Genomic DNA, 1,079,542 nt, shown 5'->3' on the forward strand with positions numbered 1-1,079,542 from the left:
CAATCTAAGGAAACTTGACGATACTACAGTATTGCCTATTCATAATTAATTTGCACGGTCTCCTTTTATATCATTGAACTTTTTGTCAGAACATCATCATCATACCTAATCATGAATTAAGTGTGTAGACTGCAGTTGAACACTCCTCCAACAAGTTCTTTTGTTCCATGTCACACTCAACATTGAGTCGCGAGCTCCATTCGCCCGCAATGAGAACACGGGCAGCTCCTCTACCGCGAAAACCGAAATTCGCAAATTGCGGGGATCTTTCTCTTTTACTCTCATTGAGACGTAATTAGAGTGACAAAGAAAATTGCCCGCAATTGACGAACTTCGATTTTCTCGGTTATAGGCCTGAGGGCCTAGCGCGAACCACGTACGACGTGTTGCCTCCCTGTCACACTTACGTACGAATTTACAAGTGCGACAGAGAGCTAGGGAACACGTCGAACGTGGTTCGCGGTCCTCAGAGCTCGGCGTTATATAATGTGTTGGGCTGTGTGCGAGCACAGAGGGCCTACCGCGAACCACTTTCGACATGTTGTCTCCCTGTCACACTTACGTACGAATTTACAAGGGCGACAGCGAGGCAACACGTCGAACGTGGTTCGCGGTAGGCCCTCAGGGCTCAAGGCGTGGGAGCGGACACCTGCAGACTTCCCTCTGCGACGTTTATTGATCGAAAGGCTCACGAATTTTCACGACGTGAGATATGTATCAATCAATATTACTACAGTCAAATCTGATTCAATGGGACTTGAATATACCTACTCGTAAGTAGGTACTTATCTACCTAAATCGAAAGCTGCGTTTTCGCTGTAGTCCCTAGAGATAATCCCCAAGATTACTGTTTAGGCCCCTCCAGACTATGCACGTGAATCGCGGGCGAAGCCGCGAACGCAAGTGTGGCGTCGATTTCGCAGAATGTTCACGCTTTCGCGCCTTGTTCTCCGTTTTTTGTCGGTATTTCGGCCTGCGTCAAAGGAGACGCGAAGCGCGAACTTGCAAGACTCCACATTACACGATATTTTGGCTCCTCTGTGGCAAGATAAATACTAATTCTATTATGATTATATTATATTAAGCAGCTATATTTTACGGTTTTACAATAAAACAAAATGGAAAAACAGCTAAGTCACGTATGCCATAGATAACTAACAGTTAAACTCGATCAGCTGATGCTTTTCCGCTATATTGCCGCAAACCAAACTGCGAAATCGCCGTGAAGTGTGCGAGTGTGGAGTCATACGTCAACTTCGCGATATGTTCGCTCCGCGACGTCGCGCCGCGATTCACGCACATAGTCTGGAGGGGGCTTTTGGCAACAGTTTGGTTATCTAAAGCGGTACGATTTTTTAAAAACCTTTATATATCTAGTGAATAGTATTTATTGTTTATTACTCATCGTAATCCATATTGGATTCCCTTCGGCATGCGAGTAAATAGGTGCTGGCAAACTCCTGCCTACTGAACTTAGCCCCCTGAGAATCATAACATCTGGTTCATGATAGGGAGGCATACAAACGAAGCCTTGATGCCTAAGTTTATATATATTTAGTAACCAGCCGGCCTATTATGGATGGCTTTAGCCATCTTTATCCACGTGATAAAATAACTATCACTATTTAACACCGTGGGATAGAAAGTGACGGACACCGTTTTATCACGCTGTCACATAGACAAGAATGAGCATCATATCCGTACAGTACTGCTTTTCTGAATACTGTTAAATGACAAAGCAGCATTTTCATGAAAAGGATACATTTTTTTTGCCATAAAAATTCTACGGATATTTCCTGCAAAATTATGTAGATACCTACTTAGACCGATATCTACTACCTGTAGTAAAAGTTAAGTTCTTTTTTATGGTATGAGTTTGACACACTTTTATAAGTAGGTACTTACCTGAAAATAACTCTGCAGTATGGATTATTAGCCGTGCCAGTTCAGTTGATCAATCATTAAATAAGTATATTTCTTATTCTTAGGTATTGGAAGCGTACAGTTAACATCAATACCTAATAGGCTAATACTTACTTTAGCGGCGGATAAATAATTAAAGCATCAAAAGTAGCTTCCACTAACATATATGTCAGTACCTACAGACATGTGTCGTTTACGCTACGTCTTACGTAGGCGAACAACGCGCGAACGCGGCGCGGCGCGGCGCGGCGAAATCAATCCTTTGATGCCCATAGAAGTGTCCTACGTAAGCGATCTCGTTGCGAACGCGGTGCGGCGCGATTTGCACGCGAATGTCAGGCGGCGCGGCGCGGCGCGGCGCGGCGGCGGCCGCTTTCGCCGCGCCGCGCCGCGCCGCGTTCGCGCGTTGTTCGCCTACGTAAGACGTAGCGTTAGTAGAGCTATTAGAGAATGTACATGCTCCATCTGATATATCGGAGCGGCCAAGGTGCTCACAATTGCTTCAACACGCCTCTATTGTCAAGGCGTTAGAGCACAGAATAACTAATAGTTGGTTAGAGTGCCTGATGGCGTAGCGTCTTGACACGTAGCGTAGTCTCATCCGCTAGGTAATATGTACTATGTACCTACCGAGAGTCTGTTCGGAAACAGACGAGTCGTGGAATGTATTGGGCCCCACAGGTAGGTACATTCCACGACTCTTCTCTTTCCGCACATACTATCATTGATGTTGACTGTAAGTACCTACCTATTATTTACTTAATGAATGAGTTTGTTATAAATTATAATAAAACGCCCATTTACCTAATTTGTTATTTTAATTATAGGTATTCATTATTAAATATAGATACATGTACCTATAGACCGAATATGCGTACATAAAGTAGTTTATAGTATAGAATTGTAAAAATATAAGTAAGACTAGATAGATTGCATTAAAGGTAAGTACCGAAGTGGCCAATCATAATGCTGCGTATGATAACCCTTATACTTATTTCGTTTTTCTTTATCTTTCACAATTTTATTGAAATATGTACTCATTATACATTTCTATTGACATTTTATAGCAACTCTAGCTAGTCTGATTTCATTACCTATCTTTAGCGAGGGATTATAGGTATTAGGTACCTTTGTATAACGCGGGACTATAGGTACCTACAGTTAGATCTTCTTGTCTCAAAAGAAATCTAGGGTTTCATTAATAAAGCATATTTTTTTTAAAGTCTTCCGACAAGATAAATCTGTCATTAGTATATATACCTACTATTAATATAAAAGTACGAGGACTTACCTAAATTACGTACATGACTATACAATTGACGATAATCACAATAGAAATAGGTAGGTACAGTTCGTCTAAGTTTTATTAGGATCTAAGGCCAAATCGGAATAAATATTCGAAATTATCCTAAAAAATAATTGAGACCGAGATGGTTCTGTGTAGTCTACACCCGCTACTTATATATGCTACTGACTGTACATAATATATTAGTATATACAGTTTAATTGGATAGTTTAATTTCAACTGTGCATCTGTTGCTTCCTATTAATTTATTATACCTACTCGTACGTTTAATTAATAATGAGATCAATGCAGATATCTATCGCTACTAAACTTTAGATAGTTAAGGTACGAGGTACTTATTGATCGCATAGAGATCTATCTTAGTTCTTCTTTGTCGCTGGTTTTGGTCAAAGTCCTTGGGTCCTCCGGGATCCAAATCTTGGCGTGCAGCAGGCCGCCGGGCGGGCGCTCGCCCCGCCGCGACCAAGACAGGGAGTGCGACTGGAAGTTGTTTCCTGAAACAAGCGCATTTTATACATTTTGATTACACCAGGCGTGGCTCACTCCGCAATTTCGTCGCTTTGCTACACGTAGCTAAAAGTACATCCGTTCCACACCAATTTTGGTATGGCTATGGCTAGCCATAAGCCGCGCGTGGCGCTGTCGCCACCTAGCGGCCATACCTGTCCCTGATCGTAACAGACGCGTTTTGATAGAGAGTTAGTCTTCTTACTATTATTTTTTCTGTGATTACACTTGGCTTATTTAACTCATGTTCCCGTTGTATCGAAGTTAGGTCGAATTCTTTTGTGTTTTAGGGTTCCCTACTTCAGCCGGCAATAATGGAACCCTTTATTTATTCATGTACAGCCTGTACAGGTAATTCCACAATAACGGTTATTTTATATATAGGCTAGGGTCATTCTGTTATCCGTCTGCCTAGGCCACAGAACTAGTAAGGTTACCAAGTATACTTGGCCCAGCGAAAAAATAAACTTCAACGTAATCAAAAAAAGGCCGTTTATGCCTTGTAGTACAGTGAAACCTGGATAAGTGAGAAACCTCTATAGCTGGGACTCATGGTGCGGTCCCGACACTTTAGCACTGAATTACCTCTGTTACTGAGAAAAAACGAACCTCTATAACTGGGATTCGTTGTTGTGATTTTATAGTCACATTTACCTCTATAATTGAGCCCGATAGTGTATTTTACCTCTTTTACTGAGACTATATTTATAAGATTACATTTTCCTATTTGTTTTTTTGAATTGTATAGGGAATTGACTTCTGTATCTGAGATAACGTCAATCTATGACCTCTCTAACTTGGACTTCATTGAACAATTTCCGTATTCTTACTAACTCTTAGTCTATCCACAAATTCCGCATTTGCCTAATTGTGTCTAAACAACTTCAAGTTTGATTTAGTTAATTTATGTAAGTAGTTAAAACTATCGAAACGAAAGCTGAAATTTTGATACCTAACACGAAAAAATATTTTTTTATTTATTAAATTTCTAATACGCAATGAATTCCGTATCAAATTTAATTTAATTTTGAAATATCTATCCCTTGGAGAATCATTCAAAATAAATTCAAAGAAATATTTAAACTGACTTTAAAAATATTTAAGGACAAGGATTATTATACCTTATTTTTAAAGATTATTAGTAAATACCTTATTAACCACCTCTATAACTGAGACTATATCCTCTATTCTCACCTCTATTAATGGGACCCTCTGTAAATGAGACAGAAATTTATTTGTACCTGGCTAACTGGGAGCCTGGGTAAGTGGTAAACCTCTTTAAGTGAGACAAATTTGCTCGTCCCTTGAGATCCCACTTATCCAGGTTTCACTGTATAAGTAAAGGTCTCTTTAACTTCCAAAAACCGTATAAGTAAATGTCTACCTACATATTTACAACTCAAAATACTATTAAACTAACAGCGACCTATGTCGAAATTTAACTGTCGTAAGGATAGTCTTCCAACGGCAATCTTATAGTTCATTATTCCTCGGTAGGTACCTACAGTGCAGTTTATCCTTGCGTTAGAGGATCGGGAATAGAATTATTTGCATAGGTACATAAGTTTGTATGGAGCCGAGTACGACTCGCACTTGATCAGTTTTGTTATAATCTGAAGAAATACGAGTAAAACATACGGAATAGGAAATTAATTGAAATCAGTAGTAAGTATCCAGACCGATAACCAATAACCTTATATTTATTCCTTAGCTCCTTTACTGAAATCCTTAGGACGGGTATTCTAATATTATTCGTAATAAGTGTAATCACATAATATATAGTTCGTTTTTTTTTAGCATTAGAAAGAACTTGCAAGAAGGTAAGCGATCTTGACATGTCTTTTAATTGAAAAACGCTTTTTAAAAATCAGTAACTATTACTTATGAAAGCAGAAGAATATAAAAAATGATCGTATTAGATTCATAATTGTTACATAACATATTTGCCGTAACTTATTTTTAAAATGTCACGTGTTTTTCAATTAAAAGATCCATTAAGATTGTTTACCTTATTTCTAATGCTAAAAAAAACGAACTGTAGAACGAAACTATAAACCTTAAGCTAACTCAAACTTTTCATTAACAATATGCAACGCTTTATGAATGAAACCGTAAAAAAACTAATCTCCAATCTCCTTTCTTTCATTGTGTTTTTAATCGAATTGGGGTGTCCCTAACGTGAGTAAGTATATTTAAGGTTTATTTATCTATAATTATTTAGGCGAGAGCGCAGAGTGGCCCCCGAGGACAATCCAAACTAAGTATTCGCGAATGTGGTATAATACCGTAGTGTTATTCTTTTATTCGTGGGGTGTAATGTGAGGGTCGTGCACGTGCGCGCAGTTATGCTTCCAACTTAGCCCCCTCGACGATATCGCTGATAGGGTTTGACCTGTGTCGATTGTTACAACAATTAATATTTGAACAATGTTGATAATGACTAATGTCACTCTTCTTACCGTCTTGAAATTGTAGTTTTATGAATGCTCAAAAGTGTGGTCAAAGTGGTCGTATCCACAGCACAAACCGGTATCTTTTGACATGAGAAGTAGTTGAGTGTGCTCAGAGCATAAAAAGGTCAACCACGGCGTTGCATGAACAAGAGATTTCCTTTGGCAGGATTGGTCCTTAGGACCCAAGGATGGATTTAAGAAGTGGAGCCACCCAGATTTTAGATGCAGGTGCCCCCACCGTGGGGGGGTTTTTAAGCGTCTGTGACGTCTGAGGTTAATAATTCTTTAAGTTTAGGTGCTAAGTCAAGTTTAGTATAATTTTCAATTAAATTAAAGATGTAGACATAGATTTCATCGAAATCGGTTCAGCGTTTATTGATTTCTCATACAATCCTACACCTTACCTTTAACTTTTAAGGTATTTTTTGGATTAAGAACTATCCTATGTTCTTCCCCGGGACTCAAACTATCTCTATACCAAATTTTATCTAAATCGGTTTAGCGGTTATTGAATCCCCATACAAATTTACTCCTCCCTTTTCACACCCTTAAGGGATGATTTTTGAGATTATAAGTATGCTATATATGTTATTCCCTGGGACTCAAACTATCTCTGTAGGTACCTAATTTATCATTATGATATCAGAAATGAATTTGGCACCCCCGGTTTATACGAAAACGATACCAATCTTGGCCTAGTAGCTTAAATAAGACGGATATCAAGATCAAGTTGAGAGCCCCCCCCCCCTAAAAATTTACATCATAAATCTCGGTGGCTCCACTTCTTGAATCCATCCTTGGATCCTAAGGACCAATCCTGCCAAAGGAAATCTCTTGTTCATGCAACGCCGTATGTTAGGCCCAGCACCATCCGCTAAAGTTAATACACACTATTAATCTATGAACCTATCTACGTTTCATCCTTTGTACTTTTTCCGTTGCTAGTTGGTACATTTGAAAATTATCTTTTATGCTATTTCTACTAGTCTCGTAAATTACGTACTTACTACATTCGGTACCTATACCTATATCGACATACATATATGGGAACCACCCTTCACCCTATTTGGAAAGTTGGACAAGTGCATTAATAACAGTTTATGCGATCTCACAATGGACATAATGAGTGTTTCCGGCTATTAGTCCGGTTGCCGCGTATGCCACTCGGGTGATTATTCATACATATGCAATATTATATAATGCATATTTGAGAAAACCACAATTCAAGAAACTAATAGAGTTAAGAGTAAGAGAAGTCTGCAACGATTTTGATAGCACACGCAGTGCAAGTGTTATTTTAACGTCAAACTTTAATGAAATTATGACGGATAAATAACATTTTCACTGCGTGTTCTATCAAAATCGTTACAGGCTAACTCTACCTGCATCTACAACCGATTAAGTATTTTGGCAAAGAACGACAGTGAAAAAAATTATGAGTAGGTACTTATATATAAAAAAGCTAAACTTCCTAAGGTTTCTAAGGTGTCACTATCCTCTTTGTAGGGATCCATAGTATCCATACCCAAAGGGTAAAAACGAGACCCTATTATCTATTCTATTACTAAGACTCCACTGCTCGTCTGTCTGTCTGTCCATCCGTCTGCATGTCACCAGGCTGTATTTCATGAACCATGACTAGACAGTTGAAATTTTTACAGGTTAAGTATTTATTTCTGTTGCCGCTATAACAACAAATAGGTACTAAAATGTACGGAGCCCTCGGTGGGCGAGTCCGACTCCCACTTGTCCGGTTTTTTAAATGTGCTGCAATTTTCAATAATTCTCACGATTCGGTAGACTAATTACTATTTACTATTATTAAGTCGTAGAAAACAAAAAAGTGGCATGGGTAACAGGAGGTTATCTGAAATTGCGTTTTTATTAAATAAAATTTTAATTAAAATTAAAAAAGAGAACATATAAATTTATTTAGGTAAGTAGTAAGTTTGAGAGTATTACACGATATAATATGAGAAATTTCATCCTCTGAAATTTTTGCCAGCATATTTAGCCAATGCCCCCAGTTCTTCCTCAATCCTCATTACTTGGTTGTATTTGCTGATACGCTCTCCGCGCGTCGGTCCCCCACACTTGATCTGGCCGCATGATAGACCGACCACCAAGTCGGCTAGAAACAAATCTTCGGTTTCGCCCAGGCGGTCCATCACACAACACCCTATCCCATTCGCTTTTGCTAGTTTGTAAGCTTCTATGACCTCCGTCAATGTTCCCGCCTGGTTCAGACGCAAAGCTATAGAGTTGCAGGCTTTTTTCTCCACTGCTAATCCGATTCTCCTTAAGTTTGTTTGGGTCAAATCGTTTCCACAAACTTGTGCTTGCGTTCTATTAGTCATAGTGGACCAAGTGGCCCAGTCGTCCAATTCAAATGGATCTTCAAAGGAGCATACGGGAAACTCTTTTATGTTGTCTAAATATACCTCCGTAAGTTTGTCCGATGACATATACCCTTGTGGGTTGGAATGAGGATTTTTAAACTCTAAATCGTACGACCCATCCTTGTAAAAGTCATTGGCTGCCGCATTGATGGAAATTTCTACTTTACCCATATAACCGCACTGCTTTATGACGTCGGTGAGAAAGACGAGAGCATCACGGTGCGCTTCCATAGGAATGGATAGGCCTCCGTTATCAGCCGCATACGTAGCTAAAATGCCATACTTTTCGTTCACAACTTGCTTGACGTAGTGATATATATCAGTCCCCATTCTCATTGCATCCGAAAAATTAGTCGCACCGGTAGGCATCACGCAATACTCTTGAAATGGTAGTCCATTCGTAGAGAGGCTCCCGCCTGTCAGAATCGTTATATGTGGTACAGGAAGTATTATGGTGTTTGTGCCAGCCATATCCGAGATGTGTCTGTAAATAGGAATACCTTTCTTGGCCGCCCCGGCTCTCGCCACTACCAATGATACAGCCATGATGGCGTTCGCACCTAATCGTGATTTGTTTTCAGTTCCATCCAGAGCAATCATAAAATCATCGATTTCCTTTTGATGTATGACTTCAAGATTTTGCTTTATGAGTTCAGGAGCAATAATGGTATTTATATTTTTGACTGCAGTCTTGACGCCCATTCCTCGATACTCGGCAGGATTATAATCACGGAGCTGAACTGCTTCCGTGATTTTTTTAGAGTCAGTGTTTGGCACTCCGATACGGAATAGTCCAAGTTCGCTCACCAAGTCTACCTCCACTGTCGGGATACCAGTGGAATCAAATACTTGACGGGCTAGCAATAATTTAATAGGCATTTTGCAAAATAAATTTTAAAAAGGATTTTCAGTAAGTACTATGAAAAATCTATCCGAATACAATTTCACGTGTGACAAAATGTCAATTTTATTCTTTACTTGTATTGGTAAAAAGTTGGCAGTTGGCAGTAAACAAAATACCAAATAGGTTTGACATGAGCAATTGAGCAAAACTCTGCGTAGGGGGAACCACTAGCACTTTCAGAGGGTCTACTACGAAAATTATGCCTCTCTATCACTCTTTCATATTCGACCGATTGATAAACAGATAACATGTTTTTTTTGCGTTCCGCGGTGGGTCCCTGTAAACAAACCGCCTTGATGCATCAATCTCATTTTATTCGCACAAATTATCTGTAAATATATAAAAAAACCGGGCAAGTGCGAGTCCGACTCGCGCACGAAGGGTTCCGTACCATAATGCAAAAAAAAAACAAAAAAAAAGCAAAAAAAAAAACGGTCACCCATCCAAGTACTGACCACTCCCGACGTTGCTTAACTTTGGTCAAAAATCACGTTTGTTGTATGGGAGGCTGGGAGCCCCGTTTAAATCTTTATTTTATTCTGTTTTTAGTATTTGTTGTTATAGCGGCAACAGAAATACATCATCTGTGCTGAAAATTTCAACTGTCTAGCTATCACGGTTCGTGAGATTCAGCCTGGTGACAGACGGACGGACGTACGGACGGACAGCGAAGTCTTAGTAATAGGGTCCCGTTTTACCCTTTGGGTACGGAACCCTAAAAACTGTTTAAGGCGTAAGTATGTACAAGTTACTCTATGGTTAGGATGTGCGCTAGAGCTCTGGTGGCAGAATATTGCAGTAATTCCCTCTATTGTATCGTATCAGCAAATTGTATTATTTCAACTTAGATACTGTCACCTGCAATAACATCTGCAATAATATGTTACTGTTCGAAGGCCGCAAATAGATGTGATGTAATTAGTAATACTGTTTTTTAATTGACATTCATAACAATCATAACTTAGTACTCTATTGTTAAATTCTAAGTTAAGATACAATTATCTTAAGTACTCGTATTTATACATATTAACAGAAAAGTGATGGGCTATTATTGGTCAATTTGGCCATTTTTGAAGGGCTCTAGCGCCAAAACAAAAATATCAAAACGGTCCGACACGGATATATTGACAATATTAATCTGTGTTGAAAAAATCATTGCTCTAGCTTCAAAAACCACGGAGGAGACAGTCGACGAGTACGTTTGTATGGAGAAATAATCACTCCTGTTGGTTCTTAATCTATTTTTGGCTATATTTATATTCTTTTATGTTTTTATTATTTTGCTTGTTATACAATATTTGCACGCCTGCATGTTGATTGAATGCAAGAATTAATTTCTTTTATTTTGTAACACCTTCTCATAACTGTGTTCTATGAAAATAGATTATTTGTATCTGAATCTTTGAATTCTTTGGCGGTCTTATGTCTCTACAAATAACGTGTCTTATATTTTGGTGCCTACGTTGTGTAACATATTATTGCAGACGACTGTACCTACGAAATTTTTCCATACCAATAAGAACAAAAATCAAACAGTTTTTTCTAAGATACCTACATTGTATGAACGCCATACAAACATCCTGTGTATACTTAACACGGTGTCGTGTTCGTCGTAAAGGTACAATACAAACGAAATCCTGCCGGCTGTCGGGAATTACAGACCTCGTCTACAAAGTCTTCCCTCGTTGCACAATTTACTATTCTAGCACTTGTCGCACTAGCCACGCCCGGCGGCGCCGGCGCCCGACTGCCGACGGGGCTGCGGGCCGCACGTGCATCATAATCTCCTCTCTGTTTTGATAGCGTTTTACTACCTCTAATTGAAAAATAGATTACGTGTTGCTTTCTAATATTCAAAATAATAAAATGGTTTTAAAATAGGGTATTTACATACATATTATATACATACAAATAGTTATATTTTAATCCAAGACTTACAAGCGAAAAAGAGCAACTGTTAACTTTTATAACAAGAATAAATATAAAACCATAAAAGTCAAATGATGGAGCATATCATAACTGTGATTAATATAACTCCATCACAACATGGTTTTTTATTATTTTGTTGTATCATTTGTGCGAGTCGATCGATCCTAGCTAGAAATACGGGCGGCCGACGTGTAAAAATATGTCGATATCGAAAGTCGATGGAGATGGGAGTCGATAGTCGCTGGAGAATGGGGACTATTATATAATAGTGGGAGTACATTTTCTTCTTAATTTTGCAGTCGCGCAAATTGCAAAATGTGCTAAATGTAGAGAATAGAATAGCATCTACTTAGCACGGTAGTTCAATGTATTTTTAACAAAGCGATAGTGAAACCGTCGAGCTCTATACAGATAGTGATACCTAATATAGAGGTCGTACGTAGCGTATGCCTGCGGCTGTCGGGAATTAAACTTACCCCCGGAGTTACACACAATGTTTTTCATCAGTTTCATCACACTTGCGAAGGAAATACTAAATACGTAGATAATAATAGCAAAAAGGGGCTTGAGTGCTTAATAGTTTTCTAATACACCCCGCCTAACAGTTTATGAAGGGTCTTTCAATTTGCTCCGGTGATTGTCGTCAAACACGTCTCCCTTGTTTACACTTTTAGGAGCCTAATGTGCACATGGACCGATTGTTACAAAAAAATCGGCCGAGAGCATGTCGGGCCATTCTCTGTGTAGGGTTTCTCTTGGTCGAACTCTATATACATCTTATCATGACATTCATGTGATCGAGAACAATCAAGCTTGAAATTTAAGCAAATACACAATACCTGTATACCTACTTATTATGTAGGTACAAAAATGGAATTTGTCTATTCGAACACTACTCAAACATGCAAGAGGGGCTAGAATATTTTTTTAGCTACCTATTTATACACAGATTTTAAAATTAAAGTTGTCAACAGTAGATAAGTAGTTGTTTTCTTATCACTACACCTTATAAAACTGTATACTTAAATCAAAGTCGCCCGCCGCGTCTGTCTGTTTGTGTATGTATGTTCGCGATAAACTCAAAAACTACTGTACGGATTTTCATGCGGTTTTTCCACCTATCAATACACTCACTTTCACACACCTAGCAATTCACTCTTGGGAAAGGTTTAGGTGTAAAGGTTTTGTGTTACCCGTGCGAAGTGGTGGCGGGTTACTAATGTTACTATACTGTCACTAGTTAAGTATAAATTATAACGCAATCGGTTTGAAGATGCCAAACGTCAGCTCCGAAAAACTCGGCTCAAGCCCTCCTACAACTATACCTATACATACAACTCATCTGGACAGCTCTACTGCGTTTTGTGCTGCCGGACATTCAAAACCAAATTTGGATTTGCAAGTCCGGCTCGCGCCCATGCGCGTAATAGTCAAGTAAACCCCTTTCAATAATAGGACATCATCATCATCATAAAGTATAAATGAGTTAAGTATAAAAGGTTTATCTAGGTATCTATCTGTGACCCCTTTACGCGGTTAAGGGTAGGTACAATCATAAAATTAGAATCTATAGCCTAATTTAACTGATGAGATTAGTTAATAGAACCTAATTATTCGTATGACCCGACTGACTATATACCACGTTTTTTTTTAAATAGGTAACTCATAACATAAACAATTTTCACATTGAGGTAACAAAAATGATATCTACCTATATGAAATTAAAACAAATTTATTTCATATTTGACGCAGGTAAAACGAGTACCTACGGATTTTAAATAAATTTCCTGACATATTGCAACTCCCATATTCACCCCCGCAAAGAATCTGCATCGAATTGGATGACATCGCGTGAGAGCATAGAGCATCAGGCGGGCGGTAGTGGGTGCACATCACGCGACGGCCGGGATGCGCCTGCGTGGCCGTGGGAACCGCGCGCCGCCACCACCTGGACCAATCGATCGCGATGATAACGTGATAATGCACACGCAATTACTTCCGAGTTTCATACAATTTGTGACATCAGAACTTCCCTCGCCCTTGTCCGTTGGTGTAACGGTGCGCGCGAGAACCACGAGAAAACAATAACTAAATAACATATGATTAGAATATCATATCATGTTGATGTCAGTCTACGTTCGAATTAGCCTGTCCGTTGATTATATGTTTTACCGGCTCCTGAAAAATTAGGTTCCATTTTAGAAGATAAAATCGACGAACCTTCCGAAATTTTGGGTTCCATAGTCAAAGGCACCTTTATAGTATTGCTACGTAAAAACTATTGTAAATGTTATATTCCTAAATGAATTAAACTTTCAAAAAACGTCTTCAAAGATTTCACATGACAGCCACTCGCAGCGCTACTCGATATAAATTATCATCCGATGCGACAGGTACCTATGGTATAATACCTAACAGAGGTAACATTATAAATAATTAATTTATAGCTCCAGGGGTATCGATCTCAGAAAGGTGCACGGACAAATTGAGGGGCAAAGTGCAGGGGTCGCCTGGCACGGTCGTCCCGAAAACACACCACTTGCCACATCAGTGCACGCTTCATTATGGATTCACAATGGACATCAAAGTAAACTTAAGATAGCAAGTATAATAATATAATCCATACCTACCTACGTCAAAACACGCCATGAAAAAAGGGCTTTTTCTTGCCTGCTAGGAGGGATTAAAGTGCCACTTTTCTGTTCTAGGACACTATTTTTTGCATAAAGGAATTGAAGATGAACACTTACCGCGTATTACCACTTTTTTCCGTTCTTCATTATCATGTTTCTTGCCCGAGCCAGTTAACATGTGACTAGGAGAGTTGCGATCTGCTCGTACCTGCAAAAGAAATGTACCTATCGTTAGGACTCAGACCGTGCATAGTGTGCGTGCATAGCATAGCAATAGTCAACTCAGTCTCTTTTTTCGAACTGTAAAAAGTTCAACCGTTCACAAGTGACGTCCTACGTTTTTTAGTTCTATCCGACTTATAAAATATAATTTTTGTCTAAAAATTGCTCTCTACGTTTTTCTAATAATTATTTGGTGTTTTATTTCGTGCATGGTGTGAAATAACTTATTTTAAATAGGTACCAACGAAAACATCCCTATTGGCCGTCGGCCAGTGATACGGATCTCAAAGTCATTTTTCATATCCGGACTTCAAGGAATATTGTATACATTGGTAAACATCACAATTAACGCTTTCTGATAAACGGTGTATGCCGCACCCATTATACTATAGAGTCGGCCAAAAAAAGTCTGCAGCGGATTTGATAGCCCACGCAGTGTGTCATTTATCCTTCATAATTTCGTAGAAGATTGACGTTTAAAATGACACTTGCACTGCGTGGGCTATCAAATCGCTGCAGACTATTCTTAGTCTGACTCATTAGAGTCACCTACATCATAAGCCAGGCAGGCACTAGGTACCTACACCCTCCTATAAGAATCGTCCAGATAAAGGTACACTAACGGTAACATATGTAGATAAAGGAACTTATTATTTTGTTTCAATATATTATGTTCTGATTATATAAAAGATTTGTTCGCACTTGCGGCAGGCAGCAGCGGCAATTATCATCAAAAACCTTCAAGTCAAAAGCTATTTTAACTTGTATCCGCACGCAATCACAATCTAGAGAATTGAGAATTTAACAAAATTACGCGATTTTGAATAAAATAAAATAATGTCCTCCGCATATTATTTCGATTAATACCTACACATATAATGCTGGATTAGCTTGGCCGTTGTTGGGAACCTTGATGTTACAGAAAAGAGCCGATACACTTAGATGAATTAAATGTTATCGTAAGGACATTTATTTCATAACATTACTTACTAATTCGCCTAAGAAGCTGATGTATCCTATAGCCAGTTTTAGAGTATCTACTTTAGAGAGCCTCTTCTCGTAGGGCAAGGTGGGTATGTGGGCGCGCAGGCCCTCGAAGGCGTCGTTGATGGACTGCATACGCCGGCGCTCGCGCAGGTTGGCCGCCTGGCGCTGCTGGATCTGCTGCTGCGGGCAGCGCGAGCGCCGCTTGTGGTGCCGCCGGTACTCTGACCTGCAATACTCGCTCCGTGTTAGCTACTAGATGCCATTTATATAATATTGGAAAACACTACTAAAAGCTGGGAGCGAATTTACAAATGGACGTACCTAATTATACCACTGCCACATTTACTTATACTTACAATTAAGTTCTCCTGAATGTTAGAACTTATTAAGGTGATGTGCTTGATAATATCCTGTTTCAGGTTACATTTATTTAGGTACATACATATATGTATTGTTAGTTTCATTTATTTTTCTCGGTATAAACTTGGTATAAACCCTCAATATTATATCTCCGAAAAGGAGTTAAAGGGTGTCTTTGAGAAAACTGCTCCATTGCCTCCATTTTATTATGACAGAATATAATCTCAATGGACTTCCAAAACGGGTTTACAAGATGTACACAGGTTAAGGGAAGGTGTAATGTTAGCCTCTATAGAAGTCTAGATTCATTTTTAACAAGTTTGTCAATAAAGCAATTAAAGTGTTCTTCTAAGGCAAAGAAAAATATCGATTCGAATGTGCTTATCCAAACTTTTACTTCAATCATCTTTATGTATTTTGATCTCAAATTGGATATGATTGTCTGACTTGTTCTCTTTATTCACGCCATCAACCAGAAAATATGTTATATTTCAGGCTTGAGCAAAGTACGTAAAAATATGGCGCGCAATAGCAGTGCTGTGTTGAAATCAATACTACGAGTGTTTTACGTTTAACATACATAAATAGGTACATATAAACAGTTTTCAAGATTAAAAATCGCCTAGCGTTTGGCTTGTTACTAATTATTACAAGACTATGGACTCACCGTTTTCTTGGTATAGACAGGTTCTCTTGGTCGCTCGCGTATAGACTGCCATCCGACATGGATGAATCATCGTAAAGGAACAAATCCGAGCCATTCGCGGAGGTGGGTGACCCGCCCAGGCTCACAGGGACAACACTGCTGCTCTCCACAGGCAGGCAGCGGTGGTTGCCGCTCATACCGTCCATGTTAAACATCGCTCTCTACACCGGCCACTGCACTCTCACTCAGTTTTCCACCTTAATACCATCACAAACAACTATGAGTCTCTAAAAGTTGTGAAGACTTTATGATTAGTATAATTTTTGTAAACAAATAGTTTTTACTTCCGTTTGTCAATGAACGGAATGCGAACAGCGGACTGTGAACATACGAGCCGCAGTGAGGCCGGAGTGCTTTTGAAGGGAGGGCCTAATGCTACTCTGAGAGGGTGGGCCCCGCCCATTTGTTGCCTCGACGCCCACATTTCGTTCTACCCCCCTAGTAGAAATGGATTTTATCGTATTGCCTCTCACTTTGTTCGCTGTTTTTATAAGAAATAGAGCGGGATAGAAATCCATTTTCTGAATAGGGGTAGTCGTTCAGAATAAAAGTATTATAACAATATGATTATGTAGACCGAGAATGTATTATTCTACTATTCTATCTTTTTTGTATATTTATCAAGCTATATTTTCTCGATTTTTCATTTTTTTTGACATATGGTTTAATATAGTTAGAGACAGGGACAGGGGTCGTTTTTTTCGGAGCGATTATTACCGAATATATTGAGATTAGGTATCAAAAAAGGTCGTTGAAGACCTTTATTCGTTTAAAAAACCTATCCAAAGATACCCTCACCCAACAACGATACTCAAGGTCAAAGTGAAAAAAAAAAAAAAAATATATTTTTTTTGTAGATATACGAGAAACATTTTTATTTAGTTTTCTTTTACCGTTCTAACACCAAGTATGAGATACGAGTATGTACAGTACTTAATACAGGTAATTGATACTTAAAAAGAGGTACCAACTTTGTACAATGTATAAACTCTTCTTCCTCGCGTTATCCCGGCATTTCGCCACGGCTTATGAGAGCCTGGGGTCCGCTTGACAACTAATCCCATGATTTGACGTAGGCGCTAGTTTTTACGAAAGCGACTGCCATCTGACCTTCCAACCCAGAGGGTAAACTAGGCCTTATTGGGATTAGTCCGGTTTCCTCACGATGTTTTCCTTCACCGAAAAGCGACTGGTAAATATCAAATGATATTTCATACATAAATTCCGAAAAACTCATTGGTACGAGCCGGGGTTTGAACCCGCGACTAGGGTTTCTGCTCGAGAATTCCCGAGGCGAGAAATCTCGAGAAATTTGTCCTAAGTCGAGACGGGAAAAAAATATTCAATGCCTCGAGAACTCGAGAAATAAATCTCTTGTGATAAGTAAAAAGAAAACACGCGTATAACACATGATGTATCTATAATGTATTTCTTTAGGTAGTTAAATAAATATGAACAATGTTATTTTTACATTTTCAGGTAGGAACCTACTTAAAACATTTATTACCAACCAAATAAAAAACTACCTTGATCCATCCCCTATCGTTCTAGCTTTAACCAATTTTCATGTTTTAAAACTTTTGAACTATCATGATTAATGACATTCATGTAAGTAGTGTCTTTTTATTGAAAAACGCTTTAAAATTTTTTGTAAAGAATTACAGGAATGTAATAAGCTAAGCCACGAAAAACGTTGTCGCCCTGCCTGACACTGTTTGTATAGTCTGCAATCTGTTTGCAATAGACTGAAAGGCCTATGAGAGAATAAGTGTAATAACAAATATTACAAAATTTAATTACTATTGATAAATCAAATCACCCCGATATATTCCTATTAGCAAAATATTACAATTTTAGCAGCTTTATTGTTACCTTGAGTAAGTACGAGTAATTCATAGTAAGTAGTAAAACTTCTGTAAGTTTTGTCACATCGAGTAAAATTTATTGACTTGAATATTGCTGCGGTGGTTTGTAGTGGTTTGTTTACATTTGGTTCAATACCTATCTAAAGAAATACACTATAGCATAACACATCGCCGGTGCGCACGTCTGCACCTATAGTTTTTTTGCTGTTGTATTTTTGATTATTAAGTGCAATTTATGGTGACTAAAAATGTACCATATATTTGATTATTGATCTCACCTACGATTCCTACGAGTCTGATTTGTAAAAAAGCAAAAAAATAAATAATTAACATGGTGTTTTTTGGAGCTTTCAAAATTTCTCGAGATACTCGAGAAACTCGAGAAATCTTGGTCGAGAATTCCCGTGCCTCGAGAAATTAAAAATGTCGAGAAACCAGAAACCCTACCCGCGACCTCCAGTTTGCAAGTCGCACGCTCTCACCGCTAGGCCACCAGCGCTTCCTACTTTGTACAATGTAAACGTAACGTAATGCTTTCGTTTTCGTCCCCGGCTTTGCTCCGTTATCGGTAGTGCTAGAAAGCTGCAATTTGGCAGGGATAGGTACATAAAATAAATAAAAATATAATAAAATAAAATAAAATTGTTTATTAATTTTATTATATTTTATTTTAGCCGTTTCCGAGATCCTTGTTCGATAATGTTTTTTTTTTTGACATGACGCACGAAGATTTATGCAAATATTTTTATATGTGTATATAGTGGGTATTAGTGGCTACTCATGCATATTTTTTTTTGTAGGTGTACCTCCGCGAATAGTATAAAAAATAATGAGAAGAAAAATAAAATGTTTTTTTTTTATAATGAAGTATAAGGATGATGCAGGTTAAACATATTCATTTTGTAGTCTATTTTATTGTTGTCAAATATAATTTTGTTTGGTTAATCTAACTTGAACGGTTTACAAAATATGACACTTTCAATGATACACTGATGATTTTACATTATCCTGAATAACTCGAAAACAAAAGAAGATCGAGGACTGATATTAAGCATAGAGAGTTCTTAGGACCTGCCAGTACACCACCTGAAAGAATGACCAAATCCGTCGTTGGGGGCACTTCGTTTGCTTAGCCTGCTAGACCCTTTAATATTACTAAGGTTTACTCGGCTAATTCCGAATGTCGAAAACTGTCGGATAATTCCGAAAAGAGACTTTTATTATGATGGAATTAAAGGTGTTTTTTATCTGAATTTCGGAATTATCCGACATTCGGTATTACCCGAATACACCTTACGTAGCGTAGTCATTCGGGGTGGGGTGCAAAGCTGGGAAATAAAATAGCTGCAGGTACTTAAGTATAATAAAATAGGAGTTCTGGGTTTTTCTTTTCCTTATTTGGAATTAGGTTGGTGATGTATAGTCAGCATGATTAATTTTCCAAAAGGTCTCAATTTCTTATGTCAACAGTACTGCAACATCATACTCAGAAATGTCAAATTTGTAAACCCTATTTTTTTGCAATAGGTAAGTAACAACGCAGTACCTACCCACAAAAGAAATTGGAAACAATAAATTTTTTATCATAAAACAATTTTATTGCAGTTATAAAAATCTTTGCTGTATGGACAAATACAGTATTGTGAATTATTTAAATGTTTAAAATGTTTTTTGTATTTTATATTATGCCATATTTTTTGTTTGTGTACGTATTTTTATTGTTATTCCTATATATACTCATACAGACGTAACGTATTTTTTTTTTATAATTTTAATAGTACTTCATCAGCCTGTAGGTACGTTGATAAAAATGATGAAGTACACTTAAAGCACATAACATAACTTTTCATTTTATAGAACTGACGCTAAGCACAGCACCCGTAATATGGGGGCACCTTGTTATGGCCGCTCCGACTGTATCCCCTACTCTGAAAATCTTGACAAGTAAGTACCTACCTACAAAAAAATTTACAAGTGTACCTAAGTCGCACAGTGCTACTGAGCATGGAGTGAAAATGCAGGAAGCAGCAGTGACCGGTGATCGCCCCTGTCCCCTGATTGTTACTCCGTGCGCTACGGAGGTTTTAAAATCAGCAAATCAATTTGTGGTTTGTTATGTTATTTTAAAAGGATGAATAGGTATAAATATTATTTAGAAACGTATGTTTCTAGACTTCACTTTCATGTAAATCAAATGCATCCCCATTCATCATTATGATCAATCTTTAAACTTATATCGTGATGAAACTAATTAACTGTGGTTTGTAATCGGGATTTGACCAAATCTTTGCCTTACATCTCTTTCCTTTATATGGCAAACGAAAGTGTCGCAACCACACACTAAGAAAAGGTACTCAAAGCCACAAATTGAATCAGCGCGAATTTGACAGACTCAGACAGAAAGGATTACCGCGAATATCGGAATTTCGTCACTCTTCCATATTCGGTTCTTCGATTTTCGCGGAAGGTAGTCTGTGCGGAAAGAGCTGAGTCGTAGAATGTATTGGATCCCATACATTTCACGGCTCTTCTCTTTCCGCACAGACCCTAAGGTTAGGCTGACGTTTGTTACCTGCTACTCGTTATGTAAACAAAATTAGATTATTTCAGCTATTCGACACTAATTATTAGTTTCATTATTTTTCATTAACTTGGTTGAACCTAAAAACCATTATTAAGCTAACAAATTAAAAGTACCTACCTATAGCTCATAAGTGCACTTGTACAGTCAGCTACCGAGTTCAACCATCTCGCCCTCCCCTAGCTACTACCCCTGCCCATACCTTCTTACAACAGTATTACCTAAATCAATAAGAAAATCTCTATCATAATTTTCGTGTAACTTTTCAGTGCAACTGTATCCACAACTGTACGTAATAACGCAACGCCAAAACGCTACATAAAAGTTAATGATTTTAAAAGGTAACCAATGTTTGAGTCTCTATCGGTTTATCTTACAATTAGTTCATTTAACTTGTACCTGTTATGAATTATGTGCTTTTTGTTTTTTAAGCGCTACTTGCACCATCCAGGGTTAGCCCACTAACCCGGGGTTAGCCTGGAGTTACCATGGTTACTATTACTAGTAGTTATACACTGGGTTAAAGGTTAACCCCGGGTTAGTGGCTGGCGCAAGTGACCCTAAGTCAGTTGATATATGTAAGTAATTCCATTTTCAGTCCAATTTTCGGCGCTTACAAGTACGACCCGTTGCTCGGCGATTTTGTAATACCGCGTACCACCACGCTAGCGAGCGTTGACGATGCCACAGAGAGGTCAGATGTAGTAATGAGGGCTGTAGAAGAAAAGTCCAATGGTACTAATAAGCCCAAAGGTACTAATAAGCCCAAAGGTACTAATAAGCCCAAAGGTACTAATAAGCCCAAAGGTACTAATAAGCCCAAAGGTACTAATAAGCCCAATCTCACTACAACCAAAGAAAAACCTATAAATCGTACAAAAGAAAGCAAGAAACTTAGAAGAAATATGAATGCAGTATTAGAATGGTAATAAGTCGTAAGAAGGGGTCCATTTTATTAACAAAGTAAATCAATATCATGGTAATGCCCTGTTTTTTTTTGTATAATTCTGAACTTTAGAAACTTGGTTTGGTGTGGTTTCTGGTCGTAAAAAGATTTGATTACAAACTGAAATAGATACGAATACCTATCTTATACTTCTTATAGATGCTTATACCTATAGTTCGTTTTTTTTAGCATTAGAAAGAACTTGGAAGAAGGTAAGCGATTTTAGCATGTCTTTTAATTGAAAAACGCTTACTAAAAATCAGGAACTATCATTTATGAAAGCAGAAGAATATAAATTATCGTATTAGATTCATAATTGTTACATATTTGCCGTAACTTATTTTTAAAATGTGTTTTTCGATTAAAAGACACATCAAGATTGTTTACCTAATTTCTAATGCTAAAAAAAACGAAGTATAGTAAAGAAACAGTGACAGTTAAAAAATTATAAAATTGTTTATTTAGATTACAACATTTCACAATCCACAATTAGTTACGATAGTTTTAATTACTAACAAGCAGAAACGCCTGCTAACGATGCTGCTAAGCTTAGAATAAATTTAAAAGTGGAAAAATTACTGTCTTAGGCCGTGAGTTCAAGTCTCACTCAAGACAGTAATTTTTCCACTTTTAAATTTATTCCAAGCTTAGTTATGATAGGAATCTCCTAGTAAGTATTGTAAAGACTTCTGACAGAATACCCCGCTACTAACTAAGGTTTTATAAATATGTAGTAACCGAACATATCATAACGAGTTGTGAAGCTGGATTCGAATCGAATGGAGGGCTTAATCACTTTTACTTTTTTTCTTTAGTATATAACATTATCTTTCATTTTATATTAATGCATATAGTGTAGATGATTACTTAAACATAAACTAAAAAAAGCGCTGGTGGCTTAGCGCTAAGAGCGTGCGATTTTCAATCCGAAGGTCGTAGGTTTAAACTCGGGCTCGTACCAAGGAGTCATGCACGAAACGACGAAACCTATTACGAAACGAACGAAACATCATTTACGAAATACGAAACATCATTTGATGTACGAATTGAACATGGATCAAAATGGTATAAAAATAATAAAATAATTTATCCATTTATACACTTTTTTTTGATAATTAACCGACTTCCAAATCTCAAAGAAGGTTATCAATTCGGTTGTATGTTTTTTTTTATTTTTTTTTATGTTTGTTACTCCATATCTCCGTCATTACTAGACCGATTTTGAAAATTCTTTTTTTGATTGAATGTATATGCATACAGATTGGTCCCGTTTTTATCAAAACCCAGTTCTGATGATGGGATCCATGAGGAATCGAGGGAACTCCTCAAATCTTAAAGGCATACATATAGTGATTTTTGGGTTTTTATCAACAAATCAAGCATATACATCCAAAAAAGTGACATTTGATGAAGTGGAAATGCTGATGATGATCAGAACGGAACTCTTCAACGACGCATAGTTCACGGTTGGCGATTTTTCCTTTTCGTTATGTTTGTTAAGCAAGTTAAGTTTTTAAGCCACATTTTTGTCAAGCTCGAGTTCTGATGATGGGATCCATGAGGAATCAAGGGAACTCCTCAAATCTTAAAGGCATGCGTATAGAGATTTTTGCATTTACATCAGAAAATCAAGCATTTTCATTAAAAACTGTTGCATTTGATGAAGTGGAACTGCTGATGATGATCAGAACAGAACTCTTCAACGACGCATAGTTCACGTTTGTCGATTTTTCCTTTTCGTTATGTTTGTTAAACAAGTTAAGTTTTTAAGCCACATTTTTGTCAAGCTCGAGTTCTGATGATGGGATCCATAAGGAATCGAGGGAACTCCTCAAATATTAAAGGCATGCGTTAAAGATTTTTGTATTTACATCAGAAAATCAAGCATTTTCATTGAAAACTGTCGCATTTGATGAAGTGGAACTGCTGATGATGATCAGAACAGAACTCTTCAACGACGCATAGTTTACGTTTGGCGATTTTTCCTCTTCGTTGTGTTCGTTAAGCAAGTTAAGTTTTTAAGCCACATTTTTGTCAAGCTCGAGTTCTGATGATGGGATCCATAAGGAATCGAGGGAACTCCTCAAATATTAATGGCATACCTACGTATAGATTTTTTTGTATTTTCATCATAAAAACAAGCATTTACATTAAAAACTGTCGCATTTGATGAAGTGGAACTGCTGATGATGACCAGAACAGAACTCTTCAACGACGCATGGTACACGTTTGGTGATTACGAATTTCGGTTTTGACTTGGACTGGGACCCGGACTCGGGCTCATACCCGGATCCGGTTCGGACCCGGACCCGGACCTAGAGTCGGATCCGGATTTGAACCCGGACTCGGACCCGGTCTCGGATCCGGACTCGGACCCGGTCTCGGACCCGGACACGGACCCGGACTCGGACCCGGACTCAGACCCGGACTCGGACTCGGACTCGGACCCGGACCTTGACCCGGAAAACCACTATGATACCTTAACTAAATAAACCACTATGATTACCTATCTTAAAATGTAGGTATAAAGTATGATGATGCCAATCTTACTAGCCCTTCCCGCTTAAGCCCCCGTACACCACACCGAATGCGCCATTAAGTTGGTTAGGTTAGGTTTGAACTGCGATCCTCACAGAACCGAACTGCTATCTGAGAAGTGGGTTAGGTTAGGCTAGAACTACGACCCTTATGGCTCCTCTACACGATGGGCCAACGCCGGCCACTCCAAGGGACGCATTTATGCGTTAGAGGGAGCAAGTGATATTGCTATCTTATTCTACCGCATGGCTGCGTCCCTTGGAGTGGCCGGCGTTGGCCCATCCTGTAGAGGAGCCATTACAGAAGCGAAATGCTAGTAGAAAAGTGGGTGGTTTTACCTCCTTTTCTACGTAGTGTAGGTACCATCTACAATAATCTTTCACCGGCCCCTATGGAAGTCGGTTTTTTTTTCTTAAAAATTATTTTATACGTCTTTATTTTGGGTTTTAGTCGTGTGTCGATAGATGGCAGTAATTTTACAGTGACTACAAAATTTACTATGAAAGAACCGCTCTATACTATCTATTCTCTTTGCCTATACTATTCCTCAACATTAATAAAGAAAACGGATTTGTCTGTTCTGTGTTACGTCTACTTATATCGACCGTTAGTTTTACCATAGGGTATGTACACTAGGACGGAGCAACCAATGTGTTCACAAATATCGGAGCAATGCGTCTTTTATAACGAAACTACACTGAGAGAAAAGGATAACAAAAACACACTTAGAATTACAAAAATAAACTTAATCCGGGGACAAGGAGAGTCAACTAATAGGAACAAATTGACTTTTGCAATTTCTATTAGTTCTTGCAATTTCTATTATCTGTTTGTTGAAATTAGATTTAGGATTACTGAGCTGTTTGTAGAAATAAATAAACTTTACAGAAATAGTGAAACGTCTATAATTATTACTAAACTTCATTTTTTCCCCCAGTACAGAACTGTTTTTTAATTCCTGGTTTAGTTTACTAATGATTTTTCTCTCAGTGTAACGTTCACGTTCAAATATTTTTCAGTACATTGGCCACTTCGATATATCTAATAGCGACTGGGCCTAAAAACGTGCTCTCAACTTTTATAGCACATAGATTTGCTAGTTGGGGGCTTTCGATAACCTGCCATTGGAAACACAGAAGTCGTTTTCAAACTGTGATGTGTTTATTGTCAAAATTATTGCTTACAACAGAACTATGACATTTTTATATTTAGATAATTTAACCGGTATATGTATTTATATAATACAAATAATAATTAAGTTATTTAAACGATCACCAATAGAGATATAATACAAATGGGTAACCTTACCCATTTAACATTAGTTATTTGTTTTACAAGGGGGCAAAGTTGTTGTTTAACCGCTCGTGCTAATATTGATACCCGAGCAAGCAAAAGTTTCCAAAATTGAACCACAAGCGTAGCGAGTGGTTCGAAAAATGGAATCTTGAGCGTTGCGAGGGTTTCAAAGCACGAAGGCTAAACAAAATTTTCCCCCGAGTGAAACACAATATTTTTCACCACACCAACCCGAAGCAAATATTAAATGTAAAATATCAAACAAAATCAAATCCAAATAATAGTGTTTTAAATATTTTTCATCCAAAATCATCATTTAAAAGTCAATTCTACCAGCAAACATAAGAGAACAACTCAAAATTTGCATTTGATTACTTTGCCTCACATGTGAATAAAATGCAACTTTGCTATCAGTTTTTGAAGTGCAAAGTAAGCCTTTCCGAGCTGGTGTGGTGAAAAAATACTTTCACCAATTAATTACATTTCGGTAACTATTTATTATGTAACCTCCTATTCCTAAATAGGTGTAGTTAATACTACAATGAACGACGACTAGGCTAAATGTTATTTTCGTTTAAAATAGAGGGAATGTTATTTAGACCTCCTAACCTATTTGATTTTGACTGTATTGCGCTGCGTCTTGTCTTACGTAGGTAAGCGAACAGGAGGCCGATTTTTGAATTTCGATCGCTCGATTTCGTCATTCAAAAATCGGTGGAAAACAGCTAAATGCTAATTTATGAATTACGAGCGATATAAATTTGGAATCGAGTGATATTGACCACTCGTTTTCAATTCTATTAGTAGAATTTTAATGCCTAGTAGCGGAGATATTATTAAAAGAAATACACGAGTTCGAGCGATCGAACTTCAAAAATCGGCCCCCAGGTCGCGAACGCGACGCGGCGCCCAAGGCGTTCGCGACTAGATCGCCCACGTAGGACACTTCTATAGGTATCAGGGCTATAACCGCGAAAATCGAGGTTCGCAAATTGCGGGGATCTTTCTCCTTCACTCCAGTGAAGGCGTAATTGGAGTGACAGAGAAAATTTCCCGCAATTTGCGAACTTCGATTTTCGCGGTTATAGCCCAGGCCGCGTAGCCAAGATGGCAATCGCTTACGCTCCGTAGCGATCGAAACGCAACTGTCACTGTCGCGCTAATATGGAAGAGTGATAGAGAGACATAATGCTTTTCGTTGTCGAAGCGATAGCGATTGTAACCTTGGCTAGGCCAGGCCGGCTGATTCGCTCCACGCCGCATCGCTCTTCGCTTCGCGTTCGCGTGTTGTTCGCCTACGTTGTACCTACGCTACGTTACACAGCCACGCACGGTTCCGTTTGCTGCAAGAGCAGCTTACCCCGGGGCCTAGCCAATAATGTCAATCGTACATCGACAAACGCCATATGAAAAGAAAAAAATATTTAGGTACAGTCGCCATCAGATATATCGGAGCGGCCAGGGTGTTCACAATATCTGAACACGCACTCTAACGCCCTGACAATAGAGGCGTGCTCAGATATTTGTGAGCACCTTGGCCGCTCTGATATATCAGATGGCGACTGTATGACAGAGGTCCTACGCAAGTCGCGTGTAAGTAACCCTTTTCCAAGCAAAAAGTACGATTTATCGACCACATATGTACGCGCCAATAGAATTTCAACTTTAGCATTCGGATTTAAGATTCAAATTAGATTGTACTTTCGGGAAATGTGACGTGCCTTCGTTAAAGTATTTTGAATCGTCAAAGCTGGATTAAAAAAATATATAAGTACTTATTTGGATATTTCGGGAAACCCTTGCAAATTGGTGCGGCCTGGAAAAGGGTTAAATTTCGATCGGCGTTTTCTATGAACGATAGAACTATATTTTTGGCCCCAGAAGGCTGTTAGAAAGTCATATAAATAGGTATTAGCACCTCAGTCTTGCCGATAGCTGTTATTTGCTTTTCATAATTGCAATAAAAGACCATGGCTCATAGAGAAGATTTAATAAGCTAGAACTCTTTATTTAAGTAGTGGAGTCCTTGCAGAGTGTTGACTTAGTCTTAAAAATATATTTCTCACGAAAATTCTTGATTCGCCAATGCACATAACAAAATTTTAATATGTTTTTTTTTTGTATTATATCAATTATATGTAACAACACAGTCAATATCGTGGGGTGACAAGCAAAAGTCACTAACTAACACCATTGAAATTATTGGACAATAAACCGTGTTGCAAGTGTAATAAAGTGCATTGTTACTTTAACTTTTTGATAGTACTTAGTGACTTTTGCTTGGCACCCGACGATATATACCTACTTAACCTTTAATACTTACCTAATTAATGTGCGCTGGGTATAAATATCACATTATAACACAAAATATTTACAAGTGGCACACTACAAGACACTCAGACTGACACATAGACTAGGAATCCTCTAGACCGAGTTTGGAGCAATTATTTCATGCAACCGATGATGCCAAAAATGCGCGGGTGCGCGGGTCGAGGTGAGCGAAATCCCGTGCCGTGATTGGTCCGTTCAAAGACACGGACGTCACACAAAGACACTTTCGACTCGAACATGGAGTAAAATTACCGTATGCGTGGCAGAGGGGGTAGCGCGACTATGCTCAGTCTGGAGGATGTTTTGTCTGTGGACTGACATCACTTCATCATTCCATTCACGCCTAGTTAAAGAAAGAGAAATGCTTAAATTCCTCCTCTAAGACTATACAACTACACACAGCAATATTAGACATACCCGACCATTTATTCTAATACAATACAATTAGCGAATGAACATAAAATATTCAGTTGGAGTTGAGTGTTGACTTATTAGGAACCAAACCAATTTTATTATTCGACTGATTGCACTGAAACAGCTAGCTTCCTATAGTAAACAAACACCCACATTTTGTCACTAAAAATGCAGTTATCTCTCTGAGAACAGAAGCCCTGCCGCGTATTTACAAATTAGACATTTTGCTATATGCCTCTTAATCGCACATGCAATGAAAATGAAATGCGAAATAAATTTTTTTTTTATTATGAGTGGGCTTACTCATGGCCACAGACTAGCCGAGGCGTAGACGTGGCCTACGATGGAGCGAGCTCGCCCAGAAGGTGCCTGTTCACTCTTGATTTGAAGGTTGCCGGGTTATAAGAACACGGAAATATAGACGCCGGCAAGGAATTCCATTCCTTGGCAGTGCTTGGTATACGCAGATTTCGACTTAAAAACCCAAGAAGTACTACTATGTGATAATGCAATGGGTGCTGAGAAAGGGGTGGCTAGTATTTACTACAGGGCATGGGGCCTTGTGCGGCCAAGACTGCAAAATTGCCACATATTAATATGTAGTGTATTGAAATATGAGGGTACTTCAGCAAAACCAGTCTGGATATGTCAGGTACGCAAGCACATGTGCTCTCCCGAATTTCGGCTATAATATCGCGATATAATAGTGGCGACGAGACAAATCGGTAGTAAAAGCGTGTATTAGGCTGTGTTAGTGAGTTTTTGTGAAGTTGTGAGTGCAAAGTGCGAAAAATGGGTATTAAATTTGGTGAATTTGATATGGGTCATGGGTGCTGGGAAAACTACATCACAAGGTTTGAATTCTGTTTAAGTGCAAATGATATTGTGGATGCAGATAAGAAAAAGGCGAATTTGTTGGCGGTATGTGGCTCTCAACTATTTGATTTAATAGTTTCTTTGTCATCTCCAACTAGTATAGAGAACATAACCTATAAACAAATTTTGGAATTTTTAAAGGCTCATTTCCACCCCACACCTAATGAGATTGTAGAATCTTTTAAATTTCACTCAAGAAATCAAGAAGAGGGGGAGAAGATCAGAGATTATGTGGCAAATTTAAGGAAAATGAGTATTCATTGCAATTTTACTGACTTGGACCGAACTTTACGTGATCGGCTGGTCTGTGGTATTAGGAGCAAAGAGGTTCAAAGGAAACTGTTACAGTGTGAGAAGCTGACATTTACTCAAGCAACTGAGATAGCATTTTCACATGAGAGTGCCACATTTGATTCCAGTATTATTGTAGTGCCAGGACCATCTAAACCAAATGTGGAGGTCGATGAACCCATGGAAGTAAACAAGATCACTAACAAAAAGATTGATAAACAGAATAAACCATGCTACAGGTGTGGTAGGCAGCATAGAGGGGAGTGCAGATTCCGTTGGAGTAAATGTAATGCATGTGGCAGAACGGGGCACATTGAGGCAGTGTGTCTTAGCAAGAATAAACAGGATGGTGGACATAAATCAAATTGTAATGGGTTGTATGCAAATGTGAACAACGTGAGAGAAAATAAAGTTGACCCTTATATGGTAAAGGTGTCAATTGATGATTCTATTATTGACATGGAAGTTGACACGGGATGTGCATTTACTCTAATTTCTGAAGTGACAGCCAGACTCATTTGGAAGGGAAAAGTACCTGTGTTACAGAAAGATGATATTGCATTAATTACATGGACAGAAAACCAATTGAAGATATTAGGAAAAACTAAAGTGCGAGCTTCGTTTAAGGGGTTACAAAATGACCTTATGATCTATATAGCCAGAGGTAATGGACCCAGCCTCTTAGGGCGAAATTGGTTTCAACCATTCGGAATACGGGTTCAAGGAGTAATGCATCTGAAAATAAACAGCGAGGAAATTAAAGGGCTCCTACAGAAATATAGTGATGTTTTCCAGGAAGGTTTGGGAAAGTATAAAGGCCCATTAGTCAAGATTACACCGAGAGAAGGAGCAGTGCCTAAGTTTTTGAAAAGTAGACCCATTCCATTTGCTTTGAGAGAAAGAGTAATAAAGGAAATAGATAGACTGGTAGAGGAAGGAGTTTTGGAGCCAATTGCACACTCTGAGTGGGCTACCCCGATAGTACCAGTTCTGAAACCGAATGGTAATGTAAGGCTCTGTGGTGACTATAGGTCTACAGTAAATATGGTAACCGACACGGATACATACCCTCTGCCAACTCTAGATGAGGCTTTCACAGCCATACAAGGTGGCACAATTTTCAGTAAAATTGATTTAGAAAGGGCATATACTCAAATTAGTGTAGACGAGGCAACAGCACAGCTATTAACAATAAATACACCAAAAGGCCTTTATAAAATGAAACGTTTAGCTTTTGGGGTCAAAGCGTGCCCAGACATCTTCCAAAGACTAATGTCTTCCTTGCTTACAGGAATAAGAGGGATAGCTGTATTACTGGATGATATCGTTGTAAGTGGCACAAATGTTGCTGAGCATAACTCCAGGTTAGAAATGGTCTTAAAGAAATTACAAGAAGCTGGGCTAAGGGTAAACAAGGAAAAGTGTAATTTTGCAGTAAGAAGTGTGAAATTTTTAGGATTCCTCATTGATGAATGTGGTATACATCCTTGTGAAGATAAAATACATGCAATTGAGAGTACACCGGCCCCAAGTAATGTAAAAGAGCTCCAGGCATTCTTAGGATTGCTTAATTTTTATGATCGGTTTTTACCACACAAAGCTAATATTGCTGAACCGTTGTATAAGTTGTTAAATAAAGATGTGAAATGGCAGTGGAATATGCAGCATCAGAAGGCATTTGAAAAGTTGCGCAAGATGTTGTCGAGTACTGACACTCTAGTCCATTACGATGTGAATAAAGAGATAATTATGTCATGTGATGCGTCACAATTTGGCTTGGGCGCTGTTCTGGAACATGTGATGGAAGATGGATCTATCAGACCGGTAATGTTTGCTTCAAGGACCATGAACGTTCATGAGAGGAATTATGGTCAGATAGACAAAGAGGCAGCAGCTATAGTATTTGGTCTTAAGAAATTCCACCAGTTTATTAGTGGCCGGAAGATTACGATCAGAACCGATCATAAACCGTTGCTGGGATTGTTTGAACCGAAAAAGCCCATCCCTAATGTTATATCTCCAAGAATGCTCCGCTGGGCTTTACTATTGAACTCCTATGATTACTCCATACAATATGTGGAAGGTAAAAAGCTAGGAAACGCTGATGCTTTAAGCAGATGGCCGTCCCGTGATCAATCGTCTGAAGAAGAATACTTAGGAGTCCTCCTCATAGAAGAAACTCCATCAGACCTGGAACTGTCAGCCAGTGAAGTGGCGAAACTTACAACTAAAGACAAGACACTAAGCAAGGTATTATACTGGATTCGAAACGGGTGGCCTAGCAAAGTGGATGCGGAATATAAGGTGTACTGGCAGAAACGTAACGAAATTTCAGAATATAAAAATTGCATTCTGTGGGGTAATCGGGTGATTATACCGGACAAAATGCGGCCATATATCCTACAGGAGTTACACTCAAATCATGACGGGATAGTGATAACAAAAGCCATAGCACGAAGTTATTTTTGGTGGCCAGCTATAGACAAACAAATTGAAAGTTTGGTAAATAAATGCGAAACTTGTGCTGAAAACAGAAATATGCCGGCACAAGTGAGCCATAAGTGGATAAGGCCGGAGAAGGCGTGGTCAAGATTGCATATTGATTATGCAGGGCCATTTCAAGGGAAAACGTTTCTCATCCTGATTGATGCTTATTCAAAATGGCCTGAAGTAAAGATCGTTCCAGATATGAGCTCAGGAACGCTAATAAATGTTTTAAGGGACATATTTGCAGAACAAGGTTTACCAGACACCTTGGTCAGTGATAATGGCAGAAGCTTTATTTCAGATCAGTTTAAAGAATTCTTATGTACAAATGGAATAAGACAAGTCTTGACACCACCGTACCATCCAGCGTCGAATGGACAGGCCGAGAGAACGGTTCAGACGGTTAAGAATAAATTAAAGAAACAGTCCACACTTCCATGGAACATAAAATTACCTACAATATTGTATGGGTTGCGTACTACACCCAATAGTACTAATGACAAGTCACCGGCGGAACTTTTAAATTGTAGGCGTTTCAGGACATAGTTTGACCACCTTAATCCCCTCATATTCAAGAACCAAGAGGAAACGCAAGTATGTGACGAGAATGAAAACACTGAAGTTCGTTCATTTCAAATGGGACAGACGGTGTATTTCCGGAATTACAGTTCAGGACCACGCTGGTTGAAAGGAGTCATAGAGAAGAGACAAGGCATTTGTAGGTATATAATAAGATGGAACGGGAAGCTGATGAAAAGACATATTAATCAGATACAAGGTCATGGGGGAGAGGCGAGAGATATCCGCCAGAATACATCAGAAAATACTGGTCCTGAAATTATACATGACACGGAGGCGAGTAAAACATGTGAAGATAGTGATGACGATGAGGATATTAATGTAAAACTAAATGCTACTCCACCGGCCTCACAGTGGGCTGATATCATAGGGATTTCTGGGCCTCAGGATTATACGTTTAATCAGAGCCAAGAACGCGTACCGCCAACCAACAAACGAGTAAGATCACCTTCATCACCACAAAACATGGAAGCCAAGAGATTAGCCATAGATTCCTATGAGAGTCTGTCAGAGTCTGATTATGAACAGACTGAAGATTCAAACTAAGACTTGTAGACGATAATACCCAGTTAGATTTAGTATAAATATATATGATAGAGTGTAAGGACCTTGTAACAGACAATTGAATAGTGTTAGTGAACTACCAATAAACAGTGAAACTTAGTGTTAGTGAACTATCAGTGATTAGTGAAACATAGTTTTAGTGAACTATCCCGAGGGAAAGGCATGTAGTGTATTGAAATATGAGGGTACTTCAGCAAAACCAGTCTGGATATGTCAGGTACGCAAGCACATGTGCTCTCCCGAATTTCGGCTATAATATCGCGATATAATATAATACAAAATTATCATATATTTATATTTATTCATATTGTCACGCAAATAGATAGTAGTTTAAAGATTATGCATATTTGCAATATCATATAATAAAAATGCAGAATTGCAAACAGAAGCAAAATATGAAACTTACTGTTTCCTGTGTCAATAAACTACTGCTAATTAGACTTATTGATGACACCCATGAGATGTGTGAATCCAAAAATCAATGACATTAATGTTATTAATATTATTGATCTAAAGTACCTGCAAAAAAGACACCAGTGTAAAGAATAGATTGTGGCAAAGTATTATGTGATATTCCATGATACATTCTACAGTTGAAAAATGTAATAAGTTATGCTAAACATTTATTGGTCCTTGCATACATCACATAGATGTATGTATGATAGTTACCAACTGTTGACTAAAAGATGTCAAAATTCTTACAGTTTTGTTTTACTTACCAAGTAAACTTTGATCTTTTTAATGTTCTAATGATGCATTCCGTTTGGTGTCTTGTGTTAGAAATTTCACCAGAATTGTCAACAACAAAATGTGAATTGGCCACTTTGTGTTCCAATGGCATTTGGCAGTCTATTCTTTTCTTGGCTACAACTAAAGAGAAGTCATTTCGTTTGCACAACCGCTTTAGCTGCTGATGGTCTTCACTGAAAAGAAAAATATGAAGAGAGTAATGACAGTGCACAGTACAGGCACATTGTAAGTTTATTATAACTTTCTATAGTTAGTTTTTTTAGCATTAGAAATAAGGTAAACAATCCTGATGTGTCTTTTAATTGAAAACACATTTTAAAAATAAGTTACGTTAATTATGTAACAATTATGAATCTAATATGATCATTTATTTTCTTCTGCTTTCATAAGTAATAGTTTTTGATATTTAAAAAGCGTTTTTCAATTAAAAGACATGTCAATATCGCTTACCTTGCAAGTTCTTTCTAATGCTAAAAAAACGAACTATGGTATCTCCCTGTACTTTGTATGAACTGTAGGAAACAGGCACATATTTTAGATAATTTAGAACTTAATATAATAAGCATTAACACTTTGACTACCGAGAACCCGCCTGGTAGGCACTTGTAATGTTTGCTCAGATGCCGGACAACCCGCCCAGCGGGTTCTTTTGTACGCACATATAGACGACCGGTTTCTGGGGTAGTGCACCGTTTTTTGCCCGGTTGCGAAAGTGTTAATATCATTTGACTCAGTTGTTTGGCCAATGTCTTAATATTGCTGCAATAGTCACCTTTCAGTTTATTATATATAAGAGTATGGGTTGAATTTTTTGCAACATGGAGTCATGTTGCAAAAAATGTATTCCATATTAATATAAAACATGTAGGTCAAAGTCTTTTCATTTCATTTATTAGATACAATAAAGAAAAATGTGCAGCACCAAATTTGTTAGATGTGTAAAGGCACATCATAGCAAATATAATTGTATAATATCACAGAATAGGCAGTATAGACATAATATAAACTATTCTTACCATACAACAGTAATGATTTTGTGCATGAAAGTTAACATTTTTCCAGTTTCAAACAGCAACGGAACCTCCATTACAATGTAGTTGTGTCCTGAGAAGAAGTATGACACTGCCATCTTCATCATTGCACTTTGGATTCTCGGGTGTGTGATGGCATTTAGTTTACGTCTCTTTTCAATGTCGTCAAATACAAGCTCCCCTAATTTAACCCTGTTCACTTTTCCATCGGCTAGTAACACTTCCTCACCAAAATATTCCTTCAATTCCTTCCAAGCTTTCGTTCCTGGTTCCAGAACTACAAAACACACGTCAAAGTTATAAGATCTTCAGTAAAATATTATATTTGTGGATATTATTAAATTATACCTTTTCTGGCAATGTCATCGGCATCTATTACTGCTATACCATTTTCGCGAAATATTGACAGTACTGTACTTTTCCCTGTTGCGAGCCCTCCAGTTAGACCCACGATAAACATGTTTAAATTATTGTATTGACCTCACTCAGTTATAAATGCTATAAACAATAATGATAATAGGCAATGTTTGTGGGATAAATAAATTCAAGATTTTAGGATCATTATTTAACTTGTCTTCAAGAGGATTAGGAAAACAAATTATGACCGTTATTCATGTATTATAAATAATATATCACTTAAAAGATCAGATCACATCGTATAGTAAAAAGACCTTTGCTTTGGTTTGACAAATCATGACAAATGACTATCAGTGACCAGTGTTGCCAACTCGGATTTTGAAAAAATGCTAGACTAATGTCTAGATTATGCCAAAATTATGCCAAAGATTTTTGAAACACCTATGCTAAAAAATGCTAAAATATCACTTGAAATTAGACACTTAAACACATACTTTTTTTAAATTTACCGCCTTTTTCTACTGACAAGATCTGCTTGACCAACTTGATATAGTCCGTTGGGGGTCATCCATTAATTACGTCACACGAATTTCTAGGTTTTTTGACCCCTCCCCCCCACTTGGTCACATTTGGCAAACCCCTCCCCCCTAGTGTGACGTCACATGTTTTCTACGAAATCGCCAAATCAAATTGAGTAAGTACCTAAGTATTATTAATATTTTATCAAAATATTTTTGACGATATAAATATTAGTAATTTTACAACCCAAAACTGCTAAGGAAAGAAAATTAAACGAATAAATATGATTATCGTTTTAAAAACTTTTTATTTAAATGTACAGCTAATAAAATAATTTAAATAAATTTTCGGTTACTGATGAAGTTAAAGTGACGTCACAAAGTTTGTGTCTCCCCTCCCCCATGTCACAATATGTCACATTTTCTTGACCCCCTCCCTCCCCCTAAACGTGTGATGTAATTAATGGATGACCCCTAGTGAGACGTCACATTCTTTCGACGAAATCGCCAAATCGAATTAATTAAGCACCTAAGTATTATTAATATTTTATCAAAATATTTTTAACGATATAAATATTAGTAATTTTATAACCCAAAATTGCTAAGGAAAGAAAATTAAACGAATAAAAACGATTATCGTTTTAAAAACTTGTTATTTAAATGTACAGCGAATAAAATAATTTAAATAAATTTTCGGTTACTCATGAAGTAAAAATGACGTCACAAAGTTTGTGCCTCCCCCCTCCCCCATGTCACAATATGTCACATTTTCTTGACCCCCTCCCTCCTCCTAAACGTGTGATGTAATTAATGGATGACCCCTTGACGTCCATCCGTCCACAAAATTCAAAATGCATATGAAAATATGAACCACATAAGGCGATGGCGCATATTGTTGCTGCCAAGTTGGTGCAAACTTGGCTTAGACTAAATTATGCAAAAAAATATGTCAGATGCTAAATGGACAATTTTGGTGCCAAAACTAGTGAAAATATGCCAGATCTGGCATCATTTATGCCAAGTTGGCAACACTGTCAGTGACATTTTAATTTTGTGTTGCCAAGCTAAGAGAACATTGGTAGTAAGCAAACCTTTGATCATTGTTTGATATAAAAAATAAAAGTTTAAAGCAGTTTGAAGTACCATGCTTTTATTATTACTCAATTCAAATATACCTTATGGAAAAATATTAGTCATAATCATTGATTTATAATTAATAACTGTTTTTGTATTCTGCTCGAACGATTAAATAAAAGCAGAAACATGTAATATTAAAAAACCTTGCGTACAATGGATCGAATTGAAAGAAAAACATACAGTGCTGTCAATTGATTTGGTTTATTTTCGTCATTTCATTCGTTTTGTGAAGTGTATTAAAATATACAGTTGAAGACTTACGAAATTCTTTGTATCCTTGAACTTAATAGATTGGTTTCAAATCCAAATGCAAAAAACGTGTTAGTTTTTAATTTACGATAAAACGATTTCGATCGATGAAAATCCTTTGTATGAATTTCGCGCTTTGTTCTTGTAAAAGTTATTTTTACGCATTTGCAGCAAAGTCGAGAATATGTAGATGATAATAAATTAAGCGTAGTATACAATTTTTCAACTCGAAATCAATCGCAGTAAATGTAAAAGTGATAAGCAAAAACAAATTAAAAATGGCTCACTTTAGTCGACGCGATACTACGTATAGCGCCCTAGACAATGAAACGTCTCCGCCTTTAGCTCATTTGGCAGATTCTACAAATGCTGCCCCTATGATGCTAACCCTGGACCATGAACATGAAGACGCTACTAATGTTATCATCCATAAAGTACCAAAAAACAAAGGTACAGTACTTACACTGATTCATAGAGCTGGTTCTTGTAACTTCTGTTCCTGGGATAATTTTATGCGAAGGTTATACCTTAAATATATATTCTTTGTGTTCTGCTTTTAGGAGGATGGACTCATATAGAAGATCTAGACTCTTTCTTCACAAGAATGTATCATTACTACATAAGAGGAGGATTTTACCCAATGATTATGTCAGATTTCTTTTACTTATTGCAATTTGTTTTCATCATATGGTTTTCAACATTTTTGGTGCACTGTGTCAAATATCCTGTTCTATTCAGAAATGACCCAAATGCAAACAGGAGTGAAAAACTTAGTTTAAATGATGTTATATATTCATGTTCAGAATGTGTTGGATTTATTTCTTGGCACTGGTAAGCATTCTAACCTCTATTCAATGCCAATTGTTGTAAAGGTATTTACTAGATTTTCATTCTTCCTGTTGAATGTTATATGTTATGTTTCTCTCTGACCCTTATTAAATATCAACTGAAAGTTTATATTGTGCATGTCCTGGTTTATAGAGTCTGTGCCGAAAGAGTTGTCGAGTGTATGGGGCATAATACATTCCATGACTCTTATATTTCCAAACAGACTAATAGGTTTAACACATATCTTTTGTAAAATAACTGCTTATTAAATTTATGTATGACAATTTGTTAACATTATACATAAATAGAGCTATAATTCTTAAGCTAATGCAGCTAGTGCTGGGCCATTTATTAATAAAGCCATTTAATGCTAGTGTTTTTGTTTTGATGTCAAGCTTAATTATTATAACAATGTTTTGTACCTAATGTACTGATTATTACTATTTTAAAAACATGTTATTTTTAGGTGGTGCCTCATCATGTTATGTTCTATAATTTGGATAATGAGACTAGTCTTATCAATATATCATTTATATTATGCATATGATACAAAATTATTTTATAATAATGCACTTAAAATAAAAGATGTAAGTGGAAACTGGATATATTATAATACTATATATTGTGAATTTTAATATGAATTGTGATAATTAATGAGTTTCTTTTTTTATAGAGTGACTTAGTATGGGTAAGCTGGTCAACAGTCCAAGACAGGGTCCGGGAAGCTCAGCCCGAACATCACATGTGTGTCCACAAACAGGAAATTAATGAGTTAGATATCTATCATCGAATCCTTAGGTAACATAATAATATCCCTAAAAGTAAATTACACCTCACAGTTATTAAGGTGGCATATACAAATACATCATTAATTCATTAAACAATCTGGACTTTATTAATGCAATGATATTTTTAACATTACAATTAGGAATGAATTTTACATCCCTTCTTGTCTATAGTCCGTTTTTTTTAGCACTAGAAAGAACTTCAGAAGTAAGCGTGTGGTTCCAAATCCAGCACTTATAGCGGTTATAATTTGTAGTAAATTATATGTATTGACCATGTTACATTAGATAATTCAATAATTATTAACAATTAAAGACCCTGATAAAAACTGCATGCTTGCTTATGTGGATTATTCTTTCTAATGCTAAAAAAAACAAACTATAAGGGTGGACAATATGCTCAGAATGAATGCTTATGACGAATCTAGTGATAATTATGGATTATTTCAGGTTTAACAACTACATGGTAGCCATGGTTAACAAAAGTTTACTGCCACTACAGATACATGTGCCTTTTGTGGGTGATTTCCACTACTTGTCTAAAGGTTTAAAGTGGAATTTGGAATTTCTTTTATTCTGTAAGTAATATTTTAGGAGGTACACTTAAATATAATAATCTGTTAACCTTTTAGATAATGCATGTTCAGTACTTATTCAAAATAAAATTATAGTGCATAATGTTTTCCAGTTCATAAGCACTTTCCATGCCTATGGCGAAAATTTATTTATTATATAATGATTGATTGATTACCTATTGCAGAACATTATATTAATATATGTTGTGTTTGTAAATAGCTAGTCCGTGGAGTCCCTGGGAGAACTGCTGGCAGCTGCGGGAGTGCTACAAAGACCATTCGAAGCGGATGATATTGGCTCGTCAGCTGGAGAGGCAGATCCTGTTCCTGGCACTGATTAATTTATTACTGACACCGCTTATACAGGCTTGGCAGATTCTATATTTCTTCTTCAACTATGCAGAGGTTTGTGAAAGATATTTGAACCCCAGTTTCACCCATTTGCTATTTTATGAAATTCTGCCCCTAAGAATTAAAAAAAAAAATCCTTATACTTATTGTAGAATTGTACAACTTTTGTTTGTAGAATATATAGAAACTGGAAGATATAGAAACTTAGTATTCATAATATTGGGACATGATTCACATGATAGTAGATAAGCTTTACGCTTTACTTTATAACTGGGTATAATTAATATGCGTTAAACTCTAGTTGAACGAGTTTAAGGTATCTGTACGTGTACATTTATACATACAATATACTGTTGGATACTTGATAAGCTTACTGTCCGCGTTGCGACCATAAATACACTCTGAATAGCACTGAGACAGCAAATCTTACTAGAGGAATTTTAACCTTTTGTACAATAATTTGTGCCTTTTGTGCAATGCTCGCTAAGGGTAGCTGGCAGGGACATTGGGAATCGTACAAATTTTGTATACGCTACAGCGCTACTGTTCGTTTACAGCTAATAAAGCGGTCGCCGGGCTCGCTCGGGCTGCGCACTTGGTCGCTGTACGCGCGCGTGACGCTGCGGCACTTCAACGAGCTGGAGCACGAGCTGCGCGACCGGCTCAACCGCGCGCACAAGCCCGCCACCAAGTACCTGGCCAGCTTCTCCTCGCCCATCACCACGGTTATCGCCAAGTAAGCACGCTTTCCTGTTTACTACGTAAGCACATGTCTACTAGTGCAGGATGCATATCTACTAGAGCCAAGCGTAGCAAAAATCAGCAATAGGTAATATGTAGCTCAAAGAATACGTATGAACGTACGTACAGTCAGCAGCAAATGTTGCTAAGTGGGCCAGGTGTTCAAAATGATCTTGACACGACTTTATTGTTAAAAGAAGAGCGTGTCAATGTAATCTTGAACACCTCACCCGCTTAGCAACTTCTGCTACTGACTGTATGTACTCTACATCGTCTCGTATGGTGTGTATTGTATGAAACACAGTTACAGTTGGGTACATTGAATACCTACAACAAGGGACAGGTAAGCAATGCATTCTGTAAATCTTCGTACCAGAACAACGAAGAGGCAGGCGTATGGATGGAGATCAACTACCACAAATACGGAACAAAACCTATGACTTGTTTATAAATTGTATTAGGTTTATACCTAGGTATAGTTATCTATACCTACTAAAGCAACCGCAGTGACATACGAATTGTTAAGGAAATAGTGTACGCAATGTTGTTTTAATTTACCTCGTTGCGCGTCAACTGCGAAAGTAACAATTTATTTAAAACATGTTTAGTTTATAAAATGCACCTTGGTCTTTATATGTCTTACCATCGGGTGCTGTTGGCGGCAATCCGTTACTTACACACACACATTCCGTTACTTGCATAAGAAACTAGTAGATCTATACTCGGTTTGTGTAAATCTTTAGAATGTTTTAGGTATAATAGGTATCAGCAAAGTGTGACTGCACTTCTCTTTAATAACCCAGGCGCCGCCATTATGAAAAAAATATTCCAAAAATCGATTAGACAAAAATAGTTACGAGAATTGGTTGAAAAGTGCGGTCCGTAGAAGAGACTGGAGAACATAAAACATTTTTGTCCAAGCTGAAATGGAAACGCTTCTGGCTCACTTGGTCAATAAGATTTGCCGTGTCGCAGGAATGTGATGTTCTTCTCGGCGAGCGTGCTGGGCGTGCTGGTGATGCTGTCGGTGTACGACGAGGACGTGCTGACGGTGGAGCACGTGCTGACCATCATCACCATCCTGGGCTGCGTACTGGCCGGCGCCAGGTAATTAACATTAAAAGTAAAAAAAAAACATATTTCCGTTTTGTTATATTTAAAAATGTCAGGCACTTTTTAACATCAGTCCAAGCTAGCAAATATAACCCCTCGCTTAAAAACGTTAACTTATTTTGATTTTAAACAGCGTACGCGATAACACTCATTCAGAAATACTTTCTTAATTGGCGTACGAAGGTTTTGAAACAAAGTTACTATGACTTCATACCTCTAATATATGGTCCATATGGCAGTTCATTTTTACTGTCACGCAAAATGATTGTAGACTTTTTTTTTTGAGTCTTATTTTTTTTGTTTATATATATATTTTTTTCATTTTATTATATCATGTATTTTTTTAGCACACTAATTTATTTCGAAATGTAATGTTTAACTAATATAAATGCGGTAACACCATATTTTTTCAATTATTGGATCCGCAACGGTGTGATAAGCGCGTAAAAACTGTATTGTTCAGGGCGTTGATCGGCGAGGAGGAGCGGTTGTCGGGCGGGTGCGCGGGGCCGGCGCGCGGCGAGGAGCTGTTCGTGCAGGTGCTGGGCCACGTGCACTACCTGCCCGCGGCGTGGCGCGGCCGCGCGCACACCAAGGACGTGGCCGCGCACTTCCAGCAGCTGTTCCAGTTCCGAGCGGTCAGTGCCCGATACAACACTTAATACCGTTTATAATAATTCAGCCTATATACGTCCCACTGCTGGGCACAGGCATCCTCTCATGCGCGAGAGACTTGAGATATAGTCCCCACGCTAGCCCAATGCAGATTGGGGACTTCACATACACCTTTGAATTTCTTCGCAGATGTATGTAGGTTTCCTCACGATGTTCTCCTTCACCGAAAAGCAAGTGGTGGATATCAAATGATATTTCATACATAAGTTCCGAAAACTCACTAGTACGAACCAGGATTTGAACCGTTTAGTCGTTTACAAAGCAATCCAAAATGATTAAACTCTCGGCTAATAGTTGGACCACTTAAAAAAGATACGCTTTTGTCACTATCATAACAATGTTTTACAGTAAACTTAATTTTACGCACATACATAGGAACCAAATCGGGGGCTCTTAACACATTCACCGCCAGCAAGTTAACAAATCAGTGAAAGAATAAGGATCAAGGTCAAATGGCGTTCTAACAATTTTAATCTGCCGTCGAAATATGGCAGTGCAGGCAATTTACATTGGCAACATAATTGACTTTGACATTCCGCCTCTATATACTCTATTCTCTTTGGTTTGATCCACACTGCATGTAACACCGTGAACAACGGCGGATTTTCCCTAAAGCCAAGTAGGCCGGAGCCTAGAGCGGCAAAGATATTAGGGGCGGCAAATTGTGACAAAAATTTCGCTAATGATAACAAGAAATAACTCACAATGTAGTCAATATGTGTATGGGTGCTTAGAAAGGGACGGCTACATGGCCTGGGGTCTAGGGCGGCAAATACTGCAAATCCGCCACTGACCATGAATAGAAACCATAATTATATTTTCATAACGCAGGTGTACATCCTGTTCGAGGTGTTGAGCCCGCTGCTCAGCCCGCTCGTGCTGTACCGGCTGCGCTCGCGCGCGCTCGACATCGTCGACTTCTACCGCAACTTCACCGTCAGCGTGCTGGGCATCGGCGACGTGTGCTCCTTCGCGCAGGTATGTCCACAGGTCTTGAATGACGCTTAAGGTAGCCCCCACACTAGCGTCTGAGTGAGCGTCGAGAGTCTATGCAAAATGGCGTCGCTGCGCAGTTTCGCCACAACGTTAGCCATAGAATTGACGAGACGCTGACGAAGACCGGGGGGTCTCTAAAGTTAATTGAAGTAATCAAAGGGGAAGACTTCGCGTACATGAACATTATAATTATGAGCACGAATAACGCGTCTGCCTCAGTTTTAAGCAGAAATTAAAATATAATATTATTCTTTTATATTTATTTCTTCAGTTGGACATCCGGCGCCATGGACACCCCGATTGGCAGGCCCCTGGCAAACATGCTGAAAAAGCGAAAGGTAAGTAAATCACAATGCTGGCTAAGAAGAATCTATTTTACACTTTTCTTAAGTTGCTCAAGTTGTCAATTCTAATAGAGTGGCTAATAGGGATTAATACGAGTAAATCGGTTTTATCAATAATAATGAATATGGAATTAATAGATTATGATCCTGCTTATTGCTATTCCCTTTTTAGGGTTCCGTACCCAAAGGGTAAAACGGGACCCTATTACTAAGACTTCGCTGTCCGTCCGTCCGTCCGTCCGTCCGTCCGTCTGTCACCAGGCTGTATCTCACGAACCGTGATAGCTAGACTGTTGAAATTTTCACAGATTTTATTTTTAGATTTGATATTTATTTCTGTTGCCGCTATAACAACAAATACTAAAAACAGAATTTTTTTCCTCCTGGATTCTATTTCTATTCAGGGCAATAGAAAAATGTCAAACTATGCATTTAGTATTAATAAAATTGAATGTTTTACATGCTCTTTTTTACGTCGATTGATGATTTTGTTGCTGTCTGTACATTTTTTCGAAAATCTGTAAACGTCTATCTATATTTTTAATTAAAAGGTTAGACAAGGTCTTCTAAGGTCATTTTGGCGAAGGGGCACGGGATCTGGTAACTGCACTCAATGCCTTATTAAAAAAATCTACCCTGAACATAGGCTGAATTACTATATTAAATATATTATTGATCTCGGTTCAGGCAACACGCAGTACAACCAAGGCGAGGGCGGCAAGACGGAGCTCTCGCTGGTGGCGTTCTCGTGCCGGCACCCCGGCTGGCAGCCCGCCGAGCCCGCGCAGCGCCAGTTCCTGCGCTCGCTGCGCCAGAGCATGCACCACGCCGTGCCCGCCAACAACGCGCTGGTCAGTGCACATACTATACGAGTACCTACATGACCAGACTATTGCGACGCACCCTAAGATCACATATGTATTTGACAATTATGAACCCTTATATACCATCACGCTCAGCGATTGTTGCGCCATTTAGGGTCCTAGCTCAATTGATTAAATTGGTTGTTCAATACTTATGCTATAGAATCCAATTTAGCAAGAACATAATTTAGAAGAAATGGTGACCGTGCGTATATTATGACCTAAAGGCTAGACTCAGTTAAGCGGTAGGTTCTAGCTTTATATATATAAAGGCCCATTCATAACTTACAAATATATTATGAGATCTCAAAAATATTCCACAGAAGAAGTTTGCGCAAGAAATGATAATATTATATCCGGGTATTCCTGTGCAGGTTGCATTTTTTCAGTATCAACATCACTCAGCGGTGAACTATGAAACTTTCCATGGTGAACTATGACACTTTACGGGACAGGACGGTTTGGGGCAACCGACCCTTAGTTCCATTACGGTTGCAGTTGTCTGATCACCAGCGATGCTTAGGTTATTACTCACCAGATGGCTCCGATTAAGTGGGGCTTTTAAAAATATTTGTGGTAAAAATAGACTGCAAAGATTTTACGAAATCATGCAAGAAGTGACATATATGAAATAGTTATGAACGACGACGAGCCACGCGGCGACCTCAACCGACCTACAGATAAAGCGTCTAGATACTAATTTTATAATTTACATCATTTGCGCACCCTGGTGAACCGAAGACTTTATGAACTCAGTGTTGATTGCTTATTTTATCTTATTATTACCTCCACGAGATCGTTTTGCGAATTTATTGTTCTCAGATCTGATAATAGACATATAGAATAATCGTAAATTCATCACGTTATCTAAAATTTCAATTTAAAATTCAGATGCCCACAGAAGGTATTGGTGTAAGTCGAATGATGGCATTTCCGTTGTTGCACATATTTATGCCCTACGGAATCAATGATTTATAGTTATATTGCCTCTCCTATTTTTCCTCCAGCACGCGTGTTATCGGTGTTATGGATGCCTTTATCCACGTGATGAAATAACTGTCACTTTTTAACACCGCGTGATAGAAATTCTTGTCCATCATATCTGTACAGAAAAGCAAGAAATAGCGAAGTTTAAACTTATTTTCTTATCACTCTAATCAGTATTTTACATTTTACTGGTGCTCTATATTTCAGAACAAAACGATGCTCGGATCGTATATACAGCAGAGCATATTTGGCACCAACACTCCGTTGCCTGCTGTGCTCTCCTACTACCAGCAGCGGCAGCCATATAGATTACCCGTAAGTATCACATGAAATAAATCAATATTGCAGTGGCGGCGGGTCCATAAAAGCCGATTCCCACCGGCTTGCCTGTTTTTGGACGTTTGAGCAGAGTTGTAAAGTAAATATGTAAGCCAAATTAGCCCCGGCTTGCCTATGGATATCTTTGATGCGCCGCCACTGCAATGTTGTCCCAAATATTCCGTAGGAATAGAAAAATCTTGAAATCACAAGGCTCAAATAGAATAAAAAATAATTTTTACAAACTATTATTATTAATGTAATTTAATTATTAATGTAATACAAGTTAATTTTGACAGTTTCTGAGCTGACGTTTATTATACCTACGTAACTTCAATGACATAGCAAAATTATAGAACCACATAGCTGTTTTCTTTCTCATGATGACGATGGATACCAAATAAGTTACATAAAGAAAATTGTCTCGATGACGGTGCATTCATAATACACATTTATTTATACAGACATTTACAGTACACATGGTGCTACTTTACCACACGAGTGCGATAATTAGCACATTACGTAACCGTGTCGAAATTTTAAAGCACCCAAATACCGTTCTGTAAAACGTTGTACGATACATGTTCGAATAGGTATTCGCAACATGTGGCGATAAATTACAACACAACCGATAGGACCGTTTTCAATCGACACTATTTTTCGCACTTGTATCGTAATGTAGTGTTGTGTTTAATCGCCATTTTTTTTATACAAGGATATGGATGAGACCAGCGACGAGGAGGAGGAAGGGCCGGGGTCGGCGGTGAGCAGCGCGCGCGTGAGCTCGCGCTCGTTCGGCCTCGCGGGCGCCAGCAGCGGCCTCGGGGCCAGCGCGCTCGGCCTCGTGCCCGCCGACGCGCCCGCCGACGAGACACGCGACATGTCCGTCAGCACGCTGCACCTTTACGATCTGCACATCTCGCACGTGAGTACAAACACTGTCGTGTCGGTGACTTATTGACATGAAAAGGATGGCATGGAGTTCGTTATTCATTGCTCAGCCTAAGTCACCAACCGCGGGCTTAATTCTGAAGACTGTGGTTGTTTTACTCTATTTCCTAGTAAATATTATTAATAGTAATAAGAATCCGGTTTAGGTTAGGTTAGTAAGTTTCTAATAAATAACGCTCTTATTTTTATTAGGGTTCATGTAATCATCAAGTCGTCGCATATCCTTATAAGAAAATAAAAAATAACTTCCATTTCATTTTCATAAAATACAAGTTAATACTATAAGTGATTTTATATACAAAATCCCAGGTCCCAGGTTTGATATTTCTTTGCACTTTTGTTCTTGTTGCTAGAATATGTTCCTGGAGCATCAAACGCAGGTTGTGCTTTACCACTCTAGTCACTCTTTTTGCCCTGCACTTTTGCTACATATCTTTTGAATCGGCTTAAAATGTACCAATTTGAGCAGCGAAATTAGCCGGTCATGGTTGCATTACTCATTGATGTAAAGTAAATGAGGCAATGAGGTATGCATATGTTAAAAGTATTTGGTGTGTGTTTGCAGGCCTCGCCGTCGGTGGCGGCTTGTTGCGTGAACAACTGCTCGGACCGGCAGGGCCGCTGGGAGCAGGGCGAGCATACGCCGCTCCTTCACCACCCATAACGCCGGTCGCCGCCGCTGCCCCGCCCCGCCCCGGTCTGGGTATAGACACGGTTCCCTACCGCACTTCGACAAGGGACCGCCGCTCACTCTACCTATACTCTGTATCTTTAAGTATTTAAATAAAAATAAACAATATCTACCTTCAAATTGCTCCTTAGCCGGTTGAGGGTAGATGAAAACATTACACGATCAAATAATGTAGGTTAAAGTCAGGCCGTTCAGTTCAGTGACTGATCCAGGCGGTTTTGTAATTGGTCGGTTAACCAATAAATGTTATAACTTCCCGAAAATGTACAAATTGTTTGTTTACTTTTATTTAAATACCTAAAGATACAGAGTATGGCTAATGAATAATAATGAAACTTGAAATCACATTTCGTTGACGATTCAATACGCATTGACGATTGTTTCATTATTAATCATCGCCAATAAGAAATATAATCGTGCTGCGCTGTCAGTGAGCACCCTTCCGTAAGACTCGTATGTGAACGTCTGCCGTCGTTAACTATTCAGGACTTTAGTAACCGTGTAAATATTGTATACATTTAATTAGGTGTAGTATAAATGTAATTGTATAAAAAAGTAACATACCTTGCGATTTAAATGCAAGAAAATCATTTTAGTAACGTTTTACGTTACATAAGTAATTTTGAGGCGGCCGGCTAATACATTGTTTCTTGATTATTGGATTTATGAAAAACTGCTCCACAACCGACGTGGCAAATTTTTGTTTTTCGCTATATTTTATGCATATGTATTTCACTATACCTCCATTTTCGCCGTTAAGTTTATACTAATCTAGATATGAATTACCTCTACAATTAAGCAATGTTTCTAATTGACCAAATTATCTATAAATGCTATGAACTTTTTTGGTTGTCTAATAGGGACTTGAAATATTCGACAGTTGTTGTAATACCAAAACATAATTATTAATACCAGACTAGTGTATTATGATATTTATGATGCAATAATATAATTATTTTATGAATGACCTTTAGACAATTTTAACACTCGTACCAGAGGAACCAAATCAATAACATTGAAAGATGATATAATTCTAATACAATTATTTTATTTACTTTATTTTTTTGTCGATATAATGTGTTCCAATACACATCCAAGTCTTTTCTCAATCAATTCATTGATATTAATAAAATACAAAAGCTTAGAGTAATATAACTTTCTTTATGAAACTACACAACGGGCCTTAATCGCGTATTTAAGTTTAAAGATTTACCTCCGACGTTTCGAGGACGGCGTTGTCCCCGTGGTCTCGGAGAAGATTTAAATGCGCGATTAAGTCCCGTTGTGTAGTTTCATAATGTATAACTTTCTTGTTTAACCATTTAATTTAATTTTTAAGTACAAAACTGTGATTATTGCTTTTTCAGTCCATTTGCGGTAATTGTATTCTGGCTTCACTTTTTAAGGGAATAGCTCCATGGAACTACATTTGAGGCTTTATGATTCTTGTAATATTATTAAATTAAGAATCGGAGCTATCGTGTAAACAGTTCCGCTCGTAATCATGCCTTTAGGGGTTAAACAAGTACCTTAACTGTAGTACATAATACTTTGATTTCAAACACAAATAAATAATACATCTTTGACATTAAGTAATCTTGAGTGGAGTCTGCGACAACAAAATTAACTAAGGTATTGGTTACCTTTTTAAGAACATTAAATATTGTTACGTTTTTAATACTATAATGTGGTACTATCATCATTTTATACACTGACCTAGACGCTTCGTACGGGTAAATACACATTCAAATTTTATTTACAATATAATATAATTATACTTTACATTAATCGAAAGTCAAGGAAAACCTTCAATCGCGATTCTAGATTCTAGTTATAGTTAGTAACCCTTATAAATTAAGTTTTGTAGGCAGGACAAGAGTCCACCTGACGCTAAGTTTTCATGGTCCCATAATACATACATTGTCTCTGTCAAGACGGAGCAAACTTAGCGTGGACGGACTCACACGCAATACTGTGTCCTATTTAGAAAGTTTAACCCATAAATTCACTTGTTTTGATTTTGAAATTTTAAAGACATTGAACGACAATAATATAAAAAATATAGATTTTTATTTATGAAATAATAAACTTGACAAATGAATTTCTTTTAATAATGAGTATTGAAAGTTACTGGCAAGTTTCATCATTTTGAACTTTTATAAGTAAGTATTTGATAAATAATAGAATCAAATGTTAAAAAAGAGTAAAGAAATGAACCACAACGAATAACAGTCGTCATTCAGGATTTATCAACATTCAACGCAAAAAGTTCTTGCACTCTACGCTATTCCCACTATCTATGCTAGACCCACTGGTCTAATAACGTAATCCGAATTGAATTATTTATCACCACCATACATAACATAGAAACTTACTATTGCCTGTGAAGTCGGTGCCATCGACACAAGGTTGCCAGTGAAGGAAATTTAAATGGAAACTACCCCACTGATTCATACTTAGCTTTTACTATAATATTGCTTTCGACAACAATATAAATTACTTCAGCCATTATTGTAGTCGGCTGAATAGTCTTGGCATTAGATCCGTCATAACGTAGCATACTTTACATATTTGTTTTTTTATTGGTTTCGGGCAAGTTGCACCAACAGCTCATTCCCATAGATATAACTCATTTCAGCAAACAGTTACAAATGGTAGGAATGTGCTACGAACCTTTAATAATATGTTAACGGAATAGGGGAAATAAGAACATTTTTCAAATCTGGAGTCCTTCACTCTTACTTAGTTTTATCAGGACGGATGCTGATAATTTAGTCTTACTTAAATATCCAAAGTTTTTTTGTTGATCTAATTCACATTTCTAATTGTTAACAAAATATGCCAATAACCGAAGGGTTACTGCAATGCAATTATATTTGAAGGAATTGATATCCATCTACATTTTCGCTCATTTTCTATCACTTTATTAGAATACTCAATTAATTAATTTTAATAATTAATCATCGTGTTAGTAGGTACATATGATTAAATAGACGTTCAGCGTTGCCAATGCCTCATCCTGTTTGTCACTACTGAGACAGCAACAAACTTTAGCTGGATACTAGTGTTTACTAGTGTTTGTTTAGTTTACTGACATGTAATACTTTATATGGCATCAGAGCGTCTAGTATGAGATGCGTTCTCGCGCGCGAGTTCATACTTGAAGTCGCGCGAGATGTATTGAGTCGCGCGCGAGAACGCATGCTAACATACCGTCTAGTATAAGTTGCGTTCTCGCGCGCGAGTCCATACTAGAAGTCGCGCAAGATGTTTAGAGTCAGAACTCAACTCATGCTAGCAGGTCAGGTCAGGTAAGCTAGCTAAATCATAGTTTGTGTAAACGGGCAATGGCGGGGAACTTTATAACATTATGTTTACACTTATCATTTACACTATTTACAGCATAGATGTAGCAGTGCAATAATTAATCTATGCTATCAATTTTAAAAGAATGATTCGGTGTTTGTGTAGTATCAATGTTTCGATCTTCCTAAACTGCGGCATGTCATGGCCGCCCTCAAGAGCGATCGTAATCTCTGACATTCTCATTGTTGAGTGATTCATGCCATGACGCTCTTTCGCCGAACTTTACAATCGATTTACTGTGGCACCGTGTTATGAGTGAAACTTCAATTACCAAAAACACATTTACCTTAGTTTTCTTAAAGTGCAGATGCAGCATGATAATTTGCGCAAAAAAATATTCATTAGACTTAGTGCTTCATTTGAAATGTCACCTTGTAATTTATACGTAAAAATCATAAGCATCATGACTTTATTTCGCTCCTCTAAAGCGGGCCACTCACACACCTGCCGCAGGGGCAATACCGGTCGCACGGCGGTCGGAGCAATTTTAGGCTGTTTTCTACACACTAGCCTGCCACTCAGTGTGTAAGTGATAGTCCCGCTGAATGCACGTCGACGAGAATGGCTCCTGTGTTAAAAATAAACATTATTTATTCATTGATTTTCAGGTTTACAATGCCAACAGCAGAATTTTTAGACCTCTTTATTTTAATTTGGCGTACTAACTGGCAGTATAGAATTCGCGATGAGAATAAAAAATATATTTTTGTATTTTTTATCCCACATGTGGGGCCGGCCCTTATATACATCTATTATCCGTGTCCAAATTTCACGTTCTTTATTCATTGTGACAAGTGACCTCCGTTTGGTTCGGTAGTCGCCAATGAACTGACTGGAATTGCCCCAATCGTACTACACATGTAACAACCTAGCAGGGCGGTAGATACAATCTAGGGAGCTAGGAAGGTCTTGCGCCCCTGCCGCCCTGCTGCAGGCCCAATCTAAAAATTGCCCCTGCTTCTCTACACACATCACAATTAAGGAGGCAATTAAGGGTCCAATTCCAATATTGCCCCTGCGGCAGGTGTGTGAGTGGCCCGCTTAACGTATGTCTTTGAAAATGTTAAAAAGGTGAAGATCGCACATGAAAGAGGATAGTTATAACTGTTCTTTTTTTTTCAAAAATTGATCGAACAGTATCGATCATCATATGAATCCACTGCTGATACTTTTTAAAGATTTTGCTTTTGCCGACCGAAATAGTGTATGTACTTCAAATTGCCTACTGTAAAGTGCGAACTAAATTTTAATGTGCCCTTGATGTTGCAAGTATGTGATTTGTCCTAGATATTAATAAAGTAAATCCAGTATGTACCTAAATTTGAGCCTCATTAAAATTTGCATATTAATATGAATGTATTTATAATATTTAACGTTTCAAATATAAATCAACATAATATTTATTGTTTTAAAATTACGGAATAAAAGCTTTCTCGTGTTATCAAAACCTAAAACGATTCCGAAGCGCTTTGAGAAAAGGCAGGCGGTGCCCTTTATCTTTTCAAGTACGATCTGTCACGGATTCTACCGTTATTTATAGCTACCATTGTTGTTCGCACGGCCCAACTATGTTCGCCTATAGGTTCCGTGTACGAATAGAAAAAGGCATTTGTCCGACCGGCACGGACACTTGGACAGTCGTTATCAGATTTATCGGATCACAAAGACTTAATCTATGGTTACATATTTTTGAACACTTGACGGTTTCGATAAATCTGAAGCCGACTGTACAAAGCCTGGTCACGAAATGCGGCAACCCAAATTATATAATTGTGTATTTAGTTATTTTTAATAACTTATTGATTGTTTTATATTTCTGACGTTACACATGTATTATTATTTACCTTTGTATGTAGGAGTACTCTCATAAGGATACTGAATTGATAAGGAATCGATCATAAGAACTGTTTTACTATTACATAGTTGTTTGCTCTCACAGTCAGTATCTTTATGATAGAACCCCTAGTCCCAACATGTGTTCAATCAAGTGTATTCAATTATCTGTCTGTGAATTAGGTTAGGCGCTTATCAAATTTACTGTACATATTTTATTAGATAATGAAATTACTATTATCGGATACATTTTGTGATCTTAGAATATAGATTTGGCGTCGAAGATGTGTCCTCTTCGAGTCTGTTTCAATTTCTATGGTTTATTATTGTTCATTTTTATTTGTGATGATCAACTAATGTGAATTGTCGACAAAGTAAAATAATACTTAAGAAGGGATAGTCGTATTAGTTATTTCTAGAGCTGTTCAAATTTTATTTTCTGAAATCTAATCTGTATACAGTGGCATTACTTTGTACTGCGTACAAGGAGAGGTCTTAAAATATTTAACTAAGTACATATGTAATTATGTATATTATTAATTTTATTTTTATAGACATCAAAATATGTATCGTTATTTTGGTAGATTGACAACTAGAGAAAAAGGATTGTCATCACTAGTCATATACATATATTACATTTGTGATCAAATTTACATTTTAATATTCAAACCGTTCTGAAATCAGACGGTCTAGCATAAGTTGCGCTCTCGCGCCTGAGTCCTTACTTGAAGTTGCGCTTGATGTAGGGAGTCGCGCGCGAGACGCAACTCATGCTAGACCGCCTAATCTTTAGTGGAAAATAATGTAAACTTGCGCAATATGACTACTAGCGCCATTCATTACAACTAGTTATTAGATATTCATGATATTTTAACTTAATTACTTTGACAAACCAGATAAAGCCTGACAAGATTCCATTTGGCCCTGGGATGGTGTCGCTACAAACATTTACATTTGGCAATAGGTAATGTGCGTACGTTATTTATTAATAGTCAAATAAAATGTCAGTACCGGCCATGTAAACGACTAATTTCAAAACATTGTTTATTGGAACGCTACGCAACTACAAGCTTTGCTTAGTTTGGGCTAGGATGATCTGTGTAACATTCCATATTATACAGGGTGATTCAGGAGACGTGAGCAGAACTAACACTGCGCATTTCGTAAATTATAAGCAACTGTTTCGTATCAGTATTAGTGAGATTAACGTTAATTTTCTAGTCATGTTGAAAAAAAAAGTTATTGATTTATTTACGACATGCATGGTCACCCTAAAATTACAATACTAAACTACCGATACTCTGTGTCAAATTTAATGTCATCACTGTCATCACGGTCTGGTTACTTTTGAAAACTCGTATCTCACTCAAGTTTGACAGTTATTTTCTTCGTAATCATAACGCTGTAATTACGGTTAAAGAGTTTTTATGTTCAGTGATTAGGTCTTGTAGGATGACCATGATTGTAGAGAATTAAACTAGCCCTCACTAAAAAGTTAAAAAATAGGAAAAACTGTGGTTGTTTCGCCTAAATACGACGGTGATCGATCAATTATCAGTTACTGAGTGTGCAAGATTAGTCCTGCTCACGTCTCATGAATCACCCTGTATAAATGTGGCATAGACAGATCATTTTCATTGTTTCCATTGAGCTTTTCGTGTAGGTCAAATTTATTTTTAATGTGCAAAGCCTACCCCGTCGCCGAACGGTGATACCAGAATATTAAAAAAAAAAACACTCCAAAACAACGCTTTTTTGACAGTGTTCGTAGTTCATAGGTGTCATATTTGTACATAAAAGTAGCAAACTTAAACATGTACGGCCAGCAGTGAAATTGCTAAGCGGGCAAGGTGTTCATATTGATCTTGACGCGACTTTATTGTGAAGAGAATAAGAGCGTGTCAGGGTAATTTTGAACACCACGACTGCTTGGCAACTTCTGCTGCTGACTGTACCAAGCATGCGTGTATCTTCTTCGTAAATAAAAGTCAAACTCTATTCGTGTTGACAATGGGCGGTAGCCGCAACCGTCTTAATGCAACTATATAAACCAGTTCCGTTATATAGATATTGATAGACAGCGCAGCGTACCTAAACCGTCAAAGGACCTTGGCATTTGAAATATTTTCCGCTTTAGAAGGATTTTATTATGCACCTCCTAACGGGGTGAAACGGTAATGAAAAGTTTTTACGACTTCTACGCGGATGCCACCGCTGGCGCTGGCGGAAGGTAGCCATATAATATACCTGCAATAGTAAAGAGGTCGATTTGGGGTGCAGGATTGGTGGGTGCAGTGGCACTTTACGTGGCATTGCGTCTCCATGTCAGGTGCTCAAGAGACATCCATGGGTCATAAAGAGCTTCTAATTTGCTTTTTCTGGTCCCAATAGTTAAATCCAATTCAAAAGAGAGCCGTTTTGCCGACGTACCTACCTACCTGTCTTACAACTGAAATCTATTTAGGCTTTTTTCAGAAACAGAAGAGACTATTTTTTTTACTTTTTATAACCAATATTGTGAATAATATGTAGGTATCGGAGGTATAAAGAAAACAGACCACTGTCGCACACCGCCCACTCGCTACTGGTTGTTTTGAATTGTATATATTTAGTTCAATTTATTATTTAGTGATTTATTTTAATAAGAATAATAATATTGTGATATAATTATTTTGAAATATCTTCATCTTGTCATTTTTATTTACGAGTAAGGACATATTGAACACTTTTGCTGATCATCTCAACTATCAATTAAAAAGTTGAAATATCCTAGCAGTTACGACAAAAGCGAGGTCTCGACGGCCTAAGTGACCACATAAAAGATTAATTCTTGTGCTTAATACTTAGCCATGTCTAGTGAAAGTCGCGTGTCGTGTCGTATCGTCGCGTGGTCGCTTCAGTTAGGGAAATAGGTACCTAATAATTACTTCAGATGGGATATCCACATTTCAATAATTATTTTTTCAGAATATAAAAGTAGAACGTGTCTTAAACTTTCTGGAACAGGGGGAGGGGGGATTAAATATCTATATCATCGACGATTGTGTTTATTCTGTATGTCTGTCGTACATATCGCAGTCTTCCCGAACATTCTTCTTTATACTAGGGTGCAGATGAATGAAAAAAAAAACTATCAACGGCTAAGAGTTATGTAATTACTTTGCAAGCCGGCTAATTCATTTGGTCTATCTTTAAGTATCAACTGCTTCAAATTGGTGTCGATGGGACATGGGACCTAGCCAAGATGACAATCGTTTGCAGAAAACGAAACGAAACGCTAGCATTTCTATACATTATTTACGTTTATCTTAGGGTGGTATTCCACCTATCCAATTTCTTTGTCCAATGTCTATTGCCCCTCACATTTGAGACGCACTGATATTGGACAAAATTGGACAGGTGGAATACCACCTTTAGCGTTTCTTTTCTTATTCTCCAGAACTCTGTTAATGTCACTACTAACTGTACTCTGCAACGACAGGCACTGAATAAAATTGTAATGTAATATTTGACTACTGTTTATGGCTTCTCTTTCTCAAGTTTTACAACTAGGTATGAACTTGCGATACAATCGTATCAGCTCATGACCCGGCTCTGTCCTCACCTATGTTGTATTCTTTCGATGAGCTGCGCACAAAACACTCGGCAAGAAAGTGTTAACTCCCTCAGCTATATAAAAGTGTCATATCTGGTTAATAATATTGAATAATAATTACGTTTCATGCTGGCATATTTGCTACGTTCATTAATTTATCATGAATCGAATTGTAATTGTGATCATCCTAATCTAAATTGTAACTAAGTTGTCTACTCGTACATTGTTTATGATACTTACCTACGATATCTTTGCTACGATGAATATTATAATATGCATTGTAAATAAAATGTTTTTAAAGAAATATGATCTTTTTGTGAGTTTCAACCCCTGAAATTCGACTAGTCAATTAAATCGCCATCACCTCAATTGTTAATACTTACACATAATTCACGTGAACATACTTGGTCCTCCTGGGCTGCCTTCTGCAGTTCTCACGCGTTCCTATCAAGGGGGGATTCCACCATTCAACATCATTAATTAATTCATTCAGCATTTTTGTGCTGAAAATGCTTGTGCCCCACACTGGTGGAATCCCGCCTTCAGAATTCGCTTGTTCACCGTGAGTCTTTTATTTTTGGTTCGCGCGTGTACCTATTATATTTGCATTTTAAGTTTTCCCCATAAATACTAAAAACTGACAATACTTAGTTATGCTCACTTAAAGTTCGGTTGCACCGCAAACCGTCTGTCACCGTTACAGCCTTCGCAAATTTTTATTGTATGCGATGTTTCATAGATTTCTGCTGCGTGACGTTGATTGTTAACTGTGGTTGGTGCAACTGGCCCTAAGTGTTCTATCCCTAGAAGATTAAACACGTCGCTTTGTATGGAGGTTGATACTCTTAATTAGGTACTTTTTTCCGTTTAGAATCTTTAGCACTGCCGAATTAAGAGAGATACTTAGCGCTAGTTGCACCGTCCTTCTAACCCGAGGTTAACCGGTTAAGCCGTCAACCCCGTGTCAACATGTAACCATACTGGTTACCATGCTAACTCCAGGTTTAACCAGTTAAGCCCGTGTTAGTGGGATAGTGCAAGTCGACCTCCGAAACTTGGTTCACTGACCTCTTTTTATTATTTTGCTAGTTAGAATATTACAATTCTACTTGCGTCAGTTACAACTCTCAATTAAAACTCATATACCTACACATATAATTCCGTTCTTTGTTTTCCCAGGCATCACAAGTAAAGAAAAACATTAGACAAATGTTCACACAGGAGACCTACAGAAGCAAGGGTGTTGAGTTGAGATGCAAACTCGCGTCGCCTCGAGAGATTAAACCAGTGTGTTCAACGAATTGAAGGCCTTGGTGAGTAGTCTAATAAACATTTATATACTTACATATAAATGGATACGTCCATTAATGCTATGCCAACATCAATATAGCTGGGTAATGAGTATTGAAGTTCAATGCCGGTTTGCTGTGATGGCCAGGTAAGTATAACTCGAAATTGATCATGTTTTAATTGTTTTAGAACAGACATTAGTTTCGGCATAGAAACTAATTGATGAATTTTATTTCATAATAAAATTTATCAACTGGTGTGATTCGACGGATAACTAGAAACAATTAAGGATGTGGTAAATGGTTGTGCAAATTTTATGAGTTTATACACCTACCTACCTACAGTCAAGATAAAAAATATGTATACACTACCTTAATGCACGGTTAATAAGGTCGTGTATTAGTTAACATATTTTTTATACTTCGTCCGTGTCAATTTGCGGTTCTAGGACTCAAACACCTTATGGGGTGCCTAATTCCCGTTGACTTTGTAACATTAACTAGCGAACCGCCCCGGCTTCACACGGGTTAACAAATTATACACCTATCCATCCTAAACCTTCCTCAAGAATCACTCTATTGATAGGTGAAAACCGCATGAAAATCCGTTCAGTAGTTTTTGAGTTTATCGCGAACAAACATACAAACAAACAGACGCGGTGGGGGGGGGGCGGCGGGATATTTGTAAATAAGTACTGTGAGCATCCTCCTTAAACACTTGCATGAATAGGTACTTACACTTGCAGTGTACCAATACTAGCACAGGTCAAAATAGTAATGTTATGCGATAACGGTGACAAAGTTCAGGCTCGCGCGCACTCTGGTGCGCTGGGCGGTGCCGGGCCGCGGGCCGCGGTCGCACTTCCTCGTTGCCCAATCGAGGCTTTTGCTATAAGATGCATCCTTTGATGAGCTTGCATTCTAGGGGTTACAAACAAGTACTTCGGGCTTTTTCATATTAGGAAAAAAAATACTTTGATGTTGAGGAAAAATCTAAGAAAAAGTACCAACAGTTTTTTTTACTGCAAACATTTCCCGTTTAACTACTGTAGGTATTAACCGCCCTGTTAAGGGACTCCAAATCCACAAAATGTGACAATTCATAATTTTATGTATTTATGGGATTATAACGTACTTGTGACTGTCGAGGAGTTACGTTACAATGTCCTTTAGCTCTAGTGTGACTAACTGACTTCAAAATTCATTATTTATTCATCTTGGGTTAGAAAAAGAATCAGCATTGAAGTTTGAAAGTCTCAAAATCATTCTTGATATGGACAGAGGCCTCACGTATGCTTGTTGTGTTCACGCCGAACTAGTCGTTTATCGTTATATTACATAATTTAAACCTAATCAGAGGCCTGAGAGTAAGATTAATTGAAACAATCGAACACAAGCAAGGAAACTGTAGACGATTCGTTAAGTTGATAGACAATATATAATGCATGGCATGGAGTACTATATAAAAATGAATTTTATGCTGATGATTTGTACCACTAAAGAAATCGTTGGTATATATGTGTCATTATGTTATTAATATCGGTGAAGTACAGTTGTATTTGTTTTTATTATTACCGAACATCCATCACATCTTCTGTGTAAAGCTAAGGAGGAGCATAGTAAAATACGAACACTAATACTTTCCGTTACATTTAATACTACATTATTTTCCATAATCTTGGCATAGATCTGGGCTATTATTTAGGAAAGGTTTAAATATAGTACTTACTATTAAATTACGTTGAACTGTTTTCATTAGGTACTTTAATAACAAGCATACGACGAATGCACAAATTCGTGACACCGCGCGTTGATGTCTTTCGCAGCTGATATCGCGGCAGCTATCGTAACGTGGTGGTTATCTTTTAGCTTTTAGCTTTTTCGCACCATCTTTCAGTAAAAAATGTGAAACAAAGGAATATCAACTCCATTTTTCAATTAATTTGGTTTAAGTTTCAATGGCTTAAACTGAGTATGGTGGGCAGGACGAGCTTAAAAAAAAAAGACGCCGCCAAATTTAACACACAAATTCGACCATAAGCATAACATAGCGTCAGTACCGCCTTTACCATAAGGGTACACGGGATCCGTGCCCAGGGCCCCCATCCTCAGGGGGCCCCGAAGGACAGAAAGTAACAGTATGTTTGATTACCCATAATAAATAGATCATAGTAAAGAAATGTTAGTTTAATTCGCTTTTTTAATTTCCAAAAGGGCCCCAGCATAGTTTAAGACGGCCCTGCATAGCGATTTCGATGTTTTTCTTATGCAAAGTATCTGTTTAGTACGAAATATCGACTAGGTGTCGAACTATTTCGTATTCACTTTATTCTTTTGATATGCATAAAATTCTAATCACACTGTCAACCTCGTTCTAAATACCAGCGACAGGTAGGAGTATCGGGCTGCACAATTTTTCTTTAAAATTTTCCTAGAAATACTATTTATGATGTTATATACCTAAACCTATTAACATATTTCTAAATAGTATTTACACGACTAATGAAAAGTGCTGCTGTTTGTGGAAAGACTTATTATGGACCATTGGTACAATAATGCAGTCAAGTGAAGATCCTCTAAATAAGATTTTCTTATAGGCATGAGTAGATGTTAAGTTTTTCTCTAAATATTTTTTTCTTATAGCCATGATTAGATGCTAATTTTTCCTCTAAATATATATTTGTCGTAGGCGTGGTTAGATGCTTTTATTAAGTTCGTGTTGAAGTTTTGACGCTGATCTCGGTACGCTAACTGCTGCGTTTTCAGGGTGTCGGTTTTGGCCATCCCTCTTGCTGAAGAACGTACGTCCAGTACGTACGTAGCACTTGCAGGCTGCGTCGGGCCGCCGGGAGTGCCTTCGGGAACAGCCCGGGCGGCGGCGGCACGAGTGGGCGCGCGGCTATAAGTATGAGCGGCGCGCGCGGTCGCGAGGTTAGTCGCTGATCGGCAGCGCGTCGCAAGCGGTGTCACTCTCCCCTCCGGTGCGTCCCCCACACACTCGCCTTTCTCACACGACCGGCGATCCTCGCTTGCGCAACCCCCGAAAGGTCGCCGCTATTGGCATTTAAACGCTCTCTGACATTAATGTTGCATTTAAATGTGCGATGTAGCTTCCTCTTTGAGCTCTGACTGTCTCTCGCATACTGTCGCAACAGTGTTTGGGAAAGGTGCGTGTGCTGATGTGAGTTTCTGTTGCAGCCCCAGCCCGACCGAGCCGGGCAGGCGCGCGCCCTATAACTCGCTACGCCACGCAACGCAACGCCGTCAACATGATCGTCAGGATTACGCTGTAAGTCTTACACATAAGTACTTTTTCAACTCTGTAAATAAACCTTCAAACAAAGTAAATCTTGACAACCGACCATATCTAAATAGTAATACTACGCCGAGGTGTTTAACAAGGATAATTAACGCGATCACTTTCTAATAGTAGGCTTATCTAATTGAATACATCATCAAAAACCCGGCAAGCACTTAGCATAAAAGACCTGTCAGTGCGATGTCACTTTCATCGGATGTTTGCTTAGATCGTGCGGTAACATGTCGCGGCTCCGGTTGCACAACAGTTTCCGGGATAGAGATGTCGCATCACATTTGATATCGTGAAAATATGATCTAATTTCTTGCAAGGAAATCAAGTTTCCATTGCTCAACGGCAGCTGGCTGGCATCACGAATGAGGGCACGAGTTTCTCAATGAAGGCTGCGAAACATTTGCTTTTAAATATGCACGACTTAGTGAGTAGGTACATTATCTGCGACGTAACACCTCGCCGCCCTCGACGCCCTCCGCCGCCTACCGGCGCCCGCCCTCAATCTTCGCCCTAAACAATACCAGCTTAAACTCCACTCTTAATCTAACTTCACTATTTACATATACCTATCACAATTTCATGACAAGCATATGCCTAATTTTGTAGTCTTGTTTGAAGTAGTTTATAAATATTTTTAATTTTTTTTTAAGTAAAGTAAAGAAGTGCTAACTTAATGACACGTTTGCCAAAATTGTAAACTATTAGACTTAAAAAAACCGTGTTTATGACTAACTAGTACCATTTAGACATTCTTTATTTTTGTTTGACGAAAGCTCTATTTATTTGGAGATAGTTGCTAACCATACAAGTTACTTAAAAATATAGCGCTATTGAAATTTTCAGTAAATTAATTTTGGTTTCACAAACTATAGAAACCATAAGAAAAGAGGAAAACCACCGCAAGTTTGCGGCATATTGGTGCGGGTCAAAGTTAACCACCGTGAAACTTTCTGTTAGCACGAAGAAGCTCCGCCGGCAGTTTCCCTCGCAACGTAAAAGTGACTTGTTTATTGATATTATAGCTGCAACCAAGTGGCAAACTTGTCCTATTTCGCAAGAGGGTGTGTCTGTGGTATTTGCTGTTATGACACAAGAGTTGATAAAACATCTACGACCTGGACAATCTAACGGATCCCATTGTTAAAGATGTCAAACCAGTGCTTGCAACACGAGGTGTTAAGTGCATGACGTGCGGTATCGTTGTAACACAATGACAGAAAGTTATGTTTGCATCTCAACGTTTAGAGTCATGTAATAAGGCTGCGTAGGGAAGTGATGATAAATCAACCACATGCTAGTGATGTGCACTTGCAATGAAAGGACTTTTACATAATTGTTTAGGTATATACTTCATTCGAGCACTGAAATTAGAAATTATTCAATAACAAATTAATCAAGGCGATGAGACAAAAATTAAGAATGTTTCTATTTAGGGAGATTCAAAATAGAAACTTCATACCGAAATGGAGGGTTTATATGACTTGAGTTTACAATAATTTGTTAATTCTAATGACAATTTAATGAAAATGTAGTATAGTTACCTAATAAGTAATAATGACGCCTGTGTTACAAAGTTGGCACATTGTTCGCACGCACATGAACATAAATGCTTTTCGTTTTCGCGTTCGCGTTTTCGACATACATTTATAAGACAAAATAAATGTTAATTACCTACCACATAACTGTAAAAATTATAATTATAAACTGCGATTTTGTTAATTTTTGTTAGGGAGCTAGAAGTTCATTCGGAGGGTATACAATTTATCTGTGTAGAGTCTGGACCGACTCGGACACAGAAAAATATGGAGAATTAATATCAACAACAATAATTTACGTTTACAATAACTAGAAATCGTAGAATCATCAAAAACATGCTAATTATTTTCTATACAAAAATTATTTAAAAATTATTTTCTATATTAAAGTTAAAAATATGTTTGCTTATTAAATCAAGATAAAATTAAAACAGAATAATATACCTACTGTTAATATTAGGTACCCTATGCCATTAATGGTAGGAGCTACAAATATGAATGGTATATTTTTCAAACGTTGTATAGAGCTGTACCAAAAAAGACATTTTACATGCAAATGTTTTGATTGTTTACATATATTTTGTTGAAATGAATATGTACTTATGGAACTAAATAGGGCACATCTGGATGTCTGATACCAGCATTAATTATACTGCATGTGATACTTTATTCTTACCTAATATTCCAAGGAATGGTTATGGTATGCTTATTACATATGATTAAAACATGGTGTCACCATAGATAAGGTCATCACTGAGCATAGTTTAAATAAATTTATATTTATACCTAAATTATAAGAATATGTAAGAAGGTAGTGACTGTTGTACCTACTAAATCTAAAGAGTGTTAATGTTTCAAGCTATATACTCGTAGTGATGTTCTATATAGTTATTTATTAATACCTATTTGAAAAAGCACTAATTTAATAACTCTTTCAATAAACATAAAAAATATCCGTACTATTAGACCAGAAAAAGTCTGCAACGATTTTGAAAGCATACGCAGTGCAAGAGTTAATTATACGTAATAATTTCATAGAAGTTTGACATTTAAAACACCACTTGCACTGCGTGTGCAATTAAAATCGGTGCAGACTTTTCTTTGTCTAACTCTATCGGCGCGATTCGGGAAATGAATAAGAGATGCACTAGATATGAAATAGTAAAGATATGTGACGTTCCACGCCAAAATGTACCTTATGGCGGTTGGCGCTTACGCTAATTATTAACGCCGCTGCAATATTATTGTATTACTTAAGGTTCCTTTTTTCGTGGAACGTCACATATCTTTACTATTTCATATGTAGTGCATCTCTAATTCATTTCCCGAATCGGGCCGTATGTCTTCTATCTGTATATCTGTATCTTTAATTAAATATCGTATGCCTCCTAAATAGTAGGTACTACATATTTTGATTCAATGTCAATTATGATTATGAGTATAGTGAGACCAAGAATGGATAATGAGAAGCGAAATTATGCCTTTCAATTGCTTAATTAGCTTTCTATTTCGGAAAAAAGATAATGTCAAGGAGTAGAACATTCATCGATCGAATATTAAAATGCATTCGCACTTTGGCGTCACTTGTACGCGTCTCGGGAAAACACGTTTTTATAAAATTCGTCGATAAATCGTGACTGCAGACGTCATTACGTTATACCCCGTAGGTAGGTATTGAAAGTGACAACGACTTTTTATGACCCAGACTGACCTTCGTTTTAAATAGTTCCCGGCATCTGCACTGGTCATGTTTTCCTTAATCCTCGAACACTACCTTGCCCTGTCACTAAAAATACAAAGAATTTTTTGATAAAAAACAGCGCTGTCAAATTAAGCGCCGGTTATCCTATTTATTTATACTTTTAGATTTCAGCATTTCTATACTTAGTTATATGTTATCGTCCAAGTCTAAGATATTAGTTATCACGGCAAAGGACGAAAAGTTTCATTGTATTTTATAACCAGTACAAACGATGTTTGAGCGTGTGTGTAAGGATTTCTATATTCAGTTCATCCATATTTTTACCACAAACTTTACGTACGTACTTACTTTAAGTATGTAGTATGTACCTACCTGTAGTGTACCTGGAGTCTACTATATTTACAAGTACGTAAGGTTAAGTTCATGTGATCCGCGATGTACGTCGACCCCACTTGCTGTTTGCTGTTTCTGAATACTTTCAGATCATTTTTTTGGCGTTTTTTAATATAAGGTAGTAACTACATACATACTTAAAAAATTAACTAAATTTGATGGTTACTGATAATATTACCTACTTAAAACCTGTTAGGTGTTAGACATAGCTGCAACCATTGCAACATGTTTATGAAAACAAAAATGCAGTAATAGGGGTAGATTTTCAAGGGCACGCATACATATATTTAAAATTTATATTGATGTTCTTAAATATATTTTACAGTAAGAACGTAACGACAAATTAGCCGTTTATTATTATTACATTTTTATTTATAAATTACACATGTGTTTAATTAGTGCTTTAATAAGGTACACATTTCGTTTTGGGAGCTTGGCGTAAAGCATAATAATATGGTTTAGACAAAATTTATTGAATCCTCCTGAGTAACATACCTTTTTCGGACAAATACTACAAGAAAATTCAGGGTTCGCGAACAGAACCAAATTACACAAAAAATCGTACTATGCGAACCGCAATTACACGCCTATCTACGTATGTATTTAACATCACCTATATAAAAATGACTTTTGCATTAAAGACAATGCATCAATTGTGCGCTTCAATTTAACAAATTACATTTCGCGAAGAATTAAGTAGGTACAATGGAGCTACACTTAGTGTGTTCTAGTACCTATCTAGAGTTCAATCGTAAGTTACGTGTTTGTACGTAAGAATAACAATTGCTCGAGTTGTTATTGTTTCGTGACACTTCCTAATTAGGCAATTTAAGCAACCACGTCTGCATTACAGAATTGTTTCACTTTCGCTGCTTTACAACAGAACAGGCTCACTGCGTTTTGTCCAAGCTAATGTGTCATTCTGGACGGCGTTTGTTTACGAATACAAATCAGTGAGAAATTTCACCGTGATACAGATTTTCAATACAGAAGTGATGCGAATTGCTTCACACATAAAATAGAAAGTGAATTTAATCATAGCGGTCGATTTTTCGAATACCCGTTTTCTGTTACTTGCCATCTATTTTACAAATCAAATAAAAAGGAACTTAGGTTTTTAGAATCTTATTTCACACAAGCGATGTTGTCTTTGATAGTGGTGGCTAAATTGTTGTCCAAACCCAAACTTATTGTGCTACGTATTCGACCGCTGCAGTGTATTGTTCGTCCTCCTTGCATAACACCGTCCCCTTCCCCTGCAACAAGCAGACACGTTGCATTTTCTTGTTTTTGTACAGTTTCGCCACATACGAGTAAGTGTTCATGTTCAGTGGTCGATTATGCATGCATGCGCGGGAAAATCCTGCAGTAGCGAGTCAGGTAGGGTAGGGGCGAGGTGGTACGGCCCGCCACGGTAAGTGCTTGTCCCGGTACACGGTGCACGATGCTGCCGCGCGCCTTTTTCACGAGACGCGTCTTCGCGCGACCTTCACTTTCGCTTTTAGGCGTAAGCTCCGAGACCTGCGTTAAAGCTTTACTCATTTATCAGTTAAGGTTATCGGCTCAGAGAGAAATATTGCAATTATTGAGTTCTTTTTTTTCTGAAATAAAATGATTTCTTTACTTTTGCCTAAAATGAGAGCAGCCATCATCAACATCCGCCTAGTGAGGTATAATGTTTAGTTTCATTTGAGATTGCACTTTTAACGTAGGTACTACATACCTATATTTTCAAACAGATTCCAAAAAATGGTAGTTGATCCCAATTCGCCTGTTAGTTTATAATATTAATTTTTTTTAGTTATATTTTTCGATTTACATGTTCACTTACGAGTATTACGATTATATCTGATTAAAGAGAAAATATCATGTTAATATCAAATTTACATACCTACCTACCAGATCACAACGCTACATAGTTAACAAAGCAGGTTCTAGAGTGACAGCTTCTACATCATCAGCAAAATAATACTTATAGTTTCGGAGAAATTGTCATCTCCGTGTTAGTATTGACAGAAAAAAATAGCTGCTTTTAATAATGAGTAGGCAAGTTACGCAATGATTTGTTCATATCGAAGAGTCTGCCTCGGGCGTCAGCTGGTCGCCGCGCAGCCGCCGCCCGCGCCGCGTCGTGACGGTACGACCGGCGCGCGCAGCTTTCGCTCTCATGCCTTCAGTAATCACGAATCATCTGCGCATCATTCATGGGAACCATTAAAATTAAAATAAACCTATATCGTTTTGCGCCCATTATGAACTTACTTTTTACAGTTGGTTTTGTAGCAAACCTTTCACTAGTTAATTATTTTTTCCTAGAAAAGAGTTCCTGAAATATCTACTTATCTACCTGTGTACTTATATCCGAAAATGAACAGTAATAAAGTAGGTAAGTACCTGAAATGTACCTACACTAAAATTATTCTTATGTCTGAGTTTTCTTCTAAATTCTTACTATATAAGGTTAGGGCGAATAAACGTAACAAATGTTGATGTAAGTAGTGAAAATGGTCAAACACAGTAATTTTATTTGAAACCAAGATTACTTTTTGGCCTTAATTGATACAATACCTAACTAGCACCGCGAACAATGGACTGTGTTGACTGCGTGGGAGTGACATTGCCGCGTCACGCACACGGGGAAAGGGTTACGCGTTATCTACCGGCCCTTGGCTGACCGCCGCTCAAGGCTATCGGGCTAAACTTTATGTTGACTTGCCATTTTTGGTTTATCAAATTCTTTACCAGTAACAAGGATATAAAATTTCGTTACAGTTTCGAATTAGAATGCATTACGATGATGGCTCATTAAAATTTTAATCGGCTGATTAACCTTTTGAGTAGATTTGTGGCTGCGGGTGGTATGTTTGTTAGAGTGGTCGATTTTGATGCTTTGCACTTTCTACAGTGAACCGATATGTCAAGGGCAGCTGGTGCGCAGCGGCGGGTCACGCGTTGACCCAACGCTCGCTAATCGCTGCGGTTACGTAACAGACCAAACTCGTTGTCCAAATGACACACGGCGCGGCGCTCCGGGGAGACGAGCGACCTATGCTTAATTAGCATAACTAAACCTTTTAATATAGTAAATACTTATCACTCGAGGAATTTTAAGTTGAGAAATCATTAATGGGTAGTTTAGTTACAGATGTATTGATAAATTATTTAGATACCAGTACGAGTAGCTTCTACTCGCGACGTCTACGAAGAATGAGGATAGGTATCCGTGATAAAAATACCCAAATTACATATCTTCATACCAAATTATATCTACATCGTTTCAACTGTTTTAGACAGAAAAGTTAACAGAAACACATTTACGTTCGCTATTAATATAATATTAGTAGAGATTAGTTGGCAGCTAATAATTTTTTAGGTAGGTAGTATGTACAACAGAAAAATTGTAAGGATTCCCATCCGTTAATATTATTATAAGCGACTGTACCATAAAAATCGTAGATACTTACTTGCTTGTTAAACAGGCAAACATTACGAAAGAAATGTTTTTAATAGTTTCAGAGCGGTTGAGCTCGTAGCGGCAAATTACATGACCAACTTGACTAAAGTAGTATCACTTTTGCAAACTCATATTTCAGTTACACGTTTTATAAAATATATTAACCTTTTTTGCTCAGACCAATAGTTTATTGTCTTTGCTAAGGCTGTTTGCTGTGATAATTTTTAAACAAGTGGGGTACCTATTGGTAATAATAAGTTTTTGCCAATTTCATTTTTGATACAAGCTTTTATCGCTGACTGTACTTTTCTTACAAAAGACAACTAATACTCATCGAGACAATTCTAAAAACCCCTAACACAATTAGGTTGCGTTGTTTCATCACAGAGTTCCTATGGCCACCTCCTGTCTCCATCATCAGATCAGCTCGATGGTACCATAATATTGCATTGTCATCCGATTTATACATGCATGCAAAATTTCAGCTCAATCGGAAACCGGGAAGTGGATCAAATTTAACTTGCAGGATTTGATTACAGACCGACAGACAGGCTGACAACGTTCAGGTAAAACTAAATAAAATAAAAGCTTTTAAAAATGAACCATTTCTCGGCGTGTGCCCACTTTAATAGTTGCAGTAGCCCAATGATAGAATCAATTCAGTGTTGCAACGGCACGCAACTTCATCGTAGCGCACCTGGAATGCGGTCAGGTCGTACCCTAAATAAACCAGCTATGCACACTTTGGTATTATCCATCCGAGATCTTCGCATACTTAATCATAATCTATGTATCAACTATCAAGTAGGTACCTATGTATAACTAAAACCTATTCTTGTCGTTATCTGGTGTCATACATGGTCCTTTTGAGGTTTCAGTTTTGTGGGCGTGTTTTGATACGAGAACGGCCGGTTTTTGACGACGGTTATAATAGATTTATACAAATTTCGGGTGGTAGCAGAAAATCTGCTCAATTATACAATTGAGATAAATCAGCACTAAAGTATCGTTGCCTACCATATGATAACTATTTACTTACCGTATAGGCTTTGAATTGTTATTTAGGCAGTGCCCCGTCAAGTCTAGCCATATTCCGCTTTATAGCTCGAGAGGAGGTAAACATTACGAACAATATCTATTGGAATGTTGTGAAAGCCGTTACATAATATTGTTTCTATCAAGTCATGTATCCAAATGATCCATCTTCCTTTCAGAAATATCAATGGTGCTGGGACCTTTTAAAATTGTATTGGTGAAGTTAAACGAAGGTTGGCTATTGGCTATTACTATCACTGGTCGTTAAAGTATATCGAAGAAAGTAGATCTATAAAAAAACGTTCACAAACGTGTGCATGTCACGCATACTCTAATGTAACACCTTCATATCGTGACTACACTGACAGCCCATGAGCCGGTGAGCAATTAAGTAATGAACAGATAGATGTGGCGAAAGGAAAAGATGCATCTCTATGGATAATCGTTTTTTAACAACTATAAACAAATTAAACGTTTTGGACCTAAGTACATACAATTATTAAAATAATATGTTTTGTATATATGTCATAAATTAAAATAAAAGATAAAAACACTCTTTTGGTGAAATCGATTGTTCGGTTAACCCAGCTCTAATGTTTAGATCTGTATTATGTTGGTATATTTAGTGACGAGAAAGACAACGACTATTAGTATAATAAGTAGCATTAGGTTACACACCAAATTATCTTTAATAGTTGGCAATGGCAAACATGTATGAAAATAACTAATAAGTAAATGTTCTTTTTTACTAACTAAATAAAATTAAATCCGATCAGAATTGCTGAAATGATTAATTAAGAACCACCTCTCTATTTTGGAGGCTATCTTAATTTAATTTATAAAACGATATATGACCTCTCATAAAAAAAAAACTGTTAACTATTAGTAAATGAGCCTTGTAGATGTAACATCTAATGAAACATATACCTATTACTTATTCCAATATGTGTATACAACATACTGTTTATCTTATCCCACAATGTTTCTCGTACCCTATATATATATATATCACCTTATATGTATAAGACCTATCATAATTCATTTTGATTTAAGATATCGTAATTCTTAGTCAGAATCTGATTGAATTAAGCCCGTTGCATCAGTGACAATAAGTCCGGCGACGCTTTACATCAACGTAATCGGATATTTATGTGCGTCTTCATATATTATTTTGTAAGCGTCACTTTCGGTCTTAACAGTTTCACTTTCCTGCCGATGACCTTTAAAGGAATGCGTAGCTATGTAACAGATGACTAAAATAAAATCACTGTTATGTCAACATGGGACGACCTGAAACTTGTACAACACCATATGCGTCACACATACCTGCTGACAATATAAATAACAAGCGACCCGGCCCGGCTTCGCACGGATTAACAAATTATACACCTAAAATTTTCTCAAGAATAACTCTATTGACAGATGAAAACAATTTTTATCGCGAATAAACATACAAACACACAAACAGACAGACGCGGCGGGGGACTCAGTTACATAAGGTGTAGTGATATAAATGATCCTGTCAAAATAACATTCTTCTTTTTAATGTTGGTTGAAAGATACTAAGTTCTCGTACAATAAGGTGTATGTGTGTGTAATTGTGTATGAGTCACAGTTTTTTTTTTGCTAAAATGAATAATTTAAAGCACTGCTAAATTAACAACTTAAAGCATGACGGATCTTACTCACTGCAAAAGCTGCTGAACGTAGTCTATTTAAGAGAATAGAGCAATATCCGTTCCCATTGGAGTTTTGAATCTAAAGTTACCAAGAAAAACTGTACTATCAACTAGTTCCAATTCCTCATCCTTCACAATGACACTTGTTTGCTAATTTCTTACTTACCTACATTACTCTTGACAACGCTCGTGACAAACTTAATGCATTTAGAGTTAGACCAAGATAAGACTGCAACGATTTTGATAGCATACGCAGTCAAACGAAGTGCAAGTATTATTTATACGTCATACTTAATATCATAGCAGTTTCTACGTTTATAATAACACTTGCACTTTAGAAATAAGTAGTACCTATTGTTTGCATGATTGCAAGCTTGTTGCTGTCGTTTGACTTTAAACTTTAGGTATCTACCTAAGTGGGAAGATACCTAGTGGTTTTTATACAGGGTATAAGCAGGTCATTAATATAGATAAGGAACAGGAAAGGCCCCAATATTGATTCCTGCAGTACACCCATCGAGACCAATGACCTCGGCGACCGCTGTCCATTCACGTCGACCCTTTGTATATTCAACCGTGCAAGTATGTATAGGACATTACTTAAATGATGTGCCGTTCTTCCAACTTCCATAGTATAGTGCAGTTTTGAAGTAGCCTTACGACGAGCTTGTCACTGACATGACATGACTGACATATTTACTAGCTTAACTTTCTATGCATCTCGCTCGTACAGGAATATTAACGTGTAGTAATTAACTCGATGCTTATTTATCGAGAAACGTGGGATAGGATAACAGATACGCAAGAAAAGGTTAAGTGATCGCTCCATGAATCATTTAACTAGGTTCCAATTCGTCACTACCTACTTTGGAAACAACTGATCTGATTTTTCGGATTTCGTTGCCAACTAGAAACCCTTCATGCCATGTCTGTCCGCGACTTTGCTCCGTGATCGTTTGTGGTAGGAAGCTGCAATTTGGCTGATGTACACACGTGTCTCGACGGCAGGCTCACTGGATCGGAACGCATTTCCCATTCGCTCTTCCCACGTCCGCTGGGACAAGTTTAGCTGGCTTTCTTCGATTCGTGCTATCTCCGCACTACACTTTCTGACATAAATTATTTTGTGCTGCGCTTTAAATAATTTCAATTAGGCCTAGGTCCCACTTTTAGGCATAGATTCGTATCTACTTATTTACATTTTTAACAAAGGAAGAGGTTATTAGTTTGATCGTTTTTTTTAATGTATTTTTTTATTGTACCTACATATATATATATATAGGTAGTTCTACATTGGCCCCATTTTTGTCAAAATCCAGCTCTGATGATGTGATCCATGATTAATTGAGGTGACACCTGAAATCTTATAGGCTATATATCAATGTTTTAATGTTCACCAACAAACCAACCATTTGCATTCAATAAAAGTACAATTTGATAAAATGGAGCTCCTGATGAAGACCAGAACGGAACTCTTCAACGACGCGTATTTCACGTTTGGTGATTTGTGATCTTCGTTAAGTTTACTAAGCAAGTAAAATATTAAGGCACATTTTTCAAGGTCAAGGTTTCTGATGATGGATTCCATAAGGAACTGAGGACCCTCCTTATATCTTGATGGATTTAGATTCAAAAATGTGTACGTACTCGTATGTACATTTGGAATGTAAAACTGTTGGTCAGAGAGACACTAATCCCGCAGAATGCTGCGCTGATGCTGCGTCACTCATAACAAAAACAAAAAAATAAAACTTGAAAAAGAAGACAGACTACAAAAAGGATAAAATAAAATACTATCCCTTTTATATGCATTTGCAATTCAAAAGTATTTTCCTCGAAATCTGGTTAAATTCGAGTTTCTTTATTTCTAGAGTTTAGGACGCAATAAAAATCGATGTACATATTCTAGTGTTACATGTCATGCTTTTTAAGTTAGAACTCGAGACGACAGGGTGTGGTACAGTCAGCCAAGAAAGTGGTCTACCACTTTTCGACTCTATCATCTGATTGATAGAGTCTTTTTTTTTATTATTATGAATGGGCTTACTCATGGCCACAGACTAGCCGAGGCGTAGACGTGGCCTACGATGGAGCGAGCTCGCCCAGAAGGTGCCTGTTCACTCTTGATTTGAAGGTTGCCGGGTTATAAGAACACGGAAATATAGACGCCGGCAAGGAATTCCATTCCTTGGCAGTGCGCATAAGGAAAGTAGAAGCAAAGCGCTTCGTGCGAATTGGTGGAATATCTACCAAGTAAGGATGGAAACCGGCCGTGCGTCTAAAAGTCCGATGGTAGAATGGGGACGGTGGAATAAGCTCGTGTAGCTCTTGGGCACACTCCCCGAAGTGCAACCTGTAGAATACCGACAGGCTGGCGACTTTCCGCCGATGGGCCAAAGACTGAAGCTTAGCCGTTAGCTTCTTGTCGCCAATCATCCTCCTGGCTCTGCGCTCCACTGAGTCCAAAGCGGCGAGTTGGTATTTAGCTGAGCCATCCCACAGGTGGCTGCAATACTCCATACACGACCGGACTTGAGCTTTGTAAAGTGTTAGAAGCTGTCCAGGTGTGAAGTATCGCTTCACCTTATTTAGGACGCCCAGCTTTCTGGCCGCAGTTTGTGCTTTAGACTCAATGAAGCTGCCGAAGCTGAGGACTGAACTCAGCTCCATGCCGAGGAGTTCCAGGCTGTCGGCAATAGGTACAGATGCACCCCGGAAAGAAGGAGTCAGGTCGAATGGACTCCGTTTTGCGGAAAATAGACACGTCTGCGTTTTGGAGGCATTGAACGTGACCCGATTGTCATCACCCCACTGGGAAACGAGACTAAGGGTCAAGTTCATTCGCTCAACCATGGCCTCTCTCTGTGAACGTATATCCTCCCTGCTGTCCCCTGCACCAGCCAAATATCTCTCAACAACCGTACTGTCATCTGCATAACCTACAATGCTGGGTTGCAGCATGTTGTTAATGTGGAGCAGGAAAAGGGTTGCGGAGAGAACAGACCCCTGAGGAACACCGGCGTCAATGGCCATGAGGTCTGAAGAGTAGCCATCAATAACTACTCTGATCGACCGTTCACTCAAGAAATCAGATAGCCAGCTACAAAAGTCAGCAGGGATGCCGTATGCAGGAAGCTTGCTAAGGAGACTTGCGTGCCAAACCCTGTCAAAGGCCTTCGAGATGTCCAGTGAAACAGCAAGCGCTTCACCGTTCCTCTCGATGGCCTCGCCGCAGCAGTGCGTGACATACGCTAAAAGATCCCCAGTAGACCGACCTCGGCGAAAGCCATATTGACGGTCACTGAGCAGATCATTTGCTTCGAGGTATGCCAGCAGCTTGCCGTTAAGTACCCTTTCCATGACTTTACAGAGCATGGAGGTAGGAGGAGGAGGTCGAAAAGTGGTAGACCACTTTCTTGGCTGACCGTACCTGGCCAACTCAGGAATCGCGATCGTTCTGTTGGCTTGCCTTACCTACGCACACAGAGTTCCTGTTTACGAAACATGTTCACCCGGCATTGTGGTAAAAGTTGATTTTCCGCTTGAGGAAGCATACACATTCAGCAAGTATCAAGGTGTCTATCCATCACGTCCATGACTATCAACCCCTATTCTTGTATGTACAATGTATGTATTTATTTATTCAATATGCAATATATTTTTCTTGAAATTTACCTACTTGCACTACATCTTTAAGTCCCTAACACTTTTAAAGAAATATAGCAACAATTGGCAGATTAATTTGTTTATACTTAGGTAGTTAGTTGTTATTTGTTATAGTTCTCGCATAACACTTATATGGCCTTGTTGGGTTACATTTGGTATTGGTACTTACAAGTTATCCTTAAGTGAACAGTAAACGGTACCACAGTTCGTCAACCTTACAGTTAGTAATCTACTGTATTACGGTCACGTAACAATTAACACTCGCGGCGTGATTAGAACTATAATAGGATAGTTGTAACGCCGGTTAACCTTTATAATATGCGGATTGGAACAGCCAAATACCGAAAATAATTTAACAACCTCTATAACATTTATAGATACTCAACTGAGTTACTAAATTAACCTTCAAATAGTCATTATCATATTTATAAATGTAAATTTTTTGTTTCTAGTTATTTTGTCAAATGCCGGACTGTTTATGTTTAGGCATTCTTACGTTTCGAAATGTCATATAAAAATAAGGGCATAACATAGAACGCAAATTAAATGAATCTGATCAGGTTTTGGGGATTTCCTATAAAGTTACGTTGTGACGATTCGTTTTCAGGTGGGTTTTATCTGTGCCAAGCGGCGGTAATGTTTCATGTCATAAACTGCTTCAATTGCATACCAAATTAGGCGTCTGTAATATACAAAAATTACTCATTAGTCTCATAATAGTGCTAAGATTGCCGAAACAAACGAAGTTGCGGCTCTTACTAAATCTTACGCACAATTACGCAGTGGGACGTAGTTAGCCTAAGTTACAAAGTAGTTTTAAGGATATTTATGTTTTCTATTAGAAATCGTCTTTAAATTAATATAGGTACATTATATTAATAGAACGCGTCGAGTAACCCAACAGATTTTAATCACGCATTGCAGAGGTCAGAAGGAGCAAAAATTTTGTATGACTTCTGGTCAAAGTCGGCAAAAAAAGAATTGTATAGGTATATGTGTGTTTTCTGCACACTACCTATACACGTTATTGCTCTTTACACCCTGGCGAAAGAAACATTAATAACAAATAAGTAAAGGTTTTTTTTTATTTACGGATATATTTTGCGAGTTTCCTTTAAAACTTTAATGTCTGTCAGTAGGCATGTCTAAACCAAGTCATATAGTGGCAGCGTCGCAGCCAAAAAGGCGTTCTTCACTGAGTTATGTCATAACTGAAATACATTTTCACAAGAATTGTCATTATATATGACCGATTTTAGAAAACATTGTATGACATTTTAGTCTCTAAATAAGGCCAAGAATACATCTTTTAAATCTATCGGGTTATTCGAGCCCACTGTGTAAAATATAAATCAGTATTACATTAAGCCATTACATCGTATTTGAATTCGCGGCATCCAGTATTGTATGTAAGTTTGTTTGTCTAATATAAAGTGTTAGCGTTCAATAGCCTCTAACGACGAGGTTATGATTCGAATTCGAACGAAGGACTTGATGTCCGCTTGTGTAGATATTCCGCTAGCATCCCGCTGTCGCGGCGCGGTATGCGGCGCACGCGCCGTGCCAACACGAAATATAGCCACTACATCGCACAGCAAGAGAATTTTTATTACATCCTCTGATTCAGAGGTCATTCTTACTTTTTATTCGAAAGTAAAAACAATGCAACGCACCAAGCGCGTCCAACAACTTTCTGTGACCACACATTATCTAATTGTAAATGTTCGGCATTATTTAGTGCAACAAATTTTAATATATTTTTAAGATACTTTTTATTATTATGTCCCCACTCGATCGACGCATCTTTAACGTTTGCAGCCATTAATAATTTTCTCACAGCATCTGCGTAATGACCAGGGCTCCTGATATCCGTGATACACGCCGATCCGTAGCTACGGGTTCTTAAGCCCGGCGGTACTAAGATCACGAATTTCACGAACACGGCAAGGTACGTACCTCGTACCTGCGTTCGCGTCCGGATTCACGTGACACGCCGTGACACGCCATGATACGTAGCCCGTACCTGCGTGAGCTTCGGGCTCGGTTCCGTTGAATACTTATCGCACGTCTCGTAGGTTCGACACGCCCGGGAGAAAAATAAATAAGGACTAAGTATGTATTATTGAATTGAGTTACCACTTAGTATATTGAATACGGGACGTTCGTCGGACAAACATTTACGTGTGAATTAAACTTAAATTGTATTTTTTACATCGATTTGAATATAATGGTTATATCTAAATAATTTATGGGGTTATTCTGTTTTCTGTATAATCAGCTATTGATTTTAGTCAAAACTAGCGACCTGCCCGTTGCATTGCACTATATTTATATTAAATATGTATAAGGTGTAAAACTCCCTAGTAAGTATCATTATAATTATGAACTTAAGCAACGTCGCGGGCGGACCGAACCGGCGTGTTCTTAAGATACGTGAAGCCGTGATCACGCCTACACGGATCTACACGGATTCACGTACCCTAATTTCACGTAACCGAATGTCACGTGCGGAACGGACCAGAAAACCGTTGCCGTGATTCACGAAACCGGGCGCACGGCTACGGGTTCACGAATCACGGACACGACCGCGAGCCCTAGAATGACCATCAGTTACGTTAATGTGCACACTCCTACCTATCACGATTAATATTACGTACCTACATTGTATTACACCACACAATTGCAGTTATTTTCTCTCATTATTACGGTGTCAAGTTAGACAAAATTCATGAAAACATGTGAAGTTTTATGCAATCATTCAAAACGGACAACAAAAGGACTTAGCTTTTGTTGTCCGTTTGCATCGGCCTATGGATCAAAGTTGCCTCTTGCCTCAGTGTTATGTTGGCAATTAAAAGGAAATTTATATTCATCTTACATGCGCATGCCGTCCGAATAAGATTTACAATTATTTGCCATAATAAGCGAATTAATGAGGCAAATATAATAATAAGTTGAATTTGTAAGAATAGCGGAGTGTACTGGTGGTGGCCCGGCGCCGGCGCACGTTCACCCGCGACCTCGCGCCGGCTCCCCCGAGCGGACCTTGTGGCAGGACACTGTGTACAGTTATTGTCTCCAACCAATATCGCCTTGATAGAAAGATACAAGCAGGAAATATAATTACGCCGTCACGTATATAGGATCTCGACCTGCCTTTTCTATAAGTAGACGAAATGACCTTTGCGGCGGTTGGAATGAACCGGCAGTGAATCAAACAGGCCTCATTTAGCGAATAGGTACCTAATGCAGGTGCCAACGTTTGTAGTTGGTGCTTACAACGACACCGAACCTGCGTGACTGAGCCCAATAAATGCTTTACAATCGTATCTACTTACGAAAGTCACTTTATTAGGAAACCTTTCTCAATATATTTTTTTTGCCTTTTACGAACCTTGAACACTTTGCTAATCGGCATAATCAGACAATAATATTTCATGCACAACAATTTCTATAATAATCGTTAACTGTTGGTGTTGCAACTCGATTAAATGAGAATTGAATGCCAGAAATTTAGGTAGATGCTTGTGGTAAATTATAAATAAAACATCATTAATCTTTGACATGCTTGTGTGGTGTAGTGGCTACTTACCGCGACTTGACAAATATTTTAATGATAACTGGTTGATTGTATAATCTTAACACCCCCCCACCCGGATAGAGAAATTATTCAGATCCGGGTTTCTCCGTGCAGCGCTAATATTATTACATATAATGGATAATCACTGTTAATCGTTTCCAGATCAGTAATCGGTGATTACTTAATTAAGACTTCAAGTGAAACTAACTTTATTTTTACCTTGAAATACCTACATATAACAATTTTAAATAAACCTACAATTTTTACTAGTTCCTCGTAGATATGTTTATTGTACTCGTATATTAGAATGGGGATAATATGATAAACATTATTTACATATTTAGCAGTTAAGTAATAATGTTTCACTATATGTGTAATTATTAATTTAATGTGAAATATTATGAATAATAAACCAATAAACCTATTGAAATATTTAATGCGCGACTTCTTTTGTTTTCTTTAAGTAGGTTTTTTAAATGCCACTATATATTAGACTTTTTTGCTAGGTATACTTATTGAAATATATATGTAAATCATATCTGAATATTTTTACATTTTCTGTAAATATTTTGTGTGGACTATCTTATTACGAGCAAAAGAAGAAAAAATATAGATTTATTTTTGTATAAAGTAGAGGTGACAAATATGTACCTAATTAATTAATTATGGCGTAGCTTAGATAGCAATGTACTGAATCAAGGTGCCTTTCCTTATACCTGTCCATTGGCCAAAATGTTGTTCATATAGCGTTTTAAAATCTCAGCTAATTATAAATCTTATTTCTGACATACCTATCTTTTGAATAATAGCCACACTTCCCTGTTTTATTGCGACAGTATAACGACGGACAATTCGGAACAATTCGAACCTGATGATGATGACCGACGAGCAGAGGGTTTGTTTGCTCAAATTTATAACTTCAATGTCGCCCTTAAAGCCCATTATTCTTTATAAAATAGAATCGGCTAATATCCTCGTTACCCCTGCGCGGATAGGTACCACGCTTGTATGACAAAATGTGTTACGAGTTTTAGTACCTACCTACTTTATACAAGTAAGTAGATAAGCAGTAATTGGCAAAGAATGAAGGCGTAAATTTCGGCTTCTGAGATTTGTGGACCTACTTTGCCGATATTCTGGACGGTAGGTAAGTGGGTAGTTTGACGACGACGACAGTCAAGTATCACCCAACCAATAACCAACTCAATCTGAAAATATTTTTATAGAAGCCATTTTTTTGCTCTATCTGCAAAACCTTCAAAATCCATAGCTACTTAGCTAGTCCGTAGCTAGTTAGCTGCGGTAGCAAGTACCTATCCACTCGCAAGGTATCGTGTGAGAAATGTGTTCGGTCCTTGATCTACTGCCGCCTGTAAAATAGCTCCCACGGATAACAATCGATGTTTCTGCTCAAATACGTTCGATCACGGTGATGCTGGGCCCGACTCGCGCCGTTTGTTCAAATATTTTGATATTTGAAACCTGTTTCCGTTTTGAGTTATCACTTCTAAGAACAAGATGTATTTTTAACTTTTATTTAGCAAATACAGATACGGCCGAAACTTTTTTTTAAATCTGACAGTTGACAAATTATAAGTGCATTTGTTGTTGACTCATAAGAATTTTATACATCGTACCAAAATTACATAGCTACACAGTGCGAATGAAATGGAATATTTGCACTGTTATGTACCATCAAATACATTTTAAGTATAATCGTTAGTTAATTTTATGGTAGGTTTCTGGATAAACATCTTTACAGGGGCTACAAGCGTTAGGGAACGCTACGCCGGTGCTACGAGTTCGTAGACGCAAATTCAAATAGGTTGTTCAACATTAAAATAGGTCGTTTACGTTACGTCACTGTAACTTATAACGTTCTTAATGTCCGCTTTGTTTCTGTCCAGAAAAGCCTATATTGCATTATAATTTACTAAAGTTTATATTATTCAATAAAATCATAGAAGTTTAAACTGTTGGCTGTTATTTACAATACATCTTGTATAATGATTATAAGTAGCAACGCTTTGAAGTCAAATAGGTAAACTAGAATGCCTATTGCCTACACTATAACGACAATTAGCCGAGTTGGTAACTTAATTAATTAAGAAGCATAACGAGCTTAGCCTTGCATCTACTACCAGTCAGAGTATTGGCCAATCTCTAGATTAGAATTTGTTTACATTTAACTTACTTAGATTTGCATGTTAGGTACTGGTTTCATTACCTTAGACGCCATTATATGACGTAGATACATACGAGGGGCGTTCAAAATATTCTCGGTATTGATATCTTACAACCTCTTCTAAAATTTCTTTCGTTACTGGCCGCTAAAGTTTATTCATTGACATTAAAAAAAAAGTATAATTCGAACCGAGATGTTCTTTTGTTTTTCTGCAATTGCTGAACAAACACGGACATCATGTGCGATTTGACAATGTTAACAAAATTAGAACATCGATGCGTCATAAAATTCTTGACAAAACAGGGTAAAAATAAAAAAAACATAAAAGAGGAAATGGATTGTGTTTACCGTGAGTCTGCTCCTTCTTTATCTACCATTCAAAAGTGGTCAAGCGAGTTTAAACGTGGATGGGAGAGTATTGAAGATGACCCTAGACCTGGCCGGCCTGTAGTAGCTACTTCACAAGAAAATATTGATAAAGTGGAAAAACTTATATTGGAAGATGGTCGAGTGAAGGTAAAATCTATAGCTCAAGTAACCAACCTCTCTATTGGTACCGTACATGATATTATCCATGACCATCTTAATATGTCAAAAGTAAGTGCAAGATGGGTTCCGCGAATGCTGACTCGGCTTCAAAAAGACATGCGTGTTGCTTGTTGTTCCGATTTTATTGACCTGTGCGGTGAAAATCCTGATGAGGTGCTGCAAAGAATAGTTACTGGAGATGAAACCTGGGTTCATCATTATGACCCAGAGAGTAAACAAGAGTCCATGCAGTGGCACATTAAGGGTTCAGCTCATCCTAAGAAATTCAAGGTCATGCCTTCAGCTGGCAAGGTCATGGCCACGATATTTTGGGATTGTGAAGGAGTATTACTAATCGATTATAATGAAAAAGGTGTCAATATCACAGGACAGTACTACGCTAATATTCTACGTCAGTTAAAGGATGCAATCAAAGAAAAGAGGCGAGGAAAGTTAACCAAAGGTGTTCTGCTTCTGCATGATAATGCCCCAGTCCATACTGCTCATATTGCCAAGGCAGCTATTGCTGAATGTGGGTTTGAAACTGTTACTCACCCACCGTATAGTCCGGACTTAGCCCCCAGCGACTTCTTTTTGTTCCCCAATCTTAAAAAGTATCTGCGTGGAAATAAATTTTCTGACGATGAAAGAATTGAAGGCGGCAGTGGAGGAGTATTTTTACACCAAAGATAAGAAATATTTTTATGAGGGTTTAAAAAAAATAATTGATCGATCTTTTAAGTGTATGAACATAGGGGGGGAGTATATTGAAAAATAAAAATATCAAACTTTTCGTACTTGTTTGTTTTCATTCTCATACCGAGAATATTTTGAACACCCCTCGTAGATACCTAATTAAAAAGGCATGTAATGCGTTTAACATAAATTTATAATTACGCTGATGACTATTAAGCACTTCTGGCTTAAGCGCACGGCTTCAAAACCTAGATGGGATGATTTTAATTCTTGTAAACTGAGACATACTCGTACATGTTGGACTTTTAAGGAACTAAGACATACTATAGTACAGTCGGTGTCCTAACCTAACGTAACCTATCAACATTTGTGTCGTCCCACGGGTAAAGGTACCTTATGGGTGTTGGCGCTTACGCTATTATTAACGCCGCTCCAATATTATTGCGGCGCTATGCGTCGTAAGCGCCAGCAGCCATAAGATACCTTTTGCCGTGGAACGTCACATTTCTATACAGTTAGTACCTAAGGCGACGCGGTTACTTAAGTTGGGACGCTTAATACTGTCCTGAATGTCTCATGTATGTTTAGCTTTACAAAGATTGCCTGTGATACCCTAGTACGGTGTATAGAACTTCGTAAAACGTTCGCGATGAATTTATACCTGTGTCAGTATAAGTACGATCACATAGCCTTGCGATCGGTGCGACCTTACATCCAGTGAAATTGAAACTCTTGGAACCGGTATCGCATGTACCGGTCCGGTTGCACCGGCGGATTAATTATTATCGACTATCGAGCTTATTTTAATACCTACCTATTTTCTAGAATGCAGATTAAATTAATAATGGGTCATAGATAAATAAATCCACAAAATACGTTCGTTTACTTCGCCGGTTATGTGAATATATGCATAGGGAATAAAATATATGTTGCATTTAATGAATAATCAGTATATATTTAAGTGAAAAATGGTGTCAATAACGCCCCTATCGCTGGCGTATGCCGTATCCCAACCTCAGTTCCGCGTGCCGCTGCATGACTTTGTAGCAAAATTACGCGGAAGCAATTTCTTCCGACTTCAATAATTGGATTTATAATCCTAGTAAGCGCGATACGGATCATCGCTGTTTAAATTTTTTTTTCGTAAAAATAGGCATTCACGTACCTACTTATATATAGATAGATATAGTATTACTAAATGGACGATTTATAAATATTATTATAGAATCTTTTGGGTGTCTAACTGAAAAAAAAAATGTGTTAGAATTTTTGGAATGTCTTCTCTGGAAGTTCAATTCTACCCGTATATTTACTGGGTCGCATTAAAGATTTAATAATGCTTAGGTACAGTCGAAATCATTTGTTTTAATTCTCGGAGTCGGAAGTGCTAACGGCTCATATAAGCATTTATTTTTACAACTCTAGGTTGATAGACAAATAACTATTGGCAAAAACGCAGCAATGTGTAATTCCATACATCGCGTGAGAATCTCTATAGGCGAAAGTGTTAGCGATGTCACATTACCTCATCGATATGCACTTGTGTGAAATTAGTATTCGTAATAAACACCCACGTTCCGATTTTCGCTAACATTTCTCACGACCACATCACTTATTTCCAACAGTGTATTGCAATGTTCGACTTTAGTCACCTAGAATCATAAGGTTTCTCAGTATTTCTTTGCGCACTTTACTGCAACAGCATGTCATATATTTTATTGATACGTAGGTATGTATACGCAAATGTGCCGAAACGTTACGAAAGAACTTAGACATTTAGTTGTTTCGCGCGTACGTATGTAAGCAGTGCATAAATTACAGCGTCGACTCCAGCGCACTTGACATATCTGTTGGAATGCTAGCGAAATCGCGCCAAGCGCCGGGACCGGAGTGATGAAATGTGGATGACTCATTCTTTGTGCCGAGCCGCGAGGCTGCGTGGCTGTTAAGGCGCAACAGCCAGATGTCATCTTGCTGACTCATAAATTGTTGGATCTTATCGCTAGAACATTACTTTCCCATGATATCTATCTATTTTATAATGTTTCCGTTTGTTGTTACAGATGTTTGCTAGTCTGCACAGTCTACCAAGCCATTGCTGATGTACAGATTATTACCGAGCCTCGACAAGGTGAAGAATATGTTTTAGTCAGCGCGGGTCAACAAGGCCCAATAAGAAATTTTGAAACCTCGCATAAGATACCTGAAAAACATCCATCACATCGAAATTTTAGACCAGAAGATGATAAGAGTAATAAAAAAATAGTCAATGGTAAAGTTGGCGGAAAACACGCTTCAGAAGGTATTGTATCAATCGAAGAAGATAAAAGAGTAATACTTAAGAAAGTGCAGAAAGGTAAAATAGCTGAATCAATAGAGATCGATATCCCGGTATCTAAAATAGAAGATATTAAAATTAAGGAGAATGTAAAAAATGAAGATATTAATCCTAAAATGAAAATAGAATTAGAAGCCATGTCTGAATCGGGGAAATTAAGTGATAAATCCAGTACGACAACGCAAAAACCTATTTTAACTACTGCACCTCCTGCTGCGAAGAAGACTTACGACTATATTCCTATCAATTTCGATACCATAGATGACATCAACAGTGGCTTGTTGTCATCAAATGTAAAATTAGAACCGGCGGGTTCAGAGCAGAAACAACACTCTCGCATCCAAATAAAAAAGGGACCAAATGGCCAGGATTATGAATATGAGTACATTTACTACTATTATGACGAAGATGATGAAAACAAAACCTCTTCAAGTACTGCCGCTCCTGTCCACAATTCTCACGACGGCCCTCAAAAAGCAGATGCTGACAACCAAATAGGCAAAGAATCTAAGGCCAAGAACAAGTACAGTTCTATAGACAGGTCTGGTGCAACAACTGTAGCTACATCTGATAACCAAAATGAGGTTCTGCCAGCTTCCGGAAGGGGGCCCCGACAGCGAGGACGCACGATTGCACCTGCGCCAGTTGAAGAGGATATCGAAGAAGACAGGTAATAAACAATATATTAAAACCAGATCATATAAGAATTATAAATATTTTATTATTATTTGGCTGACGCAATGTTCTTTAAAATTATAGATTACCATCGAGCACACGTTTCCCACCTCGCGGACGCAACTTGACGCCTGCCAGTTCAACCACTTACGTGCCAGAGGTTTCCTCGGAAACAACCAGGCAGCGAGGCCGACCACAGATCGACAACGTTGCTGACGAGTCTATTGGCCAAACGAGGAGCAGGACCCGAGCGCATATAAGGTATGGGATTTGTTTAAAAATATGTTTCTACATTAAGTATAATATGTGCACCTACATGTAAAATGTTTTTATTTTTCTTTCAGGCGGCCCAGCTCAGAACTTGTCGATTTAGACAGCTTTAAGACAAACTCTGGAGACATTCCCTCTCAATACAAAGAGCCACCTACGAGATATTCCTCCGAAAGTAAAACATCTACTGAAATACCTGAAGGTGTACCTACCAAAGACCCCTCGCATGCCAAAGAATCAGTACGGGAAGGACACAGCTTGTCAAGCGGAATTAGATTCCAAGAAATAATCGACGACTCGAAACTTCCTTCGGACTACAAACAAACGACCCCATATGAACAGGACACCACGGAATATACAACGATGACTGCAATGGAGAAGGTCGCTCTCGACCTATATGCTTATTTAGCTGGTGAAAACTTGAACAACGATGTCAACCCAACCGTCGACGATCTCGGTTTTGAGGGTACCACTGCTGCTGACGAGGAGTCATCCACAACAGAGGCTCTTAGCACAACTGAAGAGGCGACGACGCCCACAACAACGACGACCACCACGACCACGACGACCACCACGACCACACCGGCCCCCACGACCACGGCCGCGCCCACACGGCCTTCCCGTTTCAAGGGCAGGCCCGGTGCCCGCGCGCGCGTCTCCACTACGTCCAGCGCGCCCACCGAACCTCCCCACGAATCTTCTACAAGAGCTAGAGGTAATTACTCGTAATGACTTGACTATCTATTATACGAGGGGCAAACTGAAGGTGTTTAGAATACAAAATGCTGAAGTAATTAGGTCGTCACCCTTTATTTTAATGCGTGTTTTAACTCTTTCTGATCACGCCTACTAATTTCATTAGGATAGGTTTACCCTGAAACGCGCACAGCTCATTCTTCCAATGCCTTTTTTGTATGGCGATTTTAGGTCCTCGGAGGTTTTATATGAAATTGAGGTACACATCGGGATAAATATGTTTTTATTACACATAAATATATATGCTATTGTAACTCTGTCGTTGGATGAGTCCACAATTAAAATCGTTTATAAGTAATAGTGACACGAAACAATTCTTGGCTCGAAATTGGAGCAACGCTCGGCGTACAATTTCCAAATTGCCATCAATCCTGAAACATAAGTCATGCCATTTGGCATTAAGTGCTCCATTTGTACATTGTTGTATATATTTTGTGCAATCAAGTTTAAATAAATAAATAAATGAGTAACGACCAAGTGACTTACCTCAAAAAAAAATTGCCCCTTTTTGTAATATGATATCTAAGTGGCCTTTTCTAAGAACTTTCAGTGTTGCCTACGTATGTATTTGTAAAGGTACTTAGTCGATGTGGTAGAAGAAGAGTCTTCGATATCTGTTTCTATAGATCGATATCTGTATCTGTTCTTATAGACTTTAGAGGAAGTTACACTAGTGATAAGTGAAAAAGTATAGCTTCCAAACAGAGTTCAAAGCCTAGCGACTACGAATGAGTTTCTCGTGACTTAAGTACGAAATAACATCTTGATATTTAGGTACCAGTTACAGTTTGATAGTTATCACGTTCCATATCAAGGTCTAGGTACCAGTTGCTTTTCGGAGAAAGAAAACATCATGAGGAAACCTGCATTGTAGAGAAGACATTAAAATGTGTTGTGTTAAGTATCTACTAAACTCACGTGGGGACTATGCAAAATCAGCGGGGCGTATGTATATAAGTACCTATATATACTGGTTATTATCCTGTTATGATTATAAGATAAGTGCTTTTGCGATGTCATTTTGTTTTTGCTATGCGACTGTTTGATTTGCCACGCTAATGTAAACAAATACTAAATATTTAATATGAGTCAATCTTGTTTTCAACTAGCATAGATGCTAGTGTAAAAGTAGTGTGAAGCTAATCAGTAGGTTGAGTGGGTACAAAGTATAGGTAAAAGGCTAAAAGGGTTATTGACTTTAACGTTTCTTTCTTCTTTAATCTTATGGAAATTTTAAGATCCTTAAAAAAACTTAAAGGTACCTAGTACCTGTGTACCTAATATTAAAAAAACAATCATCTACTTAGTCAAGTGCAAACAGAAAGGTTGTTTGTTATGTACCTATTTAGTAAGATATTTTCAGTGCTTTTATATTTTGGTTAGTTTTTTAAATACTGTCGTAGGTTGTAATTGTAACAATTTTTGTATTCGAGTTTGCGGGATATGAATGACGATCATTTATTTTTACCTATGGCTTAATAACGTTACCTACTTAATGTGGTTCGGCTTCAGAAGTAAATTGAAATAAATACGATAAAGAAGTTAAAAGTTACAAAATGACCCGTTTGCATGCTCATCCGTAGTTAGGTATATAACAATAGTAAATAACAGGGCATGTGAATTGTCACCAGGTCGGTTCAGCAAGCCAGGCGGCGTGCGCAAGACCACCGCTGCAGCGGCCGAAGCGTCCACGCCCGCCGCTGCCCCTCTAGAGAAACCTGTGTCGCAGCCCAAGGTACTGTATACTAAAATATTATTACATTAATATCTCATTTATTCTAGCAATACTGATCGTAATATTGTACATATGTGTTTTGCTCGCATTTGCAGACTGCCTGAGCGAACAATGCGAATGCGAATGGAATTATGTTGATTTACATATTTTTTATCATTAGACAGTTCTTGGCGAAACTAATTCACTGATGCTGGCCGATTTAAATAGTTTGCATCATGCCCATATCTTAAAATGGCCAGCGTTGACAGATTTTTAGTGTAATGGAAAATCTATATCTGACGTATTAACACAAAGTTCTAATCGAGCTATGATTTTGAAAGGGGTAATCACTTTATGTATATTATTATCGCAACCTAATTGTTAACATCTGCCAGTTATTCAGGTTGTATATTACATATTATGTGTGTATGGTATTCAGTAAGTGCCCAGTAGGTACTTAGTTTTTCTAAACCTATAAAGTTAATTATACCGGGTGTGGCCTGTAATATGAGCAAAAAATTAAACTGTAGGCTGTATTCCTCATACTGACCAACATTTTTTCAGCGACTTTTAAAAATAACTTGTGGTTTGATTTATATACACTTTAAAGTTTATTCTAAGACGCAATGTATTGCGAATTCTCTTATCTTTAAGACGTGACAAGCAACGTCAATCACAATGATATGGGGTGGCGATGGCGTCCATTGAAGATAATATTATTTTGTATGAAAAATAGGGAGTCTAAATACTTCATAATTTTGAAATGTTGTTGAACAAAAGTGTCACCGTTTGAGGAGTACAATCTATGTTTTAATTATTTGCTCATGTTACAGGCCACACCCGGTATATTCTCGGCTAAATAAATTTATTGAGTAGATACCTAGTATGACATGTAATAATACGTATAAGCCTAGTGGCGACATATTTTTAAACAATGAATTACATTATTACCTACTGATACTATAAGATTTGCCTGCTAAAAGAAACTTCGTATATAAGTCGCTATGGTATTACGTTACTGAAGGGTACCCATCTCGTACTCAACTCATTCGATATTAATGTCCATCGTATTTTACACATTCCAAAATCGAATTGCCTGTATGAAACATGACTAAAATTCACAAATGCGGCAATTACCTATCGAACAACACATGAGTGAAGAATGCGTATGAATTGTTGCAGGCGTTTGGTCGTCGCGGCTTGTTCGCGGGTCGCAACCGGCCGAGCTCCACCACCGCTGCGCCCGCCGCCGAGGACGGCAGCAGCTCGCCCGCCAGCGACACTCCTGCGCCGAGGTACATCACTATTTTAACAACACGAATTAACAACTAAAACCTGGATTCTGATAGCGCCATAGCTACTTTATAAAAAACTAACCATAAAATAAAAGAAATATACGTTTTTAATATGGTGTTAACATGTTAAAAGCATCTGCTAATTTCACAAACAAAACAAATCCAACGGCACCAAAATGCGTTAATACGTCAAGCTTTTGAGGTGCTCTACCGAATGTACATAATATGACTCGTTTCATAATTTTGTAGGCCCCGCCTTCGCCCGAACTTGAGGAGGCCCATCGGCTCTACTACCAGCAGCGCAGCCCCCGCTGAAGACAGCACGGCTCCTGCCGCCAGCGAATCGGCGGAGACCACCGTTGCTCCGAGCAGAACCATTGGGTAAGTGCCAGAGAGGTCTACACTTGAAACTGAGGTCTACACTTGAAAACGCAACTAATGTGCCCATCACTAAATACTATACGGCGTCCAGGGCTAAGCAGGCGATATCTTACAAAGCAAAACTGTAGGGACACAATTAGCAGGAATGGTGACAACGCATTCGAGATGCAATCACGTGGGGGTTACCAATTTGTGTGTGTTAATACTAACTATTTGGACTCCGGGATCAGAATGGTGGAATTGTCAATTTAAAATCACTGAATATCACATAAAAAATTATTTAGAGTTCCACAAATGTTATATCAAAACTTGGGTTAACACTGAAGGTCAATTATATCAATAAATTTAGCAAACCTGTTACAGTAATTTACTTCAAATGCGCTTACGCTTTTGGGAAACTACCGGGCAGGTCGCAACTCGCAAGGCGGGGGACAACTGGCGAGGCCCGCGCCTCGCGACTTGCATCTCGAATGCCTTGTCAGCATTCCTGCTAATTGTGTCCCTACAAAACCATTCAATTAGTGATACGGAAATAACATTCGCATTCCCGGCTTTTGGCTAATCTACGGAAGCCCGGCTCAACAAACACACTTAGTTAATACACAATTCCCATGGTCAACGAGTTTAACGACCCACCCGGGCTTGAAAGGGTGAGCATTCCGCAGCGATGAATAAGATAGCGAAAAGATGTGTGAGGAAAAATCTACCCGTGAAACCCCGATAAAACGCATGCGCTATTTTTTTTTTGTCCACGTGGGAAGTATAATATAAATCGGTTTGGTTACTTTGCAGCCGCGGCCGCCCCGGACTGCGACCCGCGTCTCTGCGCCCCGGACCAAGACTGAACCTGCGCGCCAACCCGCGCCCTCGGCCTGGCGCCGCTACCGAGGCACCCGCTGATGCACCCACGGAGACATCCGCGCCTGATGCACCGCCCACTGACTCCGATGCTGAGGTTTGTTACTATTCAATACTAAAAACTGCACTGTAAAGACATGGGTTATCACACATTACTAACTATGCCATCAAAATATCAACGACTATCTTCAGGCATCAATAGGTAAATATTTTCAGGCATCGGAACTCCTTAGATTCTAACAGCAGCACACTTATCTCATTGCAATAAGGTTTACGAAGGCGTGACTGTACATTTAGATGATACACTTCTGCCAGAACGCGCAGCGCACTCTACAATTTTCTACGGCAAGCGATGAACTCACGCTACATAAAAGCTGAGGCACTTACACGTAAAATGTCGGGATACCTACAGCGCCTATGCACCCACGCTCAACCTTTATTGCCGTGACCTCTGGCATCTAGTCACGGCCTAAGCGCTCACTCGATTTCACATTATGTGATTTAAGTATGCTAATTCAGTCTTCTACAGGGTGTAATTTTTTACGTGATACAAAATATGTTTTTCATCACACTTGCTCGGAAAAGATGTATTTACACGTAGGGCTTGCGGGCGGGAAATTGAAATTTTCGCCCTAGGGCGGAAAAAATCTTTTCCGAGCAAGTGTGATGAAAAACACTTATTTACACGTAGGGCTTGCGGGCGGGAAATTGAAATTTTCGCCCTAGGGCGGAAAAGTGTTTTATACAGAAGTTTGTTTTTATTAATTCTCCTTTTTTTCCTTACAAGTGTGATGAAAAACATTGTGTGTGCCACGGGCGGTAAAGAAATTCCGAACTCGTGAACATTTTAAGCCCTCGCTTCGCGTCGGGCTTAAAATTGACACTCGTTCGTAATTTCTTATTTCCCGCCCTTAATACACAATGTACTATTTCTAACTCCATAAACAACTAGCAATTGAATGCTCCTACTCTCGTTGAAATCAGACAATTTTATTTTAATTTTTTTATTTAGTTCACTTTACATTTTAAATATCTTATAAAGCTGTTTTAATATCATAATATCCTTTAAAAGTACAAAAAATATCACGAAAAAAAAAAAAAAAAAATTGTCTGATTTCAACGAGAGTAGGAGCATTCAATTGCTAGTTGTTTATGGAGTTAGATAAACATATTTTGTATCACGTAAAAAATTACACCCTGTATATTAGCGGCGTGATGCTTTTGTTGTTATTCAGCATAATGCCGCGCATGCCTACTCGTTAAAACCTATACCGATCCAATCCCGAGGTAATTTTGATCCGAATCAAACAGTAGGTAGGTACATGCAAATTTACATAAAAAAAATATAAAACTAAGTAGAAGTAGCACTTGCGTTTATGGATCAATTCTTATGGTTACGATTACTGTAACATTATTCAGGCTTAAGAATTTAGGGTAATTAGGCTTCTTTATACCCTTGCGGTCACCCAGACACTGATCATGTGTGCTTTTGAACTCTTAATAAGAAGGATTTTGTTTGCAGGGTTCGTCACCGACGCCTGCCCCCGAGGCGCCGCGCGGGGGCCTCCGCGTGCGCAACCGGCTCACGGTGCAGCCGTCGCCCAAGCCGCGCGTGGCCCCCACGCCGCTGCCCCGCCGGCCCAACCCGCTGCTCAAGAGGAAGCTACCGTCTACTGAGGTTATTAACTTACTTATTTCCGTTGGCGCTACGACCCTTTGTGGGTCTTGGCCTTTTTTACAATCTTCCTCCAGATGTCACGGTGCCTGGCGACCTTCTTCCAGTTGGTAAACGGAGGTTATTAACAATCAACCAATATCCTAATTGTCTCAATCAGTACTGAAGCGTTAATAAGCAATTTCCGTAAGCGGAAACATTTCCTGACTTCGGATTGCAAAGCGTTCGTAAATAGAATTACTCAAATAGTAGTATCGTTGCAACGATATATTTACATCTAGAAGAAAACGATGTGCTGCAATTATGTTGAAAATGATGAAAAGATGATATTGCAGCATTAAATTCCATTCGTTTCTCGAGTTACATAATACAATCGGCTGCTCAGCAGGTAGGAGTGCCACTGCATTGTAATTACCTAATTAAATGATCTCACTAGATTGTCCCTCAAAAATCAATAACTACTCAACTAGCAGTAACTCGGTTAATCCATTAAAAGTCTTCCCTTCATAGTAAAAATATGTACAAATCGCTGTGAATTGATCCCCTTTTGATTGATATGTACATGACACTTAATTACTGCGGAACCCTACACTGAGCATGAAACATGGACATGGTGTTGGCCAGTTTTATGTATAAATAGTGCGAATAATCCGGAACAATAATCATCTCTAAAAATAATTCAATAATCGACAGGCAACCACGGAAGCGGCGAAGAAAGTAGAAGAGGAAGTAACAGAGGAAAGTAACGTCAGCGGCGAGAAGAGCGAGGCGGAGACGGAGGCCGCGCCCGCGGAGACGACGCCGGCGCCGCCGCTGCGCGGGCTGGACGCGCTGTTCGCGCGCCGCCGCGCCGCCGGCGGCATCGGCGCGCGCCCCGCCCGGCCCGCGCGCGACGCCCGCCGCACCGCCTAGCGCACATCACATCCCCCTACAACTTCACTTCACATACAATGACGCAAACTCTAAAGGACACGCATTCACTAGTTGCAAGTCGTAAAAATTCGACACCAGACAAGTTTGAGTTCGACCGACGGAATTTTCCATAAGCGATATGTCGGGGGCTCGTGTGTGATCTGTGAATGCTGGGGTCACCAAAACAACGCACAAATATTGCCTTTAAAGATTATCCATAGTTCGCCTGTTTTGGTCATTGTATGTGCTGGTCGTACCTATTATAATTTCCTCGGTGCGAATTGTCATTACTTTTAGTCAATTTCATACCCAAATGGTAGTGATGTTTCCACGTCAACGTACTAAGTAGGTACTTTTAATCTCATTTCTAGCATATGTTTAGAGTTTAAAAATTCTTAGCCGACTTACATCTTCAACTGTAATAGATGAAACCTATGTTCCTGAGAAATGGAGCAATACCGGGACTTTTTTTCCATAACCCTATTTATACGTGTTATGTACATATTAGAGTTAATTTTGTTACGAAAAATAAGCGGGTTCAAAAATCTGCTTAACACAATCCTAGGGTGTCCCGAGAAGCCTGAGTATCGCCGACTATTTCATCCTAGTAATAAGTAGTAATAGGCTCAACTGTGTGGATCAGCTTTATGTCCTTAGGGCTCCAACGTTTCATTTAATAGCCCTTTATCTTCTACACCGTCTTCTAATTCAGATAAATTGCACTGGGTAGTTCATATTGCAGCAATACATAAAAAAAGTGATCCCTGGTTATTTTGGTTAGGACCTGCAACCTCAAGTATGAAAAAAAGGCTTAGAGAAATATTTTACTAGAATTTCCTTCATTTGAACAGCGCACATCTATTGTATGTCGTAAACAAATTCCAAATGTCACAGTAAGAACTACAACTATAATTCGAAATTAATTATGAAGACAATAATAATGTTTGGGAAGCGAAAGAAATATTAGGTACGAAGAAAACATGAATTTATATAATTGACTCTTAAAAATTATACTCATTTAGTCTTTATTTATAGGGATAGTTAAGGAAGTTTTGTAATAATCGTTGATAATGAATCACCAGCAAGCATCGAACGACATCGATGTAATTAAAGCGTCTGAAGCACTGATAGCGAGTGCCATCGTGATATGTTTTGTATATTTCGTAAGTGTGATAATAAACTTAATATAATAGAATACTTGCATTTTATTGAATCAGCTAATACCTACTTTTCCTGGACGGCCATGAACGTCGGAATCATCATAATACAGAAAAAAAAATAACCTAAGATTCTCTACAATAATTATTGTGTTTATTTAGTAGCTTTACATTTTTGTGATTAAGGTGGTTCGCCTAGGTTACTCAAAACTTAACTCTCGCTAGATGGCACCACTTTTGCAAAATTTCAGATTTTATTTTTTTGTGAAATGGTCTTGGTATTTGTATACTTAAAAGTATGTTTCGCGCACTTTTTAAGTAAATATTGAACTATTAGAATAAACATTGAATACTTCATTGTGCAAAAACCACCTTTTTAATTCGACGGAGTGTTGCTGTCACGCTTTTTCCTACTATTACTCACACATGCAAACAGTGTTTCCGTGATCCTTGTAGTAGACAATTTCACACAACGTAAGTATGTTGCAATAGCGTAACGGTATGTTCGTGGAAATACGTGCAAGAGGATTGGGGTTCAAGACTGGTGCGAGTAGGTAATTTCTTTTCGTTTCTCCTTTGTGTTATCTTACCTTTAAACGAGCAATTATTTTATTATGTATATAATTATTTATTTATATCCATATTTGGATGGTATCAGAAACGGCTCTAACGATTTCGATGAAATTTGCTATAAGGGGTTTGATCTCTTAGCTAGGTCTATGAGAAAACGCGCATTTTTGAGTTTTTATGTTTTCTAAGCTTTGGTCGGTCTCCCAGATATTCAATCTCCGCTTGGCAACTAATCCCAGAATTGGCATGCGCACTAGTTTTTACGAAAGCGACTGCCCTGACCTTCCAACCCAGAGAGTAAACTTATTTGGATTAGTCCGGTTTCCTCACATTGTTTTCTTTCACCGAAAAATAGGTATCGGTGTGTAAATAGGTAGGTATCAAATGCTATTTCGTACAAAAGTTCGAAAAATCATTGGTACGAACCGGGGTTAGAACCCGTGACCTCCGAATTGCTTTCGGCTAGGCCAGCAGCGCTTCCCCCACATACTCAGTGTTATCAGGTTTTTTAAAAATCAAAAACGATTACTTATGAAAGCAGAAGAATATAAATGATCGTATTAGATTTATAATTGTTACATATTTGCCGTAACTAATTTTTAAAATGTGTTTTTCAATTAAAAGACACGTCAAGATTGTTTACCTTATTTCTAATGCTAAAAAAAACAAACTATAGTAATAATTGTGTTTTTCATTCATAGACAAAATCCATTATTTTTAACCACAGGAAATTTTATACACTACTTTTTAGAGTTCCGTACCCAAAGGGTAAAACGGGACCCTATTACTAAGACTTCGCTGTCCGTCCGTCCGTCCGTCCGTCCGTCCGTCCGTCCGTCTGTCACCAGGCTGTATCTCACGAACCGAAATAGTCCGTAATAGACAGTTGACATTTTCACAGATGATGTATTTCTGTTGCCGCTATAACAACAAATACTAAAAACAGAATAAAATAAAGATTTGAATGGGGCTCCCATACAACAAACGTGATTTTTGACCAAAGTTAAGCAACGTCGGGAGTGGTCAGTACTTGGATGGGTGACCGTTTTTTTTTTGCTTTTTTTTGTTTTTTTTTTTGCATTATGGCACGGAACCTTTCGTGCGCGAGTCCGACTCGCACTTGCCCGGTTTTTATTGCAGTGAAGATGTCCTGATTGTAAAAATCAGAGAGATTAGGTAGAGTATAATTACTAATTATCTTTGTAAAAATAAAACAATACGTGTAGCCCATACTTAATAATCGATTTATGATAATAAGAAAAATTAAATAAAAATAAAAAAACAATACGAAATTTAGGTGTAACAAAAATACAAAAAGTTATGTTCCAGCATACAATGACTGGGGATCGAACCGGGAATCTTCCGTTTGCAAGCAAAAAAGCGACTGTTTGCATAACAAGCCATGATAGTTCTTAGCTAAGCTGACGAACTTCTCGCTTAGGTCAATTAACTACCTGTCAAATATCAGTGTCAACAAAATTGCACTAAACATGACGGCACTCCAAATTCGAGCCGTGGTCAGCCCGGCAACGTCGGAAATGGAATGGCAACGTCGCAAATGTATCTGTACACGACATTTGTGACACACACATACGTAAAATTGATGAAAAGTTAACTATGATTTTTGCATGATTTCTGTATGAAACATTGTTTTCCTGTTAATTTCGCGCAAACGAATATTCGAAAGAAGATAAATGCGAAAATATTTGTGTACTAATAGTGTGTAGTTACTTAATGAGCTTTGATTGAATTTTGTATGAAAAGCGAACCACCTTTATACTTTTGCCCTACAAAGGTTAGTGATATTCATATTTCCTTATTAATCCAATATTATCTGTTTTTTGTACCTCTACTCTTTTTCCCCTAAAGATCTTAATATTTTAATGTATTCTCATGTGAAAAGTAAATGGCAAGGTTTATTATGCGGCAGCAAAATGCCTTCTATCTCGGGTCACATGAAGCCATCGCTATTCAAGTTTTCTAGCGTCTCACGCTCACATTAAGCAAAATTGTAGAACGCAATACACATTGGACCAATATATTGTACAGACGGAATACCACCTGTATGCAATACTGATAACGACAGAATTAGTAGGTACCAAAGCAGTTAGTTACAAAGCAGTTGCAACAACTGGGTGTGGTCCATAAAACTATGCGCATAATTTGTTTGTATGGCTACTTAGTGGTGCACTTAGATATCTGTTCCTGTACTTAAAGAGAAAGGTAAATAATGGCGTTAAGATTTCTTGCCAGTTGTACTATTATGTATTTATAAGTAATATACCTAACTACATAGTGGTTTTCTGGTCAGAAAGATATACACAATTAACCATCAAATAAGCCAACCAACAATCTATGTTGGACATAGGTTCCTATTCAAGGGACAGTTAGTGACTTTCCTACGAAAGCAAAGTTCCTTGATTGCCCGCCCAGTGAGTGATTTTCCTCTTAAAGTTAGTGACTTTCCTACGCAAGCAAAGTTCCTTGTTGGACTAGTGGGTAGTTTCATTTTCCTCTTAAAGAGCTGGGTTTTTGACACAATAATGCCAACGAAATACGTTTAGACTGTTGTTTTGTTCCATGTTGAAATAAAACCCAATTCACTTAGGGTCGGTTGCACCAAACTGTTCGTATCGTTAAAGAGTTCGCTAAATTTTTATGTATGGAAAGTTTCATAGTAAAGTGCCGGGGCGCGCCGGCTGACGTTGATCAGTCTGTCAAATGTGGTTGGTGCAACTGGCCCTTAGGGCCACTTGCACCATCTCACTAACCCGGGGTTAACCCGTTAATCCTGAAGTTACCATGGTTACTAGTCGTACCATTTGACACAGGGTTAACGGTTTAACCGTTTAACTCCGGGTTAGAGAGATGGTGCAAGTGGCACTTACATGATAGATAAGTATGGTACGTAATTAGTTAAAAACAAATAGCAGTCGGTGCTCCTAAATTTAGTAACGTAATTACAGATTGGAAAGAATCATCCTTGCTTGTAACAAACATGATAAGCGCGCGTTCACTGGCCTGTGTAAACAAACACTGCTGTCACACTACAAATTGCATCATCTGATCAGCTCAGTAACTTGACCGCATTTGGTGATAACAATTGTAGTAAGAGCTGCACGCAATCCATTTTCTAAGAATGTACCCATAAATACTAAATTAGGCAATAGGTACCTACCTAAATTTGGAAAAAGCAGTAGCTCCTACCACGATGTAACGAAACTTTTATATTATTCCTATAATTCAATTATTTGTAGGTCTGTCGGTTCCTATATACATACGAGTAGGTATATTCCGTAGGCAGGTACCAACCTATTTTACATATGAACTGGATTTTTCTATATGAGACAGTTTATCTGATAGTACTCGTATAAATAGGACTTTATCTTTTAGACACTAAGCAATATTGACTTCTTGTGATAAAAAAAACATTGATAGCAACAAATACTGACACCGCGTAATTCAATTGCACACGGTCATGATAAAAGTGGTCTCACAACGAGCCTCTGTCGATCATAACTAAAACGCCAACTTTATATTGCGGCCGTCAGTAAGACGTGTTGAATCGACTCGCATAGCCATAAAGGCGAGGTTCGTATGTTTTGATCGATAATAAACGTGTCGTGCCGACGGCACTTTATGTTTGTAACGTAGTCTCTTGCGCCGGCGACTATTTGGCGTCAGTCGTCCCCGAACCTCCTCCCGGGACCCATCGCGAACTCATCAAATACTCAACATATTTACACGAGTGAGTACCTAATTTTACACTTATTTAAACATTCATTAGATAATACAATTCGTTAACTCTTTATCCTACGACCCGCGTCCTACACGTAGTACCTAGGCCGCAATTAACTTTATAAGGTCTTCATATTACTATTACTTACATATATGTATCGGTCGTTGTCGGCGGGTGGTATTAATTACGAGTAAGAAGTCTCGTAAACCATTTTGTCACAGGTTGAATTGATATTAATGCAAAGCGAATTATGAAAGTGTGACGTTGAGGATAATAATAAGAATATATATAATTATCTAACTACAGCCTATTACATGTTTATCCCTGCAATGAGCCGGTTTCATCTTTACATTCCAATTAGGTACTATAAGTGCATTACAATTAGGAACTGTACTATGTTCTGCAGTAAATTAAAAACAAAACATTTCGACATGAGAATTAAGGATAGGGTCAGGGTTATATAGTTAACTAACTGATATTTGCTGATATTTATGTGCAAGTTACCGGCAAATTAAGTTAGAAAGTAGGTACCTACCTAATATACGGACTCTGGCATGCAAAGAATTGTTGATATTTAATTAAAGATCTACTTGTAACATATGTATTAATTTTTACAGATAAAGATGGGTTTAGACATTAAATCTGTATTAGTAGCCGATGGAGTTGGATCTAACTGTCAAGAAATCCTCAACTCACATGGAATTCATGTCGTCAACAGACCAAAAATTTCCAAACAAGAACTTCTTGAAGAAATTCCTGTAAGTATTGCATTGAACATTGGATGTCACTGATTCCCTGGAAGATGGGTCGTGCGTTGGTATGGGACGCCACTTGCGCTGACACGCTAGCGGCCTCCTACGTCCCATCGACCAGCAGGCGTGCTGGCGCGGCGGCGGACACTCGGGAGCGTCTAAAGGTAGCCAAGTACAGCTGTCTCGGCGCCCAATACGAATTCGTCGCATTTGGCGTCGAGACACTTGGTTCGTGGGGCAGAGGCGCACATATGCTCATTAAGGCGCTTGGGAAAAGGTTGAGGGAGGCAACGGGTGACCCCCGCGCGGGCAGCTTTCTCGCGCAGCGAATTGCCATCGCAATCCAGCGCGGGAACGCTGCCTGCGTGTTGGGCACCCTCCCGAGGGCACCAAATTTTGATAGGTATTTTTAATTTTTAGTTTTAGTTATTTTAATTGTAGTTAGTTTTAGTTTTATATTCCTATTTATGTCTTATAGTAATTTATGTAATTTAATATTGTACACGTTTATTAAATGTGAATTGAACATTATTGTTAATTTCAGAAATACAACTCAAATCGAGTTTAAAAGAAACATTAATGGAGCTATTGAACGGCCCGAGTTATAATTGGAGCCACCACTATGAATACGTCGTTAATTAAATATGATATATATATTTATGTTTGGCAACAGAAACATGAAGGTTTGGTGGTGCGATCAGCCTCACAAGTGACCAAAGAGGTGCTGGATGCGGGCAAGAAACTGAAGGTGGTGGGCCGCGCCGGCGCCGGCGTCGACAACATCGACGTCGCCGCTGCGGCCGCCAAGGGGATCGGCGTCATTAAGTAAGTGTGCGTTCGCTAAGGATAGGATAATATGATAATAACAAACTTCGTATTCCTTACATGGCACTGAAGGACGAGACAGTCTTCCTCCATAAGAGGAGTAACAAGCCCCCTTTTGGGTGCGAAAGTTGATCATTTAGGTAAATGTTCTATAAGGATTAATGGTGACCTTTTGCCTATACGAGTATACAAAAAAATACAACTAAATACTTGTCTAAGTTCAAGATTGCCTGTATGTGTATACCTTACTCACCCTGCTACCCACCCTGTTAAACCTGGAGTTACTATGGTTACCAGTATAATTTGTCACTGGGCTGTTGAGTTAGTGGAATGGTGCAAGTGGCGCTAAATTTTCCAGAGCCAAATAATTTTTATTAGGGTTCCGTACCCAAAGGGTAAAACGGGACCCTATTACTAAGACTTTGCTGTCCGTCCGTCTGTCTGTCTGTCTGTCACCAGGCTGTATCTCACGAACCGTGATAGCTAGACAGTTGAAAGTGACCGTTTTCTTTTTGCATTTTTTTCCTTTTTTTATTTTTTGCTTTATGGTACGGAACCCTTCGTGCGCGAGTCCGACTCGCACTTGGTTTTTAGGTATTCGGTCTATAGTTCGTTTTTTTGAGCATTAGTAAGAACTCCACAGAAGCAAGCGTGCAGTTTTTATCAGGCTCTTTAATTGTTAATAATTATTGAATTATCTAATGTAGCATGGTCAATACATATAATTTACTTCAAATTATTACCGCTAAAAGTGCCGGATTTGGAACCACAAGCTTACTTCTGCGAAGTTCTTCTAATGCTTAAAAAAACGGACTATAGTTTGATAATTTTTGATAAAACTTCCAGCGCTCCCGGGGCCAACGCGATGAGCGCCTGCGAGCTGACGTGCGGGCTGATGCTGGCGGTGGCTCGGCACGTGGTGCCGGCGGCGTCGGCGCTCCGCGCGGGCCGCTGGGAGCGCGCGCAGTACACGGGCACCGAGCTGCAGGGCAAAACCCTGGCCGTGCTCGGCCTGGGCCGCGTTGGTCGCGAGGTTGCCGTCAGAATGCACGCATTCGGGATGACGGTAAGGTTCTAAGATTTTAATTTTTTTTTTGACTAGTCCAAATAATATAATTTTTATTATAAACGGTTATGTTATAAACGGTACAACGGGTACATTAGTAATTACAAATAAAGCACAAATCAACACACTTAAGTATTACAATTTAAAACACTACACCCAAATTACAAAACTACAAAAAAAGGTTTTAATTTATCTTAGATATTTTACATATTGTATTAGCGGTTGTAATGATGATTCACTACAATTTAATGGGCTAATACCTGCCTATAAAAGTAGATATTATCGTTCGTGTGCATTGTGCAATGTGTATCGTCAGGTTCCAACCAGAAGTCAATAATTCACATTCAAGAGCCATAGATAACTGTACAAGTATTAAAATAAGGGTGCTTTTTGTTTATTTTTTGCAATTAGTGAGGTTTGGATGTCACCTGACAATATGCATCTTATTGGGCTACATAATAATGGCACGGGCAAAAACATATCAGCTCGGTGTATACCCCTTACATTTCATTAAAGTGTCAAAAGGGCCTCCTTTGCTTTGCTTTGGCTCCGCGCACGCCACCCAAATAACATTATTGAAAATATTTAGATTAGACACAATTATAATTATTATATCAACCACAGATATGCCCCTTCATTTAATTTATTTCCAATTTTTATAGGAGTAAAAAGAATTTAATTATTTTACGTATTTGTATAGGAGGAAGGAACTTGTTTTTCGCTCCTAACTCTAATGATAACAATAAAAAAATAAAAAAAATATAGTAAAATAAAACAAATGAAGGAGCATAATATTTACTGTACTCTTTTGGAATAGGTAGCCATGTGGACAACAAATTGTGTATAAATATTTGTCATAATGTCAATATCCAGGGAAGAAAATGGAGAGTGCGTTTGTATGGAGCAGCGGTCGTCCCCTTTCCTCTTAACTATTAACAAACCATGTTTTTAACTGTACACAGATCGTAGGATTCGACCCTTTCGTGTCGGCCGAGCAATGCAAGGAGTTCCACACAACCAAGTTGGAGTTGGAGCAGATATGGCCTGTGGCCGACTACATCACCCTTCACACGCCTCTCATTGATTCCACTAGAAGTACGTAACATACGAATGCATTAACTTTTTAACCTTTAACTTTTTTAGGGTTCTGTAGACAACTAGGAATGTCCGAATGTCCGTTTGTCTGACCGTCCGAGGCTTTTGGTTCTGATAGAAAGCTACAATTGGACATGCATGCATACACATACCTATCGCGGACAAAGTTATGTAGAATATAACTTGAAAAAATTATTTATAGAGTATCTAAGTACCTACATTGAGCATGGCCCGGCCTGTTCTTGGTCGGTCGTATTTATTTAATCTTTAAAAACTTCGACGCCCGGTACTTTGGTAGCCTCATTCGATTTACCTTATTTTTTAAGTACCAGTTTTTCAAAATTTCGTATCGAGGTACCTACCTACATATGAGTCGCTTAACTTCAAACTCGGGTAAATCCATCTGTCAGATTATGCGATTTTGGTATTAAGAAAACGTAATAGGGTAGATATTTGCTGAGAGGGTCCAATGGATTTACCCGAGTTTGAAGTTAAGCAACACTTATAAGCAATATTATTAAGATCAAGGAGACACCGTGTTTATTACGTGTACCTACCTATTTATTTGAAATTTTTAACCGACTTCCATTTCATAGAAGGAGGAGGTTCTGTATTCGGTTGTGGCAATTTTTAACCGACTTCCATTTCATAGAAGGAGGAGGTTCTGTATTCGGTTGTGGCAATTTTTTTTTTTTTTTTTTTCTATGTACGTTCACCGATTACTCCGACATCCGTAGTCCGATTTGAGTAATTCTTTTTTTGTTTGAAAGGAGCTACCTCCGAGTTGGTCCCATTTTAATTTGGTTCTGTTCTGATGATGGGATCCATGAGGAATTAAGGGAACTCCTCAATTTTTAAAGGCACATGCATGGTGATTTGGGTGTTTTCTTAAGCAACTCGAGCATTTTCTCCCGAAAACCACCACTTTGATGAAGTAGACCTGATGATGATGATTGTTTTGATGATAATGATGATGATTTTTTAAATGTAGTATGTTCAGCGATTACTCCGGTACCTGTGATCCGATTTGAGTAATTCTTTTTTGGTTTGGAAGGAGTTACCTCCACGGTGTTTCCGTATTATTTTTGGTTCTGGTCTGATGATGGAATCCATGAGGAATTGAGGGAACTCCTCAATTTTTAAAGGCACATGCATGGTGATTTGGGTGTTTTCTTAAGCAACTCAAGCATTTTCTCCCGAAAACCACCACTTTGATGAAGTAGACCTGATGATGATGTTTGTTTTGATGATAATGATGATGATTTTTTAAATGTAGTATGTTCAGCAATTACTCCGGCACCTGTGATCCGATTTGAGTAATTCTTTTTTTGTTTGGAAGGAGTTACCTCCAAGGTGTCTCCGTATTATTTTTGGTTCTGGTCTGATGATGGAATCCATGAGGAATTGAGGGAACTCCTCAGTTTTTAAAGGTACGTGTAAAGTGATTTCGGTGTTTTCTAAAGTAACTCGAGCATTTGCTTCCGAAAACCGCCAATTTGATGTAGTGCAATGTAGCCAAGTGTAGCCTTACCACGAGTTTGACATTGACATATTCGCTAAGTTAGCGACGCTAACGTCTTCGTAACTTACTATTTATGCATCTCGCTCGCACTAATATGCCAGTACGAGCGAGATGCAAAGAAAGTAAGTTACACACACGCTAGCGAATAAATCAATGTCAAACTCTTGGTAAGCTGGTAAGGCTACTGATCGGGGGTTAGGGTTAGGAGTAAAGGCGAAGCGAAGTTAAGGGAATGGCGGTTGAAGGGCTGCTGATTCAGGGTCGAGGGGTTCATGGATCAGGGGTTGATGCGCTGTGAGGTAGAGTGATCGGGGAGTTGAGGGATTGGGTCAGCGGCGGGGCGGAGGATGGATTTAGTGTAGTGACAGGAATTATAATTTCCCAGACGGACTCGAAAAAATTCCTGATTAAGTACATATTTATTAAAGTAGGTACACGAATTTAGTGTTAATCATGATGTTGTTTTTCATTCATGCGTCGCGCACTTAACAATGCGTTAAAAACTAAAAATGGAAAAATAAAAACTTTTTACAAAAAAAAGAAAACCGACTTCAAAAAGGATGAAATAAAATATAATCCTTTTTAAGTCTATGCGTTACCAACTGATATGTTTGAAGTCGGTGCCAAGCCAAGTAGTAACAATACCCGTCAAAAATAATCAGCTTTAAACCCCATTAGAACTGTACTAATGAGTATTATAAATGTGTAAGTAATTCTGTCTGCCTCTTTGTCGCCTTTTCATGGCTAAACAACTGAACCGCTTTAGGTGAAATTTGGCAAGAACGTAAATTCCTTGATTTGTTTTATACATAGTTTGAAATGTAGTCCTCTGAATAAGGGACGGGAATTAACTCAGTCCCAATCCCACGCTTGCGTGCCGACAAACATGGTACGGACTGTACCAAGAAGGTTTGATCGTGTGTTCTTAGGTACAGTCGACGTCAAAGATATGTTTACACTTTTGCACCGTACTCCTTTGTAATATGTAATATAAGACGAAAAGTGTAAACATATTTTTACTCATACTCATACTCATACTCATATATTTTATTGCATTTCATGTGTACAGAGGATCTTAGGGCTAAGTACAGTTTTAACATGAACCCTGCGAGGGTATAGCAACATATTTAAAACTAATTAAAATTAAACTAGAACATTTAGTTCTCACTTAAAAACTCTTGGATACAGTAATATGCTTTGTACGTTCATTGTCGTCGTGTAAGGCAATCCAACGTAAATCATTATAGAATCGCACCAAAATCATGGTATGCTTCAAAAGTTGGCTTGGCACCGACTTCAAACATATCAGTTGGTAACGCATAGACTTAAAAAGGATTATATTTTATTTCATCCTTTTTGAAGTCGGTTTTCTTTTTTTTGTAAAAAGTTTTTATGTTTGTTATTGTAAAGTTATCGTTGGCAATCAAGTTGTGTTAGCTCGGTATAGATAAGGATTTCTATCAGTACAACATGTTGCTATAGGCAGAGGCAAGTAAATATAGAGAACTCTTTAAAGTACATCAAAATATGGCGCTGTACATTAGTAGGTAATATATCCGTTCAGAGTCAGACCAAGAAAAGCAGCTGCAGCGGATTTGATAGAGCCCACGCAGTGCACGACTGCACGTGTTATTTCAAACGTCAATCTTCTATGAAATTATGACGTATAAATATTAAATACCACTTAATACCTACACTGCGTGGGCTATCAAATCTGCTGCAGACTTTTCTTGGTCCGACTCTAAGTAGTCTGGCGCCTGTTACAGCGATTGATAAACTCAATTTTACATTGCGTCATAAAATTACATTAATGAAATCACAGTTTTGATACGTACGCAAAGCTATAAAATGCTAAGTAACCATGATAATACCTACTTGCCTAAGTAGTATCGACAACTGATGAGGCACGGGGGTTGTATGGAGATTATCAGTCTTCTCAATTTACTTGCCTCGGATATGGGTAAGTTTATCAATATCTAGATACCTGTTAGATAAAAATAATTATGTGTAAAAGCGTTTTCACTTTGCGCGATCAAATATCCGATAAGAAGGGGACGTAAAATGAATGAAATGCGAGTACTTAAATATGTCTATATTTTACTATTAATATCACTGTGAGCTGTAGACCACGTGGCTCTACAAAAAAAAAAACTGAATTCACCAAAAAATCCGTATAATTATAGAACCAACTTAATACTCACAAAATTTCACGAGAACCGAATGAGAAATGCGAACTGGGGGCCGATTTTTGAAATCGATCGCTCGAATTCGTCACTCGAAAATCGGTGGAAAACGGAGAAATGCTGATTTTTTTAATCGATTGATAGAAATTCGGTATCTAGTGGTATTGACCACTCGATTTCAATTCTATTAGTAGTTTAAGACCGATCGGTAATATCTCCACTACTAGGTAGTGGAGATATTATTCAACGAAATACACGAAATCGAGGTCGAAATTCAAAAATCGGCCACCAGTCGAGGAAAACAGCCGGACAACATATTTGCCTTAGCCAAAACGGAGACGCTCTTCTTTATCTTGCAGTTGCTTTTGTCTTTGGGCCAACCGACTTTTGATATCGTCGGAACCCCGTCAGCTGTCCAACGATATATGTGTAGGTATTTGTACTTATAAAAACCGGCCAACTGCGAGTCGGACTCGCGTTTCTAGGGTTCCTTAGATAAGTCCGACTCACGCCTGACTGCACACTTCTATAAGGTTTTCCTGTCATCCATAGGTAAAGAACCATTATGTGTATTTTTTTCAAAATTTTAGACCTAGAAGTTTCGGAGATAAAGGGGGGAATGGAAATTTTTTGGCTATTTTCTTAAATAAGTTCGAACCCATGTATTTTAAAATTATAAAAAAACATATCCATCTTTGGGTCACTAATTTACATATATGTGTACCAAATTTCAACTTAATTGGTCCAGTAGTTTCCGAGAAAATAGGCTGTGGCAGACAGACAGACGCACGAGTGATCCTAACTATAACTATAAGGGCTCCGTTTTTTCCTTTTGAGCTACGGAACCCTAAAAAAAATATTTTACAGATTTCATTAACGCCGCTGTGCTGAAGAAATGCAAGAAAGGCATCAAGATCGTGAACGTGGGTCGTGGAGGCTTAATACACGAGCGGGACTTACTTGATGCTCTCAACGCCGGCCAGGTAAGCCTCATGGCTCTTCTACACGATGGGCCAACGCCGGCCATTCCAAGGGACGCAGCCATGCGGTAGAATGAGATAGCAATATCACTTACTCCCTCTAACGCATAAATGCGTCCCTTGGAGTGGCTGGCGTTGGTCCATCGTGTAGAGGAGCTATTACAATACTGCCGTTGGGATGCATAATTATAATGTAAGGTGAAAAATGAATTAGTTAAACAGAATAATTTATTCAGAAATAAGAATAAAGGCCGTGGTCTCTGGCTGACGCCCCGTTGAAATATTTTAGTAGTAGTATTAGTTGCCCGTTGAAAGAAAAGTCCAGCGAGCGATAAAAGATTACTTGTAACAAAAATTTTTTTTTTTATAAAATACTTATTAATTTTAAGCAAATTTCAAGTTTACCTTGAGTTTTTTTTCCATTTCATACTTTAAGTAAAAAGGTAGATACAGTCAGCAGAAGAAGTTGCTAAGCGGGCGAGGTGTTCAAAATTACCTTGACACACTCTTATTCTCTTAACAATAAAGTCGCGTCAAGATTATTTTGAACACCTGGCCCGCTTAGCAACTTCTGCTGCTGACTGTACCTATACCTATTGCTCAACTAAATTAGCTTAAAGGTAACATACCATTTCTGACCGCGGCTGTACTACTAGTACGAACGCGTCGGTGTTAATTGTCAATTTCCATAGTAAAATGAATGGTAGTGCTGCTGTCGTTGGAAATGGACTGTCACCTTAAACCATAGGTAGGTAATCGGTTCCTCAATGAAAGACCGTGATTGTACAAATTGTTACCACGTTTGTATCCAGGTTGGCGCCGCCGCATTAGACGTGTTCGAACAGGAGCCCCCCACCGACCCCCTCACGCTGGAGATCATCCAGCACCCGGCGGTCATCGCCACCCCTCATTTAGGTATGTCGTATCTCAGTGATATTTTCACTGTTTTGGATAAAGAACCAATATAGTCAGAGCGTACTAATTCTTGAGACTTTGTATTGACATGCTGTGCTGTGGTAGTGTCTAAGAAAATATAACGTTATGGCACTTCCACATTCTTCTACGTCGAGGTTGGTGCATCCGGCCAAACGACCGGCGGTGGACCGACTAACCCTTATTCATAAACGTTTACTAAAGTTGACAAGCCGATAATAATCGTTTGTCCCTTTCCACCACACTAATACGTATGGTATACGTATGACTTTAGTAAACGTTTATGAATAAGGGGGTAAGTAAGACTATATTTAGTGCGCATTGGCGCCATTTTGCCAATCGCCAAATATTTCTGATACGAATAGGTATTCAATTCAAACTCATGCACTGATATTTAACAAGGTGCTTAAAATGACCGCCGACGGTTTTATTCTCTCCATTTTGCAATACCCGCACTACTTTTCCTTGCCCGCTTAGAAACTTCAGGGGGCCGATTTTTGAATTTCGACTGCTCGATTTCTATCGCTCGTATTTCAAAAATTAGCAGTTCGCTGTTTTCCACCGATTTTCGAGTGACGAAATCGAACGGTCGAAGTTCAAAAATCGGCCCCCTGAACAGTACGAGTATAATGGACCCATCTAACTTCGATTCGTAAAAAAATTGTAACAAAACGCACCGTCCGTCAAAATCGATTGCAGGATACCGATCATAAGACACGCAAGCCAATAAAGTGTGAAATATTGTGACTTTATAATTGTAAGACCAATGGATATATTGTTCGTACATGCGAATATCATCAATTTGCACTATGTCATATCCGTCGACATATTAATTCAATGGAAATTATATAGTACCTACAAGTTAAATTTAGTGTTAGTACCTATAAGTGTATGGACCAGGGTCTGATATAAATGATTTTTTTTGTAGTATGTAACAGTATAACAAATTTGGTGTGCAGGTGCGTCGACCAAGGAGGCGCAGGTGCGCGTGGGCCAGGAGATCGCCGAGCAGCTCGTGAACCTGGTGAAGCCGGGCGCCTACCCCACGCCGCTCGCCGAAATCACGCGCGTGCTCAAACAGTAGACAACTTATACCTACATATCTTACCCTGCTATATAGTTACGAGTAGCAATGTGCCTGTTACAGAACTTTCAATTGTCGTGGGCAGCATTTTTTCCATTAGTAACATTTCTATCTTAAGCTGGAACGAAGACGCTGTTCTTAAAAATAAGTATTAACGGAAAAAGGTGCCAAAGGGTTCCGAATAGGTGGGGTTCCGCTACCTCACCTACTTGTGAGCAATTTTCAGTGAGTTTCGGACTTATCTACACAGAATAAATACAGATAAATAGGTACATTTCTACTTTCTAGCAAATATAACATTATCACATTATTGTAAATTAATAATAGTATTAAATTAAGTCAATATAAAATTATATCGTTAATAAACATATTTTCGTACAGTTGTTATATTATCTCTACCCCGGTTATTTCCTAAGCAGCTACTAAAGTCGATCTTTGTTTAGATTAACCATTTTTAAAGGCGCTTTCACATTGTCCAATCTGAACTATCTGCGTGACCAAAATGTAAAATACTAAAATGTGAAAGTGCGGATGGGAAAAGCTGAGAAACCTATTTCTCATGTAACTACACCTACATTAGGAACCGTGTACGCACAGTTGTGGATCTCGAACCTTGTAACCTAAATTGAATATAAACTTGACATTGCCAATGCCAGAAACTACCTATGCCATAAAAGGTATTGCCTGCTAAGCAAAGGTGCAAACGGAGTCGGCTCACTTATCGTGATATGTTTTCTCGTGGTGTAACAGAAGTTTAACATTGTTGCTATGGTGTACTAAGTGTCTGCAGTTTACTTACGCTTCTTGATTTCGCTGTGTTACTGACGCATCTTTCGTGTACCATGTTCTACATAAACAAATGCCTGATCCTCCGGCACTTTTATTGGTTTTAACATGGGTTGTAAAGTCCAAAGTTAAATAGTCCAAGCTAATAAAATAATACAACACTTTTACCTTATAATTGAAGAATATAAGCCTTTTACGGCGTTACTAAAACACATTGGCTGTCTCGCTCATGCACCGGGGCGCCGTGCGCACTGCGCACCAGTGTGATGCTAATGACCGCGTAATGGAGGGTTTCGTTCTAGCCAAGAAAATTAAAACACAAAACACAATTTTTATGTTTACTTTAAAAAATACTTAGACATACATAATTTACAATTATTATAAAAATAGGTATACCCCGTTGGTCGCTAATTTATAGAAATTACGGGGAACCGACAGCACGGAAGCGCTGCACTGCATAGGGAAATGCCGCTCCATAAGTATTTAAATGTAAAGACTGAGTAATACTTTTGAAACAGCAATTGAATTGAAATGGCAAAGGGTTATATTGAGTTGAGAAGGTGGGTTGGGGGATACGGGAGGGGTGGTGGGGGGCTTAGTTTCCTCCTCGCCGGGAGAAGGTCCTGCCGCTCCGGACGGGCGCGGGCTCTGCCTGCTCTTCCTCTGCCTCTGGGATGGATCTCGCAGCTGCTGCCAATCAAACAAAGCATCCGTGTTAGATCCTTTCCTATCCTTTGTCCCAGTTTCGAATATTGTGGCACTAAATGTCTCTCTATGCGCATGCACCATTAGTATGCGTAGTCCAATAGTTTGATAACACACAATAGTAACCCGAAATGTAATAGTAAAACTTCTTACATATACTGATTATAACATAGTGGTTAATGACGTAAATTTTACTAACCTAATTTAATTTAGACTTTTTCATTCGCCTATCTAGTTTTAGCCATGTCTGAATCCATCTTTTAGAACTTACTCATAACACTAGATCAGAGTGATAAAATACCTACTATCACCTCCTACTCATAGAACAGAATACCTGCTGTTTACTCGATCCATTCTATAAAAACCTGCTGCTGTTATCCAATATACACAAGTGTTTCGTTTTAAATAAGGTAACTTCTTACGTTTCCCGAATCGACCCCTGGCGGGCTTGGCAGGCGCCGGCGGCGCGTCCTCACTGTTGGTCTCCCTCGTCGCAGTGTTGAACCTCTTCTTGTCTGTAAGTAATTATTACCTGCTTTAACATTCCGCTAAAAAAGTCTCTCACCTACGCTGCTCTAGCTAGTGAGAGTGAGAATTGGTTTAACTGTTCTGTTGGTCGCATATTGACAACGAATCGCAACAAAACATGTTAAAATAATATCCATAAAAAATCAAGTGAATCGTAGGTATAAGTTCAATAATACTGGATGCTTGATTTAGAATTCAGATCAGAAATCACTTTACCGTTACCTTATTTGACACAAGGTCTAATGTAAATTCTTCAATTTCGTCGAGTTAAATCTATATTTGCATCTGATACAGTATTTAAAGGGCGAACGGGCGTAGCGCTCCTTTCACCGAGGACCGACAAGCCTTGACAAAACGTTCCGTACTACCGCCCGGAGAACATTATAGCTGATTAACTGACAATCTTATTTTCCTCGTCAATCGGAGGCCGAACACTGACTCTTGAAATATTTACAGCCGGCTCAGTTATTGTTATTCCAGATATTTTACGAAAATCCAATTAGCGAGCGTACTGGAGTGTGTTGGAATGCGCTATTATGCATTAAACTTATGCGCTTATTTTATTAGACTCTTATCAAAGTTTCGTAATATAAATATGTAGGTACCTATTACGTGACCAAATCAATTATTCACATAACATCAGATCCGTAGCCCGTAAGTTCGGCCACTACAACATTTATTGAAAGTAAACGTAAAAAAGATCCTGTTATGATAAGATAATCGCTCGTCTTTTTGATTTTTAAGTGGGTACCTAGGTACACTGCTTGTGAGCTTGTCACTTTAATAAAGTTGAATTTTAAAATTATTCTTTAAAGCTGATGCAATTTGGAAACGATACTGGCATTTAAAGCTCCAAGGTCGTATACGCGCTGAATAAGTAAGGTGATGACTGCTTACCAGTTTTAGACTTTACTACGAGTAATACTATAGTTTAGAGTCGATGTCAGATTCTTACTGAAATTAGCCTTGACCGGAGCCTCGGTGGCGCTGTCCTGGACGGGCGCAGCGGCCGCCGTCGACTGTCCCCCGTTTAGCTTAGCTGTAATGCGAGATTTTCATCATTACTTATCTTTATGTACAGTATATGTACTCAAAGAATGCGATGCGATCAATTACCTAGCGCCCTAAAAAAGTTCCAAGTGTAGGTATAATTTCTTATTTAGACCCTTTAGACCCACGACATCAAATTGACTAATTATTATTCTAAGCTAACATACAATATAAGCTTAGGCAATACGACTAGAGTCAGTGTTAACATTAAGACTATGTCAGGATTAGTACTACACGTATAACAGTGTAACAAGTGTAGCAACCTTCGGCAGCTTGAGCGCGGCGGCGTTTAAGCGCGGCGAGCAGATCGGTGTTACTGCGGAAGGGGCGCACGCCGCCCGCCACCAGCTTCTTGCCCTCGGTGGAGGAGGGCGGCGCCTCCGTCGACGGCTCCTGCTGCTCGCCCTCCGCGTACTCCTCGTCCTCGTACTCGGCCTCTTCCTGCAACCGACGCACAGATAACTATACCTATTTACAAATTTCAATTTACAACAAATTCGGTATTGGATAGAAAAAGGCTCGAATCATTTGTACACCATCGTCGACTAAATAGCACGTCATTAACTCACATTATAGACGGGTCTAACGCGAATTATATTCAATTACCTTTATTTACCGACGTTTCGACACAGGTTTCACTGGTCGTGGTCGCGGCTGACTGATTGTCCCAGCAAAATGTCAAAACAGAGATTTGTGCATCTACCCGACGAAAAGTGTATGGAAAAGTTTGGGGTAGACATCACATTTTCAAACCACCCACCACACATAATGTTAATTATTGTCAATAGTCCGACACGCAACACTCACAATATCCACGCACCCGTCCGAAGATAGATCCTTTGGCTTTAGCTTCTGTATCACTGGTTCCCAAGTTGGCGAAAAGTTGAAACCATCCTCCCTATTAAAATTCCTGGGGTGTTTCTTGATTTCAATTTATAATGTGAGTTAATATGTATTCAAAACGCGAAAGTTTAATAGTAGTTTATGTGACTGCTACATAATGAAAGGCATTAAAATACGAGTGTGGGTTTATGAAACGAATGAAATGGGTTTCATAATAGTATCACACGAGTGTTTTAATGCCTAATTATGTACAGTTACATACACTGCTTTATCTACACACATATTATAAACTTTCTATGATATATTCACTAACTTCATATTACAGCCGACTTTGCTCTCTGGCGGAACTCACGGATATGAGATGGCGTTTCCGAAATATCTTTATCGCACATTTTACACGAAACTTTTGTTATAGTTCCTTTACAAACAACAAAACAAATTATTTTTACTTATAAACTAATTAAAAGATAAACTGTACGTCAAATGGCGGCAAATGAAAACTTTTTTCACGCACGTCACGCATCCGTAGTTTTTTTTTTAATTCAGAGACTAACTAGAGTCGGGGTCGATTACCATATCGTCCGATACCAACATACATGCGAGATTTGTCAATATTGTATGCAATTGTCATTTGATTTCGAATAAAACGTCATCTCAACTGATATTAGAATAGGGGTCAAATCAAATTGCTTTTTTTTCAGAGATGTTCGAAATTTGAAATGCATTACCAAATCGATTTTGATATAGTAATGAAGCTGTTACCACATTTTCACAGATAAGAAATTTGCTGTAACAAAAGAGTTTATCGTAATGTGAGCCATTATTTACGTTTTTTGAAGGCATCATAGACAGTTTATGATATGTGTGTAGATAAAATATTATATAGCACGTCATTTATTTATTTGATTGTGTCTTTATTGGTCCAAAGAGAAACTTATCGTACGCCTTGTGCGCTTAATGTCACTTAATGTGACTTTTCATGCTCGTCAGGAACTTTGCCGCACCAACCCGCGCGCCAAGCGGATCGCACGATAACATATTCCGAGCATAAAAGTTGAAACTTAGAGGGACCCTGTTAGGACGATTTCTCACTCACGCCCACTGTAGCACTGGGCCGAAAGACCCGCTGCAAAATCTGCTTAAGTGGGTACGAGTTACTCGACTTAATTGCAGCAACAAGCGTGCTTAGCATCTTATTTCTTGTGTAAACACTGTAAACAGACCAATATAGCGGCATAATAAATTAATATTTAATTGTCTCTATTAATTTGCGACATCATTCAAGCGGACTTTGACCAATAGTTCTAATTGAAATAGCATTTTTTGCGGCAAAACCAGTTTTCGAATAATAAAATGTTACACAATGTTTTAATAGTTTTAGTTTGCTAATTAAATACGAAATTTAACGAAATAACGAAAATAATTATATTGAAAATCGGTTGGTCTATTGTTTTAATCATTTTATTTCTTAATTAGTTTTGCGATATTATGATTTGATAAGCACTCACGTTATCTACTTTTGCAAATAATTGAACCTTTCACTAACTAGAGTTAGGAATGTACATCGCATGAGCAACTAGTGCCTATACGAGGTATAACATTTCAATGTATCGAATATCGTCCGTAGAAATTCTGTCGAGGAAAGGTATTAGTAGAGGTCGACGGTGAAGGTGACCGCATCACCGGATCAGCGGCCCACTCGCCTTGAGCCAAATGGATACGCCCGACTCATCTCATTTACGCAACCTATCAATGGGGCGTCTGCACTTCGATACCCACCAGACTGCCTATTTGGAGATGGAGACCATAATACGTATTCCTGTAGGTTGCATATTTTCCCAACGGAACCGACGTTTCGTTACACACGTTTGACAACCCGAGAGACCTTTTTTGCAAATAAATAAAACATAATTTTGCTGTCTAAGATTTGGATAAAATTTGTGTAGTGGGCTCCTCATTCTGGACGGAACAAATACGTATGACAACTTGTCAGAATCACATAACTACGTTTTCGTAACACGGAGGAAGTTTTATTAGGACATATGGTGAAACTTTGCTTACATATATGTACAGAATAGGGAGCTTCATCTATCTACCAAATTGTGTCGACCCATCACGAAAACAAATCGACCACAAAAAAAATGTGCATAGCACGAAATAAAGCGCCAGAAAATTATTAGAAAAACGTAGACAGTTGACACAATTTATATTATATTTAATAAACCGGATAGAACTAAAAAAATCGCATAAGTGCATGTCAGGCCTTGATCAGTGTAGGGTTCCGTACATTCTGTCAGAATCGGCTAAAAATGGGCTATTAGTAAATATAAACTAATTCTAGTTCTAAAGGCTACGAAGGAGACGTGTTAATTTTGAGTATACCACCCTCTAAATTTCCATTCGTTAATAAATAGCTCGGTAGCCATTCCTACTAGGGCCGTTTACAACATATACATACGCTTTATACGCTTTCTAATCTCTAATTTCACGTAGTCGGCATGTATGTAATTCAATTGAGTAAGAAAACGTTACGTGCAAATATCCATCCGCTTCAATTGGCATCCGACAACCATGCCAAATTGTCGCATTATGTGGCGGTACATTGCCAATACGTAATATGTATGTTCGATTACAACACTATATGGATAAGGATGACTCACGCTAGACCGGGCCGTGTCCGGGCCGAGGCGTACGACATGTCATTTTCTATGACGGCTGATCGGTGATCACGTGGTGCTTTTCATAGAAAACGAAGCGCCTGAAGCTCCGGCCCGGCCCCGGCCCGGTTTAGCGAGAGTCATCCTTTATGATGAGTCATTATTGAGGTCGCACTAGTTTGCGGAAAAAATATAAAGAATACACATGTTACGTTGCAATAAGACAATGAATTATTATTCGATGTAATATTTGAATAACATAAGCAAGTGTCGTGGATCAACGTTGAAAAGCGTCATTTGCACCATTCCGCTAACCCGGGATTAACCAGTTAAACCTGGAGTTACCATGGTTAGGCCCACTTGCACCAACCCACAAACCCGGGGTTAAGCGGTTAAACAGTTAACCTAATGTCAAATTGTACTCGTAACCATGGCAACTCCAGGTTTAAACGGTTAACCCTGGATTAGTAGAATGGTGCAATAGTGGGATGGTACAAGTGGCCCACATCAAGTACCTACTTATTCGTGAATTTACGTATGGTAGGTATTTTATTAGGGTTGCATTTGTACCTGTGGGGCAGGTGTGGTGGTGGTAGTGCTGGTGGGCTTCCCCTTGGCCAGCAGGCCGCGCTTGAGCAGCCCGCGGGAGGGCGCGGCGCGCGCCTCGCCCTCGTCCTGCGGCCGCGCGAGCGCGCTCGCTTCGCACGCCACGCAAGCAATGAGAATCACTCTGGAACAAAAACACAGATATAAATAAATCGATGAAAAGGTATTCAGTGAAATTTGAAAACGCAATCAATTAATTGACCCACTGAAAGCGAAGCCTCTCCATTTACGGCTGTTCTCTACCGACCGAACCGAATCACATGAAATTTTGTGAGTAGGTTCGGTAGAAAAAACGGCAAATTTAAAAAAATTTAGGCGCAAAGGGATATCGTCCCATGGAAAATTTGAATTTTGCGCCTTATTTTACTGACAAGATTTGCTTGACCATCTACACATATGGATATTTTTATTCGGATTTTGGAAACTTTTCAAAAATTGCGGAGACTTAGGTACAGGTACAGGGGCTCGCGAGGTCAACAGATCATAGGGCCACTAGCCATATTAAGTAATTACAAACTGCTCTGGCGAGATATCGAAGTTTTCTCGATTCCTACCCTTAGTTAAATAATGTTCCCTGGTGGATGAATGCATACGGACCTATCTAATATTTACAAGAATATGATCTCTACCTACCTATCCAAATGTTTAGTCAGTGCAGAAATACAATGCTAATGAGCACTTAATTTGGTTGCAAGGTGGCGTAATTTATCAATCATTTTATAACGTTGCAAAATAGAAAGCTTCTTAGTTCCAAGTATTGTAAGTTCAAGGGGCATGTCATAGCGAAATCCTACGCGCCGAATAGTTCAATGACGTTAAATGTCAGAGTGTAGCTGAGCGAATGTCGAGATCCGCTGCAGGATGTTGAATAGAGCCTAAAGATTACTGTGTGCACACACATACACATTTGTGCAAGCGTATACCTTCACAATTTCGTGATGTAACAATGCAACTCCTTATATCTATCCATACATCGATCGCAGTGAATTATCTTTTGTGGGAAGATTCTCCTACTTTGTTGCATCGCACTATATTTATTATAATGATAGTGCCACTTTTTAGTTCCCCCGATTCGCCAAATACCGGTTCTAAAGTGATATAATAACATTCGAATGTGAGCATGCTTATACGTGAATTCTGCCTAGAAGGAGTGTAAGGCGAGTTACGCGGTAAAAGGTCAACCTGTCGGTATAGATAGTTGAGTAACAGCAGGTCCCACAGCCAGGGTCAGGTCAGGTGGACAGCCTCCGTGTCCGCTTCCGACTTCATCACGGCGGCTTCCCTTTGAGCTTTCTCTATTTTATGTAATTCATTTGATACTCGTTAATGACTTGAAAGGAACGTAACTATTAGCTACCTACATCCAAATTGACCAGACCACATGCTTGAGCACGATTCTATTAATGATTGATTCGTGATGTGTTTTAATGATTACATTGATGGCCTTTTAAATATTGTCATCTGGGAACGATACAGTCGTTGTTACATTCTACGCGCGCGTTTGCAGAACGGTACAATAGAAAACGAAATATTGCCTTTCGCATCACGTCGGAAAAAGTGCAGCTTTCTCGTTAGTGGCATTTACTGTCACGTACGTGGAGGTGCTCCGAATGTATAATTGTAACCTCAAATCACTTCAAGGTCAAGCGAGCAACACCCAGAAGTGGTAAAAAGTGACCTCGCGGTGCAATGCGGCGCGGCGCGTGCGCTGCTTGCGTCTACGGCGCCCACTAACCGTTACACTATTACGCATATCTAGCAGGAAGTCAAAACAACCTTGCATAAAAAGTAGGTGTATACAATACAACTCTTCTAAATTCTACTCCGTCATTTCTACCCTATTGGAATCAACTGCGTTGCTGCTAGTATTAACGACGTCCCTACCTAACATACTTATACATTATTCGGAACCCGGATGAGAAGCAAATATATATCACTACACCTTATATCTAAAACAAAATCCCCCGCCCCGTCTGTCTGTTTGTGTATTTGTATGTTCGCGACAAACTTAAACACTATCTACTGAATGGATTTTCGTGCGGTTTTCACCTATCAATAGAGTAACGTGATTCTTCAGCAAGCTTTAGGTGTATAGGTAATTTGTTAACTCGTGCGAAGCCGGGGCGCGTCGCTAGTTGTAAATATTAGTTACGTACCTACTGTCGCTATTTTATCTGAATTATTAATTTAAAAGATCTCGAAAAGTTGTGAACATTCCACAACTTTTCGGGTTCTTATTGTATAAGTTTGTTCCCCGATGTTTTTAAGTCCGGACATCTTTTTTTGGAGGTAAACAAATGTTGTCATTGTGCTCAGGTAAGGACTAAATGATGAGATTCTAGAGAACTTTCATGGTGAGGTAGACGTAACACTTAGTTAAGTGTTAAGGAGTTTTAGTAATTGAGATCCATATTTTTAGGGTTCCGTACCAAAATCGTACAAAAGGAACTCTTATGGTGCGATTCTGTCCGTCTGGCTGTCACATCGCTAAATATTTATCTGGAGAACTACGATTTGAAATTTGGAATAGCCATGAACAGCGCTAATCCAGACACATTTAAAGTGTTTTTTTTTTATAAATATGAAAAGTGCCCCATATGAAGAGGAGACAAAATTTTAAATTCTAGTTACTAGGATAAGGGTATCGTTTGAAAGAGCTTAAATTGGACATTTCAAAGCATAGTTTGATTTTTTTTAAAGTAAATAAATACATGATTTTATTATGAAGCAAAAACGTAAAAAATATTAACATAACATTAATATATTATTATCAGCATAGGCGTACCCCGCATTTTTTAAAGGGTGGGGCAGAAGTATGGTTACGTGCCTTAATTGTTCCTAAAAATTTTTAGCTTCTCGTCAGACCACAGACCAGGGTGGGGCAAGTTGCCCCACTTGCCCCACCGTGCGTACGCCTAATCATCAATAAATATTACAGGAAAAATGTAATCACGCCTCTATTTAACTTTTTATTTATTTACTTATCAGAAATCTTTTCTGAATTGTATTTGCAATTTGCCAACTCTGCGAGTCTTTACTATATTGACTTGAAAATTCTATGGAATTACAACAACTTTTTATTAATTGAAATAAAAAATTATGAAATCTATTCACATGATAATTTGATAATTAATAATTAATGAAAAACGAACACCACACTGGCATACAGCCACGATTGAAATTTGTGTAAATATAATTTAAACGGCTATTAAATTACGCATAATTATTAATCAGTTTCGCAGCTTCCAAAGCTATGGTGTTAAAGAGTACGATGTTTCCCCATAAGGACATTTACAAAGGGACATGGAAATCTCCCAATGGGCAGACCGTTAACCAGATCGATCACGTACTTATAGACGATAGACACAAAAGTGCCATACAAGACGTGAGGAGCTTTAGAGGTGCTGATTGCGACAGCGACCACTTTATGTTAGCCATAAAAATTAAAGTTAAGATTAAGATAGACAAACAGATCGCACATAAACAGGATTTCAAATTTGATATAGAACAGCTAAAAGATCATGAGATTAAAAATAAGTTTCAGCTAGAACTCAGTAATCGTTTCAAGGGCCTGAAAGTTGATGAGGATGTCAACAGGATGTGGGAAAATATAAAAACTGCAGTGACTAAAGCGGCGCGAAATGTGTTGGGTGGTAAGAAAAAGAAGAAAAGACGGAAATGGTGGAATGAGGAGTGTGAGCGGGTTATAGAGGAACGGAGAAAATACAAAATCCTTGCCGAACAAGATGCTCAGTGGGAGGTCATGCACAAACACCTGCAGGTGGAGACGAGAAAAATTATAAAACGAGCTAAAAGGGAACACCTGAACAGCATAGTACGGGGGATGGAAACACTGATACGAGCTAATCAATCTCGAAAGTTTTATAAAGAGCTGAGCTGTTTCAAAAAAGGCTATAAGCCTGTTACTCAAATCCTAGAGGACGACAGCGGTAATCTCGTCACATCCAGAGCTGAAATTAAGAATATGTGGAAAGAATATTTTCAACACCTCCTTAACTGCCCCCCTCTAGATGCGCCGGCACACCCCAACAACAGTAGCGCCGATGATCCCGAAGTCACCCCTCCAAGCTTTGAGGAGGTTCACCAAGCCATTATGTATCTCAAGAACAACAAGGCTCCCGGCATTGATGGGCTCCCATCCGAAATCTGGAAGAACTGTGGTGGCACTGTCCAATCAAAAGTTTACGAGCTTTTGCTAAGGATATGGGAACTAGAAGAACAGCCACAAGAATGGAACGTAGGTGTTATCTGTCCTGTTCATAAAAAAGGCTCAAAAAAGAAGTGCGCAAACTACCGAGGAATTGCCTTACTCACAACAGCGTACAAAATTCTGTCCAACGTGCTGCTAAAGAGGCTGGAACCGTACGCCGAAAGAATCCTAGGGGACTACCAATGTGGTTTTCGAAGAAATCGCAGCACGACGGATCAGATCTTCTTGCTTAAGCAACTAATGCAAAAGAAGTGGGAGTACGCACAAAGCATTCACTCATTGTTTGTGGACTTCACAAAGGCCTATGACAGCATAGACAGAGGTACTCTATACTCCATTCTTATTCATTTTAACATCCCCAAAAAACTAGTTGCCATAATTACTGCAGCAACCAAAGAGAGCAGAATGCGAGTCAGAGTAGGGGGTGAGCTGTCTGAAGAATTCACGGTTATGACCGGCCTAAAGCAAGGGGATGCCCTATCGCCTGTGCTCTTCAATCTAGCCCTAAAATATGTTGTCCGGAAAGTTTTAGTGTTGGACATAGGGGTAGAGCTTAACGGCAGGCACAAGGTGGTGGGGTACGCAGATGACCTGGCTTTATTAGGGGAGAGCCGTGAACAGGTAGCGGAGGCAGCTAGTGTCCTGGAACGAGAGGCCTCTAGTTTAGGTCTCAGGATCAACCAGGCAAAAACTGAATACCTCCACATGAAACGTTACAAGAATACACGCATCCAGCGTGATAGTCTTCATGTTGGGGGTACCGTCTACCGTGGAGTTGAGAAGTTTCGGTACCTGGGATGCACTATTACCGACACAAACACCAGAGAGGAGGAGATCAACATACGCATCCAAAACGCCCTGCGGTGCAGTGCAGCCCTCCACAAAGTGTTGGTGTCCAGGCTTCTCAGCAAACATACAAAGTTACGGATATATAAAACCGTTATACGGCCTATCCTAATGTATGGCTGTGAGGCCTGGTCCCTAACACTAAAAGAAGAAGGTCAGCTCATGGTAGCAGAGAGAAAAGTTTTTCGCAAGATCCTGGGACCTATTCAGAGAGATGACGGCACCTGGAGGATCCGGAAAAATGCCGAGATCGAGGAGTTAGTGGCCGAACCCAATATCATCGGCGAAACGAAAGCGCACAGACTTCGCTGGTTCGGTCACCTACTCAGAATGGGAGAGGATCGGGCTGTCAAGAAGGCGTTCTTGGGACGACCGACTGGTAGCCGTCCAGTGGGTCGGCCCAGGTATCGCTGGGAAGATAGTGTGGCGGCGGATCTGCTTCAGCTTCGCGTCAGTAACTGGCAGGAAGTTGCGCAGGATCGGGACAGGTGGCACGCTCTCGTTTCGGAGGCCAAGATTCTCTTTGGATCGCTGAGCCAAAATAGTTAGTTAGTTAGTTAGTTATTAAATTAAATATTTTTAAACATAAACAAGACAATTAAATTATAAACTTTAGTATTATGTATGTGAAACTCATTTTATACCTTGAATCAAGGATTTTACTTAGAATTAGAACCTACTTGGTTCGTATTGAGTTAGTGACATAATTTAAAAACAGCTATAACTCCCGTGGGAGGAAAATGAATTTTACCTCCATCTGCTTATTTTGAGGCCCGGTCTAGCCTAGTGGGTAGTGACCCTAATACTTATATATACATAGAAAACAACCATGACTCAGGAACAAATATTTGTGTCATCACACAAATATATGCCCTGACTGGGATTCGAACCCAGGACCATCGGCTTCACAGACAGGGTCACTACCTATATATATATATATATATATATATATATATCGTCGTCTGAGTACTCACAACACAAGCCTTCTTGAGCTTACTATGGGACTTAGTCAATCTGTCTAAGAATGTCCTATAATATTTATTTATCTACACAAGCGTGAGATAGCATGCTTGCCGAGCAAGTGTTTTAAAAACTTAGGTATAAAACGCGCCTGCTGGCCCGGGGTCTAAAATAACAGTTCTCGTGACGTGACGCTGTAAGTAAATGTCAAATGTTAAGCAATTTATTTCATTACCTTTATATTTTATACTCGGCTGTCTGAGGGCTTGCATAAAGTGGTATTTTTGATCGCATCTTCTCCTTGGTTTCGTACTCAAAGTTGAGTTCAACAGAACTTGCAAAAAACGCAAATAAACAAATTTATACCTTCATCATTTATACGTAATCTGGCACATTTTAAGAACATCAGTGATCGTATCAACAGTTTATACCTACTTATTTTTTTTTTATATAAACTTTTAGTTAGTTTAAATTTCTCGATTTCCCATCTGAACAGACGTAGCATCAAGAATTAATATGTATTTTTGATGTAAAATTACATAATTATGTCTTTTAGTTCTACGAACGGTTGTATAATGAATAATTTATTTCAGCTAGAAGTCGCATACAGTACTTATCCGACGATAAAAAGTATTCCATTTTAGTTTTTAGCATACTCCATACCCTCATAGCATTAAGTCCGCCTTTTGTACCATTCTATTTTGTTTTGTTCAATAAGGATTAAATAAATAAATAGTGTGATCGATAAAGACCTAATTTAATACCGGATTCAATTGCCAACATAGCTAAAATTAATTTAATCGCATCAATAAAACGTGGTATGTGCATTATTATAAGAGAATAGGAGTTTTGGAATTTTGTTGGATATCTTGTTTTGGAATTTAATATTGAGTCGTGTAAAATCTCAAAACAAATTTAATCCACAATGTTTGTTAATTGAGGTCACCCGGTAGAGTTGACTGCATTCATTATACCAACTCGTTCGCGACGGTGCACTAAAAATTCTACAAACCAATATTAAACCTTGCCATAATTTCCTCGAATTCCTTAATCGATTACCGGTTGTATTTTTTTGTCTTCCTCAACATTGAAATAAGCAACATTAATTGATCTAAATCTAAACGAAAAAATAACATTTTATAGGATTTGCGATGCACCGGGCTATTTGAAAAACGTTTTGGCATAAAGTATCAAGTACTTACACCAAGTAGGTACCCCACCCACATATACCTATCCCGTTTATGACGCAGTCACCGCGGCTGACTTAGCTGACTTGTCGAATGATACCTATAGAACCCCCGTATTCCAAAAACCATAAAACAGGTAGTAAATATAGTTCTCACTACGTGTTAGAAAAATCATTTCAAAACATAGTTTAAAATACAAAAAATGTGGCTTGTGTAGGTAAGATAAGAACCACAAGTTCCATGCTTTCTTCCACATAGACTACTTTTGAACGTTCTTAGGGGAAAGGAGCCGGCCTAGTTCATTACATTATAATATTATCATGGTACCAGGTCATCACAGAATATTCAAGTATATTAATACTATCAAAAACCTTAATAATGTATGAATGTTACCTAAGAATTAATAAATTATTTATGCACTTGAGAGGTAAAGTGATATTAGAATGTCATGTCATCCAAAGTTACATCATCTTGAAAAAGGAGAGTATGAGTAGAACATAAACACGTTCCGTTTGAAATCTATTAAGCACTTGTGAAATAAGTTTTTTGCAAAGATTTCATTTTTGGTACAATCGAATACTTTTCTTTCCACAGGCAACTAATAGTCCTCGAGACAATTCTACAAGAACCCGGAACAAACGGAATTTAGTTTGCATTGTTTTATCACAGAGCCCTATGGCCACCGTCTGTCTCCATCATCAGAATAGCTCGATGGTACCATAATATTGCATTGTCACCAAATTTTCAGATTTATCGGAAACCGGGAAGTGGGTCAAAAACTTGCAAGATTTGATTATAGGCTGACACACAGACAACGGGACAGGTGAAACTAAATAAAAGCTTGTACGGCACAAACCCGCATGTAGGCTCTGTTACATTTATTTTTTATAACGATTAGCTAATATTCTGACTTGATACTTATCGACATGAGTTAAAATTTTTGAGTTATGCTCTCTTCGTTCCCATGAATTTTAGTTTAGTTTGTCTAATAAGTAATGAATATCCCAACAGCTCAGGTGGATAACAATATTGTTACTTAATCGTAGGTCGCGAACTAAACTTTCGACATGGGACAGGTACATTAATCTAACCGGTTTTAGTTTCGCTCAATTGATTGGAAAATTAATTGGCTAGCTGTATCAGGTCTTTTGTGGGCTCTACATTCATGTTTTATGATTAGAACTCGCTTTTATAATAGTTAAATAAACTTAAGTTTATATTCATGACGAATTTTCCAAACACCGTTTGCAATTGTATACTGTTTATTAATCCAATACCGTATAACAAAAGTATAATTGATAGGGTACTTTAGCCCAAGAAGGTATTAGGTAACATGGCCTCCTGAAAATAACAATTTTATATAGTTTTAAAGGACTAATAAGTTTCATAGATTATCAAATGGGTGGGCCATGTTACCTACCTGGGGCTAAAGTAGGTAACCCGGCCGAGTTATTTAAGTACCTATTCGTTTATATAAGCGTTATTAATTAAAAACAATCTATTTCACGTGGGGCTATTAGGATCAATTGTAGCATAGATCTCACACATTTTTGAACAAATCTAAAATTGAAATAACACTACAATATTATTTTATATTTGTGACTAAAAATCTTGTTAATATCGTTCCATCCGCTAGAGAGCTAATGCCACGGTCAGACAGACAACAGACTGACATTGTCGTCAAACAAAACACCCCTCGTTTTGCGTCGGGGGTTAAAAACAGAAGGTAAGTTTTGTACCAACAGCAGTACAATCAATACGAAATTATTTAATATTTATCATTCAAAATCATCATTTAAGTCAATTCTAACGTCCAAGGAAACAATTCAACATTAACATCTGATTCATTTGCCACACATGTGTATTAAAATGCTACTTTCTCATTAGTTTTTAAACAATAAATAGAAACTTTACCAGCTGGTGTGGTGAAAAATAATTTAGATACCCGATACCATCATCATCATCCTGGCGTCAATCCCGGCTGTGCCCCCGCGCGGGGCGCGAGGACCCGTGGTCCTCCTTTAGATACCCGATACCGTATAGGTTAAATTAACTACTAAAAGGGAAGATTTAAATATTTTTTCAATATTTTTTTATATAACAAAGAATTTTAATTTAGTCTTTAGGAAGTTGATTATGATTAGGTAGGTATGTACGGTCTTACATAGATACGACATTTAACGAAGTAGTCGTGACGTAAAGCATTGAGCTCGTAAGCTACCGGTTCTGAATTCCTATTCCTACCCTTTTATACATATTTACACACTTTGCTATGTTGCAAACGCTACCTAATATTAATTTATATATTCTGTATTGTACCTATAAGAATCGTTTTACGCCTCTAGAAGGTAGAGTACTCGAGTTTTCGAACACATTCACAACCGTTCGCTAAATAAGTATTGCTCAATATTAATTTCCATCACTGATAACGTTTACAATATTTTAATTAGGTGTTATAGTTTTACATTTAGGTCTAAGTAGGTTTATACCGGGACATATAGAGATTATAGAGCGACTAAATTCACGACTAAATTTAACTTTTGCTATTTGCGATCTGTTGTGTTGTTTAATCCATATTAAAATTAACGTAATAGGGAAAATGCTCGCTGTGCTAAAATTTTCGGAGGTAAAACCTAAACATAGTTTTAAAATGTAAAAGTACTTTTTTACCGAATGTATAAGAAGGCAAGAATTACGTTATAATACAGGAGCAAATACCTAGGGAATCCGTGCACACTAAAGGAGGCAGTTAGCAACCTGAAGACTTTGCTAGGTATCGTGGAGGAGCTAGGGGGTTAGAGTAGGGCTACCTCGTTTCACGCAAAATAGGCACAGTAGATGCCGATTTGCGGAAAATGCCCAGCAAAACTAACTACATAACTAACAGATGTCGATGTGTTTCTGAAAGCTCAATAATTATAGGAATGCACATAGGAACACAATATCGCAAATACAATCGCCCAGCGTGATACCACTACCTACACGTTGGATATGAAAGTACGTTAAGTAAGTACATAATGTATCTGCCATGTCGATGTCATACAATAGATTTAAACATAGAATTTATGCACTAACCATGCAATCCAAATCATAGACTTTTTCAGATGAAACAATGGAGTCTTAGGGTTTTGTATAAAAGTACCCTTCAGAGTTCAGAAATAATTATAAAATAAGTACTTACAGGGGTATAAACCTCATGTTTCCAGTATATTGGTCACGGGTTTCGCAAGCGAGTGTGATACCGGTTGTGGGTGCGCGAAGCGGCTCTGAGTAGGTCCACAGTGGAGGACGGCCGCGCTTGTTGTGCGGGTCCCACCGAGCCTAGCCCCGGCAAGTGCACTCCGCGCGCCGTGCGGTGCCACCGTCGGCGCCACCAGCGCCCGCGCCTCGAGGCCTCATTCCTAGCGGTTAACGAAAGATTAATCTCAGGGAGCCAGTGTAGCTGAAGTAAAAGGGAGATCCGCAAGAACTATATGCGCAATCGGAAATACTTAACACTATTTTGCTTAAGGCGGTTTACTGCGCATACATACATACCGACCGTATCAACACTTATTTGCCATAATAATGACTAAGTAATCTAAGTATCATGATTTGTTATTTGATTGAAAAATGGATAGAAACAAAACTCGTTTTATGTATGACTTTGGTAGATTTCAAACTACAAGAAAGAAAGACAGAGAATAAGTTAATCTCAATAATCCAAGATTATCATAAGTGTTATTGATAGGTTAATAATTACTCTAAGTGCTTAGAGTTTATTTCTACTTTAACTTAAATATTAGGTAAACGAGACTATTTATAAAATATGTTTTCTTTTTTATTGATTTTTACACTGCAGACCCACTGTGTACCTACACAGTGAGAGTCTCTGTGTACCACGGTACCATGCCCCAGTACCGGCATACAGTGGCTCATTGACTTTTTTTTAACCATTAACTGGCTACTTTATATAGTCTGTATTTATTGAAAAACTGATAGAGTTAGACCAAGAAAAGTCTGCAGCGATTGTGATAGCCTACGCAGTGCAAGTGTAATTTATACGTGAAAATTTCATAGCAGTAACATACTTAAAATTTCATAGAAGTATCATGCTTTAAACTGGCACTTGCACTGCGTGGGCTATCAAAATCGCTGCAGACTTTTCTTGGTCTAAATCTAATGCAGGAGACAGCACAATAACCAAAGCACATTAAGTGTGATTTCAGCTCGGTATGGCATATTTTTCTTTTAAGATAAGACTTGAGCCCCCTCCAGACTATGTGCCAGAGTATGCTACAGCAGCTAGAAAAAACTGAAAAAATAATGTAGGCGCAAAGGATTGAACTCCCATAGAAAATTTTAAATTCGCGTCTTTTTCTACTGACAAGTTGGGTGTGTTTTAGTACAAGTGCAATGCTATTGTCGCGTCTGTTAATTGCCTAAGATAGGTACCCATTATTGGCTCTCCCTACTTATTATCATGCCGCGATCAGAAAGGGATTAGAAATAACAGATTTCCATACACTTACGTCAAAATCAATATGGATTGACAGCTATCTCAATCCCTTTCTAATCGCGATTCAGTAATACTCGTTAACTTTAAAATAACAGGAGTTATTACTGGGAACATCGGACAAAACATCCTCCAGACTGAGCATAGTCGCGCTACCCCCTCTGCCACGCATACGGTAATTTTACTCCATGTTCGAGTAGAAAGTGTCTTTGTGTGACGTCCGTGTCTTTGTACGGATCAATCACGGCACGGGACTTCACTCACCTCGTCCCGCGCACCACCTAATTTTTGGCATCATCGGTAGCATGAAATAATTGCTCTAAACTCGGTCTAGAGGAATACTAGTCTATATATCACAAATGAAATGTGATTGGCTTTTGTTCGAGTTTCACGAGTGACTTTATCTGAAAGTACTTCCCTATAGACGCACAACTATTTGATGTTTCCATGGGTTGAAAGCTAGTTTGGAGCCATTATTTTGATTTCTTTTCATTTGTGACTGAGGAAGAAATAATTGCAAGGTCCCAAGTTGATCAAAAGGCAATTGATCCGTCCCTTATAATTGGTAAATTGTGGGACTTATTTGGCCAATCTATTGAATCCAAACCAAACGTCAACGGATACAAATAAAAAATATTTTTGGCATAAAACGGAACACTTTATTTGTTATAAAAATAATCAACATTATTCTACATATAACAAGAGACATAATAATAGACTTGGTCACAATGATTTAAATAGACTCCTACTATTTTTTTAATAGTAACGAATTTTATTGAAACCATTGCTGCTAATTTAATTCAAATTCAAAATTTCGCAGTCTTTTTAAAGTGGCGGTTACGACATGGTAGACTTTACATAACTACTGAAAACCTCAAATACCGCAATCGATATTTAATAGGGTTGACAACTGTCAAAGGTTTGCATAGATGGAGCCATGATAGCTTGCCCCTTTCTCTTCTAGATTTGTTCTACGAGTATTTGGTTTAAAAAGAGCTGGCATCCAGGCCATAAACATCCAAAAAAATAAACAAGAATTTGACACAATTCTATGATTGACAGGGCAAGCTATGGTGGCGCCATCTGTAAACTACTTCGAACGGTTAACCCAATTGTTGCAACTTACCGTTACTTTGCGAATGATATCTATCGCTTTTTTATCACTTCTCTCATTCCATACATAGCACTTTACATAATATTAGACGGTTGTAGAGGAACAAACAACTTTTTAATATAAGTTATTTACCTATACTTCGATATTATAACATTACAAAGAACTTCGCAGGAGTAAACTTGTGTTTCCAAATCAGGCAACTTTTGCGGTAAAATTTTGAGTTAACTATATTATCAGTACCTATTGACACCGGGAGCAACACCGGGAAGGGAGACAGCATTCGTACAATTTCCCCTCTGCCGAAGCATACGTACAACTGTACCTATGGCGAAGCGTGTAGTGACTCATCGGTACACAAAAAGAGATCGAGGTTTGCAAGATTTGTCTTTGACGTGTGTTATTTTCTATGTATGTGTGTCGTTATTACAGATTGGATTTTGTATGTAGTGAGTGAAAAGTGCGACTGTGTGCACTGTGTGATATAGCTTGGGCTCCTACCTTCTGACATGTCGGAAGCCGGCGTTGCTCGAAGATTATTAACAATTAATGGGCCTCATAAAAAATGCATGCTTACTTTTGTGGAGCTCTTTCTAATGCTAAAAACGTATTATTGATTCTATTCTCGATGCAGAACAAAATGCTATCAGGATTTAAATAGTTGCTTTTAGTTGTATAAATGGACGAAACAGTATCCTTTTTGATATTTTTGTGTTTTGGCAAAGATATATTAGCTATCTAGGCCTGAATAATCTTCTGGCATTTGTCGTCAGCACTCACGTTTGAATATCTTAAATGCCTTCTGAAACAAAAAACACACTTTATTTTTATGATATTGATAACATTAGCACACTCTATACACAGTCTTATTAAATTAGAAGATTGTACAGTACGGCCTACTTTATTATTACCGCAATAGTTTACAGCAACAATCGTCTTAAAATGACTTAAGTTTATTAACACAGCCGTACTTTAGGTACATTCATAGATTCATACCCGTTACGTTGCATATAGGCACATTTTGATTATGAATTAGTGACATAACTAGATTTCATTCTCGGAAATGATAATATTTGTCTGTATCGTAATCATTTACGACAGTATGGGTAGCATTAATTAATTAAGTATAATGGATTTGTTATCAAAAATATGTTTTATTTACCCGATTACGTCAGAAGGACAGTAATGTACCAGTACCTATGTATGTCTATTTCATTGGCACACCCCACAATCCCAACAGCTGGACGGTTTATGACGTATGAGGCGTCGTTGAATTCGTCAGAATTAGACATTTGAAAGTAGAAAATATTATAGTTGAAAGTAGCTTTATTATTTATACTTACTTAAACTTAGGCAGGGCGAGAATTTTGTGCATCAAAAGCAACACCGCTAGACATCCGAAGCTGAACATTACGGTTATGCCGATCACGGGGCTAAACTGGAATAAAAAAAAACAATTATTAGTTACAAATCAATCATAAGAATATTTATAAATACTAATGTATCGCTATGACTTTGAAGGAATAATGGCATTACGGACATTTGGGAGGCGTGCGCGGACTGTTAAATTAAATTTAAGAGATACGTCGAGCGGATGTTTCCTAGTCCGCGTTCGCAGAGGCAGCACCCGTCAACACTTCAGAGTTGCTGAAATCTAAAATGTGCTAAGCTAGTTGGGTGACATTAATGAACAAAATATGTACAGGACAAAGGGATAAAAACCGGACGTCTGCCTAAATAAAACCGTAACTAATATTTTTAATTTACGGTAGTTCCGGAAAACGATGACCCATCCTCACACTCTATAAAAAAGGGACATCTAAGATGGCTCAGCTCAAGGCTGGGCAGGCTGCAAGGCTGGGGGCAGAGACTGCAGAGAGGTTCCATTGGACGTGCATTGGACTTATAGGTAGCCAACTTGCCACTTCCATACCCATATTCATTAGTATAATATTATAAAAACTACATCATCATTAATCTTCGTGATCGACTATATTTTAAAAGCAACATGCAACTACCTGTTTTTTATATCACAAATACTAAATTATTAGTATGATGATTGGGCAGCTCAGGTAGTGAATTGGCCAAATAGAAGTGTCATTATAGAATCTGGGATACCAAAACAGGCCTTTGTCATGTCTCATGTCGACTACTAAAACTATTTCTATCTAAGGAATGCCCTAATAATTAAAGGAACGGCTTACGTGCTAATTCGCATCTTATCATGCCGAGACTGTGTAGGGGTGTTCGTAAGTGGCATTCAAATACGTAGGATTTTCATTGATGTTCAAATGAAGTAACATGATGTAATTTTTAGTTTTTATTTTCATTATATAATTTTACGGTTTTCCTTGTCTTGAAATGCTTCAAATAAGTACTCCACTGGTTTAGACTTATTGTCCTTATTGAATACAAAAGAAAAATAGGCGCTCTATAAATAGGCAAATTTGTTTCCGCGTTCATTCTGCCTTGTCCGAGACTAGAAAATCACGTAGGTATTGAAATTTAGTACAGGTTTAGACCCAATTAAATTTCGGTTTCGGAAAAATATACAAATTCACATCTGTAAACAAAATACTTCATACCCAACTATGCATTGCTTTATTCACTCGAGGAAAAATGTCCCGAGACGGGTGACGACAGCGATACCAGTAGGTATATACATGTTTATAACGTTGAACGCACAAAAATATTTAGTTTATTGGAGGTATACAAATATATTGTAGGTATAAATATATAGGTATATTTAACGAAATGGCAGCCCAACAGTATTAAACTTAACAGCGTGAATAGGTTAAATGCCGTACAAGAATTAGCTGAATTTCCTTCTCTACCTTGAAAAATTCTTTGCGGTCCCGCTTGCAACCGACAAAGATAGACAGTTTTAAAATACGGCTGAATTAGATTTTAGACTTGAATATTAGCAGGCTATCAAAAGATAGAACAGGGCTGCTAAATAACTAGGTACCCGTATGAATTCGCTTCAGCTTCATAACGACAATTCCAGCGTTAAGAGAATTCGCTCCGGGTGCTATTTTTATAACTGTAGGCATCCGCTAGCTGGCATGGGTGCACGGAGCGGGCGCACTGTAGGTAAAATCCGTCGCACGAGTCCAAGCTAGTAACCGTTTACCGTTGCTCATACTATTTTTCTTTAACCCGCTCACCCACTCCGTGCAATCGCGCCAGCTAGCGGATACCCTGAGGCATTATATAGTACTGCCAGTTTTGTTTTACCAAGAAGCTAGAATTTTCATAAAATACACACTTGTATACGTACCGATATCTCATTTACCTGGTTAGCACACTCGAAGTCCCAATTAATATTTAGTAGTTTTTCGTAGAGAGTTACAAATCTGCTAAAGTTGCAAACTTCTCCACAGTATGGTATTTTTAGTACGTGCGGTTCTTCAATGTCAGTGAAATTCCTGTATGAGATTCTGATGAAATGTTGTTTCGTGTTATTAGCTGTAAAGAAAAAGAAAAGGTACTTAGTCAGAGGTATAGCAAGTGAGAAAATAATATGACGAATGTGTGGCGGCATTTTCATTTCATTCACATTTTCATAATAGATTCGACATGTCAACTCAACCGTAAAACTAATGTGGTGTGTGGCGTGACATAAATATACTTTCTTTCGCAGGTTAAATTTTTCACATAAGATCACACACGTGAAATCACACACAATAAGTGAAACGGAACGCAATCGCGTCAGCATCAACTTTCGAACTATCATACGATTTATTAAGTTTTCATAAGTTTTTTCAAAGTTTTACCTGCAAAGTGGTGATAATTGGACACAATAACAAATATATTTAGTGAATTAATAGAAATATTAGTGTAAATAGTGAAGTTTTTGACACACAACACCGTATACAAATTCTAACCTAAAACTTGCAAATCACGTTTGTGACACCGACATAGAAGAGACATCTTTGAATGATGTCTACATCAATACATCTTGAAAACGGATAAAACAACAATCACAATGACAAAAAACAACGACGCCACCCCGTCAACAAGCAAAATCGTGGAAACAACAGCCACAAAAAAACAGTTCGTTCAACAGGTTTTCCACAGTGCACTTTTCAATACAACACCAAGAGAACGAAGTAATTCAACCGGAGAAAACCAAAAAACGTTACCAACGCCTAATTTAGACGAAAATAATAAAAACAACAAACCTCGTTGACACGAAAATGAAAGTGATCAAGACAAAAGCAATAAAATACCGTGGCAGAAAGTTCCAGAATACGGTCAAAAGAGATACCGCTCACCAGAGCAAGCCAAAACAACACACAAAATCCAGAAAAGAAATGAAGCAAGACAGCAAAGGTTCAATATGAACCGTCCAGACTGTGGAAATACAGATTCCCTTGAAATAAGAAACCGTTTCGCACCCTTGCCTACCGATGAACAAGAAAGTAACATCCAAAACCAGGCTGCAGATGCAGAAAAGCCTAAACGATCATCAAAACCTCCACCAATTGTACTATTTGGTATTATGGATGTACAAAAACTCACGGACTGTCTGCATGAAGTAGTCAGCGACAATGAATATACATACAAGATAGTGAACAGCACAAAGCTCATAATATACACACACACAATGGAAATATATCAGAAAATGATGGATCACATTAGAAGTAAAGGATTAATTGGGCATACATTCACAAGAAAAGAAGACAGGTGTATAAAAATAGTAATTAAAAATCTTCACTACACAACACCCACAGAGGAAATAATAAAAGCCATAGAAGAAACCGGGAACAAAGTACGAGGAGAGATTATAAATGTCAAACGTAAGGACAACAAGGAACCATTTAATGTCTTCTTTGTCAACCTGGAACCAAATGAAAAAAACAATGATGCCAAAAAAATCAAATATATTTATCATCAGTGTGTTAAAATAGAAGATCCACATAAAAGTACAACAATCGTGCAGTGTACCCGATGTCAACAATATGGACACACTAAAAACAACTGTCTAAGGCCCTATAGGTGTGTCAAATGTGCGGGGGCCCATGACAGTAAGACATGCACTAAGGACAGAAAGACACCTGCCACATGTGCGCTGTGTGGAGGTAAGCACCCTGGGAGCTATAAAGGCTGCCAAGTATACCGGGAAATAGCAGCCCGAAGAAGGAACAAAACACCCAGAACAAACAAGGCCAGCCAGGATGAGACTAACGCCCAAATAGTGAAACCAGTTGAACCTTCATACAAACCAGTTGAACCCTCATACCAACCAGTCGAACCTTCATACGTACCAGTTGAACCTTCATACCAACCTGTTAAAATGAACTTGGTACAGGGAACATCAGACAATACATTATACAGTAATGTGATAAATCAAAACATCAATAGACCTTACAGGGAAATGAGGCAAGAATGCCAACCCACATATCATGAATCTACTTTGAACAAAAATGAAATTAATAGTGACTGGCAATGTACACTTATACAAACTATTAACAAACAAACCAAGCAAATAGAGCTACTAATACAACAAATGGGTACATTAATGTCCCTCATCACCGCCCTTATAAGCCGCAAATGAAACAATTAAGAATTGCAACATGGAACATAAACGGTTTGGCCCCAAGCCAAAACGATCTTAAAATGTTACTACAAACAAACAAAATTGACATTATTTTAATATCAGAAACACACCTAAATGATAAAAAAGACTTTAAACTAGAAAACTATGAAGTATACAACACCAATCATCCTGATGGTACATCACATGGTGGTACTGCAGTGTTAATAAAAAAAAATATAAAGCACTTCACACACAGTCAATTTAAGGAAAATTACCTTCAAGCCACTACAATTACTGTTCAGGATAGATCCGGGGAGTATAATGTAAGCGCTGTATATTGTCCTCCTAAACACAATATCAATGAAGCAATGTTCTACAACTACTTTAAAACACTTGGCTCCAGATATATATGCGGCGGGGACTGGAACAGCAAGCACACACACTGGGGATCAAGATTAGTGACAACCCGCGGCAGAGAACTAAAAAAGTGCATAGACAGACTCAAATTGACCACATTATCATCAGGTGAACCAACATACTGGCCTACAGATTCTAAGAAGTGCCCTGATCTCCTTGACTTTTTCATTGTGAAGGGTTTTTCAAACATATATTTTGAAATGGAGAGCTGCCTCGACTCTTCTTCAGACCACACACCAGTGATAGGGACTTTTAGTTCCACGGCACTTTACAAGGAACAAAACATGGCATTATGCAATCACAAAACCGATTGGACTACATTTACAGACATCCTTAACACAGAGTTAAACCTCAGAATAAGATTAAAATCAGCGGAAGACATAGATGATGCAACATTCTATATTACCAACAAAATTCAAGAAGCTGCATGGTGTTCAACCCCATACAACAAAACATCCAGTAAGGTTAAAAATATTCCTTCGCAAATCCGAGACAAGATACAGGAAAAAAGAAGACTTCGAAGAAAATGGCACCAAAGTAGGCATGTAGAAGATAAAAAAGCACTCAATAGGTCAGCCAGAGAACTAAGAGCATTGATCAAGGAAAACGAAAACTACACACTGCAACAGAAGCTTTCATCTCTAACAGCGACTAAAAGCAATGACTATTCACTATGGAAAATAACAAAACAGTTTAAAAGACCACAAAAACCAATCCCTCCTATAAAAACACAGTCGGGAACGTGGGCCAGAAAAGAAGCAGAAAAAGCAGAAACCTTTGCTTTGCACTTAAGTCATATTTTCACACCTAACACTTCTATGTCCCCAGAAACTGATAAATTAGTGGAAGAATGCATAACAAGTGATCAACAGCTGTCATTACCACTAAAACTAGTGACACCAAATGAAGTATATAACACCATCAGACATTTGGGCAATAAAAAGGCACCTGGCTTTGACCTCATCACTGCAGAAATACTGAAACGCATACCAAGGAAACCAGTTGTATTTTTATGCATGCTCTTCAATGCTATCCTTAGACTGCACTATTACCCTAAACTGTGGAAAGTATCACAAATTTGTATGCTGCCAAAGCCTGGGAAACCACCTACAGAACCTACTTCATACAGACCAATAAGTCTCCTCCCAACGATATCCAAGGTATTTGAAAAAATCTTCCTAAGAAGATTAAAACCCATACTAGAAGTAGAAAACATCATCCCTAATCATCAATTTGGCTTCAGGGAACAACACTCTACAGTCGAACAGGTTCACAGAGTTGTAACAAAGATAAGAAACACACTGGAATGCAAGGAATATTGTGCTGCCGTCTTCCTTGATATCCAGCAAGCCTTCGATAAAGTATGGCATGAAGGACTGTTATACAAGTTAAAAACAAGGCTGCCCAACTCATACTACATGGTCCTTAAGTCATACCTACTAGAAAGAAAATTCCAAGTCAAATTTGGCGAAGAGACATCAAAACTGTATGACATTAAAGCATCAGTCCCACAAGGATCAGTCCTCGGCCCAGTATTATATTCAATCTACACTGCTGACCTGCCGGTCTCCGATGAAGTGATCACAGCAACATATGCGGATGACACAGCTTGTCTTGCAAGTGACAAAAAACCTGAAATCGCATCACAAAAACTACAAACACATTTGAAAGATATTGAACACTGGCTCGAGATCTGGAGGCTCAAACCCAGTGTAACAAAATCTGTCCAAATAACCTTCACACTACGCAAGGGAGACTGCCCACCAGTGACTATGCGAGGCGAACCCCTTCCTAGCCAAAGCTGCGTCAAATATCTAGGACTCCACCTCGACAGAAGACTTACCTGGGCCAACCACATCAAAATGAAAAGAAAAGAAGCAGATATCAAATGCAGGAACTTATACTGGCTAATTGGAAGACAATCAACTCTAACACTTAACAACAAACTACTGATATACAAATGTATAATAAAACCGATATGGACTTATGGAATACAGCTATGGGGATCAGCCAGCAACTCAAACTTAGAAATACTTCAAAGATTCCAGAACAAAACCCTAAGAAGGATCACGTGTGCACCATTACTGGTCAGAAATAGTGAAATACATGAATACACAGAAATACCAACAATAAAACAAGAGGTAAACGAATACTGCAAAAAGTACAAGGAAAGACTTCAAAACCACTGCAACGAACTAGCCAGAAACCTGTTAAACGAACAAGACTACACACCGAGGCTAAAAAGATGGCACATCCTAGGGCTAGACCAGAGACAATAAGCCCCCACGTAAACTGGTGATGGTGCTCAGTGGAACACCACCCTAAATAACAACCTAAAAAAAAAAAAAAAAGAAACAAACCATCTGATTATGGCTAGAACAGCCGATTGCAGATTTAAGTTGAGAGAAAAAAAAAAAAAAAAAAAGATCACACACACACCACCATCACACTATTACTATGTTACTTACAATATAAAAGCTCCATGAGAATAGTAGACGTATACACCGGGCAGTTTCCATCGAACATGCCCAGAGCATTGAGAACACTCGCAACGGTGATGTCGTGACCACTGTATACTGCCAGTTTGACTGTCTTGGAGTAGCCCTCGGGATAGGTCAGAGAAGTGTTGGCCATGTTCATCACAATCTCCTGGATCAGCGGACCGACCTTTAGACGCGCTAACAGTGGAGTCATCGTCGGAATCCGGAAACTGAAGAATAACAAAATAACATTATAGCTAGAAGCTCAAACTAAAGTTAAGCAAAGAATACTCTGAATGCGGTCGAATGATAACGAGGTAGGTATAAAATAGATCAATTCAAGAATATAGTTATATTGATTATTGATATAAATTGATTAATGCGTGTCACACGTCAAGTACCTAATGTATACTTAATGCCGATTAGAACGGAAAGTTTAGCTGTTAGTGCTAGTTGAAAGAAATAAATAAATTGAATAATTCACGTAAAACATCCAAGTGCCGAAATATTTACACTTTTACATAAACCGGTTCAATTTTTTTACGGTTTCGGCGCCAATAAATAACTAAGCCGAAGTTAAAGATCCCTCAAACCTCCCATAGCTAAAAAAAAATACGACTTAAACAGAAACACACTGGCTACTTTACCACTTACCTAATTTATTAACCTAATGTCTTGGTCCAATGTGCATTGCGTTTCACTCTCTCACTAAGCAAAATGTGAGACGCAAATACATTGGAATACCACCCTAAGTCAGGCGTTGGTCTGGTGAAACGGTGTTTTCACCACGTTTTATACAACCACGACCATATTTTAAGGTAGGCCTCGAGAGGTCAATATAACTTTATCAATGGAACTAGCAAGTAGCAACTAAAATACCTATATGACAAATAGGTACACATATAGGTTAGACATATAGGTATACATTGTATAGATTCGATTTGCATGTGACACGTCTTCATTTACAATTTAACAAAGGGATAATATGTCAAGGGATTATATTTCATACGCATAACAGGCCGGCTCTCGCATTTCGTCAGGGTACACGCTATGAGTCCAGTTTGGTAGAGTAAAGTTATATAGTCTCTCAATATTCAAATTACTGTAGACATTTAAGATATCGTAATACTCCTTAATCTTCCTGCCCGTATATGCTGTCATATAACTGAAAAAAAAGAAAGATAAAAATATGTTAACACATTCAGTGCTAGAAAAAACAGTCGCGCGTTAAATGACCCTTCATACTTGATTACTTATATAAAAACTGAGCGCCTTGTGACACTCTTGCAGACTGTAGCCCCATGACTATTCCCTCTTGGCGTCAAGGTTAAAAAGCTTTAAATTTCATATTCTTTTATAGTATTCTTGAAATTACCAACATGAGAAGATTAAACTTTGTGCCAACTGCATAATATAATGATTGATTAAGATAAATGTTAACTCTACCTTTGTCACATTGGAAATAATAAATTCAACATGCATGTTCATACTAAAAACTCACTCCATCAGGTCTTGATATTTAGCTAGTCTTTCTTTGTATTCCTTAGAATCCTTGTATTCTTCAAGAGCCTTGTCATATGCAGCACATTTTCTTTCCATAGCTAAAACTTCATCTAATTTTTCAGGGATGGTATGGACTGGTATTGGCTGCCACATTAATTGGTCATCCCAAACAGAATTCCCAACTGGAGGGTACATTCCTGGACATATAATCATAGTGTTGGAATACCTTAAGCTAAGGGAAATCAGAAATAATTGTTATGTTCAGCACTTGCAAATATTTACCCACTCATTCATAAAACTTTATGGCCCCTGATTTAGTTAAATTATGTTTTCTTCCTTTCTTACAAATACATAAGTCAAAATGACAGATAAAGACAAACAATTTTTCGCAAATAGCCATGTAGCACCTTTATGAACAAGGGGGTTAGTCACTTGCTTTATGAAATTACCATTTATGAATTTGTAAATATTAGGTAAACATTAAGCTACCTGCTAAATTAGCTTCTACGGACATCAATGTGCGATCTACATCGGTAGACCTCACTCTAACTTGAGTAGGATCAAATTTTGGAGACACCATTTTCTGTAACAAATTAACAATAAAAATATTACTTCGCTCAGTGCAGAAGCATGGCTGAATCTATGATTTAAAAGATGAAATACAAAAGTGATAATATAATGAATATAATGATAATATCTTACAAGTCAACTTATAATAGTTACAATATTATCTACAATGCATAGGTACATATGTGTATATGCAATATAATTAAATAAATAATTAGTCTTTAAATCTCTAAAATGATATTGTAACATAGATGGATACTTGGTTATGCTAATAACATTGACAATTCAGGAACTTGTCAAGCTCATTTTAATACAATCAAGTAAACAGAGTCAACTATTTTTAACCAGTAAATTATGAAATAAAACATGAGCAAGAAAGAGTAAGTCAATTACCTACATGATATTTAGCAAATTAGTGACAGCCTTCATACTTGTAATCTGATTTAGAAAGCATTTAGCGTATCTCTTTGTAATTAGGAAAATTAGATATAAGATGAAGCATATCTAAATCAAATCACATTTGTGAGTTAGTAAGGTAGGTTGATTATGTAGCAGCTTATTTTATTTTATTTATTATTTTTAAAAACAAGTATGTTGTCACGATTACTTACCCCATATCTTTCCCTAAACCACTTTCCTAGTGCGTAGTGTTGTCGCTTGCCGGTATTCGTCAGCTGGCCAAACTTGACCGGCCACAAGGATTCATTCCTGTATGGATCGGTAGGATACATGTCTACGGGGGTTCTGTCGCCATGTCTAAATATTAGTGCCGCGTACTGCACAGTCAAATCTTCTTGTGGGTCTTCGCACCGTGATACGCTCAGTAAGGTTAGAATAATTACAAATCCGATCATTTTAAATACACATATAACATAACCCTCGAAAGCCAAGTGATTACAATAGCATTATTATAACGAACTAATAAAAACGTTTACAGGAACTGTACTGTTCACCATAGCAGTAGTTTAAACTATACGCATTATTGAAAAAAAATTGAAAAAAAAATTGTAATCACTCTTACGAAAAACTCCGTTGACAACTGATCTGTCTGACGTCAGTGATGTCACTTAGCTAATACAGATAACAGTGTACCATAGACTAAGAGACGGGAACATTAAGGCTTTAATACACTATCACTGCACCACGACCTTGATGCGACGCACCCATAAGTGAGAGCGAGGAAGAGATAGATATAGCTGGTCAAGCACATCTGGGCCCTATTTCACCAACGTGACAAATGTCGCATTTGTCGACATCACTGTTACTGACGTCACAGGCCTCCATAGGCTACGGTAACCGCTTACCATCAGACGGGCGGTGTAGTTGTTTGCCACCAAAATGTTATTTTAAAAAAAACTCCACTATATCGCCAGTAAATAAGTACTTATTTTGCGAAGCTAATGACAATTGTCACAAGAAACACGACAATTTGTCACGAAATTCCGACACAGAACTCATTTGCCGTCAAGAATTATCGAAAGTTGTTTGAAATCTTGTGACAATTAGGATTGTTCATTTTTTTTCAAATGTTCTATTTCGAAAACCATTTCGAGATATAAGGTTTTTAAACAGTTTCCGACATTTGCTGCGATATAATAATTGAGGATTGAAGATATTTCAACAAATATCCTTATGACCTTAGTTTGACCTTCTCCTGGGCTGAATGTAAAGTCATTGCATAATAAAAGTTATCGAACCATAGTAAATAAATCCGTCACTCACGTATTGTCAAAGTTATCATTGTCATCGATTGTCATAACAAAATTTTTCAGTTAAACCGCTGCGCTTGTTTGTTACAATTTGATTTATAATTAATACCTAAACAGTAGATTTCATAGCTTAATAATATATCAAAAACCTTGTTTCTATGTGTGGGAATGATTCACAAAAATAATAGTTCGAATCCACGAAGACCTACGACGTGAAAGATGGTGCCGTGAATTAAACTTGGAATACCTACCTACTTCACGTGTTACACACAGTATTGCTGTGAGAATCACGTCGATGTAAGTATAAAATTAATATTAATTTACTACAATTAAGTATTTAAAAGCTCACTTTATTGGTAGGGTCGTGGTATCTATTTATTTTCTGTGGTAATGTAGCCAGAGTATCTAAAGGCAAACCGTTAAACAGTGATGGTGCGTGCCTACTAGAAAGAAGGAATATACAAGAATACATAGCCATACTCAAAATTCAGCCTGAAACTGCTTTAAAAATATATAATTTCTAATTTCCAGGTACATGTTGCAGTTCAAGCTGCTGATATCATGGTGGACAAGACTTAATAAAGAGTTGTGAATAATAAAACATGTTTTTGTTTACCTACATTTTTATTAATTTGGGAAATATGTTATATATGTTCCCAAAAAAAATAGTAACTTTACATTAAATGTATGTTTATCATGTTCTGCACGAGCATCTGACAATGATGGCTTCTTGTTGACCATCCAGAAGAGAAGTGTATGGTTTGTTATTTACTCTGTTCCCAGGCATTATTTACGGTCGTAAAGTATTACGACGATTAATAATTAATATGACGTTCGTTTCAATACAAAATGCTCAACTTTGTTCTGGGCCCAAGTGCAGTTACATATCTCACAGCTGTATCTAAATAGGAATCACGATGACCTGGAATAATAGGATATAATTAGCAAAATTGGCATGTTCCTAATATAGTAGTATAAGTATGTAGTACAATATCCAAACAATGGTGACAAGCCGGCAGAAAGCACCCACTGGGTGCTAAGCTACCTTTAGCAATGGACGCTTGTAACGATTTTATGAATCCAATCTTCTTACAAATCGAATCAGTTAAAATATATATGATGAAGGTAACTTACATTTTTGCTCCCTTGATTTTCAGCCAAGTTATGGTTGGAGTTGGATGCTATACATACTCCAATAAAACTAAGTTATATTATATAACTTAGGCAGATTTCTGGAATCAGCTTTCTCAAATTTATAGCGTAGGTATTTTGAAATTAATGATTCAAAATAAACGAGTTTTCCATTCCAGACGATTGCTATTTATAGAAACACGTGACACTGACATTGTCGACAGGTGACATTACAATCAATTGACAATGACAACTATTTTTTTAATGCTTGTTGTTGCTTGTGCATTATCCTAATCAGCCGACGACATGTAATTTACGAGAAGTCGTATCTCATATTTTCAATAAATTATAAATATTCAACCGAGCCACGAATTACTAAATCATTCAAATTGGTATCTTAAATTAACCTATATTTTCAGAAAATAAAATAAAAATGGGGGTCTAAAAAAAATGAACAATCCTAATTGTCATCATTATCATCATAAACATCACAAGAGAAATACCTGTTTTTTGCCGATATAATAAAGTTTCTTTTAAATAAAACAATGATAGTGACAAACAGGAATACGGCCCGCCCGATGGTAAGTGATAACCGTAGCCCATGGATGCCCGTGACGTCAGCAACAATGAGACTTGTCGAATTGTCGCACCTGTCACGTTGGTGAAATAGGGGCCTGGTCATTAAAAAAAGGCGCGAAATTCAAATTTTCTATGGGACGACATTCCTTCGCGCCTACATTTTTCGCCGCCCTTTTCTACTGACAAGATCTGTTTGACCAAGTATATCTGTTTATATCATAGATGGTAGGATCCTATCAGAGTATTATATTCTTTGATCCTATCAGTATTATATTCTTTGGATCCTATAGACGTGCTATACGCGTGCCTCCGTGAGGGACAAAACATACGCAACGGATGCGACAATATGATCGATAAAAAAGTGCTGCGCTTAAAAACACCCTTGGTGTAAATACATATAGATGCTGAAGCAAATCTTGTCAGTAGAAAAAGGTGCGAAATTCAAATTTTCTACGAGACGATAACCCTTCGCACCTACATATTTCAAATTTGCCGCCGTTTTCTATTGACAAGATTTGCTTGACCAACTTTACATTGCACATTGTTATCCATTTGTGTTTTTTTTTCATTGGAAAAAGGTAAACATTTGACTAGATCCACTACAATCTCATCTGGTGGCAAGTGCCGATGCAGTCTAGGATGGAACATGCTTACCTAAGAGATGTCTATTAACTCTTGATTTAAAGAGATCCAAGTTATAGTGGACCGGGAATAGATTTTTAGGAAGTGAATTCCACTCCTTAGCCGTTCGCATGATAAAGCTGGATGCATAGCGCTTAGTGCGAATCAGTGGCAGAGTAACGACTAACGACGTAAGGGTGAAACGCAAGTCCGCGTCTAGTCCCACGGTGGCATAACGGAGATGGGGGGATTAGATTATGTAATCCCATCGCACACTCTCCGAAATGTATCCTGTGGAATACCCATAAACAAGCTATTAGAGTCTGTGCGGAAAGAGAAGAGTCGTGGCAGAAACGGGAACTAACATTTTAAATTTTATATGGCAATCAAACCTTTGACACCTGTCTTGTAAAAAGTAAACAAACTTCTGTCAATGTACATTTTTATTAACAAAAACCGCAAGTTTAATGTATAAAATATTTTCAAAACACGATAAAACCGTATATAAAACCACAAGGAAAATTATATTTAACATTGTTCGGTTTTGTCAGCGGGAAGAAAACGGCTAAAAGCCGACTATCGACTTACAAAAAATCGCGGTACGTGTTTCCGCTATTCGCGGGTATTGATGTTGTATTTAATATTAAATAATTACTTATTTAATAAGCCCCCTAAGTAACTTGTCTCCGGTACATAATCGGTAAGTATATTCATTCAAAATTTTAATTTTAGCCAATTTTAACTTACTGCATCACCGTATGGGGAGGGGCAACTAGTTCGGCAATGATTACCTTAGAAAGAGCACAGAGGTTTCTACTTAAGGTAATCCTAAAAAAACCCAGGCTTTACCCTACAATAGACGTGTATAGGGACATGGACGTGCTCAGCGTCCGTAAGCTTGCTATCATTAGGTTGACAATGATAATGCACCGTGAATTAGTCAAATCAGGATATGGAACTTCTTATAGTAAACGTGTTTTTAAGTTGCCTGTTCCCAGGACAAAAACTGCTTTTGCAAAAAGATTTCAAAACTTCCTTTTGCCATATATATATAATAAAGTAAACAAAGATTGCGATATTAAAAACTGTACTGCTAGCGAAGCTAAAATAATAGTAACTTCTTGGATAAAAAATCTTACTTATATTGAAACAGAACAACTAATGAAGACAAATGATTGGTAACTGGTAAAATCAATGGTCTAACCTCTCGGTAGGCTTTTAATAATGGAAATTTAACCGTCATTTTCGCGTCGTCATATAACACACACACACACACTCACACCACAAACACGCTCACTTCACATTATTGCTGTCTACAATAGGTAATAGTATAAATTGATGTAAACTTTTTACTCTACCTAAATTGTGATTGTTCCTGTTAGATTAAGCCTGTTATTATAATTAAACATATTACTTAGTACTAGATATTTATTAGAAAACTAAAACTTCAGCGTAGGAAGTAACTCAATTTAGTATTGTTTTCAATCTGACTCCACAAGACAGGCGTAGCCTAGTGTGGCAGTCATAGGTTAAGAATATCTTGTAAACTTTTTGGCAAATAAAACTATTTTTTTTTTTATTTTTTTTTATTTTAAAATATATTAATTTTCATAAATATGCAGGTCATTCATGATCTTTAAAATAACTGACAAATAGGCTTGATACTTGCCATTTTATGCATATTTATATGTAATTTCTTTTTCAGGATTGTGTAAAAGTACCTACGGTATCTCGAATAAAAGACCGCTAAGTAGGTGATATGCAAGAATTCGTAATCTACGTGCCGGATTCAAGCACATCCAGTTCAGATGAAGATAGTTCTATGAGTGTCCCTGGTTGTTTTGAAGCTAGCTCAAACATAAGTGACATTGAATATTTTAATTCAGACTTCGATTACAAAGAATAAAACTTTTTCTAATTTCTTTATTTGTAAGTTCGTTTACTAGGTTCTGAATAAAACTTTTTCTAATAAAATATTTCTTTATTTGTTCTTTCTTCTTCTTTCTTTTAGTTACGAAATTATATTTCATATTTAGCAGTGACTTTTCGGCGAAGTAAAATATCGTGAGATGAGAGAACCGGACATATCCCAATAAGGCCTACCTACTTATGCACTATTTTTATTCATATTCATATTTATTATTAATAATGTACACATACACATTACAAGTCAAGTTTACAATGGGTGAAATATATCCCAGATAAAATTACAGTTCTATTGCCCAATTTCTACCCGATCTACCCGGTTTTAATAACTGTTGGACTGCACAGATTAGGCAGTACATAAATGAGACTCTTATCTTGTTTGGTACTAAAATTACAGTTGTATTGGGCAGATTCTTAACTAGTTTTAGCAGTTTTGTCAATCGCAGTCACTTTTTAGTATCTGAGATATAAAAACAAGTGTTTTAAAAAGAAAACTAGTGCCTGCGCTAAATAAGAGGATTGAGTTTACGAGCCGACACCACCACCAGGCTCCGTTTAGTAAGCCGTGGTAAAAAACCGGAACAAAAGGGATTCAAGTATCATGACCTTTAGTGTCGTACTATAATCACGTGACCAGTGTTGTCAGCATAGCAAAAACCATAAAATAGCACTGGGGCGCCCTTAAATCCCACGACTCTTCTCTTTCCGCACAGACTCTACCTTTCTACGGTGTTCAAGGCTCTGCGGTTTATGTGTCATTCTAATGATTTATTAACGCGCGTTGATAAAGCTATCGTGCGTATGAGGCCTAAGACCCCCGTTTCTTAGTCTATGGTATACTGTTATCTGTATTAGCTAAGTGACATCAGATCAGTTGTCAACGGAGTGTTTCGTATGAGTGATTACAAAATTTTATATTTTTTTATCAATTATGCGTATAGTATATACTAATTAGAACATGTGAAAAATAGTACTTTAAATTATAGTGGTTATTTAGTTTGTGATGGATCGGATCCTTTGTTACCATTAAGTACAGTGGTTGACATTGATGTGTTTACGGTTCGTATTGTAATAATTAATTCGTTACGTCTCCCTAATAGTTATAAGCCCGCGTTGTATCAGCTCTGTCCAGGTAGTTTGAAAATAATATCTTATATAATATCTATTTATCGTCACGCCCTTCTTCTATAATGCCTCTTACTGTACACTGTCATGAAACATCCAAAGTTTGTACTTTAATTACAATGCTATAATCAATCAAGAACGGCAAATTTGTTCAACTAACACTACTATGTTTGCGTAGTTGTATTACCTAAAGTGTTGTAAATTTATTTTACCACATCAATTTCTCTTAAGCTTAAATTCCATGTCCATCCAATTCTCATTTAAAAGAGCACACATCATGATATAGTCTATAGGCATTCTAAACATATTAACAGATGTTGGACCCATATGCCACATAATACCTACTATAACTTGTATTTAGTTGACACAACATGGATAACTTCAGGTATTTAGTTATTAGAAGTTACCCCTATTTGTATATGCAAATGTATTTTTTTTACTGGGGGCTTAAACAATCTTTTATTGAAGCTTAAAAGGACAATGGATGCTGTTACAAAATATTTTTACACAATTTGATGTCAATATGTTGACAACTGAATCCTTATGACAGCCAAGTGTTATCCAACCAACAATTAATAGGTACCCATTTTGGTTGAAAACGGTACTTATATCATGCAGTTTAAGTTTAAGAATTTCTTATTTAAAATCACTTTTAAAATCAGCTGGCAGTTTGCAACATTGTGTTGAAGTGGATCAAATGTTTAAACAGTATAGCAATCATTTGATAGAATCTTAAACCAAATTGAATTAAATTAGACTAAACTAAACGGTTTCGAAACTGTGTTACAATGGCCTGATATTAAAAGTAGGGCAGCCGTGGTTACAAGTTTGGTAGAAGTAACATAATGATTCCATAAGCAAGTTTGGCTTCAGAAACTAAGAAACCCAATATCCATCTAAAGGGGAGTGCCTCAAGGGATACCATTTCACCCAAGCTTTTTACGGCTGTACTAGGAGATATCATAAAACACTTGCATGGGACAGGACTGCTATCAATATCCACGGTGTCTTCTTGTTGCACCTGAGATTGCCGAGACCCTGGAACATCTCCAAAGCATGATTGCCTATACCATGCTTATTTGAGGATAGGGCTTAATATGTCCTCGTCTAAAGTTATGACTACCATCCCCAGTAAATCCGAGGAATCGGAAAGGATCGAGATCTGTCACCGCACACACTGCAAGGTGCAAGATGTGTGTTGCATCATTACCAAACGAAAATGGAGTTAGGCGGGACATGTTGCTAGGCAGTGATGGCAGGTAGACTAAAATGTAAACGGAATGGTGGCCACTTTCTGATGAAAGCATTGTGTCTGGCGTCCATTGGCTCATTGGGTAGACGACATCGGGAAGATTGCGGGTCACTTCTGGATGAGATTAGCTCAGAACTGGGACAAGTAGTGTACTAGAAGATAGGAGACAGGCCTATGCTCAGCAGTGGCTGATAAAGGGCTGATGATGACGATGAACATCATTTTACACTTTTAGCTTATCTAATAACTTAGTGTATTTTTTAGCTTTAGGAATTTAGGGATAAGGATAAAGCGATATTTTATTAAGTATAGGCACTATAGGCTATAGTTGGTATTTTAAGCTAGCTTTTTAAAAAAGCAGTAGCCATAAACATGGTTACAATTGTAGTTTTTTTGAAGAATTTGTTAAATATCATGAACATTTTTACTATATCATACAGCCCCTAATGCATGTTGTATTGTAAGAATAATCTGCGACAGTAATTATCATTATAATATGAATCATAAGTGAGACACAATTTCATCCATTAGCGTATCTCCTCGTCTAGGTACGCCGCACGTACAGCAGGTTAATAGAAATGTGTACAAACAGTAATTGATATGCGTCACTCTAAAATCGTCCACAACTAGTAATAGGTACGCACATTGATATGTTGATGTATTCAGATAGCGTGTAAATATCATCGCAGAGGCCTGCGTGACAACGGTGCGCTGGAGTGCTTAATGGGCACCATTAATTGCCAATCGGTATGGCAGGCTGAGAAGGATGCAATTAGATATCAGATCTGGTAGAGAGGGACAGTAATATAACTTTTCTGACAGATAACGGCTTCCTCGAAAGTCTCAAGGCTACTAATGTGCATTCAATGGGGAATTTGTATAATATGAGCTTTTGTAGGAAGTATGCAGTAGGCACGTTGTTTTAATTTATGGCTCAGTCAGGTGAACCGACCGCGTTTTAGTATTAACACGATATCCTTAAAGGCATGTGCACACCGGCTGCATGTGCGTGACGTGCACGTGCGCGTGCGGCGTTGTAGTATACAGATCATGATGATGAGAGAAGAAAATGATAATATATATATAAATAAAATTAAACAGTTGTTATTAGATAAGTCTTATTATACTCTAAGCGAATATTTTAATGACAGATTATAATTCAAAAATATTGTTTATTAAGATAATTACTTCATTATAAATTCTCCTCTCTTAGGAATGTAAATAATATATTGCAGTGCCCAACAGGGTTCACAAAGACCTAGCTTATAAATTTACCACCTGTACAACTACTTTGTGAATTTGCAAATAAATATTGAGTATTGAGTATTGATCCTCATAGGAGATGGCACAGAACTTGCGTGACGTGTGTGGCTCCAACATACAACAGTAAGCCGGTGTGCACGGGCCTTAATTCTGGTATTATGAAAATGCATATAATATTTAAAATGTGAAAGTAACCGCTAGTCCGCTCGTCTGTCAGTTTGTTTGTGCGCATTTACAAGCTAATCTAAGTAGTAAATAGTTTTTTTAATTGTAACTTTAGGTTACACAATTTTGCGTTGCTTTACGAGTGTTAGTGTCTCTTTGTCAGTGAACCGCCTTCTGCAATTCAATATCAGCTGTGTACGTAGAACCGTAGGTGACTGCATAGTCTAATAAAACATGGTCTTCTCTTCCCAGAGTGACACAAGCCTACATCACAATAACATGGCCGCTATATATAGCGCTATCGCATATTATCATATAGCGCTGTCGCATGATGACGTAGGCTTGTGTCAGTCAGGTGACCTAGAAAAGACGGGAAGAGAGTACCAGGCGGAGTATATTATTATACCATGGGTGACTGTTAAGAGCATAATAATAATAATACCTAGACTGTCTAGGCTAGACATTATAAATAGGTACTTTTATATCTAAGTATAAGAAGGTACGAGGTACTTAGCCAGAAGTAATAACACATACATTGTCATACATATTTTAGATAATATAGGAGTTTTTTGTAGATTCTATTGATTTTAAATCATACTTAGTCCTGGGTTTAAACCCCGGCTCGTACCAATGAGTTTATCGAAACTTACGTAACAATATCGCTACACCTTATAAAACAAAGTCCAACACCGCATCTGTCTGTCTGTATGTATGTTATGTTCGCGATAAACTCTAAAACTTCTGAACGGACTTTCATGCGGTTTTCACCTATCAATAGAGTGATTCTTGAGGAATGTTTAGGTGTATAAAATGTTAGTTTTAGGCGATGCCGCTTGGCACGATTGTTCCTTAGGTCAAATAAAGCTGATTTGGCCTGGTAGCTACGAGATCGTTCCGTGCATACTCCCCAAAAAGGAGTTATTAAACTAGGTAGCTATCAATTTTTCAAGAAACTTTTGTAATTTTTAGACGTAAACGTAGGGGACGTTTAAAGAAACGATTTTCTCTTCAATCGTTTATGGTACAGTCAAGGAATTTAAATTCCGACCCATTTCGTACTTTGTCACAGTGACAACCGTATGAGGTCTCTAGCGGCTTTCATATTGATTAGAGGTTCATATAGATACTATTTGAGGTGTGACATAATTAAGTAATAAGAATAAGCTCAGGCAGTTATCTCTACTCAAATATTGACAGTGATAGCTATCTATATGGCCGACACTCCGCTTATGATGGCGGTTAATTTTACAGTTAGTTAATAGATAGATAAATGTTTACGTTGACGGTTATGACAGGGTATACTTTGAAATGGATTTACAGACATCTTTTCCATTTCTACAAAACCCTGAAAGACTGGTCCGTCCATAACTAATAGAATATCAATATTACCCTGACAGTTAGCCAGGTATAGTTGTGGTTGAACCGGTCGTGGTGGAACAGCAGTCTGATTATTATCATTTTTAACTAAAAGCCAAACCAGTATATATCTGATCATCGATTATGTATAATTACGAGTATTAAGGATCTTGAGGTCGCAGTATAACTATGTCATCTTCGCTGACTGACGCGCTCGTCACTGGCACAGAATAAATAATAGTACTAGGTACAGAAGACTCACTCTAACAAAACGCGTCTGTTACGATCAGCACAGATATGTCCGCTAGGTGGCGACAGCGCCACGCGCGGCTTATGGCAAACCCCAAAATTGGGGTCGAACGGATGTACTTTTAGCTACCTGTAGCAAAGCGACGAAATCGCGGAGTGAGCCACGCCTGTCACTGGCATTAACATTTCACAGCTGTGTCCGCTTTTTGTGATTAAGCGGGCGAGTCGACTTTTTTGCAACCATTATGAGATGAACTTAATTAAGATTTGTAATAATTTCGCGTTACAAACGAAAAGCCCTTCTGTACTGGTATGCCTGATCTCTATACCTGATCATCGTTTTAGCTGTCTAAAGTTGTTTAACAAATACAAAGTATATAGTTAGGGTCGCCCTATAAGACTGTTGTAAGATTGTATACTAACCTAAATAATATAGAAAAAAGAAATATGATATCTTGGTTCGGAAACTTAGTGGTTGGTGTTTAGTAAAGCGGTAACGACACGAATTGTGTCGACATGTAGCAATTTTTTTAACCGACTTCCAAATCTCAAAGAAGGAGGTTATCAATTCGGTTGTATGTTTTTTTTATTTTTTTTATTTTTTTTTATTTTTTTTTATGTTTGTTACTCCATATCTCCGTCATTACTAGATCGATTTTGAAAATTCTTTTTTTGATTTAATGTATATGCATACATATTGGTCCCGTTTTTGTCAAAACTCAGTTCTGATGATGGGATCCATGAGGAATCGAGGGAACTCCTCAAATCTTAAAGGCATACATATAGTGATTTTTGGGTTTTTATCAACAAATCAAGCATATACACCCAAAAAAGTGACATTTGATGAGGTTCCCCTATCTTTGGCATTATTTTTTTTGTAATAATTCTATTGTGCATAATAACTTTAGGCATAATATACTGTTAGCATAAACTCACTTGGTACTGGATTGTTGCGCATACGTGCTCTACGCATAATTTTTATTGATCGAAGTGTCTTTTGGCATAATTTTAATGTCCGAATCGAGACCTGGTATCTGTTTCATTTCGCATAATTTTATTTGTAATAATTTATTTTAGCATAATTCGCCATTAAGCATAATGTACTACAAGCGTAAAATCTTATGCATAGAAATGTTTTGCATATATGCGAGAATCATATATGTTGTAGGCCCAATATTTTTTGGCTGAAATTAATTCGCCGAATGTTTCGCAACTCGCAACTATTATTTCTCATAATTTCATTTCTCCGAATAACAACAGTTTGTTTTCATGGGGTCGCAGTTCTAACTTAACCTAACCCACTTTTCTAGCAACAGTTCGTTTTCTTGGGGGTCGCAGTTCTAACCTAACCTAACCCACTTTTCTGGCAACAGTTTGTTTTCGTGGGGTCGCAGTTCTAACCTAACCTAACCCACTTTTTTGGCAACAGTTTATTTTCGTGGGGTCGCAGTTCTAACCTAACCTAACCCACTTTTCTAGCAACAGTTTGTTTTCGTGGGGTCGCAGTTCTAACCTAACCTAACCCTCTTTTCTGGCAACAGTTTGTTTTCGTGGGATCGCAGTTCTAACCTAACCTAACCCACTTTTCTGGCAACAGTTGGTTTTCGTGGGGTCGCAGTTCTAACCTAACCTAACCCACTTTTCTGGCAACAGTTTGTTTTCGTGGGGTCGCAGTTCTAACCTAACCTAACCCACTTTTCTGGCAACAGTTTGTTTTCGTGGGGTTGCAGTTCTAACCTAACCTAACCCACTTTTCTGGCAACAGTTTGTTTTCGTGGGGTCGCAGATCTAACTTAACATAACCCACTTTTCTGGCAATAGATTGTTTCCGTGGGGTCGCAGTTCTAACCTAACCTAACCCACTTCTCTAGCAACAGTTTTTTTGTTGGGCTCCGCATCTGCTCCGGCGCTACGGGCATAGCAGCCCCTTCGCCCTTGCGTAGCAAAGCGCAGGCACTAATGCTATGTGCCATTCTGCTAAATGTAGCTTATGACAGATGCGTTTTAGATCATACAAGTTATACCAAATAGAAAGAATCGAAATACGTTTTCTGCGATGTAAATATTCGCCTAAATCCTATTATGCTAAACAGATTATGCAAATCACATTTCGGACATTTAAACAAACGCAAAATAAAATTATTCGCATCAAAAGTCGGCCAAAATAATAGTAGTCTATTTAAGATTCGGACTTGCAAACATTCGGCCTATTGCATATTATACAAACTGAAGCTTTCTGCAAATTTAACATTCGTCGAAATACATTTCTGCGAAATAGGTTATGCCAGATGCGTTTCGGGTCACGGAAGTTATGCCAAATAGAGGGAACCCATTTGATGAAGTGGAACTGCTGATGATGATCAGAACAGAACTCTTAAACGACGCATAGTTCACGTTTGGCGATTTTTCCTTTTCGTTATGTTCGTTAAGCAAGTTAAGTTATTAAGCCACATTTTTGTCAAGCTCGAGTTCTGATGATGGGATCCATAAGGAATCGAGGGAACTCCTCAAATATTAAAGGCATACGTATAGATTTTTTGTATTTTCATCATAAAATCAAGCATTTACATTAAAAACTGTCGCATTTGATGAAGTGGAACTGCTGATGATGACCAGAACAGAACTCTTCAATGACGCATGGTACACGTTTGGTGATTACGAATTTCGATTTTGACTTGGACTGGGACCCGGACTCGGACTCATACCCGGATCCGGTTCGGACCCGGACTCGGATCCGAATTCGGACCCGGACTCGGATCCGGATTCGGACCCGGACTCGGACCCGGACTCGGATCCGGACTCGGACCCGGACTCGGACCCGGACTCGGACCCGGACCCGGACCCGGACTCGGACCCGGACTCGGACCCGGACCTTGACCCAGAAAACCACTATGATACCTTAACTAAATAAACAACTATGATTACCTATCATAAAATTAATGTAGGTATAAAGTACGATGATGCCAATCTTACTAGCCCCTCCCGCTTAAACCCCCGTACACCGCACGGCATGCGCCATTAAGTGGGTTAGGTTAGGTTTGAACTGCGATCCTCACAGAACCGAACAAGGATTAGGTTAGGTTAGAACTGCGAGCCTTACAGAAACGAAATGCTACTTGAAAAGTGGGTTTGATTAGGTTCGAACTGCGATCCGCACAGAACCGAACTGCTGAGGAGTGGGTTAGGTTAGGCTAGAACTACGACCCTCATGGCTCCTCTTCACGATGGGCCAACGCCGGCCACTCCAAGGGACGCATTTATGCGTTAGAGGGAGCAAGTGATATTGCTATCTCATTCTACCGCATGGCTGCGTCCCTTGGAGTGGCCGGCGTTGGCCCATCCTATAGAGGAGCCATTATACAGAAGCGAAATGCTAGTAGAAAAGTGGGTGGTTTTACCTCCTTTTCTACATAGTGTACCATCTACAATAATCTTTCATCGGCCCCCATGGAAGTCGGTTTTTTTTTCTTAAAAATTATTATAATAGCTAACTGCTAGTGTAAGACTAAAAATCTCTCAACCAAAAATAACTTAATTAGTTGTTACAATTCGCGAGGGAGGCGTTTACCATAAACAGATGTTTCACAGATCAGGTAGGTCAAGTCCAATAAAAACCGGGCAAGTGCGAGTCGGACTCGCGCACGAAGGGTTCCGTACCATAATGCAAAAAAAAAAACGAAAAAAAAAAGCAAAAAAAACGGTCACCCATCCAAGTACCGACCACTCCCGACGTTGCTTAACTTTGGTCAAAAATCACGTTTGTTGTATGGGAGCCCCATTTAAATCTTTATTATATTCTGTTTTTAGTATTATTTGTTGTTATAGCGGCAACAGAAATACATCATCTGTGAAAATTTCAACTGTCTAGCTATCACGGTTCGTGAGATACAGCCTGGTGACAGACGGACGGACGGACGGACGGACAGCGAAGTCTTAGTAATAGGGTCCCGTTTTACCCTTTGGGTACGGAACCCTAAAAACAAACATAATTCAATGATGTGTTATGGCTTATGGCCAACATGTGTAGCTTATGTTGGCCGGCATGGTCGGTCGACAAGCGGTTTTATTCACGTACATGGTCATTCATCATCGTCTATTAAAACTTAGGCCGCCAGTTAGATCGTTTGTTGTTTCTAATAGTAGGCGTGTAATATGCGGTACAGGGTGTTTATTCTCTATGGCCCCTTTAATTTAGGGAAATGAACCGATAATCGGATCCATGGAGACCTAATGCACTTCGACCAAAAAGGGTACCTACTTATTTTTACTTGAAATAGCTTCTACTCTACCTATATTATAATAAAATAATGTTTTGGTCCAAACATTTTTTAAATTAGATATTTCTCTGTAATATTGACATAGACTAGGAATCCTCTAGATCGAGTTTAGCCAAATATACGGGGGTGCGGGGGACGAGGTGAGCAAGATCCCGTGCCGTGATTGGTCCGTTCAGACACGGACGTCACACAGATACATTTTTGACTCGAACATGGAGTAAAACTACCGTATGCGTGGCAGAGGGGGTAGCGCTACTATGCTCAGTCTGGAGGATGTCTTGTCTGTGAATATTGAAAATAGGCCAACCACGTATATTTGCGTATTACATCAAGTATAAAATTTAAATTGCGTAGTTTTATGTTTGATCTTATAATTTGTTAAAGTTAAAGTAATTGATTAACAGCTGTCTCTACCCTAGCAAAAAAGAAAGATAAGAGGCCCTTTACCTGGATCCCTTTTCTTATCAAGATAATTATTAACCTTTTAACCGCCAGCAATTTTTGATCGAGCGTGCTCGTGTCGTCACCGACGGTAATTGTACCACGCAGAGTAAGGTTGGCATTTTTATGGGTGTTCTAAATGTGCTGTAAAAACCAAATCAGATCTTTGTCTTATTTATCAGACTGTGGCGAAATGAGCTGGATATGTAATGTCTTATATATCAGACTCTGGCGGTTAAAGGGTTAATGTAATATAATTCATTGGATATAGATAATTAATTAAGCTTGTTGCTATAAGGGTAGGTACAGTTGCCCCTACTTGTCCCAACTGACCTTATATTATGGCGATGATGGGTTATATTATACACAACAGCTGTAGCTGTATCTGACAAGTCAGTAAAGTGTGTTGCTGCTAGTTCCTACTTCTTAACATCACGTCACGTTTTAGTAATAATATTTTAGTACCGGATTGATAACTTTCATACAAGGACTATTCCTATATTACAATTATATTAAAATTCCGAATGTACAAGGAAGGCGAATAAAGTTAATGATGATTTCTCGTTTCAGGACTGTAAAATGTGCATTGAAATCAGTTTGCATACCCGCATCACAACCATGGTGTGTGTACGGTGACGAGTGCAGCCGACTCAGTTCCGACATTACTTAACAAAAGATATTAGTTTAATAAACATTAACATGTGACTTTTACTGTGATGTGACGGTTTACACACCTCAAAGTAATCAGTGCCTTAGACTTTTTATACTTGATATTGAATTTTATACGCATGCTGTCAAATGGATTCCGAAACTGCAACAACCAGTAACGTAAAAGTAAACAAACGAGAGCGCAGAAATGAAAAGAAAAAGAAAGTTGATAAATGCAAAGAGGAGAAGCCTGATGAAGTGCGTGGAGAGATGAGCGCGCCGCCGCCGGCGGACGAGGACAGCTCGGCCAGCTCCACCGACAGCGACGAGCTCGTCAACGCCATCAACTACAACACCATCACCTCGCTGGCCGCGCTCAAGGACATCATCCAGGGCGATAGCAACGACACGCCCGAAACTGATAGCTTCTTCCAGCATTACTTTATGAACCATTGTAATAATCTCTCCAGTTTAAATCCGAATTCTAACTCCACCTTCCCTTTTACGGAACGCCGTCGCCTATCCCAGTGTCGAGAGGAAGATGAAGATGACGAGAAGAAAGAACCTGAACTAGCGCTTTCTTCATTATCCTCCGATAGCGCTTCACATGGTAGTATAGGAAGTTCATCAAAAAATCACAAATCTAGAGATTTAGTTGACAACACGCATCACAATGATAAAGTAAATTCGATTGAAATTTTGTCTGAAAGTCGAGAAAGCTCAGGAGAAGCAGTTGGTCCTCCGAAACGGACAGTAATGGGTGCTCGTCACAAATTTTTAGTAACGACTGCGGAACCTCCGCCTCCTTCTGCCGTCGTAGAAAAAGCGCTCCGATCACAAGTCCACAATGCGCATACCGTACATTTTGGCACCAAGGGAGCGGAAGAGATAAGGCCTAGTGTGCGTTCTATTTTCGCTGGCCAGAATCTCCATCATGATAAGAAATATTTCGATAGCAGTCTCATAGAAATTAGATCTACGGTGGATGAATCACCAACGAGCTCTGAAGACATATGGGTCAAGAGAAGTGAAGAAAAAGAAGTAAGTATATTATCGGAAATAAGATTTAATTACAGTTATAGTATAGTAATTACTGTTAAAGCAATACATTCCAGCCCAGCACATCTTTTATGAAAACATGTATGTAGAATTAGAATTAAAGGTGGTCTGATCTGGTGTTTATTTTATATTTTTACATTTTGGCGATGTCTTACAGAAGGACGACTCGACGAGTAACACGGGAGAGTCAGTGAAAGATGGCAATATCGTTTCGCCTGCTTCTATCAGACGGAAATCACAGATGCGAGATCGCTCCGGTACTTGGGGGTCCCAGGCAACCCGATCTGAGAAAGAACCCGCGAAGAAAACACAATTTCGCAAAGACAAGGACGTCCGGCGCAGTAGTGACGACAGGCGGCAAAAACGAGGTGAGTTAAACTGATTGATGCTCACCCATAGTAACTCTTCAAATAAAAATATAAAAATTTTACCTTCCAATAAAATTATTATTATGTTTCCTATCCACATCGGATATCTTCATTGAGAGAGTAACGCGATCGTTGACCAATGATGTAGTAGTGCAGTCATTCGGCACCCTTTTGAAGGGGTGCGAGAGGCCTCTTCCGCCTTCCGGCTGCGGAGGCTGTCTCCGGTCGCGCCCCACCTTGTGGGGCGGTCAGTCGCTCGTCATTTTGGGGACGGCTGTGTGTCCATTGTGAGCCAGCTTTCTCGCTACCGGCCGTTTATCCAACCCCGCGACCCCTAGCCCGGTGATACCGTTTGAGCGGGGCCGGGCGTCGGGGAAGCAGGGAAGGCGACCGGCAGCTTAGGCTGGCGTGTGCGTCGTGCCTACGGTTGTGTAGGCGGCATCCGGTGTGGTGAGTGAGTGTTTTCTTCTTCTTCTTCTTCTGTGTTGGTGTGTAGGAGGGCTCGGGGGAGATGCCGAGCCCCGCGTTGGTCCGGCGGGCGCGCGTGATGAGGCGCGATCCCGCGTATGTGTTCGTGGTCGGAGTTGTCCGCGCGGTCGAACATGCCCCGCGCGAGACGCTCGATGACGAAGTCTTCCAGGCTGCTGCTCCACTTCAGGTACTCGGCGATGGCTGCGTTGCTGACGTACCGCGTTGCCCCGACGATGGTCCGTAGCGAGAGGGTCTCCTGACGCCTCAAGTTGGCCCTGATGGTCCTGCAACAGAAAGAATACCAGGCTGGTGAAGCGTATGTTAGTCGAGATCGCACGTAAGCTTTGTACAGACCGAGTTTGGTCCGTACGGGAAGCTTACTGCGCAAGACCGGGCGGAGGTTCATACGAGCGGTTTTCGCTCGTATGATCGTCGCCGCGACATGCTTCTTCATGTTGAGCCTCCTGTCTATGGTCACCCCCAGGTATTTCACTGTGGGTGACCATGTCAGTGGCTGGCCTAGAAGGGAGGGAGGTGGGGGCAGGATCCTGGCTGCCCCTGTGATGAGCGCTTGCGTCTTGCCCACGTTGACTGATAGCCTCCATTTGGAGAGCCAGTCAGGAAGGGCGTGACCAATGATGCCGCTAGCGTCTATGTAGTCGCTCCGCCCCACGCCGTGACGTAGTTCCGCTTCCACTTCCTGCGAACCGTTGCTCGCTTCCCGCCACTCGCCACCGCCATGTCATTGTTGAGGAGAAGTACCGTCGGCATAAAAGTAGCCTAGTAGCCTGCCAGGAAGGCATTACTCAGATATCCGATGTGGATAGGAAACATAATAATAATTTTATTGGAAGGTAAATTTTTTATATTATGTGTTCCGTACTCCACATCGGATGTCTTCATTGAGACCTGTTTATTATCTCCTGGTGGCGAGTTAGCGGGCGCGCAAGCGATAGGGCTACACCTACTGTCATAGAACTCAGAGAACGAATAAATATGTATACACCATATTGCAACCCATGAAATCACAGTGACTCGTTATAATGTGAATTACAGGAAATTGAGAATTGAAATTGTAATCTCAGGTTCGAATCTGACGTTAAACTGGTTTAAGAGAATTCTCATTCGAAATCGCATCCGATCCGCAGAATCTCGGCGAGTCATGTTCCCAATTAACATAAGCGAAAATATCGCTAAGTGAATAGCTTTCCAGCCAATTTAGTTATTAAGTACATCGTGTATCAAAAGCAATCGTAGGCGAGGCCGGCTTGGATGAGACTGTGGCTGAAAGAAATAAGCGAAGTGTCCCCTAACATTTTGTGTAATTCTCGCAAGGTGACGTACCCAGACTAGGGCTCCCGATATCCGTGCTACACGCCAACCCGTGTATCCGTGTTCTTAGCCCCGGCGGTGCTAAGCCTCCGAATTACACGAACCCGTCAAGATCCGTTCCCGTGTAGTGCGTTCGGCTCCGGATCTACGCTCGGCTCCGGAGCCGCGGACTTCGGCTTCGTTCGGGTATTGAATACACGGCGCCGGCGGACCGACTCCCCCGGTCGGTTCGAATTTAAACAATATTTAATAGGTGGTATTGTACTGGTGGATAATGTCTTGATATTTTATTTTGTGAAATATGAAGGTGTTGCTGAAATGTAATTTAGTCGGATTATATTAAATGAAACACCAATTGTATATTAAATGTTACTGCTTGTAAAAATGATTAAATAATGAGCATGTAGGTTTATAATAAATATTAAGATACTAGAGTCAGATCAAGAATAGTCTGCAGCGGATTTGATAGCCCACGCAGTGGAAGAGTTATTTTAAACGTCATACTTTGTAATGTAACGTTGCACGTTACTAACATGTAGGTAATTGAACTAAACATAATCTTAAACTCAACTAACACTTAATAGTACATTATTGTCGAGGCTCGGAAGTAGCTACTTGCAGGCTGAGGATTCGTTTTAAACGGACGACCTTGGGAGTCCGTTTAATTGAATCCGAAGCCAGCAAGTAGCCTTCCAGCCGAGTCATATATAGTGCTTTTCTCAAAAATGGTGCAAGAAATATAAATATCATAGAAATATTTTACAAAACCAACGTTCTTACGTATATATTTTCACAGAAAAAAGCCCTTGCCGCCTTTTTATTTTTTTAATAAAAAAATAGAAGTGTATTTTTCTGCCGAAAATACGCCAACCTATTTGAGACAACTAAATAGTCGCGGTACTAACCATCTGTTTGGCTGTTTAATGGGCCTGTGCCTTCATTTATTATGGCCATTTCAAATTTGAAAAAGTTTGGAACTCGACAAATAATGGAATTTGTATGCAACATTGCAGTCCCAAAAGCGAGACTGCAATGTTTTTAACTTTTTAATTTTTGAGTGACCATAAACTACGCGCTTAGCGACCTATTTTTTAGACGGCAAAGTCGACTTTGCCGTCCATTTTTGAGAAAAATAATAAATACCTAAATAAGAACTGTAATCATAGGCTTACAATGTAGATTTAACCAAATCAATACGTTAATTTATGAAATGAACGTATTGATTTGGTTAAATCTACATTTTTTTTTCAATCACAATTTCTATGAAATTATGACCTATAAATGACACTTGCACTGCGTGGGCTATCAAATCCGCTGAAGACTTTTTTTTGTCCAACTCTAGTTTTTTCTCACGTTCCCACTTATTACTTAGATAATTTTTATTTCGTGCGAAGTTCATAGAAATGTACACGTGTAGATTAAGATAATAATGGTTTGCGGGCGGCACATGCAATAAAATAGCCGTGGCAATTTTGACACAGGTATTTTACCCGGCATACCTTTTGCTTGGAAAGTTAAAGAAGTAGCCGTGCTGTTTTACAAACAAGAATTGGATTTTTTTCAGTAATGGATTTTTTAAGATTTTAGTTTGCCACTCAGTCGGTCAAAGTTTCTAATCTTAGTTCAGCTGTTTTCATTTGGTCATACCTAGTTGTTGCCGTTCTGTTTTTTTCTCGTTTTGTTCGGGGGCGAACCAGCAAATTTCATCGAAACCGTTAGAGCCATTTCCGAAATGCTCGGAAAATAGAAATTGAAAAAATGAAAATGATAAAATGAAAATGAAAGTTTATTGGTAACAATGGTTACAAGTCTGCTTAGTTAAATAGTACATTTAGTATTTGAATATAATGGAATTGCTCGTTTAAAGGTATAAGATTCTTTGCTTTTATTTTAAAGAACGCGATCGATCGTCATCGTCACTATACGTCGAGAACGGGCCGGACCCGTGTGTAATTAATATCCGTGGATCCGGACACACGGGTAACACGGGTACACGGATCTTAATTACACGGATCCTAATTATCCGTTCCGAACGGGCCACAAATCCGGTTTCGTGTAGCACGAGAACGGGGCCCCGGCAACGGGTACCCGAAACCCGGACCCGACCGCGAGCCCTAACCCAGACTACCTACTTATACTGGGTCTATACTTTATTCCGGAGCTTCTAAGAGTCCAGTCGGTAAGACACGTTATCTGGCTTAGAGCCGAATTTCGGACACAAAATAATAGCGTTAAAGTTATCTATGTAATTGCCCGGGCTACAGTGTAGTAGAGTAAGGTCATTGACCCTGCTGCCTGATGCTAACAGCAAAAGTGCGGCAGCTATTCTATCGTACTTCTTCTAACGTACCTAACGTTGTAGGGCTATTTAAATTAGGGCAAGTAGATGTCTCGCGTCCCAAGCTGGTGCTTTGGGAGGCGCTGGTCTCGCTATTAATGGCGTTGGAAGAAGGCATAGTGTCCGATAGTGGTTCATACACAGCACTTGTGAGAGGCTTATGAACGAGTATCGTTCTGAAAGCTAACATGGATAATAGAAATAGACGTCCGAGATAGCTCGCTACTTCACTGGATAGAGGTACCTGGCAGTTGATCTTATTTTTGATGCACCATAAAGACCGTTTCTACATTGTGGCCGTACATGCAGCCTAGACATGGGGACGATCTAGGGGCTCCCGTTACTGTTTTCTATACAAACACAGTACCGGAATCGGGAATATCCGGTTCTTCCATATTAGTTCCAGTGACAGTTGCGTTTCGTTCGCTACGTAGCGTTACACCTTGGCATGTTATATGCATGCGCCAGTCACGCCAGTAGCGGACGTCACTCCTGATCCCGCCAGCTCGGTGTTGGAGCGTCCTATCTGACAGGAGCTACGCCTCATTCTTAAGGTCGTTGACTCGTAAGGGAGGGCGGTCTGACGTTGTGTTCACTAGGACCGCCAGTAAATTGCAAGCTTACCACAGCTGCTTTAAGACTCCTTATCACGCCGTCGCAGTACACAGACTAGGCTGGGAGGTGGAGACATCCATGCCAAGTCTCACAGGTAGCTGTCAAAGGTCGTGGTAGCAGTTCAATGAGTCTGTTAAGAAATACCGTGGCACAGTGCGAGGGCTCTCGAAAGCGGAGGCCGGCCAACAAGGCGCCTGTCAGGTGAAGACAGTCTCGGCGGCTGCTGGGCGCAGCTGCCACTCGGGCGCGCAGTGACTTCTTGATAAACCGTTGCCCTCGGGGGTTGTACCGACCTGGCAAGTAGCAAGCAACCAGCGCGACCTGTAGACGATCTGCTGGCATCAGCAGTTTTTGCGACAGCCGTAGTAACGGAAGGGATGTAGTGTCGCCGTCGTTTTATGTATACTGTACCGGTGCGATTGTATGTTTACACTTCTGTCGTCAGCGCTGCAGATGCGGCCCGTTAACGGTTACTCTTCGCTGAAAGGGCCTTACCTCGTACATTGTCTACCAATATTGGAGATTGTAACGGACTGCTTGCATAAGATGAGGAAGAAAGTGGTGCGAGGCTTTCGGCAGCTCCGTGTTGCTGGGGACTGCGAAGGCTTCACCTTCCTCCATGAACTAAAGTTTGCGAATTTGAGACTGAACAGAAGGCATTGAGTCTCATTTCTGCGAGAAACTCTGCAGCAAGGCAGGCCTGTATGTCGCGAAAAAGAAAACTTTCAATCGGTGTGTTGTGCCGCGTGTCCCACGTGATGTCTAGGAGCGTGATGGTCTAATTCGCTTTATCCGAAGAGACACCCTATATCGAGTTAGTATAGGGCATCGAGTTAGTAGCATGCTTTTAAGGAAATCGAACTGATGAAATCAAGTCTAAAATCGATTTTGGCGCTTTGCGTAACAAAACTGTTTCGATAAAGTCGAATACAGACAGATGGAAACTGCTGGAGTCCTCCTGGCCCCTTTCTCTTAGCACCGGAAACTCAAGCTTGTTCAGGCGCAGCGGGTTTATTTGTCCCATTTTGTTTATTATGGCTTTTCGCACGAGTTCGTCTTTGTAAGACGGAACTTAAGCTGGAGAGCGCGAGCAAGCAGAGATAATTATGTGAAGTCTGCAGACCTTTTCGATGCCTTTCACCTCGGTTTCGAGCGGTCGCACAGGGCCTTGTCGCTAGCTGTTCTCCGGTTGGACCACTCCATGGCCTCGAGAAGTCGTAGGAGCTTCGAAGCGACACAGCGAAGTCGATCAGCACCTTTATGAAGCCCGGGAACACGACGTATTTTCCTCTGAGTATCGACATATCTTACCGCTTTCAACTCCGGGCAGTCGAGCTGCGCTAGGACGGGGCTCTTTACGACCTTGTCTGCCGTCGCCGGAGGATTCTTTAACCGAAACCAAGAGCTTAGCGGTCTGTTCGTGCTGTACCATACCATACCTATACCTGCACCATAGCTATAGGCGCCTGCGTACCTCAATGGAACCATGTGGACAGGACAAAACTGATACTGTGGCGCCCAGCGAGCAAGGGACGACATCGTGATTGTGGCAACCGCCGCCGCTCGGGAGGCGCCGGTGCCTGAAGCTAGGGGCGCCATCGTGGCGGCCGGCTCGTAGGGGGGGGGGGGTGGGGCACCGGTGCCTGAGGCCGGGCGGCTCATGGCGACCGCCACTGGTTCGGGAAGCGCTGGTGCGTGAGGCGAGGACCCATAGTGGCGGCCCGCTCTAGAGGCGTTGTCGCGTGAGGCGGGCGGCTCCATCGTGGCGGCCGCCGCCACCGGCTCGGGAGGCGCCGGTGCGTGCGGCGAGAGGCGCCCTCGTGGCGGCCAGCTCGGGAGGCACCGGTGCATGAGGCGGTCGCCGTCTGGCTGGCTGGTCTGGGAGGCACTGCTGTGAGGCGAGAGGCGCCATCGTGGCGGCCAGCTCGAGAGGCGCCAGTGCGCAGGTGGTGGTGCCATCGTGGCGGGCGGCATCATCGTGACGGGCAGCGCCATTGTGGCAGCCGCCGCCGCCGCGTCGATGCGTAATGCGAGAGGCGCCATCGTGGCGGCCAGCTCGGGGGGCAGGCGGTGTCATCGAGCGGGCGGCGCCATCATGGCGGCCACCGTCGACAGGCTCAGGTGCGAGAGGCGCCGTCGTGGCGGCCAGCTCGACAGGCGCCGGTGCGCGTGACGGACGTTACCGGCACGGGAGGCGCCGATGGCTAGGCTCGTAGTTGCACGCATCATCACGGCGACGCTGTTGCCCTCGGCGGTGCCATCGTGGTGGCCACCACCGGCGCGTAGGTCACCAGCGACGTCATGACGGCCGGCAACCAACGCGGCGATCGTCGCTGTACTCGTAGCATTTCCACTGCTTACACGTAACTTACCTTCCTTCCGCTCGAGCAGTCGGGACGCAGAAGCGGTCCGCCTTCACCTTGGCGCGATCCACCCGCGATGCGCCCGCAGCTGCAGGAGCGGGCGTGTGACGTCTCGCAGAGCCACGCGGATCTCTCGGAGTCCCGCTGGACTGGAAGCGTCCGCACCGCAACTGCAGCAATAGGAGCGGGCGTGTAACGTCTCGCGGAGTCCCGCGGACTGGAGGCGTCCGCACCGTGACTGCAGCAACAGGAGCGGGCGTGTGACGTCTCTCGGAGTCCCGCGGACTGGAGGCGTCCGCACCGCGACTGCAGCAACAGGAGCGGGCGTGTGACGCCTCTCGGAGTCCCGCGGACTGGAGGCGTCCGCACCGCGACTGCAGCAACAGGTGTGACGTCTCTCCGAGTCCTGCGGACTGGAGGCGTCCACCGTGGCCCGCAGCGTCGCGGTGTCTCGGAGTCACCTTGGACGACAGCAGAAGACGCGGCGCGCGCGGGCGGGGGCGGGCGCCGGGCCCGCGCCCCCGCGCCGGGGGACGGGGCGCCCCGGTCGCGCCGCAACTAACAACACGAGGTACTCCCAGGCTACTGCCTGAGAACCCTCCTTTAGTGACGAAGTAGCTTCTGAACGCCAATAAAATTAGAATATCTTAAACTGGCTCACCGGATGGTTCGAGACAATCCAAACCTCCTTATCAGCGAAGCGAGGCGCCCGAAAGCAGCGCGCGCAGGCCGTCCGCCGCCGCGCCGCCCGGGCGCCGCCGCCGCCGCCGCAGGCACGATGACCGCACGTTCCCTCTCCGATGCGGAGCGACTTGTTACCACTTGTTAACAAAAACCACTGACGCACTTCCTACTTCGATCTCGAAAATGCGAGTTAACGGTAACGATTTTAGCAGCATGGAATGTGAAAATTAATTTAGCAAGAAAAAAGTGGGTAGAATCGAAAAGCACCGTTCGATGACTTCGATCGCGAGACCGCCAAAAGACTAATAGTGGCGATCTCTGCCATATCTCACTATTTAATCGACCGAGCTTTGGATCGGAAATGTTAAAGCACCATGCTGCAAAAATATACGCAAAAAATATTTGCGGACCATCGGTCAAGACGGTCGACGAAACAATGACATGGCGGTGGCGAGTGGCGGGAAGCGAGCAACGGTTCGCAGGAAGTGGAAGCGGAACTACGTCACGGCGTGGGGCGGAGCGACTACATAGACGCTAGCGGCATCATTGGTCAACGATCGCGTTACTCTCTCAATGAAGATATCCGATGTGGAGTACGGAACACATAATAAAATGCTTCAATACGAATAACCTTGCATGAATAAGATTCTTATATTAAAAAGTGATGTAAGTCAACAATTATGGTTTTATGTAAGTACTGTTTACATATAATACTATATGTGACGTTCCACGGCAAAAGGTTACCTTATGGCGGCTGGCGCTTTCGACGCATAGCGCCGCAATAATATTGGAGCGGCGTTTACCCACCTTTACCCGTGGGACGTCACATATTAACTTATCCGACTGTCGTTTTCGGCCGTGTCTTACACAAAATGAAATGCGGCTTTTTGCTAGTCTTAATAGCAGATACTTAGTTCAGTTTCTAAAATAGAACAAAATCTATTTTACCTTATCCATTTTGTTATATATAAAATAGATTTTGTTATTTCAGAAAGCCAGGAATTCCTGGCTTTGTGAAATTGAAATGACCTCGTACTGTTTCCTCAGAATAAATTCACTTTCCCATTAAGATTTCACAGCCGGTATATAATTGTTAAAGGGTTTAGGCTTTTTTACTTGGTCGTCGACTTAATCTATGATATATCCCAAGTGCAACAATGTATTGGCCAACTTTAGAACATTAAAAATAGGTAAGGTTACGTGTAGATAAGAAATGCTAATGGAATTTAGATAAACATCTTATCTGTACCGGCCTATAGAATTGTTTATCTATAAGGGTCCCACTGGCCTAAATGTGTTGTTGATACATAAATTATTTATTGTGTTGAGGTACCCGTTGTAGAATGCCGATGTTTGGCAGAGAAACGCGATTCTATTATACACATTTAAGCCACTCCGGTACCGCCCGCATGTTTTGGCGTGGCTCCAACACAGCGTTGTTTAAACGGGATTTTAACTAACAATATTTTCAACAATAATCAATATGTGAAAGAGTTCTGTATTCTCTTTGAGTACAGTCACCTGCAATAATATGTTACTCTTCGAAAGCCGCAAAAATATGTGACACGCTCTTACGGCTCTATAAATATGATCGTGTCAGATATTTTTGCGGCCTTCGTTGTGTAACATATTATTGCAGGTGACTGTACTTAATGCCGATAAAACTCGAATGTTGTCTAGTGTCTAGCGAACGGTTTCAGCGTCCACCTAGTAATAAATCGTGTTATCATTACGTCACGTATGGGTAGGAAATTGTATTTATAGAAATGACTACATCATCAACGAGTTTGTCAATATGAGTCGTTTGGTTACCTAAGATGACAATTCGAATGTCCAACAATCGAACTCGCTCATAGCAGCTACGACTAAACCTATTAGAGGTTTAGTGACATTTCTATTTTTATACTTTAAAAAAACAGGAACCGTGATAATTATGTTATTTATGTTATACAGTAGCATAGACGGACGTCATGACGCATTTGGTACTACACATACATATCCATTAGGCAAGACAGAGTCCATTCGAACTTACATTTTGATGTCCCGGGTTCGTATCCTGGTGTTTATCACAAATATTTGTTCCTAAGTGCACTTATAATTTATATAAGTATTTATATTGAACTATAATATACATATGTATGTTACATATATTATGTAGGTGTATATCGTCGTCTAGCACTCACAACACAAATCTTATTGAACTTACAGTTGGACTAGGTCGATCTGTGTAAAATTGACCCATAATATTTTCAAACTTGAAGGGAAAATACCTGTCATTTCATTTCAACCTTTCACCTGTGTAAATTATGTCATTTTGTTATGATTCTCGAGAGCATTTCACTCGTACTTGTTCGTATATGTATTAACATGAGCGAGACGCACGGGCGAATGATAACAAAATGACATCATGTAGATATCAAAATTTAAGTTCGAATCGGCCTCAGGGTTATTTGATTACTTTTTTCAAGACTCGTTGGACTGTCCGACTGGCCAAGTTGGAGACTCACCATCAGATATATCGGAGCGGCCAAGGTCCTCACAAATATCTGAACACGCCTCTATTTTCAAGGCGTAAAGAGTGCGTAAATAGGTATTTAGATTTTTAGATTACGGCAACTCGGCCGCTCTGATATATCTGATGGGGACTGTATCATTGTCGACTCAGTAACTCACCTCTCGTAAACCTTATTGTATTGGCAAGGACTACCAATGGTTAGTTGAAAGTTTTGCTGCTACATAATATACCTACTATGTAATCGATAACATGTTAATTAATAATACCCACGCATAACGTAGGTACTCCGTTAGTTACTCACATCACGAGTTGATGTTGACTTTGTTTACTAGAACTAAATTACGTATGTAAGTAGGTTGGTAGGTTGTAAGTAGGTTCATTATGATCATTTGTGGTAGGGTTCTGGCATCTATGAGCACGGCTCAGTTTCTTGATGCTGGTGACATAAACTAGTAAACTGACGTCATGCATGAAACTAAGCCCACTTGCACCATTCCACTAACTCGGGGTTAACCGGTTGAACCAGGAGTTGCCATGGTTAGCCATACAATTTGACACTAGGTTAACAGTTTAACCGCTTAACCCCGGGTTAGTGGAATGGCGCAAGTGGGCCTAAGTAATCTTATAGTTTTAGTAACTAAGAAAAAAATATCATAATCAATTAGTCATGTATTTTATGAACTCGTTTTAGATCTACCTACTCTCAACTCTGGTTAGAACTTTTAGATAGTGAGGTAAAATGCGGGTTGACACACGCCTGCTTATAGTGCCAATGATCTTAAAGTTGCCTACCACCAGCCAAAAATGCAATATACTAAGCAGAAACAACCAGACCAAATGTACTATTCTTCCCAGATAAAAGACATTATCGTCTTCCCCTTAGGTGTTATGTTATGATGATTCATTTAACCGTGTTTGCTCATATATTTGACTTAAATCTCTTTCTTCAGTAGCTTTAGGAAGCAAGAGAGATGCAGAGCAATCTTTGCGCACGGACGTAATTCACATAATAGGCACCATAATAGACAGAAGTAGTTACTTGCACACGTGACTGCTATGGAACGAACACTATATCGGCGCTTGCGTTCTTTTGTACTGTGGCTGTTATGTTTAGCACAAACTGAGCCGTTGTAACGGTACCTGATGCATAGCGCGTACCGTTTCTACGCATCGATTGCACACCTGCTGCTCGTTTTAATCTATCTCAAATTCTCAACTGCGAATTTTCATTGACCGAGTGAGCGCGAAGCGTGAGTAAGGCGTCTCCGTTTCGTACAGGTTGCAGTATAAAAAGAAAACATGAAATAAAAGTTCGCAATAACATTTTACCCTTTAAATGTCAGAAAGCCGGCTAATTGGATTAGCTAATCAAACTGGAAATAAATATAAATAAAATATTATAGGACATTCTTACACAGATTGAATAAGTCCCACAGTAAGCTCAAGAAGGCTTGTGTTGTGGGTACTCAGACAACAACATATGTAATATATGAATACTTTAATACATAGAAAACAACCATGACTCAGGAACAAATATCTGTGTCATCACACAAATAAATGCCCTTACTGGGATTCGAACCCAGGACCATCGGCTTCGCAGGCAGGGTCACTACCCACTAGGCCAGACCGGTCGTCACAAAAATTACTAAATCTTACTTAAACTAAATCTTAAAGGATTAAATTGTTTTTTTTTGGTTTAAAACACATATTATTTAAGGTGATGTAACGCATCTCGTGCAACTATGGCAAGTATGTCGCGCCGGCGCTCAGCTGCGTCCCACTATGTAGATTCTGACACAGATTCCACGTTGAAAATGTAGCTTTCCTTGTAATTAATGCCGCTTATTGTTTTCATTGAGTAACATAGTGTGACCGTAACTTTTCTATTAGTTACGGTCGAGGGGTTTATCCTTGTCGTTGCGTTTAGGGAAAAGGCATGCAGGAATATAATAGTTTAGTTAGGCAATTGCTGAAGTCAACAAGGAAATAAACTTATGAATATTTTTTTAAACATTGATACCTATGTCAACAGAACAATAATAATTAATGTTAATAAGCTTATTGTCGACTGTACTTTATGTCTCCAAAGTATACGCCTCGTCAAAACGAATCATATGTGCCCAAATTCGTGGTATACTAGGGGCTAGTTGGGTACCGAAGACTATTCGGCGAAGAGTTTCGCTATCTGAGGTACTCGTATTTCCTGGTTCAAACAGATCAGCTCGATAGTACTATATTATATTGTCACCTGAATACTTGCGTATTTTTACTATATCGATACGACTATTTATGGTAGTTTTAAATCATTGCTAGATTGATAATATTGTTACTTACATTACAGGCGAAGTAAATAAAAGTGTGTTAAAAATAACCTCGATATGTAATAGTCACACATACGGTGTGCTCCCGGTATTGGTTCTCTATGTAAATGCAGCTCTGAAACCGTGAATGCCCAGGACTCGTCACATAGACTCAGAGGGCCTACCGCGAACCACGTTCGACATGTTGTCTCCTTTTCACACTTACTTACGAATTTACAAACGCGACAGAGAGGCAAGACTTCGAACGTGGTCCGCGGTAGGCCTTCAGTCCCGGGAGCATTCTCTTATCATACTGGTACTTGACAGTTGTTTCTCTATTTTCAGAGCAACGTCTGGATGCGGCGATCACGCGCAGCACGCAGTCGGTCGGCGAGCGCAAGCGGCGCGGCTCGCAGGACGATGGGCAGCCTCACCCCATGTACCAGCAGACCATACACGGTAACAAACATCTGTCTAGCGTTGCGCCGGCTATTTTTTTATTTTTATTATGAATGGGCTTACTCGTGGCCACAGACTAGCCGAGGCGTAGACGTGGCCTAAGATGGAGCGAGCTCGCCCAGAAGGTGCCTGTTCACTCTTGATTTGAAGGTTGCCGGGTTATAAGAACACGGAAATATAGACGCCGGCAAGGAATTCCGTTCCTTGGCTATGCGCATAAGGAAAGAAGAAGCAAAGCGCTTCGTGGGAATTGGTGGAATATCTACCAAGTATGGATGGAGACCACCCGTGCGTCTAAAAGTCCGATGGCTATTTGGTTCGCCTCTCTGAGACGATACCTAACCAACTTCGACTCCCAATCGAAAGAGGAACTGGGCCTTATTGGGATTAGTTCATAATGTTTTCCTTTCACCGAGAAGCGACTAGTTCAAATTAGGTATATACTTAAGTTCCGAAACCCGCCGAAAATACCAATAAATGAAACTTATTAAGTGCCATTTGTACAATCCCTCTAACCCGCTATTGACCGGATAAACCGTTAACCCAGTGTCAATTTGTACTGGTAATCATGGTAACTCCAGGTTTAACCGGTTTATCCTGGGTTAGTGATAGTGTATGTGGCCTTAAGTGGTGTGGCGCAAAACTTACAGGTGGGTTGTTGACAAATTAGATGGCGCTGTACGGCGCCATACTCCTACGTTTTACTACACTCAAACAAGTACTTAGCTACTGCATAAATAATGTACAAGGCCGCCGTATTCTAGTTCAGCTGTTGAAAAATACATCTACCGTATATCATACCGATTTGTTCGCCTTATTATTCCTTGACCTCTAGATAGCATTGCAACTAAGCCCGAGAGTGTTGCTTGCTTGGTGTTGCGATGTTCTTTTTTTGTTCGACATTTAAAGGGCTCCATCTTTAGAACCAGTACAACAGTACAAGGGTATTTACATATAAAGGAAACTTGTTTTGATTGATGTTATTTGAATTGTTGCATAAAAAGCGCCAATATACATAGGTATATATACCTATTATTGTCATTATATAGTTTATATACCTAGCATCGCCACTCCACTTCTCATCATAGTGCATTTTCTGTTGTTTCTTAAAACCCAGATTTCCTTTCGGCAACCTAGTCAATACCAAGAAATGGCGCTGTATCTAAGTCGCACGTCTTAGAGCTAGACCAGGCGTTTAACGTATTTATATAAACAAAAACAATATCTGGGAGACCGAGCTTTGCTCGGAAAACATATAAAAACTCAAAAATGTGCGTTTTCCCAGAGATAAGACCTAGCTAGATAGATTTATCGCCCCCGTAAACCCCCATATAGCAAATTTCACCGAAATCGTTAGAGCCGATTCCGAGATCTCCGAAATATATACATATTACTATATAAATAAATATACAAGAATTGTTCGTTTAAAGGTATATACCTACATAACTATATGTACACTATACTCACCAAATTTGAATTAAATGGAACCAGACCAGACCACAGGTGGGTGATTTTATGACTTAAACATTTATTTTGTAGAACTTGCGGGTAATTCCCTTAGTCCTATCAGGCTGGTGCAGACAATACAAATCTTACATTATGGAAAATAATCGTTATGATAATTGATCGTTAGGGCGTGTGCCCATTAGGACAAACCAGTTAGGGCAAGTGACTTTAGGACAAACGTTGTTAGGGATTCAGAATGACACCCGGGTCCAGCTGTCTCGACAGCGACGGGCACGAAGTCGTACGTGGCTCCCAAGGCAGAGTATTTCTGTCGCTTATGGGCATTTTCACTTAATTTAACACCTTTAACGGCCGGTTAGCAATCGTTACAAAACTGACGGTCAATGTCAAATCCCATAGATTTTGTCAGGAATGTAACGGTTAGACGTTACTGAAACACGACTTAAGTCACGCTTTAAAGTACAAGTTAAATGAAAATGCCGTTATTGTTTTATTGTCACAGGTACGACCGGGGTGAGCCGCCGGCCGGCGCTGTTCGACATCTTCAAGACGAAGCCGCGCGGCGACAGCAAGAAGCAGCCTTCCATCATAAAGCAGGTGAAGGCTGCTGTGCAGGTGAGATTATATCCATTATTGGCTTTTTATACAGCTACTTTTATTTTTACATATGTGCTTCGATTCGTCTACTATCTACCTATTTGATTGTGTTGCCCTGAAGGTAGGTAACTGTATAAAAAATATGACGTTGATAAGTAATGTTACCGTAACGTTAGGATTAATTAAATACAACTTTCTATAAATGTAGCATTTTGTTGGCGTCGAAGGATAAATCTTAATGTGATATATTTTATATTTCCACAAGGACAAGTTGTTTAATGAGCAATGATATATACCTACCTATTATAATGTGTCTGTCCAAAACAAAACATTATCATAATCTGATAACTCAAGTATATCCAAACTTAAAATCAACATAACATTCTCAGATTATGACGAAGACTACCCCGAGCAAAGAGGCGAGTAAACCCGAGGAGGCGAAGACAGGCCAGACGGAGGCAGGCCCGTCGGCGCCCGGCACGCCCGCGGTCAAGGCGCGCGACGGCTCCGCGCACCCGCACTCTGGCAGCGACACTAGGGTAACTAATACTACACTACCACCATGGGCCCATTTCTCGAAGGATATTAGTCTAATAGTATTACTGTGTTACTATAGCAACCCATACGATTTGACAGTTCGTGGATTAATAATATTAGTCTAATACCGTTCGAGAAATAAATAAATAATAAATAAATATTATAGGACATTTTTACACAAATTGACTAAGCCCCACGGTAAGCTAAAGAAGGCTTGTATTGTGGGTACTCAGACAACGATATATGTAATATATAAATACTTAAATACATAGAAAACAACCATGACTCAGGAACAAATATCTGTATCATCATACAAATAAATGCCCTTACTGGGATTCGAACCCAGGACCATTGGCTTCGCAGGCAGGGTCACTACCCACTAGGCCAGACCGGTCGTCGAGAAATGGGCCCCTAGTTGTACGTGTGCTCCGCTAGTACACCCGAGTAACTACTATTCTGCATTACCCTACCACCTGTGCCCTGTTTATCAAATAACTTGTAATACAAGTGGATGTCCCTTTCTAACAAAAGCTGTCAAAAAGGGACTTCCACTTGTATTACAAGCTTTTGATAAATAGGACACTGGTTGTGACTCATGTTCACAGAAATCTGTCCTGACGAGACGGTCGGTTGTAGGCTTAGAACCTAAAAAATCAGACAATTTAGAACCTGCATCGACTTTGACAGAACGTGTGAATTTTTGAATTCTCCTTATAAATTTATATTTAAAATATATGACGTTTATAGTGCAATTTCTATATATTTTAACAAATGCCATGCAAATTCAACTCTACATATTTAATATAATATATCTAAGTCTCCCGAAAGTTTTCTTATTGAAATAACCTAAATCTGTTTTTTTCTCTGACAGTACTACCACACCGTGACTGCGTCAGCCACGAGGCGGCCGAGCGCGATGACCAAGATGATGGACATCTTCCGCGGCCGAGCGTCCGTGCCCGGCCAGGCGGCGCCGTTAGATGGCGCTGAAAAGAAAAAAGCGGTAAGTCATACTGTGTAACCTCTGTCTAAAGGGTGGTATTATAGTGCGACATGAAATAGTAGATTAAATAAAATTTCATACTAAATTGCCATGTGATGTGACAGTGAAAAAAATGTGACAGTTACGTAGGATGTGGCACTATCAATAATTTTCTACAATTTCTTGTCGGACTATACACTTGTCCAGTGTGCATTGCGTCTCTCTCATTAAGCAAAATGTGAGAAGCAAATTACACATTGAACAAATAAATTGGACAGGTGGAATACCAAAACAATGCAATTATTAAATGATACCAAATCATCTAATACAGCTGAGAAGTCAATATTGACAGTTATGAATTGACCCTTTACTTATACTAAGGTTATCAGTTAAACGGCAGGTCTTAGCTTAGTAAATATAAGGGTCAATTCATAACTGTCAAAATTGACTTCTTAACTTACAGCGACTATAACCGCTCAGTGGCATAAAAATGGCTTTGCGAGTTGTAAATTTGAAGAAACTGAAACGAAGACGCTTCGCGCCTACCCCGTTAAAAGGCCTGGCACAGAGAGTAATTTCGATCCTCCTGTTTACAGAAAAATTCACATTTCATTTGGTATGGCAGATTTAGGTTTAAGCATGGCTGGAGTACCCTTTGAACGCCTATAGACGTTAATAAATACAACGCACCATTGTAAACCTTAGAGTCAGACCAAGAAGAGTCTGCAACGGATTAATAGCCCACGCAGTGCAAGTATTATTTTAAACGTTAAACTTCTATGAAATTATGACGTATAAATAACACTAGCACTGCGAGGGATATCAAAATCGCTGCAGACTTTTCGTAGCTTAACTCTACGAATGTTGATATTACACTGTAACCGATGCCGTCAGTTGACGTAGCACGAGTAACTCTTCTACACTCAGGAACAACTTAAAGTGCCAACAAGCGATGGGCTGATACCTAATTGGACCTTTGAGCAATCAACAGTATTCCTCGAATTTTACAGGATTTTATATTAGGTAGTACCCGACCCGACCCGGCTTCGCACGGGTTAACAAATTACACACAAGTATGATAAGTGAGTGAGTTTTTCGGAACTTATGAACGAAATATCATTTGATATTTACCACTAGCTTTTCGGTGAAGGAAAACATCGTGAGGAAACCTGCATACATCTGCGAAGAAATTCAAAGGTGTATGTGAAGTCCCCAATTCGCATTGGGCTAGCGTGGGGACTATAGCCCAAGCCCTCTCGCGCATGAGAGGAGGCCTGTGCTCAGCAGTGGGACGTATATAGGCTGAAATGATGATGATGATGATAAGTGAAAACCGCATGAAAATCCGTTCAGTAGTTTTTGAGTTTATCGCGAGCATACAACACACACTAACAAACAGACACGGCGGGATACAGTTTTTTTATTAGGCTGGTAAAAGTTAAGGTCGTTATACCGTCGGAAAGTATTATGCGAACTTAATTAGCTTATTTAGTATAAATAATATTCCAACAATTAACAGGAATTATTATGCATGTACAATTATTTGTGATGATTATTTACAAAAACAAAATTACTTAAAGTCGTGACATTCTCATTATAATTATTCTGTGTAATCGTTAACCGACAATTTGCATTTTATTGCAATGAGATAAATTCTACCAATGGTCCAACAAGCGCCACTTGCACCATCCCACTAACCCGGGTTAACCGGGTAAATCTGGAGTTACCATGGTTACCAGTACAATTTAACACCAGGTTACAGGGTTAACCGCTTAACCCCGAGTTAGAGGGATGGTGCAAGTGGCTCTAAGTGTGTTGCGGTTATTATTAGTACCCAAACAAACAGTCACATATTGCAGACATGTCTGATGAATAAATATTCCGCTTGTGTATTGACAATGAATTACATTGCAGCATATTTTGTTGCCATAATCCATTAACAAGCAGCCATTTCAAACAGATGGACAGATACATCGGTCCATGATGTTTACTTACTTTATTATTGCTAATCTACGGATTCTAAAACTTTATAATCTACTCGTACTTAATTCTTTATAATCGGCATTAGTACGCCTCAGGTTTACAATTATAAAAAGGGGTAAAAAAACCCGGACGGTTGACAGGAAAACAGTCTCGCGGGCCGGACGGTTGAGTGGTTAAATATATCTAATTATCTATGGTTAGATATCAAAAGCAGTGAAGGCACAGACCTATCCGGCATTTAGCCACGATTGAAAATTGCGTAAAAATATTTAAAAACGGCTATTAAATTACTCAAATTAAACATTTTAAAACATAAACAAAAATATTAAATTATAAACGCTAGTATTTTATACTTAAACTCATTTATACCTACTTGATTCGTATGTATTACGAGTATAACGGAAAGAAATGCAATCTCGCAAACTCGCTAGGGAGTTATAGCTTTTTTCACAATCCATTGGTAGCTCCTGCGAGAACATACATATCTGTTTAAGGTCGAAAGGAGCCGATGGATGAGAGCGGCGCAAGTAGGGTTACCAGATACAAATTTGACGACCGGTCTGGCCTAGTGGGTAGTGACCCTGCCTATGAAGCCGATGGTCCCGGGTTCGAATCCTGGTAAGGGCATTTATTTGTATGATGATACAGATATTTGTTCCTGAGTCATGGTTGTTTTCTATGTATTTAAGTATTTATATATTACATATATCGTTGTCTGCGTACCCACAACAGAAGCCTTCTTAAGCTTACCGTGGGGCTTAGTCAATTTGTGTAAAAATGTCCTATAATATTTTTTTTTGTTTATTTCTTTATTTTAAATTTAGATTTTTCCTGACAAAATTCTTAATTTCCGAATATTTTTCCTGACATTCATAGTAAATATATGTTAATTCATAATTACGAAGTTGAGTGGATCTCATTTATTATTTTTTTACAATGGTTTTGGATTAATTTAAGTAAATTAAAAGGTACTTTATAAAAAAAAGCCTATCAATTCAAAAACTCCTGACATTTTCGTGTTCCGGTCCCATTCCTGACAAAAGGCCAAAATTCCTGACATGTCAGGAAAATTCCTGTCATCTGGTAACCCTAGGCGCAAGACCGTTTGTTGTGGAAATCCCTCGGGGAAGCCTTTGACCAGCAGCGAACGTCTTTCGGCTGATATGATGACAATGAATTAATGATGATACTTGCTTATCTGACCGAGATGCTATATACTGCTATAGGAACAGGGAAGTTTTCTCTACTTAAAGTAATATTATTTCATACCTTTCACGAAATAAAGCACCAGATAATTATTAGAAAGACATAGATCGCAGTTATTTTTAAACACAATTTGTATTTAATAAATCGGATACAAATATAAAAAGTAGGTGAGTTGACCGTGACGTCACTCTACTTGTGTTCATATAAATACCATATTAGCAAATCGCTTTGACTGTTAGACGCGTATTGACTAGTAGACAAGTAGCCTATTCTGTTATAAAACGAACTAAATAAGAAAGCTATCTTGAGGTGGTCAATACCCAATCTACAGGCGGTGATAAAAGCTTGTATCAATAGTTTGTACTATTAAACCGTTACGGGGGAGACGGGCATGCATTTGTGCACTGATAATATGCTGAATGAGACCTTCCTGCATTTATTTCTTACGTTAATCAAATCACTTACGCGATCCCATCCTGGCGGGCCGAGAACTGCGTAGGTCCCGAGGCCGCGTCGAGTAATATTAGGAATTACATCAGTCGAATAAACACGACGGCGCAGACGTGTTCAGTACAGCTATACTTTTTCAAGCAATTTCCGTCAGTAAAAAAAGCGGCACATTTAAAAAAAATGTATTTCGTGCCTTCTTCTACTGACAAACTTAATTGTTTGACCGGCTATATATAAATAAGTATGTAGGTACCACCAGTTCAGCACTGACATAAAGGCTAGCGTGAACGTAACTTAATTTCTATGCATCTCTCTCATACTGGCATATTAGTGCGAGCGAGTTGTACCTATAGCCTCCTAAGGCCCAGCCATACAAATGGAAAATGCAAAATTAGCCACAGAAATTTGAACCTACAATGTAGGAAATAGAGTTGATTTTACATCGTTCGCAAAAGCGCGTTACGCAAAAGCAACTCTGTTCCAATCGAATATGATTTAAATTTCATTGAACTGAATAAGTACTATAGGTAGAACCTTGGGCCTTAGGAGGATAGGAAATAAATTACCTACGTAGACTGTAACGTGTATGTCAGTGCGGGTAGCATACGTAATTTTTGAGTTGTTGAAACGATAACTTTCTTTAAATTCATTAAATTACAGTAATATCCTGGGAAACGGTTACTTAAGTCAGGCACTAAGAGTTAAAGCGATTAGTTATTTAGTTGTAGATAGTGATGCTGATTCTGGGCTTGATTTATTGGATGCTTCGTGACTAGATAAACTATTTTTTTACAGCCATGGTCGTAACGAATTGGTTAAACAGCGTATCAACGTATAGCATAGCCATAGTGTGTGAAGGCTAATCCGAGAACTGTCGTGATGTGTTCGATTCAAAGGCATTAATCACTAATCAAAGTGTTAGTGTATAGTAATTGTATACCTACCTACATGTACATACATCAACTAATGTGGGTGTAAGTAATTCTAGTAGGACGTTTAATACTAGGGTGTCCCTTATTTTGCGATTTATAAAATTAACAACGCACACCCCCTAAATACGTAATACGAGTATAACGATGCTACTATAAAACACCCTGAATATTTTTTTCATGATATTTAAGTAACAAGAACCCGTGCCGACTTACAACTGAAATTTCCATACAAATTACTATGGAGAAATTTGACCAGACACTAATTTGATAATTCTTCATTTGTTTTGTGTTCGCATCGTGATTTATTTGTTAAATAAAGTTTATAACTATGGCAATATTATAAAAAATCGATGTGAAAAAAAAAGAAAAAAAAATCATTTTCATACATTGTATTGGAAAATCTCATGAACGTCGGCACGGGTCGGCCAATCGCTTGTAATAAACAGGCCAGCCATTAATGTAATATGGGAACATAATTCAAATACGAATTAATAATCAATTGAACAAATGTTTCCATTACATTACGTTTCGCTGGATTGGTAGGCACATCGATCAATAATAATTAGCCTGTAGGAAGAGAGATAAACTATTACGTAGTAAGTTTTGCCTAATCATTCCATTGTATAATTGTTCCATCCTCGTAAAGGGGCTAGAGTTTTACGATTGACGAAATAATAGGGTATTTGACTCCTAGTCAAATCAGTTTCTTTTTTTCTGAGTGTCAAAACGAATTGCTACTATGGAATTTATATGAAATACTAGCAAATGACGACACGGTCAAGTTACCTACTCTTTATAGTTCTATACGATTTGTTACGATTTGTAAATAGAACTTGTGACTAAAAAACCTGCTGTAACGTTTCTCTACATAATGTTCTGGTGCTTTATTTCATGCAAGGTGTAAAATGATTTAAGTATGTTAAATATAAATATGTTTAAGACGCACGAATTGAAGCAATATTTTGCTAGCGTAAAATGCACATCGCCTACATCTGTCACTTCAAAACGACTACTATGATATATGTATTGCTCTTTTTGTAGGTAAGGGTCTATTCATAAATTACGTCATTTCAAATTAGGGAGGGTGGGGTCTGGACATCGGATGATGGTAGCATGACGTAGGAGGAAACGGGGTCATTCGAAGCATAATTTTTGGATGATTTTAGGGGCGGGGGGAAGGGGGGTCAAAAATCGTCCAAAATCGATGACGTAATTTATGGACAGCCCCTATAACCTATTTTCATTCTGACTAGACACAGTGTAGATATCAATTCAGTGTCACAGGCTGAGTTCGGAAAATAGCCATCATGAATATTGCTTGTTGGTTGATTTGATACATTTGAGTTGAGGGTATTGTGGTCCCGAGGTTAACGTTACCTCGATCAGAATCCGGCGGTGCATGACCGACGCTTTGACCATCCATCAAAACGTTACATGCTTCAATATACATATTCTAGAAACGTGAATGTGTTTATAAGTTTAGGGCCCATTTTCTTACATTTTGCTACTGTACGTAATATGTAGTTATTATGTGGCTATATTTTGTGTTTGAACATTTTTAGGGTTCCGTACCCAAAGGGTAAAACGGGACCCTATTCTAAGTCCGTCCGGTCCGTCTGTCACCAGGCTGTATCTCACGAACCGTGATAGCTAGACAGTTGAAATTTTCACAGATGATGTATTTCTGTTGCCGCTATAACAACAAACACTAAAAACAGAATAAAATAAAGATTTAAATGGGGCTCCCATACAACAAACGTGATTTTTGACCAAAGTTAAGCAACTTCGGGAGTGGTCAGTACTTGGATGGGTGACCGTTTTATTTGCTTTTTTTTTGTTTTTGTTTTTTTGCATTATGGTACGGAACCCTTCGTGCGCAAGTCCGACTCGCACTTGCCCGGTTTTTACCATCTAACAATAGTCGGTATTCAGGCACCCAGCTAGTTTAACTGCACAGGTAAAACTGCGCAGACATACCCTATTAGTGTGTATGGCCAGCTTTAGCCTTGGACAAACCTTGAAATCTCACGTAGTGTTACTTCTCAGGAATGTTCTAACGTTAATATCTTTTTATTAGAACAACAGATAATTTAAATTTACGTATTCTACGTTTGGTTTGTCGCTACTACCTAGATAGATGTAGTGAAGAATCAAGTCACGTAGCGTTCAGTTCAGTTTGTTCAAAAGTGCTTTCGTATGTCCGTATATTCTCCTCCGAAGATTGCATTTCTCAACTGATATTCGTGAAACTTTGTGAGCAAGTTTTGTTAGTTAGATAAAAACATTTTGTCGTTACGTTTTTGGCAATGTTCAAAATGGTTACCTAATACATTTTTTAAGCTTATTGCGGTCTATAGCTTGCAGAATCGCGCATATGTATCTCATTTGGTTAGCGCAACGACGGTAACCTCCATCCTCGCATTTAAATACCGGGTCAATGTACAAAGTTCTTCGTTCTTAGCGTCCTTACTTTAACTCGTAATTATTCACGCGTAGATGCGTATCCGGTACCTACTAGTAGTGGGTCCTACTAATTGAAATGTATTCTCTCTATTCTTGACTCACCATTCTAAAAGGAAAGTATAGAATCAGAGAAAAATGGCGTGAATTGTTTGAAATGTTCGGGTCGTCTAGGTATTGATCGGGAGGCGGCAGCCGCTGCCTCCACGGACTCCTTAATTATATTACGTCTTAGACATCGGTTACACGCTAATTATGGCGTCAGTTCAGTCCATCATTCCATTCGAGTTTTGACTGATGCCAGAATGATGGAAAATGGACATGGTTAGACGATCAGTCCAGTCTGACAACAGACTGATAAAATTACGATAAGATATGCGAAACGCTAATTCTGGCGTTAGTTCAGTCCATCATTCCATTGTTGCATGGACGGTGACTGACGCGAGAATGACACAAAAAGGTTACACGATCAGTCTCCTATCAGTTTTCTGTCATTCAAAACGGACTGACGAATATTAATAAAAAATTTAAATTTTCATCAGTCCAGACCATCAGTCCATCAGTCCGCGTGTTACACGATAATTCTCCCCTCATTCTGACCAGACTGGTGGACTGAACTGACGCCAGAATTAGAATGTAACCGATGTCTTACATTTAGAAAAATGCCTAATCACGTTTTGATTTGATTTCTTAAAAACCTATTGAGATATATTCATTTGTATGGTTTATATTCTGATTTTCCAGGCATGTAAACTTTATAGTTAAATCGTGAGTTGCATCGCAGCGGAGATGTGTTGAAGGAAACGGTATAAGAAATTGTATTGAAATGATTGATTAATGTTAATAAAGTTTTTATAAAGCCCAAATTACCATTCCTTAAACTATAGTTGTACTAGGCTTGCCTTTATATGAGCGTCAGGGTAATGCTAAAAGCTATATTTTACATGCAAATTTATAAAATGGGTTCGTTAATTAGATACTGACAGACAACGCACAGTTAACTGGTGACTATGCAATTTAAACCAATTTTTTATCGGAACTCTTTATAGTACTTATATATAAATTCAACCCCAAACCCCTTAGGCTTGAAAGTTATTAACACCTTTGAAATCGCGGGCGGAGTCTAGTATAGTTAAAATAAAGCAGTTCAATATGTTTGAGAGTAAGTATTTCTTAAGGTTAGGTACAATTCACTGAAATGCGAATTTAAAATACCAATTGTTTTTTTTAATTCCATTCTAAGATCTAACGATAGTAAATGAATTGGCCTATCTATCAGCTTAGCACACAAAAAAAAATCAAGCATCTACCGCAATAATTCACGTCACCATAAATAAAAATCTCATCGTACTCGGCGATAGGTGAAAAATTAAAAAACTCATAACTCCGAAAATACGAAAAATCGCGGAACATACATGGGGGTGATTCAGATAGCCCTCTAGGTCCTCTACCTCCCAGCTTCAGTATATCACTACTTCTTGGGACACCCTGTATATATTTGCGACGTCGACTGTTCCGATATAAATATGATAAAATCACGCCTATGTGATTCAACTTAAAAAGGTATGTCGTTTAATTGATAAACAAATGAATTGTTACCTATACGAGTACCTGCCTGACGTCAACAATCGCGTACTTACCTACATTTGAAGTGCCAACCTTGAAAGCGCATATAACTTGGTAGCTAATACTATAAGCCTTATTAATCTTATTATATGCTTGAATTCAAGCAATAAAAGTTTGTCAGTCATAGATAGGCATATATATTAATCTTAAAAAATGTTTTTGTTTAGGTGCGTTATCTACTTGTTTGCTTGAGTTATTAAGTGGCTGATGTTACGAGTATTTTGAACGTGTTGAGGAAACGAGAGAGAGAGAGAGAGAGAGAGAGAGTTGAGGAGACGAGAAGTTGGTATTTCTAGAGGTTGATGTAGGTAAAGCCGCGGCGCGGCGCGGTCATCGCATCTCCCGCGTTCACTTCCCAGTTCCGTATCGGAACTAGGCGAAGTTTGGAACTGTACACGCATGGTATCATTGCATAACGATAGTCGTCTCGTGACACCGACGTTATCGCTCAGTACTTACAGAGATGTCTGCGCGTTATAACCTCGCGGCTAGTGCGACGATCTGTCCTCGGCATGTAAACATGTGCTAGTGGCAGGTGTGACAGAAAGTGTGCCGCGATGGCTAACTACTTCAGATGGAAGAAAGGAAAGAGAGATGAATTCTATTCGGAGAAACCCCGCAGTAGGTCGCTGGATCCTCGATCATTGGAGCTGAGCGGCATCAGAATAGTGGCTCAAAACTATGAGCAAAAGGTACATATAAATATAGAAATCCTCTGCAACGAGTGACTTCTCCAATCTATGCCAGCTATGCCCTAAAATCTTAACATTGTAGTGTCGTCTGGATCAAACTAAGATGATAAAACAGTTGCATGGATAATGCATCGTTATCTCCAAGGCGGCAATGATTCCAGTAGTGGAGTGGGTTAGCCCCCTTGTGTGATCATGCAATGACCGAGAGTTGATAAAACATGTACCGATGACATTTTATTTTTATGTGTTAGTTAACAATTTTATGTACAGCACTAGTTAGTTCATTGTTCACGGTGACGATATGGTTGCTTGTGAACTACCTACGCTTACACGTTTAGTTAAAAGTTGCGAAGCGGCGCAGTACCGAGGCCATAGCAATAATAACTGGAAGAGTTAATGTCAAAATGATCATGCGTTTACCGTATACCCACTTAGCTATCTACTTAACCGGACATGTTATACTGGACATGTTAAAGTGGATTCGTGCATTTAATTTAAGCTAAACACTATGGTTTATGTTATGACCGCTCCTAGTAAAAAATCAAACAATGATCTGCGTGATTTAGTTTTAGAACACCTCTCGTCTCTTCAAGATCTGTAAAAATAAAATCTGAAATTCAAGTCAACTACAGAATACATGTGAAAACAATGTTTATATTTATGCCAGGAGGTATTTCAACTATTTCATATTATGTATCATTTAGAAATGCTATTGACGACAGGAAAAACATCACGTAAACTAACAAAGGACTTTCAAGGCCTTGAGGTTTTATCTTGTCAAGAAAACATTTTCAATTTTTCACCAATAGGTAGGTACAGGTACCAGTGAACTTTGGTAAAAATAGACGACATTGTTATAGCAAAACAACAACTAGACACACGGTAGTCAGTCAGCCGAGTTCTCAAAAAAAGGTGACACAATGGCCGAGGGCGATATAACACCAAGCATACCAGCCTTTGCCTTGTCTTTTTAAACAGTATGTTAGAAATGCCATGAAAACTCTTAATTCATGCATTTCTTGACAAGTGACTATTTTTAATGACTACCTAAGTTTAAAGTTTACTTGACATTTTTATTACATTTATATTTTGAGCTAAGTACCTACACGAACATATTTTTTTTTCTTTTATTCGCTTAGTCGTTGTGTAATTTAGTTTTCCATGGAGTTAACGTGATCATGATTCATGATCATCTTATATCGATTAGCGAGATCATCCGCCTCGCTTCGAATCGGCGATCAGATGGGAACTCACCTTCGCATCGCGTCGCTAACTTGTATATCTCTGGCCATCATGATGAAGTCTAAATAAGTAATTTCAAGGTACCTTTATGCGTTTCCTAAGACAACGAATATAATAATACTTAAACAATAATGTACCTATACTTATCGCATTTCGTTCAAATACTTAGGGCCCCACATCTGGCGTCTTTCGAGCGTCGGCGTCTGTCGGCGTCGGTCCAGCGCTATGGAAAATGACGTTGCTGCGCAGTTGCGTCGACGCTGCGTCAACGTTGCGTCGACGTCGGCCATAGAATTGTAGACGCCGACGCTCGAAAGACGCCAGATGTGGGAGGGCCCTTAGGTGGAGTCAGTCGGAGCCAGAACTACTGTATTAATTCTATGCCCTCTCTACGAACCGTTTACTTTAACTTTACATAATTTGTGACATGAGTGCCGATGGTGTCTAATTTCGATTTTTATATATAGGTACAGTCACCTGCAACAATATGTTACTCTTCGAAGGCCGCAAAACATGTGACACGCTCTTATGGCTCTACAAATAAGATGGTGTCAGATATTTTTGCCGCCTTCGTTGTGTAACATATTATTGCAGGTGACTGTACCTATAGGTATTAAAGGGCAAAGTTATCACTGTAGTATGTCACCGTAATACCGCAGTATGTCTCGTCTTAACAAGATGTTGCATTATACTCGTAAGTCAGTCAGGGTGTCATATTAGCCTTTATCAGGGCAAAAAAATGCGGCGCAGTTTCGCTACGTTGTGTGATCTAAATACTTCGTGAATATCACGGCACGACACATATGTACTAAATGTTTACCCATTTCGAATCCAAAGTGACTGAACGTGTTCTATCGCAATGATGACAGTCATCATCTCAGCCATAAGACGTCCACTGCTGAACATAGGCCTCCTATGCCTACCTGGCTATGGTAGTTAATGATGACAGTAGGATTACAAAATTCCATTATTGAGCTAGGCTAGCGGACTAGTATTGAGACTCATTAAGAAGAATACCTATTGTTATTCTTTTGTCCCGTTCCAATTTTCATCAATCGATCGATCGTGGCCCGCCAGAATATAAAATGTAGGCTAAAAGCAATAAGTAAGTACAATTTACATACCCTTGAATATACTTGTACTTATTCCTTGAAGTAACTACTTAACTAAGAACCTATTTTTAGTGATAGGTATACGTACGTAAGAAAAATATGGATTTAATTTGAACAGACATAAGCAATATGTATTTAAATATCTTGACATTATATTACATCATATAAAACTTAAAATAAATATATAAGTATAATAATATGTAAGTTCGTACTAAATAAAACTGTATATATGAGTAACGAAGTTAAATTTGCACAGTTGTTGTTTTGTACAGTAGTGCCCTTGGGGCTTGGATACAAGTATGTCCCTGGTAAACAAACAACATTCCGATTTGAATGTTTCAGTTGGGTCCCGTACTCGTTGGAATCCATTACGTACTAGAACCTAAATCTTTATCTCTCTTATCTTAGACATGTAAGTACCTAATGCACATAAAACATTAACCATCCATAATAATTCATATTTTTGGTCTTTCGATTAACATAAGTGTTTAGTTCAGGGCCGTCGCCGAATTGTCACCCGAGCACATGTACATAAATGTAAATCGAACCCGCAAACGTCTGTCTGCTGTTTACTATCAGCACAGTTTATCATGCTAGTTTCATTTGCCGTGTAAAATTCAGCTAACAACCGTCAAAATATTCATGTAAGGCTTGGCTAGTTTATCATTTTGAATTTCTTTATTTTTGTTATGTTCTTGTTATAAATCCGAAAATGCCTGTTCACCAGTCACTGAATTCTCTGATCCATGAGCAAATTTTATTCTAATGACGAATACCGAATGAAAATAACAAAATTTATCGCGAATGACGAATAAAAATGTCGGATGATTATTCTTATTCGAATAAATTATTCGCCGAATAATACATCCGCGAATAATTAATTCGTCGAATGAATTGCCACGAATAATTTGTTTATTGGAATACTTACCTTATAAACTTTTCACGGTTTCGAAAGATTTTTCAACTGTTCGCTCGATTCGGGAAATGAATTAGAGATTCACTAGATATATAATATCTGAACATAGCTTTTATTATTGTGAAGTTTAAAGTGCATGTAGGTACAGATGTTTTAGAGCACCTTGGCCCCATCGATATATACGGTGGTGACTGTATACTTTTAAAGAACGCCATGCTGTATAGTCCTTCGAGAAAACTTCAGCAAACTACCATGCCGCTGACAAATCTCGCGGCAGTTGTGATGAATCGACCCACACTTGCATAACCTCTTATGCTTATGAGGCTGTTCCATAAACCCATCTAGGTGTTGTTAGGCTGATTTACGCACGAAGTCAAAAATAACTACACAAAGCATTTCATTGTAATGATAATCTAAACTAAGTAAAGTACTTATACTCGTAGGTATATAGGTAAGAGAAGTACGTATTACGAAGTTTGAACAGAAAGTTAAAGCGGATAAAATGGCGTAATTAACAAATCGTCAAGTGTGTATCGGACTCACTCTTCGAGGGTCTGTGGTCTGTGTGTATATAATTATAATTACCTTTTACGAGTATTACTACTCCGAGTTTGAGGTAGCAATATTATATTCAACCATAGTTAGTTAAAAAGTAACCGTTCAAATCCAAGTCACAGTAACATTACCACTTATTTGTATACGATTATCGTCCTACCTATATGATGACGAAGTACATAAAATACACCATATGCATCTTCAAGTATAATTGAAGGGTCATTATATGATTAATGTGACTACCATAGTAATCGCTGCCACCCAGATTTATAACGTCCACGAAATTACAACAGCTTTGATGATGCATTCAAGTTGTCACTTACAAAGCGTACTTAAACCATAACTTATGCATAGAGCCAACAGGAGTGGTCATTTCTCCATACAAACGTACTCGACTGTCTCCTCCGTGGGTATTGATACTAGAGCAATGATTTTTTCAACACAGATTAATATTGTCAATATCTGTGTCGGACCGTTTTGCTTTTTTTGATATTTCTGGTTTGTAGGCGCTAGAGCCCTTCAAAAATGGCCAACATGGCCTCATTGACTACGCCGCAATGAGAGGCGTAGTATTCAATACTAATATCAATCAGCCAAATATTTCATTAGACATCGGATCTGTATCTGTATCAATTAGTCATTTCTTCATACAAACGTACTCGACTGTTTCCTCCGTGGGTATTGATACTAGATTACTAGAGCAATGATTTTTTCAACACAGATTAATATTGTCAATATCTGTGTCGGACCGTTTTGCTTTTTTTGATATTTCTGGTTTTTAAGGCGCTAGAGCCCTTCAAAAATGGCCAACATGGCCTCATTGACTATGCCGCAATGAGAGGCGTAGTATTCAAAACTAATATCAATAATTACTATTAATTAGCCAAAAAAGCAAAACGGTCCGACACAGATAATTTCATAATCATTCAGATTTCCAAATTTGGTTACGATTGGTTAAGTTTTGGAGGAGGAAACAGTCGAGAGTACAAAACCTCGATTTTTGAGATTTTACGCAGGATTTTTCGCCTTGCCCTTATCGCACTAGTTTTAGGAGCCGCTTCTGTCAGCGAGACGGGTATATTAACCTAAAATATTTAAAACCCAGCTCCTGTTTCGTCTTAAAGTTGAACTTTCCTACACACATTAATATCTTGATGTTATACCTAACGTTTGTAAAGGCGCATGATTTGATAATTCTTGAACTAAGTTGCATTTATTAATTGTTATTGTTTTGTTTCAGAGGACGCTACAACAGCAGCAACATTTTGCCGGTGAGTACATTCTTGAAACTTGTGTCCAGATTGCTCCACGAGTATATAGATTAGCTAGGTACCCAAATTTTTTGTCTCCCATATATTTTTTGGTCCATTCACGTTTTTCCCCATTCTGTTTTTAACCATTCTTTTATTTAACTGTAGGTGCATATGGTGCTAATTTACCGCCCTATTGCGGTAACTAGTACTACACGTGCGTAGGTACCTATGTCGAAAATTTAAAGTACGTTTTGTAGTTTCAAGTATAAACCATATCTAGGTACTGTAAAACGTTGTACAATACACGTGCGAAAAGGTAATTCGCAACTCGTGTCGATTGAAAACACTCCCTTCGGTGGTCGTGTTATAATTTAACGCCACTCGTAGAACCCGAAGTTCCTATTTTTCGCACTTGTATGGTATGGTAATGTACTATCCTCAGTAGCGCGTATGTCCCAGATGCTTTTTTCCCCAAAGAGTAATATTTCCGAAAATATTCCTTCTTGCCCTAATTCGACGGGCCCTATTTCTGGGCGCTTTGCCTTTCGGGCATCTGTGGGCACAGCTAGCGTCGTATAGTAGGTATCATCCAAAGTATTCAAATACCTAATAGTTCGGTACGCCATACATATTACATATATGGTCTACCGAACTATTTGAATAAGTACTTTGGATGCTACCTACTATATGACGCTGACTGTACCTAACGAACCTACCCCATCGACTTAGTGTGAGTATCGTGAAAACATTGCGCTTTGGGGAAATAACCGGCCAAGTGCGAATCTCACTCGCGCACGAAGGGTTCCGTACCATTACGCAAAAAAACAGTAAAAAAGCACGTTTGTTGTATGGGAGATATATGTTTTATTCTGTTTTTACTATTTGTTGTTTTATCGGCAACAGAAATACATCATATCAAACATGTAATATCTTAGTAGCTTATTATTTATTATTACTTATTATTATTATCGCTTTATTATTACTTAGGTACTTAATTTTACTACTTGATTTTACAGTGCATTGGTGTTAGCTGTAATGCTGTAAAATTTGATTTCAATAAATATCAATATCAATATCATCTGTGAAAATTTTAACTGTCTAGCTATCACGGTTCAAGAGATACGGCCTGGTGACGGACAGACAGACGGACAGCGGAGTCTTAGTAATAGGGTCCCGTAAGTCCCGTTTTTACCCTTTTGGTATTACGGAATCCTAAAATGAGACTGGGACTTTTACCTGTAATCATATTAACTGTAACTGTAAAAATAAACCACTGGTTAAAAAGCAGAATTAGGAAAAACGCGAATGGAACAAAAAATATAGGGGAACGAAAAAATTTGGGTAGCTCTAGCTAGCTAATCTAAAAACTCGCAACTTGTCGATTATAGTTTGTTTTAGCTGTGCTGTTATTTCATTCATCGGCTTTGCTCTGATAATTTATTCCTACATTTTGACTTCAGAATCTTTAGATATCATGATTTCGATTATCGTATCGCGAGTAGGTAATCTTTTTAGGACACGTCATGGTTCCATATTCCATCTCTATGCAGCGAGAGATGACGAATTGTAACTAACAAACAATTTTTTATTAAAAATTTTTGACTGATTTGACGCTATTGTAACATTAAATATAATCTCAACGTAACGTCGGCGTCGCCTACACACAATATTACTTATGAATATGTCCCATGAAAAAGTATAAATACAGAGCGATTAATGTATTTTTTTTAATTGTATTTTTGACAGGAATTAATATTAAACTTTTCTACCTTAGGTAGGTAAAACCGCCTCGTATCTATCTGTACTCGTATATGTAAATGCGTACCTATGTCCTGACTGGTCTAACTCTGATGAGACAGAGAGATGGTGATAGAGAGCCGAAACTACAGAAGCTAGAAAGTTGAATTTTGCATATCAGGTTACGTTTAAAATGTGAAAAATTCAACCCTTTGAAGAAAGTAATGTAATTTAATTTAAAGTAAGTATGTAGCTACCTAAACGTGTTTTAAAAGGCGGTCGAAAAGGGGTTGAAAGTTTGTATTGGGGTCGAACATTTTTTTTGTGTGGGGGACTCAAAATAAAAAAAATAAAAAAGCGGCCAAGTGCAAGTCGGACTCGCCCATGAAGGGTTCCGTACCAGCGAGTAACATAATAAAATTGCGGTTTACGATTTATGACGTATTAAAAAAAACTACTTACTAGATCTCGCACAAACCAATTTTCAGTGGAAGTTTGCATGGTAATGTACATCATATATTTTTTTTAGATTTATCATTATATTATTTTAGAAGTTACAGGGGGGGCGGGGCATATTTTACCACTTTGGAAGTGTCTCTCGCGCAAACTATTCAGTTTAGAAAAAAATGATATTAGAAACCTCAATATCATTCTTGAAGACCAATCCATAGACACCCAAACGTATGGGTTTGATGAAAAAATTTTTTTTTAGTTTCAGTTCTAAGTATGGGGAACCCCCAAAATTTATTGTTTTTTTTTCTATTTTTGTGTGAGAATCTTAATGCGGTTCACAAAATACATCTGCTTACCAAGTTTCAAGAGTATAGTTCTTATAGTTTCGGAAAAAAGTGGCTGTGACTTACACGGACAGACAGACAGCCACACGGACAGACATGACGAATTTATAAGGGTTCCATTTTTTGCCATTTGGCTACGGGACCCTAAAAAGGCAATATCACTCTGTTTGAAAATCGCCTAAATTTAATCCCTAAGAGGTTTAAAAAGGAATTCAAATGTTGTATCGGGTACAAATACTTTGAATCATCTTAGAAAGACATAATATTCTTCTTCTAGGGGATCGAGAGGTATTATATGGATAACATTTTTTTTCAGTTAGGTCAGGGCTTTGTTAAATTATTAGTAAATAGGGAATATTAGGCAAAGCTGTGCGTAGGTGGCACCTTTGTGGCATATACAGTAAACAAATCACATTGACCCATCATGGCTCCTCTACACGATGGCCCAACCTATTGGTCCAAAATCCAACGTGTACTGGGGGTAGTGGTGTCGGTTGGCTTATGGCGCACGGGATGGCGACGGGTTGGCCGAGAATGACGTTTACTGACTGCTAAAAAACATTGCCATATATAGTTTTTTAATTCGCATTCGTCAAATTATATCGCTGCAAAGTTTCTGTGGTCGAACTCTATACTCATTGGCCATGTAGAATTTAGGTACATACTTACGAGTATTACAACTAACATACAAATCCACCACGCGTACAAAGTCGCGTGCAACAGCTAGTATATAAATACATACATATATGAAACTAGTTCATACTGCTATATAGGTACGTAAGCACATTATTGCAATTATAATTAAACTTGAGTGAGAGCCAAGACGACGTCTTTGGTTTAGCTACTGTCAGTTTTTATTGATAAGAATTTCGTTCATGTTCATATGAAACAAACATAATTGTAATCGCACTTGCGCAGTAAGCGTGCTGTTTCACGCAAGGGCAGCGGGAGTTATAGTTTTTTTTTAAATTACCTAAGATGTCACTAACTCTTACGAACCAAGTAGGTTCTAAGTAAAATACTAGTTAAAAGTCAAGGTATAAAAATAGTTTTATTTTCGAAATACTAACGTTTGTAATGTTAATGTAATTATTTATTGTACATATTATGGTGCTAATTTACCGCCCTAGTGGTCATACCTAGAGTTGCCAGATCGAAAGGCGCTATTATCGGGAAACATGAGAATTTTTTCGGGATTTTGGGACTTAAGTCGGGAAAAATAAAAACATTCAAATTAAAGTAATTGTATTAGTAGTTTTATTTATTTATTTTATTAGTTTTAGTGTTAATTTATTTAGTATATACTTAATTTTAATAATAGTTTGTATAAGTTTTTTTATTGAATAAATTACCATTGTATTAAAAACAACGATATTTTACATTATTGGCACTACGTCAGCTCGCTCGCTCGACGACAGTTCGGAGCTTGAAATTATTGTTTTAAAACGTGAAGCTGTTTTTCGGGACAGTTTACACTTTGTCGGGAATCGGGAACACATGCTAAAAATCGGGAGAATCCCGCCAAATCCCGACCATCTGGCAACCCTAGTCATACCGCCCATGGGCCAACTCAAAGCATAAGTTTGGCCTAATGCTCGTATAGATGTCGACACTTTTTGACATTTAACAAATTTAGCACACTTATCAGTGAAAGAACAAGGATCAAAGTCAAATGGCGTCCTAAACAGTTGTCTAAAAGATGGCAGTAAATTTATTGTGGCTACATATATTACTTTGACAATCCACCTCTACTCGTATATCAAATTCTGTTTGCTAGCACGTGCGTATGTCGAAAATTTAAAGGGCCATTAATTACTTTTTATTTTTCGTCTGCGGCAATTATAATATTTAATAGCTATACCTAATGTTTTTCAATTAATTAGTCCCAAGTTGTTGTTCAGACCTCTCACTAGTTGAATAAGTATCTGACCTACGTATGTTCGTCACCACCAGAGGAAAGGGATCAAAGGCGTCCTATTTTAACCGCCTCACCTTATTTTCGTTGTGCATTTGACTGGGAGGTTAAGCGTGATAAAGATCAGAAGATGTTTAGTAATTTAGCTGAACGATAGGTATCTAAAAACGAAATTCGTAATAAAATATTTATCACTTAAATAAAAAGGCATTATATTTTTGTTATTACAACTGTGCCTATGTGACTTATCCTGATGATATAATTCATAAATGACAAAAATAGAATAAATTTGGAGACAGCGATGAAAAATGGTTCGGATTGACGTGGAGCGCCGTCGCGTGCCCGCCATGCGGTGCAGCGCGTCCTCACTTCTCGCTAGTGGCCTCTCGTTCCCACTCGCTTTGCTTATTTATTTCACTAACTTAGTACTCCCACGACAGCTGCGAGTGCGAGACGCGCCGCTCGTATCGTATCGTAAACTTCGATAATACTAACAATGAATTGTGATTGTTTATTTACCTACACCGCGAGTGAAACTATGAAGTGTTAATTAATTATGTGGCGAAGTGTGACGTGATAGTCCTCGTTTTAAGGAAATTCGTATGATACTAGCGTTCGGCGGTGTGTTTACAATGTAGCATATAGCACATGGTGAGCGGTGCCCGTTCGCTGGTCCCACCTTGCGCACTGCGTCAGTTGTAGTAAATAAAGTTTATTAGTCGCTGTTCTCGTAGCCCATTGACTGGCCACGCCGGTCATCGCGTACCGCCGTCCTCTAACTCTGAGCGACAACATCATTTATGTTGCTATTTTAGGACGCAGTTTTATCTCAACTTCCGGGACGAGGCAACATCCGATAAACCAAAATAATATACTTTGTAACTTAATTACTTACCTGCCAAAAGTTTATAATTATCAATAACGATAAGGACGTTTTAATATTTGTTTTCCTGTTACGTAACCAATAATAAAAATGTTCTGGTGGTAATATTTTTATGATATCATCGCAACTTATTGTTTTCATGGTAACCGAGCGCACTCTGCGTGCCTAGCAAACTGAATACTTAATTCATAATATTCACCCTCTGATATTTCGATAGTTTTATTCATCAAACACCTAGTTTTTGTCTCAAAAAGAGCCTTGTTTTTTTAATGATAATGAAAAAAATATATAGGCATTTTAATAATACCCCTTGCTCAAAAGATTTAAACCATACTAAGTACCATTACCAAATTGTTCCTAAAAACGTAGGCCACAAGCCACAATATAATTAAGTGACCCGTCGTAGGCTTAGCACAAGAGCCCCGCGACTGTATATCGCTCGCGAGATAGACGACCTGTCCTTCTCTAATTGCCTAATACAGTTAGAAAATGACGTGTAGAACTGTAGATGAACCGAGATATGAAAAGTTTGCACTTGCAGTAGTTTCACATAAGTACCTTAAGGGCCACTTGCACCATTCACTAACCCGGGGTTAACCGGTTAAATCATCGAGTTACCATGGTTACCAGTACAATTTGACACTGGGTTAACGGTTTAACCGATTAACTCCAGGTTAGTGGAATGGTGCAAGTGGGCGTTATCAACTAAATTCTACGATAAAGGTTTACGGTCAGTTCCACGTCAGATCTGTCGACGGTCAACAACCTTTAGTTGTATCAGCAATTGATAGTTGCAAATATTGTTAAACTAAGCTTAATTAAATATCACTACACCTCATATAAAAGTCCCCCGCCGCGTCTGTCTGTTTGTGAGTGCCTATGTGCGTTCGCGATAAACTGAAAAACGACTGAACGGATTTTCATGCTGTTTTCACCTATCAATACAGTGATTCTTTAGGTGTATAATTTGTTACGGTTTTGTGTAAGCCGGGCGCAGCCGGGGCGGGTCGCTAGTATGGACTAAAATCGTGTCCAAAAATAAAAGTTACCGGTTATATTATAAAATACAGTGAATCCTGGATAAGTGGAATCTCAAGGGACAAGCAAATTTGTCTCACTTAAAGAGGTTTTTCACTTACCCAGGCTCCCAGTTAGCCAGGTACAAATAAATTTCTGTCTCATTTACAGAGGGTTCCATTAATAGAGGTGAGAATAGAGTATATTTCAGTTATAGAGGTGGTTAATAAGGTATTTAGTAAGGTAAAATAATCCTTGCCTCTAAATATTTTATAAGTCTGTTTAAATATTTCTTTGTATTTATTTTGAATGATTCTCCAAAGGATAGATATTTCAAAATTAAATTAAATTTGATACGGACTTCATTGCATATTAGAAATTTAATAAATGAAAATTTATTTTTTCGTGTTACCTAACAAAATTTCAGCTTTCGTTTTGATAGTTTTAACTACTTACATAAATTAACTAAATCAAACTTGAAGTTGTTTAGACACAATTAGGCAAATGCGGAATTTGTGGATAGACTAAATGTTAGTAAGAATACGGAAATGGTTCAATGAAGTCCAAGTTAGAGAGGTCATAGATTGACGTTATCTCAGATACAGAAGTCGATTCCTTATAAAATTCGAAAAAACAATTAGGAAAATGTAATCTTATAAATATAGTCTCAGTAAAAGAGGTAAAATACACTCTCCGTCTCACTTATAGAGGTAAATGTGACTATAAAATCACAACAACGAATCCCAGTTATAGAGGTTCATTTTTTCTCAGTAACAGAGGTAATTCAGTGCTAAAGTGTCGGGACCGCACCATGAGTCCCAGCTATAGAGGTTTCTCACTTATCCAGGTCCCACTTAACCAGGTTTCACTGTATATGAATGTATTTACCCCCAGTAGATTCATGTAATAATGATAACAACCAGTTTGTCCTTTGAATTATCATTAAATTATAAATCTTATTCCAAATGTAATATTTACTAATCCACTAGATAACCTTGGATAGGAACCTTGATAAGTCTTCCTCAAAGTGTGCCAGCGTTTCCCCAGCTTGCCTAGTATTATTGTAAACTACCTAAATATTTGCAATACGTAAATATAAATAATTGTCCAATATATTGTCCAGGTCCAATATATACATTTTTAGGGTTCCGTACCCAAAGGGTAAAACGGGACCCTATTACTAAGGCTTCGCTGTCCGTCCGTCCGTCCGTCCGTCCGTCCGTCCGTCTGTCACCAGGCTGTATCTCACGAACAGATCAGAACAGATCTCACAGATGATGTATTTCTGTTGCCGCTATAACAACAAATACTAAAATCAGAACAAAATAAAGATTTAAATGGGGCTCCCATACAACAAATGTGATTTTTGACCAAGGTTAAGCAACGTCGGGAGTGGTCAGTACTTGGATGGGTGACCGTTTTTTTTTTGTTTTTTTTTATTATGGTACGGAACCCTTCGCGCGCGAGTCCGACTCGCACTTGCCCGGTTTTTAATATTTCTGATAAATGTACGTCGCGCATATGGAACCAAGTTTTGTTCTAGAGCGAGACAAGTGGTAGCCATAACATATCGTTAGTATCACGCTGTATCTATTCCATTATCTTGAGCCGGTCGTAAACATGACGTGTACATACGTGCTCGCCTAATTGCCTATAAAGTAAGAAAGAGTTATCGTTATGCCTATTATATATTTGAAATTGTACCTACTCAAAGCTGACCTAAAAAATATGCTTACCCAGTTCAGTAATACACACTATTTATGTTACACTGCGATGAATTACTGTAGTACAGTCGCCATCAGATATATCGGAGCGGCCAAGGTGCTCACAAATATCTGAGCACGCCTTTATTGTCAGGGCGTTAGAGTGATGCGTGATTAGATATTGTGAATGCCTCGGCCGCTCCGATATACCTGATGGCGACTGTACCAACATGTTGTTCGCATCAATATGTCACTTTCGGATAAACATATCTATTTTGTCAATACCTAACGGCTAAAAAATAGTCTAAATACTGAGGGCGTCTCATAGTAAGATATTAGTGGATTGTGTCACAAGGGAGCGAAATGACATTTAGGGCGGGAGCGTACATTAAATCCAAAACGAAGCGAAGGATTCTAAAATAGAATCCAGCCATGTTAACGCCCAAGGTGGCAATAATTTTGCTACCATATGCAGAAAAAAAGCAAAAAGAGTGTCCTAGATTAGAAAAACCGGGCAAGTGCGAGTCTGACTCGCGCACGAAGGGTTCCGTACCATAAAACAAAAAAAAAACAAAAAGCAAAAAAAAAACGGTCACCCATCCAAGTACTGACCCCTCCCGACGTTGCTTAACTTTGGTCAAAAATCACGTTTGTTGTATGGGAGCCCCATTTAAATCTTTATTTTATTCTGTTTTTAGTATTTGTTATTTTGTTGTTATAGCGGCAACAGAAATACATCATCTGTGAAAATTTCAACTGTCTAGCTATCACGGTTCGTGAGATACAGCCTGGTGACAGACGGACGGACGGACGGACGGACGGACGGACAGCGAAGTCTTAGTAATAGGGTCCCGTTTTACCCTTTGGGTACGGAACCCTAAAAATGGCACATTGATCCCTCCTAGCTGGGAAAAAAGTGACAGTTATTTGAGCCCTCCTAGCAGGGAAGAAAAAGCCTTTTTCGAATAGGTGATGTGAAAAAATTTTGAGAAAAGATATTCTACATGTCCTGTCAATATTACTTAATGTGTTGGCTCTAATGACAAATTAACGATTATATGTTACCTACATAACGTACTGCTGTTCCAAATTATTATTTAAAGACCCGCATCAATACTCGGAATATTTAGAATTTTCTCCTAAAACTGTATAGGTACCTAATATTTTGTTTTTAAAGTCAAAAATGCTCTAGTTGCGCCTACTTAATGTACCTATATAAAGTTGGAATCGAACAATTTTGATTAATCTTTGAAAAAGCAATATCCCTTTAGCTGAAGACATGAAGACAATTATACGTTGACGTTACATTGACGTTTCAGACCAATCCTTAATCAACAAAAATACATATCTTCGAAGCTTAGAATTAGGTACATTATAATAGACACAAATCACGAAAATATACTCGTATATTGTCTTGTTATAAAAATGAATTTTTATATCGTTGAGTTTCATTATGTATAACTGTAGGGCTATGATGGTCGTTTCTTTATCATTTGTCACCATGCCTGTCACGTTCTTACAAATATGTAAGTGCGAAAGTGACGCATGGCATGACAGGTGATAAAAATGCGACCGTGATACCGCTTCTGAACTCAATTGCAATAGAGTTTGACCTTACTAATCGACTGAATCGATTCCGCTCGTGTCAAATCGTTTTAGACGCGTCCAATTGTGAAGGTATGTTTACGTAAAAATATAAATCATCATCAATAGAATCTATTATATGACCTTTATTTCAGTATAGTTATTTACTGAAATGTGTTAGTCTACCCTTCGCATTCGAAAAAGGCTGTTAGGCCAATTCGAACGTACACTGATATCAGAATAACATCTAAATGATGTCATTCAGTTATCGTTTCGCTTGTACTTGTCCGTACATGTACGACGCGAGTGAGACGCAAGATAACTAAAGGACATCATTCAGATATCATTCAAATGTCTGTGAACGTTCGAATTGGCCTCTGACTCTCGGCAAGCCAAACTTTGATCCACTGGATGAATAAATGTTTTTTTATCTAAAAAAACAACGTCTGCTCGACGCGACGCACAAAAAATATTTTATTACAGAAAAATTTAAAGCTATTGAGATCGAAATTCTCGACGGAGGTGGTGAAAAAGTGGTGCGTATTTTTGGAGCGATCCGTGCTCTCATTAAAAACTGGTCAAGCGCGAATCGAACTCGCGCACGAAAGGGTTCCTTACCATTACGCAAAAAACTGCAAAAAAAGCACGTTTGTTGTATGGGAGTCCCACATAAATATTTATTTTATTTTAATTAGTATTTGTTGTTATAGCGGCAAAAGCAATACATCATCTGTGAAAATTTCAAATGTCTTGCTATCACGGTTCATGAGATACAACCTGGTGACAGACAGATAGACAGACGGACGGACAGCGGAGTCTTAGCAATTGAGTCCCGTTTTTACCCTTTGGGTACGGAACCCTAAAAATAACGTAGTAAGACAAGGGAAGGGACAATAGTACATTATTGCAGAGGCCGGGAAAGGGCAATTCGTGGATGAGTTTCGATTTTGTCGGACGACGCGAAGCGGAGTCCGACAAAGAAGACGAATCCACGAATTGCTATTCCTGCCGAGGCATATATAGTGCTTTTCTCCAAACATGCGAGGAAATAAGCTAAAATAATTATTATTTAAGCATCAAGCATCACTCAAATCAAACCTTCACATCCAAAATGTCAAAAACAATTTCCCTCTTTAATTAATTTTTAAAAGTTAAAGGCACAAACTTATTCTGCCATTCAGTACCATTCAATATTCGTTCATTCAATATAATTGCGCAATATAGTTTGTCAAACCAACTTTTCAGTCAGTAAGAACCAGGAAAACTACACCCATCCTTTTCTTTTGGGTGCTAGTACTAGTGTAAGACAAAGATAGTATGATTCTCTTTGTCTATGTTTGAAATGAGAAAGTCCTTTGACAAACTATGTAAGCTTTATGAACACGGATGAGATTTAAAAAAAATATAAAAATAATCTTTGATTTTATTAAGCAGTATTCGCACGATCATACACGTGAAATGATAGCTGATCGGGTCGTGTAGAAGCGGCTCGCGGCAATAATAATTGGCTGTTTGCGTTTTTTATTATTAAAAAGTAAAAAACACTACAGTAATAAGTTATTACTGTAGTGTTTTTTTACTTCCCGTCCGCTAGAACAGGACAGCGATAGTTTGATGTTTTTTAGTTAGAGTTTGACATTAACGAAGAATTTCCCGTACTATTTTTGCTACAGTAAGGTGTACATTTCCGAGCATATTGGAGAAAAAGAATTTTAAATACGTAAAGTTTCTCTATAAAAAAAGTATAGACGGTCAAGCAAATCTTGTCAGTAGAAAAACGCGCCTAATTCAAATTTTATATGAGACGATATCCCTTCGCGCCTACATTTTTCAAATTTTTCCGCCTTGTTCTACTGACAAGATCTGCTTGACCAGCTATATATGAAAAATTTAATTCAATAACTTTTATAAGTAGTTCATAGTTTCTAAACTTAAATTGAGGTAACTTGATAGCTTTTTCTTGAAAACTTAAGTAATGTGATTGATCAACTTTCTTAGGGTCTCGCCAATTAAATTGCCAGATGAAATTTCAGATTAGATCTACGATTAAGTAACTGTTGAGCCCATGATAAATCTATCTTTCGATGAAAATGAATAAAGATGTAAAGGGTGGTTAAAAATAACGGGAATCCGTTGCCGGGGAGATTTTAGGATTACACAAATTTTACCAACTTCGAAATCGCGGAAAAATATTTTGCTGTTTCATACATTTTGGCTGGTCTATTTTCTAAGGGAGGGTATTTTTTTTTTCGCGATTTCGGGTTTGGTCCCATAGTAAAAGTTGCTCAGTATAATCCCAAAACCTCCCTGGCAACGGGAATGCACTTATTTTTTAGCCACCCTGCATGTATAAGGATTGGCGAAACAAGAAAACAAGGATTGCGAAAACGCAGTTTAAATATTTCGAATGTTATTTATGCTCGGTTACTTCAATTGTAATGATGATCACCAAAGTCCGGACGACGGGAGCAAAAATGCACTTTTCACTAGTGCTTAGTTAAATATGAACTCTTCTATCGACATCCATACGAATAATTTTTGAATCAATGAATTTCTGATTCAAAAATTGTTCGTATGTATGTCGATATTTAATTAAGCACTAGTGAAAAGTGCATTTTTGCTCCCGTCGTCCGGGCTTTGATGATCACGTTGATCGGGGGAGCCACATCTCGAGACTTCAAGGTGACCCCACGTGCGCATGCGGCTCACACAAAAGTCGACCCTCTTCCGTCGCACTTCCCTGACTGCCACATTACGCACTCCCCTAATATTCGCTGACCTTGAATCTCGAAACCGAACCAGCTGGGAGAAGGGCTACGGGTTAGGCGTGGCCTTCGGACGGTTTAAACGTTACGTAACCCGCGCCCCGCGGTTGCCCTTTCTTGGTACACTCCACTTCGTAAATCACTAAAATATACTAGCCTGCCTAATTTTACATTCGGTTTTCACAGTAATATCAATCACACTTTAATTTATTATGAATCAATTGTGTGCCACAGCTGCTAATAAGGTTTCCCATACTTAAATTTTATAATATTCATCTCAGTAGCAACTCGCCTGCAAAGTTTTTAACGAAAGTAAAGTACTTAAGGCGTGCTTTTTCCGTAGGAGCTAAGCGAACCAGTTTTTTGAATCCATTGGAAATATAAGAAACAATGTTTTAAAATTGTGATAAAAATATATCTTATACTTAAGGACCTGGCAGATACGTTTTGGATCTCAAAAACATGATTAGATAAACTTTGCTCGATAGAAAAAAATTCCAAAGTTACGCCTTTTTTTAACAATTAATCAAAACCAGAGCTACAATACAAACTTTTTTGACTTGTTTTTTACATAAATGTATAGGTAATAAGATAATCTAGATGTTTTGGATCACTTTGTCTCGGTAACATCATTAAAATAATTTCTATGTTTCAATACCTACTAAATCCGCAAGCGCCATCACTCGCGAACGCACTTACGCCCTCTTCAGTCGCGCGGCAGCGCTTGTAGAGGACGGACCTGCGTCAGTGTGTTCCGCGCGGTCACGTGATTTTACCATTTACAAACAATGGGAAACAAAGCATATGAAACGTAAGAAAAAGTCACTAAGTGCTATAAAAACACACTTTCTGATAACAGAAGCATCTAATACTTTACGAGGTGTTTGAAAGCGCCTAGCTTTACTACATCAACAGTTAAAATATTTTAGTATTTTCACTAGGTCAGCAACCAATTTCAATGTAGGTAAATAATATTATATTCCTAGATAATATAATTGTGAGTATGTAAGTATGATATATTTACAGTATTTCACCTTTACTGATATACCTCCGTCAGATCTGCAAAATGATTATATTCCTTCGTGCTCTTTGACTCCTTTGAAAATCAGAAATTATTTATTTGGATTGACACAGTATGGGGATGTATAGTGTAACGCTTTTAGTATGAGGGTGCCGAAGGCGCCCGGCCAAAGCCCAAAGATCGCATGCAACGTGCCAGGCCCGTCAAGCGTGCAAATTCATCATCATAATCATAAATTTATATAAATATAAAATGTCAAATTGAAATAATTGAAAAAATTACCATAATAGGCATATCGCAATACAATTATTTAAGAACTAAATATATATCACTAATTTTAATATTTGACCACGGTCGACATGAATTAAATATAATTGAGAGTTCAAGGTGCCTACAGGCAGTTCATCTTGCGCTTGGTTGTATTAGTCTTGTTCGAGAAACTGAACACGGTGAAAATAGAGATTAGAGAAAGATAGAAAAAAATTCCAAAGTTACGCCTTTTTTTAACAATAAATCAAAACCAGAGCTACAATACAAACTTAAAGTGATTGTTAAATAATTAGACTGTTTCTGTACTTTGTGTTTTCTTTTGTAGGTTTCTATACCCACGGGTGCCAAACGTTACAAATATGTTATAAACAGAGCTCGGATAGGGTGAGCTATTTGCCTTATAATTTGACATGTCTTATGTCATATATAAGGCAAATAGCTCACCCTATCCGAGCTCTGGTTATAAATACTAAGCCTATAGAGTTAGACCAAATCAAAATCGTTGCAGACTTATCTTTGTCTAGCGCTGCCAATCAATTAAATTCCATCATCCGCTCCTCCATCTGACCTTTAACTGAGTTTTCCCTAAACCCGATAATTTTTTTTTTAAATATTTTTTTGTGAGTACCTCTTATAATGAAGGATATTTTTGCTGAGTATCAACATCCTACTAGTAACAGTTTTTGACTTATGATTTTAATATTATTTTTCTTTAATGTATTGTTTTTCGGGATGTATTCAAGCGATTTGCTGAAATTTATTGAATAGTGTTCTTTATTTAGGTATGCCTCGATACTCAAAAACCGAATACCATTTGTCATATAAAAAAAATTACTCTCTACTCAACCGGTGTTTTACTACCTACCTACCTACCTTACCTACCTACCTACCTACCTACCTACCTACCTACCTACCTACCTACCTTACCTACCTACCTACCTACCTACCTACCTACCTTACCTACCTACCTACCTACCTACCTTACCTACCTACCTACCTACCTACCTACCTTACCTACCTACCTACCTACCTACCTAACTACCTACCTTACCTACCTACCTACCTACCTACCTACCTACCTACCTACCTACCTACCTACCTACCTACCTTACCTACCTACCTACCTACCTACCTTAATACCTACCTACCTTACCTACCTTACCTACCTACCTACCTACCTATCTACCTATACCTTACCTACCTACCTTACCTACCTTACCTACCTACCTACCTACCTATCTACCTATACCTTACCTTTATATGAACAATACCTTACCTTAATTGACCGTCACCTTAAAAATGTTTATTTCCTTTCGGTACTTTAATTCTACTACGCTGCCATTAAATTAAACCGATCACTAAATAATAAGTGCACATGGCTCTGTAAACATAATAATTCTAAATATAATGATCAGAAACACGTAATGAAAAAAATACATACATATACAATAAAAACTATAAAAACGTGACCCTTGCACGGTATGGTTAAAATACTGCCATCATAAGATCCTTATACTGTGACCCATTTGCTATCGCCGCCGCGCACAGCGCGCGCTCACGAGCTCGTCGAGCGGGTCGGGACGCGCGGGCGGGGCTTCACGGTTTGCCGCGCACCTCACCCCCTCAGATTCGTTGATGAGTCGAATCATATCGCCTTAAACCAAAATTGCTTGATGCTTTATTATTGATATTGTGAACCATACTTACCTACATATTTTCATTTAAGTAGTTTGATAGAGCCAATATCGTTTGTTTATATCCTAATCAACTTATATACCGTCGGTGCGAATAAAAAAATCGCTATGTGTTTTTTTACGATTTTTTGATTTTGGCATATTTGAATTCCTTTTTAAATTTCCCGTCGACCCACATCAAAATTTTTGTTATATATTTATTAATTTTGAAAATAAAAATTCCGCTATGTGAACACAGAACAACATTTGTACAAAAAAATAACAGAACTGAAACAAAAAATAGCCATGTGACTTTGTAGCACATAACGATATTAAATGCCTTGTTTTCCGTCGAGGGTGATGGCGATAATGTTGCACATGGCGATTTATTGTAGAATGGATTACCCGACATAGACCCTAAAATCCGCTATGTATCATATACAGGATGATTCAGGAGACGTGAGCAGGACTAACACTGCGCATTTCGTAGATTATAAGCAACTGTTTCGTATCAGTATTAGTGAGTTTAACGTTAATTTTGTACTCGTGTTGAAAAAAAAAGTTATTAATTTATTTACGACATGCATGGCCACCCTAAAATTAGAATACCAAACTACCGATATACTGCGTCAAATTGAATGTCATCACGGTCTGGTTACTTTTAAAAACTCGTATCTCACCAAGTTTGACAGTTTATTTTCTTCATAATCAACTGCTGTCATTACGGTAAAAGAGGTTTTATGTTAATTAACTAGGTTTTGTAGGGTGACCAAGATTGTAGAGAATTAAATTTGCCCTCACCAAAAAGTTAAAAAATAGGAAAAAGTGTGGTTGTTTCACCTAAATACTACGGTGATCGATCAATTATCAGTTACTGAGTGTGTAGAATTAGTCCTGCTCACGTCTCATGAATCACCCTGTATATCTATGATACATAGCGGATTTCAGGGTCTATGTTACTTTGGCAACAAATCGCTATGTGTACAAACTTCACACATGACGATTTTAATGAACCAAATTTAAGTCGCTATGTAGCAATATTTGGTTAAAATAATAATATTGTAAAAAATTACAAAAAAACTGTTTATATTCTTCATGAGTATCATGTAAAAGTCATTGATCTATCAGAAAAAAAATACAGGTGCAACAAATATATTACAGACAGGAAAATAAACGGTTATTTTTGTCTCCTGAAAAGTAGCTTAAAAATACATGGCGATTTTTTTATTCGCACCGACGATACGGACTTTTGTTTAGGTACTAATAATTAGTATTTGTGAACGTGACTGTACCCAGTACGACACAATAAAACCCAAGCGTATACAATCAAGCATCCCGACATCGCGACCTTGAAGCCGAAGTTCCAATACCCACTGCGGCTGACGACATTGTTCAGTAACGAGGGGGTCAACGTTCTTGCATGTTAAGCTTGCGGCGACCGCCCCGCTCGATACTGAATTTGTGACAATTACAACTTATTTACATAGGCCCGTGTCATTATAAGCGATTTGTTTGATTAATTTCGACCTCCTATCGGCGGGTAAAGTCGATAATGTCGATATCTGTTTTTGAGCCTTTAATAGTTAACTGGTTTTAGAGCAACGCCTTAATTAGATGTGCCAAGGATATTTATAATTAAATACTGTGGACCAGCGATCTTGCGATTTTGACCTCCGTTAGAGTCGTTAGTATCATACGATTGTTTTTAATCGTTATATTTAAACTTATCCATAGAAACTACTAAAGATGTATGGGTGAATCTGGTACGACATTCCCTTAGAGACTGAATGCACATTGTTATTACAATGCATGGAATTACACATTTTCTGCACAAACATCATTCTCGGGAGTCTACTCCTCCTCTAGAGAAAGAAGATAGCACAGAAAGCTGGTATTCGAGTTTGAGCTCTCAAGACTCTCGCTCTAATATACAAAATGACAACCACTCTAGATCCATCCCAATCAACGCAAGGGGCTCCTATGCTCAACGGAGTCTGCGGGGACCATCGGGAGCACCTTTTGAGTTCGCGTCCAGTCCTCGAGACAGATACCCTAATTTCGCTAGTTACTTTCGTGAAGTCATGGAATCTCGCACTTCAGGCCGAGTTGACTCGCACAACCATTACCACACTCACCACGGCGAATACTCGAGGCAGCGGAGCGACGGTGATAGGTGTCAAATCGGTGTGAACGCTTATCAATGGCCTCGTCAAGACTACCGGCATTATGTTTCACCGCTATATAACGATGTCATGGATGACATACAGGAAAACGTGTACAGTAAATGTGAGCGTTACGGAGAAATCAGTAACACGAAACTGATACACGCTTATAAAAATAGATTTGACAATAAAAGCTTTGCGCAAAAGCTCAGTGAAAGTGCCAGTGTTTCTAAAGAGCACCACCACGAACGACGAGGGTCGGGCTCTAGTGCTAGTGGCAATCGACACAAGCACCACTCCATACAAGAGCTAATCCGGACGTTCGGAAAAAGGGTTGGGCACTGGCGGCATGAGTCTGGTGAGGGTCGGCGGGGCTCTTGCGCGGCCCCGGTATCTGGCACGAAGGAAGCCTCGGCGGTCGACCCTGAACAGTTTCGCTCCCGCTCCAAATCTCTCGATGGCGACCATTTACACCGAATCCTTAATAAACCAGTATTAGAAGATTGTGGCGCGACTTATGATATCTACGATACTATTTTGAGAGAAGGTACGTAATTGAATATTTTACTGGACAAATCTTTCACAGTCCATCAATAAAAAATGACCTATAAGTATATATCTACTTATTCCTAGTAGGTATGCTTTTTAACGAAAATAATTTGTAACAAATCACATCCTTCATTTCAATTCGAAGTATAAAGGTAAGATTACTTTGCCTTACTTACTTCGACTACTATATTAGATATTCGTATTTATTCGAACGAAATGTGTATCTGATTAGACGTCTTTTAATTTACTTTACGTGTAACGTAATATGTCAGAATATTTTATATGAATACTCTTGTGAACATCTGCATTTCCTTTGAAGTCCATTCGTTTATAATATTACGCTGTTATCCAAATGAAATGCTGTCAGGGTAAAAATATTTCGTTTATTTATATGGAAATGATTGCGAAAACATTTTAAATAAATTGAATGAATTCACAAGCTGGGAAATGATTAAGTTTTAAAGTATTGGAATTGGATCTATTTATTTGTATAGCGCAAATAAGCGCCATGTTGCGTGTTACTCGTACAGTCACCTGCAATAATATGTAACTCTTCGAAGGCCGCAAAAATATGTGACACGCTCTTATGGCTCTACAAATAAGATCGTGTCAGATATTTTTGCGGCCTTCGTAGTGTAACATACTATTGCAGGTGACTGTACATGTTTACACCTCTCGAAGCTTGTCTATGTATAAGCTGGGCGTTATGGTGGCTAATAATTCCTGTTATTTTTCGCCACATTTATTTCGCTATTCGGAAGTTTCTGGGGTACATAAGATAAATAGCAGGTTTATAGAAACATTTGAGGATATCTTTTTAATATTATTAAATAAATAATAATAGCTTGAGAGGAGGCCTGTGCCCAGCAGTGGGACGTATATAGGCTAAATTATTTATTTTAAATAATACCCTCCTAAAATTCAAGTTATCTCAAATACATATTCTGGACAATTTTTTTTTTAAAAGGGTCGATTTAGTCCTGGTACGCTGCAGCCAGACCTGCAGTTCTGAGTTAGGGTATAGTAGAAGTATTAGCAAAATTTCAGCTTGCCTCAAATGTTTACCTACCTGCTCTCCAGCTACCTATTTGGTAGATTTGATGGAAATCATGGCCTTTGTAGCAACTGATAAGAGTCCTCTTGCAAGTCATACGAGTATTACGCTTGAAAGGACTACGAAAGGTACGATTCAAACATTTATGGTTAAACCTTTTCTAAATTGAAGAGTCTGTACGGAAGTAGGTATTTTGTAAAGCATCAAAGAAGCGACTCCCTTAGGCCCACTTGCACCATTCCACTAACCCGGGATTAAGCGGTTAAACCGTTAACCTAGTGTCAAATTGTACTGGTAATGCCGGGTGTAACCGGTTAACCACGGGTTAGTGGAATGGTGCAAGTGGGCCTTACTCGTCTAAACAAAGAACGAAGTGATTAAATGATTCATCGGGCTCGAGTCAAAACTAGTCTTCTATGTGTGATACATGCTGTACATATGTATCACAGTGATCGGAATTGGTAGTGCGCATTTCACGGGACTTCGATGCGTAGGTAAGCTTACTTAGTATGGTAATACCTTTTCACCCCGGGATTTCATACGAATAATTTAACCCTTTAGTGGGTAACGGCAAGATATTTGCCGTCTGACAACTCAGATTATTCCCACTAGTTACCACCAAGTTGTTACCAGTGGTACTGGGATTTTTTCCTACATTTTACCACTGGTAACTCACTGGGAATTTCCCAGTAGTTACCACCAAAATTTAGTTAGAGTTCAATACTGGTCTATTCAAAAGCTGGTCTTGTCAATCATTTAAAAAATGAGCGGTCCCGAGATAAAAGGTTTTGACAGACTTGCGGACAAAAAAGTGATGCAATAGGGGTTCCTCTTTTTCATTTTGAGGTACGGAACCCTAAAAACGTAGCCTAATAGTTTTCGAGAAGTTTCTTCTTAAGAGAACATAATCGTGTAATGAAATTGAACACGTTGCCCGCTAATAGTTAACTATATCTGCTCTACACTTATAGCTTGTACTTGCTGGCTCTTTTATTAAATCTACGCAGCCGAATTGCTATGGTTGACTCTACTGGTATAGGTATTCTAGCTTACAACGCACTCACTGCTCCTCGTCACTTACACAAACGGACAACTGCCAATTGAAATGATAATATACGTACATATTTGGGGTCGCACCAGTTGATACCTATTATTTATGTGTAGGTAAAGGAGAACCGCGGCCAATATGGACCCTTTTTGAACGTGAATTTAGACGGTTTATATGATATCAATTTATTAAATATTTATGGCGGCTACACAAATAAACGGTAAACTATCCAGTCCAGACACACATTAAATCACTTTTTTATGAAGAATGCTTACTGATTGTACTGTAAATACATGCTGTACCGATTTACATTTATGTATTAGGTTCTTATTCTTATACTGACACAGATAAGCCTGAGGCAATCTGGTATCAGTCTCTTTTCTATCTCTATACAGTTTTCTTTGATTAAGTAATCTATATATATAAATGCAAGTGTCCTGACTGACTGACTGACTGACTGACTGACTGACTGACTGACTGATTCATCAACGCAGAGCCGAAACTACAAAAGCCAGAAAGTTGAAATTTGCACACCAGATTGCATTTATAAAGTGTACAAGAGATAAGAAGCGATTTTGAGAAATTCAACCCCTAAGGGGGTTAAAAAGGGGATGAAAGTTTGTATGGGGTTAAAGTTTTCTTTTAAGCTAGGAATTTAAAACTTCGTAAAAAGATATGTCAGTAAAATACAAGAAAACTAATTTCAGCGTTTTTGAAAATTCATCCCCTAAGGTGGTGAAAAAGGGGTTGAAAGTTTGTATGGAAATCAAAAATTTTTTCGAGTGGTGGACTTGAATCTTTGTATTTAGGAATATTATTAGAAGACAGGAAAAGTAATTTCAGCGTTTTGTAAAATTCATCCCCTAACAGGGTTAAAAAGGGGTTGAAAATTTTAATCCATTACAAATGCTTTGAAACTTCTTAGAAAGGCATAATAGCCGATTACAAAAAAAAGTGATTGCAACGTTTTTGGAAATTCAACCCCTAAGGGGGTTAAAAAGGGGATGAAAGTTCGTCTTCGGGTGCAAATTTTATATTAAGTTAGGAACTTGAAACTTTGTAAAAAAGTATCAAATTTAAATACAAGAAAACTAATTTCAGCGTTTTAGAAAATTCATCCCCCAAGGTGGTGAAAAAGGGGTTGAAAGTTTGTATGGATATCAAAAAATTTTTCGAGCGCGGGACTTGAATCTTTGTATTTGGGGATATTATTAGAAGACAATAAAAGTAATTTCAGCGTTTTGTAAAATTCATCCTCTAACAGGGTTAAAAAGGGGATGAAAGTTTGTATGGGGTTAAAGTTTTCTTTTGAGCTACGAATTTGAAACTTCGTTAAAAGATATATTATTAAAATACGAGAAAACTAATTTCATCGTTTTTGAAAATTCAACCCCTAAGGTGGTGAAAAAGGGGTTGAAAGTTTGTATGGATATCAAATTTTTTTACGAATGCGGGACTTGAATCTTTGTATTTGGAGGTATTATTAAAAAACAGGAAAAATAATTTCAGCGTTTTGTAAAATTCATCCCCTAACAGGGTTAAAAAGGGGTTGAAAGTTTGAATCCATTACAAATGGTTTTGAAACTTCTTAGAAAGGCATAATAGCCGATTACAAAAAAAAGTGATTGCAACGTTTTTGGAATTTCAACCCCTAAGGGGGTTAAAAAGGGGATGGAAGGTCGTCTGCGGGTGCAAATTTTATTTTAAGCAAGGAACTTGAAACTTTGTAAAAACGTTTTAAATTAAAATACAAGAAAACTAATTTCAGCGTTTTTGAAAATTCATCCCCTAAGGTGGTGAAAAAGGGGTTGAAAGTTTGTACGGATATCAAACATTTTTTCGAGCGCGGGACTTGAATCTTTGTATTTGGGGATACTATTAGAAGACAATAAAAGTAATTTCAGCGTTTTGTAAAATTCATCCCCTAACAGGGTTTAAATGGGTTTCAAAGTTTAAATCCATTACAAATGCTTTGAAAATTCTTAGAAAGGCATAATAGCCGATTACAAAAAAAAGTAATTGCAACGTTCTTGGAAATTCAACCCCTAAGGGGGTTAAAAAGGGGATGAAAGTTCATTTTCAAGTGCAAATTTTATTTGAAGCTAGGAAATTGAAACTTTGTAAAAAGGCATTATATTAAAATACAAGAAATCTAATTTCAGCGTTTTTGAAAATTCATCCCTATGGTGGTGAAAACGGGGTTGAAAGTTTGTATGGGTATCATGCATTTTTTGGAGCGCGGCATTTGAATCTTTGTATTTGGGTATATTATTAGAAGACAATAAAAGTGATTTCAGCGATTTGTAAAATTCATCCCCTAACAGGGTTAAAATGGGGTTCAAAGTTTGAATCCATTACAAATGCTTTGAAACTTCTTAGAAAGACATAATAGCCGATTACAAAAAAAAGTAATTGCAACGTTTTTGGAAATTCAATCCCTAAGGGGGCTAAAAAGGGGATGAAAATTCGTCTTGGGTAGTAAATTTAATTTTAAGCTAGGAACTTGAACTTTTTGCAAAAAAAAGGTATTAAATTAAAAAACATGAAAACTAATTCAAGCATTTTTGAAAATCATCCCCCAAGATGGTGAGAAAGGGGTTGAAAGTTTGTATGGAGATCTGATATTTTGTGAGTGCGGAACTTGAATCTTTGTGTAAGGGCATAGGTACCTATTATGAGAATACAAGAAAAGTAATTTCAGCAACCAACATCAAAATCCACTTGACTTAAAACTTCATACAACTTGCTAAAAAAGAAAAGTACTTAATTTCAACATTGCTTGGATATGAAAATTATAGGTACTTAAGATGTAAAATGTTGAAGATAAGATTCCACGCGGACGAAGTCGCGGGCAACAGCTAGTCGGATATATTTGAACTATTATATAATGAAGGTTGTTGTGTATAGGGTAAAATGAAAAACAATGAAAGTGCCCCAGAAATAATTGTATGTAGTAGATATGAGCCTAATATTCGGTATTCGGCATATTCGGCAATATTGCCAATGTTCCTATTCGGCTCAATGATTTGGTACCTAATATTCGGAAAATATTTTTAATGTTTGTCTTTTTGCAACACTGTATAATGTAAGCTCTTTTAGATCTTTTCATTCAATCCTGCATCATGTTAAGTTTTCCCGTTAAATAACATGATGAGACCAGGTTGCAACCATCATGTTTGATTGACATGATGTTATGCTTAAGTATTTGGAGAGTCGATAACTATCGAGGTATCTAAAAAAATATCGTTCAAGATTATTTAATTATTTATCCTCGTTGCAGGTAACCTGAATATTAATCTTATTGTCTTTTCTGCTTATTGATGAACAATTAATATGGAACCCAGATCTACGGCAATATTTTATTTATCAAGTCACGCCGGACTTATCGAGCTTATCACGTCACGTGATTTGACTGTTCCGGAGCAATATGATGATTAACGATATAGAATTTGATATGGCTTTATATTGTATTACGCTTAGGCTAGTAGGTAGTAAGTAGATTAGTTTTATTTATCACTGATAAGCAGTTTAATCTGCACCTGAAAATTAAATCAAGCCTTGCAACGTAGAAAGATTCCACTCTCACAACATGTTGACGTACAAAATACAAGTTTAAGAAACTTACCAGTGAATAGTTACCAAAGAATATAATACTCACATAGTTTCCCGTGTTTTGGCTGCAGTGACTGCCTATTACAAATAGCAGTTCACCAAACTTGTTGAATTGCTGCAGTTTAAACAATAGCGCTTTCTCTACTAGCCTAGAGCAGGGGTCTCCATACTTTTTTACCAGAGGGCCATATTGCGCCTCAGAATCGCGCGGACCACGGCACACAGGCACACAGCATTTCGGCGCCGAGAGAGGGGGGTGGGGGGTGTTTCCCGCGGCCTGGCTCCCGCGGGCCGGATTGGACCGCTGTCGGCCGGATTTGGCCCGCGGGGCTTGGAGAGCCCTGGCCTAAACGACTACGTAGGTCACTCGATAAGTTTTGAGATGCTCGAAATTCGAAAATGGAACGCACCTGAATTATATGTTTTTAAAAAGCAAATTTATTTAAAAATAGAACACAAGTTGCCGATTCGCTCCAATTTAAAAAATGAATATGTTACAGTCATTTTTCCAAAACGGTTCCCGCGTTTTTTCTTTGAAACGATGGAGCTTAACCGCGAACATTTGCGTGCTATGATATTTTATAATTTTAAATTTGGTTTATCTGAACAATTGTGTTTGCAACGATTGCAGTCAGCGTTAGAAGATTCTGCTCCTTCACGGGCAGCAGTTTTTAGATGGTTCAACGAATTTAAAAGGGGTAAAACCAGCCTCGAAGATGACCACCGAAGTGGTCGCCCGCAAACAGCAGTAACTGCAGAAAACGTGTGGACTACCTACTGAAATGTGCGAGAAGATCCACGAATAACATACATAGACATACAACAGGACATAGAGAAGATCCTAGCGGTCAATTCGAGGGGCGTTAATATAATCCTACATCAATATCTCGGAGTGAGGAAGCTCTGTTGTCGTTAGATCCCGCGTTTGCTCTAACAAACTGATGAAGTTGCGATTTCTGCCCTATCGGATCAAGACTGGTAAAAATGTTTTCAAAGTTGGTTTAGATGAATGGAAGTTTGAATATAGAATGTAAAGAGTATTTTGAAAAAATGTAATATAAATAGTGCTAATATCTTGAATAGTTTTTCTGTATCTCAAAACTTATCGAGTGATCTACGTATCGCTATCAATCCCATCTAATAGATTAAAATATTCAAAGGAATAATTAATATCACACAGATGCGTCAAAGTTAGAACTGAATTCAAACAAGCTCAAGTTAGGAATGATTTGAAACAATATCGGAGCGATAGCTATCACACATACCCTACTTTAAGTACTTTAATAAATATGCCTTTAGCTGGATTCAAATCTAGAAGTAGGCATACTTAAACAGTGACGTTACCTATACCAGACCGGCAGTCGTAAAAGTGTCGTATCATGTTAATTGTGTTTTCTACTCGGGTACTTTTATCTGTCATTTACATAGTCACGAACGAACATATAAGGGCGTACATTATTAATACTCCTTAAAAGTCTATAGTCTATTGCCCAAAAAAGCACTTGTATCGTTTTAGAGACATTACGATACGGTAAGCTAGTGCAGGGTAGCAGGTGGCACGTACCGGTACATTGCTACCAACGTGACAAACGATTGAATGCATACGGTTTTTATTAAAAAAGAAACAAATTTGTACTGAGTTCATTGCTACCAACATAATAAAAAATACTTTTATACCCTACAGCACCACGACCCTTGTGCGGTGCGGTAGTGTGTAACGGCTTTAAAAAAAAACATAACCATAGACATTACTCGTTTGTTTCTCGTTTCCCGCCTTTCCCGGTAATTTCTTGTTCTTTGAGTACTTTGCGTTACTATTTGTTTTGCGTTCATAAAAAGTGTTGAAAATGGACAAAGAGGACTACATTGTTTCTACACCTGAAGAAATATCCGCTGCAGCACAAGCAACGACCGAAAATTTGTTGCCTAAGTACTAAATCTCAGCACCTATACGACAAATCTTATGAGAAGTGCATGGCGTGGAGATTGGAGCACAAAACTTCGTCATTCTCTGAAAACGTCTTTGGTGTATTTTCAAAGACTAATTGGAAGCACCGGATCAGATCTATCTTTTAAGCAAGGTTGGTATATGTTATAAAAATTTTTGATACACATTTTTAGGGTACACAGTACAACGAGCTATATTTATGTACATTTTATATTTTTGCATTGAAACTGAATATTATTTAATTCTCCTTTTTCTTGTTACAGGTTGCAGTAATATTTGGTATTATGGGTGCTTGTCGCAGACAAGAGCTACATACATATAGTAATACCTACTATCCAAAATTTACATTGACATTTTCATAAATAAAATTTTGTTTATATTTTTTTGTATTTTATTTAATATTGCCTACTCATAGAAAAAGCATTGTATGCAACGTTGTATAAGTAGTCAAAAAATGCTCATGGCGTATTTATTAACAATGTTCGCCTTCGGCTCACATTGTTACCCACGCCACTCACATTTTTTGACCCCTCTTATAAAACTGTTGCATAAAATACTATTAATGATTTAATTAACCACTAAAGATACATTTAATTTGAATTGAGCCCAAGGTTAAAGAAGCGACAGCATTTCGCGAAGGTATAAAAAGAAAACCATTATTACTCTTTGCCGGATTATAACTCTAACTATATGAATAATGTTGATGTTTGCACTTTCAGCCCTTTATTGCATTCTAAAACAAACTATGTTCAGAGTCCGACAAGGACACACCGTGTCAAGAGTAGATATGAGCGCCGATAGGCATTTAGCCGGCGGCGGCGCGCCGGTCAAAATCGGTCGGCGGCGGCGGCGAATCGGCGGCGTGGCCTTGAAACACCTTTGATTAATGAAAAAATAATTCAAACCAAAATTTTACCGAAAATACATGTTTTTGCTGTAAGAAAGTGATAAAATAAGTGCATTTTTCAATTTCAAGCAAATTGTATTGAATAAACGGACGAATTTTTTTTATATACAGTGAAACCTGGTTAATTGGCACCTGGATAAATGGAAAACCTCAATAATTGCAACCAAAAGTCCGGTCCCGGTCCCTTGAGACCAAAAGGCCTCTATAATTGAAATTTTGGAACCTCTATAATTGCAATTTAGATTTTAGTGCTTTTCGTAATTTTGCCTCTATAATTGACCACATCGCAACTTAAGACCTCTATAATTGACACTGTGCTAAAAAAATCCGTTATTTTTGCTCTTGTTTTTACCTCTATTATTGAAACGAGTCTTGCTTATTACCTCTGTAATTGAAATAATGTAGTTGTATACAGCAGAAACAATATTTTAATAGCAATCATCATTTTATTTATATCTCCATCCAGAATTTAATTTATTTATTGGGTATCTATCACAGCCTGTATTAGGTGAAATAGTTTTGATCAATAAAAAACAAAGTATGCTTTTTACATTCTAATAAAACTTTCTTCTACAATTCAAGGGAATTTTTTAAACCCAAATGATAAGAAAATAAAGTGGTAATTAATGTAGTGTAAAAGTGCAAGTACCTATAGACGGAAGCAATATATAGAATGTAAGCCTGTAAATCTACTTAAAATGGTTATTTGCACCTCCATAAAAGAAATTTGTCAGAACGCAACCTCTATTAATGAAAACCTCTATAATTGACACAACGATTTTTTGAACCTCGTTAATTGACACGACCTGCTTAAATGAAAAACCTGGTTAATTGACAAAAATTGGCCGGTCCCTTGAGATTGCAATTATCCAGGTTCCACTGTAGTATAAACGATATCGCGCAGCATCAGAGGCAGTCTTAACCTTGGCGAGGTCCTGGCCGGAAGATCTTTGCGTGGCCCTTATCTTTTGTGCTAACTAAAAAGTAGCGGATTGACTGTATCAGGGCAACGTCTGGTCGACAGTCCAAAGAGCCGGAGTGAGGAAAATTAAGCTCCATCATTAACCAATATCGACCCAACAAACCGAATTATGTCAAAAAGTGAGGCCCAAGGCCGAGATCCACCTAACACCGAAGACCTGATTCCGGCGCCTTCCCATGCGAGGCCAGATGCTGAGCTGCAGGTAAGCTTACAGCTTAGAATCAAACACCAAGCGCGAGCTTGGCTGACGGCCGAATGCGCGGAGCGCCGACTACGGCGCGCTTCTGTGCGAGGCCGAAGGCCAAGCTGCAAGAGAGCAGTGCTTGGAATTGAACTATTAGTCCAGTGTAAGCAAGTTCGAAGGCCGATAAAGACCGAGGCCATAGTGTTAAAGACCTGGAGCTAAGATCGGAGAAGAACCAACATTTAGGCTCCAAATAGGGCCGAAAACTTGGAGGTTCAGATAGCGGCCAATGGCCACCTTTGGGCGTGAAAGCACTTAATATCTGAAATGAACCCCCCTTTACAGCTTTTAAAGACATTTAACCATGCTTGCAATGGTTAAATTAGCGGTGAATGACGGATGAGCTAGCCAGCTGGCAAAATTAGTCATTTCGTTGCCCTAACATTAGTAGCGCGGTTACCAAACAAAAAAGTTTGAATTTTCCATCGATATTTTTGAATTATATGGACCTAAAATACCTTTTGAATGTCTATAAGCTATTAAGACTGGCCCATTGAAGATTTAAACTAGATAAAATATATATTATCTGATTCTGAAAGTAGTATTATCTAACAAGGTCACGCCGATGCCACGCCGATAGCGTAGTGTCGGCGGCGGCGGCGCGAAAATTTTGTCGGCGGCGGCTCATATCTAGTCAAGAGAGAGCTACGATACGCAATATACGCATATAACATTTACATTAGCAGTTAGCACATACATAGTAATAACATCGTAGAAGTTGTATCTAAAAAATACTTCGTTTATTCTTATATATAAATATTCATGATTGATTGTTCATATTTTCGATCGTCCACTATTTTGGTACGTATTTTGATCTGAGGCGGTATAACAATTTGGCTTCAATATTCTTAATTTTTGAGAAAAGTGAATACATTTAGTTTGATGTAATGGTACCTATAGCCTAGTGGGAAAACCGTGTGACTTTCAACCCCGGCTCGTACTAATGATTTTTTCGGATCGTTATTTTTGTCCAGCAGTCCCACTTCAGCTTAGCGGTCTTGACAACTACACCTGCAATTCGAGTTCTAACGACCATGTCCGAACGTTGTAGGTTAGAATAGGCAGGATACTCAAGTCGATGAGTTTCCGCTTGAGACACAGGGGAAGGTCACCCTTAAATAGCACCTTCATGGACCAGAAGGTATTTCAGGCGTTTTCGATACGTCTATCGATTTCCGCAAATTGACTGTTCCCGGCGGATGTTATTTGACTTAAGTTAATGAGCAGGACAGTCAGTACTATACAGTATCCACTGATGTGACCCTAAGTTTAGCCTTATTTGTCATCTACATACCTATACGTTATCAGTCACTTTTCGGTGAAGGAAAACATCGTGAGGTAACCGCTCTAAGCCCAATAAGGCCTAGTTTCCCCTTCGGGTTTAAAGGTCAGATGGCAGTCGCTTTCGTAAAAACTAGAGCCTACGCCAAGTCTGGGGATTACTTGCCAAGCGGAACCCAGGATCCTACGACCCGTGGCAAAAACCCAGGATGTCGCGAGCATTTGTTTCTGTATGACCCAGAGCAATACACTATTTAAAGAACCGTTAACTACTAAGGTATCCTTTTTTATTATTGATTAGGTACCCATCACTTGTGATTGCTAACTAAAGGTGTGACACATTTGTACTTTATTAATGTATGTCGTTGTAACAGGCCATTTGCGACGCGCGGCATCGCAGGAGGCCGAAAAGCGACGAGCATCGCTCGGCAATGTGACCACTCGCCACCGCGCCTCGGACGCGTTCCTCGACCCGCACCACGCGGCTATACTTTTCCGAGACTCCAGAGGGGTGAGTCTTTACTTCCTTCTCCTACAGGAGAACATTGGGCCTTGTGGCATCGCCGGCACCCGAGAGGCGAAGTGTTGCTTGGCAATGTCTCCACTCGCCACTGCGCCTCGAACGCCATCACCGATCTACACTGCGCGAGGTTATACCTTACTCTGTTCCATTCTCAGTAGATTGCCGAATGCAGACTGCCTCACATAAGCCTGAAAAAGCCCGTCGTTCCGATTATAATTCGGGGCACCTATTTTTTCTCATGATGTTTTCCGTCCTCCATTCAGTTTTCGTGGTCGCATTTTGAAACAATCCCTCTTGGTTCCGATTGGCTAAAACTGTCAAGAAAGTCTACAAGAATGTCAACCGCTTTCAGACTTTCGAGTAGTATACCCAAATATGATAATGATACTTCGGAAATAAGTTTCGTGAAACACATTGGTGTGTACGACTCGCGGTTCCAACCCACGACTACCGAATTGGAAGTCGTCTTAACCGCTCGACTCCCGCCGACTAATTGAATCACCACTTGACCCTGTTGAAAGGTGTCAATTTGTTTATGCACAGCACTAGGTATACTGCCATTACTATCTGTATAACACCGCGTCAGGTTCACACCGGTTTCAATTGTGATTCGTTTGTACTAAATCCTGAATACCTGCTCATTCCTAATTGTGTTAGAGTAACAAATAATGCAGTGGGTGGAATAATTTACATAAAACTGCACTAAGTTATTAACTATAGAAGCTTCAATAGACGACGAACGGAGACGACAAAAACGTGTAGGTATAGGTAATCTGAATATTTAATTATGCAGGGTCATTTTTGGATCGTTAGCCATGTTGTGCGAGGTGATTAGGTAGGTCATACTGAACAACTTTTTCTATGGGACCGGCTTCGATTACGATTAGGTACACCAAGTTCGTTGGAATACACCACACTCTACCAAGGCTTGTAAATCACCTGAATTCATTTAATTTATCCATAGTTAACTACACGTTAATGAACGGTCCCTTGCACGAATGCGCTAAACGCGCAGCCGTCAGGGAGAAGTGGAGGCGAGCCGTCAAACGTGTCACAAAGGGAGACTTCCAATGATGGCCACGACCGCTCTGTCAAGAGTGACCCGATCAAGAAGAAGAACTACACGTTAATAACAATGAACACAAGATTAGATTAGGGGCTCTGACAGGAGTAACTAATTGAATTGAAATTAATAATGGTCGAGAATCATAGGGCAGTATCTACTGTGCCGTTACATGCTTAAATTAAACGTTGTCATTGTTATAAAACATACTATGCATAATGCCAAATTGCCACATCAATGCATTTAATACAAGTTAGGTGTAATAGATGCCTTATTTTAAATATATTACAAATTTGGGTAATTCTCTGTTTATGTGATCTAACGTTTATTGTTGTGTATGTAGTAGGTATGTTTATAATTACGAATGTCCCCGTAGATACGCTTACCTACAGATGTGCAAGTTGCGGAAAGTTTCCATAAAATACTATAAATTCTCGGAAATTTCATGAAATTATACCAAGAAAATGTAAAATTGGAAAGTTTCAATTCTCATACAAAAATGTGAGAAATTTTCCGAACTTTTCCTACGTAAAATTTCCGAAACATTTCGCAATTTTGGAAAGTTTCCTTAGGCACATCAGTACGCTTACCCGTACGGTTCTAACAACGGAACAACAGAAAAAAATGCTTGACATGACTACTCATACAAACTACAAATTAAGCCGAGTAGCTATACCTTAATTCTGGGCGCTTTCATATTTATTTGCTTAAAACCACACTCTTTTTGTTACAGCTACCAGTCGCAGATCCGTTTTTGGAAAAAGTCAGTCTTTCAGACTTAGGTAAGTATTCGCAATTAAGTATTATTTTTATGTCATGACAATGAGGGAGGAATTAAATACATACTGCTCAATGAATAGATCGTCTGTAAATGTTAGTGAGCTGATGATTAGCCCGAGGAATTAGTTAATAATACATTTTTGAAGAGCCTAAAAAGTGAGCCATAGATGGACGAGTTAGTTTGAGAGCCTACCCGTCAGGGGTGCCCATAAGGCTAGAAAGTTTTCCTTTGTGTTGAAATTGTGAATGAAGCACTGAAGAACGATGTTCATTGCACAAAATTCGTAAGCCTTAATTATGTGACACATTATTATTTTGCATACTGTAAAGTTAATATTACAATTATGTTTGACATGTGTAGGTACAACTTTATTCAAACGGTGGTTAGTCAAAGAGTATGTCTGACTATCTGTCAATTTACATTTGTTTAACAGCATCAGCTTCCCACGAAATGCGGCTGACAATTATGTTTATAAACGTTTGAAAATCGACAATGAAGAGTTTTTGACTTCATAACAGTCAACATTAATAATTAGGTGTTAATTCATTACCTACACATTAGCCATTAAAAATCAAAAATTATTACGATCAGGTAATACCTATAAGAAAAAAAATTAAATAGTTCATCAAACATCCCCTCCCCCTCTTTTTCTTTCGTTTTGTTCCGAACGTACAAAAGTACTTACCTACGTCATCTGTTAGGGGTGTTTCAGAACACTTGAAGCTTCCAGAAAGTGACTTGCAATTTCCTCCGCCCGCCCTAAGGCAATTTTTTTATTTATTTTGGTAAAAAAAAGTAATTAGTTGCACCACTTGTAACGTGTCACCGGCGTAGTAGCGACCTAGCGACGCTTGAGCATCGTCGGTCGTACACCGCGGGGGTACACGTTGGTGCGGCGGCGTGGCGGTGGCGAGGCAGTGACGGTGCGGTGGCAGCGCCAGCGGTGTCAAGTTCGTCGCGCGTCTCCCGGCACCCGCGGCATGGCGCGCCTCTGTGCTTATAATTAGCAGTGAGCCGTGGGAGGCGCGGCGGGCCGCACCGGGCGATGCGCGGCCCCGTGCATGCTGCGTCTACACTACTTCTCGGACAACCCCGCTCTCGCCGCAGGCGACGGCGAAGAGTCCGTCTACTCTATCGATCTCATCAAGGAGTTCGAAGAGGTCGGCCGCGCGTGGAAGGCGTTCCTAGCCGATTGGCTTCTGAAAGGTGCCGGCTTGTTTATGGCGCCCACGCCGCACGCCTAGTGTTGCCCCGATAGATTTTGACGTATTTCCCTCGTTTGTGTCTTGTTGTGATGAAGTTTTCAGTTTGCATAAATGCTTCTTTTTGTAGCTTGTTGTAACTTTTTCTGCACTAAAATAATAGGAGATATTATCTACCCATCTGTCTACATTTAAATTTTGATGTCCCTCTATGTGCTAAATGCAGCGACGACGATTTGAGTGCGTTTGTGCGGTTATGTTTTGTTTGACATCACGGCGCGGCGCGTCCGCGCTCAAGGCAAGAAACTCGCCGTGTCCAATGGCCTATATGTATTTAGATCATGTGCGTCATTCGTAAAATGTTCCGGTGTATAAACGAATCGGTTGATAACTAATTATGGTTATTTTATTATACTATAGCTATCTTTTGGGAACGTCATAGATTGACCAATAGCGTATCACTTTCGTAATTTATTGATTATCAATATAAGATTATAACTGAATGGAAAGAATGCGGATTGATTGGAATTTCACACAAGGAAAAATATAAAAATGGCACTGACAGTTTCAAGTCTATACGCGACATGTTCTTTGGTGCAAATCCTATACCTAGTTTACAGTTGTTTATTGATAAAGATTATCCTATTTTATTCCATAACTTAATTACCCTAAAGGTTTTCAATACATACATATATCGGCGAAACCTGAGATCACATATATGACATTTATGAATTGACCCTCTGATATAAACTTTAAGGATAACGGTTAAACGGTTGGGTCTTAACTTATAGGGTCATTTCATAACTGTCAAATGTATTATCTTAGAAAATTTCCACCATAATACAGTCAACGTCAATAGGAGCGGATGAAACAGCGCGCCAAAAGTAGCTGCCATCCTGAATAACTTTTCCAAATACATAAATATATCTCTACAAATAGCGTTGAACAGATTCTGTCACCAACTAATTGTTCTACAAGCACGATATATCTCTCTTTGTTAAGTTACGTTTATAAGAGAGATTTCCAATAAAAAAAAGATCTCAGAAAAGAAGAGTCTGATCTGCTACTTCTGATCGTAACTGTACGAGTAACAAGTAAACAATACATACATAGTATTTAATATCGATTGTAAATTAGTTCCTGTCACGTCTCACGATCGACTGAACTAATAAATGTCCCATATAAATATTCTTGAATAGATGAGTTTTTTCCTCGTCAAGCTATAAAATTATATGTATATATGATCAAATAATATACCTAAACCCCAAGGTTTAACTATAGGTGCGTCCATATTTGGCGAATGCGCCTTGCAAGGATCGCTAACTGCTCCGTGCATATGGTACGAGTATTAAGTACGATGTGATGCGCGCCTGCACTCGACTGAATGGGGTGCGATTTAGCCAGATCTGGACGCACTTTATCAATAAAGATACTTATAGACTGAACTAACCTTTATTTATATTATAATTTTCAGAAGAGGACGAGTCTCAGATCTTCGTGAAGTTCTTCAAGTTTCATAAATGCTACGACCTTATCCCCACATCCGCGAAGCTTGTGGTTTTCGACACTCAGCTGCTTGTCAAGAAGGCATTCTTCGCGCTCGTCTACAACGGTATGTGCGCACGGTCATTATTAAGTAAATATTTACGCATCTACAGTCGGCAGCAGAAGAATTCTAAATGATTTGTATACGTTTTGTTTGTGTACTTGTGCAGATAATTTTTAACACTACACGCTTGACAAATTTTACTGCTGAGTAACATGTGCTTACATCATTTGCCTCTTTAATTTTGGTAACCATTATAACTATGGATATGAAAAGCGACTGTTTTTAAATATGCTAATATAATATTGATTGCCTACTAATAATAAATTGCTCTTTCAATTGACCTACCGATCACCAATTAAACTGCAACTCGGCGAAAGTAATTATTTTAGTATTTACGTATTGAGTGACGCTTGAATACCTACTGAAACGGCTTTGATGTTGCGAGTAAATTATAATTTATTTTAGTTTTAAGCATTAAATAGTTACCAGACCAAGCCGGTTAGAAAAATTGGGTTTTCCTGTATATTAATTATGAAATAATATTGTACTATTAAACTATTATTGCTCTATACCCCAGAGCAGTGAATACGTGTGTTAAGTGGCTGTATTAGGAAAAATTGTCGTTGAGGTGTTTCGTTATGGTCTTCATCAGCAATTCTACTAATCAAATGTAACTTTTTTTAATGTTAATGCTTGATTTCATAATTTAAAAAGAAATTACTACATGTATGTCTATAATTTGATTTTGATTTGATTGATTTATTAGATTCATGACAATAATGGGACCAATTTGTATGTATATATTTTAAACAAAAAATATATAAATTGGTTGAGAACTTACGGAGTTCCGAGGTAACCAACATTAACAATAATAACATGTTATAAACAACCCACCTTAAGACGAAAAATAAATAAAGGAATAGCATAATAGAGGACCTCTTTCTTTTAGAATTTTGAAGTCGGTTAAAAAATACTGTAAGCTTATGTTGTTTTAGTCGCAGTTCTCTACATAGTGAATCGTGGCTCTGTGTACCTATATTTATTGATGACTGCATCCTTTAACGCTTTACTAACCATGGTCTCGAATATTCTTCCTTGCGCGTGTAAATACTCGTCTATCTCGTATACACTACTATACACTAGTTTTTTTCGTACGTCCTTGAAAAATGTAATAGGTAAAACAATTAGCAACAATTAATGACCTATAAAAAAGTGTCAAAAAACCTATATACCTAACTACCGGCGTCCATTAATTATTTGCGCTTAATAAATTGCATGCCTCTAACTTTGTCGCATACGCCCTATTATATTAAAGTGGGCAAAAGGACATTTTTGTAATGGATAGCTACGAGTACTTCGTGTCTGCAAAAAACAGTTCTTTACAAAGTGTCTTGTTTATATGAAGGTATTAAGTTTATTCATTAAATTATTTCTCTAACACTACTACGGGTAGATATTATTCGTACCGCTCCCCCTAGATTTGTTACATACAATTCATCAAAATGGGTTTCAATAGATTCAATTTCACAGTGGAACACATGTGCTAAGAATACAAATTTACAGAAATGTAAACATAAACAGAAATGTAAACGTAAACAATAAAACATAACTAAAATATATTATAGGACAATTTTACACAAAGCGAGCTCGTCCCACAAATTAAGTTTTGTGTTGTGCGTACGGTGGGTTGTATTAGGTAGTCTAAAACGAGGATATATATATAATATAATTATAGATACAGTTATATAAATACTTATATACATAGAAAACATCCATAACTCGGGAACAAATGTTTGTGATAAACACACAAATAAATGCCCTATACACAATTCAACAATGTAAGTAAAACGTGTCATGCTAAAAATGCGAGGCTAATACATACAGTACCTACTCGTAGGTATTAGGCCGCGGACTGAATGCAAGATGCGCGCGGGAAATCAAAGCCTTTCAAATGTACGAAATATCAATGAATGAAATGGTCGAGCGCAATGTATGACGGCCTTGATTTGCCGCTGCTGCGCTACGCGCCGCTTGCGTCCAGTCCGTGGCCTTACAAAGGCTATCAGAAATGATTGATTATTGAACCTTACCCAATATGCTTTGCGAATCCTGCCGGAGATACATTCTACTTTTATAGCAACGGTATTTTTATATCGATTTGATTCCAAGTGTATTTTGTTCGCATCTGTATAAGTAAGAGCTGTGTGCACATCGACTATCACATCACCATAATATTTTGAAATATTGTATAGGCTTGCTGCTATTGCGAATGTGACTCGGCGAATTCCGCGCTAGTTTACCTGCTCGATTGTCAAGTGAGTGTCACTGCAATCAGGTATTACATTACAATTATCATCATATATTGGATACGAATCGGCCCAAGGTCGAAGCATTTGCGTAAATGCAAAGCGAATGGTTGCGAAACCCATAACAGTTATGTAATTGTCGTTCTTTTATGTTGATACAGTTGTTGAGCCTCGACGGACTGCGGACCTCCATAAGAAACAATACGAATTAACTTGGATTAAGGTGTTTATCGTTCCACGTCAGCAATCTTATACGTTGGGGCCTCTCATAAATCTTAAAATGAGGTTCTGTTCTGTTAAGAACTGTTAACTATAAACGTATATCGGTAGTCTTAAGAATATTTCTAGTCCTGAATACATTCTCCACTTTTCCAAATTGCCTTCGTGTTGTTTCTTACTGAGGTGGTATGTCTAACGTTATTTTGTGTCATTTTTGTATATACATTACCTATTTAGCAAGAATACAATTAAAGTGGAGATTGTAAAGACGTATGCTTTAACCCAAGTTTCTGGTTCAGGTACGCGTTAGTCAGATTTCATTCAAAGAAACGTTATGCATACATGCCACCAGGGTAATCGGTTTCAGAATTCTATAGAGTATAGACGCTTGCTGCGATGCAACGAGCATGGCGACCTTTGAAAACCTCACCTTTAGAATTCGTCAGATCAAGATGTGATAAGAAAATAATGAATCTTCATACATTGACAATGTTACCTAAAATTATATTTTTAATCAAACAATTATTGTTCAGCAGACATAGTGATATTATAAATTAGTAATAATTAAAATATTGTTTGTAATTGTATTGCAGGCGTCCGCGCGGCACCGCTGTGGGACTCGCAGAAGCAGAAGTTCATCGGCATGCTGACCATCACGGACTTCATTAAAATCCTGCAGATGTACTACACCAGCCCCGACGTGGCCATGGAGGAGCTCGAAGAGCACCGCCTAGAGACCTGGAGACGTAAGCGCTAACACATTTTACCTTAACCCACAGACAAAAAATCCTCCTGACTTAGCATAGTCGCGCTGCCCCCTCTGCCACGCATACGGTAATTTTACTCCATGTTCGAGTCGAAAGTGTCTTTGTGTCTTTGAACGGACCAATCACGGCACGGGAATTCGCTCACCTCGTCCCGCGCACCCCCGCATTTTTGGCATCATCGGTTGCATGAAATAATTGCTCTAAACTCGGTCTAGAGGATTCCTAGTGTATGCCTTAACCCTACCATTTGACATTCCTTTCTAGTCATTCGATATAGAACCGTAATTCTTATAGTAGAGATGCGGTTTCGTTTTAAGTATGTTGGCAAGTATGTTGCCGCTACGGACTTTAAGGGGTTAAGAAGCCAGCACCAACCATTTTAATTAGGAAGCAGTAAGCTTACCTGTGGAGCATTCCATGAAATTGTCTACCGTTTGTCCCGTACGAACATGATTTTTTTTTTATATTTTTAGGTTTACTATTATAAGAGTTTCCTTTTTTTATGACAAATGGTAAAAAATATGCACAGAAAAATAATCGCGGGCTTTAAATGCCGAAGAAAAAGACGCAACACAGGAAATAAAATGCGTTTGTACGGCCAGCCATGAAAGTGGTCTACCACTTTTCGACTTTATCAATCAAATGATAGAGTCGAAAAGTGGTAGACCACTTTCTTGGCTGACTGTACGGGACAGCCCGTGGAATGCCCCTTCTAGGTGTAGGGAGTTTACGTTTTAACACTAATATTTGCAGCGACAGATAACAAAAAACCTTCCTTTCCTTTACTCAACGTCAACAAAAAACGCGCTGGATCCCGAATCTAGCAATTGCGATCCCTATTATCCCTAGTTGACACTATAGTCTGATTATATTATGCTCTAGCTGTTTTTCTGCTTTTATAAAACTCAGTCAGTAGTGTCGAAATTAATTTTACGTGCTAAAAAAATAGGTAATTACACTTATTACTTTAAACTCTAACACGCTTATGCAAATGATAAAGTTAAAGTTATATTTGAATTGATTCGATCGTAGTAAGTGTCAATAATAATAAATCTTATTGACAGTATAATTATCACGCATCTAAAAGACATATATGCGCATTGGACGTGCGAACGATAGGAGCTACTGACACATCTATGTTTTTCACCACACGCGCAAAAAATGGAATGATTCATATTAACTCGTCACTTATCTTCACTTGGCCATAATATATTTAGATTATGCATATATGTGGATCAAAAACACCGGCTAAAGTATGATGTTATGAAAGTTGTGTTTGTTCGGAATAACAACCATTTTATCCTGGTATGTGTCATTAAATCCCTCGCTCTCCGGGAAACTAAGCTCGAATGTGTAATGTACAATCGCAGTATGTATGGGCAGTAAAACGATCTAGAATGCATCATTTTATATGCCTAAGGCTTGGATGAGTATTGCTCCAAAAATTCGTATTAAAGCAGCGAGCTGGTAATTTGGAGGGGCAGACAAGACTGACGGGTACTCAACTGACGGAAAATACTTATTACGCATTGCTCTAACAGAATTGCTATTGAGACTGTCATTGTGGTCACTGACAAACTTAACATTGTTAAGTTAACAATGATGGCTTTGAGACCCCTTTCAAATGACAGTTGTTGAGTTGGGTTTTCTAGGAAATTTCGATAAAATTTTCACAAAAAATAAAGTAAGATTTAACGCCCTAAAATTATGAAGTTTCTGAAAATTTTCCATAAGGAGAATTTTGTATTGTTTCTCTAAACTAAACTGTACTTTGCTAAATAAAAGGACAGCGAATCCCGCGGCCTCATTTAGGTTCAAGATCCAGGCATAATGTCACGTGAATTGTTTGTCTGCAGAAGTTCTAAAAGGTTCGTCTCTGGTGTCGATCGGACCCGACTCGTCGCTGTACGACGCCATCCGCATCCTCATCTCCAACCGCATCCACAGGCTGCCGGTCATCGACCCCGAAACTGGCAACGTGCTCTACATACTGACACATAAGAGGATATTGAGATTCCTTTTCCTTTATGTAAGTAAACTAGCTATACCGTGTCCGACTGTCCTTAGAACTCTATTGCCAACAGGAGTGGTCATTTCTCCATACAAACGTACTCCTCGTTTTCCTCCGTGGTTTTTGAAGCTAGAGCAATGATTTTTTCAACACAGATTAATATTGTCAATATCTGTGTCGGACCGTTTTGCTTTTTTTGATATTTTTGTTTTTTAAGGCGCTAGAGCCCTGGTGAAGCGCTGGTGGCCTAGCGGTGAGAGCGTGCGACTTGCAATCTGGAGGTCGCGGGTTCAAACCCCGGCTCGTACCAATGAGTTTTTCGGAACTTATGTACGAAATATCATTTGATATTTACCAGTCACTTTTCGGTGAAGGAAAACATCGTGAGGAAACCGGACTAATCCCAATAAGGCCTAGTTTACCCTTTGGGTTGAAAGGTCAGATGGCAGTCGCTTTCATAAAAACTAGTGCCTACGTCAAATCATGGGATTAGTTGTCAAGCGGACCCCAGGCTCCCATGAGCCGTGGCGAAATGCCGGGATAACGCGAGGAAGAAGAAGGCGCTAGAGCCCTTCAAAAATGGCCAAAATGGCCTAATTGACTATGCCGCAATGAGAGGCGTAGTATTCAAAACTGATATCAATTAGCCAAAAAAGCAAAACGGTTCGACACAGATAATTTCATAATCATTTAGATTTCCAAATTTGGTTACGATTGGTTAAGTTTTTGGAGGAAGAAACAGAGGAGTACGAAACCTCGATTTTTGACATTTTTACGCACGATTTTTCGCCTTGACCTTATCGCACTACTTTTAGGTGCCGCTTCCGTTAGCGAGACGGGTATATTTACCTAAAATATTTAAAACTCAGCTCCTGTTTCGTCTTAATAGGGAGTATTACTGCAATGTTTTGCCGCCAGAGTGCAGCACTAATTTGTTTAGTAAACCATAGAGTAACTTATACAGACTAGGCCTTAAACAGTTTTTTAACTAGTTTTCACTATGACATTGATTTACCAAGGCGGTTTGTTTACAGGTGGCCAACCGCGAAAGGCGAAAATCGAAATTTCTTTATCTGCCTCTCTATCGATCGAATAAGCTAGAGTGATAGAGAGGCAGAAATCGAACTTTCTATTGTCGTGTTTCACGGTAGGCCATGTGATTAAGTTAGTGACGCATGAGGTGGCATTGATGATGTCAATGAGGTTTGTTTACTGTATGTGCTAGTGGTGTCACCTACGCAGAGCTTTGCCTAATATTCCCTATTAAAATAACGGAGCAGTTATAGATCGCGAATAAAAAGTATGTCAACTATGACATGACGCCAACTGTGAAAAGTATGTCAACTAGGTCGTAGGAATAGATTATAGTTTCGTAAATACCTATGTTTTAATTCAACTTTGTTTAAATTATTTATTGTTTATTGTCATTTGATTGCATACATGTACATCGATGCATAGAAATGCATGATGTTAAATACAATGTTAGGAAGCGTACATGTTACCCTGTGAGGGTGTTACGTACTTACCTAATAAATGTGTATTAAGTACTTACCTAATAAAAACTAATAGATAAATAGGTACATACTTATATACAGAGAAAACACCCATGACTCACGAACAAATATGAGTGTTCATCAAACAAAATTTAGAAAACCCAAGAGGCCTAAGAAGGAAATTGATAGAAATAAGACGTAAAATCTAATTCATCGGTCTAGCTTACGGTAACATCTAAACCGATGAGTCTCCCGTGTTCTCATTGTTCGTTTTTGTTTTATCTTTATTTTTACCGCTACACGGATCAAGTTACTAACTCCTAAAGGTCAGCTTATAATTATCTTGGTGTATTGTTTTGTGAGTGAGCACGACTTTTGGGTTTTTATGACTTAACGACTCAGTGTTATTATACTATATTACAGGTATTAGTCACTGGTAAAAATGTACTCAGCGCGTTATCGGCCATGTAAATAAACCGAGTTGATTTTTAAAGAAGAAACAAAAGTGCGCCTGAGAATGTATGAATGTATTGTAACTTGTATGAATATGATAATCGTTATCTTCGAACTGATGGCCTGAAATAGTCTGCAAGGAGGTACAAAATTCATTCAGAATTGCTACTGAGACTGTCGATTGGGGTCGCTGAGAAACCGTAAAACGGAGTCACCAGAAATCGCGGGGTGAATAGAGAAATTTTGAACATTTTCTTTCAAGGTGTTATATTTAAAACCGTAAATCTAATTAGATTTTTTGGAATACGTATATAGTAGACTATTTATTCGCTTCGTATGTCTTATCACTGATCAGTGCGCATGAATTAAAATCCATTGTTTAATACATTAGGTTAAAATGCATTCGCACTGCTCAGTGGTTAAAGATACGAAGGGTTAATTAAAAACAACACCATCTTAACGCCATTAACAACAGCGCTGAGCTAATCTTGATAGTTACGTTTAGGCGTTAGAGCTAGCGTCTCTCTGCGTTGTAGACACGCGAGTCTGTATTTGTGCTATTTTGAAAGTAATCCAGAAAAAAAATGAAAATAAAAGCATTAAGTATAATTATGGTTATCGAACCTGCTCACAAAAATGCGACATGTAGAAGAGAACAGCCGGAAAGATATACGAAAGCATTTTTTTCAACTTCAATCTCTGCTTCACTCGTGCTTTTACCTCGCTCGGCCTCTCGCCTGGCATTGTAAAAAAATGTAGCTTCTTTTTTTGTATTACGTAAGTCCCTTCTGATACCTGTAATTTATTCGTGCACTACCTGTTTCTAAATATTTTTATCTTGCTACCCTAAGGTTATCGGGAAGAGATCGCTTACTGCTACCTTTATTTACAATGTAAATCTGTTGTTGCATTTGTTTTCTTTTGTAGTGCAACAAAGTGTATATTATTATTGTATATTATCGCTCACACTGTTAACTGTACGTCGGTGGACCTTATGCCTTTTGTAATAAGGTCCACCGATATACAGTTAGGAGTGCTGCTGTTTGCTGCTGCTACGTCAATTCATGGGATTAGTTGTCAAGCGGACCCCAGGCTCCCATGAGCCGTGGCAAAATGCCAGGATAACGCGAGAAGGAAGAAGTGTTGCTATTTGTATGTACTATAAGTATGTATATTTATTTGCAGATAAATGAGTTGCCGAAGCCGTCGTACCTGCAGTGCAAGATACGCGAGCTGCAAATCGGCACGCTGCGCGACATCGAGACGGCGACGGAGGACACGTCGATCATCGACGCGCTCAGCAAGTTCGTCAACCGGCGCGTGTCCGCGCTGCCGCTCGTCGACGCCGACGGCCGCCTCAAGGACATCTACGCCAAGTTTGATGTCATTGTAAGTCACAGACAAAACATCCTCCACACTTAGCATAGTCGCGCTACCCCCTCTGCCACGCATACGGTAATTTTACTCCATGTTCGAGTCGAAAGTGTCTTTGTGTGACGTCCGTGTCTTTGAACGGACAAATCACGGCACGGGACTTCGCTCACCTCGTCCCGCGCACCCCCGCATTTTTGGCACCCCAAATAATTGTTCTAAACTCAGTCTAGAGGATTCCTAGTCTATATTGTAAGTTAATACCTAATATACCTATGTACACTCCTACAGCCTACAGAATATATTAGTGCACAAGTTTTCATTCACGAATGCTTTTCTTATCTATTCGACCAGCCATAAAAACAATTGTGTTTACGTTATATCACCTCGAAGCGACTATATCTCTCAGTAATTAATCACCATTGCATCTACAGCCTACAGAATATACTAGTGCACAAATTTTCATTCGTGATATCAATCGATCCGGTTTGTTGTGAGGATCAACTGTTTGTATGAGACCGAATGAGAATCAAAGTCTAACATTTATACAAGCGCTGTTGTAGTATGAAATAGCGGGTCACACCTATTAAGCAAAAAAAAAGTGGATGAAGAATGTAATTGCGGCTGTATTGCAGCTGGTTATCTGTAATATTTTAATTTAATTTACTTGTTACAGAATTTAGCTGCAGAAAAAACTTACAATAACTTAGATGTGTCCCTCAAGACGGCAAATGAACATCGAAACGAGTGGTTCGAAGGTGTTCAGAAATGTACGCTGGACGAAACGCTATACGAGGTCATGGAAAGGATAGTGCGGGCCGAGGTATGTTCTCTGTCAAGTATTTAATGTGAAGTTTTGCAATTCAAATTGCATTAGAAATAAATTATTTATTAGGAACTGCTTGCGGCTTCCTCAGTGTTATAATTGAATGTTGATTGATTGAATTTATTGTTATGAGACAAGCTAAGCCCATATATGTATATCAACAAAACAGTCAATCCTAAATCTGCCGCTGGACACCCTGAAAATATTTAGATTTACAGTTCACATCTAAACTTTAACCTAATTCATCCAGGAAACGACAAAAACGTGTTCGTGGTCAAACTAAACCATGACTCATCAACATATAAACACAATGCCAAACATATCAATTGCAACGATGGTGAAAGTGTTGCTAATACATACATATGTAGTATGTTAACACCCACAAAAGAAACAAAAGGCGTTATTAATTAGAGGCGTGGACTGTTTTTAATCTTAAACTAGGTTAAATAACCGTCCGCAACCTTTACACACAAACAACTAAATCGGTTAAGAAGTTTATTTTATGCACTTATAATTAACATAAAGTCATTTTTGTCGGTTCTAATTGAATTAAACTTATACTTACAATTAGACTTTATATGTTTTCATTTCAGGTGCATCGTTTAGTAGTTGTAAATGAGGAGGACAAAGTAGTTGGCATTATATCCCTTTCGGACTTGCTAATGTACCTCGTCCTTAGGCCTACGGGCGAGTGTGGCGGCAGTGGCACTAGCCTACGCAACGAACACTCTATCGAAGAACAAGACGAAATCAACGGTCGGGAGGCAAACGCCGTAGAAGCGGAAGAGGTGGAGGCTGGCGGAGAGGGCGCCGACGAGCCGACCAGCGCCGACGAGGGCCCCAGCGTCGACGCCGACCCTGATTCGGCCCTGGTCGAAAGCGACACTGGACCGAGCAGCATTGAACGCCAGCATCAGTAAAGCCAATGTGATTTATTTTCATGTAGTTAGCTTAAGTTTCGTACTGTTAGAGGCAGCGCTTCTGACTGCGATCGTCGAGCGGTGATGACTGTTTACAAAACGGTTGTGATTTGAGGTCAAATTATTATCGATTGTATCTATTTGACAGTTGCTTATGATCGTCGCCCCTCTTCATTACTTTTTGATACAAATGGTTTACCCTTTACCTACTAATAAAAAATGTATTTATGTGTATACGAACAATATATAAATTTAACAATGAGCGCCTCGTTTAATCAACTTTACAATCCAAAAAATATGACAAAACACAACTGTGTAGAGATGTAGCGAACAGAAATATTTACATAATTATTTATAAAAACCTAGAGGTATACTGCTTAGGCATTGTAACTTGCAGATAGTTAAAGAACTAAATGTACCACTACCTCTACATAACGTAATTGTTAACAACAATCAAATCGGTACAAGGTTTGTTTAATTTTTACATCATAGTCGTTTTCTTTTTGTCCCTAATAAATTAATTGTCTTCGTAATAAATTGTATCTCCAATGTAATATGTATGTCAGTAGTGACATATTTGAAAATAGTTTTATGAAAGTAGAACAGCTGTAGAATGGTAATTGTGAATAGTATTTGTAGATTGTAACGGTTATTGAATAAGGCCCAGGTCGCATCTCTTTTTGAATAATTATACATATTTTGTAGCTACATATTATATTTTTCTGTTAGATTTTATTTTTTAGTACGTAGGGTGGTATTTATGTATATTATATTTCATTTTTGTTTAGTTGGCTCAGCTGGTGTGTCTCCTTTTTGTTTAGTTTTAATTATGGTCAGTGGGCGTTATCGCCTCTAGCGCTGATCGGGAGATCACTCGCGCGAGACTTACTATAGCACTTTGTACATGTTGCATGACAATAAGTAACATTTCAATGTTGTATAAAGTTAGTTCAAATAATCTATTCGAAATCAAAATGAGAGTACGCTTGCACGTTTACATACTGTTACATTTTGACAAAATAAATTCGGTAGTTTTAGATGCCAGTAATGGACAGTGCAATGATAAGTTTTGGCCTGCTAGCCTACCTTTCGGCCTGCTAGCCAGTCACGCCTTTTGGTTACTGTAGGGAGTAGGAAGAAGGAACCTACGAGTTTCTTCATTTTGAAATTGCATAGCGTTGAAACAAAAATTTCAGAGGTACCGGTGTTAGGCCAGGAGGAGGTCATTAATAGGTTCCATATAAAGTTCACTAAATGTATAAATATAAACTTTAATTTCTTTATATTGATTTTAAATGTAAGAAAAACTAACGTCAATTAGGTTATATTATTTATCTACATTCAAAGACAAAACTATTTGTTAGAATGTTCGTATTGTGTGCGTGTGATACAATCCGAGAACTTGTTTATAATGTTTACATTAATTTCAGTTCACACTATTTACTGAAGCCAAATACAATCAACCTATAATTAAGATTTATTTACAGAGTGGCTAAAAATAACTGCATTCCCGTAGCCAAGGAGGGTTTGGAATTATACTGAGCAACTTTTACTATGGGACCAACCCCGAAATAGCGAAAGAGAAAATTTAGTTTCATACATTTTGGCTGGTCCATTTTCTATGGGAGGGTAATTTTTTATTCGCGATTTCGGGTTTGGTTTCGTACTAAAAGTTGCTCAGTATAATCCCAAAACCTCCCTGGCAACTGGAATGCAGTAATTTTTTAGCCACCGTGTATATTTGAACCAGTAAGAAAGCTGCGTAGTATTAACTCATTCATTGCCAGCGCAAGCTATGCGCTTCGACCGTAGCCGATAACACGGGAAAACCCATTTGTAATGAAAAGCGCCCACGGACAGGGAACCCACCTAGCGGGTCGCTGGCAGTGAATATGTTAATGTTTATTGCAATAACCACAAACGACAAACAGATAGATAACGCAGGAGTCATCCCATAGGAAACTAGTCGACTTTTTATAACTACGATTAATCTAATCAAAGGTAATAATTATTACGTTATTGGAACCGGCCCGTAGTAGGCTAAGGCCCAGTTGCACCAACTTTAACAGACTGACTAACGTCAAACAGCATTGAAGTATGAAATTTCCCATACAAAATGAAATTTAGCGAACGCTATAACAGTGACAGACAGTTTGGTGCAACCGACCCAGTCTTGCTTCGGGTTCGTTAGCTGTGATTGGCCATTTACTAGGGTTTATTTTAGCCGGTCGGATCGCAGACGCAATTCGACGCTCAACTGAGAGACATTTTTATCGACATCATTCCCAGAAACGGTTCGTTGCTTTGATTTTGCTTGTCGTTTGTCGTTTACTTGTTGATAACACGAAAGCATCTCATGTCGTCAAAATCTTCAGGATATCTGTAATCATTTGGGAACTGTAAACTTGTTTTTAGTTTAGCAAGTTACTAATCATATATCTACCGGAAAAATATATGTCGATGTTTATCTATGCGAGTTTTCACTACTTTAACATGGTATAGAATGATTTCAGGAGAGCTGGCACGACTGAATCGAATGAGACTATCATTAGACGAAGCTATTTAAAAAAATAGATAAAAAAGTGAATGTGTTAAACATTGTTAATCGTACATAAAACCAAGTGGCTACGGGGACAGTTGGCTTTCGCTTCATCTTTTGAATATCCTGTATCTATGAACCCATTTTTGCCTCCTGGAATAATCTATATTTTTTTCCGCTATGAAGCTCTATAAATTGAGTGCGATGAATGTCGAAAATTACCACGGAAATACCCAAAAAAACCTAACACTTGCCTTCCAAATCACTAAAAATCCAACAGTGCATCTTTTTAACCGACTTCCAAATCTCAAAAGGAGGAGGTTACCAATTCGGTTGTATATTTTTTATAGGTAAATATGTATTATGGATAGGTACAAACATAATTTATAAGTACGTTTTAGTACCGTGATTGTCCCCTTTCTTAGTTGCGTCAATTGAAACAGACCCTAAAAAGAGCAAACGATGTTGCGATTTGATTAACCAAGTTTGTCAGTAAATAAAAACACAAATAAAATTTACTCATCCCTTTCTTTTAGGTGCCATACTATCTTTGTGATACGCTCTCTATCTAAGTTTGAAATGAGAGTGTATGGCAATACTATACCTAGTATTGTTTTGGCAGGAACCTCATGTGGTTAGTTAGGTTAACGTCCTGTTATCGATAAGTACACCTATCTCAGTGGTACAGTCGCCATCAGATATATCGGAGCGGCCAAGGTGTTCATAAATATCTGGGCACGCCTCTGTTGTCAGGGCGTTAGAGTGCGTGTTCAGATATTGTGAACACCTTGGCCGCTCCGATGTAGGTATCTGATGGCGACTGTACATCACTTGGTGTAATTTCTTAAAAACTACTTATACAAATCGTATCATGCGTGGAATTTGTGTGGGATTTTTTTAACAAATTATTAGTTAAAAATCACACCCGGTTTTTATCCGTATTCATCTCGGATGACGGTACTCAACTAAGCCTGTTATAAAATATTACAAAGGTGTAGGTACATTTATGTTTGTCTACAATAGACACATTAATAATATTAAAATAGTTATGTTTTTTAATATAAATTCATTAACATCCATGTTGTTTAATACAAGTTATATTAATATTGAATAATTTTTTGCACAAGAACTCCACCATTACGAGTAAATGTGCAGTTTCCCCCCTTTTTTGTTGAACAAGTGTCGTGTTCCGAACAAAATGAATAATTGGCGTGATGAGGCCATTAACTCTGCACTCTGCTGTAAACGAATGCTGTTGCTTATTACACAGCGTACATTCGCCTGCAATAATATGTTACACAGCGAAGGTCGCAAAAATATCTGACACGATCTTATTTATACAGCCATAAGAGCGTGTCACATATTTTTGCGGCCTTCGAAGAGTTGCAGGTGACTGTACAAGTACCTAGCCAAAATGCTAATCGTTTACGCCGTAGCGAATGAAACGCTAATGTCTCTGTCGCACTAATACTCGTATAGAAGAGTGAAAAAAAAATTGCAAAAAAAACTAGTACATATTTGTTTTACCAAATTTGTCGGCATGATTAATTTATATACCAATGTCAGATTGCAGCTTTCTAGCACTAAAGATCACGAAGCAAAGTCGCAGACGGACTGACAGACAGACAGACGGACATAGCAATACTATAAGGGTTCCTAGTTGACTACAGAACCCTAGTGAATAGGCCACCTACATAGATCCGATTTGGTAAATAAATCACGACTTGGAAGATATGTGAATGTGGTGCATCGCGCACTATTACACTTACACGATGTAGGTATTACAAATTTCTGTTAATATATTGTCTGTTCTGTACATATTAAATATGTACATGTAATAGGTGTATGATGTGTAGGGTGTAGGTGTGTAGACCAGATTTAACCGAGCGTTGTGCCGGTGGAAACAAAACATGGATTGGATTTTTTTAGTGTTCCGTACAAAACTGTGTTCACGGAACACTTATGGGATCACTTCGGTCTTGTTCTTAAATATGTATATGTGGCATGGCTTAATACAACAGTAGAACAAGATGGCCAAGTTCGAAATGTACCAACAGATTTTATTAGAAATCTTTTTATTAACTACAGTTGATTCGTTTTAACGAATTATTTCAAGAATTAATAATAATGTCCCTATATCAAAAATATTTTTTATACATATATATTTTAGTCTTGTATCAATAGACTTTAACTATGTAGTGTGATGATGGCAGTAGTTATTAAATTAGATATTTATTTAGTACCGCGAAGTCGGTCGTATATAGCGTCGCCGACGCGGCCAGCTCGCGGTCATCCTCACTTGTTCTGCAAGTATTATTGAATGTGTTATTAATTTATAACTAGATTAATAGGTACGTTGGCATTTAAGCTTTTTAACGCCAAACAGAGATAACTAAACTCCAGATGTACCTGTTATTGTCATGTTTAGCTCGTGATAAAGTGAAACTGAATACAAAAATAACTTCATATCATATGTTAAAAATACGGAAAGAAAAAAATACATGTTTTATCACGCTATAATAGTAGCCAATACCTAACCATATAGGGATATTGGTCAAAACATAACGTATAAAAATCAGTGTAAATAGATTCTTAGCGCAAGATGAGTCAAACATATTTTTGTTTTTAAATTGGCGTTTAAAAGATTAACATGTCACCAAGTGTTTGTAAACTCGGCGTCTTATATTTTAAATACTTGTAAAATTGAATAACAGAAAAGTATTTGTTTAAGAGCCGCTGGAGCCCACGCGCCTGCGTAATGCCACAGTTGTTGGCACGAGAGGAATGTGTCTCCGAAATCCTTTAATACTCTGATCAGTTAAATTTCCAGACTTTATGCGCACTGGTATGGAATTATTAATCTTATTACAATAAAATTGGATTCCAATATTATGACACTGTTTAGTTTGTTACCTCTGATTCTTACCCACTAACATCAGAATGAAATCTGAATGATGTCATAATTTAGTTACCGTGCGTGTCGCGCCAATAGATGTACGAACAAGTACGAGCGAAATGCACGATATCTGAATTATATCATTTAGATGTCATTCTGATATCTGTGTATGTTCGAATTGGCCTATTACTCATTAAGAGATTACGATATTTTTGATTGATTATCGCCGAAAGATCCACTTGACCCTACTGAATTTATATTAGAACAGGACTGTTATAAAACAAGCCTTAATATGCAAGAAAATATTATTTTAAGATTATCTGAGGGAGTCCCGGCCCCCGGGAGTCTACAGAATTTATCTATGGGGATAAACACAGGTACCTAAAATGATTCATAGGAACTGGATCGGAATATGAAGATAGAAAAAACACAAGTTGAATAAGTACTTTAACCATTCTATAATAGTAAGGTAAACTTAATCTATTATCGTTTACATATCACAAAAATACTTTCCGAATCATAGTTGCCGATTAGCGTATTTTATAATCCCATTGGTCCAAAAACAATTAAGTTATTCCTACCGCATCCATCTTTACAATAATACTGCCGCCCAATCTCGCGCTCTCTAACTAAGTTTTGAAGTATTTTTCTATTTTTTTTAATACGACTCCAATACAAAGTTCTATTAAAATATTTGGGCTTAACTGTCAACCAGAACTAACTGCGCAGAATAACAACATCAGACTTTGTAGGTACAATGTCTTGAAATTGGTCTGCTATTGAATGTACATGGTGACACCGAGTTGAGCCTAAAATTGGGTTACAGTTTATAAATACAACATCCTCATACAAGCCGAAACATCGCTACTGTGATTCGGAACGTTTAAACAGCAAGAGCCTTATCATATAGGATGTAACAAACTTAAGTCAATCGTGCTTTTGCTCTGTAGTAAATTATTTTACAGAATGTATGTTTCTTTTCATACATTGAACATTGCTTACATTTTCATTTGATTATTAGTACCTATAGGTACCGCTAGTAAAATAAGTAGGTATATAAAACTATTAGAATTAAGTTTTTCAAGAATGAACGCATTGATACATTAGGGGCTATTCATAAATTACGTCTTTTCAAATTAAGGGAGGGGGGTCTGGACATCGGATGATGGTAGCTTGACGTAAGAGGAAACGGGGTCATTGGAAGCATGATTTTTGGATGATTTTAGGGGGGGGGGGGGGTCAAAAATCGATGACGTAATTTATGGAGAGACCTACTAATAGTAGGTACCTATTAAATTCATAGGTTGTTATTAAACACAAAAAAAGTTCCATTTTGCAAAACGAGAAGAAAATATAACTTGATCGTATATATAGTAACAGCACCAGTCATGGGATATTTAAGAGGGAATTTGGAGTATTTGTGATATTTCCCTAATACATGTGAATGGTCTACCGCTTAGCGTATTGAAAGATGAAAGTCCTACCCGTCTTTCATGTTTCAGGCGTGTTGTATCAAAGATACTGCAATGAGTTTCCACATACTTAACAAATTAAAACTATGCTATTTTTCTCCAGTCATGGACACCAAAGCTCCAGTAATGGGCCCCCCAGTAATGGACACTGCTCTATCAGTATAAAATATTGAAATAGGTCATCAGATCTGGTCCATGTTATCATAATATTGCATTATCATCCGATTTGCATATTTAATTACGAATACAAAATTTCAACTCAATCGGAAAACGGGAAAGTGGCTCAAACTCGGCTACCAAGATTTGACCCACCCTAAAAAACGATATTAATTTATCCGAAGTCCGAGCATACCTCCTGGTTGACATATTTCGTAACTACATTTTACTTCTGTATTGTTTAAACATGAAATGATGGCATGGCAAGCATCATTATGTAAATTGCCCATTATAGGAGGTATGCAGTTTTACAGCTCCTATAATGGGATTGGGCCAAATACCACTATTTTTTTACATCTGTGGAGTCACAACATAGTATGTTGTATACCTTATCTCATGGTAAATGCAATTAACAAAACACATTCTAGTTTTCATCACGTATTAATTAATTAAAATTTAATAAATTAACTCATCTCTCTTAGCGAAGTTGTTAAGAATTCGTAGTGGTATTTTTTTTCAGTGACACGACAACCTTTGGGTTGACGCCAATTTCTTAAAAAACAACCAAATTTAATAAAAATTCAAACTGAAACAGCTCTAGGACTCTTATTTATGATAATATACAGGCAGTGTTTATAAACTACTTTTAGACACTTATTTTACAGGATTTGTGGTTTTTTGTCCCATTACTGGTTCCACGCCCATCATAGGGTACACTACTATATATACGTTTTTCCATAATTTTGAACTTGTCGACTAGACTACGAGTATGTACTTATAACAGTACACCAGTAATAGTAAAGGTTATGGTATACTTTTGGAATCTTTCGTAGCGCTATGAGGATTTCTGTGTTACTTGGATCCTATTTCTTTTTGAAGAGAGAGAGCGTCCACAGTGACTTAATGCCGAATCTTATGATTACCTATTGCTTGATATTACTAGACTATCAAGAAGATACTATTCGCCATGTCTAAGATCCTGCGCTCATTTGAGTACTCGTATTCCTACTTCGACCTTTGAAAATAAATAGTGCGATTACTTACTCAAACGTTAAATCTCTCATCATTATAATATTTATAATGAAAGCTACAGGCGACGGCTTGCGGTAATGTTAAATAAACCCTTCAATTAGTATGAATAAAATTCGCTATAAGTATATTCAACATTTTGATTATATTGTAATAAATACATAGGTACATGCTTACAACAACATGGCTTAGGTTACGGGTTACAGGAATCCATATAATAGGCTTCATTACCAAAATTCATAGACTTATATTATAGGTCTGGCAAAAAATGATACTAAATTTTATTTATAGCTTAATTACCTTTTACTCTCTAGGTAAAAGTTTATTTATGTAGATTGATAGTAAAGCCTGTATATGTATTGGCTCCATAACAATATATCAATTCGAAAACTTCAATGCTATCTAGAATTAAAACAATATCTATAGCAATATTTTTCAACTGCAACGTTGAGCATATCGCGCCGTTATTTCACGGAATTGAGATCAAAATAGTATTTCGTCTAACCCTAATTGAAATAAAAACATCAATTTCAGTCAGTTACAAAATAACTTTTGAGTCCTGACTTCTACGTACGACGGTTGACATCAATTGATTATATATGTAAATATGTATCATAGTGACTAAGTAAGTGGTTATAATTATTATTGTTGAGAAGGATATAGCTAGCATAGTTATGCCTCCGGGGTGCGCCGACCGGCCGGCTGCGGCCGCGTGCAAACCTAGTTAGATTTAATATGGCGCTGTAATATATGGGGATTATAAAAAGCACCTCAATCCTTAGTAACCGTTCGAAAATTCCCAATGGATAATTTATTACAATTTTGGTATATGCCAAACATATTAATGAAATGTTATTGTTACGATCCTAAAAAAATTCTGACATGTTAACAACTAACAAGTTTTGAAAAGTAGCTACAATCAAATGTCTTACAACGACACATTATCCGGATTAAAGTCTGCCCTTATAGTAATGCTTTGTGCATTCATCAAACATCAACAATTTTAAGGCCTAGGTATTATCCACATATTAAACATACCCCAAAGCATTTAGTCGTGAGAGGGGACTCTGACAAATTGCTTTTAATGCCTATCCTATCTTTAACTCTTATTTACTATTTTATAGAAAAGTGTAAGTTAATAGCAGTATAAAATTTTTCGAAAAAATTATTGATACTAACAAATGCTTTGCGAGAACAAAACACGAACTGACTTTCCAGCAATACAGACCAAAAACCAAATTATAGTTAGGTACACCAAATACTAATAAATAGCCGAGGTTATGATACTCGAAGAAGGTGAATATCATGTTAAAATTATAGCTTAAATGGCTAGCTGTCTGTAGGTAGGTATACATTTCCAAGTTTTATTTGAGTGGTGAGAAGAGTAATTATGTAACCAAATAAAATTTCTATATCTCCGACACCGGCCAGTTCATATCTAATTAAGTAATTACCCATTAAAATTCTATCTAATGATTTTCAACATAAAGTCTTGTCAAGATATGTTTATATTTAATATGCTACTGAAATAGTTAATGTCATAGCATAATCAGTTCTCGATTTAGATAAAATAACAGTCTAATGTTACGAGGGAAGGTATATAAGTGGAGTAAGTACTTAGTTTATTAATTATGAACAAGTGGGGAGCTGTTTAATTAATATCTGACTAGGTATTATTAAATTGGAGAGATTCTATATTCTTAAAAATAAATATATAGGTACTTAAGTCGTGAAAAAGTACTTACGGAATGTAGCTTTATTCAACTTAAAATAAGTGTAAGTATTATTGTTGTACACTTCGACCGAGGTATATGTATGTAATCAAAATCAAACATCAGTAACTGATTATTTTAACTCATTCCCGACCCATAAATAGGTAGTATTAATAACATTTTCATAAACAATATTACAATACATTATATGAGAACCATCAGTCTTATAGATGTCCGCTTTCATATTTCATATTTTCACATAAGTGGAAAGATAAGATAACTCCTATTTGAAGAGTTTACCGTGTACATCTCGTCAATTGCAGTTACATCAATTTCGAAGTTCGCGATATATCCTCCTCCTTACCTATCCCGTTTATTAAGATTAGAATTTTCCATACAATTCAAACCCCAAAAGTAGTTGTATTAAACTTTTTCTTCCGGAATGTTAGGGTTCCTATGTTATCTAATATTGTGCTACAATAATATGTACATATAGTAGGTTTAGTAAGGAACACAAATGTATGGAACAGCATGCACTTTAGTCTCGGGCGATGCCGCTTGGCACGATTGTTCCTTAGGTCAAACAATGTTGATTTGGCCCAGTAGCCGGGAGATCGTACCATGCAGACCCCCCAAAAAGGAGGGGTGAAAGGGTCGGCTCCCCAGGTCCAATCTATGTTATATTCCTTCCTAGTCTTATCAACTAGGGCAAGTTATATATCATTTTCGTATAATTTAGAGACGAGGAATTCATTTTTTATTTAATGCAAATCGCCACACTGTGATTGTAACATCCAAAATTGTCTAAAAAAATTACATAACATTATCATTTTTTGTACAAAAATATTTTTTTTGTATGGAAAGGTATAATAATTATTTCGAAAATGAATTCCCTATCCCTAAATTATACGAAAATGATATATATAACTTGCCCTATAGTTCTTTTTTTTAGCATTAGAAAGAACTCCACAGAAGCAAGCGTGCAGTTTTTATCAGGCTCTTTAATTGTTAATAATTATTGAATTATCTAATGTAGCATGGTCAATACATATAATCTACTTCAAATTATTACCGCTAAAAGTGCCGGATTTGGAACCACAAGCTTACTTCTGCGAAGTTCTTTCTAATGCTTAAAAAAACGGACATAGTTGCTAAGACTAGGAAGGAATATAGCATATATGGAATATAGCACCCCTTTTTGGGGGGTCTGCATGGTATGGTCCCCCGGCTACTGGGGCAAATCAGCTTTGTTTGACCTAAGGAACAATCGTGTCAAGCAGCATCGCCTGAGACTAAAGTGCATGCTAATTACCTTACTCAACCTACTAATAAATGACACTATAATAGCTCTGATTTAATTTTGGAGGAAAAAAGTTAGCACACTACTTTGAGGTTGTAACTTTTCTAATGTAATACGAGTAAACTAAACGTGGTATCGCGGACACGTATAAAATTGATAGGAAAATATGGGATTCAACATTTAACACGAGTTTCTGATAAACATTTTACAATTAATTTAACGTCATGTTAAATTAAACTAAACTAACAATAATATGATTAAATAAATTATTAGGTGTATTATTCCTTTAAAACTATAAATTTCACTTTAAGTAACGTATTAACTTATACAATAACTGTATAGTATGTAACTTGTAGTATTTGTTAAAATATCACATTATCAGTTGTGAAAATACTTTCCTAGATAAATTGGCAAACACATAGAAGTATGTAACGGTTTCACATACATTACGTAATATATAATGTAGAAAACTAGGTTCATTTTGTAAAGGATAAAATCAACTACAAGTGTAAATAGGTACCTATGATATATTTGGTTGTTTTTTTTTTAATTTTCTAAGGTAGCGTAAAGATGCAAAATTATTAAACATGTAAAAAATATGACAAATAAATTACAAAGATTTCAAAGTAACTCTACGCAAGTAATCACTTTTGAATGGTTAGAGCGGCCAAATTCTTCTGCGTGATACCTACATACTTGAGCGTAGGTATGCATGTATGCGTAGCTCTATAATCGCAGAAAAACGTTCTTTAAGTAAGTAAGTAACACTTCATTGTACGGAAGAGATGAATACAGGTACATCAGATAGAACATATAAATAAGGTCTACAAAGCCGAACATAAATATATTAGCTTAGTAGCTTTCCGCGGACATATTTGGCCGCGCAGGCCTTTTAAGTATCTAATAGAATGCATTTAAAATTGCCGTCAGAAAATATTCGACGTGACTATGATATTTTAGTTATAATAACGTCAACAATTTAATGATCAATCAACTTTATACCTAATAGCAATTTCTAAAATAAAATGGAATTATGCATTATTTTAATACGTTTCAAAAATATTCTTTCAATTTAAGATCACTTCAACGAGAATAAAAATAATTTTACTGTGCGTATGATAGATAATATTATAATGAATTAACAATAAAATGAGTTAACAACTATGGTCCAATGGTATTCCTTTAGCTAGTTTAGCTAATCACATGACTCGTGAGTTCGGAAGAACTTACAATCGGTTTTACTGAATATTATGTGACTGTGACCATAGTTACGATTATTAAAAAAAATAGTTTAGATTAAATACTTTCAATTTATCAACCAAAGTAGTGAGTATTATACAAGTCTTGTCAGTCCGACGTACAAATGTCCAGCAATTAAATAAAACTGGATTTGATTTAAACTTATTCGGACTGCCAAGAGAATGTTGATAATAAATCAAAACTTTAGTTTTGTGTTAGGTATTTATATTTGTAAGATATAATGTATAAAATATAAGCATAATACTCTTATACATTTCTTAAAACTTTCAATAAACAATGTCATTAATGTATATTTAAAATAAAACAGTTTTTTGGAACAATTAATTGGAAAGATAGAAATTTGATATGTTTCAAGAGGAGTGGCTGGTTGATTGAAAAAAAATCCCTGCCAGATATAATACATTATGCCTGCTAAACTAAAACTATGATATTTAAGGGCAATCATAGGTGGACTTTAGAGATCACCATGACAACTACCTATGGCAATTTTGTCAATACATGTCAATACGAAATAATATTACTTATAATGGTATACATATATTTGTACCTATATAAGTACAGAACATATCATGACATTAATTATGTATATCAAATAAATAGTTATAATATAAAAACGGCCCATGTATAAGGTGATCTAGTAGGCGACAATTTCTTTATATTTATCTTATTAAATTGAATCATATGAGTAATGAATAATACCAATCTTCATACAAAGACGTAATATTCCTAAGAATAGTACATTACTACAGAGGCCGGGACGAAAGGGGTTGCCGGCCGAAGACATATAGAGCCGAGCGAAGCGAGGCCGGATAGGTCTGAGCGCGGGCAACCCCATTTCCCGCCGAGGTATGTATAGTGCTTTTCTCAAACATGCAATGAAATAAATAAAATAAAAAATCCACGAAACCCAAGTTTTATTTATAGAAAAAACTAAAAGTAAACTACACCCAAAATATAACCAACACGTACCTATATCATTATCAATTTATCACGCGTATGTTTTACACGAGTCGCAAATATACTACTCGTATATTTTCATGTATCTTTGATTTTTTCGCCTTGTATCCGTCTGACTGTCGTTTTCGTCACATAAGTTTACATAGTCTTTCATGTTGATATCATGTTTCACATACATCGTTGCTTTATGCATGGAGTAAATAAGTATAATTTCCACAGTGTTGACGAATTTGACATTCATTTAAAATATGCCACAAAACTGTTTCTAATAAACTGTAAGCCATTTTTCTTAGTTTCTCAAATAATAAAATTGCCATAAGCAACCATATACATACTTCGTCTTTGACTTGGCGGCAGAGGCAGCAAGTTATTTAAAATCAATTCTGCTTACGCTGCCAATTCCAACACCTACGATTACAATTAATATTAATTTCATTATTTCGTCGGAACTCATATTAAAGTCAAAAAATCAACAACGCACCATAAATCCAATAAAACAGAATTAATATTTTTCAACTTTACCTCCATAACAATTTAAAAAATATAACTACGCGTGTTTGAGTAGACCTTTTTACCGCTAGCGTTTAGATGAAATATTTTAAATGTTTTTATTTGTGTAGTTAAATTTATAATTTAAAATTATAAAATTATAGAATTTATTATTTATTAAGTTCATGTTGATTTTATACAAATAAAACTGCAAATTATAGCAAACATTGTTTTTTGTTTTTTTTTATAGGCGTAGTGGCAGAGTGTCATTACGAACCATAAAGCAAATACTGCCTCTAGTTTTTTTTAATGGATGAATGCCACGATGCTGTGTCACAAATATCTGTGAAATGAAAATTAAAAAAGAGGACTTTGCCGGCCTAGGCCTGCAAGATGTGTATGAAATTCCATTAACGACCTTTTGTCCTAGCCGCACCTGAAACGTCATACTTCGCAGCCTATTATAAGGAACATAACATCAATATTTCATTGCATGTTTGAGAAAATAGTTTTACTTGTACATAGCGTTGTCCCAAAGCGCCGTAGTAAGATATTATTTTGTATTTTAGGTTGAACATATTTTATTTTGTGTGGAGATTGGCAGTCATCATAATATATATCCACTTCAGCCAACATTTTCGTGACAACATTACCTTTTTCCTAAAGTAATAAAATCTTTATACATACATTTATTATTTTATACTGATAAAAATTTCAATTTGTGTAGACCTTTTTAACAGCTGTAGCTAATGACTCTTTTACCATTTTGGCAGATGTTTGAAACAGCTACAATCAAATATTATTAAAAATTGTATAAAAATAATATTGGAGACTTTTTGAGAAAACTTAATTCAAACAGGTACGAAGACACGGAATTATTTCTGCCCTTTCTGGTCTGCTCTGGTTAGGACAAGAACACTTATTTTTATTATTAGTATAAAACTGGGATAGTGTACTTATGAACCGCGCTGACAAAGTGGTGAAATTAAATCTATAAAACATTTATGGGTAGGTATACCAGAGCTGCTATCTAGTATGAGTTGCGGTTACGTGCGCGACTCCATACATTTGGCGCAACTACATGTACCTATGGACTCGCGCGCGAGAATGCAATTTATGCTAAGACCGTCAAATACCTCATTTACACGTAGATAGGTATAACCGCTTTGATTAATTTTAGGTTTGGATGCAACATAGCCTTTTGTAGAGAAACATCGGAGACGTAACCTTGTGATAAAAATCTTTGACTGGTAATAAAACGTAATTTTCAATAATTTCGTTTACATCTTACTTATTTCAGTAATTGACGACAAGGAGTCAGCTATACGTTACACGTACTTGGTATAAATGCGACCCTGTCGTTAGTTACTGAATTATTAAGTAAGGTGTGTGAAGCGCTTAACTATTATAGTTATAGTCATCTTGTCACGTTTGACCAGACTAGCACAAATGAGGAGACCTTATACCTATCCTTAATTTGCGATCCCAAATGATTTCCCCAGCACATATTTAAGCTGCGTCAAAATCACAGTATTTATAAGTTGCAAGTATGAGCAACTGTAATCGCGGCTGCGCAGCAACATATTGAAACTGTCTGTAAGCGCCTAACGTAACCCAAAGCTGAAATCCGCCTTATTAGTTCGCCTCACAGTTAACGCATGTAAGGCTGCCCACTACATAGAGGTGCTCCTGTAATAAGCGTATAAGAGAACCACCACTTATTGCAGTTCTGTCCACGTTTATTACGATCTTTACATATGTATATAAGTTTCTTTTTTATTTTCCTAATTAAAAAAGAAACTCAACACCGCAATGATGTGCGCGGTGCCGTGCGGCGGTGGTATATGCATCGTAAAAGAGTAGGTACCAGTAAGTGGTAGGTAACTGTGTAAAAACAGATCCCATGATTTGTTTTGTAACAGGTCAACATGTGTTATAAAGTAACAATAAGAAGACTATAGAATAGAATGGCGGTGGGTAAAGAAATATGTTTTTGGGGGTGATAAACATTTCTAGTTGTCCCAGGGGTCGAGGTCGGGCTCTGTGTAGGCCCACGGTACCCGCGAGGACGTGTGCGAGGAGGTGCTGTTGGTCTTCGCGTTGTACCTGCAATATGGTGCAGACTCGCGTTAAAAGTAATATAACTAGGTAAGTACCTACACAAATATTATTGTTTCCTATTAACAAAACATCAATGGTGTTTTTTTATGCGCTTATTAATGTAAAAAAAAAACTACCAATAGTTAGAAAAGATAAACCCAGGTTCTGTAAAAACTTGGCGTAAAAAACTCATAGCACAGCATAGGGCGCTCACCGAGATTCGACTTGTTTGTAGGCGCCGGCGGGGCGGATGGAGCCCGCGGGCGGCGCCGGCTCCAGGTCCGCCGTGTGCCACGCCAGCAGCGGATCCGGGAAACTGTCAACAAATGGCATGATTGATATGAGCAAATAATATTTAATAAAAAAAATTCTCAATATGTGCAGGAATAATAATGCTTATGGCTATAAAACTTTGACCGCCGTTGTACTGTATACAAGACAACGATAGAGCGACATGCTGGCGCCGCCGTCTTATACACAAGACACAAATTCAGTCATTCTGAAAATGTTAATTTAATAAAAAAATTAATTCGTCTTTTATACTCTTGTTAAAAATTAAGATCTTTATTTTTTCTGATAATTACAGTTTTGCATGCAAATAATAGTACTCACTCGAGATTGCCGTAGAGTCCGCTATTGCCGTCACCCTCGAATATGTTGCGGTCGCCGAGCGGACGCGGCTGGTGCGGCGCGGGCGGAGGCAGCGTGGTGCGGTCCAGCGGGCTCGGCGTGGGCGGCGACACCGCCGGCTCCTCCGTTTTCGTCTCTAACAAGGAATTCTTGATGCCATACTTAAAGTACACCACCAGTCCTAGAACATATTCAAAGAGAAGGTTTTCAAATCGAAACGCTAAAAAAAAGTGGTATATTATTCCACATGTTTAAATTCTAGTACATTTCTCTGCCGGATGAAGCTGTGAAAGAATAGGGTATTTTCCTACTAGTCAAATCAGTTACTTTTTTATAACTGTCAAAACGATTTTCTAATTGTTAGCTTTCGAATCTTTGGCGTTAGACGGTTACATTATCGATGTAGGTATATAGGTACATACCTACAGTAAATATATGCCTCAGCTTAATAAGTACGCCTAATCTAGTGTGGCTATGCTGGGTGGTTTACGCCAGGAATAAACGAACATGTAACAAACTGTTTATTGTTAAATAATTCGCGGTCAGCTGTCGTCAAACAAAAAACTGTCAAACTTTCTATATACAAGTATAGGTAAGGTATTAAGCAAATTATGACGAACTGTGATTGCTGATTGTTTGTGCCCTATAAGTTAGGAATCACGGAGGCAGGCATCCGCGCCCGTACGCTTTGCGGGACTGGATCCGATTATCCTTTTGGCAAACGCTTTACGAATAAGTCTTACCTATGATCATCCACACGGTAAAGCGGACGAGAGTCAGGATGGACAGGTTGAGGATGAGATAGATGTTGACGATGATCGCGGTCGCCGGGACGAACGGCAGCGCAGGTGTCGAATACACCAGTTGTGCGCTGTGCGGACCAAATAACAATTATAAGTTTTTGAAATGCAGTGGCGTAGCTAGGCGTGGGCGAAGTGACCGCGCGCGATGTCTGCCCCTTCGGGCACAGTGAAAGAAAAGGGCGTCGCAGATGCGACTTCGCCCACGGCTAGATTCAGTGGCGTAGCTAGCATGGGTGGCTCCCGGGGCGGACCGCCCCCCCCCCAGCTACGCCACTGGCTAGATTAGTTCACGCTACGCCACTATAGAAATGGTCACGATTTATTGACCGAGCGAACACGAATCGTTTTAGTTTCAGCTTGGGCAATAATGATTTCGTATATCCGGCTGTCCTCCTGACATTACTCAACACATTGTCGAAAAATTTAGTGTGCAAAAAAAAAAATCAAAAGCATTTATTTCGTTAAATCTAGACACGCGGCAGCGTGTCAAGCCAAGTTCAAGCAAAGGAACTGGCTAGCCAGCGCCAAGTGTAATATTACACGAACCACTTGGTGCCACTTATGACCCTTCTATAACTCAAAACATCTTTAACGTAAACACATAAAACTACGTGTGTTTAATTATATCCATAAGGACATCTAGAAGCCCAAATTTCATGAAGCTAGCTCAAACGGTTATAAAGATATGAAGGTCAAAAAGTCGTATATTTTAAGACTGACTGACATACCTATAGTACCTAAACCTAACCTACTTCCAGATGACCTAGAAGGATGAAATTTGGAATCCAGCTCAGTTATTGTGTGAAAGCGTAGGAAAAAATCTAAAAATAAAAAAAAGTTATAAAATAGGGGGGGTCCCCATACAAAAAAACCATTTTTTATTGTGACTGACATATAAGTACCTAAACCTAACCTACTTCCAGATGACCTAGAAGGATGAAATTTGGAATCCAGCTCGGTAATTGTGTGTAAGCGTAGGAAAAAATCTAAAAATAAAAAAAGTTAAAAAATAGGGGGGATCCCCATACAAAAAACCTGTAATACGCGCTAAACAACCGGCCAACGGTGTGTCGTTGGCGGCGCGCGGCACCACATAATTAATACAAAGAACAGAAGTAAAAAACATGCAGCGGAAACACAAGAAAAAACATTAAATCTCAATACCTGCCTAGTTTTCTTTACAAAAAGTATTGATATCCCATCAAAAACATAAATGTAAAAAAGGAAAGCCAAGTTCAATACAAAAATTATGCTTGGCTGTGGGGTTCGCCGAAAAAAGAATTCAGATCTAAATGAGTGCCAAGTTCTATGCAAAATCCAAATATGTATTTATAGGAACAAAATAACATTATAAACAAGTATTAAACTCTATTTCTTTGCTTTATTGGATACCTATAACAATTGCTGTTATTTAAAAAAAATGTGAGATCTTAAAGTAGGTTAGATTTGGCTTGGCCAGTTTTTATCAGAATTACAAAATATATATGTTGAATAACTTTATAAAATGACTGATGTAATGAAAACTGGCCAAGTCAAATCTAACCTGCTTTAAGATCTCGCATTTTTTTTAAATAACAGCAATTGTTATAGGTATCCAATAAAGCAAAGAAATAGAGTTTAATACTTGTTTATAATGTTATTTTGTTCCTATAAATACATATTTGGATTTTGCATAGAACTTGGCACTCATTTAGATCTGAATTCTTTTTTCGGCGAACCCCACAGCCAAGCATAATTTTTGTATTGAACTTGGCTTTCCTTTTTTACATTTATGTTTTTGATGGGATAGTATACAACATAACACATTAATGGTTGGGACTTCCTAGTAAGTATGTATCCCATCAAAAACATAAATGTAAAAAAGGAGAGCCAAGTTCAATACAAAAATTATGCTTGACTGTGGGGTTCGCCGCAAAAAGAATGGAGATGTAAATGAGTGCCAAGTTCTATGCAAAATCCAAATATGTATTTATAGGAACAAAATAACATTATAAACAAGTATTAAACTCTATTTCTTTGCTTTATTGGATACCTATAACAATTGCTGTTATTTAAAAAAAATGCGAGATCTTAAAGCAGGTAAGATTTGACTTGGCCAGTTTTCATTACATCAGTCATTTTATAAAGTTATTCAACATACCGGGTGTGGCCTGTAACATGAGCAAATAATTAAAACATAGATTGTACTCCTCAAACGGTGACACTTTTGTTCAACAACTTTTAAAAATTATGAAGTATTTAGACTCCCTATTTTTCATACAAAATAAATATTATATTCAATGGACGCTATTGCCACGCCATTATCATTGTGATTGACGTTGCTTGTCACGCCTTAAACATAACAAAATTCGCAATGCATTGCGTCTTACAATAAACTTTAAAGTGTATTAAAAATCAAACCACAAGTAATTTTTAAAAGTCGCTGAACAAATGTTGGTCAATATGAGGAGTACAGCCTACGGTTAAATTTTTTGCTCATATTACAGGCCACACCCGGTATATATTTTGTAATTTTGATAAAAACTGGCCAAGCCAAATCTAACCTACTTTAAGATCTCGCATTTTTTTTAAATAACAGCAATTGTTATAGGTATCCAATAAAGCAAAGAAATAGAGTTTAATACTTGTTTATAATGTTATTTTGTTCCTATAAATACATATTTGGATTTTGCATAGAACTTGGCACTCATTTAGATCTCCATTCTTTTTGCGGCGAACCCCACAGCCAAGCATAATTTTTGTATTGAACTTGGCTCTCCTTTTTTACATTTATGTTTTTGATGGGATATCAATACTTTTTGTAAAGAAAACTAGGCAGGTATTGAGATTTAATGTTTTTTCTTGTGTTTCCGCTGCATGTTTTTTACTTCTGTTCTTTGTATTAATTATGTGGTGCTGCGCGCCGCCAACGACACACTGTTGGCCGGTTGTTTAGCGCGTATTACAGGTTTTTTGTATGCCCCGCCCCCTATTTTTTCGCTTTTTTTAGTTTTAGATTTTTTCCTACGCTTACACACAATTACCGAGCTGGATTCCAAATTTCATCCCTCTAGGTCACCTGGAAGTAGGTTAGGTTTAGGTACTATATGTCAGTCACAATAAAAAAGAGATTTGTATGGGGACCCCCCCTATTTATTAACTTCTTTTTGTTTTTAAATTTTTTCCTACGCTTACACACAATAACCGAGCTGGATTCCAAATTTCATCCTTCTAGGTCATCTGGAAGTAGGTTAGGTTTAGGTACTTATATGTCAGTCACAATAAAAAATGTTTTTTTTGTATGGGGACTGGCTAGCCAGTTCCTTTGCTTGAACTTGGCTTGACACGCTGCCGCGTGTCTAGATGATACCTGTGACAGGAAGCCCCGCTCTTCTACATTTGTCTAGTACATTTGTACACAGTTAACGACAATAAAGTCTAACATTGTGCAAACGGCTATTATTTTAAGTACTTAAAACAAAATAATAACTTACGTAATATTATTATAATATTTCAATATTTGTATTATTATTAACATTTTAAATTCTACTTTATATTCAAACAAAAGAGAAAGAAGTGATTAGTTTACAATGCATGTATGTGTATGTGTGTGTGCGTGTGTGTGTGTGTGTGTGTGTGTGTGTGTGTGTGTGTGTGTGCGTGCGTGCGTGTGTATGTGTGTGTGTGTGTGTGTGTGTGTGTGTGAGTGTGTGTGTATTGTCAGTTACTTACTAACGTACTCATCATCCTAATAGAATTTCTGTTTCGTCGTATGTTACATTTTTTAACCAATTTATTACGGCTATTTTACATTCATACCAAGGTAAACAGTAGATATTAATTTTTTCGTTTATCATATTATAAAGGTGTATTGATAATGCCTGATATTGTCTTCTTCCAAATTTAGATTTACAGAGCACTGGAGGGATAACAGTTTTTTTACGTCTACGTGATAAGATCGTTGTGTCAAACTTTACAGTTTTATGTACTCGTAATACCGCCGCTGTAATATATAATTTTCTCATAGTAAGCTGTTCACTAATTTTATAAAGTTCTTGCGTTGGATAGCGATATGGTTTTTGGTGCATAACTTTTAGAAGACATCTTTGACTTCGTTCTACTTCTAAAAATTTACTCTTACTTGCACCACCCCATACAGTAATACAGTAATTCATGACTGACTGTGCTAGAGCTACGTAGATTTGTGACAGGAGCGATTTAGTAGTAATATACCTAAGTTTTTTGAAAATCCACACCAGTTTTCTAATTCTGTTACCGACATACTCAATTTGTTGATGCCAAGACAAACGCTGGTCAATTATAACACCCAAATATTTTGTTGTTTCAGCTTTAATTATCTGTGTGCAGCTACATTCATTATTAATTTCAGGGACATTTGTGCAGTTGTGAATCTTTAGTTTTAAATTACTACTTGGTTGTGTGCTTTTATACTTGGAGAAACACATGTAACAGGTTTTTGCTGTATTGAGTGTAAGGAGATTATTTCTTAGCCATGATGATACCTTATTTAGACCAGACTCAGCTAGTTCATACACTGTCTTCCAAGATTTGCTTTCGAAAACAAGGACAGTGTCATCAGCATATGAGAATACATGGCCATTTTCTATTTGGAGGTCGGTCAAGTCATTAATGTATAACAGAAAGAGCGTCGGGCCTAAGACGCTTCCCTGAGGCACACCGTAGGTGACGTCTGTTTCCTGGCTTGTGTAATTACCAATTTTTACTTTTTGTGTTCGACCCTGTAAGTAGTCACTCAGCATTTCCAGTGGGGATCCTCTGATACCATTTTTTTCCAGCTTATGTATAAGTCTAGGGAGAGAAACTGTATCGAATGCCTTTTTCAAGTCCAGAAATACTGCCATGCATTTATTTCCCATATCAACCTGTTTACTTATTAGTGACGTAAGCGCTATAACTGCATCCTCCGTCGATCTGCCATTTCTAAACCCAAATTGAGTGTCCGAGAGAATATTAAATTTATTTAAGTATTTCATAAGTCTGTTATTTATTAATTTTTCAATGACCTTAGAAATGGCAGGCAGAACAGATATCGGTCTATAATTTGTTGCATTGTTTCTATAATATTTTTTTTTTGTACATTCAGTTACTTTATTGGAAATTCTGAGTATATCTTAATTCGTTTTGGTGTTTTGGTTTCGCAAGGTCTAACAGCTCATAGACTTTCTAACTTAATATGTCTATGGACTTACCGATTTTGCGGTTTCCTAGAAATAAGTAGGAGGATGACGAAGATAGCTAACATTAGAGCGGCCATGAGGAGCGCAGTGAAAGTAGAGGAGCCCGGGCTGCCGTAGGCTGCAAGCATATCCATCACCAGGATCAGCAGGTACATCACCCCCACTGCCTTGATCACGAACATACCTGGACAACATTACAAAATATTTACGATGTAGGGAACAGAATAGTCAAGATAAGGAGCATCATATTCGGCATCCTATATTAGGAAAAAGTAGGGGAAATTTTGAACCGAATTTTTTGTATGGTTATTAACCTACTTACATGACCTAATACTTTAAAAAAGAACTTATACGTCAAAAAACACCTCATTTTCCTAATCGGAACCTTGTAACTACTAAATACAAACCAATTAACTAACTAAAATTATGATTTCCTTAATATTGTAAAATTTTACAGCGAACTATCACCAATGATCGACATCTCCAACCTTAAGGCAACAGCGGTGATATTCCTACAAAAATAGGTGCTACCTAATGAACTTACCTTTAAATATGTACTACTCGTACTCATTGGGCAGTCTACTAATATCTTCCGAATTCAGTTTCGAAATGCCTCCTGCTAAACTTGTTAGGTATAGGGATACCTAACAAGTTTAGCAGCATACAGGGGTATGCTTTGAAACCGAGCATGTTACCAGTATGGTCAGTGGCGGGCCCAGCGTCCACCCAGGGGAAAACGCCGGGGCACAGGTAGGAGCGTGCCAGCAGCTGCCGCGACACCGCGTCCATGAAGCGGCGGAAGCGGCCCGGGTTGCTTGCCGTGCCGCCGGGCACGGCCCCTGCGACAATCGACCACTCATATGTACTCCTACTCCTAAATACTGAACCCGACACATTCACGCCCAAGATTTTTTGCTACCTATAGTTTGTTTATGTAGTAGGTTTCCATATAAATGCTGACTGACGCTGCGAATACCGATATTTTAGATCATGTTCATGGACATATAGGTAATCCACTTGATTTAATTAATGTTGAACTACATAATCTTACAATCTAAGGCGCTGGCCATTTTCTGTGGCATTAAAAAAGAAGCTCACCATAGAATTTATTCTCCGTGTGCGAATTCATGAGGAACGTGTCATCTCTACCAAATTCCTCGCTGTCGTCACCTGGCATCGTGTCATCGGAATCCGGGGAACTGTGAACACACTTGCATCGCTTAGCGATTACGAGAAATTTAGACAAACGTGTTTAAATATCGGCCGGCCTTTCGCTTGGCTTTACGTAAATAAGCATGGCAATAAATATTAGCAATTCGCTTGGCGTCGTGAGTGACGGTTACCTGCGGGTCACGCGGCGGATCATGACTCGCTGGTTCGAGGTGGTGATTTGGGTGTTGCCGCGACCCTGAAATACGGTACACATTTTGATCATATTCTACGATTGAAGATTTCATACTCATTTATTTTAAAACCCTAGCTTAAATTATTATCCAAAAGTTAAATGAAAATAATGAAAATATTATGTGAATACTAAGGGTAAATGTACCTATAATTTACTCATAATACTCAGCTAGACTTTATGAAACGTCAAAACGATTTGTTACTTTCAAGCAGCTTTCAAAGTTAGTACATGCCGTGAAGTCACAATGAATCGACGTCCTTTTAATAAGTTTTTGTCATTATACTCGTAGATAGGTAATTCGTATTGTAGGTAAACTAGAATTTTCAGAAAATAGTGTAGGTACCCAATTAGCGTGAGTTACTTATTTATAGCGATTACCTTCTCTAAATAACTCACGCTAATTGGGTACACTTTTATCTGAAAACACCCAAACATCTTTGACACTGATCTTGTTTATTTCATTATATTTAATTTCAAGACCGTTATGAGACAATTGAATTTATCCATAGGAAACAACCTTAATTGAAGACGCTGTTAGTTACAAATGGTTAATGATAATTAACCATTAACCATTTGTAACTAACCATTTGTAATTAACCATTTGAGTAGGATATCTATTGGAAAACAACGAACCTGAAATAAATGCTAATTAAGTGCGCTCTCTGCAAAAAGTTAATTATCAATATCATATATTAAGTATGTACACGTGGCAATGGGAAGAGCTCTGAAACTTAAACTTTCACTATGTTTACACGATATTTACTAAAACAAAGTCTATTTACGAGTAAATGAAGTGATTTTCAAGCTTATGTTATACCCCACGCGGTTAAGTTTCGTTTAAGTTAATAATCGGGAAGAGCTATCTCTAACGTTCATGTACCTAAATAATTAACAGCAAGTGAGGCGTCAAAATAGGTCGACTTCAAAGTATCGTTTGCCACGGCTAAAGCAGCAAAGCTACGCAAACTCAGTCGCAGAATATGTATGTACTATGTACAGGTATGTGCCGTATGAGTAGAGATTGGACGTTAAGGTATAATTATATATTCCTGGAAAATGCTCCGACCTATGCAAATAGTTTCGCTACCCGTGAGCAAAAAGCTATTTTAGAAACTCGTATGGTATTCATTTTATAAATAGTTATAAACTCAATAATATTCAAAACTTTTGCCTTTATAAACAAGATGAAACACATTTTGCATAAACACGAACAAATAAAGCGAATTGCCGGGAAGTGCGGAGACGGAGAGCGCAAAAAAAAAATAAGCAACCCGTTTCACTTGGGTGTGAAATGGGTTCTATATCGCTTCCTTTTATTCACTTACACCTTTGAAAATGGTATAAGTACTAAATAACGGTTATCAACGTGTAGATACCTAGTCGTATTTATGTTGTAATAAAGAGGTAGATAGGTATATATTCATCGTAGCGACTATCATTCATCATTCCTTCCATTCGCCGCTCTCGTTTCGATATGTATACTTACAGCGAAAGTGGTCTCCCTTTGGGCTGCAGCGGTGCCTTCAGGGTCGACGGGTGTGCGCAGGCTCTGTGGCAGCAGTTCGATGAGGTTGGTGTAGTGCGGCTGGTAGCGCAGCACCAGCACGCAGGTCGACACCAGCGTGTAGGCCAGTAGCGTGCCTGTCATCATAATGACGGCTAATTTACTTGATCATCCGGCCGTATAAACTTCAACTAGGCCTTATTTTTGTTAAATGTTTCTTATCTTGATGTGTAGCCAATTATTAGGCTTATTTGATAATTAGACTGACCAGTTTTGTACGTTAAGGAAATGTTACGAAACCTCAAACATGTTGTCATTTAAATGTTAGGTAACTTGGCGCAAAAGTTCAGGACGGGATGAGAATTATCAACGTCTCGTAAACTCCATGCGGTCGTGGTCGTGGTCGTGGTAAACGATGAGGGTGTGTGCGAGCTACGAGTATATACATAGATGTATACATATTATGTACCTGCTACTACGTATATTAGCAACTTCCACATATAGGTACAGCTTTGTTAAAAGCATACTTATTATTAAGTCTGATAAAAAAATATTCTATTCGTAGGTATTTTCGCCACGTAAAAGAATTATTGACCGCGAACCCGTGAAAGGCTTTAGGTGCAGGAAAAGCGCTGCGCAAACCAATTCTGAGTAATTTTGCTACACCGTAACATTAAGAATTAATAAACTGAGTGAATAGACTAAGTTCAGATGGGTGCATCGTTTTAATGAAACCGCGGAGGATACCGATGGAGTTTCTATGGCATTATTATTATTTAAAATCCTTCTTCCATTTTGTAAAACCAAACGGCATGTTTTAGGTTTACTAATGCACTCAAATAGTTGATAAAAATAAGTTTTTATGCACGCGACTGATTGTATAAATTTGCTCAGCAAGTAATATCTAAATACATCCACTAGATTATAGCTTAGTTTTGGACGTATACCTAAGTTTTACCTACCTACTTATACGTAAGGACTTATATCTAAGTGCCGCACCAATCTACAAGGTTTTTTTAAAACTACAAATATGTATAAGTATTTCAATTAATCCAGCTTTGATAATTCATTTGAAGACTAGTCACAATTTCCGACAGTGCAATCTTATTTGAACCTTAAATCGGAATACTAAAGTTGAAATTCTTAGCGCAGATGTTGTCGATAAATCGTAGGTACTTACTATACTGGAAAAGGGTTAAACTACCGCATAACTGCCAAATTAACAGTCCGAGTTAAGTGGCAAGGCTATTATCGTAGATATCTGCTGCGCCTGGCTGTATTGTGTTGGAACAAGCGTATCAGCATTATCTCTGAGTACATATAACAGGGATGTTGAATATAAATTATTTCACATGAAATAAAGCACCAGAATGGTTCTACAAAATTCCTAAACGGCCAGAACAAAGAACCTAAGTGTACTTAATTGAGAACAAATAAGTATGTATAAAAAGATCTTATTTCATCAGAGAACCCACTCGTGTTAAGTACCTACCTATAGTAAGTATGTGACATTTAGGTACCTACTAGGTCGTTTATGGATTTTTTTTTACATGATTGACTATAACGCGTAAAGCCTTGTTGAAAACTAGTACTAACTGGGACTTTTTGGTCAAATATAGTTTTCGCAAAGTACCTTATTAAAAATTAGTTTTCACTTATAATTAAAAACATTTTTTTGAAGAGAAAACCAGTATCGACTGTGAATAACACGTTATAAATACCTATAGGTGCGTTTTCACTTAGGCAATACTGAAAACTCGTTTTAACAAGAGAAAAATGCGTTTGCACTAAAAACAGGTTTTTACGGTGACGTATACATTGAACATAACATAATTTATTTAAAAACAAGTATTCCATGGTTAAATTCATATAAAGCAACGACTTAAAATAGGATTAAAGCATTAACTATTGATAAAGTTGTGTTTGTTTCAGGTGCAGCACTCTGCTCTCCCCTCTTACGTCAGTTAAGTGGGATTACGTAAACAAACGTTGATCCAGTGGCCTATTTTATAATGCTACAAGTTACAATTTACAAGCGGAAGTCTCTTTCTAACCCTATGTGTTAGAACGAGACTAGCTTTATAAAATAGGCCACAGATATCGTAAGACGTGATGCAAATAAATATTAAATGCAATAACCCTTTCAATGCGAATGACGTAACATCCCTCTGTAGAGATTAACTATAGCTGCCTACGGGCTACGCCGTAGCACATCGTAGCGCGAAACTTCACCGTGATAAGATATAAGATCATTGTAGCATGTAAAATTCACTGCATTTAGTAGGTATAAGTAATAAAGATATAGAAAATATGATTATGTGTGTAATACTTTTATATAAATATGTTTTTTAGTTTGTGTATGTATATGTAATAATTGTCAATTTATAAAATAAATGCGGGCTGGGACGCAATCAAATTGAAATGAATACAATATCGTATTTCAAAAATATTAATATGCCTACTTCTTGGTAGTAATATAATAACATATTGTGTCAAATTTACAAATATGACCACTCATGGCAATCGCCGCGCAATCGTAGCCAAGCGGTAAAAAAGAATGGCCAGTGCCGGTGCGGCCGTCGTTTCCGAGTTGATGCCTGCTGCTGTGCACACACTCACCGATGCTCATCATCTCGACGTGGACCTCGAGCTGTGTGAGCAGCGCGACGAGTGCGGCCGCCGCGCCGCCGCACACCGTCGCCAGTGCCGGCGTGCCCGTCGCCTCCGAGATGTTGCCTGCTGCTGTACACACACTCACCGATGCTCATCATCTCGACGAGGACCTCGAGCTGTGTGAGCAGCGCGACGAGTGCGGCCGCCGTGCCGCCGCACACCGTCGCCAGTGCCGGCGTGCCCGTCGCCTCCGAGATGTTGCCTGCTGCTGTGCACACACTCACCGATGCTCATCATCTCGACGAGGACCTCCAGCTGTGTGAGCAGCGCGACGAGTGCGGCCGCCGCGCCGCCGCACACCGTCGCCAGTGCCGGCGTGCCCGTCGCCTCCGAGATGTTGCCTGCTGCTGTGCACACACTCACCGATGCTCATCATCTCGACGAGGACCTCCAGCTGCGTGAGCAGCGCGACGAGTGCGGCCGCCGCGCCGCCGCACACCGTCGCCAGTGCCGGTGTGCCCGTCGCCTCCGAGATGTTGGCCAGCTTCCTGTACAACCATACAACGTACGTCAAAACTACAAGCTTCTTAGCCTTTGTTTGAAGCCCTACGCCTGATTAAGCATAGTTAGGTATTTCTCTTAAATATAATCCGTAGCCGTCTAGATCAAGGGGCTCAGAATAATAATCATTATTTCACCGTCATAAACAATATTCAATCTTAAATTATACAGGCTGGTTGTTACTTTTAATTTATAAAGGCTTTAGCTTTACAGAAAGAAATTGTTTACTAAACTTGTTTACTGAAATTCCTTATAAAAGGCTGAATAACAAAAGGGAGCGCCCGTCAGGGCTTCTATTTCTTTATTTCTTTCTTTCCCGTTTGCCAATCCAGACTCAAACAGAGCGCGTTATATTATTAAAAAACTCGATGTTTTATAGATGCGCATAGGCGCATGTGGAACCTAATTATGTTACCTACGGTAATAATTTTCTAGAAGGATAATACTATTTAGGACATTTACCAAAAACCGTCATTAACTTCTAGAACCTCATTCGGCTAATATGTAGGTATAAATACTCAGCAAATTAATTCCAGAATATCTTCTCGATTCGGGCAGAATTGCTTAAGGCTTAAGCATATGAAATAAATATTTACAGTCTAAGGAAGCGTAACAGAAAAGTAGATTGAAAAATCTTAAAAATTATGGAAGTTTGTGACCCAAAGACGGACATGTAATAAAGACAAATGAATTTTAACTCCGATACTACGGGGTCTAATCTAGAGTCAAACGTGAGTCGGACTTAAGAAAAAAAAAACGCGGTAGGGCTGTTTTAGGGATACAACCGTAATGGTTTACGTGAAGCCGCGCTACACGTAGGGCCGATGGCCCGAAGCATCCGCCAGTAGCTTTTTGAAACGCACGGCCGAAGGCAGAGTTGCGGGAGGTCAGTGTTCAAACAGAACAATTATAGTACTAGTCTGAATGCGAAGGTCGTACCTATAGATTACTGTAACGTGTGTGTGTAGATTGTTGTAACGTATAAGCGTCTGCAATTAAGCGTGAGCCGGATTTAAAAATAAGAATTGCGAATAAGCCCTATCAGGGCCACAACCGCAATTGATTTATGTGAAACATAGTGTGGACAGCTAGGTCGTTGGGCCGAAGGCCTGAAGCATTCAAGAGAGGTGCGCCTCCACACAAGGTCGAAGGATGAGCTTTAGGAGGTTAGTGCTCAAACAGAACAAATAATTGGTTTAAGTACGAGTAGCTAAATGAGAAGGCTGAACTGCCATATATCAGAGGGTCTACCGCGAACACCGAAGTTCGGAAATTGCGGGGATTTCTCTTTTACTCCAATGAAATCGTAATTAGAGTGACAGAGTGAGATGCCAGCAATTTGCGAACATCGAACAAAATTAAAGATAGCCAGCCATGTGAGGAAAAGTTGAATGAACAGTTGAATGTACTTATAAACTTCGCTTTGCTCGCTCGTTCGAAAATGTGTGCAGTACGGAACCCTTGGGGCGCGAGTTCGACTCACACTTGACCGGTTTTATTTTAATCAGTCTTATGTAGGTACAATAAAGTGTTACATACAACATATTTATTACTTAATTTATTTGGGCAAAGTTGATGTAGTTATTTGCTCAGCTTATGTCCATAATTACATCCATACGTCTATGACTTCCTAGAAAATCTGAGCGTGCTAGAGACTATCTTTGCCGATCTCCAATATTTCAATTAGCCCTCGCGTCTCGAGTGGTATGCACGGGGCGGACGAAACATAAGTAGGTAGGTTAAAAAGCTTATAGCGTAACGATATCGCATCGATGAATCAGGGGGAGCTTGATTGATGTCAGCTAGGCGTTAAGATAAGTAGTAGTATCCCTTTGAGGGATCTCTTCCAGTTAAAAACCTTTGAGTAGATGAGAGAAAAAAACCGGGCAAGTGCGAGTCGGACTCGCGCACGAAGGGTTCCGTATCATAATGCAAAAAAGGAAAAAAAAAACGGTTACCCATCCAAGTACTGACCCCGCCCGACTTTGCTTAACTTCGGTCAAAAATCACGTTTGTTGTATGGGAGCCCCACATAAATCTTTATTTTATTCTGTTTTTAGTATTTGTTGTTTATAGCGGCAACAGATACACTGTGAAAATTCCAACTGTCTATCTATCACGGTTCGTGAGATACAGCCTGGTGACAGACGGACGGACGGACAGCAGAGGCTTAGTAATAGGGCCCCGTTTTACCCTTTGGGTACGGAAGCCTAAAAAAGATAAAATAAAATAAAGATAAAGTTACTTGAAGATGAGTCCGTCGTGGGCCATGGCGTAGACGACGCGTGGCATGGGGAACATGGAGCCGAACATGGAGACGGTGAGGCCGGCCAGCGCGCCCACGGCCACGATGTACTTGCACGTGGGCGCGCGCACGTGCGCGAACATCTGCACGAGCGCGCTGTCCGTGTCCACCTCGTCGTATGGCACTGCGAATAACTCCGTGTCACTACTGGCAACCATGGTTTCGTATAGGTCGTACCTAAATATTAAAACGTACATAGGTATATATAAACATATATGAAACCAATATTATATTAAGTCCATGCCTATCCAATATATTCTGCAAGTTAGGATTTTATAATATTTTTATTGAAGTAAAAGACAATATATTAACAAAGAAAAGAAATGGTATATAGATAAAAAAAACTTTTTTCAATATTACGAGTATTATAGAAGTTCTTGGAGCCTACCGGCGCGCTCATTATTTATTCCGTGGAGTACGCTTAGACAAGTAATACTTAGAGAAAAATTAAGTTATATGTAGTACATATTAGGTACGAAGTAGATATAAACTACATGGTAGATACCAACTTTATAGGTTAAAGGATGACAGGTAATCGATGACGACCACGTGATGCTTTCTATAGAAAACGAAGTGTCGGACGCCCCGGCCTGAACCCGGACCGTTAATTAATCCATAAAGGTCAGCATTAATTACAGAATCATAGCCGTTTTGATACTAATGACCTAATTTATGATACTTATTTATGAATAAAGGGGGTATTAATTAAATTTAATGACTGAGGATAAAGTACTTTACGATAGACCGACATTAAGTAAGTAAGTAAAATAGGTACCTACGTACTTGTCGATCGTGTTATTTATAACCGAACCGTATTTGGTGTACAAATCGACCGAAGTCAATAACTCCAGACTTAGGTACCTATTTAGAACAGACTGTTCACTCTGAACAAGAAAATCACGATGTTTTAAATTAGGATTGTTCATTTTTTTTCAAATGTTCTATTTCGAAAACCATTTCGAGATATAAGGTTTTTAAACAGTTTCCGACATTTGCTGCGATATAATAATTGAGGATTGAAGATATTTCAACAAATATCCTTATGACCTTAGTTTGACCTTCTCCTGGGCTGAATGTAAAGTCATTGCATAATAAAAGTTATCGAACCATAGTAAATAAATCCGTCACTCACGTATTGTCAAAGTTATCATTGTCATCGATTGTCATAACAATTTTTTTCAGTTAAACCGCTGCGCTTGTTTGTTACAATTTGATTTATAATTAATACCTAAACAGTAGATTTCATTGCTTAATAATATATCAAAAACGTTGTTCCTATGTGTGGGAATGATTCACAAAAATAATAGTTCGAATCCACGAAGACTACGACGTGAAAGATGGTGCCGTGAATTAAACTTGGAATACCTACCTACTTCACGTGTTACACACAGTATTGCTGTGAGAATCACGTTGATGTAAGTATAAAATTAATATTAATTTACTAGAATTAAGTATTTAAAAGCTCACTTTATTGGTAGGGTCGTGGTATCTATTTATTTTCTGTGGTAATGTAGCCAGAGTATCTAAAGGCAAACCGTTAAACAGAGATGGTCCCTACTAGAAAGAAGGAATATACAAGAATACATAGCCATACTCAAAATTCAGCCTGAAACTGCTTTAAAAAGATATAATTTCTAATTTCCAGGTACATGTTGCAGTACTTTTTTATTAATTTGGGAAATATGTTATAGGTAAGTATATGTTTCCAAAAAAAATAGTAACTTTACATTAAATGTATATTTATCATGTTCTGCACGAGCATCTGACAATGATGGCTTCTTGTTGACCATCCAGAAGAGAAGTGTATGGTTTGTTATTTACTCTGTTCCCAGGCATTATTTACGGTCGTAAAGTATAACGACGATTAATAATTAATATGACGTTCGTTTCAATACAAAATGCTCAACTTTGTTCTGGGCCCAAGTGCAGTTACATATCTCACAGCTGTATCTAAATAGGAATCACGATGACCTGAAATAATAGGATATAATTAGCAAAATTGGCATGTTCCTAATATAGTAGTATAAGTATGTAGTACAATATCCAAACAATGGTGACAAGCCGGCAGAAAGCACCCACTGGGTGCTAAGCTACCTTTAGCAATGGACGCTTGTAACGATTTTATGAATCCAATCTTCTTACAAATCGAATCAGTTAAAATATATATGATGTAGGTAACTTACATTTGTATTTTTGCTCCCTTGATTTCAGCCAAGTTATGGTTGGAGTTGGATGCTATATGGATACATACTCCAATAAAACTAAGTTATATTATATAACTTAGGCAGATTTCTGGAATCAGCTTTCTCAAATTTATAGCGTAGGTATTTTGAAATTAATGATTCAAAATAAACGAGTTTTCCATTCCAGGCGATTGTTATTTATAGAAACTCGCGACACTGACATTGTCGACAGGTGACATTACAATCAATTGACAATGACAACTATTTTTTTAATGCTTGTTGTTGCTTGTGCATTATCCTAATCAGCCGACGACATGTAATTTACGAGAAGTCGTATCTCATATTTTCAATAAATTATAAATATTCAACCGAGCCACGAATTACTAAATCATTCAAATTGGTATCTTAAATTAACCTATATTTTCAGAAAATAAAATAAAAATGGGGGTCTAAAAAAAATGAACAATCCTAATTGAGCTAAAGAGTATAAGTACCTACGTTGATATGACAGGTATGAAGATGGTTCTGCGGCACGCTAAACCGGGCCGGAGCTTCCGGCGGGGTTTCTTGTTTTATGGAAAGCACCACTTGATCAACTGATCACCGATCAGCCGTCATAAAAAAATATATGTCGGACGCCTCGGCCCTGGGACGGCCCGGTCTAAATAGCGTGATTCAACCTTATTTAACGTCAACTCCATACGTACACATTGTGGACGCTTTCGGCTTTTATTAAACAAATACCTGCACATCATATTAGACAAGAAATCAATTCACATTCACAATTTAGTTATACTTAGTATAGCCTCTATCCAAATTACTACTATGACTGTGACATTGTAGTTAGTCTTGATACATTCACTTTCGGTAAAGAGGCGAGAAGTGGAGCTAGACAGCTGTGAGTGTAGGTACACCAAATGCAGAGGCGTCAATCTTCTGGACGCCAATGACCGATAAATCCGCAACGCCAAAGACTGATTAATCGGTCACAAACCACAGAGCAACATAGACCTACGTGCATATGCATAAAGTTCAAGTTCAGTTTTGACACTGACGCCACGTACGTGTTTGAAATGGCGTCGAAAAGGTTAAAATATAAATTGAGATATTTAGAATTTCTACAATGAGAGAAAAATCATCACCAGGAATTAAAAAACAGTTCTGTACTGGGGGAAAAAATGAAGTTTTAGTAATAATTATGGACGTTTCACTATTTCTGTAAAGTTTATTTATTTCTACAAACAGCTCAGTAATCCCAAATATAATTTCAACAAACAGATGATAGAAATTCCAAGAACTAATAGAAATTGCAAAAGTCAATTTGTTCCTATTAGTTAACTCTCCTTGTCCCCGGATTAAGTTTATTTTTGTAATTCTAAGTGTATTTTTGTTGTACTTTTCTCTCAGTGTATTAGCCAAAATAGTGATGTGGGTAAAAGAAGTCACCTATTAAGGTAAGCATCATGGAGCTGCTGACGTAGGCGACGAGGATGATGCCGAGGCTGAGCACGATGGCGAGCGGGATGGAGCGCTTCGGGTTGTTGGCCTCCTCGCCCGTGGTCGCGATGATGTCGAAGCCGATGAACGCGTAGAAACAGGTAGCGGCGCCGCTGAACACCTGCACGAAAACAACTTGCACTCATGGATAGGGTTACCAGATGACAGGAATTTTCCTGGCATGTCAGGAATTTTGGCCTTTTGTCAGGAATGGGGATGGAACACGAAAAAGTCAGGAATTTTTTGAATTGATAGATAACTCAAAAAATTGTAAAAAGGTAATACCTAAATGAGATCCACCTATCAATAACTTCGTAATTATTAATTAACAAATATTTACTCAAAAGCATACATACATAGATGTTTTAAAAATCGAAATCATGTCTTATATTCGCATTTGCAAAGATAACAATATAATAAGAATTTAGTCCCCCCCCCCCGCACCCTGTCGTCGTCAAAAATATGAATGCCAGGAAAAATATTCGGATATCAGGAATTTTGACAGGATATTCTAAATTTGTATCAGTAATTCATGGGGCAATAGCGCTCTTTAACACATTCACTGCCCCCGATGCACATGTGCGTTAACACATTCATTGCCACTTAGTGCTACGGGTTACGTTCTTAGCGTAGAACAGTGTACCCGACAGTCGGGTTCTTGGCCTTGAATATGTAAATGAAGGAAGGCTCAGGCTGTAGAACTTTCCATCCCATTTAACAGCAGGTAATGTAAATTAATGTACCTATTGAGTAAAGAATATGCATAGGTACCTATTTTTCTTTCCCGCATGGATGAATGTAGGAGTTCAGAATTGTCTAGACTTGTTCTTAAAACTAAAAATATCGCTGTTCGAAGGAGGTTGAAAGTGGAGATTTACATACCTAATCGACGAATACTCTGAAAGGCCCACCATCGGCCCACTCATATTGTATAACTTTTAAGCAGGGGTAGGAAATTAGAGCGTTCGGCCTTCTCGGCTCCGTTTGCAGCATTGCGTGCACAGCCACAAGATAATTACTTTAATTTTGACAACCCTAATTAGCCGATTGGGATAGTTAGAAAGGGATAGCATGATTCGCCCCTGAACAGCTGTCAAACTTCGTTTTTAGGAAGTTTATTTTCTGTACGGTAGTACCATTAGTCATATTAGTACCTACTTTTAATTATTCCGTGACTTTTAAGCCAATATACCTAGCTGAGCAAATATTGTAAATTAAACTGAAATTAACTAATATAATTGTGTCTTAAAATTATTCAAACTCATATAAATGTGACATACCTAGTTATAATAAAGTATTTACATGTCTAATTCTCATTTATTTTTAAGTTGTTTTATTGTATTAATTAATATTATCGTTAAGTTTACAATATTCTTTATAATACCAACAAAATGATAATAAAAACAACATTAAAATAAAACTAAAATTTAACATAACTTAAATTAACTATAGGTAAAAAATGCTCCCCAGGTCACCTTCGTTTGCTATGGTGCCCAGGAGGCTGGCAGCGTTTCCTTTTTGGATGGCCAGGCTTATTCTCTGGCCGAGGTAGCTGCCAGTCCTCTGGTCACCTGTGGTGTCGATGAGACGCTGAGACATTTCCTTAAATAAGGCTTTTGCGCTAGGCCCCCACGGTCCCAGAGTCTGTACGCCAAATGGCGCAAATATGTATCCCTCACCGAGGACAGCATATTTCCGCCGCTTGTTCTGTTCTGCGGTTGTAGCCGCAGCTCGCGCCCTGACGGAGGTCGCCTGTAGGTGGACGGCGCGAGCGTGTCAACGCAGGTGGCGTCCCACACAAGCGTCCTCCCCAGCCTCCACGGAATAAGTGTCATTCCGTCGGGCCGCTTGCCGTCGTCACGTGCGATACCGTTCGGCTCAAGTATGGCCGGCACGCTAACGGAAGCAAGCGCCCTCCGGATGACATCCTTCAGGGAGGCATGGCGAGAGATGCGGCCCGCGCTTCTTTGGCAAGACAAGCCGTGGTGGCCCAGCTCGTCAACATTGGAGCCACAGCGGCAGCGGTGAGGTTCATTGGTTTTGACCCCCAATCGCAGACTGGTAGCGAGTGTGAGGGTCGTTTTCTCTAGGAGGGTGCCTATGTTGGGGGATGGCAATGCATGAAGCCAGAGCCCTGACTCTGGCTCCGATACGGCTAGGAGACGAGCGCGCTCTGCAGAAGTTTGAGAATTATCAATAAGTGCTTTTAGGGTGGCTCTGCAGAGGGGCTCATCCCAAAGTTTTTGTGACTGAACGAAGGCTGGGATTGGATTTTCCGGGCAGGCTTGCGTCCAAGCATTTTTGGCCTCGTTCTGTATTTGGATGCAGATATTGTCGGAAGGAGGGCAAAAAATTTTATTGGCGAGATCTTGCGTGCTGTGAAAAGAGGACAAAAAAGCTGGGAGGGCGACGCTGACAACTTGCCGGATGCCCAGGCCGCCATGACGAATTGGCAAAGAGGCCTGGGTCCAGGCGCGGTTGTCCAGGTTGACGTTGAGGATTGATGAAAGTGTGACTTTAAGGACGGAATCTAGGGGTTAGATGAGGTGAGGGTATTTCCAGACGGGGCTGTATCTAAGTATGTATGTAAATTTGGGCACGAAAAGACAAAATTTAATGATTACTAACGCCACTGATTTTTAGAAGGTGGTCCGAATAAGCATTGTGAGTATTTAGATGTTCGCTAATGATAGGTTCTATGGATTCTGGGAAGATTGGAGCACCAATGAGTCTTAAAGAGGTTTTATCTACGATTTTGATATTAGGAGCTAAAGTGTCGAAATTCGAAATAATGTTATGTAGGTCGGTGGTGGGGAGATGATTATTTATATACAGTTCACATTTTGTAAAGTTTAATTCTAATCCTATCGTACTGAAAGAGTCGGTTAGGCTTCTCAAATCATCTAGAACAGACCACCAATCACCACCTAGTGTTCCGTCGTCCAGGTACCACGAATTAAATTTTGAATTTAAGTTGGAAATTATGGGGTGGATGGCAAGGCTGAATATAGCTGGTCCAAGTGGATCGCCCTGCTGACATCCCACTGCTGATGCCAAGCCATGGGTATTTACATGTTTTTTAAATAAATTATATTTTGTAAACCTGACATATAAAATGGCATTGCTTTTACCAATAAATATATCGATTCTGATTCTGTTGAGATAAAAAAGTATTATAACGGTAATTTGACTAAAAAATTTTCCCTCTCCGACTTTTATGTATAAAGACACAGCCAAATTAATGAAAAAGCAAATAAAATTCAGCCTGAGCGAACGGGCACGTGAGAAAAATAAGAAGCTATTACGGAGCCGGGAGCCTGTTGCTGCGCTGGTTGATTGAATTCTATTTCTGTCTTTTAAAATATTCACGACCGCTATCATTTCCAAATAAAAAAAGCAACTATGAGATATATAAGATACACAGCGCTCTAGCCTGTACTTTAGCCGCTATTTTTTTTCCAGATGAATAAAAAAACTACAAACTTGACCCCTATTCGACAAGCGACGTTTGACGTATCGTGTTGATCTCCCGTTGATCTCCAGTTAGGGTGACAAGCAAACCAAACCGAACCACCCTTAGTTTAGAGTTTAGTTTTGGTTGTACCAAATGATATTATCCACCGTTGATGGAATCAACACTCAGTATGCAATAAAATTAACTGTTGATTTGACGTGGATTCGAAATCTGACAGTTGTACGTATCGAATTTGGCCCCTTAATTGTTAAAAACACACAAAAAGACACAAACACACCCATACATAATCCAAAGAATGTGAAGTTGTATGATTGGTAAGAGGAGTATTTAGTCTAGGATTAGGATTTTATTAACTACTCTAGTATCTTTTTAGTTTTTAGGCATTAGATTTTTCTAATGTAAGGTAAGCGATCGATAATATGTCTTTTATCGAAGAACATTTTAGAAAAATGAGTCACAGTAAATATTTTACAATTATAAATCATATACATACAATCATTATAATTTTTTGTATTTAATTTAATTTTTATACATCGTTTGTTACTAAAAACAACGTCAAAATTGTTTACCTTTTTTTTAATGCATTAAAAACGCAGTATAGAGTCTGGCGGCGAAACAATTACCATCAAAATAATTACCACATCAGCTCGTAAAGGGGTCAAACACAAAACTGTGTGTTCGTCCAAACTGTACAGTTTTATTTCCTGTGGGCAGTTAGGTAGCACGATGATGATAAAAACATGAGCAAACAACTCAAAAATTTCATCAGATGCCTTTGTCACACATGTGGATAAAATGCAACTATCTTATCAGTTTTTCAAGTACAAAGAGAGCCTTCACGAGCTGTAGTGCTGGTGAAAACACAACAAATGACTATTATCAACCATAAGTATGTAGATATTAAAATATTGATAGAACTATAATACCTAGTAATCGATTTATCAGAGGCCTTTACTAATTACATTCAGCTCTTGACAAGATGGTTCTATTTTCTTGAAGAGCTCTCATTCGCCCGCGTCGCCTCCAGACCAGACGATCGGAATAAATTGAACGATAGGCTGTTTACAATAGATGTCGATATTTCATCTTGTACAGTGCCTACTATATGTACATGAATTTTATAAAATATTCACTATAATGTATATGTATTATATCTACGAGTATCAACTAGTATTATAAAAAAATCCTTACGTCAAAATGTGTACACCTACAGTTAACTTCTTAGATGTGAGATTCTTCACAATAGTGAGTCGGCTGGTATATGTATTATATATGTATTGAAAAATAACAAAATATTGTGTGAAACTCATAAACGATCGTGTCACATAAGCTCTATCCGATCAAGCGCGATTTGATGGTGTTGCAGCGCCAGTCATGAATTTCATTTGGACGGCTTCCACGTCGACGGTTCAGCTGAATGCTGCGCTACGGGGTTGGAAGCTATGAGCACAGCGTCGGAAATTCCTTTGACACAATATGATTATATTAGGATTTATTCGTCATGCATGCAAATATTCGCTATTAGGTTTCTGATTTACATGTAATACATTTAATAAATTTTTTAAGCGCACATATTATTTTCAAAGAACTGTGCAAAAAGCTCGTCGATACCACCGGTGACCAGAGAGCTGGCAGCTTTCTCTCGCATCGCATCAGTATTGCGATTCAGCGAGGGAATGCTGCCAGCATCTTTGGCACAATGCCGCGGGGGCCTTTTTTAGCTTTATTCTAATTTAAATTAGTTTAGTTTTTAATTTTAGATAGTAATGTTAGTAAGAGCAGTTTAACAACTGGTTTCTGTGGTAAACTTACCCCACTCCACCCGTAAGGCAGGAAGCCATCATGCTCGGTCCAGTTGCTGGTGTCCGCGTAGAAGAGGCCGGCCGTCATCATGAACACCCACACGCACAGATTGACGGCGTTCAACAGGTTGTTGAAGAAGAGAGACTTCTTCACGCCCGCCACCAGCACTACGGTCATCAACAGCGATATCCCGAACGCGATGAAATCCGGTGGTTTTCCTGTAGCAAAAAAAATGGCATCGATATTCTAATTCTAATCCAAATAATTCATTATCTTTTGTCATGGAATGTCGAAGTAGCCACATGGCAGAATTCGTGATATCTAAAGCTTTTGAAACTTTCACATACTTATTCGTTATTTGCGATGTCACGAGCAGCATAATTATATGCATTCATGCATTATGTATAAAATGCACATTCGCGTATGAAATCATATTAAATTAGAACTGACGAAAGCGTCTTTCTGCATAATGTAGTGACGGGAGGTACATTGTTACTAATATTCATAGTATATTAGTTAAGTGCTCGTCTAATAAACAGTTCACTCTCCTAATGTACCTAACTATCATTGCCGAGTAGAAGTCCAAGTGAAAAGTTATTTCGTCCTTGATATGCTGGCGAGCTAAAAAATTGCGTCAATACTCGTAGTCTGGATTGTGCTAAAGGTAGGTATGTATAGTATCTACCTATTGTACCTAATATGAATGTATCGGGCCTTATGTGTTTATACGACATGACTGCAAATATTCTATTAAAAACTTGATACTTGGCGTTCTGGTCTCCATCTTGGCTATTGTTAGATAATGTTGTTAGGTATATAAGCCGTCTTGTTGCTAATGAAGCTTACCAAAAACTGTTCCGAATATCCCTGCCAGGTGTCTGGTGATGGCGCCGTCGCACAATGAGTCGAAGCAGGCGCTGAGCGCGCGTGCACACGCACTCGTTCCGATCTGCGTCGACAAAGCTTATTAGGTTTAATTATATTTTAATACTATACTATAGGTATCTGCTCTGCTCATTTAGGGGCTAGAAATAACTGTCTAAATTTTTAATAGATAGTCGAAATTAAATTTCGAATCACTTTTTTATTCATAATAACCTTTGAATCCGATAAAGGCGATCTTCCGTAAGTTATTTATGTGCCTACGTAATGCGCTCTTAAAACCTGAAAATAATAAATCAAATAAAAGTAAAAATGTGATGGACTAACTTTAGATATAAATGTAGTACATAATTGTTATCCATCGTATTTTCTCGGTAAGTTTGTATTTGTCAAGCTATTTCAGTCAACCTCAGTATTTTTTGTACCGACTGTACTGAGCCGAGGCAGACTGAAATAGACAGTGTACGTTCGTACGTTTCCTTGAAAATACGATGGAAATTTAATTTGCACTACCTACATCTGTATTTTGTATCTACTCAATAGTAGGACGATAAAGGTTTTTTTTATCTTGTCTCTGATCCCTTACGCTAATGCTGTAACTTCTGTTATCTGTTTACTTCTATTAGTTAGGTACTCAATAAAATAATGCTAACAAACGTTTATCGTAGCAAGTTGAGTGTAATTAGTAGCCTTTACTATGAATGACGAGTGCGCGTCCATATTTGAAAAATAGGAGTACTATGGATAATATGGATATATGTAATATATCCATAGCACTCCATACTCGTACTAAATTAGATATTAATGTTATTATTTAATTTAAATGCGAGCTCATGCATCAATATGAGTGCGGTTATCATTTATCACACAGACACGTCAGTTTGATAATCGCCTTTACATAAAATCAATATTGTAAGTCCTAGGTACTTCCAAACATTCAATTTCTCACACGGAACCACAAATGAAATTGAATATAGGACGAACGAAACGGACGTGACAGTTTTCGCAGAGTAATAAGCAATGCGCCTAGCTACCGATATTCGCTTTAATAGTGTTCGTCCTATTCGTTCTATTTCTGCAGTTAATTGTTTTCCACGCTGAGCCAGCGGCGATGGTCTGCGTTTCCATTTATACCTACCATTAGTGAGGAATACAAATCGCACATTACGATCAAAGCTTTATTAAATATTAATTCTTGATATGTAGGTACGTAAATGATAACATTGATAACTAGGAGTTTCATACTATTAGGTACAGTCCACGTATAAGATAATGTGTGCCGGTCAGCAGAATATTATCAGCGCGTGACAATAACCTAGACCAGAGATATTATATTGCATCGCCTTAAATTGTAAATTATGAATTACGATTACACGCTTGTATAAAAGCACTAGTTAATATGGAATAAAGTACCTAGTCTAAGTTTACCATTCGACGGTACCGTTTACCGAGCCACCCACTCAGGCACGGCCCCTAAAATAAGTGTATTTAATTTCCTTGGCTCATTACAAAGGAGGTAAACATACGAGGTACTTTGAGGGCGACTGTACCTTATATTTATAGGTAGACCAGGTTAAGGGCATGGTACCTAATCACGTAGGGCAGCCTGTGTGTAGGAGTAGCGACCCCACGTACCCAACTGGTCCTGGGGAGCTGACAGGGGTTTGAGACAGGATCCTCTGCCACTGGCTTGCCTTAGCCAGCCGCCCAGAGTGGAATCGCGAGAGCTGCGTTCTTGAGGGTAGATGTGGAAACGTAAGTTTGCTCTACCGCCCAAATGTTGAATGAGACTTGCGCCGTCCTAATAGATGTCACTATATGTATGTCAACGGTATATAAGTTTTTTCGTTCCTCGATGCGTTAGACCGCACGACTGGCTCGCATTGGTCGTGCAACTTGCGCACAACGCGATGTGACACCAATTTACTGGCCAACTTCGTACCACCACCCGTAAAGCCGGTCTTTACGAAATAATATTAGATATACGTCAATGTTATTTATAAATTTCTCCAAATTTCAAAAACAAGTAATTAGGTAAACATTATTTGTCTTTGCCTAGTTATTTTTCAAACTCTAGGCAACCTTTAGGTAATAGGTTTAACCTTTCAAAGCACCACCAAATAGAATGTAGTCAGTTCAAATTTCCTTGACGCACAACAGTTCTAATAAATTGTGCTAGGAAAAAATGCTAAAAGAGGGGCAAAAGTCATGTCTTCATTTGGGTTGTGTCATGTCTAAACTTACCAGGTATTCGAGGACCATGTTCCAGCCGATGACGAAGGCGATGAACTCGCCGACGGTCACGTAGGAGTACGTGTACGCGGAGCCAGTGGTGTTCGGCACACGCACGCCGAACTCCGCGTAGCATGCACCTGCGTAAACAACCACTTCACTAAACCTTGTAAAACAAAGTCCCAAAGTTTGTTTGTGTGTTTGTAAGTTCACGATTAACTGATTTTTATGCGGTTTTCACCTATCAATCGAGTGATTTTTGAGGAAGATTTAAGTGTATAATTTATTAAGGTATTGTGTAACCCTTGCGAAGCCGGGGCGGGTCTATGTATAAGTTTATACCCATATAGTTAAGTATGTCGTAGCCTGATCGTAAAGTTGGACAGTTCCTGAAAACCTAAAGCGGACCACTTCGTTTTTGGTTAGCCTATTTGACTATCGGCGCGATTCGGGAAATTAATTAAAGATTCACTTGATATGAAACAGTAAAGATATGTGATGTTCCACGGCAAAAGTTACATTATGGCGACTGGCGATTACGCTATTATTAACGCCGCTCCAATATTCAGCCGGGGCAATGTTACCTTCTGCCGTGGAACGTCACATATCTTTACTATTTCATATCTAGTGAATCTCTAACTCGTTTCCCTTATCGCGCCGTATGTATTGCTCGAATATGCAAGAGCGGCCATATAGTCTCAAGCTGTACCTGAGAAGATGCTGGCCAGCGCGGCGATGATGAAGCTGAAGACGACGCCGGGCCCCGCGAACTTGCGGGCCACCAGCCCCGACACCAGGAACATGCCCGTGCCCACGCAGGAGCCCACGCCCAGCGACACGAGGTCCATCGTCGTCAGGCATCGCTGCGCACGAACACGGCTAACCTCAATATTTAAACTAGAGACGCACCGGATATCCGGTTACCATCCGGTATCCGGCCATTATTTTACTATCCGGCCGGATACCGGATAGTAACATTGCTTGATTTCGGAGTAAACAAATTGGATTTAAGAAACAGACACGGTCATAATCGTACTTGTTTATTATTTTAAAACAATTCAATAATTCCACTGACTTGCACGCGCATTCATTTCGAACCTAGAAATGAGTCCGCGCGAATGTTTTCTAGGAAACAGGTCAAACCTGCAGAATGCGCACCTGAAAAACCGAAACGTAGGTATAGTCCGCTGGCCGAATATTCGGCGGCCGGTTACCGGATATTCGGCCAATGGTCAAGCCGAATATCAGGTATCCGGTATCCGGCCAAACAACTATCCGTTGCATCTCTAATTTAAACCAGTGCTTCTCAAAGTGTGGGTCGCGGCACTTGTCCAAGGGGGTTGCGAAACTCAGCTTTGAAAGAAAGTTATGGAAAGCAGATTTCATTATTTAACTTAAAAATAATCCAATTCTTTAAATTAAACACTTTCATTTTAATTGAATGACCCATGTATGTGTGGAGAGGAGAAGTATATTCTGTGTATTCCTATCATATACATAACGATCTTCTATTAAGTTTTATTTCCGTAGAACATTGCTTTACAAGTCCAATTTTAAATTTTGTTATACATACATATACATAATTTAATCTGTTTTATTTTGACACTCGACACGGCGTAAGGCGCAGCGCACAATTTGGGTATTTACAGTTCGCACTTTTCGTAAGGCGGTTATTACACTGATGTGGTTTCCGGATATACCTACCTACGTTTAGCCGCCTTACATTGTAATTTTGATGGCATAATTTCTCGGGTGACTGAATTTGTGGGCGATCATCAACGCCAGACTAAAATTTGATAGTCAGTATTTTTTTTTCAATTTTATTACACCGCATGAGAGTCAAAACTATAAAGCATTGTGATATTACAGATTTAACTTATAGCTGCCTATAGACTCAATAGGTCTACTATCATATGTGTGTCCCCTCAATTACTTCAATTAATTTGTTAACGTTTTATCACTTTCTTACACATATGTACCTGGTCTACTTACAAAATGACAGATTAATAAATGATTAAAAGATGCTAATTATTGAGGCTTGTAACGCGTTTATGAATAAAATAAAAGGGGGGTAAATCTTTTCGGCCATTCACCGTAAACCGGCGCATCGTTTTCTATGGAAAGTATCACGTGATCGCCTGTCATGTCATAGAAAAGTAAGCGCCGGAAGCTCCGGCCCGGACACGGCCCGGTCTAACGTGAGTCATCCTTAACGCAGTCGACTATAATCTAATGCACCAGGCAACATACATAAGTACCTATTGTACATGCACACAACGTGAGTAAAAAAGAAAATTGCTTAATCTCTGAACCTGGCAACCTGCCAAACTTGAGGTTATGTTGGGAATCACTTATGGAAAAAGTTCGAAAACTTTTCTTCTGAATATTCTGCACGCAGCTTGCCTCTGAGTAGTGAAAGAATCGATTTTGATCCTGAAATTAAGGCCGTGTAGGTTCAGGTTCTTCTCTCCGAGCGCAAGCGTAATCATTGCGATTTTGCTCCGCTTTTGATTTTTGACAGGCAATCTTGTACGTTCTAGAACTGTTGGTATATGATGGTCGTAATTGTCCACGTAACAGCGTAATAATGACAGTGTCTGTCTCTTTCAATCGCGTGGTAATAAAAAGTGACACTTATTTTATCACGTAGATAAAGCCATTCATAATTCGCCTGGGGTAATTGTCACGAAACTTTTCGTTGGTTGTCATCGGTCATTTCGATACATTTATTCTTCTACTTAGAGGATCTTCTACCAAACGGAGACGCCATGTCTGTACGTTTCGCTACAAAATAGTCTGCTGATTTTTGCGGGGGAGGGGTACGTAACGTAAAAATAGCCATGTCAGATAAACGTCAGTCCATACAATGTGTATGACCATTGGCCGCCTGTTTTCGACAGAGGGGTACGCCTGTTAATGGCTACTCCGTTTGGTTATATCCTCCAAGTTCTTTTCGATTAGTGTTTGATGATTAGCGTTTATAACCTCGGCCATGCCCCCAGGACAGGAAACTTACCGAAAGCTTCTGCTTGCCGGGCACAGCGATGTCCTGCGTGGTCTCGGAGTCGCGCGGGTCCCTGGTGCGGATGAGCTTGGTGAAGATGTTGTGGCCGTCGCGCCTCATGCTCCCCCAGTCCACCTCGCGTAGCCGCTTCATGGCGCTGTCATAAACACATACACATTACTATATGCCACTCCATTGAGTCTACAAGGATACACATAAGAACGATTGACGATTAGCGTATATTGACAACTAGTACTCCCAACAACATGCAAGGTGTAACAAAACGAATGGAGACCCGTTTAAGAACATATATTCAAGTAGTTTATTTGCTATCATGTTGTACATAAGATCTTATGAAATAATATGATCGTGCATCCAGCTCTCGTAAGGATGTTCTTTATTTTATTTATGTTGATTATACATCGACTATTGAGATGTCCAAATAAGATAAAGCAAATAAGATAGATTTATCTTGTATGGTTTTAGAAGGTCGTTTATATGTCGGCGGCCGATCGTAAGATCAGGCAGATCGTAATGTTCCTGTGTAATGTTTTGACGATAGTGACATTAAACCAATATATAGGTAGGATAGGTTCGTTAGGTTGCTTTAGATGCCCGAAGGGCAAACTGCCCAGAAATAGGAGCCCCGCGTAGCGGGGCTCCGACGACTCAGGGAACGGGTCAAAGATTTTCATGTTTCACGATATGCCTAGGAATTTCACGATATGCCTGATCTTACGATCGGCCGCCGACATATATATATATATATAACATAAATAAAGATCGGAGGCAGCCAATTACATTGCCTTATCGCCTTGCGGTATGGTATGGAGGTGGCGATAGCTTGAGTTTCGGACTGCACTTTTTGTATTATGCTCAAAGTACCTAATATATTTCAACCAGTGTTTCAACATGTTGGTTCCTATTAGTTAGGTATGACTTGACCCATATGTGAGCTGTTCCCCGAACTCCGATTCCGTAAGTATAGACTATAATTGTTTAATAGGATTGAGTATTGAACTTTGTCGTAAGCTTTGGTCATGTCCAGTAGTAGGTATTGCCAATAGCGTATTGTTTTGAGTCTTAATAGACTCTATATCGAAGATATAATGGCCGTGGAAGTATTTGAAAACCGCCAGAGTTAAAACAAAACTGGAGCGTTTCCTATGGAAACCAAATTGTGATTCATCAAATATTGTATATTTTTCGCAGAATTCGGTTGCACATCGCTTTTTCGAATAGGTATGTTCGATGCTGTAGGAAGTAGAGCTATCGGGCGGAAGTTATTAGGATTCGTGATTAATACTTCTGTATTTTTTGGGCCTGGAAGCACACGGCGGCGCGCAGCGCTGTCGTCCGGTCCGCGGCCTAACTCACACGTTGATAGAACAAATAACAACAAACCTTCGTCTACACGTGCAATTGAGCAAACATCCGCCCTTTTGATGTTCTACGCTTTAAATTAGCGATTACATTTTAGTTTTTTCATATCAATTTCTTTTTGACACGAATTCCTGATGCAAGAACTAAATGAAAATAAAAACGACTCTTCTGTACACTTCTTCTTAATACCTAATCTTAATTCGTACCCGAGAGAGAACAGTTGTACAGTTGTGTGTAGGAGTACTGTCCACGGAAAACTTTTTTTAAAGTGTTTAATTATTAATGAATTATAATTGACCATCTCTCTTAAACCCGGCTGAATGTACCGGTTTCGAACCGATTACATTCTTATTTTACATAACTTTTAAGAAAAAAAAAACCGACTTCTATGGGGCCCGGTGAAAGATTATGGTAGATGGTGCACTATGTAGAAAAGGAGGTAAAACGAGTACTTTCTAGTAGCATTTCGTTTCCGTAAGGGTCGTAGTTCTAGCCTAACCTAACCCACTTCTCTGATAGCAGTTCGGTTCTGTGAGGATCGCAGTTCGAACCTAATCAAACCCACTTTTCTAGTAGCATTTCGTTTCTGAAAGACTCGCAGTTCTAACCAAACCTAACCCACTTTTGTTCGGTTCTGTGAGGATCGCAGTTCAAACCTAACCTAACCCACTTAACGGCGCATGCGGTGCGGTGTACGGGAGTTTGAGCGGGAGGGGTTTGGCATCATCATACCCACATTTTATGGTAGGTAATCATAGTGGTTTAATTATTTAGTTTAGGTATCATAGTGGTTTTCCGGGTCAAGGTCCGGGTCTCTGAGTCAGAGTCCGGGTCCGAGTCCCGGTCCGAGTCCGGGTCCGAGTCCGGGTCCGAGTCCGGGTCCGAGTCCGGGTCCGAGTCCGGGTCCGAGTCCGGGTCCGAGTCCGGGTCCGAGTCCGGATCCGAGTCCGGGTCCGAGTCCGGGTCCGAGTCCGAGTCCGAGTCCGGGTCCGAACCGGATCCGGGTATGAGTCCGGGTCCCAGTCCAAGTCAAAACCGAAATTCGAAATCACCAAACATGTACTATGCGTCGTTGAAGAGTTCTGTTCTGATCATCATCAGCAGTTCCACTTCATCAAATGCGACAGTTTTTAATGTAAATGCTTGATTTTATGATGAAAATACAAAAAATTCTATACGTATGCCTTTAAGATTTGAGGAGTTATCTCGATTCCTTATGGATCCCAACATCAGAACTCGAGCTTGACAGAAATGTGGCTTAAAAACTAAACTTGCTTAACAAACATAACGAAGAGGACAAATCGCCAAACGTGAACTATGCGTCGTTGAAGAGTTCCGTTCTGATCATCATCAGCAGTTCCACTTCATCAAATGCGACAGTTTTTAATGAAAATGCTTGATTTTCTGATGTAAATACAAAAATCTCTATACGCATGCCTTTAAGATTTGAAGAGTTCCCTCGATTTCTCATGGATCCCATCATCAGAACTCGAGCTTGACAGAAATGTGGCTTAAAAACTAAACTTGCTTAACAAACATAACGAAGAGGACAAATCGCCAAACGTGAACTATGCGTCGTTGAAGAGTTCCGTTCTGATCATCATCAGCAGTTCCACTTCATCAAATGCGACAGTTTTTAATGAAAATGCTTGATTTTCTGATGTAAATACAAAAATCTCTATACGCATGCCTTTAAGATTTGAAGAGTTCCCTCGATTCCTCATGGATCCCATCATCAGAACTCGAGCTTGACAAAAATGTGGCTTAAAAACTTAACTTGCTTAACAAACATAACGAACTGGACAAATCGCCAAACGTGAACTATGCGTCGTTGAAGAGTTCCGTTCTGATCATCATCAGCAGTTCCACTTCATCATATGTCACTTTTTTGGATGTATATGCTTGATTTGTTGATAAAAACCCAAAAATCACTATATGTATGCCTTTAAGATTTGAGGAGTTCCCTCGATTCCTCATGAATCCCATCATCAGAACTGGGTTTTGACAAAAACGGGACCAATCTGTATGCATAAACATTCAATCAAAAAAAGAATTTTCAAAATCGGTCCAGTAATGACGGAGATATGGAGTAACAACATTTAAAAAAAAAAAAAAAAAAACATACAACCGAATTGATAACCTCCTCCTTTGGGATTTGGAAGTCGGTTAAAAATATGAGTCGGTAGTTAGTTTATCGTCCATAACGCACTTACAATTATGTACATAGAGCAATCATGTGTAATCAACTGACAATACACTATCTGCAAGAGTGGCAGGTAAAAGGCTATTACAGCTTTCACGAGAGAATTAATCCCGTTAGAGAGTTTGCAATTCAAAGTGTTCTCTTAAACTAGCTTTGTGATGCTAACATAAATCAGGCAACGGCTCTGCAACAGCTTGTTGAATGGCCAACGGTCGCTTGCCGGAGGCGTATACATACACTAGAAATATGATACCGAAATTCGCGTAGCAGTCGCTCATGTTACGCTCTATGGTATAAATAATAATATCAATTTCTGAATAAGTCTCCCGGCTGCCGGCCGCTTGTGGCTACGTCCTATCTAAGGAATGCAAATCGGTTATTTTTTGTATGGAAATAACCGCGGTTTCGGTTAAAAACCGATTATTTCCATACAAAAAATAACCGATTTGCATTCCCTAGTCCTATCAGCACCTATATTTATGCGTTTATATAAAACAGGACTCTCTGGTTAAAAATAAATAGCAATATGTATTAGAAAAATTAAAGTAAAACGCGTTATTTAACAATGCAACAATAAACAATTAAAAACAAATCTCCACATAATTTTTTAAACAGACAAAATAATGTAAATAGTCGTAGCGCCGAATTAGATAGTATGAATGAATTTGTTTGGCGTTGATACATTAATAGGCCCGGGAATCCGAGTGCTACCGTATTCCAAATAAAATATTTAAGGCAATAAAATAATTATAAACATATCTTACTGGAGGTGCTTTGTGCTTTAATGAATTGATTTAATAAATGTCCTTACCGTTAAAGTAGTACCTAAGTGATATAAAGAAGTTATATTTAAGTACCTCTGCATTGTGCCGGCGAGGGGAGGCTGCGGTCCCCTGTGACCTACATCGACGTTGCCACCACCTGTCAAAAACACAAGCATTAGCTGTATCTAAACACTAAATAAACACTAAACTTACTCTCTTACTAACACTAATATTTTTTTATTAATAAAATACACAAACTATCTTATACTCGTAGAGTCAGACGAAGAAAAGTCTGCAGCTATTTTGATAGCATACGCAGTGCAAGTGTTATAATTTAGAAGTTTGTCGTTTAAAATAATACTTGCACTGCGTGTGCCGAGGTGTCAGAATCCGGTGTTGCTCGAACGCGTTGCTATCATAAAGGAGCAATATTTCGGGGATCTCGGAAATGGCTCTAACAATTATTGAAGACGAAATTTGCTATATGGGGGCGAAAAACACGGAACCCTTATAGATCACTCGTGCGTCTGTCTGTCCGAACATTCCTCCCCCTCCCCCCATATTCTTAAATATTAAACTACTGGGTCTAAATTATGGACAAAATACTCAAAATAGTTCTTTACCTACATATGTCAGGAAAACCTATTAGAAATGTGTAGTCAAGCGTGAATTGGACTAAACATTGTTAAAAATTGGGTAGATAATGTACGGAGTCCGACTCGCACTTGTCCAGTTTTTTTGCGTAATGGTACGGAACCCAAGGTGCGCGAGTCCGACTCGCACTTGGCCGGTTTTTATTTATCAATTCGTTACTTCCAAGGACACTTGACGGCTTGACATCATTTTGGTCACATTTTTGACATTGCAATCTTGTAAGTATATTGTATAGATTTGTTTATTGATTTTAATGTCTCATAAATTATAAACATTCTGTTAAAATATTCAATAACATAACTTATTTATAAATTAAACTATATAACAATAATAACTTACTTATTTTCACATAAGATTATCTACCATCGCTATCAGTTATTCAAAGAGCGACTAGGCATGATTCATGCCGCATGAATAAACAGAGGATCAACAATCATTAACGAAAACACCACATTATTTACTTCCACCCGACAGAATAATTTTTCATGTTTATAAATTAAATATATATAAATTGGTACTACTAAAAGAAATTAATAACTAGCTTAAATCTAAAATAGGCCCCTGAGGCATTGTACCAAGGATGCTGGTGGCATTTCCTAGCTGTATCGCAATGCTGATACGTTGTGCGAGATATATAGCCGCCAGCTCTTCGGTCACCAGTTACGTCAACCAGACGCTTCGCGATTTCTGCGAACAACTTATGCGCGCTGAGACCTAGGACCTAGAGGACCTAGGATCAACTCCAAATGGTATAAAATGGTACTCTCTACCGAGGCTCTTATATTTGTTAAGTTTTAGAATTTCGGCGCTTTCCGCCTCCCCGCCCGCTTTTACAGTAGTCCGTTAGAGGTGGGACGGTACCAGTGTGTCTACGCAGGTAGCATCCCACACCAGCATCCGTCCCAAGCTCCAAGGAACTAAGGACACCCCATCAGGCCTCTTGCCATCATCTCTGATAATGCCAGTCGGCTCAAGAAGAGCAGGCACATTGATGGTGGTAAGAGACCATGTATGTTATGTTCAGAGCTCGGCAGGGGTGAGCCATTTTGACGTCACTTATGTCAAGTGTAGATATCAATATAGATACACCTTAGAAAGATATATTAAAATAAAACTTTATTAATTGTAGTTTAACTAAAATGTCAATGCCTTATGTACAAATAAACTTTAATAGTAGCATATGGATGGATGGATACATATACATACATATTATTTGAAGAGATTTACTAAAAAAGCTTGCTAAAATTAATTTGTTTTAATGGCGACGTAAAGATCGTAGCGGAAAGGCAGCCTAAATAAAATAATTTCTTTAGTTATTAAATTACACTACATACACCATCGAAAGACAAGGCATGTCCATATTGTGCAAACTCTGAAAACAGCTCACCCCCGCCGGGCTCTGGACTTATGTTACCTATACAAATTCTGTTATGGACATCTAAGGCACACACACAATCCTGTAAAAACTATATATTTTTATGGGCACGTCTATTGCACATTCGAGAAAACATACAGTGTGGATCAAAAATATTGCACTTTTTAAAAATACATTAACACATTCATTGCCACTAAGTGCTACGGGCTACGCTCGTAGCGAGTAGTCGTTACAGTGTACCCGACAGTCGGGTACTTGGCCCTGAATATGTTAAAACAATACTACTTATACATATATATTATTGTCTATTTAATGTAATTCAATCTAACAACAGTTTAATGCAATTCTTTTTTTTTTTAATTACATCATCCAGATCCGTGTCTCATCGCTGGCACTTCTTGAATTGTGTGAATTTTGGAAAACTCGCTGACAGTTACATTAAATTGTTTTAGAAAGAATAAACGAAATTAAGAATATCTCGTTGAGTTTTATTTCAAAAGTGCAGAAATTTTTGGCCCACACTGTAAAATAATCCCTGTGTGTACCATCGCCTACACTGTTAACTGTAAATCGGTGTAACTGTAAACCTTATGCCTTTTGTAATAAGGTCCACCGATGTACAGTTAGGAGAGGAGTGTTGCTGTTTGTACTTGTGTAGCAGAGGGCTTACCGCGAACCACTTTCGACGTGTTGCCTCCCTGTCACACTTACGTACGAATTTACAAGTGCGACAGAGAGGCAACACGTCGAACGTGGTTCGCGGTAGGCCCTCTGAAGCTACGAGTAAGCCCGTAGCGTTTATGCTACGAACGAGCTTAAAGAAATCTATTCGACGCCCGGGGGCGCATTCTGACTGTAAGAATATGTTATGAATTTGATCGAGATTTGTTATTAATATGATATGATCCTTTAGCATCTAAAGAGATTTTTCTGGATGAAGATATGCAATGAAAACCTGTTATTACAATCGGAATACGCCTGCCGAGTAAGTAGGTAACTAATATGCATTTACAGCTCGTGGTAGAGGCTATTCAGCCGGCCTAGCCAAGGTTACAATCGCTATCGTTTCGACAACGAAAAGTTTTATGTCTCTTTATCACTCTTCCATATTAGTGCGACAGTGACAGTTGCGTTTCGATCGCTACGCAGCGATTGACATCTTGGATACGCGCAGTACGCGGCCAGTTCTAGGCGGAAGCACAGAATAAATCTCAGAAGACTCACTCTCGAACAAAACGCGTCTGTCACGATCACAGATATGGCCGATAGGTGGCGACAGCGCCACGCGCGGCTTTTGTCAAACCCCAAAATTGGGGTCTAACGGGTGTACTTTTAGCTACCCTGTAGCAAAGCGACGAAATCGCGGAGTGAGACACGCCTGGCGGAAGGTGCGAATGGGTACCTAAATTGTAAACGGGCATAAGACGAATAATTCTCTATATTTCGGGATCACGTGTAACCAACTGCCATTTAGTTATACCCCGTCGTTCAGTGGGCAATCCCCACTTGAAGTGCGTACCTAGTCCTGAGCTACGACTGCTACGACCAAATTCGTCACAAGTGATATTATCATCATTCTACTCAGCAATTTTCGATCTTAACCCATCCCTAATAACTTCAATCATAAAAAAGATACAGACCAGACGGACGGATGGACGGATGGATGGACCGATGGACGAACAACAAAGTGATCCTACTACTACAACAAAGTACTTATGGTACTTATAGCACAGGTTGATACCTAATTTAAGTACCAACGAAAGATCTTAGACAGATATACCTATGTAACATAACTTATGAAATTATGTATGAATGTAACCTTTTGAGCCTAATAAACTTTATCTTATCCTATAAGAGTTGCGTTTTTCCTTTTCAGTTACGGAACCCTAAACAAATTTCACATTTTGCTTAGGAGAGAGTGAGACGCAATGACATTGGACAAATAAATTGGACAGGTGGAAATACCACCTTAAGATTGTCTTTAAATATACCGGGTGTGGCCTACATGAGCAAAAAATTAAACCGTAAGCTGTACTCCTCATACTGACCGACATTTGTTCAGCGACTTTTAAAAATAACTTGTGGTTTGATTTTTAATACAATTTAAAGTTTATTCTAAGACGTAATGTATTGCAAATTTTGTTATGTTTAAGGCATGACAAGCAACGTCAGTCACAATGATAATGGCGTGGCGATGGCGTCCATTGAAGATAATATTTATTTATATGAAAAATGGGGAGTCTAAATACTTCATAATTTTTAAAAGTTGTTGAATAAAAGTGTCACCGTTTGAGGTACAATCTATGTTTTAATTATTTGCTCGTGTTACAGGCCACACCCGGTATTTACAGTATAAACCCCTGCACTTCTTATCAGCTTGGTAACTTTCAGTAGGATAACCACCACAATAATAAGAAAATCTAGAAAGTGGTTGATTACTACCTTCCCGAGCTATACCTATGCATTTTGCATTGATAGACCGTCAGAGACGCCGAGAACTTACAGCCTGGCACAGACTGAACTCAAAGAGGTTGGCAATTAGCGCTAAGTACTAGCTCAGTTTATACTTAAAGAAAGTATTACGTAACCATTCTGTGTACAAACAAAACAATTCCAGGAAAGAGCAGGATAACTTAATACGAGTATAAGATCTAGTTTGTAAATAACTATTTAATAAATTATATTTCTCAGACATATAGGTAAGATATATTTGTGGTTATAATTATGGATATATGATTCTCGATATTGAACTTTCGTGAGACATATTTTAAACTGTTTAGACCACAACGGTTTCACTCACTTGAATTTGAAGGCGCTGCGCGAGTTGCAGTCGCCGCGAGCACTCGAGCCTGAGGAAGGACCGCTGACGGGGCCGAAACATGCCGCCGATAGCGACAAAAATTCAAGTGAGTCTAAACAGTTTAAAATATGTCTCACGAAAGTTTAATATCGTTGTCGTCTAAACAGTTTTGATATATATGATTCTGCTTAACGCTAGTGGAATGTTAAAGAGCGTCTTCACATAAAGTGAGCGTGAGAGGAGGACGGTTAGTTATGCAACAGATGAGGCAGGTCCGGGCGAAGCGCGGCGCGGCGCCGCACGGCAGCCGCACCGGAGGCAATCGCTATCGACCCAACTTACCGCCCCATGTACACAGTTACCTGCCATTCATTACTTAAAACTCACTCTGCCGTATTCGAACTTCAAGATATTCACAAGACGCGACACGTACTAGATCCATTCTAGAAACGTTATAGTTTAGATATCAACTAGTTCTCTTTTAGAGAGCAATTCGGGCAATTAATGTCACTTTTACGTTAGATAGAGTAAGAATATCCATTAGATGTGAATTGGATCTCCAAGTCATATCCTATGGAAATCGTTCAAGAGTATCTCCAGAATCGCGCAAATGTCAAATTTGACAGGTTAGATCTTAAACATATCGTTATCGTATCTTGGTGATGTCTAAAAGATATCTAATAGATGTCTATTGCAAAATCTGAATCGGGCCCACTGACTCGCTTCAGGCACAGTCTAACTATAGGCAATTGTACCCTACTGTCCACAGTATAGTTTGTTATTGAGAAATCTGTGTCAGTTCCATGGAATAAACTAGAAACTAAAAGGGTTTATTTCTATAAATAAGTACGTGTTGGTTACGAGTATGAAATGTTTCTGTTTAGTAGGTACCTACGGATATGATTGTCGTTCTTGTCTACGAGACCGCGTGATAAAACGGTGTCTGACACTTTCTATCCCACGGTGTTAAAAAGTGACAGTTATTATATCACATTGATAAAGCCATTCATAGTACGCCTGGGGACGTACCTAACGTGTCGCTTAACCCATTGACCGCCGCAGACGGCTGTGGACGTCATCGGAAAGTCTTGCCAAGGGCGCCAACGACGGCTACAGCCGTCAGCTTCGCCAATTCGATAGGGATTTACCGGGACTCCGTATCGTAAAGTTCATTTTCGCTAAAATAATCGCGATCGCCTGGCGTCCTGGGCACGGCATATTCGCACGCCGTCTGGCGTTCAAAGGGTTAACTTCAAACCCGAGTAGGTAAATCCATTCGACCCTCTCAGCAAATATCTACTCTATCACCTTTTCTTAATACCAAAATCGCATAATCTGACAGATGAATTTACCCGAGTTTGGAGTTAAGCGACTCCTACGTTGTGCGTAGTTTTAATTGACAGTTTAACGAAAACGACAGTTACACAAACATAGAGATTTTTTATTTTATCATAGGGCTTGTGACATTGATAAGTGTTAAGTTCGAATACATACATTTGTCACTACACGCAAGGACCAAACACTCGACAGAACCTAAACTTAAACAGCTATTAAACCCAGACCTCGCCAACCCTGATAATAAACTGCATGAAAAATCTGGGTGGCTTCATTTAAAGATTAATTCTGCCAAAGGAAATATCTAGTTCAGATAACGCCATATTTATTTACTGTTTCATGTTGTGTGCTAGCACGACTATTACGATAGATACCTATTGGAATTTCCAATCAATAGAAAATAAGAATAGAATATAAGTGGCTTAACAAGGGCTCGTATCCGTTTCGGTATGTAAATTGGGTCGGTAACGATATTTCGTCAACAAATAAGTTTAGCGGTCGGAAACGAGTACAGGCTCCATCAAACGCCTATTCCGCAAATGGGCCAGAAATAACAATTCTCCCCTGCATCACAATGCCATTTAATGAACGGCAAAGTGTTTTTAGGGTTCCGTACCTCAAAAGGTAAAAACGGAACCCTTATAGGATCACTTTGTTGTCCGTCCGTCCGCCTGTCTGCCTGTCTGTCAAGACCCTTAATCTTGGGAACGCGTGGAAGTATCGAGTTGAATAAACTATAATACTTAAGTCTACGGTCCCTTGAAGCTGTGAAAAAATCAAACTTCTAAAGAAACGTGAAAAAAGTTACCTTTTATTTCGCAAGAAACCTTTATTTCTACACTCTCAAGGGAATACAAATTTATAGGGCAAGTGCCCATTGACCTAGAATTATGAAATTTGGCAAGTATTGGGTCCCATACATTCTACGACTGTTCTCTTTCCGCACAGAGTCTACAGGGAAAAAGCACAAAACTATAAAAGATATATAAATAAAATAAGAAATAATTCAAATTCTTATGGAACCCTCGGTGGGTGGGACGACTCGGACTTGTCCGGTTTGTTAAGTAAGTAACATTTGATTGTTTTGCAGTTTTAGGTTATCCGTGCAAAAGAAGTTTTTTAATTACTTTTTAAGTAATTTTTAGAAAATGGAGCTTTCTTTCTATCTATTCGAGCCCGATGAATCTAAACAAGCTTGTTACGACTCTGAATTAAATCTTCCTATCGTAGAATATTCAATACTATGCACAATCGGGGTTTGATCGAGGAACGTAACCTAGAGGGTTTAAAAGAGGTTGAACATTTGTACAGTCAGCGTCAAGGATATTTTTACATATTTCACCTTATTACAAAGGAGTAAGGTGCAAAAGTGTATTAAACATAGGTACCTATTTTGACGTCGACTGTACGGATAAGGAATACAATTAATTTCATATAAAGAGCTTTGAAACTTCGTATGTTATAGATTAAGTACCTAACTGCGTATCAAATAAATAAAAAAAGTATTATTATCTACCCGTTTTAAAATTCAAGCCTTGTTTGAAAGTGGTTCATAGCTTAGGTATAGAACATGTGTAAAATTAACATTTAAGTACAATTTTACGATTCTTACTTACCTTTTAAACCGCAACAATTACAATGGGACATAATAATAATAGCTTTTCTCAATAATGCGTGTAATCGAGTACGATGGACGCCCCGCCACTACAATTAAGTTTACACTTTTGATGCTAGTCTTCAATATTTTTTTTGTCGCCAGGGATGTGATATTTCTGGCAACCATCTTAAGGTACCGTTCGGATTAAGACTACGCCAGCATTAATACTGCTGCATTAATGCGACATTGATACCGACTACATTGCTGCAAGAAACGTCAAAAAGGTAGGTAGGTACTTTTATCGCGACATGGGTAACATTACATTCTGCAGCTGCACTACTACTTATAGTACGAACACGTCGGTGTTATTGTCAATTTCCATAGTAAAATGAATGGTAGTGCTGCTGTCGTTGGAAATGGACTGTCATCTTTATATAAATAAGTTCATGTTTGATGACGCGCCGCATTACTGCAGCGGCAATGTGATGCTGGTGTAGTCTGTTAATTAGGTGATGCCTAGTTTGATAACGCGCCGCATTACTGCAGCGGCAATGTGATGCTGGTGTAGTCTGTTAATTAGGTGATGCCTAGTTTGATGACGCGCCGCATTACTGCAGCGGCAATGTGATGCTGGTGTAGTCTGTTAATTAGGTGATGCCTAGTTTGATGACGCGCCGCATTACTGCAGCGGCAATGTGATGCTGGTGTAGTCTGTTAATTAGATGATGCCTAGTTTGATAACGCGCCGCATTACTGCAGCGGCAATGTGATGCTGGTGTAGTCTGTTAATTAGGTGATGCCTAGTTTGATAACGCGCCGCATTACTGCAGCGGCAATGTGATGCTGGTGTAGTCTGTTAATTAGGTGATGCCTAGTTTGATAACGCGCCGCATTACTGCAGCGGCAATGTGATGCTGGTGTAGTCTGTTAATTAGGTGATGCCTAGTTTGATAACGCGCCGCATTACTGCAGCGGCAATGTGATGCTGGTGTAGTCTGTTAATTAGGTGATGCCTAGTTTGATAACGCGCCGCATTACTGCAGCGGCAATGTGATTCTGGTGTAGTCTGTTAATTAGGTGATGCCTAGTTTGATAACGCGCCGCATTACTGCAGCGGCAATGTGATGCTGGTGTAGTCTGTTAATTAGGTGATGCCTAGTTTGATAACGCGCCGCATTACTGCAGCGGCAATGTGATGCTGGTGTAGTCTGTTAATTAGGTGATGCCTAGTTTGCCTCGTTTCGCGAAACTTTGGTTGTTTTGTCACACTATGTTGCCAAATATGTCGAGCGAAGTACAGTAAGGTAATCATTTACTTATATAGATAACGACCATCCCATAATACTGTCTCCCGTAATGCATTTCGAGTTCTTAACACAAAGTTCAATAGTCCTATCCGGTAAACATATATAACCGGCAAATAGCTTTAACCCGGAACAAAAAATAAAAACAAACCTTTTGCTCAAATTTGGGGATTTACATTATTTTTATTAAAACGGTTGAAATTACATGAATACTGCTTATGTAGTATGTACCTACGATGAATTTTTATTGCCTTTTGAAGGTTGTTGTTCTTTGCTTGAAAGGAAGGCGTTTTTCACACGGTACCTTATACAGTACTAAATAGTTATGAGCGACATGGGAAATGGGGAGGCTTCTGTTAGCTCCTTGGCCGTTTCATGTTTTCTGCCGGATTGTTATCCGGCAGAAAATATTTTTATTGAGCTGTAACAATTTTCAGCAATATGGAACACCATATACTTACTGTTTAAATTTTAATAAAAATCGGCCAATTTAACATCGCTTCCCTCAACATTGCTGACGACACTTGTTGCTCATTGTTCGCTTGTTATGTTGAGAGATATCTAATGTAATAGGTAGGTAAAAAAAACTAAAGCCCTTCCTTGCGTGTAATGTTTGCAAATAACGCATAAGCATATTACATAAATATTTAATTACCTATATTGTTAATAATTTACTCTACATCATGAAAATCATAAATCGTTCCCCTTATCACCTCTTAACTTCATATAGGTAGTGAATAAATAAATGGTAAAACGATTACATTAAAATTACATATACCTATGTACAATCGGATCTATTATCGAAAGCAAAAACAAAATCTATCGAAAGCGGTATAATATGTTTCCCTTTATTATAAACGCTGCGTTTTACAACCATATTTAGGTCAGCAAGCGACACAGTCATGTCAATTTTTCCTCCCATTCGTTAACTTATTTATCATCGCAAGCTGGACGGTATCGCCTGCTTAGGGTGGTATTCCACCTGTCCAATTTGTATTTTGTCTCACACTTATGAGAGTTATTTGTTTAATGAGAGGGTGAGACGCCATGACATCGGAAAGATGGATTACCACCCTTAGCGTGAATCGATGTATTTGGACTGAGCCACTAGGAATTTGATTTTTAGGCCCAGTTGCACCGACCACATTTAATAGACTAATTAACGTCAAACAGCAGTGAAGTATGTAATTTCCCACACAGATAAATTAAGCGAACGCTTTAATGGTGACAGACGGTTTGGTCCAACCGACCCTTAATCCACCATGAAATTTTCCTATAGGTAGGTAGTTATCTACATTTAATTTACATAAGCACGCAGACTATTGAATTTACACCAAGGAAATCATGACAATTTTCCGTCCCATTGGTTTATTTATTACAGTTATTTATCATCGCAAGCCAGGCAGTGGGTATCGCCTGCTTAGCGCGAATCAATGCACTATAGTCTGTTTTTTTTAGCATTAGAAAGAACTTCGCAGAAGTAAGCTTGTGGTTCCAAATCAGGCACTTTTAGCGGTAATAATTTGAAGTAAGTTATATGTATTGACGATGCTACATTAGATAATTCAATAATTATTAACAATTAAGGAGCCTGATAAAAACTGCACGCTTGCTTCTGTGGAGTTCTTTCTAATGCTAAAAAAAACGAACTATAGGAATAAAGCTGCTAGGAATTTGATTTAAATTAATAATATCTGGGAGACCGAGCTTTGCTCGGAAAACGTATATAAAAACTAAAAATGCGCTTTCCCAGACATAATACCTAATAGCTAGACCGAAAATCCCCATATATCAAATTTCATCGAAATCATTAGGTTTCTGAGATCCTCGAAATATATCCTGTCCAGCTTGCGATGATATTAAGTATATATAAATAAACAAGAATTGCTCGTTTAAAGGTATTAGAACTATCTACTATAACAGACGTAACTATATACCATTGTGCAGCACAGATGCTGCACAATGACCCTAGAGGATGATGATGTCCCTAGAGGGGACGAGTTTTAAATTTGGATCGCACGATTTCATGTAGGTATTTCGTTCAATGATATCTCCACTATACTAATACTAGAGACATATTCTAATTGTAATAACAGGTTATGAATTTGATCTGCATTGATCTGTTCTGTAATAGATATGATCTGTCAGTGTCACAGAAACGTCACTTTCAACACTGACTAATCATATCCCTAACAAATCTAGATCAAATTCATAACTTCAGAGTACGCCTCCGATATGTAGGCTGACCCCCTTATTCATAAACACGCTACAAACCTCAATTAGCTAATAATCATTTATCGTTATCTGTTTTTGAATTATGTAATATTTGTAAGAAAGAGATAAAACAAAATTTAAAGTTTTATGAATAAGGAAGTAAGTCTGTACCTAATATTTGTTTCCGTTCATTAAAAGTTACTCAGGATGTCATGACAACCATTCGCCCTTCTAGGTAAATAACTGTTTGTAGCAAAGTGTCATTAAAAGTTTGCACCTATCTTCTTTGATTAATTATGTTAGCTACTGCAGAAATATTGGTAATTATAACACCAGAGATGTGACTTATTTGAAATACTTGTATTTAAAATGCAGATACAAAATGCAAAATACCTATTTTGTATTTTGTATTTAAATACCTTTTGAAGAAAACTATTTTGTATTTTATTTGAAATAGTTTTTGGGACCTATTTTCTATTTTCAAAATACAAAATACTTTATAGTGGTAGGTAATGTAGGTAGGAGTTACAATCTCTTCTGATGTTACAATCCTGGCCTGAACTGTTGAATCTGCTGTTTAGTAACGTCGCACATGACCATAAGCGTAGCAAGTGGTTAAAAAAGTAGAATCTTGAGTGTTGCGAGGGTTTCAAGGCACGAGAGGAGAACAAACTTTTTGCCCTGGTGAAACACAAACGAGACGTTTACATCACACTAACGAGAGGCATTATAATAGCTGTAAAACATTACAAATTAATGCTTTAAGAGTTAGCCGTTAAAAACCATCATCCATACCTACATCCTACCGGTTAATATGAGCAAACAACTAAAAATTGGCACTTTAGATAGAGGATTGATTTCAAAGAATAGAGTCTTTTCAACTCGGAAATTCCGAGTAATACTTTTTAATTCAGACTAGGTATTCACTACTCAGAGTACCTTTTATCGCAAAGTATTTGTATTTTAAAAAAGTATTTTGAAAATACCTATTTCGTATTTTGTATTTAAATACAAATTCAAAAACTATTTTGTATTTTGCATTTGAAATAGTATTATCAAGGAAGTATTTGTATTTTGTATTTAAATACTTTTTATAAAGTATTTTTCACATCTCTGTATAACACAGGTTCCTTTTGGACCATCGATGTGTAGTGGATGTATAGTGGTATTAGAGTTAGACCAAGAGTCTGACGCTGTGTTGACAGTGCAAATGTTAGTTATTTATGCGTCATAATTTGACGCTTGACTAGGTCTAACTCTATTAAAGCGTACAGGCAGCAGCAGAAGTTGCTAAGCGGGCGAGGTGTTCAAAATTACCTTGACACGCTCTTATTCTCTAACAATAAAGTCGCGTCAAGATCATTTTGAACACCTGGCCCGCTTAGCAACTTCTGCTGCTGACTGTACATACAAGATTTTTGTGAACAAGTGCGTTTTACTTTTCCAACTTTACTTTTGACCCTAATTTTACATCCACTTACCTACATTTGATGTGAAATTTAGCGAAATAATCAAAAGAGTGCGACTTTGTATTCAACAGAATGAGAATGTCGAGCATTTGATAAATTAAATTGATTAATTTTGAATTAAAAATAGTAAAATTCATGGTCTTCCTTTTATTTCTGACACTATGTTATTTAGCAAAAAATAATCCTTATAATCCTTTCGATCGGTATGATAATAAGGATATTTTTTTTCTCGTGTAGCGGGTTCGATTTCCGGTTCATCCGTGTAATTATTTACAAATCGATAAATGCAGTTTCAATTGTTTTTTAAAATAAATAACGTCTTCTTTCAGGAAAATATCCTATCTACGATATTTAAGGTACTTTCCCTTGATGTTCCATGGTCTTGGGACACCCTGTATATATATAAGTACCTACAGAGCCGTCTTAAACTATGCTGGGGCCCTCGGGCACATAAGAATTTGGGGCCCTTTTGGAAAGCAAAGAAAGCTAATTAATTAAACTAATTATTTTCTATGATCTTCTAATTATAATGGGTAAGCAAATATACACTGTTACTGTCTGTCCTTCGGGGCCTCCCGATGAAGGGTGCCCTGGGCACGGGCCCCGTGTGTCCTTATGGTATAGACGGTACCTACCTACTGTATAAGTAGGTATATAAAAACTCAAAAAGGCTGAGCTAGATCGATTTATCGCCCCCGAATACTCCCATATAGCAAATTTCATCGCAATCGTTAGAGCAGTTCCCGGGATCCCCAAAATATATATATAAATAAACAAGAATTGCTCGTTCAAAGGTATTAATTAGATCACCTAGTGATTGACTGTGGGAATGCCTTTAATACTGCTATGTTTAATAATGTAGGTGTACATTACTCGTAATACGAGTATACAGTCAGCAGCAGAAGTTGCTAAGCGGGCCAAGTGTTCAAAAGGATCTTGACGCGACTTTATTGTAAAGAAAATAAGACCCTGTCAAGGTAATTTTGAATATCTCGCCCGCTTAGCAACTTCTGCTATACTGACTGTACAATTCATGTACTAATGAAAAAATCGTCAATTATGTAGCCAATATCTTCTAACAAATCTATTAAAATGACTGAACTGTTTGATTATTTTTTCTAATTTGACCAAAAGTGATGGTATATATATACAGAGCTCGCATTGATGCGTTTGAGATGCGGTGCTGGAGGCGAATGATTTGAGTGCCATGGACAGCCCACCGCACAAGTGTGTCCATCCTACAAGAAGTGGACTGTGAGGCTGTCAACCATCTGTCTTCGTAGAATCTTTGAATTCTTTGGACACATAGCCAGAAAGTAAAATGACAACCTGGAAATGCTTCTGGTAACGGGGAAAATCCGAAAGGCGACCACGTGGAAGAAGCTCAATGCGATGGACAGATCAGATCCGCGAAGGCACTAAATCTAAAATCTACGATGCACTGCACACTGCTGAAGATCGCAACAAGTGGAAGGAGTTAGTCCACAAAATAATTCGTGGAGGCCACGACCCTCCGCAATGAGGAATACGACACAAGGAGGAGGAGGTCGGCGGTATAATAAATTCTGACCTCCAATCTCAAACAATTACCTACTTACTGCAAACACAGCCCGTAGGCCAGGTCAGCCAAGTAATGAATGACCTCCTTGTATAGATACCTCGGACGTGTGGGACGTGCTCACCCACCTGCGATTATTTTTGTCGACCATTATTGATTAACCCTTTTTTAATGGATTTTATTGCAAAGAGATAAAAAGTCTGAGTCAAGCGTATTGTACGTACGTACCTATTAGTATCCAAGTAATTAACACATACTCGACGTAACTATATCCACAGAGAGCTGTAGTACGATCATTAAATTTATATTCGTCTGCTTTCATAAGTAACAGTTTTTGAATTTTGAAAAGCGTTTTTCAATTAAAAGACATGCTAAGATCGCTTACCTATTGTATACCTACTGATTGAACTATCTGGTCGAAATTGCTTAAAATAATTGGACGTAGTTTAGGGTAAAAGATCCAATCCACAAAAATCTGTTAGTAAAATTTGAACTTTCTGTCAAAGGGAAAAGTCATTCATTTAAATGACAAATTTTAGAGGATGGATCTTTTACGCTAAACTACGTCCAATTAATACTAATTAAACAGGTACGGACAGGTTTGCCAATATAGGTTAAAAATCTTAAAATAACTCCAAATTCTTATTTTAACTGTGAACACAAACAACACTTACACTAACTAAATAAAAGTACGTAGTAGACTCGGTAGTAAAAACCTAGATGTGATGATCGTACGGCAAAATTACACTAACTAAATAAAAGTAATTTTGAATCAAAAGTGAGAGCTAAACATCAAACAGTATCTAATAAGTACGTATGCATATGCAAGAAGGAATCACCCGTCAAGTCACAGATACAACGTGCATTTTCGTAAAACGTCGGACAGACGTACAAATATTTTCGGCGGTGCAGTGAATTAGGGATTTACAACCTACAGGTTGCCTGCAGAGTGACGAAGCGAAACTAGTCTCAGTATACTCACTTGGTCGTTAGTGCGGTTTGTCGTGGAGTAGCGGCTCTCGCAGGCGGGTGTCGGTCGCCAGCGAGCGATTTCCTGAAGGCGCGAAAGGCGCGTGTTGCGCGAGGAGGGCCTGGGCTCGCGCGACCGTCCTCCTCGAGTAAGCGCACCACACTGCTTATCGACCTCTCGCCTCTCACTTGCCGCCCTAATACGCCGCCGCGCCCGCCTACCGCGCACCATTGCCAAAATGTGAGAAACCTTTAACAATTCATCTGTCACTACCCTTGCCCTTGCGATCGATGCAAATTGTAACGGTAGTCAAGTTCCACGAGGGTCCAGTTACAGTTACCTGCAACTCATATGTTTATATCCGGCGTGGACCTAACTTGCTCCGATCGATTCGCTAAGCCAAAGCTTTATTGCTTGTTTCATGTGCTGCCAAAAATGAATGCGAACTATGGACAAAGAATCATCAACAGTATTCTGTAGACTCGGTAGTAAAAACCTAGATGTGATGATCGTACGGCAAAATTGGCACACATCTATCTAATACCTAATTTACTTACAAGAAAATAAATCAATCGACAAAAACAACATTAATAATTTATTTAATTAGCCTCCTTGACACTATTTCACTCCATAACTGTTTTAAATGGCTCAAGCGACCCATAGAATATAGAAGAGCCCGAAATATGTACATACTTTCAATACAGAGTTCCGATGACCATTGTAGGTATGCTGGTCTTCATGACCAGTTCATCTTATTTGTTAGGCACATTAGAAGCATTGATTACTTTACCAACATTTTACCTATCAAAGAAAACGAATAGCCGAACGTATAATACGAGTAGGTTTGTGCCGAAATAGTTATGTTACTTACGTTGATCTTCATAAGAAGACCCACTTTTTCAAATGTTACTTTTTGAATGAAATACTTAATTAATGCTTACTTTGTTGACATGTGACAATGTAACAACCGCAATAAGTGCTTCGTATGTAGGTACATCATAATTGCCTATAGCCTAACTAATACAAATTGCCTATAACATTTGAGGTTCCTCAATTCGCAACGGATCTCAATCATCAGATCAAATCTAGGTATATTTTGACAAATGTAAGATCGATCGAGAAACCTACTCGGCCTACTAGCTCTTTCGTACGGCTTTGCCAGAGTTAAAATAACACATTTACATACTTTTTTAAAAATTATAGAAAGTCGTTAAAGCTACTGATAAACTTTTGCATGCCGAGATGCCGGCCACTAAGCGCCTCTGGCGGTATAAAATTAAACTGTTATGTCCTCTAATTTGCTAATAATTATTGTGTCTGGGAGCGTGTTTGTTTTCGAACTCGCCACTAGGGGGCCTGAAACAAAAAAGTTTCAGGATACAAACTAAGATGGCGCGGTATTACCTTTTGCCTATAGCACGCCTATAGGTAGTAATATTAGTAATTATTTATAGCTATTTATTTATTGTTTACATACTTCTTGTTGTAAATGCGGGTAACCTTACCTTTAAAATATGTTTTCAAAGCAACAAGTTCATAGTTTGCAAGCATGAACGAATCTAGGTTATTTTTAACCGACTTCCAAATCTCAAAAAGAGGTGGTTATGAATTCGGTTGTATGTTTCTTTTTGGTTTGTTACTCCATATCTCCGTCGTTATAAGTCCGTTTTTACGTAATTTGGTCATCTCAAGCCCCTATTGGGTCAGGTGAATGATAGGACACGCAAACATACTGTGCAATAAAATAAACGTATTGTTCATAAGAATGTATTGTTGATAATCGAATTGACGATACCAAACATTCCTGTACAGTCAAATAGATACCACATTAAATGCCCTGGGGGAATAAAACGGATGCGAATCTACATTATGGAATAACAAAATAACTAAAGGTACACAAACGTATTGCAAATTACAAGTTATACTTTAGATAGTTACAATGGTATGCTCAGCATTTGTTGTGGGTAACAATAATCTGCCTTTTTAGTAAATTCTGTGGTTATGTGGCTGTCTTAGGTTAGGTGGCGAATCACTCACTAAAGCCTCAATGTAGGTATAGACTGTTAGGACGCATGAAAGTTCTTGAACCGTCTTAATCGGACTTAACGAGCATTGAATACAAGTACATTTTATACTGAATTTATTTGTATACAACGTGTACGTTTTAAAACCTCTTGACTGTAGATTAACTCTTTAACCGCCAGAGTCTGATATATAAGACATTACATATCCAGCTCATTTCGCCACAGTCTGATAAATAAGACAAAGATCTGATTTGGTTTTTACAGCACATTTATAACTCCCGTAACTATGCCAACCTTACTCTGCGTGGTACTATTACTATCGGTGGCGACACGAGCACGCTCGATCAAAAATTGCTGGCGGTTAAAAGGTTAATAAACCGGCAATCGTCGTTCCGTATGCGTTAACTATACTTAGGTACAGTCAACGGTAAAAATATGGGTGTAGACAACTTACTCAAAAATATGTCCCATAGTTCTTAATTCACTGACATAAGAGTTATGGGTCATATTTTTGCATATACTTCAAGCAAAAAAGTCTCGGATTTTTTAAACTTATAACGTCGGGTGCGTGGGACAAGTGCTACATTACATAGCAAACAAGTGCCTGTGGGGTAGAGCTTAAACTGCATACTATCAGTTATTATTTAATGCATACAAAACTTTCAAGTTCACCAATAAGCCATCTCCCCCACCTACCGGCTTGTTAATGTCATCCAAGTTCCAACAATCTAGTAATTATTTCACCCGTTTTATCTAATCTAATCAGAAAAGGTACGGTTAAACTTTGATCTATAAGATATTTATATATATTACCTATATATTATAACAAAGTCATGTTCTAAATCATTATTTCGTTGCTCGACAGTAATTCTTGAAACTGTAATTTTACATATTTTCTGGGTCCCTATTCGACATGTACAACTGTCAGATTTCGCGTCCACTTCAATTCAACAGTTGAATGAATCGCATTTTCATCAAGTGCGGATAATACCTTTGGTACAACCAATAATTCAACAAATATCAACTTTGTTTTATTACTACTTTACGTTTATAATGGTTTGGTCTGGTTGTCACCTAACTGTGTATTGCTAATGTCAAATTTTGACAAAGGATTGTCCAGATTCAACGGAAGTTCAACACGAGACGTCAAACGTCGTTTTTCGAATAAGGCCCCGGGGGTTGTAATTATAAACGCTACAAGAGCCACTAGTTTGGATCCGGCAAATGAGGAAACCTTGAGGTGTAAACAGTTTCAATAATTGAATTTAAAATCCAGAGTTCCATTACAAAACTGATTCATATAAGGAGAAAGTACTACATGCTACAACTTGTTTCACTACATACATGTTTTCTCAGATTCTGTAAACTTTTAAGAAACATTTCTTGGGCAAGGTACATAGGTATATGTATCAGGTCAGTGCGACCACATCCATGGCATAATTCCGTACACGATCGTAGACGTCACATGACTTTTCATACCATCTATAGCTGGGGTTCTAAGGTCCACCACCTTGCATTTTGGAGACAAAGCAAACCGCTTGGAACAGGTGTTCCTGGGGATGATCTGAGCCGATTAAGCCCGGTTGCCAAGAGGTTCCACCCAGCAGGTGGGCAGGGGAGGGGGGGCAAAAGTGGCTCCGGCGCGCCTCACTCTAAGCTATATATCTGCATACATCTAGCAAGTATATCAAGTTTGGTGTCTTTTTCGTGTAATTCGAGGATGAAAAATTCATTTCTGTGACTAAATTTTCACTCTTCCATACAAAAAAATCGAGAAATTTAAAATTCCTAAAAAATCTTTTCACTTTTTTTTTCGAAAATCCTCTACAAAATTAAAACTATGAGGATTTGCTCTAGAAAAAAAATACCTGTGAATAGCCCAGTTATCCTACTATATAGAATAGTAAACTTGTTAAACATTTTTTTTCATAACTCTGATAAAAAAAATGTTTTGTGTCGCGCGGCGTACCTGCATTGTAAGAGCGGTATGCAGCGTTTAGGATTTTTAAGTATGTTTCGATGGTTTCTGATAAGTTGTTATTCTTCTGGTTGTAGAAAATTACTTCTGGACGTGATATATATACAAATATAAATTAAATGTATAAATATAGATGTTGGGAAAACTTTCGCCAATAGAGTTATTATAAATGTGATAAAATTAACAAAGCAGATGTTTGATTAAAATGCGGGTTAAAATACGAGTAAGATATATATTGTTCGCAATTGCCACTATATGCCCATGGGTCCGTGCATTTAGTTTTTTCTTAACGCAGTTGCACCTCCCTGCGCATTTTGTTTTGCAGCGGCAACGAATAAGCTCTAAACAAGCAGCAGCCGCCGCAGGTAGGCTTGTACATATGAGCTCCCAATAACCATTTTGTTTAGACCAGCTCCAGTCAGCAGGACATGGAAGCTGTTGCTGAGGGGCTATAATCTGTCCCCAAACATAGCCTCCTTGGTAAACTGCACGGAGAATATGTTTACGTAGGTAGCGCATCTTCCATTGGAGGCAGATTCTCTAACTGAAGATTATTTTTTGTAAAAAGTACTTTTCGGCACTCTTTTACACTTGTACTTGTACCTGATCCGAACACTGTAACACAATGCATAGTATCAAAATAATGTCTAAGGACCAATTCACATCTCGTAATTCAAATCTGTTCAGATTTAATATTGTAAGACTCTTACTTGTCATACAAGACAATAACATTTTTTTCCAAAATTGGCTGCTCAATGTTGTTTTGTTTACCGTATTTAAATCCCTCCGGAACATTACAAGGACCACTAAAACCAGGATTGTCAGATCCCTCATATTTCCCACTTTTCTGTATGCTGTATGTCTCACATGGACACTAAGGGCATCCGAAAAACAGAAAGTGAATGCACTAGAGATGTGGTGCTGGAGACGAATGCTGGGCATATCATGGACTGAGCATCAATTATTGAGGAGCTTGGCATTAAAGAGCGGTTGCTTTCTACGGGCAAAACTCGGTACTCAACTTCTTTCGACACGTGTCTCGTCGAGACGGAACATCTACAGAACGTCTAGTTGTGCAAGAAAGAGTAGGAGGTGACAGGGCTAGGGGAAGATCTCTAATGAGATGTACTGACCAAACCAAATCAGTGTGTCGGTCACAGTAAGCGAATGCTTACGGAAAGCAGCTCTACGGGAGGAATGGCGACGTGTCGTTAAATGAGTCGCTCAAAAGTTTTCATAATGGCCACGACCACTCTATCAAGAGTGTAACGAAGAAGAAGGCCCTCCGTTACAGCAGGATATGCGCTTTAAGCTTGAAATACGCTTTTTTTCCCTTTCCACACACAAAAGAAACTGTGTTGTAACCTGAAAAGGCGTGGAAGAATGGCAAGACTACTATCCTTTCTGGTCCTGTAAAATAAATCATATATCTATGAGTTACAAATAAAATCATATATTTAAAGAAAGTTTGCAGCACGTGACCATTAGCCCAGTTGACCTGTCTCTTATTGCGGTGACATATTTATTTATTTTATTTACAATTAATGGAAGAACTACAAACGTTAGCTTAAGAAAATGCAATAGCATGGCACGAGAGGAACAGGTGATTCTTTCCTGTGCCAATCCTCCATTAATTGTAAATAAAATAAATATGTCACCGCAGTATACGAGACAGCTCACCAGGGCAATTGGTCAAGTGCTGCAAACTTTCTTTAAATATATGATTTTATTTGTAACGCATAGATATATAATTTATTTTACAGGACCAGAAAGGTCAGAAGTCTTGTCATTCTTCCACACCTTTTCAGGTTGCGACACTGTTTCTTTTTTGTATGGACAGGGAAAAAAGCGTATTTCAAGCTTGGAGCGCATATCCTGCCGTAACGGAGGGGTTTAAATACGGCAAACAAGGCAATATTGAGCAGGCATTGCCAATATTGATAAAAATTGTTATTGTCTTGTATGGCAAGTAAGAGTCTTACAATAGTAAGTATGGACAGATTTGAATTACGAGGTGTGAATTGGCCCCTACACGTTATTTTAACAAAAGTATTTTGTTACTGATTTTACGAGTACATCAGGTACAAGTACGAGTGCAAAAGAGTGCCGAAAAGTACTTTTTACAAAAAAAATCTTCAGTTAGAGAATCTGCATCCAATGGAAGATGCCCTACCCACGTAAACATATTTCTCCGTGCAGTTTACCAAGGAGGCTATGTTTGGGGACAGATTATAGCCCCTCAGCAACAGCTTTCATGTCCTGCTGACTGGAGCTGGTCCAAACAAAATGGTTATTGGGAGCCCATATGTACAAGCCTACCTGCGGCGGCTGCTGCTTGTTTAGAGCTTATTCGTTGCCGCTGCAAAACAAAATGCGCAGGGAGGTGCAACTGCGTTAAGAAAAAACTAAAATGCACGGACCCATGGGCATGTAGTGGCAATTGCGAACAATATATATCTTACTCGTATTTTAACCCGCATTTTAATCAAACATCTGCTTTGTTAATTTTATCACATTTATAATAACTCTATTGGCGAAAGTTTTCCCAACATCTATATTTATACGTTTAATTTATATTTGTATATATATCACGTCCAGAAGTAATTTTCTACAACCAGAAGAATAACAACTTATCAGAAACCATCGAAACATACTTAAAAATCCTAAACGCTGCATACCGCTCTTACAATGCAGGTACGCCGCGCGACACAAAATATTTTTTTTTATCAGAGTTATGAAAAAAAAATGTTTAACAAGTTTACTATTCTATATAGTAGGATAACTGGGCTATTCACAGGTATTTTTTTTCTAGAGCAAATCCTCATAGTTTTAATTTTGTAGAAGATTTTCGAAAAAAGAAGTGAAAAGATTTTTTTGGAATTTTTAATTTCTCGATTTTTTTGTATGGAAGAGTGAAAATTTAGTCACAGAAATGAATTCTTCATCCTCGAATTACACGAAAAAGACACCAAACTTGATATACTTGCTAGATGTATGCAGATATATAGCTTAGAGTGAGGCGCGCCGGAGCCACTTTTGCCCCCCCTCCCCTGCCCACCTGCTGGGTGGAACCTCTTGGCAACCGGGCTTAATCGGCTCAGATCATCCCCAGGAACACCTGTTCCAAGCGGTTTGCTTTGTCTCCAAAATGCAAGGTCCCCTTAGAAAACAGGACCTTAGACCTTCTGCTACTATTGTTTCTATTCGTTTGGCGTTTGTGGATGTACGATTGTCATCTTGTCTAGGCCCCCAGTGCCTCGGTCGTCGAACGATCATCGATACATTCGATATATTAGATAAACAGCCATGGTATTCGACAGTCCAAAAGTAGTTTGTTTTACCTACACAAGGAAGTGGCCTTTTAACCGATTCGACACTTATATAATATATCTTCTGAACGATTGAACATTAGTATATTTGTTTATAAACCTATAATTCGTCAGGTGCATGAGACCCAAGATCGCACTTAAATGTTTCCATAAATACCTACATCGTGTTACAATATTTACTTTGTAAAATTAACACTACATCATATAAATACTAACCTATATACTATATATTTAAGTAATCATGGGAGCATCACATTGCAGGGTAATCTTCAACGGTTTAAAATATGATTTAGTTTTATATTGCATAATAGAACGGGTGAAAATTATTACAAAATAGTTTTCCACTCGTTCTTTATCTGGTCCTATATGGTCAAGTAACTGACTGAATCAAAACTTATGAAACACTAGCGACCCACCCCGGCTACGCAGATTAATAAATAATTATACACCTAAACCTTCCACAAGAAACCCTCTGTTGATAGGTAAAAACGGCATGGAAATCCGTAAACTGATAGATAATCTGAGATGGCGAAAATTATTTGTAATTTGTGGCCAAATTACTTAAATATAAAATCTTATCCGCTTCAGTTCAGTAAATGCATACGTCCGTCCGCACTATAGTTCGTTTTTTTAGCATTACAAAGAACTTGAAAGAAGGTAAACGATCTTCACAAGGCTTTTAATTGAAAAACGCTTTTTAAAAATCAATAACTATTGTGAAAGCAGAAGAATATAAATTATTATTAGATTCATAATAGTTACACATTTGCCGTAACTTATTTTTAAAATGTGTTTTTCAATAAAAGACACTTGGATTGTTTACCTTATTTCTAATGCAAAAAAAAGAACTATAGTGTAAGACATCGTCCGAATCATGTGTCTTATTTGTTATAAGAATAGAAACACCGTAGGAGTATCATTTTATACCTACAGGTATTTATCACAAAAAATGTCAAATGAATTACAATAGGCATGTTGACATGAATTGCGAATATATAACATGTTATGTTTTTACCATAGCAGGGAATATTAGAATGCTGAAAATCATATTTTGCAAGTGTAAATATGCGTAATAAATTAATTATAAATAATCAAAAGTATTTAAAATAATGCCCAGTATCACGTGACTGCAAACGCCAATCGGAGCGCGTGACGTCATGACATGAGAATCACCACAGACTAGTCGTCAAACCTGACCGTAATCCATACGACACCGCCAAAAAGTTTGGATGTTCAAAAACTGTATATATTTTTTAATTCGACAATAGACATTTATTACGTACAATAAATATTATTACATGATATAAAAATATATATTTATTTGTTATTAAATAAATAAAATGTTAAATAATATGATATTTCACCAAAATCTTTTTAATAATTTGGCTGAATGGAACTATCATCGCCATGTTGGCTGTTCGAAACAAAAAAAAAAATAAAAAGTTATATCTGCGCCCTATATTTGCACTCACAATTTTAGTTGTATCTTAAATTGTAACTGTAAGAGTTTTTGTGTGAAATCAGTTATTGTGATTCATTTTTGAAATGGTTTTATCATCGCTGAACGTAATATGTATACATATAGTTCGCAAGTAACAATATCATTCAAGTCAAAATCCGAAACTGCAACGTAAGTATCATGTAACAAATATTTGTTTTATACTCTAGGGTCTTGATTGTTGTTCATTTACACACAGGGCACTGCATAAAGATACGTAAAACTTGTTATTCATTATTTTAGCTTATATATTTACGTAATACTGATCTTTTAGAAAGAGAGATAAATTAAATACTACAGCTTTTGTTCTACGCTAGGACTGACATTTTGGCAGCAGTTTGTTTATTTATCTATTCGTGACGTCACGTGACAGCTTGGAGCGTTTAGGCTCAAACTTTAAACACTAAACTAATTAAGCTCTATTTAGTATTTAAAATTATGAATAAAAATTTTAAATATTTTTTTTTTGTAATAATTACGTGTCTATAAAATGAATACAGTTCTAAAAACTTGTCAACATGCCTATTCAGTATTTTATAAATATTCAGACTCATCAAAATTATTATTTGATCATTTACGTTACATAAATAATTTCTGATATTCGATGTATTGATGATAGTTACAGAAGTTACAGTTTGAAACAAAATTTCATGTTTACCAGCGTCACGTTATGAATATAATGATAAGTAATCCTATATGCAAGTATGTACACACAGGTGCAATAGTGCATATACATTTATGAATGAACAATAGTAAGACAAGACAAATAAACATGGTATTGCTGCATGTTAAAATATCCCTTACATTAATGTCAAAATATAAAAAAAGCTTTGTATCGAGCTAATACATGATTATAAATAAGTATACGACACGTAAAAAAGACGCACCATATAATATAGTATTTAAAAATAATTAAAATCACTTCATTATAAGTTAATCATCCCAATCGTCATAAATTAAATATCAAATGTTTCCAGAAGTCAAAGCAGAGTGATAGGAACTAGATTTTGTTCGTACACAATGCACCTTTCATTAGGCTGTGTCTTGTGTATTAAACAAGATGGCATGCGATGTCTTTTTTGCAGTTTCAGTGCTTTTAGAGTAAGGGCCAGTTGCGCCAAAACGTCTGTGATCTTGACCTTTCATCTGTCTAAGCACTGACTAGTGCGTACGAATTAAAATCCTTTGTATACAATAGGTTTAAATTCGTTCCCACTGATCAGTGCTTAGACATACGGAGGGTCGTAGTTCGTCAATATTTGTTTGCATGTATGGTTCATCAGAATGTGGATGCTGGCTTTCACTGCTATGTTTAACAGTGAAAGTTATGGTGTGAAGCCATTTTTGTAAAAGTGCGAATATTAAACAATATTAAAACCAAGCACCGACCGGTTTCATTGAACTCACAATACTGGTTTGGCTGTTAAATACGTTCAAACTAGAGTCACAATGTTGGGCACTTCTTACGTCTATGTTTTAGAAAATCTAGAACGTATCGAAGTGAGTAGATAGTTACATGCGTTTCGAGGCAAGCTGCCCTAAGAATGGGTAATGATTTAGCACTTACATCAATGTAACTTCGGAAAGGACACATGACCAGCCTATTTCTGGAATTGCGTTGACACTTAAAATACGCTTCAGTTGCATTGAGTGGTACATTGTCATTGGTAAAAAATGTTATTATCAATGTTCATTTTAGTGAAATAGTGTTTATCACTGTAAAATAGTTCTATACCGGCTTGCACACTTCATTTCATATGGACATATTAAAATAAATGTAAATAATATGGAAAGCTTAAAATTATCTTTAAAAACGTAACTAACGTCATGTGACAATTGATAAAAATATGAGTCACCTATTTAAAAATAAATGTCAATATTTTAAAAATATTTATCATTCTTTTCGAATGGTAAAATACTTTTAAAACGCCCAGTAACAATTAGGGAATAAATCATTTTCAATTCATATTCATATGCGAGTTCCATTCACTTTAGAGTCTAGTGTGTAGTGTCAGTGACGCACTCTTGGCAGGAACGGCGGCGGGCGCGGCTCACTCCTGCAGGTAGAGGCGCGGGGACGGGGCGGGCGCGCCGGCCTCCGCCGATCAGGACGAGGTGCCCGCCTCGCCGCCCTCCTGGAAGGTGTTCGCGGACGCGGAGAACGGGGCGCCCAAACCGTACAGGTGCCCGCTTGAGCTCTCGATGTTGTCGTCGAAAAATATCTGCAAGCGAACAAACGATTCTATGTTATTAACGTGCATCATTTGTAATTTGTATACACTTTATTAATCTGCCCATTTTATGTATAACGAGTTAATCGCTTAACCCAACTGTGATTTTAAGAATTTGTATTTAATTATATGTAGGTTAATTCCAAAACAATAAACTCAATAGTTCGTAGAGCGCAAGAGACTTTTAATAGGTACCAAATTGAGTTCATAGTACTTTTCCCTCTCTCTTCTTCCTTGCCGTATGCTATGGCGCCTCCATCAACATTTCTTATCCGGATTATGAAATGTAGAATTCACAATTGATTCAATGGTTATATAATCAGCACTGTTTTATTTTATCTGTTCTGAAGTGCACAACAATACCTCTTTGATCTTGAAGAACGCCATCCCAGTGAGGTGAGAGTCGGAACCAGCCTGGTGCTGCGGCCCAACGCGCCGCAGCTCCAACTGGTCTGCCACCTCCTGCAATCCGCCCTTCAGATTTTTGCAGAGCTTCATGAGGTACTGGAAACAAATTCAGTTACTCAGCATTTGCCTGGCTCTTGATAATGATAAGCAATAAGTGCATTAATATGTATAATGTTCTTAGAGTGAATAATTCTGGATGGCTTCAGTCCTCGTACATTTCTGATTTCTTACAAACTAAACCATAACTTCCCATTTTCTACAAATTTAAGTCCTAATTTAAATATTATGTACATATATCTAATGAAATATTAGGTCATTTATGTAACAGCCCTCTAGTAAAAACAAATACTTTAAGCGTTATTCCTTTATAATAAGAACTAACCGTACACGAAATACGAGTAATGTACCAGAAGTCAGAAAGAATACTTACTTGCATTACATACAAAAAAGTAAAATGACGATATCTTCCTGTCATTACATAAACCACATTATCAACCTCAGTTTAAAACAAGTTGTATTTTCCTCGCATTATTTAAACGCCTATATTTTTCCCGTTAAACAGAGTACAGTAATATTGGTTATGTGTTATGTTATAGACTTTGTTTCTACTGATTGTAAAGGCAATGATGAATACATATTTTGATAAGTTAGTAGATAAATAGCAATTAATAATAGTCTAAATATTTTTGAGCCTTTTTAGGGTTCCGTAACCAAATGGCAAAAACGGAACCCTTATTCGATTCGTCAAGTGGTAAAAAGTGTGTCCCCCCCCCTGTAATTTCTAAAATAAGGGAACGATAAAACTAACAAAAATATATGATGTACATTACCATGCAAACTTCCACCGAAAATTGGTTAGTAAGTCGTTTCTTTTAATACGTCATAAATCGTAAACCGCAATTTTATTGTTACTTGCTGCTACGGAACCCTTCATGGGTGAGTCCGACTCTCACTTGGCCGCTTTTTTATATATACACCGTTAGTAAAATAAAACGAATATTGAGCCTGGCATGAGGTGAACTAGAAGTTACCTTGACATCGTAAACAGTAGGGAAATACAGCCGTAGACTCTCAAAGAAGTCATTCTCGTCTTGCGGTAGATTCTGGTCGGTGAGCAGCTTCAGCAGGTAGCCGAAGTCATAGCCGGAGTGGAAGCTTAACCATTTGATGTTGTCCATGAGAACCAGGCCTACAAATAAATAGGAAAATATAGCTACAAGCAAGATAATATAGTCTAAATAAAAAACAGGCCCAGCGCGAGTAGGACTCGCGCTCGAAGGGTTTCGTACCGTTAGGGTAACATTCCATTTCCAACGACAGCTGCACTACTGTCAATTTTACTATGGAAATTGACAATGACAGCGACGCGTTCAGTACCGGTAGTGCAGCTGCGGTTAGAAATGGAATGTTACCATTACGCAAAAAACAGCAAAAAAATCACGTTTGCTGTATGGGAGCCCCACTTAAATATTTATTTTACTTTGTTTTTAGTATTTGTTGTTATAGCGACAACGGAAATACGCCATCTGTGGAAATTTCAACTGTATAGCTATCACTGTTAATGAGTTACAGCCTGGTGACAGATTTTTAATAGGTTTTTACCCTTTGGGTACAGAACCCTAAAAACTGTATAAATATAATATTATGTGTTCCGTACTCCACATCGGATATCTTCATTGAGAGAGTAACGCGATCGTTGACCAATGATGCCGCTAGCGTCTATGTAGTCGCTCCGCCCCACGCCGTGACGTAGTTCCGCTTCCACTTCCTGCGAACCGTTGCTCGCTTCCCGCCACTCGCCACCGCCATGCCATTGTTTCGTCGACCGTCTTGACCGATGGTCCGCAAATATTTTTTGCGTATATTTTTGCAGCATGGTGCTTTAACATTTCCGATCCAAAGCTCGGTCGATTAAATAGTGAGATATGGCAGAGATCGCCACTATTAGTCTTTTGGCGGTCTCGCGATCGAAGTCATCGGTGCTTTTCGATTCTACCCACTTTTTTCTTGCTAAATTAATTTTCACATTCCATGCTGCTAAAATCGTTACCGTTAACTCGCATTTTCGAGATCGAAGTAGGAAGTGCGTCAGTGGTTTTTGTTAACTGTGCGACCGCTCGAAACCGAGGTGAAAGGCATCGAAAAGGTCTGCAGACTTCACATAATTATCTCTGCTTGCTCGCGCTCTCCAGCTTAAGTTCCGTCTTACAAAGACGAACTCGTGCGAAAAGCCATAATAAACAAAATGGGACAAATAAACCCGCTGCGCCTGAACAAGCTTGAGTTTCCGGTGCTAAGAGAAAGGGGCCAGGAGGACTCCAGCAGTTTCCATCTGTCTGTATTCGACTTTATCGAAACAGTTTTGTTACGCAAAGCGCCAAAATCGATTTTAGACTTGATTTCATCAGTTCGATTTCCTTAAAAGCATGCTACTAACTCGATGCCCTATACTAACTCGATATAGGGTGTCTCTTCGGATAAAGCGAATTAGACCATCACGCTCCTAGACATCACGTGGGACACGCGGCACAACACACCGATTGAAAGTTTTCTTTTTCGCGACATACAGGCCTGCCTTGCTGCAGAGTTTCTCGCAGAAATGAGACTCAATGCCTTCTGTTCAGTCTCAAATTCGCAAACTTTAGTTCATGGAGGAAGGTGAAGCCTTCGCAGTCCCCAGCAACACGGAGCTGCCGAAAGCCTCGCACCACTTTCTTCCTCATCTTATGCAAGCAGTCCGTTACAATCTCCAATATTGGTAGACAATGTACGAGGTAAGGCCCTTTCAGCGAAGAGTAACCGTTAACGGGCCGCATCTGCAGCGCTGACGACAGAAGTGTAAACATACAACCGCACCGGTACAGTATACATAAAACGACGGCGACACTACATCCCTTCCGTTACTACGGCTGTCGCAAAAACTGCTGATGCCAGCAGATCGTCTACAGGTCGCGCTGGTTGCTTGCTACTTGCCAGGTCGGTACAACCCCCGAGGGCAACGGTTTATCAAGAAGTCACTGCGCGCCCGAGTGGCAGCTGCGCCCAGCAGCCGCCGAGACTGTCTTCACCTGACAGGCGCCTTGTTGGCCGGCCTCCGCTTTCGAGAGCCCTCGCACTGTGCCACGGTATTTCTTAACAGACTCATTGAACTGCTACCACGACCTTTGACAGCTGCCTGTGAGACTTGGCATGGATGTCTCCACCTCCCAGCCTAGTCTGTGTACTGCGACGGCGTGATAAGGAGTCTTAAAGCAGCTGTGGTAAGCTTGCAATTTACTGGCGGTCCTAGTGAACACAACGTCAGACCGCCCTCCCTTACGAGTCAACGACCTTAAGAATGAGGCGTAGCTCCTGTCAGATAGGACGCTCCAACACCGAGCTGGCGGGATCAGGAGTGACGTCCGCTACTGGCGTGACTGGCGCATGCATATAACATGCCAAGGTCTAACGCTACGTAGCGAACGAAACGCAACTGTCACTGTCTCACTAATATGGAAGAACCGGATATTCCCGATTCCGGTACTGTGTTTGTATAGAAAACAGTAACGGGAGCCCCTAGATCGTCCCCTTGTCTAGGCTGCATGTACGGCCACAATGTAGAAACGGTCTTTATGGTGCATCAAAAATAAGATCAACTGCCAGGTACCTCTATCCAGTGAAGTAGCGAGCTATCTCAGACGTCTATTTCTATTATCCATGTTAGCTTTCAGAACGATACTCGTTCATAAGCCTCTCACAAGTGCTGTGTATGAACCACTATCGGACACTATGCCTTCTTCCAACGCCATTAATAGCGAGACCAGCGCCTCCCAAAGCACCAGCTTGGGACGCGAGACATCTACTTGCCCTAATTTAAATAGCCCTACAACGTTAGGTACGTTAGAAGAAGTACGATAGAATAGCTGCCGCACTTTTGCTGTTAGCATCAGGCAGCAGGGTCAATGACCTTACTCTACTACACTGTAGCCCGGGCAATTACATAGATAACTTTAACGCTATTATTTTGTGTCCGAAATTCGGCTCTAAACCAGATAACGTGTCTTACCGACTGGACTCTTAGAAGCTCCGGAATAAAGTATAGACCCAGTATAAGTAGGTAGTCTGGGTACGTCACCTTGCGAGAATTACACAAAATGTTAGGGGACACTTCGCTTATTTCTTTCAGCCACAGTCTCATCCAAGCCGGCCTCGCCTACGATTGCTTTTGATCCACGATGTACTTAATAACTAAATTGGCTGGAAAGCTATTCACTTAGCGATATTTTCGCTTATGTTAATTGGGAACATGACTCGCCGAGATTCTGCGGATCGGATGCGATTTCGAATGAGAATTCTCTTAAACCAGTTTAACGTCAGATTCGAACCTGAGATTACAATTTCAATTCTCAATTTCCTGTAATTCACATTATAACGAGTCACTGTGATTTCATGGGTTGCAATATGGTGTATACATATTTATTCGTTCTCTGAGTTCTATGACAGTAGGTGTAGCCCTATCGCTTGCGCGCCCGCTAACTCGCCACCAGGAGATAATAAACAGGTCTCAATGAAGATATCCGATGTGGAGTACGGAACACATAATATAAAAATTTTACCTTCCAATAAAATTATTATTATGTTTCCTATCCACATCGGATATCTGAGTAATGCCTTCCTGGCAGGCTACTAGGCTACTTTTATGCCGACGGTACTTCTCCTCAACAATGACATGGCGGTGGCGAGTGGCGGGAAGCGAGCAACGGTTCGCAGGAAGTGGAAGCGGAACTACGTCACGGCGTGGGGCGGAGCGACTACATAGACGCTAGCGGCATCATTGGTCAACGATCGCGTTACTCTCTCAATGAAGATATCCGATGTGGATAGGAAACATAATAATAATTTTATTGGAAGGTAAAATTTTTATATTATTAGTAGAGATGCAACGGATAGTTGTTTGGCCGGATACCGGATATTCGGCCTGACCATCGGCCGGATATCCGGTATCCTTTTTTTTTTATTCCGAAATCAAGCAATGTTACTCTCCGGTATCCGGCCGGATAGTAAAATAATGGCCAGATACCGGATAGTAACCGGATATTCGGTGCATCTCTAATTATTAGTAGGTTGTTATGTCACAGGGTCACAGTAAAATTTCACATTTCCTGTCTTTATTTATCTTTACCTGGTTATAGTTCTACAATAATGCCAGTTATAAATTTTAGTCCGAAGCTTTTTCCAGATCACTTATAATAGCTACTTGACTTAAAATAACTAACAGATAAAATATTCAAGCTTATAACACATTTTGGTTTTTGTGGAAGGCCGCCAATGTAAACAGATACGTGAACGCAACCCTACAAGGCCTACTCAGTGAATAAACTTTAAATTTAAAATTAAATGAGTTATTAAAGGCTACCTGATGTCATGAGCAACTCGGCGAACTCCAGCGGTTCAATACCGTCCTCCTCATGCTTCCTGAATTGGAGCCCCGAGTTCTGCAATAAATCTATGGAGTCCTGCGCATACATGTCTTCTCTGGAAAACAAATCAACTTCATTAATTTAATTATATACTATGAATAATATAATCTGGTAAAAAAGATTTGTCAGTGACTGAATAGATACTCACCCCTTTTTTAGGGGTTATAAGCATTAGATAAACGCAGTATGATTCTCTCTGATCGACACAGTAAGAAAGAAAGAAAGAATAGCTTTCAGTATCCTTACAATCGCGCATACGGTAAAAATTCGCCACTCGTTGAGAATTACCTATTTTTTGCACTATCATATAACGCTTTACAGTACATATGGCTCTTTAAATTTTCGACGTCTTTACGAAGATAATTCTGCCCTCCTAAGCCGAATAGCGCTATCTCAACAACAAATGATTTTGGAATTCTTAGTACTAGAAACTAAAGTATAAGTTAATAGCAATGAGTTTTCTTATGAGGTAGCGCTCTTTGGCTTAGCAGGGTGGAATATAGCATTTATAGCACAGGGTTTCGTAATGGAGCACCAAGGGCCCGTTTCTCAAAAGCTTGTAATAGGCATGTTGACAAATTTTTAGAACTGTATTCATTTTATAGATAAACACGTAATTATTACAAAAAAAAATATTCAAAATTTTTATTCATTAATTTTAAATACTAAATAGAGCTTAATTAGTTTAGTGTTTAAAGTTTGAGCCTAAACGCTCCAAGCTGTCACGTGACGTCACCAACAGATAAATAAACAAACTGCTGCCAAAATGTCAGTCCTAGCGTAGAACAAAAGCTGTGTATTTAATTTATCACTCTTTCTAAAAGATCAGTATTACGTAAATATATGTACAAGCTAAAATAATGAATAACAAGTTTTACATGTCTTATGCAGTGCCTTTGTGTAAAAGAACAACAATCAAGACCCTAGAGTATAAAACAAATATTTGTTACATGATACTTACGTTGCAGTTACGAATTTTGACTTGAATGCTGATATTGTTACTTGCGAACTACATGTATACATATTACGTTCAGCGATGATAAAACCATTTCAAAAATGAATCACAATAACTGAGTTCACACAAAAGCACTTACAGTTATAATTTAAGATGAATTATTATGATACAACTAAAATTGTGAGTGCAGATATAACTTTTTAAATTTAATTTTTTTTTGTTTCCGACAGCCAACATGGCAATGATAGTTCCATTCAGCCAAATTATTAAAAAGATTTTGGGGAAATATCGTATTATATAACATTTTATTTATTTAATAACAAATAAATATATATTTTTATATCATGTAATAATATTTTTTGTACGTAATAAATGTCTATTGTCGAAATAAAAAATACATACAGTTTTTGAACATCCAAACTCTTTGGCGGTGTCGTATGGATTACGGTCAGGTTTGACGACTAGTCTGTGGTGATTCTCATGTCATGACGTCACGCGCTCCGATTGGCGTTTGCAGTCACGTGATACTGGGCATTATTTTAAATACTTTTAATTATTTTTAATTAATTTATTACGCATATTTACACTTGCAAAATATGATTTTCAGCCTTCTAATATTCCCTGCTATGGTAAAAACATAACATGTTGTATATTCGCGATTCATGTCAACATGCCTATACAAGTCCCTTTCTGACAAAGATTCAAGCTGTCAAAAAGTGACATCCACTTGTATTATAACTTACAAGCTTTTGAGAAACGGGCCCCAGGTGTACCGTGTAATAATATAAAACATATGAAATAAAATAATTATTATAAAACCCTCACTGTAAATTAAATTTGAAGTTAAATTGCCAGGTGGTGTAGCCTGGCGGTGTTTTGCCATTCTCGTCCATGAACGTGAGGCCCAGCTGGATGATCCTCAACAAATCCACGTTGCACCTAGAAACGACAATGGCATACATGTACACAATTATACTGTTAACCATGTGAGGTTTAAGTGTATTGCAAATAATGGTAAGGAGTAAAAGACCAGTAATTAGTATTAAGTAAATTCATATCATTGTATTGTATTTTATTCTTTTACTTATTTCATATACATTACACATATTAATTTATAGCCTACCATATTCCCAACACACATAGAATGTAAGATTCTCAATTTCTAATATTTGTTACCTCAGAACAGTCAGAATTTCCGTCCGTAGACCTAAGTGAAATTATTTAACTATTTAAAATGATATACTCGCAGATTGGACCCATTTTGGCAAAAATGAAAGTTCTGATTATGTTATCTATGTGGAATCAAGGGAATTTAAGTTTAAGATTCTTTATTTTCACTAATAATTTGACAATTCACTTATATGAGAATTTAAATTACACAAATACATCTATTTTTAATTTTTTTGTATTTTCATCCACAAATCTAGCATTTGCTTTCAAAAAGTGCCATTTGATGAAGTGGAACTGCTGATGAAGCCTAGAATGGAACTCCTCAGTAATGTGGTGATTTGTCTTATCTGTTAAGTTTAAATGGAACTGCTGGTGAAGACCAGAATGGAGCACCTCGTTGACAGATATTTCCCATCTTTGGACTAATTGTTATTGTTAGGAGATGCTGTTTTGTGAAGTTGGTTATTTTTTTTTATAAAAGATTATGTAGGTAAAAACGCGAATTCTGTCTATATTACAAATACATTTAAAAATTGTTTCAAAGAAACCTTTCTATCTTATTATCCTTTCTTATATTTTGTGTTGATGATGTTATTTTTGTCATTATAGTTTTTGTCATTAAAATAATACCTATCCACCACAAAACCACAAAACAAACTGAATTTGAAATGCGAGTAACCTAAAAAGCATGCAAGGGATGAATGTTGATTAAAGATACCTGAGTAGCTGGTACTGGTAGTCTGCAGTGGACCTAAATTCACCAATAGGCCGTGCCACTACACCGGGGAACTCTGTGTCCATAGCAACCCAGTGGTACTTCTGCACCACCTATTATATAAACATACAACTTTTTTTAAACATCACATACAGGGTGCTTCCTCTAACAGGAGCAATAGATTAAACTAAAGGCTGTACTCCTCAAACTGACCAACATTTGTTCAGCAACTTTTAAAAATTATGAATCCTTTAGACTTCCTCTTTTTCATACAAAATAAATATTGCCTTCAATGTACGCTGACATCAGTGTGTTTGATGTTACTTGTCACGCTTTTAACATAACAAAATTTGCAATACACTGCATCTTAGAATAAACTTTAAAGTGTAATAAAAATCAAAACATGAGTTATTTTCAAAAGTTGCTGAACAAGTTTTGGTCAGTTTGAGGAGTACAGTCTACAGTTTAATTTATTGCTCCTGTTACAGAAAACCCGCTGTATACACGGTACTTGTCACATTAGTTAGAGCATAAACAACTGATGCAATAGATGGGATTAAAAAAGTAAGAACTCGCATTGTCATATAATAGACAGATGGGCAAGGGTGTCAGGTAAGTATAATATAATAAATAAATATTTGCATACAACAGATAACCGGTGGACCAAACATGACACAGAATCATTACTAATAGACACACCGAGAAAACAAATACTAGATGGAGAGATGAGCTACAAAATTTCGACAGATACTGGTGGAGAACAGCACAGAATAGGAAGGAATGGGAAAACCTCGGGGAGGCCTTTTCCGCACATGCAAAATGCAAATAAATATACTAAAATGAGAAACAATGAAAGTGGAAAAATAACATATTACTATTATATTGCATACAATCTTAAGTATACACACTAGCTCCACACTAAGCAAAGTTAGTAGTGTAAAACAGCACTGGTACTAGGACGCTGGTCATAGATTTCCAATCATCTTGCTTTATGCCTTAGAATTAGAGTGCCTGAACCTGTCTGACAGCATATGCTACACATTGTATGTGTGACTTGATCTAAAGTTGCATTATGGCCAAGCTAGACTTCACATTAATAATTGCAAAGGCATACAAACAAGCTGTGAAATGTCTTCTATAGTGTTGTAGGTTTTGATAAATCAACACATTCGCTGAAGCAGCATTAACACACAAAATCACAGAGTAAGTTTATGACTTGTTAACAACATTGAAACTGTAAAAAAGTAAATCTAAAAAATAACACTAATAAAGTTTTATTAAAACTTGTCATTACATACCTGTCTAATTATTTGAAATTCTTCATGTAGGTTAGAATTCCACACGTCTTTGATGCCCCCGTCGCCAAGAGGGGCAAGCTGAGCCCCGAAACTGGCGGCGGGCATCTAAAACGTTAACATAGTTTTAAATAGGCTACATTTTAAAGTGCTAAACGTAACGTAATAAAAAAGTACCTCCCATTCGATGAAAGTAAAATTAACAGAAAACTTACTTTGAATCTGTAATCCGTCTCCGTGTTGGAGGAAATCTCGTTTTTCTTCGACGCCGTGGTTCACTTAAATACCCGAAACCTTAATAATTTCATAAATACCATGTAAATTTTACAAATTAAAATAAACGCGATTCTCACCCTACAGTGTACGTAAAGTTCATAAATAATGATTAAAAATCAGTTACATTTCATACGATTTAATAAAGAAATTGGTGCTTTGTTGGCAAAATAAATTACTCCTAACGTTTTTAAATAAATAAATGCAGTTAAGTCAAAAAATCACGGAGCGAAAACCAAAAAGCTGACGCTGTCCCTCTCAATATGACAGTTGAGTTGAGTCTTGGTATTGCAAGCATCAAAATACCTATATGTGTCAAATTAAGTTAGCAGTTTCTACACGATCAACAAGGTATCCAACAAGTATCCAAGAAATTAATAAGTGGCAGCACTGTAGTATCGTCTCGTTTTCTTATATATATTGGTTTGAAAGGGACGACACTACAGTGTTGCCACCTTTTAACTTCTACTCTTTTTTTGTCAGACTAACATAATTGTTTTGGAGTGAAATAAACGCTTTTGAAATGGACTCATACATATTTTGTAGTATCTTTGGTATTTCTTTGGTTTATTGAGGGCTTGCCGTGGTTGTGTCACGCATGGCTCACCCGCTCACCCTCACCAATTAGTGTGACACGTTTCTATTTCTATTCTACTTCCGACGTTATCGTGGAGATGGCGTTAAGAGCACAAAATTTTCTTAGAAAGTAGAGGTTGTAGTTGTAGACCTCTTATAGTTTGAATAATCTCAGGTGAATTTTTTGAGTTCGGGTGCTAATCCGTTAAACCAAAGCCTTTGTTTCTTTGAAGAGCGGTCTACAGCCACGTGCCAAAGCAACCATGTCGTTTAAAAAGCAACTATCGTGATAGTATTAAGGTTCAAATTCATATGACAGCTTATTCAGAGAACAATTAGGGTGGTCTTGTTTTTAGAGATAGCAAAAACGTGTTATCTCCGAATGAGCTGATTCAAGAATTTGAACCATATAATTAGAATGGTAAATTTGCTTTTTAAATGGGTTTGTTCCCGTTACTTACGTCGGGGCTATAAGCAGTAAGCATTGTAACCACTGCATAAAGGAAACACTATCTTTTGTTTAACAGATTAGGGTCCGGACAGAAAAATTCACCTGAGATTATTCAAACTATACTTGAACCCCCATTGCTTTACCTTCACCATTTTGAAAAAATAAATCATAAACTGATTCGATAAAAAAATATTTGTAATTATTGAACCTGTTTAAATTTTTTTACCTACTAGAATCGGTTAAGAAGACGAACATGCGGGCATCATTTTTGTCCAAACTGAAACGGAGACCTTCGATTTCGCCCTGTAGATAATGCAAAGGAATCGTTAGTTTTTTTCGTTAATACTTATACTTTTTCCTCCCTTTTCAAAGTCGGTTAAGAGCCCATCAACGTGCACACTAGCGCCACACACCACTGCTTAGGCACTGGTCCCACCGCGAGCTAGTAAGCTATGAGCTATCGGCAATAAACACGAACAAAAGATAAGCACTCCCGTGTAAATAAAAGAGACACGGCGATATTTATAGCTCACCGCTGGGCGAGTAACTATAAATATCGCCGTGTCTCTTTTATTTACACGGGAGTGCTTATCTTTTGTTCGTGTTTATAGCCGATAGCTCATAGCTTACTAGCTCGCGGTGGGACCAGTGCCTAAATAAGCCTGACCAAGGCCTGACGTATATGATCATTGTCAAGAGGGCGCTGTTATTCTCGATCATGTACAAGGGGTTTTCTGCTATGTTCTGCCGCCAGAGTGCAGCACTAAGCTTGCTAGTAAACCATAGAGGGCATATAAGTAGTCGCACCAATAAAAGTCTGCAGCGGATTTGATAGCCCACGCAGTGGAAGTGTTATTTATACGCAGTGAACGCATATATTTAGTATGGAAACCGCCTTTAGGAACATTACCGTTCAAATTCTCGGGCCAAATTAGCACACACACACACAATTACGCCTACATTCAAATAGGACGACGCGTTTACAGAGCCTGTAATCAAAGCTGGTAAACAAAATAAGAGTCATCTTTATTACTCTAATGGTACATAGCTAAGTGTAGATGAAATGCATATAATGTCAATAACTACCAATCAGCGACATTAATCCGCTAATAACCTTCTTGCTGTACGTACTGGCCGCTTAGAGTTCGCGGTTCATATTTGATTAGAATATGACTTGGACAGGGATAGGTTTATGCCATACAGTGAAGAACCAGTCAAATAATTCACGTATAATAATTTAATGCAGATTAAAAGATAACTAGTTAAAATGTTGTTATGACATGACAGACTAACTCAACATAAGTAAATATATATCATTGTTGTATAAATGTATTCCGCTATAATAAGTATTTTGTATATTTTATTATCTATCTGTATGGCAGTGCGAAGTCACGTTCAGGTATAGTCTGTCCGTTTTTCTAAGATCAAGTACGCCACAGTAAATGTATGGCGAACTTGATCTTAGAAATCGGACTGGCTATACAGTCTGCAAAATTTACATGGGTACAAGAATCGGGTCAAAAATATTTGAACAGGCGGAGTCACAATAAATCCCCACTTTCAGTTCAGAATATTTTATATGTATATAGCCGGTCAAGCAAGTTTGTCAGTAGAAAAAGGTGCAAAATGAAAATTTTGTATGGGACCACAGCCGTTCGCGCGCTTACTTTTTCTAAATTTGCCGCTCTTTTCTGTGTGCATTTGTTAAATTAATTCAGTGAAAGCATGATAGGAAAAATGTATCTACATATAGGAGACCGGGTATGATTATCTCACGGGTTATATCTCATGAATAGAACATATTCTAGATGGTTTACTAACGAATGGCCCAAAAACGTTTCCCAAAGTATCACATCCCAAACTATGTTTCCCAAATTATCATTTCCCAAAAAAATGTTCGGCAATACAACTTATCGCATATTTTCAGTTAGCAATAGTCTTTTTTGGCAAGTTATTGTTTAGCAAATAATTACTTGGACAAGTTTCATTTTACCAAATATTATTTAGTCAAATGTATCATTAAGTATAACTTACATGTTTTACATTTCATGATCAACCTAGCCCCAAAGCAAAGCTTGTACTATTATGGGTGCTAGGTGATGATATAATTATGTACATACTTATATAGATAAATACATACTTATATACATAGAAAACACCCATGACTCGGGAACAAATATCTGTGTTCATCACACAAATAAATGCCCTTACCGGGATTCGAACCCAGGACCATAGGCTTCACAGGCAGTGTCACTACCCATTAGTCCAGACCGGTCGTCACCGAAACGACAATACAATATGTTATACATTGCTACAGAAACAAGGTTTAGTTAGTAAATATGTACCTTTGTCGATATGACAATAGTTTTGTTGGATCGACAAATTATGGTCAAAAGTGCGACGCAATGAGTTTGAAAACTTTGGAACCCATCACCTTGGAGTCTTGGTATATTATACTCCAAGTTCAGATCCACATCTTTGTACAAAACAATAGCACGGTGGTCCTGCTCATAGAGGTAGCCAAAATAATGTGCTCTGGACTGACGGCCGTCATATCTACACACGGCTACACATCAAGTTTTATTTTAACACGCCTCGTGTTTTCACACTTTGTGTCGCACCTCTGCTGGATATATTTTGATTTGTGGCCATGTATACAGACATGAGTACACAAAATAACACTCCATCACCCCAAAGACCCGATCCGACCCGATCGAACGCAGTATGTTTTAGCAGAAAAACGAAAATGGTCTTGATAATCCGTTGAAAAGTTAATGCGTGAATAAAAGAGTAACAAATAAACATAAAAACTCACTTTCATATTTATAACATTCATAAGAATAAATAAACACTTACCCACCATACGCTGCGACAAATGTGTCAGCCCGGCACTGTCAAGAAAACTATTTATGTCCATTTTGCACTTTTCATAATAAAAGCACTTTACTTGGTGATCGAATCGTAGTACTAAGTAATAGTTATAGGGGCGCGTCCATTCTCTACCGTTGACATTCGTATTTGAAGACAAAAAAACTAAACGAAACGACAACACACATACCCCTTACCCCGTACCCCGCCCGTGCCCGCGAGTTGCAATTTTTACAAAGTTAGTTTCGGTAGGTTGTCGAATTGACAAATTAAATTTGTGACGAATTAAATCTTGTACACTCGCGTAAAATTATCGCAAATGCATTAAAAAAATCAATTTTTCCAATGTGCTCGGAAATGTTCTCCGTATTGTAGCAAAAATAGTACGGGAAATTCTTCTTTATTGTAAAACTCAAATAAAAAAAAAAAACAAACTATTACTGTCCTGTTTTAGCGGACGGGAAATAAAAAACAATACAGTAATATTAACTTAATAACAACTTATCTCATCCGTGTTCATACAGCTTATATTACTTTTTATTGCATAATTAAGTATAAATTGTCAGTAAATAAGAACAAAAAAAAACTATACTCATCCTTTTCTTTTGGGTGCTAATACAAGACAAAGGTAGTATGATTCTCTCTGTCTATCTTTGAAATGCGGCAGTCCTTTGACAAACTAAAGCTGGTCAAGCAAATCTTTTCAGTAAAAAAAGGCGCGAAATTCAAAGTTTCTATGGGACGATATCCCTTCGCGCCTACATTTTTCAAATTTGCCGCCTTTTTCTACTGACAAGATCTGCTTGACCAAGTATATTATATATTGAATGGTACTGAATTGAATGGCAGAATAAGTTTGTGCCTTTAACTTTTAAAAAATAATTAAAGAGGGAAATTGTTTTTGACATTTTTGATGTAAAGGTTCGATTTGAGTGATGCTCGATTACTCACTTCACTCATGATTAGGAAATGCAATAACCGGCCAAACTTCAGAGCCCATCAACGTGCACACTAGCGCCACTGCTAAATAATCGTGATTATTTAAATTTAACGAAAGATCTGTTGCGGGATTCGTCAATCTAATATGCGTCCAAAGTTAAAACGGCCGTTTTTGTTCGACGAATCCAGCAACATAAAACCTAGTCTGATGTATTCAAAAGGTATTTAAATACAAAATACAGTACGTAGCGGCCCCCTTCTTTTAAATATCTTTCGTTAAATTTAAATAATCACCATTATTTAGCAGTGGCGCTAGTGTGCACGTTGATGGGCTCTTCATAACCGGTTTCGGTTACGGTTATGCCCGAAAAATAATCGTTTATAATCGGTTACGGTTATTCTCGAATCTCGACAAAAAATGATAAACTTTATTACAATAATATAATTACAAAATTACGACAATAAATGTACAGTATTAAGGAATGTGAGTGAAGTCATCGTTTTTAGGGTTCTGTACCCAAAGGGTAAAAACGGGACCCTATTACTAAGACTCCGCAGTCCGTCTGTCTGTCCGTCGGTCTGTCTGTCCCCAGGCCGTAACTCATAAACCGTGATAGCTAGACAGTTGAAGTAGGGTATACAACAAACTTGATTTATTTGCCGTTTTCTGCGTAATGGTACGGAACCCTTCGTGCGCGAGTCTGACTCGCACTCGGCCGGTTGTAATTATTTAATAACGCACACAAAATACAGTAAAAGTTAAAATATGACCTTGGACGTGATACAATATTCAATCAAAATATGTATTTCATAAATAGGGAAGTAAATTTGGTACATTTTCGTTAAGTACACGAATGACAAAAATTATAGTCACAGGTGTCACAGCCAAAAAAGAAGATAAATTCATAAAATTTATAACCGAAAATAACCGTAACAACCGGTTATTCGAGTTTCCAATATCCGGTTATGAAATGAATAGAAATCGGGGCGGGAAATGATGTATTAGTGCTTAAAGGTACTGGCAACACTACGCCATGACAACAACCTCCCGCGTAATATAAAGTAAATAAAATGTAAAAAATGGATTTCCGCGTATTTCGTAGTGTTTAAAGTGTATTATAAACAATAAATACGTTGCACAAATGTGGACAAGTGAATATATAGCTGCAAAACAGACTAAAATAAAAAACAAACTGCCCTGTGAATCAAAGTCTTTGGACAATTAATGTGCTTATTCTTAATAAAAACAAACTTTCTCAGACAATTATCTTCAGTGTAATATGTGCCCTTTCTATCATTTTCATTTCGGGTGAACTTAAAGTGTTATTACGCGCTTTTATGATATAAATCTTTAACCTCAAAATTCAAAAACTTTGTAACTGCCGCTCCGAAAACTGTATCGTTAGGCGCGTTGCGGCACACCGGACATTGACCCCCAAGCGCGGAATACGGTTTTCGACGTGCAGCGCCATCTTTTAAAGCTGACGAGAACTAGTCTTAGACTGGCGTTTCAAACTACATCCAGAAGATGCCGGTTTGCGTAAGATGTGAAGTTGTAATATCATAAAGAGAATATTTAATTTGCTCGATATGCAAGAAAAACTAAGACATAGATGATAATTAATAATTATAATTACCCAAAGCTAGACTACTATTCTCCATTGAAACACTGACTCAAAATTACGTAAGATACTTGAAAATAAGAAAAATAACAAGATGAGTCCACCTACGAAATGTGTTAAATGCGACAAAAGAGTCCCAGACAGACGCTCGCTTGATTGCTCTACCTGCCTTACTCGGTACTGCATAGATTGCCTGGAGCGTATCGGAGTAACTAAGAAAAGGTACATACTTATGACCATAGATAACAAGAAAAGCTGGAAGTGTCGTACCTGCTGCCAAATGGCTAATACTAACATAAAACTGAAGACCGCAAGTACTCCACTGTCTAAACCTCAGCCTAACACATGTAAATCTTCGTTAGAGAAAAAGAAGCTTCGTCTTGACGACTCGTCGCTGCTTGAGTCAAGCATTGAAAAAACCGCTCTCAGCGAGCTAGGAGATACGTGGATTTCGTCAACTGATGTGACTATTACACCGAATAAGTTACCTCCAACTGCACCGGCCAACGTAACTTTTTCACCAATCGAGACGCAGGATACAGTATCGCATCTTAAATTACGTTTAAAGAACATGCAAATTGAACTGGAGAAATCTCAGGCAGAAATTTTATCACTAAAACAGTCAAATGATAGTCTCTCGACAGAAAACGAAGTTTTGAAAACATTATGCCAGTCATCGACAATGGGAAATAATAACAAAGTGAAAAGAAACAAATATTCTCCTTCTCACTCCAAAGCAACGTCGGTACCTTCTTCGCCGTCCAAGATCTGGAACAGTCAACCTGATTACAATGAAAAAATACTCCGTTTACAGCAAGAAATAGAAAAGTTTGAAAAACAGCTTAATGAAACAAAAACGCTAAATTCTGACCTAATGCACCACATCGATATTCTGACAAAGCAACTCCATGCTCCACAAAACACTGCCTGGACCCTAGAAGCAAACAAAGAAAACAATACAGACATAAAAAAATATTCAAGAAAAATCTGCATCGTTAGTAGCAACAATAAAAAACACAGGAGAGGATTGATTATGGACAACTTTGAATCAGATCAAGTCTGTCATTACATCATTACCAACGCGACTACTGAAGAATTGTTTAAAGGACTCGAAAAAAAAGTAGAGAAATTCACGATGAATGATTACTGCATATTGTTAATAGGTGACTCCGATTTTGAAACTACACAAAACTACCCAGCCATCGTAGAAAGTGTGAAAAACAAACTACAAACTGTTCAACATACTAACATAATATTGTGTCTTCCTATTTTCAGGATAAACAAATTTGCGAAACTTTTTAACCGGCGTGTAGAGGTTTTTAACAACCTACTATATCTTAGCAACCTTGAGCATCACTACGCCTATATACTTGACAGTAATAAGAATTTGAACTACTCATATGAAATGTTTTCAAGTTTTACGGGAAATATAAATAAAACTGGGATGAAAATGGTTATTGCAGATTTAAATACGCTCTTAACCGGAATAAACTCTCTTAACGCACAGAACAATGCAACAACCATCCAACCTGAATTCAGTATAGCAGATAAGAACGGTTCGACAGTAAAAAGTCATTTATCTCCAAAAGAAAATATTAATGAAGCAACACTTTCTCCAAACACCAGTGTAACCAACCCAAATTCAAATGCCACTAATACTCTCAATAATACCTCGAACAACACTTTTTTTCGTAAACAATAACAAACTAAACATATTTCATCAAAACATCGCTGGCGCCCTTAACAAACTTGATAACTTAACTATCGTGCTCGATAACTTTAGAACTAAAGAAAACTGTATCGATATCATATGCTTAACTGACCATTTTATCAAAAGTGGTGAAGAGTGTAACTTAATATTGCAAGGATATAATTTGATCACACATTACAGTCGAAGCAATACACGTCGAGGTGGGTCCTGTATACTACTGCGAAATGGATTAAAAGGTGAACCAATTGAATGGATCAAGGATCTAACTGTAGAGTCTTGTTTTGAATGTTGCGGTGTTACCATAAAGGAATCTAATGTAATAATTGTCTGCATCTATAGGGCCCCTAGTTCTTACATTACTACCTTTCTTGAAAAATTAGATACAATGATGTCAAGAATAACAAAAAAAAATAATCATAAAGTTATTTTGTGTGGTGATTTTAACATCAACCGCAACAATCAAAACTTAATTAATACTTCATTTGAATCTCTGTTGCTAGAATATAATTTCAAACTACAAATCCGTGAACCTACAAGGATAACCACTAAGACAAGTACTTGCATCGACAATTTTGCCTTTAATTTTAAAACCAAAAATGTTGCCGTTATTCATGATTTAAAATTATCTGACCACACTGCCCAAACAATTGCCATACCTGCTTTAAATAAGAGAATATTAGAATCATGGTATATTTGGAAACGCGACATGAACAAAAATAACCGTAAAAAGTTTAGAGATTGCATTAATAAATTATCTTTTAGTGATACATTTAGGGCAAATAATGCTGACGAAGCATTCACGGAATTTCATGATCTTATTACTCTATTTTTTGAATTATGCTTTCCACTAGTCAAAATTAAAATATATAACACGAGAAAGACAAAATGGTTAACGCCCGGAATTAAAATTTCTGCAAAAGGTAAACGACACAGGTATCAGATATATACATATCCCCAATGAAAATCATAAACAAAACTATAAAACATACGCAAACCTATTAAAAAAATGCATAGTAACTTCTCACAAAATATCAAATGCAAAATATGTTGAAAGATGTAATAATATTGTGAAAGGAACCTGGAACGTTATTAAAGAAAATACCAGTAATAAGGATTTACACGGCAAAGGCATAGAATCCATACTGGTCAACAACAATTTAGTTTCATCACCTGAAAAAATCGCTACTGCGTTTAATAATAAATTTATCGATGATATTAGTAATAACAGTGGACAGGGAACTAAATATACAAGTAATAGTTTAAAATCTAGTATTTATCTAAAACCAACAGATCCCTCCGAAGTCTATAGAGTTATTAAGAATTTAAAAAACACTAATTCAGTAGGTTACGATAATATTCCGACATCCCTCATAAAAGAAAATGCTGACCTACTGGTATACCCGCTAAACCATATTATCAATTTATCAATTAGAGATGGATGTTTTCCTCATAAACTTAAAGTGACAATCGTGAAACCAATTCTTAAAAAAGGTAAATCTTCAGATATGGATAATTATAGACCTATCGCCCTTATTCCTGTATTCTCGAAAACATTTGAAAAAATAATGTATCATAGATTAATTGAATTCTTTAATAAATATAATATACTTACTAACGCACAATTTGGGTTTCGAGCAAATAAAACTACGGCCTTAGCTGTGTACGAGCTTGTTAAAATTGTCAGTCAATGTAGAGATGACAGGACTCCTGTATCTGCTATATTTATGGATATGTCCAAAGCCTTTGATCGAGTGTGTCATAAAAGGCTTCTGGACAAATTATATGCATGTGGGATACGTGGAAATTGTTATTCGTGGTTAATGTCATATCTCCAAAACCGATACCACTGTACTGAAATTCAAGCACATTGCCCAATAAATAATACATTCAATAACTACAGATCTGAATATAAAAAAGTGATGTATGGAGTACCACAAGGCAGCATTCTTGGTCCGTTGCTGTTTTTGATTTATATCAATGATTTACTGATTATAACAAAACATAAGATACTGCTTTTTGCTGATGATTTTTCGATAATTATTCGTAGTGATGAGACTGAAGACTATGAGGCTGAAATCAATAATGTGTTTCATGACGTTAATGTTTGGATGGAAGCCAATAACCTTCAAGTAAATTTACAAAAAACCAAACTAATGGAATTTTACTCACCACAGGGCAAACAATTGCAACCAAAGATTAGTTATAAGGATTGTGAGCTAGAAAATGTTAACCAAATAAAATTCCTAGGAATAATAATTGATTCACATAGCAACTGGCACCACCATACAGAGCATATTTTGACCAAATTAGCCAAATTCATATACCCTTTACGAAGACTAAAAAATATATCATCAGAACAAACAGCCTTACTTGCCTTCCACTCATATATAATGTCTAATCTGCGTTACGGACTAATAATGTGGGGAAACAGCAGCAATAAAGATAGAATCTTCAGATTACAAAAAAAATGCATTCGTTCAATTTACGGTATCAATCAAATGGAATCATGTAGACCATATTTCATTAATAACAGAATACTTACTTTCCCATCACTTTATATATATGAAGTCTGCATATTTGTAAAAAATAATCCAGATTTGTTTCCTGTAAAAAACTCTACTACTCAACCAATCCGAACCAAATACATGTATGACATAATACGCGCTAACCCTAAATCGGCACTCTTTTCAAAAAGTGTTATATGTATGAGTATACAAATATTTAACAAGCTTCCCACAGACCTTAAAAAATTGGCATCATTACCTTTCAAAAAAAGCCTGTTTGACTGGCTAATCAAACAGTGCTTTTATAGCATAAATGACTTTTTACAGAGCTAGTTCACGTTATTCATTATTATTGAGTCTATCTAGCATAATTTATTGTTAAAAGTGTTATTGAAGTTTAAAAATAGTATTTAGTTCTAAGACAACTTACTAATATTGTACGCTTTTGTAAGGCAGGATATGGAGAACATAAATATTTTGTACCACCTTTGTAAACCTCACCCATAACCATACAATAAATATTTTTTGATTTTGATTTTGATTTGATAAATTGGTCGTAAACTTATATCTTGTTAAAATCTTGTTAAAGTCTTGATTTGACGTCGAGTGTACCTACCTTAGTAACGTTCGCAGCAACAAAGGCTAACTTCAATAAAATACACTGCTTTGTTATAAAAACTAAGTCATATTTGAATATAATAACAATGGCACTTTGTTAGTGCAATAAAAGAAAATCACCTAGTTTCAGCAGCAAGGTTGGGCTGTGATTAAATTACACAGTGATATTGTAACTGGAACAAACAAAAACATTTTGTGGAAGCAACAAATCGTTTTATTTTAAAAATGAGCAAAGTGATGTTGTAAGAACAACAAAAGATAACTGATTTGTTGTAAAAGCTAAATCTAACTTTAATAAGTTAGCAAGGCACGTTGTACATGCAATAAAGGATAAAATATTTGCTCCAGCAACAAGGTAAAGCTTTGATAACATTGCAAAGTGATATTGTAACTGGAACAAAAAAAAACATTTTGTGGCAGCGACAAATCATTTTAGTTTAAAAATGAGCAAAGTGATGTTGTTAGAACAACAAAAAATAACTGCTTTGTTATATAAGCTAAATCTAACTTTGATAAGTTAGCAAGGCACGTTGTACCTGCAACAAAGGATAAAATCTTTGCTCCAGCAACAAGGTAAAACTTTGTTAACATTGCAAAGTGATATTGTAACTGGAACAAAAAAAAACATTTTGTGGCAGCAACAAATCGTTTTAGTTTTAAAATGAGCAAAGTGAAGTTGTTAGAACAACAAAATATAACTGCTTTGTTATATAAGCAAAATCTAACTTTAATAAATTAGCAAGGTACGTTTGTACCTGCAACAAAGAATAAAATCTTTGCTCCAGCAACAAGGTAAAACTTTGATAACATTGCAAAGTGACATTGTCACTGGAACAAACAGAAACGCTTTGTTGCAGTAACAAGCCACGCCCAAGTAGCACAGATAGCTCTATAACTAATCACTTTTAGTTCTATCTAACGCTCTGCGCGTATTAAGACACTTATAACAGCACTATCGTGGTCCTACAGCTGTATAATAGATCTCAGTGATATTTATATAGCTTAGGGCTGATTAAAAGCTGCATTACCGCTCTGAAAACTACCATTAATACGCAAAGAGTGATATAAAGGTATATTTGCTACGACCCTATACAGCTTTAAGGGTTATCAAATGCTTTAACCGTTATAAGGTCTGTTTAGTGGATAAAATTACGCTATGTGCTGTATAAGGAGGTAATTGTGGACTTTTATTACGTTGACTTATTAAGGGAGCACAAGTGAACTATTATGAAGCTAATAGACGTATAATGGAACATATGTGGCACATAATACAGCTTGTCGCTGAACATGTTTACCGCTAAGCAGCTTTTATTACGCTGACTTTTAAGGGAGCACGAGTGAACTATTATGAAGCCAATAGACGTATAGTGGAACACACGTGGCGCATAATACAGCTTATAGCTGAATATGTTTACCGCTAAGCAGCTTTTATTATTCTGACTTTTTAAGGAAGCACGAATGAACTATTATAAAGCCAATAGACGTATAATGGAACACGTGGGGCGCATAATACAGCTTATCGCTGAACATGTTTACCGCTAAGCAGCTTTTATTACGCTGACTTGTAAGGAAGCACGAGTGAACTAATATGAAGCCAATAGACGTATAAATGGAACACATGTGGCGCATAATACAGCTTATAGCTGAACATGTTTACCGCTAAGCAGCTTTTATTATTGTGACTTTTTAAGGAAGCACAAATGAACTGTTATGAAGCCAATAGACGTATAATGGAACATATGGGGCGCATAATACAGCTTACCACTGAACATGTTTACCGCTAAAGCAGCTTTTATTTCGCTGACTTATTATAAGGGAGAACGAGTGAACTATTATGAAACCAATAGACGTATAATCGAACACATGTGGCGCATAATACGGCTTAGCGCTGAACATGTTTACCGTTAAGCAGCCTATATACTACCATTGAGACTGTCTGCATAGCGGCTGTTTAAACGTTCACAAGATGCCTTATAACTGTTTAGAGGTTCACTAGTGTATTGAAATAACGACTTGGACTTTATAGTGGTTCACTTAAGTATCTTTATCAGTCGTATGCTGCATATTAGAATTTTAATGGTTCACGTTGCTTTTTAACATTGACCGCCATTTTATCGTAGATAACCTACAAAATTGGTATTACTTTTTCAACTTTTAAGGGTAATAATATTTTTTTGTGCATGAGTTCTTAACCTAAATCATTAGTTTAGTACTTTCTATAACTTATTATTAACTTTTTATCTCATAATTCTGTCCAAACCACTGAGATAGTTTTTATACATAGCTTATTTATATGATTAATTTAAATAAATACTGATTATTTTCGTGGCGCACTGAAATTTTCTTAGATAATGTATATATATAATGTCAATAAACTTGCATTCCCAAACATCTTTCTCGCATTAATATATAAAAGATCATGTATAACTAAACACTTTAACAAAATGACTTATGGTGTCGTTGCGCTTGACGTTTTCGCTTCAGTATAAATATGTTCACCTCTGCGTTCGTCGTCAATGTCACTATACTAAATAATAGCTGTTTTTTAAGGCAGAGGTGTAAAAGTATGTTATTCATTATCTTTTATTCAGCCCAACGTCAATCTTTCCCGGTATTAGGGCGCACATGTGACATATTAGCTGAATAAAGGGTAACTGGTGGTCTCTTACCCAGTCAATATACACCTCTTATAACTCCTGTTACCCCTTATAATTCCGTTAAATTGCTGCTACAACGCTCTTAAGTAGCTATGTGAACTTAAGGCTGCTTAATTTGTGCCCATTTAAGAGTAATAAAAGCTGAAAAGACGCTTATACAGCTCATATGCAGCTTTTTTATCCAGCTTCAAGCGTATTCGTATTTCATTATGCGGCTGCTATACAGCTAATCTGTGCTACTTGGGCGTGATTTGATAAAACAGCAAAGTAGTTTGGTCGCTACGACAAAATATAGATGCTTTGTTGTAGAAGCTAAGTCTAACCTTGATAAATTAGCAATATTATATGAAGGCCATGACAAAGGAAACATAGGTTGTTCCGGTAGCAATGTAAATATTGTTACCGATACAATAAACTGTTGATTTACGGTTAGCAATAAAAAAGTTGTCGGTGGCAATAAGCTCGTTTTGTTTTCGCCACAAAGCTTATTGCTCTTACAACAACAAAAAAAATGACAAAGCATTTATTGTGCTTTGTCAGCCGATTTTTCTCTCAGTGTGTAGGGCACTACCTCTTTAGCCTGTTTAGGGATTTCAACATTGAAGTATTTATGAAAGGACGTCAAGTGGTGTCAACCCTAATAATTGCTCGGGCAATGCTGAGAACCTACCGCGAGCCACGTTCGACATGTTGCCTCCCTGTCACAGTGAGCCCCCATTCGCACGGGAGCTTTTTAAACGCGCGTTAAAAAAGCGTTTGAATGACACAAATGGATAACCATTCACACCACAGCGGTGGCGCTTTTTATCAAGCGTTGTTGGATTTTCGACTTTAAGCCTTGGTCGTTAAATCGAATTTAGAGTGCGGACAGATTCAAGCGCTTTTTCAACGCGCGTTGAAAAAGCTCTCGTGCGAATGGGGGCTTACGTACGAATTTTTACAAGTGCGACAGAGAATGGAATGGAAGCCGAATGGAGCCGAGTTTGCCTGAAAGGAAGAGTATCTCCGCACTGGGGGCCGATTTTTGAATTTCGATCGCTCGATTTCGTCACTCGAAAATCGGTGGAAAACGGCGAAATGCAAATTTTTGAAATACGAGCGATCGAAATTTGGAATTTAGTGGTATTGACCACTCGATTGCAATTATATTAGTTGAATTTAAACGCTTAGTAGTGGAGATATCATTTAACGAAATACACGAAATCGAGTGGTCGAATTTCAAAAATTGGCCCCCTGGTGTGGATGTTGTGGCTAACTGCTAGGTCCGGAATAGAGTATTATCATGCCGCGATCAGAAAGGGATTAGAAATAACAGATTTCCATACACTTACGTCAAAATCAATATGGATTGACAGCTATCTCAATCCCTTTCTAATCGCGATTCAGTAATAGAATTGGTATACACAATTACACACAAGGCCTATCAGGGATTTACGTTTGTGTAAATGTTTTATTAATTAGGATGAAAAAAAAAACTCCGAGTCTAGTTGTTAAAATATTACCTTGGTTTGGACAACAAGAAACTTAGGTATTACATATTCGTTTGGTAAATTAAAAAACTACTTTCCCACACATGTGCGGTAAAGTGGCACTTTCTATGCTAATGTTGTCCCACTTAATGTACCACTTTCTGAGCTTAATATGCATTGTAATATGTATTAGAAATATTATCTTGTATATTCTCAGAATTTACGATAATAACTGCGCAATAAGTACCAAATTCAAGGAAAGGGGGTATGTCAGCAGTTCATATGTATGTATGGACCTACCAAAACTATCAAAAGCCAAAAAAGTCTATTATAAGGTACCTATACTGATTGTAGTGCCCTGTACATTGAAAATCAAAATCATAAGGCACATAGCTTTACGCTCACACTAGTGGAGAAATATCTACTACCTACTATTTATTCGAAAAAGACTATTCGCACTACCTACATTCACTACAAGGCATACTTACTAGATAATAGAATTGAATACGAGTGATTCTCAATTTCTATCTCTCGTATTTCCAAAATAGTGTTTCATCGTTTTCAACATACAGGGTGATTTCGGGGTCGTGGAGCAAGAGAGCCAGCTTAGACATCATACAGAATCCAAAGATGAGCCTAATGATGTTGTTAATTATTGTTTATCACCAATAATGATGATTATTTTCCAGATGACAAGTAGGAAAAAACATTTTTGCATACAATTTGGTGACCCTACTCAATGTGACGTCTTGTCGCTTTCCATACAGCGTATGTCAAAAATCATAGGGTGACCATAATTACTTAGTATAAAATTAATTTTACTTGAAAAATAAGAATAATTAAAGTATTTATCTTTTAATCAAATACTACCATATGATAATGTGGATCATTTACAGAGTCAGAAAAAGTGGTTCTGGATCACGACCCAGAAATCACCCTGTATTTTCTTTTATCAGTTAGGTACCTAGGTACCTACATAGAAAATTAGAATTTCGCGCCCTTTTCTACTGACAAACTTGTTTGACCGGCTATATGTACAAATGGGCGTAACTCAGCAGTGATATAATGCCAGTTATACGAGTAAACGCGGGAATTTCAAGTCGATTTATAACGAGTAACCATGTTCTAAAAGTACGATCAACTGATTATAGATAGACCTTATCTCGCTGCGATAAGGTTTACAAACGGCCACATTAAAGCCATTCATATTTTCTTGTATTGTCACACAACGTACGGTCGCTCCCAGATAAAGCGATCGGTAGGTGGCGATTGGGCGATTTTGGCGATGGCGTAAGGTAGTAAGTCTACCTAAAAGATGGTACCTATTTATTAATTTTGAGAGCATACATTTTCTTACTTCATAATAAATTCAGATACTGATAGGTATAAAAACATAAAATATAACAGGTTCTTAAATCTTTGAAAACAATACTGTAGACACTCAATTATTGAAAAAATCCTTTCACTCCGGCCATTGGGAAAGTTCGATATAAGCCTCGATCCCCGTTTTAAACAAGACTTTGCTTTTCTTGTACAATTCGTCTTATAGAATACTTAATGCAGATACCAACCCCTTTTCCTCGTTTCCAACTTTCCGGGCTCTTTTAGGAGCCGTCCAGTGGAAATCATGCTCTATTGGGATTAGGGCCAGCCTCGCGCGACTCGCTTTCCTGTGCCTGTCAGTTACAGGTAAATTGAGACGGGCACTGCTAATATACTTACCTATTACATTCCTTACCTGACTTAAAGGCAAAGGAAGGGGTTATGGTATCAGCAGTCCATATGTATGTATGGTCCAAAAGCCAAAAAGGTCTATTAGGTATTTAAGTGAGAAAAAGTACGTACTTAACGTCGTATATCATTTTTGTTTGTCGCGATTACGGGGTCGGCCACATAGTAAAACGTTGCTCAGTATACCGATATGTATATTTTATTAGATACTACAAATTAATAATTTTGATTTTAGTTTATAATCGCTGACCTAATGGAATCACGATGAGTGTCATCCTACTGACTCCTTTGACCAAGATAATAAGTCTGGAACGATTTTGATGGCACACGCAGTGCAGGTGTTATTTACTCGTCATCATTTCATAGAAGTTTGAAATAACACTTGTACGCCGTGTGCTGTCAAAATCATTGTAGGCTTATCTTGGGGTAACTTTTATAAAACTATTTTATTATAGTTCCGATAAGTAACTGTGTGTGTCGTAACTATGTCGGCTACCTACAGGACAGGCACAGCCTAGTGTAGGAACCATGTATAGTTAATCTACTCTTGGTTTATGTTATTCCAGTACCTGCTTATGCCCTATGTTTAATACTGATGATCAATATCATATATGTACTAAAATAAAGATTTACTTTACTTTAATTTTTACTTTTAAGTATATCGGTGTCCGCATCGTTACATCTCTAGTCTATAGGTTACTTTTAGTATCCTCTTTGTGGATTAGGCATTCGATGTCAAGTAACCGAGTAGACTTGAGCATATTAGGGCTTAATTAGTGAAATGGACAAAAGGATAATTGGAGCTGAAGCTCTTCCAGGCCTTAGCATAGTTAACGAAACTTAATCGCAGCTCACAGGACACTCTCAAATTAAGTTTCCGCCGCCAAGTGAGGGGGTCAGTTAAAAAAGAGGCCCCCTAATCAGGTCCGCGCGAGCACGCGTTACGCACTTACATAATGAAAGGGGGAAGCAAGGGGGTCTGAGGGGGCAGCGGGGAGCCGTCATCTGCGTACACCCTGTCCGGCCGCCCTCGATCGATACCTATACGTGTGGACTTTATGTAAAAAGCCTCCTGCACACCCGGAGGACGCCGACCATAAGTGTCGAGAAACGAGTCGCCCCCGGGGAGGCAGGCACGAAATATCTTCAATTTTCGAGAGAAAATTTTCCAATGCGGGGGCGAGAGCCCGCGGCGGAAGGGCTGTAGCTCGCCCGGCCCGGACGCCTATGTCCGAAAAATGTGCGCCCTTAATTGAATTTAGAGATTTGCCTTTCGGAACGCACGCACGGATCACTGTTTATTGCGCTCGCCTCGTTATTACTCTTTATGAGATAACACACATCACATACACTTCATATATTTAGCACTTTCAAAGTATGGCGAGCTGCAAAAGTCCATACCCACTTTAAGAATCTAATTCATCCATAAAGTGGGTATGCACTTTTGCAGCTGTGTGTACCTGTAACACAGCTAGAACATATTTCTGAACACTCTGAAACTACATGGAATAGTTTTCCACTAAGTAGATTATCAACTCTATTGTCGCTACACTTCTGCGAAACATTTTGGTTAGATACCGGGAAAACTAAGCTACGAGCTACGTGTCGTAGCGCTACGAGCGTGTAGCTTTGAGTAGGCGACAGGAAATATTTGTCGTCTTCCAGATTCACATCAATCGGTAAATTTTAAATATGCCACTTTATATTTAGTACAGTCGACGTCAAAGATATGTTTACACTTTTTGCCTTATTACAAATAAGTAAGGTGCAAAAGTGTAAGGTTTACTCGGGTAATTCCGAATGTCGAAAACTGTCGGATAATTCCGAAAAGAGACTTTCATTATGATGGAATTTAGGGTGATTTTCATCTGAATTTCGGAACTATCCGACATTCGGTATTACCCGAATACACCTTAAACATAATTTTGAAGTCGACTGTACCTATTACACCGATTAGCCGTCGTGATGAAACTAATAAAAGTAATAAACCGACTATCTAAATTCGTTGGACACTGATAATGTCGGTATTGGACCACGTATATAGTAAGGAAAAATACTAGTTTACGTATACCTAATACGTGATTCCTCGCTAATTTATTTTCTACAACCCAAGTATTTTCTATCTTTTTACTAAAGTATTACCGAATCTAGCCTAACATCGCTATATTTTCAATATCGCCTTCTCTGAAGCTTGGGTTATTGTCAAAGTACGAGTAACCACCCGCCAGGCCAGCCAGCCAGCATTGAACCTTATGACACTGGCATAGAGTTCATTGGCGATAGTACAACGGGTACGTTATTACTACTTAGAATACCCGTACCTGGGCAGTTTCACTTTAACTTGTACTTTTAAAGCGCGACTTCGTGTTTCAGTGACGTCTAACCGTCACATTTCTGACGAAATGTATGGGATTTGATTGACCGTCAGTTTTGTGACGATTGCTAACCGCCCGTTAATGGTACACAAACACATTCAGTGCCAGCCCGAGCTACGCGCTACGAGCGTAGCCGATAACACGGGAAAATCCGTATGTAGCGAAAAGCGCCTACGAACAGCAATGCCTGTGCCTGGCAATTATTGTGTTAAGTGAAAATGGCCGACTACACTTCGTGATTCCTTATTTATAGAAGTCCTCAATCGAGTATTGTTGATGTAATGTAAGTATAGTATCAATGTCGATATAATAGTAGATACTTGTTAAAACTCGAGGGTCAACCGGTGACGCACACCCCCCTACTAAATAAGGGCGAGAAGGCAAGAATTGTGCGAAAGCTTTACCAACAAAGAAAATCTTTGTATTTCTAGTTTTTCACAACCATAGCTGGAGGGAAACGGAACGTAATTGGAATTGTAATAAATATTAAAAACGTAATATATTCAAACCCTTTATGTTTAAAATCTTACTTTCCTTCTTAAATATTAAATCGCTATGCAATTATCTGCCTCTTTTCCTTAAGAAAAAATACGCGCGTAAACTTTATTTTCTTTCACGAAAACTCTTTTTTAATCAATGATGAAACAATCCCTTTTTCATCAAATATGAATAAAGAGATGACATTTTTTCTCGCGTTGCCTATGTTTACCTACTTTTTTCAGAGTTAATAGTCTTAGCGCCATTTCAACTAGAGATGCAACGGATAGTTGTTTGGCCGGATACCGGATATTCGGCCTGACCATCGGCCGAATATCGGGTATCAGGCCGCCGAATATTCGGCCACTGGAACTATATCTACATTTCGGTTTTTCAGGTGCGCATTCTGCAGGTTTGACCTATTTCCTAGTGAACGTTCGCGCGGACACATTTCTAGGTTCGAAATGAGTGCGCGTGCAAATCAGTGGAATGTTTAAATTGTTTTAAAATAATAAACAAGTACGATTATGATCAAGACTGTTTCTTAAATCCAATTAGTTTACTCCGAAATCAAGTAATGTTACTATCCGGTATCCGGCCGGATATTAAAAACATGGCCGGATAGGCCGGATACCGGATAGTAACCGAATATCCGGTGCATCTCTAATTTCAACCATTCCACTAACCCGGGGTTAATCTGTTAAACCTGGAGTTACCATGGTTACCAGTTCAATTAGGCACTGCATGGATTATCGCCTTAACCGTTTAACATCGGGTTAGTGGGATGGTGCAAGTGGAACTTACTTTTCAGGTGTATCTTCATGAATATATAATTGAATATCCATTCAACAGTAATACAGATATTGGTCGTAGGAGTCCTTTGATATTGTTACCTACCGTTTAGATAATAAAAGTTTATTTATTTATAAGGTAGATACAAACATTAAAAAGAAAAGTAAACTAACTTATCTATACAATAAAACTAAATTAAAACTAAAAACTAATACTAAATAAAATCAAATAAAATTAAAATACGTCCGTTTTATAATGTCCACTACCTTAATTTATTTGTGTAAATTAAAAAAAAACATATGCCAATTTGGACCATATTTACTTTTTTAATATTTTCCACCCAAAACAAGCAATATCAGTTATCACCCGTTGTGCATTTAGCTCGTAAGGAAATTTCTTAGGTACCTATTCTGCGAATGAAGAATGATCTGCGTAACCCATCCTACTGTTTCATTAGTTAAAGTTGGTCAAGCAGATCTTGTCAGTAGAAAAAGGCGGCAAATTTGAAAAATGTAGGCTCGTAGAGATATCGTCTCATAGAAAATTTGAATTTCGCGCCTTTTTCTACTGACAATATTTACTTGACCATTTGATATTTTATTTACTCAACATACTATGGGCCACACTTTTTGTATTGATCAGATGTGCCACAGTGTCCAAAATTGCGTAATTTCCATGGACAACATACAAAAACTTCTCCTATTTTGTACGGGAAACGATGTTTTTTTATTTCCAAAATGAAAGTTTCCTTTCTTTCCTGTGATTTTCCTGGAATTTCCGTAAACTTTTCCACTTTTTTGGAAACATTATTTCACAACTTGCATGTTTGTAATTTGGGGTATCCAACCCAACTACCAACAAAATAATAATTGACTAAGGCACTGGTCCCACCGCGAGCTAGTAAGCTATGAGCTATCGGCTATAAACACGAACAAAAGATAAGCACTCCCGTGTAATTAAAAGAGACACGGCGATATTTATAGTTACTCGCCCAGCGGTGAGCTATAAATATCGCCGTGTCTCTTTTATTTACACGGGAGTGCTTATCTTTTGTTCGTGTTTATAGCCGATAGCTCATAGCTTACTAGCTCGCGGTGGGACCAGTGCCTAATACTGTATAAAACTGTTTATCTCAATATACTGTACGTTATTGATAGTTAGGTTTTTGAAAATTTAATAGTAGACATTGATTGTCATGTAAACTTGTACCGGACAAGGCACTGCAGTATACTTACAGTGCCGTATGTAGTTGACATAAGGTACTTTTCGATGTAATAAAACCACATATGTTCACCTTAAAGTTTCCCGGGTAAAGACAGAAACGTGTTGTAGATACTATATATGGCAACGAAAACAGCCTGATTTAGATTTAATAAACCAAATAAGGTGTATTCGGGTAATACCGAATGTCGGATAATTCCGAAATTCAGATGAAAATCACCCTTAATTCCATCATAATAAAAGTCTCTTTTCAGAGTTATCCGACAGTTTTCGACATTCGGAATTACCCGAGTAAACCTTACAATGTAAAAAATAATACGTTAGTATTCGGTTATGATGACATTTAATTTTCTGATGGTGGTTACAAGAGATAGGAAGGATTGAAAATCGTCGAGTAAACGACGAAAACTCTGCTATATGGTGATAAATTTGCTCATTGCACGCGACTTCGGACTTCAAGTCGGGATTCGCCACTGAGCGACGGGACTCGGTACTCAACTAGGTCAATATCAGTTGGACCAATGTTGTCTGCACTAAAAGTATTACACGTGATTCGGAATTACGCGGGAGCTTTTATTGTTTTACCCCTCTCAATCAACTTAACCCAATGCACCTAATTTTACTCGATTTATACTTAATTTTACGCAAGCTACGTATACTTTACCTACTAAGGTGTATTCGGGTAATATCGAATGTCGGATAATTCCGAAATTCAGATGAGAATCACCCTAAATTCCATCATAATACAAGTCTCTTTTCGGAATTATCCGACAGTTTTCGACATTCGGAATTACCCGAGTAAACCTTATTAATATAAATGTTTGTTTCAGCTGTGCCGTATAACCGACTTATTTCATTTTTGAACGCTTTCGTAGGTACTATAAAGGCTTCGTCACACAGGCGCGTTTTCCGAGCGGGACGTGAGCGTGGCGTGCCGCTTTTACATATAAAACGCTCACGCCCCGCCTGGAAAACGCGCCTGTGTGACGAAACCTTAGATAGCTTCTTTCACTAGGCATTAATGCGGCAATGCCCAGGCATTAAGTGTAGAGTCTGTGAGGAAAGAGGAGAGTGGTGTAATGTAAGGGAACCCATACCATCTGGACTCTTTCTGTGAGAGAGATTGACAGTGTAATTTTTTTCTACCATGCGTCATAATGTAGGTAAAACGGCTTTACAGTAACGGCCCGATTCGAAGTTTAAGATACCTACGTCAAATATTATGTATATTATGTCTAGACACAATATGGATGTCAGTGTCACAAGTAACTTTTTTGTTTGATGAGTCGTCACTTTTCACATCGACATAATCTAATCCATATAGTATCTACATGTATAATACTATACACCGTGTTTTTTTTTATTTCCGTTAATTTCAAGGGTGCATTCCTGAGCTTAAATCAAGTAACTTTCTCAAAGACACCGATATTCTAATTAACTCCATTTCGGAGATAATCAATAATTTATTTTTTTCCTATAAGGCCTCTACAAGCGTGTACACTTGCCTTAGGGCTGGTTTACATATTGATTAGTGTTTAGAATGAGTTCATACATTTGCTACTAAACTTAAGTACAATCTCGGTCGATCGATGTTCGAAATGACATTGATATGTCAAAGATTTCAATTGTTTAGTTGAGTTAAATGTAATGCCCGTGTTATAACAACGCTATATGCTACATTTAATTACTTTTTAAACTTAATTTTTTTGAAAAGAAAAATCAAAAAATATTTTTTTTTTAAATTAACTATGCCATTTAGTTATCTTAAATGTACTTAACCATACCCCGAAGTTAACGGAATTCAATAAAAACACGGTGTATATTTATATCTAGACCAAATACATATTTGACGTTTCTTAAGCTTCGAATCGGGCCCTAAGTCTACTTTAGGGCGAATATCAGAATTAAGTCTATCAAACCCTCCAGAGGGGTAATATGACCAATTTATTATATGTACCTACTTAACATAGCGGAGTAATGGGTAAAATCAATGAAACCTTAATTATATTTTGACGTTTTATTTTTGAAGTACTTAAAATGCTAAGAGGATAGGTATATTCCATATCTACACACGCGCTACATACAAGTACTTGTAATAAAACGTATTCAGCGTCGCCGTTGGAAACCTATTTCGACTGCCCTACCTACCGATGGGCGGCTGCTAGTCCGCGCACATGTAAAATAGCTCTGCTCAACTTGTAATATGCTCTACTTTTATAATAAAAGTTTACAATTTTTATTTTATCCTATAGGTATTTGATAAACGTAAATGACGTGACGTAACGCTCTACACATTTATTTTTAGGTATTTCTTTGTCGGTGAAACTTAAATGGAAATAACGTCAAAATTTTAATCTGAAAATTGTAACCGTTTGTTAAAGCTTGTTGGAGCTTTACAGTTTTTGTATTGTGGTCTCAGCTACAAGTCCAATCATAACATAGGCAATGGGCCAATGTTCATGATCATCTCTTTACTGTTAAGTCCACTTGACGAGCTAATATTGTTTGTAACCGGTGTTACAAATATCACTCATATCATCCTCCTAGCTTGGTTACGGCATACGCTCATGGGACCCTGGGGTCCACTCTGCAACTAATCCCAAGATTTGGCGTAGGCTCTTTTATGAAAGCGAATGCCATTTGATCTTTTAACCCAGACGGATACTTATGGCATGATTCTAATTTTAACTGCCCTATTCGAACTTTAAGATACGTCAATTAATAGATCTGGAAACGATATGGATTAGATATGTCAGTGTTAAAAGTGACGTTTTTGTTTGAAGAAATACGTCACTTTTGACATTGACACATCTAATCCATATCGTTTCTAGATCTATTAATAGACGTGTCTTAACGTATTTCTTCAAACAAAAACGTCACTTTTGATACTGACATATCTAAATCCATATCGTTTCCAGATCTATTAATTCACGTATCTTAAAGTTCGAATACGGCAGTTACTAGGCCACATTGGAATTAGTCCGGTTTCCTCACGATGTACTGATAAGCGAATGGTAAATCATATATATAAAATTGAAAAACCAGAACGGGATAAAAAACGAGGGAAGAAGCGAGATGGCGCCTTACAAATTTCTAAAAAAGTTTTTTACACGTTTCTCGAATACGACGCACGTATGATAAGAAAAAACTGTTCCAATCTATTATCTAAATATGAGAATAGAACTAGAACATAGAACTATCGCTTTCCATGCGTATTTAATTTACAATAAGGAAATGAAATTTTCAAAACAATGTTAATTTTACTACGATCGACCATTTTCGGCAACTCTCGGTTCGTTTTGTTTCGGTGTAAAGTAATCTAAATTATGTTTGTCATGTTGGTATACAGTTATTTCTACGTGTTTTTATACGAAGTAAAATAAAAAGTGATCTCAACCTCAACGTCAACCTTAGTCTATGATCCCCATACGAATGACATTGCCATATGCCATTTATGACTTATCAATCAAATTAATATTATCAATTATCATATTATTAATAAATTGTATTTTGTTGTTTTAAATTTCTTTTTGAGTTATATTATTCAGAATTACTTTCATAGCTTCGGCAAACATTGTCATTCGTCCGGAGAACGGGCTGCCGAGATGGGCCAAAAATACAAAGTTGATAGCAAGTTATAATGTAGGTAGATAAAGTGCAATTTCAGATATTTTTGAGCGAAACGACCTGGTGAAAATAAGCAAATGTACAGTCAGCAGTCAGCCAAATATCGTAATATAATTTTGTTGCCATAGAAATAAGGATGTGTCCCGATATAGTGGCGGAATATTGAGACACAAAAGTGGCTAAGCTTACATTCGCTCGGACACTTAGAGAGTTTGGGAGAGGATCGTGCCGTGAGGAGAGCGTACTTGGGACAACGAAATGGGTGACGCCCAATTCGACGTCATAGGTTCCGCTGGAACAACGTTGTTGCTCAGGATCTGCTTATCCTCGGCCATGGCGACTGGCGAGAGCTATCGCAAGACCGAGAAACATGGTGTGATCTGGTGTCGGAGGCCAGGACTCACATAACCGTAGTAAGTAATGTTAGTATTCAGAAAGGGAAATGGGGATTACGTACGTTTGTATCAAAAGTACGTGGCGATTTATGGGCGGTGGTCGTCCATATTCGTCTTAAGGCGGAAATTAATCTAATGAACGTTTTTGCCATAAGGCTTATAAAAATAAATAATGATTTTATGTTGAAACGAGTTTTAAATAAATAACTACGTAATGATAAAATACAATCTTGCCTTTTATCAAATCACATCATTTTTTTCAGATAATTTGCGAATTAAGTTATCCAAATAACGGCTACAAATTAGAAATCCCTACCACAGTTATGAACCCTGGCGGGGTTGACACACTCTTTATTTCATTTACGCGAGCGGAGCTGCGGGCCCGTCTAGTATCAAATAATATTCGTACATATTTATATGAGCCTAGAGTGTCGCACTGTTGGGCAAAGGCCTCCGGAGGAGCCCTTTCCACGTATCCCGGTCTTGACCCGTCTTCCACCAGTTCCTATCGAAGGCGTCAAAATCATCTCGCCAACGCCGTCGAGGTTTGCCGAGACCCCGGGGTTTCGAAGTTTAAACCATTGTTGCGAGGTGAAAGTCGTGCTCTTTATTGCGAGGTTACCAAAGCTTTAATAATACAAAACTACTGAAAAATCATAAATAGTAAGTATGCAGTACATTTACATTTAAGTCAGTGAAGCACCAATAAACTTTTTCAAAGAAGCTTAAAACTTGAGAACAATAGCTACTTACCTACCAAGTGACATAATTTCAAAACGAAGCAGAGTTACATAATTGTCATACCAAATACAAGCAGGGAACCGGGGGCTACTTCTCTGTTATATCTGCCCGTCCAAGATACATGCCTCGCATAGGCGCACTCGTGTTACCGGCCGGCCAGGCGCCCCCCGCCCCACCCCCTTGCGCCATCTAGCGCGGCTAGCGCGCTAGGGTTTCAACCATTCCTATTTTGAATATTTTAAATTTATAGTATATTATTGCACAGGCCGGGATATGGCAAATTCGTGGATGCGTATCGATTTTGTCGGACGACGCGAAGCAAACTCCGTCAAAGAAGACGAATTGCTATTCCTGCCGAATTTTATATTAGTGCTGTTCTTCAAACTTGCGAGGAAATAAGGTAAAATAATCATTATTTAAGCATAAGCATCACTGAAATCGAAACTTCACATCAAAAAAGTCAAATAACAATTTCCCCCTTTACCTACATAAGTAGTTATTTATTTAATGTTAAAGGCACAACTCCTACTGCCATTCAGTAACAACAGACAATTAAATTGAATGAACGAATAGTTATGTAGTCTTTGATTTTAGAGTTTTTGCGGAAAGAGAAGAGTCATGAAATGTATGGGATCAATACTTATTTTTCTAAAAGAAATACCAACGATGGCAACACACGTCGTGTATAAAAGTGAACCTTCATACTTAGAGCGCTCATTGAAAGCCACCGACGATTGTAACAAATGTAGAATGGGTGACGAAACCAGAATAGGACTAATTCAAGAACTTGACGAAAAACGAATGGGATGACCCAAGCCGATACCATGTCAACTGTCCCAAAGCCACCGTCATGCCAAGGAATGAATAAATAAATATTATAGGACAATTTACAAAAATCGATCTAGCCATTGGGAAAGTTCAAAAAGGCTTTGTGTCGTTAATACTAAACAACACAAACAAATGCCCTAACCAGATTCGAACCCGGGACCTACTGCTTCGTAGGCAGGGTTACTACCGACTACGTAACTTCTACGTAAGGATACACCGCCCATCGACTACCGTCGTTTTGAATTGTGTTCATTGAGTGCACGTAAAAAAAATTAGTAACACTAAAATATAGTACCTAACATAGTTAATAGGTAGCTTAACAATACGTAACTTATCAATACGTACATACTAAATCGCTTATAAGTATATAAATTACGTGTAGAAACGGATTGAGTTTAACGATGAGTGAATCCCTTAAAATGCAGAGTAAAGTAAAACGAGACGTGGTGTCGATGGGCTGGGCTGTGGCAGCCCTGGATGTCCAGCGCGCATCCCTGATTCTGTAGAACAGCGGCGCCGTGCGTGCCCGGCGCGCTGTAAACAGCCTACCCTATATGGAGGGACGGACGTCCCTAACACCCCAGAGAAAGGGGTGCCCCCGCTTCTTCCTTCTTCCTCCTTGTGCAAATTCCCCTGGCGATGGAAATGTGCTCGGCCACATTTTATACAATTTCTAGTCCGTGCGTTCCAAACTTAACTCGTGTCCACATTCAGCGTTATTAAATTGCTTAATTCCCTCGCCGTGGTGACGACGCCGCGACTAAGATTAGGGCGCTCTATGAATGGTCTGGCCGAGTTATTAAACTTGTTTGTTGTGAACAATTTTCCCGGCCGTTGACTTTTCGTTTCATTCACTTGGCGGAAACTTGTTTATTCTCGCGAGCCTGGAGGTATCGGTAGGCTCTCGCCTTGTGCTATTATGAGCACCATTGTGTAACACACATCTTTACTTGTTGTTCGTTATTCAAACCTCTCTTTATTTAATATTCTCATTTTAAATGAGTTCTTACCTTAAAAAAATGGCTGACTGACTGAAAATACTGATATACATGTACTTACACATATATAGGTACATATGTGTAATCAAAGGAATAGGTCTCGGATTAAAGTGTAATTTGGTCGGTGTTCTTATTCATTGCGTTGTCTTAGTGTCATTGTAAAAAGTATAATGTACCATAAATCCATAAGTATGACGTATCTTTAGGTACCTACTACCTACGTAAAAAATATTTTAGTAAAATATAGAAGTTTATTCTTAATATATTATTTAATCTTTATATCATTCAATGAAAGTGTCCATCCTCGCATAACACACGATCCGACAAGTACTATAAAATAAGATCAATCATTTTCAAAACGATTAATACAAAACAATGAAGTTAAAAGATAATGAAAGTTGTGAATGCCGAATGCCCAGTTTGTAAAGCGGCGCTGAGAGAAGGCGACTAGAGATAGTACCATCAGAGGTCATAGCGGTCGTTGTTGGAATACTTGCCATGTACAGAATGGCTCGGCTTTTAATTAAAGCTCAAGTAATTTAGAGGGCCAGGGCGTGTACGAATACGCCACGCGTGGCCCTGTATTAGGTACAATCTTCTGCATACTCGTTTGGAAATGTTTAAACAGCGAGGTAGATCCGAGAGGGGCGGGCGATGGTTAGTTCTACAGATAAATTAGTAACGCAGCTGTACGGATATGGATATATGTACCCCGCGAGCCAGCTCCGCGGGACGGGGTGATCTCTCCTTTTGAACTTTCTCACCAAACTCTCACTTATGCAAGTGTTTGAATTAATGAGATGTAAAAAGCGTATTGCCAACGTAATTGGTACATTTGACACGAGTTTATTCTTCGGAAATTGCGCAATGCATACTCTACGTTAGTTTTTTTTATTTATTTACTTTACTAATACTTGCTAATACTCTACTATTTGTACAGCGTGTGTTTTTAATATAACCGCAAATTGAAGCGAGGCTTAGATTTTACTGCTAATAAACGATATTAAAATATTTTTTGTGTTACATAACGGAGTGCAATTATATATTTAAAAATAAAAATTATACGGCATTGTTTTGCGTACCTACGACCTACATAGTCACCACTTGATTGCTGTGACGTCACGTGAACAAGTAGGTACCTACGATATTTGGTGTAAATAAAACAAAGTAGTATGATATTGCTGATGTATTATTTTATACGAGAAATAAAAGTCGTAAGCTTTTAGTACTAAGAAATTAAAATGATAATTAAGTAATAAGTAGAGGCCATATTACTTACTTTTATTTTCCCTACTAACTGCCCTTAGAATTAGTAAGCAGCTGTATGTTAGTAAAGTAACATATTATGTACCTCTTGTTATTTCTGATATGATAGATTTTGTCTTTTTTTACAAACACAACTGACTTATTAAAACAAACAAACTTGACGGGCTTGACAAACTTGTTGTTTAAGTACGAGTACTTCTGTACTGAGTACTATTGTCTCACCAGCCAGCTCAGTAACGTAACATAATATTGCCACCAGTTTCCGTAAACCAACATCCTATATCTTTGAGATGTGAGATGTAAAATTTGAGTGGAGCAGCGCACACCTATTATGAAATTTGTGCACACAGACAAACCGGACACACACAAATGCGCCCAGTACTCGGACTTAGGTGGCTATCGGGGGAGGGCGCGTTCGAATACTTGCGACTCTCTCCCCGGCTTAAATTCCCGTATTAATATGTATCTTCTTTACGCGTGGATTTCAGAACGCCGATGGTGCCCGTAATTATATTGTGGTCAGTTAAGTACGTTACCCTTTTTAATGCTGGATAATTCATAAGATAACTTTTAGAATATTTAAGCGAATTTTAAGTTATTTCAGATATTGATATGACAATATCTAATCTTAAAACTTGTTTTCTTGTACCATAATAAATCTCTATTTTGCTGTTCGTATCGAATCATCTGCGCCATATCTTCTTGGTTATTTGCAGTGCGTTGTGTACAGTCGCCATCAGATATATCGGAGCGGCCGAGGTGCTCAAAAATATCTGAACACGCACTCTAGCGCCCTGACAATAGAGGCGTGTTCAGATATTTGTGAGCGCCTTAGCCGCTCCGATATATCTGATGGCGACTGTACTGAGAAAAACTAATTGATTTAAGTTGTAATTAAGGGAGAAAACATTCAATTATTACATGCCATGCTAGTCTATATTAACATTAGGTAACTGTATTTTTAATTACCTACTACTAAATTTTGATTAATAATGGTTCACCTGAATCTGTTCGACATGTTTAAGCCTCTACGAAATAATTTCGCTAACCGTTTGGTTGGACTTTCACAAGGCTACGGCGTAGCGCTACGATCGACGAGTATTATACAGTACTCGTAGCATCCCTTCATCACATTACCACAAGCGACGACTTTATAAACAAAAACATCATTTCATGGGTAGAAACATTGCACTTACTCGTATGCTTTAATGAATAATTTTTAAAACATCGGTTTCCTTACTTACTAAATAATAAGTTAATTGTATCGGAGGTATGGTATGGCAAATTATTAATAAGTTTAAATTTCGCTTAAAACTTAATATATACTAGTACTTATTAAGCTTAAATTTTATTACAAATAAGTTTTCGCAAAGGTGTATGGAGTGATAACTCTTAAATTTATTCCTCTATGCATTCATTAAAAAAAAACAATACTTATGTACCCCCATTAAAAGCAAAAGACGCATGAGCATGACAAGTATCCTATATTCCGTTATGTAACTGATCGCATCAAAAAACGTGGTGTGAGTGTGAAATCTACATTGCGCGGGTCCGACACACTTTCGACGGATTACTGGCTGGACAACAAGAAATAAAATTCTTACGAGTGTAAATTGGAGTAAAATTGGAGTATGAAATATTGTTAAATATGGTCAGACCTGACACAGTATGAATAAAAATGATAGACCGGGGGCGTAACGATAAACAATTCATCTAGATATTCTAGATAGCGACATGAACCCGAATAAACATAAGTTACATAAGTTATTTTATTAAATATAATTTACACTGACCTATTTAAATACTCAATTACATTATAAATACATTCTTTATTTACGTGTCTTAAGGTCACAAAGCAATTTAATGACAATTTAAAAATAAATCCGAATAAGTAGAGGTTTAGTACGTGCTGACAGATTTTTTCCATTCGCATCTAAATTAGGAAATTTCCGTGAATAATTAATTGGCGCAAAAAGGATTGTCAGTCGAGGTTGGACAGCATAGCAACCCCATTTTCAGTGGGTAATTGAAAAGGGTAGCATAGTTGTTAAAAATTCAATAGGCTAAACTGTCTTAAACTCCGTCAACGTCACGCGTCCGCCGAGCGAGGCTGCGGCGAGCGCTCGGCCGCGCGAGGCATGTGGTACACACACATTTACATTTACGACTCTGCCTCTATTTATTCAAGAGTGTTACCGATACCTACTGCCGTATTCGAACCTCAAGATATTCACAAGAGACGACACGTACTAGATCCATTCTAGATACGTTATAGTTTAGATATCAACTAGTTCTCTTTTGCAGCGCAATTCGGGCAACCAATGTCACTTTTACGTTAGATAGAGTAAGATATCTATTAGACGTGAATTGGATCTCTAAGTCATATCCTGTGGAAATCGTTCAAAAGTATCTCCAGAATAGCGCAAATGTCAAATTTGACAGGTTAGATCTTAAACATATCGTTATCGCATCTTGGTGATGTCTAAAAGATATCTAATAGATGTCTATTTCAAAATCCGAATCGGGCCCCTATACTCTGTTTATATACTTACCTACTTACATAGTCCAGATACTGAAATGACAATCGAACTATCACTTTAGTATGAAGCAAGATAGATTGAGATTTAGACTACTATGAAAAACTTGCTTTTAAACATAAATGTACGTAACTTACGAGTACATTGCACTATGGAACTGTCAAATAAATGAGGATCGAAAATATAAAAACATGTTTACTAAATTACATTTAAAGAACAAGATCAGCTCACTTTATATTTCGTCAAATTTACTTGCAGCTGTTTCTCCACTAGGAAGGGGTTGTGAAAAAATCACGCGAGGTGTTTTCGGCTACTTTTTGACCCCCCCCCCCCTGGTGATATTTGGTGAGGTTTTTGGCTACGCCCCCCCCTCACACAACCTCACTTGTATTTTTATGAAACTTTCATTCGACCAAATTTTAAGATAAAAAGTATTGTATATAGAAAATCTTGTTTATTTTTCTATTTTCGTTAAATAGGCTCGCTGTTTTGAAGTGCAGAGTGAAGATTTAATGTATAACGAAACCGAGAAAAAGTATCTTCTCATGTGGTAGGTATTTTTTTCTTAGTTTCGTTCAGTGTAGAAAAATACACGTGAGGTTTTCTTTATACCCCGTCCCCCAACGAGATCTATCGTGATTTTTTCGTGACCCCCCCTCCCCATCAAACCTCGCGTGATTTGTGCACAAGCCCGTACCTATTCATACTTTTTCACCAGATCGACAACACAAGCTGGTAAAGGCCGCACCTATCAAAAACTGATAAGAAAATTGCATTTTACCGTGTGAGGCAAAGTAAGCAAATGCAAATTATGAGTTATTTTCTTATGTTTGCTGGTAGAATTGACTTTTAAATCATGATTTTGAATGATAAATACACGGTGTAACAGGTTTTAAATTTTTCGTTTGTATTTTCCTTGTGTTGTTGTCGTGAAAAAATGCTGTGTTTCACTCGGTGGCAAAGTTTCTTTAACTCTCGTGCCTTGAAACCCTCGCAACGCTCAAGATTTTGGAATCTTTCATTTGCTCGGGTATCAATTAGCACGAGAGGTTAAACAACAACTTTGCCTTCTTGTAAAACAAATAACTATTTATTCAACGCCGAGCATAAAATAGCCCTCCGCGCTTTTCGCCTCGGTGTTATTTTTAACCTTCTCCGAGAGCTCACTAGATGGCGTTCTAAAATAAAAATATGCCTAAACTGCTTTTATTATGTTTTAGATCTACCTACTTTTGTTTTTTATGATAACATTGATAAGGGTCTAGCAAATCCAATTGTAAAATACATAATTATTTGCAAGCTATTCCAATTTTAAATAAATATTAAAAGTAGGGTTTAGAGTGGTTAAGATTTTTCATATACTTACACAAAGCTTAAATACAATGTTGGTAGATAGCACACCTACAACGGTGATCAGATTAATGAGATGATGAGGCATGCGGGGTACGTGGTGATGTTTGTATGTAGGTCTTCTATATTTACTAACCTTGAATAAACAAATAAGGTATTCTATTAGGCAAGAATATTCTTTTAAGTCAATTAATTTAACTCGATGGGGCATGACTTACAGAATATGATAGGTATATTAATATTACTTACTCAAGTTAACAACGAAGCTGGATAGGAATATATCGGGATGATTTAATTAATCGATAGTAAACAAAGTAGTTTTGTAATATTTGCATTGTGAAAAACCTAAAAAGAGACTGATTATTTAGCCATTTGAGGGTAGATGAAGACATTACACGACTAAATGAAATAGGTTAAAGCCAGAACGATGAGTGACAGATCAGGTAGTTTTCTATTTGATTGGTTAACTGATAAATGTTACATTACAAGTACCCGAAAATGTAGTAACTAAAACACATTGTTTACATTTATTTAACAACCCAAAGAGACAAATACGTCATTCATGATGCGCGAATGTATTATTTTATTATCTAATAAAATAATATTCTATAGCGAGCGAATTTATGGGTTGAAGTAGCAAAGTAAGTAAATACTTAAGTGGTTTCCTTTTAAGAATATTTTAATTAAAACCTGAACCACTTTTTAGTTAAAATCTGCGATTATCCAACGTATCTTTATTCCAGCAAAATACGGCCATAAATGTATTAGGTTGGTAGGTACATGTGTCTATAATAGAAAGATGGCGCCACGTAAGAATCCATCTGTACGTGTTAACTTATTAGGAGTAGGTATTATTTGGTGATTGGTGTCATCTCATCATAAGTATTTAGCTATCAATGAAAAATTTAATTTAATTTTTTTATCTACTATTGTTTTAATAAAAAAAATATATGCGAAGAAGAATTTATTTTTCTTCCACGCACCAGATAGATGGCAGTGCAAGCCAAACGAACAATATTTACTGTAGTCGAGTTATAAAATCTTGAGGTAGGTACGCGTCCCGTATAAAATTGTTACCTATAATTCAATCGATTATAAGAATATTTTCAGGCTTAGTTATCGTGTCAATTTACTTATGGAAACCTACTCGCATAACTAACTAGCTGAGTGAGGACCTCTTAGAATAAAATTAATGTTCTGATGGTCTAAAATAGTCTAAATGAATTTTGATTTTGTTATTTTATGTGCTAATAAATACAAACTTAATTCTTATTCTAACTCAAATTTTAATACCATTTTAACGAAAAACGTGAGATACAGAATATACCTATTTATTTCTTATGCTACCTACATTATGCGTTAGATAAATATACCTACGTCATAATTTCATAGAAGATTGAAATTTAAAACAATAAGTAGTTCATCTGCGTGTGCTATCAAAATCCTCGCAGACTTATCTTGGTGTAACTCTAGAGTACATATATATAATAATATAATATAATATAAGCCTTTTATTTAGACCAATTTAAAAATGTTTTGTTTTTTACAAAGTTATATCCTTAATTTAAGACATTGACAATCAGTTAGTCTGTATGCCTAAGTTGGCAAAGGCCTCCTCCAAGTCTTTCCAATCAGCACGATATTGCGCCATTCTGGACCACGTGCTGCCTGCAACTAGCTCGATTTCGTAGGGGAGACCGAGGTGAGTTGTGACCGAGGAGAGTTGAAACATCGTCGATTTTTTGGAATCTATTAACTAGAAACTAGGTCGCAACAGTGTGCGTTTGTTAGCTCGTAACTTGAACTAACAAACGCGCGATATTGCGACCTAGTTTCTAGTTAATAGATTCCAAAAAATCGACGATGTTTCAACTCTCCTCGTAACTTGAACTAACAAACGCGCGCTATTGCGACCTAGTTTCTAGTTAATAGATTCCAAAAAATCGACGATGTTCCAACTCTCCTCTGTTACAACTCACCTCGGTCTCCCCTATAGGTTATAGGTTATCGCGGGCTTGTTTTCCGCAACTCGACGTCTATTATTGCGCCTATTTTGCGTGATGGGATGGCTGCACTATTCCTGCCAACCCAACTCCACCAAGAAGCCTAGCAGACCCTTAATGTTGCCGACGACTTCTGGGAGAGACCCCGGTGAGCCGAGGTGTTGTGCCCGGTATTTTGCCACCCCTGGGCATTCGAGAATGACGTGGGCGGCTGTCTCCTCTGCCTCCATGCATGCTCTGCAGAGGGGGCTATCTGTAACACGTAGGGTTAATAGGTGTTTGTTAAATGAGGCGTGTCCAGTTATTGCCCCAGCTAAAAGCCGGAGCTGTGGTCTCTTCAGCTGTCGAAGCCTCCGCGACAGATTGGGGTTGAGTGTCGGGAGGGCTTCCTTCGCCTGCCTGCATGTGCCTAGGTTAGACCAATATTGCTGGTGTTTTACCTTGGTGTTGTGTCGCAGCGTGTTCCGGAGCCAGGCATATGGCAGAGGTAGGATTGGCTCAGGTCCTGCCACCTTCAGTTCCGAGCCTCCTCTCGCCAGGATGTCGGCTGCATCGTTACCTCGTGAGTTGCTGTGTCCTTTGATCCACTGCAGAGTTACGCCATTGGTGGTACATACCTCTGACAGAGCTTTGTGACATTCGTAAATTAGCCCTGAAGTGAAAGTAAAACTTTGTAGAGCTTGTAGTACTGACCGACTATCAGAGAGTATGCGGATGGGGTAGTCCATTGCTTCCCTTGAGACGATTGCGTGTGCTGCCATTATAATGCCCATACATTCCGCCTGGAAGACTGTGTTATGGGCACCAAGTGGTGTCGAGATGTGTATGTTTAGGTCCTCTGAGAAAACCCCAGCGCCAGTGCCTGACCTTGTTTTTGATCCGTCCGTGAAGATTCTCAGCTCCCTTGGGTTGAGTCCTTCATGGGGTTCTTCGTGTAATTGTATTTTGTATTTTTTGTCGAAGACGAACTGCTTGGGTATCCTGTCAGTCACCGCTTCTATAAGCGGTTCCTTACCTATGGCCTCGTAGAGGATTTCGGTGTGTGGCACCCTAGGCGGTCTCCAGAGATTAGATTTTTTGAGACGTACCGCCGCAGCCAGCGCTTCTTGTTGTATGAAGAGGTGCAGCGGCGGCAGGCCCAGTAAGGCTTCCAGGGCCGCGGTTGGTGTTGTCCTCATGCAGCCCGTTGTCGCCATACAGGCCAACCTCTGGAGTCGTTGTAGTCTAGCCTCAACAGTGGATAGTTTGGTGCGTGGCCACCATACTATCGCGCCGTAGCTTATTATTGGTCTTATCACTGCCTGGTAAAGCCATAGAGTTAGCCTAGGAGTTAATCCCCAGGTTCTACCCACCATTCTACGACATTGCCAGAACGCGACTGTAGCTTTATCAATTTTGCCATTTAGGTGATTACTCCAATTCAGTTTGTTGTCAAGTATTACCCCTAGATACTTTACCTCTGCCGATAGTTGGAGTTCTGTATTGAACAGTTTGGGAAGGTGGTAGTTTCCCAAGTTGCGTTTGTTGGTGAACATTACCAGCTCCGTCTTGCGAGGATTGACTGTGAGTTCGTTGTTAACGCACCAGCGCTCTACGATGGCTAGTGCAGAGCGGGTAACATCGCATACCGTACCTGAGTGGTTGCCGCTTGTTAGTATCACTATGTCGTCAGCATAGCCGATTGTGTAATAGTGATTGTTGTTTAATGTTGTTATGAGGTCGTTCACCACTAGGTTCCATAGAAGTGGCGATAGAACTCCCCCTTGGGGGCATCCCTTTGCCACTACTGCCTGCTGTGTCTCGCCTGTCCCAAGTCTTATGATCCTCTGGCTCAACATGTTGTTTATCCATTTGGTCATGACTGTATTCGCACCATGTCTTACCAGTGCTGCTGCAATGCTGCTGAACCTAGTCCTGTCGAAGGCTCCTTCTATGTCTATAAAGGTTCCTAAGCACATGGACCTGTTTTTAATCGCTACCTCAATTTTGCTTACCACTGCATGAAGTGCCGATTCTGTAGACTTGCCAGGGCTGTAGGCATGTTGGTTGGGATGCAGGGGCACGTTACTCAGCACTCTCTCCCTCAGGTGCCTATCGCACAACCTCTCCAAGGTTTTAAGCATGAATGAGGTCAGGCTGATGGGCCTGAAGGATTTGGGATCTGAGTAATCGCTTTTACCTGGTTTCGGTATGAAGATGACTTTGACCTCTCTCCACCGCTTCGGCACGTACCTGTGAGCCAGACAGGCGCGCAGAATGGTGGTCAGCTTCAAAGTGAGATGCCTCCCGCCCCACTTAAGTAGCGCAGGGAAGATCCCGTCCATTCCTGGAGATTTGAAGGAGTCAAAACTGTTTATGGCCCATTGCGTGCGCTGCGGGCTGATTACCTCATGTGTCTGCTGCCACTCGTCCTCCGACGGAGTGGTCTCCTCCTCCTCCCAACTTACTGGGTGCGATATCACGCAGTCCGGGAAGTGTGTTTGCACCAGGACCCGTTCCGCCTCCTCCGGTGAGTTGGTGAGAGAGTTGTCAGGCTTACGTAGGGATCCCAAGGTTATGGTTGAGTTGTTGGAGAGAACCTTCCTTACCCTATTAGCCTGCATGGTGGTCTCAATGTCTGTACAGAATTTGCGCCATGAGTTTGTGCTTCTGTACCTGAGTCGTTTTTTGTACTTGGCCTTGGTGGACTTGTAGTTATCCCAGTCCTCGTCAGTGCCAGTGTTCATAGCTCTGTTTAGTTGTCTCCTCATCTTGCCCCTGAGTCTCTCCAGCTCAGGTCCCCACCAGTTGTTCTTCCATCCACTTCTTGTTGATGGGGTAGCTAAGGGACATGCCTGATGGTAGCAATCCAGGATGGTGTTTGTAAGGGTGCTTACCTGTTCTTCTATCTCAGCTATGCCTACTATCTTCAGGGGACCCTCCTGCTGTTCCAGTACTGTGTTTAGACGCAGGGTGTACAGGTCGCGATTAGTCCTGCGTGGGTCCCTTCTAGGCACTGCTGTGAATGTTTTTACCTGAATGTCGAATCGAATCCATCTGTGGTCTGAACATGACACCTCCTCCGATACATGCCAGCCTGAGATGTGTTTCGATGCTTCTTCAGATGCTAGGGTCAGGTCAATGATTGTTCTGCTGCGTCTGTTTATGAATGTTGGTTTCGAACCTGTGTTAAGGAGGTTGAGGTTCGTGGTAAATAGGTACTCGACAAGCTTCTTACCTCTCTCGTTACCTGTATCCATGCCCCATAGGGGGTGGTGTGCGTTCGAGTCGGTTGCCACGATGAGTTCGAGCCCCGCCTCTTCGCAGTAGTTGACCAGCCTTGTCATGTCGTGCGGTGGTGGGTCGTCCGCCTCCGGCATGTACACGGAGGCTACGACCATCTCCTGCATGCTGGTGTCTTGCGCCCCGCGCAGCCTTATGGCGCACACGTCTCTAGAACAGAAGCTCGTTAGAGGTTGCACATGTATATCTTTAGTTGTGTATATGCAGGCCCGGGGATTATCCGGACCCGAGTAGACTGTTAGCTTACCTCCTATGTTACGGAGACCGCAAACAGAGCCCCTTCTGACCCACGGCTCCTGGATCAGAATTACGGCTGTTGTGTTGACCTCCAACCACTTCCGGATCTGAGCCGTTGCGGTTTCGCTGTGGTGGAGGTTGGCTTGGAGGAATTTACCAATGGGCGAAGGGGGTTCCTCCACCAGGATCGCCCTCCTCCGCCGACATCGGCTCCTCCTCCTCCTTGCCGATGGCCAGCTTGCCCAGCCCCTGCGCGCATTCCCCCTCACTCCCCGAGGAGTCACGAAGAAGTTCTTCTTCGTCCTTCTCGGGGACGGAAGGAGACTGCGCTGGGGCCTGCAACTCAGGCTCCTGGACTTCGTCAACAGGTGCCTGCGTCGTCACGCAAGTGTCCATGGGCTCGGCAGGTGCCTCAGCTGCGCCATCTATGGCGACAGTGCTGCTAGGGGGCGGTTGTTCCCTGAATTTGCCCCGTGACCCCTCAAACTTCACGTACACCGAACCCAGCATAAAGCCGAGCCGGCGTCCGCGGCTCACAAGGGGCTGCACGACTGTCTCCGGCACACTGACCACAGCGAACGTCTCCGTTCCCTGCACCTCTCGCCGGTTGAGCAGCCAGCGGTCTATTTCCGCCCACGGGTTCTGGTAGCGGAGGGCTCGGCCTACTTCGCCAAAGTCCTCCCAGACACCCGGGAACAGGATGCCGCAGCGTACTCGTTTGGGTACCTCGCTCTGGCGCTTGACTACCACCTTCTCCCCCTCATCGAGGGTGATGGTAGCCACACTGCGCTTGAGCCATGCTAGCGTAGCCTGGTTCTCGCACCACAATCTGAGGGAGCCATTCGCCCATACGGGCTTGCCCCTGAAGAGTGGGCCTGCGGGAAGGCTTGAGGTGGGCTGTCTAGCTTCCTGCGAGAGCAGGGCTAGCAGCTGCCTCTGGACCTCATCCGATTGTTGCGAGGTCAGGTGTCCCGAGGTGGCAGTAGTTACCGCCACCAGCAGGTCAGCCTTTGCCGCCTCTGCATAATCGGCATGGGGGGTTTCACCAGGCGGTCCAGTCTTCTGCCTCTTAGGCTCTCCTCTGGGAGATATTGTCTCATCCAGTCGGGCCCTCTTGGCAGAAGACCGGGCACCCTGGTTACTTTCCTTCTTGGCCCTGGTCCTCCCTCGGTCGGTCGGTCTCCCCTATATAAAGAAGGTATTATTAAAGAAACAGGTAGTTTAGATTTAGTTTAGAGTATTTTTAACCATCTTCAAAAAAAAGGTTTTCAATTTGTCGGAAATGTTAAAATGTTTTATTTAAAAAATTGTATGTACCTACCTACTTATTTCACTGACTCGGAGATTATTAGTATTCTTAGACGGATTTGTAATATAGGTTTTTTTTGTTTGAAAGGGTATACTTTCGACATAGTCGCTCTCATTGTCATAATAATATGATAGTATTTTAAACTTTGCTTGTTTTTATTTTAAAGTAGGTACGGGAATATTCACTAACTCTCTAAATACGTATATGTGTATTATTCCTTCTACCGACTACCAAAGTACTACCTTAATATTATGTACACATTGAAAGTATTAAACATGAACACTATAAGTACCTAACTAAGTACCAACGGTCTTCCTAAGGGTCTTCCTTAAAGTGCGTAAAGTCAGCATCAAACACATAGTGACTATCAAATAGGCTACATTCCTACTAGTCAAATCAGCTTCTTTTTTAGAACTGTCAAAACGATTTGCTAATATGGAATTTAATTTTAATTTATATGAAAATAAATGTAGTCACGTCACGGTAAACTCACCTACTTTTTATATTTCAATCCGATACATTAAATACAATTTGTGTTTAAAAATAGCTGCTATCTATGTTTTTCTAATAATTATCTGATGCTTTATTTCGTGCACGGTTTGAAATAATTTATTTTAAGTACTGGAAACATCCCTATTATCGTAACACGACTTTTCATTACGTCAGAAATAAGGTGTAAGTACTTACTGGATATTTAGTCTATTTGGCCGTCACTAATTAATTGTCTGCTGGCTGTACCTTGGCTTGAAGTAAAATACAGTTATAGTAATAGTTTCATCGATACAATTGTTTAATTTAGTATTGATACAGTTAATTGACTGCTCCTAAACCTTATGGCTACGAGATAAGGTCTAACGATAGTTAGCTAAGGGTTAACGCTCGCGTTATAACGTGCTAGGTAAGTCCTTTTCTTTCACTTCACTTGAAAAACCTACACACTACTACACACATTTTAAACTAAATCTTACCGCGCCATTGTAATGCAAAAGTAGGTAGGTAGGTACATACCTACATCCACTTGAGTCTATTTCTTAGAGAAATAAAATACACGCGGCCTAGCTACAAGAATACGAAAAGGAATTCAACGAGAACTGAGGCCTGGAGACTGGCTCACATCGCGAACAGACAAAAATGTGTTTTATGCAGTACTGCTAAAGTTCCAAGGTTTACTGACATTCATTCTTACCTTTCTTATCGTCGCTACTTTGTTTCACTTTTGAAAGTTACGTAAGTTCTCATAAAATTATGCAAATTTAGGTAAGTAGGTACTGACCATATAAATCTACTCCTAGAATTTTTCCAGTGTTTAAGAACATTGTAAAAGTGCTGAGTGCCAGAAATAACGAGTTATTTGCAAAATATTTAAAGTCGTAATTTACTGTCAAAGGCTTATCTTGGAAGCACATATCATCATAATCGGTGGTGTCGGTCTTCCAGGGAGACTATACGTTAATGCCTCCACGGTAGGTATACTGTGTGGAGACTGTTCGAATCCATTTACTGCTCTAAATTATGCGTAAAACGTCCATTTGACGCTCACCCCTCTTCCCTCTTATCGCTTGGACAGGAACGGACGGGGAGCCTCGGGCGGGGGTGCCGGACTAGGGCAAATTGGGGGGTTTACAACCCCCCTAAGGGAGGTCCGAAGTCCACCTCACCCTTTAGCTACCCTGAAGTTCCATCTCTCACACCTATAAATTCGGCACACACATTTCACCCCATCGGGTGGGGTGGCCCGTGGCGTCCCAATCCTTTCGGTGCGGCTATGTCACACTAGCTAGGCGGCCGCGTCGGTGACCTCCACTACAAATTAATATTCGGAAACGTTTCCGTTCGGATCGTTAATCATGGCTTTCTCTGCTCGTGATCTCGGCTCAGTTCATGTACTGCTGAACGATTCCATCATATCACCTACCTACTGACCGACTTCCTGGTTCACCTGGTTTTTTTACAGAAACACTTTACTTAAAAGTTAAAAGGCATAGCGTAGTACCGAGACTTGCGATAGTAATACCGGCCACCCGAACCCCGAAATGCTCATACGAAATACCAACTTTATACGACGTGTTTACGTTGGTCAGAAGAAATAGTACGTTGTTGTTTAAGCGAACAGTCAGCCGAGCCCGACTTGGTAGGGTTATTGCTCATTGAATTTAATACTGTCAAGAATTCATGATATCCCTTCTACCATATTTAATCAAAGCCCAAAACCTTGATATACTTAGTATTATGAAGCTGAAAGAAACAAGAACTAGGTACCTATGTAAATATAAACATCAAAGACTGAACTGCCCGGTTGAAAATGAGTTCAACAATTAATTTATGCAGCAGCTACGAAATTTTTTCCTTTGTGTTAAACCTTTTTTGTTGGTTGAAACTTCGTACAGCAGCAACTATCATGCGGTCGGGTCGGGTGTAAATGCAGGCTGGCTCACGACACGCAGCCGCACTGTGAAACCGCCCGTATCTCTAGGTCGTAGGGTCGCAAACGCTGCGCTCGCTTTCTTCAAACTGAACCCCTCCCGGTTGCACGCTAACTTCGTTTCAGTAATTAAGTTAATACTTGATAAAAACTTGATCAGATTCTGGTAACCGATACTCGATAAAATACTACCAAAGTGCAGATTTCCTTTCCATTTCTCTGACTCGAAATTCATCAGCCGGCGTAGCCAAGGTTACAATCGCTTCGACAACGAAAAGTATAATGTCTCTCTATCACTCATCCATATTATTGCGACAGTGACAGTTGCGTTTCGATCGCTACGGAGCGTAAGCGATCTGCATCTTGGCTACGCGGCCAGATGTCTTACCCAAACGTAGGTACCTTATAAAACATCAAGGTGCTGTAGGTTCAGAGAGCGGATTGTTTTAAATCGTACCGTTTTAGATTATAATTAGCAATCTCGAGGATTAGCAACCTCATCGATTCGAATCCTGAGTTTTTTGAGTTGCGCTCGATGGAAACGCATTTTAATAATTTGTAACAATTTATGCACAAAAGCTAAAAAAAATAAAAATTGCTTCTAAAATTGCGCAATTTCATTTTTGAGGGAAGTCATCGACAACATTAATTCAAAAACAGGGATCCCTTTGTTTCCCATAAAGTTTTAAGTCATAATGTATTGTTTGTCATATTATCGTTAGTCATAAAACTGAAACCTTTAACTTTTCAGGATTTTACTAAGGTTATTCTATAGATTCGTTAGGTTAGGTTAGGTTTGTTTTATGTCAATCCTGAAAAGTTACGCGTTTCTGAGAAAATCCAATTATGACTAACGAAAATTCGGACAAACAATACATTATGACTTAAAACTATTTGGGAAACAATAGATACCCTCAAAAACATGATAATATCCGCCGTCCCCGGCAAGCAAATCCATCTCGCCCATGATTACGCTCAGTGAGAGTGAGAGAAGAACTTGAATCTAATTGCCCTTAAGAAAGGGCGTAATGTCAGGAAATTCGAAAGGTACTATCATCGGCTATATTACTAACAATTTTATACTAAAATTACCTACTGCAACCTACAATACAATTGATTAAATTAAAATTAGACATGTTTTCGTTAATCTATCTCTACCGAGTCAACTTTAACCTAAGTACATAGTAAGCTTTCCTTGGAGTTTGCCTTTGCAAATATGGTTTCCGTGTGATTTTTATGGTAGGTATTTGCCATGTGCAATATTCAAGATACTTAACAACTACAATTGTACGTCAGCCTTTTAGCGTTGCAAGTTTCGCGCGATATTATCTTTTGTTCCTTTCTAATTCCTGTTTTTTTTTTAACTTTACACCCTCTCTGAAAATCTTATCTTAATTCGCGGTTTTTATGTAAATTTATATTAAATTTCTTTTTTATGTTTTCTGTTAAATGAACGAACATACTTGAACTAAAAAATCGGTGACTAACTTATATTACCAATCTATCAAAATTACAAATTGTTGAGTACGAATTATCATTTATTAGTAACTATACTTAAATGGGAAGATAATTGAAAATAAACTACCACACATCCCACGAATGTATTGCTCAAAATATTTTTTTTAAATAATCAACGCTATGATTCTCAAAGTTACTACAAGCCGCGGCCACTTTACGTACAGCGGTGTGCCAAATCCGAAATACAAATCAGCAGTTTAACAATTACAAATCCTTCGATACCTACTAACTATCAATCTTTAAATAATGGGGTGACGGTTAGATCATATCTCACACGTTCCTAGCAAGCGGCTGGCGAAGGCCAGACGCCATGAGTATACCTTACTTTAATCGGTATTTATTTTCATTACGCAATGTACTTTTGATTATTTAGAAATACTACCTGTAATATTTCAAATATATTAACGTCATTATGTAGATTTGATAACTTTTAGTAATATTTTGTACTTCTAAATACGAGTACGCAGTGTTGATCCTGCTGGCGTCTCCTGAATCAATCTGTATACCAAAAATAAGTTGGTGTTTTAAATATTGATACATTAATAGTTTCAATCGAAAGGCGAAGATACGAAGTACTAGTTCCCCCAAAACTGGCATCGTAATAAATAAATAGTTAAATGAACAAAAGTTTGAGAGCCATTAGTTACGGTGGGGGTGGCGCCAGAGGGTCGCTCGCCAAGATTTTTCTCGGCAGGTATCTACATTAAAAAATTCAGTTCACATTGTTGTGGCACTGACAGATTTTTTGTCAAATACTCTTATTTATTTGCGAAGATTGAGCCAAAACTATTTTTTAGTTATTGATGCGCTATTGTTATCTTAGAGTTACAAAATATTTAATTAGGTATCTTTAACGAAATAAAATAAAAATAGTGTAATTATCGTCTTGTTTATTTATTTGAGTAAAAAATGAACTGGTTTAATGGATTTGAATGTGTCATTTATTATTACATGATACTGAAATGGATAATTGAAGATATGTAATTATTATCTAGAAATAATATATGTACTTTGCAAAGATCATTTAACCTTATCAATAAAATAAGTTCTCCATTGTCACATCGGGGAAAAATTATATTTTAACGTAATTATATAATACCTAGTAAAATAGCTAACACAACTAAAAAACCGGTGCACACAACTAAAAATTCATGCACCTGGAAGATTTTATGTACAATTTATTTTTGAGTAGGATTCTTAATAGAAGTTTTCTCGATGTTGGGTTTAGTCCTGCTCGAGAGTCTAAATGTTTTACAAAGCAGAGTCACTTGGGCTCCCCCCGAAACATTTGCATCCAGAGTTTTTGTCGTATTTGTCAGCAGATATTTATTAGAGAAATGGTTTGTTTTCATATTGTTTATAAATTTAGAGTGAAATGCACCCTCGTTGTCGAGGTGGGCTTGTTTAGAGGCATCGGGTGCGGGCGCGTCACCGGGCGCGGCGCGCGGGTGGCACACCACGTCCACTCGAATCACCTGCACGCTCTCCGGGCTCTGAGTCCGCGATATCGTGAGACATTTGCGCTTCCCTGACTTGTGATATCCCACCTTTGCATCATCTAACGTTAGATCAGGCAGCCCTTCGTTTGATTCCTTCGTTTCCTTGGCGATACATTTTATTTGAAGATTATTATTAATTTGATTGCATTTTTTAACATCGGTCCCGTGTTTTGATTTAAATTGTAGTAATTTATTTTGCCTGATATTATTATGCGCATATAAAGTGCTAGATTTGTCAGACGAAGGTGCATTTTGTTCAGGATTAAGTATGTACTTGATGTAGTCATCGAAGTAATAGCAAGTGAGCAACGACGAACAGTCTTCGACGTACTCTTCTTTTTCTTCGACAACCTGTTTTACAAACATCCGATGCTTTTGTCCATCTTTAATTGCTTTATATTTAAAACAAGTTTTTGGTCGTCTCGTTTCATGAATATCGCCATCAAATTTAATGTTTTGAACGGAGAGAAATAAATCTTCATCCGGTTGCGTGTTTATGTTGCCAACAGTACTTTCAGCAGCCTCGGTACTTGGATTGCAATAGAATCTGTAACAACGACATTTAATTACAAAAAGCAGATAGCTGACTGCGGTCCACAAGTCTCACTTTTGTCTGTCGCGGACGTTGCAGTGATGGATTTATATCATGTATGTATTAATAAAATACTATATTTGAAAACTCCTCGGTTGGTCTATTAAAACCCGTCACGATTAAAGTTACCTACTTTGCACATCACGTAACGTAAGTAAAGGTAAAAGTAAAGGAATGAGGGATGACTCACGCTAGACCGGGCCGTGCCCGGACCGGGGCGTCCGACATGTCATTTTCTATGACGGCAGATCGGTGATCGCGTGGTGCTTTCCATAGTAAACACAGCTCCGGAAGCTCCGGTTCGGACACGGCCCGGTCTAACGTGAGTCATCCTTGACTCGATGCTACCTATCGAACAGGTCTGTCCAGCGCGGGTCCTCGTCATGCGCGGGGTTGACCAGGCGCTTCTGGCAGAACCGTCGCGGCCGGTCGGGCCTCGAGGCGGCGACCCTTCCTGGGCGAGCCCTAGGCTTTAGTCTCTCATGGAGACGAAGCTTAGCGCAATTCATAGCGACCAATCTGCAACCAAATGTATTATCATAATATATATGTACCTATAAGCCTACTCTTAATTATTTATTAAGCACAATACATACGTCGTAAATCTGTTAATATGCACCTATTTATTCGTCTTTTCTTTAATAATGTATGTAGTACCTACCAATTTTTATCTGTACCTCCTCGTAGTTGTAAATATGTATATGAACTAGGTATAAACTTAAAATAGAAAGCCAGTGGTACAGGACTATTTGAATTAATTAGCATGTCGTGATTCGATTCCATTATTTTGGATTTAGCTAAACAAGCACTGCTCCGCGTGTAGTGATAAAGATCATGGCACGTGGTATATTTTAAATATTTGACTAAGTAGCTTAATTGTCTTGTGGAGATTAAAATGTTCCTAGCAGTAAAGTACACGTTCTTATTGTATTAAGTGTTGATCTAATGCAACAAGTCCAAAGTACCGATAAGCGACTCTGAGAAACAAAGTCCACTGCATTGTTTAAAATCTATTTCTTTTCGAAAACAATTATACCTACTTGAAGATGTTTCTCAATAACCATCCTTCTCACATTCGTACGTTTTTGTTAGATTAGAAAAGGACGGCAGATTACGAGGATTTTTTTAGAAAGTATTGATAAAGGAACTACAATGCCGGCAGGATGGTGTATTTAAACTGGCAACGTAGCGGTCCACATGGTCTTGGGAAGAGCTTCGCCAACGATGCAAAAAACGAAGTGTACTGTGCTACAAACAGTTTTGATATCTACTGACTCATAAAGTTCGCCTGCAGATGTACTTTGCAATGAATTAAGTACAAATTACTGGATGTCTAACCCCCTTATTCATAAACGTTTACTAAAGTTGACAAGCCGATAATAATCGTTTGTCCCTTTCCGACGTATTGATATGATGGAAAGGGACAAACGATTATTATCGGCTTGCTAACTTTAGTAACCGTTTATGAATAAGGGGGTAAGTGTTTGTCAGACAAACACGCAAAAGAGGGCAACGATAGAATCGAACCGATTTGAATTAAATAGCGAAGAGTTAGTTTATTAATTTAATTACTTAAAACCTTCGATTACCTACTATGCTAAAGTCGTGTGCTAAAGATACGAGTATGTAGTTCGTAATAAGTAAAATACCTACAAGATCAAGTGAATTAGTTTACATTAGGTACTGCCTAATAAGAGCGTTTAGGTAACTTTAGACTTTTGTCAATACAAAACCCTAATTATCACGGTTGACACAATCAAACGCCGCCCTGGCGGGAATCGGGCTGGTGATGCGTATTCGTGAGGCGCTGTTTTTTAAATCAGCTTCGAATATCACCTCGTCACGCGAACATTATGTCTTCATTTATTGCGTGAATATTTCCATCTTTTACGCCGAAATGTATCAAGTTCACATAGTCGCGCTATACAATACCCGCACACAACTTCAAAATAATAGGCACAGCTGCTAGACGAATGCTAGAGACACACAGAGACGCGTCGGTGCATCGCACACGGGCATCTCAGGGACAAAAAATGCATTATTATTATCCCGAAACGGGTATGCCACTCTATGCCTTACTATGTACGTTTTAGAGGTCACGATTCCTAGTTATTACCCGGGGTATGATTAACTTGGATCTCATGGCTAAAATGACAAGGTGAAGACGTTGCAATCTGTACTTTATAATAATGGTAGGAAAGCTGTTTTGACGCACATAGCCACACACATACCAAAGATATGGCTACATTTGTGTACAAATTAGTTAATTATTTTGAAAGCATGCATGCCCACGTGAGATGTAAAATAGAACATATAATCGCGGAATAATTAAATCACAGTTTGTTTTAAATATAACTTTCAGTTTTAAGGCCGTAATCGTATTTACAGTACCTACCTTCTCTCACCAAGATGACTTTTCTAAACGCTTACAACTTTCAAAGAAGGACTTTGGAACTTACACAATAGCCTCTAGGTATTAATAGATTACGCTCTTTAAAAGATATTTCTGGCCTGTAAGCATGAAAAATAGTTGTTATGAACAATAAGAAATTAAGAACTTAGTATTTCTAGCCAAAGAATAAATTGTATTTAATTAAGTAATATAAGTAGCTTAAGCTTACCACCAAAGTTGTAAAAACAATGCTATCCCTTTCACTACTTAATAAGTACATGAAGATGTGGTTATTAATGGCTTCTTATTAACCGGGCAACTAAAATATTAAACAGGAACTTTCACTGGGCATATAATAATATAATTTGGCTGTGCATTAATATTTTAGCGCCAATAAATTTATATTAGCCACAAATTTAAGTATCATATTATTAAAAATTGTATATTATTACAACTGATTCAATGTAGTTTTCATTTCCTTAACGTTTTATGATTAAGCACTGGACTTTATAGAATAGTGTTTTAAAATAACTGTACTTATACTACCTACATACATAATTTAAAAAAAATGCGTTAAATACACGCAATTTAAATCTAATTTAAATTAATTATTTTAATTAATTATTATTTATTTTAATTTAATTTGTTTAAATGTTAACGTTGTTATTATGACAATGTACCTACTTAGGTATTTGGCTGGACTTTAATGGACTAATTGCAACACCATACACACACGTTGGTTTGTTTCGTTGTGAATCTATTTCTCAATTAAAATGAACCATCAGCTACATATGGTTTCCAAAAGACGCTATATGACCTATAAGTAAGGAAATTTAGTTCCGCATTGAACTTGACACTTGTTGACTGAACCGCACAATAAATGAAGACCTGTCAAACAAGTTGACCATTGAATCACCTGTCAGTAGGTCAGACCTAACAAAAGGGGGTCACACGGTCCGTATTGCACACACTGCATCCCGCTCTTCGGATACTCCTTGTATTACCATCACAAAGGACTGGACCCCCGGAATGCCTTTTGCTTTAAAAGAAATAAAATGCGTTTCTGACCACGCCCCATCGTATCCGCTCAATCGCATTCTATTAGTAATAATTCAGTTGTTGACTGATTTATTACATTTAAACTAAAAAAAGGCAATTTACCTAAATTGTGGTCGAGTTAGGAAATTATACAATACCTATTCCGATAAGTACACTTTAGTCTTAGTATCTTAGTATATATAATAAGATAAATATAATATTTATCTTAGTAGTTTAGATATGTACACACGTAAGGAAATTATTCTGCATCACAATTCGCGTCCGATGAAAGCATAACGTAATGAACCAGTTATTGTATGATATGATTCTTGACATTCTTGAAAGTCGGTTATCGATGGCACATTTATAAAAAGGCCCCGAACACCGGCTGCGCCTATTCATGACCCCTTTGCGCTAAAATCTATCACAGAGTAGACAAAGCCCGGTGCGCGAATATGTAACAACGCGTCGAGTAAATAAAGGGATGATATATTGTGAACAGTGATGTGATTAAAAAAACCATTTCCCTTAGTGCTGTCAAGGTGCATTCTTGTTAGGGTTGTGGCGCACTTGTTTGTCGATAATCGATAAAATATTATTATGTTAGTTTATAAGCGTAATGGATACCTTCACATCTATTAAAATAAGTTAATCGTGAGATGATGTTACTAACTCTTATTTATTTACTTGCAGCTAACTAATCAAGCTTCTGCCCACGACATCGTTCGCATAGAAGTAGTTGAAAACTTTTAATCCCAATGTCATCCTCTTAGGGGTTAAATTTTCAAAAATCCTATCTTACTAGGACGCTACAAGAAAATATCAAAATATATAATATTTCAAGTTCCTACCAAGATTTAGGCTGTATCTTATCTGTCACTGTTTGTAAGTAATACCTATTTTATATTAATCAATTGAAGGATTTTACCTACATGTATCATAGATGCTCAATGATGCATTGAAAAAGAATAGTATTCAAATAAACTGTTGTTAGAACAAGTTGCCGGTTGACTATTGTTTGTGTGTGATCTTATGTGAAAAAGAAACGAAATGACGTACCTATTATAGGTACCAATATTCACATTTTTTAAATTAAAACTTTACGTGTAAACGGAGCCATATCAAAATTATAAACTCGCTCAAAAAAACCTCTTTCTTACAACGTCGGGTTTATCGCCCTTATTCTATTATTTACATTTATAACTGCTTTTGTTGATTTAGATTTGACTCATATATGTAGGAATTATGTATTGTACCTAGATAATATAAAGTAGCCACAGCTTTATTCGAGATCATCGATAAAGTGATCCCGTCACTATCGACTCTCAGGTGAAGGTAATCGTTGTGGGAACTATTAGTTCTAGCATGAAAAAAATATTGCTCTCTCTTTCTAAAATGGTTGTCTAGACAATTTTATAAGAAATATGTTGAATAATACCATAGCCGGTTCTATGGCAACGTTTTGGCTAAGGAAATGTTAGCACTTGATTTTAGAATATAGGGAGGTACTTTTGGCTAATAATCCCAACATTGAAAGGATAACATGAAAAAATGCGCAGCCATTCGTTGGTATAATATTTATATTCGTACCCGTTATTTTAGGTAAATATAGAGTTAAAAGTAATTAAAATTAGGTAAATAAATATACAATTTAATTACTACAATCAAAGGCAATTACCACTTTAATATCAGACACACAAAATGTAAATAAATAAGTTAACTAAAATTAAAAGACGCCGCACGATGCCTTTTTTAATTTCTAGAAAAAAACAAACCATTTAATAACCCTAATATAGACCATAACTATTTTTTAAATAAGGAAAAATAAACAAAAGTCGCACAATAGAATAGAAAAGAACACGTTTCTTTAAGGAAATACTGCAGTACGGTAAACTTAATTGCCGATAGTCGTGGACAATGAGCGCTCGTCGCCGGCGCCTTTGTCGGCGCTGCCGGCGCGGCCCGCTCGATACGCATGTTGTTCTACCATTTACCTTCGATTTCACGACACAATTATTACTTGCAAATTACACATAAGTAGTTCCAGCTGAAGGACGAATACCTACTAATTCTAAGCTTGTTTTAAGCTAACTATGAAATTGTATTTATCGGTTTTGAAGGAAGTAATTAAGTCTGATTTCCCTGTTACTGATAATTACGGAATTTTTTGTATTCGTGCCTTTCTAGAACAGAGAACAACGCCGGTTTTACACTCTAAAGCGTAACTACGGAACTTGCTAACTATGTAAACAAAAGTCACAAGTAAATTCATAATTATTTGACAATTTCAATATGGCGGTTTGATTACATAGTTAGCAAGTTCCATAGAATGGCACTTATTATATTATTTTACCGATAGCTGCAGTTGATTTAATTTGTGCAAATAATGAGAATCGGTTGATGAAACTCAACTGCTTGACAAACTTTATTAAAGAATTTTATTTAATACCCCGACGAAATTGCCTCGGTACTAAAGATCAAAATATTTAAATAGAAAAATTATAAGTACCTAAATACAAGTACATACATATATAAATGGTGCAATAATTGTGTAGCAATTTTAACAGGTTCCCTCCTATCTAATGTCATCCTACAGTGAAATGATATCGACAGCGCGGAGTGTGTGCTTCAGGCATTGCTTGCTTAAGGAAAAAAAGTGATATCGAGGGCGGAGCAAGTGTTGTATAAAGAAAGTTTTACCTCGGCGAGTGTGCCAGCGAAGCGGCCCGCCGCCGCGGTGCCTGTCGATCGACTACGTCGCGCTATAATCATAACCACTGATTCAGGTTAAGCCTCGTTCATAATTGCCCTAAATTATAATATCTGACACCTAATACTTTGACTGAAAACACACAAGAAATAATAAATAGGTAATACGTAATATTAACCTTTAATGCTTTCATATTAAATTTATATCTACGCATTCTATTTTTAATTCTGTAGGAGTTTCTTTTTCTGTATAAGTCTGTGAACCAATAAGTGTGACCTAACTTATCTAAGTGTGACTCTGAGCCTAATAATAGTTTTTAACAAATTAGAAGGCAGGGCGAGTCTTGCGGGGCAAGTCTAAGTATCTACCTAGTTCAAATTTGGGTATTAAAATTATAAAAATATTAAAATATAATACTCTATTACTTAATATTTATCTATTTTTTGACACATATTATGTAAACAAAAAGTAAGAAACGTAGACATTTTCTTTTTACTTTAGTTCTGGCACATTCTGATCACGGCAAGTCGACCTCCGATTCAATTAAAAAGGTTAACGTGATGTGGACACGGCGCATGGCTTAGCGCCACGACCCTTTTGCTCCTAATTCCTGTCCTTATTTTCAAATCGGTTTCCATTAGTCCTTTGAGTTCGTCTAATTATAATTTGATTCTTAAAGTTGACACTAATATTCATGTTAATTGTAGCTCAATGATAAATTTTATTGGTCTGCCGTCAGTGCAGTCGTGGCAAACTTTGCGAAATGCCCCGTGCTCGCACGTACCTACCCTGTCCTGTCTCACAGCTTATTAATGTAGATAGTTCGGTTCAAATTACGATTCACTTATGCAATATCTTAGATAATGTTATGGCAACAAGTGATGTATACCCAAAATTGACATTTTGTACTAAGAGGATAATCAACATTTATATAAGGCCTTTAAAAATATTGCAAAGAATCAAGTATTTTGTGTGCGTATTCACATTAACCCAGTCGTTCAGACGTAGGTATATTATGATAAGCGCCGTACGGCCAAGTGTCATGCCAGCCGTTATCTAAGGATGAAGGAAACCTTACAACCATGTTTATATATGGAAAGGTTTGAAATAACTCCCAATAAAACATGTGTTTGATACCGGTTGGGCACGCTAAATATCTACATTATGCTATCATATGAAGTTCAAGAACCTTTTATGGCACCAAATATTCTGATATGACCTTCCTATGAAATCGTACCTATTGCTATTTGCGTTTGACTCGCATTTACACGTATTATCTATCATATAAATATTTAGGTCAATATTTCGGGTGAAACATGCTGTCTTAGCGGTGTGTTCTGATTGATGAACACAATAGTGCGAGCGGTCTTTTTGATGGTGGAGGGTTCGCTTAAAAAACCCTACTAACTCTTAGGTTGCTTAGCCAAAAATGAATGATTATAAAGCCATCATCTTAAGTCCTAGTTATTTTCTCAAACTTATAAAATTGTTTACAATAAATAAATATCATAGGACATTCTTACACAGATTGACCAAGTCCCACAGTAAGCTCAAGAAGGCTTGTGTTGTGGGTACTCAGACAATGATACATATATATAATATATAAATACTTAAATACATAGAAAACAACCATGACTCAGGAACAATATCTGTAACATCATACAAATAAATAAATGCCCTTACCAGGATTCGGACCCGGGACCATCGGCTTCATAGACAGGGTAACTATATACCCACTAGGCAAGACCGGTCGTCAAACAATAGTTTATATATTCCGTTTTCTAGCGTACTAGTAGCATGGTACTGCATTACGCTATCTTTAAAATGCCTTATGTCTACGAACTCTACGATAAAGGTGTCGTGCTAGTCTTGCCGGCGTTAATCTTTATTTACACGCAAGTTCGCATTATGATTATGAAGTCGTAGAAATATGAAAGTTAAAGGCAAGGTAAGCCAAGGGGTCCATTTCATGAAAGCTATTACATCACATTATTACATACTAGCAGAAGTCACTATTTAACTTTTTTTTTTAAGAAACCTCTGTTGTATCACAAGTAACAAGCTTTTAAAAGGGGTCCCAGAACGATAAATTGTGATAACAAAATATACTTAATTATTGATTATGTCACTTATGTCGCTAGTTCCTGCATTTACTAATGTGAGAATAATAAAATATCTATTTACTGATTTAAAAAAATATAATTATAATCTTAGCTGCCAAGGGACGACATACAAATTTAACTTTAAACAGGTTTCAATAACAATCTCAGCCACGTTGTCCTTCGCGTTGGTGTTAGTATAATTTGCAGCGAAAAAACACTTGGACCACCCATGTCGCCGCCCGCTCGCTGCCTGCAGTCGAAGCGCTTTATCGCATAAATGCTTCCACTATTATCTACGGCGTTCGTTCTAGGGTGGTCAACCAATAAAATGGAACTATTATTTTACTGAGTTTTTTAGTTGGTTGGTTTATGGTGTGACATCGTTTTAATATAGGTAGGTAATTTATATCTCAATAACATCGGGTTAAGTGTTTTTTGATGAAAAATTACCTACCTACGTATGCCTAGCAGGCTAATTCAAACTTAAATTATGTCATCAAAACGATACGTAAATACATGTCAGTCGCGCGTGCACTTGTTCTCCGTACCTACCTACTTAAGAAAATTTACCATTTTGGATATAATCTTAAATAGCAATTTAGATTGTAAATTGGGTAGGTAGGTATCATTAAACAGCCAATGAAATGACGTGCGAGTACCCGGGGCAACGATTACCGCATCAGTGCAGCGCCGCGCCACGCAACATCGCGTTTGCATTGCGCTTCGCCAGGGCTGTCTCACCCGAGCGGGGTTGAAGTGATCTAAACTGCGCCTGGCTCGTGATTCCATAGAATTGACGTGTCGGCTAAGCGTCAACCCATCGTCAAAAAGTCACTCCCATAATCGAAGTTACACGGACATTTTAAAACGACATGATCATATTAGGTACATTGGCACGAGCGTTTACGTAATCGTAATATACAGTGTGGAAAGATAAAAGTCGGGCCCTGGAGGGAAACTACCTACCTTAAATCCTTATGCTAGCTCATTTTACTTAAAGGAGACAGTCCTATATTTTTAAAAAGAAACAAAACTGCATTCAAAGATTTAAGTTTAGTCTTTAATTAGTTTTGTTTAATAGTTTATGTGTTATTCTAATTATGATTATTTTTATTGTGCATCAATCCAGTCTTCTCGTACTTTTATGGGAAAAACACTTCATTTACGCAATCGGCTTTTTATACCTGCTTAAATAACACAATATCCTGTTCAGGTAAACAAAAGAATGGCATGCAATATAAAACATTTATTTTAAAATTCCTGGAATACTGATGATGTGTGTGTTAAACCAAATTATACATTTGCTTCGATTTAATTAGGCGCACAAAAACTAGTCGATTTTAATATGTTATGTTCGCGTAATGTTATTTGAAGGTGATACTGTGATACTGATACTTAAATATGTATTAGGGATAGGTATACAAGACTGCTACTTTATTTGTGTGGTCTTGGCCTTGGTCAGGTATTCGGAAAAATAGAATGCCTATTAGGAACTCGGCGTATTTTAAATTGCTCATTGTATGCGATATTGTCTATAAAATGCCATGATATGTATGATTAATATAATTATTAATGATTAAAAGTTTTACATGTGTTTTTTTTATTTACTCGCAAACCAATACAATATCAATTTAAGTACTCACCTATGCTTTCGAGATCCTGAAAACGGTGAATAATAAAGATAATATTCCTAAAAATACGTGTGATACGTAATTAGATTCATCATGATGTCTAAAAAAATGTATTCGAAGCGTGTAGCACACAAAAAATATCAAAAGTTATATACAAAAAAAGAGAGGAAAAAGTACTTATTTTTTATTTCCCCAATATCTCAAAAAGTATTAATATTTAAGAAACCAAAATTAATATTTTTGGTGGTCTTCATATTTTTTGTGTGCTAATACACGCTTCGAATACATTTTTCTAGACATCATGACGAATCTAATGAGGTATCACACGTATTTATATGAGTATAGTATCTTTATTTTTCACCGTTTTCAGGATCTCGAACCTCCGAGTCTCGAACAGACTATTTGATGTTTATTACCATTAGATAATATTATGCTCCAAAATTGGTAGATAGAAAAAAAGGAACACTGTGTACCTACTGTATTTGTAGGAAATAATTTTCTCCCAATCGAAATTTTTACCACTGTATCTTTCTCAATAGCTTCCATTCCCGAAAGAGTTTCGAACCAGTCGCGTATTTTCCCATTATATTTTTTTATCGATATCTTGTTTTCCTGATGTGAAAATACTGTAGGTATTACAAGCTGGAAAAAAGGTGATCGCTCGCATGGGTCTTTACGAGCGATCACCTTATTTCCAGGGTTCAAGTTGGTGGTGGTGGTGGTGAGATAGGCGTGCGCGTTAGGGTTCGCAGAAATCTGCTTCGCAAATTTATTTTTTGTAAGTTTGACAAATAAAAAGCAATTTTAAAGTTTTTAGCTTATGTGTAGAAATTGTTACGTTCCTACAAAGTTTTAAGGTTAGTTTTAGACCTATGTTCGTTCGTAACTTTTTCTGTATACCTAGAGCGAAAATCAAGAATTCAGGTTTCGAATCAACGAACTAAAAAGGCCTCACGACTATTTAAATGTTTGGTAACCGTATTGTGATCTAAAAAAGCCTATAATATTTTTTAAACTCTGTTGGCTGAACTTACTAAGCACCTCAAAATGTTTATACCCACGTACTTTCGTAATTTTCGTTATCTAAAGTAAATCAGATCGATTTTCCGTACAAATAATATATATTGAATTTTGTTGATTTTTACTGAGTCGAGTAACAACTCCTTAATAACATCGTATACTCTGTATCTTTATTTTATTAGGTATTTAAATAAAAGTAAACAAAATCTACCCTCACAGGGCTCCTAGCCAGTTGATGGTAGATGAAAATATTACACGATCAAATAATGTCGTCGTTCACGTTCAGGGACCGACCCAGGCGGTTTTGTAGTTGGTCGGTTAACCAATAAATGTTATAACTACCCGAAAATGTACAAAATGTTTATTTAACTACTTTTTAATAAATACCTAGAGATACAGACATATATACCAGTCAATTTACGTGAGTTACCTACTACTTGTTAGAAATGTTAGCTAGTCATATTATTGTTTTAAATTCCTTTACTGTAAGTACTTAAGTATACCTTTATTAATTATTTCCTACATGCTAAAAATTTCAGTTGTTTTAGTTCTACTTAGTAGTACATACAACCTTGTAACGAGACCAAGCTAAGTTGGCAGCAATTTTGACAGCCCAGCATTCATTTCATTACAACATAGCTTGGTCTTACTCTAATATCCAGCAGTGGGTAGTAAGTAGATACGAGTAAGCTTCTGTCAATTGACTGTAATAATTCTATATTCATCTACTTGATCTCTATAAGTAACTAACTATAGTTTGTTTTTTTTTAGCATTAGAAAGAAGGTAAGCGATCATGATTTGTCTTTTAATTGTAAACGCTTTTTGAAAATCAGTAACTATTACTTATGAAAGCAGAAGAATATAAATGATCGTATTAGATTCATAATTGTTACATAAGTAGGTATTTGAGTTATTTTTAAAAAGTGTTTTTCAATTAAAAGACACGTCAAGATTGTTTACCTTTTTTCTAATGCTCAAAAACGAAGTAAGACCACTTTTTTTTTTTTTACTATAAGTATCATGTCTACATATAAACAGGTACATAGTTATATACAGTGTTATTTTACATGCGTTTATAATATTAGTAGGGATAGGGATAGTGAGATCGCTCCAGTCCTAGTTACAGTTAGACTGTCGATTTCTGTTGTATTGTGTTGGTCGGAAGCTGGCGAGTTGCGACCGGCTGACGTCATCGGCAGAAGTGAACCGACCAGTTTTTGTCCAAGCTCCAATTTAGCGTTTGATTCTTTATGCATAACTCGCTATGCCCTAAGGTTGTCTGAGATTCAAGGATAGAGATGTTAATTGCCTCATCGCCGCTGATGTGCCTATGCAACTTCTTAAGAACATCTTGTATTGTGATTTTAACTACTTACGCTTTTTTACGCTAAGGAAGGACGCACTGCGTAGAAATAATGAAAGTTTTTTAATAGGCAATGTAAGATATACAAAAATATAATAGACCGCGGGCGAGGAGCAAATATCGTCAAGTCATCGCCCGCTTGATGCTTTGTCAGGTGATATAACATTATTTTATAAAATAAAATATTATTTTATTTTTTTACGTGTTTCGGTGGCTGCCATTCCTCAACCCACCAACGGAGCGGCAGCTGACTTCCACGAGGGTTCATAATATATAGCCGTAAACCACTATACGAGTTATCGTTATCGCCTAGGAGGCGATAGTTCATGAAGATTTGTTCGTCGCTCGCGGTCTATAACGTGTTTAAAAAACTGGCCAATTGCGAGTCGGACTCGCGTTCCAAGGGTTCCGACACTACCCAATTATTAACAATGTATTTTTATATGTGAAACGCGAAAGAATTGCCTGTAAAAAACCCGTAAGTGTTGGATCAAAAACTAAGTAATTAGTCCGACTCATGCCTGACTGTATATTTCAGATAGGTTTTCCTGTCATCTATAGGTAAAGAACTATTTTGTATATTTTTTTTAAATTTTAGACGCAGGAGTTTCGGAGATAAAGGGTGGAATAGTTATTTATTGGCTATTTTCTTAAATAATTTCTAAACTATTTAATTTAAAGTTACAAAAAATATATATTTGAAATTTTCAAAATGAGCTCTTTCATTTGATATGTAACACGATATATTTCTCATTTACCCCCCAAAAGTGGCCTCCATGTTTAAAATTCATTTGTTTACATAAGATTACCGTCTTTGGGTCACGAATCTACATATGTGTACCAAATTTCAACTTAATTGGTCCAGTACTTTTGGAGAAAATGGGCTGTGACAGACGGACAGACAGACGCATGAGTGATCCTATAAGGGTTCCGTTTTTTTTCCTTTTGAGGTACGGAACCCTAAAAACAAAGAAATTTGGTGTGAAACATATGGCGCTATTGATGGTATATTAAGCATTTTTATATAGGTAGGTTTTATATATGCATCCATGTACAGTATATAAAAATATAGCCCAGAATTATAAATTAATGAATCGGCACAGCATTGCAAATACATACGCAGTCGCAGCACTCGGAGCTCAATATGGGTCAAGGAACGTTTCCCCTTGCAACCTCCTTGGAATGGCAAGGCCAGTCACCATCACTCGTAATGCTCGTTTTTTCCTTCTGAATCAAATAATTTTATTTACACGATACTTGACCACTCGAAGCATGCATTGTCTTAATTTGTACACATTAATTTGACGCCTTGCCTTGCCCCCATCATCGACATTAACTTAGATAAGTCTTTGTTCATAGAATATGACGAAATGTAGGGTACGAGTAGTTATTTTATTTGTCGTCTCTTATAACACAATAATATGGTCCAGTGTGGGCATATATGTTTGTGTGATTATTTAGTAGGCACATACCATGTAATGTGTAGGTATATCTTTATTACTAAATAAATAGTGGATTATTTTGGTAAATAATAAGCAGTAAGCTCCTTTTGTCTTTGTAAAAGGTACCTACCCTAACTTTGGCTTATCTTTATGAGGCCCCGAATTTTTGATATTGACTGATCTAACTATACGCAATAACTTTAAAAAGTTTGACGTGATACGTCTCCCAACTGGATCGGCAAGGGTTTGCTTGTAAAAATTAAAATCAAAGCGTCAGTCAAAGTGTTATGTTTTACCATAATGTTCGCCTTCCTCATTTGTAAGTACATGGTGGATGAGAAGAAAACAGCTGCATAACTACCTAATACTTAATAAATAACTCATCATCGATGCACATTTCGAGGTGCGACCAACAGTCCAAAATAGCGTGGCTGCAATCCAAAATCGGTCCGTGAATGTCAAAAACGTACAATATTTAATATGTATTAGGATGCCGTTCATTTGGATGAATCCGTTGTAACGGCTTCCATTTAGAAGGCATTTAGTGGCCTGCTTAACGCCTTAATTGTAACACAAAACAACGCAATCTACACGGTGTAACACGAGGAAACCGAATAATTTTAACCATGCATTTCTGAGGTCAAAAGAAGGAAAAAATGTAATATGAGTTAGGTGAATTTCGCCAAAAAATTTCTTTTTTTGTTTTGTTTTTTCAATTTTTTGAATGTATTTGTTCATAAAAATAAATGTTATTGGTAAACTTGCTACTTAAAATTGATTTTTACATTTTTTTTCGTAAAACCTTTTTGCAAAGTGTTACTTGTCACTTTTTGACATCTATCAATAAGGATATTTAGACTACGTCCCATAGCAGCAACATTACCATCAAAAAGGCCTTTTACATTATGTAACAACAAAAACTTGTTTATTTTTAAATTAATTTTATCTCTGAAACTAGGCGTTTTAAAAAAAAAGGTTTATAGGACATTTTTGTCTCTAAATATGATCAGGAATACGCTGTTAAAATTATTCGGTTTACTCATGTTACACCGTGTATACTAAATTTCCCATAGGATGTAGTGTTTATTTACCGGCCCTGATTACTCGGCAATATTTTGATCAATATAAGCGGAGGTGGTTGTGGTTATAAATGACAGAATTCACAAAACTAAGTACATAAAACTCATATCTGAGGCCATGACCATTACTACTTATAAATATATTTAAATTGACCCCGTTGGCGTGCAGAAAGTAACACGTTGTGGGTCAAAAGTAACAAGACACAGTGGGCTGTAATTTAATATAATATGACATATCAAATCAAAATAAAAACCGGTCAAGTGTGAGTCGAACTCGCGTCCCAAGGGTTCAGTACTGCACACATTTTTGAACGAGCGAGCAAAGCGAAGTTCTTAAGTACATTCAACTATTTATTCAATTCGTCCACACACGGCTGGCTATTTTAGGATAGTTAGTTACCCATTTTTTTTTTGTTCAAGTATTATGTTAAGCATAGTGCCTACATTTTTTTTCATTGTTAGGCGTATCTCTGTTAATTCAAGATAACAGGGCTATAACCGCGGCAATCGAAGTTCGCAAATTGCTGGCATTTCTCTCTGTCACTCTAATTACCTACGGTTTCATTGGTGTAAAAGAAAAATCCCCGCAATTTGCGAAATTCGATGGTCGCGATATACGGCAGTTCAGCCTTCTCACTTAGCTACTCGTACTTAAACCAATTATTTGTTCTGTTTGAGCACTAACCTCCTAAAGCTCATGCTTCGACCTTGCGTGGAGGTGCACCTCCCATATAACCATTCCAGTCGCAGAATCATCAAAGTGGTAACTAAATGTCAGATGTGTCGTAACAGAGTCCACACAATGTGTCTAGAATTGTTTCGAAACAAAGTGTCGTCGCCGTGTGTACACTTTTCCGTAACAAGGTGTCGACACATTTGTGTGCACTTTGCGTGCGGTTTGCGACTAAATCTGACAGCAAATTTGTGACAGCAAATGTCAATATAAAATACCTCTTGAAAACCAAGGTTTGTCAAACTACTATTAGTGTCTCGTGTGCTCGTAAGTAATTCTAGTAAGTCATCATAGGCGATGCAAATGATAATAATTGACCAAAACCATATAAACACCCAACACCCGTCAACCTTTTACAGAAAAGTTTTTAAAGAAATGCAATAAGCTACTTAGGTCAGCCAACGAATGCTCCAAAAAGTTGTAGAGGGAAATGCTCGGAACACAATTTTTGACTCTGTAACTTGGTTTGGGCAAGTTAGGAGGTGAACATATCAAAAGTCCCCGGCCGTAGCCCTTGAGCGGGAGGAAGAGAGGGGGCTTTGTTTGAAGGTCCCATTTTCCGGTTTTTCGATTAAATCTCGGAAACTATGCATCTTAGCGACATGGCCATTTATACAAAATGAAAGTTAATTTCCACAAGTTTAAGTTTTGTTACAAGTTTATTCAGTCAATTTTTTCGATATGTTGAATAGTTTTTGAGATATCCGCTCTTGAAAGTTTATTTAGGGCTCTCAATTTTATCTTCATATATCTACATCAGTGAAGGTGCTAGGCCGTGTATGGTATCGTTTTTGTATAAATCTGGGTTGCTGAATCCATTTAAGGTATCACATTGACACCATTCCACAAAATTAAAAAAAATCTTTTTAGGGTTCCGTACCTCAAAAGCAAAAAACTTATAGGATCACTCGTGCGTCTGTATGTCTGTCCGTCTGAATACACAAAATAGTTCTTTACCTATAGATGACAGGAAAACCTATTAGAAATGTGCAGTCAAGCGCGAGTCAGACTTAATGTACGGAACCCTTAACACGCGGGTCCGACTCGCACTTGGCCGGTTTTTTTAAAACTCCTTTTGACGCTTAACCGCTGAACCGATTTCGTTGAAATTTGGTATAGAAATAGTTTGCGTCCCGGAACAGGACATAGGATAGATCTTATAACCAAAATCATCTTTTGAAGGTGTGAAAAGTGGCGTGGAAATTTGTACGGGAAATCAATAACCGCTGAACCGATTTATATGAAATTTGGGATGGTCTACATCTTTGATTTAGTTAAAAATGATAAAAAAAACATGACTTCAAACCTAAACTTAAACAGTATTAACTTCAAGAAGTCAATTCTGAATTCCCCCCTACACCTCATTTCACACCTTTAAAGGATGATTTTTGAGATAACTTATTATGTCCTGTCTCGGGTCTCAAAATATATGTGTACTTAATTTAAATTAAAACTGTTCAGCAGTTTAAGCGTGAAGAGGAGTTTAAAAGAAAGTATTTTAATAAGTTTATATGTTTTTACTTTGGAATGGTGTCAATGTGATACCATAACTAAATTTTGTACTGCGAATTTATACGAAAACGATACCAAACATGGCCTCGTAGCTTTACTGTTGTAGAAGTCAAAATAAAATTGAGAGCCCCTGTGTATAAGGAAAAGGAAAAATAAAAGTCTTCGGCAGGAATATAAGACACAAATATATATTTTTTTTTCGCGTTACTATTTCAATCATCAAATATAAACATACCTTGATTATATTATTCTAGTGAGATTCTCATAGATAAACAAAAACATTTACTTAAAAAATTACAAGGTCGAAATATCACGGAACTTGTGAGAGTAATATGTGAAAAATAAAAACTTTTATGACAAAAAAATCTGGACACAATTTAAGAAGCATCCAATTGCGTCGAGGAATCATCTGTATTTTTGCTTGTTTCATTACCTCCTCGCTTCTTTTTTTGTCCTTTGTATTCTGTAGCAATTTGTTAGATCTGAAAATAAAGATAACTTGCGTCGTCACGGATGTCGATTTATAGGTTTTAGGGAGTGCAGAATTCGAAAACGATGATCATTTTATAATCCAAGATGGCGGCTACGTATTTTGTTATAAAAGTCGTCATGAATATAATCTTATAGGTTTTAGGAAGTGCCGATTTCGAAAATGATGACCAGTTTGGAATCCAAGATGTGTGCCGTGCACTTTGTCATAAAAGTCGTCATGGATATCGTTTTATAGGTTTTAGGGAGTGCAGAATTCGAAAATGATGACCATTTTGGATTCCAAGATGTCTGCCGTGCACTTTTTCATATAAGCCGTCATAGATGTTGATTTATAGGTGTTAGGAAGAGCAGATTTCGAAAATGATGACCATGACCAATACAACGACATCCATGTCGACTTTTAACATAGTGCATGGCCGCCATATTGGATTCCAAAATAGTTATTATTTTCGAAATCTGCGCTCCCTAAAACCTATAAAACGACAGCCATGACGACTTTTATGACATATTGCATGGCCGCCATTTTGGATTCCAAAATGGTCATCATTTTCGAAATCAGGGCCCCCTAAAACCTATAAAACGACACGCATGACAACTTTTATGACATAGTGCATGGCCGCCATTTTGGATTTCAAAATGGTCATCATTTTCGAAATCAGGGCCCCCTAAAACCTATAAAACGACACGCATGACAACTTTTATGACATAGTGCATGGCCGCCATTTTGGATTTCAAAATGGTCATCATTTTCTAAATCTGCGCCCCCCAAAACCTATAAAACGACATCCATGACGACTCTTATGACATAGTGCATGGCCGCCATTTTGGATTCCAAAATGGTGATCATTTTCAAAATTGGGGCCCCCTAAAACGTATAAAACGACACCCATCTCGACTTTTATGACAAAGTATTTGGCTACCATCTGCATGCAAGACATTTCTATTATTCTATTATTTTTACGTACAAAAATGGCCCCCTGTCAACTTCCAACCGAGATTTATTCGATTAATATTCAGATTAATTCAATTTCTATCTATAGGTCGACTAAACTAATTGCGATTAAAATTTGAGGATGAACTTTTTTTATTCCATTAATTAGTCGAATAAACAGTTAATCTATTAAGTCCCATCTCTGACCACGGCATTTTTACACTTTGAGAATATCTGAAAACAAATGAACACAAGGAGCCATTTTGCAAATCCAGTAACTTTGTTATTACTTTTGACAGCGCGTGTCATGTGTCTACACAGAGTCGACACAAAGTCGAAACATTTGCGACTACTTTGTGACTGCAATATTTCTCAGCCTTAAACCATATTTATACATCATAATTAACAAGTTTCGTAGTATGTAAAGCGTTATTTCTGTTATTTAAGTATAGTATACGCATCGAAGTACTAAAAATGCATCAAATAATATGGTTATGAACACAGGCACTGAGAAGTAAACAATTTCATTTCCGGCTAAACTAAAACAATGTGGTGGCGCGTTGATTATATTACACTTAGTTTATCAAATCACTCGAGCAGTTTAATTCCCCATTATAATTTTAGTCCTATTGTAATATAAATGCAAACAATATATAATTACGTCTTGTAATCCGTTTTAGAGATGGCGTATTAATGTCACTTATTTTTATTTAACAATTTTTCCATCTGACAGTTTCCATTTGACAGGAACAAAATGAACGAATGAACGAATGATATTGGCATAAAGTAGTCGCAAACTCGAAACAATGTGTGCACACGGCGACCACACTTTATGTCACTTTGTGTCATGTGTCGACCCTTCCCCATTTCTGGTAACTGTGTCGACACGGCGACGACTCTGCGACTGGAATTGTGACCGAAACAGACGGTGTCGACACAAGATGTGTCTACACCGCGTCGTAACGGCGACTGGAAATGGTTGTATGGGCTCTCTCGGATGCTTCAGGCCTTCGGCCCAACGCAGAGCTTGGCCATCGACCTTCGCACTAGCTGTCCGCACCACGTTTCAGTTTCACGTAAACAATTGCGGCTGTGTCCCTAAAACAGCCCAACCGCGTTTTTTTTTCTTAAGTCCGACTCACGCTGGACTCTAGATTTCTAATAGGTTTTCCTGTCATCTAGAGGTAGAAGGTTGTGTATTTTTTATCAAAATTTTAGACCCAATTTTATCGGAGATAAGAGGGAGGGGGGGACGGTCATTTTTTGCCTATTTTCTTAAATAACTTTTAAACTGTTTCATATAAAATTATAAAAAAAATATATAGATCCTCAAAATAAGCCCTTTTATTATGTAACACGATATGGTTTGCAAAACTTGGTTTTCTAATTTACTCATATTACCCTTAAAATAGCCGCCTATACTTAAAATTCATTTGTTTATATTACATGTCCGTCTTTGAGTAGCAGACTTCCATATGTATACCAAATTTCAACTTAATTGGTCCAGTAGTTTTGGAGCAAATTGGCTGTGACAAACGGATAGACAGACGCACGAGTGATCCTATAAGGGTTCCGTTTTTTCTTTTTGAGTTACGGAACCCGACTCTCGAGCCGCGAACATTTAGAAACCAGAAATTTATTTGCTAAAAACATTGTCCTTACAAAGGTATACAAATGGAATACGCAGTGATAAAAAGTGAAATAAACTGTGTGAATCGTGTTAAATGTAATGTTTTGTCATAAAGGCTGCTTTTTCTACAATCAATTGTTTTATTTCCTAATTATACGTATTTTTATACATGAAAAAAAAAAAATTGGTATTATGAGATTTGATCAAGTCCAGCATAATTCACATAAATATAATGAAATTCATTGGTATACAATCAAATAAGCCATTTTATGCTGAATTCAATGATACATAATTAATATCATTCATACATATTTTTAAAGAAATGGTCATATTTCTAACACACGCCAAATTCGCGATGACCACCCATGGAGGCCACGCCACTAGACGTATATTTTTCTAAATTGGCCGCGCCACTCAACCTCAAGCCACCGTTAAATCTGAGGCGCCGCCATTCAACGGCTTGTTATGACTGTCCGTCTCCCGGCTCCCCGCCACCATAGAGACTGGGAGCCAGACAATGCCACTCTAGGGGATATGCAAATATTCAGAAAATGTATGAATTTTAATACAACATAAACATCAAATAACTAAAAGTCAAAAAACGTACTTTAGATTCGAAAAATCACGTTGCGTCCTCTCACACAACCTAATAGCACGTGGCGACCGTTTCGACTGAATGCGCTGACTGAGTGAAGGGGGCACCACTGTCTATCACTTAATAGCAGCGGAGTGGTATTTTGTCTATTAGATAAACCTACAGAGCAATAGTTACTTTCCACCCGCAGTTACTTTTGTCCCCGCTCTCCCCTACATTTCACTTGAAGAAGCATGCAATTTTTTCTTAGTAGCTAGGTAGTATAACTAAATATATACAAACTGAAGCTAAGCTAAGGTAAGTTATATAATAATAACATCATCGGAATACACATATGATTTTAATGAAATTGTCATTGAATTGATTTGTGCCTTATCGAAAGCCCTATTGATTAGAGTAGTACCTAAATAACGTTTTTCATTTGACGACTTCTGTATTTATTCGGTTTATTTAGTTCGAGTATCTAATGAATTCGATTATTTAGTTAATTTACATTTAAGTACGTCACATGTGACATGAACAGACAAGGAGAACAAGATAAAATATATTGTTTTGTCTTCCTTCTTTCAATGGAACTTTTTTAGAGTTTCTCTTCCTCAAAGGAGGCTAGTGGTTAAGACGAAACTCAAAATACTCTCATTTGCATCTTAAAAAAAACAGGATGGGTCACTGACCTGTCCCGGTAAAGTGAGGTAGTGTGCGTGACGCGTGCTTGTGTGTGAAATGGGGTAATTTGACAGAATCTGAAAATTTTCCCCGGGCATACCTCACCTTAACTAATGATTTCCGGCTGGCACATCTTTCAGACTAACTTCACGGACACAACGGTACATAGGCAATATTAAAGTAGTACCTATCCCTAGCTAATTATGAGACGGCCAGTGGGCGTCAGATAATTGGATATACATACATACATATTTACGACTATGGCGACAGATAGAATAACATCTCAATACTTACTGTACTGTTTCATGTTTGCCAATGGCATGTTATACTTGAACAGCAAAATTAAATAATACACCAACAGTCACAACTCAGGCCAAGCAGTACTGCCAGTCTCACTCAGTTGGCAGTCTCAGTCCTCAAAATAAGATGTACTTAGGTACCTACTTCCGTTTCGTCATCATTCATAATTGGTAACTGGAATATCCCTACCGTACTACCGTAACTCTGTTAACTTATGACAGCTAAAATACGGATGTCAAATCGTTTTGGAGACTATTATCGTTCCCCCTGGTGGAGAGAGGGGATATGACACAGAGTCCCACGCATGTAGAACCGCGACCAAAGCAAGTAAGTAGGTAAATAAAGATAAACCAGTTATTTTTGTTATTGGTGTGATATCAGATCTAACTACCCATCACTATACTTAGCCTTAACTTAAAATTCATTATTTTTTAACATAATGGCGTCAGTGTGCGGCGACACTGACCTCAAGTCTCTCAAGTACGATGGGTCGTTTACATCCATCGGCCGCACTCGGACTCGATTCATAATGAAACGGAAAAAAAAACGTTGATACATTTGTAGACGGAAAACGACCACATTTTTAAGCAGTTAACAAATTTATCGCGGCCTAAACAATGTTATATTATTAATGCCGTCAGCCAATCGTAGAATCCACTAGATTGTCAATTCGTAGGCTATTCCGTAGCCTAAGATTTTCTTAGGCTTATCACGATGTACTATAAAAATAATACGGAAGATCGATGAGAGAAATGCGTCGGTATAGTTATTCCTATTAGAAAAAAGTAGAAAAAAAAAATATATGCAGAATAAAGCGGGCAAAATACTAACTTGAACATCAAACAAAATCTAATCCAAATGAATGTCATTAAATATTTATCATTCAAAATCATCATTTAAAAGTCAAAGTTGTTGGCTGGTAAACCAGCCAATATAAGGAAAAACGCAAAATTTGCATCAAATTACTTTGTCACTCTTGTGGATAAAAAACCGGGCAAGTGCGAGTCGGACTCGCGCACGAAGGGTTCCGTACCATAATGCAAAAAACGGTCACCCATCCAAGTACTGACCCCGCCCGACGTTGCTTAACTTCGGTCAAAAATCACGTTTGTTGTATGGAAGCCCCACTTAAATCTTTATTTTATTCTGTTTTTAGTATTTGTTGTTATAGCGGCAACAGAAATACATCATCTGTGAAAATTTCAACTGTCTAGCTATCATGGTTCGTGAGATACAGCCTGGTGACAAACGGATGGATGGACGGATGGACGGACGGACGGACGGACGGACGGACGGACAGCAGAGTCTTAGCAATAGGGTCCCGTTTTACCCTTTGGGTACGGAACCCTAAAAATAACTTTCTCATCAGTTTTTGAACAAGCCTTTGCGATCTGCCGATGCCGTGGTGAAAATTACTATTATTATTTTAAACTTTATGTAGGTACCCACAGTAAGAACTTTTCCCAATTCACAATTTTCAGCGATTTTGGTTCAGACAATGCGAATACATTTATATTTATGTAATAGTTGCCTAATATTTCAAGTGTGAGTAATTCACACATTGGCACATTGGTAACATATTGGCGTGGGTACAGTCGTCGTAGTTTAATTTTAACGTCAGCCAGTTTTTATAGGCAGGTCTCAGAATTACAATATTGGTATTAGTTTCGAGAACGAAATTTCAAGAACACTCGACCGCATCAAAGCCTCAGGCCGACTCAGTCGGTGTAATTTATGTTATCAACAACTAAAGCCGTGTGAGACCGGAAACTAATTGAATTCCAAATAAATTACTAGGAGTTATCTTCTCGACGATACGAATCTCGCACCGCGGCGATATGAGTTCAAAATCTCTTTCAGGATGAATAAATATTAAGTATCAAGGCCTTGTGCCGGTTTTGATACATTTGCAGTAAAATAGGTATAAGTAGTATGTGTTTAAATATATATTTTATTATTTTTATATAGGTAGATAAAACGCATCGAATTATTTAATAGAAGACATAAAATAGGGAAAATCATGATAAACTTTTACGATACGATACGTACGATTAATAATTTAAGTAAGTTCGTCATTTAGAATGGAGGGTAGATTCATTATGATATTTTTGTGCTTACCTATCGTACTTATCTATAATACTCATAATAATATTAAAGGTGTTTTTTGGGCGTAACAACTGTAACAAGTCAAGAAAACGAAATTTCGTAGGAATAACTCTAACTATAGTTCGTTTTTTTTAGCATTAGAAAGAACTTGCAAGAAGGTAAGCGATTTTGACATGTCTTTTAATTGAAAAACGCTTTTTAAAATTCAAAAACTATTACTGATGAAAGCAGAAGAATATAAATGATCGTATTAGATTCATAATTGTTACATATTTGCCGTAACTTATTTTTAAAATGTGTTTTTCAATTAAAAGACACATCAAGATTGTTTACCTAATTTCTAAAGCTAAAAAAAACGAACTATAGATCAATTTTCTATCATCGTAAACTGGATAGTTGGATACCTAATGTAATAAAAATAAATAGTTAAACCTATTACCTACCCATACACATTTAGGTACTGGTAGGGGTCGTCCAGAAATCATATGATCATATTTGGCCTATTTTTGACCCCCCCTCCCCCTTGGTGATATTTGGTGATTATATTGTGGTTTTTGGCTTTCCCGCTTTGAAAAAAAAAAATACACGTGATATCTGCTCTGACCTCCCCTCCCCCATCGTGATCGTTCGTGATGTTTTTCTTTCCTTTTTTTTTTAGGTGGAACGACCATAACATGGTTTCTTGTTTCGCAAACGAGATGACTTTTCATGAATTTTATCGTCGTTATTTTAAATGTACTTAGAAGGGTGTAATATCTCAAAAAAAATTAAAGTATTGATATCGGAAGGCGTTTGCGTCAGTCTTATGGCTCGACCGTGATTCAGAGTGACCTTCGAACGAAAGCGAAACCGGTGTAGGTCATCGTGCCAGCGAGCGCGGCCGGCGGCTGCGCGGGCGCCGCTCGGCGCTGCGATTCACGGCCTCACTTACACTTAATAGTTCCACTTATATTTTCATCGTCGCTTTTATACAGGTACACTACAACTACCATACATACACCTTACCTACCACTAATATTGCTACTAATAGTAAATTAGAAACGCCAAAATATTTTAAGAGGTTTTTGGGTCAGTTTGTTATATGTCAATATGTTATGCCCACAAGCTGTTTAACTATTGCCCACAGGAGAGAAAACTAGTGTGTTCGCGCGAACTGTACATTTTTCTCTCCTGTGGGCAATAGTTAACAGCTTGTCGGGCATGTAAGTAATGATTTTATCATAGTTCTCTAAATAAAAGGACGACCTTTTCACGTGGATAAGGGTTAAATAAGAAAATTTACCTTTATAGCCCTTAACTCTTGTGTATGTCTACAGGAAAGACGTAACACAGTTTTCTGTTTGACCCTTAATAGGGTTAATTTCGCAAAATTGATTTATTAATTAGGTACTATGTATATTATTTACCTTGAGCAATTCCGAACCCATGGATTCTATATACATATGTATTTTGTTATTTGTTATTAAACTTTATATTTCAGAGTAACACCGGATAATTCAATTCATTATTTAATTTTGTTTTAAATATCTTGTGGTACATGTAAAGCTTAAGTACGTAATGTTTGTATTTACTAGCAGCACTTAGGTAGAAGTAATAGTTTATAAACTTGAGTATAACATTATAACAAATAATAAGAATATATTTATGTTTTTCTTTTAAATCCCAAATATCAACTAACTACCTTCCACTATAAAATGACCTCGCAACTTCTTTACTAACAAGCCTACTATCGAACAGAGCCGAAGATATTAATACTTAAGTACTTGATCTCGAGAATTATAACGAACTTACGTACTTAATTGGAGATTCCTCTTATACGAAACACAATACCTAACACCAACTGAGAAATAAGAAATCCCATTTACCACTTACCGCAGCGCTTTGGTGGTATCAATTGCCATACATGGGTACATTACTTATATACCTACCCAAAGGGTAAAACGGGACCCTATTACTAAGACTCCGCTGTCCGTCCGTCCGTCTGTCACCAGGTTGTATCTCACGAACCGTGATAGCTAGACAGTTGAAATTTTCACAGATGATGTATTTCTATTGCCGCTATAACAACAAATACTAAAAAGTACGGAACCCTCGGTGGGCGAGTCTGACTCGCACTTGTCCGGTTTTTTAATGATCTCAGGTATTTTGAATAAAATTAGCAGCCTTAAAAGTCAAAGCTATTTTTACCTCGTTTTCGTGATTTTTTTTCGCATTTGATGTCTAAAAACAATGTGCACGAACGGGGACAGGAATACGAATTCCTAATAAATGAGTCTCGCTTACGCTCGACCGGCCATATCTGCTGATTTTACATTTTGAAATGTTTCGACTTCCTAATGTACTCGTACTTGCAAATCATAGCGACCTCTAAATGAGGCATTAGGAAACTAATTTTTGGTATATATTATTTTTCATTGAACGAGAAAAGACTTGTGAAGCGAGAATAAATACCATTTTATTCCTTACATTCGTGAACCACCCAATGCTAGTGATGTCTAAATATAATCTAATTGTAAATAATTTGTAAAGATGGAATGCCAACCGCTATCATTCCTGCTTCTATGTTGTAATATGTTAAATCCCAACCGTCCGCCTTTGGTCCTGAGGGCTTACCGCGAACCACGTTCGACGTGTTGCCTTTCTATCGCACTTGTAAATTTGCCTGTAAGTTTGACAGGGAGGCAACACTTCGAACGTGGTTCGCGGTAGGCCCTCAGGATTCCGATGCCGCGTTGAAATCTTTTGTTCGGGTGAACAGCCGGCGTGGTTAAATAACTTTTCTAAGAAACACTACTTAGAAATCCTGTACTTATTATTGTTTTATGTACAATACTTGTATTTTTGTATAGTTCGGTTTTTAGGGTTCCGTACCCAAAGGGTAAAACGGGACCCTATTACTAAGACTTCGCTGTCCGTCCGTCCGTCCGTCCGTCTGTCACCAGGCTGTATCTCACGAACCGTGATAGCTAGACAGTTGAAATTTTCACAGATGATGTATTTCTGTTGCCGCTATAACAACAAATACTAAAAACAGAATAAAATAAAGATTTAAATTGGGCTCCCATACAACAAACGTGATCGGGAGTGGTCAGTACTTGGATGGGTGACCGTTTTTTTTTTTTGCATTATGGTACGGAACCCTTCGTGCGCGAGTCCGACTCGCACTTGCCCGGTTTTTTATAAATGCTACAATTGCTACATTCGGCACGTTCGCTGCGTCATGGAATCTTTTCGATATGCAATTAGTATGTGACATGTGATTAATTCTCGCAGCGAAAGTGTTAATGGTTTTTAGGATGAGCAGGGATTTTGCTGCTTGAAAATCTTAATTTTGCAGCGTTTAGAATGAATCATAGAAATTTGATTTGACTGTACTAGAACGTAGAATATCATAGGATTGACATGCGAGATGTCATTTGGTCATAATTATTTTTATTTTCTGCAATGTAGGTGGGTAGAATACTCACTCTTTATATTATACTTACTTCAGTTTTCGGCCTTCTCGAGATTCAGGGTCCTCCATATATTTATTCTCGTCGAGCAATCAGCTACCTATATAAAAAAAAGTATACTTCTCTCGTGGCTATAGCCATTCTATTGACGTACCTATTTAATTAGGTACCATTTTACGTAAGGTGTATTCGGCTAATTCAGAATACTTAAGATTCGCGGATGATTCCGAAAATAAACGGTATTTTGATGGTATTAGGGTTGATTTCGGAATTATTTGACATTCTGAAGTAATCTGAAGTATCCGAAAGCACATTTTTTTTTGTTTTGTTTTTAATTATACATAGGTTTGACGTAAACTTAAAGAGTAATAAGCAGTCTGGATCAAATAGATAGTGACGGCCTATGTGGCCAAATATTCCAGAACACATCCTTATTTGTATGGTAAAAATGTTGTCGTCCAATACTACGTACAGGTCGTGAGACGTCAACAGGACCAACCTTCCACATTCCGTCAATGTTAATAAGATCACTTACCATCAATTAAAAAAAGATGTCAATCATACTTTTTTCCTGTTTTGAGTTTTATTGAGTCACTTGAGTGAGATACGACTTTTCAAAAGTAACCAGACCGATGACATTCAATCTGAGTGTCGGTATTTGAATGAAGTAAATTTGTCTCACTAATAATGCGCTATATAATTTACTGAATGCGCAGAGTTGATCCTGCTCACTTCTCCAGAATCATTGGCCATCACTATCTATATTATGTGAGGCTCACTACAGTCCGAATTAAAGTACTTACAGTCGATGTCAAATTTATGTTTACACTTTTGCCTTTTAGTCCTTTGCAATAAGGCGAAAAATGTAAACATATCTTTGACGTCGACGTATATGTACTCGTAGGTACCCAATATCTAAGAAAGTAACTATTTTTTAAAGATTTTTAGGGGTGTTACCAGGAAAACTATATGAATATATAAAGAATGTTTTCCGAGTGCGGCAGTGTGAGTATATTCAGAAATTATGTGAATTAATTTAATTTGTTCTACGGAATCACGAAACCAAAAACTGCATTAAAATATTTTCAGGTTCTTTTTTATTTTCTCTCACTGTCACATTAGGACTAAACATCCTGAGTCACATATATTTGAGCCTGTCTTGCCTACTTGCTATATTTGACCAAGTACTTGACCTGTTAGTGTTAGCTGTTAAGACTCGTAGTGGAGACTCCCGCCTCTGTTGAGATTGGTCCATAATATGATATGCAGAGCAGTGCATTCGCAAATAGCAGCAAGGTATATATAAATAAAACAACAATTTCACATTAAATTTATATTTACTGACAGATCTGAAACAACCACTAAAGCTACAGGTAACGAGTAGGTAATTTAGGGTTACTATACAATACATACTTGAGAGAGCAAGTCCTCAGGTACAGTAGACTCCGGGTCTTGGGAATATAAAATTATAAATACAAAACAATAAACACAGTACCGGTAGCGCTGCGAGACTTGAGGGTCATAGTGTCTTGTCGTCGGACACATTTGTCTCGAATGAAAAACGGTTCATATACTTGACGCTCAACTCTCACTGCGATACCTAAAAAATATAACAAATCGCGGAGCGGGAAACACAACATTTTCGCATAATAAATTCAATTGGATTTGTTCTCAGTACATACTTAACTCACGTAATACATAATGTATGCTACCAAGGCAAGTATCACATATTTAATATAGAATGGTAAGTAAATACTACATTTTAGCAATCGTTATTTGAGTACGAACTGGTGAACAAATCGTAACGCAAAGCAGTGATATTGAAGTATACTTTCGCCATAGCGGTGTTAACAGATCTGTCGCCTTAATCTAAGGTAGCTATAGTAAAACTTAGGTCTATAAAGTGTCTAGGCAACGATCAGCGTGCGGCAACCGAGCGCGGCTGCGGGCGGCAGATCGAGGGCCTCTGGCAACGAACGGCTGACCCTCACCTAGCGACACCAGTAAAATTTGCGCTACGCTTATTGTAAACAAATTTCCTTTGAATAAAAAACCAATTCAACATAACTCCTTATATGTATCGACATGATTGGACAAGGGAACAATTCAAAGAAAACAACATCTTACCGTATATAACTTTCCCAATTTTACTCAACTCAATGTAACAGAAATCACCTGGTAACTGATATTTAAATTAATCGTTATACACAAACATAATCATCACATAAAACTTACGTCTCTCCATTATACTTATGAACTATTGTTATAAACTTGTAATCACTACGTTAAACTTATTTCAAAATAAGTCTATCGATGGATACGATAATAGAATATGATAAATAACAAATTTATCGTTATTTAATATTTACATTAGTGAAAATTAAACTGTTATTTCTATGTATGTGCTTTAAACGGTATGAAAGATAACCACGTCTACTAAAATATATATTTATCTGGTCGCGGCCACCCTCGCGGCCCGCGCCGCGCCGCCGCCGCGCTCGCCTGCGCTGCTAACATTTACTACAGTGTACAAGAACGGAAGGCAAGTTGAGGTAATCGGTTTCAGCGGCGAGCGGCGGCTGCGGCGGCCCGACAGAGTGCCCTCACAACACCGCCACTTTAATCCTATTACTCGTTACATGAGGTAGTTAAGTTTCATAATTGTTTTATTTTGTTTTATTATTGCTACGAAGAAAACTTCTGTTATACAAATTTTTTCTCAACAATATTAACTTATACTTTATTGTTTATTCTGCTTAAAACAGTTTGTACGTATGTTTACAAATTTAGTACTTTGTGTAGGTACTTGGTATACACTACCTTAGCGCGAGCGCCTGTCGCGCCACGTCGCGTGCCGCGTTTCTCGGCCGAGACCGGAACCGGAAACGGACACAAGCGACTGCCGCATTAGAGTTAGGTATAGTCACCACTTAACTACTATATTGTACAAAATATGTTAAAAATTTATTCGTATCTAGGAGGTAGGCCAACTGGGTCCAAAATTGTATGATGAACAGTTATTGCTTTTTCTATGGAACGAAACAACAATGTATAGTTAATTATGATTATATCGGCTCTTCAATAGATATAGTCACTGATGAGGTAGATTAATATTGTATGTGCTATTCTATTTGTATAAAAATACTTCTGCAATATAATCAACATTCAAATACAAACATTATCAAAATTAATTCCATCGTAATGTTCATATTGCACATTTAGTCGAAGGTAAACAAATATTTTGTAGGTGCTAAATCTGCTAATAGACCAATGATATGGATTGAAAAGCGAATGTGTCAACGTACCCCGATGGGCGAGGCGGGCCGGCACGGGCCGGCGCCGGGATGCCGCACGGTGCCGCGCGCCGCGCGCCGCACGGTGCCGCACGGTGCCGCGCGCCGCGGCAATGCTAAGGCGAGGGCGCGCAGCAGCAATTAAAGGGTCGACGAGCGAGGTACTTTGACTCATCCGCACATGTCGGCCTTGATATGTCCTAATTTGTTGATTAACCAAACAGTTTTCTCATAACTATGTACAAAGATTTCATTTGATTTTCTTTTATTTTAAGTACATATACCGATACTCGCGATAATTTTATTTAATACTATACAAAAAAACATTTACATTATTATTAGTTAAATTATTGCTAGAGAATTTCATTAGATATTATTAAGCTAGAACTTATAAAAATTAAATCGTTTCGCAACAGACAGTTGGCGGTAATAATTTGGCAACGTTCAGGAAGACTACTTTCCTACCACTAACGAAACAGGAATGTTTGTTAACTAAATTCGTTCAAATAACAAATTGGTAACTTAAATCGGACATAAATTTGTTTTACGTAAAACATTCCGAAATTTAAACAAAGTAGTTAACTAGCTTAACATTTAAACAAATTTTAACAGAAAAATAATAATAGGAAGCACCGGAAAATATTTCTACAAGTCAATATTACAAAATGTATAACTAGCTAGAACAAAAATGATGCGGAGATCGCTAGGGCGACGCGCGCGGCGCGGTCACACGCTGCAGAACGCGCCGCGCTTGCGCTACGCACTCACTGGATTGTGATCTTTATTGACTTGTGGATGTTGATAATGTTCTACTTAATAATGCCATGTTTGGTTACACGTTTATTTTTAAAACTTAAACAAAAGAAAGTCATCTCTTATAATTAATAAGTCTATGTAAAATGTCTGGCAAATAAGTCCCAATATATTTACAAAAAATATTTTAACTTGTGTACAAAACGCGATGTACGTTCTTATTAACATGAAAACCAAGAAACGTCGAAGTAGCATAATATGTATATACTTATTAAAACAATGTATAATGAATATAGTATATAAATTGTCCGCTCATAGAATAATGAAAAATTTTCTAATAACTTTGATATTTGTCGATGTTCATATGTATAAAATTGATATGGTTACGGGTCTGCTAAATTGTTAGCGCGGAATAATATTCCGTCATATAATTACATGTTTAAGAGCTCAGACGCCCAGGCATGTAAAGTCACCTTGCACCGAAAACAAGGTTAGGTTGAATGAACAACAAAAAAGCGAGCCAGCGAACTGGATGTTTGCGCCCGCGACGCGGCCCGCGGCCCGCAGCGCTGCCCGGGGCCCGGGCGGCGCATAATCATCGCCACGGCACGAACAACGAAACGTTCCGATCTAACGTTAATAACCTACGACCCTACTTCAAAAGTTAAACTATATTGCAAAGTTGCTACTTTGTAAATTTCAAATGATATGTCTACACGACAACTTTACTTTGTCCTTGACGGGGACGACGTGAAAACTACGCAGGTCATTCACGATGGTGATGTTGAAGACGATGGCGAGGAAGAGGTGCGCAAGTTTTTCTTAATATGAGTGTCAAAGTGTTTTATCATGTGATCCTTTCTTATAAACCCTTTACCACAGTGATCGCAAGCGAAGGGCTTGCAGCCGGAGTGCAGGCACATGTGCCGGCGCAGATCAGTTTTATGGTTAAAGGATTTAGGGCACTCGTTGCACTTGAAGGGTTTATTGTCTGTGTGCTTCATGTAGTGGCAATCATAAGAGACATCGTCCGAGAAGCGCTTGCCGCAGCGGTCGCACTTGAAGGGCTTGGCTCCCGAGTGGAAAGTCTTATTATGCTGCGTCAGATAGCAGGCCTTGTTGAACAACTTGTCGCACTCGTAGCATTTGTGCACCGTGACGGGCGCGCTCTTCTTCAGCTGGTTCCTCTCCGAGAGTGGAGTATTAGGAACCGTTGAAGAAATTAATGGAGAACTTCGGCTTTCATTCTCAGCTTTTGCGCTCTCAGGACTAGCTGGCGATTTCATTTGCGTACTATAATTTTCTTTATTCGCGTAATCCATGATATCCTCTATTTTTAATATTTGAAGCTCACTTGAGTCTGTGCGCATAAAATCGTCTTCTCGTTTTATCGTTTTCCCCCCTACCGCGTACCCGTACGGATATATCTTTAAATTATCTGGATTATAAGAAACGACTTCTTTAACTGGTCGGGGCGCTAAACTATATTCATAATCCATACTCTGTCCACCGATTTCGATATTCGTATATTGCAAGGGAGCGTGAACCGGATCCACAATAATGTAACCGGCGGAAGACTCATCAGCAATAACTTGACCCCCCACGTTAGGCGATGTTATATAGTTGGAAACGTACACGCCGAACCGCTGCGTCTGCAGCTGTGCGAAGCTCGGCAATCGCACGCTGGCAGATTGGTTCGCTGCGTCGTGTTCCATTACTTCAGCTGTTTCAGGTGACGATTCACCAAAAGTAGCTGGATTGGCTATAGGCAGGTTGTTGATAGCCATATCCATAACGTGGGGGGCCATCCCGTTTGGGTAATTCGGCGCTATAGTCTGCTGAAAATTCTGACCCAAATATAATGGGGTGTGCGTGGGGTCCGGAACCGAACCCCCCAAAGGATCCGTAGACCTCGGGTTGTACGGGTTGACACCCAAATGACTGAACGGCGGCAGCGTGTGCGGTGTAAGCGCCGGCGTAGTCTGAGTTAGAGCTGGAGTTGAAATATTGCTGGTTGACACTGATAGCAGGCCCCTCATATGGTGATTTTGAGAAACAGAGGGACCTGCTTCCCCGTTTGGGGGATTCCCTGATGTAGTAATAGGGACCCCCTTGGTACCCTGATGATTATTGTCTGCCGGATTACCTATGCCTGGCGGTTGACTACCTATGTTGAGCGGATGAGAACCGGCCTGATGCTGTAAAGGGTGATTGGCTAATGGATTATTACTGAAATTATTATCTAAATTACCCTGTTGAAGATGCGTGTACGGCGACTTGGACTGCATTGAGGCGACACGGTGAGACCGATCGAAGCTTTGCGAAGCGTACGGTGACTGCAGCGCAGCGTCGTCCACGCTGCGCCCGTCTTCGGAGGGGACGGGGCTCTGCGTGTTGGAGTCGGCGGCCTGTTGCGCGGCACGCGCTTGTAACGTTTCGCGGCTCGGGTGGTGATGATTTGAGATCGGCATAGTAGCTGGGTCAGGCTGGCCAGAAGATCTTACTGCATTTTTATGTAATGTGGTATTGTAGTGTCGTTTCAAATGACCCGAGCTTGTAAACCATTTGTTGCAAGCAGTACAGTTGTAGGTTTTGGGTCTCCGTGCTTCATTCGATTTCCAGTTGGCTCCTTTTCCACCCATAGAGGGCATGGCCGAGGATGCTGGGTTTGTCGGTTGTGTGCTTGTTATTTGCGGCGCTGCAGGTGAGTCATATGGTCTATACGGAGGCTTCATATCAGGATTGGAAGAAGCCACGGTCCCGGAATAATCGGTTAGTGGCGGCATTTGAACACCGGGATATATTTTTTGCTCAACGTGCATAAATGGTTTTTGATCGTGATGAACAGCAAGAAATTTGTCTTGCACATAAGGGAATTTCTGTTCTTGATGAAACATTTTAGTATCAGCTGCGTAAGTTTTATCACCAAACATTTTCTGATCTTTGAATAAAGAAACGTCCCCATTAAGTTGTGGATTGCTGTACAGCTTTTGTGTTTCCCATGGCATCATAGGTACAGTACGTGGATTCACCTCACGCCCTTGAGGGGCTGTTTGATCATAAGAAGAATTAGGTTGCTCACCTTCATTCCCTTGATAAACAACTTTCTGAGAATCCAAATCCAGTATATCAGACGACTCTTCATGTTCTTCTTTAACCTTTGTGTTTTCGTTCTGGTATCCGGAATTGTTATACTGTTTCGGTGGAAATTGTTGAAAAGGCATGGAGGCGGAGGAGGCGGTAGCACTAGCGCCCGCGTGAGCAGAGTTGCAGTGTTCGTTGAGCTGCACCGCGGAGTCGCACACAAAGCCACATTTATCACACTGGTTCGGGGACGGCGATGGCGTCGGCTGATTTAGTGGCTGTCCATACAGCGGACTCGAAGATGACACTTGCGAAACCCTTTCTTGCATGTTGTATGGGTGGAAGCGATTTGGTTTATGGTAATCTTGATTATATTGTGACTGTTCCCAATTTATTTGATCAGGATGTTGGCCTTGAGGAAACCCAGAATGTGAGTAGTTGTTACCGAACTGTGGCCCCGGTGAAAAATTGGTCTGATCCGGGTTTTGGTAGGGCGAAGGTGCGCTGTGGTAGCTCTGGGGTGTCGCTGGGTGAGGGAACTGCGCCGAGGTCTCCGGCGTGGCCCGCTGCTGGAACTCCGGACTCGGCTTCGTGATCATATTGTCGCTCGAGTCGGCTGGAGCCGACACGGTCGTCTCGTTCTTCACTTTTGTACCGTTGTTGTTTTCACTATCATTTTGTGAGTTTTGCGTACTCCACTTCGCATATAAATTTTCTTTGTGGTATTGTACATGTACCTTTAAAGAATCAACAGTGTCCAGGTAAAGGTCACAAACTTCACAATGATAATCCCTCGACGGTAAGGTCGACGACACTGCGCTGCTGTTAGCCATTTAAATCATCAACCCAGCGGAGAGCACCGTCTCCTCCAACGAAAAAAAAATAATAAAAAAGCAACAGTCTTCGTCTCGACGTACATGAAGTCCACACTGCATCAATCAGGCGCTACAGGTAAAAGTCATGGTCGCGGCCCGTCGCCCCTCGTCTCAACTCGACTTATACTACGGCGATGTTGTCGAAGAAAGTTTTTCGCGGCATTTCCGCGCGCGGGCGGGCGGCGCACCACGTGCGCGGCGTAAACACTCGCCTGGCTCGGCGCCGGCAAAACAAACTGTCAACCGAGCGGTCCGAATTCACGACTGCGGCACTCCGATAACACTTTACTTTGTAGCACTTGTTTTGTTATTTATTAAAGTTTGTCTAAAATTATTTATTAGCACGTAAGGAAGAGTTCACAAAGTCTTAAATGTTTTATCACAAAGTTAACAAACAGATAACAATTGGCACTTGTTTGAAACCCGGAGATGCGTGACGATATAGTTTGTAGTGCATAAGCTGCCGACACTTAGAGCGGAGGCCACACGGGTCACCTGGGTACGAACGTTGCGAGCGGACGTTTAGTAGCAACTGACAGCCTTCCCGAAGTCGCCTTCGGGGGCATGACTTCAATAACAATTCGCAACGTCGTCCCCCACCAAGGCGTGCGTGCGAGTGAGAGCGCCACGCTGTGATGAAGTTATCGCTCCTTCGTCCTTTTGTGTGTCCTTGGAGCGAGTGAGACAGCACACACGGGGGCACGGAGTGCGCGGGACGCGGCTGGTCCTACTCTTTCTCAAAATTGAAATGCCCGGTCGAAATGTCCGGTGATGCTGCGTCCGAGTAGGATAGCGATAGCACCCACCCTTACAATGCGGGCGGACAGAGCCCTGCGACGAAAATTTTGAAATTTAAAGTCTAGTTTGTATGTTGATAGTTTTTGTTTTCTTTTAAAATACCTAAAATATAAAGTAAAATAAAACGATTATCAATCTTAACCGTTACTGAGCAATATTTAAAAGTGTCGAAAGAGTTATCTAATTTATTTAGTTTCCATCTAAAAACTCATCTAGGCTATTATGGAACATGTGTTCATTTATGTTTGGAACAATTGAATTTATCACCACACCTGGCAATTTTACATGTTAATTTGCATATTTGGGTTGAAAAAAGTAATGTATCTAAATGTATGAATTAATGTTTGTTTTTTAATGAATGTTATACTTACTCTACCAATACATGAATGAATAGGTAGCTATCAATTAGAAAATGTGCACGGCAGCATGATCTTAGGCAAAGTTATTTTTAGAACATGATACATACCTCGTAATATAACATTGTTGTAACTTTTATAGATCTTTAGTTAGTTATTGGCATTCATATCTCTATAATAATATAATACATACAGGATGGTCCAAGCCTTGACGTCCAAAAATGTTGCATTATCGTGGTAATTTACGAGTATGTTGGTTTAACGTTAGGAATAAGGAATAACAAAAGAGGATTTTTTTAAATTGATTACTTATTTGGAAACTTTCCACTTCAGTTTTTTTGACCGGCGACTCTGACAAATTACTTAGACTATTAAGTATCACTTTATAAACTTTTTAAAACCTTATATTTATCTCAACTTATAAGCAACTACCAGTTTAATAAAATCTAATATTTATTTATTTAGTTATTATTTAGATAAGCGCAAAATCTATGCCGGACATGCTCGAACGTATAACTTTGCCATTTGTCTTTTTTTCCAACTCACAGCTAAGTGAGGATGCTATTTTTTTTAGCAAATGCGCCGTTTGTCAAGGATTATGTTACAAAAAGAAACATCAAAAAGAGCTCAATACATGTTTTTTTTTGATAAATATTTTTTATTATCCCGGAATTTCTTAACAAAAGTTAATAGTGAAAATAACATACCTGAAAACTACGAAAAATCGGCTAACATACATGGGCTATATTCTAATATCCCATGACGTGAAGAATCGAAAAAAATCTACGTTTTAAGTTGAAGGTTTTATGTACCTTCTTACTTACATGTCATCTCATATGAAATTAAACTCTATTAGTAAAATTAAAAATATAGTAAAGAATTATCGTCTTATTCATAAAATTTTACAAGCCACAATTGTTAGTTAATATATATTTTATCCCTTTCGTACAAATACATAAGCCATAATAATAAATTAGGTCAAACTATTAAAAGCTAATTGAGACTTGTAGCGCGTGTATATGTATATAAAGCCCTTAAATCCTACGCCCCAATAAACATGAACAACATACAACCAACTGTATTGTTTCTATGCATGCCTTTCCTAAACGTGTTTTATTTTTAATAAGTACTTGAAGAAATTAATTTTATAACATACCAACATTATCTACTAACAGTAGTCACGTAAAGGTAGTACAGGATTTAAAAAAAAATGTTCCGAGCGAATCCCATAAAATAATCATATAGCATCAGCAGTGACCGAGTCCCGCGCAGGGCACTGAAAATTTTGCATCGTGGACGGCCGAGGGGAGGGAGCGGGGGCTCACAGGCGCGGTTCCTTCAATTTTTTCTAAACACATCGAACCACCGTCTCTGCAGCGTTCGTTCCAAATTCGGACGTTGCACACTGCTATAAGCATTCGTCTACGTTAAGTTAAAACGCCGATCGCTGAGAAAAGTAGACGGAGCGGCTGTTTGGTGGTGGTCACTTTGCTTTTTCGTGGGGGTAGGACGCAGTGTGCGCCGCTATCGGCCGGACACGAGGGCCATGCAAACTATGAGGGGTGCCGACATCGATTTTCTCGGACTATGCCGATCGCTTCCTTATCCTCGCTTGCTGTGCGATTTTACACTCGCGTTTCAACGTTATCAAAATTTGTTTCGCGATAAGAGGGTAAAATTGGATGATGGGTAAACTAACAGTGAAAAAGAAATTAAAATTATAAATGTTTAATATTTACGGATAATACGTACTCGTAAGGGTATGGGTGGACAGGTTTATGAACAGCAGTCATTCAAGGAATTTGCATTACGTATCATATATGTAAGATTATTTTGAATATATCATTTTCGAAACTACCCTCATTACCTACTATTCTTATACATGATCTTGTACTTTCATAAGTAAAATTTCATAGGTACTACGTTAAGTATTTAGGCTTAAAACATAGTTTTGAAAGTATAGTATGGTATAAATAATAGTATAGATTAACATAGTATGGATATTATGTTTATCTAAATATCTTATCTTTTAATATCTATAAAGTGATTTAAAAACATAAAATTGAGTTAGGTGTATCGAATCGAAAATTGAAACACACTTGGTCATTAGGTTTTTTGATTTTTTTAAATCCGTAACCTTTGATTTTGGTAGGTAGGTACCTAACTACCTGTCAAGTGTCTACTAATCTAGTAAAACTCAATTTAATAAAGTATTTGGTAATTGTATCGTAATCACCATGCCCCAAACGACATACACCGAATTGTTCTATGAGTCCTATGAGATCGGTGTAACAAATACGTAATAAGGGTTCTTAGATTTCAAGGGCCAAAGTTCCAAACGAGACGAAGTCCCGAAAATTTCAATACCAAAATAGGTATATGTACCGCTGCTCTCAATAGTTTTGTATCCACATAGTCCCACAAAACTTAACAATGAGTTTATTTGTATTTTGTGAGATCATCAATTCATCATTAATAGTCGTAAATGTGTACAAGATTCTATGAAAGTACTTGAAATGACGTATTGGTTAGTGCTCAATGCTCACTCACTTACAATTCGCATTTAATTAATATCCAATCTGGTTAACGAATTGTCTAGATCTTTGGTATTGATATGGATTTAGTACAAGTGAATCAATGTGTTTATCATCTAGTTTGGTTGCATACCCACGTAATCGATTATTTATAGAACGCTAAAAAATTGGTACGATTTTTCTTTTACATTTTTACGCACTAACTTTAAGCGTGACTTTGTCCACGAAGAATTCATAACAGCTATGTACCTACATACTAGTTTCCGCTCCTCGGCGGAGGTTATCCGGGGTACAAAATACCTATCCTATGTCCAACTCCGGGACTAAAACTAGCTACTTACTCGTATTTGCATAATCTTATTAACATATGGAAATAAGGATTCTATCAACCAAAATATTTGTCTACTTGTACAATAAAACAATGTACTTCCATGTTATTTTGTTACATTGTGTCATTTTTATAAATCTTAAGAGTAGGTTGAGTTGAGAGCTGCTCGTGAGAATACATATCAGGTGATTTTTTTCACTTCACCAGCCCAAGCCGATAAGTTCACCCGATCTGGGCTCCAATCAACATAGAACTATAGTACCTACCTACATACATTGATATTACTAGGCAGCTACCGAGCAGAATGAATCTCTATGCCCCATTCGATAAGCAGTTTTAATTCATTCACAGTGTTAGTGGTGGCAATTGCTATAAATGTTCCAAATTTTAAGCAACTACGTCAGTCTAAATAGTCGTATACTTAGTCTCTGAACTGAAAAACGCATTGAACCGATTTGCAAAACCGAAGTGAAGCCTAGGAGCTCCGTGAAAGGTTTGTACGGAGCTCCGTAAGCTTCATTTACACGGCGCGAAAACTTCCAATAGGCATAGGCATTCGATACATTATGCTAACTATAGAGTAACTACAATGAATTCAGTCGATCAACCAAATACCGCAATGTAAAGAAAATCACGTTCAATGGGGCTGTATTCAATATCACCTGAGCACGTTCTATGTGAACTCGAAGGCTGTCTTGACATTAGGTGATAATAAGAAAGAGCCGAATTAACGGTTAGTTACATTTTCATGAATAGAGGTCTGAATTCAGGCGCTGTATTCCCAATGCTACTGAATGCCTTCGATGATTCGACTTAAAGTAACCACTCTAAGCGGGAACTCCGTTTGCGCATGTTACGAATCTCGAGGTCCCAGTCCCAGTGAGAGTGGTTGGCACGAGTAGAACGCTAGGCAGTTCACGGGGAGCGGTCGGAATACAGGCCAGGAGTAGGTCACTGGACTCATTCCGCGAGTGTCGCGCCGCGACGCCTGCCACTCGACCTTTTTTTAATCAAACCTAAAGATAGACCTTTAATCATGTCATCAAATGTACGCACAATGCGAGTATACAGTCATGTTCAGCGCTGTAGTTATTTGATATTATGACAAAAAAATAGTTAACCCTATTCTTAAGTAACTTCTATACTAAACAACTACCAACGTATTAAAACTTCGCTGTCAGAGCTTGTCATTGATATCGCAGCGTAGAGAATTAGTGTAAATAACTTACAGACACTTCTTACCCACTAATCGAATGTAATTTTTAGTGTGTCGGTCGAGAAAAACTGATTTGTATAAATATTTAGGTGTCACTCATTGCATGAGGTTGCGCAATAAACTGCCTAGGTAGGTACCTAAAAAAATTCGAAACGTTCGAGGGAGGTAGTACTTGACTTTTCTACTTGTAATCTAGGTACTAGCTAAACCTATTACTATAAAGCAAATACTATGCCCCGACCTAAATAGCTGTGTCATTCATAACATTTTATGAGGGTCTGAGCAATAAACACATACCTACCTACATGTATTTACATCATTACGAGACACCAGCGAAGTTTGACTCCACTTTCTTTCGCGGCCGCTGTTGTCATTCATTATTTCTGCTGTTGAGACTGAGTTTACAATCAGCAGCAGAAGTTGATAAGCGGACAAAGTGTTCAAAATGTACTGAATAAAACTATAAAGGTAAGTAACTAATATGATACCTTCTTGTAGCCCATGAAAATTGTATCTAACATTTAAGGCATTAAATTTAATTCCGCACATGAAAGTAAGACCTAAGTAAGACCTACGACCTAGTTAAGTGTCGTCAAGAGTTACCTAATATCATTACGTCTGGCGTAGAATTTAACACATGACCTTTTACTTTTATTTTCTGTCACTCAAATTTGACAACCGTCACGGGCTTCAATAGATAAATATAAAATGTTATATTCGAGTTCCGTAATGCTCTCTCGACCAAAAAGTCGAATGATTGCAACCGTGCTGCTATATTACGATACTAAGTCGAATGAAAGAGATTATTATGACTATCATAGAACTAAGTAGCATATTCGAGTTGCGATTACTCGATATTCTTTCAACTCTTAGAGCATTTCGTAACTGGAGACGTCATGGCTGTCCTTTTCTGTACCAAACAGTCTGCCGATTTTGGCGCAGAGTGGTAAGCTCTTAAATGCAACTCCAGTTATTAAATGCTCTAAGTTTCAAACTATATGGCTATTCTTACGATATTTACAGCACTAAAAAGCTGAATGAAGTGCGCCTAAATCCCGTTGAGAGAACGTGCTCAAATCCTTCTTTCGACCAAACTATCTATCTCGACCAAATAACTGAAAGAGAAACGTAATGCTGCCTTTTTTATTTTCTACGACACATAATATATGCTAGTTGGGTACCTACTAAAGCTAATGTAATGTAATAATAGGTACCCAATGAGGTAATTCCACCACATTCTGGAGAATCTTAGTAGGTACCTACCAGAGATGTGAAAAATACTTTATAAAAAGTATTTAAATACAAAATACAAATACTTCCTTGATAATACTATTTCAAATGCAAAATACAAAATAGTTTTAGAATTTGTATTTAAATACAAAATACTAAATAGGTATTTTCAAAATACTTTTTAAAAATACAAATACTTTGCGATAAAAGGTACTCTGAGTAGTGAATAGCTAGTCTGAATTAAAAAATATTACTCGGAATTTCCGAGTTGAAAAGACTCTCTTTATTCTTTGAAATCAATCCTCTATCTAAAGTGCATTTCTGGTTGTTTGCTCATACTAACCGGTAGGATGTAGGTATGGATGATGGTTTTTAACGGCCAACTTTAAAAGCATTAATTTATAATGTTTTACACCTAGTATAATGCCTCTCGTTAGTGTGATGAAAACGTCTCGTTTGTGTTTCACCAGGGCAGAAAAGTTTGTTCTCCTCTCGTGCCTTGAAACCCTCGCAACACTCAAGATTCCACTTTTTTAACCACTCGCTACGCTTGTGGTCATGTGCGACGTTACTAAACAGATTCAACAGTTCCATGTTAAAAGAATGAGAGAGTTGCCAGGATTGTAACATCAGCAGAGATTGTAACTCCTACCTACATTAATTACCTACTAAATATTTTGTATTTTGAAAATAGAAAATAGGTCCCAAAAACTATTTCAAATAAAATACAAAATAGTTTTCTTCAAAAGGTATTTAAATACAAAATACAAAATAGGTATTTTGCATTTTGTATTTGCATTTTAAATACAAGTATTTCAAATAAGTCACCTAGTACTTATTGCTAATAAGCTTAGTGACATAAATATCCTAAGCCTTCCTACTCATTTAAGTACTCAATGTTAAGAATAAGATGCATCAATGATAGATAGGTACGAAGTAATTAGGTAACTTTATTTTTTAGAGAAACTACCTAGGTACCAGTGGCGGCGCCTCCATAAAAGCCGATTCCCACTGGCTTGCCTGTTTTTGGACGTTTGAGCAGAGTTGTAAAGGAAATATGTAAGCCAAATTAATCCCGGCTTGCCTATGGATATATGTTTGACGCACCGCCACTGCTAGGTACTTAGGTTCAATAGGTACATGGTTGATATAAAGGTACTTAAGTAATGAACTAAAACATGACTTTTTGACAACACGTGAGGTATCACGTGCGGTAACAGAGACATCGCTAAAGTAGGTAGATATGTATAGTTACGTACCTACCTACGTTATCGAGGCTTCTGTACAATATCCTTGATTTAGGGACTCTCAAGTAGGTAAATATTGTCAACGCATTATTTCTGTCGGTGTTTGCCGCGTTATTTCTTACCAACTACGCCCATATTAAAACATAAATAGGTAGTAGGTAAGTATTAGGTATGTAATATTTTTGTTCTCTAAATGACCTATGAATAATGTTTATTACGACTTCATGGAATCGATCCATCATAACGTCGTAATAATTTATTAAATATCCGACGTACCTATAATTATAGGTACTCTATTTACAATTTTATAACTTCTATCTAGACCTAGTTATTATTAGGAAGTCTGGCTAACACTTAGGTCTCAGTCTCCGCTTCGACCTCAAGCGCGAAGGTCACATTGATGCTCTGATTCGGCGAACACTCATTCCTGAAGCGTGCGCACGCGGCGCGCCGCATCGGCCGCCGTGCAAACGTGTTATTATTTAGCACTTTATTAAATGCCCAATCCCTTTAAAGGCTATTAAATGTGATCACTAATAATGACCTGGCTTTTATATAAAAACTTATTTAAAAAAAATAAAATCTGGGAAAACTAAAAATGCGCGTTTTCCCAGAGATAAGACTTAGCTAGATCGATTTTTCGGCCCCGAAAACCCCCATATCCTAAATTTCATCGAAATGGTTAGAGCCGTTTCCGAGATCCCCGAAATATATACCTACCTATATAAATAAATAAATTTAAGTAGGTGCAAGAATTGCTCCTTTAAAAGTTTAATTAGATAGATAGATATACCTACGTCATTTGCTATTTTACTTCTATATGCATTCGTACTTACCTTGACACCATATCTACGCCCGCAGCACCGCACCCTAGTTACAAAAATCCAGAGAGCAGGAAAACAAAATAACATAAAATATATCCCTGCGCCTGATTTGGATACAATCTACGGCCTTGAATGTAGTGGAGCATCCAAATTGCGCGACGTTGTCAAATTTACCAGCGCAGTGAAAAAATGCATCTAGCAACATCGCTCGCACCACCACGGTGAAAGATGCGCGCACACAGAAACATTAGAGACAGGTGTAAATATGCGATGAGCTCACGCACACCAACAAAGATGCTGCAGCCCTTACGAAAGATTTCTCAGAAAAGCGAAGCACGCACACAGGGAGGGGTGGTCTGTAATTACAAAAAAAATCAAACGCGCTCGGTGGGGCCCTGTTGCATGTTGGCGTCGCCGGCTAAAAGGTGCGCCGGCGCGACACGCACGGCGGTGATAGCAATAGGTGCAATGCAATTGGCAGTTCTAGGTGTTGGTATGGCATCTACCAAATTGGTATAGTATAAAGCTGAATTACTTACTTTGTTTCAGCACGCAGGCAACATGAAAAATACATTAAGCTGATAGAGGTATATCATATGCACACGGAACTATGTATATTATGTAGGTACCTACTTACTGATAATTACATAATTAACCTTCGTTCATAATAAATCGTAAAGTACGGATATGTACCTCAGGTCATGAAATAATGATTATGAGATTCATCCATACAAATTGTAATCCGAGTTTTGGCATGGTACCTTAAAATTAAGGTACAAAATGTTAGACGCATCCACACCACGTATTCGTATTTTATATGAATCAGTAAGTATGACAATAACAAGTAGGGTTAGTAAAAACAAATCTTGGAAAGGGGTTGCATTGCATCACAGTGGTGGGGCGCGAAGGAATGCAGCGCATAAAAAGCGAGGTACAGTTAGTCGGGGGTGGCGACCGGTTCCCGTGCACCGCCAGCCATCCACTGTTACTTCCTTTATCGTTTTTGATTACCCATCGCGCATTCCGCGCTCTGCCTAATACAGATGAAACTTCTAATGCTGACTAATCTTACAGACATTCCTACTATAAAAAAAAAAATAATGTAGGTAATGCACAAAAACATTTTCAGGGGTGCTAAGATCATCCTAATTATGTACAATTTGACAAAATGTAGGTACCTCACCTAAGAAATATATTAGGTATATTAGGAAAATAAATATGTATATGTATATATTTATTTTAAAATAATAATTGTTATTTGTATTAAGGGGGCAAAGTTGTTGTTTAACCTATCGTGTTTATACTGATACCCGAGCAAGCGAAAGATTCCAAAATAGAACCACGAGCATAGTGACTCTTTAAAAAAATCAAAAACAAATTTTGTTCGCGAGGCGAGTAACACGACATTGTTCGCCACACTAACGCTACGTCTTACGTAGGCGAACAACGCGCGAACGCGGCGCGGCGCGGCGCGGCGAAAGCGGCCGCCGCCGCGCCGCGCCGCCTGACATTCGCGTGCAAATCGCGCCGCACCGCGTTCGCAACGAGATCGCTTACGTAGGACACTTCTATGGGCATCAAAGGATTGATTTCGCCGCGCCGCGCCGCGCCGCGTTCGCGCGTTGTTCGCCTACGTAAGACGTAGCGTAACGCATCTAACGCAAAGAAAATACTAATTTAATTTACATTACAAATTAAATCCATAAGCTATTAAAATTAAAGTTTATTCTATCAGTCAATATGAGGAAACATTGCATCTAATTACTTTGCCACTGTTGTGGATTTAATGCCACTTTCTCATCAGTTTTTGAAAGATAAAGAGAGACTTAATTTTTACTTAATGGATTACTTAGATTGTCTTGATAATCATTGTGTAATTTAAAAATGTACATAAACCGAGCATTATTTTTCTTCGAAAGGGGCTACCTCCAAGGTGGCCCCATATTAATGACTGGATCCATGAGGATTGTAGGATCCATGAGGATTGTATTTACATGTATCTAGAACTAATTAAACTATAATCATGAACAATTCTAAGATTACCTATATTGTACTGTTGAATTGCATGTCCTAATAAGGTAAAAAAAGATATTAAAGGTTAATTATTAATATTGGCTGGATAACAAACAAATTAACACTAAAAATACTTACTTTATAATATTCAGTTTATATTTTTTATTGGAATCGTAGCCTGTGGAATCAGTCTGAAAGTTACTCGTACACATGTAGGCACAAGAAGTTTATGGGTAGGTACAAGAATAACAGTGAAGTTATTGTACGGCAAGTGTATTTGACCGAATTACTCAGTGGTAAAATGGACACGTGATAAATACACACGTGGGAGCTGTGCCCGTCCTGCGCTGACCTTATCTCGGGGTGCCTTTAATCTTTACAATGCCAATAATGGCTTGTTAGATAAAACTGACCATTGTCGGTACTGTGTTACCATTACGTTATCTTGAGGATCTTTTAGCGAACTGAGTGCGTGGTTATTATTTTACACCACACCAGCTCGGAAAAGCTTAGTTTGCACTTCAAAAACTGATAGCAAAGTTGCATTTTATTCACATGTGAGGCAAAGTAATCAAAAGCAAATTTTGGGTCGTTTTCTTATGTTTACTGGTAGAATTGACTTTTAAATGATGATTTTGGATTGTAAATATTATAAAAACATTCATTTGGATTTTATAGATATTTTACTTTTAATATTTTCTGCGGGTTGGTGTGTTGGAGTGTGTGAAAAATTTTGTGTTTTACTCGGGGGCAAATTTTGTTTAACCATCGTGCTTTGAAACCCTTGCAACGCTCAAGATTCCATTTTACGAACCACTCGCTACGCTCGTGGGTCAATTTTGGAATCTATCGCTCGGGTATCAATATTAGCACTAGCGGTTAAACAAAAACTTTACCCTCTTGTTAAACAAATAACTATGGTGTCATTGTAACAAGTTTTTAGATAGGGACATGGTTTAAGTATGTATTAACATTCTACAAATGGATCTGTGAAGGATTTTAACGTTACCATTAAAACCCGTTTTTAACGAAAACGCGTTTTCAAGTAAAAACTAGTTTTCTGTAAGCCCTCGGTGAAATTAGTGTTTACTGGGATTTTCAGCCAAAACTACAAGTTTACGCACACTAGTGTCCCGACCCCTCCCCCTGACGCAACCCCCCCTTTTAGCATGAAATATGTCCCGGTTGACGGCTTTTTTTATAATTTTTGAGAAAAGTATTAGAGTTAGGAATAAAGTATCAAGGTAAGAAATAATCCTTAATAAAATTTAAACAAAAAAGGTTATATGCAACTTTTTGGTAAGACTCACCATATTCATGTATTAACTTGTTGAAGTTCAATATAACATAGTACGTGATAGTACTGAAAGAAATCTTATACGGAGAATAAGCTTGCAAGGTTATTCTCCGACTTCTCCGTGCAAGATTTCTTTCACTATTATCACGTACTAAGTATGTTATATTGATCTTCACCAAGTTTTTCAACGGTTAAATTTTGTCCAAATTCATCAAGCCATAACATGAATATGGTGCGTCATATCAAAAAATGAATATAACCTTTTTTGTTAAGAATTTAATAGTGAATATTTCTTTCATTGACACTTTTTTCCTATGTTATATACTTTCCCCAAAAAATAAAAAAACTGCCAACCGGGACATATTTCATGCTAAAAGGGGGGGTTGCGTCAGGGGGAGGGGGTAGGACGCTAGTGTGCGTAATGCACCATACCCAAAGGTATCATACTACATTCATAGAATGCTGGCTATAATTAGTTTTTCAAAAAACACAATTTGACCGATTCATAGTATGTTTACCTTGCCATAGCCGACACTGTTAACTGTACACCTTTTGCCTTTTGTAATAAGATCTGTCGATGTATGTTATAGTTAGGAGTGTTGCTGTTTGTACTTATTATATCTTACATTCTTAAATATGAACTTTTTAGTCATTAATTCTCATGATTTTCTTTTATATTTACTAGATACGAGCAGTGCCAGTCAGCAATACTATTCGCTTAGCACCTTTGCATACAAACTTCTATGCAGGGAGTACCTTTTGTCTGTAGGTGACTGTATCTATGGAACCATGTATACCGGGTGTGGCCTGTAATACGAGCAAAAAATTTAACTGTAGGCTGTACTCCTCATATTGACCAACATTTGTTCAGCAACTTTTAAAAATAGCTTGTGGTTTGATTTTTAATACACTTTAAAGTTTATTCTAAGACGCAATGTATTGCGAATTTTGTTATGTTTAAGGCGTGACAAGCAACGTCAATCACAATGATATGGCGTGGCGATGGCGTCCATTGAATTTTGTATGAAAAATAAGGAGTCTAAATACTTCATAATTTCTAAAAGATGTTGATCAAAAGTGTCACCGTTTGAGGAGTACAATCTATGTTTTAATTATTTGCTCGTGTTACAGGCCACACCCGGTATATACCTACTTACCCCATTTAGGTCTCCCTGTAATATGATTTTTTATGTTTTGACAACTGGCATAGAAGGAAGTTGTGTACTAATTATGAGTAGGTATTATAAGAAATTGTAATAATATATTAAATAGAACTAAAGGCGAAACATATTTAACCGACTTCCCTTTCATTGAAGGAGAAGGTTCTGTATTCGGTTGTGGCTATGTTTTTTTTTTCTATGTACGTTCACCGATTACTCCGACATCCGTAGTCCGATTTGAGTAATTCTTTTTTTATTTCAAAGGAGCTACCTTCGAGTTGGTCCCAATTTCTTTATTCTTTATTCTTTATTCTTCCATAATTTAATTTGGTTCTGTTCTGATGATGGGATCCATGATGAATTGAGGGAACTCCTCAATTTTTAAAGGCACGTACATGGTGATTTGGGTGTTTTCTTAAGCAACTCGAGCATTTTCTCCCGAAAACCACCACTTTGATGAAGTAGACCTGATGATGATGATTGTTTTGATGATAATGATGATGATTTTTAAATGTAGAATGTTCAGCGATTACTCCGGCACCTGTGATCCGATTTGAGTAATTCTTTTTTTGTTTAGAAGGAGTTACCTCCAAGGTGTCTCCGTATTATTTTTGGTTCTGGTCTGATGATGGAATCCATGAGGAATTGAGGGAACTCCTCAGTTTTTAAACGCACGTGTAAAGTGATTTCGGTGTTTTCTAAAGTACTTAACTTGAGCATTTGCTTCCGAAAACCGCCAATTTGATGTAATGCAAGTGTAGAGTGATCGGAGGGTTGAGGGATTGGGTCAGTGGCGGGGCGGAGGATGGATTTAGTGTAGTGACAGGAATCATAATTTCCCAGACGGACTCGAGAAAATTACTGATTACATATTTATTAAAGTAGGTACTACACGAATTTAGTGTTAATCATGATGTTGTTTTTCATTCATGCGTCGCGCTCTTAACAATGCGTTAAAACTAAAAATGGAAAAATAAAAACTATTACTACTTGACTTGGCACCGACTTCAAACATATCAGTTGGTAACGCATAGACTTAAAAAGGATAATATTTTATTTCATCCTTTTTGAAGTCGGTTTTCTTTTTTTTGTAAAAAATTTTATTTATATGAAATTATTACTGATCCTCCGCTCACCGGTCCTTTACAGCAGCGGGTGATTCATTTAAATAAGTAATTACTTACCTACATACAATAAAATCTAACTTGTTGCCGTTCTGTTGCTATTGGAGAAATTATTGTTGAACCGTAGGTATAAACGTCTTGGTAAACTTTCTACCTAATACATATAACTTAGTATCGTTCTTGTGTTAAATTTAACAAACCTGCTTGTATATAACTGGTCATCAATTTGGCGAGCGAGGGGCGAAGGGAAGGGGCGAACTCAAGCTCGCCTAACCCCTTATTTTACATTTCACACTCCGGGAAAATCGTTAGAGAAATCTGCGTAACGTGCGGGGTCCGAGACATACGCACACACGCGCGCACGCGGTCCGGCTCGGGCCCACACCGCCCACCGCCCGCTGTATCGACGGAACTTCAAGAAATCCCCATATAAGCACATGTGCTATCCAGCGATGTTCAATAAATTAAAATTACGCATTCCAGTAAAAAGCGCTTTATACTCAAAAGGGTGTATGAGTAAAATAACGTGAATATAGACTGCCTTTCAATGTATTAAGATCCCTCAAAGTGGATCATTGTTCAAGATCAAGTGTGCAGAAAGTGTGTTTTTTAATTTGTTTTACGATAAGCAATTAAAATTTGGTTTTTAATGGATTTGTTGTACAATTTTAATTCTGATACATATTTAAGTCCTCAATTGGAATGGGGATTCCAAAAATAACCTTTACCTAAATTGTTAATTGAAAGTACCCCATGAAAGACGTAAGTAGGTACTATAAAAGATTAACTTTGTCGTATTTTTAGGGTTCCGTAGCCAAATGGCAAAAAACGGAACCCTATGGACTCGTCATGTCTGTCCGTCTGTCTGTTGAAACTATGTATACTGTTGAAACTTGGTAAGTAGATGTATTCTGTGAACCGCATTAAAGTTTTCACACCAAAATAGAAAAAAAAACAGTAAATTTTGGGGTTTCCCCATACTTAGAACTGAAACTCAACATTTTTTTTTTCATCAAACCCATACGTGTGGGGTACTTATCTATGTATAGGTCTTCAAAAATGATATTGAGGTTTCTAATATATTTTTTTTCTAAACTGAATAGTTTGCACGAGAGACACTTCCAAAGTGGTCAAATGTGTCCCCCCCCCTGTAACTTCTAAAATAAGAGAATGATAAAACTAAAACTTCCACCGAAAATTGGTTTGAACGAGATTTAGTAAGTAGTTTTTTTTTAATACGTCATAAATCGTAAACCGCAATTTTATTATGTTACTTGCTGCTACGGAACCCTTCATGGGCGAGTCCGCCTCGCACTTGGCCGCTTTTTTTAATAAGTAGGTCAGTTGTCCTAGGTTGTAACGAGAGGACACAGTAAAACTTTGCGAAATCTCGGAAACTAGGTGTTACCAGTTAGTGCCGTCTGTCAAGCAAGGGCAGGCTCAGCACCTCACCAATACGCAGTGTTGCCAACTTGGCATATTTTCACTCGCTTTGGCACACAAATTTTCCATCTAGCATCTGGCATATTTTTTAGCATAATTTAGTCTACGCCAAGTTTTCGCCGTAAAGATAGACCTCAGAAATTGACCGAGCAAACCTTAAACCTCATGGCTGAACGACGCTCGCTACAGTTGCAGTCTCCCGATGACGCGGAGTCATATAGGCAGCTCAATAGACGTATATCTAAGTCCTTGCGACATGACCTGCGTCTCTTTAATACTAACCGTATTAAAGAGACTATTGAGCGAAACCAAGGCTCCAAAGTGTTCGCAAAGGACAAGTCTATTGGGCAAAGCCAGCTGACAAAGTTGAAACGGGAAGATGGCAGCATAGCGTCGAGCAAAGCGGAGGTTTTAGGTGAGATCGAGAGGTTCTATGGACAGTTATACACTTCGATCGCAAAGCCCGTTGACAGCTTGGTAGGAGATCCAAGAGCCAAGCTGTCCCGACATTATACCGAAGATATCCCGGACATCAGTCTGTACGAGATTAGGATGGCCCTGAAGCAGCTTAAGAACAACAAGGCGCCGGGCAAAGACGGAATCACTTCAGAGCTTCTGAGAGCGGGTGGAACACCGGTACTTAAAGTCCTCCAGAAGCTCTTTAATTCCGTCTTGTCCGAGGGCATAACGCCTGAAACATGGAATAGAGGCGAGGTGGTGCTGTTCTTCAAAAAAGGTGATAACAACCTATTGAAGAATTACAGACCCATCACGCTTCTGAGCCATGTCTATAAGCTGTTTTCAAGGGTCATCACGAACCGTCTCGAACACAGACTTGATGACTTCCAGCCTCCCGAACAAGCCGGTTTCCGAAAAGGCTATAGTACCATAGACCACATCCATACGCTGCGGCAAGTTATACAGAAGACCGAAGAGTATAACTTGCCATTATGCTTAGCGTTTGTGGACTATGAGAAAGCCTTCGATTCGGTGGAAACATGGGCGGTGCTTGAGTCTCTTCAGCGATGCCATATTGACTATCGGTACATCGAAGTGTTGAAGTGTTTGTATAGTAACGCCACCATGTCGGTCCGAGTACAGGAGCAGAGCACGAGGGCGATTCCATTGCGAAGAGGCGTAAGGCAGGGAGACGTTATCTCTCCGAAACTGTTTACTGCCGTAATGGAAGACGCCTTCAAGCTCCTGGAATGGGAAGGACTTGGCATCAACATCAACGGCGAATACATCACTCACCTTCGGTTTGCCGACGATATCGTAGTCATGGCAAAGTCGATGGAGGAACTCAGCATGATGCTCGATGACCTCAACCGAGTTTCACAACGGGTGGGCTTGAAAATGAACATGGACAAGACGAAACTTATGTCAAATGCCAATGTTGTGCCCATCCCAGTCTCTGTTGGGAACTCGGTACTCGAAGTTGTTGACTCGTACATCTACCTAGGACAAGTAGTCCAATTAGGTAGGTCCAACTTCGAGAAAGAGGTCAACCGCCGAATCCAACTCGGTTGGGCAGCGTTCGGGAAACTACGTAATGTCTTTTCGTCCGACATACCTCAGTGCCTCAAGACGAAAGTCTTTAATCAATGTGTGTTACCAGTGATGACTTACGGCTCCGAAACGTGGTCTTTCACTATCGGCCTCATCTCAAAACTCAAAGTCGCTCAACGACCTATGGAGAGGGCTATGCTCGGAGTTTCTCTACGTGATCGAATCAGAAATGAGGAGATCCGTAGACGAACTAAAGTCACCGACATAGCCCACCGGATTAGCAAGCTGAAGTGGCAATGGGCAGGCCACATTGCACGCAGAGAAGATGGCCGATGGGGTCGAAAAGTGCTCGAGTGGAGACCACGGACTAGCAAGCGCAGCGTAGGACGTCCACCCACAAGATGGACAGACGATCTTGTTAAGGTCGCCGGAAGACGCTGGATGCGGGTCGCTTCCAACCGGCACGTATGGAGGTCCAAGGGGGAGGCCTATGTTCAGCAGTGGACGTCTTATGGCTGAGATGATGATGATGATGATGAAGTTTTCACCAACTTATTAGCAACAACAATATGCGCCATCGCCTTATGTGGTTCATATTTTCATATGAATATTGATTTTTGTGGGCGGATGGACATCGACGGACTATATATGTATACTTTTTTTTAAAATGACAACTATAGTTGGTCAAGCAAATCTTGTCAGTAGAAAAAAGCAGCAAGTTTAAAAAAATGTAGGCGCGAGTGTTATTCGCCTTTTTCTACTGACAAAGTACGGTGTTTTTTAACAAAATATTTTTAGACACCACATTATTTGAAGTGTGTATTTTCAAGTGACATTTTAGCATTTTATTTTTTAGTATTTTTAAAAACCCTTTGGCATAATTTTGGCGTTATCTAGACATTAGTATAACATCTTTTCAAAATCCGAGTTGGCAACACTGCCAATATGCAAGCACGCCTAGCAATGTACAAATTGCAGAACATTCCCAAAAAGCGGAAACGTTCTCGAGAATGTTCTCAGAACATTCCTGCAACATGGAAATTATTGTTTAAACAAAAGAATATACTTGAAATAAAGTTTAAATAGGCATAACTTAAAACTAAATGTTATTATGCATATATTATTGTCTATTACAGTTAGCTATTTTGTTGATGTGATAAATTTACCAATAAGTTGCTTAAATTCTCACTTTATATCAGAGAACATTTCGACTTTCAACTATTTTTTCCAAAAATTTTTTTTAGTTTCATTAGAATCTAGAGGCCTCTATCTCCCGCCATGCCAAATCTCAGCGCGCTCGGACCAACATGAGAAAATTAAAAAAAAAGTCGGCCATTTTGTTTTTTTTTAATGCAGTTTGTTTTGTCTCGGGGCCCTCTATGACATTTGGTCGAGCACCCCCCACCTATCACGCACCGTTTAAAAGTTGCCATACAAAATAAAAGTGGCCAGTTTTCCCTAGGGTTTCTGGTTTCTCGACCTTTTTAATTTCTCGAGGCACGGGAATTCTCGACCAAGATTTCTCGAGTTTCTCGAGTATCTTGAGAAATCTTGAAAGCTCCAAAAAACACCATGTTATTTTTTTTTTTGCTTTTTTACAAATCAGACTCGTTGGAATCGTAGGTGAGATCAATAATCAAACATATGGTACATTTGTAGTCACCATTAATTACACTTAATAATCAAAAATACAACAACAAAAAAAACTATAGGTGCAGGCGTGCGCACCGGCGATGTGTTATGCAAATTATGCTATACTTAGTGCATTTCTTTAGGTATTCAACAAAATGTAAGCAAACCACAATATGGTATTTTATTAGGCAGCAATATTCAAGTCAATAAATTTAACTCGATGTGACAAAACTTACAGAAGTTTTACTACGTAATATTAATTACTCGTACTTACTCAACGTAACAATAAAGCTGCTAAAATTGTAATATTTTGCTAATAGGAATATATCGGGATGATTTAATTTATCAATAGTAATTTAGTTTTGTAATATTTGTTATTACACTTATTACAATTTGGTCCTATAATTCGTTACAAAAAATTTCTAAGCGTTTTTCAATAAAAAGACATTACATGAATGTCATGAATCATCATAGTTCAAAAGTTTCAAAACATGAAAATCGGTTAAAGCTAGAACGATAGGGGAAAGATCAAGGTATTCTTTTATTTGGTTGGTAATACATGTTTTAAGTAGGTTCCTACTTGAAATTAAAAAAAAAAACATTGTTCATATTTATTTAACTACCTAAAGAAATACATTATAGACACGTCATCATGTGTTAAACGCGTGTTTCCTTTTTACTTATCACAAGAGATTTATTTCTCGAGTTCTCGAGGCATTGAATATTTTATTCCCGTCTCGACTTAGGACAAATTTCTCGAGATTTCTCGCCTCGGGAATTCTCGAGCAGAAACCCTAGTTTTCCCGCAATTGTAGCATTTTTCCAAAAAAAAATTTTTCATAGGTATCTAGGGGACCCCGAGATTCCGTGACCAAAATTTCAGCGCGCTAGGACAAAATTCAAAAAGTTTAAAAAAAAAGTCGGCCATATTGAAAAAAAATGGCGGCGTCAAAAACTGTCAGGGTCCTTCTATGACATTTGGTCGAGCACCCCCCACCTAAGTCTGACCGTTTGGCCGGGCCGTCATACATTTTTCTGACCGGAAGCGGACGACCAAAAGTCGGAATTTTCTGGGGGTAAGGACTACACCTAAACTATGGTGAATATTCATGGTATAAACTACGATAAATAAATAAATTCTCGTTCTCGAGATCATTCTCAGAAGTTACCGAGAATTTCTCATGTGGAAAGTTTCGCAACTTTGGAAAGTTCTCGTGCGTGCATTGCTAAGCACGCCTCGGAGAAGGAGCAAATTGCTACGAGCGTTATTGTGAATTCGTGAGGCAGAACTATTATTTATTTTCATTTAGGTTTCTCAATTTATTACCAAGACATAGAATAGAGGTTGGCGTTATTTAATTTTTTGTTGTGTCTCCAAGTAAACTTTAATACACATCTATCTATCTATCTATCTATCTATATATGTGTATTAAAGTTTACTTGGAGCTAAATATTTTTAAAATTAGTTCACTCCTTGGTGAAGCTTTTTAAATTGTTTTTAAAAACACCCTCTAGTCTCACAATGAAACATTTGTATTAGTGATGTACCGACTATTGATTTGGCCGACTAGCCGACTAATCGGCCCTCGAATGGCCGATTAGTCGGCCGACTAGTCGGCTAGTCGGCCAGATCATTAGTTTCGTATAAGTTCAGGTGAAAAACAATAGTTTTGCTCTTTTGGTTGCGCTATTCATATATTAGCTTGGCTAAAAGTTGTTCTCTACAGGTTCAAAGACCGATCACAAGAATCCTCGTTCAATTTCTGTCTTTCTTTTATTTTGCGATCCTGAGCAGACCGTCAGTAAGTACAACTTGTAGGAGGTATTTCCAAGGCCCTATTTCTCGTACAATCGTAGTCGCCAGTTAAGAACCTATCCCCTGTGGTCAGCGTCTTTACGAGCAACGTGCCCTGTTTATAAGTCTCTAAATTTTGCAATAACATTAATAGTTCCCTATGGCTCCACCATTAAAAAAAAACGGAATTATAATAAAATCCTTTAATTATAGAAATTTGCAATGAAATCACACGAGAATCAGTTGAGATCGACCTGTAGAGGAATACACCAGCCCACCACCATACGATAACGATCAAACAGTCAATTATATGAACAAAAGTTTCCACACCCTGAACATGTATTTTGGTAAAATAGACATAAAACATATGGTAAATATTGACTGTTGGTTTCTTTTTTTTCTGTTTTTCTTTCACTAATAAAGTGCCGACTAATCGGCCATTTTTGCCGACTAGTCGCCGACTAATCGCCGACTACAAATGTGGCCGGATAGTCGGCTTTCCCGACTAGTCGGCGACTAGTCGGTACATCCCTAATTTGTATGTAGTCTACAATGACACATGATGTTTATTGAACACTATGTACCAGTGCACATTTGCACAATGAAACAAACTCGTTATTTTTTTTTAATAATTAAAGTATATGTGCGCAAATTATGAATGTAAAATATCATGAAAATTGATAATAATTTGTCTATCATATGGCAAAATATAAGATATTTAACTTTAGAAACGGCTGTGATAGGTAACTGCTAGTTAATTATTAAAGTAAGACTATTATTTTTAAGACTAAATCATTAGAAGGCACCTAAAACGTAATTAATTTTACTAAATTCAGTTTTGATTTAAAGAGGTTGTTAAATCAAAACTGAATTCGGACTAGCCGATCGCTCCCGAATGAATGGTCCTCACCAACAAATTTTATACCAAAGTGTTTTTGTGTTTCTTACGGTATGCTACCCTTGTCTAACTCGCTACCTAATTGTGGGCGTTAGAAGAGCGTAACTATAATTAAATGCGTTCAATTTCACCTCTAAATACGGCAACACCTCATTAACCACTCACTGGTGGCTGACAGTTTACTGGTTTTCGCATTGACCCGTGAGTGGTGGGCCGCCAGTTTACTGCTTTTCGATCCGACCATTAACTGGTTGACCGCCAATTGAAGGGGTATCTAAATATTAGTGATGTACCGACTATTGATTTGGCCGACTAGCCGACTAATCGGCGCTCGGATGGCCGATTAGTCGGCCGACTAGTCGGCTAGTCGGCCAGATCATTTAGGTTCGTCTAAATTTGGTTCAGATGCACTTACAAACAATCGTTTTACCCCTATCGTCGACAACCCTACCTAAATGCAAAAAAGGTGATAATAAGCTAAAAAATAAAAAAAAAGCTAAGGCTATATTTCATACGACAACCGGACAATCGGATATAAGAAAGCGACCACACTGTCAATAATTCGAACAAAATTTTCGTAAGCACCCTAAATAGGAATTTGGGTAAAATAGGTGAAAAGCTTAGGAAAATATTTGCTGTTTATTTCTTTTTGCCCTGTTTTTCTGTCACTTATAAAGTGCCGACTAATCGGCCATTTTTGCCGACTAGTCGCCGACTAATCGCCGACTACAAATGAGGCCGGATAGTCGGCTTTCCCGACTAGTCGGCGACTAGTCGGTACATCCCTACTAAACTCTAAATATACCACTTAGGTATGTGAGACGGTTGGTAAAGTAGCGCGTTGATTTTATTTTAACTAGAAGATACCGTAAGTTTTATTACTTTAAGTACCCTGAAGTTACCGTACCGTAAGTTTTATTACTTTGCCTTGTTAACATAGCTTTGCCTACCGCGTCATAGTTCAGTAAAAGCGAAATACCCAGCGAACTGATATACATGGAAGTATTCTGTCCGCTCAGTTATGACCCAACGTAAACTATTCGATTGTAGGCGGTGCTTACAAACTATTCGATTCGCAACTTCAGTTCATCCGAGATGACAGTCAGTGACGGATGGCTAAATTGATTTATAAAAACAACGTTTTTTTGTAATTAAAAATGTCTTCATGTGTCGTGAAGTGGTGCAGAAGTTATTTTAGTTCATACCAAGGATAGTGGAATCACTTTTCACTTGTAGTAAACAGATAACTTCAGTAAAATTTGGAATAAACATGACGATTTGTTTTCAATACTACCGTGCTAAGCTAAAACGTAACAACTGCATACGACTTTCATAACAACATACGACTTTTTAAATTACGAGGATAATAGGGATGGTATTATACCAAATGAAGTAGACTATTTTATTAACTTGTGCTTGGTTTAGGTATTTTTATATAAACTTGGTCAAGCAGATCTTGTCAGTAGAAAAAGGCGGCAGAAAAATGTAGGCGCGAAGGGATATCATCTCATAGAAAATTTGAATTTCGCGCCTTTTTCTACTGTCAAGATTTGCTTGACCGTCTATAATTATAAATGTAGTAATGAATTCTTTCTTACAGATTTGTATTTTCCTTTTTTATTTCATGAGATGGAGCTGTAAAAATACTACCTAATTATTTCAAATTAATAATCAAATTTGATATTATCATTTTACATTATTTCCCATGCAGATTCCCACAAGATGCTATTCGCAGAGAACTATGGAAAAAAGCTGTCCAATTAGAGAGACATGAAATTAAGTGGATGCCTGGAAAGATATCTAGAATATGTTCTATTCATGAGATATAACTCGTGAGATAATCATACCCGGTCTCCTATATGTAGATACACTTCCACTGAATTAATTTAACAAATACACACATTATCTGAAAATGTTGATCATTCTAATCCACCCTCTACCGTCACATATATGTAGGTTCTCTCTCAAGCCATTTCCGTCAGTAGAAAAGAGCGGCAAATTTAGAAAATGTAAGCGCGCGAACGGGTGTGGTCCCATACAAAATTTTAATTTTGCACCTTTTTCTAGTGACAAACTTGCTTGACCGGCTATAAACATATAAAATATTTCCATTGGAACTGAAAGTGGGGATTTATTGTGACCCCGCCTATTCAAATATTTTTGACCCGATTCGTGTACCCATGTAAATTTTGCAGGCTGTATAGCCAGTCCGAATTCTAAGACCTGAACGTAACTTCGCACTGCCATACAAATTGATAATAAAATTTGTATAAAATACTTATTGTAGCGGAATACATTTATACAACAATGATATTTACTTATGTTGAGTTAGTCTGTCATTTCATAACAACATTTTAACTAGTTATCTTTTAATCTGCATTAAATTATTACACGTGAATTATTTGACTGGTTCTTCAATGTATGGCATAAACCTATCCCTGTCCAAGTCATATTCTAATCAAATATGAACCGCAAACTTTCAGCGGCCAGTACGTACAGCAAGAAGGTTATTAGCGGATTAATGTCGCTGATTGGTAGTTATTGACATTATATGCATTTCATCTACACTTAGCTATGTACCATTAGTGTAATAAAGATGACTATTATTTTGTTTACCAGCTTTGATTACAGGCTCTGTAAACGCGTCGTCTTATTTAAATGTAGGCGTAATTTTGTATGTGTGCTAATTTGGCCCGAGAATTTGAACGGTAATGTTCCTAAAGGCGGTTTCCATACTAAATATATGCGTTCACTGGAAATACCTAAGTAACTAAAAGTTGTTACAGATACACTTTCTTTTTAATCTGTGGTTTCTAGTAGTTGAATCATGAAATTGTTGGAAAGCGTCAATCAATAGGCTAGTGTTTCCAACAATTTCATAACCTACTAGAAAGTCTAGAAACCACAGATAAAAAAGAAAGTGTATGTGTATAACTACTTTTAGTTACTTATTACGCTTTTCCTGAACTGTGACGCGGTAGGCAAAGCTATGTTACAAGGCAAAGTTATAAAACTTACGGTACGGTAACTTCAGTCACGTGTGAGCCGATTGTGAGTGTGATTGTGTTTTTTGGTGGGCCAAGGAGGAAAACTTTTAAAACCTTCGATTCGACGGTATCTCGGCCTAGAAAAGATCGACACGTATTTAATTTTACAGGAACTTTCAACGCCTTATCTGTATTACTTTTGCAGTTAGGGTAGTAGGAAAAGTCATAGACTACATATTTAGGTACCACTTTTTAAACCTTTGTTCAGCAGAATTCTACCCTTAGGGTTGCCACTCGAATGTTACAACTTGTGGGGGGGCATTCTCCGTGCAACAAAGTTATTATGCGTATTTAACTCCCTTAAATACACACTGGTCTTTTGAACTAATCAAGTGATCGGATTATCATACATTAATGCACGAGACCGATAATATGATCACAAAATTCATTTTTTTTTTCGGAGCGATTATTTCCGAAAATAACAACTTTATCAATAAAAGGATATCGGAGACCCTTATTCGTTTTGAAAGACCTATCTATCCAATCGATCCCCACACTATATTGTGTCAAAGCAAAAAAAATATAAAAATTACATAATGCGGACCGTTTTCGACCGGCGTCGTCATTCTACAAACGTGAAGTCGTTTGTAAATTTGTAAATCGACGACGCCGTTTGTAATCGGTGGATTCTTACAAAATGCCTACGACATATATATCCATGCCAAATTGCAGCTTTCTAGCACTAACGATCACGGAGCAAAGCTTAGGACAGACAGACGGACATGCCAAAACTATAAAGGATGACTCATGCTAGGCCGGACCGTCCGAAGCTTCACTGAGAGAAAAATCATCACCAGGAATTAAAAAACAGTTCGGTACTGGGGGAAAAAATGAAGTTTTAGTAATAATTATGGACGTTTGACTATTTCTGTAAAGTTTATTTATTTCTACAAACAGCTCAGTAATCCCAAACATAATTTCAACAAACAGATAATAGAAATTACAAGAACTAATAGAAATTGCAAAAGTCAATTTGTTCCTATTAGTTAACTCTCCTTGTCCCCGGATTAAGTTTATTTTTGTAATTCTAAGTGTATTTTTGTTGTACTTTTCTCTCAGTGTTGGTATTCTATGAAAATCACCACGTGGTCGCCGATCAGGCGTCATAGAAAATGACATGTTGGACGCCTTGGCCCGGGCACGGGCTTGTCTAGCGTGAGTCATCTTTTACGGTTTCTAGATGACTACGAAACCCTTAGTGTAAGGCCTGAGTGGACGCTCGAGTTGAGCGTGCAGCGGGGCGGGGCGTGCGGCGTGTATGTTAAACAAATGCAAACGTATAGGAGCGGCCTTAGTGCACGCTGCTCAAATCACTTGTGAGTCCGACGCCACGCTACACGCTCCGCCGAACGCTCCGCTTTGAGCGTCCACTCAGGCCTTACACTCAGGGTTTCTAGGTGACTACGAAATCCTAAAACGCACGCGCATATTATCTCATGCATATCTAGAGAATAAAAACGGTGTACGAGCAAATATGTTGGAATAGTAGGTACATACTGGCCCTTGAATTTTTTGACATAGTCGACGCTTACCTCTCGTGTACTGAGGGCCTAAAACGCCGTTCATCTAATTCTAATGCTTCATACCAGTGAACGCATATATTTAGTATGGAAACCGCCTTTAGGAACATTACCGTTCAAATTCTCGGGCCAAATTAGCACACATACAAAATTACGCCTACATTTAAATAAGACGACGCGTTTACAGAGCCTGTAATCAAAGCTGGTAAACAAAATAATAGTCATCTTTATTACACTAATGGTACATAGCTAAGTGTAGATGAAATGCATATAATGTCAATAACTACCAATCAGCGACATTAATCCGCTAATAACCTTCTTGCTGTACGTACTGGCCGCTGAAAGTTTGCGGTTCATATTTGATTAGAATATGACTTGGACAGGGATAGGTTTATGCCATACATTGAAGAACCAGTCAAATAATTCACGTGTAATAATTTAATGCAGATTAAAAGATAACTAGTTAAAATGTTGTTATGAAATGACAGACTAACTCAACATAAGTAAATATCATTGTTGTATAAATGTATTCCGCTACAATAAGTATTTTATACAAATTTTATTATCAATTTGTATGGCAGTGCGAAGTTACGTTCAGGTCTTAGAATTCGGACTGGCTATACAGCCTGCAAAATTTACATGGGTACACGAATCGGGTCAAAAATATTTGAATAGGCGGGGTCACAATAAATCCCCACTTTCAGTTCCAATGGAAATATTTTATATGTTTATAGCCGGTCAAGCAAGTTTGTCACTAGAAAAAGGTGCAAAATTAAAATTTTGTATGGGACCACACCCGTTCGCGCGCTTACATTTTCTAAATTTGCCGCTCTTTTCTACTGACGGAAATGGCTTGAGAGAGAACCTACATATATGTGACGGTAGAGGGTGGATTAGAATGATCAACATTTTCAGATAATGTGTGTATTTGTTAAATTAATTCAGTGGAAGTGTATCTACATATAGGAGACCGGGTATGATTATCTCACGAGTTATATCTCATGAATAGAACATATTCTAGATATCTTTCCAGGCATCCACTTAATTTCATGTCTCTCTAATTGGACAGCTTTTTTCCATAGTTCTCTGCGAATAGCATCTTGTGGGAATCTGCATGGGAAATAATGTAAAATGATAATATCAAATTTGATTATTAATTTGAAATAATTAGGTAGTATTTTTACAGCTCCATCTCATGAAATAAAAAAGGAAAATACAAATCTGTAAGAAAGAATTCATTACTACATTTATAATTATAGACGGTCAAGCAAATCTTGACAGTAGAAAAAGGCGCGAAATTCAAATTTTCTATGAGATGATATCCCTTCGCGCCTACATTTTTCTGCCGCCTTTTTCTACTGACAAGATCTGCTTGACCAAGTTTATATAAAAATACCTAAACCAAGCACAAGTTAATAAAATAGTCTACTTCATTTGGTATAATACCATCCCTATTATCCTCGTAATTTAAAAAGTCGTATGTTGTTATGAAAGTCGTATGCAGTTGTTACGTTTTAGCTTAGCACGGTAGTATTGAAAACAAATCGTCATGTTTATTCCAAATTTTACTGAAGTTATCTGTTTACTACAAGTGAAAAGTGATTCCACTATCCTTGGTATGAACTAAAATAACTTCTGCACCACTTCACGACACATGAAGACATTTTTAATTACAAAAAAACGTTGTTTTTATAAATCAATTTAGCCATCCGTCACTGACTGTCATCTCGGATGAACTGAAGTTGCGAATCGAATAGTTTGTAAGCACCGCCTACAATCGAATAGTTTACGTTGGGTCATAACTGAGCGGACAGAATACTTCCATGTATATCAGTTCGCTGCTTCATACCCACAATATTGAAGTGCAAATTTAAGTATAATATAATTGCAGGTGACTGTACCTGTAGTATGTACGTATTTTTAGGTATTTAAATAAAAGTGAAAAAAATCTACCCTCGAATGGCTCCTTAATCTGGTTGAGGGTAGATGAAAACATTAGGTAGGTACATGTTCAAATAATGTAGGTTAAAGTCAGGTCGTTCAGTTACAGATCCAGGCGGTTTTGGGTGGATAACCAATAAATGTTATAACTACCCGAGAATGTACCAATTGTTTGATTACTTTGATTTAAATACCTCAAGATACAGACTATAATTAGATATAGTCGATTGCTATCTAAGGGATGAAAAACTCTCACCCGAGTTAAAGACTACTTACTTTACTTGTCATTTCGAATACGTAATGTGTTATTGTTTTTAGTCTAAGTTTCGTGACGCATTGGTTTAACTGTAATGTCATGTAAACATTTTTATCAATAAAATAAAAAAATAAAATAAAATACGAGTACTAGAAAAGAAAAATAAGTAGTTTAGTAGTAGGTAGTTTCTATTTCATTGAGTATGACAATTAATTTTACCAACAGAAAAAAGTACAAGGGCTTAAGTAATTTAAAATTGACATGTATAACTGCGTATAGATGTAGATATTTTAATTAGAAAGCGGCTCGCTTGGGAGACAGGAGGGGGCGGGCGATACACTCGGGAGGAGCAGAACAAGCGAGCGATCTATTGAAAGATGTCGCCGCAGGGCGGCGGCGAGCCGACTGGTCACATACATTATTACCGTACAATGTCACTATGCAAATGTATGTTGGAAGGCTTTGTGTGTACGCACTTACGCATACGGGGCGGCCGGGCGTCGCCTCCACATAATCCGAGGCTCTCCCCCGCTGGCCTCGAGCTTGCCGGCTCTCGCTAAAGATGGTTCTACGTATGTGAGCGTACGTACGCGGCACTTTCTCTTGAAGCTCGCCACTGGCTTTTAAAGAGGGTGGCGGGTGGAGGTTCCCGGGGCGGCGGGCGAGCCGTTCCGAACGGGTGACCACGGGGAGGCGACCCAGTGTGTCGGATGGCCGCCGGACTCACGTGCGCCACCTATAGGCCGAGGTACGTGCTGTGAGCCCGCCGCAGCACCGGCAAAGCATTGCCGAAGCGGTGGCAGCCGACGTCGCTGAAACTTTTTAGACAAACATAGTAGCAAAATTTCCCTCGCGCTGTAGTAGTAGTGCCGCTGTGGCCATGTTCAAGGTTTGACTATCAATAGCTGTATGAAGTAAAACAGTTACCCTGTGTAATTCGTAGCAAGTTTAGGTTGATGAAGCAGCAAGTAAAGGTGTGTTGGTAGCCCGCGGCCAGGCGCGCGGGCGGGGCTCCGGCCTCGTTTAATTGAGTGTACTCAGCGCCCTTGCCAAATGATACTCCTCTGTTCCCGAAATACCTGTAATAGATGTTAATTAGAGCGCCGCTCCGCACGGTGCAAAAAGAAAAAAATAATTTGAACAGGTCGTAATTAGAGATGTTTACAGAACTGTAAAACAAATATTTTGTTAATTTTTAGTATTTTTTTCCTCTTTTCCAGCGGAGGGTCGGGTTTAAGTATATTTATTTTACGCGGGAGTTTCTCGACTTAAAAAGAAAAATCCGAAATTATGCCTTAAAATCGCTTTCCACGGTGCCTCTGAAAATGAGTAGGCGGACGGGAATCAAAAGGATAGCGGCGTTGTATTGTTTTAAGGAAAGGTAAGAGAGCGGCGCGCGACACGGCGACTGACATGGCGGCACTGCTGACGTAGCCGCAGTGCAGCGCGGCTGGGTCATTATGCAACCTTGTGCAAAAACACTCCGAAGATAAAATTGCTTGAGCTTCAGGCGGGGGTGACCGTGGCTCGTTTGAATCGAACGCACGTTCGGGCCCCGCCACCCGGCGGGGTGTGTAGTGGACTTTTCGCTCGGCTTGATATATATATTCCATTCCTCCCAATGTAGGCTACTGCGGCTGTAGGTTCCGGCCCGTGGAAGCGGTGCTCGCATTTACATGCGCCACTCGGACGCCCCCCTTCGATTGCCGGCAGGCCGCGCCACTATGCGGAGCCGGCTTACGTCTCAGCGTCTCGGCTAAACTTAATTAAATTCGTTATCATTATATGTAGTACATAGACAACCAGCCCTCTGTTATACGTGAGGAGATACTGTATAAGCGTTGTTTCGAATAAATATTTCAAATGTTTACCTACGTGTACAATAAATGTATACCTATACGAGTACCTACAGAGTGGAACATTTCTAGGGACAGAGCTGAAAGGATAGTGCTACTCGTATCTAAGTGATCTACAATCGAGTTATTATAATCTTAAAGCTGGAATAAAAAGTAGAACAAAATCCTTAATCTGAAATATTATTCTATCAGTGACAACCCTAAATTGACACATGTCATGTCATTAAACTCATTAATAGCATCTTCTTGCTAGGGTTGAAACGTACAGATTTTGGCACGAATGTTTAACAAGCTGTATCTCTAAAACGGTTAGAAATATTAACGTGATTAATAAGTAAAAAATAAAGTAGGTACGTAGCCTAAGTATTTAAGTCCCTCGTTCTGTAGCACCCGATATATGTAAGTAGTATATACCTAATACATGCGGCGAGTATCAGTCAAAAAAATTCGTAAATTACCTGTTATGAGTATTTTCCAGTTCATTTTCTTGGACTTACCATCGTTAACCTAACCTAACCTGGCTAGTTAGGTACCTAAAATGGCTTCATAAACCATAAAGAAATATTAGTAAAGATAGAGTGGTAACTCCATACATCAGTTTTCTTACCTAACGCGAGTTATTTAGTAGTCGACATCTAGCGTCAAGTAGCGGAAGTTATTAGTACTGACAATAGATGTCGTGACGAACGAAAACTCTAAGAGTGACATTCCATTTCCAACTGCAGCTGCAATACTGTTCATTTTACTATGGAAACGCGTCGCTGTCATTGTCAATTTCTATAGAAAATGAACAGTATTGCAGCTGCAGTTGGAAATGGAATGTCACTTTTATGCTCAACAATTTACAGCTAATATTATAACCGCCTTAACCAGAACTCTATTTTCAACTCCTGCTTCTAATACTAGTTGTAAATTGCTTTAGTAGTACATTTTTCGTCACTTGTTTCGTCTGGTGTCGAGTAACTCAAGTAGCGGTACCCTCTGAGCTGATAATTCCACTACCTGAGGGGTCATCCATTAATTACGCACACGAATTTCTAGGTTTTTTGACCCCTCCCCTCTCCTTGTCACACTTGGTCACATTTGGCAAACCCCTCCCCCCTAGTGTGACGTCACATTTTTTCTACGAAATCGCCAAATCAATTTAAGTAAGTACCTAAGTATTATTAATATTTTATCAAAATATTTTTGACGATATAAATATTAAAAATTTCATAACCCAAAACTGCTTAGGAAAGAAAATTAAACGAATAAAAACGATTATCGTTTTAAACACTTGTTATTTAAATGTACAGCGAATAAAATAATTTAAATAAATTTTCGGTTACTGATGAAGTTAAGGTGACGTCACAAAGTTTGTGTCTCCCCCCTCCCCCATGTCACAATATGTCACATTTTCTTGACCCCCCTCCCCCTAAAAATGTGATGTAATTAATGGATGACCCCTGACGTTAAATGTCGACTACGAAATAACTCGCGTTTTGGTAAGGAAACTGATGTAAGGAGTTACCACTCTTTCTTTACTAATATTTCTCTATGCATAAACCAACATAAACTAACAAAACTCGGAACTCGGAAGTAAGTATTTACCGGTAGCATTTACCTACAAACCCGATTACCGATTGTTGCGTTCACATTGTGAAGTTTCACAACCCTTAAGAGTGTATCTTATGCCACCTGGACATTACTGCGTTAATTTAATATTTTATTCATTATAATCAGCCCAGTAGTTAGGTAATAGCAGAGATATATATAACTCCGTATAAGATAAATAAAGTCTAAGAAAAAAACGTGTCTCGGAAATCAAAAAAAGGTCATTCTCGAATAGATGGCGCGCACACCTTTGGCCTATTCTCGGCTAGATGGCGTTGACGACACCGTTTGATATTTAACAATTTTAACACATATCAGTGAAAGAACATGGGTCAGTATGGAACAATAAAAATTAAAAATCATTTATCCGTAAACATATTTTGATTAATTTATACATTTTCAATTTTATGTTAAGTTTTAATCGTGTGTCGATAGATGGCAGTAAATGTACCGTGACTACAAAATTTACTTTGGCAATAGTCCTCTATACTATCTATTCTCTTTGCTAGGTTTAGTTTAAGTAATAAATAACTAACAAAGATGTCGCTTTAACACAGGTGACCAAACAAATTAGTTCCTAATTAGGTGCTAATAACAATAACGTTGCATGGGTAAGTATCTAATTCACAAAATATATCGTACTGGTTTAGCTGCAAGCCATTTCCGGTACTATTTGACCTCTAAATTCGTGCATATAACTACATAATCAGGGGTCAGGCTCGATTTGTTTACTAAAGAATTTCAAGGAAATATAAAAGTTATAATATGTATTTCTAAGTTGCCTTAAAGCAATTTGTTTGAGAGATATCTCCTCTAAGCTACTCGTAAGATACGAAAACGATAGGTAGGTACAATTTTAAGTTAAATTTACGCAACTACCGCCATTACAAAAAAAATGTAGGTATGTAAGTATAACGTTTGTACCCATTGTAAAACGTTGTACAATTCACGTGTGAAATGGTAAGTAATTAGTTTTCGAATTAGCTTTACACACGTGTATTGTACAACGATTTGAATTTCCTACTTTTATACTCGTTGTATCGTAATGTACTAAATGTACTATTACAGTAGGTAGGTATATATTATGAAAAGAGCTATTAAATTTTCGACATAGTCACGTAACGAATGTGCCAATTATCGCACTAGTGCGATAAAGTAGCACCATATGCAGTGTAAAGTAGGTATGTACGATTTTTTTTTCTTAATAAATGTACATTTAAACGACAATTCTTGTATTTATAATACCTAACATATATTTATACATTTCTGGAATCTCGGAAACGGCTAATAACGATCTCGATGAAATTGCTTTCGGGATCGAAAAATCGATTTAACTAGGTTATTAATCTCTGGGAAAATGCGCATTTTTAGGGTTCCGTACCTCAAAAGGAAAAAAAACGGAACCCTTATAGGATCACTCGTGCGTCTGTCTGTCTGTCCGTCTGTCACAGCCGATTTTCTCCGGAACTACTGGACCAATTAAGTTGAAATTTGGTACACATATGTAAGTTTGTGACCCAAATACGGACATGTATCGTAAACATATTAATTTTAAACATGGGGGCCACTTTTGGGGGGTAAATGAGAAAATTAAAAAATAAAGTTTTTCAAACTATATCATGTTAATACATATCAAATATCACAGAGCTTATTGTAAGGATCTCAAATATATATTTTTTTATAATTTTAGAATAAACAGTTTAGAAGTAATTCACGAGAATAGGCAAAAAATGACCATTCCCCCCCCCCCCCTTTATCTCCGAAACTACTGGGTCTAAAATTTTGAAAAAATACATCAAATAGGTCTATACCTATAGATGACAGGAAAACCTATTAGAAATGTCAAGCGTGAGTCGGACTTAATTACTTAGTTTTTGATCCGACCCCTACGGATTTTTAAAAGAGATTTCACTCACGATTCACATAAAAAAAATACATTTTTAAAAATTGTGCAATGTACGGAACCCTAGGAACGCGAGTCCGACTCGCACTTGGCCGGTTTTTGAGATGAAATACATCTGTTCTCCTAGCAAAGTTCGTCTCCCAGATATTGCACTTTCATTGTTCGTTTCACGAATTAAATATATTATATTTCGTACTCTTGGGTTTTACGAGTTTTACCTATTTATAGTAAATACAATCACTAATACAACCAATTATGTTGCCGTGGATAAATTGGATAAAATAATTTGAGTTAGATACATGTGTGTTGGCGTAAGATTTACCTAATGTTGAACTATAGTAATATGTACCTAGACTAGTGTATTTAATTATAGTATTTTAATATATAAAAATAACGCCAACTAAAAGATACAGACAAGCTACAAGAATAAACCCGAAATGATCTTGAGTGTAAATGTATCTACGACGAATGATGTTGCGACCAAGTAACATCTAGAGAGAAGGGACCCCTACAATCTCTGATGAGCACGTAAGTACGTACCTACGCCTCGCAAAACCTGAACGTGATTTTCAAAGGCCGGTCGCACGAGGCGCGGCACAATAAAACAAAGAACAGCCTATAGGTATTTCATAATTATAAATTGTGACGTCCCATGGTCAAAGGTACCTTATGGCGGGTATGGCGTTATGCATACCCCAGTAATCTACAATAAATAAGCTATCGATAACACAAAAGATCAACCTCCTATGTTGTGTAGTTACAGAGATAATTTTTTTTTAATAATGTTGACTGTAAAATAAGCAACTTTACGATAGATAAGTTTTAAGTTTAGCCACCTAAAAAACTATGTTCCTGAAGTAAGTTACATAGTAGACTACAAATAATAATACCTTAGACTCCTGAGATTAAAAAAATGTTGCGACTTGTTCTGTAATACAAATAGAAACCTTTGATATCGACTGATTTATGTGTAAATATAGGTACTAACCAATCTCTTGAAAATAAAGTTTTGTTTCATTTTCACGATTGATTGCAATGAACTCTCAAGATTTAAATGTATCTATTAGAAAACGACACTGAGAGATAGTTTAAGCCAAAAAATACATGTTAGACGTGAAAATGTAATTTCTGACTTTTTCATGTACGAGTAGAATCACAAAATTGAATAGTTTTTACTTTTAATGTGACCCACAGTCAATTTTTCTGAACACATGTGAAAGAAATTCTGTCATTCAAATGAAATAAATCCTAAAACCGCAACTAATTTAACCTCTTATGCCACTTTAAACTTACATAACAATAACGGTCTTTGCGCCATACATTTAAGAAAAGGTACCTTATGGTTATAAATTTAATGACACATCACTACACAACATCAATGACATTGAAGTATATCTTTTATGAATTGAAAATATTAATTTACATTAAACTACCACAAAGGGTCTAGCAGGCTAAGCGAACAAGAAGTGCCCCCAACGACGGATTTAGTCATTCTTTCAGGTGGTGTACTGGCAGGTCCTAAGAACTCTCTATGCTTAATATCAGTCCTCGATCTTCTTTTGTTTTCGAGTTATTCAGGATAATGTAAAATCATCAGTGTATCATTGAAAGTGTCATATTTTGTAAACCGTTCAAGTTAGATTAACCAAACAAAATTATATTTGACAACAATAAAATAGACTACAAAATGAATATGTTTAACCTGCATCATGTCCTTATACTTCATTATAAAAAAAAAAACATTTTATTTTTCTTCTCATTATTTTTTATACTATTCGCGGAGGTACACCTACAAAAAAAATATGCATGAGCCACTAATACCCACTATATACACATATAAAAATATTTGCATAAATCTTCGTGCGTCATGTCAAAAAAAAAACATCATCGAACAAGGATCTCGGAAACGGCTCTAACGATTTCGATGAAATTTGCTAAATTTCATCGAAATCGTTAGAGCCGTTTCCGAGATCCTTGTTCGATGATGTTTTTTTTTTGACATGACGCACGAAGATTTATGCAAATATTTTTATATGTGTATATAGTGGGTATTAGTGGCTCATGCATATTTTTTTTGTAGGTGTACCTCCGCGAATAGTATAAAAAATAATGAGAAGAAAAATAAAATGTTTTTTTTTTTATAATGAAGTATAAGGACATGATGCAGGTTAAACATATTCATTTTGTAGTCTATTTTATTGTTGTCAAATATAATTTTGTTTGGTTAATCTAACTTGAACGGTTCACAAAATATGACACTTTCAATGATACACTGATGATTTTACATTATCCTGAATAACTCAAAAACAAAAGAAGATCGAGGAGTGATATTAAGCATAGAGAGTTCTTAGGACCTGCCAGTACACCACCTGAAAGAATGACCAAATCCGTCGTTGGGGGCACTTCTTGTTCGCTTAGCCTGCTAGACCCTTTAATTAGTTCCTCGTCATAATAATCTTAAAAAATACCTATAATTTGTAAGTAAAGAAAAGGTACCTTGTGGTTAAGTTACACGATGAGGAATGATGATGATGGAACAGTAAGGATAAATTAATAATATTTTGGGGTTAAGATGGTATAAATCGTCTATTTCTTATCAATAACATGTTTTGGTTACCATTGAAGACAAGCGGCTTTGAGGTTCGATGACCTCAGATATCCCCTATGGCAATGCCTCAGGTATTGGCATTTTTCAGCAAACCAATGGCAGATTTATTGCATGCGACCAAACCAAACGAAGATTATTCTAGTTAAGAAAGACTTGACGAGAGTAACTTTGGTATAATAGCAGGCTACTTAGATTTGTAATGTCGGTCGATGTACAGTTATAATATTTGTTAGGCCCCCCGACCAGAACTGAAATTATCAAATTAGTTTTTCAGAATGCCAATAGAGTTCTCTACCAAACTTCTTTTCCCGTATTGACTAGTTTTTTTTGGGAATTTTCTATCACTTTCCATAAGGTACCTTTTCTACTAAACTCTGAGACGACATTGCTAGGCTTATAACTAACTTATAACATAAATATAAACACACAAACGTTAAGCATTAAGGTTTCAGATCACCCAAAAATTGAGCATTTTTCACCTTTTTACAAAACATTTAATGTCTCCGAAACTAGAAACCCTCATAAGGCACCTTTTCCCATGGAAAGTCACAATTTATAACATAAAGTGCAAAAAATTACTTGATACGCGCAAGTACCTACACCTAAATATTAGATAGAACATAATTATGCTACTTCCTCATTAATCACGAATCTAACGAAGCCTTCTAGGTAAACAGTAACGATTTTCCAACAAAATGGAGAATCTTTGATATTGCTAATCAGTAGACATAACAATAGTATCAATGTAAAACACTCCAATTATGTCCCTCCCTTTGGCGTCACTCGGGTTAATATGGCCGTCTATAAAATAATCTATTAAAAGAAAAAGAAAACCACACCGACTTTTGTCCTCAGTTTTATACAGGTACCTACTTATTTATTTTATGCCTATCGAAATAATGAAAACAAGAGAAAAAGCACAGCTTTCAAAGTACCTAACTCATTCAGTTAAGTTCGGGAAAGACGAATGTGTCTTATTGGAAAGCGTCAAGGCGACTCGACACGTATAACTAATAGACCCTCTCGGTCCAATAGATGTAAGCAAATTTCCAAGCGCGCGTCCCTTTCCCAACCTGTTCCATTTCCTATGTCTGCATAATAGATAAACTTATATACGTATGTAAATAAGTACTCCACAGCCTATATAGGGTCCCGATATATAGTTTAAAGCTATAGTTATACATCGGTTTGACAATACTAGCCTCCCTCATACCAGGGTATTTTACTTTCTCTGGACGAGGCCCCTTAGGCGCGTCCTGTACTCTACCCCGGGAGGAGACCCCCATCCTCCCTCATCTGCCCTCCCCTGGACCCACCTCACGCATACTATACACCATACAAGCGAACTAACTCTGCCAACCTCTACAAAGTCGCTCATATGTGTACTTATATATAGGTGTTTTAAATGTACAATTTAGAACAGCTAGTAAGTACTCGTAGTTGTACCTATAGAAAACAAAACTTTCAGGGAATTTGGTAGAATTTAACTTTCTTTGGTACTAAGGGATACTCCATTGTGAAGGGTAAAGTAAACCGAACGCACTTGGTGCGTGGGAATAAGGACGACCGCTGCAAGTTTTGTAATAAGTTAAATCATGGCCAATATAGGTCTGTACTAGGGTTACTAACCGTACTATATTATATAGCATTGTACTATATTTTTGCATTGTACTCTGTACTATATACTTTTGGAAAATTATATAGTACGCTAAAATACTATATTTTCGATTAAACGTATATTACACTCATGTTTAGTATTTTATCTAAAAGTACTATATTTTTTTGAAACGTACTATATTTTGATGCCTATTTCTAGAAAATACTATATTACACCAAAAAAAGTTGGCAACCCTAGTCTGTACAACTAGCTGTTGCCCACGACTTCACACGCATCGATTTTTATATTGCTTGTTTTTATTTATAAAGGTAACATTCCCCTAGTAGCATTTTCGTTGGGGCCCACGGTGCCAACGGTAGGGAAAACGTTGGGATGAGGTTCGTTCCGTAGCCAACGTTAATTTTGTATTGGCCCACCATCGCATTTACCAACATTCGCTGTGGCACAGATGCCCAACAATGGGCCTTTGTGTATTTTGGTACCGTTGGCTAAACAACGATAATATTCGTTGGCCCAATGATGACATATATCGCATTTACCAACATTGGCAGTGGCAGTGATGCCCAACAATGGGCCTTTGTGTATTTTGCTACCGTTCGCTAAACAACGATAACATTCGTTGGCCCAATGGTGACGAATACCGCATTTACCAACATTGGCTGTGGCACGGATGCCCAACAATGGGCCTTTGTGTATTTTGGCAACGTTGGCTAGTCAACGATATCATCCGATGGCCCAATGATGACAAATATCGCATTTACCAACATTGGCTGTGGCACTGATGCCCAACAATGGGCCTTTGTTTATTTTGGTAACGTTGGCTAATCGACGATATCATCCGATGGCCCAATGATGACAAATATCGCATTTACCAACATTGGCTGTAGCATTGATGCCCAACAATGGGCCTTTGTGTATTTTGGTAACGTTGGCTAATCAACGATATCATCCGATGGCCCAATGATGACAAAAATCGCATTTTCCAACATTGGCTGTGGCACTGATGCCCAACAATGGGCCTTTGTTTATTTTGGTAACGTTGGCTAATCAACGATATCATCCGATGGCCCAATGACGACAAATATCGCATTTACCAACATTGGCTGTAGCATTAATGCCCAACAACGGGCCTTTGTTTATTTGGTAACGTTGGCTAATCAACGATATCATCCGATGGCCCAATGACGACAAATATCGCATTTACCAACATTGACTGTAGCATTGATGCCCAACAATGGGCCTTTGTGTATTTTGGTATCTTTGGCTAATAAACGATATCATCCGATGGCCCAATGATGACAAATATCGCATTTACCAACATTGGCTGTGGCACTGATGCCCAACAATGGGCCTTTGTTTATTTTGGTAACGTTGGCTAATCAACGATATCATACGATGGCCCAATGACGACAAATATCGCATTTACCAACATTGGCTTTAGCATTGAGGCCCAAAAATGGGCCTTTGTGTATTTTGCTACCGTTCGCTAAACAACGATAACATTCGTTGGCCCAATGGTGACGAATACCGCATTTACCAACATTGGCTGTGGCACTGATGCCCAACAATGGGCCTTTGTTTATTTTGGTAACGTTGGCTAATCAACGATATCATACGATGGCCCAATGACGACAAATATCGCATTTACCAACATTGGCTTTAGCATTGAGGCCCAAAAATGGGCCTTTGTGTATTTTGCTACCGTTCGCTAAACAACGATAACATTCGTTGGCCCAATGGTGACGAATACCGCATTTACCAACATTGGCTGTGGCACGGATGCCCAACAATGGGCCTTTGTGTATTTTGGTAACGTTGGCTAGTCAAAGATATCATCCGATGGCCCAATGATGACAAATATCGTATTTACCAACATTGGCTGTGGCACTGACGCCTAACAATGGGCCTTTGTGAATTTTGGTACCGGTGGCTAAACAACGATAACATTCGTTGGCCCAGTGAGCACAAATATCGCATTTACCAACTTTGGCTGTGGTACTGATGCCCAACAATACCAGTTGAGTTTGCTTGTGGCGTCACTAGATGGCGTTACTGTCTCCAAACATCGAAGTTATAGTTATTTTCTCGATTATTCCGGATATAATCATAATATTTTTTTAAAGTAACTTATAAATCTAATAGCTATAACTATAAAATTTATACATAAATTTAAAAAATTGTATTTTACCAACATTTTCTCAATTTAAATCTCAAAAAACATAAATCTCGCTTACGAAGTTTCGAAGTGCGGTTAGTATATATACAAATTAGAGTGTATAGTAAGTGTACTTGCTTCGGCAGTACATATACTAAAATTGGAACGATACAGAGAAGATTAACAACAACTGCTGCCTAGGGCCTTCATGTGGATACAACCAATGCCTACCGTAGTGTAATTGTAATACATATTTATCAGCAAAGGCCCAACGTCGTATTACACAACCACTTACTTAACGTAGGGTAACTGTAGGACTCGTAAACAAAAGCCCATTACATAATTAGACTGTAGGCACACTATAAATTACACAACTATTTACCTACGGAAGTATTGTAAGAATCCTACACAAGGCCCAACGTTAAAGTTACAATGTTGGCCCTTTGTGGGCCAAGCTGTGTTGGGCCTTCAATCTGGTGCACGACTACCTACCGACCTACCTGACTTGCCGTTGGGTAATTATTGAATTTGCAAACAGAAGCACAACGAAAAAATTGCCCTTTTTTATTTTTTTGCAGTAGGCCCTACAGCAAGCCATACGGCCAAATGTAACAATTAACCAACCATCAAACAAATGAGTATAGGCCCAACCACGGCCCAACCAAAACCACCACCGTTGAATAATTGTATGATTTATTTAAATAGGCCCAACGAAAAAATTACTCTAATGGCCCTCTGTTGGGAATCTTCGGGAGGGCCTTTGTCGAGGGCCCTCCAGCAAATCGTACGGCCAAATGTAACAATTAACCAACCATCAAACAAATGTGTATAGGCCCAACCACGGCCCAACCAAAACCACCACCGTTGAATAATTGTATGATTTATTTAAATAGGCCCAACGAAAAAAATACTCTAATGGCCCTCTGTTGGGAATCTTCGGGAGGGCCTTTGTCGAGGGCCCTCCAGCAAATCGTACGGCCAAATATAACGGTTGCCCAACTAATACGTAAACAAAGGCCCAACAAAATCCCTACAAGAAAATGCTATTAGGGTCGGCCCTATTCGAACATTAAGATACACACACAACAAGAAGACGTTGACATGATTATGACATTGAATCCACATCGTATCTAGTCGTAATAATTGACGTATCTTAAACTTGGAATCGGACCGATTCTGTCTAAACAGCCTGCCACAAATGTCTAAAGCAAGTTGCAAGTCCCTCACTCATAAAAATATTTGTTATCGATACAAACTTTCAACCTCCTCTCAACTACGTTGAAGGAGAATTAGAAGTTAGAAGGACGCTTAGATTATAATTTATAAGTTAGGTACCGTAAAACGGGGTGAGCAGGTTTCGCGGGGAGAATTGGGTTATGAATGGGAAGAGAAGGTTTGAGAGGGGGGTGAGAAGGGATTTTAAGGCTACTGCTACAAAAATAATGTATTCCAATTTAAAATGGGGCTATAGTAATCCGCATAAACCTTATGAAAAACCCTCTCACCCCAAATACGGGGCACTACGGGGTGAGGTAGGTTTTCCTCTTTATCGTCAAAGTTATGAAATGGAACTACCCAAAATAAAATACAAACGTCCGAACCACTTATTATATACACCATTCAGTTTTCACATGTAAAAATAAAATTTTATCGATGTTTGAAAGTCAAATTTCACCCAACTCACCCCATTTTACGGTACTAGATTAGATTATTAGAGTTATTCGATTTTTATTTAAACATATTTAAAGAAGATGGAAAATACCTACAGTAACCATCTCTAAACGAATAAAACATAACGTAAGTAGTTAAACTCGGAAAATAACATAAAAGGTGTTTTAAACGTAGGTAGCGGGTCGTAAATGCCACAATACAAATTTGGCGGATTGTGATCTGATTTAGGTATTATAGATATTATAAAGTTTATGAATGATCTGCTCTAATGACGGGTAAGCATCTCTTAATAAATAATTTTATATTGATAAATCAAGGCATCGATGTACAATTATTGATTATGATGATGATGTTATACGTAGTGTTTTGGTCTAATTTATCTAATTATAAAGTTTAGATGTTAGGTGAAAATATCAGTTATCTAAGCCAAACGTCAACAACTAACGTGTTGGACGCCCTGCCGCAGGAGATGGGTGCATGGATGTTTGCATCAAGTGTTGCCTGTTGAAGCTCAGTGGCACACCCTAAAAATTTCCACAATTTTATGTAAATCATGTAAGTTTCGTTCAGTTGGCTTAGGCTTGTTTTTCTTAAAATTTTGAAACATTTCTTTTCATTTGTTTTTTAAGGGATTTCTTAAAGACAGGATTATTTGAACATAAAAGCTAAAAAAAAAACAAGCACCCACTATAAAAATTAACCCACCATAGCGATGCGTATATCTATTCGCTTTTTTTGGCAGAAACTTATAAAATAAATCTAGATTTGATAGTACGGTAGTAAGTAGGCATTACTGGTATTAGGGATACTTTTTTTACAAGTAGGTAAGAGCATATCTACCAACGTTTCATAATATGAACCACAGCTCACTAGAAGCGAAAAAACTCCAGAGTTAGTGATGTGTGTTACTTATTCCTAAAATGTTTTTGTGTTCGTTGTCAGTGATCTTACGTTAAAATTTATTATTATATTGCATTAAAATTTTATATGATTATTGATTAGAGAAATGAATGACGTGATGTCTAGGTACTAGGTAGTTCTACTAGAAAACAAAATTAATAACATACGTGTAAAAATGAGACAAAGAGATTAGATTTGACTGTTTAAGGTGGTTCGCCTAGGTTACTCAAAACTTAACTCTCGCTAGATGGCACCACTTTTGCAAAATTTCAGATTTAATTTTTTTGTGAAATGGTCTTGGTATTTGTATACTTAAAAGTATGTTTCGCGCACTCTTTAAGTAAATATTGAACTATTAAAATAAACATTGAATACTTCATTGTGCAAAAACCACCTTTTTAATTCGACGGAGTGTTGCTGTCACGCTTTTTCCTACTATTACTCACACATGCAAACAGTGTTTCCGTGATCCTTGTAGTAGACAATTTCACACAACGTAAGTATGTTGCAATAGCGTAACGGTATGTTCGTGGAAATACGTGCAAGAGGATTGGGGTTCAAGACTGGTGCGAGTAGGTAATTTCTTTTTGTTTCTCCTTTGTGTTATCTTACCTTTAAACGAGCAATTATTAGATATATAATTATTTATTTATATATTTGGATGGTATCAGAAACGGCTCTAACGATTTCGATGAAATTTGCTATAAGGGGTTTGATCTCTTAGCTAGGTCTATGAGAAAACGCGCATTTTTGAGTTTTTATGTTTTGTAAGCTTTGGTCGGTCTCCCAGATATTCAATCTCCGCTTGGAAACTAATCCCAGAATTGGCATGCGCACTAGTTTTTACGAAAGCGACTGCCCTGACCTTCCAACCCAGAGAGTAAACTTATTTGGATTAGTCCGGTTTCCTCACATTGTTTTCTTTCACCGAAAAATAGGTATCGGTGTATAAATAGGTATCAAATGCTATTTCGTACAAAAGTTCGAAAAATCATTGGTACGAGCCGGGGTTAGAACCCGCGACCTCCGAATTGCTTTCCGCTAGGCCAGCAGCGCTTCCCCCACATACTCAGTGTTATCAGGTTTTTTAAAAATCAAAAACGATTACTTATGAAAGCAGAAGAATATAAATGATCGTATTAGATTTATAATTGTTACATATTTGCCGTAACTTATTTTTAAAATGTGTTTTTCAATTAAAAGACACGTCAAAATTGTTTACCTTATTTCTAATGCTAAAAAAATAAACTATAGTAATAATTGTGTTTTTCATTCATAGACAAAATCCATTATTTTTAACCACATGAAATTTTATACACTTCTTTTTAGGTTTCCGTACCCAAAGGGTAACGGGACCCTATTACTAAGACTTCGCTGTCCGTCCGTCCATCCGTCCGTCCGTCTGTCACCAGGCTGTATCTCACGAACCGTAATAGCTAGACAGTTGAAATTTTCACAGATGATGTATTTCTGTTGCCGCTATAACAACAAATACTAAAAACAGAATAAAATAAAGATTTGAATGAGGCTCCCATACAACAAACGTGATTTTTGACCAAAGTTAAGCAACGTCGGGAGTGGTCAGTACTTGGATGGGTGACCGTTTTTTTTTGCTTTTTTTTGTTTTTTTTTTTGCATTATGGCACGGAACCCTTCTTGCGCGAGTCCGACTCGCACTTGCCCGGTTTTTATTGCAGTGAGGATGTCCTGATTGTAAAAATCAGAGAGATTAGGAAGAGTATAATTTCTAATTATCTTTGTAAAAATAAAAGAATACGTGTAGCCCATACTTAATAATCGATTTATGATAATAAGAAAAATTAAATAAAAATAAAAAAACAATACGAAATTTAGGTGTAACAAAAATACAAAAAGTTATGTTCCAGCATACAATGACTGGGGATCGAACCGGGAATCTTCCGTTTGCAAGCAAAAAAGTGACTGTTTGCATAACACGCCATGATAGTTCTTAGCTAAGCTGACGAACTTCTCGCTTAGGTCAATTAACTACCTGTCAAATATCAGTGTCAACAAAATTGCACTAAACATGACGGCACTCCAAATTCGAGCCGTGGTCGGCCCGGCAACGTCGGAAATGGTATGGCAACGTCGCAAATGTATCTGTACACGACATTTGTGACACACACATACGTAAAATTGATGAAAAGTTAACTATGATTTTTGCATGATTTCTGTATGAAACATTGTTTTCCTGTTAATTTCGCGCAAACGAATATTCGAAAGAAGATAAATGCGGAAATATTTGTGTACTAATAGTGTGTAGTTACTTAATGAGCTTTGATTGAATTTTGTATGAAAAGCGAACCACCTTTTTTTTATATGTTTCCTTATCTACTCGAACTACTTGGTCCCATAGTGAAAGCAAATCACATTTGCGTAGGTAAGTAAGTAGTAGGTAAGCTTAAATGCAAAAAAATAACAAGTCGCATTTAAATGAAACTTCATTCATGAGAGAAGAAAGATTTAATAAATAGATGTCATAATTACAATCTAAAACAGGTGTACCATTTGATTTGGTCAGATTCCACGAAAACGATGTTACGTTACTCATGTTGACGGCACAATAATCTCGCGAGAAACATTAAGTTGGGAACAACGTCTGAGTCAAACACTTAAAGACAGTACAGAAGAACAATTCACACAGTAACATAGCATTATTGTATGTTATGTTCAATACTGGGACAGGGTGCTATTACAAGTCAAATGCAACCCAATACTAACTCTTTAAGAGCCTTATTTAAATATTTCCATGCAATGGAAAACTACCTACGCTTTACACAAAAAAAATTACAAACACCAAGAACGTCTGAATAAACGTAGGTACATATGCATATATACAGACGAGGCGTAAGTGGACACACGAATACGAATATATTAATATGATTAGGTAATTTAATCAATTAAAGCCAGGAGGTGAGCCTGCGTCAATAGTAAAGTTTACAAATCAAGCAATTAAATATCCAGCCGGGCTAGCACAGGTGGCGCGACAGTAGCACAGGTCGCCCGCGAGTTAGAAAAAGGAGGGTAGTCTATCTCGCGGGCGAGATACTGTCGCGCCCCTCTTGTGCTAGGCCTACACAAGACCAACCCGATTTAAGGTTGTACTAAAGTAGTATTAAAGTAGGTACTATTTACTTCATCTACAAATTAAACTGTGGTTAATGTTATTATGCCGGTAGGTATTGAAAAGTATGTGTTTAGCCCTTTACCAGACCGAGGGAGACTGTGTTCGTTTATTTCCTACTTAAATTAATATTAATCCTTTAGATTTCTGGGACTTTTACATTTAACACACGATTGAAGCCAATATTATAATTGGCACGTATTTAACCGGTCAACTAATTAATCAAATTTGAGTAGTTAAAAAAATAGAAATGGGTACTAAAATTAATAGAATGGCAACAAAAACAGGGACTTAAAATATATCAATATGAGACATTTTAATGCCGTTACAGCTTTTGTTTATTTTTAGGCAGGTACCAAATATTTATTTGGCAACTGAATTAATATATTGGAGACCATTTATGAAGCACTGTTTAAAAAGAAAACGGCTATCTATTAATTCAAAAATGAAGTCCTTTATAATATTTTGTTTGGTCACTACACGGTCAACCTAAAACGCTCCTCCTCGCTTCGCTCGTCGTCGCATCTATCATTTGAGTCTTGCAGAACACCGTGATAACTACTGACTGACTGAAATAAGTAATTAAAAATTTTAGGACCATAACGGTATACTGGCCATTAGGTGTTTCATGATTAGGAATTTCGACTATAAGCATAGGTACTGACCATTGGTAAATAAATTTGTGGTGTTTTGTGGATTAGGAAATTTGTTAATTTAAAGTACTAGGTATGCATATTTTAATTTTTTTTTAATGGAGTATTTAAAGCTTATGTATATATAGGTATCTTAGATATTGTACATATATAAACAACTCTATATGTACATATATACACAACCAAATTTTATGATGGCTTTACAATATTAGTTGCCAACTTATTATTTCAGACGCCAGCCTATCAATTCAAGTTTCCTTTAATTTATTTGGGTGGCTTGATTTTTCTGCCAGTTTTTTAATAATATGATGCTTAAATTTGAGGCAAATATAAATTTATTGGCGCTAGAATATTAATGCACAGCCAAATTACATTATTATATGCCCAGTGAAAGTTCCTGTTTAATATTTTAGTTGCTCGGTTAATAATAAGCCATTATAATTTAGTCAAAGGGTTTTGTTTTGTTTCTACCTAATCACCTACAAAGGAAAATAAAGTTCAGGCTAAACTTTACGAACCATTGATAGATAGATAGGTACATCCCAATTAGTTAGAGTTTCGGTACTTATACTTCGTTCTGGATTTTCCTGCGTGACTTTAATCGGTTAACGTTGTCTTACAGTGGACATTTTCTAAGATCACATACCTAAATAAGTGACGTTTGGAAACAAGCAATGGGATTACGGTATTGTACGTTTTTAAAGTTTTTGACAACAAATCTGACTTTTGTGTAATCATTTCGTAAAAGACCTTTTAGAGTTTCAAATAGGTATATATTTAAGATACAGTTTAAGTCGCGTTCGTTTTGGCGACCTGGTAAAGGGTTAACATCAAAGCAAGACCACCCCGGCATTGTTTGTCGCGAGTGTAGCGACTCGAGTAGCACCCTGGATTCAACAGAATTTGTATTGTAACATAGCGTACGCATTAATATTGTACCAAAAGAAAAATAATTCTACACACGTTATGTAATTAGTTAATGTTACAAAAAAATTAGTAATAAGAGATATATTATCTAACAATCCATTAATCTCGTAGGGACACCTTATGCACCATAGGTTTATCAGTGTTGATATAACTAGTATAATTATAATAGTGAAGTAGCTTGAACACGCCAAAATATGGGCACAAATTATTGCTTATAAATTTTGACTAGCGGTACCAACAATTTTTATGTACCTATGCTTAAATTCTAATTACGCACGAGGAATATTAATAAATGATATCACGGTTGTTGTCAATTCTACAATTCTTTTTCATGATATTGATAACGAGCTCTAAGTTAGTTATGATCAAGTGAAATCACTTACTTAGTATCAATTGTCTTGGAAAATTCTATTAGGCTAAAGAAACTTGGAAATTTGTTAATTATTAGTTATATCAACAATCGATTAGTTTTAGTGTTCTTGAAATGTCGGGGAACTTAAATGAATGGAAAAAAAATCAGAAAGCAAAAAAATACCACATATAAAGGTCAAAAAAGAAACTTGGAACATACGATGTTCAATAAAAACCCAAATTATATTTTGTTACTTTGCAAAAAAGTTACAAATATCGCAAATATATACTTACACAAAAAGTTAAGTTAGATAAAGAGCTTGCAAGGACTAACCTACTCCCAACCGTGATGCTAAATGGAATTTGTATGCTAAATGTATGATAACAAATCATTTGGTCAGTAAAAAAAGGCGATGGATCAAAAGGAAACTTCAAGCAACAATACAGAATAAAAACATTTACTTGTATGAGCTGTTAATAAGGTTCCGCAGCAAGCTTGGTTCTTCAAACAAAAGTAGTTACGTTCGCTCTCATTTTAAAACGACTAGTTAGATATATTACTCTGAAACTTTGTTCTTAGGTAGGAATAAGGTATATCTTATGCCTGTAATCAGTTTAACTATGTAATGTAGCTTCAGATACCATTGGTAGTTAAAAAATTACAGCGAATTTAAGTTTTCATATCAAAACTTGTTTTTGCGCTATTTCGTTTGTTTTATAAGCCGGAGCCATATAAACTAATTACTAATACCTAACTTAACTAATAGATACACCTCATGTCATTGTATGTGCTAAGTTTCATTACAATCCAACACGTAGTTTTAAAGTGAGAACGAAACTCCGTTTCTATGTGAAGGTGAAATTCGGCCGAGCTTGCTGCATACTTTTAGGGCCCCCCCACATCTGGCGTCTTTCGAGCGGCGGCGTCTGAGGGCCTACCGCGAACCACGTTCGACGTGTTGCCTCCCTGTCACGCTTACCTAAGAATTAACAAGTGCGACAGAGAGGCAATACGTCGAACGTGGTTCGCGGTAGGCCTTCTGGTCAGCGCTATGGAAAATGACGTCGCTGCGTAGTTGCGTCGACGTTGCGTCGAGCAGCGGCCATAGAGTTGTAGACGCCGACGCTCGAAAGACGCTAGATGTGGGGGGGGGGGGGCTTAATACTCGTACATTCAAGATAAAGGGTACTAAATTAATGCAAATGGCAAAGGATTGGTCCACATCAAAGAACATTTGTATAAGTATCTGGAGTCTTTCGAGCGTCGGCGTCTACAATTCTACGGCCGCTGCTCGTGGCCGCTTCTTAGTGTCCTTGTCATCACAAAGTCTGTATATTATGCTGATACGAAATTCGTGCATAATATTACTACAATTATAAACCATAATTTTGCAACTATCACTAAACCTTATAAAACAAAGTTCCCCGCCGCGTCTGTCTGTCTACGTTCATGATAAACTCAAAAACTACTGAACGAACAATATCAAGAGTGATTTTAAGGAAGATTTAGGTGTACCTACAAATTGGTTGAACTATGACGATGTTTGCAAAACGCTTACGCTTTTCTACCCTTGCGAAGCTGGGCGGGTTGCTAGTAGCTTTATAACTACCTAGTTAGGCCAGTGGATATTAAAATTCATATTTATTTAGTCATTTTATGTGCCCACAATTTATCGTGTTCAAGCTATCAGAAAGAGAAGAGGTTGCAAGCGTGGGAAGGAGCCAAACATGTCTAACTAGGTGATAAAGAGATTGTAAATATGTATACTGTAAGGTCTCAGAACCGTACCTATCTATGATAAACAGTAAAAACGTCGTCACGCGCGATGCACTCTTGCATTAAAATATTCCAATAAAGCATTTCTTAGATCGTTATTTTAATGTAAGTAATAATATTTAGCACCCATGTAAGCTAGCATTGAACTAGTAGGGTGCGTCTAAGTCTTCTAAGGATTTATTTCGATTTTATGTAGGTAGTAATACTTAGGTAACCTGATTAACATTTTATGTCATAATTTTATACTTAATAAGGGTCAAGTTACGATTCGTAGTTTTTCTACCGCTTAAAATACTGGAAGACTGTAAAAAAACAACGACCAATTACATAAATCAGCGTAATGACTAGTTACGGGCGTTTACCTACAGCGCTCAACTGAATCCTATCTAACATTACCTATTAAGCCTATCTATACCCACGTCGGCCGATCGAAGACTGGATCACTCGCGAGACGACACCACAAAAGTTTACTAATTGTAAGTATCGCTCATTGAATTGTGTTGCGAACCATCAATCTTTATATTGTGTAATGACAATTAGATGTAAAATTTAAAAATTATATTTATGTGGAAGTGCTAATTGGCTCGATTTACCCAAACAAACAATTGGCAAATGGTATATGTATATGGGAATGCCAAATATGGATTCATTGCGATAGTGTTTTTGCATTAGAATAGCATTGGGGGAATCAATTCCACAAATTGTAACACGATCAGAAATTACAACGCGATATTGTGCGGTACATAAATAAATTGTGCATTGGATTAAACCATAAAATAATTATGGAACTGGACTAAATGGAATAGTCATCCATTTTAATGGCTATTCTAAATATGATAAAATACCATAGGTAACATTATATATGGTTAACAAATAATTTTGTTATATATCAGTTCATTATATAAATTCTATAGCTATATACTCGTACCTCTGTGTAGGTATATTTATCATCTACTCAATTGTACTGATTCATTTTATGATGAGGATTCTCAAAAATAGCAACACTAAACATTGCAACTGATTGATCTAAAGCAGCATATAATATTTACACAGTAAGCTCATGTTAACTGGTTAATATTTAGTTTTGTGCCGCATACATAGACACTGGTGCTGTTTTACTATTACATTAGTTAATTAAATACATATGTGCGGTAAACAAAAATTAATACAACTCGTCTCAGTTGATTAAGAAAACACATTTAAATGAAACACTTTTGAAAGATCCAGGGATGTTAAAACCCCACATGTAGGTAATTCATGTGTAATACTTGCTGACTTTGTCAGTGACAAATTTGTGTCTTACGTATTGATTGGGTAGATACTTATTTACTTTCAATGAAACGTTGGGTTTATTTTTAAATTCACGTCTTTATGTTTGGGTAGTAAAACTAATAACTTAGGATTTTATAATCCCGCAGTCGTGCCAGTTATTTTAAGCAAATAGATCGATATTCAAAGCTAAAGGGCTAAAATTGAATAAACACAATATTTGGAACACGACGGATATATAGTGTATTTCTTTAGATGGTAATGAATAAAAAAAAATTGTTTTACAAATACAAAACTGCCTGGATCTGTCCTTTATCATTCTGGCTTTAACCTTATTCATTTAATTGTGTAGGTAATATTTTCATTTACCCTCAAATGACTAAATATTCCGTTTCGTTAAGGTTCTTTACTTGGGCCAGGTATTAGGAAGTACCGACCTATTAAAACGATATATTTATATTTATTAGCAACAGCACGATTAGGTATAGCAGCTTCATTGTTACGTTGAGTAAAACTTATATTATTACGTAATTATTTTAGCACATCGAGTTTAATTGATTAACTTGATTATTCGTGCCCAATACCATATTGTGCTTTGTGTCCATTTTGTCAAATACCTCAAGAAATACACTATAGTATCTTAAATAAAGCGGAACAGGTTATACATTTCAAATGATAGGTTAAGACTGTGTACATACTTTAATGGTATAAGTTTTTTAAATGTATCGAAAGTGTAAGTATGTGGTCACAACAGAGATTCAGAGACGACTACAAGTAGCTAATATAAATAAAAACAAGGAAACACACGTGCAGCAGAGCAATAGGCGTACTTTAAATCCCCTTTTCCTGTAAAAGGAGCCTTAGCACCTTATTTAAACGAGGTGAGCAGTCCAAACGTGGCGTCACTGGCTCGCTTGCGCTTTTGTCTACAATTAAATCCAAAGTAAAACAAAACTATATCACAAATAGCCGCTAACCCTGATCGGAATTTATAGGTATTTAGAAAGGTAAATGTAATAACAGCGCGAATGAATCTCTAACGGACAACACATTTTATAATAACACGTAAGCACACAATAAACGAATGGAAATAAAGTCACGCAGAGGAACGAGAAACTATGATATAAATGTTTCATATTTATAAGGAATTTATTTACCTAACTCCACATTAATAAATGTCATTCATTGTGTACAATATAATCATAAGGAGAAATCTTAGCATATTAATATAAACGAATTATAAATACACATTTAGCTACAGATTCACCAGATATAAACAACGCCTACCTGACTAATGGAATTAGGTCAGTCAAAGCTCAGCAAGCCGAATGGATATGGAGATTAGTAGTGGCAGCGCATGTCCGCAGACCAAACAAATCCTATTCGTATTCAATTTTCCACGGTCCCCGCCGTCTCAGTGACAATAATTCTGGTAATACCATAAATCGTTATCAAGCGAGTTATATCTGGATGACATAACTTTGTTCATAAACATCTAAATTTATTTCATTATTTTAAAGGCGACTTTTCGCCATAACAGTTCATTAAAAATAATATAAAACACTATGTGAAACGCGTCTACAGATCATTTCGTAGTAAAATAATAGAATAGTAATACTTAGGCTGACTCAAAGCTACACATTTTTTTCGAATTCTCAATCAATACAACTAAAATCTTAATCATAGCTACACAAATAGATCAGCATAAATATGTTGTAAATAACTACGAATTAAATAATAATTATATTAGGTATATTTGTCAGTATCGTTTGATGCGTAAATTGTCTTCATATTGTGCAATAAACCCACAGTCTTTCCAAAATTAGCTTAGCAAGTAATGTTAAATTTGATCGTAGTTAACTTAACGTCAGAAACTCGAGAACAATCTCGTAGCACCACTAGATACCTATTTCAGAAAATAAACAGAAGATAGTAAGTATTGTATTGCCCAGGTAGTTAGGTTGGTCAGTTCCAGTCCATATCCCGTCTTTGCTAGGATTATATAACGATAATAAATACAACGTATACATAAATTATAGTTTTTCGGGATTGGATTTTACGGTTTATGCAAAAAATGGTAAGTAGGGGTGATTTTTAGGCAAACCACGATCGAAGTATCATAGTACATTGCATCAAATATAAGTAATATGTAAGCAAAGATTCATTGACCGTGTTAGAGGTAGAAAGTCTAATACTCAATACTCAAAGTGACCACAAAACATATGGCACTGTGCAGCGCCATCTCTTTCGGATGTCAGACTTGGGGGCACGTTTTTTTCTTATACTTTAGCTAATCTCTATTACAGTCAATAACTCTTTGATTAAAGGAAAAAAACTTTAACACAATCCTACTATTATGTCAAAGCCACGAAACTTTAAAATGTAACTATTCTCACTTTATCTATACTTGGAGTTTGAGTAATTAGAACGGACTAGACGGCGCCGTAATTATTCTGCAGCTTATTTCAAAGTATATTAGCATTATTTTAATGCCAGCGCTTGTCTCAAGATTATGTCTTATTTCTTATTTAACGTGTAAGGATAACGTCGTTTACTCGAGCCAGTCTTGTAAGACATATGCAAGACTTCAAAGCTGCGAACACAAGGAAAGGACGCCAATTGTACTCAAACCCATACATGCATCAAGCAGAGTAGGTACCCTCGTACATAGTTTAGTACGATACGACCACATAATACACCGATCAAAGCAGAAACTTAATCTAGTATTTTAGTGTTATAGTTTCTTATTTCCTAACTGACACCGTTTACTGATAGTAGGTATTCCCAGTAACAAATTGACCGATAATCTTCATGATGACTGTCAATGAACGTTTAAGGAGTTTTGCATTCGATTGAATGGTGAGATAGTCGTAATACCAGCGACTAGATATAAAATATGGTTGAGATTTAAGCCCTATTATAAGTAGTGTATTCGAATATAATCCGCATTCATTATTTTTTCTGGTGATGTTCGATCCACTTTCAGTACCTTAATATAATGTCTTTATTTAAAATACAAACGTATAAATACATAGCGAAGAATAAATAATGTTAATTACTCAGAAATGTTATTGGATGCCTAGTGAAATAAGAGCAATCAATAGAACATAAATCCAAGTATGTGCCTTAATGATTTGCGTCGCGCACTAGCTCTTACAAGCAAATTTAACTGGGGTTATTTTAGTATAGGTATTCGTAACAGTTGGGATAGATGCGCACGAGCCGAAAGCGTGTCTGTTGATGGGGTTCGAGGGCGGCTCACTGCGACTGCGGGTCGCACTGCAGCAGGCGCACGATCGAGGGGTCACTCTTAGCGCCTTCTATAAACTCTTCCAGCGACAGTTTCCCGTCTTTATTTCGATCCATTTGACGGAATATTTTGTCCGTCCTCTTCTCCGGCGTAGATTCATCTTCTGGCATCTTCATCACAGAGCCAACCATCTTGTAAATAGCCTGAAATTTAAAATACAATGCTGTTAAAAACCTCATGTTGCCCGTACATTATTCAATAGGCAGCAAGTGATTTTTGGTTACATGTTAAAGGGATGAGCCTATAATGCTCGTAAGGTAAACGTAATAGTTCTCGACATGCTAATACCAACTAATACCTATGGGACTGGGCCGGACACATCTGCCGTATGCCAAACGACTTGTGTGCCAAGAAAACTACCGAGTGGACACCAAACATAGTGCGGCGTCACGGCAGACCTAGAAGGAGGTGGCGGCACGATCTCGACGTCTTTCGGAAAGATTGGCCTAATATTGCCATAGAACGAGACGCGTGGAAGAAAGAGAGGGAGGCCTTTGCCCAGCAGTGGGACACAACAGGCTAACAAATAAAATAAATAAAATAATGTAGGTACAGAAGACTCGCTCTCTAACAAAACGCGTCTGTCTCGATCAGCACAGATATGGCCGCTAGGTGCGCGCCACGCGCGGCTTATGGCTAACCCCAGAATTGGGGTCGAACGGATGTACTTTTAGCTACCTGACGCAAAGCGACGAAATCGCGGAGTGAGCCCCGCCTGACTCTGCTGACATTGACAATGACTTAAGTTAACCCTTTATAAGGCTTTAAGGGAGTCAGAATTTGTGCAAAATTGAACCCTATCACTTTGAAATAAAGTTCAAAATCAGGTGGGAAATATATTCCCACTGCCTTATAAAGGCTTAAAGGTGACATGACATTGAAAGTGATAATGGTACATTGTACCTACTGGAACACGAACGAGCACTTGGACGTCTACCTTGTTTGTTAGAGTTCCGTACCCAAAGGGTAAAAACAGGATCCTATTACTAAGACTCCGCTGTCCGTCTGTCTGTCTGTCTGTCACCAGGCTGTACATGAACCGTGATAGCTAGGCAGTTGAAATTTTCACAGATGATGGATTTCTGGTCCCGCTATAACAACAAATACTAAAACCCGAATAACATAAATATTTAAGTGGGGCTCCCATACAATAAACGTGATTTTTTGACGTTTTTACGTGATGGTACGGAACCCTTCGTGCGTGAATCCAATAAATTATGAACGACATCACTGATGCCATTGACAGTTATGTATTTTGGTTAAGTAAATGTATCTCTTAAAAGTTATGTAGGATTGAAATTAAAATGAGCGGAGTTTTAATGTAAATAAATAGTGGTACGCGATCTGCGAGTTAAGATGACTTACAGTTACAATCTCGAGCATCTCCTGGCGCGATATGTATCCGTTACCGTCCAGGTCGTACATGGAAAAGGCCCATTTTAGTTTTTGCTCGAGCTTGCCTCGTGAAGTGACGCTGAGTGCGCATAAGAACTCCCGGAAATCTATCGTGCCATCGCCGTTCGCGTCGAACGTTCGGAACACATGTTCTGCAAACTAGACATTACAGGTTACATTAATACATGTATATAATATAATATTAAATTGGAAACTCTATAAAAATCCTGCTTAATAGAAGTAACTAGCGCAAAATATAAATATGATGATAATGAAGAATTCACATAAGATAAAAGTGACATTCCATTTCCAACTGCAGCTGCAATACTGTTCATTTTACTATGGAAACGCGTCGCTGTCATTGTCAATTTCCATAGTAAAATGAACAGTATTGTACCTCTCACACCGCTCCGCTATCTCTCTCATTTCTGGTGAGTGCGCACAACATTATTGACTATCGATCATACCTTACTAGCATCACCATATGGGAAGAAATTCCCGTATATTTTCTTAAACTCTTCTACGGACAAATGTCCACTGGGGCAATCTTTCAAGAAGCCTTTGTACCATTCCTGTATTTCTGCATCTGTAACAGCCAATGAGTCTCCTATAAATAATATAACCATATATTATTGAACGCCGCCAGTACAAACAATAATAAACAATATTTCATAGTAATCCATTGCAATAATAAGGTGAAAATATGTATACATATTTATGAATTCGACGTACCATATATATTTAAACATTTTAAATCCTCGCCAAACAAGTTCAAATGAGCCTAAGGGCCGATTTAGACGGCGCGCGAAATCGCATGCGATTTTAGTTACATTGCGGACTGTGGATTACGTCCAATTCAACCGACCAATCAAAACCCGCTGTGGTATGAAACTCGCATGCGAGTTCTCGAATCGTCTAAATCGGGCTTAATGCCAGTGGTGGAAATAACAAAAGAAATGCGATACATATGAAATATTTCAGAATATGCTTAGGTATTGCTAATAAGGCCTACATGAAATTCTGATGAAAAATATCTGGGATATCAATAAAAAAACCGGCCACGTGCGAGTCGGGCTCGCGTTTCTAGGGTTCCGTACATTAGTCCGACTCACGCTTGACTGCACATGTCTAATAGGTTTTCCTGTCATCTATAGGTAAAGAACTATTTTGTATTTTTTTCAAAATTTTAGACCTTATCCGAAACTCGGAGATAAAGGGGGGGGGGGGGGGGGGGAATGGTCATTTTTTGGTTATTTTCTTAAATAACTTCGGACCTATGTATTTTACAATTATAAAAAAACATGTCCATCCATGCCCAAAGGTCACTAATTGACATACCTATGTGTACCAAATTTCAACTTAATTGGTCCAGTAGTTTCCGAAAAAATACGCTGTGACAGACGGACAGGCAGACAGACGCACGAGTGATCCTATAAGGGGTTCCGTTTTTTCCTTTTGAGGTACGGAACCCTAAAAAAGAATTAATAATACTATAATCAGATAAAAGCGGTTTTTATATTATTTGAATATTTTTAAATGTTGGTAAAAAAGTGTCAATTCAAAAATGTATAACTTGTGTTGTCAGACATTACCAAGTCAACATCACAGAGTATTTTTCCCCCTAATTACCAAACAACTAAAATAAATATATGTGCTTGTCATGAAAATGTACACTTTGTTGTGTCCAAAGAAACACTCGTGTCATTACCAACGATCATAAATAAATTTTATTTTAACAAACACCCGTTTTATGAGAATGATGATATTGATGATCTACGCAGATAGGATAGGGTGACTGGTAATTTGAGAATATTTTTACTAGTTGTTAATAGTCGAAACTTTAGTTGCCCTATTAAATTAACACATACCTGAAAATTCTGTATTTTGCTTCAGATCTTCTAAAACCTCAGGTTTGAGTTTGCTATTTTGTTTACCCATTTTAATTTATGTTTAATATGGAACGTAGATTTGACTCTCAAAATCGTGCTCTTCCTAGTTAGGTATCTCGTGGCCCCTAGAAAATAACAACCTAGAAATAGTATAAATTGCATCATTACAAGAATATGTATACGGAATAGTTTTAGTTATAAACAAACAGATCACAGCGATTTAGTGTCAAGCTAACATAAATCATACAAAATACTAGTTGCTACGAAAATAACGAGACGATTTAAGAACTATTTTTGTATTTTGTATATTATACATGAATAGGCAAAATGTGAATCAATAAAAATATTTATTCTTAGAAATACAACAGAGACTTCATGGGGACACAGTGGTTACTTCATCTAGTTTACGTGCCTATCTATAACACTATAATTATGACACCGGATATACTCTACGTTACATTTCTAACGACAGATCATTGCTTCGGTAAATAATGAGAAGGCTGTAAATACTTAAACATTGGTTCAGACTTAGATATCTTTTATTAGAATAGTAACTTTGGATAGAATTGCAATCGTCAAGACATAATGTACAACAGGGGCAAGTCAAATTATAACATGGTTTATGAACTGTGAATAATTGATACAATTTAGTTACAATCATTTAAGTGTTTATGTTGATTATCTAAAATATTTACCAACTAAAGGGCTCCTTTTTGAATGCTGTCTCGAATCATGGTGTTTTAATTTGAATAGAATTTTTGTTTTTCATATTGACTGTAGGTATACCTACACATACAGTCAATATGAAAAACAAATGTTTGTTTTCTAGATATATCTAGAAAACATAAATTAAAATTTGCCTAATTTTATTTCATGCATACTTACAATAAGTACAGACAGCCAAATGTAATAATAAGTATCAGGATAGGTCAAATATCTACCACAAAAGCTAAATGATGTGGTTCGAGAGTATTTAATAAATAAATTGTAATAATATAGTTTATTGAAACCTTAGCAGTCTCATATTCTAACAGATGTAAAACTGTAAATAGTTGATTGCCTTATGGAGCCCCTTAAGTGGTGAAAACATTATAATCTGATAGTTTGGTAGTTTAAGGGCAAGTTGCACCATGCACATCAACGAACTGATTTACGCCAAAAATGATGGCGGCTGCTGTCACCCAATGACGTTGACGGACGGTTTGGTACAGCGGGCCCTTATACATGTGTATTAAGGTATCATTTTGTTACATTATCATGGCGTAACTGTGGCGAGGCGTCCATGCGATTCGATATTCACGTTTTTTAATTAAGTATACACGTTGTGATGTGAAGAAAATATGAACAAATATCTTGGGATTGCACAGATATGTTTGACGCCACACCACTTTGGTGTAGTAAGTATATTAAACTAGGTAACTACTTAAAAAAGGAGATCTAAGTATGTTTATATAATGCGATAAATACTACTCTGTTTTTAAATTTAAAAAAAATGTTTTACGGCAAATAAAAATCAATTATTTTTATTGAAAAACCAGATGTCCGCGATAGTTTTCCCTTTCACGCTTGTTTGCAGGATGAATGAATATTTAATATCACAATTAACGCCAATTAAAGTAGCTTCATGGTACTTAGATTTTTTTTATTGAAACAACTTTACTGGGTACAGTTGAACCATGAAAAAATTCGTGGCACACAAATGCAATAGGTATAAAAGTTTGAAATTATTAAGAAAAAGTACAGAAATATAGAAATTTAAAGTTGTCGTAGGCCGTTCTGTGCAGCCAAATATCAGAAATGGGAGAATATTGTTGGCTATCCATGCAAACATTCTTCTCGTAGCTACTGCATTTGCAGCACAAATACTTACACAAAAAATATACAGCTGGCATAACATAATGTCATAATGACTATAGCTAGATTAATTCTTATTTATCACATAATAAAGAGGGCCTACATCGGTTCATCGGTTCGCCAATCGACTTGCGTCACTCGCGGAATTTCTTCAGGTCATAAACAAAATGTCTACAGAGTAGCGTTTTCGACATGTTTACATTTTTTATATTAGTTAATTTAGATGTGCTTATTGTAGTCATGTGCTAAATTAATTCAACAATCGCCCTTTTGGTTTTCGATTGTGGCTTACGTTACTTATGGCAACATACATGGCACATTCATATTTTGAAGCATATAGAAGAAAAGCAAAGTTATACATTAAGATATTGCTACAGAATGAGACATTTCTATAATTAAGTACAAATATGCTCTTAATAGATCCGTGCTGTAAATGTGCAAGTTATTAGGTAAGTTAAAGATGACTGAGACATCTCTGTGAGTGGCGAGATAGAAGTCGTCATGTGGGAACGAGTAAGTACATACAGCTAATTACTAATACTGACTACTTAATAGTTTTTGTAATACAATTATAACCACTGATGCATAAGCTTGGGTCGCGATAATGACACAACAGAGTAATGACACTAATTGACCAAGAATTTGAAGTGTAACTTCTCAATTGATGAGATATGTATTAATTCATTCCAATGTAAAGCCGCTTGTGAGCGTGTGCAAATAAATTGGAGAGAATCTGCGCGTGTACATACGATTTTGAATCGCAGATTTTTGTACAGCGTTCAGAATAAAATCAATGGTTAAATAATGCTGTGATATGTTACACAAGACCCTGTCTGCGAGCTATTTTCAGGTCCGAATGAGTATCATTGATCCCTCTTCCCTAGTTTTATAAATTCAGTCATTTCATTTTTGTGTTATACCATTGAAAATAAATTCTAAAAAGACTTTAATACTAAACTAAGTAATGGTTTAATGATACAAAAGATGCACATGTATCGGTGAAGTGTTCAATAAAATACCTATCCTACAGAATAATTATGTAGGTATGTAGCGTCTATACCATGGTTTGTGAACTTGCATCTTGAGTATAGTCGACGTAAGAAAATGTTGAGCATAGCTAAATAGATATCACGTTCTAAAAGGAACATCTATGTAAAAAAAGTTTATGTGATAAAAAGCGGTGTATGACAAAAACTTTTCAACATTTTCGTAGGCCGTACTCAACATAAATACTTGCCGCACTTGAAAGCTGGCGGTACAGAAATAAAATTAAGCCTAAATGATAGGTTTATTAATGATAATGATATTATGGGTTACACACCCACATGAGATTCGTCAACATAAACTTAATTTAATGACATAGATTATCTTGACAGACACTACGAGTAGAGTAAAATCTGATGAAACTCAGAATGAATGCCCGGTAGGAGCACTCAAGGTATAAAAAGAACATTTTGCGCTGCTTGCAGAACACGTTATAGGTAATAACGAAAAAGTATTGTCAGACTTACAAAGTATTTGGAATGTATTAAATAAAATATTCTACAGATTCTTTACAAAAGACCAGGTGTCCGTTTCTCAATACAATCATTGTTGATTTCTATGGTATTCCTGAAACGGGCTCTAGACTTTCAATACTCATCTGAACTAGGACGTTCGTTAATCCTTTTTGGGTTTACTTTTAAATTTAGAGGCGCGTCTTGTGTTTTTGAATTAGGTACGATTCGGGACTGTACACATAACTAATGAATAAATATTTTCATGTTATCATAATTTCATAACACGTATAGTTCAACTCCATGTCCCAGGGATATTGAAATGAATTGAAAATCACAAGAATACCTACTAAGATTAAAATTATCATAAAAATAATCCTCATTCGATATGCGCCTTAGGCAACTACATAGCACTATGTATTCATTCATTACAAATTCGGTAAATACCAAATATAAAATCACATAATTTTATAAAAAGCAATGTCTAATGTTTATGTAGTAGACCATCAACATATACAGTCAGCAGCAGAAGTTGCTAAGCGGGCCAGGCGTTCAAAATGATCTTGACGCGACTTTATTGTTAAGAAAATAAGAGCGTGTTAAGGTAATTTTGAATACCTCGCCCGCTTAGCAACTTCTGCCGCTGACTGTACCATTCGACAGTCTAAAAAACGTTTGCCTTCATCAGCGAAGACCAGATTTATTGGTTTAGGGATTAGAGGTCATCTCAACTGTAATGCGAGTTCTTCCCGTTGCTATTCTTAGCAATTTGTGCGTTCGTTTACTTTGTACTTTGAACCGTTAGTTGCGCGTATTTGAAATAAAATACTCAAGATTAAAACGAAACATTAGCTCAATTAATAATTACTCGTACAACTGTTTCAACGTGTTTAAAATATTGCGACCCCTTAGTTTTAAGTAAATGAGAAATACCTACAATATGGCCAACCACTCATGTCTTTATAGAAGAATCGAAGGAATCACAAGTACAGTACCTACTATATTTTACTTATGCTAGCATTATCGCCCCGAAGGAGGGGATGTGTATATGTATTCTGCTGGTCTGCTACTAATGCGAATGGTTGGTAAAACTATGTTCAACACGGGATCTAATAATAGTTTTGCAAAAAGTAAAAACCCGAAAAAAGTAAACAATAAAATATGAAATGCAATAAATATTAACAGTCGTAAGGAAAAAGTCAATTGACGAATGACAAATGAATGATAACTATTTACAAAGAGAGCTAGAAGGCACAGTAGTGTGGAAACAATTTGATCAATGATGTCAACAAAAGTATCGCCAGATATTTTATTGTATACCTTTGAATACTACAACAATATAAAAATGGCTATAATTAGTAATAAGAATGGGATAGTCTGTTTGCGAAAACTGCAACGAAGTGAGTTAAGAACCTAACGTGATGTGAGCGCCACACACACAGCTGTTTCTGTCGCCGATTGTGTGCCGATTATCGCGCATTCCACTTCGATCATACTAAAACAGTTTCCCAAAACCAAATCCAGTAACAACCCATAACTCATCAGAAATTATACTTGAAATGTAATTGAGTAAATGAGTCAAAAGCAGGCATTTTGAACATTGATTTACTTTCAAAGAAATATAATGATGCATCTTGTAATGACTCCAAAAAAACTGTTACGTTTGTTTCAGCGGTGCATGCTCGTGTGCATACAGGAGTTCTCGACTGAGCACTAACCTCTCTTGTTGGCCAAGGAGATCTCGTGACTACTGATAGCAAAATACGTATTATATGTAAGTTTAAGTTGGTAGCGGGCACTGAGCCTACTCGACCCTAAATAATAGGTAGTAGAAATGTGTTAAGGGACAAGGCTGGACAGTTAGAATGTGACCTACGAGCGGTAGACCTATGCGAAAGGTGAGTGGTTCGGATACAATACTTTTAAATATAGGATAGGACAGTCCGACAGCGACAGAAATGTAATACTTCTTATACAATTACCGTTCACATACATTAACTTTATCAAATAGGAATGGACATTTCAATATTTTTTAATATTCAAGAATTCATTGACTTTATGTTCGTTACATTAATATTCGCTAAGTACAAATATCTTTTCACAAATATATATTAAACACGTATTGGAAAAGCTCGGTGTGGATGATGTGAATGAGGAAGCGCAGCTATCGCTATCGATAAAATTCACCGCCTCTAATTTCTAATAATTTAACTTCTGTCTTTTATTCGAAAACTATTCTCACCATTTGTATATTTATATACTTCAGCATTAAACTGTCTCCCAGTACTCACGTTGTTCATGGGAGTTTATTGGATGTAGGGCATGGGAGTTTATAGTTATGACGGGTTTTACCAATGAGAACGAAGGCTGCACTTCGCGCTAGCGGCTGCTGCGCTTACAATGTCAATTATCACGGATACTGTGTACACTTCGTAGTTAACCGTGCCGACACGACAGCCACACAAACATCACTTAATAATTACTCTCCGAAAGACAAACGTCGCTATGCAAATACTAAATGAGTTGATAAGAAATACATTTTGTAACAATAAATAAAATTAATCTCAAAAATCATTAGTAATTGACTGGATAGCACGCAATTGTGTTAAAATAAACCGCGTTCATAAAATAGTGTGCATAAATTATGAAAAATATTTACAAATGAGTAATGGTTTTTAATCCGTACTCTATACATATATCTCTCACCAAAAAGGAGTGTCGGTTACGATAAATCGGGTAACCGGATTACTTTATGCCTCATAGATTGCTGTCGTGTCTACAGGAGCACGCCGTCGGGTTATCGTGAGGTACAGTGAAGGGGTGGGTGGTGAGGCCGGACCGCGGGCTGTGTGAGCCGGGAGCCACTTAAGGGGCCAGCATCTTGGAGAGCTCTTCGTCCTGGAGACAGCCTTTGAGGAACTCGTCTTGCGTGAGCTGGCCATCATTGTTTTCGTCCATTTTAGCGAAGATGTTCTTGGCACGCTCCTCGGCGGAATCGGCGGGGCGGTTACTCGAACATGCGCCGAGCATATCGTAGATCGCCTGAAATTTATAATATGTCATAATTTAGTATTTAATCATATTACAGACATTGTCAAGATGATGATTGGTAATATGTGAGACTCCTACAGAAACAATTTAACTGAATAAAAACAAAGAGAACTACTTTGTAGCTAACAAACTGGATACAATTAAAGTAGAACCTAATAGTATAATAACAGTGAGTAATCAACAAACATCGTAAATTTTATAGCATTTTTGGTGCAGCGGAGTGGTGTTAACGGAAATGGTATAAATAGATAATTCCAAGTGAAATGGTAAATTAAGGTTAATATTTATTAACGTAATTAACGCTAATTAATCATTAGGGACGAAATTATTTACACCACTTCGCTGCACAGAAATGCTATAAAATTTACGATGTCTGGTAATCAATAAGGACAGCCGTCGGGCAAAAGCTATTTACGCTGACTAACAGAGTGCTCTATAGTCTTCGTCACATCGTCATCAGCGTGACTGTCAACTTTGGCTTAAGCTTATTAGCGATCCGGAGAGTTGTCAGAGCCGTAGGTATGCTTCAGGAGTAGAATTGTTTAAAGGGCATAACGCCAGGAGTATTAATGGAGAAACCGCAATATACGCGCATAGTGTGCCCTGAACATTTAGTGAATGGCAAGTAATCGCTTGTTCGCAAGCAAATTGTTAATTATTAATCAGCGTCAATGCGCTGTAAAATTAAATATGTAATAGTAATGCCATAGTAATACAATTATATGATGAATACGACAATATATTATTACATTTATTAATTAAACTATATTGATACCCAAAAATACTTAAATTATGGCAGGTATCCAGGCCTCCTTGCAATAACCACGTAATCATCAACACATAAACGACACATAAATATGTCTACTCCTTTCATTTTATTAGGGTTTCGTAGTCATAGTATAGACAGGTTCATCTGTCTGTCAGACCGCGACTTTGCTTCGTGGTCGTTAGTGCTAGAATGCTGCAATTTGGCATGGCTACATAAATCATGCATGGCGCCAGAACGATATAATCAAAACTACAAAAACTAATTTTGCAGGGTACCTACCGCCCATACTAAACTGTTTTTTGGTTAACCATTTTTTGATACTTACAGTGAATATTATCGGAAATAAAAGAAAGGAAATGTGCCCTCCCTCTAACTTTTAAACCATGAATCCAAAAAAATATTTAATAAATCATAAAATTGAAACTTGATAAATACTTTAAACTAAAACTATACCACACATGATCGGTCCAGCCGCCTTCATTTAATATAAAAATAAAAGCTGACTTCCAAAGGGATAAAACAAACTGAAATGTTTGAAGTCAGTGCCAAACCAAATTTTAAAGCGTCAACAGGTTAAAGTCTCTCTCTATTCTATAGGTATTGAATTTATACATAGGACTACATGAGTAACAAGATTAAGAACAGGTGACCTCGCTCTCCAGTAGATAGGCACAAGCCTTAGAGCTTGCATAGATACATCGCATGCATTAAACCGCACTTCAAGCTAGACCCAATAGCAAAATTTAATCTGGACTAACTTGACAAGCTGATCGTATTAAGTAAAGGTTAGGTGGATAGCGATATTCTTGAGTGGTATTATGATTTAGAATTGACAAATGTAAAAAGGTAAATAGTATTTCTAACCAAGAAGCGGCGACATTAGGGGGACAAAGGTAACCGTTTAGCTTCGTTAAGACATAATAACAAAGCTTATACATTTCAGCAGACCCACCGAAATAGTTGATTGGGTTACCCCTAAACGGGAATTTTAGGGGTGCGACGATCTTTTAAAAGTTAACAAACACAAGTTTCATAAATTCCTTTTAAATGACGATGATTTCGCTATCGTCTTACTAATAAATAATGTTGTATGTAATGAGGATAGGACTCAGGTCGAAAGCTCGATATTGAATTTTGGTATGCTTGATGTTAGTTAGAGGTTCCTTTTTCGTTTGACGTTTGGGGACATTTTTCTTTTAAAAAAACTACATAGTCTTTTAATTAAAACATTGAATTTATTAAATTCCACACGATAAAGTACTTGGCACCTTTGTGAAAATATAAGCTTTCTTAGAAAACACACTTGAACAAACAAGATTCTTCGTCAATAGTCTCCCTTTCATCTTAATATGAAACTTGGGAGAATAAAAAACCCACTTTATTTATACATATTGAAAAGAGCCATAATTAAGAACTGATGATTTATTGAAATTATTAACACATGACTCACACATATTTTAGTAGAATAAATTTGGCTACAAATATAATGACCACCCTTGGTACCCTAAATAAAAAAATCATGCTTACCAAAAAAAATTACTGAACACCAATAAAATAAGGCCTAAAATTACAAATGTACCACCATTTTAATTACGACTGCACTTCAAATTGTATTCGAATACCAAATATATTGAATGATTACCAAAAATCATTAATGATCACCAAATCTTGAAGACCAAATAAATGCGATATTTTCACCTAAATAAACCACTATGATACCAAAAAATTTATACATATTACCAAATAAAGTAAAATGATGCCAAAATTACTAGCCCCTCCCGCTCAACCCCCGTACCCCGCACCGCATAACTTAGGTAGGCATACTGAAATGCTACTAGAAAAGTATGTTAGGTTAGGTTTGTACTGCTATCAGTTAAGTGGGCTAGGTTAACACTGCGACCCTTACAGAAACGAATTGCTACTAGAAAAGTGGGTTAGGTTAGGTTTGAACTGCGACCCTTACAGAAAAGAAATGCTACTAGAAAAGTGGGTTAGGTTAGGTTTGAACTGCGACTCTTACAGAAACGAAATGCTACTAGAAAAGTGGGTTAGGTTAGGTTTGAACTGTGACCCTTACAGAAACGAAATGCTACTAGAAAAGTGGGTTAGGTTAGGTTTGAACTCCGACCCACACAGAAACGAAATTCTACTAGAAAAGTGGGTTAGGTTAGGTTTGAACTGCGACCCTTCCAGATAAGAAATGCTAATAGAAAAGTGGGTTAGGTTAGGTTTGAACTGCGAACCTTACAGAAACGAAATGTTACTAGAAAAGTGGGTTAGGTTAGGTTTGAACTGCAACCCACACAGAAACGAAATGCTACTAGAAAATTTTGCTTTGCTTTAATAGGATAGTTAGCAAGATTTAAAAATTTGGTTATAATTTTACATTAAAATGGAGTTCTAATTTTGGTGGTCATTTACTATTTTTGGGTTTACAATGATTATTTTGGTGTCATTTTATTTAATAGGATAGCACGATGTAATAATTTGGTTATCAATTGACATTAAATTGGGGTTTGAAATTTGGTAATTATTTACAATTTTTGGGTTAATAATGATTAATTTGGTGTCATTTCCTTTAATAGGATAGTAAAATGTAATAAAATTGGTAATCATTTCACATTAAAATGGTGTTATAATTTTGGTGATCATTCATTATTTTAGGGTGGTAAAGTAGATTTTTTTGGTATTAAATTTTATTAAATCTGGTGATCAGTTAAATAGCAGCCAATAAATTTTAACGTCCTTCGTGTAACATCAAGCCAATACAACTACTTAAAAATGAATGACCGAATTATGAAATAATGTAAAAACTTATTGCTTAAATACCTGAACAATTTTGGTCATCTCCTGGATGTCAATGACTCCGTTGCCATCTACATCATACATGCGGAAGGCCCATTTAAGCTTTTCTTCAGGCGTGCCACTCGATGTAACGTGAATCGCCTGCAGGAATTCCTACAACAAACACAACGTTCCGATACACGTCAAATCCAAACTATACTCCACCAGCAACAATATATCACAAATTATTAAAGGTACCTAAAATTATTCAGCTCGCTTAAGCAGAATCGCATTACATGTAATCATTCGCATAAAGCTTCACAGAAACATGTGGGAAATAAAATCGATCGCTAATTTCGCAACAATAATTAACTGTTACCAAAGTTTACCTTAAAATCTATATAGCCGTTCTTGTCCATGTCAAATGTGCGGAACACATGATCACAGAATTCGACTGCATTTCCAGATGGAAAGAACATCTTGTACATATCGACGAATTTTGCCGGCGTCAGCCTCCCGTTCGGACAGTCTTGCTGCAAGTGTAAAATACAAAACTTAACACACGTGACCTCAACATGGTACCACCACAAAGAAATTGGATAGGTGAAATTTGTATTCCACCTATCCAATTTCTTTAAGGGTTGTCCATTAAATAGGAGAAAGAGAGGTAGGCACTCTATGCTATGAGTGATTAAATACACGGAGTACGCAGTCTTTCTTAGGGCCAGACCACGCTGCAATCGTATAATGTGCAGCACGGTTCCGGATCTCAGCGTAGTAAATAAATCACTTCCGTTGTTTAGGTATTCATAGCAAAAACGGAGAATCCGCAACGCCAAAATCGCTGTACTCTGCAGAGATGCATGTTGCGAAACGTTAGCGGTGTCAATTTGGCCTCTATTGTGCGTACGTGAAACAATATGTACCGACTGTACGGTTATCTATATAATAACCTGACGCTCTGTCCCAAGTCTCGGCTATCTTTAAAGACGCCATGCAGATGTTGACGTTCAAATTTAAGTTACTTTCAGGCATCAGTCACATACAGTAGCGTTTTTATAGGCATGTATGGATTACCTTAAAACCTTTGTACCACTCCTTGATGGTAGTCTCATCGTACGATGTGTGCGTTTTGAGGAAGTCCATGTCTTCCTTGGTGAGTTTGTCTTTGCTGACGAAACAGCCCATCTTGCTTTCTATAACAATAAATAATAAAAGTTAATATTTTGCTTAGTAATTTAATCTTACGAAATAGACCTGTACGGATATGATGGTCGTTCTTGTCCACGTGACAGCGTGATAAAACAGTGTCCGTCACTTTCTATCCCACGGTGTTAAAAAGTGACAGTTATTTTATCACGTGGATTAAGATGGATAAAGCCATCCATAATACGCAGGCAGTGGGCCGATTTTTGAAATTCGACCACTCGATTTCCTGTATTTTGTTTAATAATATCTCCACCACTAGGCATTTAGATTCTACTAATTGAATTGAAATCGAGTGGTCAATACCAATAGATTCCAAATTTCGATCGCTCGTATTTCAAAAATTAGCATTTATCGTTTTCCACCGATTTTCGAGTGACGAAATCGAGCGATCGAAATTCAAAAATCGGCCCCCAGGCGTTAAATTGGGCGTATATAATTTAGCGAGAATGATTCATCCTCATAAATGGTATTCCAAATGAATAACTTTTATTTTTGTAAGTTGGTTATTTACAGTTTTTTGTGGGTTGGTCCGCTTCCCTAAATTACGTCCCACTTAATGTGGCATGCGCTGAATACAGTCACCTGCAATAATATATTACGCAACGAAGGCCGTAATAATATCGGACGCTATCTTATTTGTAGAGTCATAAGAGCGTGTCACAAATTTTTGCGGCCTTGAAAGCGTAACATATTATTGCAGATGACTGTACAAGCGACCGCGCGCCGATATAGATAGTGTCATTCACGATGACACTCAGATTTGCCATAACTAACCTTTATTAGCATGGCATTACGAACCAGAGCACGCGTCTTCGTGAATGAAACGATCTATAGGAAAACACAGGTCGTACGAAATGTATGTGTTTTATTTCCAATAGCCACAATGTAAGACAACCAGAAATTACTAGATCCTAATTTCTGGTTGTGACTTACTTTGTAGCTATTTGTATCACCAATGTTTAGACTACTGTACACAGCTGTACAGTAGCGCGAAGGGTCGCACCCGAAAAAAAAAATCACCTTCTATCCCTATAGAAGGTGATATTTTTTGTTTACCATACCTACATATACGAATATTGTTATTGATAAATATAAAACAAAACATTTACCTACATTTAATTCTTAACTCTAATTCAATGGAATTTTACAAATTAGGTACGCCGAAATACTTTTAATTTAGACCAGAAATTCAGCATTTCCAATAATGGATCATTAAAGTTACTATTCATAAATGTTTTCGTTCCGACATTTGAACAATAGCTGGTCAGTTTAAGTTACAAGTTCTAAAAACATATTTAATGTTCGCCACCATTCCGACTCGTATTATAATGAGAGACATGAGAATGTTTATGGGACGTGGGTTATAAATTCAGGGTTAAGACTGTTAAGCGCCACTTGCACCATTCCACTAACCCCGGGTTAACCGGTTAAACCTGGAGTTACTATTGTTACCAGTAGAATTTGACACTAAGTTAATGATTTAACCGCTTAATCTCGGGTTAGTGGGATGGTGCAAGTGGGCCTAAGAGAGACTTTGACGGCACACAGTAAATGTGTGTCGCAGTTCAGTTTGTAGGTCGTATTAATTCCATATACAGGGTGTTTGGTACATCGTTTGCCAAATTAAAACAGCAGATAGGTCGAGTCATTCGCTATCTGCTCGTGCCTAGAAAAACAAAATTGGCCATGGTTTTTTTTACTATGTACCTACTATGCAAATAAAAATTTGAAATTTACGAAAAACTGTCATAGAAGTGAAAAAAAAATACGGCAAATTAAAAAAATCTAGGCCTGAGAAGATAGCCATTGCCTATCTGCCGTTTTAATTTGGCAAACGATGTACCAAACACCCTGTGTTTGTGATACTGATAGCTGTTGGCATCAGCACGCGAAGAAACATACACTAATGCACTAAGGTATTGTATCAAGCTGATGCTCGATTGGTTTTTCTGCCCAATATCGTTCGAACACTTTGTACACGTTCGAATGATAATGAGTCCTTGATTCATCAGACAGATTCGGTCTCACACGGCACCACCTCATCTACAGCAGGGGGCGATTTTTGAATTTCAACCACTCGATTTCGTGTATTTCGTTAAATAATATCTCCAATACTAGGCATTTAAATTTATCTAATAGAATTGAAATCGAGTGGTCAATACCAATAGATTCCAAATTTCCATCGCTCGTGTTTCAAAAATTTGCATTTCTTCGTTTTCCACTGATTTTCGAGTGATGAATTCGAGCGATCGAAATTCAAAAATCGGCCCCCTGGGTTGTAATCGAGATATACTCGTACACGTGATTAGATAATAACCACGTTTTACGGTAGACGCAAGGTTCTGTCCCGTACCTACTCGTAAAAAAATGTCTAAATGGCAATATAACACCTAGTTCCGTATCTCTTCTCCAAGGTTTTGATACGCATTATTTTGATAAGACTAGTGTTGACATATTTTGTTCCCCTATTTTAATGTGTTCCAGTCCCCCCTGTCCTTTAACCCATTCACTGCCACGAACCCGCCTAATGAGTGTTCGTAACTTTTGCTCAGATGCCATCAGACTACCCACTAGGCGGGCGCCTCATAGACCTCTAATTATAGTTCTTTTATTTTTTTATCAGACAACCCACTAGGCGGGTGCCTCATAGACCTCTAATTATTGGAGTTCTTTTATTTTTTTAGCAGTGAATGTGTTAAATTCTTCTACAATGTATATGATAGATGTAGAACGAAAATTTAACTCGCCGCCGAAGTTGCCGACTTCATGGGCGGTTTTCGACACCAATCTGTAAGACGGAAGGCCTTTTAGTCATTATCACGTAAGCCATAACCGCGACCATAATATTATTAAGCTCATAATTTTTAGATAATATGTAAAAGGGTAAAGTGAGTCAGCAAGATAGTATGCAACTTTATTTTAAAAGTGTTCGCCGTCTAATGAAGTAGTGGGTGATGTATTTGATGGGACGCAGGGCGTGGAAATGTCACGGTCGCTTCGTCGATAAAGATAAAACGTGTCTAGCGAGAGTAATATCCACAACTTACGACATTTTCTTCTTTCTTTTTCAGAAGATTTTAAAAGCGTAACCATTCTTGTAATATCCACAAGTTATTCAGGTATCTGGTATATAATGATACGGATTAATTCAAATGGTGACATTGTAAAAGATAACTATAAATAAGTGTTTCCCTTAAAGTCTTTTTTTTTATTTAATTACTTGCTTCGTTTGGTTTGTATGATAAATATGATAACACGCCTGCTGTTAAAATATTTATAAATTTAAATTGGTTGGATTGCTTGAAAACTGATTGGATTTACATAACGCGTGTCAATAAACCAACGGAAATAATTGAAGTTCACGTACGAATTTCCGAGTTAAAATTATTGGCACATAAATTAACAATTACGATTTCATAAATATAACACAGACATTGATAGCCTACGTAGTACAAGTGTTAATACGTCATAATTTCATAGAAGTATGACTTTATAATGACACTTGCAAGTTGCACTGCGTAGGCTATCAAAATCGCTGCAGACTTTTCTTGGTCTCTCTAATTCATTTTCAATCATTTCATTCATTCATTTTTCCAATTTTCATTTCCAATAGAACGTCATCTCGACTGATATTAGATTAGAAATCAGCACATTCAGAACTCAGGAACACAGAAATCAGGACATTGCAGTTGTGGTCTGGGGCATGCACTTCCCTACTAATATTACGAGTATATACTTTTAAACGCAAAAGTAACTCTATTTGTCTCCTACTTCTTAAATCGATTTTGATATTTGGTATGGAGATATAGTATATATAACAGCCATATTCGAACTTTAAGATACGGCAAATAATAGATATGGAAACGATATAGATTAGATATGTCAGTGTGAAACAAGTGTCAAAAGTGACGTTTTTGTTTGAAGAAACGTCGCTTTTGACACTTGTTTGACACTGACATATCTAATCCATATCTTTTCTAGATCTATTAACTGACGTATCTTGGAGTTCGAATTGGGCCGTAAGTTCATTAGCACGACCAAGTCTCGGGCATAAGATAGCTATGTTATAAATTGTTAGAGAGCAGCCTCACACTGGTGTCTGACAAACTATAAATTGGATAGAGCAAGCCTGTTCAAAGAATGGCCATTGTGAAAGAGCTGTATTGTGTTGTGATAGTGCTGAGTAGCTAATGAGCAGTAACGCAAGTCTGAATCAGGAATGTGCTGCACCGTGATACGCCCTGGAGGGCAGACATTACAAGTACGTTCTCAAAGCGACACACTATTTAAAATTTTAATAACGCATCAAACTCTGTGTTATCAGAAAGTAGATGGAATAGGCTACGCGCATGTAATAGTACATTGTGCAACATGGGGCGTAAGTTGAATATTGCAAACGAGAGTAAGTTAAATCGCGACGGCTTGCCGGAGCGATTTATAGACTGGAGTTTGCAATATTATTACGCCCCGAGTTACACACAATGTTTTTCATCACACTTGCGATACAAAAATTAAGTATAAAGACAAAAAACTGTTAATTATGGGCTATGGCACTAGAACGATTTTTCTATAACTCCCGCTAAATCTGCGTGCAATTCCACGTTTAATGAGCGAGTGTGATGAAAAGTATTTTTAAGTACTTTTGGTGCTACTACGACACCGGTGCTAATAAGCACGTTACGTAACTACCGCGTCGAAAATTTAAAGGGCCATATGTACTGTAAACCGTTATATGATACACGTGCGAATAGGTAATTTCCTATTTTTCGCACTTGTATCGTAAATAACTAAGAATATTGTTTGTTCAATAACCCAAAATAATCCGCCACCATATCGTAAGCCTGACCTGTAATTTATATTATCAATAAAATATGAGTATGAGTATGAAGCGGCTTTTTGGCGGCGGGTTTGCAAAAAAGTGAAATCAGGAATTTTTGTAACGTTTTACAAAGATCACTAATGTTTATTAAACACTTTCATTATATATACCTTTTATTGTAACGAGAAAAAATGTAGGGCAAAGTAACTATATACTTAACTTATACGTAATCGATTTTTTTGTACGGCGTAAATATAGAAAGAGTTCTTTATGATTGTTTCCGTACAATTTGGAGCAGCACGTATTTTAAGTCTTAAATCGCTCTTCGGCTTAAAATACGTGAGTGACCCGTTAAATATATTTCTTATAACATAGGCATAAACTACACATATGTAGCCTCCCTCCAATAACCAATTCAACACTATTTTAGGTCATCAGTGATGATTTTTCTACAAGGGCCAATTATTAGCAGCTTACCTTATAATGAAAATATCATGTCTATGCAAAATTGGTAAATTAACGAGTAAATCGGGGGCCGGATCCGATGACTATGCACTAAGCGTAAATTTGATGAAACTTGCTTTCACAGTATATCGGAAATTCAATAAGTTTTAACCGCGCTACCTAGTTATACGTCGGCCTTCCTAAACTGCTGCGTCATACAACAAATCTATCTGGGTCCCCATATGTATTTTTATGCCTCGGATAATAGGTGAACATGGTTTTGCTTTGTTCTGCTCGTACATACAGCTTTGACTTCGATAGCATTTTTAGGGTTCCGTACCCAAAGGGTAAAACGGGACCCTATTACTAAGACTTCGCTGTCCGTCCGTCCGTCCGTCCGGCCGTCCGTCCGTGCGTCCGTCCGTGCGTCCGTCCGTCCGTCCGTCCGTCCGTCTGTCACCAGGCTGTATCTCACGAACCGTGATAGCTAGACAGTTGAAATTTTCACAGATGATGTATTTCTGTTGCCGCTATAACAACAAATACTAAAAACAGAATTAAATAAAGATTTAAATGGGGCTCCCATACAACAAACGTGATTTTTGACCAAAGTTAAGCAACGTCGGGAGTGGTCAGTACTTGGATGGGTGACCGTTTTTTTTGCATTATGGTACGGAACCCTTCGTGCGCGAGTCCGACTCGCACTTGCCCGGTTTTTTAAAGATAGTGCTTGTGCTGTCGCGGCAGCACGTCACATTGGAAAAATTGCTATAGTAAAAAAAACACTTGTGCCAGGATTACCAAATGTAGTTCACATTTACATCTTTGGGATTTCCTGTCTCCATCCACCTCACACTATTCCTGCAACCCTATATAGAACAAGCCCTGTTTTTTATAGGACAAGAAGTTAAAGGTCTTGAGATGAAGCTACAGCTTGTTGATTTTATTTTTCAATATTAAGATTAAACATTATCGACGACCTGGTAAGCAGAACCTACATTCAATATTTTGCCAGGCATGGTACTAATAGGCCTCTAGTGCAGTCCGCAAATAGTTGTAAAAAAGATAAAATCCTGAGTAATGACACACGAGGTATCAAGCTCAGGCAACCTCGTTAAATTCAATAATAGGAATTTACCTACCCAAATACCGACGGCTTTTCAATAGTACACCCATTACGTACATTTGCAAAAGTCCCTAGTTTCATATATTCCACCGAGAAGCTGCGTGAAGACTAGTTTCGAAGTTATTCAAACACGGGGTTGTGGAGTGAGCCCGGACTGGCACTGGCAGTATTCAAACTTTTCCTCTCTTGGAAGAGGTCCAGCATATTTGTTTTTTTTTTACACTTTTGTAATTGAATTAACGAAAACGCACTAGTGCAAAATATCCCAACAATTTCGTAATTGTACGGATATGATGATCGTTCTTCTCTACGTGACAGCGTGATAAAACGGTGTCCGTCACTTTCTATCCCGAGTGTTAAATAGTGACAGTTATTTTATCACGTGGATAAAACCATCCATAATACGCCTGCCTAGTAACTATTTAGTGTATTATATTTTCTATTGCTATTTAGTCATTATCAGAGATAGGTTTGCTAATAATATCCAAGCAATTGATGATTGAAGTTGTTTCTGTTAACCTTTTACAAACATTATAAAAATGTTAAGTGATTTATATCCACAACAGCGGGTAGCCATTTACAAAAATAGCTTTACGATATATTTGAAGGTAAAGAGCTTTATGCTGATACTGCTGATAGTCATGTGTGCTTCATACTTTTAAGAAATATCTGTTGAATAACATTAACCCAAAGATACAACATTGTATAAGTATATATGTATATTATAATTTGCGATACTAAATGAGATCACAATAGACATATTTTATGCAACAGGTGCATATTAAAGAGTTTATAATTATAATTTATGTGTTGTAGACCTAGTATAGGTATGTACCCTTGAACACATTTTTTCAGACAGCTAAAATGATAGATTTAAAATTAAATAAGGGATAAGTGAAATAAATGGGGTAAGTGAAATTTTGCTCAAGTCTTTAATTCACCCGTATTCTTAATTTCTTAACCCCGGAGCTACGAGTACACAATGTTTCTCATCATTTATGATGAATTAAGATCTTATTCAAGCAAGTGTGTTATTAATTTTCGCTACCCAAAGGTTGCCTGGAAGAGATCGCTTTCTAGCGATAAGACCGCCTGTTGTTTTTACCTCTGCTTGTGATTCTGTTTTCTTTATTAAGGTGTGCATTAAAGAGTATTTGTATCGTAAATCAGTTCTATTAGGTACGCCCATAATCCCATGAGATGCGCCAGTAAACATCAGTTTATAATCTAATTTCGTATATTACTGTCGTCGGTTGCCTGATATTTGACACATGACAGGCCGACGAATGACCTCGCGACTCGCCGTTTATATTCAGATCTAATAGCCAATCGATTTAATAATGCAATTGGAAAAACTGCGGATGACATAATATACAGGGCGTCCCACGGCGATGCCACATGGAGGGAAAGTACCTTAAATATCATATATAGCATATTTTGCTGAAAGAAGACTTCATTTTATTTTTAAAACTAAGTTAAATTGCATTCATACTTTTTTAATTTTTTTGGAAAAAAATGTATGGAAAAAAATTATCGCGTCATTGGAGGAAAAGTACCTTAATTATTGTAAATGAACATCTTACTGAAAGAAGACATTATTTCGATTTAAAAAAACAAGTTGAATTGCATTTTAAATAATTTCATGGTTAAACCGGGAATCGAACCCGCTACACGAGAAAAAAAATACCTTGTAGCTTTGTCATACCGATCGAAAGGCTTCAATGTGAGAATTATTTTTTTGGTACAAGGTATTTTTTTTTCTCGTGTAGCGGGTTCGATTCCCGGTTTAACCATGAAATTATTTAAAATGCAATTCAACTTGTTTTTTTAAATCGAAATAATGTCTTCTTTCAGTAAGATGTTCATTTACAATAATTAAGGTACTTTTCCTCCAATGACTCGATAATTTTTTTCCATACCTTTTTTTTGAAAAAAAATTAAAAAAGTATGAATGCAACTTTACTAAGTTTTAAAAATAAAATGAAGTCTTCTTTCAGCAAAATATGCTATCTATGATATTTAAGGTACTTTCCCTCCATGTGGCATCGCCGTGGGACGCCCTGTATAAGAAGGGACTGCAAATGAGCACAAGAGTGCTCATTTGCAGTCGCGTCTTGTTCAAGTAAAGGTTGCTGTCGGCACATTAAAAGTTGGCTGTACTTCACGGCCGTCCACGCCAGTCACGTACCTAGGGCACGATTAGCAACTTAAGTGCTAATTTAAAAAAAAAATAACTCAAATAAGAGGTTTAAGCCTAGTTTTAAGAATAATTTCTTACTAGTATTAACTCCGCAAAGGTAGTCGATTGTCAGAAAGGTGTGTCAAAATTACCTACTGGTGATCTGCTCAACGCTAATGCGCATTGTAATATGACTAGGAAAAAGTAAAATAAACTTGATACAATTCTTAAATATTCGCGATAAAATATGTTTTACCTGTTTTTTCTTAAGACATAATTCATACAATATTGGTTTGAAGTTGCAGGTTTGGATCGAGAATTGTAGTAGGTGGCGATCACAATAGATCAGGGATAGTCGCAATGATACATAGGCTTTGGAGCCTTATATAGCACCTAACACGATGAAGAAGAATATTGGGAAGGCATGTCCTTAACTTCTGGACGTAATAGGTTCTTGGTTAACCTAAAAATATTTTTATTGGAACGCAGAGCTACGTTTTTATGGCTAACATTGCAGGTAAAAAAAAAAGAAATATAAAAGTGGGTGCCGTGTTAATCTGCTCATAAATCACACACATAAATAAAATAGTACTCAGAATAAATTCCGTGTTACCCTTACAAGGTCAAAATCGTTGTATGACCAACGAGTGTACGAGCCAAGGTGTACAATTACACAGGCAGCAATATTAACCCAGCCGCATTATTGTTCTTAAGTTTTACTTTAAGTTACTTAACTAATTTATCTACTTACAAACAGCAACACTCCTACTAACTATAGATCGGTGGACTTTATTATTTATGACCTTTAGTTTACTGAGATTAAAGATATGATTAAAATATGTTATAATTTTGATTCATTTGTAATAAGACTAATAAGTTAGTAATTTTACTCAGAAACTATAAGTTAAAATAAAACATTCAAAAAATTCGAAACAATACTCAAAACAAATAGGCAAACCTATACTCTAGTAAACCCACTTTCGGCCTGATTCGAACTTAATAATAAGATAGATACCTTAAAAAATTTCTAAAGATACGACATGCATCGGATATGCCTGACAGATACCTAAAACACCCGGTGTTACCACAAGGGCATTTGCGTTGAGCATGGTCAGATAATCACTAGTCGCAATAGTACATTGGGCTTTGGAAAACGTGGAGGGTCTATAAACATTAACATTTATTCGTAACAAAATAAAATCGCTATCTCCATAAAGGTACTGAACATAAATATATTGGCTGATTAAATTTCAGGGCCAATCTATGTGCGTATCTATTAAATAACAAATAATCTCGAATCCCAGGAAGAATAATAGGTATATAATAATGCATCCAAGCATTACGATGTAACACAATCTGATACGAGCGCGCTCCGTATTCCTTGAACACTAGATCGCAGTAGGTGTCAATGAGGAGTGAGAGCTTTACTTACCTGGTGTTATGACAATGGCTGTCAAACAAGCCGGTAACGGGGAAACGAATGGGGGCTTTCAAGGCAGCATAATGGCGGGGCGGCGTGCGGCGGCGGGCGCGTGAACACTGACGTTGGCGGAAACAAATCTTTGAGCAAGCAATAATCAAACGAATAGGAAACTAATGACAAACACTCTACACTAGCTAAAAATCCGACCATAGGTTATTGCACTATTCATCATTGGTATGTATTTAAAATTTGGAACAAATTATGTCTTAACGAAACTGATTTTAAGTGTGCATCGTTTTATTACGATAGCCTTGTCTTTTGAGAATTAGTTATCTGGAATATAGATTCATAATTTCTTTTAGAGCAGCATTTTATATAAAATCAAACATTTTGCTGCTGCTGCATACACTAGTGTCATTGGCAGAATTAAGAAAGGAGCTTTCAACGAGAAATTCATTATTTAAGAATAATTAATAAGTCTTCACAATAAGTTATCAATAAGGGATAGGCTGATATTCTGGCAGATCTGTCTGACAGTGGACATATACCGGCAGATTTTTGCCAAAGTCCGGCTGACACATCCGCCAGACATGTTTGACGGACATATCTATCTATATCCCTGGTTAGGTACTAACTCATTTTGAAAGAAAAAACTCATTATGTAAATTGGCAGCGGCTGCACACATAAAACTTTAGGAAACTTTTCAGTAGAGTGCATTACCATTATTCCTAATTCAGTAGCTAAAACGCATCCGTCGGGCTCGGCTAGTATTCGGAAGCCTTTTCTAAAGCACCAATAGGAGCGCTCCACATACTCTGTATCGCGGCTAATTAGAAGCACCTACATTGAACCACCTTTTGTACTGATCAAATATCATTCTCTCATCAGCTTCCATACAATAACCACCACTACTGCATTTAACCGTTTAGTTAAGAAACCCTTGTAAACCAGTACATTGGAAGATTAGAGTTCACTAAGAATGGGGTTGGCCGGTGGAAGTTTTTAGCAGATGGCGCCATCATAGCTTGCCCTGTCAATCCCTAGAATTGTGTAAAATTTTTGTTTTTTTAATACCCTGGATGCAAGCTCTTTAAGCCAAATTTCATAGAAAAAGGGGCAAGCTATGATGACGCCATCTATGCAAACCTTTGACAATTGTCAACCCCATTGAAGATTGTTTTGAGTCGTCTAGATCCTGCCTTGCACGGCGACTACAAACGGCTATTCCTATTCACATCAAGTTGCTAAACTATTTAACCAGATCGAGGCGAAATATAAGCCATGTTTTATACATTGTTAGAACTATTTTGCATTCTCCTAAAGTACTTGCATTTCATGTGCCTGATGATGATGGGAGAAATGTCTTCCGGGCTATTTAAATTACTGAAAAATAACAATTATGAAGGATGGTCTGTAAGTTGTTAGCTGCTCCGGGTCCACTCATGCGAATTCAAATTAAAATTCCAAAATACATAGGCGACTAGGTACTTAACCAATTTAATTTCCGAGGAGTTGTGTTTGATTGATAATCGCGTGGTATATTCGAAATTAAACTTGTGAGACGTACTAACATTGAATAATTTTACGGTTTAGGCTCACTTGTTCTTAGTCATTCGCGCGACATGTTTTGGAGAGCCTAGGTCTCCTTTCTCAAGCATTAACAGTGCGAGCAGTATATCAGTATATAGAGCCGTATATCGTTGTGTTATATTGGATTACCTAGAGATTATAAATACGTATTTGGTATTTCCTCCTTCTTAAGATTAAAATAACAAAAATACATTTACGATGAATAATTTTATATTTAATAACCTCTTTATTGTACCGAGTTTGGAAAATATATCTATTTATGGTATTCATGTAATTTATTTTAAAGCAAACATAAAGGGTGAACACTATTAAATAGTCGACTAATTTTTAACTGTGCTGGCGTGTTGCATCCTTTGGAATGGTATAAGGCGAATTCAGTCGAGGTAGTGCCTAAGGAGTAACCCACCAAACTGTCCCGAACTTCACCCCATCGAAAAATATTGGGCTAATATAAAAACCAAACTGCGAAAAACTTGCCAACCTGCCACTTCAATGCCAGATTTTCTACGAAAACGGGCAAACGCACAAAATTGTTAACCGATGTTTCCGTGCAAAGTTCGATGAATCACCTCAAAAGTCCGGGAATTTTCTCGTCGTTCGTTAAAATAGCCACAATATTTTTACTATTGATTTTACGATATATAAAATTAGTCAAGTTTCAAGCACTTTGTATTTTTTCTTTTCTCTTCTGTATCATGGTCGACCTGCGACAATGTAATCCTTTATTGGGCTTGGTGTTGCGGGAATACGTGTGTTTATAACGGTGTTAGCGGACTACCGCTTGTTCATACAAACGTAGTCCCCATTATAAACTGAAATAAATTCTAATTTGATTGGATTTGTTCTAATACTTCTAATAGTAGACCCCATTTTCGAAAGGCGATCTTACGCGGTCGTCCACTTTCGTCTTAATATTGCAATAGAATAGATTATTTAAATAGAGAACCCCTCCGTGTTTATCAAAGCTCTAACAATATAAGTAATCACAATAGTTGGCGAAACGTCTTATTAACGTAGATAATTATTAATTACTATTCTGAATGTGAGGTACAGCGAATTAAAACATATTTGGCTCCAAATATATTCGATGCTAATCACGACATATTATGGTCGTTACGGCTCTACGAAACCTCATACCTGAAAGACTGCTTTCTGCTACGGCGTAGCGCTTCGACCGTTGATGAGCATTTAGCAGTGAATAAGTTAGGGGAGCTTAAAACTACTGCCTTACAACAGTAAAGCTTGTTTCCCGTATAATAACACCAAAGCTTACTTGCCAAATTTATTATTCTAATAGCCGATAGCAAAAGGCAAACAAAAATTCCAGCAAACAATTTGCAGGATGACATTTGTATAACCTACCTTTATGTTTATGAAAAGTGTACACGATTACATTTTCAATGTTTGTTTGCTTATTCCGTTTGCGTTACGTGAAGTTAGGCACAGCAAATATGTGACGTCCCACGGTCAAAGGTACCTTATGGCGGGTATGGAGTTATGCATACCCCCGTAATCTACAATAAATAAGCTATCGATAACACAAAAGATCAACCTCCTAGGTTGCGTAGTTACAGAGATATGATTTTTTGAAAATAATGTTGTGAAATGAGCAACTTTACGATAGAGAAGTTTTAAGTTTAGCCGCCTAAAAAACTATGTTCCTGAAGTAAGTTACATAGTTGACTACAAATAATAATACCTTATATATCTGAGATTAAAAAAATATTGCGACTTGTTCTGTAATGCCAATAGAAACTTTTGATATCGACTGATTTATGTGTATACTAACTAATCTCTTGAAAATAAAGTTTTATTTCATTTTCACGATTGATTGCAATGAGCTCTCAAGATTTAAATTTTATCTATTAGAAAACGACACTGACAGACAGTTTAAGCAAAAAACAATACCGATTTAGAGGTTAAAATGTATTTTCTGACTTTTTCATATAAAATCACAAAATTGAATATTTTTACTTTTAATGTGACACACAATCAATTTTTCTGAGCACATATGAAAGAAATTCTGTCATTCAAATGAAATAAATCCTAAAACCCCAACTAAATACAATATTTAACCCCTTATGCCACTTTAAACTTACATAACAATAACAGTATTTGCTCCATACATTTACGAAAAGGTACCTTATGGAAATAAATCTAATAATACATCACTACAAAACATCAATCACATTACAGTTTATCTTTTATGAATAGAAAATATTAATTTACATTAAACTGCCACAAATTTAATTAGTTCTTCGTCATAATAATCTTAAAACAGACCAATAATTTGTATGTAATGAAAAGGTACCTTGTGGTTAAGTTACATGATGGAGCCATGATGATGATGGAACAGTTAGGATAAACTAATAATATTTTGGGGTAAAGATGGTATAAATAGTCTATTTCTTATCAATAATATATTTTGGTTGCCATTGAAGATAAGCGGCATTGAGGTTCAATGACCTCAGATATTCCATAAGGTAATGCGTCGGGTATTGGCATTTTTCAGCAAACCAATGGCTGATTTACTGCATGCGACCAAACCAAATGAAGATTATTGTAGTTAAGAAAGACTTGACGAGAGTAACTTTGGTATAATAGCAGGCTACTTGGATTTGTGATGTCGGTCGATGTACGGTTATAATATTTGCTAGGCGCCCCAACCAGAACTGAAATTATCAAATTAGTTTTGCAGAATGCTAATACAGTTCTCTACCAAACTTCTTTTCCCGTATTGACTAGTTTTTTTGGAAATTTTCAATATTTTTTCCATAAGGTACCTTTTCACTAAACTTTGAAACGACATTACTAGGCTTATAACTAACTTATAACAAAAATAAAAACAGGTAAACACGCGTTACGCATTAAGGTTTCAGATCACACAATAAAAAAAAATTGAGCATTTTTTCACCTCTTCACAAAACATTTCATATCTCCGAAACTAGAAACCCTCATAAGGTACCTTTTCCCGTAGAACGTCACATATTTCTATAAATTACATTTTTGAAATATCACACGTTACAACAGGTGTACAGGTACTTATTAAAATGAAAGTATGCTAAAATCGTTAATAAAAGTACGAATAGGTAGTAGGGTGGATCGATTTTCTTTTTTCTCAAATTTTGATTTTGGCAGGAAATAGAAAGTTGCTACTCACAAAAACATTTAAATCTGTATAATTAAAATAACTGAAATATTTCAGGAAGTACTGCCCCAAGCTAACTGAAAAGTGACGCAAGCGCCATTTTAGGGTGGTAATTATAAAATATGTAAAAAATATTAAAACATCTTATTTTTGTCTGAATTTAATTTATTTTTATACTTGAAATTAGAAGTTAACATATTTCATTAGAAAACCACGAAAACGATGACAGATAATTGTTTTTTTTTATGCTGAAAATTACTAAAATTATTCAATTTTGTAGTCTTTCTTGGAGTTAAACAGAGGCATAATTTTTCGGGATTTAAGCCTTGTCTTAATAAAACCATCTCGTTTAATAGGTCCACAAACAGCAGCAGCTGCCTCTGTAACTATTTTAACACATCTTTCAGTACTTTGAGTATGACAAGGGTATAATTTCAGTAGTGGTAAAATCAACTCATCAATTTTGTTTAGGTTTTCGATGCACTCTCTTAAAATATCTGTACTGAGGATTTTAAGCAATGGTGGCTCAGTAATTGTTACATTGTCCCAGGGTATCATATCAACGTAATCCATAGAACAAAAATCAAATTTTGGTAGTTTAAATATCCTTATATTGGACGGTAAACACTCTCGTGACTTAAGTATTTTTTGCAATGCCAAATATTTTATTTCTGGTCTGTCATCATCCAGCATCGCTAGTAATATATTTTCTACATGACCGAAAAAACCGTTTCGTTGTAATACAGGATCTATTACTGCTTTTAAATGCTGTGGCATATATCTTGAAAGTTCAATAGTTTTGTGTAAGTGTTTTGCACCATAAGTGCAGCTCGGCTTCAATTTAATCGCAAACCACATGGGAGCATAAACTTTCAAAATAAAACTAACTAAATGTTGTAAATATACTGTTGGAGTATTCGTGGAGACATATAATCTAAGAATTCGGTTTGCAGTGGTAAGCCACCTGGAATGAACCACTTTACCAGGGTTTCTTTGCGACAGCCTATAATTACAATGACCACAACTTATTGCGGTGCAAATGTCATACAAGTAAAGTTGGTCTGTGCTTAGATCTTTTTTATTCGTAATATCTGGCAAATCACACCTGATTGACTTGAAGGATACTAAAGGAAGATTTTCGCAATCCTTTAGAAGTTTTCCTATTGGTCCTGAAAAGCTGCGTGGTCCTGTTGTAGGCCCGTCAAGAGCTTGAAATAAATGGCGTAAAGGAAGTTCGTTGTTTATCAATGTTTGTGTTGATTTGACGTTAGAGAATCAGATTGTAGTTAATGTGTCATTTATTTTGATAGTGTAGGGTGTTTAAAATTAATGTCGAAGTTATTACTACCCTCTTTATTTAAGGTTTGAGTAGAAACAATGTTGCCAGATGACAAATCAGTCATAATGTTATTGTTTTGTTTTAATTTTCCTAATTTTTATTAAAAATCGAAACCAAAACGCGACAGGCAATTTAGCTTTAGTTTTTTAAAACTTTATGTGAGTTGGGGCAGTACTTGTTATTGTCCAATTTCAAAAATATTTCATATTATGAGGTTTCAGGTATGTAAGCAACTTTTGACAAAAGCCCATTAAATTATAGTAAAAAAATTTTTTTTTCATAGTAGGCCGATCCACCCTAATAGGTAGGTAGTATAAAAATATAGAAGATTAGAACAATGGTCCGGTAAACAAATATGGTTGAGTTCATTCCCGGTTCGGGCTTTGTTAATTTACTTTTGTTAAATATATGTATTTTGATCCTTATATTGTGTTTAATTAAACAACCTGTCAATAATAGTATGTACATATTGATTAATATAAAATATTCTAAATATCTATATAATGATAAGTTAGTTATAAGTTTGTAAAAGCCACTAGAGTTATGTTAGAGATGTATTAAGTACCTGTAACTTAATTGAATTATGTATGTACTTATGTTTGCTACACCCTATTCAGGGTTCATGTGATACCATAAGAAATGTAAATACCACCTAAAAATGTACCATGGAAGCAAGAAATAAATGAATACTGAATACATATATATATATATCATTGTTGGAACATTTATTATTAACGATATAGCACAATCAATACCATGGACTAAACACGTACGTAGATTTATTGTAGATACATCAAGTAAATACGACTTAGGTACTCGTTACCTACAGTGTGCAGACTAAGTATCTCTCCATAATCAATGTAATCATATTATTGCAGGTTCATTGACTGTCGAATATAACCAGTAAAGTGTAAATTTTCCCGTGAATCTCATGTAAGGCTAACGTTCTATTTAAAAGTTAAAAATTGTCATAATAGTTACTTTCTCTCATATTATTTAATTATTAGAAATCATATGGTATCACATACGCATGTAAAGCGGTTAGCAACTAAGGAAATAAGTAGGTAGGTACCGTAAGTACAATACCGTTTTTTTATACATATAGCACGGTGGCAATAAATTACCACTGGCAATCAAATGCATGCACGTTACGTGTTTATGAAATGGAAACGATTCACTTTATATGTGACGTAGGAAACATTTCAATTATGATTTTTTGACTTTACCTATAGTCCGTTTTTTTTAGCATTAGAAAGAACTTCGCAGAAGTTAGCTTGTGGTTCTAAATCTGGCACTTTTAGCGGTAACAATTTGAAGTAAATTATATGTATTGACCATGCTACATTAGATAATTCAATAATTATTAACAATTAACGAGCCTGATAAAAAATGCACGCTTGTTTCTGCGGAGTTCTTTCTAATGCTAAAAAAAACGAACTATATATGTATGCGATTTTATTGGACACCTAGAAGATGTAAGAGTGCCAAAAAAGTCTGCTTTATTTATTTAGCTGAAAAGCCGAACAATAGTTCTGTTATTAAAGCTAAACCCCAAGTATTTAGTACTTAGAGAATCATTTAATTGACTCGCGTCCCACCCCGGCTTCGCAAGGGTTACACAAAACCTTAAAAAATTATACACCTAAACCTTCCTCAAGAATCACTTTATTGATATGATAAAAACCCCCCCAGTAGTTTTTGAGTTTATAGCGAACAAGCATACACACCAACGGAGAGATGTGGCGTGTGACTTTATTTTATAAAGTGTAGTGATAGGAATAACTTAATTCGGTTTACGCAGATTTCTTATTAACATCGTCCAGTAGTCTTTATTGATGTCGATAGTTGTGCAGGTTGTCATGTAAAACCATAAAGTGTTGTTTAAAAAAAGCTCTAAGACGTAGCCTAGCGCTGTGAATCAACAGTTACAGATTTCAGGTACATTCCATTGTACAGTCAGCCCGTACGACAAATAAATTAGAACTCAAGACATGCGCAGTAAGAATAAGAATAACCTATCACGTGTGGGAAAGCTCTCCGGGCTACGTACCCTAAAATATGTTTAATGAATTTCGCAACTTATGATTTATTACTTATTTCTAGTACGAGCACAGTAACTGCTAGGACTTGCTGTCTTTGTGATACACGACCGCGTTAAGGAAACAGCTCCACAAATACCGATACCGATGATTCCTCGTGGTTTACGATTTAACAAGCTAACTTTAGACATATAAACCAGATGGCTAGCTCACGTTCAATAGAAATATTTGAATACACTTTACCCACACCGCTATTATAGTTATGGATGCGATAAAAATGTAAGAACATAAAAAGAACACAAGAGTTTTATGAAAATATGTATATATATATAAAATATATTTTAATTTTCATTTCACATCGTGGGTTGTTTAAAACAAAAGAAACTGTAAACAACTTAATAAAACCCAAAAGAGCATGACTTACCTTATAAAGTCCGCTTTTAGAGATCAATCAAGAATGAAGTCAAATGTGAGTTAGGCACTCTTCAGATGCGTCCACCGCGATATTAATTAGCTTCGGCGTTCATGATCGCGCGGGTGGAATAGGTAAACGCGGCGCGTAATGCACTGTTTACAAGGCCGGCGCCGACGGCGACCGCTAGGCGAATATCCCGAGAAACGTCGTGCACGAGCGGCCACACGAAACGCTCAGATCGATACCGGCTCTGCCGCGCTCCCTTTCCGAGTGCTCCTCTAACCGGGTGGCTCGTGTGGATAAAGAGCACGGACTCTCCGTTGATCAAGTGACAGATCTAATCAAAAGATGATTATTGACTGCGACTAATATCCTGCTCGATGGCCGTTAATTACATCTGTATAGAATTTTAAACAGTGACGTAGCAGGACGCAAGAAGCGGGGAGAGCATGCGCGGTACTAGGTAGGCGCGGCGACGCGAACCGACACGGCGGTGGCGGAGGCGGAGGCGGCGGTGTGAGCGCCGTCGAGCACCGGGCCGAGGACAAAGCGAAAGCACGTCTGCAGCCCAGGTGTCGCTGGTTTCACGCTGCGCTGCAGCGTCGACCATCCCCGCCTGACGCCACTTCATCGCGTCTTAACCGCGCTCTGAGACGCACGCAATATTACAATACAACGGCACGCACCGCCGACCATTATTACTTCACCGACCGACTAAATAAATATAAGTTTGTATAATATTTTTTAGATATAATTATTATTTAGAACACATTCCCGTAAATATACTTTTGTAAAACCTACAGTACTTTGGAAAAATTCTCCCATTAGGTCGAGTTTGGGCAGCAACAAAATATACCTAGGTCGGTTACTAAAGTCTACGATTTGTATAACATAAGTATATAAAAATAAATCAAATTGGAACCGGACAGTAGGGTATGTTTAATTGTCAGTCTTTTAAGTCCCGAGTAGAGTCCTTTATTGAGACTTTTTAAGGACACCTTGAAAGGACTCGAGCCTCCAAATAGAGAGTACGTAAAAATTTATAGATGTTTCCTAAACTACAGTAAATTAGGCGGTATTGTATGACTTGTATACCTAATTAATCTAATTATGCATAGACAATTCATTCGAAATTGTAAAAAAACGAGTTCTGTATAAAAGACTCAAGTCTCTACAAAATACTCGGGTCTCTAAGAAGTTGAAAAGAATTCGAGTTTAGACTTAATTATAACAGTGAAAACCTCAGTCGAGTCTTGAAGGAAAAGACTCAAAGAACTCGAGTCCTACCCAACACTAAAATTGCAATCTGCATTGCCAGATGGACAAAAATACTCCAGTAACTTTGACGCCTGAAAGTACGGGGTTCCTTTGCTTCAAATCCGGTAATTCAGATTTTTTGCTGACTTGTTTATGAAGTTGGCCCATTAAACAATCCAAGTTTGTGTCCTCGAGCGCCGAACGCAACTTAGTCAAAAATCGCTAAAACATGCTATTTTTTTTAGTTTTGAGTGATTATAACCCTAAAAGACTAGTTTTTGAAAGTACCTTCTCAAGAAGTTTTTAAAGTACCTAGACTAAATTAGCTAATACCGGGCCAAATCAGATTTTTTAGACCTAAGGGACAATCGCGCCAAGCGGAATCGCCTGAGTAAATAATGAACACTTTTATAGCACTTGCAAAAATGGATGGTAAGATATTTTTAAGTTCAGGGAGGTCCTTCAGCTTGGACCTCCCTGAAATAAGTCTATCTGTCTGGCCATCGATTTCGAAGGCTCCAGGAAAACTTCTTCAAAGATGATGTAATCTTTAGAACTCAGATGCCACTAATACATTAAGCTCGGTAGAGACTACATTAAGGAATAAAAAATATTGAAACATACTTAATATGATCTTTTTCATACTTAGGCGGCGAATTTTTCTATCTGCCCTCGACCCCTCGCACATTAAACCTTATCTCCAGTCACCACAAAAAAACAAAAAACAATGCATAGATCAGATATGTATATACAACCAACGTGATAACAATTATCACGAACTTTATCCGAAAATCCGAATAGGTAATCGCTGATTGGATATCACACTAAAGGTATTACATACTTAACAAAAACAGCAGGCAAACAGGTGAATGCTATAAGCTCCGGAATGTCGGATATTGCCATCCCTTTTGATTTAGCCAACAATAGGTAGGTACATGCCGGAAAAACCGACAGGACAAACAAAAACTTCTATATAATGAATACTTCTAAACATCAAACGCCTGCGATCACGAACGTTTTTTTTTTTTCATTTCTGCACTGAAAACAATGTGTTGAGACTGCAAAATAATTTACGCAAATACCTATATGAGTCCAATTTATGTGCCATGACCTTCTGTGAATTTTTTAACACAAAAGACTTCACGTACAGAAGGACGAGTTCTGTTTAACATTGAAAAGTGTCCAAGCAAGCTACTTTAAGCGAATGGACTGGTCTGTGAGGTTTTCAGGGTACCTATTGATTTTGACTGCGATGAGTGATGCGCCCCTGCGCCTTGATACAGCAGAGACGCAATTGACAATAGGTATTGATTTGACGAGTGATGCGCCTCTAATACACTGGGAAAAATCGTTTAAAACCGAAACCGAAATCACTTTAATGTGTGCTCGGTATTAGATCATTTTTTTTTAGTGTACTGTAGATACGTAATTTACAAAGAGTAATGGACAGGGTCGAGATCGTAGACAATTAAAGATACCTATGCCTTGTCCATAAAACTGATGGTGCGTCTTGCGGTTTATGACTGCAAATGATAATCTAACTTAGACTTCAAACTAACAGACCAAAAATTACATTTATGTGTACCTAGAGTTACACCAAGACAGGTTTACAGCGAGTTTGATAGTCCGCGCATTGCAAGTGTTATTTTATACGTCATAATTTCATAGAAGTTTGACGTTTAAAATAACGCTTGTACTGCGTGGGCGTGGGCTTTCAAAATCGCTGCAGACTTTTCTTGGTCTAACTCTAGCGTATAAGATAAGAGTACAGAAAAATCTTGAAGAGAAAAAAGAAATGTCAATGTGTCTCAATGTCAAATTACTAAACTAAATTATCTAAAAAATATTAATTTAAATGGTTACATTAAATTTAAATCATTAATAAGTAATAATAATGACACGTTTAAGATACTGATAATCAGACTGGCCATAGCAATTTCCCCCATTGGCCCAGAAAATTACGACGCCATAAAAGATCGGTCAGTTACATGACATGATCGTTGACGGTTGTAATCGAATAATGGGATAGCTCCTGACGACTACCGCAAGGTCCGCTAGGTACTTTTTACTTGATACTTCCTAAAATCGATACTGCTTCAAATTGATATTGAAAAATTGGTCTGCTGGGCAATACTCGTACTGGTACCTACTGGACGATAATTTTGCAAATTAAGATTATAGTTCTAGCTGTTTGAAACATAACAAATTTGTACTTAGGAAATTTAATATAAAATGCAAGTATTTGCAGCGTTTTATAGACAGGTGAAATACGCTAAGAGGCTTTCCTTTACGATACTATGCTGCTTGGAGGCGGCTACTAAGTGGCTTTGACGTTAAAGTAGCTCAGGGAGCAATAAGTAGGTACGCAGACTGAAAGAAAATTACGAGCGGAAAATATAATTGGTACAAAACAAAAAGACGGCCAAGAAAATAGTTCAAGACTTAATTTCTTTCTCTGGGTAGTGCGTGAATTTTAGAATCCAACTAGTAAGGGAAATGTGAAATTGGGTCGCAACTTCGCAAGTAGAGTTCTCGTTTTGAGTAGGGCGGGCGACATTAAATCTGAACGTAGCAACGACGCCCTCTGTAGTTAGTTTTGTACATAGGTATACATATGTACACTCTCGGCGCATGACAGGTATCTAAGTTTTAAACTCTTTCTTTTAACTTTCAATTCAGTTAAGTTTATTGACCGTTTTCAATTCGGATACTTCCACGACGATCCTTTTACGTGAATTGTTCTAAGATAACCACCTGTTTTAGGTAAAACTATTTAAGCGCTATCTGCGCGTTTCTCCTCATTAGCTGATTTACCTACGAAGTTCCGTTAATTAATAATAATGTAATATAATCAGTTCCATTTTTCAAGTAGTTTTTTAGAATAGGTATTAGGTAATTAAGAACCTTGATAAAGAAAACTAATAACCAAACGTAAAATATGGGTATTATAAAGAGTTCCCTTGATTGCTAATAGTAGCCATCATTAGAACAGAACCTTGACGAAATGTTGCTGTTTAAGTTAACAATCGTCGAACGGGAAATAGGTGTCGCTTCACTGTCGCTGTAAAGTTCTGTTTTCCTCAGCAATTCTACTTCATCAAATGACGTTTTGACTATTTGTGCTTAATTTGTTAATGAAAATTAAAAAAAAAAAACCTATATTATTAGGGTTTATGCAGTTTTACCTATAATATTTGAGGAGTTAATTATCTCAATTCATCAGTAATTCCACTATTAAAACAAGTATTTAATAAAATTTTGCCATATATATTTAGAAGTATATAACAAAACAAAACATATTTCACAAATACCTTCAGACCAGAAGAAATACTGGGGAAACAAACTTGAAATAAAAACAACCGAATCGAACCTCCTCCTTTTGTAAATAGATCAGTAGTTAAGAAACCCAAAACTCAGGAGCATATGCCCTCACAACGTTGTTTCATTTTAGGTACATCTAGATTTTAATACACGTGTATAATATTTCAATGTCAATAAATAAGCGTTTCAATCATTACCTACATTCATTACACACGTTTAAACCTATAATCTTTACTCAGTAACATTATGGAATTCTATACCATCTTCTCTTCGACAGTGTCAATCGGTCGCATCGCTAAAGGCGAATTTAAAAAGGTTATGGCTAGCAGACAAAACTTAATTTAAAGGATGTGCGCGGTATTGTAGGTTTTATATATATGTAATATGTATTATAGAAAATATATATATATGTATTTAGTTGTGTACATATGTATTTAATTGTGTATATATGTGTATATTTATAAGTAACTAAGAAACTTTTCGTTTTTATTATCATTATAATTTTCTTTTCTTGTTCTTTTATTTACACTGTTGGTACTGTACGGATGCCTACCGTCTCCAATTCTCCCTCAATTGCTCAAAGGTTAACTGGAAGAGATCCCTTAAAGGGATAAGTTCGCCTTTGTACTAATGACCAATGTTATTTTTCCTGTTTTGTTTTGATTTTTGTACAATAAAGTGTTTTACTACTACTACTACATAATTAAGCAGCTACTGCCGGACCCGTAATGAATATTTAGGTACTTATTATCCTGAAATCAACGGAATGTTCTCAGAATTAGTAATCGATAAACCACTAATTGGCAGTTTCAACAGCATACCCATTCGACTATACAACAATTATTCTCGTGTCTGTTTCAGCTATTCACAGGCTAAAATGTCGAAACCCGTTGAAAATTCAGATACAATTTGATTTGTACCTAACTTGTGATATTTGGCATTATTGGAAACATGTAGTAATTGTAAATGCGCTATCAAAAAAGTCCAACAGTTACCTCCGATGATGGTTGATTTTTGAGACGATACAATTATGAGATAAGTTGTTAAAACGAATAATCGATTAAAAACACTGTTAATAGTAGGTACCTATAGTGTGCTTATTCCTACAGTAATTAATGCGCCTGCGAGGGTGTTTGTTTTGAATTTTGAGTTAAAGCCGGTAAGAATATGAATTTGTTAGCTCCCGTAAAAGGATTAAACACCTATGTATTGTATAATTAATTAAATCCATTACAGCAGTCGTAACAAGCTCGTATCTTCGAGGGCCTCCCCTGACTCCTCCATCTATTGCTCACTTTCTAGCCTTTACAACGTTTTTTATTTCAATTGTAATGGCGTTATTTATAATAGAGTTCGAGTTACAAGAGTTAATTAGCCACTAATTGTTTGTCTTTAACTGTCATACTGACATGTGTATTTGTAAGAAAGGATATAATTGAGGCTAGTAAAGTTTTATACTCTGTCAAGCAATTTCCGTCAGTAGAATATAGCGAAAATTTTAAAAAATGTTGGCGCGAAGGGTTGTCTTCCCATAGCAAGTTTGAATTTCGCAATTATTCTCTTTGCTTAATTTTCACAATAAGGTCTCAATAACTGTGTGGATGATTGGCTCCCCCAAGTGTCCCTGGCCACGTCCACGTAGTCCTATTATTACTGTAAACCTGACTTAAGTCATACAGGGTGGCTATTTTGAAGACAATTAATATTAGTTGCATAAAAAGACTGTAGTTTTAATTTTTAACTTAATGTGTACTAGTTACATAAGAACTTAATAAAATAATTAGAAAAGATGTTGTCAATGTATTTTTGGGCTACCCTGTATTATTGAACGTTTACAATACTCTATATTATAGAGATTATATAGAGTCTATAATCTGTCTAAGATTGAATATTCGACTACGTTGGATAAATCGATATACGAAACGCGTTTGTCGAAGGTATCCAGAGCAGATCTGTGTCATCTGTGTCTCGTCGTCGAACGAGATTACCTTTAGGCATCCTAATTGGCAGGCATCCGTGGGTTTCAAGCGATCGTGCCGTGATTACATTAACCCTTTACTAGGCCGCGAAGAACAAGCGTGTCTTAATAAGTACCTTTATATAGATTTGCAACCATATTGAATGTCTTGTTCAAAATATATTTACAAAAGTAGGATATGTTCCTAAACCAGAAAAAAACATGGGATACGGTTATCCCATTGCCTGCCTGAGTAATGAATTGACATATTATTTAGTGTAAGTAATTATATTCTCGATCAGGCAAAGGGTGATATGCCACCCACATAGTATATCGTTTACCATCGTCAGTTTCTAATACAAAACGATCACTGTATTAAGCCGCTGACAGACAGGCCGACAGGTACGTAGCAAACAGTGGCGGAGCGTCCATAGAATGCTATTCCCATCGGCTTATTAGATTAGTCTGATATTCAGACTCTTGGGCCATTTTATTAAATCTATGAATAAAACGAAGGGCAACTTAGCTACGGCTTGCCTACGAACAATCTAGACGCACCGCCACTGGTAGCGAAACTATCAGGGTTAGTTAACTACGGAACTCCAAAAAGCAGATTCTCTTTGCAGCAATCTAGCATCTGGCAAAGTGCGACTGGGATTGTCAGAAATACACGTAATCTTATGGAATGTCGCATAATGCTACCGGCAGCTGCTGGAACAAATTTTACTCCATAAGATTTAACGTAGAAAAACCCACTAAACCTTGCTTCTATTTACAGCAGATAGCACCTGGTAGCGACCTCTATATGATTTGTGAAACTTCACTTCGAGCGCCACACCACAGCGCGGCCTTTCGTATAAAAGTGTAACCATTCACCGTTAGATGGCGTGGTAAATTACAGTACCAAACACACGGTGTCTATTCTCGACTACACCAACAACGTCTCGAAATTGAATCGATTGAAACTACATATAAATTGCTTGTAAGTTGTACGCGCTCGCTTTTACTAATTTACATAATATATATTTAGGGCCACTTTGTAAGAGCCGGAAGCTCGTATATACATCATAGAGTCTAGTAAATAGGAATGATTGACAACCCCCATATACCATAAAGCGCCGCGACAATCGTCATTGTTGTAGATGCCTCTAGTTTTTTTTTTTTTCATATTAGATCTGTGCGGAAAGAGAAGATTCGGGTTATTCCCAGTAGTGGACAAAATTAAATTCCCAGTAGTTACCACTGGTAAGAACTTGGTGCTAAATAGTGGGAATAACCCGAAAAGTCGTAGAATGTCTTAATTTCCTTATATTCCACAACTCTTCTCTTCCCGCACAAACTATATCTTAGTGTTAGGACTTTTTTGACCGCCTTCATAATAATTACAGTACGCTGAATTATTTCATATATGTATTATATTCAGTTAAAACAATCTTTAAGGCAGGCGTTTACTAATTGAAACGTAGGTAAGAAACGTAAAATAGGACTATTTTGGCCCCCTCCATAATATATATATATATGTACATACTTAGTAGTACCTACGCTGAATTAAATTGATGGTTACATACAAACGCGGAAGAATGAGAAATAAAGCCTACCTTTATGTCTCATTCTTACGTTTTAAAAACATTTGTTTATTTTTGAATGGGTTCAAATACGGTAAGGTAGGTAACGCCTACACAACACCCCAATGCTTACGCATTAACACTATTTTTATCAGAAAATATCGATTTAATAAATAAGAGAGTGAAAATTAGGGGAAAACTATAACTCTAGACCAATATTGGATCTTTTTAAGGTTCCGTATTTTATAATTCTTCTGCATTACCTACCTTGACATGTTTCAAAATTAACTGTAACATTTACTTTTCAAAATTATAGTGGAAGTAAAAAAAAATTATAACAGCGTTTTTAAATAATTTTCATTTTGTTATTGACATTGTTTTACTGTCATTGATATTTTAATTATCTTATTATTATTTTATTGCACACAACTGTACGAGTATAAAAAACCTTTCTTATTTTTAAAAGGATTAAAAGCCCTACCATATGACATAGTGGACATGCTGCGCTGAGATTGGTTGAATGTCAACCAATCAGTGAGTGGAAAGTAAAAGTGTAGAACAACCAGTACAAAAAAGACATTGTCGGACTGTTGATTTATTAGTAGGTTTACAAGTAAGCCCTAGTTTCTAGTCAAGGTTTAGATCATCTATTGCCACATTTCCGAGTAGTAGCATGAAAAAATATATATAATCGGCTTTAATTTGATACGTTCGTGCGCCGCATAGTTTGACTGTAATTTACACTATTCATTCGCAATGGCATTCATTTTGTTGACGTAATTATTTTTGATTCAAGGAGACGTTTGGAAATTTGTCTATATATGAGCAGTTTTGTGGTCTGTTATGTGGGTAGGTAGGTACCTACATTACTTTTGTCTTTATCATAGGTCTTATTTTACACATTTAGCGAAGTAGGTGTTCTTATACGAAACGTTTTTAGGTTAGTTGTGCTTTGTTCAAATGCCTAATAATGAAATATATTACTCATTATGTCTATAATAAAAATCTACCTGTATAATCATCAAATAATATTTATGTTCAGTAAGTATTGGTGAATACATCGTACGAAAGATCAAAGATTCTAATGAATGTTCCTATCTACTTAGTCTTCATCACCATCACAGCACGCCAATTGGCGAGTGCTATTTCTAATACGAATATATACCTATTGTTGCATAAATTATTACTTCCGTCATAGTGGAACTGAGTGTGCGATCAATCTTATTTACAGTATTATAATCCAACGTCTTCTATTTATATTGTGGTAGTGTTCTAAATAATAATTTTAACATAACGCAGTCAGGTGTTTGCAGTTCCAATTTTAGGTTGGAGCTCTAAATATAGAATGCAAAAGCTTTTCAAAATCGATATGAATGTGTAGGTGTTTGCGTGGCCATGCAGATACTGATACAAGTGTGTACTTAGTTTCGATTAAAATGGTACTCCCACGCGTTATGTAGGTACAATCATAAGAACGTGGCCGGCGATTATTTGTTCGCGAAGCATAGACAGTTCGCGTAAATAGCATCTCTTGCCAAATCTATGTTAGTGAACTTTACATTTGGCACTCGATAGTGTGTCTGCGCTGTTACGTTAAAAATATGCGGCGTCATGAGCGAGTCACAGCGACTGTCCACGTCCGAGAGGGCTGGCCGCAATCCAGGGTACACACGGCGGCAAGCGGCCGGACTTCAATATGATCGTTTCCTTGTCCGCAAGGGGAAAGGGAACCAGTTCAAACCTTTAATTTTAATCGGTTATGGCAGGCCCCTTATGGAACTAGCCGATTAAAGTTGCTAAATGAATTCCGAACACGGCTCATGGGTTCGTCGAATGACTCAGTGACGCACTGACGGTGTAAGCTAATGTGGAACATTAAACATGGCCATGTTGATAAACCCGACGCACGATCCCGAAACGATGTTAGGTGTGAGCGAGTATACTAAATGCTTGGTTGACTGTAATTAATTCGTTCATTAACATACACGCCCGAATTACATATAATAAGCTAAAAAGAAACACACCCATGTGACAATTTTTTTTATAAATTATGTATATCTCTGCAGCAAATTCTTATCTATCAAACGATGCGAACGATTCATTATATACAAAAATCGTATTCGTAACTAGGCGCTAATTAATTCATAATCGCGTACCTATTTATTTTGCCATGACTCCGACAATGATGGCTAAGAGTTTGTGCAGAAAGAGAAGAGTCGAAGAATGTATTGGACCCCATATATTTCACGACTCTTCTCTTTCCGCACAGATTCTAAATAATTTGACAATAATATGGAACAAATACAGTACATTTTGTGATGACCACATATAAGTTAATTAGCTACTGTAATGATCACAATGCATATTTACATATTTTCGGAATTGCACCCCAATTACATACCTATTATGAAACTTTTTATTTTTCATTCACGTCATGGCATCGAGAATCTAGCGGTTGTTCTTAGAAAAAACTATTATCTCCCCGCAAAAGCCAGAATGCTGTTCTATATCAGGCACTTTATTTAGGCTGTAATATAAATAATGAGTAATCATCGTAACTGGTTCAGAATATTTAATTTTAATTTAGGTTATATATTAATAGGTTATGTGATTGCTGCAAAATATAGGCCGTTAGCTTACCGGTTTTGTATAACTATATTCGGGGTTATGATATTGATGTAGATAAAATATTATATAAACGGTGACGCATAAAGTGAACGACAAAAATCACATTCTTAGGTACTTCTGCAAAGTTCTGTCTAAAGGTAACATTCCATTTCTGATCGCAGCTGCACTACTGCTCTGACACGTCGATGTTAATGTCAATTTCTATAGTAAAATGAATGACAAGACAATGAATGACAGTAACGTCGCAACGGTAGTGAAGCTGTCGTTGGAAATGGACTGTCATCTTAATGCTTAAAAACAAAACAGCGCTAAGTAGTGGTATTTAATGTCAAAGGCAATGGCAAGTTTAATACGGGTTTCAGAGGATATCCGATATATTTTGAAATATTATAGATATTATAAACCTTAAAAGAGATCAGAGATATGTATCTACCTAGTCCACGGGTTACGTATACCTAATAAGGAGATGCGAGAACCCAAAAAACCTACTCCTTGTTCATTCACAGAGCATATTAAAGGGTTTTTTTTATGTAATATACTAATATGGTGTACCTATTTTAATACAATTAACTCGAATTCAAAATTAAATATTGTGTTATTTTCAGCAGTAAAATAAGCGAACAAGGTTTTACAAAATGTGTACAAAGTCAGTGTGTGCGTGTATAACTGTATACATACTATACAAGATAATAGTAATTCGTAAGCAGGAAAACATAACAATTTCCTCAAAATATAATTGTAACTGACGTAACTGATGTCATACCGGCCGCGTGTACCATGTGTCTGCAGCCATACGTAACACTTATTTCATGACATCACACCCGCGTTTATTTTTAGGGATCGCTCAGCCTCAAAATAATTCACTTCGACACAGCGGATCCGCGCGCACGTGTTACTCGATCACCGGACCAAAAATATAATGTCAACTTTTAAGTCCACTCATATAAGTCAACATACCTAGTCGTACATTAAAGGGCCCACTGATTAACAGTCCGCCGGACGGTATCGGCCTGTCAAAATTTTGTTCTAACTGACAGGCCGATACCATCCGGCGGACTGTTAATCAGTGGGCCCCTTTAGAGATAGTACCTGAGAGACTGATGTTTGCTCGGAAAACATAAAAAGTCAAAAAAGCGCGTTTTCCCAGTGATAAGACCCAGTTATATTGCGTTTTCGCCCCCGTTAACCCCAATATAGCAAATTTCATCGATATCGTTATAGCCGTTTCCATACATATTGTATACAAGAATTGCTTCTAAAGGTATAAGATTATATATAACAATTTATTTTTCTCGAAATAGTAGAACGGCATTTAATCATCAAAAAAGTTAAATTATAAAAAAACAGAATAAGCGACAACAAAAACGTGGCGCTAGTGCATAGTGGAGGAAGACGGGTTAGGTAGGGCTGCACCGTCAACCATATATAACAATTAATTGATAATTTTAAAGGATACATTAATCTTTGACTAATTGGTCAGAATATCAGACCATATTACTTAGGATCCGCATATGCAGTTCAGCTACAATAACACCCTACAGGTGCTACATGTAGGTACTCAGTATGCTCTCATCAATGCTATTCTAGAGAGCCTCTATAATAAAGAACTAGGTACACTAGGTACACTCATACACTGTTGCTTATAAGTGTACCTGTGGTCACTGACACAATTCATAATTTTATCTGCAGTTATTTTACTTTTACACGTGTCATCTTGATAATGTTAAGGTACGTGTGCCTGTCCTGATGTACATTTTGTGATGTACCTATAACACTAGATTGTTAATAATTGGCATTTATTATATTATTATTATTTGGTTATGTCTACATATATTTTAGGTACAGTGGCGTTCAAAAGTGCATGGAGATGTTTTTACCGTAATATTAAGGAATTACGGTCGACATCTATCCAGTGTACATAAGAAACACAGAAGAGGAAAATTTAATTGATGTTCTAAATATGGGTAGTATGTTACACGTTGGTATACAAATGAATAAACATGTACACACGTAACGTAAGGTACATGAATAGGTACAAAGCACATAAAACAAAATAAGTCATGAATAATGTTACGCGATTACGACTTGCTATTGTTAATCAGACCAATATTTATATTCAACAGTTGTCTTGAAAGAGGAACTAATCACCTTCCTATAGGATTGCTGCCTCTAGTTAAATATCTTGTGCTCAAGAGGAAATCTTATGGTCTGTGCAGAAAGAGAAGAGTCGTGAAATGTATGGACTCGCTTACATTCCGCGACTCTTCTCTTTCTGCGCAGACTCTAGTAGCCATTTTTTCTCGACATTTTTCTACCTGAATTTTGGCCCTAGATAAATATGTTTTATATGAGTTCATTATTTAGTCCGTATAGTTCTGTACGTTTTGCTGTTTTTTTGATATTCTTCTTTTTATAGCAACTAGCAGTGGCGGCGCGTCAATCATTCCAGAGGCAAGCCGGGGCTAATTTGGCTTACCTTATATTTCCTTTACAACTCTGCTTAAACGTCCAATAACAGGTAAGCCGGTGGGAATCGGCTTTTATGGACGCGCCGCCACTGGCAACTAGGTAACTTGAAACAGTGCTTAAAATTACCAAATAAACGGGCCTTAAACAGACGCCTAAAGCCTCTGTTTTAGGCGTTCGCTTACCACAGATTTTCGTTCATTGACCTGCCTTTTGCTATCTCTATTACACGCGCATAATTATATTGCTGTCAAGTTCACACAGTGACATTCGCTATGAATGCAAAATTATATTATTAATACTCAGATATGCCAAGATAAACCAAAGATACTATTTCAAAGGAGGTGTAATAAAAGCAAACCACAAGGGTCGTGGTTGAGGGAACTTAATACTCGTGAAGTATTGAGACTGTTTGCGACTTGCGACATACAGTAGTTTTAAATGGAGTAATGTACAAAGCGTGGATTCTATCCAAAACTTCTTAGAAACCGTAATTCGTGTCCCGATTATTACTATTATATTTTTTACGCATTATGCCCCTGTGAAACAGATATTAATATCCAAGTAACAAATGAAATTCTACTAACTAATAGTACCTATGTAAAATAATTTTGATGAACGATGTTGATTAATTTATTTAAATAATACTATAACGTCAATGTGATAAATACGTAGGTTTTTTTCTACTAGTACCCTCCATGGCCTCCATGTTCCATTCCGACGGCGCAACATAATACATAGACCCGAAAACAGGTATAATTTCTAATAAAAACTATTCCTATTTATTTGAAATCCTCTAAAATTAACATTTAACGACAACAATTATTGAGCTAGCGACAAAATTATACTCATTAGCAATGATCGTACATTTTCAAACATTTTTGGTGCAGCAGAGTGGTGTTAACGGAATTGGTATAGATAATTTCAACTGAAATGGTAAATTAAGGTTATTATTAACGTAATTACCGCTAATTAATCATTACAGTAGAAATTATTTATACCAATTCCGTTAACACCAGTCCGCTGCACCAAAAATGCTGGAAAATGTACGATCATTTCTCATTACATTCAGAAATAAACAGAACAAATGACATAAATTAAAACCAATATTAAAACATAAAATGTAGTGACACCAGTTGTCTTGTTTAACGTTGCGTGACTATGGCCGTACGAAAACAGCAAACATACAGGACGCATAATAAATAGCCCTCGATAACCCTTATTAACGGGCTGCACCGAGCGACCCCTTTTCCCAGTGATGTAAGTAATATCCTGACGCAAGGAACCCTACATCAATACAATTATCCATTTTTCATCAAAGGCAACATCACGAGAAATGATGTCTACATTTCTGAGCTGAAATATTGAACACTCTACAGAATATTCCTGTATTAACGGCACAAGTTTTGACTCTCATGAACAGTGTAGCTTCATTACGAAGGTACGGTCGGAAGCAATTAAGAGGATAGTGGACGGCCGCTTCTCGATATAAACGTAGTCCCCATTTTCCTCCCTGGATATTGAGATTATGGAAAATATTCACATTATAAAAATTAAACAAACATTTTGGATGGGAAGTGCCCTAATTTTTTTGTGTTATTTTACCGTGCTGTCGCCATGCGTGATTTATGTATCCATGCCAAATTGCGGCTTTCTAGCACTAGCGATCACGGAGCAAAGCCGCGGACATACAGACGGACATGGCGCAATTATAACGGTTTCTAGTTGACTACGGAACCCTAATCAGAGTGTTCTGTTCCTCTGTATCAAAGTAGGTGGCTACCTGCTCTTGCTGGAATGCTTGTCACTAACATCACGTTCGAAAAACAGAGAGATCAAACGTTGTTTACGAAGTTTTATGGAAATTATCAAGTTTGTTTATTAAATCAGAATAACAGAACTAGAGCATTGCATAATATAGTAGGAGCAGGATTTCCATAAGAATTACCTTGCGAACAATTACACTTTAGAAAGCAATATTCTACATAAAATGTTATGTTGTCGCAGACTTTTGCATACTGCGTTAAAAATATTCCTCTTCTCAATGTATGTCAAAGGCTTGGCAAAATTTTCCGAAGGCTGAAGAATGAAACCCTATTAGCTAAGGATATACATATATATGTACCTACAAGTATTTACATATGTCTGGCAGTTGGGTCTAGCGGACAAATCTATCAGACAGATATGTCTGTCTCTCTCTGTATTACCTACGTATATTCCTAGCTTTAACTAAGCCTCCTCTGTCCGTCCGCATTACCATCTGTCCGTCTATCCGTCTGCCTGACAGCGTGATGTATGTAACTCATGAACTGTAATAGGGAGAACGTTGACATTGTCATAGTGTGTTTTTAAAGTTCCGTAGTCAACTACGAACCCTTATAGATTCGCCATGTCCGTCTGTCTGTCTGTCCGAGGCTTTGATCTGTGGTCGTTAGTGGTAGAACGCTGCTATGTGGCTACCGCAAATAATAAATTTACAGAAAGTGCTACTTAAGCAACACGTAATAAAATTTAATTTAAATTTAAAAATGAGAGCCTAAGGTCTCGGAGTAATTAACAATGGAGTCGCCATGTCTAAAATTTTCGGTTACAAAATAGTCTGCCGTTTTTTGCGGGGGAGGGGCACATCAAATGTATAGGTACGTCATGTCAGATAAACGTCAGTCCATACATATGGTTGACATGTGGTTGACCATTGGCCGCCTATTTTCGACAGAGGGGAACGCCTGTTAATGGCGGCTCCATTGTTAATTACTGCGAGCCTAAGGTGGTCGAATCTTTATAGAATAATAATATACATGTTATACATAGGCTCTCCTCTAACATACTCATAGCTTCATTCTTAACAGATTAAAAAGAGAAAAGGAAACTATACCTCCACTAAAACTATACATACGTACCAAACAGTGTACAGTCAGCAGCAGAAGTTGCTTGACACGCTCTTATTCTCTTAACAATAAAGTCGCGTCAAGATAATTTTGAACAACTCGCTCGCTTAGCAACTTCTGCTCCTGACTGTACTAGAATAATAATGACGTATAAAGTCTTAACGCATCCTGGATCGAAAAAAAAACAATGATCCATAATTGCTAAGCCTTTGTTCTTGAGGCATGTGAAGACTATTTGAATTGTAAGTTAACATTTCCAAGTCAATGATCAAATGGAAAAATACTTAGGTATATTAGTGTACTAGAATGAAGTGTATCAGGGATTAAGACGCAGTTATTAAGCCTGGGACATTTCACGACAAGAGTAACGCGAGTTACCATATTGAATCTTTGAAGCTTTTCCAATTTATTTCCATAAACATATATTTTTAACCCTATTGATGATAAAACAAAAATAATCATTAATCACGAACCGCCTAAAAACCACTGAATAATTATAAATCACCATTATCACCAAGATGAGGAGTTCGTCAAAGAGTAGGTACCTACATTTACCTGGGTTAATCAGTATTATTTTAAAACCAGAATAAAAATTAAATGCACAAGAGAAAAGATAAAATACCTACTGGAAGCTTGAAAAAGTTGGTAATTTAGATTGCGATGAAGATAAGCTAGCAGTAAGTAAACGATATACCTACATATATAAAGGAGTATGTTGGGTATTAAATTGTCAGACAGAATACCAAACAAAACCTTTAGGAAGACGACCAAGCTCTGTGTCGACACATGAAATGAAATGTCATTTTCTTTTTATAAAACTTTTGCGCGGTCATCGAAGGAAATGACGCCAGGACTATTTACCTACTTTTACGTAAGGGACTTTCTTACGACTCACATCTCACCTCTAGTGAGTCAAAACTCAAATGAGTAGTCCAGTTATTAGTCATGTTGTGGTGAGAACAGCTAACAATTAACGGACGTAAAATAAGGTTTAAGAGCAAAGGGACATTTGCGGACATTTAACTGACATCCTGATACCGCTAGGAATGAAATAAAAAAGCGCAAACTCTTAACCAAATACTAAATATACCTGCCTACCTAAATTCACCCCTAGAGGCCGATTTTGGAATTTCGAATGCTCGATTTCGTCCCTCGAAAATCGGTGGAAAACGGCGAAATGCAAATTTTTGTAATACGAGCGATTGAAAATTGGAATCTTGTGGTATTGACCACTCGATTTTAATTCTATTAGTAGAATTTAAACGCCTAGTAGTGGAGATATCATTTAACGAAATACACAAAATCGAGTGGTCGAATTTCAAAAATCGGCCCCATGTTGTTCCTTTAATAATATCTCCACTAATAGGCATTTAAATTCTACTAATAGAATTGAAAACGAGTGGTCAATACCACTAGATTCCTAATTTCTATCGCTCGTACCTATCTCAAATAAGTTTTAGGCAAAAATTCCATTTTTGGTAAGTACAAGCTTTTATCGCTGACTGTACTGTTCTTTCCACAGACAACTAATACTCATCGAGACCATTCTAACAACCCCAAACACAATTAGGTTTCGTTGTTTTATCACAGAGTTCTTATGGCCTCCTCCTGTCTCCATCATCAGATCAGCTCGATGGTATCTTAATATTGCATTGTCACCCGACTTACATATGTATGCAAATTTTCAGCTTCATTGGAAGTCGGAAAATGGGTCAAATTTAGCTTGCAAGATTTGACCCGTACAAACATAGTTACATAATTATTTACATAGGTACATTGCAAGTTAAATAAAAGCTTGTAAAATAGCATTTCACCATTTTCCACAGATTTTAAAGTGACGAAATCGGGCGCTCGAAATTCAAAAATCTGCCTTCTGAATGTTAGCTAGTCGTAACTGGTAAAATATATCAACAACCAAACACATATTAGACAAAGTGCACCTAAGTATAAAAAAATAATATTGGCAAGTTATATGAAGAGTAAGAAAATTATAACTATTGCTGATAAAGGAAACAAACTCCACACATTACGAGTACTTTTCGTAAATATAAAGAATAAATACGTAGCTTATGCCGGCAACTACGTTGGTGTAAAATTGTTATTAATTAGTCATTTGAAGCATGGCCGTGAGCATACACAACCATGAAACAAGTTTTCCTCTGTTGATATATTAACTATGAAGCATTTCCTTAGATACGAAAGTTGGGATTTCATAAATTGCTGTTTTCTTTTACATTAAACTTATATTACATGTTTCTAATATCTGACTTCAAAAATAACATGACCTGGAAACCTATTTTTAATTTTTATTATTATTACAGCTTTATTTATTTCAGCGAATATAATGTTTGTTTATATGTTGTTGTATTATTTGTTAATTCTTTTCACTGATCCCTATTGGGTAAAAGCCTCCTCGAGTCCCTTCCATTGTTCTCTATCTCTATTTTTAATTATTAGAAATAAATCATACTTAAAACATTATTTAAATATTCAATTGTTCATTGTAGTTGTTTTAGGGTTCCCTACCTAAAAAGGAAAAGACCCTTATAGGATAACTTTGTTGTCCGTCCATTCAACGGATGGACCATCAGTCTGTCAAGACCCTAAATCTCGTGAACGAGTGGAGGTACCCTATCGAGTTGAAATTAAAATAAAACCATATACTCAGGTATACAGCCCCTTGAACATGGGAAAAAATCACACTTCTAAGTTAACGTAAACCATATACTCAGGTATACAGCCCCTTGAACATGGGAAAAAATCAAATTTCTAAGTTAACGTAAACAAAATTCGTCCGTCGCAAGAAGCTTAGAGGGAAGAATATTATCGCTCTAAAATTTTATTATAATCAAAAATGCTAAAAAGTCAAACATTAACCATACAAATACCAATAAAATACAAAAAAAAATGTAAAAATATTTTCCATAATGTCAACATTCAGGGATTTTTTGTCCCATCACTATCTAGGACCCCATGGGCCAAGAAGTCTCAACCCAACAAATGGCATCAAATATACTTGGGGCCGAGACCCCTGTACTTCTGAACTTTAGAGCTTTTCGGCCGCTTTAGCCGCCTCTCCTGCTTGGTTACTGGTAAACGTGAGGTGGGAAGGGGCCAGTGTCTACACAGGTAGCGTCTCGCACTAACACCCTACCCACACCCCAAGGCACCAGAGAAATACCATCCGGTCTTTTGCCATCGTCTCTGGCTACGCAAGTTGGCTCCAGTAGAGCTGGCACGTTGACGGATGCAAAAGGCAAAAAAGCACAAATATGTATCTCTAATTAATTTCTCTTTTTCAATTACAATAATAAAGTGAATGACCGATACTGTAATATTCTTGTCAGGATAACAACAGTAATGGTTTTGTTGGTTGCCAGTACTTTCTTCCTAGGCTTTCTTTAGTCCCAATCAATGGGTTTAGAAGAACAAAACAACAATTGTGAAAAACAAAACATTCTTAGAAATAGTATTATAAAAGAAGAATATGTATACAATTATTATTATTAAAATTTTGCCCAAACTATGAAGAAATCAGCCGCCCACTACCTACTAATATATATATTTTCTGTATTATAAAAACATTTAAATTCTTCAATATACCATGTAAAACTTGTCAGTACTATTATGTAAGAAAACTAAAATAAAAAAAGAATACATGATTTAAAATTATTAATATTTAGGACTTACTTGAAAATCATGTGTTTAGCTGGAACACACCACATTCTTCCATGTATTTTGGCAGCCTTCTTGATGAAACTTAATGAGTCCATAAGCCTTTACAATATTTATGATTTTAACTCTACTTACAGCTAATTACATTAATTAACACAAATATACTATGACGTTTGTGACACATTTAACAGCACAATAACAATAAGCACATAGTAATCCCTAAACAAATTAATGTATTAACAATATGCCCTGTAGAACATTAGTCTTGACAACTAGTTCCTACCTAAATTCATACTAAAATATGGATAAAATAATATGACAAAATACCCCAGAATTCATGAACGTCAACTATGAAACAAAAATCACTAAACAATCGTTATAAACGGAATTAAATACGCAAATAAAAAGACATTTCATTAAATATGATTAAAAGTATTAACACCTACATTGCGATAAATTCACATTTCACTCAATAACTTAACTTTGTATTATGACTTTATTCGAAAGTTTTAATCAATGAACATGTCTTTCATAAAAATTTAGAAATGACAGTCTAACAAAATAATCACCCACTGCATTTTGTAAAATCGTAACGCCATATTTGCACGATTGATTCGATGTTGCCACCATAAAACATTAAGTCATAAATTTAGTAGTAGTAGAAAAAGCAAATAATTAAGGGGCTTGGACGCGGTAAATACACGCAAGGCACACACGAGTGTCAACAAGTGATTTAAGCCATCGTGGAACGCTGATTTCAAAATTTCAAAATGATTTATTTCATGTGATTTAGGTACACACATATCAATACACAACAATAAACAATAAACTTAAAAGAATTACACATACACACAACAAACACACATTAAAATTGACACAAAATATACTTATGCTAGCCAAACTCTCAATTTTTGCTACCACTGTATCACACTTGTAGGGGAATGTAGTCCCTCACAGTGGAGCATTATGGAACAGTCTGGTTTCGTTGCTATAATTCTCAAGATGGTGTTGGGACTGTCCCGCACACGGCGCATCAGAGATGCGGCGCGCACACGCAAGGTCACCTGAAAACAATCGACGCCCGCCTCAGCAAACATCCCTGATGCGCTACAGAAACGAGGCAGTCCCATCATCACCCGGAACGCGTTATTATATTGGACTCGACTCGAAGGGCCCTATAAGCCCGTCGCGAATACTGAACCCAAAGGCTGCAGGTATACAGGGAAGTACAGAACGCTCTAAAAAGAGTGATCTTTACCCCCCTAGAGCAACCCGCAAATGATGCAATAAGTTGTAACAATGATCTCATAGTCAATCAGAATTGAACTAAACTGGTTACATTCACCAACAAACTCAATGTGGCAAACTTCCGCCTTCTCAAAGTTCAAAACTCAATTCCAAGCCATTCTGCAGCGGTATTTAAGTTTGTAAGGGTAATATTTGACAGCAAGTTAAATTGGAATAATCACTTAAACGGCAAACTTTCAAGATAACGATCTTTACCAGGCAGTTACATGACCGATAATAAGCTACGGTGCGATAGTACGGTAGCCACGCACCAAATTATCCATACTTGAAGCTCAACTACAATGACTCCAGAGATTGGCCTGTATTGCGATTTGGGACCACGGGTTGCATGAGGACAACACCAACCGCGTCCCTGATTACGCTTTACTGCATCTGGCACCGCTGCACCTCTTTGTTTGTACAATAGGAAGCGTTATCTCAGCAAAACTCAAACATTTATTCAGTAATTAGGCCACAGGAGCACTATAACATACCAAATTTTAACAAACAATAAAGTAAACAAAAAATTTCTCATATATGGAGCCTTCCATGCAGAATGCATGGACATCAACACACGAAATCGATTCAAGGAAAGTAAATTGGACTATCCCATCAGCATACTCTGTGGTAGTCGATCAGTACTACAAGCTTTGCAAAGTTACACTGTAATCTCAGGGCCTCAGGGTTAATCTACGTATGTCACAAAGCTCAGTCAGAAGTAAGTATCACCAAAAAACTTCTACAGTGGATCAAAGGACACAGTAACTCGCCAGGTAACTATGAAAAGAGGCTCGGAACTAAAAGTGGCAGGACCTAACATGACGTCGAGTTGCGGTAACCGATCCCGTGAAAACCTGTAACCAATAGCTGGTCAAGCAGATCTTGTCAGTAAAAAAAGGCGCGAAATTCAAATTTTCTATGGGACGATATCCCTTCGCGCCTACATTTTTCAAATTTGCCGCCTTTTTCTACTGACAAGATCTGCTTGACTAGCTATATATAAGATTTTATATTATACTTGGTCAAGCAAATCTTGTCAGTAGAAAAAGGTGGCAAATTTTAAAAAAGTAGGCGCGATGGATTATCGTCTCATAGAAAATATGAATCTCGCGCCTTTTTCTACTTTGCTTTGCTTGACCAAGTATAAAAACTGTTTTATTCCTTTAACACTTTCCTATGATTTTTTTCTATAGACGGTCAAGCAAAACTTGTTTGCTTGCTATCTTTTTTACATTTTTCAAATTTGTCGCCTTTTTCTACTGACAAGCGGGCGCAGCACGGTTCCATTTTTATCGACTATCACTATGCGCGTCCCTTTCGCACTTACATACTTGTTGGAACGTGACAGATATGGTGACAAGGGATAAAAACGCGACCGTGCTACGCCGCAAGATCTACTTGACCAGCTATAATGGTAGAATTTAGTTTTTTTGTTGGTCACACTGCCAGTTGTCAAAGTAATGGTAGATATTTAGATTTAGATAAAACAGGCAGCATCATTACAATATAAATAAAGTTGTTTGTAGTATTATCAAGATTCTGAATGTAGAATTAACGAAATATTGAATGGTGTTTCTGTATAAAGTTGAGTCTGATATTATATTGTTGAGTAGGCATGGGTACGTGGCGTTTATACCAAGACATCATATGCGTTATAACATGTATCTTGTTGCATTTTTAGGCAGGCTAACAAATGTTTTTTTATTTGATATTTTCAGATGGAATTCTTGAAGATCATGAGAACCTTAAAGATTTCCTTGAAGAAGCAGAGCTTCAACAGTATTATGAGTTATTTAGGTAAGGGTTTTCAATTGTAATTCTCGTTCCTTGGCCTCATGTAATCGTTTTACAACGTGAGCATTTTTTGTGCGAACTTTTTTCTCATATGGATGCAGCTGCGAATTGACTTTAAGTTGTTAACTCTAAGTGAAACAATTTTATTTACATTTTAGACTAATGCATACCTACACAAGTACTGGTTGTACTAGAGATTACTTGTATTACATATATTTACATTATTCCAGAAATGATTTTTTAGTGAAAATTTAAGTCTTAATTCTGCCAGTATAGATAGTTGTTACTTAATGTTCTGTGATAAGCCATGATTTAAATAACACAGCCACTATATGCCCTAGCTCTTCATCTGCTTCTGCTTGTGGCGATTGATGTAATTTATTTTATAGAGCCTGTGCGGAAAGCAAGGAGTAATGGAATGTATGAGGCCCAATACATTCCACGACTCTTCTCTTTCCGAACATACTCTAGTCTATTGTACAAGCATCACCACCAATGGGCTGTGGGGGCAGTTGATATAGCTGATGGCCTAATTTCTATCGATGGCAGGGGGTGGGGGGAGGAATGCCGTTCCTATTGTATTGCATTAAGCAACACAGACAGACCAAAAGTTAAGGGCTATAAAAAGATTGTTCTTGATTAACACATTTGCTGCATCACCAGGTTGATTAGGCCTGATATGCCAGTACATGAATTATTGCCACAGCGAAAGTGAAACCTTTATGCCCGCATAAAGGGCTGTTACTCCTTTTCTATTGATCAATGTTATATATCATTCAACATATGTTACTGAAATTAATATTTAAAGACTCTTTGTATAATTTTATTATGAATTATTGATATGATTTTTATTTGCCAAATATTTACAGATATAAACGTATTTTGTTTGTATAAGATGTTTTGATTGTCACATTAAGTATAAATATTTTTACCTAATAACTGTTTTAACACTTTGACTACAGAGAACCCGCCTGGTAGGCACTCGTAATGTTTGCTCAGATGCCGGACAACCCGCCCAGTGGGTTCTTTTGTACGTAGATATAGACGACCGGTTTCTGGGGTAGTGCACCGTTTTTTGCCCGGTTGCAAAAGTGTTAAATATATGCTCCCACATTATGCAGACTGCTGAGAAATAGCACCATTAAGAGAACTAAAAAAGTCAGTGCAAAATATTGATGATTAATAAAAAATATTTGCTTCAGGGACATATTGAAAGTTGCAAAAGTGTCACAGTTAAAGTTTGTGGTGACTGAAGACCTGGTACAGATAGGCCTGTCCAAGCCTGAGCAAAGGCGGTACAAGAAAATCTATTCTAAGTATTTCCCTAATCCATATATATCAAAAATCAAGAAACTCCTCAGCTCAAATAAGAAAAATGATGTTGTAAGTTGTTATTTCTTTCTCTTATTAGTCTTAATGCTTGCATTGGCAGTTGTTGGAAAATATGACTTATTTTATAAGTGGAAATGAATTAGACCAGCATGCTTTACCACTAGATTGATTGTACATATGTCCAACAAGATGCCTGTTTGCGCCATCTACAAGAAAGCTTTCATTCTTAGAACAGTCGTCTCCAAACTAGGTCTGCAAACCGGCAGAAAGAGTAAAATGCCATACAATCTAACCCATAAAAAGGTACTGGAGGCCTGGCTGAGGCTCTGATGTCAAAAAGGTTGGAGACCCTCGCTCTCGAGGATGCAGAGGCATGTCCTATATAGCCTCTTGATCTATTATAGTAACTGAAGTGAGCATTGGAGGTTTCTAACATTTATTTCTATCTTGGGTTTTATGGCACATAGATTAAATTTGTGGTTCCGTGGTTCAGTGAGCCATCATTTAGCATTAATTTTTATTACTTTTAGTAAAGCTTCCACATTACATCTTAAGCTTAAAAAAAGAAAGATTGCAAAGGCACTTCTTGTAACGTGATTTTACAGTAGGTTTATCAAATACTGCATTAGTGCACTGCATAAAAGAAAAAAAGTAGCCAAGGGTGTGTTGGCCCAGGCACAATGGAGGGATTATTTCATTCTGTGATATGTTGCATCCTCATTTGTATTAATTACCTATTAATGTTTGTACACAAATTATTGTCGTTTGAATTGCACAGTAGGTTTCAGCTTAATATTTCGTCGGGTGATAAGCAAAAGTCACTAAGTACTATCAAAAAATGAAAGTAACAATGCACTTTATTACACTTGTAACATGGTTTATTGTCCAATAATTTCAATGGTGTTACTTGTGGTGTGACTTTTGCTTGTCACCTGACGATTTAATACCAATAACAAACTAATGTTTTCTAAATGAATAAGATAAATATGTTCTTAATTTATTGTTTATAGTATTTACAGGGTCATTGTTCAATACCAATTGATTTCGAGCCATTCTCTGAAAATAATATTAAAGTTCCTACCAAACATATTATACCTGTGGAAGATATTACTATTAATAAAGAACTAGGTATGGGCCAGTTTGGAGTGGTGCAACAGGGCACATGGGCTACCGGCAGTCAGAGAGTGAGTATACAGAGAGAACTTTTAGTCCATTGTCAATAACTCCCTAATTGTTATAATAGTATACATTACAACAGTGCCCAAGGAAGTAACGCTTGCCTGCCAAGTGGTTACACAAGTATTATTAGAGAAGGACAAGGCTGGCATTCTCCAAAAAAATTTTGTAAATTTAAAAATATCTGCTTACAAGCTTACACCTGTTATGATGTCGCGCACAACATGTAGACATGAAATTCTATCAGATACTAGCGCCTCGAATCGTCTCGGCACACACGAAATCTAGTCAGTAAGAACTGTCCATGAAAATAATTACAATTAAAACTGCTATTATTGACATCTGACAAATGACCTTTGCTTTAAGGTGGTTCGCTTTTCATACAAAATTCAATCAAATCTCATTAAGTAACTACACAGTATTAGTACACAAATATTTCCGCATTTATCTTCTTTCGAATATTCGTTTGCGCGAAATTAACAGGAAAACAATGTTTCATACAGAAATCATGCAAAAATCATAGTTAACTTTTCATCAATTTTACGTATGTGTGTGTCACAAATGTCGTGTACAGATACATTTGCGACGTTGCCATACCATTTCCGACGTTGCCGGGCTGACCACGGCTCGAATTTGGAGTGCCGTCATGTTTAGTGCAATTTTGTTGACACTGATATTTGACAGGTAGTTAATTGACCTAAGCGAGAAGTTCGTCAGCTTAGCTAAGAACTATCATGGCGTGTTATGCAAACAGTCGCTTTTTTGCTTGCAAACGGAAGATTCCCGGTTCGATCCCCAGTCATTGTATGCTGGAACATAACTTTTTGTATTTTTGTTACACCTACATTTCGTATTGTTTTTTATTTTTATTTAATTTTTCTTATTATCATAAATCGATTATTAAGTATAGGCTACACGTATTCTTTAATTTTTACAAAGATAATTAGAAATTATACTCTTCCTAATCTCTCTGATTTTTACAATCAGGACATCCTCACTGCAATAAAAACCGGGCAAGTGCGAGTCGGACTCGCGCACGAAGGGTTCCGTGCCATAATGCAAAAAAAAAACAAAAAAAGCAAAAAAAAAAACGGTCACCCATCCAAGTACTGACCACTCCCGACGTTGCTTAACTTTGGTCAAAAATCACGTTTGTTGTATCACGGGAGCCCAGAGGCGTAACTAGGGGGGGGTTGGAGGGGGCACGTGCCCCGGGCGCCGTCCAAGGGGGGGGCGCCAAAATGGGCAAAATACCTCCCATAGAAAATGGACCAGCCAAAATGTAGGACACAGCCAAATTTTTTTTCGCGACTTGCTCAGTAGGTGTAATCCCAAAATCTCCCTGGCAAGGAAAATGCAGTTATTTTTTAGCCAACCTGTATACAGGATGGTCCAAACCTTGACGTCCAAAAATTTTTTTTTGTATAGTCGTCGTGGGTTATCACTTTATCAGAATATATATACCCCATGATTAGCCGATTTTTCGTAGTTTACGAGTTTAACTTTTAACTTTTGTTAAGAAATTCCGGGGTGAAGCTTTGCTTTACTTTTATGTCTTCTAATACATGTTCGTGGTATTTGCACATATAACATGAAATAGCGATGGGGAAGTGACACCATAAAATAATAGTAGAAATAACAAAAGAGGACTTTTTTAATGAATTACTAATTTGGAAGCTTTCCACCTCAGTTCCTTTGACCGGCGACTCTGAAAAATTAAGACTATTAAGTATCACTTTTTTGACCTTTTAAAAAAACTTAGGGTCTAGCAGTTTCTAAAATAACAAAAAATCCTTGAAATCGCTTGTATTTTATCATTATTTATTTTTTATTTATTTAGGTAAGGGCAACATCTAAGCTTGAACTCAGCTCAACTCAGCCAAGTGAGGATGCTGTTGTTTTAGCAATTGCGCCGTTGGTCAAGGATTATGTAACAAAAAGAAACAATAAAGTTCAATAGTTTTTTTTTAAATTAAATCTTCACCCCAGAATTTCTTAACAAACGTTAAAAGTAATAAAAATCATAATTCGAAAACTACGAAACGTCGGCTAACGTACATATTCTGATAGCCCACAGCGTGAGAAATTTAAAAAAATGATGGACGTCAAGGTTTGGACCACCCTGTATAAGACATGCCGTGATAACATCGCTCGTTCTGTGATACTAGAATGTCGTGAAAAACCTGTGTCAGGTTTCGATGTGGGATCGGGACAATCTAGTCCAATTCAATCCCACCAAGACTCAATTTTGCGCGTTTAGGGCTAAGAAAACCTCATTTTTCAAGGCACAAGCCTTCCCATGTCAGGGAGTATTGGGAGCCTCGGTGTTGGTTGAGATCTCCATCAGTGACGTCCAATAATTTCGTAGCCACCTTGCTGGGTAGGCTGCGCTCGTATCCAAAAAAAAACTCGGTGTGCTCAATAAAGGGAGGCGATACTTTACTCTGGGGTAGACAGATCCCATTTATTGAGTACTGCTGTCACCTTTGGGCAGGAGCATCTGGATGCCACCTTGGACCCTTCAAATCAGTCCAAAGGCACGTACCTGTGAATAGTCTACGATCCCAAACTCACAAGCGATATTGAACCTTTAAGTCTAAGGAGATCTCCAAAAAATAAGTGTATAAGTTTTAAAATGGTCGGCAACGCGCATGTGACCGCTGACCATCAGGTGGGTCGTAAGCTTGTTAGCCACCGATGTACTAAAAACACTTTTTTGTCTCAATTAAAAGTAAACTGTAAGTAATAAGTAAAAAAGTAACTCTTTCGTTAGTTCATTTCGTTTGGGGGGGAGGGGGGGCGCAAATTTGGTGCCTGCCCCGGGCGCCATATCCTCTAGCTACGCCTCTGCGGGAGCCCCATTCAAATCTTTATTTTATTCTGTTTTTAGTATTTGTTGTTATAGCGGCAACAGAAATACATCATCTGTGAAAATTTCAACTGTCTAGCTATTACGGTTCGTGAGATACAGCCTGGTGACAGACAGACGGACGGACGGACGGCCGGACAGCGAAGTCTTAGTAATAGGGTCCCGTTTTACCCTTTGGGTACGAAACCCTAAAAAGAAGTGTATAAAATTTCCTGTGGTTAAAAATAATGGATTTTGTCTATAAATGAAAAACACAATTATTACTATAGTTTGTTTTTTTTAGCATTAGAAATAAGGTAAACAATCTTGACGTGTCTTTTAATTGAAAAACACATTTTAAAAATAAGTTACGGCAAATATGTAACAATTATAAATCTAATACGATCATTTATATTCTTCTGCTTTCATAAGTAATCGTTTTTGATTTTGAAAAACCTGATAACACTGAGTATGTGGGGGAAGCGCTGCTGGCCTAGCGGAAAGCAATTCGGAGGTCGCGGGTTCTAACCCCGGCTCGTACCAATGATTTTTCGAACTTTTGTACGAAATAGCATTTGATACCTACCTATTTATACACCGATACCTATTTTTCGGTGAAAGAAAACAATGTGAGGAAACCGGACTAATCCAAATAAGTTTACTCTCTGGGTTGGAAGGTCAGGGCAGTCGCTTTCGTAAAAACTAGTGCGCATGCCAATTCTGGGATTAGTTGCCAAGCGGAGATTGAATATCTGGGAGACCGACCAAAGCTTACAAAACATAAAAACTCAAAAATGCGCGTTTTCTCATAGACCTAGCTAAGAGATCAAACCCCTTATAGCAAATTTCATCGAAATCGTTAGAGCCGTTTCTGATACCATCCAAATATATAAATAAATAATTATATATCTAATAATTGCTCGTTTAAAGGTAAGATAACACAAAGGAGAAACAAAAAGAAATTACCTACTCGCACCAGTCTTGAACCCCAATCCTCTTGCACGTATTTCCACGAACATACCGTTACGCTATTGCAACATACTTTCGTTGTGTGAAATTGTCTACTACAAGGATCACGGAAACACTGTTTGCATGTGTGAGTAATAGTAGGAAAAAGCGTGACAGCAACACTCCGTCAAATTAAAAAGGTGGTTTTTGCACAATGAAGTATTCAATGTTTTATTTAATAGTTCAATATTTACTTAAAGAGTGCGCGAAACATACTTTTAAGTATACAAATACCAAGACCATTTCACAAAAAAATAAAATCTGAAATTTTGCAGAAGTGGTGCCATCTAGCGAGAGTTAAGTTTTGAGTAACCTAGGCGAACCACCTTAAGGTGGATGTCTAGGGATGGGATGCCGATTATCAGCCAAAAGATGGCGTCACTGTGCACGAATTGTGGATTTTCACTATTTCTCCCTAAATACAAAGTTTCATAAGATGTGTTGATATGTGCGAAAACTATAAAAAATACTACATCCAAATCGAGACATGTTCAACTCAACATTGTCTCGTTTCGTAATTACCGGAATCCAACTGCAAAATATTGCAATTTCTTGCATTCACGCACACTTACGTACTTAAAGTCACCTTAAAGTCAGTGTCAAATGTCAGCAGATTCGTAATGTTACAGTAAAGTAACCTAGAGGGCGCAGCGGATGAAATGTTTATTGTTGAAAAAAGATTGGAAATTAAATAATAAATTCTTGTTTGAGCAACGATTAAGAATTACAAGGCATTCAGAAGCAACTAATGTTTTCGACCATCAACTGTCATGTGCTCGTGGCACCCGTAGCCTCTATTTTGAAAAAAATCTGATTGTAGCTAAGATACATGGTTCAAACCCCGACAATGCCAGTTTTTTTTTATTTTATAATTTTGGCATTCTCTTTTGAATTATTTTAAGCGTATGTTATTCTTCGAAACTAAACTTACGTGAGTAAAATATTTTCAATATTTTAATTATTTTTTAATAATATTATGGGAAGATTTATAAAAGTATTTTTATTTTCCGGTTTTCAAAGGATATAAATAATGATTAAAAAAAAAAAAAAAGTCATCCTCCTTGAATCGTATTCCTCATAGCTGAGGATCGTGACCTCTATAAATTACTTTTCGAACGATTGCTTTCCACGTGTTTCGGTCTTCGGCAGTATGAATGGCCTCGTGAACTTTCTTGCCGGAGTTATCACTGATTTGATCAGTCCATCGCATAGGACTTCTTCCTCTTCGATATCCCTCTTTCATATAAAAAGAAGTCATGCATGAGGCTAATTAGGATCGCAGAATAGGTACATAAGAAGTCAACTATCGACGAAGTATAGCTGGTCAAGCAGATCTTGTCAGTAGAAAAAGGCGGCAAATTTGAAAAATGTAGGCGCGAAGGGATATCGTTCATAGAACATTTGGATTTCGCGCCTTTTTAGGGTTCCGTACCCAAAGGGTAAAACGGGACCCTATTACTAAGACTTCGCTGTCCGTCCGTCTGTCACCAGGCTGTATCTCACGAACCGTGATAGCTAGACAGTTGAAATTTTCACAGATGATGTATTTCTGTTGCCGCTATAACAACAAATACTAAAAACAGAATAAAATAAAGATTTAAATGGGGCTCCCATACAACAAACGTGATTTTTGACCAAAGTTAAGCAACGTCGGGAGTGGTCAGTACTTGGATGGGTGACCGTTTTTTTTTTGCATTATGGTACGGAACCCTTCGTGCGCGAGTCCGACTCGCACTTGCCCGGTTTTTTTACTGACAAGATTTGCTTGACCAGGTATAAAATAAAAGTTTCCAAAATTTTATTGAAATGATATACCTACATGAAATAATCAAATACAACACATTTACTTAAAATAACTTTTAAAATAAGGCATATAAAATTACCAAAAAGATGAAGCAAAATAAATAAATAAATACAAAAAGAAATGAGTCTTTGTTCGTGGTTTGAACCCTGTCATGCTGTTCAACTTGTTAGACTTATACTCAGTAGCTAAAAGCCACTAGACCATTTGACCATAGTAGACCCGGGCGAAAAATGCCTTCTTATTTAAGTAACCCATTACTGTCAAAAATATCAAGTTTGAATTGATTTGAAATATAATTTTTCATTGTCTACTTATTGACATCCAAACGTTGCGAGCATGTTGTACTTTAAACCATTTGGCAACGTCGCACGGGGAATTCTTCTGAAAATGTATGTCCTTTTATATTTTGATATTTATGGATATATGAGGATTCTTCTACTTATGTTGCAAATTGATTAAATTATCGAGAGAAAAATGCTAATGCAAAGAAAACAAGAAATATCCGTTTCATTTCTCATGCTATTGATTCGGTTAAATTGTGTTCTAATGTATGGGGAAGACAAACTAATTATAGCCAGACTTTTATGAATGTAGTATGATACCATAGGGTATGGTGCTTTACGCACACTAGCGTCCCTTCCCCTCCCCCTGACGCAACCCCCACTTTTTGCATGAAATATGTCCCGGTTCACAGTTTTTTTCATTTTTTGAGGAAAGAATATATTTTAGGAAAAAAGTGTCAATGAAAGAAATAATCCTTAATAAATTCTTAATAAAAAAGGTCATATTGATATTTTTACATGATGCACATTCATGTATTAGCTTGTTAAGATTCGAAATAACATAGTTTTTACTTAGGATTCGAAACTCATTTATTATACACGGTGTAACACGAGGAAACCGAATAATTTTGACAGCGTATTCCTGATCATATTTAGAGACAAAAATGTCCTATAAACTTTTTTGAAATGCGGCTAGTTTCAGAGTTAATACCAATTTAAAAAAATAAAACAAGTTTTTATTGTTACATAGTTCAAAACGCCTTTTTGATGGCGATGTTGTTACTATGGGATTTAGTCTAAATATCCTTATTGATATGTCAAAAAGTGACAATTAAGTAACACGTTGCAAAAACTATGTTTTACGAAAAAAAAGTTTAAATCCATGTTAACTGACAAGTTTACCAATAATATTTACTTTTTATGTACATACATATATATTCAAAAAATTAAAAAATGGCGGCCAAGTGCGAGTCGGACTCGCGTTCCAAGGATTCCGTATATTACACAATTTTTAACAATGTATTTTTTATTTTATTTATTTAGATATTTAATTCAGGGAACAAGGCCCATATTACAAATACCTTACAGACTAACATACATATGTATTTTATAAACTTAAAACTAAACATTATTTATGCGAAACGTGAGTGAAATCTTTAAAAAATCCGTAGGAGTCGGATCGAAAACTGTAATTAAGTCCGACTCACGCTTGACTGTACATTTCTAATAGGTTTTCCTGTCATCTATAGGTATAGACCTATTTTATGTATTTTCCAAAATTTTAAACCTAGTAGTTTCGGAGATAAAGGGGGAGGGGGGAATAGTCATTTTTTGCCTATTTTCTTGAATAACTTCTAAACTGTTTATTCGAAAATTATAAAAAATATATATTTGAGATCCTTACAATAAGCTCTTTCATTTGATATGTAACATGATATAGTTTGAAAATTTTAATTTTTTAATTTTTTCAAAAGTGGCCCCCATGTTTAAAATTCATTTGTTTACAAACTTACATATGTGTACCAGATTTCAACTTGATTGGTCCAGTAGTTCCGGAGAAAATCGGCTGTGACAGACGGACAGACAGACAGACGCACGAGTGATCCTATAAGGGTTCCGTTTTTTCCTTTTGAGGTACGGAACCCTAAAAACAATAAAAAAAATTATTTCGGCGAAATTGACCTAAACTCATACAAACATTTTTTCCTTCTTTTAATTTGACCTCAGAAATAAAATCTTTCGCATTTCTTGAGGACACCTTGTATAATAAGTGTTATAAAATGAATATAACCTTTTTTACTAAGAATTTAATAAGGAACTATTTCTTTCATTGACACTTTTATCCTAAAATGTATACATGAGGTCAAAAAAAAGGAAAAGATGTAAAGTGTTTAGGTCAATTTCGCCAAAAAAAAAAATTTGTTTGGTTTTTTTTTTTAATTTTATGAATGAATTTGTATATAAAAATTAAATGCTATTGGTAAACTTGTCACTTAAAATGGTTTTTTTTTCGTAAAACTTAGTTTTTGCAAAGTGTTACTTGTCACTTTTTGACATATCAATAAGGATATTTAGACTAAATCCCATAGTAGCAACATCGCCATCAAAAAGGCGTTTTGAACTATGTAACAATAGAAACTTGTTTTTTTTTATTGGTATTAACTCTGAAACTAAGCGAATTTCAAAAAAGTTTATAGGACATTTTTGTCTCTAAATGTGATCAGGAATACGCTTTTGAAATTATTCGGTTTCCTCATGTTACACCGTGTATAATAAATGAGTTTCGAACCCTAAGTAAAAACTATGTTATTTCGAATTTTGACAAGCTAATACATGAATTAGGTGCATTATATAAAAAAAAAAATATGACCTTTTTTATTAAGAATTTATTAAGGATTATTTCTTTCATTGACACTTTTTTCCTAAAATGTATACTTTCCTCAAAAAATGTAAAAAACTGTGAACCGGGACATATTTCATGCAAAAAGGGTGGGTTGCGTCAGGGGGAGGGGAAGGGACGCTAGTGTGCGTAAAGCACCATACCCTAAGGTATCATACTACATTCATAAAAGGCTGGCTATAATTAGTTTTTCAAAAAGCACAATTTGACCGAATATATGAAAGAGGGTCATTGTTGTTGTAAAAGGTGTGCAGGAAATGATACGTTTCTGCACTAGAGCAGTTTAGGTTCCAATTCCAAGTACGATCTTATTATTCTTTTTACAATAAGCAATTGAAATTTGGGTATAAATGGATTTGTTATACAATTTCCATTCTGATATTTGACTCCCCATTCCATAAATTACTTTTGGCCAAATTGTTAATTGAAAATACCTACTCTCAAAAATACCTACTATAAAAATGTATTTAAAAAAACACATGCATTTTACTTTCCTCGTATGCGAAATGAAAAGTAGAGTGTTTTAACTCGGGTGAAAGGCAGCATTTTTGAAAAAAAACCAGGCAAGTGCGAGTCGGACTCGCGCACGAAGGGTTCCGTACCATAATGCAAAAAAAAAAACAAAAAAAAGCAAAAAAAAAACGGTCACCCATCCAAGTACTGACCACTCCCGACGTTGCTTAACTTTGGTCAAAAATCACGTTTGTTGTATGGGAGCCCCATTTAAATCTTTATTTTATTCTGTTTTTAGTATTTGTTGTTATAGCGGCAACAGAAATACATCATCTGTGAAAATTTCAACTGTCTAGCTATCACGGTTCGTGAGATACAGCCTGGTGACAGACAGACGGACAGACGGACGGACAGCGAAGTCTTAGTAATAGGGTCCCGTTTTACCCTTTGGGTACGGAACCCTAAAAATATTATCTACTAATGTTATTGTTATGCACAAGCAGAAGATATTATAGAATCTTGTTTATTTACAAGATGACATTTTTCTCCACATACCTATATATATATTTGAGAAAAATATAGCTAGGTATTTTAGTTTAAAAATCATTGTTACAATAAATATAGGCTTTTCCAGAGAACATTTACCGAAACGAAAGCAGAATTCACAAGGGTTTTCGGTGGACGACCGTAACGCGAATGATTGTTTGGACTGACCTTTCTATAAATATATAAATGTATTTTATTGTGTAATAATCATAATAATTATTAAGTTATATTAAATCTGGGAATGAAATTATATCAGAAAGGAGATTCTTAAATGAGTAGGTATACTCGTAACATGCTTTGTGCATTAAATATACCTCCCTCTATTGAGTGAAAATAAAACAAAATACACAGGTAATCTGTGTTGCTGTTAAAGTGCCATCTGTTACACCTTTGACAAATTAAAAATGATTACTTGTCAAATGAAGTCGCCATGTTAGAATTACACCGATACTATAAGCATCACTCACACAAACAAGCAATGAGGCAAAATTTTACCAATATTCAAAGGCTTTTTTCTTAATAATTTTAATCAAAATCTAGTATTTTTTACGTTAAGCGAAGACAGAAATATATATACTACCCAAACATTACATATACAAGTGAAGAAACCCTATATAATAGGAGCTAGGGTGCCAAGAAAGTTGTATGAAAATCGAGCAAGGAGAACCACCTTAAACTAAAGTTCTGTAATAAAAATTTAATGAGTTTTCAAGACTTTCGATTCTGTGGTAATATAATTATGGTATCTTTGATTGATTACAGTTGCAAGTGGCTATTAAGTGTCTAGGCCACGAAAGAATGACTTCAAATTCAACCGAGTTTCTAAAGGAAGCAGCAGTAATGCACAGTATTGAGCATCCCAATATCGTCCGCTTGTATGGTGTAGTTTTACACTTGGATTCGTTGATGTTGGTAAGTAATAAATACCTGTGTAACAATCTGTAACTATACAAATACCTACTTATACAGTTTTTTTAGCCTTTTTTTAAATATTCGTTTTATTAGTTAGTATTAATATCAGGTAAGTACTTGCGTGAAATAAGATCCTATATACAAGCAAGTAGGAAAAATATATATTATAAAAGAAATTGTTATTTATAGGTAACCGAACTGGCCCCTCTTCGCTCTCTATTGGAATGTCTGCGCGAAGTGTCGCTCCGGCCAAACTTTCCTGTGCCAAACCTCTGCGAATTTGCGGAACAGATCTGTGATGGCATGACTTATCTGGAAAATAAAAGACTGATACATAGGTATAATAAAGTTTATTAACAAAATATTGGTGTAAAGTATTGTAGGCCAGGTTTTACAATTACATGACTCTATGGCGTCACACGTTTTGTGGTTACACCAGACCCCTTAGCATGACTTACGTTGTAGCGTTCAACTCCGAACTTGATGTCGCACGCTAGTGCACACACACAGGTCATGCTAGCGGGTCACGTTTATTTTTTCATCAACCATGCTTGACTACTACCACACTGATGGCGTAATAAACGTGGCTACAGTATGAAACTATCTTAGAATTCATTCATATTACTTACACAATTAACAAATCGTTGATATCTACTACTACAGTTCGTTTTTTTTAGCATTAGAAAGAAGGTAAGTAATTGAAAAACGCTTTTTAAATATCAGTAACTATTACTTATGAAAGCAGAAGAATATAAATGATCGTATTAGATTAATAATTGTTACATATTTGCCCTTTCTTATTTTTAAAACGTGTTTTTCAATAAAAAGACATCAAGATTAACAAACGACAAACAAACGAACTATAACATCCAGAATAATCACTGTCTATAAACTCGATGTTTAAGATAATTACATATTCCATTTCATTTCAGTTATGGTATTTAATTTTGCAGGGATTTAGCAGCAAGAAATATTTTAGTGTTTAACAAGGATAGGGTAAAAATCTCCGATTTTGGATTGTCTCGCGCCTTGGGCGTTGGAAAAGATTACTATCAAACAAATTACAATGTCAATCTCAAGTTGCCAGTTGCTTGGTGAGTATATGTTGATATTAACCATGTCTCATTATTTTAACACTGACGTATAATGATGATTGTCGTGACAAAAACTATCCTGTTTAAGTATCAAGGAGAACAGACTATTATGACAATGCGGCGAAATATAATAAGTAATTAAAACAGACTATTATGACGATGCGGCGAAATATAATAAGTAATTAAAAAGCTATTATATACTTGGTCAAGCAGATCTTGTCAGTAGAAAAAGGCGGCAAATTTGAAAAATGTAGGCGCGAAGGGATATCGTCTCATAGAAAATTTGAATTTCGCGCCTTTTTCTACTGACAAGATTTGCTTGACCATCTATATGTATGTATATTTCCTTTGACGTCACAGATAAAGAATTCGTAAAATGCAATGAGTAAGGTGTAAAATTGTAATCATATTTACTTATGACGTCATAACTCTTAGAGTTATATGTATAAGTATTATGGAAGAATTGAAAGGGCATATCCTCCTCGAAAGTCCCCGCGTACCTGTACAAGTTAAAATTAAATTCGAGTATTGAACCCTTAGGGCCACTTGCACCATTCCACTAACCAGGGGTTAACCGGTTAAACCTGGAGTTACCACGGTAACCAGCACAATTAGACACTGGGTTAACAATTTAACCGCTTAACCCTGGGTTAGTGGAATGGTGCAAGTCGGCCTTATAGAAATAAAAGAAAGTTCCAAATTTAAAAGCGCAATATTTGGTTTGGGTCTTACGAGGTTAAATCCGTTAACCCCTTAAATGGGAGAAAAGTTTTCAAAAAATACACAAAATTTAACCGTTTTATCTTGAAATGAAGGTAAAAATCATTGTGGGAAATAATCATTGGGCTTAAAGTCTAGACGCTAATGTAGTGTTGTCTCGTAATTTTTGTAATGGGGTAATGGCAACTGTCAAAGGTTTGCATAGATAATAGCATCATAGCTTGCCCCTTTTTCTATGAGATTTGGCTTAAGGCGTGCTTTTTCCGTAGGAGCTAAGCGAACCAGTTTTTTGAATCCATTAGAAATATAAGAAACAATGTTTTAAAATTGTGAAAAAAATATATCTTATACTTAAGGATCTGGCAGATACGTTTTGGATCTCAAAAACATGATTAGATAAACTTTGCTCGATAGAAAAAAATTCCAAAGTTACGCCTTTTTTTAACAATAAATCCAAACCATATCTACAATACAAACTTTTTTGACTTGTTTTTTACACAAATGTATAGGTAATAAGATAATCTAGACGTTTTGGATCACTTTGTCTCGGTAACATCATTAAAATAATTTCTATGTTTCAATACCTACTAAATCCGCAAGCGCAATCACTCGCGAACGCACTTACGCCCTCTTCAGTCGCGCGGCAGCGCTTGTAGAGGACGGACCTGTGTCAGTGTGTTCCGCGCGGTCACGTGATTTTACCATTTACAAACAATGGGAAACAAAGCATATGAAACGTAAGAAAAAGTCACTAAGTGCTATAAAAACACACTTTCTGATAACAGAAGCATCTAATACTTTACGAGGTGGTTGAAAGCGCCTAGCTTTACTACATCAACAGTTAAAATATTTCAGTATTTTCACTAGGTCAGCAACCAATTTCAATGTAGGTAAATAATATTATATTCCTAGATAATATAATTGTGAGTATGTAAGTATGATATATTTACAGTATTTCACCTTTACTGATATACCTACGTCCGATCTGCAAAATGATTATATTCCTTCGTGCTCTTTGACTCCTTTGAAAATCAGAAATTATTTATTTGGATTGACACAGTATGGGGATGTTACAATATATGTATAGTGTTACGCTTTTAGTATGAGGATGCCGAAGGCGCCCGGCTTTGGATCGCATGCAACGTGCCAGGCCCGTCAAGCGTGCAAATTCATCATCATAATCATAAATTTATATAAATATAAAATGTCAAATTGAATTAATTGAAAAAATTACCATAATAGGCATATCGCAATACAATTATTTAAGACCTAAATACATATCACTAATTTTAATATTTGACCACGGTCGACATGAATTAAATATAATTGAGAGTTCCAAGTGCCTACAGGCAGTTCATCTTGTGCTTGGTTGTATTAGTCTTGTTCGAGAAACTGAACACGGTGAAAAATAGAGATAATACTCCTAAAAATACGTGTGATACCTCATTAGATTCGTCATAATGCCTAGAAAAATGTATTCGAAGCGTGTAGTAGCACACACAAAATATCAAAAGTTATAAGCAAAAAAAGGGGGGAAAAGTAGAGATCTTTAATTTCCCCAATATCTCAAAAAGTATTCATATTACGGTGCGAGATGGGTGGGGGGTGCTCGACCAAATGTCATAGAGGGCCCCAAGACAAAAACAAAATACATTTAATTTTTTTCAAAATGGCCGACTTTTTTTATTTTTTTTTCAAGTTGGTCCGAGCGCGCTGAGATTTGGCATGGCGGAAGATAGAGCCCCTAAATTCCTATGAAAAAAATTTTTTGGAAAAAATCCAAGATGGCGGAAATAATGGTCATTTTAATCTTGTATGGCAACTTTTAAACGGTGCGAGATGGGTGGGGAGTGCTCGACCAAATGTCATAGAGGGCCCCAAGACAAAACAAACTGCATTTAAAAAAATTCACACAGGGCGACTTTTTTTTTTAATTTTTTTCATGTTGGTCCGTGTGCGCTGAGATTAGGCATGCGGCGAGCTTGGAGGCCCAAGATTATTATGTGAAAAAAAAAATTGGAAAAATCTAAAATGGCGGCGGACACAGGCCAAATTCAAATTTCCAAGTAGGTTAGGCGAGCCCGAAGGAGGCTGAAGGCCGACCCCGCGGAGGGTCGTCAGGCCCGGAGCTTTATCTCGAATGTCCAAGCATGCTCCACCCCCAGTAATTTTGGGCGAGGCCGAAAGTCGAGCTGTGGGAATGACGAACAAAGCAAAATCCTATACAAAAGTTTATAGGATTATTAAGCGATTTGTTAACCCGCGCGAGGCCGGGGCGGGTCGATAGTAATAAATAAACATAAAGCATACGCTAGACTGAATAAAAATATAAAAGTTTCACTAAAATTTACTGGATTGTACAGTCAGCAGCAGAAATAGCTACGGGGCCTAGTAATCAAAATGATGACACGGAAATGTCAAGATAATAAGGTCTGTGTCGATCATTTTGAACATGTTATTCTGCTTATCTATATCTGCTGCTGCCTGTACTGGTTTTAGAGGCTGGCTAATTTAGGTAGAACTAGAGTTTAGCTAAGAAAGGTAGAAGAAATTAATTTGACTGAACCATATCTGGTAGAAAAAGAAAATGATTGATGTTTTAAACCTGTTCAAGGACGTGGAATAGTAGATATTAATTCGGCGTCCTTGAACAGGTTTTCAACAACAATCAGTTAATTATTTAATAGATATTTGGAAGAAACAAAACATAATATTGAAAATAATTTGTTACATTACGGTATGTACGTGTGGCGTAAAGCCAGTGGACTGTAGTTTTTTAAGTTAGTTCCTTCGCTACACTATACTGCTTTACCAGATTGTAGAAGGGCTTACCGGGATTTTGTGGTCTGCAGCTGGCAGAGGCCTCGGCGGGTGGATTGCTCGCTGCTGGCTTCCTCGTTATTTCAAGGCACTGTTTTATGGTATATTTTGCGAATTCAGATATCCTTTCTGTCGCGATGTTTTGGTGACACTGACACCGTTAGTTATTACTTTTTAGACCATTGCTTGTGTGTCGCCGGCCAGTAGCCTCGCTACCTCAAGTAAATCAGTATAGCAGTAGGTATTAAGGATTAATACTAAACACCCCCCACCGAAAGCACTATGTGGCTTTCTCATAATATGAAAAAAGTTAAAAGTTGGACCAAATCAAAATCGTTGCAGACTTATCTTTGTCTAGCTCTGCCAATCAATTCAATTCCATCATCCGCTCCTCCATCTGACCTTTAACTGAGTTTTCCCTAAACCCGATAAAAAAAAAATTAAATTATTTTTTTTGTGAGTACCTCTTATAATGAAGGATATTTTTGCTGAGTATCAACATCCTACTAGTGACAGTTTTTGACTTATGATTTTATTATTATTTTTCTTTAATGTATTGTTTTTCGGGATGTATTCAAGCGATTTGCTGAAATTTATTGAATAGTGTTCTTTATTTAGGTATGCCTTGATACTCAAAAACCGAATACCATTTGTCAAATAAAAAAAAATTACTCTCTACTCAACCGGTGTTTTACAATGTAGTATACAAACTCTTCGATTATGTTTGCGTTTTCTTATCAGGTTGTCGTATTTAAGAGTAAAATGCTAATCTCTCACCCCGATTGATTAAGGTTCTACCTACCTACCTACCTTACCTACCTACCTACCTACCTACCTCTACCTACCTACCTACCTACCTACCTACCTACCTACCTACCTACCTACCTACCTACCTACCTTACCTACCTACCTACCTACCTACCTACCTACCTTACCTACCTACCTACCTACCTACCTACCTACCTACCTACCTACCTACCTATCTACCTACCTACCTACCTACCTACCTACCTACCTACCTACCTACCTACCTACCTACCTACCTACCTACCTACCTACCTACCTACCTACCTACCTACCTACCTACCTACCTACCTTACCTACCTACCTTACCTACCTACCTACCTACCTACCTATACCTTACCTTTATATGAACAATACCTTACCTTAATTGACCGTCACCTTAAAATGTTTATTTCCTTTCGGTACTTTAATTCTACTACGCTGCCATTAAATTAAAACGTTGTTACCGATCAGTAAATAATAAGTACACATGGCTCTGTAAAAATAATAATTCTAAATATAATGATCAGAAACACGTAATGCAAAAAATATATACATATACAATAAAAACTATAAAAACGTGACCCTTGCACGGTATGGTTAAAATACTGCCATCATAAGATCCTTATACTGTGACCCGTTTGCTATCGCCGCCGCGCACAGCGCGCGCTCACGTGCTCGTCGAGCGGTTCGGGACGCGCGGGCGGGGCTTCACGGTTTGCCGCGCACCTCACCCCCTCAGATTCGTTGATGAGTCGAATCATATCGCCTTAAAGAGCTCTGGCATCCAAAGCATTAAAACAAAAAAAAAATTGACACAATTCTAGGGATTGACGGTGCAAGCTATGATGGCGTCATCTGCTTAATACTTTGACCGGCCAACCCCAATTACCTACTACATAGATACTTTTGTCAAGAAAATCCACCGGTTCAATCTTATGTTTTTATTTCACGTTTCCAGGTGTGCTCCCGAATGCATTCTATACCTCCGATTCACGTCAGCCAGCGACGTGTGGGCCTTCGCCGTGTGTCTCTGGGAGATGTTCACGTACGGCTTCCAGCCTTGGGCCGCGTTCTCGGGCCAGCAGATTCTTGAAGCCATTGATGCACCCAACTTTCAGGTAAAGTCGCTTGTTTTTTTATCACAGAGAGTAAAATGATGTATCTGCATCCTATTTTTTATGGATATTATTATCTTTTAAAGTGAATATCTGGGAGACCGAGCTTTGCTCGGAAAACACATATACATATAAACTCAAAAATGCGCGTTTTCCCAGCTATATCGATTTTTCGCCCCTGTAAACCCCGATATAGCAAATTTCATCGAAATCGTTAGAGCCGATTCCGAGATCCCCGAAATATAGATATAAATATATATTTACATATATAATAAATATACAAGAATAGCTCGTTTAAAGGTATAAGATATAATACCAGGGTGTTTCACACAACGAAATTGCCGCGCGAACCAGGCAACTCGGTGAAGTGTGCGTTTTAAGGCCCCTCCACATCTGGCGTCTTTCGAGCGTCGGCGTCTACAATTCTATGGCCGACGTCGACGCAACGTCGGCGCAGCGTCGACGCAACGGCGCAGCGACGTCATTTTCCATAGCGCTGGACCGACGCCGACAGACGCCGACGCTCGAAAGACGCCAGATGTTGGGGGGCGGCCCTTAGGCTAAAACTCGGCTGAGGCACGTCTACACAGGCAGCTAGATGGAGCTGCAAAAAGTAGTAGACTACTTTCCGTATTGGGGATGTGGAACCGCCTATATGTTGGCAAAAGTTCTTTTATTGATATTGTTTCAGTTTTCATGTTATCCAATAAATAGGACTAAAAACAATATTACATTTTTAATAAAATATTTTTATCTTGTCTTATAATGTTATTACATCCCAATTTCAGAGGTTGGAAAAGCCCGAGTGTTGTCCAGAAGACTATTACGCCGCTATGTTGGAGTGTTGGTCTCACGATCCAAACAACCGGCCTAAGTTTAAGGATCTAGGGCCGAAACTAAGAGCTATTCGACCAGAACAGGTGCGTATTCCTATGATTACGTCACATTACTAATAATATTCAATAAACATGATGCGACCAGCAGATAAATAGATTGTATGACCTTGATTATAAATTGCAGGTTGAAACAACTGTGAACTTTCAAAAGACTGAAGATGGCAGGCGAAATAATTTATTAGAATATAAATCAGGACAAATTATTACAGTTCTTGGCAAAGAGTAAGTAGAATAAGTTCAGAGTGAGTTCATGGAGCCGGGTCATGAAAGATGCTTCTTAACCGATTCGGGGCTGATGACACGCCTGCCGTGTCATCAATATTTTTTACGTGTGGCGTATGACACGGAAGGTGTGTCATCATATTCTATGGCGCATGGAATTTCTGCCGTGTCATGAAATAATTGTTCTGCGCCACAGCCAAAAGTTTTCGAAAATGGAACACGCAACGAATCGGTTAAGGGAGACCTATAACAATTTAAATATTAAATTTAAATTATATTAAGTTCATTAGTATCTTCGTCATCATAATCATATCTGGCCTTATACGTATTGTACATGTTTTCAGGAATAGTACTAAAACATCGATGTGGCATGGGGTACTCCTGGGTGGCGCTTGTGGTATGTTCAACCCGAATAACACCAAGTCCTACACTAAGACTGAAGTAAGTACCATCATTATATGTGTGCAAATTGTATAATGTTTCCTAAACATATAAAAACGGAATAGTTCTCGTAAATTTCAGTAAAAAATGATAAAAAATTAAGAAAGTTGAATTTTTTGTAGTTTCCGTAATTAATGTTCGAAATTTAACACAATTTTACAATTTTGGAAACTTTCCGATCGCACATCAGTAAGCATCATTAATCACCTGGGTTCATCGTGTTTGTGTGTACGTTACATGTCGCTCCTTGAGAATCATAGTGTCACTTTAGAAAATTAAGAACCATTCGAATAGTGACGTTGTCCATTTTTGAAAAATGAATTTTCAGGCACAAATCATTTTGTATAGTAATACTATGATTCTCAAGATTCTTTAAGTCTTATCAGAAATATTATGTTTTTATATTCTGCTCTTCTTCTTCCCCCTCGCGTTGTCCCGGTATTTGGCGGTTCGCTTGGCTTTTATTTCTTATTGAACAAATATTTATTTAAATATATAAACATAAACACATATCATAATCAAATCCGTGGAAATATTTCACTTAGGTATGCATACAAATACCTAAAGGTTGAACACGCCAAAACTGGGGCATGTACAATCGACTATTGCTATGCAAATAATAGAGATATACAAACTTTTATGGCACCTACTTGGTCACAAGACACTGGCCTATAATGTTATCAAGTTTTTTTAAATTATGTTTATTCGTTGTCAAAATGTCGAGCAAACAACATCAACAACGCGAGCGAATTTTGCACGAATACGTAGAAAATTCATTACTGAGCTACAGCGATATCGCGAAACGACTGAAATGTCCTCAATCTACGGTTTGTCGCGTATTAAAAAAGTTCCGTGCGCACCTAACAATAGATCGGAAGCCAGGAAGTGGAGGCTTGCAGGGTGTCAAGAATAAAAAAAAGGACGAGAAGGTGGTGAACATGTTTGCCTCAAATCCTAAGATTTCGTCTCGCGATGTTGCTAAAAAAGTTAAAATGTCTCAGTCCTATGTTCAAAAAGTGAAACCTAGGGCTGGCCTAAGGAGTTTTAAGGCCCAGGCAGCACCAGATCGAGACTCGAAACAGAACTCATCCGCGAAGAAACGGTCTCGAAAACTTTATGAGAATTTCATAACCAAATTTGCATGCGTCGTCATGGACGACGAAACATACATAAAAGGTGACTTTAAACAAATTCCTGGGCAAGAGTTCTATACCAGCCTAAGTAGAGTAGACGCCCCTGAAGAGTGTAAATTAAAAAAACGTTCGAAATTTCCAAAAAAGAACCTGCTTTGGCAAGCAATATGTAGCTGTGGGAAAAGAAGTCGGCCGTTTATTACTACCGGGACAATAAACGGCGATATTTATAGAAAAGAGTGTTTGCAGAAACGTTTGCTACCTTTCATAAGAAAGCATGACTCACCACCTTTGTTTTGGCCAGATTTAGCCAGTTGCCACTACTCAAAACCAGTGATGGAATGGTATGCTGCAAATGGGATCGTGGTGGTACCAAAAGTGTGCAACCCCCCAAATAGTCCGGAACTGCGGCCCGTTGAAGAGTACTGGAGTATTATGAAGGGAATTTTAAAAAAGAAAGGCGGCGGAGTAAAATCGGTCCCTGAACTACAAAAGATGTGGACATGGGCGTCAAGACAGTGTTCTATTAACATGGTGCAAAGTCTTATGAGCCGTGTACGTAGGAAAGTTAGAAAAATGGCTTACTGTGTAGACCAAATCTAAAATATGGAATGTTATTTTAAACAGCGTTAAATATGCTATTAAATGTGTAAAACATAATATACTTTTTCACTTTTATTATAATTTTGTACTACATTTTGTGTGCCCCAGTTTTGGCGTGTTCAACCTTTAATTAAAAAAAATCGTTGATTTATTAATTTTATCATTTAATTTCTGATCGGGTTATTTTCATATTCATTGTTTGTAATACTGATACACAATACAATTTGAGTGGGTAACGTAGGGGAATTTGAAGGTTTTATTGGTCTGATGTGGCACGCTTCCTATTGTTTTTGTTTATTATTAGGTAGGTACAGTAATGGCCAATAATAATAACCTCAATTAATGTGCTCAAGGTTTACGTTGGTATGGGAAAAATACAAATTTGAACCAGAAGGCACAGTATCCCCTTTTTTAATTTTTTTACATTATGGTAATTAATGAAATTCGCCAAGTGTCGTAACTGTCGCACGCCAAGAGTGCTCAACTACTTAGTTAATGTTGTATGAAACCCTAAAGTAAGCTACAGATATAACTATAACTCACGCCCTGCGCAAAAAATGTTTGCAATAGATAAATTAGACAAAAACACTACGCATTTTATCAATAATTGATCATCGATGCTTTGATTTATCAATATAAATTGATTTATTGAGAGAAACTTTCTCAGTCATATCAGCAGATCATTCATTAAACATGTTTAATCAGATCATAATCTATCAACCGAAAATTTAGGCCAACCGCATTAAAACACGTTTTATGTGGCCTATCTTCCGAGTCTAACTATGTTTTGATTAATATCTGTGGAGTGTAGACTGTAACTTTTCGTGATGAGGGGTTCGTTGGGTGAAGCGTAGAAACTCGCCGCTGGAACGCGCTGGCCGCCGTGCTGTCTCGAAGTCCGCTATACCTCCATTTACCGGAATATGTGTTGTGTGAAATAAAAACACATATGTCTGAGTTTATTTACTGGAGAGTGTTCAGGCAAGTGATAGAGTTAAGCTCTCTGAGTTCTCTGAATATGCTACAAATGGCGCGGGTTTATATAGGAATGGCCGGGCGATTTGTATCTCTGAACTAGTGGGCATTATATGCAGAGTGAGTTTTATTTATTTCTGTCAATCTCGTTAATTATAAGCACGTATGAAAGGAGCACGAATCCTAGACTTATAAATAGATACAATATTAAGCACGTATGAAAGGAGCATGAATCCTAGACTTATAACTAGATATAAAACATTCCACGCAATTCATTTGACATAATATGTGAGCACAAAGTAAAACATGATATAAAAAAGTAAAAATAGTAACCTAAACGTAAAGACTAATCTAACACATGCATGACCCTAATAGCTATTTACGACAGTCTCCCCCACGTGTGTTAACACCGTCTTCATGCTCGGAGTAAATGGGGATGAGTCTGGAAACTGGGCGGCGGACGTCACCTGCGCGTGTGCGAACAATGGCCACTCTCACATGACCATCTGGGCCAGGAAATAGCTGGGCGATTACGCCTCTGGGCCACGTTCCTCGTGGCATGGAGCTATCCGCAATAATGACTACGTCACCTTCATGCAGTCTCTTCACGTTTTGATGAGCACCGGGCCTGGGGAGGAGGCTGGGTCGGTATTCCCGCTGCCAGCGCCTCCAAAATTGGTCGGCTAGCGTTTGCGCTGTTCTCCACGAGGAGAGCGACATAGTTGCGTCTGTGAAGACACCCAGTGGCGACATAGCACTTGATCGACCGATTAGAAAGTGGTTCGGCGTCAAGGCTTCAATGTCTAAATCTGGATTCACTGGTGTCAGCGGTCTGGAATTGACTATGTGCTCTGATTCTAGCAGTAAAGTATGTAGAACCTCTTCGTGGGGTGCTCTTTCTTTCAGTACTACTTTTAATGCCGTTTTAACGCTGCCTACGAGCCGTTCCCAGGCACCGCCAGCGGAGGGGTTGCCGGGTGGAATTTTTTTCCATTTTATGGCTCGCTCAGTCAAGAAGGGCTTGAGACTGTCGGGCAGCGTGTTTTTGGCCTCTGCCAGTTCTCTTTCAGCGCCGCAGAAGTTGGTGGCGTTGTCTGAATAGAGAACTGTAGGCGTGCCGCGTCGCGCTATCATTCGGCGTAGCGACAGTATCATGGAGGATGCCGAAAGTGAGGCGGCAAGCTCCAGATGTACAGCGCGAGTCGTGAGGCATGTGTATAGTACACCCCACCTTTTCTCGCGGCGGCGGCCTATAGTTATGTGCATGGGGCCAAACAGGTCTACGGCTGCAGCGGTAAACGGCGGCTGATTCGCTTTTAGCCTTTCTGGCGGCAAGTCACCTATGGGTACTTTGATTGGCATTCCCCTATAGGTTCTGCACCATTGGCATTTATTCGTTATGTAGCGAATGCTACCGCGCAGCCCGATAATGTAGTACCTTTGTTTCAACTCGTTGATGACGGTCGCGTGGTTGCCGTGATTGTAGAGTGCATGAAAATGCTGTATCAACAACTTGACGAAATCTTCTTTCGCATGTAAAACAGGCATGTGCGTGTTTTTATCGATTCTAGCATTCAGCACGATGATTCCGTTTTTGTCAAGTTGTACAGCGATTTTGTATAGCGGAGATTTCTTCAGGAGTGGCCGCCCAGTTTCCAGAAGCTTCATTTCTTCCGGAAATGCAGCATGTTGACTCCTTCGGATTAGCAACATCTCGGCTAAATCTACATGCCCCTTGTTAATCTCTGTATCTGTTTTCTTAGCGAACAATGCGGCTTTGAAAACCTCGGCGGCAACTAGAATACTAGCGGTGGCGCGAACTAATCGCACGAATTTCGAGAACCTACAGACCTCCGGCAGGTACTCAAACCTATTCTCCGCAACGCCTACCGAACATACAAGTTTATTGACGCGTTCCTCGCCCGTATCGGCGACGGGCGTAGGCATTTTTTCGATCGGCCAATGCTCCCTGGATTTACGTATAAAATCGGGCCCTACGAACCATCGGTGGTTCACTCCAAATTGCGCAGGTATTCCGCGGGTCGCGTCGTCCGCCACGTTAGCCGCACTAGGCACCCAGCGCCAGTTGGCGGGGGTGGTAGTGTTCTCGATTTCTGCTAACCTATGTGCTACGAACGTTTTATACCTACGTGGGTCCGCACGTATCCACGTGAGCGCCGTTTTAGAGTCAGACCAAAAAAACCTTTCCTTTATTACGTAATCTGACTCCTTGACGATGGTTTCCGCTAATCTAGTAGCTAGTACGCAGCTCTGTAATTCCATTCTCGGAATGCTAACTACCCGGAGAGGCGAAACGCGGGCCTTAGCGGCCACTAACGCGGAGGTTCTAGTCCCCTCGGGGTTGACGCTAACTAAATACACGGCCGCGGCATATATTTTTTCGCTCGCGTCGCAAAAAACATGCATATATGCCTCCCTATTAAATGCGGGCACGTGTCGCGGAATTTCCAAGTCTCGTAATTGTTGTACGTTATCAATGAACGATCGCCACGCGGGTGCGAGTGAGACGGGTATAGGCGAGTCCCAATCAATTCCTGTCCTCCATATCTCTTGCATTAACGCCTTACCTAAGACGGATATGGGGCTCACATAACCGATTGGATCAAATATCGACATCGCGCTACTTGTTACCTGTCGTTTCGTTGGTAATTTCTGACCGTTAAGTACGTCTTCGGGCGTATTACGAAAGTTTACGTTAAAACCTAAGGTGTCACGTTTGTGATTCCATTTCAAACCTAAGGTACGCTCGCTCTCGTTCGCGCCTAACAGCGACGTTTCCTGATTGCTATTAACTACGTCAGCAATTACCGCAGGATGGTTCGATGCGAACCCGCGAAGTTCGAATGACGCGCGCATATTTAGCTCGTAAACTTCGTTTACTACGCGTCTCGCGTCCTCTTCAGACGTATCGAGGGCGATCAACATGTCGTCCATGTACGTATTCTTTATCGTTTTTTCCGCTGCGATCGGAAATTCTTTACTATGCGATTTTGCGTTTTCGTTTTTGACGTATAGCGCGGTTGTCGGCGACGCTGCCGAACCAAATATAAGCCGCTTCATCCTATATTCTTGCGGTTGGGAGGTACGGTCCTCTCCCCTCCAAACGAAACGTAACGCATCGCGGTCTTGCTCAATTATTTCGATCTGTAAAAACATCTCTTTGACGTCCGCTATTACCGCGATTTTACCCTCGCGGAAACGCACTAACACGCCGAAAAGTGATTCTAACAGGTCGGGGCCAGCCAACAGCGCGCTATTGAGCGAACGTCCGTAAGCTGTGGCGGCCGCGTCCCAAACTAATCGCATTTTCCCGCGTTGCGGGTGGAAAGTTGGGAAGTGGGCTAGATACCACGTCCGGGGTGCCTCGGGGGGCGGTCGCGAGTCCATTTTCTCCGCGTAACCTTTGTCGAGCAAGTTGTTCATATGCTTCGCATATTCGGCCTTAAGTTTCGCATCGCGGTCTAGCTTTCGTTCTAGACTGTACAGCCGTTTCAATGCTTGCTCTCGGTTATCGGGGAGTTTCTCGTCATCTGACCGCCAAAGTAAGCCCGAGCGATACCTTTGCTCCCCCGGTATCTTTTCGCAGGTGGCTTCTAACAAATCTAGCGCACGTTGGTCGGGATCGGCCCGAGGTAATTTTTGCGAAACGCCTAATGACTCTATATCAAAATGTCGTTTCATCAATTGTAAGGCCTCGTCATCCGCGGTATTAGGCCTTGCGTGCCCAACAAATTGTACCGCGGCGCGACGCGTACGGTCTGGTCCATGCAAAACCCATCCTAGCCTGGTTAAACTCGCGACTGGGAGGTTGGGCGGACCGTCTATAATTTGCCGACTAATGATGAGATGCCAGTTATCTTGGCCTATCACGATAGTAGGTACTGCGGGGGGGTAACTTAATTCGTCCGCGATTTTAGATAAATGATCGCATTTATCTACCAAGTCTCGCGGTACGCCCTGCGCTCCTAAACCTATATCGCAAACCGTGTAAGTCTCCATCAATTCCATATGTCGGCTACAAAAACCCCGTATTGCGACTCGTAACGCATACGAATCTGGGTCCCGTACTACACCGCCTATGCCTTCTATCTCTAATGTTTCACCGCGCACACGAGGTGCGATTCTATCCGCAGTTTCATGTAACATCAACGTCATTGCCGCGCCCTCATCGAGTAGCGCGAGGGTTTGGACGGTACCTAACGGTCCCGATACCTCTACTGGCATGATTTTGAGATACGTCTGCGGCAGTTTAACATTGAGTACTGCTTTACGTGCTGCCGGCGCACTATTACCGTTCGCGGACCCGGCCGCGCTTAAACCGTGTAATAGCCTATTATGCCCGGCTTCGCACTGATTCATGCCACACGCGACATATTTACATCCAAAAAATTTACGTTGATTCGCGCCTAGACACCTAAAGCACAATTTAGCTCCCTTTGCCAAGTCCCAGCGCTCAGATACAGTCGCGGCTAGAAATTTCGAACACTCCTTAACTTCGTGTTCTTTGCCGTTGTTGCATATGGCGCACGCTTCGCGCGAGAAAGAGACAGACGATATCTGTCGCTTGGGCTTAGCTCCGGTGGACGCAGGCTTTTTCTTTAAATTGCCATCGCGGTGCTTTACTTGAGCTACGGTCGATTTATTAGAACGCGATCTATTTCCCGTATCACGTGTGTATGACTCGTGGTAATCTGATTCCGATTCCGAACTATAGTCGCGAAGGGACGCGGGGGCGCGGGGGCCAGCGAGAGCGTGGCTCGATCGTCTGGGCTCGCGCACAGAGGAAACCGCATTTCGTTCATTTCGCGAACTATCATACGTATCACGGTAGAACGCGGGGTCGCGAGACCTAGAGAGAGCTTGGCTCGATCTTTCGGGTTCGCGCGCAGAGGAAACCGCGTTCACTGCATTCCGTGATCGGTTGGACGGCTTAAGTCGGTTTATGCGCTTGGCCGCAGTGCTAATTTCGTTTAGAAACTCGGAAATCGCAACTAACCCGGGTGATTCTACGTTAGACTGCCTGTATTTGGCCCATTCATAGCGCACTATCAGATTCAATTTATCCACGATTTTATTCACGAGCTCAGGCGCGTGCAAGTATTTCTCTTGACGCAAGGATCTAATGGTGGCGACGGCATTCGCTACATGCGCGGCGAATGAGGTTATATTCGAATTGTCTTCGGATAAACGCGGCATGCGTTTAACGTTATGAATTTCCGTAAGAACAATCTCCTCAGGGTCGCCGAACTGCCGCTCCAACGCTTCCATTATCTCGTACGGATCCTGAACCGTGTACATTATTGATTTTACGGCCGTCCGAGCTTCGCCCTTAAGTGCGCGCCTAATCCGACTGACGTTATTGACGGCACTAAACATGGGCGACGTATCTTCGAACTCTGCCCTAAATGATATCCATTCGGAGATATCTCCGCCGAATGCAGGTAATTCCGGCGGTTTATGGTACATTGGCGCGTAGGTACCGTGCGGTACCTCTAAAGTGCGCGGGGTTGGTTTGCTAGTACGTTCGACGGCTGCCCGCGGCGGCGGTGGCGCGGTCTGTTTCGGCGGCGGGATTTTAACGTTTTCCTGTGCGATCTCGTGCTGTAACCTCGCTTGTCGTTCTACCCAACTTCTAGTACGTTCTTCGACGGTCGCGTCACTGCTGCCGTCAGACTGCGCCTTCAGTTGCGCAACCTGCAGCCGTAAATTTGCAGTGTCGGACTCTGTCTTAGCAACGACCAGACGGGCTTTATGAACCTCGAGCTCGGCCATTAGCACGGCCAATTGTTTATCGCGTTCCCTAACCGATTTGCGACTTTTATGTGAATCGCGATTAGACGGCGCCCGCGACGGCGACGGCGGCGCATCGGCGTCTTTATTCACTAGCGTACCTGACCTACTACGATTTACTACCGTGGCATCTAACGTTTCCGAGTGTACCGACTCGTTTCCACCGGTAGTATTCGGGTTGCCACTGGTGCCCTTGCTCCACGTATTTGTCTCGCCGGACGTAGTCTTACCGGACGAGGGGGTAGGGGTGTCCATGCTGGCTGCGGGCGCAGGCGGGCCCTTGGTGCGTGGTCGTAGGCTCCTTGCTTCCTTTTCGGACATCTTTCTGGCTGGAACCACTTCACTTCACTTAACACACGCGGGGGTCCCTAACTTGACCTGCCTATATCTATGACTGACCGTTACCGAGCGTAACGTCAGGCCCTAAGCGTAGCGTGGATCCCTCGTGGCACTGAATCTCCCGCAATGGCAAAGTGCAATGCCTAGAACGTTCGAAAGCAGTGTGTGGGTATCAACCATGTGACACATGCAACGAAAGTTGCCAGGACACGTGAGCGGAGGACGACCTACACGCTGCACGGTCCGACCGGCAAGCCGGTAAATGGGTACGGAAAGGTATTGGGGTTGGGTCTGAGCCGAAGCGAACCTCTAGGCCCAGCGCGTTCTTTATTCAGTCTTGCCGTCTGAGTCAAGCAATGTCGCTTAAAACTCAGCGCGTACTTGTTTCTTTTTTGCCGTCTGAGTTAAGCAATGTCGCTTGAAACTCAGCGCGTACGTGTTTCTTTCTTGATTCTGAATTAAGCTATGTCGCTTGAAACTCAGCGCGTACGTTTTTCTATCTTCATCCGGCTTCAAAAGGACCAATCTGTGGAGTGTAGACTGTAACTTTTCGTGATGAGGGGTTCGTTGGGTGAAGCGTAGAAACTCGCCGCTGGAACGCGCTGGCCGCCGTGCTGTCTCGAAGTCCGCTATACCTCCATTTACCGGAATATGTGTTGTGTGAAATAAAAACACATATGTCTGAGTTTATTTACTGGAGAGTGTTCAGGCAAGTGATAGAGTTAAGCTCTCTGAGTTCTCTGAATATGCTACAAATGGCGCGGGTTTATATAGGAATGGCCGGGCGATTTGTATCTCTGAACTAGTGGGCATTATATGCAGAGTGAGTTTTATTTATTTCTGTCAATCTCGTTAATTATAAGCACGTATGAAAGGAGCACGAATCCTAGACTTATAAATAGATACAATATTAAGCACGTATGAAAGGAGCATGAATCCTAGACTTATAACTAGATATAAAACATTCCACGCAATTCATTTGACATAATATGTGAGCACAAAGTAAAACATGATATAAAAAAGTAAAAATAGTAACCTAAACGTAAAGACTAATCTAACACATGCATGACCCTAATAGCTATTTACGACAATATCTTTAAATAACTAGTTTAAGGCCTATTATGCTCAGCAGTGGGCGATAAAAAGCTGATATGATGATGATGACCATGAACTATTTTTAAAACAAAAATAATGTTGTGACAAGTCAACTGAGATTGTTGTTACAAAAGCGACACTATGTTTCGCCTTTAGTTCCATTTAATTTAACTCCTAAATTTTTATGTAGCACTACCTACACTTTGCCGCTGCAATGGCGCAGATTTAGCTCAAGCGGACTCTATATAATGACAATTTTGTATATTATTGGCTGGAACTGGAACTGTAAGCGTTTTAATTCTCTTACTTTCACGTGTGATTTGTGCTGAAACTGTTCATTTTCATATTGGGCCCATTTCATACCACGCCGCTAACACAACGGTGGCTTGATCATGCACTTTTTCACCCAGAAATCGCTCAGTACCGTGTCCGGTTCTCTGTCGCCGAACCCGGCGCGACAGTCGGCGCGACTGGTGCGCTCAGCGCTGTCGCGCGGCGACGTGAAGCGTCACACGTACACGGGCAAGCGCACCATCCAGCGGAGCATGATCTCCAGCCCGCAGGGCGACGTCAAGCACACCGGCCACGTCGGCCTCGACGGGGCGTATTTCGGAGACATTTCCTTCTTGGATCCCGCTGGCTGCGTAAGTATCTGGATTAACTGGATAATGGTTGACCACACCGGGGCTTAGGAGATGTGCTGTAGTCCTCTTGGGTCCGCCCCTAGATCATACTTCGCAACATTATTTGTTTGTTTGGGAATGGATAGTGCATAATATTCGTTGGTTTTGGCTTTTATCATTTGCATGCATATACAGGGTGATTTTGTCATCATGAATCGCAAAAATAAATCTGCTGTTCCATAGACAACATTGGCATATGATTATTTTTTCTACATGGGAAATTTCCGGGAATTTAGAGGTAATGTTTTAACCCTGGATTGGGACATCCCACGGGGAGACATATGATTCGCCGAAATGTACGTATGAGACAGCCGATTTTTTATTGCGTTTTCTAGGTTGGTCTATAGTAAAAGTTGTTCAGTTCTTCATATTCACCCCTCTAGAGTATGGTCAGACTAATAAAATCACTCTGTACGTATATCTCTACCTACTTTAGATTACGTATTCACTAGCGCGACATGACGCTCTATTTAGGGCCACCCCACATGTAGTTAAAGAAGATGGCGGTGTGTGGCGCCCTCTGTTATGTAGTAACTGAATAGTCAAACGCCAACTTTGGACAACCAGAGCTACCGCATAATGTACGGAACAGTAAGGCGTTTCTCAACTTGCTGCTGACATATTTACGCTTATTTACGCATATTTACGCATATTTATGCTGACATTTAATACCCGAATAACTATAAAAGTCACAACTGATTTTGGCAAAGACCCACAAGACTGCCATTCGCAAAATAGTACATTTCGATGCTAGTGCGGAAGGTATGTCATTACTTCACGAGTACCGAGATATCTTGCCACGAGCCGCAGGCGAGTGGCAAGACTCGGGACGAGTGAAGAATGACATTTCCGCACGTGTATCGAACGACGTTTTTTAATACAGTTGCGAAAAAATAAGAAAAACATTGTTAATCGTACACTAAACAAAAGTGGTAACAGTGACAGCTCGGTTAGACGTCGTCTTTAAGTATATTATATCTATTGGCAGCTATTCCGTTCCATTCAGTCAACTTATTAAGAACGGAATTTTCAATATTGAATATTAAAAAATAAACGTGTTATAATGATGAAGAGGTAAGTAATTAAATATGAAATATGTCATATTTTTCGTATTCTTACATTAACGGTAGGTTTTTATGCTGATTACGACGTTTAAAGGAAACTAATATTAACACTCATCAATAAGTAGTCGTGAATTGGAACAAGTATAAATTTAAAAAAATTGGAAAAGTAAAAAGCACTAGTTCGAGATAACCAACTTTCCGCACGCTAAACAGCTACGTAAAGTAGCACTTTTTGAGCAACTGTATTAAAAAATAATTTTCACATCTTATACAATCATTCAATGGGGTTGGCCGGTGGAAGTTTTTAGCAGATGGCCCCGTCAATCCCTAGAATTATGTCAAATTTTTGTTTTTTTAATACCCTGGATGCCAAATCTCATAGAAAAAGGGGCAAGCTATGATGGCGCCATCTATGCAAACCTTTGACAGTTGCCAACCCCATTATTGGTATTATTTCATAGGAAAAGGTTATTTGCAAGTAGGTAGATACCTACTTAGTTTTATGCAATATTTTTTTGACAAACGATAAACAAAAGGTGATACAAAATCAAAACAAATAAAACGTGCGTACAGTGCCCGTTACCCCGTTAGCCACTCCAGCTAGCCTCTCGTCTTTAGGGTTCCGTACCCAAAGGGTAAAACGGGACCCTATTACTAAGACTTCGCTGTCCGTCCGTCCGTCCGTCCGTCCGTCCGTCCGTCCGTCTGTCACCAGGCTGTATCTCACGAACCGTGATAGCTAGACAGTTGAAATTTTCACAGATGATGTATTTCTGTTGCCGCTATAACAACAAATACTAAAAACAGAATAAAATAAAGATTTAAATGGGGCTCCCATACAACAAACGTGATTTTTGACCAAAGTTAAGCAACGTCGGGAGTGGTCAGTACTTGGATGGGTGACCGTTTTTTTTGCTTTTTTTGGTTTTTTTTTTTTTGCTTTTTGGTACGGAACCCTTCGTGCGCGAGTCCGACTCGCACTTGCCCGGTTTTTTTAAGTCCTTATAAATGCACACCAAGAAATATTTAATTTATTTATAACACTCAAAGACTTGGGTAAACAAGGCCTAGTTTTGTTGATAACGAAAGACGTTATTCAAACTTCCGCTCATTTCAATAGTCTCATTATTTGATTACAAACATAATTACGTGTAACGAGGTCTCATTGATACCGCATGCGTTCTATCAATGGCGGGTCCCACGATAACCCCGGGGAGTGGGTAGCGCGGCGAACAGTCGCGAGCGCAAGTGCAGCATGTTTGGGCTGATGAGTCGTGTGTGGCAGCCGCCGCGGCAGGTGGTGACGCCGTACAAGCCGTCGGAGGACCTGGAGCAGGTGCCGCTGATCAACCCGAACTCGCCGTCGCACCTGACGGCCGCCTGCGCGCCCTACCCGCTGCTCAGCGCCGACGCCGGCCCCAACAACTGTGATGAAGTCGACTTGCCATGTAAGTTCAATGTTTTGGTGACATCCGGGAATATTTCTGTATTTTCGATCTAATAATAATAATCTCTGTTAGTTGAATGGTACACGAAAATAATACCGTTAGCGCCACTTGCACCATTTCACTAACCCGGGGTTAACCGGTTAAACCGTTAACACAGTGTCTAATTGTACTGGTAACTCCAGGTTTAACCTATTAACCCCGGGTTATTGAATGGTGCAAGTGGTCCTTAGTGGTGAAGGGTCTAGATTACCATCGGAATAATTTCTGATCTTACCTACAGGTCTCACAGAAAAAAAACAGTCCATATTAACCCCGCCTAACGAGTAGTTTTATTTTTTTGTGGTATTGCAGAGGGGATCTCATTTGCTGCAAGGAATGTAGTATTGGGAATCTGTAGATGTGGGGATGATTCGAATTACACTCACTATTATGATTTATAACTTAATTTATTTTCAGACGCTGGGTCAATGACAAAGAATCTCAAAAAACATGGTCTTAAAAATTTATCAGAACCCACAACGAGCAAGAGTATTCTTAGTAAGGTATTGTACATGTACTTTAGTTTCTATTTGTATTTCTTCACAAAAACGCGCTAAATTATGTTATTTATGTAGGTAGTAATAGACCGGTACGCTTCGTTTTTAGTGACACATGTCGCAATAGATATTTTCATTCAACATATTATTTTACACCGTACCTACATTGAAGCTTTATGATACTATTTTAATTTATCCGTTTAAATACTCTTGTCAATGACGTGTCTATGTGTTTTGTCAGGTAAAATCAGCTACACTGGGTAGATCACACAAGACTGATGACAGTGGAACCGCTCCCAAGACTGACGATCCGCACGAGTACCACGAGATATCCGACACTGACACGGTAATACCTTGGATAAACATTAAAGGCCTGTGCACACCGGCTTGCGTGTATGTGACGTGAACGTGCGCGTGCGCTAAAATGTTGGAGCCGCACACGCACACGTCACGCAAGCGGTGTGCCTTCTCTCATAAGGATCTTTATACTACAACGCCGCACGCACACGTGCACGTCACGCACACGCAGCCGGTGTGCACAGGCCTTAAGCAATAGAAATGAAGCTTTTGTCTTAATAATTGTATTTTAAATATGGTCTATTAAAATTTACATATATATTTATGCAGCGTGAAATAACTAAACTGTTCTAAGTATTTAGTGTAAGATTGTCAGTCTTTTTTTTTACTTTTTCCAGGAAAGCACAGTGGCTGAGCGTACGAGAACGGATAACTTAGTTCCGCTAGAAAGTCCTGGAATTCCTGTAAGTGCTTTCCACCGTATACTTACTAGACACTATAGACAGGCGTGGCTTACATTAACGGAACGTAATTTTTTCTTAATTTTCTGTTTCCAATTTAAGATTCCTCAAGGAGGAAGCACTCTATAGAGCATTATGGTATAGACTATTATGTTTCTAAGCCATTTTTACTATTGTCGTTGCAGAAAAGTTATGGCGATTTTAGTCAGAGTTTGTTGGATGAAATGGAGTCAATGTTTCGAAGTTTGGACAGCAGGGGACGTCCGGAAGAAAGTGTAAGTAATTATTATTATATATAGCTTTTAAAAAGTCTAATTCTGAGCGGGCAGTTACTTCTTAGTGTGCCTCTAAGTGAAACATCTTGATGCTACTTGTTACAGACGAGCTGTACCCGCGCGAGTTCTCTAGTCTCAATACAGAAAAGTTCCCATAAAGGAGGATTCTTATAATCAGTATTTCAATAGGCTACTTTCCTACTAGTCAAATCAGCTTCTTTTTTAGAACTGTCAAAACGATTTGATAATATGGAATTTATAAGAAAACTAATATAGTGACGTCACGGTCAACTCGCGTACTTTTTATATTTCAATCCAAGTTATGAAATAGAAATTGTGCTTAATAACTGATTTCTATGTTATTCTAATAATTATCTGATGCTTTATTTCGTGCACGGTGTGAAATCATTAATTTTAAGTAGAGGAAACAGCCCTATTTGTATATAGTATTGGTGCCGGCCTGGGCCACATAGGTCATTTGATAGTTGACATAATATAATCGCAAACTTTCTCCACCACACTTTTTGCATATAGCGAAAACAGATAAAGTATCGCGCATTATTGGCTTGTCCCACACAATCTTGGCATTGTATGCATATGTTAAATGTTAATACATAATAATATATGTGGTGGTATTGAAATGAATATAGGTATTAACTATTGTTACCGGTGTATTACCCGTATATTTATATACATTTTTATATTTTTATAAGATTATTAATATTATACGGAAATATACCTATAATTATCAGAATCTCATTTATTCAGGTGCTTAGCGCAAATTGGATTTTCGGTAAGAACACGTTGTAGGCTAGATTACCTAATGTCGTGAACGTGGTAATGAACAGCCACTGTTGTTAATACATTATCAAGTTCATTTTGCACTGACATTACTCGTAGTTATACCATGTTTTTAGTTTGAGTATTAGGACATTATGTCATTCATAAACCATTTTAGTAGTTACCTATCCATCTTGGTGACGTATTGAGGCAAAAATACTACTATTTCAGTTGTCCGTTAGTCAATAGAGTTACTGCAGTAGTGCCTCATAGACAGCCCGCAAAAAGGAACTTTTGTCTGAAAACGACACCTCTTACTGTCACCTACCTACTTTCCACTACCTTTAGGCTTTAGGTAGATATATTTAGTTGTTGTGCTATGCGTTCATTTTATCGTACATTATGAGCATCGGTCAGTATGCTCGCTATTCTTATTATTTCGAAAATTATTGACAAAATATTAATTATTTTTATTTAGTTATATGTATATGTATATTAATAATTCTCATTTTTTAAGGTAATACAGTTTGTGATTAGTAAGGAGATCATTAGATTAAAAAAAACTATGAAATGAATTTGTCTTCGGAAAAATTGTGACATTTATTTTAATCATATATACATTTCCAGAGTTCATTGGCTAGGCATTTTGACTTCGACACCGCCCTAAGGTAAGATCTAACAATATGAAACGTATAATAGTTATTTGTTTTACAAGGGGGCAAAGTTTAAACGCTCATGCTAATTGATACCCTAGCAAGCGAAAGACTCGCTACGCTCGTGGTTCGAAAAATGGAATTTTGAGCGTTGCGAGGGTTTCAAAGCCCGAGGGTTAAACAAAATTTGGCCCCGAGTGAGACACAAATTTTTTTACCACACCAACCCGAAGCAATATTAAATGTAAAATATCAAACAAAATCAAATCCAAGTGAATGTTATTAAATATTTATCATCGAAAATCATCATTTACTCGTAAAAGTCAATTCTGCCAGCTAACATAAGAAAACAAACTCAAAATTTGCATTTGATTACTTTGCCTCACATGTGAATAAAATGCAACTTTGTTATCAGTTTTTGAAGTGCAAAGTAAGCCTTTACGAGCTGGTGTGATGAAAAGGTATTTACTATGTTGCATACCTACCTTTTTTTAAGTTTCTTAAAATAATAATTCTTAATTCGCTCGCTTGTATTTTTAATCACATTGATGAAAAATATGACAGTAGGTGTACACGCCAAATATATACTCATGGATAAATGTAGAGTTACACAAAATAACTATAAGTCCAGTAATTAAACAATTACTGGATTACAGTAAGTAAAATAATTTCAAAACTAGTATTTAAACTTTTTTTGCGTTCCCCTTAATTTGTCCATGAGTGTAGGTAAATTTTTTATAGCGTTTATAGCTGTAAGCAAACATTTAAACTATCCGCTGACAAATACGAATGTTAAACCAAGTTAAACATAATATATCACCCTCGTACAACGAGTGTGTGAAACAGGAAACATGTTGATAAAGAAAGTATGAGCTAAGCGTAACCTGATCCACTGCATCTCCCGTTGAATGCATCTATATGACAACAGCTTAGGTATTCTCGAGATAACGAAATGTACGTCGCGAAAGTAATAGTTTTATTATATTGAACTTCTTATTTTAAAGTGGTCAGTGAAGTTCGCAGATGCAGTTGAGAATAGTTGTTTTCTTAAATTCTTATCTTCTCGTAAATCTAAAATAATCGATTTTAGTTGACTGTGTGAAATTGACGTACTGACCAGTTTTTTAGTGATCCCAAATCACCTTAAATGCTTAGAAACAGGCAGTGCACGCGAAAAATACTGTACCTTCTTAAATAATATTAGTTCGCTTATTATGTATAATTACGTAAGCAGTATTGTAACCGCTTTACACGCGTTCCAGGTCTCATACCTTTAAACCGGACAAAAAGAAGAGTTATCAGACTGGAACAATGAAGCCCATGTCGGCGCATGACGAGAAGACCCTGGAGACTGCTGTGGCCATGGCCAACGAGATTACCACCAAGTAAGACTTATACTCTGGTTTCATAGGACAGCGGTGCCGTCATATAGCGGTCGTCTCCATACTAAATAATACGGCTAAATATGGATGTCGTAGTATTTGTATGGAGACAGCCGCTATATAACGGCACCGCTATCCTAGGAAACCAGAGCATTACCGGTATCATTTATGTTTCTGAAGTCGTTTTGTTCCACCTACATTGAGGCGGATTAAATAACTCTGTTCTATATTTTGTATAGTACCTATTTAGTGCTCGGTTCGGAGTTCACAATAGTAACCATTTAAAACATGACCGAAGGGATACTGTCTTCTGTACTCGAATACAGATGGCCTTTTAAATTATTGACATAGACACGGAAAGTGCTTATTCCCGCAATAGTGCGAGACAGTAGCACCATATGAATTGGAAACATTTTTTTGATACATACTGTTATTATTTTATTTCATATAATTTGTGAGCATTTTGTTAAGACGGTTCAATTGGTAGTTTGGTTAAAGTATATTAGTATATAGATTAAGATCGTTGACATGTAATATGTATTTTTATAAGTATATATATTTTTTAATTATAATATCTGATAAAGTTATTATTTTTTGTAAATATTTTTGTTTATTTGATTTTTTGTCTTGTTCTTGACATTCGGCAATACCTAGGTTTGCACTAGATAAGTATACCAGCTAACATTGACATTTTCTTATTTGTGACATTGTTTTATTTATTAATTTTATATTCTTTTATTTTTTTCTTTTCTGTTTTTAATGTAAATGTTAAGTTGACGATCTTTTAGTGAAAGCCTTTGTTTTATCTTTTGTGTAAAATACTGTGTCTTTTTCATAAAGAAATAAATATAGGTATATAATCTAATCTATAGTACATATTTTATTTGACTTGATTTTGCTCTACTCTCACGGTCTTATTCGTATCTTCATTCGAACACATATTATATATTAAATAATAGGTCATATGGTTCAGAAATCAAACTATGTTTTGAATGATTAAATTGTTTAGTCTGTTTATTTTAAGTGCTTGCTTGTGCTTAACGTGGTAACTGTAATATTTCTTATTATTGCAGGTCAATGAACGACTTGGGCTTAGACAACAAAGTGCCGAAATCGCCGAGCGACCGGTCCAAGTTCCACTTCAAGTTCCCTCTCGTGTCGCGACACCACGCGATCTCGCACGAACCGGAGAAGGATGTTAATGGTACAGATTTACAGCCGAAAGTAATCGTTTGTCCCTTTCCATCATACCAATATGTCGGAAAGGGACAAACGATTATCGGCTTGTCAACTTTAGTAGACGTTTATGAATAAGGGGGGGGGGGGGGTAGTGCATAATTATTATCCTTCGTATTTTCACGGAAACGTACGAACGTGTCTTGCTATTTCAGTCAGTCCTGGTACAAAAAGTACTGAGATTGATTGAAGTAGAAGTAGCATGACAAATACGAAGGATTCCGATAAAAAACAAAGGAAAACTTTATGCACTACATCTCTAGGATAACGGTTTTGAGTCGTCGGAACGATAACTCATCATAATAGCATTAACCCATCGTATAAATCTGAATAAAAAGGTAAAACTAAGTTTTGACAATTCTGGAGGAGGTTTTTCATTCTGACAAAAGACAGACTGGCAGGCCTGCGCTCAACTATAGGGATCTTCACGTGGGTCTTCTGCTTGAATCGTGGTATCTTGAGCTCATTCATCTGGCTAAGATATAAACTGTTTCCGTAGTTTAATTTCATGCCGTGAGTAACTTTTACGGTCACCGAAGTTATTTGTATAATGGTATTCCATACGTAGTACCAAATGATGGCTGATTTTGTTAAATGATTACTTATATCTTCTTCAAAAGATTTGTCTAACATGTATCGATAATGCGTCAATGATTTTGTAAACACATCTATGTGTGATGTATCACAATATTTTCTGTTGTTACAGGCAAGCACGAACGGCGCAATTTCAGTGAAGAAGCGCATAGTGTCCCTGATATTCAGGTAATGTTTTGTAGTATCTAATCTGAGTGTGTACTTATTAGTTACTATTGTACTATAATTATGTCTATAGTCTGGTTTTATTTTTCATAAAATCGATTTCGACTGGCAAATCATATTACTTTTTGGCAACCGGGTTTTTTAACCTAATTAGACCCCGCTGAATCACCGTTTACGAGTTACTTACAAAAAACTAAACAGGGACTTTAAAATTGATTATTTATAACTTACCCGCTGCTTTGTCTTTTTAAATATTGATCTTAGAGAAAAGTGTTCTACATATTTCTTGTAGGAAATTTTATGTATATTATTTATGTATAAGATTTTTAATGCTATGAGTCATACTTTTCAAATTATTAACGAATAAATAAAAACAAGGACACTTAGAATTCCTTATACTAGAACTTTCCCTCTTTATTATCTTTTTAAATATTGATCCCTGCGAAAAGTGTACTGAATCTGTTTTGTTCAAAATTTTGTGTACATTATTATCGTTTAACAACATTTTTGATATTGGCCACCGTTTATGAGTTATTTACGAAAAACTAAAAAAAGCGGCCAAGTGCGAGTCGGACTCGCCCATGAAGGGTTCCGTAACAGCAAGTAACATAATAAAATTGCGGTTTACGGTTTATGACGTATTAAAAAAAAACTACTTACCAAATCTTGTTCAAACCAATTTTCGGTGGAAGTTTGCATGGTAATGTACATCATATATTTTTTTTGGTTTTATCATACTCTTATTTTAGAAGTTACAGGGGGGGGGACACACACATTTTACCACTTTGGAAGTGACTCTCGCGCAAACTATTCAGTTTAGAAGAAAATGATATTAGAAACTTCAATATCATTTTTGAAGACCTATCCATAGATACCCCACACGTATGGGTTTAATGAAAAATTTTTTTTTGAGTTTCAGTTCTATGTATGGGGAACCCTAAAAATTTATTGTTTTTTTTCTATTTTTGTATGAAAATCTTAATGCGGTTCACAGAATACATCTACTTACCAAGTTTCAACAGTATAGTGCTTATAGTTTCGGAACAAAGTGGCTGTGACATACGGACGGACAGACAGACAGACAGACAGACAGACATGACGAATCTATAAGGGTTCCGTTTTTTGCCATTTGGCTACGGAACCCTAAAAAGGGACCTTAGAAGTGATTATAATTAAATTTCCCGCGTTAATATCTCTTTGAATATTGATCCTAGCGAAAAATTGTACTGAATCTTTCTTGTAGGCAATTTTATGCAGATTACTTATGTTATAGAACATTTTTTGCTATGCGCCACGGTTTAAGAGTTATTTACGACAAACTAAAAAAAGGGACCTTTAATGTCAAATATCTCACTTCCGGTCAAGATTTCGATCGAGCAACCGGCAAATTCGGATTCAGCGGGGTCTAATTAGGTTAAAAAACCCGGTTGCCAAAAAGTAATATGATTTGCCAGTCGAATCAAGAAGGAGAGCGATTTTGAATTTTTATGTCTAGTCTACTAAGGGTTATAAACTATTTCTTTTTGTTATTTTGTCTCGTCAGCCAGGCGACAATAGTAGCAAAGTTTATTATTATTAAAAAAAAAGCCTTATAAGTAGGTACCACAAACATGATAAAGATAATCTAGAATGGAATAGAAAATATTAATTTGGCGTAAAAACATACATTCGGTACAGCAAATTAAATAAGTAAAGAAACGTACACCAAATAGGATGCCGCTCAGCATAAGCAGTTTATTATTCAAGTAGGCATATTATAATGCGCTTATGAACGTCCAATAAAGCTACACTGGCTCCAACCCTACACTTCTGCTTCGAGAAGATTTAAGCATGCATGTTTTTTTTTAATGCTTCAAAACCTAATAGGTAAAAGTTGATTGATCGTTATATGTTGGACAGTCTACAATATCTGAGGAGAGTAAGCTGGCGTACGCGAGCCTGATCGAGCAGCCGACGCCGGCGTCGCTGCTGCCGCACCTGGCGGCGGAGGCGCCGCGCCGCCCCGCCACCATCCCCAAGCCGGCGCCGCGCGCGCCCGACCAAGACTTCCACTCCTTGCAGAAACCGATACCTTACAACAAGTATGTATTCTTATTTTGGTTTAAAACTAGACGGATGCCTGCAAAACTGTGTTTACAGTTTATCTGCAAGTAAGAGTATTCTACACATATATTTTTAAGTAAGACACTTGCATATCCAATTACATATCGGTAAACTGGTAGCATTTATTAGCACGTGTTTCCAGCTTGAAAAAAAATATATTTTTAAGTATTTTGTCTCATCTTTTTTACAGGCCACCAACAAATATTTTCGATGTCTCTGATACAAACCTCGATGATGTAAGTCCTATAAACACTATATAATTTATTCTTATAAGCCTGATTTCGTTTGAAACTAACCAACCTGCAAGAGCGTGCTATAATATAATACATATTTTATATATATCATTATTTTTACAAGGAAGTTCTTTCCTTCTTCCTCGCGTTATCCCGGCATTTCGCCACGGCTCATGAGAGCCTGGGGTCAGCTTGACAACTGATCCCATGATTTGACGTAGGCACTAGTTTTTACGAAAGCGACTGCCATCTGACCTTCCAACCCAGAAGGTAAACTAGGCCTTATTGGAATTAGTCCGGTTTCCTCACGATGTTTTCCTTCACCGAAAAGCGACTGGTAAATATCAAATGATATTTCGTACATAAGTTCCGAAAAACTCATTGGTACGAGCCGGGGTTTGAACCCGCGACCTCCAGATTGCAAGTTGCACGCTCTCACCGTTAGGCCACCAGCGCTTATTTACAAGGAAGTTCTTTATTTCAGAATAATCAAAACGAATTGCCATTGCCGCCTAGAGCAACTAAGCCCAAGCTCATCGACAAGCCGCGACACATCAGGAAGTACCCGCTAAAACTGCCCACGAACAACGATAGCACGACAGCAACCACCGACAAAGTTACTCAGAAACCGGTGAATATATACCAAAACGCGGTTCCAAGTTCGATGATCAAAGAGTATATCAGTAAGCGATGTGACAATGAGATCCCGATGGAAAATGGCAGAGATGTGTTCGACGGATGTGAGCCGAAGGTGGACACGAACCCGTTCACGAGCGCCGGGACGAGCTCCGTTAACCCGTTCAACTGCTACCTAACGCCGGTGGCGGACCCCGCGCCGCGCCCCGAGCCGCGCCAGGAACACTACTTCGAAGAGGGATCACTTGTCAAAGGTGAGAATTTTCGCACAGAATATTCCACGCTATGTAAGTACATTATTGCGGGAGCCGTGAAAGACTTAATTCTGTAATATCACTACACCATATAAAACAAAGCCCCCCGCCGCGTCTGTCTGTTTGTGTAATTGTCTGTCCCTTTGGCCATTTGACATTCCTTTCTAGTCATTCGAATTCAAACCGTAGTTCTTATAGTAGAGATGCGTTTTCGCTTTAAGTATGATGGCAAGTATGTTGCCGCTAAGGACTAAAGAGTTAATGTGTGTTCGCGACAAACTCAAAAACTACCGAACGGATTTTCATGCCGTTTTCACCTATATATAGAGTGATTTTTGAAGAAGGTTTAGATGTATAATTTGTCCGAAGCCGGTGCTGGTCGCTAGTCATTCAATAAAATTAAAACGTTCATGTGTATGTTTACGACGATAATCCATACACAGGTGTACTAATAGAGTAAATCTTTATTATTGCATTTATAATTATAGTGCGCACCTAGCTTTAATAATAAGGCGCGGTCGTCTTCCCCAATTTGAGACGGCCCCAGCTGCGTCATCTACGACGTTCACATTTTAAAATACGACGGCGTTTCACTTTCACTTGTGCTCAACTTTCTAATCGACGTTCTATACAGTTATTGTGTTTTGAACGCTTTAATATGCGAATCGATCTTATAATGAATTACAGGGAATTAATAGGTATAGTATAATCTTAAAATGAATCGTTTAAACAACTATCTCCGTCTTGGCGTTTTAACATTATCAATTCAGTATCAAAATAATCGTATTTTGGTATCTATTTGGAGACATGGCCAGTGAAAATTGTAATTGAAATTATACAAAACGACCAAAACCAATGGCAGATTTATCTAATTAACAGTTGTTTTAAAAGGTTTTTTGACGAAATTCTACCCTCTTATTTCTAATTGTTAATTAATACATTATTAACACAAGATTTAAGAAAATATGAACGTTTGAACAAGGGTTTTATATTGTCTTCTATTAGACATTATTATTTTGAAAATGTATATTCCAAGGTGACGGAGGGTACGTTTGTTATTTGTTCTTGCTTTAAATAACTTATAAATGCGTGCATTAGACTGGAAAGCTCACCCCCACGAGTAACGTGTTTGTCTACTTTACATACTTTGGTACGGGGCACTATCACGTAAGCAGCTTTGTATCGATTAAATATTGTTGGTTCCAGATCACGTGTCTGTTGAGGATTTGCTGGAATTCGCCGACCAAAAACCCTGCGGCCGACAGCGCGGGGTGGAGTCCGACGAGGTCCGAATTATGAATAAAGTTCTCAAGCAACAGGTGCGTACACTTTCTTAGAATTAAGTTGCCGCCTGTATAATGCATGAAAATCATAATTAATTATATTAAAGAATCTGGTGATGTCTATAGATAAATGTTGTCGATTTTCATATTTAATTATTAACACATTCAGATGTTTGCTGACCGATACATACAACCCCTCTGGTGTTGTGCGTCTATGGGCGACAGTAATCACTTACTTTCAGACAATTCGTCTGCTCATTTGCACCATCATAAACAAAATAAAAAGTTGCCAATGTTTTTCGCTCCGTGTTTGTAATTATTCATAGATTATGTATATTTAAGTACCTACACGTTCCGTTCGTATTGTGGTTCAGGTGTCACCGGAGGAGTGCTTGGAAGCCTTGGAGCTGAGCGAGTGGAACGTTCACCAAGCCATCAAACTCGTCCGAGTCAAAATCGCCGTCGACGGGGCGGCTTCTTTACAGGATTGTTGCGAAGAATTAACAAAAGCTAACGGAGATATTGTTAGAGCATCTGCAGTACTTGTCTTAGGTAAAAAACAATAAAAATAAAATCGAAAACTATTTTTTTTATTTATTCTACTGAACACATTCCATATACTGTAACCAATCACCGTGGCGAACCAATTTTAAGGCATTAAGTGATTACGTAGCTATAGCTATTTTATTGTAGAGCCGTGAGCTAACCATAATGCACACTTAACGGACAGCTGAGCGGCTACCGCGAAAACCGAAATTCGCAAATTGTGGGGATATTTATTTCTCTTTTAATCCAATGAAAGCGTAATTAGAGTGACAGAGAAAAATACCCGCAATTTGCGAACTTCGATTTTCGCGGTTATAGCCCTGGTATCTGAACTTAAAAATTGCAAATACATTATGTCCGCCGATGTTGTTAAGAGTGTTGCACTCGGCAGCTACAGGTAATGTTGCTAAGGTAGGTAGGCTATATACGCGAAGTGCGTGGTGGGGCAAGTAACCTATTATACTTACTTTACTCTTTGACTTAAGCCTAGGCACAGAAACTAATACTTTATGTGACCTGCGCCACAGTGGCGAACCTTATTACCTTTTTTTTAGTTGCTTGAAGCCTAGAAACACCGCTACAAGTATCACAAGTCAAACTGCAGTCCAGCGGCGGATTTACAGTCTTTGCCGCCCTAGGCCCCAGGCCCTGTAGCCGCCCCTTTTAAGGCACCCATAATATTGACTACATTTTGAGTTATTTCTTGTTACCATCAGCGAATTCTTTGTCATATAATTTGCCGCCCCTAAATATCTTGCCGCCCTAGGCCCGGGCCTACTGTGCCTTAGGGCAAATCCGCCACTGCTGCAGTCAATAATTATGCATACGACACCATTCTAGAGATTCTCGAGTATTAGCAATGTGCTAATTAATAGCCCCTGGGACTACAAAAGTAGTTAATAGGTACCTATTGTGAACAGCTTACTTCATTACTATTACGTACATTTGTTTGAGTGGTCCAATATTACATATTTGTTTGCAACCGTCTGCGGTCGTATTGATTCGGTATTGCAATACAGCAATAAATGTCTGAAAACCAAACAAAATGGTTTCCACGATATTCCACATATTTAAGACGAAACGGGAGCTGTGTTTTAAATATTTTAGGTAAATATACCCGTCTCGCTAACGGAAGCGGCTCCTAAAACTAGTGCGATAAGGACAAGGCGCAAAATCCTGCGTATAATCTCAAAAATCGAGGTTTCGTACTCGACTGTTTCCTCCTCCAAAACTTAACCAATCGTAACCAAATTTGGAAATCTAAATGATTATGAAATTATCTGTGTCGGACCGTTTTGCTTTTTTGGCTAATTGATATCAGTCTTGAATACTACGCCTCTCATTGCGGCATAGTCAATGAGGCCATTTTGGCCATTTTTGAAGGGCTCTAGCGCAGCGAACTGATATACATGGAAGTATTCTGTCCGCTCAGTTATGACCCAACGCAAACTATTCGATTGTAGGCGGTGCTTACAAACTATTCGATTCGCAACTTCAGTTCGTCCGAGATGACAGTCAGTGACGGATGGCTAAATTGATTTATAAAAACAACGTTTTTTTGTAATTAAAAATGTCTTCATGTCTCGTGAAGTGGTGCAGAAGTTATTTTAGTTCATACCGAGGATAGTGGAATCACTTTTCACTTGTAGTAAACAGATAACTTCAGTAAAATTTGGAATAAACATGACTATTTGTTTTCAATACTACCGTGCTAAGCTAAAACGTAATAACTGCATACGACTTTCATAACAACATACGACTTTTTAAATTGCGAGGATAATAGGGATGGTGTTATGCCAAATGAAGTAGACTACTTTATTAACTTGTGCTTGGTTTAGGTATTTTCTATATAATTATAAATGTAGTAATGAATTATTTCTTACAGATTTGTATTTTCCTTTTTTATTTCATGAAAAGGAGCTGTAAAAAAACTACCTAATTATTTCAAATTAATAATCAAATTTGATATTATCATTTTACATTACTTTCCATTCAGATTCCCACAAGATGCTATTCGCAGAGAACCATGGAAAAAAAGCTGTCCAATTAGAGAGACATGAAATTAAGTGGATGCATGGAAAGATATCTAGAATATGTTCTATTCACGAGATATAACTCGTGAGACAATCATACCCGGTCTCCTATATGTAGATACACTTCCACTGAAATACACACATTATCTGAAAATGTTGATCATTCGAATCCACCCTCTACCGTCACATATATGTAGGTTCTCTCTCAAGCCATTTCCGTCAGTAGAAAAGAGCGGCAAATTTAGAAAATGTAAGCGCGCGAACGGGTGTGGTTCCATACAAAATTTTTATTTTGCTCCTTTTTCTACTGACAAACTTGCTTGACCGGCTATATACATATAAAATATTTCCATTGGAACTGAAAGTGGGGATTTATTGTGACTCCGCCCATTCAAATATTATTGACCCGATTCGTGTACCCATGTAAATTTTGCAGACTGTATAGCCAGTCCGAATTCTAAGATCAAGTTTACCATACATTTACAATGGCGTACTTGATCTTAGAAAAACGGACAGACTATACCTGAATGTGACTTCGCACTGCCATACAAATTGATAATAAAATATACAAAATACTTATTATAGCGGAATACATTTATACAACAATGATATACAAATTTACTTATGTTGAGTTAGTCTGTCATTTCACAACAACATTTTAACTAGTTATCTTTTAATCTGCATTAAATTATTATACGTGAATTATTTGACTGGTTCTTCCATGTATGGCATAAACCTGTCCCTGTCCAAGTCATATTCTAATCAAATATGACCCGCAAACTCTCAGCGGCCAGTACGTACAGCAAGAAGGTTATTAGCGGATTAATGTCGCTGATTGGTAGTTATTGACATTATACGCATTTCATCTACACTTAGCTATGTACCATTAGTGTAAAAAAGATGACTATTATTTTGTTTACCAGCTTTGATTACAGGCTCTGTAAACGCGTCGTCTTATTTAAATGTAGGCGTAATTTTGTATGTGTGCTAATTTGGCCCGAGAATTTGAACGGTAATGTTCCTAAAGGCGGTTTCCATACTAAATATATGCGTTCACCGCTCTAGCGCCTTAAAAAACAAAAATATCAAAAAAAGCAAACCGGTCCGACACAGATATTGACAATATTAATATGTGTTGAAAAAAATCATTGCACTTGCATCCAAACCCACGGAGGAAACAGTCGAGTACGTTTGTATGAAGAAATGACCACTCGTTGGCTCCGTATACAAATGAAATGCTGGCGGGTAGATACGAGTGAGTTTCCATGTTATCCGTGTCTCTTTAGCGTTATTGTAGAAGTAGATGCTTTATGTAGGCTCCTATGAGTAGTTTTTTTTAACCGACCGCATAACCAACACTTGTGTTTGGTTCGTTTGTATGCCCAATGGCAAATCGAAATCGAGCTGTACACTATTTTTTGTGATCAGTGTCAATGTGGTCTTTTCCTTCAGCAGAGTAGCCTCAGCTTTATTTCTGTTATGTAGGTATTGGCTATTTGCACGAGTGTAGCAAGTCTAGTAGCTAGGTAAGCGCCGCATTAGTAGTTGAACTGTTATTACGTATCATATCACAGTCTGAGCAACAAGGAATATTCACGTTGCATACCTATACCTGTAGGTAACCTTACCACAAGTTTGACACTGGCATATTTATTTGCTAGCGACTGCGTTAAAACCAGCGAACTGATATACATGGAAGTATTCTGTCCGCTCAGTTATGACCCAACGCAAACTATTCGATTGTAGGCGGTGCTTACAAACTATTCGATTCGCAACTTCAGTTCGTCCGAGATGACAGTCAGTGACGGATGGCTAAATTGATTTATAAAAACAACGTTTTTTTGTAATTAAAAATGTCTTCATGTCTCGTGAAGTGGTGCAGAAGTTATTTTAGTTCATACCGAGGATAGTGGAATCACTTTTCACTTGTAGTAAACAGATAACTTCAGTAAAATTTGGAATAAACATGACTATTTGTTTTCAATACTACCGTGCTAAGCTAAAACGTAATAACTGCATACGACTTTCATAACAACATACGACTTTTTAAATTGCGAGGATAATAGGGATGGTGTTATGCCAAATGAAGTAGACTACTTTATTAACTTGTGCTTGGTTTAGGTATTTTCTATATAATTATAAATGTAGTAATGAATTCTTTCTTACAGATTTGTATTTTCCTTTTTTATTTCATGAAAAGGAGCTGTAAAAAAACTACCTAATTATTTCAAATTAATAATCAAATTTGATATTATCATTTTACATTACTTTCCATTCAGATTCCCACAAGATGCTATTCGCAGAGAACCATGGAAAAAAAGCTGTCCAATTAGAGAGACATGAAATTAAGTGGATGCATGGAAAGATATCTAGAATATGTTCTATTCACGAGATATAACTCGTGAGACAATCATACCCGGTCTCCTATATGTAGATACACTTCCACTGAAATACACACATTATCTGAAAATGTTGATCATTCGAATCCACCCTCTACCGTCACATATATGTAGGTTCTCTCTCAAGCCATTTCCGTCAGTAGAAAAGAGCGGCAAATTTAGAAAATGTAAGCGCGCGAACGGGTGTGGTTCCATACAAAATTTTTATTTTGCTCCTTTTTCTACTGACAAACTTGCTTGACCGGCTATATACATATAAAATATTTCCATTGGAACTGAAAGTGGGGATTTATTGTGACTCCGCCCATTCAAATATTATTGACCCGATTCGTGTACCCATGTAAATTTTGCAGACTGTATAGCCAGTCCGAATTCTAAGATCAAGTTTACCATACATTTACAATGGCGTACTTGATCTTAGAAAAACGGACAGACTATACCTGAATGTGACTTCGCACTGCCATACAAATTGATAATAAAATATACAAAATACTTATTATAGCGGAATACATTTATACAACAATGATATACAAATTTACTTATGTTGAGTTAGTCTGTCATTTCACAACAACATTTTAACTAGTTATCTTTTAATCTGCATTAAATTATTATACGTGAATTATTTGACTGGTTCTTCCATGTATGGCATAAACCTGTCCCTGTCCAAGTCATATTCTAATCAAATATGACCCGCAAACTCTCAGCGGCCAGTACGTACAGCAAGAAGGTTATTAGCGGATTAATGTCGCTGATTGGTAGTTATTGACATTATACGCATTTCATCTACACTTAGCTATGTACCATTAGTGTAAAAAAGATGACTATTATTTTGTTTACCAGCTTTGATTACAGGCTCTGTAAACGCGTCGTCTTATTTAAATGTAGGCGTAATTTTGTATGTGTGCTAATTTGGCCCGAGAATTTGAACGGTAATGTTCCTAAAGGCGGTTTCCATACTAAATATATGCGTTCACCGGTTAAAACTAACTCGCAATGCATCTCCATCGTACTGACTTTGGTGCAAGCGTGATGCATTGCGTTAAAGTTATCGGAAAACATCAAGTAAATTAAAATACAGCCGGCAGAATTAGTTGACCTATTTAAAAAGAGTTTAAAATATAGCTTAATAGGTTCCTACCTACCTACTACGTCAAGTAACTAGCTATGGAGGGAGCTTATAGTATAGGGATATGTATTCTTACTGTCAAGTTCGTGCAAAATTGGTCAGAGGGGCTAGCGCGAAAACCGAAATTCGCAAAATGCAGGTATCTTGCTCTTTTACTCCAATGAAGGCGTAATAACAGAGAAAAATGCCCGCAATTTGCGAACTTCGATTTTCGCGGTTATAGCTCAGAGTTTAGGTAAATATATTTCGGCAGAAGAGTTGAAGCGCAAACGGCCGCTGCTCGTTATATCAAGAATTGGGTCAATGAAAGTGGATCACGTCCTCAGTCGGGCTCTCGTAGCAGTCCTGCAGAAACGCGGGTGAAGCGACAACCGACCTTTTAATTTAATTTCAATTATCATAAGTAACAGCCGTTGTTATATGGTTTCGCTTTAATTAACATTTTGAAACCTTCAGTTACGCCCGGCTAGACAAGTGGATATTTAATGGTTCTTTTCACATCACCTATTGGGAAAAGGGCTTTTACTTCCCTGCTAGGAGGGATCAAAGTGGCACTTTTTTAGGGTAAAACGGGACCCTAGCTATTACTAAGACTTCGCTGTCCGTCCGTCCGTCCGTCTGTCACCACGCTGTATCTCACGAACCGTGATAGCTAGACAGTTGAAATTTTCACAGATGATGTATTTCTGTTGCCGCTATAACAACAAATACTAAAAACAGAATAAAATAAAGATTTAAATGGGGCTCCCATACAACATACGTGATTTTTGATCAAAGTTAAGCAACGTGGCCATGAGTAAGCCCATTCATAATAAAAAAAAAAAAACGTCGGGAGTGGTCAGTACTTGGATGGGTGACCGTTTTTTTTTGCTTTGTTTTGGTTTTTTTGCATTATGGTACGGAACCCTTCGTGCGCGAGTCCGACTCGCACTTGCCCGGTTTTTGTTACCTATAGGACATATTCTAGGGTTCTGTAGCTTAATAGGAAAAAAAAGGAAACCGTATACTTACTCCCTTTATCTCCGAAACTACTAAGCCGATAATTTTGAAAAAATACACAAAATAGTTTTTACCTAAATATGACAGGAAAATCTATTAGAAATCTACGGTCAAGCGTGAGTCTGATTTAAAAAAAAAAGGCTATTTTAAGGACCCAGCCGCAATGGTTTAAGTACGTGAAACGTGGCGTAGAGAGCTATTGCTAAGCCCGAGGACCGAGATCCGCGTAGAGCCAAACGCCCGAAACGTTTTTAAGGAGGCGTAAGCACGCAGTGGGTAAGCACCCACGGCTGAGACTGACGGTCGAGCTTTTGTGAGGTTATAGTGCTCAGGCAAAGAACAATAGTATACAAGTGACTGAATTCGATGACTGAAGGCCGAGCCCCGCGTAGAGCTGAAGGCCCGGAGGGTCCGACCTATACCTACATGCTTCCTAAAACTACAATTTATATTAAGCAGCGCTGATGGCCTAATAGCGGTAAGAGCGTGCGACTTTCAAGCCGGAGGTCGCGGGTTCAAACTCCGGCTCGTACCAATGAGTTTTTCGGAACTTATGTACGAAACATCACTACCAGTTGCTTTTCGTTGAAGGAAAACATCGTGAGGAAACCGGACTTATCCCGGTAAGGCCTAGTTTCCCCTCTGGGTTGGAAGGTCAGATGGTAGTCGTAAAAACTAGTGCCTACGTCAAATCATGGAATTAGTTATCAAGCGAATCCCTGGCTCCCATGAGCCGTGGCAAAATGCCGGGATAACGAGAGGAAGAAGGTCATTTTATGACAATGAAAGTATCTTTAATGGTAGTGACGTGTGGTAACAGACAATGAGTAAGATTGCAAAACCTGCTATAGATCCTACTTATAGTTAAATAACGTCTCGATAGAATTTGCCTACCTATAGGTTAACTTTCCATCGCCGTATCTCGTTTTGCCAGACACCCAAAACGAGCCCCGCGGTCACCACTACAGAAGCATTCCAATTAGGTCGTCATCACGGCACACACGCATAGGTACTTTTGACAATGTTGCCTAAGCGTACCAACGCTGAACCACAATACTACGACCCGCCGAACATTGCAGAGTTCTTCTAGTGTTACCCTGCAGCCTCTGCGAACCGGAGACCCGCGTAGGACGTCGCTATTGCTACGACGCAAACCAGAAGGAACGCACACGTACACACATTTTTATGCAACGAGTCGTTTTCGGTGTGTTCGTTGTGTGAGTTCCTTTGTTAATTTCTAGATCAGGGCCCTACAATTTGGAAGCTGGTCCTTTCAATATTAAAATAGCCACACGTGTTTTCTTTCTAGTATTGTATAAATAAAGTAGTTATTCATATGAATACCTACATCTGTATATTCAATTTAAGCCAAGTATTTAATAGGGAATCTCTACATATAGGAATAACTATTAAATGGTGAACTTCGGGAGAAATAAACTATCTTTAAAATTAAATTAGAATAATTAGACATTTCTCGAACATCCTGAAACTTCGAGCAACACCGGCTTCCGACACGTCGGAATCCTGAAACTAAATCGGCCATTTTGGGCATCATAATATTACATATACCCCTACTTAAAATACGAAGACAAAAGATTAGAAAATTATAAATGAATAGCATTAGTTGATTGCAATCAATCAAGTTTTCTTATAGTAGGTGCTCATAAGCTAGGTTTGCTAACTATATTATGATGATGCGCCGTCCGCTCAGTGCTCAGCGAGCTGAAGGACCGAACTCACTGCACTATTTAATGATGTAATGATGTATTTAAATTATTAGCACAAATATAAAGTTCCAATTTCCGACGGTTTATTAGGCTAATTATTTTCATTAATACGAGTATTATTTTGGCCTGGGCATCCGCCATATTTCAAGCGTGGCGCTACCTGCTTTCTTAGTTTCGGCGCACGGTGCACAAAACCTTATCAGGAAATTGTAGCTCCTTCCCTTGGGATCCTGGGCCAAGGCCAAGAGCGTGTGGTCGTTAACATGCCATAATGCAGGTCCGCCTATCAACCCATGTTCGCAACGGCAGTTAAAAGATGCCGGCGGTCCTCGCGCCCAACGATCTTGCCAGGGCCGATGGCAAAGGGACCTGGCGGAATAACGCTAGTACCTTGGAGTTCAGGTTGCCGCTTGTCTGGGACGCTACTTGAAACGCTACTTGCGTAGATACCCCCCGCCGTCGTATATTCCAAGCACCAACGTTGGCGCCGGTGCGGTCGCCTCGGCTGAAAGCTTCAAACGTCGCAAGTAGGTATGTCACCCTACAGTAGTAGTAGTAACTACATATTTGGACCATTTAGGAGGAATGTGGGGACCTAGCGCGCGTCGAGGAGATTAAGGAGGTTTTCAAGGATCTTCTGGTGACCAAACGGCTGGCGAAGATTTCGCTTACCGCCAGCGGACCGGCATTGGTGGATACCGCCCTGGGGGCCGATTTTTTAATTTCGATCGTTCGATTTCGTCACTCGAAAATCGGTGGAAAACGGCGAAATGCTAATTTTTGAAATACGAGCAATAGAAATTGGGAATCTCGTGGTATTGACCACTCGTTTTCAATTTTATTAGTAGAATTTAAATGCCTAGTAGTGGAGATATTATTGAACGAAATAAACGAAATCGAGCAGTCGAATTTCAAAAATCGGCTCCCTGTTAGATAAAAGGGCAATGCGGGCATCATTTTTATTTAAAATTTTAATATATTGATAGTGGAATTTATAATTACGGTTATTAGGTACATAATAAAGTAAATACAGTGAAACCTGGTTAATTGGCACCTGGATAAATGGAAAACCTCAATAATTGCAACCAAATGTCCGGTCCCGGTCCCTTGAGACCAAAAGGCCTCTATAATTGCAATTTTGGAACCTCTATAATTGCAATTTAGATTTTAGTGCTTTTCGCAATTTTGCCTCTGTAATTGACCACATCGCAACTAAGACCTCTATAATTGACACTGTGTTAAAAAAATCCGTTATTTTTGCTCTGTTTTTACCTCTATTATTGAAACGAGTCTTAAATATTACCTCTGTAATTGAAATAATGTAGTTGTAGACAGCAAAAACAATATTTTAATAGCAATGATCATATTATTTATATCTTCATCCAGAATTCAATTTATTTATTGGGCACAGCCTGTAGTAGGTGAAATAGTTATGTTAAAATAAAAAACAAAGTATGCTTTTTACATTCTAATAAAAATTTCTTCTACAATTCAGTGGTTTTTTTTTAACTCAAATGATTAATAATAAAATAAAGTAGTAATTAATGTAGTGTAAAAGTGCAAGTATTGACAGAAGCTATATAGACTGGAAACACAGAACGTAAGCGTGTAAATCTACTGTCAATGGTTATTTGCACCTCTATAAAAGAAATTTGTCAGAACGCAACCTCTATTAATGAAAACCTCTATAATTGACACAACGATTTTCTGAACCTCGTTAATTGACACGACCTGCTTAAATGAAAAACCTGGTTAATTGACAAAAAATGGCCGGTCCCTTGAGATTGCAATTATCCAGGTTCCACTGTAAATACCTATGTAGTGTATTTTATATATTTATTGAAAATTGTCACAAAGTTTTTGAATACATTATTTCATTATCAAATTAGGGGAGTTCCTATTTTATAATTAATCACACTATGGTTCAAAGTTTGTAGTAGGTAGGTACCTATTTGTAACCCAAACGCAGTTATACCTAAGCAAATTTAGTAAATAAACGCACTATGGCAAAGAGACCATTCTATGACTGTATGACAAAAACATGCAAATCACGCGGATTCGTCGACGCATGCGCGAGTTTTCGACCTAGTTTTCGGACGTGTTTACAGATGTGTGCGTTGAGTGTAAGACGTGCTTTAGTCTGTGTTTGGCACGTAGTAGGCGGCTCTCGACCTAGATTGGCATTAGTTACCATTGAGGGACATTGATACGAACAATGATAATCATAAATTCACATAATTTAACTAGTCGTTTTGTTATTAAAGTTTGTAGTCAGTGACACCAATGGTATGTGTCGGTTGCGCCACAAGCTACGTTATTACACATACATACATATGTACATATTATTATTTAGGAGTATATGTAGGTACGAGTATTAATACTGCTACGATAATAAGCAGAATAATATTTTACTGTAGTGTAGTAGTTCTTTTAATTAGTACGACTTGTATTAGTTAAGTTTAAACGATAACTCAAGCTAGTCCGGCCGGCCCGGCCCCGGCTCGGTCTATCATGAGTCATCCCTAAGGCTATTTGGATCTCTGCGGTAAAAAAATAAAAATGATCATTTCGGTCGACTCTGTTCTTGTCGCATGATATGACAGTAAGTGATATTGGCTAAATATTGTACCTATGAGGCCAGGTGGGATAAGAGGAACTCTGGAGAAGGATTGACACTTGTAGGGAAAATAAACGGAGATACTTTACGATATTAAAAACTAAATTAAACGATAATACTAAAAATATAGCTAATTCATAAATAAAATTAACTTGAAAATATCTACTTCTTTTCTCATACGGTTTCTCTTACCCTGAGAAAAATAAAGTATGATTCCTTTACCCCACCTGACCTTGTCAGTTTTGGTAACACAACCCATGGAGACTGTATTCAGTTAATTTTATATAGGTACGTATTTATTACGTTACGATAATTATTATTTTTTGGCTTTGACTCCACGTCTTATCAATCTCGGGCTGAAGTCGAGTAGAGTCAGACCAAGATAACTCCACAGCGATTTTTATAGCACAGACGTGCAAGTGTTATTTTAAACGCCCAACTTCTATGAAATTATGACGTTTCAATTACACTTGCACGTCTGTGCTATAAAAATCGCTGCAGGATAATCTTGGTCTTAATCGTACTTTAACAATTCTGTCCCGGAACCTGCAATACCGGCAGCTCAGCATATCATTTATCCCTTCCCGGTTTTATCGTTTCTTTTCTTTTTTTTTTATTTGAACTGGGATATCAAGAATTATTTTCGGCTTTAGGTAAATGAAGTCTGTCTTATCGGGCGGGCAAAACGATATCTTCTAGAAAATAAGTTCTGAGAGTGACAATACCAATCTTAAGGGAAATCTGATTAATATTTTAGTGTTCCTCATATACTTACACGTTGGCTAAAAAATAACTGCATTCCTGTTGCAAGGTAGGTTTTGGGATTATACTGAGCAACAACTTTTACTATGGAATCAACCCCGCAATCGCGAAAAAAAATTTACCCACCCATAGAAAAAGGAGTAGCAAATTATTTTCGCGAATTCGGGGATGGCCCCTTTAAAAGTTTGAGTATAATCCCAAGGAATGCACTTATTTTTTAGCCACCTTGTATATAATCTATGCGAAGCGAGCGTAAAAAAGGCGTAAAGCAATTAAAGGATTAATAATCCTAGTTAGACACCATCTATTTTTTTTGTATTATAATGGAATAAGTTTATTAAATCGGATAAATGGCTCTATTTTTCCCATTAGTGAGCGAAAACAATTGTTTGAAATTAGCAGAAATAATAATAGTTTGATATTTCTTCGAGTGCTTATTTTGAGTCCCGTGCAAGCGAAACATTCTATAATAGAGAATCTAATTTAGAATCTTGTTTCTAATTCTATCTATATCTAATTTAGAACAATGAGCAAAATAGCATTTTGCTCAATGGTTTAAGAAGCAAAGTACCCTTGTTCGAGCTGCTAGGTGAAAAATTATAGACACGATTCTCCCCTGACAGACAGGGTTTAATTAAAATTCACTTTGCCGCCGGTATCCCTTTGACCGAAAATGTAGTAAGCGGCTTTGATTCCGGTATTACTGGTTTACTCAGCTATACATAAAAGATAGATTCATTTATGTCTCTGAATGACCCATGCATTGATATGAAAATAATTCATAATATAAGAATTGAATAGGCACACTAGTATTCGTTGAATGTCTTTATAATATAATAATAAGATAAGTTAACTACATTATGTACAGTCGGCCTATAAAATGTAGGTAGAGCGGAAGCATGTAGGTAAGTACATAAGGAACTTCATCATTTTGAGTCAAATATCCGTATTCATCTATGAACGTCACATAGTGTGAAAGGTTAATTTTGAGCAATGATTAATTGATTCTACTTGTGTATTTGTGTAAACTCTGAAGAGTTTGATAGCTGAACTTTGGCTGAACTAGATGACCCTATACGGCTATGCTGTAGATGGCTGTAGATATGTTTTCTCCGTGCAGCGCAACTTGAGCGCAACCAAGCGCAACACTCTAGTAGTACTAGTAAAAACTCTACGGGTAGGTGACGTGACGCTGACATAACATATAAACACACTGACAATTGACATCACTCTTGAAAATAAATTTCCGCATCGTATACTGATTTCCGTCTATATGAAGAAGAATCCTGCAAAAGTTAATAATATATCGCTCCGCCGCATAATAAGAACATATCGCTTTATATTTTAGCGGACGAGGTCGGACTAACGGGGTAAGTCGTCATATGCGAGTATAAATTTCCTTTTAACACGTACTGCACCGCAGTATCGGCTCCAGCTCCCGGAATTTCCCGTTTCCTCAAAACTCAAAAAGTATCCGCACATCGTGCGATGGAGCAAACTCGGATCATACGCATTTAGGACCAAATGGAGGTATTAAAATGATTTCTAGCTTGCTGGGAAATAATTCCTCAAAATGTTTTTTTGGATCTAATTTGACTGGCCCTTCGAGCAACACCGGCTTTCGAAGGACTGCCGGCCTAGCCAAGGTTACAATCGCTATCGCTTCGACAACGAAAAGCATTATATCTCTCTATCACTCTTCCATATTAGTGCGACAGTGACAGTTGCGTTTCGATCGCTACGGAGCGTAAGCGATCGGCATCTTGGCTACGCGGCCTGGCCTATTTATACGAGACAATATTTGAGTCTTATGAAACCCACCCTTAGTATCCGTGGGTAGACAATACCTGGACACCTAGCCAAAGCGACAATCGCTTGCGCTACGACAACGAAACGCTTTGTCTCTCTATTTCTCTTCTATATTAGGGCGACAGTTGCGCGCACCGTAAGCGTTTGGCATGTTGGCTACGCACTCTAGGTACCTAATTTTTGAGTTCAGCTGTCTTACATACATTTTGATCATTAAAATTTTTTGTGATAACCGTAAGATAATCTTAGATCTGTAAAAAACATATTCTATAGCAGAGACCTAATGTCGGCTGTACACAGTCGTCGAGAGTCTCGGTCTCGGCACCGCTCCGATCCAAATGGAGAAGCGTGACACGAGACAAGGAAGAGCGAGACGAGAAGGGAGCACCATGTACACACGTTCTCGGCCTGTCTCGGGGTCTCTCAACGAATGTGTACAGCCTGTATAATTCTGGAATTCATTCACTCCAGATGCGTAGCAGTCCGTCTAGTGCAACCCTATAACATTTCTACCACATATTAACCACATTTAAATTTCTCCGAAACTATCAGTTTTCTCTGAATACACATACGAGTAAGAGTCAGATGTACAGAGTAGTAGTAGCAGTTAATGTCCTTTGGCCTTCGTTTCATCCATACTGATACATGATATGACAGTAAGTGAAGTGACATATACGATACGAGTATATGTTACATTCACATTTCTGAAAAAAAACAGGCGTATAATTCGTATAAGTGAATGTATGTGCTTTAGTACCTGTAGTACCTATATATACCTACCTATTATATTTATCTTTTGCACGCTTTCCTGCCAGTAAAGTAAAGCGTTTGCTCTATGCGTGTGAAAGGAGGGGCAGGTTGTGACAAGGTCTATTGCTTATCGCAGTTATCGCCGAATGATCGGAGTCGGAGTCGATTAATAGTTAATAATCTAATCACGAAGTCGATTGCTTCAAATACACATCCAGAATTCCAGACATATATCCCTATAATATCTACATTGCCTACCTAGCCTAGCTGCTCATAGATAAATTTTTATATTTTTAATCGGAGTGCTCCGTACCCACTCACAGGTAAAATATACCAACCGACTAGACTGTACTCCAATACGAAATCCAATATTCCATGAGGGGACATGCATTGAATAAAGCGCGAAGCAAATAATTCCAGAATGCCCATTTGAAGCGCAGCGAATTTTGTAGCAGATGCTTAGAATTTGAAAATCATTTTCCTTCCTCATATTAGAGCATGTATAAAAAATATTTATATATAGGTACTTATCTATGCACACAGGTACACACTAAACTCAATTGCTTTAAGTAATAGCTCGCTACATAAATACGTCACTTTTAATTGAACAGCGAATTAGATTGCTCGTAAACTGTTAGGTATTCAACTGATAAAGTTGGTACTGCAGCAGTGTCCTATTTGCACGGTAACACGACGACCCAGTTCTCAGGGCGGGTGGGATAGTCGAATAATTCATTTACAGCGGTAGGTATGGCTTCGATGAAAAAGCAGTGTGCAGCGGTACGAGGGTCCGTGGTTCCGTGCACATGTAGGGCACCTAGTTTCCGAGCGGGCCTCCTCAGCACCCCATCCTCTCTGGCGCCCGTGCCCCCGCGACCTATTTAATTCCTGCTTTACGTAAGCAGGCCTCACTGTCGTCTGGCCTGTGCCCCTGGCCTGAGTTTCCGAAGGACGTTTGTACAGTATCTTTGTTCGTTACATTTATAGAAGGGTTAGATGGTGACAGATTTATTAATGCATTCTAAAACTGCTTGGTATTCTTTCGTATATCTTCTAATTAACTGTGACTACGAGGGCCAAACCGAACCAAACGGTAACTAGACATAGGTGAATTTAAAATTGACAAGTTGGTAATTAATGAAAATGGAATTGTCCGGAGAAAATGTAGGACGTCGAGGAATATCTCAAGATGATGATCTGTAATGATTCGACAGGGGAGGGCTGACGCATACGCGGCCATACGCGGTGGTAGTCACGGGCGTCACGTCACGGCACGATCTCGTGGCTACCGGGCTTGATCAGCTCTGTTTGACCATAGGATCAATTGTGCATACCGCTGCACTTACCCACTTCCCTCAGTTATTATTTCGCGTGACTTTATATTGCTGATTCCCCCGTGCCATTGTTTTCGAAATATTAGAAATATGGTACTAATATTTCGCCTATTCCACGCGATCTTCATTACTTTTCCAGGGTTTCGCGATCAACTACCCATAGCTACAATTCCGTTGTGTCCAATCTGATCGAGAGTACTACAAAGCTTAATAGCTATGTTAAAGATAGCCAAATATGCTTGGCCGTTATTTTAATGCTTAATCAAAGTATTTATATCTACACCCAAGGCCGCGGACTGGACTCACGCGAACGGCGGGGGTGACGAGCGGCAGACGAAGGACATATTAAATAAATTGCGCTCAACCAAATTTATGCCACTTGGAACAGTTAACTGAAAATGTGTATTAATTTTTTTTTATAATCACAATCTGAATTGGATTTTTGTCTAGCTGAAACATATAATTTCTATGGCTTATTCTCGCTTTTTGATGAAATGTATCTATATTTTAAATTATACTAACTGGGATAGAACATGGTAATAAGACATTACAGACGAAATGTAAAACATTGCGACAATGTGAGATAATAGGATGCGCGGAATTTCCCCTCGGGATTTCCCCGGACATCTTCCGCCACTCACTGCCATCTGCAATATGATCGCGAAAGAAACAGTAGCATTTTTAATTTTTTACTTAACGGCCGATTAACAATCGTCACAAAACTGAGGGTCAATATCAAACCCCATACATTTTGTCAGGAATATGACGGTTAGATGTTACTGAAACACGTTTAAGTCGCGCTTTAAAGTACAAGTTGAAAAGAAAATGCCCAGCTTCATTAGCACAATCCGAGTCAGATTGATGCCGTAATGGCGGCTGTGATAGCAGAATTAAGTTAAGTTGTAAAACCACCCATCTATCTATATCTATCTATCCTAAAGCTCCCAATTATTTATGGTACAAAATTGACTCGAATAAATAGGTTCAGGTATGACTATTAAAGTTATCGAATTTGCCAGTTCTAAGGCAAAATATTTACATAAATGGAATTAAAATCTCAAGCAACGTTAAAAATAACAAGTGTATCTATACTTAACTAATTACTTACGTATTCAACTTGTTGAGATGTTGACCAAAGTTGTGTGGACACTGATGGCCACCACCACCACCTAACTACAGCTGGTTTTATGGCATGTTAGTTGTGTCTGAACTTCTGAAGATTGACTCTCAAGACCTGTGAGAATTGATTCAAAAATGACTTTATTATGAATTTTAATTGATATATTTTTCTATTTAGAACTACGAACCCTTTGAATCAATGGGACAAAAATAGCCCAAAGTTATGATCAATGATCGTACACTTTCCAGCATTTTTGGTGCAGCAGAGTGCAGTTAACGGAATTGGTATAGATAATTTTAACTGAAATGGTAAACTAAGGTTAATATTAACGTAATTAACGCTAATTAATCATTAGGGTTCAAATGATTTATACCAATTTCGTTAACCACTCCGCTGCACCAAAAGTGCTGGAAAATGTACGATGTCTGGTTATGATCCTATGATCTTACCATATGCAATGTTTAAGTGCCTACCATAGTTTAAGAACTAAGTACTCGTACCTACCTACTCTTATATCGGTTCTGCGGGTCATTTTCCCAGTAAGGGGCTATTGAATTTGGCCGACCTAATTTCCTTCCCTATCAACACAGAACTTTATCCATACTTATTTATACATACTTACCTATCCATGAATTGGTTTATTATGGATTATGGACTTCGTAGAACGACCAACAATCAAATCCTGATCAAATAAAAAAGTCTAATTAATTTAATTATAAACCTACGTAAGTAGTTAGTTTCCGAAAATTGTTCATCCCTTTTTTTTTTTATAAATAAGTAACTGTGAAAAAAATTCGTACCATATAGCACTTACTTAGAGGAAGATATTTAGAAGGAAAAGGAACTAAACATCCTTATTCACGCTGAACTATTATTGCCACAACTTTAGACATCGGCATCCAATATAGGTACCTACCGACTAGGTATTTAAGGTTGTTGTTTGTGAAGTGCTTGCCTAGTTACACATTTTGCCTGAAGGGTTTAAATCGGATTGTTACGTTCTAGTTGCGGTTAGGACGTTACGGCTGCGAGTGGTCCGTTGTGGAGACGGGGGGAGGGGGACGATCTGTCGCGCATACGTAGAGAGCACAATGCGGCATCGGTCTGCGTCGACGTGGTCCCGCGCTAGCGTACTGCGCACCTCAACCGTCATAAATATACAAAACATGGTGGCTGCCCCTGGCAGACCGCCGCCGTCCGAGCCCGAGTCGTCCCGTTTCCAGGTGAGTCCCGCTACGCGCTCACATGCCTACTATAACATGCGATTTTCTTCCTCGCTTTGCTGGCGACATTTCCACCGCGCGGGTTATCGCGTCCTTATCAACCGCGCTTGTAGCCTTCTACAGTACCTAACCGTAAAGATAGGCACGCTTGGCATGTAATCGACTCTATTTCGTGTGTTTGACTCATTACATTACCAATAATAGTTTTCAGCATCGAATTAATAATAAATGGTACCAACTTCAGTGCTAACCTATACAAAATCTAACTTAAACTTGAAATTGGCTTAGCGTGTCGAAGTAATTCTTAAAAATTGGCTATTGCGGTGTTTATTTATTCAAAAAACAATATCAAATAACATTAGTAAACATTAGAAAGTAATGAAATGGAAATACTGTAAACCTAATATAAAATGTTGGTAAGGTAAACATCTTCATTGTGTGATTACGATTACGGGGACTTGTGAAGTAATGTGTATTTTGTAGGTGCTTTTAGTTCGTGACGTAATATTTTGAAGGTTTCCCGAAGAGTAAACAGATCCCTATTGTTTATTAAGCCTTCGTTTACGTCTACCAGAAGGCTGAAATTCATGAGCTTCAGTCAGATAGACATAGACAGTTGAAATTTTCTCAGAGTGCGTGTTATAAACTACGTAATAAATGTACGAGTAATAATAGGTATTACGCCTAGTATAATGTTCTAAGTAACATAATAAGTAGGCACATAGATTTCAATCAAAAATTAAAAGCGGGCGCTCGGCATGTACTCTGTCTTAAGTATGACTACAGTGAGTATAGTGAATATCACATATGAACTATTTGCCAAGTCTAAAGTAAATGGTAAAAAGGTCCTTTGAACATATTTATCTAAATCCGTCGCATCAATATCTTAAACCTCACAGTACTTAATCAGTCTTAGTAGATTTTTCCAATGGCCATTAGAAGGTATTATATAGCTAGCGATCGTATCTAGGAGTGTAAAGGTAGAGTTAGACCAAGAAAAGTCTGCAGCGTTTTTGATAGCCCACGCAGTGCAAATTATGATGTATAAATAACACTTGCACAGCGTGTGCTATCAAAATCACTGCAGACTTTTTTTGGTCTCTAACGCCGACGTGCTACAAGAACACCGTTCAGCCACCCACGTTGCAATCAATCAGGTGACATTCAGATGTCAAGTTGTCAACAGTGGGTGCATTACGTTGCGACATTACTGCTGTGGCGTTGAAGCCGCCGCTGTATTTGTCAATTTCCATGATAAATGAAATGAGTGACGGATAAAACGTTATAACTAATCGCGGCAGTAACACTAACATCACTCATTTCACAAAGGAAATTCACAAACGGTTACTGTAACGTTACATCGTTACATCGGTGTAACTGTCAATTTTCTTTATGCCTTTGCCTTCCGAATGTTTGCAATGTGAACTCTCGAAACACGTCGGTAATAAACGTATGTTTATCTCACGATTGCCTTGCCATTCCCGTGGTTTAGGTACTGCGCAGTCACCTAGAGCGGCTAAAGCAAAGCAGATGATGTGATCTTATTCGGTCACAGTAAATTGGTTCGCTAGAGGCGAATCGTTCGGCGAGCGGATGGAATAAGAGCTTTGCCATGTCCCTGTATTATGATGGCGTACTACGTGCATGCGAGCAGTCCATGCCAAGTGTTAAGACTATGCAAATGAAATACCTACACATAAAAAAGTTTCCCGTAAGCGATCAGTAGAAATCTCTCACAGTCAGTACCGTCTTTACCATAAGGGCACACGAGGCCCCCATACTCGGGGGGCCCCGAAGGACAGACAGTAACAGTATATTTGATTACCCATAATAAATAGACGATCATAGTAGAAAAATGTTAGTTCAATTCGCTTTCTTTACTTTCTAAAAGGGCCCCAAATTCTTATGTGCCCAGGGCCCCAGCATAGATTAAAACGGCCCTGAGTACAGTGTTGCCTACCTCAAGATGCGTATCAATTATCTGGGACGCTCTTACCTATATACCTACATACATTGGTTCGGGTGAGCAGTCTACTCTCATACCAACCGTTTAGGAATAACACCCGGTCGGCAACGACGGGTTAGTTACTCGTGCCTATCCGTGCAATAGTAGATGTCGAGGCTACGTGACGCCACTCTTGAGATACGTCGCAATTATCGTACAGTTAGATACTGTGGAAATCTTCCATGTTTCTATGGAAATACGTAATTACATAGGTGCTTAATCATTTTCCTGTATTATAGATTCTTTCAATTGGCATGAATAGTTAACTGTCCCTTTAACGTCTTGTAGGTTTAGTTATATTGTATAACATTCTTATGATTTTAAAATCAGTTTTATTTAATGTTAGGTACTCGTTACTGCATGTTATCAATCTGCCAAAAATATTGCATAGTTGCATACACGTGAAACATTATACTTAACACATACATTTACATTAGTTAATAACTTACCTACTTAAATGCAGAAACCAGGTAAATGAAATTAACAATTTTAAGAAATCTACCTACCCTAAAATCGAAGATAATTTCTCAGGAAGATGTTTTAAAAGTATCCTAAATAAGTAACAGCAAATGTAATTTTACGGATTGAGTAGGGGTAGACTGATGGAGTAAGTGCCTATACACAGTTAAATTACTTAAACTTACGAGTTTTAACAAGATTTAGACAAATTTACTGTATCAGGTAAATGTTTAACTTAAAGTGACATTCCATTTCCAACTGCAGCTGCAATACTGTTCATTTTCTATGGAAATTGACAATGACAGCGACGCGTTTCCATAGTAAAATGAACAGTATTGCAGCTGCAGTTGGAAATGGAATGTCACTCTTAGTGGTAATAGAGGTACCTAATAGCAAAGACATATGTAACTCTATTATTTTTGCTAATAGGTAGATACATACTTAAATAAACCTACCTTCACAATATTTTTGTGATTCTTTAAATATTTTACACTTTTTCTCTTCTTCAAGAGGAATAGTCAACATCTTTGTTAGGTATCGCCTTGGGTCGTCCCATTCGTTTTTCGTCAAGTTCTTAAATAGGACTACCTATTCTGAGTATTCTGCTTTCGTCACTCATTCTACATTGAAAGCCACCGACGATTGTGGCGAATGTAGAATGAGTGACGAAAGCAGAAAAGGACTAATTTAAGAAGTTGACGAAAAACGAATGGGACGACCCAAGGCGATACCTAACAAAGATGTTGACTATTCCTCTTGAAGAAGAGAAAAAGTGTAAAATATTAAGACGATACCCCTTTGTTATGTCGAGGCGAGTTCTTTAGCGAATCGTTTGACAAGGTCAATCGTAAAACAGTGGTTAGACAAAGCCGTTACAGTAATGAGTTTCAATTTCATTTGTTTGAAACTCTCTGTTGTATACACACACTGCATTCCACGTGCAGGTTTCTTTGTTCGCTTACCAACTACGTCATTCGTTTAACCAACGCTCATATACCTACTTGGCTGGTTTTATTTTCGACTTAGGGCCCGATTCGGATTTTGAAATAGACATCTATTAGACATCTTTTAGACATCACCAAGATACGATAATGATATGTTTAAGATCTAACCTGTCAAATTTGACATTTGCGCGATTCTGGAGATACTCTTGAATGATTTCCACAGGATATGACTTAGAGATCTAATTCACATCTAATAGATATCTTACTCTATCTAACGTAAAAGTGACATTAGTTGCCCGAATTGCGCTGCAAAAGAGAACTAGTTGATATCTAAACTATAACGTATCTAGAATGGATCTAGAACGTGTCGTCTCTTATGAATATCTTGAAGTTCGAATACGGCAGTTAGTCAATACAGTTTAAGTACCTATTTTTTGGAATATTGTACCTTCGCTGTTAAGAAAATGGGATGGCAGGCCACCATGGAACTATGTCGCATTATTTTTCTTAATGTGATATGCATGAATTAATGTCTGTCTTAAACATATATTTACATAACAATCAGTTACCGCTATTGTATCTTTTATACTTACCTCGACCTTTGAATTGATAAGCAATTTCCATTGAAATTTACTTCATATTAATTTTGCATCGATTGTCAAAATTATCATACTCGTAGGAATCTTGTACCATTTTTTGATTTTGTACAGTCAAGGAATTTAAATTCCGACCCATTTCGTACTTTGTCACAGTGACAATCAATATGAAAGCCGCTAGAGACCTCATACGGTTGTCACTGTGACAAAGTACGAAATGGGTCGGAATTTAAATTCCTTGACTGTACCACTGACTCAGTTGAGTGTTCATTCGACCAACTGACACTTCAAAATTCAAACATTTAATCTGTGAGTAGGTCTGGTGGGTAGCCAACATGCCAATTGTTTACGCTCCGTAGCGAACTGCGATACTTTCCAAAAGCCTCGTAATGAATACAATGTGAAATAAACGTTCCCCGTAAAGCGTAGGTATGCTAAAATTATATTATACTTACTGTACCTACATAATTTACACAGTGATTTAGGTAATCTCATTTCAATTTTATTTATACCTACGGTTGGAAAATAAATAAAAACTGTTTTTGTGCAAAATAATTACGTTTAGAGGGATGGTCTATCAGTTCTAGCTAAGATAATTTCCTCTAGCAATTGAGGTAAGTATCTACCTAATCTATCTATCTGTCTATGTAGGTTAGGTTCCGTGGTAGGACTGGTAGGTTACAATACTTACAATAGTTCCAACTAAGTATGTAGGTACCTACCTAATCTTATCACACTCAACTTCCTAATCTTCCTATTATAATATTACACATATTTCTAGTTACTAACAAAAATTTTGCTAAACGAAAAAGGTTGAATGGCAAGTTAAGTTATTAGTATCAGACATCGTAAATTTTATAGCAGTTTCGGTGCAGCGGAGTGGTGTTAACGGAATTGGTATTTAAACAATTTTAACCATAATGATTAATTACGTTAATATTAACCTTAATTTACCATTTCAGTGTGAATTATCTATACCAATTCCGTTTACACCACTCCGCTGCACCAAAAATGCTATAAAATGTACGATGTCTGGTATTGTTATAAGTGTAAAGAGCGAAAGTTGACACAGTCTCCGCACTAAAAGCCGTTCAGAATTCAGATCTCGAATAAATTATTCACTTCATTTTATTGTTCTGCTCTGTACATAAGATTACCGCAGCGTAGGGTAGGTCGATTTCGCTAACGATCAAGACCAAATTATTTTGGTCCAAAAGAGTGGGACAGCTCGAGGCGTCAGAGTTCCCTGTATTTTGGTCGGCACGGCGTCCTATGGTCACGAGGCGCGCACGCGGCTGCGCAGTAACAGTGCCCTAGTTATTTCGGGTGCCGTCCTAGATCGGAACGAGGTCGCTCGAAACGCCGTTTTCATCATCACCAGTGAGTTTTATACGAGGGGGCCACCGTGGGATGTCCGATTGCAAATACCGACTTAGCCACATTACGTTCGCTCTACGTTCGTAAATGAGAACGCAGTAATTAATTTGGATCACTTTAAAATAATTAGAATATTGTTTCGTGTATGTAGGACCTGTATGTTTAAATTGTGCAATTGTGCATATAGGAAAGATTCTCCTGACTCGCTTTTACGGTCGGTTTGGCTCGGCTGATTATTATTACCAAACTCCGAACCGTTTTTTCTCAGAATTAGTGGGACCTATCTATCACATGCACAAAAAATGTTAGGGGGAGGGTAGGCGGTCGGCACGCCCCCGGCCCGGCGCTCACGGGCGAGATGCTCTTCTGTTATTTACTACTGATTCCTTTGAATGCCCAGGTAGCTACGGATTTAAATAATAGTTATATATCTTCCAGTATTCCAAGTTGAGTTTGTGTTAAGTAAGAGTCAGGTCAAGTAAATACCATTACTTGACCTGACCTGAAAACATTTTGTCAAAAGTATTTTGTCAACAAATGAATATCACTGACATGGGGATATTAGGAAAACGAACTTTCTCATAAAAGAAACCTACCCAGTACCTACAATTTCTCTGATTTATAAGACCCTATACAAATATAATCGAAATCGTTACAGCCGTTTTTGAGATCTGATTTACAAATAAATATATACACTTAGGTATAATTATATGTATTTATTGTGGTAGGGTAGAATCCATTTCAATTAAGTAGGTAGGTATGTATTAAAATTAGACGAAACATAAATCTAATCGATTTTCAAGACCTCGGGACTCCCTTAGAAATAGAAATATTTATTAACAAAAAAAGTAGGTAGGTACAGGAATACATGATGCCTATGGGTTCTGAGCTAGGATTTATTTTGTTACAGAAACCAGCTGCAAAACCTGTGATTAGATAATTTGAAAAAGGTAAGGGTAAGGTGGTGGTACTCATGGTGCTCGACATGCTAATGCCCAATAGACGACATCCTGTGCCCTATCCCACAAAGCTTTACAAGTGTACAATTCGACTAAATTGTTAAATTGTAAACAAAAAATTTACCACAATAGTTACAAATATGTATTCGTTACATGTCTGCAGTATACAAAAAGTATACAAGTAGTGTATGCATTTTTGTGAAAGCGTATCAAAAAGAATAAAGGCATGTCACGACAGCTACATAATTGTAGAATTGTTGATTTGTAAATACAATAAATTGTAGACTTGTCGATACAATTTACATATTTGTAAGAATTTTCCTCTCTTGACAATGACTTAAGTTTCAAGGTGACATGTACTGGGACCGCGTCGAGCACCAGTACCACCACCTTGTCACATACATTGTTGTTACGAGCCATGAAACTGTTTTGTGAATAGACAGACAGTACGATTATGGTTTGTTGCAAGCTTCTATTAGGATATTCCAGAGGCTATGGATGCCATTAATACAAGTTATGTATTAGTACACTGCATTACACTTGGTATTGCTGCGCATTCAATTTCTTTGCTATATAATATTAATCCTACGAGCGAGATGTATGTAAGTAGGTATGTATGTAAGTACATGTATAGTTTTGCAATTGTTGCGAATCCTGTTACTACTACTTTTTACTAAAAAGTAAACTGCTTATATAAGAGCCATCAAAAATGTTATAATATTCCGAGACCGAATTATTCGGTTATAAATTATCTGTTATTTACTAGTAATATTAAACATAGTATAGTTGACAAAATATAATATTATATTTAGCAGGTTCAATTTATAACATTGTTTGCTCTTGATATTCTATTCTGTGATATTCTAAACACATTTGCATATTGCTGGAAATAGGTACAGTCAGCGTCAATAGCACTAACGGATGAATTAACTCACTGTAAGTATCTGCCAGCCAAGAATACTTTTTCCAAATAGTATCTCTACAGTTCGCGTTCAAAAATATGTATCGTACAAATACATATCCCTTTTGTTAAGTTATTAAAGAACGGTAGAAACTATTGATGTGTATAGTCTGATACGCTACTTTTGATGCTAACTGTACTAAAACCTAATCTAACTTATGGTTAAATGCAAAGTAGTTTGGTATTTCATTATAGGAAATAATAATTATAAATACTCTCGGACAAACGGACAATATATAAAACGAAAACACCTACCTAGGTGTTATTAAAAAAATGCAATTGCCATTACAGAATTATGTGCTTATAACTCACACTAAACTAAACCCCTCAGTTTCGTTTAACTTATATAATTAAAGTTTCGTAACAAACAACCTTATTCAAATATAATAAATAGTTACTATAAGAGTTATACACATTTCAAGTATATACTTTATAATAAATAATGTAGTATTGCACAAATTAAGATGTAGAGTCGCCTTGTAGTTGTATAATGTGGCCCATAGAAGAGTTAGTTGCGTTGCGCGGCTGTCTCCGCGCGCCACAGAGAAGGGGAGGTGCTATGCCATTTGGCCCAAAGTAAGCCAAGGCCGCCGTGGTGGGGATAACGTTTCCACGTGTGACCTAGATAGGAGCCGAGCGCTCGCGAAGAGGCACGAGGACAGCCCGAACGACCGCAGCGCGGCGCTCGCTCTGCTGATCAATACTGAACGCTACAACATTATCTTAGCTCTTTCCCTCTTCTAATGATGTAGAGCCGAGCTCATATCACGACTGCCTCTACGAGTGCTCGCACAGCGATAGAGTTAGCAGAGTGTCGGAGCACCCTTTGTTAGTGCACGTGGAGGCGAGCCAAGCACGTGTCACAGGAGGGTTCACTGACCTGCGTGGTTCGTCTCCCTCTTCTTTGCACTCGAGAGACAAGCTCTGACGCCGGCGACAGATAAGCTGTTCCATCTTATATTAGCTTCCAACGGCGCTACTAGAAGTCTATGTTCGACCAGTGATTAGGTAGTTAGATGCGCATAGCGGGCGAGTGTCAGTTAGGTTTATTCTCGCTGGTGGGTTGTCGATGCCCGCTGTCGGTGCGCAGCGGTTGCGTCGCGCGGACCGGAGTGCATCGATCGCGATTACATCACCACTTGCGTCCTTTCTCTGCGCGCGCAGCCGCCCCGCGCGCGCCCTCCGCCGCCCCCTTCCGCGCCGACTGCCACTACGATGTCGTTAGGCTACGCGCCTACATTCGCCTTTTGGACGTCGTCCGCAACGGTTGCTCACTTTGCTCTAACAGTTGACACTTGTTTAACTTTGAACTTTTAACTTATTAATTTAACAAGTTTTCTAGTGAATAGAGCCGAATGAATTGTGAGATATAAAGTATTGGTGATAATTATTTAAATAAGGAAGTGTTTTTATCTAACTAAATAATAATGATAATTAAAAAAATGTGAGATGTTCGCGACCTACTTTTATAACTTCCGCAATGTGGTAGAGCCGCCATTTTGGTATTTTTTGTATCAATCAAGCGATATGTTACTTAAGTTTTAACTCATTCGTTAGTTCGGTGAGCGTAATGTCGCGCGGTCGGATCTCTTCGCGCGCTCTACAATTATTTACAATTACTGGTCCTCCATCCTCGACGTGTGAGCTCCTAGACTAGTTGACAGTCAGTTTCGGTGTTAAACAGATTGAAGAGTTGTTGCGGGAATACATCGTTTGTATTACTATTTAGTTTACAGCTGCTGGTGAAGATTGCTCCCTTGAAGAAACCGCGTGAAGAGAAGAACAAAATGTCAGTCGTGTCGGGGAGAGAAATTGACGCGACTTTACCAGTTATCAGTCAGTCTTTTTCTCTCTCCTATATGGTCGGCATGCAACCGTCGCGCGGCGGCCGTCGCTGCAGCTGCTGGCGCCGGGCTCAGTCTCGCAGTGACCTCTGGGATTACGCAAGCTGTCTATTCAATTCGGCTGCGAAATCACTGAATTTTCTGCTAAAGACGGGCAATTAAAAAAAAATTGTTTAAAATTACATGTTTGATGTACAGCATGCTTAGATGTTTGAATGTTCACTTAGTTATAAGTTGTTTTATTATACCTATAAATTATTAATGTTTATCCGTAACTTTTAAATACTCCTCCGACTTGATTAGTTAGAAGCTGTCTAGTTGCGGTTTACTATTATAATGTCTTGCACAGTTGGAATACCGGTGTCGTAAGCGTACAGTTTGAGTCATCGCACCTACATACAGCATGACGAAATTGAAATAATCGTCGAGGCGGCCGCGCTCGCGCGGCAGGAATTGGGCAATCCGCGAGCGGACGTGCCCCCTCGCCCCGCCCCGCGCCGCGCGGCCTACTAGCGCCGGACAGGCGCGAACACCGACCTAAAACGAATTTAAACATTTCATTATCTCCATTGTTTCAGCTAGCATCTTCAGTCACCAGCTCGTCGTCTTCCTTTCTAATTGTTCTTAAGAATACTGCTTTTTGCGAATGTGCTCTTACACCTTGATGTTATGTACGCTAGCGCCTTTTAAAAATTAAACTCTTGTACCTTCTAACTGGATTTTCACTGATTAGATACTTTGTTGTACGTATACATAGATTAGTAAATAATAATGAGAGTAACAGTAGGGTAATAAAACTATGGGCCGCGCGACTCCGCCCCGGGGCTGCCGGTCCAATGGGGACCCGGTTTCCTGTCCGCCGAGTCCCAACGGCGACCTTCACCACTTCTACGAAATGTCCCGTAGAGCATTTTGAATTATTATTAGCCTCAAAAATCACGCTCAGCGAATGAATTTTAGTAGGAAGTCAAATTCGGATCGAAGGAATGAATAACGCAAAATTGGAATCAGTTCATGCGAGCGAAATATAATTAATAAATATTACTAGGTTAGTTTTCATTGGCCCTTGTAGGTAGGTAACTTTTTGCTTAGTTATAAAACGTAACAAAAAGGTACACAAGTATCAGGATTTTATTAAAATCTACGTACTTTAAGACTACCTAATCAACCAACCTTAACTACAGATGAATTTCACCGTTTTAGATAGGTTAGTAGTTAAAAGCATTAACACATCTTAAAATTCTAGTGCTAATTGATGTCGAGTAGGCATAGAACGTAGTTGCAATTGACAGTTAATATTGAAAAAAAAAATTGGTAGAAATTGGTACGTATGGACCGTAAAACAAGCAATTTGAACTGTCTTCAAAACGGACTATCACGCCTAAGGTTCTTATTCTAGTCAATCCACTAATCTTAAAAAAATGTTTTTAGGCATTCTGAAAGCTATGATCAAACCTTTATTACATCAGTATAATAACATCAAACATACATAAGATCCTATATACGGTATGTATCGGAATTAACAGTAAAAACGCATTATAAAGAGACAGAAGATTGCTCTACAATATCTACATTTTGTATACCTACATATTTAAAAGTACCGATAGACTGTTTAGTGATAAATATGTATAATCGAAAAGGTAATGGAAACCATAAACCTGTTGTAGTTTTATCCTCCAATGTCCCACGCAAAAAAAAATCTAATATGTAGGTACTTCGTTTAGAGGTTAAACGTACTACATATCTAGGTACATATACGTATACATTACTCATTACCTTACTATGTAGGAAGTAAGTACGTAAGTACCTACTCACAGGATCAAATCTTGACACTGAATCGACTGCCACTTTTTATACGACTTTGACCCGACAACGCAACACAAAATAGGGTAATTTGTTTATCAGTCTATGTATGTATGTAGCTGTGTATGTAATGTACCGTGTACGTTACGTACCTATGTTTGTTCCTTTGTGGCACTATAGAGACCAAACCCGTGGCCCGATTTTGATGATTTGTCTTAATTGTCCGAGTCCGAGTGTAAATAATGATAGTCTCTTCGGAATGACATCTAGAACTGATGGCTTTCAGCTATCGTGCATTTCGCTCGTACCTACATTTTTGCTCAATCTGAAATGGAGTCAAAAAACATTAACGGCATAAGTGTTCCGTGAACAAAGTTTTGTACGGAACACTAAAAACGAAGGCAGTCCAGTTTAAATCTTCGTTGTTGGAGTCGGACCAAGCTAACTCTACATGGCATTTTGCAACCACAAAGTTTGAAAATGTCATTATTATGCATGACGCAAGTATATTTTTAGGGTTCCGAACCTAAAAAGGAAAAAACGGAAGAGGGTAGGGAATAGGGTCTGTCTGTCTGTCCGTCTGTCACCGCCTATTTTCTCGGAAACTACTGGACCAATTAAATTGAAATTTGGTACATGTGTATGTAAATTAGTCACTCAAAGATGGACATGCAACATATTATAAACACTTTTGGGGGGCAAATGAGATAGTTAAAAACAAAGCTTTTCAAACTATATCGTGTTATACATATATCAAATGAAACAGCTCATCTTGAAAATTACAACTGTGTTTTTTTTTATAATTTTAAAATACTTAGGTTAGAAGTTAAATAAATAAGAAAATAGCCAAAAAATTACCATTCCACCCTTTATCTGCGAAACTACTGGGTACAAAATTTTGAGAAAAATACAAAAAATAGTTCTATGCCTATAGATGACAGGAAGACCTATTAGAAATGTGCAGTCAAGCGTGAGTCAGACTCAATGTACGGAGCCCTAGAAACGCGAGTCCGACTCGCACTTACACTGAACATAATTTAAGGGCTTATTCGCTGGTACTTATAGTATTCTGATTAGGAAAAAGTAACAAAAAAATTGACTCGTATATTTTTTTGACCTTTGTATGGAGGGTCGGCTGCCTTAGACGACCAGCCCCATAGAAAAATATATTTTTTGCGAAAAAAAAAAAATTTCCTTCTAAATTTTGTAATTTTTCTTTATCAGAACACAATACCGAATATGTATGGCCTTAATCGGATCAATTATTGTTGCATTCTGTATGTATACAAAAGCACAGTCTAATAACAAAAGAAAATAATCCTTTAACGTTAGGAACTAAAGTTATAAAATGTAAAGCCTCTTAGGGCTCAAACCATTCTGCAGTGGAAAATAAAGAAAACTTATTGTTAAAAGGAGAGTAGCAATAAATGCGATCAAAGGGCCTACCGCGAACCACGGTGGGCGCGATGCCTCTCTCTCGCACTTATAAATTCGCACGTAAGTGTGACAGGAAGGCAACATGTCGAACGCTGTTCGCGGTAGACCCTCAGTACCTACTTATTGCCCGTTGGACCCGGCAACTGCAGGAATAGCTGATAACTACTTCGAAATAACTCAAACACTAGGTAATTGCTTACCTGAAGACTGATGAAAAGATAATACTTCGTCTTGTTCATACTTCATAGTTTATTTATAATAAGTTAACGTCTCAAACACGTGGGCTATATACATACAATAATGGGCAATAAAATAATAGACAACGTTTCAAACGGAAATAAAATAAGTAAGTACATACGAAGAACGTATGCACAAGGACATGTTAGTACTTAGCTAGGGGTGGTATTCCACCTGTCCAATTCTTTATCCAATGTGTAACATTGTGTCTCACATTGTGTTTTAATGAGAGAGTGGTACTTTATTTCCGTTTTAAACATTGTCTATTATTTTATTGCCCATTATTGCATGTTGTAAGTATTGTGTGTATATAGCCCACGTGTTTGAGACGTTATCTTATTATAAATAAACTAAGAAGAAGACGAATTATTTTCTTTTCATCAGTCTTCAGTTAAGCAATTACCTAGTGTTTAAGTTATTTCCAATTTGACAACAGCATAGACGACATTGCAGGCTTCGTTCAGATGTATTCAGTAACTATTTATTTATTTCTTGCTTCCATAGTACATTTTCGGGTAGTATTTACATATTTCTGAATAGGATGTAGCAAATACAAATAGTTTAATTTTGGGTTGTAGTTATTTACATATTTCTGAATAGGATACAGCAAATATAAATAATTTAATTTAGTTACTTAATACTACCTAGTAGTTTTTACAAACTTATAACTACATATATAACCTGTGTGTAATGTCAGGTGTAAGTTATGAATTGGCCTCCTTACTTACTATACAGCCCGTTGCTGAATTATTAACTTCTTCGCTATTGACTATATTGACTACCCATTACCCCTTTTCTTGGAAACCGTCATCGAGTCGGTGCACTCGGTCAGGCGACTTTCATGAAGAATTCATGCTATGTCGTTTGTTTCATCGATTCATTATAATTACATTTTCATCATCGATTCATCACAGCAGTCTTTAAAGTAGGTAACGGCTACATACTTATTGACTGAGATACATTAGATCTGTCTCGAGTCAAGAGTTCAAATATATTGAGCTTAGGTACAATATAATTATGCAAAAATGAGTGAACATTTGTCCTGTAAGGTAAGACTATAAATTATATGTTTTATGGACAAGAAAAAATCTGGTTTGCACGATATGGTAAATCTTTTAAATGAATGAGGATTTTCAAGCACCATTTTTTAATGATTTGTGGATATCAAACTACATAATGAAAATACAATAATAATATATATAACGTTAAGTTTTTTTGTGAGTTTCAGCATTATATATTCCACATATTTTGTTGAACAGCGTTTTCTGATAATTCCACATCACAGCGAATTTAATACGGCGGAGCTAATTCAGAGCGTACATGGCCTAATAACGCGTAAGTACTAGGCACTGGCCATGCCACATTACGGCGATAAGCACTTCGATAATGCTAGAAGTTACGTGAAAAAAGAAGCGAATTTTAAGCGAAGCGGGTTATCGCACACCGCAGAACTTATAGTACTATACCTACCTAAATACGGGCGGGGGGGAACATTCTAGAGAGACACCCGTTATATTTGTTTCTTTCAGGGCCTTTCTAGGCCGTATCAGGATAAGCTACGTGACTCTGCCCCCCTAGAATTAACGGGTTTATGAATGGTGTGGCTCTACATTAGTCATTATAATGTGCAAAATTTCAGCACCCTAAACTTTACAGTTTTCTTAAAATGAAATATATTTTTTCTACTAATGTAGAGCCACAGCTTCCATAAAAAATACATGCCGAAATTCGAAGGGGGCAGAGTCACTTAGCTTATCCTGACACGGCCTTTTATTTTAACGTATTTTTTTCCAAAACCATTGGGTTTTATCTATGAAGTTTTATTAGGTTACATGCATACTATTGAACGCGACACATAGCTTTTAATAAATGTACAATTGCCATCAGATATACCTATTGGAGCGGCAAAGGTGTTCACAATATCTGAACACGCCTCTATTACGAAGGCGTTAGAGTGCATGAGTGAGTGAGGTAATTTTGAGCACCTAGTCCGCTTAGCGACTTCTGCTGCTGACTGTACCTAAAACGCCGGGCAAAATAATAAATAATAATGGACATAATGGTTGAAATGCAACTCAACTGTACACTGTACCTACTTGTGCCGCGAACTAATGAATGCTGGTTATAGTTTTGCCCTTGACAGGTTATTAACCATCCGTTTTTATCGTACTTGCATTCATCTAACCACTTATATATACCACTTATACTTACTCATATTTACTAGATTTAGTGCTTCGAACTCAAACCTTGTGATCTGTAAAAACGTGCATACCTATCCTATAATCAAACGCAGTACGCAGTATATAGTAACGATTAAAACGTTGGTACCTATCTAGTTAAAATAAGTATACATAGCATTACATATGTAGATACCTATCTGCCTTATTAATATTTCAGAGATACTGCTTACAGCTTTACAGTACCTCTGTCTACTTCTCTCGAAGTAATGAAAATGTAAGTAATAAAAGCAATAAACATAGATTCACCACCTACCGACCAACAGCCTGGTCAATTTTTAAATGGATTGAAAATATTACTCTGAACTTGTTTCTTAGTGTGAAGACCCTGTGTTAGGCTCGGACCTGGACCTTAGACAATCCTCAAAATGGCGGGCTTCTACTATTTTTATTAGAAACCTGTTTGGTGGGTTCAGCGCAGACTGGACTCAAAAAGCGTTTGGAGGTGAACCGTGTGAGAAGAAGACGGACACGCGGCATTTCTAAAGCAGGCAAAACAGGATGGGGATATGCCAAATTCTCACCAGTTAGTATTTACCGTGGTCGGTTTGTGGCACGTAGCTACGCGCCAACGCAGACAGTTATACCAATCAATACTTCGCCCATACTTACCTACCTGAAATATTTCTTGCCAGGCCAATTTTGACACAACCCTTTGCTGTTTGAATTGATGTTGTTGTTTTCTTTCTATAATATAAAGGGCTTCAGGAATACTAAACTCCGTTCAAATATAGATACCTACTTACTTGACTGTATTTTATCAAACTCGGGAATGTGTATTTTCGGTTAACTTTTCCTCATTCAAAACAAAAAGGCGTGAACGGACTCTGTTAGACTACTGTATGTTAGTCGACTTAAGTAAGGACACAGGACTTCATGGTCTCGACTCGGTGGATTTTAAAAATATATGTATTGAAGTAGCACATAAATTCAACAATAATTAGAATGGTCCCGCTTTTTAGGTAGTAGGGCGCCAAAAGTCGCCGCTCTCCCAACGGTGGTAACAAAAAAGTTTGTGGAACCATTTAAAATTACACTAGACGTAAGAAGTAAAATAAAACAAAAGCAGTTCGTATATATAATATGTATACCTACCATTGGCGGCGCGTCAAACATATGCGTAGGCAAGCCGAGGCTAATTTGGCTTACCTATTTCCTTTACAACTCTGCTCAAACGTCCAGAAACAGGCAAGCCGGTGGGAATCGGCTTTTATGGACGCGCCGCCACTGATACCTACATAAATGCCCTTAATTTCTAAACCAATTCGAAAATGTAAAGTATTGTCCTTTTAAGATTCCAGTTATTCCAGTTAAGATGCCATATTTGAGGAATTTTCGAGAACTCTTTTAAGTGGTTTTATATTATATATTTGCAGTTCTTAGATATTTCGAAGAATATCAACATTTGACATTCCTTTGTAGTCATTAGATTTCAAATCGTAATTCTTGTAGTAGAGATGCGTTTTTGTTTTAATTATGATGGCAAGTATGTTGCCGCTACGGAATAAAGGGTTAATGACTGAATTTTTATTTCGTAATACTTTTTTCTCTTATCAAGATATTTTGTTAGAAGTGGTATGATAACCTAAGTGATCTACGGGCCCTCTGTAGTCTTGTCTTTCCATCCTCTCTCGTCATTAGAAATCCGGCTGCGCGTTGCGACACAATTGTTGCAAAGACCAACTTGTTAGAAAGGTCGGTACATTTTTTCACGAGCCATGAAGTGAAAGTTGTGTTGTCGGTGAACGGGCCTTTTTTGGCGTTGCCAAATGGCATTCGTCCGATCCGTGGGTTTGACTTTAATAACACTATTAATAAAGTCACTATTTGTTATCAGAGGAATAAAAACCTTTAAGAATGCTGATTAATAGTTTAATAATGTTATTTGTAGGTAAATGTTGCTTGGTTAGTTTACACAAGTAGGCATACCGGTGAAATTTATGAGTGTACAGATCCATACTAATATTGTAAATGCTATAAGTACCTATGCTTACAACAAATGAGGAATTTCTTCATTGTACCATGGAACTCATCATCAAAACTCTGCTACCTTGGACCCGACTGGACTTTGACAGTATTTTTTGTCGCTCAATTTTGTTTAACATAATAAAATGGCAATACGCGGTGATACACAATCTGGACAAACCTTAAATTATGACGCTGTCTTGTCCGTTATCGTGTACTAGGTAGTTGCCGTTCCGCCGAAAATCAGCGTTTCGTCGCACCGGAGTGGCCTAGATTATTTCGATAGGAGAGAACTGCGACGCGGGCTTGCCTCATAACGTGGATACATATATATATATATACCTCTCAGTAATTACACTACAATTATATCATACTTGATTATTTCGATTACCTTACACCCCTATTACGTAACCGTCTATTAGAAAACTTTCCTACATATACAATATGAATTTAGTAACCTATTGTCACTTTTAAACCCTTGGTTCTATGTAGCTATCTTTGAGTTAAGTAAATTATTTCTCGAGACAAGTCAGAAAATGTCAACATTCCATTCCAAGATGAAATTGGTAGAACTTGGCCGTGCGCTATAGCCAAAAAAGACCCGTTAGCCGGGGCCACCGTGCCGCTCACTAGCCGTGTGCGTTCACGAGGATATTTACCTACTCACCACTTTATTATTTGTCTACACAATTACAACGATATCTGATCTGAGAAAACTTTCTATGAGAGTTTTTTTAAAGATTTTGGCTATCATTTTTTTGACGTGATAACGTCTTATAAATCGATAAACCACGGCAGCATGCACGAAAGAGTGTCACGTTGTGGACAGATCTCCATGGTAACGTAGTGGACAAATCTCCATGGTAACGTTACGGCCACGTTTTCTTATGATGATATTATCAGACAAAATCATCGTCCGTAAACCGACTTTACAGGCAACCATTTTTTTTTTTCAAGAAGTGAAAGAAAACCAGTGAGCATAGATTTATAAGTAGCTCTACTATGAGTTCCGTGAATGACAGTGAGAAGTGAAGATAGTGAGAAAGTTAAGGAAAATGTATGGAGTAATTGTACAGTGCCTCTACCGGTCACGTAAAGAACTAAAAATTTCAATTTGTACCATGAGTTACAAACGTTTTTACGCGAGTTTTCCATACTTGCCTAACTTCACACCTAAAACGCTCTCTTTCTAATTATATAATGAAAACTGAGCCAGAATTATTCTGCGTAAATACTTTACGCGAGTAAACGTGACAGATGTTATGGAAAAATACGTGCGTTTCCAACGTGACATTTCTGTCAACTTGTAAACACAACAAATACGCAGATTTTTCACGAATATCAATGCAATTTTCAACGTAATATGTATAAATTTATAACAGTATGTGAACTTCAAGCAAAACTTTAAGGGATAAATCAATTAATAGTTCGATAAAAGGCTGATTTAGTACAAAGGTAATGAGTTATACTTGACATCATATTTTCCTATTTCTACTGCTACATTTGCGAAAATCACATTGCTTACGAGCAGTTTTTGGTTTTAGGCAAGAAGCTGATTGAAAACAACATTTCCATGAAAACCCGGATTGCATCATGTATGCATGCGTATGCATGTAGAAGTTACATATGTATTAAGAATTAAGGCTCAATACAAGGAGCGGTACATAGACATGTTGCTGTTTTTGTTGCTGGGTGCACATAACACATAGTAAGAATAAGACATACCGCAAGACCTATTATAATATTTACACAAGAATTGCTACGTATTTTATTAAGCATTATTATCTTATATAAAATAAAACATACAAATGTTCTGTGGGTTTATTTATTTTTCTTTACTAAGTAAGTATTATTTTATTTTCCGTTGTTCAAATTATTGTGTTTGGTGTGTTTTCATGTCAACTTGGTAACAGGAAATATAAAACTTTCTTCAAAAACCTTTGCTGGTGGTTCTGAATCTGAAAATTGAAATAAGATTTAAACACATTTATTGCCAAAAACCCGCGGCGTGGGTTCATTTTGTATTGGAAATGGGGCGCTTGGCACTGAAATATCCTCGAGATCATATAGGTACTATAAAATTAAAATCGCTATTAAGGTCATACGTAGGGTCTGTGCGGAAAGAGAAGAGTCGTAGGTATAATGTATGGGCTCCCCTAAATTTCACGACTTTTCTCTTTCCGGACACTCTATTAGATAATGTTACTTAGCAGTAGGAGACGGCCGCTGTCATGATGCGGACTGAAGCGGACCATTATAATACATACCTATTTTAATATTTTAAGATTTCTTCTCAACTGTGTATTATTTTCATCATAGGTAATAAATATGTAGCCAAAAGTAGCCTGTATAATCGCACCGTATACTTTGCTTCCTATTTTTTAACACGCAATGTCATAATTTTAACTCGATTATTAATGATGTTTACGTAATTATCATATTTTGCAATTTTTGTCTTGAATACAATTATATTTTAATTTATACACTGTTTACTAACATTGATGTGTTTATTATTTTCGTAACTATGGCAACGTCAAATCTTTAAAAAATTAAGGTTGAGTCAGTAACAAAGTGACAAAACTGGTCTTAGAGCATTTAATAACTGGAGTGGCCATTGAGTGCTTACTGTTAGGATTTAGGATTAGGGTTCCAAGCAGGAAAGAAAAGCTTGTTTTAACACCATATAGGTAATGTTTATTAATCTCAAGCAAGACTACATAGTAATGGCGTCTCATACGAGAAGAAAGAACACCTACGTTTGTTTTATATTGACAACCGAATAAATCAAATATCATAGTCGTAGTAGTCTCGAAGGTATACTCTTTATTTTTTTGTTGACATTATTACTTACCCCTCTGCCGAAAAACTTGCACAATTGTGCAAACTTTTGTATGGACCGACATGGCTATTTGTACGATACGTACAAATCATGTAGAAATAGCAATACATTTGACGTCCCCTCTCCCGCAAAAATCGGCGGACTGTTTTGTAAAGAAAATGACAGCGATGACATCTCCCTTCTAAATGCTCTTAGTGGATGGTAGAGGTAAGGAATACAATCTCCGTGTATAGCCTGACAAGTTCTTTTTTAGCCCTGATATAATGTCGCTACAAACAGCTTACATATAGCAACAATACGTGTACGTCATGAATAGTCGGGACAGTGTGTATTGGCATCGTGCAAGAGCGAGTGAGGTATACAATTATGTACATGTGAGTTGTAGAAGTATGTTTCCCAATCGAAACCCAATCGAAAGAGCATGTTTAGTTGATAATTAAGTATGAATAATTTACCTATCCGCCATAATTTGATTCTAAATATTCGACCTCCGTATATATATTTACCAGATTCAGTCACTCGTGGTGGTAATGGCTCATTCTTATAATAAATATTTTTGATTATAGCACTAAAGACGCCTTAAATGAGAAAAATAATAATTTAATAATTAATATTCATATTTAGTACAAAACTAACCAGTTTATTACAAACTCACTATGAAAATCAGTACCCGTCATGTCAACAAATAATTTCACAACATTGTTTAATGGAATGCTACTGAATCCCGTATCCTTTTTCTGTCGCAAGTATTTTAATGTATTTAAAATTATTTGTTTAGCATCGGTGTGAATTTTTTTGGGCATTTTGATTGCAAAATCTATTATTATTCTGAAATATTTACAATCATTTTCGATTTGTTTACATCGGTGACATTCAATGACTTTCAATGTCGGATGTCAAACAAAATAATTGCCATTAAAATAAATTAGTTCCATCGAAAATCCGCAACGTGGCGAGGGCTAAAAAGGAACTTGTTAGGCTTTAATTAATAATGAAAAAGTGTCCGTCAAAAACCTTAAAAGGGAATTATACTACGTAATCGTCCATACAAAAAGAGAAAACGTTTTTCCACTTGTATATAAATACGAGTATCTTCCATTCTCCATGATTTTTAGTACGGTATTGATACAATGAAAAACTAGGTTTATGGGTTTTCTTTTTTTCGCTACTCTAGAGAGATTTAGAAAAATTATAATAGCTGACAGCGTGCCCAGTTTTTGCAAATATTCTCCCTTAAAGGAGTTTTCTCATAAAGTCATAAAGGATTCTCCTTACCTCTAACCTCTATATTCACGGCTACCATCAGTATATGTAACATTACTTTCTGTGCATCTCACTTGCACTAATATGCGAGAGCGAGATGCATAGATAGTAAATTACGTAGACGTGAGAAAATGTGTCAATTTTGTTAGTTAGTTCTTTAGGTGAATCCTAGAGGCGCTGTATAAAACTCCGATAACTCTTGCTCTGTTTTTTAGTATACTTAGAAAGGGACAGCATCGTTTGGAGTGGAGTGAAGTTAGGTACATAAGACCGTAAAGAAACGTAAAACGTGACTCACGGCACGTTTATTCACTGAAAGTAAGTGAAAAATACTCTGCCAACTGATAGTAGAGCTAAAGGCATAGATTCCTAGTCCGTACACCCTTGGTACACCCCCAGTGAAGCCATTTCAAGTGCGACGTCACGTCACACTCGTATCGTCGTATTCGAACGGCTGTCGCAGTACTCAAAGTCAAATCGGTGTGTGTACACCTCCCGTTTAAAAATCAAAAACTACAGGAAAGATGGTTGTTTGTACAGTGAATGGGTGTCACAACACATCATATAATAAAAACAAACCGCCCGATTTTACATTTCACGCGTAAGTACCGAGTTTAAGGTGATATTTTTACATAATCGTAAATACAAAAATCCAAATTTTCGTCAGCTGCCATTTCTTCTAAATGTTGCCAGTGTAGTGAATATTTTTTCCTCCAAATGGGACATGACGTCTACATTCTAAAATAAATACGCTCAATTGAATTTCATTGTATAATTGTAGAAAATTATAATTAAGTGAATTATTTAGGTATTTAGTTTTTTCTTATTTTTATTATGTGTAATGTTCGTTTCAGTTTTTTGACTGATCTGCTGTCTGCGAGATGGAAGGAAAAAAATAGACTAAATCGGAATGACGCAATATGGAAACATTGGAAACCGACTAAACACAGTCGAATATGCTCTGTCATATTTAAATGTATTCTTATTATTTTATGCACTTTTATTTTGTTGAATAAAAATAAAATAGTAAAAACTTATCAGCTATTTATTTAAACCTTATTTCACAAAGTACAGAAATGCAATAAATCCCAAAATAAACAAAAAGCTTTTGCTACAAAATCGAATCTACACACTTCCTAATTATTAATAACCAAGTGTGGATGTTGTTAAAAATCCCTTACTTTGAGAGATGTAAATGAATACTGGCAACATATTTTGTATATATGTGTGTGTTTGCTGAGCGTAAAACACGAGCGTCGCACGCACACATCCATCGTGTTTCGGCTTCACTTTTGGCAGGTTCACCGTATGGGGACTATCTGTCTATGCGTTATTAGTTTAAGCCAGTGAGTGATGTGACTGTGATTTATAATACACAACTCAATAGAAATCGCATTGTAAATACCTATACCGGGTATGGCCTGTAACACGATCAAATAATTAAAACATAGATTGTACTCCTCAAACGGTGACACTTTTGTTCAACAACTTTTAAAAATTATGAAGTATATTATAGACTCCCTATTTTTCATAAAAAATAAATATTATCTTCAGTGGACGTCATCGCTACGCCATATCATTGTGATTGACGTTGCTTGTCACGCCATAAACATAACAAAATTCGCAATTTATTGCGTCTTAGAATAAACTTTTAAGTGTTTTAAAAATCTAACCACAAGTTATTTTTAAAAGTCGCTGAACAAATGTTGGTCAGTATGAAGGGTACAGCCTAAAGTTTAATTTTTTGCTCATATTAGGCCACACCCATACAGTGAGAAAATATAAAAAATTGCATTAGATTTGACGCTGTATGCAATATTTAAACCTCTCTAAGTAATAAATCTACAGCTACACTTATCTCCGACGGTTGATAAAGAAGCGCGCTGATATTCTGGTAAAAGGCGACGGCGTTACAGACTAAGTTTATATACCTAAGTAGGTATAAAATTTTTACTCAAGATGGTGCGACTTAACCGCTGAATTGAAGGCTAAAGAGGCTTAGAAGGTGTAGGTAGGTCTTTAGAATATGAAACACATTCTTCTCAAATGTTTTAGTTTCACTAAGAAGGGATTTACTCGTAAGATTGTAAGTTTACACCCTTTTTATACAAATACATGTATATGAATTTGCGCGGTGGCTGCAAAAAGACTTACACTTTAATGACATCAAAAACTTACGTATGTACTGGTTCACGCCTACTTTTATACGTATTATTAGTAGAATTGCAATTAAGGAAATGTATCCAAAAAGAATGGCCGGATGATAGAAAAGATTTCATGGATATATTAAATTAAGGCACAGGGGTTAGTTTGGAAAGGGGATAGAATAGTTATACTAGGTCCCTAAAAGTGTATGTTAACAAAACTACGTATAGAGCACACGTGATCAAGGTAAAATGCAGTGCCGGATTTACCACTAGGCTGAGTAGGCTGAAGCCTAGGGCGGCAGATTTTAGGGGGCGGCAAATTTGGGTCAAAAAAATATTGTACGTGCCGTTCAGATAGGGTCGACCAGAATTTATTTGTAAAATTTAAATAACAAGCATTATTTGTCGGTTTTGCCGCCCTCTGTCATGTCAAGACCCTTTATATTGAGATAAACAGACGGCCAGTCGGACAACAAAGTGATCCTATATGGGTTCCGTTTTTTCCTTTTGAAGTACGGAACCCTAAAAATGTAGGTACCTACTATTTTCTCGAAAAAATTTCGCGCTCGCTACGCTCGCGTTTTCATTTAAGTACCTGCATATTATTTGTAACCCATCGGACCACATTGTAAGTTTGGGATGGTCGTCGATTCTTGTGTCCTGGTAGTATAATGCTGGGTTCCGTTTTTTTCCTTTTGAAGTACGGAACCCTAAAAATGTACCTACTTACTATATTCTCGAAAAAATTTCGCGCTCGCTACGCTCGCGTTTTCATTTAACAAACTACATTTTTTGTGACCTATCTGACCACCAACTGACTACATTGTGAGTTTGGGATCATCGTCGATTCTTGTGTATTCGTGGTATTGAATTTCACTAAATTCTCCCGATCCCATGCCGAAACTCAGGATGGATAGAGAGCTCTCGATATCAGATACAAGCTTAATTTTCATGACTTTCCAGCACCACAGAATGAGGGATATTAGCACGGCCTGTGTAATACGTATCCCTACTACTGTCATCTGCAATCTGCATAGCAATGATTATCATTGATATGCAGCATTAATAGCACAGAACCTAGTGAAATGCCAGCGGTAATGTTCACACTATCGGAGCAGCTTCCGTCTAGATACTATACGGCTCATATGCGTCTACCGGACAAAAAGCTAGCGATCCATTTTTATAACATAGTCCCTCGAGCAGACTCGATACCAGACCCGACCGAACTTCTTAGCTATATCCAGCCTGACTGCCAATGCTTAGGCATTGGTAATGCCTCACCTTGTTTTTCAATGGCAAAAAACCCAGCCGTATCCACCATAACACCAGATCAGGCAAATATAACGAGGTCGCATCGTCATTGAGTGACGTCAAAAACGGGCCATATAAATCTGTATCTAAAATGTGACATTAGTGACGTCACCTTACATGCATTTTAATATGGCTATGGTGTGTTGTACTAAAAAATTAAACGCCTCTGATAGGAAAGTAATTTAAAAAACCTATAAGCGAGGCGAATAGGGGCGGCAAAATTGGCATAGCCTACGGGCGGCAAATGTCTAAATCCGGCACTGGTAAAATGTAAATTACGAGCGAGAAAAATAATATTTTGGCCATGCATCACACATGGCATACACAATCAGTACTTACACCTTATAAAACAAAGTCCCCCGCCGCGTCTGTCTGTGTGTGTGTTTGTATATATGCTCGCAAGAAACTCAAAAACGAGGGAACAGTTTTTCATGCGCTTTTCACCTATCAATAGAGTTAGAGAGAGGAAGGTTTAGATGTATAATTTGTTATACACCTAAATCACATGAAATTCGAGATGAGCCGTGGGTCAGACACAAGGGATTGACTATGCTTAGCCGACTATCAAAGCAAGTTTATATAGATTAATTACTATGTTGTCGTACACAACGTCTGATTACGTAATATCATCCCGTAAATACTCGTATATCTTAATTAAAGGGACGATAAGTATTACGTAGTCAGCTATCCTACCGACTGCGCCATATAGACCGGGTCGAGGCCGGAGCTTTCGGAGCTTCGTTTTCTGGAAAGCACCACGTTATCACCGATCAACCGTCATATAAAATGACATGTCAGACGCCTCGACCCGGGGACGGCCCGGTCTAGCGTGAGTAAACCTTAAAAATATAAAGAACACTACCCGGGTAGTTACCCATCCCTATACCTACCTAACCTACGGTTAGCAAATTATATGATCGAGTCGTTCTTTCTAAGTGGGTGACTGTGAGATATTGAAGGTAAATTGATTTGTTTACTTCTACTATTGAAGCCGATTTTGAATGTAAAATATTTTATTTACCGGTTAAAACTGGAGTTACCATGGATACCAGTACCCCTGGTTGGTGGGATGATACAAGTGGCCCTTAGAGAACAAGGCGTGCTCTACGCGACACAAAAAAACGAAAAAATAAATTTAAAAAAATGTATTTCATTCAATCTTAAGACGAAACAGGAGCCGACATTTAAATATTTTAGGTAAATATACCCGTCTCGCTAACGGAAGCGGCTCCTCAAACTAGTGCGATAGGGACAAGGCAAAAAATCCTGCGTAAAATCTCATAAATCGAGGTTTCGCACTCGACTGTTTCCTCCAAAACTTAATCAATCGCAACCAAATTTGGAAATCTAAATGATTATGAAATTATCTGTGTCGGACCGTTTGTTCCTGTGCCGACTGTGCTTTTTTGGCTAATTGATATCAGTTTTGAATACCACGCCAATGAGAGCATTGCGGCAAAGTCAATTAGTCCATTTTGGCAATTTTTGAAGCCTTATAAAACAAAAATATCAAAAAAAGCAAAACGGTCCGACACAGATATTGACAATATTAATCTGTGTTGAAAAAATCATTCCTTTAGCTTTAAAACCCACGAAGGAAACAGTCTAGTACGTTTGTATGGACTTATGGAGAAATGACCACTCCTGTTGGCTCTTAAATGGCAAGCGCAAGTTGAAGGATCTCACAAAAAAAAATTACTTATTTCAGATTACTAATTTTACCTCTGAATGATTATTGGAAATGATAAACAATAAAACAAACTTTTATTATTAAATCACTTAATGCCCGTTAGTGAAATAATTTAGGAGTAATCTACAAGTACATAGGTAGGTACACTTAAAGTTGAACTAAAGTATCAAGACATCAAGCCGAAAAACCCTCTTGTAAGTACTAAAATCTAACTAATTGCTAATTTGAACTCTAACGCAAAGAGAATAATTTGCATAAGTAGAAAAAATCCGGTCTTTTCCTTTAAATTAGGTAATCTTTTCAAACGTTCGTAACACATGACTCTAACACGACTGACAATGAGTTGTTACTGCAATGTGGGAAGAGGTGTGGGATGAACAGGCGGCACACATCGTACGGTAGTGATGTAAAATAACTACTATTTTGGTAGCAATTGCGATCATACCATCTTACCCTCCATCCAATCTAATACAGGTATACCTTAACTAACCTCATCGGCTAGAGTAATATGAATATGAACTCCCACGGGTTCATGTATAACGGGTGTATGTATGTTGTAATGTACTTATTGTATGTATGACTAGGTATATGGGCTCCTGGCCTGAATTAGTTTTTATTATTATTATTTGTATCTCCGTGTTAAAACTTTCGGGTCTTTTGAGCCCGGTCATTTATAAGGCGTGCGTGGGGATATGGATCCAATACGTAGAGGCCGTTTGGAGAGATTTGATGTCATGTTATTATTATTACTGATAACTATGTGCAGAAACGCTTAGTTCCCGCCACCAAAGGTCCATCTCGAACCAGAGTAGCGCTGTGCAGGATCGATACTGGCTCCAATAGAGTGGTTACCATGGCGATAAAGCCTCAGTGACCGACTTACGGCGAGATCTTTGCCGCATGTTCATGTACGCACGCGGAACAAAGTAGATTAACTCTTAGAAGTTATAGTTAAAACTAATACAATTAGCCCGGGCGTTAAAGCTAGTAAACAACACTAGTTGCTATCTGCGGTTAAGTTAGGGCACAGATAGCGTTGTCCCGAGTAAAACCTAATTTGGAGTCTTATGATAGAGCCGTAATACTTGTAAGTTTTTAAGGCTTTGACGCTCAAAAACACGCATACCGCCAGACTGAAGTTGAACTGGGTGGGTCACATCTGCCGCATGCAGTGTTGGCCGATCGTTAATTGCAATTGACCATTAACCAGTACAAATTGAACCGTAATCGGTAACGGACGGTTACAGTTGACGGTTTAATTAGTACTGGTTAATGGTCAAGAATATTCAATTGCATTAACGTTTCGACCAACACTGGCCGCATGCATCCATCCATAAAAAGTACAACAATGAGAGTTGTAAAGATCCGGGGGAGAGTCTTTAGCCCAGCAGCGGGACACCATAACAGGCTAAGAAAGAAAAAGTTGCGGTGCATCTAGCTTACACCGTGTAAGTACGAGTATACACAAGCCTTAGCGATGCGATGCACTGCATGTAATGTCAAATCTATAGGTAATCAAGATTAGATTCTGAAAGTTCGAATGCGTCTCCAGGTGTGTTACTTAAGTTATAAAGCTGCATGGAAAGTGGTACTTCTTCGACATATTTATGTTTAGAGATAAGATAAAGCTACCTACGAGAAGTTTTGCTTAAAAGGTCGAGTATCGAAAGGCGGTATGGTGTCTAGTTATAGATATATGTGTGTAACCCTGTGTTTAATTATACGCCGCTCATAGTTATAGAAGAACATGTGCGGTGTTCAATAAGGAATGACGTAATGCGCATGATGTCAGAAGGCCGAGCCTGAGGTTACGTACGCATTCCACCTCAACTTATATCGATATCAAGGCTTCTATGCGGACCCGGTAGGGCTATGGACATGTGGCCTATGTGGCACCTTTGTTCTTTAAGCACGGACAGTATCATACAACAGGTACCTATTAGCTATATGCACGACTGTGGCCTCTGCCTGGTATATAGTTATGAACCAAATAAGTTTTTGTACAGTTAACATGATATCAAAAATAGTGAAATATCCCAAAAAGTAAACATTTAAGTATTTATGTCATTCATGACTGTCGTCGCTTTTAGTCCCGTCCCCATACTGTACACTCTTCGCACTAAGCTAGTAATTCATATAGGTAAATACTCGTAGTATAGATAGAAAGACCTATCCAACGACACCCTAGGACACTAGACACTATGGAGTTGAGCGAAAAGGTACCTACGCCAAAAAACGTATTTTATAGTTTTTATTTTACAACATTGTCGACATGGTTGCTCAAATTTAAACTACAAGTATATGGGTATTTATGATTGATTATAAATCCATGCCAAATAGCAGCTTTCTACCGCTAACAACCACCGAGCATAGCCGCGGACAAACAGACTGACCGATACACGGACATGGCGATTTCTAGATGACTACGAAACCCTAGGTCTTAATAAAAACTTAATTTGTAAAGATCTATGATACAATGCAACTGAGTTGATTTGATCTGCTCTCTCTGTCCCAGTAAAAATCGAACCAATAGAACACATAAACGAAAACAAAGGGATATCGGTTACTTAAATAAAAGATAGAACAAACATATTTAATCAATTTTTTCCCAACTTTAAAACAATAAAGATGATACAATTTTATTTTGTGTTGACGTACCTAAACCAAGCCCTTTCGCTCGATACCAAACTAAATACCATATTTTTACTTTCTTGCAACCTTTGTCCAGAAGAAGCTTTGTAAGTAGCTACTACTTACCGATATCTACTTATAAGTGGCCAACGTAGAGATCAATCATTGGACAAAGGAAACACTCTCAGGCAGCAACATAACGTTAAGTACCTAATGAAGCTTTCAAGCGTTTTAAACTATTTAAATAAGTAAGCGTATAATCGACAGTTTAGTATCGTTTTGTTCGATCAATAGTATCATGCAATACGTTTGAAAAACTTTAACCTAAACACGGATTTTTTGTAAACACAATCAATCGCGACTCAATCATACCCACACCTACATACATACTTAGATTGCTAAATTCATCCCATTAATATTTACATTAATAGTCGAATAAAAACACTTTAGTAAAGAGTGAATCTCAAAACTGGAATTTAAGGACTTTTTTTATATTTGCATCTGCATCTACTTATATTGCGTCTTGCGTCTACCATGAGATCTAGGTATGAGCAGCTACTACAAAACAAATTTAAAGACTAGTTATTAGTCACGAGTTCCAATATCGTTCAAGGTGATGAATTTTTCCAATAAGGTATATTTTCATCTTCATACACAATGAGCACAAAAAACTTCCATATTTATAATAAATCTCTGTACCTACATTTATGTGTAGAAGAAAACACGTATTAGGTTGGTATATAGTAAGATCGCGTGTAGCACACATACCTTTGCACACACAAGGCATGTAAAAAAAGAAGGAAGTGTCGAATGTGTTCATATTAATTATTCAGTTACAGAGTTTTAATGTCATATCATGACACAGCATGGATGTGGAGTGGTTCATTTGGGTGAAATTGATATTATTCGTAACGAAGTAGCAGCTTTGTTGGCGACGCCATTACACGGTTAGGTAGTGATGCCTTACCGCAAAAATCTAAATATGAACGGTATTTAGCTGCCTCTTTATCGCTTGAATACGCAAGAGCAATAGAGAGGTCGAATAACGTTTTTCTATGTTGGCGGTAGACCCTCTGTCTTCTGTCTTCTCTTACAGTTTTTGAAACAAGCCTAAACTACAAAGTAAGCGCGACGATAAGTACGCTTTGAGCTTTTGTGCGCTCTTACATCATTTCATGTTGAAGTTTCTCAACACCAAGCAGTTTATAGCTTGTAGGTAGATACAACCATAGCAGGAAAACTTAAAGTTTGTAGATTTACGTGTAGTTTTCGTAGATGCCACGCTAGTTTCCCATCTACAAACTTCTCAAAAAGTGACGTAGTTATGTTTAACCATTTCAAGAAACCGTATAAACGTGATTGAACGCACAATATATACCCCGTACCCGTGCAGTAAATACCGGCAGGGTAGGTGTCCAACTCTCTTTGCGTATAATAATCCATCTGCCGCTGCACGCCTCAGAGGAGAGCGAGCGCGAGTATTGATTCTAAAATCATCTTGACCTAGTTTCGCATTCGGCGTTTCGGCACCGAGTGTCGACCTAGCCCTCGTCCCTCGTATACACCACACCTACACCTACAGGACAGAAGTCGCTTCATTTTATTCAAGTGCATATTCTAGTGGATTGTGGAGGTTCTATAAATACTGAGTTTTTTTTCTTCAAAATATCTGGGAGACCAAGCTTTGCTTGGAAAACATATAAAAACTGAAAATGCGCGTTTTCCCAGAGATAACCCGAAAACCCTCATATAGCAAATTTCATCCAAATCTTTATAGCCATTTCCGTTTTAAGATAAATACCTATAGGTACCAGTCAGCAGCAGAAGTTGCTAAGCGGGCTAGGTGTTCAAAATGATCTCGACGCGACTCTATTGTTATAAGAGAATAAGAGCGTGTCAAGGTTATTTTGAACACCTCGCCCGCTTAGCAACTTCTGCTGCTGACTGTACATGGTATCATTTTAATGAAAAAATATTGTAACGGTATCGGTATTTTAAACCGTTTTGTGAAGTTGTTTGCTGTTAAAGATTAAGTATTATTCTTAAATAGTCATAGGTATACCTACGCTGTAGTATGAACGACGATTTTCCGACTTAGGTCGAATCTGAGTAGGTAAGTTTGTATCTGTTTTGTTACCTATTTCGTAAGTAAAAAGAAAACTGGCTAGCTTATGAAACTGACAGCGCCTACGTTTAGATATACGCTATCGGCAGGTTTGCTGTTATTTAAAATGCGTTAGATTCCGTAATGCTGTAAACTTACTAAAACCATTTACTCAAGCCCGTTAATGAATGGGTCACGCTGACCAACTTTTACTATGGCACCAAACCCGAAATCGCGACACAAAATTTGCTTGTTTGTATCTTGCTGGTCTAGCATTGAAATTTTCTATGGGAGAGTCAATTTTTATTTCGCGATTTCGGGGTCGGTGCCATAATAAAAGTTGCTCAGTGTGACCCATTCATTAACTTGCTTGAACAAATGGTTTTATTAAGTTCACATACTGTATATTATATATACCTACCTATACGATTTAATTTGTGTTTAATCATGTATCAGAATTATTTAATAGCCATATGATTTTAGACTTACCTACCTATAAGTAAAATGGAAATAGTATATGAAATAAGGACTATCCACGGTAAAAGTGAATCCGGATGTGGTCACGATAGTTGTTAACATGGAAATCTTCCCTTATTACGTGACTAAGGATTGAAAAGTAAAGTAAGGACCTACCTACTAATCTCTGAAGTCCGCTCCACACTGGCGTTCGCAGCTTCGCGCCGCGATTCGCTCACAAGTGTGGAGGGGGCTTGACAGACGAAGACGAGGAGCTAGTTTTAGCATAAAAACTATATTATATATATAATGTAGGTACTTACCTAAATGTAAAATTATAATATAGGCACTTACCTAAATGCGAATTACTTATTTTCATGATTAAAGTCAGGAGGAATAGGTTTTTGTTTTGTAATTACTTCTTCAGTGTCCAATCTATTAAGTACATAGGTATGTAATCAAAATCGAGTTTAGGGAAATCGTCTACTTATCGTCTATCTTCATAGTTGAAGCCCTTTTTCACCTCGACATCTATAAAAAATAATATGTACCTACCATGCGCACGACTATTATGAAATGATGCATGAACGCGTTGCATTGCTAAACTATCTTATTTATTCTCGCTTTGCCTGTACCTGTCGTGCCGTCACTATTTAAGCGGAGACTGGGTGATGAAATCAATGAGCTCTGGCTGGCGCTGCGATCGAGCTCTGCACGATAAGAGACTTATTAGCCACAATTGTCCTTTTCATGACGTCGACATATCGGCGACATGTCCATTTAAACCTACCGATAGTATATTGCAGTATTTAACACAGAGAAAACAGTTTTCAGTTCATTTTGTGGATAACTAATATCATAATCATGAGTTCCAACCCGTAACAAAGTCCAATGACAATATTGTCATATACGTTTTTGGGTCAGCCTTTGGGTTTTTATGTCTTTGCAAAGACGAATAAAACAACCGCCTATTTTATAATAGAACTTACTCCCGATATCGTCATGTGAAATCAGACTCATACGGTAGGTACGATCTATATAGGTATTTTCAAGGTAAGAGAGGATAGTAACCTACATAACATATGTACTTACGTAGGTACTAAACCAAAAAAGTACATCTCTCGGATCCGACAAATGGCGATTCCAATTTAGTCAGAGAGGATAGGGGTACTTTTATTCTCTTATGAAAATCAGTTTTATAATTACAATTTGGACAAAATATCCTGGACGTATCCTACCACAGACAACATGAATGCACTGACTGAAATCTGGAGCATTTCAATCAGATTCAATTTAGACTCCGACCAACGGACCGCTAAAGCTTGCTTTGCTTTTGCATAGGTACAAAGTAGATTAATTATACTGTTTTGAGTATTGCGAGTCCTTTAGCATTTCTATATACCTAGAAAGATATGCTGTTCCTGATAAAACGGTTGACGGTTATGCAGGCAGCAAACTGATTAAAATGGTTAAAATCTTAACTGTAATGAAAATACGAACTACTTAATGGTGTCCAATTCTGATGAAAAAATGGTAGGTATTTAAGTATACTTCGGTAATTTCTATGATAATACAAAAATACCTAATTCTAATACGGAGCTCAACTGCCGTATCAAGTTCAAAGGTAAAAATAATCCTCGACGATAAAACTCAACTTCATCGCGTTCAGATTCATTAGATGTTCAGATTCAATCGAATGAAATTTACACTTGGGGTACAACTACTTATTATAATGAAAATGTACCTAAATAAAAAACATGCCCGTTTTTCAAATTACGTCAATCAAGCACTGATATAGGAGTACCTACTCGAACATCATCGGTCTGGCTGGAGCAACTGCTCCATATGACCGCTAAACTCAGCGGTTCATCACAGCACGTCAGGCGAATTGTTTCTAACACTAAGAGCCAAACTTTTTGTTTGAAGAAGGATTAATAATTCGACTTTTTAATAATTTACGGTTTTGTCAGCAGGTATACGGGGCCCTGACGTTACCAGTGCCAGCTCTAACGAATTGTCGCAACTGCTTGGTCCCGATAACTGCCGCGCGCTTATCGTCGCCGGCGCTATTGACGAACCTTGGCCCGCTTTTTAGTTTGCCTCACCGATAACTATTAGGTACCTAATTTGCCTCGAATTTCGATTAGGTGGTTTTATTTGCTTACAGCTATGCACTATGTAAATATGTGGCCGACTTTCGTGGCTGTGCAAGCTAATTAACTCTGCAGCGATTGATAACTCGGACTTTGCAAGTGTTATTTTAAACGGCATAATTTTATAGAAGTTAACGTTTAAAATAACACTTGCTCAGTCTGTGTCTTACAAAATCGCTGCCGAGTTAGCTTAGTCCGACTCCAACTCAATGAAACTCTTGGTAATTTCTTTAATCTAGAGGCCTTCTATGAAATTATGACGTATAAATAACACTTGTACTGCGTGGGCTATCAAATCCGCTGCAGACTTTTCTTGGACCGACTCTAAATACCTATATAATACCTATATAATATAAACAGTAGTAATATAAATAATAATATTTAACATACTCGCGTCGCGTCTAGTATTTCTCTAAGGCCCCGATGTTTTTTGTTAGAGACCTACAAGGTCAAATGACCTCGGTTCGAGTAAAAACCTGGTCAAGGTTTGGCTTCGAAACTCATAGAGTTGTAGTCTTGTCGTTACTTTTTATAAAAAACAATTTGATACTGCTAGCACTAATACCACATCTGAGTACCAAATTAAGTACAACTCATCACATTTTGAACTCGCCTACTTAAATGACTAGGTTGTATCTAATCTACCTACTTTGCTTTCAGTAAATTTCAATCACGCTTAGATTATTGCAGATACCTTTACATTCTAGTTCCAATTTGATAAATACCGCGCGATCTGATAAACTTCCGACGCGCTGACTTGAGTGGGCCCGCGTGTCTGGGCTTTAAGGATGACTGCATCAATAAATTACCTATTCAAATTCGTCCAACATAAACATATTCCTTCAAATATTAACAAGAATATAAATAATCAAAGAAATCTATCAAATCAAAGTATATATATAAATAGAAAATAGAAGATTATGCTGTTCCCTAAAACCACCCGGACGCTCCTGTGACCTCACCAGGAAGGTACGGTCATGTAGTATTAAGTAGAATCGCCAAGAATGGCTCTACCTAAGTTTAATATGTCCGAGATTTCGAGCCAGGAAAAACCTCCTCAACCGAACTTCATCCTTTTGGAATTGAAACATTTTGGAGTCGGTTAAAAACAAAACTTATAGTCTGACAAAAAATAGTACAAATTAAAAAGTGGCAATACTGTACCTGTAGTCGTCCCGTTTTCTTAGATTGATTTGAAAGGACATTGTCATTGTTATTGCCACTTTTTAATTTGTACTCTTTTTGTCATATTTCTGGTAAAGGTCGCGGGAGTCCGCTGGATGCGGGGGTGGCGCAAGACCGGTCATTGTGGCACTCTGGGGGAAGCGTATGTCCAGTAGTGGATGTCCTCTGGCTGATATGATGATGATGATGAATATATTGTTGAAATTAGGCATAGTTAAAGTGACATTCGGGTGTCAACTGCAGCTGACTTGATAAAATGTCACAACCTCACAACGTAATGAAGCTTCGAATATCACCTTTAAATGAATGGGCAAGATGTGTACCTGATGCCTTTTATGCTTGAGCGTACTTTCCAAAGAAAACTCTCAGTTAGTACTAGGTCCGAGGCCGGCATTGCTTGATCTGCTCGGTCAACCTATGCGGGTGCCGTGAGGCCACGGGCTGTTAGAGCATTTTAAATCTATTCTATACCATAGATAGATAGTCGTCTAGGTGTTAAGTACTTAAGTACATATTTGATTGTAAGTAAATGAAGATCGATCTTTTTATCCTAGGTATCCCATTTTGCATTGATCTTTATCATCTCTATCATCTCAGCCATAAGACGTCCACTGCTGAACATAGGCCTCCCCCTTTTTAGGGGGGTGAATGCCATAATCGCCACGCTTGGCAGGCGGGTTGGCGATCGCAGTCGAGTACACCGAATTTGAGAGACGCTGCTGCCCGTCCACCGGTGGTCTTGGACGTAGTTTAAGGACATACCCGGGTCCTACGGGTCTATTGATCTTTATACTTATCCAATTCTGCCAGGTAGCAGAAATTTCTCACGATACATTAATATTTATTATCAGAACTGAGAAAACTGTGCAAAATAGTAATAGTACACAGGTGCTTAGCTAAATACAGCTCCCTTATAACGGGTTGGCTTAAAGTAATGAGAATTTTTGTTTTCGGACATAAAGACAAAAAGACAATGGCCATGGATTTCTGGATGTTATATTGAAGAACTATGCAATATCCAACATTAGAACCAAATTCAAGAATGAAGTAATTGGCCTCCCTTGTGTTAGTTTACGTAACATGCTTCTGACCGTTTGCTTTTCACTTTGGACAAACTACCAAGTACTCTCTGACTGATCGTTTTGTAATTACACGGTAAAATTTATTTTATTCTATAATATTTTTGCCTACTATCGCAATATACATATCAGAGTATATAATATTTGCCAAAATTCTTCGATTGATTTAAGTCTTGGGGATATTCTAGGGTTGGAAACGTTTAGTCGTTTTTCCGCGAGAGCCTAAAACCAGTTAAAAACGTCATTGCATACATTTTACCAAAATATGATACATAAACAATTTTCTCTAAATATCAATCAGTTGCAGATTTCATGAAAATGTTAATCAGTTAGCAATTGTGAATGATGGCATGATATAGATAACAAGCTAATATGCCGAAATAATTAAAATTAACGGCAATAAAACAGTTATGGAATGTAAATAAAACGTTGTCCAAAGCATGACGCAGAGGGTTTGAACACAGTTATGAGAAATCGGATGTGGGAGATGTTATAGTATATATAATGTTTTCTTGTAATTTAAAATATGCTCTTGTTTGTCACTGTAAAATTTCGAAAACCCACAGCTATTGTCTTTTTTTTTATATTTCCGAAAACGAAAATTCTCATTACTTTAAGCCAACCCGTTACAAGCAAGCAAAGGCCTTCGATTTCAGTGTATTTGAAGTTGAACGGCGAATAAATCCATTTCTGAAACTGATTTATTTGAAATATTTGTGTGTGGATACGATTTGGAATATTTCAAAACCCTTTCATATAATGTCAGTAGATACCGGTCTGTTTAAATATAAAGCTGGAGGAAAGCCAACGCGCCACATGCGGCACTGCGCCGTGTTCTCGTCAAAATTATAATTAGGAAATTTATATTTACCGACTTGCACAATTTGACCGTATAGTCCGTTTTTTTTAGCATTAGAAAGAACTTCGCAGAAGTTCGCTTGTGGTTCTAAATCTGGCACTTGCTACATTAGATAATTCAATAATTATTAACAATTAACGAGCCTGATAAAAACTGCACGCTTGCTTCTGCGAAGTTCTTTCTAATGCTAAAAAAACGAACTATAGTAGTGGAGTGCGACTTGCATTTTTTTTACTTGCTGACTAATCAAGTGATCACGCCAAACCATTTCATAGAGGTCAGACCGAGAAAAGTCTGCAGCGATTTTGATAGCCCACGCAGTGCAAGTGTCATTTTAAACGCTATTATTTACTCTAACGATCTCGTCGAGCGACATTCGGCCCGATTCGAACAATGTATAATAAGAAATCACAGCGATAAGATACCAATCTGTCAGTGTTAAAAATGACATTTCTTCAACCAAAAAGCATCTGACAGATCGGTATCGTACCACTGTAACTTCTTAGAAGCTTCCGTTGCTGGAATCGGGTCGCATGCCGCGATGCCGCTTCGCTGAAAAATTTCTACTACACTACACTAGTACGTTTACTTTATAGGAATTAAGACGCCCTTAGCGATGCGCGGCAAAAGCCGGGAGGGACAACCATAGGATATTTATTTAATGGAAAGCTGGACATTGTATTTTTATGAAAAAATGTCTAGGTAAAACATAGGTTAGTGTTTCCAAAAATTTGGAAATGTTTTCACAGACATTTTAGAAAAAACTCTCATTTTTGCAAACTCCGACGGATCGATAGGTACAGGGACCTATAATGAGCTATGAATAAAAAAGATACACATGATTCTTTTAAATAATTGAGTCTCGTCACAGCTGCAGGCAGCGCGTCGCGATATCGATCTGCTCGGTGGCTAGAATTGCATGTCAAGGTAAGGTACTTTTAGTAATCTAATGAAAATGTACCTTTACGAAAGCCTCTTAGTTCACCCTGTGCGTTTACTTCATTTAAAGCGCATGATGGTCAACTTAAAAGTTTTTAAAATGAGCCATCCTTAGGCAAAAATAGTAATACGTTATACCGCCTCAGTGGCAAACAAGCATATAGCCCGCCTGATGGAAAACAGTCACTTTTGAGAATTAGAGAAGACTGATTATTATGTACCTATGTATAAAAATTATAAGTACATACAATAATAATCCCCATGACAAAAGACATATACAATAAAGTTAAAGATGGTCAGTGTCCATCATACAATTCCTCGTCTCAACACCAGCTCAGGTCTCAGGACCATGTTAACACAGGATAAAATATTTAATAATAGCCATTTGACCTACCTTCATCGTATTTACCGGGCATAAGATGTACTGTAAAGAGCCTTATAGCTTAGGTAGGCCAAATGACACAATGAGACTCCAGTCTTGCAAACCTTGCAGTGAGATCTCTAAAGCTATAATTTATAAGGCCTTACAATCTGAAAATTCTGAAATTATTTTTTGAATACGAAAACGAAATGTCAAGTCTGCAACAATTGTGATAGCACACGCAGTGCAAGTGTTATTTTAAACGTCAAGCTTCTATGAAAATTATAACGTATAACACTTGCACTGCGTGTGCTATCAAAATCGTTGCAGAATCTTGCTGTAATTGTAGTCATTAGTAGTAATATTAATTCTGGATTTATTCCGCATCCATATCTAAAATCTCAATTTCAGACATTGTAGGATGCACCTAAAAAGTTTAAAATAAGCTCACTTTACGCTTTTATTCTTGTACAGTCGACGTCATAAATGTATTTACATTTTTACACCTTACTCCCTTGTAATAAGTCTTTGTCTTTTTGAAATGTACCTATATCTTTGACCTTGACTACCTAAGGGTGGTATTCCACCTTTCTGTCCAATATGCATTGCGTCTCACTCTCTAATTAAGTCAAATTTGAGACGCATGCAAACACATATGGACCAAGATATCGGACTGATGGAATACCATCCTAAGCTAAGATCTCCTGAAGTGACGCCGCTCCAGCTACAACCACAACACGTAACCGTTCGCATTGCAGTCCTTAACTTCCTACCTAGACATCTACTGCATATGCCTTTATTATGCACAGAATAAATAATAGTACTAGGTACAGAAGACTCACTCTCTAACAAAACGCGTCTGTCGCGATCAGCACAGATATGGCCGCTAGGTGGCGACAGCGCCACGCGCGGCTTATGGCAAACCCCAAAATTGGGGTCGGACGGATGGACTTTTAGATATACCAGTAGGAAAGCGACGAAATCGCGGAGTGAGCCACGTCTGCTTTATGTAAGTAGATATATATAAGATAAATTACTCTGCAAAGCAAATTAGGTACAAGCAAAGAAAATAGTATAGATAGCTATTGCCAAAGTAAATTATGTAGTCACGGTACATTCTGCCATCTATCGACACACGATTAAAACTTAAAATAAAATTTAAAATGTATAAATTAATCAAAATATGTTTACGGATAAATGATTTTTAATTTTTATTGTTCCATACTGACCCATGTTCTTTCACTGATATGTGTTAAAATTGTTTAATATCAAACGCTGTCGTCAACGCCATCTAGCCGAGAATAGGCCAAAGGTGTGTGCGCCATCTATTCGAGAATAACTTTTTCTTGATTTCCGAGGCACGTTTTTTTCTTAGACTTTATCTTATACGGAGTTATATATATCTCTGGTACAAGTTTATAATTTATTAGGCACTAGGAGACATCTAGTTTGTAAACCATGACATAATAATCGGGTAGCAGACCGCTAAGCCATTTAGTTAAGGTATTCACCAGCTAGGTGTCGCTTTTAATCGGTGCACCATATCAATTACCTATTTAAGAGTCACAAGTATTGTACTCTTATGACCCAGGGTGTATCGTCCTAATCCAATCATATTTATATCTGTAAGAGTTCACATGATGTACAATTTTTAAGCGAAGGCATAGTGACTTTAAAAAATGCTAATGTGTAAAGAACTATAATCTGTATTTACAAAGCTAACTGGTTAAAACATTATCGGGCAATTTTATTATGTATATAATGTATATTTACATATCTGATGTCTGTATCAGATAGACATCTATTTGAACCCTGCATAACATTAACGCGAAGCGGCCACCGCAGGGTCCTTCGTTCACATATGAATAACTAGGTGGCTCTGTTAACTCCTCTACAACGCCATCTAACGTTAACGGCACCTTAACGCTAGCATACTATAATATTTTAATTTTATGGCAGCGTTGTTGAGTTAAAGTAAAGGAAAGTAACAATTTTAAAGAAGATGGTCAATTAAGGTTCATATTGATATAAAGGTTATATTACCTTAATTAATAATTTCAGCGGAATTTTACTTCACAGATTCCTTTAACTGCCATAAAATAACTAATTACACTGCCATGAAATTAAAACGTCGTTACCGATCGCTAAATATAATAAATTCAAATAATAGATTATTATATGGTCAAGCGTGAGTTCAACTGAAAAAGCAAAGCATTAAACAAAGTAAAAAATTGTCTTTCTGTCTGTTATAACATTTATTCTAATCAGTAAATCCATCAGTAAAAATATCTAATAATACCCGTTCAGACCAGCGTATGCCTTCATTACTTTGGGAGTTATTGAAAGCTTCCATTATTTTCATCTTTTTGCTTTGCAAGGTAACGAATACCTTGTTAAACAACCATTCTATATTGGTGTACTTTAGTGATGCGTCTTTGTTTGTCACCCTAAGCAGTACATCCAACAATGTCGTGTATAAAATACTTTGCCTAGTTGCAGGCTTACATATACACAAGTGGTCCACAGGCAGTTTGTAGAAAGGTCCCCTTCCTAAGTCAGCTGATTCAGCTTCAACAAAGTTTACTGGGACCTTGAATGCCGTTACCAAAGTAGGTAAACTTTCTGCAAAACTGATAGTTTCCCAATTATACCTGTCAGCATGTTTGAGGAATAATTTATGAATATCTAATAATACTGGCGAGTTTTCTTGCAGTTGGCGCACATCCGTAGATGGCCACAAAACTGCTGCCGCAGCTCTGGGCATGGTTGCAAATGCACTTCCCTTATGGGGTGTGCTATAGAAAAATACTGCTTTGGTACATTCACAAAGTTTGTTAGCTTGGGGATCCTGGCTTTGAGCAGCAACATTGAGCACTTGTTTTACTATGAGCCCACCCATTGAATGAGCTAGCCACACTATTGGTGTATTCCGGCTGCCCACTCCGGCATCAAGTAAATTAGGTTGTAATTCAGAAGCCCGAGCTGATATATCTGAAGCCTGTAAAGGGCATCGTTCCAGCCAGTCTGATAAAGAGCTAAGATAATTTACACCAATGATCCTAAGATTATCACAATCTTGTGGAAGCCAATCCTTAGGCCAACACGAGGTGTACACACAGCGGTCCTGCTGCTCTTTAATCAGGCCTGTGCGCTTATTTTTTACAGTGTAGAAGGAAGCATTTGCATGATCTCTTTTGGAATCAATAGGCAGATCCTCTAGCACTACTTCTATATTGGCAAGCAAAGCCTCATCTTCTAATTCTATTATTTCTTCCATTACTTGTTGTAACTCTTGATCTATATAACTTGGTACAGCATCACCACACTCTAGGTCGGTCAAAGTGCCTTCTAAAATACCAACCGGCTTACACGACTGATCTCTTTGCCTCCAGGTCACAAAAACACCACCTCTCAAGCCATGAACCAGTAGCGTATCGCATATTGGATTTGCAGTATTTCTATACAGGGGATGTAATAAATATAAGCCTGGCCGGTAACAATATTCCCCTGATAAGTTTGCCAAACAAACAGCTGCAGAGCTTGACAATCTGATGTCTCCTGAATGTAATAATCTTGATAGTTCTCTAATGAGACCATTTTCAAAGAATGCAGTGAGGAGACTAGTATGAACACTTAAAACAGTAAGAACTTTTAGCACTGCCAGATCCACATCTACATCATTTGGATGCCTTAACAATAATTCAGCGAGACATGACATTATGCCCATATTTGCTAACAATTTGGCTGAGTGATCATCCTCGTAATTTTTATTATTAAATAAGCTTAGATGGTGATGCAAAGCCTCCAAACACATTAAGCACAGATCACGTTCACTTAATGTGTCTGGCTTAGCAGGAATACTGTCAGACTCCATTGCTTGTTCTTGGACATTAGCAAAATACTTAGATAAAAAGTGCTGTATACAACTATGATGTTGAAGATTCTGGACAGCTAAAATAAGATCATGAAACTTATAGGAGAGTAATTCTGGCGCTTTCGCGGCCTTCCTCACGTGTATCGGCGGAGGCAAGAAGTAGCGCAGGTCGGCTCCGCGCGTGCGCGCCAGCAGTACCGCGGTGTTTTTGTCGATCGCCTGCGCAAGTTTCAGACAGTCCCATTCCTTGTTGTTGTTGAACGAAGCCAACTGTACCAGCGCGATGTTTCGCTGCTCCTGATTCCCGTGTTTGCACAGCCATAGTAATCGCCACGCCAGAGAATGTTTCAAACTTTTCCAAATACGATTCCATCCCACTAATCTCACTGATTGCCTATTAGCTTTGTCTTCTTCCATCCTCAAAGTCAAATCGTAGCTGGGGTCATCTATGTAGATGTACTCGGGGGTGTGTTTCTTCTCCGTCACGAGAACATTAGAATTCACTATTTTACCAATGGATTTATATGTTTGTCGGAAAGGATAGGCGACTAGGAATCCACCGCATCCGAAAAATGATGAATATTTCAATATTTTTAAAACGATTTTGATGCGGTCGTACATATTCATGTTGAGATCTTAAATATGCCGTGTATACCGTAAAAATACTGAGGAAAGTAAGCCAAATCAATCATAATATTATTTTTAAATAATCTATTGACATTGACATTTCCTTTGACAGCTGTTTTACACATGGCGTTGACAGATGTCGTAGGATCATAGCAAAATTCATAGATTTATAATATATAGAGATTCCGTCTCAGCGAGCTGTCACTGTTACCACTTTTGTTTAGTGGTCGATTAACAATTTAACACCACCTTGTTGTACCCATGTCGACAAAGTCATATCGATAAACTATCGACATTTCTTGCAATTTTACTTTTACTTCAAAGGTTTATCGATACCTAAAATGAACAAAAACGCTTTTATTCTTTATTGTGGTTATCAGATCACAATTTTATCGTCACGCCTCAGCATGAACCAAAGGAAAGTTCAGATATTTAATTAAAATACATAAATAGGTACCTACTAAAATATGTGTTCCGCAATAATTGAATTATTTTATTATATTCTAATATATTTATTATTCATTAGCATTTCAATTATGTTTATGTTTAACGAAGATATTGAAGCTTCAATTAATAGCTATTTCGTTCCGCTGTGTAGCGATATATAACATGATTAAAATCGACTTTTCACATCCCTAAAAGAGCACACATACACGTTTTTACGCAGTCATACAGAGCCTGTATGCACCAAAAAAGGTAACACTGATTTGAAGTTCATCTTGTCAACAGTATGGTTATCCTTTTTTGACAAATGGCATTTTTAAAAGAGCGAGGAGAGAGAAGTGATACTATAGTTCGTTTTTTTAGCATTAGAAAGAACTTGCAAGAAGGTAAGCGATCTTGACATGTCTTTTAATTGAAAAACGCTTTTTAAAATTCAAAAACTAGTACTTATGAAAGCAAAAGTATATAAATGAAATATAAATGATACATATTTGCTGTAACTTATTTTTAAAAAGTGTTTTTAAATTAAAAGACACATCAAGATTGTTTACCTAATTTCTAATGCTAAAAAAAACGAACTATAGTTGCTGCGCCGTCAAAGTGAACAGAAAACCTTGGGGCCTTGGCAAAGATTATTGTCTGTAACCATAGATGGTAAGATCTCATCTATAGAGGTGAGGTGGTGAGGACCTTAATGGCGATATTACTGATATTTGAGCGCTCTAAATTTTAAAAATGCTTCCAAACGCGAATACTTGCGTCACAAGTTTCCTCCACACTCGTGCGCGAATCGCGGCGCGAAGCCGCGAACGCGAGTGTGGCGTCGATTTTCGCAGACAGCGAAATCGACTCCACACTCGCGTTAGCGGCTTCGCCCGCGATTCACGCGCATAGTCTGGAGGGGGCTACAAATTGGTTTTCTTGAATTTTGCGAGCCAAATTGGCGTTTGCTTCCGCACGGCGATTTGATCGGACAATTTAATCAGATTGGCGAGTAAGTATTCCCGTCCCCACCCTTCATGCTTGATCCAATTCAAGGCCTGTTCACTTCCTAAGAAAGTTATGTCCCCAAATAATTGCGCATGTGTGCGCCTGAAGCTTCTATGTGTGCGTTGGCCTCCGAGAAAAAGTTGCGAGTAATAAAAATAAAAACATTTTTCTACAGCAACATTGCTCCCAACTCTGATTTAAATTATCACGAATTTTATATTAATCATAAAACGGGACTTAAAACGCTTAAAACTTAATTACACGCGATTAAGTTTTATAATGAATATTTGCTTCCAACTGTCTTTATCAATACTCATAAAATATATGGAGGGTAGGTACGTCTACCCACCATAATAAAAAAAATATATTTGTCAATGACTCTGTCCAACTGCTGTGGTTAAAGTTCATAACGAAAATTTTATTTATTAAATCTTTAAATAATAAATACAACGTAGCGGTACAACCACTTAAGACTGTAAGGCTGTACCTACATAGATTACAGCAATGCACATAGAAAATGTGCTAAATGCGGAGCAACGGCTGTTGAAGCAGCCAGAGTGAAATTTATACAGCTTTAGTGGGTTCAGAAGGAACCGAGTCATAACGCATCTGGAAAGCGTATTAATTAACCGTGAAGAAATGTATGAATGAATACAAGTTAGAAATCTGTGTAAAATGCCGTGTGTAAAGTGTAGTGTATCTGTGTGTAAAGTGTAATAGGTAGGCATGCCTAATGTTATTTGTATAATACTGAAAACTTTGTGAATGCGCTTTATTAATGTCTATTTTTATTAAGTTGTCAGGGTTTAATTTTCAGTGTATATTTCTATATGTAAAACATAATACAATGTTTTAAACATAAATATGCCTTTTATTTAAATCAATAGATAATACCACAAACAAGGGGTAATATTTGCATCTTTCATATATTTCGTGATATGAAGATAACAAATATGTTTATCAACATAATTACTATATACCTATAATACCAATACCCGCCAGGCTAAACCGGTTGTCAACTTTAGTTCCATTGGTACACATCGAGGGCGCCAGTAGTATAAACGTATAAACGGTTGGGGACATTTTTTTGTATGGAGTTACCGTTCTTCTCCTAGTGAGTATTATATTCTTTGATCCAATTCTACGAGTAACATACTAAGCCCCCTCCAGACTATGCGCGTGAATCGCTGTCTGCGAAAATCGACTCCACACTCGCGTTCGCGGCTTCGCCCGCGATTCACGCGCATAGTCTGGAGGGGGCTCTAGACTCATGTCCGTAATACTCTAGAAAACGACGTTTGTTTTAAAATTCAGTCGGTCTAGCATGAGTTGCGTTCTCACGCGCGCCTCCATACCTATATTTAACGCGACTTCTAGTATGGACTTGCGTGCGAGAACCACAGAACGCAACTTATGCTAGACCGCCAGGATGTGCCTAAGTATTTTAGATATATGTATATAGTTGGTCAAGCAGATCTTGTCAGTAGAAAAAGGCGGCAAATTTGAAAAATGTAGGCGCGAGGGGATATCGTCTCATAGAAAATTTGTTTTCGCGCCTTTTTCTACTGACAAGATTTGCTTGACCATCTATAACTACAGCTTAGGTGTGGCTTAGGTCAATTATTTTAATGTGTTCTAAATAGGGGGTATTACTGCAATGTTTTGTCGCCAGAGTGCAGCACTAGGGCCTCGACTACTACTCTATTAAGGCCCCAGTACACAATGGGCCATTGCCGGCCACTACAAGGGAAGCAGCCATGCGGTAGAATGAGATAGCAATATCACTTGCTCCCTCTAACGCATAAATGCGTCCCTTGGAATGGCCGGCGATGGCCCATTGTGTACTGGGGCCTTTAGGGTTGTGCGTTGCCAGGTGTTAAGCCCCCTCCACACTCGTGCGCGAATCGCGGCGCGAAGCCGCGAATGCGAGTGTGGCGTCGATTTTCGCAGACAGCGAAATCGACTCCACACTCGCGTTCGCGGCTTCGCCCGCGATTCACGCACATAGTCTGGAGGGGGCTTAACATCTAAGATTATTGATATTCTTCGCCTGCCGTTTTTGTTACCGCAATGATGCGCAACATTACTCACATGAACACAAATCGTTAACTAGGGTCCACAGATGTAGGTGATAATATTTGTGTTTAAATCTAACTGTTGTACAGTCTTAAAACTACTAACGGACTGTGGGCCTGCCACATTAACTCCCCCCCAAACTTAGCCGTATATTTTAGCCACTATACTATAACCGCGAAAATCGAAGTTCGCAAATTGCGGGCATTTTTCTCTGTCACTCTAATTACGCCTTCATTAGAGTAAAAGAGAAAGATCCCCGCAATTTGCGAATTTCGGTTTTCGCGGTAGCCCCTCTGATCAGTTTGCGTACCAAGCCCAATGGATCGTAAGGGAACCTCGCTGCCCCCGAGCCCGCATACACAACGCGGCGCACACTATTCACATTCCTCAGCTTGAATTTTGTTACATTCTGGTAAAAGTAGGTAAGTACAAGATACTTCAATTTCAAAAAAAAAAATCTTGGTTTGATTGATCTACTATCTTCTAACGGTAGGTATATAGGTACACAATCTTTAAATAGTTGATATGACATTTCATGATCCACGCATATCAGCAGTAATATCAATTAGAAAACCAGCTTGATTTGGTAGGTGCTTATTATATAGGTAAGCAAGAATACAGTAGAAGTTTTTCAATATCATTTTCGGGTTGATGAGATGAGGCAGGTTCACCCTCCATTCCGTCTAAAGGCTCCTCTTCACGTTGGGCCAACGCCAACGCCAACGAGGGACGCAGCCATGCGGTAGAATGAGATAGCAATATCACTTGCTCCCTCTAACGCATAAATGCGTCCCTCGTTGGCGTTGGCCCAACGTGAGGAGGAGCCATAAAGAATAGATGAACAATTCACGGTAGTTTGCCGATTGGCGCAACTCACTGTAACGTAAAGACGTTGAAGTGGTTCGTCGCTACTCATTAGATAAGTGGAATTAAGGGAATACTCGTACAGAGCCAGAAGCCAACAACCGCTTCTCGCTTGTCGACGCCTGCCTCCGCCGACGAGCCGTAAGTGCGTCGCGACGACAGCTAGGCCAACCACAAATACCTATATTACTTACGCTCATGAAGACGGTAAATAAATCTACTTTCTTAGCTAGGTTTCATTTCTTTTTTTTTCGAGTATTTATAGTTACCTAAATATTAGGGATACCTTTAAAAAATATACCAAGCGTACGTAGGCTTTTACCCGCGACTTCGTCAGCAAGGAATTATTAATGTATGTACATAGATAGGTAGCTATTATTGGTATTATTTTATTCAATCTGCGTTTTGTTAATTCCCCATACAAACTTCAACCCCCCCTTTTCACCCCCTTTAAGGATGATTTCTTGAATGAAAACTACCCTTTGTCCTTCTCTGGGACTCAAACTATCTCTATACGAAATTTCAACTAAATCGTGCACCAGCGCCGGTGCAACACCGCACGGGCGGGACAATTCCTTGACAAAGTTTGATGTCCAGTTGTTGTTAAGTCCCCATACAAAATCCCACCCCTTTAAGGGATGATTTCTGGGATAAAAACTATCCTACGTCCTTCCCTGGGACTCAAACAATCTCTATACCAAATTTCATCTACATCGGTTCAGTGGTTTAAGCGTGAAGAGGTAACAGACAGACACTTCCTTTTATAATATTAGTACGGAATATGGAATTTAGGGTTACATCTCCGCAATATGGTTGTTCAATACTTACGCATAAGAATAAGTAATAGGTACCTATCCTCAAGTTCACTGTTAAGGCGCGGTGTGTAGTAAAATGCGCTTTTTTGTAACCATATTTACAGACTTTTACAAGGATTTCAAGCATTATTTTCTAGTATGTATAACTTTAGTCCTTGAACTACGTTATTGCTTGTCAGAAACACAACGGCTCATTATTTTCTCGATAGAATCTTAAGTTGAAAACATGCTTAAAGCTGTCTTTTGATCCATATTTTAGAAGTACTACGACGAAAATGGATATGAAACTTACCTCATTCGATAGCTTTTAAGTAAATCTTCGTTATTGCTGGTCCTTTTATTGATACGTTAATCTTTTCATTCATACTTTTATGAATTCAAATTTTACCTACCTAAATTACACCCTACGCGGCAATACCTTGCGCCCATTCCCCGCGTCAGTACGCCCGTGGCCACTGCCAGCGTCGGACCTATGCTAGTTTAGTGGACGTTTCATAAAATGTGTAACCACTGTATAAATATGCAAATATGTTATACACACAATGTTTTTCAACATACTTACGAAGAAAAGCAAAATAATTCTTAATTACTGTGACATTTCAGACATTCGCCCGTCATATTGTCATTTTATAACAAGTTGGGAAGCAAAGGCACACACCCATCTAACCAATCCGGAATTCAGTCACGATTGATAAATTGTGTAAACATATTTTATTAAAGGCTATTAAATTAATCAAATTGAATCATTTTTAAACATATGTGTATGGAATTCAAATACCTATGTGGGAGTGTTTAGTGTATGCTGGTAACCATTTCACCGCTTTTAGTTTCCGAGTTACCTACATGCGTTTTAAGGGAAGTGGTCGAAAAATGTCTAAAATGGTTTTGTGTTTAATATTAGGTAAGGTAGAAGTACTAGTGCTCGACGCTGCACTAGTATTTGACGTGGGTATAGTGTGTAGCTTTCAAATAGAGCTCGACGGCTAATCCTATTGTCTATTGTTAAGTAAAACCGCTCGTGCCACGTGCCACAACCACCAGCATAAAAAATACGTACTTCGGTTACTGAGTGCCGGTGAGTCGAACGCTACAGAACCAGTCTAAAATGTGTCATAGAGATGCGTAACAAGAGCGCACCTACACTGGTTTTTTGAGCGTTAGCCCGCGCTCAGGTGCCAAATAAAATAATTAAGACCCTTTTTTGCAGGTAAGTAGCACGTGCGGTTTTACTTAACAATAGACAATAGGATTAGCCGTTGAGCTCTATTTGAAAGCTACACACTATACTTTATGTCAAAGTAATATAGGTTAATTGAACGGCGACGATCTTTCTGTATTCAAATTTAGTTCTTGTCACTTTGACATAAAGTGCCCATGTCGAATACTAGTGCAGCGTTGAGCACTAGTACTTCTACCTTATTTCCGCCAAGTCCGTACCGTGCGTTATGGAAATTTATTCCAAAAAATGCTGTTTTTATATACCACACTGGTGGCAAGCAAGCATACGACCCACATTCACCATAGCCTATGGAAGCCTGCAGCTACGGGGATGTGACACATCATGCCAAATGTTGATTGCTTTTATATAAAATAAAAGTCCTAATACTCGTATATAAAATAAGCTTTCATAAGTAATAGTTACTGATTTTTAAAAAGCACGTTTCAATTAAAAGACATGTCAAGATCGGTTACCTTCTTTCAAGTACTTTCTAATGCTAAAAAAAACGAACTACAGTATTCTTCCTTATTTTCAATACCTACTTGTCCGAAATTGACTTCTAGAATTAGACCAAGTGTGCGACAATTTTGATTGCACACGCAGTGCAAGTGTTAATCATAATTTCATAAAGGTATGTCGTTCAAAATAACACTTGCACTGCGTGTGCAATCAAAATCGTTGCAGAATTTTCTTGGTCTAACTCTATTATATTTTTATGGTAAGTAAGTACTAATTTCTGTCTCATAATAATTGGGTATAATTTGATTAGGTTCTTAGTTTGTCGGGGTATACTCTCATATTGTATATAATTTCATTAAATACTCATTAAAATAATAAACCTTATTTCGATATTAATTGCCGGAAAAAATCCCGGAACTGACAAATCAGAATATTCAGAATACCGATGGCGCCAGAATAAGGATGTAGACGTGCTGCGCGGGAATGGTGCGGCGGGGCGCGCGGGGCGCCCGCCCGCCTGTTCTACCACGCGTCTGCTTCACCCCCTCGGAAACGTAAAACTCAAGTATAAGAGCGCCTTAAGGAGATGGAATCAAAGAGGCAAGACGTCGTCTCGTCATGCTCAAAGTAAAATAAGTGTTAATAATTCTTAAAAATGTTGTCATTACCGATGCTGACATATTTAGGTAGATTAAAATAACTCAAGTTAGTAAATATATTAAGATTTTGTAATAATAAATAAACCTCAATTGTTTTAATAATAAATTGCCATTATTTTTAATTATTTAAACACTTAGTAACTTTGAGGGTCCACAAATTCCACATGCACGTAGATTAACTTTTATAAATCTGGGATGAAATTGGCACTAAAATAACAATTATTAAAGATAATTTATTCAAAACGATAATTTCTTAAAAATAATTATGTTCGCTAAATATTAAGCTATCAGTGACACGTGACACCACACTGCACTTGCGCCAGGCGGCATGCTATTCATCGCTATAGAACCGCTCGCGCTCAGATACTTAAGTCTTTAAAACCTTCAGTGAATACTTATTACTTATAATATACGTAGGTAAATTCACTAGGTGTGTGGTATTATACAATATAAATGTAAATATTACATTCATTCAAGTAATGACTATTCTTATCCTAAATTGGGCGTAAAGCCAGGAAATTAGAGAAACTTGCGTCCAGAATATTTGGGCACTGTATAGTTTTTTTTTAGGTAAGGTGGTGTTACTGGTGCTTGACGCGGTCCCAGCACATGTCATCCTGAAACATAAGTCATCGTCAGTAGAGGTGACAGCAAGGTGTCATCTATTGGGCATTAATTAGCATGTCGAGCACTAGTACCAACACGATGAAAACGGAACTAATTTTAAACATAAATAATGAATAGCATAATCCTGGAGACTCTGGAGTGCTTACTAATACTATTTAATACACTACTTAATCGTTTCATGTAATGTCAATACGGATTAAAGTATGGCTGGCCTTCACATTGGGGCCTGGTTTAATGTGACATCAATGTGTAGATAACAAACCGTATGCCACATTCACTGTTTTGGGACCACTAATTACGTATAAACTCACATAAACTTTCTTTGGTTTGTAAAAATACCAATTTCAAATGAAAACGGCTTACTTCGTAAATTTTAAATTTCATTTAAAATAGGTACTTAGTACGAGTATAAAGTTATTTAATAAGTCATATTTGTTTAATAATTAAAACGCTGGTTTAACACAGCGGTCGGCAACCTTTTAGTACCCATGGGCCACATAGCAGTTAACTTTATCAGTGCCGACCGCTGGTTTAACACGTTCCTTGCTCTATACATATCAAGTCTCTCGCAAATCACAATAGCACTTACAGTGTGAAGTCCAGACTCTGGAGCAGAAAGAAAGAAAAGTTAAACATGTCAAATAGGTTAAACTCGAATTTCATCACTTCGCCTTCTTACTCATACTTAGGGTGGTATTCAGCCTATCCAATTTATTTGTCCAATTGACCGTCACGTTTTGCTTTTGTGAGAGAGTGAGACGCCCTGACATTGGACAAAGAAATTGGATAGGTGGCCCGGAATACCCTTAAAACCGACAAAGTCAACCTTGTTGTTGTTGTTCATTTTACCTACTAACATTAGTTTATAGATTAAAATGTGTCACTAACGAAATTGAACCTTGGTTGGCCTTAAATAAATTTATGATTAATTTTTAAATTTTACTCGGCTGCCCAAAAAAGGAGTGTAATGTTATCAAGGTTCATGATTTTGAGAAAAAGTAGGTACAATTACAGTAGGTACTTATTTAGATTCATTCGGATAAATACCACACTACGTAAGGGAAATATGTAGGCAATGTTTTTAAATCTAGCATACATTGTCTTCGGGGTAAGTTCATCCCTTCGGATTCGGAAGAAACGTTTAAAGGTACACACGGTTATAATACAAAATGTAAAATACTTAGTTGTCATAAATTAAAATAATTCTACATTGCGGCATTGTGCCTGTATCAAATACCAAGTGCAGAACGGGTATAAAGTTAAAGAAAATCAATTTCCTATTCTTTAAATCGTTACATATCTCTCTGAAACATATCTATCTGAGAGTCTAGATCACATTATGGGGAGAGTCCTCGCTCACTAATCTTAGCTGCCTGCGCCGGTGCTAATCTACCTATATTTTTACGGTGCGTCAGTATTCGGGAGCTACTGGTGTAAGGAGTATTTCATATGATCGTAGTAGGCATGAACCGACGCGGAGCTGACTGCAGGTGGCTGGCCGGACGCTGGCGGCGCGGAGGACGCGGGCAGCGCAGGCAGTGGGGGCAGCGCGGGCAGCGGCGTCGGCGGCGGCGACGCGTACGCCTTGCGCTCCGGCAGCGCCGGCAGCGGCGAGCCCAGCCCGAAGCCGCCGAGCCCCAGCGATCCGCCCCCGAGCATTTGCCCGTGCACTCCGCGCATTCCTGCGAACATCGCCGATGTACCTTAGGAGGAAATAGTTTCTATGTTATTTTAATATAATATAAAAACATATTTTAATAGCATTTCGGGTAGGTAGTTTAAAACGTTCGCTTTTGCAGCAACTTATTAATAAGTAGGTATTATTAATAGTAAACAAGTAATCATAGCACTTAAATATTCCTTTTTAAGTTTCAGTAGTAGGTACCTAAAACGTATAACTACGAACAATGAGCTATAGACACGAAAGTTTATTCAGAAAGATTAAATTTCTACCGCTAATAATATGATAGCTTCGGACTAGGACTATTCAGTTTAAATGGGCCATTCTATCAGCAAGCTTTCTTCTAAATCGCGGCGCCATTGCGGTGCGGGGTAGCGTTAGCGTTGATACATGGATAAGACAAGTGATTTGTGAAACATGCATCCGATTAAATTTACGCGTGTAAAGTATAATTGCGGGGCCGGGCGCGTTCCCATCGATCGCGGGGGCGCCTGCGCCGCGTCTGTTGTCGGCACCACGTGCACGCCTCTGGTAATCGTCGTAATTTAAACAAACCCAGCAATGCTCCCGATTGGACGGTTTTACGTGTAAAACCGAACTACATAGTTGAATCTATTTTCTTAGAATTTAAAGACACGTGTTACTGCGCGTATTCCGCTACAATTTTTTTTAAATTGTACGTATGTATAGGTTTTGTTGTTGTTTTAAGTACACATGGGTATTAGTGATCTCCATCGGTTTCAATTATTTGTTAGCTATTTAGACCAGTTTTCGTAATCGGCACTCGCATATGAGCTACCTACGCTTTTTGTTTTTATTATAAGTATGCACACCTACTACTTTGCTATCCCATGAAAATAGATTTAGTTAGCAGATACAATATTAAACAGAAAAAATGTATTCTGTATACATATTTATGTAGATGTGTGGAAAGATATACCTGATAGCTATCTACGTAGAAACCAGTTAACTACATATTTAAATCTTTAAATTAAATCATCTACCTATCTAAGATAAGTTGTTGTTCGATAACTTTAAGTACTGAAGAAAAAACTTTACGCCACGAAAAGAGGAAGTGAGTTGACTTCTGTTCGAGCTCAAGTAGGGGCCCGATTCGGATTTTGAAATAGACATCTATTAGATATCTTTTAGACATCCATCACCAAGATACGATAACGATATGTTTAAGATCTAACCTGTGAAACTTGACATTTGCGCTATTCTGGAGATACTCTTGAACGATTTCTACAGGATATGACTTAGAGATCCAATTCACATCTAATAGATATCTTACTCTATCTAACGTAAAAGTGACATCGGTTGCCCGAATTGCGCTGCAAAAGAGAACTAGTTGATATCTAAACTATAACGTATCTAGAATGGATCTAGTACGTGTCGTCTCTTGTGAATATCTTGAAGTTCGAATACGGCAGTATGTGTAGTTGGGTAGGTAACGACGTCTCCGGTGCGCTGTAGCGGGCGGCGCAGGCGCGGCGCGGGCGGTTGTCATCGCGCGGCGCGCTCGTAGATCACGGCTCGCTGGTAAATGCTCTCGAGTGGGCAAGCGACGAGAGACACGCGCCGGCGCACACAACTTTTCCAAATAACGCTACGTACTTTAACCGCTCAGCTAAAGATTTATAGGGTTTTAAGAGGCATACTCGCGTTGAGCTGTGGGAAGTAATCTCTACAATAAAGATGACTAATGCTGATACAACATGTTGATACGCGGAACAAAAGAGAGCAGCTAAAACGGTTGCAGCCTGCGTTAATTTTAATACAAAATATACCTACCCGATGTTTTTACACTTGAGAGTAGACTGCGCAGCATCTTGTTACACGTTAATTTTTTTTAAATTATGATTATCGCATAAATAATTTCGCCAGCAATAAAAGACTGTGAATCCTGAATGCCGGAAATCTGCCAACAAACTTTTTAAATCGGTACAAGAAATTGCAGGCGTTAATGCTATACATATAATTATTTTCGCTTGTGCTCAATGAGCGATCATTAAATGTTAAAACGGATTCTGAGTTGGCAGGTTCACCGAACATCGGGTGACGTCAGAATTCGCATTAAGGATTCACGGGGACGCAATATTCCAGAATATGAAACAAACAATAATATGCATATATCAAATTGAGCGTGTGACGAGTAATTGGATTTATCTTAAATAGATAAACTTTATTGTCAGGGTTATGATTGCACCCTTAGCTAAATAGATATTAAAATAAATTGCACACGTTAATTTGAGAAACACATTTTAAAAATGAATTCGCCTTTAATGTCGTAATAAGTAGATATGTGTATTTCTCTGTACCTGATACTAAGTAATAATGTGCGTAATCTACATTATCAGGTTACACACGAAGTGCCCATTCGTTGATAATCTGGTATTGCGCGTCCGATCCACCTTAAATCAAGGAAAATAGTTGTGTGACAATCGTAAACATCTAATACGAGTATTGTCCACATATTTAGTACATAATATGATAGAGTCTGTGCGGAAAGAAGAGTCGTGGAATTTAAGGGAATTCATTACATTTCACGACTCTTCTCTTTCCACACAGACTCTAATCGTAAATTTTGTATAAATTTTCATTGCATATTTAAATTGAAAAGATCAATTAAGTTTCATTATTAAATATTACCTATTGCTACTCGACTATATTATTATTTCAACGAAAACTATGCAATATTCACGATTTCTGCATGTTATTTATTTGATGCGGAAGATGTTATTGCTGACGATAGCAAGAAATAACTCACAGATTTTCCAGCATTTTTGGTGCAGCGGGGTGGTATAAATAATTTCAACCCTAATGATTAATTAGCGTTAATTACGTTAATATTACTACGTTACGTTAATATTAGGGTGGTAAAGTAGCACTTTATGTAGTATGTACTATAAACTATAAAAGACTTTAATATAGATGGGTGCCTTAACAATTTTATACAACAACTCAAGGAAAAAAGGCCGCCATACTATAAAAAGCTTCGGGATAGTGAGCCAATTGCGTTTAAGGGTGATTCTATGTAGAAAGAGTTTAACGCACGCATTGAAAAAAAAAGTGACGGCCTAATTACGGCAGTTTGCATTTTGATGAAAGTATAAATATTAGGTGTTGCATTAAAACCACCGTAAAAATAAATACAACAGCCTATGGCCTATTTTATAAAGCTACAAGTTACAATTTACAATCGGAAGTCTCTTTCTAACCCAATGTGTTAGCTCGAGACTTCCGCTTGTAAATTGTAACTTGTAGCTTTATAAAATAGGCCACTAGTATTTAAAAAAATGTACATTAGGGGGTAGGAGCTAATAAATAATACCTAGACTTTCGTATTCCATCGATAACACTCCGGTATATTGCACCGATGAGTTAAAAAGACCATCTAAATGTACTTTTTCAACAAAAGAAAGTGAAAAGAAGACTGGGAGAAGTTGGATAGGTGAAAACCGCATTTTATCGCGAACATACCTACAAACCTACATACACAGTACACACAAACGGACGACAGACGCGGCGGGGGCTTGGTTTTAAAAAGTGTAGTGACGTCAATACATGTATAATTTCAAAATATAGCTATATTTAGCTGGCGGGTTTACAGATTTTAAAATAGAAAATAGGGTTTAAAATAGATTCTTCTCAGATCACAAAAAAATTTACTCTCCCATAGAAAGTGGAACGCTCAAAATGTACCTATATTATATGAAAAACGGCAAAAAAATTTTCGCGGTTTTGGGGTTGGTCCCGTAAGTAGCAAAAGTTGGTCAGTATAATCCCAAAACCTCCCTGGCCCCTTCTCAGATTAATGTTTTTATTTTACAATTTCTCAATACTTATTTCCGTGATAGGTATTTTGTGATGCGGTTATCACCATTCTAATTTAGACATTATAACGATTTATTTGAGATGTATTGTATGTCGACGTTCGATTTCATGGCGGGACAAAAAGCCTATGATCTCCTTTACTGACTTTGTCATTATTTATGCGTCTAGCTAGACACTCGGGTTTAAGCAATCGCAATGTTTAAAAAAATAGTTAACGACCAAATAACACCATCAACAACATGTACACACCTAAATTATTAAAATATGTGTTATACAGCACCATACGCAAATCGGTTTCATAAAAACTGGTTGTGTAAACAAGGGATCAGGGTTGTAAAAGGGTGAACATTTTTTGCAGGGTTGCGCATATAGCGTTTTCACGCATTAGGTTTTTTTAGTGTTTTTAATAACCCAGTTTAACCTGGGGATCCAATGCCTGTAACGGACCGACTGCTTCTACCCAGACCGCACACATTGCGGCAAATGGATCGATCTCAGTGTCAATTACTGAGTTAATTTTAACCAGTTCTATATTTAAACTGACATTAAAAAGAGGTAGAATGAGACAGAATTAACTTTTGTTGTTTACATCAAGTGCAGTTGAGACAAAAATAATCATAAATTCTATACTTTCATAGAGAAATATATTGAAAGAACCGTAGAAAATGTACCTAGAATTAGAAAAGGGCTTTGAAGACAAAACAGTTCATTTACATGATAAAAAAGCGGCCAAGTGCGAGTCGGAGTCGCCCATGAAGGGTTCCGTAGCAGCAAGTACCATATTAAAATTGCGGTTAACGATTTATGACGTATTAAAAAGAAACTATAGTAGTGGACCCTATAATGGACGTGGAACCAGTAATGGGACAAAAAAACATAATTCCTCTAAAATAAGTATCTAAAAGTAGTTTATAAACACTGGCTGTATATTATCATAAATAGGAGTCCTAGAGCTGTGTCTGTTTGAAGTTTCATTAAATTTGGTTGTTTTATAAGAAATTGGCGTCAACCCAAAAGTTGTCGTGTCACTGAAAAAAAATACCACTACGAATTCTTAACAACTTCGCTAAGAGAGGTGAGTTAGTTTATTAAATTTTAATTAATTATACTTGATGAAAACTAGAATGTGTTTTGTTAATTGCATTTACCATGAGATAAGGTATATAACACACTATGTTGTGACTCCACAGATGTAAAAAAATAGTGGTATTTGGCCCAATCCCATTATAGGAGCTGTAAAACTGCGTACCTCCTATGATGGGACAAATGACAGAATGATGCTTGCTATGCCATAATTTCAAATTTAAACAATACAGAAATAAAATGTAGTTAAGAAATATGTCAATCAGGAGGTATTCTCGGACTTCGGATAAATTAATATCGTTTTTCCAAACTTTTATTTAACTTGCCCTGTTAGTTAGTGTGGGTCCAATCTTGGTAGCTGAATTTGAGCCACTTTTCGATTTCCGATTCAGTTGAAATTTTGTGTAAGTACGTAATTAAGTATGCAAATCGGATGATAATGCAATATTATGATAACATGGACCTAATCTGATAATGGAGACAGGAGGTGGCCATGGGAACTTTATCGCAATAAACCCTAACTAATTGTGTTTGGGTATATTAGAATTGTCTCCATGGATCTAATACAATAATAATTAGCTGTGGAAAGAAAAATACATTCAGCGATAAAAGCTTATACCAAAAATTGTTTTATTTTGCCGTAATTTATTCCCCATTTCAATATTCTATACTGATAGAGCAATGTCCATTATAGGGGGCCCATTACTGGATCCACGTCCATTACCGGGGGCCCATTACTGGAACTTTGGTGTCCATGACTGGAGAAAAAAAGCATAGTTTTAATTTGTTAAATATGTGGAAACTAATTGCAGTATCTTTGATACAACACGCCTAAAACATGAAAGACGGATTGGACTTTCATCTTTTAACACGCTAAGCGGTAGACCATTTACATGTATAAGGGAAATATCATAAATACTCCAAATTTCCTCTTAAATGTCCCATGACTGGTGCTGTTACTATAATTACTAGATCTCGTTCAAATCAATTTTCGGTGGAAGTTTGCATGGTAATGTACATCATATATTTTTTTTCATCACACTTGCTCGGAAAAGATGTATTTACACGTAGGGCTTGCGGGCGGGAAATTGAAATTTTCGCCCTAGGGCGGAAAAAATCTTTTCCGAGCAAGTGTGATGAAAAACACTTATTTACACGTAGGGCTTGCGGGCGGGAAATTGAAATTTTCGCCCTAGGGCGGAAAAGTGTTTTATACAGAAGTTTGTTCTTATTAATTCTCCTTTTTTTCCTTACAAGTGTGATGAAAAACATTGTGTGTGCCACGGGCGGTAAAGAAATTCCGAACTCGTGAACATTTTAAGCCCTCGCTTCGCGTCGGGCTTAAAATTGACACTCGTTCGTAATTTCTTATTTCCCGCCCTTAATACACAATGTACTATTTAGTTTTATCATTCTCTTATTTTAGAAGTTACGGGGGGGGGGGGGGGGCGACACACATTTTAATCGCATCGACTTTCATTTAAGAAGTAAAAGAAGCGGGATTTTGCTAGTTAGTTAATACCTTTTTATTATGGTTGTATTAAGTGAAAATTAAATCCTGAAATATCATTTCCACGACTTTCGCCCCTACACGCTATTCAATTAAATGTGACGTATATTCCCGTTCACTGCCTATCGCACTTCTAGAGCAGTGGTGAATCACAAAATTCGTTTTTTTAAACAAACGTCAGATGTCTAATCAAAAATGCTCATAAACGGAGCACCTATGAACGAATAAACAAAACATCAAGGTTGTCTTTCTTAAAATCATTCTTGATTTTTTTTATTAAAGCGAACGTGCGTTACAGTTACTCGCCGTCGACGTTATTCTCGAAATACCTATTGCATTTATAAAGATCAAACGCTTGGAACAAACGGGCGTTCGTGTAAACAGATCATACCCACTACGCTCGCCGGTATGCGCGGCGCGGCAAGGCACGACGTACGCAGCGCCACGTAGTTATGCCTAGTCAACTATAATACATCACATCGTTTTAAGCACTCTAAAATAGTTATTTACGATAGTTGCGGAAAAGAGGAAATTCGAAACGAGTGGCGATAAATTAAAACACGACCGAACTGACCGAAGGGAGTGTTTTAAATCGACACGAGTTGCGAATTACCTATTCGCACGTGTATCGTACAACGTTTTACAGTACTATATAACCCTTTAAACTTTTGACATACGCACGAAAAGTGCTATTTCACGCACTAGTGCTGCATGTACTGTAAAAATGTTTTCGAACATAGTTTTGTTATTCGGTGATTTTGACGTCATAAAATAAAATTAACCATGATGTTCTCAAAGAAGGCGACCCAAATACTGGTTTTTGTAGTTCAATCTGGATAATTTTTTGATGTACTCATTAACATAAATAATTAAATACCTAAATCACCCATTGCATATTACTAATAAAAACTCTTTCTGCGTGTATCTAAATTAACCTTTTGACCGTTCGACTTAGCTTCGAACTGTGTAGAACTTTTACCGGTAGAAATAGAAATGCGCATACTTAAAGTACTTACTTACTTACTGCTGTGGCGCAACGACCCGGAGTGGATCTTGGTGAAGATACATAAAGCGAATAAACTAATTTATTCTTCGAAATAAACAAAAGGAGATTTCTTTACTACTATATAGTGCCTACTAGTCAAATCATGGGATTAGTTGTCAAGCGGACCCCAGCCTCCCATGAGCCGTGGCAAAATGCCGGGATAACGCCAGGAAGAAGAAGAAACAAAAGGAGATTTCTTTGAGGGGAAAAAAGTAAAATGGCATAGGTCCCATACGGCTAGAGCACATTTGTTTAGGATGTTTTTATCATTTGGTAAATAATAAAGTTCGCCTGAAAAAGGAAGCTGTCTAGTTATTGTTCTTATTTGGCTGCTACCTATTAGTTTTTCTAACTAGATGGCGATTATTCCGAGCTCAGTGGTCCGATTTGAATAAATATTTTTGGTTTAAAAGAAAGAAAGAAGCTTTACATCCAAGGTAGTACATATTTCGTTATTTTAGGAGTATTTTTTCTGAACTAGTTATAATTATATATATTGGGTGTTACAATATAAACTTTCCATATAAAACTACATATTTATAATAAAATTAAAAACTAATTTGGTTTTGATCTGATTATGGGGTCCCGGAAAAATTGAGGCCACTGGTGGTTTGTGTGTTTTCTTAAGCAACTCGAGCATTTCCTCTAGAAAACCACCAAGATGATATGTGGAAAGTCCCCTACATAAGTGAGACAGTGGGTGTATTAAGTATTATCATATTATGATCTTGGATGTAGGTAGTAGTGGAGACTATGAGGTGATGGGTCTGAAGTCGTGAGTTGGGCTTGGGGTTGACGGGTCAAGGTTTGAGGGGCTGAGGGGGTTGAAGAGACGGTGAGCTGATGGATCGGGGACTGAGGGGTCCAGAGGTTGGGAGTTGAGGAGTTAGGGGTTGGGAGTTTGAGGGGTCGGGGGTTGGAAACTAAAGTGACGGGGATTAGTGGTTGAGGGGTTGAGGTTGCAGGGTCGAGTTAGTTCCAATCCCACGCCTGTATGCTATAGACAGTTTGAAAAATATTGAATCTGTTCTTAAAAAACCGGCCAAATGCGAGTCTCGCACGAAGGGTTCCGTACCATTACGCAAAAAACGACAAAGAATTCATGTTTGTTGTATGGGAGCCCCACTTAAATATTTATTTTATTTTGTTTTAGTATTTGTTGTAGCGGCGAAAGAAATACATCATCTGTGAAAATTTCAACTATTTAGCTATCGTGGTTTTCGAGTTACAGCCTAGTGACAGACAGACGGACAGACGGAAAGCGGAGTCTTACGCTACGTCTTACGTAGGCGAACAACGCGCGAACGCGGCGCGGCGCGGCGCGGCGAAATCAATCCTTTGATGCCCATAGAAGTGTCCTACGTAAGCGATCTCGTTGCGAACGCGGTGCGGCGCGATTTGCACGCGAATGTCAGGCGGCGCGGCGCGGCGCGGCGCGTCGGCGGCCGCTTTCGCCGCGCCGCGCCGCGCCGCGTTCGCGCGTTGTTCGCCTACGTAAGACGTAGCGTTAGTAATAGAGTCCCGTTTTTACCCTTTGGGTACGGAACCCTAAAAAGCAAGATGGCAATGAACACACTTTCCTCTTCTTACAGATCGCATTTCTCAACCGATTCTTGTGAAATTTTATGTTTGATAGTTATACTACCTACCTATAGATTGTTTTTGTTTTGCCGATTCAGTGATTGTAAATTTTTCAAAATGCTGGGAGTTTGGTATGTACTATGTAGAATACATAGTACATAGCAGGTAGGTCTATCACGGATTTACTAGTATTTTTGGTATGATGTGTGATGGACATAAATAAACCAATATTACCACTGTAAATATTGTTCAATAGATTAAATCAACCCTACTTTAACCCATTACGCTGTGAAACTTCATATTTCTACACCTAATGCAGTATTGCGACGGTTAAAGATTGCGACCGCTTTCCTTCCCTTCAAAAATACCTAGCCCGTTATTATACGATAGAAAGAAGATATAAGAAACTACGAAAAGAGCTGGAAACTGTTCTCTTTGATGGCTTTTCTGATCATCAGCATGCAGCGATCGTCAGAGCCAATCCCTTCGATCGCCGATGCGCGCTGCCATTGCACATGTTACCGCAGCTTTTACGACGGTCGTAAGGGAGTGCTCGGGCTTCTCAGAAACGGGCGCAAGCGCACATGGGCGGCTATAAACCGGCGATTATCCGGCTCTGCGCTGCCTCTGCCAGTGTGCCTGGGGCATTTATTAGCCATCTATGTACGCGCCTTGGTGATTTGCCGATCACCTTTGGTGCATCTGTTTCATGTCTACATTCATCGTCATTGGATTTAAGTGTAGGCACAGAATAAATAATAGTACTAGGTACAGAAGACTCACTCTCTAACAAAACGCGTCTGTTACAATCAGGACAGATAAGGCCGCTAGGTGGCGACAGCACCACGCGCGGCTTATGGCAAACCCCAAAAGTGGGGTCGAACGGATGTAGGTACTTTTAGCGACCTGTAGCAAAGCGACGAAATCGCGGAGTAAGCTAGACACGCCCTGGGGGCCGATTTTTGAATTTCGATCACCCGATTTCGTCACTCGAAAATCGGTGGAAAACGACGAAATGCTAATTTTTGAAATACGAACGATCGAAATTTGGAATCTATTGGTATTGACCACTCGATTTCAATTCTATTAGTAGAATTTAAACGCCTAGTAGTGGAGATATCATTTAACGAAATACACGAAATCGAGTGGTCGAATTTCAAAAATCGGCCCCCTGGTGTAGGTACCTAAGTATCTCATATAGGTTTTTAGCTAGTTTACTTTTCATACAAGTAGATATGTAAATACGCGATGCTACATTATTTTTGTTATGTATAACAACCCAATGGAGTACGAGTAGGTACCTATTATAGTGTTTCTGTATTTTTAGGTTTCCGTAACCAAAATCGCTTAAACGGAACCCTTAACCTAAGTTTCAGAGGTAATCTAAAACTATAAGCTGTGTTATCATGAAGTTTTATAATATATATGTATCTTCTGGGCCGCTACTGAGTATGTATAGAAGTTAAAATAAAAAATACATAAAGTATAAATCAGAAAAAAATCTAGCTTATGAAATACCGTAAAATAGGGATAATTTGATCAAATTCGAAGTTAAAAAAGTAAGTATTTATTTCTTTATCTTCCCGAATATACCTACACTTTAAGGCCTGTGCACACCGGCTGCGTGTGCGTAACGTGCACGTGCGCGTGCGGCGTTGTAGTATACAGATCCTTATGAGAGATGGCACACCGCTTGCGTGACGTATGCGTGTGCGGCTCCAACATTTTAGCGCACGCACACGCGCACTTCACGCTCACGCAAGCCGGTGTGGCTCGGCCTTTAAAGGGATGTCGATTGACATACAAACAAGATTCGATTCGAATACATGAAATTTTTGTAGGTACTTCTTTATTTTTGGATGTTTATTTGTTATTATACAGTGAGTAAATTCATACGGGCAAACCTTTAGAGATGATTAGCATAGGACTTAATAAGTATATTGAGAACCATACAAAGTAATTCGGTCCACAATGTAAAGCAACACACAAGTTAGGTACGAGAAGATAAATTCTATATCTGGTTTGATATACATGTCGGCGGCCGATCGTAAGATCAGGCAGATCGTAATGTTCATGTGTAATGTTTTGACGATAGTCACATTAAACCAATATATAGTTAGGATAGGTTCGTTAGGTTGCTTCAGATCAACTTCAGATGCCCGAAGGGCAAACTGCCCGGAAATAGGAGCCCCGCTACGCGGGGCTCCGTCGACTCAGGGAGAGAGTGAAAGATTTTCACGTTTCACGATATGCCTAGGAATTTCACGATATGCCTGATCTTACGATCGACCGCCGACATACATATTGCCCGTATTGAATTTATAAAATACTAGCAACCAGTCCCGGCTTTGCACGGGTTACTCAAACCATTAACAAATTATGTACCTAAACCTTCCCCAAAAATCACTCTTAGCATCCTATAGAAGTGGTGTACGCGTGCCTCCTTGAGGGACAAAACATACGCAATGCGACAATATTAAAAACACGTTTTAACATTCCTGACAATATACCAAAAACAATCTACGTAATTCGGTCGGGTTATTTGTTGCCCATCATAATCCATACTAAATTTATGGTGGCCTGGTGGGGAACAATCAAAAATTGAGACTGTGACAAGGACAAGCAATAGTACCGCTTTCTCTGCTACTCCTACTGAAAGTTCTATAGGTGTATATCTACTGTATCTCGTTCTGTCATTTGGCCCCTCCCCTGTTTCATCTCTATTAGATTAGGCTATTAGGTATTGTACCTCTATGAGACAGACAGACATCTGTCACAATATGATAAATATGAATTTTCTCTAAAATTATGTACATCGATAACTAATTAAGTTCATATTTATGTACATTTATTCAGATAAGGAGTACAATTTTTTTTTTTACGTTTTTATGTACCTACTTAAATATAATTTAATTTAAAATAGAAATAAATGGAAAAATAAATTAGATTTATACTGTTCTTCGAGCAACACCGGCTTCCGACTTTACCTAGTAATTTATCGAAGTCGCCTACTCTCGCCATATAATAATACTTATTTTTGATTACCTAGAAAATTACCATTCTCAATTCTTGATAATTTTAAGGAGTGCATCGTGCATCGCATAACCTTTTATACCATTAAATAGCCGTCATATTTGAGTAGGAATTATTTACACCGATAGATTTCCTTGACTCCATTAATTTGAAATCAATAATAATGAAATCGCCGATATTTTAAAACGTAGTAAATATAAGAACCTCGGTAGAGAGTATCATTTTGTACCGTTTGGAGTTGAAACTAGGTCCGTGGGGTCCCACAGTGCGCACAAGTTGACGTAACTGGTGACCGAAGAGCTGGCGGCTTCCTCGCACAACGTATCAACATTGCGATACGAGGAAATTCCGCCAGCATTCTTGGTACAATGCCTCATGGGCCTAATTTAGATATAAGATAGTTATTAATTTAGTTTAGTATGACCACTGTACATATATCTATCTATCTAATACCTACCTTTAAACGAACAATTCTTGTTCGTAAGCGATATATCGATCTAGCTAGGTCTTATCTCTGGGAAAACGCACACTTTTGAGTTTTTATATGTTTTGTGAGCAAAGCTCGTTCTCCTAGATATTATATTTTATGTTAATAAATGATTTATTATCAAATAATATTTTTTCTCCAGAATGTTAATATCCACTATCTTTATATATCTAGAGACAACAATTAAGCAAATACTATAATCAAAAGCAGTATACTATAAAGCTGCGCCCGGTCGGGTTTTGTTATTTTTAACAGACTTCAAAAAAGGAGGTTATCAATTTGTCTGTATACAGGATAATTCAGGAGACGTGTGCAGGATCAACTCCGCGCATTCAGTTAATTAATAAATAAGCAACTGTTTCGTACCAAAAATGAGGGGGGTTGCGTTTAGCATTGAATAAAAAGTTTTTGGCAAAAATTGCGTTTCTAGTACAAGATTTTATCGCTGACTATACTTTTCTTACAACAGACAACTAATACTCATCGAGACAATTCTAAAAAACCCCAACACAATTAGGTTGCGTTGTTTCATCACAAAGTCCTATGGCCAACTCCTGTCTCCATCATCAGATCAGCTCGATGGTACCATAATATTGCATTGTCATGCGATTTATACATGCATGTAAAATTTGAGCTCAATCGGAAACCGGGATATGGATCAAATTTAACTTGCAAGATTTGATTACACACAGACAGACAGACAGACAACGGTCAGGTGAAACTAAATAAAAGCTTGTAAAAAGTATAAATAAATGGAGATAGAATTCTAGACCAATCAAATTAGAACCAAAAATAGCGTTTTGAGTAATTAATTCCCAGCAAGCTGTAAATCGTTTTATTACTTTCATTTGATTCTAAAATGCGCGTAAACCGAACTTGCTACTGAAGATTATTCAAAACTATTTCCAGTTTGCTGGGAATGAATTCTTAAAAGAAATCTAATTTGATTGGCCTATTCTGTAAGTCGATACTTTTTTACTGGAAAATTCCTCTTCTTTAATAATATTTTACTTGTTAAATAATAATACATACTTTTTGAGAAGGCGGTGCTGGTGAAAAAAGAAAAATCTTCTTTTTTCTGACTTTTTTGTCTATAACTTATGAAATTTTTAGTGTGCTAGTAATCCAGTAACTTTGTCGAATTTTGTAACCTGGCTATTTTGCGTCAAATCCGGTAGTTCTGATTTTTTGCAGGCTTGTTTATGATGTTGGCCCAATGAATAATCCAAGTTTGTGACTTCGAGCGCCGAACGCAACTTTGACAAAATTCGAATAAACCGCAATTTTTTTTAGTTTGGGCGATTAAAACCCTAAAGTACTAGTTTTTGGTAGTAACTTCCTAGAGCGTTTTTAAAGTAGACTAAATTGGCTACAATAAGACACTAGAATTGTCTCTGTACATCTAATATTTTCCGCGATAAAGCCTTTTAAAATTTTATAATTTTACATCAGTTCTTAGCTATAATATAAGGGTTAGGTAGGTAATTTATATGGAATTCATCACTGCCACGTTCTACAAAATATTTATTTTCAATAAATTTTTTTTTTTCAAAATAGGCACTCGTACATTTTTTTATGGAATATAAATATTTTGTAGAACGTGGCGGTGATAAAAACTTTTTACAAAAAAAAGAAAACCGACTTCAAAAAGGATGAAATAAAATATTATCCTTTTTAAGTCTATGCGTTACCAACTGATATGTTTGAAGTCGGTGCCAAGCCAACTTTTAAAGCATACCATGATTTTGGTGCGATTCGATAAGGATGTATGTTGGATTGCCTTACACGACGACAATGAACGTACTTTCTGTAGGTACAGTCGACGTTAAAAATATGTTTACACTTTTCGTCTTATTACAAAGGAGTAAGGTGCAAAAGTGTAAACATATCTTTGACGTCGAATGTACCTAAGAACATACCTCAAAACACACGATCAAATCTTCCTGGCACAGTATGTACCATGTTTGTCGGCACGCAAGCGTGGGATTGGGACTGAAGTTATTTCCCGTCCCTTATTCAGAGGACTACATTTCAAAATATAACACAATTCAAGGAATTTACTTTCTTGGCAAATTTCACCTAAAGCGGTTCAGTTGTTTAGCCATGAAAAGGCGACAAAGAGGCAGACATAATTACTTACACATTTATAATAGTTATTAGTACAGTTCTAAGTAATGGGATTTATAGTCATAAAGCTGATTATTTTTGACGGGTATTGGTACTACTTGGCTTGGCACCGACTTCAAACATATCAGTTGGTAACGCATAGACTTAAAAAGGATAATATTTTATTTCATCCTTTTTGAAGTCGGTTTTCTTTTTTTTGTAAAAAGTTTTTATTTTTCCATTTTTAGTTTTAACACATTGTTAAGAGCGCGACGCATAAATGAAAAACAACATCATGATTAAAATTCGTGTATCTACTTTAATAAATATGTAATCAGGAATTTTCTCGAGTCCGTCTGGGAAATTATAATTCCTGTCACTACACTAAATCCATCCTCCGCCCCGACACTGACCCCAACCCTCAACCCTCCCGATCACTCTACCTCACAGCGTATCAACCCCTGATCCATGTACCCCTCGGCCCTGAACCAGCAGCCCCTTAACCACCATTACCCGACCCCTTAATCCTCGACCTCTTAACTCCTAACCCTAACCCCCGATCAGTAGCCTTACCAGCTTACCAAGAGTTTGACATTGATTTATTCGCGTGTGTGTAACTTACTTTCTTTGCATCTCGCTCGTAGTGGCATATTAGTGCGAGCGAGATGCATAAAAAGTAAGTTACGAAGACGTTAGCGTCACTAACTTAGCGAATATGTCAATGTCAAACTCGTGGTAAGGCTACACTTGCACTACATCAAATTGGCGGTGTTCGGAAGCAAATGCTCGAGTTACTTTAGAAAACACCGAAATCACTTTACACGTGCCTTTAAAAACTGAGGAGTTCCCTCAATTCCTCATGGATTCCATCATCAGAACAGAACCAAAAATAATACGGAAATACCTTGGAGGCAACTCCTTTCAAACAAAAAAAGAATTACTCAAATCGGATCACAGGTGCCGGAGTAATCGCTGAACATACTACATTTAAAAAATCATCATCATTATCATCAAAACAATCATCATCATCAGGTCTACTTCATCAAAGTGGTGGTTTTTGGGAGAAAATGCTCGAGTTGCTTATGAAAACACCCAAATCACCATACATGTGCCTTTAAAAATTGAGGAGTTCCCTCAATTCCTCATGGATCCCATCATCAGAACAGAACCAAATTAAAATGGGACCAACTCGGAGGTAGCTCCTTTCAAACAAAAAAAGAATTTCTCAAATCGGACTACGGATGTCGGAGTAATCGGTGAACGTACATAGAAAAAAAAAAAAAAATAGCCACAACCGAATACAGAACCTCCTCCTTCTATGAAATGGAAGTCGGTTAATGAAGTCCATATAAATTACCTACCTAACCCTTATATTATACCTAAGAACTGATGTAAAATTATAAAATTTTGAAAGGCTTTATCTCGGAAAATATTAGATGTACTGAGACAATTCTAGTGTCTTATTGTAGCAAATTTAGTCTACTTTAAAAACGCCCTAGGAAGTTACTATCAAAACTAGTACTTTAGGGTTATAATCGCCCAAATCTAAAAAAAAATGCAGTTTATTCGATTTTTGACAAAGTTGCGTTCGGCGCTCGAGGTCACAAACTTGGATTATTCATTGGGCCGACATCATATACAAGCCTGCAAAAAATCAGAACTACCGGATTTGACGCAAACGCAAAATGTATAATTTTACTGTATTATAAACGCTTCGAATACATTTTTCCATACATCATTCCGAATCAGACTTATATGTTAGTGATGGACCTGAATACACTCGCATTGACTCGCATAAGCCTAGAGATAGAAGAAGCGACCACGCTGGCTGCTTTATTATGGATTCCTTACATATATCCTCTATAGAAATTATTTCTTGTCGTGCCCTAATGCACATGCTAGGTTTGAAAACATTCTAACAATAGGCAATAATTTATAACAATAAAAAAAAATAAAGAAATGAAACTCACCATGGTCATTGGTTACATATTGATAATTGGGTATGAGATCTGGAAGGTCGTGGTGCGGCGGCGGGGAAGGCGGCGGCGGCCGATAGCTGGTGTCCACCGACCCGTAGGGAAGCGGCCACTCGCGCTCGCCCATGCCGCCGTATGTGCAGTAGTCGCTGCCGTAGGGCAGCTGCTGGCTCGACGAGCTGGTGTGCGAGTAGGCACAGGCTCCATAGTCGATGGAACCCGCGTTGCTCGTGCCGGCCCCGCTGCTGCCGGCTAACTCGTAGCCCGCGGGCTGTGCCGGCGGCAGTGCGGTAACCCCGCCTCCGCACAGGTATCCACCGCTCCCGAACTGCGGCTTAAGAGCCTGGCACTTCCGGCGGAATCCTCGAGGGCGCCTCCTGAACGATCCCTCTTCGAACATGAACTCTGAGGAAGGGTCGATAGTCCAATAGTGCCCCTTCCCCGGCCTCCCGAGCCCCTTCGGGAGCTTCACGAAACATTCGTTTAGGCTTAAATTGTGACGCACAGAGTTCTTCCAACCCTGATATGAACTTCGGAAAAATGGAAATGTTTGTTGAAGATAACTGTAAATTTCGCTAAGGGTCAGCCTTTTGTTTGGAGAGTGTCTGATCGCCATGACTATGAGGGCTATGTAAGAGAAGGGTGGTTTTTCTTGTCGTCGGGTGGCCGGCGGGCGGCGGGCCGCCTCCTCCGTGGCTTGTTCCTCGGTCTTCATGCGTGCGTGCGCGCCGGGTCGCGTGCAGGGCTACAGTGCGCCCGCCCACCGCGCGGCGCCCGCGCACCGCGCCGTCCGCGCCGCCTATCGCCGCGCCCCACAACACTACCACTCCCACAACGGCCTATTCTCATTATATTATTTGCTAAACTACACTTGCCAACGTGGTTACTTATCTTCAGCCAATAAATCATTATTATATGACCTTTTTAAATCTCTGCATTCACAGTATTCTCCGTATCTATCGAGGTATAAGGATGGTGTCCTTAGTTATAATATTTCACTAGTGTAGCATGGTATAGACTAACTTTGTAGGAACATAAAGACAACTAACCTGTCAACAACGTTTGCCAAGGTATATGTATATCCATAAGTGATTGCGGGAGTGTTGGTGAAGTTGCTGGTGCGGTCGTCGCACCCGACCGCCAGCCGCCGGAGCTAGCAGCACCATGACTCCACAAACACTAAACAGTGGAAAACCCGCTTAGACAATAATATTTACCCGTCGCAAGGACGCCTGTCGAACGCCCGCTCTTGACCTAGCACAATTAAACCAAACATTTTACTAGATCTATAAAACGGCTAAGTATACGACGTACACCAAATATTTACCATAAACCGTAAACCAAAACTTTTGCATTAAACTTGTTGGATTTATTTACTCAAGCTCGTTTACTACAACAAGTCATTAGATTATAGTCCATATTACAGCGCATTAGGATACAATTTTAAGATCGTATCAGGTCTCAGTGTAATTATTACGTACAGTGTCGATAAGCGTCTAAACATTGTACGTTTACTATCGTGGTAGCTTTCTGTCATAAAATATTGTTACGTTATGCAATTAAGAAAGGAAACATAACAAACATACCTCACCATCATTATTATATCAACTGAGAAGGAAAGGAGAGGCTACAGAGTATTTACAGAGGTCTCCACACTAATTGGGGGTTTGCAATCCGAATCCGAAATGTATGAAATTATCGGGATCTGGTATACACTGATAATTATTTAATAAAGCAAATTAATTAGATCCGTGTAGAAGTGAGAAATCTATTTATATACAAGGATATAAAGGTCGTAGAAGCGAGATTAGGACTTTTCTTCTGCGCATCTCTTTTGCCTCTCGCGCCAATATAATGCTGACAAAATGACACAGGCAAATAACAATATGAGATAAAAATTGACATCAATTTGTTAGTTCGAAGTTCGAATCGGCCTCGAGGTAATGTTGAACAACAAACGCGCCGCGCTACGCGGTCGCAGACGCTTCCGCGCCGGGTTGCTGATCTCTATCATAAACATTTCGAGCACAAACTATACAAAACTAGTTAACACTTCTAAGACTACGTCACTATAATAACTAATATCCTACTAAAGCAACTAATTAAGATGTGAACTATTAAAGTAAATAGTGCTGCATAATCCAAGAGACAACGCCAGAAAATTAAACATCACTAACCGCTCGTCATGATTTCGTAGCACCTGGCTGAAAAAGAAATTAATGAAAAGTATGTAACTAAAGTTTTTACATAGCATCGATTATAAATCAGTAGTAAGATACAAAAAATCTACAGCGATATTCTCTCCTTTTCATGCCCGTTACACATGTAAGATGGTTTGAGAGAGATGCGGTGCTGAAGCGCTACGTAGCGCCGCCCACAAGATGGCGCGTAGCACAGCGTAGCGCACACCGCCGCCGCGCCGCGCCGACGCGCCGCTGCCACGAGCGGCTGCGCCAATCTTTAACCCTTCTTCGGTTATTTTTAGTTTTTTTAATCAAGTTGCAATCGCTCGAGCACCTACCGCCATAATAAATAATTGTAATTATGAGGGTAAAACTGATAGTTTATACAGAGAAAGCAATGTTTCTTCTAATGGTTTTGCCACATATTTCTTACATCCGAATCAAATAACTTCTCTCAAAGTTTTTACACTTAAGTAAATATAAGTAAATGTAAGATTTTTTGCTTGTATGATATATGTACCTAGATATATCAGTAACACATGCAAAAATGGATGATCGCCTTACCCCTTCGTTACGATGTCTCATCAAAACATTGTGGTCGCACAACCTTTGTTTTTAACTTTTCTTACTACCTAAGTGTTTCTTGTTTATTTTAAGTAGTTCCTCTCGATAACAGTCTTCATATAACATCATATGCGTATTTATTATTCAAATAATATACGAGTACCTAAGTACGTAGGTATTAGCAAATGTTTTTTTTTTGTTATCTGTTGTCAGATAAGAAGGTAGAGTTAGACCGTGAATGCAGCGATAGCCCACGCAGTGCAAGTGTCATTTCAAACATCAAACTCCTATGAAATTATGGCGTATAAATAAGACGCCCCGCGTTGGCTATCAAAGTCGCTACAGACAGACTTTTCTTGGTCTAACTCTACTTATTTTATCAACTACTATTTATTTTCATATATGTAAATAATATGCTGGTTTTGTTTTTGCATTATTTAATTAAACCTATAATTCCTTTATAAGTACCTACAAATGAAAAGAAAGTTGTCTAGAGTCTGTGCGGAAAGAGAAGAGTCGTGGGATTTGAGGGCGCGCCAGTGCTATTTTATGGTTTTTGCTATGCTGACAACACTGGTCACGTGATTATAGTACGACACTAAAGGTCATGATACTTGAATCCCTTTTGTTCCGGTTTTTTACCACGGCTTACTAAACGGAGCCTGGTGGTGGTGTCGGCTCGTCAACTCAATCCTCTGATTTAGCGCAGGCACTAGTTTTCTTTTTAAAACACACTTGTTTTTATGTCTCAGATACTAAAAAGTGACTGCGATTGACAAAACTGCTAAAACTAGTTAAGAATCTGCCCAATACAACTGTAATTTTAGTACCAAACAAGATAGAGTCTCATTTATGTACTGCCTAATCTGTGCATTCCAACAGTTATTTAAACCGGGTAGATCGGGTAGAAATTGGGCAATAGAACTGTAATTTTATCTGGGATATATTTCACCCATTGTAAACTTGACTTGTAATGTATGTGTATGTATATGTGTACATTATTAATAATAAATATGAATATGAATAAAAATAGTGCATAAGTAGGTAGGCCTTATTGGGATATGTCCGGTTCTCTCATCTCACGATATTACGCCGTCAATCACGATACGAAAAGTCACTGCTAAATATGAAATAAAATTTCGTAACTAACATAACCTACAAATAAAGAAATATTTTATTAGAAAAAGTTTCATTCTTTGTAATCGAAGTCTGAATTAAAATATTCAATGTCACTTATGTTTGAGCTAGCTTCAGAACAACCAGGGACACTCATAGAACTATCTTCATCTGAACTGGATGTGCTTGAATCCGGCACGTAGATTACGAATTCTTGCATATCACCTACTTAGCGGTCTTTTATTCGAGATACCGTAGGTACTTTTACACAATCCTGAAAAAGAAATTACATATAAATATGCATAAAATGGCAAGTATCAAGACTATTTGTCGGTTATTTTAAAGATCATGAATGACCTGCATATTAATGAAAATTAATATATTTTGAATGAATATACTTACCGATTATGTACCGGAGACAAGTTACTTAGGGGGTTTATTAAATAGGTAATTATTTAATATTAAATACAACATCAATACCCGCGAATAGCGGAAACACGTTCCGCGATTTTTTGTAAGTCGATAGTCGGCTTTTAGCCGTTTTCTTCCCGCTGACAAAACCGAACAATGTTAAATATAATTTTCCTTGTGGTTTTATGTACGGTTTTATCGTGTTTTGAAAATATTTTATACATAAAACTTGCGGTTTTTGTTAATAAAAATATACATTGACAGAAGTTTGTTTACTTTTTACAAGACAGGTGTCAAAGGTTTGATTGCCATATAAAATTTAAAATGTTAGTTCCCGTTTCTGCCACGACTCTTCTCTTTCCGCACAGACTCTACTATATATGCATTGTCTAAGTCTAAAGCCGACCACTGACTAACAGTCCGCCGGACGATATCGGCCTGTCAGTTAGAACAAAAATTTGACAGTTCCGAACAACTGACAGGAAGATACCGTCCGGCGGACTGTTAGTCAGTGGTCGGCTTAAGGTATGTAAGGTAATAAGATTTTGAGTCAAAGTCATGTCAAAGTTAATATTTACTTTCAGCACCTATTACCAGTACGGGTACCGATTACTATGTTGCATGGGTACGTAGTGGTATTAAATGAGTTCCTGGTAACTGATGTAAGCACAATAATAATGTGAGCGCGTCGGCAACCGCCTTTGCTCCGACACTTAATAGGACACCCGACACCTCTGTAATCCAAAGATAAGCCGCACATTGAGACGATTTATATCGACAGGTCGTCCACATTGTCGTTTGTCGATGGCCGATGGGTCGTTCCTAGTTGGGCGTTTTCAGAAATAAATATTGAAAACCCGATTTTCACAGATCCCGGTGTTTTTGGGTTCTTTCAACTCAGAATCACTAGCATATTCAATTCTGATGATAAAATAAAATGTCCCAAAAATTTGTATGAAAATTGTACATTCCACTACGTCACGCACATACAAGTAAAAAATTTTTTCGTACGTAATAAATACGTAACGAAATGGAATGGACATTTTGGGACATATTTTTTTAATGGTGCGATGGAGAATGCTGTCGATTCTGAGTAGAATGAGTCCAAGAACGTCCAGATGTGAAAGAATCAGGTTTTCAATATTTATTTCTGAAAACGCCCAGTTGCATCCTTATACTTACTATACAGGGTGTTACTGACGATCGGACTTTAAATCCAGGGCTCGATTCTACTCGCTAAACTGAGCTTTTTTTTTTACTTTTTCATTCATTTTGGCTGATTAGATGTCAACGTTTTCTATGCAAATGCCAAAAATTTTTCCCCGATTTTAGAGTTGGTCCCATAGTAAAAGTAGCTCAGTTTAGCGAGTAAAATCAAGCCCTGGAATTAAAGCCCTATGGTCAGACACATACTGTATACTTCATTGAGCAGCGACCCAATATGAATCTTGGTCTCCGACACGAGTACACGCCAGTGGTCTCGTTCCGTGCCATCTCCCGCCAGTTATCCTTCCTCATATGTAGTCGCACCAATAAAAGTCTGCAGCGGATTTGATAGCCCACGCAGTGTAAGTGTTATTTATACGTCATAATTTCATAGAAGTTTGACGTTTAAAATGACACTTGCACTGCGTGGGCTATCAAAATCGCTGCAGACTTTTTACGGTCTAACTCTACATCCTTTTGGTCGGTATGTTTAAAAGCATCTCACATGCCTTTTTAGGGTTCCGTACCCAAAGGGTAAAACGGGACCCTATTACTAAGACTTCGCTGTCCGTCCGTCCGTCCGTCTGTCTGTCACCAGGCTGTATCTCACGAACCGTGATAGCTAGACAGTTGAAATTTGATGTATTTGCGCAGATGATGTATTTCTGTTGCCGCTATAACAACAAATACTAAAAACAGAATAAAATAAAGATTTAAGTGGGGCTCCCATACAGCAAACGTGATTTTTGACCAAAGTTAAGCAACGTCGGGCGTGGTCAGTACTTGGATGGGTGACCGTTTTCTTTTTGCATTTTTTTCCGTTTTTTTTTTTGCTTTATGGTACCCTTCGTGCGCGAGTCCGACTCGCACTTGCCCGGTTTTTTTACACATATACCTACATTTTAAGCCGACCACTGACTAACAGTCCGCCGGACGATATCGGCTGGTCAGTTGTTCGGAACTGTCAAATTTTAGTTCTAACTGACAGGCCGATTTCGTCCGGCGGCCTGTTAGTCAGTGGTTAGTTATCAGCAGATTATGTATATTTATTTATCGAACGTACATTGACATGACATTTATGTAAAATATACCACTTTGAATGTATAGAGGTAGAGGGTTTAAGCACAGGTTCTAAAGAGTAAATATCAGCCCGTATTCAAGAGGAGATAAATATAAACTGTAAACCGGTATTCAATTAGTAAAACTCTTTAAGGTAAATGTACTAGTGCTCGACATGCTAATGCCCAATAGACGACGCCTTGCTGTCACCTCTATTCACAATGACTTAAGTTTCAAGATGATTGTACTGGGACCGCGTCGAGCACCAGGAGGCCGATTTTTGAAATTCGACCACTCGATTTCGTGTATTTCGTTAAATGATATCTCCACTACTAGGCGTTTAAATTCTACTAATAGAATTGAAATCAAGTGGTCAATACCACTAGATTCCAAATTTCGATCGTTCGTATTTCAAAAATTAGCAATTCGCCGTTTTCCACCGATTCTCGAGTGATGAAATCGAGCGACCGAAATTCAAAAATCGGCCCCCAGTACGTTTACTTTATATGTGACGTTATCTATGAAAAGGGACCTTATTGTCGATGGCGCTTACGCCATTGCTAACGATGTTCCGATATAAATACAACGCCGCGCGACGCTGTGCGGCGTATGCGCCATCGACAATAAGGTCCCTTTTCATAGATAATGCCCCATATCATTTTTACAAGGTTTTGGCAATGAGCAGATTTACTCTCCGACGGTTTGACTGTAGATACCTAATTCAATAATTATTTTTCAATGCCGACTATAATCTACCGATTTTTTTATTGAAAGTACGTCGAGCTCACGCGTTCGCGCAGGCAACTCGCGCGTGGTAGTAAATTATATTTTATGAACGTAGCCATGTGCGCAGCGTCCGTCGACGGCGGGGCACGGGAAGCGGCGCGGACGGATCCGACCGGCTCTGACTGCAACTGACTAAGTACATGATTTAACGGAAAACAGAACATACCTACTGCAAATGATTAAGTTTTACATCAAATTGTGAAAACATACTCCATAATGACAACACCAAAAGAGGAAAATGGGGACTACGTTTGAAAGAAAACCAAGCCCTATAGCCTAGCAATATAAAGTAAACCTCATTTTAACGTGGAACCTGCCCACTGACTTTTAGAGTTTAATCACTTCATTCAGCGCCTTCCTCCTCCTTTACCCTCTTTATATTAGAATTGGTTACAGGATTAACAAATTCCAATTTTCTTTAGAATACTCTCTTCTAATTAGATATAACATAATATCCTATAAGATAGGTAGTACCCTAGTAGCTACATTGATCTGAAAAGGGTTAAACTGATTAGATACTACATCAGAGTGTAGTATCTGACGGCTGTACACATAAATTACTGAACATGGTCTTGAATGCCTCAATAATAGTACGTAACTATTTAACAAAAGGAAATTAAATATATATAGTCAGACCGTAAAAAGTCTTCAGCGATTTTGGTAGCCCACGCAGTGCTAGTCTGCTAGTGTCATTTTAAACGTCAAACTTCTATGAAATTATGACGTAAGTAGGTATATAACATAACACTTACACTGCGTGGGCTATCAAATCCGCTGCAGACTTTGTTTGGTGCTACTATACAATATGTATTACCTAGTTAACAGTGTGACTTTATTTTCAGAAATGTTTTTTTGTCAAAACATCGAACGTCGGAAACTTAATTATCGATCAGGCAAGTATAAAGTTAATAAAATATACATGCAGGTATATTGCTAACTATGTAAGTAACTACCTGTAATTCCTAATTATTAATAACTAGATTTCTGCCACTTTTGGGTAGGTACAGGTACCTACTTATTAATAATATTTGTGAATGGAAGAAAAAACGAACCAGTTTTTTGTAGATATGATCTACGTTACCGTTTAACCCTTGAGAAGCGGATGTAAATCAAAATAAAGGCCCGGGTCAGCCACATGTTCGACGAAAAAAAGTTGTTGCGTTGCGCGTATATTTAAGAAGGTTATATATATTTATAAAAACTTAGACGTATTTGCAAGCAGAATGTCTTACATGTACCTAGAGCTATAGATTTTGTACTTACTGTAAACATTCTTATACAGTATGCAAGAGTTAAAACGAGTATATAATTTAGTCCATCGCTTTCTACCAATAGCCTAGTAACTAACTTACCTATATTCAGATTCAATCAACTCTCAATAGTGCTTAGTGCCTGGCGGGTGCTGAATCGTTCTTCCTCCCGTGACACGGGCTAGGGCAGCATGCGCTCGGTGTACCCCTCCCGTTACATTAGTCTCATGGCTCCTCTACACGATGGGCCAACGCCAGCCACTCCAAGGGACGCAGCCATGCGGTAGAATGAGATAGCAATATCACTTGTCCCTCTAACGCATAAATGCGTCCCTTGGAGTGGCCGGCGTTGGCCCATAGTGTAGAGGAGCCATCAAAAAGGCATCTACGCATTGACTTCCTCTCCCCACCCGCCTATAATGAGTAGGTATAATGCATAGTGCACCACATAGGTATTGTGAGTTGTATTTTTTTCTGAAAACATAATGTCTTTATAAAACTTCATATCAACACAACGACTCAAATTACTCAATTAAAAGGCCAATTACATTGTACTATACCAAGTACATACTATACATATTTGTATGTACTAGAATTGTACCTATTCTTATTTTAAACTAAGTTATACACGGAACTATTAAAGGTGTTTAAGGCTAAAGCGAAACAAAGGGTAGACTGCGCGGGCATCTCTTTGTTTTCTCTGGCGAGCCATACGCGGCTCTATCAAAATATACAGAGGACCGAAATGTAACCACGCCGCGCCCACACGCTAAGACCGCGGGCCGACCATGTTGTGACGACTCATCATTGTTCAGACAGATTCGTCTAAACTAAGTAATTATACCTATAGGTATCTACTATTTAAGCCTAAGTTCCCACAAATCTAGATAAGCTGATATAGTAGTATACCCTATAATGGACGTGGAACTAGTAATGGGACAAAAAAACATAATTCCTCTAAAATAAGTATCTAAAAGTAGTTTATAAACACTGGCTGTATATTATCATAAATAAGAGCCCTAGAGCTGTTTCAGTTTGAAGTTTCATTAAATTTGGTTGCTTTTTAAGAAATTGGCGTCAACCCAAAAGTTGTCGTGTCACTGAAAAAAAATACCACTACGAATTCTTAACAACTTCGCTAAGTGAGGTGAGTTAATTTATTAAATTTCAATTAATTAATACTTGATGAAAACTAGAATGTGTTTTGTTAATTGCGTTTACCATGAGATAAGGTATACAACACACTATGTTATGACTCCACAGATGTAAAAAAATAGTGGTATTTGGCCCAATCCCATTATAGGAGCTGTAAAACTGCGTACCTCCTATGATGGGACAATTGACAGAAGATGCTTGCCATGCCATAATTTCATGTTTAAACAATACAGAAGTAAAATGTAGTTACGAAATATGTCAATCAGTGGCCTATTTTATAAAGCTACAAGTTACAATTTACAAGCGGAAGTCTCGTTTTAACACAAAGGGTTAAAAATAGACTTCCGCTTGTAAATTGTAACTTGTAGCTTTATAAAATAGGCCACAGGAGGTATTCTCGGACTTCGGATAAATTAATATCGTTTTTCCAAACTTTTATTTAACTTGCCCTGTTAGTTAGAGTTTGACCAGCGAGTGGCTGCACAAAAAAAAAGCGGCAAATTCAAAAAATCTTTAACTGGTAACACGAAGCATAGTGCAAAAAAAGTAATTTGATACTTGGTAATTCATACGTAATTAATTTTTGTTTTGATTAGTGACTGACTGAAGTCTGCAACGTAGCAGACTGTAAATTTAATACAGTAAACAGACTGAGGATATCGTTGCAATGCAATTATAACCCCTGGCTTCTAATTTAGCCCACTTAAAAATTAAAAATATGATTGAATAGTTATCATTATTATCAGAGATACTAAAAAACGAAGGAACGAATTGTTAGTAGACTAATCAGTCAATCATTACAAAAATATGTAGTAAACATAAATATCTTTACTTCAACTGTACAAAAAGTAAGTTATTATATTATCCTAAGATTCCTAAGTTATAGAAAATGATACTTTGTTGTTACAAATAAATTTCAGGACTGACCATTAAACGGCACCCTTTAAATCTCATTTCTTTGGTCGTTGAAGTCAACAACCAAGGCATATGTCATAATATTGAACTTGGTTCTCATATGACATTTATATTTTTGATAGGATTAAAAATTACTTTATTTGTGTTTTATTTTGAAGTTTTGAACTCGGGTTAATTACAGGCGATTATTTATTAAGCATAAATATTTCCCTTGTGCTATTAAAGTAAACCTTCACAAGGGAAATATTTATGCTTCCCGTTGTACTTATAAAGTTAGTAATAATAAAAAGTCACATATTGTATAATGGAGCTGAACTGAAGGTAGGTGAAAGAAAACACAATTTAGTTTCAATCTACTTTTAATATTGTTAGTTTATAAAGAAGGTGCCTATTTATTTAAGAATCATAATCGAAATCGGATTCAAGAAATTCAATTCCTGACAGAGAACTATCACTGTCATTGTCACTTTCCCGAACTTCTATTATGAATGGAGCTAGTTCAGTGTCTGTAATGTTGTCCTTAGACTTGTATTTTCGTTCCACATTTATTAGAGTCTGTGCGGAAAGAGAAGAGTCGTGGGATTTGAGGGCGCGCTAGTGCTATTTTATGGTTTTTGCTATGCTGACAACACTGGTCACGTGATTATAGTACGACACTAAAGGTCATGATACTTGAATCCCTTTTGTTCCGGTTTTTTACCACGGCTTACTAAACGGAGCCTGGTTGTGGTGTCGGCTCGTCAACTCAATCCTCTGATTTAGCGCAGGCACTAGTTTGTGCTAGTATTAATAAAAATAGTGCATAAGTAGGTAGGCCTTATTGGGATATGTCCGGTTCTCTCATCTCACGATATTACGCTGTCAGGCGTCAATCACGATACGAAAAGTCACTGCTAAATATGAAATATAATTTTGTAACTAACATAACTTACAAATAAAAGAATATTTTATTAGAAAAAGTTTTATTCAGAACCTAGTAAACGAACTTACAAATAAAGAAATATTTTATTAGAAAAAGTTTCATTCTTTGAATCGAATTAAAATATTCAATGTCACTTACCTGTGTTGTGTACAATAAAGTGATTACTACTACTACTACTACTACTTATGTTTGAGCTAGCTTCAAAACAACCAGGGACACTCATAGAACTATCTTCATCTGAACTGGATGTGCTTGAATCCGGCACGTAGATTACGAATTCTTGCATATCACCTACTTAGCGGTCTTTTATTCGAGATACCGTAGGTACTTTTACACAATCCTGAAAAAGAAATTACCTATAAATATGCATAAAATGGCAAGTATCAAGACTATTTGTCAGTTATTTTAAAGATCATGAATGACCTGCATATTTATGAAAATTAATATATTTTGAATGAATACACTTACCGATTATGTACCGGAGACAAGTTACTTAGGGGGCTTATTAAATAGGTAATTATGTAATATTAAATACAACATCAATACCCGCGAATAGCGGAAACGCGTTCCGCGACTTTTTGTAAGTCGATGGTCGGCTTTTAGCCGTTTCTTCCCGCTGACAAAACCGAACAATGTTAAATATAATTTTCCTTGTGGTTTTATGTACGGTTTTATCGTGTTTTGAAAATATTTTATACATAAAACTTGCGGTTTTTGTTAATAAAAATATACATTGACAGAAGTTTGTTTACTTTTTACAAGACAGGTGTCAAAGGTTTGATTGCCATATAAAATTTAAAATGTTAGTTCCCGTTTCTGCCACGACTCTTCTCTTTCCGCACAGACTCTACATGGTCTGTACTTTTTTTCCAATCTTCCGGGGTAATCATTGCAAAACATTCTCGGATCAAGTTTTCCGTATCTGAACCCGGTAGCCCCACATTTCTGCTGGCTATTTTTCGCTTTGTGAGGCTCCATATCAACTCAATAGCGTTTAGATCGCAATGGTATGGAGGCAATTTAAGGACCTCATGCCCATGCTGCTTCAATAACTCCTCTGCTGCATATATGGGACCAATTTTATTTTCCTCAACGAGGCACATCAATTCCTCCTTTTTGAAACACTCTTCATATGGGATCTTATTTTCCCTTAGCCATTTTTGAATATCAGCCTTTAAGCTGTGCATGGTTGGAGGCTTATTTATTTGTGTTACATGGTAACTGGCATTGTCCATAACAATTACACTGGGCTCAGTCAAATTTGGGATTAACATTTCTCGTAGCCACTTTAAAAAATTAGAACTGTTCATGTCATCATGATAGTCAGCTGCTTTGGATTTTGTGCTAAAAACAAGCAAAGCATTGGGCACAAATCCTTGCTCTGATCCAGCATGCACTATAATATGCCGCTTACCCGAGGAAATTTTTTCAACTAAACCGGAAGTTGAAGGCCCTTGCCATGACTTCTTCGGTCTGTAATTTTGATGGACATATGGCTCATCAAGATACACAATATTTTTTCCTTCTTCCCGTTTTTTATGTATAGCTCTAAGAAACCTTTGCCTCCACCCAGATATTTCAAACTTTTCCATGAGGATGGAGCGCTCTTCTTTATTTTTTTTAAACTCAAATCCGTTCTCGTGTAGTATTTTCCTCAGTGTTTCACAACATCCTGAGAATCCTATAGATTCTTTCAAATCCGCATGTAAGGCTCTTAGAGTAGGTACCTGCTTTTTGACGCAATAAAACTCATTAATTTTATTACGGATGGCTGACACATCAAAATTGTCTAAATTTGACACAGTTGGTGGCCGGGGTCGTTTTTTCCCTGGCGTATTCCATTGGCCTTGGTTAATAGAACCCTCTTTTTTAATTGTGCGTAGTGTACGAATGCTTGCACCTGAAAAAAAAACAGTTTTAACAATAGGAATTTTAACAAAAGAACACTAAAATATTAATAAACCTAGATGTGAAAATATAGATTATTTATATTACCTGTCATAGTAGACACTTTCTCTAAATAACTTGATTCTGATGCGTTATTATCAATAACATTCTTCAGTTCGCTTGCTAGCTTTTGAATAGTTTCTCTAACATTTTCGTCATCTACGCCCGCTGTAATATAAATAAATCATAAGTTTAGTAATACAAACAAATGTTCCTATCTCGTAAATTAAATTTGGTACAAGAAGCATCAACATTGTTTGATAATGACTTACCGGTCGCCTGAATGATTTCGTCCAATATTCGCTTCTTTTCTAGTAATCTCTCATTTTCGTCGTGTCGAACTTGATTATAGTTACAGATTATCTTAAATAACATGCTCCTCACACTGCTTCTAATCGGTTTAGCCATTATAATACGATATAAACTATAAACTTCCGTAACGAATGAACTAACATGAGAATTTGAGAATCTAGGTTATGTGTAAACTCGTTTGACAATATTTTTGACACTTTTGACAGCTAAAATGATTGCCATATATAGAATTCTCTAAAAACGCTTGTGCAGCGACTCGCTGGTCAAACATATGTTTGCAAATAAAAACTCACATAAATGTGACACAAATATCAATATTGTTTGGTAACAGAAGCTGTCAACATTTTGACAGTTGTTTGACACTTTTGACAGATAAAATTGTTGCCATATGAAGAATTCTGTAAAAATGCTTGTGCAGCGACTCGCTGGTCAGACTCTAGTGTGGGTCCAATCTTGGTAGCTGAATTTGAGCCACTTTTCGATTTCCGATTCAGTTGAAATTTTGTGTAAGTACGTAATTAAGTATGCAAATCGGATGATTCTTCTATGTGTGCGTTGGCCCCCGGGAAAAAGTTGCGAGTAATAAAAATAAAAACATTTTTCTACAGCAACATTGCTCCCAACTCTGATTTAAATTATCACGAATTTTATACAATATTAATCATAAAACGGGACTTAAAACGCTTAAAACTTAATTACATGCGATTAAGTTTTATAATGAATATTTGCTTCCAACTGTCTTTATCAATGTTCATAAAATATATGGAGGGTAGGTACGTCTACCCACCATAATAAAAAATATATTTGTCAATGACTCTGTCCAACTGCTGTGGTTAAAGTTCATAACGAAAATTTTATTTATTAACTCTTTAAATAATACATAAAACGTGTACCGCTACGTACCACTTAAGACTGTAAGTCTGTACCTACATGGATTACAGCAATGCACATAGAAAATGTGCTAAATGCGGAGCAACGGCTGTTGAAGCAGCCAGAGTGAAATTTACAACTTTAGTGGGTTCAGAAGGAACCGAGTCGTCATAACGCATCTGGAAAGCGTATTAATTAACCGTGAAGAAATGTATGAATACAAGTTGGAAATCTGTGTAAAATGCCGTGTGTAAAGTGTAGTGTATCTGTGTGTAAAGTGTAATAGGTAGGCATGCCTAATGTTATTTGTATAAAAGGTACTGAAAACTTTGTGAATGCGCTTTATTAATGTCTATTTTTTTATTAAGTTGCCAGTTGCCAGTTTTCTGTGTATATTTTTATATGTAAAATATATATAATGTTATAAACATAAACATGCCTTTTATTTAAATCAATTGATAATACCACAAACAAGGGGTAATATTTGCATCTTGCATATATTTCGTGATATGAAGATAACAAATATGTTTATCAACATAATTACTATATACCTATAATACCAATACCCGCCAGGCTAAACCGGTTGTCAACTTTAGTTCCATTGGTACACAAAGACGGCGCCACTAGTATAAACGTATAAACGGTTGGGGACATTTTTTTGTATGGAGTTACCGTTCTTCTCCTAGTGACTATTATATTCTTTGACAATGACATACTTCAACGAAAATGTGTTAGTGTGCGTGTTGTGACACTAGTCACTCGTCGTGTCGTCATTACAGAGGGCCTACCGCGAACCACGTTTGACGTGTTGCCTCCCTGTCACACTTACGTATGAATTTACAAGTGCCATAGAGAGGCAACACGTCGAACGTGGTTCGCGGTAGGGCCTCTGATTGGATTTTGTATGTAAGTGTGTGAGAAGTGCGACTGTGTGCACCTTCCCCCCGCGAAAAATGGCAGAAAGATTTGTACGGTGAGATATCGCTTGGGCCCCTCCCTTCCGACGTGTCGGAAGCCGGTGTTGCTCGAAGTCACTCGCACTCCAATATAATTCAATAAAGCTACCTTGATGAAATCGCTAATAAAATTGAACTCTAGTAGTACTGGTGAATAAAACTCAAAATATCATGACCAAATATATTTAGATGCGAGGTCTGCAAGGTAACTGTACAATTTCTATTCGAATTTTAAACAATAAAATTAACGCTACAAATTTAAGCTCACAGCCAAAACAGTAATAAATTAAAAAAAAAACTTAATGACATTACAATGATCGTTCAAAACATAAGATTACAGAGAAGATATAAAAATTAATCTTGAATTGATATGTGCTTAATAGAGCATTATTTTAGACATTGTATATTTAATAGACAGTAATAATACTGTTTGTCCTATAATTTTTACCAATAACTAATAATATTGTAAATGTTAAAATTATTTTAAACATCAGAATCGAACTCCCGAATTGTGTTTCAAAACGTCCCACGGACGTCGGACGTGTTTTCATTTTCACTAATTTCACTATTTTCTTGCATAAACGGTACGATAACTACACGGCTCGATTTGGCCTATATTTAAAAAAACAGAGTGGATTGATACTTGATTTTAGGTTTTTAAAAACAATTTAAAGCTACATTAAAATCTTATAATGGCTGGGTCAGCATTGCGACGGCTTATGGCCGAATATAAACGTAAGTGTATTATTTACGTTGAGATTGTGCTTACGTATTATGTTTTCGTTATATATAATTGCATATCAAGTAATAAATCTTTTTTATGTATAAGTAAAAAGTAGAATCCTCTTATCTAATCTAGTTGTAACCAAATTTTTTTTGTATACAGCGGAAATGCCTTAATGGTTTTTTCGCTTGGTTAAGGTTAGAATTCAGTGTTTCGGTTTACTGATTGTGGAATGACATAATTATATGCAACTTCCAGAGCTTACTGTTAATCCACCAGAGGGAATCATTGCTGGGCCCATCAATGAAGAAAATTTCTTTGAATGGGAAGCTCTAATCACGTAAGTAATTTATGATAAACAGGAACATGTAAATAATTCTACCTACTTACTTCTGGTCCATTCTATTACCTCTTATATAACTGTGTTAGAGTCGGTGCAGAAGGAGAAGAGTCGTGAAATCTATGGGATCCAATACATTCTATGACTCTTCTCTTTCCGTGCAGAGTTTTACTATAGTATGTTTTCTAACTTGCTTTAACATATTGGGTTACACAAACAAGAATTAGGTAATATAGTTTGCATGCTCTTCCATGGAATATCATCTAACCAAGAATCAGCTATTGGACATTTTTTGTAAGACACTATATTTGTGTCACTAAACTGGATTTTGTAATTATAGCGGGCCAGAAGGGACATGTTTTGAAGGTGGCATATTCCCGGCAAAACTAGTTTTCCCTCCAGACTACCCGCTGAGCCCTCCCAAGATGCAGTTCACTTGTGAAATGTTTCATCCAAACAGTAAGTGCCTAATTGCATGCATTAAACATTCTATACTCCTTGTTACAGGCTGTTTCTCACACTACCTAATGTTTTTGGCTTAGGTAAATGAACATCATTGTTAAAAGGATTGTGTTTGAACTATGTTGATACAGATGAATGTGATAAGACATCTGTCACCTTCTGGCAATAGTAGACAAGTAGAAGTTCTATTATGTTCAAAAACAGCTTGATTTGGTACCCAGGCATTAAAATAATTATAAATCTGTTGCATTGCAACAATATGTTGCAGAGAGCATCATATCTTATTAGTAGTTGTATGATAGTCAGTGTTTCGTTCCCATGTTACAGTATATGCTGATGGGCGTGTCTGCATATCTATTCTCCATGCGCCCGGAGATGACCCCATGGGGTATGAGAGCAGCGCTGAGAGGTGGTCGCCAGTTCAAAGTGTTGAAAAAATACTGCTGTCAGTAGTCAGTATGCTAGCTGGTAAGTTGAACTGGATTCTATGTTAAAATTACCTATAAGAATAATAATAATAAAAAAAACAGGTTATAGCCACTACACTGCTACAAGAAGAAGAGAGAGAGTTACCACCTAGTTGTTACCACTTTTTACCACTGGAAACAAAATTATATATATTAAAATTCCCAGTAGTTAAATAAAACCTTATATCCATAACCATGCTATACTATCTGTATTTATCCCGTATCTGTATCCTAGCATTTATAAATTCTAAATATAGTTTGTCAAGTCATTTCCATCAGTAGAAAAACGCAGCAAATTTAAAAATTTTGGGGGGAAGGGTTATCATCCCATAGAAAATTAGAATTTTGTACCATTTTCTACTGAGAAAGCTGTTTGATAGACTATAATACGTTATTATTGATACAATTTCTTGCTGCCAAACTACTAATTACATAATATATTTCTGTCTTTAATATGAAATTAAACTAACTGATGCTGATCGATGTTATCAATTTCTAGTTTTACACATAAAAACAACCCTGTCTAAAGTTGAATGTGACAGAACATGCATAAAGGGTTTTTAAATAATCGCCACGCTATAATTTCCAGAACCTAATGACGAGAGTGGAGCAAATGTTGATGCAGCAAAAATGTGGAGGGAGGACCGAGAACAATTTAACAAGATTGCTGAAAGATTGGTCAGAAACACGCTAGGAATACCACCACAATAAAATTCATGTGCTAAACTGACTGAGCTTTAATATATTTGGTGGCTTGTAAACTAGTGTGAAAATATATTTTTTTTGCATAATCTTTCTACACATGAGAATATGTATATATATACTCAGAGTTACCTAAAGAACGGCAAACAATTAACAAATTTTACTACTTGTATGTCTGAGTATTAGTTAGGATTGTTTACATATAAATGTATAATGTTGACACAACACTTATGATAATTATTTATGTTAATATCAGATTAAATGATGATCGATATTATATTTGCACAAAGCTTAAACTTACTGCAGAATAATTTTATTGTTTGATAATGATAACTACTTATACATATGGACATGTAATTATGATTTTTGTAAAATTGTTTTATTTTTATAATGTAGATTGTAGTGCCAAGCACAGAGCGAATTTTATGACTTATTCATGTTACATAAATATAGATATTTGATGTACAACTTGCAATGACGTAAACATTCGCCAACTGCGAAATTATAGTCTTAGTATGCAGTAAAATACAATCTAGTTAATGATGGATTGGGATTGGTTATAACATTAAGGTGTCGGCCAATGAACCGGGGGCTTGTATTGCCTCGTCAATAGTATGAACGATGTCAGTTAGTAAATGTGGTTGTAAATATTGGTAAATGAGCGACGAATTATATATTTTTGACGTGACAGCATAGCGAATTTGCAGTGTTTTTGTAAATATGTAATAATCATGTTATTCCTTTTAGAAATCTGTTTAAATGTATATCAACTTAAAGAAATCAATAAACTTAAAGTATGATATGTATTCCCATGGAGAAATAAGTATGCTTAGTGTGCTCACTCCATACATTAGTTTCCTTACTTAATAAATAACTAGCGAGCCGCCCCGGCTTCTCTTTATTGATGTGTGAAAACCGTATAAACATCCTTTCAGTAGTTTTTGAGTTTATCGCGAACATACAGCCATACAGACGCGGCGGGGGCTGTTGTATAATATGTACAAATAAGTTGAACGGGAGGTATGGGAAAATGTATTATTAAACTCGCTTAAAACTTACATAATACTTGTTAAGCTAAAATTTTAGTAATAATAATAGGTTTTCGCATATCTCGAAATATTAAATTCGGTTTAAAGATCTTTATTTCCCAAAAGAATAACAATAATTCACTTATTTGAGAAAAGAAAACAACATGCATAATTTTTTAGTTATGATACTTAATCTATGCTTAATCTAAACATAAACATTAATACAATCACAAAACCATAAAAGTTACAATTTGCCGGTAGGATTATAAGAGCATACAAAACAAGTTTAAAGGTGAATCGCTAACGATCGCTGTCTACTTGGAGCGCGCAGCGCTCAGCACTGTGTGATGCGTTAAATTACTCGTAAATTACTCGTTATTAAGTATTATGTAAGTTTTAAAGCTTATTATAATTGATTTTATATCTATGTATAGACTGACCACTCTTAAGCTTATTTATTGCTCGATGTATAATACATAAAATTAATAAACGAAATTATGATAGAGTGATAGGCCAATAAAATTAGATCACAAAGCGTTTTAAGGAATCAATTCCCAGCAGGCTGGACATCGTATTAGTACCTTCTTTTGGGTCCTAAATGCATGTAATCGGAGCTTTCGCAATCCTAGAAGATGTGCATACATTTTGAGAGACATAGGAGATAATTTTTTCCATGGTTTGCTAAACCACTCGATGTAGACAGAACCCACCATCAATTACAATGGCACTACCAGCAAGATTTAATATAACAGACACTGGCGAAAAGCCGTTTTCGGATTTTTTACATGATCGTACCAAAAATTAAGAAATTCAAAGGAGTAGACATTTTTACAAGTTTGTAATAATTCATAAGGGGGAGGCCTATGTTCAGCAGTGGACGTCTTATGGCTGATATGATGATGATGAATAATTCATATTACGGTACCTCTTGGATCCTCAGGTATCAATTTTGATAATGTATAGAACAAATTTTCCATGTACCGTTTTCGACCTACAAGCAAAAAACTGAAAAACAGCAAAGATATAAACTCACTTCCTGGGATTGTGCAAACTCGGATTAAATCGAAAAAAATGAAGATATTAGAACGATTTCCAGCTTGCTAGGAATTAATTCTTCGAAAAAATTTAATATGATCGGCCTTTTAGAAGCCGAAGTTGAATATGATAAGGTCGAAGTACTGGTGCTCGACGCTGCACTAGTATTCAGCATGGAAACTTTACGTCAAAGTGACAAGGATTAAATTTGAATACAAAAAAATCTTCGCCGTTCAAATTTAACCTATATTACTTTGACATAAAGTGCCCATGTCGAATACTAGTGCAGCGTCGAGCATTGATACTTCTACCTTAACTCGAACTAGCAGTCGAAAAAATAACATATTACTAATAGCCAAACGTGAATGAAGTATATTGAATACAAATCATTGCCAACCGATAATTAAAATTTACAGATGTTATACAGTTCACATTTCATAAATTTAAATATTGCTTATTAGTTATAGGTAATACCTACTCATATCATCGAAAGTTCAATTAGAAAATATTCATCTGCTAAAAAAATATTTCAGTATAAAAATGCTTTTTTTAATGTTATAAACAAACGTGCTCAATCAAAAACTAAATTAAATTTATTAATTTGGGGCCATAGAAAGATAGGTACCTACTGTGAAACCCAAATAAAATGTCTGTATAGAATTTGAAAGAGCGTTTTAATTGTAACATTTATTCACAATGTGATTTTGTTTTTGATTCTATCATAGAGCCCTTTCATTTGATGCTACTTGCCTACATTAGGATGTTTCAGTAAAAAGAATATTCTAATTGTAGTTTCCTGTAAGAAAAAAAATCGTATCGCCGATTTTATGCCGTCACTATCACTACTAGCGCGCTTGTCATCTCATATTTTGTATTAATAAAAGGAAAGCAATGCTTTCACCCCGGAATTTCTTAAGAAAAGTTAAACGTTTACGAGTATTACAATCATAATTCGAAAACTACGAAAAATCGGCTAACATACATGGGGTATATTCTGATAGCAGTGATAGCCCACGACGTGAGGAATCCAAAAAATTTTTTTTTCGTCAAGGTTTGGATCTTGGTCTTTGTATCTTGGAAATTTTGGGTCTTAGCGACATGAATACTTAAACAAACCGAAAACTGATAAATTTGCTACATATTTATTTTGTCAATACATATTTCGATATCTTGAATAATTTTCGGGATATCCTGTCTTGAAAGTTTATTTGGGGCTGGCTATTACTAATTATGTAGCTAATGTAAAGAACTATAATATATGTATTGGAGAAATTTATTTTATTGGTATAATAAAATCATGGTTCATGACAAAAATTGACGCACGCTGTACGGAGTTGTAGATAGACAGTCGGGCTTAGTGTTCTTATTCGGGATGCAGTAGGTTTTCACATACTGTGCGGTTTTGTTCTGAAAAATACGAAGTTTGTACCTTAACAATATTAATATCTAAGGCACGTACACTTCAAAAGTTCATATCTAAATGCAGTTTTATCCATAGAGACATTTGTGATTTTCAAAGTCGTGTCGGTTAACCTTTTCGACGCCATGTCAAACACAACAGCTGTCACTCGGACGCCACGTCACCGAAGTGTAGATTGAAATTTATGCATATGCACGAAGGTTTGTGTTGGTCTGTGACGGATTAATCGGTCTTTGACGTTGGATCTGCGGTGCCGCTATATCGGTCATTGGCGACCAAAAGGTTAACACATTCAGTGGCAGCAAGCGACCCGCTATGCGAGTTCTCTGTTGGCAGGCGCTTTTCACCACAAAGCATACAAACGCATCGGCTACAAACGTGGCGCATAGTTCGCACTGTCTGTGAATTCGTTAGATAATATGAACATGTAAGAAACTGATTTATGTTAATGACCCATCATCGAACGTTTTCACAGTAAGTGTCATGATAATTCTACTTTACAAATCAATGTAATAAATTAATAATATTTGAAATGGTCAGGAATCAAGTTGTTTGATAATAGCAAAGATATATGAAGTGTGTAAGATAGTCTAAGAAAAAACCGTGCCTCGGAAAATCGAGGCCCTCCGTATGACAACTGTTAAAACTATCGCGAGCCCATTTTAGTTTCGCATTTGCGAATGAATATCTGTCACTCGCACACAATGCAGAATTATACTACGTTATTAAGTATACTTAGCCACAGAATAAATAATAGTACTAGGTACAGAAGACTCACTCTCTAACAAAACGCGTCTGTTACGATCAGCACAGATATGGCCGCTAGGCGGCGACAGCGCCACGCGCGGCTTATGGCTTTCCCCAAAATTGGGGTGGAACGGATGTACTTTTAGCTACCTGTAGCAAAGCGACGTAATCGCGGAGTGAGCCACGCCTGACTTAGCTAAGACGAAATCAAGGTACCTGATCGTCAAGCGAAGGCTGATAGGTACGCAGCAAAGGTTCGCCGATGTCATTGGCCTGCATGGTGCGGCGATGGTGCGCGGCCACGGCGTCGGCCAGCGTGGCGCGCACGAGCTGTTCGCGCGAGGTGGCGCGCGCGCTCCGGCGCACCTCTCGCAGCGCGTCCAGCGCCGTGTTCAGGCGCACCCGGGCCAGGAACGCGTACAAAGAACGCTCCTCCTCGTATTTCTGTTAGTGATGAACGACGAAATTGAAGTGATACTTAACTTCGGTGTCTTGGGTGTATAGAGGTACCATGAGAACATCATATTTCTATTGGCCTGGCAATGATCAACCTAGTAAAATTATAGGCGAGTTCCCGGGGCGCGGGTGAGCTATAGGAATTAGATTATGACTATTATGAGATAGCGTATAATTTTGTACATTTCTCGTACATATTTTCTGATCGAAAGAAAGTTGAAAACTCGACTACTAGGTACATAGTGAAAAAGATAGCGCCCGCCAGAAAGTATAGCTTCCTAGCGATGACATTGATTTTCAGTACATTTTTTCGATGCAGTAGCTACCAGTGGTAAAAGGTGGGAAAAAAATTCCCAGCAGTAATAACTAGTGGGAATAACCCGTTTTAATTCCATACGATACCATGTCCCCGCTAGCAAGTTAGACACCCTAGTTAGAATGCCAGATATTAGCATTGTAAAAACTTTCTATGTATATTAGGTATCGTCTTGGGTCGTCACATTCGTTTTTCGTCAAGTTCTTAAATTAGTCCTATTCTGCTTTCGCCACTCATTCTACATTGAAAGCCACCGACGATTGTGACGAATGTAGAATGAGTGACGAAAGCAGAATAGGACTAATTTAAGAACTTGACGAAAAACGAATGGGACGACCCAAGACGATACCGTATATTAGGTACATATGAAAGCTCAATTTTAGGTGGCTACTTTTTTTCGTGAACAACCCTTACTACCGTATGCGGTAGAGGGCACTTTCAAGCAAGACCAATGCACATGACAACTAGCTCATAACATTATATTGTTAAGAGAGTGGGTTTACTTTTTTTCGATCCATTTCGACGATTGCTTCTTGTTGCCGCTTTATTTCAGCACTCCAACCTCTAGAAATATGTATAACACATAACATAATTAATTGATTAGATTAGGTGCACTAGGGAATTAGGTATACGCGAAGCAACGCAGAATAATATATGTAACTCGGAAGGTAGGTGCTATGTGCTGGTAACCCTAGTAAAGCCGTTTGAACCTAACCCTATATAAATTTTTCCGAGGCGGCTAAAACATAGTGTTCTAAATTCTTGCGGAACCCCTGCAGGGGTGTCGCGGAACCCTAGGGTTCCGCGGAACACACTTAGAGAATGGCTGCTCTACACGATGGGCCAACGCCGGCCAATCCAAGGGACGCATTTATGCGTTAGAGCGAGCAAGTGATATTGCTATCTCATTCTACCAAATGGCTGCGTCCCTTGGAGTGGCCGGCGTTGGCCCATCGTGTAGAGGAGCCATTATAAATCATCCGGACTAGCCTAGCTGCGCGCGCTTGCGCACAAGCTGTTAACTATTGCCCACAGGAGAGAAAACTAGTGTGTTCGCGCGAACTGTAAATTTTTCTCTCCTGTGGGCAATAGTTAACAGCTTGTGGGCATGTAAGTAATGATTTTATCATAGTTCTCCAAATAAAAAGAGGACATTTTCACGTGGGTAAGGGTTAAATAAGAAAATTAACTTTTATAGCCCTTAACTCTTGTTTATGTCTTCAGGAAAGACGTAACACAGTGTTCTGTTAGACCCATGTATTTATTATTGTACAGTGAAAGAGATTTAGACACTTTTTAACAGCAAAGTAATAGTCTGCTTTAGGTAAAGGTATACTAAAACCTCATACTTGTTTATGTGAACAAATTCTTCAAGAATATCGGCATCGTGAAGCTCGGGATTTGGCTTTTGCATTTGTATTTCTATCCACGTTTCCATTAGTTTCGCAGTCAAGTAATGGGAGCATAGTGTTAAAATTACCTGCAATTAGGTAGGTACATGTGTCAAAACAAGATATACTTATGTACATTCTGTGCGGATAGAGAAGAATTGTGGAATGTATTGGACCCCATACATTTCACGACTCTGCTCTTTCCGGACAGACTCTATCATTATTATGCTTTCGCCACCCTGGCCACCCAGTATACAAAAATAAGTAAGCGCAAGTGAAATTTGAAATAAGAATTTAGATAGAAATTAACTCAACTAGGAACCCTTGTAGTTTCGCTGTATGTCCGCCTGTCTGTCTGTCCAAGGCTTTGATCGGTGATCGTTAGTGCTAGAAAGCTGTAATTTGGCATGGATATAATAATTATTATAAATCAATCAATACGAGAAATTGGTAAAATCATAAACTATTTTTTTTGGACAGGTCATTTAAAAAAATGGGATTTTAGATGTTCATCAAACATTTTTGATAAAGTAAATATTTTTGGAAATAATCGCTGCGAAAGAAAAGAAAATGTATCTATTTTGCATATTCACATTCGTAAAAGAGTAGGTATTGCAGTAAATAAAGTTTTAGACCCTTATTTGAGCGGCGGCGGTTGGTCCCTACTCACATACTCCTTTGGCTTACTAAGGAGGACTCGGCGAGCTGGATCGAAGGGTCCGATTACTGCTCACCACACACCTTATGCTATTTACACCCACGCTCGTCACTTATGAGATTTTACAGCCCACGGAAGTGTGGATGTGGAGGTTAAGGCTTTCTGAACACCAAAGATCTCCACAACCGCGATGTGTGTTGAGGAATTATTTCCTGTACGAATGTGGTGTCAGTAGGGCAGGAACCTCATGCCTCTCTCATTGGCACACGAGAACTGTAAGGCGCAGCCAGGCACAAACCTGTAAGGCAGTATGGGAGAGCAAGAAGCTACACGGGCGGTTCTAAAAGGCCCTCACGGAACCCCCCGACGTGAACCTGCTCACGTCGGTGAACTGGTTACGATTCGACCTCTGTGGAGAAACCGGGGGTTTTATGTCTGCGCAATTGCGGACGAAGTTATGTTAAAAACAACTACTGGAAATTAAAATATATCCTCAAGAACGGTACCGTCGACATTTGTCGGGCATGCCGCTGTCCCGGAGAGTCACTCATGCGTATCGTCTCCGATTGTTCTCATCTTGCTAACGCAGAGTACTTGCACAGACATAATCTCGTAGCCAGGATGATTCACCAGCAACTTGCTCTTCTATGCTGCCTTGTGGCCCGCTAAGTACCGTACAAATACATACGCATAGGCGCAGGCACCAGTTCTTGAAAATGATCGTGACACGCTCTACCTATTGAAATCAATCTATCATCACCTGCGCGGATAGTTCGGCGGTTCCTCTCTCTGCAGCCCGGACCACCTGCAGCTTGCGCCTTGCCCCGCTGCTGGCGGCCACTAATCTAGGTTTTTTTATAATATGTTTATAAGTATTTTATATTGTTTTTGTACGTGTTGTTCTTTTTAATTTTTATAGCCATATTATAAAATAACCTAAGTTGAAAGAGAAATAATAAAATAAGATTAAATAAAATGATAACTTCGTCCTGAGGCGCCAGATGTATGTGCTTGTACAGGTTATACGCTTCGTCCGCTATCGACACCTTGTCATTCAAGTCTTCAGACAACATCTGTAGAAGAGCGTAAGCCTACAAAAAAAGGGGACGTAATAAACTTGTTATGCTCAGTCACAAAATCACAAGGTACTTCTTGTCTTCATTTTATTTTATTTATTTGGCTCTCAAAACAAGTTACATACAGACAATTGCAGTAATTACAGTAAGTAGTAGCATACAGTTCAGATCTAGACTATAACTCTACAGTTTAGCGTCTAAACATACTGCAAACAAGGATAAGGACATTTAATTATCGCTAGAGAGGTGACGAGATGTCATTTCTACGCTAGATTATGAACAAAAAGGTAAAATAAACATCAGCAAGATTATGTAGCTAAGAAATATTTTAATCTCATCAGATTGAGCGACGTCGTTACTCTGTCGATTCGCTTAAGTTTCTCCGCATAATCATGAACATTACGAGTACCTTAGACATGCGAGACCCTGCCAAATCAGCAGCAGCATAGCATATAGGCTGTTGGTGATGCACCGTGTGTAATTTAGGATTTTCTAGTGCTTTCAGAACTCTAGCCGATCTCAACGGATTATTTAAATCTGCAGAATCAAATGCGACACATTAGTACCTATATAGGTGCAAACTGATTTTTAAATGCCGAGTGGGCTTTACTTAAGTAGGATATTTTTTTGTAATAATTTGTCCGAATGTTCACTTAGGTACCTAATGCAAATAAGGGGACATTGAGGAGGAAAAAATAGTAATGTAGTTACCCTGTATAACTCCATCCCCGTTCAACTCCACGCCGATTCTCCGGCATTCATCTCGAACGAGCGACGCCAAGAGAGTCGCGATGGTAGCTCCAGTTTGCACGACGCGAGGGTGCTAAAAATTCGGGGAACTTGGCAGCATGTAACTTTTTTTATGATTGCAGATAAAATAAAAAAAAGTCTAACAAGAATTTTAGAAAGTAGTGGTATTAAAATTACACAACTGGTTCGTGAAACTTAAAGCCTAGTGTACCTAACTAACTACACGTGGCAATCGTGCAAAAATGCAACATTGATACCTGTTGACACTGTCAATGGGGGTGTTCGAGTAACCCGATTAATATTTATGAGAGTGATGAATACGAGTGAAATGATCAAGATCATGCTAACAGCGTGAGAAGCACCGACGCCGGCGCGCCAGGTGACGAGCTGCGAAACGCCGCCGCTGGCGCTGGTCGCGTCGCACACCAACGCCAGCGCCAAGCACTGCACCGGCGCGCGCACCATCTGGCGAACACATACCTAATGGATCCTCTACACGATGGGCCAACGCCGGCCACTCTAAAGTCTAAGGTACGCATTTATGCGTTAGAGGGAGCAAGTGATATTGCTATCTCATTCTACCGCATATTTGCGTCCCTTGGAGTGGCCGGCGTTGACCCATCGTGTAGAGGAACCATAATATGCACTTTTCCAAACCAGTTCTAGGCTGTTGTATCTCTTACACTGTACACATTTTTAATAACATACCAAAGCCGTCATTAGTTATGATAAAAACACACCCTGTCATGATGGAAAGAAATCGGAAAAACTATATTTTTAGCTTAGCTAGTAGGTAGGGATAATTCTTAGAAAAATGGCATACCTATAGGTATACATATTGTCTAATATAAGAATTATAAGAAATTCGAGATAATAGGACCACCCTAGGACAGACTCCTTAAAAAAATTTAATACCCAACCACCAAAACCCACTTACCGTAATTAAATCCAACAACTGGTAAACACCATTATTTGCTATGAACTGTTTACTATATTCATCTCTCCATATTATGCCTTCCCAAATAAAATTCAAGATGGATATTAACCACCTGGAGAACAACATTAAATATATGAGTAGGTATGAAAAATCAATCCTTGGTTATAATGGTATATAATAGCCATAAGATATACTTAAAGGGGGAGGCCTATGTTCAGCAGTGGACGTCTTATGGCTGAGATGATGAAGATATACTTATACTTAAAGTTAACTTACGTAAATATATGTAAATCTGTAGCGACACGTGTTTATAAGCTGGTCAATAAATTATTATTTATTTATTAGGTATACGCCAGCATATATTATATGCATATTTATTTAAATGCACGTATGGAGACACTATGTAAGTAAACAATGACCTCTCACTGACGATATAACTCCTTTCAAGCGAACGCATAACAACGTTCATCATGGTCCACGCGAGGGAGTTGATGGAAACAGGCCACACGATTTGAGGATACACCTCACACGTGACCTTGGTGGGGTACTCGATGGCGCCCGTCAGTACCCGCACACATAGAGCTAGGACCACCTGGCTCATCTCTACTGGCGGGTCTCGCTGTTGAATCAGGGTAGAGCATAAATCTGTCAATTCGAAAGCAATTTGTTAGAGAATAATATTAACGTAATTAAAATTGTATGAAAGGTATTAGGTACTTTTGAATTAAGTAGAAACTTGTCAATTAGATACCTTGGCTTGCGAGGTAACCGCCATATCATTGAGGGATGGATGGCTGAGGGACTATCATTGTCAGACACGGAAAATAAAATAAATTCCGCGCTAAGTAGGTATGAGCTATAGAGGTCTGTCGGCAGTGGCTTGGTCACAGCGCTTCTCTGATTCATTGGCAAAGGTAAGTACTTACGCATTAGAATGATAATTCCGTGCGAGCTGAAGAGTTCCTTGACGGTGTGAGGGCGCGACAGCGAGCCGCGGTGGCCCTCAGCCGCCTTCAGTAACCGCAGGCACCAGTACAACACGCTCAGCTCGTACGGGTTCCACGAGTACCACTCAACGTACCACATTATCCTGCAACAGCACCACTAACTTTATATTCGTAGGTACTTTCTTTCTCTTCTAATAATTCTTGAGTGTTGTACATAGTTAAGATTCGGTTTTACGTAGTTTGTTACATTTAAAAGATATCAGGTAACATTTCAAATAAAAATGTTTTAAGGGATTATAAACCAGCTGAGGCTACTTGGCTTGAGCTGCGTCATATATATTGGTCAGTGCCAACGGACGGACGCACAGCAATGTCTGGAGAACCGTTATCTCGGGGTCGTCATAAATTGTAAAGCAGCTGCGGCCACTTAGGCCTGAACTGCGTCATACATAATGCCAACCTCCTTATTAATCCACAGTCTTTAGCCACATTGATCGGTGCTAACGGAAGAACGCACACCAATGCCTGGAGAACCGTTTGCCTGAGCTCGTCATAAAGCGGCTGCGGCCACTTCGGCCTGAGCTGCGTCAGCCCAGGGTCCAGCAAACACATCAGCCCCACAAACCAATGTTCGGATTCTATCAGCTGATAACATAACGAATTCGATTAATTTAGTGACTATCTAGCTATTATTATTAGAGTACTGCATGTTTACATTAAACCTAAGTGCTCCGATACATGCTAAGTAGTATCCTCTTGGGGGCAACCAATTAGGTACATAACCTATGTTACTGGTTTGTCTGTATTAATTTAAAGATTGTGTTGTTTCAAATAAATGATTTTCATTTCATTTCATTTCAATAAAAAGGAGTCCACTCACAGAAATATGAATATAAAAGTCTACTAGTTTGCTAAACTTTTTGTAACAGGCGATTATCATAACAACTGCAGAATGCTTGGTTCCACCAATTTAAGGCAAGCATCAAGCTGTAGCGCAGCGCAGTGACATTTAGGCAGCCTACATGTTTTCTACAGGTACTCCCTACTTATGATACTTACTACCTAATGTCTACCTAACGTTTGGCCTATTTTGACAGAATGGTAACTACGAAACCCTACACTGAGCATGGCCCGTCTATAACTAAGATTGGTCACGTATTTACGTATTTCAGTAATTATTGATATATTCTTATTTTCATGATTTTTTCACCCGACTACATACTGGGTTTTTAAATCTGTTTAGGTCCTTATATCCATACATATTCTGTTTGCCTATACCTACTTACAAATCGGTTATAGGGAAATATTTTAATGTAATCAACGCTCAGGTATATGAGGGCCTTCTTAAACTGCGCGTCTAGCTGCGAAGTGTTGAAATTTACGGTGGCAGCCCAGCCCGCGCGGAGTTGGAGCTCCGTCGCCACCGACAACGACATCACATCTGAAGTCAAAGTAGGTATAATGAGATAGAAATATATTGTTGTAAGGCTACACAAAACTTAGCACGTAACTTTTGCATTCATATCTACCTCGACGCCCTTAACAAGTATACTAACCGAGCATTAGACGAGTGGAAAAACGCTCAAGCCGTGTGCCGAAGTACCGGAGCAGAGCAGATACGATCACGGTCAGCGTGATCCGCTCTTCTCGATGGGGGCGCGCGCGGCACTCATATCGGTACGCCCATATGAAGCACCTGCAAGTAATTAGACAGTTAGTGTAATTACTTATGTGAGTAAGTGCCTTTAATTTATTAAACTTCTAGTTTTACGATTTTTTGTCACAATTTTTGGAAAAGCAATAGTTAGAGGGAGGATATACCAATTTTTTTTTTTTCAGAGCCATTATTTCCGAAAATATTCACTACCTACCTACCTAAGACATACTCGTATCAAAAAGTAGTTGTTAACGTGAAAACAAAAATACAAAAAAAAAAAGGATTTGTATGGGAGGTATCCTAATACCGCAGTTTTTAACCGTTCTGTCGCCTTGCATGACGTATGTTTCCATGCCAAATTGCAGCTTCCTAACATCAGGACAGACGGACATGGCGAAACAATAAGGGTTCCTAGTTGACTACCGAACCCTAAAAAGGCTGTTCATTAAATTGAATGTATTTTGACGGGCAAAGTATTATTACAACTTCCCATAAAAGAAAGAAGGCCCCGGCTTCCGGTTAGTTACATCGCACAGATTGTCTGCCTTTTCGTCTAATAATGAAATTCTTGTGGAAAACTGACATTAGCGATACGAAATCAATACAGAATTCTATCCCATTAATTTTCGTACCTTTGTGAGTAACTATCCGGTGCTGGTAACTGTTCTTGGAATGTAGGATTCTCGCTACATTGCTTTAACGCCTTGACGAGCACTAGGAGTACGCTCAGTGTAGTTTGAAGGTAGACGCTGCTGTCTCCTGCTTGGAAATATGTAATCTACATTAAAAATCCGGGGAAAGCTCAATAAATACTTCTTAGGCCCTACCGTTTGAATATTCGCCCGCATTGAATACACACATATATTATTTATACAAATAAACTCAACGAGTTGTTACATCATTACTATCATTAGGTATGCCTTTAACGCATTCACTGCCAGGGGGCGTAAGGGCGTAACCTAGGAACAAACTTGTATGACGGTGGACGCACATGTGCGTCGGGGGCAGTGAATAAGTTAAGAATAACTAAAAGTTTAAAAAATAGTTTATTATTATTTCCGCTATAATTACCAAATTCCTTCTAAAACTGTAATATAATAACATTAAATTATTTTAGAATCAAGCATAGCAGGTACAGGTACACATTCGATCTGCATTTAACATTTTTAAGAATCGCATTTTGACTATACATAGCGTTATGTGACTACTACAGTTACAATTAAATTATACATAGGTATAATGGCTATATAATTAGTGCAACATTCGGTGCAGTTAATAACCGTCGGCGAGACCTGATCTGATTACCATAATTCATAAATGAATTTCGAAAGTGACGCACCCAATTGAACACTGTAGTGATGAGGATCGGCTGGATTAATGTCGTACTCGGGCAGCTTTCTCTCGGGGAAGTATGGGTTGAAGCGGTAAAATATATTCTCTAATATATTCTGCTTGAGTAGCTCCACACCTGGATAAACAGGAACTTTACTGGTACAATTAGGTAGCTTAAAGCATTTAATAACTGGAGTGGTCATTAAAAGCTTACGCCTCTGCCGAAAAGCTTGCACAATTGTGCAAACTTTATATGGACGACATGGCTATTTGTTACGATTTATTATATACATTTGACGTAGCACACAACGACTGTTTCGTAAAGAAAATGACAGCGATGACGATGACATCTCCAGTTACTAAATGATCTAAGTTGACACCTTCCAAGTGGTACTTAAATATACACAGCAGTATTAGCCTGAGGGCCTACGTACCGCGAACATATAAATCGACAATTCGTTTTCTGCCTTAATCAATCAACGAAGTTTCGATTTTCTATGTTTGCGGCAGACTTCCAGGCTGGGTAAGATTTAGCATTGTTTAATACAAGTATTAAAAACGTATTTGCACCAGGCTAGGTAAGATTTAGCATTGTTTAATGCAAGTATTAAAAACGTATTTGCACGAATTTGATGAATATTTATAATTCGCCGTATTAAATAACACGTGATGTAATCTAGTTTCTTTATATTCACGTAAGTTAAGACCTAATATCATTCATGCAAAACCTGATACCAGACCGGAAGTAGAAATCTTATAATACACTTACAAGACTATTTATTATCTATATTATACAGACAGACACCAATCATAAATATTAAACAAAACCTTGTTTTACTTATTAGCCGTTGCATATTAAAATTGTTGATGAATTTAGTGACAAGGACATTTCCAGTAAGCTCTTCGGTAGGCTGGTCATCAGGCGTATAAAGATTGATTAGAATAATTAGACCATATGTAAGTGAAAACCATGCATTAAAACAGTCCAACAAACTATAAAAAGGCGATAAACAAATAAATATTAGAGGGACATTCTGAATCAAATTGACTAAGTCACACGGTAAGCTCAAGAAGGCTTGTGATGTGGGTATTACTCAGACAACGATAATATACAAATATATACTTAAATACATAGAAAACACCCATGACGCAGGAACAAATACCTATCTGCGCTTATCACAAATAACTGCCCTTACCGGGATTCGAAACCAGGACCATCTGCTTCATCGGCAGGGTCAGTACTCACTACAACACCCGCCCGGACCAATACTTCATCGGAGCATGCTACTGTACCTACCTACCTACTACATATAAAGTTAAATAATAAATACAAATCTACTATTTACAATTTTCCTGCGAGGCAGTAGCCAACAATAGAGACAACTGCAAGTATATGTGGAAGCGGTTGGACGATGCGACTGCCAGCATCCTGGCGGCCGCATGGTAGAGCGTGGGTGCTGCCGCCAGCATCGTCACGTGGCGGGGCAGCGCGTCCGCAGGCCGCCGCGTGTCCGGCGCTGACAGATGCCACATCAGCGCATCAGCAACTACCGCAAACAGCTCGTCCTCTTCCATACCCAGCATTAGACAACCTTTAAGCATTTAGGAGTGGCATATTTACTGTCATAGGAAATAAGTTGTGAAAAGCACATTAATTTTTTTACAAGAAGTACAACCTGACTTTTCTAGTTAGATCGCTAAAATATTGCATTTAGCCTTGTTGTCACTTGAGTTCGTAAGTAGGTATTTGCTTAATCAAAACAATGTAAATCTGTCGTGCACGCCGGAGTACGCATGCTGCCTTGGTGATATATGTTGGCACAAAACAGTCAATTTACAAAGTATCTAATGAATAAAATATCAAATAGAACTACATTATAACCATAAACATGCTACCAATTTAGCTAAATAAATTTATTGAACAACTATCACCAGACGCCCTAGTATGAGTTGCATGTATTGAATATAACAGCCGCCTCGGGTCAAATATTGGTAGTCAAATAATACAGTCATGCCCATGGATCGTAACGATTGTGCTTCCAAATTAGGAGTAATATTCCCCTGAGTACAGGTGGCACTGGCCTCATTAACCCTCTTTGATAAACGCGGTCTCATTAAAACAGTACGTGAATAAAGAGAGTTGTATTGTAACACAAAGCAAAAAACTTTAACTACCTATTTAGAATATTTTATAAGAGTATCGATTAGAACTACCTAGTTAATAGTTATTTCTTTTCGTGCATATTAATACCCGAGCAAGCGATGGATTCCAAAATTGAAGTATGATCTATCGCTTGCTCGGATACCAATAGCACGAGGGATAATAAATACAACAAGTATTTGCCCCTAAAACAAACATACATATTTTAACGGTGCTTCCATGGATTTTCCACGGGTTTCCAAAAGGGTCCATGTATTTAACATGCAGTATGCAAATAAAAGTCTCTCTTTCTACTAGAGTCCGACCACGCTAAGTTTGCACCCAATTGGCCGTGACAATTTATACATGAGGCTCATAGGAGCGCTATACTTTGACGTAGAACTTGGCTTGAAAACTTACCGTAGTTCGACTTTAGGGCGGCCAAACCAAAATCAGCATATTTTGCCGATGGCGCAGCATGGGCTAATAATATATTCGGATGGGATTGAACCTTCAGCTCACATAACTAAGTTTGACCAATAAACAAAGTAGACACTCACCAATAAATCCTATATATTTAGACACATTATCAAAATACTTTACGAGGTCTGCGCTTCTATTCAATATAATAGGCTGGTGTATGTTTTTCAACAACAACACAAATCCTTCACGTAAGCTGGGTTCTTTTGTATACGTTGCCTCCAGAAAGTCTAGTATTACGGTTACACTGTCAAGGACATCAATTCTCTGAACACAACATAAGGAATTTTATTACAAGTAAGTACGTCTATAAGGCCCAGTTGCACCAACCACAATTAACAGACTGATTAACGTCTCTATCGTATGAATCTAATGATGACAGGAGTGTGTTTTCCCTCCAGTTATCAAACCCCCCTTGACAACAAAGGATACATATCCGTGTTGAGAAATGGTAGCAAAGTCACGTAGGTGGGCATTAAATCGGCCCAGCTGCTGGAGGGGCATTGCCTCCGTCACCAGGAACTGTAACTTCTGCGCCATCTCCCAACCGCACGCCAAAGGACACGCGGAGTTCCATGCCTGCTCTGAGGACGAACAGAAGGGTTTCGAATATGATGTTAAATTAGAATTCCAAACTGGCGGCCGCCCGCTTTTTTAGAAAGGAAAAATTCGTAATGTGCCTGGCCGCCATAGTGGAAGAACAAACTTCGTTGTCGACATACTCACTCCTAAGGAATACGATAGAATATGAAGGACCACCCAACCATTTTTAAAATACCTGAAAACCTAGCCTTGAATACCTGAATACCTTAAAAATGTAAAAGTTTTTTAATCTGTACCCTAAGGAACTATGAAATCATATAGCTGGTTATGTTGGAATACCAAACGGACATTAGGTATTTTCAAAATCCGCACTAGTTACTTTTAACTAAATACAAACACTGATTTCTGTGCCACAATATCAAAAACGGAACCCTTAATATTCTCATTAGGTATGTCCATCTGTCCGTTTGTCATAGCCATTTTACTCGAAAACTTATACTTCGTTTTTTTTAGCATAGGAATTAGGTAAACAATCTTGATGTGTCTTTTAATAGAAAAACACGTTTTTAAAATAAGTTACGACAAATACGTAACAATTATGAATCTAATACGATCATTTATATTCTCCTGCTTTCATAAGTAATAGTTATTGATTTTTAAAAAGCGTTTTTCAATTAAAAGACATGCCAAGATCGCTTACCTTCTTTGAAGTTCTTTCTAATGCTAAAAAAAACGAACTATAGGTATACGAGTAAGCTATTTATTGTTACTGTTCCGTGCAAAACTTTGTTCACGGAACACTTATGCGATCACTTCGGTCTTGCAAATCAGTTAAAAGCGTTTTTGATATTTGGTCGTTACTGGACCAATATAACCAATATTACTTCAGTTTATTTAAAATTACTCGTTATTAATCAGCGTATGTGCGATAACCCGTTGGTGAGTTTATGATCAAAATAAGATTGTTTGTTAACCGGCAAGCAAATTTTTAATAGCTTATACCAGAATTAAGTTATTTGTGAGTTTGCTTGAATATAAAAAAGGGATTTTTAAAGTGTTGGTAAGTGTTTATAGGCCTTTGCGAAGCAGTGGGACACAACAGTCTAACAAATAACGATAGTAAGTGTTTCGTGTTTCTAGTCCCCGTTTTCTACATTGGAGTAAATATGTATGAGAAAATCATCTAAATGTGTAGCGCAAGAGTTTTGAAAGCGAATTTAGTACTTATATAAATCCTTCACACTCTTTTTTATACTTAGCGACGTTTAGTTTTGTAGGTCAACACAAAGTCACGCAAGCGAAATCATAACCAAGTGATACTTCGGTACTAAATGGTATGTGGGTGATAGAAAGCGCTATATCTGGGTCCAAACAAAAGGGTTATAGGTTTCCTTGACCATATAGACTCAATGATTTCTTGATTACCTACTGGAACAGGATCCAAATCGTGAATAAAAGCCCTTTTTAGCTGTTCGCTCGCCGTGTAAGATTTTTCATCTGGGCCATGAATGCAACCGAAAGTAAATGACGTTGAACCATCTGAAGAAGCTTGCATCTCAAGATATTTTTCCCTTGTAATTTTTTTGTATTTTTCCAATTTTTTAACAAAGAACTGCGTATGAGTACTATCAGAGAAGTCACTACAATCTCCGGTAACATTTTTTGTGGTTTTCGTGACTTTAGTATTTGTTTTTATTGTCGACGGTTTACGGTTCGCGTTTGAAGCCGAATTGGCTTGGTTGCTTTTCATATTCTTGCGGTTAAATAAGATTGTAACATAAATCTCAAGGTATGACTATGATGACTTTCTACACTGACATACGTCATTATTTGTCACACGTCATAATTCATAGTCGATTCGATATCATCATCAAATGAAAAAGACATGATACTAAAAAGAGTCTACAAAATCCCTATACCCGAGTCTGTGCGGAAAGAGAAGAGTTGTGTAATGTATTGGGCCCCATACATTCCACGACTCTTCTCTTTCCGCACAGACTCTATACCCCTACAACTTTTGCTATAAGATTCTCGTCTTATCTCTTACCGCATTTAATATATAACTAGTACAAATCTGCGATATAAGGCACTGTGATTTACCTGAAGCAAAAAAGCAAATCAAACCCCTACTAATTTCTTGGAGTTACGATGACTCAGAGGACATTTTGAAATGACTCTAGTTAGTTATAGAATTCAACATTCTTTTGCGCCAGATCCCAAAAGATGAATAACATGCACGGCTACCCTTCTTCTCTTGTTTTTCGTAGATAATTACACGCACATAACTAATTCATACATACATACTCACATACATACACACATACCTTCACATAAACACTTTCATTGATTTAAAAAATCTTAGTTTTAATTCTAATGTAAGTAAGTACTAGATTTAATAGTAATTTGTGTTTGGCTTAGATCCGCACGTCACAGACTGGGATCACTGTACTTCATCAACATGTTACATCCAAGTGATCCAAGCTATGAAATACATATGTTTTGAATTTGAATATAATGATTCATGTCGACCATATTTAAAAACGTCAGTCAACATCGTTTGTGCGACTCCGAAAACGACAACGCACGTGTGTCACCTCTGGGAGTTGTAAGCATCCCTTAGGCTCTTTCCATCAGGCGGACTGTGGACTTATCTACCTACGTGGTTTTTTTTGTCAAAGGTGGAGGTAAAGCCTGGTCGAACGTGGAATAAGCATTAAAAATGTCTAGATCCCAGATTAGACAACTGCACGTTGAATCCTAAGGCTGGGTGGCATGGCTGGGTAGGTTAGGTGCTCCTTGCGGTGCCGATGCCGTGACGGCGCGGCCGCGCTGCCCGGCGGCGTTTGCATCCACTCACTGAACTCACTCACTCGTTTGACTCAGTATCACTTCGAAGTAGTATCGGAGTAGACGCATGAGCGTTGCGTCCGTATAGTCCACACAACCGCATCCCATAAAGTTTTTTTTTGTTTCTCCACAACAAAATATTGTGTAATAAACTAATAAAACACTTCCGTAGTCACGTTGTGAGTGGTATAGTTCACGGATTTCCACAGCTGTTGTCCTGTTGATCCCGTCTCGATCGGGTGAGTTGCTACATGCTTATTTGTTATTGTTTATTCAAAATACTTAACATAAGAACTTTACAAGTGAAGATATGAATAGGTATTGCAATAAGTGCAAATAGGTACTTACTAATAACAACTAATAAGTAATACGATTTATTTGCAGATTCACACTTATGTTCTTGTTCATATATTTCTTGAACGTAGGTATCATAGTACTTTCAATAGTAGAAGCCTACCTAGCTCTGCACACACTTTTATTTTATTCTTATATAAATATTTAGTTGAGTAAAGATTATTTTCAACAGGTTACCCGCTTAGCCATTTTTAGGAAGTAATTTAATTACACAATAGCCACCATAGAATTTTATGGTGTACCTATAGCTATAGGTATGTACTTACCTCGTATGACACGCTGAAGGAGGTACAAAACTACAAACAGCAGCACTCTTAACTGTTCATCGGTGGACCTTATGCCTTTTGCAATAAGACTAATAATATTTACGAACTGTCAGTTAATAGTGTCGGCGATGGTACTACGTACCTAGCTGGTCAATAGGATTTCAACATGATTTCTTACGTAGTAATGTTTCATTAGATATACTTTAATATACAATATGAAAAACCTTCGACCCCCAAATCACTATACCATTTGAATAATTAAATATTCAGTCCCCATATAACCATTCCAGTCGCAGAATCATCAAAGTGGTAACTAAATGTCAGATGTGTCGTAACAGAGTCCACACAATGTGTGTAGAATTGTTTCGAAACAAAGTGTCGTCGCCGTGTGTACACTTTTCCGTAACAAGGTGTCGACACATTTGTGTGCACTTTGCGTTCGGTTTGCGACTAAATCTGACAGCAAATTTTTGACAGCAAATGTCAATATAAAATACCTCTTGAAAACCAAGGTTTGTCAAACTTCTATTAGTGTCTCGTGTGCTCGTAAGTAATTCTAGTAAGTCATCATGGGCGATGCAAATGATAATAATCGACCAAAACCATATAAACACCCAACACCCGTCAACCTTTTACAGAAAAGTTTTTAAAGAAATGCAATAAGCTACTTAGGTCAGCCAACAAATGCTCAAAAAAGTTGTAGAGGGAAATGCTCGGAACACAATTTTTGACTCTGTAACTTGGTTTGGACAAGTTAGGAGGTGAACATATCAAAAATCCCCGGCCGTAGCCCTTGAGCGGGGGGAAAAGAGGGGGCTTTGAATGTCCCATTTTCCGGTTTTTCGATTATATCTCGGAAACTATGCATCTTAGCGACATGGCCACTTATACAAAATGAAAGTTAATTTAATTTGTTACAAGTTTATTCAGTCAATTTTTTCGATATGTTGAATAGTTTTTGAGATATCCGCTCTTAAAAGTTTATTTAGGGCTCTCAATTTTATCTTGATATATCTACATCAGTGAAGGTGCTAGGCCGTGTATGTATGGTATCGTTTTCGTATAAATCTGGGTTGCTGAATCCATTTAAGGTATCACATTGAAACCATTCCACAAAATTAAAAAATATCTTTTTAGGGTTCCGTACCTCAAAAGCAAAAAACGGAATCCTTATAGGATCACTCGTGCGTCTGTATGTCTGTCTGTCTGAATACACAAAATAGTTCTTTACCTATAGATGACAGGAAAACCTATTAGAAATGTGCAGTCAAGCGCGAGTCGGACTTAATGTACGGAACCCTTAATACGCGAGTCCGACTCGAACTTGGTCGGTTTTTTTAAACTCCTCTTGACGCTTAACCGCTGAACCGATTTCGTTGAAATTTGGTATAGAAATAGTTTGCGTCCCGGAACAGGACATAGGATAGATCTTATAACCAAAATCATCTTTTGAAGGTGTGAAAAGTGGCGTGGAAATTTGTACGGGAAATCAATAACCGCTGAACCGATTTATATTAAATTTGGGATGGTCTACATCTTTGATTTAGTTAAAAATGATAAAAAAAACTTGACTTCAAACCTAAACTTAAACAGTATTAACTTCAAGAAGTCAATTCTGAATTCCGCCCTACACCTCATTTCACACTTTGAAGGATGATTTTTGAGATAACTTATTATGTCCCGTCTCGGGACTCAAAATATATGTGTACTAAATTTAAATTAAAACTGTTCAGCAGTTTAAGCGTGAAGAGGAGTTTAAAAGAAAGTAAGTTTATATGTTTTTACTTTGGAATGGTGTCAATGTGATACCATAACTAAATTTGGTACTGCGAATTTATACGAAAACTATACCAAACATGGCCTCGTAGCTTTACTGTTGTAGAAGTCAAAATAAAATTGAGAGCCCTAAATTCTTATTACTTGACCAAACTTGTGTAGAAGGAAAAGGAAAAATAAAAGTCTTCGGCAGGAATATAAGACACAAATATATATATTTTTTTTGCGTTACTATTTCAATTATCAAATATAAACATACCTTGATTACATTATTCTAGTGAGATCCTCACAGATAAACAAAAACATTTACTTAAAAAATTACAAGGTCGAAATGTCACGGAACTTGTGAGAGTAATACGTGAAAAATAAAAACTTTTATGACAAAAAAATCTGGACACAATTTAAGAAGCATCCCATTGCATCGAGGAATCATCTGTATTTTTGCCTGTTTCATTACCTCCTCGCTTCTTTTTTTGTCCTTTGTATTCTGTAGCAATTTGTTAGATCTGAAAATAAAGATAACTTGCGTCGTCACGGATGTCGATTTATAGGTTTTAGGGAGTGCAGAATTCGAAAACGATGATCATTTTATAATCCAAGATGGCCGCTACGTATTTTGTCATAAAAGTCGTCATGAATATCGTTTTATAGGTTTTAGGGAGTGCAGAATTCGAAAATGATGACCATTTTGGATTCCAAGATATCTGCCGTGCACTTTGTTATATAAGCCGTCATAGATGTTGATTTATAGGTGTTAGGAAGAGCAGATTTCGAAAATGATGACCATGACCAACAAAACGACATCCATGTCGACTTTTAACATAGTGCATGGCCGCCATCTTCGATTCCAAAATAGTTATTATTTTCGAAATCTGCGCTCCCTAAAACCTATAAAACGACAGCCAATGACTTTAATGACATACTGCATGGCCGCCATTTTGGATTCCAAAATGGTCATCATTTTCGAAATCAGGGCGCCCTAAAACCTATAAAACGACACCCATGACAACTTTTATGACATAGTGCGTGGCCGCCATTTTGGATTCCAAAATGGCCATCGTTTTCGAATTCTGCGTCCCCTAAAACCTACAAAACGACATCCATGACGACTTTTATGACATAGTGCATGGCCACCATTTTGGAATCCAAAATGGTCATCATTTTCTAACTCTGCGCCCCCCAAAACCTATAAAACGACACCCATGACGACTTTTATTACATAGTGCATGGCCGCCATTTTGGATTTCAAAATGGTCATCATTTTCTAAATCGGGGCCCCCTAAAACCTATAAAACGACATCCATGACGACTTTTATGACATAGTGCATGGCCGCCATCTTGGAATCCAAAATGGTCATCATTTTTGAAATCTGCGCCTCCTAAAACCTATAAAACGACACCCCTGACGACTTTTATGGCATAGTGCATGGCCGCCATTTTGGATTCCAAAATGGTCATCATTTTCAAAATTGGGGCCCCCTAAAACGTATAAAACGACATCCATGACGACTTTTATGACACAGTGCATGGCCGCCATTTTGGATTCCAAAATGGTCATCATTTTCGAAATCGGCACTCCCTAAAACCTATAAATCGACACCCATCTCGACTTTTATGACAAAGTGTTTGGCTACCATCTGCATGCAAGACATTTCTATTATTTTTACGTACAAAAATGGCCCCCTGTCAACTTCCAACCGAGATTTAATCGATAATTTATTCGATTAATGTTCAGATTAATTCAATTTCAATCTATGTTAGGTCTACTAAACTAATCGTGATTAAAATTTGAGGATTAACTTTTTTTATTCCATTAATTAGTCGAATAAACAGTTAATCTATTAAGTCCCATCTCTGACCACGTCATTTTTACACTTTGAGAATATCTGAAAACAAATGAACACAAGGAGCCATTTTGCAAATCCAGTAACTTTGTTATTACTTTTGACAGCGCGTGTCATGTGTCTACACAGAGTCGACACAAAGTCGAAACATTTGCGACTACTTTGTGACTGCAATATTTCTCAGCCTTAAACCATATTTATACATCATAATTAACAAGTTTCGTAGTATGTAAAGCGTTATTTCTGTTATTTAAGTATAGTATACGCATCGAAGTACTAAAAATGCATGAAATAATATATTTATGAACACAAGCACTGAGAAGTAAACAATTTCATTTCCGCCTAAACTAAAACAATGTGGTGGCGCGTTGATTATATTACACTTAGTTTATCAAATCACTCGAGCAGTTTAATTCCCCATAATAATTTAAGTCTTATTGTAATATAAATGCAAACAATATATAATTACGTCTTGTAATCCGTTTTAGAGATGGCGTATTAATGTCACTTATTTTTATTTAACTATTTTTCCATCTGACAGTTTCCATTTGACAGGAACAAAATGAACGAATGAACGAATGATTTTGGCATAAAGTAGTCGCAAACCCGAAACAATGTGTGCACACGGCGACCACACTTTATGTCACTTTGTGTCATGTGTCGACCCTTCCCCATTTCTGGTAACTGTGTCGACACGGCGACGACTCTGCGACTGGAATTGTGACCGAAACAGACGGTGTCGACACAAGATGTGTCTACACCGCGTCGTAACGGCGACTGGAAATGGTTGTATGGGTCGCTACAGATGAAAGGTGAAACCTATCCTATCTACAAACTAGTCAGCTATGTGCGAATTCCACTGTACAAGGAGGAAATTGTACATTCACGTCTAAAAAATTCGATACGGACAAAGTGCCAAAAACATGTATACACGACCTTAATGCCCATATAATATATTTAAGGTACTCGATATTTATAGACGAGACTGTAGGAGTAAGGTTTGTTAAAATAAAACTTAAGGTGTATTTTTATAGTAGTATTATAATAGGTATCTACTACTAGGCAAAGAATTGTCGTAGATATAGACCAGGAACCAGGAGAAATACATGCTTAGCTATTGGTTTGCATATTATATGTATCTATATGTATGTATGTATGACACAGGTGCATGAGATCACTTAAAACGTCAAGTATTTAAGTTGAATCCTATACTGGGTACCTACTGCCACTATTATCAGAGCAAACAAGAATTGTCTGTTGCAATTTGAGTGGCAGGTGTATAATAGCACGACGCGAATGACGTAACAACCGCGGTTCTCTTTAAATGTATAGGTATAGGTATTAGCTAGCTAATCTAGCGTCTCTTAGAGACGATGTCACGTTAAAGACGTAATATCATAAATAAATATTGTGTAAAATGAGCGCTGTTTATGCCTTTGGCGATACAAATTTTTGCCCTTAAGGCCCCAGTACACAAGGGGCCATCGCCGGCCACTCCAAGGGACGCAGCCTTGCGGTAGAATGAGATAGCAATATCACTTGCTCCCTCTAACGCATAAATGCGTCCCTTGGAGTGGCCAGCAATGGCCCATTGTGTACTGGGGCCTTTAGGTATACTTCTCTCATCTAGGTACCTTTACTTAAAACACGCGGGCCACCCTGCTCTGTATTTTTTTTTTTATTATGAATGGGCTTACTCATGGCCACAGACTAGCCGAGGCGTAGACGTGGCCTACGATGTAGCGAGCTCGTCCAGAAGGTGCCTGTTCACTCTTGATTTGAAGGTTGCCGGGTTATAAGAACACGGAAATATAGACGCCGGCAAGGAATTCCATTCCTTGGCAGTGCGCATAAGGAAAGTGGAAGCAAAGCGCTTCGTGCGAATTGGTGGAATATCTACCAAGTAAGGATGGAAACCGGCCGTGCGTCTAAAAGTCCGATGGTAGAATGGGGACGGTGGAATAAGCTCGTGTAGCTCTTGGGCACACTCCCCGAAGTGCAACCTGTAGAATACCGACAGGCTGGCGACTTTCCGCCGATGGGCCAAAGACTGAAGCTTAGCCGTTAGCTTCTTGTCGCCAATCATCCTCCTGGCTCTGCGCTCCACTGAGTCCAAAGCGGCGAGTTGGTATTTAGCTGAGCCATCCCACAGGTGGCTGCAATACTCCATACACGACCGGACTTGAGCTTTGTAAAGTGTTAGAAGCTGTCCAGGTGTGAAGTATCGCTTCACCTTATTTAGGACGCCCAGCTTTCTGGCCGCAGTTTGTGCTTTAGACTCAATGAAGCTGCCGAAGCTGAGGACCGAACTCAGCTCCATGCCGAGGAGTTCCAGGCTGTCGGCAATAGGTACAGATGCACCCCGGAAAGAAGGAGTCAGGTCGAATGGACTCCGTTTTGCTAGCGTTCTGTTAGCCTTTATTACACTCCCGCGCAGAAATCTAAACCGATTCCTTCGCTCCCATTTAAATGTTAACTAATGTAATATAGGTATATTATATAAGTTACTCTAATGTAGTTATGTACAATGAAACTACCCGTACCACGAGTCACTGACATTATCAACACGTATTTTCTATACGTACATCTTGCTCGCACTAATATGCCAGTACGAGCTAGATGCATAGAAAGTAAGTTAGGTTCACGCTAGCGTTTATGTCAGTGCCGAGCTGGTGGTATCTGAAATTGTTAATTGGGGCTTGGGTAAATAGGCAATCTCAATAATTGCAACCAAAGGTCCGGTCCCGGTCCTTGGAAGTGGAACCAAAATCCATCTGTTGATTATGGAAGATATAATATAATATATATATATAATATATAATAATATATATATATTTATATAATATGGAACCTCTTTAAATGAATTTCAGATTTTAGTGTTTTTCTCCATTTTGCCTCTGTTATTGAAAAGATTGCATAACACAGACCTCTATAATCAAAACAGTGTGTTAAATATAGTTGGTCAAGCAGATCTTGTCAGCAGAAAAAGGCGCCAAATTTGAAAAATGTAGACGCGAAGGGATTCTGTCTCATAGAATATTTTAATTTCGCGTCTTTTTCTACTGACAAGATTTGCTTGACCATCTATAGTTCCGTTATTTTAGTCTTTTTACTACCTCTACTAATGCAATGAGTCGTATTTTTTATCTCTGTTGTATAACTACTTGCCGTCCTAATCAATGTAATTATAAGCTATACTTACGGCAATATTAAGCATAAAAACCGCACATCTGTTAAAATATCAATCGCCAGTTACCGGCATATTTACACGGTAACATTGAGTGCAAAAAATAACAATAAAGAGGTAGAGTCAGACCAAGAAAAGTCTGCAGCGGATTTGATAGCCCACGCAGTGCAAGTATTATTTTAAACGTCAATCTTCTATGAAATTATTAGTATTATGACGTATAAATAACAGTGGCACTACGAGGGCTATCAAAATCGCTGCAGACTTTTCGTAGCTTAACTCTACCGATACTACGGATAGACAGAAACAAGCCCTTCCTGTACTAGGTAGGTACTAGACAATTGGACATTGCAAAACAAGGGGCTTATTCAGGTAAAATTGCGACACTTTTCTCCAACTTCCGTTTATAACGAACCGTTCGCCGGAAATGTTTAGTTTCTATTAGATTGGATTCGATTACGGTGGACAATGACCTAGTGGAGAATGACCTATCGTTAGACAGATAAAAAGTAGTTTTAGTCATGGTTGTTCGTTAGGGTTGGACGTAGCAAACTTATATTATAAAGTTATAATTGTGTTGATACGTTTATATATGTATAGTCGGAGTAGTTGTGGTTCCTACTTATACTTTATTAACTGCTAACATGCATTAATAGTGGTTAAGGACGGTTTAGAATACAGAGACTATTGATTACTAGCATACATTATCTTAGCAGCACAGGAAGCCTCGGAAAGAAACACGATAATGAACCATAAAGTAGGTAGTCCTTGTTTCTTCCACTATGTGTTATGAATAAAAACATCTGAACCTCTAGAATGGCCCCATAATAGTTACCTATCTTCTGCCAAGTAGTGTTAGAAAAGGCTAATGTTATCTTTTACCGCTCGTGATCGCAATAAAAATTGTTACAGAGTCAGTTTAATCCCATCAAAAACATTACATGTAAAAAGATGCAAGTCTCGCAACTCAATTCTTCTACTACAAAAAAAGTTTTGAGATATAATGTGAAACCAAGTCGGTTATTTTAGTCAGTGCCAGGGGGTGTTAAAACAGTATCAATATTAGATAACTTTAATTTTTAATACTGACTTGGAATCGCACATACTCGTACCGTTCTTGGAAATACCTATGTGTAATGTACTCTTTTGTTTTGCTCGACTTGACAGATTTTAGACGGCAGGTTAGACGTTGCGAATTTAAAACCCAAGATTATCAAGTAGAACTTCGGCTCGTATTAACAATTTTCTCTTTTGTGTATACCCCAAAAACTCATAGTTTGTCTAGTTTGGATGATCAGCATACCTACTATGAAAGCCCAGCAGTTTTTGATGATGCATGCTAGTACATTATTGTATTACCATGCAATGTCAGTATACTCTGGCATGAACATGTAGTGACTGGAAAAGGCTAATACGAACGCTTATCAAAAGCGGGAGATGTATCGCAGTGTATGATTGACGTGTTATTTCTAGATTAGACTACATGATACCTACTGATAAAGGTAAGAGTCCCCGATCTGTCATGATAACACCATCTCCCTACAGATAAAATATAGAGAGAATATGATAGGAAAGTTCGTCTTTGTAGTATTGGTGTTGATATCTTGATATCCTGGAGAACGCAATAAACGGCAGTAGTTTGTATAACCTATCAAAAACAGTTCCATCCGATGCCTAACTCTTTAAAAAGGTACGTATATTAGCTCTTTAATTTTGAAAACAATATCTAGGTTAAGTAGATCCCTAAACAGATCCAGATTTAAGATCCAAATGTCTAATTAAAAAAATAAAGTATCTTTAATTTTTTTAATTAGAAACTTTAGAACTCATCAGAACCAAACCGCGCATTTGTATAATGTAGAGTTTTTAACATGTATTGCCACTAGACAATTCTTGGCGCGTCTGCCAAAAAATGCATTTTAAAAACACTTATTCATTGCGAGTTGTACGTAATGCCCCCAAAAGATTAAACTCGTGAAATGGAATCATAATTATGAGTCCAATCTCGCAGGTCCACTAGTACCCTACCCACCGAAGAATTCTGAGTTTCTCTATGTATCTTATTCGGGCTGCATCAGCCGCTGGTACCAAATTATTGATTCAGATCAATACACAGTTATAATTAGGTAATAATAATTAGGTAATACGTGGTTATTAAATAAGACACTCCACTTCTATGCCGAGAAATCAGTCTCTGCAACTGACTATCTATCAGGTGAATTTTAAGGTGAACTTGATTTCAATATTCGCTGTTGAAGACATTTGTTATTAATTGTGTTATTCATTACCAATATGAGTAGGCAAACGTCTAGCTTTGCTCAACTTGTTCAACAGAATGTCGTCCTAATTAGGCACTTTAAACCTGTAGTTAAGTAAAGTGTTTAAGTACTAGTTGTGTTTAGCAATGAGCTTGTAACCATTAAGTTTATACAGTCGCCATCAGAATCAGATACATCGGATCGGAGCGACCAAGGCGCTCACAAATATCTGAAGACGCCTCTATTGTCATGGCGCTAGAATGCGTGTTCAGATATTTTTAAGCACCTTGGCCGCTCCGATATATCTGATGGCGATTGTACATGAATTAATAAATGCAATAAGCTATCTACTGAAAGTTTATTAGGATATCGCTGCCAGAAATGATTCCATAAATGGCACAACGCAGCGGGGGACTCGCTTAACAGATTTAATACTCTTACCGACTCATGGTTTTATATTTACGAAGTAATTTAAATTAAGACCGGTAAACACTTCTTGAGTAGGCAGTTTTATTGTAAGTAGATAACAATTATATTTGGCCATAGTGACCCGTTTCATTTTCATAACTCATACTCTATATAAGGCAGTAAGGTAGTTTTTTTTATGGCGGTAGGGTAGTTGCCCTTTCAGTAATCAATAAGGCACTACTACTACCGTACTGCCTAGGCACCTATTTTGACAGTGCAATATCGTTCCTAAATACGAACAATTTCATTTTAATGTTAAAACACTTTGAAGGCCATAAGGACTACCTACAGTTCTACAATCATTATGGAAACAATAATGTAGATAACGGTTATTCATGGAATGGTCTCCTCGTATTTTTAATTATTGTAGAGTTATGTCACGCAAGATATGGTGGTATTATTACCTAATACCTCACTAGTTTGTTTAACCTTCTTTTAACATTGAGCCAGAATTTTCTTATCAGATCCTAAAGTATTTATTCAGTTCGCAAGATAAAACATTTTTTCCTATTAGTTCGTCACAAACAGTAGTAAGGTATCTACTTCAATTTAACAGGTTATCATATAGAGTGGAACATACTCGTATCAGTCACTATAATTTAAACAGTTGGGACCCATAAAGCCTTTATGTCCCACATTAGAATTTGTTATTTGTTTTGAGATGTCTACCTAACTACCTACCATGATTATGAAGTTATCGTAATACCAATACCGTTAGATATATGTTAGTGTTAGTGGTAAAACTAAGCGGGTTGCTTTATTCCTGGATGGAGGCTTCTTTTTGTGGAATTAGACGAACATGCCTGCGTACTATGGATGGATTCACTTCTTAACACTGCGGGATTGAAAGTGACGAACACCGTTTTATCACGCTGTCACGTAGACAAGAAGGACCATTATATCCGTGCTTAATGGTCGAAATTAACATAAATTAAAGACTTACAGCTTTTACATATATCAATGAAAAGTCCAATAAGATAAAGTATACCAAAATAGCGTTAAAAGTCTTTAAAATATGGTACAAGTGTAAAAATATGGGTGCACAAATCATGGGTGCTAAAAAATATGGCCCATAGCTATGTCAGCGTATTAAGAACTATGGAACATATCTATCTATCACAACTACTCGTACAAACTACAAATCTCGTTTTTTGTTAACTTTCCTCCCAAAGCGGCATCATGATACCTATTAATGTAATGGCCGCGAGAACACTTAACTATTTATAAGAAAGTGTTTTGTGTGTCACAATGGTAATTGTTATAAACCCGTTGTTTAGAATGGATGTTAGAAAATTCCTATGTCGTAGGTACAACGTGCACTAGCGTTACCTGATGCACACTTGTACAAATTTCAATGACCGAAGCCGCCATGCCTGTCTGTAGAATTTATGAGGTCGCTGATAACTTCTATTACTTACGCAGTATGTGCCTATCACATTATAAGTCATCCTTACTTTATGTCCAGAGGTAGGTACCAATTTCTTCGTAGTTTTATTTTATGATTTATATACCCATGTCAAATAACGGAGCTTTGTAGTCCTATTTTCATTATTAGAGATCTTGGGCGCGATGTATTCAAATACAAAGAGATCCAATTATCTGACACACAAGTACCCAAATCAACCAGACAGCGAATCTTAATATCGTCAGTGAAAAACGCAATTAGAGATGAAGTATAGTTCGTTTCTTTTAGCATTAGAAAGAACTCCGCAGAAGCAAGCGTACAGTTTTTATCAGGCTCGTTAATTGTTAATAATTATTGAATTATCTAATGTAGCATGGTCAATACATATAATTTACTTCAAATTGTTACCGCTAAAAGTGCCAGATTTAGAACCATAAGCGAACTTCTCCGAAGTTCTTTTTAATGCTAAAAAAAACGGACTATAGAAAAGATGAGAATATCTCGTTCCATTTGCCTGCGCGGCGCACTCATCCGTGATCACATAACTGAAACCAAATGGAGCATGGACTGAGATTGATGTCTGGAGCAAATATGTACCGATTATTTTTATCGTAATCTGCAGAGGAACAGCTATTAAAAACAATATCTACTGCAAAACATAATTTAGGTTCCTAAATATAAGTAGGTACTTACCTAAGATATTTTATAATACCTACCTGTGAGTTCCTATAATTGGCTTTTTGTATCCACTATAATTTCTATGGTATTGTCATAGCTGTTGGATCTCCAAATAAATAAAATAAAATAAAAAAAGTGGATTACTAGTATGGCGGATTTTACAAATGACTAGTCACTGGATCTATTACCGCTGTACCACCAGCATGTTTGTATTACCAAAGTGCAAAGATCACGTGTATTCTGCCGTAGCGTCTAAAATACTGAGTTGATTATGATGAAACGGAGTCATACATTGGCCCGGCAGCCGTAGATTATATTTTGAAATATATTATAATAGAAGCGAAAAAATTCTCGAGTTATATTCATGACCTGATATATTTTAAGCGACATGTCTATACTCTTAACTAATAAGTAAGTAATTTTAATGGTCTCTTTGTACTAACAAAATGTAAGGTTTACTCGGGTAATTCCGAATGTCAAAAACTGTCGGATAGTTCCGAAAAGAGACTTTTATGATGATGGAATTTAGGGTGATTTTCATCTGAATTTCGGAATTATCCGACATTCGGTATTACCCGAATACACCTTACCTATTCTATAATCTTACTCAATTATCTTAATTCACTGAATCTCTTAGCAAATTATACCACTGACCGTCGAGGAATCATGAATAGTAAGTAAATGATATCGTGATCGTTGCTTGAAGTAAATGCTGTTGGTTGCACTTCACCCAGACCAATACTTTCCAATCAATTAGTTGTACGGACCTAGGTACTCGTACTACTCGTAGGTACATAGGAGAATTCAACTTCATTAGATTACTGGGCCCTGGTTTTAAAATTAAATGTTCATCGGCAAGTTAATAATGCAAGTATCCTACAACAATATACCTAAATTAGAAGAAACTTCGTAGTTACATAATTGCAAAGTTGTTATTAATAGCTCTTTGTTATATTGAAAACTGCGATTAGCGAAGGATTAGTTAGTGGATCGCGTCATTGTAAAATTTTGTTTTTGTGTTTTATATAAATAAAAACGAATATTTTCATCGCAAGGTAGGTAAACTACTTATGTCTAGTCCAACTTTGTTTCATTCCTTTGGTCATTTAGAAAATAAGATGAACCCTTGCTCGCCGATTTTAATGTACGAAGAGCCTTTCCGAGCTGCCGGCCTAGCCAAGGTTACAATCGCTATCGCTTCGACAACGAAAAGCATTATGTCTCTCTATCACTCTTCCATATTAGTGTGACAGTGACAGTTGCGTTTCGATCGCTACGTAGCGTAAGCGATTGGCATCTTGGCTACGCGGCCTGATTATACAGTGTGTTACTGACCAACGGGCCTTTGAATCCAGGGCTCGATTCTACTCGCTAAACTGAGCTACTTTTATTATGGAACTAACCCCGAAATCCCGAATTTTCTTTTTTACTTTTTCATACATTTTGGCTGATCAGATGTCGACGTTTTCTATGGAAAAGCCAAAAATAATTCCCCGATTTTAGGGTTGGTCCCATAGTAAAAGTAGCTCAGTTTAGCGAGAGAAATCAAGCCCTGGAATTAAAGCCCCATCATGGTCATACACATACTGTATATATAGGGACAAAAAAGTATAACCAGTGGCGGATTTGCCCTAAGGCACAGTAGGTCCGGGCAAATGGCGGCATACCTACTAGGGGCAGCAAATTATGACAAATAATTCACTGGTATATTCTTTCAAAATCCGAGTAGGTATTGATGACGTAGGTGCGCTAAAATAACATAAGTACAGTTTGTGAAGTGTAAACTAATAGTGTCAACACGATTTCACCCGAACGCGAAGGATTTAACATCTCGGGGATTGTAAAAAATATTTAATGTGGCAAATGCACAGTTGTAAATATGTATATGTGCATAAGAACTATGATGCCAGGGAGAAACAATAAAGATGCGATACCATCATATCAGCAACGACAAGGTTGCCCGCTTCTTCTGTTTACGAAATACTATCTCGCCAGCTCATTGTCAGTAGTCGTTATTTATTCAGACATTGTCTTAACCGGAATCCGGAAGTAGTTGTTATTTTCACACAACATTTAGGAGATAAAGAATTAGGAAAATGAATACATCATGATTTATGATAAGGTTTCTCATATATAACTAATAAAAAACCACCTAAACCTGGCAGTTTTAAAAGTTCAAAAATGTGAGTGTTTACATTTAAATGAGTTTAAATTTTAGCACATCACATGATACAACAGAGATTGTGATAAAACTGATAACCCAGCGACGTTTCTTAGACTGTTATGGATACATTTTTAAATATTTACAATGAACTACTCCGCATAACTTACAATTACATTAACCTAGATTCTCAGTTTGCGGTTAACATAATCGCGTCCTAATAGCGTTCGCCTGATAAATGGCACTTTTATTTGCTCAAGTTCAAATAGAGTAAGTATCTAGTGGGTCTTCGTGCGCCGGCGCAGGCTCCACTGACCTCGTTCGAGGCATTAGCGTCTCCAGCGGCCATCCGTCAACTGCGCCGGTACTCCGGTACAGTTATAGTGTAACCGCATGGTTATCAGGAACCTGATACCGTACGCGCGGCCTATAACATAATTATTATTACCTTTTAAAATCCCATCTAGTTACTTAAATCGACATTCGATGCGAAATCCAATTTTTTTTTTTTATTATCAGCTTGTAGGAGTGTCCCACTGCTGGGCAAAGGCCTCCCCTCTTTCACGCCATTTGGTCCTATCCGATGCACACTCCCGCCACTCTTTACAAAATAAATAATATTTATTTTCAATTATTTATTTATTTTTATTTATTAGAGACAAATCACAATTACATAATATTTTGATCCAAAAGCATCGTTAAACCAGAATGGTTTGTCTCGATACTCCATTCCGCAGTACCTAAATAATTAAATTTCAACTTATTTTATTTTTGATCCAAAATTTAACATAACCTGTTTATGTTTATACTTCAGATATTTTTGAAACCCCTTTCTCCTCCTCTTTTTATCTAAGCGGTTCAACTAGTACTAGTCTCGTAGAAACCGCCGAATAGATTGTAATCTCGACTTAACTTGCATTTTCACATTAGGAATGCATTGCTAATTTAATTATTGCGACCTCTCAATTGGAGTCAATTACTGTCAGCTGTTGGTGTTAGTGTGCGCTTTAGATCACACATATGTACGATACTAGCGGCTAAACCACGAAAACATTGCACAGACAGAGGTATAAGTAATATGTATTAGAATGAAATGGCCGTTTGTGTGTTAGACGACGACGTCGCTAGTGATGCGCGTGATTCGATGTCGACAGCTATGCGGTCATTAGAGCAATTGGCAGGTGATTAGGGACATAAAAGGTAGGTACCTGTACAAGTGTACAATTGCGCGATTGTTCGAATCGTGATTTACTTTGAGCGAAATAAAAAACGACATCAATCTTAACTTACACAATCTAATTGTGCTGTACAGGTTAAGGTACATATTATTATAGGTAAATGTCGATCAGCTTAAGATTTTATACCGATACCTTTAATGTTTGCCCTGTGGGGTACCTACTTCAAGAACTGGAAACTTTTTCATTTACCACCTAGAGCAAATTTAATTGAGAAGGTTTCGCCGATGTAGTTTTTTATTATGTAGTGTTAATGCTACCTTGCGTATGAATGGTATGAACTAATTTACATGACGATAACACAAAAGCCGGACACTGCGGAAGTTGTTTGTAATAACGAATAATTGGCGAACGGTCAACTGCACCCATTTAAGTTTGCATTTAATACTTTCCCCTAAAGTAGATGTTATTCTCGATTTCATAATGAGTCGGAGACAATGGAACTGGGGCCGCGGGGTGGGGTGAGAATAGTGAAAGTAGCTCGCCGAGCTTTAGATTTATTATATGTTACCCAAATATTGAGATTATTTCATTCAGATATCTGATATTTTCATTCATAAAATATACCTTACGTACACTGAAGGTCCTAGTATGTTCAATCTTAGACAATACAATTTCATATTTCTCAATCTATCTACTATAAAAAGGAATTTAGTCACGTTTACAATATTTAATTGCCTGTCGACTTTGGAACTCTTGGACAATCGTTAGTTTTTTGGGAGCCATTATCAGATGTCTGCGAGGCCGTTCCTCGTAAGGCCAAAAGCAACTGCCTACCTTTTTGCGGTCACATCTATAGACACCCTCTGTGAATCAGGCTTTGTCAAGGCTGAATCAAAATAAGATTAAATTTTTACTACTCTATTTTATCTTAAAGGAGTTAAATCAAGTGTATTAGTGACGATACCACCCCCGATCAAGTTGTTATATATTTTTAAACTTGACGAATTATTTAATTCAAACGTCATTTGTTTTCACATATATTGTATGTTTTTAAATCCTGTAAGTTTAAATACTCACTTACAAATAAAATAATAACCCTCGCCCGCAGCATGCAGCCGCGTCCCTGAGCTGCGCACGCAATGGGGCCTATACATCTGACCGCCACATTGTCACAGATTATGTTCAGCTGACATTGTACTGCGGACGTGACAATTAAAACGAAAACCTACTACACTGTACCTCTACGTTTAAATGAAACTCGAATCCATGTTATTGAACGTGCGACCTTAAATCGTAACTTGTTAACCTGCCTATTCGACTTATAAAAATTGCAACAGAAGATCGAGTCGGCGATAAATGTGATAATACTGATAGTGCGTCAATAGGTTTTGTCACAAAACTCAGTTTTAGTTGCTTAACCATCCGAGGAACTTGCGAAAATAAAGTACCTACCTACATACATTTGCGACATTTTTGTACTTATATTGTTATGGACGTCAATGCGGCGATAAGTTATTTTAGACAGGAAATCAAATCCATTCAGTCAACAGATAGACCTTGGAATTAATTTAGTAATTAGCTTTTTTCGTTACTTATAGTTGCATTCAAATTGAATTAGGCATGGATACCATATAATGTAGATGTAGCTATTTAGATACAATTCAAAATATTAACGAATAAAATACTACCTACATAAAATAACTACATAGGTATATAGCCGGTCAAACAAAAAGGCGCGAAATTCTAATTTTCTATGGGACGATAACACTTCGCGCCTACATTTTAAAAGGTTAAAGACCACTTGCACTATCCCACTAACCCGGGGTTAACCGGCTAAACTTGGAGTTATAAGGCCCATTAAGATGGGCCAGCGTGTGGACTGTGAAGTGTATGGAGCGCTCCGGCGGGATGGCGATGGGATGGCCTCGGTGTCGGTTTTTCGTCCGCAAATCAAAGATAACAACTGAATGTCGCCATCGTGCAGTGGCGTTTCAACCATCGCACGGCCATTTCGCTGGTCCATGCAGTTCAGCGCTGGGCCATCGCGCTAACAACATGACAATATTAAGTCAATAAATGTTCCTATTTATACGACTAAAAATTTTATTATGTAGGTACATGTATAAAGGTGTAAAACATATTCAACGAAGGTGATGTTAGATTACGATTAATTACCTGAGTTTAAATAACGAGGCTTAACATACATAAGTACATATACATGCATGGAATATGGAATTACATAGTTATTTGAAACGGAGTGTCGTTGCGTAACCAATGATTTATTGTTGCTCGCGATATGTTATTTATGGGCACGTTATAGGCGTTCAAAAATTGAAGCGCTTACCTTGTGAAAATTTGTACAAGTTGCCTTTACTCACACCCGGGCAAGCGAGAAATGTGCACGTGCTAACTACCTAGCTCCCATTCACCGAAAGAGAAACAGACACGCTCGAATTTAACAACGAGAATGACAAAGGCGAATGAAGTGCGAAAATTGATCAAAAATAACAGATTTCTTCGTAAGTATAGAAATAAATATGCGAGTATTTTTGTTCTCCTGATGTATGAGTACCTATAACCTGTCCCTAATGTCACTGAGCGTAACAAGTAAACGGCATACAATATCATTAGCCGTAAAAGTGCATGGCAAATTTATCAATGAGTTCATTCATAATTTCTCCATGCCAGAATTGGTAGGAGGTTGCTGATTGCTTGGTTGCGTAGCAAATGTGGATGGGGTGTGTAGGTAGTGCTGACGGGGATATCTCGAAAATGAAAACAAAATATTTTCATACTAAATGCACCATATATAACTTTGCGATTTATATAAGTACTTTTACTTAACTTCACAAAAGCATACAAAAGTGTCGAGCCGAACCGATCGCATATTTGCTGCAATATGAAAATAAACACCAAAATAACGCAATCGAAAGGCGTTGAGATCGATCGAGAGCAGCTGCCCTTGGGTCGAGACGAGAGGAAGATAAAAATAAAAATAGGGCCAGCCATGGGCACTTGGGCCGGCGCGGCGGAGCTTTCACGCGTCTCGAGCGGCGCGCGCGCTCGACCGGCGCGTCGTCTGCGCCTGCACATCCGTCGGAATCCTGCCATGCGATTGTCACTTAATTTGATCACTTTTACTATTTCAGAATTGATATAGAATCATGCAAATGTTTTGATTACTTATATACAGCCGTATTGCTAAAATGGTTAGGTACCCTCATTGACGGACCCTTATTGGTTCTTCTCGCACATACCTATGCTTAATGGTGGACTTGCAAGTAATGTGACGAATGCTTTGTTTTGATCATAATAAACCTGCTAAAAGCCGAAAGTAGCTATCAAGAATTAAGTAGATAATATCAAGTTAGCTTTATTAGCTCGTCCAAATTCTCTTAATGCTCAATATATTTCCCAATTCGTGCACTGCGTATCTAATGTCGCTAATAGGTAGCGAGAGCAGTGCACACTTATTATTTGTACTCACTTATTCACAAGTAGATACCAAGGTCGTGGAGGTGGTTCACAATGATAGAGTCGGCATGTCGATAGCAACGGTAACAGATAAGAAAGAAAAACCGCAGTTCATAGAGGGAAAGCTGGTAACCTTGCGTGTGGTGGAATAGGTAATTAGAAAAAGTCTTGAGTTAACCTGTAGGACCGAAACACTTGGCCTTCGATGTCGATTAATGTTCGACTTGTGAAATCTTATATGGAAGGTTGCCTGGCCGCTCCATATTTATAGGTGATATAAGGTTGGTCTGTGTGCGTTACACTTATTTACTCGTAGTTCGAACTAATTAATGAACCTAGGTGACGTTAATGAAAAATTGTACGAGTAACTTGCTCCCTAACGATAGGTACGAGTCGTGCTTACGTCGAAAACGGTAATTATGTAATATTTTCTTCAGTAAATTCATAATAGTTAACACTGTATGAGTGTACCTAAATAATTATGAAAGGCTATCATGCCTTATTTGTTAATAAATTAATATAAATGACTATGAAAATCGTTCGAGCGCCAAAATATCTCGGATGATATGGTTCACTTTTCACCCTTGGTTAACAATCTACTGTTTTATGTCAATGGTTCAGGCTTTTATAATAACTTAAAGATACCTGCTTAGATCATTTAATCTAACCACTAAATCCTAACAAAATGTAAACATAATGTTTTGTGGTGTGTATACTGTGTATCAGGACGATGTTAGATATAAATTTCCAATGGAACGTATCCGAATGCGGCACTAACGGAGGTATCTAGCGGTCTTCCCGGTCCACTGCCTCACAACTCTAATACTCAACAATTATACCACTTGTATAATGTATAGGTACATTAAAGTCAGCAGCAAAAATTGCACCAGACGAATGATCTGAACGAAACACAACTTTATTGTTTAAAGAATAAGAGCGCGTGTTTTGCATATAAGTTTTTTTTCCGCTTTGTCACGAGTTTTTAGTTATAAGTAGTACAATTTCCTTCTTGATCTAATGACAAATTCTGTTTTAAGGCCCGCGTAAATCGAAATCGCGAAAGTGTTTAGCTTTTCCTTAGAAAACATCGACAACAATAGCCAAAATTAATGAAATAAAAGCAAATCTTTTCCGCGGTTTCGGGATTGATCCAATAATAAGATTAATAAAAGTTGCTCGGTTTAGCGAATAGAATCCAGCCATGCATTTAAAACCACATCATGGTGGGAGACACGCTGTATAAATTAATAATCTTAACTATCTTATTTTTTGTAAAATGGTATGAATTTTTGAGTAGAGTAAAGAGTAAAGTAGAGGAAAGAGAAGAGTAGTGGAATATACATTCCACGACTCTTCTCTTTTCGCACAAACTTTAACACCATAAGTAAACCAAATCAAACCTATTACACAGTCGCATTGCTGTCAATGATTTGATTGCTCAATAAATCGCAGAGATGACATCTCGATGACGCCACATCGGTCACTGGCTTTAGTGAAAGTCGCCAAATCGAAGCCATAGAGGCATCAATCTGCAACACTTTCGTCGCGGCAAATCAATTGTCATTCTGAGGCCGGCACTCAGTACGATTTCCCTCTGTTGGGGAGCCTGTCACTTTGCAGTCTAGTAATATAATTTCTGAGATTTTAGCCGACTTGTGAATATAGTCCGAACCTTTTAGTAGAACCGACACAAAAGCGAGTTGTCAAACAGCCCCGTCTCAAAATAACTGTAGTACAGTCAACAACAGAGCTATGAATACAGGCAAAGTGTCAAAAATATGTATACAGTACTTTATTGCCTGTACATTAAGGTCGTGTATACATATTTTTGGCACTTTGCCTGTATTCATAGCTCTGTTGTAGACTGTACCTATTTTTCAAACTGGGAAGGTACGATGATAGATGTCATCTCCATGCAATAATATTGGGAATCCAGTGGCATTAAATGCCTAGTAGTGGGTATTGAAGGGAAATTCAAAAGACTGCACTAATAATTTATAATACCTATTTGCATTCTCATACGCAACAGCCTGCAGAAAGCATGTGATTGCGAAGATAATACCTATTATACTTACGCAATAATTGAAAATATACGTATTGTCTGAGGTTGGCGCGATAGTTGTGAAATAAAACTATTTGATCGCCAGTGCCCCCTAGTGTAAATTTCAGAAGTGAAGTACGCATTTGAGTTATTGTTATTTTATATGAGATTTTAGGTTTCCCGCTTGGCGCGCTGTTTAAAACCCCATACAAAAATAGACAACGCGAACGCTCGTCACGCTATCGAATAAAATTTACACTAGTAGTTTTGGTTTGGTACCTAAGGCCTGATTCGAAACAAATTTGACAAATTCAGAGTGATTTTTCTTGGATATTTTCTAGCTTACTTTATATATACACTACGACATTATAATTATCAGAATCACAAAATTATTATACCAAAAAATTTTTTTTTTATCAATTCTAAGATGATCAAAAAAATCAAATAAACGCCGCCGTCTTTTTAATTAGGCGCCAAATTGCTGTCAAAAACTTGATAAGTATGGAAGAAACTTGCACATAACTAATTTCCAACATAACCTGTTACCTAATATTATACCAATACTGAAAGGTAATTTCATTGCAATATCCATGAAACAATGAGGATCTAGACATATCTTCAAATATCTGGCGTATCAGGAATTTCGTCGATGTGGTGTCAGTTACCGGGCATTGGTTACTTTTCGACAGAGAAATCGACACCAACATCACTAAAAGAAACGGTTCGCAGCTTTAGTTTAATAATGCGGATTTCCAATATTACTTTGATAATATTTGGAGATGATCCACGATGTTTATGAGGCAATCAGCATGCTTAAGCCCAGAGGCGTAGCTAGAGGATATGGCGCCCGGGGCAGGCACCGAATTTGCGCCCCCCCCTCCCTCCTAACGAAAGGTCTTGTGCATTTTGGCGCCCCCCCATTGGACGGCGCCCGGGGCACGTGCCCCCTCCAACCCCCCCCTAGTTACGCCACTGCACCGAGGTCAAATTTCCCAGGAAACACAGATGACGGGAGCGCATTCCATTCCTTAATCGTCTTAAGTTAAGCCAGTACCCTCGAAATCGGACCAAAAAACTTGATTCAACAAAGTCCCACAGTATTGACCTATTGAACGGTATGGAGTGGAGTGTCCAAGGAATTAGTTAGTTCGTTAAAACAACAAAAACTATATGCAATATAATATTTCAAAATAAACATTGTTCTTGATAGGACTCAAACTAAGAAACTGTCAAAAAACACTGTCGGATGTATGATGAAGGGCATACAACAAAACTAACGACAGGAGCGGGAAGAAATGGAAAATGATGAATTTACTTATAAATAACAATTTTTAAACAAATTTTCAATAAATTATGGAAAAACAAATCTTGATTCAGCTAGCTTCAGTACCAGTAATAGGGTTTTCAATTTGGCAGATTGAATTCGAATCAGGCCTTAATTAACATTATCGCTCATTTACAACCTAGAAAGATGATGAGTATGAAATTATGTAAACGTAATGTTTGGGGCGTCATAATGGCGTCATCGTCACTTCCTTACAGCTAAAGTATATTTGAAGAATTAGCAGAGCATGAACACATTGTTTGCATAGAAGGCCGCGAGCCGCATGCAATGCAAATGACGGTGGTGGGTATGAGCATAGAGAAAAAAATACATAGAGTGTCATACATACATCAGTTTTAGTACCAACGCGACTATTATTTTCGTAGTCGACATCTAGCATCGAGTAGCGGAATTACTGTACCGTTACTTGATACTAGAATTCTCTAGTATCGTGACTCACGAAAATTGTATAGAAGAACAATTTACAACTAATATTAGAAGTAGAAGGAGTTGAAAATAGAGCTCCAGTTAATCCGGTTATAATACTAGCTGAAAATTGTTGAGCATTTTTCGGTCGGTGCTACATCTATAGTCAAGCAGCAATACTGATAATTCCGCTACTCGATGCTAGATGTCGACTTCGAGAATAATAGTCTTTTTGGTACTAAAACTGATGTATGGAGTGAGCACCAGTAGCGGAGCGTCCATAGAACTCGATTCCCATCGGCTTGTCTGGTATTCCAGCTCTTGGGCCATTCTCTTTAAACTCAGAAAAGGAAAGGAAAGCCAACTTTAGCTACGGCATACCTATTGCCGACGAACAATCTAGACGCGCCGCCACTGGTGAGCACTCTATGTATTTTTTCTCTATGGTATGGGTGACCCGCCTCCCGCACTCACTCGAAACATCAGCGCACATTACGTAAACGGGCAGCTCAAATTTCTAATATTGCCTCTATTATGAAATTAATATGCAAGGTTTAAATTACGCGATACGACATATTACACTATATCTACACGTTGTATTTGCTAAGACATATTATTATATTGATAGAATGGCCGATTGTTTGTCTTTACCATCACGGAACAATGGTGTTCCAGACCTTTGGGAGGCGTGCGCAGAGCCGAAGCCAACACGTAGAGGTCCTTTTGACACTTTAATTGTAAGGGATACACCGATCGGATGCAGGAACGGCTGATTGTTTATTATTACTTCTCCCGGTGTTTATACTTAAGTAAACCATTTTTGTTGTTGAGATGGAAACTCGATGGAAATGTAAACGGTAATAGGTAATCAATTTTGCAAATCACTTATCATTATCAAACAATGTCTTGCTAGCTTGGTCTAACTTCTATTATACCTAGGTACTTGATCAAAATTTGCGACCTCAATCACTTCTTATCTATGAATCTGTTTTGATAGAGTTAGACCAAGAAAAGTTTGCATCGTATTTGATAGACGCAGTGCGTTATTTATACGTCATAAATTCATAGAAGCTTGAAGTTTAAAATAACACTTGCAATGCGTACATATTTTAATGTGCTAAAATTAAATGTCGCAAGTATGCTTACAGAGTGGTAGTTGGCTGTATGTCGTCGGGAGACAAGCAAAAGTCAATCAAAAAATTAAAGTAACAATGCACTTTATTACACTTGTAACACGGTTTATTGTCCAATAATTTCAATGGTGTTAGTTAGTGACTTTTGCTTGTCACCCGACGATGTAATATTTCCTTTGTCAGCCTAATCTTAGTGAGCAAATTAAAAAAGTTAGAGCAGCAGACAATAATGTTCGTTTCATACTATCTCCCTACATTACTTCTTGGCCTAGGTCTAGGTCAAGAAGTAATGTAAGGAGCCATAAATGAGCAACTACATGTCTTCATTTCGTGACATTAACGCATACATTTCGGAGTATGTTTGAGAAAATTAAATAACGTTACATCCGAATAAAATAGTACATAGTGTTACAACTGTTACAAGGGAGCTAATAATGACATGTCTACGGCGAGAGATTTTATACTGGAATCTGAAAAATGGAATATAATAAAGCGTATAGCGGGGGATTCTGTAAGATATAATCCTGAGCGTAGTGAGGGATTCACGTGTTAACGCCAGGCTAACGCCCAAGGTGAAAACAATGTTACCTTATGACACATAGCACTGCTTCTCACATCACCTATGAGTAAATTAATATGTTGGAAAATATTACTTAACCTAAAAAACTAGTAAACAAAAAAGAAAAAAAACGTGTAATAGAATAGAAGAGTTTCACTTTGATCCCTCTTGGCAGAGAAGAAAAGTGAAACTGTGATCCCTCTTGGCAGAGAAGAAAAGTGCAACTTTGATAAGAAAAAGCCCTTATGATTACTTTTTTTAGGTAGGGGAATATTGTTTTTGCCTCCAAAAAAGATTTCTAAGCTTGAATTTTTTTTTGAATTTCTTAGAAACTTTTGTACACAACAGACGAGCATTTTTTAAAGTTTTGCTACATCTATACGTTTATTAGCGGCAGATATCAATATGACCTACGCTTACCAAATTTTTAATAGGCTTAATAATACAAATAAATAGAAAATAAATATATTTATTGTATAGAAATAAATTGGTAGGTAAGTACTAATGATTAGTGACGTGCTTGGTTGTTACACCTCGCGGCCGCAGGCCGGCTCCGCGCGACGGTTACATAATAACGGTCGCTCCACGCCTTTGCGATTATCAATTCCTTGTATTATTAACATTTCATATAACTAGAAACGTCTCGTTTGTTTCGTTCACGTGCGCCAGGATATTATCCATAATAAAAATAAGATGACCACCAATTTAACTGAATTAGTAAAAACAAGGGTCAAACTCCCTGTTCATCCTAATTCCACTTTAGGTACGAAATGATACTTTCCGAGAGCAAATTCACAAGTTAGTGTAAAAATACCACAATATTATACTTGTATAGTTCCCTCGGGTTCTCCAGGATCCCATAATGAGATCCTGAGTTGACAATCGATATGAATGATGATGACCAGTGATCGTACATTTTCCAGTATTTTTGGTGCAGCTGAGTAGATAATTTCAAGTGAAATGGTAAATTAAGGTTAATATTAACTTAATTAACGTTAATTAATCATTAGGGTTATAATTATTTATGCCAATTCCGTTAACACCACTCTGCAGCACCAAAAATGCTGGAAAATGTACGATCACTAATGATGACAAACTGACCACCTGGGCAGCCGTCTACGGTAACATACCTACCTAAATAAAAAAAAAAGATCTTGAATTCATTGAGAACCTTAACCTTGGAAATTCTAAAGTCGTTTAAAAATAAAAACATGCTTCGTTTTTTTTAGTATAAGAAAAAAGGTAAACACTCTTGACGTGTCTTGTACGTGTGTATTAAGGTGACCAATGTCAACCCATGGTACCGTCTGTACATAAATTCTAGTAGGTACCTATGGAACGTGAACTTGTTTACTGACACACATTTATTTACACATGTGCATTTTGGAATTTAATTGAGTGTATAGGTATAAGGACTAAAGTCCTTATTTTATTTTATTGCTAGTTTAAATATAAAATATAGATGGTCAAGCAAATCTTGTCAGTAGAAAAAGGCGCGAAATTCAAATTTTCTATGGGACGATACCCTTTCGCGCCTACATTTTTCAAATTTGGCGCCTTTTTCTACTGACAAGATCTGCTTGACCCAGTATACCGATACAGGAACATTCATCAAAACAGTTAATCACTTAAAGCGCGCCACAGACCCAGCGCATCCATTTATCATTAAATCATTATTATTATATTAAGTAAGTCCGTTTCAAAACGCATTGAACCTGCTCTTCGTAATGATACGAGTAGGTAACATTATCTTATTTGCTAATGCAGCCGAGGGGCCGCCTCAAATGCTTAAGAAGGTAGTTATGGTACTTACACATTGGTTTATAATGCTTAATGTTCTATGCTCATGTAGTATATATAACAGTACCAAAATATTACCGCGCGTACGAAGTCGCAGGCAACAGCTAGTATGTATTACATAAACATTTTCAGTATACCTTTATTCGAACAAGGCTAGAAGTTACCATTTGGTAGAAAAGCATAGGTATCGATATTTCTTCTTATATTTCCACGAGTTAATACACAATATAAATTCCGGTATTGAATGGCGCTGTTATCATTTCGATTGATGTAATCAAGTTAGGTAATAATTAGCTTCGAATCCTCCCGGTGGGGTGTTAACGTGCAGTTTGCAAATATCTCATCAATTCATCATACTTCGCGTTGAGTGACTAAACTGTTACGCATCCATTCCGGAAACAACAAACTACATATGAATCACTTCACGAGGACTACACAAGACACCTTAAAGATACACAAAAATTATCTTCATTATACCACGTGTCCCAAAATTCATCAATAAGCTGGCACCAGAAGATGGACCTGCTCTTTATATTTTTTTTATACTTTATTATGTTTCCTCGAGTAGTCATGAGCAGGTCCATCTTCTGGTGCCAGCTTATCGTTGAATTTTGGGACACCTTGTATACTTCGTATTATATCTTCATGTGTAATTTATTAGAATATACATAACTGTTTGTTTGGAACTTTACGAACTAATTTTCGTCGGGGCTAGTATTTACAAATAGCACCGGTGTTATTCCAAATACAGACATGTCCTAACAATCATTTGTTTTGTATACGATAACTGAATGAAAATCGATGAATAGGTAAAGTATTGAATTAGAAATAAATAATAATGCCTCGACAATAATTGCGTTTGTCTGCAGCTAGGTAATTATGGAAAGTTTATTGACGTAACCAAACAAACTGTCGTAATTTTCTTATGGCGGGGAGAAAATGTACTCACGCCGGTTATGGCAGAAAATACTCTATGTTTTCCGTAGTTACATACACCGTGCATATACCTATTCTTTATGAACACAAACTCTTTATTACCTAATCAAAGTAGATACTTGACAATTCTGTCACGTTTTAAACGACAGGCCCGTATTTCACCAACCGTGACAGGTGCGACAATTGTCGACATCACTGTTACTGACGTCACAGGCCTCCGTAGGCTCCGGTAACCGCTTACCATCAGACGGGCGGTGTGGTTGTTTGCCACCAATATGTTAATTTAAAAAAAAGCGCTAACCGTAGCCCATGGATGCCTGTGACGTCAGCAACAGTGATGTTTTACAACTGTCGCACCTGTCACCGATGTGAAATTGGGACCTGCAAATACACACTACTTTAGTTAAATGCTATCAAAGTTAAGTATTATATTCTTTGGTTAAAATGGTGAACTCAGCCTCCAACATTATAATAAAGTTTTTATAGGCATGTACAGTTGGCTAGCTGGTCTAATTATTCCGTTTTACATTGTTTTTAGAGGTGCAAGCATTTGGCCGGTGTCTGTCCGGTCGTGACAGACTCTAAAACTCCTAATTGTCTAAATATTTTTTGGTTTGGTAGAATTTTAGTTACCTACGTGTTATTATTTATTAATGTTTACTACATAATGTTTCGACCCCCTAGTTACTAGGTAAGATTATTGAGCTTTCTAGTAATGAAGCTTTCCTTGTCAATGACATTATAAAGTCAAGTTTCGCATGTTGGAGACATGAGAAGTGAACCATGTATTGTTTTGCAGGACGTTCAGCGGGACCAGCAGCAAGGCTGGCAGCGGGGATGCGCGCGCGGCCGAGGGTGACGCCGGTGCCATGAGCCGCGACGTCTCCACCAAGATCGCAGCGGGCATGGACCGCTGGCAGAACACTCTCGAGGAGATGATCAACCTCCGCACCTCCAACAATCACCAGTCCTTCAAGGATACCTCTTGGGTGAGTAACACTTTGAAGTACATGTATACGTTCTTATACGCAGATGTCTGCGGCTACACATCATTTGTGATGGTAATATTGGTAACTCAAGCTGAGAGCAAAGCCTGACTAAACGTGTAAGTTTATCTTTGTCTTATGATTATGAGATTTTCTTACAGAAGAAAGTATAATTTTTACAAGCTTTTATTTAGTTTCACCTGACCGTTGTCTGTCTGTCTGTCTGTAATCAAATCTTGCAAGTTAAATTTGATCCACTTCCCGGTTTCCGATTGAGCTGAAATTTTGCATGCATGTATAAACCGGATGACAATGCAATATTATGGTACCATCGAGCTGATCTGATGATGGAGACAGGAGGTGGCCATAGGAACTCTGTGATGAAACAACGTAACCTAATTAGGGGTTACGGGTAATGTGAGGGGTTTTTAGAATTGTCTGGATGAGTATTAGTTGTCTGTCGTAAGAAAAGTACCAAAAATGAAACTTTTGCCAAAAACTTATTTTATAGTATACGAGCTAGACCTAGTAAGTCAAACAAAGGGACATTTTTGTGGTTGAAATTTACATAAAACTGTCTGTATAGTCAAAACCCAATAGGAAATTTTTAAGCTACTTCTAAAGTAAAGAAGACTAACAAATGAACACGACTATGAACAAATATAACTATCCACAAGCGTGGATCATGGCAGCCACTGAACTGAAACTCTGAACCGAATTCTGGGTCCATGTTTATTTTGCCTAACAGCCAAGTCCACCACCAAGCTTATCTAAGTTGCGAGTCCTCTTACGACGATGTAAGCATTTAGAAAGAATTTCGCTATTGTATTACACTTTGATTACAACTTAGTTTGAAGATATACCTTAGATATGGAGTATATGGGATCTACACTACATTCGTAGTTCGTAGTAGTAATTTAGAGCCAACAACGTTTTCATGATAAAATCAAGCCACTACTAGTCTGCTAATCTAGGCTACTACTGCTATTTAGTCTGCTATTTTTTAGGCACCGGGCTAAGTGATTTAAATATTAGACGGGGACAGTAGAATTTATTGTCATCTATTTGAACCTTAACACGCTTTTATTTTACGATGACTGCTCACGCGCTTCCCGGAGAGGCGGAAGCATGCGTCGGACACAATTTAACTCGTGGCGAACGTTTTCTGAATTGACGTAACTGTGTATGGCGTTCACGCCATTCTAAGTCTTCCATAGCGCATTTTAGGTTGCATTTATATGGCAGTGAAAGTAACATTACGAAGAAAGTTATCGCGTGTTGCATACAACTAGACACGCCGGCATATCGATGGTAGCATTCTACTCGTACGTCCATTGATGTTTACCGTTGCGGCGCGTGACCCGCAGACAATGTACAATTTGTCAGCTAGTGATGTGTATATAATAAATACAAACGATGCCGTAGGTAGTTTGGACACGACTTCTCAATTATACTATAGTACTATAGGTATGCTTGTATACCTATGATATTTCTATTTTACTTTACACAATCACACTAGTAAAATCATGGACGCACAAATGTATGTATACTACATTTTGATTGATATTACGCGTAAGTGTTACTAACATTTTTATTAAGTTATATTTGAAAGCGTTAAAACCTTTCATTACGTACTTTTACAGCGAATTAAAGTTGTTAACATTCGACCACGACCTTGCATGAATATTAAGCCACATTGAGGGAGGAGGGAGGATGTATAAAATTGGATTCTGTTTTTTCACAAGCCAACCTCTAGTAGTCATAAAACAAAACATGAATATACTTAAGGAATATGAACATAAATTATGTAAAACAAAAAACATACATAACAGACATAATAACAACCGTTTTTCACAAGTATTACAACTAAGGTAGAAAACAATACAACATAAAGCATGCTTAACCATAAAAAAAAATTACGACGTATTTTAAAAGTGACAGATTACGTTACTAGAAAGTGATATTGTTGTTTTATTTTGCTGGTATTCTAAACGTCTAAAAAAATTAGTCGATTTAATTCCACTACTAGTAATTATCAAACACCCTAAAATCTACACAAAGAACCGTCATGTAATTTGTTGGGAAAACCAGCAAATTATATATATACCCACACAGCAGACAAAAGAATAAGAACGCTGCGCGTCATCTAGAAAATTGTGGATACCATGCGTTGAGACGATTAAAATACGCCAGAGTAATTACGAGTAGTAGATCAACAGAACTGGCTTGCGAAATGTCCACACTTGCCTGTCAGGCCGCTGCTAGTCACAGACGACAAGCGCCTTAATATTTTTATACCAGCCCTGTTTATCAAAAGCTTGTAACTTGTAATACAAGTGGAAGTCCCTTTCTAACAAAATAATGTCAAAAAGTCCCTACCTAGCCTATCTAAAAGTACTTAGCTATAAGAATACTTTCTATACCCTCTATAGGGTGCCATGTGATTCAATAATATATTGTAACAACTATGTACCATGGTTCGCAATAAACGATTTCTGATTTCTGATTCTGATTAAAAGGGAAACTAGCGCAATGAAGGGTCATTGCGCTAGTTTCTTTCCATGCTTTGCATGCAGTATAAGCCCTAATGCAATTATTTTTTTTAGAAAAAGCCCTAAATAATTCGTGAATACAGGTAAGGCCTTAGCACACATATACACCAAGCTCTGTGGTAGTTAAGTTATCTCATTAATATTCAGTAAGTTTACTGCCGCCGGCGTCTTCGTTAGCAGCAGGAAAAACAATGCAGTATGTTGTAATGTAATGTACCCAGATGTAAATATTCGTTAAAATTCCGTTACGGGTAAATGTTTCGTCATAAAGTACCGACCGACACCGATGGACACACTTTTGTTTCCATATTAAAACCTTATCACTAGGATATAAGATTATGTATAGGTACATATTAAATGTATATTGCACCTGCGGGCTCCATACCTGCTATGGAAATCCTATTTAAGGTTGAAACAGGAAACGTAGCCCATGTCCATCCAGGAAACGCTAAGTTAATGTTGTCTGTCCATTGTAATGTAACACTCCATATTAATATTTTAAATGATAAATAACTCGGTATGTCTGTTAACTTTTCACGGCTAAACTACTGAAGCAAAGAAGAGGTTTATTGATTAGTTTTTTTTAATGATATGGAGGGATCCTGAAAACTTCGAGGGAACTCGTCAAATATAATAGGCACAATATATCCATAAATAATAATGATGTAAGTACATCGATTTGTTTGTCAAAAACCTTATTGGTATACTAAAATTAAGCCGCTATGGTATAAAAGCTAGTGCCCTAGACCTGGTCTCATCGTACCTTTCGTATAGAACTCAGCGAGTAGTTATTAATGGAACTCAATCGGCGGGGTCCCCGGTAGCCCTCGGAGTGCCTCAAGGTTCAATTCTTGGTCCCTTCCTGTTTTTGGTATACATTAATGACTTACCAAAAGTTGTGCAAGATAGACATGATATAGTGTTATTTGCAGATGACACTTCCCTTATATTTAAAGTGGACAGAAAGGAAAATAGCTTCGAGAGCATTAATGACGCGCTATCTACCATTGTAAACTGGTTTACGGCAAACAATTTGCTTTTGAACGCCAAGAAAACCAAATGCATCAAGTTTACGCTACCTAACGTCAAGAAGGTAAATAACAGCAAGATTAAAATAAAAGGTGATACGCTGGAATTTGAGGACCGAACTGTTTTCCTGGGAGTCACTCTAGACTCCAAACTGCAATGGCATGCACATATAGGCACTCTAGCCGGAAAACTTAGTTCAGCAGCCTATGCAGTGAGGAGAATCAAACAGCTGACAAACGTAGAGACGGCCAGGCTGGTATACTTTAGTTACTTCCATAGTGTTATGTCTTATGGAATTCTGTTGTGGGGAAAAGCGGCAGATATTCAGACAATATTTGTGCTGCAAAAACGAGCTGTACGTTCCATCTATGGACTGGGCGCTCGAGTATCCCTAAGAGAGAAATTCAAAGAAGTTAACGTTCTTACCGTTGCATCTCAATACATACTAGAGAATATTATGTATGTTCGGAAAAACATCCACGAATTCAAGGTTAACAGTGATATCCATAACTATAACACTAGAAACAAACATAAACTTGCTGTGCCCGCCCACCGGCTCCGTAAGGTTAGTACGTCTTTCGTCGGGAACTGTACACGTTTTTATAACAAAGTCCCCACTGATGTAGCGAATTTACCACTTCACAAATTTAAGTCGCACATTAAGCACTCCTTGTTACGTAAGGCGTACTACACTGTAAATGATTTTATAAACGATAGAGATGCTTTTAAGCCGGTAGCTTGATTTCATTAGTATAATAAGAATTAAATAAATATTGTTTTTTTTTTTTACATTGTGAATTAAATATGCTAGTGTCCAGTAGAATTGACACATGAGACAATGATGTTCTCGCTTGATTATATTGTTTAATTTAATTTTAGTTTTGGACACTTGGAGACCTTATACATCTCTAAGTACATATTTATTTATTTGATTATTATTTTTGATTGTACATACTTACCTATATTTTTAATGTTTCTGACACTTAGAGACCTTTACATCTCTAAGTCAACTTAGGCTAGTAATTATGTGAAGCTATATTACTGTCTTTTTATGTAACATATGAGCACAAAATGCCGTGTCTTACAGCTACATGTTATTACTATTTTAATATTAATATAGGCCGGTAGCTTGAACATGTCACGCTCGCTTAAAAGTCTTTGCTTACGGTGGCGTTGTTGATCGGGTCGCCACTTTCCCGAATGAAGGTTGAGGGAGGCGATGGCTGAGATACGCGTCATACTCGTGAACGGGTGCTGTTTGTGGAGACTGGTCTGTTAAGCTAACACGAGCTATTATACTTAGTAACTTTTATTAATTAATTACAGTGAGACGCCTCATTCTGTTCTCGTATGTTTCTTTTCTTTTAATGAATGTATTAATTATACAGGATATTGACTCTTGGAGACCCTATACATCTCTAAGGATAACTTGATAAACTATATAATCTTATAGTTCTGACACCTAGAGACATTTACACCTCTAAATATTATAGATTTTTTTTGTGTGTGTTTTTTTATCTGTATTTTGTATGTAATTCGACATTAAGAGACCATATACATCTCTTAGTAATTGTAATACGTTAGATTGAATAGTTAGTTTTATTTTATAAAATTGTTGAAGTTATTATTTTTGCTTTTATGTAAATTCAATGTTGACGTGTAAAAGTGCCCTTGTGGCCTATTTGCTGAATAAATGTTGATGTTTGATGTTTGATGTTTGATGAACCCTACCTTAATATACCTAGGTAATATACCTAGATGGTAATGCAATATCCATGAGGATATATGAGAGGTGCCTCTAAAACGGCCACGAGGCATTTCATAAACTGGTGCCTTATTCTTATAGGTACGACTAAGCGTTTATTCAGAGAGGTCCTCGACACTTTCATAACACGCCGTGGCCGCTCCCGCCTTCGCTCCTAACTTGGAGCACTGCGGCCACTTGCACAACGACATCCTTTACCTACCCATAAATGTACCTAATTATTTAAACATTCAGTTTTAAATAGCATATTCCCATTGACTATTCAACCTTGCTTTATCGTCCCTCATACGGCCTACGCAACCCATTCTGCTTCCAAATTTGCCATTAGGTAAGTAGGTAGACCAACAATTAATGGAAGTCAATAACATGTGAATGATGTGTGGTATAATCAGTAGATATTGTACCACAAGGGCACACGGGGCCCGTGCACAGGGCCCCCATCCTCGGGGGGCCCCGAAGGACAGACAGTAACAGTATATTTGACTACCCATAATCATAGTAGAAAAATTATAGTTTAATTCGCTTTCTTTACTTTCCAAAAGGGCCCAAATACTTATGTGCCCAGGGGCCCCAGCATAGTTTAAGATGGCCCCGGGTATAAGGACAAAATCTGTGAATGCCATATAATAATTAATTAATTAATAAGTTCGAGTTAGAGTCGTGATACTTATTATTATTTGTATAAGAATTATCTCAGGAAGTAGGTACATTAGATAATGAGTAGGTCATTACAGGAATTTTCCAAGTTGGAGATGAAAGAATCGTTAGATCGCGACTACCGCAGGGCCTTGTATAGATATTAATAATTGGTAACAAAAGACATAAAATTATTATACATAAATTAGCATTTGTTTTCAACGTATAATATAGGTGTAGGTGTTGGCATTTATAAGGTAACCTTGCAGGTAATTGAATTCTTTCATTGATTTTAATTATGGTATTAATCATTTTCTAAGCACGAGTAGTAGTTGACTATACCTTACGTACTTGTCAAGGGTATTTATAGGTAAAGAATAATTTATAGGCTTACTACAAATTTTTATAAAAATTGCTGAATATAAGTATGTACTTAACAAATTACATTAATTATTTTCGTACAAAGCTAAAGATATGTCGTGGACATGTCTGTTACCTATACAATTGTGATTAATTGATTATGATCCAAATTTGCATAGGTACAGTCACCTGCAATAATTTGTTACACAACGAAGGCAGCAAAAATATCTGACACAATCTTATTTGTAAAGCCATAAGAGCGTGTCACATATTTTTGCGGCCTTCGAAGTGTAACATATTATTGCAGGTGACTGTACCTGAATGTAAAAAGTTGACGGCTTTTATTTATAAACGAGAACTCTGGTAAACGGGTTGATAATTTTAACGTGTTAATAATTAGATAATTAGATATATGTAGTATTAACTTATCTAATTTATCACATGGACTTACTTTATTATTATTTATTTATTTATATGAGCCTAGTGTCCCACTGCTGGGCAAAGGCCTCCCTCCTCCCTTTCCACGTATCCCCGTCTTGTATGTCTTGACCCGTAGTCCGTCTCCCACCAAACTCATGTCAAAGGCGTCGAGGTCATTATTAAATGTCAATCTTTTCTTTATTATTACTTATTATTTTTAAACACAATAGCAGCAAAACTGTGTAAAGACTGAAGAAAATGATGCACCGAATGTCAACATGTAACAATTGGTCATGGACATGGAACAAGCATGTGGTGAGACATGTGCTGCAGGCGCCCACGCCACATGCGAACTATAGTTAGTGACGCAAATATAACTATTGTATACTAACTTTGGTACCTTGTCACAGTGACAATGACAGAGTATAACTCGCTTTTATATTAATTTTAATAGCAACTAGGAACAAAGAGCCAAGAAATGAAATTGCTTGACGGTAACTTACATTACTTAATTAATGCATAATATACAACCCAATTGTGAAAGTAAAGGCTTCGACCCGATAGAATTAACCTCTCCTCGTCCTAAAGAGCGCCTTAATTATAGTTTTTTTTATATTCTCCGCTAAATCAACGACATCTAGTTATCGTATCAGACATCCTTCCAGTTTATGGGTCATATTAATGTTTCAAAAAGCTAATTTCAAATAATGATTTTACTTATAGCCTAGCTTTTAGAATATTTAGAGATATATACGTGACTGAATCTCCTAGTATATTATTTAAGTTAAATAACATTCTTGACGTGTTGAAAGCTACTCGAACCTTACATATGTACATGTAGTTTACATAATAAACTCGAATCAGCGTGCAGAATACTTAACAACATACTTTCCAATTCAAACATACAATTTAACATGAGTGTATTACACCACTGTACAACCTAAACGGAGTATTGCATTTCCTTAACTGTTCCGCTTTGTAAAGTTCCGTATTATAAAGGAAATCTGCAATAAAAAAAGTATTGGAGGTTATTATACTAACGCCGTCCATAACACAAGGATACAACAATGGTAATTAGCATCCAGTATGAGTGTGGCTCGCTGAAGTAAACGTTAATCACAGTGTAAATTAACTTGAGACTTTTTTACTTCCCTACTTCTTTGCGCTAGTATAATTATAATTTAGGACCAATTACTATGCTATAATACTCGTAATTGTTACCTACAATAAAATTTATTATTTACTGCGTCAGGAGGATTAAAGTCTTTGGGGCGTATGTATGTATGTACATACATACATACATACCTATCCGTATCCCGAATCACATATATTTCGTTGTAGAGACTCCAATAAGTTAACAAAGATAAAATTGTGTATCAAAGTTTTCACTCTTTAGTATTCACACTTATTGGATACATGGAAAAAAGTAAATACGAAGATAAAGATGTCAACGAATCGCACAATTTCAAACAATGTTCTGTAGGAACCTACATTTGAAATAGGTACCTACTTAGTTTTTTGTTGCTCACCTACTTTTCTATTTTGTTTCAGGCACTTAGCGGGTTCGATGAACTTCGTCTGTACGTTAAACAAGGCGGTGATTTCAGCAAAGAACTAGCTGCCATATTGCAAGAAAGGTAATACTTGCATAGATAGATTATGGTGAATAAATTCAAGAGTTGTAGGGACTTGAACTGTCCTAATGTCATTGCCGACTGAAACCGAATACGGCTACCTGCAAAAATTATAAGTAGGAGAAACCACCACTTACAACTAAAATCAATATCAAAAAATAATAGAGTTATTAATTCGTATTTAGACGTAGTATGTTTAATGTTGTAAACAAGCCAAATACCAACAGAATAGCTTCCTACCAACATCGTAATCAACTCTAATTACGCTTGAGTAATTGGTTTGATAAACTGAAATACAAACAGGTTAGTTAGTAGGTACTGGTTCTAGACCTTGAACTTCTAAAGTTTTGCATAGATTCCTTCATTTTACTTAGATATACAGTCGACAGGTACACTTTACTGCTTTATAATGAGGTGAAAAAATTAAAACATATCTTTGACGTCTAGTATACAAGGTGGGATATGAGACTAAGCACCTTTAGCAAAAAGTAACTCATGTAAGATAACGATAAGCAATCTTATCGAATTCTCAGTAGAAAGTAAACGCTTCGAAGAAACACAGGTATGAAACAATACGTTATTGTTTACGATGATATCGAACGCGGTGAACGAAACATATATGATCACGCGCACCGATGGGACAATTGCGCGGGCAGAACCATGGCGCTCGTCACGGTGAATTATTGAGTTTAACACTTGTTAACAGCGCACTACACTGCTACGAATCTACCTACTGAATACCCACACAACCACCATTCGGTCATTTTCAGTACTTATTTCGACATTTTGAATTACTCATTCATTGGATATTGAATAATTGTTTAAACACCTACATATCCATTCATTAGCATTACATATACACAAGTCACCCATCATGATATTCATGATGGGTCGAGTTTTTAACTGTTTGTTACTTTTGTATTTGTAACTACTCCGCCTGTTTATTTACTGATTATGATTTGATTGCATTATATTCGGAATAAAGTTCAAATCTCCTGACGTGTCAATGGCAACAAAAACAACAAAAATAGATCGTCGCGAGGTGCCGCCAAGTGGGCCGCGCCGCGACTCGACACAAATATACCATTCGTTTACACGTTTATATTTAAACAACGTTATCGTTTCGGAGCATTTAAACTAAATAAGTAGGTAACTAGACAGGAAACTAAATGGTAACCATGCTTGCACAAGTAAGAGAAGCACCAAATATTTATCACCGACCTATTCCGAATCATTTGAATGACTTGTCAGAAAATTGTAACATATATGTATTATTTTACTAATTATTTCCAGGATAGAAGCTGAAAATTATTATTCGAAGTGTTTAGCGAAACTTGGCACTAAGCTGAGCAAAGCTTGTAAAGAGAGCATTGGTTCCTGCACCGAGGCTTGGAAACATGTCGCTACTGAGATGGAGAAACGAGCAGACATTCATAGGTAATAAGTACAGACATTGTTAACTAATTAAAAAAATCTCCTTCATGAAGTTAGTGATACACCGCAATTAACAGACTAAATGATAATGATGAAAATCGCTTACATTTCATTAAACTCTCGAAAGGATCTCTACGTTAGGTAAGTACTTCTTGGCTTCGGCTTCCCGCGTGCTCCCAAGATGTCCGAGCCACCATTACCCTATGTACGGGATACTATTATTAATAACCAAAGTGTTTCTTGGTATGTTCCAGAGCATATTCTCACGCTCTTACGGAGGAATTAGTAAAACCTATGAAGATTGTTATCGACAATCAACTAAAGCTGAGAAAAAAGGTAAATAGAAATAGAAATTTGTACTCATCCATATGAGGTTTTTCAATTTTTTTCTTATGTGTTTCTTATGTTTGTAACAAAATCAGTCTTTAAGAACCATGGCACACAGAGTTGGGTCAACGCCTCCGTGAGAAAAAGACGTAATACCTACTGATCCGAAAATACATACATATACCTGAAGCCGATTGGTGTAGCGTCGACCACGCAACCTAATAACATTGTTTTATTCTCAGATCGAGGGTAACGTGGATAAAACTTCGCGGACTCTCTCCGAGTGGCGTACAAACGAAGTTAAATCTAAGAAGAATTCGCACGCAGCGGCAAGGGAAAACGAGAAACTGCAAGATGCTACTTTAGATATTAGGTCTGCTTACTTTGCAATGCACTCGACGACCTGAACATCGCGACATGATTTTGACAAAGTAATACTAAACGTGATGTTCAGTCGTCGAATTGAAGGATCCTTCGCTTAGTTAGCAATGCGACGGTCTGTCTATCTATGTTATGCCATGCGAATGTCAACAACGTTATTGTCGGCGAGAGGTTACGGGCAATTCCAAGTGGTCACTGATCATCATCAATAGTACCTATTTAAAGGAATGTTTTGTATAACTATAGTGGACTCTAGAGCCCGTTTTGATAGCAAATCATAGCTTTTATATTGAGAAATCGTATTGGCGTAAGCGGCTACAGCCTTTAAGGTTTTATACGTAATACGTTTTATCACGATTGCCTAATCTGATATTGTCCGTTCCTTCGCTCATGAAAAGGCACTACTTATTAAAAAGCGCACAAAAGCATGTTACCAGTTAGTAGGTTGGATGTTGTTTGCAGTCGGATGCCGCGCAGCTCCAGCGTGGGGCACATCCCGCACGCGCACTCCATCCTGAGCGCGGCGCGCGCCGAGCGCGTCGCCGGCGCCACCAGCGAGCGCGACGCCGCCAAGCTCCTAGTCAAGAAGAGGAAGACGGAAGACGCCGTTAAAAAGACTGAAGTCGAATATTATAATGTTTGTGTTCACGCGGAAAGGGCCAGGTAGCTACAATATCAATATACATATTAAAAAGTACTGAATCCGGTCTGTCACACATAAGTACAGAGTCATTTACTTCAGCTGTCACTGCGTCTACAATATTTTGCACTATTTTTCACGTTTGAGTAGTACATACAACTTACTCAAAAATATGTCCCATAGTTCTTAATACGCTGACATAAGAGTTATGGTACATATTTTTGGGTAGATGAGTGCACCCATATTTTTACACGTGACTGTACCTGTACCTATTGCTATGTGTACTGTTCACTCGCCGCTTGCAATCCAATGCAATTGTTATTTTTTCAGTGCAGTAGGGAAAGATGCTTTCGATGAAAGTGCCCTAAAACCCAAATGGGTAAATGTAAAATCGTGAGACACGTCTTATTTCTACATATATCCATTGATTCCAACTGACCTTTCTTTCGTTCAGGCTCGAGTGGGAATCGAGCGTTATGAAGGGCGCCGGCATGCTTGAATCTCTGGAGGAAGAGAGACTGGCTCAACTGAAGACCGCAGCCGACTGCTACCTCAGGCTGACTGCAGCGGTGCCGCCACAGCTAGCTGAGGTACGGGCTTGACATTGAATCCTACAAAAACAATCTTCAACAAAACAAAACTATTCGATTAAAATTAGAAAAAGAAACAACTTACCTATATGCCAAAAAAATATTTTTATGTCTTACATTATTTTGGTAAAGACGTGATACTCTTCAAACTGCTGCATCAATTTCTATTACACATAGCCAACAACCACCGCAAGTAAACACGCTTTCACGTAAAAAAAGTGCCACAGACAGACACACAGACATAGGCGTCAGGTGACGTCAACCCCTCTTTTGATTGGGCGATCTCACCCTGGGTCAAAGCGGACTGGAAACGTCACATGCACCGTTGAATTTCTTTGCTCACAAGTTCCATCCATGGCGTTGTCCTTCAAAAGTGACTGATATGTAAAGTGAAAAGTTCCAAAAAACTCATTGGTATGAGCCAGGGTTGGCCGTTGAACCCGCGTCCTCCGGAACTCACATTTACAACTTATGTAACTTAGTAATACATAATAAGTATGTTTAATTCTAGAGATAAGTAATTCGAAAAGTTTATAATGCGTGTAATACAAGTGTAGGTACTATGTACTTAATTTTATAATACTGACTAACATATACTTATGTAGACATCATATTATGTGTACATCTACATATACTTGTGTATTAACAGTATAAGTGTCTTGGCTGTAGCTGTAAACTTATACTTTGTGTTTCCCTGAATAAAGAATTAAAAAAATGCCAATAATATAAACTTCTTTATTTCAGATTTCCAACAACCTGGTGGGCCCCATAAGCAAGGCGGAGCCGCACGTGGACATGCGCGTGGTGCGGCGCGTGCGCAGCGCGCCCGCCGGCGCCACCGAGCAACTGCTGCCAGACTTCTACTGCGAGCACACCACGCTCGCCATGAACAAGGAGCGCCGTAAGCAGGTACCTACACCACTAATAATGGGTTATTCCCACTAGTTACTACCAAGATGTTACCAGTGGTAACTACTAGGAATTTTTTTCCCACCTTTTACCACTGGTAGGAACTTGGTGGTAACTAGTGGGAAAACCCCCAAATACCTGCACCTACGTTTAGTGTTTACGTTACGTTTGTGTTAAGTGAATTACATCATTACATCATATTTATACAAATAGCAGCCATAGAAAAACCGGTTTAGTTTAGTTTATTGATCTCTCAATACAATTTTCATAGTTAATGTAAAAGAATACATAAGCAATTACTTATCGTATAGCGATCGTCGGATACAAAATAAATAATAAAAGTTATATACAATGGTATATACTAGTAAATACATCACAAAATATTATTCATGTCAAAATATTTCTAATAGCAAATCATAAAATCACACAATGTCAAAGATAATGGTAGATGGTGGAGGTATTATGTGTAGAATTAAAGGTGACTCAGCTCAGGTAAAAAGCACATCAAATTGTATGAAAGCATTTCATAACAATCAGTCAGATTCATATAATATGTATTCTCATGTCTTTTATTGATTTTATTTCTTTTCCTTTTGTAAGAATTTGATATGTTTTCTTAAAGAGCTACGTATTTGTATAAAGTTATGTACTCACTGAGTATAATTGCATGAATTCTATAGTAATTTAAATTGTATTTTTCTTAATTACTCGTAATGCATGTTAATTATAAGATGTAATAATGTTTTGAAAAGATGTGTCCCGCCGAGTTTGTTGCCGGTCCCATATTGGGATACCCTCCTCCAATTGAGGGGGGATTTAAATCTTCTCGGGGCAGAGGTGTATGGTTGGAGCCGGTAAAGGTTTATTTGACGTTCATAAGCGCATTGTAATATGCCTACTTTAATAAACTATTTTTTATCTTTTATCTTATCTTATCTTAATAATAAAAATAAAATAAACAATTTTAACACAGTACTACAGAGTACCTATCAATGAATAATTTAAGTTTTTACACAAAGTCAAATTAAATCCAAAGAATAAATAGAAATTAGAGACATGTCAAATGAAAAATAAAAATTAATTGAAATAAGTATCTTAGTAATAAAAAATAAATTTGAATTGATAGAGTTTCTCTCGTTGCAATATGGTATATGGATGGTCAGTTGTGTTGTTGATAGTAGGTAAACACCTCGCTATATGTAATTAAACCATCCTCTACGAGGGTCCTTACAATACATTTTATTTGCAACTGTATATACTTCAAATTATATTGCATCATATTTTCTTTTTTTTTTGATCCTCAGTTTTGATCCTTGCATAAAACTGAGTTGTTTTTTCCGTGCTAAAATGATAAATGTCAAGGGTAACTCACACACCAATGAAATTCAGATGATGTGATATTTATAACCAGTAGCGTATTTAATACTATAAGTAATTGTTACTCTTTACAGGCACTGCTAAAAATTCTACAACTAGTAAAACAAGATATTGATAGAGAGCGCAAGTCTAAACAGGGCTTGGAGAAACTGTCCATGGCCATGAAGCAGACGCCGACCTTCGGCAACGACGACTCGCAACAGAATGTCGCCGACAAACTATATCACGTAAGCTTTCTGCCAACTAAAATTACACTTTTCGACCCCACTCCTTAGGGCTGATTTAAGGCCTGTGCACACCGGCTGCGTGTGCGTGACGTGCACGTGCGCGTGCGGAGTTGTAGTATACAAATCCTTATGAGAGACGGCACACCGCTTGCGTGACGTGTGCGTGTGCGGCTCCAACATTTTAGCGCACGCACACGCGCACGTCACGCACACGCAAGCCGGTGTGGCTCGGCCTTTAGACGGCGCGCGAACTTGCATACGATTTTAGTTACATTGCGGACTGTTGGTTACGTCCGATAATAAAACTCGCATACGAGTTCTCGCATCGTCTAAATGAGCCATCTCTCTTCAATTACTCTCATACCGTCTTAGAAAAATAAAGGTTTAAATATTAAATTCGCCAAAGTTTCTAATTAAAACAAACCCAAACAGAAAACCCAAGACCGACTGTCTTGGCGCCGTAAAACGAGGAAAGCCAACCCCAAATAAAAAGATAAGGCACGAAGAAACACTCGCACTGAAAACGAAAATAGTCAAATCTGGTTAAAATGTTATAGATTCTGATGAACTTATTATAGTAAGGATATAAATATTAGAACAAATGGTCTTCCCTGATTGGTGCACTCTTACATGATAGGTACATTTTCAAATGAAGCTTTTAATTTAACGGAGGTTGCGCCGACACTGATAGGTAATTAATAGTTCATTTAAAATTGCTTTCAGATGAAATCAATGTTGACATATTTGGAAGCTGTAAGATACAAAATAACGTCAACATTGAACGAACTCGACAGCCGGGCTCCCGTCAGCCACCCCCTGGCGACACACATCAAGGTCATCAGGGACAAGCAAGGCCTGCAACAGAGCGTTCTGAAAGTCAGTGTCGTAGTCAATAAAAAAACCCTAGCATTCATAATCCGCGAGGGAATGGCGTTAAAAAATCGTGCCTATCCTGTGATGTGGATTTATAATTCGGTAAAATTTTATTTTAAACACCATATAACTTTATTGGCAATCTTTACAGGTGCCTCCATGGCTGCAGGAGGACTATCAGAACGAAGTCAACAAAAATCTGCAACCAAATTACACGGCGCTAACTAAAAGCGTAAACGGCGGCGGCGAAGAGAGGGAAAGGCGTGATTCGATAATGAGCAGGGCGTCGAGCAAGCTGCGAATAGAGCACCTGTCGTTCCGACGGAACACGGAGAGCCGGAGCGCCCCGGTGACGCCACTGTGTGCGGAGCCGCCCGCCGCGCCGCCTCCGCCGCCGCCCGAGAGCCCGCTGGACTGGAGCGAGCGCGGCGCCGGCGACGGCCTCTCCAACCAGCAGGACAGCGACTTCGGTCAGTCCACTTGCTATACATTACATACCTATTCAAGTATTCATACATGCGCCGTGACTGCTCCCTACATGCACATACTCGCCTAACTTGTCTGCAGCTAACAAATATATATCTAAAAATTATCATGCTTTTATACACAATCTGTGACAAGATTTGACAATATGATATTGTTAGAGTTGATTTTATTCACATGAATTCGAATCGAATCGTTTAACCATACTAAATTTAATACTTTTCTGCAGACGAATTTTCTTCGCAAAGCGACAGTTCAACGGATCTGACCGACATGCTGAAAAACGAGAGTGGCGACAATGCGACACCCACTAAGTCTATCGGCAAATGTAGAGCGCTGTACACCTACGAGGCCAGGCTGAACGACGAGCTGACTCTGTCGCCAGGTACTTCACTTCTCTCTTTGTCAAACATTGTAGTCAATTAGTCTCAAAAGTAAAATAAAGATAAATTCCTGCACACCAAGAGACGTATAAGGAGGTAACGGACCGAATACAAACACAACAAAACTCAGTACGTTTGCAGTAGGTTCATGCGGGATGCGTCAATAAGAATAATTTACCTACTTCCGACACATTAAAAAATTATTGAAACTAATATTTACTTGTTCAATAATAAATCACAGTGTACAATCTGCATCGCGTTAGGTGTTTGGTAGTGTTTGATAATAACGGCGTATGATTATTAACCCAAGTGCCGACATGCTTTTTCTGTGCAGGCGACATTATAAACATCCACGAGAAGCAGGAGGATGGCTGGTGGGCCGGCGAGCTGGACGGCCGCTACGGCATCTTCCCCGCCTCCTACGTCGAGGAGATCACCACCTGCATATGAACGTGTCACCCGACTGAATCGATCACATTCGATGTGCGATTACCCCACATTGGCGCTCCCTAACTTAAGATGTGAGCGTGACCGCTCATTTTAGATCTGTCCAGTACCTAACCTATGTAAATTACAATCCACAAAAGTTTTTGGGGTAAAACATCGCCTATTTGTACTATAAAATAGTGCATGCTGCAACTGAATAGTGATGTAATTTACAAATAGTAAATCGCCAATGTGTGGTGAGCTAGCGGTCGTCGAAAATGCGTCGTAAAGCGGCATCTGTGGGTGATATCATTAGTCTATGAACTCGATACACACAATCTTAACAACCATACACAAAGGAATAACGCACAAATATTAGTCTAGCCAGACCGCTGAACAAAATGACTACCTTTTTTTTTTTTTATTATTATTATTAACACACAGTACAGAACATATAATTGAACAGGTCCCTGCAAAACTGTATTTACAGTTTGCCTGCAGGTACATTACCTATATGGCGCCATTCGTGTTGAGCTTATCCGTGTATCTTACTGGTCTTAGAACTCCCATTTCGGATATGTCGGTCGAAAGGGCAAAAGAAATGAATAACAGGTGTTTTATTGAACCAGTAGATACCTCGTTAGGCGCCGTCAGCAAAAAACGTAGGTATCGTACCGTACAGAGCCGTCTCATTAGACGTTTACATCTGGCACGACAAATGTCGCAGGTATTTCTATTCCTTTGTAAATTCTTAGTGCTTAATGCATATTATTTATTGAAAATGCACATTATACATACCTACACTTACACGAGACTACTGATATTTGTTTACGAGTAGGAGATGTATGTATGCACCCGCGTTTAAACTTATACAGAATAGTTCTTATAAGATCAAACTATTAGTAGTGATGATGTACATTGTATAACTATATAAATAATCCAAAATGTAATTTTAGGTAAAATAAAAATGAACCAAAGTGCTGATTAATATTACTTAAAATAATAAATTGTTAAAAAAATAATTGTTTGTTTTCAATTGAATACATTGTTATTGTATTTCGGTTTTTTTAGCATTAGAAGGTAAGCTATCTTGACGTGTCTTTTTTATAAAAAACACTTTTAAAAAATAAGTCACGGCAAATATATAACAATTACAATTCATATACGATATTTTCATTATTTTGGTTTAAAAAGTAATAATAATTAATTTTAAAAATATTGTCTTCCTTTTTTCTAATGCTAAGAAAAACTATAGGGTCGTCATTTATTTCTTAAAAAAAACTCAAAGGTACGACGACAAATTATTTATTAAAATAACGTCCGTAAATTACATTATTGGCAAGAAGGGACCCACAGTCCACGATTCGGTACTAAACCGACATTGCTTATATCTACTTAGTACAATCTTCTGATATATCACATCACGCAGTACCATACAGAATCAAGATGAGGACAATAGTACATAGGAGACTAAACTAGTGGAAGTGAATGTCACTGCTGTTATGAGTGTAAAACTCCGACGTCCTCATTCGTTGCTCTCTAAAACAATATGAGCCTCCACTAGTTTGTCCTCCTGACATGAATCTTCAACATACATATTGTCAAATATACGTTTTACTAACCCAAAAGCCGTACCCTTGAGGCCAAATAAATAAATCTAAGAATAGGACTCAGTCAGACATGTAGATATACGAGATATAGACGATATCAAGGGTAATCATTATGGGATTACTTAATTTAGCAAAACTATAAAAAATCATAAAATGTAAAATCATCATCAATCATCAAAAAAAAATCCTATATAAAGGCCGAGCCACACCGGCTTGCGTGTGCGTGACGTGCGCGTGTGCGTGCGCTAAAATGTTGGAGCCGCACGCACACACACACGTCACGCAAGCGGTGTGCCATCTCTCATAAGGATCTGTATACTACAACGCCGCACGTGCACGTCACGCACACGCAGCCGGTGTGTACAGGCCTTAAACCAATACCCAATATATTATTAAAATGGTCACGCAACATGAAATTAAAGTTGTCCATGTATTCTCGACAACGGCGCGTGTAAGGCCAAAGGGCTACATATTTCTTAGCTTTTATGCGGTTTCCTTAAAAGGTACAACATGCTTAACGCTAGCTTCAAATCAAACATTGCAATCGACAGACATAGTTTTAAAACCGGCCTACGCAGTCAAAGATCGTTTTTAGGGTAAACCTTTAGGTTTACTCTTGTTTCTTAATATATATTTACTTACCTAAGAAACTATTTAGAAATGATTACTAATTAGAAATGGATCTCGTGCGTTTTCCATGATAACGACCAATTTGTTTAAATGCTTACAGCTATTGCTAACATCCATTTTATTTTATAAAATCCATGGATACTTAATAAAGAAACATCGCCTTCATCGGGGTGTGTATACTTTTGAAATAGTTCATACGTGGGTAATAACTGTCAATCGTTTTTAAGATTAGCGACATAACATAGGACTTACGCCAGCGGGATATTGAACTACAAAATTTTTAGTCGAAGCAGTCTTAGCTGTGGCTAGGCAGATAGATAACTAAAATAGATGTTATTGATATATGGGTAATTATTATTACTAGGTGTATAGGTGTAAAGGGGTCCACTGATTACCAGTTCGCCGGAAGATATCAGCCAGTCAGTTAATCGGAAGAGGCCGCACACTAACAGTTCTCGTTCAGATTTCCGTCTGACGGCTAACAAGAACCGATAGTGTGTGGCCGCTGGATGTATTCGGTCAGCGCCGACGGATATCGGCCGGACAGTCCGTGGTCTGAAATAGAACTGTAAAGGTGTGGGCTCTGTTGCGACAAACTGTCAGGCTGATATCGTCCGGCGAACTGTCAATTTATAGGGCCCCGTCAAATTTACATCCGTTACCGGCGTTACCGTTAAAACTGACGACTCTCAAATGCAAAGGTGGCAGCAGGCCGTTGTCGGCAGACAATAATCCCTCATGTGGAAGTTATTGGCCTAGGACGGCGGGCCTCCCGATAAGGCCAGAGACTGCTGGCGGACTGGTAATCAGTGGGCCCCTTAAGTTACGACTAGGTACTGTCAGACTCGTCGGAAATATCTGCAGTTCAATAATTTGGAGGCGAAATGCATAAATCTGAGCAATATAACATTATTAGAACCCGACTAAAAGAATTGTAAGATACCTGTAGGACGTATTACTTTATATTTAAATGACTACTCTAGCTAGATACCTACAGGTTAGGCTATCTATAGCTATATTCAAATAAAACAAAAAGTAAATAATAAAAGGAATGTAAATTACCAAAACAGTCATACTATAGGTTTTTACAATAAAAAAAATATTAACGAAGGTATAATTAATAATTTAAAATGTCAAACATATCAGACTGGGCAATTAGATAATCTTATTTATCTCACAGGTTAGATATACATTTTGTTCTGCTTCTATTATACTTAATTAGAATATTTGTGGCAGTTGTATTAACGTCAGGTTTATACTTTTATAGTTAGCTTCAGTATATTTACGATTCGACGGTAATTGCAGCAAATATAATTTTGTCACCAGACAAATAACACATTGTTGGTCACACTGACGTTATCTACTTGCAATTAGTATTAGACAAACGTATCGAACGATCATCAAAGTTATCCTGCGGATGAAGTGCACACTATTCAAAAAACTAACAGTAAACGTATTACGGGTGACCGTCACACAAATAAAGTTTGCAGAATGTGACCATGAATTTCTCTCGGCCATCTAATTATTCAATTTTAATAATTGCTCAAACAAGTCACAATTGCACGGAACGGAAGCACGTGATCAAGAACAGAAACGAAACACTGGTAGACATAAATAAATAAAATTACACTTAAACTTAAAAATGTAAATATTACGCTTTATACAGTTAAAAGATTGTCAAGTAGAGCTTTAAAGCCTTGTAACTAAGTAATATTAATAAAGTTGATTTTAAATAATAAGACTAGAAATTGAGCGATAAAGTGGACAAAGTTCTAAATAGAAGAATTGCTGAACGTCAAACGCCAACTTACCTTTTCTAATGCTAGCTACCTCTATCTATTATACAATTTAGATTTATGTACATACTTCTTATTCCGTAGTCGATATAGCTCGATTTTACTTGACAATTGATTGATATTGATATAACTAAATGTACTGACTAATCAATATAATTGCAAACGAATTAGTTGCTCTTTGAGATATAATAACCACAGTATCAAAAAATATTTTTGAGCTTTAATCAACAAATCAACTAAAATAAACTTTGGCGAAAAATATAGTTATCACAAGCTAATGGAGCTGATCGCTACCGCTACAGCTACTGGTCACATGCCACTTCGACCGGTTGGGTGCCCGGTACCCGCCGCCAGGCCTTCCTCTTTGGTAGAGTGGTGGTTGGACGCGCGGGGAGCAGACATCAATAGGCCAGCAGCTAGTATTAGGGAGTATTACTGCAATATTCTGCCGCCAGGGTGCAGCACTAGCGCACATCCTAAACCATAGAGTAACCTATACATACTGTGCCTTAAACAGTTTTTTGACAAGTTTTTACTATGAAATTGATGCATCAAGGCGGTTTGTTTACAGGAGGCCTGCCGCGAACTCGAAAATTGAAATTTCGTTACCTGCCTCTCTATCTATGGAATATGCAAGAGAAGAGACAGAAACTGAACTTTGGATTTCCGTGTTTCGCGGTAGTCCCAGTGTTTATGTTAGTGACGCCGTCTGCGCAGAGTTTTGCGTAATATTCCCTATTGAAAACAATGTTGCGGTTATTCTAACAATATCGAACTTGGAGCCCAGTGCTACGTGTAATGCTTTGCATCAACCAACATAAATATGAATTACCAATAAATATTTAAAACATAACAAACCTGTTTCTGAACATGTCACGATTCACCGATTCATTTTATACATTTTTTTTCGTGTAAAATATAATTTTATTACATACTTTCACTTATTCTATACTCTTTTAAGAGTTTACCCGTTCATCACATCCAAATCGCAATGTGCTTTCAAAAAAAGACTAAAAATTAAAGCTTTCTTTCTATAAAAATGGACAGTTAAAGTATATTTATTTTTTATTATATTCCTGTCATTGAACATAGAATTCAAAAAAATCCTAAAATGCCAACTTAACAAAGCCGAAAATTGTAATAAATGAGAAGTGATTCTTAATATTTGTAATAATAAAGTAATAAATATCAAACATCGAAAAATCTAGATTATCAACCTTCAAATTACGCAGTTTTGTGCATAGTTTTCTCAGCATTAAGCATATCGTTCAAGTAGGCCTCATCATTATAAACATCTCATTCTAGACATTGTCAGTGGAAACAATTTAGGCCTCACTTATTTGCACGTGAAGTTTGATATCTGACATTAAATTAGCTAATAATCCGAACGCACCTTTTACTCAAACTACGACGTATTTGTCACCTTTCAAATTACACTTCGGGAAAATAACTTACAAACACAACACAACCATATCTTACAATTGAGGTTCAAGCCCGTTACGTAATACAGCAAATCTCGATGTACTCACATTAAAAAAGGATAAGTAATGTAGTAAAAATGAGTCGCATCTTAAAGTACCCATATCTGATCCTCACCTTATTCGGTTTTATGATAGAATAGAAGTACGAGGAATATTTTGAAACACTCCACTAAGTGTAATTTCGAGTTTCGCAGCCTTGGTCAATAGTATATTTTACGAAGGTACCTCGTCTTGTAGATAAAAAACTGTTGATATCACGTTTTTCTGTGAAATATTATTCATTGTCAAATGTCAAATAAATATGAACTATATTTTAACGTTTTATAAAAAAACAATACGTAATACTTCTGACCAAAGCTGTACGTATCTATGTACTACCTACCTACCTACATGTGCAACAAAGTGAATTACTGTCGCTGCGTTACATTGATTTTATTATCGCACTATGGCAGTGTCAGGTCAGCGAAATGTATATTGTTAAAACAGGTATACAATTATCAAAGTCAAAATATCTTGAACCCCCAATTGACTTATACACGTCAATTGTAATTGATAATACAATAATAAAATCACATTAAATACAAATACGATTAATAATTATAACCACTAATAAATATGAGTGCTTCACAATAATACTGGATACATAGAATGGGAAATGATTGCTCACCTCGCTCGTGCGCTTGCCACCAGCGTTCTGAAACAGACGTTCAATATTTGATTAGGGTGCGTAGCCAAGGTGTCAATCGTTTACGCTCCGTAGCGAACGAAACGCAACTGTCTCTGTCGCACTAATATGAAAGAGTGTTAGAGAGAGATAACCGTATCGTTCGGTGACGTGGCGTCCGCGTGACAGTTTTTGTGTTTCACGCGGCGTCGAAAAGGTTAAATGTTAGGTATATAATGAGAAAGAATAAATATCGTCGGAGCAAGCACAAGTTAGGTGAGTGAGTCGAGTGACCGCTCAACAGGCTTGTCGGTAACTTACCGTCGGCTAGTGAGCGGGCCGGATCTGGTTGAGGTCGTCGTCCGAGTCGGTGGGCGGCGCGTGCTCGGACGGCGCCAGCACGGTCAGGTGCGTGGAGTCGCTCTGCAGCGTGCTACACTCGCCGCCGCCGCCGCCGCTCCAGTTGCCGCACTGAGCCTTCTTGTCGGTAGCTTACCGTCGGCTAGTGAGCGGGCCGGATCTGGTTGAGGTCGTCGTCCGAGTCGGTGGGCGGCGCGTGCTCGGACGGCGCCAGCACGGTCAGGAGCGTGGAGTCGCTCTGCAGCGTGCTACACTCGCGGCCGCCGCCGCTCCAGTTGCCGCACTGAGCCTTCATGTCGGTAGCTTACCGTCGGCTAGTGAGCGGGCCGGATCTGGTTGAGGTCGTCGTCCGAGTCGGTGGGCGGCGCGTGCTCGGACGGCGCCAGCACGGTCAGGTGCGTGGAGTCGCTCTGCAGCGTGCTACACTCGCGGCCGCCGCCGCTCCAGTTGCCGCACTGAGCCTTCATGTCGGTAGCTTACCGTCGGCTAGTGAGCGGGCCGGATCTGGTTGAGGTCGTCGTCCGAGTCGGTGGGCGGCGCGTGCTCGGACGGCGCCAGCACGGTCAGGTGCGTGGAGTCGCTCTGCAGCGTGCTGCACTCGCCGCCGCCGCCGCTCCAGTTGCCGCACTGAGCCTTCTTCTGCAGCGCTTGCACGTAAGACTGCAATTTCCATAAGTTTCGTTAAATAAAAGCATACTGAGTGCCTGGATCCTGACTCAGAAATCTGATTGGTGCCTGTTTGCGGAACTGCGTTGAATTTGAAAACGGAAAACGAACATTCTACGGAATTCGTGTCGTGTGTTCTGTATAATCACGAGTTTTATCGACAGTTTAACCTCGTTAATCGCAAAATTAAAACTTTATACAGTTTACCTATTTAGTTAAATTATGTGTTATCCCCTTACAAATGCATAAGTCAAAATTACAGATAAATACAAACGATTCATAGCTAATTAAGACCTATATAGGCTTTTATGAATATCTCATTAGTCACGATGTCTTATGGAGGACGCCCGAGCTACGTCATATTTAGTTGATTGCTGAACAACATGGATTACGTCAACATTATTAGTCATTGATTATAATATGGCTTCAACTTGATTTAATTATAAATTTTTATTTTTTAAAACCATAAACATACTTAAAAACAAACTTAGAATAAAAAGTAACCTAAAATTAAAACTACCAACAAAACTAAAACTAATACCTTTTAAAAAAATAAAACATATATAACATGATGTGGGTGATCTAGCCGAATATGTATATTAGGCTAGATCACCCAGATCCGAACCCTGTGGAAGGGTTCCCATAAGGCTGGCTGCGTTCCCCCTTTGGATGGCTATGCCGATCCGTTGGGCGAGGAACGAGCCAGCCCTACGGTCCCCGGTGACCTCGAATTTTTTTTTTGAGAGCTACCGAACTACTTTATGGGCCCCTGGGCGCCACGGTCCCAGAGTTTCGGCTGCAAATGCCGCAAATATATGCCGATCCGTGAGAAATTCCCATACCACAGAGAAATAATATGAATTTTTCCGTGCAAGTCCTTTAGTAAAATTTTCATTTCATTAACGTTCAACAAAGACAGTTAATAAATTGTAAACGTCGAGTAATTACATCCCTTCGCTGCGTACTTTTGTAAGACATTAACTATTTTGTAAAACTATAAATATTTTTCACATTTAAAAAATAGGGATGTAGTGCATAATTATTTTCCATCGTATTTTCACGGAAATGTACGAACGTGTCTTCCTATTTCAGTCAGTCGCGGTACTAAAAGTACTGAAGTTAATTGAAGTAGCATGACAAATACGAACGTTTCCGAGAAAATACGATGGAAAACAATTATAGGAGGTATCAAGTTGTGATACTTGGAATCGGAACTGTGAGGTGAGAACCATAACGAAGAAGACCGACTGGCGGCGTGAAACGACTATCGTTCGACTATTTTTTCGCGCAATAAAGTATAATCTGAAAAAACTAAAGATGATTCTAAGATGAAACATTCGTCTCAAGGAGTCTTACCAGACTTACGAGTATCATAATCAAGATTTTACAGAAACCTTATACACCGTGTTTTTATTGAATTCCGTTAACTTCGGGGTATGGTTAAGTACGTTTAAGAGAACTAAATGGCATAGTTATATCTCAAAAAAATAAAATTTTCTTTTTTTAGAAAAAAAATTATGTTTAAAAACTAATTAAATGTAGCATATAGCGTTGTTGTAACATGGGCATTACATTTAACTCAACTAAACAATTGAAATCTGTGACATATCAATGTCATTTCGTACATCGATCGACCGAGATTGTACTTAAGTTTAGTAGCAAATGTATGAACTCATTCTAAACACTAATCAATATGTAAACCGGCCCTAAGGCAAGTGTACACACTTGTAGAGGCCTTAGAGGAAAAAAATAAATTATTGATTATCTCCGAAATGGAGTTAATTAGAATATCGGTGTCTTTGAGAAAGTTACTTGATTTAAGCTCAGGAATGCACCCTTGAAATTAACGGAAATAAAAAAAAACACGGTGTATATCTATAATCTAATACATCTTTTAAAACAAAATTCCCCGCCGCTCTATCTGTTTGTAGGTTTAGTTGTATAATTTGTTAAGGTTTTGTGTAACCCGTGCGAAGCCGGGGCGGGTCGCTAGTAATATTATATGTACATATTATGATATCTATCTAATACCTTTAAACGAGCAATTCTTGTATATTAATTTATATACATGTATATTCCGGGGATCTCGGAAACGGCTCTAGGTATTCGACGCTTATCATGAACAGTGACATAAAACAAAATGAAATGCCATTCGACTTTAAATCTTACCAGTAAAAGATAGAATATTAAATGCAATAGCATTTCATTTTTAGTTGTACCACTGTTCATGATAAGCAACGATATGGGAGTTTTCGGGGGCGATAACTCGTTCTAGCTAGGTTTTATTTCTAGAAAAGCGGCCAAATGCGAGTCGGACTCGCCCATGAAGGGTTCCGTAACAGCAAGTAACATAATAAAATTGCGGTTTACGGTTTATGACGTATTAAAAAAAACTACTTACCAAATCTTGTTCTAACCAATTTTCGGTGGAAGTTTGCATGGTAATGTACATCATATATTTTTTCTAGTTTTATCATTCTCTTATTTTAGAAGTTACAGGGGGGGGGGGGACACACATTTTACCACTTTGGAAGTGTCTCTCGCGCAAACTATTCCGTTTAGAAGAAAATGATATTAGAAACCTCAATATCATTTTTGAAGACCTATCCATAGATACCCCACACATATGGGTTTAATGAAAAAAAAATTTTTGAGTTTCAGTTCTATGTATGGAGAACCCTAAAAATTTACTGTTTTTTTTCTATTTTTGTATGAAAATCTTAATGCGGTTCACAGAATACATCTACTTACCAAGTTTCAACAGTATAGTGCTTATAGTTTCGGAAAAAAGTGGCTGTGACATACGGACGGACAGACAGACAGACAGACAGACAGACATGACGAATCTATAAGGGTTCCGTTTTTTGCCATTTGGCTACGGAACCCTAAAAACGAGCAAATCTCGGTCTCCCAGCCGGGCTAGCACATGATTGGCGCGTCAGTATCTCGCCGCTAATATCATGTGCTAGGCCTGTAGATATTGTGTATATTATGATGTACCTGGGATATGACGTCGCCGTGCGCAGTGCGCACCTGGTACAGATATCGGTACTTGCGCTGCTTCATCTCGGCGCGCTGCTCGCGTGTCACCGGCCGCGTCTGCTGCGCCTTCAGACGCCGCTTCTGCGCTCCTATACCTAAACAAACGTGACTTATCACATGTTATGTTATGCATTACGTTGGCGTCTCTCTGTAAATCTATCTAATCTTGTATCTTTCAACGAGCAATTCTTCTTTATTTATGTATATATATATATTAATTTGTATATATATTTTCGGGATCTCTGAAACGGATCAACGATTTCGATGAAATTTGCTATATGGGGGTGTTCGGGGGCGATAAATCGATCTAGCTAGATCTTAAATATTTCTGTTATAACGCGCATTTTTCCGAGCAGAGCTCGGTCTCCCAGATATTTAGTATAAATCACGTTATTTTGTAAAGGTGTGGGAAGAAATTTCTGAAGGGTTATCCCTATTAAATAGTGTAATGTAGCTATTGAATAATTGTCTTTGTCTATCTTTTTATATGGATAATTCAAGCTCGTAAAGTTTTATGAATAAGGAGGGTAAGTGTATGCAAAGAACAACATGGCTTACTCTGCTCATGGTAGATCCCGGAGGCGGTGAGCGCGGCCTGCGCGAACAGGCCGAGCAGCGCGGCCGCCGGCCAGGCCGCGAGCGCCAGCCACGACAGACGGCACGGCGGCGCCACCACCGGCTCCAACTTCGCGCGCTCCCACAGCTGCACGCGGAAACACACGATCGGTAAGAATGGATTTGGTGACTTTCGTTACGACGCGTGCACATTAGAGAATGTACATTTTCAAATGTACTGAGAGCCGTTTAAACAAATACAAAACTTTGGATTTGCGAACAATATTGAAACTTAGTTATCGTTCCTTTAATGAAGCGGTCAGCAACCGGCGGCCCGCGAACATCTCACTTGCGGCCCGCGAGACTCCCTGGCTATTTTGTATGTAATATTGACAAACAACAATGTCTGATAAAGTCATAAATATTAACATAGTGCGGCCCGCGTCAACTTCGTTAACTACTATGTGGCCCTTGGCTGCTGAAAGGTTGCCGACCGCTGCGTTAATGTGTTGTGATACCAGTCAGAAAAAAAAAATACAAGGCTTTTCGCTGCACGCAAACAATGTGGGGTACATGGCAACCTCATACTTTGCACTCAGCTACCGAACCGGTGAACATCTGAACAATCCACCTATGATTGTGCCAATAATACGACTACGTTTTTTAGAGATCCATAGAACTTTATTGACGCACCTCTTATGGGATCACTTCGGTCTCGCGTTTTTTCGTTTAGACTTTAGACCCTTCTTTTTACAAGTCTATTAGAATGTAGCATGCTGTATACAGGCCATATATTATGCGAAACGATCGAAAACCCATTCAATTCAGCTCAGTAGTTTTGACGCTGCGATGGAACAAACATAACATTCATACATTACTCATATCGTAATAACTCTTCGCTTTGATATTGCCGCAGTCGGGTAAAAATCAATTGATAACAAAAAATATCGGAATTCCATAGTTATTAAACACGGCGCCGTGGCTATTAAACAGCGGCAGCGGTAGGAACGGATGCGGGCGACGCAGCGAGCGTGCAATACTGACCCACTTGAGCATCATCATTCTCTCGAGGAAGTAGTCCAGCGCCGTGGCGATCACCGCGCCGCCGTACACCGCCGTGCCGAAAATCGTCACAACTGCAAAACAATCACGCATCGTAACAGGACCTATAAGTTCATTTTTTTAGCATTAGAAATAAGGTAAACAATCTTGATGTGTCTTTTAATTGAAAACCACGTTTTAAAAATAAGTTACGGCAAATGAGTAACAATTATGAATCGAATACGATCATTTTTTATATTCTTCTGCTTTCATTAGTAATCGTTTTTGATTTTTAAAAAGCGTTTTTCAATTAAAAGACATGTTAAGATCGTTTACCTTCTTGCAAGTTCTTTCTAATGCTAAAAAAACGAACTATAGCACAGGTTTCAGTTCAAATTGAAGTTATGTGTACTTGAGATCGCTATGCCCAGATCGATAGCCGTGACGGTAAAATGGTATTAGAGTTTATTTATTCAATGGTACATTTTATGTTGATCTACGCTTAGTCGGCAGTCGATACTCAAATCCACAATAATTCCACATACTGTAATAGGTACTCATATATTTGAGGAAGAAACCGCGTCTCATGTTGTTTACTTGAGTCGCGTGCATGCGTAATATGACTCACCTTTTTTCCAGTACAAATTGATGACCGCGAAGAATATGCCGGAACCGAGCAACGCCACGATGCAAAGCCAATACTGGAACAATAGTTATTTACGATACAAGTGCGGAAAAGTGGAAATTCGAAACGAGTGGCGATAAATTAAAACACGACCGAAGGGAGTGTTTTAAATCGACACGCGTTGCGAATTACCTATTCGCACGTGTATCGTACAACGTTTTACAGTACATATGGCCCTTTAAACTTTTGACATCGCACGAAAAGTGCTATTTTACGCACTAGTGCGGAAAAATAGGACCATATGTACTGTAAAAGTATTTTTCATTTTGGTTTTTTTATTGACTACCGTACGCTGACGCTCACGGGTCAATACCTAGTATGTAGGTACATACAGGTTATTCGTATTTTTTTTTAAAGATAGCGCTTTAGTTAAATCAATATGTGAAATTCTTTTGATTATTATTTTGAACAAGAAAGAAAATCCAATGTATAAATAACATCTCCCAATCTCAATAATAATACTATTGTACAATGTACCATTACAACGCAAAATATTAAAACTATCAATTTTCTCCTGGGTTCATAATAATCGAATATAAAATTTCTTATGCATTATGCATAAATTCTGTAATTTTATTGCACAGGCAGCTCAAACGTAGATATCTATACTATACCTACGTAAAACAGGCCCGACGAGTTTTTACCATTGGGCAAACAACACAAGTTGTACCAAGTCGAATTTAAGCGGTTTGTCTCTTCAAAATACATATGTTGTAAATATGTAATAACACAAAGAAATAACCTACTGATATAATAACACAGTTTGTTACTTAGTGTTTTTGTTTTTAAGAGCAAATGCGGTCACACAACTTCACACACATGAAACTTAAAAAGAAATTTAGAATAAAAATAATATGTGTCTCTTTTTTCATCATCATAATCATTAAAAAATTATGGCGAGTAGAAACAAATCTGTGTGTGTGTGTCTTATTATAGTTTTTATAAGATACCTAGCAATAATAGTACTGTCATACATAAGATCCGTAGATAACAGATATATGTATTTCGGACGTAATTCGCAACCACGTCTTACTGAAGCATCGCATACATATTGATGAGCTGTAGTTGAAGTAATTGTAATTACGTGCTAAGCAATTAACATCATTGAATACTTATTATTTGATTGCTAACTCTATGCGTGCAACAGCATTCTAGTTTAACAAATGAACATGTAATAAATCAAACTAGTGGTTCCATGAGTTGTTGTGTAGTGGTTCCAGGACCTGAACGTCCATGGATCCACCATTTTTTTTTATATTAATTATTGCCGTACTTAAATAAATTTATAATAACTTATAATACTTATAATTTATAATTATTTACCATCTTATAATATTCCACAAGAGTAAGAAATAAGGGAAAGAGCCGGCCATACGAAAGTATTTTTGCCCAAGCTAAAACGGACATGTTTTGCGTTCGCTCGGTCAATAAAATAAACTACAGAGGGAAATGTATTACGTACATACGTAATCATTTCTAAAGTAGGCATTACACAGACTGCAAGACGCAAGAAATATCGATACTATTTTATAGAAAAAGAATATTCTAAACTAAATCATGCGTAGTGTGCTCATCCGACTTGATAATTGATCCAACTTGGTATATCAATTGATTTTAAAAAGTGTTAAGGCACTGAAAGTATTTCTGAGGATATTGGAGTGGTCATTTATCCATACAATCCTCCTCAGCCCCCATATCCTCTTAAGCGAGTCAGCAAAATCCTTTAATATATTTTTAATTATTCCTTCAACAGTGCACATATGCAGTATGATCTAGCAGTTAGTTATGGTTACATAGTAACTAAACTACGGTCTATTGAGCGATGCAATTGAGGCCCCATTATGTACTTGTTGTAAACAGAATGCATCCTATTGATCTAAATTACTCGAGTTAAGAGATTACGTATTGCAGAGTGCCGTGCCCGTATAGTAACTACTATGATTTGTATAATCAGGAGTAAAGGTTTTTATTTAGATTTGTTCAAAATAATTCGCATACGCTCTCGTTCTTTTACTCGTATGTACTCGTAAAGAGCAGATTATTTTTAATAAGTGCTTCACTGCAAGCTATTTCTGGCAGAGATTGGAAAAGAATCAGACCATCATTTAAGTAGTATAAACGTACTATAGTTCGTTTTTTTTAGCATTAGAAAGAACTTCGCAGAAGTAAGCTTGTGGTTCCAAATCCGGCACTTTTAGCGGTAATAATTTGAAGTAAATTATATGTATTGACCGTGCTACATTAGATAATTCAATAATTATTAACAATTAAAGAGCCTGACAAAAACTGTACGCTTACTTCTGTGGAGTTCTTTCTAATGCTAAAAAAAACGAACTATATACATACATCACTGGCCCAGTGACCCAAAAAGGATCTTGGCCTCTGACACAAGAGAGCGCATAAACGTACTATAGTTAATTATAATTCGAGTAAAGTTCATGAATGAACAATAATTAAACTATTATGCAATTTATTCAATGACCCTAAATAGTGAATAGAATCAGGCGTTACTTTGCGGAAATCCATATTAATTAAAACCAAAATATTACTATACTAATCCGCGTAAAAGATAACGTGCTAGTCAATCACTACCACGTTACCTTTGACTAGCACGTTATCTTTTGCGCGGATTAGCAAAGTAATATTTTGGTTTTAATTGACCCTAAATAGTAAAATAGAATTACTGTCACAACTTAGGGGTTTTAAATAATAATAGGACTATAAAGTCAAGGAATGTTTAAGGTAAAAGGGTTATGTTACTACTACTACTACCGTACTAGTTACTTACCGTAGTAGGCCTATTGTCCAAAAAATGGTCGTAGATGGCAAGTCCAGCAAGTGCCAGCAGAAGTCCCGTGTGGAAGCCCGTCATGAACAGGCCTACGTACTGTATCAGCATAGTGATGAGGCCAAATAACAGCCCGGCGCATAATGCCACACCTCAAACAAAACAGATTTTTACTCATATTACCTTAATGAGATATACACATCAACAGTTATATGTATTTATTAACAGTTATATCTAACAACTCACGCTTAAAGACCATTCATATGCTTGGAACTAGGCCAAATGAATAGGCATTATAATATAATTTAAGAAACACTTGAATAACTGCCACCATCAATGTGAGTCAGGTAAAACATCTCTATAACCACTCCACAATCCATAAATGCTAAAATTAACTTACAAACATTCCCGTATGGTGGCATTAGGTGATCCTGGAGACATATCAAATACACTATTGTCGAACCAAAAGTGAATCCCGTCAGAAACATGCTGGCTTTAAAACATCGATAACCTGTAAATAAAAAGGTACATAGAATCTTTCATCTTAATACCTGTAAAAACAGTTTAGAATTTAGTAGATCGCGAACGAAGCAAAATTTACCAAGACTAGGTAATTTGATTTCTGATAACTATTTGTAGAAATCTTAATTTTGACAATAACCGGGTTTTAATTCAACTCAAGCATCCTATTACATGTAACATAATAGGCTTCGAAATCCATTAATAATTTACGGCTGAATCTTTAACATGCCTAATATCTCATAATACTATTAATGTATACCCAAAAGCACAGAAAACTAACCAAATAATGTGTAAACAATCCCAAACACAATATACATAGCACAAATGACGCTTATGATGGGGTCATAGTTGTAATCAATGGAGGTGCAGAAGGAGCCCTCAATGTGGGGCCCGTTGAACTTGATGGTCATGTTGGGAGGTGCCCGGGTGGACTGCGGCACCAGCTGCCCCGCAGATGATGACATCGTGGATTTAGATATTTACTGTTTCACTTTCTTGGGCATGCAACAAGCTCGATCTGGAACAAATCATCTTATAGAGTTCTGGGTTTACTATCCATGGCTACAGTTGAATTACTTGTCATATAGTCCATTTATTTGCACACTATTGTTATAATGATAGCAAAATTCTCAGTGTAATTAATATTCTTGTGAACTATGGTAATGATGGTTAAAAAAACAGGTGATTGTAAATTTTATTGTAACATATGTTTAAGGTCTTAATTGAATCTTAATTCCTCAACTTTTTAATTGATTCCATTGTGTTTCCAAAGCTACCCGCAACAATTTTAATGTGTTACATATTTATAACATACACTATAAAATAGCTTAAACCAACATACTTTACATGCATGTAATGTAAAACAGTAGAATTAATAATTAAAATAAGACTAATTAAAGTTCTTTACCTGTAAACAATTTTTAATTAGAATTATGTACTATGTAAGTAGGTATAGACAGTAGTCTTTTTTTTTGGTATTTCATATAATTGTATTTTACTCAGATGAGGGTGTTTGTATTGTAGGAGTGAATAAATCCAATCGGAAATAAACTAGGCCTGTTATGAATTTCAAATAGGTTCATTTCTTAGCAAACCACTACCCACCAACTACCCACTATGTTAAAAATACAATATCAATACTTTAAATGTATATGTACCTATTCACTGTTTTTCAATATAAGCTTCAGCAGAAAAAAGAAAGCGAGCAAAGATGAACCAACTATTTCCACCTGGTTTGTAAAGCCAGTCAAATAAGAAATTAACAAGAGCAGGGATTTCGCGATCGCACTTTCACAACGACAAAAATGAATTTCTATATCCACAAGCGGACACAATGTAAGAACTTGCCAAAAAGGAACAAAAACTAAATATTATTGATTATATTTTAAGGCTTGAACATTATTTTAAGCTCATTTACAAGGGTAAACAAATCCTATGAGAAACACTTACCATTTTTCATGAGTTTCTATTTCCCATCGTATTTTTGACCACGCAGTTTTGGGGACACTAGTAAAGACAGCACTTTAATTATTATTGTATAAGTTAAAGCATATTTTAAAATTATGGAGGTTTCGTGATTTCTCAGGATTAAGCTACATTTAAACAAAGGATTCAACTCATCGAGTTCACAGTGAAACCCGTCTTATACTTGGACCGTATCGTCATGTCATTTCATTCGTTTCGTTTAGTTTCGTTTCAATATTTTTCTTAGTGATGGACGATATGACATAACCAATACCGGTTTTTTGACAACTATTTTATCGGATTATTTTACACGTATAGTAGGTCAAACCAATTTGTCAGTCAGTAAGAACTAGGAAAACTATACTCATCCTTTTCTTTTGGGTGCTAGTACTAGTGTAAGACAAAGATAGTATGCTTCTCTCTGTCTATGATTGAAATGAGACAGTCCTTTGACAAACTATGGGATTTGATCCTACCAAGGCTAGAATCTACGTTGTAGATTTATTCGCTTTCCTGTATCACAGTTACACTTTCCTATATAAGTTCACTATTGGCCTCTTTGCGTGATATACTTATCTAGAACAGAGCAGGTGAAGGCGTGGGTTCATTAAGTACATAGCTAGCGCTTGATACATACACGATGATCCACGATAATGTCCAATAAAAACTAGCAACGGTATCCCGGTAAACTAACAATGGTGCATATAGCTTTGAATACTTGAATGTTGTTCGCGTATGTGGCTACAACGTCCTCAGATCTGAATGGAAAGTAGTTATGTATGCTATGGCTAGTAAGTATAGAAAGACCCTGAAAGAGACAGTAATACCTTTATGCTTATTTTCTTGAACTCTTACTGCGTTTTAAAATGTACGAAAGATAGTGAGGCAAGTGGGTGCTTGCACTTAGCTCATCCTATTGCTGCCACTGTTGTTGGCACGTAGCCACGTCAGGATCCTAATTAACATGCTATAGTTGGTCAAGCAGATCATGTCAGTAGAAAAAGGCGGCAAATTTGAAAAATGTAGGCGCGAAGGCAATTTTACGCCTTTTTCTACTGACAAGATTTTTGCTTGACCATTTATATAACGCCTACAGCAAGCAAAAGCGTTAAAACTTACTGCTCATGAAATTGCTCCTCCAGGACTTTTTCTGACGGCTTTTATTACTGCTCGCATCGCATCGCATCTTTGATGATGATGACAAGCTTGAGCTACGTTTGTGTTTTGATCTACGGCATGAGCAGTATGTAGGTAGTCGTTGGCTTACATAGCGTCCTCCCTTCTAATTGTGTGCACTGTCTTGTCCACAGCGCCAAAGTGTAAACCATATAATGGTTTTTTTTCTATATTGACCAATTAGATTAGATGTTTATGTTTAAATCCACTAAGAAGTGTAAGGTCAATAAGGTATTTTCCAATGTTCAATATTGATGACAACTTGTAAGAAACTTAAGTTCTAGGTCTCTGCCTTATCTTATATTCGTTAAAATTGTTAAAAAGCATAATAATTTTGTAAGTATATTTAAACCGGTAACGTAGCTAATGTAACACATCACTAAAAATACCTCCCACCCACCGTCCACCGTCATGAATTTACATTATTTTATCAAGCAAGAAAGTTTTATTTCGTGCGGTGCATAGTTTTGTTGTTTAAAAGATATTGAAGCAACTTTATAATATATTAACACAATTTAAAATGCATATGTATATAGTTTCCTAAAAAAGAATTGATAAATATTGAAAACTAAGCTTTGTAAAGTAGGTAGACTCACAGTAAAGTCGGCATCGCAACCACATTCGACAATGAAAGTTACAGTTACTACTCTAAACGACGAAATATTCGTCTTAGACGTGTCTGAGGATTTGGAATTGGAAAATTTCAAAGCTTTTTGCGAAATAGAATCAGGATTTCCAGCTAAAGATATTACGTTGAATTTCAATGGCAAGCCTCTATTAGACGACAAGAAATCACTCAAGGAGCACGGTGTACACGACGGAGATGTGCTGGTGCTACTGCACATGCTGCAGCACGCGCCTGAACTCAACGCTACTGACTCCAGCCAAGGTAAAGTCTTTTATTCACATAAACTACTCTGGCACTCACCCAGTGTGATAGTGACATGCATTTTGCTTTGTCATCTGTTATGTCAATATTGACAAATCACTATAAAACAATTCCAGTGGCATCTGTTGTCAAATTTAAAATCAAATAAATTGTCAAGTTAATAAAAAATAAAAATAAAGAGATTCTGTCAAATTACTTGTAGCAAAAACATTTTTGTGTTCAGATAGTTATTTTTATATTTGTATTGGTTTACAGCCTTACCAACAGGCCTGGCAAGCCTGGACTTCAGCAATATCCAAGTGCCACCAGGTGCAAGCACGGCAAGCACATCCATGGCAGCCCGGGGCCCACCCGTGGAAGAAGACCCTCGTATAATACGAGAAATGTTTCTGGCAAACCCAGACCAACTGGCTCTCCTCAAACAGAACAATCCTAGACTAGCTGATGCACTTACTAGTGGTAACCTTGGTAAGGAGCAGAACAAACTGTAAACTTAGCCTAATCTATGCTAATCTAGGAACTGTTTACATTTGATGTTAATTATTTTACAGATACCTTTGCTAGCGTCCTCCGTGAACAAGTGTCTGCCAGAACTGAACGCCAACAACAAAGAATAAGGCAAGTGTTTTACCTGTCTTAATAATTACTGGCTTTGGGTTCCACATATTTCTTTATTATAAATCCTAAAGCAATACTAAGTTGTGTTTTGTGTCTTCTCTATAGAATGATGAACTCTGATCCATTTGACACAGAAGCCCAGAGAATGATTGCTGAAGAAATCAGACAAAAAAACATAGAGGCCAATATGGAAGCGGCTATGGAATACAACCCAGAAACCTTTGGAACCGTGGTTATGCTTTACATCAACTGCCATGTCAATGGGTAATACTTAAAGTGATAATAACAGTTATATGCTAAAATTAACACAGAAATTAAAATGGTTATTGTTGAGTTTACATTTATCTGATTCTGTAGTAAATTTTGCCATTGTGCCCTGCCATGCAGAACAGCTGTAACCGTTATTGATAACTTCATTTAATTGCATTGCATACTTTTCTGCAACAAGTTGATTCCATGGTGGGGTGTGGTGACCAATTATTAATGTTGTTAAAAAATGTCTGACACCTAGGTACTGTATTAAAATTCACTTAATATTTGTAAATCCTTATCTGTCACTTTAACATTTAATTTGTTAGGAGGCAAAACCTTTACTCTTTATGATTATGAATGACATGATCCCAGGTTGATTGTAGAGAGGTAATGTATTCAATACGTAACAGATTTCTTATTTCGTAATTTAAAAAAAAAGTATAGTAATTGCTACATCAAGGTATAGCATACTAATGTAACTTGGTTCAACATAAAATGTAAAAGTTGCTTTAATAACTACACTTGTTGGTCAGATTCATGAGATTATTTATAATTTTGGCATGAGAACTTGTTTTCAATGAAACAGCAATATTAAGGTGCAGTGACCTTGTTTTATAGCAATGTATTAAAATATTACACTGCACATACACTATATCTTACATATCTGGCAGTGACTCACTATCTTATTAATCCTGAGGCATGCCAGAGCTTTTTTAGCTTATTTTTTTATCATCATCACACCATATTCATTCATTTATTGACAAAATCTAGTATTTTGCATACCATTCTTACAATGTTAACTAAAATTAAATAATTTACTACTGAGTACCTACACATTTTATTAACAAGTAGGTACTTGTTATTTTGGTCTCGTTGGGTTTGCCACTCTTACCAACAAGGTTAGTTAAAACTGTGTTCAGTTTTCGGATGGAATGTTGTATCACTTCATTCTATTATTTCTGCTGGGGGCAATTTATATTGTGAGACAAACAGATAGTCTGACTACGATGATTTAAAATTGTATTGTATCATATTGTTGCAGCTTTCCCGTCAAGGCTTTTATAGATTCTGGTGCACAAACAACTATCATGTCCGCAGCCTGTGCAGAAAGATGCAATATCATGCGACTTGTTGACACCAGGTGAGCCAAAGCATTATATTATTTTGCCAGGGACCACTAACTGTTTGAAAGTTTATGCCTACGTTGAATAAAGTCGACAAAGGGTTGTTCTAACTACTAATAATTTTGCAGACCACTTCAGATATTCCCATGCCCATCTATGAAAAAATATTTTATTAGTTCATACAACATTCAACGTTCATATAACAAACTCTTAATTCTTTTTCTGACACAATTCTATTTAATCAAAAGGGCCATCATCTGTCTGCCATTTAATTTTTTTTATGTTTATCTTCTTCAGTCTCCAGTGTGTGTTTTGCATAGGTATCACAAAATCATTGTGTTTTTTTTGTGAACAGATGGGCGGGCATTGCTAAAGGTGTTGGAGTGCAGAGAATTATAGGCCGCATTCACATGGTGCAAATGAGAATAGAGAAAGACTTTCTGACCACATCATTCTCAGTTTTAGAGGAACAGCCAATGGATATGCTACTTGGATTAGACATGTTAAAGAGACATCAGGTGAGTGTAGTAGTTGTAATTAAAAAAAAAGATTCTTTGAGTAATGTGGTTAGTGTATAAATAAAGTAATTGATATTTCATTTACTGATAAGACACCCAATGTTTACAGTGCAATATAGACTTGGAGAGGAATGTGCTTCGCATAGGAACCACAGGCACCGAAACTCCATTCTTGCCAGAATCTGATCTGCCCGAGTGTGCCCGCCTGTCCGGCACTTCGGAAGATGAAATAGTTAACCAATCCATGCGTGACCATGAAGAGAGACAAGTCAAAGAAGCAATTGAAAAGTCTAAAGGTGGGAGAATAAGAAAAATTCCATATTATTACAAACGCTAAACCAACTTCCTGTACATTGCTTCAAATAATTCTGTTAACTACAACTAAATATGGCAATTTATAAACCAATAAAAATTGCAAATATTGTTGATGTACTAAGGATTAGATCAGATAATATACCTACGAATGACAGCACGTCTGCAAGTATTTGAAATAAACATGTCTTGTTTCCTAACCGACCAAATGCACGTACTAATGTTTTGAATTTAGAGCTTTATAATTTATTTTTAAAGTTACTCATCTAAGGCCCACTTGCACCATTCCGCTAACCCGGGATTAATCAGTAAAACCGTTAACCTAATGTCAAATTGTACTGGTAACCATCGTAACGCCAGGTTTAACCGGTTAACCCCAGGTTAGTGGAATGGTGTAAGTCGGCCTAAGAGGTACAGTCACATCTAAAAATATCGATAGGTACGGACAAAGTGCCAAAAATATGGGCAATAAGGTCATGTAATCTGCAATACATATGTGTGGCACTTTTCGTATCGATATTTTTAGACGTAGACTACGTAATATTCCGACGATTCATGGGTATGCCGACTAAATTAAGTGTTTGGCTCCTAATGCCATCAACAGGACAAGTGTCCTGTATATGCGGTGGCGACTAGGCTAATCAGCATGCTTAAACCAGTTCGGTAAGACGAGAACTATGCATTTCTAAATATCAACTGTAGGCAGTGTACAGTCAGCAGCATAAGTTGCTAAGCGGGCGAGGGGTTCAAAATTACCTTGACACGCTATTATTCTCTTAACAGTCGCGTCAAGATCATTGTGAACACCTGGCCCGCTTAGCAACTTCTGCTGCTGACTGTACAAGCAGGCGTGGGCTGTTTGATAAAGTAACCGTTTTCAGAGAAAAATAAAAAGAGCGTTTGGGTAATATTTTTATTTATTTTTCTAATTAATCATTTTTTAGCTCTATATAGAGGTATTTTCCAACAGTATTCCAGTTTCGGCAAGCCGGCCAAAAAATAAGATTTTTGAAAGTCGAGAAAAACGACGCAAGCTTCCGACATGTAGGACTTATAGGAGTTATTGGTTACAAAATAGAGGTTCTTAATAAATTTGATTTGAGCACGAACACAACTTAAGACGCCCTATATTTCGTAATAGCATATAGGTAGTTGCCTTAACTAATAAGTTATTACGAGTATTAATAAGTTATGGCGCCTTTTATATTCTAGATAATGAAATTAGGCATAATTTACATAATTATAATGACATATTAATTTAAATAAAGTTATTTGTGAAGTGTGCTTTCTCAAAATGAATAAAAAAGTTGTGTTTATCACGGGCGGTATGTGTTATAATACAATATTATTTGTTCATCAGTTCAATTTAATCATTTAATAATGTCGCCAGTATTTCTAGATAAAAGCTTGAAAATGAGAGTCAAAATGGTAAACTTGGCATAGCTAGTTACATCTAGTTCCACAGGTAGTACCACAGATCTAGAATGACTATAATATATCTAGCAAATCAATCTTAAAAAACTACAGCGTTAAAAAATGATTTAAATTATGCAATCGCTTATTAACACTCAAATATTCTGGGAGACCGAGCTTTGCTCGGAAAACATAAAAACTCAAAAATGCGCGTTTTCCCAGAGATAAGACCTAGCTAGATCGATTTATATCGACCGAAAACCCCCATATAGCAAAATTCATCGAATTCGTTAGAGCCGTTTCCGATTTCCCCGAAATACACGGTGTAACATGAGTAAACCGAATAATTTTAACAGTGTATTCCTGATCATATTTAGAGACAAAAATGTCCTAGGTATAAACTTTTTTGAAATTCGCCTAGTTTCAGAGATATTATTAATTAAAAAAAAAAAACAAGTTTTTATTGTTACTTAGTGTTAAAGGCCTTTTTGATGGTGATGTTGCTGCTATGGGACGTAGTCTAAATATCCTAATTGATAGATGTCAAAAAATGACAAGTAACTTTGCAAAGAGTAGGTTATACGACAAAAAAATTTAAAAATCATTTTTAAGTAACAAGTTTACCTATAAGATTTATTTTTTATGTACAAATACATGCAAAAAATTTAAAAAACAAAACAAACAAAAATTTTTTTTTTGGCGTAATTGAACTAAACTTAATTTACATTTTTTACTTCTTTTGACCTCAGAGATGCGTGGTTAAAATTATTCGGTTTACTCATGTTACACCGTGTATATACAGGGTGGAAAGGCACGACGATCCTTTCCGCAAAAGGGGGATTGTTTAGACTAAGCTCTATATTTTCTCCATAGAAACTATGTTAATATAGGCAACCGTTTCTAAATTATGGCCTTTTAAACATCCATGCAAAAAACTACTTTGTTCTAACCCTAACAGGTGACAGGGTCAATGAACTTACTTGTAAACAATCAGTATACGACAGGAAATTATGCTAATTTGTTGCTATATAACCATTCTTAGGTCTGCTTACAACACGGTAAGAATCGTTGCAGGATTTTAGCTTTCCTAGTGGTTCCACTTGTTCAATACTTGAATGAAGTAGTTATGTTATTCCTTAATATTAATAATACTAACCACAACATTGTTTACAACGACAGTTCAAATTGTGACATTGACAACCACTCAAAAGTACGCAATCGTCTTATAAATATCTCTGGTTTCCTTGACTGATAAAAAGGTTTTAGTTTCTTAACACGTTTCACAAAATTATTTTCGAATAATTGGAAACTATCTAAAATAATAAAAAATTACAAGTAGGTTGTATTTGATTTACCAAATGAACTTGCAAAAATGGAATACTAAGAATAAATCAAGAATAAATACTTCTTAAATACCTACCTAACTAACAAACCTTCTTGCGTGGTAGCAAATAGACAAGACGTCTGATGTTTTAAATTAAATTGTCATTGAACTTTACTTCATATTTACTTTATTTCATATTCTTCAAATAAAAATGCCATTGTTAGATGCTCGTGGTTATTTAAATTTGTGGGGCTGTGTAAAAGATATGGTGTACCAAACGGAATGTGAAACTGCGGACGAAATGAGACATTAAAGGCTAATTGCTGCTTTTGACAATCTGCGGAGGAAAAATGACGAAGAGCATAAACTATCGCATGGGCAATGTGCGCGGGCTCGGGTGCGGGCTGCGGCGTACATTATAATAAGACACGTAGGTACATTTGAACACCGTATGTGAAGAGAAGATAGTGTTAAATATTGTCAAAAAGTAATTATCTAGGAAAGTAATAAAATTGTTTGTAATATTTTTGCATTCATTTGATTTATTTGTCATTTATGCGTCATTCATACATCATTGCGCTTCTGTCAACGATCGGAAAAAAGCGTAAAGTCCCGAGCTTTCCCGACGGAGATCCTTAATCTAGCCGTCATGTGCACATGCTATAGGGTTATCACCACTGTTAAAAAGTAGAAAATTTGGTATTTTTATTTTTTACTCAATTAACGATTCTTACCATTACCAATCTGCTCTGTATCACTTAAACGACCTAATACTTCCGGGAAGGATCGTCGTGCCTTTCCACCCTGTATACTTATTTAAAACAAGAATTGCTCATTTGAAGGTATTAGATACTCGTAGATAGATAGATTCAATACTTCCAATGACGTTTGTCATCAACATCATCCCGATTTTGACAGGTAATCTTGTACATTCTAGATCTATTTGTAGTACTATACTATATGTGATGTTGTAGAAAAATATAAATTGTTGATTAGACTCCGCACACTACTAAATAAAATATGTGTAGATTACTATTTATAACTTAGCTTTAAATGTGTCGTTTGTTTGTATCACATATCAAGTGGAAGTAGATAGAGTAGGTGCGTGTATGATGAATCGACTATTGAGTGTGGCAATGATTTGTTGAACAGCAGGGAGCAGTCCGGGAGCGAGGTCTGCCGGCGCCCAGACGGCCGGCTCCACGTCCGCGCAGAGCTCGAGCCAGAGAATCGGTAAGTTGTTTTCAATTTCGTGTTGTTATTCTGTCCCGTCAGCCACGCGACTATAGAGTCGGACCAAAATAAGTCTGCAGCGGTTTTGATAGCCCACGCTGTGCAAGTGTCATTTTTATACGTCATCATTTCATAGAAGTTTGACGTTTAAAATAACACTCACTGCGTGGGCTATCAAATCCGCTGCAGACTATTCTTGGTCTGACTCTAGTAGCACAGTTTGGTGGATATGCGTGCTTAGTAGACGATTGCGGAAAGGTGAACCAGGCGATCGTAACCATGACAACGAGTGTTCAGAAACAGTTGTATCATCCGAATACATTTCTAACTACCTACCTAGTTAAAAATTTAAGTACGTATGCTCTTTTACAAAGCACTATGTTAACATTTCGTTGTTGTATACCGTACAAACTACATACGCTTGATTATTTTCGAATATTTAATAATTATAATAAGTTATGTCTATCGAGCCAACTTTTAACTTTTTAAGGTTCTGGTCGGAGTATGCATTTGCAAATATGGTCTATTACGAGCCCCGATGCATATGTTTTCGTCAGGTGACCCCATTTCTTGAGGTTTTCGCGTTTGTTCAAAACTAATGTTTTTGTTTAATAATTACTAATATTTAATGCTTATACTAATGTAATTTAATTTTATATGGTAATACTCTGCAATAACTAAATCCAAATACAAGAAATACCGTTTGTACTGAAAAAAAAAAATGATTTTATATATTTTTTTGACGGGTAGGATTACAACATATGTGAAAAGGGCTATCACCAGGGAAAACAATAGGGCTCTGCCAATGTACTGACAATTTTGTTTCGAGCCCATGCATGCAGCAGTGCTGTAAGAGAGGACAATATGATTTGGACAACGTTTTTGAAAAGTCCTTTTTTTCAGCAATAAAAGTCTTATGCAATTTTATTATACGATCAAAATAAACTACATTAAACATTGCACCATTACTGGGTCATTATATGTTCATGTGTAAAATTTATTAAAATAAACAAAATTGTTGCGCGGAACTAGACGAAAACATATGCATCGGGGCTCGTAGTAACTGTGTGATTTGTTTCATGAAATTAGCCTTTGATATAACATGTCAAAATGACTGTTAACATATCAGATTAATTCAGCCGAGACTTGAATCGTCCGTAGCTGTCCACAATAACTTCTTATCAACCATATCAGTTAAACGGTAGACTTATATAAATTGATTCTCTTTCAGTTGCGCGACCAGACCTCCAGCCAGGTTCTGGGTTTAATGAATATTAGTACTTATGATATGAGCAGTAGTGTAGGTAATTGTTTGCATGCCTGTTCGTATTGAGAGTATAATGTGTTCAGTTATAGGTGACCCAAGCTTGACGATCTTATCTACGGACTCTTTCGGCGAAACGGAGGTGGAGGAAATCGTAGCCTTGGGATTCACGAGAGAGCAGGTACTTACCTAGTTTGTTGCTTTCATACACCCTGTCTCTCTATATATTTTGAAAGGAGCCTTTATGGAAATCACATATAGTCTGTCAAACTGTTATTTATAACAATTTGAGGATATAAAAATACAGTAGGTATGATTATCTCTGCTTATGTTTCATAAACGAGCTACTCTTGCTAAACTATTACAATATACTGAATTAACCTTTCGTACATGTCTTGTCAAAGCTTTTGTGTTGAAATAATAATATGTAAATACATGGTGTAAAACCCTCGTTTTTAACAAGCTTTTATTAGGTCGACCTGTATGTAACTATGTAATGGAATCTAAGGTAACTAATTTAACCATCTTCCAAGGATCGTCGCGACATGAAAATCGGCAGCTGTATGTAGTTCTGATGAAAATACAATAATATGGTACTGTCGAACTGATCTGATGATGGAGACAGGAGGTGGTCATAGGAACTCTTGACCTATATGTAACTATGTAATGGAATCTAAGCTAACTAATTTAACCGTCTTTCAAGGATCGTAGCGTCATGAAAATTGGCAGCTGCATGTAGTTCTGATGACAATACAATAATATGGCACTGTCGAACTGATCTGATGATGAAGACAGGAGGTCGCCATAGGAACTCTGTGATGAAACAACGCAACCTACTCGTAATTGTGTTAGGGGTTTTTAGAATTGTCTCGATGAGTATTAGTTGTCTGTCGTAAGAAAAGTACAGTCAGCGATAAAAGCTTGTACCAAAAATGAAATTTTTGCCTTAAACTTATTTTAGAAATAGATTTAGATATAATAATATATAGATCGTCGTTTCAGCTGTGTTTGCTTTGTTGCAGGCTATCGTGGAACTCCGTCGGTTTAATGGCGACAAGACGCAGGCAACCGTTGCACTATTTGCAAAGTCACTTAAGTTCTGATGACGAACAGTTGCGCTTTCTTCTTACCTTTACTGTTTGGTAAATATAAAAATATCACTAGTAGAATAACGGGAGCTAAATTATGTCGAGTTAACGTTGCCATAATTTCAACGGTCTCGTCATTTCATTAAAGCTCATTTAGACTATGCGAAAACTCACATACCAGTTTCATTATATTGCAATATTTAGTCGATTGGTTAAATTGGTTCTATCTCGATCAATAGTCGGCGATATAACTACACTGGCATGCGAGATGTCGCACCGACTATCTGAGCCTTTATAGTTATACATTTTATTTTGACCAAATAGTTCTTAGTCATACTAGGTTGTAACGGTTTGGTTGGGTACTACACTCGGAAATATAAAACACGAATTCTACTTTTTTTTATTATGATATAGTTATAAGTGGACGTGTTTTGGACTGAGAATAAGGGTTTTATTAGTTACTTAAGGCATTAAAAAACTCTGATTTTTGCCAAAAGTATTGATCACATTTTTACGTTGACTGCATAATAAAAATATTATTAGTACAATACTATAATTATTTAGTAACTATAGTCATTATAATATTTTACGTTATAATTGTAACCTTTATGAACTTGGAAAGCTTGAAAGTAATTATTAAATACACCAAGTGCATTTTTATGCAATATAATATCAAAGAAATTACAACGTATATGTATTGTAACTATACCTAATACATAAAAGGTTCATGTTTTGTATTAACATCGCATTAGGGTGGTTCACGTTTGTATGGGAAAAATTCAAACTCTAGCTAGAAGAAGCGGCACCCTCCCATTTTGTTACACTTGTTTTATTGACTAAATATGCCAAGTTTTGTAATCTTATCTCAACTACAAGGGGGTGCTCAAACACTTTGAAATTTTTCAAAGTTGTATGAAATCCAAAAAAATTAAGTTATTATTTTTTTGAGTTTTATGTAAGTAGTAGTTTTCACATTATTTGAAAGTGTGATTTAAAAGTTATTTGGTGAAAAACCATTTTTATTTCTATTTTTTATGATTTTTTAGGTGAAATTCAAAAAAACTTACTTTTGAAAAATTATAAAAAATTGAAATAAAAATGTTTTTCTACTTAAAAACTTATAAATCACATGTGCAAATAATGTGAAAACAGATACTTAAATAAAATTTTGAATAATAAATACTTGTTTTTTTTTGGTTTTCATACAACATACAAAATTTTCAAAGTGGTGGAGCACCCCCTTGTAGTTGAGATAAAATTACGAAACTTGGTGTATTTTATCAGCATAATAAGTGTAACAAAATAAGGGGGTGGCCCGTCGGAAAATAAAAAAGAAATGTTTTTTGAACCACCCTAACATCGCATAGATGCTCAATGTTTTTGGCGAAGGTTGTATTTTATATATGTATCATTGTAAGGTGGTTATACTACAGTGTCCGCAAACCAAACAAGCGGCCGGGGTTGTACTGTCCCTTTTATTCATGCTACAATCCTGCAAGTGCGAATGAGAGGCTTTACGAGTCCGGTCGTCAGTTTTGTCGTGCGGTTAACTACTACGTAGCGGACAGCGACTGCCCTTTGTATGTACGAGTATACCATAATAATATAATATGTTCATTGTCAGTCCTCATTTAATTCATACTTTATTGGAGTATCATTTCTTTAGAGTAACAGTGTTTTTTTGTACAATCGCCATCAGATATATCGGAGCGGTCAAGCCTCTCATAAATATCTGAACACGCCTCTATTGTAAAGGCGTTAGAGTGTGTGTTCAGATATTATGAACACGTTGGCCGCTTCGATATATCTGATGGCGACTGTACATGGATATGCAATTGAATAAAGTCTTATTGTATTGTGACGGTTTCCGTAGTCAGAAAGATATGGTATGTACTTATATAATATTATGTTATTGGCAGACATTTGAGTAAACACTTTCACCACACCAGCTCGTAAAGGCTCTCTTTTTTCTTCATAAAGTGATGTGAAAGTCGTGGATTTTATCTGCGAGAGCGGCAAAATATTTCGATGCAAATTTTGAGTTGCTTTCTTGCGTTGGTTGGTAGAATTGACTATTATGTTTTTGAATGACAAGTATTTAATAGCGTTCATTTGGATTTGATTTGTAATATTTAAAGGTAGTATATTCCTCGCGTTGGTGTGGTGAAAAATTTAGTATTTCACTTGGTCGCAAAGTTTTTTTTAACCCACTTGGTCGCGGTTCAATTTAGAAACTCGCTTGCTCGGGTATCAATATTTGCACGAGAGGTTAAATTACAACTTTGCTTCTTAATAAATAAATAACTATTACGTATTGGTATAGTCAAGTCTATATAATCAACGCAAATGTAAATGAAAATTCACCAACAAAATTTATATTCATTGTACCTATGTAGTTACAAAAAGATTATATTTTATGTTCTATGAAATATCATATTCCGTACACTAACATAGACTATTGTTACAATAGCGTTATTTATAATATTTTTTTGCATGGTTTTCCATTTTAAATAAAATATTAATTTACAAATGCAGAGTATGTAATTAAAACTATTAAATATACCCACAATGACTACTAAGAGGAGTGAAGGCGGTTGGTAAGAAGTTATACCGGGTGTGGCCTGTAACATGAGCAAATAATTAAAACATAGATTGTACTCCTCAAACGGTGACACTTTTATTCAACAAGTTTTAAAAATTATGAAGTATTTAGACTCCCCATTTTTCATACAAAATAAATATTATCTTCAATGGACGCCATCGCCACGCCATTATCATTGTGATTGACGTTGCTTGTCACGCCTTAAACATAACAAAATTCGCAATACATTGCGTCTTAGAATAAACTTTAAAGTGTATTAAAAATGAAACCACAAGTAATTTTTAAAAGTCGTTGAATAAATGTTCGTCAATATGAGGAGTACAGCCTACGGTTTGATGTATTGCTCATATTACAGGCCACACCCGGTATACTTAATATACTAACCTACGGACCGGCTTAACGTATTTAATTAATAATTTTATATACATACTTAGATATGTATATAGCTCTTTAAAATTATTGACCTTCGTTGACCTTGTAAACAGACCTTATTACAACAGTATACGGCCTATTTTATAATACTGGGCGCGTAGCCAACATGCCAATCGTTTACGTTCCGTAGCGAACGAAATTTGCGGTTCCATCTATTATATTTAGAAATGTTTCTAGTAAAACCATGTATAGTTACAACTTCCATCCATAATCTGAACGTTTTCTGTACAATAAATTTGGCTTGAGGTATATATAAAAAAAATGTTAAAGATGTATTTAATTTTATTTGAAGACGCATTTTATAAATATAACAAATACTTACACGTAGATATAGATAGGTACATATATATTCTACGCTCATGATACACAGGTCAGTTCCACCGAGCTAGGTAACCCATACAATATGTATATAGAAATGTTGCCGGGTTCTTCTCCCTTGCGAGCAGTGTTTATGCTACACAATACACAGATATACCTACAGTTCGTTCTAAACAGGTAAATCTGACAGACAGACTGGCGGACAGCGAAGTTAGGATACCTAAGTATATTTAAGGTGATAAATTGATAATGATAACTTATATTTGTAGGTACAAATAGGTACACAGACAATTTGCCTCAAAGTTATTATTTTGTTATTCCTCGTATAAATAATTCCTTTAATAACATTTTTTTTTAATTAGAACTTAGAACATAACATCAGGTCATACATATTCAGTTCAGTGGCTGCCTGTGTAACCTGGCCCTTAATACTTACACGGAGATACCTAATACATATCTAACTTTTTTGAACTACATAAATATTCATTCTGCAACTATATAGTTGTTTTGGTTTTTTAAACAATAGGTTGAAATATGTAGAACTAACAAAATGCAAATACATATGTATATTGTATATGTTTATGTACCTAAAATAATGAGATGATATGGTAAAGAGTATTAATGTTCATTTGATCACTGATCACACAAAAGGTATCTAGAATATTTCGCTGCTTATACATCCCCTTCGCACTCTGGCGGCTGGTTAGCCAGTTTATTAGCCATCGCCGTTAATATATCTGTTAACCGCGCAAACCTCTGGTTAGGAGTAGTTAACGCCCCGCGTTCGCCCCAAAGGAAATTAATGTGGAATTCAGTTTTGAACAATTCTAGTAGGGTGGGATCCAAGGTGGGCCCCAGGGAAGACATCTCCTGGACCACGGTTCTAGCGTTCCTCTTGAACATGTCCACTTGGTCCGGGAAGTACCGCGCGGACTCCAGGTGCGCTGCAGTCGCATTGAAATCGAAAGCGAGAACGTTCATAAGACTCGTCGGAAATGACTCGTCTGGTTGCATCAGGCCACCTCCCTCACCATCTGTAAGCAAAGCTGTGTAAGTCTTCGCTTCAAGCAGCACCCGATAGAATATTGATATTGATTCCAATGTTATTCTTACCGAATAAATGAAAACATAGCACCGGCGGCAGAATGTGCGGAGTGGTCGTGTTCGGTGGCAGAGGGTTTGTGCCTTCGTTCATACTTTTAAAACAAGGACGCAGCTTTGCTTCGAACATGAAGGCATTGTCCGTGTAAACACGCCGTAAAATATTCCATGCGTTTTGTAAGCACTCCACCTAAAATTCATATATCTTATCGGTATTTTTTCTAATTTTATAAACACTCATATGTAGTTAGTATTACTGCAATGTTCTGCCGCCAGAGTGCGACACTAGCACAAACCAGAGAATAACATATATATGTATTATAAATTATAATATGCTTTAAACGGCTTATTGGCCAGTTTTCAAAGATAATTTATGACGAATAAATATGCAATTGATGCATACATGAGGTTTGTTTGTGCGAGCGGCGCCCCATACGCAGAGTTTTGCGTAACATTCCCTATTGGCAATAGGTATTTCATATTTCAATCGCTTTAATTATCACTCAAAAATAGTATTTATTAAATTTACGTTACGCTCCAAGGAAATATTGTATGTACCTGCGGCATACACAGTCCGAACATTATGGCCGAAAATCCGTAAAGATTCCCGAGTGCAGTTTTTGTTTCGACGGCGAGAAGTATCCAATCGTTGATAGTATCGGCTCTTTGCCTGTCCGTTTGGCAAGTCAATATCGTCACTGCTATCAGAAGCCGAAAGGTTTCAATTCTGCGAAAAAAGTCAGTTTGTCACACAAGAATTATAAAGTCGGTAATAATACGCAAATTAAGTATCATGCCAATGAAGTAAAAGTTACCTTTCAATAACATCCAAACGCAGTGATCTTCCTTGAGGTAGAAAACATAATTCTAAGCCAGATGCCGTTTTCTCTAAACCCTCGATCTGTATCGCATCATCGAGCAAAAAGTGTAGGTCCACTTTTGTCATATGATTCGCCAGTATACGAGGCCCTGACGTTCGTAATAAGAGCTTGATTGTGTGTAAAGTCTCAGATTCCAGCGGTTTTGAGAGCCCCGATAATATTATTTGTGACTGGAAATTCTCAAGGTTAATTCGGGAATCTACGGTATAGTCTAAATTCTCGGATTGCAACAGCCGTGCTTCCGTCAGCTCGTAGTCGAACTGCTGTTTTATCGTTGGAGTTACTACATTGTAATCCGAATCTATCCTCGACTTGTTCGGATCGCTATGGGCTGAGCTTTGAGTCGAGTCCCCGGAGCCATTTCCCGAGTCTGATCCTGACACGTGGTACAGTCTTTGTAATTCCAATCGTCTGTCGTCGGATTTTGGACCATCGTATCTAGCCGGCTTGGCGGGAGGGCTGATAGGGAGATTCACATCCCAGGTGCCTGAACAAGAATTGGATTCACTAGGGAAATTTTTGACATGTTTCATTGTTTGACTTTGGATTACCCCATCTGCACTGGCGCTCTTTGCTTGATTCGCATGCTGACTCATGTCAATAGGCGTCAGCGAATGGGAACGTTGCTTTTTGAAAGGTGCACGTAATTGCATACCAGGTTTGGAAGCGAAATGGCTGTAGAGGCTGTACGGGTTTCCATAGCCGGATCCGTCACCCACAGGGGACACAACTGAGTTGGCGTCATCGTTAGGTATATAGTTAGTCAAAGGTACAATTCTGTTAGCCGGGTACTGTATCCTCGCGCCTGACGCTGCAGATATAGGCTTTCCAGAACCCACGTAAGACGTAATCAGATCAGCAACCGTATCATACGCTTCGTCTTCAAATTGATATTGATATCTCTCGTACACAGTTTCTGGGTGTACAACAATCTGTAAAAAAAAACCTCACATTATTTAATTGCTCAGGGTGCCTAGCCAAAATGCCAATCTTTTGCGCTTCGACAACTAAACGATATCTGTTTTTCTATCGCACTAAAATGTAAACATGATATATCTAGCACTGCTGCATAGAAAGCGTTTCGTTATCATAGCGCAAAACGCAAACCATTGACATCTTGTCTAGACTCCAGGTGTTAATCCATAAATAACGAAGATGGTGATGCTCATACCCGTTGGATGACGAAGTGTAGATGCTGGCCGTTGGAGCGGCAGCTGAGCACGTAGTTGTCGGGCTGCGAGGAGGAGTCGCGCACCAGGAACTCGCGGTCCTGCTGCAGCAGGCTCTCGGCCGCCGCTCGGCTCAGCGCGCCGTGGTACCACCCGTGCGATATTATCTGGTCCGACGGCAACGAGAACTCCCACTCGAGGAGCCCCGATGTTGTCATTGAGCTCGTGTCCTGATACATTAGATTCGCTTTACATAAAGAAAACAAAACAATATAGGCTTATCCTTATCATCGAGGGATGTGTTTGTTAAGAACCAATAAAATCATTTCATTTGTTTTTCTCGCTCAGCGTGCAGTGATTTTTTTGGTTCCCAAAAGCACATCCCTCGCAAATCTCAAACTGATTAAATAGATTTATAATAATGAATGGATAATATTACATAGTACATATATTGATTTTGAAAAATAATATAATTATCTTGATGTTTTTAATAATTGAAAATATTAAAAAAAACATTTAACTTTTCTTAGCGCCATCTATGAGTTAAACTTAAAACATATAAAAGGCCCATTGCTATCATGTACTTAAAGCATATCTTCAGATCGACCAACCCTTTTTGAAGATGGAGGGAAACATTAACTTGAGTGTATGTACAAATACACATACATACAAATAACAATAACACCCTTAGGTACCGTCTAATCACAGGCTAAGGACTTTTTTCAAGTGTTAAATATTTCTAATTTTATTTGATTAAGTAATATTATATTTAACAAACCTGGAATAAAACAAGTGTTTAGATGTATATTGTAAGTTACCCCGTATAGGCACCACTCCAATATCGAGTCACTTAACAATCTTAACATCATTTTACGAAGTTCATCACTTGTTAGGTACTCACCATGTTGAATTGATGATGTACGATTGCACAGTATTCTCAAGCAATTCACATAACTAGGTTATTTACTAGATAAAATGTAGAACAGCAGTGCAAATGTGTTTGCCGGCACGGAGAGGGCGCGAGACGATTGGGGTGTCTGGATCGATACGCGGCGGGTCGCGCCCGGCCGCCGGCCGCCCGCCCGGGCCCCTTACGTTGGCATCGCCGCCCGGATGATGGTAACTTCGGATTTCTGTTTGGCGCATGCGGCGTACATACAGAACGGTTACTAAAAAGGCATATACAATGCCTATATTATGTTATTAAACTTATATTTGTATTCCACTTTATCAAATTTTACTTATTCAAGATAAAATGCAGAATCGGTCTAGCTAGACCTCTTTGGGAAGTCGGGGAACATACTCGTACATAAAAAACCGCGGTCACAAATTTGATATAATGTAGGTTAAAGTCGCTTATAATTTCGCCGCTATTATTTGCGATTTATATTGATCAGGTCATTGAAAAAAAAATATCCGCACTTTTACGTCTAGGGACACCCTGTATTTTTTCTTCAGCATTCTCGCGATGACAAAGTGAATAAAATACATATTTTGTCTGTTCAAAACATGAACTTAATGTTGGCCTGCTTGTTTAGTGTAGTCATGTTTCTATGTAGCCTGTGTAGGGCAGCCTTACCCTATCATTGCTAAAACATACCAAAGGTTAAAACCTAAAAAGAATTCTTTACATTACCTACTTATTCAATTAAGTAATACTCCTTAATTCGACCACATCCATAATACTGGAAATATAACCTTTTGTGGCTACAATATTGAGCGCAGAGTATTAGGTTTGTACCCACAACCGTGTATTCTGTCGATTTGAGGCACTCGTCATTCATGTGTGTTCATGTTTTGAAAACATCTGTCTTTAGTGTGTCACTCAATCACATGTTGACTTTTTTATTATGTACCAACGATACTTAGTACTCGTATGTACCAACAAAGTACGTCATCCTCATCATCATCAATATCATCATATCCGACGAAGAAGGTCCTTAACGTTCACTGGACAAGGTAATAAGTAATGTAATTGAACACACCCATGTACCAGATTGTACCTACAACTATAATGGAGTAATGTGTAATGTGGTGTTCTAATTTAAGTATATTATTATGATTTTCTTCTTCGTCGCCCGCTGTCGCCTGGACGGGTTTGCGACTAGAGGTAGAGATGTTGCGGCTGTGCGCATGCAGTTGAGTAGACATAGACAATAGATATAGAAAAACTTTATTTAACATCACATTGATTGTACATTTGAATATAGATCTAATGTATTTAGTCTAAGTATTTAAACATAAACACAAAGACATTTAAAACATTAAATTGATGATGATGAGTGATGCGCCACAGTATAAAATGCACCTTCATTTTGAAGAACAAAGAAATCCTTTACGAGCTAATTTTGTGAAAATCTTCTTTATTAGCCCACTATTTTTTCCAGCGGAGTGCTAGTCTTCGGCTTTGCAGAATACGAGTAGACCTGTCTTTCTTTGCTGAAAGAGCTTTGTAATCCAAGGTAAAAGTAGTTCTCGACAGACCCAGGTTCCACTAAAACTGGAATATCTAGCGCGGGATTAGCATCGTTAAATATATAGCATGGTATAATAATATACTCCGCCTGGTACTCTCTTCCCGTCTTTTCGTGGTCACGTGACTGACACAAGCTACGTCATCATGTGACAGCGCTATATGATAATATGCGATAACGCTATATATAGCGGCCATGTTATTGTGACGTAGGCTTGTGTCACTCTGGGAAGAAAAGACCATGTTTTATTAAACTATGATATATATAGATAGTTTTCTGATTCAGCACCTAAGGCTGCAATAGGTAGGTACGAGTAACTAGTGTTAACCACAAATGAATGGTAAATGCAGAATTCTGAAAAAAACTTGTAAATAAGTACTTCCCCACCAATTGTTTCAAAACTGTCAGCTACCAACTACCATTGCATACAGGGAAACTCAAGTGAAACATTGTTTTCAAAACAACGCCTGGATTGTGACACACTTTCTGTCTGGTCGGAGAGCACAATGGTTGTGGCGCTGAGCCGGAGGAGTTCCAGTCGTATTCTCGCCACTCTATTGCTGATGCACGCACTAGTGAACATTACTATGTGCCACGAAAAAAGTGAGTAGTCACCTGTACGGTTTCAGAATTTTCTTAAATTATATATAAAGTTATGATTGACTTTAAGGGATCATCCATCTAGGTTTTTTGACCCCTCCCCCCCTCCTTGTCACACTTGGTCACATTTTGCAAATCCCTCCCCACCTGGTGTGAAGTCACATTTTAGGCAATTGGGTAGGTAAAGTTTTTTGAAGATAGGCAAATTATATTTTTTCCCGATAGTATTCATTATAGCGATCACGGAAATGCAGCTCTTTTATTTTTATATCATTTTATTGATTAAATATAATTTTTTAAATGATCGATATGACGTTTGTGAGGTGAAATGGCAGACTCGAGTAATTAATTCCTTGGCGCGTAGTAAATGGGACGAGATAGAAAAAAAATCGATGTCAACTGTCAGTGTCATTCTTGGAAAATAACTTGCAAATAATTGGAAAATAATGGTCGGACGAAACATTTGTGTTTTCTTGTAATTGGATGTCGGTGTGATTTCTAGAATAAGTATTTTTAACGTCCCTAGCACGATCAACACGGATATTTTGATAATGATAACGATTGCTTTCGACTACTTGGCACTGCTTCTTGGAGAACATTTTCATTAACACCTCCACCACGACTCTTGGACTGCTACACGAGTCATTTTGGATCTCAGTATCAACACAATAGATGGAGACGATCCCGGAAACGTTCGAATGGAAATAGAATATTACAGAGATGAACTCAAAGTGCGTCGTACCGTCTTGTAGGAAGTACAGACGTTACTTTCCAAATTCAGCGTATTTGAGCACACCAAAGTCTTTAACAGCGATTCGGTGCCAAGCTTTGAAGATATATTGGCCAAAATGGTAACTTATACGTTTGTGAGGACTATATAAACGTGATTGTTGTATTATACATACATAATGATTAAGATTGTAATAGTGTTAATAACTAGGTCGTTATTGGCTATTATATATGGGCTCGGCAAGGTGTTCACAATATCTGAACACGCACGCCCTGATAATAGAGGCGTGTTCAGATATTTATGAGCACCCTAGCTGCACCAATATATCTGATGGCGACTGTACTTTAGAAAACTTATAATATAAATCCAAAATAATATAATATAAATCCAGTAAATTTCGTTTCGTTTTATTTTAAAATCCACAAATTATTATCCTTAAGCATTAACATTACAACAGTATATAGAATCACGCTGTGTGGCGTGCCCTTGAAGAGAGTTGAGAGGTTCAAATATGGTCAATATGGATAAGTATGTCTGTAGGGTAAATGTGCTTCACGTTGGGGCCTGTTTACATATTGATTAGTGTTGAATGCGGGTTTAATACATTTGCCACTATACACAAGTAGCAAGTGTATCAACTCGCAAAAATACTACATTTTTGCTTCCATTGAGGTATACATAGTAAGCACTATTCTCAAATTATGTGAGGAAATAAAACAAATTCAATTTAGTAAAGCGTATTTAATAGGGGTAAAGTGACGCGAATACAATTAAAAAAACAACGCATATTCTTAGTTTATATTAAATGTAGATGGCTTTTTAGTTTTCACTTGGTCACAGAAATACGCTAAAAACCACTTTCAGAGTAGGTGTTTCTTGCGTTTTGGCTGTCCTTCTTGTGTCCTTCCACAGCATGAGCATGTCGTAAGTCCTGTTGTATTTGTCCCAGGACTTAGCAGGAAGCTAGTTATTCATTATTAAGTTTGCTTCTGCTTTAAAATGAGGCGGTGCATGCCGTCTATTCCAGGTCGTTTTCGTCACTTGAACTCATTTTGTTTAATACGAGTATTAAAATAACAAGCGGTAACTTATTGAGTATTGCACAACGAATAAACTTTGCCGCCTTTTATTTGCATATTTTTTAAAATTATATTACCATAGATACAAAGCATACGGTACGCGCATGCGTCAATCCGCGCGCACCGCGCAGCGCCCTTTCGCGGTGCTAAAGCGGTATCCAGACGGGACTGATCAAATCGGTCGATTTGATCAGAAATGAAATTGGCGTCAATCTCCAATTTTAGATTTATGGTGATATTAGACCCATTTAAATTGAAAAAATGCCCCATAACGAAAATACTAGCCTCACAAATTGGTGTTCTTGTGTCCGCACCTCATTTTATTGGTCATTATCGGCGGTTGAATTCGGCGAGCCAAATTGGCGTTTGCGTCCGTACGTCCCGATTCGATCGGGCAATTTAATCAGATTGGCGAAAAATTGACTAATTTGGATACGCCTTAAGCAACATCGAGTTCACGATAATTTGACATATAATAATAATAGGTTTTTAGCATAAGTTGCATTTCATAAAACTTAACCCAAATCATTTGTACATTTTCAAGTCAAAGATAAAGACATGTTGGTTTTAAAATTTTAATAAGTATATACCATATCATTGTCATGATCTTGTAACATTGTTAAAATAAGAGAGTCTCCCATTTTCATTTTATTGCATTTTTTATAAAATGTCTTTAGATTCTCGGGATATCTTGGTCCTAATTCGATTGCTCTTTTTTATGGAAATAATTATATCCTTCAGATTCACAGGATGCTCGAGGCTTAGCCGAATAACACTGCAAGGAAGTATGTCATGGCTCAATGGTTCTAATTAGCCATCAGTATAATACCGCCAATGAATGTTTACATCCACCTGAAAATAAGAACAACATTCATAAAATGAGGATAACCACACAAAACTAACAGATGGTTGAAATTGTTAGAAAAAATTAGACCGATTTCTTGTTTACGAACTTAACAGCTCATGGCAATTTAATAATAAAAATCAAAACACAAGTGAAGAAAGTTTTCTGTACCTATGTATTTCACGGATACGTACTCCTGTACGGCCATTGCTCCTCTAATTCAACGGCATTGTGCTTATCACTGTTATGATAATAATTTCAAATTTGTAGAATCTGCTCGCAATCTCGTATGAACTCGCTTATTTTTCTTGCAAAACTCTGTCCAAGGGTCAGCGTAGGGGCCGTCGTGTAGGGGTGGGGAAGAAAACGTTGTCCAATAATTTATGCAGTGCCAAGTTATCGAAAGTAAATTCAATCTTTGTCCAAATACGCGCAGATGTCGTGGGGAATCAGAAGTCCGTGGGTCGTGCTGAGGTCGCCGAAAATCTCAATGATAACATTAATAGCAATTCGCAAGGTAACATGAGGCTTGTCCGTTATTTTTCGGGAATGAGAGCTAAGTGACACTGACAGTTGACATCGATTTTTTTTCTATCTCGTCCCATTTACTACGCGCCAAGGAATTAATTACTCGAGTCTGCCATTTCACCTCACAAACGTCATATCGATCATTTAAAAAATTATATTTAATCAATAAAATGATATAAAAATAAAAGAGCTGCATTTCCGTGATCGCTATAATGAATACTATCGGGAAAAAATATAATTTGCCTATCTTCAAAAAACTTTACCTACCCAATTTTGTTTACAATAAAATCGGCAATACTAACTCGGCATTATTTCTTTTTAATATAAAAAAATATTTTTGGTAAAAGAAATATTAATAATTTTATAACACAAAACCAATTAGGAACGAAAATTACCTACATCCAAAACCTCATTATTTACAGCGGATAAAAAATATATATAAATTAATTTCCGGTTACTGATGTGAATAGTGATGAAGTTAAAATGACGTCACAATGTTTGTGACCATGTCACAACATGTCATATTTTCTTGACCCCCTCCCACCCAGTAATTAATGGATGACCCCTAAATTGTAAACGGGCCAAGAAAAGTTACTAAGGTGTAACGAGTATTACAGCACTTGACTTGACATACTTAACTATTGAAAAATTACAATAATTTATTTGCATTCGCATTGTCTTCAGCTCTTCGAAAGATGGTTCGAAACCAATCCAAAATGGTACAAAGACCTTTTGAGGATAAGAGCATAGTGTCTACATCAGGCATGACTGGACATTCATATCTTAACCCGTTGAATATCCACCCAGCGAGCTCCAGCAGGACCGTACCCGTGAGGAGTCAGCAGCTCCGTCGTGTGTCCTTGGTTCCTTCGGCAATAGACAGTACACGCGGAAAAGTAATCTCCCGAATTAAGACATCGCAAGCTGAAAATGTACAAACCATTGATCTTAGATCGACCAGAAACATATTTTTAAATACGTCCAAGATAATGCCTCAAACATTTGACTTGTATTCCTTAGAACATAATAAAAACAAAGAAAATGACTCGACTTGGGAAAATACAAAAAGCATTCGTCAAAAACCCTCTCCTTTCTTTCCTGCAGTAGACGAGAACAACTTGCAAAGAATTGAATCTCAACCGCATGCGAAGGAAATGATAGTCATTCCCATTCCTGAACGGCAAGGGAAATATGAGCCCGACGATGCGCTACTTGTAAAAGGAATATTTCGGGCAAAAGCGACGAGTATAAAACCCAGTGTAAACATTGAACCAAATGAAAACCGGCAAACAACACTACTGGAGTCTGATACCCAAAAACTAGACTATTATATGGAAGTAACTACAAATTTGTCCAGCAACGATGGTTACAATATGTCAATTGAGGGACTTCCCATATGCGCGTCCATCGAATCAATTAGGTCAAATATTGACGCACAAAAGAAATTTACCGAATTTGATATAGAGGTAATTTTTATATAACTGACCGAGCGTTAGCGAAGGTTTCCGTTTAAGCTTGGGCAAAATTGCTTTCGTATGTTCGGATGTTATTCTCTATAAGTCGCAATTCTCAACCGATTCTCGTGAAATTTGTGACCATTTTTTGTCGATTCAGGCGGCCTAGCTGTGCAGTCGCTTGCGCTTTGCCATCGAATCGCTTTGTGTCTCTACTACTGTCTCACAATTACTCTTCCATATTAGGGAGTTAATATGTCTCTGATATTAGTGTGATAGTGATAGTTGCGTTTCGTTTGTTACGTAGCGTTAGCGATTGGCACATGTTAGGATATTTATTAAAATGTCGCGGCCACGCTTCTATTACAATACAAATAAAGACTTACTTTAATATTCTCAAAATTATCTTCTTAGCCTTCCTGGATGAAGAAACGACATTTTTGGAATAATATTTATAACAGTCGCTACGAATTTCTAATGAGAAATTCAAAATGGCCGCCATTAAAGGTACGTAGAGAAAGTATTGTAGATACTTTATTTAAACCTTAAACTACTGCATTTAAGAGAGTGTATTTTCATTCCCCGACTACGGATGACCTATCCTCCTAAGGCCCAAGGTCCTACCTATAGTTCTCATTTAGTTTAATGAAACTTAAATCATATTCGATCGGAACAGAGTTGCTTTTGCTTTGTTTCATTCTGTTTTTAAACAACGCAAAATCAACTCTGTTTCCTACGCCAAAGGTTCAAATTTCTGTGGCAACATTTGCATTTTTCATTTGTGTGGCTGGGCCTTCGGAAGTTATGATTTTAGCGGCTATTTGTGTATGTTTGGGTCAACGTTCCATCGTCGATAGTGGAGTCAAATAATGTCGATGAAAAAAGTGTTTATCGCTTTGTATTTAAGATATATTTTAACTGACATACTAAAAGTAGGTACGTGGAAGAATTTCCGTAGTCGGGTTATAACAATGTTTCAAACGTTTTACTGGCTACTTACTTATTTATTTTAAGGTTATACTAGTACCTCGCTCACATGTTAATACTATTTGGAAGAACACTTTTGAGCATTATAACAATAACTCTGCCCACAAAATCATTTCTAACATCGTGAAGAAGATGAACTTATATCCTAACTTAACTTTTACTTGGAATGAAATATCCCATTTAAGTAAATGGTGGAAAACGACCACCCAGAAAAACCGCGTGGTAAGTGTTTTAACTAGGTATGCATGTAATCAATTAATCATACTTCTAGTACGGCCTGACGCAACTGAATACGAAATATACATATTTATGTAATTATGTAAAGCTCAATAACTTTTTGAATGTCTTTAGCAATATATAGGTACTAGGGTTACACCCAACTTGTCAGTAGAAAAAGTCACGAATTTAAATTTTTCTATTTCCTACATTTTTTAAATTTGCCGCCTTCACGGACTGAATTTCTGACAAAGTTGCCGTGTGTGTGCCTGTGCCAGAGTAATAGTTACATAACTACATCTATTATGGTTTCGGTTGTTTCTGTATCGTGAAAGAGGAGCCCCGAGTTTGACCAGCGAACTAGATGGCACTTAACCTATAACTTGATGGAGTCAGACCAAGATAAATCTGCAGCTATTTTTATAGGACAGACGTGCAGACGTGCTCCAAGTATTATGTTAAACACCAAATTACATATGACGTTTAAATAACTAGCAAGTCTGTGCGGAAAACGAAGAGTCGTGGAATGTATGGGACCCAATACATTACACGACTCTTTCCGACCCAGACGTGAGTATTAAATTCTTTGACCCAGACTCAATAAAAATCTGTTGATGTATATAGAGTTATCTTGGTCTGACTCTAACACAACCGTCAAAAGTCAATTTTTGACAACCAGCTGTAAAATTCGCGACATGAGTTTTATTTTTCTTAGAATTTAATTCTATTCTAGCTACTATTAATTAAGCACTCATTGGTAGGTATGTATGTATTTATTTAACTGTAGGTAGTAGTTTCGTTATGTCAAATAGTGCAATACTTGACGCGCATCATCTATATTTCCACAGGGTTTTCGGAAATATGTAAAAGCAGGAAGATTAGAAATAACTACGGGAGGTTGGGTCGAATCTGACGAAGCAACAACCCATGTATTCGGCCTCGTGCATAATCTGATTGAAGGTAAATGCGTGTACATACCACCGTTAACCGGTTAAATAGGGATGGCGGAGTGAATAAGTAGGGATAGAAACTAGGAATTACATTTACCTGATAATTTAGGTTGTTCCCACTAGTTACCTCCTAGTTGTTGTTACCAGTGGTAACAACGGTGTTTTTTTTTTCACCTGTCCCCAGTGCCCCCATTTTTTATTTTCCATTAATATTGGTAGCCACGATCATCAAAACTTACTTAATCACCTGTCGACGTAAAACATACCTACTCACTTCATTTTTATTTAGGCACTTATTTTTGTTAGTATTAAACTACTGGGATTCTTTTTCTCCGTTTTTACCACAGGGGACAAGTGGGTATAAATTTCCAGCTGTTACCACTGGGCTTTTTCAACGCGCGTTAAAAAGCGCTTGAATACGTCCACACGCTAATTTCGATTTAACGACCAACACTCCAACAACACAACAACAACAAGTCGAAAATCCAACAATGCTTGATAAAAAGCGCCACCGCCATCGTGTGAACCTACACATGTTTTCGTTAGTGTCATTCAAACGCTTTTCCAACACGCGTTGAAAAAGCGCTCGTGCGAATGACGACTAAAGCTGTTGTTTCACCGCTTGTGCTAATATTGATACCCGAGCACGCTAAAAGATTTCAAAAACGAACCACGAGCGTCGCGTACCTAAGTGGAAACTTAAGCGTTGAAAGGGTTTCAAGGCATGATGGTTGATGAGGGAAACTGTAAAACATCAAACAAAATCAAATATGTCAAAAACATGTATGGCCCGACATTCTCAAGCCCCCTCCAGACTATGCGCGTGAATCGCGGGCGAAGCCGCGAACGCGAGTGTGGAGTCGATTTCGCTGTCTGCAAAAATCGACGCCACACTCGCGTTCGCGGCTTCGCGCCGCGATTCGCGCACGAGTGTGGAGGAGGCTTCAGGGTCGGTTTTTTTATTTGTGAAATCGGGACAAGTGCTACCTTTTTAGAAGTTAAAACATTAAAATGGTCTAAATATTAAGCCTCCTCCACACTCGTGCGCGAATCGCGGCGCGAACGCGAGTGTGGCGTCGATTTTCGCGGACAGCGAAATCGACTCCACATTCGCGTTCTCGGCTTCGCCCGCGATTCACGCGCATAGTCTGGAGGGGGCTTTAGAAATATCAAGGTATCATACAGTCCCGCGTTTTTGTGCAAGGTGGGAATGGTCCGATGACGGAATCTGTCGTTGTCTGACGTTGTCGTTGATTTCAGTATTTTGTTCTAGAATAGAATATCAAGTAGGCAGTACACCCTAACTTAACGGTTATATCTTTCTAGGACACCAGTGGCTCGCGGAGCACCTAAACTTTGCGCCGGACGTGGCGTGGCTCACCAACAGTGTCACCCACAGTCCCACACTGGCCTATCTATTGTCTGCGTCGGACATAACTAAATTGATCTTCACCAATGTTCATTACTCGTGGGAGGAGTATTTTGCAGAGTATCAAATAAGCGACTTCGTTTGGGTTCAAAACTGGATCAGTGAAGGATCATATTCGTCAGAGCTTAATAAACTATTAAAACAATTAGGACAGTATCGTTATCCCAGTAATTCGGTACTATCACACTACTTACAGTTTAACACGGACGGATTTGGAGCGTGTGGCCCAAATAAACAATTATGTACCATTGATTTTGATTTCTTCAAACATGCCCAACCTTGGCATATACACGGATACAACGTCAAAGAGAAGTCCGAATTAATTCTCGAGCAATATTCGAAGACCGGGACCCTGACACCCCATAATGTCATTATTGCTCCAATTGGAGGACCCCATCATTTCGCAGCTCAAGAGGAGGTTGATTACCAGTACAATAATTACGAAAAAATTGCTGAATTTATCAATGTTAATCGCGATCTTTACAAAGCTACTATTGAGTTTGGTACGCCAATGGATTATTTTAATTCAATCTTAAAAAGAGATGTAAAGTATCCAAGTTTAAAAGGAGATTTTTTAAATTTTGCCGATTTGGAAAATGGCATCCCGGCGTATTGGACAGGCTATTTCACATCCAGACCTTTACTTAAAATATTACTAAGGCGTCTTCAAGCAACCTTAAGATCTTCAGAAATATTGTTTTCATTTGCGCTAGCTGATTCGACAAACCATAGCCAAGATATTGATGTAAATATAATTGAGCTATTAACTAAAAGTAGAGAAACCGTCGCCCGATTATTAGATCGCAACGTGATAGGAGGCACCCTGTCTAGTAATGTGCTCCGATACGTGCACGAGAATATTCGGACAACAGTGAACGACTGCTGGAAAATACAGGAGGCCATGGTTAGTTTGTTCACTACAAATAAGACGAGAAAAACCCCTTATTTGAGGAAGTACGTGTATCGAGACGGTGAGTTCATATCAATATTTAGAACTATCAGTCCAGGCGATAACGTGTTAGTCTTTAATTCTTTAAGCCATGAGAGATACGAGATAATAGAACTGTTCACAAAAATACCAAACATCAGAATTATTGACCACAACAAAAAAGATGTCCCAGTCCAGGTCAATCCTGTGTGGAAGTACAACCTTAATAATGTTGTTATATCTAAACAATTCTTTAAAATAGTTTTCGCCGTTCTTATCCCTCCGTTGACAATTGAACTCTTCAAAGTAAAGGAAACGTCTATTACAACTCTTAATGCAGCCACGATATATTGCTTACATTGCATTGTAGAAGAAGACATGAATAGTGGATTATATTTTCCTTTTATTATTCAGCCTATTGAACAAGGGGATGTTCAGCTGGAAAGTTATAAGCATCGTCTAGTATTTGACGAAACCACTGGGTTTTTAAAAATGGTCGTAGAGAAAGACACCTATACGGTAAAGCCAGTTGTGATCGATTACGGAGCATTTACAGGATCTGACGTAAATTCTGGGATGTTTTTACTTAACACTAATACGACAAAACCAACTCGAGATATATTGAAACCATACAGAACAACAAAAATATTAATGATATTGACTGGACAACTGATCACTGAATTTACTTCAGTATACGGACACCTGCTACACCACACTGTCAAATTATTTAATGTACTTAACAGCCCCTTATCGAACGCCATTTTCATCGAAAGTAAAGTAGATTTAGACGTATCACCAAGTCACAGAGATTTAGAATTATTTATGTCAATACAAACGGATATTAATAACGGTAATCCTCCAGAGATCTATATTGATAATAACGGATTTCAATACACACCTCGTACTATTAATTTAAATAGACGCATTGAATCTAATGTGTATCCTATAACGACACTAAGCTACATCCAAGACCGAAAGCAACGCTTAACTGTTATTACTGACCATGCCCAAGGAGTGAGTGCACTGCAAGAGGGACAGATAGTTGTGATGCTGGACAGGAGGGTCCTCTTCGACGACGGCCGGGGGGCCAATGAAGGGCTCGCTGACAGAGGCGCTACGTACCAAAGACATTACATCCTACTGGAAAACTTCAGCCAAACATCTAAATATTACCCCGGGTCCCATTCAAAATCTGTTCAATTACCCAGTTACAGGGCTAATTATTTATCAAATACTTTAAATTACGACACAGACATTTTTATAATAGACAAAAATGTGACTGGGTATTGCTTATACGCTATCATTCCTTTAATTAAGGCGACATATCCATGCGACGTCTTTTTACTTAGTTACAGAGCATTTTTGGACGGCATTACTTCAAAACGTTCGTCAACAAATGCAGGTTTGATGATTTTGCAAAGACAAAGCTTCACTTGTCAGATAAATTATGAGTCACTGGTACACTGTAACGTAGATCCTAATCTCTCCATACAGAACATACTTCCGGCCGCAAAAACAGTTTTTAAAACTAATTTAGCAGGTACAAACCAGGGAACCCGTTTAAAATATGTGAATCTACAAATGTTTCAGCCATTGGAACTATTAACTTTAAGAATACATTCATGAAACTATACCAGCTAGACCTTCTCTCATTTGTGTTAGAGATGATTAAGTCAATAGAATCTTCTTATATATGTCGGCGGCCGATCGTAAGATCAGGCATATCGTGAAATTCCTAGGCATATCGTGAAACGTGAAAATCTTTGACTCATTCTCTGAGTCGATGGAGCCCCGCTACGCGGGGCTCCTATTTCTGGGCAGTTTGCCCTTCGGGCATATGAAGCAACCTAACGAACCTATCCTACCTATGGTTTAATGTGACTATCGTCAAAACATTAGACAGGAACATTACGATCTGCCTAATCTTACGATCGGCCGCCGATATTATATACTTAATCAAAATGTGTGCTTTAACACCGCAGTAGTTAGGAATTAGGTAGGTCGAGAATTTTGAATACGTTAGGTATTAAGCCATGCGTAGGTAGACTAGCAAGAACTGCATGCAATTTACGTTTCATTGCCGACTACTATAAAGTAAACTGCAATCAATAAGCTTGATCAGATACCGCAATGTAATGAAAATTGCATGCAAGTTCTTGTCAGTCTATACCTCGCTTTAGACCTACACTGTTCGCATTATGTAATTCAGTGCAACAGCAAAGAGTATAATTATTATTCTTCCAGTTCCAAATACCCTCAGTAGTTTTAAATTTAAATATAGGGATGAGCCCTATATTGAGACGATATTACTTAATTATTTTATTTATATACTTATTTGTTATCATTATCAATTAACGGTGCCATGTTTGTTTGTATTTTCTTAAGTAAGTATATATAAGTTTTACCTGCCCTAAAACTAACCCAGGCTACCTACAATCGTATGAACATTGGTAAACGTGCTAATGTGTTTTGATGTGCATTAAATATTCTCGTTTTCATTGGTCTGCTGTGGTGTCAAAAAAAATTCGGCTGTTTCATACATTATGGCTGGTCCATTTTCCATGGGAGGGTAAATTTGATTTCGGGGTTGGTCCTATTGGCACAGAATAAAGAATAGTACTGGTACAGAAGACTCACTCTCTAACAAAACGCGTCTGTTATATACGATCAGCACAGATAGACAGACAGCTAGGTGGCGACAGCGCCACGCGCGGCTTATGGCTTTCCCCAAAATTGGGGTGGAACGGATGTACTTTTAGCTACCTGTAGCAAAGCGACGAAATCGCGGAGTGAGCCACGCCTGCCCATAGTAATATGACTAATATCACAGATGATATAATAGTTCTTACGAACAGATACTTATCTCTCAAAGAAAACGCAAATACCTACCGTTTTGATACCTACAGTCCCTACACAAAAATACAATGGAGTGACCTTTCAGCGCGCCGCTTCCCGCACCGCACGCACCGGCACAACGCTAGGCTTAAAGGTCCTCCTTTTATTTAGAGAACTATGATAAAATCATTATTACTTACATGCCCACAAGCTGTTAACTATTGCCCACAGGAGAGAAAACTAGTGTGTTCGCGCGAACTGTACATTTTCCTCTCTTGTGGGCAATAGTTAACAGCTTGTGGGCATGTAAGTAATGCTTTTATCGTAATTCTCTAAATAAAAGGACGACCTTTTCACGTGGATAAGGGTCAAATAAGAAAATTAACCTTTATAGCCCTTAACTCTTGGGTATGTCTACAGGAAAGACGTAACACAGTTTTCTGTTTGACCCAAAACGAAAACTAACTCTGAACTGACACCTAATATTCCGTTTAAAATGCGTTAGTGTTTGCAAATTACTCACTTTAAAAGGTCATAGGTCCCTGCAGTAGCCGCAGTGTTCACGCCGCGCCGTTTTATAAACCGCGCAATGATCCCAGCAAGAATTAGTTTTATAACTTCGTGTAATTTAAAACCAGACAGAGATTAATGTTACACAATAAAGAAAAATAATAGAGAACCATGAATACAGGTAATTAATTAATTAATTATAAGTTAACCAGAGCATAAATGAGTAGGTAAGATTTTCGGTGTAAAGTTAACTTACTGTCGTTAAAATAAATATTTACCAAATTAAATTAATTTGCTGCCTATTTCAAATAGATAGATATCTAAGTAACTATACATTTGTCGTAATAAACATTATATGTTTTATCACAGAAATACAATAACTACAATTAACAAATTACGATTATTTACTTTGGAGCAGCCTGTATGTGTTAGTAGTCTCTGAGGAAATAAATAGTATGAAACCTTTTCCAACCTTTTTGATTATCTTTTTTATTTACAACACTGGGCCCCCATTCGCACGAGAGCTTTTTCAACGCGCGTTAAAAAAGCTCTTGAATCTGTCCGCACTCTAAATTCGATTTTACGACCAAGGCTTAAAGTCGAATATCCAACAACGCTTGATAAAAAGCGCCACCGATGTCGTGTGAATACATACATGGTTATCCATTTGTGTCATTCAAACGCTTATTTAACGCGCGTCAATAAAGCTGCCGTACGAATGGGGGCTAATATCATGTCATCATTGCCACTATCTTGCCACACATAATTTCCGAACAAAATGTCAAAAGCACTGCCAATGATTAATACAGTATGTTTTTTTGTTGTCGATTATTATTTCATATACGGAGTTACATATACTTGGTCAAGCTGATCTTGTCAGTAGAAAAAGGCGGCAAATTTGAAAAATGTAGGCGCGAAGGGATATCATCTCATAGAAAATTTGAATTTCGCGCCTTTTTCTACTGACAAGATTTGCTTGACCGTCTATATATTATAGAGTTTGTTCTGAAAGAGAAGAGTCGTGAAATGTATTGGGCCCCATACATTCCACGACTCTTCTCTTTCCGCACAGACTCTATATGTCTTTGATTTACAAAAACCGGGCAAGTGCGAGTTGGACTCGCGCACGGAGGGTTCCGTACCATAATGCAAAAAAAAAAAACAAAAAAAAGCAAAAAAAAAAACGGTCACCCATCCAAGTACTGACCCCTCCCGACGTTGCTTAACTTTGGTCAAAAATCACGTTTGTTGTATGGGAGCCCCATTTAAATCTTTATTTTATTCTGTTTTTAGTATTTGTTGTTATAGCGGCAACAGAAATACATCATCTGTGAAAATTTCAACTGTCTAGCTATCACGGTTCGTGAGATACAGCCTGGTGACAGACGGACGGACGGACGGACGGACGGACAGCGAAGTCTTAGTAATAGGGTCCCGTTTTACCCTTTGGGTACGGAACCCTAAAAATCAACGAAACGATGTACCATGCCACTCCAAATTCATTTTTTATCAAGCAGAAGTGTCTGCGAACGATGTTACAAAAATGCTAGTTTGTTGGAGTGATTGGGTGATTGTTGGTCACGTAGTGATTATATTCTCTTTGGTTGGTCCCACAAACAGCGATTTTCTTTTTAAATTTCAAAAAAATGGCGCGCACTGTTGTTAACCCACAAACAATCCTGCGCGCGGACTGCAGCGATGGGCGGGGCTTGCAGGATTTGTAGGACCCAAGAGGCATCCTACTTGGGTGTTGTAGGACGGCACGTAGTCCGCGACCCCCATACACAATCCTACATAATGAGGCGGACTACAATGTAGGAGGTGAATGGGGGGCTTAACTCTGCCGCACATTTGCATTAAGGGCATGTCATTGAAAATTACCGTCTGGATTTAAAAGCCGTAACGCCAAGCGCGCACCACGATTTTAATTTTTGCGACACGATTTTAGAATCGCGCTGTAATTTATCGCAGAAAATTCAGTGCGCGCACTGCGATGAAAAAGTCGACGATTTGTTCATTCTCGACATGGATGTCGTACCAGTCGCTTGTCGTGAAACAATATGCAATCGCTGTATGACTGAGTATTTATACCACAAAGGTGATCTCCATCTATTTCTATAATTAAACGGTCAACAACAAGACGCTAGATGTTGAGTCAACGTTGACTCAACGTTGATTCAACATCTAGCGTCTCATCGATATGTTGACGCTTGGAGAGCGAAATGCCGACTGAGGTCCCGGCTGCGATTTTATTATCGCAGTGCGCGCGGGGCCATACAGCTTCGTATGCTGCAATTCACTTTGCGACAATCGCGTCGCGCGCTTGAGCGGAAAAATGTAACAAATCACGATTTTAAAATCGCTGCGATTTTTTTGTCGCATATGCGCGCACCGCCATATAAACCCATACGTTACATTTCTGCGACTAAATTATCGCGCGACAAAAAATCGTGGTGCGCGCTTGGCTTAATAGCCCAGCGGGTGTCTCTTTTTCGCTCTCTCTTATAGTTGCGTCCTTTACGGACGTACGGTAGACCACCTTTCACTCGATCAATCAGGTCTTGTACCGGACCAAGGTAGGTCTGGTAACTGGTACGCCCGTCTGTAATGACTTTTACGGTAACTTCTGCTTCTGCAGGAGTGCTTAATGCCGGCTACATACGTAACAATAAATCGTTGCGATAAAACTGTGCGTTACGATAATCGACAACGATTTGTCATACACACGGTTCGATTTATCTGCACAGTCGGACTGCACAGTTTTATCGCAACGATTTATCGTTACGTATGTAGCCGGCATTAGTTTTCTTTTGTGGCAACATTGTACTTGTAGACCCCTATTCTCATGATTCTACGACTACGATGGAAGTCCTAATATCGTTTATTTGCGTCTTTATCACTCTTGTTAGTTTGACCGATAGTGTCCGATAGAGATGCAGACAAAGAAACGTAGGCCTTCTGTTCTAGCCATTTTTTTTAACATGTTTATTTTAACGCACAATAATTTGATTTACTTCAAGCATATTATGTATTACATACCTATCTTACAGTAAATATAATATTTGATACATACAGGTAATAAAAAAAAAATACTGGCGAAAACTTATGCCACTTGAATGGTTAATTCAAGTCCTATTTTAAAATAGACCCCACATTACCTCTCTCTTCTCTTTTACCCGTGCCCATCCCATTCATTCACTTGTATTTAGTCTAAAATGTCGAATTCGGAGCAGTTTGACGTGTAAATTATAACATATTTTTTCTACTAAAGTATGATTTAAGTAGTCTAAATAGTTTTACTCCAAATAACTGTGACAAGTCTCTAGGTTAGTTAATTAACGCAACATAAGAACAAGGCAAAAGTGGCCCGATGAGGTTCAGATGTGAAACAAGTAGTTTACCTTCCATGTAGCATTTTTGCCGTCTGTATACAACCCACCCTCGTTTTGCTAAATTCAGGCTGCTATGGGATTGCTAATTTCAAAAATATGGAGTCTCTTCGGGAACGAAGGTAAGTAATTACTTATCACACGAAATCTTTTATACTAATCTATCCCTGTCAAAACAATACTGTTGAAATTTATATCACATTATATACAGCAGCCAGCTAACGATGTTTGATATTATTTCTATGCGTTGTTGTCGCGCCGAAGTCGTTCAAGCCCTTTTCACATATAAAACCAAGTTGTTTACAAACATTACAGAGCACAAGTTGGTGTTAGTGGGGTTGGATAATGCAGGCAAGACCACCATCCTGTACCAGCTGCTGCTGGGCGAGGCGGTTCACACGCGGCCCACGATCGGCTCTAATGTGGAAGAGGTTGTTTGGAGAAACCTGCGGTTTGTCATGTGGGATTTGGGCGGGCAACAGAGCTTGCGCTCCGCTTGGAACACATACTACACTAATAGCGAGGTAAATAATACACTAATTGTAATTATGGATACAGACCTAGAAAATTAATCTGAACCTATCATTTAATATCAAGTGACTGTGGTAAAATTAATGTGTCTCTGATATAACTACTACCATTATGTTTGTAAACAGCATTGCAGTAATTTTATTTGCTTTTGCAAGAGCATAACATGATATATTTTACTTAACTGTTTCTAGTAGCTGTGCTGTGTTCTCAGTTATTGTAATATTGAATATTATTAAAGCTAATAGCTGCATTCAGGTACTCATAGACAGATTCACATAAAAGTATTTTGCTAGTAAATGTTAAAATACAATGCAGTATAAATAATTTTGGGTAAATCATGTTACAAGTTAGTTAAAATAAAAGTGATGTAAATATGTATTATTAAGTTACAAGCAAACATGCACTATGAAACTATAAATACAATGTCTGCAAAGTTCCTTGTTAATAATGGTGTGCAGTTCACCCCTTGATTGACATAATGTACGCCAAATTCTTTTGTGCCATTTTGCTTATCCCTTCAGGTGTCAAACATAATTTTAGAATTATTGGAAGAATACTGAACCGGTAAGGTCCATCTTAGGCTCTGTCTTCACTTTCCATCAGGTGTGACTAGAGCCAAACACCGTTTATTATATTAATTATATAAAAAAAGTATAACTTTCTCAATAATAAAAATTTTAATAGATTCATCCTCTGCCTGATTTTGCCATACAAAGTTATAATGTGTTAGTACTAGATTCCTTTCTTTGTTGTTATCGATTTTGTAGCCGTAGTGAATGATACCTTAAATGTGCAACAATCCAACTGCAATGCGTGCTTTGCGATTTCACAAGCAGACATGTCAACAATACCTTAAAGATACTTAAAGCATTATTCAGTGCTAACCATTGCTGTGTTTATCTTATCACTAAGCCTGATCTTTTCGCTAATTTACTTGCACCAGCCATTATGAATTGATTATAAATTCTATTGACTATTGACGTGTCTTTTTATTAAAAACATTTTTGAAAGTCACATTCTTTCACTTCCATTAGTAAAAATAGAGACACAGTCATCATGACTGTTTACCTTTTTCCTAATGCTAAAAAACGAAGGCTATTGCTGTAAAGTCAATTTAAAAATAGATATACCGTAGTCAGCTGCAATTTGCTAATTGTTAAGTATAAAAAACATATTCATGAATAACTGTATGGCATTTTTTGCCCGACTGCTACTGCTATAGTTTGTGTCTGTAGACACAATTGTGTATGTATGTATGTCCAATTTTTGGTGGTCTCTACAGTCTATACATGTACAGTCAACTGTAAAATATGGGTGCACAATTCATCTCAAAAATATGTCCCATAACTCTTATGTCAGCGAATTAAGAACTATGGGACATATTTTTGAATAAGTTGGCTACACCCATATTTTTACAGTTGACTGACCTACTGTTTTCACGGATTTAAATATATAGAGGTTACTCAGTTGTGGATGTGACATTGGGTATAAATATTAAAATTATTAAAAATGTAGTTTGGCGCCAATGCGATGTATGTAAGTTTTTAATTTTGAAAAACCTATATAGTAGTTTTAAAATGTGACTACGGGAGAATATACCTAGATACCTACTTGTATGCAACTTTTATGTTTAAATGGAATTTTAAATGAGCCATATAGGTATGATATATTACCACACTTAGGTTCTTTAATTTGACTTCTATGATGTTGCTTTATGATGTTGCAATCGTTTTACGGTTTTAAACTATGGCTTTAACAAACCATTGAATGTATAAATAAAAGGTTCCTGTTCCGTGAACAACTATGCATGTATGTCCAGTGATGTAAAATCAAACATTATGTTTTCGTGCCTACAGTCTGGCAAGCCAATTCTGTTAGTAAAATTATAAACTAAACTCCTAGGTTCTCTTTTTCGGGCACAATTTATTGTAAGAAAGATACATTTCTGGTCTCGCTACGTATGACAAGTGACTCTTGCCAAACTATAGGAAAAACCTAATCTCTCTATCCTTCTAAACCTATAATGAAACGTAAACCACATATCTCTTTAAATATGTTTTTAACCTCAGTTTTTAAACACTGGCAAAATTTACTATAAAGCAGATATAAAAGAAATGGCGCCATACCATACAGTCCATATGACTGGAGAAAAAAAACAGGTTTAATTTGTTAATCATTTTGAAACCTATTGCAGTATCTTTCCTCAAACACGCCGACAGCATAAACGCTTTCCTCAAAACGCTCAAAGTGGTAGAAATTTCACATGTATCACTGAAATGTCTCATGGTCGGTGCCATTACCATATATACTTACTCATACTCATAATCTTTATTGCATATCACATTGTATCTTAACCTATTACATAGAATTGTGTACAACATGACACCCTGTAGGGCACAGCAAACAGTTTATTCAATTTATATGTATGTGTTGTGTGCACAGTTCGTGATAATGGTGATCGACTCGACGGACCGGCAGCGGCTGGGCATCAGCCGCGAGGAGTTGCACCGCATGCTGGCGCACGAGGAGCTGGGCCGCGCGTGTCTACTCGTCTACGCCAACAAACAGGTACCGTACACACCCTACTGAGGCCTACTGCATTCAACTGCTATACACTAATTGCGGCCTCCCCCAGTGATGTCCACAGTGGGTTGCAAATGTGTATAAAATCCAAAAGCAATTGGCGGGAGATTACGCAGAATCCAGACAGCTGGCCTGTATTCGTGTTGGGGACCGAGATTCGGTGCACCTTCTGTTTTGTTCTGACAGACATAGTATAAAGTAACTACATATACAACGAACCTCTACAAAGTCTAGGTTCAGCCACTATTATAAAAGTGGAAGAAGCCCCCTTCACGGAGCAAATATTTAAACAAATGTTAACATTTAAACAAAGCTGCCTAATGCTTTGAAATAGAGCCCCATTTACTTTTGATTCTTGTAAACTTGTGGTACAGTCAGATTAGACTACCAGTCACAAGTATAACAGCTTAATAAAATGAAATGTCTCTAAGTGTAGAATAATTAACTAGATTTTAACATATATTATACCTCTGAACGCACACTGCAAATATTTATCTCTTTTGGTAAAGTATTCCAGGGCGACTGGTTCCTTTGGTCAAGCGCGTTATTTCATCTGCTCCTATTAATTAATAGTACAAAGACGCAATATTGGTTTACTTTCCAGATTGTTAACACTATTGCTTAGAATTGTGGATGTACATAGGTGCCTATGATAGCGTCTACAATAGGAGGTTCACGAACAAACTTAGAGAGAGGCACGTTGTATATTGATATAATTTAAGATTACAGCATTCATTTATATACATTGTGTTTGAATGTCATTTTATATAATTATCTTGCCTAAATTACCTAAATACCTACAATAAATTGTGAACTTGAATCTTAGGCTACATATGGATGAAAAAGACGTCATTACGAATATTTGCCAATCTAATAGAAACTTAAATAATTAAACAGCTTGGCGTGATCGTTCGAACGAAAGTTACGAACAATTATTTGCGCCGATATATGTAAATGTAAGTCGAATGATTATCTGCTTATGAAAAAATAACAGTTACGTCAATCTGCAGGATCAAAGTACGATCTCAAATAGACCAAGATGTGCAATGAGTTAATTTGTACTAATAATAGTCCTTATCTCAGTGCAATAAGGTCTATGTATGCTTGTTAAGTCAACTTATCGACCTCGAAGTTGTTCTAATCATTTATGTATGTGTGTATCTCCAAGTTTGATAACGACTGCCGAATCGATACGATTAAGATTTAGACAAGTGTGTATTACTAGAGATCAACTGATCTTTATAGTATGAATTATCTCAGATGATTTTTTCGAATTCGGGTGCTAATCCGTTAAACAAAAGCCTTTGTTTCTTTTAAGAGCGGTCTACAGATCGTGCCAAAGCAACCATGTCGTTTAAAAAGCAACTATCGTGATAGTATTAAGGTTAAAATTCATATGACAGCTTGTTCAGAGAACAAATAGGGTGGTCTTGTTTTTTGAGATAACAAAAACGTGTTATCTCCGAATGGGTTGATTCAAGAATTTGAACCATATAATTAGAATGGAGATTATTCATACTATAACATAGTCAATTAGTGGGCTGTAATGTAAGGTCCCATAGATCCTTTAAAAAACCGGGCAAGTGCGAGTCGGACTCGCGCACGAAGGGTTCCGTACCATATGCAAAAAAAAAAATAAAAAAAAAAAACGGTCACCCATCCAAGTACTGACCACTCCCGACGTTGCTTAACTTTGGTCAAAAATCACGTTTGTTGTATGGGAGCCCCATTTAAATCTTTATTTTATTTTGTTTTTAGTATTTGTTGTTATAGCGGCAACAGAAATACATCATCTGTGAAAATTTCAACAGTCTAGCTATCACGGTTCGTGAGATACAGCCTGGTGACAGACGGACGGACGGACGGACGGACGGACAGCGAAGTCTTAGTAATAGGGTCCCGTTTTACCCTTTGGGTACGGAACCCTAAAAAACGGCGCTTTCATCCACTTTGTACACCTGTACGAAAATTAAAACTCTTTCCGAAAAAAATCCATATGATAGGAATGTTTTAGTTGATGATTTAATGTAGTTATTGTATATTTTGTTTTAATTAATAACTTAAATATTAAATCGTATTTTAAGAACAACCCACCCATGGGTCGCTACAGCAACAAAGAATAAATAAAATTAATATTATGAAAAAAATGTATAAGTAGTAAATTTAAAATAGTAGTTGATAGCGATAAGGCAGGTATTTAGCGACCTTGTGATACCAGATAAAGTAAACAGAAATACACGTGTCCTACGTCTTGCCGCTGACAACAATGTATCAGTGTATACTACGTCTTTATACGAACATATATTTTTTTTAATTTTATAACTATAGTGGGTCAAGCAGATCTTTTCAGTAGAAAAAGGCGGCAAATTTGAAAAATGTAGGCGCGAAGGGATATCGTCTCATATTGTAGAAAATTCGAATTTCGCGCCTTTTTCTACTGACTATCTATATTCTACAATTTACGTGCTGAGCTTATTGTTACCTTCATTATCTAAGTATGGAATGGAAAATGCATCATATTCTTAACAGGATTAAGCCTAGAATATCGTTCTGTTTCTGCTGCCCAACTTCAACACGCAGTATGCTATCCGCCAGAGATAGCCACGCTCAACAACCAGCGTAGTAACGAAGTTTCAGCAATTGAAAACTCTAACCCCCTTATCCAGAAAACGTTACAAGCCACCTCAATAAGTTAATACAACACAAGACAAAAAAAAGCCTACGGTCAGTAAAAATATTTGTCCTAAGTATAAGGCCTATAAGTTCCATGGCGTTACAGTCTAGTTTACTTCTGATATATGAATAGTATAACAGATTCAATATTGTAAATGCGAAAGTGTCTCTGTCTGTTTGTCTATTTGTTGCCTCTTCACGCTTAGGTACCTAAACCACTGAACTTTAGTTGGTATTTGGTATTTTGTAACAGATAGTTTGAGTCCCGAGGAAGGACATACAATACTTTTTGTCCCAGAGCTCACGCCAAGGGGGTGAAAAGAAGGGTAGAAACTCGTATGGGGAAGCAATAATTGTTAATGATGTCCTATTTCGTCGCTTTTCTGTCGCAAAGTGCGAATGTATTCCAATTAATTCATTCATTCATTTATACATAATTCTCTTCTATTTAAAAAAAAAATATATATATTTTGTTAAATTTTATTTATTAATAGCTTAAGTCTAAATGTCCTATGTACCTATATTGTATGTCCTAAGATACTGGAGCAAGCGGTGGTTACCTATAATTGGACAAACGTCTACCTTTAATGTTATGTAAGCTACTGATTCTTTTTTCTTGATGTATTGTCTGTTGGTGATCCTAAAAAAAAATAAAAAAAAATAAAAAACTGCTGAACCGATTTAGATGGGATTCTAATGTAGGTGGCGCTGTACGTTTATTATGCGGTAACTCTGGTTATACAAAGTGAACATTTAACAATACAGCGTCATCTTTTTCAGCTGTCTAACTTTGGTGGCACGATTTATTCGCAGATATCTTATACAATCAAAGTATTGATATTCCACCAATTCGCGCGAAGCGCTTTGCTTCTTCTTATGCGCAATGGAATTCCTTGCCGGCGTCTATATTTCCGTGTTCTTATAACCCGGCAACCTTCAAGTCAAGAGTGAACAGGCACCTTCTGGGCGAGCTCGCTCCATCGTAGGCCACGTCTACGCCTCGGCTAGTCTGTGGCCATGAGTAAGCCCATTCATAATAAAAAAAAAGTATCTGTACGATGCGGTATGCCATGCTAACAATTGGTTACATGCTCCTTTCACACAGATGTCAATGGCTTTTACGTGGAGCCTTAGAGGCAAACAGTTGTAACTGGACACCCTATGCATTTTTCCGTTGCCTAACATCTACGGATGGATGGATTACATGGTGTATGGTATGCTTTTATTTCAGGACGTGAAAGGTTCAATGAGTGCAGCTGAAATATCCGAGCAACTGGATCTGACGTCCATCAAGCAACATCCGTGGCACATACAGGCGTGCTGCGCGCTCACCGGAGAGGGGTAACTTTTCTTTGTATACTGTTCAGTCAATAGGGTCAAAATTTACCAATAATTTACTTTTGATTTCACTACTTCTCATGGGTCTAGTCTAGAAGTAAGGTTAAGTAGTCCCCAGGTTTTCCCAGTACCTTGAATTTAGGGCACGGTCTTAAAAAACCGGGCAAGTGCGAGTCGGACTCGCGCACGACGGGTTCCGGTACCATAATGCAAAAATTGCAAAAAGAAAAAAACGGTCACCCATCTAAGTACTGACCACGCCCGACCTTGCTTAACTTCGGTCAAAAATCACGTTTGTTGTATGGGAGCCCCACTTAAATCTTTATTTTATTCTGTTTTTAGTATTTGTTGTTATAGCGGCAACAGAAATACATCATCTGTGAAAATTTCAACTGTCTAGCTATCACGGTTCGTGAGATACAGCCTGGTGACAGACGGACGGACGGACAGCAGAGTCTTAGTAATAGGGTCCCGTTTTACACTTTGGGTACGGAACCCTAAAAAGGGCGCACGCTGGACAGTATTTGCGGTTTGCTTCTTACGTAAAAGCATGTGAAATCGGCATAAAAAATTCGACGTCATTTTGATTATTTTTGAGATTTAGGTACACGTCGTGCTTTTCTTAAGATGTGTGATTTTTGGACCACCCAGATTCAAACTCGAATATTAGTTTGTCATGTTACTATAGTAACCTCACCACGACTGCCTTAGCAGTGTAAAACTGACATATTCGCTAACGTCTGCATAACTTACTTTCTATGCATCTCGCTCGTACTCGTTCTCGCATATTAGTAGTGTCAAACTGCTGGTGGCCGCACACATTGTAATTTTCATATATAATATATAAAATATCCGCCTCGGCTTACGTGACCTAAGTAGAGAATCAGTTTCCTAGTGCTTTCTGTTCATAATTATCATTTCTGTTTCAGGTTACATTTAGGGCTCGAGTGGATCGCGAGTCGGATAAAAAAGAAATGATAGGCCACTGGTGAAGATGATGCGTTATATACTTATATTGTTAACTTTTAAATTACTATTAAAACCGGATGACAGGATTCCTTACGTAACGCACGGAAATGGTATCTAAACAAGGGGATATAACAAAGAAAGCCAGACCCATGCATATAATTCTAAATTTGTGTTAACAAAGTGGAAAGTAACTTTTAAAGTTTTCCGTGACATTATATCTTGTGCAAATAAAATATGTTAAGTTTGTAATGAAAAACTGCGTGTTATTTTTATCACTTGATACGGCGTAGGATGTCAGTCCAAACACTATTAAATAATTAGGAATTTTAATAATGATTTGTTGAGTCTTTCGTCGAAGTGGATTAATGCATCTATTTCACTTCTGAAGCTTGATCGAGTGTTTAACACCGAAGTTCTGTGTAGAGCAAATATGACTGTTATGCAATTTCCATAAGGTACCTTTTGATATGCAAAGTGACATATGTAAATCTGTTAAAGAATTAGATAATTTTCTGACAGCAAGATGTATCATATGCAAGGACCCCAGCGATAACAACGAAACTGAGCGCAGTTGCCGTTGCCGAAAACAGTCAATTAGTCTTATGTCAATTCTTGGTATTAGTTGTCAAGCGGACCCCAGGCTTTCATGAGCCGTGGCAAAGTCCAAAGATAAAACGGCGATTTTTGTTTTGAGCTCCATCGAAACCAGCAACATAGAAACTAGTTTGATGTTTTTAAAAGGTACTTAAATACAAAATGCAGTAGCTGCAGTAGTAGCAGTTAGCGGATCCCTTTTTTAAATATCTTTCGTTAAATTTAAATAATTACGATTATTTAGCAGTGGCAGCTAGTGTGCACGTTGATAGGCTCGTAAGCCCCCTTTTAGCTTAATAATTCTGGGGTAAAAAAAGTACCTATACCATCTTTACGTATGTAACGAGTTAAGATCCGGAAACCAGCACAAATTATCGTGTTTGTCCTTTATCGTGCTGGAACCGCAGACTCGCCGCGATACAAGTCTCGTCTCGTGCGACAGTACGGTTCATAACCCCTCGTTATAAATTGTCTTGATGAAGCACTTTTAGTAATAAAGAAAGGAACAATCCTAGGTAATAACCCTGAAATCAATTATTTATCGGGAAGTTATTGATCAAATATTAAAAAATACATGCTTAACTTTCATGTGAAAATGAACACATATAATTAAAATAATTTACACTTCATGTAACCTAACATACCTGTGAGGTTTGGAATCTTGTTATTGGGTGACTAATTAATTACTAAATGGATAAATGTTTTGGAGAATGACTTATCTATCTGTGAAATGTTTATATTAATGAAATCTACATTTGTAAAGCAAAGTTGTACAGTTTATTTATTAATATTACGCATCTGTTATGATTGGCAATATTTTGCAACTTAAGTGTAATGAAATAAAAACATCTATTGTAATTATACAATTTTATTTCAATTAGTAAATTTAAACAAAATTTGTACATAATAGGAAATATCCTTATGTTTTGTCTTGATTGTTCTTAGATAGGTACAGATAAGATAATACAACAAAAACATCACACAATACCTAAAAACAGAGTGATTACTACAAAACACAGGGTTCTTAAAGGCTTGAATAAACCATAAGTTATTTAAATGAAACATTTCTTATTTTCTCTATTTATAGTATTTAATGAGATGCCATTTTTTCCAGTTGTCCAAAACTGCCGCCAAATACCTAAATACTTATACACCGTGGGCTCGAGTAACCCGACAGATTTTAAAAACGCATACCCGAGGCCATGAGGAGCAAAAAATGCTAATAGCATTAATAGGTCTTTTGTTCAGGACCTTTACACCTTTAAAATCTGACGGTTTATTCGAGTCCACGGTGTATAAGTATTTAGGTCTTTACACGGCGTATAAGTATTTAGGTATTTAACGAACGAACGAACGAGCGAGCGAAGCGAAGTGACACGGCTGGCTAGAGGCATACGTCGCGGCATGTTTCGGCGTCCGCAACGTCGCGCGGGTGCACTGAGCTGGCGCACGCGCGCGGGTTTATTGGAGGTAAAATCCGCTGCACGCGTCCGCGTCTTTTAGTTTAGCCTCGCTCATACTATTTTTCGAAAACCCGCACGCCCGCTCCGTGCACACTCGCGACGTTGCGAGCGCCCTAAACTGAAGTCAGTATCAGGAAGATAGAAAAAAACCGGGCAAGTGCGAGTCTGACTCGCGCACGAAGGGTTCCATACCATAAAGCAAAAAAAAAAAGCAAAAAAAAACGGTCACCCATCCAAGTACTGACCCCTCCCGACGTTGCTTAACTTTGGTCAAAAATCACGTTAGTTGTATGGGAGCCCCATTTAAATCTTTATTTTATTCTGTTTTTAGTATTTGTTGTTATAGCGGCAACAGAAATACATCATCTGTGAAAATTTCAACTGTCTAGCTATCACGGTTCGTGAGATACAGCCTGGTGACAGACGGACGGACGGACGGACAGCGAAGTCTTAGTAATAGGGTCCCGTTTTACCCTTTGGGTACGGAACCCTAAAAAAGGCTCGAAACCTAATTTTTCTATGGGACTACAACCCTTCGCCTACATTTTTTAAATTTGCCAGTAAAAAAGATTCTATTGTCGGAAATGTCTTGACAGAGTATAGTTAGTTACGCAATAATTAAGGTAAAAGAATTGTTATAATTTAAATTTTAAAATTGGATAAAACTAATTTTCAAAGCATATACCATGTTTGGGCTTCTCCAGATACGATACCGTTCAATATACCTCAAATAATAGGTACCTAATATTCACCGAAACTATTTACATTAGGTCTGATAATGCCAATTCTGCCTGATATTCCAACATCGATCCTTGAGGGACACCGATCTTAACCTGAGACAGGCCTATGGAACTCTCCGCGCGAGCTCGGTCTAATACCTACGAATCCGCTCCCGTTCACGGTAGAAAAGCAAGCCAGTTGGTTGCCACACGCGCTCACGTACGCACGTCACCGCGCGCCGCACTGACATTTTTTACGATAGTTACGAGTACAAGCTACGTAGTAGGTACCTACCTACTATTGAATTTCTTTAATTAAACATGTAATGTTTATTATGTATGACAAATGTATAGTTTTAGATATCTATCTATTTGAAATAGGTAGCATTTTTTAATTAATTTTGGTAAATGTTAAGTTTAACGACAGTAAGTTAACTTTACACCGGAAAGTGCCTACTCATTTTTGCTCTGGTTAACTTATAATTAATTACCTGTATTCATGGGGTTTATATTATTTTTCTTTATTGTGTAATCTCTATCTGGTTTTAAATTACACGAAGTTTTAAAATAATTCTTGCTGGGATTATTGCGCGGTTTATAAAACGGCGTAAACACTGCGGTTACTGCAGGGACATATGACCTTTTAAAATGACTATTTCGCAAACACGCATAATCGGAATATTAGGTATAATTTAAGATTTAGCTTTCCTTTTATTTCACTCCGCTGTTTAAGTAGGTATTAATTTACCATTTCTAAGCGTCAGCAACCCTAGCGTTGTGCCGGTGCGCGCGGTGCGGGGAGCGGCGCGTTGAAGGTCACTCCATTGTATTTTTGTGTAGGTATCAAAACGGTAGGTATTTGCGTTTTGTTTGAGAGAAAAGTATCTGTTCGTAAGAACTATTATATAATCTGTGCCTGAGACCCCAGACATAAATCCATTTACGGTTACTTTATGACTACTATTTACCTACCAGGTACGACTTTTATAAGTACTGAGCCTGTCCTTTAACACCATAATAATTTAATTTTGATAGCAGCGTCACAGAATAAATAATAGTACTATTAGGTACAGAAGACTCACTCTCTAACAAAACGCGTCTGTCACGATCAGCACAGATATGGCCGCTAGGTGGCGACAGCGCCACGCAAAGCAAAGTACCTGTAGCAAAGCGACGAAATCGCAGAGTGAGCCACGCCTGGCAGCGTCTCATAATTCACACAGTCGAACGCTTTTGTTAAGTCACAGAAAATGCCAATAGCGTCTTTTTTCCCTTCCCATGCCTCAATGAGTTCAATGATCCAAAACAAAAAGGAAGTCGAGAATAAAACACCGCACACAGTTCTTTATATACATATATATTTATATTTAATACTTTGGCATGCATATTCAAACAGTTTGGTACATTCAGTCTTAATAGAACTTACATCCATAAGATAAAATGGCAACCCGTCTTGACGTTACCACAGAGATCAAAATTTTGCAGATCAAATTTATTTTCATATTTATAGGTAGATGAGTGAATTGCAAAAAAAGTATACATACGAGTAATTAACTGTAATTAAGAACCAGTGATTATACTTAAGTTAATTGATTCATTTGTGTTACGAAAAGTAACCATGTAAAGGAGGATGGACAGATTTGTATGGACACTGGCCTATGAACCAATAAGAATAAGCGACATGCCATTGGAAAGGTTTTTTTGTATGGCGAGACTTGTCAAATCTCTGTTAAATAAAATTATGACACAAAATAAAACATAAGAAAACGAATAAATAACTAAACAATCGTGACACCAAATCATCCACAATAACAAAACCTAAATGATCTGCGACACAGGAACTTAGTATCGAAAAAATCTATACAACTACGTTTAAACTCACACTACTTTTTGCTAACTTTATTCACACACAGATTTGGGACTATCTGCCATAGTAAGATCTTAGAATAAGCTACCAGTGACATATTGCTTGTCCTTATTGGTCAAATAGGCAAATTTTCCCACCCTCCTTTTATTGTATTTAATTCACACACGTAGTTTTATAGCATACAGCGTACGCTTACACGGTTTCATGCGTATAACTTAAATAGAAATAGCTTAAAATAAATGTCGTAAGTGGCGTAACACAAAGGAATCAAACAACTTTTGACTAATTATAGGTCCTTCACTATGTAATTTTTTTTATGCAATTCACTCAGATAGCTAACAATTGCAATATTTAGAAAAAAAAACAACCATCTTTATAGTCTTCGGTTGTGATACGCAACCAACGATGTAGGACGAACGTCCGTAAAGCTAAATAAAATACGAGTTTCGTTTTACATTTGGTACCCAACATCGAAAAAAACTATTCCCACCAGTTCTATTATAAGGTAAACGTACCTACTGGTGCTCGACGCGGTCCCAATATTTACATGACTGACATCTTGAAACTTAAGTCATTGTCGATAGAGGTGACAGCAAGGTGTCATCGATTGGGCATTAGCATGTCAAGCACTAGTACGTTTACCTTACTATCTGTCGTCCCACATGAGCACTGGAAATAAGATGTAATAAAATTGCTACTAATTTTATAACCAATCTACTTGTATCGTAGACTGTCGTACACTTGTATTATTCAACATGCCTCGTTGGTCTTTTCCTGGGCGTTTTCGTATAAGTCTTTATAATAAATAAGTAATACATCAAAAACAAGATATTCGTTTTGGCCATGGAATGTCAGTAAAATGAGAGTCTAAAAATTTAGAGGTTAAACTACACATATACCTACACTTAAATAATTATAATCATAAACTACTTAATGATAATGAACCAAAGTGATATACATTTTGATATTTAGACGTCTTACATAACATACATTTTATAGCATTTTCGTAGTGTGGTAGCGATTGTATTACAGGAATCAATAATACAAGATTCAGTTACATGATAAATAAAATTAGTTACCATGACCGCAAGATATTAACACACGCACGCAAAGCCGTGTCCTCAGCGACATTACTATACTTCAAGAAGTAACGGACAATCTGTAATGATTGTAATTAATGACTTTGCAAATTATGTTTCTGTAACTTTACTTCTAAGAGCAGATTATTAATCGACGATATCCGCTTTGGTTTGATAGCACCTAAATGTCAAACTCGTTGCTACGAAAATGCTAGTAAATGTATAATGTAATGTCCAGTAAATGTATAATGTAATGTTTAAATATAAAATCACTTTACAATTCTCGGGCGTTCGTAACTAATGAAAAAAAACTTCAACACACTGCATCATAGTAATTGGTTGAAAAAAATTATGACTAGAAGTTAATAGATAGTTTCGAATGAATTCACTTGATAGAGCCGATATAGACAGTATTACCTATTAAAATTCTGACAATTATTAAAAACAGAAGTTTGATCTCGCCCGAAAATTTGTATATTAGGTACATTTGTAGGTATATTAAAACCACCACATCAAATTAATTAAATTAAATCTATACTTAAACCTAAATCCAAACATAGGCGGAAGATTTGTCTTAATTAGGTACGTACTACGTAATGATAAATTGATAACAACGTGTATAGGAAAAAATCATAATAATTAATAATAACATTCTGTAATAAATAATATATAAAATATCAATAATTTTACGAACAGTGGTATTTAATGAATAATGATATATTATGAATGACATGTACGAAAGATAAACTTTTACACAGAGGCTTTTACAGGGGACAAATAAAAAGGCGAATTTGAACCTTAATTAAATGAAACAAGGTTCTAAATTTAAAAAAAGCCAAGCCCCAATTAGACGGTTTAAGATTTTTTTAAGTGGTGCAATTGCAATGGGACCTCTAACATGTGTCCAGAAACAGTCAAGTGTCGAGGGTCAGGCCGAATAGTGGCCGTTATCGTGGCGTCGCTGTTTTGTCGCTCTGTGATCCTGTTTCACTCGCGAGAGTTTCAGAAATATCGAAATTCACAACTGAACTATCAGTATGAGAAAAACAACAGACCATAAATCATTTCGTATTGGACATCACTACTTGCCTCAAGGATCTCGCCACTATCTGTTGCTTTTTAGAGTCGAATAACGCCAAGCGCGCACCACGATTTTAATTTTTGCGACACGATTTTAGAATGGCGCTGTAATTTATCGCAGAAAATTCAGTGCGCGCACTGCGATGAAAAAGTCGACGATTTGTTCATTCTCGACATGGATGTCGTACCAGTCGCTTGTCGTGAAACAATATGCAATCGCTGTATGACTGAGTATTTATACCACAAAGGTGATCTCCTTCTATTTCTATAATTAAACGGTCAACATCTAGCGTCTCATCTTGTAACTCCATTGGAGAAGCAGGTTCCGATATGTTGACGCTTGGAGAGCGAAATGCCGACTGAGGTCCCGGCTGCGATTTTATTATAGCAGTGCGCGCGGGGCCATACAGCTTCGTATGCTGCAATTCACTTTGCGACAATCGCGTCGCGCGCTGTCGCGGAAAAATGTAACAAATCACAATTTTAAAATCGCTGCGATTTTTTTGTCGCATATGCGCGCACCGCCATATAAACCCATACGTTACATTTCTGCGACTAAATTATCGCGCGACAAAAAATCGTGGTGCGCGCTTGGCTTAAGAGTGACATTCCATTTCCAACTGCAGCTGCAATACTGTTCATTTTACTATGGAAACGCGTCGCTGTCATTGTCAATTTCCATAGAAAATGAACAGTATTGCAGCTGCAGTTGGAAATGGAATGTCACTTTAAGCCTTCAGATGTAACGATATACATAGGCACATTCACGAACAAAGCTTATTTACTAGTTACAATTATTATGAGCGCTATCACAGCAATTATTATACAATAAAACGAAAATTCTATACTCATTACCCTAAGAAAGTTTCTAAAATACATGCTAGGTTAAATTCCATGTAATTTGATATGCCTAATTAATAATTATATTTTGAATTAACTAACCTAACCTACAAATCATAATTTTTATTGCACATTAAACTAATTTATAATTTGGTATTTTAGCAAACTTTAATTACTGGGGTGTGCTTGTACTGATATTACCCCCTATGACTTGTTCTACTGCTATACGGAGTAGATTCGTAAAAATATTGCCAAATAGAGACTCTTTGGAATAATGGAAAGATAATGTAGAATTTACTAAGCATTCGTTACTTCTCTAAACTTTGGATTACTCAAATATATTAGGGTAAATCGTCTATTACTGGCCATCTTCCAATAACTGGACACCTCATACTGAAATGGCTAAAATAAGAATTTATTAAGTTCTGATTAAAAAGCTCATTGTAGGGTAGGGATACAATGAGCTTGTTAGCCCAAAATCCAGCTTTCGACAAATATGAACAGTTCAAAATCATCATCTTCCTCGCATACTCCTCCTTCCTACACTTAAATATTACCTTTTATCATTTAGTATATCATTGGTCAGGTAAACAATTTGACCTGTACAAGTGAAAAACTAAAATAGTTGAGGAGCACTCTATTTACACTGTTTTTATCAATATTGAAGTCTAACACAATTTTTGTGGTAACTACTGGAAATAAAATTTACAGTTGTCCCAAGTGTAACAATGATGCTCAGTACGCCTTTTTTATGGCGCCTCCGATTTAAGGATTTACGATTGACTATACAATCTCATACTTGCTCATCTCGAACATTAAATACGAGTACTATAGTATTACCTTCCTTTAATTAACGAGAATTAGCGAGACAATACTGCACTGCATTGGAGTTTCTTGCGGCAGTAAATAAAATTTTGCAACTAATACATTCGAACCGAAGCAATTCGATACAAAACTTTAAAGACGAAGTTTATTTGGTCCTGAAATTATCATTCCATTTCATAAGATGTCTCAAGACGTAGAACATATTTAGGCGTTCTTCAATATTCTTCTCTAATCACGATTAACAATGTGTATAGTATACCAACTACTTAGTCGCACTTTTTACAACTTTTCTAATTTTACTAAATAAACGGAATGTACGAGTATTAGAGATCGTGATCAAATTTTAACTATACACCTACTTAACCATTCACAATTTTATATAATGTACTTCATAATATTGCAAAAAAATACTTGTTATGTTGTTTCAAATGTTTAAGTATAACTAAAAAGCTAAATATGTACTGTAACCAACTAACCATAGCACTCCCTCAAAATTGGGCCACAAAATAATTTTACTTTGCTTTAAATGACTGTGTTCTAATGATCGTTCACGAAAAAATGGCGCTATATTCATCGATTAACTGTGGCTTATACTGAAAATACAATAAAGACATTATTTTATTTCTGTATGGTAACTGAAAATAATTTAGCGGTGGTTTATACCGAAATACGATAATGTCGGGGTTGCCTAATATAGGTAAAGCCCGATACCTACAAGGACGTAGGTAGGTTTACACGAAGCAGTCGCAATCATGAAGACTCTGGTCAATAATAGTTTTGTGTTTCTTTTATCAGAGTATTATTTTTGACTACATTTTTTTAAAGGAAGGTACCGTTTACTCGAAATTTCGAAAAAAGGTTTAACCAGTCAAAATTCTCCTACACTTGAAACAAGGATACGCTAAGGTAACCTTGTTTGTTAAAGCTATCTCACGTCACGTCAATATTTTCTAATAATAATATTACTTTTTAATTTACCTAACAGTCTTCAAAACCGGATCTTGTAAGTTAATACTTCCATAGGATCTATCTTAACATCTTTCATTCCAGCCAAGAATTTGTAAGTTTTTAAGCCAGTTAAACTTACCGAAGTAATATTTTCTATACGCAAGCCCGTAAATGAAGTTTTAGATGTGAATTTGGTGGATTTGTCTTGTTGCGAACCTACAGAGCAACTATATCCGGGCCTCTGCAATACCATAAAGCAGGAAGAACTCGGGAACTGGTCCAAAATGTCGTCCGTGATGGTTCTGAGGGTGACCAGGTGCACCCCGGGCGGGAAGTTCTCCACGAATGTCTGATGAGACTTTACTTCTACCTCTCCCACTTCACTTGTGTCCAGCAGGAATGTATTCACTGGATAATTAAGCGTCCTACTTAAATATTCGGCCGTTTGTGACGGCAACTGATATGTAGATTCTTTGGTATAAGGTTTTTGGTTCGGGCTGAAATAACGCTCATTGGAATGGCGGAAATCTTGCCCTCCGGCTTCTCTTACTGTCCTCTGCAACCCAGGCATCGGTTCAAGTAGCAGCCAATTCTGGAACAGCGTAACTTTATTATCCACGACTCCTTCACCCAGTCCTCGGTAGTCGTCGTACAGTGTTCTCTTGTCGAGCATGACCTCCAGGCGGCCAGGCTCGAAGGCCGACACGCCCTGGGCGTGGTTCGTCACCAGCGTCAGCCTGGTCTCGTCGTCCTGCAACCACGCCATCGTAGTTATCGGATAGTAGTGAGCTTCGATTCCCAGCTTATCAACTTTAACACGTTTCTGATACTGGAATCCATTTTGATCCGTGTAAAACTCTTGTGGGTCTCCATTTTGTATGTTAGTTTGAATTCTCATAAAAAATTCGGTTTCTCTGTTTTTCGGAGGGTTCTCGAAGTCGACCACGTTTTCCACATACAGCCCATGCGAGAGCGCAGGATCGTCCACGTTGTAAATCCTGAGGGTGTGGACTAGGAACGGCAAGTACATGGTAGTTATTTCAGTGGACACTGGGCCCGACACGATAAAGATGTTATCGTCCTGCTCGCTGTTCCCTTTGGAGTACTGCCCTAGAACATCCTTTTCTGGGTTGTCATTATCCGGCATGAACAGGTAAGCCCCGGAATGTCTCTGTGCGCTGTGATAAGCGCCGAATTGGATTTCTACCACGTTTTTTCTGTTCAAATCCTTTCTGTAAATTTGTCGCAAGAATCCCGTATTCCTGGCAACCAGCAGTTTCATAACACCGTTTTCCAATTGTATATCACCTTGCATCATTCGTTTTGTTACAAAATTGTCCATTCTATCCGAATCTGCCTTTTGGTTGGTATCGCAATTATTGCAAAAAACGGTACAATGATGGGATCTGTTGGTGTGCTCTTCCAAATTGTATGTGACAGCGGTGAGCGCGGGCAGCGTGGCCACGAACAGAACGTCGAAACTAGTTTCACTGATGGAGCGGCGGCCGTCAGCGCCGACTTCTATATTTGGTGAGATCTGGTAAAGAACATACACGTTTTGCCGTGTATCATACACTCTAATATTTGTCGTATTCGATCTGATAGTTACAATCTCGGTTCTCGCTTCCGCGAGTGGATTAAACAGAATTATTTTCTTTTTATCGAAAAGTGAAACCTCAAGTTTTTTCAGAGGTTTTCCGTACGTCTCCCATTCAATTTCGCTTTGAAGCACGCTCTGGGAGTGCAAGTTCTCATCAGGGATCATAATGGCCGTCAAGGCCGCTTCCTGCAGGCGTATACAGTGATACAAACTTGTAAACAACTTCGTACCGTAGTTGTACATAACGTTAGCTTTAGAAGTTCCCGTTATTGCGTCGTGGTGCTGGAAAAGTCCTAAGTTTCTTCTCGCATTTATCAGTTGTTCGTAAGATTTTTCTAATCTCTTCTCAGATGAAACTAATTTCGTATTTTTGGATTGCTTGATGTAGTTGGAGACGAGAGTAAAAAGGATTTCTGAGGATCTCAGTTGATGTTCCAATTGCCTGTCGAGGATCTTCAGGTACGGCCTCGTGGTGTAATAACCGGACCAGTAGGCGGGTTTGCCCTCGCTAAATATATCCGAGTAGACAAAGAAATCACCTTTTAACGTCGGTATAGCCTTGTGTCGTTTCTTTACCGCTCTGAAATAGTCTAAGGGTGTCCCAAATTGCACATCACCATTGAACATGTCTTTGCGGCTATTGATGTAGTTGAACATCTTCATGTAGTTGGTGTACTGCGCATCGAACTCCACGGCGTACTCGTAGCGGAAGTCGTCGCCGAGCGGCACGAGCACCACGTTGTGCGGCGTCAGCGACCCGATCCGCTCGTATTCCTCGAATAGGGTCTTCGACTTGCTGTGAAGATTTACGTCCGTGATTTCCTCCTGTTTCGCGGTATATTCCGAGTATTCCCCGGGTATCTTCCTGAAGTCAAAGCTCAGACAAACGGACGGATGAGGCCCACAAGTACTTTTGATAGAATAAATGTCGAAGGGTTGGTTATGAACTACGAGAGACGGTTTTTTACCGGACCATCCTGACATCCAGTAGAACTCCTCTATTTGCCTCTCCGCCAGCCATTGCTTCCAGGCGTAATGGATCCGCTGGATGACGGCGCCCTCGAGCCCGCTCTGGTCCAGCAGGTAGGGCATGGTGGGGCCGTGCCCGAAAGGATCGATCGACCACCCGGTTTTAGGAACTACGCCCAGATTGTTCTTCACCCACTGATGTCCTGAAATATTTTATTATTATTGCCATAAATGCACACGCTTCACTTTATTTATAAAATGTACCTACTTATCTGACAAGTCTTAATACTACAGTTTGTTTTTTTTAGCATTAGAAAGAACTTCGCTAAAGTAAGCTTGTGGTTCCAAATCCGACACTTATAGCGGTAATTTGAAGTAAATTATATGTATTGACCATGCTACATCAGATAATTCACAAATTATTAACAATTAAAGAGCCTGATAAAAACTGCACGCTTGCTTCTGTGGAGTTCTTTCTAATGCTAAAAAAAACGAACTATGGCTGCGACAAAGTTCTAGAATAAAACTTGATAGAGAAAAAATATGGTTGTACTCGTAAGAGGCATTTTTTATCAATAATACCTTCGATGAGCTGGTCAACCAGTGCGTACAGATGTGTACAGGCTTCGTCGGGCATCACCCAGCCCCCGGTGGTTATCTCCAGGCGACCCTCTCTTATCAGCTTCTTCAGAGCCTGCCAACATAACAATAACACTATTAGAAACTACTAGTTTGCTTCAAACAGATCTAAAATATGTACTTGTTGTGACTGACTTTAGGTAAATTGTGTGGCCGAATATTTAAAATAAAATGAATCGCTGTTGAGTGAATTAAAATGTATCTCGATTTAGACTAAATTGTTTGGGTTATGAGAGAAAATGTCCAGTTGTGCGAAACCACGCCCTCTTATTGCCGCTATAGTCCTAACCACCATTGACGTCCAACTTAAAATAACTCGTCAAGTGCGAGTTCTTTTAACTCGCGTGCCGAGGGTTCCGTGCAAGCTTTAAATTATCTCATGTGACTATAAACAGAAAGGACTTGACCAGAAGCAACCGGAAGTATACTAAGCATAAGCATTTTCGCTATGAAAAAAGGTCTTCCGAATAATATCCCAGTTGACCTAATATCTAGAAGTTGAAGTTTATGACGAAGCTGATTATAAGTTTGTGTTCACCTGGCGAGGCCTGCGTTGCGGATATAAGAGTACCTAATATAGGCCCTGAATAAATTGCTTATTACATATTACGGCTTGAAGTCGAAATTTTGGATTAGCGTTGTTCCTGACTATTCCAAATTTCAAATCGGTAGCTTAAGTAGTTCTCGAGACATTTAGCGATGTGACAGACGGGCGGGCAGACGGACAGAGTCACGCCATAAGGGTTCCTTTTGTACCTGTTTTGTACAGAACCCTAAAAAGAGACGTGTGGAAGACTTGACGTACCTATTACTAATTGACCGTTTCTAATAGTTACCTCGTCGCTGTGATCCAAATGAGCAATCATTAATAAATTGTTTACAAAACTACCTACTACTTATACTAAATAATAAAAATAGGTGATAAACTAATAATGCCTTACTTTTTGTTTAACAGGATGCGATCTCTCCCACCAGGCGTTCAGAAATGTAATCTCAGACCACACGAAAGTCATGTTAGAGTACTGGTTCAGTTTCTTGATGATGTTGTTAATGATATTCTTGGTCTTCCACTCGAAGTACTGTTCGAAGGTTTTAAGCCACCCGGGATCATTGTGCGAATGTGGGACCACAATAACCTAGAATATGAAAAAAAAACCTACTTAATTATTAACAGCAATAATCGTATGTGGCCATCGGCGGCCCTTAGGGGACTATTAATCACCACGTCATACGATTTGGCAATTTTTTGACCCAAGAGAGATTTTGGACTTGAAAAAAAAACTTATAACTTTGTCTTATTCTTTATTCACGCAGCATTTCCTTATTCGGGTATATTACCAAAAGCCAATGTATATTACGGGAATACTCCTGCAATTAATGTCATCTCCTGTACACACAAATTATCATCGTTTAGTAGTTTTTGAGTTTATCGCGAACAAACATACACACACAGACAGACGCGGCGGGGCATTTTGTTTTATAAGGTCTAGTAATTCTCCTGATGAACATAATTTAAATATAAATGTTAACAAAGATTACTATAGTACCTTTAGCTTTGGCCGGCGACTATCATTCCGTATCCTGTCGTAGCGTTCTTCAAATTTTCTATCCCAGAACTCTTTCGTGCGCATCCAGCTCGGCTGCAACAAAACCATCAAGTATCCAGCAGTGCCACGCTTACAGTGGCAGGTGTAACACTACTGCAAAACCGGACGGTCTACCCTTCTCTTTCTAAGTATACCTACTATTAATTAGAACAAGCAGGATCGTACTTATCCCGCGCAAAGTGTCATGCTGTCAAAACTATTTAATACTTACTAATTGAAAACTATATAATATTTTAATTGTTATTTACTTTACTCTTACTTATTTGTAAAATAAATTTCTAAGCGTAGTCAACCCAACCTGCGTACTTCGCCTGTGCGATGAAGGTCGCTCTATTGCATTATTGCGTAGGTATATAAACTGGTAAGTAGATAATCGAATTTAAACTGTTGTAATTGTGAGACATACTAACATTAAATAATTTTACGGTTTAGAGTGTTTAGACTCACTTGTTTTATGTCACTCGCGAGTAGATAATGTACGTATTCGGTTTTTCAAAAAGATATACGTATCTGTTCTTAAGAACTTTATATAATCTGTGCCGTATATGTACAGTTTTTCAAAGTTATTATTTATAGGTAAATTTATGTGAAATACTTAGCTACACTTTTCAAGCATGATGTGATTGATGTGTCATAGTAAGGCCATATGGAAAATCTAAGGCCTCGCTACTTAGAATCTAGAAATAAGATCCCTAGATTAAAAACAATCTACTACTAATGTAAGTTGTGTAAGCGATGTGTAGCAGAGTAGATTACTCCTACTCCTACTGTAAGTAACCACAGATATGTAGTTAGTAAAAACTGCATTCACACATTTAAAAAAATCTTTATCAAGAACCTGATAATTGGATGATACAGAAAATATTGCGAAGGTACCTTATGTGTGTAATTAAAAGAAAATGGTTTGTTTTACAAAGTTATGTTTAATACAGTAAGAAGCCACCTTTTCACGTGATATTCAGAGTTGGCCGCAAATAAAGAATTAAAACTCGGTGACGGTGACACAGCTGACAACTTCATTACTTTTAGAACACTCCTGCAATCACTGAGCCTTGCCTTTGAACTCCAACTTCCAATAAAGGGGAAAACATTACTGTTGGGAATGTACAGGGCGGGAGGGCGCCTCGTGTCTCAGGCTAAGCATTTCGTACAATTGGCCTGATGACAAATTTTGAAATCCCTTTTATTATTGTCGGTACACCTGTATTGGTTCCGAAAAACACAATATTTCAGCTATACTCATAAGATTTAACATAGATAATTGCATTTTATTTTAGCTAGTTTAAACTTCGCGCGAAAACGCCTCGCATGCCATTTGTGACGTCATAATTTAGTTGATGGTAGGGTGGTAGACAATGTTCACATACTTACAGTTACGAATTTCCCTTGAATCCGAATGATATTGTTAATTCAGCACCATATATTACGATTAGGGATGATAAATACATTACAATAATTTATCACAATAACTCATTTTACACAAAAACTCTCACACGGTTGCAGTTTAAAATTAATTACTTTAATACATGTATGAATGAAAATCACCGAGCGCCGGTTTACTTTTTAATTTTTCATTTTTTCTAGTTACGACAGCCAACATGGCAATGATAGTTCCATTCAGCCAAATAATTAAAAAAGTTTGTTGTTGAAATATCGCATTATTTAGCATTTTATTTAAATAATAACAAATAGATATCTACTTTATATCGTGTAATAATATTTTTTGGCCGTAATAAATGTTTAGTGGCGAAATATTTTTTTTTTGCACCTTTCGAACTCTTTGGTGAGGACGTATAGATTTCGGTCAATGAGGTTGTCTATGTTGCTCTAAGAAATATGTTATGGATTGATGACGTCACTGTTTAGAACGCTTCTGATTGGCGTTTCAGTAATAATGGCCGATTGGAGAATTTTGCACTTTTATTTTATTGAATATCTTAATAATCCTTTAGTTTATACTGAGATTGGGCCATTTTTTAGAATCATATTAACATATATGTTTCTTTGAAACCATTAGTTCCATGATTCTTTGTTACTTGCAACAGGCCTATTCAAATGGAACTTCGCTCACAGACAAGTTCGTTCAATTTTGTAATCATACGATACTGCCTAGCCCGAGACATAACATATCGTCGCTGTGCCTACAAAAGTCGCCATGTGTTTTTAACCTACTTTACAGGAGACACAAAAAACTGTTTATTTCGATAACTATTGAACATATTCAAATCATAATTTTTATGATAAAAGTATTTGCACTTTAACATATATTACGGAATTACCTGAAATGATATTTTAGTTTCAATAGTGTGAAAAAATTTTTTTTTATAGATATGTTACATAGCGATTTTTGTTTTAGTCGTAAAAACCGCTAAGTGTCTTAACCAGTTCATAGGTAGATTTAAATAAAATGATGGGGATGTTCAATAAATCAGAAAAAAAAACTTTTAAGTCGATATAATGGAAATTTAATTATGATTGAATAGTCTACGTACTTTTTTATTATAACTAGATATTACTACACATTAATATTTCCTTGTTTGTAGGCAACACAAGGGTCACTGCGGTATTTGCGTGGCTTGTAAATTGAAATTTTGTTGTCTTGTAATATTTCTTTAAACTTCTTTCTCCCAACACAGCATACGAAAAAATAATTCAATCGACTCTTTTACATATATTCTAGTACTTATTATTTTCCTTTGAAAAGACATGAATAATTAATAATGTATTTGTCTGATGTTTACTGCTTTTTTTTCATTTATTATCTAAGTTTGTGTTACAATATTAAACACGACACGATATTGCCTAGCTGAGTTGAAAATAAACCATTTGTATTTAAGATATTGACCCTGCCTGTGAAGGCGATGGCCCTGGGTTCGAATCGGGTCCATATTGGGTCGCATAATAATTGATTGTCCTAATGTAATATTACGCATAAAACTCATTTCGCATTATTGTTATTGTGCTGGAAATATTAACATTTCTGAAAAATTATAACACAAACCATTTGCAATGCAAAATATTTTCGAAAATACTTTCTGTTTCAGTTGGAGAAAAAATATGCGAAAAGAGATTTATGCGTAACATTACATTATGACAATCAATTACTATGCTATGAGACCTTAGGACCCCGTTCGAATCCCAGTAAGGGCATTTATTTGTGTGATGACACTAATATTTGTTTCTGAGTCATGGCTTGGTCATGGTTGTTTTCTAAGTATGTAAATATTTATATATTATATATATCGTTGTCTGAGTACTCACAACACAAGCCTTCTTGGGCTTACTATTGGACTTAGTCAATCTGTGTAAGAATGTCCTATAAAATAACATGATTTTTTTTTTCTTTAAGTAATGCATAAATGGACTACATGTTCATGTTATAAAGTACATTGCGCTAACTTTATTAAAAAAAAAATATCAGAGATAAATCAAAATTACATAATTTTTTGATCCAAAAGCATCGGTAAACCAGAATGGTTTGTCTCGATACTCCATTCCGCAGTACTTAAATAAGTAAATATAGAATAGGCAAAACATATTTCTATTTTTTTGTAATTTTTCATTCACTTGTTACCTTTAAAACTGCCAACAACTTGTAACGAAAACTCACAAAACTCAATTATTTGTACACACACGTAATAACATACGCTAGACTGGATACTGGATTGTTATAAGAAAATTCCGCCATGTGTCGTAACAGGCACGGCCTGGGAACATAGCATCGACTCCAACTTGTACAAAAATTATCGCTATGTGCGAGGAACTACATATCGGGCGCAAGCGCATCTAATCAATTTTCAATAAACTTGTAGAAAATATCGCTATGTGTCAAGAATGACATAGCGAGCGCACGTCTGTAATTGCTGTTGAAGTAAGCTAATGTAGTTATGTGATTTATTCCAGTTAGCGATTATAGGAAGAGCATTCATTGTATGGGCATCACATACCTACATTTGTTAAATCCTTAAATAGTGAAATAAGCTCAACGCTGTTTTTGGAGCATATGCGTATGGAAATAAGGTTCAAAATGGCATTAAAACCTAAAAATCGACAAAAATCACATAGCGACTTTTGTAGGCACAGCGACGATATATAATTTCACATGAAGATGTTTACTTATAATCATAGATATCATACTATTTTATTAACTTCATTACATTCCGTCATTCTTTCTTTCATTCGTCATTCCATCATTCCGATCGCTACACTGTCACTAATAATGTAATTTCTTAAAAGTAAAACGTTATGACTCGTTATAGTGACTAGCCTGTGTTAAGAATGACTACGAAGAAAAAAAAATTCAAATATCCTCTCTCTAAGCAATTCCATTGTAATACGGATAATAGGAGGCATTTAAGCGTATTCAGAAAGGAATGGCAGTGCTCGATAGACCGTCGGGCGGCGGGCACATACCTGGAATTCGAAGGACGGGTAGACGGCCACGGTGTCGATGTCGGCGGCGCTGTCGCGCAGGACGGGGCATGCCTCCGATGCCTCCTGTGGAACGTCACGGAACACATACTTACAGAATACCTTCGAATATAAATTTTGAACGTGAACGTATTATTGGTAAATGTTGACGTATAGGATAAGAAATACGCTTGTAACGCTTGAACGTTTTAAGTTCGTTTTTTAAATACAGGTAAAAGCTATACTTACATGTTAACCAATTAAAAGTACGTCTCTCCTCTTAGCCTGTGACCTGTCTGTCATAAGTAGGTAATAATTTTAGCCTGATCCGATTTTCCCTGTGATTCAATACGTCCCGGTCAACTATAAATTACGGTTTCCATGAGAATGTTTTGATTCAAGCAAATGTTATATTTACCTTTTCGTAGCGTATGGGTGGTACATGATCAGATAGCGACGGGAGCTTCACGAGGATATCTTCCGCAGCAAAGTGGGCTTCTGTAACAATTAGAACTAGCATAAAATACAATATCTGGAGCTTTGCTCGGAAAACATATAACCCCAGAGATAAGACCTTAGCTAGATCGATTTTTCAACACCGAAAACCCCTTAATAGCAAATCCCGAAATATATACAGTGAAACCTGGTTAAGTGGGACCTGGATAAGTGAGAAACCTCTATAGCTGGGACTCATGGTGCGGTCCCGACACTTTAGCACTGAATTACCTCTGTTACTGAGAAAAAAGGAACCTCTATAACTGGGATTCGTTGTTGAAATTTTATAGTCATATTTACCTCTATAATTGAGACAGAGAGTGTATTTTACCTCTATTACTGAGACTATATTTATAAGATTACATTTTCCTAATTACTTTTTAAAATTTTATAGGGAATTGACTTCTGTATCTGAGATAACGTCTATCTATGACCTCTCTAACTTGGACTTCATTGAACAATTTCCGTATTCTTATTAACTCTTAGTCTATCCACAAATTCCGCATTTGCCTAATTATGTCAAAACAACTTCAAGTTTGATTTGGTTAATTTATGTAATTAGTTAAAACTATCGAAACGAAAGCTGAAATTATGATCAGTAACACGAAAAAATAAATTTTTATTTATTAAATTTCTAATACGCAATGAAGTCCGTATCAAATTTAATTTAATTTTGAAATATTTATACTTTGGAGAATCATTCAAAATAAATTCAAAGAAATATTTAAACAGACTTAAAAAATATTTAGGGACAAGGATTATTTTACCTTATTTATTTTTAAAGATAATTACTAAATACCTTATTAACCACCTCTATAACTGAAATATACTCTATTCTCACCTCTATTAATGGAACCCTCTGTAAATGAGACAAAAATTGATTTGTACCTGGCTAACTGGGAGCCTGGGTAAGTGGAAAACCTCTTTAAGTGAGACAAATTTGCTCGTCCCTTGAGATCCCACTTATCCAGGTTTCACTGTATATACATAAACAAGAATCTCTTGCTCTTGCTCGTTTAAAGGCTTTTAAAGGTATCAGATAGATAGAAGTAAAAATAGACGCAAAGAAATTATTATAGCCACGAACGCAACGGAGTCAGTAGAATGATGAAGGACGTTATATATTGAGCAAAATGCTCACAGTAATGAGGTACCTATAGGGCTAAACAGTTAACGACATATAAAACTTAAACGAAGCACACAAAACCCTGATGAAGCCTGGAAACACCTATATGATACTGGTTTCGTTAGCAATTACGAATGAGCCAATAAGTGCAGACGTTTGTTGTGATATTTAAATAATAAATAATTAATTATCTGCGTTTTAGATGTGAGTTCTTTAGAGCTCAGTCAGAGTCATAACTAGCTAATAATTATATAGAGTGACAAATGACACAAAGAATATATGTATATGTATATGTACCTACAATAAAATAGTGATACAGTTAAATGACATGACATGATCGTAATGTAGAACGCATGTAAAAAGTGTGGGGTTCGTGGTTTCTTATTTCTCAATGTGCAACTAGGTCTAGGTAGCGTAGCGAGGTAGTTAGCTCGCGCGTAAGACTCGCCATCTAAATAGTACCTACGCCAGAAATAGGTAGGTACTAAACTACTAATATACAATGTATTTCAGTAACGTAACTAATAATAACAAAAAATGTAAACTTAGAATGATAGAAATTTTCAATGATTACTATATAAATAAGGTAGCAGTTAACCTAAGTACTTAAGCTACACCTAACTGAAAAACTAAGTATGTAGGTGCTTATGTCACTTTTTTATGTATTTTTCATTCAAGGATTCTAGTTTCGAAAAGTGGAGTTATCCACGTGCTTTGCTTAGGTAGGTAGGTAGGGACTTGCACATGTCAAAGGATTTATCGCATAAATCTTTTGCGTTCCGATGATGGCGCATCACACTTGTTAATTTCGCGTGCCATCATATTGCGTGATGCACATTATTCTAGGAAACATCCGTTTCAAGTTTTCTCTCTGTTGAGAGACACAACTTTGTAACATGAACATACTTATATCTAATATGTACCTTTAAACGAGCAATTCTTGTTCATATATATTTCAGGGATCTCGGAAACGGCTCTAACGATTTCGATTAAATTTGCTATATAGGGGTTTTCGGGGGTAACAAATCGATTTAGGTCTTATCTTTGGGTAAACGCACATTTTTGAGTTTTTATATACATATTTTCCGAGCAAAGCTCGGTCCCCCAGATGTTATATGTAATATTTGATTTGATATTGTACCATAGTAAAACAGTTTCAGAGATTAGCTTTATAACCACTCACATGCTTTTGGTAACTGTAGCTACCAGCTGTCACCCTTATTTTATTATACTCGTAATAATAGAGGTCACTGAAAAATATCAAGCATGTGAGTGGTTAAGGAGTTTAGTAACAGACACAGAGATCAGGTAAGTAGGTCAGGTACTTGGTGTTGCTTGTATCTAAGCTGCACAAGCGCGCGCTGCCATTCGTGACAAGCCGCTGCATTGTGATCTTGCTAATTGCCTTAACCTTAATTCAATAATTTCTCTAGGCCTGTGTTGCTCGTCTCTAGTCTCCAGGCACCTTTAGTAGAAGCAAAAAGAATAGATAGTATAGAGGGATCCTGTTATAGGAAATTTTGTAGTCATAGTAAATTTACTGCCATCTATCGACACACGATTAAAATTCAAAATGAAAATGTATACCTACAACTATCAAAAAAAATTATATATGTATATCTTTGGTAGAAGATATAATGTTTGGCGCAAGACTTATCGAATTACCACTATTGCTATTTTGAAAAGATTATCACTAACCTAGGTATGAATAGTTAAATAGTATGTAAGGTTTTCCATACATATACCTAACGCCTCTTCTACAAATCTACAATCAACAACTGTGCTAACCAGCAAACTGGAGAAAAAAATATAGTCTCTGTAACATAACTATTCAAACATGAGTTCTACGGCAAAGTTATCCTACTTAGTCTTCTATTCGGAAGTAAGAAAATAAGCATAGAATATAGGTAGGGTCAATATGGCTAATTCCGTCATAGGGCTATTCCGTCCACGAGCGTATATTTCTTTAATTTTCAATCGTAGGCAAAAAACAATTTGCTTTTGATTGCTGAAACTAAAATAGCATCTACTGCTTTGTAGATGATATTTATTATCAATTTTGTTTGTTGTTCGAGAAAGACGCTATAGTTCGTTTTTTTTAGCATTAGAAAGAACTCCGCAGAAGGAAGCGTGCAGTTTTTATCAGGCATGACAAATGTTAATAATTATTGAATTATCTAATGTAGCATGGTCAATACATATAATTTACTTCAAATTGTTACCGCTAAAAGTGCCAGATTTAGAACCACAAGAGAACTTCTTCAAAGTTCTTTCTAATGCTAAAAAAAAACGGACTATAGTGGACGGAATTAGCCTAACTGACCTTACTTAACATATTTACAAAAACATGATGTTTGACATAAGTAAATTTTGATGGCCATCGTTGCGATATGTTTAAGTATTCGCAAGTTGTGTTAATACCTGTGGTATAATGCTGCGGGTTGCGATATTTTATGTCTTGTAATCGGAGACAATTGCAAGAAGAAAAACTGTCGCCATTGTGTCAGTTTTCCCTGTTCTAATAAGTACGTTCTTTGTTACAAACAGGTACTTGTATAATTACTCACACTACTACTACAAAACACTATATACACCTAAAACTGTCGTGTATATACCTATGTATGTTCTTCAAAACAAAAACTGGACAATTGCGAGTCGGACTCGCCCACCGAGGGTTCTATACTTTTTAGTATTTGTTGTTATAGCGGCAACACAAATACATACAAAATTTGTGAATATTTCAACAGTCTAGCTACCACGGTTTATGAAATACATCCTGGTGACAGACAGACAGACGGGCAGTGTAGTCTTTAGTAATAGAGTCCCGTTTTCACCCTTTGGGTACGGAGCCCTAATAAATGATTTAGGTTAGGTTAATAGTATAAACATTTGGAAATTCAATCTCATGATGGCTTGTAAATGGGAATTTAAACTAAATAATAATAATTCTACGAGGTTGCGGGCGAAATGATTTTTGGGTTTGTTGGATTCGTCTCTGCCCCCATTGGCAGAACAGCTAATAATCGGAAATATCATAGAAATAGATAGACATTTTCGTGAAAGTATTTCGTAAAATTTCATCATGGATTTCGTTTTCTAAGACATTTATGAAATTCATTGATCCGGGAAACAAAGTTCCGGATGTCTCTCGTAAACTTCTCCGCTTTAAATGCAGATTTTCTTTTAACAGTTAGTTTAGGTACGTATATGTAACTTATAAGTACCTACCTTTGCATTAAATGAATGTATAACTCTACCAGCAATACAAAATTGGTATGGTAATCATACACTTGTTATACACGGCAATGCCTGAATAATTTATCTTTTAATATTTTGAGTAGGCTGATGGGCAATGGGCATCAGGGTATTTCTTTTTTTATAAAGGGTTGTACTGATTATACTCGTAAACAAGCCAAGCCGATATCGATAACATAGTACAAACGTCAATTACTTGTAAATGGACATGCACCCTATCACGGGTCCTGGGTCAAACACTGGTCATGGTCAATACCAGCTGGCTTACTAGCAGTAAAGCTCTTAACTGCTTACTCGTGGACCTTTTGTCTTTGAATTAAGTTTTACGAATTGTTTTACATCAGTGTGGACAATGACAATATGGTCGCTCCGTATTATTAAGTATTATTGACAAGAATCACGAGGATTTTTTTTGTAATCCTGTTTATTAACCCAATGCAATATTCAGCCGTAAGGTATACCTCAGAGGGAGTAGCGTCGCGACTTAAGCCCCATTTAGACCAACTTAAACATAAGGCTATAGAACCTAAACATAAGGCTGTCGGTGTTTTGCAGTCAATTAAGTTAGCGTTGAATAATAGCTATAAAGTTTGGTTGATTGCCAATTATGTTTAATCTGTGAGGTACATAAGTGCTTAGTTATTCGATTTTATGGCCTAGCAAAAATTGTGAAGGCCGGTATGCATCCCTGACTCCAGTTAGTACCTACTTTTTAACCGACTTCAAGATTTCAAAAGGTTGCATGCTTTTTTTACATTCTCATCTACATACTTATCAAAACGGCGATGTTAACGAGCTCATAATCAATGCGATTGCGTACAACCACTTTCGGTAAGTGGTAAGTTCCTAACTACTTTCGGTACCTACACATTGTATAGTCACTGAGGTAACATAGGTAGGTATGCTAAGTTTCAGCCCGTTTGGATATCGGGAACTTGTTCAAGCAAGCTAACAAAGATTACAAATGATAAAATCTCGTATAAAGTGAAATCGATAGGAAAGTGATGCTCGAATGAGACAGATACTTAAAGTCGGCGGGCGCAGTGCTCGGCTGAGCTCGCGGGTGAGTTAAATGAATGCCGTCGGTAGCGACTCGATTGATATTTCCTGGTTGCGGTAATGCCTATACTTCGTAGAACGTACGTCAGTTATCTACGATAAGCAATTTTAAACCCTATCATCATCATCGGCATCGTGACAGTTACTAACTATGTACATACCGTAGTACGTTTCAAAATATTGAACAGGTTCGTTGTACAAACTGAGCTTGAGAATAATATAGAATCTACGTTAGCATGAGTCAATACAAATACATGGTAAGTCGGGAAGTGTCCCCATGGGACAATTGCGTCTATTCGGCTATTACAGGTATAAGGGTATTTATGAAGTTCTTTCACCGTGACCATACTATGACCTTTCCTTACTGGAAAAGGTGCTCATTGTGGATGGGCATTTTTAGAAACGCGGCAGCGTGTCAAGCAAAGTTCAAAAGAAGAGAACTGGCGTGAAGACTCCTACCTATTACACGAACAATTGGAACCACTTTTGATTACTTAACTCAAAATACTTAGTCAAAATCTATTAACCATAAATATAAAATTTGGCTCATTTAATAAGACCCTTAAGGCTTGTGGACTAACTAGAACCAGAAATTTCACGAATATAGCTCAACCAGTTATTAATAATCGGGATTTTTCTCACTGACTGACCTACTAGCAAGTTGAAATTTGGCATCCAGTTGGGCAATTGTGTGGTTTCGAACCTAAGATTAAGGTGTTTTTTTACGATTTGTAATATTATTCAAAAACAGTATAAGCGCCTATCGAATTTGTAGTAAAAAATAATTTTAGTTTCGATATCAGCTATGTATAATGAATAGGTACTAATAATTTTTGTACAAATAGTAATAATAAGTATGATATCCCATCAAAAAATAAATATGAAATGAGAGCCAAGTTCAATTATAAGAATACGTATGCGTCGTTGTTAACTTCGCCGGCAAAAGAATAGAGTTCTTTATGGGTGCAAAGTTCTAGTTCACTTGGGATGGACTTAATCAATGTTCATAATTGGTCTTGGCTAGTTTTAATATGACGCCCGGTCTGGCCTAGCCTCCTAAGGCCCAAGGTCCTACCTATAGTACTTATTCAGTTCAATGGAATTTTAATCATATTCGATTGGAACAGAGTTGCTTTCGCTTTGTTTCGTCCAGTTTTTGAACAACGCAAAATGAACTCGACTTCCTGCATTGTAGGGTCAAATTTCTGAGGAAAATTTTGCAATTTTCATTTGTATGGCTGGGCCTTAGGAGGCTAGTGGGTAGTGACCCTGCCTGCGAAGCCGTTGGTCCTGGGTTCGAATCCCAGTAAGGGCATTTATTTGTGTGATGAACACTTAGGTATATTTGTTCCTGAGTCATGGGTGTTTTCTATGTATATAAGTATGTATTTATCTATATAAGTATGTATATCGTCGCCTAGTACCCATAGTACAAGCTTTGCTTAGTTTGGGGCTAGGTTGATCTGTGTAAAGATGTCCCCAATATTTATTTATAATACTTTTAAAATTAAAGATTTGAAAAGTAACATAGACCAAATATAATAAATACATGGTGTGTCTGACCTTGGGGCTTTAAATCCAGGGCTTTATTTTACTCGCTAAACTGAGCTCCTTTTACTATGGGACCAACCCTAAATACGGAGAAACATTTTTGGCTTTTCTATAGAAGCCAAAATGTATGAAAAAGTAAAAAAAAATTCGGGATTTCGGGGTTGGTGCCATAATAAAAGTAGCTCAGTTTAGTGAGTAGAATCGAGCCCTGGATTTAAAGCCCCATGGTCAGACACACACTGTATAGCCTGCATGTCCGAATTTGAATTATTTTCCCGGCGAAGTCAACTAAAACGCACTTTCTTAATATTAAACATTGCTCTTATTTCACATTACTTACTAAGTCTGCGGTTAACATCATTTCGCATACTAAATCGGCGATTTAAACAAGCGAGTCTAAACCGTAAAATTATTCAATATTAGTCTGTCTCACAACAGTTTACATTTGATTACTACTTTTTTGTGTTTAATATAACACAAAATAGTTATTTACGATACAAGTGCGGAAAAGAGGAAATTCGAAACGAGTGGGGATAAATTAAAACACGACCGAAGGGAGTGTTTTAAATCGACACGAGTTGCGAATTACCTATTCGCGCGAGTATCGTACAACGTTTTACAGTACATAATTATGGCCCTTTAAACTTTTGACATAAGCACGAAAAGTGCTATTTTATGCACTAGTGCGGGAAAACAGGACCATATGTACTGTAGGAGTAGTTTTTCGATTTATTATCTTTCTCTAAATTTCAGAGTAGTAATATTACTGGGAAAATACTCACCTTGAAAATATTATATAGGTATTTCTAGTCACCTGCTATAAATTTGTAGTACCATTACAGGACCTATTTATAACTAGACTTACCTGGTTTTCGGTAAGTATTGGGAGATGCACTGTGGTAGTAGCAGTAGGCTCCTAGGGCCGCCGCTAGGAGTAGGACAGCCAGGACTCTACTGGAGAACAGGCGGCAGCGGGGCACTCGGACCCTCATACTTCAACTGCCAACAAAACAACATTATCTTACAGTGCCTACTAACATTCTTCTATTCCCACTAAACCTCCTAAATCAGACATCTGTTTGAAACGTGGTTTTGTACATATTGTATACAACATGGGCATAATACCGTCAATGCAGGCAGATCTAAGTATGACACATTTACAATTCTGTAATAGTGTACATATGAAGATACTTAAATTACTTTTCGATTCAAGTTACTGCCAAGTTAAGAACCCCTCAACTCTCCATGGTTTAACAATATAGTCAACGTGGAGAGGACTGTCCATTAGTTTTGTTGCTTTTAACTCTTGTGTTTTACACATTCTCCACTTACACAAGGTCGGTAAAGCAGGAGTGAAGCTCCTCCTCCTCCCTGTCCTGTGTAGAGTGAAGTCCCTTCTGTGTCTGAGCGACGAATATATACAAATACGAGAGTTCTAGCCCTATGACGGTCTTCTCAGCAATAAATGTTATATGTCAGTCTTTCCCATATTGACCTTCTTACACCATGGAGAGTTGAGAGCACCAACATTCAAAGTAAGTCCTGTAAGTACTGGAATAATGTTATGTTATTTTTATTTTTAACCATATCCGTGAACAAATATTATGGGACAATTTTACATAAATCTACCCTATAAATCTAGCCCGTGAGTAAGCTCAATAAAGCTTGAAATACTTAACTTTTTCAGATGGCTATTCATGCATTTCAGCACCAATAATTAAATAGAGGATTTGGTATGGAAATATTTGGCAGGTAAAACAAGTCATATTAGACTATATAATTATGGTTGGTATGGTGAAAAATAACTTATATTGTATTAAAGCATTAATAAAATAATGATTTAAATTACTCAAATATAATAATAATTGTCCTTCTACATCCAAACGTATCGAATAAAGATTGTTTACCTGCTAGCCAGTAGCAATAAGTTAATGTTTAATACACAGAAACAAATGAATAGAAAAATAAATACGTACCAAGAAATAAATCCTGTTGGTCCTATGTAGCAAAACATAGACGTTAATTACATTGTAAAATTCTTCACTTCTTTTAATAAAACATCACCGATGGTAACTAATTGAATCCGTACTTCTAATAATGTTGCAGAATAAATATTTTTTACCGCAACTCTGTTGCGTTCGTTACCTAGTTTTCCTACTGACTACCTGACTAGTGTCTTAACTGTCTTAAGTGACTACTGATTGGATTGTATTGTGTGATTTGAGTGTGAAAGGAACAGCAATATCTGAAAACGCTTTTGTAATTATGTTACCAGCCCTAAAAAATACAAGAATTGAGAATTGACGCGTTGTGGCTTCGAGCAACACGGAAGGGAGGCGGCATTCGTACTATTTCCCCTCTGCCGAGGTACAAGATTAGCGCGTCAATATAATCTACCGCGGGTAATAAAACTAGTTGCACTTGGATTTTTCACTAGACCGAGTCCAGACGCGCGCGTGAACACTGCTGCACAAAAATGCCTGTTTGGTCGGTTTTTTGCTATAAAAAGAGGTCGGGGACATCAAATTTACAAAAAGAAACTGTTACATTCCACATGTAATTTTTTTTTTACATATCATACGTTAAATTACATTTAAATACAATTATTATATTTTAGTCTCAAGTATTTGTTGGATTTATCGATTTTGCTCGCTCAGTACAAATTGCGGATCGGTCGAGCGACAAATCCGACTTCTCATCTCTCAGAATACAATGAGACAATGACATACTTCAACGAAAATGTGTTAGTGTGCGTGTTGTGACGCTAGTCACTCGTCCGTACACAAAAAGAGAACGAGGTTTGCAAGATTTGTCTTTGACGTGTGTCATTTTCTATGTATTTGTGTCGTCATTACAGGGGGCCTACCGCGAACCACGTTTGACGTGTTGCCTCCCTGTCACACTTACGTATGAATTTACAAGTGCCATAGAGAGGCAACACGTCGAACGTGGTTCGCGGTAGGGCCTCTGATTGGATTTTGTATATATAAGTGTGTGAGAAGTGCGACTGTGTGCACCTTCCCCCCGCGAAAAATGGCAGAAAGATTTGTACGGTGAGATATCGCTTGGGCCCCTCCCTTCCGACGTGTCGGAAGCCGGTGTTGCTCGAAGCGTTGTGGTTATAACTTGGTCAAGCAGATCTTGTCAGTAGAAAAAGGCGGCAAATTTGAAAAATGTAGGCGCGAAGGGATATCATCCCATAGAAAATTTGAATTTCGCGCCTTTTTTTACTGACAAGATTTGCTTGACCATCTATATCAATTTTAAAGCCCTAACACACTACCGCACCACACTGCGACCTTGGAGCGGCTTCACGTCTATAGGATCCTTCCATCTATGGCCGTACCAAGGCCCCTACGCTTTCTGAGGGCCTACCGCGAACCACGTTCGAAGTGTTACTTCCCTGTCAACCTTACGGACAAATTTACAAGTGCGATAGAGAGGCAACACGTCGAACGTGGTTCGCGGTAAGCCCTCTGGGCTATAACCGCGAAAATCGAAGTTCGCAAATTGCGGGTATTTTTTTATGTCACACTTATTACGTCTTCATTGTAGTAAAAGAGAAAGATCCTCGCAATTTGCGAATTTCGGTTTTCGCGGTAGCCGCTCTGTTCTCTTTGACGGCGCAGCAACTAGTATAATTTCTCTCTCCTCGCTATTTTAAAAATGCCATTTGTCAAAAAAGGACAACCATACTGTTGACAAGGTTAACTTCAAATCAAGTGTTGCCTTTTTTGATGCATCCAGGCTGTGTATGTGTGCGTAAAAACGTGTATGTGTGCTCTTTTAGGGATGTGAAAAGTCGATTTTAATCATGTTATATATCGATAAACGCTACACAGCGGAACGAAATAGCTATTAATTGAAGCTTCAATATCTTCGTTAAACATATAGGTACATAATTGAAATGCTAATGATTAATAACTATATTAGAATACAATAAAATATTTCAATTATTGCGGAACACATATCTTAGTAGGTATTTATGTATTTTAATTAAATATCTGAACTTTCCCTTGGTTCCCTGCTGGGGCGTGACGATAAAATTGTGACCACAATAAAGAATAAAGGCGTTTTTGTTCATTTTAGATATCGTCAAACCTTTGAAGTAAAATTAAAATTGTAAGAAATGTCGATAGTTTATCGATATGACTTTATCGACATAGCTACAGCAAGGTGGTGTTAAATTGTTAATCGTACACTAAACAAAAGTGGCAACAGTGACAGCTCGCTGAGACACCGTCTCTATATATTATAAGTCTATGGGCCGTACGAGCCGTACACGTGCGCTAGTGTTGCCAAGTGTCCCATATTTCCGTGTTTTTCATCGAATTTTTGATATGGAATACTTTAAGACTTAATTTAAGTTAACGCGGTTTTGCTTTTTTAAAGGTAGATAAAGGGCCTTTCAACACAATATAATACACTTTTTTGCATGAAAATCTTTCGAAATCTGGGTGTGGAACTGGGACAGATGGTGTAGTACCACCCTTCCATCAGTTCCATCTGTTCATTTAATCATTTCACATTTTGCTTAATGAGACAGTTAGACGCAATGACATTGGACTAAGAAATTGGACAGGTGGAATACCACCCTATTAAAGCATCGCTCCCTCATATTTTTCTTATTTCATAAACTGGCTACATTGCTGTTCAGTCCAGTGTGACATTGACATTTTCCACTGTCATAAATAGACGCAGCTTAAAACTGTAACACACTGCGGTGCGTTAAGGCCGGTAAGGTAGTGTTATATATATGTCTACTATCAATACGTACTACGTACACCATGAAATAATAATAATAAGTGCGCAATAAAATACATTATCAATAAATTAATACATAGTCTGTCAAGCTATTTCCGCAAGGAGCGAAGGGTAATCGTCCCATAAGCCCGCACCGCACCTCGCTCGTGAGCGAAGCCGCGAACACGAGTGTGGCCAATCGCTTTCGCAGATCTGCGAACTCGGCTTCACGCCGCGATTCGCGCGCGAGTGTGAATCGAGCTATAGAAAATTTCAATTTCGCGCCTTTTTCTACTGACAAAGTTGTTTGACCGGCTATAGTTACTAAAAGCCTGAACACCAAACAAGTGTCGAATAGATAAGTAAGAATGATGGGGCTGGTAGGAGGGGCTTACTCGCCAGAAAAATGCATCATCCCACTAACCCTCGTATGAGGCCTCATGTAGGTAATGGATTTATCATACTTATCCAAACAAAAAGAGTACATGTGGATAAGGGTTAAATAAGAAAATTAACCTTTATAGCCCTTAACTTTTAGGTTTGTCCATAGGAAAGACCTGAACATGGTTTTGATTTATGACCCAACTATAAACACAAAGAACTTGACCAAAAGTATACTAACACATTCATTAGCACTAAGTGCTACGGGTTACGCTCGTAGCGCGTAGCCACGGTTTCGCCGTATGTAGCGCGTAGTCGCTACGAACAGTGTACCCGACAGTCGGGTTCTTGGTGTTGAATGTGCTAAGCATAATTGTCTACAGCGCCATCTATCGGCAAATCAACGAGTTCACAATTAGAGTTTTCGTTCGCCGCGACATCTATTGTCATCAGTATTGATAAATTCCGCTACTTGACGCTAGATGTCGACTACGAAATAACTCGCGTTTTGGTAAGAAAACTTATGTAATAACCACTCTTTCTTTACTTTTATTAGTCTATGGTAAGGTGGTCTACAAATTACAAATTGGCTTTGCAATCGGTTGCGCCATAGATATAAGAATATATACAGATGCCTTCCAAGCGAGCTGTCAGTGGGACCACTTTTTGTTTAGTGTACGATTAACAGAGCGACCCACTTTGCTGTAGCCATGTCGATAAAGTCATATCGATAAACTATCGACATTTCTTGCAATTTTAATTTTACTTCAAAGGTTAAACTGTACCTAAAATGAACAAAAACGCTTTTATTCTTTATTGTGGTTATCAGATCACAATTTTATAGTCACGCCCCAGGAGAGAACCAAGGGAAAGTTCAGATATTTAATTAAAATACATAAATACCTACTAAAATAGGTGGTCCGCAATAATTGAAATATTTTATTACATCATAATATATTCATTATCCATTAGCATTTCAATTATGCTTATGTTTAACGAAGATATTGAAGCTTCAATTAATCGCTATTTCGTTCCGCTGTGTAGCGTTTATCGATATATAACATGATTAAAATCGACTTTTCACATCCCTAAAAGAGCACACATATACGTTTTTACGCACACATGCACAACCTGGGTCGCCTAAAAAGGGGCCACTTGGATTTGAAGTCCATCTTGTCAACAGTATGGTTGTCCTTTTTTGACAAACGGCATTTTTAAAAGAGCAAGGAGAGAGAAATGATACTAGTTGCTGCGCCGTGAAAGAGAACAGACAGAGTAGGGGGCTTGGGTTGCGCCAACGGTGTGTGAGCAAGGCAGCACTATCACTATGTATTTATAGTGCTGTCTTTCTTGCCCAACGTCGGACATTGCATGATGTCCACTGCATTTAAACAGTATGTAGAGTTAGACCGTAAAAAGTCTGCAGCGATTTTGATAGCCCACGCAGTCATTTTAAACGTCAAACATAGATCTATGAAATTAATTAATTAAATAGCACTTAACACTGCGTGGGCTATCAAATCCGCTGCAGACTTTTATTGGTGCGACTATACAATAAATGTAAGTTGCAGCGGGACAATTTCGACTGCGGGATAATTTCAACTAATCTAAATATCTTTGCAAGGTATTTTCGATTAGGTAGTTGAAATTATCCCGCAGTCAAATTGCCCCGCTGCACTTTACCTATTTTAAGTAAATATTGGCAAATATTAAGGTTTTCTCTTTTAAATAAAAAAAAAACTTATTTTTATATCTTCGTACGTGACCATGATAAATTACCGCGATGCATAATACCATGAACAAAAAATGGCTTTTATTTTCCAGTTGAACACGGCGTTAGATTAGATATTTAGATTTTTATTCTCAAAAACGTTTGAATACGGAGTTACTTCTTTCTCAAAAACGTTGCATATAAATTTGATAATTGTTAAGCTTCTGGCTTATCTCACCGAACTACGTGGCCACTGTAAGCGCGAGGCGCGCTGACCCGCTCAGAAATTAATTCTATCTACAACACTCGTCAGTCAGGCCAGGCGAGCTGCTAGTGGGCGTACGGTCCGTTTCTAACACAAACATCTTACCTGATTTAAAATGAAATACAATATCTTAGGTAATACTGATATGAAGGTTTCCCATGTTAGTATGGGAGGAGCATCTTTCAGCAACATTTACGGGTAAGTAACTACCTGATAAATATTCTACTTGCATCCATATAAAAAAGCCGATTAAATGATTATAAATGATTACTTACCTAGTGTTTACATGACAATTTATAACAGCGTTATAACTTTTAAGTGCCCCTGGGTGCATGTTTTCTTACAGACGTTTATTTTAACTTCACTTTTAGTAGGTTTGTAATGTAGGTACACCACTATCTTACCCGCTAAATATTTCCTATGTCCAGAGGTTTGTTTTGTATAAAATAACTTGTATGAAGTATGAATCAACTAAACCGCGCCATCACACTTACATTTAAAATTTCCATTCCTTGAAAATTACTGAACAGGTTTTGGTGAATGCACTGTTCCGTAAATTCCAATAAATTTAAGCCAATAAATCAAAAGATCACAACCGAAGCAATAGTTTCGAATACCACTTATAGGTAAGTTCAAAGTCGGATATCCTCATATAATAGGACTTGGTAACAATATTAGGCACCTACCTACTACTTGGCATGTATGTGGGTATTATTTTAAATGCACATAAAGTACCTACTACTCGCATTACATTAGATGATTTTTTAAGATGTCGGAAGTTACTCATTAGTTTTTGCTAGTATTCTAACATCGTAAAAAAATCTGACTAGGTATAAATAAATATTTCGTAAAGTTATGGATGCAATCATTATTATTCGTATTGCAGGGACAGGCATAACTGATGCCCTCGGTACCTAATCATTTGTAAAATGTGTTTGGTTTGAATTGTTGCCTGCGCTGGGATGTTTATGTCGGACATAAATTAATCATTCTCCCTGGTAGCGAGCCATAATACTTATCAACTTGTCATTCCTTAAGGTCAATCCTATACTTTACGTAGGTAATATTAATATTGGCTATGCTTTGTGACTATGCACTGAAACTTGGTACAGTTGATTCTAAGCTGGTCTTGAGCAGATACAGTCTACAGACCGGGAGCCGTCGAGAGCCACCTCTCATTTAGTGATGGGAGGGACGGGGGAAGCTCGACGCTGCGCTGCGGCGCTTCACTTGGAGCAACATTTCTCTATAACTATACCTAATATTCTATATTAGGGCATGTAGTATATCATTTTCGGATAAATTGAGGATGAGGAATCTATTTTTAGAACAAAAACAATGCACTTTCTAACAAAAAAAAGAATAAAGTAGAAAAGACTCAAAAATGTATTTTTAAAGTTATTATAATTACCTAGGTACCAATTTATTTTAAAGTGTAGCAGGAATCTGAAAACAAAAAATACAGTCGTAAAGCTACACTAATTTCTTTTCAAAAATATATAGTTTATTATACAAATCTATTCATAAATGGCAGATAAAAAATAATATTAAGCGTGGGTCAAAGTGATCTCATATTAAGATGGGAAAGTTATGGAAAGTTAGGAGGATGCTGTGAATGCTAAGGATTAGCTGGACAGAAAGGAAGACGAACGAAGAGGTCCTGAGCATGGCAGGAGAGAAGAGATGCCTATTAGACACAATAGCTAACAGAAGGGGCAATATGGTTGGCCACCTGATACGGCACGACAGATTCTTTTTACGAGTAAACATATCCTGGTGGGCAAGATTTGGGGGGAAAAGACGCAGAGGAAGGCCCAGGCTCACATATCTCAGCCAAATAAAAGATAGAGTTTCTGTCGTGTCGTACGAGGGAGTTAAAAGGCTGGCCCAGCAAAAAGAAGAATGGCGATTACTCACCGACAAAAGCATATCTCTTAAATACTGATGATGATGTAAATAACTCGTAAACGATGGCCAATAGCACAAAATGTTTTATTACATGAATAATTCACATAAAATTTCCTACAAAAAGGTTATTCAAACTGTTTCGCTAGGATCATATTTAAACCTTAACCTTAACCTTTTAACCTTAGAATTAATTTTCTATCTTTAATATTTTGTAACCACAAGTTGTTGACTTCATTGCAGATCATTCAACGAGGAAAAAAGTCTACAACTTATTAAGAAAACTCTAAGTTTAGGAGTAAACTACTTGGAAACTGGGCCGTGGTACGGTCAGGGAAGTTCAGAGAAAGTTATAGGCAAGGTACGTGGTACATACTAATAGCGATATGGACAATTGCAGGTTAGGCGAAAAATCCTCCGTAAAAATCTCAGAAATCTCCTCTAAAATGAAACTAATCGTATCGAAATTTTGGGAACAGAATGAGAAAGAAATTATACCGTTTTTATTTTTGCGTTTATTATTGCCGATTTTGTATGTTAGGCATCTGTTTTAGACGCATTTATTTGAACCTACCGGTATTTGAGGTAACCTAGTTCTTGTAAAAACAAGAATATTAATAACAGCAAAACGTACAGAGACAAAAAAGGGACTAGTACTTAATATTGCAATCATATAATAGTTATTTGTTTTACAAGGGGGCAAAGTTGTTGTTTAACCGCTCGTGCTAATATTGATACCCGAGCAAGCGAAAGATTCCAAAATTGAACCACGAGCGTAGCGAGTGGTTCGAATAATGGAATCTTGAGCGTTGCGAGGGTTTCAAAGCACGAGGGTTAAACAAAATTTGCCCCCGAGTGAAACACAAAATTTTTCACCACACCAACCTGAAGCAAATATTAAAGTAAAATATCAAATAAAATCAAACCAAAACAAATCAAATGAATATTATTAAATATTTATCATCCAAAATCATCATTTAAAAGTCAATTCTACCAGCAAACATAAGAAAACAACTCAAAATTTTCATTTGATTACTTTGCCTCACATGTGAATAAAATGCAACTTTGCTATCAGTTTTTGAAGTGCAAAGTAAGCCTTTCCGAGCTGGTGTGCTGAAAAAAATTTGCCATCTAAGTCCAAAATCTAGAGAGGTACCTAAATATCGAGAATTATTGTATGGAAAAATAACCACTAATGTATCTCCTTAAGTTTGTTTGTTTGTTTGTTTATCCACGTTTTAGGCGCTCAAAGACATCCCAAGAGATACGTATTTCATCGCAGTGTTGGCAAAATATCAATTCGAATTGACGATTGACGATTGAGGATTGACCGATCAATTCGAATTGACGATTGACGATTGACGAAACTAATTCTAAATCTACTGATTGAAGATTGACGATTACTAATCGTTAATTCGAATTGACCGGTCAATCCTCAATCCTCAATCGTCAATTCGGATTGACGATTACTTTGTATGTATACCTAATGTCCTTTCTATTTAGGCCATTTTTTGAAACTGACCAAATGCGTTCCGAAGCGGTGTCCGAGTTTACCAAAGGTTCCGAAACATGTTTCTGACGGCATTATGAAGGATGTCCTTTTTGGAACATTTTCGGGATTTTCCTTGAAATTAACCGATTGCGTTCAAAATCGATATCTGAGGTGCCCAAAGGTTTCGAAACTTGTTACCGAGGGAAATATTGAGAGATGCCCTTTTTTGGGACATTTCTAGAAATTACCCGATTGCGTTTAAAATCGATATCTGAGGTAGCCAGAGGTTTCTAAACATCTTTTCGACTGCAATATTGAAAGGTGTCCTGTTTCGGGACATTTTAGTGACATTTTTTGAAAGTGACTGCTTGCATTCAAAATCGATATCTAAGGTGCAAAACATGATTTCAACGGCAGTATTTAGATTCTACCAGGGACAGAATACCGGTTACCTTAACCGGGGTTTTTCATAGGGTTATTTTAGAAGCGGTTGTAAAAACACCTACCATAACGGTAACCGTCTGATAAGGTAACACTTTGATTCGGTAACCGTATCAGATACGGTTAACCTCTGTTACCGGTAACCGAAATAAAAACCCAGTCTATTCAGTTACCTCATTATAAAGTTTTTGACCAGTTCAAACGATTGTAATCTTTACGCACACTTAAATTCAAGTTGTTGGCATGAGCGATCTATGAAGCCTCCAGCATAAATAAGTTTTTTTGCCGTTCCTCTGTTTATCTTTGTATCTACCTGTGTGGTCTGTTCTTATTATAAATCTTATTATATTATAAATAAAATAAATAAAGTAAAAGAAATAAATAATGTAAATAAAATAAATAAAAGTAATTAAATACAATAAATAATATAAATAAAATACAAAATAAATAAAACAAAAAAATAAAAAAAAAAAATAAAAAAAAAAAAAAAAATAAAATAAATAAAATAAATAAAATAAATAAAATAAATAAAATAAATAAAATAAATAAAATAAATAAAATAAATAAAATAAATAAAATAAATAAAATAAATAAAATAAATAAAATAAATGAAATAAATGAAATAAATGAAATAAATGAAATAAATGAAATAAATGAAATAAATGAAATAAATGAAATAAATGAAATAAATGAAATAAATGAAATAAATGAAATAAATGAAATAAATGAAATAAATGAAATAAATGAAATAAATGAAATAAATGAAATAAATGAAATAAATGAAATAAATGAAATAAATGAAATAAATGAAATAAATGAAATAAATGAAATAAATGAAATAAATGAAATAAATGAAATAAATGAAATAAATGAAATAAATGAAATAAATGAAATAAATAAAATAAATAAAATAAATAAAATAAATAAAATAAATAAAATAAATAAAATAAATAAAATAAATAAAATAAATAAAATAAATAAAATAAATAAAATAAATAAAATAAATAAAATAAATAAAATAAATAAAATAAATAAAATAAATAAAATAAATAAAATAAATAAAATAAATAAAATAAATAAAATAAATAAAATAAATAAAATAAATAAAATAAATAAAATAAATAAAATAAATAAAATAAATAAAATAAATAAAATAAATAAAATAAATAAAATAAATAAAATAAATAAAATAAATAAAATAAATAAAATAAATAAAATAAATAAAATAAATAAAATAAATAAAATAAATAAAATAAATAAAATAAATAACTAAATAAATTAAATAAATTAAATAAATTAAATAAATTAAATAAATTAAATAAATTAAATAAATTAAATAAATTAAATAAATTAAATAAATTAAATAAATTAAATAAATTAAATAAATTAAATAAATTAAATAAATTAAATAAATTAAAAAAAAATCAAGTAAATAAAATAAATAAAATAAAAAATAAAAAAAAAGAATAAAAAAAATCAAGTAAATAAAATAAATAAATATATATATATAAATAAAATAAATAAGATACATTAAATAAATAATATATAAAATAAATAAAATAAGTACTCCCGATCCTGTAATAATAAAATTATAGGTCGTCAGTCAATACTGACATCAGGAACATGTTTTCGAACCTCTGGGAACCTCAGATATCGAATTTAAGTCCAGTAAGTCCCAAAAACTTACACCTTTACCTTTGAAAAGTAATCTTAGGGACTATGGTTAATCTAGATTGAGAATTGATTTAATCCGAATTGAGGATTGATGCGTTAATTCAAATTGATTCAATCGGATTGCCGCGTCAATCAGAATTGATTCAATTCGAATTGATCAATCCGGATTGATCAATTCGGATTGACGCGTCAATTCGATTGATCAATCCGGATTGATTTAGTTCAGATTGATGCCAACACTGTTTCATCGGCAGCAAAGTTGGACGCTACGAGAAAGATATCCGGAAAATGTTCGACTTCTCTGAAGAGAAGACTGAAGCGGTCGTGGACAACACTTTAAAACTTCTTCAACTCGACTACGTGGATCTGATTCAAGTTAGTTAATTAGACATTTTGTTTAATTTTTTTTGTTTAATCAAGGGATGTGAACTATCATTGAAGTTTTGTGCTTGGGACACCGGTCATGCAAGTACAATTTAAAAGTGTCGAAGTTAGTGTTCTTTAGCGTGGGGTTACCTACGCCATTTCGAAAGATGTTTTGCCGATAGTTGTTTCGTCGAAGACCTTTTATCGAATCTACTTTTAGACGAAAGCTTGATCAATCGAAGGTACCGACAATGCGTTTTGTCGAAAGCTTAAAACAAACGACGAAACAACTATCGACAAAACATCTTTCGAAATGGCGTAGGTAACCCTTAGCGTGTCAGGCAGGAAGATCTTCTTGCCCGCTGATTCAAGTTTCAACCAGGAAAATTTGTAAGCACACACACAGACAAGCACTTCTTTAGCTATCATTTTGTTTTCGGTTTTCAGATGCACGATATCACTTTTGCACCGGACATTTCAATAATTCTAAAAGAAACCCTGCCAGCATTGGACAGAGCTGTGAAAGATGGCAAAGCCAGATATATCGGAGTAGCTGACTATGATTTAGATTTGATGAAGGAGATAATTGAAGAGTCTGACATCCAACTATCTACAATTCTGTCATATTCTAAATCCACATTATTTGACAACCGATTACAAAATTATACAAAATACTTTAAGGTGTGTACATTGTCTCGGTCATTTTGGACATTCATATATGTATCTAGACACGCGGCAGCGTGTCAAGCCAAGTTCAAGCAAAGGAACTGGCTAGCCAGCGCCGAGTGTAATAATATTACACGAACCACTTGGTGCCACTTTTGACCCTTCTATAACTCAAAACATCTTTGACGTAAACACATAAAACTACGTGTGTTTAATTATATCCATAAGGATATCTAGAAGCCCAAATTTCATGAAGCTAGCTCAAACGGTTATAAAGGTATGAAGGTCAAAAAGTTGGAAATTTTAAGACTGACTTATAGTACCTAAACCTAACCTACTTCCAGATGACCTAGAAGGATGAAATTTGGAATCCAGCTTGGTTATTGTGTGTAACCGTAGGAAAAAATCTAAAAATAAAATAAAGTTTTAAAAAATAGGGGGGGTCCCCATACAAAAAAAAACACTTTTTATTGGGACTGACATATAAGTACCTAAACCTAACCTACTTCCAGATGACCTAGAAGGATGAAATTTGGAATCCAGCTCGGTTATTGTGTGTAAACGTAGGAAAAAATCTAAAAATAAAATAAAGTTTAAAAATAGGGGGGGTCCCCATACAAAAAAAACATTTTTTATTGGGACTGACATATAAGTACCTAAACCTAACCTACTTCCAGATGACCTAGAAGGATGAAATTTGGAATCCAGCTTGGTTATTGTGTGTAACCGTAGGAAAAAATCTAAAAATAAAATAAAGTTTTAAAAAATAGGGGGGGTCCCCATACAAAAAAAAACACTTTTTATTGGGACTGACATATAAGTACCTAAACCTAACCTACTTCCAGATGACCTAGAAGGATGAAATTTGGAATCCAGCTCGGTTATTGTGTGTAAACGTAGGAAAAAATCTAAAAATAAAATAAAGTTTAAAAATAGGGGGGGTCCCCATACAAAAAAAACATTTTTTATTGGGACTGACATATAAGTACCTAAACCTAACCTACTTCCAGATGACCTAGAAGGATGAAATTTGGAATCCAGCTCGGTTATTGTGTGTAAGCGTAGGAATAAATCTAAAAATAAAAAAAAGTTAAAAAATAGGGGGGGGGGGGTCCCCATACAAAAAAAAATTTTTTTATTGTAGCGTTGGAACCGTTACAAGCAGATATTTGAAACTACCCCAATATATGTATTATTATATTTGCTATATTAAAATAAAGTTTAGTCAAAAATAAGTGGTGTCCCCATACAAAAAACTTGTTATACGCTCTAAACAACCGGCCAACGGTGTGTCGTCGGCGGCGCGCGGCACCACATAATTATACAAAGAACAGAAGTAAAAACCATACAGCGGAAACACAAGAAAAAACATTAAATCTCAATACCTGCCTAGTTTTCTTTACAAAAAGTATTCATATCCCACCAAAAACATAAATGTAAAAAAGGAGAGCCAAGTTCAATACAAAAATTATGCTTGGCTGTGGGGCTCGCCGCAAAAAGAATGGAGATCTAAATGAGTGCCACTGCCAAGTTCTATGCAAAATCCAAATATGTATTTATAGGAACAAAATAACATTATAAACAAGTATTAAACTCTATTTCTTTGCTTTATTGGATACCTATAACAATTGCTGTTATTTAAAAAAATGTGAGATCTTAAAGTAGGTTAGATTTGGCTTGGCCAGGTTTTATCAGAATTACAATATAAATAAAATGATTGATATAATGAAAACTGGCCAAGTCAAATCTGACCTACTTTAAGATCTCAATTTTTTTTAAATAACTGCAATGGTTATAGGTATCCAATAAAGCAAAGAAATAGAGTTTAATACTTGTTTATAATGTTATTTTGTTCCTATAAATACATATTTGGATTTTGCACAGAACTTGGCAGTGGCACTCATTTAGATCTCCATTCTTTTTGCTGCGAGCCCCACAGCCAAGCATAATTTTTGTATTGAACTTGGCTCTCCTTTTTTACATTTATGTTTTTGGTGGGATAACATTTAGTGGGACCATTTGGTGCAACTACTCAGGTATCTAAAAGCAAAAAAGTGAGGACGTCTTCATCTTAAATACCATGCCTAGTCCTTGTATCTGTAGTATCACGCTTATTTACCGGAAATTGGGGGTTTCGAAAACTAGAAAGTCGGATTACTTACGCATACCATACGCATAGTTGATAGAACCTGAAGAGCTCGCGATAGTAATATCCGATTGGTTCGGCTAATGACCCAGTTGCAGTATCTACAAATTGTAACTTTACTTGGGGCCATAATTCAATTTCTATATTTATGACAGGTACCTATAGGCTACATAATTACATATAGCATGTTTGTATATCCCGCTATCTTTATGTCTGGTCAACGTCTTCGTACATGTCCTCTCCGCAGAGTAAAGGCGTGGGCATAATAAACGCAGCGGCTACCGGCATGGGCCTGCTGACCAACCGCGGGCCGCAGCCTTGGCACCCAGCAAGTGATGACATCAAAGCGCTTTGCCAACGAGCGTCTAATTACTGCAAGGTCTAATTCTAGTCCAGTATATAGTCCAATTAGTGCATTCTTTTCTCGGATTTCCATTGTGCTTGGCTTGTACAACTGCTACTACTTAGGGTACATTGGTAAAGTTAGATCAAGAAAAGTCTGCATGCGTCATAATTTCATAGAAGTTTAAAATAACACTTGCACCGCGTGGGCTATCATAATCGCTGCAGACTTTTTGGTCTAACTCTACTTAGGTAATATATGGGTACCTTAATAGACGTAGGCGGCATGAAAGCTATTTTTAGAGCTTCGCACAAAACTGTTCTCGGGGCTTTTATGGGATCACTTCGGTCCTGCAAATGGGTTAAATAATATAATATATAATTAGGTACCTACTACTAAATTATAATGACTAATATTGCACTCGTAAATTGTAGGAGCAAGGAGTAGAGCTGGCTCGACTAGCAACATGGTTCACCTTAAACCAGCCCGACGTTGATACGAATGTGTGCGGATTTTTCAACATAGATCAAATGGAGGACACCTTGAATGTCTCAGAAAAAGGGCTCACCGAACATGAAAAGGCGGTGTTAGCTCATCTGCAATTGAGGCAACTATTTTTTTATGTATTCTATGAGTTACTAGTTATGAAATACCTATACACTTACATTAAATTCAACATAAAATTTATGTAAATTGGTTTGTATTTAAAATTAGTTGATCGATAATATTTGTATTTAGGTACCAGATTACTCTGTAAATTGTAAACAAATACATTTTATCAAGATTAGGAAAGAATTTTCTATATCGGTTTTATTATCTGTGTAAATATACATACTCGTATGTAGGTACTACAGTTCCTACTCAACTATATATCTGCCTACTTGAAAAATAAAAACCATACAGTTGATATAGGGACAACGGATTGAAAGAAGGCTAGAAAGGAATATTATTGGTTAGGATTAAATTGGTTTGAAATTTATGTATATGTAATAATAATAATAATATAGCCTTTATTTCTCTTTTAAGTTACATATTTACATTAAAAAGATATTTAATAATTTTAATTTCGTTTTATTTTATTGAGGTGCCCAGTGTCGGGCAAAGGCCTCCTCCAGCTCCTTCCAGACTGTCCTGTCCTTAGCTTTGCGGGTCCAAGCATGTTCGGCCACTTTGACAATATCATCGACCCACCTTTGCTTCGGGCGGTGAGCTGCTCGCTTGTTTTCAAGTGGGTACCAATATAAAATCTTCTCACTCCATCTATTATCGGTTGTTCTTACTATATGGCCAGCCCATCTCCATTTTAGCCTACATGCAAGTTCGGCAGCATCTGTAACTTTTGTTATTTTTCTAATATCACAGTTTCTTTTTCTGTCACGTTTTTTAATATTAAGCATACTTCTCTCTGTTGCTCTCTGGAAAACATTTATTTTTTGTATGATGTCTTTGGTAAGTGTCCAAGTTTGGCATCCATATATATATGTAATATTTACTGCGATGTTAAATTATAATCTTTGTTTTTTTCAGGTTTTTTGACAATGTTACATTACACTGGGATGAAGTAGAATTGAATGCATACAAGACAAAATTAGAGAACATTACTACATTATAATAAATTTACTTACCCTGGGCAAATATGGCAATCAGCGACAGAAACTTCGGAATGCCACACGCCGCACCGATTGTTTTTCTAAATTAAGCATTGTTACAAGCGTCCACAACCTGGAAAAGAGCATAGATATAGCTGGTCAAGCAAATCTTGTCAGTAAAAAAAGGCGCGAAATTCAAATTTTCTATGGGACAATATCCCGTCGCGCCTACATTTTTCAAATCTGCCGCCTTTTTCTACTGACAAGATCTGCTTGACCAAGTATACCTATCATTATAGGAACCGTATAACTACCCAACTATAGTCCAAACTTACAAAACTCCCAATTCTGGTCCATATAATTAACTCTTTTTATTATTAATTAAAAAATGTAGGTACTATAGTAGCAAAGGTATCTAGTATTTTAGTAACTCCGTAAAAGTCTAAGAAAAAATCGTACCTCAAAAATCAAGAAAAATGTAAGTTCGAATAGATGGCGCCATACTTTTGGCATATACTCGCGACGCCGTTTGATATTTAACAATTTGAACACACGTCACTGAAAGAATCAAAGAAAAAAATGAATAAAAAAGAAAGAAGAAAAATAGAAGAAAAGAAACAAGTGAAGAAGAGTGGTCAAAGTCATGGCGTACTAAAAATATAAATATTAAAATTAATAAGTCTTAAATCACTTATCCATATATATAATTATTTGATATTTTTTTCCATTTTTAGTTTTAATCCTGTGTCGAAAGATCGCAGTACATTTATTACAACATTTACCTACTAAGACAATGAGCCTCTATGCCTACTCTCTTTGATAGTATAATTAATTATATGTTTACATTTACATGTACAGTCGCCATCAAATATATCGGTGCGGCCAAGGTGTCCACAATATCTGAACATGCACTCTAACGCCCTGACAAAAGAGGCGTGTTAAGATAATTGTGAGCACCTTGGCCGCTCTGATATATCTGATGGCGACTGTACATAAATACTATTAATGGAAGAAAACTCTTAGAAAAAAAAGCAAAAGAACATTATTCGTAATTAATGTAATTATAAATTAATGATGGCTTGAACTGATGGTGCAGTATAATTGTAAGTACTAAGTAGTACTTACTGGAGTTTTACTGATAAAATGTCGCGTATTTAGGAATAGTAGGTAAGATCTTTAGGGTAAAAAAGGGATTAAAATTATGTATGTATATCTCTTAAGCTTAAGTATATCCGATGTCTCTTACATATCTGATGATTATTGTTATTTGCCAAAATATACTTTTTGAGCAGTTTTCTACTAATGGTTCCGTCTTTTAATACCTATACCATCACATTTTCTAGTTAACTGTTGGCTTTGACCGTCCAGTTAGCGATCTTGTGGTCACATATCGATAACTTATTTAGGTACCTACTGTTCATAACATAATACAATTTTTAAGGCTTAGGCCCTGCTACTACTACTACCTACACAGGTTTTGTTTCCTTTTTGGGAATGTGAAATGAGATAGGAACATATTAGAACTAATATTTATTCAAACTATAAAAATTATAACAACAATCCAATTAAATAACATCAAACTTATTTGTCATAACGTTGATCTCATAGGTAAATTATAAGTACCGTAGGTATGTTCACATTACGAAGGGCGTACAGGCCCGCGTGCCTTGTAATTGCTGTAGACGGCGATATTTATTATTTTTGCAGTATTTTGCTGCATGTACGTATTATAATTAAATGTACTTCATTTTATAAGTTATACATACCCGAGGTATAACTTCAAAAAGTAAGATTAAACTTGCCCTGCCAATGCCACAAGCATAATACAGTAATGAAAGTATAGTAAGGTGTTATAAGCATGCATATTGATGGAGCGCCATCTTTGGCAGGGATAAAAAGTACGTTTAATTTATCCTTTGACCATAGACCTAGTATTATTGTACCTCTATGCCTTTGATTCAAGAGGCTTTAAGCGCTACGCCTATACTTAGTGCGCGGCGCGTCATTGTGAACCTTCTCCGAATCATAGTCTAATAAAACATGGTCTTCTCTTCCCAGAGTGACACAAGCCTACGTCACAATAACATGGCCGCTATGTATAGCGCTATCGCATATTATCATATAGCGCTGTCGCATGATGACGTAGGCTTGTGTCAGTCAGGTGACCTAGAAAAGACGGGAAGAGAGTACCAGGCGGAGTATATTATTATACCATGCTCCGAATGTACGAGGTTGATATATAAAATTAAGGTTGTAGCCTCACGCGCAGCTCGCGCGTCAGTTGACATCTTTGGGCGATCGAAGGGTTAATAAGATACGATTGATGCTTCTTAAGCTAATCTTAAAATGCAGTAACAGGTAATACCTACATAATTTCATCTACAACAGTGTTAAGGCACGCAACTGTCTTTGTAATTATAGGTATTTTCCTGCCTTAATAGGCATTATCAAAGATCGAAATTTTTTATCTATTACCATGGCTGTTAAATGTAATCTAATATGTAAACTTACCAAACTGAGATTATAATCTGACCAAATTACACATGTATATACTTTCATCAGGTAACAAACCATACAAATTATTAATAAATAATAAAAAACCAGACATACAGGTTGATTTATGAGAACAGGAATATAATTTTGTAGCATATGTATCTACATCCTTCTTTACGAATTTTATTATCACTAGGTAACGAATTTCATGATTAAGAAAATATCATTATTTTCTAACACATACCAACTAAGTTAATATCACGTCTCTTATCTAGTCTCATAAATCATCCTTTATAATTCAGGATTTATCGACTGTTTATTGCAAATTTTTCTTCTAAACGGCCTCATATTCATTTACAATGAAATTAAAAATCATTATAGTATAATATTCATAGTTTAAACATTGTGTATTATTATTTATTACATAAATTTCAATATAAGCGCTATTGTTTATAATCCTTATGCTACACTATATAGAGGAAAAGTCAGTGTTGTGAATATCACTTATTTTTAGTCATAAAGACTCGAGCCCTCAAGCCTCGTAAGTTTTGAAGACTCGACTATATTTGAGAATTGTATTTATTTATTTTACGCGTATAGATGTAAGAAATCGTATTTGCCGTCTTTAAGGCCATAAGCCTTGAGAGCCTTAAGGGTTCGAGTATTTAAGCCTCGAAATGAGCGTTATTCACCACCACTGGGAATAGATCATTCCTGGACAGGCTGGGATCAAGCCCATGGGTTTAAACTTAGCAGGCATCTGTGCTGCTATACGACACAACCATGGTTTTGTTTGGGTACCGTAAAAGTATAAAACTTTGCCCTTTAACATAACTTTGTCCACCGCGTCACAGTTCAGTAAAAGCGAAAGAACTTAAAAATAATTACAGATAAGCACATGCACTTTCTTCAGAATGTAACGTTTAAGTTATTGAACCGCTTTTGGGCTCATAATCCTATATATTAAACACGAGTGCATTTTCATTATATTATAGCACTTGTTAGGTAATGAATGTTAATCCGGCTGACTTAAGAAGGTAGGTATCTGATTGCTAATAATATGCATGGAAACGGAGGCTTCTTAAATTGGTCGAGTAGATTTTAAAACAAGGACTGGAGGGCGCCGGCGCCCGGCCGACCGCCTGCCGGGTTCCGGCCACAGAATAACTAGTAGTATAGTGCGTAGTTTTGTAACAGAGCCCGGCGGCTAATCCTATTGTCTATTGTTAAGTAAAACCGCACGTGCTACTTACCTGCAAAAAAGGGTCATACTCATTCTATTTGGCACCTGAGCGCGGGCTGGTCCAACGCTCAAAAAACCAGTGTAGGTGCGCTCTCCGATAACGCGCCTTTGTTACGCATCTCCATGACACATTTTAGACTGGTTCTGTAGTGTTCGACTCGCCGGCACTCAGTAACCGAATTACGCAGGTTTTTATGCAGGTGGTTGTGGCACGTGGCACGAGCGGTTTTACTTAACAATAGACAATAGTATTAGCTCGGGCTCAGTTACAAAACTACGGACTAAAAGTACTAGACTAGGTACAGAAGCTCATCACACTCACTCTCTCACAAAACGCGTCTGTTATGGTTAGGACAGATATGACCGCTAGGTGGCGCAAGCGCCACGCGCGGCCTGTGGCTTGCCATCAAAATTGGTGTGGGACGGATGTACTTGTAAGTAGCTACTTGTTGCGTCGCGACGAAATCGCGGAGTGTTAGTGTTAGACTGTAACTGTTTTAACAATTAAAATTTGATTAATATGAAAGTATGTAATGTATATACGAGTATAAACTCTTTATTGTACAAAACACAAATCACAAAGTTTGTTTTTTCCTCGCAGGTGTGTTGTAAAACGTCGTATGAAACCGAATTACCATTACACACAATATCGGCTCGTGTGTAAGACAACGGAGCAGGCTTGTACAGTCGCCATCAGATATATCGGAGCAGCTAAGCCGCTCACAAATATCTCAACACGCCTCTATTGTCAAGGCACTAGAGCGCGTGTTCAGATATTGTGAATACCCTTGGCCGCTTCGATATATCTGATGGCGACTGTATCACAATGTACCTACTAATGCACTCGGGAGCGAAACTCATTCTTTATCGTTTCCTAGGAAATCTTGTTCCGTAGATCAATTTAGCTTACTTATACGGAGTAATGGCGTTGCATCCAAACAAACAGATACCCACCCCGGCATTCCTAATTTAAGACCATTGAGCAGCTTATTATTATAAGTTTTAAAGAAAAAATCGGGCCAACTTAGCACCGGCTTGCTTAACAAATAGGTATGCATGACGCCCCACAACTAATAATAACGCAATGAGCAACGGATCTACAACATTTCACCACCGTATATTGCACAAAGTACATATTTAGAATCTTGGAATGGGTGATTAAATTTAAAACGAGTTTTGTTTAATATTACAAGATTCGACTAAGTTTTGGTCTTTTTTTTAAACTATCCACATAATATATATGTTCTGAGTATTTTAACGAGTATCATAACCGGTTTATGAAATATCGATTTAAAATTAATAGTTTTTTAAAATTATGTACTCGTATAACGCAATCGAATTTCGTATAGTTGCAAGCACTGCACACTGGATTGTATAATCAAGATTTATGTACTGGCACATAATAATTACATAATAGTACTACCGTACAGAAAGGAAACTTCCTACAAAACCGAAGTTTGACAGCGGTTCAGGGTCAAATCATGCTGTCTCTTTCTAATATATGGCACTATCCCTTTCGGCTATTTTAGGGTTGTCAAAAATCAAGTGATTATCTTATCTGTGGTCGTGCACGCAAAAGGAAGTCAAGTGGTGCCAACCCTAATAATTGCTCGGAGCAATGTTGAGCCGAGCGGTGCCGAGTTTAACCGAAGTCAGGAGTTTCGCACCCCTGGTACTGGCAGCCCTAATAATGTCTCCTTTAACCTTAGTTAAATGATTTTATAATATATTGACTACATAGTAACATTTATAAATTTAAGGTTTATTGCACAAAATTACTCTAACCTATAATTATTCTAGTGCAAAATCTCACCGTGTGGACGTATGTAAGTGGTACATATCGTGAATTAATTGCCGATACAGTATATACTGCGAACATTGTGCCAACTCTCACACAACACTCCGTATACGTATAGTATAAGTATTATAACATAGACTCCTTCCTTAGTAAAAGTTACCTCTATTAAATAGAGGTAACAAATTTTGTTCCAGTTTACCTACGCATGTAGTAAAAACACGTGAAACGCTTATTTTGGCTACGAACGTGTTGTCACACTGTAAATACGAATTGGGTACTTACATTTAATTTACTATCTGCAATAGTAGTATTTTATACAATCGTGATATAATAGAGAGCTTTTCAGTCGAGTACCGTGTTTAGGCAGCGAAGCTTGCTGAGTTGCCTAAGTGAGGTACGAGATTGAAAAGCTTGATTATATCACTATTGTAGCTTGATTATATCACTATTGTATACAATACTTTTTCTACGAGTCAACAAAAATAATACTTTAAACTAGTAGAATCATACAAACAAACCAAACAAAAAGTATACAGCTAAGATACGCAAGCATCCGCGATACCTTTATACTGGTACGGGCTCCGGCTGCCGCGGTGAGTTGGGAGCCCATACATTAAAAATACCCAATTGCAGTTTGGTATACGAAATCTTAATTCATGAATTACAGTCGACGAGTACAAAAATATGTTACGGGTTACGGGTGTCCGTAACCTACGACAATAGTACATTAACATTCTACAAGTGCGAAAAATAGGAAATTTGCAACGAGTGGCGATAAATCCCTTCGGTTGTGTTGCGAATTACCTATTCACACATGTATATAACAACGTTTTACATTGTACCTACATATGACCCTTTAAATTATCGATATAATAGTTAGGTACGTAATGTGCTCATTATCGCACCACATGTACTGTAAAAAATATTGTAACTCAGTACATTAAACAATTAAAATTAGATTTAACAGGCTTTATTAAGACAAGTCAAAGTGCAACATAACTTTGCAAACAAATCAAATAGCTCCTGTACTAAAACTACAAAACAAATCCAACGGAAAATATTAGATAATAATTGATACTAATAATAAAAACTCAGAATTAATAATTAATAATTGATATTAATTCTGATTTAAACTTTCACGATTATTACACATTTTTTTTGCTAATTCCGGCCCGTACGGGTTTGCAACGATTATTAAACATTAATGTAATAAAATATTAATGATTAAATATGTTAATACGTATAGTATATTTTTTATTTATTATCTTCTTGAGATTCTACTGCATTTTTTTCCGAGATTCTATAATTATATAATTTAGGGTTAGATCTACAAGTAATTAGTTATACAAAAATCTATAGGTACTTGTACCAGCCAGTTGTAGCCAAAAAACTATCCTTCTTAGCAATGAGACGTACCTATTTGTTCGTACGTACTTACCCTTTGTTGTTGCTTACGTCGTATCAAACAATTCGTACAGTCAGCAGCAGAAGTTGCTAAGCGAGCGAGGTGTTCAAAATTACCTTGACACGCTCTTATTCTGTTAGCAATAAAGTCGCGTCAAGATCATTTTGAACACCTCGCTCGCTTAGCAACTTCTGCTGTAAAAGTACGAAGCTCTCGCTAGACTTTTATTTTTTTGTATAAGTAACTGTCCAAATGGTCCATCGCTTACCCGAATAGGTTACAGTACCCGTAAAAAATTACAAAGCGACTTGGAATATTCTTCCCTTACATCGTACCTAAATATACCTAGCCGAGGGACATCCACAGCGCCAGTTCTGTAGGCACATAGAGAGATTTAGCGCTATGTAGTATGTAGTTAAACGTGGGCAAGCGTTATGCGCTTTCTATAAATTATAATTAAATGGATTGAAACAAATTACATTATTTAGGCCACTATTCGTTACGAATACTACATTCATACTAAGGCTATACTATTTTGAAACCGTGGACCCACCCAATAAACAAAAACACGCCGTACGTTGAAACTCAAGAGAAAGGAAGAAACAGAACGAAGCTATACCTACTTTACTCCTTTTTTTAACTTTTTAGTATTGTGAAAAACGAATACCTAGGGGCTGTCCATAAATTACGTCATCGATTTTTGAGGATTTTTGACCCTCCCCCCCCCCCCTTATAATAATCCAAAAATCATGCTTCAAATGACCCCATTTCCTCCTACTTCATGCTACCGTCATCCGATGTCCAGACCCCCCCCCCCTAATTTGAAATGACGTAATTTATGAATAGCCCCCTATTATACTTTTTATTTTAGAAATACTTACATTTAAATTAAAATGTGAAATTCCCCGGGCCCACGCTTTTGTATTAACAAATAACTACTAAAAAGGCCACAAATATTGCTTTGCATGTACCTACCTAACATTTTTATCTCATTAGCGATGATTGGAACTCGAAACATTAGGATGCTAATACGTATAGGTAAATTTGTTCAAATTGTATTTTAACTAGTTTGCTCCACCACATATAACAACTATATGACATGTGACATTCGAAAACTCATTCAACCCAGTAACACGCTATAGAATATTCGACCGAACTGTGTTTATCAACGTATCATACGGTTGTTATGCCACCAGCCCTCCGCGCACGAGCCGTAAGTAAGTACTTACTGTTGTAAAGCCCCCTCCACACTCGTGCGCGAATCGCGGCGCGAAGCCGCGAACGCAAGTGTGGCGTCAATTTTCGCAGACAGCGAAATCGACTCCACACTCGCGTTCGCGGCTTCGCCCGCGATTCACGCACATAGTCTGGAGGGGGCTTAAGAATATTAAATTGCTCACAGCGCGTTAGTTAAAGGAACTATGATGTATTCCGAGCGCCCGGCTCAATAGATTCAATTCAATAAAACATTAGATTCCATTTCGTGAGACTATTTGGAACCGACAGAACCGAGACAATTATAATATAACCCTGAACTATAATAGTAACATATATATATATTTATATTTCGTTTTTTTTAGCATTAGAAAGAACTCCGCAGAAGGAAGCATGCAGTTTTTATCAGGCTTGTTAATTGTTAATAATTATTGAATTATCTAATGTAGCATGGTCAATACATATAATTTACTTCAAATTGTTACCGCCAAAAGTGCCAGATTTAGAACCACAAGCGAACTTCTGCGAAGTTCTTTCTAATGCTAAAAAAACGGACTATAGTTGGGGTGAGTGTTATAAGACACTCGTTCCTAGGTTCCTACTATGTTAAAAAAACATGTTCGAATTCACAACTAATTATCTATACATAACAACCTCAAACAACCCCGCGACGCGAGACAAAACTTAATAATATGCCTTTATATTATAATAACGCATGAACATTAGACTACTACCTACATACCTACTTACGTATATTAATTAAGGCCAACTAAAGTTTCATACGTTTTCCTATCGCGTATCACTAATGTTTTTGTTCCAGTTTCGGCATCTAAAACGGCCATGCCCTGTCTAGAAATTTCCTTGAGCAAGTTCACAAAACTTTCGTACTTTGGTGAGAGTTCTTTATCGTATTGATTAATATTTATCTTTAAAGTAGGTTTCGTGTATTTTAACGTTTTGGTGTGCCACACGAGCACCTTGGAGCAATTCTCAGCTAATGGCTCTATGTCCTCTAACTTTACACCTAAACTAACAAGGAACATGTCTTCCTCATGCCCTGCGATATATGGCATAGTAGCGGACGGCTTCAGAAATTCTATGTTGATAGCAAACCCCGCCATGTCGACTGGGAACTTCCGCGCGCCCGGCCACGAGTCGAAGAACCCGACCACCTGTAACCAACACAATCATTTATTTATGTACACATATGAAATCTGAAATTTATTCAGTGGCCGTTGCCAATATATGACAATCGTTTATTGACAAACACCAATCAAAATGTAAAAAAATTCGGTTGTTTTATAAATGCAGTGATGAACGCATGCGATCAACGGAATGCGTTTCCACGTCTGCGCCTCGAAAACACGTTACTGTTTTTTGCGGCAAACGCGTGCGACAAGTTTTGTTTCTCCGTTTTGTTACGGTCATAGAAAGGTGTAGGTACTAATAAAGTAACAAAATGGACCAAAAAACGGGGACATTTATTAGTAAACATGTTTTTTTTCAGAACTGCTGGTTAATAAATTTGTTTTGACGTTACGTTATTTAATAGACCTAGAATTACCATAATATGTTATATTGTCACTTAACTAGGATCCTATAGAAGTCCTTGATAGCGTTTACTTAAAACATAAAGTTTAGACATAGCTATTTAAGAACATACTTAAAGACTTCATATCATATTTAAATTCTCTGGTTAGAAAATTCATACTAGGTAATAATATTTAAACGAGCAATTCTTGTTTATTTATATAAGTACCTATATTTTTCGGGGATCTCGGAAACGGCTATAACGATTTCGATGAATTTTGCTGTATGGTGGTTTTCGGGGGGCGATAAATCGATCTAGCTAGGTGTCATCTCTGGGCAAACGCGCATTTTTTGTTTTTATGTTTTCCGAGCAAAGCTCGGTCTTCCTATCCGGGAGTTTAAGTATTATAAATGCTTAAGTGTGTCTGTCTGTTACCTCTTCATGCTTAAAACGCTGAACCGATTAGGACAAAATTTGGTATGGTGATTGTTTAGATCCCGAGAAAGGACATATAGGATAGTTTTTATCAATCATCATCATCATCATCATTCCACGCAGACGAAGTCGCGGCAGGCGTGACTCACTCCGCGATTTTTCGCTTTGCTACAGGTATCTAAAAGTCCATTCGTTCGACCCCAATTTTGGGATTTGCCATAAGCCGCGCGTGTCGCTGTCGCCACCTATATCTGTGCTGATCGTGACAGACGCGTTTTGTTAGAGAGGGAGTCTTCTGTACCTAGTACTATTATTTATTCTGTGGTCGCGGGCAGAAGCTAGTGGTAAATATTTAAGGGTGTATTCCATTTCCACCAGCACAATTTCTTTGTCCAATGTCAATGCGTCTCACCCTCTCATTAAAGCAAAATGTAAAGACGCAATACACATATTGGACGAAGAAATTGGATTAAGAAAAAAATAACTATAAATTGCAACTATAGTTCATTTTTTTAGCATTAGAAATAAGGTAAACAATATTGATGTGTCTTTTAATTGAAAAACACATTTTAAAAATAAGTTACGGCAAATATGTAACAATTATGAATCTAATACGATCATTTATATTCTTCTGCTTTCATAAGTAATAGTTACTGATTTTAAAAAAGCGCTTTTCAATTAAAATACATTTCAAGATCGCTTACCTTCTTGCAAGTTCTTTCTAACGCTAAAAAACGAACTATAGGATTAAGTATAAACTTCGGCGTAATCGGTACAAATACCGTTATTTGAATGCAAAACCTATTTATTATGTTAAACGTACCTTCCCATTTTTTACGATAGGCGCAGAGACGCCGTATCCTCCAATAAGACCCACGGGAAACATGGACACTCTCTTGGTTTCTCTAATTTCATCAAAGAGTTGCAGGTCCACCGTGTTGTCGTCATCTCCGAAGTAAAGGACGCCATCATTTACGTTAGCCAGAAGCCAGGAGAGGGCCACTCGACGATTTGCTACTCCACGTGGGTAGTTAGGGTAATTATATGTATATGGCTTCGGGCTGGATATGTGTGTGAATGGAAGTCCAGAACGTCTGCAAGTTATACAAATATTCAAGGCATTTTACTACGAAATAGTCAACGTAACAATGAAGCTGCTAAAATTGTGATATTTTGCTAATAGGAATATATCGGGATGATTTGATTTATCAAACTAAATTTTTATTCATTTATCTCACAATAATAATCTAAATAACTAATAAATTATAATTTTCACTACTCAAGGATTTTCAATATTCAAGGACGAGGTAATCAATACACTGGATGAATAATATCGCTCGGTAGTTACCTATGGAGAGCTAAGTCGGTAGACTCACCTAAGGATATTTGCGACTTGTTCGGAGCATCGGGGCTGATCGTCGGCTACGATCCAGTGAATGCGGGGCACGTGCATAAGGGTGTGAGCGAGCCGCGTCAGCTCGGGCACCTGCTCCGGCCGCGGGTACGTCGGCGTCACGAAATAAATCATTTTCAAATCTGTTTTGTTACTAACAAGTTGAATTCTTTCATCATCAAAGTTAACGTGACACACTTTGTTTTTCACTGATATAGATACAGGGACCAACTTCTGAAAGCTAAAGAGATTTAGATTTAATTACCATCTGTGACTTGAGTCTTACCTTATTGGATTATGAATTTTCAGTTGAAGTAAGTTTCCTATATACATAGGAACATACCCAAGTAACAATTTGTGGTACTATAGCAGTCGATAGAACGTTTCCTAAATACCACTTAAGGTCCTATAAAAGACCTATGAAGGTTGTATAAAGCCAAAATGGCGCATCTTTAGTGCCATTCAGTGATATAGTAGACCTGTAGCAGTGTCAGTCGTGACGTTTTAGGTCTATAAAAGTGATATAATGCATGATTCTTGTTCTAATTTGTTGTCAGAAACGCCATTATAGTGTCAATTTATACTATAGTAGCATTTGAGATTCCATTATAGTGCTTGTTTTATACTATAGTAGTATTTGAAATTCTATTATAGTGCTTTTTTATACTATTGTAGAATTTATAGTTCCTTTACTACGCAATTTGCTATCAAGTTTTCCATCAACTGTTGTGAGTGGTTTTGTTGTGTGTTTACTTCACAAAAACGGTAAGTACTAAGTAAAATGGTGACAAGTAAAGACTATATTAATATGCGTCATTTAGATGTCGAATAATTCGGTCCTTAGCGCAAAAAGTATATGGGACGGAAGTTTTACCGTTAGAATAGTATTAGGTTAATGAGGAATTTTAAATGCCCCCTCGATTTATTTATGATTTTAATAAAATAATTTAATAAAATATTATGATATTCACCATATTTACTACTATACAGCCAAGAAGTAAATCCGACGCTTTTATAGGCTAACTATAGAGCTTACGACGAAATATTCACCGCCATCATGATTAAAATTAGGGTTCCAAAAGAATTTTGCTGTGACCCAGTTACACCAACAAACTCTTTAGAAAGACGTAGGATTTTTTTTTAATTAAGATGTAGTTATTACTGTTGTTTTCTTTTTCAGTGTTATTGGTAAAAAAAATGTGCTAATAATGGATGGCGATAAATATCAAAACCGTCACGATTATATGCTTGTATTAAACCATTGATGATAAATCTGAACTACAATCACTAATATCACTGGGGTCTTTTTTTATCAATTCATTAATATAAAAATATTTTGTACGGAACCACATTATGTGGCTTAGGCCTGAACTTATATAAGCAAGATATAAGTAGCCATTACAGATCAAATTTATCATTTACAAGTAGTCGGTTTCTACCTTTATGTATCTAACTCGGTTTATAAAAGACATAAAAACTCAGCTATAACGTTGTTGTCTTTTAAAAGAAAAAAGAAAAACCACTATACAACAGTTTTGTGATATAAAAGAGTCATTGTGACGTTTACAGCGATGAGATATAATAGGGATTTAAAAACTACGAAAGCGATTTTTAATGCTATAAAAATATGTCCCAAAAACGCTACTACAGAGCAAAAGAGTTGTATAATAGTGTTCATATGACTACTAAAGTATTATGTACTATAACAGTGATCTCTAAAGCCACTATATCCTGAAATCGTTGTATAGATGGGTTTTTGTCACTGTTAAAACACAAAACTATAGCGGCTAGCAGGGAATCTTAATAGCGCAAACTACTAAAGTATTATGTACTATAGCAGTGATCTCTAAAGCCACTATATCCTAAAATCGTTGTATAGTTGGGTTTTTGTCACTGTTAAAACACAAAACTATAGCGGCTTGCAGGGAACCTTAATAGCGCAAACTACTAAAGTATTATGTACTATAGCAGTGATCTCTAAAGTCACTATATCCTAAAATTGTTGTACAGTTGGATTTTCGTCACTGTTAAAACACAAAACTATAGCGGCTTCCAGGGAACCTTAATAGCGCAAACTACTAAAGTATTATGTACTATAGCAGTGATCTTTAAAGCTACTATATCCTAAAATCGTTGTATAGTTGGGTTTTTGTCACTGTTAAAACACAAAACTATAGCGGCTTGCAGGGAACCTTAATAGCGCAAACTACAAAGTATTATGTACTATAGCAGTGATCTCTAAAGCCACTATATCCTAAAATCGTAGTATAGTTGGGTTTTTGTCACTGTTAAAACACAGAACTATAGCGGCTTGCAGGGAACTTTAATAGAGCAAACTACTAAAGTATTATGTACTATAGCAGTGATCTCTAAAGCCACTATATCCTAAAATCGTTGTATTGTTGGGTTTTTGTCACTGTTAAAACACAAAACTATAGTGGCTTGCAGAGGACCCTTAATAGTGCAAATTTGTTGCATAAAAGTGATTCCAAAGACTATTATACAGTAATATTGCTCTATAGTGGTTATATTTGAACCTGTCATAGTACACGCCTATAACGGCTCTATAAAATGATGATGTAAACCTTTACATCAATTGTTTATAGAATATATTAGCTGTATAAGCCTATAGAGCAAAAAGGTGTTGCCAAACGCTTTTATACAACAGGTGGTCACCTCTGGAACCTTAATACGACGTCTATACAAGCTTTTAGCGATAAAAACTAAAATTATAGGACTAAAATGTTACTTGGGTAATATGGACCACATTAATATCTCGCTTGATATCGTTGCTATCTAGTATGTAGTATGTTTGTGGTTGGCCGTTTTTGGTGCTCTTGAGCGTCGTAGCTTGAGCTCGTGAAATCGTAGCAAAGTTACTTGTACGCATATGTTAGTCATCGCCACTTTTAGGGTTCCGTAGCCAAATGGCAAAAAACGGAACCCTTATAGATTCGTCATGTCTGTCTGTCTGTCTGCCCGTCCATATGTCACAGCCACTTTTTTCCGAAACTATAAGAGCTATACTGTTGAAACTTGGTAAGTAGATGTATTCTGAGAACCGAATTAAGATTTTCACACAAAAATAGAAAAAAAAACATTAAGTTTTGGGGACTCCATACTTAGAACAGTTAGAACTGAAACTAAAAAATATTTTTTTCATCAAACCCATACGTGTGGGGTATCTATGGATTGGTCTTCAAAAATGATATTGAGGTTTCTAATAATTTTTTTTTCCTAAACTGAATAGTTTGCGCGAGAGACACTTCCAAAGTGGTAAAATGTGTCCCCCCCCCCCCTGTAACTTCTAAAATAAGTGAATGATAAAACTAAAAAAATATATGATGTACATTATGCAAACTTCCACCGAAAATTGGTTTGAAAAAGATCTAGTAAGTAGTTTATTTTTAATCGTCACCGCATCGTAAAACGCAATTTTATTATGTTACTTGCTGCTACGGAACCCTTCATGAGCGAGTCACATCGAACATTTGACACTATTTCAGATGTTTACATTTTATAATATACCTAAAAACTAAGTGCATTCCCATTGCCAGGGAGGTTTCGGGATTATACTGAGCAACTTTTACTATCGGACCAAAACCCGAAAACGCGAAAATAAATTTACCCTCCCATAGAAAACAGACCAGCCAAAATGTATGAAACAGACAAATTTTTTTCGCGTTTTCGATGTTGGTCCCATGGTAAAAGTTGCTCAGTATGATCCTAAAACCTCCCTGGCAACGGGAATGCATTTATTTTTTAGCCAACCTGTATATCATGAAAAGAGTGGGGCCAAGGATGCTCCCTTATGGGACGCCTGGCTTAACTTTCGAACCACAACAATGGTGACACCATGTATAAGTACCTAGGGTTTGTAGATTGCAAAGCAAAATCGGAATTGATGCTGTATGAAATGCTTTCGTCAGATAAAGAGAAACACCAATACTTTATTAAACAAACAATTAAATGCAGATGAAAATCTTGCAAAACTGTTAAAACAGTTTGTCTGTTATAATCTAAAATAGATAATACATTGTTGGTGAGGATTATGGTAGCCTTCTCCGTGGATTAATTCTACCTTAAACTGAACTGTCAATTAGATACGAGAGTATAGTGCTCCAGGTATTTAATATAAAGGGCTTTTATATTAAATAATACTATATAGACGTTTTTTCTTAAATTTTGGAAAAAAGAGGCAAGTAAATAGGTCTGTTTAGGGTCTTTGCATCAGTTCCCATCCAGTGCCTGCTTCCGTCCACTTGGAGTCGTTGCCACAAAGAATTGTGTATAATTTGAATATATACCTATATATATATTCAAATTATATGCAATTGAATAAATTGAATATTTCCTTCCTTCTTTATTGATGGCAGTTACCAATGCCAATTATCATTGCTCCAGACCTAAGATTTAAATTGTGAAATTAAGAACTAAGTGCGTGAAAGGCCCAATGATAATATAAGAAAAAGTTTGTTATTGATTCCATCTGTGCATTGGTGCACTGTCAGTGGCGGATTTGCAGTCTTTGCCGTCCTAGGCCCCACGCCCTGTAGCCGCCCCTTTCTCAGCACCCATCATATTGACTACATTTTGAGTAATTTCTTGTTATCATCAGCGAATTTTTTATCACAATGTGCCGCCCCAAAAAAACTTGCTACCTAGATAAACATGTCATTCCCCAATATATTTCACACCAATTAGATTTCAATTCATTTCAAAATATTATTTATACTTCTGCATACACAACAGCCGCCTATATGGGGGTAAAAATTGACAAACTCGCCAGTATTGGTAAAAGACAAAAACCTAACAAACCAAAATGGCAGTTAAGATTAGAGTTCAGAATAAATAAATATAGAGCTGATATAGGACGCCTAACACAGTATATACGAGGTAATAGAAGCAGAAGGATAGTTGCAGCAGTAGAAACGATAAAAACAACATATCATACGCATGCTACATTCGAAAACCCCAACACCTTACCTGAACATTTCTTAGATACCCTAAAACAAAAATTAAACACAGCTGCTAGTAGACTTAAGAGATATTTAACTTGCACGGAGAGGAAATCACAGAACGCACTGTTTGTAAATAACGAGAGCGGGTTCTACAGAAAACTGTCGTCGCCAGCAGGAGCACAACAAAATCAGTCAGGTAACACTCAAATCCCTACTATAGAGTCACTCCGTCGATACTGGGCGGATATATGGGAAAGGCCGGTCCAACACAACGAAGATGCAACATGGATCAACGATGAAGAATCGAGCACTACACCCGCCATCCCAATGATGGAATTTGAGCACATACCAATAGACACATTCGTACAGGTAATAAAGCGCACACATAACTGGAAGTCTCCTGGAACTGATAACATACACAACTTTTGGTATAAAAAACTTACTTGCACACACCCATACATTCATAAATACCTCAATCAGTTCATAAAATCTCCGGAAACAATGCCATCCTATATCACACAAGGCCGAACGTATATGCTCCCTAAAGACAATGACACTGCAAATCCCGCCAAATACCGCCCTATCACCTGTCTCCAAACCTTCTATAAAATCTTAACCGCATGCATTAGCGAAATCATATATAGTCACCTGTCACAACATGATATCCTCAAAGAGCAGCAGAAAGGTTGTAGGAAACATAGCCAAGGATGTAAAGAGCAATTAATTATAGATTCAGTAGCTATGAAACAGGCAATGAGAAGAAAACGAAATATTCACACCATGTATATTGATTATAGGAAGGCGTTCGATTCAGTACCCCACACCTGGCTCGTTTATATTTTACACCGCTACAAAATCCATCCATCGATAATAGACTTCCTACAAACTGCTATGCATAGTTGGCAGACTACCCTCACTCTGAAACTAGAAGGAAAAACACTGACTACTGAACCTGTTAGTATTAAAAGAGGAATTTTTCAAGGGGACGCTCTAAGCCCGTTATGGTTTTGTATGGCATTAAACCCTCTATCCAAACTTCTTGACAGGACTGATGCAGGCTTTAAACTTAAGCACGACAATTCACACTACAGGTTGACTCACCTTATGTATGTTGACGATATAAAACTTTTCGCGGATAATGTGACAGAACTGTTTAGGCTCGCAGACATAACGCAAGAGTTTTCCACAGATATATTGGCGTAGATAAGTGCAAAATACACTCATTTCATAGAGGACAAATTCAAAATAACACTTACACCTTAGATACTGGAGAGCGGGTAGATTATATGACTGAACAAGACACATATAAATATTTAGGGTTTCAACAGTCCAGACAGATACATCAAAAGCAGACGAAACTCGAACTTAGGAGAAAATTTAGACATAGACTTAGCATCATCCTCAAATCACACCTTAACTCACGCAATACAGTTAAAGCTATAAATACTTTTGCAATTCCAGTCTTAACGTATTCCTTCGGCATCATAAACTGGTCACAGTCCGACTTAAAGAAACTCCAGCGCACAATAAACACAACGTCAACAAAACACAGGAAACACCACCCAAAATCCTGCACGCAAAGATTATCTCTACCGCGGCTAGAGGGAGGGAGAGGCTTAATAGATTTAACTAACTTACACAATAAGCAAATAACCACCCTCAGGCACTATTTCCATACCAAAGCTGAGCAGTCGACATTACACTCCTACACAGTAAAAATAGATGACCGATACACCCCCCTTAATCTACACGATAAAAATATCCAACGTAATGAACAAATTGTAACCTCACAACAAAAATCTACGGAATGGGCCCAGAAAGCGCTTCACGGAAGACACCACGCTGATCTTGCTCAAACGTTTGTAGATAGGGACCTATCAAATACTTGGCTGAAGAAGGGTGAACTCTTCCCGGAAACCGAAGCTTTTATGTTAGCAATACAGGACCAAGTTATAGCCACCCGCAACTACAGGAAACATATCACTAAAGACTTAGACCGACCGACTGACTCATGCCGACATTGCAATAGTGCTTCGGAAACTATTCAACACAAGTAGTGTGTTTGTACCGGTTTTGGACCAGAACTTTTCCGCCAGAGGGCGACAGTATGTATGCGTAAGGTAGTGACAATTTAGTTCACCCTACTCCCCGCTAGATGGCGCCACTGTCTATGCGCAACGTTAGTTCCAAAGGTCTCCGCTAGATGGCGCCACTGGTTAGTTCACCCTACTCCCCGCTAGATGGCGCCACTGTCTATGCGCAACGTTAGTTCCGAAAATATCCGCCAGCCCCGCCGGAGGGCGACGGTATGTATGCGCCGCTGGTTAGTTCACTCTACTCCCCGCTAGAGGCGCCACTGTCTATGCGCAAGGTTAGTTCTAAAAATATCCGCCAGCCCCGCCGGAGGGCGACAGTATGTATGCGCAAGGTTAGTTCCAAAAATCCCCGCCAGCCCTGCCTGGGGGCGACAGTATGTATGCGTAACGTTAGTTCCAAAATTATCCGCCAGCCCTGCCTGGGGGCGACAGTATGTATGCGCAAGGTTAGTTCTAAAAATCCCCGCCAGCCCTGCCTGGGGGCGACAGTATGTATGCGCAACGTTAGTTCCAAAAATATCCGCCAGCCCTGCCTGGGGGCGACAGTATGTATGCGCAACGTTAGTTCTAAAAATCCCCGCCAGCCCTGCCTGGGGGCGACAGTATGTATGCGCAACGTTAGTTCCAAAAATCCCCACCAGCCCTGCGTGGGGGCGACAGTATGTATGCGCAACGTTAGTTCCAAAAATGACCACCAGCCCTGCGTGGGGGCGACAGTATGTATGCGCAACGTTAGTTCTAAAATTCTCCCGCCAGAGGGCGACAGTATGTATGCGCAACGTTAGTTCCAAAAATCCCCACCAGCCCTGCCTGGGGGCGACAGTATGTATGCGCAAGGTTAGTTCTAAAAATCCCCACCAGCCCTGCCTGGGGGCGACAGTATGTATGCGTAACGTTAGTTCCAAAATTATCCGCCAGCCCTGCCTGGGGGCGACAGTATGTATGCGCAACGTTAGTTCTAAAAATCCCCACCAGCCCCGCCTGGGGGCGACAGTATGTATGCGCAACGTTAGTTCCTAAAATCCCCACCAGCCCTGCCTGGGGGCGACAGTATGTATGCGCAACGTTAGTTCCAAAAATCCCCGGCTGAGGGCGACAGTATGTATGCGCAACATTAGTTCCAAAAATTTCCGCCAGCCCTGCCTGAGGGCGACAGTATGTATGCGCAACGTTAGTTCTAAAATTCTCCTGCCAGAGGGCGACAGTATGTATGCGCAACGTTAGTTCTAAAATTCTCCTGCCAGAGGGCGACAGTATGTATGCGCAACGTTAGTTTCAAAACCATCCGCTATGAAATGAATAGATGTCTCCACTTTGTATGTGAGTTGTTGAATCGCTTAAATGAATAGATATCCCTAGTGGCGCCTTCGTCGGTGGACACCGCTAGTTAGTTCCAAAAATCCCCGCCAGGCCCGCCAGAGGGCGACAGTATGTATGCGCAACGTTAGTTCCAAAAATCCCCGCTAGCCCCGCCTGAGGGCGACAGTATGTATGCGCAACGTTAGTTCTAAACTTTCCCCGCCAGAGGGCGACTGTATGTATGCGCAACGTTAGTTCTAAAACCATCCGCTATGATATGTATAGATGAGCAGCCGTCTGAGTATTTCTAAAAAAGTCCGCAGAGTCAGAGGGGGTTCATGGTAAGTTAATTAATCTTGGTCAAGCAAATCTAGTCAGTAGAAAAAGGCGGCAAATTTGAAAAATCGTGGGCTACATAGTTCGAAAATCGTGTGTCATTTATATCTTATCTGTGGAACTGTTTTGTTTACATTTCATCGCTGTTCGATGTACATTCCTGCCTTTTGTTCGTTTCCTAGGGTTACCATACTTTATTTTGCTTTACATTGCTTCTGACATATCCGGCTTGACAGACTATCGATTCGCTTAACAATATAGATGTCGCTAGTGGCGCCTCGTCAGTGGACACCGCTAGTTAGTTCCAAAAACATCCGCTATGAAATTGCAAAAAGGCCCATCATGTTTGTTTTAAAATATGAGACATATATCGGCGTTTTTTGTTAATACCACGTCAGTGGCAAACAAGCAGACGACCCCGCCTGGCAGTAAGCAGTCACCGTAGCCTATGAACGCCTGCGAATTCTATAGTTTACACGGATGCACTTTTATTTGCGGTTGGTTTTGTCGCTTGTGCTTATCAAATGTATGGAGTTTGTAGTTTACCAACCGTAAAGGGGTTTTTCTTTTATTATACCACATTGGTGGCAAATAAGCATACAGTCCGTCTGATGGTAAGTTGTTACCGTAGCCTTTGGACGCCTGCAACTCCAGGGTGGATACAAGCGCGCTGCCGACTGCCCAAAGATTCAATAACTTTGTTTTAAAATATGAGGCTTATATCGGCGTTTTTTTTAATACCACGTCAGTGGCAAACAAGCAGACGACCCCGCCTGGCAGTAAGCAGTCACCGTAGCCCATGGACGCCTGCGAATTCAATAGTTTACACGGATGCACTTTTATTTGCGGTTGGTTTTGTCGCTTGTGCTTATCAAATGTATGGAGTTTGTAGTTTACCAACCGTAAAGGGGTTTTTCTTTTATTATACCACATTGGTGGCAAATAAGCATACAGTCCGTCTGATGGTAAGTTGTTACCGTAGCCTTTGGACGCCTGCAACTCCAGGGTGGATACAAGCGCGCTGCCGACTGCCCAAAGATTCAATAACTTTGTTTTAAAATATGAGGCTTATATCGGCGTTTTTTTTAATACCACGTCAGTGGCAAACAAGCAGACGACCTCGCCTGACAGTAAGCAGTCACCGTAGCCCATGGACGCCTGCGAATTCTATTGTTACCACGGATGCATTTTTATTTGCGGTTGGTTTTGTCGCTTGTGCTTATCAAATGTATGGAGTTTGTAGTTTACCGACCGCAAAAAGATCCAGATTTTTTTTTTATATACTACGTCGGTGGCAAACAAGCATCCGGCTCACCTGATGGTAAGCAGCCACCGTAGCCTTTGGACGCTTGCAAGTTCAGACTTTTGAAACCTATACATCATCATCATCATCATCATCATTATTATCATTAGACCCTCAGGAAAACCTCGACATGGGACACCTCCGGCCCCCCTGCTCATGTAGTATTTAGGGTTTCTAGCACACTTATTTACGGTTGATTTTGTCTCTTTTGGTTATCAAATGTAGTTTGTAGTTTGCAGACTGCAAAAAGGCCCAGACTTTTTTTTTTTTTTTTAATAATACGTCGGTGGCAAACAAGCATCCGGCTCACATGATGGTAAGCAGTCAACGTAGCCTATGGATGCCTGCAACTTTAGAGTTGTTACATGCGCGTTGCCGACTGCAAAAAGGTTCAATAAGTTTTTTTCTTTTTTATATACCACGTCGGTGGCAAACAAGCACACGGCCCGTCTGGTAGTGAGCAGTCACCGTAGCCTATGGACGCCTGCAATTTCGAGATGTTACATGCGCGTTGCCGATCGTTGAGATGTAGACCGTGACGTTCGAAAACAAAAAGTCGTATGTGACTGTAAACTTCCATTCACCGTAGAATTTGACAGATAGAGAGAGTTTGAATTAAGTATTGTAACCTTAGTCAGATAATGAAGCTTATTTGAAAGATTATTAACTCTAAGTACTAGAAATAAAGTAGATTTTACTAATGCTGTAATTCTGTAATGCGACATGGTCATGAAACTCATGCGATGTTGGGGGTATACTCTTCAATCTTTTCAATCGGAATGGTCAGAGGTCAGAGTTCAGAGGTCAGAAAGTCCGTGAGGGACAGAACATACGCAAAGTGAAGAAATTGAAAACACGTTTTAATATACCTGACGACATATCAAGCATAACCTACGTAACTTGGTCGGGTTATTTGTTACCTAACATAAACCATACTAAATTCACTGTGGGGAATTTAAAAAAAATGTGAGTGTGTGACAAGGACAAACAATAATAACGCTTTCTCTGCTACTCCTACTGAAAGATTACATAAGACTATCTCGTTTGGTCATTTCCCCCTCCCAGTCCCTCCCCCCACCAGTTCCAATTATAATATCATAAATGAGATCACAATACCTGCAACCTGTAACTGACGCATACACTTTCTAAAATTAATTAAAAAATCAGAAAATAACAATGGAGTACGTCATTGAACTCGTTGCGAGGCTGTGGTTTAGTAACAAGGGGTTAGGGTACAATTATAAATGTGGAGATAGCGACGAAACAAATATTGCATTCATCTCATCAATCGAGGCGCTGGCACCTGACGTGGACATTTACAAGTGGGAGGCGGCCCGGATCGATCTCAAGAAGCTGATCAAAGAACTTCTGGAGGAGAGGAGCATCCTTCAGTTACACTCGGGATACCATGCGGAGGGGCTTTTGCTGGAGGTGCTAAGAAAACACAACATTAGATCATTCCTCTCCGTGCCTCTTAAACAGAAAACTTTAATCTGGAAAGACGCGGGGGTGTGGTTCGTAGAGGTGACCAACCCGAAAATCATCAAGAGAACTTATGTGTTTTTTGACTTCGAATAAGTGTACGTCTGTGTATGTCTGAAATAAAAAAATGTTTAAAAGTGAATGACTATTTATTTATTTACCAATCATTTAGGTATTTTATAATGTTCCCAATGCGAGTACAAAAAAAATGCAAAAGCTGGTTTTTCAAAATTCGTTGTTAAGGGGGCTCCTTGGCGCTAATGACATTCGATCTGAATCCTTTAGTTTTCTAATGTTTTTAAAGTGAGAACTTCTTTAGCGGCGTTGGGCACTTTCTGAGACAGCGATCACGTGATCGTAACGTTTAGATGGCCACTCAAATAGATGGCAATTAAATCAATAAAGAAAAACTCAATGACATTACATGAAAAAGGTTCTAATCTTGTACGGGTTGAAATACGAGGATCTCACAGTTACATTCAAACTTTATATCACTCAACTATAATTCAATAAAGCTACATCTTGATGAAATCGCTAATAAAAGTGAACTCTAGTAATGGTGAATAAAACTCAAAATATCATGATCAAATATATTTAGATGCGAGATCTGCAAGGTAACTTTACAATTTCTATTCGAATTTTAAAGAATTAACTGTACAAATTTGAATTTTAAACAAGCTCACTGACCAGCAATTTCGGACTAAAGTTTTTCAATAGAAAGGAGGATACATAGTGCTGCAGACATTTTGGCCTAGTCATTGAGTTTTCACTTCTGTCGGCACTCCCGGAGTGCAATCCGCTGTTTTTTTGTAGCTATAATAGCAACGACTTTTAGCAATATAAGTAGTATGCCATATTTACTTCAAAGTTCATTGTCTTCGAGATATTCGACATCAAGTTGAACAATTTTTAGGCCAACAACCTGGTTTTCAGGCCATAGCTTTTGTGTTAATTATTTTAAAATTTACATCTCTGACCAGTTTTTAGAGACGTCAAAGACAAACCCAAATATGCAGATTTCGTACATGTAAGATCCTTCACAGCAATCCAGCTACGAAAAAAGTGTTATTTTTAGACAATGTTTAAAAAAATCATAAAAAATAAGTATTCATTAGTTTCAAAATCCGGTAGACAAGAATGGAGATTAAAGATTGAAGAATCGGTAGCCATTTGTCTTATAATTCTATCTGAAGTGTAAATGTAGAAGTAACGGCTCAAACCTTGTCAAATATCGATGAAAACCGCGGGGAGCCCCTTAAGGTGAGGTTGTGTAGAGCAATGTTTCAGAGTTACTAAGCGTGTGTCATCATCGTCGTTAAAAATATATCAAGTTCGATTTCAAACAAAAACAAGACCTAACCTAATCAAAGCAAGTGCTATACCATCTACATATTATGCATAGTAGGTTCTGCCATCTTGTGGGTCCCATTGGAAGTATAAACGTCACATTTACGTCTCGCGCCAAAAATCAGATGGCTCCTATACTGTATAGTTCATGCATGCTCCCTATTGTCAGTTCAGTACGGTGGCGCTTAAGCAATGTCAATGTGAAAACAAATCCGTTTAAAATTACAAGGAGGGATTTCATATCATCGCTAAGTAGGCGAAAGTGTGTCTGTCTGTCTGTTTGTCTGTTACCTCTTCACGCTTAAGCCGCTGAACCGCTTTAGTTGAAATTTGGTATAGAGATAGTTCGAGTCCTGGGGAAAATCAGGGATATCATTCCTGAAGAGAGTGCAAAGGCGGGTGGAATTGAAAGGTTTAATGGCATTGCCTAATAATTGAAGTAAGCAATGAGCATATTGAATGATTGCTATTAGCATTATCCAGGCGCTATACCTACTTTAGCTGCTGTCACTAATTCCACGCAGACGAAGTCGCGGGCAAAAGCTAGTATTTCAATATTTTCGCTAGGATTTTTTGATTGTTTAGTACAAAAATCAACTTTACTTAAATGTAATAAGGTTGACATCTGTTGCGGGGTAGCAGAACTTCTGTGATTGTAGCTCAACTATGCGACGCTAGATGGGCTACTCGTATCTTCAAAAATAAAAATCGTAGATGCAATTTCGACATAATTTCCTTTACTGTAAAGTTCAAATTATTGTAATGGGCTAGGGCTCATAGGATAATCTCTTTCGAAATAAGAAAATATGGTCAATCATCCTTTAGATAACGTTGCGTTTGTAGTAGTGTGCATGTTGACGACATAGGTTTCCAGACCGCAGGGAAGCATCATATATTTGTTAATGCCTGGAAGATTGAGGCCTGTCTGCCCATGCTGATGCTAGCTCTGAGCTTATTGAATTGCCTTTCTTGGAACTCTTCAACGTACTTTCGGTCATTGGTTCATTTGTCTTAGAGTTTGGTAAAATGACATTCGGTGTATATGTTCAGTGGGCATGCTAAGGGTTATATTTGCAAAAACCCAGGTGTTGAGTTTGGTTAATGCTTTTTTTTTTTTTATAAAGGTAAAGGAAATTTTTTTTTATAATGCTTGAGAGCTCCATGTGCATTTGGCCTGTTTAGTGTCCATATTATGCAGACGCACTGCTTGCCACCATTTGAATATTGTCTTTAGAGCTCTTTGCATTAGGTTGGATATCGTGTGGAAGAAGAAGTTTTGGGTAGAAACGATGTTGGACTAATAATGGACTGACGGATATAGGCTGTCAGTAGTCCTTTTTCCCTGCTTTTGCTATGAAGTTTACCTTGACCCGAGTCCAATTATCTGGTACGATTCACCACGCGAAACTTGCTCTGAATATTATGGCCAGATGCAGATTGCTGTAAAAGCGCCGCTGATTTAAATCAAAAAGTTTGGTCTAAAGATGTTTCTTGCTATATTCCAGTCGATATTGCGTGACACTGTGGATTCGAGGATTCCTATGGGCGCAAAGCTGTGTTTATTACTGGTTGAGTATGAACCGAGGAAGTGGGTGTCTCTGAGCAAGTTCCTCTTCCGTGTTCATAAATGTGCCATCTAGTGTTTAAGGAGACCGAGATAGTTGGTTGGTGTCTTGGAGAGTATTATGTAAGTTCATGCTCCTTTATGAGTTTGGGCAATATCAGGAGGCACCCCGTACGATTGCCCTGTCTAGACGGAACCTTCTCCATTATCTTATTTTTGCCTCCCATATTTGTTTATTATATTCAGTAAATGCTCTATGATACGCGTAGTACCATACCCATTCTGTTAACAATTAAAACAGATCAATTCCAAAACCTGTTCTGTTGTGATCTGTTCTGTTCTATCTTGTTCTGTTCTGTTCTATCTTTTTCTGTTCTAACCTGTTCTGTTGAGAGCTGTTCTGTTGTGATCTGTTCTGTTCTAACCTGATCTGTTATGATCTGTTCTGTTGTGACCTGTTCTGTTGTGACTTGTTCTTTTGCCGCGCGCACCCGAGTTGCATACATTGCCATTGTTAGTAGCTCGGTACCACTTACAGGGCTAGCGGGTCTTATTTGAAATGTTCTTTGTCTTATGAGCAGTTGTGTTAAAGTCTGTCACAACCCTACTGTGTTCTTATGCGGTGTCTGCATTAACGCATATATCAAAGGCGTCGGTTCACTGTTACTTTTTATACTGTGGTTCCGTCTAGACAGGGCAATCGTACGGGGTGCCTCCTGATATTGCCCAAACTCATAAAGGAGCATGAACTTACATAATACTCTCCAAGACACCAACCAACTATCTCGGTCTCCTTAAACACTAGATGGCACATTTATGAACACGGAAGAGGAACTTGCTCAGAGACACCCACTTCCCCGGTTCATACTCAACCAGTAATAAACACAGCTTTGCGCCCATAGGAATCCTCGAATCCACAGTGGCACGCAATATCGACTGGAATATAGCAAGAAACATCTTTAGACCAAACTTTTTGATTTAAATCAGCGGCGCTTTTACAGCAATCTGCATCTGGCCATAATATTCAGAGCAAGTTTCGCGTGGTGAATCGTACCAGATAATTGGACTCGGGTCAAGGTAAACTTCATAGCAAAAGCAGGGAAAAAGGACTACTGACAGCCTATATCCGTCAGTCCATTATTAGTCCAACATCGTTTCTACCCAAAACTTCTTCTTCCACACGATATCCAACCTAATGCAAAGAGCTCTAAAGACAATATTCAAATGGTGGCAAGCAGTGCGTCTGCATAATATGGACACTAAACAGGCCAAATGCACATGGAGCTCTCAAGCATTATAAAAAAAAATTTCCTTTACCTTTATAAAAAAAAAAAAAGCATTAACCAAACTCAACACCTGGGTTTTTGCAAATATAACCCTTAGCATGCCCACTGAACATATACACCGAATGTCATTTTACCAAACTCTAAGACAAATGAACCAATGACCGAAAGTACGTTGAAGAGTTCCAAGAAAGGCAATTCAATAAGCTCAGAGCTAGCATCAGCATGGGCAGACAGGCCTCAATCTTCCAGGCATTAACAAATATATGATGCTTCCCTGCGGTCTGGAAACCTATGTCGTCAACATGCACACTACTACAAACGCAACGTTATCTAAAGGATGATTGACCATATTTTCTTATTTCGAAAGAGATTATCCTATGAGCCCTAGCCCATTACAATAATTTGAACTTTACAGTAAAGGAAATTATGTCGAAATTGCATCTACGATTTTTATTTTTGAAGATACGAGTAGCCCATCTAGCGTCGCATAGTTGAGCTACAATCACAGAAGTTCTGCTACCCCGCAACAGATGTCAACCTTATTACATTTAAGTAAAGTTGATTTTTGTACTAAACAATCAAAAAATCCTAGCGAAAATATTGAAATACTAGCTTTTGCCCGCGACTTCGTCTGCGTGGAATTAGTGACAGCAGCTAAAGTAGGTATAGCGCCTGGATAATGCTAATAGCAATCATTCAATATGCTCATTGCTTACTTCAATTATTAGGCAATGCCATTAAACCTTTCAATTCCACCCGCCTTTGCACTCTCTTCAGGAATGATATCCCTGATTTTCCCCAGGACTCGAACTATCTCTATACCAAATTTCAACTAAAGCGGTTCAGCGGCTTAAGCGTGAAGAGGTAACAGACAAACAGACAGACAGACACACTTTCGCCTACTTAGCGATGATATGAAATCCCTCCTTGTAATTTTAAACGGATTTGTTTTCACATTGACATTGCTTAAGCGCCACCGTACTGAACTGACAATAGGGAGCATGCATGAACTATACAGTATAGGAGCCATCTGATTTTTGGCGCGAGACGTAAATGTGACGTTTATACTTCCAATGGGACCCACAAGATGGCAGAACCTACTATGCATAATATGTAGATGGTATAGCACTTGCTTTGATTAGGTTAGGTCTTGTTTTTGTTTGAAATCGAACTTGATATATTTTTAACGACGATGATGACACACGCTTAGTAACTCTGAAACATTGCTCTACACAACCTCACCTTAAGGGGCTCCCCGCGGTTTTCATCGATATTTGACAAGGTTTGAGCCGTTACTTCTACATTTACACTTCAGATAGAATTATAAGACAAATGGCTACCGATTCTTCAATCTTTAATCTCCATTCTTGTCTACCGGATTTTGAAACTAATGAATACTTATTTTTTATGATTTTTTTAAACATTGTCTAAAAATAACACTTTTTTCGTAGCTGGATTGCTGTGAAGGATCTTACATGTACGAAATCTGCATATTTGGGTTTGTCTTTGACGTCTCTAAAAACTGGTCAGAGATGTAAATTTTAAAATAATTAACACAAAAGCTATGGCCTGAAAACCAGGTTGTTGGCCTAAAAATTGTTCAACTTGATGTCGAATATCTCGAAGACAATGAACTTTGAAGTAAATATGGCATACTACTTATATTGCTAAAAGTCGTTGCTATTATAGCTACAAAAAAACAGCGGATTGCACTCCGGGAGTGCCGACAGAAGTGAAAACTCAATGACTAGGCCAAAATGTCTGCAGCACTATGTATCCTCCTTTCTATTGAAAAACTTTAGTCCGAAATTGCTGGTCAGTGAGCTTGTTTAAAATTCAAATTTGTACAGTTAATTCTTTAAAATTCGAATAGAAATTGTAAAGTTACCTTGCAGATCTCGCATCTAAATATATTTGATCATGATATTTTGAGTTTTATTCACCATTACTAGAGTTCACTTTTATTAGCGATTTCATCAAGATGTAGCTTTATTGAATTATAGTTGAGTGATATAAAGTTTGAATGTAACTGTGAGATCCTCGTATTTCAACCCGTACAAGATTAGAACCTTTTTCATGTAATGTCATTGAGTTTTTCTTTATTGATTTAATTGCCATCTATTTGAGTGGCCATCTAAACGTTACGATCACGTGATCGCTGTCTCAGAAAGTGCCCAACGCCGCTAAAGAAGTTCTCACTTTAAAAACATTAGAAAACTAAAGGATTCAGATCGAATGTCATTAGCGCCAAGGAGCCCCCTTAACAACGAATTTTGAAAAACCAGCTTTTGCATTTTTTTTGTACTCGCATTGGGAACATTATAAAATACCTAAATGATTGGTAAATAAATAAATAGTCATTCACTTTTAAACATTTTTTTATTTCAGACATACACAGACGTACACTTATTCGAAGTCAAAAAACACATAAGTTCTCTTGATGATTTTCGGGTTGGTCACCTCTACGAACCACACCCCCGCGTCTTTCCAGATTAAAGTTTTCTGTTTAAGAGGCACGGAGAGGAATGATCTAATGTTGTGTTTTCTTAGCACCTCCAGCAAAAGCCCCTCCGCATGGTATCCCGAGTGTAACTGAAGGATGCTCCTCTCCTCCAGAAGTTCTTTGATCAGCTTCTTGAGATCGATCCGGGCCGCCTCCCACTTGTAAATGTCCACGTCAGGTGCCAGCGCCTCGATTGATGAGATGAATGCAATATTTGTTTCGTCGCTATCTCCACATTTATAATTGTACCCTAACCCCTTGTTACTAAACCACAGCCTCGCAACGAGTTCAATGACGTACTCCATTGTTATTTTCTGATTTTTTAATTAATTTTAGAAAGTGTATGCGTCAGTTACAGGTTGCAGGTATTGTGATCTCATTTATGATATTATAATTGGAACTGGTGGGGGGAGGGACTGGGAGGGGGAAATGACCAAACGAGATAGTCTTATGTAATCTTTCAGTAGGAGTAGCAGAGAAAGCGTTATTATTGTTTGTCCTTGTCACACACTCACATTTTTTTTAAATTCCCCACAGTGAATTTAGTATGGTTTATGTTAGGTAACAAATAACCCGACCAAGTTACGTAGGTTATGCTTGATATGTCGTCAGGTATATTAAAACGTGTTTTCAATTTCTTCACTTTGCGTATGTTCTGTCCCTCACGGACTTTCTGACCTCTGAACTCTGACCTCTGACCATTCCGATTGAAAAGATTGAAGAGTATACCCCCAACATCGCATGAGTTTCATGACCATGTCGCATTACAGAATTACAGCATTAGTAAAATCTACTTTATTTCTAGTACTTAGAGTTAATAATCTTTCAAATAAGCTTCATTATCTGACTAAGGTTACAATACTTAATTCAAACTCTCTCTATCTGTCAAATTCTACGGTGAATGGAAGTTTACAGTCACATACGACTTTTTGTTTTCGAACGTCACGGTCTACATCTCAACGATCGGCAACGCGCATGTAACATCTCGAAATTGCAGGCGTCCATAGGCTACGGTGACTGCTCACTACCAGACGGGCCGTGTGCTTGTTTGCCACCGACGTGGTATATAAAAAAGAAAAAAACTTATTGAACCTTTTTGCAGTCGGCAACGCGCATGTAACAACTCTAAAGTTGCAGGCATCCATAGGCTACGTTGACTGCTTACCATCATGTGAGCCGGATGCTTGTTTGCCACCGACGTATTATTAAAAAAAAAAAAAAAAGTCTGGGCCTTTTTGCAGTCTGCAAACTACAAACTACATTTGATAACCAAAAGAGACAAAATCAACCGTAAATAAGTGTGCTAGAAACCCTAAATACTACATGAGCAGGGGGGCCGGAGGTGTCCCATGTCGAGGTTTTCCTGAGGGTCTAATGATAATAATGATGATGATGATGATGATGATGTATAGGTTTCAAAAGTCTGAACTTGCAAGCGTCCAAAGGCTACGGTGGCTGCTTACCATCAGGTGAGCCGGATGCTTGTTTGCCACCGACGTAGTATATAAAAAAAAAATCTGGATCTTTTTGCGGTCGGTAAACTACAAACTCCATACATTTGATAAGCACAAGCGACAAAACCAACCGCAAATAAAAATGCATCCGTGGTAACAATAGAATTCGCAGGCGTCCATGGGCTACGGTGACTGCTTACTGTCAGGCGAGGTCGTCTGCTTGTTTGCCACTGACGTGGTATTAAAAAAAACGCCGATATAAGCCTCATATTTTAAAACAAAGTTATTGAATCTTTGGGCAGTCGGCAGCGCGCTTGTATCCACCCTGGAGTTGCAGGCGTCCAAAGGCTACGGTAACAACTTACCATCAGACGGACTGTATGCTTATTTGCCACCAATGTGGTATAATAAAAGAAAAACCCCTTTACGGTTGGTAAACTACAAACTCCATACATTTGATAAGCACAAGCGACAAAACCAACCGCAAATAAAAGTGCATCCGTGTAAACTATTGAATTCGCAGGCGTCCATGGGCTACGGTGACTGCTTACTGCCAGGCGGGGTCGTCTGCTTGTTTGCCACTGACGTGGTATTAAAAAAAACGCCGATATAAGCCTCATATTTTAAAACAAAGTTATTGAATCTTTGGGCAGTCGGCAGCGCGCTTGTATCCACCCTGGAGTTGCAGGCGTCCAAAGGCTACGGTAACAACTTACCATCAGACGGACTGTATGCTTATTTGCCACCAATGTGGTATAATAAAAGAAAAACCCCTTTACGGTTGGTAAACTACAAACTCCATACATTTGATAAGCACAAGCGACAAAACCAACCGCAAATAAAAGTGCATCCGTGTAAACTATAGAATTCGCAGGCGTTCATAGGCTACGGTGACTGCTTACTGCCAGGCGGGGTCGTCTGCTTGTTTGCCACTGACGTGGTATTAACAAAAAACGCCGATATATGTCTCATATTTTAAAACAAACATGATGGGCCTTTTTGCAATTTCATAGCGGATGTTTTTGGAACTAACTAGCGGTGTCCACTGACGAGGCGCCACTAGCGACATCTATATTGTTAAGCGAATCGATAGTCTGTCAAGCCGGATATGTCAGAAGCAATGTAAAGCAAAATAAAGTATGGTAACCCTAGGAAACGAACAAAAGGCAGGAATGTACATCGAACAGCGATGAAATGTAAACAAAACAGTTCCACAGATAAGATATAAATGACACACGATTTTCGAACTATGTAGCCCACGATTTTTCAAATTTGCCGCCTTTTTCTACTGACTAGATTTGCTTGACCAAGATTAATTAACTTACCATGAACCCCCTCTGACTCTGCGGACTTTTTTAGAAATACTCAGACGGCTGCTCATCTATACATATCATAGCGGATGGTTTTAGAACTAACGTTGCGCATACATACAGTCGCCCTCTGGCGGGGAAAGTTTAGAACTAACGTTGCGCATACATACTGTCGCCCTCAGGCGGGGCTAGCGGGGATTTTTGGAACTAACGTTGCGCATACATACTGTCGCCCTCTGGCGGGCCTGGCGGGGATTTTTGGAACTAACTAGCGGTGTCCACCGACGAAGGCGCCACTAGGGATATCTATTCATTTAAGCGATTCAACAACTCACATACAAAGTGGAGACATCTATTCATTTCATAGCGGATGGTTTTGAAACTAACGTTGCGCATACATACTGTCGCCCTCTGGCAGGAGAATTTTAGAACTAACGTTGCGCATACATACTGTCGCCCTCTGGCAGGAGAATTTTAGAACTAACGTTGCGCATACATACTGTCGCCCTCAGGCAGGGCTGGCGGAAATTTTTGGAACTAATGTTGCGCATACATACTGTCGCCCTCAGCCGGGGATTTTTGGAACTAACGTTGCGCATACATACTGTCGCCCCCAGGCAGGGCTGGTGGGGATTTTAGGAACTAACGTTGCGCATACATACTGTCGCCCCCAGGCGGGGCTGGTGGGGATTTTTAGAACTAACGTTGCGCATACATACTGTCGCCCCCAGGCAGGGCTGGCGGATAATTTTGGAACTAACGTTACGCATACATACTGTCGCCCCCAGGCAGGGCTGGTGGGGATTTTTAGAACTAACCTTGCGCATACATACTGTCGCCCCCAGGCAGGGCTGGTGGGGATTTTTGGAACTAACGTTGCGCATACATACTGTCGCCCTCTGGCGGGAGAATTTTAGAACTAACGTTGCGCATACATACTGTCGCCCCCACGCAGGGCTGGTGGTCATTTTTGGAACTAACGTTGCGCATACATACTGTCGCCCCCACGCAGGGCTGGTGGGGATTTTTGGAACTAACGTTGCGCATACATACTGTCGCCCCCAGGCAGGGCTGGCGGGGATTTTTAGAACTAACGTTGCGCATACATACTGTCGCCCCCAGGCAGGGCTGGCGGATATTTTTGGAACTAACGTTGCGCATACATACTGTCGCCCCCAGGCAGGGCTGGCGGGGATTTTTAGAACTAACCTTGCGCATACATACTGTCGCCCCCAGGCAGGGCTGGCGGATAATTTTGGAACTAACGTTACGCATACATACTGTCGCCCCCAGGCAGGGCTGGCGGGGATTTTTGGAACTAACCTTGCGCATACATACTGTCGCCCTCCGGCGGGGCTGGCGGATATTTTTAGAACTAACCTTGCGCATAGACAGTGGCGCCTCTAGCGGGGAGTAGAGTGAACTAACCAGCGGCGCATACATACCGTCGCCCTCCGGCGGGGCTGGCGGATATTTTCGGAACTAACGTTGCGCATAGACAGTGGCGCCATCTAGCGGGGAGTAGGGTGAACTAACCAGTGGCGCCATCTAGCGGAGACCTTTGGAACTAACGTTGCGCATAGACAGTGGCGCCATCTAGCGGGGAGTAGGGTGAACTAAATTGTCACTACCTTACGCATACATACTGTCGCCCTCTGGCGGAAAAGTTCTGGTCCAAAACCGGTACAAACACACTACTAACACATAACAGGCGCATGTAAAGCCATAGTGCAAACAGACTACAAACACCGTCATGATCAGGTAGCCTCTATAGTCCATCAGTATCTAGCCCTCAAATACAAATTTATTGAAGCACAAAAACCATATTATAAATATACTCCATCCACGGTACACGAAAACCGGCAATACAAATTGTACTGGGATAGGACAATAATAACAGATAAAACAATTCATTTTAATAGACCTGATATTACATTTTTCGACAAAGATAATAAGACCATTTACATAATAGATATAGCGATTCCAAATACACACAATCTGCAGTCAACAGCCAATGAAAAATTAACAAAATATAAGGACTTGGCAATAGAGCTCAGACGTCAATGGCATGCAAATACAGTTCATATAGTACCAATCATAATTTCCACAACTGGAGTAGTCCCCAAAACCTTGAACAATAGCCTAAAAACCCTACAGATCCCCTCTTACATCATATACATAATACAAAAAGCCACAATCTTAAATACATGCCGGTTAACTAGGAAGTTTTTAACCTCATCGACCATAAATGATACTCTGTAATACTTAGAAATGTTTTATTATGCTTGGCCATGGCCCGCATAATAAACAAACAACCCTTGAAAAAGGAGGATATATAAAATATCAACCATAAATAATAATAATAAAAAAATTATATCTATTTTTAGGGTTCCGTACCCAAAGGGTAAAACGGGACCCTATTACTAAGACTTCGCTGTCCGTCCGTCCGTCCGTCTGTCTGTCAGCAGGCTGTATCTCACAAACCGTGATAGCTAGACAGTTGAAATTTTCACAGATGATGTATTTCTGTTGCCGCTATAACAACAAATACTAAAAACAGAATAAAATAAAGATTTAAATGGGGCTCCCATACAACAAACGTGATTTTTGACCAAAGTTAAGCAACGTCGGGAGTGGTCAGTACTTAGATGGGTGACCGTTTTTCTTTTTGCTTTTTTTTTGTTTTTTTTTTTTTGCATTATGGTACGGAACCCTTCGTGCGCGAGTCCGACTCGCACTTGCCCGGTTTTTATTAATCAATGTCTTGATGATCAATGGCCAATGAAATAATTTAATAGCCGAGATGAAATATATATGTGGATGGGAAAGAGAGTTGAGTTCCTGTTTGCTGATTTTTTATAAATAATAATTGCAGAATCACTTGTATCTATTAATTAATAAATATAATAGAATTTCAAATACTACACAACTACTACTTACCTTCCAATACTGTTCCAGAAGAAAAAAAGAAAAAGTGCAATGAAAGTTAAAGCCATAACGAAGAATCTCTTGAGAAATTTTACAGATTTCATTATAAGACCTTTCAAGGACTGTCGGTGATTTCTAACCAGGCGACATAATAAAGCTATTTGTACCATCACAAGAAGATCATTTATAAACACACTACTGAGATGCTACTGAGACTACATGATGAGCAGTCAAGTCAACATACCCAAAGAGTATTAAATCACTATGAACATGCCTGTCAATTATCCAGGCCATAAATGTTTTAAAAAAAATGCCTGTCAATCCTGTCATTGCAGAGGGCCTACGGCGAACCACGTTCAACTTGGTATCTCTCTGTGATCTCTCTGTCACACTTTCGTACGAATTTACTTAAAACCCAGAGACGTACAATAATTATAGAGAGGACATGGGGGAGGGGCCAAATGAGCGAACGAGATGCACTTATGGAACTTTCAGTAGGAGTAGCAGAGAAAGCGGTATTATTGCTGTCCTTGTCACAGTCTCACTTTTTGTTTGTTCCCCACATAGACCTAGTTGTCAACAGTATGGTTATCCTTTTTTGACAAACGGCATTTTTAAAGAGCGAGGAGAGAGAAATGATACTAGTTGCTGCGCCGTCAAAGAGAACAGAAAACGTTGGGGCCTTGTAGTATTACATAAATGAGCTATACGCGTGCCTCCGTGAGGGACAAAACATAAGCAAAGCGACAATATTAAAAACACGTTTTAACATTCCTGACAAAATACCAAAAACAATCTACGTAATTCGGTCGGGTTATTTGTTGCCCACCATAAACCATACTAAATTTTTGGTGGGGAAAAAACAAAAAGTGAGACTGTGACAAGGACAAGCAATAATACCGCTTTCTCTGCTACTCCTACTGAAATTTCCATAAGTGCATCTCGTTCGGTCGTTTGGCCCCTCCCCCGCCCGTGTCATCTCTATGTTATTGTACCTCTATGGTTCCCCACCAAAAATTTATTGTGGTTTATGGTGGACAGCAAATAACCCGACCGAATTACGTAGATTGTTTTTGGTATATTGTCAGGAATGTTAAAATGTGTTTTTAAAGGCCGAGCCACACCGGCTTGCGTGTGCATGACGTGCGCGTGTGCGTGCGCTAAAATGTTGGAGCCGCACACACTCACGTCACGCAAGCGGTGTGCCATCTGGCCATCTCCAGCCATCCCATAAGCCTCCTCCACACTCGTGCGCGAATCGCGGCGCGAAGCCGCGAACGCAAGTGTGGCGTCGATTTTCGCACACAGCGAAATCGACTCCACACTCGCGTTCGCGGCTTCGCCCGCGATTCACGCGCATAGTCTGGAGGGGGCTTCATAAAGATCTGGCCGCGTAGCCAAGATGCCGATCGTTTACGCTCCGTAGCGATCGAAACGCAACTGTCACTGTCGCACCAATATGGAAGAGTGATAGAGAGACATAATGCTTTTCGTTGTCGAAGCGATAGCGATTGTAACCTTGGCTAGGCCGGCTGTATACTACAACGCCGCACGCGCACGTGCACGTCACGCACACGCAGCCGGTGTGCACAGGCCTTAATATTGTCGCTTTGCGTATGTTTTGTCCCTCACGGAGGCACGCGTATACCACTTCTATAGGATGTTACTTCTATGGCAAAACCAAAAACCAAAATTCATAATATGCGGGTATCTTTCTTTTTTACTTCAATAAAGGCGTCATTAGAGTGACAGAGAAAGATGCCTGCAATTAGGGAACTTCGATTTTCGTGGTAAGCCCTCAGGTCATCTTCACATCAAGCCTCCTCCACACTCGTGCGCGAATCGCGGCGCGAAGCCGCGAACGTGAGTGTGGCGTCGATTTTCGCAGACAGCGAAATCGACTCCACACTCGCGTTCGCGGCTTCGCCCGCGATTCAAGCCCCCTCCACACTCGTGTGCGAATCGCGGCGCGAAGCCGCGAACGCAAGTGTGGCGTCGATGTTCGCAGACAGCGAAATCGACTCCACACTCGCGTTCGCGGCTTCGCCCACGATTCACGCGCATAGTCTGGAGCGGGCTTCACGCGCATAGTCTGGAGGGGGCTTCACATATTTTTTTAGTCATAAAGTCGTAACACACTACCGTACTGCATCGCAACCTTGTTGCGGTGCGGCCTTGTGGTCGCTGTACTTGCGGACGCAGCTATAAGTTAGAGCGAGAAAGAGATATTGTGCGACTTGGATCTCACCAAGATTCTCACCAGATTTTGATCTCACCAAGGTTGCGGTCCGGTGCGGTAGTCTGTTAATGCTTATACATTGAAATAAAAATGAAGTAGGCTGAAAATAGGTAATTTAAAAATATAGAAACCAAGTAGAAATGTTGCTGACCTTCAAAATGAATTTATTAGCGTTTTAATATAATACTTTGGTACTCTTTAAATACAGTGCGTGAGTAAAAAAATCACTACAGACTTCACGTTCTAGCGAATTGATTTATTTTCCACCTTTGGTTGGCTGCCCTGATACGCTTGTCAACAACTTCAGTGTGGTGGTGCGATAGTGATTGCGCGTAGTGTTATTGTTTTGTGAGAAAAATTGTTAAACTTAACTAAATCGTACATTATTGTCACAAGTTTTATGTTTAATTTTAAGTTTACTTCATAGTTATTGTTTTTTGAGTGAAATATGTCCTTCTCAAGAGCGGTAAGTAGAAGTTCAACCTACATCAACATCATAGCTTAGGGCGTACGAATGTCCGGGAATGGAGAACGTTTATCATTTAACTCCAGTTATTTATACTGTAGATGACATCTAATGAATTATTTTTACTTTGGAACACTTTAAGTGTCGGAATTTGTGTGATTAATTTAGTGAACTCCAAGTTTTTGTTGGTTTCGGATATGCATCCTCCATATTTTACTGCTACGTGCATGGTACCAACTACATAATAAAAAGTAGATATAGACTGCCTAAACCAAAACCGTGTTCGTAACTTTCGTTGAAATCGACGATTTTAGGAGTGAAACGCTTGATTTGGGTTATTCCCACTAGTTACCACCAAGTTCTTACCAGTGGTAACTGCTGGGATTTTTTTCCCACCTTTTACCACTGGTAACTACTGGGAAAAAAATTCCCACTAGTTACTACCAACTCGACTTGGTGCAACCAAAATATTGTTAGAATTCAATACCAATAAAAACAGTATAAATCGTATAGTATAAATATATCGTGCTGTAATAAATAATTATGTGTCAGTTAGTGATTCAGTAAACTGCTTTAAAAGTGATCAAAAATACTAAAATAGTTTTTCTGGTATAAGTGTAAAAACTAAAATAGAGAGTTTCATTCTAGTTAAGTAGAAATTAACTTATTATACGGATTAAATTTGTCTTATTAACTGTGAATTGAATTACATATTTATACAAACGAACAAACAAATCAGTCAAAATACAACAGAACTGGTTTCATTTTATTGTTTACAGCTACTTTATTTCGTTCTATTATAACATGAAGCAGAGCTGGAATATGTAAATATTCATAATTTATAGTTAGGCTAAATAAGTAAAAGGCATGATTGTAATTAAAACCGCTTAGGGCGTGCATCGAATGGGCTAACAGCTAGGACTAACCGGCATAGGCTCGCATTCCAATTATGCTACATTAATTATAATATATAATTATAGTACATCGCTTGGTTATGTTACACTGGTTGGGTCGATTGCTTAAACACCCACGCTAGCGGGATGGTAATAACACTCTACCGGAGGGGCATCAGGTACTATTGAAACACTTCCTTTTTTGTATTAAACTATTATTCTTTTGAAACTATGTTAGCCAGCTTTGCGCCGTGTTATAATAGAACGAAATAAAGTAGCTGTATATAATAAAACGAAATCAGTTCTATCGGTTTTTGATTGATTTGTTTGTGGACAGTGGTAAAAGGTGGGAAAAAAATTTCCAGTAGCTACCACTGGTGAGAACTTGGTGGTAACTAGTGGGAGTAACCCCTTGATTTTAGTTATTAATATTCAAGTTTAGTCAAGCATTATCTAAAACAATGACTTTAATTAATGGCTTATAAAGTACTGCATGTTGCATTATCATTTCGTACTAATATCTCATAACAAAGCCCCGGGGTCCGCTTGGTTACTAATGATGTCCAATTAAGCCATTGTAAAAGATTATCTATATTACTTTATTGGACCTGGATAACATTTTTGAGTAAACTAGGATTCATTAATCTACTCGCGTTGTGCAAATTACAATTACAATTAGAATTACAATTACAAGTAGTGTGAGGGCATGGTGGTTTGATAAGTAACTTGGCTTGACATGACAACAAAAGCGTTGAGGGGTACCTTATTACAAGCTTTTATTTACTTTCACCTGACCGTTGTCTGTCTGTCTGTGTGTAATCAAATCTTGCAAGTTAAATTTGATCCACTTCCCGGTTTCCGATTGAGCTGAAATTTTGCATACATATGTAAGTCGGGTGACAATGCAATATTATGGTGTCATCGAGCTGATCTGATGATGGAGACCGGAGGTAGCCATAGGAACTCTGTGATAAAACGAAGAACCCTAATTGTGTTTGGGGTTCTTAGAATTGTCTCGATGAGTATTAGTTGCCTGTGGAAAAAAAAGTACAGTCGGCGATAAAAGCTTGTACCAAAAATGATTTTTTTGCCAAAAACTTATTTTTCTACATTATGTTTCCTCGAATGTTGATGTACTTATGCCAACGTTTCTGCAGCCCTTGGCGTCGTAACACGGTGCCAGGCCGTGGAGATTCATGGTGCGCCACACCATTTTATCTATTTTGTTTAAGAGGAAAGAGGACGGCTGTTTCAAAAATGTAGTCCCCATTTTCCTTCCTGTATATTGACATTATGGAAATATTTTTACATAATTACGAACTTAGAAATTATTTATTTAAGGTAAAATTATTTATTTACAAAAAGAAACTCTCTCTCTCTCTCTCTCTAGCCTTTTTCTACCCTTCGGGTGTAGGCCTCCTTCATTTTACGCCATTTGTCACGGTCTTTTGCAACCTGGAGCCACTTCTTCCCCGCAGTCCTTTTGATGTCGTCGTCCCAACGCATCTTGGGTCTACTTTGGGGACGCTCTTCCCCCCATGGTCGCCACTCAAGTAGTCGTTTACTCCACGAGTCGGTCTTTCTTGCTATATGACCCGCCCATTCCCACTTCAAATTTGCTACGCGTTTCACAACATCCGTGACCTTGCTCTGCTGTCTCAGCCACTCGTTTGTTTTACGGTCTCTCAATGTGACCCCCACCAGTTTTCTCTCTAGCGCCCGCTGGACCACGTTCAGTTTATGTAATATGTCCTTAGTGAAAACCCAGGTTTCAGCTCCATAGGTGAGAACAGGTAGGATACATTGGTCAAATATGCGTGCTTTTTGTTCGGCCTTAAGGTTCATTTTGAAGGCAAACTCAAGATTGGAATAAGCTGCCCAGGCTAGTCGTACGCGTCTGTTGATTTCATTGGTTTGGTTCTTCTTACCAGTCACTATCTCTTGTCGCAGATACACGTATTTATCGACAGTTTCGATGGCGGTATGGTTAACTGTGATACTCGCCTTGAACTTACAAAAATAAACTAATAAGTAAATAACTAGCTTAAATCTAAAATAGGCCCTTGAGGCAGTATACCAAGGATGCTGGCGGCATTTCCTCGCTGTATCGCAATGCTGATATTCTGCGAGGTAGCCACCAACATTATTGGATGTGTATTTTGATTATGGTAAAAATAAGGAGTCTCGAAAAAGCACGCACATTGCAGCACGCAGTGTTGGCCGAAACGTTAATGCAATTGAAAATGTTGGCCATTAACCATTATAAATTGTATCGTAAACTGTAATCGTCCGTTACGGTTTAAGGTGTATTAATACTGATGTAGAAGGCCGATCGGAGCTGGAGTCATCTTCACAGCTTGATCTACCTCTTCTGAACTCTGCAACCCAGTAAGGGACGTTGAAATAGGGTAAAGCATAAGAGCCTACCGTATGCTGAATATCCAAAAATATTTCCTTGGTAGACATTTTCTTCAAATAGAAGTACTTTATCACGGCAGCACGGCACGTAACATTTTTTTTCCATAATTGAACTTTTTAGTCGGCTTCTTTCACAAAAGACTCATTTACAATAGAATGGCGGGACAATGAAAAAAAACAAATGTCAAAAATTACGTCATAGTGCCAGGTCAGAATAAAAACAAACCTCAAGTAAAGAGGTTTTACAAATACTCCTGGCACTTAAGTCCTTTTATTATAGTCTGTTTTTTTAGCATTAGTAGAGTCTGGCTACTGAAATTTTACCTAAAGATTTGGCGGGAAATTAAAAAAATGTTGGACTGGTCACACTTTGTGTAGTAGGAATTATAGTTTTGATACTAGACAATATTTTTGATATTATGTGCTCAAGTAAGGTACCTAAGGAAATAAGTTAAATAAACGTTTAATTGCACTCAAAGTCAGCTCACATAATTTCTACCACAATTTAAAGTACAGTCAACGACAAACACATATGTTTACGTTCAAATATTAAGATTTTATAGATATTTTTCAGAACTTTTAGTTTATCCGTTTCTTTATACACTTGTCCTATTTATGAGATTCAGGCATTAATAAATTCACTTACTTAATCAAAGTAATAGGCAAATGTTAGAACTAGTACTTAAAGTATCAAAATATTTATAGAGCACCAACCTCCAAATTTGTTTACGTTTGGTTAGGAGTTGTAAACATTGCAGTTTTTCGTTATACAACGCTACACGTCGACTTCGCAGACTGTCGTAATTATTTACGAGCTTAAATAATAGTTGCCGAACCACACTCAGTATAGAAATTATTAATTTTATTTAAAATAAACCCCCTATAAACCGCAAACAATTTGAATGAATGACATCAATTGACAACCTACTTTTAGCTTTTTTTTAAATCATAGACAATTGGTGATACAACAACGAAATATCTGTCAACAATTTTTGGCTAGCCAGACTCTAAGAAGTTAAGCGATCTTGACATGTCTTTTAATTGAAAAATGCTTTTTAAAAATCAGTAACTATTACTTATGAAAGCATACTATACTTATGAATAATATAAATGATCATATTAGTCTATTAGATTCATAGTTGTTACATATTTGCCGTGACTTATTTTTAAAACGTGTTTTTAAATTAAAATACTCATCAAGATTGTTTGACTTGTTTTCTAATGCTAAAAAAACGAACTATAATAAGAAAATGTTTTTGGAAAAATAAAAAAATAAACTTTGTAGTGTCTTGTTCTTATATCTTAGATTTTAAAATATTTTACTACACCTGGTTTAAAAGTTATCGATTAGATGAGAAAATAATGATCTTTCATAGCAATAGTTTACAAATAATAATTAATTAATTACTTATGATTGTGTAAAACCAGACCACTTGATCGTAATTAGAGGTAAGCATCAGGACGGGACCGGAGATAAAGCACGGAATAAAATAGTACATTGTGCAACGAGGGGGGTAAAGTGAAATATTGGAAACGAGGGTGTTAATTAAAGACTCGAGTTTGCAATTTTCTTACCCCCGGAGTTAAACAATGTTTTTCATCACACTTGCGAACAAAAAACTACTTTTTATTGCGGTAATAATTCTTAAATACGGTGACATTTCAAAATTTTCAAACATTCGTCCGCCATGTTGTCATTCTCAAACCTCCTCGTTGCATAATGCACTATTTACGGGCTTTTACTTAATTTGCCCTGTTAGTTATTTAGTGTCGGTCAAATCTTGGAAGCATTTGACCCACTTTCCGATTTCTGATCTTTGCATCCATATAAGAGAGTTAGTTATCTCAATTATACAATTTTCACACTGGTAAAATATACATTTCAGCTTGTACTACTTATAAAGGCCGTATATTTCTCCCGTTTTCACTCATTGATGTCATATGGTACGGTAATCTGGGGCGATTCCACGGATCCAAATCGTGTATTGATACTCCAGAAAGGTGCAATACGGTTACTGGCGGGAGTAAAACCCCGTCACCCCTGTATGGAACTATTTAAGAAAAATCGCAACATGACGCACTACTCACTATACATGTTCGTAAGAAAAACCTTGCCACTGTTTAAACGTGTTGAGGTCACGGGCAAATTGATCAGATCCATGGGGAGACTCAGAACAGTGCCGCGACGCATGGCACTTTCATGCAAAAACCCGCGAGTAAATGGCCCGGCCCGACATACCATGCGTCTACTCGCCGAATTACGTACAGAAACATTCGAACGTCAACTGAGAGTCCTTTTATTGGAAAATCAACTTTATTCAGTAACCTCAAAATTCGACATTGTAAATTATTTTTAAATTGACATGTTTTTTTGTACCTAGTCTTTATTTAGAACATGACGATCATAAGAGGAGACTCGTAATTAGTTGTTCCCTAATTTTTGTTTTGATATAAATGGATAAATTTGTTGACATAGGTATATTACTTATTCAGACATTTTTAAATTGTATTTATTAAATAATGTTTTAATTATTTGTACTGACGATCGTAATATAAATTTGTGTAGATTGGTTTAAGATAATTTATATTATGAGAATAAATATCTAATCTACGAGTATCATGCATCATTATATAATAATAAGAGTCAGAACCGGACATATAAATTAAAATTATAATTAGTAGGTATTCAATAAATCAAAACGGATGACAACGCAGGAGCTGATTTGATGATGAAGACAGGAGGTGGCTACGGAAACTCTGTGATAAAACATCGCAAACCAATGTATATTGGGTTTGTTAGAATTGTCTCAATGAGTATTCATTGCTTGTGGAAAGAAAAGTACAGTCAGCGATAAAAGCTTGTACCAAAAATGAAATTTTGGCCAAAAACTTATTTATAACTTGCTTGTGTCATCGATCGGTTATAATTAAATACCTATGTTATATTAACATACAATGGGTATGCAAGGTAACGGATAATTGATGAACATTAGAGTAAGACGAAGCCTGGAAGCGATTTTTATAACACAAACGTGCAATTGTTATTTTTTCTACTCCCGTACTTTTATTCGTCATTTAAAGGGTCGTGCACACACACCTTTAAAACCCTACCTTATAGTTGTCAAGACAAGTCTTTAGTCTATTCTCCAAAAAAGTATTTGTGCATACACGCAGTATCTTTTTGACAATTTTACGAAATACAGTGTTGCCAACCTTATTTTAAAAGTCCTCTCTGACAAATAAGTGAACCATAGACTTTTTTTTTAATTTTATTCATTCATTCATTCTTTTAGATAGAAATAAATAAAAATAACCCAAAGCGAAAACATACCCTCCATTTTTGCTACTTCTTGATTTAAAAATATTTGTTAAATTTACAATTTTATTTCAAAGTAAGTGATGCTTGGTCGTAGAAAAAGTATTGTATGCAACGTTGTTTAACTGAGTTAAAAAAATACTCGTGGCGTCTTTATTAACAATTTTCGGCTTCGCCTCAAATTGTTACTCACGCCACTCGTCTTTTTTGACCTCTCTTGAACAACGTTTGCATAAAATACTATAAACGCATAATTTCATAGAAGTTTGACTAAATAACCTCATAGAAATAAAAATATATAAACTTGATTATTTCTGAAAGTATACTTCTGAGAGATTTGAGCCCTTATAAATACATAATCAAGAGACTTAAATCTACATCATACTAAAATTTCGTGAGATTTCATTGAAACCACTTTTTCCCTGTTTGCTGCGGAAACCTAATTAAAGTCCGTAGACGTATGGCCATCATTTATTCCGTAGGACTTACTTGCAATCGGAGATTTTGCATGTCAGGAGCATTGATATTTTTCTACAACGGGTCTTACGGGCAATGAGAGCCAATAGTGCAGTCTAACGCCAATAACGCGTTTGTTTGATGGATTCGCATCACGCGCGCGATTGGTTGTAAGATCGCAACCTTCGCATATAGTTGCGTTAGTTTGCATGATTGGCTCGAATTCGTGATAGACACCGATGAACTAGCACCATTCTTAGTGCCCGTAAGGCCCATCGTTAGATATATTGTCAATGGTCTAGATAGAGATAAATAAAAATAACCCAAAGCGAAAACATTTAGATTGCAATATTCATAAAGTCATCGTGAGGAAACCGGACTAATCCCAATAAGGCCTAGTTTACCCTCTGGGTTGAAAGGTCAGATGGCAGTCGCTTTTGTAAAAACTAGTGCCTACGTCAAATCATGGGATTAGTTGTCAAGCGGACCCCAGACTCACATGAGCCATGGCGAAATGCCGGGATAACGCGAGGAAGAAGATTCATAAAAAGTCATATTTTAAGGAAACTGCAGTAATTTATTTAAACGATTTGTTAATTAAAGTAATAATAACTAAGCAGGTAAGCAGACTCTTTATTACATTTTCGATCCAAAGATTACAAGAATTTATTCATCAAAAATGTAAAATTATAAAAAAAATAGATTGAGCAACAGCAAAAAGATGGCGCTAGTGCAGAGTGGAGGTAGACGGGTTTCGATCCAAAAATGCCAATAGTTAACGGCATTACTCATACAGCCAACATAACAGAACTGTTTTAGAAAATTTAAATACTTAGAGTTACACCAAGAAAAGTCCACAGCGATTTTGTTAGCCCACGCAGTGCAAGTGTTATTTTAAACGTCAAACTTCTATGAAATTATAACGTAATAAATAACACTTACACTGCGTGGGCTATCCAAATCGCTGCAGACTTTTCTTGGTGCAACCTTATCAAATAACAACTGGATGCGTGAAAACGGCTTTACTGATCATCTGATCATAGTGATCATGTTCGCTACCTATAGTTTTCACCTAATGTTCCAGCTCTATCTCCGCGATTTTTTCATATTTTTTTACCCATAGTCAGAAGGGGGGTAGGACAATTATTGTATCCGAAAATATTGACTCCAATCTGAACAATAATGTTGAATACCCATATTCCTTTTAAAGACCTATCCAACGATACCCCACAGTCCACATTATTGGGTTGAAGCGGAAAATAATAATAATACCCCATTTACCCCCTTATTCATAATACTTTACAGGCCTGATTTAGTTAAATTATGTTTTATCCCTTTCTTACAAATACATAAGTCAAATTGTTAGCTAATAGAGGCGTGTAACGCTTTTATGAATAAGGGGTTTAATGTGTAGGGGAGGTACCCTAAAAAAGTTCTTTTTAGATTTTATTTTGTCGTATTGGTCGATTTATATCCATGCCAAATTACAGCTTTCTAGGACTAACGATTATGGAGCAAAGCCTCGGACATATAGACGGAAATGGCGTAACTATAAAGGCTTGGTCAAACAGCCGGCGCGACGCAGCGCCGCGTCCGCGCCGCGTGATGCTTGTTCAAACAGGGCGCGCGCGGATCGCGCCGGCCTCACGCTCTCAACACGCCCTCATCGCGCGCGCGGGAACGCGGCGCACCGCTCGCTGCCTAACGTCCGATCCGACTGATGTGACCTTGCGAGACGCGGCGGGCCGCCGCGTCCGCGCGGCGCAGCGCTGCGCACGCGCCGCGTGGACGCTAGGGGCCGCGCGGCGCGGGGCGCGACAGAAGCGGGGCGTGATACCGGCGGGACGCAGTCTGTTTGACGTCGGTAACCTGTTAGCATGTGCCGCGGTCGCGCGGCGTGGACGCGGCGCGGACACGGCGCTGCGTCGCGCTCTGTGTGTGGCCAAGCCTTAAGGGTTCCTACGTTCCTAGTTCACTAAGGAACCCTAAAAATGGTGTCAACAAGAAATGGCGCCATAGAAGCTCTGATAAAATATTCATTCAGCTTAGGTTTGTTAGAATCGTTTAGATTAGTATCTATGTATGTAGCATGTATTTTATTTTTATAATATTATTTATGTATTTTATTTACTTTTGGACATTTTGCTTAGTTACTTTTAAAATGTTATTGTGCATTCAGTAAATTCGTCTATCTAATTTGCATTCTCCCCTCATCTACTCGAAGGTTAGCTGGAAGAGATCTCTTACAGGGATAAGTTCGCCTTTGTACCTTTTACGAGTACGATTATGACCGTGACTGTGTCATAAATTCAAATTGTTTACTCCTAAATCAAGCAATGTTACTATCCGGTATCCGGCCGGATAGTAGGTCACTATCCGGTATCCGGCCGGATATTAATATAATGCCCGGTTAGGCCGGATACCGGATCGTAACCGAATATCCGGTGCATCTCTAATAAAAACTTACATTTAAAATCATTATACACGGTGTAACATGAGGAAACCGAATAATTTTAACCACCCATTTCTGAGGTCAAAAGAAGTAAAAAAATGTAATAAGAATTTAGGTCATTTCGCCGAAAAAAACTTTTTTTGTTTTTTTTTTTTACTTAAAAATAAATGTTATTGGTAAACTTGTCACTTAAAATTGACTTTTACATTTTTTTTTCGTAAAACCTACTTTTTGCAAAATGTTAATTGTCACTTTTTGACATCTATCAATAAGGATATTTAGACTATGTCCCATAGCAGCAACATCACTATCAAAAAGGCCTTTTACATTATGTAACAATAAAAACTTGTTTTTTTTTATTAATAATATCTCTGAAACGAGGCGAATTTCAAAAAAGTTTAAGGACATTTTTGTCTCTAAATATGATAAGGAATACGCTGTTAAAATTATTCGGTTTTCTCATGTTACACCGTGTATGTATGATGTATTTTTACTAATGCACAACTTTTGTTTCAAATTCTCTGTATGACCAATAAGTGATGATTTATCAACTTTACACAGGGTATACTCACCGAGATTCACGTTTACCTTCCATTATAGTACGTACAGCTGAACGTTGCACGTTTTCTGCTCTCTAAAAATATTTAAAATAAATAGACCGGGAGATAGTGACACATTTTACTGGGTCATTTGTACCAGTATGGCGGTTCGTCAGGGGTCTAAGCATGTAATGAAGGAAAGAAAAATGATGGTCATAGCGCTGGTACCGGCGGCCCAATCGCGTGGGCGTTAGTCGAACGTGTCGGATAAAATACGAGTGTCGAACGATTTGTTCCACAAAAATCCTCGTATTTTCCGATAGTCCATAAAAAAGAAGTAGGCGGTAGCGTAATGCCATACTTCTCCGGTGTGACTTACAGCCCGCCATACTGAGGCGAACACATTAATTTAAAAAAAACAATTCAACCATTTGTGCCAAGCTAATTTTTGCACAGGTGATCATCGTCGAGCAGCCATTCATGGACATTACCATGCCATACTCTTCGGACGGTTCCAAATGGCCGCCATACCGCCGCAAGGGAGTTAATTTTTTTTTTTGCTAAACGATTTGTACCAAGGCCTGTTCACTTCCTAAGAAAGTTATGTCCCCAAACAATTGCGCATGTGTGCGCCTGAAGCTTCTATGTCTGCGTTGGCCTCCAAGAAAAAGTTGCAAGCAATAAAAATAAAAACATTTTTCTACAGCAACATTGCTCCCAACTCTGATTTAAATTATCACGAATTTTATACATTATTAATCATAAAACGGGACTTAAAACGCGTAAAACTTAATTATACGCGATTCAGTTTTAAAATTCAATATTTGCTTCCAACTGTCTTTATCAACGCCCATAATATATATGGAGGGTAGGTACGTCTACCCACCATAATAAAAAATATATTTGTCAATGACTCTGTCCAACTGCTGTGGTTAAAGTTCATAACGAAAATTTTATTTATTAAATCTTTAAATAATAAATACAACGTAGCGGTACTACCACTTAAGACTGTAAGTCTGTACCTACATGGATTACAGCAATGCACATAGAAAATGTGCTAAATGCGGAGCAACGGCTGTTGAAGCAGCCAGAGTGAAATTCACAGTTTTAGTGGGTTCAGAAGGAACCGAGTCATAATGCATCTGGAAAGCGTATTAATTAACAGTGAAGAAATGTATGAATACAAGTTGGAAATCTGTGTAAAATGCCGTGTGTAAAGTGTAGTGTATCTGTGTGTAAAGTGTAATAGGTAGGCATGCCTAATGTTATTTGTATTACACTGGAAACTTTGTGAATGCGCTTTATTAATGTCAATTTTTTTATTAAGTTGTCAGGGTTTAATTTTCAGTGTATATTTCTATATGTAAAACATATTTTTAATAAATAAAATTATACAATGTTATAAACATAAATATGCCTTTTATTTAAATCAATTGATAATACCACAAACAAGGGGTAATATTTGCATCTTTCATATATTTCGTGATATGAAGATAAAAAATATGTTTATCAACAGAATTACTACCTACCAATACCCGCCAGGCTAAACCGGTTGTCAACTTTAGTTCTTGGTACACAACGCGGCGCTACTAGTATAAACGTATAAACGTTTGGGGACATTTTTTTGTATGGAGTTACCGTTCTTCTCCTAGTGAGTATTATATTCTTTGATTTGTACCAATATTGCATTTAAATTTTTGGAAAGTATTTGATAAAATGTGACCGTTATTATAATTGCCATACTTATAGTAGGGGGAAAAAGTACTGCCATACTTGAAAAACTTATTTAATCGACACGTTTCAAAAATACGACTATGTATACGTAAAATAATTTTTTACAGCATGGCATCATCAATTCATCATATTCTGTTTGTTTGGATACAATTATACCTAAAAAAAATATTTCAGATTATAACTACGGGGCGGACGACTGTGAGACTTAAGCCAAGACTTAAAACAAAAAAACAATTTTTTGACGATTTGTACCAGTATGGCATTTGGATTTTTGGAAATTATATGATGCAATGTGACCATTATTATATTTGCCATACTTCTAATAGGGGGAAAAAGGGGCACCATACTTGAAATAAAAAAAATATTATTGTACACATTTGCCACCTCCTACAGGTATGGCATTATGAGATTTCCATTTATGATCACACAGAAAGTCTTGAAAAAAAATTACAAGATGGTACAAATCGTTTAGCAATAAAAAAAAAATTAACTCCTTATGGCGGCCATTTGGAACCATCCGAAAAGTATGGCATGGTGATGTCCAAGAATGGCTGTTCGACGATGATCAGTATGATCACCTGTGCAAAAATTAGCTTGGCACAAATGATTGAATGGTTTTTTTTAAATTAATGTGTTCGCCTCAGTATGGCGGGCTGTAAGTCACACCGGAGAAGTATGGCATTACGCTACCGTCTACTTCTTTTTTATGGACTATCGAATAATACGAGGATTTTTGTGGAACAAATCGTTCGACACTCGTATTTTATCCGACAAGTTCGACTAACGCCCACGCGATTGGGCCGCCGGTGCCAGCGCTATGACCATCATTTTTATTTCGTTCATTACGTACTTAGACCCCTGACGAACCGCCATACTGGTACAAATGACCCAGTAAAATGTGTCACTATCTCCCGGTCTAAAATTAATAACTTTAGACGCGCAAACGTGACTTTCTGTAACTTTTAAGCCAGTTTTTATATACGTTATGTATTCGAGTTCCCTGCTTATTATTTCTCATACCGAGGTGAAACTCTTAATTTAACTGCGTTTCTTTGGCTTCGGAGCCCTCAAAAGTCTCCAAGTTCGGTCCAAGTTTTTTGACGTACTTGCTCTATAACCCTACAATGAATTTTAATCAAAAGAGCAAGCGAAGCGAAATTCTTACATTCAAGTTGGAACACACGGCTGGCTAGGGGCACGTCCCGGCATTTCGATGTTTTTAAGCGGAACTATCAGAGGATAGTTTGATACACAATAACATAAGGAAATTTGTTCTAATCGAAATGAAATTGAGTGAACTTAAAGTTGTGGGCATTATATTTTAGTCATTAAATTTTTAGCAGGCTCGATCAAGAGGTTATGGAGCTAGAAGAGCTTTAAATGCTAAAAAGCTATTTTTGAGGGGTCTTGCTATTCTAGTCATTTTGATTGCAAGAAAGTATGGTCGAGTTTGGTATCAAATGAAAGTGCTCAGTTTACACATTTATAATATTGTTTTTTAAATTTAGTTTAAAAACAATAAGATTTTAAGGTAAAAACGAAATAAAATAAACATAATATTAGTATTTGTCAAGAAAGATTACGGCTTACCACAGATCATAGACTAGGAATCCTCTAGATCCTCTAGACCGAGTTTAGAGCAATTATTTCATGCAACCGATGATGCCAAAAATACGAGGGTGCGCGGGACGAGGCGAGCGAAGTCCCGTGCCGTGATTGGTCCGTTCAAATACACGGACGTCACACAAAGACACTTTCGACTCGAACATGGAGTAAAATTACCGTATGCGTGGCAGAGGGGGTAGCGCGACTATGCTCGGTCTAGAGGATTCCTAGTCTATGCCACAGATACAGTTTATTTTAATATCTATGGTGACTTAAATTTATCAATTAAGGGTTCCACAGTTCTTTCATAACGCTGTTTTCGATCCTTTGACGAATAAGTAACACTGCATTCAATAAAATTATTCTTTTTGGCGAATCGCTTGTTCTCAGTTCGGGGCGAACTACTAGTTTAATGTACAATACAATTACTCTTTATTGCACACCTCATTACAGAAAACAATACAAATAATACAGGAAGAAGAGGTTAAACAACAATCAATGTAACACCTATGGTTTGTTGTTACAGATACCGTCTGATGTTATGAGCTGCGGGATGCAGGCTGGCAGCGGTAGCGGACGACGACTGTGAAATCGTTCGTAGTGGTTGTTTGCGTGCCTAGCTACAGCGAGGAAAGGCGCCACGTGTGGACCTGCGTACGCCCGGGGGCGGGCGCTCTGCGCCGCCCCACAACTGCATATGTAAGTGCCATTGCAACAGTAGTATGCGTGCGCTGTTAGTCTGCCTCCCTAGCGTCGCCATGGCAATCGAGGCCCGGATATTTACCTGCCATCGCGAATGCGTTATTGACGTTTCGTCAGCGCGGCAACTCATACCTGTTGCATCATCGCCCCTTCAAAGGGTGCTGCGAATATTACTTATCAGTTGGCTGTGGTTTAAACCGGAAATACTAATACGTTTTCGGTTCAGTGCTGCTGTCAGTATGAAAACTGCCTAAATTCATATGAATTAATATGAATTAAAACTATAAATTCTATTTGTCGTATCTTATAATATCTGCTTAAATTTTTTTCATGGTTCCTTGTTTATATATGTTATACTTTTCCGGAGGTGAAAATTCATTCAACATCAATACCATGCATTTTGCGTGACTAAGTTATTGATAATGTGTCGCATAGACCCACTTAGAACCATGAAAAAATATATAAAGCAACGAGTGTCAACCCTACATTGTTGCAATTCTTCGGAGGCCTACACCAGTTTTGCTAGACGGTAAGCGTCGTGCGAATTCACCTGTTGCGCTAAGCGTAAAAGTAGCATGAAGTGACCTTCAGAATGATTAGTTTGATAGAATCATGAAGACCAAACAGTAGATTTTTTTTGTAAAAGTACAAATAAGAAAAATTGAAAATTAAAACTTAAATACATAATAAACGCGTTAAGTGCTTTTTTTAATTTATACCGTAATACAGTTAAATTAAAATTATACAAAAAGTCGATTTTCTGTTTCCTTCTGAATACAATTGTAAATGGTCTTTCAAACCGATTACCTATACATAATGTTTGTTTTATAATTCCGCTGATTTGACGTTAAGGGAGGTAGAAGCTTGCCTAATTTCAGAAGAACAGCCTCCAAAACTAAGTTTCGTATATGAATTTCCATTTGAAGTAAATCTAATATTTATAATTCCTAAAAACTATACGAAAAAAAAATCTAATGCAAGTTTACACCTTTGCTTAATGTCTAATCAGATAAAAAATAATTATTCATTCTCAGCAGTTGTTTATGTACTTAAAGTAAAAATATTTTACAGTACATATGGTGCTATTTTTCCGCACTAGTGCGTAAAATAGCACTTTTCGTGCGATGTCAAAAGTTTAAAGGGCCATATGTACTGTAAAACGTTGTACGATACACGTGAGAATAGATAATTCGCAACTCGTGTCGATTTAAAACACTCCCTTCGGTCGTGTTTTAATTTAACGCCACTCGTTTCGAATTTTCTCTTTTACGCACTTGTATCGTAAATAACTATATTCGTGTAGTGAGCACAAATATTGAAGTATGTTGAGGGTAAGAAATAACTAAATCTAACGTAACAAATTTTCCCTTGATGTAAAAGGAATTAATAAAAAACAGCTTGTATTTAAATTAGGTTTTTAATAATTTTCTCTACATGCGAGATTTTTTTTTGGGCTTGTTAATATTTCTCGCGTCGAATGCTGCTGGTCCGTATGACAGTAAGTAGGTACATTTTTATATGGAGAAGCTGACACTTTTTGGAAGATTAGCCCATTTAATAATTTAGAAATGTAATAAAAATACGTTAGAAACATATTTCTTCCAATTTTTTTTATTAATTTAACCTATACAGAAGAGACTTGAAGGAATTGTTATTATAGACAATCATTCGACGTGAGAGGTATAGTGATTATATCTTTTTTTCTGCTATGCGAAACTTTTAATTTTAAACACATCTATTTTTTTATTTGTTTTTATTTTTACTTGGACAAAAGGCAAAGGGAACCAATAATATTAAGCGTATTATGAAAAATGTGAAAATGTCTTTGACTGTTGCTGGTCACCTTTACTGACTGTTTTTGGAAAGCCAGGGATAGAAAATATGAGTGTGATAATAACTAAAACTTACGACAAGGGAACGCGTTAAACCATCGTTATACACAATGTTAATAATCCTATTCAACTTAATCCGTCCAGTAGTTGTTTTGAAAGTAATATATAATGGTCGTCACCATGACAGTCTCTATGGCTCCCGAAAAAAGTGCGCTCCGGAAATGACAATGAAAACTTTGATCAGTGAGGTCGGGCCCGGGAAATAGAGGAACGGTCGGCGGCGACCGGGCGGGCGCGGTTGTGGAAAGGGGCAGCGGTGGTGGGTCAAGCCTCCCTTGTTGCGTCCCTGCTGTGCCTTGATCACATTTATCGATTAATCCCGGCCGCAGCTAAAGATAATCAGCGAGTGCATTTCGATATGCGATTGGGTTGCTGACGCCGTAGCGCGCCCGCCGTTGACCCACTAAGCCCCCATTCGCACGGGAGCTTTTACAACGCGCGTTAAAAAAGCGTTTGAATGACATAAATGGATAACCATGTAGTATTCACACGACAGCGGTGGCGCTTTTTATCAAGCGTTGTTAGATTTTCGACTTTAAGCCTTGGTCGTTAAGTCGAATTTAGAGTGTGGACAGATTCAAGCGCTTTTTTAACGCGCGTTGAAAAAACTGTCGTGCGAATGGGGGCTTAATATTCATATTAAGCCCTTGGTTTTCAAATGCAATAAATCACTGGCATGCATTAATGAGTTCAAAATTATTTCTATCCTAAATCTCTTTTGACTAGATTTTCCTCTGACTTTTGTCCTTACATTGCCGGGCTTTAGAAATAGTCTAGTTAGCATGTAATTCTGTTTTCATTTTGTATTATATTTTGGTATATCATGATATCAATGATATGACTAATTTTGTTAAAATGATTTTTTTAAATTTATGTATTTATTGATCGAATATTCTGGCATAGGTACTCTTTATTTTGCATACTTGGCGTACCCGCTTATTTGCAGTGCTTTCCTAGTAACAAAAGGACGAAAACTCCTTGTAGTCCAGTTATAACTACTTATATTTTGGACTTTCGTAGCTTAGTTATGAACACGTTAATTGTATGAATTTGTGTTTTTGTGTTAACGAAGAAAACCCACAAGGTAGTAAGAATCATTGCCAGACTTTTCGAAACAAACTAATATACGGTTTCGCACTATTTGTTTACATATTTTGTCTATACATTTTGCAAAACACGTAGTTTCTTGTTATGTTACAAGGTTCCTGGTTTGTTTCCATTATTATTGGGTATTTTTGTTTATTGATAAAATATATGCTGTTGGCATTAGCTATTCTGTCATGAACATGATTAAAATTAATGAGATGAAAGGCTTAGCACTACATTTCTAACACTGAGTTACATAGATACGCTTTGGCGTGTTGTTTATAGCTAGATTTACATTAGATACTACAATGGTTTTAAACTGTCTTTGGATCTATATAATAATATGCAGTAGTAAAAGTTGACATGGTAGATTGTATTGAATAATTTTGTTGTGTTTTGTTTAGATTCCCACCAGATGGTTTATTGACAACGGAGCAAGCTAAGCATGATGTAGAGTTGAATCCGCATATCATTGCGCCGGACCCATTTCTGTCAGACGATTGTTTCAATGATTTTTCACCGGTACATCCATCTTTTATTAACACGTAAGTATCCGGAATACGTCAAATGTATAAAGGTGCTCCCGCACAAAAGCAAACAACAACAACATGTAAATGTAAAATATAAAATAGTGTACCCAATTAGCGTTAGTTAAAAAAAGTTCATCGCTGTCAGTTTCACGCTAATTCCTTCCTCCACTTTTTTCTGAAAACTTAGAGGTATGGTCAAAATTAATAGAGAGTCAATACAAAGCCGGCGCCCAACAACAGGCGGAGGATTTTTATGACTCGAGTTCGATACCCCCCCCCCCCCCCCCCCCAACACTTACAAATAAAAAGAGTTAAAATCGCTATAACAAATAATAATAAATGCCTATCCAAATCGGTATACCTAAATATTAAATTATAGATATTTTCCGCCATTTATAGTTTAATGCGGCATATAGCCACGATTGAAAATTGTGGAACAAAAAATTGAGGACAATCTTACACAGATCGATCTAGACCCATTATTATTTTTTTCAGAATAACCCACTTTCTATTTTTGTTAAGTTGTTAGAGAATAGTAGTCGTAAGGTAATAAGAGATAGAGAATATACTTTTGACGCGTAGTCTGATCCGTTACTTATGCTGGTGTACAGACATCATGACGAACAGACGTAGGTAAATTTTCCTGTTCTTTAGAGTCAAACTTTTGGCGGCCAGAATCATGCATATTTACACGATTACACTATTGACTGGTAGATCCCTTAAGTATAAAACTTCTGTTCATAATTCATAACATTTATAACATAAATTTTCTTTTCAGGACTTTAGAAGAAAACATGATGAATCCGGGGGCAGATGAACCATCGTCTGGATTAAATGGAAGGCTCAGGCCCAGGAAGTCGAACATTCCCAGTCCACAACCTACCAAACTCGTCCGAAAGTCTGAAGGAAAAACTGGCCAAGAAAAGGCTAAGCGAACTAGTGCCGCATCCAAAACGCCGCCAAATAAAACAGATGATCTCGCAACAAAGTCTGATTCTATACTTTTATGTCCATATTGTGACAAAAATTTTGCTTCTAAACAAACCTTGTCGAAACACGTGCGGCGAATGCATGCAGCAAGTTCGAAGCAGGACAGCTTCATTGCCTGTCTGTTTTGTGGCCACTACGAGGCCGAAGCGAACGACATTATTCGCCACATGACGGAAACGCATCCCCAACAGTACTTTGCTTGTCTGAACTGCCATACACGATTTACCTCCTCGGTCGAACTTGCTGCACATAAAAATAAGTCGTGCGAAACCAAGTTACCTTATCGTAGCAGGCTTCGTCAGAAAGTTTCAACGGGTTCATTAAAAGAATCGCATAAAGATGAATTTGGAAATGACAGTAAAGTTTTCACTGACGGACACAGCTTTAATGGAGTCGTGATTTCTTGTGAACTGAAACCGTCTCTAGTAAGCGATGGTGCTGACATTGAGGATAATATAACAACGAATTTAATTTTGCCTCCGAGCAAGAGTCTAGGTAGCAGTACGGTAATAGAGAAGAGCGCTGTAATCGTGCTAGACGACATTCAATGGAATAAGCGAATCCCGCCCAATTTCTCGTTTCATAACACTGACGCCGACCAGATTCTATCGCGGTTGGGCGTCGTGCATCGCTCGCCTAGAACGGGCGAGTCCACTAAGAAAGATTGGAAAAACTTAGATGAGACGACACAAAAGTTTGAAAAGTGTTTCGACACTAGTTTTTACTCTAAAGTGGCAAGTAACGTCCAGGAAAATTTAAGCAAATTTTTGGACGGGTCTTTCAATTTTAACCCCGATCCAGACAGTACTATTAAAACTAGAAAGTCCAAGAATAGTGTTGTCATTAATACTGCAGAAGGATTTCCCATTCTCCTCGCAAGTGAGCAGTATTCACGGAACGCCTTTGATCGATATATGCCCCGGGCGATTGCTCCAAAGCATAAGTGGAAATGGGACAATTTAGAAAGCGAAAAGGGTCCTATAAATCCCGATCAAATCAAGCGCGATTCGCACACAAATAATTGCATTATATCTTTGGTCTCCAGTTTAGATATCTGGACACAACTACGTATGAGGCGAAAATTCGAAGAGAAATTTGGCTGTCCACCGCTCGAAAAAAAGACTGAAAAGCAAACAATCATAAGTAACGAGCTGAAAGACATACTAGAAAGCAGGGAACTTCCAACTCCGTTATCGCAAGTAATGAAAATTACAAAGAAGGCAGCAGAAAGCACCGGGCGGGGCGACTTCCCGTCATCGTTGGGACTCACGCCCTCCACCTCCACTTACGAGCTGCAGCCGGCCGTGCTGAGCGGCGAGTGGGTGCGCCCGCGCTGCTATGTGTGCTGCGCGTGCGGCGAGCAGAGCAGCGACGCGCGTGCTGTGTCCGCGCATGTCTCCACGCACCACCCCAACGCCCAAGTACAGCATTATGAAATTGTTGGGGAGCAGCTGTTGAACGCAGACATATTGAAGCATCTCTACGTGCCGCCTAGTCAGATGTGCAATCGGACGCGCCCACCTAGGGGTTTCAGAGAGTGTACCAAGTGTAGAAAATCCATTACGCTCGATGACCTGCACCAGCACATGTTGGACTGTGCAGGAGACACTCCAGCCGTGCGTAGGAAATGTCGATATCGGCCTTTTGGAGTACGACGTCGTCGCTCGCGTCTGCCGGATAACACCATAAGAAAAAAGATTCGTAAGGATATTCGAACCAGACAGACTAGGCCGAAGACCCTTATGAGACCTCGACCCATTAGAACCGAAGTTGGCGACGGTAAGTTAGATTTAATTAAATACTTAATTAACAGCATTAAATAGGACGAAAATACGACAGGATCTTGATACAATGTTTTATGTTTAACATGTCCCCGATGGTAAATAAAGCACTTAAGTTATAGCTATTAGAATATAAGTAATAGTTATTTGTTTTACAAGGCGCGGTTAAACAATAACTTTACCCCCTTGTAAATAATGTTAATTCTATTTAAGTGAATTGGGGGCTCCGAATTTGACAGTTAATGAATATGGCGCTGAATGTTGACAATGTTTTGCGGGAACTGAATTGTCAAACGTTGTCCTTTAACCGACTTAACGCATAAATCCATAATTTATATAATTTGGCGTATTACAACAGCCAAACGAAGTAATTGTATACGAGTCGTGTGGTCTTCTTATTAGCATGAACATTCAAATTCTCGTTATTAATTAGTAGGACTGTAATTAAAGTTGCAAACTCGTCTAATCAATCGAACCATAGAGAGAAAAAGCTTCGTCGAGCGGGTCACATTAACTAAGCCGGTGTGCCCTAAGAGATATCATCATCTTCCTCACCTTATCTCGGCATTTTGCCACGTAACGTATGCCAATGTTTTTCGTAAATCGTAATCAATTATGGTGTATACTTTTGGACCTGGTGTTAATTTTTTTTTTTCGGTTTTCAGCTGAAACAATTAGAAAAATGATAGCAGACTTGCCCGCGAAGCGTCACCGGGTCCTCGTAAATCCAATGAACCCATCTTTACGACCTCGCATTAAACAAAGGCCAAAAATTTTAATGAAGAGGCGCCCGTCTGAAGATCGCAACAAACGTATAAAACGAAACAAGGAAAATAGCGAAACCCGACCTAGACCAAGCACACCCGCTATTGACACCACGTCGGCAAAAAGCGACGAAGATAGCAAACCATTAAAACCCAAAATGAGACGTGTGGCAAGCAAGACTCCACGACGATCCGAACCTGATAAGAGAAAGACTACTGTGCTAACCAGAGCAAAACGACCCAACCGCCAAGTAAAAAAAGTAGAAAAAAACGACAGCATTATAGATACAACTAATACTGCTTGCAGTTCAAAAACGGTTATTACGGAGGAAATATCGATTGAAAATTCGCCACAAAAAATCGATGTCAATAATGACGAATTTAAAACAAGAGAACATGCTGGACAAGGTCAAGGCAACTCAAACAACCGTGGCGGGCACCGATCAGGGAATAGTGGTCAAAATGGCAATTCTGGAAACCGCTGTGCCCCGGCTTCAAATGTCCCGCTTAAACATTCAATAGCTCGCTTGACGGCAGATTCGGAAAAGCATGACAAGTCTGTGCAGTTTCACCATCTTTTCCTAATCCAGCAAGAATGTAACAATGTTAATCAACATGTGCAGTCAGGCCAACAATTACTATTTGAAAACGAAGCGGCAGTTCTCACTCTGGATAAACCTCCTTTACACCACAACAGTAAAGGGCCACTAGATGCTCTTCAAAAGAGTAAGTTGAACAAGCCCCGAAAAGGGCTCAATGCGTGCATTGCAATGCTGAAAAATAAATTAGTTGAGCCCGCTGCTGAATCAACTATACCTGCAGGCCATGTTTCCGTGCAATGTGGTGATGATGAACCGCTCTATACAAAACCTGATACTCTAAAGCCTGCTTCTGCTTCTTTAGTAAGTAATGTCGAAAATGTGACAAAACTGGAAACTAAAATTGAAACCAGTCATAATAAGAGTGTTACATGTGAACGTGAAATGGAAAAAAAATCTTCTTCCAAACAGGATGCAAAAAATACTCCTTTTGAGACGGTTTTGATGCCAGTGCAATCAAGCAATCAGGATACAAAAAGTATCCAAGGCAATGTTAAAGATAAAAATCAGATAACATTGCAGAATTTAAGTGAAGTCACAATGTCGGCTAAACAACTGGATGTTCCGGTAAAAGGTTTGCCCAGTCGCCGAAAATCGATGGTCAATGAGGTTAAAACAATCGAATTACCTTCTCAACCTCTTCCAATACCTCAAGCTACTGCATCAAAAGCTCTTACTGCTCCGGAAACAAAGGGTTCCCCTGAAGTCGTTGCCATGGTAGCTAAAATTCCCCCTCAGGAAAATCCAAAGCATCCAAAAGAAAAAAGTGTTACAAATAAGTGGTCAAACACAGTTACCAACACTGGTAAAGATGAGCAAAGCACAAAATCTAATGAAGGTTTGTCTAAGAACCAGCAGTCATCTTTAGTAAAAACGTCTAATACCTCGAGTAATCATACTTCTGAAGTAAAACAAGTGTTACCTGAATTTACTAAGCAAACTGTGACAAATAACCAAAGCTCTACAAACGAGAAGAAACTGACTATAAAGGAACAAAGTAATGAATATTACGGAAATTGTTTGCATCTCCAACAGCAAACTGATCATCATTCAGATTCTGAATATAACCGTAAAGTGACTGTTGAGAATTTTCCCAGTGCAGAATTTAATCGTGTTCCGGTTAACAATCGACCCGCACATGCGAGTACTCACATTGAGTCTATCATTTCGATCCCACTTGATCTATCCGGAAAAACAAGCAACGTCAATGCCTCACAAGATTTGTCAAACACTCAAAATACTTATTTGCTAGGAACTACTTATGACACTTACGAAACATTAGATTTATCGAACAAAAGCCAGGACTTAGAGTATAGAGAGGAGACAATTTCTTTATCTAATGATGAAATTGTTGATTTGAGCTTAAAATCTTCACAGTTAAAGTCAGCTGAAGTTGACATTTTAAGTAAAGATGACGTCACCGATTTGTCCCTCATAAGTTGTCTCGATGTTCCAACAGATCTCACGGTTAAGAAAAAAGTAACCGATAATTCCACAAAACCTTTTGTGGAAAACTCAAATCCCCCTGCAATTCGAGAATCAGCACCAAAAAGAGAGATATGCAATCTCGACAAAACTATGAAGCCTCAAACCGATAGCCAAATCTGCCAGTTGCCCCCTGCAGACCTCAATATTAAAGACAAGAAAGTTAGTTGCATCAATCTGACTACACTTAAAGAAAATGTTAATATAATAGACACAGTACCGCCATCAAAATCCGAGAATTATATGAACTTTGTTACCGAAAACTCGTTAGAGAAAGTTCACGAAAGTTCACCATCTGATTTAACATGCCAACAGAGAACTGAAGATATTTTAAAAGAACCTTCTACCCAACAACAAACTGCTGCATCATTTGGTAAAAAAGAAGATGATGCAGATAAAAACCATGAAAAGTATTATCAAGTACATCCACGAACTTGCGACAGAACATTTCAAATACAGAAACCTATTTACGATCCCACGTTAAAAATACCGCAATATAAGATAAGAGTTGCAGCCAATGTTGATAATCCACCCAACAAAGACCTACCTGCTACTAATACGACGTCACCTCCATCTTTTACGTTGGTTACTAATTACTCTGGCTCGACCCAAAATTATACTCTTACCACGACATCAGAAGGAAAAACTTCGCTTGGCGTTCAAGATCAATTAACGTTTACTTTTGGATCCGCACCCCTTATTGCTAGTTCGAATACTCCTAATATATACGCTATAACGAACACTGGGATTACATCGCATTTAAATAAATTTGAGAGCACTACGCCCGTGTACACATTAGCTAAAGCGTGTATTTCTGTTACCAAGATTGAATCTACGAATTCGACAACCTTGACAAATACTCTGTTGAGTATACCTGGAACCACTATAGCAAATACTACACCCGTTTATACATTGGCTGGAACTACTATCGGTATACAAGGAAATTATTCTCACTTTGTATCCCAGGTTCCTACTAATTCAGCAAACCAGAAAAGCGATGAAAAAATCCTTCCTGGTACTAGCACTCAAAGTAAGACATATGAAAAAGAGTTGGAATGTCATAAAGAGAAAGTCGTTAGCACTAATGTATTGTCGAATGTGGACCAAGATCCTGAAACAGCTAGAAAAATTGCCCTTTTACCTAAAGAATTGGTTGACGTCCTGGGTAACATGCCTGTAGACCACCGAAACAGACTACTTAATATTTTGCCACAGTATGTATCAACATCTACCTCGGATAGTGGCTTAAAAAGGGAACTTTCTAATAAGTCTGAATCTACTGGCAAGTTGGCAACATTACCAGAGTCGAACGAAGTATCTAGTCTACCAAGAAATGAGCAAGAATCAGAATCCAAAATGACTTCTCCACTTCGCTCGTCTATCTCTGGTAAACCTCCAAATATTGAAAACACTGTATCACGGCCGCCATTAGCACACCCTACCACGTTGTCACTTAATCGTTCGATTAATACGGACGACGATCTAGTTGCAGATGAATCCTTCGCTATACAAGCGCATAACATTTCCAAAGATGAACCCCAAACTGAAGCAATTATCACAAAATCGGACGCACTATCAGAAAATGCTCTAAGTGCATCGACTACAAATAGATTGTCTAGAAGCCATAGTGTATCGGTGGATAAGATCATAGATTTGACAGAGGAGGAAGCTGTGACACGCACTGAAATACATAACGAACCTATTGTAGAAGTGCCGCCTCAGATGTCATTACTAGTACAACCCAAACGTAACAAAAGCAACAACGACCAAACAGCTAGTCTAAGAGCAGTCCGCATTAAAGCTCCATCTGCAAGACAAAGGTCAATTGATAGCCATCTGGCAACATATACATCTATGGCACCTGTATTAACTAATAAAATGAACAACAATGAGCACGACAACGAGGTCGAGAAGTCTTTAAATGTTAATGTGTCATTGAAGACTGACATTTCTCTAGCCATTCAACAAGCAGAAGTTAGCAGTACTCAACACAGTAACAAAACTGTAGCTGCTGAATGCAAGTTTCCTCCTGTAACTTCGCCAAATGTGCAGGAATCCAATTTAGACGAAACAAATAGCTGCACTAGAAGGCTGTCAACCGCGTCTAAAGACGAAAATATAAAAATTGATGATATACACAATATAAAATCAGTTGTTAAAACCACTCTCGTTACGTCATCAGTTGTAAATAACGAAATTAACAAGGATCCGCTCCAAGTAATTACTAAGGAATATATTTCACTTAACAGTGACCTCCCAGATACTAAATACATACATAGTATGAAACTAGATATATCTTCGGAAAATAGTGAAGTAACCAAGAACAATAATACTGCAGCTATTACGAAATCGAGCTTAGATATTTCTGAATCGTATGACTTTCCAGATAATTGCTCCACACTAAAGACTGGAAAGGAAACGGAAGTTCTAGTAAATTCACCAGAATGTCGCATATCAGTTGCAAGTGAAGTTCAAGAGGATTCCGACGATGACTTGTCATTGGCAGTCATTTGTAAGCAAAAACAGCAGAATCTTCTAAAAATAGATCCAGTTAAGGATTCAAAAAAATCTGAGAAAGATGAAGACATTGCAATCAAGAAAAAGGGAAAGAAAAATAAGAAAAACGAGAAGAATATACTCAAGGCACGTGATTCATCACTGAGTAATAATAATACTGTAATAACAGTTTCCCTGGATAAAGACAAAGAAAGTGATAAACATTCAATAAAGGCACCTGTCGAGGGAAGCCTCAAACAGAAACCCCGCAAACTTCGACGTAAAAACATTACGCAAAATACGCAATCAGATACAATCGACGCGTCACCAAAGTCTGTTATGAACAGCGTTGCGGCCCTTAGCAAGAACGATGAAGTCCGTATAGATGATAGCGTCATAGATGAAAATACTAACCTTAACAATGATACAAAACTGTCCATTGGCACATCAAGAAAACGTTCAAAAGTAAACGAAGAAAATGAGGCTATCAGTGTGCACAGAATACAGGAAAAGATTGATGAATCCAAACCTAAAGCGTCGCCTGTAAGACAAAAGAATAAGAAAAAGAAAAGGATTCCGACATCACAATCAGACGCCGCTGTAACTAGTCAAAATAAAGAAGAAAAAAGTAATGAAATAACTGAAGCCACCAGCAATGAGAAAAATACAACAGAGCCATCGGCTTCGGAATCAGCAAATACAAAAGAACTCGTTTCAAAAGTCTGTCCGGATACCGATGCCACTGAGAATTTGCGCTCAATTGCATCAGGTAATATAGATAATATTAGCCTTCCTGCCGTTGTCGTTCCTTTGACGTCCTGTTCTAGTCTTGAAGAAGCCAGTAACATGACAACTCCATTACGACGCAGCAGACGGGTAAGATCACGTAATAATTCAGTTGCCGGGGAGGAGTCACATGTTGACACTTTGCAGGAAAATAGAACTCCACTGACAAAAAAACAGTTAATATTTTCTAAATTATTACTAGATGAGGAAAATAATGTGCAAAATCCTGAAAGTGATAACGTTGACGATGATAAAGGTTGCGCTGGTGAAAATGTTGACAATTTAAGAAAAACTTTGACGTCCGAAGTCGTCACAAATAACGTGATCGAAGATAACGTTCCTGTTGATAGCAACATCAAAGAGAAAAACAAATCTGTCAAGCGTAAAAAGTCAGCGAATGTAAAACGTAAATTTAAGAGGAAAAAGCCTATTACTCAATTTAGTTACGGCGAAGATGGTATTGAAGACACTACTGATGTTACTCTGCAAGGTCAGACCAAAGACGGTGTTATAATATCACACGAAGACCAAATACCTTCTGAAACACTTGATTGTTCTTTTGTCGATGCTGATGTCTGTGCTCCATCCACTTCTGAGTCTACCTCATTAACAGCTGAAAGCCTGGAACCATTTGAAATAGGCGCAGCGGTATCTATTGAAAAGCGCAAAAGCGGGGATTTGCCTCACGTTGAACTATTACAAAGTTCACAGCCCAAAAAAATTAAACTAAATGATACTGAAGACACTTCAGATGTGCATATTGTAAACAAGGATCAATCAAAATTCGAGAAAGAGCCTTTAATAACATCACATGGCATACACAGTACAAATGACATATTAGACAGTACCATTAGTAATACGAAGAATGTGATTGAAGAACCTGATACTATTCCTAAAACATGCTTAGATGAAGAAAAACATATAGTACCTAAAAATAATGAAAATTATTCCCGTATAAAAACATGTTACAACATGCCGGCCGCTGGCAGACGTACGCGATCAAAGTCCGCTGTTATTAAGTCGGTGGTTTATGATCCATACGATATTGATATGGACGATATGATTGAACACGCAGAGCCATTACGACAACGTAAAACAAGCACTGAATTCAGATCATCACCCGATGCTAAACAATCTACTTCTTCTAAAGAAACTAAAAGTGTAAAGGTTTGTGAAGAGGATGGTAAAAAATTGCAATCTTTCTCTAAACATGACGGAAGCGATTCTGACGACTCATCGAAAAGCGATGTACCATTAAAAAAATATGTGCAAGAAAAGGAAAAGAAAATATGCGGTGTAGATAAATCTCTTTCAAACCACAAAAATGACGTGGAAAATGAAGTTAACAGTGACTTGAAGTTAAGTAAAAAGAGTTCTGTTATTGATAAGAAGAATAGACGTACGCTTGGCGTTTGTAACACAGATGAAGGAATAGCTCAAGACGAAACAGAACAACAACTGCGATCGGAACAATTTATGGAAAGTTTTGGGTTCTTTTCAGAAAGGAAGCCTCGAAAATCGAATTTATTAGCGACAAAAAAGATATCAGAAACATTTCATATTATTGCTAACGAAGCCGAAGATATGCTATATCAAAACCGAATTTCTAAAAAAGAGCGAAACATGCAAAATGAAAATAGAAAATCAGTTGATAGAGACAACAATTCAAAATGTACAAGGCAAAGGTCACCCCTATCTAAGAAAACTGTCAAAAAAGGTCGAAAGAAAAAAATATCAACTACCGTCACAACACCGAGTTATTGTAATATATGTAAGAAAGAGTTTCGTCGGTCTGACAATTTTCTTAGGCATCAAATGACCCTCTTACATGTTTCTAAAATGTCTGAGGTGGAAATGAAAATTAAAACGGTTCCCATTCAAGAAGAGCCAAACTATTTAATAGCCTATAAAGAACATCTAGATCGTCTCAAAATTATTACCGACAAAATGCTAAAACGCAAGAAAAACTCTAAATCGGCTCCGAAAATTACCCCACTTTCATTAGAAGAGATTCTAGCAGATGTTAACAAAATCGTGAGGGAGCAACAGCTTTCACATAGGGGATTAAGTTGCGACGAAGAATTATTCTTGGACTGTTGTGAACTTTTAAAGGAGTCGCACAAGAAACAAGACCCTGTTGCTGACATACCATCTATTATAAAGGATACAGATGATTTGCTATGCCCGTCACAAGCCGCAAACGTAGGATTAGACCTTTTAGGAAAAACTGGTATTGATGTTAAATCTGACAATAATAAAAACGATGGCGACGTTGACTCCATAACTGCTAAGACTATTTTAGAAAGCGAGGAGGTCCGGAATTTAGAAAATGATTTAATTTCGGGTTTAAAGGAAGCTGCCAACGCAAGCAATCTGAACAAGTCTTCCACCGTTTTCCAGCAAACGGTGAATGATGTGGACCAGGATAATACGCAAGACTTCAGTGACCGCTTCTCGAGTCCTGCTGCTACTGAAGCACAATATGAACAAATTAATAATTACGAGGAACCAGTCGAATTAAACGCTATAAAAGACAAGAAATATCCTGAATATAAAGAAAAAATGTATCCAGATGTGGAAGAATTTGATATGTTTGAAGATAAATTTGATAAGATTAAGAGGAAATGTCGATCTCAAGCAGCAGCGGCAAAACAACCCCAACTTGTAGTTGAAGCCAGTGTCAGGTAATTAAAACAAACTAGATTAATTATTTTAATTTAAGATGTTGTGTTAGTTTGTCCCTTAATATTTATCACGGTACCGGATGGGACAGTCTCCGGCAGAAGTTAGTTGACTATAATCGTAAAGTAATAAACTGATAGTGTTCATCCACGCATAGCTAAAGCCTATTTTTTATTCGGTAGACTAAAATGACATTTCATACTACAGTCCGTTTTTTTTAGCATTAGAAAGAACTTTGCAGAAGTAAGCTTGTGGTTCCAAATCCGGCACTATTAGCGGTAATCATTTGAAGTAAATTATATGTATTGACCATGCTACATTAGATAATTCAATAATTATTAACAAATAACGAGCCTGATAAAAACTGCACGCTTGCTTCTGTGGAGTTCTTTCTAATGCTAAAAAAAAACGGAACTAAATGTAATGTTATTTTATGTTCATACTAGTAAATGTCATTTTAGTCTACCGAATAAAAAATAGACTACTTATATTTATTAAATAATTATTCATGAATAATAAATTACCGTTAAGTGCAGTTCAATAAAAACGACAAATATTTAAGGTAAACAAATATAACAGATTTTGTTAGGATTTGACCCACAGACAAAACATCCTCCAGACTGAACATAGTCATGCGAACATACGGTAATTTTACTCCTTGTTCGAGTCGAATGTGTCTTTGTGTGACGTCCGTGTCTTTGAACTCTGTCCCGACCGTGTCTGATGCCGCTATAGCAACAAAAATACTAAAAACAGGAACTCTTCGTGCGCGAGTCCAACTCGCACTTGGCTGGTTTGTTTTTTCTCAATAAACCCATAGAGTAAACTGGACCTTATTGAAATTATACCGGTTTTCTCACGATGTTTTCCGTCACTGAAAAGCGAATGGTGTATCAAATGATATTTCGTACGTAAGTTCCGGAAAGGTCATTGGTACGGGCCGGGGTTTGAATCCACGATCTCCGGATCCATTGTCTATCATATTAAAATAATAAAATCAGTATTTTTATGTTAACTGTTTATGTTTCAGTCGCAAAGGACGCAAAAAGACTGACAAGAAAAAAGGTAAAAAAAATTCCAAGAAGAACCATCCGCATACCGTTCTCACTAAAGGGGCACTTAAAGGCTTTGACGGAATTAAGGTATCCATTCCGACATCTGATATAAATATATCTGCAATTGTATCACCTTTGGAAGGCTCGCATAAAAAGAAAAAGAAAAGTACTTTAAGGAAGAAGAGAGAAAATAAAAACTCAGAATCAAGTAGCAAGTATGACAGTGACCATCCTCTTAATGATAGTTCCGCTTCCCTGAAAAATGTTGATGTATATGAGTTCATGGATAATGAAGATGTGGAGCTATTCGAATTCAGACCATCAACTTTAATGGAGAGGTTTAAAAGCATCACTAGCAAGGACACTCCGAGTACGTCGAAGGTCAATCCCGTCGTGGAGGAGGCTGACCACTCCAGTGCCAGCGGCTCCGACGGCGACGACTTCGTCTACATGTCGGACGATTATGTTTGCAGCGATGATGAAACTGAAAACAGCTTAATGTCTTGTGACGTGAGTAACACCAAAATTTCCACAGACACCAAGAAACTGTCGTCCCAAATGAAGAAAAGAGACGCTGTTGAGAAAAACGCAGTTATGGGAAAAATTTTCAAAAACAACGCTGTTCGAAGTGAAAAGAAAACAACAAAGGGCAAAGAACCGGTCAAACCAAAGGCCAATCTCGACCAGCTTTTTGACAGTTTACTTGAAGATGAACCCAGTTCTTCGATGTTGAACGATGAATCGCTGCCTCTTAATGATGAGGCGCCTTATGCTTCAAAATACGAAAACATAATGGCGTCCCCAAGTCGATCTGAAGAATTAATACCGAAATACGAACAATACGATACCAAGAAAAAATATAATTTAAGTACAGACAAAGATAATTACTCATCAAAATATAAAAATCATTCGTCGGATAACGATGATGACGATGAGCCTTCATCTTTTATTGATTACGGCCCATCCACTTCAAAACTCTGTTTAAAATCATTTATTGGTGATCATAAAAGCACAAAACCTGGACTACGTCCTTCATTATCACCACCCGAATTAAAACCGGTTTCACCAAATAAATGTGATAACACGTCGTTGAAAAAACATGAACGAATGTCTTTAATGCAAGATGACTATTTGGATGATACAGGAGCTTCTAGAAAAGGAAACGAGGGCATGAAAAAAAGCAATTCTAAGTCCAAAGACGATAGATCGCCCGTGAGAAAAATAGACGATAGCTTCGGAATTTCCAGTAATTATAACGAAATCGGATTAGAAGATTTTACATCAGACGAAACTGGCGTAGCGAGACAAAGGGCACGTAGAAAATGCACAGTAGGTAAACAAAACATTCTCGCTGAAACCTGGAGCTCAGAATCAGAACCCGACGGCGGCCCCCCTCGGCCAAACAGTGCGGGATCCATGGCTTCTGGAACTACTCGCAAAAAAAAAGGCAAAAAGAAAGACTGGCAACATACGGGAGGGCGGCGAACTAACAACCGCCATATTTCTTTGAAGAAACAGGAAATTGTAAGCAGGGTATCTAGTAGTATTCGCAATACCGCGATGCATACAAGCGGTCCTAGCTGCTTTGAGCCCGTAGACAATATTAGCTCAGGAAGTACACTTGCACCACTAGGATCATCAGAAAGAAGTGAGCCTAGCACCAGTGCAGCTAGTGCAATCGGCGGCGGTTGCAAATCTGTGGAGGAACCGCCGGCTATTCCATCCACATCATTGGGCGCGAGTATATCGTCTCCTTCCGCCGGGCCTTCGGCGTCGACGGAAGGCGCGGCCGGCGATCCGTCAGAGCCGACGTTCCTCGTGCCGGCCGAGCCCGGCACGTCGGGCGGTGTACGCACCCGCACGTATTACTGGCCCTCGGACGGCAGCGACAACGAACAAGTGCGCGAGGCGCTAGCTCGCGAGGAGCTGGCGCGCGCCGAGCGCGAGCACGCGCGCGTCGAGGAAGCTCAGCAGCAGCAGCAACAACAGCACGGCTGGATCGTCGGCGATAGTCATAAGAAATTAGTTACTATGTTAGCACACGCGAAAGGTCGAAAGCGTAATAATAATAACGACGATAAACGTCATAAGACGGAGTAAGTTTAGAATAAGTAGCGTTTATCAATGTTGTAAATATGTTGTATATAGTTACTGATTTAGTTCTTTATGAAATGTCATTTTTCATGACATTTGACCAGAATTCTTATATGATAAATTTCATTAAATTGAGTTTTGTAAATACTGTACATCTTTTTACAATCTATTAGTTAAATCTTTGTCCCTTGCAGTATGGTAGCATAGTTAAATAAAAATATATTTCTATTCTGAATTTTATTAAAAAATCATTATTCGTGGTGTCAATGATATTGTTTGATATTTAATAAATATCCATATTTTTATTTTTTTGTATTTCGTGGCAGGTGTAAATATTGTATATTTAATTTGAAGAGCATAATTTAGTTAATGTATGTATACACTAGGCTGGTTTGACACCACTGCAGAGCCTGCAGTACGGTATGAGTAAGTAGCTGATTGTTTTGATGTAACGTAACAGTGATATTAATTGAAGTTGTCACGTTTCCCCTAGACAGGGTTCACTCAGGGTGTGGATTATTAATATGAGATCGCATCTTCCTTCATATGCTTGCCCATTAAAGTATTAGTGCTGATTATTAAGTGTAACTTATAAAAATATTTATTAACTTATGGTGGGAAAACATGTGATAAGTTGAGATATCACATTAATCTATTCACATTTTCTGTATTAATAATAATTCTTGCTGCATTATCGCATTTCTCTTAAACGTGTTAAGATAAAGGAATATCTCAAAATTTATGTTAGTAAACGAAATATTTCTGTGAGTAATCATTAAGTGCATGCATTAAATATATCGCTAAAATAAAATTATTATGTGTTCCTTACATTTAATAAGCAGTATGTTCTGTAGTGTCCAAGGGGGCTGACGGCGAGGTCTGGTTAATTTGTCATGTGTTAGTTTTATAAATGTACTATATTTTATGTAGTTGTAATACCGATGTCATGCATTATGATGTAGTTCTTTTTCTAGTCCAAATACGGAAAGACTAAATAGCCCCATTGTCAGCCTCGGAACTATGTGATCTTATTTTCCGGTGTAATGATTTAAAGAAAGAAGACTTATTGTTTTAAAGGTTGCGTAATTATCAGTAAACTGGATTTGTGTTTAAAGCAAAAAAAGTTTAAGTCTTGAATAAAGCTCAATGTTGAAACCTCCGTATTATTATTTATTCCAGATCTAAGACAATCGTTCCTTTTTCGTCAGGTTAAATTATAGCCATTTTTTCGGACGAAAACGGACTTTTGGTCAGATTCCGCCTTCATCAGAATAAAATCGCACTAGGTGTTCCTTTGCCAAAAAACATCTCCACAACTTATTTCTGAGCGGTTTGCCCTTCGCGCATCGTAGTTATATATTTTGCTATAAAGTTTGTTTTGTACCTTTATCTTGGAATTAACCTTCTGAACGCCACAGACGGCAATGGGGTTGGCCGGTGGAAGTTTTTAGCAGATGGCGCCATCATAGCTTGCCCCGTCAATCCCTAGAATTATGTATTTTTTTTGTTTTTTTAATACCCTGGATGCCAGCCCTTTAAACCAAATCTCATAGAAAAAGGGGCAAGCTATGATGGCGCCATCTATGCAAACCTTTGACAGTTGCCAACCCCATTGACGTCAACGCAAAATCGTGACAACGACGCCTTAGACGGCATTTGACGGCGATCGTTTTTTGATGAAAAACGCCCCACTTTTAGCTTGGCATTATTTATTCACAAAACTAAATTTTACCCCCGTGGCGTCAGTGGCACGGCAAATGGATGCGCAGTTTGGCGTTCAATTGGATCTGCAGAGTCCTATCAAAATTTAGGGGTCCGACCCCCTTTTCTGCGTGTATGCGCAGATATTCTAAAACATTTTACAAAATAAGCGAGTGTGGTGTAATTTTCGTATATTATTTGCGCTGATTCGAATGAGATCATACTTATAGGGTCAATATTTTGCAAGATATGTACCTATGGTATTTGAATAAAAAAAATCAATTCAAAAGTACCTACGTTTTAATCAGCAAATATTTGATCTTAATTGCCCAAAAGAAAATGCAATCGTACAAGATTGGCTGAACCTTTGGATAGATAATTTGTTAGGCGCTGCAAGCCTGCAACATCATGTTGTACCTAATTACAAAACAAAGAACACACTTTAATTACACAACTCATTCATTTGAGGCATGAGCACGAATATTTGTTCCGGAGTAACGGGTGCTTTCTATGTATTTAAGTATCTATATATTATATACAGGGTGCTTCCTGTAACAGGAGCAATAAATTAAACTAAAGGCTGTACTCAAACTGACAAACTTTTGTTCAGCAACTTTTAAAAATTATGTCATTCTGACATCAGTGTGTTTGACGTTGCTTGTCACGCTGTAAACATGACAAAATTTGCAATACATTGCTTCTTAGAATAAACTTTAAAGTGTAATAAAAATGAAACCATGAGTTATTTTCAAAAGTTGCTGAACAAATGTTGGTCAGTTTGAGGCGTACAGCCTACAGTTTAATTTATTGCTCCTGTTACAGAAAACACACTCTATACTTACCTATCCTCGTCCTCCTCGTCTAAGTACCCACAACGCAAGCCCAAAAGCTCACAAAATTAACCCCCTGCGCGTACCCCTTTCCTGGACAGAAAAGGAGGTCGGATTCCAATTTCATTTCTAGTGCCAAGATAAAAGTCATAATTGATGTATGTACTTAGTTACATATTTTACCCCCAAATGTAGTCTTTGTTTACCTGTACTACCTAGGTATAATAGCGATAGCGCGCGCCAGATAGTACGATTCCTACACTTCGTTTTTTTTCGCATTAGAAATTAGGTAAACAATCTTGATGTGTCTTTTAATTGAAAAACACATTTTAAAAATAAGTTAGGTACGGCAAATATGTAACAGTTATGAATCTAATACGATCATTTATATTCTTCTGCTTTCATAAGTAATAGTTTTATATTTTTATAAAGCGTTTTTCAATTAAAAGACACGTCTAGATCGCTTACCTTCTTGCAAGTTCTTTCTAATGCTAAAAAAAACGAACTTGTAGCGGTGACAGATTTTATTATCACTAGTGTCTCTCCCAGGCTTCGCACGGGTTAACAAATTATATACCTAAAATTCCTCGAGAATCACTTTATTGATAGGTGAAAACCGCATGAAAATCCGGTCAGGAGTTTTTGAGTTTATCGCGAACATACAGACAGACGCGGTAAGGGACTTTATTTCTCATAAAGTACCGTGTAAGTACGTTTTTTTATTAGTGTATAGTTTCTCCCCTAGTAGCATTTTCGTTGGGGCCCACGGTGCCAACGGTAGGGAAAACGTTGGGATGAGGTTCGTTCCGTAGCCAACATTAATTTTGTATTGGCCCACCATCGCATTTACCAACATTCGCTGTGGCATAGATGCCCAACAATGGGCCTTTGTGTATTTTGGTACAGTTGGCTAAACAACGATAATATTCGTTGGCCCAATGATGACATATATCGCATTTACCAACATTGGCAGTGGCAGTAATGCCCAACAATGGGCCTTTGTGTATTTTGCTACCGTTCGCTAAACAACGATAACATTCGTTGGCCCAATGGTGACGAATACCGCATTTACCAACATTGGCTGTGGCACGGATGCCCAACAATGGGCCTTTGTGTATTTTGGTAACGTTGGCTAGTCAACGATATCATCCGATGGCCCAATGATGACAAATAAAGCATTTACCAACATTGGCTGTGGCACTGATGCCCAACAATGGGCCTTTGTTTATTTTGGTAACGTTGGCTAATCGACGATATCATCCGATGGCCCAATGACGACAAATATTGCATTTACCAACATTGGCTGTAGCATTGATGCCCAACAATGGGCCTTTGTGTATTTTGGTAACGTTGGCTAATCAACGATATCATCCGATGGCCCAATGATGACAAAAATCGCATTTACCAACATTGGCTGTGGCACTGATGCCCAACAATGGGCCTTTGTTTATTTTGGTAACGTTGGCTAATCAACGATATTATCCGATGGCTCAATGACGACAAATATCGCATTTACCAACATTGGCGGTAGCATTGATGCCCAACAATGGGCCTTTATTTATTTTGGTAACGTTGGCTAATCAACGATATCATCCGATGGCCCAATGACGACAAATATTGCATTTACCAACATTGGCTGTAGCATTGATGCCCAACAATGGGCCTTTGTGTATTTTGGTAACGTTGGCTAATCAACGATATCATCCGTTGGCCCAATGATGACAAATAAAGCATTTACCAACATTGGCTGTGGCACTGATGCCCAACAATGGGCCTTTGTTTATTTTGGTAACGTTGGCTAATCAACGATATCATACGATGGCCCAATGACGACAAATATCGCATTTACCAACATTGGCTGTAGCATTGATGCCCAACAATGGGCCTTTGTGTATTTTGGTAACGTTGGCTAATCAACGATATCATCCGATGGCCCAATGATGACAAAAATCGCATTTACCAACATTGGCTGTGGCACTGATGCCCAACAATGGGCCTTAGTTTATTTTGGTAACGTTGGCTAATCAACGATATCATCCGATGGCCCAATGATGACAAATATCGTATTTACCAACATTGGCTGTGGCACTGACGCCTAACAATGGGCCTTTGTGTATTTTGGTACCGGTGGCTAAACAACGATAACATTCGTTGGCCCAGTGAGCACAAATATCACATTTACCAACATTGGCTGTGGTACTGATGCCCAACAATACCAGTTGAGTTTGCTTGTGGCGTCACTAGATGGCGTTACTGTCTCCAAACATCGAAGTTATAGTTATTTTCTCGATTATTCCGGATATAATCATAATATTTTTTAAAAGTAACTTATAAATCTAATAGCTATAACTATAAAATTTACACATAAATTTAAAAAATTGTATTTTACCAACATTTTCTCAATTTAAATCTCAAAAAACATAAATCTCGCTTACGAAGTTTCCAAGTGCGGTTAGTATATATACAAATTAGAGTGTATAGTAAGTGTACTTGCTTCGGCAGTACATATACTATAACCTCCTCCTTTGGGATTTGGAAGTCGGTTAAAAATTGGAACGATACAGAGAAGATTAACAACAACTGCTGCCTAGGGCCTTCATGTGGATACAACCAATGCCTACCGTAGTGTAATTGTAATATTTATCAGCAAAGGCCCAACGTCGTATTACACAACCACTTAACGTAGGCTCACTGTAGGACTCGTAAACAAAAGCCCATTACATAATAGACTGTAGGCACACTATAAATTACACAACTATTTACCTACGGTAGTATTGTAAGAATCCTACACAAGGCCCAACGTTAAAGTTACAATGTTGGCCCTTTGTGGGACAAGCTGTGTTGGGCCTTCAACCTGGTGCACGACTACCTACCGACCTACCTGACTTGCCGTTGGGTAATTGTTGAATTTGCAAACAGAAGCACAACGAAAAAATTGCCCTTTTTTTATTTTTTTGCAGTTGGCCCTACAGCAAGCCATACGGCCAAATGTAACAATGAACCAACCATCAAACAAATGTGTATAGGCCCAACCACGGCCCAACCAAAACCACCACCGTTGAATAATTGTATGATTTATTTAAATAGGCCCAACGAAAAAATTACTCTAATGGCCCTCTGTTGGGAATCTTCGGGAGGGCCTTTGTCGAGGGCCCTCCAGCAAATCGTACGGCCAATTGTAACAATTAACCAACCATCAAACAAATGTGTATAGGCCCAACCACGGCCCAACCAAAACCACCACCGTTGAATAATTGTATGATTAATTTAAATAGGCCCAACGAAAAAATTACTCTTATGGCCCTCTGTTGGGAATCTTCGGGAGGGCCTTTGTCGAGGGCCCTCCAGCAAATCGTACGGCCAAATATAACGGTTGCCCAACTAATACGTAAACAAAGGCCCAACAAAATCCCTACAAGAAAATGCTATTAGGGTCCTACATCATTTTTTTTGACGCGAGTTTATTATCTATATGTATACCTACCATACCACACTAGAGGTGTGCACCATCGGCGTGGCGTACGCCGCTGGCCATTTTAGCCACGCCGCCAACGCCGGATTCGCCACACGAATGACACGAACACAACGTGTCAAATCAAAAGTAAGTAGGTATGGAGTGTAGAAGTAAGTGTGAGTGTACCTCTTACCTTCCATATAAGTAGGTATTATAAAACTATCTCACATCTAGATCTAAAATTGTGGAATGCAGTCTTAAAGGCTTATATAAATAGAAATAGTTTATTCGTAGCAAAAATTACCTAAAGATAAAAACAAAACAAACTTACATAATAAAACAACGCATAACATTACATGACACATACCTAATACTTATTTAATATTAGCCACGAAATGGTCCCGACTCCGCATGGTGTTAGTGTTAGCCTGGATGGGCCAACGCGGTATTCCGTCGGGGCCTTATACGAGTGAATTATAAGCCACCATCATCGTTACTTCAATATTATAGCGTCAAATTGGTTTCAATTATTTTTACTTGCACTTTGCTATAAGTAGCTAAAAATCCCAGTATCAATTTTTATGGAAACATGGTATACACACACGCAGTTATAGTTCCTAGCGTAAAAATGGAATTGAACAAAAATGACAAAAAAGAGCATTATTGAAAGGTTACTTAGAGGTAGGGTTGTACTGTACATGTATACGTTAATTAATTCTTATTTAATGTTTTTCGTTGCGGATCTATTAAGTCCTGCTCGCGTAGCAACCACACCGCCGACCACTAGCAGTACGCAGCTTAGAGTCACTAGGATCGGGACTAAAATATCCACCAGTCGAAGTGGGAGCAGCAACTTTTCTTTCACCTCATCCACGTATTCTTCTGGCAATTCCATACCCTAAAATAATACATTGCGTTAGATCAGGGTACAGTTATACGATAGGTACTCGAGTGTTCCTACTGTAGATTTATACATTAGATTAGAATAATAACTGTAACAGTATATTTTCGATAAAATGTAAGTAGGTACCTACAGGTGTATTCGGGTAATCGTATGTCGGATAATTCCGATAATCAGATGAAAATTACCCAAAATCCCATCATAATAAGAGTCCGTTTTCGGCATTTTCCAACGCTTTTCGACATTCGTGATTACCCGAATATATGTACCTTACGTATGTTTATAAATAAATGATCACAATGAGAATGAGATTAGAAAGTAAGTGATGTACTATAACATAGTACTTGTCATAATCATATTAATAATAAAAAAGCGTTAATTTACGTGCTCCAGCCAAAAGAGTGGTAGTAAAACATTTGGCAAGTTGTCAGTTGCGCTTATCTGTGGTATAGGCCGCAAGAACATATTAAATTGTACTCTCGCTGCTCCTCTTAATACAACACCAGTGTTCTGAAATAAATAAATATAATGTATGTTACCAATTACCATAATAAATTAATAACGTGTTTTAACCTTTTGAACGCCACAGACGGCAATTGACGTCAACGCAAAATCGTGACAACGACACCAAAGACGGCATTTGACGTCGATAGTTTTTTGATGAAAATCTACTGAAAAACACCGGCGCATCCATTTGCCGTGCCACCCCCATGGCGTCGGTGGCACGGCAAATGGATGCGCCGTTTGGCGCTCAAAACGTTAACTGAAAACTCGTTTTCCCTAGTCAAAAAAAGAAAAAAAAAAACGCCTTGTGGTGAAAACTAGTTTTTAACTAGGATTTTTCAGTTACCTACTAATAGTTTTCTCAAAGTGAGTTTTCTCTAGTTTTCGTCAATACACTTGCTCGTAATGTAGAATTTATTTATCCGCTGTTAGGCTTATAGTCATACATAACCCTAGATATTAATCGCACTTGTGCGGCAATGTATGATAATCCGATCGAGTTAAGATGACTAATCGCTAATAATATGTATGGAGTCGGATCCTTCTTAAAGTCGTCGAGTAAATTTTACAACAAGGAGCGGGCCGCCAGCCCAGCGGCAGGGGCGTGCCGGTGGGGCCCTTTAGGGCGCGGTGCGGAGAGTTAGGGTCGGCAACGCGCATGTAACACCTCTGGAGTTGCAGGCGTTCATAGGCTAAGCAGACTGCTTACCATCAGGCGGGCCGTATGCTTGTTTGCCATCGACATAGTGTAAAAAAAAATCTGCTACGGTTATGGCACAATTCTCGATTTGTACAATTACTTCATTTAGTACATTCGTTACTATAAAACTACGACATGAAAAAAACACAGGATTTACGGCTTATGGGAAATTTCATAGTTCAATGCTGATTGCTACAATTGATTGAGTATATCAAGTGGCCCTTAGTTAACGCATTCACTGCCAGGGGGCGTGTCCTAGGAACAAACTTGTATGACGGTGAACGCACATGTGCGTTGGGAGCAGTGAATGTGTTAAGTATTGTATTCAAACTACTTACAGGCTCTAAGTCCATCCATATTCTATGTATTTCCTCGTCGGGTGTAATGCCAATTACACCGTTACGATATATCGGATCAGCGTATAAGAAGTGCGGATTGGTTAATACCAAGAACCCACCTGAAATAGAATGATTTTTGTCAATTAGTAATGAAAAAAACAGCCTAGGAATTCTAGGGTATCTATCTAAAATTTTGGTCCACATCATACAGCTATGATCCGGGTTCAAGTGTGTGTATAAGAATAGAAATACATATATACATACACGCATAATATAATCCCGTGTAACGTTTAAACGTGTAACTATCTAGTTAAATCTAGTTTTATTAAATGCTTTGGTGAAAACAAGTGTTTAATTATAGCGGTCGGTCCGTTTGATTTCGATTTTTGATTTGTTATGATAAGAGTAGGAGCGAAAAACAGGTATCATACTCTTATAATAAATAAAGCAAAAATCGAAAAAAATCAAACGGTCGGGCAACTTTGTAACAGGTTTTTTTAATTACATTCCCTAAGGGCAGTGCCGGATTTAGACATTTGCCGCCCGTAGGCTATGCCGATTTTGCCACCCCTATCCGCCTTGCTTATAGGCTTTTTAAAGTACTTTCCTTTCAGAGGCGTTTAATTTTATAGTACAACACACCATAGCCATATTAAAATGCATATAAGGTGACGTCACTAATGTCACATTCTAGATACACTCTTTATATTCGCGCCTGATCTGATCGGTGACCGGTGGGTACCGCTGGGTTTTGGCCATTGAGAATCAAGGTGAGGCATTGGCAGTCAGGTTGGACTAAGGAGTTCGGTCGGGTCTGGCATTGAGTCTGCTCGAGAGACTATACAACATCGTACCCGCCTCGGTGTGGTTCGCCTTTGTACTTCTTGCTAATTGTATGTTATTTTTAATATGTCTTTTTGTACAATAAAGAGTTTACTACTACTACTACTATACAAATGGATCGCTAGCTTTTTATCCGGTAGACGCATATGAGCCGTATAGTAGACGGAAGCTGCTGCGATACCGTGGACATTACCGCTGGCGTTCTACTAGGTTCTGTGCTATCATTCAATGATATGGTCAGATGGGTCACAATAAAATGTAGTTAGTTAAGCGAAAGCGACATTTTTTCGTGAAAATAGTAGGTAGGTACATTTTTAGGGTTCCGTACTTCAAAAGGAAAAATCTGAACTCATAATACCACGAAGATACAAGAATCGACGACCATCCCAAATTTACAATGTAGTCAGATGGGTCACAAATAATGTAGGTACTTAAATGAGAACGCGAGCGTAGCGAGCGCGAATTTTTTTCGAGAAAATAGTAGGTACTTATTTAGGGTTCCGTACTTCAAAAAGGTCTTGACATGACAGAGGGCGGCAAAATCGACAAATTATGCTTGTTATTTAAATATTACAAATAAATTCTGGTCTACCCTATCAAACAGCACATAAAATATTTTTTTGAACCAAATTTGCCGCCCCCTAAAATCTGCCGCCCTAGGCTTCAGCCTACTCAGCCTAGTGGTAAATCCGGCACTGCCTAAGGGAGTTAAAATGGAATATAATAGACATAGCCGCCTTAGGAAAGCGACCACATGGTCAATACGTCATTCGAACAAACGTTTTCGTAAGCACCTTAAATAGGAATTTAGGTAAAGTAGGCGAAAAGCTTATGGTAAATATTTGCTATTTATTTCTTTTTGCTTTGTTTTTCTGTCATTTATAAAGCATATATGCTGACTAGTCGCCGACTAATCGCCGACTACAAAGGAGACCGGATAGTCGGCTTTGCATTCTAGTCGGCGTCGGCAACATCCCTTTAATAACGACCTTAACGACCAACATATAAATCCACGCGTACGACAACAGCTAGTGAGGGATATCATGGAATGCATAATTATCACTTAAAATGAGCAGAGCTTGGAAAATTTTAAATTAACACATTTGTACAACGCAGATACCTATACCATACCTACCTATGTACATATATATACCTATTGCAAAGTATTTGTAAATAAGGGCCTAATCAAAAGTAGCTTAAGGTTACATAGTCAAATCATGTCAATGTCAAACGTACTTGCTCGTAAATGTTGTCGTCATAGCACGCTATAGCAATACTTTTAACTCGATGGGTAGGGTACAGGGCTATCTATAACCGCGAAAATCGAAGTTCGCAAATTGCGGGCATTTTTCTCTGTCAGTCTAATAATTACGCCTTCATTGGAGTAAAAGAGAAAGATCCTCGCAATTTGCGATTTTCGGTTTTCGCGGTAGCCTGGTGCGGTGGTAGCGGTAGCGGTATTCTGGTGTTAATCATGTGTTAGTGTTACCTTCATATAATTTATAACCTAAAAACGCCAAATCGCGCAAAAGAATAATTATTGAGTTGACTTCCTGTATCACTATATCTATTTCATCCATTGAGTTTAAAAAATACTTATAAGCTAGCATAATTAAAATGAAAAATACTTTAACAAAGTACAAGTCAATGACCTGTATTAGGTTTATATTCCGGAAGGTGTCTTTAGGTTCCGCATAGGTCCGTCAGTTTCCAATTAACGGTTTTGTGTATATCGGTTTAAATAAGGCAACTACCTAAATAAGTAGGTAAGTAACTAATGCGAGTTCGTAAACCTATTCGTAAAACCAAGTTAAAACGCCTATACTTAACGGTTTGAATATAGTTAATCGTTCTCAATAAAACGCCAAATCTACCGGAGGGAACTTTTCTACACACAAAAGGTAGTTGCAATGACTGATTATATACCTTGATTAATTATTTGAAATTTTAGTCATAGATAGAGTCTGTGCGGAAAGAGAAGAGTCGTGGAATGTATGGGGCTCAATACATTCCACGACTCTTCTCTTTCCGCACAGACTCTATTTAACATGCCGTCAAAAACAAACAGTATCACATCTATATATAGTACTAAATTACGTTAGATCACGTTTATCGCCTACTGCTATGAGAGTAGACTTAATCTTGATTCATTATAGGGTTGGCCGAAATGATAATGTAAACTTGTAGGTACTATACATTATATACAAGTGTGAGGTAAACTTGTTTGTGTCCACTATTTTAACTTTCTGTTGGTCTGAACTATAGGTACACATTAAAGGCGTTAAGTAAGGTTATGATTCGGTCAAATTGTATTTTTTGAAAGACTAATTATAGCCAGCATTCTATGAATGTAGTATGATACCTTAGGGTATGGTGCTTTACGCACATTAGCGTCCCGTCCCCTCCCCCTGACGCAACCCCCCCCTTTTTGCATATGTCCCGGTTGAGAGTTTTTTTTGTTTTTTGGGGAAAGTATACAATATAGGGAAAAAGTGTCAATGAAAGAAATGTTCCCTATTAAATTCTAAACAAAAAAGGTTATATTCATTTTTTTGATACGACGCACCATATTGATGTTTTAGCTAGATGAACTTCGACAAAATTTAACCGTTGAGAAACTTGTTGAAGTTCAAATATAACATAGTACGTGACAGTACCTGAAAGAAATCTTCACGAAGAATAAGCTTGCAAGCTTATTCTCCGTATTAGTTTTATTTCAGTACCAACACGTACTAACTTATATTGAACTTCAACAAGTTAATACATGAATATGGTGAGTCTTACCAAAAAGTTGTATATAACCTTTTTTGTTTGAAATTTATTAAGGATTATTTCTTACCTTGACACTTTTTTCCTAACTCTAATACTTTTCTCAAAAATAAAAAAAAAACCGTAAACCGGGATATATTTCATGCTAAAAGGGGGGGGTAGCGTCAGGGGGAGGGGGAGGGACGCTAGTGTGCATCAAGCACCATACCCAAAGGTATCATACTACATTCATTGAATGCTGGCTATAATTTGTTTTTCTTGCCCATACATTAGAACACAATTTAACCGAATCATTAAGGGTTCAAAAAACATCATGTAAACAGCACCTGGCGCCGATTTTTGAAATTCGAACACTCGATTTCGTGTATTTCGTTAAATTATACCTCCACTACTATTATTAGGCGTTTAAATTCTACTAATAGAATTGAAATCGAGTGGTCAATAGATTCCAAATTTCGATCGCTAGTATTTCAAAAATTAGCATTTCGCCTTTTTCCACCGATATTCGAGTGACGAAATCGAGCGTTCGAATTTCAAAATTCGGCCCCCTGAGTGAAAGAGTGGTTTAGTTTTAGGTAATGTCACCACTTCTATACGAGTAGACCACCCTGCACCTCACCTGCACATTCACCCTAGTGTATAAATAATAATAAAGTTTGGAATATATAGTTTTGCTAGTAGTGACAGCCCTAGCAGAACCGGCCCCACTGGACCTGCGCTTGATCAACTTGCTTTCCACGGAGGTGTCTCATACACATGAATATTAATCGCGAACATTAACTTTGGAAAATGATTGCCACGGTGAACCGAAAGGTCACCATCAATCACGCCCGATATTATGAGACTCAGGTAGGGTAAACCGTCTATTACTGACCACTTTAAATTTAAAAGGATTCTGTTTAATATTGATAAAATCCTAGTTAATTTTGAGAACGAATGTTATTTGGTTTACTTAATTTGTGTGAATAAATATGTAAATAAATATAACATTTAAGTAACTTATATTATTAATTCTTGTTGATTGTAACTTGTAATGCAAATAAAATAGAGCATGATGTAGAAGTTTAGTACCTATGTAAAACATTTATTCGCTCTATTTCCTTTGTATGACAATTTCTATTAGTAAAAAAAAACTCGTAACTGACATAGAATATATTATGTTACAGTAGGTATATGCGAAGTTTCATGTCATTTCAGCAAGTTTTAAAATGAGAGTGTTACTTCGATTGTGTAGAGGAGGTACCTACTTGTGACTTTTAAGCGATCAATAATGGAAGTCACTTTCGGAGAGGCTTTAATTGTTTATTTATGACAGGCACAATGATATTTTTGACCTAATCAACGGGGTTCCTACCTATTATAAAAGTTAATATCTAACTTGAAACATGTAAAAATTATACGTATTACTTCATACCCTATTTCGTTGGGTGACAAGCAAAAGTCACTAAGTAAAAAATTAAAGTAACAATGCACTTTAATTACACTTGTAACACGGTTTATTGTCCAATATTTCAATGGTGTTAGTGATTTTTGCTTGTCACCCGACGATTTATTAAGTAATGTCATACATTTACAGCAACAACTATTAATTATATCAAAGAGATATTAATACTATTGGAAGAGGTAAAAAGTCTCAGAGGAAATGTCAGCTAAAGTAGATGCTGCTGCATGGCCCTTACATGATAATAAAACTTTTAAATATCTTACAAGATAGCTCTGCTTGTCAAAAGTTGGCGTTTCACAATTCAGTTAAGTACCACAAAATACCTAAACCCAGTGGCGTAGCGCGGCGTAATAGTAATTCGGACAAATTTACGCGTAAAAGTTGTTGCGCGTTAAATCACAGAATAAATAATAGTACTGCCGTACATAAAGGAAACTTCCTACAAAACCGAAGTTTGACAGCCAACCCTAATAATGGCTCGGAGCAATGCTGAGCCGAGTTTGGCCGAAGTCAGGAGTTTCGCACCCCTGGTTAAATGCAGGGTTGTTTTTATTTTAGTGTTTTCTTCCCACACAGATTTTAGACCTGTTACGCGGGTGCGTTGGCAAAAATAATACGATATAGGTGTAGGTAATATTGTAATCATAGTACAGTTAATAAATACATCGAAAATTTCTACTCTACCAATTACAACGCCATGTACCTACTTATGCGATAATTCGTAGAACGAACCGTCATCATGGGAAAAGGTTAAATACTTATATACATTCTGTCGGACGTGTTCTTCATTTTCTCACGAACAACGCGATCCATTTAAAAAACACTGATCTGTCTGTAGGTACGTAAAACACGACACAACATTGAAATAAGAAGTTTTTTAAATAATTTAATAAGGCAGTGAAATTTTTTTTGGTCCAATTATACAAAACTAAGAACCAATTAAGTCATGTATTGTAATAATTCTATTCGTCTATTTAGCAGCGAGAGCACGCGGCACTAATATCACTTTATCCTGAATTCCTGAGCGCCGTTGCGCTTCCAGGGCGTCGCTGGAGACGTGGTGCCGTCCGCAAAAATACGTCTTCTGTAAACACTGTCGCTTTGAGTGGCAAACTTAAACGTCATTAATTTCGGTTGTGTTGGCTTCAAATATAAATCAAATATAGCATTTCGTTGCGAATTTTTCGTGTCTTCGCTAGAGTCTGCAGCACTTTCAGAAGTTAAGGTTCTCCAATGCCTGGAACTACTGCTGGTTGTTGTACTTCGATTAGTGACGGCTCTCGGCGTAGTGGTGAGAGTAATTGGCATTTTAAAACTGCTTGTTGTGAAGCTGTTCCGAGACGTGACTTTGTTTCGAGGTTTAGTCGTATATGCGGTTGTAATTTTACTACGACCCGTGACAGTATTTGGAGTTGTGGTCATCAAACTTGTGATATTATCACGGGCTGACCGGTTTTTACTTGGCATTACAGTAGTTGTAGATACTATGGTCCTTGCAGAAAAAGTCCTGTTGGTTGCAGATGTTTTAAAAGCGCCTTTAGGGATTGAAGTCGTTGGTGGTTCTGGTATCGTAGTTAATCTGGAACTGGAAATAGGATTCTCCGTGGTTGGTATTCTACATCCAACACAGCGGAATCGCTTTTTAGAGGAGTCTTTATCGGATAGGGCCGGCATTTCTTTTAATAACTCGTCAGATTTAGAATTTCTTATTAATGTAGTGCGATACAAATTAGTCGTCCTATCAGGAGGTCTTCCTGTGGTGGTAGTTTTAACAGTGCTTGGCATTAACGTCTGCTTTGGTTTCGCGGTGGTGGAGCTTGGCGACGGTAGAGTGTACCAACTGCTGCTTGAAGAAGTCAATATTTTAGTGGTAACCGGTCCAAGTTTATTGAAATGATTTACAGTTGTCCTTGCAGGTTTATCGGTCACAAATTTATTTCTTAATTCATTTTTGTCTATTCCTTTTGACTGGTCTAACTCATGTAAGGCGAAAGTCGAAATAGGTGGTGACTCTGTCTTTTGATATGTCCGTAGTCCGAAAACTGGAGGTGATAGATCATCGATGTTGCTAAAGTGCGTTACTTGCCATTTACTTTTGTAATTTTTGTCTTGAAAGTTTATTTCATTTCTACTATGCCCAGAGTTTGAAGTCATGGAGATGTACGGTGGTAGTAATTCGTCGATGCTTTGATTTAATCGCAATGTTAAGTTCATCGTTCTTCTGGGAATGTCTAAGGCACGTGATTTTTCCATTGGTTTAGTACTTGCGTTTTTTAAAGCATCGTCGCAGTCGGCAAGATATTTTTTGGTGTTATGCTTGCAGTGTTGAGGGTAGACCACCCACGCCAAGAAGCCGTCACCCTGCAGCCTGGTGTGCTCCTCGTATACATGCAGCGCACATGCCACATCATCGGAGATGTCGTCGTCGAGCAGGGCCTCGCACGAAAGCCCACAAGCCTTGCCGTCGCCGCACCAGTACAGCTCGCTGATCTGCAGCAAGCCGTGGTCCCCGCTGTGGGGATTGCGGGCGGCGGTATCGAAGCGAGACTCGTGGAACGCGATGCAGATCCAGGTGGCGACGTGGTCAGCGCGTACACCGAGGCCGCGCAGGTTGCGCGCTAGCTCGCAGCGCTCGTAAACGCGTGCGCCGGCGCCGGCGATCCACAGCGCGAGCACTACGAACGTCCACCACGCGGCTCTGAGCATCGCGATGCGATTGCGCTCTAAGCGCGCGAGCGCTCTTTTTTATTTTTACAGCCACCTGCGGCGACCCGCATTCGGTATGAATCGAAGGCACTTTATTAACCGCAATGTTAATCGCTCTTCGGATTAGGGTCTCGACTTTGAGGAAAAAAAAATTGATACAACATTAAAATTTGTTATCTTAACTCTTACAGAGCGATGGCAGGACGTTAAAAGGACGACATGGCTGGTCACGCCGGTTCACCTTGAAGGAGCGCGTCATCGAAGGCGCACTGCGGTACTCATTCGATATAACATGTTTGGCCGAATAGCCTAAAAATAGGTAAAGTTTAGTCCCACCACTTAATTAGGTACCTAAATAAGCTTCTTAAATAGTTCTCTAATTTTGGGTATTTATGCGTAGTAAACGGATAGCTATCAATACCTATCATCGTTCTGCGTTTTAAATTACTATTAGCGAGTTAGAACGCATGTTCTAAAATAATTTCAAACTAAAGACTGTTAACTATACAGGAAGTATCAAATGTCATAAAAAAGAGGAGGTTTATGTACCTAACTACTCGTCTACCTATGCGTAGAGTAAACATTGCGGCTTCCGCCGCGCGCGGGTCAAGAGGTGACCCGTTGGCCTCAGATGCCTAATATTAGTAATATTACGCTTGGAAATATTAGCACAATCATAAACACGTCATGTACGAGTAAACCAATAAATAGGTACGTCTGACAGAAGAACTTAACACAAAAAGTCATAGACCGCTTAAGTTCAGTCATAACTACTCATAACGCGTTATAAACACCATTTTGTTAACACGATTATGCTCTGAGATTTTATTTACTGTTAATTAGCCTTATATATAGCTAGTGTAAAGATGATTATACACAGCCTATTTAAAAATAATGCAAATATATCTAGCTAACATTGCCGCAAACAATCATAACATCTACATAAGGAAATAATTAAGATTATGTTTCTTTGCCTAGAACAGGTAATCGATATGCAATATGATCTGTGCATGCTAAATAAGAGAGCCATGTAAACACTTCCTGTCATCAGCTTATGTGATTTCGTACTCCATATCTGTGAATTAAGCAGTTATAGTTTTCAGATTTTTTATTACATATTTATCACGACGTTTCAAGCATGATATTACGTTCAGGTCTCTGCTGGTAGAATCGATCTTCATTCCAAGCAGTGGAAGTAACTTAAGAGCCAACAGGAGTGGTCATTTCTCCATACAAACGTACTCGACTATTTCCTCCGTGGGTTTTGATGCTAGAGCAATGATTATTTCAACACAGATTAATATTGTCAATATCTGTGTCGGACCGTTTCGCTTTTTTTGATATTTTAGATTTTTAAGGCGCTTGAGCCCTCCAAAAATGGCCATAAATGGCCTCATTGACTATGCCGCAATGAGAGGCGTAGTATTCAAAACTGATATCAAGTAGCCAAAAAAGCAAAACGGTCCGACACAGATAATTTCATAATCATTTATATTTCCAAATTTGGTTACGATTGGTTAAGTTTTGGAGGAGAAAACAGTCGAGTACGAAACCTCGATTTTTCAGATTTTTACGCAGGATTTTTCGCCTTGTTCTTCTCGCTCTAGTTTTAAAGCCGCTTCCGTTAGCGAGACGGGTATATTTACCTAAAATATTTAAAACTCAGCTCCTGTTTCGTATTAAGTACTCGTATTATTCCAAAAATGTTAAACAGAGTGAAATTTTAACCACCGTTCATACTCTAAGTACGCAGTGTGACTGTATAGGTCAATTTGCAGTTGCACAGTGACTTTACACTGAACAACTTTTATTATGGAACCAATGCCGAAATCGCGAAAAATATTTGTCTGTTTCATACATTCCGGCTGATGTGATGCCGCTGATTTTTATGGGAAAGAGATTTCAAAATGAGTTACTCTTATGCTTAGCGCGGCAGCATGGGTAGGTACCTACCTACATATAAATATGTAACTCAAAAATATATTTTAGGCTGGGATCCTTCCCTTCACTTCACGTAGGTGTGCGGGTATGATTTTTTGCGTTTCAACCGTATAGAGTGGGGTGTTGTTGGATTAGATCTTATAAAACGGATAGGGGTCTTAGATCTACAAAAAGTATTTTTCATTAGGTGAATATTTTCGGAAATGCACGCACAGAAAGGAAAAAAACAGTTCAGAATTGCATCGTGTTTTATTCCAAAAACAACAGCTGGCTGACTTTGATTGTTATCCTAGCTGAGAGCAGGTACCGAAATATAGGTACCTATTTACTCCATCACATTGTTCGTACGAGTAGGTATTAAGCATTCTAGAAACAATATAGATGCGTGATGTGGAAAACAACAATAGTACATTATTGCAGAGGCCGGGAAAGGGCAATTCGTGGATGAGTTTCGATTTTGTCGGACGACGCGAAGCGGAGTCCGACAAAGAAGACGAATCCACGAATTGCTATTCCTGCCGAGGCATATATAGTGCTTTTCTCCAAACATGCGAGGAAATAAGCTAAAATAATTATTATTTAAGCATCAAGCATCACTCAAATCAAACCTTCACATCCAAAATGTCAAAAACAATTTCCCTCTTTAATTAATTTTTAAAAGTTAAAGGCACAAACTTATTCTGCCATTCAGTACCATTCAATATTCGTTCATTCAATATAATTGCGCAATATAGTTTGTCAAACCAACTTTTCAGTCAGTACTACTAAAAACTACACCCATCCTTTTCTTTTGCGTGCTAGTACTAGTGTAAGACAAAGATAGTATGATTCTCTTTGTCTATGTTTGAAATGAGAAAGTCCTTTGACAAACTATGTAAGCTTTATGAACACGGATGAGATTTAAAAAAAATATAACAATAATCTTTGATTTTATTAAGCAGTATTCGCACGATCATACACGTGAAATGATAGCTGATCGGGTCGTGTAGAAGCGGCTCGCGGCAATAATAATTGGCTGTTTGCGTTTTTTATTATTAAAAAGTAAAAAACACTACAGTAATAAGTTATTACTGTAGTGTTTTTTTACTTCCCGTCCGCTAGAACAGGACAGCGATAGTTTGATGTTTTTTAGTTAGAGTTTGACATTAACGAAGAACTTCCCGTACTATTTTTGCTACAGTAAGGTGAACATTTCCGAGCATATTGGAGAAAATACTTATACCAAACAGCTCATAAAAGCTGCTGAGAGCTCGTTTTTAGGATTCCGTATCCAAAGGGTAAAAACGGGATCCTATTACTAAGACTCCATCTGTTCCTCTGACCGTCTGTCCGTCTGTCTGTCAACAGGCTGTATCTCATGAACCGTGATAGCTAGACAGCAAATTTCACAGAATTTGCCGCTATAACAACAAATGCTAAAAACAAAATAAAATAAATACTTATTTCAGTGGTGCTCCCAAACAACAAACGTGATTTTTTTGCCGTTTTTTTACGAAATGGTAAGGAACCCTTTGTGCGCGAGTCCAACTCGCACTTGGCCGGTTGCTTTAATTTAACGTGGTAGATTTTAGAATGAATTACTTATTATTATTTTTGTTGCGTGGAGTTGGATGGAACCGGACCACTCAGAATCGATGATTGCTTTTCTTTTTGCGCTTGTTGTTGCAAACGTTACATTTTTATTGGATGAAACACCAATTGCTAAAACAAAGGTAAATTCTAGCTTTGCCCGCCGTTAAGATATATTATTTTGAAATTAAGTATAGAAATAGAAAAGCAGCTCATTTAAATGCAGTCAGATTGAAGTGAATTTTTTAGGTGTGCAAAAAGCCCAATCTATTGCGATAACCAGGAAAAAGTTGCTAAATTCACAAAATTAGACATTCGAATTCCACAACAGCCTCATGTTATTGATAATAAAGCAAAGCAAAGCAAAGGCGTAGGATGAAAATAAATTTAAGATGCCATTTTATGATATTCTCATTTATGGACTCGTAGAAAAACTATTGTACACAATAGATAGGTAGGTACATAATCAAGCTTTTCAATCTCGTACCCAACAAGGCCACTAAGCCAGCTTCGTGGCCTTAACACGGTACCTAATCGACTGAAAAGCTCTCCATTATATCACGATTGTTTAAAATAATATAAACATATGGAACACGGAAACACGATTGAAGCGGTACGCGTCGGGTTCTTAGCGCATTTTATCTTTATACATTTTTGCACGAAATTTTTTTTATATAATTGATTGCAGCGTGTTTAAAAATTCACCTCTTCTAAGTGTTAATCTTTCTACGTAGTTTATCATTCAATTTGGTTCAGTATTTGAACGGTGAAACAGTAACCTACAGCATCAGTGTTTCGAACAGTAAGATATATGCTTTTTATAGAGCAACTTTTTAGTCGCATATCGCCCACTGGAGGCTCACAGTGGAAAAAAAGGCTGCACCAATTGGCCTCGGCTGGGCGGAGTTGGAGGAGGCCGCCCTAGACCGCGAAAAAAGAAACAGGATATCATTATCATACATATAGTAATAAAATAAAGAACTAACCAACGCAGGAGTAAAGCTCCTGAGCGCCCGTGAGCAAGCAGCCGTCGGGGCCGGTAATGCCGCGCGTCAGGTTCAGGCAGTAGCAGCCCTCGTGGTTGTCCAGGAACCACTCTTTAGACCCGTATCGCCACACCGGCACGCCGCGGTGTGTGAACGAGGTCTCGTAGCGAAGCTCCACGGACCTGACAATTAAACAATTGCTTTTAACAATTCTTAAAAGATATATTGGCCCGGTAGTTTTCTTGGCCCAAGGGCACCAAACATAGTGCGGCGTCACGGCAGACCTAGAAGGAGGTGGCGGCACGATCTCGACGTCTTTCGGAAATATATATATATATAAATATAACTTTCAGAGCGATATCAATGAAACCTTAACAGAAATTACGAATTGGTTAAATGAACACAATTTGGAACTTAATATGAGCAAAACCAAATTAATTCAATTTCACCCGTACCAAAAAGACGATTTAGATTTATCGGCCACCTCAAAAGAACTTGGCATCGAAGAGGTTAGCTCTTTCAAACTACTAGGATTAAACATTGACACGAGTTTAAATTGGAAAACGCATATTGAAGAGGTCAGGAACAAATTATCACGTTTTTTGTTTGCGTTAAGTGTATTAAAAAGGAACACTAACGTAGAATGTGCACTCTCGGCATATTATGCATATGCCTATGCATGGTTGCGGTATGGGGTAGTCTTATGGGGGAATAGCCCAGACGTCGAAGATCTATTTATAGCACAAAAAAAATGCGTACGCGTTATAGCTAACATCCGACAACCAGAAAGCTGCCGACCACACTTTATTAACCTAAAGCTTCTAACCTTACCATGTATTTACATACTGGAGGCTGGACTATTTGTAAGAAAACACATATCCAACTTCCAGTATGTTAAAAGCGCGCGTCGAAATAGACAACTAGTTCTCCCTGAACCTAAATTAACTATGTATAAAAACGGGCCCCATTACCAGTCGATAAAAATATATAATAAAATCCCTGATTCTATTAAAGACGTTGAAACTTATAATATGTTCCGAAATAAACTGAAAACGTGGTTAATTGATAAATCATTTTATTCTTATCAGGAATTTATGGCATCTGACAATAGTGATAATGACTGAGAATTAATTTTACTGAAACCGATAACTTTGTCTCAATGTAATGGAATGATTAAATGAATTATTATTTTATTAATGAATTGACATAATTATTATTATAAATAAATTGACACTATTATTATTATAAATGAATTGACATAATTAGTTATTGTATCGCTTAGTGTTAGTATGATTCACGACAGCTTAAATTTGATTATTAATATTTGACATCATTGCATTATATAAACAAGTATAGCATTTAAATTCGTATTGATATTGTATCTCCTTTTTGGACTTCACGGGCCTATAAATCCCGGTCTTTTGATAGGCTTGCGTGGGGATATAGATCCAACAAAATTCGTATTGATTATTATTAGTGTTAAATAGATTCCATAATTATTATTTACTATGATGAAACTAACTAATTAAGCAATACGTGTAATATGTTTTGTAAGGTAACTTTAAGTATTTAGCTATTAAGGTTAACTTGCCATACCCTATTCAGGGTCCATGTTGTACAATTCAATTTAAAATACCATCTGTAAATACCATGGAATGCAATAAATAAATAAATAAATAAATGAAATCATATTGGCCTAATATTGCCATAGAACGAATGCGAACGCGTGGAAGAAAGAGAGGGAGGCCTTTGTCCAGCAGTAGGATACAACAAATAAATCAATAAATAATAATAAAAGATATATTATTCAAACAATAACAATTACGAGCCATATACTTGCCTACAAATATCATGGTTAAAGGCATAAACCGGGAGGTCTTTTTCCAAGAAGGGCGGAAATATTCCTGCGTCAGTCCCCCGGAGCGTATTGCATATGTTGGGCTCGTGTTCATCAAGAGAGCCGTCTTCTCCCTCGGGCCACAGCCGGAGGCGGTAGCTGTTGTCGTAAGTGATGATGCGGCCCACGTCACGGGCATCGTCGAGCCCGCGATACACTTTGAAGTTTGCTGACGGTAAGGTATTTTTCTGAGAACATAAAAATTGTTTAACATACCTGCGATTTTCTGAGGAACAAAATCACAAAATGTATACTGTCGTAAAATATTTAAACACTAAGCACATACCTACCTATACTATTTTTACAGGTTTACTGATAACCCTCATTTATTTGTAGGTATGCGTCAACGCCATCACCGCAACCGGGTGTCATTGCTTAGAGAGGGAGGTTCTCCGAAAAATATAGCTCAGTGAAAAATACTCGGGTAAAACCGTTAAGAGGGCGTCGAGGAGGGTAAATTTTCAGATTCTGTCAAATTACCCCATTTCACACACAAACGCAGCTCACGCACACTACCTCAATTTACTGGGACAGGTCAGTGACCCCTAATGTTTTTTTAAAGGTGCTGTTTCGAGTTTAGTGTTAACTACTGACCTTCTTTGAGGAATTTAAACTGTCAAAGCTTTCCTTTGTGAGAAGACAGAGAAAAAACACTTTTTATATATAGCTTTCCTTGTTTGTTCATGTCATGTCATAGGTATGTGACGTATTAGGTAATTAATTATTTTCGTTGTTGACTTTTGTATTAAGATAGGTACAAAACGGCGACGCTCTTAACTGTCCATCGGTAGACCTTATGCCTTTTGTAATAAGGTTTATGGACTGTCAGTTAACAGTCTGGTGGTGTGCGATGGTAGGTATGCGGTTTGTAGACATAGACCAAATTAAACCTAGGAGTTTTATTATTAAAGATATAAGAAATCGTCTACTTTACCTACTCGAAAAAAGTGGACTCTATCTAAAATTATCCCTTCATTAGTTATAGGTCTTGTAACATTTTTTACAACTATAGACGCTTATTATATTTCACTTATAACTTAATTTTTAAAGCTCTGTTGATAATAAGGCTTTAAAAACATCTAATAAAATTCAGGTACTACACTTATACTTTTGTAAGTCAGTAAGTGATGCTTACTTAAAACTTATCGGGAAATCAAATAACTCATAACTACCTATATTAAAATATTTAAATTTACTAATTCATCTCATACGTTCAATAAGGCCCGGGACTGGGCCTTGTCACCCGCACCGACAGAGGGCCTTTTTAGTCCTACATAATATTAAAGAACTGTGTCCCGGATAGTATGGGTTCTGGTCCATGACGCGTCCTGAATTAACTTATACAGGGTGTAATTGTTAAGTGTGGCCAGGCTACAATTCCGTAAATATAACAGATATCAGAAAACTTCAAATTGATATCGAAAGTGCGTTACCTAATGAGTAAAATTACATTAATAACTTTTTTTAAATAAATGCAGAAATATCCCAAACATTAACTTCCAATCAAACCCTCCCATACATTTAGTACGACGACTCAACCCTCAAAGAACGTCGGTGTTGTAAGAGACAAAACTGCTTGAGATTCATTATTTGCGATAATAAACTGTAATAAAATAATAAAACTACCGTTTATGGAATAATAAATCTAACACTTATTTTTTAAGGAAGGACATTTTTTGTTTACAGTAGTTTCTCGAAATGACGCCCTTCTTGTGCGATACATTGACGGGCCCCCTTAAATATTTCTAAATTAACTTTGCGGCGTGATTAAAAAATAAATGTTAGATTTATTATTTCATAAACGGTAGTTTTATTATTTTATTACAGTTTATTATCGCAAATAATGAATCTCAAGCAGATTTATCTCTTACAACACCAACGTTCTTTGAGGGGTGAGTCGTCGTACTAAATGTATGGGTGGGTTTGAAGTTAATGTTTGGGATATTTCTGCTTTTATTAAAAAAATATATTAATGTAATTTTACTCATTGGATAACGCACTTTCGATATCAATTTGAAATTTTCTGATATCTGTTATATTTACGGATTTATAGCCCGGCTACACTTAACGATTACACCCTGTATATCATTAGATAATTCATAGCCTATATCTATAGAATAAATCGTTCTTATGAGCGTATTTGGTGGGCATCCCTTATTAGTAAAAAAGCCTACTGCTTTATAATAGGGTGGCAATGGTGGCAGAAACCCATTTCATTTGTAAAATTGTAGGGATGAATGTATAGTTTATTGTAAATCCCAAATATATTAAATTACCCGCGGACAGAGCGACCGATTTTATTATTAGATAATTTTCACATGTATGAGCTCTGTTCTGTGTAAGTAATCCTAGAGCAGCTGTAAGCGCTGCGCGCCGTGTTTGACGGTCTAACGATCCGCCCTCGGCTGCAGCGCTGACAGCGATGTATTGTGCCCGCTTCCCGCAGGCGCAGAGAGCTAGATACGAACGTTGTTATCGAGGCTGTCATACTAAGTTGCTTTTTCCCGTTAAATTTGTGTTTTGTAATTATTATTTGGCTTTCGCTCTTTCTCCTTCTGTTTGTATAAAGATAGATAGATGTGTGTATTGTGTGTCGTAACGGACAATAAATCGGTGTGCGAAAACGAACGCTTGGTGCCTATTATTTGCTCCTGCATCTGCACCCGCTTACCACGCCTAGCACAACTCTACCTTCCACATCTACAAAATTATCACCTGTAATTTATCTGTAAAATATTAAAACATTGTATTCACACTTTTCAAATGCCAGATTCAGTTTTTTTTTTTAAATGTTTGACTTTGGCCATAATTCAATTTGAATAGAAATCATCACCGCCACGCGCTACTAATTAATATTCAGAAAAAATATATGAGTGCCTATTTTTATTTTTTTGACATTTAGATTTTATTCTAGAAATTATAGACTAGTATTTTTTATACAATCTTTTTAATGTTTGACGATCCTTCTGTGAAATTCTTAATGTTAAATTTGATATGTATAATAATCCAATTTTATTATGGAATAATATTAACATCATAAATTGTTCTGATAATTAGATTAAGATTAATTACGATTCATAAGAGCTTGTTGCTAGGCCTAGATTTTGCAATTTTTTATTTAGTACAAATCACCACACTGTGATTGTAAAGGCCAAAATTGTCCTAAAATTACATATCATTATCATTTATTGTGCAAAAATCAGTTTATTTGTATGAATCGTTATACCTATATACGATTATTTAAAAACTGAATTCCTCGTCCCTAAATTATACAAAAATGATATATAACTTGCCCTAGTTGCTAAAAGCATGAAGAAAGCATGAAATATAGCATAGATTGGACTTCATAGATTGGAGCCGACCATTTCCCCTCTTCCCTTATTTTTGGTATACTAAGCCACTAGTATTGGGTTGCCTATAATTATTTTTCTTTGAATGTACTCGTAAACCTCCATCCGTTAGTATGCGATTCATTAATGGACGCACCATGGCCCAAATCGGGACACGGTTCTTTAACACGTAATGTTAATAATCAGTGAACATCTTTAATTACGCTCAAATGCTTAAGTTTCAGTACAGGTAAAAGTACATATGAACTGTACTTTTAATGGTTAGTACAATCGGCATCAAATGGAGAGTGACGGCCAAAGTGACCAAATATAGCTATAGGATCTAAATGTGGACGAATAAGGTCAGGTGAAGCATATAAGGCCCACCTTTATTTTAACTGAAATAGTTATATTAATAATCAGGATATTATGACCAAATCAATGTTTCTTCATATATACCAAAATAGTTATAAAAATATTCCGGCGCTTTTGAAAAATACACGTTTTATAAAAAAACCATACCATGTTGGTTCGGAACCGGGCCTTGTTACTTGCACTGACAGTTGAACACTGACTTGAACATAAGTTCAAGAATAATAGAAAATATTACCGGGCCTTATTAGCTTTTATCATGAATTAATTTCATCTTCAATTTAAAATGGTCTATAGTAAAATACGGCCTACATGAGTCATGGAAAAACAAATTGTATTTTATTTAGAAAGTACTTATAATATATGTTGTTCATAATCTTCAGTAAGCTGACTTCTAGGAGTCTATCTATTATAATTAATGTAGATTGACAGTTTACTTAGCAAATTGTACTTTTATACCTTTGAAACAAGCATTTGAGCGTAATTAATGATGTTTACTGATTGTTAATCTTAAATATACCTATTATGTAGGGCACTTAAATTATTTTAGCGGACCGAGCGGATATGTATGTTTGTAGACCACTTTTTTATTTAAATAATTAAATTGTAATTCATTCAAAAAAAGGTTACTACAATTAGGGATATAGATACCTCACCTACCTTATTACAAAGCATTACAAAAATGTCCAAAGGCCAAAGCCACACTGATAAGACATAAGACCTCATAAATACCTATAAATAAACGTTCACTGAAAAAAACCCTAAGGCATTTCTGATAAGTAATTATTTTTCGTTACTGAGTTATCGTTTTGCACCGAATATCAATGAAATAAAAGCACGTTAATTTGATAGATACATTTATATAAAAATCGTCACATGGAACCAATATAGGTACTCGTAAACCAGACCACTGCGGTATTGGCTTTAAATATCGTTCTTTCAACTGATAATATAGCCACAAAAACTCGCTGAGACTGCAGGTCGAGTCTTGATTTCAATTTCTTGATGATATATCATTGAATTAACTTTCAAAGCACGTGATAGCTCTCAGAATAGCAACAAAACTGGTTGAAACTAAGAATTTTATTGCTGATATTATGTGAACAACATTGCTTCGTCTTCATAAATAAAATTTTAATAATTTATATTGTTTACGTTAAAATGTGAAGAAATTTGTTGATAAATTGTCTATCTAGTATATTGACATTATGTCATATATGTTTTTAAAATGACGTAATATGAATGCCAGCACAATGAAAATTTATTCCAATAAGATAAAACAAATCTTCAAACTTTTTTCATTTTTAGTGAATTAGGAAGAAACTAATTACACTGATTTGGTTGTGTTCGTATATTTTTTATATAATTTGTTATATTTTTAAAGTATTATGACTTATGAATAAAAACAAATCAAAATTTTAATGACTCTTGATCTCCGTGTGACATTATTCATTTACCCTATTTATTTTGAACACAGTTTTTCACTGGTATCATCATTCGTATACGGACATGAATTTATGTCATAAATGAACTGTCAAAATGGGAGATTTTAAGTACGCGTCCGCTCCGGACGGCCCACAGCGGGCATCTGATTCAAAGGAGAATTTGACAGATATGGCGGATGTATGGAAATTTTACGAAAGTTTACGTTTACGATTGAGTTTCTCTGTTGTCTTTAAGAGGAAAAATAGGAACAGCCTGATTCGTTGTAGTCCAGTTATCTGGCTTTCGAAATCACTCGATTTTATAGCTTGAGCATCGAAATTTTTATACAAATTTTACTAAACGCTGACACTCGTTCATCTCGTTTTAGGTACAACTTTGCATGAGTGTATTTATTATATTGTAAATGATTTCAAATTTTCAAGGGTGATTCGTTGTAAACACACTCTTTGGGATAATAATGATATTTATTATAAAAAAAATTATCAAGAGATGTGGACGCTAGCCACTAAACGGTGACTGCCTTTTTCGCTGATTTTGCTCGATGCAGTCTTAAACGAATATACCTTAATTATAAATAATATCTATTCAATCAGCAGTATTTTAAGATCAGCACTAATTATTGTGAATGAGGGCGATATCTTGTGAACTCACATAGTTGAAGACTGAGAAGGTCACCGAGCCATCAGGTTGCACGTCCATGTTGCGGTTCTCCCCGGCAAGGCTGCGGATCTGGCTGCAGGCCACGCCGCCCACCAGCCCCGGGTTGGTGCACAGCGCCAGCCCGTCCAGGAACAGCGACCCGATGCGCATCGATGCTACCGGCGTGTTCAGCTCGCCGAACACGCCGTTTAGCGCTAGACTCAGCAAGCCCAATAGCTCTGGATACTCCACTTCTACGACGTGTAGTACGGCCTGATTCATACATTGATTACATTTACAACACATTAAAGTAAAATACCTACGCGCATAGGGTAGTGTAGGGTAAATTAAAAGTCCGTTGTTTAGGATTGAAGTGGCCATTGTAGTAGGTATACTTGTACTTGTAAGAGTTGTAAGGTCTCTGCTAGTGATGAACTAAACACGTGCAGATTCAAACCAGAGGTCATTGACTTGCAGCCGCGCAAAACTCATTGCGACATGGACTCACTCCCAAGCAATAAAAACGGGTCACTTTGTATGGAGAGTTTATAAATTAAGAGAGAGGCATATGTGTTTACAATGAGAATCATTAATAATAAACGTTCTCATGTTGGTCGTGCATGTATGTAGTATGGGTGTTATTCGGCGAATGAAAAACATTGTATCCTAATGAAGCCTTGTTTGTCTTGATTGGAGGGTCAAATGGCAGCAGTTTTTTTTAAAATTGGTGCCTGCATTAAAACACAGGGATTACGTTGCTAAGTTGGTACCTACACAATTTAGATACCTATTTGTTATTCTTAGCCAATTATTACGAAATTTACAAAAAGGTAGAAAACATAAAGCCTAATATGGGATGGACATTGGCCGCTTTATTATTATAAATTAGCGACTTGCCCCGGCTCGGCACGGGTACCTAAACCAAACCATAACAAATTATACACATAAATCATTTGATATAGGTGTAAACCGCATGAACATTCGTTAGTAATTTTTGAGTTTATCGCAACCATACATAAGTCAGACGGGGTGGGGATTTTTTTATAAAGTATAGTGATAATCGATAGAGATTTCCGAAACCATCGAGTGCGAAGCCACGGCTACAGCTAGTCTATCGATGATATCTGAACTTCCAGTTACATAGAAAGCATTTAAATAGGATGGATATATAAATCGCTTAAATACATGCTATTGCGATGTTTTCGTCTTTCTACAGTTTAGTATTATCTGTAGGTACTTATTTACATCCGAAAGCGTAATTAAAACTATAGTACCTATTTTCCAAATAGCTTGGGTACGGTGATAGCTGTCATCTCGGTAGGTACCTACATTTTTGAGTTTTGAGGTTATAAAGTGTATAAGTACTATAATTTAGTAGGTATTTTACGCAGCCTACGCAGGGTCACTACACTCGCTATCAAGTAATTAAGGTAATCGACAAGGATTGTTTATTTCTAATTTATTATCTGAAAGTAAACACATTTATCGTATTATAAATACCTAGGCATTTACGTATCTGATATCTTGTCAGGATTACCGTCACGGGAGCTTATTAAATTTAGTTGATATAAGTAGTTTACATATAGGTACGTCAACAAGGCTTACTTATAGTAATAATATATGATTATTTTCAACACAGCAAGCGCTTTTAGTATTGTAGCGATAGGGTAGTACAAGCTGAAATACAAACGGACGACCTCAGCTATTGGCTTACCAATGAGTTGGATACTTGTAAGATATCATTCGATATATGGGGCGTTATCTATGAAAAGGGACCTTATTGTCGATGGCGCTTACGCCGCACTGCGTCGCGCGGCACTGTATTTATATCAGATTATCGTTTATAATAGCGTAAGCGCCATCCACAATAAGGTCCCTTTTCAAAGATAACGTCACATATGTCAGTCAGGAGTATGTGAAGGGTCATTCTCAAAAAATAAGTCTGGGGTCTAAGTGCCGCGACCCATACAATTTGTATAAATAGAATCGTGGCAATATGGTTTCGAATGGCTTAGACGCAACCACAGACATACTCGTATTCTCAGAGAATGACCCTGAATAGGTAACCGTAAGTATCTTATTTTACCTATTTTTCTAAGTACACAAGTTTTATCGATCGATCAATCAATCACATATCTATGTTATTGATATGATGAAATAGGCACTTAGCATACTTACCTAATTAGGGATTTATCTTGTTAATCGTATTATTTTCTTAAATATTTTAAAACTCTGCGGTAAAATTAATTAAACAAGGACTCGATAGCAAAACTTCCGCGAGATACAGACGTATTGAATATATTAACAACGGGTCACTCACGTATTTTAAGTCGAAAAACGCTCAACATGTTTCACTCCGTACCGCGGAGTGTCATCACTCATCAGGAGCCTGCGTTGGCGCGGTGGGCTGCAGCCCGCACTCTGCGCCGATCCGTCACCGTCAACACAAGCCCCTGATGACACTCCTCGGTACGGAACTACGGAGAGAAACATGTCGAGCATTTTTCGACTACGTGAGTGACCAGTTGTTAATATATTTAATTAGGAAACGATATCTTAATGTCTTCTATTCCGTGTTTTTTTTGTACCTGGCGTAAACGTTGTTGAGAATCGGACACGGTCGAGTCGGACCAAGCAGTCTCTGCATGGCATTTGCATTGACAAAGTATGGAAATGTCTACATACATATCACCTTTCTATGAAAATGTGACGTTTACAGATGTAGTGCAAAATTGTTTTCCATCGTATTTTCTCAGAAACGTTCGTATTGGTTGTGCTACTTCAGTCGACCTCAGTACTTTTTATATCGAGACTGACTGAAATAGCAAGACACGATTCCGTGAAAATACGATGGAAAATAATTATGCACAACATCTGTACATTGACATTTCCACACTTATTTAGTCAAAGTCGGTGCAGAGCTATGCTATCTAACGGACTAATACCTAAGTGCATATATCGACTAGGTACATAGTTAGTTAGTTACAACATCTGACCTAGTAAGTAAGTGAATTATGTAAAAGTATGTATAATAATTTCTAATTGAGAATATGGGAGCATATAAGCATAATATTTTCGCAAAGCAAACTTGGGGATAATATTTCAAAAACTTAATATACATACCTTGGTACATGCTCCGAGGCGATACAGAATAATACAGATGCATAAGTATGAATATTAAATACCGTTTTTGGATTCAATTTAGATCAACCAACATAATAATTGGCAAACGACGTACTAGGGTTCTAATGTCGGTTTTCAGTGTGCACGATTGTAATATTTTGTACTAATAACAAAAACAGGGAGAATAAGATGAAACTTGATATATAGCTACCTACCTAACAACGTTATAAGTGCGATCATATCGATCCAATATTTCAAATATCAACGGAATGTTACCCTACCCTATTTAAACAATAAAGTGAAATGCAATTATACATGCATATATCAAATAGTGAGTGAGATTTGTTAGAGTAACACCGATGACAACGTGATACTTAAATTTCGTTAGCCTTAATCTTTCCCCACGGGACCAATAATGGCATTCGTTGGCCTTCTTTCGCTTGTGTTGGGTTAGACACATCTTCACCTGAATAGTAGCCTGACACGCACCAAAGAACCAAAACAAATGTGAAATGTAGGTAAGTAAGTATAATATAACTTATACGGAATGTTTTTTCAGCCTTTAGCCAAATTTTGTGAGGTGAATCTACATATATTTCATACTGAGCAACTTCTACTAAGGGACCGACCCCGAAATCGCAAAAATAAAAATAATATGTGGTTAGCTCCAATGTATGACAGCAAAAACAATTTTTTACTTGCTCACTATGACTTATGTGCCTAAATATTCACCTCGCCAAAATGTGGCTACGGGTTGAAAAAAAAACACGGAAAAAATACAACTATTCTTCATTGCATAACAGTAATAAAAGACACCTACAAAAAAATCAAATTATGGTAGACAGTAAGTCTTATCGCTAAAGAGAAATCTCTCCGAGATAACCTTATACACATAAACACCCTGTAAGTGAATATAAGTCGACTACTATGGTTCATTATGGAACAAGTAGAGTGCAAAATTATACACCTCAGGCAAACGCTGGTCAGCGGTCAGCAAGCAATATTAAAAATATAAAGTAAAATTCAAATAATGGCTTACATTATACGCAACATTGGCGGTCGTGATGATATCGTCCTCAGTGTACGGGTATGAGCCCTCGGTGTCAAACTCGAAGCTGTCTCTGAACCTATACGTCAGCGTCTTCTCATCAGACTCCAGCAGCTCCCGGCTTTGATACAACCTACAAACATCAAGGGTAGTACTATTAGTTATTCTATACATGAAGCGTTCAGAGATGGATCCAATTACTCTGCACCCTTTACTGTGATATAAGTATTTTGTAATTATACTCTGACAGCTGCGGCATACCTCAACCAACCTACTCAGCAATCCAAATGCATACGGAGTTAACTTATATTATAATACCTTCAATTGTGTAATGTGTATTACTCGAAAAAAAAATATTAATTTCGACATACATATAATTGTATTTGTGAGACCGTGTTCCAATGCTTATGTACCTACACAAGACTCGCAGCATATTGCCCAGGGTTCAATTGGGGACGTTGCACTGAATTTTAAGTACCTCTAAACCGGTACCCACAGCTGTACATCGACACCAAAAAATTGACATTATTTTATGCCTATAGATAGATATAAGTAGGTAAGCAATTGAAGTTATTTAATTGAAAGTTTGTTAGGTCAATTTCTTTCGCTATATAAACAGACGTAGCGCATTTCGAAAAAGGCGTTGTAAATCAATTTTTTAAACATGCAGATACGTCTGCGAGCGAAATTCCAAATTCTGGTAGGCTTCCGTAGCTCAATTGGCAGAGCTAACGCACGGATTGCGGAGGTTGCGGGTTCAAGTCCTGCCGGATCCGTAATTTTACCATTTTTTCCTTTAATATAAAATTTAAAACGCGTTGTATTTACGAGTCTACATTTCATTGAAATGGGGGTACCAAACTTGTTGTTAATTATAAAGGTTTTTGAGATCTTGATTAATTCGACTGTTGGGAATGTCCTCATCCCACAGTGGCCTACCTAGCTAAACAATAATATTTTTAAGATGTTTCGTGCACTTACCTGTATATATAAGGTCCTATTTCCTCAACAACAGGAGTAGCTCCGTCTAGCACCTCATCTGGGTTTGTGAGGTTGAATGCTCTTATACTAAAGTTCATGGCGAATGGAATGTCTGTAAATCTTTCCAGGTTTAGTGACCCATCAGCCAGGGCTATCTCCTGAAACATGTGTTTGCATTCATAGACAGCTTTTTGGGATTTCGGGAATCGTAACTTTAAATACTTTTTCATCACACCAGCTCGGGAAGGCTTAGGTACTTTGCACTTCAAAAACTGATAGCAAAGTTGCATTTTATTCACATGTGAGGCAAAGTAATCAAATGCAAATTTTGAGTTGTTTTCTTATGTTTGCTGGTAGAATTGACTTTAAAATAATGATTTTGGATGATAAATATTTAATAACATTCATTTGGATTTAATTTGATTTCGTTTGGTATTTTTCAATTGATATTTGCTTCGGGTTGGTGTAGTGAAAAATTGAGTGCTTCACTCGGGGGCAAATTTTGTTTAACCCTCGCAACGCTCAAGATTCCATTTTTCTCTGAAGAATTTTTCTCATTTTTCTCAAGAATCTTTCGCTTGCTCGGGTATCAATTAATAGCACGAACGGTTAAACAAAAACTTTGCCTCTCCTAGTAAAACAAATAACTATTCGAAGCGAATTCGTGCACCTAGCCTTTTACTACAAATAAATAAATATTACTACATTTACTTATTTATTTTAAGAAATGCTTTAAAACAGTTTACAACGAATGTCTGTAAAATATCACTACTTGGTCTTTCACGTCCGTATATATATATATATATTATGTGAATATCCTCTACTTATATATAAACTCAAAATAAGTAACTATTTGGATATTAGTTACCTGTTTTGGGTTTTTACAACCTATACATTTATTATTCCAAATAGTAGGGTTGCAAGTATACTCGCGTTGAATTATGGGCCCTATTACGACAATATTATTACAGTTAATTTTTATATGGAGTAGCTGTGCATGCATATAGAATGTTTGTAGCCATTTTTGGAAGAGATTTATAACAATTAAAAATGTATCAGATCGTTTTCGGAGTGTGTAATTCGGCTAGATTCCCAAAAGTTACAAAGATATACGAAAAGGCAGTGGTATTTAAAGATGCAGGAGCTTGCATCGTAGGGTAACTACTAAATTTAAAACAAATCAGTTGGTAACCTTTTTTGGAAAATTTAAAATGGCAGGAAAAAAATACTGTAAAACCAAATTTTGTTGAATTTTAAGGCCGTAACAGACTACCGCCCCGCTCCGCAACCTTAAGACGGACGCAGCTATAAGTAAGAGCGAGAAAGACATTTTGACCGCACTAAGGCCGCATTGCGGTACGGTAGGCTGTTACGGCTTTAACGCTTGTCATAGTTTTAAATTGCAATTTAGGTACTCACGTTTGAGATTATGCCGTCTATAATACCGTCCACAAGTCCATAACCTACTATAGTAGAGCCAATGAGGAGCGCTGCCCCAAGTACGGCAGTGGAGACCCCACAAGCAAAGCTACACATTTTTTCCTAGAGATGCTAAATTAATAAATATCTACAATTTTCGGGCACCTCAGGATCTATTGCAATCGGTCAGCATACGTGGGGCCAACTCGATTGACTGTGATTATATTTGATTGGCATTGTATTAGATTGATAACGATAAAGAGAGTAATAATTAGGGTTCAGTTGTAAGATTAATTACGATTATTCACCATGACATATCTAGTTTTTAACCGACTTAAATCAAGAAGCAGATTAGATTCCGACCATTCTACGTTTGCACCGAATTTAGTGTCCGACCGAAGTTTCGATTTCGGTTTCGGCATAAAAATCAAGTTTCGGTCGAAGGTTCGGTTACGGCTGAAACTATAGATTGGGTATAGAAACTACATATAAATTACATAATATATCGTTGTCTAAGAACCCACAACACAAGACTTATTGATGTCGTCCTATAATCATTTTGTATACTTATTTTATTTATTTCTATATCAATGCCAAATTGCAGCTTTTTAGCACTATAGTACTATGCCTTATGGGAAACGGTCGAAGAGATAGTTCAGATCCGGAAATCTCTACTAATTTTTAGTATGTTGTTGGGCATGGTATTGGGTCTCCAAAACTGCCGGGAGACAGCGGCGCCGGCCATCTACTTCAGCGGAAAGACGTCATCAAAATGACTCCCGCCTCCTTGCGAATATTGCATTAAGTATTGCACCCAAACTATGCATGGCACATAATCGTGTGGGGTATTATATTAAATTGGCTTTCATTCAATATCCGAATCTGAACTATATATTCCCATAAGGCAGTGCACTATTACTAATGATTATGGAATAAACGCTCAGACAGACGGACATGGCGAAACGATAAGAGTTCCCAGTTGACTACGGTACCCTAAAAAGTCGGAAAGTAAATGAGGTGGGTAGGTAAATATCTTAATAAAATGTGTTAATATTTATGTATAACTAGGTCCATATTATAATCGACGTAAATATTATCAATGTCATTCATTACGCAATTACAATAAAAAAACTTAATCGGTTCATTTGGATCGATAGGATTAAATAAAGATTATGATGAAAGAATATTTATCTTTTGTAATTGTAATGCTTATTATTCAGTAGTACGGTCGGAAGTACTAATTTATCACCCATTTTTTATTCAGTATTCAATTCGTACCTTGTCACAGTGATCATCAATATGAAAGTCGCTAGAGACTACTATTGTCACTGAGTCTGGGTCATTACTAGACGATTATAATATTTAACCCTTAGGTAAATGCATAGGTACTGTAGGATGCGCCCTACACAATATAAATATAAAATTTTAAGCATAATTTTATTAGACTAATTATTTGTTTCTATAATACATGAATATTATTTCAATAGGAAAACTAATCCATTTTGCGAATGTTTACTTAAATTTACCAACGCAGTACATATTTCAATTTATAAAAATTAGATTTGTTTTAAGACGAAATGTCGGAAATATTGAAAAACCCCCGGACGTTTATGATTTTTAGTACTTAACCTGTGTGATTTTGGGCCGATTTTTCAGGGCTAGTAAGTATTTCGTAACTAGGTATTTTATAACTATCATAGGAATATCACAAATAATGTATCTTTCTGATGGCAGTAAGTTTTTTTCCTATATATCTTACTAATAAACTATAAATTTAAATAAATATGATTTAGCCTATGCAACTTCTAACACTGATTTCGCAGTGATAATCGATGTCATATTCTTTTTACTAGTTTACCTAGAATCAGCAAATAAGTGATAACTTACCAACCTACCTGAATAGTGATACCTACATATACATATTAATTTCGGGTATGTAGTTAGTTTACCTACGTAACGGGTTGAAAGTTATACGTTTGACCCTATTAAAACTTACTGTCTAAATGTACTTATAGGTATTTTTGTTACAATTAGCAATAAAAATTCGGTTCAAAATGGATTTGTAGTACTTATCTATAATTTCCGTTTTGATATTTAGCTACCGATTCGATAAATAATAATCCATTTACATAAACAGTTCAGTGCCAGAGGGTAAGTACGGGGTTCTAAAATTTTTATTAAGTGTCGTAACTTAGAAAGATGGGAGTAAATTTACTGTGGCTACAGATTTTACTTTGACAGTACGCCTCTTTTTCAAAGTCTCTTTGGTATTGCTGAGGAGCAGGGCAGGGCAAGGTTATTTAATGATTCCTTAGATATTTGACCTTTAAAATAACTCTTTCACGGTCTGGGCTATCAAAATCGCTGGCAACTTAGCTTGGTCTAACTATATTCACATTATTTCGTTCATATAAATGCCATGCTTTGTTATTAGGGTATCGCAACGTCATGAGCATCCTATAAGCACTGTACATAGCATTTGCGTCATAATGACGTCGACGGCACCGACAAAGTTTTGCTCTGCAGATGTGAAAGTAGCGGAAAGTTAGAAAATTTACACCCTAATCCAAAAACGCCACCAAGTTACGAGCCCTTCTTATGAATAGATATTACTTACAAATAATGTGGGTTGACAATTTTGTTAATAAAGAAACAAAGCGGGTATTATCTAATCGAATTTATTTATTTCAATATTAGTAGGTTTGGTAATTGGCTGTTTATGTCAACGTCAAATGCATTAAATCATTAATTATAATAGAAATATTCTCCAGAGCTAGGATTATTTCCCATACAACTCGGGAATGTTCCCGTAAACGTACATAAGTATCATGATAGACTAAAGTCAGATTAGGACAATTATTTATTTAAAGGACATTAACCATTAATTAAATTATAACCTAATTAACAAATCAGTCACAATGGAACGAAGTTATCCTTACACTAGTGTTACTCTGACGCAGGCTGAGATCATGATTAGGAAGGTCACCTCGGTGTTGCACATTGCCACTGGGAAAATGATCAAGAAATTATTAACTAAATTACAAAACATTCAGCTAACCAAATGTGCCCCGTGGCATCCGTGGGCCGCTTTTGACCCTATGGTAAAGCTTTTCCATCATCATTAAGCTTATTAACCTTAAGATGTTCAGACCAAAAATTAGCATATGTATATCGATAGTAGGGATTGCAATCCGGTCCGGCGGATCCGGTAATCCGGCCGGATCCGGCACATTTTTCATGATACCGGATCCGGCAAAATTCACCGGATCCGGTCCCGGATCCGGTAAAGTGAATCAACGCGCTAAAATATATAATAACAGCTTAAAACACTGCTAAAATTTAAAAGTTCTCGCCAGTATTCGAATTTTCTCGCTCGCTAACAGCAACACAACAACTTGTTTGTTAGTTGACGCCAGTCTTCTAGCCGACGAAATATGTGTCGTGAGATATCCGTGCACCGTACTAGTACCGTAGCACGTAGCACTGGATTGGTTTATATTCAATTTATTGTGTTGTTACATTGTAATTTAATGTACATGTTCTTTCGTTTTATTTTGTACAAACCATTTTAGCCCACTTATAATAAGTGTTACCTGCATTTAAAATATAATGAATAAATATTTATAAAATTAAATAGAGAAATATATGTTGACTTTTGACGACCGGTCTGACCTAGCCAGTGGGTAGTGATCCTGCCTGTGGAGCCGCGATCCTGGGTTTTCGAATCCCGGTAAGGACAATTACTTATTTGTGTGATGAGCACAGATATTTGTTCCTGAGTCATGGTTGCTTTCTATGTATTTAATTTTAAGTATTTGTATATTATATATCGTTGTCTGAGTACCAACAACACAAGCTTTCTTGAGCTTACCGTGGGGCTTAGTCAATTTGTGTAAAAATGTCCTATAATATTTATTTATTATTATTATTTTGTATGTCTTTTCCATATCTCGGGACCATGGGGTCCCGGACCTTTGGGAGGCGTACGTGGGGCCGAAGCCAACAGCGCAGAGGCCCTTTAAGACACTTTAATCTAAAAGCAAGGGATACACGTGGCGGATACCATCCCCGAACGCACAATGTGATACATCAAGAGATGGTCCCCGCCAGGTGCAAAGACTATTGCAGTGCAGCACTTTTGTGCTGCGATGGGAACTAAGGTCATGGGCTATAGATTTGAAAGTTGGATGGACTGGATAATGGGCTATGGGAGAGACTAGCGGACACCTGCCGTGACAATCAGTCTCAAAATTGTATAAGACAGGTGGTGACTCGCCAACTCATTGAGTGGGCCCCGCAATGGCCGCACGCACAGTGCGACAACAGGGCAACACTTTGGAGCGGCTGTGAGGTTGTCGAGAGGTGAGTCTGCGGTAGCCAGATCCCGGTAATCCGTTCAAGGGCCGCCGGCGTTATGACATTTTACACTTCCATCCTGGAGCATAGGTCCCGCTCTTGCGACTCCACTCTGGCCGGCCAATCAAGGCAAGCACAGAGGCGAGGGCCAGATGACAGGGCCCTCTGGAATAGGGGTCCGCGGTGTCGCCACTCACCGTCAGCTCGCCACAAGCTATTATTATGCTACTAAATGTACTTGTATAGGTATACACGTTTATTGATTTTGTTTGCTAAAACTAAAATGGTTGAATTGAGAGCACCTTTTTGTTGGTAATGTGGGTTGGGCTATAGATATTTTAAGAGAAAAAGAAGATTGTATTTGTGGTTAAGTAATGAAAACGTTGATTTTTGAAACTTAAAACAGCCGTCATCGAATTAAAACTGTTGTGAGGCATACTAACATTGAATAATTTACGGTTTAGACTCACTTGTTTTTAGTCACTCGCGCGACATGTTTCGGAGAGCCTAGGTCTCCTGTTAAGACACCCGTTTTATTAATCCATTAAAAATATCCTTAACTTCGCATATAACGCCAAAACATGATAAAATACGTGACTTGATGAATTTTTTATCCGCAATACCAATCCGGCCGGATCCGCCGGATTGAGGCCAAAATCCGGCCGTATCCGGCCGGATTCAAAACCAGTCCGGATTGCAATCCCTAATCGATAGGTTGAAGTCTCTTCGTCATAACAGAACTTAGTTGGTGTTGGTGAGAAGAAATCAGCCTAAAAGTCATTGATCAACGTAAATATTTTGTGTACTGTTTATATATTTGACCCATACCCATTAAGCTCGCATCTTTGCCTTTGTAGCTCAGTCGCACTAATATACATCAGGGTCAAAATTAAATAGATAGTGACGGCTAAGTCGCTAAATATATCGTAACACACCTTTCTTCTCATAGAAATAATGACGTGTTCCGATTCTTTTAGTCACACTGACTGCACATATTCAATAGAGTACACGAGTAACAGCATCCAATAAACGCAACATACAAGTACACAATTTCCCCGCGCGGGATCGGGATAAGGAACACCAATGTCACCGTTAACGTTACGTTACCAGTAGGTACCTATGTAAAAGTAACAAGTTGATTGCTACCTTAAGATTCTTTTTTAGACCAACATTTAATCACTTTCAGAGCATGTACATTGTAAAGGCAATTTCCGACCATCGTATTAATATTCTAAGGGCCACTTGCACCATTCACTAACCCGGGGTTAATCGGTTAAACCCGGAGCTACCATAGCTAAAAATACAATTTGACACTGTGTTAATCGGTTAACCCCGGGTTAGTGGGATGGTGCAAGTGGCGCTAATAGGATTTAGCCGACGAAAGGATTCGTCTAGTTAGAGTGAATATGCAAGCGCGAGACGGCCGAATCTTGTAAAATTATCGAAACTTACACGAATTACACAGATTATATAAAAATGGTATGGAAAATACTCAATGTATTTTGCTATGTCGGAATTATACAGGATGAGAGTGGAGTCGTGCCTGACACGATCTGCTTGCACGCATCGAGAAAATACAAGTAAAATTATCGATAATGCTTGCAATTCGAACACATTTAAGTACGCAATGGCCGTATTTATTTCTTAATTTAAAGTGATGGTAGGACACTAGCATAATTTGTATGCTTATGTAATATCTTATTACTGCCAACTAAGGATTCTATTAGTTAAAGTAGTAAATAAATAATTAATTACACAATTATTTTACTAACATTAACCAGCAATTAATAAATACTCAAACGTATAGTTTAAACTTTAAACTACAAGATACATTTTGGAAATCGTAACAAAAAATAATCATTCAGATTGCGACCCAAACTTTACTCTACATAAAAGCCTTTTATTATTTGCCGTAATTTTTTTCCCAGGAATTATAGATCCTGTTGCACCAACAATAAGCGATGGATTGTTTTACGCAATTCAGAAGAGAACTGTGTAGCTTTCCGCAGCAACATAATTACTATTAGGTACCGACGGTAAGGTGCAACCTGACATTAACAGGCCATTTAAATATTTTTTTACAAATCTCGGATAAAACCATACACAAAAATTGTCATGCTCCAAAAACGTTGTTAACAGCAAAATTATACAAATGCATTTTTATAAAGATTAACAAAGTTATAAACGCCTTCCCACAAATACATGCACTTGAATAACATTTTTTGTTATTGAACAAATTGAATTACGGAAATTAATACTACAACATAGAAAATGTTGGTATTCAATTCACAGATTCATTAGAAAACAAACATTATTGAATAATGTTTATGTCAATAGTTAATTAAAATGTATAGTGCGCGAAGCATTGTTTTCATCAATATTAGATATTCTGGTTTGTGCTAAATGTTTACACATGAATTTATCATTTAATGTACATATTAAATAAACCTCAGTACAAAAATACAAATGCTTAAACTAATAAGAACATTGCATAATACCAAATTATACCCTTTATATGTATATAAACCGAAAATTTGGCGTCTATTTTTTCATCTCAAGCTACACTGATTGAATAATGTGGCATTGTCTAGTTTGATGAAAAAGTCTATCTTAAAATTAAATAAGCACACATTTAAAACGAACCTTGTGTCTCATGAATCTCATGATTGTCAAACGTCCGTACTAACAGCAATATACTTTACTGACCATCGGTGGAGCAATCTCGTTTTACGAATCGTCAATTAATATGAATAGGTATAAGAACATTGTACGTGTTTCAGCGTCTCGTTTTAAAAAAGCAGTGGATTAATTAGGTATGTCGATGATGGATTTACTTTCGACTACGACGACTGTCCAATCACTGATTCTAATATTTTATTGTGACGTACGTGCTAGTTGAAATCCATTAGCTCGAAGCAACCGAATTTTTGCGTGTCTTAAAGTCACTGCGGTGCCCGATTCAAACTTAAAATGTAAAATAGCCAACTGATTATCTGCATTTCGAAATTCAACAAACATTATCAATACATTCAACACCCAATGTTACTATGCTTGTACATTTGAGGCTTACAGCTTAATTTTACTTTTTAAAGTGCTATTCTGCTTCACGGTCCAGTAAATCCAACAGGGGCTTCTTGCGACGTCGTTCTCTAGCGCCTATACTATTGAAACCTGCCAAATACTTACTACAGAGGACAATAAGGACGCAATGATCCTTCGATAGGTGGTTATTAATTATTATCGCCGCCAATTGCACTTTTGGTATCTTTTTAGGTTATTCCCACTAGTTGCCACTGGTAACAATTTGGTGGTAACTAGTGGGAATAACCCACTTTTTTATATATTTGATCCCTGTCATTGCCAATAAAGCAGCGTCTGTTTCATCTGCGTGAGCATTTAGTTTAAACCTTATTAATTTTATTTATAGAAGAGTTATTTATTGTAATAAGTTGTAGTCTAAGACGTCTAAGAAAAATACGTAAATATATTTTGACAGCAGTCATTATGCAGTAATTCTAAAGGCGGGATTCCACCAGTGTAAGGTACAAGCATATTCAATACAAAAATGCTTGTGGCGCACTCTGGTGGAATCCCGCCTTTATTAAATAGTTGACATTAAAACCATGGCACGGTACAACGACATATAATTCAACCGTCAAACTCAGGGCTCGATTTATTCTCAGACATTACAATAATTTTACAGTCAATAACTCTTTGGTTATAGTGAGCAATGGCATTGATTAAACATGATCTTAGAATGTATATGATATGTTACAGAACATTGAAGAACACAACACTGAACATTGAGTATACAATCAATTGTAACATCAAACATTTACCATTTATTACAGTAATAGCTGTTATTATTATCATTTAGTTTCTTGTAAACAGACAAAAGTTTCAACAGTTCTTATTAAGCAAATCATGTTTTACTTTAACAACGACATCACAAAAAATACTGCATTGGCCATGAAACGTGTTACAGTAGCTGCGCTTACTAAATATTTACAGAAAAGTCTTAAACATAAATTCCAATGAGTTTTAAGATATTTGATCTATACAATGCTATTGATATAATCATATTATGAAGTGTTAAGCGCAACTTCAGTATACATTGCAGTAATGCAGGAACGCATGATGTTACGCAATGGCCTTTGTTGTAATTAGTCGGAATTATTAAACAGCGCAGAGCGATTGTCCTCGTGTTTAGTCGTCCGCAATGAAGTCCAAATTAGCACGTGTAAGTGGTTGACGACTGGCCCGGTCGGCGTCGGCGACACACTACTGATTCTGCTGAAGCGACTCTGGAGTCGCGGAACGTTACTCACATTTTTTGAGAGCTACACGATTGTCCGAGCTCTTAGTGTCTTTTCACGTTTCGCACTATCGAAAAATTTAATTGATAATAGCCACAAGCTGGGTACTAACGATCGTCAATTGGTAATTAAATATGATAATGGGTATGTATTGTTGGACAGGTTCGGTGGAAACATAACGTCGCGGCGACTCGTCCGCACTCGGGTAATGCAGTAACCGGCAACTAATAAGTGACCCGCCGTCGGTCGCGTCGGCGCCGGCTCAGTGGTCGAACTTGAGGATGGCGTCGATGGAGAAGTCGGCCCGGCGCCGCTGCTCGAGCATGATGTAGGTCTGCACGGTGCGCAGCGCGTCGGGGTCGCGCGCCGCGCCGCTGCCGCCCGCGCCGCCGCCGCCACCGCCGCTGTCGCCGCCCTCGCCGCCCCCAGGCTGCTTTCAGCTAGGCTTCTGCTGCACTTCGCGCATCATCAGCTGTAACACGCCCGATCCACTTCATTCTTTTAATGTACTCGGATATGCCACGAAATACTTCATGTACAAAAACGAAAAAACCGCCAGTGTTCAAACTTAGGGTAATCAAAACAAACTAGGGATTGCAATCCGGTCCGGCGGATCCGGTAATCCGGCCGGATCCGGCACATTTTTCATGATACCGGATCCGGCAAAATTCACCGGATCCGGTCCCGGATCCGGTAAAGTGAATCAACGCGCTAAAATATATAATAACAGCTTAAAACACTGCTAAAATTTAAAAGTTCTCGCCAGTATTCGAATTTTCTCGCTCGCTAACAGCAACACAACAACTTGTTTGTTAGTTGACGCCAGTCTTCTAGCCGACGAAATATGTGTCGTGAGATTTCCGTGCACCGTACTAGTACCGTAGCACGTAGCACTGGATTGGTTTATATTCAATTTATTGTGTTGTTACATTGTAATTTAATAATAATAATACGGCAGTTTCAGGGGCCCATCTAATCAGCGGCAAGTCACCGCCTGCCTCGATAACTTGTGAAAATATTGTTATGGCAGGTGTCCGTACGTCTTTGTAATAACCCAGTCTCATAGTCCAGCCAAACTTCAATCCATAGACCGGTATACTGTTCTCTTTTTCTACAATAGTCCCAATGCCTGCTGAGACCGGTTCATGGGTGTTTATTGTTGCACCTGTGAACGGGTCCCAGCAGGCGTTCTACATGACATAAAAGCTCTCCAAGGGGCCTCTACGTGTTGGATCTGTGTCCCCACGCAAGCCTATCAAAAAACCGGGATTATAGGCCCGTGATATCTAAGGAGATACAAATAATAATAATAAGCCCGCAGGGCAGCTTGTGGCGAGCTGTTGGGGAGTAACGACCCCACGGATCCGAGTGCTCCCGAGAGTCGGTCAGGGTCTCCGTCTCCGGCGTGTCTTCGTCGGTCGGAGTGGACCCCAAGGGGACCCGCAGGACTCTCAGCTCTGGCTCGCCTTCATTGGCCGTCCAGAGAGGAGTCGCTAGAGCTATATGCTCCAGGGGTGGAAGTGAAAGATGCATAAGACGCGAGTTGGCACAGTGGCTGTTAACAGTCACTGGGTAGAAAGCGGCGCACACATCTCGACACCCCTGAGCCGCTCACACCGATGTTGCTCCTGGTCGTCTTCGCGACGGCAGATTCAGGGGCCCATCTAGTCAGCGGCGAGTCACCGCCTGCCTCGATGACGGTGTTAACATTGTTATGGCAGGTGTCCGGACCTCTTTTACAATAGCCCAGTCTCATTGTCCACCCAAACATCAATCCATAGACCGGAATACTGTTCACTTTTTCTACAATAGTCCCAATGCCTGCTGCGACCGGTTCATGGGTGTCAATTGTTGCGCCTGTGAACGGGTTCCAGCAGGCGTTCTACATGACATTAAAGCTCTCCAAAGGGCCTCTACGTGTTGGATCAGTATCCCCACGCAAGCCTATCAAAAGACCGGGATTTATAGGCCCGTGAAATCCAGAAAGGAGATACAAATAATAATAATAATATATTCTTTATTGTGCACCACATAATGAAAAAGAATACAGAAAAAGAACAGATATTACATTAGGTAACAACAGGCGGTCTTATCGCTCAAAAGCGATCTCTTCCAGACAACCTTTGGGTAGCAGGAAACCAATAACTTACAACAATGAACGGGTAGTGCAGATACGAGATTACGTAGAATACTAATAGAATAGCCTCACATATCAAGAATAAATATAAAAGATATATTAAAGAATTATTCTAAGTAAATACAATAAATATATAAAATACATATATATATATATATATATATATATACATATATACATACATAAATAAATAAAGGCAAATTAAGGCAGTGACAGATAATGGGATTTTAAAAGGTTTTTAAATATGGAAAGCGATTTGGCGCATCTTATATCCGACGGCAAAGCATTCCACAATCGAACAGCCCGAAAAGTGAAGGAGGTATTATAAAATTTAGAAGAAGAAGAAGGAGGAGCAAGGAGATGCTTCTCCGCACACCGCGCAGAAGAGAGATATTTAAAACGTTCTTTAAGGTAAGGGGGGGTAGTGGGGTTGAAGAGAATGTTATAAAGAAGGGTGAGAATGTGAGAGTTGCGACGCAGACGAATAGGCAACCAATTGAGCTTGGTTCGAAATTCCGAGACGTGGTCAAATTTGCGCAGGCCATATATGAATCTAATACAAGCATTTTGTAGTCGTTCTAGTTTGTTTAGCTGGTCCTCCGTAATATCCAGGTAACAAATGTCGGCGTAATCTAGTATGGGAAGAAGAAGAGATTGTGCAAGCGCAATTTTGGTGGCAAGCGGTAAAAAGTTACGAACTCTACGCAAAATCTCTTTAATGTACATGTTCTTTCGTTTTATTTTGTACAAACCATTTTAGCCCACTTATAATAAGTGTTACCTGCATTTAAAATATAATGAATAAATATTTATAAAATTAAATAGAGAAATATATGTTGACTTTTGACGACCGGTCTGACCTAGCCAGTGGGTAGTGATCCTGCCTGTGGAGCCGCGATCCTGGGTTTTCGAATCCCGGTAAGGACAATTACTTATTTGTGTGATGAGCACAGATATTTGTTCCTGAGTCATGGTTGCTTTCTATGTATTTAATTTTAAGTATTTGTATATTATATATCGTTGTCTGAGTACCAACAACACAAGCTTTCTTGAGCTTACCGTGGGGCTTAGTCAATTTGTGTAAAAATGTCCTATAATATTTATTTATTATTATTATTTTGTATGTCTTTTCCATATCTCGAGACCATGGGGTCCCGGACCTTTGGGAGGCGTACGTGGGGCCGAAGCCAACAGCGCAGAGGCCCTTTAAGACACTTTAATCTAAAAGCAAGGGATACACGTGGCGGATACCAACCCCGAACGCACAATGTGATACATCAAGAGATGGTCCCCGCCAGGTGCAAAGACTATTGCAGTGCAGCACTTTTGTGCTGCGATGGGAACTAAGGTCATGGGCTATAGATTTGAAAGTTGGATGGACTGGATAATGGGCTATGGGAGAGACTAGCGGACACCTGCCGTGACAATCAGTCTCAAAATTGTATAAGACAGGTGGTGACTCGCCAACTCATTGAGTGGGCCCCGCAATGGCCGCACGCACAGTGCGACAACAGGGCAACACTTTGGAGCGGCTGTGAGGTTGTCGAGAGGTGAGTCTGCGGTAGCCAGATCCCGGTAATCCGTTCAAGGGCCGCCGGCGTTATGACATTTTACACTTCCATCCTGGAGCATAGGTCCCGCTCTTGCGACTCCACTCTGGCCGGCCAATCAAGGCGAGAGGCACAGAGGCGAGGGCCAGATGACAGGGCCCTCTGGAATAGGGGTCCGCGGTGTCGCCACTCACCGTCAGCTCGCCACAAGCTATTATTATGCTACTAAATGTACTTGTATAGGTATACAGCGTTTATTGATTTTGTTTGCTAAAACTAAAATGGTTGAATTGAGAGCACCTTTTTGTTGGTAATGTGGGTTGGGCTATAGATATTTTAAGAGAAAAAGAAGATTGTATTTGTGGTTAAGTAATGAAAACGTTGATTTTTGAAACTTAAAACAGCCGTCATCGAATTAAAACTGTTGTGAGGCATACTAACATTGAATAATTTACGGTTTAGACTCACTTGTTTTTAGTCACTCGCGCGACATGTTTCGGAGAGCCTAGGTCTCCTGTTAAGACACCCGTTTTATTAATCCATTAAAAATATCCTTAACTTCGCATATAACGCCAAAACATGATAAAATACGTGACTTGATGAATTTTTTATCCGCAATACCAATCCGGCCGGATCCGGCCGGATCTGCCGGATTGAGGCCAAAATCCGGCCGGATCCGGCCGGATTCAAAACCAGTCCGGATTGCAATCCCTAAAACAAACGAAAACGTACAAAACTTTTAAAATCCGCATAAATTCTTGTCACGATTAGCAAAAGGCTAGTTCTAAATATTAATTATTTGTTTGTCATGTGCAATAAATGCGAATATTTACGACGATATTTTGTGATTTATTTCGATATTCAGTCATCAATAATAAGCTGATACTATACATTATGATAATGCGCGAGGTAAGGCATGGCGTGTACCTGATGGCCGCGGTCGGAGGTGATGGTCTCGGCGGGGCGCACGGGCGCGGGCGGCGCGCGCGCGCCTCCATTCTCGCGCGCGCAGCCGCGGGGCTCCGGCGGCCCAGTAGGCACTGCGCAATCGAATATACATCATTACTTCAAGGATTTTTCATATTTTTTTGTCAGAAGTCTCGACAATGATTTAATTTGTGTACAATTGTATAATGTGTGACTTCCTGTAACTGAAAAATACTACCGTCCGAAAGTCACATTAACGAAATAACACATGGCCAGTGTTATTAAATAAATAAATAAATAAATAAATAAATAAATATTATAGGACATTCTTACACAGATTGACTAAGTCCCACAGTATTACAGTTATTATTTATTATATTAGCAAATAAAACTTTGTTTTACCTGGTCAAAGTTGGCAATTATAGCAAAATATCACGCAACTGCAGATAAACAAATTGTGTTCTCTGTCCCCGAAACTTATAATTGCATCTTATAAAGCCTAAAACCGGTTGCGACGTCATTTTGAGCTATACTTTTAAATTTTAACCTTTGGGTAAAAAAAAACGAATACAGAACACTGTTAGACCGAAAAAAAAATTGCCTAAACTACAACGTGTTCGAATAAACCTTCTCCTATAGTCTGTACGTAGGTCACTCGATAAGTTTTGAGATACAGAAAAACTATTCAAGATATTAGCACTATTTATATTACATTTTTTCAAAATAATCTCTATCATTCTATATTCAAAGTTCCATTCATCTAAACCAACTTTGAAAACATTTTTGCCAGTCTTGATTCGATAGGGCAGAAATCGCAACTTCATCAGTTTGTTAGAGCAAACGCGGGATCTAACGACAACAGAGCTTCCTCACTCCAAGATATTGATGTAGGATTATATTAACGCCCCCCGAATTGACCGCTAGGATCTTCTCTATGTCCTTGTATGTTATTCGTGGATCTTCTCGCACCAACATTTCAGTAGTCCACACGTTTTCTGCAGTTACTGCTGTTTGCGGGCGACCACTTCGGTGGTCATCTTTGAGGCTGGTTTTACCCCTTTTAAATTCGTTGAACCATCTAAAAACTGTTGCCCGTGAAGGAGCAGAATCTCCTAACGCTGACTGCAATCGTTGCAATAACAATTGTTCAGATAAACCAAATTTAAAATCATAAAATATCATAGCACGCAAATGTTCGCGGTTAAGCTCCATCGTTCGTTTCAAAGAAAAAACGCGGGAACCGTTTTGGAAAAATGACTGTAACATATTCATTTTTTAAATTGGAGCGAATCGGCAACTTGTGTTTAATATTTTTTAAATAAATATGCTTTTTAAAAACATATAATTCAGGTGCGTTCCATTTTCGAATTTCGAGCATCTCAAAACTTATCGAGTGACCTTACGTATCTTTAGGTATTTAAAAAATAATAAACAAAATTTACCCTCAAATGGCTTCTTCAGCCAGTGAAAACATTACATGATCAAATAACGTAGGTTAAAGTCAGGTCATTCAGTGACAGATCCAGGTGGTTTTGTAATTGGTTGGTTATAACTACCCGAAAATATACAAATTATTTGATTACTTTTATTTAAGTACCTAAAGAGTATATAGATTGAGGCCGATTCAGTTGGCCCAAAAGTTTTGGTTTGAGTGCAGTCTAATAAAAACTAATTTAAATAAGAAACCTAAGCTCAATCAGGTGACGTTTATCGGGAAATCCATTTGAAAGGCAGACTGACCAGCGGTGAGCGGGATGGCGAGGCGCGCGTTGACGGCCAGCAGGTGGTCGCGGCGCTGCAGCAGGCTGCCTACGTGCTCCTCCAGCCGCACGTTCTCGGTGCGCAGCTGGTGCAGGCACGACAGCAGCGATGCTACTGCACACACACACAAGTACACTCATCAGACCTTACACATACAAGGTGTAAAAAATAGTGGCGATTCGTTTAAGGGGTTGTCACGCGCATATGACGCGTTAAAATTGTTATCGTCAAAAGAATTAACAAGTTAATATCGGTTTTCATTGCTTACGCGATATTGTGTCGGTGGGAAGCGTCGGCTAAGTCTTGTAACACCTGATCAGATATATGGTAAATATATCTCTTTTAAACTTTTGCCGATTACGAAAATATCCTATTCGGCAAACCGTACTATTTTTGCCCCTTTTACGAGGTAATATATACGACAAAATATTATTACTTAAAAACAGAAAATACTAATATAGAGGTAACATTTTATTTAATGTGTCATAATTAATGCACCTAAAACACTCGTAAACATAATTATTATCTACCTCAAAAAGATGCAATTTCCATAATTGCATAAATAGGTATTATCAAACGTCCGACATTGCTTCTCAATGGTCCCAACCGTGCGGTAGTGTATAGAAATATGCTGTTGATATTTACTGTCGAAATGTTGCGCCTGCTCCATGAGGAACTGCGAGCCTTGCTCCCACTGCCGCTCCAGCAACTGGTCGAGGCTCTGCGCGCCCGACCCGCTGCGCGAGCTCGCGCCCTGTAACAAGAACTGCTTACATTACCTACTGAACACATATGACCACGATGCTATACCGCTCCCCGCGGATGCTTTATTATACTCACACTATGACGAGCCATATCGTCCTAACCTTCACTCGAGTCAATGTTGCAGAGCTTGTCTTATAGCTCATTCCGTGATATTAAGCAGAGTATGATTATGTCAGAACAGTTGAATTATAAAATTTTAATATTTTGAGTGGAAACCGAAGCTGATGAAATAAATAGACACATTCGGGCGAAATGCTCTTTCGAGTCGCTACCCCCTTCCTCCATAGACGCATTTAGGCTCCGTGAAGAATTTTCGCCAGTAGGCACACACCCGAGCACGTGTTACTTGTAGTAGCACGTAAGAACCACGTCGCTCTTCAATCTCGCACATCTCGCGGGAACTCGCTTAATTTACGAGCGGGATCCCGCATGCAAATTGGTATCGAGGGATCCTGGTATCACGATATTGCATTCCCTACTCTTGGTTAACCTGACCAGGGGTAAAGGATATGGCATTATGATCTCAGTCGCCAGTTGGCATTGCGTTATAGTATTAAATTTAAGTTACAAAAGTACATAGTTGTAAAGCTGTGGTAGCCGAGAAGATAAGGCGTCGGAGGGCGTGGCATGGGCAGTTTAGGGCCAAGTTGAGGCACACTGGTGTGTCTATTGTGTTGTATATTACCGGGGCCGCCTTGTTGATGAGCGGTGGCGGCACTAGCGGGTCGAGGCCGGCGCCGCCCGCCGCGTGCGCCGCTAGCTCGGCGCTCAGCTGCTCCTGGAGGCGCGCCGCGGCGCCGCTCTCCGGGTTCAGCTCGTTGCCCAGCATGTGCGGCGCCGAGTACCCGCCGCCCATCCTAGACCAATATAAACACATACAAATTAACGTGCAGTAGTCTTAGCGCTTTCTTGGATCACTATACGGTTGCTAAAAAATATATTAGCAATCTTGAAGCCTTTCTCTAGGGCAGCGGTCGGCAACCTGCGGCCCGCGGGCCGCATGCAGGTCGTGAAACTGTCACTTGCGGCCCGAGTGCCGCCTTGGCTATTTTGTATATAATAGTGACAAACGACAAGGTCTTATAAAGTCATAAATACATATTAACAAAGTACGGCCCGCGTCACCTCCGTTAACTACTATGTGGCCATTGGCTGCTAAAAGGTTGCCGACCGCTGCTCTAGGGAATTCAGCGATTCGAATCCCGAGTTTTTGGGTTTCGCTCGATAAAAAAAACACGAACATATACATAAATAACTTCAATCTACTGAAAAATATCAACTTCTACTTACTTTGACTCCAACTTAGGTTTCAGCGGCCTTTCAGAACCTTAAAAAGAATAAGTTATGTTAAACTCATTTTCGATAACTCATCTTTGCTCATGTGTATTATCGAGCCTCTAAGGGTAATTATCAACAAAAGGCGAAACAGTGGCAACACCAGTTGACTTGTCGCAACAATCATATATGAGGATCCACGGGAAAAGGTACCTTATGGCGGCAGGCGATTACGTCGCATAGCACCGCAAACACGTGGCGTTAATAATAGCGCAACTCAACCGCCATAAGGTACCTTTATACCCGTGGGACGCCACATATTTTTGGCAGATGAATGTAAACATTATTTTAGTTTTAAAATATTTTAGTTCAACTAGTTATATTTCTAAGATAAGAAATAAAATAGGTACTAAGCATCAAAATGAATTAAACAAAAGCTGTTCATGTTCAATGGTCCCTTTGATCACCGTAACAAGAACTGCTTTTTGTCACCGTAAACGCAAGCTCCTGATGACACTTCTCGGTACGGAGTGAAACTTAAAATACGTGAGTGACCCGTTCTTAATATATTTAAAGTATGTGTCTCACGGAAGTTTTGTTATTAAAAAGGCCCCTTTGATCTTCACAATTTTATGTACCACTATATAACAAAGATAACTAAATAGAATTTTATTGATGATTCAGGTTTTGGATTTTTTTTATGGCGTAGCCGTCGTCACGCTTCTCGGGGTCTACATCTCACAGAGCCAAAAGTTTAAATTTTTTTTCATGTATACAAGTTTGAGTCTAGTCTTTAGGAATAGTCACGACAGTATTGTCTAAATACTCTAAATAGCTAAACAACTTACTGGGAGAGCTCGGCGGAGAGTCCTTTATGGTCTCCTGGTAGATAGGCGGTGGTGTGGGCTGCGGCTGCCGGCGGATGCTGGCCAGGCTCTGTGCCGCCGACTCTGCGGATATTACAAACCATTGCGGTTGTTACGTCTGCTTGTTAATTACCTGCCTACTATTTGGCAGTCCATGGTAACTTTCCCGAGTTTAATTACCACGTGATGAGGTTTATATTTGTCTATGTTACTATGCTGACATAATATAATGTTATGCTTAGCTTAAGGATTCCTGCAAACAAACAGTTAAAATAAAGGGTTTGCGGGATTTCGTTGTTATTTTAATTAATAAATAATATTATTCAACGAAATACGAGTTTCAATATGTTAGTCGCCTTGCGGACATGGACATGGAATTAATTCATTTTTACGCAGACAGGCAAATAAAATAACTATGGCAACACTACTATAATCATAAACAAAATATACCTATTATAATAAGTGTGCATAGGCTGACTCTAGAAGTGTATGTTGGGAAAGTAGCCAGTACGATGACGAAAAAAGTTCAGTAGCGCTGTTTTTAGGTACATTGATGTTAGATTTTAGTGGCAGGCACAATCAAGGAATTTGATTTATATCGTCATAAAGACACTGACGACTGAACTTGAAAGCCGCGACTACTACTCTACTCTACTCGTACAACCCCAAATTCCATGAGTGTGCGTAAAGAATACCACCGTAAATATGTAAATTTATTAATTTCCGCTACCCAAAGAGATCGCTGTTTAGCGATAAGACTGCCTCTTTTTACGTCTGCTTGTATTTCTGTTTTCTTTTATTGAAGTGTGCAATAAAGAATATGTATTTGTATTATATTGTAAATATTGGCAATGCTAGGGTACAAGTGTTAAGTACTTACGTATAGTGGATGTAGTGGGGTTGCTAGCCATGGTGACGACGGAGGAGGCCATGGCGGCGCGCTTCTTGTTGCGCACCGTGACGGGCGGCATGCCGGCCATGCCCGCCACCACCAGCCCGCCCTCCTTACTGGACCCGGGCAGGCAGCTCAAGCTGGACGTACACATTATTGGCAATGCTAGGGTACAAGTGTTAAGTACTTACGTATAGTGGATGTGGTGGGGTTGCTGGCCATGGTGACGACGGAGGAGGCCATGGCGGCGCGCTTCTTGTTGCGCACCGTGACGGGCGGCATGCCGGCCATGCCCGCCACCGCCAGCCCGCCCTCCTTACTGGTCCCGGGCAGGCAGCTCACGCTGGACGTACACATTATTGGCAATGCTAGGGACTAGGGTACAAGTGTTAAGTACTTACGTATAGTGGATGTAGTGGGGTTGCTGGCCATGGTGACGACGGAGGAGGCCATGGCGGCGCGCTTCTTGTTGCGCACCGTGACGGGCGGCATGCCGGCCATGCCCGCCACCGCCAGCCCGCCCTCCTTACTGGACCCGGGCAGGCAGCTCACGCTGGACATACACATTATTGGCAATGCTAGGGTACAAGTGTTAAGTACTTACGTATAGTGGATGTGGTGGGGTTGCTGGCCATGGTGACGACGGAGGAGGCCATGGCGGCGCGCTTCTTGTTGCGCACCGTGACGGGCGGCATGCCGGCCATGCCCGCCACCGCCAGCCCGCCCTCCTTACTGGACCCGGGCAGGCAGCTCACGCTGGACGTACACATTATTGGCAATGCTAGGGACTAGGGTACAAGTGTTAAGTACTTACGTATAGTGGATGTGGTGGGGTTGCTGGCCATGGTGACGACGGAGGAGGCCATGGCGGCGTGCTTCTTGTTGCGCACCGTGACGGGCGGCATGCCGGCCATGCCCGCCACCGCCAGCCCGCCCTCCTTACTGGACCCGGGCAGGCAGCTCACGCTGGACGTACACATTATTGGCAATGCTAGGGTACAAGTGTTAAGTACTTACGTATAGTGGATGTGGTGGGGTTGCTGGCCATGGTGACGACGGAGGAGGCCATGGCGGCGCGCTTCTTGTTCCGCACCGTGACGGGCGGCATGCCGGCCATGCCCGCCACCGCCAGCCCGCCCTCCTTACTGGACCCGGGCAGGCAGCTCACGCTGGACGAACACATTATTCCTTATACATTTAGGTATGGTAATGACATGCTGGTTTGGTACATTTGTACTTCTGTTTCCTTTAAGAACAGGAAAAGCAGGAAAGATATATTATGTGACATAGTGGAAAACCAGTTTTTGTTATATGGTGCACCAAAGGCAATAAGTTTTGTTGACAGCTTTTAGAGACTTAGCAGATAAGTACAATAGTAAATGGTTTACTCCAAATTATCATTCTCTGAGGTGAATGATTACACACACAGCTACAAAGAGAAGGTAAATCGTAAAAACAGTATTTAATGAATTAGTGATAAACTAGAAGATGAGCGACTTCAAGCGCACTATAAACTTTTTGCTCCAGCTTGCAGTTAGCTGTTAACTTGCTATCGGTACGAAAAAAATTATACATATTAATTTCAAAAACTCCCTGTCAATATGTATATGGGATTGATATTGTTGTTGTGTGCATGACTTCAACTCTAGTGCCCATACCTAGGGTATATGTACTTGCAAGTTAAAAATAGATAATCGTACATCTCTACAGTACCTATACATTTTGATAAAGCAATTAGAAAATGTTAGTAGAAATTTGAAGCATGGTTTTATCTCTTCGGTACAGTCAGAATTAATAGTAGCAGAGCTAGGACGTCGCTAAGCTTTAGAGAAATTATAAGCGATATTTGCTTACATAGACATATCATGCGTGCAAAATAACTTACAAAATAAAATTAAGGATATCATTGTGCAGTCAATGGTACGAAATGCAACTTATGAACACTATTTGTGCTAAGATACATACATCGCAATGAGCAGGCAAATATCTTTGCCGTAAAACTAGTAAAATATTGAAGTTAATCTACACACATATCATAAACCTTCTATGATGCTTTCAATATCCTCAAATAATGGCCTGCATTAAGATAAACTGTTTTGTTACACCAAATGTCTTATCTGTGATAGTGTCATGTTATTAATGTTTCATTATAATCAACCTGGATTTGGTGGGGTCCTGCTGCATCTCGTAGGCGACGCTGAGGCCGCCCCAGCTGCTGCGCGCCGGGACTCCGTGCGGCGAGTGGCTCATCCCCGGCTCCATGGCGGTCTGAAACATACAACTACTTTACCGCCTTTCCTTGACAATCATTCCTCCTCAGAGCTAATCAATGTGTACAGTCACCTGCAATAATATGTTATTCTTCGAAGGCCGCAAAAATATGTGACGCTCTTATAGCTCTACAAATAAGACAGTGTCAGATATTTTTGCGGCCCCCGAAGAGTAACATATTATTGCAGGTGACTGTAACTACAGAAACAAACGATTATCAGCGTATGAAACCTTCCAAGTTTTAACGGCGGAATGGAATAAATACAATGCATGCTGTGTCATCCCGGCTAAGTATAATTAACGGCTGAATGTAGTACGTAGTATTTATAATTATTTTTTCTAAAATTGTACATCGCAGCTTTGCCCATATTTTCAGTCAAAATTATTTTTATTGGGTTTAATTTATTGAAGCACAACATTTCCCGGTCAGTGGGCTTAAATTGTTCCAATCTAATTTATTGGATTATTATTCGTCGAGATTAAACTTTAAACGCTTACCATTCTTAATATTCAGAAGTAGGCAATTTAGCACGTACACTAACACCAGACATTGTGATTTTGTATTCGGGAAGCACACAAATTGAGTGATAACAAACACAAGGTTAGCCTATATGTCACAGTGAACGCGCAAGTGTGATATCCCACCGCGAAGGGAACGATAGCAGATGTGGGCCGGCATCGGCAGAGGCATCGTCGCACGACTGAATGGCGCGCCTGGCGGTCACATGGCGGCGCGCGGCGCGGCGCGGCGGCGTGCGCGCAGGGCGCAGCCCGCGCAGGTAGCCGAGGGGTTGGGGGAGCAGGTACTAAATGCCGATTATAAGGTACTTTTCAAGGAATTATCTATTCTGCAAACATTTAAGTTACGTGTTGTTTTACAAAGTGACACGTTCACGGAAAATACCAGGAAAACCATTCGTTACACTAATTAGTGTATTATTCGAGTAAATATGATAGTTGATACTTAATTAATAACATTTGTATCTGTTATATTTTGAAACTAGGTACCTATTAATATTTACCGACAATTGACACGTTTGATTTTAATTGTTTATAACTTTTTATAAGTTTATATTTTTTTGCGGATAGGTAGAATTTTTTTTATTATCTTTGAGATCAATTATTTTGTTGTGCTATAAAATCTAACAACAAATATAGCTGTTTGACTAATAAGTCACAATAGTAAGCCCAAGAAGCTTATAAATCCATTGGAGATAGTGGGAGTTGTAGGGATAGTGGGTGCGTGTTGTTCATGTTCACCCGTGCAATGTTTTATTTCTTTCAGTGTAGGGTTCCGTATTGGACCGACTCCGTCACAATGAGCAGACTCAAGGGCGTCACCATGCTCTTGGGCAGATTTAAAAGGGGGCTGTTTTGTAGATACCATGGAATTTTTCACTGAATGTGTTCTTTTAGCCATAGGTACCCTTATATTTAATTTATATTTTTAAATTAGGGAGGTGAGGTGAGGTCGCCTAGCGTGGTACGGGCAAGTGATGCGGAGGGACGAATGTCATGTGAAGAGAATGCTATTACGAATGAATGTGGAAGGAAGTACGAGGAATGCAAAACCGAGGAAAAGGTGGATGGGCTGCGTGAGAGATGAAATGAAACGAACACAAGTGAATGATGAAATGACGGGCGACAGAGAGGTGTGGAAGAGAAAGACATGCTGCGCCGACCCCAAGTGAATGGGACAAGGGCAAGGGAATGATGATAAATTAGGTGAGGTATATTTATATTAATACTTGCCTGTTTTTGGGGTTGATGGAATATATGAGGCGAAGGTGCCGACATCTCTGGTGGTGCTGTTACCTTTATTGAATATAAATTGAAATGTTTAATACAGGTAGGTAATTATTAAAAGAAGTTGTTAGCAACAAACATCGAAACTACAAAAATATATAATCATCACGAAGGGCAAACTGAAAGTTTCGGGAACAGAAAAAATCTTTTAAATGGAATAATAATTATTTTTGTTTTACAAGGGATAAATTGTTGTTTATCCTCTTGTGCTAATCTTGATGGTTATGATATCGAAGAGATAGATTTAAAAAAGTGCAAGGGTTTCACGGTCACACGGCCCGAGTGAAAAAGTAAAATTTGCTACCGAGTGAAACATTAAATTTCTTCTCACCACACCAACGCCAGGTAAATACTAACCGTAAAACGTTACAAATCAAATTTCTGCGTCTGAAAACGCTGACTAATATTAAATAAAGTTATCAGGGCTGTATGGAGGATGATCCATTTTGTTTTCAAAGTCGTGTGAGGCCCGTCATTATCGTGGTGAAGGATGATACGTCGATTAGGGTGATTTTTCACAGATTACAGTAATTCTCAAACAAGAAGGGCACGCTGACAGATGTCATCTCAATACAATTTAGCGAGATTTGGCGTTTTAAGTTTATAAATTATATGGGAGATGACACCTGGTCATCACGCGACCCGATTTCGAGGCAAACGTGCTCACAATCTTTTTGGCTTTTCATTTTCATTCAGGCCTTTAACATCTTGACAGATACATGCTGCTACAAATATTGACAAACATACAAATTTTGACGGGTCTTGGGCTCATCTTCATAGACCCCCTTAGAGCCTCTCAAATGCCGGACCGTGGATGCGTGCAGTAAGTATTGAAATTTAATTAATTTTTAACCTTTAATATGCTGAAACCCGAATCCAATTAATAAGGATTAAATACTTACTAAAATTAAGTTCCTAGAGCTCTATACCTACTAACGTGGTTCCGCGTTCGGCATGTGTAAGGTTTAAAACTCAATTTAATATTGAATTCCCGAATCTTTCAGGGCAGCCTACGTAACTTATAGAGTCTGTGCGGAAAGAGAAGAGTCGTGGAATGTATTGGGCCCCATAGAATCCACGACTCTTCTCTTTCCGCACAGACTCTAGATAAAAAGATCGATCTTAAACAAGACATCGCCCTAAAGCCTGTCAATAACTGTCACATATATATATATAAGCCTGTCAATAACTGTCACACTGTATATAATAAAACCACAACATCACCCTAAATTCGCAATGTATGTTTGATATCTTGCGGTATGTATGTAGGTACATATTTTAACAAGCGAGATCCCGGTATTGAATACTGGTATTGGTGTATATGAAAATAATACCGAGTTTCTGTCCTTTATTAGTATTAGTTTGGTATATTTATATGTATTTTCATATTTCTAGGGGCACGTGCCCTCATTAACCATATAGCATCTTGGTATTAAGACTGAAAAAATAACCAGACGTTTGTAAAGTGCCTGTGTATACTTCTAGCTTCACCAAAATGTGTGTTTTTCACCAAAATTTGAATACTTTCTCATTTTTATGTGCATGACAGTTATACCTTATTTCCTTTTTTCAACCCATACAAATAATCCAGTAACTTTGTCGAATTTTGTAACCTGGCTATTTTGCGTCAAATTTGGTAGTTCTGATTTTTTGCAGGCTTGTTTATGATGTTGGCCCAATGAATAATCCAAGTTTGTGACTTCGAGCGCCGAACGCAACTTTTTATAACTACGCTAACTTATTTTCAAAAAGAAAATTTTTTTTTGAAAATACGCACTCATACATTTTTTTATGGAATATAAATATTTTGTAGAACAGAAGTGATGAATTTCATATAAATTACCTACCTAACCCTTATATTATAGCTAAGAACTGATGTATAATTATAAAATTTTGAAAGGCTTTACCTCGGAAAATATTAGATGTACAGAGACAATTCTAGTGTCTTATTGTAGCAAATTTAGTCTACTTTAAAAACGCCCTAAGGAAGTTACTATCAAAACTAGTACTTTAGGGTTATAATCGCCCAAAAGTAAAAAAAAATTGCCGTTTATTCGATTTTTGACAAAGTTGCGTTCGGCGCTCGAGGTCACAAACTTGGAATATTCATTGGGCCAACATCATAAACAAGCCTACAAAAAATCAGAACTGCCGGATTTGACGCAAACGCAAAATGTATAATTTTACTGTATTAAAATAAAAGTTAAATAAGTTTGATAAGCCAAGTTGAATACTATCCGTTTGAGCAGTAGGCCTACCTAAACCGCGAGCATATTACATTGTTAATGTATTCATGAGTAGCGCAAGCCAAGCATCTTCAGGAATTCTCTCGACGAAGAGAACATGCAGAATCAATGCTTTAGTTACGCAACATGAAGGCAAGGCGGTTAGTATTCCTAGATACAGCTAAAAGTTAAGCAGTCAACAGATCTCTTATAACAGGCACCATAACGCGAGAGAACTGACTATTTCATGTGCAACAAGTACATATTTAACATTATAAACCAAATGGCACGTTATAGCAAAAGATCTGTTCACTCGGGACCACACAACCGTTTTTTAATGTGAAACGAACCAATGAAAACATAAATCGACCCTTTGTGAACTTGTTAGCCACAGTTATCAATAACATGTGATGTGATTCAACAGGGGAGGCGAACGATTAAAATACACACATAATTCAGTTGCATTTACCACATAACAACAGTAAACAAGATTTTCAGGTTAGTCCCCATTGAATGCGCTGCCCTATGTAGGTATATCAGTGTCGATCGGGATGAGAGTGGTAATCCTACAAACGTTCAACCCACGGCTCAACATGGGCCGATTAATCGATCGTTACAGTATAATCGAATATTTATCTGCTTTTTGCGTTAAACATTTTTTTTAAATTGGATACCATTGAAGATATTAGAATATTTTAAGAAGATACTACCAGAGGCTAGTATTCAAATTAAGGCATAATGAAATGGTTATGATTTCACGGTAGGTATAGAAGTCATAAATGGGCAGATTTCTATTTTGTAGTCAATTTTTTCGTCAGATTTAGAAAAAATAAATGGCAAGTATGAAGAGTTCCTCATTTTGGGCAAACAAAATACGAAACCCTAATAAAAACGTGTGTAATTTTTTTACTTATTTTTTTCTTTTTTAGACATGTACAATTCGTTTCGATTAAATAAGGGCTGTGGTGGTGGTCTCGAAAATAACCTGTGCTTGGGCGCTGAGGTTGAGTCCGTGGCTGGTGGACGGCAAAGGCACCGATACGAGCAGGGACGCCGGCCCGTCGCGCTCGCTTTTCACGCCCTACACAACCCACGCCATCATTAGCCGTACCAACGTGCTAGCATTCAACTAAACTCTTAGGCCTCACCACACTTAGCGACATGGAATCGGCTTTAGCCGCTACGCTACTGACGCGATTGGAGTCATTTGGATATCGACGGCTCTAATCACTACTGTCAAGACACTTCTTCGACGGCTGACCCCATCATGGAACGGGTTCAGCCAGTTGCATTGTAACGTCGCTGACAACGTATCAATGCAACCTGGAATTTGACACGAAGCACAATCGTTGACAACAAGACTAGGATCTCGTTGTTGGACACGAACTTTCGACCTTACGATTTCACTTTCCGACCTTAAGCGATTCCACGTCGGTAAAAGAGGCTTGACCTAAAAATGATAACAGAGTAACGAACAACGGAAGCGTAAGCGTAGACTGAGGAGGTAAATATTTATCTAGGATCTAGCCCTACATTCTTGCCTAAGAATATCGTAAAATATATTGTAATAAACAAAACAATAAAAAAATCGGAATATCCCACCTAAAGTCGAAAATATCATACCGAGTTTACCAATGCTGGTGTGCATGAAATGATTTCTATTAAATATTATTTGAATGATGTCCTGACAAATCAACCGGTAGTAACTTCTTCGATCATTTCACGCCAGCTTTAGTCAAACGACTTTTGTAAGTGATCTTCTAACAAAATTATTTTTAAAGTTGTAATATGCGGCATTCAAAAATAGTATTTTGTACAACAGGTACATAATAAGGGGTCTTAAAATTCAAGGGCTGAAGTTACAAAAGGAAACTAAATAGAGTGTTTTTAAAAACAGGCCCGGAGAATTATACTTAAGACATATTTTAAGACAGCAGCTAACACCTAAACTGATAAATAAAATCGAAAGATACGAGAGTAAATCAATCTCGTAGGTAATTGAATATGTATTAAACTGACATTGCACGTTCTTATTACGACCCATGGACTCAGATACAACGTAAAGAAGAGTGAGTGGCTTGTGTTTAAGGCTGGCTCCAAATATTATCCTGACGTACCACACCTAAAACTATGCGGGACTCCTCTAAATAAAGTCGTCAAATTTAAGTATCTGGGTCACTGGGTCACGGAAGATCTGAGTGATACCATGGATATGGAACGTGAGCGTAGAGCGTTGTCAGTCAGATGCAACATGTTGGCGCGTAGGTTTGCACGGTGTACGAAACAAGTCAAGGCGACGCTGTTCACAGCATATTGCCAATCTTTTTACACCTGCAGCCTATGGGCCAACTACACGCAGAAGGCTTACAACGCTCTACGCGTACAATATAACAATGCTTTCAGGGTTCTGATGGGGTTGCCTCGTTACTGTAGCGCCTCGGGGATGTTTGCCAATGCCGGAATAGATGGATTCCATGCCATCATGCGAAAGAGGTGTGCTTCAACCCTGAGCAGGATACGGGACAGCCCCAATAGAATCCTGGGCATTGTCTCAGAAACGTGGGACAGCCCCCTAATGAGGCACTGGCTCGGTCTGCATGCGCCAGTTCCGTATATACCGGGTCATAGGTTAAGTTAGTTTTGTTTTATTTTTAAATTTTAATGTATTCTTTAGTTTTATATGATGTTAACCCTAATTTTAAGTTTAGTAATAATGATACTAACCCCAATGGACCTAAAGTCTGAAATAAATTATTATTATTTTTTTTTTTTTATTACTAGTTGTAGGTATATAGTATGTAGCTGAACGAAAAGCAATTACTCACACCCGTTAATGTTTAGGTCATACTCAGCAACTTTTACTGTGTGACCAACCCCGAAAACGCAGAAAAAAAAATTGGATGAAATACATTTTGTTGGTCTGATGTTGATATTTCCTAAGGGAGAGTCAATTTTTTTCGCGATTGTAATATGCCTACTTGAATTAACTATTCTTATTATCTTTTTTTTTAACATTAACGGGTTTGAGTAATTGCTTTTCGTTCAGTTACATAGTAGTTACATGTATTATGTGAGGAGGATTGACATGTGTTTATATTTATTTGAATCTTTCAGTTTGGAACTTATATTTTAATCGTACCTAAATTAATTGTACGAGTTAGCTATACAGGGCGAAATCTGGGTCGTGATTCAAACCTATTGTACTTAACTCGGTAAATTAACACGATGTTAGGTATAAAGTTAATTTTTAAATAATTGCAGCTATTCATTAATTAATCAACAATTTAAGTATCCCAGTTAAAAACACAAATTATGGTTACCTTACAATTACTGTTAAAACCTATTTAATAAACAACTGATTAGATGAGTAAGAAATGTCAACCGTCACTGTTATGACAAAGTCAAAACTTTAAAATAAATAAAATCATTCAAAGATTGTACATTGAGTTCATTAATTCTGGTAATTTTAAAGATAATTAAGCAGAAAGATGCCCGCGGCATATCCGTTTTCAAATGTTGAGCGGTCTGACATGGTAATGTTTTATTACCAAGCACGTCGTGCTACCACTGCTCGGGATTTATTTCACCAACGTTATCGATTGATATGTTGAGAAAAGTGGTGCCTGAATTACTGCGAGAAGTGCCGGAACATTACTTGCATAACCTACACTATCAACACGATGGTGCTCCGGCTCATTTTGAACACCGAGTACGCAATTACCTCGATGAACAGTTCCCCGGGACGTTGGATTGGCCGAGGCGGCGGCGGACCCGTGGCAAGGCCTCCTCGTAGTCCCGACTGAGAGATTGAGATTGAGAGATTGAGATATTTATTGATAAAATTATAAATAATTTTACACGTCACACAGCAGAATACAGGATGATTCATGAGACGTGAGCAGGACTAATCCTGCATACTCAGTAACTGATAATTGATCGATCACTGTCGTATTTAGGTGAAACAACCACACTTTTTCCTATTATTTAACTTTTTGGTGAGGGCAAATTGAATTTTCTACAATCATGGTCACCCTACAAGACGTAATTAATAAATATAAAACCTCTTTAACCGTAATGACAACATTACATTTCATTCGTTTCATTCTGATTACGAAGAAAATAAACTGTCAAACTTGAGTGACATACGACTTTTCAAAAGTAACCAGACCGTGATGACATTCAATTTGACACAGAATATCGGTAGTTTAGTATTCTAATTTTAGGGTGACCATGCATGTCGTAAATAAATTAATAACTTGTTTTTTCAACACGACTAGAAAATTAACGTTATCCTCACTAATACTGATACGAAACAGTTGCTTATAATTTACGAAATGCGCAGTGTTAGTCCTGCTCACGTCTCCTGAATCACCCTGTATATACATAGTTATCACTTATTTAAGTTATTAGTTACAATGACATCAGCAGTTCTCAACATAAATTCACTTATTGTATAACAAGCTAAACTAATTAACATTTTCTTAAGTTTACTTACAAATATTGCCTCACTAGCTGAGTTAATGACCTCTTTCGGAAGTGTGTTGTAAATTTTTACACCCATGACACCGAGTGACTTCCGAGCAGGGACAGGAACCGGTTACCTTAACCGGGGTTTTTCATAGGGTTATTTTAGAAGCGGTTGTAAAAACCCCTACCATAACGGTAACCGTATGATAAGGTAACACTTTGATTCGGTAACCGTATCAGATACGGTTAACCTCTGTTACCGGTAACCGAAATAAAAACCCAGTCTATTCAGTTACCTCATTATAAGGTTTTTGACTAGTTCAAACGATTGCAATCTTTACGCCCACTTAAATTCAACTTGTTATTGAATAACCGAGGTTGGCATGGGCGATCTATGAAGCCTCCAGCACAAACAAGTTTTTTTGCCGTTCCTTTGCTTATCTTTATACCTACCCGTGTGGTGTGTTCTTATTTTAAATCTTATTATATTATAAATAAAATAATTAAAATAAATAATGTTAATAAATAAATAATTTAAATAAAATATATAAAGTAATAAGTTAAATAAAATAAATAAAATGAATAAAATGAATAAAATGAATAAAATGAATAAAATGAATAAAATGAATATATAAAATGAATAAAATGAATAAAAAAATAAAATGAATAAAATAAATAAAATAAGAAATAAAATAAATAAAATAAGAAATAAAATAAATACAATAAATAACATATATAATATATAAAATAAATAAAATAAATACTTCCGGTCCTGTAATAATAAAATTATACGTCGTCCGTTTAAAACGAATCCTCAGCCCGCAAGTAGTTTCCGAGCCTCGACAATAATGTACTAAAAATGTAGCAAACCAATAAGCAACGGATAATAAAGGTTACCATAACTGAATGAAAACCTGTTGAAAACCCTTAACAATGTTAGGGTTACCGTTTCAATAAGCTTACCATTACAATCAGGTAACCGTATGATAGGGTTACCGAATGATAAGGTAACCGAAACGATTGGGTTACCGAATTGATAGGATTAAGCGTAAAGAGGGGTTTTCCGGTCCTTGCTTCCGAGCCTTGGCCAGTCGGCAGCGCGGGACCAGCAGGAGGTGCTCGCCGCGCGTGTTGCGACCGTGGTTCTGCCCACGCGTTGTATATAGCCCCAGATTAGACCTTACATATTTGCAGGCTGTGAGTATATAAACACATGGCAGCGTAAGTATTTTGTGTCCTATAAATAATGACTGTGCTGGATAATCATAGGGTTTCTTTGAAATTATCCTAAGGGCACGTTTTTGTAATCTAAATAGTCTATTGCATTCAGCTGCAGTAGCCCATAGTTCTACACCTTGAGTTAAAATTGAGTGGAAGTACCCATAGTATGCTATTCTGAGGTTTTGAGGCGTTAGAGATGGCGCGAGTCTAGAAAGGGCGAAGCACGCCGACGCTAGCCTGTCAGAGACCACATCTATATGGGGGGTCCAGGTTAGTCCCGAGTCTATAGTAAAACCCAGATATTTTGCTTTCTCGACCTGGGGGAGTTTTACATTGTTTACGACTATATCTAGTGGACATATACCAGTTTTACGAAGTTGAAAATGCATAATATTTGTTTTTTCAATATTAAGAAGCATGCCGTTAGACGAGAACCGAGAACCTGACGCCCTTGGATTTTTTTCTCTGGGGCGAAATCAAAAGATTGGTGTACCATCGAAGAGCTTTGTCAGCGAGATATTGGAGCATTTGAAAGTGTGAAAATGAATCACTTTGCTCTCGGCAGATTAAAAGATAACCTAAGAGGACGAGCCGAATTGTGTCGACAGCAAAACGGATCACACTTTGAGCAGCTCCTGAAGTATGTTTAAGTTGTGATCGTATTTGTTAAAAGCTTGTGGAGTCTCCGTCTCAGTGCTTGTAAATAATTTTAATAAAGTCTTTAAATTATTTTTAAACTTTTTAATTGCTTTTACACTGAATGTAAAACCGAAGATAAGTGTTATCAGTTAATTATCGTAAGTTACCACTACTTTCTTTTCGAGATTCTAGAAAGATTCTAGATGTTTGTCTTGTCAAGTTGTAGGGTGACCATGACCCTAAATAAGAAATTATTTTGTATTTTATTTTTGTATGTGCAAAGAAAATACAAATTAATGCACTCTAATCTACAGTGTTGTGTTGCTAATTAAGTGGCAAGTCTTATTTTTCTTTCTTGCTACACGACCCAGATTTCACCCTGTATACGCCGCAAAGGTACATCATAGCAGCGACATGTAAAACACCCTATCACCTGTACTAAATATATTTACACCTAGGTATGGTCACGAAATAAAATGATCGATTTGTCGTTTGTAGACTTTCCTGATAAGTAATTACCTCTAACTTTGAGCCAAAAGCTTGGAAGTGTACGAAGAAGTATCTATAATACTTACATTCGTTGTTTTAAATTAATGTTTTTGATTTAACTAATTACCTATTTACGAACTTGTACATAATTCAGAGAACGGCATATGGTGGCCACATTTTTCTGTTTAGGTGATAAATCAAAAATAAGCAAAATAAATGTGACAAAGACTAAAAGTGGAGGAATCAGTAGGACTACAATAGTAATATACTGATTTATATGTACATAAATTAATTGATTTATTAGAAATACAAATCCCCAAATGAGGGCGCCACTGGACACTGAAGGGCGCAAATGAAGCCGATTCAGATATCACTGTCAGTCATTTAATTGACAGATTCAAGTGCTGGAGTAAAAATATACTTATATTATATTTTAAGCATAAATAATTGTTAAATACATGCTATTGTTTCCGAAGATACCTAAGCATGTAACGATAATACAAAGCTGCGCAAACAGAAGCAAAGCTGAAATAAGAAAATAGCATGATGAAATGAAATTCTATCTTGAATTATATATTTTTCATACTCCAAAACTATGTTTGATTTAATATTAAAATAACTGCTATTTGGCCAGGTAAAAACTAGTGCCTACATAATTCTTGGGATTAGTTGTCAAGCCGACCCCAGGATCCCATGAGCCATGGCAAACTGCCGGGATAACGCGAGAAAGATGATGACGATGATGATGAGGGTAATAAAATGTCAGACTAGTCATGTCAACTGCCAAATTAAAAACAATGATTATTGAAGTGCTACCCAATTCTTTTTAAATGTATTAAATGTGTTTTTTCTTGCATCTTTAGGAATCTTTTTTGACATTTTTGTGGTAGACTCGTATAAAATTGCAAACCTTTTTTCCTAGTTTAAATCGGTGTCATTCGATGAATATCTACGACTGTTGTCAAACAGTACTCCTTGCCAGTAAAATAAATTAGTACCTACTACTGAAAATCCGCAACGTGGCGAGGGCCAAATAAAATCATGTCAGGCTTTTATATTCCCGCAAACAAGATTAAGATGTAAATAAAATTAACATCGGTAACAATAAATAGGCAAATACTAAATAGTTGAATTGCACATGCATTCACGATACTTTCATCTATACATAATCATTCAGTGACGAGGATTACACATTAAACGAAGTAAAGAAAACATTGAGTATGTGAGACATATTTATTATCGATGGAACTACAGATTGGAGAATAAAGAATCTCATTGAAAATTTAATTATAATTCATTATTATAAAAGTATTCATTTCTTAAGCAACTGAATAAACTGAATCTCTGCTCAAGAGAGTAGATAAATCTCCAGCCCATATAATATCATGAGTTTTATTGGCTATGTGCAGCACAGAGGTGCTAGTGGGCATATCAGTTTTAATCACATTAATAGGTTAACTCACATGTCACTGTTTTTCATGGCACATGGTGCAGTGGCACCAAATTCACTACTCCTACCATATACTTTACACAATTACACATAGCTAATAAAGAACTTTCAAGGATTTAATGGAATTCGGAGGGTCTGGTCCCACTAGTTCTACCGGTAGAATGAATGTTTTTTTTACGATTCGTTTTCCATCGAACACACAGATCAAACTCAGTACAACTCGTGGGACTTCACCGATTCAGCGTCGTGTTTGATAGAACTAGTAGCAAACATTCCCGCTAGTTCCACCAATACGAATTACTGAAGAACCAGTGGTGATCGAGCGTAGAAAGCGTAGAAGTGCGTAAATGATATAAGCAAACGTCGGACTATAGGGGGCAGTTTGAGGGCAAGGTAAGGTTTACAAAAAAATATTTACTTACGAGTATTATAATGTACCTAGTATTTGTAACATAGTTAATTAAATTAGTTACCCGTTATCATTTATTAATCTTTAATGTGTAAATAGTCTTTGAAGTGATGACTGATAGCCCACTGAAGTGGCCACTTAAAAAACAAATAATTAGCTGACATACTTCATAACGCAGTTAGTTGCTATGATATTTGGAATGTCACATTATAAATACTAGGTACCAAATACTAAGTACAAATACTCGAAAGTGAATTGATTGATTTGCGAACCTTACCTATCATTTTGACATGCCACGAAAATGCCCGCTGGAGTCCGACGTATGGATATAAGCAAAACATTGTGACTGACCTGTGGATGGGAAGGGGACCTTATGTTGGTCACCGCCTGGTTAGCGCCGCTGGGGCCAGGCATGGGACTGGGTAAATGTCTGCAATTTACGATTTACTATTATTATTAAATAATTATTTCTTACAATACAAATTTACTATCTGAGGCCTATCCCACAAAACTTACAATTACAATTTTACAAGTGTCCAGTTACAAGTTTGTAATTACAAATGTGCGTACCACAAGTAACAAATTTGTAGTGGAAAATTCTTACAAATATGTAAGTTGTATCACAAGTCTACAATTTGTTGTATCACAAAACTTTACATACGCTACATATCTTTTCCGGAAAATGTACTAATTTGTAGCTGACAATTGTTTTGTGCTACATTAAATTGTAGTAATAATTATACATATATGTAGAATTGTACCTACAATTTAACAATTCTCTAAACGTGTGTCGCACCCTCTTGCTACAATTGCTACTATACGAATACTAGTAATTGCAGTAGTATTTTATCATTTTTAGCGATTCCACAACAACAATTATACAACGAAATATTTAGTTCAAGTAGCAGTGATAGTGATTCTAGGTGTCATGAATTTCATATATACCTACATACATATATAATCCCAATTTTACTTAGCTTTAATTTAATTTACGACATACTCATATATACTGGGCAAAAAAATGCATATACTCAAATTGAGCTTATCTCCGTACGCGTTTTCCAATTTTGCCACATAGTGTCCCTTAAGTATTTCCAATCTTTCTCCATTATTCCTAAATCATTTAAATTTTGCGCTTTTTCCTTCCATTTGTTTTACATAGTGTGCGTCAATTTATCACTAAATTTACTAAAGTTTTTGTTTTCATTTATGAGGTTTATAATATAATGGTCAGTTTAGCTTGCAAATCCATTGTAATGTCAGTTAGTATGTAAATGCTCGTAGATAGATCAAGATCACTATATAAATATAATTGATGTAATTCTTGCGTATTGCGTATAAAGTGAAACTACCTTCAACATTAAAGAAGCAAAATAAATTATTACATATTTGTAGTTGTAACATTACAATTTTTCGCTCGTATATTTACAAATCAATAATTCTACAATTATGTAGCTGTCGTGACATACCTTTATTCTTTGTGATACGCTTTAGCAAAAATTACATATTTGTATACTGCAGACTTGTAATGAATACATATTTGTAATTATTGTGGTACATTTTTTTGTTTACAATTTAACAATTTTGTCGAATTGTACACTTGTAAAGTTTTGTGGGATAGGGCACTGATTTGCATTAAAACTTGTATAAGTTGTCATTGATTGGTGTGTACCACAGAAATGCGCATAGGTAAATATAAAACTACTGTCTAAATCTATCATCAGCATTGTTCATACGTTACCAAGCGAATTCAACAAGGACCTATTGATTTATTCTAAATTATGGTATTAGTTAAAATACGGTGTAAGTACCTGGGGCTAGGCTGCGCTGCGGGACTGTGTGCGGGCGGCGGCGGTGGCGGCGGCGGCGCGGCGCTCACGCTCGAAAAGTGGGACACGCCCAAGTTCTCCGCTCCTTCCGTCTTAGCCTACGAAAAATTCCTTTCTATCAGTCGAAATTATAGCTAAGTATAGCTTTTCAAACATTCAAATTAGCTATCTCCGAACCAAATTTAAAGTTTTATTCACTAGTCCTATACGACCGACATTGCACTTTCATTTAATCTATCGCCGGCTATAGCGGAAAAGCCCTGGAATCATAGCAGCTAAAATCTCACATGTAGAATATATTGTCTGCACACCTATATCCCTTCGCCATTTTAATGTTTCTAGAAGTCTCTTTTCAACCGCTGAACTACCACATATTGTTGATATTTTTAAGTAAAAAGCTTAAGGCTAGTGTGGGGAAGGATTCACATGACAGATTGATACCACAACTATTACATTTTGGGTATAACTACTGTACAAGTAAATTGCACATGCATCATATTGTTCATACCTTCTTGATGATTTTCTCTGCGTTGTCCATTTGCACGTCGTTAGATAGCTGCCCTTCCCACATACTACTGCAACTTTGTGAGTTCATGTCCGATACCTGTTCATACAGAATGTGTTCGGATTATAAAATTACATCTTTATAGAAAAAAAGGAAAGTGTAGCAGTCATGGGAGCAGATAGTGGTATATTCATACGTGCATAACATAATATGAATTACGGCGCAATTCACGGAATATTGTAACTTTTAATTCTGTTGAAAGTCTCTTTTCAACTCCTATTATTTGAAAGGGGATTCTGATTGTGTGACAAGTTACAAGCATTCGTGAAATGGGCCCCAGGTCGTGTCAATATTGTTATAAGCATCAGCAATCTAGCGGTTGGTTTATGTAGCGTCAGCAATGAACGGCAGAAGCTTCGGTGTGTGTGGAATAAGCGTGTAGTCACCCCCGTGGGAGGCGGCGTGGGCGCGTAGTCGAGCGGCGTGGGCGTGCCGGCCGCGGTCACCGCCTTGCGCTTCTTGGTCTGCTTCGTGTCCGCGGTGTCCGTATTCGTGATCACGGACTCCTGGTATAGGGGCTTCAAGGGCGCTTGCCCTGGGGGCGTGCTCGCCGACAAACTAAGGAGAACGAAAGGCACACTACAAACTTTGCGAAGGCACCATCAACCCACATGAGCCTCGAGATGTACAGAGGTTCATTGACAAAAATCTGCATATAGAGCGGAAACAGAACAAAAGATTTATTCTCGAATTGAACGGCATATTCGTGCAGTACGCACCACTTTCCATCATTTTATCCAGGAAAGACATGTGGTACATGATAAATTGTGACTTGATTGCTATCAATGAAATAATACCACCCAGCATTATATGTAAAGTATCAACGATTATAGATTGGATACCTATAACTGAGAACCATTTCCTTCATATCATATCTTCGCCTTAAATAGAAAGACCTGGGTTTGATCGTAGCAGGAGTGTAGACATGCTTACGTTGTATGTATACTGATGGAATACGTTTCAGAGGCCCAAATTCCCTGACACATCGGATGATACCAGGGGATCATGTCTTGTTAGCCATAGCCATGTTTGAAAAAAAAAAATACCTGGGAGGAGTTGCTGTTATAGCTGGCAAAGGGACCGAGGTAGCAGACGCCACCGAGCTGATCACCCCGACTGCTTCCGTAGACTTGGAACTGGGGGAGGTTGCCGGCAGACTCGCTTTAGGGGTGCTGCCGGGAGTAGACCCACCAGGTGCTACAAAATCGTAAAATATGCAAATTAAAGTCTCAGTCATATTGGAGCCCCTGAGGACTGTGGAGCAAGAGGCCAGTGCACCCTATAGTTGTCACACTATGTCCTTGTATCTGTTTCTTTACTAGGCTGAAGGATATATATATCCCATATACGGCACTTCAAACATGTGTTCTATGTTCGATGAGTAAGACTGACATTCGATTGTCATTTTTGAAATGTCAGCCTGGTAAAGGGTTAACCGCATCATTCAGTTAAGTGTAAGGGAGCAATAGTTACGTTTGTTAAGGGGTTGGGGAGCGTCGGAGGCCGGATGCTGCGGTGACGGCGCCGGCGTGCTGGCCTTGCTGCCCGACCCGCCTTCCGTCGCCGAAGACCCGCGGCGCGACGGCGATGGCTTCTTCTTGTCTGCCACATACACGTTTAATTAGCTTTTATAACAAACAACCGTCTGTTAAAACTAACGTCAGTAGGTAGTGCAAGTTTTTATGGTGACTAACTTTGAACAATTTTACGGTTTAGACTTAGTTGTTTTAAGTCACTCGCACGGTTCTGCAGTACGCGAGACACGGCCGTCGTGATCGCTGCTCGCGCTGTTGGTGCTTGAGAAAGGAGACCTCTAGGCTCCCCGAAACTTGTTGCGCAAGTGACTTAAAACAAGTGAGTCTAAACCGTAAAATTATTCAATGTTAGTATGTCTCACAATTAAATTCGATTGGTAGACTAACGGTTTTGCACAGTAGTTTCAAAACTTTTCTTTTACAGAGTGATAACAACCATAGAGAAATATAAGTGGTAACTCCATACATCAGTGTTCTTACCAAAACGCGAGTTATTTCGTAGTCGACATCTAGCGTCAAGTAGAGGAATTTATAGTACAACTAAGACGAATGAAAAGTCTAATGCTCAAAAATTTTCAGCTAGTTTGGTTTTTAATGGATTTGTTGGACTGTTTCCATTTTTATATTTAACTCCCCATTCCATAAATAACCATACTTTACCTAATTTCTTAATGGAAAGTTATATAAATGTAAGTTTAAATACTCGGATTAACCGCGACAGAAATGACACTGCCTTTCATCCTTGGTTAACAATCTACTATTATGTTATATTCTTCTTCTTCTTCTTCTTCTACATATATGCACGCATCGGCTTTGATAGTAGATCTTAAAGATAAATCTAAAGACTTACCTGTAGGCTGTGGAGTGTTTGTAGGAGTCTTCGATGAATTAGGAGTGTTCTTTCCCGAGACACCACCTGATTTTCGACCAGGCTAGAAAAAATAAGCGACAGCATTACTGTAGGTCACACCACAGGGGAAAAAAATAAATAACTTATGTAGGTATTGTAAACTGCATAAGGTTACTGGAATTTTCATTTGAATAATATCATTATCATCGCAATTAACACAACGCTATTAAAATTTAGATTTGGAAGAAATTAAACTTGTTTACCAACGACCAAAGCAAGGAGGTGTTGTAGACTATACGGTGAAAACCAATGTGCTCTAAAGAAAGAAGATTACCACGAAAAGCTTGCCTTAGCAAATCAAACCAAGTGCTTTTATATACATGTATATATATCCCGTGTCGAGTAACGTAACCCGACCCCGTGCAGGGCTGCACGGTCACCTACTATGCATTAAGAAACTGGGATAAGATATACAAATACTTATATATCCAATCTAACGGTATTAGAAAACTTACTTAAGAGTCCATATACGATTTGAAATCGGAAATCACTAATGTACCTATAAGTAATTTCCAAAACTGTTGTCCATTTTGTCGTTCGCAATGACCTAATGCTAATTTAATGTTGTGAGTTTTACTCAGAATCATGAGCTCCTACGAATTAACTTTCGTGCAGTCCGTTACGGTGACGTGACTTCATGTAAAATGAATTAGTAACAAAACAGAATAACAGACTTCAAACATCTATTTTCCATTAGAACCGAAAGTGCTCGTGATATTGAGTAAAAATATAATAAATCTTAGAGGACGCCAAAATCATTAAAATGCTCCAACTTTATGAGAAATGTCCTATTATTATAAATACATACGCACAGTTTGCCATTTTAAGTTAGTTTTGTCATTTGTATTAAGGCTGGTATTTCATTCAGGTTTAGAGACTAATAAACCCATTTCATTCCCTAGGGAGTTTTTTGTCATTTGGTTGTTTCATATATTTACCTAAGGTTGTTATTGTTTGGTATGATTATATGGTTTCATCACACTTGCTCATCCATCATAATATTTCACGCAGGTTAAGCGAGACTAACAAGGACCGTGCGCGTTTGAGAGTCGGCCACCTAAGTGGCCATACTCTGAATCGAATACTTGGCAATAAAAAGGGTAATATTTATAATAGTTATATGAAGAAACCAAAAAAATGAAAAAAATATATTTCTGGATGTTCCAATGATAGGACAATCAACATAAACTGAATAATGTGAAATTTTATAGCTTTTCGACCAATAGCGTTTCTTGTGCCTCGAGTACGTGAAAAACTAAACCTATGGAAAAATGCAGTAAATAAGATACGTGTGTGTTTAATTTTTTACTAGTTACACTACTGATCCGGCTTGCGCCACGGGGGACCTGAAGGACTTGTCACTTTCTATTTGATTTAAGACGTATTTCGATGAAAGTTAATTCATTCCATCGGCATTTACATTATCTTCTATGTAATTGATATAGTTGAGGTAGTACCTATACCTACTCGTAAAAGTTGAGCGAAATCGACACAACATCGTATACGGGCGTTTAAGTAACCATAATCGCCAGGATATCATGAACCCTATTCGCAGAAAAAAATAATTATAATTTTAATTGCTGAGTAACGGAACCAAGGTGGCTAAATAAATTTTGTTGAGATGTATGAATGATTATGAAGGCTATATATTATACACATACCCCCTTGGGCTTAGCAGCATGTGTAGGGGTCCCGCTCCCGCTAGCCATGGGCGAGGCGTCGCCCTCCTTCTCACAGCTGGAGTCACTGGACGGGCTGTCATGCGACACTGGCTTGTACGGAGGGATGGTCTTCACGTTTCCGCCCTTTTTCTGCACAGTCAACCATTTCGGTTCTAACTTAGCCCGAATGAAAATGTGGCCTAACTCGCGCGCGGAGATAAGTATGTATAGTAATCGGATCGTACCTCAACACCAGGTTTTACGCTACTTGCTACTAATACGGTACTACTAGTGGGAATAATGGAGTGCGTGTCCAAGCATCGTAAACAGGATAAATATGTAGTCGCTTAAAATTGATATGAAGAGCGTAGGTATTGGTTAGTTGAGTTTGGTTAGGCGGTCTAGTTTTTCGTTTATAATCTGGTTTCCCGTTGTATTAGTACAAACTTGTAGCTTTTGCGATGATGGTGACATCATAATTAGGAAACGAACTGTGCGGTGGCCGGTTATGTGATTTACACTATGTGTCTACATGTGAGTCTTCAATTTCTTTTAATATACATATTATTTCCATTTTACATTCAAGTAATGAAAACGTTGAATCAGAAATATTTTTTTTATTCAACTCCTTTCTTTTAGTTATTCATTTCGCCTTATTTGCGCAAACAGATCCTGGCAGTTCTGTTCTTTTTTTTGCTTTCATATGGAAGATGAGATTCAATACGAATATTTAGGAAAATAAGGCAATATGAATTGCCAGCATCATATATCAGCAAATAAAGGCCAAGTTCGGGAAAGTATAGCCAGCAGCAGAAATAGGTAATTATAATTTTGAATTTCATATGTGATGCTGCTGACTGTACATAGCAATAACACGGTTACTGAATACTTACCAGTTTACTGTAATGGTGTTGGCAGTAGCCACAATATTTGACGTTGTCCAGGTAGTTGCCGGCCTCCTCGCAGAGCAGACCCAGGCTCTGAGCGCAAGTCACGTGGAACTGCTGTTTGCACCCTACCAAATACACCTTGTTTTGAAATTTAGTGTCTTCAGCATTAAATAGATTACTATTTGTTCCCTTTCATTCTGAAGACAATTTTATACAGTCTGACTTTTTACATTAAGATGTAGAACTGTATAATTTAGGTCTTATTAACGTGTCAAATGACTGCCACAAGAGTAAAGTCTGCTTACCAGATTTGTTACACTGCATACACGCGCCAGCAGTAGCTCTATGAGTTTTTCCAGATTCTTGACAAATATAGCAATTCTGAAATTATAAAAATGGACAAGAGTACAGTACATAAAAACCAAGACTAGGCATGACATAGGTGCAAGGCACAACAAAGCCAGTCCAATTATAACTACCTTATTGTATCTCTCGGGCGGAATCAGTCTTAAAACAATTGGCTCCATAGACGTGACATTGCCGAATCGGACCTCGGGTATGTAAAGTGCACAGACAACATGAGCCCAGCCTCCAGTATCGGCTCGTTTGAGAGCACCAGATTTAGAAGGACACAGCTCGCATCGCTAAAATCACACAAAGGTATCATTACTGTTATCATATCACACTATTCTTATCACTTATTAATTACTAGCTGTTTGTTATTTACCACTTTCCCTTTGGTTTCTGGACTCTCGCATTTTCTACAGTACCATGGGCCAGTTGGCACTGTCACTATACCGTAGCAGGCTAGAAAATAAAACTTTTCACATGTATATTTTACAAAGGAACCTAACATACCTTTTATGTCAAACTATAGAGTATCGAGAAACAATGTATATTATTTAGTTTAAATGTTATATAAAAAAAGTGAGCCTTATTGTTAATTGCATATGCAATAATACGTATCATAATTACTTAAGAACTTAAAATTAAGTTTTTATATGCATATACACATTCATTGTAGCCACCACAGATCAATGAGGGTTTAGCTAGACTAACCCTGAACGACATTTTACACCGTGCCCAAATAATTCGAACACACTAAAAAAATTGTTACATAAATATGAAGTGTATATTTTCTCGAAACCGGCCGGCCGGTTAGCGCCTACTAGTCTGACAAAAAAGAGTAGAAATTAAAAAAGTGGCAATACTGTAGTGTCGTCCGTTTCAAATTAATCTAAGAAAACGGGACGACGCTACAGTATAGGGAATTTGTCTACTAGTCAAATCAGTTTCTTTTTCCGAACTGTCAAAACATTTTTCTCAAACATGCAATGAAATATTGATGTTATGTTCCTTATAATAGGCTGCGAAGTATGACGTTTCAGGTTCGGCTAGGACAAGAGGTATTTAATGGAATTTCATACAAATCTTGCAGGCCTAGGCCGGCAAAGTCCTCTTTTTTAATTTCCATTTCACAGATATTTGTGACACAGCATCGTGGCATTCAGCCATTAAAAAAAACTAGAGGCAGTATTTGCTTTATGGTTCGTAATGACACTCTGCCACTACGCCTATAAAAAAAAAAACAAAAAACAATGTTTGCTACAATTTGCAGTTTTATTTGTATAAAATCAACATGAACTTAATAAATAATACATTATTAACCAAATTCTGTAATTTTAAATTATAAATTTAACTACACAAATAAATACATTTAAAATATTTCATCTAAACGTTAGCGGTAAAAAGGTCTACTCAAACACGCGTAGTTATTTTTTTAAATTGTTATGGAGGCAAAGTTGAAAAATTTTCATTCTGTATTTCTGTTTTATTGGATTTATGGTGCGTTGTTGATTTTTTTACTTTAATATGAGTCCCGACAAAATAATGAAATTAATTTTAATTGTAATCGTAGGAGTTGGAATTGGCAGCGTAACCAGAATTGATTTTAAATAACTTGCTGCCTCTGCCGCCAAGTCAAAGACGAAGTATCTATATGGTTGCATATGGCAATTTTATTATTTTAGAATCTAAGAAAAATGGCTTACAGTTTATTAGAAACAGTTTTGTGGCATATGTTAAAGAAATGAAAGTAACTACAAAATCGTGAACACTGTGGAAATTATACTTATTTTCTCCATGCATAAAGCAACGATGTATGTGAAACATGATATCAACATAAAAGACTATGTAAACTTATGTGACGAAAACGACAGTCAGACGGATACAAGGCGAAAAAATCAAAGATACATGAAAATATACGGGTAGTAAAAATACACGACTCGTGTAAAACATACGCGTGATAAAGATATAGGTACGTGTTTAGTTATATTTTGGGTGTAGTTTACTTTTAGTTTTTTCTATAAATAAAACTTGGGTTTCGTGGATTTTTTATTTTATTTATTTCATTGCATGTTTGAGAAAAGCACTATACATACCTCAGCGGGAAATGGGGTTGCCCGCGCTCAGACCTATCCGGCCTCGCTTCGCTCGGCCGTCTATATGTCTTCGGCCGGCAACCCCTTTTGTCCCGGCCTCTGTAGTAATGTACTATTCCTACTATGGAATTTATATGAAACACTAGCATGTGACGTCACGATCAAATTGCCTACTCTTTAGTTATATAAGGGTTTTAAAATCTAAACTGTGTCTTAAAATAACTGCTGTCTACGTTTCTCTATTTATCTTCTGGTGCTTTTTATTTCATGCATTGAGTAAAATATTTTTTTTTTAATACACTTATTTGATTTTGAGGGTATTTACCCTTCTGGGTTGGAAGATCAGACGGCAGTCACTTTCGTAAAAATTAGTAACTATGTACCAGGTACGTCAAATCATGGAATTAGTTGTCGCGGACCCCAGGCTTCCATGAGCCGTGGGCAAAATGCCGAGAAAACGCGAGAAAGAAGAAGATCAAATACCCTATTGCCACTTTTTAATTTCTACTCTTTTATGTCAGACTATAATCTAATCTTAAAACTACTTAAGGGCTATCGAACCTTTTGGAATTAAGCACATCCTAATTTATTATACTTCAATTAGAAGGTACATGGTGACATTCTCATTAGAAGACCAAAAGAGACTTGTCGCTAGCGTTCAGCAATAAAATGGATAGGGCGTGAAAATCGAGAGAGCTTGTCCGCCCGAAAAAAGCACCGTTCAATCTGAAAATGAGCTCAGACGTAAAGGTTTCAAGAGACGAATCAATTTTTCCAAATCAATTTTTACAGTTAAGTACACAACACGACGCGAGCAGACCTCGGATGTCAAACTTACAAGAAAAGACAACTACACGGTATTTCCCAAGCGATAAAAAAAACTAGATCGATCAAACACTATACCTACTTTCATGGCACGCGGGGTGAATTCGTTTTTACAGACGAAAAACTCTTCTTATTAGTGCAGCTCACAAAATGATTGCTTGTGGGCAGCAATCACACAAGACATTCCGGATAGGAATCAGAAGAATGAGCCAAGATTCCAAAGTGCACCATCTAGTGGTGCTTTGGGGAGCAGTTTGTTAGCGGAGTAAACTTCCTTTGGCATTTATCGATACAGGAGTAATAAAACAGAAGCCTGGGAAAAAAATGTTGTTCCAAATATAAAATGTTGCCAACCAGACGGAGCTCCATCTCACGCGGCAAACTCAGTTCAAGCTTGATGTCAGGCGAAATTAACGGGTTTCTTGTCAAACAATGAATGGCCACCAAGTTTTCCAGATTTAATTTTACTTGATTTTTAGGGTTCCGTACCTTAAAAGGAAAAAACGGAACCCTTATAGGATCACTTGTGCGTCTGTCTGTCTGTCTGTATGTCTGTCTGTCCGTCTGTCACAGCCCATTTTTTGTACGGTTGTACATTCTTTCAAACCATAATAACTACAGAACCAAGGAATTTGATCATTTAAAATGTTTAAGATCTGTTTGTAGATTACCGTTACTTGAAACCTGTAAACCACACTTCATTAGGTTCAATATACTAACTCTGCCATGTCTATACATTTTTGAAACTGCGGTTTATGTCAAGAACAACATACATCAATTTTCAATGTTTAAAAGTGCTCGCAGATGCGACAAAATTTACATCCAATCCGTGAACTCTGCTTTGCTTGCTAAAAGTATTTTTGGGATGGCACCTAAAATATACAATAAGTTGCCAAGACATATTATTACAATAGATAATTTAATTGAATTTAAGAAATGCCTGTATGGATTTTTGGTACAAAAAGCATACTATTCGATAATGGAATATTTACTGGACACATTTTAATTTTAATTTAGTTTTAAGTACACTCTTATTTTGCTTGACATTTTACATATTATTTTCGCTTGACATTATATTATAATTAGTGCATGCTCCATCTCTTCTGATTTTATATTTGTATGCCAAATGGTAAAACATAGTGAAACATAAATTATTGTATAAGATCTTTATTTAACCTATGTTTACAAATAAATAAATTTTGATTTTGATTTTGATTTAAATCAGAAGTTAGGACGAAACGCCGATGGAGCCAGTGCGTGCCCCGCAAGTGACGGATTCGAAAAACGTTTGAAGCTGGTGATGAAGGTTGAAGGTGGAGACCTCATTAATATTGTGCATGAGAATATCATTTATATTTGTTTGTCATTTATTTTGATTTAATGGACACGGTGTATATAAAAAAAAGCGACGGATAAGCACATTGGTCGATTAATTGTTATGCCTAACTGTTAAAAGAGCTCTGTGCAAGAAGAGTTGGGTTGTAGGTCGATACTTTTTATTGATATTTTGCTAAACGAATGCAGGTAATCATTATAATTTCATTGATTTTCATTTATGGCGTTATTTCTGTACCTAATGTCACAAAAGGTAACAAGGGTCCGGTGTTTTTAGATTAAATTCATTTTTGGTATTTTACTTCTTTTAGTAAAAACCTACTTACATAGTAAAAACTTAGGTATGCTAAAAGGTTACGCATACAATATTCATAGTTAGTTCGCTGGTTTAAACTGGGTACATTTTAGATTAAAACACAATATCTGGGAAACCAAGCTTTGCTTGGATAACATATAAAAATATAAAAAGATCGACCCCCCCCCCCTGAAAACCCGCGTATAGCAAATTTCATCAAAATCGTTAGAGCCGTTTCCGAGATCCCCGAAATATACATATATAAATAAATAAAGATACATATATACAACAATTGTTTAAAGGTATAAGGTAAATATCAAAGACAGAGATACGATAGGATGACAATTATTGAGCTAAGTTATCTTTTGGTAAGTTGGTTCATAGTATGTACTTCATAGAGCTCGTCATTGAACCATACTCTAAGGGCCAGTTTCACCAACCACATTTGACAGACTGATCAACGTCAGCCGGCGCGCCCCGGCGCTTTACTACATAATGTATATACTTTCCATACATAAAAATTTTGCGAACTCTTTAACGATACGAACAGTTTGGTGCAACCGACCCTAAATATCGATATGACGCCGTGCCAAAGAGTCACAACACTTCAACATTCTCATTGTACTGCATATTTTGAAATTCTTTAAGTATTTAATTTCATTTGCTCCTGGTGATATAATACGCTATTTTATGTTTTGCTTCTAGGTCCTTGCATTATTTACTGCACCAAATTATGGTGCAGGAAGGAATTTTTAATCTATTTTGAATGTTTAGCCCACGACATCCTTACTGACATTGGCGACCTGTTGCTATTGCGATGCAATGAATTAGTCCAAGCGCTCATATCTCATACATAGCTTTGCTGGTCTGTGGTAGCTACATATGAAATAATAAGGGCTAACAATATAAATATAATGTTAGATATTTTAGTTAATCCAAATCTCATTGACAAAGTACCTAAAACAATCTCTATGAAGAAAAAAATTGTATGTCTGTCTGTCTGTATGGTATGTCTATCCCCATCACATAGTTTGTTTAGAAAAATCTAACAGTATTTAGCTTTAAGTTTGTTCATATTTATGGCATGCAACCAAGGAATGACTTTATTCCAGTGTAAGAAACTGTATATAGGTAATATACATATATATATGCTAATATTGAGTTAGTTTTCTGTACCTTGATGAACTGCAACTGTGCATCCGTTCCCGTCGCAGTAGACCAGCGGGTTGTCCGGCCAACCACGCTCGTCCGAGCACACACAGCATCCTCCTACCATCTCCTTCATATTGAACTCCGCATTATTATTTCAAAATCTGCAAGTTCAAAACTGATGGTAAACTGCACTTTATTATTTAACATACTCCACAAGTGTCTTAATAAGATAGGAAATGCATGTTGAGATGAGCTAAAAAATCACAAATGATTTGTTAATGACATACCTGCCATTTAAAATAAAAATTTTTTTCACCACACCAGCCCGGAATGTGCCCAGCCTTACTTTGCACTTCAAAAACTGATAGCAAAGTTGCATTTTATTCACATGTGAGGCAAAGTAATCAAATGCAAATTTTGAGTTGTTTTCTTATGTTTGCTGGTAGAATTAACTATTAAATGATGATTTTGGATGATAAATATTTAATTACATTCATTTGGATATGATTTTGTTTGATATTTTACGGGTCTCTATTGTTTCCCAAATAGTTTTAAGTCATAATGTATTGTTTGTCCGAATTTTCGTTAGTCATAATTGATTTTTCTCAGAAACGTGTAACTTTTCAGGATTGACATAAAACAAACCTAACCTAACCTAACGAATCTATAGAATAACCTTAGGAAAATCCTGAAAAGTTAACGGTTTCAGTTTTATGACTAACGATAATATGACAAACAATACATTATGACTTAAAACTTTATGGGAAACAAAGGGACCCCATATTTTACATTTAATATTTGCTTCGAGTTGGTGAGGTGAAAAATTTTGTGTTTCACTCGGGGGCCAATTTTGTTTAACTCTCGTGCTTTGAAACCCTCGCAACACTCAAGATTCCATATTTTGAATTCTGGAATCTTTTGCTTGCTCGGGTATCAATTTTAGCATGAGCGGTTAAACAACAACTTTGCCCCCTTGTAAAATAAATAACTATTTTTTTTCGGAGGAGGAACTTATGACTATATATCCTGAAGGAGTAAACAGGTCACAACTCTTTTAGTATGAATTAGCATTAAGCATCTTGCCAGTGGACATAAAAAATGATCATTCAAGCCTATTTTGCTTGCTGCAACATTGTAACTATTGTAAGCATATACAAATATTTTACTTTTTTTAAACTTTATGATTTGTATGAGTCTTATCTAAATGTACCCAAATCATTCACTACTATATTGTCTGTAGGAAAGTCATCCCTTTTTAAAACATTTGTGACCCAACAGGATATTTGTATAATTAAGTCAAACAATAAGATTTTTCAAGAATATCTGCACTTAGGTTATTTGATGATGAGACTCATTATATCTATCATTCAACATCCATGTATTGATTGATAATTCAATTATTTTATATACCTATTATTGTAATAATAAAGCCACTTTCGTATTCAATGATGGAACTTTTACATAATTATCATAAAAAATTGTATTGGTCCATAGTAAGATTCCACTTAAGGAGCATTCCACAGGCTGTCCCGTACAAACGCATTTTATTTCCTCTGTTGCGATTTTTTTCTCGGCATTTAAAGCAGGCGATTACTTTTCTGTGCATATTTTTGACCATTTGTCATAGAAAAGGAAACTCTTATACCTGCAAATCTTCAGAAACTTCGCGTTTGTACGGGACAACGGTAGACAATTTCATGGAATGCTCCTTTATGAGATGGCAATCACTTTCATCCCACCCAATCTTATTTACCCTTTCACCAACAAGAATGCACAATAATGCACATAAAACTTTGAGGATTATGCATGGCACCTGGAAACCATTATTCAGGACTTGGTGGTCAAAGGGTGAATAATTTATTTAGTAGACCTGTATTAGACATATGGTGTATTCAGGTAATACATTTCGAAAGGAGACTTGTTATAATGCAATTTTCACATGTGTATTGGAATTATTTGACATACCAAATTACCCAAATACACCCTACATGAAACTTATGGGGCGAAGTACATATATTAGTTAACACTTCCACTGCCAATGTTTAAACATACAAAGTTTAATTTGTTTCACAAATTTTCAACTATGAAATACATCAGCAGAATCATTGACAGTGAATGTGTTAATGCATTTTATATTTTCAAGACTAGGAACTTAGGAAGAGTAACATTGAACATGCAGATAGACATGGTTTTAAATATCAGGTTATAGAATCCAAATGCATTGTGTGAACAAGTCAGAGTCAAGGTGATTGATTACTTAATCTAATCAAATTCCCAAAATGACTAGACAATAGTCATAGTACGAATTATACACATAAAACATACCTACACACTTCACCATATTTGTGCAAATATCTAGATATGCGTTGGTCTGTTTATTCCTAAAGAAATAGATGCAATACTAATTTTTAAACAAATATTGTAAAGTAGGTAGGTATTACAAGATCAGAACCATGAATTATTCCGGATGACTTCTGTTTATGAATGAAAAAACAATGGCATGAGATACAGCAGTTGCCTCAAATTGCATTAAACTCGTCTGGATATCCTAGTTGGTTTGGTAGTGACCCTGTCTAGTAACAGTTTTTAAAACATATCTTGGCGATATAATGAGTACTTCAGCCGTAATGAGTACTTAAGTAAGACACAGTCTTACTATTTAGTATAATTCTAAGGAGATGATTGTCTTGATACAAACTACCAGCAAGGATAGAAATTAAAGTGTTTGAAACATTTGATGATAGGTATCTAAGCATTTATTAATAAGTATTATTATTAACCATACTTACCTAGTACTGAGAGCACAAGTTCTGCTAAATTGATGATTCTGTACTTTTTTTGTTTATTTATGCATGTTTTTTGGGGTTTTCATATTATACAAGGAGATGATATTCCTATAAAATTTACTTTTAGAGGAATTAGACAAGTTGAAGATGATTACAATATCCTGATATAATTTAATACCTAATAGGTTAGGAATAGGAAACCTTGTGTCGATAAATAAACGGTTGATTTGACATATTAGCATTATATGATATTCAAGTCACATTCCAAAGAGCTCTATAACCAACCAGAAAAATCACTACGTCGAGCTAATACAATTTGAAGTCAGATGGAGACCTATGTTATGAACACTAATGATATGATATACAGCTCCCATCTGATAGTTGCATATTTACCACAAGATTATTTATCCTTTCATGGTCGCAGAATATCAATATCCCGGTAATAACTCATTCATTCATCTTTACTTTTGTTTGATTATTGACAAGCGAATTCACCTCACCTGCTCCTAGCAATAATGATAAAATGAAGTCATAATGACACACAATCGAAACACATACAATAATGTTTTCTGGACGCTGAATAATAAGTGATTACATTTATTACTTTTAAGCAGTAATTAAGATTAGATTCTGTACACTCGCAGCCATTTAATACAAGCAAAGCGAAGTAGCATAGGTAAAAAAGTGCATTTTGTTTTGGATGCAAACCACAGATAACCATCAAATGTCGTGTTTAAGTAGATTCATAATCATCTTCCTCGCGTTGTCCCGGATTTTTGCTATGGTTCATGTGAGCCTGGGGTCCACTTAGCAAATAATCCCAAGAATTGGCATAGGCATTAGTTTCTACGTAAGCGACTGCCATCTGACTCTCTCATAGAAAGGAGAAAGTAGGCTTTATTGGGATTTGTCCGGTTTCTTCACGATGTTTTCCTAACATACAAACTAACACGGCAAGTTAAATAAATAAATTTATCCGAAGTCCAAGCATATCTCCTCATATTTTTCGTAACTATAGCCGGTCAAACAACTTTATCAGTAGAATGAGCCGTAAAATTCAAATTTTCTATTGGACGATAACCCGCCCGTACATTTCTTGAATTTGCCACTTTTTTCTACTGACGGAACGGCTTTACAGACTATTACTTCTGTGGTATTGCTTTTTTTGCGTGCTTCATCATTGTTGTAGATGGCGCTGTTTATTATATTTTTATAGCCTGAAAAACCAATCCGCCCCACGAAAAAGGCGCGAAATCTAAATTACTATCGTAGTATAATTTATTCTTTTCATTTGGGGCTATTCATAAATTACGTCATTTCATTATGGGGGGGGGGGGGGTCTGGACATCGGATGAGAGCTACGATGCCACAGTCAGACAGACATTGGCGTCAAACATATATCATTACCATTCGACGCGACAGGTATAATAAAAGTTACTTACGGTTAAGGCCAGAGGGAAATGCTAGGAGCACAATTTTTGACTCCGTACCTTTGTTTGGACTAGTTAGGAGGTGAAAGTAGGTATATCAGAAGTAGCCTTTGAGCCGGAAGCAAGTCCCATTTTTCGCTTATTGATTAAATTTGCTAGAGTTAGACCAAGAAAAGTCTGCAGCGATTTTGATAGCCCACGCAGTGCAAGTGTTATTTTAAACGTCAACTTCTATGCAATTATGACGTATAAATAACACTTGCACTGCGTGGGGTATCAAAATCGCTGCAGACTTTTCTTGGTCTAACTAATTGAGTCAAGTTTTTCGATATCTTGAATAGGTTTTGGGATATCCTCCCTTAAAAGTTTATTTGGGGCTCTCAATTTTACCTTGACTTCTATATCATTGAAGCTACATAAGTAGACTATGTTTGATATCGTTTTCGTATAAATCGGGGGCGCTGAATCCATTTATGATAAATATCACATTGACACTATTCCGAAGTAAAAACAACATTAAAAACAAGACCAAAGTGATCCCTTAAGAGCACCGTGAAGAAAGTTTTGTACGGTGCTCTAAAAATACTTTTTTTAAGCTCCTCTTGACGCTTAAAACGCTGAACCGATTTCGTAGAAATCGGACTTTTGATATGTTCACCTCCTAATTATTCCAAAAAAAGTTACGGTTCAAAAATTGTGTTTCTAGCATTTCCCTCTACAACTTTTTTTGACCATTCGTTGGCTGACCTACGAGTATAATGGTTACATTAGGTACCTAATACACATTTTCAGGAGACGAGAAAGAGTGCCCCGGGGTTTCAGCGGTAGCTCTACTTTCTCTCCGTGACGTCAGCCGGGTGTAGGAGGCAGACATAGAGGCGCCACTCTCATTGATCCGGCAGCTCATTCAATGTCAGCATCCAGGGTGCGTCCCACCCTCCCCGTGCCCTCGATTCTCTAAAGAATTTACCTTTCACTTGGAACTCATGTTGACTTTACTGAAGCGGCGGCGGCAACATTCTGAACACTTATTATTGTTTTTGTTTTTCTACTATGCTAGCAAATAAGAATACGGCTCGCATGATGGAAAGCCTATGAACGCGATCAACAGCTGGGTTGACAATGTGCATTTCAGAACCTTTAAAATGCTTTAGACATGCATAAACGAGGTATTAACCTAGTTAGTTATTGTACCGAATTAGTTATTGTACTTATATACATACAGGTAGGGCTATTCGGTCCACTAGCGTGTTTCTCGAACAACGAACAAAATTGATAATTTCAAAATTTCATCGATATTTTAGTTTCGCCAATCAAAGGCTTTAGGTTTTTTTCCAACGATTACGCTCGAGGACGGAATAGCCCCTATGACGATACATGGCAAAACTATAAGGGTTCCTAGTCGACCATTAAAAATTGTCTTTGTTTCACAAGTTACAGGCTTTAATAAAACAAGCGCGAGTTAGCATTCATGCTTGTTAGTACCATTATTCACTTGGGGATTTGCCATCACATTTAATGATATATACCTGAAATAGAAGCCGTCGTGACAATACTGTTGGTATCGACTAGAAGAAAAATAGAAATGTTTTAAAAACAACGCGTCGGGAATGTAGCCAAAGTAGAAAACAACAAAGTGAGAGCACATAAATAATATAAATATGTACCTACCTAAAATTATGTTCTATTCGAGACGAGTTACTATATAACAACTGTCAATATCCACAAAAAGTTCAGTGCGTTCTTCATCGTCGTCATGTAGCGAAACTTCCATGAAACTTCAATAAATATTATATATCTATGAAACTTCACGGTGCCTTATTTACACATGGATATCAAATATCATTATGTCGCCCATTAATATCTACATTATGAAGTATTATGTGGTCGAACTTACCTACACTCATTAGCGCTTACTTTAATTTTAATTATAGTTTAAATAAATTTTAACAGGAAATTATTACACAAATTGACTAAGCCCCACAGTAAGCTCAATAAGGCTTGTGTTGTGGGTACGTAAATAGGCAACGATATATATATAACTTAATAGAAAAAAAATCTACACACATTGGGTTAGGTTGGTATTCCATCTGTACATTGTCAGTGAGTCTCACTCTCTCAATAAAGCAAAATGTGAGACGCAATACATATTGGGCAAATAAATTGGACAGGTGGAATACCATCCTTAGACGGATCACAACATTGAAAATAAAAATGATCCAGTTAGTCTCTTTAAAAATTGACTCCGGTGCCAGTTTTTTTTTCATCTTCACGTCCTCAATACCCTTGGTGTTCGTGGCTAGTCATGTGACTACAGTACAAAATGTAAAAAAAAATTGGTCTTTGTTCTTTTATTACAATTACTTATATAGGTATATTAACCACTTACTGGTGCCTGAGCTATAACCGCGATAATCGAAGTTTGCAAATTGCGGGCATTTTTCTCTGTCAGTCTTATTACTCCTTCATTGGAGTAAAAGAGAAAGATCCCCGCAATTTGTGAATTTCGGTTTTCGCGGTAGCCCCTCTGGTTGATCTAAAATATGACAAAGACTAGCTGCAAAACTGCATAGCTAATTGATAAATGAATTCCATTGATGTGTCCATCAACTTGCAGGTCGGTCGTATAGTTAGATATCCAGTTGTAATCCAGTACTAGAAAACAGCTCTAGGTATGTCGATAACATTTACAATAGATAAGGGACTAAGTAACTACGCACCTATATATATACATATATTTCAGGTTTCGGAATCGGAACAAATCGATCTAATTATGTTTTATTCCTACCTATTCCTTTTGGTCTTTTGTGTAGTACGTGGTACTAAACTAAAAGTCACTTTGTGTTTGTATTTTACCTGCTTAATTGCAATTAGTCATTTTATACATGATGACACACCCACTTATGATGGCAAGTTCTATCTATAGGGACAAAATAATATTTACACAATGATAACACCTGATAAAACGGCGTGACATAGGAAAATCACGCCGGCGGCTACGAAGTGCACTATCACTTCAATGGTATTCATGGTTTGATTGATTTAAACGTTTGAAACATCGTAGTGATTGTCATGAAGCTCACGAATTGGTGACTGAAGTCCGAGGAAGTAAATGCTCACTCACGTTTACGCGTCAGGTACCTGCACACCTTCAGTGCATAGGTACCTACACACCCTGCTTCCATAACCTCTGAATCTTAAGAACCTCATGCGCGAACTGCGCACTACTTAATGAAAAAGTCATTTATTTATATACTATACTAGCTGTTGCCCGCGACTTCGTCCGCGTGGAATCTTATCTTCAACATTTTACATCTTTAGTACCTATAATTTTCATATCCAAGCAATGTTGAAATTAAGGAAATTAAGTACTTTTCTTTTTTAGCAAGTTGTATGAAGTTATAAGTCAAGTGGATTTTGATGTTGGTTGCTGAAATTACTTTTCTTGTATTCTCATAATAGGTACCTATGCCAAAGATTCAAGTTCCGCATTCCGCACTCACAAAATATCTGATCTCCATACAAATTTTCAACCCCTTTCTCACCACCTTGGGGGATGATTTTCAAAAATGCTTGAATTAGTTTTCATGTTTTTTAAAAACTTAAAGTTCCTAGCATAAAATTAAATTTACACCCCAAGACGAATTTTCATCCCCTTTTTAGCCCCCTTAGGGTTTGAATTTCCAAAAACGTTGCAATTACTTTTTTTGTAATCGGCTATTATATCTTTCTAAGAAGTTTCAAAACATTTGTAATGGATTCAAACTTTGAACCCCATTTTAACCCTGTTAGGGGATGAATTTTACAAATCGCTGAAATCACTTTTATTGTCTTCTAATAATATACCCAAATACAAACATTCAAATCCCGCGCTCGAAAAAATGCATGATATCCATACAAACTTTCAACCCCGTTTTCACCACCATAGGGATGAATTTTCAAACGCTGAAATTAGTTTTCTTGTATTTTAATATAATACCTTTTTACAAAGTTTCAAGTTCCTAGCTTCAAATAAAATTTGCACCTGAAGACGAACTTTCATCCCCTTTTTAACCCCCGTAGGGGTTGAATTTCCAAGAACGTTGCAAATACTTTTTTTTGTAATCGGCTATTATGCCTTTCTAAGAATTTTCAAAGCATTTGTAATGGATTTAAACTTTGAAACCCATTTTAACCCTGTTAGGGGATGAATTTTACAAAGCGCTGAAATTACTTTTATTGTCTTCTAATAGTATCCCCAAATACAAAGACTCAAGTCCCGCGCTCGAAAAAATGTTTGATATCCATACAAACTTTCAACCCCTTTTTCTCCACCTTAGGGGATGAATTTTCAAAAACGCTGAAATGAGTTTTCTTGTATTTTAATTTAAAACGTTTTTACAAAGTTTCAAGTTCCTTGCTTAAAATAAAATTTGCACCCGCAGACGAACTTCCATCCCCTTTTTAACCCCCTTAGGGGTTGAAATTCCAAAAACGTTGCAATTTATTTTTTTGTAATCGGCTATTATGCCTTTCTAAGAAGATTCAAAACCATTTGTAATGGATTCAAACTTTTAACCCAGTTAGGGGATGAATTTTACAAAACGCTGAAATTACTTTTCCTGTCTTCTAATAATATCCCTAAATACAAAGATTCAAGTCCCACACTCGAAAAAATGTTTGATATCCATACAAACTTTCAACCCCTTTTTCACCAACTTAGGGGTTGAATTTTCAAAAACGCTGAAATTAGTTTTCTTGTATTTTAATAACATATCTTTTAACGAAGTTTCAAATTCGTAGATCAAAAGAAAACTTTAACCCCATACAAACTTTCATCCCCTTTTTAACCCTGTTAGGGGATGAATTTTACAAAACGCTGAAATTACTTTTATTGTCTTCTAATAATATCCCCAAATACAAAGATTCAAGTCCCGCGCTCGAAAAATTTTTTGATTTCCATACAAACTTTCAACCCCTTTTTCACCACCTTGGGGGATGAATTTTCTAAAACGCTGAAATTAGTTTTCTTGTATTTGAATTTGATACTTTTTTACAAAGTTTCAAGTTCCTAGCTTAAAATAAAATTTGCACCCGAAGACGAACTTTCATCCCCTTTTTAACCCCCTTAGGGGTTGAATTTCCAAAAACTTTGCAATCACTTTTTTTTTGTATTCGTCTATTATGCCTTTCTAAGAAGTTTCAAAGCATTTGTAATGTATTAAAATTTTCAACCCCTTTTTAACCCTGTTAGGGGATGAATTTTACAAAACGCTGAACTTAGTTTTCCTGTCTTCTAAGAATATCCCTAAATACAAAGATTCAAGTCCACCACTTGAATTTTTTTTTGATATCCATACAAACTTTCAACCCCTTTTTCACCACCTTAGGGGATGAATTTTCAAAAACGCTGAAATAAGTTTTCTTGTATTTTAATAATGTATATTTTTACGAAGTTTCCAATTCGTAGCTTAAAAGAAAACTTTAACCCCATACAAACTTTCATCCCCTTTTTAACCCCCTTAGGGGTTGAATTTCTCAAAATCGCTTCTTATCTCTTGTACACTTTATAAATGCAATCTGGTGTGCAAATTTCAACTTTCTGGCTTTTGTAGTTTCGGCTCTGCGTTGATGAATCAGTCTGTCAGTCAGTCAGTCAGGACACTTGCATTTATATATATAGAAGACTAGCTGTTGCCCGCGACTTCGTCCGCGTGGAATCTTATCTTCAACATTTTACATCTTTAGTACCTATAATTTTCATATCCAAGCAATGTTGAAATTAAGTACTCTTCTTTTTTAGCAAGTTGTATGAAGTTTTAAGTTTAGTGGATTTTGATGTTGGTCGCTGAAATTACTCTTCTTGTATTCTCATAATAGGTACCTATGCCCTTATACAAAGATTCAAGTTCCGCACTCACAAAATATCTGATCTCCATACAAACTTACAACCCCTTTCTCATCACCTTGGGGGATTATTTTCAAAAATGCTTGAATTAGTTTTCATGTTTTATAATTTAATACCTTTTTTTTTGCAAAAAAGTTCAAGTTCCTAGCTTAAAATTCAATTTACACCCCAAGACGAACTTTCATCCCCTTTTTAGCCCCCTTAGGGGTTGAATTTTTAAGAACGTTGCAATTACTTTTTTTTTAAATCGGCTATTATGTTTTTCTAAGAATTTTCAAAGCCTTTGTAATGGATTCAAACTTTCAACCCCTTTTTAACCCTGTTAGGGGATGAATTTTACAAAACGCTGAAATTACTTTTCCTGTCTTCTAATAATATCCCTAAATACAAAGATTCAAGTCCCACACTCGAAAAAATTTTTGATATCCATACAAACTTTCAACCCCTTTTTCACCACCTTAGGGGATGAATTTTCTAAAACGCTGAAATCAGTTTTCTTGTATTTTAATAATATATCTTTTAACGAAGTTTCAAATTCCTAGCTCAAAAGAAAACTTTAACCCCATACAAACTTTCATCCCCTTTTTAACCCTGTTAGGGGATGAATTTTACAAAACGCTGAAATTACGTTAATTGTCTTCTAATAATATCCCCAAATACAAAGATTCAAGTCCCGAGCTCAAAAAATTTTTTGATATCCATACAAACTTTCAACCCCTTTTTCACCACCTTGGGGGATGAATTTTCTAAATCGCTGAAATTAGTTTTCTTGTATTTGAATTTGATACTTTTTAACAAAGTTTCAAGTTCCTAGCTTAAAATAAAATTTGCACCCGAAGACGAACTTTCATCCCCTTTTTAACCCCCTTAGGGGTTGAATTTCCAAAAACGTTGCAATCACTTTTTTTTGTAATCGGCTATTATGCCTTTCTAAGAAGTTTCAAAGCATTTGTAATGGATTTTCAACCCCTTTTTAACCCTGTTAGGGGATGAATTTTACAAAACGCAGAAATTACTTTTCCTGTCTTCTAATAATATCCCTAAATACAAAGATTCAAGTCCACCACTCGAAAAAAATTTTGATATCCATACAAACTTTCAACCCCTTTTTCACCACCTTAGGGGATGAATTTTCAAAAACGCTGAAATTAGTTTTCTTGTATTTTAATTATATATCTTTTTACGAAGTTTCCAATTCGTAGCTTAAAAGAAAACTTTAACCCCATACAAACTTTCATCCCCTTTTTAACCCCCTTAGGGGTTGAATTTCTTAAAAACGCTTCTTATCTCTTGTACACTTTATAAATGCAATCTGGTGTGCAAATTTCAACTTTCTGGCTTTTGTAGTTTCGGCTCTGCGTTGATGAATCAGTCAGTCAGGACACTTGCATTTATATATATAGAAGATAGATAGGGTACATCGCCAATTACTAGCCACCCCCCAATTACTGGCCACTTAATTTGATTTCTATTTATAGGTGAACAAAGTTCATTTTAGTATATAAGGTACGAAAATCCAATTATTAGCCAGTTTTCAATTACTGGCCACCTATTCCAAAAATGAATTCTATTTACAGATAAATAAAACTCATTTTCAGTATAAGGAAAATGGCCAGTAACTGAAATTTATCCACAACCCACTCGTTCAATAACTGGCCGCCTCTTACAAAAATGAGTTCTATTCACCTATACACATAATTCATTTTAGTATAGGTGGCCAGTAATTGAAAACTGGCTAATAATTGGCGATGTACCCTATATACAGTGGTACTACTAAACGAAATTAGTAAGTAATAACAGCTTAAATCTAAAATATGCACTGTAGTAGTAGTAGTAGTAGTAAACACTTTATTGCACAAAACAAGTACATAACACAGAGAGAACACAATAAATGTGTACAAAGGCGAACTTATCCCGTTAAGGGATCTCTTCCAGCTAACCTTTAAGTAACTGAGAGATACATATGAAATGGTAGTCAAACTAAGATAAAATGTACATGACGGCGAGACTTAAAAGAAGTAGCTAACCCTAGGAACATAACTTAATACAATGTGATGCATTAAGCGCCCTCCAGACTATGCGCGTGAATCGCGGGCGAAGCCGCGAACGCGAGTGTGGAGTCTAGTTCGCTGATATGCGAAATCGACTCCAGACTCGCGTTCGCGGCTTCGCGCCGCGATTCGCGCACGAGTGTGGAGCGGGCTTTAGGTGCAAAGGCATATACATATATAGATATACGAAACAATTACATGTCCATAACAATATTACTAATTACTTCTAAATAAATAAATATATACATACATATATATAAATACATACAAATATATAAATATATATAACCGCACAATCCTACCTACGTGTCCTTCAGTTGACATTTTGTGTTATTGCCATAACCTCATTAATTTTGCCTTCAGCGACGCTACAAACTGACACTGCCTTAACGGGGATGGCAACGCGTTCCATAGCTTCACAGAGTGTATCGTGAATGACTTATTGTAAGACCGGTGTTTGTGGGGAGGAATGGCGAGCGATAGATCCGCACTAGATCGCAGCCGGTGGTCACTACCATCCGCCAAAAACCTAAACCGTTCTGCAAGGTAAGTTGGAGAAGAGGGGCAGAACAGCACCTTATAAAGTAGAGATAAGATGTGCAAGTCTCTACGGCGGCGGATAGGTAACCACTCAAGCTGAGAACGGAACGATGAAACATGGTCAAATTTTCGCAGGCCAAATATAAATCTTATGCAGACGTTCTGCAGGCGCTCCATCTTATTAAGGAGTTCCTCATTAAGGTCCAGGGTCGCGATGTCCCCATAGTCCAGAAGAGGAAGCAAGAGAGAGCGGGCAAGGACGACCTTCGTACGAAGTGGGAGAAAATTTTGTAGGCGCCGCAGGGAGTGCAGTGAAGCGAAAAGTCTTTTGCTGACCTCGGTAACGTGAGCTGACCAGGAAAGAGTCTGGTCCATGATAATGCCCAAATTCTTGACAGTAGAGGAGAGGGGAATGTGAGTTCCATCAAAGAAAATATTGGGTATTATCTGACCAGCCAACTTGGAGATGAAATAAGCGCCACCAACCATAATTGCCTGCGACTTCTTAGCATTTACCTTTAGACCAAACGACTCCGCCCAGTCACGAATAGAAGTCAAATCGTGATTTATTTGGCTTATCAACGACTCGACATCATCAACGCTAGCCGCTGCGTATATCTGCAAGTCGTCTGCATATAAATGATATGACGAAGTCAGAGATTTCGTGATACCATCAATGAAAATTGAGAATAGCAGTGGGGACAGCACACCACCTTGAGGAACACCAGCCGTAATTTCGCTCCAGTCAGAAGTACTGTCATCAACCTTGACTCGCTGGCGCCTCCCAAAGAGATAGTCTCGGAACCAGGCCAGTGCCAACGGGGACATGTTTAGATTACGCAACAGAGCTAACATAATATCAAAGTCAACTGTGTTAAAAGCGCTGCTAAAATCCAACAGGACTAACACCGTCAACAGGCGGTTCTCGATATTCAAACGAATGTCGTCGGTCACTTTCACCAAGGCAGAGACAGTACTATGTCCCGGGCGGAAGCCGGATTGAAGTGTGTTGAAGAGGCTGTAACGATTGAGATAAGAGGACAGGCGCTCATTCGCAAAGTGCTCAATGACTTTTGAAAGGATCGGGAGAATAGAAATAGGACGATACTGGGAGAATGACGTGGGACTAGGGACTTTAGGAAGTGGGATAACCTGAGCAAGTTTCCACGTGGTGGGAAAAGTGCCAGAGGAGAAGGAAAAATTAATTATATGAGCTAAAATGGGAGCAATATCTTCCGCCACGAGCAAAACCATGTCCAAGCTGATGTTGTCCTGACCAACGGCCTTCGTTTTAATTTTTTTAAGGATAGTAAGAACCTCCTGCGGTGAAATTTTGTCGAACTGGAACAACTGTGTATCGGGGCGTGGCGTATTATCAAGCAGGGATAGAGTTCGTTGCTTTACAGAGGAATCGAGCTCCTCAGGAGAAACGCTAAAGTGGCGGTTGATGGCATCTACATCCAGAGTACCAAGGATGCTGGCGGCATTTCCTCGCTGTTTCGCAATGCTGATAAATTGTGCGAGGTAGCTCTTCGGTCACCAGTTACGTCAACCAGACTCTTCGCGATTTCTGCGGACAACTTATGCGCGTTGGGACTTGGGACCCCATGGACCTAGAGTTTCAACTCCAAATGGCACAAAATGGTATTCTCTACCGAGGCTCTTATATTTTTTATTAGTTTATTACGTTTTCAATATGTCTGCGCTTTCCGCCGCTCGGCCCGCTTTTACATTTATTTTACACTACTTATTATATTTCAGTCAAATTATTTTTTTTTTTGTCTGAGGTGGAGGTAATCCTCATTGGATACTGCCGGCCCGGTATCCGGCAGCATGCCCGACTCGGCTGCGTTGGAGATTTTTCTCCCAGCCCCCTATTGTGACTTCGACGATCGACAGAAATACATATTCGCAATGTAAAAGGCCTCTCTATCTTTTTTAACCGACTTCCAAATCCCAAAGGAGGAGGTTATCAATTCGGTTGTATGTTTTTTATTTTTTTTATTTTATTTTTTATGTTTGTTACTCCATATCTCCGTCATTACTGGACCGATTTTGAAAATTATTTTTTTGATTGTATGTATATGCATACAGATTGGTCCCGTTTTTGTCAAAATCCAGTTCTGATGATGGGATCCATGAGGAATCGACGGAACTCCTCAAATCTTAAAGGCATACATATGGTGATTTTTGTGTTTTTATTAACAAATCAAGCATATACATTCAAAAACGTGACATTTGATGAAGTGGAACTGCTGATGATGATCAGAACGGAACTCTTCAACGACGCATAGTTCACCTTTGGCGATTTGTCCTCTTCGTTATGTTTGTTAAGCAAGTTAAGTTTTTAAGCCACAATTTTATCAAGCTTGAGTTCTGATGATGGGATCCATGAGAAATCGAGGGAACTCCTCAAATTTTAAAGGCATGCGTATAGAGATTTTTGTATTTTCATCAGAAAATCAAGCATTTTCATTAAAAACTGTCGCATTTGATGAAGTGGAACTGCTGATGATGATCAGAACGGAACTCTTCAACGACGCATAGTTCACGTTTGGCGATTTGTCCTCTTCGTTATGTTTGTTAAGCAAGTTTAGTTTTTAAGCCACATTTCTGTCAAGCTCGAGTTCTGATGACGGGATCCATAAGGAATCGAGGGAACTCCTCAAATCTTAAAGGCATACGTATAGAATTTTTTGTATTTTCATCATAAAATCAAGCATTGACATTAAAAACTGTCGCATTTGATGAAGTGGAACTGCTGATAATGATCAGAACAGAACTCTTCAACGACGCATAGTACATGTTTGGTGATTTCGAATTTCGATTTTGACTTGGACTGGGACCCGGACTCATACCCGGATCCGGTTCGGACCCGGACTCGGACTCGGACTCGGACCCGGACTCGGACCCGGACTCGGACCCGGACTCGGACCCGGACTCGGACCCGGACTCGGACCCGGACTCGGACCCGGACTCGGACCCGGACTCGGACCCGGACCCGGACTTGGACCGGGACTCGGACCCGGACTCTGACTCAGAGACCCGGACCTTGACCCGGAAAACCACTATGATACCTAAACTAAATAAACCACTATGATTACCTACCATAAAATGTGGGTATGATGATGCCAAACCCCTCCCGCTCAAACTCCCGTACACCGCACCGCATGCGCCGTTAAGTGGGTTAGGTTAGGTTTGAACTGCGATCCTCACAGAACCGAACAAAAGTGGGTTAGGTTTGGTTAGAACTGCGAGTCTTACAGAAACGAAATGCTACTAGAAAAGTGGGTTTGATTAGGCTAGATAACTACGACCCTTACGGAAACGAAATGCTACTAGAAAGTAGGTACTGGTTTTACCTCCTTTTCTACATAGTGCACCATCTACCATAATCTTTCACCGGGCCCCATAGAAGTCGGTTTTTTTTTCTTAAAAATTATATTAACCGACTTCCAAATCTCAAAGAAGGAGGTTATCAATTCGGTTGTATGTTTTTTTTTATTTTTATTTTTTTTATTTTTTTTTATGTTTGTTACTCCATATCTCCGTCATTACTAGATCGATTTTGAAAATTCTTTTTTTGATTGTATGTATATGTATACAGATTGGTCCCGTTTTTGTCAAACCCCAGTTCTGATGATGGGATCCATGAGGAATCGAGGGAACTCCTCAAATCTTAAAGGCATACATATAGTGATTTTTGGGTTTTTATCAACGAATCAAGCATATACACCCAAAAAAGTGACATTTGATGAAGTGGAACTGCTGATGATGATCAGAACGGAACTCTTTAACGACGCATAGTTCACGGTTGGCGATTTGTCCTCTTCGTTATGTTTGTTAAGCAAGTTAAGTTTTTAAGGCACATTTTTGTCAAGCTCGAGTTCTGATGATGGGATCCATAAGGAATCAAGGGAACTCCTCAAATCTTAACGGCATGCGTATAGAGATTTTTGTATTTACATCAGAAAATCAAGCATTTTCATTAAAAACTGTTGCATTTGATGAAGTGGAACTGCTGATGATGATCAGAACAGAACTCTTAAACGACGCATAGTTCACGTTTGGCGATTTTTCCTTTTCGTTATGTTCGTTAAGCAAGTTAAGTTTTTAAGCCACATTTTTGTCAAGCTCGAGTTCTGATGATGGGATCCATAAGGAATCGAGGGAACTCCTCAAATATTAAAGGGATACGTATAGATTTTTTTGTATTTTCATCATAAAATCAAGCATTTACATTAAAAACTGTCGCATTTGATGAAGTGGAACTGCTGATGATGACCAGAACAGAACTCTTCAATGACGCATGGTACACGTTTGGTGATTACGAATTTCGATTTTAACTTGGACTGGGACCCGGACTCGGACTCATATCCGGATCCGGTTCGGACCCGGACCTGGACTCGGATCCGGATTCGGACCCGGACTCGGATCCGGACTCGGACCCGGTCTCGGACCCGGACACGGACCCGGACTCGGACCCGGACTCGGACCCGGACTCGAACCCGGACTCGGACCCGGACCTTGACCCAGAAAACCACTATGATACCTTAACTAAATAAACAACTATGATTACCTACCATAAAATTAATGTAGGTATAAAGTACGATGATGCCAATCTTACTAGCCCCTCCCGCTTAAACCCCCGTACACCGCACGGCATGCGCCATTAAGTGGGTTAGGTTAGGTGTGAACTGCGATCCTCACAGAACCGAACAAGGATTAGGTTAGGTTAGAACTGCGAGCCTTACAGAAACGAAATGCTACTTGAAAAGTGGGTTTGATTAGGTTCGAACTGCGATCCGCACAGAACCGAACTGCTATCTGAGGAGTGGGTTAGGTTAGGCTAGAACTACGAACCTCATGGCTCCTCTTCACGATGGGCCAACGCCGGCCACTCCAAGGGACGCATTTATGCGTTAGAGGGAGCAAGTGATATTGCTATCTCATTCTACCGCATGGCTGCGTCCCTTGGAGTGGCCGACGTTGGCCCATCCTGTAGAGGAGCCATTATACAGAAGCGAAATGCTAGTAGAAAAGTGGGTGGTTTTACCTCCTTTTCTACATAGTGTACCATCTACAATAATCTTTCATCGGCCCCCATGGAAGTCGGTTTTTTTTTCTTAAAAATTATTCACAAAAGATTTCTCTATCACAACATTTTATGTTACTTGAAATAAACGCCAGGAGGCAATATAAGTAGGTAAGTTTCATGTAAGTAGGTATATACATACTTATATTGTATATTACAAGTATGAGAGACGAGTATATTCGCAGCGCTTTGTACGTCTTTTTAGTAAGAGAAGATTTTTTGCAATAACTCAAAAATAAATAGCTAGTCTGATCATGATTCGCTATAGTTTTCATTGAGAGAATTGTTAAGCTTTTGTTTCAGGATATTTTCATATTTTTTTCACTTATGGTTCCAAAGTTGGAGGCCCCAATTTTTTTATTACTTTCGTAGCGCTTATTTCCGAAGATACTAACTTCATCAAAAATAGTTTTAGAAGACCCTTCGTTTTGAAAGGCCTGTCCAACGATACCCCAGGTCCAAACTATTGATTGGGTATATTATGGGAGGTACCCCAAAAAAACTTTTTTTTGTAGTTTTTTATTTTGCCATATGTACTGTCGCCATGTTGGGCCGTATATCGACTGTGACTGTGAATAGTGTGTATTGTGTATATAGAGATGCGGAAGGTTCGTAGAGAGTCAACAACTTTTGAAGTTTTGAGTTGGTACTTATGTAATAATTATAAATAGGTAGGTATCTAGGTTATTCTAAAATCTAAATTATTTGTTGTTGAGTTAGTAGGTACTTTTCTTAAAATAATAAGTTTAAATTTGAAAAGAAAGAGTAGCCAGCCTTAACTTACCTACTTTTAAATACTCGGTGCGTGCGATTTACAAGTGTTAATATGTTACCTAGTTGATTTGTTAGTTAGTGTGGGTCAAATCTTGGAAGCTTTTGACCTACTTGTCGATTTCTGATTTTTAAGCTGATTCCGGTGACAAAGCAATATTATGGTTCTATTAAGCTGATCTGATGATTGGCCTTAGGAAATATGTGAGTGTGTGTATGATATTTTTGGCAAAACTTGTTATTTTTGTTTGGCGTTTGTTGATGTATGATTGTTATGTTGGCAAGGCCCCCAGGTCGTCGCGCCATCTTCTCCTGGGCCGACCACCCCGGTGTTTATGTTTACTCCTGTTTTGTTATTATTATTTTGCATTTAACAACGCTATTTCTTAAGGCAGAATAAATGAATATATAAATATTTCAATGAAGAAAGTGTGGTATTTTATTTATATTAGCCATTACTAATACGCATAACACGTACTTAGAAGGTTATGTTATTAATAATCTGATAAAGCCGTTTTGAAGGCCAAACATCGACTTTATCTTGACGTGGAGACAGGTATAAAGTTTGCAAATTTTTCAGTAGTCCTTGCCAAACATGGTAGTAATATAGAGCTTAAAGATATAGGTATGTTTATCTCTTTATTTAGTATGACAGCGAAAGCGTAAGAAAGAGATGACTATATGACGTCAACTACTTTTTAGCACTATAATAAACTGTTATGAATCACTCGCTTGTTGCTAATGAATTTAATCATGCAAAAAACAGTAGGTCCAGGCGCCAACTCGCGAATATGAAGCTATAGGTTTACCGTTTACTTAACTAAGGCGGTTGGTAATAATCACTGGGGAAGGCTTGGCTGTATCAAGTTGGTTTGTAGATATATATGTTGGGTAAGTATATGCCTGGAGGAGCTATTGGTCCATGAAACACCTGATGAAAGGTAATCTTCCGATGTCACTAAAACGGAAGCTCATGGACATGTGCATACTTCCAGTTCTAACCTATGGTGCACAGACTTGGTCTTTGACTAAAGCTCAAAAGTCCAAACTCGGGGTTTGCCAACGAGCTATGGAGCGTAGCATATTAGGTGTCAAATTGGTGGATCGAGTCCGAAACACCACGCTGCGCTCCAAAACCCAAATCGTCGATGTAGCTCGGAAGGCGGCCAAGTTAAAATGGGACTGGGCTGGTCATGTCTGCCGAATGCCGAATGAGTTGTGGGGCAAAATTGCTACAGAGTGGGAGTCCGAAAACTCAAATCGGGGAGTTGGCAGACCCCGCCGGCGATGGCGGGATGAACTAGACTCCTTTTTGAAAGAGTGGCCAAACACAGGATCGGAAAGAGATCTGTGGAGAAATTGGGGGGAGGCCTTTGCCCAGCAGTGGGACACGTAAGGCTCCAAATAATAATAATAAGTATATATATATATGTACTTACCTTCTACTATTAAATCACGGGGCAACGTCTTTACCAAGCGCTTGAGATAAGTGGTGCGGTCTACCACTCGCTAGATTAGGCTATACCTAGGTTATAGCTTCACCGAATCTATTAGTTAAACTTGAAAAACAGAAAATTATGCACTAATGTTAAGGCAATTGACAATACACTATTTGCCTAAGTATTAAAAGAATCTCATCCTATCGTAATTCGTACGTCGCGTCGATGATTCCTTTTTAGCTCTACGTGTTTTATAGATATATAATATACCTATCATATCAATCAGATCACATTCAGTAAGGTATTAGTACCGGTAGGGAGGTGGCAATGGGAATTCTGTGATAAAACACAACCTAATTGTATTTGGAGTTGTGAGAATTGTCTCGATGAGTTAGTATTAGTTGTATAAGTAAAACAAGCATTACTTAAGTACTTAACTTAAAAAACCATATTAGAGTTAAGCAAAAAATAAACCGTAAAGGCTTACCAACTTGTCGAAAAATCGTGCGCACTTATCACAACATGGTTGCTCTAGTAAAATAAGTATCACCTACGTATCGGTATATTAGCACAATGTGAAGACCGAGGTGTTTATTCGTTTGTTCATTGTTTCGCAACTTACTCAAAAATTGCGTGACATATCAATTTACGGCATTCTATAAAAGGTAATACCCCACAGTCAAGTTACGTCTTTTCAGCTAGATTTTGCTATCAAACCTAAAATTCATATGTTTGTGTTTTGCGTAGGTAAGGTACTTAGTAAGTACTTACTTACCTAGGTACATAAAAATATAATATTGCGTCACAATATGTTCGTTATATACGAGTAGGTACTCGTAGTAGGTACTCACGTAAGTAAGTAAGACTGGGCAATTTTGTTAATGTGGTCATACCATACAAAACAAATTTCCCCATGGGAAATCACAAATCCGCGAAATAATTCAAATAATATCCAAAATTACCTTAATTAAGGTTAATAAGGGTTTTTTATGGGGTGCGACTTTTGAGTGTCGACGTTTAGTCAGCGCTATTATATACGGAAAACGATTTTCATATCGATCCCATGGGTATTGGGTAACCCTGGTTAGTTCAGTATGACAGTAGTTTCAGAAAACGGAGTTTTTTAAAGAGTGGTAGCGCTTTTTCGGAGGACAATACGGCTGCCATAAATTTAATTAAGTGGTTATCTAGAAGCGTTTATCAATTCGAATCCCTAGTTTTGGACTCAAACGAAAGCTCCATCTCGCTAAATTTCTGTTTGTGTTGTGTTCGCGATAAACTCAATAACTACTGAATGGATTCTCATGAGGTTTTCATCTATCGATAGAGTGCTTCTTGATGAAGGTTTAGCTGTATTATTTGCTAACCCGCGCGGAGCCACGGCGGGTCGCTAGTTGGGTAGTGGGTACCTATATTTTTGCTATGTTAAAGTTTGGTAAATAAGTTTTCTTTTAGGTCCGAAATATCGAATTGAAAATTCTTCTCCGTTTCATGTTGGAGAGGCAACCTCTCTGGAACAATAAAGGCTGACTCACGTTAGACCGGGCCGTGTCCGAGCCGGAGCTTCTGGCGCATCGTTTTCTATGGAAAGTGTCATCTCATAGAAAAGAAGCACCGGAAGCTCAGGCCCGTACACGGCCCGGTCTAACGTGAGTCATCCTTAATACCTATGTCAACTTAGTATAAATATGTAGCAAGTCCTATTTAAATCGCATGCAGTATATTCAAATTTTCAATAGATCATCCAGGGATACCTATTAATTATTAAACAAGTCGATATATATGTACATACCTATTGCAACGCTAACTTGATATTTCGAGGGTCCACCGTATTCATTCATTTTATAGCACAACACTCGTAAATCCAATGATTAATGACCTGTATGCCTTTTGTTTCAGTAACGACATCTACAAACAGGGAAGTGCGTCCGCCAAGTTAAGTATTATGAAGGTTGTTCGCACTTTGCTCGTCTCGTAGCACCAGGATGTATTTGATGTTAGGAAAATATGTTGATTCTTTAATATATAATGGTGTTGACCATTAAAACTTATGCAACATATGGCTTTAAAAAAAGTCACTGATTCGTGTTTTCAAGTAGGATTAATAGGAGCATTGAAATTTATCTTATAACGATTAACAAAGGAGCATATTCATTGAAAGTTTACCAGCTTCTGCAAAATATTTCATTTCAGCCTATTACTCTTTTTTTTTCATTATACGTAATATCTAAATGAATAAATATATCTATGTTAAAATAAAATTAACGAATAAGATTAAGTACCTAACTATTTATTTTTTATTACTTACATAAACCATAACTAAGTAGGTACCTATTAACACCCCTTTATTCGTGCACTTTGTTACAGAATCATAATTATTGTTGTGGACCTAACACAGTAGTTCATCTGCTGAGAATTTAACTTTCATGAATGTACTTACTTACTACGTAAGATAATATAGGTAAGATATATGTAGGTATGTATAACATCTCAGGCTTTTATTGCGCAAAATCATGAAATATAAAAGTTTAATACAAAAACAAAAAATAAAAAAATACGTAACAAATACAAAAATATACGACAATTTTAAGTATCTTGTTCACTTTGAGCTATCATCGTATACATACCTACTTGGTAAACAGGTAATTTATCCCGCTCTTGATAGGTGATCAAAGTATCGGTATTTTTATGTCAAACGTTACTTATTGAAACTTGGCGTCAATGTTTGCATGCTAATGTTTGGATTTTATGGAGGCGACAAAGCAGGAGAAGGATTTGACTGCGCCTGTCTGGCCTTTGGAAGTTTCCATCGCACTCATGGTAGCACTTTGCTGTAACAAGGGCATTGTGCATATCAAAATATTATTGCTTTGTTTGTGTTTATAGGTGTACTAATCTCTACTGCTTATGTTTTGCCTATGGAATATAGACGTAGTGTTCTCTTCAAGCAGTTTATTAGTACAATCGTAAGTAATAGGACAAACCTCGAAACTTCTATTTATAACAAGATGTATTTTCTCAGCAATTTAAATAACATATATTTTAATGACTCTATTATATACTAATAACTACCGTTTAGCCTATTGACGTAAGGGTAACTACGGAACCCTACACTGAGCATGGCCGGACATGCTCTTGGCCAGTTATAACCTGTTACCTGTTAATTATTAATTATTTGTCGTACGTCGTATATGTAGTTGATTATAAAATAAATAAGTATGTACACGAAATTTCAGGACTGTTCCAGAGATTTCGAGGTTTGTTTTGTTTCTTTTGTTTATTAAGTTCCAAGTTAGGTTAACTTATCTACTTTGTAGACTTCTATTAGGTACATATATTTATTACCTACTATATACTCTTTATATCTTTGTTTTTTTGAAAAAAAAAAGTTTTTCCGAGTAGGTACTTTTAATTACCCTATCTTTCCGTTTATGTTATAACTTATAACTTATAAGAGTACCTAAATAATTGTTTAAATATAGGTACAGTCTGAATGAACTAAACATTACTAGAATCAATGATGGTCGATTGTAAATAAATAGAACACCTCCTGTACATTTCCACTAAACCGAGTAAACTGACTATAAAGACGCAAAGGGATTTAAGTCTCACAGGGGTGTTTACGCCACCCCATTTCGCTGAGTGCATTGTATGCAGTCAGTGTACCTACAACCCGTTATCGAGCGTTTGTTGTATTGCCGATATAGTGTAGTCAACTCACAATCAGTACGTGCCTTCGAAGCTTAGAGCTGCTGCTGAATACAGGCTTACCTAAAATTGAATACAAGGCTATAGCCACGTATGGTGCGTGTTGTGTTGTGTGGGCTAGGTTGTAAGGGGATGTCGACGACGGCGATGGGTCGCTGCTCGGCGTTCGAAGCTAGGCGCTCGGCGCTCGGCGCTCGGCGTTCGGCGTTCGGCGCTCGGCGCGTTGTCGAGCTCCGCGCCGCGGTGGTCGCCGTCAACACGACTCATTCCACTTGGCGCGCTCAGACGAACGGCGCGCCCCTCCATTCATTGCCGATCTGTACGCAAGAGTGGCACGACGTTGCCGCCGCGTTTATACTCTTAACTTTTTATTTCCAGTCAACTTTACTTTTATTTCAAGTGAAAGTCTCGAATATTCATATTGAAATCTCGAGCAAAGTTTAATTATTTAAACCTTAAAATTTATACTTTAACAAACAAAGCTCGGAATAGTATACACGCGAAATTGTTGAAACAACTCTCGCTTGCAGTAATTTCATATTCTTCATACATAGGGATTTATGAGATCGTGAAGATTGCAACATCACTTTCAAATAGCAGACGACGTCAAAGGAACGAAAATGTCGAAAAAACATCTCCACAATCAAGCTGCTATACCGTTAGCTCCTGCAGTATTCAAGGTAAGAGTTAATTATTAGTTTTTTGAATTATTGCGAATTAAGATTTTTTTCTCTTTGTTTTTTTTTAATAATATTTATTGTTTGTTACATACCCTTATAAATCAATTTAACATGGAACCTGTAACATAAGGTAGACTAGTTAAACTAAGAAAAGTCTGCAACGATTTTGATAGCATACGCATTGCAAGTGTTATTCAATGCGTCATAATTTCATAGAGTTTGACGTTTAAAATAACACTTGCACTGCGTTGTACACTTTTCTTGCTCTAACTCTACGTACAGACCTACCTACACAATTTTGCACTAATCATAACCAGTACCTAGCAATAACCATAGTCAAGAGCTTTGCGATAATGATTTATTTAGTAAAATTAGTTTGCCAAGTACATTGGAACAACGATTTAGAATAGGTAATGGCAGTAAATTAATTACACTCGGGTAAAATGAGTGTGTTGAACTTTATTGAAGACTAAACGAGTAACTAGGTACCTATAGTAAGCCCAATTTATATGGGATTGTTATTTATATAATACATATACCTCACTAAATGAGAAAAAAATGTTAAATTAGTGTTGAAATGGAGAATCGGGTACATATTTAGTATAATTACTAACTATACGACTTTACATTACACTGAATAATTAAAACCTACGGCGCGTGATTTTTCCTTGAATGTTGTTTGAAACTACAGCCGTAAGCGGAAAATGATGTATTTCTTGCCTACTGTAACGCTGACGTACTCTACTGTTTCGATTACGTTGGCAAGCAAACTATAATATTATAATAATATTTATTGTTTTTAGCTATGAACTGTAAATAAAAAATATAAATAGGACACGGGGTTACTGTGGGTATGTAAGTACCTACTGAGTGTATTTTTTTAAATTTCATAGGTACCTCTACTTGGTCATGGTAACGGTGATAAAACCATAAAGATAAGGTGAACGTCCCAATATTTGAAGCCCTAATTCCAATAATTGCCACCTTGTTACTCTTGTTAGTCATCCCGTTTGCTATATGATGGGGCACTGCGAGTGCCTATTACTGAGACATTTACCTTGTACAGTCGCCATCAGATATAACGGAGCGGCCACGGCGCTCACAAATATCTGAACACGCCTCTATTGTCAAGGCGCTAGAGTGCGTGTTCAGATATTTTTGAGCACCTCAGCCGCTTCGATATATCTGATGGTGACTGTATATTTACAAAGGTAAACACTTCATAACAGGCAATAACTTTCATGTCACGCTAAGCGATTTTTGGGCAATGTCGTACAGATTTATGTGCCAATTAGGTGTAGTAGCGTCTCATACTTAGGTATAATTTTTAACAAAAGTACGTAAGGTTTACTCGGGTAATTCCGAATGTCGAAAACTGTCGGATAATTCCGAAAAAAGACTTTTATTATGATGGAATTAAGGGTGATTTTCATCTGAATTTCGGAATTATCCGACATTCGGTATTACCCGAATACACCTTATCTACTTTGTGCTTACTAAACTCTTCAAAGCAGGTATCTACTTTCAATTATCAGTTTGATTACTCATGCTCTAAACCAATTTATGACTATATACACAGTAAAACTGTCAGGCGAGTAGGTGCAATTATAGTACTACTTTAAATTACAATCATTACTGATTAATTTTTACAATAATCGTAAAACAGTAAACTATTATCCTCACAAAGTTACGTCGGTTAGGTCACACGTATTAAAGGCAAGGCATTTACTTTACTTGCAACACATATCGTTTTCTAGCTATTTATCAGGAATTACGTTATGTTATATGGCTTTAAATATTTCCCTCTTTTTTGGTCTGCATATTTTACACCTGTTACTTTAAAAGTACTAGAAAGTTCGACCGTTTTAGGTACATAAGTACCAAGCAGCGCTTACACCACAGTAAAATGAGTTCATAGATTACCTAGGTATAGCAGTAAATCAACTATTCATTTAGCAATAACTATCTATTGTATTTTATACATATACCTATGTACTTTCAAAACTTTACCGAGACCAAGTACCTAGTTTGAAACGTCTGCCGTTTAGTATTTTAAAACTTCACACTCAGTTTCCAAAGTTTTTAACAGGGACCACAGTCCACATTGCAGTGCATGTCATGATCTTAGATAAATTTGGCTCTCTATTACTTTCTTTTTCAAGATTCAAAAGGGTCGGCCGCGGCCCGGAGCCGTGTTTTGGGAAATCCCTTTTCTAAACTTTCAATCTGGAATAAACTAAAAACCCAACAGAGAGTTTACCAATAGGAGATAAGATACTCGTACGATATCGGCACAACATTCACTCACCTAAGTTCCGTGCATGCTCAGTAAAGTGGTAGGTACTACTAATAATCATGTATATTATGAAATATATCATTTACTCTGTTTAAAATAATCGTAACTTAAATATATAGGTGGATATAGTTACAACAGCGAGATTTCAGCAAGAACTATAAAGATTGGTAAATTAGATAAAATTTTATTCGGTGCCAACTAGGTGTTTTTATTTTATATACCACCCAGTGTTTACTTTAACGATCACATGTTCAACAATATCAAGTTTGGCAATCCATCATAAACTAGATACCTGCATGTGATGTACCTACTACCTAACAAACGCGCTACACAAATAGCTCAGCATGCCGCGGCGTAGTAGAGAAATTTCTCATGTTTCACGAATAGAGCGACGTATGAGTTTAATACTTAATCAATGTCATACTAACATTGTTTTTATTCTAAACACTTAGGTACAATGGAAATACCTAAGTATCTGCGACTAGGATGATGCAAAATTTGTTAAACTTAGAAATTGTAATTCAAAAATAAGTTTTGGCAAATAGGTATAGATTTTTGGTACAAGCTTTTATCGCTGACTGTACTTTTCCTTCCGCCGCCGCCATATTGTCATTCTTTGACAGGTTAGACCTTAAAGGCAGTGAAGGCAAAAAACTGAAAAATCCCATCCGGTATAAAGCCACGATTGATAATTGTGTAAAAATATTATAAACGGCTATTAAATTTCTCAAATTAAATATTTTTTTAATAATACACAAATGTATCATAGTATTATTTAATACTCGTAGATCAATCAATCTTCAATCGTCTTGGATCGGAGGAGTAAATGCGAACATATTTACATACATACATTATAATGTTTTCTTCTAAAAGAAGTTTGATACGGGAGCTTACTGCCTGCCTGCGTAATAGGTAATAGCTGTGGGTAATAGTATAGTAATAGCTAAAATAAAAACTTTTTACAAAAAAAAGAAAACCGACTTCAAAAAGGATGAAATAAAATATTATCCTTTTTAAGTCTATGCGTTACCAACTGATATGTTTGAAGTCGGTGCCAAGCCAAGTAGTAAAGAATACCCGTCAAAAATAATCAGTTTTATAACTATAAATCCCATTAGAACTATTATAAATGTGTAAGTAATTCTGTCTACCTCTTTGTCGCCTTTTCATGGCTATCTTATAGGGAATTACTTAGCGTCACAATCCTTTTGCAAAAAAGGACAGGAAAACTGAAGTGACAAACGCGTTATAAATATTTTAATAAATAATTTCAGGATAAATATTACGTATATTGCGTCAAAGTTGACGGTTGGGGGTTTTAAGTTATCCTTAAGATTTAATTTAAAGTGTACTTACTGTTTCTTAAATTTTTTTGATGTTAAAATGACTTTTATACCTATACACACGTTATAAATTATAAATAGTCTTCGCTATGAAACGAAACGTCTTTTTTGAAATTAGATACATTCAGGAGGTACCTACATAATTTTTGAGTTGTTGAGTGCTAATCTTTTATTCAAATATTTTATTAACAACCGGAAGTTAGCTGCCTGCTATGCTACTCAATCGTCATCTTCCTCGAGTTTTATAAACTATTCTAATTCTTATTTACATCAAGTACCTATATTAAATAAGTTAGTTGCATCCATGAAAGATCAAGTAAATTGTAATTAAATAGGGAGTGATTGAGCGTGGTTAATTATACCGACCGCGTGATACCCGTCGGCGGCTGCACACTGGCACAGGCACACTTCACGTGTCCATTCTGTCGCGGCGTCGGGTGGCGCATTGTTCATGCGATACACGACCACGAGTATGTTATTGTTCAGGTAACATTATTGGCGTACTTACTATGTCTGTGGAAAATCTATAATAAACAACAGCTGAAGAAAGGTACCGTTCATTTTAACGTTGCACTTATTAAGCGGCCGGATAAAACCCAACTTAATTATTTTGCATCACACTTGCGCAATAAGCTTACTATTTCACGTAAGTGCAGCGGGAGCTAAAGTGCATTTTACTCCCACGGAGTTATAGTTTTTTTTAATTACCTATGTCACTAACTCATACGAACCAAGCAGCTTCAGAGTAAAATACATACTTGTTAAATGTGAAGATATAAAATGAGTTTTAGTTTCTAAATACTAACGTTTATAATTGAATTGTTTTGCTCATATTTAAAAATACATATTTAATTTTATTGATATAATAAATAGTCGTTTAAAATATATTTAGGTACACAGTTTTCAATCGTGGCTGAATACCGGATGGGTCCGTGTCTTCCTGCCTGCCTTCGATTTTCCAGTCATAAAATGATAATATGGCGGACGAATGTCTGAAATATAGCCGTATTTAACAATTATTTCGCTTAAATTAAAACCGTGCCTCATCCCTTTGGTTGTGTTTTTTATTAATTTATCGCCACTCGTTGCGAATATCCTACTTTATACTTTGTATCATATCGGGAATCGGGAAAGTACTTTCCGGGCCTAGGTCGCATCGATAGTTTAAAGGGTCATATGTACTACTACTGTAAAATGTACCTACGATAGACGTGCGGAATTCATTCACACTGCGAAAAGCTGGGTAAATCCGTTTTACTGAACCTACTGCACCTTAATAGATAAGGCATCCATGAAGGCATCCAGTTTTTTTAACAATTCGGTGAAATGGAACAGCTGATGAGAATCTTCGTTTTTTTTAACTTGTTGTTGGTTAAAACTTCTTGTCCTGGTTGCATAGTTTTCGGTAAACTTTTGGCAGTTGATTAATTTGGTAATTTACGCTCCTAGGTACCTATAGATACCATAAAACATGAAACACAATGGTTTAATTATGGCGGTAAAAAATAACTTGGACTCAAGGTCAGTTGTGTCTATAAAGAAAGGAAGCTTCGAATGGCAGACTCGTTTAAAAACTTGTGTGCCAAAAAGTTCGGTGCGGCGCGGCGCGGTGGTCTCCAAGGAGTTTTCTTACAAGGGGAGCAAGTACCTATTGTCAACAAAGCCAATAAATAAAATGTGCTCTATTTCTTTAAAGTTAAAGTTTAATTTCACTTGGTAAATGGGAAAGAGGACGACGTGCCGAGCGAGAGGTACGAGGGAGACCTCTGTCCTTTTCCTTCAAGTATTTTGCATGTAATTTATAAGCAACCTTCTACATTGATAAAATATATACATATAAAATAACCTGTGAACTGCAGACCTCGCGAGCATAACTTAAAACTGAATAAATGGCTCTACCGTTTTGAAAAAAATCCAAAAACTGAATCGAACCTAATATGGTCTGTTTAGCTGTAGCCACATTAATTAAATTATAATTTGGTTGTCGCCCTAAAGAAATAATGGGACAAAGGTCTCCCTCGAGTACATACGAGTTTTTAGGAGACGAGAGCGCAGTCTACTTTAACATGCCAAACCTGAGGTGGTCGCTGGCAGCCGGCGCGCGCACGGTTACGGCGCCGGCGGCCTCGCGCGGCGCGTGAGAGTGGAGGAGGCGGTCGCGGCCGCGAATCGCTCGCTTACTCACCGACATAGCCTGCTTAAGACGTATTTACATTGATGACAAACCAAACTAAAACATAAAATGTTTGTGTAACTGACAATTAGATTACACTTGTCTTTTTGCAGATATTTGCTTTTTCACATTTTATAAGTGAAGAGCGCTTTGAAAAAATTTTTTAAAGTGTTTGCATTTGTGTTATTAATTATCCTTTATTTGTAAACAAGAAAGGCGGATCTATTTTTATTCATTTGCTATAACAGAATCTGAAAGTTATTCATTCTTGGAACCGTATTCTCGCGTTAGCAAACCGGTTTAGCAATGTACACGCGGTTTTATTCGTGCGAGCGTCGCGCTTGGCCAACGGAAATTTCCACAGCGCTCGGGTCGTCGCGGGCGCCGCGCGCGCCCTCTCCCCTCACCCCGCAACCCGTCTCGCCACTCCGCGGTGCTGAATACCATTCTTATGGCGTTCTCCCCACTTTAGTCGCCAGATTTAAAATTTGAATGAAGAATGAACTCAACTTTACAGTAGGGGCGATTGTCTCCGCTCTAGCTTGTAAACCGCACCCATAATCTGTAGCGCTGGCGGAAATCATAGTACCTCACGAACAAACGAATTTCTTGAACCTGATAACAAGTTTCATCATGCGATAACCAGTGGGAACTTGCTTGGTTCTAGATCAATTCGAATAAAAAAAATCGAAAATACAATGCAAACTATTGAAATGCGGCTATTGTATTCACTGCTACCTGAGACCCCAATTACATTCCTTGTTATTATAACAATACCAGAGGATAGTTTCTCAGAATGGTATAACCTATTAGCACTTTACATATTTGTAAAACCTATGAAAAAGTTTAAAATACAGCTGTGTTTTGATAAAGCGGTAGATGTGAGCCACTCAGAAATCAAAATACCTATTCCGCCGAGAAGCTTATCACTTGACCAGTTGGTAGAGCCGAATCATAAATATTGTAATTTGATTATATTAAAACGTATACTTAATTGATTCAGAATAATTTTATCGTTAAATCGTTGTTCATTTAACTTAGCCATAATTTTAGTTAATATGCATTTTGCCCAATCGATGAAGCCGTTAATATTATGACTGTATGTTTGGATGGATAGTATACAGTAGATAGGGTAGGCATTATTACATAATTTATTCCTACCAATACTGGGCCGATTCTTGAATTTCGACCACTTGATTTCGTGTATTCCATTAAATAATATCTCCACTAAGTATTAAGCATTTAAGTTCTACTATAGTTCGTTTTTTTTAGCATTAGAAAGATCTCCACAGAAGCAAGCGTGCAGTTTTTATCAGGCTCTTTAATTGTTAATAATTATTGAATTATCTAATGTAGCATGGTCAATACATATAATTTTCTTCAAATTATTACCACTAAAAGTCCCGGATTTGGAACCACAAGCTTACTTCTACCAAGTTCTTACTAATGCTAAAAAAAACGGACTATAATAGAATTGCAATCGAGTGGTCAATACCACTAGATTACAAATTTCGATCGCTCGTATTTTAAAAATTTGCATTTCGGCTTTTTCCACCAATTTTCGAATGACGAAATCGAGCGATCGAGTTTCAAAAATCGGCCCCCTTCAGAAAGACCCCTTTAAATTCGAATGAAATTTCAAATTTGTCTTATTTTATTGACGGCGTTGCGTTAGTTATTGATTCCGTACACCACCTGAAGGGTGCAGATAACAGGAGCTCTATTACTAAGCTTACGCGTTGTCTATCCGTCCGGACGTCTGTCTGTCTGTCGGCGGACTCTATCTCAAGAAAACTTATAAACGTATAACCGGTAGACAGGGTACACAAATTTTTTTTTAGGTTCTGATCTGATCCTTCCAGTAAGTATGTCGACCACTTCGACTCCTAGTTTGCTTGCAATACATTGCGTCTTAGAATAAACGTTAAAGTGTATTAAAAATCAAACCACAAGTGTTTTTGAAAGTCGCTGAACAAATGTTAGTCAGTATGTAGGCTGTCTACAGTTTAATTTTTTGCTCATATTACAGGCCACACCCGTTATATGGGAAGCACGGGTAGGTACAATAAAAGCATAATAATTGTTTTCTTTTTATCTTAATAACGGTTAAACTTACAAAAGACAAACTTGGTAGATAATAAAGAAAACTATTTTGTAAGTATAATAACTTGAACGAACAGGGATCCCGCGGCGCGGAGGGGCAACTTCGACTCACACGTGGCCGGTTTTTCATGAGTTACACTGTGCAATATTTATACAAACAAAATGTAAAAAAACTACAAGCCAAAAAATTTATAGAACGTTTTATCGTAACGTAACGGTATTATCGAGTGCTTATTATTCAAGGGAGCGTCATAAATTGTCAGGTACTTATTTAGTTGACTTTTGACTAACAAGTCTAACAACGTGTTATATATTGTGAAATTATCAGCTTAAAACATTTTTATTTTTAAATAAACAGAACCACTCGTTAGTTGAACAGACAGTGTTCACTATAATGGGGTTCTATTCGTCACCCTTTTAAGTAGGTACGGAAACTCGTTTTTTTGTGCAATACATTTTAAATTACTTTAAATATTAAATAAATAAATGATGTCAATCTCGCAGCAGTAATGCAGCTGCATTTGCCATCCAAACGCCGTCTAAAAATACACATGATTTCATTTAAATAACTATTAAAAGTGCGTTGATGTCTTTTATTTATGCTAGGTATCTTATTTGTATAAAAAAGTTTTGTATAATTTGTGTAGGTATAACTGGTACTTATAAGAATTATGAAAAACTCACTTTACCGAGTTTATAACGGCCTCCTAGCCTAGTCGGTAGTCGGTAGTGACTCTGCCTGCGAAGCAGGAGGTCCCGGGTTCGAATCCTGGTAAGGGCATTGTATGTACATCACAAATTTTTGGTGCAGCGGAGTGGTGTTAACGGAATTGGTATAAGTAAATAATTTCAACCCTGATGATTAATCAGCGTTAATTACGTTAATATTAACTTTAATTTACCATTTCAGTTGAAATTATCTATACCAATTCCGTTAAAACAACTCTGCTGCACCAAAAATGCTGGAAAATGTACGATCATTTACGAGTAATGGATGTTTTCTGTATATAAGTATTTGTATATAGATATGTGTATATTATATATATCGTCGTTTAGTACCCACAACACAAGCCTTATTGAGCTTACTGTGGGACTAAGTCGATCTGTGTAAAATTGTCCTATAATATTTATTTATTTATTTATAATTTTCTTAATAAGACCAATGTTATATTTGAGTAGATATTTTCGTACCTGACTGTATGCATTAGGTACGAACATTGAAATGAAGTGAAGAGCCCCACGCATCGTGGGTGGGACGCAGGCGCACTGGCTGCCTTCTTGGCCTTTCACTGACCATTGTTCCGACGTACTTGAAATACTAATTAAATCTGAGCAAAATAATATATTTATAATCTCAACTAATATTTGTTCTACATTTCATTTTGAAAACCGCAAGTAGAAGCCTTACAACTGGCAGAAATATTTTCTTTATTTTGACGCTAGCCAAATGCCCTAGTTGAAACGGAGATCACCAGGGCATTTTGTTTTCGTATATCGTCGCAATTCTTAATTAATATTTTTTGTCTACAAGGTCTAAAGCTTACAGAGTTGTTACAGAGCCACTAGTGTTGCATGGCGTCCAATAAAATTTAATAATTACTAGATCGGAAGTAATACGCACCAAAATGTAGGTATTATTAACAGAACCAAAAGTCAAACAATCTAGTCAGTCCCCGTGAATAGTAACATAGGTAATGTCCTCTCTGAGAGTTGAATCAGCCACGTAGATGATACAGCTAAGGTAAAGAATAAATACTTACGTTACATCTATGCAATGCAATACACAACCCTAATATTAAGCAAAATGGTGGTGTCCAAATATTTTTGGCAAATAGGTCGCATTGATATTTTAACCGTAGAGTGCCCCCTTAATACATTCACGGTGTGACGTCACAATATTGCGAATAATGGGACAACTGACTTACTTGATAAGATATAACAGAAGTAACAGAAGTATGCTACTCCGAGCCAAGCGCTTCTAATACTTTCAAGAGTTTCATTACGCCTATGCTAGTAACTACCACGCATGTTTCGAATATAAAAATGTTTCTCAGCAGTCAAGATATGAAAATTAAATTAAGCTCAAACAATAAAACCTAGCGCACAATTATAAAAATTAAAAACCTTAAAAAAATACGGTCAGAGCGTTAAAAGCTTGAACTTTTCAAATCATTATTTAATGCATAGGATTTTAATAATAATCCCTCATCAAAGGGGTCGATGGATCTAAAACATAGACACTTATACTAAACTGTACATAGGTACTTATACTAAACTGTCTGGATCAAAAAATCCGTACTGACATGGCTTTACCATCGATTAAACCGCACACGCACCGTATAAGTTACTGATAAGATAAGAATAACGGCGTCCTTGACGCTGGTTTGTTCGTTCATGCCCGCCCGGTCGCAGTTATGATTTGTTCCTGAGGGCCTACCGCGAACCACGGTCGACGTGTTGCCTCTCTGTCGCACTTGTTAATTCGTACGTAAGTGTGACAGGGAGGCAACACGTCGAACCTGGTTCGCGGTAGGCCCTCTGTATGCAATGTAAGTAGGTACAGTCAAGTGTAAAAATATGGGTGCATGTAATTTAATCTGAAATATGTCTCACAGGTATTAATTATCTGGCCATAAAAGTACACTTTAAGTAGGTACAATAAAAAAATGAGTTTTTTCTAATTTAAAAGCTAGAGCCGGTGTAGCTTTATTTGACTGTCATAAGCGCATTGTAAAATGCCTACTTGAATAATAAACTTTCTAAATCATTTATTAACTAACTCTTAACAAAAAACTTCAATAAATACTCGTAGTTTCATTGATTTGTCCATGTGTTTATTATATCCCATCTATTGGCTACGCGCACGACTGTGGGCCGCCTGGCAGCTATGGCCTAGTATTAGTTATTAAAGTTAATTTAGTAGCTTCGTTTGATAAACGAAAGATCAAGTTTACGTCGTAGGTACGTCGCCACCTGCCATAATATGTTACACAACGAAAGCAGCAATAATATCTGACGTGTCATTATTTGTAGAGCCACTAGAGCGTACCGAATCGCATATTTTTGCAGCCTTAGAAGAGTAACATATTATTGGAGGTGGCTGTACAAGATAAAACTCGTTGTTGAGGAAGGAATTTGCTTTAAAGAGAAGTAGATCGTGTGAATAAAATTAAGGTACCTAAAATATACTGACGACATAAAGCGAATTCTGCTCCTGAACAGTTCGTTAAGAATGACGACGACGAAACGGGTAGGTTGGTATTTTAAACTTAATTTAATAGATATATTAGACATATTTGTAGTCCGGCTCCGTACTTTAAGAGGTAAATCAGAATCCTTATAGAATCAGTTTGCTGCCCGTCCGTTTGTCTGTCTAGCAAGACCCTTTATCTTGGGGAATGCGTGCAGATATCGAGTTGAAATTAGGTGTATATTAGTCCTATAGGTCTGGTCTTTAGTCCCTTGACTTAGCTGTGATAAAAAGCTGAAACTATGAAGCTGTGTGTGAAACGCATACCTATGCCGCAAAAAAACGTATATTTCGACACTCTCAAGGGAATCAAAATGTATAGGGTACTTCCCTTTGACCTAGAACTATGAAATTCAAATTTGGCACATATGTAATATCGTCTATCACTACAAACATAGTACCATCCAAATAAATTAGTAAAAAATAAAAATAAGTTAAAAACACGTTAAATTACGCACGGAACCCTCGGTGCGCGAGTCCGACTCGCGCTTTTCCGGTTTTTGTATTCTTGTGGTATTTTATAATTTTATATCATTTTGTCATTGTCTGTCTATTACCTACAATAGGTACCTAGGTATTTTTGGGTGCATGTATCATACTAACATATTATTACAACAGTCGAATTTAAATAGTTGTAGTTTTGTAGGTCCCTATAGTTTTGATGGACAGGTTGCTAGAGTGAAACTAGGTTTGGCTGACGTGTTTTACGATAGTTAGTTAGATAATTCCAAATGGCGCAGCCCACCGCGCCCAGCTGCCGAGCCTACTTTGATGTTGGCTGCTGAAAAACCATTAAGTATGTGTGGTTTCTGTTAAATTATTTATTACTGATATATTCCCTAATGGTTTTACATTGGAACATATTACGAGTACCAAGCTATTTAGCGGATGGCGCTGGGCCTAACATACGGCGCGGCGTTGCATGAACAAGAGATTTCCTTTGGCAGGATTGGTCCTTAGGACCCAGGGATCCATCCCAAAATCTGGGTGGCTCCACTTCTTAAATCCATCCTTGGGTCCTAAGGACCAATCCTGCTAAAGGAAATCTCTTGTTCATGCAACGGCGTGGTTGACCTTTTTTTGCTCTGAGCAAACACAACTAATTGTAAGTAGAGCTCTGTAGATTGAACTTACAATGGGTTATAATGATAATTTTCCTTATTCATCGTTTTTCGAGCCCGTACCGATTATGTGATAATTTAATTAGGACATTAGTGCAAGCACATATTAAGTTGAACATAATACAAACATGCTCTTTAAGCTATTGTAGTCACATGTAAACAATGGTGTAGACTTTTAAAAATAGTGCCTTCATGTTTGTAGGTAAAGATGATGTCACATAGAAAATTTCTTGCACACATAATAAATATAATAAGTTTTTGGCAAAATAATCGTTTTTGGTACAAGCTTTTATCGCTGACTGTACTTTTCTTACGACAGACAACTAATACTCGTCGAGACAATTCTAAAAACTCCTAACACTATTAGGTTGCGTTGTTTCACCACAAAGTTCCTATGGCTACCTCCTGTCTCTATCATCAGATCAGCTCGATGGTACCATAATATTGCATTGGCATCCGATTTATAGGTACCTACATGCATGCAAAATTTCAGCACAATCGGAAACCGGGAAGTGGATCAAATTTAACTTGCAAGACAACGGGACAGATTAAAGTAAATAAAAGCTTGTAATAATTTTTAAGAAAAAAAAACCGACTTCTATGGGGCCCGGTGAAAGATTATGGTAGATGGTGCACTATGTAGAAAAGGAGGTAAAACCAGTACTTTCTAGTAGCATTTCGTTTCCGTAAGGGTCGTCCCAACTAGCAAAATAGTCGTATAAGAATTGATTTACTCAGCCTGTAATCGTATAACAGCCGAGTTACGGTTGTTGAAACACCAATATATCGTATAATAGCGGTTAACTCGACTATTTAGCAATTTTCGCTAATTAGTGCTATAATCATGTCGTATAAACGTTTATAGCACTATCTTTTAGCACTTTTATTCCACCTTTTAATAAATGCTGAATTAGCGCTACTAAATCACTTTTATTCAGCATAATTGTTCTATTAAAATCATATAACAGCTATAGAATAGCTAATTGTCTGAATAAGGCGCTTTAATACAACTGTTACTCAACTCTCTTCTCTGTTGCTATAAAAGCCTATTAAAAGCAATCCAATAACCATTTGGCAACAATGCTGCTGTAACAGCGCGCTTATATCATAATTCGGGTAATGGGGCTCAAACCGCTGTTATAGGAGCTGAAGTGTATTTACAGGTTTTATTCAAAATGTATTCAGCTTAGAGTACTTTTAAAGAGTTTTGAACTACATTAACAGCACAAGTCAGCCATGTTGTACGTTTCAATATAGTCCGGTGGCCAACTGCATGAAACCCTACCTGATAAAAAAATAGAAAATCCTACTCTGTAGGGGTAGCTGACTTTTAGTAGCATCAACTGCTCTTGGTCGGCCGCGGCTTAATTTCGCAAATTTTGCGTAAATGGCAAAATAGTGGCACAAAAATTCATCAAAAAAAAAACCCCATCGTATAATAGAATGAAACTTGCAGGGTAGGATAGCTGCCTTTGAGGACAGCAAAACAAAAGTGGTCAGCTACATCCTGTGTTGGCAGGTTCCTGTGTTCGACCGAATTTGTGGTACCACGTGACAACTACAATTTACCTCATCGAAAAATAGAATGAAAAAAACTGATTGTAATACCTACATTAAATTTGTTGACGTATGTCTTGGTCGGCCTCACCTTAGCCTGATAGCTTTTGCAGTCCGTCCGCATTAAAAAAAATGGCAGCAATCCTACCATACAAGTGACATTCTATTTTTCGATGAAGTAAATTGTAGCTCACGTGGTACCACAAATTCGGTCGGACACAGGAACCTGCCAACACAGGATGTAGCTGACCACTTTTGTTTTTTTGATGAATATTTGTACCACTTTTTTTGCCATTTGTGCAAAATTTGCCAAGTTAAGCCACGGCCGACCAAGAGCAGTTGAAGCTGCTAAAAGTCAGCTACCCCCACAGAGTAGGATTATTCTATTTTTTTATCAGGTAGGGTTTCATGCAGTCGGCCACCGGACTATAAATCCATAAACATGGCGACAACATGTGCTATAAGTGTAGCAGTAAACGCAGTTACTCGACTTATAGTCGAATTAATGAGATATAACAGAAACTAGATCGTGTAAGCAAATTTTTACTTATTTTAATTAATATTTTTTTATTGAAATTTAAGAAAATAGGCGGCCCATGAATATATATGAACCAGTGCCTTTGGTTTTATCAATAAAGTATTTTTCGCGCTAGGTTTTACTGTATTACGTGTACTTACAGACAGTAAAAACTTATGTACACAATCACGGTAAAAATAAATGTCATGGATGACAGCAGTAAAAAAATACTTAAGTACCTTTTTGTTTTATTAGACACTTGAAGACGATTAGGCCTCAAACTTAATCAAATAATTGAAATATAATCGCTTACCTGAGGTCGTTTTTAGCACATATTTGTTGAATAAAAGCATTTACTGCACTCTTACACATTCAAAATGCCGAGTAAAAGCAATTCGGCTACTTTTACGAAACATTTTTGCCGAGAAAAAGCAGTGCGGTTGCTTTTATAGAACACTTTCACTGAGTAATAGCAAATTGATAATGTTTATAGAACAAATAATCGAATAAAAGCACTACCGTTGCTATTAAAACACTAGAAGCGCTTTATATCAACTTTTACTCAACTCTTACAGCATCGATTTGCTTCTTATACAGCGCTTACTCTATTTTTATAACACTTTTAGTCTGTATAAGTGCGCCTTTTCGCGTTGAGTAAACGCTTACAGGACTTTTATTCGACTGTTTTTACACCGTTTATAGCACCAAAAAGCGAAAATAAAAACGTGCTCTCAACTTTTATAGCACATAGATTTGCTAGTTGGGCGTAGTTCTAGCCTAACCTAACCCACTTCTCTGATAGCAGTTCGGTTCTGTGAGGATCGCAGTTCGAGCCTAATCAAACCCACTTTTCTAGTAGCATTTCGTTTCTGTAAGGCTCGCAGTTCTAACCAAACCTAACCCACTTAACGGCGCATGCGGTGCGGTGTACGGGGGTTTGAGCGGGAGGGGTTTGGCATCATCATACTTTATACCTACATTTTATGGTAGGTAATCATAGCGGTTTATTTAGTTTAGGTATCATAGGGGTTTTCCGGGTCAAGGTCCGGGTCTCTGAGTCCGAGTCCGGGTCCGAGTCCCGGTCCGAGTCCGGGTCCGGGTCCGGGTCCGAGTCCGGGTCTGGGTCCGAGTCCGGGTCCGAGTCCGGGTCCGGGTCCGAGTCCGGGTCCGAGTCCGAGTTCGAGTCCAGGTCCAGGTCCGGGTCCAAACCGGATCCGGGTACGAGTCCAAGTCAAAATCGAAATTCGAAATCACCAAACGTGTACTATGCGTCGTTGAAGAGTTCTGTTCTGATCATCATCAGCAGTTCCACTTCATCAAATGCGACAGTTTTTAATGTAAATGCTTGATTTTATGATGAAAACACAGAAAATTCTATACGTATGTCTTTAAGATTTGAGGAGTTCCCTCGATTCCTTATGGATCCCATCATCAGAACTCGAGCTTGTCAGAAATGTGGCTTAAAAACTAAACTTGCTTAACAAACATAACGAAGAGGACAAATCGCCAAACGTGAACTATGCGTCGTTGAAGAGTTCCGTTCTGATCATCATCAGCAGTTCCACTTCATCAAATGCGACAGTTTTTAATGAAAATGCTTGATTTTCAGATGAAAATACAAAAATCTCTATACGCATGCCTTTAAAATTTGAGGAGTTCCCTCGATTTCTCATGGATCCCATCATCAGAACTCAAGCTTGACAAAATTGTGGCTTAAAAACTTAACTTGCTTAACAAACATAACGAAGAGGACAAATCGCCAAAGGTGAACTATGCGTCGTTGAAGAGTTCCGTTCTGATCATCATCAGCAGTTCCACTTCATCAAATGTCACGTTTTTGAATGTATATGCTTGATTTGTTGATAAAAACACAAAAATCACCATATGTATGCCTTTAAGATTTGAGGAGTTCCGTCGATTCCTCATGGATCCCATCATCAGAACTGGATTTTGACAAAAACGGGACCAATCTGTATGCATATACATACAATCAAAAAAATAATTTTCAAAATCGGTCCAGTAATGACGGAGATATGGAGTAACAAACATAAAAAATAAAAAAAATAAAAAAAATAAAAATAAAAAAAAACATACAACCGAATTGATAACCTCCTCCTTTGGGATTTGGAAGTCGGTTAAAAATAGGTTTAGTACATAATGCAAAAACATACGGTTTTTGTGTTAATTGTCATTTGTAGTTTTCATGTTAATTCATTAAAATGGCAACTGGATTAGAGTTAAGCCACGAAAAGTCTGAAGCGATTTTTATAGCCCTCGCAGTGCCAGTGTTATTTATACGCCATAATTTCATAAAAGTTTGACGTTTAAAATAATAGGTACTTGCACTGCGTGATGGGCTATCAAATCCGCTGCAGACTTTTCTTGGTCTGACTCTAATTTATCTTAAGCATTCATATATCGCTCAGGATTTTCATATCAGTTCAGGATTTACCTAAACACGCTTAAAGGATGACGGCCGAGCCCGAGCCGAGTTCTATTCAGTGATCAGTTGATCACGTGGTGCTTTCCATAGAAAACAAAGCGCCGGAAGCTTCGGTCTGCCCCGGTCCGGTCTAGCGTGTGTCATCCTTAACACAAAATTTCAACAATAATTTTTAAGAAAAAAAAACCGACTTCTATGGGGCCCGGTGAAAGATTATGGTAGATGGTGCACTATGTAGAAAAGGAGGTAAAACCAGTACTTTCTAGTAGCATTTCGTTTCCGTAAGGGTCGTAGTTCTAGCCTAACCTAACCCACTTCTCTGATAGCAGTGCGGTTCTGTGAGGATCGCAGTTCGAGCCTAATCAAACCCACTTTTTAACCGACTTCCAAATCCCAAAGGAGGAGGTTATCAATTCGGTTGTATGTTTTTTTTTATTTTTATTTTTTTTATTTTTTTTATTTTTTATGTTTGTTACTCCATATCTCCGTCATTACTGGACCGATTTTGAAAATTATTTTTTTGATTGTATGTATATGCATACAGATTGGTCCCGTTTTTGTCAAAATCCAGTTCTGATGATGGGATCCATGAGGAATCGACGGAACTCCTCAAATCTTAAAGGCATACATATGGTGATTTTTGTGTTTTTATCAACAAATCAAGCATATACATTCAAAAACGTGACATTTGATGAAGTGGAACTGCTGATGATGATCAGAACGGAACTCTTCAACGACGCATAGTTCACCTTTGGCGATTTGTCCTCTTCGTTATGTTTGTTAAGCAAGTTAAGTTTTTAAGCCACAATTTTGTCAAGCTTGAGTTCTGATGATGGGATCCATGAGAAATCGAGGGAACTCCTCAAATTTTAAAGGCATGCGTATAGAGATTTTTGTATTTTCATCTGAAAATCAAGCATTTTCATTAAAAACTGTCGCATTTGATGAAGTGGAACTGCTGATGATGATCAGAACGGAACTCTTCAACGACGCATAGTTCACGTTTGGCGATTTGTCCTCTTCGTTATGTTTGTTAAGCAAGTTTAGTTTTTAAGCCACATTTCTGACAAGCTCGAGTTCTGATGATGGGATCCATAAGGAATCGAGGGAACTCCTCAAATCTTAAAGACATACGTATAGAATTTTCTGTGTTTTCATCATAAAATCAAGCATTTACATTAAAAACTGTCGCATTTGATGAAGTGGAACTGCTGATGATGATCAGAACAGAACTCTTCAACGACGCATAGTACACGTTTGGTGATTTCGAATTTCGATTTTGACTTGGACTCGTACCCGGATCCGGTTTGGACCCGGACCTGGACCTGGACTCGAACTCGGACTCGGACCCGGACTCGGACCCGGACCCGGACTCGGACCCGGACTCGGACCCAGACCCGGACTCGGACCCGGACCCGGACCCGGACTCGGACCGGGACTCGGACCCGGACTCGGACTCAGAGACCCGGACCTTGACCCGGAAAACCCCTATGATACCTAAACTAAATAAACCGCTATGATTACCTACCATAAAATGTAGGTATAAAGTATGATGATGCCAAACCCCTCCCGCTCAAACCCCCGTACACCGCACCGCATGCGCCGTTAAGTGGGTTAGGTTTGGTTAGAACTGCGAGCCTTACAGAAACGAAATGCTACTAGAAAAGTGGGTTTGATTAGGCTCGAACTGCGATCCTCACAGAACCGAACTGCTATCAGAGAAGTGGGTTAGGTTAGGCTAGAACTACGCCCAACTAGCAAATCTATGTGCTATAAAAGTTGAGAGCACGTTTTTATTTTCGCTTTTTGGTGCTATAAACGGTGTAAAAACAGTCGAATAAAAGTCCTGTAAGCGTTTACTCAACGCGAAAAGGCGCACTTATACAGACTAAAAGTGTTATAAAAATAGAGTAAGCGCTGTATAAGAAGCAAATCGATGCTGTAAGAGTTGAGTAAAAGTTGATATAAAGCGCTTCTAGTGTTTTAATAGCAACGGTAGTGCTTTTATTCGATTATTTGTTCTATAAACATTATCAATTTGCTATTACTCAGTGAAAGTGTTCTATAAAAGCAACCGCACTGCTTTTTCTCGGCAAAAATGTTTCGTAAAAGTAGCCGAATTGCTTTTACTCGGCATTTTGAATGTGTAAGAGTGCAGTAAATGCTTTTATTCAACAAATATGTGCTAAAAACGACCTCAGGTAAGCGATTATATTTCAATTATTTGATTAAGTTTGAGGCCTAATCGTCTTCAAGTGTCTAATAAAACAAAAAGGTACTTAAGTATTTTTTTACTGCTGTCATCCATGACATTTATTTTTACCGTGATTGTGTACATAAGTTTTTACTGTCTGTAAGTACACGTAATACAGTAAAACCTAGCGCGAAAAATACTTTATTGATAAAACCAAAGGCACTGGTTCATATATATTCATGGGCCGCCTATTTTCTTAAATTTCAATAAAAAAATATTAATTAAAATAAGTAAAAATTTGCTTACACGATCTAGTTTCTGTTATATCTCATTAATTCGACTATAAGTCGAGTAACTGCGTTTACTGCTACACTTATAGCACATGTTGTCGCCATGTTTATGGATTTATAGTCCGGTGGCCGACTGCATGAAACCCTACCTGATAAAAAAATAGAATAATCCTACTCTGTGGGGGTAGCTGACTTTTAGCAGCTTCAACTGCTCTTGGTCGGCCGTGGCTTAACTTGGCAAATTTTGCACAAATGGCAAAAAAAGTGGTACAAATATTCATCAAAAAAACAAAAGTGGTCAGCTACATCCTGTGTTGGCAGGTTCCTGTGTCCGACCGAATTTGTGGTACCACGTGAGCTACAATTTACTTCATCGAAAAATAGAATGTCACTTGTATGGTAGGATTGCTGCCATTTTTTTTAATGCGGACGGACTGCAAAAGCTATCAGGCTAAGGTGAGGCCGACCAAGACATACGTCAACAAATTTAATGTAGGTATTACAATCAGTTTTTTTCATTCTATTTTTCGATGAGGTAAATTGTAGTTGTCACGTGGTACCACAAATTCGGTCGAACACAGGAACCTGCCAACACAGGATGTAGCTGACCACTTTTGTTTTGCTGTCCTCAAAGGCAGCTATCCTACCCTGCAAGTTTCATTCTATTATACGATGGGGTTTTTTTTTTGATGAATTTTTGTGCCACTATTTTGCCATTTACGCAAAATTTGCGAAATTAAGCCGCGGCCGACCAAGAGCAGTTGATGCTACTAAAAGTCAGCTACCCCTACAGAGTAGGATTTTCTATTTTTTTATCAGGTAGGGTTTCATGCAGTTGGCCACCGGACTATATTGAAACGTACAACATGGCTGACTTGTGCTGTAAATGTAGTTCAAAACTCTTTAAAAGTACTCTAAGCTGAATACATTTTGAATAAAACCTGTAAATACACTTCAGCTCCTATAACAGCGGTTTGAGCCCCATTACCCGAATTATGATATAAGCGCGCTGTTACAGCAGCATTGTTGCCAAATGGTTATTGGATTGCTTTTAATAGGCTTTTATAGCAACAGAGAAGAGAGTTGAGTAACAGTTGTATTAAAGCGCCTTATTCAGACAATTAGCTATTCTATAGCTGTTATATGATTTTAATAGAACAATTATGCTGAATAAAAGTGATTTAGTAGCGCTAATTCAGCATTTATTAAAAGGTGGAATAAAAGTGCTAAAAGATAGTGCTATAAACGTTTATACGACATGATTATAGCACTAATTAGCGAAAATTGCTAAATAGTCGAGTTAACCGCTATTATACGATATATTGGTGTTTCAACAACCGTAACTCGGCTGTTATACGATTACAGGCTGAGTAAATCAATTCTTATACGACTATTTTGCTAGTTGGGACGACCCTTACGGAAACGAAATGCTACTAGAAAGTACTGGTTTTACCTCCTTTTCTACATAGTGCACCATCTACCATAATCTTTCACCGGGCCCCATAGAAGTCGGTTTTTTTTTCTTAAAAATTATCTAGTAGCATTTCGTTTCTGTAAGGCTCGCAGTTCTAACCAAACCTAACCCACTTTTGTTCGGTTCTGTGAGGATCGCAGTTCAAACCTAACCTAACCCACTTAACGGCGCATGCGGTGCGGTGTACGGGGGTTTGAGCGGGAGGGGTTTGGCATCATCATACTTTATACCTACATTTTATGGTAGGTAATCATAGCGGTTTATTTAGTTTAGGTATCATAGGGGTTTTCCGGGTCAAGGTCCGGGTCTCTGAGTCCGAGTCCGGGTCCGAGTCCCGGTCCGAGTCCGGGTCCGGGTCCGGGTCCGAGTCCGGGTCTGGGTCCGAGTCCGGGTCCGAGTCCGGGTCCGGGTCCGAGTCCGGGTCCGAGTCCGAGTCCGAGTCCAGGTCCAGGTCCGGGTCCAAACCGGATCCGGGTACGAGTCCAAGTCAAAATCGAAATTCGAAATCACCAAACGTGTACTATGCGTCGTTGAAGAGTTCTGTTCTGATCATCATCAGCAGTTCCACTTCATCAAATGCGACAGTTTTTAATGAAAATGCTTGATTTTCTGATGAAAATACAGAAAATTCTATACGCATGTCTTTAAGATTTGAGGAGTTCCCTCGATTCCTTATGGATCCCATCATCAGAACTCGAGCTTGTCAGAAATGTGGCTTAAAAACTAAACTTGTTTAACAAACATAACGAAGAGGACAAATCGCCAAACGTGAACTATGCGTCGTTGAAGAGTTCCGTTCTGATCATCATCAGCAGTTCCACTTCATCAAATGCGACAGTTTTTAATGAAAATGCTTGATTTTCTGATGAAAATACAAAAATCTCTATACACATGCCTTTAAAATTTGAGGAGTTCCCTCGATTTCTCATGGATCCCATCATCAGAACTCAAGCTTGACAAAATTGTGGCTTAAAAACTTAACTTGCTTAACAAACATAACGAAGAGGACAAATCGCCAAAGGTGAACTATGCGTCGTTGAAGAGTTCCGTTCTGATCATCATCAGCAGTTCCACTTCATCAAATGTCACGTTTTTGAATGTATATGCTTGATTTGTTGATAAAAACACAAAAATCACCATATGTATGCCTTTAAGATTTGAGGAGTTCCGTCGATTCCTCATGGATCCCATCATCAGAACTGGATTTTGACAAAAACGGGACCAATCTGTATGCATATACATACAATCAAAAAAATAATTTTCAAAATCGGTCCAGTAATGACGGAGATATAAAGTAACAAACATAAAAAATAAAAAAAATAAAAATAAAAAAAAACATACAACCGAATTGATAACCTCCTCCTTTGGGATTTGGAAGTCGGTTAAAAATGTTATATAGTTATTACGAGTGTTCTAATATTATAGAATTAATCGATGAATGGGTCAAACATAAAACTGTGTTCGCGTCTTTTCTGTAGACAACTAGACATACACAAAAGTTAAGGGCTACAAAGGTAAATTTTCTTATTTAACCCTTATCCACGTGAAAAGGCACTCCTTTTATTTAAAGAACTATGATAAAATCATTACATTACCTACATTACCTAAGCTGTTAACTATTGCCCACAGGAGAGAAAAATGTACAGTTCGCGCGAATACACTAGTTTTCTCTCCTGTGGGCTTAACAGCTTGTGGGCATGTAGTTAGGTAATGATTTTATCATAGTTCTCTAAATAAAAGGAGTACTTACCTTTTCACGTGAATAAGGGTTAAATAAAAAAAATAACCTTTATAGCCCTTAACTTTTGTGTATGTCTACAGAAAAGACGCGAACACAATTTTCTGTTTTACCCGACTGTGAGTTATGTGAGTGCGGAAATATGTTAGAAGACGATGAGTAGCTGACTCAAATCATGACTGTGAACGTTATTGTCTAGATTGCTAATAATTGATATCATAGGTAAGAACATTCTGCTAGCCATGCGACTGTATCCAGAATCAATTTAAAGGGTCCAAGTTCACTTTATAACAATTATAACTGTTTGTGTGCTGTTCCATGAAGGACGTTTAATTACCTACCGAACTTATTTTTTTTATTGTTAATTAAAATGCTTGGTATCAAGAACACGATGTAACTAGGGTCAATGCGTCAGTTCACAGTCCAGTGCCTGTTTCCGTCCACTTGGCGTATTTGCCACAAATAATTTTTGATAATTTCAAGAATTGCCAAAATTCCAGAATTACTTATAAATATGCAATTTATATTAAAATTATACACAATTCTTTGTGTGGCAACTACGCCAAGTGGACGGAAACAGTCACTGGACGGTGACCTGGCGAAATGACTCTTATGTGTAGATATTTTTCAAATGTTATAAACAATATTTGGACTCTCTAAAATATTTATCTAACTATACCTTATCTAAATTTGTCTGTTTTATGGCAACCATCACAAATCGCGACATGACCGCTAAATAAATATGTATCGAGTCCGTACACCGCTAACTCACCCGCCAAGTTTCAAGTGAAGTATGGCTCGGCCACGAGTGCAAAGTTGGCGCAAATTAGGGTGGTTGGAGTCTGTTCAATTCAAATCAAATTCAGTAAATTTATTACTGACAGTTGACAGTGTTGACACTGAGTCGGGGACATTGCTACATTAGCCGCATAAAAACTACCTAGGGAGTCACAAGCTCTCAAAAAACTAAATCGAAAATAATATGACATATCACATAATAATCTTACTAACTTTCGTTAAAATTAAAGCTCGGTGTTTTCTCGGGATTCCCCTGAAAATTTAACGAATGTCAATATTGAACAAGACACATTAAAGAAACATATGTTTCAACTATCAAACATTAATGAATAATGCTGTAACAGCACTTCGCTCACCGGTTTGAAGCGGTTGTAGACCGCAATATGTGTCAACATGCGCCGCGTTCGATTTATAAACACGTCGCGTTGTAGTAGTGAGAGCGCTCGGACTGGGCGGCTAACATTGCCTACCTACCTTCATGTATGCTCAATTGGTAATATTTTAAGAAGATAGCCGATTCTTCATAAAACGTAGTTCCCATTTTCCTCTCCGGATATTAGGGCCGTTCTACCGTTTCTTACCGATTTGGTCACCGAGCCCAAATAAAGTGTCAAAATTACTATATTAACAAGTTAAGTATTTATTTTATTTATTTATTTAAGCCTTTTATTCTCACAAATATCACAAATTTTGGGTGGTTTTACACATCATATTATTAAAGGTGAGGTACCCATTTTTGGGCAAAGGCCTCCTCCAAGCCCTTCCAATCGTCTCTGTCTTTTGCTTGTCGAGTCCATGTGTTTCCAGCTATCTTCGCTATATCATCTACCCATCTTCGTTTTGGGCGGCGTCTTGGTCTTGTCACCTCGCGAGGGTGCCAGTGCAATACTCTCTCAGTCCATCTATCATCTCTGAGTCTCGCAACATTAAGTATTATTGAAATGAAAACTTCTTTAGCGGCGCTGAGCACTTTTTGAGGTGGGAAAAAAATGATAAACTCGATTCAGCGTAACGCGTAACGTAACGCTGACGTCATGTGTCACGGACAATGTTATTCACCAAAAAACTTTAGTCATAACGTATCATAATCAGGTCAATTATTTAAAACTGTACTTTTATATTAAGCAATAAAGCTCAATGTTCTAATCTTGTACGGGCTGAAATACGAGGACCTCACAGTTACATTCTAATTTTATATATGTAATTCAATAAAGCTACATCTTGATGAAATCGCTAATAAAAGTGAACTCTATTACTGGTGAATAAAACTCAAAATATCATGACCAAATATATTTAGATGCGAGGTCTGCAAGGTAACTTTACAATTTCTATTCGAATTTTAAACAATTAACGCTACAAATTTAAGCTCACTGGCCAGCAATTTCAGAACTAAAGTTTTTCAATAAAAAGGAGGATGGGTCAATTACACATAGTGCTGCAGACATTTTGGACTAGTCATTGAGTTTTCACTCCTGTCGGCACTCCCAGAGTGCAACCCGTTGTTCTTTTTTTTTTATTATGTTTCTGTGATACGTAAATTACGCCTAGTTTAGAATTGATATAAACTTAATCAATTATTAAATAAAAATAAAATAAGTGTTCCGTAAACAAAGTTTTGTACTGAACACTAAAAACGTGCGAAATCGTCATTTCCCACCTACCTAAAATCCTACCCTTTGAGTTCATGATTAAAAATAAAAAAAAATAAAAAAAATATTGGGGGACATCTTACACAGATCAACCTAGCCCCAAACTAAGCAAAGCTTGTACTATGGGTGCTAGGCGACGATACACATACTTATATAGATAAATACATACTTATAAACACCCATGACTCAGGAACAAATATTAGTGTTCATCACACAAATAAATGCCCTTACTGGGATTCGAACCCAGGACCATCGGCTTAGCAGGCAGGGTCACTACCCAGTAGGCCAGACCGGTCGTCTGTTAAAAAAATTCTATTATTTACAAAGAAATCCAATTTTTTTTATTGATTATAACTAAGTGTATAATTAATATTATATTAGTTTATACCAAGCTCAACTAGAGTAAAAATATCCCAGAGAGAATTATACAAAACACTACGTTGCGTTACAAGATAGGCATTGTCGACTTTGGAGTCAAAACCACCGGGCTAATGTGGGACTGGGCAGATAGGACGACATATGTACCCTGACAGACCTAAGCTAAACTAGCCACGTAACACCGGAGTGGTGGGCGTAGGAGATGAAGGGACGACCCTGGACGCATTTGTCAGCAACTGGACGAATACTGCACTTAATCGGGAGGATCGGTAGCCTATGGGGGAGGCCTTTGCCCAGCAGTGAAACATCCAACAATCCTGTCATTTTGTCAGTCAAATAGTCAGTAAAATTCTTGTTATTTCTGTCCTCCAAAATTATTTTCCGCGGTTTCTTCAGAACTGATGACTTCATGACTTTCCCCGTTAATAAGTTTATAAAAGTCCAGTATCTATGTACAGGAAAAATACTTATATAGTTGTAGGCTCGTTTAGGTAAATAAGTATATAGCAATTGTGAGGTTGTGTAGGAATTTTGAAATATTCTTAAGTATTCAGTTCCTATTAAGAGGTACATAAGTATCTATTAAGTATAGTGTAGTTGTATCTAGAGCGCGGGCTAATTATGGTATTACGGTAGTTTGTTTACAAAGATCTGACCATTGAAGCGAAGTAACATCACTCACCTTCCGGATTTTTCCTAGACAGGTGCCTCAAGGAAATGAATACTCTACCTGGTCTAGAAAAAACAATATAGATGTTTGTGGCTTAGCTAATAATAAAAATAGAACCATTATTTACAATCAGTACGCAAAGATCTGTAGTTTTCTATCAGTCATCATAAATCAAATGCGTCATAATTAGCTACTTGAACGAACACTTTCGCGCTCTTGAAGAATAAAGATATATAAATAAACCACTTCACGCATTAACGGAAGATCTAATCAGGAGGCCCTTCACGACGAGTATAATGATCATCTTATTCAGAGTGACATCTAGTAATGATGTAGGATAAAGACACGGGTTTCTGTATTAGAAACTGAGATTCACTCAACACGCTACTCGCTCAGCTTACCTCTGCATAGAAGTTTATGTCTGCGTGCGCATAAAAATATAAGAGGGCCTTTAAAATCGTTATAAGCTTTGGTAGGAAGGCTATTATAGCAGCTCAATTGGCGGGTCATTAAAATCAGTGACAGCCGAAACTTAGTTTTTGTTAGTGTGCAAAATAGCGAATAGAAGCGCCGACAGCAATGCCGCGCACCCCCCCGCCGCCATCGGCGCGCGCGCATGCGGCGAGCACGTGCCCGCTGCGTGCTCCGCGCTCCTGGCCCCGAAACACGTTCCAAACTGTGCGGAAGACACATACTCTAGCTGCTATCTAGCGGCCTGCTTTGGGCTCTATTCTTGTATGTGTTTTAAAACCCGAGCACATACCGAGATAATCAAGAGCAAACAATCATATGGAAATTGGATCAAATTGGTATTGAATTATTGCCGCCGAGTGTATGCTTTATTTCAATGGGAAATAATTTTATATAATTATACTACATATAGACAGTAGAGTTGATAAATTTGTTGTAAAAAATATTGTGGATTGATATAAAATAATTTAATTACGACTTTCAGTCTTTTAATTGCCTTGTCTGATGAAATCTTTCAGGAATGTAATAATACTTGTGAATTTCTGTTTTTGACTCTACATCAAAAAACTCATTCATTGCAACATTAAATGGAAGGAAACTATGGAGTAGGGTCTATTTCAAACTACATATTCTTAAATAACATACACTACACTTTTTTTAGAACAATGTAAAGATGATGCCTGTCTATCCAGTGACAGTGACTTTTTTTATTCCTAGAATGGTTGCAATGTTGAATTGCATCGATGGTGGGTTTAATTGTTACATTGTTTGATTTGTCTGAATGCACTGCAATGCAATGTTATTCAACAATTCGTTATAAATGTACTTACTAATGCAAGTGCATACTATAGGGATATCTCGGTAGTTGAGGTACTTCGGGTTAATACTCGAAATTTGAAGCCTCTGGTTTTCTGAAACTTTTTTTTAAATAAAAGTTATTATTTTTATTAACTACTGTTGATTAATATTTTTGATACATGCTGACTTTACTTCCTCGTCTTGCTGTACTATGTTTTTCTAACAATTCCTCGTCGAGACCTTTCTAATGAGCCTAAACTCAATATGTTATAGTGTTTTTCCATCCAGCTCCATGTACCTACTTGCCTAGTACTAATATTACTGCATAAAATAGGTGTACTATTGTTATTGCATTGTCATCGGAATTATGGAAGGACGCCAAATTTCAACTCAATTAGATATCTGAAAGTGGTCGTTTAACTTACAAGATTGGAGTAAAAATATAATTAAATAATAATAATATATTAAATTAAGCCATTGAAAAGTGGGTGCTTGTAGTGGTATATTGTATTCCCATACCTCTGTCATACTTGGATCGGGGACCATTTGGAATTATTTACATACCTATATGAAAAACCACCCATCTAATGCAATCTTTCTTAGCACCACAAAAAATGCTGCCATGCCTGTTTTTTTAGATAAGTTTTTGATAATTACTACAAGTTTCACTTGATGATTGTTTTGTATCAATAAAACACATCAACCACCCTTGTATAATAGCAGCGCACATTATACTCGTACCGCGGGGTTGGCATGCCGGGCTGGCGCCAGAGTGGGGTGCCGGCGCGTAGCGTGCAGACGGTGACGTCACGGGGAAAAACGGCCGGTCCTCTCCCTCACCTACATATTAGAATGGACTACTCAACTGACCCGCCGCGTAAGGTTTCCTTAAAACCTAGACGGCCTGATAGGTTCTACTAGGTTACCTATAAATTTTAAAGTATGAATAGCAAAAAGGTAGAGCCTAAACTTAATATACCTCGACAACGGTAGGGGAACCCAGGAGGGAATTTTTGTGGTTACTCGAGCGTGTCAGATTAAGATATGAGTGATATTTTGCTACCCGTGATTCTATGACTTTTAGCCATCTATGTATGTCCGTTGATTGATAGGGGGTTACAAAATGGTTAAGTAGATTGTGAATTTGGTCATTTAAGCCCAAGTTAATGCTATTAAGTACTTAATATGACAATTATTTGTGCGCAGTTTACGACGGTTACAATGTGAAAACGGGTTTCGAAATTGTAACTGTCAGGTTAAGGAACGCATTTCCTTAATTAAGTAACAGCACAATTATACCACCAATAGCGCAATTAGATCACTGGATAATAATACGATATATAACCATATTTTTCCTATCATCTGATCAATACGATTCCAATAGGTATCAACGACGCTCGAATAACTCCAAATTTAGCATCTTCAGCTAATTTAGCACCTACCACAATATTTAAAATCGGTAGGTATGTTCTGTATTATGAGCCCCAAGGTTACATTCTCCCTCTTTTCCCACACTGCAGCAACGCTGCTGCAGACGCAGTCCAAAAGTAATATTCCTTATAATATAATCCCAAGACATCGTAACTTTTACAACACATTTGGTGTTGTAGCGGAGTGGTGTTAACGGAATCGGTATAAACAATTTCAGCCCCAATGATTAATTAGCATTAATTACGATTGCACCGATTCCGATTTATACGTTAATACGTTGCGAATAACATACTAAGAATTATAAAGTTATAAGTATGCAGAATAATATCTGCACCTTAGTATCTCAACCTAGCCATACCTTGTATAATCTTGTTGATATGCGACAGGAGTCTAATAATCTGGAAGTCACCGAGCGAAGCAAATCAAAGCACTTGGAACTGATTGCGCAAATAAACAGAATAATTAGACGCTTTACGTCGTTCCTGATCAGTTCCACGTAGGTGCGCATAAGTAAATTGTCAGCTCATGTTCCCAGTATGAGATGATGAGAGGGGACTGACATCCGCACTGATTGGATTGGCCTTGGTCGTGGCATCATCGGGAAGGGCCTACTGCTTTACTGACGCTGATAGCGTAACGCGCTGTTCTCGCTTCGTGCAACCGTGTGAAAATTGTACGGTATGCAATTAAAATCGTCTCGCTTTCGATTTGATTAAAATATCTAACGCACTTTGTAATGAATAATATAGCAGAATTACATCAACTTGGTGGGTTCCTAACTACAAATAACAGGAGGCAGTATGTATCAAAATGATAACATTGTTGTTATGAGTTTGATATATTCCCTAACATGTAAGAATTGCTATTTAAATTATGCTTCTGGCGTCTCTTTTTGGAGAATCGTCGGTTAGCAGCCAGACGCAGTGGAATTAATGTAAAAATCTGTCGCAGCTGTAAGTATTAACTTCCGGCAAAACAAGGCCGCGTTATTCAGCTACCGTGACGCGCTATTGTGCCCTCGGGCTCAATCTTCATTCACGGCTCACAAACAGTTCGATCTACTAAACGTATCCCTCTTCACTCATATCCACTTAAATGAACCCGTACCCCATACCATTTAAAGTAAAACTCGCTTGCGTAGATACATTTCAATCTAGGTATTTCTTACATACAAATGGATTGCATATTGTGTTTATCTATATAGGTACCTTTTTTTGGGGAAAGTGGAAAGCACGTACTACTTGCCTGTATTTTCAATGCTCTATGGACAAGGTCAAATCGGTCTTAATGATGTTATACTCTTAATTCTACGTGATGACCCAGGAGAAAAGCTAAAGCTTCTGTATAAATTTTTACTACGTTCGGGTTTTGTTAGTATTAGAAATATTTTATACAAAAAAATTAATATCTAGGTAGTTAATTAACATAATATTTAGATAAGTACTATCACACTGAACTCATCAGATACTCATTCAACCCTTAAGCGACATACACTAACTAGGATATTTTTAGTATTGGCAGCGTCACGTGCACGTGCGTTAGTGAGCGGCGCGGGCGGTGCTAGGGGCACCTCTAATATAGTAGCGCCCGTCCGTTGGCAAGCCGACCGCTTGTAAATATTATCTCTGGAACTTGTATACAAACATTTTAACCGATGTAACCCGACGTGATTCGTAACAAAATTTGAATTGAAAGAATTATATCAGTAAACAAATCTTGATTTTTATTAACGCTTTTTTCAAAGAAGTTTCTTCTATTTCCACGTGTTCCACGACTGTCTCTGGACTCTGGTTTTTTGATATGTAGTTTGTTCCGTGATAAATTTAGACATACCTCCTAATTTCTTCATATTGATCCGATCATAATAAAAAATGATAGTGTCTGTTCGTAAAGAGAAGAGTAGTGGAATGTATTGGGTCTTGGGTCCCATACATTCCACAACTCTTCTGTTTCCGCACAGACTCTAGCTGAGAAGCCGCTTTAAGAGCAGGTAGAGGAGGGTAAATTTACAGATTCTGTCAAATTGCCCCAATACACACACAAACACAGTTCACACATACCATCTTAATTTACTGTAACATGTCAGTGACCCCTGTGCTGTTTTGAGTTTGGTATTAAACACTGGCCTCCTTTGACGAAACCAAACTGTTAGAGCCTTCGAGCAACACCGGCTAAGCTTTCCTTTGTAACAAGACAGAAATATCAAGGTTTTATATAGGTAGCTTTCCTTGTCTGTTCATGTCATAAGTGACCCTTTATTCACACTAATTGTCTCCCAACAATATCTTGCATGGTACTCGTCTGAAAAGCTCTCTATTATATCACTATGGTATGGAATATTATTTCCGATGTTTGATTGTTTATTGCGCGGATTACGCCATAATTCAAATTCGGCGAATTATCAAAACGGTCTCCGATCTAACTCATCCTAAGCAAACGGCTTTTTCAAAAGTTTAGAATGTTTTAACTCTTGTGGACATATTGCGATCAGTCAAATGAAAATTTCGCATCTCAACCATACATAGAACGAACATTTTTCGAAAGTTACCACGGGTTAAGGATAGGTTACCCAAGGCTGTCACAATAAGACGGTGAGCGAATTTATATGGAGCGAGCCCCTTAATTATCTATTTCTCACCTTAAATGGCTTTGCCCTTCATCAATTACTCCTCTTCAAACGAGCCGGTCAACTCGTAGAGTTACTTACGTAAGATTAGTTTTTGACATCTTCCATTTAGGTATTTTTTTTTTGACTTCGATTTCAAACCGAATGGGTAGTGATAGTGACCTACCATCAATAACCCAGCGCTAAATAGTTAGTGACGCTAATACATTCATAAGTAGACAAACAAATCGAATTGCCCACATCTGTTGTCAGAGTTGTCACAAACTTTGCGCCGTAATCTGAAACCTAAGTGCTAAATCATTCTAATCCGGCTGGATCAATTTCGCGTAATAACATTTTAAGATGGGGTCTTCCTGATTCGCTGCTCGAGGATGTAAGTAGTTATCGTTCGCGTAACACCAGGAGTAACTACGTGGGTACTTATTTATGCATATGTATAACGTTTTTATTATTGGTTATGAAGACTTCAGTCAAGTTCAGTCAAATACCAGATGCGCTTTTTAGTGATATTACATTATTTTTAAGTCTAAAGTATACGTGTCAATTTGTTGCTGCTTTATGCGAGCGAAGCTAAGCGAAGTTTTTAGGGTGTTACCACACCAATCAATCGATGGCATCGATCGACGTCGACATGGAACAGTCTACGTCCATCGATAGTTTCTACCCAGAAAAGTCAATCGATCGATTGGTGTGGTAACACCCTTACATACAACATGGATCTTTTAGCTCAGCGAAGTGTCAAGCATTTGCAATTTAAAATACAAATTTTATTTGCTCGATTTCGGAGGTCTGCGTTCAGGACTCCACGCTCGCGTTCGCGGCTTCGCCCGCGATTCACGCGCATAGTCTGGAGGGGGCTTAAGGTTTTTTAGTGATTGATAAATTTGATAACTTGATAAGTTTGCTACTTTTGTTTGTTCCTTTCGTAATGGTGAACTCGTTTGTCTCGTTTGCAATGAAAAAATATTATCTGATTCTTTGTATATTATGTTTACTAAAGGATGTTTTTTTAGAGGTTTGGTTTTTAAATTGGTCACACTGTTTCTAGTGATAGTTAATTTAACAGCGACGGGATATTTGTGGTCAGTACGTTTTGCCATTTTCACAATGAACAGACCTTCAGAACAACGATTAAAAATTGTGTAAATTTATTTTGAAAATCATGGTTCAGTTCACCAGCTTGACCCACGTTTTCAATGCAAAATTTTGTTCGGTGATGAGGCTCAATTTTGGTTGAACGGCTACGTCAATAAGCAAAATTGCCGAAATTGGAGTGAAGAAACCTTTGTTGAGACGCCGTTACATCCATTGAAAGTCACTGTTTGCTGGTGCGCTTTATGGGCAGGAGGAATCATTGGCCCATATTTTTTTAAAGAAGATACCGGTCAGAACGTTGCCGTCAATGGCGTCAATGGAGACCGGTATAAAGCCATGATTGCCAACTTTTTTGTTCCTCAGTTGAATGGTATTGATGTGGCAGAGCTGTGGTTTCAACAAGATGGTGCAACATGCCACATAGTGCGTGACACCATCAATTTATTGCGGGAAACATTCGATGAGCGCATAATTTCCCGTAACTGGATTACTTTCTTTGGGGATATGTGAAATCACAGGTCTACGCAGATAAGCCTTTGACAATGGACCACTTGGAAGCCAACATTCGCCGCGTTATTGCCAATATACGGACCCGGTTGTTCGAAAAAGTGGTCGAAAGTTGGACTTCCCGATTACGCTTCATTCGAGCCAGCCGTGGCGCCCATATGCCCGAAATCATTTTTAAGAACTAATGCATGCATATGCATAAGAATATCTTTTAAATAAAATCAATACCATGACAATCAAATTATTTTTTTGTTTTAATTTATTTTGAATTCGTATACCTATAAAAAAATCTCTCTTTATTATTGTGTATACAGACACAGACACTAATTTAAGAAGTTGGAAAAGTTGGTTGGAAGTGCGAATCGTTCTTGCCCACCGAGGGTTCCGTATAAATTTAACTTATGTTTTTATGAAAAAAATTGAGTTTACGATTTCTCCATAGATCAATGGATATAGTGTATAAATTTAGATTTCCTTGATGTTTTGCGGCATAATCGGTCGTATATTTTTACGTTGATTTAAAAGTTAGATTTTTTCACAGCTTCATAGGACCCTAGACCTGAGGTCCCTAGGTCTTAATTTCAACTCAATATCTCCACGCGTTCCCGAGATTAAGAGTCTTGAACTCTTGACAGACGGACGGATGGACAGACGGATGGACGGACAACAAAGTGAAGGGTTCCGATTTTTCCTTTTGAGGTACGGAACCCTAAAAAGTAAAGAAAATACATATTTCGATTGAGAACCTTATAAAACTATTATTAGTTTTTATGAATATTTCATGAACTAGTGTACAGATTTACTTCAAATATGCCATCCTTAACTATGACCAATTAACCTGCATATCACTCAGGTATACCTAGGTACCAGTGACTCATTTTTATTACACCTAACTGTGTTGTAGACACTATGTAACTAACATGTTTGGTTTGTACGTTTGAGCTACAGTACCTAATTTTTATGACGCCGCCGTTGCTAAATATGACCTCATTGTTTGGAATGATTATAAACACTAGTTAAAAATTGGTAAAGACCATGCCGGGCAATGCTCAGTATAGGGTTCCGTAATTATCCGTACGCTCTATTAAATTAGTACCAAATATCATGTACAGTAAGCTGCAGATATAAATGACCCCTCCCCCCCCTGCATAAAAACTAGTTTGCAAAAATTTTATTGCAAACACAATTAGGTATCACAAAATTCATAGGTACGTGGAAATTTAACATTTCCGGTATATGTAAGTAGAGTTAAATATAGAAAGTTGATTTTGAACGTGAATATTAAATCTTTATTTTTGATGCCATGAAAATAACACGCAAAAATATAGCTGAAATTTTGCCAAGAAAACACACTAACTTATTAAAAATCTGGTCAAGTGCCAATATAGACATATTAGTTGCGCAAAGGTTCCATAATATTTAAATATTAGACTAAACGCTAAATATCAAAACAAAAGATTACGAAAATTTAAATTTCAGATAAGTATTTTGTAGTAGTACATAGTATCTAGACACGCGGCAGCGTGTCAAGCCAAGTTCAAGCAAAGGAACTGGCTAGCCAGCGCCAAGTGTAATATTACACGAACCACTTGGTGCCACTTTTGACCCTTCTATAACTCGAAACATCTTTAACGTAAACACATAAAACTACGTGTGTTTAATTATATCCATAAGAACATCTAGAAGCCCAAATTTCATGAAGCTAGCTCAAACGGTTATAAAGATATGAAGGTCAAAAAGTCGTAAATTTTAAGACTGACTGACAGACTTATAGTACCTAAACCTAACCTACTTCCAGATGACCTAGAAGGATGAAATTTGGAATCCAGCTCAGTTATTGTGTGAAAGCGTAGGAAAAAATCTAAAAATAAAAAAAGTTATAAAATAGGGTGGGTCCCCATACAAAACAAACATTTTTTATTGTGATTCACATATAAGTACCTAAACCTAACCTACTTCCAGATGACCTAGAAGGATGAAATTTGGAATCCAGCTCAGTTATTGTGTGAAAGCGTAGGAAAAAATCTAAAAATAAAAAAAAATAAAAAAATAGGGGGGGACCCCATACAAAAAAACCATTTTTTATTGTGACTGACATATAAGTACCTAAACCTAACCTACTTCCAGATGACCTAGAAGGATGAAATTTGGAATCCAGCTCGGTTATTGTGTGTAAGCGTAGGAAAAAATCTCAAAACAAAAAAAAGTTAATAAATAGGGGGGGTCCCCATACAAATTTCTTTTTTAGTGTGACTGACATATAGTACCTTAACCTAACCTACTTCCAGATGACCTAGAAGGATGAAATTTGGAATCCAGCTCGGTAATTGTGTGCAAGCGTAGGAAAAAATCTAAAAATAAAAAAAGTTAAAAATAGGGGGGGTCCCCATACAAAAAACCTGTAATACGCGCTAAACAACCGGCCAACGGTGTGTCGTTGGCGGCGCGCGGCACCACATAATTAATACAAAGAACAGAAGTAAAAAACATGCAGCGGAAACACAAGAAAAAACATTAAATCTCAATACCTGCCTAGTTTTCTTTACAAAAAGTATTGATATCACATCAAAAACATAAATGTAAAAAAGGAGAGCCAAGTTCAATACAAAAATTATGCTTGGCTGTGGGGTTCGCCGCAAAAAGAATGGAGATCTAAATGAGGGCCAAGTTCTATGCAAAATCCAAATATGTATTTATAGGAACAAAATAACATTATAAACAAGTATTAAACTCTATTTCTTTGCTTTATTGGATACCTATAACAATAGCTGTTATTTAAAAAAAATGTGAGATCTTAAAGTAGGTTAGATTTGGCTTGGCCAGTTTTTATCAGAATTACAAAATATATATGTTGAATAACTTTATAAAATGACTGATGTAATGAAAACTGGCCAAGTCAAATCTAACCTGCTTTAAGATCTCGCATTTTTTTTAAATAACAGCAATTGTTATAGGTATCCAATAAAGCAAAGAAATAGAGTTTAATACTTGTTTATAATGTTATTTTGTTCCTATAAATACATATTTGGATTTTGCATAGAACTTGGCACTCATTTAGATCTCCATTATTTTTGCGGCGAACCCCACAGCCAAGCATATTTTTTGTATTGAACTTGGCTCTCCTTTTTTACATTTATGTTTTTGATGTGATTAGTATTAAACATACATTGTCAAACATATTACAGCTACACAATAGTCATTACACTAGACTTACATTTATTAAACAATACTTAATCTAACCTCCATCACTTAATATAAAGCTAAATTTAAATAGGTATTAAGCCCCAATAAACCAACCAAACTAAACAAAGCTTGTAGTGATACTATAGGTGGGTAGTCCCCACTGGGACGATATACATACTTAAATATTATTATGTGACATTCCAAGCGAAAAGGTACCTTATGATAATTTCTAACTTTCGGAGATATTATGTTTTGTAAAAAGTTGGATAATGCTAAATTTTTAGGGTTCCGTACCTCCTAGGAAAAAAGGAAACCCTTGTAGGATCACTCGTGCGTCTGTCACAGCCTATTTTCTCCGAAACTATACTGGGCCAATTAAGTTGAAAAATGGTACACACGTGTAAGTTTGTGACCCAAAGACGGGCATATAACGTAAACAAATGAATATAAAGCACGGGGGTACATTATGGAGGATAAATTTAAAAATTAATAAATAAGGTTTTTCAAACTATATCGTGTTAGGTACATATCAAATAGATCCCATGATGATAATTTCAAATACATATATGTACCTATATTTTTTTTTATAATTTTAGGATAAACAGTTTAGAAGCCAGGTATTCAAGAAAATAGGTAAAAAATGACTATCCCCCCATTTATCTCCGAAACTAAAATTAATTAAATAAAAAAAATATACTCAAAATGTCTTTACCTATAAATGTCAGGTAACCCTATCACTATCAGCCGGCCTAGCCGAGGTTACAATCGCTATCGCTTCGACAACGAAAACCATTATGTCTCTCTATCGCACTTCCATATTAGTGCGACAGTGACAGTTGCGTTTCGATCGCTACGGAGCGTAAGCGATCGGCATCTTGGCTACGCGGCCAGAAATGTGAATTGCTGAAAATATAGTATAGCTAATACTTACTCGTATTTGAGGTTATAGAACTCCAAAACCGCTTTATTTGTAAGATTATTATGACGAGGAATACGAAGAAACTGCCACAAATACAATTATTTGTGGGAGTTTCATGTTAACTTAATATTTTCAATTCATAAAAAGATGATTAACATGAATAACTGCGTCCATCATACGCTTAGTGGCCCAAATGTGGCGATAAAATGTAATTAAATTATTTTTCATATCTCATGCTCTGAAAGTGGGTCGTTGTTGTTCTAAAAGGTGCGCAGATATTGATACGTTTATGCTCTAGAGCAGAAAAGTGGTGTACTCCTCAGCGTCCCCGTCCCACGAACAACTGGGTGGAAACAAAATGGAAAAATAGTGTCTTTATTTCCTCGCCTGGAACAATTTGGTAATTGTTTAATTTTACTAATCCCACGTTGATCCTTTTTTTATAAAAAATGATGTAGTGAATTGTTAAAAACAAATTATTCTTGATTTCTTTCGTTGAATTCTATTAACTCGATTTCATAAGGCGGGAACCAAAAGGAATACACCAAAAATATTTTTTAATACAGTTGCTCAAAAAGTGCTACTTTACGTAGCTGTTTAGCGTGCGGAAAGTTGGTTATCTCGAACTAGTGCTTTTTACTTTTCCATTTTTTTTAAATTTATGCTTGTTCCAATTCACGACTACTTATTGATGAGTGTTAATATTACTTTCCTTTAAACGTCGTAATCAGCATAAAAACCTACCGTTAATGTAAGAATACGAAAAATATTACATATTTCATATTTAATTACTTACCTCTTCATGATTATAACACGTTTATTTTTTAATATTCAATATTGAAAATTCCGTTCTTAATAAGTTGACTGGAATGGATTAACGGAATAGCTGCCAAACGCCCATAGATATAATATACTTAAAGACGACGTCTAACCGAGCTGTCACTTTTACCACTTTTGTTTAGTGTACGATTAACAATGTTTTTCTTATTTTTTCGCAACTGTATTAAAAAACGTCGTTCGATACACGTGCGGAAATGTCATTCTTCACTCGTCCCGAGTCTTGCCACTCGCCTGCGGCTCGTGGCAAGATATCTCGGTACTCGTGAAGTAATGACATACCTTCCGCACTAGCATCGAAATGTACTATTTTTAAACCTTACACTTGCGTAAATGAGCAGAGGCAGGATCTTATACAGCCACAGTTAAACGTTTGTACGATATTAAATTGATTTTTAAAGTTATTCAGCACTATATTCATGAAAATAAAATAAAATACAAGATAAAAATTACTTATATTATTAACTAAATTGTTATTTAATATTTAAAATACTTTTATTATGTTATTACTTGGTGCGGCGAACCAAGGTCGCGGTGCGGTCCGGTAGTCTATTGCGGCTTTTAGAACGAAAAAGTATAAAATTAAAAAGTAAGAGGCAATCCCGCTGATTTTCATACTATAATGAACAAATCATTTTAAAATAACTGCAGTTTGTTGAAAAATGTGTGTTTTCGTAAATATTGCAATCTAAATGATTTTCGCTAGGGGTTATTAATCTTCACACATGTAAAGTCTCCGATTGCAAGTAAGTCCTAAGGAAAATAAATCATGGCCGTAGATCTATTAGGTACTTCCATTACTGATTTTGCGAAATTGCCTTGTCTTGTTTGGTTTCCTCGCATTCGATATGAAAAGTAGAGTGTTTAACTCGGGTGAAAGGCACCATTTCTGTCTCGGACTATTGGCGCTCTCACTGCGTTCGAGCGCCAAACTATCTCGACAGAAATGGGTGCCTTTCAACCCTTGGTTAACAATCTACTATTTTTTATTAACTATTATATTAGCAGAAATAATAGCACTTCAGCAGATGCTTAACTGTGAAATGAGAGCTAGTTTGTCAATGTTTTCCTAACAAAATTATAGGAACAGGGTTAAAATGTCCTGATCACATTATAGATAATTATGATTAAATATTTCATAGTCACGATGCTCAATTGTCGTGACTAGGTATGTGATAACTAGAAAATTATACACCGCGGAGTTTATTTTTGTTATGTCGAGATGACGGGAGGCGTGTCACTCATCGGCAAATAATTTGCACAGTAGTTCTTCAGCTACAGCGACCTTCACAATTGATTTAGACAAACTGCGCACATTGACTGCCCGCCTAACGTGTGTCGTCATAGGTACTTCTTGACTATATTTCTTATTAGCGCTCGCGCTTTGTTGTTATTGAAAATGCCAACATATGTAGATATCTACCAATATAGTTTGATCTCCGTTTGAGCACAATGCTTGTTTCACCTCTCAGAGTCAAGTTATACCAACTAGAATTGGTCTAAAATTGACTCTGGGTTTGAGCTGAATGGAGATATTGTGCCGATGTCGTGCTTTCGATTGTGGACATAAGCGTCACCTATTTGTAGCAAATATTGACATAGCCACAATGATAGGATAGGCTTGACCACAGGCGTGTCTGCAATACTTACTTACTCCTCTGGCGCAGCGTCCCAAAGTGTGTCTTGGCCTCCAACACGACTGCTCGCCACTGCTCCCGCCCGGCCCGGCCGGGCTGATTTTTGAATTTCGACCACTCCGTTTCGTGTATTTCGTTAAGTAATATCTCCAGTACTAGGCATTTAAATTATACGATTAGAATTGAAATCGAGTGGTCAATACCAATAGATTCCAAATTTCGAATGCTCGTATTTCAAGAATTAGCATTACGCCGTTTTCCACCGATTTTAGAGTGACGAAATCGAGCGATCGAAATTCAAAAATCGGCCCCCTGCCGTTTCTCGCCAGCAAACTGTCGCGAGTGTCTGCAATAAATAGGATAAATTATATAATTTGTAATGTTCGATAGGTGACTGAAACGAAGTGTACTAAAACAGTATAAAATGGTTCATTCGAGATTATTTCTTTAAGCGCCAACGACAGGAAAATAATTTAGAATTATTATTAGTATTTATACATGTAGCTATACTTACAATACATACCAAATAATGTATCCTGTTCCAATGGTTAACAATATCGAAATGAAATTATTGAACGATAGTAATATATCGCTATATCGCCACTTTGTCTCTCACTTTGTATTGGTGTCGAATCCAGAATCTTCATGTATCCAGAATGTAACGTAACTACACAGTTTTAGAGTTTAATGTTAATGGCACCCTCACCAACGACGAGTTTTTGATTACAACTCATCAGCTAAATTGATATAGGCATTGCCAATTGATTAAATATATCCAAGTTTAGTTTCCATTTTCAACGTCTAAGGAAGTTTAAGTCCAGATTAGCCTAACGGCTAATAATTTTTAACTTATCTTATGTAGCAAAAATCCTAACTGTACCTTACTTTGTTATAGTTGTTTCGAAGGCATTTCGAAAATCAGCTAGAAGTTAAGCCACAAAATTAGGTCTACAAATTATTTATGTGGAACGGAAAGGGCTGGCATTACGCAAAAGTCGCAAATGTAAATAGTTCCATCTCTTCACTGTATAAGTTTGGATGCCGGGGGATATATTTGCAAGTTTGCCTCATGCGTTCACGAGTGCGTGCTATTTATAAAAGAGCCGAAATACCCACGACATGGTAGCGTAGCGCTAACCACGGCATGAAGCGAGCCCCCGTTCAGCTTGCCAATCGGGACGTCATCAGCTGCGTGACGTCTCCAGCGCTGGATGGAGGTCGAATAACATTATTATACATACATACATACATACCTACAATGGTTTATTTGTTTGTTTCAGAAACCACAAATGCGGCCGATGATAGCCGAGTATGACCCAAAGAAAAAAGGAGTCAGGACTGACTTATCAGATATCGTTATGGTCAAGTAAGTTAAAACAGTTCCTTTACAAATTTGATCCTCAAAATTTTCATAAATATTTCATTATTTTGCTAGTAATATTCAACTGTTCGTTGAAGATCCTATCACTTAGTGATTTTAATACAACTACATGGCTTTACCGTCACTAGACTACTAATTACATTTCATTGAAGTTTATGACTGAATGCTTTGTATTTATTTAGGAGGTGAATAAAAATGGCATGCTTCACAGCTTAACCTCATACTTGTCCAAACATCACGATGGAGTTGAGTTTTAAAACTTAATAATAATAAAAATTTTGTTCAACAGGACAATGAAAAGAAAATTTTATTTTAAAAATGCTATAAAATCGAGGTTAATTTACGTAACTCGGTAATAGTTATTACAGAATTAGAGCTATAATAACTACGCCCTGGTGCACTCATAGAGCACAAGGCATGTAAGGCGCGGGCTTTATGTTTCTCATCTTTAATAATGATTTCACAATGTTTTGTTGTTAAAATGGTATTTTATATTGTATGTTGATTGTTAAGTACTTGCTCCTTAAAACGAGCTAATAATGCTCGACGCCGTTCGGAGACGTTCCGGGAAGCCGTGCGCTGCTTCACGAGGTTAAAGTCGGTCTCCGACCTTGACCATCTCGCTATGGACTCTTACACCGGTACATCATTCCATTTTATGGTTTCCATTTTGTTTTTCTAATTTGTTTTGTTTGGTAATGGTAAAATTTTGATACTTAACGATGGGAGTGGCCGCCTCTGGCGCGTCTGCGCAGGCGCATACGGCGGCGCAGCCGCCCCGGCGCTCTGCGGGCAGACAATCGGCTTTCATACTCATACAATCTGAGGTTATCAATTTTTAGGTACTTTGATTGAATGGCTTGAGCCCCGTATTACTATGCTAAACTCATGAATTTACAACGATATGGAATGAAAATTGTCAAATTGGGAGTTTCTCGGAAAAAGATTCAGAAACCTGAAATAGAGATTTTGCCTCATAGCTAGCTAATCACCTTTCCGTATTAGTGCGACAGAGTAACATTAGCCTTTCGTTCGCTACGGTGCAAAATGATATTTAAAAAAATTAGGCTATTATAAATTAGAGCTTTGCACAACCGTATCTATCCGGGGTTATATCACAAATGAATGCTCCTGTTTTATATTTTAGATGCTGAAAAGTCCCTTAAATAATATGCCAAAAAATCACAAATTATTCTTTGTATGACGTTAGTTCGACGGATATCTTGATTTTATGTTCCTGATCCGTTATTTTTTTGGGAATTTCAAAAAACACTAATTTTTATTCTATATCTTCGTAATTTCTGATGAGAATTCGTAATCTCAAATCGTAAGCTAGTATTACAATACAAAAGCCATTTTGATAAAAAAAATGATTACTTCGATTTGTATGTGTATAAGAGCCATTTTCAGCCCACAGTGGCGGCCCTCCATGCGCCATCTCTATTCAGGCTCGGGATTGGCTCTAACAAGAGATTTGTACAAATTTGATTTAGCTTTATATCTCTAATTTTCATTATTTTATTTCCATCCGAGATAAAGAATTTTAATTAACTTATAGTAAGCTTCAGTCTGTCTTAATTAAACAGTCATTTATTTATATTTCAATTTTACATTCCAATATCAAAATAATGTACCTAATTCATAATGTAAAGCTGTATTGAATTTAATGTTGGAGCCACATGTCTGTAAATGCCGAGTCTTAACAGAGTGAAACGCATACGAAAAGTAATTAATATTATTATATTAGAGACCATAATGAATGTATCACACTATACACAACGACACTGACACACGATAACGCAGCTCTAGTAACACATTTTTTTTTCCGACTGTACACATTTTTAACTTCAAGTAATAGCCACAATAGCCAGTAACAGATCTCTCGACACGCGGTCGCGACAACACACATTTCTACATTCTTACCGATCATAAATCAGCTTCAAAGTGTGGCGCTTTACTTGTTCTAGCTATCACATCATATTCCTATGGTTACTTGTTTCATTTGTATTTAAATACTACACTCTTATTAATACTCACTCCTAACGTCATCAACTCGCATACAGTATTATTTAGTAAGTATGTCATGTTCAATTAAACTGGCTATAACAGAATTGTGAAATGTTTGACAGGTATAAAGTTGACCCTAATGAAATTCCGGTGGAACAACAGGCGGGGTCCACCCTGCCTCTTATGGAAATACCGGGACGGGACATAGAGGCTGATGAAGACTACAATCCGTTTGAGCACCGAAAACTGGCGCACCCTACATCGTAAGTTTACACCCCGTGGTTCAATTCGTTATCATCCTTGCAAGCTATAATATTTTTACTAAAAATAATAACCAAAATTTAAAGAGTTTTACACGTCAAATTGATTTGACATTTCTCATTTTCAGAGATCTGGATACACTTATCCATTTACTGAAAGGGTCGCTCGGAAGCGGAATTTTAGCCATGCCCATGGCGTTTTTGCACGCCGGCCTGTACGTGGGGCTCTTCGCCACGTTCCTGGTGGGAGGCGTCTGCACGTACTGCGTGCATGTGTTGGTGAAGACCGCGCACGAGTTGTGCCACAGGATGCAGAAGCCTTCGCTAGGCTTCGCCGAGACGGCCGAGGCGGCTTTCTTGGCCGGGCCTCCGGCGGCACATAAGTTTTCGAGACTAGCCAAGTAGGTTTTATCCATAGAATTAGCGTGAGCGAATTCTAGATCTATGGTTTTATCCGTGTGATAAGAGTACTATTTGTCCGTTTTATACTTGTTTTATAAGAGTACTATTTGAATATTATCAAGACAGTTCATGTCAATCAGGATTTCATGTCGTCTCCTTCGAACAGTATAGTTAACCTAAGCATAGATATTAAATTCCTTGCTTTGATATTCACAACTAATGAAGCTCTGTGAGCCACGAGAACCTTGTTTAATTAAGATCGAAATTAGTGCAAAATTCAAAATAATGACGACTTTGAAGGTAAAAATAACAACGATCATTTTTATAGCCAGTTTTAAATTTTCGCGGCTTTTGAGCATTAACATATACTCGGATTTAGTGAGTAAGAGTTATTGGCAGCGAAAGAAATATCATGCCCTCTAGTTTGACAGCTGAAATAGATGGCGCTGAGTTGTGTGTATTATGGCATTTATGGCAAAACCTAGTATTCTATACACATGAATAGGTTTTGTTTTTGGTATGTTGTCAGTAGCCAGCGCAGCGCTGTTAAACGTTTTTTTTAATTTCATCGCATTTCACGACTGCACGTGTTCTGTCATCTCGGGCGCACGCATGTGACAACTCTATGTATCGTGTGGATTGTAAAACGTTAACTGTTGACAAAGAGCTCCCTACCACGTAGTGTATGAAGCACGAATTAGTCGATCTGACTTTACTTATCGTATACATAATAAATTAAACTTTGGTCAACACTAATGCATTAAGTAAAACCGATTATATAGTCGCCTACAAAAGCATCAGTGATTTTACTATTTTATTCAATATATGTAATATATGTATTTTCTTTTTCAGAGCCATGGTGAACTGGTTCCTTGTGGTGGACTTATTAGGATGTTGCTGCGTGTACATAGTCTTTGTGGCAACAAATGTTAAGCAAGTAGCCGATTTTTACGCAAAGGGAACAGAATGGCACGATATGGATGTACGACTCTACATGCTTGCGACTCTACCTTTTCTAATTCTTATTAATCTCATCAGAAATTTAAAGTACTTGGCCCCGTTTTCTATGATTGCGAACTTATTGGTCGGCTGTGGGATGGGTATCACATTTTATTACCTGTTTCAAGAAATGCCTGAATCCAGTGAACGTGAAAATTTCGCTGGATTCGACAAACTGCCGACATTCTTTGGTACCGCTATTTTCGCTCTGGAGGGCATCGGTGTCGTGATGCCACTGGAGAACAACATGAAAACTCCCACTCATTTCATCGGCTGCCCTGGCGTGCTAAACATTGGGATGTTCTTTGTCGTGTCTCTATATGCTACAACTGGATTTTTCGGATATCTGAAATATGGACAAGACACTCAAGGAAGCATCACGCTTAATCTTCCTCAGGACGAATTGTAAGTATTATTTATACAGGGTGGAAAGATAATCGGGCCCTGGAGGGAGTTTCTTTTCAAAAATAAAGGAATGTCTCCTTTAAGTGAAATGAGCCAGCTTAAGGATTTAAGGTAGTTTCCCTCCAGGGCCCGACTTATCTTTCCACACTATATATATCCCAGTAGGTTATATACAAGTACACTGTGCAAAGAGGGGGAAATTTTGGAAACGAGAGAATTAAAGACACGAGTTTACGATATTCTTACCCCCTGAGTTACATAGGTACACTATTTTCATCACACTTGCGAAGAAATAACTAAATTTTAAGCTAAGTATATAATTTTTAAATGCGGTGACATATCAAACATTCGTTCGCCATATTCTCATTTCTTGGCACGTGCCACGATTGAAAATTATGTAAAAATATTTTAAAGGGCTATTAAATTGAACAAATTAAATATTTGTAAAATATAATTTTATTATTAAATTATAAACGTCAGTATTTTAAAACTAAAGAAAAATCTAGTGATATAATGTAGTTATAGGTACAATATAAGTCATTTTACTGTCCCCTCCTATACCATCCGAATGGAAATAATAGCTAAATTATCTAGAACATAATTATTGATTATTCACCTAAAGTTACTTTTTCCTTAGTAACGTTTTTGGTGGATACTACTAAAATCAGAATAAGTACCTAGTAGGTACATGACTCAGGAAGTATAACAGAACAAGGTCACATTGAAATAAAAAAACATTTTTAATTAAATAGTAGGTATTATGCCTTCTAACAATTGTTAAACTTGATTTGAGAAGCTTTATCTTATCAGTCAATATAATGTTGCCTATATGAAAAGAAGAACCATCTATGGATTTTCTACTTTTACTATACGGAAGTAGTTAACAAGTAGTTAGCAAATGTATGAACTCAGCACTACCTGTATATTTTTTAGTTACTCGTAGATTAGACTACAATTATATTTGTTAACTTTCCAGATTGGGCCAGAGTGTGAAGCTGATGATCGCCGTAGCAATTTTCTTTACATACAGTCTGCAGTTCTACGTGCCTATGGAAATCATCTGGAAGAACGTTCGCCATCTGTTTGGCGCCAGGAAAAACCTCGCCGAGTACAGCATAAGAATAGGGATTGTGCTTATGACACTAGGCATTGCCATTGCCATTCCTAAATTATCACCTTTTATATCACTTGTTGGTGCGGTATGCCTGTCTTTCCTTGGTCTAATATTTCCGGCTGTTATCGAAACCGTCACTTTTTGGGACAGACCTAATGGACTTGGCTTTTGCAAGTGGGTCCTGTGGAAAAATATGTTTTTGGTTTCATTTGGGATCCTCGGATTTTTAACTGGTTCCTATGTTAGTATTTTAGAAATTATTAACGGTTGAGATTCATATTCTAATTAAGTATATATATTTATAAAATTTACTCGGTCCCACAACCGAGAAGTAAGAGTATTTGTAAAAAATGTAGTTGGATAAGGACCACTTGGAATCACTTTTTGCTTTTTATTTTATAACTACTTATAGTTATAATTGAACGTATGAAGTTACATCGCCGCCTAAAGGGGCCCACTGATTACCAGTCCGCCCGACCATATCAGCCTGTCAGTTAATCGCAAATGGCCACATAAGTTCTAGTTCAGGTTTCAGCCTGACGGCTTTACACGAATCGAGAGCGTGTCGCCGCTTAACAATTCCGGCCAGCAACGACACAGATATCGGCCGGACAGTCCGCGGTCTGAAATAGAACTGTTTATGTGTGGCTTGTTGCGATTAACTGACAGGCTGATTTCGTCCGGCGAACTATCAATTTACAGGGCCCTGTCTAACTTATATCAGACTGTTGCCGGCGGGCGGCCGTACGCCGGAAAACCTACGACTCTCAACTGCTATTCTGTAGTCGCAGGTGGCAGTAGGCCATTACCGGCAGGCAGTAATCGCTTATGTGTGTGGTCGTTATTGGCCTAGGACGGCAGGCCGCCCGATAAGGCCAGAGACTGCAGGTAGACTGGTAATCAGTGGACCCCTTTAGCAAGCTTTTGTTCACGCAAAACAAGATTAAATGATACATATGACACATGATAAAGTTAACCTTACCTAGTAATCCTCTGGATGAAATTGAAGTTGTCAAGCACCGGAGGATTATTAGAACAAGCAACCGAGCACGACCATCTTGACATAATATAAATTGGCGATAGTAATAGTTTATACAATATGCGAATGTAATTTTTGATAAATAATTATTAAAGAACCTTTATTTTAGAGACAAGTTAAAAAAAACTATTGAATGCAGAACTGAACACAAAGGTCTCTAGAACCATCCCATGATATATGGAGGTATGGAGATACTGTTAAGATCGTATTAGTGCATTTGACCACACTGCCCGAGTTCCTCTGGACTACGGAGTATTATGTTCGACACGGATGACCGATCGTTTTTAGGTCCTTATTGCAACAAGAAAGGACTACAAGAATGGTCGTTACGCTGTGTCGCTGTAAGTATGGCACGGTGTCTTGTGTTTACTATAAATCATTATTCCTTTGCTCCGAATCTCTGTAGCCATGTAGGTTTAAAACAACTGTAGATAATTTTATATGAACGTGTGAGAATTTTCTAGTGCATTAATGAAATGTGATACATTTAGGTTAATGATAACCCCTTATTAAACTTGCTTAAAATAAGCAAAAAATATATTTTCTGATGTACCTAGATAAAAACAAGCAGGTGATGATAACCACTGCATTGCCTTTTAAGATGATCGAAATTGTGTAACAGATAATTAGATGTTGGTATTAGTTCAAAAATCATAATTCAAAATATTTTGTGATAGTGTGAATGCATTTTCATTAGGGTACAATGAGTGCTTACTAAAGAAGAGATTTATAGTTGACTTTTATAAGGCGATTGAAAGCATTTAAATGATAGCTTACAAAGCTAATACCTTAGATGTTGTTAAAACTACCTGTAACTTTAGTTAAGGTCGATGTGAAGAATATACAAGGTATTGCTAGGAAGAACTCGTATTTTTTGTATACGTACGTACGACGTACGTGGTACGTAACAACGTACGTACGTCGTACGTACGTTGCTCAGACACAGTAAGAAACGAAGAGCTTCGCTTCTTCTGCTCTACCCACCTTCTGTAAGTGGAGTGTGTAGGTACAAACGCAAGAGTTAGTACTTGTAGACGGTCTTCTCTTTATAGACGATATTTTCCAAATTGACCCTAACTCCGTTGAAATGATGAATGTAACCTCCAGAGTCAAACGCCATTTATTAGTAGACACACCGGAGAGGATATCCCTTGCCTTTGGACCTAAGTATTTAACTCTTATGGTGCGACTCTGTCTAATCGGCCACTTCTAATAAATCGAAATAGGCATACAACGGAGCATTCAATTAAGTAGATAACATTTTGATAAGAGGTAGATTCAAGTCGCAAGGAACACTCGAAGCCCGAGTTGGACTCGCGCTGGTCCAGTTATTTTGTTTTTTAAAGTTGTAGAGTCAATCATAGCTTATACTTGTATTTATTATTAGTTTGATAATTCAGAATATTATGGACATGTTCCTAATAACCAGAAAATTTAATGGCACTGGTACCTTTTATAAACTATCTACTTATACCTACCTGGATAACTACTCTAAATATGTCTTGTGGTATCTACTCTTCACATTGCCAGAAATACGAGAGCAGATCTGAAATTTGCTAGCTGTAACTTTACATTACGATACAAATGCGAAAAGTAGCAAAGAAACGAGTTGATGGCGATAACAACACGACCAAAGGGAGTTGCGAATTCGCAACGCACGCATCGCAATTGCGGCAGTGTGTTCCAACGTTTTACAGTAGATACATATATACCTTTAAATTTCGACATATTTAGTGTCGTAATGTGCTAATTATACCGCACTAAGTAGTAGGTACAGTTCATATTTTAATTTATCACCACTCGTTTCACCTATTTTCGCATTTCTGGTACAAATTCTATTTGAATCGCATACGAGTAAGTGTAGCTAAGCAGCTAATAACTTTCAGACCAGCCCTCGTAAAAGTAGCACTTGACAGCGTTTGTGCTGGCCCTGTTGTTTTTGTTTTGTAAGTAAATTATATATTTATGTCCTACCGAGACAGTCATTTTGGTGACAGATATATTCACAAGAACAGCAAACTGGTTCCGAATGTCTATGAAAACATTGACAATTATTACTATGTACTCGTACCTACTAATCTCGCGCTAGGTATCCTGCCTATTTCCGGGAGAGAGAGTAGTTAAGTTTATTAGGTATACAGCGTGCTGCAACATAGCATACTTCCTTTTTGAAGGAATTCCACCCATAAAGTTAATTTGCACTTTTGCAGCTGTGATTACCTACAATCGTACAGTCAGTAGTAGAAGTTGCTAAGCGGGCCAGATGTTCAAAATGATCTTGACGCGACTCTATTGTTAAGAGAATAAGAGCGTGTTAAGGTAATTTTCAACAAATCGCCCGCTTGGCAACTACTGTTGCTGCTGTACATACCAAGCGAGTACCTAACAGTTTTTGTAAATTATTATAGGTACCTACATAACGACTTCAAATGTCAAATAGAAATTGAAATTATTTAATTTCTATATGAGTCTCTAGTATCATTATCACCATCTTCCTGACGTTACCCCGGCTTATTGCCACGGCGTATACCTTATTGAGACTGTATTGTAATTATCAAATTAACTGTATTCAGAAATATTGTACTTAATTGCCATTTTGTACCATTCTTCACGTATCTGTTAATAGTATTAATGTTTGCTAGCGCCTGATGAAAATAGATAAAAACAGCAGTCTGTCTGTAGTAATGTTTTCCTGTGTAGATAATGAGAAGAAGATATAATTATGTTGTACGTGTATTATCGGAAGCGTAGGCACCTAAACATCTGTATTCCCATCATACTGTTTTATTAGTGCTCTGTACAAAACTTTGTTCACGGAACACTTATTTTTTCTTTAAGTTTATCATTGAGTTAACTTTTATTACCACTTACTTGCTACCTACTATAGAAAATTGTAAGCATATATTGGCGATTTATTATTGTGTATTGTAGACTCATCTTGATACATGTCAAATGTATACCTGTTAGTTATCTGTAAAGGAAATCATTCCTAAGTTCATTGGTATGAATTACCGATTTTAGATTATAATGGTTGTTTTGTTACAGTATTAAAATATACGAGATTTAAGGAATGAGGAGTAGTTTTACTTGTTCTCTTTTATTAAGTGTTGTTATTAATCAATTACCTACTCTAAATAATAAAATTTAAAACCTCAGATAGGTAGTTACAAGCCAGCATAAACAATAGCATAAAGATAAACCGTTAGAACAAATTTCTTATCTGTAAAAATGTTACCATACATATGTATGGCATAGTTATAAATCAAATTCGATATATACTTAATAATTATAGTTCTTTTGCGTTAAGAATGTAGGTATAGTAAGAAAATCATCATTGTCTGCCGGCCTTGCGATCTTATTGTAGGTAACCATTCAAATCGTTCCTAACTACAAACTTTACTATAGTCAATAGTGGCTCCGTGAGCTAAGTAGGTCTCGCGAGCACAGCTTAAAATTGAATAAATGTATGGCTCTGCCGTTTAGAATAATTTAGAAACACTAAATTTACTAAAAGCAAAGGTATATTTAGAGCAATTTAAAAGCTTGCGTTAGACCAAGAAAAGTTTGCAGCGATTTCGATAGCCCACGCAATCCATACATAGCCAAACATAAGTTTGGCGTAATAACACTTGCTCGCACTGCGTAGGAAAAACAAAAATTCGCAAATGCGGGATCTTTCTCTTTTACGCCGATGAAGACGTAATTAGAGAGACAGAGAAAAATGCACGCAATTTGCGAACTTCGATTTTCGCGGTTATAGCCACAGAGAATATATATAATCACTAGCTGTTGCCCGCGACTTCGTCCGCGTGGAATCTTATCTTCAACATTTTACATCTTTAGTACCTATAATTTTCATATCGAAGCAATGTTGAAATTAAGTACTTTTCTTTTTTAGCAAGTTGTATGAAGTTATAAGTTTAGTGGATTTTGATGTTGGTCGCTGAAATGACTTTTCTTGTATTCTCATAATAGGTACCTATGCCCTTATACAAAGATTCAAGTTCCGCACTCACAAAATATCTGATCTCCATACAAACTTACAACCCCTTTCTCATCATCATCACCTTGGGGGATTATTTTCAAAAATGCTTGAATTCGTTTTCATGTTTTTTAATTTAACACCTTTTTTTTGCAAAAAAGTTCAAGTTCCTAGCTTAAAATTAAATTTACACCCCAAGACGAACTTTCATCCCCCTTTTTAACCCCCTAAGGGATTGAATTTTTAAGAACGTTGCAATTACTTTTTTTTGAAATCGGCTATTATGTTTTTCTAAGAATTTTCAAAGCCTTAGTAATGGATTAAAATTTTCAACCCCTTTTTAATCCTGTTAGGGGATGAATTTTACAAAACGCTGAAATTACTTTTCCTGTCTTCTAATAATATCCCTAAATACAAAGATTCAAGTCCACCACTCGAAAAAAGTTTTCTTGTATTTTAATTTAATACCTTTTTACAAAGTTTCAAGTTCCTAGCTTCAAATAAAATTTGTACCTGAAGACGAACTTTCATCCCCTTTTTAACCCCCTTAGGGGTTGAATTTCCAAGAACGTTGCAATTGCTTTTTTTTATAATCGGCTTTTATGCCTTTCTAAGAACTTTTGAAGCATTTGTAATGGATTCAAACTTTGAAACCCATTTTAACCCTGTTAGGGGATGAATTTTACAAAACGCTGAAATTACTTTTATTGTCTTCTGATAATATCCCTAAATACAAAGATTCAAGTCCCACACTCGAAAAAATGTTTGATATCCATACAAAATTTCAACCCCTTTTTACCACCTTAGGGGATGAATATTCAAAAACGCTGAAATTAGTTTTCTTGTATTTTAATAATATATCTTTTAACGAAGTTTCAAATTCCTAGCTCAAAAGAAAACTTTAACCTCATACAAACTTTCATCCCCTTTTTAACCCTGTTAAAGGTTGAATTTTACAAAACGCTGAAATTACTTTTATTGTCTTCTAATTATATCCCCAAATACAAAGATTCAAGTCCCGCGCTCGAAAAAATTTTTGATATCCATACAAAGTTTCAACCCCTTTTTCACCACCTTTGGGGATGAATTTTCTAAAACGCTGAAATTTGTTTCCTTGTATTTAAATTTGATACTTTTTTACAAAGTTTCAAGTTTATAGCTTAAAATAAAATTTGCACCCGAAGACGAACTTTCATCCCCTTTTTAACCCCCTTAGGGGTTGAATTTCCAAAAACGTTGCAATCACTTTTTTTGTAATTGGCTATTATGACTTTCTAAGAAGTTTCAAAGCATTTGTAATGGATTAAAATTTTCAACCCCTTTTTAATCCTGTTAGGGGATGAATTTTACAAAACGCTGAAATTACTTTTATTGTCTTCTAATAGTATCCCCAAATACAAAGATTCAAGTCCACCACTCGAAAAAATTTTTGATATCCTTACAAACTTTCAACCCCTTTTTCACCACCTTAGGGGATGAATTTTCAAAAACGCTGAAATTTGTTTTCTTGTATTTTAATAATATAGCTTTTTACGAAGTTTCAAATTCCTAGCTTAAAAGAAAATTTTAACCCCATACAAACTTTCATCCCCTTTTTAACCCCCTTAGGGGATGAATTTCTCAAAATCGCTTCTTATCTCTTGTACACTTTATAAATGCAATCTGGTGTGCAAGTTTCAACTTTCTGGCTTTTGTAGTTTCGGCTCTGCGTTGATGAATCAGTCAGTCAGGACACTTGCATTTATATATATATATATAGACTACGTTCATAGATATATAATATACAGAGATTACGTCCAAGCGAGCTGTCACTGGGACCACTTTTGTTTAGTGTACGATTAACTAGAGTCTGTGCGGAAAGAGAAGAGTCGTGGGATTTGAGGGCGCGCCAGTGCTATTTTATGGTTTTTGCTATGCTGACAACACTGGTCACGTGATTATAGTACGACACTAAAGGTCATGATACTTGTACCCCTTTTGTTCCGGTTTTTTACCATGGCTTACTAAACGGAGCCTGGTGGTGGTGCCCGCTCGTCAAATCAATCCTCTGATTTAGCGCAGGCACTAGTTTTCTTTTTAAAACACACTTTTGTTTTTATGTTTCAGATACTAAAAAGTGACAGTGCGATTGACAAAACTGCTAAAACTAGTTAAGAATCTGCCCAATACAACTGTAATTTTAGTACCAAACAAGATAGAGTCTCATTTATGTACTACCTAATCTGTGCAGTCCAACAGTTATTTTAATACAAAACCGGGTAGATCGGGTAAAAATTGGGCATTAGAACTGTAATTTTACTATCTGGGATATATTTCACCCATTGTAAACTTGACTTGTAATGTATGTGTACATTATTAATAATAAATATGAAAATGAATAAAAATAGTGCATAAGTAGGTAGGCCTTATTGGGATATGTCCGGTTCTCTCATCTCACGATATTTTACTTCGCCGAAAAGTCTGCTAAATATGAAATACTTATAATTTCGTAACTAACAGAACCTAGTAAACGAACTTACAAATAAAGAAATATTTTTATGAAAAGGTTTTATTCTTTGTAATCGACGTCTGAATTAAAATATTCAATGTCACTTATGTTTGAGCTAGCTTCAGAACAACCAGGGACTGATGTGAGGAACTGGATGTGCTTGAATCCGGCACGTAGATTACGAATTCTTGCATATCACCTACTTAGCGGTCTTTTATTCGAGATACCGTAGGTACTTTTACACAATCCTGAAAAAATAATTACATATAAATATGCATAAAATGGAAAGTATCAAGACTATTTGTCAGTTATTTTAAAGATCATGAATGACCTGCATATTTATGAAAATTAATATATTTTGAATGAATATACTTACCGATTATTTACCGGAGACAAGTTACTTAGGGGGCTTATTAAATAGGTAATTATTTAATATTAAATACAACATCAATACCCGCGAATAGCGGAAACACGTTCCGCGATTTTTTGTAAGTCGATAGTCGGCTTTTAGCCGTTTTCTTCCCGCTGACAAAACCGAACAATGTTAAATATAATTTTTCTTGTGGTTTTATGTACGGTTTCATCGTGTTTTGAAAATATTTTATACATAAAACTTGCGGTTTTTGTTAATAAAAATATACAATGACAGAAGTTTGTTTACTTTTTACAAGACAGGTGTCAAGGGTTGGATTGCCATATAAAATTTAAAATGTTAGTTCCCGTTTCTGCCACGACTCTTCTCTTTCCGCACAGACTCTATGTGGAAACACCTTGCTGTAGCTATGTCGATAAAGTCATATCGATAAACTATCGACATTTCCTGCAATTTTAATTTTACTTCAAAGGTTTAACGATACCTAAAATGAACAAAAATGAACAAAACAGTTATAACGTACACTAATCTATGGCCTTGACTACGTTTTAAGAGACGGGACTTCCATACTAGCGACTTGATCAGTCTGTGATGAGTATGTGTATGTTTGGTTCTTCAACCCTTACCAACATGTACGACAAAGAACTGTCAAAAGCCCCCTCCAGACTATGTGCGTGAATCGCGGCGCGACGTCGCGGAGCGAACATATCGCGAAGTTGACGTATGACTACACACTCGCACACTTCACGGCGATTTCGCAGTTTCGTTTGCGGTAATATGGCGGAAAAGCATCAGCTGATCGAGTTTAACTGTTAGTTATCTATAGCATCATACGTGATTTAGCTGTTTTTCCATTTTTATTTTATTGTAAAGCCCCCTCCAGACTATGCGCGTGAATCGCGGGCGAAGCCGCGAACGCGAGTGTGGAGTCCTGAACGCAGACCTGCGAAATCGACTCCACACTCGCGTTCGCGGCTTCGCCCGCGATTCACGCGCATAGTCTGGAGGGGGCTTAAAACCGTAAAATATAGCTGCTTAATATAATATAATCATAATATAATTCATATTTATCTTGCCACAGAGGAGCCAAAATATTGTGTAATGTGGAGTCTTGCAAGTTCGCGCTTCGCGTCTCCTTTGACGCGGGCCGAAATACCGACAAAAAACGGAGAACAAGGCGCGAAGGCGTGAACAATCTGCGAACTCGACGCCACACTTGCGTTCGCGGCTTCGCCCGCGATTCACGCGCATAGTCTGGAGGGGGCTTAAGGCGTGACCAAAGCCCGCCCTTCACACTCCTACATTGTAGTCCGCCTCGTAGTGCGCGTCATTTAGGATTGTATGGAGGTGGCGGACTACGTGCCGTCCTACAACACCCAACACCTCTTGGGTTCTACAAATCCTGCAAGCCCAGCCGATTTCGCTGTCTGCGAAAATCGACTCCACACTCGCGTTCGCGGCTTCGCCCGTATAGTCAGGAGGCATAGCATAGTCTGGAGGGGGCTATACGTCAACTTCGCGATATGTTCGCTCCGCGACGTCGCGCCGCGATTCACGCACATAGTCTGGAGGCTTTATTAGGAGGGGCTTTATACGCAGAGTTTTCCGTAGTAATAGGGAATTTCAATAACCTACCTATCATTTTTTTCCATCAAAACGTGATCAAAACCAAAATCAAAACTAGCAAGCGATTTTGGACAGATATGTAGAGCCCCTTAAAAAAAGAATACATTCAACAGATAGCACAAGACCGATGTATCAAACATGATGTAAAAAAAGGTTGGTAGTACTGATATTCCTTCAGTTTTCATTGTCGCCATCTCGTACTCGGCATGCGTTCTTCTTTCTTCACTTCACCAGGGGTGCGAAGCTCCTGACTTCGGCCTAACTCGGCTCCGCTCGGCTCAGCATTGCTCCGAGCAATTTTTAGGGTTGGCACCACTTGACTTCCTTTTGCGTGCACGACCACAGATAAGATAATCACTTAAATTTTGACAACCCTAAATAGCCGAAAGGGATAGTGCCATATATTAGAAAGGGATAGTATGATTCGACCCTGAACCGCTGTCAAACTTCGGTTTTGTAGGAAGCTTCCTTTCTGTACGGTAGTACTATTATTTATTCTGTGACTTCACTTCATTTTGGGCGGCCATATTGCTCTGTTGCTGTGCGTGTGTCTGATTATCACTCGGGCTCTTAGGTAATTATGATCTAATTTCGCATCGTTCTTATTTTGATCTGATCAGATGTAACTTGTTGACTTATCGCGAATTTGGTCCAGTGTGTCATTAATACGTATACAGCTCTAACGTTGTGTCTTCCTACTACCTTGACTCTTGGATTAGGTAGGTATGTGTTTCAATCTGGTGAAATGAACATACACGAGGTGCCTACGTATGATAATTTATACCTCCTGTGATCTACACATAGTGCATTGTCAAAATATATTTAACACAGGTATAAAAAATAAGCTGAGTATGAATGTTAGTCGGTTATTTATATGGCGTATAATAGGTATTGTTACTTAAATTATCTGAAAATACACTACAATAGCACGTCTTTGTTTTGGGTTTATGGTTTTGATTTGACTTGTAGTGCTGCCAGCAAAAAACGACTATTATGATTCAAATATACCCCAACTTTAAAAGATTTCACACTACGTACCCACATAGAAAACTAATTGGTTGGAGTTCAAAATATTATCATAATTGTTAAAGTGTTAGCTGCTGTACATGTGGAGTAAATTAATAACGTATTTACTTTTCTATATCTATCTGCTGCTTAGGTCTAATAAAAATTCAGCATCAATGAAAAGGTGACACTAGTGGTGTTAGAAATAAGCTCCAGATCTAATTTTCAGAATTCATATGTATTTTGAATACCTATATGTTAATATTAGGCGGTTCAATTAATAGTCTAGTGACATCAATATCTTTGTGATCTTCAGGCCATTATGAGCTGTAAACAGATATAAGTAATTTCAATCCTGTTTAACTGTAAACATGATTAACATTCCCTGAATGTAGTGGGAATGACAATACAGAATAACTTGATTCATGTCCAATTCAATAAAAAAGATGCTGTATTGAAATGTTGTTATAAACAAAACCATATTGGTTTAAAAACAATTCACCTATCTTGAATTAAGTTGTTCCTTTTGGGTTAGGATTTAATAATTTTCATCTGATATGTTGTTAAACTACTTACAATCAACTTATGTTTGCGAATTGGTATTTTAACAAAACTATAGCAATGGAAGTTATTGCTTGACATGCTCTGGTTTATTTTATTTGTTATAGAATATGATAGAGTTAGACCAAGAAAAGTTTGCAGCGATTTTGATAGCCCACGCAGTGCAAGTGTTGTTTATACGTCATCATTTCATAGAAGTTTCATGTTTAACCCGTGGAGCGCCCCATAATTATCATAGTATGGAACTTCTATACTAATTAGTAGGGCGCTACACGGGTTAAAATAACACTTGCACTGTGTGCCCTATCAGAATCGCTGCAGACTCTTCTTGATCTAACTTTAGCAAACAAATTTTTCAAATGGATTTACTAAAGAGTACTGTCAATACTAATGTCATACATTATGGATAATATAATTAAAGACAAATAAAGTATCCTTTTTTTTTGTTTAATACTAATAAAAGTAGGTAGGTACTTAAAGACAGGTTATGATTATTATTTTTAGTGAAACCTATTAGTTAAAAAATTAGAACATCTAGTATTTATAAAAATTTTATAATATTCATCCTTGAATATCTTTTTTTATTTATATCCCAAATACTAAAATGACAGTTAGATCTCTCCAATTAGACTATGTAATCTGTCTTTTTAGCACAAAATTGGTACAAAAGCAGGATGTTAGTAGTAGCAATTGCTTTGCTTGCTCCCGGTGGCCATATTTACTTTAAAGCATAGCGAATATAATGTAGCAAAGCGAGGGTGAAACAAAATACATATTACAAAATAGTAATAGTGTAATGATTATTTAAATTTTGTTTAATAGATGCAGCAAAAATTGTAACTGAACCAACTTTATTTTATTACTTCACTATTTGTATACTTCTAAAATACAAACATGGTCCTATCAACAATTCATACACTCAAAACTTAAATTAATACCAGAACTTAAGTTTTTAGTGAAAATGTTTTATCACTACCACTACCTTATAAAACAAAGTCCCCTGCCACGTCTGTCTGTTTGTGTGTGTCGTGATAAACTCAAGAACTACTGAACATATTTTCATTCCCTTTCTATGAATAAAGTGATTCATGAAGAAGGTTTAGGTGTAGGTATAATTTGTTAAGGTACTACCCATGTGAAGCGGGGCTAATATATAAATAAGTGATAAGTGGACTTACTTAGATGGCATTCCACAGTATAGCTTTAATATTTGATGTTTGTTTAGGTCTCTTGCCCATTCCATTGAACTTCATTTTTAACCGCCTTCAAAAAAAAGGAGGTTCTCTGTTTGACCCGTATGTTTGTATGTATGTTTGTCCGCGATTATTTCGCGTTTGGCTGAACCGATTTTGATGCGGTTTTTATACATAAGATATTGCTAGAATTTTTTTATATTTATAAATAACACAATGTTCACAAGCTGCCATGCTAACATTTCAAAAACTTATTTAATTAGAGAACAACTGTTGCATTTGCATAGAAAAGTGCTCACATAAATATCTTACATATAGATTATAAAAAAACACCAAGCAAGCTCATAAAGAAATAAAATTTATCTGGATTTCTTAACAGGGCTGCTAGCTATTTTAGAAGCTATACACTAACTATCGACAGCCAAGTATTGATTCCTTCAAGGTTTAGTTTACCTTCTTTGCAATTTTTTCTTCTGCAAATAATTGATGTAATATGAATACATTAGGATTTTTAAACAATTATCAAAGTGTTAATAGTTGATATTAGTAGTATTGCTAATTTTAGACTAACTAATTTAAAATCATGTTTAATTTCAGCTTTTATCAGTTTTTCGTGCATTGAATTGAGTGATCGTCCAGGGCAATGGGCGACCGCAATAACCCCATCAAGTTCGGACCAGAGTGGCTGCGCAATTTGGCACGAGAACGTAATGCCAGCATTCAGGGCTCCAACAATCAAAACGCGCTGCTGGCCTCGGGGAACGGCGCCAGTCCCGGGGCAGGCAGCGGCGCACCAGTCCGGGCTACCTCGCCAGTCCCGGGAAATCCACTTTGCGCTGCGAATACTACGCAAAAAATACATCTTGCAAAACTTCGGTAAGTCTAAATATAACTTAATGCAAGGCTGCAAGGATTGCAATAAGGTTTACTCGGGTAATTCCGAATGTCGAAAACTGTCGGATAATTCCGAAAAGAGACTTATTATGATGGAATGAAGGGTGATTTTCATCTGAATTTCGGAATTATCCGACATTCGGTATTACCCGAATACACCTTAGCTCCAACCTGCACACCTCATTACAGATCACAATACATAAAAGAAGAGGATGAACATCAGGTGGCCTTATCGCTAAAAAGCGATCTCTTCCTGACCTTTAGTTATTGTTTCTCTTTTGTCTGTCATTTCATTACTGATTTTGATTTATGTAGTTGCAAAAATAATAATAAAACAAAAGTTAACTATTTGTGGCTTGTAAAGTTTTGTGAATAAGAGGGTTAAATATTTAAATTTATTAGTTATTAGTTACCACATATCTATTTTTAAAATATCTTTTCAGATATGGCAGAGAAGAAATGCTTGCACTTTATGACAGGACCGTTGAAGCACCTTCAGAGTTAAAATCTATAGACCAACTTTATCAACCTAGAGGCAAACCACCATTTGCGCTGCACAATACTTTTGAAGAGGAAATGGTAAAATTATATTAGTGTGTTAATTATTAAGAGTGCTATTACATTTCGGGGTTGAGCGAGTTTAGGTATTTTACGCGCTGCGGCAGGCCGTGCGAGCTCAGTATTCCGATCCCTTCTACCACACTCGCACTACAATGATGGATTAAACATTCTTGATCCTTCGCGAAGCATATTGAAATCAACCATAACAACACTAACTGTACTTAACTTATAAAGTCCTAAAACTGTTATTTGGTAAGTACGAAAATACTAAATGCAGTGCAAATGTACATAGGGGCTGTTCATAAATTACGTCATCTATTTTTGACCCCCCCATCCCTCAAATCATCCAAAAATCATGCTTCGGATGACTCTGTTTCCTCCTACGTCATGCTACCATCATCCGATGTCCAGACCCCCCCCCCCCCCTCCTCCCATTTGAAACGACGTAATTTATGAATAGCCCCATACTCGTACTTATGAACGTATATTACTCGAAAGAAATTATAGGTACTCGCTTATTTACAAGAAACAAGTTACAAGAAACTGAAGATACACAGGGTCTGATGATGGAGCTGGAAGGTGGCCACGGGTACCAGTCTATCATGTAACTAAACCACTTCGTGTTTGGGCTCGTTTGATTCGTCTCAACAAGATCTTTGACACTGAAGATACACAGGGTCTGATGATGTAGCTGGAAGGAGGCCACGGGTACCAGTATCTCATGTAACTAAACAATTTCGTGTTTGGGCTCGTTTGATTCGTCTCAACAAGATCTTTGACACAAGACAGTACTCAGGGTCTGATGATGGAGCTGGAAGGTGGTCACCATTACCAATCAATCATACAACTAAACCACATCGTGTTTAGGCTCGTTTTATTCATCTCAACAAGATCTTTGACACTAGGTGATACTCAGAGTCTGATGATGGAGCTGGAAGTTGGTTACCGGTACCAATCAACCATACAACTAAACCACTTCATATTTAGGCTCGTTTGACTAGTCTCAACAAGATCTTTGACACTAGGTGATACTCAGAGTCTGATGATGGAGCCGGAAGGTGGTCACCGGTACCAATCAACCATGCAACTAAACTACTTCATGTTTAGGCTCGTTTGATTAGTCTCAACAAGATCTTTGACACTAGGTGATACTCAGAGTCTGATGATGGAGTTGGAAGGTGGTCACCGGTACCAATCAACCATGCAACTAAACCACTTCGTGTTTAGGCTCGTTTGATTCGTCTCAACAAGATCTTTGACACTAGGTGATAAACCAAACACGAAGCCCAAACACGAAGTGGTTCAGTTATGTGATAGACTGGTACCCGTCGCCACCTTCGAGCTCCATCATCAGACCCTGAGTAGTATCTTGTGTCAAAGATCTTGTTGCGACGAATCAAACGAGCCCAAACACGAAGTGGTTCAGTTACATGGTAGACATGGTACCCGTGGCCACAGTCCAGCTCCATCATCAGACCCTGAGTACTAACTTGTGTCCAAGGTCTTGTTGAGACGGATCAAACGAGCCCAAACATGAAGTGGTTCAGTTACATGATAGCAGTGTTGGCAAAACATCAATTCGAATTGACGATTGACGATTGAGAATTGACCGATCAATTCGAATTGAGGATTGACGAAACTAATTCTAAATCTACTGATTGAAGATTGACGATTACTAATCGTTAATTTGAATTGATCGGTCAATCCTCAATCGTCAATTCAGATTGACGATTACTTTGTATGTACCTACCTAATGTCCTTTTTATTTAGGCCATTTTTGTGAAACTGACCAAATGCGTTCAAAAGCGGTGTCTGAGTTTACCAAAGGTTCCGAAACATGTTTCCGAGGGAAATATTGAGAGATGTCCTTTTTTGAGACATTTCTAGAAATTACCCGATTGCGTTTAACCTTTTGGCCGCCGGACCTAGTCCGCAAAGACGCTCACTCACACGCCAGAGTAAATTTTAAGTAAACAACTAATAAAAAGTTTAGGGATTGCAAATTGTGATATCGATATTTACAATTTATGGTAAAAATCTTCTCAATTTGGCTTTGTTCTTAACCAACTTTAATTTATTTCGAGAATGCCAAAAATTTACATATTTTTTACACACGACAATGTTAAAAATAAAGGTCTTTATCATTAAAAACAACCACTAAACAATATCGATTCATGACGTAATATCACCGCACTAGGCTCTACGAGAAGTCTTGTATACATGACAACGGCGCGCATGGACTGCCCGCAGTGCAGACCGACAAGGACCGTTTCCGCGCGGATTAAGTAATAATAGTCTCTAGGTCAACGGCGTAAGCGCTTGTCGGTACGTAAACTTTATAAGCGTTAGGTTAGAGCCGCGCATCGTGTGTCGATAATATAAATGTACCGGAACTGCATTGGGGAAAATGACACGTGGGTTGAATTGTCAATGAGTGAAGAACAATAATATTGGAAAAGGGTGGGGATCAGAAATGTACGGGAATGCATGTTTCACATTCGACATGTTCCTTAGAAGAGCTTGTCAGTTCCCGTATTACACCCCTACCATAATAATTTTTCGTCAATTTCAAACATATAACATTCTCATAGTTAGGCGACACTGACTAGTCCGAGCGTCCGCCTGTAGGTACCATTCTTGTGCGAAGCGGTCACTGCAGGGTATCACTCCCCACTACACTATCATCTCAAAATGAATCATTTGTTCTGCAAATAGACCACAAGGACAGATTTACTTATCTGACTCTACTATGGACAGCTGAACAAGTTCCCTGAACTCCAGCTATAGTTATGCCTGTCTCTCTCTCGTTTAACGTATTCTAGTTACTAGTTATCACCAATTGGCATTTAACAGGTGTTCAAATGCTTAAATAAAACCAGATTGGCCACTTGATGTTTATTTTGAATATTCTCTAGAGATGCGCCGGATATTCGGTTACTATCCGGTATCCGGCCTATCAGGCCAGTATTTTAATATCCGGCCGGATACCGGATAGTGCCCTATTATCCGGCCGGATACCGGACAGTACCATTGCTTGATTTGGGAGTAAAAAAATTGGATTTAAGAAACAGTCATGGTCATAATCGTACTTGTTTATTATTGTAAAACAATTTAGAGATTCCACTGACTTGCACGCGCACTCATTTCGAACCTAGAAATGTGTCCGCGCGAACGTTCACTTAGAAACAGGTTAAAACTGCAGAATGCGCACCTGAAAAACCGAAATGTAGGTGCAGCTCCGCTGTCCTAATATTCGGCGACCGGATACCGGATATTCGGCCGATGGTCCGGTATCCGGCCAAACAACTATCCGTTGCATCTCTAATATTCTCATATCGAGTTAACATTCCCATCCCTAGCTGTCTTGTATACAAGACAACGGCGACGAGGAACATGAAAAACGTTGAAAACTGGAGCAATTTTTTTGATTGCCTTATTATAAAAGAATGGATTTATTTATCTGCTTTGAATGCAATTATTTTAAAAATCAAAGACCTAAAACATTAGCACGAGTGTAAAAAATGCTACAATTGATGTTTTTTCACATTTACCGAGCGGTTGAATTTGTGTCTTGTATACAAGACAGCGGCGCCAGTGTATCGTTCTATCGTTGTCTTGTATACATGCCAACGGCGGTCAAAGGGTTAAAATCGATATCTGAGGTAAACAGACGTTTCTAAACATTTTTTCAACTGCAATATTGAAAGGTGTCCTGTTTTGGGACATTTTAGTGACATTCTTTGAAAGTGACTGATTGCATTCAAAATCGATATCTGAGGTGCAAAATATGGTTTCAACGGCAATATTTAGATTCTACACTTTAGCCGCGTACTTACTTTACTACCTGCATTACGCCACCCTGCTGAAAAAAGGTCATTTCTCGGTATTGCCGTCAGAAACATGTTTCGAAAGCTTTGGGCACCTCAGATATTGATTTTGAACGCAATCGGTTAATTGGAAGAAAAGTCCCATAAATGTCCAGAAAAAAAGGAAACTCCGTCTGTATTGCCGTCGGAAACATGTTACGGAACCTTTGGAAATCTCAGATATCGTTTTAAAGTGCCAACGATCAATTTAAAAAAATGTCCCGAAATGGAAGCGACATCCTTCAATACTGACGTCAGAAACATTTTTCGGGACCTATGGTCGACATCGATTACGAATATGAACGTAATTGGCCAATTTCGAAAAATGTCCCTAAAAAGGACATCAGTCAATACTGACATCAGGAACATGTTTTCGAACCTCTGGGAACTTCAGATATCGACTTTAAGTCCAGTAAGTAAGTCCCTAAAAAGGACACCTTTGAAAACTAATCTTAGGGAAAGGAAAGGGACCCTAGGTTAATCTAGATTGAGAATTGATTTAATCCGAATTGAGGACTGATGCGTTAATTCCAATTGATACAATCGGATTGACGCGTCAATCAGAATTAAATCAATTCGAATTGATAAATTCGGATTGACGCGTCAATTCGATTGATCAATCCGAATTGATTTAGTTCAGATTGATGCCAACACTGCATGATAGACAGGTACCCGTCGCCACCTTCGAGCTCCATCATCAGATCCTGAGTACTATCTTGTGTCAAAGATCTTGTTGAGATGAATAAAACGTGTCTAAACACTAAGTGGTTCAGTTACATGATAGACTGGGACCCGTGGCCACCTTTCAGCTCCATAATCAAACCTTGTGTATCTTCAGTATCAAAGATCTCCTTGAGACTAATCAAACGAGCCCAAGCACGAAGTGGTTTAGTTGCATGGTTGATTGGTATCGGTGACCACCTTCCGGCTCCATCATCAGACCCTGAGTACTATCTTGTGTCAAAGATCTTGTTGAGACGAATAAAACGAGCCTGAACACGAAATGGTTTTGTTGCACGGTTGATTGGTACCGGTGACCACCTTCCGGCTCCATCATCAGACCCTGAGTACTATCATGTGTCAAAGATCTTGTTGAGACGAATAAAACGAGCCTAAACACGAAGTGGTTTAGTTGCACGGTTGATTGGTACCGGTGACCACCTTCCGGCTCCATCATCAGACCCTGAGTACTATCTTGTGTCAAAGATCTTGTTGAGACGAATCAAACGAGCCCAAACACGAAGTGGTTTAGTTGCATGGTTGATTGGTACCGGTGACCACCTTCCGGCTCCATCATCAGACCCTGAGTACTATCTTGTGTCAAAGATCTTGTTGAGACGAATCAAACGAGCCCAAACACGAAATGGTTTAGTTGCATGGTTGATTAGTACCGGTGACCACATTCCGGCTCCATCATCAGACCCTGAGTACTATCTTGTGTCAAAGATCTTGTTGAGACGAATAAAACGAGCCTAACCACGAAGTGGTTTAGTTGCATGGTTGATTGGTACTGGTGACCACCTTCCGGCTCCATCATCAGACCCTGAGTATTATCTTAAGTCAAAGATCTTGTTGAGCCGAATCAAACGAGCCCAAACACGAAGTGGTTTAGTTGCATGGTTGATTGGTACCGGCGACCACCTTCCGGCTCCATCATCAGACCCTGAGTACTATTTTGTGTCAAAGATCTTGTTAAGACGAATAAAACGAGCCTAAACACGAAGTGGTTTAGTTGCATGGTTGATTGGTACCGGTGACCACCTTCCTGCTCCATCATCAGACCCTGAGTACTATCTTGTGTCAGAGATCTTGTTGAGACGAATCAAACGAGCCCAAACACGAAGTGGTTTGGTTGCATGGTTGATTGGTACCGGTGACCACCTTCCGGCTCCATCATCAGACCCTAAGTACTATCTTGTGTCAAAGATCTTGTTGAGACGAATAAAATGAGCCTAAATACGAAGTGGTTTAGTTGCATGGTTGACTGGTACTGGTGACCACCTTCCGGCTCCATCGTCAGACCCTGAGTACTATCTTAAGTCAAAGATCTTGTTGAGACGAATCAAACGAGCCCAAACACGAAATGGTTTAGTTGCATGGTTGATTGGTACCGGTGACCACCTTCCGGCTCCATCATCAGACCCTGAGTACTATCTTGTGTCAAAGATCTTGTTGAGACGAATAAAACGAGCCTAAACACGAAGTGGTTTAGTTGCATGGTTTATTGGTACCGGTGACCACCTTCCAGCTCCATCATCAGACCCTGAGTACTATCATGTGTCAAAGATCTTGTTGAGACGAATCAAACGAGCCCAAACACGAAATGGTTTAGTTGCATGGTTGATTAGTACCGGTGACCACATTCCGGCTCCATCATCAGACCCTGAGTACTATCTTGTGTCAAAGATCTTGTTGAGACGAATAAAACGAGCCTAAACACGAAGTGGTTTAGTTGCATGGTTGATTGGTACTGGTGACCACCTTCCGGCTCCATCATCAGACCCTGAGTACTATCTTAAGTCAAAGATCTTGTTGAGCCGAATCAAACGAGCCCAAACACGAAGTGGTTTAGTTGCATGGTTGATTGGTACCGGCGACCACCTTCCGGCTCCATCATCAGACCCTGAGTACTATTTTGTGTCAAAGATCTTGTTAAGACGAATAAAACGAGCCTAAACACGAAGTGGTTTAGTTGCATGGTTGATTGGTACCGGTGACCACCTTCCTGCTCCATCATCAGACCCTGAGTACTATCTTGTGTCAGAGATCTTGTTGAGACGAATCAAACGAGCCCAAACACGAAGTGGTTTGGTTGCATGGTTGATTGGTACCGGTGACCACCTTCCGGCTCCATCATCAGACCCTGAGTACTATCTTGTGTCAAAGATCTTGTTGAGACGAATAAAATGAGCCTAAATACGAAGTGGTTTAGTTGCATGGTTGACTGGTACTGGTGACCACCTTCCGGCTCCATCGTCAGACCCTGAGTACTATCTTAAGTCAAAGATCTTGTTGAGCCGAATCAAACGTGCCCAAACACGAAGTGGTTTAGTTGCATGGTTGATTGGTACCGGTGACCACCTTCCGGCTCCATCATCAGACCCTGAGTATTATCTTGAGTCAAATAAATACATATAGAATGTCAGGTCGTTTCAAATATTTTTAATCCTGTCCGCTAGTTTATTAAACTGTACCCTTCGAGCAACACCGGCTTCCGACACGTCGGAAGGGAGGGGCCCAAGCGATATCTCACCGTACAAATCTTTCTGCCATTTTTCGCGGGGGGAAGGTGCACACAGTCGCACTTCTCACACACTTACATACAAAATCCAATCAGAGGCCCTACCGCGAACCACGTTCGACGTGATGCCTCTCTATGGCACTTGTAAATTCATACGTAAGTGTGACAGGGAGGCAACACGTCAAACGTGGTTCGCGGTAGGCCCTCTGTAATGACGACACAAATACATAGAAAATGACACACGTCAAAGACAAATCTTGCAAACCTCGTTCTCTTTTTGTGTACGGACGAGTGACTAGTGTCACAACACGCACACTAACACATTTTCGTTGAAGTATGTCATTGTATTCTGAGAGATGAGAAGTCGGATTTGTCGCTCGACCGATCCGCAATTTGTACTGAGCGAGCAAAATCGATAAATCCAACAAATACTTGAGACTAAACTATAATAATTGTATTTAAATGTAATTAAACGTATGATATGTAAAAAAAAATATTACATGTGAAATGTAACACTTTCTTTTTGTAAATTTGATGTCCCCGACCTCTTTTTATAGCAAAAAACCTAGCAAACAGGCATTTTTGTGCAGCAGTGTTCACGCGCGCGTCTGGACTCGGTCTAGTGAAAAATCCAATTGCAACTAGTTTTATTACCCGCGCTAGATTAAATTGACGCACGAATCTTGTACCTCGGCAGAGGGGAAATAGTGCGAATGCCGCCTCCCTTCCGTGTTGCTCGAAGACTGTACCATTATAAATTATAATACTATAAAAACAGTGTTAGGATCAAAGTCTCTCGTTGCGGTTTACACGCACACAGTATAGCGTTTTACACGGCGCCCGCCGCACACAATGATAAAAAACCTCGTCGTCGCCGTTGAAAATGTGCGGGGCCGACCGACACACGTCCTGCCTGTACAAGCTCTGCCGCGGCACTGAGCTGGCGAGCGCGCGTCATTGGTAGTATAGAGTAGTTTTCAAAAAATTGCCAAAAAATTATAGTAGAATTTCATAAACACTAATGTATACCAACAGTATAAGCAAACGTTGCAGATTGCTTGAGTATAAAAATGACTTCGATATTAAGTAGATTTTCGTAGAAATTGACACTTGTTTCGGAGAGAAAATTGAGTTCGTTTTACTTTGATTTTCTCTTTCTCAAAGGTATGTAGGAAAAATATCGTTTGATATGCCTAAAGTACAGGGTATTAGTAATACAAAATAGCCAGGTTTAGCAGAGTAAACTTCTCAACATTTCCAAATAAGAGCTTGCCGTTCAGTGCTTCACGGGGTTTTTCGGAAACGACCATCAGAAAAAAATTCATTACTAATTTAATAAGTCCTTTTTCTAATATTTACAACGATATTTAAAAAGATAAGAAGACGCTTTTACTGGAACAAGTACTCTAGTCATATGCCTTATGGGAATATAGTTCAGAGCCGGAAACCGCTACCAACTTTTAGTATGTTGTTGGGCATGGCATTGGGTCTCCAAAACTGCCGGGAGACGGCGGCGTCGGCCATCTACTTCAGCGGAATGACGTCATCAAAATGACTCCCGCTTCGTTGCGAATATTGCATACTGCACCCAAACTATGCATAGCACATACACGTGTGGGGTATTAAATGAAAGCCAATTAAATAATCTATATTTTATTTATACAAAGTGTATCAAAATATCCAACAGTTTCAGAGAAATTTACAAAATAATAAAAATTACGTAAAAAAATATTCGATTGTTTGGGTTTTACAACCAAACCAAAAGTCGGACGATAAAGCAATGTACTACAACATTAAAGATGACGTCTCAAGCCATACACTGATATCAATAAAATCAAAATTGGACCAAATATGTGGAAATTATGCATCAAAATGTAGATATTTGCCCATACAAATGCATAAAAGTAAAAAAAATCCAAATTGGTCATTTTCAGGATAATCCGCATAAGCTTCTAGTATGTTATTAGAAATATGACCTGGATTCTAAAACCGCCGGGAGACCATCTTTATTGTCCCCCAGTCACGAATTATGACGTCATACAAATAATCACTGCCGAATTTCGTAAAATGTAAATTATAGCTATACTATGAGTCACACATACATGTGTGTTACATATAATGAAAGGTTATTAAATTTAGTATGATTCACCTAAACATTATTTGTGAAAAAAAATGTACGGTTTAAGAGCTAGAAACAAAGAAATACCACTTTTTATGGAAAAAGTAGATGTATATCAATTTTATAGCTAAACTAAAATCGTCAATAAAACGTTGCATATAACATTAAAAAAACCAGTTATTCAACTATACATCACAGTTTAAATTTTACATTTTAGATAAAAACTGTGGAAGTTGTGGAAAAAAAACTAAAGCGCGCCAACAATTCTACCTTAATGCGCTCATATTATGCAAAGAATAGTTCTAATTATCGAGTATTAAATGAATGAACATTACATAAAATACATGAAACCGACATTTTTGAATGGAACCATAATTAAAAAAATAATAATTTACTTGATAAGTAAGCAAAATACTGTTTCCTTAACTGCATAATCTCCTCCTTTCAAAGTCGGTTTAAATGTGGTTTTTGTGACCTGGGCTACAAAGACGAATAAATTGACACTTCATTTAACAAAATCAGTTGAGTAGTTTCATGCAAACGGTACCTACACATGCACATGCACGCATAGATAGCAAATTCTGCCGTAGTCGGACAAAAAATTAAAATTCAATAATTAGACCTTTACTATTATGGCCTGGCGTGGCTTGGCATCAAACGTTGAAACCCTCAGGCCGTAGATGTTAGCAGGCCTAGCGGGCGTCGCCTCGATGAGTTAGCAAGATGCCTTATGGAGGCTTCGAAGGACCAGAGGGGTGACCTGTGTTTCGGAGGATCAGAGGGAAAATTCTGCCAGTCTTCTCAGCTCAGCCTTGAAACCCTTGCACCACTCAAGATTCCACTTTTAGAAGAATACCCAACTGGCGTGAAGTGGCGCAGAATAGGGCAGAGTGACGCTCTTTTGTGTCAGAGGCCAAGATCCTCTTTGCTTTGGGTCACTGAGCCAGTGATGTATGTATGTATAAGGCTAATCGAGGCTTAAATATATAATTATGTATCGCATTAAGTGAACTGATATGGCATTTACCTCGATAAGGCATTTTGTATTAGGCATGTACCTACTTACTGGCATGTAACTTTACATTTCTCTAATAATGTAGCGTAAGAGTCTATTTCATATTAATATTTACCGCGACTACAGCAGGAAATGCTGTCTACGTATGTAATTATGTATTTTTTACATGAAACAACTGATCTGATTATGATAAATGAAGTGTCAATTTATTTGTCTTTGTAGCCCAGGTCACAAAAACCACATTTAAACCGAGTTTGAAAGGAGGAGATTATGCAGTTAAAGAAACAGTATTTTGCTTACTTATCAAGTAAATTTTTTTTTTTAAATTATGGTTCCATTCAAAAATGTCGTTTTCATGTATTTTATGTAATGTTCATTCATTTAATACTCGATAATTAGAACTATTCTTTGCATAATATGAGCGCATTAAGGTAGAATTGTTGGCGCGCTTTAGTTTTTTTTCCACAACTTCCACAGTTTTTATCTAAAATGTAAAATTTAAACTGTGATGTATAGTTGAATAACTGGTTTTTTTAATGTTATATGCAACGTTTTATTGACGATTTTAGTTTAGCTATAAAATTGATATACATCTACTTTTTCCATAAAAAGTGGTATTTCTTTGTTTCTAGCTCTTAAACCGTACATTTTTTTTACAAATAATGTTTAGGTGAATCATATTATATTTAATAACCTTTCATTACAT

At 37.8% G+C, this 1,079,542-nt stretch overlaps 38 protein-coding genes and 4 long non-coding RNA genes across 56 annotated transcripts; 15 read left to right on the forward strand and 27 right to left on the reverse strand.

The window, feature by feature from the left end:
* Nucleotides 1-2,722: 2,722 nt before the first annotated feature.
* Nucleotides 2,723-16,855, reverse strand: LOC134679215 (pancreas transcription factor 1 subunit alpha). 2 transcript variants are annotated; one of them, XR_010100309.1, is made up of 5 exons: nt 16,291-16,855; nt 15,267-15,489; nt 14,172-14,262; nt 13,236-13,369; nt 3,606-3,723 (listed from the first exon to the last, which is right to left on the reverse strand). XR_010100309.1 is itself a non-coding variant. In XM_063538101.1 (4 exons), the coding sequence occupies exons 1-4, from the start codon at nt 16,482-16,484 to the stop codon at nt 3,584-3,586; spliced, it is 648 nt and encodes a 215-aa protein (XP_063394171.1). In that variant the 5' UTR covers nt 16,485-16,835; the 3' UTR covers nt 2,723-3,583. The 2 variants fall into 2 exon arrangements, 1 of the variants encoding a protein (XP_063394171.1); XM_063538101.1 differs by lacking the exon at nt 13,236-13,369 and having other exon boundaries at nt 2,723-3,723; nt 16,291-16,835.
* On the reverse strand, nt 8,172-9,555 carry LOC134679214 (enolase-like). The gene has a single exon (XM_063538100.1). It carries the CDS (start codon nt 9,465-9,467, stop codon nt 8,172-8,174), a length of 1,296 nt encoding a protein of 431 aa, XP_063394170.1. The 5' UTR covers nt 9,468-9,555.
* A 2,634-nt stretch (nt 16,856-19,489) lies between the features above and the next one.
* On the forward strand, nt 19,490-21,704 carry LOC134679108 (uncharacterized). The gene is made up of 4 exons (XM_063537950.1): nt 19,490-19,899; nt 20,052-20,138; nt 21,045-21,116; nt 21,374-21,704. Exons 1-4 carry the CDS (start codon nt 19,850-19,852, stop codon nt 21,702-21,704), a joined length of 540 nt encoding a protein of 179 aa, XP_063394020.1. The 5' UTR covers nt 19,490-19,849.
* Nucleotides 21,705-32,321: 10,617 nt separating this feature from the next.
* Nucleotides 32,322-35,560, reverse strand: LOC134679180 (dephospho-CoA kinase domain-containing protein). The gene is made up of 4 exons (XM_063538057.1): nt 35,227-35,560; nt 34,864-35,155; nt 33,817-34,020; nt 32,322-33,616 (listed from the first exon to the last, which is right to left on the reverse strand). The coding sequence occupies exons 1-4, from the start codon at nt 35,336-35,338 to the stop codon at nt 33,529-33,531; spliced, it is 696 nt and encodes a 231-aa protein (XP_063394127.1). The 5' UTR covers nt 35,339-35,560; the 3' UTR covers nt 32,322-33,528.
* Nucleotides 35,561-37,081: 1,521 nt separating this feature from the next.
* LOC134679019 (autophagy-related protein 9A) lies at nt 37,082-48,546 on the forward strand. The gene is made up of 15 exons (XM_063537820.1): nt 37,082-37,589; nt 37,700-37,970; nt 38,434-38,554; nt 38,641-38,765; nt 39,203-39,330; nt 39,548-39,732; nt 40,236-40,414; nt 41,395-41,526; nt 41,996-42,170; nt 43,039-43,185; nt 43,475-43,541; nt 44,235-44,398; nt 45,605-45,712; nt 46,431-46,640; nt 47,232-48,546. The coding sequence occupies exons 1-15, from the start codon at nt 37,418-37,420 to the stop codon at nt 47,328-47,330; spliced, it is 2,283 nt and encodes a 760-aa protein (XP_063393890.1). The 5' UTR covers nt 37,082-37,417; the 3' UTR covers nt 47,331-48,546.
* Nucleotides 48,547-53,534: 4,988 nt separating this feature from the next.
* LOC134679020 (uncharacterized) lies at nt 53,535-56,453 on the reverse strand. Its single transcript, XR_010100278.1, has 2 exons — nt 55,965-56,453; nt 53,535-55,863 (listed from the first exon to the last, which is right to left on the reverse strand). It is a non-coding gene; the product is annotated as an uncharacterized LOC134679020 (long non-coding RNA).
* Nucleotides 56,454-60,356: 3,903 nt separating this feature from the next.
* Nucleotides 60,357-93,275, forward strand: LOC134679245 (mucin-5AC-like). 2 transcript variants are annotated; one of them, XM_063538132.1, is made up of 11 exons: nt 60,357-60,487; nt 60,639-60,729; nt 83,270-84,214; nt 84,304-84,480; nt 84,564-85,204; nt 86,877-86,980; nt 88,142-88,254; nt 88,504-88,635; nt 89,428-89,590; nt 91,016-91,171; nt 91,862-93,275. In XM_063538132.1, exons 2-11 carry the CDS (start codon nt 60,710-60,712, stop codon nt 92,078-92,080), a joined length of 2,670 nt encoding a protein of 889 aa, XP_063394202.1. In that variant the 5' UTR covers nt 60,357-60,487; nt 60,639-60,709; the 3' UTR covers nt 92,081-93,275. The 2 variants fall into 2 exon arrangements, with proteins under 2 accessions (XP_063394202.1, XP_063394201.1); XM_063538131.1 differs by having other exon boundaries at nt 60,362-60,421.
* A 4,201-nt stretch (nt 93,276-97,476) lies between these two features.
* On the forward strand, nt 97,477-108,366 carry LOC134679451 (D-3-phosphoglycerate dehydrogenase). Its single transcript, XM_063538365.1, has 8 exons — nt 97,477-97,555; nt 98,164-98,304; nt 98,972-99,123; nt 99,970-100,189; nt 101,152-101,284; nt 105,857-105,972; nt 106,782-106,884; nt 107,862-108,366. The coding sequence occupies exons 2-8, from the start codon at nt 98,170-98,172 to the stop codon at nt 107,984-107,986; spliced, it is 984 nt and encodes a 327-aa protein (XP_063394435.1). The 5' UTR covers nt 97,477-97,555; nt 98,164-98,169; the 3' UTR covers nt 107,987-108,366.
* A 731-nt stretch (nt 108,367-109,097) lies between these two features.
* LOC134679435 (treacle protein) lies at nt 109,098-125,763 on the reverse strand. Of its 4 annotated transcripts, none has more exons than XM_063538339.1 (6): nt 125,567-125,753; nt 115,126-115,285; nt 111,319-111,496; nt 110,961-111,044; nt 109,900-109,992; nt 109,098-109,459 (listed from the first exon to the last, which is right to left on the reverse strand). In XM_063538339.1, exons 1-6 carry the CDS (start codon nt 125,581-125,583, stop codon nt 109,368-109,370), a joined length of 624 nt encoding a protein of 207 aa, XP_063394409.1. In that variant the 5' UTR covers nt 125,584-125,753; the 3' UTR covers nt 109,098-109,367. The 4 variants fall into 4 exon arrangements, with proteins under 4 accessions (XP_063394409.1, XP_063394408.1, XP_063394412.1 ...); XM_063538338.1 differs by having other exon boundaries at nt 109,098-109,462; nt 125,567-125,726; XM_063538342.1 differs by lacking the exon at nt 110,961-111,044 and having other exon boundaries at nt 125,567-125,763.
* A 2,705-nt stretch (nt 125,764-128,468) lies between these two features.
* LOC134679264 (prostatic acid phosphatase-like) lies at nt 128,469-139,521 on the reverse strand. 3 transcript variants are annotated; one of them, XM_063538157.1, is made up of 8 exons: nt 139,112-139,521; nt 138,423-138,516; nt 137,932-138,130; nt 137,440-137,595; nt 136,419-136,660; nt 131,365-131,459; nt 129,335-129,429; nt 128,469-128,793 (listed from the first exon to the last, which is right to left on the reverse strand). In XM_063538157.1, the coding sequence occupies exons 1-8, from the start codon at nt 139,352-139,354 to the stop codon at nt 128,730-128,732; spliced, it is 1,188 nt and encodes a 395-aa protein (XP_063394227.1). In that variant the 5' UTR covers nt 139,355-139,521; the 3' UTR covers nt 128,469-128,729. The 3 variants fall into 3 exon arrangements, with proteins under 3 accessions (XP_063394227.1, XP_063394225.1, XP_063394226.1); XM_063538155.1 differs by having other exon boundaries at nt 131,272-131,459; XM_063538156.1 differs by having other exon boundaries at nt 131,287-131,459; nt 139,112-139,517.
* Nucleotides 139,522-145,333: 5,812 nt separating this feature from the next.
* On the forward strand, nt 145,334-232,392 carry LOC134679373 (uncharacterized). Its single transcript, XM_063538273.1, has 16 exons — nt 145,334-145,525; nt 155,165-156,283; nt 156,459-156,669; nt 169,633-169,746; nt 171,716-171,828; nt 172,200-172,349; nt 173,219-173,350; nt 187,744-187,774; nt 217,283-217,419; nt 219,228-219,276; nt 221,952-222,089; nt 225,145-225,297; nt 227,175-227,347; nt 230,461-230,664; nt 231,323-231,469; nt 232,066-232,392. The coding sequence occupies exons 2-16, from the start codon at nt 155,393-155,395 to the stop codon at nt 232,390-232,392; spliced, it is 2,970 nt and encodes a 989-aa protein (XP_063394343.1). The 5' UTR covers nt 145,334-145,525; nt 155,165-155,392.
* Nucleotides 189,927-190,328, reverse strand: LOC134679270 (uncharacterized). Its single transcript, XR_010100311.1, has 2 exons — nt 190,175-190,328; nt 189,927-190,133 (listed from the first exon to the last, which is right to left on the reverse strand). It is a non-coding gene; the product is annotated as an uncharacterized LOC134679270 (long non-coding RNA).
* LOC134679259 (uncharacterized) lies at nt 227,569-680,090 on the reverse strand. The gene is made up of 21 exons (XM_063538148.1): nt 679,744-680,090; nt 678,208-678,359; nt 677,856-678,042; nt 676,502-676,747; nt 675,163-675,291; nt 674,456-674,582; nt 673,723-673,862; nt 673,453-673,607; nt 672,627-672,811; nt 672,146-672,309; nt 671,639-671,864; nt 671,220-671,331; nt 670,631-670,747; nt 670,244-670,355; nt 669,942-670,069; nt 669,440-669,547; nt 667,757-667,887; nt 666,911-666,971; nt 665,852-666,079; nt 663,685-664,875; nt 227,569-227,892 (listed from the first exon to the last, which is right to left on the reverse strand). Exons 1-20 carry the CDS (start codon nt 680,066-680,068, stop codon nt 664,771-664,773), a joined length of 3,138 nt encoding a protein of 1,045 aa, XP_063394218.1. The 5' UTR covers nt 680,069-680,090; the 3' UTR covers nt 227,569-227,892; nt 663,685-664,770.
* On the reverse strand, nt 238,262-298,297 carry LOC134679269 (cationic amino acid transporter 2). Its single transcript, XM_063538165.1, has 19 exons — nt 298,036-298,297; nt 282,841-282,904; nt 278,410-278,554; nt 276,103-276,256; nt 275,406-275,533; nt 273,126-273,228; nt 272,289-272,497; nt 266,951-267,122; nt 263,262-263,445; nt 260,879-261,003; nt 257,825-257,979; nt 256,277-256,341; nt 256,032-256,132; nt 255,629-255,772; nt 254,946-255,117; nt 249,676-249,803; nt 248,915-249,113; nt 248,517-248,618; nt 238,262-248,308 (listed from the first exon to the last, which is right to left on the reverse strand). The coding sequence occupies exons 2-19, from the start codon at nt 282,846-282,848 to the stop codon at nt 248,215-248,217; spliced, it is 2,388 nt and encodes a 795-aa protein (XP_063394235.1). The 5' UTR covers nt 282,849-282,904; nt 298,036-298,297; the 3' UTR covers nt 238,262-248,214.
* LOC134678457 (CCR4-NOT transcription complex subunit 7-like) lies at nt 305,173-319,605 on the reverse strand. 2 transcript variants are annotated; one of them, XM_063537029.1, is made up of 8 exons: nt 319,301-319,605; nt 319,089-319,193; nt 317,794-317,903; nt 316,731-316,844; nt 314,887-315,005; nt 310,523-310,680; nt 309,447-309,587; nt 305,173-309,074 (listed from the first exon to the last, which is right to left on the reverse strand). In XM_063537029.1, exons 2-8 carry the CDS (start codon nt 319,191-319,193, stop codon nt 308,958-308,960), a joined length of 864 nt encoding a protein of 287 aa, XP_063393099.1. In that variant the 5' UTR covers nt 319,301-319,605; the 3' UTR covers nt 305,173-308,957. The 2 variants fall into 2 exon arrangements, with proteins under 2 accessions (XP_063393099.1, XP_063393100.1); XM_063537030.1 differs by having other exon boundaries at nt 319,290-319,605.
* LOC134679376 (uncharacterized) lies at nt 358,495-360,301 on the reverse strand. The gene is made up of 3 exons (XM_063538274.1): nt 360,251-360,301; nt 358,644-359,818; nt 358,495-358,546 (listed from the first exon to the last, which is right to left on the reverse strand). Exons 1-2 carry the CDS (start codon nt 360,299-360,301, stop codon nt 358,787-358,789), a joined length of 1,083 nt encoding a protein of 360 aa, XP_063394344.1. The 3' UTR covers nt 358,495-358,546; nt 358,644-358,786.
* Nucleotides 364,816-366,509, reverse strand: LOC134679509 (uncharacterized). Its single transcript, XM_063538468.1, has 2 exons — nt 366,322-366,509; nt 364,816-365,928 (listed from the first exon to the last, which is right to left on the reverse strand). Exons 1-2 carry the CDS (start codon nt 366,480-366,482, stop codon nt 365,061-365,063), a joined length of 1,029 nt encoding a protein of 342 aa, XP_063394538.1. The 5' UTR covers nt 366,483-366,509; the 3' UTR covers nt 364,816-365,060.
* On the reverse strand, nt 397,199-401,951 carry LOC134678958 (uncharacterized). Its single transcript, XM_063537712.1, has one exon. It carries the CDS (start codon nt 401,129-401,131, stop codon nt 397,985-397,987), a length of 3,147 nt encoding a protein of 1,048 aa, XP_063393782.1. The 5' UTR covers nt 401,132-401,951; the 3' UTR covers nt 397,199-397,984.
* LOC134679266 (neurocalcin homolog) lies at nt 452,448-508,424 on the reverse strand. Of its 2 annotated transcripts, none has more exons than XM_063538160.1 (5): nt 508,251-508,424; nt 458,341-458,486; nt 456,940-457,058; nt 456,443-456,631; nt 452,448-455,220 (listed from the first exon to the last, which is right to left on the reverse strand). In XM_063538160.1, exons 2-5 carry the CDS (start codon nt 458,408-458,410, stop codon nt 455,026-455,028), a joined length of 573 nt encoding a protein of 190 aa, XP_063394230.1. In that variant the 5' UTR covers nt 458,411-458,486; nt 508,251-508,424; the 3' UTR covers nt 452,448-455,025. The 2 variants fall into 2 exon arrangements, with proteins under 2 accessions (XP_063394230.1, XP_063394231.1); XM_063538161.1 differs by having other exon boundaries at nt 458,341-458,501.
* LOC134679267 (neuronal calcium sensor 2) lies at nt 458,642-507,838 on the reverse strand. Of its 2 annotated transcripts, none has more exons than XM_063538162.1 (5): nt 507,820-507,838; nt 469,393-469,511; nt 468,705-468,848; nt 468,361-468,489; nt 458,642-464,753 (listed from the first exon to the last, which is right to left on the reverse strand). In XM_063538162.1, exons 2-5 carry the CDS (start codon nt 469,501-469,503, stop codon nt 464,577-464,579), a joined length of 561 nt encoding a protein of 186 aa, XP_063394232.1. In that variant the 5' UTR covers nt 469,504-469,511; nt 507,820-507,838; the 3' UTR covers nt 458,642-464,576. The 2 variants fall into 2 exon arrangements, with proteins under 2 accessions (XP_063394232.1, XP_063394233.1); XM_063538163.1 differs by lacking the exon at nt 507,820-507,838 and adding an exon at nt 488,057-488,496.
* LOC134679378 (activated Cdc42 kinase-like) lies at nt 510,553-556,360 on the forward strand. The gene is made up of 26 exons (XM_063538276.1): nt 510,553-510,710; nt 510,810-510,888; nt 512,088-512,268; nt 513,228-513,401; nt 523,497-523,646; nt 523,836-523,984; nt 524,600-524,740; nt 530,025-530,184; nt 530,970-531,101; nt 531,202-531,299; nt 531,644-531,740; nt 542,107-542,340; nt 544,729-544,891; nt 545,348-545,433; nt 545,669-545,773; nt 546,123-546,188; nt 546,371-546,460; nt 547,868-547,908; nt 549,156-549,278; nt 550,349-550,479; nt 551,218-551,273; nt 553,170-553,351; nt 553,540-553,609; nt 554,091-554,496; nt 555,703-555,815; nt 556,154-556,360. The coding sequence occupies exons 1-26, from the start codon at nt 510,707-510,709 to the stop codon at nt 556,343-556,345; spliced, it is 3,423 nt and encodes a 1,140-aa protein (XP_063394346.1). The 5' UTR covers nt 510,553-510,706; the 3' UTR covers nt 556,346-556,360.
* On the reverse strand, nt 614,314-616,643 carry LOC134679362 (protein SERAC1). The gene has a single exon (XM_063538262.1). The coding sequence runs from the start codon at nt 616,564-616,566 to the stop codon at nt 614,326-614,328; it is 2,241 nt and encodes a 746-aa protein (XP_063394332.1). The 5' UTR covers nt 616,567-616,643; the 3' UTR covers nt 614,314-614,325.
* Nucleotides 625,950-643,918, reverse strand: LOC134679265 (forkhead box protein F2-like). Its single transcript, XM_063538159.1, has 2 exons — nt 643,053-643,918; nt 625,950-626,422 (listed from the first exon to the last, which is right to left on the reverse strand). Exons 1-2 carry the CDS (start codon nt 643,771-643,773, stop codon nt 626,145-626,147), a joined length of 999 nt encoding a protein of 332 aa, XP_063394229.1. The 5' UTR covers nt 643,774-643,918; the 3' UTR covers nt 625,950-626,144.
* LOC134678475 (uncharacterized) lies at nt 653,256-657,317 on the reverse strand. The gene is made up of 3 exons (XM_063537045.1): nt 656,845-657,317; nt 656,621-656,740; nt 653,256-656,525 (listed from the first exon to the last, which is right to left on the reverse strand). The coding sequence occupies exons 1-3, from the start codon at nt 656,978-656,980 to the stop codon at nt 655,429-655,431; spliced, it is 1,353 nt and encodes a 450-aa protein (XP_063393115.1). The 5' UTR covers nt 656,981-657,317; the 3' UTR covers nt 653,256-655,428.
* LOC134679268 (ubiquitin-conjugating enzyme E2 G2) lies at nt 659,259-661,762 on the forward strand. The gene is made up of 5 exons (XM_063538164.1): nt 659,259-659,445; nt 659,693-659,774; nt 660,115-660,233; nt 660,564-660,704; nt 661,293-661,762. Exons 1-5 carry the CDS (start codon nt 659,403-659,405, stop codon nt 661,412-661,414), a joined length of 507 nt encoding a protein of 168 aa, XP_063394234.1. The 5' UTR covers nt 659,259-659,402; the 3' UTR covers nt 661,415-661,762.
* A 1,088-nt stretch (nt 680,091-681,178) lies between the features above and the next one.
* On the forward strand, nt 681,179-726,887 carry LOC134679260 (nostrin). Its single transcript, XM_063538149.1, has 14 exons — nt 681,179-681,404; nt 709,233-709,422; nt 717,733-717,818; nt 719,109-719,252; nt 719,504-719,585; nt 719,819-719,949; nt 720,420-720,620; nt 721,052-721,187; nt 721,932-722,096; nt 723,548-723,700; nt 724,424-724,576; nt 724,725-725,043; nt 725,286-725,441; nt 725,774-726,887. The coding sequence occupies exons 2-14, from the start codon at nt 709,303-709,305 to the stop codon at nt 725,887-725,889; spliced, it is 1,962 nt and encodes a 653-aa protein (XP_063394219.1). The 5' UTR covers nt 681,179-681,404; nt 709,233-709,302; the 3' UTR covers nt 725,890-726,887.
* Nucleotides 726,888-727,154: 267 nt separating this feature from the next.
* LOC134679356 (uncharacterized) lies at nt 727,155-732,523 on the reverse strand. Its single transcript, XR_010100321.1, has 2 exons — nt 732,368-732,523; nt 727,155-732,076 (listed from the first exon to the last, which is right to left on the reverse strand). It is a non-coding gene; the product is annotated as an uncharacterized LOC134679356 (long non-coding RNA).
* Nucleotides 732,524-732,878: 355 nt separating this feature from the next.
* On the reverse strand, nt 732,879-743,353 carry LOC134679355 (transmembrane protein 198). Its single transcript, XM_063538257.1, has 9 exons — nt 743,155-743,353; nt 741,986-742,222; nt 741,584-741,694; nt 741,184-741,335; nt 738,339-738,411; nt 737,714-737,805; nt 736,673-736,817; nt 736,073-736,209; nt 732,879-733,066 (listed from the first exon to the last, which is right to left on the reverse strand). The coding sequence occupies exons 2-9, from the start codon at nt 742,167-742,169 to the stop codon at nt 732,893-732,895; spliced, it is 1,068 nt and encodes a 355-aa protein (XP_063394327.1). The 5' UTR covers nt 742,170-742,222; nt 743,155-743,353; the 3' UTR covers nt 732,879-732,892.
* Nucleotides 743,354-744,753: 1,400 nt separating this feature from the next.
* LOC134679262 (protein DDI1 homolog 2) lies at nt 744,754-756,910 on the forward strand. 4 transcript variants are annotated; one of them, XM_063538151.1, is made up of 10 exons: nt 744,754-745,234; nt 745,490-745,702; nt 745,786-745,852; nt 745,958-746,116; nt 747,147-747,245; nt 747,584-747,746; nt 747,856-748,042; nt 751,948-752,028; nt 753,379-753,473; nt 754,315-756,910. In XM_063538151.1, the coding sequence occupies exons 1-10, from the start codon at nt 744,973-744,975 to the stop codon at nt 754,393-754,395; spliced, it is 1,407 nt and encodes a 468-aa protein (XP_063394221.1). In that variant the 5' UTR covers nt 744,754-744,972; the 3' UTR covers nt 754,396-756,910. The 4 variants fall into 4 exon arrangements, with proteins under 4 accessions (XP_063394221.1, XP_063394223.1, XP_063394222.1 ...); XM_063538153.1 differs by having other exon boundaries at nt 753,385-753,473; XM_063538152.1 differs by having other exon boundaries at nt 751,951-752,028.
* LOC134679261 (breast cancer anti-estrogen resistance protein 3 homolog) lies at nt 756,201-761,894 on the reverse strand. The gene is made up of 6 exons (XM_063538150.1): nt 761,785-761,894; nt 760,886-761,113; nt 759,649-760,646; nt 759,392-759,560; nt 758,846-759,023; nt 756,201-758,766 (listed from the first exon to the last, which is right to left on the reverse strand). The coding sequence occupies exons 1-6, from the start codon at nt 761,785-761,787 to the stop codon at nt 758,405-758,407; spliced, it is 1,938 nt and encodes a 645-aa protein (XP_063394220.1). The 5' UTR covers nt 761,788-761,894; the 3' UTR covers nt 756,201-758,404.
* A 1,694-nt stretch (nt 761,895-763,588) lies between these two features.
* Nucleotides 763,589-775,819, forward strand: LOC134679258 (alpha-mannosidase 2-like). The gene is made up of 6 exons (XM_063538147.1): nt 763,589-763,960; nt 767,823-768,604; nt 769,007-769,099; nt 769,607-769,801; nt 770,644-770,755; nt 772,072-775,819. The coding sequence occupies exons 1-6, from the start codon at nt 763,864-763,866 to the stop codon at nt 774,726-774,728; spliced, it is 3,936 nt and encodes a 1,311-aa protein (XP_063394217.1). The 5' UTR covers nt 763,589-763,863; the 3' UTR covers nt 774,729-775,819.
* Nucleotides 775,820-779,632: 3,813 nt separating this feature from the next.
* LOC134678218 (ADP-ribosylation factor-like protein 5B) lies at nt 779,633-789,631 on the forward strand. Its single transcript, XM_063536688.1, has 5 exons — nt 779,633-779,958; nt 780,152-780,360; nt 782,810-782,935; nt 786,855-786,964; nt 787,891-789,631. Exons 1-5 carry the CDS (start codon nt 779,913-779,915, stop codon nt 787,937-787,939), a joined length of 540 nt encoding a protein of 179 aa, XP_063392758.1. The 5' UTR covers nt 779,633-779,912; the 3' UTR covers nt 787,940-789,631.
* Nucleotides 789,632-792,047: 2,416 nt separating this feature from the next.
* On the reverse strand, nt 792,048-816,215 carry LOC134678941 (alpha-mannosidase 2). The gene is made up of 8 exons (XM_063537696.1): nt 816,033-816,215; nt 814,922-815,055; nt 806,989-807,068; nt 806,574-806,657; nt 802,101-802,193; nt 801,495-801,689; nt 800,497-800,608; nt 792,048-800,117 (listed from the first exon to the last, which is right to left on the reverse strand). Exons 2-8 carry the CDS (start codon nt 815,046-815,048, stop codon nt 797,386-797,388), a joined length of 3,423 nt encoding a protein of 1,140 aa, XP_063393766.1. The 5' UTR covers nt 815,049-815,055; nt 816,033-816,215; the 3' UTR covers nt 792,048-797,385.
* A 4,994-nt stretch (nt 816,216-821,209) lies between these two features.
* LOC134679287 (uncharacterized) lies at nt 821,210-833,081 on the forward strand. Its single transcript, XM_063538185.1, has 8 exons — nt 821,210-821,354; nt 823,305-823,422; nt 824,304-824,344; nt 826,923-827,043; nt 827,482-827,715; nt 830,094-830,225; nt 830,624-830,796; nt 831,717-833,081. Exons 1-8 carry the CDS (start codon nt 821,272-821,274, stop codon nt 831,799-831,801), a joined length of 987 nt encoding a protein of 328 aa, XP_063394255.1. The 5' UTR covers nt 821,210-821,271; the 3' UTR covers nt 831,802-833,081.
* Nucleotides 833,082-833,293: 212 nt separating this feature from the next.
* Nucleotides 833,294-839,955, reverse strand: LOC134679288 (uncharacterized). The gene is made up of 2 exons (XR_010100312.1): nt 837,769-839,955; nt 833,294-837,735 (listed from the first exon to the last, which is right to left on the reverse strand). It is a non-coding gene; the product is annotated as an uncharacterized LOC134679288 (long non-coding RNA).
* A 140-nt stretch (nt 839,956-840,095) lies between these two features.
* On the reverse strand, nt 840,096-867,433 carry LOC134679309 (galactosylgalactosylxylosylprotein 3-beta-glucuronosyltransferase S-like). The gene is made up of 4 exons (XM_063538214.1): nt 867,173-867,433; nt 843,275-843,532; nt 842,722-842,992; nt 840,096-841,104 (listed from the first exon to the last, which is right to left on the reverse strand). Exons 1-4 carry the CDS (start codon nt 867,328-867,330, stop codon nt 840,688-840,690), a joined length of 1,104 nt encoding a protein of 367 aa, XP_063394284.1. The 5' UTR covers nt 867,331-867,433; the 3' UTR covers nt 840,096-840,687.
* Nucleotides 867,434-869,702: 2,269 nt separating this feature from the next.
* Nucleotides 869,703-903,375, forward strand: LOC134679476 (uncharacterized). Of its 2 annotated transcripts, XM_063538403.1 has the most exons (6): nt 869,704-869,865; nt 883,805-883,977; nt 887,363-887,503; nt 888,267-890,257; nt 890,925-899,073; nt 900,102-903,375. In XM_063538403.1, exons 4-6 carry the CDS (start codon nt 888,283-888,285, stop codon nt 902,224-902,226), a joined length of 12,249 nt encoding a protein of 4,082 aa, XP_063394473.1. In that variant the 5' UTR covers nt 869,704-869,865; nt 883,805-883,977; nt 887,363-887,503; nt 888,267-888,282; the 3' UTR covers nt 902,227-903,375. The 2 variants fall into 2 exon arrangements, with proteins under 2 accessions (XP_063394472.1, XP_063394473.1); XM_063538402.1 differs by lacking the exon at nt 887,363-887,503 and having other exon boundaries at nt 869,703-869,865.
* Nucleotides 903,376-908,826: 5,451 nt separating this feature from the next.
* LOC134679380 (sensory neuron membrane protein 2-like) lies at nt 908,827-937,277 on the reverse strand. Its single transcript, XM_063538277.1, has 9 exons — nt 937,161-937,277; nt 935,742-935,899; nt 934,752-934,893; nt 930,602-930,862; nt 924,747-924,991; nt 922,907-923,088; nt 910,649-910,767; nt 909,491-909,616; nt 908,827-909,103 (listed from the first exon to the last, which is right to left on the reverse strand). Exons 1-9 carry the CDS (start codon nt 937,275-937,277, stop codon nt 908,924-908,926), a joined length of 1,530 nt encoding a protein of 509 aa, XP_063394347.1. The 3' UTR covers nt 908,827-908,923.
* LOC134678654 (uncharacterized protein DDB_G0280205-like) lies at nt 916,638-918,429 on the reverse strand. Its single transcript, XM_063537299.1, has one exon. The coding sequence runs from the start codon at nt 918,408-918,410 to the stop codon at nt 916,707-916,709; it is 1,704 nt and encodes a 567-aa protein (XP_063393369.1). The 5' UTR covers nt 918,411-918,429; the 3' UTR covers nt 916,638-916,706.
* A 7,883-nt stretch (nt 937,278-945,160) lies between the features above and the next one.
* Nucleotides 945,161-987,941, reverse strand: LOC134678951 (protein AF-10). Its single transcript, XM_063537707.1, has 24 exons — nt 987,707-987,941; nt 984,445-984,581; nt 979,100-979,179; nt 978,852-979,016; nt 978,678-978,753; nt 978,376-978,497; nt 977,483-977,632; nt 975,762-975,843; nt 974,850-974,978; nt 974,423-974,573; nt 973,763-973,934; nt 973,320-973,415; nt 972,794-972,909; nt 971,334-971,412; nt 960,029-960,091; nt 958,164-958,273; nt 956,197-956,348; nt 955,096-955,197; nt 954,263-954,299; nt 953,658-953,829; nt 952,853-952,961; nt 952,187-952,321; nt 950,447-950,559; nt 945,161-946,304 (listed from the first exon to the last, which is right to left on the reverse strand). Exons 2-24 carry the CDS (start codon nt 984,551-984,553, stop codon nt 946,269-946,271), a joined length of 2,556 nt encoding a protein of 851 aa, XP_063393777.1. The 5' UTR covers nt 984,554-984,581; nt 987,707-987,941; the 3' UTR covers nt 945,161-946,268.
* Nucleotides 987,942-1,008,394: 20,453 nt separating this feature from the next.
* On the forward strand, nt 1,008,395-1,058,984 carry LOC134678943 (proton-coupled amino acid transporter-like protein CG1139). Its single transcript, XM_063537698.1, has 6 exons — nt 1,008,395-1,008,807; nt 1,049,586-1,049,671; nt 1,051,816-1,051,956; nt 1,052,082-1,052,354; nt 1,053,208-1,053,759; nt 1,054,736-1,058,984. Exons 1-6 carry the CDS (start codon nt 1,008,748-1,008,750, stop codon nt 1,055,142-1,055,144), a joined length of 1,521 nt encoding a protein of 506 aa, XP_063393768.1. The 5' UTR covers nt 1,008,395-1,008,747; the 3' UTR covers nt 1,055,145-1,058,984.
* Nucleotides 1,058,985-1,067,745: 8,761 nt separating this feature from the next.
* LOC134678948 (GIGYF family protein Gyf-like) lies at nt 1,067,746-1,069,188 on the forward strand. The gene is made up of 2 exons (XM_063537704.1): nt 1,067,746-1,068,016; nt 1,068,478-1,069,188. Exons 1-2 carry the CDS (start codon nt 1,067,784-1,067,786, stop codon nt 1,068,626-1,068,628), a joined length of 384 nt encoding a protein of 127 aa, XP_063393774.1. The 5' UTR covers nt 1,067,746-1,067,783; the 3' UTR covers nt 1,068,629-1,069,188.
* The last annotated feature ends 10,354 nt before the right edge of the window (nt 1,069,189-1,079,542 follow it).

This window comes from Cydia fagiglandana, chromosome Z (assembly GCF_963556715.1).
Source record: "Cydia fagiglandana chromosome Z, ilCydFagi1.1, whole genome shotgun sequence".
In the NCBI taxonomy this organism is placed as follows: domain Eukaryota; kingdom Metazoa; phylum Arthropoda; class Insecta; order Lepidoptera; family Tortricidae; genus Cydia; species Cydia fagiglandana.

Bases quoted from the DNA above. Each gene is read 5' to 3' on its own strand.
- LOC134679214 (XM_063538100.1), bottom strand. From the start codon at position 9,467: ATGCCTATTAAATTATTGCTAGCCCGTCAAGTATTTGATTCCACTGGT.
- LOC134679264 (XM_063538155.1), bottom strand. From the start codon at position 139,354: ATGATCGGATTTGTAATTATTCTAACCTTACTGAGCGTATCACGGTGC. The intron at 137,596-137,931 runs GTGAGTTTTTAG...CTTTTTTTTCAG, and splicing joins AAATATCAAGACCTGATGGA to TTATATGACAGCATATACGG. The intron at 128,794-129,334 runs GTAAGTATAAAT...TTTTTGTTTCAG, and splicing joins CTCGCCCTGCCTAAGTTTAA to AAGGCATTTAAGATATTCAA.
- LOC134679260 (XM_063538149.1), top strand. From the start codon at position 709,303: ATGAGCCGCGACGTCTCCACCAAGATCGCAGCGGGCATGGACCGCTGG. The intron at 720,621-721,051 runs GTAGCTACAATA...TCTTTCGTTCAG, and splicing joins GTTCACGCGGAAAGGGCCAG to GCTCGAGTGGGAATCGAGCG. The intron at 724,577-724,724 runs GTCAGTGTCGTA...CAATCTTTACAG, and splicing joins TGCAACAGAGCGTTCTGAAA to GTGCCTCCATGGCTGCAGGA.
- LOC134679265 (XM_063538159.1), bottom strand. From the start codon at position 643,773: ATGAAGACCGAGGAACAAGCCACGGAGGAGGCGGCCCGCCGCCCGCCG. The intron at 626,423-643,052 runs GTGAGTTTCATT...TTTCCTCCTAAG, and splicing joins ATATGTAACCAATGACCATG to GTACATCGGCGATGTTCGCA.
- LOC134679019 (XM_063537820.1), top strand. From the start codon at position 37,418: ATGGCTCACTTTAGTCGACGCGATACTACGTATAGCGCCCTAGACAAT. The intron at 39,733-40,235 runs GTTTGTGAAAGA...GTTCGTTTACAG, and splicing joins TCTTCTTCAACTATGCAGAG to CTAATAAAGCGGTCGCCGGG. The intron at 43,186-43,474 runs GTATGTCCACAG...TTATTTCTTCAG, and splicing joins ACGTGTGCTCCTTCGCGCAG to TTGGACATCCGGCGCCATGG.
- LOC134679258 (XM_063538147.1), top strand. From the start codon at position 763,864: ATGGTTGTGGCGCTGAGCCGGAGGAGTTCCAGTCGTATTCTCGCCACT. The intron at 769,100-769,606 runs GTACGTAGAGAA...ATTTATTTTAAG, and splicing joins CAAAATGGCCGCCATTAAAG to GTTATACTAGTACCTCGCTC. The intron at 769,802-770,643 runs GTAAGTGTTTTA...ATATTTCCACAG, and splicing joins CCACCCAGAAAAACCGCGTG to GGTTTTCGGAAATATGTAAA.
- LOC134678218 (XM_063536688.1), top strand. From the start codon at position 779,913: ATGGGATTGCTAATTTCAAAAATATGGAGTCTCTTCGGGAACGAAG. The intron at 782,936-786,854 runs GTACCGTACACA...CTTTTATTTCAG, and splicing joins TCGTCTACGCCAACAAACAG to GACGTGAAAGGTTCAATGAG. The intron at 786,965-787,890 runs GTAACTTTTCTT...TTTCTGTTTCAG, and splicing joins TGCGCGCTCACCGGAGAGGG to GTTACATTTAGGGCTCGAGT.
- LOC134679180 (XM_063538057.1), bottom strand. From the start codon at position 35,338: ATGTTTATCGTGGGTCTAACTGGAGGGCTCGCAACAGGGAAAAGTACA. The intron at 35,156-35,226 runs GTATAATTTAAT...TGTGTTTTGTAG, and splicing joins CGATGACATTGCCAGAAAAG to TTCTGGAACCAGGAACGAAA. The intron at 34,021-34,863 runs GTAAGAATAGTT...TTTTCTTTTCAG, and splicing joins AAAATCATTACTGTTGTATG to TGAAGACCATCAGCAGCTAA.
- LOC134678958 (XM_063537712.1), bottom strand. From the start codon at position 401,131: ATGGCTAACAGCAGCGCAGTGTCGTCGACCTTACCGTCGAGGGATTAT.
- LOC134678654 (XM_063537299.1), bottom strand. From the start codon at position 918,410: ATGCTCAGAGCCGCGTGGTGGACGTTCGTAGTGCTCGCGCTGTGGATC.
- LOC134679362 (XM_063538262.1), bottom strand. From the start codon at position 616,566: ATGAATATGTACGACCGCATCAAAATCGTTTTAAAAATATTGAAATAT.
- LOC134679287 (XM_063538185.1), top strand. From the start codon at position 821,272: ATGAAATACAATATCTTAGGTAATACTGATATGAAGGTTTCCCATGTT. The intron at 830,226-830,623 runs GTCTAATTCTAG...CGTAAATTGTAG, and splicing joins GAGCGTCTAATTACTGCAAG to GAGCAAGGAGTAGAGCTGGC. The intron at 830,797-831,716 runs GCAACTATTTTT...TGTTTTTTTCAG, and splicing joins TTAGCTCATCTGCAATTGAG to GTTTTTTGACAATGTTACAT.
- LOC134679476 (XM_063538402.1), top strand. The intron at 890,258-890,924 runs GTAAGTTAGATT...TTCGGTTTTCAG, and splicing joins TAGAACCGAAGTTGGCGACG to CTGAAACAATTAGAAAAATG. The intron at 899,074-900,101 runs GTAATTAAAACA...TTTATGTTTCAG, and splicing joins GTAGTTGAAGCCAGTGTCAG to TCGCAAAGGACGCAAAAAGA.
- LOC134678475 (XM_063537045.1), bottom strand. From the start codon at position 656,980: ATGGCTAAACCGATTAGAAGCAGTGTGAGGAGCATGTTATTTAAGATA. The intron at 656,741-656,844 runs GTAAGTCATTAT...TTTATATTACAG, and splicing joins CGAAATCATTCAGGCGACCG to CGGGCGTAGATGACGAAAAT. The intron at 656,526-656,620 runs GTAATATAAATA...TTTTTTTTTCAG, and splicing joins GAAAGTGTCTACTATGACAG to GTGCAAGCATTCGTACACTA.
- LOC134679376 (XM_063538274.1), bottom strand. From the start codon at position 360,301: ATGTGTTTGATGCTGACTTTACGCACTTTAAGGAAGACCCTTAGGAAG. The intron at 359,819-360,250 runs GTTGGTACTTAG...TTCTTTATATAG, and splicing joins GGAAGACCCTTAGGAAGACC to GGGAGACCGACCGACCGAGG.
- LOC134679262 (XM_063538151.1), top strand. From the start codon at position 744,973: ATGAAAGTTACAGTTACTACTCTAAACGACGAAATATTCGTCTTAGAC. The intron at 745,853-745,957 runs GCAAGTGTTTTA...TCTTCTCTATAG, and splicing joins CGCCAACAACAAAGAATAAG to AATGATGAACTCTGATCCAT. The intron at 753,474-754,314 runs GTACTTACCTAG...GCTTTGTTGCAG, and splicing joins TGGGATTCACGAGAGAGCAG to GCTATCGTGGAACTCCGTCG.
- LOC134679259 (XM_063538148.1), bottom strand. From the start codon at position 680,068: ATGAAAAGCAACCAAGCCAATTCGGCTTCAAACGCGAACCGTAAACCG. The intron at 673,863-674,455 runs GTACGAAAATTA...AATTACTTGCAG, and splicing joins CCGGATAGTTACTCACAAAG to GTGCTTCATATGGGCGTACC. The intron at 670,356-670,630 runs GTTAGCATGATC...CCGAATTTTTAG, and splicing joins GCGTCGGTGCTTCTCACGCT to CACCCTCGCGTCGTGCAAAC.
- LOC134679355 (XM_063538257.1), bottom strand. From the start codon at position 742,169: ATGTCATCATCTGCGGGGCAGCTGGTGCCGCAGTCCACCCGGGCACCT. The intron at 741,695-741,985 runs GTTAGTTTTCTG...TTTTATTTACAG, and splicing joins GATTGTTTACACATTATTTG to GTTATCGATGTTTTAAAGCC. The intron at 736,210-736,672 runs GTAAGCCATGTT...ACGTTTGTTTAG, and splicing joins CGGGATCTACCATGAGCAGA to GTATAGGAGCGCAGAAGCGG.
- LOC134679261 (XM_063538150.1), bottom strand. The intron at 759,561-759,648 runs GTAACTTTTACT...CTTTTTTCGCAG, and splicing joins CGTTTGGATGTTATTGAAAG to AATTGAAACCTTTCGGCTTC. The intron at 759,024-759,391 runs GTACATACAATA...TATGAATTTTAG, and splicing joins TCGGACTGTGTATGCCGCAG to GTGGAGTGCTTACAAAACGC.
- LOC134678948 (XM_063537704.1), top strand. From the start codon at position 1,067,784: ATGGGCGACCGCAATAACCCCATCAAGTTCGGACCAGAGTGGCTGCGC. The intron at 1,068,017-1,068,477 runs GTAAGTCTAAAT...ATATCTTTTCAG, and splicing joins ATACATCTTGCAAAACTTCG to ATATGGCAGAGAAGAAATGC.
- LOC134678951 (XM_063537707.1), bottom strand. From the start codon at position 984,553: ATGAAGGAGATGGTAGGAGGATGCTGTGTGTGCTCGGACGAGCGTGGT. The intron at 979,017-979,099 runs GTAAATAACAAA...GTGTGATTTTAG, and splicing joins CAGAAACCAAAGGGAAAGTG to CGATGCGAGCTGTGTCCTTC. The intron at 975,844-977,482 runs GTATGTGTATAA...TATTTTTTCTAG, and splicing joins ATGCTGCTAAGCCCAAGGGG to CCTGGTCGAAAATCAGGTGG.
- LOC134679380 (XM_063538277.1), bottom strand. From the start codon at position 937,277: ATGTGTAGCTTTGCTTGTGGGGTCTCCACTGCCGTACTTGGGGCAGCG. The intron at 935,900-937,160 runs GTGAGTACCTAA...CACATGTTTCAG, and splicing joins TAGACGGCATAATCTCAAAC to GAGATAGCCCTGGCTGATGG. The intron at 934,894-935,741 runs GTAAGTGCACGA...TGATGTTTGTAG, and splicing joins ATAGGACCTTATATATACAG to GTTGTATCAAAGCCGGGAGC.
- LOC134679266 (XM_063538160.1), bottom strand. From the start codon at position 458,410: ATGGGTAAACAAAATAGCAAACTCAAACCTGAGGTTTTAGAAGATCTG. The intron at 456,632-456,939 runs GTATGATCGATA...TGTAATGTCTAG, and splicing joins CATATGGTGATGCTAGTAAG to TTTGCAGAACATGTGTTCCG. The intron at 455,221-456,442 runs GTAAGTCATCTT...TTTAAATTTCAG, and splicing joins AGATGCTCGAGATTGTAACT to GCTATTTACAAGATGGTTGG.
- LOC134678457 (XM_063537029.1), bottom strand. From the start codon at position 319,193: ATGCCCGCCGCCAGTTTCGGGGCTCAGCTTGCCCCTCTTGGCGACGGG. The intron at 316,845-317,793 runs GTATCTTTAATC...TGTCGTTTCTAG, and splicing joins TACCAGTACCAGCTACTCAG to GTGCAACGTGGATTTGTTGA. The intron at 310,681-314,886 runs GTAGCCTTTAAT...ATTTATTTGTAG, and splicing joins CGAGTTGCTCATGACATCAG to GCCTGGTTCTCATGGACAAC.
- LOC134679245 (XM_063538132.1), top strand. From the start codon at position 60,710: ATGATCGTCAGGATTACGCT. The intron at 84,215-84,303 runs GTAATAAACAAT...TTAAAATTATAG, and splicing joins GAGGATATCGAAGAAGACAG to ATTACCATCGAGCACACGTT. The intron at 84,481-84,563 runs GTATGGGATTTG...TTTTTCTTTCAG, and splicing joins AGGACCCGAGCGCATATAAG to GCGGCCCAGCTCAGAACTTG.
- LOC134679309 (XM_063538214.1), bottom strand. From the start codon at position 867,330: ATGGTACAAATAGCTTTATTATGTCGCCTGGTTAGAAATCACCGACAG. The intron at 843,533-867,172 runs GTAAGTAGTAGT...AAATCTCTTTAG, and splicing joins TTCTGGAACAGTATTGGAAG to CTTTCAGAAGTTGGTCCCTG. The intron at 841,105-842,721 runs GTACGTTTAACA...TGTTGGTTACAG, and splicing joins CTATCGTAAAAAATGGGAAG to GTGGTCGGGTTCTTCGACTC.
- LOC134678943 (XM_063537698.1), top strand. From the start codon at position 1,008,748: ATGTCGAAAAAACATCTCCACAATCAAGCTGCTATACCGTTAGCTCCT. The intron at 1,049,672-1,051,815 runs GTAAGTTAAAAC...AATGTTTGACAG, and splicing joins TCAGATATCGTTATGGTCAA to GTATAAAGTTGACCCTAATG. The intron at 1,053,760-1,054,735 runs GTAAGTATTATT...TTAACTTTCCAG, and splicing joins AATCTTCCTCAGGACGAATT to ATTGGGCCAGAGTGTGAAGC.
- LOC134679267 (XM_063538162.1), bottom strand. From the start codon at position 469,503: ATGGGCTGTTTCGTCAGCAAAGACAAACTCACCAAGGAAGACATGGAC. The intron at 468,849-469,392 runs GTAATCCATACA...TTACACTTGCAG, and splicing joins AGTGGTACAAAGGTTTTAAG to CAAGACTGTCCGAACGGGAG. The intron at 468,490-468,704 runs GTAAACTTTGGT...TGTTTGTTGTAG, and splicing joins ACGGCTATATAGATTTTAAG to GAATTCCTGCAGGCGATTCA.
- LOC134679268 (XM_063538164.1), top strand. From the start codon at position 659,403: ATGGCTGGGTCAGCATTGCGACGGCTTATGGCCGAATATAAAC. The intron at 659,446-659,692 runs GTAAGTGTATTA...TGCAACTTCCAG, and splicing joins GCTTATGGCCGAATATAAAC to AGCTTACTGTTAATCCACCA. The intron at 660,705-661,292 runs GTAAGTTGAACT...TATAATTTCCAG, and splicing joins AGTAGTCAGTATGCTAGCTG to AACCTAATGACGAGAGTGGA.
- LOC134679378 (XM_063538276.1), top strand. The intron at 510,889-512,087 runs GTAAGGGTTTTC...TATTTGCTTCAG, and splicing joins CAGTATTATGAGTTATTTAG to GGACATATTGAAAGTTGCAA. The intron at 546,461-547,867 runs GTAAGTAATTAT...ATACATTTCCAG, and splicing joins GGGGACGTCCGGAAGAAAGT to AGTTCATTGGCTAGGCATTT.
- LOC134679373 (XM_063538273.1), top strand. From the start codon at position 155,393: ATGGATTCCGAAACTGCAACAACCAGTAACGTAAAAGTAAACAAACGA. The intron at 217,420-219,227 runs GTGAGTCTTTAC...TTTTTGTTACAG, and splicing joins TTTTCCGAGACTCCAGAGGG to CTACCAGTCGCAGATCCGTT. The intron at 231,470-232,065 runs GTATGTTCTCTG...TTTTCATTTCAG, and splicing joins AAAGGATAGTGCGGGCCGAG to GTGCATCGTTTAGTAGTTGT.
- LOC134679269 (XM_063538165.1), bottom strand. The intron at 273,229-275,405 runs GTAAGTTTAGAC...TTGTCGACGCAG, and splicing joins ACATGGTCCTCGAATACCTG to ATCGGAACGAGTGCGTGTGC. The intron at 256,133-256,276 runs GTAACCGTCACT...GTGTGTTCACAG, and splicing joins ATCCGCCGCGTGACCCGCAG to TTCCCCGGATTCCGATGACA.
- LOC134679435 (XM_063538338.1), bottom strand. The intron at 111,497-115,125 runs GTACAAATGCAA...CGTCGGTTGCAG, and splicing joins CCACCACACCTGCCCCACAG to GAAGAGGCCGAGTACGAGGA. The intron at 111,045-111,318 runs GTTGCTACACTT...CTCGCATTACAG, and splicing joins CCGCGCTCAAGCTGCCGAAG to CTAAGCTAAACGGGGGACAG.
- LOC134679451 (XM_063538365.1), top strand. From the start codon at position 98,170: ATGGGTTTAGACATTAAATCTGTATTAGTAGCCGATGGAGTTGGATCT. The intron at 99,124-99,969 runs GTAAGTGTGCGT...TAAAACTTCCAG, and splicing joins AAGGGGATCGGCGTCATTAA to CGCTCCCGGGGCCAACGCGA. The intron at 106,885-107,861 runs GTATGTCGTATC...TTTGGTGTGCAG, and splicing joins CATCGCCACCCCTCATTTAG to GTGCGTCGACCAAGGAGGCG.
- LOC134679108 (XM_063537950.1), top strand. From the start codon at position 19,850: ATGTTTAAAATGTTTTTTGTATTTTATATTATGCCATATTTTTTGTTT. The intron at 19,900-20,051 runs GTACGTATTTTT...TTCATTTTATAG, and splicing joins ATGCCATATTTTTTGTTTGT to AACTGACGCTAAGCACAGCA. The intron at 20,139-21,044 runs GTAAGTACCTAC...GTAACTTTTCAG, and splicing joins TACTCTGAAAATCTTGACAA to TGCAACTGTATCCACAACTG.
- LOC134679509 (XM_063538468.1), bottom strand. From the start codon at position 366,482: ATGAATTGCGCTAAGCTTCGTCTCCATGAGAGACTAAAGCCTAGGGCT. The intron at 365,929-366,321 runs GTAGCATCGAGT...TCGTTGTTACAG, and splicing joins TGGACAGACCTGTTCGATAG to ATTCTATTGCAATCCAAGTA.
- LOC134679215 (XM_063538101.1), bottom strand. From the start codon at position 16,484: ATGTTTAACATGGACGGTATGAGCGGCAACCACCGCTGCCTGCCTGTG. The intron at 14,263-15,266 runs GTAAGTAATGTT...TTTCTTTTGCAG, and splicing joins TCAGCTTCTTAGGCGAATTA to GTACGAGCAGATCGCAACTC. The intron at 3,724-14,171 runs GTAAGTGTTCAT...CGCTTGTTTCAG, and splicing joins GAAAAAAGTGGTAATACGCG to GAAACAACTTCCAGTCGCAC.
- LOC134678941 (XM_063537696.1), bottom strand. From the start codon at position 815,048: ATGAGGGTCCGAGTGCCCCGCTGCCGCCTGTTCTCCAGTAGAGTCCTG. The intron at 807,069-814,921 runs GTAAGTCTAGTT...TAATTGTTACAG, and splicing joins CAATACTTACCGAAAACCAG to AAGCCCACTTTGCTGCGGAA. The intron at 802,194-806,573 runs GTATGTGCCCGC...GTTTTGTTGCAG, and splicing joins ACCCGTCCTTCGAATTCCAG to CCGAGCTGGATGCGCACGAA.